The sequence below is a fragment of the Ovis canadensis genome, chromosome 3 (genome assembly GCF_042477335.2).
Source record: "Ovis canadensis isolate MfBH-ARS-UI-01 breed Bighorn chromosome 3, ARS-UI_OviCan_v2, whole genome shotgun sequence".
Classification (NCBI taxonomy): Eukaryota; Metazoa; Chordata; class Mammalia; order Artiodactyla; family Bovidae; genus Ovis; species Ovis canadensis.
The window spans coordinates 101,072,882-102,226,314 of NC_091247.1; the positions used below are offsets into that span (position 1 = coordinate 101,072,882).

At 44.2% G+C, this 1,153,433-nt stretch overlaps 7 protein-coding genes, 1 long non-coding RNA gene and 1 other non-coding gene across 26 annotated transcripts; 7 read left to right on the forward strand and 2 right to left on the reverse strand.

The window, feature by feature from the left end:
• Positions 1–29,625: 29,625 nt before the first annotated feature.
• On the reverse strand, positions 29,626–39,749 carry NMS (neuromedin S). Its single transcript, XM_069586354.1, has 9 exons — positions 39,677–39,749; positions 37,256–37,311; positions 36,910–36,948; positions 34,974–34,997; positions 34,821–34,874; positions 32,779–32,853; positions 31,362–31,397; positions 30,731–30,772; positions 29,626–29,664 (listed from the first exon to the last, which is right to left on the reverse strand). Exons 1-9 carry the CDS (start codon positions 39,747–39,749, stop codon positions 29,626–29,628), a joined length of 438 nt encoding a protein of 145 aa, XP_069442455.1.
• Positions 39,750–55,807: 16,058 nt separating this feature from the next.
• CHST10 (carbohydrate sulfotransferase 10) lies at positions 55,808–77,935 on the forward strand. 2 transcript variants are annotated; one of them, XM_069580581.1, is made up of 8 exons: positions 55,808–56,113; positions 58,133–58,199; positions 63,723–63,831; positions 65,234–65,365; positions 70,756–70,847; positions 71,633–71,852; positions 74,312–74,417; positions 76,066–77,935. In XM_069580581.1, the coding sequence occupies exons 3-8, from the start codon at positions 63,789–63,791 to the stop codon at positions 76,601–76,603; spliced, it is 1,131 nt and encodes a 376-aa protein (XP_069436682.1). In that variant the 5' UTR covers positions 55,808–56,113; positions 58,133–58,199; positions 63,723–63,788; the 3' UTR covers positions 76,604–77,935. The 2 variants fall into 2 exon arrangements, with proteins under 2 accessions (XP_069436682.1, XP_069436683.1); XM_069580582.1 differs by lacking the exon at positions 63,723–63,831 and having other exon boundaries at positions 55,839–56,113.
• Positions 77,936–78,440: 505 nt separating this feature from the next.
• LOC138435665 (uncharacterized) lies at positions 78,441–82,851 on the forward strand. Its single transcript, XR_011255173.1, has 3 exons — positions 78,441–78,561; positions 78,860–78,949; positions 82,635–82,851. It is a non-coding gene; the product is annotated as an uncharacterized lncRNA (long non-coding RNA).
• Positions 82,852–89,452: 6,601 nt separating this feature from the next.
• On the forward strand, positions 89,453–157,153 carry LONRF2 (LON peptidase N-terminal domain and ring finger 2). Its single transcript, XM_069581933.1, is given in 21 exon segments — positions 89,453–89,506; positions 90,131–90,428; positions 90,431–90,655; positions 90,658–90,819; positions 90,822–90,974; positions 95,202–95,320; positions 100,030–100,152; positions 100,810–100,868; positions 100,913–101,000; positions 101,760–101,961; positions 103,658–103,757; positions 104,297–104,409; positions 106,061–106,172; positions 106,174–106,200; positions 107,322–107,480; positions 108,080–108,207; positions 108,210–108,241; positions 110,202–110,326; positions 110,328–110,343; positions 115,337–115,716; positions 156,663–157,153. Coding segments are annotated over 20 exon segments (2,490 nt in total). The 3' UTR covers positions 115,532–115,716; positions 156,663–157,153.
• Positions 157,154–305,799: 148,646 nt separating this feature from the next.
• Positions 305,800–930,138, forward strand: AFF3 (ALF transcription elongation factor 3). Of its 4 annotated transcripts, none has more exons than XM_069583830.1 (23): positions 305,800–305,937; positions 354,061–354,177; positions 453,629–453,749; positions 454,785–455,097; positions 455,224–455,606; positions 625,563–625,610; positions 719,819–719,899; positions 731,235–731,271; positions 745,301–745,352; positions 798,946–798,997; positions 834,895–834,935; positions 873,688–873,874; positions 881,284–882,387; positions 887,759–887,883; positions 893,482–893,683; positions 895,521–895,642; positions 906,782–906,845; positions 910,358–910,494; positions 916,727–916,798; positions 918,692–918,785; positions 921,983–922,032; positions 922,494–922,717; positions 926,439–930,138. In XM_069583830.1, the coding sequence occupies exons 2-23, from the start codon at positions 354,125–354,127 to the stop codon at positions 926,558–926,560; spliced, it is 3,684 nt and encodes a 1,227-aa protein (XP_069439931.1). In that variant the 5' UTR covers positions 305,800–305,937; positions 354,061–354,124; the 3' UTR covers positions 926,561–930,138. The 4 variants fall into 4 exon arrangements, with proteins under 4 accessions (XP_069439931.1, XP_069439933.1, XP_069439932.1 ...); XM_069583832.1 differs by having other exon boundaries at positions 834,898–834,935; XM_069583831.1 differs by lacking the exon at positions 305,800–305,937 and adding an exon at positions 353,830–353,913.
• Positions 373,831–373,901, forward strand: TRNAC-GCA (transfer RNA cysteine (anticodon GCA)). The gene has a single exon. It is a non-coding gene; the product is annotated as a tRNA-Cys (tRNA).
• A 43,938-nt stretch (positions 930,139–974,076) lies between the features above and the next one.
• On the forward strand, positions 974,077–1,053,859 carry REV1 (REV1 DNA directed polymerase). 12 transcript variants are annotated; one of them, XM_069583835.1, is made up of 25 exons: positions 974,113–974,311; positions 975,152–975,236; positions 975,731–975,787; positions 999,289–999,349; positions 1,000,644–1,000,770; positions 1,003,981–1,004,149; positions 1,013,720–1,013,872; positions 1,016,563–1,017,257; positions 1,019,329–1,019,436; positions 1,020,853–1,020,969; positions 1,024,791–1,024,899; positions 1,029,860–1,029,988; positions 1,032,248–1,032,402; positions 1,034,876–1,034,995; positions 1,042,819–1,043,039; positions 1,043,304–1,043,476; positions 1,047,969–1,048,071; positions 1,049,082–1,049,247; positions 1,049,400–1,049,602; positions 1,050,656–1,050,889; positions 1,051,427–1,051,547; positions 1,052,329–1,052,549; positions 1,052,655–1,052,811; positions 1,053,041–1,053,143; positions 1,053,457–1,053,859. In XM_069583835.1, the coding sequence occupies exons 4-25, from the start codon at positions 999,299–999,301 to the stop codon at positions 1,053,566–1,053,568; spliced, it is 3,747 nt and encodes a 1,248-aa protein (XP_069439936.1). In that variant the 5' UTR covers positions 974,113–974,311; positions 975,152–975,236; positions 975,731–975,787; positions 999,289–999,298; the 3' UTR covers positions 1,053,569–1,053,859. The 12 variants fall into 12 exon arrangements, 9 of the variants coding, with proteins under 9 accessions (XP_069439935.1, XP_069439938.1, XP_069439941.1 ...); XM_069583839.1 differs by having other exon boundaries at positions 1,024,794–1,024,899; XR_011255784.1 differs by lacking the exon at positions 975,731–975,787 and having other exon boundaries at positions 974,111–974,311; positions 1,052,680–1,052,811.
• A 218-nt stretch (positions 1,053,860–1,054,077) lies between these two features.
• EIF5B (eukaryotic translation initiation factor 5B) lies at positions 1,054,078–1,128,938 on the reverse strand. Of its 2 annotated transcripts, none has more exons than XM_069583845.1 (24): positions 1,127,519–1,128,938; positions 1,102,949–1,103,074; positions 1,102,763–1,102,847; positions 1,101,437–1,102,112; positions 1,099,897–1,100,114; positions 1,099,350–1,099,500; positions 1,091,344–1,091,439; positions 1,090,736–1,090,825; positions 1,088,884–1,088,958; positions 1,085,653–1,085,936; positions 1,076,730–1,076,837; positions 1,076,434–1,076,544; positions 1,073,956–1,074,023; positions 1,073,256–1,073,397; positions 1,064,885–1,065,016; positions 1,064,286–1,064,468; positions 1,063,974–1,064,135; positions 1,063,354–1,063,485; positions 1,061,790–1,061,921; positions 1,061,610–1,061,686; positions 1,061,333–1,061,497; positions 1,057,151–1,057,289; positions 1,055,829–1,055,990; positions 1,054,078–1,055,495 (listed from the first exon to the last, which is right to left on the reverse strand). In XM_069583845.1, the coding sequence occupies exons 1-24, from the start codon at positions 1,127,551–1,127,553 to the stop codon at positions 1,055,388–1,055,390; spliced, it is 3,657 nt and encodes a 1,218-aa protein (XP_069439946.1). In that variant the 5' UTR covers positions 1,127,554–1,128,938; the 3' UTR covers positions 1,054,078–1,055,387. The 2 variants fall into 2 exon arrangements, with proteins under 2 accessions (XP_069439946.1, XP_069439945.1); XM_069583844.1 differs by having other exon boundaries at positions 1,085,653–1,085,939.
• On the forward strand, positions 1,126,919–1,140,649 carry TXNDC9 (thioredoxin domain containing 9). 2 transcript variants are annotated; one of them, XM_069583847.1, is made up of 6 exons: positions 1,127,901–1,128,085; positions 1,128,494–1,128,874; positions 1,131,210–1,131,421; positions 1,133,357–1,133,475; positions 1,135,822–1,136,076; positions 1,140,044–1,140,649. In XM_069583847.1, the coding sequence occupies exons 3-6, from the start codon at positions 1,131,233–1,131,235 to the stop codon at positions 1,140,159–1,140,161; spliced, it is 681 nt and encodes a 226-aa protein (XP_069439948.1). In that variant the 5' UTR covers positions 1,127,901–1,128,085; positions 1,128,494–1,128,874; positions 1,131,210–1,131,232; the 3' UTR covers positions 1,140,162–1,140,649. The 2 variants fall into 2 exon arrangements, with proteins under 2 accessions (XP_069439947.1, XP_069439948.1); XM_069583846.1 differs by having other exon boundaries at positions 1,126,919–1,128,874.
• Positions 1,140,650–1,153,433: the final 12,784 nt, after the last annotated feature.

Sequence of the window (1,153,433 nt, forward strand, 5' to 3'; positions counted from 1 at the left end):
CAGAGAAATACAAATCAAAACTACAATAATGTATCACCTCAGGCCAGTCAGAATGGCCATCATCAAAAAAATCTACAAAAAATAAATGCTTGAGAGGGTGTGGAAAAAAGGGAACCCTCCTTCACTGTTGGTAGGAATGTAAATTGGTAACAGCCACTATGGAGAACTGTACAGAGGTTCCTTTGAAAACTAAAAACAGAGCTACCATATGATCCAGCAATCCCATTCCTGGGCATATATCCAGAGAAAAGCATAATTTGGAAATATACATGCACAGGCTTCTCCATCCATGGGATTCTCCAGGCAAGAATACTGGAGTGGGTTGCCACTTCCTTCTCCAGGGGATCTTCCTGACCCAGGGATCAAACCCAGGTCTCCCGAATTAGAGGCAGACGCTTTAACCTCTGAGCCACCTCAGTGTTCATAGTAGCACTATTTACGATAGCCAGACGTAGAAGAAACCTAAATGTCCCAGAGGAATGGATAAAGAAGATGCCGTACGTATATACAGGAATATTACTCATCCACAAAAAAGAATGGAATAATAACATTACAGCAACATGAATGGACCTGGAGATTATCACCCTGAGTGAAGTAAGTCAGACAAACAAATATCATCTGAAATTGCTTATATGTGAAATATTAAAAAAGGGTACCAATGAACTTATCTATGAAACAGAATTAGAGTTACAGATGTAAAAAAGAAACTTATGGTTACCAAGGGGTAAGACGGGGAGGGATAAATTGGGAGATTGAAATTGACATAGAATAATTTTGGATGGAATTTAATATTTCAGCTTCGGGTTTCCTAAGGAATGTTCACTAATCTTGGTATAAATAAAAATTCCATGGAGAGGGTGAAAAATGCATATTCCAAGTTCCACGCTTAGAGATTCTGGTTGTGTAAGTGTGGGGTAGAGATCAACAATCTGCCTCCTGGATAAGATGATCGCCCTTAGGTCACATTTTGTGACATCTGACTTCAGTGTTTCTTTGGAGTTCTACATGGCCTTGAAGAATGACAGTCATGATGATCATCATAAGCACTTACATAATGTAAGATAGATTTTAATTTATATGCAGAGTACATAACGCCAGGCTGGATGAAGCACAAGCTGGAATCAAGATTGACTGGAGAAATATCAATAACCTCAGCTACACAGATGACACCACCTTTATGGCAGAAATCGAAGAAGAACTGAAGAGCCTCTTGATGAAAGTGAAAGAGGAGAGTAAAAAGGTTGGCTTAAAACTCAACTTTCAAAAATTTAAGATCATGACATCCCATCCATCACTTCATGACAAATAGATGGGGAAACAATGGAAACAGTGACAAACTTTATTTTGGGGGCTCTAAAATCACTGCAGGTGGTGACTATAGCCATGAAATTCAAAAACGCTTGCTCTTTGGAAGAAAAGTTATGACCAACCTAGATGGCATATTAAAAAGCAGAGACATCACTTTGCCAACAAAGGTCCATCTAGTCAAAGCTATGGTTTTTTCAGCAGTCATGTATGGATGTAAGAATTGGACTGTGAAGAAACCTGAGCACCAAAGAATTGATGCTTTTGAACTGAGGTGTTGGAGAAGACTCTTGAGAGTCTCTTGAACTACAAGGAGATCCAACCAGTCAATCCTAGAGGAAATCAACCCTGAGTGTTCATTGGAAAGACTGTCAGGGTGAAGCTGAAACTCCAATACTTTGGCCACCTGATGCGAAGAATTGACACATTTGAAAAGACCCTGATGCTGGGAAAGATTGAGGGCAGGAGGAGAAGGGGATGACAGAGGATGAGATGGTTGGGTGGTGTCACCGACTCGATGGACATGAGTCTGAGCAAGCCTCGGGAGTTAGTGATGGACAGGGAATCCTGGCGTGCTGCAGTCCATGGGGTCTCAAAGAGTCTGACACAACTGAGTGACTGAACTGAATTGATGATAGACTGTGTAGATCATAATAAACTGTGGAAAATTCTTAAAGAGATGTGAATACCAGACCATTACCTGTCTGCTGAGAAACCAGTATGCGGGTCAAGAAAGAACAGTTAGAATCCTATGGAACAACTGATTGGTTCAAGATTGAGAAAGGAGTACAACTGGGCTATCTGCTGTCACCCTGTTTGTTTAATCTATACGCTGAGCACATCACGAGAAATGCCGGGCTGGATGAGTTATAAGCTGGAATCAAGATAGGTGGGAGAAACATCAACAATCTCAGATGTGCAGATCGTACGACTCTAAAGGGAGAAAGCAAAGAGGAACTAAAGAGCCGCTTGATGCGGGTGAAGGGGGAGAGTGGAAGAGCTGGCTTAAACTAAATACTAGATACTAAACTAAACTAAGATCATGGTATCTGGACCCATTACCTAATGGCAAATAGAGGGGGGAAAGGTGGAAGTAGTGACAGATTTCCTCTTCTTGGGCACTAAAATCACTGTGGATGGTGACTGCAGCCACGAAATCAGAAGACATTTGCTTCTTGGCAGGAAAGCTCTGACCACCCTAGACAAGGTGTTGAAAGGAAAGCTATTACTCTGCCGACAAAGGTCAAGAACAGCCTTGACCCAGTGTTCACATTCTTCCCAGTGTTCACATTCAGTTGTGAGAGCTGGACCATAAAGAAGGCAGAGCTCCTAAGAAATTATGCCTTCAAGCTGTGGAGCTGGAGAAGACTCCTGAGAGTCCCTTGGACAGCAAGGAGATCAAACCAGTCGATCTTAAGTCAACCCTGAAGTTTTTAGTAGAATGTTGTGTAACTATCACCACCATCCAGTTCCAGAACATTTCTATCTCCCCAGAAAACCCCACACCTGTTAGCACTCATTCCCCACCCATCCTTTTTCTCAGACCCTGGAAACCACTAATTTACTTTTTGTCTTCGTGGATTTGCCTGTTCTGGACGTTTTATGTAAATGGAATCGTACATATGTAGCTTTGTATGTCTGGGTTCTTTCACTTAGCATGTACTGTTTCCAGTTCATCCATGTCATAGCATGTATCACCACTTCATTCCTTTTCAAGGCTGAATAGAATTCCATCATATAGATATATTGCCTTTCGTTTATTGATTCATAGGTTGACATACATTCATGTCGTTTATACACTTTGGCTATTACTGTATCCACAGTTGTTTTCAACCGTGCCAGATCCCATATCCCTTAGGTAACAAATATTATGTATATTCTCTTTCTTATTCTGAAATTCCATGGAAAGACAACATAACTACAAAGAATCATTTCAAAAGTCAGCCCAGTACTTTAACTATAAAGTAGAGTAATGCATTTTTGATATGTGAATCCTTCAGTTTGGCCACACAAGAATATAAAGTCAAGTAGTCAGGTGATTTACCAATTGTAATAAAAAGCATTCCTTTTTCTTTATTTCTAGCATTTAAAAATAAGAGCTAAATAAATATGTCTATACTCAAGTAGGATCACTGTGATTACACAGCTACTAATGTCAGCTGATAGGTATGTTGCCGTGGTGACTGAGATATTATGGGCAGAGTAATGGTTTTCTAAAATGGTGAACAACTCAGTAAAATTCCAATCAAAACAAAGTCCAATCTTCCCACTGTTTTAAAGAGAATTGATCTTCCAGAAACTTTGTTGTAGTCCTACCTAGAGACTGTCATGAAGACTGAAGAAAGTCAGAACGAGAAAAACAAACATCATATATTAACACATACATGTGACATTGAGAAGAATGGGGCAGGTGCACTTATTTGCAAAGCAGACACAGGCACAGTAGAGAACAACCAAATGGACACCAAGGTAGAAAGAGAGGGTAGGATGAGTTAGGAGACTGGGATTGCCATAGAAATACTAATATGTATAAAACGGAGCTTCCCTTGTAGCTCAGTTGGTAAAGAATCTGCCTGCAGTGCAGGAGACCTGGGTTTAATCCCTGGGTTGGAAGATCCCCTGGAGAAGGAAATGGCAACCCACTCCAGTATTGTTGCCTGGAGAATCCCATGGACAGAGGAGCCTGACAGGCTACAGTCCATGGGGTCACAAAAGTCGGACACGACTTAGTGACTAAACCTAAACCACCATGTATAAAATAGATAACCACCGAGAACCTAGGCTTCCCCAGTGACTGAGAAGTAAGGAATCTGCTTGCAATGCAGGAAAAGAAAGAGATGCAGGTTTGATCCCTAGGTGGGGACGATCCCCTGGAGGAGGAAATGGCAGCCCACTCCAGTATTCTTGCCGGGACAATCCTATGAACAGTGGAGCCTGCTGGGCTACAGTCTGTAGGGTCACAAAGAATTGGACATGACTGAGCATGCATGCAATGAGAACCTAGTCATGCACAGGGGACTCTACTCCGTGATCTGTGGTGACCTAAATGGGGAGGAAATCCAAGGAAGAGGAGATGCATGTATACGTGTGCATGACTCCCTTTGTTGGACAGCGGAAACTAACACAACATTGTAAAGCAACCATACTCCAATAAAAGAAAAGAAAATTTGCAGTAGTCCTAGAAAAATTCACTTCAAACTGGACAAAAATGTATGCTTTAATTTAAGCTGATTTTATATGAAAGTCCTAGATTCCTCAGCTCCACCCATGAGTGCCACCTGGATTCCTCATCCCATCTAATCATCAAAGTGACAAAAACAATTCTGACTCATTTCTGAGATATCCCCTACGAGCTGTCCCTGCCCTCCTTGGAAACTACTGCTTTGTTATTCTGATAAATTCAGAATCAATCACTAATCCTACAGTCAACAAAAAGAACATTTCTTAAAATGTATGAAAATACAGAGAAAGATGTATTTTCTAAAACATAGCATCTTTATGTCCTTGGTATATTTTTCCCGCAAATAAATGGCCTCCTCCTTTCAGGAGCCCCTTTCTCCTCTCCACAGAGAAACAGCTTTGTGCTGTGTCAGTGTTATCAAACTACTTCAGACAAACAATGATCATGGCTTATATGTAAGAATTAACCCCCAGGAAAGGGCAGCTCATCTCTTTCACCAGTTTTCTCATCTGTAAAATGGGGACCATGACTCCGAAGGGTTTTGTAAACCCTATGATTTAAAGCCCTTATTTAAGCCTTATTTTTTCTTTTTATTGCTGAGTAATATCCCATTGTATATACATACCACATCTTCTTTATCCATTTCTCTGTTAATGGACACTACCTTGCTTCCATGTCTTGGCTATTGTAAATACTTCTGCAATGAACACTGGGGGACATGTGTCTTTTTAGATTATGGTTTTCCTTCAGGGATGGGATTGCTGAGTCATATGGTAGCTCTGTTTTTAGTTTTTTAAGAAATCTCCAAATTGTTCTCCATAGCAGCTGTACCAATTTACATTCCCACCAACAGTGTAAAAAAAAAAAAAAGATACAAATGAACTTATTTACAAAACAGAATAGAGTCATGGATACAGAAAACAAGTTTATGGTTACCAGGGGATAGGTGGGGGAGAGAAATAAATTGGGAGATTAGGAGTGAGGTAAATGAAAGAGCAGAGTGAAAAAGTTGGCTTAAAGCTCAACATTCAGAAAACGAAGATCATGGCATCTGGTCCCATCACTTCATGGGAAATAGATGGGGAAACAGTGGAAAGTGGAAACAGTGGCTGACTTTATTTTTTTGGGCTCCAAAATCACTGCAGATGGTGACTGCAGCCATGAAATTAAAAGACGCTTACTCCTTGGAAGAAAAGTTATGACCAACCTAGATAGCATATTCAAAAGCAGAGACATTACTTTGCCGACTAAGGTCCGTCTAGTCAAGGCTACGGTTTTTCCAGTGGTCATGTATGGATGTGAGAGTTGGACTGTGAAGAAAGCTGAGAGCCGAAGAATTGATGCTTTTGAACTGTGGTGTTGGAGAAGACTCTTGAGAGTCCCTTGGACTGCAAGGAGACCCAACCAGTCCATCCTGAAGGAGATCAGCCCTGGGATTTCTTTGGAAGGAATGATGCTAAAGCTGAAACTCCAGTACTTTGGCCACCTTTTGCGAAGAGTTGCCTCATTGGAAAAGACTCTGATGCTGGGAGGGATTGGGGGCAGGAGGAGAAGGGGACGACAGAGGATGAGAGGGCTGGATGGCATCACTGACTCGATGGATGTGAGTCTGAGTGAACTCCGGGAGTTGGTGATGGACAGGGAGGCCTGGCGTGCTGCGATTCATGGGGTTGCAAAGAGTCGGACATGACCGAGTGACTGAACTGAACTGATGCATGCTACTGGGCTTCCCAGATGGCACTAGCGGTAGAGCCCGCCTGCCAATGCAGGAGATGTGAAAGATATGGGTTCCATCCCTGGCTCAGGAAGATTCCCTGGAGGACAGCGTGGCAACTCACTCTGGTATTCTTGCCTGGAGAATCCCATGAGCAGAGGAGCCTGGTGGGCTACAGTCCTTGGGGTCGCAGAGTCAAACATGACTAAAGCAGCTTAGCCTGCGTGCATGCATACACACTACCATATGTAAAACAGATTAGTAATGAGAACCTACTAACTAATAAGGACCTACTGTATAGCACAGAGAACTCTACTCAATACTCTGTGATGGCCTATATCAGAAAGAATCTTAAAACAAACAAAAAAAAGAGTCCATGATTTAAGGCATGTAATCGCAGAACAGTGACGCCGGCACGTGGTGAGGGTTCTGTGTGGACCGTCTCTGTGATGCTGTGTTGCAGTACTTATGTTACCATAAAATAAACAGAGTTCTTCTCAAACTCGAAGTGCAACAACTCATAGAATGTTCTTGGCCTCCCCTTGTCCGACAGGCCTGAAGGGTCCGTCCAGAGTCACCTGCTCCAGATAAGATGCCTCCTCACCCACACCCCACCCCAAACTCAAGCAAGACCTAAGATAGCCCAAGAGCTCCTCTCCCTCAGCCTCACTGACATCTTCCCTCTAGTGTCTCCAGGCCAACCATTTCTGACCCATCAAACTGCCTCCTGTTTCTCAAGCTGCTCAGACTGGAAGGAAGAAGTGGACTGGAAGGTCCAGCCTGGAAGGTCGTGGCTTCACAACCCTTCATTCTGATTCCTCTGGGCCCCCTGCTCTTCCATCAGCCTTGCACGCCACATTCCAGTACTAGTTACAGCCCACCCCTGGTCCATATTGGCCCTCGACCTGAGCAGGTAAATGGCTATAGAAATACACACAACCAATTCGTGTCTTACTTCGAGCTGTATGAAAGTGAAGTCGCTCAGTCGTGTCCGACTTTGAGACCCCGTGGAGTATGGCAAAGTGAATTAGCTACACATATACATATATCCCCTCATTTTTAGATTTCCTTCCCACTTAGGTCCCCACAGAGCACTGAATAGAGTTCCCTGTGCTATATAGTTGATCCTCATTACCTACCTATGTTATACATAGTATCGATAGTGTCTAATGTCAGTTCCAGTCTCCCAATTCATCCCGGCTCCCCGTATCTGTAAATTTCTTCTCTACATCCGTGTCTCTATTTCTGCTTTGAAAATAAGTTCAGTTGCACTGTTACATTCAAATTAAAAAAATTTTAATGTATGACCACACATACCCAGTGGGCTTGCAATACTACATTTCCCTGCTGTTCATGCTTCCTCTATCCTAGAGAACGTTTTCCACCTTCTCTCTTCTCAAAATCCCAATGCTTTCTCCCTCCCCACACCCTGAGGAAATGATGTTTCATTTATTGCATCAAGAAAAGCAACAAAAAGAGAATGTTCCGGGCTCCCACCATCAGCTCCACCTGTCCACATGCATGTGGACTCGTCTTTCTGGTTGAGATTGTTCTGTCCAAGCCCCTGAGAAAAGGAAATACCCGTCCATGCATGGAGTCCCTGCCGTCTTTTGTCCAAAGCTGGAAACTGTTGCAGGCATCCTTCTTGCTCCCACTGTAGACTTCTCCCTCCACAGTGGAATATTCTCATCAACATCTGACATACTTCCCTTGCCAAAGACAAAGACCTTTCCGTGACCCCCTATTCCCCTCCAGCTACAGAAACCTTCTTCAGAGACTCTTTCCAGCTCCTGAAGGGCTGTGTTCATTGTCTCCACCTGCTCCCTCCCACTGGGTTCAAGTCAATTCAGTCAGGTTTTTGTTCACTCCTTCAATAGGCTTTTGTTGAGGTCACCCTTGACCCCAGTTGGGAAATCTAACAGCTCTTTCTCTGTGTGCTTCTTCCTCCCTTCTCAGTGGATTTGATGGGTTGCTTGTTCCCTGCTTCTGGAAACCCTTTCTTGGCTTGGCTCCCTGACCCCAGGCTCTCCCAATGCTCGCCGCCCACCCCTGGCCCCCGGCACTGGCTGCTTCGGTTCAGTCCTCTCACTGGATCCTTCTTCTCTTCCTAAAATCAAAGCTTTGGGTTTCTCCAGGACTCAGTTCTCAGTTCTCTTCTCTACACTCTCTTCTTGAGTAGTCTCAGCAGGGGTCATGGTTGTAAGACAAACGCCGTATGTATGATGAAGGCTTTGGAAACAAAACTTTCCCCCTTTGATTCTTTCCTAAATCCATGGACCTGTGGTCTGGATTCTCAAATCTAACATACACTAGCCCAGAAGTCCGGCTACCCCAGCCCCAGTCTTTCCCTCCAGTGTTTCTGGCTTTTTGTTTGGCTGCCTCTGGTCTTTGCTGTGGCATACAGGATCTTCAGTTGCAGCATGCGAGATCTAGTTCCCTAACCAGGGATCGAACCTGGTTTCCCTGCATTGGGAGCACAGGGTCTTAGCCACTGGGCCTCCAGGGAAGTCTCCCCCGCCCCTGCCGCCCGACACACTTCAGTGTTCTTATCCAGGTATCACGGCCCTGCCCCAGTGCGCCCGCTTCCCTGACACCTGGCACGGAATCCAGTGTTGCATTCTGTCATCCCCTCCCGCTCCCATCAAGCCACCTTCCTGCTCTGCCAGATGCAGCAATGGCCTCATAGACCTCCCTAGTCCATCTCCCACTCCACTGCCAGTTCTCCCCAGAGAATAAAAGCTCCTGTCCAATGAGGGTGTCAGATCATGTTATTTCTGTCAACCTTCCTGTGGCTCCACGTTGTGGTGTAGACTAGACTCCAGAGTTTCCATGCATGCAGGTCCCTCCCTGGCTTCCTGGTCGCTCTCCTCCTCCTCCTGCTCCAGCCACACTGGCCTCTTGCTGCTCTGCCAGCATGCCAGGCATGATCCTGCCTGGGCGTCTACATCTGCTGTTTCCTCTGCTTGGAAACCTGGCCCCAGATCTCTGTGGGGGTCACTTCTCATGTCCTTGGGTTCTCCACTCAGCTAGCTCCCTGGAGAAACCCTCTTCATGGCTCCTTCTAAAGAAGAAGCCTCCCCACTCCATGTCACTCTGACCCTCTTTTACTTGCCTTCATAGAACTTACCGGTCACTGTGTTTTATCGTTCTGTTGCTAATGATGAGCTTGTTTACTGAAGCTGTGTTCCTGAAGCCAAGAGCAGTACTTGGCACATCATACTTTTGGAGGATGGGAATTTAAAGTGACAGCAGCTTTCAGGCTTGGTTATAACATGGAAGACTTTGTCCCCTCTCCCATACAGGTTGAATGTGCTGTGAAGAGACCCTTGGCTCAGCCTTCTCCAGACTCAGAAGAGTCTCTTCTCCCCATCTGAGCCTGGGGTCCTGCCTTGCTCTCTGGAAAACCCCCAGAAGCCTCTCCTCTGCCTTCTAAGCAGATCAAAGTCTGAAAACCCCACACCTGCATCGCCTGCTGGTTCTGAAGCCCCTTCGAGAGAGAGAGGAGGTTCTCCTTCTCCCTTCTCCTGATTTGGTGGCACAGGCTAGGTTTTTAGGGCCAATTTATCTAATTTGATTAGTTTCTCATCTAAGTCTAATTAAGTTGTATTTATGAAGTCAGGAAAAATAAATAAACCCCACAAATAGCAATTCTTTTCCTCTTTCTCTTTTAGGCATTAACATGAATTCTTTATTTTTTTAACTTTTATTTTTGTGTTGGGGTATAGGTGATTAACAATGCTGTGATAGCTTCAGATGGACAGCAAAGGGACTCAGCCACACATTTCTATGTAACCATTCTCCCCCAAAGTCCTGTCCCATCCAGGCTGCCACATGACATTGGGCAGAGTTCCCTGTGTTCTACAATAGGACCTTGTTGGTTATCCATCTTAAAAACAGCAGTGTGGACATGTCCATCCCAAACTCCCTGACTGTCTCTTATCTCCATTCTCCCCCACCCTGGTAACCATAAAGTCATCCTCTAAGTCTGTGACTCTGTTTCTGTTTTGTTAAATAAGGCCATTTGTGTCATTTCTTTTTCTTTTTCTTTTCTCTTTTAAATCAGTGGAAGAAATGACACCTATTTCAATTTTCCAGGTCAAATGAACTCTGACTTCTGGCTAGCGGGACTTCGACCTCTTTCCTGCACTTGCCCTCCTCAGGTTGGAGGAGAATCCTTGGAACTTACCAGAAGCACAGAGAGCAGCCAGGGTCCCCACCCACAGGCCACGGCGGTCATCATGGTCCTTGCTGGTGACCTGGCCCTCCCTGTAGGACAGGTGCTGATGCCCGGCAGAGAGGTCCCCAAATTAACCACAAACCAGTGAAACCTGAAGCCTCACAGCTGCTTCCAACCCCACAGAGCTATTTTCTGGGATCTCAGCAGGCAGCCCTCAGCCCTGCTGTTACAAAGGTATGCGTGAGGGGCCCGGCTGCTCGCTGCTCCAGAGCCAATAAGCAGGCTGGGTTGGTGGAAAGGAAAGTTTGCTTTATTTCAGATGCTGGGAACTGAGGGGGTTGGGTGGAGGGTAGTGGATATCTGTCCAGAGGCCGATTCCCCCTTGACAAGCAGGGAAGAAAGAAAGAAAGTGAAGTTGTTCAATCGTGTCCAACTTTTTGCGACCCTCTGGACTATAGCCTACCAGGTTCCTCCGTCCATGGGATTCTCCAGGCAAGAATACTGGAGTGGGTTGCCATTTCCTTCTCTAGGGGATCTTCTCTACTCAGGGATCCAACCTGGGTCTCCTGCACTGCAGGCAGACACTTTACCCTCTGAGCCACCAGGGAAGCCCTTGACAAGCAGCGGGTGAGAACTTTTATAGACAAAGTTGGGTGGGGGAGGGGGGGTACATGCAGAAACAGTGCAGTCATCTCTAACCGTCATCTTCAACTTGGTCATCAGTGGTCTGACTAGCATCATCTTGGTTATTTTAGGTGTAGTTAATCTTTAGCTCCAAGGTCCATTTGCTATCTTTCCTTTGTGGTCAATTCTCGGAACTATGGCAGCTCAAGTCTTAGGTACTTCTCCACCTGGGGTTTAGTATCTATAAGACAGCTCACAGGGTGTGGCTCAGAATATTACCTACAGACCTGGAGAAACAACTGAAGGTCCTTGACTGTGCTTAATGACTACATTATTATTATTCAGTCTTTTTTGACTGTTTTCCTTTGTTTCAGCATTTCTCATTTTCCTGATTAAACTTATTCTTTGACTAAAGTTTTCCTCAGGCAAAAAGCAGGCAGAGAAAGTTGAGGGGAGGTGGGGGGCGGCAAGGACCACGTGATCCTGCTCCATCTCAGTGCTGCATCCAAACACCAAGAGCAGTCTTCAGCACTCCTGGGTTTTAAGTTGTTTGCATAGAGCCATCTCAGCCCAATGGCGTCTTACTTAAATATTGTAACATTAGGCCCTATTTGTTTATTTTTGCTTTTCATTACTCTGGGCTCTTCCCTGGTAGCTCAGATGGTAAAACGTCTGCCTACAATGTGGGAGACCTGGGTTCGATCCCTGGGTTGGGAAGATCTCCTGGAGAAGGAAATGGCAACCCACTCCAGTACTCTTGCCTGGAAAATCCTATGGACAGAGGAGCCTGGTAGGCTACCGTCCATGGGGTCACAAAGAGTCGGACATGACTGAGTGACTTCACTCACTCACTTCATTACTCTAAGAGGTGGGTTCAAGAAATCTTGCTGTGATTTATGTCAAAGAATGTTCTTCCTATGTTTTCCTCTAAGAGTTTCATAGTGTCCGGTGTTACATTTAGGTTCTTAATCTATTTTGAGTTGATATTTGTGTATGGTGTTAGAGAGGGCTTTCCAGGTGGCTCAGTGGTAAAGAACCTGCCTGCCAACACAGGAGATGCCGGTTCAGTTCTTGGGGTGGGAAAATACCCTGGAGAAGGAAACAGCTACCCACCCCAGTATTTTTGCCTGGGAATTCCCATGGACAGAGGAGCCTGGCAGTTTCCAGTCCTTGGTGTCACAAAGAGTTGGACGTGACTGAGCAACTAAACAATGAGGTTAGAGAGTGTTGTAAATTCATTCTTATACATGCTGCTGTCCAAACCTGCTGTACAGCGTAGGGAGCTCAGCTCAGTGCTCTGCAGTGACCTACAGGGGTAGGATGTGGTGGGGTGGGAGGAAGGTCCAAGAGGGAGGGGACGTATGTACACGTATAACTGATTCACTTTGTTGTACAGCAGAAACTAACACAGCATTGTAAAGTAACTCTACCCCAATTTAAAAATATAGCAAATACGCATGCGTGTATCCTAACACACCCACACACACACCTTAAGGCTGTCTTCACATAACAACAACGTGGGTAACTGAGGTTCTCTTAGAAACCCAGGGATCCTCACCTATCCAGCATCCTTCCCTCCTTGATGCATACACAGTTCTATCCCCTGTCTGGAGCCAGAACACCTGTGGACACATTTCAGCTCGAATGCTCACTGCCAGAGTAAACTTGAGCGAGCTGCTTGGCTTCTGGCTCCTCATCCACAAAATAGTTAGAATAATAATAGGAGCTGCCTCATAAGGGCACTGTTGAGTATAGAGTGAATGCTTAGAACAGTCCTCGGTGCTTAATTCTGTAAGTATTAGCTGTTATCATTATTATTTGGATGGATTTTTACCTTTCATGCTCCAAAGATAAATTTCAGAGATATGCTCAACACAATATGATGGAAAATAAGAAAATGAGAAATTGCAGACTAAGGGAACATGAGAAATAGGAACATACAAAGCGTCTGTGCCAAGGAAGACAGAGATCTCGGGTGGGTGAGCCTAGGAACTGAGGAAGAGGCAGTTAACTCTGCAAGAGTATTTAATTCATCCACCTATAATATAAGAATGCATTATATTCTTTCCAGCCAAAGATGGAGAAGCTCTATCCAGTCAGCAAAAACAAGACCAGGAGCTGACTGTGGCTCAGATCCTGACCTCCTTATTGCCAAATTCAGACTTAAATTGAAGAAAGTAGGGAAAACCACTAGACCATTCAGGTATGACCTAAATCAAATCCCTTACAATTATACAGTGGAAGTGAGAAATAGCTTTAAGGGACTAGATAGATAGACAGAGTACCTGATGAACTATGTGTGAAGGTTTGTGACATTGTACAGGAGACAGGGATCAAGACCATCCCCAAGGAAAAGAAATGCAAAAAAGTGAAATGGCCTGTCTGAGGAGGAGGCCTTACATATAGCTGTGAAAAGAAGAGAAGTGGAAAGCAAAGGAGTAAAGGAAAGATATACCCATTTGAATGCAGAGTTCCAAAGAATAGCAAGGAGAGATTAGAAAGCCTTCCTCCTTGATCAGTGGAAAGAAGTAGAGGAAAACAAAGAATGGGAAAAACTAGAGATCTCTCCAAGAAAATTAGAGATAACAAGAGAACATTTCATGCAAAGATGAGCTCAATAAAGGACAGAAATAGTATGGACCTAACAGAAGCAGAAGATATTAAGAAGAGGTGGCAAGAATATACAGAAGAACTGTACAAAAAAGATCTTCATGACCCAGATATCACAATGGTGTGATCACTCACCTAGAGCCTGACATCCTGTAATATGAAGTCAAGTGGGCCTTAGGAAGCATTAGTACAAACAAAGCAAGTGGAGGTGATGGAATTCCAATTGAGTTATTTCAAATCCTGAAAGATGATGCTGTGAAAGTGCTGCATTCCATATGGCAGCAAATTTGGAAAACTCAGCAATGGCCACAGGACTGGAAAAGGTCAGTTTTCATTCCAATCCCAAAGAAAGGCAATGCCAAAGAATGCTCAAACTACCACACAATTGCACTCCTCTCACATGCTAGTAAAGTAATGCTCAAAATTCTCCAAGCCAGGCTTCAGCAATATGGGAACCGTGAACTCCCTGATGTTCAAGCTGGTTTTAGAAAAGGCAGAGGAACCAGAGATCAAATTGGCAACATCCGGTGGATCATGGAAAAAGCAAGAGAGTTCCAGAAAAACATCTATTTCTGCTGTATTGACTATGCCAAAGCCTTTGACTGTGTGGATCACAATAAACTGTGGAAATTTCTGAAAGAGATGGAAATACCAGACCACCTGACCTGCCTCTTGAGAAATCTGTATGCAGGTCAGGAAGCAACAGTTAGAACTGAACATGGAACAACAGCCTGGTTCCAAATAGGAAAAGGAGTACGTCAAGGCTGTATATTGTCACCCTGCTTATTTAACTTCTATGCAGAGTACATCATGAGAAATGCTGGGCTGGATGAAGCACAAGCTGGAATCAAGATTGCCAGAAGAAATATCAATAAGTTCAGATATTCAGATGCCCCCACCCTTATGGCAAAAGGTGAAGAAGAACTAAAGAACTTCTTGATGAAAGTGAAGGGGTGAAAAAGTTGGCTTAAAACTCAACATTCAGAAAACTAAGATCGTGGCATCTGGTCCCATCACTCCATGGAAAATAGATGGGGAAACAGTGGAAACAGTGGCTGACTTTATTTTTTGGGGCTCCAAAATCACTGCAGATGGTGATTGCAGCCATGAAATTTAAAGATGCTTACTCCTTGGAAGGAAAGTTATGACCAACCTAGATAGCATATTAAAAAGCAGAGACATGACTTTGCCGACTAAGGTCCGTCTAGTCAAGGCTATGATTTTTCCAGTAGTCATGTATGGATGTGAGAGTTGGACTGTGAAGAAAGCTGAGCACCGAAGAATTGATGCTTTTCAACTGAGGTGTTGGAGAAGACTCTTGAGAGTCCCTTGGACTGCAAGGAGATCCAATAAATCCATCCTAAAGGAGATCAGGCCCGAGTGTTCATTGGAAAGACTGATATTGAAGCTGAAACTCCAGTACTTTGGTCACCTGATGGGAAGAGCTGACTCATTTGAAAAGACCCTGATGTTGGGAAAGATTGAAGGCAGGAGGAGAAGGGGACGACAGAGGATGAGATGGTTGGATGGAATCACCAACTCAATGGAGATGAGTTTGAGTAAACTCCGGGACTCAGTGATGGACAGGGAGGCCTGGCATGCTGTGGTCCATGGGGTCAGAAGAGTCAGACACAACTGAGCAACTGAACTGAACTGAATGCATCCATTGTTCAAGATAAACATAAAGGTAACCTAGCTGTTTCCCCCTGTGTCAGTCATCTCAGATGAGGCTTTTAAATTGATGGAATTTCATAGTTCCTGCAGGCACTTACAATAAACCGTGTTCCTTGTTCTGCTTTGCAACTCTATTTTACTGGGAAAATTACTTGAGTGTCTCTATTTGTCCTAGCACTTGTGCATATCCAATAAGGAAGAGTGTTTAGCTACCTTTGTGAAGGAAGGAATCGAACTAATCACATCAACGTTTGAAATTTTTCTCAATATTCTTAAAGCTTATTTCTGTGCTTCTCAAAATAAAGTTAGTCTAGGAGATTAAGATAAAATTTGCCCATTCTCAAAACAAAAAAGTGTCACCTCTAACTTCTCTTTAAGTGAAGTTACCTGTGCTTAGTGGCTCAGTCATGTCTGACGTTTTACAACCCCATGGACTGTAGCCCCCCAGGGTCCTCTGTCTGTGGGGTCTCTCTAGGCAAGAACACTAGAGTGGGTTGCCATGCCCTCCTCCAGGGGATCTTCCCAACCCAGGGATCAAACCCCGGTCTCCCTCATTGCAGGCAGATTCTTTACCATCTGAGCCACGAGGAGAGCCCTAAGTGAAGTTAAGGGAGCAGGATTTGGGATGCTCCATGTCTGTATCCTGAACATCTTTGTCCAGCGGCCAGGGGGCTGATGCAGGCAGAGCGTCGAGTCAAGTGTTGGAACTTGTGGCCTCTAGTCCACTCTCTGGTCCATGGTACGGAGGACAGAGGGGCCGTGGACAGCAGTAGGGCTCTGCGGAATGGTGGAGTCTGAGCCAAGGTCAGCGGCATCAGTCAAAGGGTGTGTGAATCAGGGGAGTTGATACCAAGGAAGCGTCCAGGGATTTGAAGGAAGGAAGAAAGACTGTCCTTCCTGAGTCAATACTCCAATGACAACAGCAGATTTTTCTGTGATGTCCTTGGACAATGACCTGGGAACACCCAAAGATATGGTACAAGTGTGGCAGAACAGAACAGACAGACATAACCAAGCTCATAATGGGGTCATTTCCCCACAAATCTTCAGACCTTTTGTAGAAAACAAAATCTGGAAATGTAGGATAAAAGAAGAAGCATCGCATGCTGTCCTTCATCTTTGTGTAACAAATCATCTAATCAACAGCTAATTGATTAGAACATTGCAATATTCATTTAGAAACATAATGAACATTTATTGAACTCAACATTTATCAAGTTTCTACCATGTTCTGTTCAGTGGAAGATGCTAAACGCCCAAAGATGAATAAAACAGAATGTCTGCTTTTAAGGTGCTTGCTATTGAATAGGCAGTCGTGTACATGAGCGAGTTTGATCAAGTGTTGTATATATTATATGTTAGCACTTGTAGGCTAGTAGCACAGTAATTGCACAGTAACAGAAATGGGCAGGTGATTCTTTTTTTTCCCCAGGACAAGTCCAGGGAAACATGAGATTTCATGCTCAGCCTCAGAGAAGATTTTTCAGGATCTTGCGGAGAGACCAGTTCTTTCCAGAAAAGACCAATTCTTTCCAGAGGTAGTCTAGAAGGGCTGCAGGGCAGCCTGGCTGCAAGCACTTCCCTGTCCTTCCTTTTGAGATCTCTCTTTGTGGGGCGTTTGCCACAGGGACTTATATACCTTCCTAATAAATCCAGGGCAGTCCCCAAACCCTATGAGGAATATGGCTGTAGGCCTTCAAAGAACAGTCCCCAAACAGCATCATCAGTGCCATCTAAGAACTTGTTAGAAATGCAAATTCCAAGCCCTCAGAGTGGTCTCAGAAACTGATATTTTAACCAGCCCACCAGGGGATTCTGGACACATCATAAGTCCAGAGCCTCTGGGGCTTCTCAGGTGGCTCAGTGGTAAAGAATCTGCCTGCCAATGCTCAAGTTCAATCCCTAGGTAGGGAAGCTTTCCTGGGGTAGGAAATGGCAACTCATTACGGTATTCTTGCCTGAAAACTTCCCTGGACAAAGGAACTTGGCAGGCTATAGTCCATGGGGATCTCAAAGAGTCAAGCACAACTGAGCACACACACCCACATGTCCAGGGTCTCTACTTTCATTCCCTTCAAACTTGTATTCAGGAATGATCTCATGGACTTTCTTTAAACTGGAAACTGAGCCATCATCCCTTCCTCCAGGAGTATCTGCCTTTGATAACAATAGTTAATACTGATTGAGTTTGACGTGCCATAGGTGTTTCCTGTGTGCTAATTTCGTTAATCCTCACAAAAGGCAAAGATTCTATCAGTGCAGTCTACAGATGAGAAAACTGAGGCACAGAGATACTCAGTCATTTGCTAAAGGTATCACAGCCAGTAAGTAGCCTAGCTGGGATTTACCAGTCTGGCTCCACAGTGCATAGGCTTAACCTCCACCCTGCTTGTGTACCTGCTAAGTCGCTTCAGTCGTGTCTGACTTTTTGTGACCTGATGCACTGTAGCCTACCAGGCTCCTCTGTCCATGGAAGTCTCCAGGCAAGAATACTGGAGTGGGTTGCCATGCCCTCCTCCAGGGAATCTTCCCAACCCAAGTATTGAACCTGCAACTCCTGCATTGCAGACGGAATCTTTATTACTGAGCCACCTGGGAAGCCCTAACTTCTACCCTACTTCGCTTCTATTGCTTTTTCTAATTTATAGGGTTAAATTAGACATTCTCCCTGACATGTGCATAATAAAATTGACATAATCAAATTGATTTCATTGTACTTTCAAAATTATCGAATATTTTGACTTTGTGCTTCATAACCTGTCAGCTGAAGGGTACTGAACGCAGTTTTGATGTCTGAGAAAATTTCAGAGACACAGATTTAAATATAGCTCGGATTTGGAGGGAAAACAATGACAGGAATCACTGGAATGGGTTTCTTTTCTTTCTCATGTACCAAATCATGCATTTTTCCGACTAATCATGTAATAGCGACCATATGAAATAGTAGGTATTCTCCTTTTATTGGGTTTCTGCTCAGTGTCTCACAGTTGAAGACAGGAGAGACGGGGTTGGGAGGAATACATCAAGGTCTCCTGAAACCAAGTCCAGGGTTATTCTTAGCAGTGGTTCTGTCACTGAAATTCTCCACGAAATCTGTCATTGGCTCACATTTATATAAGAAAAGAGGCAAGCCTTGTCTGGGTTTTTTGGTTGGAGGAGAATCTAGAATCCGTTTTATAATAATGAACACAGGCTCCTTTGTCATGTCAAATGCTTTTTGAAGCCTCACGAGTGCATTCAAGTCCATTACTGAGCCCTGAGAAATGAGTGACTGAAAATATCAAGATGAGTCATGGTAGGATGGAGGGAAAGAAGGTAGAGATTCAGGAATCACTATTGTAAGTCAGTCTCAAAATATGGGTCAGATTTCCCCATATTTAACTCCTCCCCAGCACTAATCCCTTTTTAACTGACCCCTCTGGACTCCCAAGTCTTCCCTGGTGATTCAGCTGTAAATAATCCACCTGCCAATTCAGGAGACACAGGGTCGATCCCTGGTCCAGGAAGATCTCCTGGAGAAGGAAATGGGAGCCCACTGCAGTATTCTTGCCTGGGAAATCCCAAGGACAGAGGCCCCTGGAGGGCTACAGTCCATGAGGTCACAAAGAGTTGGACGCAACCGAGCGGCTGACACTTTCACTTTCGCCTTCTGGACTCCCAGGGACCCACAGTCCTTGGGGATGAACAAGCAATGCTGCATCCTGACTGCTCCCTGGGCAGGGGCCGTGCTGGTGGCAGGGGGGTAGTCCTGTTTCTACTGTCTAGGGACTGGTGCTTCGAGCCCAGAGAAGGCCAGAGGGAAGTAAGCACCTTTTGTTCTAAAGAGCTGATCAGGATTGAAAGAGACACGTGTACCCCAATGTTCATCGCAGCACTGTTTATAATAGCCAGGACATGGAAGCAACCTAGATGTCCATCAGTAGATGAATGGATAGGAAAGCTGTGGTACATACACACAATGGAGTATTACTCAGCCATTAAAAAGAATACATTGGAACCAGTTCTAATGAGGTGGATGAAACTGGAGCCAATTATACAGAGTGAAGTAAGCCAGAAAGAAAAACACCAATACAGTATACTAACACATATATATGGAATTTAGAAAGATGGTAACGATAACCCTGTGTATGAGAGACAGCAAAAGAGACACAGATGTATAGAACAGCCTTTTGAACTCTGTGGGAGAGGATGAGGGTGGGATGATTTGGGAGAATGGCCCTGAAACATGTATAATATCATATGTGAAACGAATCGCCAGTCCAGGTTCAATGCATGAGACAGGATGCTCAGGGCTGGTGCACTGGGATGACCCAGAGGGATGATATGAGGAGGGAGGCGGGAAGGGGGGTTCAGGAGGGGGAACACGTGTATACCTGGGGAGGATTCATGTTGATGTATGGCAAAACCAATACAATATTGTAAAGTAATTAGCCTCCAATTAAAATAAATAAATTTATATTAAAAAAAGAAAAAAATTCTTAAAGGAAAATATTTTTCCAATTTAAATGATCAAAAAAAAAAAAAAAAAGAGCTGATCAGCTTTACTCAGACCCCTCCCTTGGACGTTCTAAGATGTCTCTGGGCTTCCCAGGTGGTGCAGTGGTAAAGAATCTGCCTGCCGATGCAGGAGGTGCAAGAGAGACCAGTTCTATCCCAGAGTCAGGAAGATCCCCAGGGGGAGGGCATGACAACCCAGTATTCTTATCTGAGAAATCCCGTAGGCAGAGGAGCCTGGCAGGCTACAGTCCATGGGGTCGCAAAAGAGCTGGAGATGACTGGGCACACACACCCCTACATCTGCATTTTATTAATTAGTTAGCTGTCTGCTGATGACAAGCAGTTTGCCCCCGTGCCACCCTGAGTAGGGAATTGGAGCAGCCTGCCTTGCCATCATTTGGTTGCCAAGGAAACACGTTTTCCAGAAGTCTAGAAATAGCCAAGCATGGGCCCTTGTGCCTGATGCTCTCAGAGATGGCTGGGTGTCCGGTGAGACCTCTGAGGAGCTCACTGGGGAGGCCTTTCCTGAAGAGACCAAGACCAGGCCATTGTGGCAAGAATAGTAGCAGACGCCAACTGCTGGCCATTCAACAAAAAAAGTGCTTCCCTTCTATCCTCCACTGTCATTGCCAAACCCAACGTGAGGTGCTATTAGGGAGGAAGGGTAACAGCCTAGCAGCAGGCCCCCTGCCTCGCTTCCCAGTGTATCTCCTAACTCCTGTGCTGGGTGCAGGAAGGGATCATGGGCTGTGCTGTATCCCCGCCATATTCATGTGTTGAGGTCGTAATCCCCAGTACCTTAGAACGTGACAGTATTTGAGGATGCAATTAAGAGGTAGTCATGCGTGTGTGCTCAGTCGTGTCCAACTCTTTTCAACCTCATGGACTGCAGCCCACCAGGCTCTTCTGTCCATGGGATTCTCCAGGCAAGAATACTGGAGTGGGTTGCCATTTCCTCCTCCAGGGGATCTTCCTGACCCAGGGATCAAACCCATGTCTCCTGGTTTGGTTATCATTGGCAGGTAGATTCTTTATCATTGTGCTACCTGGGAAGCCCAATCCTATATGACAAGCATCCTTATAAGAAGACAGTATTTGCTGCTATGTTTAAAATGGAAGAGATGTTATGGGGAGGGAGGTGGGAGGGGGGTTCATGTTTGGGAACGCATGTAAGAATTAAAGATTTTAAAATTTAAAAAATAAAAAACTAAAATAAATAAATAAATAAATAAAAACTAATAATGCTTGCAACATTTCAAAAAAAAAAATGGATAACCAACAAAGTGAAAGTGAAAGTGAAGTTGCTCAGTCATGTCCGAATCTTTGTGACCCCGTAGGCTGTAGCCCACCAGGCTCCTCTGTCCATGGGATTCTCCAGGCAAGAATACTGGAGTGGGTTGCCATTTCCTTCTCCAGGGGATCTTCCTGACCGAGGGATTAAACCCAGGTCTCCTGCATTGTAGGCAGACGCGTTACCATCTGAGCCACCTGGGAAAACCAACAAGGACCTACTATACAGCACATGGAACATTTTGCTCAGTGTTATGTGGCAGCCTGGATGGAGGGGACTTTGGAGGAGAATAGATACATGTATGTGGATGGATGAGTCCCTTTACTGTCTACCTAAAGCTATCACAACATGATTAATTGGCTATGAAAAAGAAAATGTGAAAATGTTGATCCCTCAGTCATGTCCAACTCTTTATGATCCTGTGGGCTGTAGCCCACCAGGCTCCTCTGCCCATGAGATTTCCCAGGCAAGAATACTGGAGTGGGTTGCCATTTATTATTCTAAGGGGTCTTCTTGAACTAGGGGTCCAACCCATGTCTCCTGCGTTGCAGGCAGACGCTTTACCATCTGAGCCACCAGGGACTTCGTTATGTTTCTAAACCTACTTAATTAAGCCCAAGCTGTGTTCATTCTTTTCCTGATGCTTGAGCGTAAAGTAACCAGGAACGCCCTTCCAATGGATATTTAGCTTACACCCCTGGACTCCTTTTCTCTTCCCTGTCCCTAGCTCTCTCCACTTTCACCTTGATATACTGATATACTCTAATTTTATACACTTCAGTTCAGTCACACAGTCATGTCTGACTCTCTGCAACCCCATGGGGGGGCACACCAGGCCTCCCTGTCCATCACCAACTCCCGGAGTTCACTCAGACTCATGTCCATCAAGTCAGTGATGCCATCCAGCCATCTCATCCTCTGTCATCCCCTTTTCCTCTTGCCCCCAATCCCTCCCAGCATCAGAGTCTTTTCCAACGAGTCAACTCTTCGCATGAGGTGGCCAAAGTACTGGAGCTTCAGCTTTAGCATCATTCCTTCCAAAGAAATCCCAGGGCTGATCTCCTTCAGAATGGACTGGTTGGATCTCCTTGAAGTCCGAGGGACCCTCAAGAGTCTTCTCCAACACCACAGTTCAAAAGCATCAATTCTTCGGCGCTCAGCCTTCTTCACAGTCCAACTCTCACATCCATACATGACCACTGGAAAAATCATAGCCTTGACTGGACAGACTTTTGTTGGCAAAGTAATGTCTCTGCTTTTGAATATGCTATCTAGGTTGGTCATAACTTTTCTTCCAAGGAGTAAGCGTCTTTTAATTTCATGGCTGCAGTCACTATCTTAATATACTTTAATTTTACCATAAAAATCTAAATGGTGGAACTTCTATTTACACTAATTAATATTACTTAAGATTTTTTTATTATGAAATGCAGAGTTTGATAATGTAATAGTTACCTAGTTTTTAACTCATCCACTCTCTGTAATGAGTCTAATTGAATGTCTCCTGCTTCAGGTACTTGAAGAGTCTCTATAGTTGGAGGAGTTGTGTTTTTCTTCCTTTTCTTTTGTAAAAGAAAAAGTGAGCTTGATAAAATTCTTAATTCTGGCACTAAATATATCTCCCTGAATCCTCTTTATGTGTCTCCTTACCAGAGGCGGCTCTTCCCACATTCTGAAATTCCGTCTGAGAATATTTTTTTTTTTCTTTTAGTGAAGGGGTGTATGTGTGTGTATACTTAAAAATAACTTTTTAAATTTCAGAACAGTTGTAGATGAATAGTAGAGTTGTGGAGATAGTACAGAGAATATGCATAGGGATGTGAACTGGTGAAGCCACTGTGGAAAATAGTATGGCAGTTCCTTAAAAAATTAAAAAATAGAGTTGACATATGATCCTGCAATCCCATTCCTGGACATATATCTTAAAAAGGCGAAAACACTAATTTGAAAAGATACACCCCAGTGTTCATAGCAGAACTGTTTGTGATAGCCAGAACACGGAAGCAACCTGACCTCCATCGACAAAGATATGGATAAAGAAGACAGGGCACGTATACATGGTGGACTATACTACTCAGTCATAAAGAGAATGAGGTGAGGCCCAATGCGGACCTGGTACTTATCCTTTACATAATCACTTGTCCATTCACTTGAACAACATTTTTGGAGAGTCTACTTTAAGCTAAGGGCTGTGTTAGGCCTCAGAGCTTAAAAATGAATGAGGCATGGCTCCTGCCTTCAGGAAGCTAATGCTGACATGGAGAGGGACCCAGGTGGCAGCCACGGAGAACAGAGGAAGAGCTCTGTGGGTGAGGAGGTCAAGAACTCTAGGCCCAGCGTGTCAGACAGATATTCACAGGGGCTCTGAGGCAGGAGGACAGGAGACAAGGCAGAGAGAAGGACCCTGAACAAACTGCCATATCCCTCAAGAGAAGCTGCGGTGGGGGAGCGGGGGGTGGGGGGGCGGCACGTGACAGTAGCATAGATGTGGCTAACAGGATGGAGAAGGGATAAGATGTCTTAGCCAGAAGATATGAGCTGCCAAGAAGTATGGCCTCTCTGGGGAGGACGGAGGGCAATTGAGCTGGAATATCAAGGTTGTGAAGACAACCCCTTATCCAAGGTGTCCCAGAATCCCTGGTGCTCTGGACTCTGAGCAGCCTCCCAGCCTCTGTTCCCACCACTTCCCAGGTCATCAAGGAAGAGAAAGGAAGAGAGGTACAGCATCCAGGGAAGAGATGGCAGATAAAGAGGGGTTTTAGCCCCATTCAGAGTGCAGAGAGGGGTGCGTTGGAGGAGAGGGAGGCAGTGGAAGGCAGTTAGACCGGCAGGCTTCAAGGCAGTAAGCACTCATTGCTTCATCAGTGGGCACCAAGGCAGCTGGCAGTGAGTGCTTTCCTCCCCACAGACACCCCTCAGTCTTTTTCACCTGTTTCAGGTCAAGGTGAGTTTTCCCCAAGAGGGTGACAAATGATAGCTCCTCCCTGGACCATGCCTCCTCCAAGTGTGTGGACATATGGTCTACCAGCTGGCTGTCCTGCACCCTAGCATCTCTGCAGCTGTTGTAAAGGGAAGCCTCTTCCGCTGGGCTCTGCTTTATCACAGTCACCCTCCAAGTTCTGTTTCACCGATGTCTGGAAGACAAAGACTAAGGGTATAAATAAAATAACTCCTACCGCCTCTCCTTCATGGTTTCTATTGATCGTGGCTTAAACTCTTGAGGCAAATTGATGGTTTTAATATTAAACTGAAATACCAAGAGTCAGCAAAGAGATTAAAAATTGAGCAAAAAAACAACCCTCTCTCAAAGTGGAATTTTTTCAGCATCTTTGGATGTGGTTTATTTGGGCCAGGAAAATGTTTCTTTCAGGTATTGGGACACACAAGATAAGTAACTTTATAAAAACTAAGAAAGCCAGAGAGTCTAAACATGTTGCATTGGAAAAACATCTGAGTCTCCTATCTCCTGGGAGAGGTGGGGCAGGGTACTCTCCTAATTGATCCAGAGCCCTTTTTGGTCTCAAATCATGTATGGCCCTGGCCATGGTAAACTCTTTCTCTTTTTTTTAAATTGATTTATTTGGCTGCACCAGGGCTTAGTGGCAGCATGTGGGATCTAGCTCCCTGACCAGGGATTGAACCCAGGCCCCCTGCATTGGGAATGGGGAGTCTCAGCCACTGGACCGCCAGGGACGTCCTGGCCACGGTGAACTCTCGATTCACCTTGTTCTCGCACTGGGAACACCATCCCCACCTGAGTCAAGGGCTACGGTGGCCAGGTTTGTAGGTTTGCAACTTCCTGTGCAACTCAACCTTGTACCCGCATTTCATCTCCCTCCTATTTTTTCATTTCAGTCTAACTTTAATAAAGACGTATCAGTCTTTCGACAAACATCCACAAACATTGACTGTCCCAGCACTAGAGGAAAACATAATGATGACAAGATATTCTAGATGGAAGGACTCTGGGTAGAAGATGGGATCTGATCATAAATGGAGCCATCAGTGTATGGAAGGCATGAATAAGGTCTAGTGGGAAATGTCTTATTAACTAAATCACATCTTGATATTGCATTCTGATCTGATGATTTTAATCCCTTCAAATATATATTAAAGCATGTGTTCTACAGCCATGTCCAACTCTTTGCAACTTTATGAACTGTAGCCCACCAGGCTCCTTTGTCCATGAGATTTTCCCAGCAAGAATACTGGAGTGGGTCGCCATGCCCCTCTCCAGGGGATCGTCCCGACCCAGGGATCAAACCTGCACCTCTTAGGACTCCTACACTGGCAGGCGGGTTCTTTACCACTAGTGCTGCCTGGGAAGCCCTTAAAGCGTGGTTTTCAAATTTCAAAAATGAATCCTACTCAGGATGGCTGTGCTGGGTCTTCGTTGCTTTGTTCGGGCTTTATCTGGTTGCAGGCAGGGGAGGCTACTCTTCCTTGTGGTTCAGGGGCTTCTCACTGCGGTGGCTTCCCTGTGGCGCACAGGCTCTAGAGTGTGCGGGCTTCAGTGGCTGTGATGCACGGGCTTAGCTGCCCCACAGCATGTGGAGTCTTCTCGGACCAGGGATCAAACCCACGTCCTCCACATTGGCCTGAGGATCCTTAGCCATCGTGTCACTGGGGAAGTTCTACTCGGGACATTTTTAAGGCAGTTTGGACACTCTTCTTTTTACATCTGAAAATTACTTAGTTGTCCAGTTTATTTAGTACATTTACCGTCAGTCTTTCATTGAGTTGAAAATTGTTTTCTTTCTTTTTACTTCAACCATATTCTCTTAAAGGTCCAAAGTTTCAAACAAAAGGGCTGATGTAAACAATACCGTGTGTGGTTGTGTAACTCTTACTGAAGACGCAATGCCTTTAAAATATCAAGTGAGGAAAATCATCTCGGTCTTGACCCCGGCCAATGGCTAATCCCATGTTTCTGGGAAGTGGCCTCTGATGGTAAAGAGCTGTAGGTGTTGGAGTCGTTTCAACCTGGGTTTGAATTCTGACTCTACCATTTAGTGACACAGGCCAACATCTCATGGCAGTAGACTTGCTCAACTCATCCTGCGTGGCAGGGTCTACAGATAGGTCTTAAAATATTCTTTTGGAGAAAATAGGATTGAGACATCGCAAAAGCTTATCAGAGTGAAAATAATCATTATAAAATAAAAAAACTAAAAACTGACTCCTAGAAGTGTGATGGCTAAATGACATTTTAAAAGGAGGACTCTTAAATATGATGAGAAGCTTGAGAGACTTCAAAGCAAGAAGGTTGAGTGCAGTTTATGTTCACAACATGTATCATTGCGGCCCCTCAAATGTCATTTACAGAGGAGGCACCTGAGAAGGTAAAGGCCAGATACTCACTGCTTCTTTTAAGAGTCTAGAGTTGGTATGTGGAGAAGGCAATGGCAACCCACTCCAGTGTTCTTGCCTGGAGAATCCCAGGGACGGGGGAGCCTGGTGGGCTGCCGTCTATGGGGTCACACAGAGTCGGACACGACTGAAGTGACTTAGCAGCAGCAGCAGCAGAGTTGGTATGTGGGATTTTACGGGGTTTTGGGTTTGTTTTTTAATTTTATTGACATATAATGTGGTGTTAATCTCTGCTGTACAACAGAGTGATTCAGCTATACACATATATACTCTTTTTCATATTCTTTTCCATTATGGTTTATCATAGGATATCTAATATAATTCACTGTGCTAAACAGTAGGGCCTTGTTGTTTATCCATTCTGTATAGAATAGCTTGCATTTGCTAATCCCAAACTCTGTCAGACTTTATTTTTGGGGGCTCCAAAATCACTGCAGATGGTGATTACAGCCATGAAATTAAAAGACGCTTACTCCTTGGAGGGAAAGTTATGACCAACCTAGATAGCATATTAAAATGCAGAGACATTACTTTCCCAACAAAGGTCATCTAGTCAAGGCTATGGTTTTTCCAGTGGTCATGTATGGATGTGAGAGTTGGACTATGAAGAAAGCTGAGCACCGAAGAATTGATGCTTTTGAACTGTGGTGTTGGAGAAGACTCTTAAGAGTCCCTTGGACTGCAAGGAGATCCAACCAGTCCATCCTAAAGGAGATCAGTCCTGGGTGTTCATTGGAAAGACTGATGCTGAAGCTGAAACTCCAATCCTTTGGCCACCTCATGCGAAGAGTTGACTCATTGGAAAAGACTTTGTTGCTGAGAGGATCAGGGGCAGGAGGAGAAGGGGACGACAGAGGATGAGATGGTTGGATGGCATTATCGACTCGATGGACATGAGTTTGGGTAGGCTCTGGGAGTTGGTGACAGACAAGGAGGCCTGGCGTGCTGTGATTCATGGGGTTGCAGAGAGTCGGACATGACTGAGCAAGCGAGCTGAACTGACTGAATCTCAAACTCTGTCTATTCCTCTCCCACCCCTTGGCAACCACAAATCTTTCTCTATGTCTATGAGCCTGTTTCTGTTTCAAAGATAAGTTCATTTGTGTCGTATTTTAGATTTCACACATAAGTGATAGCATATGATTCTTATCTTTCTCTTTCTGACTTATTTTGCTTAGTATAATAATTTCTAGGTCTATCTGTGTTGCTGCAAACGGCATTATTTCATTCTTTTTATGGCTGAGTAATATTCCCTTGTGTGTGTACACAACATCCTCTGAGTCCATTCCTCTGTCAGTGGATATTTAGATTGTCTCCATGTCCTGGCTATTGTAAATAGGGCTGCCATGAGCATAGAGGTGCATGTAACCTTTCAGATTATAGTTTTGTCTGGATATACGCCATAAGATCACAAAGAGGTGGACACGACTGAGTGACTGAACAAGAACAAATGCCCAGAGTGGGATTACTGGATCATGTTGGAGTTAGTATGTGTTAACTTGATGCTGTAACTTTGAGCCCCTAGTCAGCAGTATAGGAGCAGTTCTCATTAGGGCAAGTCCCTTTGGTACCATTTGTATAACAAAATTCATCTCCAAAGTGTAACTAGAGCCAACACTCCCTGAGTGCTCACTGGGAACCACCACTCTAAGCCCCTTATATGGACTATCTACCCAGTCATCACAAAAATGATGTGAAGATGCTGTAATTACCAGCCCCATTTTATCATGAAAGTGACCAACCCACAGTCCTCCAACTAAAAGGTGGAGTCAGGATCTGAAACCAATCAGATGCTCCCAAGCCTGTGCTCTCAATTCTCGATAATAACAAGGTCGTCAAGACACGCTAAACAATACCAAATCCAGCACATTTTAAACATATGTATCTTAAAGCTTCCCCGGTGGCTCACAGTAAAGAATCTGCCTGCAATGCAGGAGACCCAAGTTCGATTCCTGGGTCGGGAAGAATTTCCCTGGAGAAGGAAATAGCAACCCACTCCAGCATTCTTGCCTGGAAAATCCCATGGGCAGAGGAGCCTGGTTGGCTACAGTTCATGGGGTCACAAAGAGTTGGACACAACTGAGCAACTAACACACATACACTTTAAAAATATATCCAATCCCTCCCCCAACACTCTCCAATAAGAAATGAAAATGTCATGTCAATGCTACTTTATTTTTTACATAATTGAATATTCTAGTGAATAGAGAGGCAAGAGAATTCTCTTTAAATAGTGCTCACAGAAAGAAATTTGACGTTTGTTCAAAACAATCGCTCGATTGCCTGATCCAGACTCAGCCTTTGCCATTGAATTCTGAAAAGAAAAAGGAAAAATATACAGGTCAGATAGAATCATTATCAGAATGGAGATGAAGCAGAGGGGCATGTTATCATACACTGTATTTAAAAATGCCTCACTTGACATGCCATAAAGGCCCAGAACCAGGACTCATGCGATGTGTTATTGCTGTAACTGATCAGGCCACTAGGTCAGTGTGAGGAGGATGGCCTCAGGGACCAGCTCCCTCTGTGTGGCCGGGGTAGCGTGCTCCTCAGCATCTGGACAGAGCTCTCAGACACTCTGGCCTGCCAGGGCCTCAGTCACTGCTGGTTGGTCCAGGCTGTGCTCCAGGTGGGAGGCTGGGGCGCCCCTGAAGGACAGCAGCCTCATGTTCCTGGAACCACATCATTGTAAGAGACAGAGAAGGTCCAGAGTTGCCTTCATGCAGACTCCCCCAACACCATCACAGGCCAGAAGCCGAGAAATCCCCTGAGATTTAACCTCGGGGGTCTCCGAGCATAATTGAATGGAGGGAATAGTCTAGCCTGGCTGTAGTCAGAAATGCTCCCACTATAGAAAACTCGTCCCCACCAAGCATGCCAGATATGTGGATTTACCTCATCGCAAGGGCCCAGTGAGAAGTCACAAAAGCTCTGTCTCCTCACAGAGGCTGCTGGAGACAGAGCACCTGCAAAGACTGCCTTGTTTGGGACAATGCCAGGCTGCAGTGGGGCCTCTGTGATGCTGACAGCGTGAAAGGGAGGGAGCAGAGGTACTTAGGGGTTCCACACGGTCCCAGCTTTTTGGAACTATCACCCCTCTGGCTGCCTCTCACTCCCCCATGTCTGACATAAAACGTTTATTTGGAGAAGAGTCGCAGAGAGGCTGACCTTGGATAATCCTACCAGGTGTCAAAGTCAAGGTTTCTTCCATTCCTTGGCTGAAAAACAAACAAACAAAAAATGGAGCCGCTTATAGTGCTGAGACCAAACTGCCTGGAATCTGATTCTTGGTTCCAGATTCTTTCTCTACTACCCTAAGTTTCTGTTCCCCTAACTGGGATGTTAGCAGCTTCCTTGGGCGCTCAGCTTGGGAGTGGGTCTGTGGGTCCTCTGGACAGTGCCCCAGGACCCCTGCTGTTCCTACATTCCTGACACTATCCCCCACCCCACCACTCCATCCCGCAGCCTCTGTTTATATGGCAGGACCATCCCCAAACCATTCATCACGAGATTTCTCACCCTAGAGACACCGTCAGACCCAGACCAACTGTTTCTGCAAGCACTTTCCAGAGAACAACCACCAACAGGGCATGTAGGTTTAGAAGGTGTACTTGGGGTATCGTGGAGGTGGGAAGAATTTCTGTGGTTAAGTAAGTTTGGAAATGCACGATTGAGCCACATTAAAGAGCTTGTTTTCTGAGGACGTGGAAGTGTGCTCTGTAAACTTTGGAGTGTCAGGTGCAGTGGTTTTGACCGTATTTGACCTTTGCAGAGCATCTCTTAGCACCAGTGACCCCAGAATGAAGATGGAGGAGCATGCGCTTAGTCTGACTCACACGTTTTTCTGATGCAAACACTGAAGATCTAAGGGGTGAAACAGCTAGTGAGTGGTAGATCAAGAGCTAAGAGATCATATGTGACTTTTGCAAGAGGCTTCAAGTCCCATCAGGAGAAGGACCAGTAGACTCCTATTCCCAGGAGAGGGCCAAGTTTTCTGGACCTTCATGCTAGGGAAAATGGACTCCAACTATGGTTGGTCCCCACATCTGTCCATCAACATAGCTCTTGCCTCCCACCACTGAGCTCCTCCCAGAGCCCTCCTGTGCTCAGCCTGTGTCCTGCTGGACCTTTGCCTTTCCAAGTGATGACTCACACCCTAAGGGTGAGAATGTTCTCTCAGTGATTCACCAGTTCCCCATGGGGCTCTGGCCGGGCTCATTCAGTAATAACTCCATAATTGGGGAGGTAGAACGGAATCAGGGTGAAAAAAAGAACATGCTTTACCCTGAAAAGGAAAAACGGTCTTCCCAAGGTGGCAGTGTAATCCTGAGAGATAAAAACACAAACTGTTACCCAATCAGGCTGTGCCAAAGGTCTTTCAAAGATGTCTATGGCAGTAGTTTTCAAACTGTGGTCCCCAGACACAAAGCATCAACGACACCTGGGAACTTGTTAGAAATGCCAAACCTCAGGTGCCCACTGATTCTCTGGGGTTGGGGCCCAGCCATTTGCATTTTAACAAGGTCCCAGGTTCTTATGGTTCATGGTCAACTAGAAGAAGCACAGGCATTGATACATAGGGTTCATGACACCTGCAGGATCCCTCCCCAGATTTGCACAACTGGCCTGTGGGCCCCTGAGCCAGAACTCAAATCTCCAGGAGCAAATGGCCCCACATGACTCATCTGTAAGAACTGACATGAAATAGTACCATCCAGGGGCACGGCTCCTTGGTTTCTTTCTGCACCAGGACAAGCCCAGGGAAACCCCAAATTAGATGCTCAGAGAATTCCAGAGCATAGTGTGAGGCCAGTTCTTTGCAGAAGTGGTCCAAAGAGCCTGCAAGCATTCCCCCATCTCTAGGAGATGCAGATCTTTCTTTTTAGGGGTGGCGTTCACCGTAAGGTTTACCTACCTTTTTGGTAAAATCCACTGCAGTGGCCCTGGAATCCTGTAAAGGAATGAGGACCGGGTTCATTTAATAGGAAACTCACCCCCTGCTCCCTGGCTTGCAGTGGTGCTGTGACCTGGCCCCTCCCTGGTTCCATTCTAAGATAACCAGAAGTCAGATGCAAAAACGTCATTCAAGGAGACAGCTAACCTTGGAGACAATTACAATTTCATATTCTGGATGGTGAGGATGTTTGCTTGATTGAGTTGCCTTAAGGTCTGGGACAGTGTTAAACTTGCTTGTTCTTCCCAACAGTTTCCACTTGAAATTGACTCCTGGCTTAGGCATATTTTTCAAGGATAAACGATTTCAGTTTTTTCAGCTCATCTGTGCCAGTAAATCTGGCCCGTAGTGGAGGCTGACTCAAGCTGGAAGCCTGTTGTCAGTATCTGAGCAGATAGACTGTGATGGCCTGTGCTCAGGGTGACCAACTGGTTTCTCAGGAAGTGAGCAATTTTCTGGGGTCTTGGCATTTTCAGAGCTAAACCTAGGAATGTCCTGGGCCAACTGCAATGAGTTGGTCATCTTACTTGGACTCACATTGTCCAAAAATTGTGTTTCTTTGTTTTGGTCTCATGCAACAAAACCTTGATGGACCTTTTCAACAGGTTCAGCTATTACTGAAACCGCAATGCAATGCTAAGTCGCTTCAGTCGTGTCTGACTCTTTGCGACCCTGTGGACTATAGCCCCCCAGGTTCCTCTGTCCATGAGATTCTCCAGGGAAAAATACTGGAGTGGGTTGCCATTCCCTTCTCCAGGGGATCTTCCTGACCCAGGGATCAAACCCAAGTCTCTTGCATCTTGTGCATTGGCAGGTGGGTTCTTTACCACTAGTGCCAGCTGGGAAGCCCATTATTGAAACCAGTCATAGCTAAACTTAAATTTTAATCAAAATGATTCATTTTGAAATTTAATTTTTTATTTCATATTAGTACATAGCTGATTTACAATGTTGTGTTAGTATCAGAGATTTTTTTTTAAGAAACAAAGCTCTGATGTTGCACCTAAAGACTCAGAGTGGCCAAATATAAATAAATGAAAATATTTTTTTAAAAAAACAAAGGAGCAGGTGGGACAATGGGAAGCAGTGCGTATGACCAGGGCAGGTGTCTATGTCATGAGGAAGAATAAGAAGGGGCAGGGAAAGTGAAAAAAAATGGCATAAAAACTAAAATGGAAAAGGATGAAGAGCACAGATGAGGAGATGGTCACGAAGCTGGACCACAGCCTCTCCCCGACCCCAGCCCTGCAGCCACCCTGTGAAGACTGTACAAGGAGAAAATGCCAGCGAGCACCACCCAAGGCGACGAAAGGCATTCACCACGGCGAAGTGAACTTTCAGCGGTATTAACAGTATGGTGGAAGGAAAAAGTACATACGCGCCGCCAAAATGTCTTCATCCTTCGATCAGCAAGCTTGGCTGCCAGACGCATTAGAGGGTGCACAGGAGGAAACTGGCAAAGAGGCGGTGAGGGTCAGATAGTGCCAGGATGGAGCCCAGGGCTATGCGCAATCCTGTCTGCTCACCCTCTTACAAATGGGTTTAATTTTCAGAGTAAGATCCGTTTCCAAGCCTAAGCCTGAAGTTTTATGATATCAATAAAGAATCGCTTGCCTGGCTCACACATTTCATTCCAACACATCACTTAAAAATATTCCCTTAAGGGAAATCAGACTTGCATCTGCATTAACCCCAAGCATTTGTCCCAGTGTGGAGTACTTTATCTCACAGAAGCATCTCTGTGAAGATCCTCTCTGGCTCTCCAGGTGTGCTCTCCTCCTCTAAGGGACAAGGCTAAAAGGTGCCATTCATCATCACCACCCAACGCATGTTATTTCCCTGAATGTCTCATCTGTGACTGCCCAGCACACACTCAGACATACACACCCTACCTTATCTAGTCCTGTGAATTCTCCCCAGGCATTTTGGCTCAGAGTACAACTTAATTTTTGTTTCCCCAGTGGCACAGTGGTAAAGAATCCACCTGTCAATGCAGGAGACGTGGGTTTGACCCCTGGGTTGGGAAGATCCCCTGAAGAAGGAAATCGCAACCCCTTCCAGTATCCTTGCCTGGGAAGTCCCATGGACAGAGGAGCCTACAGACCATGGGGTTGCAAAAGAGAAGAGTCAGACACGACTTAGTGACTGAAGAGCAACAACAAAGGATAACTTGCATCACGGGCATGGAATTTACCTTTTCCAGCCCATTTTTACTTTTTTAAAGATTTTTTGATGTGAAAAAATTTTAAAGTCCTTATTGAATTTGTTATAATATTGCTCCTGTTTTATGCTTTGGTTTTTTGGCTGTGAGGCATGTAAGATCTTAGCTCCCCAACCAGGGATTGAACTTGCACCCCCTGCGCTGGAAGGCAAAGTCTTAACCACTGGACTGCCAGGGAAGCCTCCTTCCATCACTGACATTGCTGCACTTGCAGGGCCCATGGCCTGTCTTGACGATATCCCCCTCCTTACCTGATCCCCATGACTAAATCTGTACTGCTTGAGTCTTTGCCTCTAAGGAAAAAAACATTTTGCTTGGTATCTGTATGTTTGTTTGTGTGCTTGTTTTTAAGGATCTTCCTGAAGACTTGGAAAGTCTTAATTAAATAAATATGCAACTTTCTAATAGTATAATTTCAATCACTATGACTGGATTGAAATTCTAGTAAAAATTCTATTCTATGATTTTCCCAATATTCTCCAAATCATACCCTGTAGAAATTCAACAATCTCTCCCTGAGGATAACTCAAAATTATAATAAGAAAATTAGAGGGGATGCTTTTAATTCCCACAGCACATATTACACGGTGACAGTGATAAAAGACACCCGTGGATGACTGTTGGGAATATTCCACTTTACACTTCACAAAGTAGTTTTCCAAAATTTAAAAAGAAAAGGTAATAATGAGCAATGTAAATAGAGTTCAGTCTTTCCCAGGCTCTTCTTGTCCCTCTGTTTCAGTGCACAATAAAAAGTGATTTCTCACTAATTTTTCCTTTTCTGTAATGAGTTCTCTAGCTTTTCAGATCTGTCAACCTCCCTGGCCCCTTCCCCAGAGAGGGAGAGAGATGATCCTTGTAGTCCTTGGAAAAAAGCACCAAGAGTGTCTGTAAGTCCCCTGTTTTTCTATCTATCTGAATATACTAAAGATTTTTTTGATGTGAACCATTTTTTAAAGTCTTTATTGAATTTGTTACAATATTGCTTCTGTTTTGGGTTTTGGGTTTTTTGGCCCCAAGGCATGTGGGATCATAGTTCCCTGACCAGGGTTCGAACCTGCACCCCCTACATTGATAGGCAAAGTCTTAGCCACAAGACCACCAGGGAAGTCCCTATCTGCCTATATTAAATGAAAAGGGACAAAGGCAGGCAGAGGAAAGTGACTTTTACAGAAAGAAGATTATGATAAAATACTGACCCCTGTTTTAACTGGATGCATCGGCTCCCGAGTTCTGGAGTAGTGAAATAAAAACTAAATAAGAAGGAAAAAAAAAGATTGATTTTAATTCTAAGTGCCACTTGCCAAAAGTGTAGTAACTGCATAATTTGTTACTGGGCTGGTAGTACTCACCCTTTTGTATATGTCTTGATTATCCTGAAAAGAGAATAGTGAGGATGTCACATAGAATTTTACTAGGGCAGGTTTCCAGTAGAAATTACAGCAGGCACCTTCTTGACGTACCTGAATATTATGAAATAAATTGGCAGTCTAAAAGGAAATCATTTTACCACCTTAATAAGGCTGTAGTGGATGTGGAATCTTGCAAAAAGGAAATTTGCCAGCAATAACATTACTTTAAAACTTAATCTTGTTTTACTCTCTTGATCTTCAGGGAAAACATACTCTATAATGCGTTGAAGCAATACCCTAATCAATTACCAGATAGCCATCTGACTAAGAGGTGGGATAAAATAATGGTTGCAACTTTTAATTTGCTCCTGGGCATATGCTAGAATTCAGTGTTTTGAGGGTTGGTTCATATGGCCCAATTTCCCCCCCTAAAATCTCTCTACATGAATCTTCACTTTTTTTTTCCCAGAAAATCCAGCTTTTAATTTCCAAATCCTTGTTAGAGCATCATTTTGTTCTGTCTGCATGAATGGCAGCGCAGGAAAAGCTGTACTGGCAGCATATCCGACTCGAAGATGTACTGTGAATGGTCTTGCAAATATCTGGTTACTATTGGTCTCATCTCATTTATAATACCGACTGATCGCATCTCATTTATAAACGTTGTTGAATCAGCTCAAACTTCAATCAAGACAGGAACGAAAGTTATCAGGAACACTTTGATTTTGTTGCTGTGAGTAGATCTTCCTACAGACTTTGTGGAGACTTTCTTCAGTAACCAATACTTACGTAATTCTCTCTTTCTCTGTGCGGTATGCGTGTACACGCACACACGTGCATATGAACACACACACACACATGACCCTAAACCATTAACAGCAGAGGCTCAGTGGACACTAACTCTCTACTTCCTTACCATCGCCATTTCTAAACCAGCCTACTACTTTAACAACTCCTGGTCTCTTTGTGAGCATCTGTTCAAGAAGCGTGTGTGTGTTGTGTATGTGTGGTGTGTATGTGTGTGTGTGCATGTTCTGGGCACATATCAGGTAAACAATATTTTTGTTACCATGTTTATCAACTTTATATCATTACTTTCCAAGTCAAAAAATTTTTTGAAGATGATTCTCTAGGTGATGAATGCCAGCTCTCAAGATCATATGTACTTTCCTTGCTTTATTCTTTTCTTTTTAGAGAGAAAATGCTTTTTTAAAAAATTTTAGTTATCTATATTATAGACTGTTTCCCCAGCTAGAATATAAGTTCAATGAAAGCAAGTAATTCTGTTCATTTGGATCAGTACTGTATCCCCACATAGTATGCAATTATATGTATATATGTGATTATGTGAGCTTCCCAGGTAGCTTAGCTGGTGAAGAATCCACCTGCAATGCAGGAGACCCTGGTTCAATTCCTGGGTCGGGAAGATCCCCAGGAGGAGGGATAAGCTACCCACTCCAGTATTCTTCGGCTTCCCTGGTGGCTTAGATGGCAAATATTCTGCCTGCAATGTGGGAGACCTGAGTTTGATCCCTGGGTTGGAATGATTCTCCTGGAGGAGGGCATGGCAACCCACTCTGGTATTCTTGCCTAGAGAATCCCATGGACAGAGGAGCCTTGTGGGCTAGAGTCCATGGGGTCACAAAGTAGAACACGACTGAGCAGCTAAGCACAGCTCAGCATGTGATAATGTATAGGATATGTATATGTGACTATGATAATTGTAAGAATGCAGATGAACTACCAATATTTTATGGTCATTTCTATTTAGGAGATTCACTTGTTATTTCCTAAAACAATATTTTTATACACACAATACATACACACAGAATTCTGTAGGTTGCAAAAGAGTGCTTATTTACAGATATTGATTACAGCATAAACAGGTGCACTGTTATAAATATAAGACTTATCTTACGTGCATCAATTTTTTTACCTTAGGTTGTCTAGAAAGACTTGCCCAATATGCCATCCGCTAAAAAAAATGAGGAAAACAAATCAAAGATAAGTACAAATTCCTTAATCAATAGAATTTAAATTAAATTCTAAAATTGTTTCCTTTATGAACCTTTATCTTCTCCCACAGCAGCCATGAATTTCAACACAATTCCCAAGATAATTTAAACGAGGCCATGAAAATGACAACAGGGAGTTTCTGCTGTAGCCAAGAATCTGATCTGAAAATAGTTTGATCTGAAAATAGTTTTGAGCGAATATTGTCCACATGATATTTTCAAGGTTAAGACTAAATAAAAATCTCACATTACTGAACAATGGTGTACCTCAAACTTCACAATATCCAGGCCATCTGAAGCATCAGCGAAAGGTTGAGGAAATCCTATTGTGAGGAATCATAAAAATCTCCATTAGGAAAAAAGAGGTAGTAGCATTAACTTTTAAATCTTTTCCATGAAAAACATACAGTGATTCTATTAATATGATGGCATTAAAAGGACTGACAAAGAAAACACACTTCTACCTACCACTAGCAAATCTCAGGCTTGTGCCAAAATTAACTTAAAATTGCATGGTTTTTCATATTTACCAAGAGTTAGCAAGTCAGGAAAGAAGAGAAAAAACTCCTAGGTAATAGCTCAATTTGTATTTAGATGGAATGTGTAAGGACAGGATTGGTGTCAATAAGAGGAGATATATGTATACATACAGCTGATTCCCTTTGCTGTACAGCAGGAACTAACACAACATTGCAAATCAGCTATACTCCAATAAAAATTAATTTAAAAAGCAACCTCCTCAAAACCTTGTATTTACCACTACAATACATTTCTACTTTGTTTCTTATCTTTCTCCTAATTACATTAATAAAATGCAGTCATTGTTTAAAAAAAATAAGTATGTGCAACAGAGTTAGTCTTGGAACTTTAAAGAAATATGGCCATTTGTCTCTCTGTCTCATCACAGGGGTAGGATTATGAGGAAAGTTGCTACTGGCATGTACCTGAACCCTCTGCCTGTCAATTTTTACCTGACCTAAATGAAGTCTTCATCTCATTTGCATACAACACAACACTTGAAAAAATAGTTAACACTGCAACTGAAAGAATCAGCTGCAGGATAGATCAAAACTAACAAAATGAAATTAAATGGGATAAATATGAGACGCCCAATTCAGATTTTTAAAATCTGAAACAGGGAATATCTAGCTCAAGAGTAGTATTTTTTAAAATATTCAGTGATTTTGTGCTCTCTGCAGTCTCGCTATAAGCCAAGAAAATAATACTGTATGCAAATAATACTGTTCCAACCTTGAAAGGTACCTGAAGCCTTACCTGAAATGATAGGATATGTGGTGAGCTGATGGAATTGAGCGTAGGTTTCTTTCATCAAGAGAAAAATTATGAAGAGTGTGTTAACTGCCTTCAACTATTTTGAGAACTGTCACAAGAAATATTAGTCTTATTCTGTATACCCCCCAAGGGCAGAACTAAGGCTAATGGTTAGAAAGTACATGTGATCATATTGCAGATTGATACAAAAAAGTTTTTGATGGCTGGAGGTATTCAAAAATGCAAAGTAATTCAAAACAATCCCCTAAGGATTTATTAAGAGTTTCTGTGTTAACAATACGATGATAAAGATCATAAGGACCCCATCCTCAGGGAACAGAAAATTAAATTATAAAAAGAGGGAGGTGGATATAAATATGTAAGCAGATAAATAAAAGGTAATAAGACATTGTAATATTAATAAGATGCTTTTGGAAACTAGGGGAGGCAGATACTGGCTGACTTGGTCTGGTAGTGAGCTGAGTGTCCCTGAAAGTAATCAAATAGGGAAACCATAGAGGTGATCCCTGCTCTTCTGAGAGGCTAAACTAGATGAATTTCATGGTGCCTTGCAACACCCAGCCTTTGTGATTACACCGCAGAACACAGAAAAACAAATATGCTATTTGAAATGTATTTTCTGGTTGAATATATTTTCACAGATATTCTACTCCTTAAGCCAAAATTCTAATGGAAAAATCTAAAATTTTTAAATAACTGTGTTTCCAACAGGAGCTCCTACTGCTTCCTGTATCATATAGCGAGTTACCTGGAGATGAGTAAGAAATTTTGACTACAAACCCCATGCCTAACCCTTGTTCCCTACAAACGCACTGATTCTCAGTTGTTGACGCGACCTCCCGAGTCCCGTCAGCACCTCGGACAGCGCCCAAGCCTTGGAAGACAGGCGCTTCTTGCGACGCTGCCCCCACCCTACTTCCCCTCCACCACCCCTCCCAACACTCCGGTCCAGAGGAAAGACTATGAAAAGACTCCTTCTTCCTGTGTTCACTTCTACACTGCCCCTCTCCAGCTGTCCCCCAGTCTTCAGTCTTTGGGACTGTAAGCTCAGTATTACCATCCCCGCTCTCCTGTCTTCAGAGTTCTAAGACCACACATGACTAACACGCTGGAGCTGCCCCCTGGCTCATATTCCTCACAGTTTCAGTGGCACATCCTGGGGCCAGCCCCAGGGCAAGAGCTGTCTAAAGGCGGTTCCACATGGGAAAGTAACCTTCTTAGGTAAAAGGCAGTGACATCTAGCTTTGTCCCTCCTCTCCGATGGAAGCCATTTCTAGAGGGTGGGTGAGGAGATCAAGCTAGACTCCTTCCAGAAGTGCCTTGAAGGATCAAGGTCTGTCCCAGTCTTCCTTAGAGCTCAGACCAGCTGGGGTCTCCTGGAAGGGGTCCCCTTACCTGAGGAAGGAATTTGTAGCAGGCAGAAGCAATAGATGGCCAAGATGGATGGGAACTGGGCAAGACATTTCATCTTCAAAGTCCAGATTCTTTTTGCTGGCCACAGATGTGTTCTGCTGGGACAGGAGCTGAGCATTTCCTGAAATTCCACCGGCAAAGACAACACTTCACCCTCTGTCTGACCAGCTGGGTGGAGAAGGTACCTTTATTTGCAATGCCCTGGAGCGCATGGGCTGAGCACAAATCAGCTTTGCGCAGGAGGACTGGCTTTCTCATAAATGTCATGCTGGGCCCTTATTTGTAGAATAATATCTTCCTGGTGTATGTAGGCATTGTAGAGTCATCTTTCCAAACCAGCAATAAAAATAAAAAGTGGAGAGTCATAATTGCTATTCTATAGTGGTTTGAGAAACATTTCTGACTCAAAAAAAAAAAAAAGGCCTTTTCTCTTTTTTAAAAATCAAAGCACTGGTCATAAATCTATAAACTTTTGAATGATGAAGTCTTATTTTGTAAGAAGATGTTTATTTTCCACCATTAACAAAGGATGTTTTATAGTCTTTGGTGCATCTGTGAACAAAATTTGTAGTCCTGGATATAACGTTACAAGTAACTCAGAAGTTCAAGTAGGGTTTTTCAAAAATTAAGTATGGTTGGAAATTAGACTTCTTAAGGTTTCTCCAGATTCGTTTCTATGAACAAGTAAAAGTATTTTAAATTACATCAGTATTAAAGAAATTATGACAGTGATTAATAATAATAGCAAAATTACTTCATCTATTGAGCTTTCATTTGGGATATCATATAGGTTATTTTACGCAATCTTGCAGGAAACCCATTAAGAATGTGTCTCTTTCCTAATTTTATGAATGGAGAAATTGAGGCTGGGAGAGAGTAAGGAACTTGCCAAGATCACTAAGCCATCAAGGATGCAAACCAGGGATTTGGACTCAAGGTACATGTCACTAAAAGTGTGGGATTTTAGTCAATGTGTTATATTTTTCTAAAAAGAGCCTCCTTGAGGTTGGATATGAGATAGAAGAAGAATGAAATCAGCGAGCTTGCGAAAAGTGTAACATACATGGCAGATACGAAATAGCTTTAGGATTTTTTTCACCATGCATATCTTTAACTTTCGCTTTTAAGAATTCGGAGAGTAAGTTTTGGTGGAAGTTGCTCAGCATGAACTATTTATTTATGACTTAAAATGTGATATTTTGTCAAAAAAATTCTAATTCGTAACAAAGTGGAATTATAAACTATAGCCATAATATTTGCCTACTTTTTTGATCCAATAAGAAATATAGATTTCTGTTTATTACAGTATTTACCACTTTGGTTCAAGGAGAATAGCCAAGGTCTTTAAACAGCACAGAGGAAAGATGTCTTCTGTATTAAAATACAGTTGAACAGCAAGTCTACTGAATGAAAGAAAAAAAATGAATGATTGCTTCTTGAACATAAACCTCTTATCTGTATCGTATTGAATACAACTGCTTATGGACATTATAGACACAAAACACACACAAATAGCAAAGATTTGTGTTCTATAAATTCTATAGAAGCAAAGTTCTATAAAGCATCAGTCAACAATTACTTTTCAAACATCTGGTCTGTGTCTACCAGTCAACTGGGTGCTCTATGCACAAACATACATTTTTCAAATAAACCTACAGGATAACTGACTTGTATCATATTTGTTTCCTTTGCATATTTTAAATTCATTGTTTCTCATATTCAGGATGAAAAATTATTTTTAATAATAATTCAGAAATGGGAAAAGGAAAAACTGAGAAAAAATCTGCATTGATATTATTCAAAACATTGGTGTAGACTGAATTGTGTTCAAGCCTTGACCCCTCAAGTTTACTTAATTTGAAAACAGCTGTTAAGGAACTTCAGTTCAGTTCAGTTCAGTTACTCAGTCGTGTCTGACTCTTTGCGACCCCATGAATCACAGCATGCCAGGCCTCCCTGTCCACCATGAACTTCTGGAGTTCACTCAGACTCACGTCCATCGAGTCAGTGATGCCATCCAGCCATCTCATCCTCTGTCATCCCCTTCTCCTTCTGCCCCCAATTCCTCCCAGCATCAGAGTCTTTTCCAATGAGTCAACTCTTCACATGAGGTGGCCAAAGTACTGGCGTTTCAGCTTTAGCATCATTCCTTCCAAAGAAATCCCAGGATTGATCTCCTTCAGAATGGACTGGTTGGATCTCGTGCAGTCCAAGGGACTCTCAAGAGTCTTCTCCAACACCACAGTTCAAAAGCATCAATTCTTCGGCGCTCAGCCTTCTTCACAGTCCAACTTTAAGGAGCTAACTAAGGTTAAGTGAGGAATAAGGATGGAGCCCTAAGCCAATAGGACTGGTGTTCTTTATAAGAAGAAAGAACACTAGCATGCTGTCCCCTCCCCTGCTATGTGCTCACAGAGAAAAGGCTGGAAAAGGACACAGGACGAAGGCCCTGTCTGCAAGCAGAGGAGAAACGTCTTGTCAAAAACAACCTTGCTGGAACCTTGATCTCAGACTTCCAGTCTCCAAACTGGGAGAAAATTAATTTCCGTTGTTTAAGCCACCCATTCTGTGATCTTCTGTTATGACAGCCCAAACCAACTGACAGAAAGAGAGATTTTTAGCCAGTTCAGTACAAACAAAAAATAATAATAAATGCATGTGCGCTCAGTTGTGTCCAACTGTTTGTGACCCCACAGATTATAGCCCACAAAGTTTCTCTGTCCGTGGGATTTCCTAGGCAAGATATTGGAGTGGATTGCCATTTCCTCTTCCAGGGGATCTTCCCCACTCAGGGATCAAACCTGTGTCTCTTGTGTCTCCTGCCTTGCAGCTGGATTCTTTACTTCTGAGCCATCATGGAAACCCAATAATAAAATAATGAAATTGAAGCAAAAAATGGAACCTCTCATATTTAAAATGATGTGATTATCTACCCCCCCCCAATCCAAAAGAATCAATAGGCAAATTATCAGAATTAATAAGAGTTTACTGAAACAGCCAGAGTTAAAGAAAACTATTTTCAGGAATAATTTTCTTTCCTTAGAAAGAAAATGTGTTTGTTTCTTAGACTTATGTGGAAACAAATTGAAAAATATTTATTAGAAAATGTGACTAGCTTAAATATCTGTAAAATGCTGAGAACTAAATGAAAAAATAAATATGGAGTATATGAGAAAATAAATGTACAGAACTTTACTGAAGGATATAAAAGAATATGTGAATAAATAAAAAGGTACATCATGATCCTTGACAACATTCAATGTTGTTAAAGGTTCAACTGCTTGCAAATTAATCTATAAAGTCAGCACAATTCTTATTAAATTTCTAAAATTACTTTTCATAGAATCTTAATACTGATTCTTGAAATTAAATTGGGAAAGAAAATATTCAGGAATATGCAAGAAATTTCTTTTAAAAAGAACTATACTTTGTTAATGTGAAAACATACTATAAAGCAATAGTGATTATGTTATAGTAGTCATTTTGTTAATGATCCATGAACAGGCAAATAGATCAATGGAAAGAGAGCATTGAAGCAGATCAGCTTTAAAAAAATGTTTATTATATATGTTACAAATATTTTTTCCCAATTTGTGGGATCTTAGTTCCCTGACCAGAGATCAAATCTGCACCACCCCCAACATTGGCAGTGCAGAATCTTAACCTCTGGACTGCCAGGGAAGTCCCAGACCAGTTTAACAAAGAGTCGAGGTGGTATTTCAAGTCAGTGTAAAAATAATGAACTACTCAATAAACAGTGGTTAGGGAAACTGGCTATCCATCTGGGAAAAAATTCCCTTTTTCAGACTATCATTTAAAATAAATTTCAGAGAATTAATTAATCAAACCTAACATACACATGTAACATGCACACACACATATAAAATGCTATGTTAGAAACAGAGTAAATAATTGATTGGAAATTGCTCTTGGACAAAACCCAAAATAGGGAAGGCTGTACAGTGGAGCTGGCTTTGACACGGGTTTAAAAGACAAGTGGAGTTTGTGGAGCAGAGCAGGCAGGTAAGGGCAGTGTAAAAGGTATGAAGGTGAGAGAGCATCAGAGAAAAATGAAGTTTGGTGCTCTCAAAGGTTGGGGACAGAAGCAAGGCTGATAGCTAGAGTGGGAGGAGAGAGAGCCATGGCATCTTTGGAGAGGTTGTCAGGACTGTGTCGAAGATGATGGGGAGGGACTTCCCTGGAAGTACAGTGGATAAGAATTTGCCACTGCAGGAGACACGGGTTTGGTCCCTGGTTCAGGAAGATCCAACATGCCTTGGAGCAACTAAGCCTCTGTGCCACAACAATTGAGCCTGCACTCTAGAGCCCGGGGGCCATAACTACTGAGCCTGCATGCTGCAACTCCTGGAGCCCACATGCCTAGAGCCTGTGCTCCCCAACCAGAGAAGCCGCCGCAGTGAAAAGCCCATGCCTCACAACAAAGAGTGGACCCTACTCACTGCAACTAGAGAAAGCCTGTTTCCAGCAACAAAGACCCAGCACAGCCAAGAATAATAAATAAATAGATATTAAATAAAATAGAAAATAAAATCTTTAATATAAAAGATGATGGGGTTCAGTGGAAACAGGTTATCAGTCTGCAGACTTGTAGAGAGAGTGGTCAACAAGTAATGTCATTTTTATCTGCTTACTCTCTCCATTTGCAAATGTAGCTGCCCGCCACTTGCTGGGCATCTTCTGATGGTGGAATCTGGCCTCCTCTGGAAGGAAGGGAAGTGAGAAGGCAGAGGAGCACACTGGTTAGCAACCAGGTTGGCATGGAAGGCTGCTGCTGCACTTGAAGAGCCTGCTGCGCCGATCAGGAGTGGGATGTATTATGTAAGAATCAGGACATTCTCACAGTCACAAGGCAGGATATTGGGATCTGAAGGTGGCGTCATCTACAGGTGAAGAATAGTGAGGACCATGCCCGTGAGACTGTTACCAGGGATGGAGAGGAGCTGGCGCATTCAGACATCTGAACTGGAGAACCGACGGGAGTTAGGTGTGTTTGGAGGCTGAAGGAAAGGAAGGAGCTGAGAGGCCTTCAGGGAGTGAGGTCTTCAATGGAGAGCAGAGTGGCAGCCCTGACTGAGACTGGGATGTGGGCTTGGAGGGAGGGCGGTCGGTTGATGGGCTGGTTACAGGCCTGCTGAGGATGCAAATGGAGGGGCCAGGGATATAGTTGGAAACGAGTGTCTTGTGCTTTATTGAGTTGGCCAAAAACTTCATTTGGGTTCACCATAAGATGTTACAATCATTAGTTTCATAGGGACCATGTGCCATCAGGGATTGTAACTCCTAAAGGGACACAGATGTCTCTCGGTATGTGAGGGATGCTGTGCATTCTTGTCTCTGAAAAACGCACAGACACATGTGGATGCCCAGTTTTCATAGCATTTCAGAAGTTCAGGCATGTGGTATTTTCCACCCTTTATCAAGTTAAAATTTACATATAATAAAATGCACCCATATTAAATGTATCCTTCCAGGAATTCTGAGCAACTAAACACACCCAAATAGCCAGCATTAAAATCAGAATCTGAAACATTTTCATCACCCCCAAAATTTTCCTCATATGACTTTGCAGTTGGTCCCTACACCAAGTCCAAGCCCTGGGAAACCACTGATCTGTCAGTCACTGTAGATTAGTTCTATCTAATCTAGAATTTCACATAAATGGAATCATACTTGACATGCTATTTGCATCTGACTTCTTCTGTTCAGCATTATCCTGTTGGGTGTATCAGGGGTTCATTCCTTTTTACTGCTGAACAGTATTCGTGTTGCAAGAAGGAAATGGCGACCCACTTCAGTATTCTTGCCTGGGAAATCTCATGGCAGAAGAGTCTGGCAGTATACAGTCCACGGGGATGCAGAGTCGGACACAACTTAGTGACTAAACCACCACCATTCCTCTATGTGGACCTAGCACAATTTGTTATCCATTTACCTTGTGTGTGTGTGTGTGTGTCTGTTTTATTTTAATTTTTAATTGAAGTATAGTTGATTTACAGTGCTTCAGGTATGCAACAAAGTGACTCAGTTATATATATATATATATAGATATATTCTTATTCATTTTTTTCCCATTGTGATTTATCACTGGATATTGAATATGGTTCCCCGTGCTATACAGTAGGACCTTGTTTATCTCTTTTCTATACAGTACTTTGTATCTGTTAATTTCAAATTCCCAGTTTGTCCCCACCCTTTCCCCTTTGGTAACCACAATTTGTTTTCTATGCTATAGTCCTTTTTCATGAACCCTCACCACGACACCCACCCACCCTCAGGAGAGGATTCTTCTGAATGCAGCCCCCAGACCATATGCCTCAGAAACACCCAGGGTGTGCACGAAAAATGCAGGTTCATGGGCCCTGTTCTGGACCCTGAGAATCAGGATTGCCAGGTGTGGCACACGGGACTTGACACTGAAAAGCCGCTTCTCAGAGGCCTCTGCTGCCCTCTGAGTTTGAGATGCTCTTCCTGTGGGTTCAGGGGCCACAGGTTAAGAACCTCAGTTCAAACAAAAGTGGATGATTTCTGAGACTTCCTTGGTGGTCTAGTGGTTAAAAATCTGCCTTGCAATATAGGGGACACAGATTCGATTCATGGTCCGGTAAAATTTCACATGCCAAGCAGCAAGTGAGCCCCAATGCCCTACAGCCTGTGCTCTGCAACAAGAGAAGCCACCACAATGAAAACCCCACACACAGCCACTAGAGAACCGCCCCTGCTCACCAAAACTAGAGAAAGCCTGCAAGTGCAACCAAAAAAATAAGTGCGTGCTAAGTCATCTGCAAAATCATCGCAGATGGTGACTGCAGCCATGAAATTAAAAGACACTTACTCCTTGGAAGGAAAGTTATGACTAACCTAGACAGCATATTAAAAAGCAGAGACATTATTTTGTCAACAAAGGTCTGTCTAGTCAAGGTTGTGGTTTTTCCAGTAGTCACATATGGATGTGAGAGTTGGACTATAAAGAAAGCTGAGTGCTGAAGAATTGGCGCTTTTGAACTGTGGTGTTGGAGAAGACTCTTGAGAGTCCCTTGGACTGCAAGGAGATCCAACCAGTCCATTCTGAAGGAGATCAGTCCTGGGTGTTCATTGGAAGGACTGATGTTGAAGCTGAAACTCCAATACTTTGGCCACCTGATGTGAAAAGCTGACTCTTTGCAAAAGACCCTGATGCTGGGAAAGATTGAGGGCAGGAGGAGAAGGGGACGACAGCGGATGAGATGGTTGGATGGCATCCCCGACTCGATGGACATGGGTTTGGGTGGACTCTGGGAGTTGGTGATGGACAGGAAGGCCTGGCATGCTGCGGTTCATGGGGTCGCAAAGAGTCGGACATAACTGAGTGACTGAACTGAAGTCATTTCAGTCATGTCCGACTCTTTGCAACCCCATGGACTCCAGCCCACCAGGTTCCTCCATCCATGGGATTCTCTAGGCAAGAATACTGAAATGGGAAGCCATTCCCTCCTCCAGGGGATCTTCCTGACACAGGGATTGAATCTGGGTCTCCCACATTGCAGGGAGATTCTTTACCATCTGAGCTATCAGGGAAACCCCTATCCCCCAAAAAACTAATACATAAATTAAATTTAAAAAAATTTTAAGTAGATGATTTCCTTTGTTTACTCAGTAGCTCATTCACAGCCCGTTTTGGATTCAGGACACACGAAGGTATTGTTACATTGATTCTGTAAAAGTACAGACAACACAAAGGTATTGTTATATTGATTCTGTAAAAGTACAGACAAAGACAAATCTTATACCAAAAATAAACAGATAACACAGGACTCCCTGGAAACCACATGGAATGTCTTGAGTGATCTGTGCCCCGGTCTGGCTCCATCATAGCTGCTAGCATCCGTGAGATCTGTGCACAGCCACCCACATGTGTAAAAACATCATGCATGCACTAATTTAACCAGCCCTAGTGGATGGGAAGTTTCGAGAAGGCTCAGATGACTAGAATTTGTCATTTCGAGAAGCAGAATGCAAACAGCCCCTGAGCACTGCTGGCTGCCCTGCTCCGTGGGCACCCTAGCCTTTCCATTTTATGACCCACTATGAATAATTCGCATAGCGCTTCATCTCCCTATTAGTCAGATGTCACAAGCTCATTTCTTTTCATCCCAAGGCCATATTTTAATACCATGGAGCGGTGCTCCTCTGCAGGAGTCTGTGTTTTTATTACCCATCATGATACCACGGGAGCACTGAGGCATAGGGACACTACGGAGAAAGCAATTGCTTCACTGGAAGTAAAACAGGGCTGGAACTACACATTTATTCCTTCTCTTCTCATCTGAGTAATTTTCTTTTTGGAAAGTCCACTGACCAGTTCACGGAGTGACTCAGTTTTCTACTGTGAGACAGACACAGAATTATTGCAGTTATAACTACCCAGCTGTGATATCTGACACCACTATACTTCTCAGAAGGTATACATCTAGGTCCTGAGTCCGTGTCAACCCCATTTAGGCATCCTTTTAAAAAGGCTTCCGGTTGTGTTCATGGTACGTGTTCAGTCATTCAGTTGTGTCCAAGTCTTTGTGACCCTGTGGACTGTAGCCCACCAGCTCCTCTGTCCATGGGATTTCCCAGGTAAGAATACTGGAGTGGGTTGCCATTTCTTCCTCCAAGGAATCTTCCCCACCCAGGGATAGAACACACATCTCCTTTATCTCCTGCATTGGCAGGTGGATTCTTTACCACTGAGCCACCAGGGAAGCCCCAAACCCACTTTATTTTAAAGAAACTCTAAGGAAGCCCGCGAGGGGCTGGTGTCCATTAGGGGCTAGTGTCCACTGTATATACTGAGGTCAGAAAGAGGAGGGCAGTAACGTGAGAACTGTCTCCTGCCCTGGCTAACATGGGGAAGGCAGGGGCCTCGCTGTGGCATAGTTAGGAGTGGGAAAGAGGCAAGAAAGAAAACAATGTCAACTTCTGGCACCCAGCACTGAAGAACTCCAAGTCCGTACATGCCTACCAAAAATGAAGAACTGGAGAGAAATTTATGAAATCTCAATACCACAGAATGCTTAGAGGAACTGGCAAATTCCTACTCTTACAGGATGATGGCTCTCCATATAACCCATACCCCCTGTAAGAGGCATCTGGTTTTCTCTAAATGTATCTATTTGATTATTCCACTAGTTTGGTTCAGAGAGAAATAGGTTTTGGCCAATGGTTAACTTCGTCAATCCTCCAGCCTTCACTTTAAAGATGCACCCTTGACGACTGTGGAGGGTAAGAGGATCTGGTATATTTTTCTTTTAAGAATGAGGGTTTCTTTTAGAACGGCAGTTCTCAAACATTTTGGTCCAAGGATAATTTTGTACTCTTAAAATGATCAAGAAACACAAAGAGCTTTTGTCAACCTGAACTGTAAAGGAAATGGCAAACCACTGCAGTATTCTTGCCTAGAGAATCCCAAGGACAGAGGAGCCTGGCAGGCTCCATAGGGTCGCACAGAGTTGGACATGACTGAAGGAACTTCACACACATGCACACACGCAGACAATATTAGTAATTGAAACTGACAGATTTAAAACATTTTCTTATTAATTGACTTGAAAATAATGATATTAGCATTGTATGTTACCATAATAACATATTTTTTTAAGGAAAAATAACTGCATTTTCCAAAAGAAAACTTTAGCATTGTTTCAGTTTGGTTCAGTCGCTCAGTTGTGTCCAGCTCTTTGCGACCCCATGAACTGCAGCACGCCAGGCCTCCCTGTCCATCACCAACTCTTGGAGTTCACTCAAATTCATGCCCATCGAGTCGGTGATGCCATCCAGCCATCTCATCCTCTGTCGTCCCCTTCTCCTTCTGCCCCCAATCCCTCCCAGCATCAGAGTCTTTTCCAATGAGTCAACTCTTCACATGAGGTGGCCAAAGTACTGGAGTTTCAGCTTTAGCATCATTCCTTCCAAAGAACACCCAGGACCAATCTCCTTTAGAATGGACTGGTTGGATCTCCTTGCAGTCCAAGGGACTCTCAAGAGTCTTCTCCAACACCACAGTTCAAAAGCATCAATTCTTCAGCACTCAGCTTTCTTCACAGTCCAACTCTCACATCCATACATGACTACTGGAAAAACCATAGCCTTGATTAGACGGAATTTTGTTGGCAAAGTAGTGTCTCTGCTTTTGAATATGCATCTAGGTTGGTCATAACTTTCCTTCCAAGGAGTAAGCATCTTTTAATTTCATGGCTGCAGTCACCATCTGCAGTGATTTTGGAGCTCCAAAAAAGTAAAGTCAGCCACTATTTCCACTGTTTCCCCATCTATTTGCCATGAAGTGATGGGACCAGATGCCATGATCTTCGTTTTCTTAATGTTGAGTATTTAAGCCAACTTTTTCATTCTCCTCTTTCACTTTCATCAAGAGGCTTTTTAGTTCCTCTTCACTTTCTGCCATAAGGGTGGTGTCATCTGCATATCTGAGGTTATTAATATTTCTCCTGGCAATCTTGATTCCAGCCTGTGCTTCTTCCAGCTCAGCGTTTCTCATGATGTACTCTGCATATAAGTTAAATAAGCAGGGTGACAATATACAGCCTTGATGTACTCCTTTTCCTATTTGGAACCAGTCTGTTGTTCCATGTCCAGTTCTAACTGTTGCTTCCTGGCCTGCATATAGGTTTCTCCTTTTTGCAAATCTCTTTAACATAGTGCTCAGTAGAAGACAACTGGATTCATACACTTCTGCAGTCAACCTGTTGCAATGTTATTTTGGCCAAAGAATAAGAAGAAAATCCTTCCTCATGCAAATAAGTAGAAAAGGAGGAAGTAGTTCAATCATCTTTCCAGATATTTTTTGGTGTTTTTCTTTAATACTACACCCCAATTCAGCAAGTGGTAGTTTATTAAAGTTTGGTACAACATAGAACTCAAGTTCCTATCAATGACTTTTTGTACTCTTACATTAAAATTCATCAGCCTTGGCGTGTTTTCCAACCACCAACTCTTAGATTCTCCAGACCCCAATGGAATGTTGTACAATTCTATTATGACGCCACCCAGAGTTACCATCAGACTCCACAGGTTTAACAAAGCTGCTCCCATTGCTGCTGCTGCTGCTGTTAAGTCATTTCAGTCATGTCCGCCTCTGTGCAACCCCATAGACGGCAGCCCACCAGGCTCCCCCGTCCCTGGGATTCTCCAGGCAGGAACACTGGAGTGTGTTGCCATTTCTTTCTCCAATGCATGAAAGTGAACAGTGAAAGTGAAGTCGCTCAGTCGCGTCCGACTCCTAGCGACCCCATGGACTGTAACCCACTAGGCTCCTCCATCCATGGGATTTTCCAGGCAAGAGTACTGGAGTAGGATGCCATTGCCTTCTCTGAAGAACACTGCAGTCAATCCTAAAGGAAATCAATATTCATTGGAATTCACTGAATATTCATTGGAAGGACTGATGCTGAAGCTCCAAAACTTTGGCCACTTGATCTGAAGAGCCAAATCACTGGAAAAGACCCTGATGCTGGGAAAGACTGAAGGCAAAAGGGGAAGAGGGCAGCAGAAGATGAGGTGGTTAAATAATATCACTGACTCAATGGACATGAATCTGAGCAAACTTCAGGAGATAATGAAGGACAAGGGAGCCTGGCATACTGTAGTGCATGGGGTAGCAAAGAGTTGGACATGACTTAGCGACTGAACAACAATCAACCAGGAAATTTCAAAGAATTTAAGATATTTGTGTCAAGAACCAGAACAAAGGCCAAATATTCAAAAAAAAGATGCTTTATCACCCCTATTATTTGAGAAATTTCAAAGGTCTTAGAATCTCTATCAAGAACCAGGGAAAAGGCCAAATATACATTTCTTACTGTGCCACAATTGGTCTATCAGTCTACAGTACAAAAATAATAATAATGGCTGTCAACATCACCACTGATTTCATCCGAAAAATCTTCAAGTATTGGGAGGCTGTCTAACTCATAGCGGCAGATACAGGTTTTCCCAAAGTTTGAATTTTCACTTGAAAGCCTGAATTTTGTCATTGGCAACAATACTGTTAGTTATTTTCCTTGCAGTGACGGGTTCATTTCATTCATTTTAGAGAAAATGCCTGCTAAATCCTCAAGCCTGTGGAATGATAGCTTGTCTGTCAGTTCTTCCTTCAAGTAAAAACGGTGTTCAGCCACGGACTGTGTAGTCCATGGGGTCACAAAGAGTTGGACACCACTGAGCGACTTTCACTTCACTTCACTCTGGTTCAGTAGTTGGATGACTAAAAGTAAGCTGACGCAAGAAGCTGCCCTCAGTTACCCTCCTAAAATATTTAGCATTTCAGATTGTCCCCCTAGAACCAGGAAACAATTGGTCCTTGAAACTATCAAAGTCTGATCAGTTCTAAACTATTTAAAGTCAAATAGAAGTGGATGTATACATTATCAGCTACTTGGCTAGCACAATCATAACCATGAACCAAATCCGCAATTTAAAGAGAATACAGGAGGACGTGAATCTGGGATATTTAGGGGACCAAATGAAGTAACATTAATTAAAACTTTACTGCAAATTATGATCACACTCAAGAAATGTTCCAGGGGACAGCATTTGAGATGTTAAATTCCAAACGCAAAACTTGTATGTGAACTAGAGTAGTGACAATTGTGGAAGTTGCAGAAAGGCAATGAGTAGAATTGATTTGAGTAGAATTGATTTTTGTTGAATAACGTGTCTAACCTTGGCAAATGAAAAAAAAAAAATGGTGTTCAATGAAAAAAAGCAGCTTAGCGTTCCGAACTGCAAATCACGGCCCCAGAGCTTTGGTTCCAGACAATCCCCATCCCTGGGAGCGCTCCTGTGCACTTACCATCGCATCCCAAAAAGGAGAGCTGCTCCAGTCTGCAGCGGCGCTTTTTGTTCGCATGCTTGTTTTTACTGCATGTGCACGATGGCGAGGAGCACGATGACGGACAGCTCAGCTCTGCACCACTGCCTGGGTTCATGCTACGTATCATCAGTTTTACCCACCACTCCTTTGTGCCGTCAGAGCAAATGTCTAAACAGTGAAGACAGCTAGATATAGAAGCAACATAAATGTCTATCAATAGAGGAATGGACAAAGATGATGTGATACACACACACACATATACGTATATACAGTGGAATATTACTCAGCCATTAAAAAGAATAAAATAATGCCATTTCCAGTGACATGGATGGACCTAGAGATTATCATATTAAGTGAAGTAAGTCAGAAAAAGACAAATATATATCACTTAGATGTGGAGTCTTAAAAAATGATACAAATGAACTTATTTTCAAAGCAGAAATAAACTCACAGACTTAGAGAAGGAACTTGTGGTAGGAGGAAGGGTGGTGGCAAGAGATAGGAAGTTTGAAATTGACATGTACATACTGCTGTATTTACAATGGATAGCCAGCAAGGACCTGCTGTATAGCACAGGGAACTCTGCTATTAATTCTGCTAACAATATTATGTAACAATCTAAATGGGAAAATAATTTGAAAAAGAATAGATACATATATGTGTATAAATGAATTACTTTGCTGTACACCTGAACTAACACAATATTGTTAATCAACTATACTCTGATGTAAAATTTTAAAAAAAACACAGAAATAGACTCACAGACATAGAAAACAAACTTCTGGTTATCAAAGGGGATAGCAGTGGAGGCATAAACTAGGAAATTGGGATTAACAAACTACTATACATAAAATGGAGGCAGAAATGGCATCCCATTCCAGTATTCTTGCCTGGAAAATCCAATGGACAGAGGAGCCTGGCCAGCTACAGTCCATGGGAAAGCAAAAGAGTCGGACGTGACTGAGCAACTGAGCACATACATAAAATAGATAAATAACAAGGATCTACTGCATAGCACAGAGAACTACATTCAATATCTTATAATAGCCTATAATGGAAAAGAATCTGAAAAAGAACATATATCTATATATAACAGAATCACTTTACCATATACCTGAAACTAAGACAAACTTATAAGTGAACTATACTTCAATTTTGAAAATGTTAAAAAAAAATAGTGAAGACATCTAGCGTTCTCATATTATTTTGAAAGTAGTTTTGATATTGTAGATCCCCGGAAAGGATCTTGGAGACTTTCAGGAGTCCACAGATCACATTCTGAGAATTGCTATTTTAGGAAGTACCCTGCTGTTATAAAGACTGAATACTAATACTTTCCTTAAGTTCATTTATAGAAACAAAAAGGAGAACTAGAAAAATTTGGAAAAACCCCAACAAAAATATTCAGCTACCTTAGTCACCAATGCATAAGCCTCCTGAAAGCACTGTATCTTTCGCTATTTGAACAGCATCTTAGGTTTGCAATAAAAAGTAAACAATAATAATGAAAGTTTATGTCTACTGTAATGTTTACTACTGGGAAGAAATGTGCTATGTACTTTAAATGCATTTGTTTCTATTTTTCTTTACAATCAAACTCCAGGGTAAACACTAGATAATATTCCCATTTTGTAGATGAGGAAATGAGGAGCACAGAGAGACAGAAGAACTTGACAGGGTCATGAGCTTTCTGTGGTGAAATAAGGGCTTGAACCCACGAGCTCTAACTCCCAGAGCTTGGATCCTTAACCCTGCATATTATTCAATGTCACATCTAAGCTCCAAATTCATTTATTGCACTTCTGTCACGTATATGCTTCCATTCAGATCCTCAAGGAGAAAGCAAATGTCTCTTGTCAACGTACTGCCCCAAGAAAGGGCTTAATAAATACCTGAACAAGTGGTCAAAAAAACCTAGCAAGTCGCCCTTAAACCGCCTTGCCATCTTTAAGTCATGGGTGGTTAGTAATCACGTTAAAAGTGAAATTCTATAATACTGAGCCCCATCAATATTGTATTTAAGTCATTAAGGAAGACATCAACAGGGTAAATAAAAAGTTAACAACAACAAAAAACCTGGTTCCTGAAAAGCTTGACAAAATTTTATGAGTCTAGGTGCAGGCATGTATGTACACACATATTACCCTGTTTACTAAATGGATATATATATTTAGGTAGTTAACAAACATGCTGCTGCTGCTGCTGCTGCTAAGTCGCTTCAGTTGTGTCCGACCCTGTGTGACCCCATAGACGGCAGCCAACCAGGCTCCTCTGTCCCTGGGACTCTCCAGGCAAGAACCCTGGAGTGGGTTGCCAGTTCCTTCTCCAAAGCATGAAAGTGAAAAGTGAAAGTGAAGTCGCTCAGTCGTGTCCGACTCTTAGCGACTCCATGGACTGCAACCTACCAGGCTCCTCCATCCATGGGATTTTCTAGGCAAGAGTACTGGAGTGGGGTGCCATTGCCTTCTGGTTTACGTTTTCTAGTGCAGTAAAACTCGAATCACCTTTGGGGCTTACTTCATCAAAAATCTTAAAAACGATTTCCCTAAAACCCCAAGCCTTACCACATTCCTCAGGTTAAGAAGTTACAGCTCTACTGGACTGCAGTCTGACCTGGTCTTTGTGCCTTGTATATGAACCCCTATACTGGGTCGGGAAGATCCCCTGGAGGAGGATATGGCTACCCACTCCAGTATTCTTGCCTGGAGAACCCCACGGACAGAGGAGCCTGGTGGGTTGCAGTCCACGGGGTAGCAAATAGTGGGCCACGACTGAGCGACTAACACTTTCACTTTTTTTTTCATGCCTTGACAAGGGGGTGACATCCTCCAGACTGTTAGTCAAGAGAGGGGGCTGTTGAAAAGGCCCTGTTGATGGCTCTGTTTTTCCTTTTCTTTCTTTTTTAACTATGCAGGCTGATTAGGAATGCTGGGAGGCACCCCAAACACTTTTGCCTTTTTCCACTTTTAGATTTTTTTCTTTTTCATTTTTCCAAGTTTGTGTGGTTTTTTTTCGTTCTCAAACACCCAACCTGTTTTATGGATGGTGACCTGGTGGAATAAGCTTTGGCCATACGTCCCTCTGTCATTTCCTGGGATACACTCTCGTGGACTTTTGGGGATGGGGTTGGTGTGGGACTGGAACTCGGCCGCAAGGGCCAGGCGTGGAGCCGGGTCCTGGGGTCTCTGGCCCCGCCTCCCTGCGCCTCCCCTTGGTCGACGCGGCGGCGCGCACGGCGGGGACGGCGGCGGGGGCGCGCAGAGCGGGGCAGGAGCGCGCACGGCGCTGACCGGCGCGGGGGCGGCGGCGGCCTCGCCTCCAGAGAGAGCTTCGCGAGTAAGCCTTCCTCCTTCCGGCGCCGCCGCCGCCACATTCCCGGCCGGGAGGGCTGGTGGCGGCGCCCAGGCCTCCGGGCCGGGTTCCCGCGCTCCCGGGACTCCTGGGCCCCCTGCGCCCCGCCCCCAGGCCCGCGAGGCCCGCGCCGAACTAAGCCCCCGAGACCGCAGAAGGGCCCGAGGACCCCGACAGCTCCGGCTCCGCTGAGGGTGAGCTCGGGGACGCGCGAGGGCGGGGGGTGGGCGTCACTTTCCTGGACCCCTGCCCCACCCCGGGTGGACGGGAAAACCGAGGGAACCGGCTTCTCCTTGCCAGCGACATCCCCGTGTGTTTCGGCGACTTGAGGCCTCCCTCGTTCGTGGAATGAAAGGGAAGAGCATTCAACACGTTAATTATGCAATAAGGCAGCGTCTTTGCTGGGGATGCTGTAGTCGCGGCATCACCGGTTTCTCGGTGATCCATAGTTTACTTCTTTCATCCTTGCCTGAGAATTTGCATTTGTCATTGGGAGCGGAAAGAGGAAGAAAATGTTCCACTTGGGCACGCAGAGATGAGAGAGAGAGGCCAGGAAAGAAGGACCATGTGCAGTTTTCTAAGTGCACAATTAAGCACGTCTCCGGTGGGTGGACCTGGAGGAGGGAATTCTTGCTTGGAGAATCCCATGGCCAGAGACGCCTGGCAGGCTTCAGTCCATGGGGTCGCAGAGTCGGATGCGACTGAGCACGCGCGCACTGGTAGGTAGGAGGGAAAAGGATGGTTGGAAATACGTGTGTCCTGCCAGGTAGGCTCCAGGGTGCCCTCAGTTCAAATCTGGACATAAGGGGCCTGTCAGAAGTTGGAGATGGAGGCATTCATTTCTGCACGTCTGGACCGGAAGATGAACCAGATCTTCCAAAAGCTGCCTTGTTACTTTCCAAGTCTGCGAAAGGCAGGAGAAAGGGCCAGCCACTGAATGGGAAACGGTACAGCCAGGTTCTGGTTAGCTGAGCCCGAGGATCGTCACAAAGGGGTTTTTTGTCTGAAACACCCGAAGTCAGGGACCTTGGGCCCTGAAGAGTTGGTCATTGGACAGTTTTCACTGTCAGAGTGAAGAATGTCTCAGATATTCTTAAAACCAGGCAGCTCTGCTCCAGGCGTATTCACTCTTTTCATTGGCTGGGTTAAGAAGAGACACGAAGACTGAAATGATCTTCTGTCTTTTTTCCCCCCATTATAATTAGGGCATAGTTCATCTTGGTTGAAATAGGAATTTCAGCATGGGGGAAAAAAAAAATCTTTCCATCTTTGCTCTTAACCCTCAAGAATAAAAATCTCCAAGAAATACCTGAGAGAGAAAGTCTCTTCTTCCCTGGAATGGAAACTGGACTTCTTGCAGAACTGAACAAAGGAAGGGAGGAACTAGTTACTATCCTGGGCAATTCTCAGTTATATTTAGAACATTTTTCAAATGTTTGAGGTTATATGATAGAATAGGAACAAGGGAGAAAGGCGATGAGAGGAAAGGGCCTGAAGGATTACAGAAACCAAGAGAGTGTTTCGTCTTGACACAGGTCTAGAAGAATCTGCTTGTGAGTACATAAAGCTTAATCCTTCCATCTTTGTAATATGAAATTGCTTTTCATTTTAATATTGAGTTCATAAGCATAAAAGGAAGCATAGCTAGACTTCTCTGACCATCCCAGACTGCTGGGCTGTATTGTGTTTTCAGTGGGTTGGATGTTTACTTTGCCAGCTCACTCTATTAAATCTGTAATCTCTCTAACTCCATGAGTTTGGCTTGTTCCCAATTATTCATTCATGCTATGACATTTGCCTCGAATTTGCCAGGTCATTAAAGCATGAAGAAATACAAAACCCAGCGAAAATCTTGCATTGAAAGATTTGATCATTTTATACAGAAATCAATATCAAACATATAAAAGTGGTATAATTGGGTTGTATTATTTTTGCTCCAAAAATGATTTCATTTTCATATTAAATTACAGGGAAGAATCTTTTTAAACAGCTAGCTCTTTTGGTACGTTTAGAATAATTTATTCATTTACCAAGCCATCCCCAAAGATAACCCCTCTCTGTAAGAGACCTGGTATGCGAAATATACTCGAATAACCTAAGTGGTTAGCTGTTAATACTGGTTAACTGTTTCCCAAGTATAAAGCAAGTTGTGTTCAGTAAGTTGGTCTTGTAACTTTTAATGGTGCCTTTTTTTTTTAAATTGTCCCATACAGTTACAGGAGGAGCCGAGAACTTCAGGCAAAGCAGATACTGCAAGGAAATGTGGATCAGGCTCAGAAGGTATGGACACCTCACCAGTTATCTGAACTCCGTGTCATGTAATAGCAGTTTCCATTCTTGCTCATATGGAGATTTACAGAAGCTTAAACTCGTAAACAGGAGTTTGTGCATGTATTCTTAGAAATGTATTCTTAACCATAATGATAATGGGAGTGCCCTCTTAGGCAGGGGCTTCCCAGGTTGTGCGGTAGTGAATAATCTGCCTGCCAATGCAAGAGACACCAGTTCACTCCCTGTGTTGGGAAGATCCTCTGGAGGAGGAAATGGCAACCCGCTCCAGTATTCTTACCTGGAAAATTCCAAGGACAGAGGAGCTTGGTGGGCTACAGTCCATGGGTTTGCAAAGAGTTGGACACAGCTTAGCAACTGAGCATGCACGCATGCACAGACACAACTCAGGCAGGGCATTAGACGAGTTTAGTATCTGTAGAAAGCAGTGCGTGGCCTGCGGCGCCCTCTGCAGACGTGTTTGCTGTTTGTCATCGTCATTAATGAGAATCTGTCTTCACCTCTTACTGGTTCTCCATCTGCCAGAGAGAAGAGTGTGTTTCCCTCCAGGTCACTAAGGATGAGCAGTCATTCTGAGACAGGAAATTGTGCATGATCAGATTATTTTTGTGACATTTCCTTTAGTGTCTGGATTGGTTTTGAATGAGTGTTTTAAAAACTGAACCCCGGAAAGGGAATCCTTTCCTCAGGGTACACGTGTGATGGGAGCAAGGGTCCAGGAGTCAGTTTCCATCTCAGTAAAGGGCCTTGGACAGGACTGTTCATCTGGGCCACTCCCCTGCCCTCTTGCTCACTCCTTGCCACTCTGGTGATTCTGGACCCAGTCTGAGCTCCTTGCCAGGTGCTCTGTGATGGGTCTCCTCCCTTTGCTGAGCATCTTCTCAACATAGTCTCCTCCCAGGTCCTCCTTCATCCCTCACCCTCCTGTGTTATAAACCACGTCACTTAGCGCCTGTGTGATCTTGGACGTTAATGGCTCTGTTTATGTCCCGTGTGCCTCTATTAGAACAAAGCACCAGGAGAGCAGGGTAGGTTGGTTGCTGGATTCCCAGAGCCTGGAATGGCTCCTGGCTCAGAGTAAGCCCTTGGTAAATGTAACTGGATGAATGACATTTGGGGGAAAGCTGTTTTGTGGTCTCTTTAAACCTCATCTCCTTCCTCTGTCTGTTTGTCCATCCCTCTGTCTCCTTCCCATTCAAGGCGCTAAGTGGGTGCTAACTCCTGGGATACTGTCTCTCATGTCTCCAGGGCCTCTCTCTCATTTTGCTTACTTGGAGATTCCTTTCTAATTCCCTTTCCTCAAGCTCATTTACTCTACCCCACCCACATAGGAAATCACTGGAAAGGTCATCCTTTTCTTTCTTTCCCTGTGTTTTCGTAGAACATGTATTTTTGGTTTTAGCGCCTGTGTCTTTAATTTACGTAAATGGCACTGTGTCATATATCTCATTCTATTCTTGCTGTATTCCTTTTGCACCGCGGTTTTGAGGTTTATCTCTTGCTGTGTGCACACTCGGCCCTGTCTAGAGCAATAGGTTTTGAAAAAATTTTAACTGTTTTAGAAAGCTAAATGGGCTTATTTACCACAGGTTGAGTGATTGTGTATAGTAAAAGTAGAACTAGGAAAAAAGTTGAATTAGATGGTAGGGGAAGGGGGAGTCAAACTCTTTAGCACAAATTCAGAAAGACTGCTTTTGGATGACAGCTCAGACGGGGTGTGGGGAGCCACTGGCAGCTGCAAAAATGGATGCTTTCAGACAGCATCTTTTTGAAAGTGCAGGGCAGGGAAGATTTGCGGCAGAGTTGGTAATAGCGCCAGAGGGGTTGTTATTACTACAGATGCGTCATGTGTGTGCTGTCTTCCTCTTCACTGAGAGAGAGAGACAGGTTAGTGTTTCTTGCATCTTTAGTGACCTTCCTGCATCCTCGGCCCTGCTTTCCCCATCTGTCCATCATTCTTTATCCTCCGCCTCTGCCCTATGGGTTTTCAAAGAGCTGGCCTCCTGGCCTGACACCTTGACGCGTGCAAATCTCACATAATGGTCTGAAGTAGGGAGGCTCTACAGACAGCTGGGCTGCCCCTTCCTCCACTGGGGTGCACACTCAAACTCACCTCTGTTATCTGTAAGAGGTACCTTGGGAGCTGTCTTGGCTCCTTGAACAAAGGAGAATTAAATACAGAAAGTGTCTGGCTTTTGAAAGGCCATTTGTCCCCTGACTTCGGGAGTGAGGAGAGGACTGTCTGTGGGGCAGGCCCCAGCCTCTCTGCAGACAGAAATGGTGAGCCTTGAGCCCGTTGCTCTTGGACAGAAAGCAGACCTGTGGGGAGTTTGTGCATTCAAGGAAACACTACAGGCGGTGGGCAGGCCGAGAGGAGCTGGGACTACGGGAATTTGAAATGACTTTCTTTTTGTTTAAAAAAAAAAATTGGGCAAATTATGCTGATTTTTCCAAGGTCAGCCCAGAATTCTACAGGGGCTAGTTACCTATAGCTGGGAAGGCTAAAACAGGAGTAAATGGAAAGAGTGATGGAGGTCTTTTTATTTATCACTTTTATTTATTTTTAATTGGAGAATAATTGTGTTACAATGTTGTGTTGGTTTCTGCTGCAAAACAACATGAATTAGCCATACGTATACATATATCCCCTCCCTCTCGGACCTCCCTCCCTTCTAGATCGTCACAGCACCGAGCTGAGCCCCCTGTGCTGTATAGCCGCTGTCTGTTTTATACAGGGTAGTGTATCTATGTCAAGGAGGTCTTTGTTTTCACTAAACCACTCAGTCCTAAAGGAAATCAACCCTGGAATATTCATTAGAAGGACTAATAATGACTGGCCACCTGATGTGAAGAGCTGACTCATTGGAAAAGACCGTGATGCTGGGAAAGGTTGAGGGAAGGAGGAGAAGGGGATGACAGAGGATGAGATGGTTGGATGGCATCACCGACTCAACGGACATGGGTTTGAGCAAACACCGGGAAGACAGTGAAGGTCAAGGAAGCCCGGGGTACTGCAGTCCATGTGATCACAAAGAGTCAGGCACGACTTACTGACTGAATAACAGCAAACCTCTTTAATCCTGTGTTGAGCTTCATCAGACGCTTGCAAATCCCGCATAATGGTTCGCCCAGCTTCGTCCTCGCCAGTTGGCCTGCAGCCTTCGCCACAGGTCTGTGCAGTCTTGGCTCAGGTGTTCTTGGGGCCCAGGACATTGCTGTAGTTTTTTTTTACTTACTTATTTTTAATTGAAGGATAACTGGTTTACAGTAATCTGTTAGTTTCTGCCATACATTAACATGAATTAGCCATAGGGGGACATATGTCCCCTGCCATCTGCCACCGCTCCCTGCCCCTCTAGGCTGTCACGGAGCCCCAGTTTGAGCTCCCTGAGTCATACAGCAAATCCCCACTGGCTCTCTGTTTCACGTGTGGTGGTGTGTGTGTTTCCACGCTGCTCGCTCCCTTCATCTCACCCTCTCCTGCCCCTGCCCAACAGTCTGCTCTCTGAGTCTGCATCTCCTTTTGTTGCTCAGTCCCTCATCCTGTCCGACCCTTTGTGACCCCCTGGACTGTAGCCCTCCAGGCTGCTCTGCCCCTGGGATTCTCCAGGCAAGAATACTGGAGTGGGGTGCCATTTCTTCCTCCAGGGGTCTTCTCAACCCAGGGATTGAGCCCGAGTCTCCTGCACTGGCAGGCAGTTCTTTACCACTGAGCCACCTTTCTGGATATGTGGAGATTAAACAGGAAGGTCACAAAGGATGCCGAGCGACCGGCCAGTTGCTGTTCTCAGAGGGTCTGCTCCTGGGCAGCTGGTCCTTTCGGTGCAGTTTGTTGCCTAGTCCTTGTGGCCATCCTGGAAGGAGGAGGGCCTTGTCTAAGCTTAGGAGGGTGAGTGACCTTGCGAGTCCCAGAGCTGGCGAGGGCTGGGGCCTTCCAGGGCTCTGTGCTGGGAGGTCCCAGAGGAGGAGTGACAGGAGGGAACGGGAAGACCCTGTGGAGACAGGCCAGCTGCTTGAGGAGGCCAGAGAGGGAGCGCGCTCCTCTTGTTGGGTGGTGCCAGAGAAAACGCAGGACACCCTGGTAAACTGGAAATTCAGAGAAACAGCGAGTAACTTTTTGAAGTATTAAGTGTGTCCCATGCAATATCAGGGCCATATTTATACTAAAGTACTAAAAATTTGGGGCTTCCCTGGTGGCTCAGATAGTAAAGAATCTACCTGCAATGCAGAAGACCTGGGTTCGATTCCTGGGTTGAAAAGATCCCCTGGAGAAGGGAAGGGCTACCCACTCCAGTATTCTTGCCTGGAGAATCCCATGGACAGAGGAGTTTAACTGGAAAATTAGTGTTTAATCTGAGATTGAAACTTCATGGAGCATCCTGTGTGTTTATCTGTTTAATCTGGCAGCTCTTCTAGGTGGTTGTTCAGTCGTTTAGTTGTGTCTGAGTCTTTGTGACCCCTGCATCAGCCAGGCTTCCCTATCCTTCACTGTCTCTGGGAATTTGCTCAAACTCATGTCCATTGATTTGGTGATACTTTCCAACCATCTCATTCTCTTTTGCCCCCTTATCCTCCTGCCCTCAATCTTTCCCAGCATCAGGATCTTTTCTAATGAGTCAGCTTTTCACATCAGGTGGCCAAAGTTTTGGAGCTTCAGCTTTAGCATCAGTCCTTCCAATGAATATTCAGGGTTGATTTCCTTTAGGATTGACTAGTTTGATCTCCTTGCTGTCCAAGGGACTCTCAAGAGTCTTCTCCAGCATCACAGTTTAAAAGCATCAATTCTTCATCACTCAGCTTTCTTTATGGTCCAACTCTCACATCCATACATGACTGCTAGAAAAACCATATCTTTGACTATTCGGACTTCTGTAGGCAAAGTGACATTTCTGGTTTTTATGTGCTGTCTAGGTTTGTCATAAGTTTTTTTTTCCCAAGGAGCAAGCGTTTTTAAATTTCAAGGTTGCAGTCACCACCTGTGGTCGTTTTGGAGCCCAAGAAAATAAAGTCTGTCACTGTTTCTGTTTTCCCCCTCTGTTTCTACCAGGGGACTCCGGGAAAACAGTGCACCTGCTTTGTGGGGACTTGAGGGTGAAGGCACAGATGCAGGCCAGTGGCCGGGGGCGGGGGAGCCCCCCTCATAAGCTGAGAGGCCCTTGGGGGTGGGAATTCAGAGTTGCAGTGAGGTCTGGGAGGCAGGGATCTGCCGTGGAGACAGGTGGAGAGCTGACACCCAGGCTGTGGTGAGCTCAGTCCACCAGCGCACACAGGCTTTCTGAAGTCATCTGCCATTGGCAGACGGTCTGTGTGGAATAGAACATCTCCCTGCTGCCCGGGAGTGATGAGCGGGCCTGTCAGCTGACAGAAACTAACCCAGCCTAGTATAGTCTCTCTGTGTGGCTGGGTCTGGCTTCAGGAAGTCCTGTGTTAAAGGTGACATGTGAATAAAGAGACTCTTTTGTCTCTCTTGCCAAGAATTGAGCGCAACTTCCAGTTCTTCTGTGTCCCCTGCAGCAGCGTGTGGCTCATGTGACCCACTGAGGACCCAAGTGCCCCACATCGCTCCCAGGTGGCGATAACATGAGAAACGCCCACCCCCAAGGCTCCTCCCAGGCCCTGGCAGGCAAGTGCATGGAGCTGGATGCTCCAGAGTTCATTTCTAGGGTTCCGGAGATTCTCTGCATCTCTACAGGGCTTCCCAGGTGGCACTGCTGCTGCTGCATCGCTTCAATCGTGTCCGACTCTGTGTGACCCCATAGACGGCAGCCCACCAGGCTCCCCCGTCCCTGGGATTCTCCAGGCAAGAACACTGGAGTGGATTATCATTTCCATTTCCAATGCATGAAAATGAAAAGTGAAAGTGAAGTAGCTCAGTCGTGTCCGACTCTTCGCAACCCCATGGACTGCAGCCTACCAGGCTTCTTTGCCCATGGGATTTTCCAGGCAAGAGTACTGGAGTGGGGTGCCATTGCCTGCTCCGCCAGGTGGCACTAGTGATAAAGAATCCACCTGCCAATGCAGGAGATGCCAAGTTTAACCCTGGGTCGAGAAGATCCCCTGGAGAAGGGATTGGCAACCCACTCCAGTTTTCTTGCCTGGGAAATCCCATGGACAGAGGAGCCTGGTGGGGTCGCAGAAGAGTCGGACATGACCGAGCATGCATGCACCACACTTCATTTCTGTAGGTGTGGCTGAAGCTTGTCAACAGGATGTTTGGGGCTGGTGCACTGGGATGACCCAGAGGGGTGTACAGGGAGGGAGGTGGGAGGGGGGTTCTGGATGGGGAACACGTGTACACCCGTGGTGGATTCATGTTGATGTATGGCAAAACCAACACAATATTGTAATTAGCCTCCAATTAAAATAAATTTAAATTAAACAAACAAAAAAAACACAACCTGCTTCGAATTTCCTCAGGATGGTGTCTGCCTTCTGAGAATTAGCCACAGCAAAAGTCCAGGCCAAAGTGAGCCCCGTCATGCCCTGGCTTCCAGGCATTGGCAGGTGCCTGGGCCAGAAAGAGTCAGCAGGCACAACTGCAGGAATAAAGGCTTATCATGTGTTCTAAAACCAAATAGAAATGGCTCCTTTCCATTAAAATTTGATTTGTTATGAAGTTTTTATCGCACACATGCACAGTCATATCCGACTCTGCAAAGTCATGGACTGCAGCCCGCCAGGCTCCTCTGTCCGTGGGATTCCCCAGGCAGGAACACTGGAGTGGGTTGCCATGTGCTTCTTGGGGGGATCTTCCTGACCCAGGGATCAAATGTGTATCTCTTGTGTCTCCTGCATTGGCAGGCGGATCTTTTACTGCTAGCACCACCTGGGAAACCCATCAACTTTATAAATTGTTATGAATTAAAAATATAATGTTGCCAAGTTCAAATACCCATGGTATCAGTAGCAAAGAATCTTAAAACATTTGTATGGAGGCTGTTAACTGAAGCTGCCTGTTCTTTCTGTTGTCCTTGGCGTAACTGACTGATGTGTAAGCATCAGGGCCATTTGGCTGTGTTTTCCAGGAAGAGTCGCTGAATGGCTGATGTCTGACAACATGCACCACCAGTGGCTTCTGTTGGCTGCGTGCTTCTGGGTGATTTTCATGTTCATGGTGGCCAGCAAGTTCATCACGCTGACCTTCAAAGACCCTGATGGTAGGTACGCCGCCGCGTGGAATGGATTTGGTGAATTCAGACCTTGCTGTGATACTGCTCCCGGGTACCTGCCCGGATGAGCAGTGACATAGACTCAAAGGACTCTCACGCCAGAAGGAGGTTGTTGTGTCCAAGTGATGTGCTGAGGCTCGGGAGGGGAGGTGGACAGAGACGAAGGGGTCCTTGCCTGTCACCTCCCCTAGGGGCGGGGGGGACACACTTTCCTTAGGGGCTTCTTCGACATCCTCTCAGGCTCCGGGTTTGGGGACCAGCCCTGCTTGGTGTCCTGGTGAGATGCTGCCTGCTGGGGGCAGCGTGTTTGAAGGTCACCTTCAGGGCTCCGGAAGGAAGTTGGTGTGAATAGATGTGTGCTGGGATTTTTAACTCCCGTTGACTCGATGTCAGATGAGGACATGGAAAGAGGACCCAATCCAGTCTTTGAAGAGCTGTGTCTGGTTCACGCCCTTGTCCATTGCTTGGGCCTTACTGTTTTTCTCTGTGAAGTGAGCGTCCTCCCTGCTCTGACAGCTGACAGCTGTCTGACAGCTCCAAACCCAACCCCAGCACATTGAGGCCCTGAAAGTGACCTGTGAGGAGGTGCTGGGCGTGACTGAGGAGCTGCACGGATGGGCATTTGAACCCCAAGGCGATGACTCCTTCAGGGATGGTGGGAGGCCAGGCCCCCAGGGAGGGCCTGTGAGCAGCTGTAGACTGGCCTGGGGACAGCAGCCTGACAGGGAGGAATTGCAGGGTATGTTTATTCCATGCAGGGTCTGACATGTCCATGTGCAGGTGTGTCCCTTAGGGAGGGGAAGTAGAAAAGGATCCCATGGTGGTCGCCCTGATTCCCACCCGTGCACTGCACAGCCTGTGCTGGCAGTGTGGCCAGTGGGCTCCGGGCCCTGCTCGCCCTGGAGAGCCCCCCCGGGCTGCCCCGACTGTGCAGAGCCAGTGCCCCACCCCGCCTCCATCCTCCCTGTAGAGGCGCAAGGTGGGAAGGCAGACGGGCAGGCAAGAGAAGGAGGCGCCGAAATTAGCCGCCAGCACTGTTCTCAGCTGGCGGTTTCTGTCCTGGGTTGGAGTTTGTTTCACTGGCGTTCAGTGTTTTTGCTCTTGACCCAGGAGCGCACTGTGAGCTGGCATCACCAGGGAGTCCCTGACGTGCAGGGGTGTCCTGCGAGGTGAAGCCCGCCTGTGCACAGTGGGTGCCGATCCCCGGCCCCAGCGTTCAGGGAGCCAGTGTGCTCGGAGTCCCTGGGCGGCTCCTTCCAGCTTTGACCCCGAGGAGGTGAGCTTTGTCCCAGCTTCCCAGTCAGCGGATGAAGGGGCTTGCTTCTGGCTTCCCTGTTCTATTTTTAATCGTTTGTTTTGTGCTGGGTCTCCCTTGCTTTGCAGGCTTTTCTGCAGTTGCCAGCAGGGGCTGCTGTTCACTGGGGTGGTTTCCCCTGTTGCTCTAAGGCACACGGGCTTCACAGGTTGTCGCACAAGGGCTTAGTTGCTCCATGGCACGTGGGTGCTTCCTGGACGGGGGCAGGGTGGGGGATCAAACCCGTGTCTCCTGCACTGGCAGGCAGATTTTTATCCTCTGCGCCACCAGGGGAGTCCTGTACCTCCCTATTCTTAACGGCTTTCCTACCACCCGGTGGATAGGAAGAGCATGTTGTGGTTTAAAGCCGTGTGTGTGTGTGTGTGTGTGTGTGTGTGTGTGTGTGTGTGTGTAGGAAGAGCATGTTGTGGTTTAAAGCTCTGTGTGTGTGTGTGTGTGTGTGTGTGTATCTCTCTCTGACTCAGCAGTGAAGCCACAGTGACATTTGTGGCAGTGATTCAGTGTGGTTAACAGACTTCAGTGCTGTTTTGAACTAACAGCATGGTATGTAGACACTTGAACTCAGAAGCGACATCCTTGTGAATCTGGCGGGTAGGCGTAGAAGCTGATTTTCTCGCTTCTGTTTGACCGCTCTTTCCAATCTTCTGCCTCAGCTCAGCTGCCAGCCGCTTAAGGGCAGAACCCATGATGTGATGTCTGCATGCCCTCTATCCGGCGTGTGATGCAGTGGGTACCCTGGGCAGCTGGACACACAGAGAGGTCAGGGGACGAGGGGATGCGGTCACGTCTAGAAAAACAAGGCAGCACTCACCTGGCAATGTCGGGACATTCTGTAAAGCAGAGATGATGACGCCTCTAAGGAGAGAGCTCTTATGTTCTGACGCCTGGTCATACCTACTGATCACCCTTGGGCCTGGCGCTGGTGCCTTGCCCCTGAGGGTTGGGGACAGGTGTGATCTTTGGCCACAGTGGTGACAGCAGGCATCCAGTGAAAATAAACAGCTGTGGGCAGAGCAACTGAAAAGCAAAACCAGACATTAAGTTGTGCTGTTGGGTTTATTCGAATCTAGTTGAATTGGGCTCGAGGAAGGTTGGGGAGTAAATACCAGGAGTTGACAGTAAAAGAAGCTGTTAAGAATTGGTGGATGGCTGGCTGGCATGTGTGGCTGGCAGGTGAGCTGTCCTGTAGCTTACCAAGGTCATTCTCCATGCTCTTGAGTGTGTGAAATAAGACACTTTTCAGAAATTCACTAGTAAGTCAGTTGTTTAGAATTCAGACTACATCTTACATCTAGAATGTCACTGAGGAGGCTTAGGTTTCTAGGAACCCACGTGGCCTGTGGCAGAGCCGAGCATTGCTGTGCGGCTCACAGACGTGGGTACGTGAGGTGACCGGGCCTGAGTAGGAGGTGACGTCCCCCTGAGCACGTGGGTGCTTGGGGATGAGGCTGAGGAGGACGGGGAGGGCGGACGCTGGCCTCCTGGCCCTCTGGGTGCCTTTCAGAGCCTGGTGGCCCAGGGCACTGCCTCTCTGTCTTCATACCGTCCCTGGCCTCACAGCAGGCGCAGAGTGGCTCCTCTGGTTTGGGCTGCATTTTAACTCAAAGGCAGGAGAAAGGAAGAAACAGTTTCCTCGGGATTCACGGAGGTGTGTGGCCAAGATTTCTACTGGAGTCTGAGAACTCAGAGGCGTGAGGGGTGGGAGATGGGTTATTATCATTGGTGAGGTTCCAGGAGGATGGGTTCCTCCCCGCTGGGCAGGGAGGACGTCAGGCTGGTGCCTGTCCTCGGCGGGGCTGGCTGAGGAGTGGGAGGTGGGGAGTGGGGGGTGAGGCGGAGAGTTGGGGGTGCAGTTAAACAGCCAGACTGAAGTGGGGGCCGCAGCGAAGCCTGCAGAGTGTTGGTGGTAATGACCCAAGAGGAGTAGGTTTCGATGTTTATAACAAAAGTGAAATGTGCCTTTGCTTACGCTTTATTAGGCTGATTTCTAAGCTTTTTTTGATAACTACTTTTTTCATTCTAATTCTGTATTTAGACTTTGCAAAATTTTGAAAGCAAATGTTTCTTTGATTGTAGAGATTTGAAAATTTTCTTCAAAATTCTCCCCAGAGTTTTCCCCCAAATCAGTTTGTTGCAAATGGTTACTGTGCTCTAGCATTTTGTAAGACTTCCTCTAGTTGAATATCAACTCCTGTGTCGTATAGTCGCTCAGTCGTGTCCGACTCTTTGCAACCTGTGGACTGTAGCCCGCCAGGCTTCTCTGTTGGATTTTCCAGGCAAGAATACTGGAGTGGGTTGCCATTTCCTTCTCCAGGGGATCTTCCCGATTCAGGGATTGGACCCATGTCCCCTGCATTGGCAGGCAGGTTCTTTACCATTGCGCCACCAGGGAAATCATCAATTCCCATAAGCCTAAAAAATAACATGTAAGCACTAACCTGACTGCTGACCTGAATCTTGTCTCATTAAACCTTCAATTTTGAGATCACTCGAGTCACCCACAGTCGTAAGTACGTAAGACAGAGGGTCCTTCATGCCCTTTTCTCTTCTGCTCGGGGGTGATGCGTTGCAGAACCGTAGTGCAGAGTCACAGGCGGGGTACTGACCAGGATGCGGAGCATCTTCATCACCACAGAGAGTCCTTGGGTTGTCCTTTTATAGCCACTCCTCTCTCCCCAGCCCCCAGCCCCTCTCTTCCCGACCCCGGCCTTGGTAACCACTAATGTCTTCTCCTGTCCGTAATTTTGTCCTCTCAAGAATGTTGTATATGCGACCCTTTGCGATGGACTCATTTCACCACGGTAACCTGGAAATTCATCTAGCTTATCGTGCGTATCGGTAGCTCATTCCTTTTTAGTGCTAAGCAGTGCTCCATGGTTTGGATGTACCCGTCTTTGATTAACCACTCAGGCGCTAAAGGAGGACTGAGTTCTTTCTGTTTGGGGCGGTGAGAAATAAAACTGCAGTGCATGTGCGCATGTAAGTGTTTTGTTTTGGTTGTGCTTGATTTCGGTTGCTGCGTGTAGGTTTTCTCTGGTGGCTGCGATCAGGGGCTGCTCCGTCGCAGTGAGCGGGCTGCTCATTGCAGCGGCTTCTCTCGTGGCTGAGCGTGGGCTCTAGGCACCCAGGCTTCAGTAGTTACAGCTCACAGGTTCTAGAGCACGCCCTCACTAGTTGTGGGGCATGGGCTTATTTGCTCAGTCTCATGTGGGATCTCCCCCGACCTGTGTCCCCTGCATTGGCAGGTGGTTCTTATCCACTGGACCGCCAGGGAAGTCCCACATATAGGTTTTTTGTGACATAAATTTTTATTTCTCAGGGATAAATGCCTAGGAGTGGGTCATACAGTAGTTGAAGACTTAGTTTTTAAGAGTTGCTGCACCTTTTTGCATTTTTCTGGGTCTTCACTAGCTCTCGGGGTTTTCACTTTTTGTTTCAGGCATTTTGCTAGGTGTCGCAGTATCTCACTGTGGTTTGGATTTGCCTTTGCCTGATGGCTAACGACGTTGAACATCCTCTCCTGAGTTCACCTACCATTGCAGAGCCTCTTTCGTGAAATGTCTGTTCCTGTTTTGCCCCTTTTCTAACTGGATGGTTTGCATTTTTTGCTGTGATTTGAGACTTCGTTATTCTAGATTCCAGTCCTCAGTCAGATGTGTGGTTTGCAGATACTTTCTCTCAGTCTGTAGCTTGTCTTTCCATCCTCTTCACAGGGTCTTTTGCAGAGCAGAAGTTTTAAGTTTTGATGAGATACAGTTTATCAGTTTTTCCAAAGATTTACATTATGCTTTTTAAAGAACTTTTCTAGTTTTGTGTTTCCCATTTAAATGCTGATCCGTTTTGAGTTTGTTCTTGAATAAAGACTGAGGTTTAGGGAGATGCTCCTTTCGTGCCTGGGGGTGTCCAGGTCCTTGGGTCCATTGTTCAGAAGATGCTCCTTATCGCCTGTCAGCCGTCACTTGGAAGTGTTTGTTTGGGTCTCTTTCTGGGGTCTCTGGGCTGTGGCACTGCTCCGTGTGTCTGCCCCTGCACGGGAAGACGTTTTAACCTCTCCGTCTCCTAGCCTATAGCGCCAAGCAGGAGTTTCTGTTCCTGACTGCTGTGCCTGACACAGGGAGGTCGCCAGGAGAGACGCACTTGCCTGAGGAGCTGAAGGTGAGCATGGCCAGGCCCTGCCTGCGCTGACCCCCTGCCCGTTCTTCCCAGAGCATCTCCCTCTCACCTGCTCTCCCCTGCAGCCCCAAGGGGGCTCTCCCATCATTGGACGCCTTAGAACAGGACCGGGGCTGGTGAGCTCCATTACCTGCTCACAGAGGCTAAACTTCTGGTACCCTGATGGGACTGCCAGGCATTGCCTTCCACGTGTCTCAGGCTACATTTCAGAGAAGCAAAATTGCATGCTCAGCACTGAGGAGGTGGAATGATGGCTCCTGCCTTTGAAAAACCCATACTGAGTGGCCTAAGGCATTTTCTTAAATTAATAAAGCAGATACAGCAGTGCACCAGAGTATCTTGAACAGCCACCATCTGTGTAGACAGCAGGTCCTTCGGTGCGGCTCGCATGCTTACGCTCAGGTTACGTGGAGGTGGGGAGCAAGGGAGCAGAGCTGGCCTCCCTAAAAGTCCTGAATGACGAGGACCCTGCCTTTGCCAGAGCATCAGGGGCCCTCGTGCGGTCAGCACAGTGCCAGGCAGACAGACAGCCCACCCACCCCTTGGGTTGTCCAGGCTGAGGTTGAGGAGAGATGGGGTCAGCAGCCTCTGGCTGCTCTGTGGTCTGGCGCATCCACAGCCTGAGCCCTGGGCCCCTGAAACTCACGCCTGCTGTCCAGCTGTTTCAGCCGGGCGGCCCCGGCCTCCACAAGTTAACGCCTGGCATGAGGGCTCCTCCCACAGGTGCTCACGCTGCCCCGGTGCCCGTTCTGCCTTGTTCCCTGCAGCCGACGGGGAAGATGTTGGTTGAGCCCCTGGTCTACACGCAGCGCCTGGAGCTCATGAGGAACGTGTGCCGGGAGGATACTCTGAGGAACCTCTCCCACACCGCCATCTCCAAGTTTGTCCTCGACCGGATTTTCGTCTGTGACAAGCACAAGATTCTCTTCTGCCAGACCCCCAAAGTGGGCAACACCCAGTGGAAGAAAGTGCTCATTGTGCTGAATGGTGTGTGCAGTGCTGGGTGAGGCCCGTCCCGCCCGGACCTCAGGGTCTGCGGGGAGGGGGTCGGAGGGGCTGGGAAGGGCAGCCAGGGAGACCCGGGAGGGCCGGCAACTCACAGACAGCTCGCTGGTGTTTTTCCTTTTTATGGCCATGCTGTGCAGCACGTGGGATCTTAGTTCTCTAGCCAGGCCTTGAACCTGTGCCCCCTGCAGTGGAAGTGAGGAGTCTTAACCACTAGACCACCTGGAAATTCCCTGGTGTTTTTCCTATTCCTGTCTCACATTATATATTGGCAGGGTTCACCCAGGCAGTCCACACCCACCATCAGGGCCTTCCGGCTCCCTCCAATTCTGCCTGCCGCCCCCGCCTCCCAAGTTCATCCCTTTTCTTCCCTTCAGAGTTACTGCGTTGATTCTTGTGAATCTCTCGCTCTGTCTTAGGAGGTCAAGGCTCTACACTCACTGAGTCACCTGGCAGCTGCCCTCACAGCTGCTCTCCTGTGCGGAGAAGGACCCACAGCCAGTGCCTGGGGTGGGGTGACCCCTGTCAGTGGGTCTGGGGGTCTCCCCACCCACAGTCAACCCCATCTTATAACGAGCAGCCATGTTCAGAGGATTTAATTGACTTGCTTCAGGAAATGTAGTGTTTACTCAGGAGCAAATTAAATCACTGGAAAGTGCCCTCATGCTCTGCATGTTTTGATTCCTCACCACTGTTTCCAGATGCCGTGTTTGTTTGTTTAAACTCTGGTTACTCTGAACCGCCCACGATAATTATGGGCTGTATTAAATTCAGCTTCAAAAGAAAAATAATCATAATGGACAGCAGTGTGACTCCGAATCAAGAATCGGACCTCGGAGCCCCATGGGGTCTGCGTCCCCCTGTCCCTGGGCCTACTGCTGCTCTCAGAGGCAGTGGTTAGAGCTGGTGTCATTTGACCTTTTCACTGGCTGATTGGGGAAGGAAAGGAGACACTTGCTTTATCTTCTGGTGGTCATCAACATGCTTCTGGAGTAATCTGACAGTATGTTGGCTTTTAACATTGGAGAATGAGGTTACAGATCAAATTTAAAACAACAGATGTACCAGAGTCTTACACGTTTGCTGCCACAGTATGAAGCATTTGTCTCTGAAGGAGAAGAATCCGTTGATGAGAGCAGGACACAAACGGGCGCAGTTTGCCAGTGCATATATGGGCTTCCCAGGCGGCATGGTGGTAAAGAACCCGCCTGCCAGTGCAGGAGACACAAGAGACACGGATTCCATCCCTGGGTCGGGAAGATCCCCTGGAGGAGGGCGTGGCAACCCACTGCAGTGTTCTTGCCTGGAGAACCCCACGGACAGAGGAGCCTGGCAGGCTACAGTCCATGGGGTGGCCAAGAGTCAGACAAGGCTGAAGCGACTTGGCACAGCAGGAGGACGACAGTCGTGAGGCTGCCTTCGGCTGTCCCTGGACGCACCCGCAAGGCGACAAGTACCAGAGCAGGTCCAGGTGCAGACCCACAGAGCTGCCCTCCTGTCAGCCTTGGGAGTAGGTGGGACACCTTGCTCGTTTACAACCGTCCAGTCTCAGTGCTTAGCGCAGGGTTCTGGGTCAGGGCTTAAATATTCTGGAGAGACTGCAGTCCCTGCTTTGAAGGCCCAGCAGAGAGCCTTCCCTGCCAGACCATGAGTCTAACAGGGAAGGATTAACACCCGGGTGGATGTGAAGGGTGGCAAGGCCTTGACTAGCACCCCAGCACACCAACACTTTATTTCCATTTGCCGGAGTTGAGAAATGAGGGAGCACCTACCCAACTCCCCCAACCCTGGGAGGAGTCCCCCAGGTTCCAGTCGGCAGCCTGGGTCCAGCACTGTGGCTCTTGGTCCCGCCCTGCCTCCTCTGATGCTCCTTGTCCTCCTCTGAGCCCTGCTTCATCTGCATCCCTTCACCCGAGCATCAGCCTGGCTGATCCAGCACCAAACACGCTGGCCACTTGCCAGCCTGGGATGCTGTGAGGTTCCCCAGAAGCCTCTTAGGCCCGGGTGCTCTGGTGCTGGGAGCGATGGAGCGGATCAGCCGGGCGCTTCCTGGTCCTGCTTCTCTGATGTTTGCCCCCAGTTTCAGAGGAGAGGAAGCTTTGCAGGTTTCAGGCGTCCTGCTTGCAGGCAGTGATCTTTCTTACATGCAGGTTGAGCCTCATTCAGGTGCTCCTGCCTGTAGGCCTAACTCCCTCTTCCTGACTCCTCCGTTTCCTCCCCTTGGCTCCTGGATCACCAAAAGCTGCTCTTCAGTCTCACCCTGCCACAGGAGCAGTTGAAATTCGGAGCTGAGACCTACATGTGGATACTGGGGGATGGTTTGTGGGGAGTGTGGACCTGCATTCTGAGATGGGCATCTCTCTTTAAGGGCAGCAGTGGCTAGCTTAAGAGGCGACCAGGCCAACACAACTTCCCCACCCCACCCCCCATTTGCTTCCCAGGAGCCTTCCCTTCCATCGAGGAGATCCCTGAGAACGTGGTGCATGACCACGAGAAGAACGGCCTCCCACGACTCTCCTCCTTCAGTGAGGCTGAAATCCAGAAGCGGTAGGGGTGGGGAGAGGTGGGGAGAAGGAGGGTAGGCAGGGGTGGGGAAGAGGAGGGGTGGGGAGGGATAGGGAGGAGGAGGGTGGGCAGGGGTGGGGAGGAGGAGGGTCGGGAGGAGGAAGGTGGGGAGGGATGGGGAGGAGGGTGGGCAGGGGTGGGGAAAGGGGGACGCTGATAAAAGCCCAGGTTCCGCTCCTCTACTCGTTGCATTACCCAGACATCTCCAAGAGCTGCTCATTTGTGTTGGTGAGAGGCAGCCAGGCACACACCCAATGTTCAGTGCATTTAAATTCACATTTTTCATGAGAATTTCCGAATTTCTCCACCTTAACCTTCACACAGGCCATCAAAATGAAAGTTACATGGCAGTCTTAGTGAAAATGACTGGTCGTTTTTGTTCTGCTTTGCTTTGGTAATGTTTTATGGGTTTCTTTCTGAGCATGACCTTTGTTTCCTAAGAAAGGGGTTTGGCTTGCAGGTAGACCCGCTTTGTTTCTCATTTCCTTCTGCGGTGCTGCGTGGGCCTCCGGGGCAGCAGTCCCCTAATGAGTGGCCAGGTGGGCTAGGCCCAGCAGCGGTAGAGGGAGGCCGGCCTCGCTGGCCACAGCTGGGACGGAGACTGGCACAGGGAAGGTTCCGGAGCTGACTGGACAGTTCTCTTGAGAGCTGTGAAATGGCCCCAAAAGACGAGGTTTAAAAGGAACAAGTGCACAGTATGCCAGCCAGTGTCAGGGCACCGAGTGGTCTTTGAGCTCCCTTGCTTTTCAGCTGCTTCACTTCCATTGCTTCTGGCTCTGGTTGTTCACTCTTTCCAGCTTGTACAGTCTCAGAAATGCCAAATGCCAAATCAGAGACTGTCCTGGGGGCAGGTGGTTCTGTCACCCACCTCAGCATTGGTCTTGTGGGGCTTTTGTGAGAGCAGCCGAACCGAGACCTGTAGCGCTGAGAGGGGGCCTGGCCTGGGGGAGTGCCTGGTTCACAGCAGTAGCGCTGAGAGGGCGCCTGGCCTGGGGGAGTGCCTATAGCACTGAGAGGGCGCCTGGCCTGGGGGAGTGCCTGGGTCACAGCAGTAGCGCTGAGGGTGCCTGGCCTGGGGGAGTGCCTGGGTCACAGCAGTAGCGCTGAGAGGGCGCCTGGCCTGGGGGAGTGCCTGGGTCACAGCACTGTCATCATCATTACAGGCTCATCACACAGGTACCCCTGGGCCACAACCGCCCCCTCCGGGAGCTCCCCCAGACCCTCTTCCTGCCAGCTGGAGCCTGGTGACTCCCATTTTCTCTTACCTCCCCCCACCCCCCATTTTTCCTTCCCCTGGCAATTTTGAATAGAGTCACTCACTTCCTCTGGCTTCAGCTGTTCCTCACTTGATCAAGCAGGTTTCTACTCTTTCGGTTTTCTGCCCCAAAACAAACTTTTAAAAACATTCCTGAAGTTAATATGGGGTAATGGTTAACAAGAGGATCTGCCTCCAAGGGTGGCTGTGTGAATTCAGTAAGAACTGTGTGCAATGCCTTTGGCACAGGGCCCAGCCTGGCGGCTGCTGCTGCTCCAGCCATCACGCTTCACTCTTCCCCGCCTCACACCCCATGGCCAGCACCACCAGCAGCATTGGGTTAACTTCTTCTTTATCTTCCACCTTTTTCCTTAGCTTGAAAACATACTTCAAGTTTTTTATCGTAAGAGATCCTTTTGAGAGACTGATCTCAGCGTTTAAGGATAAGTTTGTCCACAACCCCCGCTTTGAGCCTTGGTACAGGCATGAGATCGCCCCCGGCATCATCAGAAAGTACAGGAGGAACCGGACGGAGACCCGGGGCATCCAGTTTGAGGATTTCGTGCGCTACCTGGGTGACCCCAACCACAGGTGGCTGGATCTCCAGTTCGGGGACCACATTATCCACTGGGTGACGTACGTGGAGCTGTGTGCACCCTGTGAGATCACGTACAGCGTTGTTGGGCACCACGAGACCCTGGAGGACGACGCCCCATACATCCTCAGAGAGGCGGGCATCGACCACCTGGTGTCCTACCCCACCATCCCACTGGGCATCACCGCGTACAACAGAACCAAGGTCGAGCACTACTTCCTGGGCATCAGCAAACGAGACATCCGGCGCCTGTATGCGCGGTTTGAGGGGGACTTTAAGCTCTTTGGGTACCAGAAACCAGAGTTTTTGCTAAACTAACGTGTAGGACCATGCGTTCAGATATCTTCGTTAGACCAGAGGCTAACCAGGTGGAGCTCAGGCACAGAAATGACACTTCTTCCATCTCCCTCCTCTTGAAGACAGCCACTCCCTGAGGACCGGGGTGCACCTTGCCCAGTGAAGCTGGACCCTGACTGTTAGGACGTAGTCTGCACATAAGGTACATGGAGGGTCCTGGCCCCCACCCTCCAGTGCCACCGAGCCTCTGCTGTCCCCAGGGTGGTGGGGATAGCATTAAACATTTGCAGTCAAACAGAGCCAGGGGAAAATCAGACGGCCTTGGTCGTCTCCCTCGGTTGTCAGACACCTGCAGGGTGGGCTGTCCTGTCTGTCCCCAGGGGACAGCAGGCATGGCACCCAGCACTTTTAAGAGAGGTGGACAAGCCGGTACCCTGCAGACATCCCAGGGGCCAAGACAGGATCAGATCTGCGTGATAAAGTCACGCTTCTGGCTCTCATCTTGGCCGCCGCTGTCATCGCAGAGCCAAACCCTTCTCTCCATGGCTCTCTAGTTCCCAAGAAGTTCAGGAATGACCCAGGGGTGTTCCTCCGCCGTTCACCTTTTCAGAATACATGCTGTGTGCTCCTCAGCCAGATTTCCACACCTTTACCTGCCAAGTGATTATCTCATTCAGTCCAAGAGATCCAGTTTTGGGAAGTGAGGGGAGTGTCCATTCTTCCCACCCGAGGAAGGGAGCCTCTTTGGGGGCCTTAAAGGGAGCGTGGCCTGGGAAGAGGCAGGGCTGGCTGGGTGCTGGAATTCAGGCTGCCCTGGACTTGGGCATGTCCTTCCCAGTGACTGTCTGCCTCTTGTCTCTGACGGACGTGCGTGGGTGGGCACAGAGGTCTTCACCCGTCTCGTCCAGGACCAGTCTCTCCTGGGGGCTGAAGGCAGGCATGGGCAGCATGCCAGCATCGCCAGACCAGTGCAGTGGACACATTTCAGTCTCCTTTCATCTCAGCAGAACACGTCCCACCAGGCCCACTTCTGATGAAGCCGTCATCCTGACCCAAGTTGGATAATCAGATTCACCAGCAATAAAACCTTGGGTCGAGGCAGCCCATGTAACGCATCTCCAGGCACTGAGGAGCAGTGGGCCACACTAACCACTTCATGTGCCGTCCGACAGTGAGGCCCCTCAAGGTCTGGGACAGTCTCCCTGCAGAAAGTCCCAAGTGTCCAACCAGGCCACACAGGGCTCGGGAGCCCAGCTCTTCCTCCAGGAAGCCCCCGCCGTCCCTTTCTCAGTGTGACTTCCTGAGTTTGTAAATGTGAAAGTAACACAAAATAAAAAACACGTGCCAACCTGATGTGGGCTGTGGTTCCCAGGGAGGTGCCGCGTGGACTGTGTCCCGAGGGCTGGTGACAGTGAGGGGCACGTGCCCGCCTGCAGCGCTGACGGGGGCAGCCCACGAGGTGGCCTGTTGCCTGCAAAGGCTGCAGCACCATCTTTCTATCATGTTTTAGCAACGTCTTGTTGGAATCATCTCACGCCTGATGCACAGAATGATTGTTTAGTTGCTAAGGCGTGTCTGACTCTTCTGCAACCCCATGTACCAGCCTGCCAGGTTCCTCTGTCCATGGGATTTCTCAGGCAAGAATACTGGAGTGGGTTGCCATTTCCTTCTCCAGGGGATCTTCCCGATCGAGGGCAGCTTCTTTACTACTGAGCCACCAGGGAATCAGACATAACCTGGGAACCTCTCAAAAAGCTCCCAGAGCTGTTCCCCGTGTTAGAAGTCAAAGCACAGTTATGTTTTTGAGACAGAGGGTTGCACATTAAATGATGTATTATTGACAGTTTACACAATCCAGATCTTCAGGTACAAAGTGGTGGATCGTCGTGACCCCTGGCAAGATTAAGAAGGCATGTTCTCTTTTTAAGGATAACATTCTTGATGAAGCTGGGAGAAAGTTGCTCTTTATGGCTGAGCAGGTATTTTTGCAAATGGGGAGGTGTGGTCAATGCCCAGTGCAGAGCGGAGGGAAGAGATGATGGCAGAGAAAATGTTTTATGTTTAAATTTTTCTTGTTTTGCCATAAAATATGTATTTCACAGGACATTTTCTAAGCCCCTTGGACATGCCAAGCCCTGCCCCAGGGTTGTGGGGTTCCAGAGCTAAGCAGAACCCTCTCCTCACAGGAGGAGAGGCTGGGAAGGGGTGGCTGGTACACAGGAGGAAAAATATGTTTGTTTCTTCGCCTTCAAGCCAGTCTCTCTGTCTGGTTAATAGCAGTTACCTTGAAACTGTCTAAACCAAGACTTGGACAGCAACATCATATTCACAATCTGTACTGTCCTCAAGGCCGAGTCAGTTCACCTGGTAAGTCTTAATGGGCCTTTGCACAGAGCCTTCTTCAGTCTTACACCCTATTGCTTGGAATCTATACACTCAGTTTTTATGACATCAAGAAAATTCTGCACTTTTCATTTGTGCTTGCCAATTTCAACTAGCCACTCCTCCCTCCCCACCTCTCTCTCTGCTTGGGAAATAGAGAGAGGAATAGTTAGTACGCATGCCCGTTTCCCCCTTTCCCTCCACTTTCCCCAGCAGTCTCTGTGTTCTCCACAGGCAACTTCACTGAATACCGCGCTTCAGCGCTGCATGAGTCTCAATCTTTCCAGACTACCATATCTATTTTTTCAGCCACCCAGCTCCTGAACACTTAATATGATGAAAAACACATAGTCTAGGTTTTTGTGACTGCAGCCCCGTATTAGTTCAGCCTAAAAATGAAAGGGTTTCCCAGGTAACTCAGTGGTAAAGAATCCACTTGCCAATGCAGGAGACTCAGGAGACATGGGTTCGATCCCTGGGTCCAGAAGATCCCCATGTCGAGAAGATCCCCTGGAAGAGGGCATGGCAACCCACTCCAGTATTCTAGCCTGGAGAATCCCATGGACAGAGGAGCCTGGTGGGCTACAGTCTGTAGGGTTGCAGAGAGTCGGACAGAACTGAAGCAACTTAGCACAAAATAACTGCAGCCCCAATAGCAGGATGACTGTTTATTAACTAGGGTAACATCAGCTGTCCTAACAAAAACCAAAGTTGCAGTGTCTGAAGACAATAATGTGATTATTTCTGGCACACACAATAACCCAATGGTCTGTTCCTCATAAGCAGGGAGTTTTCCTTCTTGTGGTTCCATTATGCCCAAAGGTCACATGTTCCTCTGCTTCCAGGAGAAGAGTAGGAGGACCACTGGGGGCATCATCATGAACCAGTCATGGAACTGGGACACTTGTCTTTCACAGCATCCAAGCAGTTTCACCAGAACTGGGAAATGCAGTTCCAAGTTTGATGGACATTTCCTGGTGACAACTCCACAAATTTGCAGTGAACGTCGATAAATTGATGATAATCCTTATGGAAGTAGAGTGCTTTACTATCTGATTTAAATAATGTCATGAAATAGGCCTAAAGGGCTTACAATCACCGTATCATAAAGGGAGAAATGACTTCAAAGGAATTAACTTGCTCAAGGTTATACAGCTAGACTTCTGGTTTCAGGTCCAATGTGTGAAAAGCCTGGAAGTTGTCATTCCTATTGTTAACAAAAACACTGAAAACCAACACCTTATACTCATCAGAGAATTGAGAAATGGGTGAACACAGAATCTCAGCAGAGGCCAGCTTACCTGTAGCAGAGCCACCAGAGCCGTGAAGCAGTGAGAGGGAAGGCGCTCAGTGTGTGGACTCTGCGACCCCATGGACTGTAGCCTGCCAGGCTCCTCCGTCCATGGGATTCTTCAGGCAAGAATACTGGAGTGGGGTGCCATTTTCCTCAGTGAGAGTGAAGTTGCTCAGTGTGTCCGACTTTGCAACCCCATGGACTGTAGCCCGCCAGGCTCCTCCGTCCATGGGATTCTCCAGGCAAGAATACTGGAGTGGGGTGCCGTTTTCCTCAGTGAGAGTGAAGTTGCTCAGTGTGTCTGACTCTTTGCGACCCCAGGACTGTAGCCCACCAGGCTCTTCCGTCCATGGGATTCTCCAGGCAAGAACACTGGAGTGGGGTGCCATTTTCTTCAGGGGATCTTCCCAATCCAGGGATTGAACTCAGGTCTCCCGCATTGTGGGCAGACTCTTTTACCCTCTGAGCCACAAGGGAATCCCTTAAGTTATAGAGGATGGTCTGGGCATATTTCAAAAATGCCATCCATGAACCAGCAGGATCACTTATAATTCTGACAAGTTGCTGGACGTTGACTGTGAGCTACCAGACCTCGTTACCATGAAAAGTCAAGAAAAATCTCCTGGGTCTTCAGGTAGATGCAAAAGGAAACCATTTTGAAATATGCCCAGAATATCCTCCATAACATGGGCTACTGTCTACAGAGGAAGATTTTACTAGAGGCATGGGAGACAGGCATTTACCCCTCAAGCCTTTCTGTCTCACCTCAAGGGTGAAAAACAGGTCACAGCCCAGAGACATGGGCCCACTGAGAGATTTAATCATACAATTATAGAATGCTGCCCCTCCCCAACACCTAGCCACCACATCACCAGAAATCAAGTATAATGGCAGTGAGTTAGAGCTGAAAGAGTTGCAAGCGCGGGCTCTATACGGAGGAGTCACTTGGGAAGCCCAGAGACGACAGAGTGGGCAGCAACAAGGACACGAGGAAGCTGGAGCGTCTCCGGCTGATGAATTAAAAGCAGTTATTCTCCAGTTAAAACCAAAATTTGAAAGGGGAAAACATGGTCAAAATACACTAATTAGAAGACAGGCACCTGTGGCTGCTGCTGCTGCTGCTGAGTCGCTTCAGTCGTGTCCTTCTCCAATGCATGAAAGTGAAAAGTCAAAGTGAAGTTGCTCAGTCGTGTCTGACTCTTCTTGACCCCGTGGACTGCAGCCCACTAGGCTCCTCCGTCCATGGGATTTTCCAGGCAAGGGTACTGGAGTGGGGTGCCATTGCCTTCTCTGACTGCAATGTGGAGAGGTTGTGGCTGCAACAAACCTTAAACAGCCCAGCCCCTCCACAGTTAACATAACACAAAAGGCCTTTACCTCAGCTCCTATTACCTGCTATGTCTGGTTTTTAACAAAAAAAATTTCAAGACATGCTAAAAGATAAAAAAATAATATGAAGCGCATCAGAACCAGACTCCAGTATAACACAAATGTTGGAATTATCAGGCAGAGAATTTAATATAACTGATTAATATGTGGAGAGCTCTAAAGGAAAAAGTAGACATCATGTAAGAACAGATGAGCAGTAAGAGCAGAGAGACAGAAACAGAAAAATCAAAAGGAAATGCCGGAAACCCAGTGTAACAGAGATCCGAGAAGGAGGGGACATACATGTACCCGTGGCTGATTCACATTGCTGTATGGCAGAAAGCAGCAATGTTGTAAAGCAGTTATCCTGCAATTAAAATTTTTAAAAAGGAAAAAAATGTGAATGGTCAAAATACACTAATTAAAATACAGAGTGGATTAAAAAAAAAAACACACAGGCCCAGGTACACGTTGTGTGCAGTAAACCCACTCCAAGTACAAAGATCATACAACTAGTGAGGATCTAGCGAACCCTCATTCTTCACCTTGAATTGCGTGTCCTCTTCCCACAGCACAAGCCGTCAGTGAATTACTTAAAGAGCCAAGTTCAGCTGCTAGGAAAAACAGCCTCCATGCATCTCCAACATTTATGTCAAAGGAGATAAACGAGGCCTCCTTCTCCTGCAAGTCCTTGAGGGCTTGCTAGGACCGCCAACAGAATATTGGACTAAATAAACCTAACTCCTCCCAATGCAAGGAAGTATGGCTCAGGTCAGTGATCTGTTATAGGAAAGAATGTTGTACATGGAACTGTATCCTCGTGTGTCCCACTCTCCTTCACCTCCTACTACTCGCCCCCCACCCCGACCCGCATCCCCAAGATCGTGTGCCCCTCATGAGCAGGAAGTGTTGGCATTTATCACCATAGATCCTGAGCCTGAACAAATACTCAGTGAATGTTGCCTCGAGACCTGGCCGGGTCGTTCTGAGCGTGGCGTTTTTCTACAGGGATGCTCGCTGACCCCCGTGGCTGCCCATCTGCTGTACACGCCGCACCACTGCAGCAGCATGGAACCTCCCTCATCCCCAGCTCCCAGCATTCAGCAGGCCGCCAGTCATGAACTAAGCTGCTGCTTTTCTCCTTTTCACCTTTCCTCCTTGCCACCCTTCACATCCCATGACTTGAGGATGATGAGAATATCCAGTTTACACTGGGACATCAAAGGTGCCTTGGGTCATCGTAAGCCTTCTGGTCATCAGTTTCTCTGCCAGCTTTGTTCACCATCTTCCTCCAGGGGGGGTGGGGCGGGCACTGTCTCTTCTAGCACCCGCTAAACCCAGGTTCCCTTTATGTAGACAGGAAAACTCACTAAGGTAGGCTTAGAAGCTACAGTAAGGATGGTTAGAAAACACTACTCTGAAATTAGGTCCAGGATGTACGTAGTCAGATTTTTCTCTGCAGAAGAGCAGGTAAAAGATAGGAAATCAAACAAAGTCTACAGAGAGATTGCCAAAAGTCTCTGAGCCATAGAAATGGAAATTTTGTCTATTAATTTATTAAGTCATAAGCTCTAAAACAGAAAGCTTTTCTCGCAGAAGATAATTCTTAGTAAAAGACCAGGACCTCTTGCTTCAGTCTTTGTATGAGTGTGTGTATGTGTTAGTCGCTCAGTCGTGTCTGACTCTTTGTGACCCTTACGACATTAACCTGCCAGGCTCCTCTGTCCACAGGATTTCCCAGGCAAGAATACTGGAGTGGGTTTCCATTTCCTCCTCCAGGAGATCTTCCCAACTCAGGGATCGAACCTGCATCTCCTGCATTGCAGGCAGATTCTTTACTCGATGAGCCATCGGGGATGCTCTGGTCTTTGTACGATGTCACCCAATTTTCTTGAAACTTGCCTCAGTGATAGTGGCAGCAACTCCAGCTAACTCTCTAGTTCCAAAGGGAATGGGGACCTGCTGTGAGCCCAAGGCAGCTGTTCTCTTTGCTAGGGGCTGTCCTCACCAGCCACCGTGTACCACGGAGGACTCAGCCCACCTGGACCTTAAACACTCCTCGGTGCTTTGGTGGGAACTGCAGAAGAAGAAATCTTCCCTATTTCCTTCCTGCATCAACAAAACCCAAGAGTATAATGTTTTCATGATCAGGTTTCTATTCCACAACTGCTTGAACTTGCAGGTCAATTATTCTGCAGAAAGTTTTTCCTGCTTAATATTCTGCAAACAGTAAAATCAAGACATGCAGGAAAAACTTTGGGTGTGACAGACGTGTGTGTGCATGTGTGTGTGTCTGTCTGTACACACATAGTTAACAATTTAACAGTAAAATTTAAAGGTCTAACTGGTTTTATTAAATGATTCATGAACTGGGCAGCATTCCTTCTAGCAAGCAGAGAGGAGCTTTGAGAAGCTGTATAAAATGGAAGGCTGTAATAAGCAGATGGAGGGAAAGTGGATTATTTCGGGCTTAGGTAAGCTACCTATGGGAGACAGAAGCTACCTCACTGGGACTGACCAGAAATTTTCATTGTTTTTGCCGCTAAATTGTGTCCGACTCTCTGCAACCCCATGGCCTGCAGTACGCCAGGCCCCTCTGCCCTCTTCTGTCTCCTGGAGTTTGCTCAAATTCACGTCCGTTAAGTCAGTGATGCTATCTGACTATCTTGTCCTCTGCCGTCCCCTTCTCCTCCTGCCTTCAATCTTTCCCAGCATCAAAGTCTTTTCCAATGAGTCAACTCTTTGCATCAGGTGGCCAAAGTACTGGAGCTTCAGCTTCAGCATTAGTCCTTCCAATGAATACTCAGGGTTGATTTTCCTTAGGATTGATTGGTTGGATCTCCTTACAGTCCAAGGAACTCTCAGGAGTCTTTTCCAGCACCACAACTGATGAAGGCATCAATTCTTTGGCGCTCAGCCTTCTTTATGGTCTGACTCTCACATACATATATGACTACTGGAAAAACATCCCCTGTTATATGTACATACTTCACTGACAAGCTTCAACCCATAGCGCCTGAGATAATTGTCCTGTGCAGGGAAGTCAAGGCATCTTGTTTCTGCCTTTGCTGTATAGATGGAAAACATCATCAGAAATGTAGGTTGGAACCCACATGTGAACATAGTCACTGGGGAGACCTTGGTGGGTAAAATCTTTCACAGCCGAGAGTGAAGAACAGGAAGGTATATAGTGAGGGAACCTAAGAAATTAGCTGTGAGAACAGATAATGCAGAATGGGTAGAATGGCTTTATGTCTTAAGTTTCTTTTTAGCCTACTTGCTTGTCTTTTCACCAGATGTTTCTGGACAGTGGAAACCATAGTTAGATGATATATGAAACTAAGTTATATATTTGAGGACAACTTGTGAAGATTTATTGGGTCTTACTGGAAAGGACTTGTTGAGAGAAATTTCCATTGGAATCCTGCACCCACTCAGGATCAGGGAGTTCCAAGGAGGAAAAAGGCCACAGAGCTTTTATCCGATCAATAGCTCATTACCTGTCAGCCAGTAACTCCATTAACACTAATGATGGCTTGTTTCCGCTTTCAGCAACAAGTTTCAGCAAGAAGTTTCAAGAAAGGACTGATGGTCATTTTCTGCAGAAAGGCACACCATTGCTGCTCACTGTGCATCTGTGCCACAGATGGCTGGAACGTTTCCCATGGTTTATTTTTATCTCCATGAATCCTGTAGTATCTTGCCTGATGTTTAAAAATTGTCTGCCCATGGCCATTATATAGGATTCAGGAACATTGATGTCTCCTACGTTTTCACTTCACCATCCTAAAGGAATCCCTCATCCATCATTTAGCTCCAGTGCTTAGAGAGTCCTACTCATTTGAGCTGGAATCAAGATTGCAGGGAGAAACACCAATAACCTCAGATATGTAGATGACACCACCCTTATGACAGAAAGCGAAGAGGAACTAAAGAGCCTCTTGATGAAGGTGAAAGAGGAGAGTGAAAAAGCTGGCTTAAAACTCAACATTGAAAAAACTAAGATCATGGCATCCGGTCCCGTCACTTCATGGAAAATAGATGGGGAAACAGTGACAGCCTTTATTTTCCTGGGCACCAAAATCACTGCAGGTGGTGACTGCAGTCATGAAACTAAATGATGCTTGCTCCTTGGAAGAAAAGCTATGACAGCATATTAAAAAGCAGAGGCATTACTTTGCCAACAAAGGTCAGTATAGTCAAAGCTATGGCTTTTCTAGTAGTCAGGTATGCATGTGAAAGTTGGACCATAAAGAAGGCTGAGCACCGAAGAATTGATGCTTTTAAACTGTGGTGTTGGAGAAGATGCCTGAAAATCTCTTGGACTGCAAGGAGATGCAACCAGTCAATCCTAAAGGAAATTAACCCTGAATATTCATTGGAAGGACTGATGCTGAAGCTGAAGCTCCGATACTTTGGCCACCTGATGTAAAGAGCTGACTCCTTAGAAAAGACCCTGATGCTGGGAAAGATTGAGGGCAGGAGAAGGGAATGACAGAGGGCGAGCTGTTTGGATGGCATCACAGACTCAATGGACATGAGTTTGAGCAAGCTCCCCGAGTTGGTGAAGGACAGGGAAGCCTGGAGTGATGTAGTCCCATGGGGTCGCAAAGAGTCAGACTGAACAACACTTATTTGAACATTACCATGTTTTGGTCAACACCGAAATCAGATTGATTATATTCTTTGCAGCCAAAGATGGAGAAACTCTATACAGTCAGCAAAAACAAGACCAGGAGCTGACTGTGGCCCAGACCATGAACTCCTTATTACCAAATTCAGACTCAAATTGAAGAAAGTAGGGAAAACCACTAGACCATTCAGGTATGACCTAAATCAAATCCCTTATGATCATACAGTGGAAGTGAGAAATAGATTTAAGAGCCTAGATCTGATAGATAGAGTGCCTGATGAACTATGGAATGAGGTTCATGACATTGTACAGGAGACAGGGATCAAGACCATCCCCATGGAAAAGAAATGCAAAAAAGCAAAATGGCTGTCTGGGGAGGCCTTAGAAATAGCTGTGAAAAGAAGAGAAGCAAAAAGCAAAGGAGAAAAGGAAAGATATAAGCATCTGAATGCAGAGTTCCAGAGAATAGCAAGGAGAGATAAGAAAGCCTTCTTCAGCGATCAGTGCAAAGAAATAGAGGAAAAGAACAGAATGGGAAAGACTAGAGATCTCTTCAAGAAAATTAGAGATACCAAGGGAACATTTCATGCAAAGATGGGCTCGATAAAGGACAGAAATGGTCTGGATCTAACAGAAGCAGAAGATATTAAGAAGAGATGGCAAGAATACACAGAAGAACTGTACAAAAAAGATCTTCACAACCAGGATAATCATGATGGTGTGATCACTCATCTAGAGCCAGACATCCTGTAATATGAAGTCAAGTGGGCCTTAGAAAGCATCACTATGAACAAAGCTAGTGGAGGTGATGGAATTCCAGTTGAGCGATTTCAAATCCTGAAAGATGAAGCTGTGAAAGTGCTGCACTCAATATGCCAGCAAATTTGGAAAACTCAGCAGGGGCCACAGGACTGGAAAAGGTCAGTTTTCATCCCAATCCCAAAGAAAGGCAATGCCAAAGAATGCTCAAACTACCGCACAATTGCAGTCATCTCACATGCTAGTAAAGTAATGTGAGGCTTTAGCAAGTGAGGCTTCAGCAATACGTGAACTGTGAACTTCCTGATGTTCAAGCTGGTTTTAGAAAAGGCAGAGGAACCAGAGATCAAATTGCCAACATCCGCTGGATCATGGAAAAAGCAAGAGAGTTCCAGAAAAACATCTATTTCTGCTTTACTGACTATGCCAAAGCCTTTGACTGTGTGGATCACAATAAACTGTGGAAAATTCTGAGAGAGATGGGACTGCCAGACCACCTGACCTGTCTCTTGAGAAATCTGTATGCAGGTCAGGAAGCAACAGTTAGAACTGGACATGGAACAACAGACTGGTTCCAAATAGGAAAAGAAGTGCGTCAAGGCTGTATATTGTCACCCTGCGTATTTAACTTCTATGCAGAGTACATCATGAAAAACGCTGGACTGGAAGAAACACAAGCTGGAGTCAAGATTGCCGGGAGAAATCTCAGTAACCTCAGATATGCAGATGACACCACCCTTATGGCAGAAAGTGAAGAACTAAAAAGCCTCTCAATGAAAGTAAAAGAGGAGAGTGAAAAAGTTGGCTTAAAGCTCAACATTCAGAAAATGAAGATCATGGCATCCAGTCCCATCACTTCATGGGAAATAGATGGGGAAATTGTGGAAACAGTGTCAGACTTTGGGCTCCAGAATCACTGCTGATGGTGACTGCAGCCATGAAATTAAAAGATGCTTACTCCTTGGAAGAAAAGTTATGACCAACCTAGATGGCATATTCAAAAGCAGAGACATTACTTTGCCAACAAAGGACCATCTAGTCAAGGCTATGGTTTTTCCTGTGGTCATGTATGGATGTGAGAGTTGGACTGTGAAGAAGGCTGAGCGCCAAAGAATTGATGCTTTTGAAGTATGGTGTTGGAGAAGACTCTTGAGAGTCCCTTGGACTGCAAGGAGATCCAACCAGTCCATTCTGAAGGAGATCAACCCTGGGATTTCTTTGGAAAGAATGATGCTAAAGCTGAAGCTCCAGTACTTTGGCCACCTCATGCAAAGAGTTGACTCATTGGAAAAGACTCTGATGCTGGGAGGGATTGGGGGCAGGCGGAGAAGGGCGGTAGAGGATGAGATGGCTGGATGGCATCACTGACTCGATGGACGCGAGTCTGAGTGAACTCCGGGAGTTGGTGATGGACAGGGAGGCCTGGCGTTGCGCGATTCATGGGGTCGCAAAGAGTCGGACACGACTGAGCGACTGAACTGATGTTTTCTCAGTATAATGGTAGTGTGAATATAATTGTGAAAATAAGGAACAAGCATCCTCAGTGCCCAGGCTTCCCAGGTGGCTCAGTGGTAAAAAATCTGCCTGCCAGTGCAGGAGCTGTAGGTTCGAGATCTGGGTCAGGAAGATCCCCTGGAAAAAAAAAAATGGCAATCCACTCCAGTATTCTTGCCTGGGAAATCCCATGGACAGAGGAGCATCGCAGGCTGCAGTCCATGGGTTTGCAAAGGGTTGGATATGACTGAGCAACTAAACAACAATATACTCAGTGTCCATCAAGGGCTGGGAGCAGTCTATCAGGTAGTATCAGGTCCCTATATTCCCCTTCACTCCTCCAGTTTGGTTGCTGCTCACTTGGTCTCCTTTTCACTCCAGAGGAGGTAAATGCCTGAAGGTGGCTCCCCCTCCCCCACTCTCTGAGGGGTACAGCTGGGTCTTGGGCAGTGTGTCTCCTATAGCCTGCAGCTTGTTAGAGGGCCTATTCTGAGTGGGGCCCCAGATTTCTCCTTTCTAATCAACTCCAGGTGATGTCAGTGCCGCTGGCTGGCAGAGCATCTTTAGAGCAGCAATGTCTGGGAGCTGTGCCCCCTGCCCCACAGCACAGTCTACTCCCCATTATCCAGGCGACTGACTGGAGGCCAGTTTACAGATAACCACACACGGTGAAAACCCGAGTCAGCCCTGATCATCTAGGGACACTAACTGTATCCAGTGCAACAGGAGCCTGGATCAGAGGCGCTGATTCCCAGTAGGAGAGCTTAATTAGGCTCATAATTAGGCAGTAGTTCATTAGAATGGGGGTGGGGGTGAGACCTAAAGCCCAGCCAGCCCAGGCTGTTCTGGGAGGAGCTGGAACTAGCCATGAGCACTCACCAGCAGAGATCCTTTGGAGCCTCAATTATGTATTGATCATTATCAATAGATAATCCACTACATGTGGTCCCCAAACAATGCAGAGGTGATGGAACTCAATAGAATGGTCTTGAAGGTGGGCTTCTTAGGAACCCATCATGACCCATCTGGCCTAGGGTGCTCAACTAGTGCTCCACCCAGATTATGTGGAGGGGTCAAGCCCATTGACCTCGGCTATGTTCATGCTGTGTAACCTGAGTGACCTCTCCTAATTGGCAGCATCCACTGTGATGCCTTAAGTTCCTCTCAAACAGAATGTGATCTTGTGTGCGGTCAGAGTCCCCTCAGTCGTGTCCGACTCTGTGACCCCATGGATTGCAGCCTGCTAGGCCTTTCCTTGCATTTTCTGGGCAAGAATACTGGAGTGGGTTACCATTCCCTTCTCCATCTTTTCCTATAGATGCGATAGAAAGAAAGGAAAGAAAAGAAGGGGAAAACAAATTTTCTGCTTGTGATAAGAACTCTTGGATTTGCTCTCAACAGCTTTCCTGTGCATGGTACGGCCGCATTAGCCATAGTAATCATGTTACACCTTACACCCTTGGTACTTATCTGTTCTCTTTTTAACCACAGCCGCAGGTGGTGGTCTTGGCCAGGCCTTGGAGATAGGGTGGCACTCAGCGCGCGGAGCTGAGCGCCTCTGAGCGTCGGGCGGGCTGAGGGCACCTGTTCCAACAGCGGAGGCGGCTGCGGGCCCTAGACGTCGCGGAAGGCGTGCAGAGAACGTGCGGGCGGGGGGCGCGTGCAGACGCAGACGAGCGCGCACGTAGACGCGCGCGGGGTCGCCCGGGGCGAGGAGAGGAGGGTCTGCGGGAGCCGCCGGCGCTGCGGGTCGGGTGGTGGGCGGGCCTGCACAGGGCGGGGCTGTCTCAGCTGCCCGAAGCCGGTTGTGCCGGGCTTACCCTGCGCCCGCCGCCGAGGGTGCAAGTGCGGCCTGAGCCCCGAGCCGGTCCCGCCACCCTGTCGCGGCGGCGACTGCGGGGAGCCGCCGGCACGGCGGTGGACAAGGGCGACGAGGCTTTCCGCGCGGGCGAGTACGACACGGCGGCCGAGCTCTTCTGCTCGACGCGGACCGGCCTGGCGTAGCCAGACCGCGGCCTGTGGCTGCGGGCGGGGGACGCGCTGGCCCGCGCGGGCCGCCTCCCCGAGTGCCTGGGCGCGTTCCGCGGCGCCGCGCGGCTGGGGACGCAGCGGCTGGACGAGCTGGGGGAACTGACGGCCAGCCTGCGCGCGCCCTGGGCCCGCGCGAACTGCGGGAAAGCCCGGGCCTTGCCCCCAGGGAGGCGCCCCGGGACCTGCTGGGCTGCCCGCGCTGCCGTTGGCTGCTGCTCAAGCCGGTGACGCTACCGTGCGGGTTCACCGCGTGCGGGCGCTCCGCCGAGCCGGGCCCGCGCGCCGGGTCATCGTGGTGCTGAGCGGCCTGCTGGAGAAGTCCTTCCCGGGCGAGTGCTGGGCGCGCAGGCTGGCGGGCCAGGCGCGGAACCTGCAGCGCCAGCGGCAGCCCGAGGCCGCGCTCGCCAGGTGTCAGCAAGCCCTGGACCCGGGTAAGTGGGCGCGGGCGCCTGTTGAGCCGCAGGCCCGGGACGGGAGACCTTGCTTTCTGCAGGTGGTGAGGCGAAGAGCAGAGGCCGAGTCCACCCGCGGCCGTCTTTTCCAGGACCTCCGTGGCATTGCTGAACCGTTCTGTGAGGCCAAGGCTGTTTTTTCACCCTATCTTAGTGTAGTGAAGGGTTTTCGGTGGTCATGCAGGGAAATGCAGATGGCTCACGCTCTGGGGCAGGGCGCAGAAGAGAACCTTGCGGCGGGGCCGGGTTTGCTTTGGGGATTCAGCGGGTGGACCCAGGAAGGGTGTTCTTACGCTCTGCAGTCAGACTCTGAACTCTCTCCTCTCTCAAAGGCCGTTAGGTGTTGTTAGGGTGTAATTAGCATTTTAGATGGTTATATATCCCCTGGAGGAGGAAATGGCAGCCCACTCCAGTATTTTTGCCTGGAGAACCCCATGGAGGGAGGAGTGTGGCTGGCTACAGACCCTGGGGTCGCAGAGTCAGACGCGACTTAGCGACTAAACCACCACCACCACGTTACGTAGGTACATAGATGCCAAAACTTTAAATTTCTTAGTATTTTGAATCCAGTTATGTAGTAAGAGTTAAGGTCAAGAGGGAAGGCTTACCCCTGAAATGTAAGGGTAATTCAACATTATATAAACCAGTAATACCAGCGGGGAGCCATGTTATATGTAACATGCCCGCATGTTATAATGCCCTTGTAAGAAACTAGGAATAAGAGGCAGTTTAACCTAATTTGATAAATATTCTCTTTTGGAAGATTTTAGCAAACATACTTCATGTTAAAAACATTAGACACTTTTTGAAAAAACTCAAGAATAAGAGAAAAATGTTCACTACCACCACTGTTGTTGCAACATCGAAGGAAACAGTACAAATACTAGAATGCAAGAGTCAGCTATTTTTTTCATCAGGTGTGATTGTTTAGAGCATTCCAGAGAATCAGCTTGTAGCAAAGTGGGAACAAGATGGAAATGTCCATTCTCACATAGATTTGCAGTAGGTACATTTCCCAAGCTCAGAATATATTTCCAGCAGCGTTTTCTTTCTCTCTCTGTTTTTTTTTGTTTGTTTGTTTTAGATTTCCAAAAATGTCTAAAGATTTCTGTGTTTCAAAATGCATTTAACTATATGCCCTTGCACTTTAACCTGATATTGGTTGTGAAAAGATTAATCTGCAATTATGTTCAGTGTAGACTGACTACAGAGGCTAATATCATGAGACGAATATAATAGAATTCTATGAACACCTTCCAGGCAGTGAAATACTCAACTAAAAATTACATGTTTGGGACTTCCCTTGTGGTCCAATGGTTAAGACTCCACGTTTCCAACTCAGGGGCCTTGGTTCAATACCTGGTGGGGGAACTACCCAGGTAGTTTTTTGGCAGCCAAAAAAACCACATAAAATAGAAGCAGTATGGTAGCAGATTCAGTGAAGACTTTATAAAGATGGTCCACATCAAAAGAATATCTTAAAATCACATTTGTGGACTGACATCAATATTGCATAGTACCTGTGAGCATTTTCAAAGATGAATATGTAAAATTTCATTATAGATCAGGCGGTGAACATTTTCAGTTGACTTTTATGACAAGGGACACTAACTCTGCACCTGAATTGAGAAAATTTTACCTTCTGGAAGAGAATTCCATTTTTCTAATTGTGTGTGTGTGAGTGTGTGTGTGCGTGCGCGCTCAGTCATGTCTGACTCTTTGTGACTCCGTGAACCTATATTACAAAAATATTTTGAATTTTGTCAACAAATAAGTTCTAAAAATTTGTTTTCTTATTATATAAATACCTGCATATCCTCAAGTTGACTGCTTGTCCTGCAAAGCCTAAAGTATTTAATACCTGGCCTGTTGCAGAAGAAAAAGATGCTGATCTCTGTCGTAGCTAGTCAATGTCTTTTTTAAAAATTCAGCTCTTTCTTGTTTGGCTTTCCATTCCTGCTGTCCCTTTCCCCTCTGCCCCCTTTTGCCCCTGTCATACCCTTCTGTATATTATACACTTGTAGCAATAACACATTTATGAGCTGTGCCTGCTCACCATGTCTTGAGACAGTTCTCTTTTTGCATGAGTTCTTTTATGCGTGTTTTCCCAGTTAACTGTGTAAACTAAGAAGATATAGAGTAGGGTTTCGAAAGCACCAAGTACTCACTTTGAGAAAAAATCAAGCTCAAGGATTTTGAGCAAGCTGAAAACGTGTGAAGTAGAGAGATGAGAACACATCTTAGGTGCCCGGAATATTTATCGATCAACTAAAAGGCACACTTCAGCCCTGTTTCAGAGATCCTACCACGAGTACGGGTAGAGTGAATCATGTCCAGCAGCAGAAGAAATAGCCGTACTGGTTCTGCTTTCAGGAGCTCTGGCTGTGTCGTGCTTCCATGGTGCCCTGCCTTCTCAACACTGTCCTTAGTTCTCTTGGCTTCTGTGCAGCTGGGCTTAGGTCCTTAGTAGCATATGAGTAATTCTCAAGATCTCTTCTGTTTGAAGACTCTAGGGAAAAGATTTTTTTTTTCCTTCTTTTCCCACTTACATGAACATATTATGAGAACAATTATGGTCATGAATCTGCACCCAGTCAGTTGTATAGAAAAACAAATTATGTTTTGCTATGTTTTTAAGCGCAAATTTCCTTGTGTACTTTCAAGAAAATTACTCTAAATCTTTTATTTTTCCGTGCCTAGTTATAACATTAAGATGGCTCAGCATTTACTCAGTGGAAATTATGTTGTAGCTACTGTGTGTGTAGCAGTCTGTTTTCCTGATGCATTTTGAGATATCCCTCATTCTCGTTTCTGATTGCCTGAGAGAAGCTGTGTAAAATATACTTACCAAACTACGAAACTCTACATATGATTTGGGAAGAAATTATTTATTTTACCTTTTTTTTTAAAATTGGAGGACAATTGCTTTACAATGTTGTGATGGTTTCTGCAATACATCAGTGCAAACCAGTCATAATTATAAAAATATTCCCTCCGTCTTGAGCCTCCTGCCTCCATCCCACCCCTCTAGGTCATCACACAGTGCCAGGCTGGGTTCCCTGTGTTATACGGCAGCTTCCTGTTAGTTGTTTTTCATATGCTTTTGTATATATGTCAATGGTATTTTCTCAGCTTCTCCTAGCCTCTCTTTTCCCTGCTCTGTCCACAAGTCCATTCTCTACATTTGCATCTCCATTTTTTCTCTGTCAATAGGTTCATCAGTACTATTTTTCTAGATTCCATATATATGTGTTAATATATGATATTTGTTTTTCTCTGACTTTCTTTACTCTGTATAACAGGCTCTAGGTTCATCCGCCTCACTACAACTGACTCAAATCCATTCCTGTTTATGGCTGAGTAATATTCCATTGTATATTTGTACCACAACTTCTTTATCCATTCATCTGTCAGTGGACATCTAGGTTGCGTCCATGTCCTGGCTATTGTAAATAGTGCTGCAGTGAACACTGGAGTACTTGTGTCTTTTAAAAAAAATTTATTTGGGCTGGGTCTTAGTTGTAGCCTGTGGGATCTTCGATCTTCTTTGCAGCATGTGGGATCTCTTTTTTTTTTCTTTAAGTTGTGGCATGTGATCTGGTTCCCAGGCCAGGGATCGAACTCGGGCCCCCTGCATTGGGAGCTTGGAGTCTTAGCCACTGGACCACCAGGGTTTTACATATGTCTTTATGAACTGTAGTTTTCTTATTGTCTGTGATAGCTCAGTTGGTAAAGAATCTGCCTGCAACACAGGAGACCCTAGTTTGATTCCTGGGATGGGAAGATTTGCTGGAGAAGGGATAGGCTACCCACTCCAGTATTCTTGGGCTTCCCTTGTGGCTCAGCTGGTAAAGAATCCGCCTGCAATGCGGGAGACCTGGGTTGGGAAGATTCCCTGGAGAAGCGAAAGGCTACCCACTCCAGTATTCTGGCCTGGAGAATTCCATGGACTGTGTAGTCCATGGAGTCATGAAGAGTCGGACACGACTGAAGACTTTTCACTTTCACGGTAGTTTTCTTCCTGGTTTGTTAAGGAATCTCCACACTGTTCTCCATAGTGGCTGTTTGCATTCTCTAGTTTACATTCCCACCAACAAAGAAGGGTTACCTTTATGTTTGTTTTCTAATTTAGTATTTCTAATCACTTAAAGATGATTTCTTAAAGTGCAGTCATATTTGTTTATTTCCATCCCTGATGTCTTTCAGCTCCTGGTGATAATTCATTATTGCTGCTATGAGCAGAGTTGTATTTATCCATGAAGAACTATGAACAGGCTCTGCAGGATGCTGGTGAAGTTTGTCAGAATGAACCTCTCTTGTCTAAGGTATTTGTATGGGTCAGCTTTGGAGATAATAAATGTAAATTTATGGAATGTTCTTAATAAATAAGACTATTGTGATCAGGCAGCTATAGACAGTGTACATTTCTCTCAGTTTATGGGTAGTCTAATGTAGCAATCTACTTCATAATAATCCAGCACAGTTGAAAAGACCAAGTTTCCAACTGGATCTAGATAAGAAACACTAATTTAGATTACCAGGTAGATGATTAACTGAATAATATGCCTTATGCACTGAACAAATAGGTAAACAAAGTAAAAAACTTTATAAATTTGTGAGTCAAAATATATGTTTAAAATTATAGTTTAAATAGGAAGATCATACAATAATCATGTCTAGCAGTTGAGCCCTAATATACATGGTGAATATAAGCAATGTTAGTGAAAGAATGAGTTTTGTATATATTCTGGAATAATTTTAATCTCTGTGTCTTGGCTGGAAAGTTCCAATATCTCTTTCTCTGTGATACAAAATATCACAAGAGCAATATTGCGTAGGAACCTGGAATGTCAGGTCTATGAATCAAGGCAAGTTGGAAGTGGTCAAACAGGAGATGGCAAGAGTGAACATCCACATTCTAGGAATCAGCGAACTAAAATGGACTGAAATGGGTGAATTTAACTTAGATGACCATTATATCTACTACTGCGGGCAGGAATCCCTCAGAAGAAATGGAGTAGCCATCATGGTCAAGAAAAGAGTCCAAAATGCAGTACTTGGATGCAGTCTCAAAAATGACAGAATGATCTCTGTTCATTTCCAAGGCAAACCATTCAATATCACAGTAATCCAAGTCTATGCCCCAACCAGTAATGCTGAAGAAGCTGAAGTTGAACGGTTCTATGAAGACCTACAAGACCTTTTAGAACTAACACCCAAAAAAGATGTCCTTTTCATTATAGGGGACTAGAATGCAAAAGTAGGAAGTCAAGAAACACCTGGAGTAACGGGCATATTTGGCCTTGGAATGCAGAATGAAGCAGGGCAAAGACTGGAGTTTTGACAAGATAATGCACTGGTCATAGCAAACACCCTCTTCCAACAACACAAGAGAAGACTCTACACATGGACATCACCAGATGGTCAACACCGAAATCAGATTGATTATATTCTTTGCAGCCAAAGATGGAGAAGCTCTATACAGTCAACAAAAACAAAACCAGGAGCTGACTGTGGCTCAGATCATGAACTCCTTATTACCAAATTCAGACTGGAATTGAAGAAAACAGGGAAAACCGCTAGACCATTCAGGTATGACCTAAATCAAATCCCTTATGATTATCCAGTGGAAGTGAGAAATAGATTTAAGGGCCTAGATCTCATAGATATAGTGCCTGATGAACTATAGAATGAGGTTCGTGACATTGTACAGGAGACGGGGATCAAGACCATCCCCATGGAAAAGAAATGCAAAAAAGCAAAATGGCTATCTGGGGAAGCCTTACAAATAGCTGTGAAAAGAAGAGTAGCGAAAAGCCAGGGAGAAAAGGAAAGATACAAGCATCTGAATGCAGAGTTCCAGAGAATAGCAAGAAGAGATAAGAAAGCCTTCTTCAGCGATCAGTGCAAAGAAATAGAGGAAAAGAACAGAAAGGGAAAGACTAGAGATCTCTTCAAGAAAATTAGAGATACCAAGGGAACATTTCATGCAAAGATGGGCTCGATAAAGGATAGAAATGGTCTGGACCTAACAGAAGCAGAAAATATTAAAGAGATGGGAAGAATACACAGAAGAACTGTACAAAAAAGATCTTCATGGCCAGGATAATCATGATGGTGTGATCACTCATCTAGAGCCAGACATCTTGGAATGTGAAGTCAAGTGGGCCTTAGAAAGCATCACTACGAACAAAGCTAGTAGAGGTGATGGCATTCCAGTTGAGCGATTTCAAATCCTGAAAGATGAAGCTGTGAAAGTGCTGCACTCAATATGCCAGCAAATTTGGAAAACTCAGCAGTGGCCACAAGACTGGAAAAGGTCAGTTTTCATTCCAATCCCAAAGAAAGGCAATGCCAAAGAATGCTCAAACTACCGCATGATTGCACTCTTCTCACATGCTAGTAAAGTAATGCTCAAAATTCTCCAAGCCAGGCTTCAGCAATATGTGAACTGTGAACTTCCTGATGTTCAAGCTGGTTTTAGAAAAGGCAGAGGAACCAGAGATCAAATTGGCAACATCCGCTGGATCATGGAAAAAGCGAGAGAGTTCCAGAAAAAACATCTGTTTCTGCTTTATTGACTATGCCAAAGCCTTTGACTGTGTGGATCACAATAAACTGTGGGAAATTCTGAGAGAGATGGTAATACCAGACCACCTGACCTGCCTCTTGAGAAATCTGTATGCAGGTCAGGAAGCAACAGTTAGAATTGGACATGGAACAACAGACTGGTTCCAAATAGGAAAAGGAGTATGTCAAGGCTGTATATTGTCACCCTGCTTATTTAACTTCTATGCAGAGTACATCATGAAAAACGCTGGACTAGAAGAAACACAAGCTGGAGTCAAGATTGCCGGGAGAAATCTCAGTAACCTCAGATATGCAGATGACACCACCCTTATGGCAGAAAGTGAAGAGGAACTGAAAAGCCTCTTGATGAAAGTGAAAGAGAAGAGTGAAAAAGTTGGCTTAAAGCTCAACATTCAGAAAACGAAGATCATGGCATCCGGTCCCATCACTCCATGGGAAATAGATGGGGAAACAGTGGAAACAGTGTCAGACTATTTTCTGGGGCTCCAAAATCACTGCAGATGGTGACTGCAGCCATGAAATTAAAAGACGCTTACTCCTTGGAAGAAAAGTTATGATCAATCTAGATAGCATATTCAAAAGCAGAGATGTTACTTTGCTGACTAAGGTCCATCTAGTCAAGGCTATGGTTTTTCCTGTGGTCATGTATGGATGTGAGAGTTGGACTGTGAAGAGGGCTGAGCGCCGAAGAATTGATGGTTTTGAACTGTGGTGTTGGAGAAGACTCTTGAGAGTCCCTTGGACTGCAAGGAGATCCAACCAGTCCATTCTGAAGGAGATCAACCCTGGGATTTCTTTGGAAGGAATGATGCTAAAGCTGAAACTCCAGTACTTTGGCCACCTCATGAGAAGAGTTGACTCATTGGAAAAGACTTTGATGCTGGGAGGGATTGGGGGCAGGAAAAGAAGGGGGCGACCGAGGATGAGATGGCTGGATGGCATCACGGACTCGATGAACGTGAGTCTGAGTGAACTCCGGGAGTTGGTGATGGACAGGGAGGCTTGGTGTGCTGCGATTCATGGGGTCACAGAGTCGCACACGACTGAGCGACTGAACTGAACTGAACTGACCTAACAATGATAGCTTAAGTTGTCCTTGAGAAGATTTATAAGCCAAAGAATAAAAGGTGTACCTTTCTTCATGAATCTTTGAATTTTAAACCCCTTAAGAGATTTTAAAATTTTAAAGAACTTATGATGAGATGAACACCTATAGCATTCTCTATTTAATAATTAAGATATTTTTCCTCCTGCTATATTACTTTCTAATTACCTTTGTTTTAGATACACTCAAGAAACAGTAACCGAGGTTAATAGATAATATGTAGCTTGTTCTCCCTTTTTCCTTTATTTTATCCACCCAGTCATCCATCCATCCATTCATTTACTCATCTATCCAACCATCCAGTCATCCATTCATCCAGCCAGTCATCCAGCCAGCAAGACATCCATCCGTCCAGTCATCCAATCATTCATCCATCCAGTCATCTATCCAGTCATCCATTCATCCACCCATCTATCCGTTCATCCACCCATCCATTCATCCATCCATCCAGTCATCCATTCATCCATCCATCCGTCTGTCTATCTAGTCATCCACCTGTCCATCTGTCCAGTCATCCACCTAGTCATTCACCTACCAGTCATCCATACACCCAGTCATCCATCCACCCATCTATATGGTCTTCCATCCAGTCATCCATCCATCCAGTCATCCATCCATCCATCTATCCAGTATCCATCCATCCATCCAGTCATCCAAGGCTCTAACTGACTCAGTGTCAGGGGAAACCTGCTGGAAGTAATTCATCTTTCTTAAATACGAGCAAAGAACTGAGGACCAAAAAGAAGAAAATTCAACAGTGCAGAAGAGAAAGATTAAATAATGGAAACAACTGACTCCAATGGAAATGTAACACGTGAACTAGTCAAACAAAGCACAATATATACAGTGATTTGAGAAAATATTGCATCCATAAAGCAAAAACAAAATGCTGTTGGGAAACACTGACCCATGTTGTGTTTTGTTAATTTCTGTTGTGGCACTCTGTATGCCAACACTTTGTTATAGTTATTTCTGTCATGTGTGTCTGCTCCCACAAGACCATATGCACCTTGAAGATGGGGACATGGTAGTGACCGCTGATCACTGAGTGAGTTAAAGGTGCTGGACGTCCAGTGCTCTCTTAGCCGGTCCCTTGGATCTGCTTTGGGATCAGACTCCAAGTGTGGACTCTGATGTTCTGATCATGGATCATACTTGTGGGACATTCAGGTTTGCCCAATTTGGGGTCGATCTGAAGCCATCCTCCGTGGGCTTGCGTTTATTCTGTTTAATATGAAAGTAAAACAGTTCCAGCGATTTTTTTTTTCAGGGCTGTTTGTACGCAAGTGTATCATCACACTGATTTTTTTACAAATGTTTGTCTTTGGATGCATCCAGGGGCATCATGTGAAAGCCCAGGCTCTCTCTGGACTGGGAAGAAGTAAGGAGACATGGAGGGAGTTTTTCTACTGCCTTCCTCTAAATCTTGAGTGTAACTCAGTGAAGAAAGCAGCCCAGAAGGTGTGATTCCCTTTCAATGACTTGCTTTGCTTCTTTGAGTCTTACTTTCTGCCTTTGTATTTATGCTGAGTAGCTCCTTTGTGTAAAATAAGCGAGAAATGTAACTCTGAATATTCATGACAGTGTGATTTCAAATGCACAGTGATAATGATGAGTTCACACGTTTGATAACTGTCATCCATGGGTAATGCAGCACATTTCACGAGTCAGGGCATAGATATCTCACCTCTGCTGAACTAATGACATGTATCAGTGAGGCGAGGTTAATGTATGACGCTGGGGATGCAAGGTGATTTAACCTAGGGTTTGTAATTCAGATGTTATAGTTGGTGCAGGGGCCACATAAAAGACATTGTGCTATGTGCAAAATCTGTCAATTCAGCTGCATAGCTTTACTTGAAATTTTCAGCAAAGCTTCACCAACAAGATGCAGAAATATCTACTCTTTTATGCAGATCTTTAGCCTCATCTTATTAGAGGTCATCCAGTTAAAGATCTGCCCTGTTAAAAAAGCTTGTAAGTGGTAGTTACACAGCCTTAGCATTTCCAGTGACCGTGAGTTCTTGTTACATTTCCTCTGAATCTTTTAAGTTAGTTTGTTACGTATTTTTCAAAAGTGTTTTAAAAAATGCTTTTTTCCTCTTGGCAATTTTGTAGGTACTGTGTGAGGTGTTTTTCCCAGCCTTAGAATACATGCCTCAGAGTTTAACATCTTCAAAAAAAAAAAAAAGAATTTAACATCTTCCACCCAAAGTATACTGTTGAACATGAGACTAAAGGCTCAATAGCAGAGCCATGTGAACAGCCAGGGTCCTGTGGAGGAAGGTGGCAGTGCAGGAGGGTCTAAGGTAGGAAGTGCACGTACTTGTCAACATTATCTTTTTTTGTTTTTTAAAGTGAGCTGCGTAAGGTCTCAGTTGCAGCACACAGGATCTCTTGTTGCAGCACATGGCCTCTCCAGTTGTGGCTCTTGGGCTTTGCTTAGTTCCCTGGCCAGGAATGGAACCACGTCACCTGCATTGAGAGGTGGCTTCTTAACCACCGAACCACCAGGGAAGTCACTGTCAAAATTATCTCGACTAAGCTTAATATAGTTTTGAACATTTACAAGTTATTCAGATGTTGACATTCCGTTAGCTAGTACTTCTCAAGACCAGTTGTGGCTTCTCTTGAGAGTTAAAACTTTCCAAAGATGTTGGTGGAATACTGAAAATCGCTGAAGATTGATGGGACTTCCCTAGTAGTCCAGTGGCTAAGACTCTGTGCCTGCAATGCAGGGAGCCTGGGTTTGATCCCTGGTCAGGGAACTAGTCCCACATGCTGCAACTAAAGATTCCACATGATGCAACTAAGAGGGGGGCAGCCAAGTAGATAAATAAAATATTTAAGAAAAAGAAAATCACTAAAGATTAAAAGAAACTTCTAGAACATTCCAAAACACCCAAAACCTTAGGAGACTTGAAATTATTTTGTCTTAGAGAAAAGAAAGCACAGGGATAATTTGAATATATGAATACTGGTATTCAGTTGCTCCCTATTGCATGAACTTTTTTTCTTACGCTATGATGTCTTTAATATTCAGGATTCTTTTTTCGTACTTTTATCAGAATCCATCTGAGAAACCTGATGTGTTTAGAAATAGCAGTTCCTCAGTTTTGCGTTTCATCCTGGGCTTACCCTGTGAAGAGGATCAGGAGGTGTTAGACAGCATCCTTCCAACGGAGCCCAGCGCTGGTTTAAAGAGACAGTTTCCGAATGACTCAGAGGATGCACACGCTGTGAGTGCCCCTGGGAAAATTCCCAGGAAAGGTCAGTAGGCCGTTTGTCTTGGAGTATGTGACCGAAGAGTGAGAGACGGTTGGCTGATGCTGAATACACTTTACAAAATTTATGCAGGCAGTTTAAGATGAATAGTGAGATGAATATATCACCTTTCAGATTATAGGCCAGTTTCAGTGGTTACTTCTATAAAGACTTCATAGCCAAAAAAAAAAAGCAGAGAAATTTAGGTATAACTTGACCTTTTATTCATGGCTTATAGATACATAATGGCTATATACAGCCAGGCTTCAGTACAAGTGAATTCAACCAAAAATATTTGGGAAAACAGTTTCAGAAAGTGCCAAAAAGCAAAACTTACCCTGTATAGCAACTGTTTACATAACGTTTACATGTATTGCTATAAGTAGTTTTAGTAATCTGGAGATGATTTAAGGTGTAGGCCTGCCTCACTTATTGTGCTTTGCAGATTATTATTATTTTTACCAGATTAAAGGTTTGTGGCAAACCTGTGTTGTCAGGAAACGGTTAGCCCATTTAGCAATAAATTATTTTTAATTAGGGCTTCCCTGGTGGCTCAGATGGTAAAGAATCTGCCTGTAATGCTGGAGACCAAGGTTTGATCCCTGGATTCGGATGATCCCCTGGAGAAGGGAATTGGTTACCCACTCCAGTATTCTTGCCTGGAGAATTCCATGGACAGAGGAGCCTGGTGGGCTATAGTCCATGGGGTCACAGAGTCAGACATGGCTGAGCGACTAACCCTATTTTAAATTAATGTATGTGTATTGCTTTTTAGGCATCATGCTGCTGCACACTTAGCGCACTACAATATAGTATAAACATAAGATTTTTTTTAACTTTATTTATTTTTGGCTGTGCTGGGTCCGTGTTGCAGCTCGAGGGCTCCCTCTAGTGGTGGGGAGTGAGGGCTACTCTTTTGCGGTGCTCAGACTCCTCCTGCGGCGGCTCCTCCTGTGGCAGAGCGGGCTCGCGGGTGCTCAGGCTTCAGTAGTTGCGGCTCCCCGGCTCTAGAGCGCAGGCTCAGTAGTTGCGGTGCACAGGCTTAGTTTTCCCTTGGCAGGTGGGATCTTCCCGAGTCAGTGATCAAACTCATGTCTCCTGTCTTGACAGGTAGATTCTTTAACCCTGAGCCACCAGGGAAGGCCAAATGTAAGTTTCACATGCACTGAGAAACCAAAAACAGTTTGTATGACTCAGTTTATTGCAGTATTGGCTTTATTGCGGTGGACTAGAACGGACCCCGAGATGCCTCTGGGCTGTGTCTGTGTGTGGGACGGTGTGCTTAGGTTATTCACAAACACCGCACCATTTTCTGTAAGGGACTCCATCCAGCGTCAGGGATCTTGGCATCCCTGGGGGGTCTGGAACTGTCAAGGACATTTAAAACTCATCTAAATGTGTCCCTGCGTGCGTGCTCTGCCGCTTCAGTCATGTCCAGCTCTTCGTGACCCAGTGGACTGTAGCCCACCAGGCTCCTCTGTCCATGGAATTCTCCAGGCAAGAATACTGTAGTGGATAGCTCTTCTCCAGGGGATCTTCCTGACCCAAGGATTGAACCTGGATCTCCCACATTGTGGGCATGTTCTTTACCATCTGAGGCACCAGAGAAGCCTGTAACACACTTTAACCAGAGGAAATACTTTTTATTGCTTTCTATTACCCAGATGTGCAAGTGTTAATTATAGCATTTAAATTTTTTCAGAGGCCAACTCCTTACCCCAAAGAAATGTGAACTGTAACACAGGAGAAAGTGAAGAACTCCCCATAGAGGTGGCTGACTTTGAGTGTGCCCTTTGTATGAGGTATGGTGACATAGCATCTACGCCACTGTGAAAAATCCAGCCTTTCTGAACTTTGTATCCTAAACGTAATGGGCTTTTTAAAAAGTGTTTGTTTTAATTGGAGGATAATTGCAATATTGTGATGGTTTTTGCCACCCATCTGTCTGAGTTGGCCATAAGTACACCTGTGTCTCCTCCATCCTGAAACCCCCTCCCAAATCCCTCCCCACCTCATTCCTCCAGGTTTTCCTGCTTCACGCATCAAACTTCCACTGGTCATCTGTTCTGCATCGATAATGTATGTGTTTCAATGCTGTTCTCTCAAATCATCCCACGCTTTCCTTCTCCCACTGAGTCAGAAAGTCTGCTCTTTACCTCTGTGTCTCCTGTTGTCAGAGAAATTACGTACACCTCAATAACAATTGCTTTATTTTATAAAAATCTGATAAGATAAAAATGGAAAATGGGTATAAGTGGTTTCTAGAGTTCTTATAAAATGAATAGATTCTTTGAAAGTCTATTGTGGACATGTCTTGCTGAAAACCCAGATGTTTCTGCAGGTGGCTCTTTGAACCTGTGACCATGCCCTGTGGACACATGTTTTGCCTGAAATGCCTCGAGCGCTGCCTGGACCACGCCCTGCATTGTCCCTTGTGCAGAAGTAAGTATTTCTGTGGAAATGACAAACCGGGCACTTCTAAAATTTGCCCTCCACCTCCTTTCCCTTCACATGCAGCTTTTAATTCCTTGGTGCCTTAGCTCCCATTCTCAGTCCTGACAAAGTCAGCTCTTTTTGCTTTTGTGTGTGTCTGTATAGTGAAGTGAAGTCGCTCAGTTGTGTCCGACTCTTTGCGACCCGTGGACTGTAGCCCATCAATCTCCTCTGTCCATGGGATTCTCCAGGCAAGAGTACTGGAGTGGGTTGCCATTTCCTTCACCAGGGGATCTTCCCGACCCAGGGATCAAACCCAGGTCTCCCACATTGCAGGCAGACGCTTTAACCTCTGCACCACCAGGGAAGGCCTTAAATACAAGAATCCAAGTACTAACATCAAAGATTTCAAGGGAGGAAAGGAAGCCAGGTTGAAAGAAGAAGGGGGCGGAGGTGGAAGAAGGGGGCGAAAGGGTGGCCTTACAGACGTCTCCTGCCACCTACAGATGCCCAGGCGTTATGGGACTTTTCCCTGGGCCTCCAGAGAAGGGAGGACTGGAACTTGGCCCTGTCAGAAATTAGACCAGACCAGAAGCAGAATTCCAGTTCTCTGCCAAGAGGAGGTGATCAGTCTCCAATCCTCAGCTCAGGCTGAGGGCCCTTCAACCAGATTCCTGCGTCCAGGACTGGGGGACTAGAAAAACAGGGAAGGATAGGAAGAGTTAAGGAGAGGAAAGAGAGAGGGAAGGGGAGAGAGGTCAATAAAGTCTCTTGTTCCTTACCGGTCAGGGCACTCTGGCCAGTTGTCCACATCAAGAGGAGACCAGGGACAAAAGGGTCCCAGTTGCGGCTGCTGGGTCTGGTCCATCGGCAGGCAAGCTGGCCCCTGAGTACCCTGAGTGGTCAGGATGTCAGTTTCAGCGAAGAAGGGTCTCCGCCAGAGCCACCATTTGTTGGAGGAAGAGGGACCCCTTCCAGGGCCCGAAACTGGGCTCTTGTTTAACACTCGGAAATGAATTGTCCGAGGAGACACACGTGCTGACAAAGCAAGAGATTTTATTGGGAAAGGGCCCACAAAGTAGGGAGGATTAAAGAAATTCACAATCTTAAATCTGAGACTTGAAACACCATTAGTCATTTTTGCTGTGCTGCTCTGGTAGCTTCAGCATTTCACTCTCCAGGGCGACTCTTTGGTATTTCTCTTATCTTCCACCACCTGCTACTCACTCCATCTACCGTCCCTGACCTGATTCTCCATGGAGTGTAGACGCCAGCAAGATGGGAATTGCCTCTTCCTTCCTCCAGGCAAACCCTGTCTCCTGAGCTGCTTTCCTGGGGGAGGGACAGCCCGCCCCTTCCTCACGGGCCGACCGTCCGTCTCTCTCTCCTCAGTCCCTTTTGTCTTCTGAGACCCCAGCTCCCTAGGAAAGAGAGCTCTTTTCCCTTAAGAACTGATTACCATAGGACTTCCTTCGGTGGTGCAGTGGTTAAGACTTCACCTTCCCCTCCAGAGTGCGTGGGTTCCATCCCTGGCTAAGGAGCTAAGATCTGGCGTGTCTTGCAGACAAAAAACCAAAATGTAAACCAGAAACAATATTTTTACAGACTCAATAAAGACTTTAAAAATGGTCCACGTCAAAAAAAGAGAAATCTTGGAAAATGGCATTGTTAGTTAACTTTGTTTTGTTACAGTTGTTAGCAAGCAGAAAATTTAATACAACCACTCTGGCCGAAGAATTAGTATTTCGGTGTTTCTCAGATGCGCTCTCTGACAGAGAGAAGCTGCGATGACGGAATGACGGAGCTGCCACAGTAAGTCCTCGCGCTCTAGGTGCTCTGTGCTGGGTTGCGGTTACAAGAAGGAAATCCTGGCTAACCTCACAGCTCTATCTCAGTTATTTTTCCCCCTCTTTGGCAGACAAATTGGCCTCAAAAAAGAAAAAAATTAATTGCAACGAGTTTATGGAATTTAATTGAAGAAGGTTGTAAGAAATATTCCAAAAGCGTGTTTTGACAAAATCATATGGCTGCTTTTTATATCTAAATAAGCAATACTAAATTTTTCAGAACTGAAAAGGCACAGTTCACTCAAAACAGAAGGTATTTGAAAACAGGCTTTTTTCCCCCTCAAAATAGGTTTGACAGTTTTTTTTTTCTTTTAAAGTGATTAAAGTTTTGTGTTGTAGTACCCTGTATTGAGATCTTATCATTCTTCTAGTCTTTTTTATTTATTAGTAGAACTCATTACTTTTGACGTCTTGTCATTTTTGCTTTCATCAGAGTTTTTTCTTATTTATTTCTCTTGTGATGTAACCGACGTTTAACATTATACTAGTTTCAGGTGTACAACAGAGTGAGTTGACATTTGTGAATTTGGTGAAATGATCACCATAGTAAATCTAAGTTAACATCTGTCTCCAGACAGTTAGAATATTTTTATTGTGATAAGAGCTTTTTAAGATTTATTCTCTTAGCAACTTTAAAATGTGCAATACAGTATTATTAACTATGGTCACCATGCTGGGCATTGCATCTCCAGGACTTGTTTATTTTATAACTGAAACTTTGTGGTTTTTGACCCCCTTCACCCATTGCACACACAGATACACACACACACAGACACACACACACTCACTCTCTCTCTGTACCATATTTAAATGAGGTCATATAGTTTCTTTCTTTCTCTGTCTGACTTACGTCACTTAGTGCTGTGCCCTCAAGGTCATGAGAATGTGTTCATAGTGATCTTAAGTTCTCTCACTAGATTAAATAAGAGGGCTTGCTGAGCGCTTCTCATGCTGTGACTGTTGACTTTCTTTTCCCACCTAAGGCTTAGGCAAGCCCAAGGGTTTTGTCATTAAGAGAACCGCGGCTGTCACGCCCTTCTTGTCTGTGAGCTCCCACATCTAGTTAACATTCCTCTTACCCCACAGTCTGACCAGAGATGTGCCCATCTTTGTGTGCGCCATAGCCTTCCCCACTATGCCCTGCCTGCTCCACGTCTTTGAGCCCCGCTATCGGCTTATGATACGAAGATGTCTGGAAACAGGTGCCAAACGGAGTGGCCTGTGTTTATCTGCTGAGCATGCAGGGTAAGAGTTACCAGTATTCAAAGGGAAGGTTCTGGGGACTTCGCAGTGGTTAAGACCCCATGCTTCCAATGCAGGGGATACGGTTTTGATTCCTGGTTGGGGAAACAAGATCCCACATGCTGAGTGGCAGGGCTTCCCTGGTGGCTCAAATCGTAAGTAATCTGTTTGCAACGTGGAGGTCTGGCTTTGATCCCTGGGTTGACAATATTCCCCTGGAGAAGGGAACAGCTGCTCACTCCAGTATTCTTGCCTGGAAAATCCCATGAACAGAGGAGCCTGGCGGTCCAGTCCATGGGGTCACAAAGAGTTGGACAGGACTGAGCGACTAACACTGTGTAATTGTGAACATGCTGTGTGGTGCAGCCAAAAGATTGAAAAGAGGAGGGGGCTTATAATTAAATGCATCATTTTTCGTTTTTCTTAGAGAACAGCTTAAGATGATGTTGGTAATCCCTAGTGGCTCCTATTACACAACGAAGTATAAGCCTGGGGACATCTGTGTTGTGATTCCACCTTTCATTCTAGTCTCGGCTCCCACTCCTTCCCCTTGAACATCACAGCTGCTGATTCTTGACTGTCTCTCCCACCTGTCCCGCCAGGATCTCAGAGTACGGCTGCATGCTGGCAGTCAAGGACGTCAGGACATTCCCCGATGGCGGCTCTGTCATTGACGCCGTGGGGATCAGCTGCTTCCGGGTTTTGAACCACCGTCACAGAGACGGCTACAACAGGCAGCCATTGAATACTCAGAAGATGAAAGGGTGGGTAGTCACACCTGCAGAGCCAGCCCCGTCCCCTCTCCAGCCGCTCTTTCCCTGTGGGCACCAGGCCTCACGGGCCAGAGGGCAGAATGCAGCCAGGTGAACGGCGAGGTCCGGGGCACGGGGAACTGGTTGGAAGATGATGGCTGAGTGTGGCGGCTCTCAGGGCTCCTCTTCTGTTGTTGCTGTTGTTGTTTAGTCGCTAAGTCGTGTCCGACTCGATTTTCAACCCCATGGACTGCAGCACACCAGTCTTCTCTGTCCCTCACCATCTCCTGGAACTCGTCCAAGTTCATGTCCATTGAATCAGTGGTGCCATCCAACTGTCTCATCCTCTGTCATCCCCTTCTCCTCCTGCCTTCAGTCTTTTCCAGCATCAGAGTCTTTTTCAGTGAGTTGGCTCTTCACATCAGGTGGCCAAAGTATTGGAACTTAAGCTTTAGCATCAGTCCTTCCAAACAGGATTCAGGGTTGATTTCCTTTAGGATTGACTTGTTTGATCTTGCTGTCCAGGGGACTCTCAAGAGTCTTCTCCAACTGCACAGTTTGAAAGCATCAATGCTTTGGCGCTCAGCCTTCTTTATGGTCCAACTCACATCTGTACATGACTACTGGAAAAACCATAACTTTGACTATGTAGATCTTTGTTGGCAAAATGATGTCTTTGCTTTTTAATCAAATTAAGAATGGTTGTGTGTTATAGTCTAATTCCAGAGTCTACCCCAGTTTTCATAAATGCTATAGTCTTGCAATCAGAAAGGACGTTAGTGGTTTACTCCTGTTTTACAGATGAGGAAGTTCTACCCTAAGGCAACTGAACAACTGGCTAGCATTCCCACATGAGAGGCAGGGATGAAGCCAGAACAAAGCCGGGCCCCCTGGAGCTGTTTCTGCTCAGTGTCCCTACGTAGGACGGAGCCTTGGGCAGTGAGAGGGGCCCAGGCAGCAGGTGAGTCCTTCTAAAGCCGTAGGATCTCCCCGGCATCAGGCTCAGGCTGCGAGTGCACTGTTGCCGTAGCATATCTTTTAAAGTATAGTTTGGTGGCGTGAGATACAGGTTTTAAACTGCTGTAACTGTTTGACTTGAACTTCCCTGGTGGCTCAGTGGTAAAGAATCCGCCTACCGGTGCAGAAGACAAGAGTTCCATTCCTGGATTGGAAAGATCCTCTGGAGAAGGAAATGGCAACCCACTCCAGTATTCTTGCCTGAAAATCCCATAGACAGAGGAGCCTGGTGGGCTATAATCCATGGGTCACAAAGAGTCAGATACGTACCAAGCAACTAAACAACACTCTTTGACTTGGTAATTCTGCTTCTGGGAATCTGTCCTGAGGCAATGACAGCCCCTTCTCAAGCACATATGAAAAAAACCACTTTGCATAATTACTCAGTATTATTTGTGTCATCTTATTAATAAAATACGTCTTATGTGAATGGTTGAATAAGTTATGGTATATTTCAAATGAAGGATTGCATGTAGCCATTAAAAATGATTCCTGATAATTTCAGATGCATTTTTCTATTAAGATAGTGAGAGAAGCATCTGGGTGTTGCCGATGGACATGGGATAGACCGGGCACCGCTGTGTAACAGTGCAGACTTCTACGTTGAGCTTGTGTACCTGTGTGTGTGTGCTCCGTCCTGTCCGATCTTTGCACCCCGAGGACTGCAGCTGCCAGGCTCCTCTGTCCATGGAATTTCCCAGGCAAGAGTAGTGGAGTGGGTTGCCGTTTCCTTCTCCAGAGCATCTTGCCGACCCAGGGATGGAACCCACATCTCCTGCGTTGGCAGGCAGATTCTTTACCAGTAGCGCCACCTGTCCGTTTATTGAAATGCTGATGAATCACTGAAGTGCTAATGCCAGGAATCTGCTCAGCAGACATGGCCATGGTCACTGTGTAATGGACACACAAGTGTGCTAATGAATCGCTGAAAAGGCTGTCTCTCTTCCTTGACCAGGTGGAAGGCCCAGAGTGCGAGGAGCTCGGCATGCTGCGCGATTCAGTTTATCAGCAGTCTGTGTCCTGGTTCGCTTCACTTCAGGATCCCATGAAAGAGCAGATTTTAAGCCATTGTGGGTCAGTGAGAACCTGAGCCTCAGGTATGCTGTGCTGATATTTCATAGCGGTGATACTTCCTGCCATCGTGTGCTGAGACACATCACACCCCAGCAAAGCTTGGCAGTGCCTGCTCTGCTGCCGACTCCATTACGGCCGTTTATGAACCGTTTGATTTATCAACAGCCCAGAGAGACACCTGGTAGAGTAGCATGCGCCTTGTGGAGCAAAAATGATAAATGCTTTCTGATAAATATTATGCGAAGGTAATTTGTTTTCTGTCAGAGATTGGTTTATTCTGGTTGGCTGTCTCTTTTGTACTTCTCTCACCAGCATCAGAAGGTTTGGTAATTGTCGTCTATCAGCAGGATAGACTCTGCATTTTGTACCTAATCCTGCCTTACCCCTACTGAACAGGCGTTGAGTAAATGAGGAAATTTTCTGTCATTAACTTAGAGGTGTTCCCAGTCCTCTGTCTATCTTCACGGGCTTTCTCTCTGCTCCCAGGAGTGCTCCAGTGATGCTGAGTTTTCTTTCTTTTTCTTATTTATTTATTTTTATTGAAGTATAGTAGATTTACTGGAGAAGGCAATGGCACCCCACTCCAGTACTCTTGCCTGGAAAATCCCATGGACGGAGGAGCCTGGTGGGCTGCAGTCCATGGGGTCGCCAAGAGTCAGACACGACTGAGCGACTTCACTTTCACTTTTCACTTTCCTGCATTGGAGAAGGAAATGGCAACCCACTCCAGTGTTCTTGGCTGGAGAATCCCAGGGACGGGGGAGCCTGGTGGGCTGCTGTCTATGGGGTCGCACAGAGTTGGACACGACTGAAGCGACTTAGCAGGAGCAGCAGCAGAGTAGACTTACAGTGTTGTTAATTTGTGATACAGCAAAGCGATTCAGTTATACCTGTGTGTGCACTCTTTGATTAGTGTTCTTTTCCATTATGGCTTCTCATAGGGTTTTGTTTTTATTGGAGTGTAGTTGCTTTACAGTGTTATGTTAGTTTCTGCTGCACAGCAGAGTGAATCAGCCACATGAGTGCATACATCCCCTCCCTCTTCAGCCTCCTTCCTCTCCCCCAGCATCCCGCCCCCTAGGTTATCAGATCACCGAGCTGAGCGCCTGTGTTACACAGCACATTCCCACTAGCTACCTGTTTTTACACATAGTAGTGGGTCTATTTCAGTGCTCCTGTCTCATTCGTCTCTCCCTCTCCTTCCCCCTCTGTGTCCACAATTCTGTTCTCTACGTCTGCTCCTCTATTCCTGCCCTGCAAATAGGTCCATCAGCGCCATCTTTCTAGATTCCATGTACATGTGTTAATGTACAGTGTTCGTTTTCCTCTTTCTGACTTACTCCGCTCTGTATGACAGACTCTGGGTTCATCCACATCACTCCAGAGGACCCAGTTTTGTTCCTCTTATGGATGAGTAATATTCCGTTGTATTTCAGTTATGACCAGGCTTCAGGTCTGTGAAGCATCGCTAAGTGCAAATGGCTCGTCTCCCCTGTGTTTGGACGATGGAGCCAAGAGGGGATGGTGTGGGCTTGTGACTGAGAGTGTATAGCTCCTCCTGCTGTGCCCGCTCACCTGTCCTGGAGGCAGGGGAGGGGACAGGGCCAGGTCTCGGCGGATTTAGGGTCAGGCGAAGTGTCTTTTGTATTGTTTCCATCAATTTTCCTTTCTTTCCGTGTCTCTTGGTGGCTGTGTCTCGTGTGAGTTCTATCTTTTCCAAACCCAGGAAAATGCTTTCAGTCAAAAGTCACCCTCAGGCATTCCTCACCCTCCGCTCTATTATAATCTCTGCTGCTCCTCTGTTTTGTAGCTCAGATTCAGAAAGCAAGGTGATTAGGCTACCTTGATGACAGTGTGAATTACCCTTTTTCTAGGTGCTTTTGCTATTAACCCAAATTTTTCTCTAATTGTAACACATTGCATGATTGTCATGGCTTAAAAACAGCAGAAATTTATTATCGTACAGTCTGGGGCTTAGAAATCCCTCAGAGGTCTCACCAGGCTGTGATCAAAGTGATGGCAAGACTTGATTCCTTGCTGGAGGCTCTGAAGGGGAGTCCATTTCCTCCCCTTCTCTGGGCTTGAAAGGCTACTGGTGTTCCTTGGCTCTGGCCCCTTCCTCCATCTTCCAGGCTAGCAGAGTTGACCTCTGACCCTTCTTCCATAATTTATTACCCCACTCTGACCACAGCCCAGAGCAGCTCTCTGCTGGAAGGACCTTTGTGATGAGGTTGAACCCGCCAGGAACAATTCAGCATCGTCTCTGCACTCCTCCAGGTCCCTCACTAAGTCGCATCTGCAGGGTCCCTGCCGCCATGTAAGCTGCATAGTCACGGGCTTCAGGAACCGAACGGTGAACACCTTTGGGAGACCGCTTGTCTTCCTGCCGCGGAGGATTTTAGGTCCTATGTGGGAGGTATTTTTATGCTGAAAGTGAAAGCATTAGTCACTCAGTTGTGTCCAGCTCCTTGCATCCCCATGGACTGTAGCCCACCAGGCTCCTCTGTCCATGGGACTCTCTAGGCAAGAATACTGGAGTGGGTAACCATTCCCTTCTCCAGGGGAATCTTCCCAACCCAGGGATCGAACCTGGGTCTCTTCCATTGCAGGCGGATTCTTTACCGTCTGAGCGACCAGGGAAGCCCCTTTATGCTGAGGCTTCCCCATTAAGCCTGCTACTCAGTGTCTCCCTACTCAGTAAAGTGAGGAGAGAAAAGAGAGTATGAACCATGCAGAAGGTTGTGTTGTCCAACACTTGTGCCATCTTCCCTTGGAGGGGAGGTGGGTGCCTTCTGCACGGTGACGTGGGCTGCGCCATACACTTTGACCTTGGTGCCATTCTTCTTCTCTCACCCTGAGCTAAGGTGAACCCGGAGCCACCCTTCCTGGTCCCCAGTTTGGATTCTGCTTGCTTCTGGAGTGGGGATGGAGGAGAAGCAGGGAGACCTGGGTATCTTGGTTTCAGTTCCGGGAATATTGAAAACAATTCTGTGGTTACCTTTTGCTCAGAGCTCAATCCAGAAGTGCCTGTTTGGTTATGAAATAAAGGCTATCAGGAGGCATAATAATTCATATGTATATTTAATAGTAACTCATTAAATGGACTTCCCTGGTGGCTCAGTTGGTAAAAAAAAAAAATACACCTAAAATGCAGGAGACCTGGGTTTGATCCCTGGGTCAGGAATATACCCTGAGAAGGAAATGGCTAACCATTCCAGTAGTCTTATCTGGAAAAGTCCATGAACAGAGGAGTCTGGTGGGCTACAGTCCATGAGGTCACAAGAGTCAGACACGACTTAGCAATTAAACCACGATACCACACACACATATATATTTAACAGTAACTCATACATACAACTATTTCATATATATGTATATTTGTCTCATTGACTTTATTATAAGATTTATAATCAAATTTGTACCTATACTGTTTCTTTATAAACATTTTGGTTTGTATAGCATGTTTAGAAAACAGTAACAGAACATTGGAGAGTAGAGATAAACATTATGATTGCTTCTTCTAATGGGTCATAGACTTTGAACTAGAGCTTTATTATTTGGCTGTGCTTGGTCTTACTAGTTGTGGCATGTGGGATCCAGTTTCCTGACCAGGGATTGAACCCAGGCCCCTGTATTGGGAGCTTGGAGTCTTAGTCACTGAACCACCAGGGGAATTGTGAATTAGAGCTTTAAGAGACTGCTGCTAAGTTGCTTCAGTCATATCCAACTTTGTGCGACCCCATAGACGACAGCCCACCAGGCTCCCCTGTCCCTGGGATTCTCCAGCCAAGAACACTGCAGTGGGTTGCTGTTTCCTTCTCCAATGCAGGAAAGTGAAAAGTGAAAGGGAAGTCGCTCAGCTGTGTCCAACTCTCAGTGACCCCATCGACTGCAGCCTACCAGGCTCCTCCGTCCATGGGATTTTCCAGGCAAGAGTACTGGAGTGGGGTGCCATTTCCTTCTCCACACATATGCTACTTCTACCCAATTCCCTTGTTCCTTAAGAGACCCTCCAACCAGCCACCATTCGCCGTCCTGCAGTGAGTACTGTAGCCATGCAGTGTCCCATAGGAAGACCAGGTGTGTCTTTAAGCCCTCGGGGTCAAATCTATCCCAGTTTTTCAGGATACAGTTCAAAGGAGTGAGGCTGGAATTGTTAGCTCTCATCTGTAAGAGAGAAAAAAGCGACCAGTGCCATTTTTCTACCGGAGGTGTCCCTCCCTGCTCTAGATGGGGGTGTAGACAGACTTTACACCAAAAGCTTTTCCTTCCTGGTTGGACTTAGTCTGTCCCTTACCGACACAGGTGCCATCTCGACCCTCCCAGTTCTACCACCGAGATGGGATGGAGATGTACCAGGGGTAGACCTGATAGCATCTCTACCTGATGTCCAGCTCTTCACCTTTAACCTTTAAGAGACTAAGAACGACTAATTCATGAAGAGTTTTCCTGTGGAAGATGCGTCTCTTGGCAGGTTCTTCCTTATGTGAATGTCTCCCATTTAAGTGTGTGACATACAAGTAAGCTTTGTCCGGGCTTCCCTGGTAGCTCTGTGGTAGAGACTCTGCCTGCCGGTGCAGGAGACACAGGTTCGATCCCTGATCCGGGAAGACCCCACATGCCACAGAGCAGCTAAGCCTGTGTGCCAAGTACTGAGCCTGTGTTGTAAAGCCTGGAAACTGCGAGTGCTGAAGCCCGTGCACGCTAGAGCCCCTGCTCCGCAACAAGAGAAGCCACAGCAATGAGAAACCCGTGCACTGCAGCCAGAGAGTAGCCCCCAGTCTCTGCAGCTGGAGGAAAGCCCACGCACCAGCAAAGACCCGGCACGGCCAGAAATAAATAAATTATAAAAAGCTTTTTAAAAAGTAAGCTTTGTCTTTTAGGGCTGAATGAATGGTGCAGTAGACCTCAAAGAGAAGGCAGCATTTAATTCTTGCTCGTGTCGATGAGACAGAAGACCACACTGAGAACAGGCTTCTACTTGAGCTGCTGATTTTGTCTTCCTTTCTTTTGCAGAGTAACCCTGGTGGTCCCGCGTGGTCCTGGTGGATGCTGGTGGTGTTGCCATTGGCACGGAAGGCTCAACTGGCCACACTGGGCGTGATCTCGCTGAAGGAGCACCTGCTTGCCATTCGGCGAATATTAGTCATCATCACGCGTAAGAGGAATAGTCGGCAAGAGCGCGTTGATAGCAGGGAGAGAAGTAGTTGATTTCTGTCGAGGTTTCTGGAACGCCTTGAGTTTTTATGAGGCGTGCCAGGCACGGACGAGTTAACATCCATCCACCATGCTTTGTAAAATGCTTGCTGATAGGGTTTCAGAATGGAACACTTGGCAGACGTTGTCTCCTACTCAGAAGTTAAGTCTGTTCTAGATGGAATCTGACTTCACACAAGGTGAGCCTGAAATCTGAATGGATCTCATGGTTGGAAAACAACCTGAAAAATCTCTCTGGAACAGATGCATCCCGTCTCAGCACACTAAAGATGATGGACGAGTGGTTTAGGTTTTGCCAGAAAGAAGATTGCCTTCCCAGTGAAGTGTCTTGCTCCTCCAGATGGGAACAGCTCGCTTGGGTGGGTGGATAGTAAGAGGGAAACTGTCTTGTTATCTGGAAGCATATTTCTCGGAGTCCGGGCTAGCTGAAAACATGCTTTGTGTGTCACTGTGAAATGGAGGAAGCAAACCGTTGTCCAGTGTGGGGGTTGAAGTTAGTCCTTATCCACGAAGTAGTGTAGAACCAAATAGAGCTGTGTTCTTGTGTCCTGCAGTAGTTCGAATGTAGTAAATTGCATATTTTAACTAAATGAATATCAGAATATACGAAGGTGTACTTTGGATGTAGAAAAACCTGGAAACAGTGTAGTTGATTTGAGGATATGTATTTGTGCATGCATACACACCCACATGCACACCCACACACCACAGGATGAATGAAGGGAGCTAGAATTCTACCCATAGTGGGATGTTAAGAATACAACCAAAACAGTGCAGAGAACCCCTTGGAAACGCAGTGCCTTGTTAATCCAGTGGGTGTGATGCATTTAGAAAATGTCGTGTCTCTACGCAGAATGGCATTAGATGTTAGACCCATCAGTAAATTTGAGCTCACTGTCCATCCACTTGGAGAAGGCACTGGCACCCCACTCCAGTAGTCTTGCCTGGAAAATCCATGGACGGAGGGGCCTGGAAGGCTGCAGTCCATGGGGTCGCTGAGGGTCAGACACAACTGAGCGACTTCACTTTCACTTTTCACTTTCATACTTTGGAGAAGGAAATGGGAACCCACTCCAGCGTTCTTGCCTTGAGAATCCCAGGGACGGGGGAGCTTGGTGGGCTGCCGTCTATGGGGTCGCACAGAGTCGGACACTACTGAAGTGACTTAGTAGTAGTAGTAATCCATCCACCGATAGACATTAAAAAGCTGCTATGAATTCGGTATCTGTTTATCCCAAGAAAGCATACCAGGACAATATACAGAGAGAGGGAGGTGGGTATGGGATGTAAATATTTAGCAAGTTTTTTTTCCAAACCCAGCCTAAAAATTCTTTTTTTTTTTTTTAAGTTTTACTGTGATCAGACTAGTTGTTATCTATTGAAATACAGTGTATAACTTCCAACCCCCTAGTGCATATTGATGATGTTCGTTGGAATAACCATTTGAACATGATGTGCTGACTCGTTCTCACTGGCCTAACAGCTGGTACGTTTAGGTGGCTTCTTGGTCTGTGAGTTGGATGTTTTTAATGACGAGATGATGAAAACCACACTGGAGAGTTATCACAGCTTTGAGTTTTGCTTTATTATTCATTCAAGATATGTGATGTTTGAGCTTTAAAGAATGCAGTTAATGATGGCCAGTGGTGGTTGGTTCATCAATCCATCAAGCATTTTTATTAGAAAGACTTCATAGTCATATTTGTTTTTAGTTGTAGGAGGTTTCAGTGGCTAAAACTCAAGTTTCATAATGGAGTGAGCAAATACTTATCTTAATCACAAAGAGAAAATTTGAAGGTATTCTCCAATCCCTGTTTCCAGTGCCTTACACACTGTGTATCTCAAATCTCATCTTAAACATGGTTTAAAGGCAATTTGGCCAAGTGATTTCTAAAATATGCTATTAATTCATGCATTGACAATGTGTGTGCCCAGTCTCTCAGTCATGTCCGACTCTTTGCGATGCCATGGACTATATGTAGCTCGCCAGGCTCCTCTGTCCAGGGAATTTTCTAGGCAAGAATACCGGAGTGGGTTGCCATTTCCTTCTCCAGGGAATCTCGCCGCCCCAGGCATCTCTTGCATTGGCAGGTGAATCCTTTGCCCCTAGCACCACCTGGGAAGCCCCTGCATGGACAGTAGTGGTCACCATTTTTAGGCATTACAGCCTAAGCTGATCACTGAACAGAAAGCAAAGCTGCAGTGTGCCAGCAGCCTCTGTTAGAAGTGGTTCTTGGCCGCCGTGGGTGTTCCTTGACCGTGGTCTTTCTCTTCTTGAAAATCTTTTAAAGCCTTACCATTGCTGTTCTGTGTGGGGGTGTCCAGATAACCACAATGTGATCCTACTTTCTCCAGGAGATGTCCTGAAGTTAAGTTTCTGTGCTCAGAGTATAAGAGTTTCCTCCTACCAGCTGGATGCTATAGCTTTCTCAGCCTCACTCTTGAAATGTCGTAACTTGCGCAGTTCTTTAACCAGAGTCATTGTTACCTCTTCCTGATTCGGTCTGCCCCTTTCTGAGCCATATTGTCATTCCGAGTGTTCTCATATAAAAGCCTGGTCAGCAGTGATGATGCAGACCAGAGCAGCAGAAATTTTTTCCTTTATTTTTAGCTTTGAACTGTTTATTTTGTATTGGGATATAGCAGATTAACAATGTTGTGATAGTTTCAGGGGAAAATTGAAGGGGCTCAGCCATACATATACATGTATCCATTCTCCCCCAAACCCTGCTCCCATCCAGGCTAGTACATCACATTGAGCAGAATTCCCTGTACTACACAGTAGGTCTTTGTTGGTTATCCAGTTTAAATATAGCAGTGTGTACATGTCCATCCCTAACTCCCTAATTATCCATTCCCCTGGCAAACATAAGTTCATTTTCTAAGTCAAAAGCTTCTTTTTTTATTTTTTTGGTTTTTGACACCAAAGGGAAGGGACTGCCGCCGCTTCATGCTCTGTGGAGCCTCACACCTCCACATCATTCAAAACAGACGGAGAGGGGTGCTTCCTGAGCACTTGGATTATGTTATTTATCATGAAGCCAAATGAAAGAAACAATATCCCAAGTCGTATTAGGAGGAAAGCTTCCTTTTACAAACTTCCAGGAATCCCAGCTCTGGTTTGCTACAAGTCTAGTCAAAACAGAGTGGTCCACATGCCTCCCTGTTCCTGCCTTCCTCTTTTTTTTTTTTTTAACTATGATAGAGATGTCATGTCTAAGGATATCTCAGAAAATAATGTAATTCCTTGTTCAAAGTCAGAGCATTCCAGTTTAACTTCACTGAAAACTTTCTGGTCCTAATGCTCTAGTTACATCAGAATAAAAACAGAATCTGCTTAGAGTGATAAAAGTGTAGGGGAGTAATTTTTCTTCCTTTAATTTAACACTGGAAGCATAGTACACTCTGTTAGATATTTTTCCAGTCACTCTCCTGCGTGACTTGATTCATAATTCCATCCCTGCCTGTGCCTTTGAAATGCAGCTGATACCGTGACAGACAGTATTCTGAAAGTCCAGGCAATTTTGCTGGGGTCGGGGGTGGGTATCTTGTTTCCTATGTATCCCTGTCATCTGAATTGAAAGAATCTTTTTTTAAGTTCCAAACTTAAAAAAATTTTAAAGTTTCCAGGTTTATCCATGCAACCACCATAGGTTCTAACCAATTCACATGCCAGATTTTGAAAGGTGATCCCATTTTATATAATAAGGATCACATCCTTATAATCAAAGAGATGTCTTTGCTTGAACTGCTTCTTTCACCCAAACCAAGAAAATGCCAAGAAAACATTCAGTAAGTTGTAACTCAACTCTTAACATATGTCAAGTCTTAGGACAAGGCTTTTCAGTCATCAAAGAACAAATTTATAGATGGTAAAATTGCTGTGAACCATGATATTACCATTTTGTCATAAAATTATTTGAAAGTTGGCCATTGATACAATGAAAATACTCCGTTGCCTGACCTAGCTATATTACATAAAGTCATTCGGATCTATGACCTGCTTTTTAAAAAATATTCATCTGTTTCTTCTCCTTCTTGTCTGTCTTTATATTTTCTCCCACCACTTAAATTACTGTTTAAAATTTAGATGCTGTCTTTCAAATAGTAAAGAAATCTAAAAAATATGGAGAAGAATGAATATAGCTCATTAGGAGGAAAATCAATGAGGGTGGTTTCTTTTTGTGTAAAGCACGGGTTTCATTTTATGCAGCTGTGCCTGGAGTCGGGTAGGGAGGTTTCCCTTCTCACATTTTAACGTGAGTAGCAGTGGCAGCTCGCAGGAAGAAGCTCTCTGTGTTTAGCGCGCCATCCCTCCTGAAAGGCCCTGTTCTGATTCTATGGTTCATCAACACCTAATTCCCAAGGAAAGTGTTAGTTGCTCAGTCATGTCCAACTCTTTGTGACCCCATGGATGGTAGCCTGCCAGGCTCCTCTGTCCATGGAATTCTCCAGGCAAGGATCCCAGAGTGGGCTGCCATCCTCTTCTACAGGGGATCTTCCCAACGTAGGGGTTGGACCCATGTCTCCTGCGTTGGTAGGTGGATTCTTTATCATCTGAGCCAGATTTGAATGGTAGGGACATCTGTACCAGCCACACAGGAGAAACGGTACCCTGAAAGTTGCCAGATATCACCTCCCCTCCACTAGGCCTGGATGCCTAACTCTAAGCCATTGACTTCTGTGTCCCAGAAGAAGGTCTTTTCACCTTCACAATTCCTTACCTGGACTTTCACCTCTCAACTTAGCGCTAAAAAAAAAAAAAAAAAAAAAAAACCAACAACAACAAAGTACCAAAAGCTGCTGAATGCTATAAAGTAGCTTTTAGTAGTGAATGTTAAGTATATATCAAAAAGACAATGTTTTGGCCACCAGATGCAAAGAGCCAACTCATTAGAAAAGAGCCTGATGCTGGGAAAGAGTGAGGGCAGGAGGAGAAGGGGGAGACAGAGGACGAGATGGTTGGATGGCATCACCGACTCAGTGGACATGAATTTGAACAAGCTCCCGGAGATGGTAAGAGACAGGGAAGTCTGGCACGCTGCAGCCGATGGGGTCGCAAGCAGTCAGACACGACTGAACAACTGAACAACAAAAACTGAATTAGGATATTTTGGCAGAATAAAATAACGAAGAAATGAAAGTGCTGCCATTGTACTTGGCCATGTTGGGGGCAGTAGCTCTGATTTGTGCCTGGGTCTTAATTTGCAACAGTGACTGAGTGACAACACAGAGGGTCAGTGCCATTGAAAGAAGTTTCATTGTTACAGTTTGCTGGAAATGAGGGACACACTGCTCTGGGGAAGCAGCAGTCGGGGAGGCAGACACAGGAGTGAAGGGAAAGCAGGGGGCAGGGCCTTCATTGTACTGATGTTTCTGCAGGCAAGGCCAGGCAGGGCAGGGAAGCAGCTTGGTGATGTCCATGTGTAGAGTCTTCTCTTGTGTTGTTGGAAGAGGGTGTTTGCTATGACCAGTGCGTTCTCTGGCAAAACTCTAGTAGTCTTTGCCCTGCTTCATTCCGCATTCCAAGGCCAAATTTGCCTGTTACTCCAGGTGTTTCTTGACTTCCTACTCTTGCATTCCAGTCCCCTGTAATGAAAAGGACATCTTATTTGGGTGTTGTTCTAAAAGGTCTTGTAGGTCTTATAGAACTGTTAAACGTCAGCTTCTTCAGCGTTACTGGTCGGGGCATAGGCTTGGATAACTGTGATAGTGAATGGTTTGCCTTGGAAATGAACAGAGATCACTCTGTCGTTTTTGAGATTGTATCCAAGTACTGCATTTCGGACTCTTGTTAAGCATCATGGCTACTCCATTTGTCCTAAGGGATTCTTACCCTTAGTAGATATAATGGTCATCTGAGTTAAATTCATCCATTCCAGTCCATTTTAGTTCGCTGATTCCTAGAATGTCGATGTTCACTCTTGCCGTCTACTGTTTGACCACTTCCAATTTGCCTTGATTCATGGACCTAACATTCCAGTTCCTATGCAATATTGCTCTTTACAGCATTGGACCTTGCTTCTATCACCAGTCACATCCACAACTGAGTAGTGTTTTTGCTTTGGCTCCATCTCTTCATTCTTTCTGGAGTTAGTTCTCCACTGATCTCCAGTAGCATATGGGGCACCTACCCACCTGGGGACTCATTCTTTCAGTGTGCTATCTTTTTTCCTTTTTCATACTGCTCATGGGGTTCTCAAGGCAAGAATACTGAAGTGGTTTGCCATTCCATTCTCCAGTGGACCACTTTTTGTCAGAACTCTCCACTATGACCCAACCATCTTGGGTGGCCCTATAGGGTTTGGCTGTTAGGTTCATTGAGTTAGACACGGCTGTGGTCCATGTGATCAGATGGGCTACTTTGCTGTGATTGCGGTTTCAGTCTGTCTTCCCTCTGATGCCCTCTCTCAGCTCCTCATGTCTTAATGGGGTTTCTCTTACCTTGGACGTGGGGTGTGTCTTCACGGCTGCTCCAGCAAAGCGTAGCTGCTGCTCCTTAGTTGGACGTGGGGTATCTCCTCTCGGCTGCCGCTCCTGACCTTGGATGTGGGGTATCTCCTCTTACCCGCTCGCTGCTCAAATTTGCCTTGATTCATGGACCTACAGTCCAGGTTCCTGTGCAGTATTGCTCTTTACAGCATTGGACTTTCCTTCCATCACCAGTCACATCCACAACCGGGTGTTGTATTTACTTTGGCTCTGTCTCTTCATTCTTTCTCGGAGAAGGCAGTGGCACCCCACTCCAGTACTCTTGCCTGGAGAATCCCATGGACGGAGGAGCCTGGTGGGCTGCAGTCCATGGGGTCGCTAAGAGTCGGGCACGACTGAGTGACTTCACTTTCCCTTTTCACTTTCATGCATTGGAGAAGGAATTGGCAACCCACTCCAGTGTTCCTGCCTGGAGAAGCCCAGGGACGGCGGAGGCTGGTGGGAGGCTGTATATGGAATCACACAGAGTCGGACACGACTGAAGTGACTTAGCAGCTTCATTCTTTCTAGAGTTAGTTCTCCACTGATCTCCAGTAGCCTGTTGGGCACCTACGGACCTGGGGAGTTCATCTTTCAGTGTCCTATCTTTTTTCCTTTTCATACTGTTCATGGGGTTCTCAAGGCAAGAATACAGAAGTGGTTTGCCATTCCTTTCTCCAGTGGACATTTTGTGAGACCTCTGCACCATGACCCATCCATCTTGGGTGACCCTACATGGCATGGCTTAGTTTCATTGAGTTAGACACAGCTGTCGTCCATGTGATCAGATTGGCTACATTGCTGTGACTGTGGTTTCAGTCTGTCTGTCCTCTGATGCCCTCTCTCAGCTCTTACCATCTTATTTGGGTTTCTCTTACCTTGGACGTGGGGTGTCTCTTCACAGCTGCTCTAGCAAAGAGCCGCCATGGCTCCTTACTTTGGATGCGGGGTATCTTCTTATATCCGCCGCTCCTGACCTTGGATATGGTGTATCTCCTCTCGGCTGCCGCTCCTGACCTTGGACATGACATATCTCCTCTCGGCCGCTGTTCCTGACCTTGGACATGATGTATCTCCTCTCGACCGCCGCTCCTGACCTTGGACATGGCGTATCTCCTCTCGACCGCCGCTCCTGACCTTGGACATGACTCCTCTCGACCGCCGCTCCTGACCTTGGACATGACGTATCTCCTCTCGACCGCTGCTCCTGACCTTGGACATGGCATATCTCCTCTCGACCACCGCTCCTGACCTTGGACATGGCGTATCTCCTTCAGCCTCTGGCTGCTCCAATTTGCCTTGACTCATGGTCCTAAAATTCCAGGTTCCTAGCAGTATTGCTCTTTACAGCATTGGACTTTCGTTCCATCAGCAGTCACATCCAAATTGATTGTTGTTTTTGCTTTGGCGCCATCTCTTCATTCTTTCTGGAGTTAGTTCTCCACTGTTCTCAGTAGCCTGTTGGGCACCTACTGACCTGGGGAGTTCATCTTTCAGTGTCCTGTCTTTTTTGCTTTTCATACTGTTCATGGGGTTCTCAAGGGGAGAATACTGAAGTGTTTTGCCATTCCCTTCCCCAGTGGACCGCATTTTGTCAGAACTCTCCACCATGATCCGTGCGACTTGGGTGGCTCTGTACGGCATGGCTTATTTTGATGAGTTAGGGAAGGCTGTGATCAGACTGTGGTCAGATTGGCGACGTTGCTGCGACTGTGGTTTCAGTCTCTCAGTCCTCTGATGCCCTCTCTGAGCTCTTACCGTCTTGGGTTTCTCTTACGCTGTATGTGGAGTACCTCTTCACGGCTTCTCCAGCAAAGCACCGCCGCTGCTCCTTACTTACAATGTGGGGTATCTCTTCCCATCTGTTCCCGCAAAGCGCAGCCTCTGCTCCTTACCTTGGACGTGTGGGGTCTACTCTTGGCCACTCACTGGGCCAGTTGGCCTTGATTTGTGGATCCAACGTTCCAGGTTCCTATGCAGTACTGCTCTTTACCACATTGGTGCTTCCCTTCCATCAGCAGCACATCCACAACCGGGTGTTGTTTTGCTTTGGCTTTGTCTCTTCAATCTTTTTGGAGTTTTTTCTTCGCTGATCTCCAGTAGCATATTGGGTGCCACTGAACTGGGAAGTTCATATTTCATGGTCCTATCTTTTTTTTCCTTTTCATACTATTCATGGAGTTCTCAAGGCAAGAATACTGAAATGGTTTGCCATTCCTTTCTCCAGTGGACACATTTTGAGAGACCTCTCCACCATGACCAGTCCGTCTTGGGTGGCCCTACGTGGCATGGCTTAGTTTCACTGAGTTAGACAAGGCTGTGGTCCATGGTATCAGATTGGTTACTTTGCTGTGTTTCAGTCTCTCTACCCTCCGATGCCCTCTCTGAGCTCTTACCGTCTTACTTGGGTTTCACTTACGTTGGACGTGCGGTATCTCTTCACGGCTGCTCGAGCAAAGCACTGCCGTGGCTCCTTACCTTGAATGTTGGGAATCTCTTCTCGGTCACTGGGGTTGAATTTGGACATGGGGTTCTCCTCTCGGCCGCTCACTGCTCCAATTTGCCTTGATTCATGGACTTAACATTCCAGGTTCCTATGCAGTATTGCTCTTTACAACATTGGTACTTCCCCTTCCATCACCAGTCACATCCACAGCCTGGTGTTGTTTTTGCTTTGGATCTGTCTCTTCATTCTTTGTGGAGTTAGTTCTCCACTGATCTCAGTAGCATATTGGGCACCTACCGACCTGGGGAGTTTGCCGGGGTCCAGCCTCAGCAGAGTCCAGGGATACCCTCAGGATGGCCGGCGTTGGTGAAAAGAATGAAAGAGTGACACGGGGTGACCAAGCTTCGGTGAGCGAGGCCCGTCACTTTATTTTCAGAGGGAGCTTTTATACCCTGAGTTGTACATTGAGCAGTGTGAAAAAATGCAGAGGAGTCAGCTCAACATTCCATCAGTGTTAAGTTTTATCGATACCAGGTTTCTTCCTGCATACCGTTTCATAAACCAGGGTCTTATTTTTTGTACATTATCTTCTGGCTCGGAGGCCTGTTGACATTTTATGACCCCTTTTTGATAAAGGTTGGTCAACTAGAACACTTACTTTCCCTTGAAATGTTTTTTCTTGAATTCCCTAGCCTGCATCACCCTTAAAGTACAGAGTTACATTTTTATGGAGCAAAGGTTCAGTGGGTTACAGCAAAGAAAGAACGTATTAACTCAAAGTCTAACGATGCTGATGCTAAGGCTGCTACTTGTTTTTTCTACATCCTAACTATATGCACTCCCAGGAACACAGTGGCTAAGGGATGTGGGAACTTGGCAGCAAGCATTGGCTCAACAATGTTGCAAGAGTCTGGATAAACCTGTCAAGTAAGCTAGAACGCTAACAAGGGGTTTGAGTTGAAATACTCCTTTCATGCCCAGGAGATTTATCAGTAGAGCCCTACGTTGATTTTCTCCAGAGAAAGGTGGTCAGGGATAGCCCCCTGTTAATGTCAGAAGAGTTGGTGAAAGGCATAAAAGAGTAAGACAGATTCTGGTTTGGGGGTAGACGCTTGAGCAGGTCCGGGGGTGCCCTCGAGTCCTGATGTGCCTTGCTCATCGGGTCTCCTCCGTATGACCTTCTCATGGGTGGGATTGGCCCAGGGAGTCCCTCAAGTCCTGAAGCCTTGCTTGTCAGGTCTCCTTCACATGACCTTGTCATGGGTGGGATCTCCCGTGCTGGCTCCAGGCATCTCCCCCTTTTTATGTTTTAAGACAGCCAGATGTAATTCAGTCGCAAGCTTCTGAGTGTTCTGTCGAAGAGTTTTAACAATACAAGGAAGAATAATTATGGAAGCAGAAATAGAGCGGCCACAGCAGCATAGCTAAAAATACTAGACAGAATGTTTTTCCCTGAAATAAAGTTAGAAAATGTATGGAAAAGTCATTTGTTGCTCCTGTGACAGTAAAATCTAATCAGGAGTGTTCCATGGTCTTCATCTGATTATGAAGTTTCCCTAAATCTAGACTAATGTTGGAACTATTCCATACCCCCGAAATGTGGTTTTTAATTTTCTCTCTGTTATTATCTGTCTCGTTCACTGTTAGGGGTGTTACACAAACCCTCCGGCAGTCGGCATGGCAGGACGGTGCCAGCTTCACTTTTACTGTCTGTGATTCAGTCCCAGTATGGTTACCACTCCTTCTAGGGCATCTGCCTTCATTTACAGCTTTTTATCTGTAACTTCCTGTGTTGCCAGTGTTACAGAAACATTTTTAGACATGATCATATTGAGCAGTATGCACTTGTTGAGGCAATGTTATCGCTGCCACAGTAACAAAAGTAATTGTAGTTATTAAAGCTGATACTCCCAAGATAAGTAAGCCCACAAACCGTTGCGATCGCATTAAATCTTGTAATTGTTGTAACACAGCAAGACCATAGTTATACCAATAAGTGGCTGCAGTCACACGCACCATAATACAGGGTGGACGTTGTAACACCACAAAGGAACAAACGTTATATTGAGGGGTCAGACAAGATGAGAGCATACATTCTTCACAAGATACTACGTTAGGTCCACCTGAATAATTCACTTGTATATTAAGTCTTCCGGAATCATTAGTGAAGAGAAAACATAGGGAGAAGGTAGACAAGCTAAAATAGAGTAAATAGAATCATTTTCTGGCTGGGTTAAAGTAATAGAGGCAGTAGCGGCAAGGGCTCTCCCAGTCTCCGGATGCCGAAAGGTTCTGTCTTTGGTCGCACAGGACCACATAGGAGGAACCAATTGATGATGGTGCCATCTGTTGGCGGTTAATGGCCACGGAACTGAATATTCCTGCCAGTTGGCAAGTCTCTCGGTAAAATCACAGTCGGATGTTGCGTCCTGACCTGGATTTGGATTGTTCCAGTCCTGAATTGTATAATTTCCTCCTTCTGGTATTCTGTAATCAATTTTCTAATTATAAGTACAAGATTTCCAAATCAGATACCCTAAACGGTCATCTGTAGTTTTCCATATGACATCTGAGGGAGCAACATCATTACGATTTGGATATTTTGATGGAGCTTTGAGGAATAAGGATTTATAGGGGTCAAGGACCCCGGGCATACGAGCTTGTAATATCCAAACTGACCTATCCCCTTTAAATGTAAATCTTGAGGTTGGGGAATCTGTCAGAATTGCCTTTCTGGAGGGCTCCGATATATCCCTCTATAGTGGGAGTAATAAAGTTGCCTGTTTGGCTAAAGGGGAAGTTAAAGCAAACAGGATGATCATCTGCCAATCCCCTGAAGGTATAATTGAAATTAATAGGGTAGTGGCCTTTTACATAGGAAGTATAAGATCCTCCCAGAAGACGAGGTTGGTCTGTATTAACCCTTATAGGGTCACTGCTCCATGTAACTACTTCAAAAGTAGGAGGATCAGGGAAGTATGTCCAGTAATTTCCCGGTGTGGAAGAGGAGGCGCTTACCTGGCAAGATAGTAAGGCAAGCATAGCAATAAACACTCTCTCGGGAGGTTGAAGATCCCTGTGCAGAAGCTATCCCCTGTGCCTGGTGGCAGAGTGTTTTAATCTGCCCCCAGGTAGGTATGGAGGCTTGCTGAGTCGCCCAAGCAGGGCATCTTGGTGATTTTTCGTGGCATAAAGGAATAGGGGGAACATGATCTCTTATGTGGAGCTGTGACAACTGTCTGGTGGGTGGGTCCACTCGCTGTTCATCCAGGATCTCTGATGTCGGTTGTCTTGGGTTCTGCTGGACTTTCCAGGTGGGCAGCGGAGGCAGGGGCAGAGGAGTGACCTTCCTCTTTTGTGGTCAAGGCAGTGGGGGAACCGGGTGCCTGGGGGGCTGCGACATGATGAATCAGTCTGTCCAGGATCCAAATTGGAGAATCTGCGTCCTGTGGAAAAATACAAGCATATCCTCAACTGCTAGTTAACAATGAGTCAGGACCCCTCCATTGTCTGGAGAGGAGGTCCTTCCATTTCACCAACGGCTTTCTATTTTGTTGTTCTGGATACCAGTGATGAAGCATTGCAGTGGTTTTGGACAAATCAGCATTTAGGTTATTTATTACAAAGAGAGCATGTTGAAGAATCTGATGGGGGAACTATATTTGGACTCTCCTTTTTGCAGTTTTTGGATTTGTATTTTTAATGTTTGATGTGTTCTTTCTACTATAGCTTGTCCTTGCAGGTTATAAGGGATGCCTGTGTTATGTTTTATTTGAAACTTTATATAAAATTTTTGGAAAGCCTTGGAAGTGTAAGCAGGAGCGTGTCAGTTTTTAAAGCCTTTGGTAAGCCTAAATATGAGAAAACAGGTAAAGAGATGTTGCACTGCACCTTTACACGCTTTCCCCGTGCGGGCAGTTGCAGTGATGACATGAGAAGAAGTATCTGTGGTTCCATGAACAAAAGACAGGTTTTTAAATGAGGAAATATGAGTCACATTCATCTGTCGGAGCATGGTAGGTTTAAGACCACGAGGGTTAGCTCTCATAGGCAGATTTTTCATAGTAGGACGATTTGAACAGGAACGAGCACTCTCTCGAGCAGATTCTCGAGGAATCTGAAACTGATACCTTAATGCGGTAGCATTTTGATGATGAAGTGAGTGAGAGGCTCAGGCTTCTTCAAAGGCAGGTGTCACTGTGACCTTGGTTAACGAATCTGTCGGATCATTTAGGACAATTAAAGGTCCGGGCAATCCAGAATGGGCTGGCAATGCCAGTGTAAAAGGCTTGGTTCCGTTTCCAAATTTGTTGTTGTAATTTAGTTAATAAGTGGAATATTGTAGTTTTGTTTTCAGGCAGAACCGCAATCTCAGTGTGTGGAAACAGCCTGACCACATACTGAGAGTCAGAATAAAGGTTATATTTTTCTTCTGCAAACAGAATGAAAATCTCTATAACAGCTGTGAGTTCAGCTTTTTGAGTTGAAGTTTTCTGTGTTTGTAAAACCTTATGCTGATTTCTTGTAACTACAGAAGCTCTGCCATTAGCTGACCTGTCAGTAAAGACCATTTGAGCATCTGGAATAGGGAATTGTTTGTACCTAACAGGGAAAATAACTGGGTGTTTAGATATAAAGTTTAACAAAGCATGTGAGGGTAAATGATGTCGAATTTGACCAAAATAGTTTCCTATAGCAATCTGCCAATTTTCATCAAACATTAGGAGAGCATCAAGCTTTTCTTTGTTATATGGAATTACAATATCTAATGGTTCTTTGCCAAATAATTCAAGACTACATCTTCTCCCTTTTAAAATAAGAGCAGCCACGAGTCCCGGGTATGAGGCTACCACCCTTTTGGCCTGAGCAGGAAGATTAACCCATTCTAGAGGGCCCTCCTGCCACAAGGCACCTGTGGTGCAATGGGAGTAGCTAGGCAAACAGACTGCCAAGGGGCTATGAGGTTAATTATTTTTACATAGCTATTAGACAAAGCCTATTTTACCTTATGTAAAGCCTCTTGAGCTTCAGCAGTTAATTGTCTTTTTGATCTTTTCCAGCAATGCAAGAGATGTCTGCTCTAGTATCTAACAGCCCTGACATTTTATTTCCTTGAATTAAAAGATCTTTTAAAGGCCTAGAAGCTGTAATTTCCTGCACCCAAAAAACTAGGTCACTAGATCCAAATCCTCTGGGGCCCCTAGCTTGAGAAGTCAAGGTTTTTCCTGTCTGATAATAAGGTAAAAGCAAAGGCCGTGCTGTTCTTTAACCTTTATTAATTTGTACAGTTTTAGTAGGCGGCAAGATCAAAACTTTAATTTCCTCAGTATAATCAGAATCGACTACGCCAGGCACCACCGAAATACCTTGCAAAGAAAGCGAGCTACGCCCTAGCACAAGTCCTATAGTGCCCTCAGGCAGGGGGCCGGCCACTCCCGTTGGAGTGACCTGCACATCAGGGGTTAATATTGTGTGGTGGTGGAACTGAGGTCCAGTCCTGAGCTACCTGGGGTTGATTGGCATGGCTTGCTGTCCAGTCCTGAGCTACGTGGGGTTGATTGGCACGGCTTGTTGTCCCTGCTTGGCAGAACATTGCTGGCAAAAATGCCCCATTTGGCCACAAGAGAAACATTTTTTATTTGTAGAATCTTTTTTATTATGATTATTTTTCTTTTTTTTTTAGCCTGGGTGAGGCCCCCCTGAGGGCGTTTTCTCCAAGGAGCAGGCTCTGTATATTGTGCATTTAAATTTTGCATTTAAATATTGTCTGCTTTAAAAACTCCTTTGTTTCAAAAAAAACCTCTTTATCTTTCTTAGCCTTACGCAATGCTCTGGGAGGCTTTGGAGGCAAAGTGGGGAACTCCTGGGCCCTGGTAGGTACAAGCGGAGGTGGTAGTGGTCACCTTAAATCAGAAAGTGGTGGATAAATTTTTAAAGGTTTGCATAGAGGGGGAGGGGGCTCACCAGGGCGCCTGGCCGCAGCGTCCTGCAAGCCCTCTCCTTCCTCGGGAGGCAGAGCACAGTCTCCCTCCTTTTCTTTGTCAATGGCAGAAAATATGATCTGCGCAGAAGGTGGGGACCCACCACCATCCACTGCTATAGCTTCCCCCATAGGCTGTCTAACAGCCTCATGACGGGGGTCCAGGACATTCTTAATCATATTCCACAGAGCAAAAGCATCTACAGGAACCTTTTCTGGCCCATGCAAAGTATAATAAGTTTTCGACTGTTTCCCAACCTTCTCCCAAGTATCTAAATCAACAATGCCCTCTTCTGGAAACCAAGGACATTGCTCTTGTACAAATGTAAAAAAGGATTGAACATTAGCCTTAACTTTAATTCCTCTTTTGTTTAACAGTTGCAAAATTACTCTATAAAGACTTGTCGTTCTTTTGACTCGTTGTTACCCATGTCAGAGATTTCTGTCTGCAAAGAAAGATTCAACACTACCCACTCCTACTCAACCTACCTATCTTATGCAGGGGGGTCCACGGCACCCTGAATGGGGTCCTAGCCATCCCGAAAAACTGCACGGTGGGGGAGCTTACCTTCGGATGTCCCTGTTCGGGCGCCACTTGCTGGGGTCCAGCCTCAGCAGAGTCCAGGGATAACATCAGGATGGACGGCGTTGGCGAAAAGAATGAAAGAATGACACGGGGTGACCAAGCTTTGGTGAGCAAGGCCTGTCACTTTATTTTCAGAGGGAGCTTTTATACACTGAGTTGTACATTGAGCAATGTGAAAAAATGCGGAGTCAGCTCAACACTCCATCAGTATTAAGTTTTATCGATACCAGGTTTCTTTCTGCATACCGTTTCATAAACCAGGGTCTTATTTTTTGTACATTATCTTCTGGCCTGGAGGCCTGTTGACATTTTATGACCCCTTTTTGATAAAGGTTGGTCAGCTAGAACACTTACTTTCCCTTGAAATGTTTTCTCTTAAATTCCTTAGCCTGCGTCACCCTTAAAGTATACAGTTACATTTTTATGGAGCAAAGGTTCAGTGGGTTACAGCAAAGAAAACTTATTAACTCAAAGTCTAATGTTGCTAATGCTAAGGCTACTACTTGTTTTTTCTACATCCTAACTCTGTGCACTCCCAGGAACACAATGCATAAGGGATGAGGGAACTTGGCAGCAAGCATTGGCTCAACAATGTTGCAAGAGTCTGGATAAACCTGCCTAGTAAGCTAGAAGGCTAACAGGGGGTTTGAATTGAAATACTCCTTTCATGCCCAGGAGATGTATCAACTAGAGCCCTAAGCTGATTTTCTCCAGAGAAAGGTGGTCAGGGATAGCGCCGCCCCCGCCCCCCCCCCCCCCCCCCCCGCCGTTAATATCAGAAGAGTTGGTGAAAGGCATAAAATAGTAAGACAGAGAGATTCTTGTTTTGGGGTAGATGCTCAAGCAGGTCCAGGGGTCCCTCGAGTCCTGATCTGCCTTGCTCATCTGGACTCTTCCGCATGACCTTGTCACAGGTGGGATTGGCCAAGGGAGTCCCTCGAGTCCTGTGCCTTGCTTATCAGGTCTCCTTCGCATGACCTTGCCATGGGTGGGATCTCCTGGGCTCGATCCCAGCAGGAGTTCATCTTTCAGTGTCTTCTCCTTTTTGCTTTTCATACTGTTCATGGGGTTCTCAAGGGAAGAATGCTTAAGTGGTTTGCCATTCCCTTCTCCAGTGCACCACATTTTGTCAGAACTCTCCACAGTGACCCGTCTGACTTAGGTGGCCCTATATGGCATGGCTTAGTTTCATTGAGTTAGACAAGGCTGTGGTCCATGTGATCAGATTGGCTACTTTGCTGTGACTGTGGTTTAAGTCTGTCTGTCCTCTGATGCCCTTTCTGAGCTCTTACCATATTACATGAGTTTCACTTACATTGGACGTGGGGTATCTCTTCATGCCTGCTTGAGTAAAGCGCCGCCGCTGCTCCTTACTTTGGACGGGGGGTATGTCCTCTCGGCCCCCTCTCCTGACCTTGGACATGGCGTATCTCCTTCGGCCTCTGGCTGCTCCAGTTTGCCTTGACTGGTGGTCCTAAAATTCCAGGTCCCTAGCAGTATTGCTCTTTACAGCATAGGACTTTCGTTCCATCAGCAGTCACATCCAGATTGACTGTTGTTTTTGCTTTGGCTCTGTCTCTTCATTCTTTCTGGAATAGTTCTCCACTCTTCTCAGTAGCCTGTTGGGCACCTACTGGCCTGGGGAGTTCATCTTTCAGTGTCCTATCTTTTCTGCTTTCATACTGTTCATGGGGTTCTCCAGGCAAGAATACTGAAGTGGTTTGCCAATCCCTTCTCCAGTGGACACATTTTGTGAGACCTCTGCACCATGACCCGTTTGTCTTGGGTGGCCCTGCACGGCATGACTTAGGTTCACTGAGTTAGACAAGGCTCTGGTCCATGTGATCAGATGGGCTACTTTGCTGTGATTGTGGTTTCAGTCTGTCTGCCTGTGATGCCCTCTCTCAGCTCCTACCATCTTACTAGGATTTCTCTTACTTTGGACGTGAGGTATCTCTTCACAGCTGGTTCAGCAAAGCACCGTTGTTGCTCCTTACCTTTGACATGGGGTATCTCCTCCCAGCCGCCGCTGTTGAACTTGGACATGGGGTTCTCCTCTCAGCTGCTCGCTGCTCCAATTTGCCTTGATTCATGGACCTGACATTCCAGGTTCGTATGCAGTATTACTCTTTACAACATTGGTAGTTCCCTTCCATCGCCAGTCACAACCACAGCCTGTTGTTTTTGCTTTGGCTCTGACTCTTCATTCTTTCTGGAGTTAGTTCTCCACTGATCTCAGTAGCATATTGGGCACCTACCCACCTGGGGAGTTCATGTTTCAGTGTCCTGTCTGTTTTGCTTTTCATACTGTTCATGGGGTTCTCAAGGGAAGAATACTTAAGTGGTTTGCCAATCCCTTCTCCAGTGGTCCACATTGTGTCAGAACTCTCCACCATGACCCATCCGACTGGGGTGGCCCTATAAGGCGTGGCTTAGTTTTATTGAGTTAGACAAGGCTGTGGTCAATGATATGAGATTGGCTACTTTGCTGTGACTGTGATTTCAGTCTGTCTGTCCTCTGATGCCCTCTTGGAGCTTGCGGGGGGCGCTCCGCAGAAAGAGAGAGGCAGTGGATCTTCCCTCAGCAAAGCCGAGGGGTCCCGAGGAGAGGAGAGCCTGCTGTCCGCCAAGCCAGCCCCTTGGCGAGCGAGAGACAATCAGACACGAAAGGGGTTCCATCTGAGCAGTTCCGCTTCATTGCCACAAACTCTTGGTTTGTATAGGCAAGCAAGGGGGTTCTGCGAGGGACCTCCCATAGTTGCACCAATCACGTTAAAGGTCAAATTATAATGTGCCATAGTTGCACCAATCACGTTAAAGGCCAAATTATAATATGCATAAAAGGTCAAGTTGTCATGAGCTTAACAGGAGTCTATGGTAATCACGCACTGTCCACGTGTACAGAATCAAGAGAGCCAATCAAAAACTTTAACATAGACCATGCCCCTATCTCTTCCTCCAGAAGATCTCAGGTGTTTGAGCTGGTGTGAGCTGGTTTGAAATCCTTGAGCAGAGGCAGTGGATGTGTTGTTTATAACCTTGATGGTCTGAGCTTGTTGAACTCTCAGCACGGATGCTGACACTGTTGTACCCTCATGGTTGATGGCCTTGTGTGTCATTAAACCCGGGCTTCAAAGATTCTAAAAACTTGCACAGCTGTGGCAATGACGAAGGTCACCAAGGAGAGGATAGGTACTCTGACGATCGCCAGGAGCAGTGTCCACCAGGGTCGCCGGATCGGTGATCTGAAAGGGAAGGAAAGATCGCCTCAGGAACTTTTTGTTCTTGGGCTCAGTACGTGAGTGTCTCTTTAATCTGTGTCAGATTTTGAGATTTGAGATTTGATCTCTATCCTGTGGTATAATTTAAGGTTTTTTGCTGGTATCCGTATAGGGCTGGAGTCCCCAATGGGAAATACGCATCCGAATCCTCTTCCTGTTGTAAGGAGTGGATCAGGCCCCTTCCACTGGCCAGTGATGGAGTCTTTCCATCTCACTTGTGTAAGAAATGCCACGGGAAGAAAGAGCCACCTCTATGGACTGTTGATCAGAGCCTTTATTGGGCATTTGCTCTCGGGCAGAACTCCCGGGGGCGGGTGAGCAAGGAAGCAAAGGGAGTCTGCGAGGTATGAGGGGTGGGGAAAGGTTTTATAGCCAGGGCCGGGCTCCCATATAAGGAAGAAAGCGCGGGCTACAGCGGTGATTGGTGTCCAAGGGCTCCGTGTCGGCACCTGATTGGACGGCTTGGTTGTCGGCCTGCCTCCGGGACTTGTCTGCGGCACTTTTTCGGGGCATGCCTCAACATGTCTGGGCTTGCCTCAACATGCCCGACCTTGCCCGACCTTTCATCCCGGCCTTTGTGATATAGGACAAGGGGCGTCGGTCCTCTCTGGCTACTTCCTGCTGAACGGGGGCGGCGAGGGGTAGGGTGTGGCTGGGATGACAGGGGCGTCTGCCGTTAATTTCGTCACGGAGTGCTTGTTGGAAGCCCTTGGTACTGCTGTCGCAGCACCATCAGCTGGACCGTGTTGACACAGTCCCAGGATTTACAGTAGCGGCTCACCATTCCCCCACAGGTCTTTATGTTTTCCCGCTGATGTCCCGGGCAGGCGTAAAACCCGACCTTTCTGAGATATGCCCGGGCCCACGAGGTCTCAGTTAGCTGTTGGAGGTGAAAGTATAGGTCAGGCCACCACTTATCTTTCGGTTGGGTGGCTATGGTCCGGTTTAGCTCTTCGTAGATCTCTCCATTTTTTAAGATCCAGGTGACCTGAAAGGGCTGGTGGGGGTTTTGGTTGGTATGTCCCCCTTTTTCCAGGACCCCCAGTTCCCCCAGAGTAACCCAGAGTAGAGAGCCCCGCATCGTTCTGAGGTTGGGGTGAAAGGGGTGCGGCGGACAACCAGCCTCGGGGGTCCTGTAAGGATGGAGCTGGTAACCAGGTCAGGGTGTCCCAAGGGAATAGCACCCCAGGAGTAGGAAGCAGGTGACTAGGTATGTGAGGGCCAGGGACAGTCGAAGAGAGAGGGACCAATCGCGGGGGGCCGCAGCCGCTAATCCAATGGCAAAAAGTATGGCCAGAGCTGTAATTGTCAGCAGCCACAGCGGGTGATGCCAGACCAGCATCAGATCGATTTGGACAGTGGTCTCTCAGTCATTCAGGAATCGGCGACAGAGGGGTTCGGGTAATGATCAGTTTGATCGGCCCCGTGAGGGTGGAGCGGTAGGAGTGATCGGGAGGAGGGGTCGGGGCCAGGGCCAGCCCTGTCTCTGGGAGACCCGGGGGAGCTCGTTTGAGTCAGGTCAGGTGGTACCAGGGCTCGTGTCCCAGGAGTTTGGCTGCTGTAGGAGTGGTGAGGATTACAGTATGGGGTCCTGTCCAGCGAGGCCGTAGTGGGTGGGGACTCAGGGTTTTTAGCAGTACCTGATCTCCTGGGGCCAGAGGCCGAGTGGCCCCCTCGTCATCTGTCGGTCTTGGCAGGACCCGGTCTGCGTGTTCCCTCAGCAAGGATCGTAGGAGGGAGAAGAGGGGGAGGTACCCCGCGAGTGGGGGAGCCTCTCCCTCTGAGAGGTGAGTCAGGAGATAGGGCCTTCCATAGAGCAGTTCAAAAGGGGTCAAACCTGTTTTGGAGTGTTGTGTGGTGCGAATGCGAGTGAGCGCCAGAGGAAGGAGGTCGACCCAAGACAGCCGCAGCTCTGAGGCAAGCTTGGTCAGATGCGTCTTGATGATGCCGTTCACCCGCTCTACCTTGCCTGACGATTGGGGCCGATAGGGGATGTGGAGATGCCAGCCGATACCCAGGGCCGCAGCCACCTGCTGAGAGATCTGCGAGATAAATGCAGGCCCATTGTCAGACTGGAGAGAGTTTGGCAACCCAAATCTGGGAATGAGATGAGCCGTCAAGACCTCCGGCACCGCCGCTGCCGTCTCCCGGGTGGTGGGGAAGGCCTCGACCCATCCTGAAAAGGTGTCCACCAAGACCAGCAGACAGCGGTAGGTTCGATGTCTGGGCATGTGGGTGAAGTCTATCTGCCAATCCTGCCCGGGCATATGTCCCCTCAACTGGTGAGTCTCCTGTGGGGGTCAGAGTCCTCCCTGAGGAGAGGTGGAGGCGCATGTTAGGCAGGAGCGGTGGACGGCATATATGGTCTGAGATGTAGGGGAGAGAAGACAGGGCTGAGGAAGGAAAAGAGAGCCCTTGGTCCGATGTGGAGGGTATTGTGGATTTGGGATATTATGGCCTTAGCCTGGTGCTCAGGAAGCACCGGTTTATTATGGAGTAGTGTCCATCCCGACGGGTGCCTCTGAGCCCCTTCTTGCGCCAGCAAGGCTCTGGCTTCCTTGCTCGAATAATCTGGGTCGAGGGTGGATCTCAAAGTCAGCAGGGGCTCAGGGGCTTGTTGTACGGTGATTTGTCGAGCCACTTGATCTGCCATATTATTACCCAGAGCGACAATGTCATGAGTATTTTGGTGTCCCTTGCAGTGTATGATAGCGATCTCTTTGGGCAGGGATATGGCATCCAACAGTCGAGTAATGTGGGGGGCATTACAGATGGGGGATCCTTTAGTGGTCAGGAATCCCTGTTCTTTCCAGATTTCCGCGTGAGAATGGGCAATCAAGGCATATTTGGAGTCTGTGTAAATATTGGCTCTCTTTCCCTCTGCTAGGTGTAAGGCTGTAGTTAGGGCTGTTAGTTCAGCCTTCTGAGAAGTCGTCCCGGGTGGCAAGGGCTGAGCTTCTAGGACTTCCCGGGTGGTTACCACAGCATAAGCCGCCCTTCGGTTTCCATTGGGGTCTCGCTTTGAGCTCCTATTGACGAACAAAGTTAGCTCTGGATTTGGTAGAGGTTTGGAGAACAGGTTGTGGGGTGGTTGCATAAGGGACTCAAGGACCTCCGAGCATGAGTGGGCTGGGGGTTCTGAGGAGAGAGGGAATGAGGGTAGCGAGGAAAGCGGGTTTAATTGTGGGGAGCGGCCCACGGAAACCTGAGGATTGTCCAGAAATACCGGGTGAAATTGTTGGAGCCTGGACTCGCTGAGTTCAGAAAGAAATCTAGAGGCTAAAAGGTCACCAAGACGGTGAGGCAAGAAGATGGTCAGGGGTTGGCCATGAATCAGCTTTTTAGCATCGGCGTACAACGTTGTCGCCACTGCTAGTGCCTGCAGGCAGGGGAACCATCCCCTGGCTGTGGGGTCAAGTTGTTTGGATATGTAAGCAATGGGCAGCAATTCGGGGCCAATTGGTTGCACCAAGGCTCCAAAGGCTATCCCTCCCTTTTCATCAGAGTATAGATGGTGCGGATAGTTGGGATTTGGGAGAAAGAGAGGAGGTGCAGCCAATAGGGTTGAGCATAAAGCGTGGAAGGCCTGAGTCACTTCGGTGGGGGAAGACAGCGGCCCTGTGGGAGTCTCTTTAGCTGCCGCATATAGAGGTTTGGCCAGGGTAGCATAATTTGGGACCCAGTGTCGGAAGAATCCCATCAGGCCTAAGAAGGACAGTATCTGGTTTCCGTCGGTTGGGGGGCAGATGGACCAGAGGAGGCTACACCAGTCTGCTGTCAGGACTTTAGTGGTCGGAGTGATTTGGAGGCCCAGATAGACGACAGAAGTCTGAGTCAGGTGGGCTTTGGATTGTGAGGCTCTATAACCCTGGGAACCAAGGAAATTGAGGAACGTTGTAGTGTGTTGTCGGGAGGTCTCTTCTGAGGGGCTGCAAAGGAGCAAGTCGTCTACGCATTGGAGGAGGGTGCTAGGGCGAAGCGAGCATCTGGCCAGGTCCCGGGACAGAGCCTGCCCGAAGTAGTGGGGACTGTCTCTGAACCCCTGAGGGAGTATGGTCCATGTGAGTTGTGTGGTCAGCTGGGTGTCAGGGTCAGTCCAGGTGAACGCAAAGAAGAATTGGCAGTCGGGGTGGAGTGGGATGGTAAAAAAGGCGTCCTTGAGGTCAATAACGGTGAAATGAGAAGTCTGAGGAGGTATGGAAGAAAGGAGGGTGTAGGGATTAGGGACAAGTGGATGGGCAGGGATTACCGCCGCGTTGATCAGGCGGAGATCCTGCACTAGCCGGTAGCCTCCTGAAGCCTTCCGAACAGGGAGGATAGGCGTGTTACAGGGGGAGGTCGTGGGGATCAGGAGACCCTGTCCCATGAGACGGTCGATGATGGGCTTTAGCCCCCTGAGGTTGCGAGTAGACAAAGGAAACTGGGGCTGGGCTGGGAAACAGGTGGGGTCCCTTAGCCAGATGAGGACTGGAGGGTGGTGCCGAGCCACCACTGGGACTCGGGTGTCCCAGACCTCAGGATTAACAGAAGAGGTTGGAGGGTCAACAAGTAGCATTAGGAAGGCCCCTGACATGGGAGCCGATCCTGGAGCTAGCTGAAGAGTGGCCTTCAGCTTAGCAAGTATATCTCTTCCCAAGAGAGGAGTAGGGCAGGAGGGGATGACCAGAAAGGAGTGGGTAAATAGACAGGAATCTAACTGACAGGATAGTGGCTGGGCTTGGAGCGGACACGAGGGTTGGCCGTCAGTGCCCATAACCGAAACCTGGGAAGGACATAGAGTGCCTCCGAAAGAGGGAAGGACCGAATAGGTAGCCCCCGTATCAACCAAAACATCGATGGACTTACCTGCTACCTGGAGTGTTACCCTGGGCTCGGCTTGGGTTATTGGGGTCCCCGAGTCTGGGCGGCGTCAGTCACCGTCGAAGCTCAGCAGCTCCAAAGCCGGAGGAGGGCAGGAGGTCTCCCTGGGGCGCTCTGGTCCCCGGCCCCTAGAGGTCGGGGCCCGAGAGGCCTGGGGACAGTCACTAGCCCAGTGTCCTCGTCGTTTGCACAACGGGCATGGCTTGGAAGGAGGCCGCGAATTGGGGCACATCTTGGCCCAGTGCCCTTCTTGGCCGCACTTGAAGCAGGCCCCCGGAGGGGGGTTTTGGGGCCCCGAGCCTGCCGCCAGCCGCAGGGCCACTACCAAGGCCTGGGTTTGCTGGTTTGGGAGGCTTGCCTGAAATTCGGCCTTTTGCTTGAGCCTTGCCTTCCGGCTGGCCTCAGCAGTTTCTTTGCGGGCATTGTAGACCTTAAAAGCCGTTTTTACCAGGTCTGGGATAGGGGTCTGAGGGCTGTCCTCGGCCTTGGCCAAGTTTTTTCGGATATTGGGGGCAGACTGGGAGATAAAACGATTGGCCAAGGTGGCCGTCCCGATGGGGGACTCAGGGGACAGCCTGGTGTATTGGACGAGGGCCTCGGTCAGCTGATTAAGGAACATGGCTGGGTTTTCATCGGGCCCCTGGGTCACCTCATCTAGTTTGAGGAGGTTTACCACCTTTGTGAGAACAAATTAGCTGAAGCAACCCAGGGGTCCAACCGTACAACGGTCCCCCAGACCTTGATGGCCTGAGCGTCGGAAATCTCAGGTTCCCTGCTTTTGAACATACATCTAGTGCCTTGAGTGCAGGCTCATCAGGCTTGCCGATGTTACTTCCCATGCTGCCGAGGGAGAGCAGAGAGAAGAGTCACTGAGGACAGCCACCAGAAACCCTACCGGGAGCGGTGGCGGCCAGGAAGTTGGGTTTGTGGTATGCTTTTGGAACTATTTATGTGCCTACACCGTTGCACGGAAGTTTTCTTGCTGGGAGCGGGCACCCTAAGGGTCTCCAGCCCGTTCCGTGACCCCCTTGTCCTGTCACGGGAGTCTTTAAGTGGCCGGCGCCCTAATGGCCTTTAAGTGCCTGATGCGTGCCCACAGGGAAGATTCTAGGCCAAGTCCTCAGTTCAGAATGTTTGAAGGAGAGTTTCACCCGATCGGGCTCTAGCTACTGAGGCTTACCCGTCGTGGGGCCTTCAAAGTCCACCAGAGAGTGGCCCTAGCCAGGACTTGTCAATTGCCTCCACAACCGTTTGCCTGTTCACTGAAACTCCCGAAAAAAGAAACTAAGGATAAATCAGAAAAGAGAAGAAGAAGGAAAGTGAGCAGAGAGGGTTTCGCCAATTGCCCTATACGGGGGACTCACCTTGAAGTCTGGCTTTACCTGGGTGTCGTTTCTCTTCAGGGAAACGCCGCGCCGGGGCCCGTTTAGTGGCCACTGGTCTCGTCTTCTTTCAGAGCCGCACGGTGTCACAGCCTCAGTCGGTCCACTTCGAGCCCCATGTTGGGCACCAGTTTTTGCGGGGGGTGCGCCGCAAAAAGAGAGAGGCCGTGGAACTTCCCTCATCAAGGCCGAGAGGTCCCGAGGAGAGGTGAGCCTGCTGTCCGCCAACCCAGCCCCCTGGCGAGCGAGAGACAATCAGACGTGACAGGGGTTCTGTCTGAGCAGTTCCACTTTATTGTCGTAAGCTCTTGGTTTATAAAGGCAAGCGTGGGGGGGTTTGCAAGGGACTTTCCATAGTTCTACTAATCAAGTTAAAGGTCAGATTACCATGCGCTTACATCATGATGGGTCTCTGGTGATCACGTGTTGTCCACGAGCACGGAAATCAAGAGGGCCAATCAAAAATTTTGACAAACAATATAGACCACGCCTTCACTCCTCCCTACAGGCGCCATCTTAGCTTCTCACCACAATGCGTGTGTTTTCTTTAAGCCCAAGCTTAGCATGTTACTCTTATGCCCATAGAGGTTTCTCCACTTGGGACCCCACAGGGGTGGAGGGGGTCGAGGAAGTAGCAGGGGCCGGAGTGTAAGGTGGGGGGGCCACCAGGTCTTCTGGAGGCACTGTGAGGGCAGAAGTTTCCGCCTCGGGCATCCCTGGGTGGGCCGCTGATGGCCTCCTTCGTGGTGTAGGGCTAGGGAGAGCCATGGTTAGGATAATTTCAGAAGGGGAACGGTGGGTACATAGGTGGGACGGGAGCGCAACAGCCAGAAAGCCTGTACGTAGGGTACCCCAGACCGTTTTCCCGTCCTCCGGCAGTAATTAAGTCACGGAGGATGTTAAAATCGAAAGTTCCGGTTGGCGGCCACTGTGAGCCGTTATCTAAAGAATATGGGGGCCATGCCTCAGAACAGAGGAAGGCTAAGCGTTTGGAGCGAATTTCTCCAGAGATATGTAGAGTTCTGAGGTTGGCGAGTACACATTCTAGCGGTGTAGACCAGGGCTGGTCGGCCTTGGAGGCAGCTGCCCGCATGGCGAATATGAAATGAAGGTCCTGGACCAGTCGTTAGCGGGGCTGGGAGTGGTCCGGTCAGGCGTCCCCAAACGGGGCGTCAACCCAGCGAGGAGAGGGCCACTCAGCCAAGACAGACGTCTCCGAGTTGACTGGCACCGAGGAATGGCAGGCCTGACCTGTGGAGGGGTCTGGACGCGGCTGCAATTTAAAAGGACCGAGACACCCTAGGAATAATCGCCATGGGAGCAACACCCCCCAGAACCCGACCAGTGGAACTTACCCTGTATCCTGCCAGACGGTTGGATGGTCCCGGCGGGGTGGCAGGGTGACCTGGTCAGGTGCAGGCCAGACCCGAGGGGGCTGCAAATCCCAGGATGGGCCCTCACCTCGAGCCCCACGTTCGGCGCCTAATGTTAGGTAAAAGATGACCAGCACACCAAAAGGAGTGTCTAACAGGCTTCAATGGTGAAGCGCTCCCGGGCGGGGTTCCCGGACCCGAACGAGGCAGGTCGAGGAAGTCCGCGCCCGGACTGTGCTGGGGAGTGGTTTATATGTGTTCGTTGCGAGGGATGGTCAGGCTAGATCACCCAGAAAAGGTACAGTTAGTGGACGGGGGTTCGGACAGGTTGTTAGGTCGAGGTGTCGCGCGGGCTGATAGGTCCTTCTACGTGGCTGGGGTGGGGCGGCTTAGCTGGCAAAATGTGCTGTCATTGGTTCCGTGGGATCCGGGAGGATCCTTCCGTTAGGGACTTTCTCACCTGCGGGAGAGAGGAGGGTGGCCCATCATGGCCCCAGGGTCCGGCCTTACACTAACATTCCAGGTTCCTATGAAGTGCTGCTCTTTACAGCACTGGACTTTCCTTCCATCACCAGTCATGTCCACACCCGGGTGGTAGTTTGCTTTCTCTTTGTCTCTTCATTCTTTCTGGAGTTAGTTCTCCACTGATCCCAGTAGCATATTGGGCACCTACCAACCTAGGGAATTCATCTTTCAGTGTCCTATCTTTTTTCCTTTTCATACTGTTCATGGGGTTCTCAAGGGAAGAATGCTGAAGTGGTTAGCAATTCCCTTCTCCAGTGGACCACATTCTGTCAGAACTCTCTACCATGACCCGTCTGACTTGAGTGGCCCGATACGGCATGGCTTAGTTTCATTGAGTTAGACGAGGCTGTGGTCCATGTGATCACATTGGCTACTTTGCTGTGACTGGGTTCAGTCTGTCTGTCCTCTGATGCCCTCTCTCAGCTCCTACCATCTTACTAGGATTTCTCTTACTTTGGACCTGAGGTATCTCTTCACGGCTGCTCCAGGAAAGCGCAGCCGCTGCTCCTTTCTGTGGATGTGGGGTATCTCCTCTCGACCGCCACACCTGACCTTGGACATGGCCTATCTCCTCTCGGCCTCCCGCTGCTGCAGTTTGCCTTGATTCGTGGTGCTAACAATCCAGGTTCCTATTCAATATTGCTCTTTACAGCACTGGACTTTCCTTCCATCACCAGTCACGTCCACAACTGGGTGTTGTTTTTGCTTTCCCTTTGTCTCTTCATTCTTTCTGGAGTTAGTTCTCCACTGATCTCAGTAGTGTAAGAAACGCCGCGGGAAGAAAGAGCCCCCTCTATGGACCGTTGATCAGAGCCTTTATTGGGCGGTCGCTCTCGGGCAGAACTCCCGGGGGCGGGTGAGCAAGGAAGCAAAGGGAGTCTGCGAGGTATGAGGGGTGGGGAAAGGTTTTATAGCCAGGGTCGGGCTCCCATATAAGGAAGAAAGCGCGGGCTCAGCGGTGGTTGGTGTCCAAGGGCTCCGTGTCGGCACCTGATTGGACGGCTTGGTTGTCGGCCTGCCTCCGGGACTTGTCTGCGGCACTTTTTTGGGGCATGCCTCAACACGCCCGGGCGTGCCTCAACTAGTCTGGGCTTGCCTCAACATGCCCGACCTTGCCCGACCTTTCATCCTGGCGTTTGTGATATAGGACAAGGGGCGACGGTTCTCTCTGGCTACTTCCTGCTGAACGGCGGCGGCGAGGGGTAGGGTGTGGCCGGGATGACAGGGGGCGTCTGCTGTTAATTTCGTCACGGAGTGCTTGTTGGAAGCCCTTGGTACTGCTGTCGCAGCACCATCAGCTGGACCGTGTTGACACAGTCCCAGGATTTACAGTAGCGGCTCACCATTCCCTCACAGGTCTTTATGTTTTCCTGCTGATGTCCCGGGCAGGCATAAAACCCGACCTTTCTGAGATATGCCCGGGCCCACGAGGTCTCGGTTAGCTGTTGGAGGTGAAAGTATAGGTAAAAAGTATGGCCAGAGCTGTAATTGTCAGCAGCCACAGCGGGTGATGCCAGGCCAGCATCGGATCAAATTGGACTGTGGTCTCTCAGTCATTCAGGAATCGGCGACAGAGGGGTTCGGGTGATGGTCAGTTTGGTCGGCCCCGTGAGGGTGGAGCATTAGGAGTGATCGGGAGAAGGGGTCGGGGCCGGGGCCACCTCTATCTCTGGGAGACCCGTGGGAGCTCGTTTGAGTCGGGTCAGGTGGTACCAGGGCTCGTGTCCCAGGAGTTTGGCTGCTGTAGGAGTGGTGAGGATTACAGTATGGGGTCCCGTCCAGCGAGGCTGTAGTGGGCGGGGACTCGGGTTTTTAGCAGTACCTGATCTCCTGGGGCCAGAGGCTGGGTGGCCCCCTCGTCGTCTGTCGGTCGTGGCAGGACCCGGTCTGCGTGTTCCCTCAGCAAGGATCCTAGGAAGGAGAAGAAAGGGAGGTACCCCATGAGTGGGGGAGCCTCTCCCTCTGGGAGGTGAGTCAGGAGATAGGGCCTGCCGTAGAGCAGTTCAAAAGGGGTCAGACCTGTTTTGGAGTGTTGTGTGGTGCGAATGCGAGTGAGCGCCAGAGGAAGGAGGTCGACCCAAGACAGCCGCAGCTCTGAGGCAAGCTTGGTCAGATACGTCTTGATGATGCCGTTCACCCGCTCTACCTTGCCTGATGATTGGGGCCGATAGGGGATGTGGAGATGCCAGCCAATACCCAGGGCCGCAGCCACCTGCTGAGAGATCTGCGAGATAAATGCAGGCCCATTGTCAGACTGGAGAGAGTTTGGCAACCCAAATCTGGGAATGAGATGGGCCATCAAGACCTCTGGCACCGCCGCTGCTGTCTCCCGGGCGGTGGGGAAGGCCTCGACCCATCCTGAAAAGGTGTCCACCAAGACCAGCAGACAGCGGTAGGTTCAATGTCTGGGCATGTGGGTGAAGTCTATCTGCCAATCCTGCCCGGGCATATGTCCCCTCAACTGGTGAGTCTCCTGTGGGGGTCGGAGTCCTCCCTGAGGAGAGGTGGAGGCGCATGTTAGGCAGGATCAGTGGACGGCATATATGGTCTGTCTGAGATGTTGGGGAGAAAAGACAGGGCTGAGAAAGGAAAAGAGAGCTCTTGGTCCGATGTGGAGGGTATTGTGGATTTGGGATATTATGGCCTTAGCCTGGTGCTCAGGAAGCACTGGTTTATTATGGAGTAGTGTCCATCCCGACGGGTGCCTCTGAGCCCCTTCTTGCGCCAACAAGGCTCTGGCTTCCTTGCTCGAATAATCTGGGTCGAGGGTGGATTTCAAAGTCAGCAGGGGCTTGGGAGCTTGTTGTACGGTGATTTGTCGAGCCACTTGATCTGCCATACTATTACCCAGAGCGACAGTGTCATGGGTGTTCTGGTGTCCCTTGCAGTGTATGATAGCAACCTCTTTGGGCAGGGATAAGGCATCTAACAGTCGAGTAATGTGGGGGGCATTACAGATGGGGGATCCTTTAGTGGTCAGGAAGCCCCGTTCTTTGCAGATTGCCGCGTGAGAATGGGCAATCAAGAATGCATACTTGGAGTCTGTAAATATTGGCCCTCTTTCCTACTGCCAGGTGTAAGGCTGTAGTTAGGGCTGTTAGTTCAGCCTTCTGAGAAGTCGTCCCGGGTGGCAAGGGCTGAGCTTCTAGGACTTCCCAGGTGGTTACCACAGCATAAGCCGCCCTTTGGTTTCCATTGGGGTCTCGCTTTGAGCTCCCATTGACGAACAAAGTTAGCTCTGGATTTGGTAGAGGTTTGGAGAACAGGTTGTGGGGTGGTTGCACAAGGGACTCAAGGACCTCCGAGCATGAGTGGGCTGGGGGTTCTGAGGAGAGAGGGAGTGAGGGTAGTGAGGAAAGCAGGTTTAATTGTGGGGAGCAGCCCACGGAAACCTGAGGATTGTCCAGGAATACCAGGTGAAATTGTTGGAGCCTGGACTCGCTGAGTTCAGAAAGAAATCTAGAGGCTAAAAGGTCACCAAGACGGTGAGGCAAGAAGATGGTCAGGGGTTGGCCATGAATCAGCTTTTTAGCATCGGCGTATAACGTTGTCGCTGCCGCTAGTGCCCACAGGCAGGGGAACCATCCCCTGGCTGTGGGGTCAAGTTGTTTGGATATGTAAGCAATAGGCAGCAATTCGGGGCCAGTCGGTTGCACCAAGGTTCCAAAGGCTATCCCTCCCTTTTCATCAGTGTATAGATGGTGTGGATAGTTGGGATTTGGGAGAAAGAGAGGGGGTGCAGCCAATAGGGTTGAGCGTAAAGCGTGGAAGGCCTGAGTCACTTCGGTGGGGGAAGACAGCGGCCCTGTGGGAGTCTCTTTAGCTGCCGCATATAGAGGTTTGGCCAGGGTAGCATAATTTGGGACCCAGTGTCGGAAGAATCCCGTCAGTCCTAAGAAGGACAGTATCTGGTCTCCGTCGGCCGGAGGGCAGATGGACCGGAGGAGGCTACACCAGTCTGCTGTCAGGGCTTTAGTGGTCGGAGTGATTTGGAGGCCCAGATTGACGACAGAAGTCTGAGTCAGTTGGGCTTTGGATTGTGAGACCTCAGGATTAACAAAAGGGGTTGGAAGGTCAACAAGTAGCATTAGGAAGGCCCCTGACGTGGGAGCCGATCCTGGAGCTAGCTGAAGAGTGGCCTTCAGCTTAGCAAGTATATCTCTTCCCAAGAGAGGAGTAGGGCAGGAGGGGATGACCAGAAAGGAGTGGGTAAATAGACAGGAATCTAACCGACAGGATAGTGGCTGGGCTTGGAGCAGACACGAGGGTTGGCCGTCAATGCCCATAACCGAAACCTGGGAAGGACGTAGAGTGCCTCCGAAAGAGGGAAGGACCGAATAGGTAGCCCCCGTATCAACCAAAAAATCGATGGACTTACCCGCTACCTGGAGTGTTACCCTGGGCTCGGCTTGGGTTATTCGGGTCCCCAAGTCTGGGCGGCGTCAGTCACCATCGAAGCTCAGCAGCTCCAAAGCCGGAGGAGGGCAGGAGGTCTCCCTGGGGCGCTCTGGTCCCCGGCCCCTAGAGGTCGGGGCCCGAGAGGCCTGGGGACAGTCACTAGCCCAGTGTCCTCATCGTTTGCACAACGGGCACGGCTTGGAAGGAGGCCGCGAATTGGGGCACATCTTGGCCCAGTGCCCTTCTTGGCCGCACTTGAAGCAGGCCCCCGGAGGGGGGTTTTGGGGCCCCGAGCCCGCCGCCAGCCGCAGGGCCGCTACCAAGGCCTGGGTTTGCTGGTTTGGGAGGCTTGCCTGAAATTCGGCCTTTTGCTTGAGCCTTGCCTTCCGGCTGGCCTCAGCAGTTTCTTTGCGGGCATTGTAGACCTTAAAAGCCATTTTTACCAGGTCTGGGATAGGGATCTGAGGGCTGTCCTCAGCCTTGGCCAAGTTTTTTCGGATATCGGGGGCAGACTGGGAGATAAAACGATTGGCCAAGGTGGCCGTCCCGATGGGGGACTCAGGGGACAGCCTGGTGTATTGGACGAGGGCCTCGGTCAGCCGATTAAGGAACATGGCTGGGTTTTCGTCGGGCCCCTGGGTCACCTCATCTAGTTTGAGGACGTTTACAAACTTATGAGAGGACGTTTCCATCCCATCGAGGATACACTCTATCATATAGTGTACTCACAGCTGGCCGCCACCCCCTTCCTGGTAGTTCCAACCAGGGTCAGTGTCAGGAACCGCCTGGGCCCCCGGGGGGTGCTCGGGGAAGGGGTTGGCATAGTGCCGCTGGTGGGCCTGAGCCTTGGCTGCCGTCCAGATGGCCTGCCTGTCTTCGGGGGTGGTGGTAGACCCCAGGATGACATATATGTCCTGCCATGTCAAGGCGTAGGCGCGGGACAGACCAGTAAACTGCTTAATGTACTGAGTGGGGTTGGAGGAGAAGGAACCCAGTTTGGCCTCAATCTGTGCTAAGTCTTGGAGGGAGAAGGGGACATGGACTTGGGCTAGACCCTCAGCTCCAGCTCCGGCTACTTGTCGAAGAGGGAGTAGCGGGGCTGGGGGAGGGGGAGGGGAGGCTCCCGGAGGGTTGCTATGGGAGCGGGTGTGGGAGCTAACCGGGGAAGGGGAGGGAGTGACCGGGGGAAGAGGAGGATACAAGATAGGGCTAAGGGCCGGAGGATCCGGGGCGGTGGTGGAGTCTCGGGGGCGGGAGCGGAGGTAGGAGGTGCCGGAGTGGAGTGGGTGGTAGCAGAAACCAGAGTGGAAGGGGTAAGGGCCGTGGGAGAGGTATAGGGAGGAGGGGCCACCAGGTCTTCCGGGGGAACAGAGAAAGCAGAGGACTCAGAGAGAGTGGGGCGAGAGCGCAACGCCCAAAAGGCCTGAACATAGCGGACCTCAGACCATTTTCCCGTTCTCCAGCAGTAATTATCTAAATCACGGAGGACGTCAAAGTCAAATGTCCCTGTGGTTGGCCACTGCGAGCCATTATCTAGGGGATACTGAGGCCAGGCTTGTGAACACAGAAAAGTGAGCTGCTTGGGGCGGATATATCCCTTTAGTCTTAGGGTCCTCAGGTTAGCCAGCAGGCACTCTAAAGGGGTGGAGTATTGGGGATCGGGTTTGGAGGCCGTCGATCCCATGGCGACCACAGAGTGTGGAGGCAACCCCCGCTGCCCGAACGTCTTCGGACGTGCCAAGGGAAGCCGGAGGTCCGTGCAGCCGTTTGGAACGTCTTCCTCACGAGCTGGGGACCGGGAAGGGCTGAAGCCAGAGGTCTACTCAGCCGCTGGGGACGTCTCCCTCACAAGCTGGTGACCGGGAGGGCCCAGTAAGTGCACACCCGTTACCGGGCCCTAGGAGGTGGTCGCCAGGGAGGGCGGGCCCCAAAGCCGAAGGGACTTACCCCGTATCCTGCCGTCCGGGGGGTTGGTCAGCCGCCTGGGTCTGGGGCTACCGCGGCGGTGGAGCTCGAGGGGGCCTCAACGGCGCGTGCCGGGGGCCCTCACCTCAAGCCCCACGTTGGGTGCCAGATGTAAGAAATGCCGCGGGAAGAAAGAGCCCCCTCTATGGACCGTTGATCAGAACCTTTATTGGGCAGTCGCTCTCAGGCAGAACTCCCGGGGGCGGGTGAGCAAGGAAGCAAAGGGAGTCTGCGAGGTATGAGAGGTGGGGAAAGGTTTTATAGCCCAGGCCGGGCTCCCATATAAGGAAGAAAGCGCGGGCTCAGCGGTGGTTGGTGTCCAAGGGCTCCGTGTCGGCACCTGATTGGACGGCTTGGTTGTCGGCCCGCCTCCGGGACTTGTCTGCGGCACTTTTTTGGGGCATGCCTCAACACGCCCGGGCATGCCTCAACATGTCTGGGCTTGCCTCAACATGCCCGACCTTTCAAGTAGCATATTGGGTGCCTACTCACCTGGGGAGTACATCTTTAAGTGTCCTATCTTTTTTCCTTTTCATACTGTTCATGGGGATCAAGGCAAGAACACTGAAGTGATTTGCCATTCCCTTCTCCAGTGGACCACATTTTGTCAGAACTCTCCACCATGACCCGTCCAACTTGGGTGGCCCTATACAGCTGGCTTATTTTGATGAGTTAGACAAGGCTGTGGTCCGTGTGATCAGATTGGCGACGTTGCTGTGACTGTGGTTTCAGTCTCAATCCTCTGATGCCCTCTCTGAGCTCTTACCGTCTTCCTTGAGTTTCTCTTACGCTGTACGTGGGGTATCTCTTCACGGCTTCTGCAGCAAAGCACCGTCGCTGCTCCTTACTTAAGGTGTGGAGTATCTCTTTACATCTGTTCCAGCAAAGCGCCGCTGCTGCTCCTTACTTTGAGCACGAGGTATCTCTTCCCATCTGTTCCAGCAAAGCGCTGCTGCCGCTTCTTACTTTCAACGTGGGGTATTTCTTCTCACCAGTTCCACCAAAGCACAGCTGCTGCTCCTTACCTTGGACGTGTGGTGTCTACTCTTGGCCACTCGCTGCTCCAATTTGCCGTGATTCGTGTCCCTGACATTCCAGGTACCTATGTAATATTGCCCTTTACAGCAATGGAATTTCACCACTCCGCTGGGTGGTGTTTTCCCTTGGCTCCGTCTCTTCATTCTTCCTGCAGTTCAGTCTCCAATGATCTCCAGTGGCATATTGGATACGTACTGACCTGGGAAGTTCCAATTTCATGATCCTGTCATTTTTCCTTTTCATACTCTTCATGGAGTTCTCAAGGCAAGAACACTGAAGTGGTTTGCCAATCCCTTTCTAGTGGACACGTTTTGTGTGACCTCTCCACCTTGACCCGTCCGTCGTCAGTGACCATACATGGCATGGTTTAGTGTCATTGAGTTAGACAAGGCTGTGGTCTATGATATCAGATTGGCTACTTTGCTGTGACTGTGGTTTCAGTCTGTCTGTCCTCTGATACCCTTTCTGAGCTCTTACCATCTTACTTGGGTTTCACTTAATGTTGGATGTAGGGTATCTCTTCACTGCTGCTCAAGCAAAGCACAGCCGTGGCTCCTTGAACATTGAGTATCTCCTCTCGGCCACTGGGGTTGAACTTGGACAAGGGGTTTTCCTCTCAGCCGCTCGCTGCTCCATTTTCCTTTGACTCTTGGTCGTAACGTTCCAGGATCCTATGCAGTACTGCTCTTCACAGCATTGGACTTTCTTTCTATAACCAGTCACATCCAAATTGGTGCCTGTTCCTGCTTTGGCTCCGACTCTTTTTCTGGAGTTAGTTTTCCACCTATCTTCAGTAGCGTATTGGGCAACTACTGACCTGGGGAGTTCATCTTTCAGTGGCCTGTCTTTTTACTTTTCATACTGTTCATGGGGTTCTCAAGGCAAGAATACTGGAGTGGTTTCCCATTGCCTTGTGCAGTCGACCACTTTTTGTCAGAACGCTGCAGCATGACCCGTCCGTCTTGGTGGCCTTCCAGGGCATGGCTCTTCAGTTCTTTGAGTTAGATGAGGCTGTGGTCCATGTGACCAGATTAGCTACTTTGCTGTGATTGTGGTTTCAGTCTGTCTGCCCTCTGAAGCCTTCTCTCAGCCTCTACTGCCTTAATGCAGTTTTTCTTACCTTGGACTTGGGGCATCTCTTCACGGGACTCCAGCAAAGCCAGCCGCTGCCCCTGACCTTGGACCTGGGGTATCTCCTCTTGGTCACGCTCCTGTCCTTGGACATGGTGTATCTCCTCTTGGCCTCCACTCCTGACCTTGGACAAGGCGTATCTCCTCTCAGCCTCTCGCTGCTCCAGTTTGCCTTGATTCATGGTCCTGACAATCCAGGTCCCTAGCAATATTGCTCTTTACAGCATTGAACTTTCATTCCACCACCAGTCACATGCACAACCGGGTGTTGTTTTTGCCTTGGCTTTGTCTCTTCAGTCTGTCTGGAGTTAGTTCTCCACTGTCCCCAGTAGCATATTTGGCACCTACTGACCTGCGGAATTCATCTTTCAGTGTCCTATCTTTTTGCTTCTCATACTGTTCATGGGGTTCTCCAGGCAAGAATACTGAAGTGGTTTGCCATTCCCTTCTCCAGTGGACACATTTTGTGAGACCTTTGCACCATGACCTGTCCGTCTTGGGTGGCCCTACAAGGCATGACTTAGTTTCATTGAGTTAGACAAGGCTGTGGTCCTTGTGATCAGATTGGCTAGTTTTCTGTGACTGTGGTTTCAGTCTGTCTGCCCTCTGATGCCCTCTCTCAGCTCCTACCATCTTACTTGGGTTTCTCTTACTTGGGATGTAGGGTGTCTCCTCTCGGCTGCTGCTCCTTTCCTTAGACATGGGGTGTCTCCTCTCTGCTGCTCCCTGATCCAGTTTGCCTTGATTCGGGTACCTAACGTTCAAGGTGGGTGAGTGAGTGAGTCAAGTTGCTCAGTCGTGTCTGACTCTTTGTGACCCTGTGGACTGCAGTACACCAGGCTCCTCTGTCCATGGGATTTTCCAGGCAAAAATACTGGAGTGGGTTGCCCTTTCCTTCTCCAGGGGATCTTCCTGACTCAGGAATCAAACCCAGGTCTCCCGCATTGCAGGCAGACGCTTTAACCTCTGAGCCACTAGGAAGCCACCTAATATTCAAGGTACCTGTGCAGTATTGCTCTTTAAGCATTGGACTTTCCTTCCATCACCAGTCCCATCCACAACTGGGTTTTGTTTTTGCTTTGACTCTGTCCCTTCCTTCTTTTTTTTTTTAAATTTAATTTTTTATTATTATTATTTTTTTAACTTTACAATACTGTATTGGTTTTGCCACACATCAACATGAATCTGCCATGGATGTACACGTGTTCCCAATCCTGAAACCCCCTCCCACCTCCCTCCCCATACCATCTCTCTGGGTCATTCCAGTGCACCAGCTCCAAGAATCCTGTATCCTGCATCAAACCTAGACTAGTGATTCATTTCTTATATGATATTATACATGTTTCAATGCCATTCTCCCAAATCATCCCACCCTCTCCCTCTCCTACAGAGTCCAAAAGATTGTTCGATACATCTGTGTCTCTTTTGCTGTCTCACATACAGGGTTATTATTACCATCTTTCTAAATTCCATATATATGTGTTAGTATACTGTATTGGTGTTTTTCTTTCTGGCTTACTTCACTCTGTACAATCGGCTCCAGTTTCATCCACCTCATTAGAACTGATTCAGATGTATTCTTTTTAATGACTGAGTATATGTGTATATGTACCATTGTGTATATGTACCACAGCTTTCTTATCCATTCATCTGCTGATGGACATCTAGGTGGCTTCCATGTCCTGGCTGTTATAAACAGTGCTGCGATGAACAGTGGCGTACACGTGTCTCTTTCGATTCTGGTTTCCTCAGTGTGTATGCCCAGCAGTGGGATTGCTGGGTCATGAGGCAGTTCTATTTCCAGTTTTTTAAGGAATCTCCACACTGTTCCCTGTAGTGGCTGTGTTCATTCTTTCTGGAGTTAGTTCTCCACTGATCTCAGTAGCCTTTTGGGCACCTACCAACCTGGGAAGTTCATCTTTCAGTGTGCTATCTTTTTTCTTTTCTTACTGTTCATAGGCTCTCAAGGCAAGAATACTGAAGAAGTTTGCCATTCCGTTCTCCAGTGGACACATTTTATGAGACCTCTCCACCATGACCCGTCCGTTTTGGGTGGCCCTACGTGGCATGGCTTAGTTTCACTGAGTTAGACAAGGCTGTGGTCCATGATATCAGATTGGCTACTTTGCTGTGATTGTGATTTCAGTCTGTCTGCCCTCTGATGCCCTCTCTCAGCTCCTACCGTCTTACTTGGGTTTCGCTTACCTTGGACGTGAGGTATCTCTTCACGGCTGCTCCAGCAAAGCGCTGTAGTTGCTCCTTACCTTGAACATGGGATTTCTCCTCTTGGCCGGCGCTCCGTACCTTGGATGTGGGGTATCTCATCTCGGCTGCTCGCTGCTCAACTTGGCTTGATTCATGGACCTAACATTCCAGGTTCTTGTGCAATATTGCTCTTTACAGCATTGAACTTTCCTTCCATCACCAGTCACATCCACAACCGGATGTTGTTCTTGCTTTGGCTCTGTCTCTTCATTCTTTCTGCAGTTAGTTCTCCACTGATCTCCAGTAGCATATTGGGCACCTACTGACCTGCGGAGTTCATCTTTCAGTGTCCTTTCTGTTTTCCTTTTCATACTGTTCCTGGGGCTCTCGTGCAAGAATCCTGAAATGGTTTGCCACCCTTCTCCAGTGGACCACGCTTTGTGAGCCCACACCACCATGATCCGTCTGTCTTGGATGGCCCCACAGGGCATGGCTCACAGTTTCACTGAGCTAGACAAGGCTGTGGTCCATGTGACCAAATTGGTTAATTTTCTTTGACTCTTATTCTCTGTCTTCCCTCTGATGGAGAAGGACTAGAGGATTATGGAAACCTCCCAGTAGGAAGTATTGACTGAAGGGCATACGGTATCTTGTTCTGCTGGGCAGGGCCACGCTCAGTAAATCTTCAGTCCAATTTTCCGTTGAAGGGCAGGGCCATGTTCCCTCCCTGTTATTTTACCTGAAGCCACACCGTGGTGGAGGCAGTGAAGCTAGTGGGGACCTCCTTAAACTGTCCCACGCACACACTGCTACACTCAGTGCCCCCAACCCTGCAGCGTGCCACCGCCGACCCACGCTTCCGCCAGGTATTCCTGGACGCTCATGGGCAAGTCCGGGACAGTCTCCTGTGGATCACTGCTCCTTTCTCCCTGGGTGGTGCGCACAAGGTTCTGTTTGTGCCCTCCAAGGGTCTGTTTCCCAGCCCTGTGTAAGTTCTGGCAGCTCTATGCTGGGGTTAATGGCGACCTTTTCCAAGAGGGCTCATGCCATACCCAAGTCTCAGCACCCAGAGTCCCTGGCCCTGCAGCAGTCCACAGCTGACCCGTACCCCACAGGAGACACCCAAACACAGTTCTGGCTCAGTTTCTGGGTCCTGTTGTGCAGAAGGTCATATTTGAGCCCTGTGAGCCTCTCTGGCAGGTATGGGGTTTGATTCTAAATGCGATTTTGCCCCTCCTTTTGTCTTGCTGGAGCTTTTCCTTTGCCCTTGGACGTGGGATATTTCCTCAGAGTCGCTCCAACCCTGGCGCAGCTGCTGCTCCAGCCCCTACTGTCTTGCTGGTGCTTCTCTGCCCTTGGACATGGGGTACCTCCTCACAGTCGCTTCAGTGCCAAGCAGCAGACGTGGGGTGTCTTTCTTACAGGAAGTCGATAATTGTGATATCCAAGGGCAGGGGGATTTATTAAACATTCCTTTAAGATTTAAAAGTCATGCCATCTGAATCTTCCCAGAAGATAGGGTTAAGTTCAGTAGTTTTTTAACAAGGTATATAATGGTTGGTTCATAAGGGAAAAGTTTGGGATCTAGTTGCGACAGTTACCTGCCAATCCTGGAAAACCTTGCAGTTGGTTTTGAGCTTTAGGGCGTTCAGGATGCAGTGAAGCTGTCTAAATGCAGTCCTTGTTTTGAGATTAAATGTCCTAAATAGTGAACTTGAGTGTGAACAAACTGTCGTTTTTCCCAAGAGACTTTGTCGCTTTCAGACTAGAAGTTTAGCCAATAGAGGCTATGTTTTCTTGTGAGAACACTCGTGGAGGGGAGCAGAAATATAAGTCACCCTCAGGGAGCTTGATACCATCTAGATCAGCCTTTAAAGTTTATGAGAAATCAGAAGGGCTTGCAGTGACCGTCTGGGGCATTACTCTCCAGGTGTATTGCTGTCCTTCCCAAGTAAAGGTGAAAAGATACTGTCTGGCTTTATCTACTGGGGTACTAAGGAAAGCATTACATAAATCAGTCACAGAAAAAATTGTTGTCGGTAGGGATGAAAGCTGATAAAAGTGTGGGGCCGAGGACAGCAGTATCATAGTCAGCAATATTGATTATGTCTCAGAGATCCCGGACAAACCTGCCTCGCTGGCTGTTTGGTTTCTTCACAGGTGAAATAGGAGTGATGTGGAGAAAGGTGCGATGGATAATGAGATCCTGGGCTTTACAGTCTCGTATTCCTGAATTAGTGTCTTAAAGGGCCTCTTTATTTATAAGATACTAACTAATTCTGGGGAAAGGTTTTGAGGGATCTGTTTGGATCTCCATAGGAGGTGCACTGTGGATTCTGCCAATATCATTTGAGGATTTTGTCCCTAAGGAGGGTGGTAGCTGATCCAATAGGGATATATATGATTAGTGTTCTTTAATTGGCCGTTAGAAACAGAGCAAATTAAAGATATCGAAGGGGCATTTGATTCACCTAATCGGCTCTTTTTGTTGCGGCTGCTGTCAAGTTCTAGAATTATTTCCACCTTTTGGGAGAAGAATATTCTTCTGTTATGATATTTTTCTTAAATCTCAACCAAATAAATGAATAAGAGCAGAGGAGCTAAGGAGAAAAGGATGGGTATCTCCAAAAAGGCCTAAGCAGAGGGGGGTAAATTTAGAGCTGGAAACCTGGTGAGGTTTTTTAGAGACCCAAATATTTGAACTGTTCAGAACTCTGAAGCAGGGACTGTTGAATGGTAATAGTATTGAGCACTGAGAGTGTAGCTCTGGTGTCAGTAGGGACAGAAAGAGTCTTTTCCAGTCTGAAGAGTGGTGTTTCTCCAAGACAGTTGGTAGAAGGATTGGGAAGAGCCCCTGGAGACTTTCAGGAGACCTGTCACTGGGGACAGGAGAACACTGGGGAGGCTGACTGGAGGGCTGGAGGTACCTGGAGCACTTAAACATGGAGCAGTATTTCTTTCAAGGTCCTGGCTTTTTGCAGTAATGACAGAGACCCCTTGCAGAACATTTGGTCCTGTTCAAAACATCCCTTGGGCCAACTACGGGAGATAATGAGGGGTAGGGAGGCCTGGTGTGTGCAGTCCATGGGGTTGCAAAGAGGAGGACACAGCTTAGCAACTGAACAACAATCTCAAAACGTCCCTTGAGACATTTGGTCTATGATTTGTCAAATAACGCAAACATTTCACTTTGTTAAAATTTTATTATTTTTACTGCAGCTCATGATGATTGGGATTTCACATTTATTCTTGTTCTTCCTCATCATGAAGTTCAGCGAGGTTATTCTTCAGTGGATGAGCAGTTGCTGTGCTCACGCACATACTCACCTGATTGTTGGCTTTATGTTAGTTACATATGTTAAAAATGTTGGTTATGTGAACTTGATTTTGTTGGTATCGTTATGAAGTTCATGCCCGTCTTTGAGTGTGACCACCAAGAGTCTGGATGATGACTTGTTCATTGCTTTGCTCTTCATCTTTTCAGCTTCAGTAGCCCTCTCCACTGAAGGAGGATGCGCTGCCATCAGCTTTAGAAATGTGCTTTGCCAGCCTTCCACGGTGTGGTTTACCCCTTGACCACCATTCAGTCCTGCTGTATAAACACTCAGGTTTCTAGTGGAATCCTGGAGCTCCGGTTTTCTGCCTCTGCCACGCCTTCCACAAACGTACACGCTTTCAGCATTATTCATTCAGTCGTTGACGTTTTCTTCTGCATTCTCCACAGTGTACTCGAAGGGCCATTCACGTCTTCCAAAGGCATCAGTGGAAGTCTCCAGTCACTACGGGAGTGTCTTTCTGTTGTCACGTATTCTTGTGTTAGACCCAAAGGAGATACTTTTTACCAACATGATTGTGACAGTGAAACAAGCATCCTTTTGTTTCTGTTTTTGGTAGTTGTCTAATAACATTTATATTCGCAATCTTGAGATCTGCTGTGCACAATAAAGGGTTAATGTGATTTCTTTCCCATGCAAATGCAGGTAGCCCCTAGTTGTCTTTAACTTCGTTCAGAATAATTTTGTTACACTGTATGGTGATAGCTGTCATTTCAGCATGCATTTAAAAAAAAGTATTGAAATTGGTGAATTTTTGTGTACATGCTAAGTTGCTTCTCTCGTGTCTGACTCTCTGCAACTGATTGGCCTATAGCCCCCCAGACTTCTCTGTCCATGGGATTCTCCAGGCAAGAATATTGGAATAGGTTGCTTGCCCTCCTCCAGGGCATCTTTCTGACCCAGGGATTGAACCCACATCTCTTGTTTATCCTGCTTTGGCAGATGGGTTCCTTATCACAGAGAAAGCAACATTTTCAGCATATTGTGCTTTATTATTTCAAGAAAGGTAAAAACACAATTGAAATGCCAAAAAAAAAAAAAAATAGCCCAGTGACATATTAGTTCGCCATGTCTCATGAGCTCCCAGTCTCAGCTCCTACTGCAGGGTCTGAGCCCGACCCCATGTGCGGTTACCAGCTGGGCTACTGGGCAAGAAGCGATACTGTCAGCAATATAGCTACGGCACAATTATTGGACTAATGAAACATGATAGTATTCTTCAGGTATTAATCCTGTAAACCAGAAGTATAAAGACATGTTACTGACTGTTTGAACCCAGGGATGTTTCCTAAGGTTGGATGTTTTTTGACAAGACCAAACGTGTTTTTGACAAGACCGTTGAGTGTGGACCAGATGTCCACATGGGTGTTTTGGATAGGACCAAATACCGCTAATTGGATAATTTGTGATATAAACTTTTAGTGTATGGATTCTGGATTTCCAACGGGACCAAGTCGTAGACCTCTGTTTTAGTGTAGTTACATACGTATATGGACTGTTGGTCAGGAGCTAAGTCGTCTCCAACTCTCTCGTGACCCCGTGGAGCTGCCAGGGAAGCCTGCGTATATGTGCTGGTGACCTTCAAAATAAACAGGGGTTTATCAGCGACTTTGGTTTATCGGCAGTCAGTGTCCGGCAGATGCAGTGTACATCTGTCCCAGTTGGGGCCTGGAATTGATCCCTTCTTGTTGGTGATTCTTCTGTTGGGGTCTGTAATTGATGGCACTTCCTGTGATTAATGTCAGAGTGGTATGGCATGAGCAGCCCTTCTGGCCTCCTGACTCCACTTTAGTGAAGTTTCCCTTTAAAAAGTTTCACTGTATATATTTTATTTGCATTAAAATTATATATGATATAACTAAAATACTTATAGTGTAATTAATATATAGTGTTGGTCGCTCAGTCATGTCCGACTCTTTGTGACCCCACAAACTATAGCCCTCCAGGCTTCTCTGTCTATGAGATTCTACAAGCAAGAATGCTGGAGTGGATTGCCATTCCCTTCTTTAGAGGATCCTCCTGACCCAGGAGTCAAGCCCAGGTCTCCTGCGTTGCAGGCAGATTCTTTACTGTTTGAGCTACAGGGGAGTCCTATAATTACTATATAATTATATATAATTTTAATGCAGAAATGCATATACATACACATATAGGCAGATAGATCTATACAGTTATCTTTTATTTTCTCCTCTGTGTCTAGGTGGATACTTTTCCTTTTCTGTTTTTCTTTTTTAAAAATAGTTTTCTCTTTCAAGCCTTTAGCCCCTGAACTTGAGGTTTTTAGTTTCTGTCTGACTGGAGGGAGAGGGGCTGGAGAAGAGACCTGGAGCCTCGGGCAGAAGCCTCTCCCCAGGACAGCTGCTGACTGTAGCATCATCCATCCCCTTTACCCCTTTTTCTTTAAAATTTTTCAGGATGCCTTGTATCTCTTTTCTTTCTCTCTCTCTCTCTTCTCTTTTTTTTTTTTTGGTCGTCTGTGCATGATTCTTTTTTTCGTTTTTTTCCTTTGGTGTGGCCTGATCAGCTCCTCATGGTCTTGAGAGGCCCCCTTTCTAGGGTACCCCAGCCCACATCACAGGGGCTGCGAGAGCGGAGGTGCAGCATCCTGATTTGGGAGGAAGCTCGTAGCATCTTCATAGGCAGTGACACGCGTGATGCCCAGACACGTCGGCCAGGAGATCTGCCGTCTCGTATGAGCTGAGAAGCTTCCCAGGTGTCTCAGTGGTAAAGAATCCTCCTGCCAATACAGGAGACACAGGAGTTGTGTTCAATCCCTGGGTCAGGAAGGTCCCCTGGAGAAGAAATAACAACCCACTCCAGTATTACTGCCGGGAAATTCCATGCCCAGCGGAAGCATGGCAGGCCACAGTCCAGAGGGTCACAAAGAGCTCGGTGGAGCAGACACGGGCTGGGAAGCATCCTCAGATCCCGGGGGACTGGGGACAAAGCACTCCTTCCCCAGTTCCTTTTCCTTGTTTTAGGAAACTGAGTTACAGTTTACACAGAGCAGAGGATGTTGAGCTGCCGCTCTCCTCAGAAGGGATCTGTAACATCCCGCTGGCTTAGGGACAGGCCACGCAGCAGCAAGGCAGGCGATGGCAGAGGTTCACTCTGGAAGCAGTCTTACACGTCTAGGCTCTGTGGCTTCCCTGAGGAGGGCTGCTGGCACCGTGTCGGCCTTGCCCACACTGGACCAACACCTGGGCTTTGTGCTGGGGACACCCCTGAAAGGGCAGGGCAGGGGCCCGTCACTCATAGAACGGGGGCAGGGGGTACTTAGCTGGGCTGTTGCCTTGGTTGCTGAGACTCAGATTCAGGCACAGACTGCTCAGGGAGGTCCCCCCTACTTTTGGAAGGAGGCTGCCTTGTCAGCCAGTTATCCTAGTCACCCTTGGGGTCACCAGCCCAGAAGTGAGGCTGTCTGGGTAGAGAATCAAATGGGACGGTAGGTACCCCAGAGGGGGCCAACTGGTGGTTTACCTTTAACATCAGCCTGGACTACAGCACCCGAGAGTGCGTGAGGGTCGCAGAGGGCCAGGCTGCGGGGTCCGCCCACGATTCAGGCTGGAAAACCACGGCAGCGATGGCAGCCGGAGCGGTGGAGCCCAGGGGTGCCAGCAGCTGGCCGTGCCCCCAGAGGCGTCTGCCTAGTGAGTCAGGAGCAGTCATGGGCATGCCACTCTGTCAAGGGCAGAGTCGCCCTGCCCGCTGCACCAGCTGTGTTAAAACGTACCCACAGGATTTTTTACAAAGATGTTTGGATGCATTGCGTCTTAGTTGCGTCATGTGGGAATCTTTACTTGCAGAGTGCAGGCTCTCTAGGTGTGACATGAGGGCTTAGTTGCCCCGCAGTGTGTGGGATCTCAGTTCCTGACCAGAGATAAAATGAAGGTCCCCTGGGATTTTTTTTTTTTTAAGATTTATTTATTCAGGGGGATTTCTCTAAGTGTTTTTTTTTTTTGACTGTGTTGGGTCTTCACTGCACGAGGGCTTTCTCTAGCAGTCGGTGGCGGCTGCTCTGGTTCCAGTGCACAGGCTTCTCTTTGCAGCGGCTTCTCTTGAAGTGGAGCATGGGCTCTGGGCATGCGAGCCTCTGTAGTTGCAGCACGTGGGCTCAGTAGCTGTGGTGCAGAGGCTTACTTGCTCTGAGACATGTGGGATCCTCCCAGGCCAGGGACTGAACCTGTGTCCCCTGCATTGGCAGGCAGATTCCCACCCACTGGACCACCAGGGAAGCTGGCAAAGTGGATTCTTACCACTGGAACGCCTGGGAAGTCCCAACCCACACGGAGGTGACTGAGTGGCAGCGTGGAGAGGGTGGTGCCGTGCTGCCCAGGGCCACAGGGAGAAGCAGCAGGTCCAGCGGAGGCTGGGCCTGGAGTGAGGGGAGTGAGGGGAGAGAGCGGGCGGAGCTTGTATTATGAAGGCAGGGAGACAGCAAGGTGCGGGCTGGTTTGAATAATGTCGGGGGCTCTGGGCTGCAGGGTGGCCTCCAGTTGTCTGGTGCCGGCCCTGGGTGACTCGGGCAGAGCAGTCTTGCCTCCTGGCAAGTAAGAGCCATTAGAGGAGGTGGGTGCTGGATTGGTTGGTTTTCCTGTGAGAGTCATGGTTCTTGATGGGTTCTTGATGCTGTCTCTCAGAGTTGCTTGCCAAGGGAATGTATTCATGTACGTGCATGGCTGAGTCCCTTCGCTGTTCACCTGAAACTATCACAGCATTGTTAACTGGCTATACCCCAATACAAAAAAAAAGTTTTTAAAAAATTCAGACCCCCCCCCAAAAGAATTTGCTGCCAAGGAAGGGCCATCTCTTCCCTGTCAGGGAGGGTCCCAAAATATCAAAGTGTCGCAAAATACAAAAAACATTATTAAACAAGCTCATTATAGCATTCTGGCTACAGGTTTTTACTCTCAAAATGAGTATTTCTCTGCAGGGGGTGAGCCTGGGGCACCCCCCTCTGTGGGTGCAGACCCACTGTTTCAGTTGGGGAGCAAAGAGACAGCTCTGCAGAGCGGGGTGCTGCTGGGCAGAAAGATCGGGCCTGATGACAGTAGCGCCGCCTGAAGAAGCCGGCCTGGCTTGTGAGGCTGACTTGGCTCTGTGGCCCTTACGGGCAGGAATGGAGCTTGCAACGTGGATTACCTCTAGCGTTCTACCTCTAGGAATCTTTTAAAACCCTGCAGGTTGACCTTCATTGTTTAATATGCTCTTGTAATGTGAACGGTTTGATCAAGTTTCCCACTGGCGTATCTTCTCTCATCCTGCTGACCCGTTCCCCACCCCTGTCCCATACACACAATTTCCCACTGAACTCTGGGGAAAAAACTTACCAGGTCAGAGAGTTGTATTTGTATATTGCTTTTTTCATGCTAGCAGAGGATGGTGTCATCATAGCATCTCAATTTGATTGTTTTGGAATGATTTTACAAGTTAAGAATTTGATGTGTATTTTTTTTTTCTATTTAATCAGAAGGGCATGTTTGAACATAAGTCAATGGAGATAAACTCACAAATCATGCTTTTTCTATTCAGAGATAGGCAATGTGTTTTCACATTCATAAAATGTAGATGATTCCTCTGGCTTTCCTTTTATTTCCTGAGTTCAAATCAGAATTCAAGGTGTAATGACAGTATGTGACATTTCTTGTTGCTTAAGCGAGACCAGACTTCAGTGTTGTGATGTTTACTTCATGTATTCTTGTCCTGTTCACTTTCTTTCACTGGAAATGTATATCTAACATGTGGTATTTGTTGTAAATAAAAGCATTGTAAATGTCCTTTAATAAATAATTGTACTCAAGTCATAGGATAGAATGGAAATTAGATCAAATCAATATGCAGGATATTGTATGATTTTCCATGGATGCTGTCCAACCAGTTACCGCAAACTTGGTGGTGGTGAACAACAGAAATTTATCATTTTGAAGTTCTTGGGGTTAAAAGTCCAAAACCAAGGTGTCAGCAGGGTCATGGTTTTCCAGAGGCCCCTCTGGAGGAGTGTTTTCTGCATCTTCCAGCTCCTGGTGGCTGCCAGCACACTTGGGCTTGTGGGCAGCAGACCTCATCTGTGTCCTCAGCGTGCCCGCCTTCACTGTGTAGTGTCTGTGTGTCCGAATCTCCCTCTTCTTACGGAAGGGCACCAGTCATTGGATGCAGGGCCAACCCTGATCCCGCATGATCTCTTCTCAACTTGATTCCATGAGGAGCCTGGAGGGCTGCAGTCCATGGGGTCGCAAAGAGTCAGACATGACTGAGCAACTAACATTTTCACTTCAGCATGACCTCCTCTTAACTTGATTACATCGGCAAAGACCCAGTTTCCAGAGAAGGTCACAGTCACAGGTTCCAGTTGGACATGAATTTGGAGGAACACTATGCAACTCAGCACAGATGTGGAACACAGAGCCTCAGGGAAGAGGCTCTCAGTGACTTTGCTTTAAAAACAAAAACCACTAGTTAAAATCAGTTCTGTCCAGCGTAGATAAGGTTTTATTTTATAGGATTTACAGAAAAATTTTATAGAGACTGATGCTTTTTTTTTTTTTCCAGGGATGGGGGGGTCATGTTTCTTAAGAAAAGGAATATAAAATTCCAGGTACAGAGCTAGGTATAACAATGCATATTTATTTAGAATTTTTAAAGAATTAAAAAAATATAAAGCTGGCATACCACACTCATCACAAAACACTGTAAGCTCTTCTTATTAACTCTTCGACGCCTTTCTGACACTTTTCCTTCCCTCTTTCGTTGGTTCCATATGCTTTGGCCGCCTCCTCCTTGAGACAGCCTTGTACTGTATTAGCTTCTCAGTGATATTTAAATTCTGTCTGTAGCTTGGTTGTTGAAAAACACAATTTAGAACTTTCAGTCCTCGTAAATAGTTATTTGTAATATTATTAAAATTGTTAGGATTGCTGTCATCATTGGGAAAGCCTAAACTGAGATTCTTTTATATATGAGCTGTAAGATTTAGGCCTTTATCAAGGTATAGTGATGACTAACCTTAAATCCTTCATCACTGTCCAGTTGAATTTTCTATGAGGACGAAAATGTTGCTTATTGATGCTAATATGGTAGCTGCTAGCCACAAGTGGTGGTTGAGCGCTTAGTGTAATTAGTGTGGCCAAGAAACTGAATTTTTGTTTAATTCCATTTTAACCCTTGGCTTTTCACCCAGAAATCTGCCCCTTCCAGCCCCAGGGCCCACCTCTGTGTGTGCCCCTCCAGACCCAGTGACTATCAGCAGACTGGGGACCTGAGCCAGTGACTTTGGCGAACCAACTGAGGATGTGGAGGTCCAAAAAGAACTGTCTCCCTCACCACCTTTGTGTGCTCAGAATGACTGTTGAAACTGGAGTTTTAGAACAAGCTCCTTTTGCATATTCTTGAAGCTTCTTTGAAAGCATGAGGTTCAGTATATCTTTCAGGATAGACCACGTGATGCTGCAGTAACGGGCATGCCCCCAGACCTCACTGTCTTCAAATGGCAGAGGTTGTCGTGCATTTAATTTACCTATGTGTCATAGGCATGCATGGTGGCCACCCGCGATGCGTGGCCCAAGTCCTCTTTAATTCGAGACTGGTGGCCTTCTGCTGGGAGAGTGTCTGGCTGTCGGCCCCTTCAGATGGCCGTGTCCCACCAGGTCTCATCCTTCCCTGGGGAGACTCACGTTCAGTGACTGATCAGAGTGATAGGGTAAAGAGTCTAGGCTGCGTCAGCCCAACAGAGGGTCCCATGTGGGGGCCCAGCTGAGGCTGCTGTTGCACCTGCGGTCCGGCTGGATGTCCCCCTCTGCCCGTTCCCGCTTCCTTCCTTCGGTGTGGATCTCACAGGCATTGTTCCCAAGGGCCTGCCTTAATAAATGTCTTGCAGGATACACTCTTGTCTCAGAGCCTGCTTCCCTAGAGCCAGCCTGCAGTGGTTTCATACCAGGCCAAGAAATCAAGTCTTAAAATGAGGTGTTGGGCACATCACTCATTATCAGAGAAATGCAAATCAAGACCACAATGAGGTACCATTTCACACCAGTCAGAATGGCTGCGATCCAAAAGTCTGCAAGCAATAAATGCTGGAGAGGGTGTGGAGAAAAGGGAACCCTCTTACACTGTTGGTGGGAATGCAAACTAGTACAGCCACTATGGAGAACAGTGTGGAAATTCCTTAAAAAACTGCAAATAGAACTGCCTTATGACCCAGCAATCCCACTGCTGGGCATACACACCAAGGAAACTAGAATTGAAAGAGACACGTGTACCCCAATGTTCATCGCAGCACTGTTGATTATAGCCAGGACATGGAAGCAACCTAGATGTCCATCAGCAGATGAATGGATAAGAAAGCTGTGGTACATATACACAATGGAGTATTACTCAGCCGTCAAAAAGAATACATTTGAATCAGTTCTAATGAGGTGGATGAAACTGGAGCTGATTATCCAGAGTGAAGTAAGCCAGAAAGAAAAACACCAATACAGCATACTAACACATATATGGAATTTAGAAAGATGGTAATGACCCTGTATGCAAGACAGCAGAAGAGAAGCAGATGTATAGAACAGTCTCTTGGGCTCTGTGGGAGAGGGCGAGGGTGGGATGATTTGGGAGAATGGCACTGAAACATGTATAATTTCATATATGAAACGAATCACCAGTTTAGGTTCCATGCAGGATACAGGATGCTTGGGGCTGGTGCACTGGGATAACCCAGAGGGATGGTATGGGGAGGGAGGAAGGAGGGGGGGTTCAGGATTGGGAACACGGGTACACCTGTGGCGGATTCATGTTGATGTATGGCAAAACCAATACAGTATTGTAAATTTTAAAAAAAAGAAAAAATGAGATGTTGGAGCTGAATTATTCACCACTTTCTTGCAGGAAGATCCCTGCCCCTGGCTGCAGAGCCCCTTGCATGAAGTGACCGTCTAACTGTGAAACTTTCCCTGGTGGTGGACTGAGCTGGTGTCCTAGCAGGAGGACCGGTTCATGCCATCTGTCAGGCCTTTGAGAAATGCGAGTGAAGGGCATTGGAACTGGGTAAGGACAGTGGAATTGGGTAGCTATTGATAAGACTGATGGATGCTCTAGACAAAGATAAAAGCTATGAACTGTTTATTGCCAATAAAAATCCCTGGGGAATTCCTCCTGGATCTAGCTACAGAAGTAGCTTAAAGATGATGCCAGTATTCTTTCCTATAGCAGCTGACACCATGGGCCCCTCAGAATCCACCCCACCTGTCCTCCTTGTCACTAAGGTGGTGTGCTCAGTGGCTCAGTTGGGTCCGACTCTTTGCAACTCTGTGGACTGTAGCCCACTGGGTTCCCCTGTCCATGGGGGTCTCCAGGCAGGAATACTGGATTGGGTGGCCATTTTCTTCTCCAGGGGATCCTCCTGACCCAGGGACTGAACCTGCATCTCTTGTGTCTCCTGCATTGGCAGGCAGGTTCTTTACCACTGTGGTACCTGGGAAGCCCCACTAAGCCTAGGGGGGTTAAACTAGGGTTTAACTAGGGTTAAAATCACTATAAAACCCAACTAGGGACTCATCCACCTATACCAGCAGAAGGCAGAAGACAGTGCGTGATTCTGTGAGCACTTCAACAAAGGGATTGGAGCATGAAGTTGAGTAAGAGAGAGCTGACGACTGGGAGCAATCTGTTGGGATTCCAGATCCATTAAACACGCTGGGAGGACTCCAGGGAATGGGAGAGTGGCTTGATGAACGAGGTTTTAGAAACCCTAAAATCCACCCCAGGGCTGACGTGGGGAAGTGTGATACAGAGCCCACGCCGCCGACGGCACTTGAGATTAGAGAATTCCGAAGCAGGAGAGGCCACGGAACACGCCCCTTCCGGCAGCAGGAGGGCCGTCGCAGTGCGGGAGAGGCACTGCCGACCGCAGAGGGCTACAGGATGCATTACAGCAGAGCGCCCCTGGGGTGGGCAGCCACACGGGAGCCACTCAGCCTGCACCACTCAGAGGAGTCGGCGCGATGACCAAGAAGAGGTCAAGGGGAGTTGCCCCAGTAGAAATTCACATTCCTTTGCCCAGTTTCCATATCTGAGTCAGTTTCATATCCAGAACCTGCTGAATGAAGACGAGACCAGCTCCCCAGGAAGAGGGGGACCATCACACCACGGTAAGTTTCTCCTGTCCTGCAGAGGTTGCTTCAGCCAGTCATTCAGCCAACAGTGCAACGTGGGAAGAGTAGCAGCTCACATTTTAAAGATTCTTGCATGTAGGATCCATATTTCTTTTGCTGTCCAGGATTGTGTGTGCGTGTGTGTGTATTCAGTCGCTGAGTTGTATTCTGACTCTGAGACCCCATGGACCCTAACCTGCCAGGCTCCTCTGTCCTTGGGATTTTTTAAGCAAGAAATTCTGGAGTGGGTTGCCATTTCCTCCTCCAGGGGATCTTCCCAACCCAGGGATGGAACCCCAGCCTCCTGCATCTTCTGTGTTGGCAGGCATGCTTTACCACAGTGCCACCTGGGAAGCCCCTGTCCAGGTACATCAAACATTGCCTTGGCACCCCTTTTGCAGTGGGGTGTGTGCAGTCCTGGTCAGGACTCAGCTCCCTCTGGGTCCATTGGTTCACAAACTCCCTCCACCCTGGTGGTCGTTTCCCTGGTTCCTGAATGTGTGATCAGATTAGACCTGTTGTTGGCTCTTGGCCTGAGAGGTAAGAGCTGTGATAGCGGGGAGGGGCAATCAGAAACTGCTGAAACTATCCCCCTCCCTTAGATGGCGAATTGAAACAATACCGCATCCAGTGGGGAGGGACAGATCAGCATTAAGTGTCAAAAGAATGCATAGGTAGTGGTCCCACCAACTCTGCATTTAACTTCCTAGTCAAGCCCTTGAAAAATCCCGGTGGATCCTGGAAAAGGAGAGTAGATGCTCCTGAACGGAAATGAGCTTTCACCCCAATCGCAGCCTGCAGTACCAGTCTGCTGTTCCTTTGCCAGGACATAGGAACTTGGATGGAGGCAGCTGGTGTGCAGACATTGGCACTTCCTATCAGAAGAGAGGCAGTTTGCGTTCACACGAAACAAACATGCACACTTAGGGTTTTGTCCCAGGACTAACGTTGGCCTTCCCGCCGTCATTACATGGTCTGAAGAGATCTGGACCACGTGGAAGCTGGGCAGAGCGTCACGTTCACCCACTACCACTGAGAGCGTCCTGACCAACCTGAGTGAAGGAGAAGCCAGTGCGTGGGAGGTCCGGGTAAAACACTGCAGAAGGTGGGAGATAAACCCTCCGAGGATTCAGGGCCTGCCACCTCAGTCTGCTGGTGAGAGACGTGCTAGAGCAGGACCGCCCACCTGGAGAGGGTGCATGACACCATCTTGTGCCTCCCACAGTGAAGAAAGCAGCATGGCATCTTGTTACCCTCCTTGGGTTTGGAGGCAGCAGGTTCCATATCTGGGGATTCGGCTCCCACCTGCAGACAAGATGAAACAGATGCCTGCAGACTTTGTGGGGAGGTCTGGGCGGTGGTACAAGGATCCCTGGCATTTGGGCTGTATAACCTGGCGGATGTATCGTCGATGGGAGAGGAGCTGTGTTTATGGAAAATCACAATAGGAGAAGCACAGCACACCTTTGCTCTGCAGAGCAAGCCTGTGCCTCATATCTTTCCAAAACCAGTTCTAGTGTGCTGCAGGAGGCTGGTAGAGATGGCACCTTTGACCAAGAGGCATATAGCAGCTATACAGACGACTGTGACAAGCTGGGTTCTGACACCTGCCCCAGGACAAGGTTGGGTGGGCCCACAAAGATTCATTTTACGGTAGACGTGGTCTACAGTCAAGCCGGATCAGAGGACAGCAAACTATGCGACCCATAGCCCGGGTCTCTGTCTCCACTGTCCTCCTGCCAGCGAGACTCCTTAGCACCTTCCTGACACTGACCGGGAGCTTGTGTGCGACCAGGCAGAGGAGGAAGAGTCTGACTCTCATCCATGGTCCTGTGGGCTTGGTACACATGTGGAAGCTGAAAACAGATGGCAGCTTTATACTCCTACAGTCAAGGGTGGTCTTGAAAGAGCTCAGTCATGACCGACTCTTTGTGACCCCATGGACTGTATAGCCCACCTGGTTCCTCCATCCGTGGAATTCTTCAGGCAAGAATACTCAAGGGCATGGCTAGTCCTTTCTCCAGGGCATCTTCCCAACCCAGGAATTGAGCCCGTGTCTGCGCCATGGGCAAGCAGATTCTTTATCACTGAGCCACCAGAGAAGCCCCTTGAAATGGTAGCAAGGGGAAAAAACTCCTAATTCTCAGCTCTGCAGAGTGAGATGTCTTTGTTCTCAAAGGTAGATCTCTGCCTGGGAACATGTGAGACTCACTGAATCACAAGCTGTCACTGTATCTGAACCCGTCAGGGGCACGTCCTGAAGGGGGTATTTGCCCAGGAGCGGGAGGCAGGGCGGCTGCACACGGGGAGAAGGGGGATGCACGTGAAGCCGGGTGAGGCACACGGACTGGAGACTCTTGGAACCCCTTGCTCAGTGTTGATGTAAATGAACAGGGATCAGCTCCAGCCTGAGAAGGGCCTGTAGACTAGGGCTCATACATCTCAGGGGTGAGGTTCTGGTCATCACATCGGTGAAGCCACTGAGACCAGCAGAGTTGCTAACCGAGGTGAGGGGAGCCTGGAGTGGATGGTCCAGGAGGGAGACCGTGGTCATCGGATGTGGCCTCGAGGGCAGCACCAGAGGCATCTTACTGTTCAGTTGCTAAGTCGTGTCCCACCTTTTGCAACCCCATGGACTGCAGCATGCCAGGCTCCTCTGTCTTCCGCTATCTCCTGGAGTTTGCTCAATTTCATGTTCACTGAGTCAATGATACTATCATCCTCTGCCACCCTCTTCTTCCATCTCTGCCAGCATCAGGGTCTCATTTACATCTTATGAAGAAACTCTGTGACAAACCTAGACAGCACATTAAAAAGCAAGACATTTACCGACAGAGGTCTGCATGGTGAAAGCTATAGTCTTTCCAGTAGTCATGTGTGGATGTGAGAGTTGGACCATAAAGAAACCTGAGCACTGAAGATTTGATGCTTTTGAACTGTGGTGTTGGATGAAACTCTTTGAGAGTCCCTTGGACTGCAAGAAGATCAAACCAGCCCATTCTAAAGGAAATCAGTCCTGAATATTCACTGGAAGGACTGATGCTGAAGCTGAAACTCCAATACTCTGGCCACCTGTTGCAAAGAACTGATTCCTTGGAAAAGACTCTGATGCTGGGAGGGATTGGGGGCAGGAGGAGAAGGGGATGACAGAGGGTGAGATGGTTGGATGGCATCACTGACTCAATGGACATGAGTTTGAGTAAGCTCCAGGAGTTGGTGATGGACAGGGAGGCCTGGAGTGCTGCAGTCTGTGGGGTCACAAAGAGTCGGACATGACTGAGTGATTCTACACACACGCACAGAACCTCCTTTAAAGTGTCCCCAGGGAAAGAGGCCGTGGGAATCTTGAAGGAGCTGCTTCTGGAACATACAGTGGAAGAAGGGTGGAAGCGGTGTGTCTGAGAGGCGCAGGGTGGGCTGTGGTGAGCATTTCCACGTGCTGCCCCCCAGGCCCCTTTCGGCAAAGGACAGGTTGCTCTGGGGGCTGGAAGTGCCCTCCGCCCCCAGCCTTCAGCTCTGCCTGTTCTGGGCTTGCCTGACTGCAGAGTCCCCACAGCTCAGACCCGGGAGTGAGCATAGCCTAGTTCAGGACACCTGTGAGAGGTCATTCCAGCTCCAGCACTCCCCGTGGGGTCAGCCCAGCCTGTGGTTTTGCTGCTCTGCCCATTTCTGCCTCCTGCCTTTCCCTTCTGTAGATGTTGACTCTGAGGGCATTTCTTTTTTTATTTTTAATTGATTGATGATTGCTTTACAATATTGGTTTGGTTTCTGTTGTACATCATCATAAATTAACCAGAGATGTACCTATGTCCAAGAGCATTTCTTAACAAGCATCCCACACACCAAGACTCCATCTCAGAGTCTGTTTCCGAAAACCCAGCCTGCAGCATCTCTCATAACAGTAGAATAGATGGCTGCAGGACGTGTTAGCGATGAAGCCTGTATCTGGTGGCAGCGTGTCTGGTGAGCAACTGAGAATGCCAGCCTCTTAGCAACTGGGCACAGACCAAGGGCCCAAGGCAGGGGTGGTGGGCTTCCCCTGGCCAACAAGAGTTTCTCCAAACCCAGAGACCTGGCTGGGCCATGCAGGAAAGCCTTGCCTAGGTTCCCAAGTCCTTGTTGCCTGGAGCCTAAGGGCTCAGGGCCAGGCCAGGTGGCCACAGGCAGACTGGGTGAGTGCTGAGGTCCTGGGTGGTAGGCAGGATGACACCCCAAGAGGCCCGTGGGCTTCCCTCGTGGCTCAGTGGTAAAGAATCTGCCTGCCAACGCAGGAGACCTGGGTTTGATCCCTGAGTCAGGAAGATCCCCTGGAGAAGGGAATGACAACCCACTCCAGTATTCCTGCCTGGGAAATGCCATGGACAGAGGAGCCTGGTGGGCTACAGTCCATGGGGTCACAAAGAGTTGGACACGACTAACCAACTCTCTCTCTCTCTCTCTCTCTCTCTCTCTCTCTCTCTCTCTCTCTCTCACACACACACACACACACACACACACACACACCCTTGAGATGGGGAGATGATCCTGTATTACGTAGATGGGCCCACACAGTTACAAGGGTCCTTAAAAGAGAGAGAGAGGCAGGGAAGTCACAGAAGAAGAGGGGGCAATGGAAATGGAGGCAGAGGTCAGAGCAATAGAACAGCTGGCTTTGAAAATGGAAGTGACTCCTGAACAAGGAGTGTGGGGAGCCTTGAGAAGCTGGAAAAGGCAGCGTAACAAATTGTCCCCCAGATCCTCCAAAGGAAGATAGTCCTGATGACACGTTGATTTTAGCCCAATGAGACCTATGTGACATTTGACCTTGACAGAAGGACTTTTCATGTTGACAGGTGGGGGAAGTCATTCTGGCTTACACATGATTTAGCTTGAGCTTTATGATCACTAGAACAGTTTGTTTTGTGGTCCATCAGACATGCATTGTACACCTGCTTTAACTATGAAAGGAAAGGATGCATTTAAGAAATAAAAATGGAGTCACTGTGGTTCAGGCATCGAAAATGAAGCTGGGTGGCCATTGTGGATATGGTTTCAAGCACGTTCCTGCCTCTCTGAGAACTGACGTTTCCCGAACTGTTTCAGACTCCAGGACACCACCAGCTGTTCTCAAAACATCTGCCAGCAGCTGCCACCTGCAGCCTTAAGGCCTCAAGGTCTCACCCTTGTAACTACAACCATTCCAGACCCCTTGCCTAACGAGTGCCCTTCCTTCTTGCCAGCTCTAGTTATTATTCTTGACAATTTATGTATTTTGTGGATTTTTCCTTTATAAGCCTCCTCCACTTTGCAGACCAGCAGAACACAGTTCAGGCGCTTCTTGAATCTGTCTTCTGAGCAATGAGGTGCTCAGTTGTGCCTGACTCTTTGCAAACTCATGGACTGTAGCCCGCCAGGCTCTTCTGTCCATGGGGTTCTCCAGGCAAGAATACTGGAGTGGTTTGACATTCCCTCCTCCAGGGGATCTTCCCAACCCAGGGGCTGAACCTGGGTCTCCTGCAATGCAGCAGATTCTTTACTGCTGAGCCACTGGGGAAACCATTTTGCCAAGTTAATCCTTAAAAATATATTTAAAAGTACTGGAGAGTGTCAGTCAAAGGAACCTTCGAGTAAATTGTTTTTAACCAAACAAAAGGATTTTCCTTTTGGAGGGCATGGCAACCCACCCCAGGGTTCTTGCCTGGAGAATCCCATGGACAGAGGAGCCTGGTGGGCTTCAGTCCATGGGGTCTCAAAGAGCTGGACATGACTGAACACACACACATGGACACATTTAAATGCGTTTCACAAAACTCTGAACTTAACTGTACAAATAGTGAAAGATGACACTATGATGGGATGTTAACCAGAGCAGTCCAGGGTCACGTGGAAGGTCCCACCTGTGGCTACCAAGTCAGCAGCAGAGCAGAAGGAGGATGAACGGTCTCTGCGAGATGTACCCGGCAAAGTTGCTGATTTTGCAGCAAGCCATTCTATTTAATGCTCCCCCATCTTCCCCACGGTGGCACAGCAGCAACAACCTCCTCCTCAAAAAGAATATTTTGGTGCCGTTTCTACTTACAATTAAGAATCTTTAGTAACTATGCCAAGCAAGGAGCTTTGAAAGGTGGCCCTTGGGGCAAAATACCTGGCTGGGTCCTGTGGCTCCTCCCGTTCATCTGGTGCTAGTGTAAACACCGTGGAATTTGAAGTCAGTTCTAGCTCAGATGTTGTCTCCATCACGCACTACCTAGTGCAGGTAACAGCCTCACTGGGCTGCCCTGGTGGCTCAGCAGTAAAGAACCCGCCTGCAATACAGGAGACATAAGAGACAGGTTCAATCCCTGGGTCGGGAAGATCCCCTGGAGGCGGGCATGGCAACCCACTCCAGCATTCTTGCCTGGAGAATCCAAGGCTGCAGTCCTTGGAGTCACAATGAGTTGGACCCAACCGAAGCGACTGGGCACAAGAGCGACAGCCTCAATACACTTCATTTCCCTCACCTGTGAGATGGGAATGATAAACACCATCTGGAAGGGTTATTATGAGAATGGACGAGATGAGACAGTGCCTGTAGACACAGTAGGCACGGAATACATAGAAGCTATTGCCACCACTACAGACGAGACTTTTCTTTTTTCTGCCTGGAACTCAGAATTGATGGGTGGAGCTCCAGCAACCCTATTGTGATCATAATGTAACCTTGTGGATAGAAGACCTACTTCAGGATTGATGAAGCAGAAAGCAGAGCAGTTAGGGTCTCATGACATGGTGGAGTCACCATAGCAACCTTGGGTCACCTGTACCTCTATCAGACTTTAGATTATGTAAGAGAAAACACCCCCTACTGCCGGGGTCCAGCCCCGGTGGATCCAGGGTGATTCGAAGGTGGGGACGGCGTCGGCGTCCTTGGAAAAATACATATGTAATTACAGATATATAGAAAGGTTAGAAACAGATAGTGTAGTAGGAAAATTAGTGGAGAAAAAAAGGCTGAATAACTTGGTTTACGTGGAATAGCATCCATGCTCCAGATAGGAATTCAGCCAGAAAAACAGGGAGAAACAACATGGGGGAATCAGTCTTTCTGGAAACTGATCCGATTTCTTTATTTTGGGGTTTGCTTATATACCTTTTGTTCACATAGGGATGAATACAGAGTCACGCGGGGGTCAGCAGTCCTGACCTTTATCAAAATCAGGTGCTTCACATAAAAAGGTCTTAGGGATTTTACATCATCTTCTGGCCATGAGTGAGACATGCTGACATTTTATGATCCTTTCTTTCTGATAACAAAAAAACTTATTTTTTCCAAGGGTGTTTTTTCCTAAACCAGACACCACCCTCCAAATAAAGTTACATTCCTATAGGGTGAGGGTGTAGTGAGTTACAATCAAGAAAGGAATTTATTTAACCCAAGGTTAACATGATTAATCTTAAAGGTTAATACTTATTTCTTCTATATGTTAGTTATATTCATTATAAGGGCAGGGAATATGGAGATTTAGCAGCAAACATCAGCCCAACAAATGAAAATCCTTTCACCAATATAATTCCTAACCAACCCACTATACTAATAATTTCCAACTCCCCAAAAGAATTTGCCTTTAGTAAGTCTAAAACATCTCGTGCCTCTCAGATTGGGAGGCTGTAAACAATCACATGTGGCTGGACGAACCTATACAGGCAGGCTAGATAAACTTCAGAGGAGTCCGTAAGCTGAAACACTCTTGTCACGCCCAGGAATTTTTATTGACTTGGAGCTGCAAGTTAACTCCTTCTCTGAGAGAAATGGTTATGGGGGAGAGCATAAAACAGACTCTGGTTTGGGGGTAGATGCTCGGGAACGGGGGGTTTCCTGAGGCTTGATCACGCCTTTGCATATGCCAAGCCTCCTTCCTCATGACCTTTGTCATGGGCGGAGTTCCTCACGCTGGCCCCCGACACCCTACCTTGTTTAAGCCACCATGCCTTGAAGCATGTTAGCCACAGCCTTGATTTTTTGTAGTGGGTTTCTGAGAAAAAGGCACTACAAGTTTCATCAACTGTGAGCCTGAAAAGATATACAAGAATTCCAAGATCCTATAACAATGAAAACGGGAAAATTCTGCAAGCTTGCTTTCTGGGTCAAAGGCAACACTAAGACTCTTGCCTCCTGGCTGCTGTGCGGGATTGAGCTGTGCCAAAAGGAGCGTCTTCCATCCCTTCCAGGGGCCAATCCTTCCTCAAATCCAAAGCCACCTAGACAGCCTCCCTCTACCCTCCTGCCGGAGCCCGTCCCATCATCTCTATGCCGGCAGCGACCCCGTGTGGCCATTTCCCAGTACTGCTGCTGCTAAGTCGCTTCAGTCGTGTCCGACTGTGTACGACCCCATAGACGGCCATGTGCAGTTCCCTCAGGAGAGACCGCTGAAAGTCGTTTCCCTCACTCACATTTAAAATAAAGGAGGGGCTTTGTGACCCATCCCCAGACCGTCCCCTCTCACGTAACAAGCCCCATTTCCACCTCCTGAGGCTGGAGGTTATACCAAGGCAGAGTTGGCCTGGTTTCACCTGTTTGCCTTGATCTTTCCACCAAGTTTCAGCAGCCTGGATTTGGGGAGCGCTGGGGGGCGGGGTGGGAGGCGGGGAAGAAGGGGGCACGTGGAGGGGCCAGCAGAGGGCAGCAGCACAGCTTGGGGTTAAACGTTGGCTCAGTACCTTGAAGTCCCACCACCACCTTGCTGTCCCCCCAAACAGTGCCCAAAGGGGTCGCCCCCGGCCGGCTTCTTGAGCTCGTGTCTCCATGGGCAGCATGCCAGGAGGACATTTGTCCCCATAAGCTTGGCTGACCTCTGCCCAGTCACAGCTGCTTCCGTTGCCTCTCCTGTGCAGTGGGATGAAAGCAAAATGTCTAGCAAAAACATCAATCTGGTGATTTTTTAAATAATGAAAAAATAGAGCAGCAAGAAGCTGTACTGAGAAATGGCCACACGGTGTCGCTGCGCACTCAGAAATGAAGAGATGGATTTGGGGCCGAGCTGCCCTTGGAAGGGACGGAAGATGCTCCTTTCTGCACAGCTGAGCCCCCGCTGCAGCCAGGAGGAAAGAGTCTCAGTGTTGTCTTTGACCCAAAAAGCAAGCTTGCAGGGTTTTACTGTTACTGTTTTCATCGTTATAGGATTTTGGAATTCTTGTGTAATCTTTTTCTGGCTCACAGCTGATGAAAGCTATAGATCCTTTCTCGCAGGCATGCATGCTCAGTCGTGTCTGATTCTTTGTGACCCAATGGACTGTAGCCCTCCAGGCTCCTCTGTCCATGGGGTTCTCCAGGTAAGAATACTAGAGTGGTTTGCCATTTCCTCCTCCAGGAGATCTTCCCCCGACTTAGGGGTCAAACCCATGTCTCCTGCCTTGGCAGGCTGATTCGTTACCACTGAGCCACCTGGGAAACCCCACTCTCTCTCTGAAAAGATCAAATACCTACTAGGATAAATCAAGGCGAACGCCTGTGGCTCAGAGGGTCCTGATGGTAAGTTTAGGTTCTATCGCCCCCTGCTGACTGGATGAAGAGACCCACAAAGCCACTGCGGATGGCTTTCAATCCCACACGGGCAGCATGGCCCACTTCACTTACTGGAGACTAGATTTTCTTCTTATTATAAAATGGGAGAAGGTGATGGCACCCCACTCCAGCCTGGAAAATCCCATGGATGGAGGAGCCTGGTAGGCTTCAGTCCATGGTGTCGCTAAGAGTCGGACACGACTGGGCGACTTCACTTTCACTTTTCACTTTCATGCATTGGAGAAGGACATGGCAACCCACTTCAGTGTTCTTGCCTTGAGAATCCCAGGGACGGGGGAGCCTGGTGGGCTGCCATCTATGGGGTTGCACAGAGTCGGACATGACTGAAGCGACTTAGCAGCAGCAGCAGCAGCATAAAATGGGAACGCTGAGCTCCACCTTGGTCTGCAGTTAAAGTTTGCTAAAGCACGTGGAAAGCCATCAGTAGGTGACCATGTGCCTCCAAGGTTGGGCACTCAGGAAGGAGAGGCTTGGGGAGAAGTCCATGGGCTGGGATGTGGTTACTGAAAGTGGGGTCTGGCTTCTCCCAGCTCAAAAGCCAACAAAGAGGGGAAGTTGGTAGAAAGGAAAGTTTGTTTCATTTCACAAGCCAGCAGCCCAGGGGATGCAGGCATGCTCAGTCCTATCTGACTCTGCTGCGTGGGGGGGTGGAGAGATTGGAGGGGAGGTCAGCCTCATGTCCAAAGGCTGACACCCTCCCCCAATCCTCCTCCTGCCCTCCCCCAATCGAAGGGCAAGAGCTTTTATAGGCAAAGGGAGGTGGGCACATGCAGAAACCGTCTTCAGTCACAGTGAGTCTTCAGTTACAGGGTCAGTCTGCTTCCACTTCTCTGAGGCCAGTTCTGGGAGTTGTGGCAGTTCACGTCATGGCTACAGTCTGGCCATCGTGAAATTAACCTCTTCCACCTGGTGGAGGTTTCAGAATCTACGAGACAGCTCACAGGGCCTGGCTCAGAATATTATCTATGGCCTCTGAGAAGGAACTGAAGGTCCTTAACTTTGCTTAATAACTATTGTTATTTCACCTTCTTAGACTGTTTCCCTTTGTTTCTGCATTTTCTCGCTTCTCTGATTAAACTTATTCTTTGGCTGAAGTTTTTCACAGACAAAAGGCAGGCTGAGGTCATGAGGTGGGGGGGGGAGGCGGGCGAGGATCATAGGCTCCTGCTCCATTTCAATCTGAGCATGGGCGTGTTTGCACTTGGCTCCCCAGGTGGCGCTAGTGGTAAACAACACGCCTGCCAGTGCAGGAGATGTAAGAGACTAGGGTTCGATCCCTGGGTCAGGAATCACGCCCCGGAGGAGGGCATGGCAACCCACCCCAGTATTCTTGCCTGGAGAATCCCACGGGCAGAGGAGCCTCGCAGGCTCCTCCATAGGGTCGCACAGAGTCGGACACGACTGAAGCGACTTTCCGTGCACTTGGTCAGGAGGGATAGAATTAGGGTTAGGGCCCGAGGAGCAGAGGAGGGGTGGGAGCACGGTGACTACTGAACGGGCCCAGCGGATGCTAAGGCCTAACCAATGCGTCTGTCAAGGAGCCTGAGGAAGGATGGGCGAGTCCTTCCTCCCGGAGCCCCCAGGAAAGGAAGAACTAACCGCGCCCCCGCCGGCCTCAGTACCCCGTGTGCAGTAACTGCTCCATGAATACTCACTGGACCCCCGCGCTCATCCACCCGCGGCCCCGGGGGCCTGGACCAGGGCTTGCCTTTCTCCTGCTGCGGGACTTCTAAGGACTCTGCCTCCTCTCGCTCTGAAAAGGTGCCTATTTTTAGCTTCAGCGCCTGTGTGTAGCCGCTCTGTCGAATCAGTTCAGACACTCAGCCGGGAAGGCCTCAGATCAGAGCCTCGAGATGATCTGAGCTCAGCAGCCCCGGAGTAAACACAGGTTTAGAAGGACCCGGGTCCTGGGAGGTGCAGGAGTGGCAGGAATGCCCCGCCTGGTGGAGGGAGGCACTCCCAGCCTGCTGGCTACCTGACCCACAGACGTGGATTTAATCCAGGAAAAGCAAGTCTTGCACTCATTCTGGGGAGCTGACGAAATTCTCACCTTCATAAGGTCCTAGATCTAAAAGTTAAGAGGCAAATGAGAGAAAATAAGCCACAAAGCCATGGGAAGTGATTTTGAGCTTATGTAGAATGTCCGCCTCCCCCAGGGCGCCTTCCCTGGTTTACCCTTCTGTCTTGTTCCGGCTCCTCACCTCCTGGGACCACCATCCCAGCCACAGTGTAAAGCTAACAGTGGCAGCAGTTAGTGCCAAGGACGGCCCTGGGCATGCTGCGGGAGCTTCTCCACCGGCGGGTGTGGTCTATGGAAGGGGCACCAGCCCAGAGAGGTTGTGCAACAGGGGTGGTGCAGCTCTGTGTTTGCGCCCGTACAGCCGCCTCTTCCTTTTCTCATCTCTGCCCTGGTGCTCACCTGTAAGGAGCTCGGCTGTTGCTCAGTCACTCAGTCATGTCCGAATCTGCATGATCACGAACTGCAGCACACCAGGCCTCCCTGTCCACCACCAACTCCTGGAGCTTGCTCAAACTCATGTTCATTGAGCCAGTGATGCCGTCCAATCATCGTGTCCTCTGGCATCCCCTTCCCCTCCTGCCTTCAATCTTCCCCAGCATCAGGGTCTTTTCCAATGAGTCAGTTATTTGCATCAGGTGGCCAAAGTGTTGGAGCTTCAGCCTCAGCATCAGTCCTTCCAGTGAATATTCAGAACTGATTTCCTTTAAGATTGACGGGTTTGATCTCCTTGCAGTCCAAGGGTCTCTCAAGAGTCTTCTCCAGCACTCAGGAGCTATGTGGGTTCATTTTACATGTCAACCTGGCTGGGCCATGACGCGCAGGTATTATTCTGAATGAGTCTGTGATGGTGTTTTTGGACAAGATTAACGTTTGATTGACAGATGGTGAGTAGAGCAGGGGGCCCTCAGTCATGTGAGGGGGGCCTCCTCCAATCAGCTGCAGGCCTGAGTAGAACAAAAGACGACCCCCACCCCCAGTGAAAGAGACTACCTCTCACCTGAAGTCTTCAAGCTGGAACATGAGCTCCTCTTGGTTCTACGTAGCTTCCAGCCTTTGGACCTGACCTAGGACAGTGGGTCTGCAAATTTGGGGTTTGACAGCCTCCAGCACGTAAGCCAATTCTGTATTTTGTAATTTTAAAAGTAGTTTATTTATTTATCTTTGGCTGTGCTGGGTCTCTGTTGCTGCGTGTGGTCTTTCTCCAGTTGCAGCGAGCAGCAGCTTTTCTTGCTGCTAGACATGGGTTCAGGGGCTCGACGTCTTCAGTAGCTGCAGCACGTGGCCTCCGTAGTTGCGGTGCATAGGTTTAGTTGCTCCATGGTTTGTGGGATCTTGCAGACTGGGGATCGAACCTGTATTGACAGGCGGATTCTTAAAGCACTACGTGCTAAGTCGCTTCAGCTGTGTCTGACTCTTTGTGACCCCGTGGACTGTAGCTGGCCAGGCTCCTCTGTCCGGGGATTCTACAGACAAGAATACTGGAGTGGGTTGTCATGCCCCTCTCCAGGGCATCTTCCAGACCCAGGGACTGAACCCATGTCTTTTATGTTTCCTGGATTGGCAGGCAGGTTCTTTACCACTAGCATTAGCTGGGAAGCCCTCTTAAGCGCTCGATCCCCAGGGAAGTCTGAGCCAATTCTTTCTAACAAGCCTCTTTCCTTCTCTCTATGCGTGTATACATCCTGCTGGTTCTGTTGCTCCGGAGAACCCTGACTACTAGAAGAACGCTTTGCAAAGTCTATGCTTTTGGTAGCTCCAGGGCATCGGTGTAGCACCCAGCTCAGGGGGCAGCAGAAGCATTTGTGAGCCCAGGGGTCCCCGTGCAGTGGACCCTCACCCCTGAGAAGGGCGTTTGCTCTTCCCCGACCCCTGCGGGCTGGTGGAGAGAGGTACAGGCCCTGGGAGCGCAACACGAGTGCCTGACCAGTGAGGGCCAGGGCAAGGCAGAGAGGAAGTCGGCCTGTGGGCCCCGAGAGGGCCCAGGCTGGATACTGATCCTTGTCGCTGTTGACCAAAGCAGAGGGCAGGCTGTGTGCCACGTGGCGGGGGCTTCCCCGGGGGGCAGCGGGCAGCAGAAGCGAGTGTCCCAGAGGTAGATCCCCGTGTGCGCCTGGGGAGGGGTTTGGCACTCTGGGAACTGTCTGTCACTGCGGGAGCAACACAGTAGCAATAACAAGTGGCAGGCGATCTCTGGTTAGGTTTTGTCATTGTTTTCAAATTCTCCGCAGACAGTGCATCCCTTGAGGCCCACACCAGGGCCCACCCCCACCCCCCACGCCCCGACCATCCTTGGTGAGAAGCCCTTAGAATGTCCAGGTCGTTGAAATAAAGTGTTTCGTTTGGTTTCTTACTATTCTGGTTATTTTTAAAAACCCGATTCCCTTGGAATATGTGGGGAAACGTTCCCTTAAAACTGGAATAGAATATCAGCCATAGTACAAGTCATGGGTAATCTGGTGGTCATACTTTTAACAAATGGAAAGAAGCAGGCAAAATAAATGCTAACAATCTAGTTTATTTAACTTGGTATGTTAATTCAATATATCATCCATATAAAACTAAGAATGAGTTATTTCACTTGAAATCCAGTATGGATTTTAAACTCAACACCCATCTCGGCTGGGACATGACACCCTTCATGGGCTCAATAGCCAGATGTGTAAAGTAGCTTCAGAATCCACAAACCCCAAAGCCTTGACCCCTTGGTGGAATGAGTCTCAGTCAAGTTGGTGGCTGCTTAGAGCTCCTTACCACTTGGAGATGTTTTGTTTGCTTGGTTTTGTTGTTGTTGTAAATTATCTATTTATTTATTGGCTGTGCTGGGTCTCTGTTGCTCTGCACCAGCTTTCTCTAGTTGTGGCGAGTGGGGGCTATTCCCTGGGTTGCAGAGCACAGGCTCTAGGGCATGCATGCTCAGTAGGCGTGGTCCACCGGCTTAGTAGCTCCACGGCATGTGGGATCTTCCGGGGCCAGGGATTGAACCCATACCTCCCGCATTAGCAGGCGGATTCTCTACTGCTGAGCCACCAGGGAAGCCCTGATTTTTTAAAATATAAATTTATTAATTTTAATTGGAGGTTGATTACTTTACAATATTGTATTGGTTTTGCCATACATCAACATGAATCCGCCACAGTTATACACGTGTTCCCCATCCTGAATCCCCCTCCCTCCTCCTTCCCTGTAACATCCCTCTGGGTCGTCCCAGCGTACCACCCTTGAGCCTCCAGTATCATGCATCAAACCTGGACTGGCAATTCGTTTCATATATGATATTATACATGTTTCAGTGCCATTCTCCCAAATCATCCCACCCTCGCCCTCTCCCACAGAGTCCAAAAGACTGTTCTATACATCTGTGTCTCTTTTGCTATCTTGCATACAGGGTTATCATTACCATCTTTCTAAATTCCATATATATGTGTGAGTATACTGTATTGGTGTTTTTCTTTCTGGCTTACTTCACTCTGTATAATTGGCTCCAGTTTCATCCATCTCATCAGAACTGATTCAAATGTATTCTTTTTAATGGCTGAGTAATACTCCATTGTGTATATGTACCATAGCTTTCTTATCTATTCATCTGCTGATGGATATCTAGGTTGTTTCCATGTCCTGGCTATTATAAACAGTGCTGTGATGAACATTGGGGTACATGTGTCTCCTTCAATTCTGGTTTCCTCGGTGTGTATGCCTAGCACTGGGACTGCTGGGTCAGAAGGCAGTTCTATTTGCAGTTTTTTAAGGAATCTCCACACTGTTCTCCATAGTGGCTGTACTAGTTTGCATTCCCACCAACAGTGTAAGAGTGTTCCCTTTTCTCCACACCCTCTCTAGCATTTATTGCTTGTAGACTTTTGGATCACAGCCATTCTGACTGGCATGGTTTTATTTTTTAATAGGACATATGGATGTACCATTTAGCTCTGAAGACATGTGGCCATTTTCCCCAGGGGAGCAAATTCTCTTGGGTTCAAAAGCACAAGCAGAATGCTGGCCTCCTAGGGTGGAAGGGTAGATGCTAAGGGGAGTGTTTCTACTGTGTCTCGGTGCCCATGATCCAAAGGCAGGAGCCTGCTCCCAGCAGAGTGATGGGAGCAGGCGGGGCGGGCGGGCGGGCGGCCGGAGCGGGCGGGCTCACCAAAGGCTTGGCCCTTGGTGGGCGCTCCTTGGCTTCTCCATCTTTGTTTGCGCTGTTTAGTTTCCAAGCACACACTGCTTCCTTCTGGGGCAGAAACTGGGCTCAGGGTCGTGCTGGGCTGTGGGCTTCAGTAGACCCTAGGGATCGAGCGCCTACATGGAAGAGCAGCTCTTTCCCAATAGGGGCCCGAGGCAGCTGAGCCCCTGGGCGGTAGCCGTATGTGACCTCCTGTCTCTTCCTGGCGAAAGGCGAGATCCGACCTTGTGGGACACCTGCCCGCTGCTCCCCAAGACCCACATTCTGGGGAGCAAGGGCTCTGCATGCTCAGCTCTCCTGCCAGGTGGGCCCTTCCCTCTGAGGACCTGCCCAGACTTGGGAAGCACAGACGGGGGGGTCAGCCACGGAACCACACTGCCCAAGTTGCCCCCATGGTTCTCTGCCCTCCTGTCTGGGTCAAACGTGGAGAAGAGGGACGTGAGAGTGTCCAGTAGTCATTTTCCGGGCCGTTTTGTGCCCTCTCCCTACCCTGTCTGGGGACTCTCCCTCCGAGACGTGGACGGACGGCAGGAGTGGAGGCTGCATCCTGGCCGTCCCAGCCGGACTTCTCCCCCGAGGGTCCAGCGGCTAATCCTCACCCAAGAGGCCTCTGCGGGCAGGTGAGTGAGGCCTGAGTTCCCACCCGGCGGACTCCACTGGTCGCTTTGCCATGGACCCTCTGCCGCCACAGACGCCCGGGCATTGTCACTTCATGGCAACCCTGGAGTGAGCTGCAAATCAGCTGGAGCCCAGGACCCCGGCAAGAGTGTCACATTCTTCAGGGAAGAGGCGGTGAGCTTCTTGATTACACAGGACGCATGCCTCTGTGCCCGTTCTCCCACTCACTGCACCTCTGTGCCACATTCGTGTCTTTCTCTGCCCAGGATGTCCTGCCCTTTCTGTTGCTGGTAGTATTCCACTGGATGAATAGATATATTGGGTTGGCCAAAAAGTTTGTTCAGATTTCCCCATGACATCGTATGGAAAACCCCGAACAAACTGTTTGGCCAGGCCGATACATTGAGGACTATACTCAAGTTCAATGCACTTTCTGTCTAACTTATTGCATTTGTGTTTTCCCCCTGTGTAAGAAGCTGTAAAAGGCAACCCAGGAATGCGTACCACCGAGTACAAAGTCTGGCAGCTGCACACAGCAGCAAGGAGTTCTCACCCATGTGAGTATTTTACTGACATAAAGGATCCCCAGCACGCAATCTAAAAGAAATTATAAAATACACAGTACTTCTACTGCAGAACCTATATAGCTAGGGATCCACACAGACTCCTAGGAATGTTTTTCTGGAACTCTTGTACCTTTGGCCACCCTGTGGTCAAATCTCAGCGATGATGTGATAAATGGAGGGGTTTCAATGTGTTACATGATTTTTGTTCTTGTTGTTTTCTGTCTCTCTTCATCTTGCTTGCATTTAAACAGCTTAGCCAATTTCTCTGTCATGTGATATTTTTAAAATATTTTTCTTTTTTTTAAGTATTTATTTATTTGACCTTTCCGGGTGTTAGTTGTGGCACTCAGGATCTTTGATTTTCATTGCTTCCTTGTGGCATGCGTAATATTTGGTTGCAGCATGTGGGATCTTGTTCCCTGACCAGGGATCGAACCTGGGCCCCTGGCACTGGGAGAGCGGAGTCTTAGCCACCAGGGAAGTCCCATGTCATTTGACATTTGGGGGACTGGAAACTGAAAAATAATTCTACATTGTGAGTGAAATTCATGAGACCAATTGAAGATTTACGAAGTTTTCTGTTTGTGATCTTGTTATTTACATTTAGAAATGATATAGATTTTAAGCAACTTTATTTTTCAGCTTATACCTGTAACTTCAGTGACTCACTGCTGCTGCTAAGTCGCTACAGTCGTGTCCAACTCTGTGTGACCCCATAGACGGCAGCCCACCAGCCTCCCCCGTCCCTGGCAGCAATACTGGAGTGGGTTGCCATTGCCTTCTCCGAGTGACTCACTATTTCTTGCAAAATCTACTATTAGGCTTTATCATCTTATCACCGACAACAGTGTCACAAAATCAGGCTACAGATAAGTGCATACTACAATCTGATTTGGCAGAGAACTCACTCATATCATTCTAAATGAATAAAACCTCACCATAAATGTCTATTGTTTATAAGGCACAGTGAACCAACAAAGATGTATGTCACTCATTTGTCAGTGATGTAGGCAACTTCTCTGCTGAATTAGATTACAGTTTGCAAACACTGGAAGAATATTTGCTCAGGTTTTGAGCTATTTGCAGTGTAATCGTTACAGGCACAGCCCCCTTTTACATTTAGTCTGCATTATTAACGCGTTTGTCGGTATTTTCTCAAGTCTAGACAATCATGCAAATAATAAATCACCCCCTGGTTTGCAGTGTTTGCCAATTTCCTTTGTGTAAACACTCCCAGCCCAGTCAATTTCAAGCTCCTGACATGTTGTCATAAAGAAGTGACACCCAAGCTCGTTTGTGAAGGACACATCTGCGTTAACTGAATGGACAATGGAGTGGGTGCTCCAGGCAGAGGAGAGAAAAGCATGGGGGCTCCAGTGGAGCGCGAAGGGCCACATCCAGGCTGCGGAAGGCTTCGTCTATCCAGGAGAACTGATGGTATTTAGTGCAGGTGTTCCTTGAATGGACTCACTGTGCTAGGGTCTAAGCTAAACACTGTCCCATTTAATCCTCATCAGAACCCTATGAAATAGGAATTTTCCACATAAGGAAATTGTCTGGCTTAGAGCAGTTGACTGACCCACCTAAAGTCACACAGTAAATGGCAGAGCTGGGATTTGAACCTAGATTAGTCTGATGCTAGAACTCGACCTGTGCACATGTGCTAAGTCTCTTCAGCAGTGTGTGACTCTTTGCGATCCTATGGACCATAGCCCACTAGGCTCCTCTGTCCATAAGATTCTCCAGGCAGGGATACTAGAGTGGATTGCCGTGCCCTCCTCCAGGGGGTCTTCCCAACCCAGGGATCAAACCTGCATCTCCTGCCTCTCCTGCCTTGGAGGCAGATGTTTTTACCCCTGAACTACTGGGGAAGCCCAGATCTCTACCTACAACCTCTTAAAGAGCTCTCCTTTTTTATAGGGAATCCAGGCAGAAAGTGACGGGAACTGAGCCAAATCTGGCTGTTGCAGTGTCAGAGAGAGGAGGGGAGACTCAGACAAGATCCTGTAACCAACCAGCTGTGGGAGATAAGAGAGGAAGGGAAGAAAATATGTCAGTGGAATTGTTAACAGGAACAGTGGGTGACTGGTGCTACCATTAACCAAAGCAAGGTACAGACTTGGAGAAGAGCGTGGGAAGGGAGCTGATACAGTGGGTTTGGATATGCTGAGTGGAATGCAGGCTGAACATCCAGGTGGAGAATTCTAGGAGGCAACCTCTTGTGGTTGCCAAGACGGGGTGGTGTGGGGAAGGATGGATTGGGAACCTGGAATCAGCAGATGTAAGCTCTTACTAATAGGATGGATAAACAACAAGGTTTACTGTGCAGTGCAGGGGACTATATTCAATATCCTGCGATAAACCATAATGGAAAAGAATATGAACAAGAACATACATATATATATATAACTGGATCACTTTGCTGTACATTAGAAACTTCACACAATATTGCAAGCCAACAATACTTCAATAAAATAAGTTAAAAAGAAAGAAATTCGGCCCCAGACATTAGTGGGGAGCCTGGCCTGTTGGCCCAGGTGTGGACGTCATCATCCTGTGGGTGGTGGCCTCACCTGTGGGCGTGTGAAATCAGCTGGGGGCGGGGTTGCTGGTGGTGGCAGCATTTGGCTTCAATCAACCAGATTCTACGAGCCTACAAAGAAGAAAGGTCTTTTTCTTTCGGCGGTGTTACCACTTGGCTGAGTGTTCCTGGAAGGCAGAGTCTAGTCAACAGTGAGAAGGCAATCCTCCTGAAAGCTGCTGAGAGTGTCAGAGATGGACCATCTCTTGACTTCCACTGGGAGGCCCCCGTGGCTTGAACGGAGGCCAAGCCTGCAGACCCCAGGCCCAGGCTGCCCTGCCACGTCTGGTCTAACTGCTTTCCTGGGGCCCCCATCCTGGCCTCTTTGGGTGAAGGAAGAGGGGACAACAGGGGACCTATGGCCCTGCTGACTGAGAGAAAGAGGGGCTCCTGAGCCCCGAGACTCCCTGCTGGCCACGAAGCTCGGCTGTGTCCCTTCACAGGAGAACAAGAAGCTGCTGAGCTGCCTGCAGACTCCTGGGCGCCTCCAAACATGTGGGTCCATTAGGGCTGAGGCAGCGCTCGAGAATCCTGCCGACTGCTGACATCATGTTCTCCTGGTTTTATATAGATGGCCTTCCCCTGTGGCTCAGTGGTAGAGAATCCATCTGAAATGCAGGAGACGCGGGTTCAGTCCCTGGATTGGGAAGATCCCCTGGGGAAGGAAATGGCAACCCACTCCTGTATTCCTGCCTGGAGAATCCCATGGATGGAGGAACCTGGTGGGCTACAGTCCATGAGTCGAACATGACTGAGTGACCAAGCACACACACAACATTATATGTACATATGCATATATGTGTACATAGACATATACCTATATGAAGTGAAAGTGTTAGTCGCTCAGTCATGTCCAACCCTTTGCAACCCTATGTTGCAACCCCATGTTGTAGCCTGCTAGGCTCCTCTGACCATGGGATTCTCCAAGCAAGAATACTGGAGTAGGTTGCCATGCCCTTCTCCAGGGGATCTTCCTGACCCAGGGATCGAACCCAGGTCTCCTGCATTGCTGGCAGATTCTTTACCACCTGAGCTATGAGGGAAGGTGAATACTATATATATATATATATATATATATATATATATATGCACAATATATGTGTATATACATATATATGCATATATATACATATATTGCATATACACGTGTATATAACTATGGAATTTTGACTAAATGTTTGGACACCCCATGGCCCAGGCAAGGTGACATAAAGTAATCCCTCACCTGCCCCAGGTGAGTCTGAGGCTGGGCAGGCCTGAGAAGACCGTGCTGGGAGCAGAGGAGACAGAAACTGGGAAGGTGGTTGAAGACAGGTCAGCTGAGAGTCGGGGAGGGTCATGTCATCAGGATCTGGGGGGTTTCAGAAAGGAAGGAGGGCCAGCTGTGCCAGGGAACAGGGCAAAGTGGGGCTGCTGAGGACCTGTGCTCTTGCCGTAAGAAAGTCCCCGAAGGCCTGGGCGGAGTGGTCGGCAGGGCCTGCTGTGCTGGGCAGGAGCTGGGCTGAGGAGGAGGAGGGCTGGCAGGCAGGGCTTTCCACAGACCAGCAGGGAAAGCAGGAGAGAGACCTTTCAGCTGTCCGAGGTGAGCCCAGGGCCGGCTCCCCAATGACGGTGGGCGGTGGGGGTGTTCGGGGAAGGTGAGGACTAACCCAGTGGCTGGAGGGACTTGTTCAGCCCCTGTGCCTTTTACTAGAGGTCATCCGTAGGTTTTCTAACAGGCAGTGGCTTACCTTGATTTCGGTCGGTGATTCCACCCAGCAGTTCCTTCCAGAAACCTTTACCCATGAAGCGACTTGTACCAATATTTGGAGAGTGAACACACATGCCCTCGGGTTGTGTTCATAGCAGACTCTTGGTATCTACTTTCTGAATGGCTCCTGTAACAAGTTACCCCAAAATGGACAGCCTGAAACCACGGGAACTTAGTCCCTCACAATTCTGGAAACCAGAAATCCAGAATCAAGGTGTCGTGGGGCTGGGTTGGCCTGGAGGCTGTGGGAGAGACTGTCTTCCCTGCCTTCTCTGGCTTTGGGTGGGGTTTGATGGTGCTTCTTGATCCATGGCCAAATCAGCCAGGGCCCTGCCTCAGTCTTCACGTGGCCTTCTCCTCTATGTGTCTCTTAAAAGATACTCCACATTGGATTTAGGACCCCTTTTGGTAATCCAGGATGGTCTCATCTTAAAATCCTGAAATTAATTTATCCACAAAGACCCTTTTCTATTTTTTTAATTTGGCTGTGCCAGATCTTAGCTGCAAGATGCCAACTCTTGCAGCACGTGGGATCTAGCTCCTCCAGCAGGGATCAAACATGGGTCCCCTGCTTTGGGATCTCGGAGTCTTAACCACTGGACCACTAGGGAAACTCCCCTTTTTCTAAATAAGGTCACATTCACAGGGTCTGGGAATTACGATGTGGACTTGTCTTTGGGGAGGGACCAATCAGTCTACCCTACTACTTGCTCATGCAAACCTTCTAGACAGCAGAAGAGACCTTGAGCATCTAAGATGTGTGACTCAGGGGTCCCTGAGAGGGGAGGCCGTAGGGGTCCTGAAGCAGAGCTCCTCCAGGCCCGTTGCACAGAGGAGAACTCTGAGGCCCAGAGGGGAAGTGGCAAAGTCGAGGATAGACTGGCAAGACTTCCTCTCTGGACACAAATCCTTGTACCTGGAAACAACATCCCCTGGCCCTTTTTGCAAATAGCAAACCTTGTTGGAACATCTTTTCTTCGATCCAGAAGTCACGGTCATGAGCAGACTCAATGGCACATACTCTCAAGGGCAGAAGATAGGGAGCAGTGACCTATTGATTTTGGCTGAAGCTCTTAAGTTTCTTGGCTTGTGTAAATGATTGTTCTCTTCAGTTGATGCCTGGAATCCATTCGATCTTTCTTGAAGAGCACAGCTGATTTTAAATGTCATCCGTTGTACACCTCCATGGCTAACCTTGTAGCTCAGACAGTAAGGAGTATTGCCTGCAATGCAGGAGACCCAGGTTTGATCCCTGGGTCAGGAAGATCCCCTGGAGAAGGGAATGGCAACCCACTCCAGTCTTTTCGCCTGGAGAATCACATGGACAGAGGAGCCTGGTGGGCTATAGTCCGTGGGGCCACAAAGAGTCAGACACGACTGAGCAACTAACACTTTCACTTCCTTTCACTTTCATGGCTAACCTGCAGTAGATTTCAGAAGAAAGGTTTGTTTGTCATTGTGAGGTTTTTGTGGAGGGAGATGGGATTGTGTGACAAGCTGGAGGAAGGGCCTGTGTCCAAAACCATCCCTGAGCTTTTAACTGCTAAGCTGTGTGACCTGGGCCAGTAAGCTAACCTCTCTGAACCTCCTCTTCCCTACCTGTGAAATGGGTTGATGACACCCAGGCATTGGTGATGCAGCTGTGAAACACTGGCATGCAGTCTCTACTTGACACATAACTCTGGGTTTTGCCTTTTAAAGAAAAGGTGCTTATAGTCTAGAAAGGAAGGGAGTACTTGTTGTTCAGTCACTAAGTCGTGTCTGACTCTTTGTGACCTCATGGACTATATAGCGCACCGGGCTTCCCTATCCTTCACTGTCTCTCAGAATTTGCTCAGACTCATGTCCATCAAGTCGGTGATGTCATCCAACCATCTCATCCTCTGTTGCTCCCTTCTCTTCCTGCCCTCAATCTTTTCCAGCATCAAGGTCTTTTCTAATGAGTCGGCCTTCCACATCAGGTGACCAAATTATTGGAGCTTTGGCTTCAGCATCAGTCCTTCCAATGAATATTCAGGGTTGATTTCCTTTAGGACAGACTGGTTTTGATCTCCTTGCTGTTCAAGGGACTCTCAAGGGTCTTCTCCAACAGCACAGTTCAAAAGCATCAATTCTTTGGCGCTCAGCCCTCTGTATCATCCAACTCTCACATCCATACATGACTACTAGAACAACCATAGCTTTGACTATATAGACCTTTGTCAGCAAAATGATGTCTCTGCTCTTTCATATGCTGTCTAGGTTTGTCATAGCTTTCCTTCCAAGGAGCAAGCGTCTTTTAATTTCATGGCTGCAGTCGCCATCTGCAGTGAAGCCTGTGGGACATGCACTGTTAACCCTCTAGTTTTACAGGTGGGTGAAGGGAAGCTTAGTGCAGGGAGGTGACCTGACTGATGTCACATTGCCCCTCAGAGCCAATGGAGGTGAAAGGAGCTCAGGCTGGATTTGCAGGCTCAGAGAGAGGACGCCTCAGCTGGAGACATGAAGCAGGGCTCCAGGACTCCCGTGTCATGGGAAGGGTTGAACTAGGTTTGAACAGATGCTGGGCATGAAGCAACGGCCTTACAGGTCTCTGCCTCAGGGGCTGCTCTCCTCAGCCCACAGCGGTTCGTCTCGGGCTTCCAGAAGGACTTCCAGCCCCTCACCAGCAGAGGTGGAGGTGCTGCAGGCTGGCCAGACTTTAGGAGCCAAGGAGACGCTGCTGGGGCTCGAAGCTTCCTCACCAGGTTGCTGTTGTTCAGTTGCTAAGTCATGTCCGACTCTTTGCGACCCCGTGGACTGTAAGCCGCCAGGCTCCTGTCCACGGAATTCTACAGGTAGGAAAACTGGAGCAGGTTGCCATTTCCTTGTCCAGGGAATCTTCCTGACCCAGGGATCAAAACTGCATCTCCTGCATTGGCATGTGGATTCTTTCCCTCTGGGAAGTCCCCTTTACCAGTAGGGGGACCGTCATTGTGGTCCAAACCGTGGCACTCCGTGGAGTTCTTAACCATTCATCCCAGACAGGAGGTGTCAGCCGGGGCTGTCCCCGCAAACCGGGTCATGTGGCCAGACTGTCAGGGAGCAGCCAGATGCCTGGGCCTTCAGGACACGGGCCACGTGGAAGCAGCCCAGCACAGCCCCGACACCCCAGACAGGGCTCCAGGGGGTCTGGCTGGCAGGGCTCAGGTGGAGGCATCCCGACCAAACAGGATGTGGCTGACAAGAGAGCCTCTCAGAGCCCCATGCAAAGGGGAGTGGGGGCAGGGGGAGCCAGGGAGAGATGAAAGCATCCCGTCTGTCTGGAGGCACCTGGAGGACACACCTGTGGCCCCTGCTGGGTTCTGGGAACAGAGAAGCCCAAACTTCCCGCCCAGAAGGGACTTTCTTGCTCGCAAAAGGAAGACACCACTGGGGTTGTTATTTGAGTAAGGCAGGGAGGGAAACCCAGTGCGCGCTCCAGTCTCTAGAATTACCCCGGACAAAAATAGCCTCTTAGGTGGTTTTCCTTCTTTTCACCCAGCCACCTGCTTAGAGGGTCTGCGGTGTGTCCTGGGTGACCACGTGCCCCAGAACTCTCAGGGGCCCTGGGGGGACAGGGGGCCCATGTCCAGACCGCTGCTGGAGGCCCTGCCCTCAGGAGGGGATTACAGCTCCCCTGGTCCCGGGGGAAGAAGCAGACACAGAGCAGGAGGGTGAAGGGTGAGGGTGAAGATGGGTGAGCTGGGTTGGAACACGGCGGAAGGGGATGATGCTGGATGCACAGGTGGCTTGGGGAGGGGGACAAATGTCCTCTCATCCTACTAGGACCCTGGCCAGGAATGTTGTGGACCTGCCTGATGCATCCGTGAACAGTGGGGCTGGGACCCACCCCCCTCACCCCCCTCACCCCGTGCCCCGCCTGGGGTCACCGTGCCCTTCTGGGGCCCGCCCTGCGGTGTAAGCGCCAGGGCTTCTCTCAGGAGCAGGATGTATCCACTGCACAGCAGCATCCCACGACTTTGCTTTGTCTCCTAGGAAATAATTAACCAGTGCTTATATGATATCAGAAAATTGCTAATTATGGCAATGAGCGAAGGCAGTGATCTGGGAGCTTACGGAGCTATCGTTAGCGATGACAGAAAAGGAAAATATTTGACTGTTCGGTGCTGCGCCCGGGTTCTCTGGAGGAGGCGTGAGGCGAGGCGAGGCTTGGCACCGAGCCAGGCTTGGAGCCCCTGGGCGCAGCACTCAGCTCCGTCCTGGGCATGGTGTGGGTGCGCTGGGCTGGCAAGTCCGAGGAGCTGTGGGAAGCCCCTTGGAGGGCTGTGCCTGGGCCCTGGCTGACTGCCCCGAGCTCACACACTTACACACACACTCATGTTCACGCACCAGCCTCACACACTTACACGTAATCTCAGGTTTACATACACAGTCACACAATTCACTCACATATACACTCAATCACACACATACACCTGGCCTCACATATAGTCTACACACACACGGCTCTCACATGCTCACACGCTCATGTATACATAGAGCAGACACATACACCTGGTTTCACACACTTGCACACACACGCCTCTCACACGCTTGCACACACTCATGTACACACACACAGCACACCACTAACGATCACACATATATACCTGGTCTCAGACACTCACAGTCTACACACACACACACAGGTCTCACATGCTCACACACTCTCATGTATACACACACATACACAGCACACACAAACACACTTTAAACCAAGTTAGAGCTCTCTTCTCCTCAAGAAGGCAGGCACGTTAGTGCCTTAGGCTCAGGTGCCCTGGCTTAGATTCTGAGCCCTCCGTGTCACCTCGAGAGAGCCAAGTCCTCACCGTCCACGTTCCCTGGGCTTCGAGGGGAGGACTGACCTCCAGGGGGCGACAGAGAGAATGTTAGCAATGCCTGGCATAAATCCTGCTAAAATGCTACAGCTTCAGTAAATGTTGGTATAAACAGTACCTGCAAGTGACTGCAAAGAAAATATCACATGAATGCATGTCTTGTGAATAATGTGTGATGTGGAGGGGCTGGTGTGGTGTGGAGCCCTAGGCAGGGGGGAGGAACCACCTGCCCCACCAGCTGGTGGATGAGGTCTTGCCATTTGCAGACCAACTGCCCTAGGAGTCAGTGTTTGCAGAGGGTCCTCTCTGCGTTCCCTGCTCCCACGCTCCACTCAGCTGTCAGCATACCTGAGACGCCCACGAGCCTCCTAACCTGGGCTGGGTGACCGCTCATCTCTTAGCTGCGTCCCCCCTGTCAATGGCCATCCTCTGCCTGGAAAACTAGGTTTCTCCTCACTCTAGATTCACCCCTAAGATCGGCCCCATCCCAAGGCTCTGAATCCTCCCAGTATTCCAGAGTCAACCCACATGACTGGCAGCCTCCTAAAACTCAAAGGCCTTTCTTTCTTTCTTTTTATTTAAAATTTATTGAAGTATAATTGATGTACAGAAACATGTAAGTTGCAGGTATACAGTATAGAGATTCACAATTTTTAAAGGTCATACTCTATAGAGTATAAAATACTGGCTCTATTCCCTGTGTTGTATGGTCTACCCGAATAGCTTATTTCATACCCAGCAATTTGTACCTCTTTATCCTCGATTCCTATATTGCCCCTCCCCTCTCCTCCCTGGTAACTTCTAGTTTGTTTTCTGTCTCTGTGAGTCTGCTTCTTCTCTGTTACGTTTGCTAGTTTGTGGTACTTTTTAGATTCCCCATGTAAGTGATATTACGCAGGGTTTGTCTTTCTCCACCTGGCTTTTATTTTACTTAGCATAATGCCCTCCAAGCCCACCCATGTTGCTGCAAATAACAAAATTTTGTCTTTTCTTATGGCTGAGTAGTATTACATTGTGTGTGTGCGAGAGTGTGAGAGTGCGTGAGTGTGTGTGTATACTGCTTCAGTTGTGTCCGATTCTGTGTGACCCTATGGACTACAACCTTCCAGGTTCCTCAGTCCATGGGATTCTCTGGAACAGGCTGCCATGCCCTCCTGCAGCAGATCTTCTTAACCCAGGGATCCAACCTCGGCCTGCTGCGTTGCAGGCAGATTCTTTACTGCTGAGCCACCAGGGAGGCCCATACACACACACGCACACACACACACACGGACACACACACACACATCTTATTTATTTATTCATTTGTTGGTAGACACTCAGGTTGCTTCCATATCTTGGCAACTGTATACAGTGCTGCTATGAACACTGGGGTGCATGTATTTTTCCAAGTTAGTGTTTTCATTTTTTCCAGGTATATACCCAGAAGTGGAATTGTGGGTCATATGGTAATTCTATTTTTAGTTTTTTGAGGAACTGTTTCCATAGTGGCTGTACCATTTCCATTCACACCAACGATGTACGAGGGTTCCCTTTTCTCCACATCCCCACCAACATTTGTTATTTGTGGTCCTTTTGATGATGGCTGTTCTGACCACTATGAAGAGCCCAAGGAGGGACATGATCAGAAAAAGCTGAGGCGGGAGTGAGGGAGCCACATGAAGATACACCCTGAATTGGTTTCAACCCCCTGGAAGCTCTGTGTCCCTTCCTGTGATCAGCTGAAAACCTGATACCAATTCTGTTCATTTCTGGTCCTGAAAACCAACGCAGACAGTGTAGTGTGCAAGTGCCTGGGAACAGCAGTGAATGAGACAGGGCTGTGCCTTCAGGGAATTTACAGCCTGTGGGGAAGAGGGATAGTAAACAAAGGTGGAAATGTGAACAACCTCTGTGTATGTTTCAGAGCACCATAGGAACATGTACAAAAGACAGGAACTCAGCTAGTCTTTGTGTGCGTGCATGCTAAGTTGCTTCGGCTGTGTGGTATCATCTGCATATCTGAGGTTGTTGATATTTTTCCCAATGACCTCCTTAAAAGAATCAGGGGAAGCCATAGCATTTGGGTTAAGAAGCGTGCGTTTCCCACTTTTCTGTGTTGACTCAGTTCATAAAAATAAGCAACTCTGCCTTGAGCTGTGAGAGTCTGTAAGGTTGGAATGCATTTGGTGGGACTAAATGGGAAGAAAAAACAGAATCCAAAAAATCCAGAGGAAGCTCTGAGAGGTCTGGGGTTGCCAGCCTTTCCCTGAGTCCGGATTGTGTTAAAGGGCCCTGGCTGTGCCTGAGCCTGTCCTGGGGGTGGGGTGGGGGTGGAGGGCTGGCGAGGTTGAGGCGCCCCTGGTCTCCCTAGAGCGGATAAGTGAACCCGAGCCCCTCTGAGTACTGAGCCCCTTCAGCCTCCAGGTGGCGCTCTAAAGCCAATGTCCTGCTTCTACCTTGGAAAGAGCCAGGTGACCCCACCGCCCGCAATTAGGAAACTCCGAGGTTGAGCTTTCTAGTAAGTGCAGGGGGCGGTGAAGAGGGGTAAGAAAGCATCCTGCCTCCTGCAGGCTGCGTCCCCAATGGGGTTTTTATCTTACTCGGGTGAAACAGTTCACATCTTACATACTTGCTAGCCGGGGGAACTAGACCATTTATGAGGTTCAGTTCCGCCCACCTCCGCTTTCCTCCCCCCTCCCCTCCCTTGTTCCAGCACCTGCACGAGGCTGTCTACGGAGCCAGAGAAGAATGACTGGCTGTCTGAAGGTCCGTCCTCCCGCGGCCCCCCGCCCCTTTCCCATTCGCTTTTATCCCGCCTCACGTTCTTTTCATCAGCTCACTTCACCTGGTGCCCAGGGACCCACATGCCACCAGGAGGGCTGCCTCCATCTCCTTGTCGCTCACAGGGCCTCGGGCAGGAGAGTCCACACTGTGGCGGGGAGGGAAGGTGATTTGAGCACAGTGTGAGAGAGGACAGGTCGGCCCCTGCTCTCTGGGGGTTCCCTCCTAGCTCAGACCCTGGTCAGGAAGACACTCTTCCCTCCAAAGAGGCAGAGGATGAATCTGGAGTCTTGGCCACAGTTCAGGTGGGGAGCGAGGGATCAGAGGCCATGAGAGCCAGGGGCCCAGGCTGTGCAGGCGGTCAGGTCGCCAGGACAGGGTGCTCCACATGGAGGGAGATACATAGCAGAGTCTTGGGCGGAACCAAGTCTTCTCTGCAGTTCCTCCTATAAAACTGCTGAGGTTCACCCTGAACCTGGTGTCCCAAATGAAATGATGTCCCAGTGCAAACTTTGCCGAACAAGCAAAATCCAGAGAGGAGAAAATGCTGAAGCCAAGGGATCTGGCTCAGCTTAGAGCAGAGACCGGCTCCTCTCCACGTGCCATTAAAAATGTTCTTACTTTTGGCAGCACAGACAGTTGAAACTTGATGTCAGAATCTGTTTATATTACCCGGAGATTGTTATATGTGTCTATGCTCAAGCTAAGTATATAAAAAATTGCCTTATGTCTCATTCTAGAGCAAGAACCCACTCTTCCTTTGTCTTTGTGCAATCCTGTGTTCATGGAAGCTCTTCTGGGGCTTGTCACAAATAAGCTTCTGGTTTCGGTGCCCAGAATGATGAAAATGAGCCACAGTCACACTTAAGGGACTTCTCAGGTGGCTCAGCCGTAAAGAATCCACCTCCCCATGCAGGAGGCATGGGTTCAGTCCCTGGGTTGGGAAGATCCCCTGGAAAAGGAAATGGTGACCCACTCCAGTATTCTTGCCTGGGAAATCCCATGGACAGAGAAAGAGTGGAACACGGCTGGGAGACTGAGCGTGCATGCTTACAGATGTGCTGAGAAGCTGCCTTCCTGCCTGGTTCCCCAGCTAGCCCATGTGTGCAGCTGGGGGCATGGAGGAGAAGTCTCTTCCTGGTTTCCCAGCAGAATACATCCTGAGACAAGGTCTGATATGACTGGTTTATTTGGGGCTAAATAAATAAACTGGGTGGTCCCAGGAAGCAGGCGTGAGGGAGCAGGCAGGGGAGAGATTTGGGATCCAGCTGGATGATGCAAAGAGTCACTGGATGTTGTTTCTTGGGGCTGTGAAGAACCTTCTGGAATAAGATTCAGAACCCTCTCCCTGAGCATTGCAGGGGGAAGCATGGCCTCCCCTCCCACCCTCACAGGCATTAGCTTTGCACTTTCAGGTGATGTGTGGGTGAGACATTTTCCACGGGCATGCTCAGCATCAGAAAGAAGACCCAAAGCAGGTGTGGCCAGGCAAGAAGCTGGCTGTTCACACCCGTGTGAAGCTGGTCCCCAGGACACAGGCTGGAACAAGAGGTGAGGCAGATGCGAGCTGAGGTGATTCACCAAAGGCGACCCCCTCCCAGGTGCAGGGTGGGTGGTTGGCACTCAGATCACACTTCTCCATCAAGAGCACACTGCATGAAAAGGAGCTTAGATTACCCTGCAGACCAAGACCAGTCCACGGACAACCTGAGCTGCATCTGGATGCAATGCTCAGGGAAATATAGCCATACCGTCAAGGCTGTCTGCAGAAGACGACAGAAAAACAAATCACATTGCCGGAAATCATGTTTGTGAAGTTCGTCTTGAATGCTAGTGCTTGAGGAAAGCAGGTTTCCTTGGAGAAACAGAATGAGCAGTTAGGGGCTCCTGGAGATGAGCCAGTGCTTCTGGGAGTCTCACTGCACCTGCCTCCACGGCAAAGGCGGGCGCGTCTCTTCCGGGTGGACCCAGATCCCCAGCCCCACTTGTGCACCATCCGCCCCTGATTCTGGTTCTCGTTTGGCTCCCAAATGGAAAGAGGGCTAGGAGGTGGGTAGGGTGTTTCCTGAAGAAACTCCGATGAATTTCAAGAGAATAAGGAAGAGGAAGAGGTTAGAGAGAACACGGGTGTGGGAGAGAGGCTCTCTAGTGGAATTGACTCATGCTCTGTATGTAAATGTTTACTGCAGTGGTTCCCAACCATTTTGGCACCAGGGACCGGTTTCGTGGAAGACAGTTTTTCCTTAAACCAGAAGGTGATGGTTTTGGCATGAGTCAAGAGCATTTCATTTCTGTTATTATTACATCAGTTCCACCTCAGATCATCAGGCATCAGACCCTGGAGGTTGGGGACCCCTGGTTTACTGGATGCTGGAAGACAGACGGACCACGGTGGAAGCCTGGGGTAGGGGAAGGCACATGCCTTATACTGATCGTCTTCTCAGAAGGACACATGAGGAAGCCAGCTGCAGGCGCTGACCCAAGGGCTCGCAAGGACCCCAGGGTCTGGGTGGCTGCCTGGCAGGGGGGACCAACACGGAGGGGTTTGGGGGATGTGCGCGGTGGTGGTGCACGCAGATGGAAACATGTGTTTCCTAGGGTGAAAGTTCAGGACACGGGGGCCCCAGAGATAAGCTTCCATTAAAAAAAAATGTTTTGCTAACATCTCACTGTAATGGAGAAGAAGCTTTGAGAGTCACCTGGTCCTGCAAGTCTAGCCCCACAATATTCTCACAGGTCAAGATTTACCTGAAATGCTCAGAGGAGGCTGTCATAGATGTTGATGCATATTCCACCATCTCTGGCACACTGCTACTCTCACAAACAGATTTGTGAAAACATAGTATCTGTTGTATCATATCCATGCGTGCGTGCTGTCACTTCAGTCACGTTCAGCTCTTTGTGACTCCATGGACTGTAGCCTGCCAGGCTCCTCTGTCCATGGGGATTCTCTAGGCAAGAATACTGGAGTGGGTAGCCAGGGGATCTTTCCTCCTCCAGGGGATTGTCCCGATCCAGGGCTCGAACCCAAGTCTCTTATGTCTCCTGAATTGGCGGGAAGGCTCTTTACCACTAGCACCACCTGGGGAGCCTTTGTACCATATCCATGTCTTAGTAAATGTGGTTACATTGCAAGGTAGAGGGAGGTCATGGCTACAGCCTCACTTCTGGGATGGAGCCGAATTCCCGAGATGCAGGGATGGGACCAGACGAGGCTGACCTGGCCCCGTCAGTAACCACCCTCCTTGGTCTGTAACCTTGAGGTCCCCTTTGTTGGGGAAGTCCCTGCCTGTTCTGACTCTGCAGGGAAAGAATAGCTCTCTCTCCTTTCTGCCTGGGCAGGCAGCAGAGCAAGCCGAGTATTAATAACATGGTTGGAGACAGGGGCCTCAATCTTATCTGAGCTCAAGAGGAGTCTGGCTCGTTATCCTGTCTGCCGCCCTCAACTTATCTGAGGAGCCACACAGCGCGGATTCATCCTTCAGCCCCAGCGACCCTTCCCTCCTTGGAAACCTGAGAGTCTTCGCTTCAAACACGGCCCTCCGGGCCAGGCATCTGATGGGCCTGGCTCCCCTCTGATCTCCCGGAGTCTGGGAGCCGGGGGTCCCAGCAGCTGGAGTAATTCTATGCCTGCAATCTGGCTTCTTTTCTTTTCCTGGACAAGATTTATAAGGCGGGGTGTAGTCTTACCGCAGTCATTCCCAGGAGAGGCCCTGAACCCCTGAGTCACCACAGCCCCTTTCAGCTCCTTGCAAGTTCACGTTAAGATGGGCTTTTAGATAAAGTGAGGTTGATACTTAAGGCAAATCAAATTTGTGTGTGATTGAGAAACTGCCTTCCACAACTCGAAGGATGGTGTTATAGCCCTCTCGAGGGAGGGGAGTAGGGAGAGGGGAGCTGTGTCTACCCCCCAGGCTGTGTGGAGGAGCAGGCACGGGCTTGGAGTCAGGAACAGAGCAGAAAGGCATCTGAGCTACCTCACTGTGCTGGCTGTGTGACTTGGGGCAAGTTACTTGACCTCTCTGTGCACAGCTTCCTTAGCTGGAAAAGGAGTGTACTAACAGCCTTGCAGGGCTGTTGTGAGATAATGAATATGAAGCACTGTCTCGGATGCAGAGAAAAAGGTCAAGACAAGTTAGCTATTCTTATGAGGTCATTTCGTTAATCCATATAAGCCATGGACGGAGGAGTCTGGTGGGCTCCAGTCCATAGGGTCACGAAGAGTCAGAGACGACCTGAGTGACTAAGCGCACACGTGCACACATAAGCCACAGAGCCAATGGCTTTGCTGCTGTTGTTTGGTAAAGGTCGTAATTGGCAAGTGGACAGTGTCATATGCAGAGACTCCACAACCCAGGAGGCGAATAAAGGGACCAAGAATCAGCCCCCAGGCTGTGACCCATCCCCGCCTGATGCTACGTCTAGTAGTCCAGGTACTTGCTGACTAAGGATGTTGAGGATGGAGTGGGTGCTAAGTGACATGAAACAATAAATTACACAAAGCATGTGTAATTGTGCACAAAGCGTGACCCCTGCGTTTGAGGAGCTGGAGACATACCCACGTGGGGACCACGAATGCCGTGGGCGCAGGCATCTCCCCTTTCCACAGTGGGAGGTGACAACGTGCTCCATTTGCAGTGAATGCCCTCTTATTTACCTGCCGATGTCAGTTCCAGACAGCCAGGCCTGGCTGCTGATCTGAATAGTAATCAGCTTCTCATGTCTCCCTGTCTTTGCGAGAACCCAAGATCCTAGCAGCCTCCTCGGGTGGGGCTTCGGCCTTGCCGAGTGAGCATCTGCACAGATGCACAGCATCAGGTGTCCCCGTAGGCGGCAGCCAGGGATGAGAAGGGTTTTTCAACTTGGCTGACAGTTTCACGTAAAAAGCAAAACAGAGTAAACACTTGTTTGTGCTGGCCACGGCAGAGAGACATTTGTACTTTTGAACAATTACTCAAAATGACTTTCTATTGGAACCTCCATTTTATTTTGTTTGTTTTTAAAGTCTAAACGCTCCTAGTCTCTTGATTTGTCATTCAGGACCCCAAGAAAGCGTGACCACAGTCCTACACCCGACTTGAGTTTCCTGTACACAAAGGGGGTTGTGTGGGAGGAGTCCCTCTCTACACCATCACCCAGAGAAAGGACGTGGGCTGTTATAAGAGTGGTTTTTATTTGAATGCCCTTGAAATTGGATCCAGCCATTCTTTCATTTGGTATTTATTTGCTCTATGCACAGTCAGATGGATTGGGACCCTGTCATTGGAGGCTTCCACTCAAGGCAGGATTCTGGAAACTTTAGCCCAAGTATTGTTTAGGCCCTTCCTGCTGTCCAGCTCTCCCTGTTTCATCGGCACCCCTGCCCTGACTAGGTTATGCTGGGGGTGCAAGGCAGGAGAGACAGTGCAAAGCCTAGCAAGCAGCTGGTCACAAGGAGAACCCCCCACCCCTGACTCGGAAGCTTAGCCTCCCTGTGGATGTCCAGCCTGCACCATGCCTGTCACCAGCCCCTGGGAGGATGCAGAAAAATTACTGCAGGGACTGCTAGAGAGGTTTCCATTCCCACAACTAAATTTATTCCATCAGAGTTTTTTCTTTGCTTAAGCCTAATTGGCACAGTCATTATGTCAGAGTGAATGTTGTTATTTTAGTCAAAAGCAGTAAACTAGAAACGACATTCTGGATTACCCTCTCCTCCCTGTCCGGCTAGGATCCTTAGGAAGGAGCCCACAAGACCTGATTCCGTCCTGCTGGTGCCAGCGCAGACCTCCCGGGGCCCTCAGAGAACAAACAGAAGACTGGCCTGTGGGGTGGGCCAAAAAAAACTTTAAACAAGGTGGTGCATAGACATGTGTATAGACTGCATTAATGTAGATAGGAAAAATAGTTCTATACTACTTTCCTTTTGGGCTTGAAGGTGCGAGTTCCATCCCTGGGTCAGAAAGATCCCCTGCAGAAGGCAATGGCAGCCCACTCCAGGATTCTTGCTTGGGAACCCCCAGGCACAGAGGAGCCTGGTGGGCTACAGTCCATGGGGTCACGAAAGAGTCAGACACGACTGAGCAACTAAATGACAACAACAACAACAACAACTTTCCTTCTAGGATGGGTTGTTTCTTCCTGGAGGGCTCCTCCTCATACAGGATGCTGCGCGCGGCAGCAGGGGAAGGGTGTGCTTGCTGAATGAATGAATGAAGTACGCAGGGCCCCTGCAGCGTGGCGCTGCGCCATGCTGCCCGAGGCAAACTGAACCCCAGCTCCACTTCTGTGAGCTCATGTCCTGGCGGTCTGCAGGGGGTGCTGTGACAGTTACCAGTGATGAGGAAACTAACAATCCCAAATGGAACTCATGTTTATGTCTTCAGCCAGCAAAATGCATATCAGATGACAGAAAAATCAGAAATGTCTGTAGATGAAATTACAGTGCAAGGCTTTACAAAGTCATCAAGGTAAATCCTATTTTGTGAAATTGCCACAAAATCATGCATGTTTTCATGGCTCTAATTCAGAAAACATCCCTCAAACAAAGAACATCTTGGTTTGATTCCATTTGCTTTGGAGCCCATATTGTGTGGATGTTTTTCTTCTGTGTGTTATAAACATGTAAGGATAGTAAGTGAAAACCTAGATGCTTTTTCACATGCATAGATTTCCAGTCGACAATTATATGGAGGACTAAAACACAGTTAAGTGGGTTAAATGGAATCAACATGCACTTAATCTAATTCTCATCTAATATTTAGGACTTTATGCTTAGGGTATCAGCTCTCTGCTTTTTTGTGTATATTTACAATATGTCAGTTAAGACACACATATCCCTTGCAGGTGGCACTGCCCTTGATAAGTAGATGGTTCTTGGACAGTTTCCTGAGACGTGAGGGAAGTCTCACGGAAAGCCCGTGATCCTATTTTAGGGTGCGTGTATGCTGTTGTGTCCAACTTTGTGACCCCATGAACTTTAGCCCACCAGGCTCCTCTGTCCATGGGATTCTCCAGGCAAGAACACTGGAGTGGGTTGCCATTTCTTTCTCCAGGGGATTTTTCCAACCCAGGAATCAAACCTTGTCTCTTGCATTTCGTGCGTTGGCAGGCAGGTTCTTTTCTAGCTGAGCACTGGAGAAGCCCTAGTTTAGGCTAAAAGCATGTAATTCCGGCTTTGCTGTATTTTGTTGTATAGCCTTACACTGGGAACTGTTGTAGACAGTCTAAGTTCCTGTTAGCAGGATGTCAAAAATGAGCTGCTGTATTTGTTTTCAAAGGCAAGCGGCACAAAGTCCACAAGCTAGGTGTCTTAAACCACAGAGGTGTGTTTTTTCCTGGTCTGAAGTCTTCTCAAGCCTGTCCCCGTGGGTGACTAAAACATCCTTAGAGGCTTGTTTCATTGCATCTTGGAGATTTCTTGGTTTTCAGGAATCTCACCTGACTGCGGTCATGCCCAGGAGAGATTTCAATCATGCTCAGACTTCAGTTAACTCTCTAGCACCATGGCCCTCCACCTGCGCACTGCAAATCATTACTGCCAAGTTCTGATCGGGGTGTGTGCTGTGTCAGCTGTGTCTGACTCTTTGCAACCCCATGGACTGTGGCCCACCAGGCTCCTCTGTCCATGGGACTCTCCAGGCAAGAATACTGCAGTGGGTTGCCATTTCCTCCTCCAGGGGATCTTTCTGACCCAAGGACCGAACCTGAGGCTTCTGCATCTCCTGCACTGGCAGGCAGGTTCTTTGCCTCTGAGCCACCTGGGGAGCTTAGGCTGGCCCAAGGAGCCCACAGAATGCATTGTAATGGCTCGAGTATTGTTGGTGGCTTCGTCTTTCTCCCTGGCCCAATCCTGGCTGGCAGTGAAGGCATAAGCCCTACAAGACTGTCCTGAGTTCACTTAATGGCTTGTCTTTGCCACAAGAGCTGCTCTCAAGGTGAGAATCAGCCTGGCACTGTCCCCCACCCACCCCCTCTCTTTACTCCCCGGGCTCCTGAGTTCTGCATGCGCAGCAGGGACCTCACAGCTTCCTGAGCAGTGGGGAGGCTGTGGGTAGGAAGGGGAAATGGGGCTGGCCAGGGGCTGCACGCACCTGGGCTGAATCAATGGCCACGTTGTAGAGCAGGCTCCCTGGGGGTGGCCGGAAGGCAGGCTCTGGGACTGGGGGTGTGTCACTGCCTCTTGAGGTCCTGGTTGGTTTTGCACACGTTTGTGAGTGTGATTTGCACTCCAGTAACTCATCTGCAATGGCCCTCCCTCTGAGAGTCCCCATCACCACTCATATTTTCTTCTTCCTAATGCATTTCTCTCTGTCTGTCTCTGTATTTCTGATTTTCTTCAGTTGAGTAGCTTGGGAAAGCAGAGGCTTCGGATGAAAGAGAGAAAGTATTGGAGTGGGAAAGCCCACTGAGGTTATTCTGGGAGGGTCTGTGTTTAGCTAGATCGGTGGTGGTCAGCCAGCTCGCACTGCCCTGGTGCCAGCACATGTGCCACGGCCAGCAGAAATTACTTACTTGCACTTCCGTACTCGCCCGCCGAGCCCTTCTTAAGCAGACCTTAAAAGGACTTCTCGCCCAACTGAGGCTTCAGGAGATTTAAAAACTGCTCACTCAAAACCCACAACCAACCGCACTCTTTTTTAAAAATTTATTTTTAATTGAAGGATAGTTGCTTTACAATATTGCTTTGGTTTCTGCCATACGTCAACATGAATCAGCCATAGGTAGACAGATGTCCCCCACCTCTTGGACCTCCCTCCCACCTCCCACCCCATTTCTCTCCGCTGGGTTGTCATAGCGTCCCCGTCTGAGATCCCCGAGTCATACAGAAAATTTCCCTTGGCTATCTGCTTTACATATGGTAGTGTGGATGCTTCCAGCTGCCCTTTTTAAAAGCTCTTATTTGTTTTGGCTGCGCTGGGTCTTTGCTGCTACGCCCAGGCTTTCTCTAGCTCCTCTTTGTCGGGGTGCGCTGGCTTCTCTCTCAGTGGCTTCTCCTGTGGAGCATGGTCTCTGGAGGTCAGGCTTCAGTAGTTGTGGCAATGGGCTTATTTTCCCCATGGCATTTGGGATCCTCCCAGACCAGGGATAGAGCCTGTGTCCCCTGCGTTAGCAGGCGGATCCTTAACCCCTGGACCACCAGGGAAGTCCCCCAGTTGCGATCTTTGATGTGATATGGAGTCTACGTGAACCTGCGACACGCTTTTGGCTGGACCTCCCCTTGCTTATTCATGCTGGAGATCTGTGTCCTCTGTGAAGTATCACTTCATAAGACCATCACGAATAACTCCTGCTAATATTCACTGGCTTGAGATGTGTTTCAGAACTATACTGCAGCACTGTCCTATCTTTTTTTCAAAAAATTTATTGACTTGTAGCTGATTTACAATGTTGTGTTAATTTCTGCTATACAACAAAGTGACTCAATTGTACATATATATATATTCTTTTTCATATTCTTTTGCATTATAGTTTATCACAGAATATTGAATAGAGTTACCTGTGCTATACAGTAGGACTTTGCTGTTTTTCTTTATTGCTGATTAAATGATTCCAGGTTTACTTAAAATTCCAAGGTTTCCAGGAATGTGCATTATTTCCCTTCTAGAGACAGGCTGCCAAAAATTGGTAATTAATGCTCTACCTTCTTTTTTTTCACACTGATATTAACTCTATTACTGTTGCCATTGATTATTTTGGATGTGGACTCATATGAGCCAAGCTGCTCTGAGCTTGCATTTTTCACTTTCCACATCAGTATAAAGGGGGCTAATTCACTCTTAAGACATGTACAGTATTCTACTGTGTGAAGCTGCCAACATCTATTTAATCTTCTTTAGAGTTCACTTGAGTTACTTGTATGTTTTTAATACTTTCAAGTTGTTAAGGAAAGCCACAAGGAACATTCCTGAGTCTCAGAGCACTCATAGAATGGTTCTAGAGGTTTAAATAGAAATACCAGGTCAAGAGGTATGACCTTGAAACATTTCAGTAGATACCACAAGTCAAAAATGTGTACTGCGACCTCCCTGGTGGTCCAGTGGCCGAGACTCTGTGCTTCCAAGGCAGGGAGCCTGGGTTCAATCCCTGGTCAGAAAACTAGATCCTGCATGCTACAACTAAAGCTCCTGCATGCCAGGACCAAGACCCAGTGCAGTCAAATAAGTAAATACATCTATTTTTTAAAGTGTATATGTTTTTAAAAGCTTGCTCCTTGGAAGAAAAGCTATGGCAAACTTAGACAGCATATTAAAAAGCAGAGACATTACTTTGCCGATGAAGGTCTGTCTAGTCAAAACTATGGTTTTTCCAGTAGTCATGTACGGATGTGAGAGTTGGACCATAAAGAAGGCTGAGCACCAAACAATTGATGCTTTTGAACTGTGGTGTTGGAGAAGACTCTTGAGAGTCCCTTGGACCACAAGGAGATCAAACTAGTCAATTCTAAAGGAAATCAATCCTAAATATTCATTGGAAGGGCCGATGATGAGGCTGAAGCTCCAATACTTTGGCCACCTGATACAAATGAGCCAACTCATTGGAAAAGACCCTGATATGCTGGGAAAGATTGAAGGCAGGAGGAGAAGGGGGTGGCAGAAGATGAGATGGGTAGATGGCATCACTGACTCAATGGACATGAGTTGGAGCAAGCTCTGGGAGACAGTGAAGGACAGGGAAGCCTGGCGTGCTGCAGTCCATGGGGTCGCAAAGAGTGACTGAACAGAAACAACAGGAAGTGTACTGATTTATACTGTCATCAGCCGTGGACCCCAGCATCCATTTATTTCTTATGCCCTCACCACGCTGATTCTAATGGCCCATTTTGGGCTTCAGCAATCTGATCACTGGAGCAATAGGTCATGGTAGTTTAGTGTACATGTTTTGATTATTTCCTGAAAAGAGTTGAGCCAGTGGTTTCCCAGGCTTGGGCTGTTTCCTCCTTCTGGCCAGTCTGCTCCTTGGCTCTTTTCTCATCCCTTCACATTTATATAATTGGGAAATGCCCGTGAATTTTAGTGGTAGCTTTAGCAGAGCCTACAAACCAGCTTCAAATTTATGCCCTAAGTTCAGAGCAGAGATTGTGACTTTTAGATCAGAGGTACCAGCGCACAGGCTTCCCAGGTGGTACTAGTGGTAAAGAACCTGCCTGCCAATGTGGGAGATGAGACGCAGGTTCAATCCCTGCATCAGGAAGATCCACTGGAGGAGGGCACAGCAACCCACTCCAGTGTTCTTGCCTGGGAAATCCCATGGACAGAGGAGCCTGGCGGGCCTACTGTCCATAGGGTTGCACAGAGTTGGACGTGACCGAAGTGACCTAGCACGCAGCACGCACTCACCAGCACAGGCTTCCATTAGGCCAGCCAGGAGTTGGTGCACTGTCATCAGACCTCGTCACCGAGATACTTTCCTGCTGCCTTGATAGCACAGAATGATGGCAAAGGGAATGCGAGCATCCGAGGGTGGTTGTGTTTCATAGGAAGGTGGCTTTTCTCCAGCCAATCAAGCAGCCTTCTTGACCAGCTTTCAGAGTGTTGTGTCCCACTGAAAGCCAACTTTCAGGAACAAAGGCATGGCCGTGGAGATTGTAAAATCCTTGAGGGCAAAGATCAGGTCTTATCCTCATTCGATACCCACCCAATTCCAACAAGTCCTACCCATGATGAGTGTGGATGGTCTGGTGCTGTCCTGAATCTGAAGGGCTCCAGTGTGTACTGCCCAGATTCCTCAGGTGGTTTGACCTGTCTCCCAACCCCACCCCCACCTACCCCCCACTCCCTGGCTTCAATTTAACCTTGCCTAATGAGGCCTGGAAAAGAGCCCATTCCAGAGCTAGCTAGAGACCTGGCTTGTCCAGGTGGCCCTCAGACCACCCCCAAAGCCAGCCTGGACCTCTGCCCCCAAGGGAAACTTGCCATAAAGCGAGTGCTGTGTTTCTCCTCTCAGACACATACTCCTGAAATTAACTTGTCACCACCCTCGCCAGGGTCCCTGCCTGATGGAAGGCAAAACGTGTCTACTCTGTACTTATATCTGATTTTTTCAGAAGAAGAAAAATGCTTCCATTTGGAGTACTGCATATATTTCTTTATAATTTCTGAAGATTAGTGTTTGAGTACCACGTTGCTCTCATAGCACTTGGCCAAAACGTCATTAAGCCTGCTTTTGCTAAGCTTCACACTTCCAAGTGTGAATAACGTAACTCGTTCAACCCCACTTTTAAAAAAAAGAGGAAACATGCAAAGCTCATTAGAGGTTTTCAGGCATTCTTTCAGGATTTAATTGCCCGATTTTATACCCCATTAGAGCCTTTCCAGCTCTCTTTAGGAGCCATTCCTAAAATCAAGACTTTATTAACACTTTTGAACACATTTGCTCTGTGACAGCGCCTATGAGAGGAAAAATTCCTTCCCTTACACTTTCCTACCTGCAGAAGAATATTATGGACTATATAGTATGAATGGAAACTTGGAGAGGGCTGTGATCGGTGAGGAGAGATTGTGTTGCAAAGGACTGAAAATTCATTGAGGAGTCAGAAAATGGTATGGTTAGAGACACTGGAAAAACTCAGCCAGGGGAGGAAAGAGCCTGATGAGGGACTTAAAAGAAAGCGAAATTCTTTCTTTTATAAGCCTTTCAAACTTTTAATAACTGGTGAGCATTTCCATGCAGTTCTGTGTACATTTAAAATTTCCCTTTGAAACTCCATTTCTGACCAATAGATTTTTAAAATAAGGATTTGCTGATTTCTTTCTCTTTGGCTGTGCCGGGTCTTTGTTGCTGTGTGCGGGCTTTCTCTGGTTACAGCGAGCGGGGCTGCTCTCTAGTGAGGAGCATGGGCTTCTCACCGCAGTGGATTCTCTTGTTGCGGAGCAGGGACTCTAGTGCACAGGCTCCGTAGCTCCTGGGCTTAGCTGCCCCGCAGCATATGGGATTGTCCCACACCAGGGATCAAACGGGTGTCCCTTGCACTGCCAGGGGGATTCTTAACCCTTGGACCACCAGGGAAGCCAGACTGTTTTTAGAAGTATATTGTTTAATTTCCAAGTGTTTGGAAATTTTTCCTGTGTTCTTTATCTTATTGAGGTCTAATCTAATTGATTCCATTATGACGCAGAACATGATCTGCATTTTTCCAGTGCTTTTACATCTTTTGAGATTTGTTTTATGGCCCAGAATATGGTAGGTCAGTGCTGGGTAGGTAGGTAGATTTCAAGTACAGATGATCACGTACAGTAGCTGTCTTTCTGACTTGTTTCACTCAGCATAATACACTGCGCTAGGTCCACCCATGGCGTTGCAAATGTCAGAATTCAGTTCTTTTCCATGAGGGTGTGTGTGTGTGTGTGTGTGTGTAACACATTTCTTTATCCATTCATCTGTTGATGGACACTCAGCTTGCTTCCATGTCTTGGCTATCGTAAAATAAGTAGTGCTGCTACAAACATTGGGGTCCATGCATCTTTTCAAATTAGTGTTTTCATTTTCGTCGGATGTATATCAGGGGTGGAATTGCCTGATCATGTATAGTTTAATTCTTAATCTTTTGTGGAACCTTAATACTATTTTCCATCGTGGCTACCCCAATTTCCATTCATATTGATGGTATACAAGGGTTCCCTTTTCTCTGTATCCTCACCAGCATTTGTTATTTGTAGACTTTTTGATGACAGCCATTCTGACAGGTGTGAAGTGATATCTCACTGTGGTTTTGGTTTCCATTTCTCTGATGATTAGCAGTGTTGAGCGTCTTTTCACATGCCTATTGGCCATCTGGATGTCATATTTGGAAAAAAGACTGTTCAGCTCTTCTGCCCATTAAAATTTTTTATATTGAGATATAAGCTATTTATATACTTTGGATATTAACCCCCTTTTGATCACATCATGTACAAGTATTTTCTCCCATTCAGTAGGGTGTTTTTTTATTTTGCTGATGGTTTCCTCCCCAAAGCTTTGAAATATATTTGGACTATTTACATTTAAATGTTGATATGTTAGGACTAAGTCTGTCATGCTGTCCCTTGTTTCTTTCCTCTGTTCTCATTTGTCTCTTTTTCCTTGTCTCTCTATAGATACTTCGCACAAATTTTAGAATTACATTTTTCTTTGCTTATAGTGTTCTTGAGTGTATCCTTTTGAAAAGGCTTCTTAGTGATTACTCTGTTACAAAACGCAGTGTGACTTGTGACAATCTACTGTTACTAACATTTTACCACTTCAAGTGGGGCTTGGAACTCTTACCTCCACTGAAGCGCCTTCATCTTCCCTACAAGTGTCAGATGGTGTTATTTTTGTTTCCATGGTGAAATATGATTTATGAAACCTACGAGTAAAAGGATAGCCGATTGTATATATCCATACATGTTCTCTTTCCATTGTTATTTTCTTCCTTCCTGGTATTCCAAAATTCTTTCTTTCGTTATTACTTTTCTCTGTGTGGAAGGTGTTTTAGCCATTCATTAATGGTAGGTCTGCTAACTATAAATTTTGTGTTTGCTGACTGACAGTATTTTTATTTTCCTCTTTATCCTGAAGGATAGTTTTGCCAAATATAGAAAATGTGCATTAGCAGTCCTTTTCCTTCAGTTCTTAAAAAATAATCCACTGCCTTCTGGTATCCGTGGTTTTCAGGTGATGAGAAACCTGCTCTCATGCAATTCGTGGTCCTTCTCTTGGTAATGTGTCGTTTTCCTCTGGCTGCTTCCAAGATTTTGTTCTTTTCTTTTTTTTTTTTTTTGAGAAGTTTAATTGTGATGTGTCTTGGCATAGGTTTCTTTGGATTTATCATGTTTGGGATTCACTCAGCTTCTTGAATTTGTAGGCTGGTGTCCTTTGCCACATTTGAGAAGTTTTCAGTTATTACTTCTTTGAATCCTCTTTCAGCCATAGTCTCTTTCTTTCTCCTCTGAAACTTTCATGTGACAAATGTTGGATCTTCTATTATTGCCACACAGATCCTTGAAATTCTTTTTGTTTGTTTTCTTTTGTTTTATTTCAGTTTCTTTTCTTTCTCCTGTTCAGACTGTGTAAAATCTATTATTATTTTCTTGTTTACAAATTCGATCATCGCACATCTCCACTCTACTATTGACCCTATCCAGTACTTAAAACAGAGAAGGCAATGGCAACCCACTCCAGTACTCTTGCCTGGACAGTGGACAGAGGAGCCTAGTGGGCTGCAGTCCATGGGGTTGCTAAGAATCAGACATGACTGAGCAACTTCACTTTCACTTTCATGCACTGGAGAAGGAAACGGCAACCAACTCCAGTGTTCTTGCCTGGAGAATCCCAGGGACGGGGGAGCCTAGTGAGCTGCCATCTATGGGGTCACATAGAGTCAGACATGACTGAAGTAACTTAGCAGCAGTCCTTTAAAATTCCAGTTATTGGGTTTTTCAGTTCTTCAATTTCCCACTGATTCTTATTTATTTATTTTGGTGGTGCTGAGTCTTAATTGTGGCATGTGGGATCTAGTTCCATGACCAGGGGCCAAACTTGGGCCCCTTGCATTAGGAGTGCAGTCTTACCCACTGGTCCCCCACTGGTTCTTTTTTTTTTTTTTTTGTAATAGTTTGTGTTTCTTGCTGAGATTTAAATTTTTTCATTTGTGTCAACAGAATTGTAATTGATTGTTGAAACATTTCTATAATGACTGCTTTACAATTCTTGTCAAATAACCCCACATGTCTGATTCCTCTTAGTATTGCCCTCAGTGGATTGTCTTTTTGCACTTGAGTTGTGGTTTTTCTGGTTCTTGGTATGACTGGTGATTTTTTTTTTTTAATTGTATCCTGGACATTTTAGTGGAGAAGGAAATGGTAGCCCACTCCAGCATTCTTGCCTGGAGAATCCCATGGACAGAGCAACATGGCAGGCTACTGTCCATGGGGTCACAAGAGTTGGACACGACTTAGTGACTAAACCGCAGCTGGACATTTTAGCTATAATGTTAGGTGACTTTTTAGGTTTAGCATCCAGACTAATTTCTTGAGCTAAGGTTGCAAAAACAATTAAATTTCACAGCCTTCCTGGTGCTATTTTGATTTGTTTGATTTCTCTGGTGCTGAGGTTTCTGCTGGTTGTTCCTTGTGCTGCCATAGAGGGTAGAAGGGAGTTCTCAGCTGGTGCCTGTAAATGAGGGAAAGGACACTGCAGGTCCTGGAACTGAGGAGTGATTCCTGGGCAGGCTCCTCCCTGCCTTTGGGGGCAGAGAGCACTTCCTGGGATGGGTGCTTATTGTGGCAGATTCTCTCTCACTGATGCTGCCCGGCATCCGGTGTCTCTGGGTTGGAGTCTTTATCAGGAGACAGAGATGCTTCCTTGACTCAGAACTTCCTATGGAAGAGCCGCCTTGCCAGGACTTTCTGGCTCCCTGCTGTCTCTAGATGGAGGAGGGTCTCAAGCCAGAAGGAAAGGAGAACACTTTTCCTTGCCTTGTTTTGTAGGCAGGGTTCCTGATCCATCCCTTCTGGTATTTGGGGGGCAGGATTCCTGCTCTGTCCCTGGGAGGAGTGTTACCGTGGTCATTTTCTGTTGCAGAATTGGGAGCTGCAAAATAAGAAGGCTGTGTCACTTTCATCTTATGGGTCGGGGGTTGAAAAAGAAAAACACAGCCATGTTGCCTTGTTGTTCTTCCACTTTGCAGTCTCTCTGTTTTCCTCTTTCTATTTTTCAGAGCTCTCTTGAGTTGCCTCTTACATTAAAGCAAAAATATTTGGGGCCTAGGGCCAGACAAAGTATTCTTGCAAAAGTCACATCTGAGAAAGGACTGTTAGTTAAAATATACAAGTAACTCTTCAAACTCAATGATAGGAAAGCAAACAACCTGAATAAAAATTGGGCAAAGACCTGAACAGACATCTCACCAAAGAACATGCATAGATAGCACAAATGCATGTTAAGAGATACTCCCCACTATATGTCATTCAGGATTTACAAATTAAAACAATGAGATACAACTACACACTTATTGAAGTGGCCAAAATTCAAATCATTGTCAACAGCAGATGCTGGTGAAAAAGTGGAATGACAGAATTTTTTCAATGTTGGTGGGAATGCAAATGGTATGGCCAACATGGAAGACAGTTTTGAAAAACCAAACTTACTCTATATTCCAGCAGTTTTGCTCCTTGGGACTCATCCAAGTGAATTGGAAACTTGCGTCCTTACAAAAATCAGCACATGGATGTTTATAGCAGATTTATTCATAATCACCCAAGCTTGGCAGCAACCAAGATGTACTTCAATAGGTGAATGGATAAATGAATTCTGATATAGCCAGACAATGCGACATTATTCAGTGCTAGAAAGAAGTGGGCTGTCAAGTCATAGAAAGACATGGAAGATCCTTATTGCCTATTACTAAGTGAAGGAAGTCAGTCTGAAAAGGCTGCATGTATGATTCCAATTGCAAGACGTACTGGGAAAAGTAAAGCTGCAGACAGTGAAAGAGATCAGTGGTTGCCAGGGGTTAAGGGGGCGGGAATGATGAAAAAGTGGAGCACAGAGAATTTTTAGGGCAGTGACGTTATTTTGTATGAAACTACAGTGGTGGATGCATGTCATTATGCATTTGCCCAAACCCATAAAATGTACAACCCAGAGCGTGAACCCTGAAATAAACCCTGAACATTGGCTGATGATGTGTTAGCGTGTATTCATGCGTTGTAATAATGCACCACTCAGGTTGAGGGTGCATGTAGAGCCTTGGTGGCTCAGATGGTAAAGCGTCTGCCTGCAGTGCAGGAGATGCGGGTTCGATCCCTGGGCTGGGAAGATCCCCTGGAGAAGGAAATGGCAGCCCACTCCAGTATTCTTGCCTGGAGAATTCCAGGGACAGAGAAGCCTAGTGGGCTACAGTCCATGGGGTTGCAAAGAGTTGTACATGACTGAGCGACTAACACTTTCACTTTCAGGTGGGGAGTGTTGATAGTAGGGGAGGCTGTGCGTATATGGGTACACATACTTTCTGCTCAAATTTGCTGTGAACCTGAAACTGCTCTGAAAAGTTATTCTTTAAAAAAAACAACAACAAACCCCAGTAGTAATACAACAACAACAGTTTAATCATAAAATGGGTAAAAAAACATGAACAGACATTTCCCCAAAAGGTAGATAAATGGCAAAAAAAAAAACACACCAAAAAACAAAAACAAAAAAACCACCACATGAAAAGGGGTTTAACATCATTGACTTTCAGGAAAATGCAAATGAAAATGATTATAAACTGATCAGAATTGCTAAAATTAGACATAATGACACTACCCAATGCTGCTATGAATGTGGAGAAACCGGATCACTCACACATTGCTAGTGTGAGAATGTGAAATAGTCCAGCCATTCTGTAACATGGTTTGGCAATTTCTTATAACACTACATGGAATTATCATCTGTGCTCAGTCACTCAGTCGTGTCTGACTCCCTGTGAGCCCGTGGACTGTAGCCTGCCAGGCTCTGCTGTCCATGGCATTGTCCAGGCAAGGATACTGGGTTGCCATTTCCTCCTCCAGGAGATCTTCCCGACCAAGGGATCAAACTTGTGTATCTTGCATCTCCTGCATTGGCAGGCGGATTCTTTACCATTGTGCCCTTGGGCATTTATCCCAGAGAAATGAAAACTTAAGTTCATAGAAAAAAACTACATGGATGTGTGTAGAAACTTTATTTGTAATAGCCAAGAACTGGAAACACTCTAAAAGCCTTCAATGGTTAAACAAAATGTGGTGCACCCAAGCCATGGTATACTCAGTTCAGGTCAGTTCAGTCGCTCAGTCATGTCCGACTCTTTAAGACCCCATGAATTGCACCACGCTAGGCCTCCCTGTCCATCACCAACTCCCAGAGCCTACTCAAATTCACGTCCATCGAGTCGGTGATGCCATCCAGCCATCTCATCCTCTGTCGTCCCCTTCTCCTCCTGCCCCTAGTCCCTCCCAGCATCAGAGTCTTTTCCAATAAGTCAGCTCTTTGCATGAGGTGGCCAAAGTACTGGAGTTTCAGCTTTAGCATCATTCCTTCCAATGAACACCCAGGACCAATCTCCTTTAGAATGGACTGGTTGGATCTCCTTGAGAGTCTCCAAGGGACTCTCAAGAGTCTTCTCCAACACCACAGTTCAAAAGCATCAATTCTTCGGCACTCAGCTTTCTTCACAGTCCAACTTTCACATCCATACATGACCACTGGAAAACCCACAGCCTTGACTAGATGGACCTTTGTTGGCAAGGTAATATCTCTGCTTTTCAATATGCTATCTAGGTTGGTCATAACCCTCCTTCTAAGGAGTAAGCGTCTTTTAATTTCATGGCTGCAGTCACCATCTGCAGTGATTTTGGAGCCCCCCAAAATAAAGTCTGACACCGTTTCCACTGTTTCCCCATTTCCCATGAAGTGATGGGACCAGATGCCATGATCTTAGTTTTCTGAATGTTGAGCTTTAAGCCAACTTTTTCACTCTCCTCTTTCACTTTCATCAAGAGACTTTTTAGTTCCTCCTCACTTTCTGCCATAAGGGTGGTGTCATCTGCATATCTGAGGTTATTGATATTTCTCCCGGCAATCTTGATTCCAGCTTGTGCTTCTTCCAGCCTAGCGTTTCTCATGATATACTCCGCATAAAAGTTAAATAAGCAGGGTGACCATATACAGCCTTGACGTACTGTTTTTCCTATTTGGAACCAGTCTGTTGTACCATGTCCAGTTCTAACTGTTGCTTCCTGACCTGCATATAGGTTTCTCAAGAGGCAGGTCAGGTGGTCTGGTAGTCCCAGTTCTTTCAGAATTTTCCACAGTTTATTGTGATCCACACAGTCAAAGGTTTTGGCATAGTCAACAAAGCAGAAATAGATGTTTTCTGGAACTCTCTTGCTTTCTGATGATCTAGCGGATGTTGCCAATTTGATCTCTGGTTCTTCTGCTTTTTCTAAAAACCAGCTTGAACACTTGGAAGTTCACATATTGCTGAAGCCTGGCTTGGAGAATTTTGAGCATTACTTTACTAGCGTGTGAGATAAGTGTGATTGTGCGGTAGTTTGAGCATTCTTTGACATTGCCTTTCTTTGGAATTGGAATGAAAACTGACCTTTTCCAGTCCTGTGGTCACTGCTGAGTTTTCCAAATTTGCTGGCATATTGAGCGCAGCACTTTCATAGCATCATCTTCCAGGATTTGAAATAGCTCAACTGGAATTCCATCTCCTCCACTAGCTTTGTTCTAGTCAGCAATAAATAGGAACCCGAATTGACACAGTTATCTACTTGGAAGAATCCCTTGGATGAGTCTAGAAGGAATTATGCTGAGTGAAAAAAAAAATTCCCAAAGCTTACACACTGTATAATTCCATTTACATAATTTTTTTGACATGAAAAAACGTAGAAATGGAAAACAGATTAGTTGTTGCTAGAGGTTAGGAATAGACCAGGGTCAGAGGAAGGATGTGGGTGTCTGTAAAAGGTCAACAGAGGGGTCCTGGTAGTGAGAGAGCCGCTCTGTATCTTGACTGCTGTGTTGAAAGAATGAAACTGCTCTTGTGATGAAATTGTGTAGGACTCAACACATATCCACACAGGAGTGCAAGTAAAACTGGGGTGATCTGAGTAAGATCAGTGGACTGTGTCGACCTCGTTTGATGTCCTGGTTGTGGGGTTGTACTATAGTATTGCAAAATGTTATGGCTGGGGGCACTGGGAGAAGGTGTGTCTGCATTATTCTGAGTCTATAGCTATTTCAAAAATTTCAACTTAGAAAGGCATTCACTTCTTTTTTTTTTTAACACTAAAAGATAATTTATTAACTTGTCTGTTCTGGGTCTTTATTGCAGTGTGCAAACTCTTAGTTGCAGCCTGTGGGATCTAGTTCCCTGACCAGGGATTGAATCTGGGCCCCTTGTATTGGGAGCGCAGAGTCTTAGCCGCTGGATAACCAGGAAAGTCCCCATTCTCTCCTTTGGATCAACTGTAGGCCAGGTCTGCCTGTGCAGGCACCCAGGTGTGCAACAAAGAATAGGTTTAAAATTTATTTGGTGAATTCCATGTGGCTGACTGGCAATTCTGCTGTCCCCTCCTCTCCTCCTGGGTTCTGAGGAGCAGGTGATAAGACCGCTAGATAGAGTCCTTCTAGGTCAGTTCTCCTTTTCCAAGTACAACTGATTCCAACGTTCCACACACCATGGCGATTGATGAATCTTTTCCGAAAAGAGAGAACTTGTGAGGGTTTTCCTATAGGTATCATTTCCCTGTTATTGTTTGTTTTGATGAGAAAAATAGATGTGGTTAAAAAAGAAAATCAGTTTCTGTTGGGATGGGCAGAAAGTTTGTATGGGTTAACATCCCATGGAAAAACCCAAATGAGCTTTCTGGCCAACCAATATATTATACATTAATAGATGTGAAATGTTATGACTTACTAAAATGCTAACAATTCTTTATGGTTAAAATTTAAGCACAAAACTTCTATCATGATAAACCTGAATAATTATGTGTAGTACTAATGGAGGTTAGCAGTAGGGAAGGCAGAGTGAAATTTTTATTGTTTATTTGTAACTAAAAAGAGCCCAGCCGAAGCATAACTGAAGAGAAGTTTAATTAAGACTTTGGAAATACAAATAGAAAATGTCAAGTCAGTAATTCTGCAAAGAAGTCAACTTTCTCCAGGTTCCTAAAGGCACTCTGTGGACATTCTGCGCTCTTTATATAGATAACCTGGTGCTGATTTTTTTTTAAATTACTATCATGTTATGTTATAAACATTTCTCCAAGTCAATAAAACCATTAATGAACATCATTTTAGTGGCTTTGAAATGTTCAGTGGGGTAGATACATCATTTTCTTAACCATGAGACATGTAGATTATCTGATATATCTATATGTGTGTGTGTAAGTAAATATATATACACACACACCAACATATGCTTCCTGGATGGGTCAGTGGTAAAGAATCCACATGGCAATGCAGAAGACTCAGGAGACACAGGTTCGATCCCTGGGTTGGGAAGATCCCCTGGAGAGGAAATGGCAATCCACTCCAGTATTCTTGCCTGCGAAATCCCATGGATAGAGGAGCCTGGTGGGCTACAGTCCATGGGGTCACAAAGAGTCAGACATTACTTACTTAGTGACTGAGCATGCACACACACCATAATATAAATATATATATAGAAAATACCATGGAAATATAAATATATATCCATGGTATTTATTATGGTCTTATGTGATATTCCCAGCAGAATTACCAGATGAAAAAGAATGAACATCTTGATGTAATATGATGCATTTTTGTCCAAAAGTTTTTTTCCAAAGGTGTATAAATTTATATCCCCTAGAATAGAGTTCACCATTGAAAAGCCTTTCCAGAACCCAGTGATGTACTTTTAAAGAGAAACATGTGCTAATTTAATAACAGAAAAATGGTATCCCATCAATGTTTTAAATTGCTTTTTCTTGGTTGTGAGGTGGGTAATACTTTCCCCCTGTGTGTCTGTTAATAATTTGAAGTCCTTTTTGAAAATCGTTTGTGTCCTTTGAGTAATATCTATGAGCAATTCCATTGATTTTATTGATTACATAAAATTCCATTGAGAAGTGAAATTAATTGACTTAATCATTTTTCTGCTATTGGATGCATGTTGTTTCTGAAATCTACTATTATAAATTAATTCTTTTACTACAGAGAAGATGCAAAAATGTGTTCTATGTGTCACTTGCTGTTTGTATAGCAGTGAACCAGTCAAAGGGATTTGCTTACAAAGGGGTTTGTTGTCCCCTGTATGAAGAAGGAACTTCCCAGGTGGCACCAGTGGTAAAAACCTGCCTACCAATGCAGGAGACATATGAGACGCAGGTTTGATCCCTGGGTGGGGAAGATCCCCTGGAGGAGGAAATTGCAACCCCCTCCAGTATTCTTACCTGGAGAATCCCCATGGACAGAGGAGCCTGGCGGGCTACAGTCCACTGGGTCAAAAAGAGCAGGACACGACTGGAGCAACTTAGCATGCATACATGTAGGTAGAGGAGACAAGCTCTAAGCAATAAGTGTATTATATATCAGCAGGGCTGAAGTGCTAGGAAGGGTGAGGGGAAGAGAGGGGTGGACCAGTGGAGTCTATGCTGTTTGACAGAGAGTGTTCAGAGGTCTAACCGCAAAAGGCCAGTGCCGGGGTCCAGCCCCAGTGGATCCAGGGTAATTCAAAGCGGGGACAGAGTCAGCGTCCTAGGAATTAATTGCTTAATTGAAGATATAGAGGGAGATTAGAAAGAAATAGTGTAGTAGGAAAATTAGTGGAGAAAAAGAGGCTGAATAACTTGGTTTGCGTGGGATACCAATAAAGCTTTGAGACAAGAAGCTTGCACCACCTACGTAGGCCACTGGCGCCCACTTGAATATCGGAGGGTGCCCCACCTTGGGCTCCCTCTTACATGGAACTTAAAAGCCGGGGCAAAATTAGCAGGCTTGGTGAGCACCCACGCTCCAGATGGGAGTTCAGCCAGAAAAACAGAGAACAAGAAAGAAAGACACGGGGGAATCAGTCTTTCCAGAAACTGATCCCTGTTCTTTATTTTCAGGTTTGCTTATATACTTTTTGTTACACATAGAGACAAACGGAAATTTTAAAGTCACATGGGGGTCAGCAGTCCTGACCTTTATCAAAATCAGGTACTTCATATAAATGTATACAAAAAGGTCTTAGGGGTTTTACACCATCTTCTGGCCATGAGGCCTGCTTACTTTTTATGATCCTTTCCTTCTGATAGTGGTCAGTCAACCAAAAAACTTATTTTCCAGGGGTGATTTTTCTTAAACCAGGCACCACCCTCCGAAGGTACCAGATAAAGTTGCATTCCTATAGGGTGAGGGTGTAGTGGGTTACAATTAAGAAAGGAATTCACTTAGCCTAAGGTTAACATGATTAATCTTAAAGGTTAATACTTATTTCTCCTATATGTTAGTTATGTTCATTATAAGGGCAGGGAATATGGAGATTTAGCAGCAAATATTGGCTCAACAAATGAAAAACCCTTCACCAATATAATTTTTATCTTTAGAAAAACCCAACGCTAACTAAGACTTTCAAAATACTCCAAACTCTGTGTGCTGTTTATGGTTGAGAGGTTGTAAACAATCATGTACCTAGTAGCAAGAGTGTGGATAATCCTGTCACACAAGCTAGTCTGCCAGCAGAGAGGTTTGACCTGAGACACCCTTGTCACGCCCAGGAATTTTTATTAACTGGAGCTGTAGGTTAACTCCTTCTCCGAGAGAGGTGGGGGACAGCCCCCTGTAAAGTCAGAGGTGTAGGTGAGAGCATAAAGCGGCAAAGTAGGCAGACTCTTGTTTTGGGGGTAGATGCTCGGGAACAGGGAGTTTCCTGAGGCTCGATCCCGCCTTTGCATATGCTGAAGCCTCCTTCCTCATGACCTTTGCCACGGGTGGAGTTCCTCACGCTGGCTCCCGGCAGGCCACGAAGAAGTAGGGAGCAAGCCAGGCAGATATCTGGCAGAAAGTATTCTGGACATAGTTTAGAGCAAGTGCAAAGGCCCTGAAGCATGTATTAGAGAAAGGACAGGATGCCAGCATGGCTGGTGTGCAGTGAGTTAAGAGGAAATGAGGGGCTGTGAGGTTATAGAGGTTTCTAGTAACCAGATGATACTGTAAGTGAGATGGAAAGACTTGGGCATATAAGTGGAGTGGTAGGGATGATATTGGCTTACATATTTTTTAAAGGCCCTCTTGGAAGAAAAGCTGTGACAAACCTAGACAGCATATTAAAAAGCAGAGACATCACTTTGCTGACAAAGGTACATATAGTCAAAATTATGTTTTTTCTAGTAGTTATGTACAGATGTGAGAGTTGGACCTTCAAGAAGGCTAAGTGCCAAAGAATTGATGCTTTCTACCTGTGGTGCTGGAGAAGACTCTTGAGAGTCCCTTGGACAGCAAAGAGATCAAACCAGTCAATCCTAAAGGAAATCAACCCTGAATATTTGTTCGAAGGACTGATGCTGAAGCTGAAGCTCCAATACTTTGGCCACCTGGTGTATAGAACCGACTCATTGGAAAAGACTCTGATGCTGGAAAAGGTGGAGGACAGGAGGAGAAGGGGACGACAGAGGATGAGATGGTTGGATGGCACCAATGACTCAATAGATGTGAGTCTGAACATTCTCCAAGAGATGGTGAAGGACAGGGAAGCCTGGTGTGCTGCAGTCCATGGGGTTGCAGATTTGGACATGACTGAACAATGGTAACAAAAGTTACTGTATAGAGAGTAGATTGTAAAGGGGAGGAAAAGGAAACAGGGGGAGTCAGTTGGGGCCCTGAAATATTCTGGTAAAGTTATGGTGTAGATGGTAGGAAAAAAAAAAAAAAAGGTTGGAATTTTAGACACCGTCTGAAGAATTGGGTGGTAGATTGACTGTGCATGGGAGACAAGGAAGCCGGGGATGACTCAGAGGTCATTCGGTTTAAAGTACCACTCATTTAGAATGGAAAGCCTCCTGTTTGCTCCAAGGCTCTGTTGGGATGTAGTGAACTTGACATGATGCTTAATTTGTGGAAAGATGTCAAGTGGGCAGTTGGCTATGAATCTGCCTTTTCTGGGAGAGACCTGGGCTGGAAGTGTGAATTCCATTCTGCTGCTACTGCTGCTAAGTCGCTTCAGTTGTGTCTGACTCTGTGTGACCCCACAGACGGCAGCCCACTGGGCTCCGCCATCCCTGCGATTCTCCAGGCAAGAACACTGGAGTGGGTTGCCATTTCCTTCTCCAATGCCTGAAAGCGAAAAGTAAAAGTGAAGTCGCTCAGTCATGTCTGACTCTTCGCGACCCCATGGACTGCAGCCTACAGGCTCCTCTGTCCATGGGATTTTCCAGGCAAGAGTACTGGAGTGGGGTGCCACTGCCTTCTCCATGGTCCTGAGCAATTAGAAGTAGTGATAGCTCCTAGGGAGTGGATGTGGAGAGCAAGAAGCAGAGATCTGAGAACCGAGCTCTGGGCACTCCAGATTGGATGGATGAAGAGGAACTGGCCATAGAGTCTGAGGAGGCACCTTGAGGTAGGAGGGGAGAGGAGAGACGATGGTGACCTCGAAACCAAGCAAAGAAAGAGTTTCAAGGAAGACGATGATCAAGGTGAGAGCTGGGAACTGAGAGCTAGGATGGGTGGGAGGACGTCAGCAGAGACCTTGACTGGAGCGCTCAGTGGAGTGGACAGAATGGAGATCAGGAGGGACTTCCCCCTTCCCATGCAGGGGGTGCACCTGTGCTCCCTGGTTGGAGAACTTAGATCCCACATGCCTTGCAGCCAAAGAAACAAAAATAAAAGAAGCAATATTGTAACAAATTCAATACAGACTTTAAAAATGGTCCACATTAAAAAAATAAAAAAGATTGAAGATCAGGAAATAACTGATCTATTTTTTATTTATTTTTAAACTGAATATCAGCTTTTATTATAATCATGTATATATATTTTTCTACATGCTACTTGCTCGTCCTGGCAAGCAGATCTCCACCGCTGCTCACCAGAATCTCACGTCTACAGACAGGCTTTTGTGGAGGCCAGTCGCCTACGCCACTCAAAGGGTCTCACCAGCACCCTGCTCTCAGAGCTGTGTCCGTAGCTCCCACGGTGGGAAGGAGCGGCGGGTGTACACGGCAAGGCCAGGGGAAGACGAGGAGCCTCCCCGCCCGCTGTCCAGCTCGGGGAACCGCGGAGCGCACGCCCTCTGGATCACCCCACCCTCCTCCAGCAAGGTGTCATGAGACGCTGAACGGTCTGCAGGATCAACTCCATTTCCCCCGGCTTTTGCTCTGTCTTCCGGCTCGCGACGCAGGCTGTCGCCTCCGCGACGGGAGCTGAGACCACTCTCCCACAAAGAACACGTTTCTGTCCCATTCTCCATTCGGATCCTCAAAGAGCTGCCAGACCGCAGAAGGGACCATGGCCCTCAGACCACAGTCGGAAGAACCTTCTCCCCGAGAGATTAGCTGCTGCTTCGCCACCGTCGCCCAGAGCTTGTGGACATGAAAATCACCGCGCCGCGGCCCCTGCGGGAGACGTCCTGCCCCCGACCCTGCGCGGAGGCACGGCGTGCGCGACACACGCTTCCGCTTCCGGCCACTGGCCTGCCCACCCGCCTAGCACATAACGTGTGTGTTCCCTATACGTGTGTGCTTATTATATCTGTGGTATAAAAACACGTGTTTCTAGAAGCTGCCATAGCCACTGATGCTTGTGTCCCCCCGGCCAAAAATGCATATGTTGAAATCCTAATTGCATAAAATGTGTGTATACTGCATATATACGTTTGTATATCTGAGGTAAAAAGTGTTTCTAGCATCTACTGTAACTACTGACTGTTGTATTCCCCCAAATTCCTATATTGAAATCCTACCAGCATGTAATATATATGTTATGTATATATGTGTGTCTGTCTACAGGTACATATATATGTTTATATATCTGTAATTTTTAAAAGTGTTTTTGGAATTTACCTGGGCTTCCCTGATAGCTCAGTTGGTAAAGAATCCACCTGCAATGCAGGAGACCCTGGTTCGATTCCTGGATTGGAAAGAGCTGCTGGAGAAGGGATAGGCTACCCACTCCAGTATTCTTGGGCTTCCCTTGTGGCTCAGCTGGTAAAGAATCTGCCTGCAATGCAGGATACCTGGGTTGTTAAGATCCCTTGGAGAAGGGAAAGGCTACCCACTCCAGTAGTCTGGCCTGGAGAATTCCATGGACTGTATATTCCAGGGGGTGGCAAAGAGTCGGATATCACTGAGTGACTTTCACTACTTGGTGCTTATGAGCCTCCCAGGTGGCACTAGTGGTAAATAACCTGCCTGCCAATGCAGGAGTCTTAAAGGGACACAGGTTTGATCCCTGGGTCAGGAAGATCCCCATGAGAAGGAAATGGCAACCTACTCCAGTATTCTTGCCTGGGAAATTCCATGGACAGAGGAGCCTGGCGGGCTACAGTCCATGGGATTGCAGAGTCGGGCACGACTGAGGCGACTTAGCATGTGCACACACTGATGCTTGTGCCCCCCCCGAATTTCATGTGCTGAAACCCTAACAGCACATGGTATATATATATTAGATATGTCAGTGCTTAGTTGCTCGGTCGTGTCCGATGTAAGTATATGTTTATATGCATATATGTTTTTATATATCTTTGGTTAAAGAAAACAAAGTGAACTAATCTTTTTAAATGGAAAGGTAACAATTCTCTGGGCATTGAATTTTATTTTCCTACTTGGGAAAAGAAGGAGAAAAAGCTTTCCCATAAGTTGCCTAATCAGCATGGTGGCCCTGGCTTCACTCAGCCGGTTAAATGGATCCACAGGAAACTGTTACAGGGTCAACCAGCTGTTTAGGGACGACCGGTACCTGCTTGGGTGATGGGATGTTAAGCCGTGTAAAAGGTGTCCTTCCTCCACCCCGATCCCTTCAGTGAACAAATAGGAAACTTCTACCTCACAATCTTGCAGAGAGAAAGACAATAACAGAATTGATGCATAAAATGTAAGGAAGATAGAGGTTTTAGGGGTAGGGATGGAGATGAAATTTTAGAGTGGTCAGGAACAAACTCGTTTTGTTTTAAACTGAAGCATAGTTGACTTACAGCGTTGTGTTTATTTTTGCTGTACAGCACAGTGATTCAGTTACAAATGTGTATACATTCTTCTAGAATTTTTTTCCATTGTGGTTTATCACAGGGTATTGAATAGAGTTCCTTGTGCTCTACGATAGGCCCTTGTTGTTTATCCATTCCATATATAGCAGTTTGTGTCTGCTGACCCCAAACTTCCAATCCATCCCTCCCCCACCCCACTCCCCCTCGGCAACCACAAGTCTGCAGAGTATCCTCACTTTGAGTGTGATGTTTGGGTAAATACCTAGAGATGGTAAAAGGGTGAACCTGTGCCTCTCTAAGGGAAGATTGTTCCAGGCAGAAGGAACAGAAGATACACAGGCATGTTTAAGGAGCCCACAAGGCGGAAGCGGATGGAGAACCTGGGAGAGCGCAGAGCACAGATATGAGAGCAGAGATATGCAGGCCACAATAAAGAGTGGCTCGTCTCCTGAATGAGATTGGGAGCGATTGGACTAATCCTAGCAGAGAAGTGCCATGCTCTGACTATGTTTTAACAAGGGCACTCTGCCCCTGGGGTGAGGGTAGACCATGGTCTGTGGGAAGAAGCAGGGAGAGCAGCAGGAGGTCCTGGAATCACCCGGACAAGAGGAGACGGTGGCTTGGCTCGGGGTGGACGTCCCAATAGCCACTTACTGCTTCTGTGGGGTTCTCATCCTACTTTTGCAGACTCCGTGAACTTAGATACAAAGGGAGTCTAATTAATGGGAGCAGTTTGACAAGTTTTCCTCTCAGGAGTAAACTTAGAGAACAAGTGACAAATAAGAGCCTTCCATGCAGGAAGGAAGCCAAAAACTATGGTCCAAGAATGACTGTGAGAATGTAGTTGGATTTCTTGAGTCTTACAAGCTCTCCACGGGTATTAGTTTTGCACGTAATTCCATTTCTAGGTAATGATAGAGACAATGAAACATTGGTAACAACAAAAATGATAACAATGAAAGTGACTCTCAGATACACCTAGAAATGAAGTCCGGGAAGCTCACTTCCTTGTAGCCAGGCTGAATTAGAAAAGGAATCACAAGAAACTGAGTCCATACTGGCAACTCTGAAGGACTCTGGTCCTCTGTGGTGGGGGAGATGGTTGTTGATAATAACTCTTCAGAGGACTTTGAGCTATCCAAGTGAAAGAGAAAACAAAGAATGTGTGTTTTTTTTTTAATGCATTTCCTGGGAACTGACCACCTCTAAGAAGTCATGTAATATCAGCCAGCCTTCTCCAGCTTTAGAGAAGAGCTATGGGCATCTCAGTGAACACCTGCTGCATTTTGTGTTGGACTGCAAAATGATGGGGATTTAGTTCCAGCATGCTTTTGCTCATTCACAAGCCCATGTTTTGGACCAAATATTTCAGGAAATTAAACTGGCTCAAGTTTCTAGATATTGTAGCCACAGTCTCCTTGCTTGGATGAAGGAAAAGGACTCAGTTGCAAGCATCAACTCAGTAGCATCTCTGAGCCTGTTCAATTTAGGGTGACTTGATTCCTTTAAGAACTAGTTAAGAAAATAAAAAAGAAAATCTGAATAGACCTGTAACCAGCAAAGAGATTAAAATAATAATGTAAAAACACTGAGGAAAGTCCCATCCCAAATGGCTTCACTGGTGAATTCTACCCAACATTTGAAGAATTACAAACTTTCAAAAAGCAGGAAAGAAGGGAACACTGTCAATTCATCGTATGAGGCCTGTACAACCTTAATCCTGGAATCAAAGCCATCACAAGAAAAGAAAACTACAGACCAATATGTCTTATCAGTGCAGATGTAAAAATCCTCAACAAAATACTAAATCAGATCCAGGAACATAAAGAAAGGATTATACACCAGGACCAAGTGGATCTCATCCTAGAAATGCAAGGTTGATTTATCACCCAAAAGTTGATCAATATAATACACCACATTAATAGAATAAAGGGCAAAACCCACATGATAATGTCAATAGAGGTAAGGAATACATTTGACAAAATTCAAAACATCTGTTGTAAAAATATTCAGCAAACCAGAATTAGAAGGAAAATTCCTCAACCAGGTAAAGGGCAACCATGAGCAGCCCTCAGCGAACGCCATACTTAGAAGTAAGACTGAATGTTCTCACCCTAAGACTGGAACAAGACCAAGCTGTCCTTTTCAGCACTTCTATTCAGTATTGTCCTGGAGGTTCTAACCAGTGCCATTAGGCAAGAGAAAGAAATAAGAGGCATCAGGTTGCAAAGGAAGAAATAAAACATATCTATTTGCAGATGACGTGATCGTGCATATAGGAAACCCTAGCAGTGGTCCCTGGCCCTTTTGACACCATGGACTGGTTTTGTGGAAGACAATTTTTCCACAGGCAGGGGAAGGGAGATGGTTTCCATATGATTCAATCATGTTAGATTTATTGTGCCCTTTATTTCTGTTATTATTACATCAGCTCCACCTCAGATCATCGGGCAGTAGATTCCAGAGGTTGGGGACCCCCGCTCTAAGGAATCCACTCAAAGACCCATGAAAGCCAATGAATGAGTTCACCAAGATTGCAAATGAAAGATCAATATGTAAAAAGCAGTTATTTCTATATACTTGCAATGAACAATCAGAAAACAATTCTGTCTATAACAGCATCTAAAAGAAGAGCCTCTTATATTCTTGGTGTCTGGGTGTTAATATTAGGGTGAGGAGCCTGGGTCAGGACCACAGGTGCAAAGGGTCCCAGGAAGGTGGTTATTCGTGACAAGTGTGTGGTGGTGCTGGTTAAGAGATTGGTAACAGTTACCCTGGGTTCTTGTTGAAAACGACTCATTTCAGATCACATCCCTGCCACTCACAGTGATGTCCTTAAGTATCCACAAGCAAGCAGCTTGTGATTTCCTCAAAACTAATATTTCCAATGACAAACGGGATTCCCTATTAGTGGAATTGGGGAAATCCAATATGCCTTCCTACCCCCAAATTATTAATAGACCCTCAGTTCCTCACTCAGAGAGCATTGCAATGCCGATTAAAGTCTTGGTTCCTGCAAGAGATGTTTACACTTTAGTATGAATGAATTATAATTAATTTTGTGCCACATGTGGAGATAAACACAGAGATTGAGTACCTCAGAGGACCCGAGGATAAACTGGGAAGCCAATCACGGTTTAGAAAAGAACTTTTCCTGATTCTCCATGTTGACTTTACCCCTTCTACTACCTGACTGCTCAGTCTCTCAGTCATGTCCAACTCTTTGGGACCCCATGGACTGTAGCCCACCAGGCTCCTTTGTCCATGGAATTTTCCAGGCAAGAATACTGGAGAGGGTTGTCATTTCCTCCTCCAGGGGATCTACCTGACCCAGAGATAAAACCCGCATCTCTTATATCTCCTGCATTGGCAGGCAGATTCTTATTTGTTGTTGGTGGTGGTTTTTTAAAAAAAAAAATTTTTTTTTTATTCTGTGTTGGAGAATGGCCAATTAACAATGTTGTGATAGTTTCAGGTGAACAGCAAAGGGACTCAGCCATGCATATACGTGCATCCATTCTCCCCTAGGCAGGCAGATTCTTTACCACTGTGCTACCTGGGAAGTCCTTACCCCCTACTGCTGCTGCTAAGTTGCTTCAGTCGTGTCTGACTCTGTGCGACCCCATAGACAGCAGCCCACCAGGCTCCCCGGTCCCTGGGATTCTCCAGGCAAGAACACTGGAGTGGGTTGCCATTTCCTTCTCCAATGCATGAAAGTGAAAAGTGAAAGTGAAGTCGCTCAGTCGAGTCTGACTCTTAGCAACCCCATGGACTGCAGCCCACCAGGCTTCTCCATCCATGGGAGTTTCCAGGCAAGAGTACTGGAGTGGGGCGCCATTGCCTTCTCCGTACCCCTCCTACTACTGAATGCAAAATGAAGGAAGATGCTTTATCCTAGGAAAAGTTTTATAGCTGATAAAATACATGCACGATCTTACTTGGTCTTTATAGTAAATAAATAACTCATGAAGTAAGTGTAAATGTGGTTCCCATTTTCCAAAAGAAGCAAATAGAAAATAAAGGTAAGGACCACCCCAGGTCATGCTGTTATTAGATGCTAGAGCCAGAATTTCAGCCCAGGTCTATGAATTCCAAATCATGTGTTCTTTTAACTAGGCTAATGTGGATGGAGCCAATTCTGTTTTTTCCCCCAGAGAATTTAAATCTCAGCTAGTACCGTTTAATGCAACACAATAATTATTTTAAAATAATTTTAAAGGCGTTTCTTAGAGCAAGTGAAAAGTGAAGGGAAGAAAAACGACAAGCACTCTTTCATAAATTCATCACTACAATACTTCAGCTCCATTTCTTCCCCGAAATGCCCCATCCTGTGAAGGATGCATAGAATTGCCAGGCCGTGAGCCTGTGTTTGAGAATTCACTGTTTTAATTCAGGCCCTCAAAGCGGCATCTGTGTGTTCTGACAAATAAATTAAGGCTCTTTTCAGAATTGGCCCTTGCTGGGGAGGGGGAAGGGGGCTTTGATTGAGTTACTCTAAACCCCAGGACAAATGCTAATGATATTAGCATTCGTGCGGGTAGGAGTCAACAGGAGTCTGCCTTACCCGGGAGTACCTGTGTTGGTGGCCTGAAAGTGGGTCAGGGATTTTTTTTGAAGATAAACATTCTTATATTTCCATATTAAACTCTATGTAGGTCAGTGCCTACCTAAGGGCTCTCGGTTGATATTGCAGCTGTGAGAATCAGAGTTGTGTGTGTTTCTGTCACACAGGGGTTTGGTGGCTGACAAGTGGCTGCATCTGTTGCAGGGGGAGGGACACAGGGGTGTAGGATGGGAGAGAGAGAGAGGAGGAAAGAGTGTGCGGCCCCAGGTCTCCCTGCTCCTGGGAATCAGTAGCCTTGGGACATGTTACGAGAAGCACCCACAGTCTCTTCCCTGCCCCCAGCCAAGGTGGGGCACTTTCATAAAACAGGGGCCTTCCAGGACTTATGGAGCAAACATGAACCGCACTCCCATGTCAGGAGGACTTGGTCACCTGCATCCTCTCCCTCTGGCTGGTGGGGGGCCTCTTGGGGCCAGGAACAGGCCCCCATGGAGCCTAGATAGGTGTGTGTTGAGTTTGGGGGTGCCGCTGAGGGATGACCCAGCACTGTGTTTGTTCAGCAAGGCAACTGCACCTCTGTACCTCGGAGCCTCCAGGTGAAGCCTGGGATCCTCCACCCTAGGTAGGACTTTGACAGTGAGGACCCCCTAGATAGGAGACTCTGACGATGAGGACATCCTAAGTAGGACTGTGATGAAGAGCATACCCTAGGCAGGACTCTGACGATGAGGGCGCCGATGATGAGAACACCATAAGTAGGAGACTCTGATGATGAGGACACCCGAGGTAGGATGCTGACGATGAGGACACCCTAGCTAGGAGTCTGCTGATGAGATGCTGAATGATGTCCGCCCCCCACCATGCCTGTTAATTAGTTTTTCTGTGATTTCAGGGTTTCCCAGCTGCTTCTATGAAAACATTCAAGTTAGAGAAAAACCTGTCTGGGAAAGAAAGGAGTGTGTGTGTGTGTGTTATATTTTTATTGAAATGTCTGAATGTTTTTTAAACATACACCTTAAAACAGTCAGACTGCCAAGGAGTGGAAAAGAACAATCATATAAAGTGATTTTAGCCACGTGATGTCATTTCCCTTTATCTAGGGAATTCCCTGAAGACCCTCTTCTGCTTGGGAAAGCCTGGGGTGTGAGGAGGTCACAGGTCACAGGAAGAGCAGCCAAGACCTTGGCTGAGGCCGTGTGGACGATCACAGCAGGGGCTCTGCGTCCAAGAGGGCACCTGACATCCTGGCTGCCAGAGGAGGTCTCACGCATGTGGCATCAGGAGAAGTGCGTGCTTCCCTGTTGGTTCCCCTTCGTGGATGGGGCCTGGGGCCCAGCTTTCCAGATGGGGCCTGGGGCCCAGCTTTCAAAGGGAATATTTTTAACGCTGGTGAGCAGCGTGCCAGGGGACCTGAGTTCTCATTCAGGCTCACCCACCAACTGCACGGGATATCAGGCAATGTATTTAATTGCTCTGAACGTCTCAAAATTCCTTCATCAGTAAAATGAGAACAATGATTTTGTAGGTCCTGCTTCATGGGTTTATTTGAGGGTTAAATTTGTGAAAATTTTCTAAGCAGAGGATCTGGGGTATAGAGATGTTTGCAATGAATGATGACCACAACAGTGTCCTCAGAGGGGCCCGCAGGACAGCACCTGGCCATCTGGCACATTTTGACTTTCCCTCTGTATGAAGGTTGTGCATGCATGCCAAGTTGCTCAGGTGTATCTGACTCCTTGCGACTTCATCGACTGTAGCCTGCCAGGCTCCTCTGTCCGTGGGATTCTGCAGGCAAGAATACTGGAGTGGGTTGCCATGCCCTCCTCCAGGGGATTCCAGACCGAGGGATCCAACCCACATTTGCAGGCGGGTTCTTTACCACTAGCGCCACCTGCCTGCCCGTTATATGGGAGAACCGCTAAAGCATGTCTGTATGCCTTCAGAGAAAGAATATGTTCACAAGCTATCGAGTTCCTCAGCTGAGTATTCACCCAGCATGCGCAGGAGGTTACAGTACTGAGTTGTGAAAGTCCTGGAGGAGGAGGAGAATTACTAGTAGAGAGAACCGTTGTGGGCGTTGGGGGACCAGCACTCCCTGCCCCAGATGCTGCAGTGCTGCTGGAGATGTCCCCTGGCTGTTAGCCCTCTTCAGGAATAACTGCTCCGTGCAGAGGTGCAAAGGCACAGGTCTTTCCACTCGCTTGGCTTGGGACCCCTTGAATGGCCCTTCCTGCAGCAGAACTCCCCTTGTGGAGCTGAGTGGGCCTTCACTGAGTCTGCATTGCGGCCAGGCTTCTCACCTGGCCCCATCCTGCCTCCCTCCCCTCCCTTCCTTTCCACGGGTGTTGATCCTGGAAGCCCAGAGAGGAGTATGGGGACCCCTGATGGGATGGGGGATAAGACAAAAAGGGGAGGTTAAACTGAATGACCTTTGAGGCATCCTGAGTCTGTGATCTTAAGCTTGCATCTCACAGCCTTCAGGAGTCTTAGATGTCCCCTAAGGTGACAGATTCCTGAGCTCTCCCTTGGCCCCAGCTGAACCCATAGAACCAGACTTTCTGGACAGCGTTTAGAAATAGCTCCAGGATCAGACTTCTAACCACTGAGGAGAAACAACTGCCTTAGCGGGTGGGCCTTGTGCTTTTTGGCTCCAGCAACTATACAACAGGGCAGGGAATTCTGTCATCTGAGACCAGTGTGGGATTTGGTGGATGCTTTTCTGGGCATAGGGCTTCCCTGGTGGCTCAGGTGGTTAAGAATCCACCTGCCAAGGCAGGAGACCTGGGTTCGATCCCTTGTTGGGGAAGACCCCCTAGAGAAGGGATTGGCTACCCACTCCAGTATTCTTGTCTGGGAAATCCCATGGACAGAGGAGCCTGGTGGGCTACAGTTCATGGTGTGGCAAAAAGTCAGACACGACTAAGTGACTAACAACTTTCACCTTTTTTTTTCCCCCTAGGCATAAAGGAGGAGAATAGGGAGCAGCCTGGACAGAGTAAGCCTTTCACTCATGCACCCACTGCCTGTCTGCTTCCAGCCCTGTCCTCACACCCTTGTGGTGAAATGACCTCCAGGTTAGAGTGGTTTCACTCTTCATCTTTCCCACTAGGTCTTTTACTCCAAATAGATTTTTTTTTTTAAGAGATCATTTACATAGGTTTCGCCAAGAAGCGTGAGGGTCAGAGATTATTTGCAACTTTCAGATGCAATTATCAAAGGTGTTGATTCCCATCCAAAAAAGGAAAAACCTCGAATCGACAATTAAATATTTATAGGTTACCTTATTATTAATTTACTTCTGCAGGAACTCAGGAAAGCACCCAGATTTTATAGCTGTGTTAGTCATTTGGTTCTCAGCCTGGCCACACAAAACAAGTCTTAGTCATATCAGGAACATGTGTAGTAAAATTGGAGTCTCAGTTTTACGGTCCTCTTGATCTCTGCTTGAGCTGGCACCCAGTCTTGGACCCAAACACTTTCTCTCTGATCAACCGTTGCATCAGTGAGACCATATTTGGGGCAGCCTGCTCAGAGAAGAGCATGTGCTTCAGAGCCACAGACCAGCTCCAGCACTGGGGAGCCCTGAGACCTCGGGCAAACCACTGCACCTTTGTGAGCCTTACCTCTCTCGCCTATAAACTGGGACTGATCAGCGCCTTCTCCAGTCTTAACATCTTACGGGGCTCCTAGCATGGAAGCTCCTGGCGCATAAAGTGACACATGTGGTGGCTATTCTCCTATCTTCCAGTCGATTAGCTGTACCTGGGTGCACAGCAGACAGCCAGCTCCATCCTCCTGCTCACAACTGGAGGTATATTTAAATGCCGAGAGCTGAGGGGAGGTGGGGTGGTAAGGGGACAAGGGTAAGATGGGGAAGGTGTGAAGATACTCACCACCTACCCTGGGAGGCAGAAACAAAATGACAAGTGGCAGTACAAGGAAGTGAACGCTAAGCACAAATAAATGACGGAGAGAAGTATTCCGATCAATGTTCCAGAAACACAAGGTCTGGGAGGCACAGGAAGGCTTTCTGAGATGGTGGTTCCCAACCTTGGATACACAGCGGCAGCAGCCGAGGGACCAAAACCAAGAGCCCATGCCTGAGCTCTGCTCCCAGGGTCTCTGATTTAATTGGCTTGGGGTGGACTCCAGACATCTGTATTTCCCCAGATCCCTCCTGTGACCCCAGCGTGTACTTGTTGGGGATCCTCTGTGCCAGGGAGCAAGGTCTGAAAAAGGCAGGACATGCTCACCTTGGACATTTGAATAGCACTTTTTTGTTCCAGGTGCTTTTCACGTACATGATTTCAAGAGACCCAGGCAGGTAGGGCTAGTGGTAAAGGACCCTCCTGAGTCACGCAGAAGACTTAAGAGATGCGAGTTTGATCCCTGGGTTGGGAAGATCCCCTGCAGGAGGAAATGGCAACCCAGTCCAGTGCTCTTGCCTGGAGAATCTCATGGACAGAGGATCCTGGCAGGCTACAGTCCATGAGGTTTCAATGAGTCGGATATGACTGAAGGGACTAAGCACAGCACAGCGCAGGCAGGAGGGGAGAAGGGGAGGAGTCAGAGCCGAGGCCTCATGGACAATGATGCCCTCAGTCCACAGATTCCTGGGACTGCGCTTGGGCCCTGAGCTCTGAATGCTATCGCTTCTCCCATAGCACCTACACCTTAGGGAGTAAGGATTGTCCCTCCGAACACATGAATGGCCCATAGTAACAGCAGCAGAGTCAAGGCTTTGGAGCGTACGCAGTTCTGTTAGTCTAAGCTCGCCCCGCTCACCACACAGCGAGGGCAATAAATCAAGAGACGAGCTGTTGGGACAAGGGATAGTGGCTTTATTCTGGAGAGAGCTGGCAGACCGAGAAGATGGTGGACTTGTGTCCCAGAGAGCCATCTTGCCTGGGTTAGAATTCAGGCTTCTTTTGTATTAAAAGGGGAGGAAGTGAAGTTAACTACTATTTTCTGGTTCAGGTCAGTCTCCAGAAGGGATATGTTCATTTCTTCCTTCCTGTAGTCATTGACACAGTCTGGTCAGTATGTCTCCTGCGAGCTAAACAGAAATGTTTTTAGCTTAATGATCATTACCTGGGAGGCAGGGTTCCCAGACATGGGCCCTTATATACAATTTCAGTTTATGGGCAGCATCCCCTTAGTGACTAAGAATAGAGGTTCTTCCGTGCTACACTTTGAGAGCACCTCCTCCCAAACAAGTGACACAAAACTACAACTACACACAAATCTTAGGCTTCGTTAACTTTAGGCCAGACAGGCCCCTGGGAGGGGATAGCATGTTTAGCCTCTCTTCTGGTTAAGGGGTTGTGCCCAAGGTCCCACAGCTGGTGGGACCCATAGAACTGGCACCGGAATCCAGATCTAACTCCAAAAGATCTAGACTCAGCTGCTCTTGGAAACCCTGGTGCCTGCACTGTCTGGAGTCATGAGCACCTTTCCATTTGAGTATTGGTCTCACGGAAATTATTGCTTGTTCAAGGTGTTTCAGGCAAAGCTCCCTGAGCAGAGTCCTGAGCAGTAGGTTTTATTTCCATCTCAGGTCCTATCCCAGGAGCGCTTCCCGGGACTCTTTCTGCACCAGACTAAGCCCGTCTCCATGCTGCCGCCCTCCCTTAGAGAGCGGTCCAGGCAAAGCTCCAAGTCGTGCGAGGGAAACCTCGGTGTGGCTTACTGCTGTCTCCAGCCAAGCTGGGACATTTATGGGCTGGCCCTACCAGAAGATTTTTGGGGACTTGAAGGCTGAGAACTGGAACCAAGTCCTTTAGGGAGGGAGGAAGCCAGTGCAGATGCTCCGGCTGGAGAGAGGGCAGCCTGAAGCTGGAGGAGCCCGCCCAGGGCTGGGGCTTGGGGAGACAGGCTGGTGAAGGGAGTCGGGCAAAGGCCCAGGGGATGTCCCCTCCTGGGAGCACAGCCTACCCAGCCATGCACATCAGCCTTTTGGCCTCTGACCCCCTTCGAATGCCTCTGTCCAGGGGGAAGTCCTGCTTCAGAGTCTGTGGGTGAGGGGGCCAGCCCCCAGCCCTCTCACCTCCACTCGCTTTGTGTGACCTTAGATGAGGCTGACCTCTTCTGCCCCAGGTGTTTCCAAAGAAAAATGGGAGCTAATTATAGCTTCCTTGTAAGGTGTTTGTGTTGATGACAGGAAATATGCAAGATATGGGGCCTGGAAGAAGGTCTGAGTACCCTGCAGCTACAGTTTCATCTAGAGTTTTAGAAAATTGTCTGTATGTATTACTTTTTAATGAATAAGGAGTAACACAGCATACTCTTGCCATGCAGTAGACACTGAGGACGTCAGAACAGAGGTGGGGGGCCGTGTCCCTCCCCAAGTCACCAGCTTCCTTAGAGCCCTGCAGGTGGTCTTGATGGTCAAGAAAGCCAGTGGTGTGTGTGCTCAGAACTTGCAGTGCCTGGCGTGGGGTGTGACTCCCCTAAACATACGTTGCTGAAGCCCATGACCTTGATTGATCCAGACAGTGGTTGCCAGTGTGAGCTGGGCAGGAAGCATGGCTCCCAGGCCAGGCCATGCTGGGGCAGTAAGCGGAGAGGCTTGAGCAAACCTTCTCTGTTCAAAGGAAATGATTCTTTGTGGTGCCTCATCATAGATGGTTCTCATGAGAGGTGTGCGGCATGCAGGGCTTGGAGCCAGGAGGACTGGTGTCCAGGCCTGGCTCTGCTGCTGGCCATGTACCCATGTGACCTGGAGATGGCATTTCCCTTGGTGAGGTCCAAGTGAGTCACGTGTGTGTGCCCAGTTGCTCACTTGTGTCTGACTCTTTGTGACCCTGTGGGCTGTAGTCTGCCAGGTTCCTCTGTCCATGGGATTTTACAGGCAAGAGTACTGGAGTGGGTTTCCAGTCCCTCCCTCAGAGGATCTTCCTGACCAAGGGATTAGACCTGAGTCTCCTGTGTCTCCTGCATCTCTTGCTTGGCAGGCAGATTCTTTACCACTGAGGCACCTAGGAAGACCCCTGAGGTCCAAGAGGCCTTGTTAACTGAATGGAGGGGTGGCCCAGATGACCTCCAAACTGCTCACTCACTGGATTTTACCTATTGCAAAGGCCCAGGAAAATGCATCTAATAAAGCCGTGAAATTAGATGCTTGCTCCTTGGAAGGAAAGCTATGACAAACCTAGACAGTGTATTAAAAAGCAGAAACATCACTTTGCCAATAAAAGTCCATATGGTCAAAGGTATGGTTTTTCCAGTAGTCATGTACTATTGTGAGAGTTGGACCATAAAGAAGGCTGAGCGCTGAAGAAAAGATGCTTTCAAATTGTGGTGTTGGAGAAGATTCTTGAGAGTCCCTTGAACAGCAAGGAGATCCAACCAGTCCATCCTAAAGGAAATTAACTCTGAGTATTCATTGGAAGGACTGATGCTGAAGCTGAAGCTCCCATACTTTGGCCACCTGATGTGAAGAGCTGACTCCTGGGAAAAGACCCTGATGAATGCAGGAGAAGGGGGTGACAGAGAATGAGACGGTTAGATAACATCGTTGACTTAATGGACTTGAATCTGAGCAAACTCCTGGAGATAACAAAGGACAGGAAAGCCTGGCATGCTGCAGTTCGTGGGGTTAGAAGAGTCGGACACAACTCAGTGACTGAACACAACAACAGAAGTAACTTCAGCTCTATTATCAAACAATAAATATGGTCAATGGGTAGATAAATCAATCAACCAGGTAGTTATAGAGGACCCATTAAGGGTCTGGCGTGGTTCTAAACACTTCAGGGCAAGAGACAGGCTGTCTATGGCGGGGCTCCTGGCCTCTAAGCCGACAGTACTTCTGGTGTCCACTGTTCCACCCGCTGCAGTGGACTCTCCATGTTTACCGTCCATATATTTATTTGAAAGCCTGTCATACACACTGATCTCGGTTTCTACATGCCATTCTCCAATACAAAGAACCAGCACTCCCAAGAAAAATGATCTGATTCCAGGGCTGTGCCCGGAGAGTACAAGGTGGACCCGGATCACTGTTATGCCAGAAAGTAAGGAAGCATGCCCAGAATGACGGGGAAATGTTAAAAGAACTCAGAAGATAGGAGCCGGCATGCAAGTGTTCCCTCTGACCAAGCTTGGGACAATTTGAACATCAGAATAAATAAGGACAGTAAAATAATAAGAATCCATGAGTCCACACTGACATACAAACCCACATGCAAACCTACTTAGATACCCACATACGTGCAGGGAGAGAGGATGCAGAATGCCAGCTAATAAAAGGAAAACGGAAGGATGAAATTGACAAAGCCTCCAAAATTTGCAGCGATCCTGGTACCAGCTGAATCAGGCAAAGATCATTAATTTTGCTAAAATTATTGGGTGAAGATTTGATGAACAGGTTATGACTCAATAATTACAAAGGGGAAACTGGTAAATTTACGACAGATGAGAAACCTAGTAGATGCTGTCCTCACCAAATGATCAGAGTTCATATCATCAATGACGGGACGAATGACATCAGGGTCTGGTCCCCTGAGAAGGACAGCATCAATGTTAAGTTTCCTGATTTTGGTAACTGTGTTATGGCAGGAAGACGCATAGGGTGTCCCCCATAAGCCCCACCTCTTAGCGTTCTTAGTGTTCTCGTATGATCCTCTCCCCTTGAGGCTGGGCAGGACCGATGACCTCTTTCTTTTTAAATTCATTTTGCTGCCCCACACAGCATGTGGGATCTTAGTTCCCAGACCAGGGATAGAACCCCTGTCCCCTGCAGTGGAAACAGAGAGTCTTAACTACTGGACACGGAAGGTTTTTTTCTTGGTTTTGAAGAGAGAAGCTGCTATGGTTTTGAAAAACATGCTTTTGACTTCATCATTTCCTATCCGTTCCTGAAACTGAGGAAAGTTACCTTATCTCCTATTTTCTGACATTTTGAACTTGGGTTTGGCTTGACCATCTGTTTGTGTTCATTTGTGTCATGGGTGGTAAAGTTCACCAGAACCATTGTGGTGAAACTGGAACACCTCCCAATCTGCAGTGTCCTCAGGTCATGAGTTTTAGACTCAAGATTTCAGCCTAGAGTCTGTTGGAGTTTTTCCGGGATCGGGATTCCTGGTGATACGCCAGACTCCAGTCTCGCGGGGAAGCCATTCTCTGCCAGACTGCTCTGGGTGGCCCCCAACCCCAATCAGAGTATTTTGGATCATCTGTTTATGCAAATTTTGCTCTCGCCAACTTCTGAGAGCCATTCTAGTATGAAAGGCTTGTTGGTGAGATGATGACAGTACCAACAGAGGTGCTTTGAATCAGCTGTGAAGCCAAAGTCTTAAGAAGGACCTCATTATTGCTGGAATTGAGGCAGAAGGGAACCTCAGTTCCACCCAGGGAGCCCACCCAGGGTTTCCTGACCAGTGAGCAGAAGGCCACAGGTACACCTGCCTCTCAGGAGGATGTGGTACAATCAAGTAACTTCCTGAAGGTGGCAGCTGGAGAAGGGGGTCTCCAGAGAGCCAGAGGGCCTGGGATTGGTGGCATATGAGCTCCCCCAAGATTACGTGTGCTTTGGCGTGTCCATCTGTGACAAACCTTCTTTCCTGGAAAGGGAGTAAAGAGAGACTTAAGCATCCATGTTGTCCCCAGGCAATGCAGAGCGGAGACAGCCGGGTGGCACGGTCCAGCTTCACCCTCACTCTTTCGTTGGCACTGTGTCCACCCTGCCACAGCTGTAGGTTCAGAAGACCAGGCCTTCAGGGTCCCTGAGAAAGGGTCACTGGCCTTTTAGCCCGTTAAGAAACCATGGCTGGTCATGCTATTCTCATGGAAAGGATTCCTGTATTCCTGATGCTCTGGTATTCTGAGAACTTTCAGCATGTGGATGGGTGGTCCTTTCTTTTCCTGGACAGACGATGGCATTGTAACACTTCCGTAGGCAGCAAAGCCCCAGCAGCATCTTCCCTGGTTTAATTGAATCCAACATTCTGGAAGAGCCTGAGGTTTTGCCTTTGAGTCCTGGGTAAAGCAGATGAATGCTATCCTTTCTGTGTTTTCTAAGAGGGAGACAGGAAAGTCTTATATCTCTACTAAAAAGTATTCCCACCTCATTGAAATTCAGGCTTGAACTCTCCACCCTGAACACATCCAGAAGCCCTTTCTCTAATTTTGGAAGCAGTGATCTCGGGAGAGAAGTTTTCCATCTGTTTCCTTATGATGCTAAGCTGTTAGTGCTGTTCATTATTTATTATATCTCCTGCTTCATGTTAAACTCTGATTTTCTTTTTTGCTGAGTATTAAGAATTCCATCAGGTCGATATAAAAATAGGGTTGGCATCATCAAGACAGTATGGTACTGGCACAAAGACAGACATATAGATCAATGGAACAAAATAGAAAGCCCAGAGATAAATCCACACACATATGGACACCTTATCTTTGACAAAGGAGGCAAGAATATACAATGGAGTAAAGACAATCTCTTTAACAAGTGGTGCTGGGAAAACTGGTCAACCACTTGTAAAAGAATGAAACTAGATCACTTTCTAACACCGCACACAAAAATAAACTCAAAATGGATTAAAGATCTAAATGTAAGATCAGAAACTATAAAACTCCTAGAGGAGAACACAGGCAAAACACTCTCAGACATAAATCACAGCAGGATCCTCTATGATCCACCTCCCAGAATTCTGGAAATAAAAGCAAAAATAAACAAATGGGATCTAATTAAAATTAAAAGCTTCTGCACAACAAAGGAAAATATAAGCAAGGTGAAAAGACAGCCATCTGAATGGGAGAAAATAATAGCAAATGAAGCAACTGACAAACAACTAATCTCAAAAATATACAAGCAACTTCTGCAGCTCAACTCCAGAAAAATAAACGACCCAATCAAAAAATGGGCCAAAGAACTAAATAGACATTTCTCCAAAGAAGACATACGGATGGCTAACAAACACATGAAAAGATGCTCAACATCACTCATTATTAGAGAAATGCAAATCAAAACCACAATGAGGTACCACTTCACACCAGTCAGAATGGCTGCGATCCAAAAATCTGCAAGCAATAAATGCTGGAGAGGGTGTGGAGAAAAGGGAACCCTCCTACACTGTTGGTGGGAATGCAAACTAGTACAGCCACTATGGAGAACAGTGTGGAGATTCCTTAAAAAATTGCAAATAGAACTACCTTATGACCCAGCAATCCCACTTCTGGGCATACACACCGAGGAAACCAGAATTGAAAGAGACACATGTACCCCAATGTTCATCGCAGCACTGTTTATAATAGCCAGGACATGGAAACAACCTAGATGTCCATCAGCAGATGAATGGATAAGAAAGCTGTGGTACATATACACAATGGAGTATTACTCAGCCGTTAAAAAGAATTCATTTGAATCAGTTCTGATGAGATGGATGAAACTGGAGCCGATTATACAGAGTGAAGTAAGCCAGAAAGAAAAACACCAATACAGTATACTAACACATATATATGGAATTTAGGAAGATGGCAATGACGACCCTGTATGCAAGACAGGGAAAGAGACACAGATGTGTATAACGGACTTTTGGACTCAGAGGGAGAGGGAGAGGGTGGGATGATTTGGGAGAATGACATTCTAACACGTATACTATCATGTGAATTGAATCGCCAGTCTATGTCTGACGCAGGATGCAGCATGCTTGGGGCTGGTGCATGGGGATGACCCAGAAAGATGTTCTGGGGAGGGAGGTGGGAGGGGGGTTCATGTTTGGGAATGCATGTAAGAATTAAAGATTTTAAAATTTAAAAAATAAAAAACTAAAAATTAAAAAAAAAAAATAGGGTTGGCATCCACTCCTGCAGGCTGATTTTGTGGACAGCATATTTGGGGGAAGGTTTGTATTTATTCTTGAACTGCTTTCATTCCCAGCCAGTACTTGATAACGACTCTGGCTGTTTACACTCGTGCTGTGTTGTATCAGACACGGCTGTGTGATGCACGTGCTGAAAGTCGGCAGTGAGGAGATAGGTCTGCCCGTGTGGGGGGTGCTGGGCTGTCTTTCCCCAGAGGCGAGATGACAGGGCACCAGGCCACATAGAGATGTGTGGCTGGGAGGGGCGGGGGGCCTCGTGCTCACAGGAAATTCACAGCAGTTCGCATTGTGTGCTTGTAAAGACAAACACATTCACAGACTAAACAACTGACATTCAAAACCTCTCCAGGTCCTTCAGGGCAGCCAGGGCTGTGGCAGTGGATGCATCAGGTGAGGCCCCCCAGGCCCCCAGAAAGGAGCTGGGTTTCTCAGGCCTTGGGCCTCCAGCTGGACAGTGCCCCAAGGGAGTCCTGTGCCTCCAGCCTGGCAGGGACACAGCTGAGAGCCGCCACGGGTCGTGCACACCCCAGCCACACACTGACAGACAGCTCAGGGGCTGGAGGAAGGGATGAATGGGAACCATGGTATGAGCATTCTTGCAGTTACATCATCATCGTTCACTCCCACGAAGCAGGGAGTTCTCTCTGTGACAATCCCTGTCTGCCCATCGAGTGCTTGTAGAGGCTCAGGGGCGGCGAAATAGCTCTGCAGGATGCTTATTTCCTTGCAGCCAAGTCGAATCATTTTCCACCCAGCGTCTTGTTTATAGAAATATCCTATCAAACATGAAAAGGAAAAGATTGGTATCTCGTATATCATAATTAAAGTATTACTTTTCTCCATAAAACATTATCTAGATTATCCCTCCAGAAAGGGTTGTTTACAATAGTGACAATAAATATAATACAACTAGCAGCTAAAATAGTATAGAGAACATACTCACTGGACCATCTCTTCACAGTTTTTTTTAATGTCCTACTAGGAGATAAACAGACTTATCTTTGCTGTCATCCAACGCCGTCTTTAATTTAGTGGAGATGTTATTAAGATAAAATCTCGATTCAGTTCCATATTGTATCATATTAACACACACAATTAGTAATGCTTTATCAGTTATGAAGAAAGATGATGACTGCTTTTAAGCTAAATTACCTTTATCGTGGTAGCGCAGGCTGGAAACCACAAATATTTACCCGGTGTATGTTCGTTCTCATTTAATTTTAACACTGCTTTTATCAACCAAATTAACCAATGGATTTTATTAAAGGGAATGTTATCATAGAAGAGCTTCCCACACTGCATTCCATCTGCTTTTATTTATATAATTTTGATGGTTTCTTTTTCATTTCATTTTTAATTAAGAGGAACACGTGGAAAATTGAACATTTGGGCCTCATTGTATCAGAATTTGGAATAATTAGACCTATGTTCTAGTAAATTGTCAACGTTGGGCCTGCAGGGCCTACGTCTATTCACTTGAACCCTTGCAAAGGATGTTCCGTAAACACAACGATGGGGTGATGGCGGGTGCGTCACCACAACCTTTAAACTTGAGGAGACCACCTGCGGGAAGGAAAAAATACTCGCTGTGATGATTTTGCGCCTAAGGAAGCCAAGCAGTTCCTGTCTGTACCCTAAGAAATACCAGTTGCAGTTTAAAGGAGGAGGATGTTACGGTGGGGGTCACCTGACAGTTCAGGTGGGGAGTGCGTATCCCTGGCAATATGTGGACAAGCCTCGCTTTCCCTCTGGAGCTGCCCTGGGACCCTTGGCTGTCATTGTGGGCTGTATAGACAGAGGGGAGAGACAGCAAGTGAGGAAGACTCTTGTGTCGAGGAGTTTCTTGGCCTTTTTCAGCGGGGATCTTCTTCTTCTTTTGGAACCATTGTTTAAATTGTGTGTGTGTGTACATGTGTCCACTCAGTCTTGTGCAACTCTTTGCAACTGGATGGGCTATCGCCGTCAAGGCTCCTCTGTCCATGAAATTTCCCAGGCAAGACTATTAGAGTGGGTCGCCAGGCCCTTCTCCAGGGGATCTTCCCGACCCAGGGATCTAGTGTGCATCTCCTGCAATGGCAGGTGGGTTGTTTACCACTGAGCCACCTGGGGAGCCTCTTTACATTGAAGTCTATTTAATTTGCAATGTCGTGTTAGTTTCAGATATACAGAAAAGTGATTCAGATATATATGTATATAAATATGCAAACACAAACATATATGTTCTTTTTCAGATTCTTTTCCATTATAGGTTATTCTAAGGTATCTAATATAGTTTCCTGCACTATATGGTAGGTATTTGTTGTTTATTTATTTTATGCATAGTAGTGAGTATATGTATCTCCCCCTGTACCCCACTATCCCCTTTGGTAACCATAAGTTTGGTTTATATATCTGTTTGTTTTATTTTATTGAAATATCATTGATGTATAATGTATGTTAATTTCTGCCATATAGCAAAATGATTCAGTTATACACAGAGATATTCTTTCTCATATTATTTTCCATTGTGGTTTCTCATAGTCTATTGAATATAGTTCCCTGTACTATACAATGCTATAGTCCTTTTGATCTAAACTTTCTTGGCCATCTCCCCCCACCCACCCAATCCCCAAATATCAAGCATAGTAGCAGCGTGTCAGTGGGAATCAGTACCTCCTGGGGTAGCAGTTTGCAGTTGGTAGACACAAGTTCAACTGTTAGTGGACTTGAGAATTTCAATTATGCTAAATGTTTTACTTGCTCTTTGGAAACCTCCTGGGAGACAGAACTTATGCCCACCTTTAATTGCTTTTGCTGGCAGGGGTAGAAACCAGGGTGACTGGTCTGAACGGCCCATGTCGGGCAGAGCCACCCAGCAGAGGGGGGATGCCGCTGGTGTCCCTGCAGCTGCTTCTCACATGCCCCAGGCCACACGCGCCGGGGCGGGACAGCTAGCCGTCTCAAACCTCTTCACGTGGATCTGTGGTGATGTGCACAGAACAGACCACATGCGACGGGCCAGGCCCTTGGCATCAGCCCAAACTGGCCAAATCCAACAGTAAAAGCCACGTGCTCACGTACGACTCCCTCTCTGGAGATTGTGATAAAAGTACATTAAAAAGAGTGTGTGTGCATGTCCCGTCATAAGCTTCTCACATTCTGTAGCTGAAAGGCTATTGATCAGGACACCGAAGTCCTTCTGTTCTCACTATGGAAAGTCACTCATATGGCCTGGAGCAAGTCACTCGATTTCTCTAAGCCTTGGTTTCTTATCTATAAAACTGGGAAATACCTGCCCAACCCATAAAATGTAACACATAAGATGTGTTCAACTAATGCTCAGGATCTTCTAAAGAGAGAATGAGAGAAGAAAATTGTTTTCAAATAGTTAAAAACATTATATAGTGCCAACTATCATTGTCATTATTTTTTTTAACTGAAATCTGGATTATTTTTTATTCCCACCAAGTTAAAGAGATCTGAATATATTACTGAAAAAGAGGTTAGAAAATGTTCGTTGATGAAAGGAAATCATTTCTGATTGCAGAAGACCCCTAAAGGATGTCTCTGACAACCCAAGTCTGGGCATTATTGATCTTATAAACTTGAAAATAACCAAAGGTTATTTTATCAGATTGAGAACAAATAATTAGAATCTATATTCTTGCCAGTATTCAAAAGGCAATTTGCCAGTAGTCATAGTAATAGTAGTATCATTATTCCCATTGACTTATGATAGCCACGTGAAAGCCAGGGTTGTAATGGACAGCCTTACAAAACTTTATAGCAGCCTTAAATAAAAACATAATGTAGCCAGAGCCCCTCTATACCTCACTTAAACTAGCACTTCACAGCTATGGAAGTCTCGTAAAATTCAGAGCCTGGCAATTTATACTATAAGGACCACATGCTGGATTGCCCCCTTCCCCACCCCGTGAGATGGCAGCAAGGCATCAATATTTTCTACTGTATAAAATGGCTTGTCGGGAGTAAACATATTAATTTGACCCCAAGGGAGAGAAGGTGAGAGCAAATCAGCTATAGTGAGTCATTTACATTATTGCTGAAGATGAAGCCTTCATTTATCTTCATCCTGTAATCGGGCACTTGCCAAATATATAAAAATCTCATTTTCTATCTCTGAGGCCAAAGTGTCTCCTCACTTTGATAAGTCTTGTTTTTAGGAAGTATTGATGTTTTAAAATTACATTTGAAACAGGAGGAAAAAAATCAGTCTCCATATAATTAGTGAATATAAGCAGATTATTTGCAATCAACATCTACTTAATGCCTTATTACCCTAATGGAAGTTATTGTAAGTGATGATAAAATTGTCAGAAGGAAGTTGGGCTAAGTGGTGATAAAATTGGTGTTATTAAGTAGTAAAACCTTTTACCTTCTGCTTGGCTTTAAAAAAAATGTCTACACAAATTTATCCATGATGAGAGAACCTGAAGGGCTTATTCATGGCCTTTGGGCCGAGGAAGGTACTATGGATTGAACAATTGGGTTCCCCCCTAAATTCAGACATTGGAACCCTAACCCCCATGTGATAGTATTTGGAGATGGGGCCTGGGGTAGGGAATTAGGTTGTGAGGATGGAGACTTCGTGATGGGCTTGGTGCCCTTGTAAGGAAAGACAGGAGAAAGATGATCTCCTCTCTACCACGTGAGGACATGGTGAGAAGGCAGCTGTCGGCAAGCCAGGAAGAGAGGCCTCGACAGGTAAGCAACTGGCCAGCATCTTTATGTTGGGCCCCAGTCTCCAGAACTGAGGCGCAGTTGTCTGTGGTTGAAGCTGCTACTTGATGCAGCCTGAGCTGCCTAAGGCTGAAGGAAAGACAGCAGCTCTTACCCACAGCCAGGGGAGATGTCAGAGGGCAGAGGTGAGACAAACAGGTGGCAAAGCGCTCATCCTGCTTTTGGGACGCTGCATGCCTTTGCCCACCTGCTGCCTCTCTCTCTCTGTATCTAGTCTGTATGTTTTGCTGTTGATCTGTGGCTCCCAGGCTTGGTGCTGGAATCCGATATAAAATGATCATTCTGCAGGTAGAAGTCAGACAAAAGCAATGGTGATTGTTGCACCCTGGGAAGGAAGGAGGGCCTGGCCAGTGGAGAGGACTTTCCCGCCTCCAGGGAGGAACAGAATCGGGCAACAACTGAGGAATTGCCCTCCCTAGGCTGGGAGACTCACTCACGCTCGTCTGGAGTGTGAAGGAGTACCCACGTGACTCCTTCATCTCTTTTTATTAGCACTTATTGGATACACGGAAGGGGAAAATAAATAAATATGGATTTCTAAGTTAGTGTAACTGACTCTGGCTTGTCCGCTAAAAGCCCTGATGCTATCTTCATGTCAGCGAGAATGAGGTTGATGAGGCAGATGCGAACGTGTTTTCAAGGATGAAATGAACAGCAAGTCACTGGAGAGGGGCATGCAGCTGAGTCTGGCCTGCAGCTCCTGGCATATGATGCTCCTTAAGAATATTTATTTATCTATTTAATGCATTGGCTGTGTCAGGACTTGGTTGGGGCATGCGGGATCTTTTGCTGCAACAGACAGACTCTAGCTGCGGTGCATGGGCTTCAGCAGTTGCAGCGCTCGGGTTTAGTTGCTCCACGGCATGTGGGACTCTTGGTGCCCCCACTGGGAACTGAACCCACGTCCGTTGCATTGCAAGGCGGATTCTTAACCACAGGCCCACCAGGGAAGTCCCGGCAGTATGTTATAAAATATCTTCCCCACTGGGATATAAGCTCTGTGCAGGTGGCTGGTTTGGGTTTGTTCATTCCCTGCTTTCTCCTCAGCACCTAGGACAGGGCCTGGGAGGTGCTAGGCCAGTCAATGCTTGTCGGATGAAGGCAAACATGATGGTCACTAGCATCCTCGTTTGAAAGAGGAAATGAAGAAGCCAGTTACCCCCTTCCTTCCAAACTTCTCCTCTTTACCTCACTCCTATTCCTGCCCCTGTCTTTGGAGAGGCTGGCATTTGGAAGCTCTGGTCATTCTCTTCTCCTGCTCACCGCATTGCGCTGGTTGGCAAATCTTGCCCTTTGTGATCTACAGTGCACTTTTCATTCTCTCTCCAAGGGCCCTGGGCCCAGCCCTCTTGCCTACGCAGCTACTCCAGCCTCCTCACGAGCCTCCCTGCCTCCTTCACACGTACTGCAGCCCAGGCCAGATCCATCTTCCAGGAGAGTTGCCCTTGGCTCAGGAGGTGGCAGAGGTTCTCTGATGTCTGCAGGATAAAGTCCAGGTTACCCATGCAGGCACAGGGGCCCTGCATTCTAAGCTCAGACTCACTTCCTCAGCCTGGCCTTTTCTGGGTACATCACATTTTGGTGGGGCTTCTTTGAAGCTCGGAATACTTGGTGTGGCTGTTTTATTATTATTCAGGTATGGGAGGAACGGGCCAAGCAGAGGAAGCAAATTTAGGGTTGGCTAGTTTGAATAATTTCAGTGGGCTCTGGAACTTAGGGGCTGTGGTAGTTGTCTGGTCCTGAGGTGATTAGGGCAGGGGAGTAGTGACCCTGAATGTAAGGGCCTGGTAGAGGAGGGTGTTGGATGGGTTGGTTTGCATGTGAGAGGCAAGCTCAAAGGCCCAGAAATTGATAGCCCTCGAGGGGCCATTCTCTCTAGGTTTATCCAGGCCCCAAGGTGTCAGAACATTAGAAAACACACACACACATACACACACACACACACCCAGATTACTAAACCATTGCATAATGCCTGTAATAGTCAGCCTCTGCCTGTTACTGGGTGTCCCCGTTCCTAAGGCCCACTGTGAGGCACGTGACCGACATTTCCACCCCCAGTTCCAGATTTACCCTTAGTTTGATAGAAAATTCTCAGCAACTGAGGGGACATTAGATTGGGCTTTTCCCATTTGCTCCCCGGGGAGTCACTGATCACACGTTGCCATGTACCCCCAGCTCAGTCTTTGTGTCACGGGCCACTCCTGTGTCTGAAAGCCTGTTCTGGTCCATTTCCTTCACAATTGGCTATTAAGAATCTAAACCTGTCATCTGTTCAGCTAGGTACTTATCATTTGCCAATTCACAGTGCTTAAAATAGTCATCCAAACTATTTTGTTAATTTTTAATAGGCTCTGTCTGTGTGCCCGGACGCTGATTCCTGAGAGCAGCCATTCTGCTCAGCCTCCTGACTGAAGAACTTGGCCAAGCCCCCAAAGGCTTTTTTTTCCATCCCATAGACTTTTATTCCAGCTTTAAAATAACATAAATTCCACCTGATTACTCACTTCCCTATTTTGTTCACTCTTAGTCATTAACCAGTTTATTAAAAATGATGAGTGACCCGAGTTGCTATCACAATGTGAAAATAGTTTACCTTCAGTATTTGAGAAAATCTTCTCTTGAATATCTTTTTCAGTTCTTGTTTTTTGAAAATGAACAAAATAATAAGAGTAGAAAATTGCCATTTCTTATATATTCTTCAAAAAAAAATTTTAAAAGGACATATCATTCCACTTTCTTAATCTATTTTACTGTATTTTAGTAGATTTTACAAACCTTCCCAAACACACATATAAAATAGAGATCAAGCATACTTATTAAAAACTTTAATTAAAGTCTACTCTCTAATCTGACATTTAAGTGAAATAGTAGGTATAAAAAATATCTTTATGATTGAGCATTCTCTCCAAAACCTCTTTTGTGACTGAGGTTGTAAAAAACTCTCAGACTATAAATTTTCTCTCTGCTGTTCATCGTGGTGATGGTTTTAGTGCTCCCTGGATTTCAAGTCTATGTATAATCTATGAGGAATAAAGGATATCCAACTTGGAGTGGTTAATTGCAGCTAATCCATATGACCCAGTCATTGTACAAAGCAGGTGGCATCAGCTAATGTTGAATTTGCTTAATGCTAATGATAGTCAAAGTGGAACAGAGCTTGCTTGAATAGATATATTGATAATTTTGGACACACGCTAAATAACTTACATGAAAGCAAGTTAAAGTGTTAGTTGCTCCGTTGTGTCCGACTCTCTTGTGACCTCATGGACTGTAGCCCACCAAGATCCTCTGTCCAGGGGTTTCTCCAGGCAAGAGTACTAGAGTGGGTTGCCATTCCCTTCTCCAGGTTTCCTGATTTGCAAGCAGATTCTTTACTGTTTGAGCTACCAGGGAAGCCCTGAAATATTGTACATAGACTGTCTCATTTTATTTGCGGAATAACCCTATGAGGCAGGTACTCTGATGATCCCCTTTTAACGAGTTAAAAAACTGAGTCATGTCTAGGTGAACCTGGACAGCTTTGCCCAGTGACAGGTGTCCCCTGACTTTGCCTTGGACCAAGGGTCCCCTCAACTGGGCCACCTCCCTCCCCAAGCTGAGAACCAACCACAAAGCTTTCCTCACTGCATCCACAAGCATGCTCGCCAGAGGCACAATTCATCATCGCAGTACGTCCTTTCAGAAAATAAAAAGAATTCCTTCGACAGTGTCCTAGAGTTTTGGCTGCCCTATGGACCAGGGACTGTAGCGCTTCAGTTGTCCCCATGTAGACTGGAAGCTCTGCTGGGGCAGGCCTGACCTGTGTGACTTTCTTTCATTCTGCCCACCAGCTGTCAACCCCTTGCTGGCCGCGTGGGAGCACTCAGCTGAGGAAGACCTTGGCTTTGTGGACAGGGCTTCCGCTGGAACTCCTGGTTTTCTCTTTGCTACCCTTTGCTTTGTGACATTAGGCAAGTCCCCTAACCTCTTTGAATCTCAGCTTTCTCATCTCTAAAGATAGGGGAAAAGCTGCTTTGTATGGTGGTTGTGAAAACAAGTGAGAAAATTACTGTAAGGGTGTTTTGTAAACTGTCATTAATACAAATAAAAGCAATTTAACAAGTTCCAGTTAAAATGTGACACACTTATGCCCAAGCACCCACTTCCCAGACATCTTTGCAGTCCCAGGGACCCCAGAATTTCTGAGTCCATATGGACAGGTTTCCTGGGAAGGTGAAGAATGAAAGTGGAGATAGTTGGAATACAGCAATGCCAAGCCAAAACTCCACACAGGCACGCCCTTCTGCTGCCCGTGCTCTGAGGTGCCAGGAACCACAGACTGTAACATTAGCTGTCACTATCACTACCGCAGGCTGGTGACTTTTCATGACCTAGCACTTCCCACAACCAGATGAAGTAAGTCCTGCTGAAACCATGCGCTTCTCACTGGGGCTTAAATCCACAGCCTTTTAACTGAGATCATATATCTGGCCTCAGGACTTAATGAAGCTCAGGTTCTTAGTCTCAACAGAGAAAGAATTCAGTGAGAGAGAAAGTGAAAGGTAAGAAGTGGATATATTTAGAAACACGGGCTTCCCTTATAGCTCAGTAGGTAAAGAATCTGCCTGCAATGCAGGAGACCCCGATTCCATTCCTGGGTTGGGAAGATCCACTGGAGAAGGGAAAGGCTACCCACTCCAGTATTCTGGCCTGGAGAATTCTACCCATGGGGTTGCAAAGAGTCAGATATGACCGAGCAACTTACACTCTCACTTTCACTTTCATACTCTAAGCTACAGCTTCCCTTGAAGCTCAGTCAATAGAGTCTGCCTGCAATGCAGGAGACCCAGGTTGGATCCCTGGGTCAGGAAGATCCCCTGGAGAAGAAAATGGCAACCCACTCCAGTATCCTTGTGTGGAGAATCCCATGAACAGAGGAGCCTGGCAGGCTATGGTCTATGGGGTCACAAGAGTTGGACAGACTTAGCGACTAAACCACTGTACTCTATAGACAGAGAGTCTATAGTCTGGGCCATCTCAGAAGGTTAGAGTAGTCCCACAGTTGCAGGGTCAGCAGTTTTTGATAGGGCTGAGTAATTTCATAGGCTTAATGAGTAGAAGAGAAGTATTCCAGCTATTTTGGGGAAAGGGGACATTTCTAGGAATTGGGCCATCAGCCACTTTTTGACCTTTATGACTGGCATTGGAACTGTCATAGTGCCTGTGGGTGTGTCATTTAGCTTGCTGATGTGTTATGATGAGCTGTACCGAGGCTCAAGGTTTAGTGACGTAGACTTGTCTGCCATATTGGATGTATTTGGTCCTAATGAGTTTATGTCCTGTCCTCAGGCCATGTCATTCTTTCATAGATTGTGCCCTGCCCCCTTCTCTCCTGTTTCACTGCTGTGACCCCCTTGTAGCGGTGAAGGGACCAAAGTGCACAGAGGCCGGAGGGCCCCTCAAGGTCAAGGAGCAAGGAAATAGCAGCAGCGGCTGCTGTTCAGTGTCTGACCACTCGCTGTGGACAATTTGTCTCTACTCTCTGAGCTCTTGAGGAGTTCTGTAGGGCTGGGAGAGTTGGCTATCTACTCAGGGGGACCAGTTATGTGAGGGGCGGAATGTCACAGATGCTGCTGCTGCTAAGTCGCTTCAGTTGTGTGTGACCCCATAGACAGCAGCCCACCAGGCTCCCCCGTCCCTGGGATTCTCCAGGCAAGAACACCTGAGTGGGTTGCCATTTCCTTCTCCAATGCATGGAAGTGAAAAGTGAAAGTGAAATCCCTCAGTTGTGTCCGACTCTTAGCGACCCTATGGACTGCAGCCCACCAGGCTCCTCCATCCACGGGATTTTCCGGGCAAGAGTACTGGAGTGGCGTGCCATTGCCTTCTCTGATCACAGATGCTCAGTTCAGTTCAGTTGCTCAGTCGTGTCCGATTCTTTGCGACCCCATGAATTTCAGCACGCCAGGCCTCCCTGTCCATCACCAACTCCTGGAGTTCACTCAAACTCATGTCCATCGAGTCGGTGATGCCATTCAGCCATCTCATCCTCTGTCGTCCCCTTCTCCTCCTGCCCCCAATCCCTCCCAGCATCAGAGCCTTTTCCAATGAGTCAACTCTTCGCATGAGGTGGCCAAAGTACTGGAGTTTCAGCTTTAGCATCAGTCCTTCCAATGAACACCCAGGACTGATCTCCTTTAGAATGGACTGGTTCGATCTCCTTGCAGTCCCTGGGACTTTCAGGAGTCTTCTCTAACACCACAGTTCAAAAGCATCAATTCTTCAGTGCTCAGCTTTCTTCACAGTCCACTCAGCTTTCTTCACAGTCCAACTCTCACATCCATACATGACCACTGGAAAAACCATAGCCTTGACTAGATGTACGTTTGTTGGCAAGGTAATGTCTCTGCTTTTTAATATGCTGTCTAGGTTAGTCATAACCCTCCTTCCAAGGAGTAAGTGTCTTTTAATTTCATGGCTGCAATCACCATCTGCAGTGATTTTGGAGCCCAGAAAAATAAAGCCTGACACTGTTTCCACTGTTTCCCCATCTATTTCCCATGAAGTAATGGGACCAGATGCCATGATCTTGGTTTTCTGAATGTTGAGCTTTAAGCCAGCCTTTTCACTCTCCTCTTTCACTTTCATCAAGAGGCTTTTTAGTTCTTCTTCACTTTCTGCCATAAGGGTGGTGTCATCTGCGTATCTGAGGTTATTGATATTTCTCCCGGCAATCTTGATTCCAGCTTGTGCTTCTTCCAGCCCAGCGTTTCTCATGATGCTACTGGTCACTAAAAAGCAAACCTTCCTTTGTGCCCACTGACTCCTCACAACCGCTCACTTAAGTCAGCGGAACAGAGAGCAATGTCACTCTTTTCAGCTTACTGACTTTTTGGAGGGTAGATGGGCCCAGGCCAGGCCCTGGAAAGCGGATACCCTGGAGTAACTTGTAAGGGCAAGTGTGGGCACCGTGGTGGGCAGGGAAGGCTGGCCTGGCCTGAGAGAGGGGAGGTGAGGGAAGAGGAATAGCTGGGCTCCGAGTGAGGGAGACGCTGGAGTGGGGGTTTGGAGTTTTTTGTTTGTTTTTTCCTTTATTTGTTTTTCATTGAAATATGGTTGATTTACAATGTTTCAAGTGTAGAGCAAAATGATTCAGTTCCACCTATCTGTTCTTTCTCAGATTTTTTTCCTTTATAAGCTATTATAAGATATCATGTGTAGTTCCCTGTACTATATAGTATGCCCTTGTTGATTATCTATTTTTTATATTGTAGTGTGTACTTGTAAATCCCAAACTCCTAATTTATCTCTCCCCATCTTTCCACTCTGGTAGCCATAAGTTAATTCTCTATGTCTGTGCGTCTGTTTCTGGTTTGTAAATAAGTTCGTTTGTGTCATATTTTAGACTCCACGTATAAGCGATATCATGCACGTGTCTTCTCTGACTTGCTTCGCTTAGTATGGTCATCTCTAGGTCCATGCATGTCGCTGCAGGTGGTGCCCGTTCTTCGCTAAGGTGAAAGTCACAGAACAGTAGGTGGTCCACTTCACAGTGGTGTTTAGCACATACACAGTGCTGTGCAAGCGTCACCTCCACCGAGCTCCAAAGCATGTTCATCACCCCCAAGGAAGGCCCTGTGGGGGAGGTTTTGATGTTGTGAGCAGGCAGGTGCATGACAGAACCCCCAAATGCACCCCAACCTCAACATTTAGGCGGGTTGGCTCATGATGCTTTTGTGTAAGGGGATTCCTACAAGGGATCCAAGAGGAGTCTGTGTCTCACCCCCATCAGGACAGAATATGGGAGACAGGGTGTGGGGAGTAAGGTCCAGACTGAGAGTGAATCTGGGGGTGCTCAGGAGTCATCAGAAGGCCCCTGAGGGCTTAAGAAGCCAAGGTTCCCTCAACTCCAGGGTTAGCGAGGCTTCAGAGGACATCTGAGTTAGATCAGCAATTTGTCTGCCTAAAAGGCAGCATCTCCGACAGGCACAGAACATCTCTAGGACATAAAATGCCTTCCTCAGAGCTGTACCAACTGTACCTTGCATTACAGAAGCCACTGTGCTTCAGAAGCCGCTGTAAATTGTCCACGAAGTGAAAGCTCTTTTCCTATTGGCTCCAGGGTCCTCTCCAAGGCACGGCCCCATCCCTGGCTGTCTCTGCCTTGGCCTGATCATGGTGCAAAGCAGACCAGAAGGGAGTGGGGGAGGGGAGCCAGAGCTGCTGGCGCTACTGGCAGTGGCCCTTTGGGCAGCCAGGGTCTCTGGCTTCCTGGAGCTGCAGACCTTACCCATGACAGAGCAGCCCTCCTTCCCCGCCAGGCTGCAGCTGTGCCCCTCCCCCACTACTCACTGCCACCCCCGCCTCCTGTCTGGAGTCTGAGCCACATTTTTCATTTCCCTTCTGGTGCATTTCTGGTATTTCTTAGTTGCTTTACCGAAAAATCACTTTGAAGAACATCTCTATCCTTTAAAGCATGGCATACCTATGTCCTCCTGAGTTAAAATTGTATTTCATAGAGGATTCCCTTATACTGTGATTATTTAATGGACAATCTGCCCTGCTGGGAACAGCAGCAGATGTAACTATTGACAGGAAAAAAAAAGATGCACTTTCTGAGACACATTTGGCAAAGTGAATCCAGCTTCTTACAAGAAAAGAATGTAATGAATTTCTCTCTATTTTTAGTCATGCATAAATCCCTTTAATACATTTGAGCTCCAAACTCCATATTTGTCTTGGTCTGAAGTTAAATCTACAGGATAAGTTTAAAGGACAGCATATTTGTCCAATGCTGTGTATTGAGACTCCACAAGTGGAGGAGAGATTTCCTGGACCCTGAGTGTCACGGCAGTACTAAAAACTCAGCCTCTGCACCTGTGCCAAATCGAATCTTGGAGACAGAGTTTTGGGTGAAGTATAAGAGAATAGCCTTGTTGCTTTGCCAGCAAAGGGGGACACAGTGGGCTTGAGCCTCTCAAAATTGTGTGTCCCGACTCTGGGGGATTTGGTGAGGAGTTTCATAGCAATGGCTCAAGGGCAGGCTTGCTGATAAGGATGGGGTGAGTTGGGTCCTGCACTCCTTTAATCTGGCCTCAGGTGGTCTCCTGCGGAGCTTCTCTCTGGAACATCTTCCATTTGGTGGGGGTTTCAGTTCTGCAGAAGAGTTTAAAGATATTGTTATGTGCACCATCGAGGGGGAGCCAGGACCCTGCCCCAAGGCTGCGCTGTTGTTCCTCCCTTGTCTCTGCATCCCTTCCCCTCCCTGCTTAGCAACTTTTTGAATGGCTTCTGGGCCCATTAGCCCCTCAGGGGCCTTCTGGGTTGCAGGTAGTATGGGAAGGGAAGGGCTTTCCCTCAACTTTCCCAGAAGCAGAATGGATGGTAACAGAGTGCCCACTGAGGCCTGGGAGCACCGTTTTTGATGTCCAGTCAGCAGAGATGAAAGGGGCTGACTTTGAACTTGGCCCCTGGGACATCTAATGAAGGCCCAAATGGGAAGGGAGGGGAGGTGACTCTACTGAACTGAAAAATGAAGAAAGAGAAAATTTGTTACCCTAGGGTCACTGTAAGGCTCTAAGTCTCCCTATTTACAGATTTCAATGGTTTCTGTGAGTCACAGTTAAGTGGCAAGCCCTCACCTTACCCAAGGGGTATGGCCAGACTCCTGTGGAGGGAAAGAGGAGCGCCAGCCCTGACAATCAGAGGTGACTAAATTGATTTCACTAAAAACGGAGGTCAAGGTCATGAAGCCTAGAGTCTCACAAAGGACGCACAGTGTCCCTGGCCCCAGGGGACAGGTGAGCAAGGAAGGGCAGTGCTCCTGACTGCAGAGGTAGACGTCCCCAAAGGGCACACAGTGGGGGGCACAGCTGTGGCAGGACTCTAGAGGGACTTCGCATGTGTTTTGGGGGAAGGGAAGATGGCAAGCTAAAAACCCAGCAGGCCCACATTCCCTTGACCACACCTTCCTGGTAGCTGTGATTTGAGAGCCCCACCCACACCTTCTCAAATCAGGCAACACCCCTTGATTGGAAACAGAGCATCACAGCAGAGGTTCCTGTAGTCCCAGGGACCCCCCCATCCTTACCACATGCCCCCTTTAGTGGGTAAAGTATTCAAAGCATCTTAGACCTGGGACACACAGATCTCACTGTCTTGGGAGTGTGCCCCAAACCCACCTCCTCTGACACCCACCAAGCCCAAACCTGTTGCAGACATCACAGTGAATGCACTGCCCGTGAAGAGTGACCTCCTCTTCCCTCTCTCCCCACCAGGGACCAAACCCGACTGTAGCCCCGAGTCTTGGCAAGCAGCCAGAAAGGCGAGACCGTGGTACTGTGCTTTCCTATGAGGCTCTGTGCTTCCTCAAGCGCCAGAACAAGTTCTCATTCGTTCCTGGTCGGCCTTCAATGGGGCAATGAGGCAGAGGTGTTCAGCTCTCTTTACTCACAGAGGAATTAAGCCACAAGAGGCTCAGCTGTTTGCCAGGGGTTAAAAGGTCCCAGACACAGGTTCCCCAACTCCCCTTCAGCCCATCTAACCGTTGGGATGTAGACATCCTGTTGGAATGATTTTCAAAACCTCCTTTTGAAATGGAAATTTTAAAAAATCTGCATAAAATTTAAGTTTGTAATGTATAGAGTATTTTTCCATAAGAATGCCCAGTATTGACAGCACAAACCAGTGGAGGGTCAGAAATTAATCATCTTGCCAGGTCAAAGCACGTTAGTATAAACTTCCATTAAAGCCTTTCAGAAAGGACTTTTGCAGTCTTCCAGATCTTTAACTGCCTTTCATCTCCTCTGTGAGCTTTAAGGTGTAAGTAGCACTGCCCTCAGCCCCCTCCACGTGGTGGGCAGGTGTTTCTTCTGTGGAGCCGTTGCTGGGAGCCTACACAGTGCCTAGCCCCTGGGTTTTCCTTAGGGAGGCAATGAAAGGAAACGCACAGCTTTGTTTTGGTCTCATTTTTCAGCCAGAAATTTTGGTCCATGTAGTGTAGACACAGACTTTGAGAAATTCCTAACTGGATCACAAGGAATAATCTGCTCCAAAGATTTCATTTTCAACTTGCACAATCCACCACCATTTTTATTCCCTTAAGGGCAGAAATAGATGGAGAAACCAAATCTTTCATAAATGTTCCTTCTTTTATTTGAGCCAAGAGAAGGAGCAAAGAGATCTCAAAGGAATTAAAACTTGAGATGAGGACTTAATGTCATTTATTTCAGAGCCACAGGGAAATCTAGACTGATCACAGAAGTAGTTTCCAACCTTCCCCATAGCACTGAAAGCGCCATTGCCAATGCCTGAACTCCAGCTGATGTACTCGGTAACTGAAGAAACAAAACCAAACCCCCAAATTCTTGAGTCCTTTTGTTTAGATTTTTATTTTCAAGGCCAACTGTTTAAATGGAGAACTTCTGCCTTAGTGAATGAACGTGTCACTGGAGTTTACAAAGGGTAGCTGACTCAGTAAACTTATTTCCATGTGATAAAAACTGCAAATAAGGTGAAAACATCCATACATATAAGAATAATCAACAAATAAACCAAAGAGACCAAGAACAACAATAAAACAAAACTAAAATAAATGAAACCAAATATCACGAAAACAGTGTTTTCCCTCCTGACTTCATGAGCTCCTGGGGGAGCTCGTCTTGGAAAGTCTCTATATCAGGTATTTTCTGTCTCGTCACCCCTGCCCCCCAACCCAGGTCCTTTGCTCCCTTCTTCCTTCCTCTGCCCTGTTCTGTACCCCAGGAGGCTGACCTGGGCAGAACGTGTCACCTGGCACCCTGTCCTCTCAATTCCCGGTGAGATTCAGCCAATGGGAGAGGCTGGCAGGAGGGAAGAGAGAGAGGTTGGGTAGTTCTTCCTTACTCCATACATTGGTATTTTCTGAAAACTGTATTTGCCTCTTGGTGGGTGTTGAGTCAGTAGACACAACCAAGCCAAAGATGGGGAGAAGGAAAGATTTGTTACCTGCAACAAGTAAGGAGAACCTCAGAGACCTTTCTCAAAGACGTGTCTTCTCGAACGGCAAAACTGGGAAAGCTTTAAACTAAGGTACATGCATATTCACGAAGCGGCTTGAGCAGCGGACAATTTCACATAGAGTTAGGGCAAAGGTCGACAGAGTCCAAGCTTTAGTTGACTGAAGTCAAGAGGGTCAACATCATCCTTCCATCCTCCATCTGGGAGTGGGGGGCTTAACTCCTGCAGAACTCAAAGACTGTGCCAGAATGTTATGTATATTCCTTGAGGAGGGACTAGCACTCAGTTTTTTCACTGAAATATTGTTTCTTGACTGCTTTCGCTTTGTTCCTGCCTTGTCTCACTTTCCTTAAGATCATTGATTACCGAGACTTGTAAGGACGAGCATTGTGGCCAGCGTTAGGTCACAAAATGGCTTAGACCAAAATGGCTTTGCTATGTCAAGAAAGTGGTGCCTGGTTCTCTTTCTCTGGAGACTCTCTTTCTGCTTACCTTGGGGCCAGATCTCCCCTCTTGATCAGCCTCCAGAACTCCGGCTCTCCTTTGCTCCTCTGTACTATCTCGTCTTCTTGCCCCTCAGTCCCAGCAGGGCAGTGGCTTCCAGTGTTGCAACAGCAGTGTTACCAGACTCAGGTTTGGCTGCTTGCTGCTCAAAAGTCAAAACTCTAGAGACCAGTGTTAGTAGGCATGGTGGTTGTTGTTTTGTCCGCTTACTAAGTCATGTCCGACTCTTTATGACACATGGGCTACAGCACACCAGGCTCCCCTGTCCTTCACTGTCTCCTGGAATTTGCTCAGATTCAAGGCCATTGAGTTGGTGATGCCAGCTAATCATCTTAGCCTTTTGCCACCCTCTTCTGCTTTCACCTTCAATCTGTCCCAGCATCAGGGTCTTTTCCAGTGAGTTGGCTCTTTGTATAAGGTAGCCAAAGTATTGGAGCTTCAGCTATAGCATAAATCCTTCCAATGACTATTCAGTGTTGATTTCCTTTAGGATTGACTGGTAGGAATGGAAAGGTTGCCTTATTCACGAGGCTAGCAACCTGGGGAGAAGGAGGACTCATGTCCCAAAATCAACTCTGAAGATTCTGCTCAATCATGAAAGTTTTTAAAGGGGAAATAATTGGGGGGGGGGAGTCATTTATTCAGCTCAGTTCAGTCGCTCAGTCATGTCCGACTCTTTGCGACCCCATGGACTGCAGTATTCCAGGCTTCCCTGTCCATCACCAACTCCTGGAGCCTACTCAAACTCATGTCCATTGAGTCAGTGATGCCATCCAACCATCTCATCCTCTGTTGTCCCCTTCTCCTTCCACCTTCAATCTTTCCCAGCATCAGGGTCTTTTCAAATGGATCAGTTCTTCACATCAGGTGGCCAAAGTATTGGAGTTCAGCTTCAGCATCAGTCCTTCCAAAGAATATTCAGGATTGATTTCCTTTAGGATGGACTAGTTGGATCTCCTTGCTGTCCAAGGGACTCTCAAGAGTCTTCTCCAACACCAGTTCAAAAGCATCAGTTCTTCCATGCTCAGCTTTCTTTATAGTCCCACTCTCACATCCATATATGACTACTGGAAAAACCATAGCCTTGACTAGACAGACGTTTGTTGACAAAATAATGTCTCTGCTTTTTAATATGCTGTCTAGGTTGTCATAACTTTTCTTCCAAGGAGCAAACCTCTTTTAATTTCATGGCTGCACTTAGCATCTGCAGTGATTTTGGAGTCCCTAAAAATAAAGTCAGCCACTGTTTCCATTGTTTCTTTCCCCATCTATTTGCCATGAAGTGATGGGACCAGATACCATGATCTTAGTTTTCTGAATGTTGATTTTTAAGCCAGATTTTTCACTCTCTTCTTTCGCTTTCATCAAGAGGTTCTTTAGTTCGTCTTCACTTTCTGTCATAAGGATTGTATCATCTGCATATCTGAGACTATTGATATTTCTAACCAGCAATCTTGATTCCAGCTTGTGCTTCATCCAGTCCAGCATTTCTCATGATGTACTCTGCATATAAGTTAAATAAGCAGGGTGACAATATACAGCCTTGATGTACTCCTTTCCTGATTTGGAACCATTCCAGTTCTAACTAGTACTTCTTGATCTGCATAGAGGTTTCTCAGGAGGCAGGTCAGGTGGTCTGGTATTCCCACCTCTTGAAGAATTTTCCATAGTTTGTTGTGATCCAGGCAGTCAAAGGCTTTAGTGTAGTCAATGAAGCAGAAGTTTTTGTTTTTTGTTTTTTGTTTTTCCTGGAACTCTCTTGCTTTATCTATGATCCAACGGATGTTGGCAATTTGATCTCTGTTTCCTCTGCCTTTTCTAAATCCAGCGTGAACATCTGGAAGTTCATGGTTCACGTATTGCTGAAGCCTGGCGTGGAGAATTTTGAGCATTACTTTACTAGCATGTGAGATGAGTGCAATTGTGCGGTAGTTTGAGCATTGTTTGGCATTGCCTTTCTTTGGGATTGGGATGAAAACTGACCTTTTCCAGTCCTGTGGCCACTGCTGAGTTTTCCAGATTTGTTGGCATATTGAGCGCAGCACTTTCACAGCATCATCTTTTAGAATTTGAAACATCTCGACTGGAATTCCATCACCTCTACTAGCTTGTTCTTAGTGATGCTTTCTGCTGCTGCTGCTGCTAAGTTGCGTCAGTCGTGTCCGACTCTGTGCGACCCCATAGACAGCAGCCCACCAGGCTCCCCCATCCCTGGGATTCTCCAGGCAACAACACTGGAGTGGGTTGCCATTTCCTTCTCCAATGCATGAAAGTGAAAAGTGAAAGTGAAGTCGTTCAGTCGTGTCCAACCCTCAGCGACCCCATGGACTGCAGCCTACCAGGCTCCTCCATCCATGGGATTTTCCAGGCAAGAGTACTGGAGTGGGGTGCCATTGCCTTCTCCAAGTGATGCTTTCTAAGGCTCACTTAACTACACATTCCAGGATGTCTGGCTCTAGGTGAGTGATCACACCATTCTAATTATCTGGGTCAGATAATTATACAAAAAAAAGATCTTTTTTGTATAATTCTTTTGTGTATCCTTGCCACCTCTTCTTAATATCTTCTGCTTCTGTTAGGTCCATACCATTTCTGTCTTTTATTGTGCCCATCTTTGCATGAAATGTTCCCTTGGTATCTCTAATTTTCTTGAAGAGATCTCTAGTCTTTCCCATTCTATTGTTTTCATAGATTTCTTTGCATTGATCACTGAAGAAGGCTTTGTTATCTATCCTTGCTATTCTTTGGGACTCTGCAGTCAAATGGGTACATCTTTCCTTTTCTCCTTTGCCTTTCACTTCTCTTCTTTTCACAGTTATTTGTAAGGCCTCCTCAGACAATCATTTTGCATTTTTGCATTTCTTTTTCTTGGGGATGGTCTTGATCCCTGCCTCCCGTAGGAACCTCCATCCATAGTTCTTCAGGCACTCTGTCTATCAGATCTAATCCCTTGAATCTATTTCTCACTTCCACTGTACAATCATAAGAGATTTGAGTTAGGTCATACCTGAATGGTCTAGTGGTTTTCCCTGCTTTCTTCAATTTAAGTCTGAATTTGGCAATAAGGAGTTCATGATCTGAGCCACAGTCAGCTCCCAGTCTTGTTTTTGCTGACTGTATAGAGCTTCTCCATCTTTGGCTGCAAGGAATATAATCAATCTGATTTCGGTGTTGACCATCTGGTAATGTCCATGTGTAGAGCCTTCTCTTGTGTTGTTGGAAGAAGGTGTTTGCTATGACCAGTGCGTTTTCTTGGCAAAACTCTGTTATCCTTGCCCTGCTTCATTCCATATTCCAAGGCCAAATTTGCCTGTTACTTCTGCTATTTCTTGCCTTCCTACTTTTGCATTCCAGTCCCCTATAATGAAAAGGACATCTTTTTTGGGTGTTAGTTCTAGAAGGTCTTGTAGGTCTTCATAGAACCATTCAACTTCAGTTTCTTCAGCATTACTGGTTGGGGCATAGACTTGGATTACTGTGATATTGAATGGTTTGCCTTGGAAATGAACAGAGATCATTCTGTCGTTTTTGAGATTGCATCCAAGTACTGCATTTTGGACTCTTGTTGACTATGATGGTTACTCCATTTCTTCTAAGGGATTCTTGCCCACATTAGTAGACGTAATGGTCATCTGAATTAAATTCACTCATTCCAGTCCATTTTAGTTTGCTGATTCCTAGAATGTCGACATTCACTCTTGCCATCTCCCGTTTTACCTCTTCCAATTTGCCTTGATTCATGGACCTAACATTCCAGGTTCCTATACAATATTGCTCTTTACAGCATCAGACCTTGCTTCCATCACCAGTCACATCCACAACTGGGTGTTGTTTTTGCTGTGGCTCTGTCCTTTTATTCTTTCTGGAGTTATTTCTCCACTGATCTCCAGGAGCATATTGGACACCTAGGGAATTCATCTTTCAGTGTCCTATCTTTTTGCCTTTTCATACTGTTCATGGGGTTCTCAAGGCAAGAATACTGAAGTGGTTTGCCATTCCCTTCTCCAGTGGACACATTTTTTCAGAACTCTCCACCATGACCCATCTGTCTTGGGTGGCCCTGCATGGCATGGCTCCTGGTTTCATTGAGTTAGACAAGGCTGTGGTCCATGTGATCAGATTGGTTAGTTTTCTGATTGTGGTTTTCATTCTGTCTGCCCTCTGGTGGAGAAAGATAAGAGGCTTATGGAAGCTTCCTAATGGGAGAGACTGACTGAGGGAAAAATTGAGTCTTGTCCTGATGGGTGGGGCCATGCTCAATAAATCTTTAATCTAATTTTCTGTTGATTGGTGGGGCTGTTCCCTCCCTGTTGTTTGGCCTGAGGCCAAACTATGGTGGAAGTAATGCAGATAATGGTGACCTCCTTCAGAAGGTCCCAGGCATGCACTGCTGCACTCATTCCCTCCAGCCCTGCAGCAGGCCACCACTGACCCATGCCTCCATTGGGGACTCCCGGACACTCACTGGAAAGTCTGGGTTAGTCTCTTGTGGGGTCACTGCTCCTTTCTCCTGGGTCTTGGTGTGCACAGATATTGTTCGTGCCTTCCAAGAGTCTGTTTCCCCAGTCCTGTGTAAGTTCTGGCAGCTCTATGGTGGGGTTAATGGTGACTTGCTCCAAGAGGGCTTATGCCATACCCAGGACGGCTGCACCCAGAGCCCCTACCCTGTGGCAGTCCACTGCTGACCCGTACCTCCGCAGGAGACACTCTAACACTGTTCTGGCTCAGTCTCTGGGTCCTCGTGCACACAAGTTTTGTTTGAGCCCTCTGAGCATCTCTGGTGGTTACGGGGTTTGATTCTAAATGTGATTTTGCCCCTCCTACCATCTTGTATGTGAACCGTGAACTTCCAGATGTTCAAGCTGGTTTTAGAAAAGGCAGAGGAACCAGAGATCAAATTGCCAACATCTGCTGGATCATCGAAAAAGCAAGAGAGTTCCAGAAAAATGTCTATTTCTGCTTTATTGACTATGACAAAGCCTTTGACTGTATGGATCACAATAAACTGTGGAAGATTCTGAAAGAGATGGGAATACCAGAGCACTTGATCTGCCTTTTGAGAAACCTATATGCAGGTCAGGAAGCAACAGTTAGAACTGGACATGGAACAACAGACTGGTTCCAAATAGAAAAAGGAGTACGTCAAGGCTGTATATTGTCACCCTGCTCATTTAATTTATATGCAGAGTACATCATGAGAAATGCTGGGCTGGAGGAAGTGTGAGCTAGAATCAAGATTGCCAGGAGAAATATCAATAATCTCAGATAGGCAGATGACACCACCCTTATGGCAGAAAGTGAAGAGGAACTAAAAAGCCTCTTGATAAAAGTGAAGAGGAGAGTGAAAAAGTTGGCTTAAAGCTCAACATTCAGAAAACGAAGATCATGGCATCTGGTTCCATCACTTCATGGGAAATAGATGGGGAAACAGTGGAACCAGTGTCAGACTTTATTTTTTGGGTTCCAAAATCACTGCAGATGGTGACTGCAGCCATGAAATTAGAAGACGCTTACTCTTTGGAAGAAAAGTTATGAACAACCTAGATAGCATATTGAAAAGCAGAGATATTACCTTGCCAACAAATGTACATCTAGTCAAGGCTGTGGTTTTTCCAGTGGTCATGTATGGACTGTGAAGAAAGCTGAGTGCTGAAGAATTACTGCTTTTGAACTGTGGTGTTGGAGAAGACTTTTGAGAGTCCCTTGGACTGCAAGGAGATCCAACCAGTCCATCCTAAAGGAGATCAGTTCTGGGGGTTCATTGGAAGGACTGATGCTGAAGCTGAAACTCCAATACTTTGGCCATCTCATGCGAAGAGTTGACTCATTGGAAAAGGCTCTGATGCTAGGAGGGATTGGGGGCAGGAGGAGAAGGGGGCAACAGAGGATGAGATGGCTGGATGGCATCACCAACTCAATGGACATAAGTTTGAGTGAACTCCAGGAGTTGGTGATGGACAGGGAGGCCTGGCATGCTGCAATTCATGGGGTTGCAAAGAGTCGGATACAACTGAGCGACTGAACTGAACTGAACCATTTTTTGGGGGTTTTCCTTTGCCCTTGGATGTGGGGTATCTCCTCAAATTCACTTCAGCACCACGCAGCTGCCTCTCCACCATGATGCAGCTGCCACTCCAGTGCCCACTGCCCACCTGGGGCTTCTCTGCCATTCATTACCTTCCAGCATGTTCAGAGTTTCTTCTGATTGGTTAACGGTGAGGTAACAGGGCAGTGCTCCAGGAATCTAGCGCTCAGCCTGAAGTTAGCATCCTCCACCTGGGTACCTACAGAAGAACTCAAAGGTTTTGTCATGTATATTCCTTGAGGGGGAACCAAGACCCTGTCCCAAGGCTGTATTATTGTTTCTTGACTGCTCCTTTCTGATTTCTGCATCTCCTCCCTTCCCTGATCAGCTGAATTTTCTTTACCACTAAAGATAGTCAACTACACTCTTCAGGGCCCCTCCACATTCTTCTCTGATACCATTTACCATCTCCAGTGTAACCTTCACGTATCTCCCAGTCTCCCTGTTTAAGACTGCAAGCTCATTGGGGTTCAGGGATGACTTCGTTACCTCCCATTCCTAGCACTGAGCATACTAGCAGACCTAAAATGGGCAGTTAGTTGATGCTGCTTGAATTAACATGTAATTGCAGGGTAAACAAGTAGCGTCTGAATGCTCTCCTGAGACAAACATCATATTGTTTACATTTCACTTTCATTAAGCACCTGCTCCTTGCCAGGCCTTGGGCCAGGTGATGAAGCCAGAACCATGAGCACGACAGACACACTCATGGCCTTTAAGGAAGCTCCTATCTGAAGCAGTATTGGGGGAGCTGACAAGATAATGGCTGGGTGCAATAGTATGTGGAAATGCTTTGACAAGGACAGGGAAGGGGGCCTGGTAAACATCCCAAACCAGATTGGGAGTGGGCAGGCAGGGGAAGTCTAAACCAAGGTTGTGTGTGTGTGTGTGTGTGTGTGCGCGTGTGTGTGTGTGTGTGTGCTCAGTTGCTCAGTCGTGTCTGAGTCTTGTGACTCTGTGGACTGTGGTACCAGTCTGCTCTGTCCATGGGATTTCCTAGTCAAGAATACTGGAGTGGGCTGCCATTTCCGTCTTCAAGAGATCTCTGCAGCCCAGGAATCGAGCCTGTGACTTTTGTGCCTCTTGCATTGGCAGACACGTTCTTTACCACTGAGCCACCAGGGAAGCCACTTGCCAACCTCAAATGTCTACAGGGCCAAGCAGGCTAGAAAAAAGAGTTAATCTAGCCATGTAGAGGCTGAATGAACTGGAGTGGTTGGTTTAAATGAATGGAGTCCCAAAGCCATGTGGGGCCAGTGTTCTCAATTTTCAAGAGAAATCAATAAGCTGGATTTTTATTTTTAAATGTCCAGAACTAATGCAAAAATATAAAAAGAAGAAGGGAAACACAAAATGTATCAATAGATCAGATACTGCCTGCTTCCCTAAGCAGTTCTAAGCAGTTTATCCTGCTTAGATACTGGATAAGTAAGTAAGTAAGTAAGTAAAGTCACTCAGTCGTGTCCAACTCTTTGTGACCCCGTGGACTGCAGCCCACCAGGCTCCTCAGTCTATGGGATTCTCCAGGCAAGAATACTGGAGTGGGTTGCCATTTCCTTCTCCAGGGGATCTTCCCGACCCAGGGATCAAACCCGGGTCTCCCACATTGGATAAACTACTACTCAAAAGAATGAGCCAGAATTCACCAAGTAAATTGTGTTTGTGTGTGTGTATGTATGTATATGTGTATTCACGCTGAAGTCTGGGAGTAGGAGGTGCTTCAGTGGAAAAAGGGTTCCCGGTAAAAGAATGGCATGAGCAGATACCCAAAACAAGAACAGAGCCTGGCAGGTGGGGAAATTTAGTGCAGCTGAAGAAGAGAATGGGCGAGAGACATGGCAACAGATGAGGCTGGGTGGGCAGGACAAGATGATGGAGGGTCCTGTGAGCCTGAGGTGGTGGGCACTAATGGCTGCTTTGCCACTAGCCATCCTTTGCTCCTGGAATCTCTATGCTGTTTAGCTGCTAGGCAGGATGTGGTTGAGAAGAGGACCACTCCTGCCCAGACCAAGGCCTAAGCCGATCACGGTCATCCCATTCCCTTTTCAGGGACAAGGGTAGCTTTGGCAAGAATGCAGTATTTTCCAAGGAAAAAGTTGGGGAGGAGTGTTTTCCACAAAGCTTTCCATGCTCATTAAAAGGGTCCCAAAGAATCAAACACATCACTCCATTTTCCCCGCCCCTGTGGATATAACCTGCCATTTGGGGATCAGAAGATAAACCGACTCCGGAGAACAAATCAATTTGTTGAAAGGCCAGAACAGCCAGATGAAGAGACCCCACTTTTACAGTGAGATCATCGGCCAGATGAATTGCCCAGGTCTAAGGCCTCTCTTCCTAGGACTTCTCATTATGGAAGGTAGTTGTCTTCTTACTGTTGGCCCTTTATGAATTTTATTGGTAAATCACCAAGTCAGGCAGTTGGAGCTTTATTCTGAGGGTGCTGGGAAGTCAATGAAGAGCTTTAAGGACAGAAGTGTCATATTCAGATCTGTGTTTTAGAAGGATCACTCTGGCTAGATAAATGTCTGGAGCCAGGAAGGAACATGTATATTTCATTTTGCCCGGGAAACTTGTGATCCCCTGAGGGTAGGAATGCTGTTTCGTTAATCTGCTGCAATGCTTTTCATATGGTTGGCCCTCACTGTCTGTTCAGGGAATGAGGTCAGTTGCTGAGTGATTATATCCTTTCTATTACATCTAGAACAGCTGGAGGTCACCCTCCAGCTGTGTCACATATGAGCACCTATAGGTTTCTTGCCAAAAATTGCCTGTTAACATTTTTCTTCCTTTCTTTCTTCCTCTCTCCCTCCTTCTCTTCCTTTCTTCCCTTCTTCCTTCCCTCCCTCCCTTCCTTTCTCTCTTTCTTCCTTTTGCATTTAGCATTCCTTTATCTACAACCAGCTACGTAATTTATGAGACCAGCACACCATGAATTGGTAGGATCTTTTGTCCCAAAAAAAGGAGGGGAAAAGTACTAAAATATAAAGGGTACATGTATCTCCTGTGCACATATGCTCATGTGCATACTCCATTGACTTCACTTATAAAACCACAAGTTCAAAGAGTTACTAAGAATTTAAAGATGGTGAGAGCAGAGCGTTAAAGCCCAAGCCCAGGACTGGTTTGAGTGTAGGGCTTCGTGATGCCACACAGCTGGCACCCGTGAAGCAGCACTGCCTGGAGCCTAGAGTCTCTGGCTGAGAAGTTCACAGCAAGGTGAGCAGTGTGCAATGGGGAGGGGAGCCCAGGGCTGGGTTTTTAGGGGGCTGGGCGTGTGTTAGTCCCTCAGGCCTGTGCAACTCTTTGCGACCCCATGGTCTGTAGCCCACCAGGCTCCTCTGTCCATAAGATTCTCCAGGCAAGAATACTGGAGTGGGTTGTCATTCCCTTCTTGAGGGTATCTTCCCAACCCAGAGATTGAACCCAGGTCTTCTACATTACAGGCAGTTTCTTTACTGTCTGAGCTACCAGGGAAGCCCTGGGGGCTACCTAGATTCTAATTATTATTGACTTAAGCAACTTTATAATTACATTTATTACAAATTTATGCTTTTTATGCACTTCTGCCAACCTATATTTATTATATTTTCTAACTATAAAAATTTAAGTAAATGATGAAGATAAATTAATTTTAAGTCTAATGAAGTTTCTAAATTGCCCTCTCCTGGGAGCTTTCTCTCTGTTTCCATGATTGTTTTGGGTGTTTCTACATTACCATCTATTCCATTCTCACTTCTCAGAAGTAATTCAGACCTGTAAGTTCCAGATGGGGTACACACTTTTTCATGATCCTGCCAACCATAAGGAAAATCAGAACAGCCTTCAGGGATGAATTAAAGAGTTAACTTTTCCCAAAAGTGTTATGCCAAGACTTGGCAGAATTATATCACACATAAAAGAAGGGCTTCCCACTAGCTCAGTTAGTAAAGAATCCACCTGCGTTGCAGGAGACCCTGGTTTGATTCCTGGGTCAGGAAGATCCCCTGGAGAAGGGAAAGGCTACCCTCTCCAGTATTCTGGCCTGGAGAATTCCATGGACAGTCCATGGGGTCGCAAAGAGTCAGACACGACTTGAGCAACTTTCACTTTCATTTCACTTTTCAAGAGAACGCAACCAAATCCTTTTAGTGGAAAAGCAGGCCACAGTCCATGGGGTCACGAAGAGTCAGAGATGAGTTAGTGACTAAACCAACAAGTGTCCATTCTGCCCCCTCATGGCAGAAAGAGACCCTCAGGCTTTCTTCCATAGAGGTGTCTTTTTTTTTTCTAGTTAAAGACCAGAAGCGCTCCCTCTCCTGGAGTAACAGGATCAGCAGGCATCTTAACAGAAGGCTCATGCATCCTGAGGCCACCCGGTGTGGCTCCTCTGTGCGTCCTCTAGCTGTGAGGGCAGCACTATTAGTTGTGCCTTGAGGATCAGGTTGAAACGGGCTCTGGTCTCATTGGATGGGTGTGCTGTGTATCCCTTGCTGTACCTAACTGTGTACCCCAACCCACCTGAGTTGTTAAATGTTAATTTCCAGGGAGGGAACTGGATTACCGCAGACTCTTCATATCAAGTGATCCACGTGCAAAATCCATCACATTTTATCAATGAATCTCATCATTCAACAGTACATGTAAGTTTTTAAATTTTTATTTTTAATTGGAGGATAGTTGCTTTACAATATTGTATTGATTTCTGTCATACAACAATGTGAATCAGCCATAAGTGTATATACATATATCCCCTCCCTCTTGAACCTTCCTCCCACTGCCCTCTTCCGTCTTACTCCCCTAGATCATTGCAGAGTGCCAGGCTGGGCTCCCCGTGTACTAGCTAACTTCCCATTAGCTATCTGTTTTACACGTGGTGATGTGTATATTTCTATGCTACTCTCTCAATTTGTCCACCCTCTCCTTACCCCGCTGTGTCCACCATTCTGTTCTCTACACCTGTGTTGCTATTCCTGAAAATAGGAATATCAGTACCATTTTTCTAGATTCCACATATATGTATTAATATATGATATTTGTTTTTCTCTAACTTACTCCCCTCTGTATAACAGGCTTTAGGTTCATCCATCTCAGTTCAACTGACTCAAATTTATTTCTTCCTATGGTTGAGTAATATTCCATTGTATATTTGTACCACAACTTCTTTGTCCATTCATCTGTCAATGGACATCTAGGCTTCCATGTTCTGGTGACCATACACATAATTTTAAAAACAATTTTTTTTAATTTTAACCTTTCTGGAATTAAGATATGTCTTGTAATCAGTGACATCTGACATTCTTTGTCAAGGTTGTAACATTATTGCCGTTGCCCAAGTAGGCATTGACATTGGAAACACCAATATCAAAACTTGCAGAATGGAGGTCATTGACCTGGAAGAAAGTCCCGAGGTCACAGTGCAGCACTGTACAGAGTGGTCGCCGGACGTGGTGGTGTAGGGGGAGGAGGCGGTAAGCCAGGCTATTGGGCAACATTCTCAAGGCAAGAGTCACAAGTAGGCTGACTCTACAGAACGCGACAAGAGCTGAGGGACCCAGCACCAGCGGTCCTTGTGCTAAGTCACTTTAGTCGTGTCTGACTCTTCAACCCCAGAGAACCTGCCAGGCTCCTCTGTCCATGCGATTCTCTAGGCAAGGATATTGGAGTGGGTTTCCATGCCCTCCTCCAGGGGATCTTTCCAACCCAGGGATCAAACTCAGGTCTCTTACATCTCCTTCATTGACAGGCGGGTCCTTTACCCCTAGCGCCACCTGTGAAGCCCACTAGGGCTTGTTTTTAGGGCCTTTTTAAAAAATGCCGCATCACCAACGAGCTTGATGGTCCCATATCACAGCGTGACATGGGCAGGAAAACTTCCTCTCTGAGTCATATGGTGACTCTGGAAGGTCAGACTAAATATGAAGTTTTAGGGGTATCTGGAACTGTTCATTTCACTTATGTTTTCCTTCTTATGAATGCACAGGAGTGATATGTGATAGAAATCTATGTCTAATTGGAATGGCTATTATAAAAAGAAAGTCAGAAAATAAAAGATGTTGCTGAGGATGTGGAGAAATTGCAACCCAGATTCGTCACGACTGATGGGAATGTAAAATGGTGTGGCCCCTGCAGGATGGCAGTCTCTCAAAAAACCAAGCATAGAATCACCTTCTGATCCAGTGATTCCACTTCTGGGTACAGATCCCAAAGGACTGAAGACAGGGACTTGAACAGATAATTATGCTTTCATGTTCAGAGCATCGTGTGTGTGTGCCAAGTCGCTTCAGTCATGTCCAACTCTGTGCAACCCCATGGACTGTAGCCCGCCAGGCTCCCTTGTCCATGGGATTCTCCAGGCAAGAACAGTGGAGTGGGCTGCCGTGCCCTCCTCCAAGGGGTTTTTCCTGACCCAGGTGTTGAACATGTGTCTCTTAAGTCTCCTGCACTGGCAGGCGGGTTCTTTACCGCTAGCGCCTCCTGGGAAGCCCCATGCAGAGCGTCATTATGCGCAATAGCTGAAAGATGGAAGCAACCAAAAGGTCCTTCCACAGATAAATGGATAAACAAAATGTGGTCTGTACGTACAATGGACTATTATTTGGCCCTGAGCATTTATGAAATTCCGATACATTCTACAGTTTGGATGAATTTTGATGACATTGTTAAGTGAAATAAATCATGAAAGGACAAACATTATATGAATCCGCTTATATGAGGTCCAAGAGTGGTCAAACTCCTAGAGACAGATAGGTGAATAGTAGGGACCGTGGTAAGGGGAGAAGTGGAGAGTTACTGTTTGATGGGTGCAGAGGCTCAGGTTGGAAAGATGAAGCATTCTGGAGATGGATGGTGGTGATGGTTGCGCAACAGTGTGAATGCACTTGGTGCTGTAGGACTGTACACTGAAAAACGGTTCAGTGGTACATATACACAATGGAGTATGATTCAGCCATCAGAAAGAGTTCATTTGAATCAGTTCTAATGAGGTGGATGAAACTGGAGCCGATTATACAGAGTGAAGTAAGCCAGAAAGAAAAACACCAATACAGTATACTAACGCATATATATGGAATTTAGAAAGACGGTAATGATAACCCTGTATGCGAGACAGCAAAAGAGACACAGATGTATAGAACAGGCTTTTGGACTCTCTGGGAGAGGGAGAGGGTGGGATAATTTGGGAGAATGGCATTGAAACATGTATAATATCATATATGAAACAAGTCGCCAGCCCAGGTTTGATGCCTAACACTGGATTCTTGGGGCTGGTGCACTGGGATGACCCAGAGGGATGGTACGGGGAGGAAGGAGGGAGGGGGGTTCAGGATGGGGAACACATGTATACCTGTGGCAGATTCATGCTGATGTATGGCAAAACCAATATAATATTGTAAAGTAAAAAAAAAAAAAAAGGTTCAAATGGTAACTTTTATGTTTTGTATATTTACCACAATGAAAATCTATATCTTATTAAACCTGTATAAACTCTGTTAATGAGTATAAATGAATATCTTTAAGTGATAGGAGAGCATTTAGCCAGAATTAATTGACAGCATTTTTCTTTTTCATTGGTGCGTGAAACAACGGCAGATCTCGTGGTCACAGACAGCCTAGATGTGTGAAATGCGGCCGTGTGTTTTCCTTTACCTCCTCCCTCCATATGAAAAAAGCTCACTTGACAGATTCACATTTGAAGAGGAAAAGTTGTACCAACTTCACCTCTGATCAATTATTAGGATTTGCTCCCTGTCCAATCCTGTTCTAGGAGCTGGGATTAGAGGCCTAATTGTTGACCTCAGTGAATGTGTAGCTTCTTGGTCAAGTAAAAATATTGCTTGGGTAGAATTGGGAGTACTGGACCAGGAATCTTTTTTTAAAAAGTGATTCTGAGAGGTCAAGAAGATAGGAGAAGAAACTGAATGCAAAGGGGCCAGAGGAAACTTCTTGGTGTGATGAAAATATTCTGTATGTAAGGACTACGATTATATGATTGTAGCTGAAACTCATCAAATGACATATTTAGAAAGTGGTGATTTTTATTGTATATAAGTTATGCCTAAGTAAATAAAATAACCCAAAGAGAAGAAGGAAGGAAGGATGGAAAGAACCTGGAGAGCAGGGTTCTTAGTTTAGACTCTGCACCAGGCAAGTCACTTTGCTTCTCTTGCCTCATCTGTGAAATGAGATACTTCAGTGGAACCTCTGAGGTCTCTTATTCTCTGCATCGTGGAAATAGAATCAAAATGAGGCAGCATTTTGATGGAGCAGAGACGGTGCCTGTACACCCCTTCCCACCCCAACACTCACCCCATATGGGTCCCTTTTCCCCCTCCTAGGCTGCATTTCCCAGTGTCCCTGCCAAATAAGTAGGGCTGGGTGGCTGATCCTGGAAACATGGCTGGAAATTAGGTGTGTGCCCTCAGACCTGGCTCCTGGAGCATCCCAGTGGGATCCTCGGCATGCTCTGCCCTTCCAGGTTGCCCTCCCAGGCCTTGGGTTGAAGGGACTGTGCCTTAATGGAAGGTCCTTTCTTCCTGGGTTTCCCTCTGGAGACATGCTGCCCAACTAACACGGCAAGAATTACATCATTGTTGTTTTAGGCTGCTCAGATCTTGTTTTGCTTATTTGAATAAACAAAACAAGCCTACACTGAATAAAATAAAGAGCTGAGTATGGGATGGTGAGTGGAGCTCCCACCCCAGGGCTTTTGCACTTGCTATTCCCTTTGCCTGGAAGACTTTCCCCACATGAATTTGAAGGCTCAACTCCCTCCCTTCCACTCAAATGTCTTCTTCTTATAGAGTTGACCACTGTTAGCAGAGTAACCCCCTTCCCCACCCCACCCCAGGAAACTCCGTCTCCTTCTCTGCTTTACTTTTCCTTCAATACATTATTTTCCCTGTCTGATGTTAAAGTTTGTATCTATTTATCTGGCTTCTATGAAGGCATGTCATTTGCCATGTTTTCTACTGTGTCCCCAGGGCCTGGGAGAGGTACGTGGGCTACGACAGGCTTCAACAAATATTTGTTTGCTGAGAGATCTTGCTTGCTAACCCACAGCAGTAGCTTGTAGCTGTTCAGAGGGCTGTGCTGAGAAAGACTTGAGCATCAGCATACAGTAATCAGCACTGATTGATATTTTGCCCAGAGTCAGGAGGGAGAGCCAGAGGGTATGTTGGTACCACTGCTGCCTCGTATTGGGGTTGAAAATGGTGCTAGGTTTGTACTTTCCTAACATGTTAGCCAATAAGGCAATATTCTTGGTTTATGGGTGGAATGAACATCACCGTGAAAACTTGATGGGGGAAGAGAGTCCAGCTGGCAAGGCACACAGGTCAGGGCAGAGTGGGGCTGTTATGGGAAGTAGCCTGCAGCTAGGAGGCTGTGGTTGGAGGAAGCCAGGTCTGGGCACAAGGCTCTGGGCAGACAGAATGCATGGAAGCTGGCTGGGGAGGCAGGGCTTGTTTGAGAAACTGAAGGAAGACTGAGACACCGAAAGGCCAGTCTATCCACTTCCACCCTGGGCTCCATGGTATCCTCATGTCACTCAGAGCAGAGCTATACAGGGTCCATGAAAAAGGAGTGAGCAGGGAATAAATAAGCCCAGAGATTAATGCACTAGAATGTATCCTTTTTACACTCCATAAACCTGGGCTCCTTAAATACACTGGGGTCTTCGGGGATTCTTGCATAATCTCTTGGGTCCTTAAGCGAAGCAACAGAAAGAAAACCATCTCCTTTTTTTTAGACTGGAGAATTGGCCAGGCAAAGTCAGGACTCTTTTTCCATTGTATTTAAAAAATGTTTCATTGGCGGTATCGTTGATTTACCATGTTGTGTTAGTTTCAGGTATACAACAAAGTGAAAAAGTTATGCATATACGCATATTCACTGTTTTCAGATTCTTTTCCCATATAGGGCATTACAGAGTATTGAATAGAGTTCCCTGTGCTATACAATAGGTCTTTATCAGTTATCTATTTTATATACAGGAATATGTGTATGTCAGTCCCAATCTCCCAGTGTCTCTATCCCTGGAAGCCATAAGTTTGGCTTCTACATCTGTAACTCTGTTTCTCTTTTGTAGATAAGTCCATTTGTACCTTTTTTTAAGATTCCACATATAAGTGATACCATATTTCATCATATGTTTAACAATAAGTTAATTGTGGGCTCTTAAGCAGTTGTCCCTAGCGCCATGCCAGGGCCCAGCACAATACTGCTGGCTTCCCAGGACCAAGCTGCTCACTTTCTCCCTCTCGCTCCAAAGCAAAATAAAAGAACATCACTGAGCATCTTGGAACTGCATCACTCAATTTCTGGGATAGGACACAGAATCGACAGGCCCAGCTTTATTTCTCCCTACAAGATGTGTTCTTGTGTAATAATCTCCTTCCCATTTCCTAGAGTGTCTTCCAGCAAACGATGACAAACATAAACAACACTTGTGGAAGAGATGGTCTTTTATTAGTTCTTAGAAAGACCTTCATTTCCTTCCAAGCTCATCTCTCTAACTGGGAACCAGCTGATCATTGGGAGTGAAACAAATAGATCAGAACAGTAAACACCAGGGTTTTGAAATATGGTTATGCTTCTAATGGTAAAATAATTATAAGCTAGGGCCTTAAAGCAGGCTTTTGTTTACCCTCAGGAAGAACTGTATGATTACAGTGTGATGCTAGATTAAGACTGGAGGTTTAAATGATTGAACTGTGTCCCTCTTGAAGTGTTCCGCTTTATTTCTAGAGATCGGGAGAAAATGAAATCTCCTTTCACATTTCAAATATTTTTTTCCTGAGAAACTGTTTGGATTTCAGAACTGATTTCTCATGCAGAAGAGACGCGCGAATGTCAGGAAATTATGCAGAGTTCCATTTTAGTGATCACCTCTCAGGAGGATGTTGTCAGCCACAATGACCAGAGTTTTGGTTCTGGTACACAGGTTTCTTTTGATACAAATGAAATTTTACGCAAATGATCCCAGATCCCATATTATTCATTTCTCGATTGTTTGTCGCTCACTTTTAAGCAAAAAATGAGTTCAAAAGCATCTTGGTCACAGACTATCTGTGCAACCAAACCCCTTTCTGCCTGAGTAACTTTGTTGATGCCATTTGAAATGATCACCCATTAGGATTTATTTTTGCCAGTCTACACGCCTCAGCCCAGATAGGGCTGATCATTAGCGGATACGAAGGGAGGCTCAGGAAACGAAGGCCCTCCAGCACTTGTCGTATTACTTTGACTGGTCTGATAAAAACAGAGCAGGGCAGGCGGGGGTTTTTCTCCCCGCTGGGATATTGAACTTACAGAAAATGAGACAGTGCATTGAGCTGAGGCGGTCAGATCTCACCAGAGAGACTGAGGTAAATGTGTTTCCCCAGTTGCTCAAGGAAAAGATTCCAGAGGATGGCAGGGGGCCAAGGGACAAAGAGGGCTAAAGGCCCAGTGGGAATGACCCTTTGAGGCCGCAAGGTGAAGAGGTGGGAGAAACGCTGACAATCAACCAGTTACTACAAAGACATCAAAGGCACTGGCCGGCCGTGCACCAAAGACTGAATTTCAGATCTTTTGCAGAATGAACGGGTAGCCCAGTGCGCCCCGTCTTATGGATGCAAGTGGTATGCGTGGGCATCTTGACTGATCTGTGCTCTCCCAGGTCTGCACTGGGAGAGTGATGCTGCAGATTGGAGAGACTGGACCTCCTGGGAGATTTCCACCATCCCTGGAGTCCTGTCCCTCCTATAGGGGAGCTCTCTCTCTACCTAGCGGTGCCTGATTCCTGCTCAGTGGGCTGGGGAGCCTTCTGCCCCCTCCCCTCCACTCAACAACAAAGCAAGACCATCTCAGGATGCTGGGAAGAAAGTCGCTACTCAATGAAAAACCACGTGAAGGCCTACCTACCTATTAATAAGTTATTAATAGTTATTCATGGATGCCAGAGACAACATGTGAAAGTTATCCTGGTGACTTTATTAAAATAAATTGGTGGAAGCCCACAGAAATAAATATATTTCTTTTAAATAGCATGGTTTTTAGGATGACCAACCATCCTGGTTAGCTCCTGGTCAAACTGGGGTGGCTGGTCACCCTACTTCTAGTTAATATCAGAGTAGCTGGTTTAGGATAGTATAAGAGAAACTATTACATTTTTCAGAACTGGATAGCAAAAATCTAATGGGTGATTCATTCCCCTATCTTTATCTACAGACATAAAAATATTAAGAAAACCACCTGTGAACCTGTTTAGCTGTGGACCCCAGTGAGTCTGGAGTCAGGCTGCTGCTGCTAAGTGGCTTCAGTTGTGTCCGACTCTGTGCGACCCCATAGATGGCAGCCCACCAGGCACCCCTATGCCTGGGATTCTCCAGGCAAGAACACTGGAGTGGGTTGCCATTTCCTTCTCCAATGCATGAAAGTGAAAAGTGAAAGTGAAGTCGCTCAGTCGTGTCCGACTCTTTGCAACACCATGGACTGTAGCCCACAAGGCTCCTCCATCCATGGGATTTTCCAGGCAAGAGTACTGGAGTGGGGTGCCATTGCCTTCTCTGAGTCAGGGTACTGGGACCTGAATCCTGGCGCCACTACCTCCAGGCTGTACAAACTTGGGCAAGTTGTCACCCCTTCCCTCTGTCCCTTGATGACTTTGTCTATAAAGTGGAGATGACAGAGCATATCTCAGTGGGTTGTTATCTGAATTCAAAGAGCTAACACATGTGTGATATTGTGATTTATAAGAAATACATATTTGGTTGTTGTGCTTTCCTGACACAGAGATCCTAAAACCTTTGGGATTTTTTTTCTGTGATGTATGCAGTAAAGGTGTCTTTTGTTATGTTAATGAGGTGCATATTGGCCTGAACCTAAGGATAGGATTGGTTACCAGGGGAGCCAGCCCTGTGATTGGAGGATTGGAACTTTCAGTCCCACTCCCTGACCTCTGGAGAGGGGAGAAAGGGTGGAGGTTTGGTGTAGTCACCAATGGCCAGTGAGTTAAATCAATCCTGCCTGTGTAATGAAGCCTCCATAAAAACCACAAGGATGGGTTCTGAGAGCTTCTGGATTGGTGAGTATGTGCAGATGTGGGGAGAATGGACCCAGGGAGGACATGGAGGCTCTGCACTCCTTCCCCATCCCTTGTTCAATACATCTTTTTCATATGGCTGTTCCTGAGTCACATCCTTTATAAACAGTGAAAGTGAAAGTTGCTCAGTCATGTCTGACTCTTTGTAACCCCATGGACTATATAGCCCATGGAATTCTTCAGGCCAGAATACTGGACTGGGTAGCCTTTCCCTTCTCCAAGGGATCTTCCCAACTCAGGGATCGAACCTAGGTCTCTTGCATTGCAGGCGGATTCTTTACCAGCTGCGCCACAAGGAAAGCCCAATAAGCAGTGATGTAGTATGTAAAATGGCTCTCTGAGTGCTGTGAGCTGCTCTAGCAAATTAACCAACACCAACCTCTGACTTATAGCCAGTTGGTCAGAAGCACAGTGATGACCAGTGCCTGGAATTGGCCCCTGAAGTAGTCAGGGGCGGTCTTGTGGGCCTGGGACCTAGGCTGTGGGACCTGAGGCCATCTCTGGGTAAACTGTGTCAGGGTTAAGTCGAGTTTAACGATCCCGCGAGTGATTAGACAGTTGCTTGCTTGGTGGTAGTAGCGGGGAAGCCCCGTCACATGCACACCCCACCACGGTGGAGTTGGTTGCAGAACTCTTTTAATACGCAAGAGGCTTAGATCAGTTCTAGCACCCAGTAAGTGCTTAATAGTCTCAGCTGTCATCCTCATTATTATTATTATCTCTCTTTTCATGAGCCCTGAATTACTGCCAAGGGTTGAATATAACTCCTAAGTGTACATTAAGCCTTCATGTCATCACTTAACTGTTGTAATTCCTGAGTCACTAAACACTGTATTCTTTGAGCAGCCCTCACGTGTGATTTTTCTTCTTCTTCACCCTGCACTGGTCTGGAACATTTCCGTTTCCTCTGGCTGCCTCTGCTTTCTACTGCTCAGAGAAGGACGTCAGTTAGCTTCATACGAGCCCCTTGGCCCAAGCTCTCTCCTCAACATGTAGTTAAAACATTTTAGACCTGCAGGCTTCTGTCTCTGCTCTAGGATTCTAGCTGCACCTCTAACACACGCACACACCCCCCACAGCAAACACCTCCCACATACACATGTATATACACACAAGCATACACACACAGCTGTATACACTGCACATATTCCCATATACACATGCATATACGCACATATACATGTGTATACACATGGATGTACATACACCATGTATACACATATACTGCATACAACATATACATGCAAATACACACACACACCATATACACATTTACCTCACACCCATATACACAGATAAATACACATGGACACACACATAAATACACGTGGGTATATGCACACTTGCATATAGACACATATACATGAATGCTCATACATGCATGCATCCAGATATACACAGATACACACACACATCAGGTGTGCATGCGTACACACACAAACACATACATGGACATACACAAATGCGCACATATCACACACATACATAGCTACACAATACACACTCACACACGTGCATATACGTACACGTAATTCATAGTGAGCTGTGGTCTCCAGCTCATCCCAGAGAGCATGGCAGAATATTTCTACCATCTCCACACAGATTTAAAGGTGTGTCTTTAGGAAGGAAAAAAAGAAAACACTTCTAAAAGGTAATTATGTATGGTTTTCTTCACGATCACATTATGAATAGTAATTATATAAAATATTATTTCAAATATCAAAACTTGTATGTACATGCTGGTCAGATAATTTATTCAACAAATAACTGAAATTGCAGCGCCTCCTCTGGCAGGTGCCCACCAGGGCATAGATGTCTTCTGAGAGAGTCTTCAGCTCTCCCCCAGACCTCCTTGTCACTAACTTTTCAATCCTGTGTTTTTCAACATCTTTCACCTACTGGCCAAACCAATACCCCTTCACTTAAATAAGTGTAGAATCACTTTTCAGGCCATGTCTGTCTCCACACGAAGTGTTCAACCAGATGTGTTATCTGAAGTTTTGCCCCTGGGAGGATTTACTCCACCATTGCATTTCTGGGCCACTTCAAAAAGGACTGTAGTGGTAACCCCATCTACTTCTTGCTTTCCTAGCATCCCCGTTTTACTGATCCTAAGGAATGCCTCAGGAAGCCATGGGTCAAGGGAGAAGAGGGAAATAGGAGCAGGAAACATATGAATATGATCCATTGGCTCAGGCAGTGTATTCATGCCTTCCAGACCCGCACTGACTCAGTTTTATATTTGCCGTTTTGCACTTGACAAGGGAATGTTATTCTGAATGTCCCTTTTTATGATCTGATACATCAGATAATGCCTTGTTCACGGAGGCCAGTTCAGAGCGTGTTGTCTCTTGGTGTCTGTAGTGGATTACGCATGGCAGCAAAATCTCTCGCTCTCTCCCATCAAGGGGTAGAGTTCATTTCTTCTCTCCTTGAAACTAGATCGAGGGACCAAGAAAACAACATGGTAGCAGTGCCACTGTGTGTCCTGGGCCTGGACGCTGAAAGGGCTGGGGGCATCTGTTTCTTCCCTCCTTCCTCTTGGAAGACAACCCTCAGGCTGTCAAAAGCCCAGGTCTCACAGAGAGCCCATGTGCAGGCACGCTGGTCAGCAGCCCCAGCCAGTCTCCTCACCAGCAGCCAGCATGGACAGCCAGGCTTCTCGGACTTGTGAGCAACCCTGATTTTCCAGGCCAACAAAGTCAAGTTCCCATTGAGATCAGAAAATCCAATAAACGGGGACCTCCTTGATGGTCCAGTGACTAAAAATCTGCTTTCCAATGTAGGGGATGTGAGTTCAATTCCTGGTTGGGGAACTAAGGTCCCACATGCTGCAGGGCAACTAAGCCCACACATCACAACAGCTGAGCCTGTGCACCACAACTGCGAAGCCCGCACACGCAACAAAAGATCCTGCAGGCCGCAACTAAGATCTGACACAGCCCAAATAATTATTTTTAAAAGAAGTGAAACAACACAGTTCAGTTAGTGAAATAAAAAAGACCAACAAATGGCCACACCAATATCCCCAGCCTTCAGAAGACAGCCACCTCAGAGCTTTTCAAGGATCACAGGCCCTTTTCACTGATTCACCTCTTACAGCCTGGGGGAAAGGATGGGCCTCCTATGGCTCAAAGTCAGGGGACATCTGAACAGGTTGTACTTACCAGATTCATCCCATCACTCCCATCATCCTTCATCTTCAGACACTTGCCTCTTCAGGTATCGTTTGAGTGCTACCCCAAATCTGCCTAGAGCATAGGTATCACCTAGGAGCTTCTTAGAAATGCAGATTTTCAGATTCTAACCCAGACTTAGTTAATCAAAATCTGTGGAGGTGCTACCCAGGAAACTGTTTTTATAAACTCAGCCAATTTTGCAAAGCATTACCAGGAGTGTTCAACCTCATTGACTATAGACCAGGATTTGAGTCCAGGCTTCAGTGAATCCCAGCAAATAATTACTGTCACTTTCAGGTGCCAAAGTCAGCACTTTAAATCCAAAATCCTGAGTGAGTATATTATATTAATTGATTTGACCTGATTATTTCTTCCTCCTCGGCTTAACATCCTCAGAATTCACTTCCATGTATGCTTTCCACGTGGAGTAACTGCCAACAATACTCAGCAAACAATTCAGCAAAGCTCTGAATCTCTCTTAGCTTGTTGTCATTCTCTCTTAGCCTAACAGGTTATTACCTTCCAGAGCAGGTCTTATAAATTTATCAGGGGTACATGGGGAAGGAGCTCTCTTTAGCATATAGAGGTGATGAGGGCTGATGGCCGAGGGTCTTGTGATACAGTTGCCCAGCCACGGTTATTGAAAAGCTTCAGGGAAAGGTTTTTGGGAGGATGTGAGGTCTTCTTTCCACTACTAAAAGATTAAGGGGAATTTGGCTAGTTCAAAACTCTCAGCCTCTTCCTGTCTGCCCAGATGTCTGCATCCTACTTCTCGGGCACATCTTGTTCTTTACAGTGTCCTAGTACAGCAATGTACTAGTGTGGCCACCTCATGTGAAGAACTGACTCATTGGAAAAGACTCTGATGCTCAGAAAGATTGAGGGCAGGAGGAGAAAGGGGTGACAGAGGACCTGGGGGGGGGGAAGTGGTTGGGTGCTTAGCTGATGCAGCAATGCTACCGATGCTATAACCAGATTCTAAGCTTGTTCCACATCTATGCCTGCCCTACAGCTGTAAGAATAAGGAACACTTTCATAAAGATCTTCCATAAAGATCTTCTGACCTTTGAATGCTGTGGGTTTTCTTTCGGTTTTGTCTTTTCCCACACAGACTCCTTAGAACTATCAAAAGCAGCCATCTGAGCCCGCATCATTTATAATCACATGCTGTTATTCTTTGCTCTTCCCTTAATTCCCAAATTCTTCCATGTACAGGCATAGTGTAGTAAAGGGTAGGGCGGGGGGTGGGGAGGGGGAGCTCTGGTCATTTGGTCCAGGAGGGCTGATTCTTTCCCTGGGAGGCTCGCTTGAAGGGTCATCAGCATCTGACTTGCCCTCGCCTCTTGTTGATTGGCAGGCATCAAGAGGTACCAGCCCTGGCACATTTCCTGGTCATCCTTTCATCTTCTTTCCACCCTTCCACGTCTCTGTTTTACTCTGTTTCTCTTTCTCCATTTCAACCAATATTTTTATCTTCTTCCTATCCGTACCTACCCATACACTTCTGATGCTGACACTTCTGTCTGCGCTCACAGTTTTAAACACTTTCCTGCCTTTCTTGGGGTCACAAGCTCCCAGATGCTGTGCTTCCATTTAATACTCCACAGTCATTTCCTTTCTTCTCTTAAAGCCTCATTTCCCCCTTAAGAAACCCAGCTTTACCACATATCAGCTCAACTACAAATTGAAAGCCAGGTCAGTACATATTATTTTTTCAACCCAGACCTAAGACACAGCAACACCTCCCAGCAGTGGAAGACCACTCTGACCATTCTTGTATTTCTGCTTATGTCTGGACCCTGGGGCTTGCCCTCCTAGCTCCATCCTGGTGATACCAGGGCAGGTATGAGAACTCCCTACTTGCATTAGTCACCTTCTTATCTGTCCTGTTTGTGGGTCATGGTCTCAAGGTCTCCCCAAGCCACCTGAGAGAATGAAGTAACTTGGCTCTGTTGAAGCTTGGAAATAAAAAGGTCTTTGAGAAGCTTTTGTGAAAACTCTCGTACTGGAATGTGGATTAAAAAGGCTTGCAGGGGTGTACTGCTAAATCTTTACAAATGTTTAGGATAAAGCACAAATGAGAAAAACATGTTCAGTGAGGCTTTTTGATTTGGGCTAAACTGTGTTCTTAATTCTCTTCTACTGAAATGTGTTATGATCAGGGAGAATGACCACAGGCCAGATGACGAAACTATTGTACTTCTGTACTTGAGATGACTTCCCTCGAAGGGCTATGCTGTTCTCTCTGACTCTATCTCATTTTCTCTCTCTCCCTCCCACCTCACTGATGACATGGAAAGTCAATGTTTGGGGTACTCTTATTTAGTAGCATTACAGTGACCCCGAGTCACAAAACAGTCTTCTGGGCCATCGGCAAGCTTTTTAGATGAGGTGGAAACTTAGGTGGGCTATGCTTCTTACTAATTAAGACAGCTAAAAAGAAACTGATACAAAATGACAATGAGAAGAAAATAAGTTTTGTGGGGCGAAAAAATGGACTTCTATGATTTTGTAGTATTTTTTAACTTAAAAATATTAATTTTGGCTGCATTGGTCTTTGTTGAAGCATGTGGGCTTTTCTAGTTGCAGTGCTTGGGCTTACGTGCCCCATGGCATGTGGGATCTTACTTCCCTGACCAGGGATTGAACCTGCATCCCCTGCATTGGAAGGTGGATTCTTAACCAGCAGACCACCAGGGAAGTCCCTGTAGTATTTTCATAAAATTATTTTGGAAGTACAACACACGTATGGAAAATGATACAGATCATAAGTATGTAATTCAACGAAGTTTCTGCAAATGAATCATGTGTAGCCACTACCCAGATCAAGAAGCAATATTATTACTGGCCCCTCAGAAGCACTATTTAAAAGTGTCTATACAAAAGTGTCTGCTTTCATCATTAGTATTACTCCTAAAGGTAACCATCATCAAGACGTTTATAAGCAGCAGTTTTGTCTCGAATCATAAGTATATACACTTTTATGAATGGGTTCTCTCATGCAAAGTTGGGTTCAGGCAATGTGTTCATGTTATTGCGTATGGAGTAACATGTCCCTTGCTAGTGGTTTGGATCAAGGACTAGCAGATGACAGCCCACCTCAGCTTGCCCTTGTATGGCCCACCAGCTAAGAATGGCTTTTGCTTTTGTCAACGGTTGTAAAAAACAAAATGAGAATATGCAGCAGAGACGATGTGTGTGTGTGTGTGCTTAGTCGCTCGGTCATGTCCTATGCTTTGAGACCCTGTGGACTGCAGCCGTCCAGGCTCCTCTGTCCATGGGAGAATACTGGACAAGAATTCCAGGCAAGAACACTGGAGTGGGTTGCCATTTCCTCCTGCAGGGGATCTTCCCGACCCAGGGACTGAACCTGCATCTCTTACGTCTCCTGCATTGGCAGGTGGGTTCTTTACCACTACTGCCACCTGGGAAGCCTCACCAGAGGTAGAATTATTTCCAAAAGATTTATTGAACTCCTTCGTTCTATCTCCCTTCTGACCCTTCCCATCCCTACCCCCTAGCAACTACTGATCTGCTTTTGCCATCGTAGATTATTTGCATTTTCTCAATTTCTTTTGATAATTGATGGTAAATTGCCTTATTAATGTCTTTTTTGGGGGCCAACCTTCAAAATCGTTAGGTTTACTATTTTGGTGAGGAGGGAAGGGAACATTTTACTGAACCATGGAGCCTGAATATCTGGAACTTGTGGCAGTTAAAGAAAGAGCTCTTCAGTGAGAGCACAGCGTCAGCGCCCCGGAGGGACGAGCCTGGCCACTCATCATGTATCTGGTATCTTCTGTGGTCTCGGCCCTATGGCACCCTCACTTGCCTCATTGTTGTCATTTAGCTGCTAAGTCAGGTCCAACTCTTTGCGACCCCATGGACTGGAGCCTGCCAGGCTCCTCTGTCCATGGGATTTCCCAGGCAAGTACACTGGAGGGGTTTGCCATTTCCTTCTCCATGCATTTTCTCAAATTTTATAGAAGTAAATACCACGGCCTCTTCTCTTTATTGTCTGTCATCTTTTACTCAGCATAGTTATTTACAGACTCATCCATATGGTGTCATATTTTCATTTTTTAAAAAGCTGACCAGTGCTCCATAGTATGGCCATACCACAATTCATTTGACTAATAACAACCTGGAAGAAATGTTTAGTGAAAGTCATAGTGAAGCCATTTAACTAGAGGTTTATCAGCTTTATTGTTCTCAAAAAAGCTAGTTTTTGTTTTATTAATATTTCCCTTTTGTTTTTCTATTACCTAAATTTCTGCTTTGACCTTCATCATTTCCTTTCTTCTGATTACTTCAAGTTTCATTGGCTCCTCTTATTTTCATTCCTTAAGGTAGTCTTTGGTTTGAAAATTTCTTTCTTTTCTATTATAGGTGTTTTAAATATCCTTTTAAACATAGCTTTAGCTGCATCTTGAAGACTTTTGATAGGCTGTGTTTTCATTTTCATGCAGTGCAAAGTACTTTCTTGGTGTTTTTTCCCTGAGATCCATAGCCTATTTGGAAGTCTCTTCAGTTCATTTCATTTCAGTCACTCAGTCATGTCTGACTCTTTGTGACCCCATGGACTGCAGCACGCCAGGCTTCCCTCTAGTTCCCAAATATTTGAGGACTTCCTAGGGATTTTTATTATTTATTTCTGATTTATCCCATTCTAAAGAGCATACTTTAGATGACATCATCCCTTTATAAATTACTGAGAATGGTTTCATGGTCTGTAACATGGCCTATCTTGACAAACATTCCACATGCCCTTGAAAAACTAATGCATTCTGCTGTTGTTGGGTGGAGTGTTCTTTGATGTAAATTGGTTCAGTTACATTGATAGGGCTGTTCAAATCTTCTATATTAACTCTGATTCTCTGTGTACTTGTTTTCTCCATTGTGGATAGATGGGTGGTGACATCTACCATAATTGTGGATTTCCTCTGTTTCTCCTTGCAGTTTTTAAAATTTTTACTTTATATTTTAGGAACACAAATATTAGTATTGTATGTTCCTTTGATGAATTGATCTGTTCATCATTGTAAGATACCATTATCATTGAACCTCTGGGTCCTTGGTGATATTTTTGCTCTGAAATTGACTCTACCTGATTTTTTTTTTAATTTATTTGCTTATTTATTTTTTGGAGGCTAATTACTTTTCAATATTGTATTGGTTTTGCCATACATTGACATGGATCTGCCACAGGTGTATATGTGTTCCCCCACCCTGAACCCCCTTCCCACCTCCCTCCCCACCCCATCCCTCTGGATCATCCCAGTGCACCAGCCCTGAGCGCCCTGTATCAAGCATCGAACCTGGGCTGGAGATCTGTTTCACATATGATAATATACATGTTTCAATGCCATTCTCCCAAATCATCCCACCCTCGCCCTCTCCCACAGAGTCCAAAAGACTGTTCTAAACATCTGTGTCTCTTTTGCTGTCTCACATACAGGGTCATCATTGCCATCTTTCTAAATTCCATATATATGTGTGAGTATACTGTATTGGTGTTTTTCTTTCTGGCTTACTTCACTCTGCATAATAGGCTCCAGTTTCATCCACCTCATTAGAACTGATTCAAATGTATTTTTTTAATGGCTGAGTAATATTCCATTGTGTATATGTACCACAGCTTTATTATCCATTCATCTGCTGATGGACATCTAGGTTGCTTCCATGTCCTGGCTATTATAAACAGTGCTGCAATGAATGTTGGGGTACATGTGTCTCTTTCAATTCTGGTTTCCTCAGTGTGTATGCCCAGCAGTGGGATTACTGGGTCAGAAGGCAGTTCTATTTCCAGTTTTTTAAGGAATCTCCACACTGTTCTCCATAGTGGCTGTACTAGCTTGCATTCCCACCAACAGTGTAAGAGGGTTCCCTTTTCTCCACACCCTCTCCAGCATTTATTGCTTGTAGACTTTTGGATCATAGCCATTCTGACTGGCATGAAATGGTACCTCACTGTGGTTTTGATTTGCATTTCTCTAATAATAAGTGATGTTGAGCATCTTTTTATGTGTTTGTTAGCCATCTGTATGTCTTCTTTGGAGAAATGTCTGTTTAGTTCTTTGGCCCATTTTTTGATTGGGTTGTTTATTTTTCTGGAATTGAGCTGTAGGAGTTGCTTGTATATTTTTGAGATTAATTCTTTGTCAGTTGCTTTGTTTGCTATTGTTTTCTCCCATTCTGAAGACTGTCTTTTCACCTTGCTTATAGTTTCCTTCATTGTGCAAAAGCCTTTAATTTTAGTAAGGTCCCATTTGTTTATTTTTGCTTTTATTTCCAATATTCTGGGAGGTGGGTCATAGAAGATCCTACTGTGATTTATGTCGGAGAGTGTTTTCCCTATGTCTTCCTCTAGGAGTTTTATAGTTTCTGGTCTTAAATTTAGATCTTTAATCCATTTTGAGTTTATATTTGTGTATGGTGTTAGAAAGTGTTTTAGTTTCATTTTTTTACAAGTCGTTGACCAGTTTTTCCAGCACCACTTGTTAAAGAGATTGTCTTTTCTCCATTGTATATTCTTGCCTCCTTTGTCTATGATAAGGTGACCATAGGTGTGTGATTTATCTCTGGGCTTTCTATTTTGTTCCATTGATCTATATTTCTGTCTTTGTGCTGGTACCATACTATCTTGATGACTGTGGCTTTGTAGTAGAGCCTGAAGTCAGGCAGGTTGATTCCTCCAGTTCCATTCTTCTTTCTCAAGATTGCTTTGGCTATTCGAGGTTTTTTGTATTTCCATACAAATTGTGAAATTATTTGATCTAGTTCTGTGAAAAATACCATTGGTAGCTTGATAGGGATTGCTTTGAATCTATAGATTGCTTTGGGTAGTATACTCATTTTCACTATATTGATTCTTCCGATCCATGAACATGGTATATTTCTCCATCTATTTGTGTCCTTTTTTATTTCTTTCACCAGCGTTTTATAGTTTTCTGTATATAGGTCTTTTGTTTCTTTAGGTAGATATATTCTTAAGTATTTTATTCTTTTCATTGCAATGGTGACTGGAATTGTTTCCTTAATTTCTCTTTCTGTTTTCTCATTGTTAGTGTATAGGAATGCAAGGGATTTCTGTGTGTTGATTTTATATCCTGCAACTTTACTATATACATTAATTAGCTCTAGTAATTTTCTGATGGAGTCTTTAGGGTTTTCTATGTAGAGGATCATGTCATCTGCAAACAGTGAGAGTTTTACTTCTTTTCCAATCTGGATTCCTTTTATTTCTTTTTCTGCTCTTATTGCTGTGGCCAAAATTTCCAAATCTATGTTGAATAGTAGTGGTAAGAGTAGGAACCCTTGTCTTGTTCCTGACTTTAGCAGAAATGGTTTCAATTTTTCACCATTGAGGATAATGCTTGCTGTGGCTTTGTCATATATAGCTTTTATTATGTTGAGGTATGTTCCTTCTATTCCTGCTTTCTGGAGGGTTTTTATCATAAATGGATGTTGAATTTCGTCAAAGGCATTCTCTGCATCTATTGAGATAAAAACTTTCTTTTGACTAGTGTTAGCATGGTTATTTTTTTTTCCATTCTTTTACTTTTAACCTCTTTTTGTCTTTATGTTTCAATTAGATTCTTATAAGCAGCATGTACTTGGGTTTTGATTGTTTTAAATCCCTTTTGTTTTTGACAAGCTGTGCCTTTAAATTGAAGTACTTAAGTGGAATATATATATCTTCTTTACCCATTCATCTGTTGACAAACATTTAGATTGCTTGTGTGTCTTGGCAACTATAAATAATGTTGCTATGAACATGGGGGTGCACATATCTTTTGGATTATTGTTTTTTTTTTTTTAAATAAATACCCAGGTGTGGAATTGATGGGTCATATAGTAGCTCTACTTTTAGTTTTTTGAAAACCTCCATACAGTTTTCCATAGTAGCTGTACCAATTTACAATCCCACTAACAGTGCAGGCAGGCTCCCTTTTCCCCACATCCTCACCATTTTGTTATTTGTGTTCTTTGTGATGATAGCCATTGTGACATATGTGATGTGATATCTCGTTGTGGTTTTGATTTGCATTTCCCTGATGATTAGTGATGCTGAACATCTTTTCATGTTCCTGTTGGCCATCTGCATTTCCTGGAAAAATGTCTGTTCAATTCTTATGCCCATTTTTTAATCGAATTGTTTGGTTTTATGGTGTTGAGTTGTAATAGCTGTTTATATATGTTGGATATTAATCTCTTGTTGGTCATATCAGTTGCAAATATTTTCTCCCATTCAGTAGGTTTTCTTGTCATTTTGTTTATGATTTCTTTTGCTGTGGAAAAACTTTTTAGTATAAGAAGGTCCAATTCGTTTATTTTTGCTTTTATTTCCTTTACTTTAGGAGACAGATCCAGAAAACACTGTGGCTGTTTATGTCAGAGTCTTCTGCCTAAATTTCAGTTATATTTTTAACTTCTAGAATTTCCCTTTAATATATTAGAGTTTTCTATTGAAATTCTTCATTGTATCATCTAGTCTTAAAAACTCATTAATCCTATACATGAATAGTAAAGTGAAGTCACTCAGTCATGTCTGACTCTTTGTGACCCCATGGATTATAGCCTATCAGTCTCCTTGTCCATGGCATTTTCCAGGCAAGAGTACTGAAATGGGTTGCCTTCTCCAGGGGATCTTCCCTACCCAGGGATCAAACCCAGGTCTTCCCCATTGTAGGCAGATGCTTTTACTGTCTGAGCCACCAGGGAAGTCTGTCTAATATATATGTGAATGGTGTACGCTAATTAAATATTTTGATCACCTTTGCATCTATTTTTATTGCTTATTTTTCCCTTGACCTTGTTTTCTATATACTTGATATCTTTAATTAAGTGTCATATGTATGAAAATTGAGGCGACTGAGTGTGTTTTATTTTCTTCCTTCAGAGAGGATTAATGTTATCCTATGTTACAGACTTTGTAAGACTGTCTCTGATCGAACTACATTTAGTGTGTACTCCAGACTCTCAGATGAAAGTGTGGGTGTTTACTAGAGCTTTAAGGGTGCTGGACTCACAATTTTTATCTCCCCAGATATACAAGAGCACTAAAATATCTGCAGTATTTTCCAGCTATATTTTTAGAAGTTTCTGAGCGTTTTTTTGGTCACAGAAATTAAGAATCAGGAAGTGCTTCAAGGGGAAAGCTGCTATGGGGCGTCAGACTCACTTTCCTGAGTTTCTCTTCCTTTTGTGTGCTGAGCCTTCACGTTTGTGCTGCCTCAGCAACCCCAAACTCCTGTTTTGCCTTTGCATCCCTGTGAGATTGAGATTAGGAAAAGCTCTTCTGGCTTATCTGATTCTTTATAACATTCTTCTGCCCCATTCAGCCTTCTCTCTGTGTCAGGAATCCACAAATGTCCTACGAGAAATGAAAATAGTTGACTTTTCAATGGGTTTCCTTTTTCTTGAGAGCTTTGGCCCCTCAAGTGCTGGCATTTGTCCCAGCATCTCTCCCGTACCCTCAAACAAATTTATTGTGTATTTTCTTGTCTACTTGTCTTCAGCTGAAGTATTTGTCTACTACAAATGATGGAATCATCATAGCCTAAAGAAAAATACTCTCTAGGCATTTAATTAAAAAAAAAAAGTTTGACTTATAAGCATGCAGATGCCAAAGATTATATATTATTTTTTATTTGACTCTAGTTATTCAAACTTACTAGTACTAGTGTTCGTGAGTGTTCTCGGTAATATTTTCTGTTGTGCATGGGATGATGAAATATCTAATGAAATAACAGTGGTGGGGTCTATGGAAGAGTAAAGTTTTGAGATGTTAACTTCCCAGTTTTCCCTCCATTTAATTTTATCCATTTCTACAGAGAGTTCATTCTGTGTCCATTGTCTCATATGGAAATAGGATAGACTAGAGAGTCAGGAGGCATGTCACTTGCTGAATTTGGTGTTCTGAAGGCCTAGGACTTCAGAATAACTTAGAGAATGGCAACATTCAACAAAATTAAAAAAAAAAAAACAAAACCTTTCATTTTGTGCTGTTCTCAGTCATTCAGTCGTATCCCACTCTTTACGACCCCGAAGACCTCCTCTGCACATGGAATTTTCCAGGCAAGAATACTGGATTGGGTTGCCATTTTATTCCCCAGGGGATCTTACCAACCCAGTCATTGAACCCACGTCCTCTGCATCTCCTGCATTTGCAGGCAGATTCTTTACCACTGAGCCACCTGGGAAGCACCCCCCCTTTTTTGTATTGGGGTATAGCCAATTAACAATGTTATCATAGTTTCAGGTAAAGAGCAAAGGGACTCAGCCAGACACATACATGTATTCCTTCCCCACAAAATCTCCTCCCATCCAGGCTACCACATACCAGTGAGCAGAGTTCCCTGTGCTATAGTGTAGGACCTTGTTGGTCATCCATTAAGTACAGCAGTGTGCACATGTACATCCCAAACTCCCTAACTATCCCTTCCCCTCATCCTTCCCCCCACTGGCAACCATAAATTTGTTCTCTAAGTCTGAAGACTCAACAAAACTCTTGAGAGAAACAGGGTGGGGAGAGTAGAGGTCTCCCTGCTTCAAGACGAGAACATAATTCCCCAGAACTGGTGGTGTTAGAAAGTGATGGGAGAGAGCCGTGGTATAGCAGGAGCAGTTGGTTACCCAATCCCCTGGCCGCAACTACACCTTAGAATATGCCAGTCTGACAGCCACATGCCAAGGCCTGTACTTCCATGCCTGAGGGTTTTCTCTAGCTTTCACACCTTGTTTTGCTTTCATCTGTGGCAGACTGAAGGTCTCAGCCAACTAGTCCTTCCAGCAAGCAGCCTTCAGCCAATGACAGATAGAAGTTGTTATGTAAATACTCCAGTCCCTAGCTCCTGAGTTGTATGTTCTACGTGGGTTCCTATTTCATTTTCCCAGAAGGTTAAATTCCAGTTGGCCACAGTGGCTTGACAATGCCTTCTTTTGGATGCCTTCCCATTCCTGTCTCTCTCTACCCAACTACCCTACTGATGTTTTCTTCATCTCCCAAAGAAGCGATTTCCACTAGAATCCTTGTCTCAAGAACCTATTTGTGGGGGACTGTACCTAAGACACGGCTTAAACTCACACAGATGCTCTAGGTCCTGGCTCCCAGACAGTCGCCAGAGGAGACAACAAGCCTCCAGAGATGAAACACTGAGGATTCATGAGGGTGCAGACCATGAGGCATGGTCAGCCTTGCAGAATGTTTGTTGAAGTAGTGTTAAATTGAAAGGAATCTTCTACGCTAGTGAATGGTCTGTCTCCTAGTTCGGTAGATAGAGGGAAGCTACGTTTTGGAAGTAAGTAAATGACTCACCAGCTAGAAACAAGTGCTTGTGTTTGCAAGTGTAGCCTGGACAAAGCTTTTTATCAGGATGAGGTATTCTGTGCCTTCTGCCTTTATTTGCCCTCTGTTAACCATCAGCATGTTCAAAAACAGGGCAATTCTGAATGTATAGAAGCAAATAGATTTAAATGATTATTCTAGATGACATTCATTTCAGATCTGAATGTGTTCAAAAAGGAGCCGGGAGTAACTTTGCATTTCCAATTTTTCTTAAGTCATTCAAAGTATGATACAATATGGAGTGATTTCCCTCAATTCCTTTCTAAAACTTCCATTTGCTCATTAAACCTTATAAATCAAGTGAGATTGTGAAACTGGTGATTAAGTTAAGGCTTGAAAACTTAGATATGGCCTCTTGGCCTCAAAATGCCAGAAAATATTTGTGATAGTTTCTGTAGCCCATGGTGGGCTACAGTCTGTGGAGGAGCAAAATATGTCAGGATGATAGATATATTTTTTTGGCCTCCTATGGTAAAGAATCCACCTGCCATGCAGGAGACTTGGCTTTGATCCCTGGGTTGGGATGATCCCCTGGAGAAGCGAATGGCAACCCACTCCAGTATTCTTGCCTGGAGAATTCCATAGACAGAGGAGCCTGGTAGGCTATAGTCCATGGGGTCTCAATGAGTCAGACACAACTGAGCGACTTTCACTTTCATGTTCAATTTCTCCTTTCCCACACTGTGATCTGAGAGTCTGAACTTTATAAATATAGCCAGTGGGCTTCCTTGCTTTTTTTTAACTTGTACGTTTATTAATTTTTTGTTGTTTATTTTTGTCTGTGCTGGGTCTTCCTTGCTGCAAGTTGGCTTTCTCTAGTTGCAGCGAGTGGTGGCTACTTTCTAGTTGTGGTACACAGGCTTCTCATTGTGGTGGCTTCTCTTGTGGATCACAGGCTCTAGAGTGCAGGCTTAGTTGCCTTGTGGGATGTGGAATCCTCTCAGACCAGGGATTGAACCTTCCCTGCACTGGCCAGGATCTGAACTGCCAGGGAAGTCCCTCCCTTGTTCTTTGGATTCCACTGGGTTTGACCAATGGCTGTCACTGGTAGGAGAGCAGAAGATAGTACAAGAGTGATGTCAGGGTAATTACACTCCCTCTCAGCTGGGCCACTGCAAACAGCTTGTGTCCTTCCATCTAGACAACAGCTCCTGCAAAGCATCCCTGCCCTGCAGCACCAGCTATGCACCTTGGGTCACAGGAGGTGGTGTGAGGAATGAGGGTGACTGGTAACGGCTTCCTGACATTGCTAACCCAGATATCCTGCAGCATCCTCTACTGGCTTCCCCTAGACAACAACATTTTAAAAGTTTTCTGTATTAAACTCTCCTCCATTATACCATCTGAGTGAGGAGGCCATCTGTTTCCTGCAGGGACCAAGACTGGTACAGTGTGTCCCTCCTCACTGGTCAGACGTTAAGCAGAACAGGACAGTGCAATGCAGTGAACAGGCAATGCAAGTCCATCCATTTTGCTAGAGAGGGTGGGATTTCATGAAGCGGATAAAAGTGGTGTTGGAGAGCTCTTTGAATCACATGTAAAACTATTATCTAATTCAGTTCAGCAGAATTCTGCTAGTTAAAAATTGAAGAGAAAATCCACACTTAGGCATTTCAAGAGAGAGTGATTTTTAATGTCAAGGATTAAGAGAGACATTAGGCAAATATATAAATCCTTTGCTGTTACTGCTTCTTTTTTAATTTAAATACAAGAGACACTTGCTTCATGCTTTTGTCATAAAACCATGTGAAGTGAAGGATGTCCTTGGGTGCCATCCAACTCTTTTTCCAGAAATATTGCACCCAAAAGCCAACCAAAGAATATTCAGTTTAAGGCACTCTTGTTTGCCTTTAAGAATGAGCATGTAATTACAGTGATAACCAACACTTTCATAAATGTAAGATAAACTTACTTTCTTAATTCTTCACTTGATTTTTAAAGATTGAGTTGCAATCAGACTTCTTGTTTCTCTATTGAGTATCAAGTTTTGTTCTCCACATGAAATGGATTCACTCAAAGTGAATCCCAATGATCCTTTTTCCCCAGTGATCTTTGGCTAAGAGACCCTTCTGAGCATCCTTGGAGGAACTGCAGAGGCCACTCGGGAAGAAGGGACTGTCTGTCCCTTAGGTGGTATCTGAGGGCATCCCTTTGGATTTGGGGTTAGCCTCTGGGATCACACAGCCTGGATTCAGCATTCAGCTTCAACTCTGCTAGCCCTTGGCCTTGGCCAGGCACTCAACCTTGGGAACTCCATCCCTGTATCCCATCTTGGAAGCCCATAACCCAAGTTTCTAGTACATGGTACACACTCAGTTACCACGAGCTCCCACTAGAATTACTGAAATTATTGTGCCATTAGTAGCTCTATTTAATAGGCTGTTCTGTGAGACGTTATATCAGTTTACTAAAATTAAAACAGTAAATATTGCTTATGTTTTTACCAGTTTCAAAATGACAAGGTTTAGAGAATAAAAAACAATGGAATTACAACAGGATCTCTACCTTTCAAAGAGGAATACATAATTTACATAGAAATATAAAAAAGAAGAACCCTGAAAAATAACAGAAGAAAAGGCAATTGAATTAAGACAATAAAAATAAATAGGGGAAAACTCCTTTTCTAGAGGGCAAATACCAGCTGAAACATAAACTCTGACTAAGCCTCTAGGCTCCTAATATGTAAATCAAAATGACGAAGAATTATAAAAGAATAAATAAAGACTCTCCGGAATATGCAAAACATAAACGAGGTGGGGGGCAGTAATTATATTCACACAAAGTCAAATTCAGTGTACAGTTGTAATTATAATGAGAAATGGAAGAATTTCATAAATTGGTATAAAGCATGCTGCTGCTGCTGCTAAGTCGCTTCAGTCGTGTCCGACTCTGTGCAACCCCAGAGACGGCAGCCCACCAGGCTCCCCCATCCCTGGAATTCTCCAGGCAAGAACACTGGAGTGGGTTGCCATTTCCTTCTCCAATGCATGAGAGTGAAAAGTGAAAGTGAAGTCGCCCAGTCGTGTCTGACCCTAGCGACCCCATGGACTGCAGCCCACCAGGCTCCTCCATCCAAGGGATTTTCCAGGCAAGAGTACTGGAGTGGGGTGCCATTGCCTTCTCCAGGTATAAAGCATAATTACTAACAAAATTAAAACAAGCAGGAACATTAATGTGCCCTGAAACACAGTATCAAATAGAGAAAAGGCAAATTTTTAGGACAATCAAATTGGTAACTCAAAACCCCAAATGCAGGGGTGCAGTAACACAGGTATCAGCCAAGGGCCTACAGGGTATGGAAATAATAACCCTCTCTTAGCTTCTGTACCTTAGAACAGTTTCCCAATGAACCAACCAACAAGCACTCCCGGGCTGGAGGACCTCTGAGCCCTTAAGGAGCTCAGGATGTCGTGTAAGGAGCTTAGGGATGCCGAAAACTTCAGCTTGGTCCCCCTCGAGCCTTGAGCAGCTTTTCCTGGTACTTCTCAGAGAACTGCTTAAGCAGACTGTGTGTGACCAAGTGGCCTGTAGTCCCTGAGACCGGAGAGAGAATATGATAAGTGACATCTATCTTTGTCTGCTGTACCCCAGTCCACTGAGCATGGGCAGGAAGTGTCTGTCACCTGAGCATCTGATTCAGCAGCCACCTGCAGAAAGGTCTTCACTGCCTGTCCTGGGACAGGTAAGTCCAGGTAGGGGGCCCAAGGAGCAACTCACGTAGCAAGCACCTGGCTGGGAGTAAAGGAGGATGAGCAGGGACCAGGCCAGGCCTTGCGTCTACATCTCTGTTGTGTGACGTGGATGCTTTGTGGCAGGTGTGCCTTTTTTTTAATATGATTTTTTATTGTAGTATAGTTGATTTACAATGTTGTGTTCATTTCAGGTGTTCAGTACAGTGATTCAGTTTCAGGACTTCCCTGGTAGCTCAGGTGGTAAAGAATCTGCCTGCAATGCAAGAGACCCTGGTTTGATTCCTGGGTCGGGAAGATCCACTGGAGAAGGGATAGGTTACCCATTCCAGTATTCTTGGGCTTTCCTGGTGGCTCGGCTGGTTAATAATCCACCTGCAATGCAGGAGACCTGGGTTTGATCCCTGGGTGGAGAAGATCCCCTGAAGAAGGGAAAGGCTACTCATTCTAGTATTCTGGCCTAGAGAATTCCATGGACTGTATAGTCATGGGGTCACAAAGAGTTGGACACGACTGAGAGACATTCAACAACATTATTGTCTTAACTATATAGGAAGATATGTCGACATTAGCCATGTAAGATTGGCAGAAATGATTCTTTAAAAGTCTTATTTAGGAATTAGATGCAGCATAGAACAAGGGAATACAGAAGTGTTCATGAAAGTTAAAAATTAAAGAAATGATTACATTTAACCAGTGGGAGAACCGATACTTCAATATTTATTTTAAAATATCTGTTCCTAAAATAACACTTCAAATACATGAGGCCATGAATATACATACAGAAAGTGAAAGTAAAAAATGAAGTCGCTAAGTCATGTCCGATTCTTTGTGACCCCATGGACTGTAGCCCCTGCCAGGCTCCTCTGTCCATGGAATTTTCCAGGCAAGGATACTGGAGTGGGTTGCCATTTCCTTCTCTAGGAGATCTTCCCAACGCAGGAATCAAACCCAGGTCTCCCACACTGCAGGAAGACTCCTTACAATCTGAGCCGCCAAGGAAGCCCGTGTACGTAAAATGTACATATACATCCGTATAACTGAATCACCGTGCTGCACACTTGAAACTAACACAACATGGGAAATCAGCTATGCTTCAAACTTTGAAAATAAAAAAAAATTTTTTTAAGAGAAAAAAGAAAATGAATGAGATAGACAGACACAAAATATCTGTTAGCATTCTGAATTGAAAGCCACATACCTGTTTTGAAGCCAAGGATACCATTTAAATTTTATTTTGGTCATGTTATGTCGTTAAACCTACACAGTATCAATTGAATGATTTTTTTCCCCTACTGACATGCTTTAATAACATGTATGAGGTCTTATCACTGTCCTGTTTCTGTGCTTTCAGCATCTCATTTGTATGCAAATTCTCATGGAGGCAACTTATTCTCCGGTAAACGGTGCCAGCCGATTGAGTGGCTCTGTAATTATGTTCCATCCCTGTCTACCCTATTTGTTTCTTATTTTATCCCTGCCGCAGCGCCTGCTTCATGTTCCGGTCATGAATTGCTGAGGGGCTCCACAGCAATTTTTCTTCCGTGTGATGGGATGCTTTGCCTCCCTCCCCTGATGCGCTCGTTGCCCGTTTGCCATCACTTTCTAAACCCGTGTGTGAGACTCGTTCCTTCTGCCTTTGGGTTGATTCCTTCTGTTGTTCAATCTAGAAACCTTTGGTTCTAATATAGAAAAGGTGTTCCCCTAACCAACTTGGCTTCATCCCTCTTCTCCCTCAGTTTGATATAGGTGCTACTGAAATTTACTACTACCAGTAAAATGATTTTATATACATGTGTACATTTGGGGTTGCTCAGGAAGGCTGAGAAATCTAATGAAAATTTCATGTGAGACAGTCATGCCGTGGATAAACATTATGCATATAGATTTACATATGAATGCAGTATGTAGACTTGATTTTACACATATGTACAAAAGTATGTGAATAAAGTGTGTGCATGCCTGTGTGTGTGTGTGTGGAAACTATGTGCCCTGAAGCAGTAATAATACCTGTGTTTGAACTCTATATCTATCATTGATTATTTGTGTGACCTTGGACAGTTTCTTACACTTCTGTACTGTATTTTCCACATTGGTAAAATGAGGTTAAGAATCGTATCTATTTCACAGGGCTTTTGGAGGACTAAGTAAATGAATACATGCAGAGTGCTTCTTGGGGCACTGTAAGCACGAATGCAATAAATGTCAGTTATTTTTAATTATCACACAGGACACACAGTAGATATGCATGTGTGCTAAGTTGCTTCAGTCGTGTCTGACTCTTTGTGACCCCACGGACTGTAGCCCACCAGGCTCCTCTGTCCATGGGATTCTCCAGGCAAGAATACTGGAGTGGGTTGCCGTGCCCTCCTCCAGGGGATCTTCCTGACCTAGGAATCAAACCTGAGTCTCATTAGCAGGCAGGTTCTTTACCACTTGTGCTACCTGGGAAATCCCACAATAAATATAAACATACACAAAGAGATATCAGTTAGATTAGATCCTTTTATTTGGTCAACCTAATTTCATAGCACCTGCTGTGTGCAGGAGGCCTCGCTAGGGCACTCCGGGTGGTGCGGAGATGGATACTTTCTGACATGCGCCTTCATGATTGTGCACAGTCTTCCAGAGTAAGGATCCTCTGGGCCCCTCCCTTAGTACCCAGTCTCCATACCTAGACTGGCACCAGGCAGGCGAGGCTGCCCACACCCACTGTGGTTGGGAACGATAACACAGACTGAGTCGGCACTAACCAGCCCATACTCACCCATTTACCATCTGTGCTGTTCTGTTTGCCCAGCAAAGAACTGCAGGATTCCCAGACATATCTCCCCCCCGCCCAGGCCCATGGAGAGGTTCTCCCATGCAGCCCCATTGGGGCTTGTCTCCTGGTCCGGCAGACAAGACCAGCTGTGTTTCCTCTACTCTGTTCCCTATCGTGAGGCATGAGGTTGTAAGATGCATTACTTCCCTCCAGGGAGGGCCGAGAACTTTGCCAAATACACAGGGAATTGGCTCAATCACAGCCCTTCCTGGGACAGAGGCGAAGCCCCGACTTTCTCCCGCTAGAGAAGCAGCATGTTTGGAGTCAGGCGTCCAGCTGACGTCCTGCTGGGTGCAGAGCATTTTCCCCTTCTCTTCTGTCGTCTTCCTTCCTGCGTCCTCCTTTCCTGCTTGCAGCTCCAAACACACGTGGCCGCATCACTTTCACAATGGGCTTTGCAGTCTACAACCTGCTTTGGTCACGACCCTGTTCCTATGGGAAGATGTGTCTTGTGCTTCCCATTTTACAGACGAGGGAGCTGCAGCTCCGAGATATGATACCTTGCTCCAGGTTACGCAGCGTGGCAAGGCTAACACACAACTGGACTTGGGCCCACAATTGGTTTCACACAACTGCAGTGTAATAACCTCATGGACTTCTTCAACAACCACCGATTGTAAAGAAGTGTGCTGGGTATTGTGACACAGGAAGTACTTTTCCTACACATCATGCCAGTTTGGGCTGGGCAAGGTCCATGCAAGGAGAACAATGCATATTGGTTGAGAAGGTAAGGAATAGGTTTTCAAAATTGAAATTCTTTCCCCATTTAGGTTGTTACATAATATTGAGCAGAGCTACTTGTGCTATAGAGTGAGTCCTTGTTGGTTATCTGTTTTAAATATAGCAGTGTATACATGTCAATCCCAAGAATCTGCTAAAGAATGGATACATGTATATATATATATAAATGGGGCTTCCCAGGTGCCTCAGTGATAAAGAACAGCCTGCCAATACATGAGACACAAAAGACACAGGTTCGATCCCTGACCTGGGAAGATCCCCTGGAGAAGGAAATGGCAACCCACTCCAGTATTTTTGCCTGGGAAATCCCATGGACAGAGGAGCCTGGTGGACCACAGTCCATGGGGTTGCAAAGAATCAGACATGACTTAGCAACTTAACACTAATGACTATGTATAACTGAATCACCTTGACACCAGTGCAACTTGGCTAATCAGCTATACTCCAACAACACAAGAGATGACGCTGCACATGGACAGCCCCAGATGGTCAGTACTAGAATCAGACTGATTATATTCTTTGTAGCTGAAAATGGAGAAGCTCTAGACGGTCAGCAAAAACAAGACTGGGAGCTGACTGTGGCTCAGATCATGAACTCTTTATTGCCAAATTGAGACTTAAATTGAAGAAAGTAGGGAAAACCACTAGACCATTCAGGTATGACCTAAATCAAATCCCTTACGATTATATAGAGGAAGTGAGAAATAGATTCAAGGGATTAGATCTGATAGAGTGCCTGAAGAACTATGGATGGAGGTTTGTGACATTGTACAGGAGGCAGTGATCAAGACCATCCCCAAGAAACAGAAATGCAAAAAGGCAAAATGGTTGTCTGAGGAGGCCTTATAAATAGCTGAGAAAAGAAGAGAAGCAAAAGGCAAAGGAGAAAAGGAAAGATATACCCGTCTGAATGCAGAGTTCCAAAGAATATCAAGAAGAGATAAGAAAGCCTTCCTCAGTGATCAATGCAAAGAAATAGAGGAAAACAACAGAACTGAAAAGACGAGAGATCTCTTCAAGAAAACTAGAGACACCAAGGGAACATTTAATGCAAAGATGGGCACAATAAAGGACAGAAACAGTATGGACCTAACAGAAGCAGAAGATATTAAGAAGAGGTGGCAAGAATACATAGAAAAACTATACAAAAAAGATCTTCATGACCCAGATAATCATGATGGTGTCATCATTCACCTAGAGCCAAACATCCTGGAGTGCAGAGTCAAGTGGGCCTTAGGAAGCATCACTGTGAACAAAGCTAGTGGAGGTGATGGAATTCCAGTTGAGCTATTTCAAATCCTAAAAAATGATGCTGTGAAAGTGCTGCGCTCAATATGCCCGCAAATCTGGAAAACTCAGCAGTGGCCACAGGACTGGAAAAGTCAGTTTTCATTCTAATCCCAAAGAAAGGCAATGCCAAACAATGCTCAAACTATTGCACAATTGCACTTGTCTCACAAAATAGCAAAGTATTGCTCAAAATTCTCCAAGTGAGGCTTCAACAGTATATGAACCGGAGCTTCCAGATGTTAAAGCTGGTTTTAGAAAAGGCAGAAGAACCAGAGATCAAATTGCCAACATCTGCTGGATCATCGAAAAAGCAAGAGAGTTCCAGAAAAACATCTATTTCTGCTTTATTGACTATGCCAAAGCCTTTGACTGTGTGGATCACAATAAACTGTGGAAAATTCTGAAAGAGATGGGAATACCAGACCACCTGACCTGCCTCTTGAGAAACCTGTATGCAGGTCAGGAAGCAACAGTTAGAACTGGACATGGAACAACAGACTGGTTCCAAATAGAAAAAGGAGTACGTCAAGGCTGTGTATTGTCACCCTGCTTATTTAACTTCTATGCAGAGTACATCATGAGAAATGCTGGGCTGGAAGAAGCACAAGCTGGAATCAAGATTGTTGGGAGAAATATCAATAACCTCAGATATGCAGATGACACCACCCTTATGGCAGAAAGTGAAGAGGAACTAAAAAGCCTCTTGATGAAAGTGAAAGAGAAGAGTGAAAAAGCTGGCTTAAAACTCAACACTCAAAAAAGTAAGATCATGACATCCAGTCCCATCACTCCATGGCAGATAGATAGGGAAACAATAGAAACAGTGTCAGACTTTATTTTGGGGGGCTCCAAAATCACTGCAGATGCTGATTGCAGCCATGAAATTAAAAGATGCTTGCCCCCTGGAAGAAAATTTATGACCAACCTAGACAGCATATTAAAAAGCAGAGACATTACTTTGCCAACAAATGTCCGTCTAGTCAAAGCTATGGTTTATCCAATAGTTACGTATGGATGTGAGAGTTAGACCATAAAGAAAGTTGAAGAAGAATTGATGCTTTTGAACTGTGGTGTTGGAGACGACTCTTGAGAGTCCCTTGGACTGCCAGGGGATTCTAAAAGTCAATCCTAAAAGAAATCAGTCCTTAATATTCATTGGAAGGACTGATGCTGAAGCTGACGCTCTGACACTTTTGATGTGTTCCCCCAGGCCCACCCTGGCAGAAAATGCATTCTCTGACCTCCTGTTACAAGTGTACACTAAAGAATTACCTTTTTTTTCTTTTTTAACGAAGGCATTCTGCCTTATCAGGAGTAGCTCTCCTTGCTATGAAATTGATGCATTTTATAAGGAGTTTTCTGAATAATAAGGTAAATAAAATAGCCATAACAATAATCTCCACTGCTGCTGCTAAGTCGCTTCAGTCATGTCCAACTCTGCAACCCCATAGACCCAAATAACTGCTACATCCTGTTCAGGCACGATGTTGTCAAGTTTATACCATAGCTCTGTGATGTGGGTGTTGTGTAGATGAGGAAGCTAAAATTAAGTTACACACCCAAGGTACCACAGCCAGTAAGTGGCAGAGGTGGAATTCAACCCCAGGGCTTGCTGATGTCAGATGAGATCCCCTTCCCTTAACTACCATATCGCCCATAGTAAATGCCGTCAAACACGGAGGCAAGTACTAGGTGGTGGCTCTCAGGTACAAAGGATTCTCCTTCAGAAAGGAGTAATGAGGAAGGGCTTCTAGCATTCGTGGGGACTTGCCAGAGAGCAGATGGGCATGAAGGCGTTCTCCGGAAGAGGGCATGGCATGGGAGAAGCCAGGGTGGCCTAGCGCGGCCCGGGTGCTTAGCAAACCACCTGTGGGGTGATGGTCTTCGGGAGTGAGGGGCGAAGTGCGTCACGGGAGCGGCAGAGACAGGGCTGGAAAGGGCACAGCCTGTCGCATCAAGTGCCTTGCCTGCTCAGGGATGGGACGTGGGGCTTTTCCTGGAGGTGACGGGGAGCCACTGAAAGGTGTGGAGAGTGGGAGTGGGGTGAGGAAGCATAACGCCACCATTTTTGCTGTCTCTGACAAAGGAAGTGTGGAGGCAGTTGGGAAAATACTCTGGAGCCTGTTCCCTAGGATAGGAGTCCAGGCAGCCAGGACTGGACATGTCCACATGTCTGATCACACAACCTTTTCCAGTAAAAAAATCTCCACAGCATATTCCAGTAGATGTGTGATTATTCACAAGTGATCATAGCCTGATGGTATTCACGCATCGTGTACATTAAAACACCCACAGGAAGCGGACACTAAAAGGATGCTGTAAAAATCAATATGAGTCTTGGGTCAGATGGCGGTGGTGGTTGCACAGTATTGCGCCTGCTCAGTGCCACTGGGTGGGACCCATCCAAATAGTTAACAGTAAATGTTACGCTGTAACACAAATGGTAAATGTTTATGAGTCTTCAGCTCACAAAACCAAACAAGCAAGTAAGCGTGAGTAGGTATTCCAGCCTTCTCCTTCCTCAGTGGATTGCTTCCACACCTGGGGTGCACGTGCCACGGTGATGTCAAGGTCTGGAGGAAGAGCGTGGCTGTGGGAAGGAAAAGAGAGGGAATTTGAGGTGTGGTTTAGGGGGTAGAGTTGAGAGATCTTGATAACTGGAGATTGATGGAGAGTCTGTGGAAAAGAGAAGGCAGAAGGGCAGCCCATTCCTGGCTTAGATATAAGAAAAAAGAAGTTTTCCCTTTGCTGGGGACTTGGTATGGAACTGGTTCCCCAATTTGGAACCAGTCTGTTGTTCAATGTCCAGTTCTAATTGTTGGTTCTTGACCTGCAAAGAAGTTTCTCAGGAGGCAGATCAGGAGGTCTGGTATTCCTATCTCTTGAAGAATTTTCCAGTTTGTCATGATCCACACAGACAAAGGCTTTGGTGTATTCAATAAAGCAGAAGTAGATGTCTTTCTGGAACTCTCTTGCTTTTTCGATGATCCAATGGATGTGGCAGTTTGATCTCTGGTTCCTCTGCCTTTTCTAAATCCAGCTTGAACATCTGGAAGTTCATGGTTCACATATTGCTGAAGCCTGGCTTGGAGAATTTTGAGCATTGTTTTACTAGTGTGTGAGATGAGTACAATTGTGCAGTAGTTTGAGCATTCTTTGGCATTGCCTTTCTTTGGGATTAGAATGAAAACTGACTTTTCCAGTCCTGTGGCCACTGCTGAGTTTTCCAGATTTGCGGGCATATTGAGCGCAGCACTTTCACAGCATCATCTTTCAGGGTTTGAAATAGCTCAACTGAAATTCCATTACCTCCACTAGTTTTGTTTGCAGTGATGCTTCCTAAGGCCCACTTGACTTTGCACTCCAGGATGTCTGGCTCTAGGTGAGTGATCACATCATTCTAATTATCTGGGTCATGAAGATCTTTTTTGTATAGTTTTTCTGTGTATTCTTGCCACTGCTTTTTAATATCTTCTGCTTCTGTTAGGTCCATACAATTTCTGTCCTTTATTGTGCCCATCTTTGCATGAAATGTTCCCTTGGTGTCCCTAATTTTCTGAAGAGATCTCTAGTCTTTCCCATTCTATTGTTTTCCTTTATTTCTTTGCATTGATCACTGAGGAGGACTTTGTTATCTCTCCTTGCTATTCTTTGGAACTCTACATTCAAATAATTCCAAATTGGGAAAGGAGTACATTAAGGCTATATATTGTCACCCTGCTTATTTAACTTCTATGCAGAGTACATCATGTGAAACAGTAGGCTGGATGAAGCACAAGCTGGAATCAAGATTGCTGGGAGAAATATCAATAACCTCGGGTACACAGATGACAGCACCCTTATGGCAGAAAGTGAAGAAGAACTAAAGAGCCACTTGATGAAAGTGAAAGAGGAAAGTGGAAAAGCTGGCTTAAAACTCAACATTCAGAAAACTAAAATCATGGCATCTGGTCCCATCACTTCATGGCAAATAGATGGAGAAACAATGGAAACAGTGACAGACTTTATTTTATTTTATTTTTTGAGCTCCAAAATCACTGCTGATGGTGACTGCAGTCATGAAATCAAAAGACATTTGCTCCTTGGGAGAAGAACTATGACAAACCTAGACAGCATATTAAAAAGCAGAGACATTGCTTTGCCAAAAAATGTCCATCTAGTCAAAGCTAAGGTTTTTCCAGTAGTCGTGTATGGATGTGAGAGTTGGACTGTAAAAAAAGCTGAGCATAGAAGAACTGATGTTTTTGAACTGTGGTGTTGGAGAAGACTCTTGAGAGTCCCTTGGACAGCAAGGAGATCCAACCAGTCCATCCTAAAGGAAGTCAATCCTGAATATTCATTGGAAGGACTGGTGCTGAAGCTGAAGCTCCCATACTTTGGCCACCTGATGCAAAGAACTGACTCATTTGAAAAGACCCTGATGATGGGAAAGATTGAGGGCAGGAGAAGGGGATGACAGAGGATGAGATGGTTGGATGGCATCACCGACTCGATGGACATGAGTTTGAGCAAGCTCCGGAAGTTGGCAATGGACAGGGAAGCCTGGCATGCTGCATTCCATTTGGTCACAAAGAGTCAGACATGACTGAGTTACTGAACTGAACTGAACTGGTGTGGCCAATACTGGGATGGGCATGGGGGTGAGTAGGGCAGTGTCTAGGTGTGTCCAGAAGCTCATCCATCCTGAGGATATGGATGGATGGCCCTGTTTGGATAAGGAAACTGAGAGTCTAGCCTGAAAAAGCCATATTAGCCAAGGTCAGACCAGACGGAGGCAAACTCAGGAGAGAAATCAAGGAGCAAGTTGGGAAGATGACAGGAAGGGTTTCACAAGCCATATGGAAAGTGAGGCAGGTGCGGGTTACAGACCAGGAGTTCATTCAAACGGTTAAATCTGATGCCTGGGAGATGCCCTGGGGGAGCAGCAGAGATGGGAATAGGTGGACGTGGGCTTTGGAAAGCAGTGTCTAGATTGCAGAAGAGGCCGCTCAGGAGAACGCAAACCACTGCACTGAGTATGGAGCCTGGGAAGGACAGAATTTAAGGAGGTGGCAGAGGAATGGAAGCCTGGCAGTGACAGAAATTACCAACCACAGCCAGGAGTTGGGAGTCACGGGGCAAAGGGAAAGTTCCAGAAGTAAAGAAGTGGTCACAAGTGTCAACACTCCTGGGGAAGAAACAAGGACAGGAACTGAAAGAGTGCCATTGTCTAAGCTTGCTGGTGACATTAGTGAAAGTGACTTTAGAGATGGGGCGGGGGCAGGGAGAGAGGCAAGGGCATGGAGCAGGGAGGCCTTCTGGTGGAGGCAAGGGGGCACAGACCCTCCAAGCACACAGCCTCGGGGTGTCTGATTCCTCATCCAGCGTTCTTTCTCCTCTGCCAGTGCATCTGGGCCCTAGAAAGTTCTAGAAGCCTTACTACAGTCCAGAGGCAGGATACAGCTTTTGGTGTGATCTCTTGGATGCCCAGGAAGTTTAGGAAAACCAGCAGAGTTTCAGTTAAGTAGCCCATCTAAGTCAGCATACCTGATGACAAGAATATATTATATTTAAGGGATTCAAAGCTGTTCCTGGGATTCTTTGAAAGGGTTTATTTAGAGTTAGGGAGAGGAGCAAGGCAACTGAGAACTTTTCCCTTGGCCTCCCTGACCATGTTCTTCTGCTCTGTGTCAAGTGGCCCCCCAGAAGGGGGCCCGGCTGCTGGTTCCAGCCTTCTGGTTGACCTTGCTCTGCTGTGGGTGAGAGGAGGCTGGCTGCATGCCTGGTGGGGAAACGCCATTGGCTGGTTTAGTCACTCGCCTCCACACTTTCACATCCTCTATCAACACCTGCACACTTCAGTGGTGACCACATGCACTCTTCCTGTTTATACGGAAAGTGCCATTCAGAAAGCTTGCCAGGGAGAAGAGAGCTGCACCCTCAGCCTCAGAAGGAAGACGTTGAACAACTTAATTTGGGAGGAAAAGACAAAGAGCGTGTGTGTTGAGAGGTAAGATCAAGCCAGAGAGGTCTGACTCTCTGGGCCACCTTAGATGGGAAATAGTGACTCTCCCATCGCAGCCTTCAGGGGGTGATTCAGAGGAGCCTGGCCCAAGCTCCTCAGGGCCCAGTGGTGGGGACTCTCAGTCTGCACCATAGACGGAACCCAGCCTCGGTGAGTGGCCGCACCGACTGGGGAAGCAGATGTGGAATGTAGTCCAGAAAGGTCACAGAATTCACATGGCGGGGAGCTTGTAGAGAACGCACGCCTGGGTGTGAGTGCGTGCACCCACCTTTGAGATGCTGGCTGGGCCTGTGGACGTCAGGAAGAGTGTGTCTGATCCCCGTGTAGGCCATTGGCTAAGCGGTCTCAGAGCCCTGGGCCCAGGAGGGATCAAGTGTGCAGGGCTCACCCTGAGGCCACCACCAGTCCTGAAGATACGGCTCCGGCCACCTCACAGGCGGGGGCCGACAGCACCATGTGTATTTCTTGCACAGCACATCATCACAGCTAAGTGCTGGTCTAAGTGTGCAGAATGGAGTCTGTGTCCAGACTCTGCTTCTAGCTCCCCGTGCCACCTCTGCAGTGTGAGCTAAGCGATAATGGAATCGTATACGTGTGTGCATGTGAGTACACCCGTCACGCACATGTACACACAGCACTGTGTTTATAGACGGGCATACGCGCGTGACACAGAAAGTCTCATACATGATACAAAATAGCAATAGTGACCATGTTTTTGAAACTAGAGAGTTTATGGTGTGATAAAGGATTTTCTTCCTTAAGATGTCAACTCCTTGCTTTTCAGGTCTTACAAATATAAAAGTGAAATCATGTTTGGATATGTATTTTATAATCCGTTTTATTCAAAGGGGTGAAAATCCCAGGGGATGGGAACTGCTCAAGTAGTCTGGGGCCTGATATTGCAGCAAGAATGAGCTAAAGGCTAGATGTTAACTCACACCCACATCAACAAACAGATAGTAGCCTGCTCATTCTTTGAGTCTTGAGTGTACACACTGAACCCTCAGTTAAGAAAATTATGCTCTCTGCCCACAGCATCGGGCTGTGGGTGCAAAATTGAAGAAGAGTGCCCTCCCTTACGTAGGGCTTTCAAGGTTTCCCATCTCATGACAGTGAGGTTTTTAGAGTAATAGTAGCACGAAGACTCGGTATTCTAGGGTTTTCGTTTTTGTTTCTGTACTGCTGGTCCCTTGCTGTGGGCATTACCCAAACTTTCTGTTCAGTTATGTCATGCATATTTTTATTTATTTTGCATTTGGGAATGGAAAATATATTCATTGTTCACTGGCTAGACTTCTGGGTTCTAATCCCAATTCTAACACTTCCTTTGGCTTTGGGCAAGACTCTACAGCTGCATCTGGGGTTCCAGCGTCTGTAAATTGGGTTCAGTAGTAGTCTCTACAATAATAGTCTCCATCTAAATAAGATTAGATGAACTAAGACATATGAAGTGCTTAGGAGAGTGATGCACTGAAAGGGCCTCCTAAGTGTTAGTGGCCGGGGTTATCGTTATTGCTGTCGTCACGTTTTGTGCAGTTAAGCTTTCAGATGTGAAGGGAAATGGTAGGAGGAAAAGATCGGTAGTGGGAAAGGGGGCTGTGTGGTTGGGTGTTTAGGGAGACACATAAGAAGTCAGAGCAATGACACCAACACGCAGTCCTTTACCTGCAGGGTGTCGTGAGCAGATGGGGAAGGAGCAGGGGCAGCCCTCCGCAAGTCCCCCTGGTGAGAGGAGCAAGCGCTTGAATTCGGCGAATTTGGTTCCGCGAGCTCTGGAGCTCTTACACATGCTCTATGTCCATGTGCACAGCAGCCAAAGGCAGACAGACATAACTGTGACATCCAAGTGATGGTAAATGGCCTGTGTTTAGTGCCTCTCACGTGGAAAGCTTGTGCTCCCGTGTTACACACCTTTGCTCATATCGTTGCTCAGATCCCTTGTGTGATGGTGCCTATTGAAGAAGGAAGCTGAGAGCTGCTCTAAGCATGCAGACTGCTCCTAGCTCCCTGTGTCGCCTCCACAGTGTGAGCTAAGTGGTAAAGGAACGTGATGGGTGAGGAAGCTGAGTCCCAGGAAATTAAGAACCAGATTCAAATCACACTGAGAGTTAAAGCTGTGGCGGGAGCTGGATGCTGGTCTCTAATTTCCAAGCCCTCTGTTCTGCTCTGTGGTTCAGGGGAAGAACCCCCAGGCTTACACCCAGCCTTTTGACTCTGACAGCCGTGGGACTACTTCAGTAAGTCATTTCTCCTTCCACACTTTTGTATCTTTATTTGTAAAGGGGGTAAACTAACCTGCTCTACTTAGTTTGTAGGGTTTTATGAGATTTCAGCCAAGCTACATATGTAAAATGCTATTAAATAGCATATATAAAATGCTATTAAATTGTAAAATGCTACATATGTAAATACTATGTAAAGTGCAATTGATCTACAATGTTTCAAGTATACAGCAGAAAAATTCAGTTACATATGTATCTCTCTCTTTCCATACATACATATGCATTGTATGTATATACACTTTTTCAGACGCTTTTCTGTTATTAATTTGAACATGCTATACAGTTGGGCTTCCCTGGTGGCTGAGAGGTTAAAGCATCTGCCTGGAATGCTGGAGACCTGGGTTCGATCCTTGGGTCGGGAAGATCCCCTGGAGAAGGAAATGGCAACCCACTCCAGTACTCTTGCCTGGAGAATCCCATGGAGGGAGGAGCCTGGTAGGTTACAGTCCATAGGGTCGCAAAGAGTCGGACACGACTGAGCGACTTCACACACATGTCCTTGTTTATCTATCTTATATATAGTAGTATGTATCTGTTAATCCCAAACTTCTAATTGACCTTCCCTCCTTTCCCCTTTGGTAATGATAAATTGTCTTCTATGTCTGTGAGTCTAATTCTGTTTTGGAATGAGTTTATTTGTATCATTTTTGTAGATTCCACATCTACGTGATATCATGATATTTGTCTCTCTTGGTCTGACTTGCTTCATTTAGTATAATAACTTCTGGATCCATCCATGTTGTAGCAAATGACATTATCTTACTCTTTTTGTGGCTGAGTAGTATCCCGTGTATGTAGGTACTCCACGTTCTTCATCCACTCGTCTGGCAATGGATACTTACATTGTTTCCTGGTCTTGTCTATTGTAAATAGTGCTGCTGTGAATACTGGGGGGCATGTATCTTTTCAAATCAGAGTTTTCATCTTTTCCTGATATATCCCCAAGGGTCAGATGGCTGAATCATCTGGTAACTCTATAGCTATTATATTTCTGATTCACGTAAGAAGAAAGGTTGAAAGCAACACTCAGTGATGTGAAAAGGAAAATACAAGTGATGTAGATTCTTCATAATACATCATTAAGTATGATTTAACTGATTCTTTCAAATGGTTACTTTGCACTCTCTGGTACTGACATTCCCTAATTCATTAAACTAGACTCATATATGGAAAATTAATTTATTTCCATTTTTGAATATTCCAAATCAAACTGCAGTGATTGTTCTCCACATCCTTTAGCGCCATCATTTTAATCAGTTCTTTTAATTTTTGCAAACCTGATAAGCAAATGGCATTACTCCATTGGTTTTATTTGCTTTTCTTGATTATTAGTGAGTTGAAAACCAATGTTTTAAAACGTAGCTTCATAAAAGATGAAACACATTATCCTTCATTTAGCTAACAGTCAGAATTCCTTTTAAAGTGAAATAGCCTCATTTTTCTCATGATTAAAATACAAGCAGGTATTTGTGTGCAAACACAGACCTATTAAAAAGCACCTTGCACAAATATTTCTCTTTATAGTTTTTATCGGTGCTAAAAATGGGGGATTATAATGAACACAAGACAACCAGGCTCCTGCAATAACTAATAAACATGACAATTTGATTTATGGCGGTTCCTCTGCTATAGCCCGTTGACAGGTTATTTTTTTTCTTTCTGGAAAAATTACCAGGATTTAAATCTCTATCATATGGCACTTAATTCAATCGACAATATGTTACCAATTAGATTCTGCTTAAACTACCATCCGCCGGCAGACCATGAAGCGCGTTAAGGAGGATGACAATCAGATAACTAGTCAAACACTCTGTGGCGGCTTTCTCAGGGCCGACAAGCAACGCTGAGATGATGGATAGTAAGCGAGAAAGGGCCAATCGAGCATTTTCTTTCCCCCATGTCCCCCAAAGAAATTGTCTCAAGTTCTCACACAGGAGTTTATGTTGGTGGTTCTATCAACTTGCTGTTTGCTACCCCTCTTCCCTCCATCCTCCTTTGATGATAAAAAGGCATTCTTACTCCCAGATCCTCTCCAACATGGTGATGCCTAACTTCAGCTCAGTGGTCCTAACCCATTAGTGATGTGTTTTAGAAATTCACCTTTCTCCCAAGTCCTGGATGTTGACCACAGTAAGAGAGAACTCTTGGAGTGAATTGAGGCTCCTTTTCTTCTTTTTCTTGGGGAGTCTGGCTGCATCAGACCATGCTCTTGTTGCAAGGGAAAGAAACCGCATTGAGTTGTGCAGAACAAAAAGACCATCTTTGTTTGTTTGTTTGTTTTTTAATTGGAGGATAATTGCTTTACAATGTTGTGTTAGTTTCTGCTGTACAACAGTATGAATCAGTCATATGTATACATTTATCCTCTGTCTCTGAGCCTCCCTCCCCCCTCCCCCTACCTTACCCCTCTCCGCCATCACAGAGCACCAAGCTAAGCTCCCTGTTATACAGCAACTTCCCACTAGGTATCTGTTTTACCCATGGTAATCTATATATTTCAATGCTATTTTCTCAACTCTTCCCGCCTTCTCCTTCCCCCATTGGGTCCACAAGTCCTTCCTCTGTGTGTCTATTCCTGCCTGGCAAATAGGCTCATCAGTACCATTTTTCTAGATTCCGTATGTGTGTGTTAATAGATGATATTTGTTGTTCTCTTCCTGACTTATTTCACTCTGTATAACAGGCTCTAGGTTTGTCTACCTCAGTTCAGCTACTCAGATTTGTTCCTTTTTATGGCTGAGTAATATTCCACTGGACGTGGGGTGTCTCTTCAGGGCTGCTCCAGCAAAGCGCAGCCACTGCTCCTTACCTTGGATGAGGGGTATCTCCTCACTACCGCCCCTCCTGACCTTGAACTTGGAGTAGCTCCTCTAGGCCCTCCTGTACCCACACCCTGCTGCGATTCATGGGGTCGCAAAGAGTCAGACGCGACTGAGCGACGGAACTGAACTGAACTGAATATTCCATTGTATGTATGTACCACAGCTTCTTTATTCATTCCAAAAAGGCCATCTTTTGAAACAATTTTGGAGGCTGACCAGGCTTAAAGAACAGCAAGTAAGGAGATCTGAAAGCCAGGCAGCCAGAACCAGTAAGATACCAGTAAGAACCATGGCAATGGAAACGTGGGCACTGGCTGGGCCATGTAGTGTAGCCATCACTGTGTCAGACAAGACCTCAACTGTTCCCATGTTGGCACACCACGTATATAAAATATAGGGTCCCAGGAAGGGGAGGGCGATGAGCTGTGTGCCAGTCACATGTCTGTCCCCAGGGAAAGGTCAGTTCCATTCATTTGACTTCAAGCTATGCACAAGGAGGCCTCCCGGAGGAAGACTGGAGACACAATAGGAAGGGGTGGGTGGTTGAACGGTGACAGCGAAAAGTGACAAGTGGTTCTTGCACAGCAGTCTCTGAGTGGAAGCTGGCTGGTTGTCACTGGGAGAGAGAGCCTTTGGTGGTTTGCTTGTGCAGACAAGTGCACACCAGGGAGATTCAGGAAACTGAGCCCCACTGTGTCCTGCATCCTCATTTATTCTGGTCACTTTGCTTCTACATCGGGGAATAGAGGAGACCAGAGAATTTCCTCAAGGATTTGAGCAATAAATGGAACCTCCTTGTAAATCAAAGGAATAGTCATATCTCCTTAGCTCCTGCCTGTATTGAGCACAAAGAGTCATTTTCTGAGTCCCCGCAACAGCCCCACAACGTTAAATATTACACACGCCTTTTACATACGGAGAACGGAAATTCCAAGAGGTTAAGCGACCTGTCCACCAAGTGCACACAGTTAGATGTGGGGCTCAAACCCAGGCTCCCCAGCTCTGAAACCTCCCCCCAGCTGGCTTTAGGGCTACCCTGAGTCCAGGCTGCGCAGAAGCAGCACATGTAGTATTATTTGAATGGAATCTTTTTCTTCCAGGATGGCACTGTGTGTGTGTGTGTGTCAGTGTGTGTGCGTGCGTGCGTGTCAGTGTGTGCGCGTGTGGGCGTGTACATGCACACACCCAACACACAGCACCAGGAAGAATTCTAAGAGGAAAGTGAGGGGTTCAGAGGAAAAACATCCCATATGTTCTAACTTTGTCTGGGCTGTCCCTGTTTCTAAATACTGTGGCAATATTTTTTGAAGCAAAGATCAAAGGACATATGGTCTGACTCATGGATTAACAAAAGGAAAAAATATTGGAAATTGGGGCTCTCTGGGACAGTTTGAGATGTATGGCTACAGTCATTCTCAGAGCACCTGGGGATCATGGAGTTCTTTGGGAAACACTTTGAAATCCTGACACATTACGTCCCATTCTCCAAACTAAGAGTAATTTTATCAACAGAAGGTTGGACAGTCTTATCCACTGGCTCTGTGATTCCTAAGCTGTCTTGCCCGTGACAATAGCAAAAGGGTTGAAATCTGTCTGCATCACCTGTAAAATTTTTAGAAGTGATAAGAGAATTCTTTATACAAAAATGGATAGGTTTCTTAAGGCAAAAGATAGCCAATAAGAAGGGATTTAATTCACAAAAGTCACTGCAGTATAAATATATAGAAAAGAACTTAAAATACATGAGACATTTACCCTCTACTGAAAAAACCATCTACTTAGGGACATAAAATATATAATTGGAAACACAGAGTATATGGAGACTAGATAAGCAATATGAACTTTTACCAACCTAATTTGTATGCAAAAAAGTATGTAAAAAAATTTCCAGTGCATTGGTGAGGGGAGGAACTTGGTAAAATTCCAATCTAAAATTCTAAAGAATAGCAATGATATTTTTGGAGAAAAGGTGGGGGCAGGCACGGGGCTTGTCTTGTCAGCTATGAAAGTTTCAGTGGGCACATAGTTCCAGATGGGTAAACAGATCGGTGGGAGAGAAGAGAAAGTACGTACGCAGGCTCTCACACACATGCAAATGTACCGGGTGATAAAAGCACCTTTTGGAATCAGTAATAGCAAGAGTGAGAACAGTCATTTTGGGAATCAGTGGTCAGTCTTCATTTGGCTTGATCTTCAGCAGCTTTGACACAGTAATTTCTCCCCCCCCCCCTTTTTTTTTTTTTTTTGGTGTGCTGGGTCTTTGTGGTGGGTTTTACAGCCAACAGGCATTATAGTTGCAGCACGCGGGCTTAGTTGCTCCACGGGATGTGGGAATCTTAGTTCCCCAACCAGGGATTGAACCCATGTCCCCTGAATTGCAAGGTGGATTTTTAACCACTGGGCCATCAGATATAGCGTTAGTTGCTCAGTCGTGTCTGACTCTTTGCGACCCCATGGACTGTAGCCAGCCAGGATCCTCCTCCATGGACTTTTCCAGGCAAGAATACTGGAGTGGGTAGCCATTCCTTTTCCCAGGGGATCTTCCCCATCCAGGGATTGAACTCAGGTCTCCTGCATTGCAGGCAGATGCTTTACCATCTGAGCCACAGACCACCAGGGAAGTCCCTAATTTCTTCTTGAAATAGCTTCTTCTACCTCCAGAACAGACTTCTCTTCCTCTTTATCCTGTCTCACTGTTCTCCTGTTAGATTCCTTTTCCAACTCTTTCATGTGTGTGAGATGCTGGAGTGCTCAGGGCTCAGACCTCCAGCATCTCTACTGTGTCTGCATTCACTCCCCATGTGATCTGGTCCAGTAACACCATTGAAACACCAGCGACATCCGAAATGACTTCTCCCAGCCCTGACCTCTTTTCTGACGGGACGCCTCACTCTCCATCTCCACTCAGCGTCTCCGCTTGAATGTGTGTCCGGCCTCACAGTCATCGTTTGTCTAGAACAGAATTCCTGACTCCCTAGCCCCAGCAGTGGTCCTCCTGTCGTTTCCTTGCACATCAGCAGAAGCCCCCTTCATTCTTCCAGGGTCAGGCCTGCCCTCTGAAGCCATCCTTCGCTTCTTTCTATCACAACCCACATCTACTCCATCCAAAGATCCCATCCATGTGTCCTTTGAAATATATCTAGATTGAATCCCTTCTTAGCACTCAACCCCTTGGGTCCCTCACCTGTTCCACAAATACGCTCCCTTCTTTATTCTGTCCTCAGCACAGAGACAGAGGAATTCTTGTAAAACTGAAGTCAAATTAGATGATTGCTCAAAACCCTCCCATGGCATTCTTACCTCACTATTTCAAGCTACATAATCAAGCACCCCCCAAAAAACATGGTGGCTTAAAATAACCTTTCCATTCTGCTCAAGATCCTGTGGTTCATGAATGGGGGCAGTTTAGTGTGGGCTGGGCTGGAGGGCCCCCTCCAAGGCGGGTTCTTCACTCGTATCCTGGCACCTGGTGACCTCTCCCCTTCCAGGGCTCGCCATGTGGTTTGAACAGACTACCAGTCCTGAGGTTCGTGCACTTTTCCCTCTGTGATGATCTCTAAGAGGCAGGAAGAAGAAGCTGCCACACAAGACAGGGGCTGGGACAACATCCTTCTGCCATATTTTGTTGGCCAAAGCACTTAGCAAACCAGCCCAGATTCAGAGGTTGAGAGACAGCCTTTCCTGACAGGGGCAGGGCAACGTGGCCATGCAGAAGAGTGCAGAGGATGTTGCTGAGGTCATATTTGGAAATGCAATCCGCTCAACTCAGCCAGCACCAAAATTCAAAGTGTTTACCATGACCTGTCAGGTCCTACACAGCCAGACTCCTGCCACCCCTCTGACTCCTGGCCTCCTTTTCCCTAGCTAGTGGTACGGCTTCTGTTTGAGTGGCCTCTTTGCCACGATTTGAATACACCAAATGTAACCCCACCTGCTGGTCCAGTGTTTGTGGTCTCCTCTGCCTGGCACTCCCTGCCTGGGTGCCTGGGCCATCTCTTACCTCCTTCCGGTCTCCACCCAGATGTTTCCATTTCAGAGAGACCTTCCTTGATCATCCTTGACCAAGAAAGCCATTCCAGCCCCTCTTGGTCTGTCATGTTTCACATCATCTAATGTGTTGCGTGTTTAGGTGTCATTATCGGCCTCTTCCCATTAGAATGTAATCTATCACCAGGACCTAGAAAAATGGCTGTTCATGGTAGGTTCTGGATAAATATTCATTGACTAAATGAATGGTTCAACAAGTAGCTTTTCATTAAATGATACTGGGACACTGTCCTAACTGTTGGAGTGGTGGGGAAGAGAATAAAATTAGATGCTTCAGTTCAGTCCAGTCACTCAGTCGTGTCCGACTCTTTGCAACCCCATGGAATGCAGCATGTCATGCTTCCCTGTCCATCACTAACTCCCAGAGCTTACTCAAACTCATGTCCATTGACAGTGATGCCATCCAACCATCTCATCTTCTGTCGTCCCCTTCTCCTCCTGCCTTCAGTCTTTCCCAGCATCAGGGTCTTTTCTAACGAGTCAGTTCTTCCCATCAGGTGGCAAAAGTATTGGAGTTTCAGCTTCAACATCAGTCCTTCCAATGAATATTCCCAACTGATTTCCTTTAGGATGGACTGGTTGGATCTCCTTGCAGTCCAAGGGACTCTCAAGAGTCTTCTCCAACACTACAGTTCAAAAGCATCAATTCTTTGGCACTCAGCTTTCTTTGTAGTCCAACTCTCACATCCATACATGACTACTGGAAAAACCATAGCTTTGACTGGACGGACCTTTTTTTGGCAAAGTAATGTCTCTGCTTTTTAATATGCTGTCTAGGTAGGCATACCTAATACATTAAACCAAAATATGTTCTAGAAATATTTTAATGTCGTATAATAAAGCTTGAAAACTACCAGAGAAAAATTCAGGTGAAGATAAAATAATCTTGTGGTGAGAAAGGTTTTTGTAAGCCTGATACTGAATAAATGAAGTATAAATAAAAATATAGATTTGGCTCTGTCAAAAACACACAGTGAAAAGATGAGCAGCAAACTTCGAAAAATACTTCAGTATATAATGAGCAAGTACTGTTTCAAATATATAAAGAGCTCTGTCAAATAAATTCAGAAAAGAAAAAAATACAAAAGCCTAGTAAGCTTTTCAGAAGAAAAGTCTCACCAGCTGTGTGGTTGGCAGGCGAGTTACTCAGTTCTGTAAAAGGGGAAACCAGGTGGATTCAGTGAGCAAATATACATACCTTTCTTAGAAAACTGTTAGGCATATGATGGTGCTTAGTAGCACTAGCTTTTAATATTCCTATCTCCTAATGCCACGCATAACTTTTAGACAGGGCTTTTAAATTTTTTAATTTATTTTTTCAATTGGAGTATGATTGCTTCACAATGTTGTGTTAGTTTTAGCTGTATAACAACGTGAAGATGTGTAATGGGCCTATATCCCCTCCCTCGAGAGCCTCATGCTCACCTCCCCCAAACCACCCCTCTGGGCCAGCACAGAGCAGCAGGCTGAGCTCCTTGTGCGGGACAGCAGCTTCCCACCAGCTTCTGTTTCACACGTGGTCCTGGGTACATGTCAGTGCTGCTCTCCCGCTTTGTCCCACCTCCCTTTCCCCTGTGTCCCTAGGTCCACTCTCCGTGTCTGTGTCTCTATTCCTGCCCTGCAAATAGATTCGTCTATACCACTTTCCCAGATTCCATATATATATGTTAATATACAATATTTGTTTTCCCCTTTCTGCCTTTCTTCACTCTCTGTGACAACTCTAGGTCCAGCTACATCACTACAGGTGACCTAATTTTGTTCCTTTTTATGGCCGAGTAATACTCCATTGTATGTAAGTACCATATCTTCTTTATTCATTCATCTGGTGATGGGCATTTAGGCTGCTCCATGTCATGGCTATTGAAAATAGTGCTGTGATGAACATTGGGGTGCATGTGTCTTTGTGAATTATGGTTTTCCCTCTTGAAGTGTTGGAATATATATGGATAACAGTATGGAGGTTCCTTAAAAACCTAAAGATAGAACTACCTTATGACCCAGCAATCTTACCACTGGGCATACACCCTGAGATAACCATTAGCTTTTAATATTATTATCTCTATGTTTCCACACATGACATACAGATGGGACTTTCAAATGTTTAGTCATTATTTTATCCATCCATCCATTCATTCACTATTTCCCTGGGGTGCACCACTTCACCCTCACTGACTCATAAACATAGTAAAGAGAAGGTGCTGCAGGAGACGTTTAATTCTTGAGAAATCTATTTAAAGAGACAGCCTTGCCCAGGAAAACTGCTCTTACATCATATCAATAACAGTAACCTGAAAATCATACTCATCTGAGTGGTTCAAGGGCAGAGGGAACACCCAGGGACACACTGAGAGAACGGCTCCTCCGTTCGGTGACCGTGGGGCCCGAGTGTCACGGAAGTCGTAGGCCTCCCTCTTCGTAAAGGAACAGGGATGCTGGGGGACTGGGTTCTTGAGTCCATCTTTTTGATTATTAAGTAGCATGTTTTACCATCTGGAGTCTGAGAAACTCTGGGTTGGAAACGTTGGTGTGGAATTTCTGGCCATTCATTTTATGAGTCTACCGTATGCGTGAGTATGTGCTCAATCACTCAGTCATGTCTGACTCATTGTGACCCCATGGGCTGTAGCCCGGCAGGCTCCTCTGTCCATGGGATTCTCCAGGCAAGAATATTGGAGTGGGTTACCACACCCTCCTCCATGGGATCTTCCTGACCCAGGGATCAAACCCACATCTCCTACTCTGCAGGCCGATTATTTACCACCGAGCTTCTGGGTAGGCCCTAGGAGTCTATTATTCAACCTTGTTGTTGTCTGGCCTGAAATGATGCTTTTGTACTTTAGGAGATGCTCAACAATCTTTGTTTAGCAATAAAAAGTGAGCACTTAGTGTTTTGGACTGGCAAACACCCTTCTGTCCCCTCCATGGACACTTCTGTGGTCCTGATGGTGCCTAAGCTGGGTTGTTCCTTGAGGCCGCACCTGCTCCAGGAAGCTACAAGATAGCCCAACAATCTCACCGCCCTAAACTGCATCAATGATTTTGTTTACAAGCCTCCTAAAAGAACTCCAGAAAACCTGGAGTTCCTGGAAACCACTATTTGGAACTTGTGATATGCAGGACTTGTATTTCTGGGGCAATGAACACACCATGTGCTGTTGGAACATCTGTGTAGGTAGGCAGCCTCCTGCATGGGGCATGCTGCTGAGTGTGTGAACTGGGACTAAGATCCAGCCGACCCCATTTGCCTTAAGGAACAGACACCTTTTCTTCAGTTCTCACAGTGTACCTGGTGTCTCACCAAACCCTGTGTCCACGGGGCTGCACCCTGAGGAACAGGTGTCTGTTACACATGAACACCAGCCAGGCCTGGGTGAGGGGACTGTTTGGTGTGGCATAAATCTCTGGTGCCGGGGAATGGAGAGCTGGTATGGAGCATTGCCCACACGGCAGCCTTGGGCATGTCAGCTTTAGAAATGATGATATCTGCAACTGAGAATCTAACCATGGCTTCCATAAACACAGAATGTATCGGTGAACTTCTAGAATCTTTTTTGCACACCTATTCAAGTTGGTGCATCTTAATCACTTGTTTTGGGTGCTACATGCTCTTCAATGAGAGGGAGCTCCTGAAAGTGTAACATACACAGTATGGCTCCCTTAGGACAAGGATTCCTGCCAGTGACCCGCTTCCTTCTCATGGATGGCACAAGTCATGAGAGAGCCACAGAGGAGCCACGAGTAAAGGCTTTGATGAACATGAGACCCCTCCCAGCTCTGCCTCCCAGTAAAAGGGATGTTAATCATCACCCATCAAGCACTTTGCTGTTTGACCGTGGGCGAATTATGTTCCTTTCTTAAAAAATAATTTTATGAGTGTAGAGTTGATTTATAATGTGTGTTACTCTTAGGTGTAGAGTGAAGTGATTCAATAATACATATACACATTCTTTCTGAGATTCCTTACTAATATAGCTTATCAGAGTATTGAGTACAGCCCCCTGTGCTATGCAGTAGGTCCTTGTTGGTTATCTCTCTTGTATATAGTAGTGTATATACGTTCATACCGGTGCGCTGTGATTCACGGGGTTGCAAAGAGTCGGACACGACTGGGCAACTGAACTGAACTGAATTGATATGTTCATACAAAGCTCCTGATCTATTCCTTCCACGCACTTTTCCCCTTTGATAACCATAAGTTTGTTTTCAGTATCTGTAAGTTTGTTTCTGTTTTGTAAATAATCTCATTTGTATAATTTTTAAAAATTAGATTCCACCCAAGTGATGTCATGTGATATTTGTCTTTGCCTGACTTACTTCACTTAGTATAATAACCTCTAGGTTCATCTAAGATGCTGAAAATGGCATTATTTCCCTCTTTTAATGGCTGAGTAAGAAGAGGTGGCAAGAATACACAGAAGAACTATGCAAAAAAGATCTTTACGACCAAGATAATCACAATGGTATGGTCACTCACCTGGAGCCAGACATCTTGGAATGTGAAGTCAAGTGGGCCTTAGAAAGCATCACTACGAACAAAGCTAGTGGAGGGGATGGAATTCCAGTGGAGCTATTTCAAACCCTGAAAGATGATGCTGTGAAAGTGTTGCACTCAATATGCCAGCAAATCTGGAAAACTCAGCAGTGGCCACAGGACTGGAAAAGGTCAGTTTTCATTCCAATCCCAAAGAAAGGCAATGCCAAAAAATGCTCAAACTACCACACAATTGCACTCATCTCACATGCTAGTAAAGTAATGCTCAAAATTCTCCAAGCCAGGCTTCAGTAATATGTGAACTGTGAAATTCCAGATGTTCAAGCTGGTTTTAGAAAAGGCAGAGGAACCAGAGATCAAATTGCCAACATCCGCTGGATCATCGAAAAAGGAAGAGCGTTCCAGAAAAACGTCTATTTCTGCTTTATTGACTATGCCAAAGCCTTTGACTGTGTGGATCACAATAAACTGTGGAAAATTCTGAAAGAGATGGCAATACCAGACCACCTGACCTGCCTCTTGAGAACCCTATATGCAGGTCAGGAAGCAACAGTTAGAACTGGACATGGAACAACAGACTGGTTCCAAATAGGAAAAGGAGTACATCAAGGCTGCATATTGTCACTCTGCTTATTTAACTTATATGCAGAGTACATCATGAGAAACGCTGGGCTGGAAGAAGCACAAGCTGGAATCAAGATTGCCGGGAGAAATATCAGTAACCTCAGATATGCAGATGATACCACCCTTATCGCAGAAAGTGAAGAGGAGCTAAAAAGCCTCTTACTGAAAGTGAAAGAGGAGAGTGAAAAAGTTGGCTTAAAGCTCAACATTCAGAAAATGAAGATCATGGTATCTGGTCCCATCACTTCATGGAAAAAGATGGAGAAACAGTGGAAACAGTGTCAGACTTTATTTTCACTGCAGGTGGTGACTGCATCCATGAAATTAAAAGACGCTTACTCCTTGGAAGAAAAGTTATGACCAACCTAGATAGTATATTCAAAAGCAGAGACATTACTTTGCCAACAAAGGTCCATCTAGTCAAGGCTATGGTTTTTCCAGTGGTCATGTATCGATGTGAGAGTTGGACTGTGAAGAAAGCTGAGCCCTGAAGAATTGACGCTTTTGAACTGTGGTATTGGAGAAGACTCTTGAGAGTCCCTTGGACTGCAAAGAGATCCAAGCAGTCCATTCTAAAGGAGATTAGCCCTGGGTGTTCTTTGGAAGGAATGGTGCTAAAGCTGAAACTCCAGTACTTTGGCCACCTCATGCGAAGAGTTGACTCATTGGAAAAGACTCTGATGCTGGGAGGGATTGGGGGCAGGAGGAGAAGGGGACGACAGAGGATGAGATGGCTGGATGGCATCACCAACTTGATGGACGTGAGTTTTAGTGAACTCCGGGAGTTGGTGATGGACAGGGAGGCCCAGAGTGCTGTGATTCATGGGGTCACAAAGAGTTGGACACGACTGAGCGACTAAAGTGAACGGAATATTCCATTGTGTCCGTGTACCACGTCTTCTTTATCGACTCCTCTGCTGATGGACATTTAGGTTGCCTCCATGTCTTGGCTGTTGTGAACAGTGCTGCTATGAACACAGAGGTCAGGTGTCTTTTCAAATCATAGTTCTATCTGGGTATATGCCTAGGGGTGGGACTGCTGGATGGTGCAGTAGCTCTAGTTTTAGTTTTTGAGGAACCTCCACACTGTCCTCCACCGTGGTCCCACCAACAGTCCAGGACGGCTCCTGTTTCCCCCCACTCGCTCCAGCATTTGTTGTTTGTAGACTTTTTGATGGCTGTTCTGACCGGCAAGTGACTTTCATTTCTGAGCCTCAGCTCACTCTTCATTTAAAATAAGGATCATAACACATCTGGGTTGCTGTGAGGACTTAATGAGGCTGGATTTTAGTCCCTATTCACACATGCAGAGTGCCTGGGACATACCAAGCACTCAGTAAAAAGTAACTTTTTTTTTTTTTTTTACTATTTAGACTCTGGACTCACCTCTGCTTTAACATGCTTATTACTTGAAGAACAAGTAATTGAGACATGTTGGGGAAGAGGGTTAATTCCTCACATCGGTGGAGCATTTTGTGAATAATAATAGTAATTTTCTAAATGACTCTAAGTAGCCTGGAAAAAAGCGTGCATCTAGCACCAGCCCTGTTGCTTTCCTGGAGAGTAAATTGCCCATTGGAGTGGCCTGACCATTACTTGCTCATAATGTCAACTGTTACACACATATATATATGTACATCTATATATATATATGTATGTATGTATATATATATATATCCACTTAGTAATAGCACATTTGCCAGGAAAACTATGAGGCTGATGTTTTTGCTGAAATAACCAATCTTTTTTGGTCTTGGATAAAGTGTCAAATGTATGATTTGGGTTTTATGTTCAGTTTATGTTTACATCAGGAAGCATCAACCCAGAGTAACTGGCAAGTGGGTACACATCCAAATGATATGATGACATCCCTGCCACATTTTCCTGTGACTCTAAGTAGGGGGAATCATTAGGGATTCTTGTTTTAGAATCTCATGGAAATGAATCCTTTGGTTTGGTTAAGTGGTTGATGCTGCTGAGTTCGTGCACGGCGATGGTATAGCTGAAATCAGGGAGCTCTGACCCATTAGCATGTGGTCTTCCCAGCTGTCCTCTCCGGTGCTGCAGCTGGCATATTCCTGGCTGGACCGAGTGCATGAGCAGCCTGAGTTAGCCAAGGCGAGAGATGGACTGGAGGTGCCTGACTCTTGACCCCTGACCTCTGACCAAACTCCAGAACTGTGTCCATAGGAAGGATAAACAAATTAGATATGTGAGCCTTGAGACCTTAGAGGTCACAGATTCTAACCATACTCTCCTCTGCCAGGGCATTTTGATAAGGAACTGTCCTCTCTCTAACTATCTCTGACAACAGAAAGCTCATAGCCCCTGAATACTGCCATTTCTTTCTTTCCAAAGAGTTTCAATGACTTGAAAATCTTTCTTTTCAAAGCAAAATTGGTCTCTTTGTAAATTTGGCCCTTGTTTCCCATTTTGCCTTCTGGCATCACAGGGAATAAAGAAAAGAATATGAGGTTGACTTAGGCAGACAGATCAGAGTTCTCTGTACTCAAAGTATCCTTTGGGTCCAATAACAATAAGTATCGTTTACTTATCTCCAGTGGCACCAGTTGGAAGAGGCAGGCTCTGGAAAACTCATTGCTTGAACTCTGAAATTAACCTTTCATGAGTGGGTCACTCTGGTCATCCTTAACCAACCACTAAAAACACCAGAAGCCTCTGGATAGTTGTTCCCATGAGAATGGGCAAAGGAAGGGGGGTGGAGAGAGGGAGCGAGACAGAGAGAATGAGTGAGAGGAAACTAGGAGGGGTATTGTTCACACCTATTATAAAGGTGTCCCCAGCTGAGGAAGGGAGCTAGCGAGAGAGGGTCAAATATCTAGCAGCTCCATGATCATTTGCTGATTGATACCGGCCCCTCCCGCAGCTGCACCCCATCCTGCAAATCTCCATGCCCCTGGGTAACTCACCAGCATCAAGCTGGGAGCAGGGACCACCCTCCTTGGGCTGCTTCTGTCAGGCCTTGTTTATGCAGACGTTCAGAACATTTGTGCAGTAGCAGAGATGGAGAGCAACGATTGACGTTCAGGGGTCAGGTGTCAGTTAGAAGTGCCCACTGGGGGGACATCCCTGGTGGTCCAGCTGTTAAGACTCCACGCTCCCAATGCAGGGGCTTGGGTTTGATCCTTGGTCAGGGAACTAGATCCCACATGCCTCAACTAAAGATCCTGCATACAGCAACTAAGATCATCCCGCATACTGCAACTAAGACCTGGAACAGCCAAATAGATAAAAATAAGAAAATAAGTAGAAAGAAGTGCCACCAGGAATCAAAGACCCCCATCTGGTTCTGGCTCTGCCACCAAGCAGCTGTGTGGTCCTGGCCAAGCGTCCTCAACCGTTCTGAACCTGGTGTTCCTTACCCATCACTATACCCGGCTGGGCACATCAGGCACTTTTTCTCTGACTTGATGAACTGTGAATGCAGAGTTACCTCCTACCAAGGACAGGGACATAGCACTACCGTCCCTCCAAGCAGGATCACCACCAAGGTCCTTGCAACCTCCCTGACGGCTCACTGAAGTGCATTTATATGCGCCAGCACTGTTTTCATCTTCGACTTTAAACAACCTTAATTAATAATACCCTCCCTTCTCAGTGTGTCAACAGAACTCCACCTTTTCATTTGGAAGGAAATTGAATAAATATCAAAATAAAATATTCAATTATCAGAACCCGAAATGAGAAAATATAATTGATTTGTGAGGCTTTTGTTACAAAAATTCCCTGGGGTATCTGACTACATTTTATTAAGAAAAAAACTCACAGACTTATATTTCTACATTACTTATGTAATAATTTTGCATTTCTCAGGGGGAAAATAGTATTATGGAAGGAGAAATAATTATGACAAGTGTTAAAGATTAGTGAGCTGGATTCCCCTGATGTGCCACCAACATCCTGGGAGTAAGTTAAGTGCCTTAGAAAGCCCCGTGAACCCTTGTCATTGACTAAATTACCGCTTCGATGCACTAACGAGGACCCCAGTGGATAGGAAGAGTTCTTTCAGCTTCCCGGAGTGCCGAGCCTAATCCCTGGGCAGCATTTGTGCTCTGTGAGAATCTGGATCTGTGTTCACCCACATCTATTTCTGTCTTCCAAGAACAGGCACTTCCTGGGGTAGGGCTCGTATCTGTGCAGTGCTTGCTGGCATCTGGCCCAGCCTCAGGCTCCAGAGAGCCCCGTAAACGTGCTTCCAGCTTCTTGAACGGAGCGCTTTGCTGTTGATCATTGCCTCAGCAGCCCTGAGCATGTTCCTTTGCTTCCTGCTGAAACAGGCTCCCAGCATCCTGACGAGGACTGGCGCCCTGGTGATGGGGACATCCAGCCATTTCCCTCAGCGTTCTCAGCTCCTCTCATTAGGGGTCTGCAAGTTAGCACACAGTGGGTGGAATAAGTGGATTTTTCTCAGGGGCTTCCCTGGTGGCTCAACGATAAAGAATCTGCCTGCATTGCAGGAGCCTCAGGAGAGGCAGGTTCGATCCCTGGGTTGGGAAAATCCCCTGGAGGAGGGAATGGCCACCCACTGCAGTACTCTTGCCTGAAGAATCCCTTGGACAGAGGAGCCTGGTGGGCTCCAGTCCATGGGGTCGCAAATAGACATGACTGAGCAATGGAGCACACACACGCATTCCACTCTGTTATCTGAGAACGTTTCCTTCTTCTTTCCTAGCTCAGCTATTAGACCCTGAAAAGCAAACCCACAAGCTGGGTCCCATCCCAAGAGGTCAGGAAGCCTGCGTGGAAGCTCTTGTCTCAGGCGCATGCCCACAGCCAGGAGTTCCCAGCCTCAAGCGTGATATTGATAGCAGACAAGTCACAGTGCTTACATGGCCTCCTTAGCATCCTAAAATTTGGCCGACAAAGCCCTGTTAGACTTGGCTCTTCCCCTTTCCTAGGCTCACATGGAGCTTCCTTACAGCATGCCAATCTACCCCAGCCACCAGGTCTTTCCTCTGCCTGAAATTGCACATGTGTTCCCCAGCCCGGAGCTCTCTTCCCTCACCCGGCTGGATCTTCCTCAGGTTCCTCTTACTGGTCACGTCCCCAAGGAAACCACCACGACCCATGGCCATCACTATTCTTCTGTGTACTGTTAAAATGATTAGGTTGGTGCAAAAGTAATTGCAGTTTCAGACTGTGAATTTTAGATCATCATAGCTAGGCTAAAACACATCTTTAAGAATCAAAATAGAAACCATTAAAATAACACGTTTTTGCCAATGAGAAATAGGTTTGCTGATTCCTGTAGTGTAAAATCGTGCTTTGGGATTAGATGAATTCTTAGAAAGCATTTTCTGCCTCCTGCTCATCATGGAAGCATTTGCCCTCCATAAAGTTGTTGAGATGCTTGAAGAAGGCTTAGCTGGGTGATGAGAGGTCAGGAGAATATAGCAGATGAGGCAAAACTTCATAGCTCAATTCATTCCACGTTTGAAGCCTTGGTTGTGGGACATGTGGTCTGACACTGTCATGCAGAAGAATTGGGTCCTTTCTGTTGATCAGTGGCGGCTGCAGGCATTGCAGTTTTTGGAGCATCTCATCGATTTGCTAAGCATACTTCTCAGATGTAGTGGTTTTGCCAGGATTCAGGAAGCTGTAGTAGATCAGACCAGCAGCACACCACCAAACAGTGACCGTGATCTCTTTTTGGTGCAAATTTGGCTTTGGGAAGTGCTTTGGGGCTTATTCTTGGTCCAACAGCTGAGCTCATCATCACTGGTTGTCATATAAAATCCCTACCACCATCCCACACCCTAGGTCATCACAGAGAACTACTTTTTTTAATTGTATAGTTGATTTACAATGTTTTGTGAGTTTCAGGTATACAGCAAAGTGATTTGGTTATACACACACGCACACACACACACGCACACACACACACATATTTTTTTTTCTGAGTGTTTGACATATTATTATCTTTGTTCTTCCTGAGTGTATATTTGTATTTTTCAGTATTATACTAATTCTGCATTTCTTAATCCATCAGTCTTTGATGGGCTCCCCTGGTGATTCAGATAGAGAAGAATCTGCCTGCAATGCAAGAGACCCTGGTTCGATCCCTGAGTAGGGAAAATACCCTGGAAAAGGGAATAGCTACCCATTCCAGTATCCTTGCCTGGAGAATTTCATGGGCAGAGGAGCCAGGAGGGCTACAGTCCACGGGGTTCCGAAAAGTTGGACATGACCGAGCAACTAACACTTTCACTTTCTTTCAACTTTTGTTAGTATTATCTCTCCTATTCCTCACTTTAGAAGATGAAGGTGCCCCTACCCTTTCTTCAGCTTCCATGTTCCGCTTTTGGGGATAAACATTGACTGCACACTTTCGTCCTGTAGTCGCAGCCAAGTCTCCATGGCTCTCCATCCACTGATCAAGTCATTTAATAAGCTTAACATCCTAACCCATGGGCCAGTGAAGAGATGATATTCCCAGAATCAAGGGTCACGAATCTCCCTTTTTTGTTTATATCCTCCCATATGGCCACGCTTTAGCTTGCTTCACGTGTGAATTACGGGTTTATCATGTGTTCAGCTGTGTTACACACTCCTCATCTTACCACTGATCCCCGGTGGCGGTTGTTTTTCTCGCATTATTTGCCCTTGTGATTAATTTTCCCAGAGTCTGGCTTTTCTTTTCAGTCCCCATTTTCTCCTGGAGACCTCCACCCCTGATCTCCCCACCACCCTCCTGCTCCTTCCGCTCCGCTTGCTACGCAACTGTCATGTCGCAAACTTCGTCCGCTGCTGTCAGGACTCGGGGTGGGAACCACAGACTCCTAGACGCCAAATATCCTTCTTATTCTACCCTTTGTTTTTCTAGATATATCTCCAAATACTTTTAAAGGAAAGGATATATAGGAGATAAACTTTCTGATATGTTTTTTGTCTGAAAATATTGTTTTGCCTTCATGCGTGACTGATGCCTGTCTGGGCATAGAACCCTTTAGACAAAGTTTTCTTTGTCTTCTCAGTACTCATCAGAGAACAGTCTAGGTACACATCAGAGGCGTGTCTAGGTATGGCTCTCTTTTCTTTAGTTGTTCTGGGCATTCAGAAACCTCTTTTAATTCTGAAGAATTTTATCCTTAAACTTCGACCATTTTTTTTCAACTATTAAAAAATTATTTTTTCATCTCTAACCCTGTAAACTGTGAACTCCCTGATGTTCAAGCTGGTTTTAGAAAAGGCAGAGGAACCAGAGATCAAATTGCCAACATCTGCTGGATCATCGAAAAAGCAAGAGAGTTCCAGAAAAACATCTATTTCTGTTTTATTGACTGTGCCAAAGCCTTTGACTGTGTGGATCACAATAAACTGTGGAAAATTCTGAAAGAGATCGGAATACCAGACCACCTAACCTGCCTCTTGAGAAATCTGTATGCAGGTCAGGAAGCCCCAGTTAGAACTGGACATGGAACAACAGACTGGTTCCAAATAGGCAAAGGAGTACGTCAAAGCTGTATATTGTCACCCTGCTTATTTAACTTATATGCAGAGCACGTATGAGAAACTCTGGACTGGAAGAAGCACAAGCTGGAATCAAGGTTGCTGGGAGAAATATCAGTAACCTCAGATATTCAGATGACACCACCCTTATGGCAGAAAGTGAAGAGGAGCTAAAAAGCCTCTTGATGAAAGTGAAAGAGGAGAGTGAAAAAGTTGGCTTAAAGCTCAACATTCAGAAAACGAAGATCATGGCATCTGGTCCCATCACTTCATGGGAAATAGATGGGGAAACAGTGGAAACAGTGTCAGACTTTATTTTGGGGGGCTCCAAAATCAGTGCAGATGGTGACTGCAGCCATGAAATTAAAAGACACTTACTCCTTGGAAGGAAAGTTATGACCAACCTAGATAGTATATTCAAAAGCAGAGATGTTACTTTGCCGACTAAGGTCCATCTAGTCAAGGCTATGGTTTTTCCTGTGGTCATGTATGGATGTGAGAGTTGGACTGTGAAGAAGGCTGAGCGCCAAAGAATTGATGCTTTTGAACTGTGGTGTTGGAGAAGACTCTTGAGCGTCCCTTGGACTGCAAGGAGATCCAACCAGTCCATTCTGAAGGACATCAACCCTGGGATTTCTTTGGAAGGAATGATGCTGAAGCTGAAGCTCCAGTACTTTGGCCACCTCATGAGAAGAGTTGACTCATTGGAAAAGACTCTGATGCTGGGAGGGATTGGGGGCAGGAGGAGAAGAGGACGACCCAGGATGAGATGGCTGGATGGCATCATGGACTCGATGGACGTGAGTCTGAGTGAACTCCAGGAGTTGGTGATGGACAGGGAGGCCTGGCGTGCTGTGATTCATGGGGTGGCAAAGAGTCGGACCCAACTGGGCGACTGAACTGAACTGAACTGAACCCTGTATGTGAAATCTTCTACACTAATTTTCTTTCTCATAGTTTTAAATTTCCTTGTCTTTTTCTCCTTATACTTTAAGAGAGTAGAGTATTTGGGTTTATTTTCTAGCTTTGCTTTAATTAAAAAGTTTTTTTTTTAACCAGTCATTTTTTTAATCTACAAATACTGTCTTTTATTCTCTAATCATTTCTTTTCTTAGCATTTTGTTCTCATTTTAAGGATATTATATTTTCTCCAAAATTGTCTTGGCATATTAATTAGAGTCTTTTAAAAAAAATTGGAATATGGTTCCTTTATAATATTATGTTGGTTTCTGCTATCCAGCAAAGTACAAATACACATATCCCCTCTGTTTTGGATTTCCTTCTGTTTTGGTGACCCATTTAGGTCACCACAGAGCATAATAGAGTTCCCTGTGCTGTATGGTCACGTCTCACTAGTTATCCACTTTGGACATAGTAGTATATAGACGGGGGCTTCCCCGGTGGCTCAGTGGTAAAGAATCTGTCTGTAATGCAGGAGCCGCGGGTGTGATCCCTCGGTCAGGAAGATCCCCTGGAGGAGGGCATGGCAACCCACTCCAGGATTCTTGCCTGGAGAATCCCATGGACAGAGGAGCCTGGCGGGCTACATTCCACAGGGTTGCAAAGAGTCGGACTCGACTAGAGCATCTTGGTACAGCGCAGCACAGCATAGTGTGTGTATGGCGCCTCCCACGCGCCGATCCCTCCTTCCCTCCCTCCCTTCCTCGGCATCCGTGTTTGGACTCTACATTTGTGTCCAGTTCTCCTGCCTGGAAAATCCCTTGGACGGAGGAGCCTGGTGGGCTGCAGTCCATGGGGTCGCGAAGAGTCAGACATGACTGAGCGACTTCACTTTCACTTTTCACTTTCATGCATTGGAGAAAGAAATGGCAACCCACTCCAGCGTTCTTGCCGGGAGAATCCCAGGGACCGGGGAGCCTAGTGGGCTGCCGTCTGTGGGGTCGCACAGAGGCGGACACAACTGAAGTGACTTAGCAGCAGCAGCAGCAGAGGGTTTTTAGCGCTGTCTTCTGTTCCCTAATTGTCTTTCTGTTTCTTCTGGGTCAGTTTGTGTTTCTTTTGCTCTTCGTTTTTCATGTCACAGTGATTCTTAGTTTCGCGTTTCCATTTCAGGGAGAAGGAAAGAGTGTGTATCTCATTAGTTTATTGTCAGCGGATCTGTTTTCTGACTGGATCTCTCTCCTTGAGAACTGTGAGTGGGATTGGGGTGGGTGTCTGCTAGGAAGCTTTGCTTGAGGGGAGCGAGATGGTGAGCCGCAATCATCCTGAAGATTTCAAAATGCTAAAATGACAAAGACTTTATTCTAGTTTGCTGAGCTATTAATGCCATTTTACAAAGAAGAAACTGAAGCTCAGAGACCTGCCTGTGGTTAAATAGCTAGTAAGTGATGAAGCCAAAATTTGAACTGCTGTTTGCCGGATGAACACTTTTATTCTCATTCCACAAAACCAAATAAATTTTGACATAAATGAAAAAAGTCACGTCATATGAATAAAAGCTCTGTCTTTTCTGTAAATATACACTTTCACAGGCTCTACAGTTAAAGCTTCCACCTTGATGGCCATATCTTGAGCACCAAGGACTCAGTACCTTTCCACTCATGTAACAGCCATCTTTTCCTCTTAAGCAATTAATCTGTACTCTGCTATTAAAGAAAATGAGATAATTAAATTTCACTCACACTCAGAAAGCATCTAAGCAGAATTAAGTTTCAGAGGAACTATGAGCTGAGGAGCTAGAGGGAATAATTTATTCCTGGGTTGGGCAGGTCATGAGACGGTAGAAATTTCTTAAATTATTTTTAGTGGATGTTAAAGAAAGCCACATTCTTCCTAATTCTAAGGTTTTGTCCTGATTCTGAAGATCACTGCTACTTCACTTGTTAAAAAATCTACTTAAAAACTTGATGACAAATAATGACTTTGTTATTAAAAAACTACTCTGAAAATTAAAAAATAAGCATGTGTGGATCACCTTGCTACACCAGACACCATGACGTTAAACCATGGATTGGTTTCTTTTTATAATGGATAAAATCCTTCTGTTAAACATCACAGATTCTCATGTTGAGTGAAGACAATTACAACATATGTTGTCCTGTGCTTTTTTTAAAAAAAAATTTATTGCAGTATAGTTGATTTATAATGCTGTGTTAATTTCTGCTATACAACAAAGGGATTCAGTTATACATGCATAAATTTTCTTTTTCATATTCTTTTCCATTACGGTTTATCATAGGATATTGAGTATAGTTCCCTGTGCTACAAAGTAGGGCCTAGTTGTTTGTTTATTCTGTATGTAATAGTTTCCATCTGCTAATCCCAAACTTCCCAGTCCTTCCCTCCCACCGCCCCGCCTTGGCAGCCACAAGCCTGCTCTCTATATCTGTGAGTCTGTTTCCGTTTCATAGACGGGTTCATCTGGTCATGTTTTAGATTCCACCCACATACAGGTACTATCATACGGCATTTGTCTTTCTCTGTCTGGCTTATTTCAGTTAGTACATCATCTCTAGGTCCATCTGGGTTGTTGCAAATGGCATTATTTCATTTTTTTAATGACTAAGTCATATTTCATTGAATGTAGATACCACATTTTCTTTATTCGCTCATGGAGAATAGACATTTAGGTTGTCTTCGTGTCTTGGCTATTGTGAATAGTGCTGCTATGAACTTAGGCATACATGTATCTATCTTTTTGAATTATAGTTTTGTCTGGATATATGCCCAAGAGTGGGATTGATGGATTATATGGCAACTCTATTTTTCGTTTACCATGTTGTTCTCCACAATGGTTGCACCACAAGAATTGGTTTCTTAATTCAACATTCCCACACCTTTTAGGGATTTGATAATAGATGTTCCATGAAAAATGCATTCCCAAGTCAAATAAGTTTGATCAGCTCTGGGTTAAGTGAAGTTAGTTTTCCTTTGCAGCTGCTCTTCTCAGAGCCTTTCATAGGCATTGGGAAAAGCACATTTTGGGAAATGCTCAATTTAGAAAACATATAATTTGAGAGAAATTGATTTAATTTATTAAAGAGCCATTTTGCTTTCCTTTGCTCTTCAGAGACACGTTCTCAGTTGCTCAGTTTTAGACCACGTGTACGGCGATGTAGGTTTTCATTCCTACTGTCTTTATTTTGGGTCGGGTAGCCTCGCTCTGTGTTCATTTTTGTTCTTTGCATTTCGGCTATAACTACCACTTAGTTTTGCAACCGCTCCTTACGTCCTTGAAGATGCTGTAGGTTAATGCCTTAGTTTCCTCATGTACAAAATATGAATCCACAAACTCATTAGGTGTTTGTGAGATGTGAAAAAGAAAGATTATGTGTGCTCAGTTGCTCAGTCCTACTCTTTGCAGTCCCATGGATTGTAGTCTGCTAGGCTCCTCTGTCCATGAGATCTTCCTAGCAAAATAGTGACGCCCCGACCCAGGGACTGAACCTATGTCTCTTGTATCTCCTGCAGTGGCAGATATTCTTATTTCTTATTACTGAGTCACCTGGGAAGCCCCATGAAAAAGAAAGATTGCAGCCTGCCTGTTATCTAAAGCTGACAGTAAAGCATTTGAAATAAAGTTCCTGCTTGTGGAGAGTTCTCTCAGGATTGATCATCTCAGCCCTCAGTAGATGACATCCCATTATAGTCAATAACATATTGAAAATATATAAAGACTGAAGCTCTAGGATAGTCACAAACGTACCCATAAAAAGTTATAGGAAGATTGCAATTGTGTAAATTCGGAGAAAGGCAGATAGAGACAGTAACTCTGATTAAGGTCCACCAGTGTCTTGAAGAGGGATTTCCCGTGCGTGGCCAGATACCATATTTGTCCTGACTTTGACTGACATCTCCTCCTCCATCCATTATCTTGGCAGCACTACCCATCATTTGTCTGAGTGAGAATTTCAGAGTCATCCTCACCCCTTGGCTTTCCTCTGATTTGAACGAACCCCTTTTCTGCTGACTTAATCCATCCTTTAAGATCTGGCTCAAAGCCTTGACCAGCTCTGGCACTTTCTAAATAAATGTGTCCACAGAACCAGCATTCTTTCAAGATACAGTGGTCCAAGCCTTATTCGGGATTAATGACTAGTGGGATACAGAGCAAACCTATGTGAACTTCATGTTTTGTTTTTTATCTTCAATTGGGAAGCCACTGCTATAGCCTGTATGATCACCCTCCCCTCATCTCGACCATCTTTGGAACAGGTGTCACAGCTCATTTCACCTTCACACCAGCACTTTAATATTCAGTTCAGTTGAGTTCAGTTCAGTTCAGTTGCTCAGTCGTGTCCGACTCTTTGCGACCCCATGAATCACAGCACGCCAGGCCTCCCCGTCCATCACCAACTCCCGGAGTTCACTCAGACTTGCATCCATCGAGTCAGTGATGCCATCCAGCCATCTCATACTCTGTCGTCCCCTTCTCCTCCTGCCCCCAATCCCTCCCAGCATCAGAGTCTTTTCCAATGAGTCAACTCTTCGCATGAGGTGTCCAAAGTACTGGAGCTTCAGCTTCAGCATCATTCCTTCCAAAGAAATCCCAGGGTTGATGTCCTTCACAATGGACTGGTTGGATCTCCTTGCAGTCCAAGGGACTCTCAAGAGTCTTCTCCAACACCACAGTTCAAAAGCATCAATTCTTTGGTGCTCAGCCTTCTTCACAGTCCATCTCTCCCATCCATAATGTTAGCAGTCCCCAGATCTATTTCTATCCATACTTAGACTCGTCTTATTAGGTTGCAAGCCTGGGGTGAAGGGAAGCACCCTGCAATCTTATGATAATCTTCTGAAGCTACATTTTAATTTGCCTCGAGAAGTTAAAGGGAATAGGAATTCCCTGGGGTCCAGTGGTTAAGATTCTGCACTACCACTGCAGGGAACATGGGTTCCATGAATTAAGAATTAAGATCCTTGCAAACTGCAAGGCATGACTTAAAAAACAGAAGAGTTAAGGGGGAAGTTGATTTCCTCCTCTCAGGTAAGTGGGGATAGTGGAGAACTATTTGGGTTGGTGGGGTCCTCACCCTCCAGGCTTCAGGCTTCCGGTTGGAGAAGTATTCACAGGGATAAAACAAAACTAGTAGTCAGGGCCGCAGGACCACTAAGCAATTTTATTCTTACTATAATTCCATGTCACCTCAATAAAAGATCCTCAAGTACAAAGACTTGTGTGGAGGGCCGTGGGTTGGGCTGTTAGAATCCTTAGTGAGGGTAAGTGCTGTAACCTGGTTACCCACTAAATAGTTTTAGTCAGAGATCTTATGGAAACACATAATCCAGTGACTAGAACATTAATTTTTCACAGGCTTAGACAGTCGACCCCCAAACAATACAAAGATTAGGGGTACCAACCTCCATGGCGTGGAAAATCCATGTTTAACTTAGCTTTGATGCTCCACGTCCACACTTCTACGGATTCAACTGACCACCCACCCTGTACCACTGCAGTGTCCACTGTGGAATGAGGTCTACATTTAAGTGGACACACTGATTCAAACCTGTGTTGCTCAAGGGTCAACTGTACTTACAGGAGCCTTCTCTCTCACTTAGCCCATTGGAAGTTTCTCTAAGAACCTTCTTCTCAGGATCTGCTAATGCCTCCTCTAATGGATTATTTATTGAACACGACTACTTACACAGCCAGATGCTCTCCTTTGCTTTCAGAATCCTCTCACCCTATTCTGATGGACTGATTTGGATATTTGCTCACCTAATTGTTTGAATTAGATCCTTAGTCTCTGTTCTCATCAGGACAGTCTTGAAAAGCACAGTCCACCAACACTGCCCTAGTGTATAGAACAGGGAACTATACGCAGTATTTTGTAATAACCTATCAGGGAAAAGAATCCGAAAAAGAATATATGTATACACACGTGTATTATATATATTATACATACATATATATGTATGTATAACTGAACCACTTTGCTGTATACCTGAAACTAACACAACACTGAATAAATGAGCTATGCTGCAATTAAAAATAAATTATGCGACTTTATTTTTACTAATGTATTTAAGGGTATGCAAATCCCATAGACAAGGGAGCTTGGCAGGCTACAGTCCAGGGGTTGCAAAGAGTCAGACATGACTGAGCACACAAACATTTCCCTTAAGTATTGCTATATCCCTCTTGTTTTGATACGTGCCATTTATGTTATCATTCAGTATAAAAACATTCTAATATCATTATGATTTTTGTCTCATTTTCTCACTGCTAGAAATTTCACTGGTGAAGCACATAGTCAAATTATGAAATGTTCCACATATACTTGAAAACTAAAGGTTTATTCTATTGCCTACCCAAAAAAGGCATATTCTATCCCATTCTAACAGAGCAATTCTGCAGAATAACTATAGATCTATTAATTCTCTGGTCATTCCTTCAGAACTTCACAGCTGCTTCCTCTGTGATACACTGAGTCTCAGTTTTTCAGTCTAAGATTCTGCAGGGACAGCACATAGACTCCAGGAGTTGCTGATAGGAGCCCAGCTGATGGTTTGTAGCCTCAGGCTAAATACTCTGCCCCTGGAAACCATAGTTCAGTTCAGTTCAGTTGCTCAGTCATGTCCGACTCTTTGTGACCCCATGGACTGCAGCACGCCAGGCCTCCCTGTCCATCGCCAATTCCCAGAGTTTATTCAGACTCATGTCCATTGAGTCAGTGATGCCATCTAGCCATCTCATCCTCTGTCATCTCATTTTCCTCCTGCCTTCAATCTTTGCCAGCATCAGGGTCTTTTCCAATGAGTCAGTTCTTCGCACCAGGTGGCCAAAGTATTGGAATTTCAGCTTCAGCATCAGTCCTTCCAGTGAATACTCAGGACTGATTTCCTCTAGGATGGACTGGTTGGATCTCCTTACCATCGCTCCTCCCCTGTAAAACAGGGATAATGACAATGCCTACCTCATTTGGTTGTTCTGTGCATCCAGTGAGTGCATATGTGCATGTAAACATTCAATACTTGTTAGCAACTATTAAGCCTGTGATGAACTATTGTTAAACCCTATCATTGTTTTGCAAAGTCTGCCAAGGATAACATAACACTGTTTGCTACTTTTATTGACTTTTCGCAAGATTTTGTTCTGGGGTCAAGACTAGGTTAGGAATTAAGCAGCATGAGGTCAATGAGGACTCCTAGTTATTGATGTTTAAATGAACCTGCTTTCAAGTGCCCAACAGGCAGAATTGGCAAGGAATAGTCTCCTGAAGAGTAGATAATCTCTAGACATATAAAACAAGGCCAAGTGGTTTAAAAGTAGGGCTAGAACAACAGGGCCCCAGAGGGTAATCATAGGGACTTTTTGCTAATGTACCTTTGGCCTTACCTGTGGGTGAAGAGGGAACTAACTGGTAGAGGCATAAAAACAATTGGAGCAGTTGTAGAAACTTAGACACATAAGCAGAAATCTCATACATCTCTGCGTGGAGGTATACTTTTGAACATTACATGTAGGCAAAGCCAGATTTGCTTTAATTGGAGCTTGTAATTGACCCCACAATGCAAAGAAATATTCCATTGGGTTTTCCTGAGTTCTACAGCATAAACACTGCTGAGATTTGAGTATGAAAAAATTACACAGCAAGTATTTCCAGGACCCCAGAGACATGACCTAAGAGTTTCTTTCTGAAATACAATACCAGAAAAAAAAAAATTCCCATAATTATAACCATCTTAAATCTAAAATAGGTATGTTTGACTCATGTTATTAAATATTTAAATAATTCATGTTGAATAAGAATAGTTGCCATTTGATCAGTCCTTACACTAGATGCCAACTGTGTATTGTATCTTTATAATATTGTTCTATTTATTTGTCAGCAAAGGAGCTGTAATCATCATTCACATTTTACCCATGAGAGAAGTGAGAATCAGAAAGTTTAATTAAGTTCCTGTAAATCTCACTGCTAACAGAAACAAAACAAAGATTTGAACCAGATTTGCTGGAACCAAATCCTGTGCTCTTAACTATTAGTAATACAAAGGATAGTTCACAGCCATCCTGTGAAGGTCATTTTCAGAGCAAATCACCCAAATCCAAGAATAGCTTTGTTTTTCATAGCACATGCGCATCTGAAGGAAGAACTTTTTGAATAATTAGAATATAAAGGCATCAGAGATCTAAAAGTTAAATGAAGGACTGTAGAGCCACGCTCCAGAAGAAAACAGAAATTAAGGAAGTGTGTTTGGTGTCTGGGACTACATTTTGTTTGAGGGTCAGCTTTGAAGGCAGTGATAAGAGGATAACACAAGCTGTTGGCAGCCCCCTAGGGCTCTGCTGCTGCTAAGTCACGTCAGTCGTGTCCGACTCTGTGCGACCCCATAGACGGCACAGCCCAACAGGCTCCTCTGTCCCTGGGATTCTCCAGGCAAGAATACTGGAGTGGGTTGCCATTTCCTTCTCCAATGCATGAAAGTGAAAAGTGAAAGTGAAATTGCTCAGTGTCCGACTTTTAATGACCCCATGGACCACAGCCTACCAGGCTCCTCCATCCATGGGATTCTCCAGGCAAGAGTATTGGAGTGGGGTGCCATTGCCTTCTCCACCTCTAGGGTTCAGGTGTTGACAAAAGTCCATAAAGGAAAAAATTAAGCAAAATGAACACCCATTATTAGGATTGCAATCTTGAGGAGTGTATCCCCCCAAAATGGGAACTATATGCCCCTAAAGGTGCTTTTTTATCATTTAAAATTCCCCAGCATGTGAAATCACTGCAGATGGTGACTGCAGCCATGAAATTAAAAGATGCTTACTCCTTGGAAGAAAAGTTATGACCAACCTAGATAGCATATTCAAAAGCAGAGACATTACTTGGCCGACTAAGGTCCGTCTAGTCAAGGCTATGGTTTTTCCTGTGGTCATGTATGGATGTGAGAGTTGGACTGTGAAGAAGGCTGAGCGCCGAAGTATTGATGCTTTTGAACTGTGGTGTTGGAGAAGACTCTTGCGAGTCCCTTGGACTGCAAAGAGATCCAACCAATCCATTCTGAAGGAGATCAGCCCTGGGATTTCTTTGGAAGGAATGATGCTAAAGCTGAAACTCCAGTACTTTGGCCACCTCATGTGAAGAGTTGACTCATTGGAAAAGACTCTGATGCTGGGAGGGATTGGGGGCAGGAGGAGAAGGGGACAACAGAGGATGAGATGGCTGGATGGCATCACCGACTCGATGGACATTGAGTCTGAGTGAACTCTGGGAGTTGGTGATGGACAGGGAGGCCTGGCGTGCTGTGATTCATGGGGTCGTAAAGAGTCAGACAGTTAGCGACTGAACTGAACTGAACTGAATCCTAAATTGCTAATGAGAAATCCCCCAGCATGTGAAATTATATAAAGGTAATCCTAAGTTGCTAATGAGCCTAAGAACCTGGCAGAAAGGTTCTTCTCTGGAGAAAAATAATATCACTGTAGGCCTCAAACTACTTCTGAATATTATTTTGCAAATACAATGTCCATCATATGAAAAAAAACTTTGGAGAAGGAGGTATGAGAATACAAATGACTTGTCAGCAGAAAAAAATAGTAGAAGTATACTCATGGGGGCTTCAAATAAAGACATCATTAGATACACACTTTAAGATAACTATGATGTGTAAACTGAAAGCAGGTAAGATGGAGAATTTTAACAGAAGATGAGAAACTATGAAAATGAATCAAATGGAAACTCTAGAATCAAAAAATATGACTTTTCAATCAAGAACTCAGTAAATGTCTTAAAAGGCAGATTACACACAACTGAAGAAAAAGTTAACTGGAAAATACATTAGAAGAAAATATTCAGAAAGGAGATTTAAAAGGCAAAAAATTAAAATTTTGAAAGATGGTAAAAGAGACGACAGTGAGAAATTCTAACATGCATGAAATTGGAGTCTCAGAAGAAAAGCAAAGAGAGAATGAATCAAAATCAGTAACTAAAAACTATCGAGATAAAGGCTAAAAATGAACCAAAACTGCTTAAAAGATATCAAACTCAGATGATATGTCTTAAGCACCTCAAGGAGGATAAAGAAAAAGGAACTCACATTCTATATACATCATAGTAAAACTGCCTAGAGAAAAAGCAAAAAAGAAAATCTCAGAGGCAGTTAGAGGAAAAAGAGGCTTTACCTTTAAAGGAATAAAGTAATATTGACAGCTGACTTTTAAACAGACAAGACAGAGCCAGAGGCAGTGATACAATATCTTTAAGTTGATGGGGAAAAAACTGTCAATCTAGAATTGTAAACCTAGCAAAATATCCTTTAATAATAAAGGTAAAATAGAAAGGTTGATCAAGATGGTGGTATAGGAGGCTACTCTTCTGCACCAAATGTACAGATATACGCAGAGCGATTACCTCTGAAAGAAATTTGGAGACTGTCTGAAAGACTTCTGCATATCAGCAAATGAGAAAATATCCACATTGAAATGTAAGGAAATTTTGAGATGCACTCTTTCCATAAACCCCACCCCTGGCATAGCATCATACAGTCTGGTGGTCACTCTATATTCCTGGTTTATCACTAAGGAGCAAAGGGTTTGAACCCTAAATTTAGGACCCCAACTTTTCAGACTCTCACCCAAGGATAGGTCCCCCAAACACCTACCTCTGAAAACCAGTAGATCTTGTGTCCATGGGACTCATATGGATATGGCAAATGAAGAGGTTACTGAGGTTATTAATGGACACATAAGCACTCACTGTGGCTTATCACCCAAGGACTCAGCACAGATGGAGCAGGGAAAGTCACCCATTTCCCAGTCTTTCTTTTAAGGAGTCCATCTGCTAAAAGATTTTCCTCTAAGATCAGGAATATGACAAGATTGCTCACTCTTTTTTGTCCAACTGGAAGTCCTAGCCATAGCAATTAGGTGAGAGGAAGCCATGAGATATATAAATCAGAAGGAAAGAAGTAAAACTACCTCCATTTGCAGATGGCATGATCTTATATATAGAAAACCCTGAAGACTCTACCAAAAAACCATTAGAAATAAACAAATATAGAAAAGTTGCAGGTACAAAATCAACATGCAGAAATCAAGAAAATAATTCCACTTAGAATCACAACCAAAACAAAAAAATATCTAGGAATAAATTTAACCAAAGAGTTGAAAGTCTTGTACACTGAAAACTATAAGACATTATTGAAAGAAATTGAAGAAGACACAATAAATGGAAAGATACATTGTGCTCATGGATTAGAAGAATTAACATTATTGAAATGTCCATATTACCTAAACTAATGTACAGACTAATTACACTTTGTGTAATCTCTATAAAAATTCCAAGGACATTTTTTTTACAGAAAAAATAAAACCTTTAAAATTTATAGGGAACCACAGAAGACCCTGAACAGCCGAAACAACCCTGAGAAAAAAATAAAACTAGAGATAGTCATGCTCCCTGATTCCAAACTATATTACAAAGCCTTGATAATCAAAACAGCATGGTATTAGCAGAAAAATAGAATAGAAATGAAAGCCTAGAAATAAATCCCCATATATATGGACAATTGATTTATGACAAAGAAGCAAAGAATATACAATGGAGATAGTCCCTTCAATAAATGATGCTTGGGAAAACTGTAAAGCCACGTTCAGAAAGAAGATTCTAGACTACTACCCTACACCATACACAAAAATCAACTGACAATGGATTAAAGACTTGAATGTAAGACCTGAAACTACAGAAGTCTTAGAAGAAAATATTGGTGGTATGCTCTTAGCGTATATATAGTATACTAGTCTTAGCAGTATTTTTCTATATCTTCTCAGGCAAAAATCATCATTAGAGATTAAGAGGGACACATCATCCTTTTAATAAAATGTATTCACCAGGATGATATAACTAACCTAAATATTTATGCATTTAATAAACATAGCCTCAAAATATATAAAGCAGAACTTGAATTACATGAAGAAACAAGTAAATTCTTAATTATAGTGGGAAATGTTAACGTGTCTCTTAGATATAATGGCAGAAAAATATCAATAAAGACAGAGCTTTGAACAATAATATTAGAAAACATATTACATAAATATGCATATATATATATATATATATACACACACACACATATATGGTGTTGTTTAGTTGCTAAGTCATGTCTGACTCTTTGTGACCCCATGGACTATAGCCCCACCAGGCTCCTTTGTCCATGGGATTTCCCAGAAAAGAATACTTGGATATTAAATGGAGTGGATTGACATTTCCTTATCCAGGGGACCTTCCCAGCCCAGGGATCAAACCTGCATCTCCTTCATTGGCAAACAGCTTCATTATCCTTTGCCACTGAGTCACCAGGAAAGCCCATATTATTAGAGAGAGAATACTATACCAACAGTAGCAGAATACACATATTTTTCTAGCACACAGAAAGTATTTACAAAATTGATCATATGTAAAACCAGAGAGTAAGTCTCAAAATTTTTCATAAGATCAAAATTCTAGAGTATCTTCTGCAATCATAGTGCAGTTGAACCACAAGTCAACTGCTAAAGGTTAACTAGATAATCCCACATGTTTGGAAGCAAAGAAATATGCTTCTAAGTGACTAGCATGTTAAAGAAGGAATCACAATGGAAATAAGAAAATACTTTGTGCTAAATGGTAATGCCAGTTCTATACATCAAAGCTTATAGAATGCAGCTAAAGTTGTGCTTACGTGAGAACATGTAGCGCTAAATACCTATATTAGAAGAGAAGGAAGATCAACTATCAGAGCCAAGCATCCAGCTCAAGAAATTCAGAAGAAAACAGCAAATCAAAATAAAATAAATTAGAATGAAGGAAATGATGAAGATGAGAGCAGAAATCAATGAGGTAGAAAAGAGAGGAATCAAAACAGACAAAAGGCCGTTCTGTGAAAATAATAAAATTGAGTGCTGGTGATATTGACTTAAAAAGAGAGAGAGAGAGAGAAACCACAAATATGGAATGTAAGGAATGAAAAGGGGAATAACTACAGACCCTACAGCTACTAAAAAGCCAACAAATAAGTAAACACCATGACTATGCCACTCAATTTGAAATTTTCCATGATTTCCATGATATCTTTTAGAAGCAAGCAACTTACCAAAATTGACAGAAAGTAGACTTAAAACTACTAAAAATCAAATCCATAATTAAAGTTTTTCCTTCAGAGAAATGTCTAAGCACAGATGACTTTACTGGTGAATGCCACTAAATTCTTAAGAAATCATTCCAAGATTACACCATCTTTCCCAGAGAATAAAAAGAAAAAGAGGTACATGTCCCCAGTTCATTTCCAAGGGCTTTCTTAGCAAAAGCTAATGAGCTCACTTCAAAACAGGAAAATTTTACTCACTTATGCATGCCCATTGGTGCAGAAATTCCCCTCCCCCACAAAACATAGCACATTGAATCTATAGCAAGTAACGTATTACCACTAAGTTTTATTTACTCCACGAATACAAGGCTGGTTTGACTTTTGAAAATTAATCAATGTAATTCACTACATTAACCATCAATAGAAAAAAAATGTCAGACAATACAATCAACAGGCCATAGAAAACGTTTTATAAATTTCAGCTACAACTCATGATTTCAACAAACAACAAAAATTAATAGCTATAAGGTTAACAAAGTAGGAATAAAGGAATAAATGGAAAATTCCCTAATCTGATAAAGGATCGACTAAAAAACCCTAGTTTGAAATCAGGAATAAGACAAGGATGCCCACCATTACTGTTTCTACTCAACATTGTAGTTAAAATTCTAGCTGGTAAATTAAGAAAAGAAAGAAAGGTGTAAGGATTGCAGTGGTTGGGAAAAAGCCATCCCTAAATCACACAATGATGTTGCTGAATTATCATGTACATAGGAAATAAAAATAAAGCTACAGACAAATTATTAGAATAAATACGTTAGTTTAATCAAAGGAAAAAACCTAACACACGATATGCAAGATATTCAAAGCATTTTCTGTAAAAATGATGAGGATTGTTGTGTGAGTGTGTGTGTAATTTGAAAAGTTGATTCTAAAGCAATGATGGAAAACAAAGAACTAGGAACAGGAGAATGCCTTAAGGAAGAACAAGGTGAGGGTAGCTGCCTCTAGGAGCCGACAAAGTTTATTATAAAGCCATAGTCATTAAAAGCGTGAGACTGGCCCAAAGACAGACAAATAGGTCAGTGGAAATGACAGGGTTACCACAGAAGAAGGCCTGAACCAGGGCCGGAAGAGACACCTCTTGGCCACTTGTGTGACGGCTTCCCTTGATTCAGAGGCTCTTCAAACTTTCCCTGGTGAGTCTAATCGGCAACTGGGTTTAAAAATCATCTCCCTCAACATACACACACTCACTTTGTCTTCCTAAGCTTGGATGAGCATTGCAGTTTTTTATGTAAAACTTGCTGGGTATATTATATCAGAAAAAAATTCTGAAATCCCATTAAGATTTTCTGTCTTTGCCCCAAATTCTACCCCTTATGCAGGAAGCTGCGTTCCTTCCACCTCTGGCCAAGCTCTTCATTTCTTCCTGTACTCCTATTATTACTGTTTTCTTTTGGAGAACAATTTCCGCCTTCCCTCAGTTTCCCTAAGAGCTCTATCATCACTTGCCTAGCCAGCAGAAGCCTTTGTGAGGACTCACTCTTATAAACTGAAAGTACTTTTTTTGGCTGCACTGTGCAGCATGCAGGATCCGACCAGGGATTAAACCCATGCCCTCTGCAGTGGTAACTGAGAGTCTTAACCCCTGGACCAGTAGAGACGTCCTGAGACTACTTTTCATTTAAGATTTCCCCATCACACATTGCTGTGCGTGGCTTGGATTATCTTCCACTGAATGTTTTCAGTACTGTGTTGCAGACTGTGTGAACGCAGGGCTGTGCTCCCCACGTGCTGCTCAACCAGCCTTGTGATGCAGGCTTCCCGGCACTCACCCTATTAGCGACAAGGTGCCCTTTAGCACCAATACCTCAGCAACCCTGGCTTTGTAGGTTGTGACCTCGGCAGTGACACAAGGTCCCACACTTAGAAGGGTCCTGCACTTGGGTTAATACTCTCCCCTCATCATTGTGAAATTCTTCATCATTTATGGACAAGAGGCTCCACATTTTCAGTTTGCTCTGGGCCCTGCAGATGATGTGGTCAACCCTGTGCCGCAGGAAGGGCTTGCTCGATTTTATAGCAAAAAAAAAAAAAAAAAGCCTCTGGGCTGAGTGCTCTGTGCAATACTTTCTCTGGTTTCTCAGAAACCATTTCCTCTTTTCGATTCTCAGTTATCCCCCTGGGTTTAGCAGCTGGGTGTATGCGCGCTGCTTTACTGAATCTCTGATGTTCATTTCCTGCCCACTTATAGTGTTTTCACAACAGCCGAACACGGCGCTTCACCACCTGGCCCTAATCTCCTGCCCTGGCCTTGGCGCCTTTTTCTTCTGCTTTTGCTCCCACCCTGAACATGACCCACAGACTGCTCCAGCCCTCCTCCCCAAAGCAACACTTTGATGACACAGAACCTCCTCTGTCACCAGGATGTGACATGCATCTTGCCTTTGTGCTCCATCTTGTGCTTTCCCTTCTGCCTGGAAGGCTTTTCCATCACTTCCAGCTACACTTTGACTCTCATTCCTTTAGACCCAACCCACATGTTAGCTTCTGCATTATGAGAGCCTCAGACAGGACTCATCACCCCCTTTGCTCCTGCTCCGATAGCTTTGAAGACATACCTGTGTCATAGCAGGTGAGTCAGCGTGGCACACAGACCTCTTCCATCCTCTGCCACACACCTTATTCTGGATGAGTCAGTTCTTGACTTAGAATATGAGTCAGTCGTTTTTTCTAGAAGATCTCCCTGAGTAGTTGCACTTCCCTAGACATACCACTAATCACATTATAACATAATTGCTCCTTTTTTTTTTTTAAGCTACTTGTTTATTTATTTGGTATTCCCAGGTGGCACGAGTGGTAAAGAATCCACCTGTCAATGCAGGAGATGCAAGAGACATGGGTTTGATCCCTGGGTTGGGAAGATCCCCTGGAGCAGGAAATGGCAACCCACTTGAATACTCTTGCCTGAAAAAAAATCCCATGGACAGATGAGCCTGGCGGGCTACAGTCCATGGGACCACAAAGAGTCAGACATGACTGAGCAGGAGGACATTTATTTATTTGGTTGCAGGAGGTCTTAGTTGTGGCAATGCAGGATTTTTAGTTGCAGCATGTGGGATCTAGTTCCCTGACCGGGGATTGAACCTGGACCCCTTGCATTGGGAGTACGGAGTTTTAGCCTTAAGACCACCAGGGAAGTCTCTCTCCTTATTTCTTAATGCACTGCTTGGCATGTATTAGATGCTCAATAATGTTTGTTTGGTAAAAATATATATATATATATCTGAAATGGTTTATGTGCTCATTGAGAGTATTGTCTTGGGTCCTGAGCCCGAGACCTGGGCTTGGTTAAGTAACCCCATCCTTGACTTGAGGTCGCATCCTTCAGAGAAGGATGACAGAGATGACAGTGTGGGGATCTGGCTGCCACTCACTTGGGCCCAAAAGGATGAATTTCCCTTTATGCTGTAATAAACTTCATATTGTTGTCTAGAGAGTGACAGAAAGTAATGTTAAATTCATAAAAATGTAACTATCTGTGCCAAGTATATGGAATTATAATATGCGTCACAGGAGAGTTGGAACTTTGGAAAAACACTGGGAACTAGCTCTTGAAAGAGCTGCTGTCTTGACGGGAGGGTGGGTCTGGCGCTGAGGCCTCCTTCCTGGCCTCGCTCTCACCCCTCTCCCAGGATCTTGGGCCCCCCGTGTTCTACTTCTCATTGTGCAGCTTCCTCCTTAAAAACCCGCGGGGATGTAGCTTTCTTTTGGGAAGGTTCCTGCCTCCCTCCCTTGTAGTGGCCGTTTTCTTGCTCATGGCTCCGCCTGCCTTTTGAAAGCTCCCTTCTTCCAAGAAACCAACGACCAGGTGGAGGAAGATGGAGTTTCTTTCACCCCCCTCTACTTCCTCCTCCTAAGAGACTGGCTCCACTTCATTGTAAGGGATTCCCAACCCAACAAGGAGCTCTCTCTGCCAAAGGTGCCAAGGAAAACTACTTGAGCTTGAAAGTAATTCCAGGTATTGAGGACCAAGAGAGGTTCGGTGGAGCTGAGCTGTAACTGAGTGCTTACTGTAAGCTGCTGAGATGGTAGGAAGTTGCAGGGAGATCAATTTGGGATTCATAAATATAAAGAAGAATGTTGTTCAGGCGGAGCTAAGCTCCATTAAAAACAGAATAGGAAGGCTTTTGAGAGAGTGCACTACCCATCATTAGAAATCTCCTTGAGTGGGCTGAACATGCCAGGGCTAACAGAGAGGAGTTCCTGCCTGGGGTTGGAGGTTAGTGAGAGAGCCTCCATGGTTCCTTCCGACTTCCAAGCTTCTACAATTTCATTATAGAGTTCTAACCTTGTAATACAGTTTATATTTCAAAATCCTCTTCTTAATTAGTTGTTTTTCTGAACTCCTTCTGAAGTAAATCAGCTTCATACAGTGGTAATTAGTTTATTGGGAGAAACAATGGCAGAGCCTAAAACATGCATATTTTTTGAATATGTGGCAAGGACACGAGAAAGGCTGACTCTTATTGTTCCCACACTATTTTCCAGAAATGAGGTCTTCCAGCATCCCTGTGAGGGATGTAATAGTCACTCAACCAGGTTAATAAATAACATGGAAATAAAGAAACAATTATTAATATGGAATACTAAAAAAATGCTGGAGCTGGATTAATCAGTCTTCAGACAATTGAGGCCGCATGGGTTTCTTGTTAATTGATCTTATTACAACTGGAGTGAACCCAGAAGGCAAGGATGTATTTAAGAGAGAAAATATAGGCTTTGCCTTTGGGGCAAGTGTGTGTGTGTGTGCTCAGTCGTGTCTGACTCTTTGCGACCCCACGGACTGTATCCCACCAGGCCCCTCTGTCCATGGGACTTTCTTGGCGAGAATAATGGAGTGGGTTGCCATTTCCTTCTACAGGGGATCTTCCTGACCCAGGGACCAAACTCCAGTCTCCTCTATTGGCAGGTGGATTCTTTACCACTGAGCCACCTGGGAGGCCCATGGGCCACATCGTTTGGGACATCTCATAGACCTTACCATAAGCGGCCCTGTGAAGGGCACACTGGAGGGAACATGACTTCTTTATGAGTTAGGTGTAACAACTGTCAAAACATGATTATAGTGGCTCAGCCAAACAGAGTCTTGTTTTGTCCCCGAAAGTCTTGAGCTAGGTGGTGGTTCAAGGATGGCACAATTATGTGAATAAACCAACAAGGGCATTGCTGCCTTTTAACTTCAGGTCTGCCAACTTTAGTTTGTGGGTTTTGCCTGCAGGGTCCAAGGTAGCTCCTCTATCTCAGGCCTTCAGTTGCATTCTGGAAGAATGAAGAAAGAAGTGACCCACAGGATAAAAGTCTGCCTACTCCAGGAAAGGGAAACTTGCCAAGAAATTTCAGCCGACTTATTGTAAAGTAATTAGCCTCCAATTAAAATAAATAAATTTATATTAAAAAAAAGGAATTCCAGCCAACTTAGGCTTATGTCTCATTGGCTTGAGCTGTGTTCCATGCCCAGTTCTTTTTTTTCCCCTTTTAATAGCTTTTATTTATTTTTTTAATATAGATTTATTTATTTTAATTGGAGGCTAATTACTTCACAATATTGTATTGGTTCTGCCATACATCAACATGAATCTGCCCCGGGTGTACACATGTTCCCCATCCTGAACCCCCCTCCCACCTCCCTCCCCGTACCATCCCTCTGGGTCATCCCAGTGCACCAGCCCCAAGCATCCTGTATCATGCGTCGAACCTGGACTGGCGATTCATTTCATATATGATATTATACATGTTTCAATGCCATTCTCCCAAATCATCCTACCCTCGCCCTTTCCCACAGAGTCCAAAAGACTGTTCTATACATCTGTGTCTCTTTTGCTGTCTCACATACAGGGTTATCATTACCATCTTTCTAAATTCCATATATATCCATGCCCAGTTCTTGCTGTGATAGAGACTAGAAAATATAATTATTTCACCTGGGCTCATCACATCCCCAAAGTTAGGTTTTCTTAGTAAAAAAGGGGGCAGATAGATATCGGGTAGGCAACTAGCAGTGACCGACGTCACATGTTTGTCCCAAGCTCCCAGTGAGGTACCCTGCTCTCTCTCTGTCTTCTATTTCCAGATGAGAACACTTCTGCTATGAACTTTGAGGTTTGGAGATGCTGTTACCTGATAGACTTTGGGAGGATCTTATATTGCTGTCCTTGGCCCTTCAATGTTTAACTATCAAGACGTATATTTGAAATTTCTCTGTCTTTAGGACATGAGCCAGAACTGGCCCACTTGTGACCTCAGTGTCCTCTGAGGCTCTGTGGGGATCAGTAGCTCTACACCTGAATGCTCTCTGGTGCCACAGAGAAAAGAGCCTGACATGCAGTCATGTCATGACTTCCTTACCATGTTCCCCCTCCGACCTAAGCTGCATCTCCTCCTCCTGGACGCAACTCTTGCTGTCTGTCAACACCTAACTAAACAGCAGGTGCTCCTGTTGGGAACAGGCCAACACCTTGAGATTTGTTTAAACCGAGGAGGAGGTCCTCCATTTAAACAGGAAAAGATTTATGGCTCCCCTGCTGTCCTCCAGAGATTCCTGTCTGGCAGTGCTCAGGAGGACAGCTGAAGACAGAACTCCAACATTTTAGAGTTGTCTGAGACAAAAATGTCCAACCCAGCCTTGATCACTAGATCCAATCTGTTGTTCTTTGGTTTGTGACACATTGTTCTTTTTTACTCATCTGTAAAACAAATACAATGGTAACATACCTCATGTGGTTTTAGGAGGAATACACAGAATTGATAGAACCCAGTATATCATAATATAGAAATGTTGGCCATATTCCTGGGTAGCGCTAGTGGTAAAGGACCCACCAGCTAATACAGCAGATGCAAGAGATGCAGGTTCAATCCCTGGGTCAGAAAGATCCCCTGGAGGAGAGCATCACAGCCCACTCCAGTGTTCTTGCTTGGGGAATCCCATGGACAGAGAAGCCTGGTGGGCTACAGTCTATAGTGTTGCCAAGAGTTGCATGCACACATCTCAGAGGTTTAGAGTCCTTGAGTCTTACACGATGGTAAGTGCACATCTCAAAGAAGCACAACAAAGAGCCAATGGGAATATTAAATTTTAAGTCAGGATGGCTGGTTCTTGTTAGCAGTACCAAGGGATCTCCTTGTATCACAAATAATGGGATTATCCCCCAAGTAGGTCAGCATGGTGTGAAATACATGATCTATGATAGGAATTACTTTTCTGATCCACTTTTTGAATTGCCTACGCTTTTTCTGTCTGCATTTTCATTTTCAGTACACATGCTTTGTTTCTTTAAAAAAAAAAAAAACTGTGGTGAGCTTTAGACACAATAGTCTTTTGCAGCAGATGTATAAGGAGCAACTAATACCAAAAAGGATGAGATGGTTGGAGGGCATCACTGACTCAATAAACATGATTTCGAGCAAACTCCAGGAGAATGAAGAACAGGGAAGCCTGGAGTTCTGCAGTCCATGGAGTTGCAAAGAGTCGGATACAACTTTGCAACTGAACAACACCAAAGACATATATCCATAGAATTCTCATGCCAAATCAAAATTTTTTTTTAATAAAAGTCATCTTTAACTGGACACTACTTTAATTCTCTAAACAATGTTATAGTAGTTGTCCACATTTTGAAATTATCTTGTTTGTACTTGAATGGCATGAAAAATTTCCCTCTGCTTCCCTCCTTTCTCCCAAGGGTCATTTTCCCCACTCTTTTCTCTGCCCTGCCTGGCCTCTGACCTGCCCAGCTCTGCTGTTTCCACAGACTTCTGAATCTAATTAATGTCTTAGTAGCTATATAAGTGAATTATGTAGGCAGGAGGATGTTGGAAACTTTGAGGAAGGTACATTCCTTAGGGAAAACATGGTTTGTTAAAAAAAAAAAAAAATCCAGAAGGCTGCTCAGGGAGGGGGCAGAATGTCCGTTAAAGGTAAACTATCAGTAACATTGTTACACTCATTACATATCTGCTGCCTGATGAGCAGAGACAAGCTTAGGCGCATCTCTTTTGACATCTGGGCAATAATCAGCCATAATGGAATCCAGCTAAAGGGACAGATAGTCTGAATATGCCCCCATTGCAAACTGGCCTCAGCCACACAACTGGGGACCTGGCCTCCCCTCTCCTCCCATCCCTTTTCCAGCCAGTTCTTAACCGTTCCTGGGGAGTATGTCCTTAGATGATCTCAGAAATGACCCTGGCAGAAGGTTCTCAAACTCTTCAGGACGTGGGCAGGCAAGGGGGAGGGGCCAGAGGATACTGCTAGAGAGCCCAAGGCAGAGATGGTCCCTATGCCCCAGGTTTCCATGGAAACATAGGAGGAGTGATGACAGCCAGCACAGCCACACCATCTGCTCAGGACCTGGTGAATGATGAAAAAGATAGAAAAAGAAAGGCCCCTCAGATCCCAGGCTAGAGCCACTCTAAGAGAGCAGAGGAGAGGAAAGCCCTGGGGACTCTTGAGCTCCCAGGTGGATTAAAACTGGGGCTGTCCGGGGGGCTTGACATATTAGCATGTCATTTGCAAGCAGAAAGCCTAGAGGGCTGATTCTGCCATCCCTACAGACAAATACAAACATCCAAGAAGCCTCAGGAAGGAGACAGACTGAGCGCTGGTGCCATCCGCCGTCTGGCCGAAACGGGGGGGGGGGGGGGGGGGGCGGGGGGGGCGGGGGGGGCTGTGGTGAACACAGTGCTGGCCGAGGTGGGGCAGGGCTCCCGGCACCTTCCGGCAGGACCACCTGCACCGCTGACTTTTGGCCAGGCATATCCTTCCAGAGGAATGGTGGGATCGTAAACGGAAAATTCCCACCTGGTCACAAAAGACCTCTGAGCTGCAGCCAGGTCTTCAGAAAAAGGCCCGAATTAATAAAGCCATGTAAGGGCTCTCTTCTCTCAATCCGTATCCAAAAGGTGATCTCAGTCGGATACCGCAGACTTGCTTCTGGGTCTGTTGAGGTTTCCAGTTCCAGGCTGGCAGAATGTGAGTGAGGCCCTAGCTGAGTGCCCTTGAATGCCTGCCCCACACTGAGTAGGATTCATTTCTGAGTCCTTTTCCTTCAGAGATGTGGCCTAAACAAACAAACCTGGCTTAGGATGCCAGCAGCCCCTCTCATGTAGCTGCCTCCCCCAGCTGCTCTCTGAAGCTGGGCACCTTTGTTGAGCTTTCTGTAGTAGTGCCTCATGTATCTCCAGAGGGAGCGAAGTTCCTCCAGCCTGACTGCCTTTACTATGCACAGAAACTATATCAGCTTCATAGGAAATACCAGTTTTATTTTTATTTGTAACTTAGGTTATCTCTTATTCCTTTACAAAAAAAAAAAAAAATCCTCCCTTTTAGTTCTGGCATTTGAATCCCAGGGTGTCCAAGCACCACCCTCCCCCCCTCCCCCCTACCCCCCACACACTTTTTGGTGCTTTTATTAAGGATTTAACATTTTGACATAAGTGCTTGCTTTGATATGTGTACCAAAACATACCACTGGCTGGAGGATAGTAAGAACAGCTTAATAAACCTGATAAATAATAATAATAAGATCACCCTATACAAGCTCTCATTAACTGTTCTACATTTTACCTGTGGATGATATAAATTTCTTTCTATGACAACTTAGCAAAGCTGGCATCTACTGATACAATATTATTTGAGTTTTTTCAAAAGGCCTTATTGTCCCACTGGAGACTATACACAAAAACTGGAAATAAAAGTGTTCACGTAACTTCCCCTGTGTTAGAGGCCCCTAGTCCTGAAGAAAAACAATGCCTACTACCCACGGTGAAATTGCTTTAGGCTCAAATTTACCTATGCATCAGCACGAGACTCCGTGTTTAAATTCAAATAGAAATCTATCTATCCATTCCTCCGTGGCTTTTATGGGGGAACCACTCCGCCAGCTCCGTAACCCTAAGGCTTTCTCCTTTCCCTCTTCCAGGACGGTCTATTTATCCTCAGCCTCCATGGTGAGGGCAATTTTGTATCCTGAGCTCAGGCCCAGGATGGGAGTCCCAGTAAACATGGTTCTGTTTGTTCTTCAGCCTTCCTCCATTGTATAAACAGACGTGTGGGAAGGGAAGGGAAGTCAGATCCCTGAGAAGGGTGGGAGGTCTTTCTGGAGAAGCTTCCCGGCAGGCAGCCGGCAGCCCTTAGCCCAGGAACAGGACGCTCCTCTTGCTGGGGAGTGGCGCTTGCAGTTCCAGAGCGGAGCTGTTTTCTTGAGCTCTCCTCCACCCTCCACAATAACCCCCGCCCCTCCGTCCGCCCCGCAGCCTTTGTTCCTGGGAACACTGTCTGGATGCTTCAGCCATCTCACTTTTGCCAGAGCAAACATTTGCAACAAGGCTTATGCTAAGGAGACGTTGAGAAGACAGATTCCCCCCTCCCTCCCAGTCTCTCCAAATACACCCTGGACTGGGTCCTGGGAAGACTGCTTCGCACGCATGTGCTCCCCCATGCTCGCATTCCCTAGCCTTGTTACTACCTTCAACTAATGAGGGAGGTCTTTAGGGGCTGGGAGTTACCAGCTTGTAAAATAACAATTCTTTTCCCTCAAACCGTGTTGAGGGAAACTCCTTTCTGTCAGACTCTGCCTGCCTTTACTGTTTCACCTTCTGCGCATTAGTTATGGATGCTAATGAAGGAAGGACATCAGAGCTGGGGGAAGGCAGCAGGGGGTTGAGCGTTTTTGTAATCCAACCCCAAACAGGAAAGAATTCTCCTTGGTCCTTTCTTCTCCTGCGTGCGCTCCAGACTTAGTTTGTTAATCCTCATTCAGAGGTCAGGGAGGTGAGGAGGGTATAATTCCTTAGGCTTGCCTCCAGATGGAGGGATCCTGTGACTTAGTGCTACCCAAGGGTCTAGATTTCTGGCAGCCTCAGGCAGTGGTTCCTCTTGTCTAGAATGAACAAAAGGGGAGCGTGCCAGAAGGCTCCCTCTGGCAGGGCCCTGGGGGGTTGGGTGCAAGGGATGGGTATTACCCTGCCCAGTACTGCTCTCTCCAGGAAGTCTTTGGGAGCTTGGGCCAGGCTCCCAGCGCTGTGGCCGAGAGGACGCGGAGAGTCAGGAGACAAAAGTGAGGTTCTGGGTTTGGGCCAGCTATCGAGAAACACACAGGGCTAGGGCGCTGATGAGACGCCGGCTTCTCAGCCCTTACACAAAAGCAAGGGAGGGGGAAGTGATCTCTAAACTCCAGGAAGTAGTAATAATAATAAGAACTTGGTTTTTCAGGAGCCACAGGGACACTGTCATCCTTCTGTCACACAGAAGACAGGGCTGGAAGTTTGCAGTCAACCCCGAGAGGCCTGTCCCCCTTCCCTGAAAGAAAGAGGAAGGAGATGGGTTTCCAGGGTCGGGCCAGCTGGAGCACTGGGGATGGGGGTACCTTCCCCAAACTGCAGGTCCCCGCAGAAGAGGTTTCATCCCCGACCCCCTTGATTTAACGTAACTTATCGGCTCCAGATATTTTAAGCGGTTTGTTTACGGCGCTACTGCCGGCTGCACCGCCAACTCGCTCCGCGCCTGGAGCCGCCAGGGCATCTCCCAGCACCCACTCAGGTCGGCAGCCGCCCCATCGCCCGGCCCGCGGCGGGGGGCGCCCGGCCGGGTCAGGCGAAGACCGGACCCTCCCCGAGAAGTGTGTGCCCCCGGGGGTAGGGGGGAGGCCGGGCGGGGCGGGGGCAGAAGATGCGGCAGCCCAGGACTAGCTCTGCGTCTCCGACCCTCCGCGCCGCCGCCCGCCCCTCGGCCCGGCTGGCCGGATCGCGCCGGGCAACCCCGGGAGGCCGGGGTCGCGGCGCGGAGCGGTACGCGGGGGCCGGGGCGGGCCGGGCGGCGCGGCCTGCTAGCGGTCGGGACCCGGGGGAGCCGCGCGGGGAGCGCAGGGGCGCGCGGGGCGGGCGCGGCGCGGGGCTCACGGCGCGCGCGCGTCTCGGCCTCGCCCGCGCACACGCGCCTCCCGGAGGAGAAAGGCGGGCGGGCGGGCTCGGAGCGGCGGCGGCTGCAGCGGGCCGGGCCGGGCCGGGCCGCCGCGAGGGCGGGAGGAGGGGCGGGCGCGGGGCGGGCGGGGTGGAGGGGAGGAGGCGGCGGCGGCGGCGGCGGCGGCGGTGATCGCGCCGCTCTCTGCGGTGTGTGCCTGCGCGAGCCGGCGAGCGGGTGAGTGCGCTGGCCGCCGCCAGCCGCCCGGCCGGCCCCGAGGCGGGAGGGGGGCGCCGGGAGCCCCGGGCCGGGGGCGGGCGGCGGGCGGGCGGCGGCCCCTCCGGCGCGGCCGGGATGCACCTTGAGCGGCGCCTTTCGTTGCAGCGCGCGGGCGTCCCGATCCTCGGCGGCGGCGGCGACGGCGGCGGCGGCCCTGACACCTCCCACCATGGACAGCTTCGACTTAGCCCTGCTGCAGGAATGGGACCTCGAGTCGCTGTGGTGAGTCCCCGTGCCCGCCGCTTGGGCGGGCGCGAGCGGCGAGGGGAGGCTGTGGCGGCCCGCGCGCCCTCACCTGGGTCGGGGGTTCGGGCGACCAGCCACCGTGGGGGCGGGGAGCGTCCGGGGCGCCCGCCGCGCCGGCTCCCTCCCGTCTCCCCCAGGGGGAGGCCGGGCCGCCCGCTTGTCTTCTCGGCCCCCGTTCCCGTCTCCTCCCCACGGTGCTGTCGGCCCCCAGCCCGGGGGCCGGTGATCTGGGGAGCCAGGGCCAGAGCGCAGCCTTGATAATACACCGATTTCTAGAACGTGTCACTAGTGCCGGGGATCCACCCCTCGGTTCCCCCACCCCGCCCGCGCACCTCTCACCTCCCTGCCCTCCGTTTGCGCACCCCGTCGTTCACATCAGCGACCCCCTGGAGTTGAGGCTGCTGCCAAGCGCCCTTAGAGGATGCTCCAGCCTCCCTCCTGTCTCCGCCGGGTCCTGGCGGCCGCAGCCGGTCTATCTCTCCCACCCACTCCCACCCGAGATAGAAAGTGAACCGAGGGCAGTGGGGCGAGTGCTCCTCCGTGCGGGAATTCCGGAGGCCCTGGCCTTGGGAGAGTCATTTCCTCGAGGTTCGCAATCCCTCTGGGCTCTTTCTTCACACCTCGCCTGGCCACACTCCTCCTGTCCCCGCTCCAGCCCACTGGCGCCCCGTGTGTCCCTTTATTCCGCGCTCACGGCTCGCAGCTTGGGGAGCGGGCGGCCTGGCGGTAGCCCTCGGGGTTCTGTGGCTCGGGCTCCTCACATTGCGGAGCTGCTGTAGGTAAAGCGCCGCTGGAAACAGTTTAATTCTAGTTTCGGGTGTGTTAAAAATCCCATTGGCTGCTTCCACATCCCTCTTATCCACCGCCTCCCCCCATCTCCTAAATGTTTCCAACCAGCCCTATTCAGGTGGTAAAATCACTGCCTGCATATTCCTGGAGGAACTTGTGTTATGTTTAATATTTACGGAATGAACATCTGTGGAGCAAGCATATTAACTGCATTCTGTTCTGCCTCTGGAAATCGCTTATTGTAGAGCTGAGGTTTGGTTCCCCCCATCCCTTTACTTCCTTAATTCAGTGAAGAGTTCGCATGTGTCTAACGCTGCAAGTGGTGAGCCCATGAATATGCAGTGTGCAGTTTTACAGCTAAACTGCTGCTTGATTTGTAGACCATATAGATGATTTGTGGATACGTGTATGTTTCCCTTGCTTCATGCTTCCAGGGAAGACTCTGTCGAAAACCAGGTGTAACTAACTAGACTGGACACAAAGCTAGTGCATCACCAAACAGTTTCTTATAAAAGATACGAGGATGAGTAAGTGCAGCTTGCTCTGCATAGTGCTGACACCTATAAAATACACGAGGATGGGCCCTAATGTAATAAAAGTTTTATATATTACACTGGAAACTTCAAAGAGTCAGTGTAAAAAGAATATGAAACATGTTATTACTCTATAAAAGTCGCTAATTACTGTGTTGTTGCTTCTGGGGTTATTTCAGTCTTTCATTTAGAGATACTTATTACTTTACAGGTTTACACTTTGAAATGTTGGTTTCTGGCACAAATTCAGTAGGTCTGGAGATAGAAACTGTGCTTTAAAAATGACTTTTGCTTTTAAAAGGCAGTTTTTCAGTCAAAGGAAAGAACTTTTTGTTTTGGTAGGTTTGTAGGCTTCTTGTCTGCTTGCTGACTCAAAACTGAAGCCCCCTTATGACTCTTACAAGGGATATTTTGAAATTATCAGTCATAATCTGTGACTTTTCCAGCACATGCCTAAGCTCTCTTTTCCTCTGCATCTTTAGTTTCTGGCTGAGTTACCGGGAGCACAGTTACACAAAAAAATGTCTGTTGAATTGACTTGAAATTTACATTAGCTACAGTACTTTTTTTATTTAAAAAAATTAAAAAATAAGCGGGTTTTTTTTTAAGTTGCTGTACATGCAGTCAGATTTTAATCAATCCATCAGTTTCTCTTTGGCTTATGAAACTGGGCAGGCTTTCTTGAATAAAACATAGTAGAACAGTTTGGCTTGACTGAGGGAGCATTTCTAGTTTGCAGACGCAGAAGTTACATCTTCTCAGAGCTTATATATTTCTGATCAGTTAAAGCGAAACCAAACTCCTTAAGTATACGTTTCTAACATGGAATGGATGCTATTTTCTAACTCAGTTTTATGGTTGACTTTTACGTTTTACTGTTTTTAAGTTTATGGTTTACTTTTAAGCTTATAGGTGACCCCAAATAACTAATATTTGATTACTTTCTGTGGGTCAGAACATTTTCATATCCATTGTTTCCTTACTTGAATCTCATAACAATCCCAGAGGTGGTAAGTTGTGGTAGTCCCATTCTGCAGATAAGGAAATAGAGGGCTTGAACTGTAGAATGACTTTACTGAGACTGTTAAACAAATGACAGCAGAATTTTTAAACCAACATTTACCAGAAACTTAGCCAGACATGCTCTAAGTACAGTGCACATACTTAGCATCTTTAAACTCTTTTCTAAGTACATTACATGTCTTAGCTCATTTAATTTTCACGACAACCTTAGGGAACAACGAAGTACTGTTTTTATTCCCAGTTTACAGATTGGGAAATTGAGGGTTGGGAAGATTAGCTGACCTGCTCAAGGTCACACATCTAGAACTGGAGGAGCCATGTTTGAACCAAGCATTAATTTCAAAGCTCAACTTTTCTGATTTTAAATCCAGTGTATTTTCTAAAGTATTCCCATTTATGGGAATGCAGATGTATTCCCATTTTATGAGGGCAGGTCTGGAATTTGTTACAAAACAGAATCTTGATGAAGATTCTGATATAATATTAAAGAAAGAGAAGGTCAGAGCCCTAAATTATATTTAAAATTAAAGATTTGAAAACAAAATACCATGATTTAGGAAGTTACATCTGCTGCCCTATTTGAATTAGCTTATAAAATGTGTATAAATTTAAAATAGAGTCCACTAAAACTTTCTTTCTTTAATCCCCTTTAGGAAAACACTGTTCTTTAGGGGGGAGGGTGGGGGCGGAGAAGGTTCTACGGCAAAAGAGAATGGGATTTTAACAAACAGTGTTTTCACTGCTGGACATCATTTTCCAATAAAACAAATTTGAGTTTATTCGTTGTGACTATGCCTTTGAACCTGAGCTGGCTTAGTCTAGTGGTCACTGAAAGCATCCCCAAATGACTGCAGAGACAATATGAACTAAAGAGCCCAGTACTGATGAATTTAATCTCCTTTGCTTCCGTGCACACCCTTTCCCCTCCTCCCCTCCCCTCCAGAAACCCCCATTCTTTTTTTTCAAGGTTGGGGGGGGAGCGGAGATTTTGAACCTGAATCATCCGGATAGCAGTTTCAGTTTTCCTTTTCAGCCATACCTTAAAGTTGAGAAGGGCTGCCCTTATTCCCACTTCTACTTCCCATTTCTGGTTTGAAGCAGGAGTGGAGAGTTTGGAGCAGGTGAAGGCGTGCATCCTGTGCCCAGCTCCCTAGCTTCGTTCTTAGAGCTGAGTCCCTGAAGAGCTGGGGATTCAGTAAGTTTACAGGGGCAGATGCGTAGAGGAGCCGAGCCCCTTCTCCAAATCCACCTCTGTCCCCTCCATCCCCTCTTCTTCCAGTTCTCCACGAGCTTTTCATCAGCTGCTGGGCATGTACGCCATTCCTCAGGGCCTTTAAAATAAAGACCATCCCTTTGAATGGCGTAACAGTTGCTTTCATTTATTCACTTAACACATTGTATTGATCATCTCTTAAAGACAAGAGCTTGTGCTGGTTACCACAGGGAATGCAGAGAAGAGTAAACCGTGAGTTGTGCATGTTATTGTCTAGTGGAGATGAGACAAGTACACACATATAAAAGGAAGGCTTCAACACTGGTGATTCCGAAGTGAAAAAGACCATATTTGGGACCAGAGTGGGTGGGTGGTGGAGGAGGGAAAGAGGAGAAATCGAGTTTAAAAAAAAGGCTTCCGTGGAAAAGGTGGCCTTTGAACTAAGCCTTGAAAGATGAATGGGATTTTTACAGACGGTGGGGGGTGGGGTATTGAGAGGACATAGCGGCATCTTGGGCAAAGAAAGAACTGGAACAAAGGCTTTCATGGTGTCTCTGAAAGATCCTTTTATGAGTCATGGTGGAATTACCTATACCAAGTATTTCAAAGATTCAGAACTCTGTAATCATGACGTGCTTTCAGTGACCGAGATAAGCTTTCCACACTGAACTTAAGTCAAAATTGTACCTAATCTCCGCTAAATATAGACACATGTTAGTTACTGGGGAGAAAGTCTGTTGGAATAAAATAGTAAATATTCAGATCCCTCTCTACTCCTCCGCCCCATAGCTTCACATGGCCCAGAATCCATTTCTTTGGGTTCCAATAGGCATTCTACTTTATATTCTTTCCAAGTGGAACCTTTGAAGTTGTAATGAATGGATCATATCATGCTCATCGGTTTGTTCAGTGAGCATTCACAGAGCATTAGGCAGCCTCTAGGTTCGGTGTCAGAGAGCGGTTGCTTTCACAGGTTTTCTGCCATGACTCACCGTAGCAAGTATGTTTAACACTGCAACCTACCACATCATTTGTGTGCCCACAGACTCAGAACTGAAACAAGTGTCACAAATAACACTTGCCCACATTATGGGAGATGTACTTTGGTATTTTATATTCTGTTTTTTAAAAATTTCTTATCCATGGGTTGAAACCTGTAGTTTAGGAGGAAACAAAACAAAACAAAACAACAACCCTACTGTAGTAATTCAAAGGACAGTGGATTTGTAGGGAACTTGAAGGAGAATAAGCCATTCAGATCAGTATTTGCTATAGGAAGAAGCTGAGGCTGCCCTGTTGCGGGGGAGGCAGGTTTCCTTCGTGGCTCCAGCGTCAAGAGCTCGCCTGCCAAAGCAGAGACTTGAGTTCTATCCCTGGGTCAACAAGATCCCCTGGGTTGAGAAGGAAATGGCAGCCCACTCCAGTATTCTTGCCTGGGAAATCCCAAGGACAGAGGAGCCTGGGGGCGACAATCCATGGGGGTGACAAAAGAGTCGGACACAACTAAGCGGCCGAGCAACCACAACAAGAGTAGGGGAAGAGACCTTTAGGGCAGAGGGGCCTTGAAAGGCATCCTGGAGAAGTGGACTTTCAGAAGGAGAAGGTGAAAGGGAGGAAAGTCCATGTGGAGGGAAGGCTGTGACTAGAAATAAGGAGGGAATAAAGCGTGGAGCTTGTTGGATGAAGTTATTGACTATTAATAACTCAGCTGGGGCTGGACTGCACCCCTGTAGGGGGACGGGGAGCCAAGCGGAGGAGCCACTAATCGCGTAGTCTCCATATCTTCCCAGGAGCGTCGGCGGGCCTATTTGGTTGTCTTAAAAATCAATCACCTTCTTCCAGGCCTCCTTAGGCTCCCCCCATGAGGGGTCAGAAAGCAGCCCCTCATTCCTGATATTGACCCTCAGCCCTTTCTTCTAGCTCCAACAAAGCAAACATTTTCAGGCCTATCCCCGCTCCTTCTGTAAAGCTGGCAGCAGTTTATTCGAAGGAGAGGCGGAACCGGGTACCCAGCACCTCCACTGGGCGTGGCCTGAACCCCAGGCGTGCTGGAGCCCATTGGTTCAGAGCAGTCCTGTTGGCTGCGCTCCTTCTCATTGGCCGAACGTGGAGGATGGTTGGCTGCGGGGCCAATCATTGGCCCAGAGCACGCATGCACAGAGCGTGGTAAAGGGCCTCCCCAGGTGCAGGAAGAGAAAGTTTACAGCAGAGTGGCTGCCAGGGCCAGGGCACGAGGGCTGCGCCCGTGGAGGGGCTAGTGGCCAGTGAGAGGTGGGAATCAGAGCAGAGCTGAGCGCGGAAGCTGGGGGCTGCATCCCTTTGTGGTTCCGTGAGTGGTGTATCTTGGAGGAAGCCAGGGTGGGGTGGTGGGGGAGACTGATTAATTCAGGGCGCTGAAGCTGAGGACCCAATTTCTCAAACTGGGGGTCAGGATGATGGGGAGGATGCGCGCTGGATGTGCAGACGAGCTTTAACCAAGGGTTTTAACCAAGTGCCTTTTGCTGACGATGAAAATGAGTCTTGTGTGTGAGGAAATGATTCCTTCCTGTGTTCCAGATTCTCTTCTGTGAAAATGTAGGAGGGTTATAAAATGCTAAAAGTCTATTTCGGGAGAATGTCCTTGTGAACCAGAATGGATCTAATCAATGGCACTTTAAATTTAGCAACTTGAACGAGGCCCTTTGGCATAATTTTGGTTAAAAGAACAGTCAAATTAAGAAAAAACTCCCTAAAAATGAAATGCAGGATTTTTTTTTTTTTGAGTTGGGGGGGGGGGATAAAGCTTTGGTGGCAAAATCAGGGCCATAAAAGATGATTTTAATATCATTTAATGATAACATAATGTTTTCTTGTTTTGTTTCAAAGTGGAACCCATAAAACTTACTTTAGTGTTGTCTCTTCTCTTTCGTTTGGGAATTTAATTGAGGTTTCTGAATTCAGCTGGCTCCAACCTTGCTTTCTGTTTGGCCCTGGGCAGCTCAGGATCTTTCTCATTTCCTATTCTCAGTCTTGTTTAATCACTTATAAAATGACGGCACTTATACCGGCCTACCTCATAAGGTTGTGATGTTAAGTAATGAAAGTGTCAATTGCTTCGTGAATGCCACACACAGTTCTTTTATACCCTTTACTTCCTTCAAAATGTCTCTTTATCATAAACAGGGAAGGATACAGAAAGGTCACGTTGGGTCAGGTCATCCATCTGGTGCAGGGTCCTGTCCCTGGCAGTAGGACCCAGGGACCTTTCTGAGTAGAGGTCAAGAGTTTTTCTTAGTTGTACATCACGGTTGAGCAGACAAATATGTCCTCACTTACAGTTGTACTAGTAACGTGTAGATATATTAACCATTACATAATCTTTGATGTTTCGCTGAGAATGTATTGAATTACCACCCATTACATCAAATGACTTCATTTGGCTCTGTGGGTCTCATTAAATTATGTCAGGCTAATCATAATTTAGTTTCAGTAAAAACAGAATAACACAGTTATACCAGGATGAGAGGGTACCACACCATCCGAGGAGCTTAATGGGTTTTAGTCTATGGAAACGAAATACCTGGGGACATGAAATACCTGGGGATATGATAGGGGCTCTGAGTGTTCCCAGGTATTACACTGGGTTGTCCGAGGATGTCATTGAGGTCCGTGGGCGTGAGTGACAAGGCTGTCTCAGAGAGTATGGATGACCTGTCCCTAGGAGGCTGAGACCCCCTGCCAGGGACCTTGTAGAACGCGTTTCCAGAGTAAGTGGACTGGCGGCAGGAAGTTATCTCTGAGTCCTTCCAGCCTCACAATTCTATGATCATTCCTATCACACGAGACCAGCAGTCAAGGAGAGTCATAGTCATTCATTGTGTTCACTGGTGTATTTTGCAGTTCCTCCACTCGCGTGTGGAGAAGGGCGTGGAGGGTACTCAGGCTTCTTCGCATTAATTTCTTCCCAGGAGGCTCGTTGTTAGCCGAGGTAAACAACAGTGGCTGTAATTTGGTGACCACACTAACATAGTAACTCAGTTTACAGCTATGTGCTTAACTTGAACTGAAATCATTTTATTTTTCCTGTTTTTATGGACAGGAAATTATTTCTGAAAATCCTCTGGAGGTTGTCATGGGAGTCTGTTAGTCTTAGGTAAATTTTTCTTGTCATACCTGCCCTGTTTACCTGAGGTATGAAGTGACAGACCAGATTTTCTGTCAGTGTTCATTGAAATGATAATTAGTTACCTGGCCATTTAGATGGAAAAAGGCTTTATTCTAGCCAACCATCAGCAGTTCTGGGGAAATAATCTGTCTACTTTTGTTTTAGAATTTCAAGATGTATTTATTTTTCTATAAAATGTATCTTGAGGAAGAAAAGACTTAGGGCTTAGAAAATAGTTTTGCAGTACAAAGGTCCATATAGTTACCTATCACTCAGGCCAGCGCCTCTCAGGGTACCTGCATCTAGATAACTTGCATCTCGATAAAATATAGATTCTGATTTAATAGGTGCAGGGCAGGGTTGTCGCTGTTGTTCAGTCACTCAGTCGTGTCTGATGCTTTGGGACCCCGCTGCACCACACCAGGTTTCCCTGGTAGGGTTATGAGTCTGCAGTTTTAATCAGCTCCCAGATAGAACTGCTGGTCCTTAGACCAAACCTTGAGTAGCAAGAAGTAAAGGAATAAACCTTCCTTTGAAAAGAAACTCTTTAAAAATTCTGCATCATCTTCTTTTTGTTTTGAGAAGGCTCTGCATAATAACATTACAATTCCACAGTGCTGGGAGGTTACATTTTGATGCGGCATTTATTTTATTTTCGTGAGTCTTCCTAATACAATTTTGATGAGTGAGGGGGTGGTTAATTGTATCCTAGTGGGGATATAGTGGGAGATAAACATAAAAACCTAAGTAAACAAAGTTTATAATAAATAGGCTAATCACTTTTTATAGCCGTCAACCCTTCAGAGACAGTCCTTCTGTATTAGGAGACAGTGCTTCGAGTGACTGGATTTAGAATTTTACAAATACTCTGTGTTTCTCAGGAATCTCACAAACATTCCTGTAGGTGCCCAGGACTCAGACCGAATGATCCCATTCTCTTTAGGAAGAAACTAGGGGTGGGCTGGTGCAGGGAGGTGGCAGTGATGGGGGAGGGGGTAACTATTTGCAGAATTACTGCACTACCCTGTGGCCGTAGCTGCAAACTGCACCTTTCCCAGTGTCCTAAAAGAAATCACAGCTCAGCTCCAGGTGGAACCCATGGTGGGCTCAGAGCCTCTGGGGGGACCTTCCCTCGCTCAGCAGAGTGCCCGAGTCCATTAGGCAGTCAGACTTAGCTGCTGTTTAGCCATGTTTAATTTCCAGTCCTGTTTCATTAGAAAAATAAGTGCAGATGAGACTGATTATGTGAGTAAATACAGCGCAGTTGACTTTGAGTGTACTGTGAGCTTGGCGGGAAGTTTATTTACTTTATCTTCTTAATGAGGGTGTGTGTGCATACACACACATACACACACACAGATTTTCCTTCTCTGAGATAGGCATGGAGGACTGTAGCTGATCGGAGCAAGCCAGATTGGGCTTCAGCAATTGTGGCTATTTCAGATTTGGAAGGCAGAGCTGACTTTTCAGGAATGATAGTGACTAGTTTAAATTGTGCAGCCTGAGACGCATGTGACCCCCTCAGAGGAAGTGCTCCCCGTTGCTTTTAGCTTGTTGTTTGGGACAGCACTTTGCGTTTGTGCTTTTAGTGGCTGGAATATTGCCTTCTACCTCATAATCCATTGTTATCCAATTGCATTTAACCATTTCCTGTAGCAGGCAACATTAGATTCTGTGTAACTTCTTCAGATAGGGAATAAGTGAGAAGGAAACAGCTGCCCCCAGGCATGGAGACAGATCAGACCCAGCAGAAGGAAGCAGGCGTTTGGTTACTGCTTAGATTTATACTGTTATCATCAAATTAATGTATTTTCTCTCACTTTGGAGAAAACATTATTTAATGACTATCAATAAAGATACCGATAACGGAATAGCCAGGTGATTTGCACAGCTTCCCCAGTCAAGGAGGGGAGGCTCTCAGAGTCAGTGGTTTGCTGTGTTGGGTCCTCAGTGGAAACAGTGACAGATTTTATTTTCTTGGGCTCCAAAATCACTGTGAATGGTGACTGCAGCCACAAAATTAAAAGATGCTTGCCCCTTGGAAGAAAAGCTATGACAAACCTAGGGAGGTGGGAGGGGGGTTCATGTTTGGGAACACATGTAAGAATTAAAGATTTTAAAATTAAAATAAAATAAAATAAAAAAATAAAAAGCAGAGACATTACTGTGGCGACAAAGGTCTGTATACTCAAAGCTACAGTTTTTTCCAGTAGTCGTGTACGGATATGAGAGTTGAATGATAATGAAGGCTGAGCAAGAAGAATTGATACTTTCAAATTTTGGTGCCAGAGAAGACCCTTGAGAGTCCCTTGGACTGCAAGGAGATCAAAGCAGTCAGTCCTAAGGAAATCAATCCTGAACACTCATTGGAAGGGCTGATGCTGAAGCTGAAGCTCTAATACTATGGCCACCTGAAGAGCCGACTCATTAGAAAAGATGCTGATGCTGGGAGAGATTGAAGGCAGGATAAGGGGGCAAGAGAAGATGAGATGCTTGGATGGCATTACCGACTCAATGGGCATGAGTTTGAGAACTCCTGGAGATAGTGGAGGACAGGGAAGCCTGGCATGCTGCAGTCCATGGGGTCGCAAAGAGTCCGAAATGACTTACTGACTGAGCAACAAACAATAACAGCAAGAAGAAACACCCAACTGTTCCTTTGGAATAACAAAAGCAATTGATAGTGGTCAGCTAAATTCTGAACTTTGGCTATGTGATTCCGAATTGGGGCCTGACTGACGAGATAGGCTGGCCTGTCTCTGCAGTTCACTGAAATAGAGGCTCAGGATCCAGAATGGGTTGGTCCATCCACTTTCTGAAATGTGCCACTTAGCCCCTCTTGTGGTCCACAGCAGCAGTGGAGATGAGGATTCCTTGGATGGGAGGGTGTAACTTTAGAGACCCTCTGAGCCAAGTATGCAAGCAGGCTGTAGCCATCAGCAGTGATGGGGAAACCATACCTCTTCAACAACCTCCGTATATTAACAGTTTTCTCTCTTTGGTGGAAAATTGAACATTTACTAGTTGTATGGCTGTGTTGTATGGCTGGCTGGCTGTGGAAGTTCAGCATGAAGCCTTTGCCTGGCTCCCATTGTCTGGGCTCATGCTGGGGTGAGGAGCGAACATCCATGCTATTCCCATGCTATTCCCCTGATCATCTGCTGGTCATAATATTGGCGCTCGGGGCAGATGTTGCCTGCAGAGGCTGCTGAGTCCTTCTCAGAATCGCCTCCATGTGCCAGAGTGGGCGGCTCAGCTGGACTCTCGTGTGTGTGTGTGTGTATTTGTGTGTGTATTTGTGTGTGTGTGTGTGTGTTTTCATCAAAGGTAGATCCTTCCCCAGAATATGGTATGGCTTCTTCTGAGAACTAAATCTTTTAGGTGACTTTCCTTTAGACTGTGTGTTTGTTTTTCAGTAAGTAGACTTTAATCTTTTAGTACAAGCAGAGTATCTGAGAAAAGTATCTTATGGGAAAGCAGTGAATTTTACATACCACTTTAGTCCCCGCCTCTCCCCTCCTACCCCGCAAGTTGAATGAAAACTTCAAGGCTTAGTTAACAAGTTCTGAGTATGGAAATTAAATATTTATAGTAGAAAAAGGAAGTATGGTAATTTCATTTCTACTATTTGGGTAGATAATTAGTTGCATAAATTGATTTCTATTCTTTTCTTTACTGTTATCCCTCAGCAGGGTAAAAGTAATGTTTTAACATCCTGAAATAGTATATACAATAATCTAACACAATATGTATGCCTAAGCTGCTCTTCATATCCCTCTTTCTCTAGATTTATAGGTTTATGGATTGAGATTATTAAGCCAGACACAGAAATAAGCACCACATTTTTAGCCCTTGGTGTTTGTGTACTTAAGCTTCAAACAGATTATTTCGAATAATCTCAGTAGTGTTTGTACCTGTTTTAATAGGGAACCCAGTGGAGTACATTAAAGACTACCCTCTCTCCATTATGGAGTTTTAGGGAAGAGTTCCTGGGGAAAGTGACATTCAGTTTGAGTTTTGAAGGATGGATTGGAGGTAGGCTAGGAGAAGAGGGCTGCAGGTGCAGTAATGTAAGTAAGGTAGAGAGGTGCAGGGCAGTGTGTTGTGGGTCACTGTGACAAGTGCCAGTGGGTTGTGGGTCTGAAGCGTTCCAGGTAGGGAGCAGCAGGAGGGGAGGTTGGGGTGCGGAGGGCCCCACATGGCATTTCAGTGAGCTTAGACATTGTCCGGTAGGCCGGGGACTGCTGTGTGACCAGGGAGCAAAATGGTCCCACTTATATTTTATTACTATTTCTAGAAGGCATTTGGCATGGGTGAGTCTGGGGGCCGTGATGGGCCATGTCTGGAGGATCAGGTCAGGCAGGAAGGATAGAGGGAAGAGGAGGACGAGAGAATCTGTAGGGAATTACACTGGAAATTTTGCTGATTGACTTGTTGGGGGAATAAGGGAGACTGGGTCAGGGAGGGCGGCAAAGATGCTTTTAGGATGTTTGGCTTGTGTGATGAGGTAGGAGTATAGGGAGGAGCAAGCTGAGTGGGGTGGATGGAGTGTTTGGATCTTAAAATGTTCCATTTGAAATCCCTGTGGACCATCCAGGTAGAGTTGCCTGGAGTAAGTTTGCTATGTGGTAGTGACCTTTTGAAAGAAGCCAAGGACAAAATAAATATTTGGGAGTTATCATTATATAGGTGCTAGTGACAGTCATGTAATTGGACAGGATTACCTAGGAAGAGGGAGGCGAGAATACGTCGGCTGAGGACCCAGAGGAGCAGTGGGTTGGAAGGCAGTCTGGGCAGGTGGTTGAAGAAACCATCAGAGAGATGGGAGCCAGGAGAGAGTGGGATTCATGGTTGGTTGCTTTATTTTAGGGAACTATAGTTGATTTACAATGCTGTGTTATTTCTGCTGTGCAGCAGAGTGATTCAGTTATCAGTTCAGTGCAGCTCAGTCGTGTCCGACCCTTTGCAACACCATGAATTGCAGCATGCCAGGCCTCTCTGTCCAGCACCAACTCCTGCAGTTCACTCAGACTCACGTCCATCGAGTCGGTGATGTCATCCAGGCATCTCATCCTCTGTCGTCCCCTTCTCCTCCTGCCCCCATCCCTCCCAGCATCAGAGTCTTTTCCAATGAGTCAACCCTTCACATGTGGTGGCCAATAAGCTTTAGCATCATTCCTTCCAAAGAACACCCAGGACTGATCTTAGGAATGGACTGGTTGGATCTCCTTGCAGTCCAAGGGACTCTCAAGAGTCTTCTCCAACACCACAGTTCAGAAACATCAATTCTTCGGTGCTCAGCTTTCTTCACAGTCCAACTCTCACATCCATTCATGACCACTGGAAAAACCATAGCCTTGACTAGATGGACCTTTGTTGGCAAAGTAATTTCTCTGCTTTTGAATATGCTATCTAGGTTGGTCATAACTTTTCTTCCAAGGAGTAAGTGTCTTTTAATTTCATGGCTGCAGTCACCATCTGCAGTGATTTTGGAGCCCCCCAAAATAAAGTCTGACACTGTTTCCACTGTTTCTCCATCTATTTCCCATGAAGTGATGGGACAGGATGCCATGATCTTAGTTTTCTGAATATTGAGCTTTAAGCCAACTTTTTCACTCTCCTCTTTCACTTTCATCAAGAGGCTTTTTAGTTCCTCTTCACTTTCTGCCCTAAGGGTGGTATCATCTGCATATCTGAGGTTATTGATATTTCTCCCAGCAATCTTGATTCCAGCTTGTGCTTCTTCCAGTCCAGAGTTTCTCATGATGTACTCTGCATATAAGTTAAATAAGCAGAGTGACAATATACAGCCTTGACGTACTCCTTTTCCTGTTTGGAACCAGTCTGTTGTTCCATGTCCAGTTCTAACTGTTGCTTCCTGACCTGCATACAGGTTTCTCAAGAGGCAGGTCAGGTGGTCTGGTATTCCCATCTCTTTCACAATTTTCCACAGTTTATTGTGATCCACACAGTCAAAGGCTTTGGCATAGTCAATAATGCGGAAGTAGATGTTTTTCTGGAACTCTTGTTTTTTCGATGATCCAGTGGATGTTGGCAATTTGATCTCTGGTTCCTCTGCCTTTTGTAAAACCAGCTTGAGCATCTGGAAGTTCACGGTTCACGTATTGCTGAAGCCTGGCTTGGAGAATTTTGAGCATTACTTTACTAGCGTGTGAGATGAGCGCAATTGTGCGATAGTTTGAGCATTCTTTGGCATTGCCTTTCTTTGGGATTGGAATGAAAACTGACCTTTTCCAGTCCTGTGGCCACTGCTGAGTTTTCCAAATTTGCTGGCATATTGAGTGCAGCACTTTCACAGCATCATCTTTCAGGATTTGAAATAGCTCAACTGGAATTCCATCCCCTCCACTAGCTTTGTTCGTAGTGATGCTTTCTAAGGCCCACTTGACTTCACATTCCAGGATGTCTGGCTCTAGGTGAGTGATCACACCATCGTGATTATCTGGGTTGTGAAGATCTTTTTTGTATAGTTCTTCTGTGTATTCTTGTCACCTCTTCTTAATATCTTCTGCTTCTGTTAGGTCCATACCATGTCTGTCCTCTATCGAGCCCATCTTTGCAAGAAAAGTTCCCTTGGTATCTCTAGTTTTCTTGAAGAGATCTGTAGTCTTTCCCATTCTGTTGTTTTCCTCAATTTCTTTGCATTGATTGCTGAGGAAGGCTTTCTCATCTCTCCTTGCTATTCTTTGGAACTCTGCATTCAGATGCTTATATCTTTCCTTTTCTCCATTGCTTTTCACTTCTCTTTTTTTCACAGCTATTTGTAAGGCCTCCCCAGACAGCCATTTTGCTTTTCTGCATTTCTTTTCCATGGGGATGGTCTTGATCCCTGTCTCCTGTACAATGTCACGAACCTCCGTCCATAGTTCATCAGGCACTCTATCTATCAGATCTAGGCCCTTAAATCTATTTCTCACTTCCACTGTATGATCATAAGGGATTTGATTTAGGTCATACCTGAATGGTCTAGTGGTTTTCCCTATTTTCTTCAATTTAAGTCTGAATTTGGTAATAAGGAGTTCATGATCTGAACCACAGTCAGCTCCTAGTCTTGTTTTTGCTGACTGTATAGAGCTTCTCCATCTTTGGATGCAAAGAATATAATCAATCTGATTTCGGTGTTGACCATCTGATGATGTCCATGTGTAGAGTCTTCTCTTGTGTTGTTGGAAGAGGGTGTTTGCTATGACCAGTGCGTTCTCTTGGCAGAACTCTGTTAGCCTTTGCCCTGCTTCATTCCCCATTCCAAGGCCAAATTTGCCTGTTACTCCAGGTGTTTCTTGACTTCCTACTTTTGCATTCCAGTCCCCTATAATGAAAAGGACATCTTTTTTGGGTGTTAGTTCTAAAAGGTCTTGTAGGTCTTCATAGAACTGTTCAACGTCAGCTTCTTCAGTGTTACTGGTTGGGACATAGACTTGGATTACTGTGATACTGAATGGTTTGCCTTGAAAACGAACAGAGATCATTCTGTCGTTTTTTTGAGATTGCATCCAAGTACTGCATTTCAGACTCTTTTGTTGACCATGATGGCTACTCCATTTCTTCTGAGGGATTCCTGCCCGCAGTAGTAGATATAATGGTCATCTGAGTTAAATTCACCCATTCCAGTCCATTTTAGTTCGCTGATTCCTAGAATGTCGACATTCACTGTTGACATCTCCTGTTTGACCACTTCCAATTGCCTTGATTCATGGACCTGACATTCCAGGTTCCTATGCAATATTGCTCTTTACAGCATTGGACCTTGCTTCTATCACCAGTCATATCCACAACTGGGTATTGTTTTTGCTTTGGCTCCATCCCTTCATTCTTTCTGGAGTTATTTCTCCACTGATCTCCAGTAGCATATTGGGCACCTATCGACCTGGGGAGTTCCTCTTTCAGTATCCTATCATTCTGCCTTTTCATACTGTTCATGGGGTTCTCAAGCCAAGAATACTGACGTGGTTTGCCATTCCCTTCTCCAGTGGACCACATTCTGTCAGACCTCTCCACCATGACCTGCCCATCTTGGGTGGCCCCACAGGGCATGGCTTAGTTTCACTGAGTTAGACAAGGCTGTGGTCTGTGTGATCAGAATGACTAGTTTTCTGTGATTATGGTTTCAGTGTGTTTGCCCTTTGATGCCCTCTCGCAACACCTACCATCTTACTTGGGTTTCTCTTACCTTGGATGTGGGGTATCTCTTCACTGCTGCTCCAGCAAAGTGCAGCTGCTGCTTCTTACCTTGGACAAGGGTTATCTCCTCACTGCCACTCCTCCTGACCTTGAACATGGAATAGCTCCTCTCAGCCCTCCTGCGCCCGCGCAGCCACCGCTCCCTGGACGTGATTCAGTTATACATGTGTATATATTTGTGTTCTTATCCTTTTCCATTATGGGTTGGCATACAGTGTTGAATATAGTTCCCAGTGCTGTACAACAGGACCTTGTGGTTTGAAACTGAAACTGTTAGTCGCTCAGTTGTGTCTGACTCTTTGCAACCCCATGGATAGTAGCCCGTCAGGCTCCCCTGTCCATGGGATTCTCCAGGCAGGAATACTGGAGTGGGTTGCTATTTCCTTCTCCAGGGGATCTTCCTGACCTAGGGATTGAACCCAGGTCTCCTGCATTGCAGGCAGATAGATTCTTTACCATCTGAGACACCTTGTGGTTTATCCATCGTATATATACTAGTTTGCATCTATTCCCACAGTCCATCCCTCCCTCTCCTTGCTTGCCCCAGTGGGCAGCTGCTTTAGAGGAGTCACCTAATGTGAGGAGGCTGGGGTGGTTTTTTGATTCAGAAGGAATTGGATGAGGCTACATTGCCAGGAAAAATTAGTGGACTTTTCTCATGGTGAACTGTTGAACACAGATTATTAAAAATGTTTTCAACCAGACAAGACTGACAAAGTCAGGTGCCCTGGAACATTGCTCTGACATTTAACTTTGCTCTCCTTAGAAATGGGCGCTCATCAGCCCATTTGGCGTTGGGGTTTCTTAGTTTTTCTTCATAAGGAAGTGCAGTGAGCCCTTCACATGTTCGGTAGCTCAATTAATCTTCCTAACCCGTGAGGCCAGTTCTGTTATTCCCAATTTTATAGAGAAGGAAACAGTACCTTGCCCAAAGCGCCACAGATAGTGCAGGCCGAGCTGGGGGTTTAGCCCAGGTGGTCTGGCTCCAAGGTCCTTCCTGTGGCCATCACCCTATCAGAAGTTATCTCAGTGTCTCTGAATGACAGGCTTAGAGGATATGGGTTCTGAGGTCCCTTCTGACATTATTTGTAATTTATATGTGTATGTATCTACATGTGAGTGTGGTCTCCAACAGGTACAATAAGGTATACATGGAGAAACCTCTTGAGATTTACTTTTAGCTTTTTAATTCAGGATGAATAATATACTGTGCCCAATTCTTGTATATTTCAGATAAACGTAATTCTAATCAAACAGGCTTTCCTATGCTAGGAGTGTCTGGAATTCATTGTCATTTTAGGTACTGCTCTTTTTGTCAGCATTTCAAACATATAAAAACTTTGTATCCTCATAAAACCACTAATTTGACAAGTTTTATGGATGAAGAAAATGGTCACAACTGTTCACCCCAGCTGGTCCAATCTACCCCAACACCTAAATGTAATTTTATTAATAAAAATAATGATACGGTAGACAGGTTAGTAAAGCTACCTTATGAAAGTAATTTGAAACTGTGTAAGTGATTCTTTTTCATGCGGAGTTTCTTCTTAGTTTCTGCATAAAGACAGACAGTCTCTTCAAGCTCTGTTACTGCTTCTATGAAAAGTGTTACCTTGATGACATGGAAAGAGTAAATAGGCTTAATTTGTGTCACAAGATATTTGGGTGAAGTAAAGTGAATAGATTCTTGGCATAAGGAATTGTGACATGTTGAAACAGGTGACAAAAATAACTTTGAATGCTTCCTTTAAAAATCCTTGAATAAGACAGTTTGCATTTTAAGGAAAAAAATCTGCTTGGCTGATGAAATTCCAGAACACTGCCATTTGATAACAGGAAGGGCAGAGGTTTGGAGCCAGCATGTGGTAGGTTCTGACTATGCCATTTACAAGGTGTGCTACCTTGGACTAGTAACTTAACTTCCCTGTTTCCTCACCTCAGTTTCCTCATATATAAAATAGGCAATAATGCATATGCAACTGATTTGCTATGCAGATTAAATAAGATAATATAGCCCAGCACACAGTAGGTCCTCAAGAAGTGGTAACTTTATTATTCATTCTTTTTTCCGCTGTCTTAATTTTTTTCCTTTTTACTTAATGTTTTGATTAGCAGTTGTTTTCAATGATTGTATCCATTCTGTGGCTGAAAAGATACTCAGAAGCATTTATGTGAGTCAGTTTGTATCTTAATTTTGAGGTGATAACTTCACCGCCCCAAAGGTCTGTGCTTGAGTTTATCTGATGACTGCAGAACACAGTCTTAGAAGATGGTCTAATACTTTCTTCTCTTGAGGGCAAGGAGTCCTTCTGGCTCCTCAGTGCTAATATTAAACATGATGAGCCCTGTGCGTTGTGAGTGCTAAGAACTACCTGTTTTAAAAATTTATTATATGTGTTTTAGTTAAGATAGAGAACAGTTAAAACCGGAACTTCAAAATTGGTGAAGCAATTATATTATTGTTCAGTTGAGGTGGACTTAGGAGCAATGACTATGGATAGCCCAAATGGCAATATTTATATTCTTTTCTGTCAGTACAGACTGTGATCATTATTTCAGATGGATAACTATACCTTGACCTCGTATCTCTACTTTGGGCATACCCATATGCTTACTCCCCAGTCTTCAGTCATAGAATGACCCCCGATTCTCCAGTGGGATGACTGTTCCTTGTGATCTTGGAACAGTGACCCAAGTCACGTAGTCCTCATTTCTATGACTCCAGATTTCCCTGCTTTCTATTCTCTGGATTTCCTTCTTTCATCTCTGCGTTAATCACTGATGTAGAACATGGGAGAGCTTTACATCATATTGCTGGGTCCTGGCAAACCTGGAGATGAGTCATGAAGCATTTCTTTCATACTGAAATGTGAAATCAACCTCCCCTAGGAGCTGTTCATGACATCTCTTAGGTTTGTCTCCCTACAGGTGAGTTGCATTGGTGAAGCAGGTTAAATGTTAGGGCTGCAATTTGTATCTGCCAGCTTCTGTCAGGTGATGCTGTGGTAACAAACACCCCCAGATCCCTGGCTTCTGGTTGCAAATTGTTGTTCTTGTCCGTGCTGCATGCCAGGCGAAGGTCAGGTGTGCACTAGTGTCTCTTTCATTCCCAGGCCCAGCCTGACGGAGTGCACTCTTCTGGAATATGCCATCCTCTCGATAGAGGGGACAGAGACCTTAGCTGGATGTGGAGTCTGTCATGCGGCTCCCATGCCATTGGCTTAGTAAGTGGAAACGTCAAGCCTGACCTCAGTTGGAAGGGAAAGTATCCTTCTTTTCCAAAGCAGTACTGCAGGCCACATGCCAGTCAGCAGGGATCCATGTTCTCTTAAAGGGAGGGTGATGAAAAAGTGGAAAGTGGAATAGCCTACTATGTAACTAATCAGTGTGTAGCTGTGTGTGTGTGTGTGTGTGTGTGTGCATGTATATGCATACGTGCATGCTCAGTCATGTCTGACTCTTTGCAACCCCATGGACTGTAGCCTGCCAGGCTCCTCTGTCGATGGAATTTTCTAGGCAAGACTACTGGAGTGGGTTGCCATTGCCTTCTCCAGAGGATCTTCCAGACCTAGAGATAGAGCCTGCATCTCTTACACTTCCTGCTTTGGCAGGCAGGTTCTTTACCACTGCATTGAGGAAGTCATATATATATATATATATATATATATATATATATATATATGTATATGTATATATATATATGCGTATGTATATGTATGTAGACTTCCCTGGTGGCTCAGTGGTAGAGAATCTGCCTGCAATGCAGGAGACCCAGGTTCGATCCCTGGGTTGGGAAGATCCCCTGGAGGGGAGTATGGCACCCCACTCCAGCACTCTTGCCCGGAGAATCCCATGGACAGAGGAGCCTGGTGGGCTGCAGTGCGTAGGGTTGCACAGAGTCAGACATGACTGCGCGACTAAGCAGCAGCATCATGTATGTATGTATAAATGTTTATATGTATATATACACACACACACATATATATGTTTATATAGTTAATCAGTGTTTTTAGATTAAAGAAAATAGCAAGATTCAGAGAAGAGTTTATAGAACTGTCTGGTACATTTTCTTTTATATTATAGAAGATTTCTGCCTTTTGGCCTGTGGTTTTCTTTTTATTGGCATTTATCATCTCTTTTGAATTTTCACTTTGGAAAAAAGGGACAGATGATAAACCCCAGTGAGATGTTTTCATCCAAAGGTCCAAAGCTTCTGTGTTACAGACTTATAATTTAGGGAAATTGTTTTTAAAAATATGTGTTTATTTAAACTTTCATCTCTAAAAAATTTGCCTCCACCATGTAGAAAAGAATACTGTTATTCAATTATTATGTCCTGATTTGTAAATTAATAACTTGACATTGCTTGCCACTAATTATAATCAAGTTGTGAATGAGGAGCAAAATCCGTATACCTTGGAAGGGAATCAGGCAATAAATTATCTGCTTTACAGAAAAAGTCTCATTAATGCCTTCTTTAACTGAAGCTTTACATATAGCTTGAACCTAGTTTTGATGTTTGAAGAAAATTTAAGTAACAAAAGAAGATGTGTGAACCTACACGTACATGGGGAATGATAAATAACCACTGATGTGAATTAATGAGTGTGTGTTTATTGGGGTCCTAGAGTAGAGGATATGAAGGGAATTTCCTGGATCTTCATAGGATTTCTCAGAGCATAGTCATACCCCAGCCCACTTTATTCCTTACAGGTTTTAGAATAGGCAGGGTCCCTATTCAGATCTTTAGAAAAGAGCTAATATAATGCTTTTCTGAAACATAGGACAACTTGCTGTGTATTTTGGGGTTATGTTACTTAAGAAACATGTTCACTATTATTGGAATAAGATGCTCTTCTACATTAATTCTAATGAAATTGAAGAAAGAGAGTCCACACCAATATTGTGACGTGCTTAATGGTGTTTAAAATCTCCAGGAGACTGGGCCAAAGTAAAAATAAAAACTTTATAAGTGAAAATGTAGTCATTACTTTCAGTTTGTGTGAGCATCAAGATGCGATATTTTGAACCAATTACAACTGGTATATAGTACTTTGAAAAAGACCCATTAGAGAATTAAAACATGAGCAAATTAGTGTTCTTTAATGGGCCTAGCAGAAGATCTTTGTTGCTTCAAAATCTTTTCTAATTCTCATCACTTAACCTTCTTGGCTATATAAGCAAAAGATTTTTCCTTTCACATTTTCTAGAACTGTGTGTATTCCAAGAAACATATCTCTTAAATAGCAGATAGTTGAAACATCTAATATAAATTCTGAGTTTTATATGTCTCCATCTCTGATGGAGATGAATGAAAAGAAAAGAGCAACCTTTTTAGTTGCCAGTAATTATGTATTGATGAAAATATGGATGACTAATAATTTGTACTGTATTTTTTGTATATTGATCTTTACCCTGCAACTTTGCTGAATGTGTTCATTAGTCTTGAGAGTCGGGGAGTGGTGTGTATGTGTGCGTGTATCTATGTACTCCTTTGAATTTTAAATATGCAAGATCAGCTCATTTGCAAATAGAGATAGTTTTGCTTTTTCCTTTTCAATCTGGATGTCTTTTGTTTCTTGTTTGATTGATCTGTTGGAACTCCCAGTACAAAGCTGAATATCAGGGGTGAGAATGGATATTCTAGGCTTGTTCCTGATCTTAGGGGGAAAACTTTCAGTCATGTGCTATTTGGTACGATGTTGTCTGTGGGTTTTCATAGATGTCCTTTTTATCAGGTTGAGGAAGTTTCTTTCTGCTCCTAGTTTGTTGAATGTTATTATCATGAAAGTGTTTCATTTTGTCAAAGGCTTTTTCTGCATCTATTGATCTGATCATGTGAATTTTGTCCTTTATTGTGTAAATGGGATTTATTACATTGACTAATTTTTGTATGTTGAACCAACCTCGCATTCCCAGAATATCTCACACTGTCATGATGTATAATTCTTTTGTACGTTGCTGGACTCCTTTTGCTAGTAATTTTGTTGAATTATTTAAAAATACAGACATTTGTCAGCTTCTTTTTTATTATTACAAGCTCATGAACACTTGGGGAGAAAAATGTTGGTACATGACTCCTTAATGGAAATATGGAAGTTTCATTTCTGCTCATACTCTTAATGACTGTCCTTTGAGTGATAATCAAATTTCAACATATGCCTACCTGAGTACTCACATTCAGAAACTTTTATATAATGGTTAGCTAAAGAGCTTTACCTTGAAACTTGCTTAAGAAATTCCCACACCATATTATTTCTTGCCTGACACATTCAGAGTTTAGGTCCTGACCTTGTGAAAGTCACTCAGGTTTTTGTTTGTTTGTTTGTTTGTTTTTGGTCTGAATTCTTTTGTTTTTATTTGTTTTTTTGAGTTAAAATATTTTTTGCAATGTTGTGTTGATTTCTGCCATCAGTTCAGTTCAGTTCAGTCGCTCAGTCAGGTCCGACTCTTTGCGATCCCATGAATCGCAGCACGCCAGGCCTCCCTGTCCATCACCAACTCCCGGAGTTCACTCAGACTCACGTCCATCGAGTCCGTGATGCCATCCAGCCATCTCGTCCTTGGTCGTCCCCTTCTCCTCCTGCCCCCAATCCCTCCCAGCATCAGAGTCTTTTCCAATGAGTCAACTCTTCGCATGAGGTGGCCAAAGTACTGGACTTTCAGCTTTAGTATCATTCCTTCCAAAGAAATCCCAGGGCTGATTTCCTTCAGAATGGACTGGTTGGATCTCCTTGCAGTCCAAGGGACTCTCAAGAGTCTTCTCCAACATCACAGTTCAAAAGCGTCAATTCTTCGGCACTCAGCTTTCTTCACAGTCCAATTCTCACATCCATACATGACCACAGGAAAAACCATAGCCTTGACTAGATGGACCTTAGTCGGCAAAGTAATGTCTCTGCTTTTCAACATGCTACCTAGGTGATTTCTGCCATACGACAATGCATATCAGCCATCCCCATCCTCCCCAGCCTCCCTCACTTCCTCCCATCCCATCCTTCCAGGTCATCAGAACACAAGACTGGGCTCGCTGTGCTACACAGCAGCTTCTCACCAGCTATCCATCTCTTACCTGATAGTGTGTATATGTTGATACTTCTTTCTCCACTCTCTCCCTCCCCCACTGAGCTTAGTTTTCTAATCAGGAAATAGGAATATGAGAAGCAAGTGAAACATATGATGTGAATGTGCTCTTAAGATATTATGTGATGTTAAGATAGAATTGTTTATATTTACTTAGGTATGTAAGTGTAATTACTTAGCAGTGGGCTCACAAACTCAGATACCTTCAGGGACCAAGAAGATGCAGTAATTGTCTGCACGTGCTAAGTTGCTTTAGTTATGTCAGACTTTTTGTGACCCTGTGGACTATAGCCAGCCAGGCTCCTTTGTCCACAGTATTCTCCAGGCAAGAATATACTGGAGTGGGTTGCCATGCCCTCCTCCAGGGGACCTTCCTGATCCAGGGATCAAGCCCTCATCTCTTATGCATCCTGCGTTGGCAGGTGGGTTCTTTACCACTAGCACCACCTGGGAAGCCCCAAGGAGAATTGTCTGAAACAGTTATATAATTAGATGCAATGGGGCCTGCGGCCAGTTGAATGCTTGGACACCTTGTTTCAGTACCTTCAAATTTAAAATAAAATGAAGGAAACAAGCCAAGCCCCCACTGACCTGGCCAGACATCACACATCTTCCTCTGCGGGATTCCTGGTATAGCGAGTCAGTAAGAGAGTGTGACCCCTGGGTGTCTGGTTCCAGCTCCACCATGGAGAAGTTTCATAACCTCTCTGTTTTGTTTTTTCATTTGTAAAAATGCAGATAATGTACACCTTGCCTGCTCCAAGGGCTGTTGTGAGAGGCTGAAATGAAATAACATGTGAAAACGACCTGAAAACTATTGTCGTTTGCATGTTATTGTTGTTTAGTTGCTGAGTTGTGGCCGTCTCTCTGGGACACGATGGACTGTATGTAGCCTGCCAGTCTCCTCTGTCTGTGGGATTCTCCATGCAATAATTCCAGAGTGGGTTGCCAAGTGGTCTTCTGATCCAGTGGTTGAACCCATGTTCGCTTCATTGGCAGATAGATTCTTTACCACTGAGCCACCTGGGATTAAAGCTATATAAATGTGAGGACATTTGTTTTTTTCTGCTTCTGTAAATCTTTGCTTTCCAACAAAGATACTTTTCTTCTTAAGAAGATTCCATAGCCACACATGGAAAACTCCAAAAGGCCAGCTAGTAAAGTCCCCTTTCAATAGTATAAGCTTGGTAATAGATGCAAAGCCTGTTTGATATGTTTGCTGGACTTGAATTGTTACCTGCATTTTCCTCTTGACATTGCAGTAAAAAGAGCTATGATCTTGTTTTTCTCACCATTACTTTCTCTTACATATGTGAACACTTTCGACAGTACCAGCAATATGGCTCATAATTCTCACAAACCAGAGATGGAATCTGTAAGAGTCTTCTGTGATTTCCTTAACAAATAGACAGAAAGTCAAAACTTAAGCTTTCTTGGTTTTCTGGTATTTGAAAGAGTGATTTCTGTAGTTTGCGGACGGCAGTAAATCCAGTGCCAATATCTTGAATTGTCTGTGGGAGGTTCTTCTGATGCCTGATGTAACTTGTGGATCAGACTCTGCACAAGGTTTACTGGCCAGGGCAGCGTCTGTCTCCTCGATCGGCAGGGCATTGTCATAGGAGCTCATGATTACGTTTATTGAACTGTGCACAAAACACTCAGAAGAGGTCATGTGGTCTCTACTCTGAAAACCATGAAGTCTGGTTGGAGAGAAACCAGTGTCCATGAAGTAGCTCTAGAAGCTAGACTCCTAGACTGTTAGGTCCGTGTGGACGGAGACTTGGGGTCATCTCTGCAGCCTGGTTTCCTCATTGTACAGTGAAGAACACCGTGCCCATAACACAGTGTTAATATCCACGGTGCAGTCCAGGAGTTCTTAAATCTAGCTGCTTCCCAGAATCACCTGGACATTCAAAGTCTCTAGGGTGGGGGACCAGGGATTTGTACTGGCTTATGAAAAACCCACAATCTCAGGCGATTCTGGCATAGCTAGTTTGCTGCATGGATTTGGGAATGGAAATGGTCCAGCTGGGAGTGGTTTTGGAGTTTAAGGCATAGAAATCTCAGTGAAAGGCCAAAGGCCCTGATGGAGAACTTGCATGTTTATGGTCAAGGGATAGGCGAGCTGTTAGGGAAGAGGTGGGAACTGGCGTGGCTAAGGTGATGAGAAAGATGTTTGCATCAGACCAGCCTCTTGTATAGAAAGGGGCTGAAGGGGAGTTCATACCTTTGCTCTGACAAAGAACTATGACAGGCTCAAAACATTCTGATGTCACTTTGACTTGTGTGTGTGTGTGTAAGGTTTTAAGAAAGTATTTGATTGCATTACAAGTAATTCTGCGAACCTGAATTCATTGTATTTGACTAAGCATAATTTTTTTCAAGTTTATCATTAGTGTCATGGTTAACACAGGTGTCATTTGGTATCTATGGGAGATTGATTCCAGGACCCCTGAGGATGCCAAAATCCACCGATGCTCAAATCCCTTCTACAAAATGGCATAGCAGGTCGGCCTCCACATCCGCAAGTTCCATATCCAAGGATCCCCGGTTGGTTGAATGCTGCTTCTGCAGAACCTGTGGATACCGAGGGCCCCTTGTGTCTTCCGTGCCTTCCCCAAATTGGTTTTAGAGTAACACTGGTAATTTTGTGTGTTAGTTGCTGTATCTATTGGTCATAAAGTAATTGATATGCACTATGCTAATAAATGTGCATAAAGAAGTGTGCTATGGACAAGCAGTGAAAACATGAGCATTTATAAAAAACTATCCTTTGTTGAAAATAATTTTATGTCCTCAAGAAAGTGAATTCTCTTGACGACATTTTAAATGTTACTAAAGATACATGACATTTTATCGATATAAATCTTTCACAATAAATTAATGTGTCTAACCAGTATGCGTAGTGAGACACCGATTCCCTTTTTTGTTAAAAAAAAATCTGTCCACTGTATATTTACATATTGTTTATAGCTATGTTCATTTCACTGTCAAAATATTGAACATATATATATATATTTTGTATTGAAACTGTTCCCCTGGCGTGTGAGTTGGTGGAAGGCAGGAACCACCTACTAATGTTGGAGAGCATGGCTCTGAATCAGGTGGTCTGAGTCCGCCCCACTCCCACCCCTGGGGGCCACTCCTACTCACTGGCCATGGATGACTTATTTTGTCAATTGTGAACCCTTGAAAAAAAATATACCCGCCACAAAGGATCGCTGTCTGGGTTAAATGAGTTCATAGGTATAAACTGTTGTGAGGTTATCTAGTTAATGCCCCTCCTTGTACACCGGAAGAGTCAGGGGCTTATTCCAAGAGCTCACTCAAGGTCACTGGGAAGCTAGAACCTCAGCCAGAACCCAGACGCTTGACTCCCAGGCAAAGAGAGGAGACAGTCCATTCTCTCTGCAGCACGTTCTTCAGTGTCTGTCACTTGTTCTGACTCCCCCCACCCCATTTCGCTCTCTGTCTCTGTCTCTCCTACCGTCATCTCTTTCTCTCTGCTTGTCCTCACCCCAGTCTTCCTCTCTTAGCCTCAAAACGTGGAGGTTAGGGAACCCCCCACCCCCACCCCCCGCCAACATGTGCTTTTTTTTTTCTTCCTTTTTTTCCTGGGAAGAGAGCCTCCAGCTTTCAGCAGACTCCCAGAGGCATCTGTGACCGCACTTTCCACGAGGGTGGACATGGCCCTTGCAGCAGCTTTTTCCACCCTGAGCAGAAGCTGAGCTGGTGCTCAGAGAAGTAGCTGTATTCCTCTGTTAGTGTTTCCAGATGCAGAGGGAAGAGGGCAAGCGCAGAGGGAGGCTTGGCCAAGCTGTCTTGCTGGGTGAAAATGATTGCATCCTGAAGGCACGGCTGAGGCTCTTCTGAACTGTCTGAACAAGCAGGAGGCTTGGAGTTACACAGCTGGGGCAGAGGGACAGCGTGGGCCATGGGGAGTCAGCCAGTAAGGACTCAGAGCCTACGCAGGGCTCTCTTCACCTGTCATTTCCTAAGGACACAACAGGAGTCTGCTGCCTTTGATTTGCCTTAATTGCAAAAGTTGATTATGTAGACATTTTCACAGTGTAGGCCTAACGTGTAAAAGAAAAACGCAGGTGTTCTGTGACTAAAAGGAAATTAAGGAGACCAGTATTGTGTATAAGGACTCAGGGATTCAAATGCATTGGTATAGAGCCATTTTATAAGACTGCATATCACCCTGTTTCCGAAGGGCTTTTCAAGTGTTAACTGGAGCCTGAGTTAATTCTGAAGGTCACTCACTCAATGGTAAAGTCATGACCAAATAGCTTCCCGTGTCACTTTGAGAGTGGTCATGCAGCCCTGGATGTTTTTCCCTCTACGATGTAGTATTCAAATTTGTCACACGACAGCTTTCTCATAACTGATGGTGAGGCCCTTTTTATTGGCTGCGGCAAGATCAAGGACTTTTTAATATAGTCTGGCTGGACACCAAGAGTACAGAAGCGATCCATTTCTCCCCTGGCAGTTGGGGAAGACAAGTTTATGTTGGGGGCATGGAGTTAGCCATGGAGGGCTTCATCAGGACGACATTCTTTTGCCAAGTATGTGTGATGAAGCCGGGGTTAGACTTGGGGAATTTGGACATGGTGTATATGTAGAATCCAGAAAGCAGCATGGGGTGGTCTGGTCGCTGTGCTTTAGTCAGTGTCCGTCATGGTTCTGCTAGAATTAGACAATTTAAGCATCTAGGACGATGCTGCCCTCTTGTCTCTTCTGAAGTGTGTCTGTTCATTCATTTCATATTTCAACACATCTTGATTTTTCCTGACATTGTGTTTACTTTTAGGACGACCTGAACCATTTTTGATGAGAAAGACTCATAATGAAAAAGCAAAGTTAAGAAAATATTAGAGCCTTTATACTTAGGCTAAACTTTTTTAAAGGGCTTTCCAAGGAACCAGATATTAAAATTAACTGAATGAAGGAGAGAAATGTCAATAGGAACTTTTCTTTAAAGTTATAATAATAGTAATAAACCAGCCTATACACAAGAACTTTCTGTGTGGTTCCATCTCATTTTTACCTCCAGTGGACGTAATTTCTTTACAGAGGCTGCCTGTTGACCATTACGGGAGCACATTTGGTTCACAAGAGACCAAATGTGGGCTTTTCTTCTGGCTCTGCCCATGGAGAAGGCAGTGGCACCCCACTCCAGTACTCTTGCCTGGAAAATCCCATGGATGGAGGAGCCTGGTGGGCTGCAGTCCATGGGGTCGCTAAGAGTCGGACACGACTGAGCGACTTCACTTTCACTTTTCACTTTCATGCATTAGAGAAGGAAATGGCAACCCACTCCAGTGTTCTTGCTTAAAGAATCCCAGGGATGGGGGAGCCTGGCAGGCTGCCGTCTATGGGGTCGCACAGAGTCGGACACGACTGAAGCGACTTAGCAGCAGCAGCAGCAGCATGCCCATGGTTAGCATCTGATTTTTAATTTCCGTATCTATAAAGTGGGCATGCTATTACTGTCCCATCTTAGGTGAATTGAATGAATGAATTCTGACAGTTAACCCAGGACAGAGTCTTGCACTTAGCACTCAGTAAATCGTAACTCTTTTCCCCGAAAAGATTCAGTGCACCTGAAGGAACAGAGGTGAGTGTGAGTCAGTTGCTGGGGCCGCATCCTGTTCAGGGCCCTCCTGCTTTCCGTTCCTTTGAGATTCTAGAGCACACAGCTCCTGGGCCAGGCTGGTGGAGGAGAGTGCAGGCCGAGGAGAGGTGGGGAGGCAGAGCAGAGTGTGGAGATGAAGCAGAACCTGTCTGGGGTTGGGATGGGGGGGCTCAGCAGGTAAGCAGGTGGGGGTTTCATGCTTTTCCAGCTCTGTTCCATGTGGCTTCCAGAACTTTCTTCGTTGTCTTCAGATCTAAATGAAGGGGAGAGAATAGCTCTTACAAATCTACTTCCTGAAATTTGGAAGCCACTTCATGGTTAGACAGAAAACAGGTCTCTGTATCAAAATCTTTTCATCCATTTCACCATAACCACCCTGCCTCCTGACGGCTTTTTTCCTCATTGTGCTTGTGGATGGTGGGCTTGGCCCCTCCTGCAGTGGGACACCCAGGAGCTGGAGGTCTTCTCTGTGCTCCTCTCTGACTTCTGTCTAGGCAGTCTTGTTGGTTTTGGGGCCCTGCTTTTCCAAGGCTTCCACGTGGCCCCCAGGTCTCTCCTGTCACCTGGCTTTTTAGCCACCTCCTTTATCCTCATTGGCTTCCATGGTGGGTCAGATAGTAACGAATATCTGTGCAATGCAGGAGAGCTGGGTTCAATCCCTGGCTCTGGAAGAGCCCCTGAAGAAGGGAATGGCTACCCACTCCTGGAGTATTCTTGCCTGGGGAATTCCATGGACAGAGGAGCCTAGTGGACTATAGTCCATGGGATTGCGAAGAGTTAGACATGGCTGAGCAACGAACACAACACAGCCCTTAATGCCGACTGCAAAGTTCTGGGCACCTCCCCGCCTACCTCTACTCCTGGCCCAGGAAAGGCCCCGCCTGGGTTCCCAGCCTTGCCTTGACCATCCTCCTGGGTTTCTATACCCATTCAAAGGCCTTCTCTTCTGGAGACGTGCAGAGTTCACTGAGCAGGTCCTCTGGCAGCACCCTGGAACCCTCTGTGGTTTCCTGGAGACAAAGGTGGGTGAGCCAGGCTGATAGGCTGTGGCTTCACCCAAGCGCTGTCACAGGCCAGTTGGCTCTGCTTGGAGGGCACTCGTACCCTCCCTCTTGACAGCTGGCGCAGCGGGACACGGAGGCGTTAACTTCGTACCTAAATGTTGCCGCTGGCGAGTGGTGGCACCAGGGGCGCATCCTAGTCCTCTGTGACAGGCAGAGAGCTTTGCTTCCCTTTGACCCCGGAGGAAGACAGTGTTCTTCAGCCCTGAAGTAGAGATTTGGCTGAGAAGCCACTGACATTGTACCATTTAGCCCAAACAATACAGAATTTTCCCTTCAGGGAGAATTCTGAGACAAGCCTGTTAGTACTCGGTGCATGCCTATGCTTTTTTCCCCCCAGAGTTTTACCTCTTTTTTTTTTTTGGTGATAGAACCTTCTTTCTTCTCCTTCCTGGCTCCTTCCTCCATCCCCTTCTTTATGATCTGAGATGGTTGGCTTTACTTTTGCTTCTTGTCTCTGGGTTTTGGAACAGTGATGTACAAGAGGGTTGACCCATCTCCCTAGAGCTTTTTAAAGCTCAGGCCCTGCATAATAATGTAAAGGAAAATAAAGCCCTCAAAATGAACTGTAGTCATGTTTTAATTAGAAGTAATATATTGGGTTGGCCAAAACATTTGTTTGGGTTTTGCCATAACAGCTTACATGAATGAACTTTTTGGCCAACCCAATATTCTTTGACAGAGCTAAACAAACTTGTGATAAACTTGCAGGAAATACTTTGCCAGTAGCAATAAATAATAGTAACAAGAGCTGCTCATCACTAAGGGCATCTCATCCACACTCTCTCCAGTCTTCACAGTAACCTACCCTGCTGGCAGATAAGGAAAGCAAGACATAGTTGAGGTTGAAGCCCAGTTTCGACACTGGACGTAGCATCATTCCAACTTTAAAGCAACACAGGTTCTCTCTCTGTTAAAGGATCTAGCAGCCTTCAAACTTTTTTTTTATTATAGTTCTTATTCTTGGTCAGGCAGCTGTGCTGGAGGACTGGGGGGAGGGCAGAGCAGTTTATATACTACGTAAGTAATGTTGACCTACATGCATGGGTAGTCAAGAGCAAGGAGAAGAAGCACCTGGATGTTCTGTCTTCATGGCTAGAAACGCAGGAAACGACCAGCTTCAGGGAGACTGACTTCCTAATCTTTTCCTACGGCGAGTCTGACAGCAGCCTGTTCACCCAGCACTCAGGCACGACATTGGCATCCATCAGACTGACTTTAGTCCCAACAGAGAATAAACTTCAAACCAAGGAGCAAACACTGGTACAGGAACTAGGCCCGGAGGAAATGTTTAGATTATATCTGCAAGTGTTTATGAAGCTAGGGCCTTTGAGTTCTGCTGAAGGGCTGGAAGGAAGTACAATTCATATTATAAACTCTTGTGTTCCGGAGGGTTTGCCCATCTCTGAGGCCTGAGCAGGAATTGCTCATGCCAGTAGAATTCCCCGTGTTCTGGTGGGGCACCCATTATAAAACAAGGGGCACGGACAAGAAGGGCACCGTGGCAGGCAGGTCTGCCATGGCGTTGACAACGGAGTTGAGAAACGTGGGCTAGTTTTTAGTTAACCTTTTGAAAAAAATTTCCGGAGTATTAGTTGATTTACAATGTTGTGTTAGTTTCAAGTGTTCAGTACGTTGATTCAGTTACACATATGTTCCTTCTCTTTCAGGCTCTTTTCCCATATAGGTTATCACAAAGTACTGAGTAGAGTTCCCTGTGCTATGCAGTAGGTTCGCGTTGAATATCTATTTTTATATATAGCAGCGTATATTGATCCCAAGCTCCTAATTCATCCTGCCTCCCACCATGTTTTCCCTTTTGTAACCATCATTTTGTCTCTGAAGTCTGTGAATCTGTTTCTGATTTGTAAATAAGTTCATTTATATCATTTGAAAAATGAGATTCCACATATGAGTGATACCATATTTGTCTTTCTCTGACTTCATTTAGTGTGATGGTCTCTACGTTCATCCATGTTGCTGCAAATGTCATTATTTCATCCTTTTTTATGGTTGAGTAATATTCCACTCTGTGTGTGTGTGTGTGTGTGTGTGTGTGTGTGTAGTACATACACACACAAATATATATCACATCTTTTTTAACCATTCCTCTCAATGGACATTTAGGTTGCATCCATGTCTCAGCTATTGTAAATAGTGCTGCAGTGGACTTTGGGGTACATGTATCTTTTTGAATTATGATTTTCTCCATAAATATGCCCAGGAGATTAAGTGTGCTCTCTGTGTATAGCAGTTAACTCCATTTGACGTAATATTATTCTTAATTTGAGTTTTTAATCCTTTCACTGGGAGATGTTTGCAAGTCCACTTAACCCACTTCAGCCTGCAGCGCGATGAGCCTGTGCCCTGTGTCATCATTTATGCACTGATTAAAAACAAGACTCAGTGCTATAGCTGGGAGAAGGCCCCCTGAGACATTGTTTAGTTGGCACTTTTGAGTCAGGACCACGTCATATGTACATACTCCTGTTGAGAGAATTGTCTGACTCAGTGAAAGGTGGAACAAATAGTCTCTAAGTCTCTTCCAGCTCTAAACAGATTATTTTGGTTCAAAATAATAAAAGCAAGCCTTGTAAGAAACTGCAAATTTGAGGTGCTAAAAACTCTTTAGTATTTTAAAAATTTATTTTATTGAAGTTGGGAAAGATTGAGGGCAGGAGGAAAAGGGGGTGGCAGAGGATGAGGCGGTTGGATAGCATCACCGACTCAATGGACATGAGTTTAAGCAAACTCTGGGAGATGGTAAAGGACAGGGAAGCCTGGCATGGTGCAGTCCATGGGCTCACAAAGAATTGGGCACAGCATAATGACTGAACAACAACATAGTTGATTTACAATGTTGTGTTAATTTCTGTTGTACAGCAAAGTGATTCCATTATATATATGTGCGTGTGTGTGTGTGTGTGTATATATTCTTTTCTGTTTTAGTTTATCACTGTCACATTGAGTATAGCTCCTTGTGCTCTGCAGGTGGGGACCTTGTTGTCCATTCATTCTATACATAATAGTTTCCATCTGCTAATCCCAAACTCCCAATCCATCATCCTTCCCTCTCTGGCTTGGCAGCCACAAGTCTGTTCTGTGTCCGTGAGTCTGTTTCCGTTTCATAGAGACGTTCATTTGTGTCCTGTTTTGGATTCCGCATATAAGAGTTTTGGATGGCATCTGTAGAACCCACAGCTTGACAGACTTCTGCGTTGAGTTATTATACCATTTATGTGTCAGCAGAAGCTGAAGGCGCCTGGCTTCAAGATCGCAACCAGGCTAGCGCCCTCTTTCCTAGCTTGTGCCTGATGCTGTGACGTGCATTGTAGCTCTCTGAGTTGTCTGCGGGAATATGCAAAATATGTACATTTTACTAACTGAAATAGTTAGTTTGGAGAAGTTTGCCAACGAAATAACTTAGGGAAGAAAGTCTGTGTTTCCAAGGGACCCGGTTGTTGACGATACAAGCAGGAAATAGGAAATTTGGAAAACTGGGTTAAGATATCAGCAGAAGTTACCAGTTGACTGGATGCCCCTGGGCATTCCTCGACACTCTCCGCATTCTTATTTTCCTCTTGGTAAAAGGAAAATAATTTCCCTCTTGATAAAATTGTAGGTTTGGCTTAAATGATCAGATTGTGTGTCCAGCCTTAAGAATTCTGCAATGCTGAGTAGTCCTCAAGGAAAGGAAGTGATGCCTGTTTAGCTTCTGTTAATGGAACAGCTCATCATGGGGAATGGAGGTAGCTGAGAACAGTTTGGGGACCTGCTAGGAATTTTCTACCTACTTGCTTCCCCAAACTCCCAGGTCATATTAGATCAAGAGGGAGAGGGGTAACATGCTGGATTAGATTCGGTGGTGTGGCTGGAGCAAATTTTCTCAGAGTGGGTTGAAATTGCACACATTTATTTGCAGTTCTGAAGATCCAAAGACTGAAACAGGCTTCCCTGGGCTAAAATCAAGGTGTCCACAGAACTGTGTTCCTTCTAGAGGCTGTCAGGAGAATCCGTTGCCTTTGTCCAGCTGCTGGAGTCTCTCTGCAATGCTTGACTCCTGGTGTCTTCCTCTATCTTCACAGCCAGCAGCCACCCCCAAAACCCCTGGTTCTCCAACCCTCCTGCCTCCCGCTTCTAAGAACCTTTGTGATTAGATTGGGTCCACTGAGATCATCCCTGTAGCTCAAATGGTAAAGAATCTGTGATGCAGGAGACCAGGGTTCGATCCCTGAGTTGAAAAGTTCCTCTGGAGAAGGGAATGGCAATCCGCTCCAGTATTCTCGCCTGGAGAATTCCATGGACAGAGGAGCCAGGTGGGCTACAGTCTGTGGGTTCACAAAGAGTCAGACACAACTGAGTGACTAACACACAAACTGAGATCATCCAGGAAAATATCTCCAGCTTGAGATCCCTGCCTTAGTCCCCCTGCAAAGCCTCCTTTCCTCCTGCTCTAACATATTCCCAGGTCCCTTGGAACACCCCCATCTCTGGGAGCTGATTTTCTTGCCTCCCACACGCCCTGGTGTTGCTGGCCTTGCCCTGGCCCAGGAGACCAGGCTTCCCTCCCGTGGAGGAGGAGTTGCTAGCAGATTAAATCATCTTCAGCATTCTTGCAGGAGCTACACCTGCCCTGTTCCAGTCTCTTGGGCTGCAACAGGAAGTTTATTAAAAGGAAAAACGGGAAAAAATGGGGAAAGAATGACACTGTCAGGAGACGATTTTAGCAACTCAGAGTCAAAGGCAAAGCCTCTGGAAGGAGCGTCTAGGATGTACACTAACTCAGTTGTGCACAGGAAAAGGCAAACAGGTTCCCGGGGCCAGAACCGCAAGTACTTTGAGGCTTGTCTCCTAGGAAGTTAGGTGTGAGATATGGGGTTTCTGCTTCTCTGGGAGTTCAGCTGCAGTGACCACTCTTGCACTTGATGTTGAGGTCACATGGATTTACTTTCTGGTGGTGAGACTTTTTTTTTTCCTTTAAGCACTGGGAAAGTATTGACTCCTCTGTGGGAAACAGGTTCCTGAATTTAGTGTGGAGGTGACACTGACGCCTTGATCGTTTGCTGCAGCAGAAGCTGTGCGGAATCTTCTTTGTCTCGGGGTGACATTTTAATTGTTACTGCGGTAGATAAGAACTTATCTTGGTTTGCAGTTAGAGATATAATTGATGGGGGGCGATACAGAGTGTGAGGGACACAACTTCAGTGACCCTGAAGACACAACTTTTTCCCCATAAACGGCAGCCACTTTGCACCCATGGCATCAGAAGAAACTCCCTTGGGTCAGGAGAATTTTGTTTCTCTAGTCCAGTCTGATTTTCTAATTTGCTTTGGTGGAGGCCTGCCAGCTGGCCTGCAAACCAGATTAACACCCCCTGTGAGTGGTGGATGAGCACAAAGGTTCCGGGCTGTGTGGTTATGGGTGTGTCCAGTTGGCCAGGAGGTACCAGGGCTCCATAACCCAGGCCCCAAGATATTCTGATAGTGCAGTGCCTTCAAGCCCTGAAACCTCTTACAGAAGAGAAGCCAGCGAGACAACTAGAACACGGTCTTCTGTGTTCACCATCATACGAAACATCAGCAGACGATGCACACTGGGGATTTGGTGGAACCTGTAAGGAAGAGTGAAAGCTTGAATCGTTTATAAAATACCCAAGTCTGAGATTTTCCCTAATTATATGGAAATTTCTTTAGTTGTTTCCTTAATTTTCTTTTCCTTTTTGCTTTGTGTTTTTTTTTTTTTTTTTTGCTACTGTTGTTGCCACATCTAGAAATAGAATTATAATGGTCTGACAGTTTCTAGGAGGTGTAGCTGCTAGTCCTCCAAGCTCTGCTTTCGTTGTGCTCCATGGAAGGGTCCTTTCAGCACAGCATCCTGACAGAGTGTCCTGATAGAGAGTCAGAGACGCAAACAGCCCAGACGATCCTCTTGACTGTGGGCCTCTAATGCATTATGATTGATGTCATATGCTTCTTCCTTTTAGTTTTCAGAGCTCTAGTATAAGAAGTGCCTCCTTCACTGGAGGGGCAAAACTGTGGCCCCAGATTTTGTTGTTGTGCTTGAGGACTTGTTTCCTTAGTGAAGGTTGGATCATTGTGTTTCCTAGGAAGGTTTTGGAAGAGGTGGTCTGGGGAGCTAGGGGTTTGTGCCACATTTTACCTGGGATCCTTGACGTTGAACTTCATCCAAGGCTAGCTTCTGTGTGGTCTTCTCTGAAGTCATCTCATCCCCCACTGAGAAACACAAGACGTTAGCACAGGTCATTCTCGTAAAAGCAAAGGATACTCCCTAGAGCCCAGAGAACTCTGCCCCCAGTTTCCTTTCTAGAGGGGTTATATTTATAGCTCATTGTCATGTAACTAAGTGCTCTCTATTTACTGGCAGGAGTTAAGATCCTATAATGGTCCTTTTGAACATTTTAATTAGAATTTAGAAAATCTATTCAGGCATCATGCTGCCTCTTCTTACCTTCTTCTCTACCAGGACTTAGAGGTGGGCTTCAGTGTGCCTCTGAGTGGCAGTGGCTGTTTCCAAAATCCTGCTTCATTCTGTGGGGGCAGAATTGGTGTAATCAGGATAAACCATGTCAGTAGGCACTCTCCTGGGCCTTTATTCTCTAGTTCTTGAAGTGGGGGAAAAACACCCCCAGACAAAACAAAACCCCCCTGATTTCCGTGAAGCAGCCTTCTGCAAGCTCTTGATAGCAGCCTTTGAATTGTAGATGGCAAAAGCAATACTTTAAATTTTAACTTGTGGCCGTGATACATGAACTTGCCTTTACTTGAGAAAAGGTTAGTGTCTTGTGTATCTGGCTCCGTGTTGTACTGAGTTTGACTGACTCTGTTTTGTGTTGTGTTGAGCTCCATGTTGTTTTGAGTTTGACTGACTGTTGTGTTGCGTTGAGTTGAGCTTCTTGGGGAACAGAGACAGCACGTGGCTAGGGCTACTGTGAGCAAGTGCCGCAGACCGGAAGGCTTTAACGACAGAAATTCACTGCCTTATGTTTTTGGAGGCTGGTACTCCAAGATGAAGGTGTAGGCAGGGCTTCTTAGGGCTGGGAGGGACAATCTGTTCATGCCTCTGTCCTAGCTTCTCCTGGTTTGCTGGCAACACTTCATGTTCTTGGCTTGTGGTCACCTTGATCTCTACTTTCATGCTGACCCTTTGTGTGCAGGTTTGTGTTCAAATGTCTCCCTGTCGTAAGGACATCAGTCATAATGTATTAGGGGCCCACTCTGCTCTGGCGTGGCATCTTGACTGATTATATCTGCACAGACCCTATTTCCAAATAAGGTCACATTCTGAGCGCCTCAGGGTTAGGCCCTCAGTGGATGAATTTTGGGGAACACAGATTGCAGCAGAGGAAGTTTCTCCAAGACTGAGATTAGGGAATCTGTCTTCAACATTCAGACTTTAAAGTGCTGGATGTTGTCGTTGACATTTTACTGAAGCCCAGCAAAACCATATTCGTGTTTAAATCTGTAAATTCATTAGCCAAGTCATTTAATATGGGAACAGAGATCAGGACCAAAAGGACTCTGTTAAAGTAAGAGTGATGGCAGGAAAAAAGAAAACAGTGACAAAACGTCAAAGATAAAGAAAATACAAATAAGAGACAGCCACGATAGTTATTTGGGGAGCATGTTTCAGATGGAATTTTCTGAGTGCAGAAAACCTATGAAGTGGGCCAAGCATATTTTATTGTAATAAAAACCAAGAAGTCAGTATTTGGGATATGGTGGAGTCGTAGCATTCGTGGCATTACTCCCACACTTAAGAAAACCAAAGGTGAGCACTCGGGGTGACTTTGGAGGCGTTTCAGTTTGTTGCTGACACCTTCCCCCCTGGTCCGCGGTGGGCGCCTTCCTGGGACTGCAGCCTGTATCAGTAGGAGGCCCCCTCCCAGTGTGGCCTAGCCAGCAGCACCCCAGACGGCTCAGGACTCCCCCTCCCTGGCTCCTGTTCCCCATGGGTCCACAGCACATTCCCTTGAAGGCCAAGGGATCACTTGGAGGACATCCTGAGCACAAGGACACAGGGAATCCAAAATGTCTCATTCTGTGGTGAAAATTGAAGTGACTTTTTGGCCACCCCATCTCGTAGACTCAAAAGCTCCAGTTTTTAGCACCTCTCCTAGGGTCTGTTTAGTAACAGGCATCAGAAGGCATAAAAATAAACGAGCAGTGGTGTTGAGTTGAGCAAGCTGGATTTGCAGACTGTCCTACCTACAGATCCAACTACCTACCCTCTGCCATGCAGAGGGTGCCTGGGGTCTGTACTCACCGGGGCTCTGAGATGGGCAGAATATCTCCCGAGGAAACAGGCAGCTGATTTGCATAGAAAAAGGAAAAGCACATCACAGTCATGGTGCTTAGATAAAGGCCCAGCCTGTTTACTGCGTCATTGGGTGTTCATGGACTGTTCTGCCCGAAGCCTTCTAACATCTGCGCGTTGCCAGCCCCTTTGAAGGAAGACCCCGACATGGAGCCCTCTCACTGATCCTGTTTAGGTTGGATCCAAAGCTTGGAGCTTGCTTTCTTCAGATGAGGAGCCTTACAGAATTGCACTCCCTCCCTCCAGATGTGTTTCGAGAATCAATAAATGTGTGTTCCCCATTGCCCTGGGACTGTTACTTCAAACTGAAGTCCGTATTTGTATAGTGTGGCCTCATGGAGTCGTCTTATTTATAGACGGTCTAGCGTACATCTCACAATTCATGTTTTGTACACTCTACATGAAAACCCAAAGTTTGGAGCTTTGAACCCCTCCTATAATTTTTATACTTTCATTGAAAGATATCTCAGACTTTTCTCCTGTCAATCATTTTTGTTTTTAGAAACATTCTCTGTTTTATGTGATGACAGTTCCAGCATTAAGCTTTTACACACATTCTGCTTCTTTTTAGAAAAGGTCATATACTATTAGACCACAATCAAAAAGAACACATTTACGTTGTTAAATTGCAGTAGATTTCAAATCCAGTGTTTCCATGCTATAACTTCTAAAATGTAGGGTCTTTTTGAACAATATTTGAGTACCTACACTCTGCTGGACAAGAATATAACTATAATTTTATTCTATTGTGTACTCTCAAAATGTTCATTTCTATTAATAACTTTAAAACAGAAAGCCAGAAACAATATGTTCCATTGTAAGAAAAATTTCATTTGTTAAAGTTAAGAACAATCAGACACATTCACTAGAGATGGCTGTTTGCAATATGAAGACTTTGCCAAAAACCATCTGGAGGGCATAGATCTTTAGGTGTTAAGGATAGTTGCTTCATTCAGCAAAGCTTGCCTGAGCATCTGCACTGAGTCAGAGGCTTCCTGTGTGACAGAGGTGAGCACAGAGTCTTTCAGGGCCATGGCTGTGTAGGGCCAGTCAGAAATGAAGACAGTGTGTTTCTAAAATGATCATGTGTGAACAAGGTGAAAATATCACCAGTGATTAGAAGGCAGCATATCACTTTTCAAGCACACAGCTGGAGAATAATGCCGAACCCTGTGTCGTCCTTCAGGGGAGCCAGAGGATGAGCATAAATGAAAGACAGGGGTTCTATCTCAGTCATGAACAGGATAATGGATCCGAGGCATCAGACAACTGCTCTAAAAAGTGCTGTATCTTCCGAAAATGCTCAGATTTCGATTCACAGCAATTCAGCAACAACAGCTTCACATCTGTTAGTCAGCCGGTTTTAATCTGCTGGAAGGCAAAGTATTTGACAGCTCCTTGTTCTCACGTACAGATCAGCTGCTTGGAGTGTAACCTTTAGGTGTGCTGAGACAACCACGCTTTACCACTTTTTTGTATAAAACCACCCAAACAGAAACAGTCTAATAACTTGCAATGAGAGATGCAGAGACCCAGGAGATGTTTTTTCACTCGATATAAATTGCTCCAATTACCTCCTTTCTTCCTTTCTGTCTGGGGGTATTTTAACGCTCACCCTAGTGTCTAGAAGCAACTTTACAATTAACGAATGGGAGCCGTTTGTGGCAATAGAAATGTCAGAACAGGATAATTCTTCCACCTCAGTGCCTTGCAGGATTTTAAACGAGTGAATGTGACTGCTTGATAAAAGGAAGAAGAGAAATGGGGTCTTTTATCTTTCACCTGAGTATGTAGAAATAAATATGAGTTTTCAACGTTGTACAGAATTTATAGCTTAAGCTTCTAATTGTTATAAAAGAGCAAAAATTCAAAGGCTGTATGTAGTACTCTATTAAACTTTTCCATGCATCTTTATGTTAAATTAACTTAGGGTAATGTTCACAATAGAAAAGCTATGACAAGCTTAGAGAGTGTATTAAAAAGCAGTGACATCACTTTGGCAACAAAGGTCTATATAGTCAAAGCTGTGGTTTTTCCAGTAGTTGACCACCTGATGCCAACAGCCAACTCAGTGGAAAAGACTGCGATGCTGGAAAGATTGAGGGAAAGAGAAGAGGGCAACAGAGGATGAGGTGCTGGAAAGGCATCATTGGCTCAATGGACATGAGTCTGAGCAAACTCTAGGATATAATGAAGGACAGGGGAGCCTGGTGTGCTGCAGCCTACGGGGTCATAAAAAGTTGGACACGACTTAGTGACTGAACAACAACAAATGTTTGCATGTCTAAGGCATTTTTTCCGACTGATTTGAAATACTGTTGCATCCAATTTCATCCAAGTTTCATGCCTGAAGGACAGGAAAATAGGTTAGGAACATAGGAGATGGCTGAACATTCACTCTATGAAAAGTCACGGCATCCTCATTTTTAGTCAATGAATGCTTATGAGCTTGATCTTGCACTCCAGAGAACACATTTTTTAAGGGACTGGGTGTTTACTAGACACAGGCTATGCTAAGTGTTTTGTCATCTTGTTTACATATCTTCATGACATTTAGGCAAAAGCTAACATCCTATTTCACAAATAAAGATGTCGGCTAAAAAGTTTATCCCTGGTTCTGCAAATTGGAAGGCTTTTTAACAACTGAGATTCCTGGATCCACTTCTGGAGAGTAGGATTTAGAAGTTGCAGAGAATAGATAGAAATATCTTTATGGTTGAGTTGGTTCTGCAGTTGGTTTTACTAAACACCACAATTTGGAGGCCACACTTGGCTGGAAGACAGTTATGAGATAATAGTGCCGACCTTGGGACTCAGTCCGTGACCCCAGTGCTCATCCTTTGCAAGTGACCATTGTGAGGGCCTGAGCAGAGTCATTTAGAAACCATCATCGAATCCTCGAGGGCTTCCGAGGTGGTTCAGTGGTAAAGAATCTGCCTGCCAATGCAGGAGATGTGGGTTCGACCCCTGGGCTGGGAAGATCCCCCGGAGAAGGGAATGGCCACCCACCCCAGTATTCTTGCCTGGGAAATCCCATGGACAGAGAAGTCTGGCGGGCTTACAGTCCATGGAGTCGGAAAAAGTCGGACATGACTCAGCAACTAAAGAACAACAATCACATCTTAGCATTTGAAGGAGTCCTTGCTTTCATTGTGTCTGACATCTTTCTCCATGTGAAAGTCGCCTCCCAACATCTTTGACTGAGGGCGTCTGAGCTTTTGTGGGAGGCAGACGAGCCTCCAGTCTCTAGTCGGGCTTCACCGTGGTTGATCCCTTCTTGATTATTAGTAAGCTCTGCTCTGCGCATGCGTAGTCCTTCTATGGCGTGACAGCCTTTATGCTGTTCCAAGCAACCCAGCTTCTTCCTATTGAGGCTTTCCTACTCTGGGCTAACTGTGAGCCTCCCACAAAGGAAATGCCATACAACCCCCATAAACAACCAAGATCTCAACCACAGAAACCTCCCAGCCCCGTGGGCAGGGTACGGTGTGTCTGTTCCTTCCAGGATAGGATCATCACTTAGCTTCTGCAGACCCGCAGTTAATTTTCTTTTCCTCCTTTCTCCCTTTGCTCCATATCAGAATTTGGACACTTGGTCATGGTTTATAACAGAAATCTGAGTCTGGCTTGTCAGAAGAGATCACTGACATTCCAGGTCAAAGACAGGCAGGATTTAAAAGAGCAGAACTTGGAGCATTAAGAGAGAAGCTAGCTGTGCCGAAGCAGCGTGCATCTCAGGTCCACGTGGCCTGGGATCTGGTGGTCCTGGCGGTCCTGGCTGTGCTGGGCCAACCTTTCCTAGGAGAACAGGCTGTTCCTGACCAGCTCCTCCCCTGGAGGAAAAGCAAACAGATTTTTCTCCTATATTAAACCCTTTGGCCCTTTGTGTTTAAACTCTTTCCCATCTTGTTTGAAGTTCCCCCCTGCCCCCCGGCACAAACATTTATCATAGGCAGTGTAAATAACAGCTGACACTTTGTGTTGACTTTTCTATAACTCTTCTGAGCTGTCCATCATTTAGTTAGCCAGGAGTTGGGAGACCTGAATTCATGTCTTTCTACCTTGTCACCCATTTAGAGTCCAGACAAGTCTTTTCATTCTCTGGGCCAAAGTTCTTTTGTGAAATAGAGTTAATAAGCATCCTTGCCCTACCTTGTGAGGAGGGATGGCTAGGGATGCCTAGCCAGAGTCTTGATGTATGGATTACATAAAGGCCATCAATGTTGTGACTAGTTAGTTGCCATTCTTCTTAACACTACTGTTGGCTTCTCCGTGGAATTCAGACTCCTTTTCTAGTGGGCTGTTTTCTTATTTTGCTGTTGCTCTTAAACAGGGTGGAGTTGTCAGAAATATTTACCAGGAAATTCTGACCTTGTGGGGAACAGATCACTCAGAAACAGCTCTGTTAATTGAGCTCAGATGAGCTTGGAGAGGGTGTGTGTGTGCACACACATGCACACTTGGGTCTGTGCTGGCTCCATTTGTTCTCAGGAAGGAAACAGACAAGAGACTGTTTCCCCTGCAGATCACCCAGCTCTTTCCTTGGCTGTAGACTGGACTCCCACAAGTCAACTTTTTACATCTCCCTGGGGATTTAGGATTATTCATCTGGTTTTTTGAGCAACACCACTTTTAACCAAGTGAAAGTATGAGCAGATCTTCGTGTTTCCTGGTTGAGAGGGAAAGAATTATGGGTAGGAGAGTTTAGCTGAAGATACAAGTCACTGCAGCTGCCCATTGTCAAGAGCATTATTGCCTTCAGATCGTAGGTGACCCTGGAGTGGAAGATACAAGTAAGTTATCTTCTATAGGTTCTATTTGTTGACGCTCTCAGACTGTCATCAAGTTTTCCGTAGATTTGTCTCCCATCTTCCGTATCAGACAGTATTTTCTCCGGCTTTCTGTGGGAGTTAATGAATAGATCGCTAGCAAATGCTTTGAAAATCAAATGGTGCCTCAGACATGATAAACATTATTTGGTCCTCATTTGGAGTATATAGAAAAGATCTCTCATTTCTTTCAAGTAATTTTAAGAAGATGGATGAGAGGATGCTTCTCCTCTTGCAGGGAGGTGCACTGCTTTCTCTGATGCAGTACTTAGGCCATCACAGATTAACATGTGGTCGTAAGTGGAGAAGGCTTCCCTGGTGGCTCAGATGGTAAGGAACCTGCCTGCAGTGCAGGAGACCCAGGTTCAGTCCCTGGGTCGGGAACATCCCCTGGAGAAGAGAATGGCAACCCACTCCAGAAGAATTGCCTGGAGAATCCCATGAACAGAGGATTCTGACAGGTTACAGTCCATGGGGTCACAAAGAGTCAGACATGACTGAGTGACTAACACGTCGTAAGGGGAGAAATAAAGGAGCCCTCACTGGGTCTGCCAGAACCTTCTACTACAGACCATTACAAACACATTACAGTCTAATCAGCATCTAGTGACTGTGTGTCTGCAGTGTGTCGGTTAGAATATTCAGCTGTGCATTAAAAGAAGAGTTAATAAAGCGTCCAAGAAATGGAAACTAAGGTTAGGAATGGCATTGTGGCCCTTATGCATGTGGCCCAGGACAGAAGAGAGTGAGGGAACTCCAGCTGGGCTCTTTCCTGTGTCTGTTTCCCAGTGGCTCATTGGCCACTAAATGTCTGCATGTATCTGCATGTCACTCATTCCCCCCAAATGTTCTACTCTCAGTTTAATTCAGCACTGTTTTGTCATTTTATGATATGTGGAAGTTTTAGAATTCACTTTCAAAATAAACAATGCACTGAGTTATAAGGATAATTTGTTGATTTCTTGCTGCCTGTTTTTCTTGTAAGACAAATTGCATTGATTTCCTACTTTCTTCCCCTAAAAATTGACTCACCCCCAAAATGTCTGGAGATTTTTTAAGTACAAGTAAACCCCTGCTTAGCAATATTGACTGCAAATGTGCTACATGGGAATTTCACCCCTGTATAATTGCCTTCTTCATTTCTTTCCTTGCTTAACCAGTGTATATAACCACTGATTTATAAGTGTGAGCAGTAATAATGTCAGCTGTCTGCTGACATGATTGGAGAACTTATTATGAAATGAAGTTAATTTTCTGTCTTCTTTTCTTGGGAACTCTTTTACACTTCATTTTAAGCAGATAAATGACATAAAAGACCCAACCACTTGAAGATAACGCATTTAGAAATTGCTGATTGATGAGCTTATGCTTATCTAATTTTGTTTTTAAAAGATCCTAATATGTCTTTGGAGACTAGATTTTTGAGTGGAGGAATAAAAATACTCAAGGATAGGTGGATGAGATACTGGAAAAAGGAAAACTGAAGGGCTCTGACGGAGTGTTTTTATGTCTCCAAAAATTATTTTAATATTTAATCCTGGAACTCATGTTTAGTCATGGTTGTCAGTTGTGGAAAATATTATTTGGCTTAATCATTTTAATTAAAATAAATGTTTGTGTTTGAAGCAAAACAGTTTATGTTGTGAGGGGAAATAACATTTTAGGCATCTCTTTCTTTGCTGGATTTCTTTTAGAGATAATGATCTTTTGGGCTGCTTTCCATAAATATGCATATCAGACTTGTGTTTCTGTTTAAATGCATGCATGAGTAAGAAGCACTGAATTTGATTAACTTTATTAACCATAAATAATCAAGTGGACTCTTTTGCATTAACCCTTATTTTATTGTGCATCAGCCTTTAGACATTTGGCTATCTGGACAAGCAATCATTTATATCCTTTTAAAAAATATTTATTGCTTCTTTGACTAATTGCTTCTTATCCAACTTAAAGCCTTTTGCAGGGGTACCATTTTTTAAAACATTGCTAGAAGCAGGCAGAGCAGTGTCATTTTTCAAAAATTTAGTGTCATTTTTATAGACAAATAACACTTGTAAATGATGGATAATAGCCAGCAGAATGCCACACGGTATAAAGTGTGTGTGAATTATATTTTCTGGGAGTGAGGAGGTTAACTTGTCTATGAACTAATTGAAGAGCTTTATGGTAAATGCGAAATGCTGTGTGCACATTATTGGCAAGACTTACACCAGCTGAAGAGGGGATTTTTTTTTTCCTTCCCCTGGGAATTATTCATTATCTCATCCTCTTTTCTGGTCAGCTGATGTATAAGAAGAGCATCTCAAAAGGCACCTATAGTATTCATAAAAGAATAGATGCTTTTCTTGGCAAGTTGGCAGGTTAATGTTTTGCTTATTAAAAATAGGAGTGGAGGTGAGTGGGAAATTACTGCTGCATAGTGATTATTTCTGTGTTTACACAGGCCACATGTATCAAGCCAACTGTGGTTTCCATTCCTGGGAAAACAAGTGGTGAGAGATAGTCTTGATTTGTTCTGCGGATTGTGCTATAGAAGTCACAAGAATTTAACACTTGCATTGAAGAGGGATCGCTCATGAGTCTGTTTTTACAGTGGACATTTGGGTTAAGTAGAAAATACACTGTCTCAAATTAGTAGCAGTCAGAATAAACGATCAAGTGTATTGTTGTTCAGCCTCCAAGTCATGTCTGACTCTGCAACCCCATGGACTGCAGCACGCCAGGCCTCCCTGTTCCTCGCCATCCCCCGGAGTTTGTCCAAGTTCATGTCCATTGAAATGGCGAGGCCATCCAACCATCTCATCCTCTATCATCTCTTTTCCTCTTGGCCTCAATCTTTCCGAGCATCATGTTTTTTTCCAATGAGTCAGCTCTTTGCACCAGGTGGCCAAAGTATTGGAGCTTCAGTTTTAGCATCAGTCCTTCCAGTGAATATTCAGGGTTGATTTCCTTTGGGATTGACTTGTTTGATCTCCTTGCTGTCCAAGGGACTCTCAAGAGTCTTCTCCAGAACCACAGTTCAAAAGCATCAAAGAATTAGTATGTTAGTAAAAATTTGAGAGACTTCATTCATCCAAAGGTAAGACTTTTCCTGCCTGAGGCATGCTTGTGGGCATCCACCCTGATAATGGAGGAGGAGGTGTGTTTGGTGCCTTTTTCGTCATCCCCTGTGTTCTCACTGCCCTTTCTCATTTGGTTTGTGTTGAGAAAGAAAAGGAGTTGAGGAAAGAAAGGTAATTTAATTGTGAGAAATAGAGAAGATTTCTTACCTGCCCAGTCTGGTTAAAAGCTGGCTCTGTGTTTTCTGGGCTAGGCTGCTGTGTTATATCTTTATCTCTTTTCAGTTTTATTACAGTGTGTCTAAGTTGGATTTCTTTTTATTTACCCCAATTAGTATATCTGTGGATTCATGTCTTATCACCTCTGGAAAAGTCTCGGTTATTATTTCCTTGAATACATATCCCCTTTCCTCCATCTTTTCTATTCTTTTCTTCAAGGACTGTGTTGAGACTTATTTTAGACCCTCTCATCGTATCCTCCGTATCTGTTAGTGTTTCTTTTGTATTTCACCTCCTTGTCTGTCTGAATTGCCCCCCTTGCTGGGGCAGCCTTTTCCTTCGGCTGCTGCCAAGTGCCCTCACAGATGGTGATTTTACGGAGGTCTGCTCCATCTAGACCCTGTTGGGGTCACCTCATCCCCTGGAAGAAGCCTCAGGGTGACCTCCGGGCAGCATCCCCACCATACGTTCTGCGTGTGGCTCCCCAGGTCCAGGCCCCTTTGTTCCACCTGGGAGCGGGGACCAGGGTGCAGGTGCTGCCCGAGCAGCTGTGTCCGCCCCGGCCTCCGGGTGGGGGTCTGCTTCCCATCCCGCTCACTGGGTGGCCTTCAGCTCTAGGGCAGCCGTGTGGAGGGCAGCACTTTCCTTGGAGCTTCTCTCATGAGGCTCAGGTGAGAGTGGGCACTCCACCCACTTGCTACCCCAGCCCAACCCCAGCGGCATTGGTAGTGATAACCACAGCACAGCTTTTTTTCTCAAAGAAATAGAAATTCTCTCTTGACCTCCTTTTATTTTGTTTTAATTTAGAGTGGGCAGAGGGTATAAACAGTCATGAAATAGTTGTGATACGCTAACCTTGAAAAGTTCCTTTGAGAAGCCTGACACCTCACTTTGAAACTATCTTTATACTTGTTGTGACTGGAGAGCTCTTTGGAAGCTCTCCATACGGGACTTCCAACTGTCCATAACTGTCCATACAAGACTTCCTTGGCAGTCCAGTGGTTAAGACGTCACCTTTCAATGCAGGAGGTACGCGTTTGATCCCTGCTGAGGGGTCTAAGATCCCACATGCCTTTCAGCCAAAAAACCAAAACTGATAACAGAAATATGGATGTGAGAGTTGGTCTATAAAGAAAGTTGAGCACCGAAGAATTGATGCTTTTGAACTGCGGTGTTGGAGAAGACTCTTGAGAGTCCCTTGGACTGCAAGGAGATGCAACCAGTCCATAAAGGAGACCAGTCCTGGGTGTTCATTGGAAGGACTGATGCTGAAGCTGAAACTCCAATACTTTGGCCACCTGATGCGAAGAGCTGACTCATTTAAAAAGACCCTGATGTTGGGAGGGATTGGGGGCAGAAGGAGAAGAGGACGACAGAGGATGAGATGGTTGGATGGCATCACTGACTCAATGGACGTGAGTTTGGTTGGACTCCGGGAGTTGGTGATGGACAGGGAGGCCTGACATGCTGAGGTTCATGGGGTCACAAAGAGTCGGACACGACTGAGCGACTGAACTGAACTGATAACAGAAAAAATATTGTAAAAAATTCAAAAAAGACTTTTTAAATGGTCCACATTAAAAAATATCTTTTAAAAGACTATAAAAAGTCTGAGTGTTAGTCACTCAGTTGTGTCTGACTCTGCGACCCCAAGGACTGTAGCCCACCAGGGTCCTCTGTCCATGGGATTTCCCAGATAAGAAGCCCATATGAACATATACAAATTGTGTTACCCCCTGTCTCACAGGATAACTTTTCTCCTTCCTCTCACCTCCTGTTTGTTACACATCCTCTAGAATGAAACAGATTTCCGGCTTTTCTCTGCAAGCTCTTCGGTTCACTTTTTTTAAATTACCTTGCAGAAAGTACCTGTTACTCACTGATACTGAGACACAGGAAGAACAAAGTGAGCCCTCAGCACCCTGACAGGGTCACTACAGACAGGGCAGGGCAGGACACACTCGTTTGGCATGTTTTGTGTTTTCAGTGGCAGGACAGATTAAACCCATTTAGAAATACAATTATGTCTATATAGCTACACCCACCAAGGAGGTGGAGTTTGACCCTCCACCCCTGGAGTGTGGGCTGCTTTTTGTGACTTATTCCAAAAAGCCGTTTGTGGTGGGGGCTGCGGGGGGAGTGTGTCTGTGACGGAGGAACCTGGAGAATGCCTTCTCAGCCAGGTGGTCAGGGTTAGTGTCAGCAGTGGTGAGTCACGTGTGAGCACATGTCCTTGATGAGACATGACAAGACGAGCCCTTCACCCCTGGGGTCCTCTCCTGGAATCTCAGTCCAGGGATGAAAAAGGCATCAGTAAGACCCTAACTGAGGGACATCCTACAAAATGCCTGACTGGTACACCTCAAAACAGTCAAGGTCATCAGAAACGAGGACAGTCTGAGAAACTGTCGCGGACTGGAGGAGGTGAAACTGCAAACTGTAATGTGGTTGGGAAAGGACGACGGGGGAGAAATGGTGAAATTAAAAGGAAGTGCAGTAAACCTGGGTGGGTTCCAGTCATGTAAGATGTGAGCAGGAGGGCAAACTGGGTGATGGAGAGTACGGACGACTCTGTACTGTCTGTGCAGCTTTGCTTTACATCTAAAACTGTCGTAAAACAAAAGGGCTGTTTCAATCAAACATTTCAAAATAAATATAAGTAAACAAAAATAACTATCAAAATAGTTTTCCTAATAGCTCCGAGAGATGTTCAGTGTGTGGTTTGTCTGTATTTCAACAAAACCTTTGACCAGCTTCTAGAAGGGACGGGAAATTGTGGCTGAAAGGTCGCACCGTTAAGTGGATGGCAGTTAGCACCACTAAGGGCAGAGCCTTTGGAGCCAAAACGACTGGGTTTAAAGCCCAGTTTCCTTCCTTGCAGTTGTGTGACCTCAGGCCCGTTAACACTGCTGTGCCTCAGTGTCCCCTTCTGTCAGAGTTCTATCCTGACATCATCACTTTATCTCCTGGACCCTCTGAGTGCTCTTTAATTATTGATGAATAGATCAGATGAATATGGGTGTTTTGTGACTGTGGTCATGCAGAATGTGATTTATGATTTTAAGGAAGCACATCATATGGTTGGGGTTATAAAAGGTGTCCTGTAGAAACGGCCATGTTTCATGCCCAAAAAACTTTCATTGTTCTCTCCAGAGGCCCTTGCAAGGAATCAGGGCCAGGCCCTGGACCGCCTTCTTCCAGTTCTGACATCTAGCTTTTTGGTTGACTCTTCAGATGGATGGGAGCATTGATGTGGCCTCTGGGTCAAAATTAGCTTCCGTTTTATCATTGTCCTTTTGTTAACTTACCTTTGTATAGTACAGACATACACTTTAAGAAAAATAACTTTGTTTAGACATAACTCACTTACCATACAACTCATCCGTACAGTCTTTTCACCCTGGGCAGTCCTCCCTGCTGTTGATTTTGGACCATTTTCACGACCCCCGGAAGAAACCCTGTAGCTATCTCCCCTGACCAGCTCCCCACTAAGCCCACTCCTGGAAAAACCATGAACCTACTGCTTCTGTTCTCTAGAGATTTCCGTTTCATATAAATGGAATTATATAATATGTGGCCTTTTCTGTCTGATTTGTTTTGCTCAGCATAACATTTTTAAGGTTTATCCACATTGTAGCGCATGTAATTTCTTTTTATTGCTAAACAGTGTTCGGTTGAATGTACAGACCACATTGTTCACGCTTTGTGGCTGTTACAGAAATGTTGCTTCAAGCATTTGTGTGCAGGCTTTTGTGTATGTGTTCTCAGTGTCCTTGGGTATATACCTAGGAGGGGACTTGCTGGTTGAGACGTTTAACTCTGAGGTTAACGGTTGAGGACCTGCCAGACTATTTTGCAAACTGGCTGCATCACTGTATACCCCGCCTGTAGTGTATGAGGGTGCTAATTCCTCCATATCCTCACCAGCTCTTGTTATGATGTTGATTAAATCTACTTTGGTTTTTGTTACTTGTACTTTTACTGTCATATCGAAGAAAGCTTTGCTAATCAAGGTCATGAAGATGAACTCCTCTATATTCTAAAGTAGTTTTAAAAATAGTTTTAGCTCTTACATTTAGGTCTGTGGTTGATTTTGAGTTAATTTTGGTGTGAGGAGGAGACCTCTTGCCCTCCTTCTGTGAGGGGGTATCTGTCGTTTTGGTTTGAATTACATGACCAACTTCTGGTAAAAACCTGGGGTGCCGACTCTCTAATGAGCTTTCCTGGGCAGAAACCTTGTACCTGTGTTGTTGCATTTTTGTTGCTGGGGGGAAAGTGTGATCAGTGTAAACCGGAAGGAGAGAAAGGAGAGAAAGGGAAGACCTTCTGTGGATTCCTCCAGATTCCCATGTATCTTTTCCTCTGGGATCCAGCTTTGCATCCTTACTGCATGGCTGTGATACATTCTGTTACAACTCTGCTGAGTCCCCGTCCTTTCAGCAAATATCTAAGCATGATGGTGGCCCTAGGGCTCCCCAGCACAGGGTCCCATTTCATTCCCTTGCATGTGGATATCTAGTTGTTCTAGCCTCATTTGTTGAAAGAAGACATGCTCTCAAAGGGAAATTTAACTGCTGAAAGCTCAAGCTCATGGACACCAAACATCTAATACCAGTTCATACATGTAGCCAGTGTGTGGACTAGGACAGGAACCTATTTTAGTCGGTTCAGGCTGCTCTAACAAAATTACTACAGAGTGAGTGGCTCAAACAGACATTTATCCCTCACAATTCTGAAGGCTGGGAAGCCCAAGATCCAGTGCCAGCTGATGTTTCTTCCTGGTTGGTGGATGCATGTCTTCTTGCTGAATCCTCAGTTGGTGGAGAGAGAGAGGGCTCTGGTCCTTTGCTCTTTTGATAAGGGCACTAATTCCATCATAGGAGCCCCACCCTCATGACTTCAGCTAATCCTTATTATCTCCCTAAGGGCCCACCTCCAACTCTATCCCATTGGGGATTAGAGTTTCCATATAACATTCAGTCCATTATTAATAGGACCCCATCTTCTAAATTCTGGGCCACTTCATGGTATTTACTCACTTTCTCTCTGGCACACAGAAAGGGTCAAAATGAGACCTCTCTTGAGTTTGCTGGATGTAAATAATTCATTGTGATGACCTGCTTCAAGCTACTGGCCTTGTGTATATTTTATATGTCTGGTGTAAAAAGCACCTTGGGTATCTGACTTTCATCATCCAAATTGCTGACTAAAAGTCATCTATCCACTTAATCAACAAGGTTTATAGAATTCTCTAAAATGCAAGTAAATATTATTTTGCTCTTTTATCATGAAGGCTTTTTGCTTTTGTTATTGTTGTTTTTCAGTCAGTAAGTCATGTCCAACTCTTTGTGACCCCGTAAATGCCATAAACTGCCTTTTTTTTTTTTTTTTTTTGCTTTTTAAGTGTCTAAAACCAGGTTTGGATTGTCTTTATAAAAAAAAAAATAACATGGTGTATCTGAAAGAGCCTGAACTTTGGGTGTAGGAGGCCTGGGGTGAACTCGTTTCCTGCCATTTACTAATTATGCACCCATCGAGTCCTCTGAGCCTCACTCCCCAGAAGAATTGTTGAGAGGGATGCATGAAATACCGTTTATGAAATGCCTAGCATGTCATTTCTTGGCACACGGTAGTCGCTCAGTAAAGGGTTGCTATTTTTATATTTGGTGCTGAAACCCCAGCTATCACTCATTTTTTCCTGTGTGGTCCTTTTTCTAATGCTCTTATTTGAATATGCTTTGGTCAGTCTTTTTTCTCAGGAAGTTAATGTAGTCATTGTGTTTTCTAGCTGGTATGATTTACTCTGGCTCTTTGGGAGTTGAAATCTCCCAAGTTTCAGTGTGTGGGGGGGGGTTGCTGTTCTCAGGGGAACCATGCAGGAGGGTTGTTTATCTCGATTCCAGGGAATCGAGACGCTCAGGGGTTCGTGGAATAGGTGTTTGCATTCCTGCCAGAGCAGCTCATGAGTTATGTAGGTTATTAATGCAAGTTGTTTCTTTGCTAGGGGAGAAACCTCCTCTGAGGAGCCCCGCTTTCCAGGGAAGACAAAAGATTTCTCCAGCAAGGTGGGAGAGACTTTACAAGACTGTGGGGAGGTGGAGTTGAGGGGGTGAGTATCTTTGATAATGATACTCATAGTAATGGTAGGTCACACTGAGCGTTTACTCTGTGACCTGTGTGCTGCGCTAAGTGCAGTAATCAGGCATGCATGAGTTTAATAGGTACAAAGATTCCATCAAGTCGAAAGCTGGGAATGAATGGCTTATGCTGAGGTCACACAGCTAGTAAATAGCAGATCCAGGAGGTGAACCCAGCATGGTCAGAGACCAGCAGGAATGCTTTCCTCTTCTTCTTGAGTGGGTGAAAGACCCAGGAAGCCACCAAGTCTATGAAATACTGTCTGCCTCCATTTCCTCCACTTTCTGTACAGAACCAGCTGTTCAGACTGAAAATGTTTTGGAGTAAAGAGGCTCTATTACCATTTATTTACCTCAGGGCCAAAGACAGATACCTGACTACCCCAGGCAGCCCAGAATGCACAGCCACCTGGATAGAGATTTTAGAGCAATTGTATTTGGAGCGAAGAGGAAGAACGCAGAGCCTTATTTAGAACAGATGGTACAGTGCAAACAGATGTCACAGGGAGAGCAGAGCTGCTTGACTCCGATTTTGACTTTATCATGTTTATCAGGAAAAATGATCTTGAAGTGGGGAAAGGGTAGAATAAACATGGTTGGGAGAAATTAAAGCCCAAGATAGGAGAGAGAGAGTGAGAGCTGCTATACAGAATGTAGGTCTCCTGGGCACCAAGAGAACCTACAGATAGGATTGTGGAGCCACTGTAGATATTATTTTGTGAATCAAGGGAAAGAGCCATGCCTGGAGATTGTAAATGATTTCAGTGAACATGTCCTGGTTTTCAGTGGCGGAAAAGCATAGTTTAGAATCTATAGATGGATGTGCTTAAGTCAGTTTATGATGAAATTCGAGACGCAACCTTGAACAGATGTTTGTGAACATCTAAAAAGGCAGCAGTGATTACTGGGAAACAGAAAGGATCCTCAAAGAACAAGTTTATTCCTGTTTGCATGGGATTATTAGTTCGATACAGGAAGGGAATGTTAGATGGACAGTAAATATTGATCTCATCAAGCCATCTGAGAGTCCCTGATGGCATGGCAAGGCAGAAAAATGTGAGCTGGATAATAACACAGTTCAATGAGTTTGTATTTGGTACAACAACCCTTTTAAAACTGGATGAGGAATAGATTAATTGACATGCTGCAGTCTGTGGGCCAACTACAGTGCACTGCTTGCTTTTGTAAATAAAGTTTTATTGGAACACTTTCAAGGCACTCATTTCTGTGTTGTCTGCAGCCACTTTTGTGCTGTAGGAGCAGAGCTGAGCAGCTGCCTTGGGGACTAGATGGCCCACACAGCGCGTAAGATGTTTGCTGTCTGGCTGTTTACAGAAAAAGATTTGCTGACCCCTGGCCTAGACAGAGGCCTGGCTTCAGATCAGCTGCACATTAGAATCACCTAAGTTCTTACTAACACCTGCACCCCTCCACTCGCAGCTGGATAGGAATCCCTGGGCGTGGGCCTGGCGTTCATGTTGCAGGCTCCCAGTTGGCTGTAATGTGCCGTCAGGGCTGGTGGCCTCTGGTTGGGAGAGGTGGAGGGGAGAGAGAGTGCTGGGGGGCCGGAAGCTGTCTCCTGTTTCCTGCTGGAGGCAATGACGTGTAATCCAGTCTCTGGATGACAGGAAGGGGAGTGGAAGAGCTGCTTCTCTAGATGACAAGATCATGATTCCACCATTTGTGCCCCGAAGGTAACAAAAGGATGTTGGTTTTTGTAGCAAACGTGAAGTCCCTCACTTCTGCTCTCAGGGTCCTTGGCAGAACAGGATATTGGCGGGATGGGGGGTGGTTTCACTTCACCATGATGCAAGTGAAAATGGGCTGAGGGTTCCCTGCAGACTCAGTGTTACCAACATTGTGATATTGATAGCCAGGAAAACCAAAAGGAAGCAAAGCTGACAGTACCCACCAAGGCAGTCTCAACCTGTGTTAACGCAGTCAGAATGGAAAACAAGGATAGAAGGCTCCCTGTGTGTGCTCCACTCTGCTCATGTCTCACCTGTGAGCTCCAAGCTCCTTGTGCTGAGAACGAGGCTGCTTCAGCTTTGGATTCACATCCAGAGGTGGTACTTCCCACATATCACCCTCCTTAAAACAGGATGAGCTGCCGTGGGAGGCAAGGTGGCCTCCTCCCTGGGAGGTGTGCAAGCAGAGATCGGGTGACCATGAGGCGTAGGTTAGAATTGTAGAGGCCCTTGGTGATTGTATTAGTCAGGGTTCTGCAGAGAAACAGAACCAGGCTGTGTGTGTTTATACAGAGAGGTTTATTGTAAGGGATTGGCTTATGTGATTATAAGAGCCAGCAAGTCCCAAACTCTGCAGGATCAGTCAGCAAACCGGAGCCTCAGAGGAGCAAATAATTTTGAGTCTAAGCCTGGTGAGCAAGAGGGCCGACGCTATACGCTCCAGTCCGAAGGCCTGCAGGTTCAGGACCCAGGCAGGGTCCCTGTTTCAGTTCAGGTTTGAAGGCAGGAAAAAGCCCATGTCCCAGCCTCAGGGCCCCAGGCAGAAAGAATTCTCTTTCCCTAGTGCTAGTGACCACGAGGGCCCTCTGCAGTCCTCAGGGTTAGACTGATGTTTTTAAAGGAAATGGAGCAGTAAAGCCTTGGAGTGAGAAACCTTCACCAGGTCGGAGCCCGCAGCCCCTGGAAAGCTCAATGCTTGATTTAAGGAGCTGGCGCACCCACTATACGCGGAGGCGGTCACTGGGCACCAGGGACAGCTGTGGGCTTAGGTGCTTGGATTTCATGCATAAACACCCTTCAGGCCTCTTCAAGGAGTCCCAAGTGCTAGTTAATCCTTTAATACTGTCAAGAGGATGAGGAAGAGGGCTCTTCGGGCAGAGTCCATGAGGGTGTGCAGGATTAGGTGAGTTCAAGGCCCCCATCAGAAGCTCCACCGGGGGGCTTTCCTGAGTGTTCTTGGCACGTGGGCTCCTCTTGTTGAATCAGCAGATGATGTGGCCAGAAAGATGCGAAGGAAAACTTCCTATAGGGCGCTGCTCCTGACACTGTTGCAACAGGCTAAGCACTTACCTTGTGTCTAAGATGCTTCTAGATGCCCTGCCATTTTTCCTAGTCCCAGACAAGCTGTGCAGGCTCCTAATTACCCCCATTGCACAGATGAGAAGACAGAGCTCCAGGTGCATTTTCTTCATTTTGGAGGAAAGATGTGTGAGCAGAAAGCCTAGCTATGTCTGTAATGGAGTGCGCGAGTGTGCTTTCACTCTGCTGGCATGGGGTCCGCTTGACTTTAGGGCCATTCATACAGTTATTCAGAGTTAGCTCTCGGTTGTTGGCAAACAGCAACATGTGAAAGTCCATGCTGGCTGATGGAGAAGGAAATGGCAGCCCACTCGAGTGTTCTCACCTGGGAAATCCCATGCGCAGAGGAGCCTGGCGAGCTGCAGCTCATGGGGTCACGAAGAGTTGAACACGACTGAGCGACTAACACACAGACACACACACACACACGGACGTTACAGATCCAGGCCAAGCAAGCGTCGTCCTGGAAGGCAGGACAGCAGCACTGGGTGGTCCCTGCACAAACTGGGCGTGAGACCCACCCTGCCCATCCCTCGATCCATTCGTGGAGGGGAGGTGGGGTGAGATGGAAGATGTGAGGCTGCCTCTGCCACTTTCTCCATAACTTCACAGTTTACTAAAGTTTGTGAATTTCTTTGAATGTCAGTAGCGGTCTTAATTTTATTCTCGATCCTGTAAAGAAGGTTCAGTGCTGAAACTTTCGAAAGAAACTGAGGGGCCTGGCTGCTCTTCCCAAGATTAGGATCTTCAGTAAAAGATGTGATGTAATTATATCTAATGTAATTCATATAGCTCACATACAAACAGACATGAAAAGAGCACACGAATGAGGGAAAGAGAGGCAGACCCTACGTTTAAATGACCTTTTCCTTCTCTCCCCCCAGTCTCTGCAGTCCCCTCCCACATGACTGAACATCCTAAGGCTCTTTGAAAATGCAAGAGCATTTCTGTTGAATGCATCTCAGGTCTTGAAGCCTCACAGCCTGGAGAAGTATTGATTGCATTTAAGGGTCCATTACTTAGGTAAACCAAATAATGTAACTGATCTTGGCTCCAATTGATCACATCTCTCCCACAGTGTTGGAAAGATGGTAATCTGATTACTCCAGTTCCTGGTTTCTAAGGTGAAGGTTACGTTTGACTGAAACTTACCTGCTTCAGCAGCCTCTCCTTAAGGGGCTGTTACTTCCTGAAGCACACAGTGCAGGGTATGTAGTACCTGTGCGAACTTGGACGTGAACACACAGGCAGTCTGTGCCTGTCCAGCACCCTGGGTTTTAACTTTGACTCTATAGATCAGGAGTCAGGTTAGTTTTTCACTTTTTAACAGCCTGACAGAGCGGGGGTGGGGAGATGCTGCTGCCCAGACAGGTCACTGCTGGACTCTTGTCTCCCCTACAAGCCTTGCCTCATCCCAGTTCTTTCCTTTCCTGGAGGTGGAAGACCCCAGAACCATGTCCATTTGGGGATGTGCACGTGCAGTGGGTTTGGAGGCCATCGTTACAGGCTGCCCAGCTGCAGGTTTACCCAGGTGTCGGCGACCTCACTAGCTCTTCACTAGCAGACTTCTGCAGCTGCCTCAGAGGCATCATATGGGCTCTGCCTGGATTTTCCTGCTCTTTCCTGAAACATCTTATGACCTCCCTAATCCATGGACAGAGAAGCCTGGTAGGCTGCATAGTCCATGGAGTCCCGAAATCATAACTGGGTGACAGAGGACGCAAGGAGAAAGAGGGAACGTGTGTGCTCCTCTTCCTGAACAGGGAGGACTGGAGGTGGGCTGTGGAATGATGGATCTTTTTGTGGGTCCTGTGATAGCAGATTCTGCTGGCTATTAAGCCCCATCCATCCAAGAGCAGTGAGCATCCTCCAGAAGAGACAGTCAGCATTGCCTGCTGTATGGGGGTGAGCGGGAGTGGTCCAGAAGCAGAAGGGAAATACTCAGCGGGCTCTACTTAGAGATGAGTGGTCTATACTCTGCCTTTTAGTGTTCTGAGGGGTTTCTCTTAGTTGGGTGAAATCTCCACATACAAATGCCTACTTTTATTTCTTAAGCATTATTGTTATTGTTACTAAGTTGTGTCTGATTCTTTGCAATCCAATGGAGTGCAGCATACCAGGCTTCCCTGTCCTTCACCATCCCCTGGAGTTTGCTCAAACTGATGTCCATTGAGTCAGCGATGCCATCCAACCATCCAAGCATGTTGTCCCCTTCTCCTCCGGCCTTCAGTCTTTCCCAGCATCAGGGTCTTCTCCAGTGAGTTGGCCCTTCACATCAGGTGGCCAAAATACTGGGGCTTCTGCCTAAGCATCAGTCCTCCCAATGAATATTCAAGGTTAATTTCCTTTAGGATTGACTGGTTTGATATCCTTGCTGTCCAAAGGACTCTCAAGAGTCTTCTCCAGTGCCATAATTCAGAAGCATCAGTTCTTTGGCACTCAGGCTTCTTTATAGCTCAACTCTCACATCCATACATAACTACTGGAAAAAACCAGTATATTTGGATTTTTAATCACAGAATCAAATGGAGAACTGGCTCTCTCTTTGGGCTGTGGGATTTATGAAAGAGTGTTTCTTTATGGGAAATGTCTTGGCTGCTCTGTAGAATGAATTCTTTCTGGGGTCTGAAAATGTCAGGTGATTAGAATGTACTTTATGGGAATTTTGCCTGTGCATATATGGAAGCACGCCTGTGAAGCCATGTCTAAGGGTAACTGCCATTTTAATGGGTTTACTCATTATGCTGAAAAGGTTGCGCACAGAGGAGTACAGTATTTCTTGAAAGTCTGCATGTGAGAAGCTGTAGAAACAGTGTTTCTTCTTCGGTCTCCCACCCAGCCCATTGGAATAGTTATACTTCCCCAACCTGTGACTTCAAGTTTATAGAAAAGTAGAAAGATGTTGTGATGAGCTTAACCCCATTCACTTGCCATTTTGCTACATTTCCTTCCTGGCTCTAACTTTGTTTTTAATACATTAAATTTTTTAGAAATTTGTTATTTGTTTGGCTGTACCCAGTCCTAGTTGCACCGTGTGGGATCTAGTTCCCCAACCAGGGACTGAACCTTGGCCCCCTGCATTTTAAATATTTCCAAGAAGGTTGCATATATGACAGTTCATCCTGAACCACTTCAGGTATGTCTCCGAAGAATTAGGTGATTCTCTTACACAATCTGTTATTATTAAAACCCCAGGAAAGAGTAACCTTGATATGATGATATAGTGCCCAGCCCATATTCTAGTGCCCAGGCTCTAGGTATCTCAATAATTTTCCGTAGAGCTGGTGTTGTTTTTAATCCAGGACCCAGTCAAGTGTCACACCTTGTATTTAGTTGTCACACCTCGTTAGTCTCTTTTAAATCTCGAATACTCCCTGGCTTTTTCAGAGTCTTTTGTGACGTCGACCATTTGGAAAAGCCCAGTCTAGTTCTTGCGGAGTGCCCTGCAGTCCGTATCTGTTCATTTCCTGTTGTCAGAGTTAAGAAGGCCACCTGAGCAAGAGCTGCTTCCCACGTGGTCCTTAGGAGGCACATCAGGTCAGCTGTGCTGGAGGTCGGGCTGGGGAAGCGCGCCAGGACAAGCCGCACCTGTGGGGTTGCATCTTGGTCCCATGTTTCAGGCGCCCGCCAGACTTCTCTGCTCTAAAGGCACTTCCTTCTGTGACTAAGAGCCTTTGGGGCGGTCATTTGAGACCAAGTGTCTTGTTCTCCAGCCATCTTTCCCGGGAATTTAACATCTACTGATAGTCTTTTCCTGAATTAATTATTCCATTGGTAGTAAACTGTGCCCCAGTATCTGGAGGGGAAAAGTCAGTTATACTTTGGGTGCCAGAGAAATGACTCAAGGGAAAAAAAAAATGCCGTGTCCTTTTTATTAAAAACAAAAGGAATTTGCTTTTTGTATTCTTAGAGTTTTAAATGAAATTTGTCAGTGTGCATATCAATAAATAGAAGCCTATCTTAATTTTGAATACAGGTTTTAAAATTTTGAGCTTATAAATTTCTAACTGTTGGACACCTGTTTAAAATTTGCGTTAAAAATGTGAGCGTTGAAGTGTTGTTACTGCTAATTAATACAGTATTTGGAACAGAAGTGGGAAAATACCTTGAGTTCATGAGCAAAAGATTTCTGTAGACAGGTCACTCTGCAGGCGTATCATCCAAGGAATTTATCATCCTCTGAATGAATCTGTTGTGTTTTTTAAGCAGTTCTCATTTGAGAAATTACTTGTGATAAATGGGTTTCACTAATTAAATCATACACTTCCATAGTACATTACATATAAAACTAGACTAGGAAATAAATATAATTAAAGTAAACATGCCCTTCTAATTAGTAATTGTTTCTGCCATTTTAAGCAAATTCCAGAGTCACAAAGAACTGCTCCGCTATAAACCTAATAATGAAGCTGGTGATAACAGGTGTAAATTAACACAATGGAAAACATTTACACTGTAACATGCTAAATTAAAAATGACATTAACAAGTCTCATTTTCAAATTCCCTATAATTAACATTTGTTCAACCCGGAGATGAATAAGAGCAGTACGACGGTAGATGTCTTGATTTATGGCTTACAGTGTTTGTTGTGGCTTTATCTTTGCTAAATTGTAAACAACAGAGACACGCTCCTTAAAATATGTCACATTTATTTAATCTTAGACAGTTCTGACAAAGAGTAAAATGTGTTATTTACTGGTGTCATTACTGAGGGTAACGTGCAGGTGTGCCCCTGGCAGGGCCTGGCCAGGGCAGAGATAGACATGAAATACCGAGAGTGGGCCGAGTGTGGAGATGGGCAGGTACAGGGGTAATAATATCCACGACGTGATAAAATAGCAGGATTCCCTCGAGTGTTTCCCCTCCAGGCACATATGTGCCTCTGAGTGCTCCAAGTTAATGCTTGTTTCTGCAAATAAATATTATCTTAAAGGTTTTCTTTTATGACACTCGATAATATAAGTGAGAACCCAGAGAACAGAGGAAACAGCTTTGCAGCTTAATATGTCACCAAGGACATGATGTTTTACTCCTTACAGAGAGTTTCATCAGTACACTAATGATTGAATGAAGAACTTAAGTGTTATGGCCATGATAAACATCGGCTTCGATCTCACAGCTGATTTTTTGTTTTTAACTCAAGATTTTAATCACTCTGAATCTAAGAAGAAATTGTCAAGTATGTGTACTGTGGATTGAATTGTTTTTGTTTATTTATTTTCTTTTTAATTTGGCCTTGCCATACATCGTGTGGGATCTTAGTTACCCAACCGGCTACCCGCATTGGATGCACAGAGGCTTAACACTGGACTGCCAGGGAGGCCCCTTGAATTGTGATGAACACACCAACATAGGATTGTAGGGTAGTTTAGAAATCACATATGTGTGTGTGGGTGTACACACATCCGCCTAGAATAATAAATATCAGTACCGTTCAAGGTAGTGTATTTATGTAGTCATGTACGGATGTGAGAGTTGGACCATAAAGAAGGCTGAGCACTGAAAAATTGATGCTTTTGAACTGTGGTGTTGGAGAAGACTCTTGAGAATCCCTTGGCCTGCAAGGAGATCAAACCAGTCAATCCTAAAGGAAATCAACACTGAATATTTGCTGGAGGCACTGACGGTGAAGCTCCAATACTTTGGCCACCTGATGTGAAGAGCTGACTTATTGGAAAAGACCCTGATGCTGGGAAAGATTGAGGGCAGGTGGAGAAGGGGGCAACAGAAGGTGAGATGGATGGATGGTATCACTGACTCAATGGACCTGAGTTTGAGCAAATTCCAAGAGATAGTGAAAGATAGAGAAGCCTGGCGTGCCACACTCCTTGGGGTCACAAAAAGTTGGACACAGCTGAGTGACTGACAACCACAACCCTTGAAGGGAAGTTTTCAGGCAGTGCTTAGCAGAAAACCTGATATATAGTGAGCACTCAATAATGATCTCTGCCTTCCTAAGTGAGTTAGCAGTTGCTGGGTTGTTCTCTAGGCGTCTTAGGGGCAAAACAAGCCCTGGCGAGAACATGGCAGCTGCTGATGGGTGAGGATGGTGCCATCCGGCCATTGCCCGGCTCAGACCGCCAACACCCGCCGGGCCACAGAAAAGGCAAGCGAGCTCCAGAGAAGCATCGACTTCTGCTCCACGGGCTACACTAAAGCCTTTATGTGGATCACAACAAGCTGTGGAAAACTCTTACAAGAGATGGGAATACCAGACCGCCTTACCTGCCTCCTGAGAAACCTCTATGCAGGTCAAGAAGCAACAGTTAGAACCAGACATGGAACAATGGACTGTTTCCAAATTGGGAAAGGAGTATACCAAGGCTGTATATTGTCACCCTGCTTATTTAACTTATATATAGAGTACATTATATGAAATGCCGGGCTGGATGAAGCACAAGCTGGAATCAAGATTGCAGGGAGAAATATCAATAATCTCAGATATGCAGATGATACCACCCTTATGGCAGAAAGCAAAAAAGAACTGAAGAGCCTCTTGATGAAAGTAAAAGAAGAGAGTGAAAAAGCTGGCTTAAAACTCAAGATTCAAATAACAAAGATCATGGCATCCTGTCCCATCAATTCATGTTAAATAGATGTGGAAACAATGGAAACAGTGACAGACTTTATTTTCTTGGACTCAAAAATCACTGCAGATGGTGACTGCAGCCATGAAATTAAAAGACGCTTACTCCTTGGAAGGAAAGTTATGACAAACCTAGGCAGCGTATTAAAAAGCAAAGACATTACTTAGCCAACGAAGGTCTGTATAGTCAAAGCTATGGTTTTTCCAGTAGTCATGTATGGATGTGAGAGTTGGACTATAAAGAGAGCTGAGTAGCGAAAAATTCATGCATTTGAATTGTGGTGTCGGAGAACACTCTTAAGAGTTCCTTGGACTGCACGGAGATCAAATCAGTCAATCCTAAAGGAAATGAGTCCTGAATATTCATTGGAAGGACTGATGCTGAAGCTGAAACTCCAATACTTTGGCCACCTGATGTGAAGAACTGACTCATTAGAAAAGACCCTGATGCTGGGAAAGACTGACGGCAGGAGAAGGGGATGACAGAGGAGGAGATGGTTGGATGGCATAACTGACTCAAACTTGCTTAAACAAGGACATGAGTTTAAGCAAGCTCCTGGAGATGGTGAACAGGGATGCCTGGCGTGCTGCAGTCCATGAAGTCGTAAAGAGACAGACACAGCTGAGCAACTGAGCAACAGCTAGCTCATAAGTTGCAGCTTTACTGAGGGGAATTCACGTCTTCTCTGTCTACCACTGCCCGCTTGATGAAAGAAAACAGTTCTTGATTAAAGCAACTACCACCACCTCCCCTTATGCTCTGCCCACCACCCATTGCCCTGGCTGGTTTCTCCTGCCTTCTTTCAGGCCTGAGCTCTTCCAGCCCTGAGTTGTAGGAGGATGGCTGGCTACGCTAGGGAGGTGCTTGAGAGTCTCTGGGCCGTGGCTCTTTCTCCCAGTAAAGATGGTCATCCTGTTCTGTTCCTAGCAGACTTTTCCTATCAATGCTTTCAGATCTGCTTTGTGGCTTACTGTGGTCGGAGCTCCTGGACAGTGAGCCAGTAGTAAAACAGAGAGAGAGTCCACGGGCCTCTGAATGGACGGAATGTTTTCTGTTTCCTCTTTGGCACATTTATGGATTATTTTTGAAGGAATAGAAACATATCAACTTCCCCCAAACTAAAATCTCAAGAGTCAAACAAAATCGAATGTCATGTCAAACATCCATCAGCCAGTGAGCCAGCAAACAGCGGGCCAACCCACAGAAGGGAAAATGAGATACTCTGTGTTTCTGTTTATTGTGGTAGGGAATTGGCTCTCTTAGCAGTTGGCTACTGTGTCCATTCAGGACAGGGAACTGCTGTGGTATGTTGAGAATGAAAAAAAATCTTGAAAAACAACATTGAGGATTCATGTTGATGTATGGCAAAACCAATACAGTATTGTAAAGTAAAATAAAGTAAAATTTAAAAAAAAAACCACAACATTGAGAATCATTGCACTCTGTAACTGATTTAGACAGACATAAAAGAGGCGAGAGAAGGGGCAATCTTGCATAAATTCAGTATTTTCATCTGGAGATTTTTCTTTGTACCATCCCCGATATTTGTGTCTTAGAGGACAGAGGCAAATGAAAACAGAAAGAGCTATTTTCACTGGAAATGTGTCATTGTCTATGGATATATAGATATTGGTACTGCCGGGAAATGAATGTTTATGAAGTGTCTTCCATGACAAGGGATTCTTCTAGGTGTGGAGAGGGAAGAGGAAGATGCCCTCCAGGCCTGACCGAGCGGAGGAGAGCCTGGGTATCTCAAGGTGGAGAGGGAGGGCACTGCTACACTGCTCATGGTCACGGGCACGCTGGGTTCATCTGGCCCCACGGCCAGATGGGAAGGAAGCTGTGCCACGAGATCTCATTACCGGAGGCGAGATGCTCAGGTGTGAGCTGCCTAATTATGAAAGCCCAGGGCACACATGCTCTCTGGAGGCCCACCAGTGTTACAGATATTGGAAAATAATTTTGGCAGCAAATTTAAGCTCAGATGAGTTCCATCAGGGCTACAAATGTAGAAAAAGAAGTCTAGGCTTTCTTTAAAAAAAAATCACAAAACCCCTTAATAACAGCTACAAAACCCCTCTGGAATCGTGATTTCAAGCCAGATCTCCATGCCAGTTTTGCAAGTGTGACAATGAATGCACATGAGGAGAATCTTTTCAAAGCTCAGATTTAAGGCAAAAGATCACACAGTTGATGGTTTAGTAGATGGCAGTGGTAAAAATAACTGCTCTCTGTTGCGCATATTGGTTAAAAAAAAGTTTTATTTTCTGATATTCTTGATCATGAAACCTGTTTTTGAATGTAGCTATATTTTCCCTTCATCTGTATTCAATTTCTCTGAAAATAAAAATCTCAGGTGCAGTGAAGTGATTTTACGTCTTTTTAAATATCACAGTGTGTGTGTGCGAAATCGCTTCAGTTGTGTCCGACTCTTTTTGACTCTGTGAACAGTAGCCTGCCAGGCTCCTCTGTCCATGGGGATTCTCCAGGCGAGAATACTGGAGTGAGTTGCCACGCCCTTCTCCAGGGGATCTTCCCGACCCAGGGATCAAACCTGTGTCTCTGTGTCCCCTGCATTGGCAGTGGATTCTTTACAACCGGCACCACGTGGGAAGCTCTTCATGTCACATTCTCCATACGTAAGTGTACAGGATTCATTTTGCACAGCCTCTGACCAGATCCTCCCAGCCCTGCCCTCCTGTGCAGGAGAGCCACATGTCCTCGTGGGCTGCCAAGGCTGGCGATGACACAGGGCCGCTGTCAGAGGAGATGCTGGCAGAGGGGCCAGGAACATGCGCGGCACACCGCCTCATTCCACCTGCCTACTTGTTGGAGGCTGAGGCTGGAGGTTCTTTCCCAAGCCAAATCTGTAGCCTTTAGAGAGAAGCATCTGGCCTTTTGGCAGCTCCACAGAAGTTCTCATGGTTGCTTGAGAGTTTCTCCTGCGTGCTTATGACATGGGTTAGATATTGAACCCGTTCCTGGCATCTGAAGGTCCCAGTTTCTGGGCATGAGGAACGAGGAAAAGCTAGAGTCTGTTTGTATGTGCAGAGCCTCTTTGAAATTTGTGAGGCTAAAGAAAATAAGTCCTCCCTACTTAAAAAAAATTATTTCGGGTTTTGTCATCCCTGCATTTGTAGATAATTTTCTCCTGCCTAATTTTAATATCCACACGTCCCGTATTTATGCTGGAAAGATCACTAGAGATTATAGAGACACTTCTCTATAAAGTGGTCTTTAAAACGATTCACTGAGAAAGCTATAGTAACCTTCCAGAGTTTTCTTAGTTTAAATATTTCACAATTCAGTGATATTTATTGGGCAATTCTGATGTTCCAGGCAATGGATACCACATCAGACATACCATGTGTGTGAGCTCAGGCTGTTATGACAAATACAGAGTCTTGGAACTTAAACAACAGACATTTATTACCCAAAGTTCTTGAGGCTGGAAGTCCAAGGTCAAGGTGTCAGTTGATGATTGGGTTTCTGGTGAGGGCCCTCTTCCTCGCTTGCAAACAGCTGCCTTCTGGCTGTGTCCTCACATTGGTGGTGTAGGGGTTGTGGTGAGGAGAGAGAGAGATATGTTGGTGTCTCTTCCTCTTCAGATTAGGATGCTCATCCCATCAGGGGGCCCCACCCTCATGACCTTTTCTAACCCTGGTGTTGGTGGTTTAGTCACCAAGTTGTGTCCGACTCTTTGCAACCCCATGGACTATAACCCACCAGTCTCCTCTGTCCATGGGATTTTCCAGGCAAGAATACTAGAATGGGTTGCCATTTCCTTCTCCAGGGAAGCTTCCCCACCCAGGGATTGGACCTGGGTCTCCTGCATTGCAAGCTAATTCTTTACCAAATGAGCCACCAGGGCAGCCCATCTAAACCTGATTGCCTTCCAAAGGCCCCCGACCTCCAAATACTGTAATGTCAAAGGAGATTCTATACTTCAATGCATGAATCTGGGGGAGACACAAATATTCGGTCTGTAATACCACGTTAGAACGTTCACCACGTCCTTCATTATCAAACCTCACTCAGAACACCTTCCCAGCCTGGGCCGCTCGGATTTATGTGTGATCGTCCTTATTTCATTGATATTAAATCATTTGTTTGAATTGAATACATTCAGCTCACTTTGATGGCTTAATCTCAGTTGGGTATGAAGCTGCTACATTTCGTTTTTAATGTTCTTTTGGCTGTTCTTAGTCCATTCAATTCTCAGTCATTTGATGTCTTCAGTGGTGTGGATCATGTCTGTAACTTGCTTTGTCCATCTTCTGGCACAGCATTTATTTATGTGACCTAGAGCTATTCTGGACCTACTGTGTGCCAAGCAATGTTCTAGAAACTCCACAGAGAGGAAACAGCTTTCCAATCTGAGCTTCCATCTCAATGGGCCAGATAAGCGGCAGATGGCAAATTTCAGCCTGCCGTATAGTTTATACTACAGAGAAAACGAACTGGGTGCTAGGAGATGGGATAATGATGCAGGTGGAGGCATCCCTCACTAGGGGGGCAGGAGGAGCTCCCCCCGGTAAGGTGACATTTGACCTGAGATCTGGAGAAGGAAGTGGCAACCCACTCCAGTACTCTTGCCTGGAAAATTCCGTGGATGGAGGAGCCTGGTAGGCTACATACAGTCCATGAGGTTGCAAAGAGTCAAACACTACTGAGCGACTTCACTTTCTTTCTTTCTATAGTTCCTTTTGGAGAAGGAAATGGCAACCCACTCCAGTGTTCTTGCCTGGAGAATCCCATGGGCAGAGGGGCCTGGTGGGCTACGGTCTGTGGGGTAGCAAAGAGTTGGACACGACTGAGCGACTAACACACACTGAGAAGTTAGCCACACAGAGGTTTAGGGGCAAAAAGCTTTCCAAGCAAGGGAAGAAGCAAGACAAGGGCTACTCTCCTCACTCATCACAGGACAAAAACAAACAAAGAGGGCCAGCCTGCCAGCGGTAGCACGAGTCAGGGTGGGGCTCTGCCAGGGGCTTGGAGAGGTTGTGGAGTGAGGTGGGGGTGGGGGGACATGAGATGGCTCAGAGAGAGGATGCAAGCTGGAGCATTGCAAGTGATGATGAGGAGTTTGGCATTTATTCTAAATGCAGAGGGAAACCAGGAGAGGGTTAAATGTGAGAGGAAAAGGATTTTATGTGAACACTACAGGTTTATTCAATAAATATGATGGTCTTAGTATTGACAGTCTGAATGCAATTAATAACATCCTGTGTACTTGCCATGGTTCAAACACCTCTTCTCTATGTTTGGTTCGAAGCAAAAAGAAACATCTTATGCAAACTTAATAGATGAATTATATCTCTTTGTGCTTCTGACAGTTTAATATTCATCACTTGGAGAAGCTATATGTGGTTTTACCCCTGTGCAGGCATAAATTGTTCATTCGAGCGGGGCATGTCAATTTTAGCTAAGGTCTCCTCTTAATTGTGATTGTATATCCCTTGTGGCTACATGTCAAAATATGACATACCAGCCTAGCCCAACCTGGACTTAATGAACAGGAAGCCATGGAATTATATGATTTGGGGGCACACAGGGGCTTTCCTAATGCCAATTCCAAGGGTAAGTGGCATGAAGGTTATTTGATTAATTGGACAAGCCTAACTCTAGCATCAGCTGCCTGCCTGTCATCTGAACACAACACGTTGAAGATGAGTTGACTTGGCACTCCATGATTAAAATCATGATACTTCTCATATTGTTAACAGAATATTTTGCCTAGTGTTACACTGTTCCCTGGTGGCTCAGTTGGTAAAGAATCTGCCTGCAGTGCAGGAGACCCAGTTTTGATTCCTGGGTCGGGAATATCCCCTGAAGAAGGGAATGGCAACCCACTCTAGTACTGTTCCCTGGGAAACCCCATGCAGAGGAGCCTGGTGGGCTGCAGTCCATAGGATCACAAAGAATCGGACACAACTGAGTGACTAACACTTTTACTTTCACACTGTCTTGCAAGCATTGACACTGCCTGGCCTTACAAGTGAGGGTCTTTCCAAGGTGTGTTTCAGAAACACTCTGCTCCCTGAAGTCAAGGTACAGTTGAAGCCATGCCTGTGCAATGAGGCCCATTTCATAGCTCGTCTGTGGACCTGTTGGCTGCTCTGCTGAAACTGGAGAAGTTCCACCAGAGGCTTGGGAGACTCTTACTTGAACTTCTCCGCAGACATGGTATTGGTGGAACCATCAGTCCCACGTGACTTTCCTTGTCTTGAGGTGATGTATTTGCATATAGTTTTAGCTCAGTGTCGGCATGTTTGAAAACTCAGGGACCTGGATTGGCTCAACTTTCCAGGTGATGAAGAAGGAAGCTGTCACCTGGAGGAGGACTTGGCAGGGTTGACACACTGGGGTGATGGGGCCTTTGTTCTGATGAGCTGGTGTTGAAACTATACACCCCTTACCTCTTGGGAGTGAGAGAAAGCTTGAGAGGTCCTAACTGATCCTCCAGGCCCTCACCACCATTTGGAGCGTCCATCACATCAACACTCCTGACACATTCAAACTTAATTCAGATGTGCTTTCAAATTCTTAAAGTTGATGACTTTTCAAGGAGCTCACTAATAAAATTTAGGAGTAGTGGAGATAAATTCAACCCTGCTACAGATTTTAATGTTATGTTATCAGCATCAGTTTTTCTTTGGTGCTGCTACTAATATACTGCTTTCTGACTTGAATTACTCTTTTATAGTAGAGGAGCAATGTCTTATTTTGTCTTTCCAAAAATACAAAGAGGGTGTGGGATATCAGCCTTATTGTCTCACTTTGTGGGTAAAGATGTTGATTGTTTCTCAGAGGTGGATGTCTGGCAAGAGTAGAGCTGGGTCCCCCCACCCACCCCACCCCCAAAAGTGCAGCCCTTAAGCTCTGTGCTTCTTTTCCATGCCGCCTTCCAGTTTTCGATAAGAAATCACTAAATTACAGAGTTGGTAAGTGTAACTTTTTTCTGGTTAAGAAAGGGTATGGAATAGTAAAAATTTATCTAGAGTATTTCAAGATTCTTTTTGCACTGGTTTCATAGGAAGGTGATGTAATCAAGGAGGAGGCAGTCCTCTTCAGGATGAAGAGCTATGTGTATCGAGACTATTGAATTGTATCTTTTTTTAGAATTCATAGACTAGAGTTTGGTAAGGTTTAGTTCTTCTTATGTTCAGTCTGTCTAGTCAAAGCTATGGTTTTTCCAGTAGTCATGTGTAGATGTGAGAGTTGGACCATAAAGAAGGCCGAGTGCTGAAGAATTGATGCTTTCTAATTCTGGTGTTAGAGAAGACTCTTGAGAGTCCCTTGGACAGCAAGGAGATCAAACCAGTCAATCCTAAAGGATATCAACCCTTGAAGACGCATTGCAAGGACTAATGCTGAAGCTGAAGCTCTAATATTTTGGCCACCTGTTGTGAAGAGCCAACTCATTGGAAAAGACCCGGATGCTGGGAAAGATTAAGGGCAGGAGAAGGGAGCGACGGAGAATGAAATGGTTGGATGACATCACTTACTCAATGGACATGAGTTTGAGCAAACTCCAGGGCATAATAAAGGCCTGGGGTGCTGTAGTCTGTGTGGTCACAAAGAATCTGGCATGGCTCAGTGACTCAACAGCAACAAGAGACAGTTATAATTTTTTTATATGTCAGTATTTCTTTCCTTTCTTTTTTTTTTTTTTTTACTGACAACTGCTCTCCCATTTCATTTTACTTTAACAATCCTAATTAAAGGGGGAAAATAGCAAGGTCGGTAACCGTGCCACAGGATGTGGCAGATTCAGAACACAGGTCTGCTTGGCTCTTGTCAAAGGTACATCCCCCAGTTGATGGGGGTTTTCATCCCTTAGTTTCACATCCTGGTTTTCCTTCAAGAGTTTAGCTAAGTGGGGACTCTGTTCCCTCAGTGGGGTCTTCCCATCATTGTCCAGTCTGACTTCCCACCCGGTCTGACAAAACAACACTTTCCTAAAAAGCCCTGTGTTTTCAAATACCCCTTTCACTTGTGATGGTCCATGAGAAAATGCTCGAAAGAAAAGGCAGGCCTGTAAGCATTAGGTGAAGGGAGCAGGTGCCCCAGCTCTGGGCACTGGCGACAGACCAGGAGAAGCTGACGCCAGTTTTTGTCACCACCCTATCATGTGTTCACATTGGGGGTTCACGGTGGGCATCTGATGGGACTGGTAGGCTGTAAAACCAGGACATTTTCTCCTGCCACTAATGGCGAGAAAAGGGGTCCATTCCTTTGTTTTCCCTCTGCCCCTTGGTGACAGGAGGGAGGTCTCCAGGAGCATTCAGACCCTTTGAAAAAGCTCAGCACTGCATTCAAGCTGGGTTAGTCAGATGATTGCATCTCAGCTGGGTTAGACTCTTGGAGCAAAGAAACTCTAGTCATTGGGGTGGAACTCTGTGTGGAGTGTCAGCGACTCAGGAGCAATGGAATTCCAAGTAACTTGTCGTGTTTTCTTTCTGTAGAGGGATCACAGGCTAATGTGGAGGCTGCGCTGTGCTGGGCTGTGCTTAGTCGCTCAGTCGTGTCTGACTCCTTGCAACCCCATGGACTGTAGCCCGCCAGGCCCTCTGCCCATGGGGATTCTCCAGGCAAGAATACTGGAGGGGGTTGCCATGCCCTCCTCCAGGGCATCATCCCAGCCAGGGATTGAACCCAGGTCTCCCACATTGCAGGACGATTCTTTACCGGCTAAGCCATCAGGGAAGGCTGTTAGCTATAACTGGGCTTCCCTGGTGGCTCAGTAGTAAAGAATCCACCTGCCAGCATAGGAGATGCATGTTCAATCCCTGGGTCAGGAAGCTCCCCTGGAGAAGGCAATGGCAACCCACTCCAGCACTCTTGCCTGGGAAGTCCCATGGACAGAGGAGCCTGGTGGGCCAAGTCCATGGGTCGCTAAGAGTTGACCATGACTGAGCGACTTCATTTTCCCTTTTCACTTTCATGCACTGGAGAAGGAAATGGCAATCCACTCCAGTGTTCTTGCCTGGAGAATCCCAGGGACGGGGGAGCCTGGTGGGCTGCCGTCTATGGGGTCACATAGTCGGACACGACTGAAGCGACTTAGCAGCAAGATGTGTGCCACCTTAAGGGGCCCAATGTGTGGGGAGCAACCTGGTCTTTCAAGAATATGAGTGCGTGTAGCAGAGTAACTTGGTTAGGGGCGAGGAGGCAGGTAGGTCAGTGGGTATGGCTAGGGAGAATTCTTGTGTCATGCTAACGATTCTGGACATCATCACATCTGATAGAAAATAATGGAAAGACAGTAAGTTTGATTGGATAGCTACTAATCCCTAGGAAGCTGTGGTAGATTTTGGAGCAGGAAGCTGACATACTGAAGGTGGCATTTCATTTAGCTAATTAACATTTTAAGCACAGTTATCAAAGTCTTTTCTCATTATAAGAGTAAGACGAATTTCAGGAAAATTTAAAGGTAGGAGAACTATAAAGAAGAAAATAAAACATGTTGCTTAGTCCCATGACCCATAGATACAGTTTCCAGCACTTGAATGCTTTGTTCCATTGTGGTCTTTATGTGTCAGGGGTAAAATCATGGGAAGATTTGGACTGGTGCCCAGCCTCTTCCCCCCAAACTGCAAGCCCTGTGATGTATTTCACTCTCTCTCTCCATCTTTTATGAAATATATGAGAAATAAAATCAAAGTTCTCTTTGTATTACTAGTTCACAAAATGGTTGAGATAGTTTACTCTTTTCTGTGGCTTTCTGTGAAACATTTTTTTGCTCTCTGCAGCCCTTTTCCTTTTGATATGTACACACTTGCTCACCGTTCTGGGGGCTTATTGATATCACCAGTTGTTGTTGTTGTAGTTTTTAAATTTGAGGACAATTTAAGTCGACTTGTGGAAGGTTGGAATCCTGGAGAGGATGAGATAAGGGGCCAGGTGGTCTGTTGGGCTCAGATCTGCTGAGGCCACCCAGTACCCTTAGCGTGGTGGGAATGCAGACATCTATAGGTCCACTTGCTCAGCTAAAGTGTTCATGGGTCCCTCTGTGTGTCCTGTGTCCTCTGGAGAACCACACGGGGGCTGGAGAGGCTTCTGTGTTAGACTCTTCATTGCAGAGGAATGACTCTTGTATTGTCCTTGCCTTTTCCTCCTTTCGTTTTTTTTCTCTTTATTTAATGGCTTGATGGGGATTTTTTTTTTTTTTAGGTAAGAAGAAATAAAGCCAAGAGTTTTATAATTTGAAATACTGATTTTGAAAGTCTTTCTTTCTATCCATGCCATTTCAGAGTCAACAGAAACCCAAACCACACACTTAAAAACCAAACAAAAAGCACCAAGTCACTCCAGGTTCAAGTGGGAGTACCATTCATGCTTTTCTCATGGAGCCAAGTGTACACAAGGTGTATTCCTCTTGGCCCCTTCCCCCCATATTTGGATCCTAACCTATGTAATTATGAATCTTGCATTTTCACTGATATTGTAAGAATTTATCATTATGATGATATTTTCCTTGAAAACAGATTCATAATACTCAGTTACATGAAGGCACCGTAACTTACTTAGCCCTTTTCTATTAGACCTTTAGATTCTTTTCCTCATAATATTTTAGCTGTTACATTAACATGAGCTATGGTGAGCATTCCTGTACAGAAGACATTGCAGATATCACTGGTAATTCCTTTAGCAAAAATTCTTAAAAATGGATTTCCTGTTTGGAGATTGTGAGCTTGGATATACTTTTTGATATATTGCCAATTTTCCCTTTGGAAAGACTTGACCTGTTTAGCTACCAGCAGGAGTGAGTGAGACCTCCTGCTGCCCTGTACCATTGTCTGTATTGAAGATTATACTTTTAGTTCTTTGTCTATTTGGTATGGAAGGTGATTTTCTTTCTTGTTCCCTTTTTAAAAATTACTGGTTATATGCATTATTAACATGTTCAGTTTTTTCTCTTTCTCTCAATTTTTTATTTTTGGACTTGCTGTTTATGTCCTGATTCACTTTATCTGTTATTTTTAAACCATTTTCTTTATTTCTAACAACTCTTTATATATTGAGTTGGCCAAAAAGTTTGTTAAGATTTTTCTATAACATCTCTGGAAAAAGTTCAATGAACTTTTTTGTCAACCCCATATGTAATAATACTGTTATCCCTTTTCTTATATTTATATCCTTTAACTTTTTTCTCTTAATATTTTAGCTGGAGATTTTATGCTGTATATAAATGTATAATTTTTACATAGACAAATGTGGCAAGTTTTTTTTCTCTTATTGCTTTAGCGATTAAGAATCCTAGCGCCCTCCAAGATCACTTATATATTTACTTTTATTTTCTTCTTGGTTTATAGTTTCATTAAAAATTATTCTTTAATTTATTGGGATTTATTTTTGAATATGTTATGAGGTAAGCTAAATTTTTTCCCCAAAATACTTTACCTATGATTCCAAAACCCAAAAGGGGGATTATTGAAGAAGCATTCTTTTCTTCAAGCATTTGTAATGATATGAATTTAGTTTTTGAAAAGTTGGTAGGATAATAATGACCTTAGGTATTGTGTGGGTCAGTCCTGGAGCTGTTAAATAAAAGGAATTCAAGGTGTAGATAAATGGAAGACACTTTGAACCTAAGGCATCGTGACAGTGGTGCCATCTATGTTAAGTGGGAAATTCATGAGCGGAGAGGCTTGTCAGCAGAGAGTTTGAAAAATTTTCTGCAACACCTTAGTTTTTCAGAGCCTGGCACGCACTTACAGGTTTGGTTGGAACCTTATCAATGGGTTTTCTTGGTAGATTGAACATCTTTGAAGCCAAGAGGTGGATTAAGTGGTTTAGGGACAGAGGATAAATCTGGGCTTTTGGAGGTTATTTTATTTTTATTCATAATTGTTCCTTGAAGTACCCTCCTGACGGCCACCACATCTTTCCTTAGAACTTACCTTTCTAAACTCTGTCACCTTTGTTTAACTTACCTTTAGGGTTAATAGACAATTTTTGTTTGTACTAGTTCACCTGTTCTCACAACAATCTGATGTAAAGTCCTACAGGTGTTGAGCTGTCCTTGTTTTTAAAACTTTGGAAACATGAGGGGCTTAAGGTAACACAAAGAAGATGTGTTCTCTTGCTCTTTCATTGAACAAACACTCACTGGGGGCCAGTCGTATGCTGAGCACTGTTAGATACTGAGAATACGTAAATGAAAGGAAATTCTTTACATACACAATTTATTTTATTCAAGTTTAATTGATTTATAACACTGTTAATTTCTGCTGTAGAGCAAAGCGATTTAATTATGTGTGTGTGTGTGTGTGTGTGGGTGTGTGTGCACAGGCATGCATGCCAGGTCACTTCAGTCAAGTCCACCTCTTTGCGATCCCATTGCCTGTAGCCTGCCAGGCTCCTCTGGAATTCTCCAGGCGAGAATACTGGGGTGGGCTGCCATTCCCTTCTCCAGGGATCTTCCCAAACCAGGGAATGAACCTGGGTCTCCCTCATTGCAGGCAGATGCTTTACCATCTGAGCCACTAGGGAAACCAATACATACATATATATACACACACACACACACACACACACACATATACATACACATTCTTGTTCATATTCTTTTCCATCGTTGTTTATCTGGGATATTGAATGTAGTTCCATGTGCTATACAGTAGAACCTTATTTCTCCATCCTATATATAATAGTTTGCGTCTGCTAATCCCAATCCCTCCCTCCCTCACCCCTACCTGTCTTGGCAACCACAAGTCTATGTTCTCTCTCTGTGACTCTGCTTCTGCTTTGTAGATAAGCTCACCTGTGTTGTATTTTAGATTCCACGTGTAGATGACATCATATGATATTTGTCTTTTTCTGATTCACTTCACTTAGTACAATAATCTCTAGGTCCATCCATGTTGCTGCAAATAGCATTTATTTCATTCAAGAAGGGAAGTCTTGGTCTTCAAGTGCTTGAGAAAAAGAAAAGGTAACCCTGGGGCTAAAACCCAGATCCTGTGGTTCCAAGCTGGAGTCTTCCCACTACAGTTTATTTTCTGGTTCGTGGACCCATAAGCTTTGTGGCCAAGACTGGTCAAAAAGTGCTTGGTTCTCCTCATTTGTCAGGACTTGATGGTCTGCTGAAGAGCCATCATCCTCTGCTGCAGTCATTGTTATTCATAGCTGGGGTGTCTGGTTACTGCTTCAACTAAATGTGATTCATTCACACTTGGAGGTGCCCAGCACACTGGCAGCATTCCTGGACAGAAGGTTGGCTAATTCAGTGAGGATTTCTTAAGCATAGCCTGATGTAGGTGCTGATCCTTGGGTGAAATAGACATCATAAGCATCCTTGATTTGACAGATTCCCTGGAGGAGGGCATGGCAACCCACTCTGTCCATGGAGAAGCCCATGGACAGAGGAGCCCATTGGGCTACAGTCTGTAGGTTGCAAAGAATTGGACATGACTGAAGTGACTTCACACACATACACGCACAAGGGCGGTTCTTGGTGTGAGCAGTTCTCAAGCAGGTTCTACTTTGTTACAGTGTGTGGTTCCATGGATTCCCATAGATGAAAGTTTAAATGGCCCTCAGTCATGTATTGCTAAGCGTGCGATGCCACAGAGCAGTGCCTTGTTGGTGACCGTGAGGATGCCCGGGTAGGGCACAGGGTGAGCCCCTCCCAGGGAATGGACACTCGAACAAGAAATGACCCTTTTCCTGGGTCAGACTTCGCTTTTAAGAGCCAACCTGTGGTGCTTGGCAATAACCATCCATTAAAATATGGAAGAGGAAAAAGTGGAAACAGTGACAGATTTTATCTTCTTGGGCTCCAAAATCACTGCAGATGGTGACTACATCCATGAAATTAGAACACCTTACTCCTTGGAAGGAAAGCTATGACAAATCTAGACAGTGTATTAAAAAGCAGAGACATCACTTTTCCAACAGCTGTCCATCTAGTCAAAACTATGGTTTTTCCAGTAGTCAGGTGTGGATGTGAGAGTTGGGCCATGAAGAAGGCTGAGTGCTGAAGAATTGATGCTTTTGAACTGTGATGCTGGAGAAGACTCTTGAAAGTCCCTTGGACTGCAGGGAGATCAAACCAGCCAATCCTAAGGGATATCAACCCTGAATATTCATTGGAAGGACTGATGCTGAAACTGAAACTCCAGTACTTTGGCCACCTGGTGCAAAGAACCGACTCACTGGAAAAGACCCTGATGCTGGGAAAGATTGAGGGCAGGAGAAGGAGGGGACAACAGAAGATGAGATGGTTGGATAGAATCACTGACTCAGTGGACATGAGTTTGAGAAACTCTGGGAAATAGTGAAAGACGGGGAAGCTTGGGTGCATGGGATTGCAAAGAGTTGGACATAACCTTGCGACTGAACAACAACAATAATCCGTTAAAATAAAAAATTATATAAGGCAGTGTGTATGGGTGACATACACTACCTCACATATGGTGAGCTTGAGTGACCTTGATGAAATGGGGGAATGTGGATAATAATTAGATCAGTGTGTTATGTTGCTATCTGCCTAAGGTAGTTGCCCATATATAACTTTTTAGGAGTCTTTATAGGCACTAGATCAAAAGCCAGGCAGACATCTGTATTTCTTGGTTCTTTATTGTATGAAGTGTAATTTAGAGTCACTCAGACTGTTTTAAAGAGAAATGTTTTTATTGATGCTCTGATATGAATGTGCCAGCATTATCACCCGCTAGGAAGTTTAGTGTTCATACATAGAAACAAAAAGAAAAATTAGGTTCCAGTTGACTTTCATGGTAATGGGAAAAGGTAGTTGTTCTAATGATTTTATTTATTATTTTGAATTCTGAACTGAAAAAGAGATGGGTATATTTGAAAACCAAAGATAAGAGTAAGTCCAACTGATTTTTGTCATCTTAGTTTTAATTTCCATATTTAATTTTTTCTTTGCATTTAAGTCTCTATTCATATGTATGTTCATTCTGTTTTATGTGTATGTTCTGTTTTATATGTGTGTATTTTCTATGTAATGCTGTTTTATATTTCCATTGCATCTTACATTATTATTCAGTGTACTTTCGTGTGTTCTAATAAAATCATTGTTTCTGTATGTGTTTTCTGATTGACAGGTTAAAGAAAGAAATTGATTTTTTTCTTGGTTGTAAAACTAAGTATAGTGTCATATGGGAAAGCTTTTAGAAAACAAATAGAGCAATCCCTTTGTCAATGAGAATACTTCAGTTTTTCAAGCTACTTGCATGACTAGAGTGATAAGCAATCTTAGAACAAGCATTTGATATTGATTTGCCAGTCTCAAGTAACAAGTTACTGCTCACTTATTGAGAATTAAATCAAAATGATTCTGTGCCCTAAATAATGTGTATCGTGAGAATTCCCTTGCATGATTTATATGCTGTGGTGTAGCAAGGGTAAATATTGAAGAATCATATGACTTTAGAAAAGGTTGTGTATTATTACTACATAATTTTATTATGTAGTAAATCTTAATTGGAGACACACAAAATGCTGTTGCAGAGGTTCTTAAAAAGTTTTAGAGGCACATTGTATAATAAAAATTTGTATCTTTTTTTTATTTATTCAGATGAATTCTTAGCCATATGGTCTTTATTGTCCAATAAAAATTGCAAGTGGGAAATACTTATTTGCTTATAAAACATAGGCCATTTTGCAAATCAGAATTGATTATCATTCAGAACTGATATTAGAAATAAAAATTCTTCTCAAAATTGAAATACAAAGTTATAATTAGGTACTCTGTGTTTCATATAAAAGTCAGATAGTATTTTTTTGCATATTTTAAATTTATTTCCAGAATTTGCCATCTGGTAAATGATTTGAGTTAATTTTAGAGAGTTGCAAGTAACTTAGATGTTTCATACAGATTTGACGATTCATGTAGCCCACATTTGTGTGTGTGAGTATGTAGGTGCAAGCTTGTCATAGCTCAGATGTTTAAAATAAATCTAGTCAGTTTCGCATCTTCTAACTCTTCCTCATACACCGAGGCCATAGAATTTTTAGGACCGTAGAATTTTTTTTTTTAAATAATGAAGGTTATTTTTTGCTCTTGGGCAGCTTAACAGGAATATTTTTTTTCTTGCAGTCCTGGAGGCTGGAAGTCCAAGGTCAAAGTGTCTGCAGGTTTGGTTTCTTCTGAAGCCTCTGTCCTTGGCTTGCAGAGGACGAGCTCTCCTGAGCTCTTCCTGTGGTCTTTGTCCAGGCCTTCCTGATTGCTCCTTCATGTGTCCTCATTTCCTCTTCGCGTAAGATCTCAGTCAGATTGAACTAAGACCCACCCTAATGGCCTCATGTTGACTTAACCACCTCTTTAAAGACCCTATCTCTAACATTCTGAGGCTCTAGGGCTTAAGGCTTCAGTATAGGAATTGGCAGGGGGCGGGGGACGCAGTTCAGCCCATGACATTGTAGCGCACGTCAGAATTTTCTTCCTGTTAAGGCTGAGTAACATTCTGTTGCATGAACAGGCTACAGTTGGTTTGCCCAGTCACTCATCACTCGGGCTGGTCCCACCTCACAGGCGTTGTGAATGGTGCTGCTGTGAACACGGATCTCTTTGAGACCATCTTTCAAGTCTTACCAGGTATATGGCCAGAAGTAGGACTGTTTGATCATACTATAATTCTAGTTTTAATCTTTTGAGGAAGTGCCATGCTTTTCTACATGACAGTTGTACTTTATTGGTATATTCCCACCAGCAGTGTGTACATGGTTCCAGCCTTTGCATATCCTTGCCAACACTTGCTATTAGTTTGGCCAAAAATTCATTCAAGCTTTTCCATGACATCGTACAGAAAAATGTGAAAGAATATTTTGGGTAACCTCATATTTTCTGTGTTTTTTTTGAGAGTACCTATCCTAATATGTATGAAGAATAATAAATGTTTAATACACAGCATCAAACGTACTGAGTAAAAGCAAAGGAAAAATAAAATGTTATTTTTTTCTGTTACTAAGAAATAACCAATGTTAACATCTTGGTATTCACTGAGATTCTTTATGTATATATTCATATATATGCATACATACATACACCCATATGTCTATGGATAATTTTAATGGAATTTTAATCACATTGCTTATATAATTCTTATCCTGTTTTTTAATTTAATATTACATTGTGGGCATTTCCTCTGTCATTAAATATTATTGAACACATGAGTAGAGTGGCTACAACATACAAATGATCTCATTATTTTCTAGTCATTACACACAGGGTTGCTTCTAGTTTCCCCTCTTATATACAACGAAAGTGAAAGTGAAGGTCACTCAGTCACATCTGACTCTTTGCAACCCCAAGGACTATACAGTCCATGGAATTCTCTGGGCCAGAATATTGGCGTGTACCTTAGCCTTTCCCTTCTCCAGGGCATCTTCCCGACCCAGGGATCAAACCCAGGTCTCCTGCACTGCAGGCGGATTCTTTACCAGCTGAGCTATGAGAGAAGCCCCCTTATATACAATAGTCTGATAAAAGTTTCATCTGCATGGATCTTTGCATTTCTGACCATTTTCTTTGGCCAGATTCCTAGAAGGAGATTAGCAAGGTGAACAATTCTCTTTAAAGTTTCCAAATATGTACTACAAAATGCACAGCTGTTTTCAGGAATTTTGTTCTGGTCTATCTTCCCTCCAGCCCCACGGGAGATGCCCCAGTCACCCAGCACTTACTGGGATGGAATATTATATTACCTTGTTTTCAAAAAATCTTTTTCAGTTGGACAGATAAAAATGATTTCACTTTGATATAGTTTGCATTTCTTAAATTATTAGTGGAGATGTGCAATTTTTACATATTTATTATTATTTCTTTTGTGAATTTAATATACCTGGGAAATAATTGACATGGTTAGGGAACGGCACATTGGATTTGCAGGCTTACTAGTTATTTTTAGAGATACTAATAGAAATACCATTAGTCATAGCCTTTAATGTTGAAAATGTGATATGTCTAATTTAACATTATGGTGATTTTGCATTTATTGATGACAATTTTGTTGCTCTGTAAGACTTGTAAATGCTAGTCAGAGACAACTGCTTGAAACATAAATATTTGAAACAAAGGAAATGCATAACATAATCTGAAGAAAAATTATTTTCTTAATCTAAAATTAAACTTGAAAAGAAATATCATAAGTAGCATTTCTCAAACAGCAAACAGAGCTTGATGAGATAAAAGATGAGTCAGTTTCACATAAAAACTGGAGAAGAGCCCTAGAGAAATTAGAAGGCAGGAAAGATTTGTAGGGAAGGGACAGTTAATTTGTAACCAGGAGAGTAGGGTTCAGAGTTGCTGAAGGGCCTTGGCAGTTCAGCCACCCCTTTCTGATGTAAAACGTCCCATTACAAATGCAATGTCCAAGATGCCTCTGCACCTAGGGTTCATAATCTTGGGCTTCTGTGTCTCTTGGAGGAAGCAGACAAGTTGAGTTCTGAAAGAGAAGTTCCCAGAGCTGCTGTCAGATGACCTGGTGTCTTCTGAATTATCCGTGGGAATCATGCATGTTATTTGTCTAAGGCCCAAATGATACTGGAGTAGGTGTGGTGAGAAGTTAGATGCTCTCCAGATGAATATGGTGGCTTTCTTTCTTACTGTATTATTTTGCATGTATAATTATAGGGCAAATACTGGGAAATTCAAAATGTTCTTGCTTGATGTAGAATTTGGTTGGATTGAAATCAGTAGGTGAGATAGGTGGAGAGATTGGTTTAGTTCATCCTTGGGGAGGGTGGTCAGTAGGAGAGAAGGAGTAGAGGAGAAAATTGGCCTGGCCTGGAGGGGAGAGCCAGGGTCCTGGTAGAGGGCAGCATGAAATCCGATGAGTAAATCCAAATTTACTAATCACTGCCTTAATTTTGGTTTCCCTGGTAGCTCAGCTGGTAAAGAATCCACCTGCAATGCAGGAGACCCCAGTTCGATTCCTGGGTTGGGGAGATCCGCTGGAGAAGGGATTGGCTGTTCACTCCAGTATTCATGGGCTTCGCTTGTGGCTCAGATGGTAAAGAATCTGCCTGCAGTGTGGGGAGACTTGGGTTTCATCCCTGGGTTGGGAACATCCTCTGGAGGAGGGTATGGCAACACACTCCAGTATTCTTGCCTAGAGAGTCCCCATGGACAGAGGAGCCTGGTGAGCTGCCGTCCATGGGGTCACAAAGAGTCAGACATGACTGAGTGACTAAGCACAGCACAGCCTTAATTTTACATGTTGCATGTTTTTAGATAGTTCCGAAAGGGATCCACTGCATGCGTGTGTGCTCAGTCATGTCTGACTCTTTTGCGACCCCATGGACTATAGCCCACCAGTCTCCCCTGTCCATGGGATTTCCCAGGCAAGAATGCTGGAGTTGGTGGTCTTGTGTCTCCTGCATTGATAGGTGAATTCTTTATCACTGAGCCACCCGGGAGGCCCATACTACACACTGCCATATTTAAAATGGGTAACAACAAGAACCTGCTGTATGGCACAGGGAACTCTGCTCAGTATTATGTGGCAGGCTGGATGGGCTGGGAGGCTGGGGGAGAATGGCTGCATGGATATGCCGTACACCTGGGACTACCCAAGACTGCGAATCAGCTGTGCTCCAATATCAAATAAAAAGGTAAAAAAGACACTGTTAATATTTTTAAAACAATACTCTTTATTGCAAAAGTAATATGTGGTTATAAAATATTCAAAGAAGACAGAAGAATATAAATTCCTTTCTCTCCCCACCATTCCAACATTCATCTCAGAGATAAATATTTAAACGTTTTCATATATGCATAAACACACAGGTTATTTTATATAAAAGAGATTATATCATTTCCCATCTACAACTTATTCTTTTCAGCATATGTATCTTGGATATTTTCCACATCTGTACAATTAGATTCATGTATCCAATGGCTACATACTCTTGCGTTGGATGAAGTATTGTAATTTGTCAGCCAGTCTTCTTGAAATGATATTTAATTGGTTTAAATTTTATTTGTAACTTAATTCATAATTTGTTTTGCAGTGATATCCTGAATACAAATTGTAAATTCCTAGATAGGATATTCTTGGGCCAAAGTCAGCACTTAGTGATGCCTTCTCAGGCCATCTACCTGGGGTGGATAAGGGGTCATATTTCTTCCTGCATGGTAGGTATTTTAATCACCTTCCATCCAGCCATTCATGATACTTCACCTTGGCAGAACACATTAACATTTTCAAGCACCTTGTGTGCTTCTTACTGATCAATGTATGGATTGGTTTGGTTTACATGTTTGAGCCTGCAGGATGGAATAGTTCACAGCTTGTCTGTGGCTGGATCACCTCTGAGTCTTCTCACTCTCGGCCCAGCGGTAATGCCTTTGACTCTAGAGGACAGTCCTTGAAAGTTAAGGTCTTGTCAAGTGGGAGGCTTTGCTGTGTCTTTTTGGTGTAATTCCAAGCTGACTCTCATTCATTTTCTTACTGAAGAAGGCTTCGAGTTCAGTAATTTTCCAGTTTGTTTTCCACTGACCTGTTATTATACAGTATGTTCCATAAATGGATGTAGACTTTCCATTGCAAAAGGACATCGTGACACTTCCATGTCTCTTTGTGCAAATCTTTGAAAACAATAATTTGTTAAAGCCTAGCTTCAGCAACTCCTCGAAGCTGCTGCTTTCAGAATGTACCCGAAATGGCTTTATCGGAGCATGTGCTTTACTGTCCTGAGAAGAACAGACAAATCCTCTCCCAGTGTTGCTTCTCCTCCCTGGCTTCGCTGAAGGTGGGATTAGTGAAAAAGAAAGTCAGTGATTCATCCATCCATCTGTTCCTCTGTTCATGGAACAAATGGTCATTGAGTGCCTCTTGTGAGCTAGGCATTGTCAGCTTATTCTGAGAGGTGTGGACATTAATAAACTTACCCTAATATCAGAGCTACTTACATTGCCTAAGACATTGGGCTTACTCTGTATATGGGTGTATGTGGGAAACATTAAAAAAAAAAGAGTAAAGGCTGGGGAAGGGGCTTCCCAGGTGGCTCAGTGGTAAAGAATTTGCCTGCCAATGCAGGAGATGCAGGTTCGATCCCTGGGTCGAGAAGATCCCCTGGAGAAGGAAATGGCAACCCACTCCAGTATTCTTGCCTGGAGAATCCTGTGGACAGAAGGAGCCTGGTGGGCTACAGTCCATGTGGTCACAAAAGAGGTGGACAGGATAGTGACTAAACAACAATCAACAAGGGCTGGGGAAGTAGAGGAAACAAGAGATGACGTTTTAAGAGAACATGAAGCAAGCATGTTATCAGAACAGACTTAGCGAGTGTCCTCTTTGAAACATTTCTCAAAGAACTGGGATAATTATCATCATGTGTAGGCAGCCTCATAATATATAATATTCTTAATGTTCTAGGGATCAAATAAAACAGTTTTATGATCAATGGCATGTCTGGTTGAACTGGGGAAACGTGTGAGTGATGCATCAGTCATGGGAAGACCCCTTGATTTTCTGACACTGTGTTATATGGATATTTAGAATCAATCATCTTTAGTGTCACTTGCACAGAATGAATTATAGAACCGTAGAGTTCAAATAATTCATAATTCTCCACATCTTCCTCTACATCATGCATAATTGACTACAGAATTTTCACCCCAGCAAGATGGAGAAACATCCGCAGGAGTCTCTGTGTCAAGGTGGGGCCACGGTCTAGCTGGCACTCTGTATACCGTATTAGCTGAGCATTTTTTGAATAAGAATTTATTATTTTTAAAACTTAAATTGTCTTTAATATCCAGAACTTGTACAGAACTTAGAATTTAATAGTAATGGTTACTACTAAGAGTAATGTTTAAATTTCCTAAGCCCTTTTCATTGAAGTAGGGTGTTGATTTGTAAAATGAGCATTAGAATCTATATATGGCACACAGATTTTATTTCATTATATATATATATTCATTATGATGTTGTGCTTTGCACAAACGGAGGATACATAACAGGTTTATTGAGAGGGATAAAGAAGATAACAAATACAACTTTCTTTAGAAACTCCTGAGCACAACAGTTGCCCAATATTGATATTATTATGCTTCTCATTATTATATTCTGTATCCTTAAAATATTTCAGGATCCAGGAATTGAATGGATTTTTCATTCTTTTTGTTCAAATTGTGGAATGTGTACAGGTCAAATTTTGTTTTTAATTTGGGTATAGGTGCTTTATAATGTACATCGAAGTGAATCAGCTATCAGTTCAGTTCAGTTCAGTTCAGTTCAGTTGCTCAGTCATGTCCAACTCTTTGTGACCCCATGAACTGCAGCACGCTAGGCCTCCCTGTCCATCATCAACTCCCAGAGTTTACCCAAACTCATGTCCATCAAGTCGGTGATGCCATCCAGCCATCTCATCCTCTGTCGTCCCCTTCTCCTCCTGCCCCTAATCCCTCCCAGCATCAGAGTCTTTTCCAATGAGTCAACTCTTCGCATGAGGTGGCCAAAGTATTGTACTTTCAGCTTTAGTATCAGTCCTTCCAGTGAACACTCAGGACTGATTTCCTTTAGAATGGACTGGTTGGATCTCCTTGCAGTCCAAGGGACTTTCAAGAGTCTTCTCCAACACCACAGTTCAAAAGCATCAATTCTTCGGCACTCAGCTTTCTTCACAGTCCAACTCTCACATCCATACATGACCACTGGAAACACCATAGCCTTGACTAGACGGACTTTTGTTGGCAAAGTAATGTCTTTGCTTTTGAATATGCTGTCTAGGTTGGTCATAACTTTCCTTCCAAGGAGTAAGCGTCTCTTAATTTCATGGCTGCAGTCACCATCTGCAGTGATTTTGGAGCCCCCCAAAATAAAGTCTGACACTGTTTCCACTGTTTCTCCATCTATTTCCCATGAAGTGATGGGACCAGATGCCATGATCTTTGTTTCTGAATGTTGAGCTTTAAGCCAACTTTTTCACTCTCCTCTTTCACTTTCATCAAGAGGCTTTTTAGTTCCTCTTCACTTTCTGCCATAAGGGTGGTGTCATCTGCATATCTGAGGTTATTGATATTTCTCCCAGCAATCTTGATTCCAGCTTGTGCTTCTTCCAGCCCAGTGTTTCTCATGATGTATTCTGCATAGAAGTTCAATAAACAGGGAGACAATATACAGCCTTGACATACTCCTTTTCCTATTTGGAACCAGTCTGTTGTTCGATGTTCAGTTCTAACTGTTGCTTCCTGACCTGCATATAGGGTTCTCAAGAGGCAGGTTAGGTGGTCTGGTATTGCCATCTCTTTCAGAATTTTCCACAGTTTATTGTGATCCACACAGTCAAAGGCTTTGGCATAGTCAATAAAGCAGAAGTAGATGTTTTTCTGGAACTCTCTTGCTTTTTCGATGATCCAGCAGATGTTAGCAATTTGATCTCTGGTTCCTCTGCCTTTTCTAAAACCAGCTTGAACATCTGGAAGTTCATGATTCACATATTGCTAAAGCCTGGCTTGGAGAGTTTTGAGCATTGCTTTACTAGCATGTGAGATGAGTGCAATTGTGCAGTAGTTTGACCATTCTTTGGCATTGCCTTTCTTTGGGATTGGAATGAAAACTGCCCTTTTCCAGTCCTGTGGCCACTGCTGAGTTTTCCAAATTTGCTGGCATATTGAGTGCAGCACTTTCGTAGCATCATCTTTCAGGATCTGAAATAGCTCCACTGGAATTCCATCACCTCCACTAGCTTTGTTCATAGTGATGCTTTCTAAGGCCCACTTGACTTCGCATTCCAGGATGTCTGGCTCTAGGTGAGTGATCACACCATCGTGATTATCTGGGTCATGAAGATCTTTTTTGTATAGTTCCTCAGTGTATTCTTGCCACCTCTTCTTAATATCTTCTGCTTCTGTTAGGTCCACACCATTTCTGTCCTTTATCGAGCCCATCTTTGCATGAAATGTTCCCTTGGTATTTCTACTTTTCTTGACGAGATCTCTAGTCTTTCCCATTCCGTTGTTCTCCTCTATTTCTTTGCATTGATCACTGAGGAAGGCTTTCTTATCTCTCCTTGCTATTCTTTGGAACTCTGAATTCAAATGGGTATATCTTTCCTTTTCTCCTTTGCTGTTCACTTGTCTTCTTTTCACAGCTATTCGTAAGGCCTCCTCAGACAGCCATTTTGCTTTTTTGCATTTCTTTTCCATGGGGATGGTCTTGCTCCCTGTCTCCTGTACAGTGTCACGAACCTCCATCCATAGTTCATCAGGCACTCTATCTATCAGATCTAGGCCCTTAAATCTATTTCTCACTTCCACTGTATAATCATAAGGGATTTGATTTAGGTCATACCTGAATGGTCTAGTGGTTTTCCCTACTTTCTTCAATTTAAGTCTGAATTTGGCAATAAGGAGTTCATGATCTGAGCCACAGTCAGCTCCTAGTCTTGTTTTTGCTGACTGTATAGAGCTTCTCCATCTTTGGCTGCAAAGAATATAATCAATCTGATTTCAGTGTTGACCATCTGGTGATGTTCATGTGTAGAGTGTTCTCTTGTGTTGTTGGAAGAGGGTGTTTGGTATGACCAGTGCGTTGTCTTGGCCAAACTCTGTTAGCCTTTGCCCTGGTTCATTCCGTACTCCAAGGCTATAAGTATACACATCCCCCCTTCTTGTCTCCACCCTACCCCCCATCCCACCCCGCTAGGTCATCGCAGAGCACTGAGCTGAGCTCCCTGTTATACAGCAGCTTCTCACCAGCTGTTTGTTTTACACATGGCCATGCACATACATCAGCCCCCATTTTCCTTTAACTCCACGTGTGCACAGTGGGAGCTCTGTGTGTTGTCACCCTAGCCCAGGGTTAGTTCTGAGCCTCACACTGCAGTAGCCCACGTTGACCGTTCCTCATCCTCAGAATATTCGTGTCAGCATGCATGCATGCTCAGTTGAGTCTGACTCTTTGTGACTCCCTGACTTTAGCCGGCCAGGCTCCTCTGTCCATGGGATTTTCTAGGCAAGAATACTGGAGCAGGTTGCCATTTCCTCCTCTAGGGTCCATGTCAGCAGGTCGGTGCTTATCTCAATCCTGTTTCTGGGCAGAAGCAGAGATGAAGAGCTGTGTTTAGGAAGAATGTGATCCATTCCTTAATGGTTGATGTTTGAGGTCCCAGAGCTTTCCTTGTCCGGGTGCCTGATCTGTTGAAAAACATCAGGAAGTTAGATGAGGCACTCCAGTCACTCTTCTGCCCTGCCACATGGGCACCCTGGCCCATGAGCTTCAGTGGTCACACAGGGGTTGTTTGGGAGAGCATCCTGATTACAAGAGGCTGCGAGATAGAACCCTCCCTGGGAATGGCTTTAAAATCCCTCGGAGCTGAAGTTTAGCAACTGATGCTGTAAAGTGAAAATGAAATTTAACTGAGCATTTGGTGAAGGAAGAGTAATTTATGGGCTCTAACATGAGAAGCCCTAGGAGTAGGCATCCTGCTCACCATGGGCAGCTGTGATGGATGCCAGCTCTGTGCCTCGGGCTGCAGTGGACTCTTTGAAATGGCATAGTAGGGGCTTTGCAGGTGGGCCTCATTTGGTTAAGTTACGGCTTTTGCGAGGCTCTGCCGTGTCTTTATAGTCTACCAAGGAGAAGATGGTAAATCAGTGTAATTGCTTCATCCCAAGGCACTTTTATATTATAAAGCAAAGAGGTCCTGTTAAGAAACTCAAATTAACTTGGGGTGTGGATACTATACGGAGAGCCTCTTTGAAAGCTGCTTGTCATCCAGCCCGGTGGTTTATCATGGAACAATTCCATTAGAACCTGACACTCGCTCTCGTGGCACCAAGACTGAGCATCCCTCGGGAAAAGCGTTTAACCCTTGGCTATGCAAAGCTGTCATTTATCTGCCATCTCTCTGAACACTCACTGGAGCGTGTTTACGAGAGAGATTTGGAGCAGTCATCATTTCCACCGGAAAAAAAAAAAAAAAAGAAAGAAATGGAGTCAGGATTCAGTAAGTAGCTGGGAAACAGTCAGTGTCCAGGCCCATCCTGCAGCAGTGACCCGGCCCTGCTAGCCCTATTATAAAACACAGTCACTGTGGTATTCTGTAATTCTTAAGGAGCTCGCTGTACAGAATTCATCAGCTGGAGTATTAGTTAATTGCCTGTGCTGACTCGTTTGAATTGCTTATCCCAGTTCTATTTTATAGGCTTTAGAAGAATTCTTATGATTCACGCATATCCACCAAGGGGGGCTTAACAGATCTTGGAAGAATGAACTGAAATTGTCACGATCTGAAAATGAACACCCTTCTGCCTGACATTTACTAACAAAAGATGGGGGCACCATTTGTCAAAGTCTGTCAGTGAGTAAGTTCCCTGGGGAGCCACGCAAGCTGAGTCAAGAAGTCAGTCTCTGGTGCCAGACTGCCTGGCTTCAGACCCAGGCATTGTCGCTCGCTGGCTATGGGTATTGAGCCTCTCGTTTCTTCGTGGGTGGATGGAGAATTCTCTTGGGGTTCTAAAGACTATGAAATGAAATAATGCATGTGAAGTCCTTCCTACAGTGGCTGCGTAGAGTAATAAAGGGAAATTGGTATTAGCAAAATTTAATCTGGGCCTAATGGGTCTGAGATGATGGTACAGGTCATCCCAAAAGGCTAGTTTTTGTTGAAATATTTACTGGCTAAATTTTTCCGTGGGTGTCTGTTAGTTTCTTTTCTTTTTTTTTTTTTTAATTTTTATTTTTTTTTTTACATTTTGTACCTTATTTACTTTTTTTTTTTAATTTTAAAATCTTTAATTCTTACATGCATTCCCAAACATGAACCTCCCTCCCATCTCCCTCCCCATAACATCTTTCTGGGTCATCCCCATGCACCAGCCCCAAGCATACTGCATCCTGCGTCAGACATAGACTGGCGATTCAATTCACATGATAGTATACATGTTAGAATGTCATTCTCCCAAATCCATTTTCTAGTTTCACAAAAGCTGTGGTGCAGAAGAGATTATGGCACAGACTAGCTCCAGTTCTCTTCCCCTTCTCATAGAACAGGCTGGCAGCCCTAAGGCAGAGATCTGTAAATTTTCTCAGAGTTCCAAGATTGAATTAAGACTGAGACAGCCTTTGTGGTCAGAGACACACAGGTAAGGTTGGGCTCACCTTTTCAAAATGTCCATGGTGGAAATAATCGTGGGGTTGACGCTTGTAGTTACAGAGCTCATGGTGAGCCAGGCATCGAACTGTAGGGGGAAAATAGGGTGAACAGGCATAGGAACTGGGATTCAGTGACTCAAAGTGAAAAGCCCAGTATTAGTGAGAAGGGTCATAGGAGTGTGCTTCAGGGTTAAGCATTCATAGTATGCACTGTTGGCCAGTCCTCATTCCCCAGCAGGTCTTTAATCACCACCCCCGCCTACTGCCACCATCTCAGTCATCACCATCAGTCACCACCATCATCACCATCACAGTTACTTCCATCACTGCTATCTCCACCATCACCTTGCAGTCACCACTATCATTGCCATCACCATCCCCATCCCCATCAGTCACCTTCACCACCATCATGATCATCACCATCAGAGTCACCACCATCACTACCACCACTTTCATCAGCATCACAGTCATCACCATCATAGTCTCTGTCACCACTGTTACCATCATAGTCACCATCATCACCATCACCACCACCATCACCATCATCGTGATCAATCACCATCCATACCATCACCACCACCACCATCGTCACCATCACCACTATCACCACCGTCACCAATATCACCATCTATACCATCACCACCATCACAATCATCACCGTCACCACTATCACCACAGTCACCATCATCACCATCCATACCATCACCACCATCACCACTATCACCACCATCACCATCATCGTGGTCAATCACCATCCATACCATCACCACCACCATCATCACCACTATCACCACCATCACCACCGTCACCATCATCACCATCAATCACCATCCATACCATCACCACCGCCATCATCATCACCGTAACCACTATCACCACGGTCACCATCATCATGATCAATCACCATCCGTACCATCACCACCACCATCATCATCACCGTCACCACTGTCACCACCGTCACCATCATCACCATCAATCACCATCCATACCATCACCACCGCCATCATCATCACCGTCACCACTATCACCACGGTCACCATCATCATGATCAATCACCATCCATACCATCACCACCATCACAATCATCACCGTCACCACTATCACCACCATCACCATCATCATGATCAATCACCATCCATACCATCACCACCACCATCATCATCACCATCACCACTATCACCACGGTCACCATCATCACCACTGTCACCACCGTCACCATCATCGTGATCAATCACCATCCATACCACCACCACCACCACCACCACCACCATCACCACTATCACCACCATCACCATCATCATGATCAATCACCATCCATACCATCACCACCACCATCATCATCACCATCACCACTATCACCACGGTCACCATCATCATGATCAATCACCATCCATACCATCACCACCACCATCATCATCACCGTCACCACTATCACCACGGTCACCATCATCATGATCAATCACCATCCATACCATCACCACCATCACAATCATCACCGTCACCACTATCACCACCATCACCATCATCACCACTGTCACCACCGTCACCATCATCACCACTGTCACCACCGTCACCATCATCATGATCAATCACCATCCATACCATCACCACCATCATCACCATCACCACTATCACCACGGTCACCATCATCATGATCAATCACCATCCATACCATCACCACCACCATCATCACCACCATCACCACCATCACCACCATCACCATCATCATGATCAATCACCATCCATACCATCACCACCATCATCGTCACCATCACCACCGTCACCACCGTCACCATCATCATGACCAATCACCATCCATACCATCACCACCACCATCATCACCATCACCACTGTCACCACCGTCACCATCATCATGACCAATCACCATCCATACCATCACCACCACCATCATCACCATCACCACTGTCACCACCGTCACCATCATCATGATCAATCACCATCCATACCATCACCACCATCATCACCATCACCACTATCACCACGGTCACCATCATCATGATCAATCACCATCCATACCATCACCACCATCATCACCATCACCACTATCACCACGGTCACCATCATCATGACCAATCACCATCCATACCATCACCACCACCATCGTCACCATCACCACCGTCACCACCGTCACCATCATCATGACCAATCACCATCCATACCATCACCACCACCATCATCACCATCACCACCGTCACCACCGTCACCATCATCATGACCAATCACCATCCATACCATCACCACCACCATCATCACCATCACCACCGTCACCACCGTCACCATCATCGTGATCAATCACCATCCATACCATCACCACCACCGTCATCACCATCACCACTGTCACCACCGTCACCATCATCATGACCAATCACCATCCATACCATCACCACCACCATCACCACCACCATCGTCACCACCATCACCATCATCATGATCAATCACCATCCATACCATCACCACCACCACCGTCACCATCACCACTGTCACCACCGTCACCATCATCATGACCAATCACCATCCATACCATCACCACCATCATCATCACCATCACCACCGTCACCACCGTCACCATCATCATGACCAATCACCATCCATACCATCACCACCACCATCACCACCATCACCACCGTCACCATCATCATGACCAATCACCATCCATACCATCACCACCACCATCACCACCATCACCACCGTCACCATCATCGTGACCAATCACCATCCATACCATCACCACCACCATCATCACCATCACCACCGTCACCACCGTCACCATCATCATGACCAATCACCATCCATACCATCACCACCACCATCACCACCATCACCACCGTCACCACCGTCACCATCATCATGACCAATCACCATCCATACCATCACCACCACCATCATCACCATCACCACCGTCACCACCGTCACCATCATCGTGATCAATCACCATCCATACCATCACCAGCACCATCATCACCATCACCACCGTCACCACCGTCACCATCATCATGATCAATCACCATCCATACCATCACCACCACCGTCATCACCATCACCACTGTCACCACCGTCACCATCATCGTGATCAATCACCATCCATACCATCACCACCACCACCGTCACCATCACCACTGTCACCACCGTCACCATCATCATGATCAATCACCATCCATACCATCACCACCACCGTCATCACCATCACCACTGTCACCACGGTCACCATCATCATGATCAATCACCATCCATACCATCACCACCACCACCGTCACCATCACCACTGTCACCACCGTCACCATCATCATGATCAATCACCATCCATACCATCACCACCATCATCATCACCATCACCACCGTCACCACCGTCACCATCATCATGACCAATCACCATCCATACCATCACCACCACCATCACCACCATCATCACCATCACCACCGTCACCACCGTCACCATAGCCACCGTCACAGTCACCATCATCACAATCATCACCATTACAGTCACACCTGTCAGAGTCACCATCAACACCACCAACACCACAGCAGCTACAACAACTCAGGGCCTTCCTGTACCCCTTTTGGGAGGATCCTTGCTTCCTTACCCTTCTCTGTCTCCAGCCACATCTTTTCTGCCTGACTCGCCTCTATCACTTACCCATTCCCTGACCACCTTTCTGCCCTTCAGTCCACCAGCTCTCGGAGAAGGCAGTGGCACCCCACTCCAGTACTCTTGCCTGCAAAATCCCATGGACGGAGGAGCCTGGTGGGCTACAGTCCATGGGGTTGCGAAGAGTCGGACACGACTGAGCGACTTCACTTTCACTTTTCACTTTCATGCATTGGAGAAGGAAATGGCAACCCACTCCAGTGTTCTTGCCTGGAGAATCCCAGGGACGGTGGAGCCTGGTGGGCTGCCATCTATGGGGTCGCACAGAGTCGGACACGACTGAAGTGACTTAACAGAAGCCGCAGCAGCCACCAGCTCTGACTGCAGACTAAGAAAGGATTTTGCAAGTAAACTTCAACAACCTTGCTTTTCTCTGATTTAAGGAAGGATTACTGATATTTTAGTATTTGTTTTATAAATAACAAGAGCTGTTAATTAGACTCATTAAATTTAAACCAATTGTTATAATTTTGGAGCTTGATTTCATTTCCTTAATTACACACAGTTGCTGATGTTGCTGCCCTGCAGAGCAGGAGCGTGTCTGTGGAACATCCTTCCCCCTTTGCTTGGTGCCTCTTCTTCCTGTTGACCCTGTGGCTCCAGCCCACCCCCTGGGGGCTGGTTAGCCCCATATTCCAGGACTGTCCACATCCTCAGACAGATAAGACTGTCTCCTCTGTGGTCCAGCTGGTCAAGGGAGGCCCTGATGCAAACTGTAAAGAAAGGGCTAGTGAGTCTGGGTGCTCATTCATTCTCCCCTGCACCCACGCTTCACTTATTCACTCCCAACCAGGCCCGGTTTCAGGAAGAGATCAAATAAACTTATTTCGGGTGAGGTGGCTTTAGCAATGGAGCAAAGCAAATAAACAAAACTTTGGATGTGGAATTCCATCTGGTTAAAGATGGTGTGGTAAAGGCAAATGTCACCTCCTCCAAATACTGTCAAAGGTCACTTTCTCATTATTTGTGGGTCTTCTACTTCCTGGTCCTTCCTCTTCCCTTCCCTCTCTTCCATCTGCTCCTTTAAGACCCAGCTCGGAGGAGATCTCTTGCAGGAAGCGATCCTGGCTCCTTCTCAAGTGCCCCAATCACAGGATGTCAATATTCTCTGCCCAGAAGGAGTCCTTTAACTACTGTCTGAAGGAGGAAATAGCTTCCCTTTGTTTCGCTTGCCCTGCTTTGCTTTGCGGCTGCTTATGTTCACAACTGCTTGACCCTGGGCTTGCAGACGCCGGGATGTGGGAAACGTGACCACTTCTGGGTTCTTAGGTAGGTCCCCTTCCCTGGATGGACATGAAGAAAGTACTATGGACATAGGTTCTTCCGCATGGTGCCTTCTCCATGACACTGTTTAGACATTCAAACTCTTATCCTGAGTTCCTCCATCTTTAAAAGAGTGGACTCAGGAATATCTTCCATCCCTGTCTTCCTCCAAGGGACACTGTAAGGATGAAAGGATATATATGTGAAATGCTTTGAGCTCAGCGGAAGGTAGAAGCCTGAGGCTCAAAGGTATTACTGCCTCTTAGTTCCATGCTGTCACCGCGTAATCGAGAATACATTAATTTTGGAACTGATAATGTCATATTGGGGCATCTTTTCCTCCTTAAGCAGCACAATTGGCGTTGACCAGAGCCCCACAAAAATCCTTCGATTTATAGATTAAAAACAAATATATGGGAAATTATCAGATATGTTTTTAACAGCATTTTTCACTGACTGTTTAATAAGTAAGTCTTTTAGAAGAAGATTAAAAAGCTTCATTTTGTGGGAATGATATACATTTGTAATAAGTAGTAAATAGTATCATAGCACTTGACTGCCTTTACTTTCATGCAAAATAAATAAATACATTTGGTGACATACATTTGAGGAGTACAATTCTTGTAAATGTCAGAGAAATAAGAAACCACCTTACAGATGATAGAGGATTTTACTATCTGCTGGTAACAAAGAGACGTAACACATACCATGAGGCTCTTCTTACCGAGTTTCTATATTGACACACCAAGAATCAAAATTCTCTGTGACTATCCCCAGGGAAGCTGACCTGACTTTTGGTACGTGAGAGGAAGGTTCCCTTGCTTGAAAAGCAAATGGCCTGACCCTAGTGTTGCTGGATGGCAGAGTGGGGAAGAGGGCTGAATTTTAATGGTGTGACATCAAGAGAAATGTGCTCTCCGGGGTTGCGAGAACCTTCCCAGACTTGTGGTTAGAGGAATAGAAGACTCACCATTGGGAAGGTGCTGTCTGTGAGTCAGCACACTGAGTGTCAGTAGAAGAGAGAAAAGTTCAGATGCTTAGGGAGAGGGGAGGGCTGCCAACTCCAGACTTTCTGTTCCCGTGACTTCTGCTCTCTGTCGGTGACGAGTGGGTTGTGTTCAGGATAAGGGAGGAGGAGGTGGGTTCCTGGGAGGAGATGCTGAATGATCAGTGAAAGCAGTGCTTCCCTCCCCAGGTGGAGAAGAGAAACCCGAGGGAAGGCAGCCAACAAGGATTGCCTCCCTTGTGAGGCTTCCATCGCCCGCCTCTTGGGGAGGGGGAGGTGTCATCTTGGGTCATTCCGGTTTCATCTGATGGTGTGGAGGGTACGTCATGGTGTCCCACGAAAGGCAGCCAGTGCATTTGTGTTAGTGGCGTATGTGGAGGAGGTCCTGAGGGTATTCAGTCCTCCTTGTAAGAAAGCCAGAGGCTGGGAATGCCTGCGGGACCTCGTTAGAGACCGTGAGCCGGTGGCAGTCTGCATCTGTGAGTGTATTTGGTTATCTTTATGCTTCACGGTGTTTGGGAACAAGGCGGGTCTGCCTAAGGAGGAGTACGGTGCCTTACCTCCCTCTTCTCCATATTTGGGAGTGATCCTTGACCCCAGAAATGCAGCCAGTCGGATACCTGCTTCGTCAATGTGGCTTGTATCCTAATGCCTTTTTATTTTTTAAAAATATTAATTGATTTTGCTGCATCTTTAGTTTCGGCATGCAGACTCTTCATTGTGGCATGCAAGACCTAGTTCCCAGACCAGGGATTGAACCTGGGCTCCGGGAGTGCAGAGTCTTAGCCGCTGGGCCGCTAGAGAAGTCCCTTTAATGCCTTTTTCTTAAATGTCCATCACACTGCAGAATAGGTAGGGTTAAATTTTTTTTAAGTGTCTTTTTTTTTTTTAATGCTAGCCAAACATCAAATCCCCCTTCTAGGAATTTTTTTAAATTAATTAATTAATTTTTTGGAGGCTAATTACTTTATAATACTATAGTGGTTTTGCCATACGTTGACGTGAATCAGCCATGGGTGTACATGTGTTCCCCATCCTGAACCCCCCTCCCTCCTCCCTCCCCATCCCATCCCTCTGGGTCATCCCAGTGTACCAGCCCTGAGCATCCAATATCATGCATCGAACCTGGACTGGCAATCCGTTTCACACATAATATACATGTTTCAATGCCATTCTCCCAAAACATCCCACCCTCTCCCTCTCCCACAGAGTCCAAAAGTCCGTTCTATACATCTGTGTCTCTTTTGCTGTCTCACATACAGGGTTATCCTTACCATCTTTCTAAATTCCATATATATGTGTTAGTATACTGTATTGGTGTTTTTCTTTCTGGCTTACTTCACTCTGTATAATCGGCTCCAGTTTCATCCACTTCATTAGAACTGATTCAAATGTATTCTTTTTAATGGCTGAGTAATACTCCATTGTGTATATGTACCACAACTTTCTTACCCATTCGTCTGCTGATGGACATCTAGGTTGTTTCCATGTCCTGGCTATTGTAAACAGTGCTGCGATGAACATTGGGTACATGTGTCTCTTTCAGTTCTGGTTTCCTCAGTGTGTATGCCCAGCAGTGGGATTGCTGGGTCATAAGGCAGTTCTATTTGCAGTTTTTTAAGGAATCTCCATACCGTTCTCCATAGTGGCTGTACTAGTTTGTATTCCCACCAACGGTGTAAGAGGGTTCCCTTTTCTCCACACCCTCTCCAGCATTTTTTATGCTAGCCAAACATCAAATCCCCCTTCTAGGAATTTTTTAAAAAAATACTTAGTTATCCAGCTGCGTCGGGTCTTAGTTGCAGCACACGGGATCGTCATTGCGCCGCGTGGGACCTTTCGTGGCGGCGTGTGGACCCTCTGGTTGTGGCACATGGGCTTACTTGCTCTGTGGCATGTGGGACCTTAGTTCACCAACCAGGGATCAAATCCGAGTCCCCTGCCTTGCCAGGCGGATTCTTAACCGTTGGACCGCCAGGCAAGTCCCTTGAAATGTAACTTCTGTATCTTCATTGCTATACTCTACACTGTCCCTGACCTTCTCATTGCATCACAAGTCCTGTTTGGACTCCCCTTGGACCGTGATGTCCGGTGTCCTTTCCCCCTGACCTCTGGGGAAAGGCTAACAAACGCATGCACACTTAAGCGCCGAGGGCTGATCAGGTGTAAAGTGTTTTCCCTCCTTGTGGTGTCTGCATTTCTTTCAGGGGTGAAGACATCCTAAACCAGAGGAATGACTCTCTAGTTGTGGAGTTTCAGTCATCAGCCAGCAGATGCAGGAGGTATCATACTGGGTATGGGGGCTTCTCAGAAGCCCGGGGAATCATCCTGAATGACCACCTGCCTGCTCTGTGTTACATCAGTCCACTTCATGCATCCCCCCAGTCTTGTGTGTTTGGTTAGCCTGAGTTGGCTGAAGACAGCAAGCATGTTTGTGGAGATCTCTGTGCATGGGGGTACACAGTAGGTGCTTCACCCATGGGTGTGTGCATGTGATGCAGGCTTGTGTTTCTGAGTGTTGGTGCTGGTCCGGAAATGAGCCAGTTCAGTGTAAAGCTGCAGTGCCTCTTTTGGCCTCCAGCCCACCTCGTGCCCATCCATAGCATGAGCTATTGTTCCCAGAGCAGCCTCCAGCAGAATTCCACGGTATGTTCACAAAAGTCAGGCCCAGGTGTCTGCGTTCTGGGCAGGACAATCGTTCTCTCTCCTGGTTCTGTGAATCAGTGTCATTCCCATCTCGTGCCTCCCTTATGCCACTCACTGTCACCAAAGCCACCCTGGGGAGTTCCCAGGAACGATAGGGTTGGAGTGGTGAGCCTCACGGTGGGAAAGACTAGGGTTCCAGCCTCCCTTACGCGAAGGTCACTTCTTGGACTCCCAAACCGAATAACTTTGGGTAATGTACTAAGGATGAATTAAAATGCTAATAGGCTACATGTTCTGGGTATTTTAACCTTCCCTGATCTGAAATTTAAATGAAATGCCTTAGGTGCTCTCGAAGTCTTGCCAGAAGCACATTGAACATCACCCCTCTGACAGTGAATTTAAAATACATCCTGGTCTCACGGGCAGAGCTGGGAGGATAAGCAATATTTATTTTATGATCGTTTTATTTGCATCCTTTACAGCAACATGACATGCATATGCTCTTTTACTTGAGATAGCAGTTTAGCTAAGAAAATACCCCAAACCTCACTTTTTTTTTAAGTTTCTTTGAACCCTCGAATCCTCTCATTATAACAACATTTGATAGCAGTACATTGGATTTTGGGCACCCGAAGCTATTACAAAGCCCTCTTTGGAGATTTCCTTCACGTTCAAACCTTGTGACAGTACCATGAGGGTACGGTTTTATAATGAGGGCTGCAGAGAGAGCGATGGCAGGCTTTTTCGTCATCACATCACTGGTTTACGGCAGGATCACGGTCAGGAGGTGGTCACCCTGGCTCCCAACTCCAGCCTCTGTCTCCTAGACTGAGAGGGAGGTCTGAGCAAAATGACGACAAGGTCCCTTAAACTGCCTGCTGGAAAGGGACACAGCGCTCGTTTGGAGGGCATGGCAGTGCCTTACAATAGGTAGTTCTGTTGTCTACACGGGGGCTAGATTTTTCTGTCTACTGAGCTGAAAAAACAAGTCTATTTCCTTCCATCACTTAACGAGTCACTTCCTTATTATTAGTTGAATTAGCCCCTTTATTTTCCCCTTACTAAGAGGAAGGAACACTATTTTTTTCCCTTAGTCCTTCTAGTTATCAGGTTTCTGGTCACTTCGTAATTACATCTTGAGGGAATAGATATTAATTTTCTTGCACAAAAAAGCCCGAGTTCCTTGATGACACACCATGATTCAATTTCCGTCCTCTCTGTCGTTGCCTGCATCCCTTCCTCTTGGCACATTTTTCATGGTGAGGAAGAGTGATCGTGTCAAATATATCAGAAGGAAGGATGGATTCGGGAGGGGTTTGACGACTTGACTGATTAGCAGAGATCAGAAGAAGGCTCATAACCGTGAAAACCACTGCAGCATGGCGTTTTAACAGCTCTTTGGGGATCTAGTTAATGAAAGAATCACTACAGAAACACAGCCGTGCAAAAAAAAAGGCGGGGGAGAAAGAAAAGAGCAGACACATTCCCATATAACATTCTGGGGCTATGTCATAAGAGGAAATACACTCATAATTTCTATTTACACATTGCTGTAATTACCATCTGCTTTAAGGTTATTTTCAGTCTTCTCCTGTCAAAGATGTGTAGGTACTCCCTCTTTCACGTATTAGGAGAGAGGTCTAGTACTGGTTGCAACTTGTCCTGAAGATTTCTTTCCCTCCTGAAGAATGGAATTCTAAAACACCCTTGCTGCACTGCTTGATTAGACTGGCTTTCATCGGGTCCCTGCTCCCCTTCACCATCACCATTTCCCCGACAACCAGACCTCCGCACTCAGGTGACTGTTACGTTGGGCATTACATTTAATTTGTGTGTATGGTTATCCTCTTTCCTTTTTCCCTTATGCAGTGTCTACGAACCAGATAGAAACGTGTTACGGAGGAAAGAACGAGAAAGAAGAAACCAGGAAACTCAGCAGGACGATGGCGCGTTTAATTCGAGTTACTCCCTGTTTAGTGAACCCTACAAGGTAGATGGTTTTCATGTGTTCTTCTTTAGCCCCTCTTTCCTCTTGCTTAACCCCATGGGATGGCAGTTTTGACTACAGGAGCTGGCCAACACAACTTGAGACAGCTCAACCCCTAAATATGGGGTCCCCCCCCACGAATTTTGGTGTCTCTTTCACATGTCTTTGCTGGCTGGTCCCTCAGTGAAATACAACTTTTATTGAAGGTGGATGTCTGCATGCTGTGGTTTTTATCCATAACTGACTTCATCTCTGCACTGATTTGCAAAGTCAGGGCTGTTTGTTATGTTTTCTAAACTGTTGGGAAGCAAACACTAAAAAGAGGTTGGTTTCCGTCTTTGTCACACGTAGCTTATCCTAGGAGCAGGGTACTTGATGTGGTTCGTGAGAAAAGAGTTGTTGGATTGTTTCTTATTGCTGCTGAAGGCCAGAAATATAACCTCGCTTCCAAAATGAAATTCTCTTCCCAGATTTCACTCATTTCTCAGGCTGCTTGAAGTGAGCATAGTTCAGGCCAGGGGCTTAGGGCAGATTGAGTGCCACGGTGCCCCCTTAGCCTGCTGCCCCGGGACTGCTGGCGGGGTGATGGACACGGCGCTGTACTCTCTGTCCCTCTGGGTTTCTGATGAGAATAATTCTTTAGACATTGGAAGCAAAACAATTTGAGCCAAATCAGGAAAACTTACAGTGGAATGAAAAAAAGAAAGGAAAAGGAAATCCACTCCTAAGGAAAGCCTTAGTCCAGACCATTTGGTGACGTGGCGATAGTAAATTTCCTGGTCTCCTTGGCTGCCGCGCAAGACCAAGGAGAGACGCTTCACTCGTGCGTGCTGAGGCCGGTAGCAGTGGTCCAGCTCTGGTGAGATGCTGAGAGTACACAGATGTCTTCAGAAACACTGAGTCTGATCGAATCTTCCTGCTCTCGTTCTGAATGAGGCGGGTCTTTCTCTTTCAGTGATAAGGGTGCCTCCCCTTCCATCGTCCCCCTGTGTTTCCGTGATCTCTAACAGAAGTGTGGGTGTTGTGTTCTCTCTCTAGACTAACAAGGGGGATGAGCTCTCCAACCGGCTCCAGAACACTTTAGGCAATTACGATGAGATGAAAGACTTTCTCACGGATCGATCGAACCAGAGTCATCTTGTGGGGGTTCCCAAACCCGGGGTTCCTCAGGCTCCCGTGACCAAGATTGATGAACATTTTGTGGCAGATTCAAGAGCCCAGACTCAGCCAGCATCCATCTGCAGCACGACGTCCTCTGCCCCAGCAGCCGTCCCCGGGCAGCAGAGTAAGCGGGGCACCATGGGCTGGCAGAAGGCTGGGCACCCGCCGTCCGATGGCCAACAGAGAGCAAGTAAGCACGGACACAGAACGCTTGATCTGAACAGATCTGCTCACCCAGAAAATCATAGTAAAAACCCCAGCCCCAGTGTGTCAAGCCCCTTCTCCTCATCTTCCTCCTCTTCTTCTTCCAACTCAGCACAACAGGGCACTCTCAGGACCTTGCTTGGCGACGGCGTCGGCAGACAGCAGCCGCGGACCAAACAGGTGTGCAACGTCGAGGTGGGTCTTCAGACCCAGGACAGGCCCCCTGCTATGGGAGCCAAGCACAGCGGCAGTGGCCACTGCGTGCAGAACTTTCCTCCCTCCCTGGCTTCGAAACCCAGCCTTGTCCAGCAGAAGCCTACCGCCTACGTGCGGCCCATGGATGGCCAGGATCAGGCGCCCGATGAGTCTCCAAAGCTAAAGTCGTCTGCAGAGACTGGCGTGCACTGCTTGTACAGAGGCGTCCCGGCCACCAAGTCAGAGTCAGCCAGAGCCAAGGCCAAGCTCTCCAAGTTCAGCATCCCCAAACAAGGAGAGGTGAGTCTTTTCTCCACACCACGTACCTGCATCTGAGTTGTTCCGAGTGATGATCTGACAGTTCTGAGTTTCACTCCCTGTTTGTTTATTTCGATGTGTGACTAATGTCACATGGTGGAATTTGTAGCCATCAATACAGAAGGGTATATGCAGCCATAATGACTCTTAAAATCTCAAATTGATTATAATAAGAATATTTTTAAGTACCAGCATGTGCAGCTGTGATGTGTCTGCTCGTTCAGGAAGGAATACCTTAAAGTAATATAGTTCAAGGGATTTGTGTGTGTGTGTGTGTGTGTGTGTGTGTGTGTGTAACAAAGCAGTATTGTCAGAGATTTTGTACACTGGAAAAAAGTATGTCAAAGCTTTTAGTATGTAAAGAGGTTAATTTGTATGTAAAAGAGTTCAGAAATTCAACATTTTTGACAGTTTTAAAATGTTCCAGGAAAAGCTTCACAAGGTAGGCCTCATCATGTCTTCTAAAATAATTGTTAAGTGATTCAGTATTGAACATGGTGATGATTCAAAAGTTTCAGGTGTCCTATCCATATTATAATATCTGAGATCTGGATTCATTGATGTTAAGAGAGAATTCCCCTTGTCCTATGAAAATGATGCTGGGTATATGAAGAGAGTGAAATCTTTTAGTTCAGGATCTTCTGGTTTGCATGTTGAGTTTACTCTAAAATGCTTTTTCCATTGCATTACAAAAAATTTAGGATGAATATATGGAATACTAGACTTTAAAACAAGTAAATCCCAATCACAGAGTTAGCAAAGAGGCTGCAGCTAGTCACTTGAACAGTAAATCTGGGTGGAAGATGAGGTTCTGTTTGAGAAAATCGCATCTCGTATTCTATTCCAAATAGATGACAGTTGCCAAGATCACATGAAGAAATATGACTGTACGTTTTTTTTGTTTATTTTGCTGTGATATGGCATACTTACTAAAATATAGTGTAAGCTCCAGAACATTATACTTAGGAACTCTTCATGGAGTTTTATTTTTTATTTTTTGACATATTCTTTTCAAAAGATGGAACAACAGTGATGGCCAGAATATTCTTTGTATCTTAACTTGATCTAGTAACCATATGAAATAGATGATTTGACATTTTTCATCGTGGGTCTGACAAGACTGAGACACTATCAGCTCTTTTATGCATTTCTGATTTCTCATCTCAGAAAGCACCAGGTACCTACTGAGAGATCAATGTATTCCCCTTAAAGAAGACACATCTATTACTCTGAGATGTTTGCACAGGTTCTCATGAGGAAATTAAGTGACATGCATACCAAAGACTTCTTTCGATTATTCATTTATGATGGATCCCAAAAAAGTGTTTATTAGGAATTAATGGAAGCAAAATGTAACTTCTGTAAGCATTTATGCTTCTAAACGTTCGTAGGAAACGTACCTAGATACCTGCTGACAAAATTGAATTCATCCAGCTCTTTGATTTTGTTTATCCTCGTCAAATAAATGGTCTGTACCAGCCAATGAAGGCTGACTTATTTTTGAACAGAGGTGACCATAATCACAGGAATCGCTTCATAATTTTAATTCCCAGTGATTCCTTGTTACAATGATTTTTTTTTTATGCACCAAAGGAACTTAAAACTTATTGGGTACCAATTTATTTACTTTGGAACCTAGTGAGCTTGGTAAAGCTCTGGTGGAAAGTCTGTTTCTGACAACCAGGACAGCCTTATGTGGACAACTCTCCAGTTCTCACTGGGCTTTTGGGTATGTCCTTGCTCACGGGGACGCTTCCGTGATGCCTGTCTCAGACTCCAGATTGAGGATGACACCCTGTGCAAGTGTTGGTAATTACAGAAAGAGGGAAATGCTTGAGACAGAGATGCAGACTGAGAGAAATGAGAACTTTTTATACGAGAAATGTTTCATTCCCCCTACATGGAATGACATTGAACTTTCTCCAAGGTATATTTCAAAGAGGTCAATCATGCATTGAGGAAAAGAGGTAATGTTGTTTGTAGAACAAAGTTAAAATTGATGGGGTTTTTTGTTTGTTTGGTGGGGGAGAGTATATGCAGTCTTTATTTTAGCAAAAAGCTTTACATATTAGGGACGATATGTTCATTTTGCATATTAGGGACACTATGGTAATTTTGCATATTAGGGACACCATGGTAATTTGGATCATGTGACTCTTGTGTGTTCGGTCTGTCTGCTATTATCATAACATGACTCTTTCCCATGGGCAGCAGGGTGTTTCCTATAAGTGAATGTTCCACTTCCTGTCCTTCAAGCTCAAAGAGTTTGTTGGTTGGTTTGTTTCTTTACAGTACCCTCAAGAGTTTAAAAAATACCCTTTGTAGACATATCATTCAATATTTATAAGACATTTCTATGAAGGCACAGTCATAATAGAAACTGAAGAATTTTATCAACTAGTTGGATTTGAAAGTATATTTGCTTTTATTTTTTGGAAGGAATAAAACAGAGTGGCAAGCCATTTAATAAATGTTAATGCCTTTGTATTTTTTTACACAGATACCAGCTCTATGGAAATGTCCTTTCAGTAGTACTGATGTTATTTTCACTGAGATAGAGCATATGTTTCTTAGGAAAATTGACACAGGAGATGACCTGAAGGGACCTTGTGTTACTTGACTACACTTTTTCAAGATGTTAGCTGTAGAGCAAGACTTAAGACACTCTGAAGAATTTGGAGACTCAAAAGAAGCGTTGGGTAAAAATGACATGAAAACCAGGGAAGTGAAAATATAATTATACATATGGTACTGGGAAGGGCCGATCCTCATAAGAAAAGCAAATCAATAGCTAGGTGGAATGTGGTGTGAAAGATTAAAAAAAAAAATTTAAAACACGATCTCTGCCTCCAAGAAATTAAAGAGACTCCAGCGCTTCACTTTTAATTTGCCGTTTCTCTCACTTATAGTCCAAACTAAATTTAAAATTGGGCTTCTAGCCCTAGGAAAATTCCCTTACCTTGGTAATCCTTAGAGTAGAAAAAATTCTTTGTTGTTTTTAAAAATTGAGAGTTTGAGAATCTCTCTTGTCTGATTTTACACTTGGTAAATTCTTCATTCTTTCCAACATGTGCACCCTATCTGCTGCCGTGGCGAATTATTTGTTACCATTCTTTCATCTTCAATAATAGGTAATTAGTGTAGAGAAATTTCAGTGCAGTTTGATGTGGAAGTGAGAGACCTCAAGGGACTTCCTTCACTGATACACCTGCCTCTTGGCTGGCTGTTCCCAGCTCAGTTCTGTGTTTAATGAAAAACATATTTTTGTTGTTATAGCCAAGACTTTCACTCCTGATGCTACCCCTCATTAAGTGAGCCCTCCCTGGGGTGCCACTTGGAAGGGTGACTCCTGTGAGGCAGGAGCCAGGAGCCTTGAGGAATGGCTGAAGCAGGCGTATTGGAGTGCTCTAAGGCAGGGCACACTGACTCTTCCGGTGGAAGTGAATTATTTTTTGTCTCACGCACACACATACACAATTAGTATTTTGCCCTTAACATGTAACATGTAATTCCCTGTTAACCTAGAGGGGGCAAATATAGATTGTGAAACCTACATTTATACTGTCTTAGGGGTCCTGTTTGGAAAAAAAAAGAATAGGAAAATATTTCACATTTGAAATATTCACAAAAACACCTTGTTGGAGCTCCTCTTGGGACCTTGGGAGGAACCTTGGCTCCAGAGCCCCTGAAGCTCATGCTTCATTAGTTTCGCAGTGCCTGTCTTCGGCTCATGGGCTAATAAGACACTGCTATTTGAAATAAGAAGTGAATTTCAGATTGGAAAAATGGGCTTCATATTAGTCTTCATATTAGTGTGCTTCATATTATATGCTTCATATGTGCTTCCTATTAGTTGGTAGAATTAAAAAAATATGTATTTTTATCCTAGGTGCTATAGGCAAAACAAAAATTGGGCAGTGCTATAAAAAAGACTAGTCTGTAGTGCAGTGGAGCCAAAATATGAGCCTTAGTCTATGAGATCAGTTTGTTTGGCATGCTACAGTTTCAGCGGTGGCATTCTAAAACATTCATAGTTTACTTTCTGTTTGCTATTAATTTAATAAGTGGCAGTAACTTACACTGCTCTTGCAGAGAGCTTGAGTGGCTGGGAAAAGAACGCGTTTGCAAAGTCAGGAAACCCATGACTACTGCCCCTCCCCAGGGAAAGAGACACCTATATTTAAGTATCATTTAGTAGACTGTATGTTTGGAGTTTTCTTAGTGGTTGATAATTCATCTACAAGAACACATTGACCGTTTTTGGTTGATCAGATTTCTGTTTTTAAAAGAAGTCATTAAATCCCTTAAGAAGTATTGATTAATCATAGCATTTTCATGATGGGCATTTTAAAATCACCATTTATACCACAAATAAGAGCAGAAAGATAAAGCACTGTGATTTCATAAAACAGCTTCCTAGAAAAGCAATTAACTGATTTTTTTCTTTAAAGTTCACAGAAGATAAATGAGGTAGGCTTCCTATATCCTGTCACTCTCGGTTACCTTTGTATGAAAATGGATTTCTTCCAAATGAAAGTCGGCACCAGCCTGTCGGAGGAAGAAGGCGTCTGCAAAGCAGTGTGTACATTACGTATTCATACCAGGCTAAATTTCTTAATTACGTTTGAGCTGCTTAATGTTTTCAAATCAAAGGATGCTCTCTGATTGCTCCCTGATGGAAAGAGGGTGTGTGGCCAGCCTGTGGTCCCACTCTGTTTTGGCCTCATCCTGCCTATCACGACAGCCTCCATCCTCCCACAGTGTGGCTTAGCAACGGCATCGATGGATACACTCTGTGCTGCTTCCATCCTCTTTTCTCTCGGGAAGTCTCAGAGCACTGGTACTGCTTAGACTCAGAAGTGAAGACTCACAAATTTGATCTCACATATGGTGGGACGAAAGTGCTTGTTCTCCTTCTTACAGGTGGGTCGTCCTGAAGGTCACAGCAAAGGCTGGCAAGTGGAAATGTTTCTGTACTTTTCGGTACTCTTAAGTTCAGCCAGCCTGTTTTGGTATTCTTACGTTACCCTGAAAGGTAAAGCACTCAGTCACTTTAAAATGACTTCAGTTGATCTAATCTTATATTGAAAGTGGTGGAGAAAGCATATTAAAATGTGACCTGTTGGGAGAAGGTACAGGTATCTTTTCCCCTCCCCCCTTCCCCTCTGGCTTCTCTAGATTCATATTATGGAGTTTTCCAGCCATGAGGTAGGAAGCTACTTCCAGTGATGGAGGCATTGCAGGCAGGACACAGGTAGAGGGGGGTGGCAAGCCACTTTACTTTCCCCATAAAGCTTCCTGTCCCAGATATCATCTGGACAGATGATGGGTCTGTTTTCCCTTAAATGGCAACCTTGGGAGTGTTTCTCCAGACCTGGGACTGACAGCCTGAAGCCTGGGAGTTGGGAGTCACTTGAAAAGATGCTGTGTGGTCCAGCATCTCCCCCGCCCTGCACAGTCCAGGGAGGAAAGCCTCTTCTTGTGTGTTTCGTCCTCTCTTGGGCAGAAATCACGTGCAGGCCTTTGGACACACCGGGCTGGCACGGGGCTCAGTGACACGACCAGGTCTCTGGACACCCACAAGGACCAGGTTTTCATCTTGGTTCTGACACTTGTTAGCCATGTCACCAGGAGCCAGGGCTTTAACTTCCCCTCCGTTTCCATTCTTGTGGAGTGGAGAGAATGATCATATCTGCTCGACAGAGTTAGCAGAGGGTAGATGAGATAAAGTCTGTAATGTGCTTAGCACAGTGATATCATGGTAAGCATTCAAAAATTACTGGCTACATTATTCTCATTTTAAATGCCCCTGAAACAACAAAAGCTAGCAAAATATAGAAATGAGGGTGTTATTGAAAGTGATTCTGCTTGTGTGTGAGTTGGAGGTGTAGTGGGCCCATGACAAGAGGTGGGAGGAGAAAGAAAAATGAAATCCTGCAATTTCTTTTGTGTTTATTTGTTAAAAGTCACTGCAGTTGTGAAGACTGAGATTATCCTGGATTAATAAAGCAAAGCCTGAGTGACACGAGTCTCCCTTATTTAACGCTTAGCCCTGTCCTGAGAGTTTATTACTGAGTCTGGCATGGAATTTCTCCGTCTATGTGTTCGGTTTTTCTGAGCTATTATTATCTGCCGTGGACCACATCATTCTTGAGTTTTACTTCCAGTTCCATGAAATGCAAAATCAACAAGACTGGGGCTGAGAAGAGACATTAAAATGTTCAGGGAGCACATATTTAGAATGACTTATTGAAACAGATCTCTTTTTAGGCACAGAGTATTAAACAGCGTGTTTAATTGAGCTGAGCGGCAGCATCACTCACCCACGTGAGGAAGCTGCATTAGTGATACCTCTGTAGGATGCACGCATGGAGGATCCTGCTGTTTACACACTCCATCCAGGGCTGCGCAGGGGACCAGTGGCCTGCCGGCCACCCCGGGACACGGTGGTTTTCTGTTCTGACCCAGGTCAGGCTTCAGGACCAGCAGACACTTTCACAAGTTGGTTAGCTTAGATCAGCAGAAATGTATTGTCTCACAGTTCTGGAGGCTGGAAGCCGGAAATCAAGGTGTCGACAGAGTTGGTTTCCTTGGAGGCTTGGGAAGTGGGTGTTGCTCCAGGCTTATTTCCCTTGACTTGCAGATGGCAGTCTCTTCCTGTGTTCTCAGGGTGTCTTTCCTTGTTTTACCTGTGTCTGTCCCATTTTCTTCTTTTGGCAAGGCCATCAGTCACTTTGGCTTAGAGGCCGCCCAGATGGCCTCATTTTAACTCAGTTACCTTTGCCAAGACCCTATTTCCATCTAAAATTTAAAACTGTGAGGATCACAGTTGAATGCAATAGTGCGCATTGATAGCATTTTTATGACTGCTTGATAAGTTAGTGATGTAAGTGCTTAGAACAGGGGTGGGCACCTGGTAAACACTCAGGATATCCACACTAACAAAAACGGCTATAGTTATTATTATACTTGTTCATAGTACGTCCGGCTGCTTCACGTGTCTTTTCTGATGTGCTCACCTCTAGATGGTTTGAGAGCTCAGAATCTGGAAATTGAGACGAGGTGGATGAAGCTCACTAGACTTGGAGTGCCTTGTGAGGGCAAGGATTTCTGTTTTGTTTTGACTGCTTTGTTTATGGAGGCACCCCTGACAGTGCCTGGCTCAGTTAGATATTTGTTGAATCAGTTGATTAATGGAAGAACGTGGGTGAAGGAAGTCACTCCCTTCCAACCACTGACCTCCTCTCTTTGGGGCCCCAGTCATTTCTGCCGAGCCTTTTATGGGAAGAAAGGAGGCTGATGCTTCCAACAAGTAATTTATAGCTGCTGTGCCGAAGGGCAATGGGAACCATATTTACTGATGTATGTAAACACAGCCCAAGTGAAATAAACCACGGAGCTATATGCCGGCCTTGGAAACAAAGCCGAAGCAGGCCGGGCCTCTGCCAGGGGTGCTGTGTATGGGCTTGGCCTCTTTCTGCCTGTTCTCTTTTGTCTGATTTCCATGAGCAGAAGTCCTGGCTGGGGGGCAGGGCGTGGGGTGGGCTGTGTTCGTGATTCTTCGTGTCTCCAGCCACGTGATGTGAGACGTGGGAACAAGCAGGGCAATGAGGGTGCTGGGGGTGCAGGGCAGTGCCCACACCTTCACACTGTCTGCCATGAGAATCAAGTGTTCATGTACTGGAAAGAGCCTAGGATACAGGGGTTCTTAGAGGCCCCCGCCAGTGAGCGCAGATTCCCAGAATGTCCCGCGGCCCTTTTCCTCTGGATGTCATTCTGTGTTTCTGTCACAGTCCTATTCCAGTTACTCATGGAAATCCACCGTTTCATAATTTACACAAACATAATCCACATCCAGGTTTATTTGTCATCTTCCAGATACATCCTTCGGTAATATTGCTGGTTATATAGCGTTCAGGTCTATGCAGCCCTTGATCAACACAGTAAAGGGTTGACCCATTTAAGTGTGTGACCAGGAGAATAAACAGTGAAAAATAGAAAGGTGTACACATTCAGCAATGTATCAGCCCCTCCCCTCTCCGTTTAATTCTCAGAAGTCTTGAAAATCTCACAGAGAGCCTTGGTGATGGAAGGTCTTCTCCAAACCTCTGTGGTGTATTCGGCTCCTCCCTTGACAGCCCTGTACAGGTTCCTCCCGTCTGTGTTCCGACTCCACAGCCTAGAGGCAGCTCACAGCCTCCAGGGAGGCTGCCCTATCTTTGGATACTCTCGCCCTTCCTATGTGGACCTGCAAATCAACCTGTCACTTGGGCTTCTTGGCTTTAGATTTGCTTCCCAGAGTTTCGGTGGTGGTCTATTTCAGTTCTGTTTTTGTCTTTTTTTTTTTTTGAACTATTAACTCCTGTCGGTTAAATCCTCACCATGTCCCTCTGGACAATACTCCTTGCAGGATCATGCCACCCTTTCCTGATAGACATGAAGTCCATTTAAGTGTGAGTTTTCAGAGTAGCTGCCTTTGCTTCATCATAGCCTGTTTTACACACTCCTTTTTAACCTTTTGTAAGTGGTGGTAAGTATTAGGGAAAAAGAAAAAAGCAGAGCAGAGGAAGGGGCGGGGGTGCATGTGATGTGGGGTAGGGACCGGGTTGCAGCGTTAGAAAGGGTGGTTAGGGCAGTCCTCACTGAGCGAGGGACATTTCAGCAAGAAGAAAGTGAGGGAGTCTGCCAGGAAGACGGCTTGAGAGAGTGTCAGGTAGGGTAGGATAGAGACCCTCACCCTGGAATAGCAGCAAGGTCTACGCTGCCCCCAAGTGCAAGGGGAGGAAGAAGACTGGAGGGGAAGCCCACCATCTGAGCCCTCTCAGCCACAGTAAGGACAGTGAGTGAGAATGGGGAGCCATTGGTGGATTTTGAGCACAGATGTCGGGATCTGACTTAGGTGTTACAAGGATCTGACTTAGGTGGTCCAAAGATAATGTTGCTGTCGTGTCAAGAGCAGACTGTACCCAGGCAGGAATAGAAACTCTGCCGGCAGATTGCTGCCTTGATCTAGGGGAGCAGTGATAGCAGTTAGTTCAAGGTGGTGGCAAACATGATGAGGTTGGACTCGATCCACATTGAAGGAGAGTGGGGAGGTTTTCTAATGGCTTGGATGACAGATGGAGAGGAACAGAGGTCAGATTTTGACCTGAGCAGCTGAAAGGAAGTTGCTGTCAACTGAGATGGGAAATAGATGGGGAAACAGTGGAAACAGTGTCAGACTTTTTATTTTGGGGGGCTCCAAAATCACTGCAGATGGTGATTGAAGCCGTGATATTAAAAGACGCTTACTCCTTGGAAGGAAAGTTATGACCAACCTAGATAGTATATTCAAAAGCAGAGACATTACTTTGCCAACAAAGGTCCATCTAGTCAAGGCTGTGGTTTTTCCTGTGGTCATGTATGGATGTGAGAGTTGGACTGTCAAGAAAGCTGAGTGCTGAAGAATTGATGCTTTTGAAGTGTGGTGTTGGAGAAGACTCTTGAGAGTCCCTTGGACTGCAAGGAGATCCAACCAGTCCATTCTAAAGGAGATTGGTCCTGGGTGTTCTTTGGAGGGAATGATACTAAAGCTGAAACTCCAGTACTTTGTCCACCTCATGCGAAGAGTTGACTCATTGGAAAAGACTCTGATGCTGGGAGGGATTGGGGGCAGGAGGAGAAGGGGATGACAGAGGATGAGATGGCTGGATGGCATCACCAACTCGATGGACATGAGTCTGAGTGAACTCTGGGAGTTGGTGATGGACAGGGAGGCCTGGTGCACTGCAATTCATGGGGTCGCAAAGAGTTGGACACGACTGAGCGACTGGACTGAACTGCCTGAGATGGGGAAAGCTATATGGGAAGGAGGGTTTGAGGGGAAGAGCAGAAGTTCATGGGTTTATTGAGTGTGAGATGTCTGTTAGACATCTGCGTGGAGGTAATAAGTAGGCACACAGATTGGAGTGACAATTCTGGAGTTTAGTAGAGAAGAAAATCTGCATCTGGGCCACAGATGGAGATTTGGGAGTTTTCCACAAACATGTGGTATCGAATGCCTTGAGGCTGGACGGTCTCCAGAGGTTGAGCGTGGCTGAAGCAAAGAGCTGAGTGCTGGTGCATTCCGGGGGCAAGGGGTTGATGGGTAGAAGGCAGCTGTAAAGGAGACAAGAAGGAGTCAGTAGGTAGGAAGACAGCCATGCGCTCTCCAAAAGCCACAAGGAGAGAGGGTGTCAAGATGGGAAGAGAATGATCACCAGGGTCAGTTCTGCTGATACTGGATTTAGTAACATGGAAGAAAGGTTTTGGGGCCAAAGCCTGTTTGGTTTGAAGAGAGAATCAAGCAGAGGAATTAGAGACATTGCATATAGATAACTCTTTCCAGAAGTTTTACTGTAAAGATCAGCAAAGATTTTACAAATAGCATATCTTCACTGTAAAAACTTGGATGACATTAAGAAAACAAAGGAGGAAAAAAAATCCCTTGTAATCCCACAATCTGGAAAAAATCACAATTTGCATTTGGTATGGATCCTTCTGGGCTTTTCCTGTACTTCCTCCTGTCTGGAATTGGGATGAGGCTGTTAGATTTGGCCATTATCCCATTCATTTTTCTAACATACCGTCAACACTGTACTATGTCATTGAATAGTCTTTGACAGCATTTGATGCCTGTTTTTTGGCATCTCATTTGGTTGGGAGACTTCTTCAGTGGTTTTGTCCTGTGGAGGTACCACAGTTTATTTATATAATACTTTTCCTGGGCACTGAAGCTGTTTTCAGGTTTTTTTTAGTTATTGTAAATTATTCTGCAATGAGCATCCTAATAAATAAATTTTGTGTTGATATAATATTTCCCAAGAAAAAATTCTTAGACAACTAGTTTATGATTCCAAAATGAACAAGAGCTTCTCATATATAATCTTTTGTGAATCTTCTGTTCATGTCCGTTACTCTTTTTTCTGTTGAAGTATTTGTATGTTTTCTTACTGAGAAAATGAAAGTGAAAGTCACTCAGTCATGTCCAACTCTTTGCCACCCCATGGACTATACATTTCTTGGAATTCTCCAGGCCAGAATACTGGAGTGGGTAGCCTTTCCCTTCTCCAGGGGATCTTCCCAACTCTGGGTTCTTTAAAATTGACCTTTCCTAAATGTATTGTAAGCAGTTTTTAGTCTTTCGATTAACTTTGTTTAGTAGAGAAATTAAATTTTGTATCCTTCCTGTGATGTCTTTCTTTGTAATTATGGTTTACAAGGCTATTTCCATAGATGTATTGAAGAGTTAAATCTAACATGAAACCCATAGAAGAACCAGATGAGAAGTTCTATATCAGGAACTTATTTTGCTGTAAGGTGAAGCTTTGCTTACTTATTTTTTCAAATAGTCAAAGTCCGTTATAACTGATTAATTAGTCTTATCTTTTCACTATAATTTCAGCAAGAAAAAAGATAAATAGAAATGTGATACAGCTGTAGGTAGGGATCCTCTGATACAATTTCTTGTAAAACTGGGAAGACTTAAAATACTCCATCCTGTTTTCAAGACCTACTCCTAAGCCCCACCGCTTTGACAGTCTGCTTCAAGCGTCCAGGAACTTCTTTTCTTCCAAATTCCTATCATGTCCACGTGTGATGTTTTGTCGTTGCTCTGGTTATTCACTAAGTCGTGTCTGACTTCGTGGCTTCCCTGTCCTTCCCTGTCCTTCACCATCTCCCGGAGTTTGTTCGAACTGAGTCAGTAATGCCATCCATGGTGCTGTATTACTGTGTGTTATTATTTACTTCTATTATTTACTTCTCTTTGTGTTCATCTGACCTCACAAATATCTTGTAAGTATCACAAATATCTGATCTCACAAATATCTTGTCCATCTGATCTCACAAATATGTTGAGATCAGGGTTCCCTTCTTGTTTATCTTTGCATTAATGATGAGGATTCTATTTGATCTAGTACTGAATTATTTTGTCCCTGAGGTCTGGGCATTGCATTTCTGCACTGGTGAGCAGAGACTGCTGCTGCTGCTAAGTCATTTCAGTCGTGTCCGACTCTGTGCGACCCCATGGACAGCAGCCCACCAGGCTCCGCCATCCCTGGGATTCTCCACCTACTCTAATTGGTTTGAATAGTATTATGTGATTTAGTGACAGAAATAAAAACTAGAATGAAGTTCAAGCATAGCCTATAATCTGACCCAGGCTTTATCTCCATCCGCTTACCTAGAGTTCTTGCTGGTCCTAAGCATGTCATTTTCTTTCACTCTTTTCTCTGTTTATGCTTGGAGTGCTGTCCTTTCCTAGTCTGCCTGCCAAATTCTCTTTTTCCCCCAGGCCAGTTCCTCTTAAAAAATATAACAGTAATACTTGGAAGTTAGAAAGTCACTGCCTAGAATTGAACATTGTTGGCATATTGGCACATTGCTTTCCATCTTATTCTCTCTCTCTCTTTTTTTTTTTTTTTTGCCACTCTACCATGTGGCATGTGGGATCTTAGTTCCCCGACCAGAAATTGAACCTGTACCCCCTGCATTGGAATCACAGAGTCTTAACCACTGGACCCCCAGGGAAGTCCCTCCATCTTATTCCCGATACTTTTCTGTTTCATCACGCGTTGTTTTTATCAACAGGGTAGATGTTCATTTAAACAATGTAAACAGTGGAGAACAATGAAATTTTAAAACCCGCTCAGATCCCACCATCTGGAAAAAGAAAAATATAAGATGAACTTCACTCCAGATAACATTTTTTCCCTTCCCTCTCTTTATATTTCTTTAGATTCATCAAACACAGAACCACCCTTGAGTTCAGTCATATGTTCCTCTGATATGCCCATCTGTTATTTCTTGTTGATGTTTTGTTGTTTCTGCTTAAATACCTGAAGAATTACTTCTTTAAAATTCTGTAGCTTAATGAAAATGTTTCAGTCCTGAGCATTTCCTGAAACATGGGGTGTTCTTTCAGTCTTTTAAGATTAGTTCATTTTTCTAGTTCAGGGAATTTCTTTTATATTAAGTGTTTGCACATATTGGTTTTGATTTGCCTGTTAATTGAATTATCCTTATGTTGAGTCAGATTGGTCTTTTTTGCAGTTCTATTAATACTAATTTCTTTCTAATTGCTTTGATCTGTATTTTTTCACCTGAATTCACTGTTATTTTTCTTAATCCTTTTCTCTGTGTCAGTGATTCAGAAACAGTTTCCATTCTGTTTCGTACAGTATCTGATTTTTTGTCATTAGTTGTATCACATGATTGTGTACCTTAATGGGGAAAAAAAAGAGGTCATGCCCCTCCCTGTGATTACTTGTCATTTTTTTCCAAGAATTTATAAAATTCTACTTCTCATTTCTATTTTACTAATTATAAGATTAATTTATTGCCATAGTTCAGGGTTTTATTTTTCATGAAAAAGTTATAAATCATACTCTCCTTTACTCACGTTATTAAATTTTGGTTCTTCGTTTTAATGGGCATTTTTCCAGTAACATAATCCTCAGGAAAAGAAGAATCTCTATTATAATTAAGTTAGAGCACATTGTTATAATAGGTTCCAAAAACAGCAGCTTAAAAACAAGACGAAAGTTAATTTCTCTTTCATTTTAAATTTGAGATGGTGTGCTGGGTCTGCTTTGTGGCATCCAGTCACAGACTCAGGCTCCTTTACCCTGTTGTTCTGTGATCAGTAGGACTGTTAGGCTCATGCATGTGATCCAAGATGCTCTGTGTTCCTTTCCAGACTGGGAAGATGGAAGAGGAGAGGTGGGGGGAGTGTATCCTGCCCTTTAGAGTTTCAACTTGGAAGGAGTGCAAACCACTTTCTTTCATAATCCATTGGCCCGAGTTAGTCACCCAGCTCTCTGAGATTCAAAGAAGGCTGAGAAAATTGTCCAGTCCTTATGCTGAGTCATCTTGTGCCCTGAGAAAAATTTTATATTCTGGAAGAAGACATGAATAGATACTGGGGGAAAGCAAGCCGTCCCTGCTGTATAGTAGTTACTACTTTATATCAGTGGTTGCTTGTTTAAAGGTTTAGCTCTCATGGTTTCCATGAGCCCTTCAAAGGAAGAAATCATTTTCTCCTTTCTCACTTCTCCAGTGTTTGAGTCCAACGTTTTTGTTGAATTGTTGTTTTTGAATTAGGATGACACAGTCTATGTAATTTTCTGAATTTCTGGATGAATGGGATCTATGAATTCATAAAGTGTTTAAGGACATTGTAGACATTTTTGACAAATAGAGAGAGGCTCCCTATTACATTATTATATATGATAATTGCCCCTGACATCAGTGATAGTTACAAAGTATATAAATTGATTGAAGTAAGTATAAATATAGCCAGTAATATAGGTTCTTTCTACTCAATATGAAAATTTCTTTGCCTAATATGTGGATTCCTATCTAAATTCATGAGTTCTCTTCTGACATTTGGGTTAAGCCTGAAATGGATTAATCTTTTTCTGATAAAGTTTCATAAGCTGTGATTTCTCTGGTGACCACATTTAATTAGATATTAAATAAACTGCTTATCTTTATACCAACAGGTTTTATGACTGCATTTTTTTTTCCTGAGCTGTATTACACAGATTAAGAAATAAAATATTTAGTAGATATATTTAGTAGACCACAGTAACCTTAGATTAGAAATTAAAATATGCCTGCTTTTAAAATGGAAAATAAATATTTGAGCTTAAATTTAAGAAATAGAGATAGGTAAGATTGTCTAAATGTATCCATTCCAGTGGGAAAGAAAATACATGTTGCTTTTCCAGGTACTGTTTTTCCCCACCCCCTAGAAATTGACTATACTTCTTTTAAGTGGAAAATTTCTATTTAATCTGCAAAGGCTGAAACATTTTGGATAAGGCTGTGAAGGTTTTAATTAAAAACTTGAGTTTTCCTTTTTTCTTTTTTTCAATACCCCACCCTGTGGTTAAGATTCTTCCACTCAAATATAATGACTTTCTGACTCTCTCCCCCACCCCACCCCCGCCCGTGTGTTGGAATGGAGAGGAGAGATTGTAGGCCTTATGAATATTGAACAGCCAAGATTAAGTTAATCTGCTGTTTCAGTGAATAGAACATCACAGAAATGGATCTGGAAATGCCGGATGACCTTTTGTTCGATCAGAAGAGAGTTTCCAAGTTGCCTGCAGAAATAGGATCCAAACAGAAGGAAGATCAATGGTCAGATTGCCTAAAGGCATAAACTCTGGAAAAGGTTTAATTTTTCTCAGGTAGATTCTGCTTCCTAGAGCTCAGCAAAGTTTTAGAAGGGATTCTTCCACCCTCCGGAAGTCCCTTCAGTTCCTTCAAATTGAAAGTGAAACTGCTGTTTCTTCTCTCTGTTAATCTCTCTCCTCCCCAGGCAAACTTCAAGTGAAGACTGCGTAGGGATAGGTGAGTAGAGTGGCATCCCTGGGACAAAAAGTGATGGCTCAGCTGGTTATGGGAAGGTTGTGGTGAGTTGGGGTTCCTCTGAGTTCCTGGTTTGAGTTTCTGGCATGTATCTCTGGATGGTATCCTTGGGCCTTGATGGTTAAACAGCATCCAAGCTGTAGTTTCCTTTAACCAAAATGTTTTCTGGATGTTTTCATTTCAGTGGTTTAAATTCGAGTTGACCACAACTTGAATTGTGGTCACACACAATTCACAACTTGAATTGCCTTGGTCTTACTGGGACTCTTGGGATCATCTTGGGTTCTTTATTTTATACCATATCTTGTTGATTGCTCTTTCGAAAAATCTCAAATAGTCATCCAAATCTTAGTGCTACTTCCTATTTGACTTCTAGCTTTTCTAGCTTTTGAGTAGTCATCAGGTCAGCTTCTCTTTAACAAACCCTGAAGAGCGTTATCTAATTAATCCTTCTAAAGATCCAGTTTCTCCTCTTTATTCCCCACCTTAAAATCCTTGCAGGCGAACAGGGGAGAAGTATATCTGTGTGATACAGAACAGGCATTTCACGGATAAATTTAAGATAATTTAATTTCACAATTCCTTTAAATTTTTAAAAAATTGTGGTAAAAAAGCACATAGCATAAAATTTACCATCTTAACCATTTTTAAATGTATAGTTCAGTTCCACTAAATGCATTCCCATTGCAGTGCAGCAATATCTCATAACTCTTGAGGGTTTTTATCCCCCTCATTTTGTGGTGGCTCAGACAGTAAAGCATCTGCCTGCAATACAGGAGACCCAGGTTCGATTCCTGGGTTGGGAAGATCCCCTGGAGAAGGAAATGGCACTCCACTCCAGCACTCTTGCCTGGAAAATCCCATGGACGGAGGAGCCTGATAGGCTACAGCCCATGGGGTCGCAAAGAGTTGGACACGACTGAGGGGTTTCACTTTCACTTGAAACTTTGATATATCTCACACAGGTGTTAAAGTATTCTGTACTTAAATGCTGAAGAACTTCATGCCAGTCAGTTACAGTCATTATATGCAGCTAAGTGGTGGCTCCTGGAATCTTCCTGGAGGTCAGTTATGATTGTGCTGTTCCCTCCTCCTTTTCCTGGTGTCTCCTAAGTGACTAAGGACGGCTGTGTCTCACTCATGTTAGGCATTTGGGGGCTGTTTGTTGATTGACTGTGTGGGATGTAAGACCATTGTCGATAAAGGATACTGCCTTTCTTCATCACCTTCCCAATAAGCCAGGCTAATTGCATGATGTTACAATGAAATGCAATTGGGCTTCCCTGGTGGCTCAGATGGTAAAGAATCTGCCTGCAGTGCCGGAGATCTGGGTTCGATCTCTGGGTTGGGAAGATCCCCTGGATAAGGGAATAACTACACACGCCAGTATTCTTGCCTGGAGAATTCCAGACAGAGCAGCCTGGCAAGCTACAGCCCACAAGATCACAAAGAGTTGGACATGACTGAGCAAGCACGAGTGCACACACACTAGTGCACACACACACACAGCCTCCACTTCATTGTTAATTCCTTTTAATTTTATCTTAGAAAGTCTCTTGAGTGGAATCCCTCATCCTTGGGTTTCATCACCTCTTGGCTCTTTGCCATTAATCTCTTCCAAATGTAGTTCACCATCCACTCAGTACCAGGCATATATAACTAAAAAGTTTTTTGTAATGCAGAGGAAATAAAAAGGAAAACACTAGTCTGATCATGTTACGTTCTTGCTCCAGCAGCTCCTTTTCTTACCTGGTTTCCTAGAGCAGCTTTCAGCATCCCCCAGGTATATTCTGCAGAACATTAGTTTGGAAGGTTATCAGTAGCTCCATGAAAATGATGTTTGAGTTACATGGATTTATACTTTCATATTTCTCTTATACCAAATGTTATGTTATGAATCTCTGAAAGGAGACTCTTCTGAGCAGCATTTTCTAAGCTCACTTGATTACAACAGTGGCTTTGGTTGTTGTTTTGGTTTTGTTTTGTTTTCACAGCAACTCATGGAATTAGCATTCTGAGAAACATGTTAGAAAATACTAACCTAGAAGATAAAAGTCTAGAACCTCAGCGTCTTCCCTCATCTCCTGCTCTGGCTTTCACCCCAGGAGCCTGGGGTCCTCTCTTTTCTAGCCGCTCAGAACAACACACCATGCACGCTCCTGCCTCCATGTTTTATAGTGAATTGCTCCTAAAGAACCTGCCCTCCAGCACAGGAGACATAAAAGATGGGGGCTTGATCCCTGAGTCTGGAAGATACCCCGGAGTAGGAAACAGCCAAACACTAAGTTTTTAAACACTAGAGAATATATTTTCAAAAGCTGTAGGTAGTGCAGGATTAAACTAAACCTTCGTTTGAGGTAGCAAATAGTTGGTAGGGAAGTGTCCACATTTGAAAGCTATAATTTCATTGGGATACTCCAGTATTCTTGCCTGGAGAATGCCACGGGCAGAGGAGCCTAGCGGGATCTAGTCCATAAGGTTGCAAAGACTTGGACATGACTGAGCAACCGAACACACACACAGGTTTCTGCTCCCTATCAGAGACCTGCTGCTTGCACTCACCGCTACCCCACTGGGCTTCTGTCGCTAAACCTCTGTATCATCTCCTCTGTGAAACCTCTGCTCACAGAATGAGCTGCTTTCCGTATTCCTTCAGGGCACTTCTCATCTCTCTGTTTTTTATCCATCCTTCCATCCATAGATTCACATAGCTGGCTTTTCCAGTGAGCTACGACCTGTGAGCTCCCAGTCAGGCTGGCACCCTGTCTTATTCATCTTTATATCCTGGGCACTAAGTACACTGCTTTCCATGCAGGTCCTTTACAAAGTAATGTTCAGTTAAAGTGTTAAATTTAACACTAAAATTTTTTTAAAGCTTTAAAATAAAATCTTTAAAAAAGATCACATAGCATCCCCCCCCCGCCCCCAACAAGAAACTCAGTTTTATACGCAAACATTATCCCAGGCTGGAGATTGAGAAAATAGCACACTTTATATCCTACATCTCGTCAGAATCCTGGCCAGACATTAACTTTTTAAACACTAGAGAATACATTTTGAAAAGCTGTGGTAGTGCAGGATTAAAGTAATCCTTTGTTTGAGGTAGCAAATAGTTGGTAGGGAAGTGTCCACATTTGAAAGCTATAATTTCATTGGGATACAGATCTAGTTTCCTTAAATTCTGGCTATGGAAGAATTCTCTGAAACAAGTCAATGCTCATAGTCTGGTATATCCAAAGTCCAAGTCACATCTCTTACCCTAGCTAAAGCTGAGAATAAGTAAGATGAACCCTGCCCTGTTCTGGGTTTGCAGCTCTGTCTCAGAACCACATGCACATGGAAGGGTCTGTGGCTGCATCTAAACTAAGTAGCTTGAAGATATGTCTGTCTGTGGGATCGTTGCCCAGGAAGGCAAAACCAGACTCTGAGCTGTTTCAGTTCATTGCAACAGACACCAGTTTGTGGAGAGCTTCATTGTGCCGAGTACAAGTTCTCTTAGGTTTCCCTTATCTGTGTGGACCCCAGAGTGATTCACCAGAGATTACAGATGAAGTGTCCTGTATCCCTTTCTTTTAGGTTTCATGGTTTGACATGAATTACTGGGTAGGATCAAGCCATCAGAAGAGAATTCAGCCTTGGCAACAATGTTGAAATAGATGAACAAACATAATGAGAGGGGTCAGAGAGCCCCTCCTCTCAGTGTCAAGGAAGCTTCTTTATGCCTTTGACCCCTGGTTCATGTATTGATGGTCACCATTTGAGAAGTGCAGCTGGGAAGCCACTTAAAGTAAAGCGTGTGTGATTATGTTTGTAACGATCAGCCTTTTTGTTCATCAAAGACCTAACTGGGAGGAGAGAGCGTGCAAAACACCACCCTCATGAGCAACACCATAGCTCGCTTAGAAAGCTTATCCAGGTCCTCTCATGTCTTAAAGCTTATTTACAGCATTGATGTCAGCTTCCAAAATTGCAGTTCCAGATGAAAACTCCGCCACTCTTCAATCTACTAATCAAACATCACTAAAGTACACGTTGGGTTTTTTGGTGGTTGTAGTGTTTTAAATCTAAGTATTTGGACTCTTGCAAAGTACTGTGTCAACTTGGGTAGGCATTATCTTACATTTTCCTTAGCTTATTGACATTGGTGGCTTTCTGTAAGGATTATTGTTCCTTGGGCAAAATAGTGTGATAACATGTCCTTTAAAAAAATGCTCCTAGAACCACATTTTACTGAAAATGACATGTTTAGAACTCCTTTGCTTTGAATTATAGATGTCATAGTGAAATGCACAACAGAAGGTTATTTAACATCACACTTTTAGTGGGTGGTAATCAGTTTAACTTATTAAATAAGCTGTCCTAGGATATTGAAGCTAAAACATACACCCAATTTGTTGCAGGAAGAGGAACCCCTTCCAGGGCCCGAAACTGGGCTCTCGTCTAACACTCGGAAATGAATTTTCCGAGGAGACACATGTGCTGACAAAGCAAGAGATTTTATTGGGAAAGGGCACCCGGGTGGAGAGCAGTAGGGTAAGGGAACCCAGGAGAACTGCTCTAACAAATTTAATCACTCAAAAAGTATAACTTAAGACTTGATGAAGATTGTTAATCAAGACACTGTTGTAATAGTGTCAGGAAGTTTGTGATCACTGGGTGGATTGGGTCATGTAAAAAGGTTCTGGCTCAAACTGGTGAGCAGGTGATTGAGAATCTGGAAATTTAGTGCATGCCTTGAGTATTTTTTAAATTTAATTTCTTTTTTGCTTCTTGTGGAGGTACCCTTTATTTATGGACAAGCAATCCTAAGTATTCAGCGTGAAGTTTTACAAATTGAACACATCTGTGTAACCACCACCGAGATTAAGAGAGCATTACTAGAAACCTCTGATAACCCCCTTCCAGCACCTGCCCCATCTACCCGTGGTTGACTAGTATCTTGACTTTAAATCATTTTTGCTCATTTTTGTACTTTATATTATTGGCTACTTTTATTCAGCATTTTGTTTGTGAGAATCACACATACTATGTGAGCCGCAGATTTCTCATTGCAGCAGAGTGGCATTCCACTAATTTGCCCTCACCTACCCATTTTTATTATAATTTTATCGTTTCATTAATTTTATTTCTCTGACTTAACGGCACACCAATTTACCTTTAAAAAGGTCAAATGCTATCCCTTTTATTGCATGTCCCATGCAATCTTTTAAAAGGTAGATAAATGAGGCAGCCATAAATTGAGCCAATTTTATGAGTAAAAGAAGCTGGTGGCACACTTTCATTATTTGAGAGAGGTCATGTCCATGGCAGCCCATTGCAGTTCTGAATATGTAAAAAGAAAGTGAGTTTGGGAGGATGCCAAAATAAATTTAGTTGCAAGATGATGACAGAAATATAGTTGTACTTAGGGTTTGAACATTGGCATATGCTTTTCTCTTTGGATTATATTTTAAGAGAAGATTTTAAAGCAGAAAAGGTGAATTCAGTTTGGTTACCCAGTACAAAATTTCCAGTATGGAATGCCTCACATCTGTGTATTTGTTTTGCTGCAGACAAAACCAGCAAGAGTTTAGTGATGAAATCTGTTCTTAATTATGAGAGCAGCTGTTGGAGTGGTAGCCATTTTTTTTTTCCTCCTGATGTGAAGTTGCCTGATTTACTCACTTCTTTTTTTTTTTTTTTTTTTGCCTGCATTTTTCAGGGTTGCTAGTGCAGAAAAGAGCCCCTTTGTGAGAGGTTGCAATTTGTTTTCTGTATGAGAGCCAGTGCAAATGGGCTGAGTCTGCACAGCGGGGTGGTTTTATCTGTCTTCCTCCTGCCCTGCAAGCTGTCCTTACCTCTGCTCAGCACCAGAGACCTATAAAACCCCCCGACAAATGAGGGGCCTGTTAAGTGTTCTGGCAAGAATCTCAGGCAGCAAGCCGCTCTCCTGAATTAACTGGGTCCTCCTGATGGGCAGAGTGGGGGTAGGGCTGGATGGCCCAGAACTAGAGCAATGGTGGGTTTTGGGTTTGTAGATTTACTCACATACTTTTTTCCATTTTAAGTCACTTATGTTTTTTAAACAGTAGTTCATATTTGCACTTCAGGAATTTTATTTAAGTTTAAAAAGTTTATTTTTGTTTGTGCTGAGTCTTCATTGCAGTGCCCCGGCTCTTCATTGCTGCAGGCAGCCTTCCTCTAGTTTTGGTGAACAGGGGCTACTATCTAGTTGAGGTGCCCAGGCTTCCGTATTTATGGTGCTTGGGCTCTAGAGCAAGCAAGCTCAGTAGTTGTGGCGTTTGGGCTTAGTTGTCCCAAGGCATGTGGGACCTCAGTTCCTGGATCAGGAATTGAACCCGAGTTCCCTGCCATGGCAGGAGGATTCTTAACTGCCAGGCTGCCAGGGAAGTCCCTCTAGTCAGCTATTTTTACATCCATCGGACTATAGCATATTGCTGATCTTGTAAGTTACCAAAACAAAGCAAAAACACGTTTAGACAATCTTTTGGGTTATTTCTAAGCAATCTTAATTCTCAGCCTAGGCCTTCACAGAAGGGGCCAGTGTTTAATATTTCTAGGTATTTCATAGTGTACTGACAAATAGTGTACTGACATAGTGTTTGGACAAAACAGGATATGGAAGCTGAGTGAAGATCTTACATTATGAAAATTTTCTACCTGGGGCCAAATTTAAAAGCTTCGTACATCCCCGTCGTATACAAAAATCAGTGAATCGTGTCGTTGGAAGCATGGATCCCTGTATGTGAGCCTTTGATGCAGTGTGCCTTGTTCACTATCCATAGTGTTTCAGCTCTTGGCATAATCACCTCAGCACATGAAGCCTGACATTTTAAAAAATAGTGGCAACTTATAATCGATTATGGGGCTTCCCTGGTGGCTCGGATGGTAAAGAATCTGCCTGCAATGCAGGAGACCCGGATTCGATCCCTGGGTTTGGGAAGATCCCCTGGAGAAGGGGATGGCAACCCACTCCAATATTCTTGCCTGGAGAATTCTGTGGACAGAGGGGCCTAGCAGGCTACAGTCCATGGAGTCACAGAGTCAGACACGACTAAGGGAATAATACTTTTTTTTTCATAATCCATGATAAAGTTGAAAAAATGAAAGATTATAAAAGTGAAAAAAACCGAGCTAAGTCTTGACAAACTGCGAGGAAATCACTTTTATAATTTGGATTATTTTATGTTAAAAAAAAAAAAAAGGAAAGCGCTTTTCTTTCTCATGCTTGAAAACCATGGTTTTATATATAAGCTTTGTGAAGTAGATTTCTTATGAAATTAAAACTAATGTTGTTTGAATGAATTTTTCTGCTCAGCTGGCACTTTCTGGAGCTGTGTAGTACAACCGTTGCATTAACCTTTGAAGTGAGTCCTCAGTACTCTAAACCAGACCACACTGCTTGCCTGGCAGTGTTATTCCCTTCCTGATTTTCATTACAGGCAAAACCAATGCAGAACAATTATCTGAGTAATTCAGTCCATTAAAGCCTCTTTAAACAAAGAATTCAGGGAAAAGTGAGTTTTTCTCACCCAAATTGTCCAGATAATTATGTTTCTGACTTCTGGCCCTTCTGAGGTCAATCAGATAAGATTCCAGTGCTGGTTCTCTGCGGTTTCTCCCCTCAGGTGGCCAACCGTGCCAGACCCTTGAAGGTCAAAACACTTGATTTTGTCAACTATTTGATATTATTTCAGTCTATGGATTTTTTTTTTTTTTGTACAGTTCTTCAGTGTATTCTTGCCACCTCTTCTTAATATCTTCTGCTTCTGTTAGGTCCATACCATTTCTGTCCTTTATCGAGCCCATCTTTGCATGAAATGTTCCCTTGGTATTTCTACTTTTCTTGACGAGATCTCTAGTCTTTCCCATTCCGTTGTTCTCCTCTATTTCTTTGCATTGATCACTGAGGAAGGCTTTCTTATCTCTCCTTGCTATTCTTTGGAACTCTGCATTCAAATGGGTATATCTTTCCTTTTCTCCTTTGCTGTTCACTTGTCTTCTTTTCACAGCTATTTGTAAGGCCTCCTCAGACAGCCATTTTGCTTTTTTGCATTTCTTTTCCATGGGGATGGTCTTGCTCCCTATCTCCTGTACAATGTCACAAACCTCTGTCCAAAGTTCATCAGACACTCTGTCTATCAGATCTGGTCCTTTAAATCTATTTCTCACTTCCACTTCCAGTCATAAGGGATTTGATTTAGGTGAGACAGGGAGGCCTGGCATACTGCGGTTCACAGGGTCTCAAAGAGTCGGACACGACTGAGCGACTGAACTGAACTGAACTGAACAGCCTTATGGACAGAGGAGCCTGGCGGGCTACAGTCCATGGGATGGCAAGAATCAGACACTATTAACGACCAAACACACATATACTAGTAATATTAATAACAACAAAGACTTTAAAAATAATTCATGAGTGAGCCACAAGAAAATGAATTGTATCATCTTGGATAGGGGTAAAGAATCTGCCTCCAGTGCAGGAGACACAGAAGACGTGGGTTTGATCCCTGGGCTGGAAAGATCCCCTGAAGGAGGGCTGGCAACCCACTCCAGTATGCTTGCCTGGAGAATCCTACAGACAGAGGAGCCTGGTGGGCTACCGTCTGTAGGGTCACGAAGAGTCAGACCTGACTGAGTAGCTGAGCAGGCACACGCAGATGAAGGAAGACGCAGGTGATGCAGAACTGTGGGGGTTCCTTTATATCAAGGACTGAAAAGTTGTAAACCACTCACAGCAGAGTGGAGGGAACAGGCCAAGGGAAGAGCAGGCTCAATTCAAGATGTACATCATCCGCCACTGGGATGGATGGGGACAGATGGCTTGACTTCCTGTTCAAGAAATGCTGCAAGTTAACCTCCCACCTGTACCAGGCTCATCTGATGAAGCAGAACTTAGATCTCCTCTCATTCATTTCTAGTCTCTTATGGTTGAATTCTAATCAGCCACAGGCACATGAATAGTTCTTTAAGGGCCTGAGATTTTTGTCTTTATTAAGACAAAATCCTATGTGTGAATGAGTGCTTACATACTATGATAATGTCCTGTCCGTCGGGGAGATTACTTGTATGTGGTAATTCACTGAGTAATTGTAGAAGAGGGAACCTAACTCCTAAAGCCCTGAATGTTCTGTTTCCTCCACTGTTAAATCCTCCCCTGTCTTTAATTATGAAGTATGTTTTTAGTTCTATCATACACTTTATTTTTTTTACCTTTCTATTTTATGTTGGAGTATAGTTGATTAACAGTGTTGTATTATTTTCAGATGTACGGCAAAGTAAATCAGTTATACATGTGTCTGTTCCTTTTCAAAAATTTTTTTCCCATTTAGATTGTTACATAACATTGAGCAGAGTTCCCCAGGCTGTACAGTAGGTCCTTGTTGGTTATCCATTTTAAATATAGCAGTGGTACATGTCCATCCCAAACTCCCTGGCTGTCCCTCTCTGCCCTCACCCATAAGTTCATTTTCCAAGTCTGTGAGTCTGTTTCTGTTTCGTTAGTTCATTTGTATCATTTTTTAAGATTCCACATATAAGCGGTATCATATGGTCTTTCTCTGACTATTTATAATTCGGAAGTGGTTTTTTTTTTTTTTTCCTGTCCTGATTTTTTTTCTCTATTAGTTTTAATCTTGGTTCTCTTCTTGATTGCCTCGTTTTCAGTTGCATTTTGAATTAAATGCTCTGCATTGAACGTTTTCTACACATTTCTAGCAAATATAGTGTCCTGGTTCTACACATCAGAGTCCTGAGGAATATTTCCTGTAGTTAATGTGTCAGAATGAGACTCAGGAATTTCAGGTGGTTCAGTGAGTGTGGTTGCTCAAACTGGGGTGCTTTATTCCTTTTAGTTTATGTTCCTTGGGTTCCTTCAAACTCCAGCCAGCATTCCAAAGGATGCCAACTGGCCTGGACAGCCTTTGCCTGTTGGCATATGGCTCCCGTGCTTAGAAAGAGCCTTCTGTAGGGATGCGGTCTTTGGATACTGCTGGGTCCTGATCTCATGAATGGCAAAAGAGCAATGGAAGCAATTGGCACTTTATGTCTTCCGACAGTTGTCAAGGCTCTCTTTTTTCAAAAGGTTTTAAGTGCTTTTCTGTTTTATGTGGTTAGCAGCCAATGGACAAGTTCAGAACATCACCTGTATCTGATTATTATAAATGGAATCATTTCCAATGATGTCTTGAAACTCCCCTGGGGAATGACAGAGGTAAAGATTTCTATTCATTTGATTTTTTTAAAACATGATCTCAGATTTAAAGGCAAATGACAAACTGGGGCAATTTTTTAGCCTGTGAATATCTTTAAAACATAAAGGACTGTTAAGTGTGAATTAGGGAAAGACCCACGGGCTTTCCTGCTTGCTCAGATGGTAAAGAATACATCTGCAATGCGGGAGACCTGGATTCGATCCTGGGTTGGGAAGATCCCCTGGAGGAAGGCGTGGCAACCCACTCCATTATTCTCGCCTGGAGAATATCATGGATAAAGGAGCCTGGTGGGCTACAGTCCGTGGGGTTGCAAAGAGTTGGACACCACTGAGCAACTAAGCACACACATGCAGGAAAAGACCCAGTGCTGTAAAAGAAAAATGAGCAAAGGTCCTGGGCAGCCCATTCACAAAAGACAGTGTCAAACTGTCTAAGAAACAATATGGAAAAACACAAATGAAAATATCAGTATTGTAGCTTGTCCCCCATCACACTGGCAAAAAATTAAAGACTGTGAAGGACTGGGAGCAGACATTCTTGTCATATCCTTTTAGAGGTTTAAATTGTTAATTTTCTACAGAGCAGTTTTGAGCATGAGTAAAGAAACTTAAGATATCTACAGAAATGTGTGTCATAGTTTCATTTAATGAATCAAGGAATTGGAAAAAATTTCTTTGCCCTATGTAACATTAAAAGAGTTTTGAAGAGCACTTACATCATGAGAAAATTTTATAATATGTTAACTGAAAAATAAGTGTGTAAAACAGCATGCAGCGGATGATCTCAATTTTATAAATACTGTTACTAGAGATCATTTTGGTCTGTGACATTATTTAATATTTTTACTCTTTTTTACTTTGTTCTCACAATGAATGTAAATTACTTTTATAATTAAAAACTGCTCCTATAATTTAACAATAACTCTCTTACTTAAAGCTCTCTTAGACTGACTATAAAAATGGGTTATGCCAAAACATATTTTGGTAAATAAAATGCCATGACCAAAAGATATTTTTTTATAGAATCAATCTGGATAAAAGAAAATTGATCCAGGTAATTGCTGCTCAGGGAGTATTAAATAAGAAGAAAATACATGGTCTCATGGTTCAGGTCAACAAACCTGGCATTAATGGAGTCAGGAAAAGAAAAGCGGTTGTCACAAGTCCAGTTCTTAGCGTGTCTGTCTGTTATTCCTTTGAAATCTAAAAATTGCCACGTCTTGGGAGAGAGAAATCGTCGCTTTCTTCGTTTCCCTCTTTCTGGTCCCGGTGTCTCTGCGATGTGCCCCGTCTCTAACTGCCACCCCATGCAGGTTTGTGCCAGAGGGTCATTAGAGCGGCAGTCGGCGGAGCGAGAACAATGACCTTGTGTCTCTTTGGGCTTTTCTTGTGTCTTCTGTCCTGGCACAAGGGCCAAGTGTGCCCGGCAGCCCTCGAGGCTGAAACGAGATTGCGGAACAGCAGGGGAAGGCAAACAGCATAATATGTATTTCCATAAGCAACACCATGACGATGAACGTGAAACTCACAATCTTCGATTAACTGAAGTCAAGCAGTCCCTGGGGTTGACTAGTGTGCTGAAGCCATAACGGGGCCATAGACCAAGGAGATTGTTGGGAATTTTTACATTATTAAAAAAATTGGGTAGAAACAGACTTAATTAAGGGCACCTGATTATGGTAAGAAGTGTCGTTGTTGGAAGCTGGTGAGAAATGTAGACAGCACAATACGATACTCAGAACAGCGTTTGCGTCATCTGCATTGCTTGGCTCGACAGAATTCAAATTGTTAGTGATGCTCAGAGTTCAAATAGTGAATCTGCAGCAGGAAAGAAAACATTTAATATAGAGATAGCAGAACTAAGAAGTCATTTATTTTTGTAAATAAAGAATAGAAAAACCTAAAAATACCCTGAGCTTTTTTTTTCTCCATTGGACTCTGAACAGTGGCTTTTCATGGCTTAGGAGACTAATCCCTGATTTGTTCTTACGCAGCCTCAGCCCCACAGCTGTTCTGAGCTTGTGACCAGCCAGCCTACTTCTTTTCTACAGAGACTCCTCTTACGCGGCACCTCTTACTGAAATGAGCTAGTTCTCAAGCTGGGACTCTGGCCTTGAGAAAATGCAGTCCGTTCGGTATCCATGTGTGAGAAACGCCTAGTGTGCGCGAGGCCCTGGAGAGCCTCGGGGTCACTCGGAAATAACTTAGCCCAAGCCTTTGTCTTTGTCTTTGAGAGCAGGAGGGAGGCAGACAGATGTGCTTGTTAGTTAGATATTCCCTGCTTTTTTCGGATTTTGGAGAGGCTTAAAGTATCTTCCCTCCCTCCTTGAATTGGTCTCTCGCAGTTGGAGGACCCTTTCCCAGGCCTTACATGCCCACCCTTGGTCTCGTCAGCCCTTCGTCTCTTCCCGGCTGTGTCACGCATGCTCATGGGCTGTGTCCTCCTCCAGGAGGAGAAGGAGGATGCCCCCGTCCTCTGGATGATGATTTTCATCTGCTGTGTTGGCTGCTCGGGCCGGGTGCTGGGGAAAAGCCAGTGACTTTCCGTTCATATTATTCTCGTCGATACTTTGACATTTTTATTCATCAATAAGCGATGCTGAGGTGGGTTTCCCAAATGGCACTAGTGGTCAAGAACCCACCTGCCAGTGCAAGAGATATGAGACATGGGTTCAATCCCTGAGTCGGGAAGATCCCTGGAGAGGAAATGGCAGCCCACTCCAGTATTCTTGTCTGGAGAATCCCGTGGACAGAGGAGCCTGGCGGGCTGCAGTCCATGGGGTCGCAGAGAGTCAGGACATGACTGCAGTGACTTAGGATGCACGCAGTGTTGTGTTAATAAAACCATACTGTGAGTACTTTCTAAATATGTTTTCCATACTGAACTGCTGAGCCACGCTTGGTTTCTGCTGGGTTTTCAGCTCTGTACCAGGCAGCTACAATGTACCATGTTGAGATTTTTCCTGTGGATCGGAGTTCTGTGAAGATTCTTCACTTGTAAAGGATCCTCAGACATGTTTTGCAAGTTATTTTGTTTCCGAAAAGAAGAGATGGCACTAACCTCATAGGAATTCTGCTCCTGAACCTGAGATTCTGTGATCGCAACCACGGGAAGCTGAGAGTGGGGTCTGTCCAGGCTCATGCAATAACCTTTGGACTTTTATTTTGGAAAGGAGACCCCCTCAGTAAGACAGCAGGATAAGGGGTCTCTGTTCCCAGTTTCTCACGTTAGCTGACTTGAGGTCTCCTTGCAGGGGGATAAGAAAAAAATCCAGGGTGCCGGCAAGTGACAGTTCAACTACATCTGAAGCAAATGAAAAACATAGAAAATGTAAAAACAAAGCAGCCCTGAAACCCTGTGCCTGAAGGCACGTATACTGCAGCTGTCCTGGACTTTATTGCCCCGGTGAGAGTCCTGCATTTAGACCTTTGAGTGACATTGCACAGACTCGTGTGAAGGGACATGTGTGGACAAGAGAAAGAGGCAGATTTCAGCCCAGCTCTCTCTCTTGTTTAGAGCAGGCAAACTTTTGGATGGTTTCTTTGAAAGTAGTGATTCCTCCTTCTGGGGGGGATCCTGGCTGGAGCTGGGTGAACCACTTTGGGAGCCTTGACTGAGGGGCAAGTATTATAGACAGAAGTTGACCAGATGTCTTCCAGGCTCCCTGAACAACTCAGGGTCTCTGAGCTGGTGAGGATGGGCTGATCAGAGTTGGAGGGATCAGAGTTTCCAGACCCTTGTATCTCCTTGGTGTCCACTTTGGGATTCACATAAATCACATAAATCCAATCTGAAGGTCTAAGACAGCAGACATCTCCTTCTTTCTAAGTGGGGACAGTATCGTCTAGCAAATAGGGAGGCAGAGACCAGCCCAGTCAGAGAGATGGCGTTTCAGTAGCAAAGCCAGGCTCTGCTTTTTGCCAATAGAAGAAAAAAGATGTGCTGAAAAATTAAATATGGATTTAAACAAAACTGACGTTCATGCAAGTTTCTGCTATCACACCTGAGATCTTTTGGGTTGGTCAAAAAGTTCATTCTGGTTTCCTGTACGATCTTACAGAAAAACCCAAACAAACTTTTTGGGCAACCCAATACTTCTGTTTTCCTTGAAAACTTAGGTTCTCTGAAGCTTTGTTGGAGATTGGGGGTAAAACTGGGGAACAGCACTCTCCCCTCTATTGGATACCCTCTCCCTAGCCTCAGACAGAAGCAGGCCCCAAGTGGGCAATAGTGGCTGAAAGATGGCTGGTGTGTGGGATTTATTGGTTGGCGGCTGTCCAGCCCAGGTTACAGAGGTGACTCTGGACATCCAGGGTGAGTGTTTGAACTTCCGACACACCAGCCGTATCCTTACATTTACAGGCCAGGAAGGTACTGAAAGGGGCAAAATTCACCCTCCTGACGTCAGACAAGACCACATCCAAGCCATCCCAAACTTTTAAAGACTCTCTCCTATTCAGAAAGTCTCCGAAAACCGTCCTAAGTCTCTCAGTTTAATGTTATGAACCCTTTATGTCAGGAAATTTAACTTCAGAGCAAAACTCAGATTCTTCATAGTTCAGTGCAAAGACCATTTCCTTGGGCCATCATCCTCCTTCATGTATTTGAAAACCAATATTAAATTGGCTTTCAGCTTTCTCTTCTCCCCAGGTGGAATAATTTCAGTTGCAGTCACTTGAATTCAGAAGAAAAAAGCTCGCTAGGAAAATTCAAGTCAAGTAAATATAAGCCTTTCTTTTGTAAGGTAAAAAGACTAGGAGATAAGGGGGTGAAAAAGGGAAGGACATGGTTTCTCTGCCGACACTATCCAATCTGAAATTCAGGCTACCTGAAATGAAGTAAAAAGTTGTATATTAAATTTTCATCACTGCAGAATTCATCAGTTCCTGCCCGTTTCCCTTCCAGTGAGAGCTGGAGTTGACTTTTCTTTGTAGGTCTTATGGATTTCCTTTGTGAATTTAAAAGCAATTGCGCGAATCAAAGAGATTTAGAAGCTATTGAGAGAAACAAGATTCCGGAGTGCGGATTCCTTACTTTTGCCAAAACCTCAGCCCTCTCTGGAACAGAAGTTATTCATCTTTGGGGAAAGTCCTAGATCCATTTGAAAATCTGATAAATGCTAGGAACATTTTCCTGGAAAAATACGTGTGTGTACATCTAGGAACTAGTCCCTACAATTTCGTTGAATCCCTGGACCTCAGATTCTAATCCCCAAACCTATTTTAATAGGCTGCATTTTAATCAGAGATGAAAATGAATCATTTTGCACAGAACTCTTAATTTATGAGCAGAAAGAGAAAAGTGAATTTTTTTTTTTAATAAAAGGGTGAAGAAAAACAGATTCCTATTGAGGTATGAATTCTTGGAGGCATAATTAGATATTTAATTTAAATTGAAAATCCTTTCTAATTTCTAAAGTATTCCCACCAGAAATCCGTATCTAATAATAGAATTTGATTTTGAAGAAGAGTTCTTATTAACCTCCTCTTACAGTACAGTGAACTGTGTGCAAAAACCCTGGGTGGTCACCGGGATAGTAAAATATCCTGCCTCAGCCCTGGGCTGGTTGTATGGACCTGGGTCCATCTGTCACCTTCTTGGTCCTTCTTACCAGTAGAATACTGCTTTCAGAATCTGTTTCTTAGCTTCATTTTCTGTATTTTAGCTCTCCATCTCCCTGGCTGTGCTTTTCCACAATTTAGTGAGATCTTCTTTGATGTATCACTTTTATAATCGAGGGTGGCTTGGCAAAAAAAAAAAAAAAAAAAAAAGATGGGAAGGAAAGCTGACGAGATATTGGCAGGAAGGGTGGTGGCCACAAGCGCTCATCAAATCACACGTGTCACTTATCCTAGCTTAGCCAGCTGGGTTCCAAAGGTCTTGTAATAAAATGGAAACTCATGTGCCTCTCACTCCTAGCCCAGGAGTGTGCTTTAAGGATGCAGGGTGTATGAGAATCCAGATTTCCTAAACAGTTTCTCCATTTTATTCTCACTAATCAGCAAAATGCCAAAGTCAGTGTCTTGGTTTACAGATAATGAGTTTACAAATATATTTCCGTGGTCCACGTTGGCGTCCATTGATTTGAAGTCAGAAGACTTCCCTGCCATTGTGATTCATATTTTAGAAGCAGGTGTATCTTTTGTTGTGTCGTTGTTCAGTCCCTACGTTGTGACCAACTCTTTGAGACCCCGTGGACTGCAGCACACCAGACTTCATGTCCTTCACTATCTCCCGGAGTTTGCTCAAGTTCACGTCCACTGAGTTGGTGATGCTATCTAACCATCTCCTCCTCTGCTTCCCTCTTCTTTTGCCTTCAATCTTTCCCAGCATCAGAGTCTTTTCCAATGAGTCAGCTCTTCGCATCAGATGGCCAAAGTGTTGAAGCTTCAGCTTCAGCATCAGTCCTTTCAATGAATATTCAGAATCGATTTCCTTTAGGATTGATTGGTTTGATCTCCCTGCGTCAAGGGACTCTCAAGAGTCTTCTCCAGCACCACAGTTCAAAAACATCGGTTCTTTGACACGGCCTCCTTTGTGGTCCACATACACGTCCATACATGACAACTGGAAAAACCATACCTTTCCTTATGCAGACTTTGGTGGCAAAGTGATGTCTTTGCTCTTTAGTATACTGTCTAGGTATATCTTGGGCTTCCCTGGTGGCTCAGACAGTAAAGAATCTGCTTGCAATGCAAGAAACCTGGGTTTGATCCTTGGGTCGGAAAGATCCCCTGGAGAAGGAAATGGCTACCCACTCCAGTGTTTTTGCCTAGAGAATTCCATGGACAGAGGAACCTGGCGTGCTGCAGTCCATGGAGTCCCAGAGTCATACACGACTGAGCGACAAGCACTTTCACTTCTAGGAATATCTTGTGGTTGTTGTTGTTCAGTTGCTAAGTCATATCTGACTCTTTGCGTCCTTACGAATTGCAGCACGCCAGACTGCTCTGTCCATCACTGTCTCCCTGAGTTTCCTCAAACTTAGGTCTGTTGAGTCAGTGATGCTATACAACCATCTCATCCTCTGTCGCCCCCCTTCTCTTGCCCTCAGTTTTCCCCAGCATCAGTGTCTTACCCAAGTAAAATTGTTCAGACACTTGGATAATTTAGGTAGATTGTTGAGGTTTTTTTCCTCCTTTGTGTGATACTGGAGAAGGCCCAATTCTTCCCCAATTCATTGGGGTTAAAATGAGTAATTCAGTGAGTCTGAGTGGATTCTGGCTTCAAACTCCACATCGTGCTCCCTAGCCTAACTGCTGTCAAGATAAGAGACCCACAGAGCTCGGCGAGACTGAAAATCAAGTTGACCGAAAAGTAAGGGCAGGCAAATGCCAGTCCCAGGTTAAAGAAGTGCTCCAGGTTGGCAGGCTTCATGGTTGGCTCACATACCGCAGGTTCTTTTAGTTATTTTAAGTTCCAAACAAAGTGGACAGTCTTTGTAACAGCCTCTTTGTGGTTGAAGCTGTGTATTTCAGGAAGCACATTATTAATGACCTTGAATTACAGCCTGCTGACGGGACTCCTCTGAGCCACCATATCATCACAGGCCCGCATCATTGCTGGCCCTGGGATGGCTTCATACGAGTGTCATGTCACAGCTTGGAAAGTGAGGTGTCCGTGGTCTCCATCGGCACCCAACGGGTGGACAGGGAGAAAGGAAGGGCTCAAACAGATCCCGCTCCATAACCTTTCAGCCCTGCAGGTGATCACCAGTGTCAGCTTCTGAATTACTTCATGCTCAACAAGAGACCCTTCACTGTCGCAGGGGCGGCATTGACAGAATGTTACCCTTTTTCACTAGTCGGAGAGACAAAAGGTGGTCAGACCTGGACGAGGCCGGAGTGCCCCGGTGGTGAAGGCGAGCAGGCTCTCCGTCTGTGGGTCAGGGCTGTGATGATGCCTGCTTGTATCCAGGCGCCTTCCATCACTGCACTTAGCTTCTTATCTGCCAGTGTTTGGGTTCAGAGTTTGTGACTGTCATGCAGTCAGTGTCAGAATCGCTCAGCAGCGTGCTCACTTTTGAGCTGGAGCACACTTATTGACGCTCACACAGGTGTTAAGTTAGATTGGTTTTGAGGCATTGTACGGACTCACCAGGCACCGACTAATCTTGCTCTTGTTAAGGTTTCTGAAGCCCGGTTACAGGAATGCGAGGACTCTTCAGATGGTTTTAATCAAACAGGAATTTTAAAGGTTCGCTTGCTTTGAAACCTTTCCATCACACTTCACCTAAAGGTGGGGGCGGGGTGGGGGGGAGCAACCTTGGGTAGAAAATAGGCATTTAGATAACAGGTATGTGTTTTACATGACAACGCTCTTGACTTCCATTTACCTCCGGTGTATTAACATAATTTGTACATATTCAACCTCTCAACTCCCTCGCGTCCCAGCCCAGAAAATCACTGGTGAAATTGCTCTTCTTCGGGAGTTATGTTTAAATGCAAATGAGAAAGGCAACCTTAGAAATTCATGAGCCATCCTCTCCTGGGGGCATCTCGGGTGGCGCTCTGGCTCCCAGCTCGGCAGAAGGCTGTCTTTCTGAAATGGCTCATTAAGACCCACATTCCAACAGAAGACCCCTCTGCAGGCCCCCAGGCCCCAGGGCAGGCCACAACAAAGGGCCAGCCCACACAAACTAATTAAAACAATAGCTGCAGATGCAAAGTGGAAATAGAAGACCTGTGCCAGTCATTTCCCATTAAGCACCTGGATCAGAGAGACCATTAAGAATGAGAGTTAGGCCGCTGGGCTGAGGCGGTGCAGCGCTATACTGAGCGCGTGCGTGCTCGGTCGCGTCCAACTCTTGCCACCCCATGGACTGTAGCCCACCAGCCTCCTCTGTCCGTGGGATACTCCAGGCAAGAACACTAGAGTGGGTTGCCATTTCCTTCTCTAGGGGATCTTCCTGACTCAGGGACCGAAACCACGGTGTCCTGCGTCTCCTGCATTGGCGGGCGGACTCTTGTACCACTGAGCCCCCTGAAAAGCCCACAGTGTTATACACCCACTTCCAAACAGTGAGAACGAGTTCCATGGACCCAAAATTCTAATCTGGGTCTAATTCCCTGTGGAACAGGCTTAGGGTGTCAAACTGAGGAGAAACATGGATCCATGTCAAGTGATCTTTTCCTCCTCTGTGCATAAATTCGAATAAGAGAAACAAGCCCTTCCATCCTAAGTGCTAGTCTGAAGTGATGGATACAAATTATTCGTGAAGTATTCTGAGTTGATGCAGGAATGAGAAAGTAAGGCCAGGAGAGCAACCTTGTTGGCCCCCATTTTTCACCGGATGTAAAGCCGTTGCAAAGGACACAAGTCCTGAGGGCCTGTTCTCCCTCCTCATGTCAACTCCTAGCAAACAGGTGTTTTTCTAGTGAGCAGCTGGCCTGCCCTTTGGCTGCATCATGCACAGGTCAGTGAGAGGTGAGTGTGACCCACGAATGCTGAGAACAACAAATGTGTCCGCAGTGAACACTTCATACGGAGCCACTGAGCGTCATGGAAATGGAAGTGTTCAGAAATCATACAAGATCTCCAGGAAAAAAAAAATGAAAGGGGTCATGTGTTGTTTTAGGGTCCATTTCTGATCAGGTCAAGTATGTCCAAAAGCATGCTTTTCCATGAAATGAAATAACCAGAAAAGAGCTCACGTGTCCGTACGTCCTTAACCACGTGTAGGTATGGAGGCATTGCTTTGTTATGATGGTGCCAGGCTTCACAAAGGAGTAAAGAGGCAACGTACTATTTGTCCCAGGCAGGAGTGGAGACAGAGCTCTGGCTGAGAGGTGGCTTCCAACTCCAGGAGCCAGGGGAAGGTGGTGAGAAGGCATCCTTGTCCCATGGCCTCCACTGATTGCCTCCCTCAGGTCCCTGACCACCTACATGGATTCTGTATCCTTTCCAGCCTGTTAAGAATTCTGCATTTCACTTAGCCCTGTCTGCAGTTCCCTTCGTCACTTTCTGGTTCATTGCCTGCCTCCTCAGTATATTAAGTACCATGTCTGTTTTGTTTATTGATGTATCATGGGCACCCCCACCAGTGCCTAGCATCCAATAAAGGGCCCATAACTAGTTGTCGAGTTAATGAAAATATCATCCATCTTGAAAAGAAAATTAACCAGAATATTCCATGAAACTCTGCATGGTGTCACTGTTTGTCATTGACCCCCTCCCTGACGTGATTTCCATGAGCTAATAAGAAAGGACGCTGCCTGAGGCTTCCCTGACTCCAGAATTCACCAACTGTAGCCGCTCTAGAGGTAAGCCTTCTCTTGGACGCGCGCCTGTCCAGATCTTCCCACTGAACAGATCTGGTGGCCTCCTCGTGGTCTCTGGGAACAGAGGTGACTGGAAAGCCAGCCCGTGGCTCCTGAGCCTGCCACACTCCTGTGGCCTCTGCACTGGACCATCCTCGGCCTTCCCTGTGGAGTTGGGGGATCTGTTCTGATTGATGCCCGGTACCGGGGATCCATGCTCTTAGCGCCCGGTGGATTTATTAGAACCACTGTCCTCTGGCAGATGCATCATCTGGCCCTAAACAGGAAGATTTCTGTGCCCCTGGAAAGGACACTGGCTTGAAGCGGATCTGACTCGTTTCACCTGTTCAGGGATCGAGGCTTCTTCTGTCTTTACACTGTCAGATTCTTTTGGTTTCCTGCTCATGATTTAGACACTGGGAATCATCCATGTTTTTTTTTTTTTTTTTTTCTCCCACCATAAAAGTTTTGTTAACTGGGCCTCAGGATATGTTTCTAGATCAGTCTTACTGTGCTAAAACCTCCAACTAATACACTGACTTTTGTTGCTCATTTTTTGGTTTGGCCCTGGGCCTGGCTCCCCAGTGTGGGGCTGGATGATGATGTTATTGAAACTGAAGTGGCTTTCATTTTCATATGATTTCGTGATCATATTACCCTGCTTAGCGTTTTCAGCGCAAGTTGGATCCAACACCACATGCGCTGTGGACTACGTAGTGTAGGTTACACAAAATAAATTGAAGACATGTTTTTTTAATGTAGGTATATTTTCACGGAGCTTTCAGCCTTGAGGGGAGACATAGCGTTTACATTTAGGAGTCATGGGTTCTGGTTTTGGATTTGTTGGAGATCCTTTTGATTGGAGAAAAAAGGTTATGTTCCAGAGGGATTGAAAGTCAGCCAGGAGAGTTTGGATATTTTCCTGGGCAGAGTGGGGACCATTATCAGTTTAGGAAATGGGAAGAGATGTTGTGGGAGTTAAAACTTAGGAAGGTTGTTGTGGGGGTGAGTAGGTAGCAGAATGGATAGAGAAGAGAAAAAGGGGGAAATGTCTGAATTAGGAAACTGTTGCAGAAAGCAAGTATTGGGTTGACCAGAAAGTTTGGGTTTTTCCTTACCGTCTTACAGCATGAACTATTGGGTCAACCCAGTACTGGGGGATAAAGGTCTGGACTGAAAGAATGAGAAGGATGGATGCCTCGAAGGGAAGTTGCAGGACTTGAGGATGCATCTGGAGGTGCTGAGAAGGGAGAACATGGAAGAGAAGGCGCTGATTCTGAAACTGAGGAAGGGCTCCTTAGAGCAATGGGGGAGGCAGGAGAATTGACAAGACTCTGCCTTAGGCATTTGCAGCATTCAGTAGGTGTAAAAACCATTTGACCATCACAACAACCCTCTGGACCAGGCAGGAAAGATATTTTGACTCTCGTGTTGTAGACGTAGATATTCAGAAAGCTTAATTCATGCTAGGCACATGTTTCATAGAAGTGGAGACACTGAAAGGCAGCCTCGGTTCTCTGGGATCTGTCCCAGCATGTGATAGTTTCTCATTGGATATGTTGAATTTGAGTTGATGGCAGAAAATCTAAGTGGAATTCTGAGGCATTTGGAGAGGTAAGGTAGGTGCTTGAGAGAGCAGTCTTAGCAATGAGAATTCAGTGAGTGGAACAAGTAACTGAGTCTCTTTGGGAAGGAGATTGAGAGAAAGAGGAGTTGTCAGGGGCTCTGAACTCAGCCCTGGGAACCTGGCATCATTAGTGCACAGCTGAAGACCCCAGCAGAGAACAGCATGAGAAGAAGGACATGGAGTGTCCTGGAGCTGAGGGAAGGGCAGTGTGTCAGGAGGGCAAGGGGAAAAGCAGGCGTCCCCATTGTACATGCCTTGAGAAGTTAGGAAGAAAGTTTATTTCTGTGGCAAAAGAAAGTCCTTGTTGACTTTTGTGAAAGCAATAAAAATAGGAAAACAGTTTGGTAGAACCTAAGCCAGGTGGGGAAAGATTTCAAAGTGAGTGGATGGGTGACGATGAAATAGAGATTTTGATTCTAAGTCATGTTTAGTAATGAAGAAGGATGGAAGGATGGAGAGAGAGAAGGAGGTTTCCAGGAAAGCAAGAGGATCAGTCAGTGGCTTTTTCAGGCTGTGGAAGAGCTATGGTTGTTGGAAGGGGAGGGAAGGAGGTGTTGGTGGAGGAGAGGTTCAGGATGATGAAGGATGCTCTCTGGGTCACAGGTGGAGGGTTACTCAAGAGAAGGTGGGACCCTTCTTTCTTCAGGACATCAAGAAGGTGACTTCAGTGTGTTGTCATTTAAGAGTAAGTGCCCTGATGTGTACAACGGCCAGGACGTGGAAGCAACCTAAATGTCCATCCGCAGATGAATGGATGAAGAAATGTGGTGCATATATACAATGGAATATTAGCCATAGGAAGGAATGAAACAGTGCCATTTGCAGATATAGGTAGAGACTGTCACACAGAGTGAAGTAAGACAGAAAGAGAAAATATCATATATTCATGCATATATCTATCGGATCTATAAAAATGGTATAGATGATCTTATTTGCAAAAGAGAAACAGAGACACCAATATAGAGAGCAAATATATGGATATCAAAGGGGGAAGGGGGAAAAGGGGAGGAATTGGGAGATATGGATTGACGCCTGTATATTGTTGATACTCTATGTAGAATAGCTAATGTGTGCGGCACCGGGAACTCTGCTTAATGCGCTGTGGTGACTTGAATGGAAAGGAAGTCCGAAAGGGAGGAGACACATGGCTGTGGATGGCTGATGCATTTTGCTGTACACTAGAAACGAGCACCGCAGTGTAGAGCAACTATACTCCAACAAAAATTTTAAAAAGAGTAAGTACCCCAGCGAAAAACTATGGGGACATCTTTTCAGGTCTGTGCCTTTTGCCATTTCTTCCCTTTCTAGTACTTATTGAAAATGTTTTTGCCTCTCCCAGAGAAGAGGCACCGTTTGTAGGCTAGTAGGTGATATTGTGTTTTTCTCAGTTCAAAGAGCAGGACAAAAATTGAGGCTGAGGTGGACAGTGTTATTCCTTGGCAGAATGTTATTTCTTGAGAGAAGAACATTACATAAATGTATAGTGCTATTGTAACTATTCTGTATAAAACTTCAAAGGTCCCGGATGTAAAAGATGACAGCAGATGGATATTCAGGCTTAGAAATACTAATATCATTTTATTTGATAGAGATCTATTAATTTTTAAGAATGAATCTAGGTGATCTGGTAGAAGCCATATGGATTTTCAGGTTTATAAGTTTCTATTAATAAAAAGTTATCTTTCTTCTTACATAAGAGAGTTTAAGTTGACCCTTCCCCCGTAAAGGGTTTCCCTGATGGCTCAGACAGAAAAGAATCTGACTGCAATGCGGGAGGCCTGGGTTCAGTCCCTGGGTCAGGAAGATCCTCTGGAGAAGGGCATGGCAACCCACTCCAGTATTCTTGCCTGGAGAATCCCACCAGGCTATAGTCCACGGGGTCACAAAGAGTCAGATGTGACTGAGTAACTAACACTTTCTCTTTCACTTTTCTCCCCCAGAGAAAGTAGCATTATCCAAACATGGATCTTTCTACTGATTAGTACATTTTATTCAAGGTAGACTGGGATCACCAGTCACCAAAAGACAAAATAAGTGTTAGTGTCGCTGGTGAGGGTGTTAAAGCAAGTGGAGTGACCCAGGTCTGACATCCCTGGGAAGTCTGGAAGGGAGATGTTGCGTGCCCACCTGAGGAGAGCATCTTCTCACCTATGTGGCTGTGGGGTGTAAGCTCCTCATCCTTCTACCCCATTAGAGGGGAGAGCAGAAATCGAAAACCTGTGGCCAAGCTTCCTTCCTTCCATGGGTCTCAGAATGACAGCACGTTTACTCCGTCTGACTCCAGAGCCTGTGTCACCTCCCTTTCTTCATTTTTATCTCATACTCTGCCTACAAAGGTCGATACAGTCAAAGCTATGGTTTTTCCAGTAGTCAAGTGCAGATGTGAGAGCTGGATCATAAAAAAGACGGAGTGCCAAAAAATTGATGCCTTTGAAATGTGGTGTTGGAGAAGACTCTTAAGAGTCCCTTGGACAGCAAGGAGATCAAACCAGTCAATCCTAAAGAAAATCAATCCTGAATATTCACTGGAAGGACTGATGCTGAAGCTGAAGCTCTGATGTGAAGAGCTGACTCATTGGAAAAGACCCTGATGCTGGGAAAGATTGAGGGCAGAGGAGAAGCGGGTGACAGAAGATGAGATGATTGGATGGCATCACTGACTCAATGAACATGAGTTTGAGCAAACTTTGGGAGCTGGTGATGGACAGGGAGGCCTGGCGTGCTGCAGTCCAGGGGGAAGTAAAGAGTTGGTCACGACTGAGCAACTGAAAAACAACTTTTGACCCTACAGCTGTGAATGTCTTCTTTTGTGATTGCACAATACTGAATTCTGGTACATAATTGAGAGGATGCTGCTTCAGCTGCCTTAGACGTGGGCAATGAAGAGGTAAAGGGAAGTAAAGCTGAAAAAGGAAGGATAATAGGAAACCGTACAACCTCTCCAGCCAGCCAGAAGCTAGAGTGGCTCCCCATGGCTGTTTATGACAAACCAAACCTCCTCTGGGCCCCTGTCTCTTTCTGCTCACTCCGTGTTTCACCCGTGACTCAAATACATTGAGGGCATTCCCGTTCCTTGTTTCTTGATGTCACTGCATGCCAAATCATGCCAGGGCAGCGGAAGCCGTTGCAACTTCAAGTTGAACCAAAGCAGAAATGTCAACTAAATTATCTCTAATGAAATCATTTTCTTTTTTAATCACAGAGTCAACCAACAGGAGGAAGAGAGATTCACTTAATTGCAGGCACTTGGAACACCCAGCCTGGGGTTAAATATCCTTTCATCTTGCATGATTGTGAGAGACAGACCAGGCATTCTTAACTCTGTAAATACTTATGGTTTGAGGAATAATTAAATTGGGTTAGGAAAGCAAAATGAAGGAAATCCATGGTTGAAAGGAACATGGAATCTCCATCAGTTCAGAGCAAAAGGAGGTTTTAAAAAAGATGGAAGTGACCTCAGTGGCTTGCCAAGTGTCACGCACGAGACATTGAAGCTTGGGAGAGAAGAAGAAATTGTGATCAAACAAAGGTGATGTAGGCACAAAGGAAGGAAGGGCTATTTCTTCCTGGGGGGATCAGGATGGGGGCTTCTCAGCTGAATGGCCCTTGAGATGAGGGTGATGAGGGTAAGAATGTTTGAAGTTAAGGGAATACAAGAGAAATTCACAGATGTACATGTTCAGGTACTTCTCTTATTCTGGGAACACAAGATAATCTACTGTGTTTTGGACTTAATTCCTTACAAAATAGTGAGATATGGAAGCAGAATTAAAGGTGCGCAACTCTGTTATAAGGGGTAGAATCCTGTGGCTGTGAGAAGGACAGATTGTATGATCAGTGATGGACGTCACAGGGATCAATTGCGATGGAAACAACTGCAATAGCCCAGCTCCACACCAGTGATGGCTTGCGTTAGGCAGTGGCACTGAGTGGAATGTGGAGGAATGATCCGGAGAGGGGCCACTTGCCAATTTTCACATCGTAGGCACTTTCACCAAAGCTGATTTCTGCCTACCAGGATGGTGTCACTCACTACATGCGGAGTTGAGAAGAAGGGTACCAATCGGAACATGAGGTGGTTGGAGCCTGCCCCAGCACATCCCTGTGTCCACTAGGTTGTGCAGAAGGATACTAGGTCCCGTTTGGAATGGTTTGAATGTCATGCATTAGTGGAACATCTATATGAAAAGACTCTTGCAGGCATTGGAAACTCATAGCTGGCACTCAGGAGAAAGCGTGGGGAGACATGGAGTTTGAAGTCTTGAACTTTACCGGGGGAGGAAGGGAGGAAGAAAGGGAAGGAGACTGGGAAGAGTAGGGGAGGGAGGGAGAGAGATTTACAGACGTGGGTTTAGCACTGAGTCCAGGGGAAGACCTGTGTATAAGAGCTGAGATGTGGGAAAAAATAAATGGAAGTGAAGGCCTGGGAAAGACAAAGCAGGGGTGGGGGAAAATCAGGAGAAGGTAGCCTAGCAGCATCTAAGGCAGCAAAGCATTCAAGCTGCAGAATGATGTCATCAGAGCATAGGATGTTTTGACTCCAATTTATGAGCATAACATTTTAATCAGAATTGGCCCAGCATGAATTAATTTTCATGAAGTTCCTGAGGGAACATCATTAAGCCAATTTAATTCCTTCCCATAATCAATTTTCCATAGAGTACTGTTAATCTGTTTCCAATTTTTCTCATTTTTATATTTAGCTTAATGAAATTATTTAAATCAGGATCAATGGTTTTCCTCATAAATAACATGGTAATGATTTATCAATGATTTTTTAAAAAGTCTCTATTGAGTTTTACTGATTATTCCTTTGTCGTACGTTTTCTTTCGAGGTCATCGTTTCTGAGTCCAGGTTCCCTTGGTCATTTTTTTAAAACCATTAATAATAGGTGATCTGTTAGGTAGTATTTCATCCATATTAAGCTTAGTCTCTGGCCATTATAGCCACATATGTTTTACTTTGTCTTCGAATGTAACCCAGTTGTTACTCAGTTGCTAAGTCTTGTCCGAATCTTTGCAACCTCATGAACTAGAGCATGCCAGTCTTCCCTGTCTTTCACTGTCTCCCAGAGTTTGCTCAGACTCATGTCTATTGCGTCAGTGATGCCATCCAACCATCTCATCCTCTGTTGTCCCTTCTCCTCTTTCCCACAATCTTTCCCAGCATCAGGGTCTTTTCCAGTGAGTCAGCTCTTCACATGAGGTGGCCGAAGTACTGGAGCTTCAGCTTCTGCATCAGTCCTTCCAATGAATGCTCAAGGTTGATTTCCCTTAGGACTGACTGGTTGGATCTCCTTGCAGTCCAAGGGATTCTCAAGAGTCTTCTCCAACACCACAGTTCAATTCAAACCGAGTAAGCTCATCTAAAATGGCTTTCTCCTACCAGTTTACATGAGCCCAGGGCTCACATAAGGGAGACCAGGTTGGGGGGAGGTCCTACTGGAGAAAGATGAAGTGTTTGTAAAGGTCTTAGTCTAATCTTCCAAATCATAAGCTTAATGGAGCTAATTAATAAGAGTCTTCAAGCCTAGAATTGGGAGAAATTAATTTCATTGCCTCTATTATAATATTATATTTTTAAATCTTGAATTTTCATGGCGCTTTAAAATAAGCAAAACCAAATTATTTCACTTGGTAGTCAAAGCAGTAGTAAAACTCTCATGTATATTCCTATTTGTCATGTGACAATTGTGTTAGTATAGTCAGAGAACAAAGCACCATATTTAATTTGATTTTGTTGACTAAAGAATGACTCAGTTCAGTTCAGTTCAGTCACTCAGTCGTGTCCGACTCTTTGCAACCTCATGGACTGCAGCACACCAGACCTCCCTGTCCATCACCAACTCCCAGAGTTTACTCAAACTCATGTCCATTGAGTCGGTGATGCCATCCAACCATCTCATCCTCTGTCGTCCCCTTCTCCTCCCACCTTCAGTCTTTTCCAACATCAGAGTCTTTTCAAATGAGTCAGTTCGTCACATCAGGTGGCCAAAGTATTGGAGTTTCAGCTTCAGCATCAGTCCTTCCAATGAATATTCAGGACTGATTTCCTTTAGGATGGACTGGTTGGATCTCCTTACAGTCCAAGGGACTCTGAAGAGTCTTCTCCAACACCACAGTTCAAAAGCATCAATTCTTCGGTGCTGAGCTTTCTTCATAGTCCAACTCTCACATCCATTCATGACCACTGGAAAAGCCTTAGCCTTAACTAGATGGACCTTTGTTGACAAAGTGTCTCTGCTCTTTAATATGCTGTCTAGGTTGGTCATAACTTTTCTTCCAAGGAGGAAGCGTCTTTTAATTTCATGGCTGCAATCACCATCTGCAGTGATTTTGGAGCCCCCCAAAAAAAGTCTGTCACTGTTTCCCCATCTGTTTGCCATGAAGTGATGGGACCAGATGCCATGATCTTAGTTTTTGGAATGTTGAGTTTAAGCCAACTTTTTCACTCTCCTCTTTCACTTTCATTGAGAGGTTCTTCAGTTCTTCACTTTCTGCCATAAAGGTGGTGTCATCTGCATATCTGAGGTTATTGATATTTCTCTCAGCATTCTTGATTCCAGCTTGTGCTTCCTCCAGCCCAGCATTTCTCATGATGTACTCTGCATATAAGTTAAATAAGCAGGGTGACAATATACAGCCTTGATGTACTCCTTTGCCAATTTAAAACTGGTCTGTTGTTCCATGTCCAGTTCTAACTGTTGCTTTTTGACCTGCGTACAGATTTCTCAAGAGGCAGGTCAGGTGGTCTGGTATGCCCATCTCTTGAAGAATTTTCCACAGTTTGTTGTGATCCACACAGTCAAAGGCTTTGGCATAGTCAATAAAGCAGAAGTTGATGTTTTTCTGGAACTCTCTTGTTTTTCAATGATCCAACAGATGTTGGCAATTTGATCTGTGGTTCCTCTGCCTTTTCTAAAACCAGCTTGAACATCTGGAAGTTCATGGTTCATGTACTGTTGAAGCCTGGCTTAGAGAATTTTGAGCATCACCTTGCTAGCACGTGAGATGAGTGTAATTGTGCAGTAGTTCTTCACAACCTAGATAATCATGATGGTGTGATCACTCATCTAGAGCCAGACATCCTGGAATACGAAGTCAAGTGGGCCTTAGGAAGCATCACTACGAATAAAGCTAGTGGAGGTGATGGAATTCCGGTTGAGCTGTTTCAAATCCTAAAAGTTGATGCTGTGAAAGTGCTGCATGCAATATGCCAGCAAATTTGGAAAACTCAGCAGTGGCCACAGGACTAGTAAAGGTCAGTTTTCATTCCAATTCCAAAGAAAGGCAATGTCAAAGAATTCTCAAACTACCACAAAAAAGATCTTGTAGGCGAGAATGACTAGTGGGTTCAGAAAGATCAGAGCCCCCAAGACAAACAGAGGAAATGACATTGGCTGTGAAAGTCAGCCCAGTTCTTAAGAGGTCATTTCTGGTGGTGCCTTTCGGTGGCACATTTGCCACAGTCCATAGGCTCAGAACACTGATTTTTGCATCCAGACTCTTAAAACTGTGTTCACATAAATTAAACTATCAAGATGTGTGAAGTAGAATGTCAGTTTATTCACTAAAGTGGGAAAAAAATTACAAATTTGGGGAAGAATATAGGTTTGAGATGTGGCTGGCTTCGAGGGAAAAAAGCAAAAGATAGACATGTATGCAACAATAGCTTTCAGCTAGCTGTCTCCAGGTACAGGATTACTGTGGATTTCTAAATATTTTGATTTATCTGCCATGCACCCTAGAAAGAGAATAGGACTGGAATATTTGAAGTCCAGTAAGGACAATTCTGGGCTTCCATCCCGGTGGTGTGAATGCCTTACTAATAGGATCTTAGTGATAGATTTGACTAAGGCTTCTTCCCTGGAAAGGACTGGGATGGTCAGTCACCTCAGCCATACTTCTGAGTCACATGGCATTTCTTTAGTTAGGTAGCTTCAATCTGGTTCTACCCTTGTCTTCTAGGTCTAGCATTCATAGTAGTTTTTTTAATGTATTTTTATATTTCATCTTGCATTCACTTTGTGTCATTCATAAAACTGAAGTTTCTTTAACCCCTAAGCACCAACCACCATGCCACTCAGTCTTCCGTAATGATGGAGATCTCTTAGAGATGAATGATTGAGTTGCATTACATTCAGTACCCACTGCTGCTGCTAAGTCGCTTCAGATGCTTTAATTACACATTTTGTTTTGAGATCATTGTAGATTCACAGGCAGTTTATGGAAATAATACAGAAAGACCCTAGGTACCCTTCACCTGTTTCCTCCAGGTGGTAACATCTTGCAACCCTATGATAGAATATCATTGTCAGGATATTGACATCAGTACAGTCAACATCAGAGCAATTCCATCACCACAAATTTCCTTCAAGTTGTCTTTACATTCCAGAAATAAATCCTGCTTGGTCATGGTGCTTACTCCTTTTTATACACTGCTAGATTTGATTTGCTAGTATTTTATTGAGATTTCTTTTTTCTTTGTCGCTAAGACTTGATACCTTTCCATTTTTCTAATGCAAGTATTCTAGCACTATCAATTTCCCTCTCAGTACTGCCATAGCTGCCTGTCCTGAATGTTGAATATGTTATATTTTCATATTCAGTTCTGTGGATTCTTTATTTGCTTTAGGATTTCCTCTTTGATCCATGAGTTTTTGAGAAGTATGTTGTGTGACTTCCAGGCCTTTAGGGGTTACTGTCTTTTGTTACTGATTTCTAGTATGGTTTCCTTATGGTCTGTGTATGATTTCAGTTCTCTCAAGTTGGTTGAAGTTTGTTTCGTGACACAGGAAATGCTCTGCCTTTTTGACCATTCCATAGGAACTTTAAAAAAAAATGTGAGTTCTGTTATCATTGAGCGGAGTTTTCTATATACGTCAGTGAGATCTGTGCTGTTCATTTCTTCCACATTCTTCTTGATGTTCTGTTTAGCAGTTCTGTGGCAACACACTCTAGTGTTTTTGTCTGGGAAATCCCATGGACAGAGGAGCTTAACAGGCTACAGTCCATAGGGTCGCAGAGTCAGACATGACTGAATGGCTAACCAACAACTGTTGCTGAAAGTGGGGTGTTTAAGCCGTGAAGTCACCTGCTCGCTGTGGCAGAGCCCCCTTTCGTGGTGTGTCTGGGTGAGGAGGGCAGTCTCAGGCCTGGCAGTCTCAGCCTCACTCAAAACACTTCTTGACACTAGTTTGTGGGTGCAGCATGTGATCCATCCCCCTTACTGGCTCTGCCTCATCTGCCATTGTAGATTAAGTGTGCTAAGTCACTTCAGTTGTGTCCAACTCTTTATGACCCAATGGACGGTAGCCCACCAGACTCTTCTGTCCATGGGAGTCTCCAAGCAAGAACGCTGGAGTGGATTGCCATGCCCTCCCCCAGGGGATCTCCCTGACCCAAGGATTGAACCCTGTCTCTTATGTCTCCTGCCAATGCAGGATTCTTTACCCCTAGCCTCATTGGGTAGGTTAAGACTCCCTCAGTTTGCAAAAGGACTGAGTCTCATGGCTGCTTTCCGTTCCTGCAGGTCGCGGGCCAGGGGATGCCAGGTCTGAGACATCGTCTTGTGTTGGATGAGGCAGTTCTAAGATGCCGTCACTCTGTGTCCCTTAGGACCTAGGATCCCGGACCAATTCACCTTACCTTTGACACCTTTTAGACTTTTCCTTCAGCTGTTCTTTGTGTTATTTCCAGGGTTTGTTGCTGTGCTTAGCAGAAACAGGGAGAAATGAGTTGACACCCTCCCTGTTCAGAACTGAGGCTCACAGGTCATTCCACACATATGTTTGAGACCCAGTTTGCATAGCCTATGAAAAATGCGGAGATGTTTAATCCACATAACCTCTGTGTGTCAAACGGACTGGCCAGTTGGGAACAAAGAGCTAAAGAAAATGGCAAATGGCAAAAGGGAAACCACATGTGTCTCAAAGCAAGACGTGATTAACTGCCAAGTGAATGATATAGACAGGAAACCCTGGAGACTCCAAGGGAGGAAAGATCAATGTATCTCTGAGTCTGATCTCTGCAATTCATAACTGTGGTTTTCAATGGTCATAGTGCCCATAGGATATGATCTTAAGATTAAAGAGGCTTCTAACTGGTAATATGAAAACAAGAGCTAGAAAGTCACATCTTAAAACAAGATACTCCCCCCTCCCCGCCACAAGTCAGCTGGCCCCTGCTTTACCATATAGTGGGAGAGTGGGAACCAGGGCAGGGAGAGATCAGTGGGAGACAGGTGATGAGGAAAACTTTGGGAGAATGGCTTTCATAATGAATGCCTGCATGTGGTGACTAAAACCCCGAAGGCAGTGATTGAAAAGTGAAAGAGGTGTGTGGCTGAGTCAGTGGGATTTCCAGTTTTGAGAAAACAGGTAGCACGCCCTCTGTATGGATGGACACGTGACAGTGGGGAAAGCCGGGAGCACAGGGCTGTGTGAAAGCAGGTCACTGGTTGGGCAGCTGTGTCCATGCAGCTGAGCGCAAACAGCCCAGCATGCCCAAGCGGGGGCTGGCAGAAGGTGGAGGCCAGATCCTGACTTAGCCTGTCAGAGTGCTCAGCGGGGGGCCTGGAGGCCCACCCCTCTGCTGTGTGCTGTGGTTGTCACCCACTCCGCTCGGAACCTGCCGCTGTCCCTTCCGCGGATGCTCCTGGTCCAGTTTGCAGGCTTTCTGTGCTAGGTAGCATGTAGGCACGAAGGAGGGGAGAGAGGAGGGAGGAAGAGATGAAAAATAATTCAACATAGATGGCATATTGATTTTTTTTTTAATCAAAGATTTGCAGCCTGAAGCTCAGCAGGTGATAGGAGAAAAAGTATTGGAGGGGTTATTATTAAGGTTGGTAGCATTTAGCATACTGTTCGTATAATACAACATCCCAGCAGATTATCTGAGTTAGTCCATCTGGTGCTAGCAGTTTTTTCAGTAAACATAAAAAATAATCATAGGTAGTAATGTTAGATAAAACATCAGAATGACTACTTTCCTTCTAATAGTTATGTAAGTGTGAGGACATACGAGGTCAGCATTTTCTGTGCGTGCATGCTCAGTCGCTCAGTCGAATCCGACTCTTTGCAACTCTATGGACTGTAGCCCACCAGGCTCCTCTGTCCATGGGATTCTCCAGGCAAGAATACTGGAGTGGGTTGCCATGCCCTCCTCCAGGGGACCTTCCTGACCCAGGGATCAAACCCAGGTCTCTTGTGTCTCCTGCTTTGGCAGGTGGTTTCTTTACCACTAGCACCACCTGGGAAGCCCCCCACATTTTTTAGTGGAGTCTAAAAATCACAGTAGAGAAACCTGCACTATTATTGTTGTTGTTTGCTGCTGCTGCTGCTGCTAAGTCGCTTCAGTCGTGTCCGACTCTGTGCGACTCCATAGACGGCAGCCCACTAGGCTCCTCTGTCCCTGGGATTCTCCAGGCAAGAACACTGGAGTGGGTTGCCATTTCCTTCTCCAATGCACGAGAGTGAAAAGTGAAAGTGAAGTCGCTCAGTCGTGTTTGACTGTTAGCGACCCCATGGACTGCAGCCCACCAGGCTCCTCCGTCCATGGGATTTTCCAGGCAATTGTTGTTGTTTGGATACAGTTAAATATTTAAAGGTGGGTACTGGGGTGGGGGGCGATGATCAATCTGGTAGTCCATCAAGCAAAGAAGGGATTTCCCTCTTAAAGTCTGCACATTCACATCTCATTTAGGGCAAAATCGGGATTGTGTTGGATACCCTGTTGGTATCACAGGCAATTTTAAGGAGCAAAGAAACAATTAAACATATATTTTTATTTTGGGTTATTCTACATAAGTTAAAGATCTGTTCGCTTTATTTGACAACAAACTGTTGGTCACAGACCATGTACCAGGGATTGTTCTAATATAATAGAGCACACAAGAGCCCCTGGCCATGTCTGTTTTGTCTAAGTCACTGTTGAAAACATCTATGGTCTTGTGATGGGACTTGGAAGTGATGGGTGTGGGAGGGAGGGGTGTGAACTCCATTTGTGTCGAGAGGAGATTGATAGGGAATTTAGGGATTTAAAAGGGGGTCCCGTATTGTAAGGCTGTGTTTAACATGAGTGGGCTGTGTTGATAAACAGAAAGGGAAAAAGAAATCTATGACTGATTTTAGGAGGAAAAATGCCAATAATCTCATTTGTATTTATCCTGTTACACTATTTTAAAAAACATAATTTCTTTCTCCTGTTCAAATCAGTAGTCCATTGTTAAATGTTTATAATGTGTTGAACCAAAAAGTATTACCTGGAACCAGGGGATTGTGAGGGAAGGATATTTATTCTCTGTTTTCCTAACACTCAAATAAGAATATCTTAATAATGTGATAAAAATTCTCTTTGAATATAAATATGCCTGGGAAATACATGCTTACACATCAGTCTTCCATTACTATCCCCATCATTCTGTATTTTCCAGACAAAACCAGACTCTTCCCTCCACCCTCATACATTTTATTTTCCACACCAACCTCTCTTTGTCCTATTCCTGATAATGTCCTATTTCTTACCTTATACTCAAGAGAGTCTGGCTCTCCAGTTCATCATCCCTCCACAAAGTGCTCTAGTGAAATATGACCTCCCCAGGGCCCGGGGGACTTCCTCACACTTGCCTGTGTCCGTACTAGTGATTTCTAACCTCCCAGCCTGCACTCAGTTGCAAGCTCTCCAAGGACAGGGACTGTTTTGACAGTCAGTGTTACTCCTGGGATCATCCACATGGAGGTTCCTTAGTGAAGATTTACTGAATTGCATCAGAGAGCAAACCTTCAAATATTTGGAGGATAGTCTCTCTGTTCCACCAGTATCCCAGGCTCTCCGGCTTCAGTTCTTCAGGTTGATCTCTAAAGCCTTTGTCTTTCTGTTTGCTCATGTTTGCATCTTGTCCTAACAGTGTATCTAGAACTGAAAACAGAGCTCTTACTGGGGCCGAGGACAACCTGACGACCAATTTCCTTGCTCTAGGTGGAAAACTAGCCACCTAGGGACATGAGGGGCATTTTGCTTTAATTATTGTGGGTGAGTCAAGTCAACCAGGGCTTCCCCGGTGACTCAATGGTAAAGAATCTGGCTGCAGTGCAGGAGCCTCAGGAGACATTGGTTCAATCCCCGGGCTGGGAAGATCCCCTGGAGGAGAGCATGACAGCCTGCTTCAGTATTCTTGCGTGGAGAATCCCATGGACAGAGGAGCCTGGCAGGCTACAGTCCCTGGGGTCATAAAGAGTCAGACACGAGGGAAGCGACTTAGCACATGCCCAAGTCAACCTGAAACTCTTTGCAGGCCAGGTGGCCGTGAGCCATGCTGCTGGGCCTGTGGCTAGGCCAACCCAGGTCTTGTGGCTATTCCGCCTTGAAAGGCCCACCTGCCTCTCTTGCTTTAGATGCTGAGGATACATCAACAGCATCACAACCCTTTGTTTCCATACACTGAGTGGCTTTTTGCTGAAAATGATCGAACGTGTGCTTATCTTCCAGGGATCTTAAGAGTTTGCTTCTGTTCTGCTCATTGCATGTGCCCCATCTGAAAGGTCTCTCTAACCTGGAGGATCCAGTCGGTCCTGTAGAACCTTCACACCACCCTTGGAGACAGTGCTGGCTTGTGAACGCCTGGTGGGGGCCGACAACCAGGAAGCTGGTCTTTCTGTGACCCCAGGCTAAAGAGATGTACTGGCTCACTCCCATCTTCTCCTCTCCCTTCTTCCGCATCCCACACACAAACATAAGTGAATGTTCTGATGTGACCGGCTGCAGAGATAAATTTAAGGAACTATCACATGGGGTTGTTTTCCTTTGATTTTAATCTCTTTCTGCTGGCAACTCTGAGGTGCCTGGCATGACTCCCTTCCCCGTAAAGGAGTGACACATTGAAAAAATAACTCTGGAATGCCCTCCCCAGTTCTTAGGGTCAACCTTTAATTAAGTAAGGTATGTAGCAGGTTTCTACCTGGCCGTGTAGAGACGGACACACACACACGGTCTGTGAATGTGAGGGGCCCGTGTGGTTTTTGCATTGGAGACCCCTGTTCAGATCCCATGGGCAAGGAGAAGTATGTTGTCCCTTCATACCAGGGCTCCAGCACGGGGCCTGGAGTTTGTTGAGCACCACGGGTCCGTCCTTTCTGCTGAACTTGCTATAAATTGTAACTTTGGGTACTTATAATATTTTGCTTTATACAGCTTAAACCTACTTTTACGCTGTGATTCTTAGGGCATGAAGCTCCCGTTTCCCCCTCAGTCGGAGGCAATGGTAATGGATCGTCATATAATGCCAGGGAGTTCCTTATTTCCTATTCCACTTTCTGTTCCTCTCTCAGGAAAGCCTTGCCTGTCGCCACACTCCGGGATAATCTGTCGTTCAGCAATGCTGAGATGTTCTGTCATGAAAAGGAGTGGATGATGGACAAAGTGCTCGTGAAGTTTCTTTCACAGCATAATACTGAGGGGTCGAAACTAGGCATCTGTAAGGAATGTCACCAAATCCTTTCCATTTATTTTTATGTAAAAACAAGGCCTTGCAGGAGAGGGATAACTCTCGTGGTAGAGTAAAAACAGGTCCTCAAAGCACAACTCGCTGATAAAAACCAGATGCAGGCTTCATGTCAGTCAGTTTAAGCCACGCTCTGCTGCAGTAACAAACAGCCCCTGGTTGCGTGGCTTCCGGCAGACGTCCACGTCTGTCGTGATTCCGTTTCAGTTCTGCTTCAGGGAACACTCCCTCCCGTGGTTCAGGCTTCTCACATCCGGGTGGGAGGGCCTTGGCGCTTGCCGCCGCTGTCTTCCTGCTCTGCCGCTGGTCTCGCACTCAGCTGTGCTTTCAGGGGACGCACATTAGTCCATCCTCCCTTTAGCGTCCCGTTGTATCACCGTCGCTTGTGTATGTTTGCACTGAAACTGCATATATTTTTAAAAAGCATCTTTTGTGGACAAGGAAAGTATAAGAGGATGAGAAATTAAATACAGTTGGATTCCTGAGAGCTGTTCGATGTACATATACAATTTTCAAATTTGCTGTGACTATCTTTTTACTAAAACCATCTTCACTTTTGAGTGGTTACAAAATCTGTATAAAAACATTTGAAATCTTAGCCTCTCCCCCCATCCTTTGCAGTAGTGTAGAGGAGTTTGTGTTCACATGTGCCTATGTATACAAAGAATTCTCTAGACTCTGAATATGCTGTAAAAAAGACCAAAAGGTGGGATTTTTATACCCTTTCAAAAACTGAATGCTTCCTACAGGGGCACTGGAATGGCTTTATGGAACATTGTCCTACTTCCTTAAATGATAAATGTGGGAAAAAACATTGACATGATCATCGTTAGTAAAAATATATTCTTCTGCCAGTCTTTCTGCAGAATATTATTTTTGCATTAAAATTTAATTTTGTCTTAGTATCAAACTGTGCTCAGCCTTGGCTTTCAGAGTATCAGACATTTCTAATTGGAGCAAAAGTCTGTCTCTTGGGCACAGAGATATGACAAGTACAGCCGAGTCATGACTGTGTCAAAATTCATTTCTACTTGTTTATAACACATATCTTTGAGTTCCTATTAAGATATCCCACCATCATAAGAATTTTTTGGAGGCAATTCTCCATCAAAGGATCTTGAGTTCACAGTAATAAAGTGTCACAAAAGAAATTTGACAACTTCCTATAACTTTAATTGCTATCTTGGAAGTAATTATGTCTAGAGGACAGAATACAGTATATTTTATTATCCATCAATTTCTTTTTTTTCATATGAGTTCTGGGTTTGTACAAGTCAATTATTTTTTGATAGTTTCTGTAAATAATGTTTAATTATATTTTATCATTTTTACTTTACTACATCACCTTGGTGATAAACGAAACATTTCTAAGCACTGTAGTTCTTTACAGTATTGCGTGCACTATTGCCTTCTTAGCGTCCACAAAGTTTCAATAGGTATATATCTATATAGAGAGGATTCCCAGGTGGCTCAGTGGTAAAGAATCCACCTGCCAGTGCAGGAGATGCAGGAGTCTCAGGCTTGATGTCTGGGTTGGGAAGATTCCCTGGAGAAGGAAATGGAAACCCACCCCAGTATTCTTGCCTGGGAAATCCCATGGACAGAGGAGCCTGGTGGGCTACTGCTCGTGGGGTCTCAAAGAGTCAGACACGACTGAGCACACTTGCACATATCTATACAGAGACAGATAGACATATCACCATTTACTAGAAAATGTTTGAAATTGATCTTTGCTACACTTACAAGGTGGAAAAATCCTACAAGGTGAATGAGGGTTGGGGAAAAAAAATACCTTCTGTGTCAGAGTGGCAAATTGTTATTTAAGCAGGGTATTATTTTTTTTGTACTTAAAATTTTTAATTTCCCTGCGTTTATATAATGCTAACTGTATATGAAAAGACGTCACTGATCCTGTATCAGAAGGACATTTGGGATTTTGGTTTGTGTGCTGCAGAGGTAAAGATCTATGTCATCTGTTCACACACATTCACAATGCTGCTAAGTCGCTTCAGTCGTGTCCGACTCTGTGCGACCCCATAGACTGCAGCCCACCAGGCTCCGCCATCCCTGAGATTCTCCAGGCAGGAACACTGGAGTGGGCTGCCATTTCCTTCTCCAGTGCATGAAAGTGAAAAGTGAAAGTGAAGTCGTTCGGTTGTGTCTGACTCTTCGGGACCCCATGGACTGCAGCCTACCGGGCTCCTCCATCTATGGGATTTTCCAGGCAAGAGTACTGGAGCGGGTTGCCATTGCCTTCTCCACATTCACAATAAGACCCTGCAATTAGTATACAAGGTAAGTTAAGCCATGAAGCCCCTAAGTTAATCCATGACCTTGGCCACACAGTCAGACCTACAGACACAGTTTCATATCCACTCATCATCTGTTACATCTGTGTAATGGCTCACGCGGTTGTATGGGGGAGAGCTGCCTGTTTCCAGCTGTGGACCGTTTTTGGGGGTAGTGGAGGATCATGGGAACAGGGGCTGTGGAGGGAAGCCAGCTCCTCAGTTAGGTCCTTTGCAGAGTGCAAAGAGCCCTCTCTCCCGCGCTGTCCGCTCACTGTGTTTGTAGAACCATGCATCGCCTTGTCTCTCATTTTCACCATTTCCTGACTGCTTTCAACAACTGGCATCCACCCCACCCCCCTGCCCCACACCGCTACTACATAAAACACAGCCCCAGAAAGGATGCTATAAAATAGCTTTCTCAGGTCATTTCTCAGCCACTTCTGTACAGGATGAAATAATAGATTTTGGTGACTTTGAGAAGTTACAGCTATTCCTGATCCTCCATCTTCAAAGGCTTATAGTTTGGATACAGAACGATTTAAAATGGACCACAATGCACTTTTTATTTACATGGCACATCCTCGTCTAGATGTTTGCAAATTCAATAGAGGGGCATTGTTCTAAAGAAGGAAAGGGAAATGAACATTTGTGAGTAGCTGTGTGAGTCTGTTTCTGATCCTTTCTCAAATGCATTTTGCATATCAAAAAAATTCCCCCCAAAATCATCACGTGTTGGGGAGTATTATGTTCATGTTTTATAATGAAGGAAAGTCTAACGATATATTAGATAGTCAATCTAGAGTCACACAACTGCCAGGATGCACAGGTGGTGTTGAATGTCTGTCCCTACTCAGTTCAGTTCAGTTCAGTTCAGTTCAGTCGCTCAGTTGTGTCCGATTCTTTGCAACCCCATGGACTGCAGCACGCTAGGTCTCCATGTCCATCACCAACTCCTGGAGTTTACTCAGACTCAAGCCCATTGAGTCAGTGATGCCATCCAGCCATATCATCCTCTGTCGTCCCCTTCTCCTCCTGCCTTCAATCTTCCCCAGCATCAGGGTCTTTTCAAATGAGTCAGTTCGTCACATCAGGTGGCCAAACTACTGGAGTTTCAGCTTCAGCATCAGTCCTTCCAATGAATATTAAGGACTGATTTCCTTTAGGATGGACTGGTTGGATCTCCTTGCAGTCTAAGGGACTAAGAGTCTTCTCCAACACCACAGTTGAAAAGCATCAATTCTTCGGTGCTCAGCTTTCTTTGTGGTCCAACTCTCACATGCATACATGATTCCTGGAAAAACCACAGCTTTGACTAGATGCACCTTTGTTGGCAAAGTAATGTCTGCTTTTCAATATACTGTCTAGGTTGGTCATAACTTTTCTTTCAAGGAGCAAGCATCTCATGGCTGCAGTCACCATCTGCAGCCACCCCCCAAAATATAGTCTGTAACTGTTTCCATTGTTTCCCCATCAATTTGGCATGAAGTGATGGGACCAGATGCCATGATCTTAGTTTTCAGAATGTTGAGTTTTAAGCCAACTTTTTCACTCTCCTCTTTCACTTTCATCAAGAGACTCTCTAGTTCTTCTCTTTCTGCCATAAGGGTGGTGTCATCTGCATATCTGAGGTTAAAATTGATATTTCTCCCAGCAATCTTGATTCCAGCTTGGGCTTCATCCAGCCCAGCATTTCTCATGATGTACTCTGCATAGAAGTTAAATAAGCAGGGTGACAATACACAGCCTTGACGTACTCCTTTTCCTATTTGGAACCAGTCTGTTGTTCCATGTCCAGTTCTAACTGTTGCTTCCTGACCTGCATACAGGTTTCTCAAGAGGCAGGTCAGGTGGTCTGGTATTCCCATCTCTTGAAGAATTTTCCACAGTTTGTTGTGATCTGCCCAGTCAAAGGCTTTGGCATAGTCAATAAAGCAGAAGTAGATGTTTTTCTGGAACTCTCTTGCTTTTTCGATGATCCAGCAGATGTTGGCAATTTGATCTCTGGTTCCTCTGCCTTTTCTAAAACCAGCTTGAACATCTGGAAGTTCATGGTTCATGTACTGTTGAAGCCTGGCTTGGAGACTTTTGAGCATTACTTTACTAACGTGTGAGATGAGTGCAATTGTGTGGTAGTTTGAGCACTCTTTGGCATTGCCTTCTTTGGGATTGGAATGAAAACTGACCTTTTCCAGCCCTGTGGCTGCTGCTGGATTTTCCAAATTTGCTGGCATACTGAGTGCAGCACTTTCACAGCATCATCTTTCTTACCTGGTCCCAAATTACACAGCCATGAATGTGAGGCTTCCTTTTGAAGTTCCCACCACACAGACCCCTTTTCCGATTTCAGGGCTCAGGCATGGATCCTGATGCCTCTTGTTAATTAGCCTGGACGGTGCTTGGCGTTCCCAGTAATGACCAGCTCTTACTTGGTGCTTGCTGGGTGCCGGGCACTGTGTCGGCCTGTTTCGCACATTATCTCACCTCATCCTCTTCCTGAGTCTATTGAGGTGAGCACCATTACTACCCACGTTTTACAGGTAAGGAAACTGAGGCCCAGAGAGGTTAAGCAGTTCACCCTAGGTCGCACAGTAAGTTAGAGAGCCAGGATCTGCGCCCAGTTGTCTGCTCTCAGCACCCACATTCCCAACCACTAGGGTCTGGAAGAAACAGAAGGTCCCTGGTAAAGGGCAGTGTGTTGAAGGAGAGGACTCCTGTCTTTGCCCCATTTCTAATAACAAATGATATGGTCAGATAAGGCTTTTATTGGGTTGGCCAAAAAGTTGATTCGGGTTTCCCATAATGACAAACTTTTTGGCCAGCCCAATGTGTTAGATAGCTATTTTCCTAATAAAGCTTAGAAATAGTAATATGCAGGATTGGATAATCAGGGAAGGAGGAAAAGCAGAACTTTGGAGGGAAGGTCAAGGGGAGCATCTTCAGGATGGGGGCAGTGGGACAGAGGGAAGCAAGTAAGGGTTTCAGTCTTAGAAAGCCCAGGACTTTCTGAAATGGAAGAACTCTACTGGTACCTCTTGTCTCTAAACAAGGCAAGTTAGTATCTCATTTTTAATTCTTAGAGAACTCAATCACTCCAGATTTGCAAATGACAATATTTACAAGTGAACTCACCATTTGTAATATTAATTCCAATTCAGATGTCTTTTTTCTGACCCTGTGTCTGCCCATCCTATTTGTCACTAAGTGATTGTATACATCTGACAGTAAATTGCAAATACGCATCAGTTTGGAAATGGGTCTGGGCAAGGGAAAGGCTACCCACTCCTGTATTCTTTCCTGGAGAATTCCATGGGCAGAGGAGTCTGGCAGGCTACAGTCCGTGGGGTCCCAAAGAGTCGGACACGACTGAGTGGCTAACACAACACTTGGAAATAGGACACGCACATCTTAATTTCATCATATCAGTGAGAGTGATGAACTACTCGAGTCATAGGCAGTGTGCCCTTGGCAAATGAGCATTTGGCAGTTAAACAAGTTAATAATTAGAGAAGAAAAATCAACCAGCCAGGATGATGGCCTGGTAGGTATTTTGAAAAGAGAAATCCTTGGAAGAATCACAGACACTCTAAATAATTTTTCCAAAGGAATCCTCTTTATGGATTGAAACTCAGAAAGATGTTCTCAAGGATGGACATTCAGTTTTTGTGAGAAAGATTATTTTGAAGAGTAATTATGACTTGATTCATTCTTTACTCATGACAGAGTGGATATTAAATTAGAATAGTAAAATGCTGAACTATAAATTAATAAATGTTCTTTCTCAGTTTGTTGCATACATTCTCCGTCTATGAGTTTAAAATGGTTAAGTCTACTCTTTTAATCTTAATTTTGTAAAAGAAAATGATTTCATAGATACAGCAATGCACTCAAGGCCCGCACCATAGCAAAACCCACTCCGTTTTTGTTCAGCCATATTATTTTCATTATTACTAGGACTAATGATTTCTTGTGATCATTCAAAGAAGAAACAGTTACTTGTCTCTGATACCCCAGGCATTGGAATCCAGAATACTGTGACTTTATGTCTCTTTTACCAAAGAGAATATTGAGATTCAACACACAATTTCATTGTTCCTCTCTTGGAATGTTTATCACATATTTCCCCACACACCCACTTTCCTTTATCTTGTTTCCCCTCTTGGTTTTGGATGGATTACAAAATGAAAACAAAACCCGAGGAACCTAACCACGAATGTAGAAATAGTTGAGAACAGAAAGAACGGAAAGAGAATTCGCTTAATCTTACTGTTAGGTTACACTGAGTTTCACAATGAAGTTCTTTGTCCAAACTTACTTGACACAGTTGAACATGTAATTAAGGTTTAGCTATAAAATCACTCTGTTAGTAATGCCTTGTCTCTTATAAAATCAAACTGCTAATATTAGAGATTTGATGGTAAAAGTTTCTCTATAATGGCTAGGGAAAATATAAAAGAGAGTTTTTTGGTTTTTTTTAGTACTTGGAAAGAGTAAAAAATATCACCTCATGGTTATTGTGTAAAAAGACATTTTATTCTATTTCTTGTCACTGACATATTATTTTAAGGGCTTTAAAAGACATACCTAGAAGCCTGTGAGTGTTTTAGGACATTCAACACCAAGTGGCATTTATACACTTCCCCCAAAGTTTATCTTTTCTCCTATCTTTATAGAAACTAATAGGAAAGATACTTTACTTGTAGTGGAAACAGTTCAATAAATAAAATGGTGTTGATACATGAATGTTAGCAGCAATAAGGTATCCAAAGTGGGTGTGTTAAGTACTTTTACATGAACTAGCTCACTAAATTCTTGACAGCCCCATCGGGTTGGTACTATTATTTTCCCGATTTATAGATGAGAAATCCGAAACTGGAGTAACTTGCTCAAGGTCACCTTGAAAGGGACTTTTCTTTTCTTCCAACTAAACTTTTATTTGGAGAATGTAAATTCAGGACACATCCAGAGGTTTCCCACCTGTTCCCCCACCCCCACCCAATTCATCTCTCTCTAGTTGAGGATTAGATGATGTCATGAGTTAATGGCAGGGAAGACTCATTTTTGAGGTTTTGTGGGGTTTTTTTTCCCATGTCTATTTTTTCTTGTGTTTTGTTTGCTTTTTGTTTTGTTTGTGACAGCGTTTTTCAATCTCAGATGTCTTCCAGGAGGAACTGTTTGTTTGGAATAGAGGATGGTGGCTCTGCCTTAGATTTCCTGGGCTGTGTCTTAGGACTTAAATTCTTTCCTCAGGATTAGGCAGAGGGCTCCTCTGGGGACAACAGGAGAAGCTCATTTATGGGGGAGAAATGTGCTCTTTAACAAGGCCCTTGTTCTCCGCTATTTTCATTCGTCTTCCTTTTCCTTTGAGTTTTTCTGTTCCGTGTGGAACAGAAGGGAATGGAATTGCAAGAAAAATGCGTACATGCAAAGCCCAGCAAAGGCTCAGCAGGTAGATGCAGCCAGGCACTGTGGGGGCTTTGGCAGGATTTAATTTGGAAGAGTCTCTGAGACCGGGAGATTCTCAAAGGAATGAGTGATATTGCTGTAGCCCTGTGTTCCAGGAAACAGACTCATTCAGGAGGACAATCCAGACAGCGGAGTGCAGTTTATTACACCAGCAGGCCCAAGGCAGAGTTTCCTCTGAGCCAAGGACCCCGGCCAGTTTTTGTGAAAACATTATATACCTTAAGTGTACGTGATATACCTTAAGTGTACGTGCCCAAACCCACCTCCCCAAATTCCCTGAAACTAGTCTGAACAAAGGAAAAGAAAGATACAGTCAAAGTTAACCCGTGATGCATATGCCTTAAACCCTAATTCGTGTGCCTTAAGCCTAGGTAATTAACAGTGGGCAATTATCAATAGGCCTGTGGTCATACCTCAATAAGCATAATAGAATGTATGATTCTATTCGGTTACACAGATAATTAGGGTATTCTTTTAGGTGAAGGAGAGTCTAGGTAGGAGCCCTGGGGCTCTTCCATGGGTGTGGCGTGGTGGGGGGGGCGGCGGGGGTGGGGGGGGCGGCGGGGGTGGGGTGGGCTGGTTTTCCAGTCTGTGTGTCGTTTCCATAGATACTGGGCAAAGAGCTCAGTGTCCACAGTCCCACCCAAGCTGGAGTCCTGCTCTCCAGATGGAGCCTGTTCTGTCTGTTTCCTCCTTCAATACAGAATTTGAACGCTGCAGGCAGGAAACTGCCAGGCCTTCCTCAAGGCAGAGCGCGGAGAGCTCCGAGGGCCCCAGACTAGGGATCTGTACCATGCAGACTAGCAAGGGGGAAGGAGGTCAGTCAGCCCACGTGAGAGCACCTTGTGTTGCAGAGAACTGGAAAAGTAATCTGACTTTATTGCTCTTGCATTGAGGGTCGTGATCTCCCTATTGTAAAGGAGTCCAGAGCCTCAGTCTAGATGCTTGATTGTGGCTGAAGGATGCTCTGTTCCGACTCTCCGAGCTCTCTTCCAAGGTTTATCCTCCACTAGTCTTTGGTTGACTCCAAGACTGAAAAAACTGATGTCTCAATATTCCCCATGCACCCCAGGCATTCTTCCCACCTCTCCTAGCTGATTTGCAGTCTCCACCCACACCCCATCCTCCGGCTGATCCTAATGACCCCCCGTCGTGATCTTCCTGGTCAGATGCCACTTCCACTTCCCGTGAAAGTTTCACGCAGTTCATCGATACATACCTCTTTTTTCATTTTCTATTCCATGAACTTGTTTGGATGTTTGTTTATTTTTCCAATCTATTACAGTACTTCATGGGCTTCCCGGTGGCTCAGACAGTAAAGAATCTGCCTGCAATGCAGGAGACTCAGGTTTGATCCCTAGGTTGGGAAGATCCCCTGGAGAAGGAAGAAAATATTCTTGCCTGGGAAATCCCATGGACAGAGGAGCCTGGTGGGCTACAATCCATAGGGTTGCAGAGAGTCAGACCCGACTGAGTGACTAGCTCATGCACACACACACACACACACACACACACACACGCACGCGCGCGCGCACACACACACACACACAGTATTTCATACAGGGCTTTGCACATAATAGGTGTGGAATAAATATTTACCTAATGACTGAATAGATCAAATAACACATTCACTGGCATGCGGGCAACAAAATGTTGCCAAATAGAAACCCACAGGTGACACGTCTTCAAAAGGATGCTTTTATCTCAGACATAGGCAAGGCCTGCTGGGTAATGCACAAATGAAAAGGCACAGTCATGGCTTAAAGGTTGGCGATTAGTTACTCATTTGTATGTAATTAAGGATTAAAGCTGCCTGAGATAGTCTAGCCTCCTAAGTAGGTTATAAAGGACCCTCCCACATGCCCATTCTTAGTATTATTTTCTTAACAAACCATTTTACCGAAGTATCAAAAAATAAATGTAAACTTTGACCTAGTTTTTATTCATCTATAATTGATTTCTAAGTAGGGTGGCCCACCTTAACTGGCTTCCCTCTATTCTTGATAACTGTTAGTATGCAAGGGAAACATCATGTCTGAATTTGAGGCGTGTGATGGAGAAATTCTGGAGATGCTGGTGTCTCCTGATCCCCCAGGAGGAGGTCAGAGCCTTCCTCTGGACCATCACCGTATTTTGAGTTCATGATCCTTCCCTCTTCCATACTGCAGGATAGAAATGAGTCTGTGAGGCAGGGGTTGTGGGTGTCTCTCAGAGCTTCGGAGAAGGCTTCACAGGGGTCACATGTGAAGTGTTTAGAAAATCACTGAAGTAGATAACTAAAGAATTTCTATCTGTCCAAAATTCAGTAACTGGCTTTGCACATATGTAGTTATTTATAGTAATCATTCAGTACATTTTTTTTGTTTACTTTTATTGAAAATAAAGGCTTCCTTGGTGGCTCAGGTGGTAAAGAATCTGCCTGCAATGTGGGAGACCTGGGTTCAGTCCCTGAGTTGGGAAGATCCCCTGGAGAAGGAAATGGCTCTCCAGTATTCTTGCCTGGGAAATCCTATGGACAGAGGAGCCTGGCGGGCTATAGTCCATGGGGTTGCAAAGAGTCAGACACGACTGATGGACTAACACTTGCACTTTTGTTGAACTCTAGTTGATTTACAATGTTGTATTAATTTCTGCTCTACAGTAAAATAGTTCAGTTATACACACACACACACATATATATATATATATATTCTTTTTCATAACTCTTTTCCATATGGTTTATCACAGGGTATTGAGTAGAGTTTTACCTGTGCTATACAGTGGCCCTTGTTTATCCATCATGTATGTAACAGCTTACCTCCAGGCTGTGTATTTTGAATGCTCTCCAGGCCTGTGCCGACGTGGGGCAGAGCCCTCTGTTACATCCCTCACACTCTTCTTGAGGAGTGCTTGAGTGGGTTCTAAGATTTCTGTCTACAGCCTTTGCATTCCAACCCCAAGCATCTTCCAAGTGCAGGGCTTACTTTTGGAGAACATGACTTCTCTAGCGATTATTTTTCCCAGCGTTTAGAGCTGAGCCAGGTGTAATATGCCTGTGGTCTAGGCTTTAGAGTCAGCAAGAAGCCAATTGAAGGAATCCATGTTTGCATAATCTGGATCACAGGTAGTTTCCCCGGTGCGGATAAGGCTGATGGTGAGGTCCTCATTGTCCCTGGCTAGACAGCACGGGACAGAAGTGAAACAAGCGGAAAACAGAAACCATCCCCAGTAGCCTTCATGAAGAGCAGGAAGGGCTGGACTCCATCCCCTCTGCTGGGGACCACTGGGATGCCTGGGTGAGTGGTCTGACTTCACAGGTGAGAAGGTGTAATGGGAACCAAGAAGCCTTGATGGGGCTTCTGATCTCTGCTCTTCACCTGTCTCTGGAGAAGGAGTCATGGTTGCCACCAGTCTACAAGGAAGATGTAGATGGTTTCCGCAGAGTTCCATGAGCCTAGGAGTTTTATCCGGTCAAAGAATTGTTTTCTTGCTGCTTGTTTTGCTAAATAGACAAGCAGAGAATTATGCATTTGTGTCTTCTGCATCCACGTATTAATGTGATCCTGGTGGTGTCTGAAAGAGACACTGTTACTGTGAAGGAGTAGAAATGCCAAATTATTCCTCAGTAAAAGGATACCAGGTCTTAGAAATCATGTTTGTCTCCCAAGAACCAGCTAAAGGCCATTCTTTGCTTGCTGGTTCCTCTGCGCATGGTCCCTGTCTCTGCACCAGCCCTTATTGTCCTGTATTCAGAGTTATCTCTGTGTGTTGACTCGTCTCTGAGGACGAGGTCAGCTCGGGAGGAGGGTGAGGTCTTGCCTTTGTCCCTCTGGCGTGAGTGCAGTGGTGTGGAATTTTAGCGCAGTTTTCTGTGGCACGCTGGAATGGCAGAGTCACGTTAAAGAGCATACATCACAGATTCATCCAAACTCCTTAGCACTGTTTCTCTAAAAGTCTGTTTTAAAAAAATACCCAAGAGAGGTCCATTTCTTTTCTTAACTGAATGTAAAATAATGTATATTTTAAACCATGATTATTATATTTCATCTTGAAAAAGAGATCTCTTTCTGGACTCGGATCCCATGGGTTATTGACCCTATGTCACCCTGGGTAGAGGGAAGCTCCCTGGGCGCTCTGGCACCCGCTGCCTCGTCTTGAACAGCCAGGGCCAAGCATGGCTCATAGCATGTTAAGTGCTGAAAAACCAAAGAGCAAGAAGTAGGAGAGCACGTTGATTCTTCCGTAGGATGTCAGCTTCTCAACTTTCAGGGAGAGAAGGGCAGCTTCTTGTTATTTTCTTCAGGTCAGAGCGCCTGTCACGTGGTGTAATTTGATGTGGCTGGGAATCTTTCCCCAAGAACTCTAGATTTCTGAAGAAGCAGGAATTCAGATTCTCCACCATCCGTGAGTCTGCTTTGCCTTGAGTTTTTGTCTGATCAACTCTACTTTACTTATTAAGACATTCCTGAGTATGGATGTTATTACTGATAGGGCAGTCGCTAGTACATTTAAGTAGCTTTAGTTTTTAGTGAGAAATATTCACATTGTGACAACCTGTGTGCTAAGTCACTTCAGTCGTGTCTGACTCTTTGTAACCCTGTGGACTGTAGCCTGTCAGGCTCCTTTGTCCATGGGATTCTCCAGGCAAGAATACTGGAGTGGGTTGCCAGGTCCTCCTGCAAGGGATCTTCCCAACCCAGGGATCGAACCCAGGTCTTTTACGTCTCCTGCATTGGCAGGCAGATTCTTTACAACTAGCGCCATCTGGGAGGCCCTTGTGATAACATGCAAAGAATGTAATCAACTCTAACCTGCCCGGGGCCAGCGTGAGGAACTCCGCCCATGGCAAAGGTCATGAGGTAGGAGGCTTGGCATACGCAAAGGCGTGATCAAGCCTCAGGAAACCCCCTGTTCCCGAGCATCTAACCCCAAAACCAGAGTCTATTTTATGCTCTCACCTACACCTCTGACTTTACGGGGGTCTCTCCCCCATAACCGTTTCTCTCAGAGAAGGAGTAAACGTGCAGCTCCAAGGCAATAAAAATTCCTGGGTGTGACAAGAGTGTTTCAGCTTACAGACTCCTCTGAAGGTTATCTAGCCCACCTGTATAGGTTCGTCCAGCCACATGTGATTGTTTACAGCCTCCCAGCCTGAGAGGCACGAGATGTTTCAGACTTACTAAAGGCAAATTCTTTTGGGGAGTTGGAAATTATTAGTATAGTGGGTTGGTTAGGAATTATATTGGTGAAGGGTTTTTCATTTGTTGTGTCAATAATTGCTGCTAATTCCCTGCTCTGGGTGGGACAAGGATGTCTCAGGTCAAACCTCTCTGCTGACAGGCCAGCTTGTGTGACAGGATTATCCATACTCCTGCCACATGATTGTTTACTACCTCTTAACCATAAACAGCACAGAGAGTTTTGGAGTATTTTGAGAGTCTTAATTAGCATAGGGCTTTTTCTTCTTGTTGAGTCAATGATTGCTGCCAGGCCTCCATATCCTTAGGCACCTGGGAATATATTAATCAATGTATTTGGAATATAGAAAAGGAAATATAGTAGTTTTTAAGGTTAGCAATACTAGACTTTTTGAGTTAATGAATTTTCTCTTTTGTAATAGATCACTGTACTTTGTTATAAATCACTGTGTCCTTGCTATGTAAAAATGTAACTTTATCACTATCTTAAGACTAAATAGATCTTAAGGGGAGCATTGGTGAAAGGATTTTCATTTGTTGGGCTGATGTTTGCTGCTAAATCTCCATGTTCCCTGCCCTTATAACGAATATAACTAACATATAGGAGAAATAAGCATTAACCTTTAAGCATATAGGAGAAATAAGTATTAACCTTTAAGACTAATCATGTTAACCTTGGGTTAAATAAATTCCTTTCTTGATTGTAACTCACTACACCCTCACCCTATAGGAATGTAACTTTATTTGGAGGGTGGTGCCTGGTTTAAGAAAAAACACCCTTGGAAGAAATAAGTTTTTTGGTTATCAGAAAGAAAGGATCATAAAATTTCAGCGGGTCTCATGGCCAGAAGATGATGTAATATTCCTAAGACCTTTTTTTCTACATTTATATGAAGCACCTGATTTTGATAAAGGTCAGGACTGCTGACCCCCACGTGACTCTGTATTCGTCCCTATGTGTAACAAAAGGTATATAAGCAAACCCCAAAATAAAGAAATCGGATCAGTTTCCAGAAAGACTGATTCCCCCATGTCACTTCTTTCTTGCTCCCGTTTTTCTGGCTGAATTCCCATCTGGAGCATGGATGCTATTCCACGACGCCGACTCGGTCCCCACCTTCGAATCACCCTGGATCCACCGGGGCTGGACCCCGGCACTAACCCAAGATAATCAACCCCAAGGCCAGCTGTGGCCATTAGAACAAAAAGTTAATACAAGTAGACTTATTTTAAATACAGAGAACTCATAGAAGGCAGAAATGGGTTAGGTTGAAAGCCAACATTCAGTCTTATGTTGATGAACATCCAAGCAAAAGTTGCAAATAGAGACTTCAGTGGGAAGGATGACCTACTGGTCCCAGTTTTAAATAAAGTACCAATCTGAGAGAAACATACAAGAAGGGAAGCACCAGAAGATTCCGCAAAGATCGCCCTCAGCTCCATTATTACACAAGAGACCATGAACAGTCAGCAGGGGGGTCATAGGAAGCTGCTGAGAAACTATTATTCCACACTGGGCTTCTTTTTTTAACCAAGTTGAGTTCATTAGAAATAGATCACCAGGTAATAATTTGACAGTTATGGAGGGCAGTAAATCTATGAAAAGGGAGAAAGGATCTTCACTAAAATGAGGAAAAAACCCTTTGACTCAATAAACTATCATTTTTTTTTTTCAGAGGAAAAGAGATCTTTGGGGTTTGAGAAGAAGACAGTGACACATTTTTTTTTAAAGATCAAAGAATTATTGTCCACGTAACAATATCATCATCCAGTGAAAACCGAATACATCACCTGTGAATCTTCTAAAGTCAGTGGACTAGCGTGCTTCTAATAATGGGCTGTCACCCTCTTCTTAGTATTTGTGGTGGAGCCACTTCAGGGTCCTCAGGACTGCAGAGCATCCCTGGGTCCTCCCCTGGGCTTTGGAGGAAGGGGCTGAGTTGTGCGTTTCACTTGCTGTACGCTCTCTGCAGCTTTGAGGTCCTAGGGGCAGTTTCTCTTCCATGACAGCTTGGCATATGCTCAGGGAAGATACAGTCGACTGTTTCAGTCAGAGGTCCCTGGCAGACTTCGAACAGGGATGGGGTTTTAGTGAACTTTTGCATAGCCGTTAATCTGGGAACAGGCTGGGTCATATTCACGACAGCCACTGTTGATGTGGTGATGCTGCCAGCAATGTCCTCCAACAGGGAAGAAGGATGGGTTTCTTCTGATTTTTTTTCTCTGAATCTCACATGACTGTTTCTCAGGGAGGTAAAATCTGTTGGGAGTGAGACACAGATGGTGGTGTCACTGAGCCATGTGTGTGGTGGGCATGGGTGGAGAGGGGATCCAGTCACTGCTCCTCTGCTCTAGAGAGAAGGAGGGCATGGTTGTAGCCAAGGCCAACTTGGAAAATTTCCTTGATTTCTCCCTTCCCCTAGTCAGAGCTAAGGGCTTCTGTGTGAGTTATCAGTATCACCCTCTAACGTGCTGACTGTATACCTACCCCAGGACCTTTGCATCTGCTCTGCCTTTGCCAGGAAGATTCCTTCCCTAGCTCTTCAGAGGGCTCTTTTCCCTCTTTGTTCAGAGTCTCAGTTCCAATATTATCTTTATAGAGAGGCTTGTTCTTGAATGTATCTAATATAGCCCTCCAGCAGTCCCTCTATCACAGCACCCATATTTTCTGAAGCTGCCTTGTTTATTAATTTTCTTCTTTATTAATTTTGTTTCCTCTCTTGCTCTTCCCCTTGCCATCTGGAATATAAACTCATTGTCATATGTTGCTAGGAGAGCACCTAGCACTTAGCAAGTACTTAATAGACATCTTTTATTATTCCTTTTTACTTTTAAAAATTAATTTTTGTTGGAATATAGTTGCTTTGCAATGTTGTGTTCGTTTCTGCGGTGCAACAAAGTGAATCGGCCATATGTGTACGTATATTGGATTTCCTTTCCATTTAAGTCACCTCGGAGCATTCAGTAGAGTTCCCTGAGCTGTGTATGGTGGGTTCTCATTAGCCATCTGTTTTATGTACATTATCACTGGTGTAGGTATGTCAGTCCCAACCTCCCAGTTCATTCAGCCCTCACCCCTTTCCCCACTTGGTGTCCATACATTTGTTCTCTACGTCTGTGTCTCTATTTCTGCTTTGCAAATAAGATCATCTATACCATTTTCTAGATTTCACATATACGTTATCTAAAAGCATCTTTTAAATGCCTGATGATGGTGAGCATCTTAGTGTAATATAAAATGTATGCTGCTGCTTACCTGAATGTTTCCCCCAGTAGACTATTATAACTACATCTCACCCATGCTTGTATCTTCAGCCCTTGGCACACTCAGTAAGTGCTGAATAATTGGCTGGAGAAAGGGGTGACCAAGGTCCCTGAAAGATAAGCCATGTGTGTCTTTTGAAAGATTGACCAGTTGATTGAGCTCTACAGGCTGTTTAGCCATGACGTCACCATTGCCTCAGGCTCATTCTTTTTGTTACCATCCTTAGTAGTAGTCCTGTCTGTCACTCAGTCCTGTCCGACTCTTTGCAACTCCATGGATTGTGGCCTGCCAGGCTCCTCCTCTGTCCATGGGATTCTCTAGGCAAGAATACTTGAGTGGATTGCCATTCCCTTCTCTGGAAGATCTTCCTGACCCAGGGATTGAACCCTGGGTCTCCTGCACTGCAGGCAGATTCTTATTGTGTAACTTCTTTCCTCAAAGTTACTTCATTGTCACAAGGTAGCTACTGCAGTTCCAGCCATCATGTTGCTCTCCCTGCTAGGAAGGAGGGGAATGGACAGAAGAAGGGCTACCAGCTGAGTAACTCTCTACTTAAGGAACTTCCTCAGATGCCCCAACAGATAACTTGTTGTATCTCATTGAAATAGATTGAATCACATGAGTAGTCACTGCAGAAATTGGGAAATATGACTTATCAAGTGAGTACATTGCCTCATCCAACAAAATTTGGGTGCAGTTAGTAAAGAGGAAGGGGAAAATGGATGGTAATATGTAGTTAGCCATCTCTGCCACTACATGTAATTGAGATTATATAAAATTGGAAGGTTTACTGCACATGGCATGCAAGGCAGCTCTAGTAAGCATAACATGACAATGGGATGGTAACTTATTAGACTGCCTGAAAGACTTCTCCCTACAGAAATCTTTTAGGCAGAGCTTCTCGTAGCAGGAATGGCTGCTGAATCTTCTAAGGAATTTTGGGGGAATTTTTGGCAGTTCCTGTGAATTTAGAGCAGCGCCGAGCCAATTTCTTTTGCTCTGACTGCCAGAGGAACTCCCATGCACCGTCCATACCCTGATGACTGGCTGTCACTGGGACCCTCCCTCTTGGAGAGAGGGGGCTTGACTCTCCTGATTTGGTCTCCACAGAAGTAGAAGCTCATTTCCCTATTCAGGGCTTCAAAGCAATATTCCAGAAATACTCATTCTCCACTGATGGGTCTTCAGCCTCTGCAGACCTTTTCTGATTCCCTTTAATATGGACCTAGTAATCTGGACTAGTCCTAGTAATCAGGACTCTTGCCTGGAAAATCGCGTGGACGGAGGAGCCTGGTGGGTTGCAGCCCATGGGGTCGCAAAGAGTTGGACATGACTGAGCAACTTCACTTTCACTTTTCACTTTCATGCATTGGAGAAGGAAATGGCAACCCACTCCAGTGTTCCTGCCTGGAGAATCTCAGGGATGGCGGAGCCTGGTGGGCTGCCGTCTATGGGGTCGCACAGAGTCGGACACGACTGAAGCGACTTAGCAGCAGCAGCAGCAGTAATCTAGAGCATGAAGAAAGGGAGTGAGGAGGTGGTGGTCAGGAAACCAAGGTGAGGATTCGACAGACGGAAAACAAAATAAAATGGAATTGCCTCCTGGTTCTAGTTCTAGTTTTGGTTTCTGAAAACAAGTTTTCTGGAAGATAATTTTGAAAAACTCGAAAATTCTATCTACTTAAGAGGGATATTTTTCTAATTACTTAACTGATAAAAAAATGTATAATCACAGAGGAAAGTCCATGTAACAGATTAAATGGAATAGCATGCACGTACCCCATGAGCACTCGCTTGCAAACATAGACAGACGCTCTGGAGTGTCAGGGTCTCCTGATTTAAGATTATATAGTAGCATGAGTTGCCACATGATGGAAGGTTGTTTAGAAGATTCCAAGAGTTCTCATCACGTGTGCGTGAAGTCGCTTCAGTCGTGTCTGACTCTTTGTGACCCCATGGACTGTAGCCCGCCAGGCTCCTCTGCCCATGGGATTCTCCAGGCAAGAATGCTAGGATGGGAAGCCATTCCCTTCTCCAGGGGATCTTCCTGACTCCAGAGCTGAACCCACATCTCCTGCATTCCAGGCAGATTCTTGACCACTGCGCCACCTGGGAGTTCTCATCACAGGAGGCCTTTTCTTTCCTCTTTACTATATCCATGTGAGAGATGAATGTTCACTAAACGTATTGTGGTTTATTTTATGGTAGATGTAAATCAAGCCTTCATGCTATACACTGTAATTTTTACAGTGATGTCGAGTATTTTTCAGTAAAACTGGAAGAAATGTAAAAAAATAATATAGCTGGAGTCATCTGCCATGTCAGATGTATATGTATTTGGAGGTGAACTCTAATGAGAAATCTAAGATCTCAGTATTTGTGAAAGAAGGGATATTTTTTCCCTAAATTAGCTTTTAGTTTAATATACTGGAACACATCTGACTGTCATCTCAATGCTGCAGGCCCCATCAGAACAATGTAGTCATCGTTTAGAACAAGACTTAAATATAAAGCTTTTATGTACTCTTAACAACTTAAATTTACCTCGAGAGAAAATTGACACACTAGCAAAGTTATTCTTATTAATGCCATAAACAGATTATGAAAGAAACGTAAATTTAACTTCTTCTATTCAAGTGTTTCATTAATGCAGAAGTAGATAGAATATCAAATGTTTCCAGAAGCTTAGCTTTAACAAATAGCTATATTTGTCCCTGTCTGGAGTTAAGAAATATGAAAGAAAGTTGTTAGTTTCTACCTTAATATATCATAGCCTTTTCAAAGCTGCACGTAGTTGGATGTTTCTGGGTAATTCGTTCCAATTTGTTGCAAATATTTAAATGCTCCTTCGGTACAGTGTTGATCTAAACGGAAAGAAGCTATTGTGTGGGAAAGGGGCTTAGGTTCTTTAACCAAGTGAAAAGGAGAACCAACAAAGTAAAAGAGAAGCCCTTTTCTAAATCAAAGAACTTCGTCATTGTGTTTATGTGAGTAGATGAGCTAAGTGTAAAGACCTTTGTGATCAGAATGTTAAATGTTGCTTAAGTGCATCTTAAACATTTACATTTAAGCTAAACTAAACATTTATATTTATTTTGTGATGGGAAGGAAACAACCAAGTGTGTGTTTTAAGTAGATCATCCTCTTGACATTCTGCCCGAGTTCTCTGGGATCCAAGATCAAACAGGATGGTCCTTGTGGAAACAGTCAATCAAGATGGAATCTCGCATGTGATATTGACCCCTTGCATGTCTCATCTTTCTTAGCCGTAAAGTAATAATAAAGGGCTAACATTTGTATTAGGGTTCTTCAGAGAAACAGAGCCAATAGGGTTCTCTGTGTATACTTGTTTGTGTATGTACATTTATACACACATATACTTACATACGGAGAAGGCAGTGGCACCCCACTCTAGTACTCTTGCCTGGAAAATCCCATGGACAGAGGAGCCTGGTGGGCTGCAGTCCATGGGGTCGCGAAGAGTCAGACACGACTGAGCGACTTCACTTTCACTTTTCACTTTCATGCACTGGAGAAGGAAATGGCAACCTACTGCAGTGTTCTTGCCTGGAGAATCCCAGGGACGGCGGAGCCTGGTGGGCTGCCGTCTATGGGGTCGCACAGAGTCGGACACGACTGAAGCGATTTAGCAGCAGCAGCAGCAGCATACATACATATATATACATATATAGAGAGTATAGTATATATTAAAAGTATATATGGCACTTCCCAAGTGGCGCTAGTGGTAAGAACCTGCCTGCCAATGCAGGAAACAAGAGAAACAGGTTTGATCCCTGAGTCCGTCAGATCCCCTGGGGGAGAGCATGGCAACCCACTCCAGTAGTCTTGCCTGGGGAGCCCCATGGACAGAGGAGCCTGGCGGGCTGCAGTCCATGGGGTCACAAAAGAGTTGGACAGGACTGAGCGCAGACACAAATAAAGGCTATTACTGGTCTCGAATCTTTTCTGATAAGAACCTTCATTTTACTTTAATTACATGTGCTATATACATTCATCTCTTTTTATGCTCCTGTGTATCTGTGTGAATTGCTTTCTTCCTTTGTCTCCCTGTCTGTCAGACCAGCACCCCACGGTTCTTATGTCCAAGCACCGTGAAATACATTGTACTTTCCTCCTCTTTCCTTCCTGAATGTAAATAACCATTTTAGAATGTTACTTTCTGGGTTTGGAGCCCATTAAATAATCACAGATGTCCTTGGCCCGTACCTGAGAGTCTGAGGGTCCACTTAGACTGGGATGTCCTGCATTGACTTTGATTGTGGACGACACCACACACAGATCCAGCTCGAGCTCATGTCTGGACTGAGGGCAGAAAATACACGCCAATAATTATTTTTTTTAAATTAATTTACTTATTTTAATTGGAGGCTAATTACAATACTGTGGTGATTTTTGCCATGCATGGACATGAATCAGCCACGGGCATACATGTGTCCCCCATCCCGAACCCCCCTCACACCTCTCTCCCCATTCCATCCCTCTGAGTTGTCCCAGTACACCAGCTTTGAGTGCCCCGTTTCATGCATTGAACTTGCACTGGTCATCTATTTCACATATGGTAATATACATGTTTCAGCGCTTTTCTCTCTAATCATCCCACCCTCGCCCTCTCCCACAGAGTCCAAAAGTCTGTTCTTTGCATCTGTGTCTCTTTTGCTGTCTTGTATATAGGGTCGTCATTACCATCTTTCTAAATTCCATATATATGTGTTAATATTACTGTATTGGTGTTTTTCTGTATGACCTACTTCACTCTGTATAATAGGCTCCAGTTTCATTCACCTCATTAGAACTGATTCAGATGTATTCTTTTTAATGGCTGAGTAATACTCCATTGTGTATATGTACCACAGCTTTCTTATCCATTCATCTGCTGATGGACATCTAGGTTGCTTCCATGTTCTGGCTATTGTAAACAGTGCTGCAGTGAACATTGGGGTACACGTGTCTCTTTCAATTCTGGCTTCCTCGGTGTGTATGCCCAGCAGTGGGATTGCTGGGTCATAAGGCAGCTCTAGTTCCAGTTTTTTAAGGAATCTCCACACTGTTCTCCATAGTGGCTGTACTAGTTTGCATTCCCACCAACAGTGTAAGAGGGTTCCCTTTTCTCCACACCCTTTCCAGCATTTATTGTTTGTAGACATTTTGATAGCAGCCATTCTGACCAGGATGTGCCAATAATTATTGAAGGAAGAAACTCTTTCTTGATGAAGGTCATTAGTCCCTTAAGAGCATTTGCCTTTCTGACTAGTGTGTTCATACTTCGTAAGTCCAGTGATTTCTCCCCATGAGCTGGCATCTGCAGACAGAATGGATGCCCTCTAATTCCCTTTCCTTTCCCTGAGACTTCAGAAGTTGAGGTTGGACTTGGTGCCGTTCATGTGGTGGAACTTCTCCTTGGTGTTCTAAAAAAATTAGAACATGATGTCACAAGGCTGCAAACTTCACAGGCACAAGCCCAAATGGCATTTCCTCCCGCCTGTGTAGGAATGTACAAGGATTTGACAGATAACAAGAATGCCTTGATTCTGTAATCCTCCTGGTAGCAGCATGGACATCTCTCAGAAGCTCAGCTGGCTTCCTTGTCCCTTCAGTTCCTGGGTGGTCTGATTAGGGTAAAACCCATCATCAAAGCAGGCCAGGTGCTGGCACTCAGCAGATGGAGCTGTCAGGAAATGATCCTCTGATTTCCTGGGAAGTCCTGCCCACACAGCCCCACCAGGCCCTGGTGGCTCCGGTGCCTCAGGTGAGGGATTAGCCGAGCATCGTGTGGCTGGCTCGCGCTAATCCTTCTGTTCCAGCAAACTCAAGTCCTCTAATTAACACCCAGCTGATACTCAACTCCCTTTCCCGAAAGGCTGTGATCTCTGAGCAATAGAAAGAATGAGAAGGGGGGGGGGAAGGAAAGGAAGAAAAACACAAGAGTGTTGGATTGTGCTTACTTTTCCAAGTATCTTGGAAAATTCTTTCTCTCTAGCTCTCTCCCTGGACATTCATCTATCTACTGATTGACCTGTCAATTTACCTATCTGTCTATCTATCTATCTATGCTCCAAGATCAGCCAGTGAGTATGTGTGTTTTCCTTTCCTGATTTTGGAGTTATTTCTGCTTTTGTTTTTGTTTGAACTCATAGTCTTATATCCCATCTCCTTCCTTTCATTTCTGCTAATTAAGGATGAGGAAACTGTATTATTTACTGGGAAGAGTATTCGAAGTTGGATTGTTTCAAGCAAATGTTCCCGATTCCTTCCTCCATGTTGTTGGGCACTCGTATATCTCACTGTCTGATAACCTTCAGTGGAAAGGAAAAACCTGAAGTGTATTCGAATCCTAAGTGTATCAGGATAGAGTGGTGATGGAGTTTGGGAACAGACTGTATGCCTTCCAGTATGGGGCTATTTGTAGGGTCCTAGGAACACCCACGGTGGTGCTAGGATCCCTCAGAGTTCTCCGCCATCAGATGGAACATACAGTCACCACCCTCATTCATGGGGGATGGCCTGCGATTCTCAGAAAATGTTTGAGTTTTTTTTGGAGCCATGAGTGTAGTGAGAATATGTCTTCTCAGTCGGGCTCATGGTGCTATACTATGCTCAGTACTTAATACTTTTAAAGAAGTTCACTAAGGAAAATATCTGCTGCTTTCTCTCCCACTTGGTTATAAACCGCTTATTAAATATTTGTACAGTGAACGAATAAACAAGTGAGAGAGAGAAGCCATCTGGCTAAGTACGGTAAGAAAGAGTTTCTCTAGAAAACACAACCCATGTCCAGTATGCAGGAACAGGAATAACAAACAGCTTGTAGTTCATGTTGCAAAGGCGGTTCAGTGGCAGTGGTGCTGCTGCAGCCACCCGGTTGAGGGGCGTTCTGAGGTGTCTCCATGGCTCTGGAGCAAAGAATGCCACTTGTGCTGGAGGTGGCCCTTGCCTTCCCAGTGCCAATGCTCAGCATTGGGTGACCTCCCTTTCCCAGACATTAAGGTGTCAGGTTTTAGGCAGGGTATAAAGTCTCTTCCTGTCCTGGGTTCAGAGCCATTTGGGAAATAAGACATAAGCAGCAGATGTAGGTGCAAAGCTCAGCTGACAGAGAGGATGCGAGAAGGTGGTCTTCCATCTGTGTCTCTTCTCCCCGGAATTAAACACTCCAGTTCCAGCAGCTTTGGGTGATGCTGGAAGCCACAGCTTTCCCTAAGAGGCCTGGCAAAGCTTCCTGTCTGATGGGAGAGCAAAAGGAATGTACCAGAAGGACTTGGAGCCAGGCACTGGGCCCTCTCCCTTAGGCAGTAAGAGGCAGAGGCCCCCCCCTGCCTGGGGCTGGAAGTGCTTCTTCCCATCGGGCCCCTTCTGAGCGCTGGAGTGCAGGCCTCTTCTCCTCTGGGTCAGGAAGAAGAGGGAAGCTCTAACAAGGTAACCATCTGTATGCAAACATCTACTGCTAACACAAGGCATCTAGAAAGTCACAGGATCTATTCTCTTGTTGTCCCTGGGCTAGCGCTGCCCTCATTGTGAGGCTAAGCCCCCTGCATCCCTGCCCCTTCCGGGGGTGGAGGTTGGTCAGGACTTTCCTCCTCTGACTTGACCTGCCCTGATCCTCTGCTCCCTGTCAGCGGGCCCTTATAGATACACGTGCAGCCCCTCTAAGTCCTGTGGACCCCTCTGTTGCTTTCGGGAATTGCCTTTGGAGCTCCTGGTGTGCTGGGTCACAGAGGAGCCTTCTCAGAACCATTTTTGACATTCAGCACTTCATGAAAACTCACATAAATGTATTCACCTTCTAGACCTGAAAATGTGAAGTTGATAGATCAGTGTCAAAGGTCAATCCATGGGACTAAAAGAGAACCATAGGCTTGATCGAGACATCACTGTCCCCTCCAATGATGTGTTGGGAGAAGCATGGGGAACCAGAAGCCCAGCTTCTGATGGGGAGACTTCAAGCACGGCATCTGGTCCTCAGTCTGCTGTGTCGTATACGTAAGCCTCTTTCAGTTCCTTGTGCTGTCATTCGGAACCATTCCAGAGGAATGATTGGCGCCCTAGAGATGCTGGGGCTTCCTCCCAAGCCTGAAGTGCCTGCTGAACATTTTGTGGAGGTCTCAGACCCAAGGAAGTTCAGGATGCTCAGCCAGGTTGACACACGTATTAAAGCCTATCTCGCTCCCAGGACTAGCTTAATCCTAACACCTCCAGCCACCATTAGTTATCTGCTCTACAAACAAGGCTCATGTTTAAGACTCTTTCAAACGCTTACCCTAAATACCACCACCTGTGGTTTAAGATCATTGCTTTCTTGATGGGTCCTCAAAAGAACTTTCTTCAACTCCTCCCCACACCTTTAATTTTCAGAATATTGTGTCTGTCTGAAAGTGATCTCAGGCGAAATACATCACCGCTGTTGCAGGGCACAAAATTTCCATACCGCTGTCTTCTTTCCATTATGCTCCTCGCTGGAAATATAAATCTGTTCTAATTATGAACATATATATTTATTATCTGACAAGCAAATCTGGTTTGCCTTTCTATGAAATTATTTCATTGCAGTGCAACTCCTAGGAGCATATTTAACATCAATAATAAAAAAAAAACCACATTATTGAAACTGTATGTTATGATCATGAATAGAACAAGACGATCTGTGTAGCACAATGGAAAAGTTAATTGGAAAACTTGATTAACTCAGAAGTCCAGAGGGTCACGTGGAGGCTGTTTCCCCTGCTGCCCTTCTGTGTAGCCCTTTAAACTCTTGAAGTTGCCTTCTCTGATCCTGAGAGTGGGGAGCTGACATTGATGGGTGTTTTGTATGCACTACACAAGGATGAATTTGAGGTGCAGTCCCTACCCTCCTTGGAGAAGGAAATGGCAACCCACTCCAGTATTCTTGCCTGGGGACTCCCATGGGCATAGGAGCCTGGCAGGCTACATAGTCCGTGGGGTCGCAAAGAGTTGGACATGACCGAGCGACACGCATACCCTCCCTCCTAGTCCTTACAGTTTAGCTGGGCAGACTGTTTATAAGGTGGCATGGTGTCCCATGTATAGTACTGTCCCTGAGCAAGGAAAGACGGCACCATCCGACAGGCCCCTGCAGGCAGTGCTCTGGTGTGTGTAGCGTGGGAAAGGCCGTAAATACAGAGGATGCCTCTGCAGTGCAACATTCTCTTGGCAGTGCTTGCTACTTGCCCCATAAAACTAGAGAGTGCTCTGTTACCAAATCTTGGTGTGTTTTTTTCTTTTCTTAATCAGCATAAAATCTGGAATGAGGAGAACTATCTTCTGAAATGCACTTTCTCAAAGAGAAAAATGAGCAGAGTCAGCTGTATCCTCTGTGCACTGATTGTAGTGCTAAATTAAGGAAGATAAATGCGCCTAATTTATAGTTACAAAGACTGTGCTGTTGAGCATCTCGTTTCCCATGGACTGAAGTGGGTACATAGCAAACCTCATGATGCAAATTACTTAGAGTGTGTTTCTATAAATCAAACAACAACAAAAGTATCACAGTGATCTCTAAACAGTGTACGTAAATAACTGTGGCTTTAATGAAGCACTCAGTGAAATGAAAAAGAAAAGCAAAGAGTCCATGGGAGGTCTTCCAGCATCTCAACCAGTCCTCATAGCTGGGGTCCTCCTGGGTTGGTAGCCAGAAAGATCCATTCTCTTCTTAGTCATGAAACCAATACCTTACTCTCCCTTCAAAGGAGTGGTACCTTGTGGCTTTCCTTGGTGGCCACACTGAGAGCTGTTTGTGGACAGAGCATGCAGACTGCCTTGCTTGATATCCCAGCAAGTGGTTTGAGCTCAACAACTATTCAGTGAATGTGCTTCCCTGGTGTCTCAGTGAAAAAGAATCTGCCTACCAGTGGAGGAGATGTAGGAGACCGGCTTTGATCCCTGGGTCGGGAAGATCCCCTGGAGGAGGAAATGGCAGCCCACTCCAATATTGTGCCTGGAGAATCCCATGGACAGAGGAGCCAGGTGAACTATAGTCTGTAGGGTCATAAAGAGTCAGACACAACTGAGCAAGTAAGCAACAACAAAAACAACTACTGTTCAGTGAATGGAGGTTCTTAGCACCTGACCCTTCATGCACTCAAGGCCTCAACCAACCAAAGGTAATGAGGTGGGAGGACACCATTGTGTTTATTTTCTAATTTTGTTGATTTTTTTTATAAAGCAGGCTGATCCTGGGTTCATGATAATCCATACTTATTCAGTGTCCTGAAACTGTGAACCATTGCCAAAATTGTGAAATTTAAAAAAAAAAAAAAAAAAAAAGGCAGACTCGTTCAATAACTTTAAATGCTCTTTTATATGAATTTCAATTCCAGATCTTAAACTTGAGTTGGAACTTGAGTATGCAAAAGCTTAGGCAGGTTACTAAATCATACCCAGATGTGCTATGAGGACAGTTACAAGCATGCACCTCTCAGGTCTCATGAAAGCCTTCTAGACATGGGGCATGTCCTTGAGAATGTAGACTGGAAATTACATACATTTGAGCTTGCATTTTGAAGCTAACTTCTAAGGTCCCAGTGGGAAACTTGGCCCATCAAATGCTGGCACTTTAAAGAAACGTGAAAGCCCTTAGGCTGGTCTTCCCCTCCCCCCATGGATCTGCATAGCAGGTACAGGCATTAATCAACACTTTGGAGCCCCAGTCACAGATCACCTTTCATCAGAAGCCTTGTTGGTCCCAGAATACAGAAATGTAGGAGTTAAGTGAAAGAGAGAAAGAGGGAGAGACGGAGGGAAGGAGGGGGAACGAAAGAGGAAGGGATGGACGGAGGGAGGGGGAGGGGCCCAGCGCACGTGCTGGAGAATTTTCTCCTGCCTTCTTAAAACAGGTTCTACTGTATGTAAAAGATAACTAGTAAGAGCTGACTTGGTAGCCCAGGGGGTTCTCTGAGTGCTGTGTAACGACCTATGTGGGAGTAGAGTCTAGAAGAGAGGGGGTATATGTGTATGTGTGGCTGATCCACTTTACTGTGCAGCAGAAACTAGCACAACCTTGTAAAGCAACTGTACTCCAATAAAAATGAGAAAATAACCAGCTCGTGGCACGTTCAGGTGACCGCATGGTATCCGTGGCTGGGGTCAGGGCTCAGGCTGGACTCTGACTAGTGTGGGAGCAGCCTACAGCAGCCATGTTGAAGACGCAGCTGAGAATGCAGCCGACCTTGAACTTTGACCACGCATTACTGGGTGTGCTGCACAGCCCTTCATGGGAACCAGCTGTTTGTTCAGCTCTGCTTGTCTTTCTTATTAACAGATTGCAATCCTTGGGAAGAGAATCATTTTGTTTCATTCTTCGGATAGGAACCATCCTTTTATCCTTTCCCAGTGGGAGGGCACAGGGTTTGGGTAAACTGAGCTCATCCTATCGACTTCACCTGGACACCGAACACTCTCTTAGCTCAGAGTCAACATTTCCCTTAAGTTTACAGAGATGCTGGTGTGCAGGTCTGTGGCAGTCATTGTGGAATCCTGAAAGTAGTTTATCTATGTTAATATCTCAGGATTTTCTGCTTTTCCTGAATTTGAAACATATAAAGAAGTTATATGCTCATTCAAAAAAAATTAAAATTCTAAATGTATAATAGTGCATCTGCCTCTGGTTCCCCTTCACTGAACGTGTCAAACTATATTTTAGAGTGATGCTCATTCTCAGATCTTTGTTGGCATTCCAGCCTCTTCAGTTGTTTAGAAATGCTATTTGAAAGCTATTTTGGTTGTAAAATATTATATCCAAACATATTTATTTTAAAAGTTTTCAATTGCTTTTTATTTCATTGCACTGTGAACTTGAATCTAAGTAAAGTGAAGACAAAGCCATGTGATATCAGAAAATGCTTTGTTCTAAGAGGACGTTTTTCTATAAGAAGCTACTCTTTAAGTAAAGTGGTTTTTCAGATGGTTAGCGTAAGTCCCAGGAACAAGAAACTGATCGGTTTTTTAAAATATAAGTGAGATCAACCTAAGTTAGTGTAGTTACATGAAAGGAGGTAGCAGTCAGACTTAAGGATACAATGATTTCTTCTTGAATTCAGCTGATCCATGGACTTAATTTCAATTATGTGACATAATCGGTTATGAATTTTCTCATACTAAGCAGATTTTTTACTTCCATTTACCCATGCTATTTCTTAAGTCATAGCTCAGAATGTCTTCAGGTTAGTTCAGTCGCTCAGTCATGTCTGACTCTTTGCAACCCCATGGACTACAGCACGCCAGGCTTCCCTGTCCGTCACCAACTCCCAAGCTTGCTCAAACTTGTGTCCATTGAGTCGGTGAAGCCATCCAATCATCTCATCCTCTGTCGTCCCCTTCTCCTCCCACCTTCAACCTTTCCCAGCATCAGGGTCTTTTCTAATGAGTCAGCTCTTCGCATCAGGTGGCCAAAGTATTGGAGTTTCAGCTTCAGCATCAGTCCTTCCAATGAATACTCAGTACTGATTTCCTTTAGGATGGACTGGTTGGATCTCCTTGCAGTCCAAGGGACTCTCAAGAGTCGTCTCCAGCACCACAGTTCAAAAGCATCAATTCTTCGATGCTCAGCTTTCTTTACAGTCCAACTCTGACATCCGTACATGACTACTGGAAAAACCATAGCTTTAACTATTCGGACTTCTGTCAGCAAACTGATGTCTCTGCTTTTTAGTATGCTGTCTGGGTTTGTTGTAGTTAGGAACATAGGTTGAATCATCACAAGCCACAGTAGAGTTATTAGTTTATTACCCAGCAAATCACCAAATCCTGCCAGAGAAATTGTCTCATTTTCTGTCTTCTTTCTGTGTTTCCTATTGAAGAACACATTGGACTTTCCTTATTTATCTAAAGAGTGATGATTAAAAAAAAAAAAAAAACCTCATTTAGTTTATGCAGATACAATCACTGAACTTTTAAAGCAAGGTTATTTTATCTATCAGAGACTTTCAAGTTCCTCTGGATACTGGCAGACAAAGTCTAGTTTATTATAGTTTTGTAAATAAAATTAGATGAGTACATTCTGTGTGAAAATGACCTGTAAGTATCACTTGCAAATATCTGTGTGGACAAAGAACTTTAGGAAACTTGTGCTTGAGGAAGGATCCTAGGTTTCATGTTGTGCATACTAAAAAGATGGACATAGTGCTAGTTTACTGTCATTTTGAGGTTTTCATGAAGTTACGTAGGCGGAAGCTTTCATTTCCTTTCTCCCATTAGAACATCTGTCCTGCAATAGCCTGATGGACCCTGAAGCATGAAATAGCCTCCTATGCTCTCTGTGGCATCTCTGTGTACATGCATGGTTCTCTGAGCAGGGATATTTCCTATTTGAAAGGTTTAGATTCCTGGGCAGGCTCCGAGGCTGGATTGCTTCCAGCTTCATCCAACTCAGGGGCTTCTAACTTGGTATCCTTTGGAAAATTGTTTAATTATGCATCTCCTTCTGGTGAAAATTATTTAATTATTCAGCTCCTTCTAGCTGTTGCCCCTAAGTCAGTATCTGTCTACAGAAGCAGGAACATGATGAAAAGTAGGGAGATGAGAGGTGTAGGTTTCAACCCCTTTCCTTCAAGGAAGCAGACGTCTACCACGCTCAAGAGAGTCCAGGACAGCCTTGTACGTCACTTATACCCTGAGCATGGAGCCCATAGGAGCCAGAGGGAAACTGGGTAGAAACTGACCTGGATCAGCACATCCACCTGGAGGAGGAAATGGCAACCCATGCCTGGGAAATCCTATGGACAGAGGAGCCTGGTGGGCTACAGTCCATGGGGTCACAAAGAGTTGGACACGACTGAAGGACCGAGCATGCACGCGGGGCATATCCACTAGGATGCCTTTGTCTTGAGGTTTTGGAGGTTTACATATATGAGCATCATCCTGATTGGTTTGACTTCGGAGATTTGATTTTATTTGAAAAAGTATTTAATCTGTTAATATAAGTAGAGGAAAGAAATCAGGTTTCTAGCAGGAGATCAGTAGAAGCATTGTTCAGTGTATATGTTGGAAACAAGTTGTTGGATAATAACGGGACAGGCCATATATAACATCCTCTGCAAGCCTGCATGGCATCAGGCTTACCCCTTCATCCAGGTCCTGTGTGTTCAAAGCGCTTTGCACATCTGGTGGAGGGGTTAGCCTCAAAGTCCATGTACGAGTTGAAGACTGCCCTTGAAATGCCCTCAACCTCCCCTACAGTTTGTGAGTGCAACCATGTGCACGCAAGCTGTCACGTCCGACTCTTTGTGACCCCATGGACTATACCCCACCAGGCTCCTCTGTCCATGGGATTTTCCAGGCAAGAATACTGGAGTGGATTGCCATTTCCTTCTCCAGGAGATCTTCCCCACTCAGGGATCAAACCTGCATTTCCTGTGTCTCCCGCTTTGGTGGTTTCTTTACCACTGAGCCACCTGGGAAGCCCAGAAAGAACAGTTTATGCCTGTTCTAACCTGGTCCTCCACCTCTGTATGTACACCATGTATGCATAAATTAACACTGCAGGAAGTAGGTGCTTTGGGTTGCGGGGCTTTGTTTTATAAAAAACATATGTCTGTAAACAGTAGAACCCAACTCAGTGTGGGGAAATGAGAAACATAAAGAACCTAGACCTGCATGTGGACCAGCAGGTCCTGCCCCACTCCAGACACCCTGGGCATGCATGCTCATAGCAGAGACATGGCCCCATGCGGGCGAAGGATTGTGAATTATTAACTTTTGTATACTCAACTCCTCACGCAGCTGAATTGGGACTCAATAAATGTTACTGAAATGTGTGTCATGACTTCATTTTCCTTTGCAGATATTAATTAAAATGTCTGCAAAGACAGCACACTTGTCTGTAGCATGAAAGGGATATCAGCTTACCCAGTAATGTTATCAGTTCCTGATCCATAGTTATGACCTTGGTTGATTCCCTGGTAATAAACAGCTTCCCAGAAATGAAAGCTCAGCTAGTGGGTCTCAGAACAATATGCACTATTGAACTGAACAGACATTTCAGTTCAGTTCAGTTCAGTCATTCAGTTGTGTCCAACTCTTTGCAACCCCATGAACCACAGCACGCCAGGCCTCCCTGTCCATCACCAGCTCCCGGAGTCCACCCAAACCCGTGTCCATTGAGTCGATGATGCCATCCAACCATCTCATCCTCTGTCATCCCCTTCTCCTCCTGCCCTCAATCTTGCCCGGCATCAGGGTCTTTTCCAATGAGTCAGCTCTTCACATCAGGTGGCCAAAGTACTGGAGTTTCAGCTTCAGCATCAGTTCTTCCAGTGAACACTCAAGGACTGGTCTCCTTTAGGATCGACTGGTGGGATCTCCTTGCAGTCCAAGGGACTCTCAAGAGTCTTCTCCAACACCACAGTTCAAAAGCATCAGTTCTTCAGCATTCAGCTCTCTTTATAGTCCAACTCTCACAGCCATACATGACCACTGGAAAAACCATAGCCTTGACTAGATGGACCTTTGTTGGCAAAGTAATGTCTCTGCTTTTTAATATGCTGTCTAGGTTGGCCATAACTTTCCTTCCAAGGAGTAAGCATCTTTTAATTTCATGGCTGCAATCACCATCTGCAGTGATTTTGGAGCCCAGAAAAATAAACTCAGACACTGTTTCCACTGTTTTCCCATCTATCTGCCATGAAGTGATGGGACCAGAGGCCATGGTCTTAGTTTTCTGAACGTTGACTTTTAAGCCAGGTTTTTCACTCTCCTCTTTCACTTTCATCAAGAGACCCTTTAGTTCTTCTTCACTTTCTGCCATAAGGGTGGTGTCATCTGCATATCTGAGGTTATTGATATTTCTCCCAGCAATCTTGATTCCAGCTTATGCTTCCTCCAACCCAGCGTTTCTCATGATGTACCCTGCATATAAGTTAAATAAGCAGGGTGACGATATACAGCCTTAACATACTCCTTTCCCTATTTGGAACCAGTCTGTTGTTCCATGTCCACTTCTAACTGAACAAACATTTACTGCTCGTCTTTTTGTGTGCTGAGTGGTGCAAGGGTCTGCAGCCGTGTTCTGTGTGTGCCCTTCCACTTGCACTTGACCTCTGAACTGTTCTATCCACCAGGACAGGCTCAGCAAAGGCACGCACCCCAGGGAAGCCCAGCAAGAAAGTTCAGAGGTTGTGGAAGGCTGAGATCTCAGCACATTCCTTTTTAAATTCTTGAGTCATCTTTTCATCTGACCAAGACTAACAGAAGGGCATCCGTTCCACAAACTTTGATTGGGTACCTACTATGTGCCAGGCGCTCTGCTGTCTGCTAAGAACGCAAATGTGACATTCATGTGTGGTCCTTGACCTCGTGGAGATCAAAAGCAATAGATGTAAATTCCAGTATCTGCTCAGTGGCAATCGGATTTATTCCTTGGATGTGCTTGCGTTCATCAATAATAATAAGCACGCGTGCGTGTGTGCTTGCTAAGTTTCTTCTGTCGTGTCTGACTGCGACACAATGGAACTGTAGCCCACCAGGCTCCTCTGTCCATGGGATTCTCCAGGCAAGAATAATGAAGTGGGTTTCCATGCCCTCCTCCCAGGGATCTTCCTGACCTAGGGACTGAACCTGCAGCTCCGCCATTGCAGGCAGATTCTTAACCACTGAGCCACTGGGGATAGTTTGTAGGAGAATATTTGTGTTGAGCTTGAAAAAACGGACGCTGATCATCCATGCCAAAACTGAAGTTAATTTTAACGAATCAGTAGGAGCAAAAGGAAAAAAAAAATCTGTTGTAATAATAATGTTGATGGTTATAGTAATAATAACAATAATAGTATTAAAAACCGTAGTCATTTGCATTTGATGCTGTGGTTCTAAAATAGAAATTCCCTTTTGAAGTGTGTGACAGGGGAAAATTAAGTTGATGAAATGGCATTTGGGTTTTAATGTGTCATCTTAATAGTTTCTAATCTGAAGCATAGCATGTGATACAGTGTCCTCGCAATGTTGCTGTTTTTGCCAGATCAATGCTGAGTTTACAGCAATAAGCCAGGTAAAGTGAAGTTTGGATTTACATGTAATGTGATGGGTGGAAGGATGGGGAGCGGGACTTTGGCTCCCTCGACTTGCTGATAACCATAGTCCTCTCTCGAGTTTCTGACTGAAATGGAAAGGCCGGGGGGCAGCTCTCCTTGAGTGAGCAGTGGCTGCCTGCAGGGTGCTGTGCTGAGCCCTGGGGGAAGACTTCCATGTAGACAGACCCAGAGCGAATCCCACAGGCACCCTGGAGGTCAACCGCAGCTCACCACAGGATCACAGGGGAGCCGTGACGGGGTGCAGGCAGTGACGGGAGGAAGAAGGTCAGAGACTCTGGGGGCTCCAGAAAAGCAGCTCACGGGAAGCGACCTGCAAGTGGGAACTTGTCGGCCATGTGAGGTTTGCGTTCGCTGAAGAGGGAGCAGATTGTGCCTTGCTGACTGGTCTCTGTGTGTGTTCTTTCCGAAACACCTAAAATTCCCTCGGTCCTCAGTCTGATGTAGGGCACAAAAGTTTGTTCAGTTGTGTTTGCTGGAGGAAGGGCAGGCTGGGACACTTAAGGGCTGGGGGGAAGGGTATTACGACAAGCTAGGAGGAGTGGCTTGAGTTGGATGTGTGAATGATGCTCCTGCTTTGACAGTCCTCACGGGCAGTCCTCTCCAGAGACCTGAACTTAGCTACCTACTCTCATTCTCTCCATTCTCCAGTCAGAAGGCAGAGAGCCATCTTAAAGTGGAATTTTTCTGAACCTTTATACACAATTTTATTCTTGACCTTGGTTTAATTATCAGGGTAAGAACTGCAACATTAAAAATGCACTCCATGTTATGAATATAGAGAGTCAACAAACACCCTTAATGTTGAGTACAGTACATGCATACTGGTGTAGGTCAGAGCATCTTCTTTTTCCTTTTTGTTTTAAAGCTATGTAGATCTTAGAAACCAAGGAGGCAGAAATTTTCTATTTGGAGAGTATGTTTTTCCCAAAGCAAAATTATGAATTCTTATTGCAGGCAGCATCATAAGTGTGCTTTACACCATTGAACTGCTGTTGTTGCTCGGTGCTTTGTCTCTTTTTAATGAATTTGTTGGGCCTCACTCTCCACTCAGCCGGAATTCAGAAGATCCTAGTCATCTTCAATTGGCCCTTTTGCAAAACTCTGAATCTTCTCCTAAATTTATAGAACTTATAACTGTGAACTTTGGATAGAATGTAAAATAAAGTACTTGCTGATTCTGAAGCCCAAAGCCCATTTCTTTCCAGCTATTCCATATGTTTTTCATTATTGAAATCTTATTTCTAGAAATTGATAATCAGAATTCTGCTAAACATCACAAATACAGTTCAGACCAAAGTCTTATCAATATTTTGTACACACAGAGGCTGAGGACATTCTCTTTTCTTCCTAGCATGCTGAAAAGTTTTTCACATAAATGGGTGATGTCATGCAAATGGGTTATGTATTCAGCCATAAATGGATGTGTCAAGCGCTTTGTCTGCATCTACTGAAATGATCATTTGAATGTCCCCCTCTCATCTGTTAATACAGTGAACAGCATTAATTGATTTCCAGCCTTTGATCTGTGGAGTAAATTCTACCGGTTATAGTGTATTATCTTTCCTTATATATTTCCAAGTGATTTGATATTTGTTTTAAAGATTTTTCTATATCGATATTCTGCAGGAATTTTGACCTGTAATGTTCTTTTCCTGTCTTTGATTTTGGTACCAAGATTATAATGACTTCATCCGATGAGCTGGGAAATACTCTCTTCCTTATTTTCTAAAAGTGTGTGACTGGCTTTAGTTCTTTTATTAGTTTTTGGAAGAATTTAACTGTGGGGACATTTAGTTTTAGAGTTTTCTTCAGAGAAGTTGTTTAATTATGAATTCAATGTCTTTAACAAGTACAACATTATTTACATTTTTATTTCTTTCTGTGTCAGGTTTGGTAAGTTGTATCTTTAAGTGAATTTGTCTGTTTCATCCAGGTTGTCAGATTTATTGATATAAAGTTGTTTATGCTACCCCCTATTTGTATGCTTCATTTTTGTGCAATCTGTAACGATGGTCACTGTTTTCTTCTTAATATTGATAATTGCTGTTTTCTCTGTCTTCTTTTCGTCGTGATCAGTATTGCTCTGTGGTTATCAATTTTATCAATCTTCTTAAAGAACTGACGTCCAGCTTTGCTGATTCTTTTGCTGTTTCTCAGTTTTCTATTTCATTAATTTCCTCTTATATTTGTTATTTCCTACTCACTTCAGGTGTCATTTGGGAAACTGTGTTACTTTTAACATTATCCTTAGTATTACTTATTAATAAGAAAAAAGATGAATTAGTATGAAAAAAATTTTAATAGGGATTTTTTTAAATTAAAAATATTGTAGGTAAGTTGAACTTAGTTTTCTAAACATGAACAAAGTTCATCTCTTAGACCTAAAATAATCTGAACAAGTTTGGCTGCTCCAGTCTTTTAAAATTTATTTTTAATTGTGTGATAGTTGCTTTATAATGTTGTATTAGTTTCTGTTGTACACCAACATGAATCAGCCATAAGTATACATAATTTCTCTCCCTCCTACCCCACCCCACCCCATCTTACCCTTCTAGGTCATCACGGAGCACCAAGCTGAGCTCCCTGTTTTAGAGCATCTTCCCACTAGCTATCTATCTTACCTATGGTAGTGCATGTATGCCAATTGATGGCAGCTGCCCATAGGATTGGATTTGTTCACAGAAGGAATCATCTCATATTCCACAACCTTTTCTAGAATTGGCGAAGTAATGCCTCCTGAAAGACATATACAAAAGGGCATACAATAGATTTTCTTCACACAATTAAATTCATTTGAAACATGAAAATTATGAATCTAGTTTTAATTGATGTGTTCAACCAGAAGCATTTATGTGAGAAATATGATAATTACACTTAAAAGATAAACATTAATAGTTTTATGCTCATGGATCCTCCATAAAAGCATTAGGTGCCCCAGATGTTTTTCATCCATGTCATTTATGGGGAAGACCATTAACTGTGGAGGGAAATGATTCCAGACTACCACTAAGAATTAATGATTATTGTCTATGTTAATAAAAATCAAACAGTAACCTAAGGTATACTATAAAGCAATAAAGATAATGATTAGGATTAATAAAAATTCCTGCTTTTCAAAGCGTGATAGCCAGGCCTTTTCATGCCCCTGATGAAAAGTAACTTTTTTACGGGGCTATAGGAGGATATAGGAGTTTTGTGTAAAAGCAGCTTTGGAAGAAGGGGCTGACACTTAAGTTTAGTCTTCATATGAAACTTTTCTACTGAATTTTGTCGCTGCTGTTATTTTTCGTAAAATCCTTGGAAACGAGACTGCAGTGTATGTAAAGTCGGCCTGCGGAGGCTGCTTCTACTAGGGTCTGGTTTCAGGTAATGCTTGCGCTTATTCTTCATGCCCCACTGGCACATGACTTCTGTAAGGTAGCCTTGAGGCTAGCACTTCCTGTGCCTTTTGGTTACTGCTTATTTGGGTTATGTCTGTTCATCTCATCTCGTAAATATTTGTTGTCAGAATGAATGAATGCAACAACCCAGCGTTGTTAATGAATTAAAGATTGGCGCACTTAATATTGCAAGCACTGATGCTTTTCTAATTGTGGCACCATCTTTGTGGAAGGCAGGAGTGGAGCATGGCGTGTGGGGACTTAGTGTTTCTGACGCACAGAGAGCCTAAAGAACTAGGAACTGGTCAGTGGAGATGTTTGTTAGTAGATTTATAAGAGCATCAACTGCAGTGAAGTAGTGGTCTTATTTAAATTGTTTTAAATGGCCCAAGATATTCCCAGGGTATTTCCAACTTTGATTGCCTTTTCCTCATTGTCTCCAAAGCTAGATGATGATACTCTGAAAACTTTCCTCTAGGACTTGTGAATTATCACGCTCATAATCAAAGACACCCAGCAATGCAAAGGGCAAGCCAGTACGAAAAATAAGAACAGGAATCTGTATCTTATTTTGTTCCTGCAACCAGAATATGTTTTCAAATAATAGGAGAGAACTGCTTGGTTGAAGGAACAGTAAATTACTTTTTCCCTTTTGAAAACTACACTGAAAGAAGAAAACTGGTTTTTTTCTTTCTTCCTTTTCTGGTATTAGAATTGATGATGCAATAGCATGCTGCTCCTGTTGCTAAGTCAATTCAGTCGTATCCGACTCTATGTGACCCCATAGACGGCAGCCAACCAGGCTCCACCATCCCTGGGATTCTCCAGGCAAGAACACTGGAGTGGGTTGCCATTTCCTTCTCCAGTGCATGAAAGTGAAAAGTGAAAGTGAAGTCGCTCAGTCGTGTTCGACCCTCAGCGACCCCATGGACTGCAGCCTTCCAGGCTCCTCCATCCATGGGATTTTCCAGGCAAGAGTACTGGAGTGGGGTGCCATTGCCTTCGATTTACAGGAAAGAAGGGAGATCAATTTGGTCGGAAGAGAAAATCAAGGGGTTTATCATGAAATTATGTTTTTATATAGGTGACATTATTTTTCCTTAAATGAAAATTATAGAAAAATAAATATAACAAGCTTTAAAAAAAGACTTTGAAATATTGACTGTTGGGTTGTTTTTGCTCCTTTTTTCTGGTTTTATCACCACAGGCTAAAGCTATATTAACATCTTAAGATGAACTTAAGGAAAGATCCTTTTTAAACAGAAAAAAATATTGAAATACTGAAAAGTACATAGAATAATATAGTGAACACCTGGATATATACTATCCAGAAATAACTAATTCATTTTGGTTGTTATGAAAGAAATAAAATATTACAATAATTTATGGGGCACATAATTTAAGCCCCAGTCAGAAATGAAAATGTGGGATGTTCATGGTAAAAAAATACTAAGAATTTCACAAAATATCTTACAGTCATATTTCCCATATTTGTTTTAAATTGCAGATGATACTGAACTGTCCATGACATTGTCTAACTTGCCTTTTTCACTTGACATGGTTTCAGCATCTATCCCATTGGTCCATGCTGTTCTGGATTTTTTCATTTTAACTATTGTTAGGAGTTAATATGTAGCATTTTAATTAACCTGTTTTGTTATTAAGTGAATATTTTTCATCGTTCGTGTCTGTATAATTGTAAGACACTTACTTTGAAATAATTTCATCCTTGAAAGTTGCAGGAAGAATCAAAGCCTTCCCTCACACCTTTTACTCAGATTCCCCAAATATTAACCACATTGCTTTATTTTTCTCTTTTTCTCTCCTCTCCTCCCTTTCCTCCCCCACCTCCTTCTTTCTTTTGCGTCTCCTGACTTTGCTTCCTTTATGTGTATATAATGTAAAATATATTAGCATATGTACGTATAATTTTTTAGAACCACTTGAGAATAAGTTACAGACATGACGCTTTTTTGTTCCTAAGTACCTCCAGTATATTTCCCCCCAAAGCAAGAGCCTTCTCTTATATAACCACAGTACAGTGATACAAATCAGGGGTTTAATATTACTATAATGTTGTATTCTCCAGCCCTTACTTTAGTTTCTCATATTGTACTAATGATTCCTCTCTCTTTTTCTGGCCCAGGATCCACCTTAAGATCACTGTTAACATCTCTCTTTAGGCTCCTTTAATAGGTATCAGTTCCTTGGGCTTTACCCCCCGCCCGTCTTTTGTGACCTTGCCATATTTTGAGGCCTTGAGGCCATAGTTTTATAGTCTGTTTCTTAGTTTCGGTCTGTTTAATGTTTTCTGGGGCTTCCCAGCTAACACAGTGTTAAAAAATCTGCCTGCCAATGCTGGAGACACAGGAGACTGGGGTTCGATCCCTGGGTCGGGAAGACCCCCTGGAGAAGGAAATGGCAACCCACTCCAGTGTTCTTGCCTGGGAAGTCCCATGGACAGAGGATCCTGGCAGGTGACAGTCCATGGGGTCTCAGAGTTGGACACAACTGAGCAGATTCAGGTTCTGCATTTTGGGCACTGGAAGGGTGCTGACCCCTCTCAGAGCGTTATGTCCAGAGGCCCATGATGCCAACTTCTGCTGCTGCTGGTGCCGTGAATGCCATCACTTGACTAAGGTGGGGCCTGTCGGGTTCTCCACTGGCATTACTAGTGAGTACGGTCAGTGAGAATCTTTGAGCTATGCCAACACCTTATTTATCATCCAGCTTTCACTCAGTGGTGTTAACATTCATTGATGATTCTTGCCTGAATCAGTGCTTATAGTGATGCTTGCAAGATGGTGGTTTTCTAATTACATAGTTACCTTTACATTTATTAGTCAGCATTCCCCTGTAAGGAAGAGCTTACCTTCTACTTGATTTACTTAACCAATATGAATTCATGAATTTTTAGTTTAGTCACTGGTTTACAACCCCAGACCTAGAATCAGCCATCTTCAGGGAACCCTGGTTTCATTTATCGTAGAAATGGTTTTTAGCAACCGCTGTGTGTGTGCTCATTGGTACTAGGCCCTTTCATTGGACAAAGCTACTACATGACCTATCTATCTATCTTATATAGTATCTTAAATATACATATAAAATACATATATAATCCATCCATCTGTAACTACTGTAAGTATCTATTTAACATCTATCATACCTCCATATATCTTATTTATCTTCCTTTTTGTCCAACAAAAAGTAGGGTTCATATTGATACCTCTAGTCCCAATACAGTTTCACAGGGATCATTCTAATATTCTCTTTCTGTATTCATAACTGCCTTTTCCAACAGAGAGAAACCTTGTTCTTATTATCCACAATCTATCTACTTATTTGTTCAATATTAGAATGTACACAAACATACACACTCAAAAATTCACCATTGATAATACATACACATGTGAGAAAAAACTACTACCTGGAGTTCAATATTTAATATAGTCACTTAAAAAAAGTTCCTACCGCCTTAGGCACAGTGGTAGGTATAGCTGGATAAGACACTCTTCTTGTCACTTTAGTTTCAACTTTTCTTCCTTCTCCTCCTCTCTGAGCGGAAGGAGTGAGGTGGAACTGGTTTTGCTCCAGTATTTGTGAGATCATAGTGAGGGCTGGAGAGTCCCGGTGACGATAGGATATGGGGTTGGTGGGGAAGGAGGTGTTAAGCTCAGATAAAGGTTGTTCTTTCTCGTCTCTGTTTTGGTGCCACTTAGTATTTGCCTCTACAAAGAGAACAGCCCATCACAAGCGTCTTTGTGCTCTTCTGATAGGGAGTCTTTGTGTGAGCTGTTGCTGCATGGCAAAACACCTCGAAACGTAGTGGCTTAAAATAACGGGAATGATTTATTTTGCTTGTGGAATGTGTGATTTTGGCGGAGCAAAAATCAGTCTCTAATACAGAAACAATAAGCTGAGAATTTGTTTCCCTGTGTTATCATTTGGGCATGTACGACCCTGTGAGATTTTGCCCTTCATTATATTTACAGTTTCCTGATTAAATATGTAGCCCTGTGTCTCTTCCATACCCTGGTGATTTCTGATTTTGAAGGGATCATTTGGTGAAAAATACAACTACATTTATTCACGTTAAAAATACAACCTTTTGAAAACTCTGTATGATTGCAGAGAAGTAATTTATTGGGTCTTAATAGGAACGTACAGCATAGTTATAAATATGAAGACATGTTGTAATCAGTTATGTGGTATTTGGAAGCATGCACACCCCATGTGTGACTTTTGGCTGATAATTTTTGCCCGTGCAGATTACCAAGTGACATTTATGGACTGTGTTTGTCATCACGCATAAAACTTTAGCTAAATATACTATACGACTATTGATTGATTGTTTCCTGGGCAAACATTTTCCCATGGGACACAGTAGGTTTTTGCCCTAAGCCTCTCATAATGCTAGATTCTTACATTAATAAATAGAGCAGTCCTCCTTTTATAGGCCAATCGCTCGGAGAAACCAGGCTCACTGTTCCTCAGTGATATGAATGTAGCCTTGCTCTCCTTGGTGCTGAAGAGCAATCTGTTGTCCTGTTATCTCTGAACTCCTCCTTCTGTGTGCCATGGAATATTGTATCTGAGGCTCCAGTCCTTGCTGCAGATGAATTCTGTCCCTCTCTTTCACTGGGGCTCAGTCCCTTGCGCTTGTAAAGTCTAGCATCTCAACAAGACAGTACTGGTGAATCAATGGAGAGGTTAACCTTTACCATTCAGAGCTTTTTAAATGTTAAATTGCTTTCAGATACCCGGGGCTTCTTGGAATCTCACCTCCCAGCGCTCACAGCGGGGGGTCCTTCACCGCCTAGCCTGGGTGTTGGGTTTTGTCTGGGTGGTGCCACATTGCCACAGGTATACTGGTCTCCACTTCCAGCCCCTGGGCTACTGTGACTCAGCTGACCCCCTTTGGGTACCACTCAGCATCCATGCAGGGGTATAATGGCAGCTGCTGCCAGGTAAAGCAGCTTATTTCTTGAAGAAACGTTTTGCAATCCTGCCACCTCCCTCCCCATACCATCCCTCCAGGTCATCCCAGTGCACCAGCCCCAAGCATCCTATATCCTGCATCGAACCTGGACTGGCGATTTGTTTCTTATATGACATTATACATGTTTCAGTGCCATTCTCCCAAGTCATCCCACCCTCTCCCTCTCCCACAGAGTCCAAGAGACTGTTCTATACATCTGTGTCTCTTAAACCAATACAATATTGTAAAGTAATTAGCCTCCAATTAAAATAAATAAATTTAAATTAAAAAAGAAAAAAGGTCAAAAAAAAGAGAAACATTTTGCAGTAATACATGACACCTCACTTAGAATCTGTTTTTATATTCAGTTTAAAGTGTTAATCAGTAAATTTCAATATGAATCTTAGGACACAGAAAACCCCCAGGACTCCTCGACCTTCCTGCTTGGATCTTGCCATGTCACATGGGTCAGAATGTGCTTAGCTGTAATACTCACACCCTTTGCCCTGCTGATCTAAGAGAACATAAAAAGTGCAAATCTTGAAATGGTTGTGAATATTCGACAAAACCAGTTTGATCTATTGAGGGAGCTAGTCTGTAATTTCCATTTTCTACTGAGTTTTGAGAGCATTCTTTTTCTTATTTAAAAAAATCGTTTTTGTACTAAATCTTGGTCCATTCTCAGTCTTATGAAAAGGAACACATAGAAATAATAGATCAGTGGTTGAAAGAGATTGGGATGTGATAACCACACACAAAACCCACCTGGACCCGGGCGTGAGGCCGCACCTCCTGCAGCATGGACCAGTCCACCGTCAAGACAAAGCATCAGACAGCTGGCAGGATGAATGGACTAATATGCTCCACTCCAGGAAGCCCAGAGCCCACAGCTCTGACTCAGACACTGCGCTGGGTTATTATACTGTGCACACAAATCAAACGCTTTTTAAAAAAATACTTTCCTTAGCATTTATGTGCAAGCATTCTTTTAAGATTTTTCAGTTAAAGTTCACCAGTCATCAGAGTAGCCTTGGATAAGGAGAAAGGAATTATAGCATCCCTAATTCTGAATTTGGAGAAATACGTGATGTTGGCTTTAATTAAGTGATTTGCTCCAGCCAAAGAGCAAAGCTACCCAGAGGTCCTGAAATGATAACTTCGCCTGCCAAACCACATTGCTCCTCATAGTTTTCTACTTCTGAAAAGGACATGAGGTAGCTTACCAAAATTCATACAACTATTGGCAAGTAAAAGTAGCCTGTAAATTGATGCTGAGATTCCCAACAGTTAAAGTGAATAGGGAAATTTGAAAGGCTTCAAGAGTCATGTTGTCCTTGGGACTTCCCTGATGGTCCAGGGGGTACAGGTTTGATCCTTGGTCAGGGAACTAAGATCCCACATACCATGGAATGTGGGCCCCCCCCCCAAAAAAAGATTCATGTTGTCCTTAAATAAAAACTCAGTTACTTAGGAGAAGCAGAGTCCTTCCTCATCGTGATCCAAGAGACTTTATTCCTTTGTATTCTCATAGACAGTGATACGGATGACAAGGTTATTTATAATATCCTTGCAATAACTATAAAATTTTCGTCCAGGTGTTTTCGGTGCATCCCTTTGCGCATACCGTGATCAAAATACTAAAATATAGCACAGGGGTGGTAGAGGATGAGTACGTTGCTATTTTATCTCTAGAGCTTTCTTTAATGCTTTAATATAATATCCAAATGCTACTACATAATACAGTATTTTAAATTATTAATCAGATATAGTTTTAAAAAATAGTCCTGGGATTGAAAATAAATGAACAATAAAATTGTTAACTAACAATAGTTAGTGAATAAATAATGAGAGGATAGTTTTCTATCATTGCCTGAACAGAAGTATGTTTATTCCCAAATCAAGTATTAAGAGTGTTTTTCTCCTGAATAGTCATTTTAATACTATTAATATTTAGTGAGTAGTCTCCGTGGCAGAGCATAGCATTGTGGTTGTGTTCTTTTTCATCTAAATCAGTACGTTTTCGCTTTGGGAGTTCATCTCAGATTGAACCTATCGCTGTTGTATATGAAGAAATCATTTTTAAACATTTTTCCATCAGTGACATTGAGAGAAGGTTGAAAGTCAGCTTCAGTGACACGTAGATGACTTCTTACTGGTGTTAGATCAGTAGGCAAGAGGTAGAATGGGCAGTACAGATTCAGAATTATTATGAATGAAGACCGGACTTATGGCCACGGGATGCGTACGGCTTATCTCTCTGCCTGCTTGGCCTTCGTTTCTATTCATGTGACCTGTACTTGCCCATTTTCTTCCATTTCCCTTAATAATGAATGGGGGAACTACAGTAGCGAGAGGATGAGTCTAGTGAATCCAAGACCTTTCGATACTATCATTCACCTGTTCATCATTCTTCTTAGCAGAGAGGGACTTGGTTCTTCACTCTCCATCTTGAATCAAATGAGTGAGGACGGGACTTTTGACCATGTGATGCTTAGAGCTTATCTGTCTGCCTACCTGACCTTTGTTTCTATTCATGTGGTAAATATTTGTTTCGTGTTAAGAGTAGTGTGCGTGTATACTCAGTTCTGTCTGACTCTGTGACGCCGTGAACTGTAGCCCGCCAGGCTCCTCTGTCCATGGGATTTTCCAGGCAGGAACATTGGAGTGGGTTGCCATTTCCTCCTCCAAATAAAAGCAGCATTCCTCAGCAATTCAGAATCTCTTATCAGAAGAAAGAATCAAATGCTAGCTACTTAGGATGAGAAAGAATGAATAGCAAAAGCTCCACAGGCAAGCAAGTAAAGTAATTGCCAGACTGGATGCATGATTCACTGTGGAGCTTTCAGGGAATGTGGTTATTTAACCTGAAGAGAAGAATAGGCTTTTCTAAACTAGTGTCTAAGGAATAATATTTTGGTAATACTAGGAATACTTCACTTTAATCTTACGCATAGAATGACTGAGTTTTGCATGAACTCGTTAATTATGTAAAATGGTAAAATTGTACACAGTGCAACAGAATTGAGCTAGTTTTAGGCAGCTTACACAGATTTGACATAATTCTGACATCTTTTAGTCAATGACATAATAAATATATGAGTAACTCCAAGTACATGAGTAGGATGTTCTTGTAGGATACACCTCCATTAGGGAGAAAGGAGCCCCGAATTACAAAATGAAAAACAGAATTCAATCATTTGTCACTAAGGAATTGGGGTAGGTTGCTCTTCAGGAATATAGCGCACTAGATACTTGCCTGGTGGGTAGTGTGTGACTCGCTGAACGTTGTCACGGGAAGGCAACATGCAGGATTGGCACAGACAGTATCGGTAGAGTTCACGTGCGAAGCTGTTTCCGGAAGAGGCTCAGAAACAGAAGATATATATATTATATGCCTAATATAATATATATAGGTATTAGATTGTTGTTCTTCAGTCGCTCAGTTGTGTCTGACTCTTCTTGACCCCGTGGACTGCAGCACACCAGGCTTTCCGGTCCTTCTCTATCTCCCAGAGCTTGCTCAAACTCACGTCCATTGAATCAGTGATTCCATCCAACCATCTCATCCTCTGTTGCCCCCTTCTCCTCCTGCCTTCAATCATCCCCAGCATTAGGGTCTTTTCCAATGAATCGGCTCTTCACATCAGGTGGCCAAGGTATTAGAGCTTCAGCTTCAGCATCAGTCCTGCCAATGAATATTCAGGGCTGATTCTATATTATCCATAATAATGATGTCCTTTGTATAAAGCCACCTGATTGTGGATGTTAACAGCATTGTACAGAATACCTTTACACCTAGGTGAGTGTTTGATTGAGAAACCAGGGCCTCTAGCCTAGCCAAGCTGACGCATACATCTGACGACCCCAGAAAGACAAGGGTAGGATTATGTTTGAGGCTGACAAGTAGATCTTCAAGCACCTACTTGGATGTCACAGGGTGTATGTCTAAAGCCCAGGTCCACCACTTCTTAGTTCCTTGCCTACCAAGTGCATTTCCTAAACCCTTTCTTTTTAAAAAAATGTCTATTTATTTATTTGGCTGCATTGTGTCTTAATTGCGGTGAGCAGTCTTAGTTGCTCTCTGACATGTGGGGTCTTCGTTCCCCAACCAGGGCTGGAGCCCTCATCCCCTGCAGACTCTTAGCCACTGAACCACCAGGGGAGTCCCTCCTAAACTATCTTTGTTCTAGTTTCCTTGTCTATAACATGGAGCTTGTGGGGTTCTTAAGTCAATAACATAAATGTCTGGCATGATGAAAGAACACAGTTAAAGGCTTCCGAGTAAAGTTAGAGAGTTTTATTTCCACATTGTTTGGAATCACATCAGGAAATATAAGAATGCCTAACAACCAGCTGGGTGGAGCAGTAGGCAAGAAGCTGGAGTGTTTTGGTGTTGGGACTTTAAACAGTTTATTCCTTCTTATGTCTCCAGACACACATTAGTGTGTCTGGTTTTAATGTTCTTTTATTGTGCACCACAAAGACTATCAGCTTATTTATCAAACACAAGGAATTGGAAAAAAAGAAAAAAACCAACAGTGAATGGGCCTGATTCTACAATGGCGGCAGAAGACGTGATACATGGTAACGTCTGTAGGAATACCAAACGGAATCATTAGGATCTGTGCTGCTGGTATGAGTACCAACTGAATGTGTAATGTGGACCTCTTCAAATAATCTATTACTTAGGATGTGAGGAAGTGGAGCGCTTAATTTTTCTGTTGGTTCATTGCAGCCCTTAACAAGCATGGCTGGTTGTAAGTAGACAGTTAAATTAAACTCATGAATATCTGTTATAGTTTTTGAAATATAAAATGGCAACAAAGGACTTATATAGCTGTTTGTATCCCTGTTGTGGAGCGCATGACTCTCCTCTCCTTGTGGGTCTGAAGCTGGGAATAAATACCCAGGAGAAAGGGAACAATACACTGGGGCCATTCCTCCTTGGCACAGTAACCAGTGTCAGAGATGGTGAGAGAAGAAAAAGTAACGGACTAATTTCCGAGGAGGGGGAGCAGGCAAGAAGCATTTTGCCCAAGAATGCCAGGCAGGTACGCTGAGGACTGACTTTGTCCTTAATGTGGAGGGTTAGTTATTAAGAGTGCTGAAAGTTTCAGTGGAAACCTTTCCCCAAGGTAGCAGAGTAAGGCTGGCAGAAACTTGAGCAAGGATCTTCAGGGCAGTTCCTTGAAGATGTGGCTGCCAGCTGGGAGAGGAAACAGGAGAGCCTCCCAGATGGCACACCATCGTCAGATGCCCTGCGCAGTTGTAGGCAGCACAGTTCCACCTCTTGAAAGCTGGCCATGGGGGAGCACGGTTTATGGACTTCCCCAGCGTGGAGACCAGAGTGGTAGAGTGGGAGGGGCAAAGGCAGGAGAGTGGCAGCCAGAGGGCATGGAGGGAAAGGGGAGAGGCCAGAGGCAGCACCAGCGAAGAGGAGAGTGGAGGGAAGGGAAGGCAGGCCCGTGGGGCACCAGCTGCCTGGGCATCATTATGGAGCAGCCCACCAATATGGCTACAGGCAGGAAGGCCGGCTCTGGGGGTGTGGGAAGGGATGTAATTCTAAACCCTAAAAGACACCTAGGAAAGAGGCCTAGACGCATTATGTTAGTGACCCAAACAGTCTTACAGAACTGGCCACAGTCGTTTGGAACCTTCTTTCCCCCCTCTAAAGGAGCCTAGGGAACAAGGCCAAGGCAAAGCTGATTGTTGAAGAAACAAAACAATGAAAAAGATAGGGAAACATTGCTACCAGTATTGCTTGCACCAAAAATATATCAATAAAAATGAAAGCCCTCTTGTAACGGAAAACTTTACAAGGCAGCTAAAGGAGCATGGGGAAGTATTTTAGATTCCAGGGCCTGAGACGTCTGTATCTACCAGTGTTTGTCTTCCAAAATATTGAGAGAGAAAAAGTGTAAAATAAGTTAATTCAAAATCAAACAAAAAGAGCCCCAAGCCAGAGTGTATTTTTGGATAGGACTTTTTTCCTGTATTCTAAATTTTACCAAGTGGAATTCTTTTATAAATACTGTCCTATTCAACCTTTAGAAGTGAAGGATTTGCCGTTTAATAGGAGATGTGCATTTTGTTGTAAAGACAGAACACGATGACCTTGGTTCGTCATTCTCCAGAGTGCAGACCCTATTTTGCATTGTGTATTGAGTACAGAGTTATTTCAGACCCAGTGGACCTGGCATTTTTACATGAAGATCAAGGCTTGGGTAAGCCAGAGCTTCCATTCCCAGTGGACCATCAGATGGCAAAACCATTAAAGATGACATTACCAGTTCCCATTTTCATACCTGTGAGCCCAGGGAGGCAAAACAACCAAGAAGAAAAGGGAAGTTTTCAGATGAAGGCTAAAATCCATAAGGAAGATGTGTAAAGGGATGAACTAACACTTAGCCAATTAAGCAAAAAATGAGAAGTTTTTGAACTCTCTTCATTTATAAAAGTGCTCCCTGTTGGTAATATCTCAAAAGAATGTTAGCTAACAGAAAAGAAATATACTAAGGAAGAACTGTTCATGAAATACACTTAGGAGGTTTGTAATTGGCAGCATCAGCAAGTTGTCAGCAGGTGTGAAATAGGGCCCTTTCCCATTCATATTGACAGGATTTAAGATAAAATCTAAGGGGTATTTGGTTACATTAAGATGACTCAGACCTTTGAGATAAGTCTGAAATAAGTAATGGGCTCAAAGTAAAATTCAAAAGGACAGTCTATTGCAAACTATTATCAAATTGGCATAGCAGGGTGATCATTTAAAAATGTTGTTAAAAAAAAGAATCTCATAAAATTTATAGATGATTTTTTTTGCATGTCTTAAACCTGATTGTCATCTATTTAATGGACATTTATAAGAGTTATTTCGGAGAAGGCAATGGCACCCCACTCCAGTACTCTTGCCAGAAAGATCGCATGGACGGAGGAGCCTGGTGGGCTACAGTCCATGGGATCGTGAAGAGTCGGACACGACTGAGCGACTTCACTTTTCACTTTTCACTTTCATGCATTGGAGAAGGAAATGGCAACCCACTCCAGTGTTCTTGCCTGGAGAATCCCAGGGACAGGCGAGCCTGGCGGGCTGCCGTCTATGGGGTCACACAGAGTCGGACACGACTGAAGCAACTTAGCAGCAGCAGCAGCATAATTATATTTTAATTTCCTGAGCTGCAATTAAAAGGAGAGACAATTGGTATATAAAACAACTGTTATTCTTTAAAATCTTTGATCAGTGTCCATAATTTATATGATTTTCCTGTATGCAAGATATTATTTTGCTATGTTGTAAATATTATTATTTTTTCCTTCACTCAGGAAATATTTATAGAGTGTTTACTATTTGCCAAGCAGTCCTCCAAAATGCTGGAGAAGCAGCAGAAAGGAGTCTATTCCTATATATCAGTGATTTCAAAATGCACGTTTTCTCACATTTTTAACATCTTTGAAATTAGAGTGTGTCTTACAATCTATTATGAATCATAACGTGGTTGACAGGAGTTCTTCTTTCTCAACGGCACACAGCATTGTGGCACATCTCACAGCTGACAGCATCTTACAATTGTTGAAACAGAGTGTAATGATACAATTACATGTGTATGTATGTTGGTATGCCTAAGAAGCCATTTTGTGTTTATTTACTTAAAAATTGAGATAATTCTAAGAATCTAATTTTTGTGCCTTTGGGAAAAATGCCTCCATTCTAGAATGCTGTGTGTGTTCTTGGTAGTTGTAAATTGGGAGTTTAAAAAAAAATTGAAATTAGTTGATCAAATGGGATTCAGAAGGATATAAATACTAAACTTTCCTGTATTTCTTCCTTCATTATGCATGAGAGGCTTTTAAGACAGCTTAATCATCCCAGTGTTGGTATTATGTAGGATGTTGGTAATAGGTAGCTACATATCTTATATCCCTGGGTTTTTTCTTCACGTTTTATTCTGTGATGATAATCAATTTAATTGCTTTATAATATTGCTATAAGTAGATCCAATTATAAAAGTCTGGATTATTCAAGAAAGTTAAATTAGGACATGATTCTTCCCTTTGAACATGGAATTACATAGAATTTGCTCATTGGAACATTTAAAATAAACTTTGATTCACAGAAGTTCAGTTTGCACACAGTTGTCAAAGGATGCCCATCATGTAAAATGAGCTACACCTGCATTGTTGAGCTGAGTCAACAGAATTCAGCTAACTATGCTCAGACACATAGTATGCTGTATATGTGCGTATTTAACCATTATTCAGAAAAGTCCCCCAGTGGGAATTAGAATTTATTGCTTACTGATTTAAAATAAATGTTTGATTTCTCTGACTGTAGAAAGAGAAATATTTCCTTCATTGTATATGCAGAACAAGTCAGTATTAATTACAGCATGTGACTTCCAGATTTTAAAAATTTATAGGACTATAAATTACTTATACTGTGTATTAAAGTTTATACTTTTTTAGTGCATGAGCTTACAGTTTACACAGTCATGTGCAAATACAGTTCCATATATGTGCAAAATCTTAATTTCATGAGCAATATTAATGGCCACCACACACAGAGTTTTGTGGGAACACCCAGGAGGGGCCTCCCTTTGCGGTTTGAGGAGAAAATTACATCCAAGCAGAGAAGCAGGTGATGCAGAGGGGCGGGGGAAACAGATTTGCAAAGCCTAGACGTGTAGGCGAGGCTGAGCGAGGCCGGAAGGAGGAACTGCGGGAGAAATTGAGCAGGTGCATGTAGGCTAGATCATGAAATGCCCTCCCAGCTGGCATCAGCAGTCAGCCTTCGCTTCCAGGGGCACAGCCATCAAAGTGTCTCAGGCAGGGGAGGGAGGCGATGCAGTTCAGTCACTCAGTCGTGTCCGACTCTGTGGCTTCATGGGCTGCAGCCTGCCAGGCTTCCCTGTCCATTACTATCTCCTTCACTATCTCAGACTCATGCGCATTGAGTCGGTGATGCCATCCAGCCATTGCTTCTTCTGTAGCCCCCTGATCCCCCTCCCCTCAGTCTTTCCCAGCATCAGGGTCTTTCCCAGTGACTCGGCTCTGGTGCTGCTTTAGAAGGATCACTACAGCTGCGGTAGGAGAAGCCGCTGGAGTGGGACGGGATCCCAGAAGATGTGTCAGGAGGCAGCTGCCACAGCCAGACTAAAGAGACTGGAAGCAGGAACAGGCTAAATGGTGCAGAAATGGAGAGGAGCGTGCAGAGGGCAGAGGCCTCAGGAAGAGTTTGTAATGCATCGGTTGTGGGTGAAATGAGGACAGAAGTGGAGGCTGACTTCCGGGGCTCCAGCTTGAGCAGTCAGAAGGGGGGTGGTGTCATCCCTTGAGGAACTAAATACACGAAGAAAAGCAGATGAAGGCAGGGGACCAAGATGGGCCAAGTGGAGAGCCCCATTGGCCACAGAGCCCACGAAGTTTGGCAGAACTTGTCGGAGACTGGGAGAAGTGTGGATGGAGAAACACAGGTTGCATGGCCAAGCCCAAGGACGGGGCCCGGTCTGCCGGGCTACATTCAGATTTTCTCCAGCTGTGCTACATAACGCATGAGTAGATGGCACCCTGGTAGAGGAAGGGAAGCTCTCACTGATTTGACAGTGAAGTCTTCTTCTTTTTCTTCTACAGTAAGTCCCCAACATACGAATAAGTTCTATTATGAGAGTACATTTCTAAGTTCAGTCGGTTCATAAGTCCAACAAAGTTAGCCTACACACCCAGCTAACACAATGTACACTCCATGTATTGTATAGGTTTATAATACTTATCACACAAATAATACATTAAAAGCATGCTTTTTCCTCCTTCCATTCTTTCCATTATTTTCACTTTTGTTTCCGTTGTTATCACTTGGCACTTCTCAGCAGTACCAGCTACATCGCTGCTGACTTTGTGCTTGCTTCCGGACATCCTGGGCTTGAAATAGAGACACTATGCTGCTGTCCTCTACACTGTACTGTACAGTAAAGTACACAGAAGCACAACGGCTTGTGGAGGACACAGGCACGTGATGCTGCTGCTGTTAAGTCGCTTCAGTCGTGTCCTACTCTGTGCGACCCCATAGACGGCAGCCCACCAGGCCCCCCCGTCCCTGGGATTCTCCAGGCAAGAACACTGGAGTGGGTTGCCATTTCCTTCTCCAGTGCATGAAAGTGAAAAGTGAAAGTGAAGTCGTTCAGTCGTGTCCGACTCTAGAGACCCAATGGACTGCAGCTTCCCAGGCTCCTCCGCCCATGGGATTTTCCAGGCAAGAGTACTGGAGTGCCTTCTCCAGGCACGTGATAGTGTACGCCAGATGTGAACTTGTGAGCTAACTTATGTGATTGGACATGCAAATGTACATTTGCGTCTTTGAAGGTTCATATGTCGGGGTCTTGCTGTAATGCATTGGGAAGACATGTCCAGTATGCCTCAGAGGGACTTGGGAAGGAGGGGAAGAGAGAAGAAATCTGCCACTAAAGAATATTTTCCTTATTTCTTTAGTGCCGTCATGCCAGGGAGATTTACGGCAGTACATTTGTAGCTGGATGGCATGTGTGTGCATACACCCAAACATGCTTGCACAGATGCACACACATGCACACACATATCCTATTCCTTCAAATGACCAGGAGGAGTGCTGCTGTTGGACAGGGATGTGCATTTCTGCAAGTCTGGCACTGATCCTATACTTTCAGCTGTTTAGGAGATGGAAACTGAGCAGCACTGTATACTCCACGGACTCTTTCTAGTGACCTGCCGTCATGAGAATGTGCCAGGCTTATTTCATGGAAAGCATCCAGGCCTCCGGACAGCCTCTGGTTGAGGGCCTTTCCCCTCTTTGACTGTACCCATGGCTACCACTCTGTCCTTGCCTGGGGTGGCTTGCGCAGCTGTTAGAACCACATTGCCAACATCCTGTCTCCCTCAGGGAATCCCAGGCCTGGTCTGACCATCCAGACACTTGCCATCAGTAAATAGCATTGTATGCAGCGCCCACTTGTGTGCTGTTGGGCATCACACCAGCCCCCCAGGGGAGAGACCCTGTTTTTAGCTACCTCGCCCAATGCTGAATGGGCGTTTCTCTTAACAGGACCCTGAAAAGCCTCTTTCTAGGCAGGAGTCTTTGAAGACCGCCACGGTCTATGAAGGAAAGGAAAAAAATCAGGCATTCTTGAAGGGGTCTCGGTACTAATAAGAAGAGAAGCAGAGCAGGCTCAAATCTGAGAAATTTGGATTGGAAGGTTAAGTTGGGAGGGCCTTTTCGGAGGACACTGACAAGTTCATAATCAGTCTCTGCGTTCCAAGAGCCACGCATCTCCCTGGGGGATGGGGTTTGGCCAAAGTCGTGACTGGGCTGAAATGACGGTATCAACTTGTGTACTTAGGTCATCAGCAGCTTGTTCCATCACATGATGGCAATGCTGTCTTCACACAACTGCAGTAGCATCTTGCCAGTTTAAGTTCTCATGGTATGTTATAGCCACTTTGTGGGGTTCCCATTTTTCCTGGACTCGAGTCAAAATTCCTTGGAAGCCTTAATGTCCATGTGGCTCAGACGGTAAAGAACCCACCTGCAATGCAGGAGACCTGGGTTCATTCCCTGGGTCAGGAATATACCCTGGAGGAGGGAATGGCTACCCATGCCAGTATTCTTACCTAGAGAATCCCCATGGACAGAGGATCCTGGTTGGGCTACGTAGGGTTGCAAAGAGTCAGACAGGACTTAGTGACTAACACTTTCACTACACTTTCACTTTGGAAGCCTTAATGTCCTCTTACAGCCACCAGGCTGTGGTTGCATTGAAATCTTTATGGGAGCATTGTGGTGCAGGTAAGTGATTATTGGTACAGCCTGATTTAATAGCAAAGCCTTCCAAAGCCACTTCAGAGTGTACCCCAGTCTGATGTTTTTTAATCTAAATAGACTGCCATTTCCAAACATACCTTAAAGCTATTCAAAGACATTTCTCTACCTTAGAGACTCTAGCAGTTACTTTCCGATTAGCAGAATAAAAAAGCAAAAAAAAAAAAGAAGAAGAAGAAGAAAGAAGAAAACAAACCCTTTGTTGATTTGCATGTCTATTTCATGAGAACTTTATTTTTAGGTCCTATTTTTCTTGACCCTGTGTTTGCGAAAATGTTAAACCAGTTTTGTGTCTTTCAGAAATCAGAATTGTCTGTTCTTTCTTCCTTCCAGTCCTTATGTCAGCGATATTTCTTTCATGATAACATTTATTTATCAAAGTTTATGCTACTTTGACTTTTTATAAAATACCAGTGAAGATAAATGGATCGATTGACCCCAGGAACAGTTTATTTATCCCTTTAGTCACACTTCAGTGGCAAAATCAATAACCTTCTGAAATATTTGATATTACAGCAGTTCCAGTAAATAGTGACATTCATGAGCAATGTGCAAGGGGAACTAAAATTTATTATCAACTTGGATTTTTTAGTACCTGTATTGATTTTCCTGAAGATGCTTGTGAATTTTTATTTATCTGTGGCTGAGCAAGTGACCTTTGTTTCAGAAAACTGCAGTTTCAATTTGCCAAGATTACGGGAGTTGAAAGAACTTGTGTATATTAGTGAATGTGGGGTGAAAGACAAGAAGCCATGAAGAGGCTTTTTTATATATATAAGTAGGCTTTTTTGTTTTCAATATACTGCATTTTTTTGTGTGTGACCAAAGCCAGACATTCCGAAGCCACAGGATTTATTAAAGACAACATCGCGCTGAGTCCCGCAAGATGGGCTCTAGAGGAAATGGTGTTTGAACTGTTCTTGGATTTGAAGGGGTGAGGTTAGCCTAAGCAGAGATGTAAAGAGAAGACAAGGAGCTGAGACCAGAAAGCAGGAAGGAGGCTGGGATGCTGGGACCAGAGGGGAGACAAGCAGTCCTGAGGGAGCAGGGGCAGCCATGGGACATGAAGTTGACCAACAAGAGGGGGCCATCAGCGGGACCTTGGATTTCAGGTCTGGAGGCAGTGGGACCCACTGTAGAATTTTAAGCTGAGATGAAAATGTATTATTTTTTTCCACCACACATGTTGTTTTTTATTAAGATTGGGGAAAGAAGCTTTTTTAAATTTAATATTTATTCTACATTGGAATGTAGTTGATTTACAATGTTGTGATAGTTTCAGGTGTACAGCAAAGAAATCAGTTATGCATATACATATATCAGTTCTTTTTCAGACTCTTTCCCCCCACAGGTTCTTACAGAATACTGAGTTCCCTGTCCTTGTTGATTATTTTCTGTTCAGTAGTGCATATATGTTAATCCCAAACACCCAACTTATCCCTCCCTTCCACCTTTCCACTTTGGTAACTATAAGTTTGTTTTTGAAGTCTGTGAGTGTTTCTGTTTTGTAAATATGTGCATTTGTATCATTTTTTAGATTCCATATATATGTGATATTATATGATACTTGTCTGTCTTCATCAGACTTAGTATGATAATCTCTAGAACCGTCCATGTTGCTGCAAATGCCATTATTTCATTCTTTTTAATGGCTAAGTAATATTCCATTGTGTTGGGTTTGGGTGAGTGTGTACAGATACCACATCTTTATCTATTCCTCTGTTGATGGTCATTTAGGTTCCTTCCATGTCTTGGCTATTGTAAATAATGCTGCTATGAACATCTATCTTTTTGAATTATCGTTTTCTTTGGTTATATAACTGGGATTGGGATTGCTGGAGTATATGGTAGTTCTATTTTTAGTTTTTAAGGAACCTTCAAACTGTTCTCCTTAGTGGTTGTACCAGTTTACATTAGGGGAGAGAACTTAGAAAATTTGCACACTGTATTCTAGTATTCAAAATGTAATGAAGTCATATCAATTTCCTAAAAGTAAAACTATGATTTTACACATTTTAAATAAGTACAGCAAATTCGGAAAAAATGTGTAAATCTTGAGTGTACAGCTTGCTAAAATTTTACTAAGTAAACCCATGTAATCAGCACCCAGATCTAAAAACAGAACAGAACCTATAACCTTGACATGGCCTTCATGCCCTCCTCAAAGGTCACGGTTAATTATTTGTCTAATTTGGAAATACAGACTGTGTTCTCTTTTTATCTTGCTTCTTGAGCTGACGTCAGATGTGTGAGTCATCATGCTGTCGAGTGTAGCAGTCATTAACACATTTTCCCTGCTTTTAATATTCCAAAAATATATTATTAAAGCTTTGTCTGGGGGTAGGAGGTGGGCAGAGCAGACGTGGAAGAAGCTTCTTGAGAGAACAGAACCGCAGGCTGGAGGCAACATTTGGGGATTGAAAGTGTTGGCAGAAGCAAAGGCAGGATTGAGGAAGGTGTCCCGGGGGAGAAGAGGAGACAGTGAACAGGAAGGTGTCCGGGACGCAGTTGTTTAAGGATGTGCTCTTTGAGATTGTGAGCTTGCTCTTGAAGTTGGAGATGACAGGTTGTCCTGTGTGGGGTCATGGAGTGCTGTGGTCAGTATTAAGAGCCAGGACTTTGGAATCCAAGGGAGATGCAGAATGCTGGCCTTGACCTGCCCTCGGTGTCCTCATATGAGGGTGAAATGATTCAGTTGAAGCATTGAGCACCCTGCTGGATACAGTGTAGACGCTCAATACATGTATGTAGTCATCACTTCAAATTTTATGGGGAAATGTTACATGTCAAGAAAATGGAAAGAAAAGCAAAGGGGATGAGAGCACAAAGTTTTCTTTGCAAACTTGTTTCTTAGTTAACAAGAGAGAAGAGAAGCCGCTTTTGTCTGGGTTCTGTGGGTAACTTTATAATGTCCTCAGCAGGAATTGCAGAGAGGGTTGAAAATAGAAAAGTCTTCAGTCTTGTTGACCCAGCTTATCAGATGAGTTTTCCAGGATATTCCAAAAATTAATCATTTGAGAGCCTTCATTTTCTTGGGAGGCTTCATTTCTTCATCAGAGACTTTGTTATCATTTCATAATTGATATGTTTTTATCAAATTGGCAGATCATTACTCTGCTTCGCAGTTCAGGGACTCTTGAATCATATTCATCAGCTGTATCTATATCATTTTTTTCAACTAAATATTTCAATTCAGTATTTACTGGCATTTGCCAACTCTATATAGATAGGCATAGCTGTTGTAAGACTATAAAGTGGTGATATAACAAAGTCAATGAAAAAAGACAAAAAATGGTGTGGACGGTCCACATTCCAGAAGTTGAAAGAAGTTAGGAATATGCACCAAAATCATCAGGAGAGGATTCACAAAGGGCAAGAAACTGGGCCCTGAGAAGGCAGCTGGGTGTAGACAGTGAGACTCTCATTCCCAAGTTTCTCCTAATGTCTTGAATGTCTTGCTAGAGAAGGGGGTGTGGATTGGGCAGGAGAGTTTGCTTTTTATGACAAAATAAATCAATTGCACATAACTATTCAGGAAATCAACCCTGAATATTCATTAAGGACTGATGCTGAAGCTCCAATACTTTGGCCACTTGATGTGAGGAGCCGACTCATTGGAAAAGAGCCTGATGCTGGGAAAGACTGAAGGGGACAGGAGAAGGGGTGGCAGAGAATGAGACGGTTAGAGAGCATCACCAACTCCAGTGGACATGGATTTGAGCAAACTTCAGGAGACAGTGAAGGACAAGGGAGCCTGGCACACTGCCGTCCACGGGGCCACAAAGACTCAGACACGACTTTGCAACTGAACAAAAATAAAATCAAGTATATGTGTGAACAGTCCAGTTTCTCTTTTATCTGTTGCTGAAATAAAACTTCTGAAATGCAGTTTAAATGTTGGTCTTTGTTGTCCTAAAATGGTGATCATACCTATGGTAATTAGTTGAATTCACCTTTCTGTTGACTGTATAATACATATCTGCCTCATTTAGTTTTGGCAGATAAAGTGACCAACCATTTTCCATTTTTGAATAACCCTCCACAGTGCATTTGAAAAAATAATGAAAAATATTTTTTTAAAAAGCCAAGGAAAAGTAAATCATTTCTTTAAGATTTAAAGGTTTTGCTCTACTTGAAAAAGCGTTCATTAACCCCTTGGGTAGAGAACTATTGAATAAGAATGTATTTTGACTGGGAAAAGATCAAATGAAACATCTTGACTAGCAAATTTAAAGCACCTTGACTTAACTCTGCTTTGCTTCAGATGGAAACTTCTGAGAGATTCTTGGGTCAAGTTCTGTGCAAAAAGTATCAGGTACTGACCCTGGAAAATTCTTCTAGAACCAGACGCGCCTGCAAAAGTCACAGGAGTGGGTTGTGGGAAGGTGGCTACGGCAGAAAGTAGGTCAGAATGGGCTTTCCTGTTTCTGAAATTTGGAGGTAATAGGTGAGCACTTAGATGGTATTGATGGGGAGTTCCCTGAACTGATAATAACAGTTTCATCTAAATTTATAAAATCATATGTATGTGTGTGCTTAGTTGCTCAGCTGTGTCCAATTAATGTGACCCCATAGACCGTAGCCCCCCAGGCTCCTCTGTCCATGGGATTCTCCAGGCAAGAACACTGGAGCGGGTTGCCATGCCCCTCCTCCAGGGGATCTTCCCAACCCAAGGATCGAACCCAGGTCTCCCACATTGCAGGCAGATTCTTCGCCATCTGAGCCATAGGTGTTGTATTTATCATATAACCACCTTGGGTCTTCCTACCTGTTTACTCGAGAAACCTAAGGTGAACAGTTTTCTTGTTTTCTGTGGCTATATGACTTCTCAATAGAGATTTGGTTTAAAAAAAAAATGACGAGGAAGAGGTAAGAGGTGGAGAAACAAGAAAATGAAGAAAAGAGATGGCCCTTTTACAGTATGTGTGTGTTAGTCACTCGATGAGTCCAACTCTTTGCCATCCCAGGCCATGCCAGGCACCTCTGTCAGCGGGATTCTCCAGGCAAGAGTACTGGAGTGGGTTACAGTATACCAGCAGCTACTAATATGCCTTATTACTTTAAATAACTTATACCAAGTATCTGAAGCACTGCTCTTTCTGGTTCATCAGCACAGACAGAGCAAACAGCCCATGCCTTTGTTGGAATGGGCCATGGCGAGCACGTTCTACATCCGTGTAAGAGGCCAAGCTTGACCACAGGTGAGGGTCCTCTCTGCTGTGAGATCTGGGGCCTCTATAAAACTGATTTCAAGAGTTGAAGAGATGTGAAGAGATGCATTTATAAGAGAAGGCTATGATCCTTATTCCACAAGAAAATCTTCTGCTTTCAGTTCAGTTCAGTCACTCAGTCGTGTTCAACTCTTTGAGACCCCATGGACTGCAGCACGCCAGACCTCCCTGTCCATCACCAACTCCTGGAGTTTCCTCAAACTCATGTCCATTGAGTCAGTGATGCCATCCAACCATCTGATCCTCTGTCGTCCCCTTCTCCTCCTACCTTCAATCTTTCCCAGCATCAGGGTCTTTTCCAATGATTCAGTTCTTCACATCAGGTGGCCAAAGTATTAGAGTGTCAGCTTCAGCATCACTCCTTCCAATGAATATTCAGAACTGGTTTCCTTTAGGATGGACTGGTTGGATCTCCTTGCAGTCCAAGGGACTCTCAAGAGTCTTCTCCAACACCACAGTTCAAAAGCATCTATTCTTTGGTGCTCAGCTTTCTTTATACTCCAACTCTCACATTCATACATGACTACTGGAGAAACCATAACCTTGACTAGATGGACATTTGTTGGCAAAGTAATGTCTCTGCTTTTGAATATGCTGTTTAGTTTGGTTGTAGCTTTTCTTCCAAGGAGCAAGCATCTTTTAATTTCATGGCTGCAGTCACCATCTGCAGTGATTTGGAGCCTCCCCCAAAAAAGTCTGTCACTGTTTCCATTGTTTCCCCATCTATTTGCCATGAAGTGATGGGACCAGATGCCATCATCTTAGTTGTCTGAATGTTGAGTTTTAAGCCAACTTTTTCACTCTCTTCTTTCACTTTCCTCAGGAGGCTCTTCAGTTCTTCTTTGCTTTCTGCCATAAGGGTGGTGTCAACTGCATATCTGAGGTTATTGATATTTCTCCCAGCAGTCTTGATTCCAGCTTGTGCTTCATCCAGCCCAGCGTTTCTCATGATGTACTCTGCATATAAGTTAAATAAGCAGGGTGGCAATATACAGCCTTGACGTACTCCTTTTCCTATTTGGAACCAATCTGTTGTGCCATGTCCAGTTCTAACTGTTGCTTCCTGACCTGCATACAGATTTCTCAAGAGGCAGGTCAGGTGGTCTGATATTCCCACCTCTTGAAGAATTTTCCACAGTTTGTGTTGATCCATACGGTCAAAGGCTTTGGCATAGTCAGTAAAGCAGAAATAGATGTTTTTCTGGAACTCTCTTGCTTTTTTGATGATCCAACAGATGTTGGCAATTTTATCTCTGTTTCCTCTGCCTTTTCTAAATTCAGCTTGACCATCTGGAAGTTCATGGTTCATGTATTACTGAAGCATGACTTGGAGAATTTTGAGCGTTACTTTACTAGCATGTGAGATGAGTGCAGTTTTTCAGTAGTTTGAACATTCTTTGCATTGCCTTTCTTTTGGATTGGAATGAAAACTGACCTTTTCCAGTCCTGTGGTCGCTGCTGAGTTTTCCAAATTCGCTAGCATATTGCGTGCAGCACTTTCACAGCATCATCTTTCAGGATTTGAAATAGCTCAACTGGAATTCCATCACCTCCATTAGCTTTGTTCATAGTGATGGTTCCTAAGGCCCACTTGCATTCCAGGATGTCTGGCTCTAGGTGAGTGATCACACCATCATGATTATCTGGGTTGTGAAAACCTTTTTGTATAATTCTTCTGTGTATTCCTGCCACCTCTTCCTAATATCTTCTACTTCTGTTCGGTCCATACTATTTCTGTCCTTTATTGTGCCCATCTTTGCATGAAATGTTCCCTTCGTTACTCTAATTTTCTTGAGGAGATCTCTAGTCTTTCCCATTCTGTTGTTTTCCTCTATTTCTTTGCATTGGTCACTGAGGAAGGCTTTCTTATTTCTCCTTGCTATTCTTTGGAACTCTGCATTCAGATGGGTATATCTTTCCTTTTCTCCTTTGCCTTTACGTTCTCTTCTTTCCTCAGCTATTTGTAAGGGCTTGTCAGACAGCCATTTTGCCTTTTTGCATTTCTTTTTCTCGAGGATGGTCTTGAACATCACCTCCTATATAATGTCACAAACCTCTGTTCATAGCTCTTCAGGTACTCTATTAGAGCTAATCCCTTGAACCTATTTGTCACTTCCACTGTATAATCATAAGGGATTTCAATTAGATCATACCTGAATGGTCTAGTGGTTTTCCCTACTTTCTTCAATTTAAGTCAAAATTTGGCATTAAGGAGTTCATGATCTGAGCTATAGTCAGCTCCCAGTCTTGTTTTTGCTGACTGTATAGAACCTCTCCTATAATCAGTCCAATTTCAGGGTCGACCATCTGGTGATGTCCATGTGTAGAGTTTTCTCTTGTGTTGTTGGAAGAGGGTGTTTGCTATGACCAGTGCATTCTCTTGGCAAAACTCTTTTAGCCTTTGCCCTGCTTCATTCTGTACTCCAAGGCCAAATTTGCCTGTTACACCAGGTATCTCTTGACTTCCTACTTTTGCATTCCAGTCCCCTACAATGAAAAGGACATCTTTTTGGGGTGTTAGTTCTAGAAGGTCTTGTAGGTCTTCATAGAACCGTTAAACTTCAGCTTCTTCAGCATCTTCTGCTTTAGCCTGTCTGAATTTCAACATATCATCTTTCTTTAAATCAAAGGCATGTTCCTACCCTGTTATTGAAATACAGTTCAGCTTCAAAAGCAGCATTTAAATTTTTAAAATCGATCTTTATATCAGTTTTCTTCTCAAACATAAGGAAGTGCTCTGTTGGTGAGATTGTAAACTGGCATTGTCTTTTCAGAGTACAGTTTGGCAGTATCTGCCAGTATTTGAGAATATGAGCCCTTTAGGCTGGGAGTTTCATTCCTGAGCACATTTCCGGCAGAAATATCCACACATGTGCACAGAGAACTAGTAATAGAGAAGAACTGTCAACAACCCAAATGCCTTCCAGTGGGGAAGACGTTAAATTGGGGCATAAAAATATTGTGGATTATCATATGTCCGTGACACAAAAATGATGCAGCTCTCCATATGCGGAATGTAGAAGATCTGTGTATCAATCTGTAGTTGACAAAAGAACTTTAAAAAAGTTAAATGAAATGCAGTTGCAAAACAAGTGTATAGCTTGATCCGACTTTTCTTTTTATTTATTTATTTTTAGAATTTTGTTTACTTATTTATAGATTTTCGGCTGGGCTGGGTCTTCATTGCCACACAGGCTTCTCTCTGGTTGTGGCCAGCGGGGGTGGGGGGTAGACTACTGTTTGTTGCCGTGTGCAGGCTTCTCTTTGCAGTGGCCTCTCTTGTCGCGGAGCACAGGATCTAGGGTGCGTGGGCTTCAGTAGTTGATGCTCCTGGGCTCCAGAGCACAGGCTCAGTAGTTGGGCAAGGGCTTAGGTGCTCTGCAGCACGTGGGATCTTCCTGCATCAGAGGTCAAACCTGTGTCTTCTGCATTGGCAGGTGGGTTCTTTACCGCTAGCGCCACCTGGGAGGCACAAAGTACCGAGATTTTAAAGTATTCATCCCTTTTGCTTTTTGCCAGTCTGTATCTCTCTTCCAAAATAACCGATTATCAATAGCGTACTTTTGTGCTTTGTGAAATTTTTTAAAAGCGTGTGCTTATGTATTATATAATTAAGGTTTTAAAAATATTTTCCAGACAGTCATCAGAAAAAGTGTCAAACAATCTAAATACTAAATGCCAGATAAAGTCCTTCTTTCTTTTTTATGTTGTTTCTTTCCTTCATTCTTAATTTTTCAAGTTTAAATAATATTAAAGGGCTTCCCTTGTGGCTCAGCTGGTGAAGGATCCACCTACAATGTGGGAGACCTGGCTTCGATCCCTAGGCTGGGAAGATCCCTTGGAGGAGGGAAAGGCCACCCACTCCAGTATTCTATCCTGGAGAATTCTATGGACTGTATTGTCCATGGGGTCGCAAAGAGTTGGACATGACTGAGTGGCTTTCGCTTTCACTTTCTAAGAACGTATACAATAAAATTCCACTTTCACCTTCATCCTCATCTCTCCTTTTCTGTCCCACTCCATCTCCCCCTAACACTCTGATTGCTGTATTTATTTTCTTGTGGATTCATCTAAAGTTTTCATTGAGCCAATGCAATCACATAGGAATAAATATTTTCCTTATTTGTCCTTCTCCCCCATTTCCCCTCCCTCTCTCTATTTCTTTTTCACTAAAGACACATATCAATGCATTTTTGGTCTTCCTTCTTTATCTTTTCTTTTCACTCACCAGTTTGTTTGGACATCTCTCTCTCTCTAGAAGCTTCCTTATCATGTTTCGCAGCTGCATGGTGTTTCACTGTATGGGCAGGTCATGACCTTTCTAAGCACTTTATATGGAACTTCTCGTTTAACCCCATTATGAGTTCTGTTTCAAAGATAAGATCCCTCTGTGGTTTAGAGAGGAAAGCCTTACAAATGAGAAAGTGGCAGAACAGGATATAAATTCCAATAGTCTGAATCTAGATTCTTAGTTTTGAATCCTTTAAATGTTAATAGATAAAAAGTTCAAGTCGAAAGCTGGAGATGATGATAAAAGGTAATTAGTAATTTCTGAATCTCTCTGTCTAGTTTATCTGTCTCAATTTATGAAATAATGTTAATTGATGCTCTTCCTCAGCCCATAAAGCTATCTCTGTTCACCTGTTCAGGCTGCTGTGACAAAATGCCATAGAATGGTGGCTTAAACCACAGACATTTATATCCTTGAATTTCTGGAAGCCGGAAGGCATCGATCAAGATGTTTGCACGGTTGGGTTTTGGTGAGGGCCCTCCTCCTGGCTTGTAGATGGCCCCTTTCTCACTGTGTGCTCATGTGGTTGGGAGATTCCTCATGTGGAAGCTCTGTGGTGTCTCTTCTTAAACTCATTACTGATTGGAAGACTTTTACAAAAACCAGCACCTGAGGCTGGCGATTTTTCTTTTAGCCCGCCAAAAATTAATTCTCAGTTCAGTTCAGTTCAGTCACTCAGTCGTGTCCAAGTCTTTGTGACCCCATCGACTGCAACACACCAGGCCTCCCTGTCCATCGCCAGCTCCCAGAGTTTATTCAGATTCATGTCCCTTGAGTCAGTGATGCCATCCAGCCATCTCATCCTCTGTCATCCCCTTCTCCTCCTGCCTTCAATCTTTCCCAGCATCAGGGTCTTTTCAAATGAGTCAGTTCTTCGCATCAGGTGGCCAAAGTATAGGAGTTTCCACTTCAGCATCAGTCCTTCCAATGAACACTCAAGGACTGATCTCCTTTAGGATGGGCTGGTTGGATCTTTTTGCAGTCCAAGGGACACTCAAGAGTCTTCTCCAACACCACAGTTCAAAAACATCAATTCCTCTATTAATTAATATTAAATTTCATAATATTAAAATTATTTAATTAACACTCTGTGGGTTATTACATTCAGTAGTTACGCCTGACACACCTATAAAGTCTTCTCATTTTCGTGAAATATTGCCTTCAGTCCACTCTTCTGCAGAAGCAAAGGCGCATTCTCCAGCACCATGATTCTCATTTTGACTTTATGTATCAGAATCAGCCATTAATGATTTCTGTCTTCTTCTTGGTCTGATATCCACATCACCTGAATCAGAACTGTATCCTGAAGAACTGTCATCTTCTGAGACACTAATGTGTGTGTCACTTGGATAGGCAGATAAAGTATTTGCACAAAGTTCACTGAAAAGTTCTTCTTCACTCAAAATGTCATGTTGCATCATGTTTGGAAAATTTTGTGTTTATAATATACACAAGGTTAGCACAAAAACCTAATGGACCAAAAGGTGAGCCATAACAATGACAGTAAGTTGTATAGTGAACCTGATCAATTTTAAGCTCTAACAACTTCACACAGTAATGTTAATTGTGCAGATGACACCACCCTTATGGCAGAAAGCAAACAAGAACTGAAGAGCCTCTTGATGAAAGTGAGAGAGGAGAGTGAAAAAGTTGGCTTAAAGCTCAACATTCAGAAAACTAAGATCATGGCATCCAGTCCCATCACTTCATGGCAAATAGATGGGAGAACAGTGGAAACAGTGGCTGACTTTATTTTGGGGGGCACCAAAATCACTGCAGATGGTGACTGCAGCCATGAAATTAAAATACACTTACTCCTTGGAAGGAAAGTTATGACCAACCTAGACAGCATATTAAAAAGCAGAGACATTACCTTGCCAACAAAGGTCCGTCTAGTCAAGGCTATGGTTTTTCCAGTAGTCATGTATGGATGTGAGAGTTGGACCATAAAGAGAGCTGAGCACCGAAGAATTGATGCTTTTGAACTGTGGTGTTGGAGAAGACTCTTGAAAATCCCTTGGACTGCAAAGAGATCTAACCAGTCCATCTTAAAGGAGACCAGTCCTTGAGTGTTCATTGGAAGGACTGATGCTGAAGCTGACACTCTAATACTTTGGCCACCTGATGCGAAGAATTGACTCATTTCAAAAAACCCTGATGCTGGGAAAGATTGAAGGCAGGAGGAGAAGGGGACGACAGAGGATGAGATGGTTGGATGGCATCACCGACTCAATGGACATGAGTTTCAGTAAGCTCCAGGAGTTGGTGATGGACAGGGAGGCCTGGCGTGCTGCAGTCCATGAGGGTCACAAAGAACTGGACATGACTGATCGACTGAACTGAACTGAACTGAATGTTAATTGTATCACTCTCTAAAAACATATTCATATGTCTGATCAGTAATGTTTGGGTAACAAAAGACATATAAATCTGTTTCCAGTCATTATGTGTTAAAAGAGCACTAATCCTGTGAGGAGGACTCCCATATCACAACCTCTTCCAAACCTGATTACCTACGAAAGGTCCCACCTCCAAATTCCAGATACTGTCATATCAGGGTTTAGGGCTTGGGAGAAGACAAATTTTCAGTCAATAGCACTGTCTAAAAAGGGACTTTCAAAGTTAGCACTAGCATTTATTAAATACTTGCTCTGTGTCACATACTCTGAAGTGCTTCAGATACATCCTTAAGAGAAATTATTCCTGTTGTGGGAGGTGTTGAGGAGGCTCTGATCATCTTCACTGTGAAAAGAAAGCTGAACCAGCACCAGGAAGCAGACAGGCCCAGCCCTGGTGAACAAAATGGTTTATTTGGATTAAAAAAAAACAAAAAACAAAAAAAAACACTGAGTCGGGGAGGGCCAAAGCTGACTCCCTGTATGATGTCTGTCCAGATGGTAAGAATGGCTTTTCTCTTCTTCATGGGTCACAGAGCGGTCCGTGTCAGCCTCAGGGTGACCATGTCCGAGGTGGCCATGTCCTCTTTCTCGTCCGGGACCGGGTGTCACTCCCATCTCCTCCCACAAGTCCAGACCCTCCCTCTGAGCTGTTGGAGGAGGAGGGATCACAGTGTGGAATGCTGATCCCCACAACAGATAAGGGAGGAAATCCTGCAGTGATTCTCCATGTTGTTGATCTCACGAGAGTCTCTTCCGGGCTCAGAACGTTGACCGGGATATGTTACTGATCCGAGTTCTTAGACTCCTTGGCCAATAGTAATTGATAAGAGGCTAGAGAAGAAATTCAGACAAGTCTTTATTGAGACTCATGCTGCAGCCGTCAGGAGTGAAAACAAGGAACAGATTTCCTTGCTTGCTCTCTGAGGAGGGGAGAGAAAGCTGGTCTCTTATATGGGGTGAGGGGTCAGGCCAGAGAGGTGGCTTGGGTGGTCTACCCCCCCCCTTGGTGGTGCCGGGTGCAGGGGTCATGCACAGGTCCCTGCTTTTGCTCAGATATCTCACAAGTGGCAGTTGGGTTTGTGATCTTTTGCTTCTTGTTATTTATAATTTGCCCAACTGTACAGGCGTGGATTTATTTTTAGTCCCTTCACATTTCTTTGTGTTTCGTTGCTTGGAGAAATGTTTGTCCAGGTGCAGGCACTGCGGCAAAAGGTCCCAGGTCCCCAGTCCCAGCCCATCTCAGATGGAAGGGACACACGGGCTTCAGGAAGGGTTGGGTGGGAAGGGAGGATGACAGATGCTGGCTAAACTAACAGAGGGTGGGTGGCGGCACTCGGGCTCTGCTGTCTCCTTATCGTGATGCCCAAATAATATTCTGTGAGGATCTGTGAGTCCAGGAGTCTCTCCAAAGAGACTTACATAAGTAACATCAAATAATACCAAATTTCCTTTTGCACATTCTGAAGCAATTTACATTTGAGGATGTGTTTACTTTGATAATAGTATCCTAGTTGTAATTTGTCTAGGCTAATGTAGTGTACCCTAAATTTGTGTTAAATTGCCCAGATAGCAAAAGGAGAATGTGGTCAGAGTCTCAGGACAACTGACTCCCAGAACTTGCCAACTCCTTCACAAGTATTCCAGAAACTCCATTAGAAATGTGTCCTGTGTTTGAATATTCTCACCTTCTTTATAACTGTGAGGTCTTACACTGCATACAGGTATCAGACACTGCAGTGAGATCTGAGGTGTGATGAAACGTCGGTAGTTACACCAGATCCTTAGAAAAATAAGAAAGAGGCAAGTGATTTAGAATGTGCTCATTACCCAGACATGACTTTTAGGGCAGCCGTCTCAGGGAAAAGGTAGGAACCATTTCCTTTAGGCAGACAGTGTTGAAAGGAAATTCCAAAGAGAGAGGAGAACAGAAAAATGACCTCAGAGAACCTAGATCATGGAAGTCCAGATCACAGAATTAAGATCATCACAGTGTTAAAATGAGTAAGTGTGATTTGTATCATTTCTTTCTAGATTCTACACATAAGGGATGTCATACGATATTTCTCCTTCTCTGACTGACTTCACTCAGTATGACAGTCTCCAGGTCCATCCATGTTGCTGCAAATAAACTTACTTACAAAACAGAAAGAGACACACAGATTTAGAGAATGAACTTATGGTTGCCTGGGGGAAGGCTTGGGGGAGGAATCGTTAGGGAGTTTGGGATGGACATGCGCACACTGCTGTATTTAAGATGGATAACCAACAACAAGGACCTATTGTATAGCTCAGGGGACTCTGCTCAATGTTTTGTGGCAGCCTACATGGGAGGGGAATTTGGGAGAGAATGTGGATATACATACGTGTATGTATGGCAGAGTCCCTTCCCTGTTCACCTGAAACTATCACAACATTGTTAATCAACTTTACCCCAATACAAAATTAAAAGTTTTTTTTAAAAAAAATCAGTAAGTGTGAATGTCAGCCTCTAATTTTCTACAGGTAATTCTGCAAATAAAAGTGGAACAGAACAGAACAGACTTTAGCAAGCTTTTTTCTATAAAGGGCCAGGTAATAAAGATTTAAGGCTTTGGGGACCATCTGGTCTTTGCTGCAGACATTCATTCTGCCACGATAAAGCAGCATGAAAGCAGCGATGGCCAATACGTAAATGAGTGCGTACGCTTGTGTGCCAGTAAAACTTTGTTTGTACAAACAAGTGGTGGGCTGGATTTGACCTGTTAATCATAGTATACGGTACAGAAGACCAGTTAAAAGAGTGCAGTAATACTGTGTTTTCAATCTCTTAGTATCATAACCACTTAAAATCATGCTGGACATCATAATGTAGATCAAACAGTGAGATTTTTTTTCTGTAACTGTACATTTATTTTTCTGATTCCAATAGATGATGTTCTTTACTGCATTTCTGTGTTGCTTTTCTGATTAATACTAAAAATAAATGATTAGAAACAAAACATGCAAATATATAAAGCTAGTTCAGAAAGCTATAAGCTTATACCTGTTGGCAAGCCTGTCCAGCCCCCTAAATTGTGCAAAATTTAGAAAGTGTTCCCTGGCCGCTGTCTCTCTGGGTGGGAGTGGCCACCAGCAGTTTTTCAGGATGTTCACAGAACGCTGTGGACTGAACCCACATAACCATGCCTTCTCTCCCAGCCCTAAGACAGAAGATCCAGGGGAGGTCTGGGGAGGCCGCTGTGAGAGCAAGAGCAAGCTAAAAGCCCAGTTCATTCAGAACCTGTCAGTGGACAACAGAAGGGTACATGTGCTTTTCAATGGTTGAGGCAAGGGTAAATTTACCATTCGGTTAATCAGGCTTAAATTTCAGGGCTTTTGGATTGCGTTGTCCTCTTACAAGACCCTGTACTTAATTTTGTGTTCCTTACTTTGCATTCTTTTTTAAGCAATCTCCTCCAGGGGCTCCCGAAACCCACATCTGCCCCCGAGCAGGTGTGCTTGGGTGTTATGGGATGTCTTCATTCCTTTCAAAGAAGTCTGTCATGACAGAGCATGTGTTACGATGTGTCAACATAAATGTATTTCAAATATATTATTCATAACATCTTCAAGGAATTATATTGAAACCTTTTGCTTTTCTCTATATAAGATTAGATCTGTTTGAAGTCTATGCAGACTGTGAGAAAAAGAAAGAATTGGTAAATCAGGGTTTTTAATTCTAGGGCAATACATCTGTCCTTCTAGGTTGTAAACCTAAACATGAATTTTTAAAGGTGTGAGGCACACAGTTACATCATATTTTTTATGACAGTCAAATTAATTCTTTCATCTAGCACTTGAAACCAGTGGAGAGTGGCAGTCCTGTGTCTTGCTTTAATGATGTAAAAACCTCATTGTAAACGAAGATTCTGCTGGGTGAACAATGGTGCGGTGACTGCTATTGATTTAACTGTCTTGTTGGCTTCGTGGTTCAGCCCTCATTGGCCTCTTGGGCAAAGGGAGGCCCAACAATAACATTGCTGACATTTCCTTGAAAAGATGCAATGCTTTGACAAAGACAGCTGCCACTTCAAAAAGATACAGTATGGACATACATGCTTTAGTCTTTTCAGAAGTTACAAGTGATGGATGACAATACACAAAAGAGAAAGATGTCTTAAAGTTATGTTGGGTTGAATGTCCATCTGAAATACTTAAGAACAAAGGTCGTAGTGTAGTAACTTTTCAAAATCCACACTAGCACAGTTTTTAAAAATTGACAAAGTAGGAAACAATAAAGGAAGAGCTAAGAAAATTATCTGCAAGCATTGGAGTAATTATAACATTCAATTTAAATAAACATTCCTTCTCTTGTAACTGAAATCCTGGATGTCATTTTGAAATATAATACAGAAAATAAAATGCTATTTCAAAATGGCAAAGTTCAAACATTATACGTATGCTAAAGCTTCTGTTTAATTGACAGTTTTTATTCACTTGAAATTTCATATACTATCATCAATGTCTATGTTTTATAGACAAGATTTATTTAATTTATCCCAATCCCCCCATTACCTATGCTCTCGTTTGTTCTCAGATTGCAGTGACATTTCACTATATTTTATTTTTTGAGTTCCCATCCCAGTATGCTATTGGGGATATACTTTTTCTTCTCTTGCTTTGGCCTTATCGAAAGTATTCATACTAGGTTCATTACTAAAACATTCCATGCATAGTTTTGACTATCGCAGTGTCTGTGAAATTATTAGTGCAACGCTTGCTGACTTTGGTTACAAACAGTAAGTGCAGAGAAGGAGCCCTTAGAATCCCATGTGGTCATGGATATTTAGCAGTGTTCCTGTTTGGAGGTGGACAAACCAGGCTGAAGCCAGTCTCCTCCCCTCATAGCAGGAGATCTAGACAAGAAGACCCCAACCTTCTTGGCACCAGGGACTTGTTTCTTGAAGACAGTTTTTCCGCAGACTGGGGTCGGGGGATGGTTTTGGGATGATTCGAGAGCATTACAAATACCAGCTAGTGCTACGGGTTTGGGTAGGTGACTGAGCAACTGTCTCATTATGGGAAGTTGAGAGAGGACTTGTATTTTACAAGTTAGGACTCACTGGAAATGTAATTCAAAGAAAGGTACTGTTTCTTACAGTTGAAGTCAACATATTTTAAATATTTTCTCCTACATTTGCCAGATACCAGTGCTATATTGTAAAGCAATTATCATTAATTAAAAATAAATTTAAGTCTTTTTTTAAAAAGAAAGACTTTAAGAGAATAGCCCAAATTAATACAGTAAAGTTTCTTCATGAATACTGTTGTTCTTTTTCCGGCTAAGAAATCTACAAATCAAGTATTATAATGGAATTTCGTCTGTAGCCTTCAGTTGGATGTAATATATGTCTGCCCTATTGTCATTCCGTTTTTTTCAATTTGGCTAATAAAATTTATTCCATGGAGCATGGAATACAGACCCTTTTTAAAGGGCCTTAATCCAATGGACTTGAAGTTAAACTAGTCCAAAAGCAGTCGCAGGTTGTCCTGATGGCAGACTTGCATGCTCCGAATTTTCCTGGCAGGGAGGGGAGACAGCAGGGGACCGTATGTGCTCTTAGCTCTGCCCGCAGGCCTGACGTCATGGGAACATGTCCATCTCCTGTTAAGGAGGCCATCTGACCTTTGCATGTCCCTCCTTTGTCCCAGAAAAAAACATTTTTCTTTAATGACTCTAGTGTACTAATTTTAATTTAGCTGTGGGAATCTTGGGACATCCATGTGTCGGGGTAGGCTGCAGCCAATCTGAAGAAAGGGTTCTCCAGCAAGACCTGGCTGGGGGGTCAGATGAGTGTTCTCCCAGTTTGTGAATGTGTGGGTGGAAAGTAATGACAAGATCCAGCAAGCATGAGGCTGAGCACCCAGCTTAGGGTCATGTAAACCTTTCTGAAGTAGGAACAAGATCATAAATCTGAAAGGCACACTGGAACTGAATAAACATGAACAGGGTTGGATATCAGGCAGAGGGTGAATAAGAGGCATTTGAAAGGAGGTTTTCTTCTTTTTTTTTTTTTTAATGTATTTTGAGGACTTAAAAAAGAATTGCACACCTGGTTCAGACCTAGTTCCTCGTCACCCAGATTCATCACCAAAAGTCAACTGGATCCATAAACTTTCACTTGTCTACATGTCTCCTGTTTTAGTAGTTCTTGGCCCATCTCCACACAGTAGGGGAGGAAATAAAATTAGCTGATAACAGGTAAGCTCCATAGCGTGTAATGTAACAGGAGAGGGTATACAGAGACATTCCATCACGTGATAGCTTCCAAGGCCGGTCCTGTCAGTATGATCTACCCAGAGGTGAGATCTGCCCTCCAAACGACCTTGTTCAAATGGCCCAAGTGAGTGGTCAAATTTCGCTCTCATCCAGGAGTAAGATGCAGTGAAGGGCAGATCCACCATGCACAACTCCGTGACCAGGGACAAGCACCCCAAAGGGCTCCATCCCTAACAACTCAGTGATCACTGACAAGCACCCAAAGGGCTCCATCTCTAACAACTCAGTGATCACTGACAAGCACCCAAAGGGCTCCATCCCTAACAACTCAGTGATCACTGACAAGGACCCAAAGGGCTCCATCCCTTTCACTGCCTCTGAAACCTATAATAAGCCAAAGATGGAGTTTTCAGGGCTTCAAAGCCCCAGTACCCTCATCCCTGAAATGGGCAACTACTGGGCACAAACACAAATTTAGAACCGAGAGTATCTCTCTCAGACTCATTTTTCCCTCAAATTCAAGTTGGGAGTCCCATGGACTGTAACCCACCAGGTTCCTCTGTCCCTGGAATTTTCCAGGCAAGCATACTGGAGTGATTTGACATTTCCTTCTCCAGGGGCTCTTCCCCACCCAGGGGGGAAGGAATTGAACCCAAGTCACGTGCATCGTCTGCACTGCCACGGGTGTTCTTCATCAGCTGAGCCACCAGGGAAGCTCCTCATGTGATAGGTAGGCTACATGCATTTCAGTACCAGTCCTAATTTCTGCTATTAGAGAGACTGTTCAGAAGGAAATGCCCAAATGAACCAGACAGGAAAGCTTAGGCTGGGGCAGCTGGTGGCTCTACAGGCTGTAGATTTATCCTCTCGGTGATGGAGAGCCGTTTAGAGTTGGTAAGCGTGGAGAGCCGAGTGGTGAATGCTGTGTTTCGTGCAGGAGTGTTGCCTCATAAGTGCTGCAGCAGTGAGCATAATGAATCGTTTACCCAGTGGACATAAAAGATATACCAAGTGAAATGGCTTTAAATAACTGGCTTGGAGTGTCTAGTAGCTAGCAAGTGGCTTTTAGAGATACCCAAGGTTGAGAGGGTGTTCTTCTTAAACCATTTGCTATAGATGATGAAGTGGTAGGGTTTACTCTCTTCTTGTTTACTCCTTCCAGGTAGATGTATACGAAAAAGCTGTTTTCCCCCTGTTCCTCTACCTGCCACCATGTTAAAACAAAGTTTATGACCTCCTCCTCAATACATGTAACATTTGTACAAAAATACCTCCTATGAAAATGACTTGTAATCTGTAGACCTAATACCTGGGAGATGTCCTGATATGTAAAGTCTTATCCTTTGGGTTGTGGGGTATTTTGTTTCTTCCAAATAAATATGATCTTTAAATTTTAAAAAATAAAGGAAGATAGGGCTTCCCTGGTGGCTCAGTTGGTAAAGAATCCACCTGCAAAGCAGGAGACCTGGGTTCAATGCTTCGGTTGGGAAGATCACCCAGAGAAGGGAGTGGCAACCCACTCCGGCATTCTTGCCTGGGAAAACCCATGGACAGAGGAGCCTGGTGGACTGTAGTCCATGGCATCACAGACTTGGACAAGACTTAGTGGCTAAACCACCACCACTACAACCTAATAGTAGAAGATAGAGTTGTTTGGAAGGGGTGGGTGACAGACAAACTTGTAGGGAGTCATTTCTGGCTGAAGTGAAGTGAAGTGAAGTTGCTCAGTCATCTCTGACTCTTTGTGACCCCGTGGACTGTAGCCTGCCAGACTCCTCCATCCATGGGATTCTCCAGGCAAGAATACTGGAGTAGGTTGCCATTTCCTTCTCCAGAGGATCTTCTAGACCCAGGGATTGAACCTGCGTCTCCTGCATTGCAGGCAGATGTTTTACCCTCTGAGCCACCGGGGACTAATTCTGGCTGAAGAATCCCAAAATACGGAAAGACACAGATGGTTCCACAGAATATCCTTGAAAGAGGGAAGAACTGAGATTGAAGGAAGATGTGAGTGAAAGTCACTCAGTCGTATCCAACTCTTTGCGACCCCATGGACTACACAGTCCACGGAATTTTCAAGGGCAGAATACTGGAGTGGGCAGCCTTTCCCTTCTCCAGGGAATGTTCCCAACTCGTGGATCGAATCCAGGTCTCCCACATTGCAGGCGGATTCTTTACCAGCTGAGCCACAGGGGAAGCCCAATGATAAGACGGGGGATGATACGAGAAGGAAATACAGTGAAGCCAGCAGTCCTTACACCAGAAAGGCTCTCCTCTGAGACCTGACTTGTGTGGGCTTCGTGGTGAAAGCTGGCCGACAGCATGGCGTACTCTGCCTTTGGTAAACATCCAGCTTTGAAAATCTAGATTAGTACACCAGCATACAAAGGAACAATTATTTACTTTCCAGAGTGGATCTCTTCTTCAGGAGGAATTACAGTAAGAATTGCCTTGTAGACCAAGCCCTCCACATGTGTTTACCACTTGATTTCTGTTCCTCTGATATCTGACACATTGGGTGAAAGGGAGCAGCGTCTCTCCCGGCTGCACGCAGACCTCATCTCTTCGTCTGACTTGTGAATTATATTAACATAACTCATGTTCCATGTTCCATATTGTGGAAAAATCAAGCGGAGTTGTGTCGTCTTGACAAACCAGATCCCTGCGATGAAGAATAAAATCCCAGCCCTTGTGAATTTACTAAACTTTTATTAATCACAGACCTTCCTTCTCCGTGAAATGTATAATCATTCCCTTTAGTCTATTTTTATTTTTCTACAGACCTAAACCTTAAATTTTAGTCCCTTCCTGGTTCAGGCTATAGCGGCCCCTTAATTTTAGATTTAGGGTGTTTTGGTTGAGAAGGAAAAAGCAGCCACCTTGAGGGTGAGAATGGGGAAGTGATAAGAAGAAAAAAGCCATGCTATTTTCCTTCTCGCCATGAAATCATGGTCTGCCAAAAGAAAAAAAAAGACCTTTTGTGAAATGCGGTAGTTCTCTTCCAAATGAAATGGAAGGGTCACTCCAAAGATTAATGATTCTGAGATGTTAATTCAGAGGAGAATTTATTTTTAAAGGCTGAGATTTATTCTGAGCCAGAGGATTCTGAGTTCAGCTGGAGGACTAATGAAGCATGGATTTTATTTTGTGGAGTTCCTAGTGAGACTGTCAGTCATTTATAAAGGGGCCTGTTTGCAGGAATTTTAGATCTGGTTAAAAGTCTATGCATTCAAACTGTGAGATCCTTCTTCACTGGGAATTTGCTCCGAAAACATTTAGGGGAGGAGCTTATTTCTTTTATTCTTGAAGGGTTCTGTGTGTGCACATTCTGTGATTCTAAGAAGGTACCATATTGGTGTGAATTTATGTTATTATCAGATTGCAAAGTTTAAAAGGCACACGCTCCACAGTAGGGAATCTCCCTGTTCCTGGACTGCACATTGTTTTTCCTGCCTGGGGTCAAAAATAAATTTATTTATTGAATCCTAACCAGTTATCTAACCAGACTCTAGTTGAGGATTGAGGATTACATCCCACCTACGGCTGATTCTTGTTGATGTACATCAGAAACCAACACAACATTGTAAAGCAATTATCCTCCCATTAAAAATAAATCTTAAAAATACATCTCTCGATGTATAGTACTTTCTCAGAGTTAAATGTCTGTGTAGAGCCATGCCTGGTTTTCTTTGTCAGGAGTACCGCCTACTTTATCGCTCAGACTACATCCCTTCCCCGTCTTCTTCTTTCTTTCCCGCCAGGACTTGTCAAGACCCTGTCGACACGTGGCATTAGTGTCCTCCTCACTCGTTCGTGCTGCTCTTAGATCGTATACCAATCCATAGGCCCATCAAAATGTGCATTTTTAGGACTCTGATGGGCAGAAGTGAAATGGCCGTTGCTTGAGTTCAGACGACAGAGTCTCTTTATGTGGCCAACTGTCATGCTGACAGTCTTGAGTCTTGTGTTGAATTCGGCTGTCATGTTGTAAAGAAACTTCACCATTAACAATAACCCACGGGATGTTGGGTGGAATATGTGGATCTTACTGTGAACCCCTGTTTGTCATAATGTGCTCTTTCATCAGCCAACCCTTCAGAAGAAGGTGACACTCAACCAGAGGGGGACCCTCCCTAGGAACTGCTGCTAAATATGAGAGCTTCTAAAATGCAGCAATCCTCACAAACCACACAGGCTTTGGGGATGTCCCTCAAGCCAGACCAGCAGTTGGTCCCTAGCCCTTGCAAGAGCCTAGATTTCACTGTGATGCTACCTACCAGCTTGCTTCTTTCCCAGCTGGATGGTTTCAAGCCACCCCTCTGGGCTCTCTCTTCAACAATTCTGACCTCATAAAATAGGGCATACCTAGCTTGGTTAATGATAATTTATTCTGCAGATTGGGGCTGTAGAAACCCCCTAGCGCAGATTAATGGGTGTCCACTGGACATCAGGTAAACCTCAGCGGTGCAATTATTTGTAACTTCATTTTATATACATTCACTCACACACACACAGCTGAGAGCTAGAGAGACACATGGGTTAGCTGAGCTCTCCCATAAGCAGGAATGGCCAAAGAATGATTTATAAGTTGCAGAAAGAGAGGCTAGGCTGGGGAAGGAGAGAGAAAGAGAGACAGAGAGAAGCAAATGAGGACCAATCATGCCAAAATGAGGCACGATTTGCTGCCGTATTCCTCTCCCGGCGTATTTTTCCTGGATGCCTCCGGAGCAGGGCTGCTCCGTCACTCCTGTGGTGTGTGTGCTCATGCATAAATTCAGGTCAAGTACAAAACCCTGATTTCTCTATTCATCATAGGAATGGGGAACGTTCTTATCAATACAGAACAAGAAATTGCAACTAATTTGGCTCATGACCTTATTCTTTTATCATTAATGGTTGAAATGGTGTTTGCCTCGCCATTAATGCATTCGGTTCAGTAAACTCAGGCTGTTTGAAATTTTCACTAATCCTTTCCTATTGAGGGCTCCCCCAGACCAGATCGCTTCTGAATAAAACAAAGCAAATGCATGCTCAGGTTTCTAAGATTTTTCTGAATCAGACATAATTCACAGGGCACAGCATTCTAAAATGTGATTTCAGGGTTTTTGGTGGGTTTTTTTAAATCGCAAATTCCAGAGTACTGGAGAATGAATGAACTGTTTACTGAAAATATGAATTACATGAACTTACCCTATAAAGTAAGGATTGAGGGCTTTTTTCCCCAGCGAAAAAATGAACTGATATATAAGAATAAAAGTAGAAAAATGGTTTAACACCAAGCACAAAGATGCTTTTCGAGTGAATCCATCTTTGCTATTTAATTTACATTTTGAGGGGTCATTAGGATGATGAATGACATGGCTGGAGAATAAAACAGACTGCCTGAACAAAAGACGATCTCTGTAGCCTAATAACATTTTATGCCAGCACTTACATTTGTCAGAATTGGATGCTATTTATCCCTATGATTATTTAAAAATCATTTTTATTGTCCTTTGTGCTGTGTCCTCTTCTGGGAATTTTAATTCAAAGTTTGACACCTACTTATTAACTTCAGTGAAGTATGGAGTACAAAGGCCTCTACTCCATAAAGAATTCCACACAGCCATGTTTATACTGCTCGCAGCTGTACACAAATTAGCTCAGTTTGGATTTGTTTCCATCTGAAATAGAACATCTACTGGAAGAGCCTGTAACCTTTGCTTCCTCCAGGAGGCCAGTGCTCACTTAGTCTGAACTACACAGGGCTGGCTGAGTCGACAGAAGGGGAATTTTCCTAATTATCCTGCAACCCTTCTGCATAAATACATCACTTCCATTTCCCTCGCCTCCCCCAACTGCTCCTCCCCAACGACACTGTCATCTGTCGACATACCAAGGCCCCTTCTCCGCTCTCCCAGCCTCCGTGTCGACTCCCACACCTCACTATCATTGCAGATTGCTTCTCCCCAAGCCATCTGTTCCCCTGGCTGTGGATCTTCCCATCTCCTCCGTGGACCAGGTTTGTCTCCAGGGTGGGTAGCACCCTTTGGAAATGGAGTGGGAGTCCTAGAAGCATGATGAGGTCCACGCCAGGAACCCTGGAGCTGGGGATTGTGCGCGCACAGCTCTCTCGCCAGCCCTCCCTCGCTGCCCGGGACACAGTCACAGCATCCATCTGCCGGTGCGCGGCCTCGCTTCAAGCCTTGATTGCCACATATCACCCCAGAATGCCAACTCATTTTCCTTGTGACTCATCTTGGAGGTTTTTTATAAAGGGCAAGTGTCTGATCTTTCCCAAGAGGAAAAACAACCCTGATACAGTGAGTCAGAACCTCCAAGCTAGCCGCGTCCCAGGAGATGGCTCTGCAGCGCCCCCGGGGCCCTCCGGGGGCGCATGACCCAGAGCGCAGCAGCGTGCATTGCGGGCCCATCTGCCTTCATAGGATGTGCAAGGATTTCTTTGTCCTCTCATGCCTGCATCTAGGCTCAAACGTCTGCCTGCCTCAGATGGTCTTACCTTTCCCAGTAGGCTAGAAATAAAACAACCAGCAACAAAAGCTGAACGATGAATTCTTGGAAAGTAAAATCCTGATCCAAATTTTAAATCTCTTTTATCCAGTGATCTTGGCTGTTGATACCTCGAACCCACGTTGTGCAGAGAATCCAGCTTTGAGTTATGGATCTGGATTCATTGGCAATTGAATGAACATGGAACCATCGTACCACTGTCATTGACATTTTTAAATGATAGCAATAAGGAAGACTATTTCTCTTTGGTCCTTAACTGCTTTAATTTTTTAGATAAAAGTTACAGTGATGATTGATGTTAGCTTATACCTCAATGGGGTAGCTGTGGTATCTACTCCCATGGACACTAGTAATAATCAAAAAGGACATTAAAGACTCAAGAAAGCTTAAGGTCAGTGTTTTCACAGTTAGGAGAGGAATACAACTGTGGGCTTGGACACACTGGCAAGACCGGATTGCTTGTGAATCTGGCCACATATGAAATAATAACCCATTTCTTTTGCTGCTTTTTGTAAAATAACCACCAGTTGTTTATTCCCAGTCAACTCTGAGCTTTCCAAAAGTTCAGAATTGCCTTTGCAGAGAACCTCTGACTGTTTTCCTACCATGAGGCAATAATAGAGAAATTTTACAGAGGTGGCTCTCTTCACCCACAGGAAATGGGAGAAAAACTGATACCCACTCTGTAGTATGTAATGCTTCATTAATATTATTAATATTGTTGTTATCTAGACATTTATGGAGCTGCTAAGAGGTTGATGAGCATGGCTCAGAAGATATAAACGTGGTCCCTGTTCACCAGCTGAGTTTAAATAGCTTGGAGACAGATAGTATAAACATAAAAATTCAGGTAAAGGAAACGATTTCAAGAAAGGAATTCCATGAATCTGCAGAACTCGTTATGGACTGCCTAGGGAAGTGACTGACTTTTTTTTCAAAAGCATGAATAATAGGTATCTTTGTTAAAGAATACAATCTGGAAAACAGTTTTAGAACTGCACACACTGTGTTTCTCTCACCATGACCAGCTCTGGGATTTTTTTTCTTTCAGCCCTATGAGTTATTACTTCATTGCCTCTACCCAAGATTCATGGGCTGCCCTGAGTGCAGACTTTATACAAACAAAGAAAACTTGGTATCTTCTCCAGAGTGATCTGATTTTGTAGACTGAAAGTTGTTTAGCTTTCTCCTTCCTCTGCCCATGTTTAATTCAGATACTTGCAAGGTTTTCCATAGACTTAAAAGAGTCAAGGTGTGGGATTACTGCAGAAAAGTGGTATAGTCACAGGGTACTATTAAAATAAGAGCGCAAAAACAAAACCCGTCGTCAGGTTTCAGGAATCACCTGTCTTTCACTTGAGAGATGTCCCATTGCCAAATCAAGAATTTAGTGATAGTTTTTCAAATTAATTGATTGAAATGTCTTACATGTTCTTAAATTTACACTTATTATTGCTTATTTTTAGACTATCAGTTTTGATAGGCTAGCCTCAGAGAATATGACAATGGAAAGAAATATGTCACTGTTTACTGACAGAACAGAAATTTGTTTATTTCTACTAAAGTATACTTATCATAAAATTGTCACCAAGTCTAGGCTGGTAATGTTCACCATGAGATTGGCCGATAAATGGAGAGATGAGTTCCAAAGAATACCAACTTAATTCTGAAATCCAGCAGACCAAGATGGTGGACCAGTGTCCCAAAGAACCATCTTACCTGAGTTAGAATTCAGGCTTCTTTTATCCTGAAAAGGCAGGAGGTATGGCTGGTTGCTGCAAACTTCTTGTTGCCTGAATCATTTTTTTTCTTGGAGCTGTCCACATAGGTCTGGCTGCGATGTTCTTATAAACTTCCAATAAGACAAATGTTATTCTCCATTCTGCAACTTTTTATCTCTGTATGAATCAAAAGTGTTATACCTCTAAAGATCAGAGCATGGAGAATGGGCTGTCGTGTATATTGCTGGTGTTCAGTTGCTCAGTGCTGTCTGATTCCTTGCGACCCCATGGACTGCAGCACACCAGACTTCCCTGTCCTTCACTATCTCTCAGAGTTTACTCACACTTACATCCATAAGTGTCAGCTTTTTCCCCAGTGCTTTGAGGAGTTGGCTGGCAAACTCCAAGCGAGGTGCTCAGGCCACACAGGGGAGGACAGCAATTAGAGTTTTTTAGATCTCATCACTAGGGCCTTTGAAGGAGTCCCTGACTTGTTGATGAAAGTGAAAGAGGAGAGTGAAAAAGTTGGCTTAAAAATCAACATTCAGAAAAGTAAGATCATGGCATCCAGTCCCATCACTTCATGGCAAATAGATGGGGAAACAGTGGCTGACTTTATTTTCTGGGCTCCAAAATCACTGCAGATGGTGACTGCAGCCATGAAATTAAAAGACGCTTACTCCTTGGAGGGAAAGTTATGACCAACCTAGACAGCATATTAAAAAGCAGAGACGTTACTTTGCCAGCAAAGGTCCGTCTAGTCAAGGCTATGGTTTTTCCAGTGGTCATGTATGGATGTGAGAGTTGGACTGTGAAGAAGGCTGAGCGCTGAAGAATTGATGCTTTTGAAGTGTGGTGTTGGAAAAGACTCTTGAGAGTCCCTTGGACTGCAAGGCGATCCAACTAGTCCATCCTAAAGGAGATCAGTCCTGGGTATTCATTGGAAGGACTGATATTGAAGCTGAAACTCCAGTACTTTGGCCACCTGATGTGAAGAGCTGACTCTGGAAAAGACCCTGATGCTGGGAAAGATTGAGGGCAGGAAGAGAAGGAGATGACAGAGGATGAGATGGTTGGATGGCATCACTGACTCAATGGACATGGGTTTGGGTGGACTCTGGGAGTTGGTGATGGACAGGGAGGCCTGGCATGCTGTGGTTCATGGGGTTGCAAAGAGTCAGACACGACTGAGCAACTGAACTGAACTGAACTGAAAAGATAGGTCGATACAATGGAAGGAACACATCATTGGCTTGGCATTTTTACGCATGATACTGATATCCCCCGGATCATGATCTAATATCACAATCTCAGAGAAATACTCAACCAACAACTCTTTCAGCGGAAATGGCTGATGAATATTCTTCTTTTTGTTAAATCACTGAGGTGGTTATTTTGATCATGCCTAAATGGGCCAGGGCTCTCAGTTGGTCCCTACTCTCCTTTCACCCTATCCTTACATGGCACCTACCATCAGCCAGCTTTGTTCTTTACATGGTTTATTCCGTGTGGTTCTCACAACAACCCTGTGGGATATGTCCTGTGTATTATCTCCATTCTACAAATAGGAAAACTGCGGCAGAGAGAGGTAAAGTTCTTACCACATAATCTTTGAGGGCACCAAGACCCTTACGGTGGGTCCCCAAGGCCAAAACTCTCTTCATAGTAATGTTGAGATAACAGCTATTGTTGTTGTTTTCCATTGTGTTGACGGTCACAGTTGCTGCCGGCTTCTTACGGTAAATAACTGCATTCACAGCCATGGACTTACAGTTAAAAAAAACAAAAAACAAAAAACCTGCCAGTTTCACTTAAGAATGTCCTTGATGAAAAAGTAAAATTATTTATTTTATTAGATTTCCCAGCTGAATGCATTTCTTTCTAATACTTGCTAAGTGAGGAGTATGTGTAAGGCATTTCTGTCTCCCCCATAGGGTTATAGGTTGAGAAAAACCACTTCATGGCACAAAAGGAAAATGGCACGTGACTTTACTTTAAAGAATGCCTGAGAGACACCCAGTGGTTCTGAAACTTGAATGTTTGGCAGACAGCTTCTTGAAAATGAATGAAGTGAAACTGTCACTTCCAGGAAAACAATTGACAATGTTTGTTGCTAATGATAAAGTTTGAGTTTGCAAGTAAAAATTACAATTTTAGAAAAAACTTGTATCTGCCACTTAGGAGCTTGACAGCGACATTAAATTACACACTTAACATCTTTTTTGATGAGACTGGTGGCGATGTAAATAAATGTGATTTCTTGATGTTCTATGATGAAATGTGTTAGCGCATGGAAGATCTGTTTAATTCAACCAACCAGTATTTTCCAGGTTATCAGTGCATCCTGTTCCACATTCACCCATGCATGTTATGCACGTGCAGGAGATTTTTCAAAGTGCCAGATAAACCAGTGGCTTTTAATGCAATGGCGTTTGAAAACGTCATTGCTATGATTCCAGAATTCACCCTACGACTAATCTTTATCATTTCTCAAAACATTGTTGCTGGGATAATAAAAATCTTCGCAACGTTGCCTTCAATTAATTGTTGTGTGGAAGTCAACCTTGAAGAAACATCTGCAAAATAAGCAGGTTTTGTGAGCCTTTCCTTATCATTAAGGATTCTGTTCAACTTATCCAAGTTTTTAACGTTTTACGGTCAGAGTGAATTCGTCAAGAAGTGAAATAGAACAGAGCATAGTGTTGTGATGTAAATAAACACTTAGTAGCTAATATTTACTGAGAGTGCGTACTCAGTCGCTCAGTCATGTCCAACTTTTTTGTGAGCCCGTGGACTGTAGCCCACCAGGCTCCTCTGCCCATGGGATTTTCCAGGCAAGAATACTAGAATCTGGTGCCATTTCCTACTCCAGGGCATCTTCCTGATCCAGGAATTGAACCCACACCTCTTGTGTCTCCTGCATTGGCAGGCAGGTTCTTTACACTGAGCCACCAAAGTGGGTGGCTACTATGTGCCAGGCATTTTGCAAGGAGATCCAACCAGTCCATCTTAAAGGAAATCAGTCCTGAATATTGGAAGGACTGATGCTGAAGCTGAAACTCCAATTCTTTGGCCACCTGATGCAAATAATTGACTCATTGGAAAAGACCCTAATGCTAGGAAAGATTGAGGGCAGGAGGAGAAAGGGTGACAGAGGATGAGATGGTTGGATGGCGTCCCTGACTCAATGGGCATGAGTTTGAGTGAACTTCAGGAGTTGGTGATGGACAGGGAGGCCTAGCGTGCTGCGATTCATGGGGTCGCAAAGAGCTGGACACGACTGAGCGACTGAACTGAACTGAACTGAGACATTCTCTGTGAGGCAGGTGGTCTTACGTTTTACAGGTAAAGAAACAGATACAAAGTGGTTATGTAACTCTCAAATGACAAAGTCAGCATTCAGACTGAGGCCATCAACATCCAGGGGTCACATTTTTAATTACCTTTCATGGAATTTAACCAATTGGAGGGACAGGGTGGTTTCTTTCTGTAATTGATAATTTTGCACATAATGCTTCTTACAGTTGCTAATTAACTCTTTTTTTCCTGCAAAAAGCTGCATTGTTTCTGCTCTTCCCTCCACTTAGGGGAGAAGGCTTCCAGGGTGGTTAAAACCTCCCTCCAGGAGGCTCCTAGTCCCAGAGTGCCAGTCTTTCTCCGAGGTCCTGGCCCAGCCCACATGGTAGCCTGCCCTCTGTGGAGGATGATCAAGGGGTCACCTTCCTCCTCGTTGTCATAATCTAGGAAGTGGCTCTCCAGGAAGTCACAGGGATGGGGGGTAGGGACCTGTGTGAGCAGAAGCATCAGGGCTGGAATGTCAGGGTGCCATCCCCTCACCGAGGCCAACTCTGTGTGTGTGTGGTGGGGAGGGTAGCAGGTACGTCCTCCCACTCTCCTCTGCCAACTAGGGAAGTGCCCACACCCCTTGGGCCCACGCCATCAGGGCGGAAGTCTAGGTTCAGAGAGAGGAGGTATGGGAGGTGAATGCAGATCGCTGGGGAGGTGAGCCAGTTGGGTCTGGGATCTCAAGGCTGCTCAGTGACAAGATGCCAACTGGAAGCAGAGGGTGGCCAAGACGAGGCCAAAGGCTGAGGCTGGGGAGAGTCCTGGAGGTTTCTCAGCTCTGTTAGGCATAAGAAGTAGCTTTGAAGTCAGGCACACCTGCGAGACCACCAAGTTCATAGTCTATTCATTTTCTGAAAACTTTCTAAAGGGGTCCTTGCAGATATGCCGAGGCGTCACCAGAGCTTGGCCCCAGCCAGCATCCCCTCCACTGGCTCCTCTGTGCCTGGGTTACCTGGGCTTGGTGAACTCCCTAATACAGGTTCCCTGTTATCCAGCCAGCGCCTCACTGAACAGACACGTTCTTGCTCTTTCTGAATGTTTAGGAATAATGTGAAATTAACTCACAAAGAAGAGCAGAATTTTGAGTTCCTCCACTAGTGACATCAGATTTTTTAATCATATATGACTTTCTGCTCCTGAATCCTCCCATCGAAGTGATCCGCTGTGACAAGGTTCTGTCGTTGCCCACGGCTTCTCTGGCTGGCTGGCATATCACTGTATACACTGGGATGCCTACCAGGTAACACGGGGTGAGCTGTGTTACTCTGAAGTGCTCTAAAAGGACACACGATGGTGGACCTGCTGGGCTGGAGATAATGGATACAGTTGAACATGGTAAGTCCCCCATATACGAAAGAGTTCCTTCTTGAGAGTGCGTTCATTAACTCCAGTTTGTTCGTAGGTCCAAAATGTTAGCCCAGGTACCCAGCTAACACAATCAGCTATGTCGTGCTGTACTGTAATGGATTTATGATACTTTTCGCACAAATAATACATAAAATAAATAAATAAAACATTTGACTCTTACAGTATAGTACGTTGGAAAGCACAGTAGTATAGTGTCATAGTGGCATCCAGGGGCTGGCATTGACTGAACAGGCAAAAAGAGTCACTGACTGGAGGAGGGAGGGGAGGTGGGAGATGGAAGAGCTGAAGGATCACCAGCAACAGGGGACGGGGGGAGAGGTGCAGCTTCACTCACGCCTGACGCTGGTGGAACACACATTCGCATCTTCCCAGGTTTGCAGCTTGGAGGTTCATATGTCGAAGACTTACTGTCTTCCTTGTTCAGCATTTGTTCTTATTCAGTAAAGTCAGTCCCAGCACTTCCTGGGGACAGATGTTGTCATTTCCAGGGCTGTATTAGTGATATTTTCGGTTGTGGGTTCTCTGCAGTGGAAAGCCTATCCCAGTCATATTTAATTCCCTCCCATCTGCCCGCGCCCACCCTGCAGGCCTGCACCTGGCACTTGGGCATAGTGGGTGCTGAGTAAATGTTTATTGAGCCAGTGCCTTCTTTTTATGGAATGCCTTTGCTGAGATTGAAGAAGTCCTATAATTTTATCAGCCAAATAAATTCTGTTGGGTATTTTCTGGGAAGATTGCTGATCTCATCCTTTCCAAATTCTGGGCATGTGTTAAATGTATTGACTACAGCTCTCTCTGTACCAACTCCCACAGGGGAGGGGGGCCCTTTGTTGGGAAACAGTTCACTGAGACCCATGAGCTGGTTGGGGCCAGGTGGAGGTGGCCGGGGCCACCTCTAAGTCCAGAACTAGGAACTTGTATTCAAGATCGGACTGTTGGATCTTGGCATAGCCCCCTTTCTTCTTTCTATAAAGAGACAGCTTCCTACAAAGAGAACACAGCATCCAGCCAGGGAATAGTAACTTTATCCTCTCTGCTTCTTTGATGTTGTTCAGAGGATCTGAGATGCTACTTATTAAAATGCTCAAGTCGCAGGGTCATCCCAGACAGACTCATGGTTCTCAGAACTCTTCTGCAGCGCGCATCCCCTTCCTGCTTCTGAACTAAAACTCCCAGCCCCCTCTCTCCAGAACTTTCCTAACAAGATAGAAGGCCCCTCCTTCCAGACCTTCCTGCTTCAGGACACATATCCCCTCAGGGCACCACCTGTCAGATCTCCACCCCCTACCCCCTGCCTGTCCTTTCTTCCCTCCCAGCCTAACGTTGAATTTCACTCAGTTCCAGCTAATGTTGAGTCTGTTTCCGGAGCTGTGCCCTCTCTGTGAACTATGCAGACAAGATTAGCAGATACAATTAGCTGCTTTAAGATTAAAAAAAAAAATCACAAGGACTCGATTTTAATTATTGCCCTATTGCTTAGGACTGCTTGGAATGTTGGCTTTTTTGATAGTCTGTCTCTGAAGCAGGGAGAGTGTGGGATATGCGTAGACATTAGAAACAGGATTTCTTTTTCTTCCTAAGGAACGAAATCAAGCATGCTTTCAGAAGCTGTGAGAGCCTTCTCATGTGCTGGTAGATCCCATCTGTGCGTGTTTCAGTGACATGCTTCAAGTACACAAGCTGCAGTCAAAAGACCTAAAAAAAAAAAAAAAGAAATGTAAAAGAGAAAGAAAGCGAAATGTGGGTGTTAATGAGAAGGGCCCGGCTTGACAGCTGTGAGGAGGGCTAGTCTCTTTCTCCGTGTGCCCACCTGCCCCAGCAGTGTGATTAGCACACTCACACTTCCTGGGGGGAGTTTGGCATTCAGAGGTGTCACCGCTGGGTGCCCCAGCGGATGCTTCCCCGTGTTGTACGTGAGGTTGCGGTGCCCCGCACCCAGCACTGTCCTGTGGAGACCACAGGGAAATTGATGGAAGAAATGGTGAGCCCCTTCTCTGTGTCCTCACTCCTGGGGAGTGGAGGGGGAGCTTGGATGGAAAGAGCAAAGTGTTACCAAAGAACATTCTGAGCATGAGGTGGAAGCCATCTGCAGTACTGCCTTATCTAGTGTGAAGTGTTAGGTGCTCAGTCATGTCCAACTCTTGGGACCCCACGGACTGTAGCCCACCAGGCTCCTCTGTCCATGGAATTCTCCAGGCAGGAATACTGGAGTAGGTTGCCATGCCCTTCTCCAGGGGATCTTCCCAACCCAGGGATCCAACCTGGGTCTCCTGCATTGCAGGCAGATTCTTTACCATCTGAGCCACCAGGGAAGCCCTCTGTCTTACCTACGGAAATTATCAAATGACCTTCTCCAGAGGCCCTTTGGCAAAAGGGGGCTGCCAGCCATCTTTTTGGAAACACAGGCCCCGGGGACACTATATGACAGGTTCCCTGGCTGCCAAAGCTTGCTCCCAGGCCCGTGATCCCAGTAGGTTATTTTAGTCTTGTTACAGTGATGAGTTTTCCAGTAGGCTGACTTCAGCCTCATCTGCCGTAATAGATTTGAGATGGCTCTTGAAGAATGAATTCTTCAGGCAAGAATACTGGAGTGGGCGGCCATTCCCTTCTCCAGGGGATCTTCCCCACCCAGGAATGAAACTCAGGTCTCCTGCATTGCAGGCAGATTCTTTAGTGCCTGAGCCGCAGCCTGGAACTCCCTGCTTTCTCTTTGGTTTTTCTCCTCTTACCAGTTCCTTTCAGACCTACTGTGACGGTTTACAGTGTTCCCCGTGTTTAGGGGTGGCCATGCCTATCAGAGTTCTTCCATAAAATTGGGATTTAGAGGAGCAAACGTGTATGTGCTGAGTCGCTGCAGTTGTGTCCGACTCTTGGCGACCCCATGCCAGTCTCCTCTGTCCATGAGATTCTCCAGGCAAGAATGCAGGAGTGGGCTGCCATGCCCTCCTCCAGGGGATCTTCCCGACCCCGGGATCAAACCCGTGCCTCTTCTGTCTCCTGCACGGGCTGGCGGGTTCTTTTCCACTAGTGCCGCCTGGGAAGCAAACACTCCCTCTCATAGCAGAGAAGCTACTTGACCAGCTTTCATTTTCTCACCTTTTGGCATTCTCTTTCAGTTACTGGATTTCATTAATATATGATTGGGGGAAGAATTGCTATAACTTCCATTGAGTGTTTTTACATCCTCATTAGTTTTGGGAGAACTCAGCATCTGATCATCCTAATAGAATCCCCTGCCTTATGAGGCAAACCCACCTGCTGAAACTGAAAATGCTGGATGCTTGATTCTCCAGCCTCCTTTGAAACTGGGGCTTAAGCTCACGATACAGGCTCTGCCAGCGTGATTCATCCCCCTCCAGATATTCAGTGGGAGCCTTGTGGTCCAAGGATGTAGGGAATGCGTGGAGTCCATCCAGCAGGGATGCCTATGGTGGTGACAGTGTCCTCTGGTTCCCAGGCTGCTGTTTCCTTGTAGCACTTTCCAGTGTCCACCACCCAGCGCCCGCCACCCAGCGCCCACCACCAGTGCCCGCCACCCAGTGCCCACCACCCAGTGCCTGCTGATAGGGATGGGGCCCATCAATTACAGAGAGGCGTCTTCCCCAGGCCCCAGCCATGCACGCTGTGTGCCTTCTGTTTTTAAGGTCATCAAGCCTAGCTTCCCAGGTCTCATGCGGGGTCTATAAGAAACCCAATATTCTCTTTAATAAATGCCATTTCAAATTAAGTTCACTAGAGTTGGTTTCTGTTGCTTTCTACCAAAAGCCACATTGAACTAGTTAGCCTCTCTCATAGAATGTGGAAGAACTAATAAAGAGAAATAAATAATGTAACTGGTAGGTGGTCATAAAATACTCTGAGTTAGGAGTTTACAATTCACCTATTCCATTTCCAGTCAAAGATGGAAAAGTAGCTCCCAGGCTTGGCTTTAATATCTTCACAGACCCTGTAGTCATTGTATATTGTAGCCAATTTCTGGGAAGATCTGAATGTTGGGGAGATGTACCTTATCTTGCAATTCCACTGCCGAGCACAATGCCTGACACGTAGTAAGAGTTCAACAAATACTAGTTGAGTGAATGAACTGTGCGCCCATCATTGGCTTTAATTTCCCCTCCAGAAATGTGAGGGATATATAATATCCTTGACTTTTTCAGTGACGACATATGTTCCTCTTCTCTGGGCGCCTTTCTAATGAATGGCTTCTGGAACGTAGCACAGGGCACTCTATTTGGCCAGAGCAAGGTTGTCCTTTTTCCTGGAAAAAAAAAAATAATTTATTAGTCAACTTTGCTTCACTGTCGACTCCCACCAGTAACTCCTAAGTTGTATGCACAGGAGGCTGCTTAAGCTCCAGCTCGTATGTTCCTGGAGTGGTATCTTTGGCCCTAAATATTATATTCATTTGTCTCTATTAAATTCCATGCTGTTAGAATGGCCCATCCAGCTTAATGAGCTCTTTCTGAATCTAATTCTGGCATCAAACATATGGAGTATGTGTAGCTAAAATAAGCAACGTGGCAGCCAGGACCTTCTGTGCTCATATAAATAATTCTTTGGTTTACTCTTTAATCACTCTTTGTTTCCATAGTTCATTGCTCATGGGTCAAAGCTGCCTGCCCAGTTGTGTGTGTGTCTCTTTTTTTCCTCAAAGGCTTCCAAAGAGTCAGCCCAGAGAAGCGCTCCCCATCCACTAGCTGGGACGGTCCCCGTTGCTGTCTCCGCCGGCACCTGGTGGCCAGCCCGCAGCAATCAGTTCTGCCGCTTCTCCTTCCAGCACTCACCTACCCGTGGCTCGTGCTGACTACCGTTCAGCAGCTCATGCAGCTGGAGCCTGAGGTCATCACTGCCCCCGTGTTCTTAGCAGTGTTGTCAAACTGACTCTCAGCATCTCTTCTGTTTAATGCTGAAGAAGGTTCCTACAGGACGCTGATTAAAATGCCTGAGAAGCAACATGTGACCTCCCTGTCACCTCTGAGTATCCAGCTGCACAGAAGGCATAACTCTTGGGCCTTTTGTTCGATTCTGGGTTCTGCGGGGCGTTGATGGTGCTGAATGCTGTCTGTCATGCTCCCGAAGAACGTGTCAGTCCTGAGTCATGTTCAGGTTCGTGTTCAGTGAATGTAGTCGGTTGTGGAGCCAAATTCAGGCAAAGCTCCCCGGTTCACCTTCCCTGACAAAGCCCGGGTTGCTTGCAGCCCTCCCTGGCATTGGCCAGCGTGGAGACTCAGGCTTCTCCCTGCCCACGGGAGGGGCACTACCAGCAGAGTGGTCGTGGTGTCTGCAAAGTGAGCAGCCTTTGGATAGCTGGTCACGTGGCTGATCGAATGGCTGATGTAGGATTCTCCTGACATTCGTAGCCTAGTGAGAACTTCTTTCAAAGGACTGGATTCATCATTATACCAGTCTCCAGACCTGTGTTTGTGCTTAAAAAATGTATGAAATAGATGAAACAAAATAGAAACTGTCATGGAACTCTGCTTTACTCCATCCCTCATAATCATGGAAAGGTTAGGTGGACTTTTAAAGATGTGTGGATTTTTATGAGCAGATGAACTTGTCAGGACCCTAAAATCCATCCCCAAATGATATCACACACCTTGGATAAAAGTGACAGACCCAGAGTAGAGACTTTGATCTTATCCCCTGTTTTCTGTCTGGGTTATGCAGCCAGCATCAGATTCTTTGTATCATAAATCAAAGAAAAGCTACATAAACTAATTCTGCCAGACCACAGTGGGTGAGACTGGGAAGCAGCTAGACTAGTCAGAGAAGGCAGTGGCACTCCACTCTAGTACTCTTGCCTGGAAAATCCCATGGACGGAGGAGTCTGGTGGGCTGCAGTCCATGGGGTCATTAAGAGTTGGGCACGACTGAGCGACTTCACTTTCACTTTTCACTTTCATGCATTGGAGAAGGAAATGGCAACCCACTCCAGTGTTCTTGCCTGGAGAATCCCAGGGACAGTGGAGCCTGGTGGGCTGCCATCTGTGGGGTCACACAGTCGGACACGACTGAAGCAACTTAGCAGCAGCAGCTGACCAGTCAGATGTTACAATAGTAGTGAATTCTCTCTGAGGCCCCCCGGCAACAACTGACTTCCTCAGGTTCCCTTGGGAAGGTGATTCGGAGGAATTGAAGTGCCAGAGAGAGAGGTGGTTTTTACTGCATCTTCCTGGTACCCTCATGGCTTGGAAGTTCTTCATTAATGACTCTCTTTTATCCCCTTCTCTGTCATTTCCAACGTGGAGTATTTGCTCCACCCTTGGAAAGAAGCAACGTCTTTGTGGCATGTGGATTTCAGGTGAAAATTGATCATGAACCTGCCTGTTAGTTTTCCTGCAGTGCTTCTGTGCCCCTCTGGCCCAGAGCTGTTCAGTTAGGATGCTGTTGACTAACTCACACACCCTGGCCACACTCAGCCCCAAAACCTCTGGGTCACCTTGTCAAGAATGGGTCTACTGTGTGGATGAATTAGTCTCCACTAAATCATATTTTTGTATCATTGGATAAAAGCATAATATGTATATTACTGGTTGATTTTTATAAGTGGTCTCTTTAACATGGCATGTAAGAAACATAAATCAGTGGAGGAACTCAGATATTTTCCAGTGTCTCTAAATCATACTTTTATTTATTTAAGATACTTTATTTGGAGGCTAAAGGATTAGGATTAGGGTTGTGTGAATTCTTTCCTGAAATTTTTTTTTAAGTGGAGACAAAATAAATAGAACAGTCTGACTCTGATGTTTATATAGTTTAAATCAGTCATCAGCTAACTTCATAGCCCATGAGAAAATAGTGTATTTACACTGAAATAGTCATCTTCTTAGCACAAAAGTGTTACTTTTACTCTGATATAGGTATCCTTTTAGCACAAGATACATTTTTAACTCTTTTTTGTCTGAACTAGGCAATTTTACCCTTTTTTGCCTTTTCAAAAGGAGCAAAAGCTCCTTTTTGAAAGACAAAAACATCCACGTTTTTAAAAGCTTACTTCTCAACCTCTGTTATTACCTGCAAAAAATCAATGACCGCAGTAAACGAACAGCAGAGTCTTTATTGAGCAAGGTAGATGGATTCATTTTGAATTCCGTGGTTCCATTTCCTTTGCAGAAAAAAAAAAAATCTGTTGAGATTTTTTATTGAGTGTTTCCATTTAAAACTATTCATTTTAATAAAAAAATCCTGGTAATATTCATTCGCCAAACTAGCATCGTTAGATGATAGAAGTGGTTAGAATAGAGCACAGTGTAGTGACCACAGGGCTCTTTTTAATTGCCATCAGAACTACTTAAAAGGACACAAAGAGGAAACCTTTGGTATCCAGCACAGAAATTTAATTTAGACCAGAAAACTGAGTACCTTTTATCACAATCTCATTTAGTTCGTTTCCTTTCATGAGGCCCTCGCCTTTGGCACTCTGACACACCAGAAACGTCTCAAAGATCCCTTTTATGCTTGTAAAATATTGTCTTGTACTCAGCTATTATTGCACAGGGTGAAGAGCATAAGGGATGATTCGAGACAGTGGACGGTCCCTGCCTGGGTACTTTAGGCCAGTGTCAGGACCATAGGACTGTGGTACCCAGGGCCAGAGTAATGATCCATAAACATGGCTAGACATCGAGACATTAAATGAGGGAGTCTTGGGGAGGACAGGGGATAGAGGAAGCCTTCAAAAGCTAGGCAGTGAAGAAAGAAGTGGACCATTGTGAGGAACAAAACAGCTTTCAGAGTCTGTGACAGTCCTCACTTTAAGAGAACAGGAGAGCTTAATAAAAAGGCGGCAGATGGGAAGTGTTGACAAGAAAATAGGTCATAAAAGGATTTATGAGCAACTTGCAAAGTTTTCTTAAAAATTGTATTAAACAGACAGGTAGTAAAACTCTATAAAGAAAAGCAAGAGAATGACAAACACACCATTTGGGATGGGGAAGGGTGGGTGATGAGGTGACGAGTACAGTGGACCTGAAAATACATTTTGATTCTGTATCTGAAGCTGTTTGGATATACAAATAGGTGTTTCCCTGTTACTCTTTAAACCATGTGTATGTGTTATGAGCACATTTCTGTATGTATCTATAGGTAGACAGATGTTTGTTTATGACTGCCCTTGGCCTGGCTTTCTTTAGTTGCGGTGCACGGGCTTCTGATTCCAGTGGCTTCTCTCACTGCAGAGTGTGGCCTCTAGGTGCGTGGGCCTCAGCAGTTACAGCGCATAGCCTCTAGAGCTCAGGCTCAGTAGTTCCGGTGCGCCGGCTTCATTGCCCCGGGGCGTGTGGGGTCTTCCAGGCATGCATGCTGAGTCACTTCAGTCGTGTCTGACTCTGCGACCACATGGACTATAGCCCGCCAGGCTCCTCTGTCCATGGGATTCTCCAGGCAAGAATACAAGAGTGGGTTGCCATTTCCTTCTCCAGGGATCTTCCCGGACCAGGGATCAAACTCTTGTCCCCTGCATTGGCAGGTAGATTCTTAATGACTGGACCCCCCAGGGAGGTCCTGTATGATATATTTGGAACTAAAACATTTAAGAAAAGAGAACGAGGAGTGGGCTAAGGACCCAGTAGCCTAAGATTTATAACAGTGGCAAGAATACACTGGAGGATTTCAAAGTAATAATGATGACCTCACATCTTGGCTTTGGAGCCAGGCCCTTTGCAGTCACTTTTCAGTGTAATACACTGACCTCTGCAACATGGTATTGCCATGATCATTTTTTAGAAGTTAAAAAAAATTTGTTTGACACCGCTGAGTCTTCACTGTGGCATGTGGGATCGAGTTCTCTGACCAGGGATTGAACCCAGGCCTCCTGCATTGGGAGCACAGAGTCTTAACCGCTGGACCACCGGGGAAGTCCTGGCGTGGCATGGTCATTGATACAGAGATGGAAACCAAGGCACACAATGTGACTACCGTGCAGTCCAGGCACTGCTCTTGACCTCTTTTCTATACCACTTGCATAGTAATAAACTAAATAAAATCTGTATTGGCTCTTGGAAAAGATCAAATTGTCTTTTTTTTTTTAATGTTATTGAAGTATGGTTTATTTACAGTGATGTTTTTCTGCTGTACAGCAAAGTGACTCAGTTATTTGTATTTTGATGATGGCCTTTATGACCGATGTGAGGCGATACCTCATTGCAGTTTCGATTTGCGTTTCCCTAATAATCAGTGATGTTGAGAATCATTCTTGCGCCTGTTGACCATCTGTATGTCTCAGATTGTCTTTTGAATCAGAGAGATGCGAAACCACAAATGAAACGAATCAACAGCAGCATTGATTTTGGAGCTATTGACCAAAACCCATCATTTAACTGGCAGATTGCTGAAAACCTGGTGACGGGTTAAGTTGTCTCCATCAGGAATTCAATGAATTAATGTTTATGAGTCATTTCCGGAAGAGGCCAGCCAGGGAACACCGTTAAAGGAGAGAGTCACTTAGTGCAAAATACCAGGCAACACGTTGAGGGGTCGGGATGTGGTTTCCATGGGGACTATCTTGACTGACCCAAAAGCCACAGCTTTGAGAGAAGATAGAAATTTGTTAAAAGAGAGAAGCCATTGAAAAATTCATTTAGATTATCAGAAGGCCTTTAAAAATACTCTGTACCAAGATTACTAAAACAAACAACAAAAAACAGAGAAAGAAAACTGAGCTTTCATGTGATTGAAAGTGGAGACGGGGAAGGAAGAAAAAGCAATGTTTTGAAGTAGGTAGAAAACGATCATATGGAAAACAAAGGATAAGCAGGTATATTTCTGGGTGATGATAGATAATCATGTGACTCTGCTAGGATTAGCCTCAGTATTAGCTTGGGATCTAGTTAGTTACCATATTCCTAAGTATTCAGGTATTTTACAAACTTGGTTGTAATATGAGAATTTCCCAGGGAACTTGTTAAAAATGTAAATTCCTGGATCCTACCCCAGAGATTCTCATTCAGCAAGTCTGGAACTGGCCCAATAATTGGTCATTTTAACAAAAGTTCTAGGTGATTGTGCTGTGGATGGTTTCTGACCATGCTCCCCCCCTCATTGCCCCCCAAAAGTCCATACTAAAAATGATACGATTCTAGAAGACAGGGTGCAGAGTGACATGTTTGCAGATTAACTCTAGCAATTCTTCTGAAGAACAGTGTGGTCAGGAAAACTCCCAGGAGAATCTTCAAAGACTGCTGCTGCTGCTAAGTCACTTCAGTTGTGTCTGATTCTGTGCGACCCCGTAGATGGCAGCCCATCAGGCTCCACCGTCCCCGGGATTCTCCAGGCAAGAACACTGGAGCGGGTTGCCATTTCCTTCTCTGGCAAGAGCACTGGAGCAGGGTGCCATAGACATCAGCTTTACTGTAGGCAAGTGTAAGATAATGGCAATATCGGAAAGCAACCCAATCTCAATTTAGCACTGTAATTAGGATGTGGGAAATGCAGCGCTACAATATTTTATTCTGGAGATTATTTCAGAATATAATTTAACACAGACATATTCATAAAGGATGAAACATCACATTTTTAAATGTTTAAAAACTTTTTATTGACTTTGTCTTTTCAGAGATGTTTAAAGTGTAAACATTTTAAAGTGTAAAATTTTCCTGTAAGGAAAATTGAGAGGAAAGCACAGAGAGATGTGCCATATAATCCCAGCTTCCCAGGAGGCTCAGTGGTAAAGAATCTGCCTGCCAGTGCAAGAGACGCAGGAGACATTATCCCCCGCTGGGTCGGGAAGATCCCTTGGAGGAGGGCATGGCAACCCACTCCAGTATTCTTGCCTGGAGAATCCCAGGGAGATCCCAGAATCCATGGGGTCACACAGAGTCAGACACGACTGAGACAACTGGGCACACGCATTCTAATGTTACGTTTCTCTATCTTAATGCTTTTTTATGCTTAAAAATCACAACATGTATTCACCCTAGTTTAGTTTGCTAATGAGCTGTTGACAGAATGGCTTGGAGAAACCTCTAAATTCTTGGAAGTAAAGCAAGCACAGTAAAATAAAAAGGCCCTGTGGTTCAAAAATCCAAGAATGCAGTGATTATATTAAACAATTTCTAACTGTTATAAAGAAAAACTAAATAATACAGAATCATTTGATAATCAGCATAGTTATTTTAGGATTAAAAATTACTCAGTCTTATTAACAAACTGTGACAGTTGATCACAATTAATGCAAGTAAGTAGGATGCAGTATTATGTACTGATTCGATCAATTGTGCTTGTAAATGAGTGACACAATTATAGGAACAGTTTGCAAACGCGCTCCCAAACAGAGTCACCAGTTATAATTACTCATTTATTTAGAATCAAAGACGATTCGTTTCACAGTTTTCCCGTTGAGAAAATAAATATTCATGGGGAAAATCTTGAAATCTATGTACATAGGTCCCTCTCCAAATAATTTAATAATAAGTAAAGATAAAAATTAGAGTCCTATTAGCTAGTCTCTGATTCTTTCTAGGAAAAGACTAAAGAATTTAAAGAGACGGACTCAATAAAAACAGAGCTCATTAATTTCTAGCAGAATTTCAATACAAGAGGCAAAAGTGATAGGAGACTGTGAGCTAGAACTAATGTATATATGTTTATGTGAATTGGGTGTATGGATTTTTTTTCTCTGATAAACAGTTGTAGTTACAAACTTGTCATATTTTCTTGTTCTGCCCAAAGTAGTTCTGGTTCTCTTTATGTTATTCCTGTTTGGCTACACGAGATTTAGAGTTGCTAAACACAGTCAAGATTGCTAAGAAGTCAGGAAGTAAAAGCATTAGACGAAAGCAAAAGAGGTGAGTGTCAAGTGAAAGGTTTGGGACAGCGTTTTGTGAGGCCACGTAGCTTTCTGTGCAACATGAATGCCCCTGGCCACGGGCTGATTTGTAGACACAGCTAAAGGGCAGGGCGCCTTTGTGGACTGTTGAAGTCACTGAGTGCCTCACATCTAGCCTTGTACGGTTTGTTGCGTTTGTGAGGTTACAGTTGCAACTTCATTTCCAGAGAACTTAAATGTTTAAGAGATGTTCCTACTGTCTGACTTCCTTTGCTGCTGCTGCTAAATCGCTTCAGTCGTGTCCGACTCTGTGCGACCCCATAGATGGCAGCCCACCAGGCTCCCCCGTCCCTGGGACTTCCTTTGAGCTCCTCCTAAACTATTCATCAAGTTCTTTAAATATGTTTTGTTATTTTTTTAAAGTCTTCTAGATACAAAAGTAACTTTAGCATTTAAAATATACTCACCAGACCCCAGCCTTTTGAGGTAATAGAGACTTATCTCAGAGAGATTGCAGGTTCAATTAAGAAAGCAAGTCATGTGATTTTTTTTTTTTGGTTTATCAATGCATATAAAAGATATATTTACACTATCCTGTAGTCTATTAAGTTTGTAATAGCATTATTCCTAAAAGCAAACAAGCAGTTGTATGCCTTAGTTTAAAAATACTTTCTTGCTTAAAAAAAAAAAAAAGCCATCATCTGAGGCTTCAGCGAGTTGTAATATTTTTGCAATAGTAACATCAAAGATCACTGATCACAGCTTAATATAACAAATATAATAATTGTGAAAAAGTTTGAAATATTTTGAGAATTACCAAAACACGACACAGACATATGAAGTGAGCAAATGCTGTTGGAAAAAAATGATGTTCATGGGTTTGCTCAACTCAGGGCTGACATGGACCTTCAATTTGTAAAAAATCACAGTATCTGTAAAGCAAAGAAAAGTGAAGTGCCATAGAACGAGCCATTTATATTCTGATTTTTACATGTGAATTAAAAGTGCTATCCAATCATTAAGAATTGGGTTCCCACTATATCCCTAAGCTACTATATGAAACTGTTAAGTTGAATGAGACTCCTTTTTAATTCCTTTGAAACCCCAAGGATTTCTGTGGTAACTTTTTAATTCTCTAGGCCTTTATAAATTTCATAATTTTTACCAAGCATTGGAATTGGTTGGAACTGAAATACAGCCAGTGAACTTCAGGCTGCTTTTCTGTCCCACAAGCTGAACTGTTTATCACGAATCCTTCGCTCAGTTTGAGGGACACACGTCTCTGCAGTGCTGGCCACCACTGTGTTAGGTGCCCCAGGCGTATCCTCAGGCGGATGCTGGAAAGCTTATGCTAATTTGCACTCTGTCTCTCTGATTGAGATAAAGTCGCTTCCCTAGTGGTGAGTGCTTTGGGTTATAGAGTAGGGTGTGTCATCTGTTATTGACAATGGAAATAATGGCTTTGTAGATGTCATTTAAAAATACATATTTTTATGTGAACCATTTTTAAAGTCTTTATTGAATTGTTTACAATATTGCTTCTGTTTTCTGTTTTAGTTGTCTGGCCATGAGGCATGTGAGAGCTTAGCTCCCTGAGCAGAGATCAAACCCACGACCCCCTACTTTAGAACTCGAAGTCTGAGCCACTGAACCTCCAGAGAAGATCCCAGTGTAGATGTCATTTTAAAAGTTAGGTTGAAAATTTAGGTCTCCGATTTATTGCAGGAGATGGGATAGGTTTTGCTGATGTTAATCTTCTAACTCCTTTCTCAAAAACTACACCGACAATAGTCACTTATTGTCCTCTGTTTGGTCCTGGTTTTTCCAACTCTGTGACTGTCCTTCTGGCTTCTGCCTCTGGAACAATTTTCCTGTAGACTACTGTAGAACACTCCTCCTATTGTTCAAAGTTTAAGGCACTTCTCTAAGCATCTCTTATTGATGAGACAAGAAAGTTTGTCTAGCTTGACCCTAAACATACATTGGGTTTCCCTGATGGCTCAGACAGTAAAGAATCTGACTGCAATGCAGGAGGCCCAGGTTTGGTCCCTGGGTCAGGAAGATCGCGTGGAGAAGGGAATGGCTACCCACTTCAGTGTTCTTGCCTGGAGAATTCCATGGGTAGAGAAGCTTGGTGGGCGACAGTCAACGGGGTCACAAAGAGTCGGACACAACTGAGCAACTGATACACTTAAACATACATTGCTCATTTCTTAAGCGTGAAAAGTCGACTCAGTTTGGTCCACAGAAATATCTGAATACTGATGTATGGCATGGAATAGTAGTTGAGAATGTGTTGTTGGCCTGCGAAGTCGGGTTTGGACTGTGGTCCTGCCGCATGCTAGTCTTGTGACACTGAGAAAGTTCCTCTTTTACAAACTGTGATAATAGTGGTGTCCGCTTGGTAAAACCGTGATGATTGGAATAGATGATGAAGGTAAAGCACAGTGCCTGGCAACTTAAGACACTGAGTGACGTTGGCTATTATTTCTGAGACTGCGAGATCAATATGGAGAGACTAATAGACTTAAAACAAGATGTGTTCATTAAGTTATACGTAGTCACCTCCATGTTCCTTTTTCTAGAACAGTTGACTTTCATCTTCCTCACTATATTATCTACTCCGTCAGAAGAGTGAAATGGATATTATGATTCTAGGTATAATTCAAGAAGCTGTAAACACCAAGGAATTCAACAGAAAAAAAAGGAACCTGTTTTAGAAACCATTGGGTTGAAGTAGAAAATGCAGGCAGGCTGATTTTTTTTGTAACCTGCTGTAGAGCCATATGGTTGCTGAATGTGTTGATGCTGGTTTTAAGATTCCTGAGTATTTTAAACTTGAAATGTTATTTTTTTAATGATTTCAAACATCATTTCTTTCAGGGCCTTTTCCCAGTGTTGTCATCACATTGAACAGATGGCGTGGTGGCATGTAGATTTGCATTCCGTAATCCTGCCGTGTTATTTGCAGAATTTCTTATCACAAACCTGTGATTCTCTTTCTACCTTTTCAGTGTGGCTGCAATGAAACTGTAAATAGGTTCTTTCCTAGAGTGCTGGGGATGTGGTAGAAATTGGGACCGTATATTGCTCTTTCTCTTCAGTTTTATGTGATTGTATTTTGGGATTTTATACCTACTGTTATTAGTACACACTCTCATCTCAAACTGCCCCTTTCACCCAAAGGACTAAAAGTCCTCATTATACCTTTATGATGAGTGAAAATGCAGTAGTATCCGTGCTGGGAGGAATCTTAATGGTTAGACGTCACCCTTTCATGTCACTCTGTTGACTATTCTCATCGCTATCCGAAATTGTCCTCTTGGTTTATTGCCATTTTGCCAGAGGATTGAATAAGCTCCATGAGACTCAGGACCCTGTCTGTTTCCTTGGTCCCCATTGATCACCTGTGACCAAATGTATGAGTGAAGTCATTGATAAGGGACCTTCTAGATACTATCCCTGAACATAATTGCTTTTCTTGTCTTTTTAGCTTTTAATTTACTCAAGTCTGTTTGCAAAAGGGTTTGTCCAAAAGTGATATCTTCATCATCTTCCTTGTTTTTTATGTTTTAAAAAAATAATATATGATTTTTTAAAAATAAAAATGTATGTATATATAAAGAGTCTCTCAGGAGACTTTTCAGAAAATGTTATTTGGCTGCTCCAGGTCTTAGTTACAGCATGTGGGACCTAATCCCCCCACCTGGATGGGACCTGGGCCCCTGCACTGAGAGCACAGATTCTTAACCCCTGGACCGCCAGGGGAGCCCGCAGAGTTTGTTTACTTGGGGGGCACAATGGGATCAGTGCCGGCATCGAGGCATCTTCCTGTTTCTCAGATTGAAAAGACACAGGACACCGGAAAGAGCTGCCCCAAGGCCTTTCCTTTCAAAGGCATGTGATGGCGAAAAGCACACTGCCACCCCCGAGCCCCATGTCTCTATTAAGGTCCTTAGATTTTCCTCTTTTTTAAAAAAAACTATTAATTAGTTGACTTTCTTGCTGGTTGTGCTGGGTCTTCCTTGCTGTGCATGGGCTTTCCCTAATTTCAGCGAGTGGGGTCTGCTCTCTAGCTGTTTGCAGGCTTCTCATTGCAGTGGCTTCTCTTCGGAGCACGGGCTCTAGAGCAGGCAGGCTCCAGGAGCTGCAGCAAGGGCTCAGTGGCTGTGGCTAGCTGCCCTGCAGCATGTGGAATCTTCCCAGACCAGGGGTCGAACCTGTGTTCCCTGCATTGGCAGGCATATTCTTAACCTCTGGGCCGCCAGAGAAGTCCTGATTTTTCTCTTTTTAAGTAAGGTCTGTTGAGGGACCAGGGGGCCCATGCCATGGACTGCACTGTCTGACGACTGGCTTACTGTCCATGTGTATCTGGCTTTGCCCAGCCCGTGACCTGCACTGAATGTCCCCCTGACTTCAGGCTAGGAATCTTTCTAAGATTCATACAAACTGAGCTGTCCATGTAGAACAAATGGAGGAACCACTTAATATTGCCGGTGACCCTGTGCTGTGTCTAGAAGAGGACGGTGGTCTCTAATTATTGCCAAGTGTTGCCAGGTTCTTTGTCAGAAGATTAATAGATTTTATCAGCTCAGAGGTACAGTGAGAGGTGAGGAGGCACTTTGATTACTTCACCATGTGTCTGGAAAGTGTTTTGGGCTTCACCGAGTAGGTCTCTATAGATGTTAGAGTTTCTGTGAAAAGGAACCAGAGCTTCATCTCTGCTGAATGAACATGTTGATTTTTCTAAAATGTGAGCGTCTTTGTACTGTGCGTTTGTGCTTCCTGCTTCTGAGCCTAGATTTTGCCCCTGGAAGCACCCCACGGTGCTCAGAGGAGGAGATTAAGTTCTGTCCGAGGTCGGCTCCATAGCCCAAGTGCAGGAAAAAACCTAAATGGGAAAAAAATTTGAAAAAGAATAGATATATGTATATGTATAACTGGATCACTTTGCTGTAACACAGCATCAAAAGTAAATCAACTATATTCTAATATAAAATAAAAATTAAAGGGGTTTCCCTGTGGTTCAGATTTCGCCTTCCAATGCAGGTGGTTTGGATTCAGTCCCTGGATGGGGATATAAGATCCCACATGTCTCATGGCCAAAAACCCAAACATAAAACAGAAGCAGTATTGTAACAAATTCAATAAAGACTTTAAAAACTGTCCACATCAAAAAAATCTTAAAAAAAATTTTCCCTTGGCTTTCACAATACCCAGAATATATTCTGTGGAACATTTATGCAGGTGAGATTTGAGGAACCAAAAAGAAGATGAAAGTCAGCTTCTACAGTTGAGTCTTTACCAACATGGTAGAGTTCATTACATCCAGTGAAGGTATTAATGTATGGATTCGCTGAACTTCCTCCCTCACTTTGGAAAATCTCACCTGTCTTAGCAGGAAGCTTTATTTATAATGTATTTTCTAAGGCAAGGCTTTGCGTTGTAGGGTTCCTGCCTAAGTGAAGCATTTTCCTCATAATGAGTTTATCCCTCTGTTTGCTGCAGCCTGTAGTCATGTGACCTGCCTCTCTGTGAAAACGAATACTAATTATCATTATAAACAGTTTTTTTCATTATGTTCCTATGGATGGCATCTTTTATAGCTTGCTAATTATAAGCACACAGAACTCAAGTGCTTGAAGTTAAATAATGTCAACAGGGTTGTAACAGATTTTCACGTTGAACACTTTTATTGATTAATTGTTCATTAAAATCTCTCAAATCTTCACCCAATTAATCCACTTAATTTATTGGGTTCTGTAATATTTCTTATTTCATATTTACAGATTAGTGCTTTTAAAATATTCTTTTTTTTTCTTTATGGGTTTTCTTCACAAATAACTCATACAGACTTATAGTACTGTAACTAAACTGTACACCTGTGGCTGATTCATGTCAATATATGGCAAAAACCACCACAATATTGTAAAGTAGTTAGCCTCCAATTAAAATAAATTAATTAAAAAAACAATAAAAATGAAATTTACTGTGCATAATAAAAGGAAACAACACAGCATAATCCTACTGTATAGCACAGAGAACTATATTCAATATCCTGTGATAAACCATAGTAGAAAAGAATATTAAAGATAATTATATATGTGTATGTATATATATACACATATGAATCACTTTGCTCTACAGCAGAAATGAACACAACATAATAACTCAACTATAGTTCAATAAAAAATTTTTAAAGTGGAAGAAAATTTATCATGCAACATTTTATTGATTGAAAATTGGTTGGTAGTGACCAAAATTATAGTCTTAAATTTAGCAAGAATCTCACCCTTAGAGGTGTGACTTAATAACTAACTTCCACTCAGTGTGTGTGTGTGTGTGTGTGTGTGTGCGTGTGTGTGTGCGCGTGCGTGTGTGCCTGTGTTAGTCGCTCAGTCAGGTCCGACTCTTAGGGACTAACTTCCACTCAGAGAGCCACTGAATTTCTGGTTGAACATGTAATTAATCATTCCGCTTGAATATTCTTTGTTAAAGAACTTTCAGGACTCTTAAGTTGACTCCTGTACTTGACCCCATTGGTCAAACTCCACCGTCTGGAGTGACCCAGAATTCCTTTCAGCCCTTTTCCATAGCAGTGGTCTTGAAATATATTATGTGTCTGCTGTGGCCCATTCCACTCCTGTCCTCCATTCCCTTCAACTCTTCCTCAAAGGCTCAGACCTCCTTCAGTCTTATCATTCTTTTCTAGACACCTGGAGCTTTCAGCTCAGCAACAAAGGGAAACCCTAAACACAAGTATTACTAAGAGTGATGAGGTTCTCACAGTGGAAGGGAAAAATGCTGCAGGTGTAGGGACAGGGAAGGTGGTGGGGAGGGAGCTCTCCCAGCCCAGGCCTTAGATTCTCTGTTGGTTGCAGAGACAGTGGCCCATGAGATGAGCCGCATGTAATGTCCTAGCCCATGTCCCCAGACCCCTTGCTCTGCACGTTTTTCCCCTTAACATTTTACCTTCTAGGATACCATGTGATTTATCTGTGTACCATTTTTAGCTTAGTTTTTTTAAATATTTATTTTGTACATTCATTTGGCTATGCCAGGTCTTAACTGTGGCACACGGGATCTTTAGTTTCTGTGTGCGAGATCTTTTTACTATTCCTTTTCGTTAGAATCGAGACACGACAATGGCAGGAATTTTTGCCTGTTATATTCAGTTACCGAGTCGTGGCATCTAGAACACGCTGGCCACGTAGTAAACTCAATAACTAATTTTTGAACAATACTTACTCCTTGTGTGCTAGTTCACCTGACCATGTTAACAACCAATTCGTACATTTCCAGCTCACCTACTGGGAGATCTTGTAAGTCCTTGACAGATACCTTAAAGAAATCTAGATACATCATGTTTAAGACCAGAGGAAGGATTTCCCTGGTGGTCAGGTGGTTAAGACTCTGCCTTTCCACTGCAGGGGGTGTGGGTTCAGTCCCTGGTGGGGGAACTAAGATTGCGAATGCTGCTGTGCAGCACAGCCTCAAAAAAGAAAAGACCAGAGGAAACTGGAGCGAGAGCATCATCTGGTCTTTGTGGTCCTCATGCTGGTCCCTAGTGTTCATTGCTTTCTTTTCTAAGTACTCAAATATTCTCTAAGATAGAATCACTGGGCCTGTTTACTGATCGGCTGTCGGGTGGAAGGCACTCTCCAAATGCCTCATACATGTGGCCTCATTTTGGTCCTAAAAGGGAGGGGATATATGTAAATGGATGACTATTTCATTTTGCTCTACAGCAGAAACTGATACAACATTGTAAAGCAACTCAACTCCAGTAAGAATTAATTTTAAAAGACTCAAAAATCATTTACTTTCCCAGTATTAGAAATCAAGTCAATATTCAAACATCGTTATTCATTGGTATTATGTTAGAGAGGAGGATTAATAGATCACTTAGTGATTTTTTTTTTTTTTCTGTGAACCTTTAAGCCATAGTGTTAGGTAGAAAACAGCCTTGACTAATTTTCATTTACACTTTCTGACTTCATTTGACTGCTCTTGGTATTTATCACAATTATGTTCTTTATCATTAAATTGTTCCAATATAATCATGGGTGTGTTTTCTTTAGATTTCAGCCCTTTTTATTTTTTTCAATAAACACAGTTAAAATTTTCTTCTTTGGAAAGATTCTAGATGCAGAAATCTGCCTTCTGATCAAATATGGTAACGTCCTAACAAGAGAAGCCAAAAAAAGTCAAAGTCTGTGCCACCAACCAACAGGGGACCTCAGCAAATGGTTTTCTCTCCAATTCTTTCTTGTACTTGGGAGACCTAACATACAGTGCCAGGCAGCAGTGAAGAGGGGCTGTCTGCATTCTGTCCAGGTAGCATCTTGCCATAATAATCACAGTATCGTTGAAATGGGGCATTTACTTATTATCAGACTTTTTGCTTTGTGCATCTTTTTTCTCCTTTTGTTTTTTTCTCATCACTCTATTCGCTCATTTGTGGCTGTGCAGGGTCTTCATTGCTGGGTGCTGGGCGGGCTTTTCTCTTGCGATGGTGGGCGGGGGCTCCTCTCCAGTGGCAGTGCCCTGGCTTCTCGCTGCAGAGGGCAGGCTCTAGAGCACGGGCTCCGTAGCTGTGGCCCACGGGCTTACTTGCTCCGCGGCATGTGGGATCTTCCCAGATCAGGAATCAAACCCGTGTCTCCTGAGTTGGCAGGCAGATTCTTTACCACTAAGCCACCAGGGAAGCCCTGTTTTTCTCCTTTCAGCTTATAACTCCAAGGGGTTTTGTGACCTGGTGAGGGAATGAAGATGGAGAGTTTGTCCCCTCACTGGGCTCCGCAGAGGCCTTGGACTAGGGATGGCGAATAGCCCGGCTCTCCTCCCCGCATTGTAGGGGCACAGGAGCTGATGTGCCTCTTGTCTTTCTGAGTAACCCAGCGAGGGTTGCCAGAAGATGGCTTTGTCTGGTCATATTTCACATGGAAGTCCAGTGGTCATCAGGCACTGCCAGGAGCCTTCTGAGACCTGCCCTGGTAGAGGAAAGGGGAAATGTTTGGACTCATATCCAGGTTCAGCCCCAGGCACCGCTGGTTCCACAGGCCAGTGGACTCACTCTGCCTTACCCTGTGACACACACAGGTTTTGAAGTAACTGAGCATTTTATGGCAGTGGAAGGGAAAAGATAAAACCTACTGTGACTGTTAGGTTGCAATAGCCTGCAAATATGTTCCAAGATGAACAGCGAAACTACATCAGCAGACTCAAGAATGAAAGTGCTGGGACTTTCCTGGTGGTCCAGTGGCTAAGACTCCACATTCTCAATGCAGGGCTCCATCCCTGGCCAGGGAACTAGATCCCACGTGGCACAACTCAGACCCAGCACAGCCAAATAAATGAATAATAAAATTAAAATATAATAATTTTTTAAAAAGCATGGCTTAACAGAAAGAATGAAAATGCTGTTAAATATTGCATAAATGAAAAAAGGAAGAAGAAAATCTTTAAGTATAGCATTGTAGGATGCCTCCCAGGGGGCTCAGTGGTAAAGAATCTGCCTGCCAAGCAGGAGACATGGGTTCGACCCCTGGGTCGGGAAGATCCCCTGGAGAAGGGAATGGCAACCCACTCCAGTATTCTTGCCTGGAGAATCCCATGGACGGAGGAGCCTGGCAGGCTCCTGTCCATGGGGTCACAAAGAGTCAGACGCGACTTAGTGCCTAAACAGCAGCAGCATGGCACTATAGATAGATTTACAGAATAGAATTTAATAGAAAACTTCCTAGTATTAGAAAATTCTCACCAGCCAATCAAAATGCATACTGATCTCTTACTCATGTTCTCCAAGGTACCTGCTTCCACGTGGCAGGTAAATCTTCTCCCCTATCCCAGCTGATTTCAACTGGATATCTTAATTCAGCACTTATCTATAGCATGTCTACTCCAAGGGCATGCATAGAAAGAGTGTATGTTAAGTGTACACGCAGGATGAGCCCTGTTCTGAGGGCCAGATGACATGAAACCTTTTTGGAAAAGTGAAATGATAATGAAGAGAAAAACTCATGAGGGACTTTAATATATTCAATCCATTCTTAAAGAGTGATACAATTAACAACACCTTGCAAAATTTTTAAAGCTTATAATGGATGAACAGAGAAGGCAATGGCACCCCACTCCAGTACTCTTGCCTGGAAAATCCCATGGACAGAAGAGCCTGGTGGGCTGCGGTCCATGGGGTTGCGAAGAGTCGGACACGACTGAGCGACTTCCCTTTTACTTTTCATTTTCATGCATTGGAGAAGGAAATGGCAGCCCACTCCAGTGTTCTTGCCTGGAGAATCCCAGGGATGAGGGAGCCTGGTGGGCTGCCGTCTATGGGGTCGCACGACTGAAGTGACTTAGCAACAGCATAATGGATGAAATGTTCATTATACAGCTTATGATTGTTGTTATCATTTACATTTTGCTCCATTAGATTTTTGTTCCAGCCTTGTGTGTATTATAAATGCAAGTTTATTACCGTAAAATTTTCAAAGATGATGCATTGCAACATTTTGAGTAAAGAAGAATTTTTCAGTGAATTTATGCAGATATTTTGTCTGGCTGTCCAAGCAACATATGTACTAGTGTCTCAGAAGAGGATCGTTCTTCAGAATATAGTTCTGATTCAGATAACATTAAGTATTAGACAAAAAGACAAAAAACCTTAGTGATTAATTCTGATATGAAAAGTCAAAATGAAACTCACCGTGCTGGAGGCTTTACAGGTGTGTCAGGTGTAACTCAGAGAAGGCCATGGCACCCCACCCCAGTACTCTTGCCTGGAAAATCCCATGGACGGGGGAGCCCGGTAGGCTGCAGTCCATGGGGTTGCTAGAGTCGGACACAACTGAGCGACTTCACTTTCGCTTTTCACTTTCATGCATTGGAGAAGGAAATGGCAACCCACTCCAGTGTTCTTGCCTGGAGAATCCCAGGAATGGGGAAGCCTGGTGGGCTGCTGTCTACCAGGTCGCACAGTCAAACACGACTGAAGCGACTTAGCAGCAGCAGCAGCAGGTGTAACTATTGAATGTGATAACTGGCAAACCACTAGTGAATTAACAGAATTAATTTTTGACTGGCCAAAATACAAATTGCCAGCCACGGGTGTTAACGTTTCTGCAAAAATCCCCTGGTCTGTAATGAGTTAAGAGTTATTTGTGAATCTCTATTTCTCTTAGCAAAATGCTTGGGTAAAATTAATAGACTGTGTCACATAGAATTTTGCCAAATACTTAGCCCCACTTTTACCATTTCCAATAGTCATTTCAGTTCAGGGCTAAAAGAGAATTGATTTCCCGTCTTACCATGAGACACAAATCAGAGCAGCCCTAAGTCTCCTTAATCGGTTAATTTCTTCAGGCCCTCTGGATTACTGTCCCCATCTTATAGGTTTCTTTGTTCAGAATTTCATGATGAGAAATGAAAACCATATTCTCACTATACACAGTAATCAAATGTTTTTTCTTGTACGTTTCATTCCATTATTTAAGGGGAGAAAAAGGATAGATTATAGGACTGCCCTATTAGTAAGCCTTCTGCTACCTCCAAATAACATGTGTTATTAGATTACAATTGACCCTTGAACAATCCAGGATTCACTTACTGCTATCTCTGCCTCTGAAACAAATGAACTGATGAATGAGTCACCCAAGGACAGGAAACAGTGTGGATAGAATCAGGACTCGGCTCTGGGTTCTTTGAATTCCTCATCTTGTGATCTCTCTCCAAACACACACTTTCCCCTACCTTTAGTTCACTTAAAGATTTGTAAAATGAAAACACAATTACTATATTTATTGGAAAAAATAGGCCGGTAGATGGTTCAAACCCATGTTATTCAGCAGTTCAAAAAGGAAATGGTACATTTAGAAGTCTCACTGAAGAATGCCTGACGTGGGAGGGTTAAATACCTTCAGCCTTGTCACTCTTACCAGAGCCTGTGTGGTCTTCCTCTCTCTAAAAGTAATGACCACACAGTTGTAGATGAGAAAACACAGAGCAAAGAACAGTCTTGAAGTGGTTATCAGTTTCAGGCTACAGGCGGACTTGCACGTGCGTTATTCCTGTCTGTGAATCCTGTGCCCACTTATGACGGGACAGTGTGGAGGGTGGCCCCGGTGTACAGCATGGGGCTCTGTACTGAGACATGACCCCCTGGAAAAGCACTCAATATCAATTAGTGATCAGGATGTAAAACCACCGTCTCTGGTTTTAATCTCATTGTGCCGTCGGTAGACATTTGACAAGGTCAGTGCACCAACAGACCACTTAACTTCCTGAAAACCAAATGCATTTTTAACTACAAGCTCTCATTGAGATCACTAATTCTCATTATAAAAATAGCAACATGATTGGAAGGTCTTGTCCTATAGCTAGGAATCTGACTGCAAAAATCAATTATTAACTCTTTAACAACATTGCTAATACTTGGTCCCTGATGTACAGATACAAATGTGGAGATTAGGGAAGCCAAATGACTCGTTAATGATTTCTCTATCAATGGGTATATGCTTAATTTTAATAAAGTATATAAATGTTGATATTTTAAGAGTTTGTCTTTAAGGTAATTCTGGCTTTTTTTTTTTCATTAAAGTGAAGACATTGCAATATAGATGACCAATCATACTAAAGTGTAAGACTTTAATTTTTTAATAGTCTTTTCATTTTTTTTGTACATTGGCCATTTAATATTCATTCAACAAACATCTTCACGTGCTTACTCTGTTGTGCCAAGAACTCTGCCAGAAACTGGTCATAAACACATAAATGAGAGATGACATATCCACCGTAAAATCTACTGATACAAGTAAACGACACTCATCAACATTTTCCTCGTTTTGTGCTTTTCAATTCAGTATAGTATTTATTACTATACTAAAATCATAGTAAAAAGTTAGCATGAAGGGGAGTGAGAAGAAACTGCTTCATGGGTACAGTGTTTCACTTTGGGATGATGGAAACGTTTGAAACTAAATGGGGATGATTGTGACGCACACACTGTGAATATATAAAAGGCCACTAAATTGCACACTTTAAAAATGGTTGGTTTTCTGTTACATGACATTCACCTGCTTTTTTTTTCTTTAGATAATACACTTTGTGGTTTGTCCTAATTAATACATTTATGTAGCTTTGTATTATATGATAGAGTTAGAGAAGCTAAGAGCGGTCTCTTTGAGGCCTTTCATCTTTCAGTAGAATTCTGAAGATTTTTCTTACAGATCTTCAACATGTCTTGTTAAGGTTATCCCTCATTTATTTTTCTTGATAGTGTGGGTGGGATTTTTTCATATTTTTTAAGTGTTTATTGCTGCCGCACAGAAGAGCTATTGAGCTTTGACTGTTAATAGCCAACCACGTTTAAACCTCCCTTTAAAATAACAGTAACAGTGGACTCTTTTGGAGTTTTCTAGATATATGATCAAAAAATCCTCTGTGGTCAAAAAAAAAACCTGAGATGACCACAGTTTTACGTGTTTTCCCTAGTGATACTTTACTTTCAAGGGGCCCCAGGATTGTACTATTTTTGCATTACCGGGGCAGAGCCCACTAAGTTTCCACTAATTCTTAAAATATTTTATGAATCATATTTACAAATAATCCCTTAAGGATTTTACACAGATTTTCTGAGGAGGTTTGATTTATTTTCTTATGTGAGGTTTTTATACTAATTTAATAAAATAAATCACATAGCTTTCCATTACCTTCTACTTTGGAAGAATAAACATGTGGAAATTAGTTCTTCCTTGAAAGTTTAAAGCCCTTCACTTTAAAACTATTTGGCTTAAAGCCTTATTTGAAGATAATTTTTAATTTAATCTGCATTCTCAAATTTATAGGCCTAATCTCTTTTTTGTTTATTTCTTATATCAGCTTTTTTCCCCAGAAAGTTACCAACTTCATCAAACTTTATGAGTATTATTTTCTATATTAATGTTAACATCAATGCTTTCTTATGATTACAAGCCCTTCCATATATTTTATCTCCTTCTTATAACATTATGTTTATTTGGACTTTTTTTATTGAACAGATTTTTAAGTGACTTTCTATTATTGTTTTGAGTAATGTGTTTTTGTTTTAAGAAATTATATTTTTGCTTTATAAATTATTACTTTTGTTTTATAAATATTTCATTGGTTTTCTCTATTTGTTATTTTCCTTTTGTATGTCTCCTTGATTTTAAAATTTTAATTGATTGCTTAGTATATACATTTTATTTTAAAAAAAGAATGAAAGCTTTTAGTGTATGAATTTAGCTCTAATAATATCCCATTATTTTGCTTTGCCATATTATAATTTTATTTTCCTGTAAATGTGAAGATTTGTTTATAGTTATGTGGTGTTTGTTTTATTCCAAGAATTCTAGGAGATTTTTATGTCTAATGTTTTAATTCATAGCTTAATTATTTTGATAACTTGTGACTATAGAGTCTGGACTATAAAACAACTGCTTTTTGGAATTTTCTGATGCTCTTTTGTAGCTAACCATGTGACCACCTCACTAGCCATCTCACGTACACTTGAAGCATTGGGTTTCCTCATAACTGTCTAGGTTCATTATATCTCTCAGTTTAGGCTTATTTAATTTTATTCTCAAATTCTCTATCCCCCTTATATAGTTGGGGTCTTCTTTTTGGTATCCTTTGTCTATTAGGAAAAACAGAAGTGGATTAGAGACATCCAACCATGAGAACTCTATTTTCTTTTTCTTGGCATGCCTGAATTTGATGCTCTTTCTTCTTTTTCTTGACACACGTTCTTTTGATGCTCTATTTTCCCCTCATTCTCTCCAATTCAGTGTTTTTCTTATGAATTGTCCTTTAGTTGAAAATAATACTGCTACCATCTGCTGCCATCTTGTTTGCATTCTTGAGATACAGCCTCCTCTTTTTATTGTTCTGTGTTTTTCTTCCCCTCGATGTGTCAATGTCTCAGTGATGGTGGTGACAGTGGTTCTGAGAGGAAGAGGGGGATGTGAGCAGCAGAAAAAGAGGTGAACACGTCTGCTGAACACATCCGGGAAACCAGGAGGGACACGCAGGAGGGATGAGGCCAGCCTGCCCCCGGGGATGACTGGGAGCAGAGGGTAGCCTGAAAGGGGAGGCGCTGGGTGTGATGTAAACCCTGCTGAGGAGAGCACTGGCTGGCTGACTCCTGGCCTCAGGTGCCTCTGCCCTCGGATGAGACTGATACAGCCAGAGGATGGGGCTTCACATGGTTGTGTGAACCTGAACACCCCTGAATCCGAGCTCAGGTCCTCGGTCACTGCTTTGGTGGCATTGACGGGGCACCTCCTCTCTTTGTATCTCAGTTTCCCTCTGAATCAAGTTTGATTAGTCTTCTACAAGCTATCTACAATAGTCAAATTCATAGTCAGAAGGTACATTGTTAGATGCCAAGGGGAGTTGGTGTTTAATGGAGACAGAGTTACAGTTCAGGAAGGTGAAAAATTCAGGAGGTGTATGGTGGTGAGAGTTGCGTAACTGAATGTACTCAGTGCCACTGAAATGTATACAGTTAAACATGGTTAAAATAGTAGGTTTTATATTATGTGACTTTTACCACAATTAAAAAAACATTAACAAAATAAAATATATGCAAAATGCTGCTCTGAAAAAAATAGTAAGACATTTAAGAATACTTTTGTAGAAGTTTTTAAGACTCTGCATGTGACAAACAGTTCCTGGATGTTTGAGGACCTTTCGAGTGCTTGCAGACAGAGGTACTGTGACTTTAAAACAGTGTTATTTTAGAATGAAAGTTCCTCCTTTGATGTGTCTGATGAAGAGTTAAACTATTTTTGAAAATAGGATGCCTACAGCTTCATCTCCTCCGTAGTGAAATGCCATTTCCCACTGATTGGCTCGAGCCTTTTCTCCTTAAGCACGGCTTGCTTCTTCCAGGGCTGTGTGCCTGGCATGGTAATTAGGGGCTTAGGCTCTCAGAAATAGGATGCTCCTGGATATTGCTGAAGCTCTCCTTACCCACAGCTCCGTTCTCACATTGTGCTGACAGTGTGTGGTGTGTATTTTCAAGCGGTAAAGATTTGAGGAAAGCAGTTCTGTGAAAAAGGAACGTGATCGACAACACTGTCAAGAAGAAGAATCAGCTGGGGTTGCTCGCTTTTAATTGAAGTTTAGTTGCAGGTTCGATGAGGTGAGGCTGTTATGACAGATTTCAAACTGTAATGATAGGAAAATGGCGTGGGTTCATCAGAGTCAGAGTAAATAGGGAGCAACAGCTCAGCGACCCAGTGTGAAGCAACAGCTCCCAAACCCTCACAAAATACCGAGTAATTCAAATTTTCATTGTGCAGCCCTCCTTCTCAGTGGGTACCTTTCCAAGGAAAGCAATCACTTTATTGTGAAAAATATAAACAAAAATTTGGAGATGTAATTACATGCATGTTTTAATCTTGTTCATAAACACTGAAAGTTTTAAAAATGCAGATATAATCAAAGTGTATAACTGCAGCTGAAACCATATTTGAGAAAGACTTTGAGAAAGAAAGCAGGTAAAAGGCCCCCCAGTCTCCCTAACCCCCATGCCTACCCCATTCCAACCCTACATACCCACCCCAACCTTTGTAGATTTGGAAAAGGCGAAGTAGAATTCTGTCCTCTAGTTTCGGAGGGCACAAATCCTAATCTCTGATGTGTTAATGTCACAGAAGAAATAAATGGTTGTATTAACTCTTTTTCTCCACTTCCTCTCCTGTCTCTTCCACTTTTGGTTTATCCATGTGATATTTGAGGTTAATGAGTAAGATCCATAGTGACTAAGTACTGGATAATTTGCAGTGTGGGAACAAAGGAGGAAATTTACCTGAATACTGTCCAGATTCTTTCATTTCTATACAGTAAGCATGACAGTGACCTCAAGTTGAGCCAGTTGAGTTGGAGAGATTGCATGAGGTAGTAAAATTCACTAAACTGTGTTAAACAGATGTGTGTAGGTTCTACCTTGACTGTCCCTTGCTGCCAAAAATGATTTTGGACAAGACTCTCTGCTTCTGTGGGTCACAGTTTCTTCGTCTGTGAAGTCATCCAGTTGGGTAAAATGAGCACTAAGGTTCCTTCCATTTCAAACTGTCTACATTATTGTGCCTCATGGATCCACTCCAATCCACATAGGATCTGAGAAATTCAAACTCGATGTGGTGCCTTCCTTTGGGAACCCCCGTTGTCAGAGATGTTCTGGAGAAAGCCCAAAGTGTTCCTTGCCAAAGCCCCTCCATTCCTGTAATTTAAAGGTAGGACTCCCTGAGACTGTTGTTGGAAGGCCTTTGTCCTGGCCTCATTCCTGGCACCTTCTCAGCTGGGTGAGGGGCCCTCCCAGAACGGAAGGACCTGATGTCTGGCCAGACCCTAAGAGCTCACAGCTGGAGTTCCCATTGAGATGACTGAATGTAATAATCCTACGTCCTTCATCTACATTGACAAGAGAAGTGTTTAACAAGGCTTCTACACTGTTTCCCTCTCTGAGTGTTCTATTTTCAGAGAAGGGTAGTAGAAATTTATAGGATCATGAGGTGAGATACTAAGAGGAACCTGCTGCTAAGTCACTTCAGTCGTGTCCGACTCTGTGCAACCCCATAGATGGCAGCCCACCAGGCTCCCCCATCCCTGGGATTCTCCAGGCAAGAACACTGGAGTGGGTTGCCATGTCCTTCTCCAATGCATGAAAGTGAAAAGTGAAAGTGAATTGTTCAGTCATGTCTGACTCTTAGTGACCCCATGGACTGCAGCCCACCAGGCTCCTCTGTCCATGGGATTTTCTAGGCAAGAGTACTGGAGTGGGGTGCCATTGCCTTCTTATTGACATAAATCACTTCAAATGAAATTGAAGTGTGGTATTCACAGTAAGCTTAACTGTAAGGAACCAAACATATAAAGAGTTTTGTAATAAGTTGTGTGCCTGGGTGAGTCCACCAGGAGAGTGTAAAGTCACGTTTTCCTTGGCTGTTTGTTTTTAAGGTGGAAAATAACAAATACATTGAGAATTTAGGGTTGGAATTTGGAAGTGGGATAAGAGGAATGGTTGATGGGTCCAAAGATACGTTTTCCAACTCATCCATTCATTCTCACCTGAACTCCAAAAGAGATCATTGTTCAAAGGACCACTGAGGCCTTTGTAATGGTTGCCTCTGGCTGCCCTGGAAAGAACACAGGGTTTGAGCCCGTTTCAAAAAGAACTCTCTGATCTAATTTAACTGAAGTATCAGGATGGTGACATTTCCTGAGCAGCCCTGGGATAAGGCACTGGAAATGGAAGTTGTGGGGTGTAGTCAATGTATTTGCCAAAATAGAACTTTTGGGGAAACAGAAGAAGGGATGAATATAGGAAAGAGGAAAGAGATGTTAGTGAAAGCATTGGGTCTTCTAATCTCACCTTGATACTCAACACTGCTTTTCACAGGGACAGACATGTAGATTATGGTAATGCACTATTACCAACAATAGTCGTGATTTACACGTTTTGTTATTGATCTTCTAATGATGAGATTAGAAAGGAACCATTTATGCAAAGATAGTGTTCCTATCTGAACTAAAATAGTGTTCCTATTTTAACTAAAACGTAGCAAATAATTTGTAAGGAAATAAATGTCACCTAAAAGTTCTCGAACTCTTGGATTAAAGTCCTAAATATAAAAACTAAAATTGTCAAACTCTTGGAAGAACACATGGGTAAATCTTCATAACCTTGGACTTGGCTATAGTTTCTTAGAAATAACCTCAACAGAGAAGCAATAAAGAAAGAAAAAAATAGGTAAACTGGACTTCATCAAAATTAAAAATTTTGTGCATCCATGAATATTATGAAGAAATACAACCCACAGAATGGGTGAAAATATATGCAAATCTTATACCTGATAAGGGTCTTAATCCAAAATATATCAAGAACTCTACAACCAAACAATAAAAAAATCAACCCAAGGGAAAACTGGGAAAAAGCCATTTCTCCAAAGATACACAAATGGCCAATGTCCACATGAAAACACGCTCAACATCTTTAATCCTTAGGAAAATACATATTAAAACATCAATAAGTGACCATTTCAACCCAGTAGAATGGCTATTATCCAAAACACAAAACCAGAAAGTGACAAGTGTTTGGTGAAGATGTGGAAAAATTAGGACCTCCATACGCTGCTGGTAGGAATGCAAAATGTTATAGCCGTTATGGAAAACACTGTGGCAGCTCCTCAGAAAGCTAAGGATAGAATGGCTATATGACCCACCAATTCGACTCCCTATGTCTGTAACCCCAAAGAAGTGAAAACAGGCATTCAACCAAAAACTTGTACGTAGATGTTTATAGAAGTGCTATCACAATAGTCAAAGTGGAAAAACCAAAATGTCCATCAGCTGATGAATGGATAAATTAAATGTGATAATATTCAAATATAATGGAATATTATTTAGCCACAAAAAGGAATGAAGTACTGTCATAAGCTACAACGTGAACCTTGAAAACATTATTCTAAGTGAAACACACCAGCCAGACACAAAAGGTCACATAATGTAGAATTCATTTATATGAAATATCTAGAATAGAAAAATCCATAGTGAGAGAAAGTAAAAAGATTAGTGGTTACCAGGGGCTGGGGAGAGGGGGGAATGAAGAGTTCCTGCTTAAGGGGCATGGGGCCTCCATTCAGGGTGACAGAAATGTTCTAGAATTAGGCATGACAGTATGAATGCATTTAAGGCCAGTAAAGGCCTTATATACTTAAAATGGTTAAAGGCCATATATACTTTAAATGGTTAAAGTCATTTATTTTATGTGTATTTTACTTTACCACAATTAAAAAAAAATTGTGCAAGCTATAGAAAACTCCTAGAAACCATGCTGATGAAATATCTTTGACAAACAAGTGAGCTCAGGTTTGGGAATGGATATATTTCCAGCACAGCCTTTGGGATTGGGGAAAGCTTCTGGAAGAGAAAATGTATACAACTGAGGGTTAGGAGTCCTGTTTCCTGGTCCAGGCCCTGCTGTTCTGTGGCCTGAGGGCAAGTCATGTAAACCTCCTGCGCCTCAGTTGGGAGCCTTGGACAAATCTTCTCTATCTGGGTAGGAAAAATCTCAATCATGTATAGGACCTTTTCAAGCCTCACATACTTTCATTCGCCCATGCTCCTTGCCTAGTGTGAAGTGTGGAATATTTCTGATAAAGTACTCCACCACCAGGAAAAGAAAGTGGGGGGCACACAGGGAGGTCTGGGATTTGCAGGTGCACTTTTTGGTAGAGCCTTTGTAATATTGGAAAGTCCTCGAGTGGGTTGTGCTAAGCGTTCCCCTTCCTGGGAATGGCAGGAAGTAGAATCATTCGTGCCTCCCTGACAGACACCCGTTCACTGCACGTGCTTAAGGCTGTGTGAGGCACGTGCTGAAGGACACAGAGCCCCCAGGTGGGTGGGCTGTGTGTCCTGGAGGGAGGAGAGGTCTTTCTGGAGCCCGTCCATGAATTACCATCATGGTGAGCACACTGAAGAAGTAAATGCTGTGTGAACTACCATCCTGATGAGTGCCCTGGAGAAGTAAACGCTGTGTGGCTGAATATTCCAGGGCCAGGGATGCTACTCTGAGGAAGTCATGGTTGACCTGCCCTCTGAAGGATGACTTGGCACAAACGAGGAAAACCAGCAATATGCAAGTCAGCACTCATCGGGGAGAGAGGACCATGAGGAGGAAAGAGAGAACAGGGTGGGCTTGGGAAAGACATCGTGAAGAAAGCTTCATTCTGAGAGGTCACACCGAGTGCTGGTCAATGTCATTGAATCAAAGGCTGGAGAAGTGTCTCGCTGAGATCACGGCTGGCACTTCTACCGCAGACGCTGCTTTCACATCCCACAAAACCACCTCCTATGCCCTGGGAGGATGTTACCAGCAGTAACCACACAGCATAACGCTGCTTTCACGTCCCACAAAACCACCTCCTATGCCCTGGGAGGATGTCACCAGCAGTAACCACACAGCATCTCTGAAACTTACAGTGGTCCCCAGAGTTGGCTGTGGCCTGACATCCCCATTCCTTGGAGCCTGTGCCACTCCTTCAGCACAGGGCAGTGTGGGTGACGTGACCCAGCCTGCCCTCGGAGGATGTGTCTTCTTTTGGTCTTTCAGGTTTCAGCCCATTACCCTGTAAATCTAGGCTCCGGGGGTGATACAACTACCAGCATTGTGCTTGGTATTTGGCAGGGCCCGTGCGTGTGTCCAGTGGGTGGACTAGAAGCACCTTTGCAGTAGAGGCCACCTTTCCTTCCACACTTTGATGGAGCCCCAGGTGCATGGAGCTCACACCTGCCAGTTGTGTGCTCTGCTCCTAAGGAGCCTGCCCTGCTGAGAGTTGACATGGCTGGAGGGTCCAATGCTGCAACTCTGGGGCGTGTGCGGAGCTCTGGCCACCCTGTCTGTGGTGCAGCAGTTGGGGAAGGGGATGGTCTCAGCCATGATGGGTGCTGTCCCATTAAGGAAAAGAGCTTATAAGTCCCCTGTGAGGCATGGCACCCTGTCCGAACTCTATTCAGTTTGGAGGCTTATGTGCCATCTTTTCATTGTAACGATAAGACTGTTCTATCAGGCTTAATGTTTTTTACCCTTTGCTTGCAGGAGAGTCGATCTGGAGAAACCAACAGCTGTGTTGAAGAAATCATTCGGGTAAGGATATTCTTTTAAAAAGTTTACCAGTTGGTTGATGTAGGCTTTAAACAGAAGGAGGTGTGCGGCTCGAGTGTCAGAGTGAGCCCGTTGTTCTTGTATTGTTCAATCTTTACCCTTTCAGAGGGTGATCACCCAAGTTTCCTAAATAAGACTGTACAAAACCATGCTTCCTTTAGAAACCTAGGAGCTACACCTCCATCTGGCCCCTTTGCACAGGCTGAGGTGACGCTGTGTGAAGGGGATCAGCTGGAAGATAGAGCAAGAGTTGAGATGAAAAATATGGCCGTGTTCGTGTTCGGGTGCCCCCATTCATCTCCCTGCTAGTTAAAAGCATCTTTTAATAGTCCATGCTTCCCAGTCAGGCAGGGGTTGCCTGGTTATTTTTTCCCAAACTTAATTAGAATCAGAAGCACTCTGACAAAGAGGTAATGCTCAGTGCTGAAGATTTATTTCTGTATTGTTACGCACGTTATTATTTTGCCTGGTCCTCTCTGTAAGCCTGTCCTTTTCATCATCGTCATCTCACATGCACACCTGTGACCTAGTTTCACGCACAGATTCACTTAGGCTGGGCTCTTCTGCCATGTTAGTGTTCTCCTGAGTATTCAGACTTATAATCAGGATGTCCTCTTCAACCTATATTTTTTCTTCACTCATATTTTTCATTGGAATAACCTAATAATTTATGGCTCTCAGAAAGCTGATATTACACTGGGCAAAACACCAGGATAAATCAGACCAGATGGTGTGGCAATTCCCTATAAAGAAAAAATAACTTTATTTTAATATATTTTTAATGTTTGGACACCTTACATACTTTTTGTTGAATTGCTTGTGAGCGACAATAATACAATAATTTGGTTTAAAATTTTACACTGACTGTCAAATCATTTTCAGAGGTAGAATATTTTTATTCTTCCTGGAAAGCATTATTTCACAAATCTCTTCACTGTGGAATTGATGAAAATAATTAATTGAAGTTTGGTTTGTTGAATTTGTAATGATTTTTGGTTTTGTGGCAGAGGTTTATAGAGAAAACAGTTGTCAGAAATGTGTGGCAGCTTCATTCCTGGCATTTAAGAATATGCTGAATAAAATACATATTGTACTTTATATCTAAATTCTCCTTCCTGGGCCTTGTTTCAGGCTAAATGCAAATAGTGTAAAATGCTAATGTACTTGTCCTATTTTTCTCTTTCAACATACTTTCACGTTTTGGGTCCCAATATTCAGTGTTTAAGCCATCCTCCTTGAATTGGTTTTGGCGTCTGTCTGAAAAATGAGAAGACCACAACATACCGGTCCTCTTTTTGGTTTCACTGTGTTAAAAATCCTGCCCCTTCTGATCTTTCCTTGTCTTTTCTGAGGATATGGAAGAGCTCTGTCATTTGACCTTTCCGTTCTGCACTCCAGGCAAGGCTTGGCGTTCATAAAGAGCTTGAGTAGTTCTCGTACCAGAAGGATATGTGTTAGCTAATGCGAAAATCACTTAAAACTGGATGCTGCAGTCAAGTGTTTAAACCATCATTTGTTTTTTTCTTAAGAGAGCTGGTTTGACGTTCCCAGCTTCGCCTCACTCCTGCCTCCCTACAATACTGACCCCTAACCCATCATGCCACGGGTGCCTCCCCCGCCCACCTCAGATCAGGTGTGGAACAAGAGGGACAGCCTGGACCCAGGAGATAATTGATTTATGCACACATGCAGGGTCAAGGGTAGGGGATGCTGCCTTCACTGCAAGGCTGCGAGGAACCGCCAGCGAGGAGAGCGTGCAGCCTGGGAGGTGCTGGCGGTGCTGGCGCCGTCCTGGGAGCGTTTTCCTGCCCCTCACCTGGCAGCCTCAGGTGTCGGTAGCGGCCCTTGGTGCTTCGGGAGCTCCTAAGGAGCAAGTGGGCATTCCTGGTTTTGCCTGGCGTGTTTTCCTGGCTGCCGCCTGCCTCTCATAGCAGGAGTCCCCGGGATCTTTTGGCCTCTTCTAAGCATCTCCTCCCCTGCAGACACACGCACAGGGCTCCTTCGCAGGTACAGCCTGCTGGGTTGGTTGTGTGTCCATCTTATATCAGTGTCCTTCCCACATGGTGGCCCCAGTGTCTAGACTTTAGAATTCATGATCTTGTGGGATGAGTGAATAAATGAGTGAGTGAAAGAATACTCTAAAGGAGAATGGTGAGCATCACTGTGACGGCTCACAAGCGGATTCCCTTCCCTATAAATCATGGACAAGGCGCATAGCTGGGACTTTCCTGGTGGTCCAGTGGTTAAGACTCCAGGCTTCCAAAGCAGGGGGTATGGGTCCCATCCCTGGTCAGGGAACTCAGATTCCACGTGCTGTATGCTTCCCACTAAAAAAAGAGGCGTGTTGGCCTTTTTAATGCTGGGTTACTGTGGACCGTCTTTGTGGAGCCCAGTTTTCCTTACCAGGTTCTCTCCCCTTGGGATCAACTCAGGCAAACCTGATGTCATCAAGATCACCAGAGGTGATTATTTGCAGGCATCTCATTCTGAAAAGCAGTGGCTTCTCTTGTTGTGAAGGAAGAGGAGGGTCGTGAAAAATGCCTTAAAATAATTTAAATTGAGATAGTCATTGAACAAGCGTTAGCATGCCCTTTTGGAGAAGGCAACAGCAACCCACTCCAGTACTCTTGCCTGGAGAATCCCAGGGACGGGGGACCCTGGTGGGCTGCCGTCTATGGGGTAGCACAGAGTCGGACACGACTGAAGCGACTTAGCAGTAGCAGCAGCAGCATGCTTTTAGACAGATGTGACCCTGGCCCTTTTGGACCAACAATGTGCTGGAAGAGATAGATACTACATTATTTTTTAAATCTCATAAATAAACCTGTCCTGCTATTTGTGATAAATACTCGGGTTTCCTGAACATTTTCTCTAGCATTTATTACCTAATTTGTGACCAAGAATAGTGTCTCTGAGGAAGCAACCTGTGAACTGAGAGCTGGAGGATGAACAGGGAAGCAACCTAAAGAAAATGGTGGGGCTTCCCATCAGAAGGGGTGAAGAGCTCGGCTTGTCAGAGACCTGGGAAGGAAAGAGGAGGCCCGTGCAGCCGGAGGGCAGATGGGAGAAGCCCGGCAGGAGAGGCCAGTCATTCGGTACCTTCTCAGCCACACTCAGGAACCGCTAAGCAGCAGGGAGCCAGCGAAGGGTCGGAGCTGGAAGGGATGTGAGCAGACTGGGGCTGTCATGGGGAGGAGGGACGGGAGGAGGGGGAGGCTGTTGCAGGTCCCGGGAGAGGGATGCTGGGTAGAGACCTGTGAAGATGGAGGGAGAGGCTGATGCTGTTACCAAAAGGGTGGTTACTGAAAGCCAATAAACAGGCCAGGCTGGTGAAGAGGAAAGCTTCCTTTATTTTAGATGTTGGCAACTGGCGGAGGAAGGCTGCCATCCGTACAAAGGCAAGAGCTTTTATGGACAGAAGCTGGGGGGGGTACATGCAGAAACACAGCATAGTCAGCTCTGACAGTCATCTTTAAATTGGTCCTCGGTGGTCTGACCAGTGTCATCTTGGTTGTTTTAGGTACAGTTAATCTTCACTTCTGGAGAAGGCAATGGCACCCCACTCCAGTACTTTTGCCTGAAAAATCCTATGGGTGGAGGACTCCAGTGGGCTGCAGTCTGTGGGGTTGCTAGAGTCAGACACGACTGAGCAACTTCACTTTCACTTTTCACTTTCACGCATTGGAGAAGGAAGTGGCAATCCACTCCAGTGTTCTTGCCTGGAGAATCCCAGGGACAGGGAAGCCTGGTGGGCTGCCGTCTATGGGGTTGCACAGAGTCGGACACGACTGAAGCGACTTAGCAGCAGCAGCAATCTTCACTTCTACGATTGATTTGTTCCCATTTCTCTGAGGCCAGTTCTCAGAATTGTGTCAGCTAATGGAACGTCATGGGTACAGTCTGATCATCCTGTAGTTACCTTTTTATACCTGGGGTTTCAGTATCTATAAGACAGCTCACAAGCTGTGGCTTAGAATATTATCTATAGCCCTTGAAAAGGAGCTAAATGTCCTTGACTGTGCTTAATGACTACATTATTATTAGTTGGTCTCCTTTGTTCTGTCTCTGCACTTCTCATTTCTCTGATTAAGCTTATTCTCTGACTAAAGTTTTCCACAGCGAAAGGCAAGCAGAGGACATGGGGGGTAGGTGGGGTGGGTGTGGGCAAGGACCGTAGGGTCCTGCCCCATTTAAGTGCTGGGTAAGAGGAGGGAGTCCATCGCACGATCATTTTCAGATCCTGAGTTTGAGGTGCCTTGTGATACTCAGGTAGGCGTGGAGAATGTGCGTAAGCTCAGAGCAGAGGTCTGAAAGGCAGGCCAACACTTTGGATGGATTACCGCATCGGCTGTAGAGCTGCAGAAATGGGTCCATTTGCCCGAGAGGGACTACCGGCTGAGAAGCAATGAGAGCGTAAAGCCCACCATTTCAAGGCCAGGAGAGGGAAGAGCCACTGGCAAATCCATGTGAGAGAGAGTCAGCAGAGAACCTGAGGAAAAATCTTGACTGAAAAGTCACAGAGTCGAAGCCAAGAGAATTTCCATTCAACTGGGCTCAGAATTACCCAGAGGAGAAGAGAGAGGAGGCTAGAAGACCACCCAAAGGATTGGAAAGAAAGGTCATGGGTGACCTTATGGAGTACTGCTTCTTTTTTTTTTTTAACTTTATTTTTATTTATTTACTTTTTGGTCACACCATGCCGCCTGCTGGATCTTAGTTCCCCGACCAGGAACTGAACCTGTGCCCCTGCATTGGAAGCTTGGAGTCAACCACTGGACTGCTGGGGACGTGCCTGGAGTGCTGTTTCTGTGGAGGAGAGGGGGCAGAGTCCAGACTGGAGCAAACTGGTGGTGGGGGGGGAGCCCTGAGTTTAGAAACCACTCATGAGGAGAGGCCATGGTTTCCATTCATGCTCTTCATTTGCACTAAATTCTATGTGAGTGTGTGTTCACTTGCTCGATCATGTCCTACTCTTTTGTGAGCCCATGGGCTGTCGCCCAGCAGGCTCCTCTGTCCCTGGGATTCTCCAGGCAAGAACACTGGAGTGGGTTGCCATGCTCTCCTCCCGGGGATCTTCCCAACCCAGGATCGAACACGCATCTCTTGCATCTCTTGCGTTGACAGGTGGATTCTTTACCACTAGTACCACCTAGGAAGCCCAGATTCTATACGGACCACCAACAAGGACAGGATGACATTTATTGGAGAAGGAAATAGCAACCCACTCCAGTACTCTTGCCTGGAAAATACCATGGACAGAGGAGCCCGGTAGGCTCCAGTCCATGGGGTCGTAGAGAGTCAGACACAACTGAGCAGCTTCACTTTCTTTCTCTCACTGTGTCTGAGACACTCTTCTAAGGCTCTTGCCTATGTGTTCTCATTGGGCCATCACAGCTGCCTGCTGTGTGGTTGGAAACTATTCTGATCCGCATTTTACAGAGGAAGAAACTGAGGCAAGGGGAAGTTAAACAGCGAGCAGGGGCACACAGCTGCCATGCAGTAGAGCTGGGGTTTCTGACCAGCTCTGTCTGGGACCAGCATGGCCCCCCACCTGCGGTGCTGCCTTATTAAAGCAAGACGCACCTCCCGGCTCATTCATGAAACCACTCAGGCATTTTGCCATATAAGGGAGGTTTCCCGCTCCCACACGTTTGTGATCCGAAAGTGCCCGATCACGCATGCGTGCACTTGAACTCATGGAGGTTTTATGGCCAACATTAGCAATCTCACCTTTAAATTTCGTTTTCCTCTCCCCTCTCTTATTTTTGCTGAGGTGACTGTTTTCAAGTCATTTGAATATTACATTATGTTCTCAAGCACAATTATTTTTTATCCTCGCTCAGAGAATTTCATTCTTGGGACCTAGTAAATCTATGTATTATGGCAAAATTCATTTAACCAAGGGGCAGATTATAACGGAGTTCTGTGGAGATGAGCTCCAAGGTCTGGGAGCCCTCCTGGCTTGACATATGTTTGTAACAGACAGTTTTCTAAGTTACACTGTATTTCATCCTTAAGGGCTCCAGTGCTGTAATACTTAGGTGCTTTTCATAGCATTATCCATTCACGTAGAATGGCATTAACATTTGTTCAGCAAATAAAATCCATTTACAAGGTAATGGGGTCATGTGGGGCTGAAACTAGAATGCACAGATTTGACGCCAGACAGCTCTAGATGGTGGTTATTGAGAGCCACCCTCATAATGTAGGGTGTAATAAGAGGCCCGTGTTGAGATCTGGTTTAGATATAAAGGATAGATTTACAGACAGTTTCAGGGCACCATCTGAGCAGATTATCTTCTTGGCTTTCATCTTTAGTCACTAATTTAATTCCAATTTCCTGCGAAATATTCATGGTGGATATGTACGTAGAATTGCCTTTCTCCTGTATGAAGTGGGTACCTGGGACTTGTCTAAATTCTGGAGACCCTTACCAATTTCCTAACACTGTGAGTGGCCAGGTGTCCAGCAAATAGAGGGAACTCAGCTTCCTTGGTTTCCTAGCAACTGAGGAGCCTCCTAAAGAAGATTTCCAGTTGTGTTTCTGGGAGGTCTGTGAAAGAGGAGAGAGTTGAGGTTACCATCACATACCGCATACATCATCATGCCACCTCAACATGACCAGGCCCTGAGTGGTGTGCCAAGAGAAACCTGATGCTCAAGTGTCCACAAGCTCCTTAATCCAGATGAAAATGCGTGTGTGTGTGTGTGTGTGTGTGTGTGTGCGTGTGTGCGCGCGCATGCGCGCTCAGTCGTGTCCAACTCTTTGAGACCCCATGGACTGTAGCCCGCCAGGCTCCTCCATCCGTGGGATTTCCCAGGCAAGAATACTGGAGTGGGTTGCCATTTCCTCTTCCAGGGTATGTTCCTGACCCAAGGATAAAACCTGTCTCTTGCATCTCCTGCATTGGTGGGCAGATTCTTTACCACTGTGCCACAAAAATACATTAACCCCTCTTGGAGAAAATAGAAAACAAAGAGACTCTTGTTTTAAGCAATCTGTTTGGGTCATTTGCAGAACTGGACCGAGGTCAGATCTGCCCTGTTTCCAACCAGACAGGCATTTTCTGCCTCATGTTGTTTCCTTTGTAAATTATTTCATTTGTTTCAAGTCGTAAGGATTTTATTCATGACAAAATGAAGCCCACAAATGGCCAAATCAGGCTGGGCATAAGTGCAGAGGAGCCCCATTTACAAATCCCATTACTTGGTATAGTAGAATAGAATCAAAGCAAAAGTAACAGTGATGGAGATCTGGAGAAACTCACCAAGCAAACTGCGTGTCTTATCCAAGATATATGAGTTTCACTTGGCAGTGTCTTGTTTTGATTTTTCTTTTTTTTCATTTGGCCACCTGGATGAAAAGACCCTGATGCTAGAAAAGATTGAGGGCAGGAGGAGGAGGCAACAGAGGAGGAGATGGTTGGATGGCATCACCAACTCAATGAACATGAATTTGAACAACCTCCAGGAGATAGTGAGGGACAGGGAAGCCTGGCATTCGGTAATTCATGGGGCACGAAGAGTCAGACACAGCTGAGAGACTGAACAATGACACCCTGGGTGGACAGAGACACAGACATCATGTAAAACATCTTAGTTTACATCTGAAGGTGCAGTTTTGCTAGATGTTATTAGTCCTTTTGGCTGAAACCAGAAGTCCTACTGAAGCGGCTCCGTGTCTCTGCCTAAGGGTCCTGGTGCCTGTGCAGGGGTATCCAGCAGCCTGCTGCTGGTTTCAGGGCCATGGGCTACACTCTGTAGGCTTTGTGCAGATGCCAAAGCTGTTTAGTTTCTAACAGAAGCAGGGTGAGGATTTTGTCATTCAGAATCTATTCTGAGCCCAGAGGCTTCAGGGCAATGGCCAGAGGGACCTCGGAGGTCTGGAAGCTCCAGTCGGGAGTGAGTGACTTTGCCTTTCTGTGTTTACGTGTCCATGTGCGTGGTTAGACGTCACAGAGGCTTACAGAACCAGGAGTGGAGAAGCACGAGGGGATGTTAGCCGGCCCGGCGGTATGTGGGAATACACTCTCTACCCTCACAGTCTCGGCACAGTCAATATCTTTGCTCCCATGTTTGTCAGTATCTTGCTGTGAAGGGGCCACTTGGAGGAGAGGAGCAGGCCCACAAATAGTAACAACAGCTGGATGCTACAGGCTGTCAGGGAAGCTCGGGCGCTGGTGCCTCCTGCTGTGCCCAGGTTGGGCCAGGTCTGCGAGTCAGTAGCCAGACTGCATGATGGTGAGGTTCCCAACAAGGTCAAGGACGCAGCTTCCTCATTTCGCATCAGGATGCTGGGAGAACTTCAGCACTACATGAGAGGACCAGGGTGTTAAATATACCTGATTTTTAAAGTTTTCTATTGCTCTAGCCTTGCAAGGTACATCCATAAAGCCAGAGAGATAATAAGATTGAACGTGACTCAAAAAGAAGTAGATTTACTCAGTGCTTTAGAACGCTTGCCAGACTCATAGGAGGAGCTCAGCCCGCGCTTACAGGACAAGTGGATTACAAAGAGAGAATGTGGGTGAGAAAACAAATAGAGATGCGTTCCTTTGAAAGGCGGTGTGCATGGTTCAGCCCCAGCGACACGAGAATGTCGAAGGTGCAACAGAGCCAGCCGCGGGGTCCCTTGGATCACACTGTCGCGTGTCCACTCCTGTTTCCACAGCTTCTCCGAGTGTTTTGCTTCTTTATGTTTCAGTGAGTCTTCATCCTCATAAAGATAAGCACTTGAATGTGGAGCCTGCGCACATCCTTATTTATCTCTTTCCATGAATGAGATTTACTGTTGCAGTGTTGTGAGCCCTTGGTGGGCGTGCAGTGCCGCTGACCAGCACTCCCGCCTCAGCATGGCATCTCTCACGCCACGTCCCCCGGCGTTTACTCCCATCCTGCGGCCGTTCCCTCCCAGTCTCCTCCGTGGACGTCTCTCCCTGTAACTGCCCCTTAGGTGTAGGTCTCCTACCCCGGCTCTCTCTCCTTCTCTCGGGCTGGCTTCCTCGGTTCATGTTCTGTGCTGAGATGGGTATCAGGTGTATTTATCAGGCTCTGTTCCCTGATTTTCATGCTCACCTGTCCCATGCCCCCAGATCGCCCCACCAGATGTGTCAGGAGACCTCTGCCCTGAGGTCTCCTCTCGCTGCACCTGGCTTTTCCTCTGCTGGCTTTCTCCTGAATCTCCTCCTAATGGGTCCATTTCTTCCTTCACCATCACCATCCTTCAGTCACCATCCTTTCCCACCTTGATCACTCCAGAGACCCCCTTTCTGGCCTCCAGTCTCCTGCCTCCCCCTAGCTCTCCCCAGTGCAGGCAGAGTCAGCTTTCTAAAGAATGTTTGCTGGAAACACGTTAGTGGCTTCCGCAGGCTCGGGACATGGTCGGGTTCCTGGATGTGGTCTACAGAGCCACACTTGTTCCGGCTGCCGTGGTGTTCAACCTCGCCTCTCTCCGCTGCCTACCTCCCACTCTTTACACGACTTCTGTACAAGCAACACCACAGCCCTCTCCTTCCCCTCCAGGCTTCACTCTTACTCTGTCTACCCCTGACCCCAAACATCCAAGTGTTTCTTTCTTTTTCTCTAAGCCTCACTTAAGATGCCACTCCCTCCAGGAAGCCTTCCTGATTGCCAGAGTCTGAATACATGCTCCTGTTCTATATTCCTCAGGGACCCTTCATTTTTATCACAGCACTTATTGTATGGACTCATAATGGTCTTTCTTAAGCCCCATTAGGCAGTGACCATTATCTCCAGGGGCTAGCAAGCAACTAGCATGTAATGGATATTTAATTAATGCTGAATAAATAGATATGGAATAATGAATGAATGATTGACTTTGACCTTTTGCTCAATGTCTGTTTTTGCTCTCTACCCTGTTGTCCTTCCCAAAAAGACTGAATTGCTTTGTTGAAGCATAAGCTTGAAGCATAACCTGAAACATAGGCTCTCCAAGGACAGTCAAGATTGTTGGGTTACCTGGGAGCATGAGGACACATTCTGCAATTGGGACACATTCAAGAGCAATGAGAATTCACTTAATAACTCCTGAGGGTTGGAAGTGGAAAGGACATACCACTGATGTCCACACCAGAAGAGCTCAGACCTTTCGTGTAGTATCCGCTAACTGTAGTCTGATTATCTTCCATGAGACTGAGTTTTCTGTTTTGATATCTGATGAATCCACAAGTTGAAGAAATCAAGGTGTTAAATTTGCAGGGATAATTAAATTACAATGTTGATCATGGAATCAGGAGAGGAAAGTCAAAGGTATTTCCATGACTAATATGCTCCGTCTAAAGCCACTCTTGGAACAATTAAAGCACATCTACCCAAAGTTATCAACTCAAGAAGTACATTTTAAGACTGTACTTACTATCGTGAAAATCACACACAGTGTTCTTTATTTTTTTCACATGGAGAGTTATGATATTACACTGATGCACTGCACATTACTATTACGTACTCACAGGAAAGTTTTGACTAATTTCTAAGATCGAAAATGATCATTCGAGGATTGACAAGATACAGGCCTGGAAAATTAGAACATCTATCTAGATATTAATCATATTGTTTTTTAAACAGATTTTTTAGAATAATTCACATAGCCATTGAACTCTTACAATTCAGGGGCTCTTAGTACATTCATATAATTGTGTGTCCTTCACCACGGTTAACTTCAGGACATTTCATTGCCCCCCAAAAAATAACCCCCACCTCTCAGCCATCACCTCTCTTCCTTCCCCATCCGCTCCAGCCCTAGGCAACCATTGACCCACCTTTTGTCTCTATAAATCTGCTTATTCTGGACATTGCATAGAAATGGAATCACACAGTATGTGGTCTTTTCTGGCTGGCTTCTTTCACCGTCCATAGTGTTTTCAAGTCCATCCGTCCTTTAAATAAGAGAGAATTGCCTGTAGTTCTTACACTCATGATTATTTAGACACTGCTGTCTGTGCTCAGTCTTATCCTATTCTTTGTGACCCCATGGACTGTAACCCACCAGGGTCCTCTGTCCACAAGATTTTTCAGGCAAGAATACTGTAACAGGTTGCCATTTCCTCCTCCAGGGGATCTTCCCAACTCAGGGGTTGAACCTGAGTCCCCTGCTTGGCATGCAGATTCTCTACCCCTGTGCCACTTGGGAAGCCCATGTAGACATTATAACATGAAAAAAACCCCACAGAAACCTGATTATTTTTTGCCATTTCATGTGTATGTTGTCTTGTAAATTCTGACATATTTGATTTATAGTTGTGCAGCTCTTGTTTTTTTTTAATAATTGTTGGAGGCAGTGAGATGTAAGTATTTAAAAACATAGGGATTGAGACTCAGGACATTTTTCCTGACTTTTAGAACATGCGCCCATATCTATCTACACGTCGTTTTGTTCTGATTTTGAAAGCTGTCCACACACACAGCCGCAGTGTCAGAATAGGAAATCCAGTCTCAGCATTCTTTAGGCTCCAAATTAACTGGTTTTTGCACACAAGGCGTTTTCGCATTTGTATGTGGCTCCATTCCTGGGCCCACGTGTAGCCAAGAAATTCTGGAGATTCACTGTGCTCAGCCTGCTTCCTAACACTTTTAGTTCTGTTGATAAGTTAGGAAAAGGACACCCCTTTCTGTCTCCCCAGATACAGTAGTCCTCTTTTATCCATAGTTTCAGTTACCGGTGGTCAACTGAGGTCTGAAACGATTAAACAGAAAATTCCAGGAATAAACAATTAGTAGATTTTAAATCACATGCTGTCCTGAACAGCGTGATGAAGTCTTGCACCATCTCACTCCATCCCACCTGGGATGTGAACCCAGTGGGGGTTCAGTGCAGCCCACCCATTAGTGACCTTATAGTCTTCTTGATGTCTTGGTACTTCTATTCAAGTGATTCTAATTTTTCTTAATAATGGCCCAAAAGTCCAAGAGTAGATACTGGCAGTTTGGATATTCTCTGACTGTGCCTAATTTATAAATAAAATTTATCCCGTGTGTGTGTGTGTGTGTGTGTGTGTGTGTGTGTGTGTGAGTTGTTCAGTCATGTTGAGCTGTTTGCAACCCCACGGACTATAGCCACCAGGCTCCTCTGTCCATGGAATCCTCCAGGCAAGAAACTAGAGTGGGTTGCCATTCCCTTCTCCAGGGGATCTTCCCAACCCAGGGATCAAACCTGGGTCTCCTGCATTGCAGGCAGATTCTTTACCATCTGAGCCACCAGGGAAGCCCAGATTTTACCATACTTATGTATTAACATATATAGGAAAAACACATTGTATGCAGGGTTTACTGCTATCTGTGGTTTAAGTCACCCACTAGGGTATTAGAATCTTTCCCCCGTAAATAAGGGGGATTGAGTTGTATTGGGTTGGAAAATAATTGTCATATCCTGACACTGTTGCTGTTTTTAGGCGCTCAGTTGTGTCTGACTCTTGCAACTCCATGGCCTGTAGCCCTACAGGTGCCTCTGTCCATGGATTTCCCAGGCAAGCAGACTGGAGTGGGTTGCCATTTCCTGCTACAGGGGATCTTTCCGATCCAGGGATCGAATCCTCCTCTCCTGCGCTGACAGAAGAATTCTTTACCACTGAGCCACCAGGGTATTCTGACACTAGATGATCTATTTTATTTTTTAGACTTTCCTCTTCTTTTGCCTCCCACTAAAAAGGTGTATCTGTTTATCCAAATGGATGTCTTTCTCCCCTGAATTTCCTAAAAAGTTATAGGAGTATAATTCATGGGTAGTTTATTATTACCCATGTCTGTTAGTACAACTTTTTCACAACAATGTTTTCATTTTAATGCCTTATTTTTATTGTCATCCTAAATAACAAGAGTTCTGTGGTTCTATGGAATTTAAAATACTAAACGTTTTATATTCTACTCCTTTTTTTTTTTAAAGGTATTTTTCTATGAACATTGATTAGGCTTCTGGAACCTGATTAAAAAATCTTAGATCAGCATTATTGTTGATACATTATGTGCTAACTTAAAACTGTATTCTTCAGTTACTCATAAATATCTTTTTAATGATCTCAAATATAGATTTGTCTCTGTTTATAAAGTACATATTTTCTAAAATTCACCCTGGGAATCTATATTAATTAATTCAACATTATTGGTTTATTTATATCTGCATATTTAATTTATGAATCACTTTTGTCTTCCTTTCTCTGGCAGTAACTTGTGATCTCATAGTATTTTTGGTCATTTTTAAACCTGTTTTTTGAATTCAGTTTAACAGTGGCTACCTGGGTGGAGGACAGGGAAGGGTAGGCTTTTAAAAATAGAACCTAAATTTAGCTAAAATTGTTGATACAGCATCTTAAAAATGACCAACTCCCCCGCAACCTACCCTGGAAACCAAATGACATTCTCTGACCCTGGTGAGTCAAAGATTCAGCTTCAAACAGGAAAGCCGTTTGAAAACTCAGCTGCCAGTAAGCCAGAGAGAAAGAGAAAAAAGGGAGAAAGAAAATTCAGCCACAATGCATGAAGAAGGTGGTGTCCCGAGAGATTCCCTCCAGGACCCTGAGATTAAAACCTCCCCTCTGGGCTGCAGAATCAGAGCTGGTCATTCCTTTTCCCTTTCTATTTCCTTGTTTTTTCCACCAAAGTCTCTCACTTACACCTCCACCCACACCCCAAGCCCAGACTCTGGAAAAAGGCAAGTGAACACTAAGTTCTTTCGGACGTTGGTGGTTATTGTTGTATGAAATGAGGAGCCCACTGTGACGTGAATACAGACCCAGGAGCAGATTCCTGACATGTTCAGAACAGTGTAGACAGTGATGGGGGTAGAGGGGCCTTGGTAACTGGAGTCATCTCAAAAGACCATCAGCAACCCTTAGAAAGCTGAAATGATTAATTACTTCAGCACAAAAGGAGACTTGTTAAGAATAAGCAGGGGACAGAGTGTCAGCTCCAGGGGTGACCGACTTGTCTGCTTAATAATGTGTTTTTAAAGTGCGTGCCACATCAAAAGCCAAGCACGTGCACATGGGGGGAAATGGAAAGAAAGAGCAGTCGGCAAAATATTTGGTGTATTAGAACATATGTTTTGGAGATCAGATTAGCAATAACTTTGGGTGGAGCATTTTTTAAATGCATTCCTTCTGCCCACCAACCTCCCACCCACCCCCCAACCCCGCCCCAAGGTCTTAGTGGTGCTGGGAAAACTCAGGAAGTAAAAACTTGCAGGACGTGTGCTGGACCTTTTATTACCAAAAATGATAAAGAGCCCATCAGCAACAGTGCATGACAGCCTCCTTTTCTTGAGGGTGCAGGGATCTGAATAGACGCTGTGGGCCGGAGCAGACTGCGTGAACTAAAGCAACAGAAGCAATGTCGGTGGCAGGGCGTGTCATGCATCCATGGCTTTCTGTGCTCTTGCTATGTGCTCTCTCCTTCAATCCTCACTCTAACCCTGGATGAAGCCATCCTCATCTTCCAGAGCAGGAAACTGAGATAAGGGAAGGGGAACGCATAGTAAATAATAGGCATGGTTAGGGCTTAAACTCCAGACTCCAGAGCCTAAGTTCAGAAACCAGATAGAGTGATTTTCAATACCCAGGACTAGGCAAGCTCTCCTTGTGGGGATGCATCTGGACTCTTGTGTTTGCATCACCTCTCTCTCCTGGCCTCGATGCTATAAAAGGATGCTCGTGGCTGCCGCTGTTGCTTCAGTGGGAAGAAGCTGTACAGGGCTTCCAGCAGTTTGGCTGAGGATTGACACCTGACATGTGGCACAAGGGTGCACAGGAGTACTTTTGAGGGACTTCCCTGGTGGTACAGCGGTTGAGAATCCATCTGCCAATGTAGGGAACACAGATATGATCTCTGGTCCAGGAAGATCCCGTGTGCCACGGCGCAACTAAGTCCATGCACCATGACTGCTGAAACCTGTGCACCCTAGAGCCCTGTGCTCCACAAGAGAAGCCACCGCAATGAGGAGCCCGCACACAACTAGAGAGTGGCCCCTGCTCACTGCAGCTAGAGAAAGCCCTCACTTAGCAGTGAAGACACAGCGCAGCCATAAGTAAATAAATAAATAAATTTTTTCAAAGAGTACCTTTGACAGTTCCTTACAAGTTGGTATCTAGCATGTATTTCTGTATCACCCAGTTACTAACTAGTGCATCTTGAAGCACAGGGTTCTTTTGCATCAGCCTGTGTTTTGCCTCCCTCCATAAAGCTCTGTTACTGACACCACCTGCCCATATTACTCTTCGTAAGAGCTCCAGCAATCAACATGGTCCTCCTCTCCAGGAGAGGGATGGATAAAGATGGAGAGTCAGAGGCCCCAAGAGACCACAGCCTGCACCCCTGCCTGCCCGGGCGTGAGTTTTCACCCCAGCTGGAGCTCTTGCATCAGACACTCTGTTCAACAAACAGCTCTGCCACTGACCAGCCCGGTGACAGCCAGTCAATAGAGATTTCAATACAGTGTGCATTTCGCAAAGAAGAAAGGCATTGTTCTCACTCATTATGTGATGTGGTTGTAACATCTATTGCCAGATAAATTTGTGGATACACACATCTTCGTGAGTCAACATGTCTAACCAAATGTTTTCATTCATCACACACAGTTCTGGAGGTAAACCAAAGCAAAGCTGTGATTGAAATAAACAGTTTATTTTTAAACTGATGACTGTTAGCTGCTATCATTCTCATTAGGATAATCAAGTAGTTTCAAATTCATTAGAGATGAGGTTCACTTAAGGAAATATCCATCTGTAAAATCCAGTTGTGGAGGATTGACGAGATTATCTTTATTGCTAGGAAATCTTTGCTTTGCTAAAGGGCTCCTGCCTACAGGAAAGGATTAATGTGGGATTAATAGCAAATTCCCCTAGATATCTAGAGTCTAGGTGTCTGCTTACAGTTTTTTTTTTTTTTTTACAAGGTAGTATTACTAGAAAACAAAAGCATTGGAATCGCTTTGAGTTTGATTGACAAACAATACAATAGAAAGACAATACTTCCTCGGAATAAATATCAAAGCCAGTGGGACATTATAAATCACTTTACAAAACTACCGTTTTTTAAAACAACTGTTCAGGTGCATACACTTGCAAAGCAGCCAGAAAGCAAGTAAATGCAGACGACACCCCCTGGTGGAACATTGTTTGTAGGTGGTTGATGGTTTTTTTTTTTATCTCTTTAAGTACAGTTAAAGTGCTCATTTAAATTTCTTTGCCTTCTTAGTTATGATAAAACTACCTTCATTTGTGTCGATTTATGCCCCTTTCGTTGCTTTTACAAGTATATGGTTATACCAATTATGCCTAATTATGAATCAGATTACCCAGGCAAAGTAGTTTCCATAATATATGTTCTAGTCTACTGTGTTTCCAAAGACTCCTTCTGAGAGCTCACAAAGGATTAAAAATTATGCATAGCTTCTAACTTACAGCGGTATTTTCACATCGAAATAAACTTGGTAGATTGCTTGGAGCAGCTGTCTTATTGGCAAATGACATAGAACCCTCCTACTTAAATATAAATCCTTCCCACGTTAAGACTGAAGCGAGCAGTGCGAAACACAGAAATCGACTCGGGCTTGGAAGAACAGTTAAAGTAGTGGGAGTCTTCAAAGAGGTAGGTTCAGAAAATCCCCAACTTCAGACTTTGCTGGTGGTCTAGTGGTTAAGAATCCTCCTTCCAGTGCCGGGAACATGGGTTCGATTCCTGGTCCAGGAAGATCCCACATACCACGGGTAACTAAGCCTGTGCACCACACCTACTGAAGCGCATTCACCTAGAGGCTGTGCTCTGCAGCAAGAGAGACCACCAGTGAGAAACCCAGACGCTGCAATGAAAAGGAGCCCCTATTCTCTGAAACTACAGAAAGCTGACACGCAGCAACAAAGACCCAGCACGGCCAAAAAATAAAAAGAAAGAAGGAAAGAAAGAATCTTTTAAAGGGGTATCAAAAAGAAAAGAAAATCTCCAGCTTCTACATGGACCCTTAAAAGAAGAAGTGAGAAAGGAAATGGGTTGACTTTCTTAGACCATGTATGAAGGACTGTCACTTGATTCGAGCTCTGCCCTGACTAGGTACACCTCCCTTTGACAATATGGCATCTGTTGCTTGTTCTAGATCAAAAGACAAAGACAAAAACAAGTTCCATGGTCACGTCCTGTTCAGTAGGACTCAATTGTAGCATGATCAGGAGGTACATGTGAAAATAGAAAGTATACCTAATAAAAAGGTCTACCATTTTGTTAGTCGCTCAGCCGTGTCTGACTCTTTGTGACCCCATGGATTGTGACCCACCAGGCTCCTCTGTCCACGGAATTCTCCAGGCAAGAATTCGGGAGTGGGTAGCCATGCCGTCTGTTTCCCTGGTGGCTCAGACAGTAAAGCGTCTGCTTGCAGTGCAGGAGACCCAGGTTCGACCCCTGGGTTGGCCCTCCTCCAGGGGATCTTCCTGACTCGGGGATCAAACCCCAGTCTCCCACATTGCAGGCAGATTCTTTACCATCTGAGCCACCAGGGAAACCCATACATTATGGTAGCATCTACCATCTAGGTTACAAATGAAGCATGATTGTAGGAAAATCTCACATCTCAGAGACAAGGCTTTAGCCGGATAACAGTAAGCATGTCTCTTTTCCTTTAATTCCCTCACATTCTCAGCCTTCTTAATCCTTTCCATTTTTCCCTTTGCTTTTTAAAAAATTTTTACAATGAATTTGGACTCAGACGAGGTACATGGACCTCCCCGAAATCATGAGCCAACATCTGCATGAGGGCCCTAGTGCCCAGGCCTTATTATAGAGTCCAGGTCAGAATCTGGCTCTATAACCTCTGGAGGATCAACCAAAGGACACAATTAATTTTTATTAAGAGTCAGTTCTCATTTTAGTCAATGTTTCTTATCCGAAGTTTCCCAGTACTACTTGAAGAGCTATTTTTTAGAAGCTGGTTTTAGCTTTGTGATTAAAACTAGTACAACAATCTTCTTGCACAGATAGTATGTTTGTTTAAAATGAGCACATCCCAGTGTGACTGAATTAGGGTTCTTTTTTAACTTTTATTTTATATTGGAGTATAAATGATTTACAATGTTTTGTGAGTTTCAGGTGTATCAGCAAAGTGATTCAGTTATCCATATACATGTATTCTCTTTCAAACTGTTTTCCCAAATAAGTTGTACAAAACATTGAATAGAGTTCCTTGTGTAGTAAGTTCTTGTGGGTTATCTGTTTTATAGAGAGTTGTGTGTACATGTTAGTCCCAAACTCCTTGTTTATTCTGGATTGATCTTTAGAGATGTGCCAAGGGCAGCTCCATAGCCCACCTCCTCACTTACCCCAAGGTCAGCCAACAACAGCTGTCACTGCAAACAGATTAGGTGTATATTACAGTGTCCTTGAAAAATTTGTTTAGTGCCGCGTTATCATATAGTGTGAAAACATTAAAGAAAAGAAGCACAGACTTTTAAAACTGTGTCTTTTTTATGAGGTCAAACCGTTCATTTTGACACTTAATGAAGAAAATGTTCGTGTTGTGAAAAATGCGATAATGAATTGTAAAAAGACGTAATCAGCAATGACTAAATAATTAAGGGAATTGAAATGCAGAGTCATTTGGGGATGCATTAATAATAACATGATTTGTTCCATATGCTAAGGAATTCTGTTTTTAGAAAATCAGTCATCACACATGCTCCATGGCAAAGAGGAGGAAAAAAATGATGTTGACTAATAGGAACTGTAATTAGATGTTCTGCTTTTAAACAGCTGAATAAAAGATGAAATCATATAGAAAAGTATATTTAGGTACAAGTCAGAAAGTAAACTGATTATTATTCATAGAGCTGTTAATAGGAACTGTAATTTATGCATCTAGTGGGGACTGTATTAGGCAATTAAGAAAGGGAGTCACTCTGGGCTTCCTTTATGCCTTTGAATTTGTGTGTTTTCCTTTACCGGTGATTCTCATTTTTCTCATCCTCTACCAGATTAACCATCAGAGCCACGTCTTAAGGTGGTGGCCAGTGAGCATTCTGGGAGCCAGCAGGTCTTACCTCCAGAGGATGCCGCAACGGGACACCCAGGGTGCTCCCCGAGACTTTGCTGGGCTCCACTGGCAGGCGCACATGACTTTTCAGCTTCTGGTAGTTTTTCACCTGCAGGGCTTTCTTCAAAGATCCCTGGAAAAGATTTCAGTTCTCACGGCCTCTGTGGGTGGCCTCCAGATGGAGAGAGTGGCCGATGGTGACCAAAACGCAGTCACTATAGATGGTCTATGGGGTGGCCACACTTCACGGATGTCCATCTCTTTGGTGGAGCATGAGAATCAGTCCCTTTATTTTTTAAGTTAAGACATCAGAACCCATCTGTGAGATCATTAGAGCAAACAGGGTTCCGACCTTGGATTCTCCATGAAAAAAAAAAAAGTACCTTTTTGGAGAATAAAAGAACCCAGAGTGGCAAGCAGGAATACCAGATTTTAACAAAACTCCTCCCCCTCCCCTTACATGTGTTCAGGTACCTAGTGGCCAGCGGGCATGGCAGGCTGCAGCCATTCACAGCTGCTTCTTTTATTAACACACAGAACATTAAAGCAAGCAGCCCCTTCAGCTCTGGGTGTGAAGTGCACAAACTGCTCTGCTGCCCCTCAGCCCTGTGGTGATGCTGGCTGTCTACGTAGCCCTTCCTATCCTCTCACTCCGTCATTATATCACTGTCTCCAGTGAGGACCAGGGATAAGTTCTGGGGTGATGCGGGGAGAATGTCGGCTCTGCAAGAGGCGTAGGCGTACTGTGTGTTCCTTACAAAGTTTCTGAACGGCCCCACACCTGGGCTTCCTTTCCTGCCGTAGAAACAGGATCTCTTCCCGCTTCTCCGGGCGGTAGATGTTGACATGACATAGCCTGTCAGGGTTTTGCAGTATAAGTAGGTTTTGCTGGACTGGAATTCTGCCCATCTAGGTTTGAATCAGGGCTTCTCAGGTGGCACTAATGGTAAAGCACCCACATGGTTTTGATCCCTGGGTCAGGAAGATTCCCTGGAGGAGGGCATGGCAACCCACCGCAGTATTCATGCCTGGAGAATCCCATGGGCAGAGGAGCCTGGCAGGCCACAGTCCATGGAGTCGTAAAGAGTTGGACACAACTGAAGCAACATAGCACACTTGCACACGCAAGTTGAAATCTGCTGTTGTTGTGACTGTCATAAGAGAAAAGAAATTCCTCCATGCCCCAGCTTACTCACCTGTGAATTAGAGATAATAATACTTTCCTTACATGTCCTGCAAAGTCGTGGTGAGGATTTAATAAGAAATATATATGTCCAAGTATTTTAGCAACTATAAATCATGTTATAAATGCTAGGGTTTTTTTCTGATGGTAATTAATATTTTATACATTATGCTCCTTAGAATATAAAGTTCTCAAGGTGATAAAAAGTCTTGACCAGGTTGCTGGGCTGTACCCACAGAATTCATAACCCATCATTAATTAGTCTTAAAAAAAATGTTTGTAATGTATGTAAGTATTTTATTTTTGCCTGCGTGGGTCTTCATTGTGGCACATGGACTTCCTCCAGTTGCGTAGTGCAGGCTTCTCATTGCGGTGGCTTCTCCTGGTGCAGAGCGTGGGCTCTAGTACCTGCGCTCAGTAGTTGTGGTGCTTGGGCTTAGTTGCTCCGTGGTGTGTGGGATCTTCTCAGACCAGGAATCAAACCTTTGTCCCTGTACTGGCAAGCAGATTCTTAACCACCAGGGAAGTCCTCATCATTGCTCTTGATAGACAGATAATGAATTATATACAGACACTGTGGGGGACAGAGTCATGCCTAATGTAATTAGAATTATATTCCTAATCCCCAGAATATGGGACTGTTTTATGTGGCAAAGGGGAGTTAGGGGAACAAAGAAATTAGGTTGCTAGGCAGCTGATGTTGGGATGGGGAAAGATCCTAGACTATCTGGGTAGGTGCCGCGTAATTACAGGTGCCCTTATAAGTGGAACAGAGAGGCTGAAGAGAGAGAACCGGAGAGATGAGGGTGTGAAAAACCCTTTACTGGCTTTGAAGATGGAAGGAGGAGCCATGAGCCAAGAAATGCAGGCAGCCTCTAGAAACTGGGAGGGGTGGGGAACAGATTCTCCACTAGGTTCAGTTCAGTTCAGTTCAGTCGCTCAGTTGTGTCCGAATCTAGGGCATCCAAAACAGAATACAACCCTACCACTGTCTTGATTCTAGGCAGTTCTGGGCCTCCGAGTTTCTGACCTGTAAGATAATAAATGCACACTCACTAATCAGGGACTGTGTATAAAATGAACTTTAGGCACTCAAGACTTTCAGAGCTTCCCTAATAGGCCAGTGATTTTTCACTCATGATCCTCTGGAGTTTGACTCAGTACTCTCTCTCTCTATCTATCTATCCGTATAAAGCCCAAGATAAGCAAAAAGGTCTGTTATTCCTGGAGCGAATCTGGAGTGGAATGACTTGCATTCCACTAATTTTGAAGTGATTTGTTACAGCAGCAATAAAATAAATAGTAAAAACCAACACAAGCACATGCACAGATTTTGACAAAAATCTCGTAGGAAACGAGATTTTTCAAATACTGCTCTTAAATGCCCCAAAGCCAAGACTGCATATGACCACGATTGCCTGGAGGCAGTAAGAGTCTAATGCTCCTACTTGAGCCCAGGTATTTGGACTAATCCTGTCCTTTGCTTTAGCTTTATTTTCTGGCTTAAATAAGCCATAAGTTTATTGCTTTGTGCCCTGTGGGTATTCCATAACATGACAGTGTAAGTGTAATTATTTTCTAGACAAGAAACCAGGTGAGGTGAGAAAGCCCAGGTAGGATGAGGGGAAATGCCTAGGGTTGCATAGCAACTGAAGGATGCCTAGCTGCCTTGGAGTGGTCCTCAGCTACAGTCACTGCCCTTCCCAGTAAACAACTCATTCCACTCCAGATGTGCTCCGGGGATAACAGACCTTTTTCTCATCCTGGGCTTTATATGGATAGATAGATAGAGTATTGAGTCAAATTCCAGAGGCTCATGAGTGAAAAATCACTGGCCTATTAGGGAAGCTCTGAAATTCATGAGTACCTAAAGTTCATTTTATACATAGTCCCTGAGCACTTATTCTGTCTCAGCACATGTACTGAAGCCAGCACTGTGAATCAGATAGATCCATTCCCCCAAAGGCGTCCATGTCTCCCGCGCTGGCAAGCGGGTTCTTTACTACCAGCACCACCTGGGGAGCCTGGGGTCCAGCGTACTATCTTGCAGATAGCAACAAGCATTCCATTTGAATGCTGAATCCTTACATGGGTTTCTCTTACAATCCATGGCGCAATACATTCAAGTGGGTTTCTTTATTTTGGTAGTTTTCCATCATTTCTGAAAGAGAGATATAGATGAATCTGGGAGACATACTGATGGAATGTAGTAGTCCATGGAAACCTCGATGTCTCGCAGATCGTGGACTCAATCACGACCTCAAAGAATTTAAGGGTCATGATCCCTTTTTGACAAATTTGATAAAGAATTTATCAAAGCCATGTTTAAGGGCTCAAAGCTCAGCTGAGGCCTAAATCTTAGCCTAACCCCCAAACATTCCTTGCTTTGTTTGAGTGGGGCGACTGGTACCTTCAGGGCTATTTCTTGCACCCTCAACAGTCACAGAGGGAATTAGGATCCTGGTGGAAGGGAGAGAACACAAAACAGGTGAAAGGAAATGGCTTGGTATATGTTCTTTCCTATAATTTCTCAGAATCCCCCTTAGAAGGACTGCCCATGAACCTAAAGCAGGAAAGGAAAGGAAAGTGAGGTCGCTCAGTCATGTCCAACTCATTGTGACCCCATAGGCTTCTCCGTCCATGGAATTTCCCATGCAAGAAGGCAGCAATCCCTGCTAAACTTTAATCCCTGCTAAAGTTTCTCTTGGTGAAAGTGAAAGAGGAGAGTGAAAAAGCTGGCTTAAAACTCAACATTCAGAAAACGAAGATCATGGCATCTGGTCCCATCACTTCATGGGAAATAGATGGGGAAACAGTGGAAAGAGTGTCAGACTTTATTTTTTGGGGCTCCAAAATCACTGCAGATGGTGACTGCAGCCATGAAATTAAAAGACGCTTACTCCTTGGAAGGAAAGTTATGACCAACCTAGACAGCATATTAAAAAGCAGAGACATTACCTTGCCAACAAAGGTCCGTCTAGTCAAGGCTATGGTTTTTCCAGTAGTCATGTATGGATGTGAGAGTTGGACTATAAAGAGAGCTGAGCACCGAAGAATTGATGCTTTTGAGCTGTGGTGTTGGAGAAGACTCTTGAGAGTCCCTTGGACTGCAAGGAGATCCAACCAGTCCATTCTAAAGGAGATCAGCCCTGGGATTTCTTTGGAAGGAATGATGCTAAAGCTGAAACTCCAGTACTTTGGCCACCTCAAGTGAAGAGTTGACTCATTGGAAAAGACTCTGATGCTTGGAGGGATTGGGGGCAGGAGGAGAAGGGGGCGACCGAGGATGAGATGGCTGGATGGCATCACTGACTCGATGGCCGTGAGTCTGAGTGAACTCTGGGAGTTGGTGATGAACAGGGAGGCCTGGCGTGCTGCAATTCATGGGGTCACAGAGTCAGACACGACTGAGCGACTGAACTGAACTGAGCTGAAAGTTTCTGTTCTTCCTTGGGTGGGGAGCTGTGATATCCCCAAAGAGACCCTTTAGTTTTGTGGTCTCTCAGCTGATAGAAAGGTCTTCCTGGTCAGCCGCAACTATAAATTTGACTCCTCGGTCCTGGATTTTTTTTTTTTGCCCTGAAGTCAGAAAAGCCAGTCTAATCATCTGTTTCTGGGGTGGACTAACTAAGACTGAGATTCAGTACTATGTGCTGCCTTGACATCTGATGAAACCAGGAGGGCTTCACATGATCCTACCACAAGCCCCCACCTATTCCATCCTTGTGGCTAAAGTCTCCTATCCAAACAGCCCTCCTTATCAAGGGACCAGGTGCTGTTCCTGCTCATCCCCAAGTAAGGAGTCTAGTTCCCTGCCAGCCTGTGGAATTAGTAGAACAAGCCAAGGTCCCCCCCTGTAGAGTCACTCTGTCCTCTTGCCTGCCTCCCACAGCCCCTGCTGGTTCACTCTACACCCTGAGAGCCTCTCCCCAGGCTGAGGATAGATGGGACCGATAAGCTGCTGCCCATCGCCTCTGCCTAGCCTCGGGAGGACCCCACTCTGCATCCCCATCACTGTAGGGTCAGAGTCCCTCCCTCACCAACAGGGTGAAGAGAAGACACCTCCCATTAGCAGGGGCCCAGGAAGAGTGGCTGAGAGAGAGGCTGGGAGAATTCTCTTTCATGGGAAATGACCAGTCACCTTTCCTTAGCCTCTGCACTGCCTCTGAATACCCTTCCCTCATTCTCTTAAGTGACAGGGGATATGGCTCTAATGTGGTACATCAGCAGGAAAGAAGAACAAGTAAACAGAGGCTGAAACAAGAGTCAAACTTCAAGAGAAAGAAAATAAAGAAAGATTCTGGGGCCTCAGGACCATCGGTGATAGGAAGCTCACTCTAGAAAAATACGTGTAATTACTTCTTTCATTCACTGGCAGACTCTGTCCCCATCTTCCTCTCATCCTTTGAAGACCGCATCTCTGGGTACCAGAACTCTACCTGTCTGTGTATGGAAACAGAGAGTGGCAAACAAGAGAACTAATGATTAGTATTAATGTCTGCGTTCTAGTTACAGACGCAAGCCTGCCTTGTCCTCCCACTCCTCACCCCAAGCTAATGGATGAACCTCAATCAATATACTCAGGAAAGACCACAGAATCAATAACGGGGCTAATTTAACAGAATTAAGAAGTGGATTTTTTTTTTAAACAAGAAAGCAGACACATTTGCAATAACCACATTCTTAGATGTTGCCTAGCAACAAGATATAAAAATGATATACAATGTCGGTAACATTTTCACGTACAAAAACAGCCCCCTGCCTTGGCAAGGCTATAATGTACTTTTCCCCAACTAGAACTCCACAGAGACTATTAACACTGCCATTTTCCATAATATACTCTGTTAAACAATCATGTGTTTTTGTTAGTGCGTTAAAACACTGACTCTACTTAATGACTACTAGTGAAGCGGCAGCTGCAGAAAAGGGAGGAGGTTCTCTGTTTCCATTTTAAGCTCACAGGTTCACTGCCTGGGCAGAACTCAATAGATAGAAAAGGCAATGAATTAAAACACAGACATTCACCTACAAAAGGTGAGAGAACCAGGCAAGAAGTGGTCTCGTGTGGGGTTTTTAAAGGGAAGACATGATGAAATGAACATGAAGCATTGGTGTTTCATGATGAGTTTTTAAATTTTTTTCTTTGGAAGATGAAGGAAGCTTCTGGAAGGTGGAAAACCTCTGAGGTTCCAAGATCTGACCTTGGAGATGAGAGTGAAGGCAGGGCAGAAAGGGAGAATAACAGCAGGGCTAATGGAGAAGAAAAGGTGGCTTCTGAGGTGCTGAACTCTTGGCGGCCAGCTGGGACCCTCACTCCTAACTGTGGCCGCTGCTCCGACAGGTGGGGCGGGGGCCATGTGTGCACCGAGCTGGAGCTTTGCATGTACTGTCTCCTTGCATCCTCCTTGTAGGCTGCCCTGGTGGCTCAGACAATAAAGAATCCACCTGCAATGCGGGAGACCTGGGTTCAGTCCCTGGGTGGGCCAGATCCCCTGCAGGAGGGCATGGCAACCCACTCCAGTATTCTTGCCTGGAGAATTCCATGGACAGAGGAGCCTGGCGGGCTACAGTCCATGGGGTCGCCAAGAGTCAGACTGAGCTCATCCTGCTTTAATAAAAGCAGAAAATAGGCTCAGTGAGATTGGGTGATCTACCTAGAATCGCTCAGCTAGTAGGCGGTGAGGCTGGAATTCAAAGCAGGATTTGTCTTCAGAGTCGCCGGGCACCTCTCTCTTGGTTGGCTGTGACTGACGTCCAGCTGTGGAGGATGCTCTGGGATGGCTACTACTTGGTCCCAAGTAGCTAAGGAAGAACCTATTTCCTCAAAAGAAGCAAGCAAACAAAACCCAAACCTTCCCAATAAGCCTCAGCTGTATTTATGTGAATAACTGTGAACTTGCACGCTTCCATGATTTTTGCAAGTTTCTTCTTTGCTGCTAGGCAGAATCATTAACTCCTCAGTTTAGGACCATATATTACATTGCAAGGGGCCTGGCATGGAGGAGGGCATGGCAACCCACTCCAGTATTCTTGCCTGGAGAATCCTATGGACAGAGGAGCCTAGTGGCTCCATAGGGTTGCAAAGAGTCGAATATGACTGAAGCAACAGCATGCATGCATTACATTACAAACTATTTTCTGCTGAATAGGGCATTTGATTCAGGAGACTTCCAGGAGGTATGGATAGACAGCTACTTGTGGGACAAAGGACACTGCATTTCATGACATGTTTGGGGAAATGGGTCTGTCTGACATAAGAGATGCGGGTTCGATTCCTGACTCAGGAAGATCCCCTGGAGAAGGAAATGGCAACCCACTCCAGTATTCTTGCCTGGAGAATCCTATCGACAGAGCAGCCTGGTGGGCTACAGTCCATGGGGTCGCAAAGAGTTGGACATGACGGAAGTGACTTAGCATGCACACATGCACAGACATGTTGGACCCCAACCTACTAATTTGTTTGCTGACAAAAACAGACTGAGAACAATGCTTGCCAGTTTTTACCCTGGAGTGAGGGTGAATGAGTTGGGGATGGGTGTGTTTAGGGGGAATGGAGTTCCTGAGTCTAATGAATCTTCCAGCTCCAGGTTCTGGGATGTTGGAGTCATTCTAAGCCAGTTGCTCTGGTGTATGAAGTTCAGCCTGGATTATCTGCAACAACTGTGAAATGGTCAGGGTCCCAGGAGCTTGAGCCCTCAGGCAGTGTGCGGAATTTGTCATGCCCGCTGTTCTTCTTCACACTCCCTGGGTCTGGGCGCCCTCCGAGCACAGACTGAGCGTGTGCACTGTCTCTTGCTTCTGTGTCTGTCCTGTTCCTGGAGCATGAGCTCCATGAGGCCAGGGGCTGTTACTTCCTGCTCTTTGTTGCATCTTTCATGCCAGCACACTGCTTCACATAGAGTGAACAGAAGCCCAAGAAATGTTGATGCAAATAATTAACTGATGAACTGAACATTAAACTGCTGCAGACGAGTTCATAAGATGAGGAGTGACGGAGCTGTCTGCTGAAACGGGGCAACTCTGAAGACCAGACTGATCAGATCCGACAGACACCCACTTATTAATATAATGATCCTCTATGTCATGTGATGCAAAATATCAAGCTTTAGACCGTGGTTTACTGTAACTATTCTGCTAATTTTTTCTTGCCGTCTCTGTGCAACATACTCTTTTATTTCATGTTTATGTTTCCTTTTCTGTCCAAGAACAAGTTTTCATCTAAGAATGATCTTTAGGAGTATTTGCAAGTGAAACCGTTGGGTTTTGAAAGATGTGCTGGTGACGTGTGTTGTCAAGAGATGGATTCGTTCTGTGTCCCCATGAAAAGGACAGGCAAATATTCCTTCACTGTATGTGTGCCTATGTATGTATCTGTGTGTAGAAGACTCCTGCAGGCATTCAACATGTGTGAGAAATCTTTCCTGCGCTGAGCGATTGCTCTCCTAGAACTCATATTCTGAAGAAGTGGCAGACGTAAAGATAATTATGAGATAATGGGATTAAGTGCTGTATTATTAAGCATGTACAAAGTGTTACGGGCCTGAAGAGGACTTAGGGATTTTTCCTGTGAAGAAAGTAATCAACTGCTGTGTTGATTTGGATCAGAAAAATCAGCAATTGATTGCTGGTTTAGATGATGAAGATTATTTCCTTAGGCACCAAATTATGACCTTATTAGATTTTTAAAAAGTCTTTTAAAGCTATTACTGTCCATATTCTCTCTGTGTTTTATTTATTGGCTATATGTCTGTCTGAAGAACGTGAATCTGAAGAACTCATCTGATCCCCCTCTGCCTCTCCAACCTAGCATAACTGAACCATCATCATACCACTCATAAAATAAACTTCAATAGATTTTAAAAAAATTTTTGTTCAAGTTGAAATTAAATGAATAGAGGTGGATTTATTTTTTATTGTGAAGCCCATGTATAGTCAACATTTATTTTTAAAATTAGCATTGTACCTTTGAGACCAAGCATAGAATTTGGGGGTAGAATCAGAAGTACTGTCTCATAGACTCACCAGAATACCAGCTAGGTCACGACTTTCGTTCTCAGTCATCACTACTTACTATTTGCAGTTAATTACATTAAGGAAACTTTCAGTTTGTCTAGGGGAACAGGTGAATAATATGTTCAGACCGTGAGAACTGCCTTTTTTTTTGTCTTTCTCCTGCATCCGAAGTATGAACTCTTACAGGTTTTTACTATTTTAATAAAATCAAAATCTATTAAATTTTTTTAAAATATTCAACCCGTCAAGTGAAATAACTGCGTACTGGGTTCTAGGTTTGTTTGCAGCTGAAATGATTTTTAGAACGCTTAAGTAGTGAACTCTGAGACCTGCCTACTCATACATGTATTATTCATTAAAAAAAAATAATTTCCATATTATTTTTTTAACTTGGTAATTACATGTTTTAATTATGTAATTACACATTCTAATTATGCCGTTAAATCCGATTACTGTAATTATGTAATTATATAATTGATACATAATACACATTCAGAAACTTGTATAAGCATGTATTTAACAAAGGAAATAGTTCTGAGGGGAGGTAGTTAAGGGAAGAGCCGCAAAAGGATTGACTTACAGAAAATAAAGGAACTTGGCTAATTAATGACTTGAAATAATATAGGGAGCACTGCTTTTATGATCAGGGGAAATGCATAAATTGAAGAACTGGAGCACAGGGGGATTGCGGGAGATGAGAGGTCCTACAACGAGGTGTTAAGACAGGGACATAGTTGGTGAAGACTTTTCAACAGAACAGCCGCCTTCATGCAGTGTTCTGAAGAAAAGAAGCCCAGGTTCTGTGTGCAGCAGCAGGATCTTGCTATACGCGCAACACAGGAGTGTCCTGCTGGGTCAGTGGCTGCCTTACTTAGGTATCCGATCAACAATGCCATTGGCTTCATTTTCTTGACCTGAAATATCCACAATCACCAGAGTCTATGACACCGAAGACCAGGTTAATGAAAACATGAGGAAATACCTTTCAGCACATTTAGAAAAAGGTTAAAGGAGAAAATGAACTTATAAAATGACAAGAAATAACTGAAGTTAGCATACTTGAAGATTTTCTGAAATTTTTCTCGAAAACTATAGGACTTGTTTTGATGAAAGAGAAAACTGCTTGGAGCACATAGCAAGGATGGCGTGTGTGAAGTTGAAATTGCATAGAATTGAAGAGAAAGAGGAAATATTACTTTTGCATTTCTTTACTGAGGTGTAATTGACGTATGATAATCTGCACGTGTTTAGAATGACAGCTTCATGAATTTTCATGTAGAAGGATCACCACAATCAGGATAATGAGCATATCCACCACTCCCCAGATTTTTCTCAGGCCGCGTTTCATTCGCTCCTCTTACCTGTCTCTGCCTGTCCCACCTATCCCCAGGCCACCACTGACTGCTGTCATTATACACGAGTTTGTGTTCTATTTATTTATTTTTCAAAATACTATCGGCTAAATGTTTCATTTATGAGTCATGTGTTATTCTTTTCCTCCTCCAAACAGAATTTATAGAAATATTACAATTAAAGGCATAGATGCAATTTCTAGTGAATTAGAAAGTATACTGTTTTGTTTATATTTACATCTAAAATTTCTGATAACCTGACTAAAAAGAAATAATAATGTAGTATAAACCTCTTTGGATTCCTAGGGCATGCTAGTGGTAAGGAACCCACCGCCAATGCAGGGACATAAGAGACATGGGTTCAGTTCCTGGGTCGGGAAGATCCCCTGGAGGAGGGCATGGTGACCCACTCCAGTATTCTTGCCTGGGAAATCCCATGGACAGAGGAGCCTGGCAGGCTGCAGTCCATAGGGTTGCACAGAAGTTGGACACAACTGACGTGACTTAGCACACACGCACCATAAACCTATTAGGTAAAAGGAAGTATCCCAGGGTCTGAAAAGAGTTTCTTATTTCATATTAATTTTATTGCTACTACTTCCATTCCTAGATCAGATTTCAAGCTCTTTCAGAGATTTTGATTATGCAAATGCTTACAGGACCTGGTAGGTAACATAACTGTTTAAACCAGGGAAAGCTCTCCTGACCCATCTTTATTAAAAAGTCAGGTGCTACTCAGCTCCAGCTCACAGACACCTGATAAAGATATCAATTCAGTATTACCAGACTTTTGTGAGTTTTTTTTTTAATAGAAAAGCCAGGTTTTTGTATTTTCATTAGTTTTTTTGTTTGTTTGTTTCCATGTTACTCTTTGCATATATCTCACCCTCTCCCCTCCTCTCCCCACGGCTGTAAGTTTATCCTCTATGTCTGTTTCTCCACTGTTGCCCTGTAAGTAAATTCTTCAGGACCATTTTTCTAGATTCCGTATATATGTGTTAGAATACAGTATTAAGTATCTTTCCTTATGAGTTTATAGTTTTATCTGCATAAAATCATACAGTATGTGTTCTTTCTTGTTTGGCTTCATTCACTGTACATAATTATTTTGAGATTCATCTATCTTTTTGCTTGTATCAATAATTCATTCTCTTTTTATTGTTGAGCAGAATTCCAATGTACAGATTTACTGTATTTGTTTATTCATTGACTTTTAAAGGACATTTGAGTTGTTTCTATTTCTTGGCTGTTACAAATGAATCTGTTATAAACATTTGTGCACGTGTTTATAACACACGAAATGTCTTTTAGTAGAATTATGCTTTTTTTTCCCCTCTGGAGTAAATATCCAGGAGTAGAGTATTTGGATCAACTGGTAGAAGTATATCTGGCATCTTAGGAAACCTCCCCAACTGTCCACCAAAGCACTTACCCTATTTTTCATTCCCAACTGCAGGATGTGAGTGTTTCAGCTCCCCCACAGCCTTGCGAACACTTGGTCTTTCTAAATCTAAACATTCTGATGTTTGTAATGGTATCTCATGGTTTTAATTTAGGTTGCCTTAATGACTAATTATATTGAGCATCTTCTCAGGCACTTATTATTCATCTATATATATCTTCTTCTGTTGTCCAATCACTCAGCCCTTCCAATGAATATTCAGGAATGATTTCCTTTAGGACTGACTGGTTTGATCTCCTTGCAGTCCTAGGGACTCTCAAGAGTCTTCTCCAGCACCACAGCTCAAAAGCATCAATTCTTCCATGCTCAGCTTTCTTTATAGTCCAACTCTCACATCCATACATGACTACTGGAAAAACCATAGCTTTCACTATATGGGCTTTGTTGGCAAAGTAATGTCTCTGCTTTTTAATATGCTGCCTAGGTTTGTCATAGCTTTTCTTCCAAGGAGCATCTTTTAATATCTCCTTTGCCAAACTGTTTAAAACTTTTGCACTTTTCTATTGCATTGATTTTTCCTTATTATTGATTTTTGAAAGTTTTTATATACATAAAAGTATTTATATGTATGTATACTTTGCAGAGATCAGGTGGCTCAGAGGTTAAAGTGTCTGCCTCCAATGCAGGAGACCTGGGTTCAATCCCTGGGTCGGGAAGATCCCCTGGAGGAGGAAATGGTAACCCACTCCAGTATTCTTGCCTGGAAAATCCCATGGACAGAGAAGCCTGGTAGGCTACAGTCCATGGGGTCGCAAAGAGTCAGACAGGGCTGAGCAACTTCACTTTCATTTTCACTTTTTTTCATACTTTGCAGATACATACTTTGCAAATATTTTCTGTCAGTACAGAGTTCATCTTTACTTTCTCTTTAACAATGTCTTTTGAAGATGACATTAAAAAAATTAATTTGGATGAAGTTCAGTTTATCAGTTTTTTAGGTATCATGTTGTAGATGTCATAGTTGCAAAACATTTCCCTAATGCAAGGTCACAAGAATTTTTTTCCTATGTTTTCTTTGGAAATTTTTGCCATTTTAGGTTTTACATACTTTAACGGATGGAAGTTCAGTTTTCGCACATGGATATCCAGTTGTTCCAGCACCAGTTGTTGAAAATACTATCCTTGTACTTTTGCTAAGAATCAGTTTGTCCATTTATGTCCGTTTCTGGATTCTGTATTTTGTTCCTGTCTCTGTCTTTACACTAATATCACACCCTCTTGTTCACTGTAGCTTTATAATGAGATTTCCTATCACATACTGTTAGTTCTCCAACTTTGTTCTTGGTTTTCAAAGCTGTTTTGTTATTTTAACACCTTTGCATTTCCTTGTGAATATCAGAATCAGCTTGTCAATTTGTACCCCCAAAAAAATTGCCTGCTGGGATGTTTATCAGGATTGTATTGAATCTGCAGATCAGTTTGGAGAGAACTGACATCTTAACAATACTGATTCTTTCAAACCATGATTACAGTATATATCTCCATTTATTTAAATCTGTTTTAATTTCTCTCTGCAATGTTTTGCAGTTTTCATGTACAGGACTTGAGTATCTTTTATCAGAATTGTCGCTGCTGCTGCTGCTGCTAAGTCACTTCAGTCATGTCCGACTCTGTGTGACCCCATAGACAGCAGCCCACCAGGCTCCCCCATCCCTGGGATTCTCCAGACAAGAACACTGGAGTGGGTTGCCATTTCCTTCTCCAACGCATGAAAGTGAAAAGTGAAAGGGAAGTCTCTCAGTCGTGTCTGACTGTTAGCGACCCCATGGACTGCAGCCCACCAGGCTCCTCCATCCATGGGATTTGCCAGGCAAGAGTACTGGAGTGGGGTGCCATTGCCTTCTCCAGAATTGTCCCTAGTATTTTGCTGTTGTAAAGGGACATTTCTTTTTTTTCGATTTTGGTTTATTAGTTGCTAGCATATAGGTATAAAATTGATCTTCGTTTACTGATCTTATATCTTGCAACACTGTGAAACTAACTTGTTGGTTTTACTAGTATTTTGTAGATTCCACTGGATTGTCTGCATCCTGATTGATTTTCTTCCTATTCTGTCAGTTACTAAGGGAGGGATATTGAAATATAGTTATAATTAGAGGTTTGTCTGTTTCTTCTTGTCATTATATCCATTTTTCCTTCATACATTTGAACCTTTGCTACTAGGTATGCATTCATTTAGATTGTAATGTCCTATTGATGAATGAATTCCTTAAACATTATGATATAACCATCTTTTCCCTAGTTGCACTGAGATATACTTTGATGTAAATATGACCTCTCTAGCTCTCTTGACTAACGTTAGCATGTAATATCAGAGAAGGCAATGGCACCCCACTCCAGTACTCTTGCCCTGGAAATCCCATGGACGGAGGAGCCTGGTAGGCTGCAGTCCATGGGGTCGCTAAGAGTCAGACACGACTGAGCGACTTCACTTTCACTTTTCACTTTCATGCATTGGAGAAGGAAATGGCAACCCACTCCAGTGTTCTTGCCTGGAGAATCCCAGGGACGGGGGAGCCTGGTGGGTTGCCGTCTATGGGGTCGCAGAGAGTCGGACACGACTGAAGTGACTTAGCAGCAGCAGCATGTAATATATATTTCTGTCATTTTGTTTTAATCTATTTGTTTTTTTATGTTTAAAGTGTGGTTCTTTTTAAATTTTTTGTTTATTTGGTTCTGCTGGGTCTTAATGGCAGCATGTGGGATCTAGTTCCTTGTCCAGGGATTGAACGTGGGCCCCCTGCACTGGCAGCACAGAGTCTTGGCCACTGGACCACCGGGGAAGTCCCTAAAGTGTGTTTCTTATAAACAGCCTATAGCAGGTCATGCCTTTTTATGCAGTCTCACCATTTCTGTCTCTCAGCTGAGATTTGAGACTGTTGCACTTAATGTGCTTAGATATGCATAGGGTTGAATCTGTTGTCTTGCTATTTTCTCTTCATTCAATCTTTTGTTTGTTTTGCCTCCCTCTTTTTCTGCCTTCTTTATTCTTTCATTATTCCATTTTATTTGTTGTCTTACTAACTATAACTCTGTCATTTTAATGATTGCTTTAGGGTTTGTATCTTCAGCTTGTCACAGTCTCCTTCCGAGAGATATTATACCGCTTCATGTACTGTATCAAGGTTAAGGTTAGACGCTCAGTCGTGCCCGACTCTTTGTGACCCCATGGACTGCAGCCTACCAGGCTCCTCTGTCCATGGAATTTTCCAAGCAAGAATGCTGGAGTGGGTTGCCATTTCGTTCTCCAGGGGATCTTCCCAACCCAGGGATCAAATCCAGGTCTCCTGCACTGCAGGCAGATTCTTTACCAACTGAGCTACAAGGGAAGCTACTCATATTCTGTATAGGGGCTTCCCAAATGGCGCTTGTGGTAGAGAACCTGCCTGCCAGTGCAGGAGGTGTAAGAGACGTGGGTTGGGAACATCCCCTGGAGGAGCACGTGGCAACCCACTCCAGTATTCTTGCCTAGAGAATGCCAAGGACACAGAACCCAGCAGGCTGTGATCCATAGGATGGTAAAGAGTCAGACACAACTGAAGCAACTTAGCAAGCATATCCCGTATAAGAACTTTGCAGCACGATGCATTCCCTTCCCAGTCACCTTTATGCTATTGTTGTTATGTGGCTTGCTGGTATATGTTATAGACTCCACATTAATTATTATTTTTGTTGAAACAATTATATTTTAAATACATTTAAATAATAAAATATATTTTTCTATCTTGACCTCTGAAGTTAACCATTTCCAGTTCTCTTTAGTCCTTAGTGTGTGTCCATATTTCCAACTATAGGAGTTCCTTTAATGTTTCCTGAAGTGCCAGTTTGCCCATTATGAATTCTTTCAGTTTCAATATGTCTGAAAATTTCTTGATTTTACCGTAGTTTTTCACAGGTATTTTTGCTGGTTATTGTTACTGAGTTGGTGTCTATTTACTTTCCACGTATTAAAGATGTTGCCCTACTGTCTTCTCACTTGCATTGTTTCCAACAACAACAACAAAAATCTTCTGTAATCCAACAAAAATCTGCATTTCATTTCACTCTGGCTGCTTTAATGTTTTCTCTTTATCACTGATTTTGAGCAACTTGATTACACTGTGTCCTCATATAGCTTTCTTTGTGATTCTTGTGTTCATTGAGTTTCCTAAATGTGTGAATTTATAATTTTCATCAAATTTGAATTTTTTCTTTCTATATTTCTTTAAGCATGTTTTCTATCCCTTTCATCCCTTTATTCTTTAGGGACTCTGACTTCATGTACATTAAGACATCTGTGAAGTGATCCTATAGTTTATTGATACTATTTTTCCTTTTTTTTTTTTACCACTTTTTCTGGTCTGAGTTTCATTTTTGTGTAGTTTGATTTGGGTCTTCTGTATATATTCTGTGTCTCTACTTTGGGGACGTATAGATTACAGTTATAATACTATTTCATATCTTTAGCTGTTAATTTTAATACCTGTCAGTTCTGCATTGCTTTTGGTCTCTCTTCTCCCCATGGTGGGTTGCACTGTCTTGCTTCCTTGTAGATCTAGTAATCTTTAGTTGGATAGCAGACAGTGAGAAGGCTGCCTTTTTGTATTTCTATGCATCTTCTTGAGCTTTTGTTCTAGGGTGCAGTCAAGTTACTTGGAAACAACTTGATCACTTGGGGTCTCGTTTTGCAACTTTAAAGGTGAGAACAGAGCAGCATTTAGTCTAAGGCTGACTGTTCCCAGAGCTGAGACAAGATTCTTTTGCATGCGATATCCAGTGCTCTATTCATGACGAGGTTTTCCACTCTAGCTAGTGAGAACAGTGACTGTTTCTGGCCTTATGTGAACCCCTGGTGTTTTCTCTCTGCTCATCTCGGATGATTCTTTTCCCAGCCTCAAGTTGTTTCCTCACTCTTGTGTTACTCAGGACTCTGAGTACTTAAGGGGACCTTCCTCAGGCCTCAGGGTTCTCTGTATGTAGCAGTCTCCTCCCTGGCACCCCGTCCTACAACCTCTGGTCGACTTGTCTTCCCAGAGTCTCAGCTCAGGATGGTCACTGGGCTCTAACTGGACCAGTGATAACTCTAATTATCCTCTCAATTCCACAGTCTGGAAACTCTCGGTACAGGAACCTGGCATAATGCACAGCTTTACCTTACGTCTTTTCCATCTCCTAAGAATCAGTGTTGTTGGTTGTCTAATGTCAAGAGTCGTAAAAATCAATTCATGACACCATATTTAACTGTAGTCTTGTACCAACCCCAGGATCAAAGACCTGGGTTCGATCCCTGGGTTGGGAAGGTCCCCTGGAGAAGGGAATGGCTGGCCTAGAGAATTCCACAGTCTATGGAGTCGCAAAGAATCAGACACGACTGAGCAACTTTCACTTTGCATCAAATAATGAGATTGTGAGCATGATAGTTTTTATATGTCAGTTGCAGTGGGTACTATAGTAGAATATTAGGTATAGTACAGTGGGGAGATTGCTGGTATTTTCCCAACATTGAAACTCGTCAAATTTTGGCAAGTTTACTTAGATCATAAACTATGAAGAACCTCTATACTGAGATTTTCAGGTTTTAAAATCCTGATTTTCTAAACAGATTTTGACTGTTGTTCAGAGTCTGAGATTAATAAGATGATTTGGTGCTAAGAGGCCTTTGAGTTTCTTTAACTTCAAAAAGTGAAAGTGTTAGTTGCTTGCTGCTGCTGCTAAGTCGCTTCAGTCGTGTCCAACTCTGTGTGACCCCATAGACAGCAGCCCACCAGGCTCCCCCGTCCCTGGGATTCTCCAGGCAAGAACACTGGAGTGGGTTGCCATTTCCTTCTCCAATGCATGAAAGTGAAAAGTGAGAGTGAAGTCGCTCAGTCGTGTTAGTTGCTTAGTCTTGTCCAACTCTTTGTGAACCCATGAACTGTAGCCCTCCAGGCTCCTCTGTCCGTGGAATTCTCCAGGCAAGAATACTAGAGTGGGTTTCCCTTCTTCTGGAATTCTTCAGGATCCCGGGATAGAACCTGGGTCTTCCGTATTGCTGGCAGGTTCTTTACCAGCTAAACCACAACAGAAGCCCTTTAACTTCAGACTATAGATATTGAACTATCTCCTGACCTACCCATATCACTTTTCCTTTATCCAATATTTCACAAATATTGCTTCTAGATTAATTTTTCAAAGATATATTTCTTGATTTTGTACTTCCTCAAAAGTCTAGCTCATGAGAGGAGGAAAAATGTAAACAAATTAATGCAATGCCATGAGGTACCTACCAAATAAGGTACAAAGTCCTCTGGAGACATAGAGGAAGATAGTGTTTCAACCACCTGAAGGGCAGAAGAATAATTTACTAGATGGACAGGAGAAGAGAGGTGTCAAAAGCAAAAGAAAGAGCATTATCAAGTTAGTAAAGTGTAAAGAATAAATGTTGTTGGAAAAGGAGGTTGGGTAAAGGTAATAAGAGCTCAGAAGCTAAGCCATGATGCATACCAATGGCAGAGGGTTATAGTTTTCCTGTGACCATCTGCCTTTATGCCTGTTATCACAAAACCCCCTTTTGGTTAGTATTTTAGCACTACCAAAATATCTCAGAGTAGACAATAAGTTATATAGATATGCCATCATCAGGCTTGTGTTTTTGAATGATTACTCTCGTTCCACTGATGAAGTAATAAACAGCGTGAAATTTGCCCTTTTGCCATAAACAACTAGAACACTGCACAAAATACATGAAGTAACTATTTTTAGACATTGGAACACAGTCCGTACAGACTTGTGATTCTATAAGAAGGAAAAATAAATTAGGTGACTACCGAAACCACCTCAAATTTATACTCAGAAGTGCTTTCCAGACTGCAGTCCAGAGAGGTAGTAGCTTCAAGCAGAATCTAGAAGTCTTGCTAAGTTGAGAGGAGAGAACAACGTTAGGAGAGGCCCAGGGAACGGGAATTTGCAAGGCAGAATGCAAAAGTAGAGGCATTAAAAGAAAGAGTTTCAGAAATCTGCATAGGAAATCCCTTGAGTCTTTGACTGAATACTAATCCTTGCATATGTAATGTGAAACTCCACAGGCCATGAAAATAAAGATTTCCATGGAGCTATAAACTAAACAATTCCCAGAGCTCATATAAGGCAGAGGTATATTTGAATTCTCACAAACCATAATGGAGAGGTCTCTTTAAAAGAAAAATCAAAAGACCACCATTAAGTGGAGACACCAGAAGAGCCATACCTTAGTAATAAGGATAAAATATCCCCAGAGTAAAGGTTACTTTGGACACACGCTAAAAACTTTAAAATTAATCCTTGGAAGGATACACCTTATTCACTAGTAACAAATCTCACCAATCTTTGAAGAAAAAAATGTTAAAACAGTTATCAGTGTAACATTTATGATGTTAAGTATTGATTCCAATTGTTTAGACACAAAAAGAAGCAAAACGTGACCTTTAACAAATGGAAAATTGGTCAATAGAAACATCCTGAGAAATGAAAATGTTATGGAATTATCAGACAAAGGCTTTCCAACAGCTAATGTAAATGATCTTGAAGATTTAAAGGAAAAGACTAACACAATAAAGAAAGAAGTCAGTGATATAAAAGCTGATGATGATATAAAAAGTTGATATAACACAACAAGGAAACACATTAATGACATAACAATGGAACTTCTAGAGCTGAAAGTATACTATTTGAATTTTAAAACTCACCAAATAGACTTACCATTAATCTGACGCTTCAGAAAATAAAAATCAATGAAACTGAAGATATCACCATAGAAACTATCCAAAATAAAGCATAGGGATTACAAAAGAAAAAGAGCAGAGACTCAGCGGCCTGTGTCACAATATCTAGCCGGCTGTTGTAGGTTTACTGGGTAATTCCAGAAGGAGAGAAGAGGGGAAGATGAAGAAAAAAATGTTTTGAAGTAATAATGGCTTACCGTCTTTTATATTTGATGAAAAGTATAAACCTGCAGATACAGAAAGTTTGACAAATCCTGAGTAGGATAAATACAAAGAACATAACAATCAAAGTAGATCATATCAAAATACTAAAAATGAGTAACAGAAAAGTCTGACATGGACAGAGAAGGATAAGGAACACTATATACAGGGGAACAAATATGAAAACATAACCACAGTCTTACTGTCAGAAATAATACTAACAACAACACAATGGAATAACATTTTCAAAGTGGGTTGAAAGAAAAAGAAATCAACTAGAAATAAATATCCAATGAAAATATCTTTCAAAAATGCAGGAAAGTAGAATTTCTCAAAGAAACAAAAGGTGAGACATTGCCAACATATTGAAATAAAAAAACTTTAAAGAAATGTCTTCAGGCTTAAGAAAAATAGCAGAGGGAAACTTGAAGCTACATAAGAGAGTGAAGAGCTCCAGGAATGTTAAATGTATTATTCAATATAAAATATTTTTCCTAATTTAATACTATGTTAACAATAACTGGTAATCTAAAACCAAAGATAGAAATTTATTGAAGTGTCTGTGTCAAAGTAGAATGAATGGCAACAATTATACAAAGGACTGAACAGGGAAATAAAGGGTACTATTATAAAGTTCTTATATTGGAAATAGAGTGATATATTACTTTATGACAGGCCATAATAAAAATACACATCATAAACTGAAAAGCAACAATTTAAAAGTAAACAGAAATATCACAAATAAGTGAATAAGGAGGACAAATAAAAGAAAGATTTGATTAATACAAAGTGAAAGTGGAAGTTGCTTAGTCGTGTCCAACTCTTTGCAATCCCACGGACTATACAGTCCGTGGAATTCTCCAGGCCAGAATACTGGAGTGGGTAACCTAGCCCTTCTCCAGGGGATCTTCCCAACCCAAGGATTGAACCCGGGTCTCCCGCATTGCAGGCAGATTCTTTACCAGCTAAGCCACAATTAATACAAAAGAAAGCAGGAAAAGAGAAGCAAAGAAACCAAGAACAGACAGGGCACATAGTAAGCAGCTACCAAGATAAACTTAAAAGTCCAAGATAATGTATGTGTAACATTAGATTAATGTAATTCATAATTACATTAAAAGGCCAAGATTTTTTAAATGGATCTAGTAGAAGCTATATCAACTATATTCTGTCTACATACTTTAAATATAAAGATAGAGATAGGCAAAGTGAAAGGTTGAAAAGTATCAGTTCAGTTCAGTTCAGTTCAGTCGCTCAGTCGTGTCCAACTCTTTGTGACCCTATGGACTAAAGCATGCCAGGCCTCCATGTCCATCATCAACTCCTGGAGGTTACTCAAACTCATGTCCATTGACTTGGTGATACCATCCAACCATCACATCCTCCGTCATCCCCTTCTCCTTCCACCTTCAACCTTTCCCAGCATCAAGATCTTTTCAAATGAGTCAGCTCTTCACATCAGGTGACCAAAGTATTGGAGTTTCAGCTTCTACATCAGTCCTTCCAATGAATATTCAGGAATGATTTCCTTTAGGATGGACTGGTTGGATCTCCTTGTAGTCCAAGGAACTCTCAAGAGCCTTCTCCAACACCACAGTTCAAAAGCAGCAATTCTTCCATGCTCAGCTTTCTTTATAGTCCAACTCTCACATCCATACATGACTACTGGAAAAATCATAGCCTTAACTAGATGGACCTTTGTTGGCAAAGTAATGTCTCTACTTTTTAATATGCTGTCTAGGTTGGTCATAACTTTCCTTCCAAGGAGTAAGTGTCTTTTAATTTCATGGCTGCAGTCATCATCTGCAGTGATTTTGGAGCCCAAAAACTAAAGTCTGCCACTGTTTCCACTGTTTCTCCATTTATTTGCCATGATCTTCATTTTCTGAATGTTGAGCTTTAAGCCAACTTTTTCACTCTCCTCTTTCAGTTTCATCAAGAGGCTCTTTAGTTCTTCTTCACTTTCTGCCGTAAGAGTGGTGTCATCTGCATATCTGAGGTTATTGATATTTCTCCCAGCAATCTTGATTCCAGTTTTTGCTTCATCCAGCCCAGTGTTTCTCATGATGTACTCTGCATATAAGTTAATTAAGCAGGGTGACGATATACAGCCTTAATGTACTCCTTTTCCTCTTTGGAACCAGCCTGTTGTTCCATGTCCGGTTCTAACTGTTACTTCCTGACCTGCATACAGGTTTCTCAAGAGGCAAAGGAAATGGCAACCCACTCCAGTAATCTTGCCTGGAAAATTCCATGGACTGAGGAGCCTGGTGGGCTACAGTCCATGGGGTCGCAAAGAGTCGGACACGACTGAGCAACTTACTCTTACTCTTACACAGTTAAGGCTTTGGCACAGTCAATAAAGCAGAAATAGATGTTTTTCTGGGACTCTTTTGCCTTTTCGATGATCCAGCAGATGTTGGCAATTTGATCTCTGGTTCCTCTGCCTTTTCTAAAACTAGCTTGAGCATTTGGAAGTTCATGGTTCACGTGTTGCTGAAGCCTGGCTTGGAGAACTGAGTATTACTAGCGTGTGCTGCTGCTGCTGCTGCTGCTTCGGCGCTCTTGCCTGGAAAATCCCATGGACTAGCGTGTGAGATGAGTGCAGTTGTGCGGTAGTTTGAGCACTCTTTGGCATTGCCTTTCTTTGGGATTGGAATGCAAACTGATCTTTTCCAGTCCCATTGCCACTCCTGAAATATAAAAACAGAGATAGGCAGACTGAAAGGATGAAAAATATACTCAAATATTAATCTAGGGAAAGACTGAGGGTCTATATTAATATCAGTCAAAGTAGAATTCAGAACAAATAATATTGCCGGGAATGTAGTGATGTGTTTTAAAATGATAAAGTTTGCATAATAAGTTATCAGAGGTGCATAATAACCTCAAATATGTATATATTTAATAAAAGAGCTGGTGGAATTGCTTGGAGAAATTGACAAATTCACAATTTTAGTTGTAAGTTTCAAAACTTTTTTCTTGTTATTTGACAGAACGAGCAGACAGAAAGTTACTGTCATTATGTTGTTGCTTAGTCACTCAGTCGTGTCCAACTCTTTTGTGACCCCGCGGGCTGTAGCCCACCAGGCTCCTCTGTCCATGGGATTCTCCAGGCAAGAATACTGGAGTGGGTTCTGTTTCCTCTTCCAGGGGATCTTCCTGACCCAGGGATAGAACCCATGTCTCCTACATGGCAGGCAGATTCTTAAACACTGAGCCAACCGTGTCGTTAAAAGCTTGGAATTTCCAGCCCTACATCCTGGCCACCAGGGAGGGTCCTGAGGTTAAAAGTTGCATTAATTACCAATGACCAATGATTCAATCAATCGTGGCTACAAAATGAAGCTTCCAGAAAACCCCAGAGAGATGGGGTTCAGGGATCTTCCAGGTTGGTGAACAAGAACTTGTCCACGTGCTGGGAGGGTGGCTCACCCCAAACTCCTCCTCAGGGTCTTCTGGGCCTCACCCTATGCATCTGTTCATCTGGCTACTCATTTGTGTCCATTCATTCGTGACTCTTGATTTGTGGACCTGTGTTTCCGTTTATGTTGGGTAAATACCTAGGGAATCTCTGGATTGTCTGTTTATCAGCCCCGGCACTCTTGACGTTTGGGGCCAGAGGACTGTTCTGAAGGCCCATTGCATCATAGGATGTTCAGCAGCAACCCCTGCAGGCCAGTAGCACCCCGCTCAGTCGTGACAACCAAAAAACGCCTGCAAACCTTGTTCCCGGGTTGAAAACTGCTATAGAATTTGGCAGCGACATAGTGGAGGTTGATAATTAAAATTCTAAAGGCAAACAGTGCTCCCTAAAGGAAACATTTTATCCCCAGATGAGTATTTCTTAGAGTTCCTTTACCAGGGAGAAGCCCATCTTTGCTGTCTGGTTCATTCACAGAAGATTCTATTTAGTGCATTTTATTCAACAATTCCAAAGCGTTAAGCCCATTGTGTCTAGATGGAGACGAGAAGATGGTAATATGCTTATTAATAGGTTTTTAGAGGTTTTGTTTTGCAACTGTTGGACACCATGGTTACCATGTTTACCTGGTTCTTAGTCAAATTCAACCAGTTCTGGTGACATTTCTTTTATGTATTGGCTTTCACACAGTTCAAGACTCTGATGTTGCTGTCACATTTCTTCCCTTTTCCATGCTGTATACACATTTCTGGACAAGAAACATTAGCTTGCAGTATTTTTCAAAGCAGGTTGAAAATGCTTGAGTAGTCATTTTCTTGGAGGAATTTATCACAGGCGAGGGAGTTTTGCATGGGAAAGTATGTATTTTCTGATGAGCAATCGCTTTGCATTTATTTTTGCAGGAGCTGCCCCCAAGAATCTAATTTTAGGTATCATCACCAGGGTCCATGTGTGTGTGTAATTTTGACGGGATCTACATTCCTTTCATTGTTGAAATTAGTTGAATGATTCTGTAATTGGCTTTAAAATGCAAAGGAGCTCCTCTTGTAGCTGTATTTTAATTTGCAGAGCTTGGGCTTCTGCCACTGATGTTTTTCCTGACAAGACTGTAAAACTTGTGGGCAGGACCCAGCGCTGCAACTTTCCCATTGAGGCAGCCGAAGTCCTTGGGCTGTTTCCTCGCTGGCTTCTCCCCCAGGACCCATTCTTGGTGCTGATTTGCAGGATTTCCAAAATGAGTCTTTCCTGATTCCAGAGGCAAGAACAATGCAGCTGCCAGCCACTGCTTGTTAGTCTCAGCTGGTATGAGAGAGGCCTGATGGAAGTTCCAAGAGAGGGCGACCAGATTGTCATTCTGGACACACTTTCCAGGGTTGCTAGGGTCTCTAGAAAACAAAGCAATACTTATTACTTGAAAGTGGAAGTGTTAGTCACTCAGTCCTGTCTGAATCTTCATGGCCCCATGGACTGTAGCCCGCCAGGCTCCTCTCTCCATGGGATTTTCCAGGCAAGAATACTGGAGTGCATTGCCATTTCCTCCTCCAGGGGATCTTCCTGACCCAGGGATGGAACCTGGGTCTCCCTCATTACAGGCAGATTCTTTCCCGTCTCAGCCACTGGGAAAGCCCCTCATCAACAATTTCTTTAAAAATATTTATTGTTTACTTGTTTATTTGGCTTGCCAGGTCTTAGTTGCAGCACACAGGATCTTTGATCTTCGTTGTAGCATGTGGCATCTAGTTCCCTGACTAGGGATTGAAACCAGGCCCCCTGTATTGGGAGCACAGTCTTAGCCCTGAACCACCAGGGAAGTCCCAGCAATTTCTTACTAAAACTCTGAGTGTTTTAGTAAGAAACAAAATATTAAGCTTTATACAAAGCATTTCACAAATGTTAACTAATTGTTTTATAAGAGTTGTTTTCTATGTTTTCTATCATATCAGGTCTAGGAGGCATCTTACAGATAACAGGGTCTTACAGAACAGACGCAGAGGATGTCTAGCCCCAGGTCACAGAGCAGGTTCAGAACCCAGCAATGCAAAGTCAATCCTCTGAGTAACATTCAGGATTTCTTTTTTCTCCTTTACCAAAACCATTTCCATCCAAATTTGAAACCCAGACAAATGGTCTTGAATCAGAAATATTTCAGACTAGCAGCCCCTGATGAGAGCTCTCCAGGGTACCCAATCCTATGGAAATGATAAAGAGTTTGGTCCAGTGATGTGATTCTGAAATATAAACATGTAACTTGTCTGGGGAGAGGGGTGGACAGGAACTGGTCCAGGGAAGCGTACTTCCTCGAAGTCCTTAAGCAAAGAGCCAAACCATGAGGCTTTCTTACAAAGCAAAACACACCACTTTGCACGGCGTGAGTGTGAAATGAAGGGGTTGCAGGTATCCAGGGAAGGAAGCTTCCCGAGAATACCGAGAAGGTCGTTTTTGCTCATTTTCCACCCTCTGTGCTTCAGCCTGGCACTCGCTGGTCTCTGATTTAAAGAGTTGAGTTTGCAGGCAGTTTGCTAATTATGACCCAACGAGGCACTTCTGGCTCCAGTCAGAGTGCATGGGTGTGAGCCAGCCGCCGCATGGCCTCCCATGGCCATCTGTGATTTAGAGCAAAATCTTTGAGAGAAGTATAACTGCCTGAATTACTGCTCTTTTATATGTTTTTAAATGAGAATGTAAAGGCCAAGGGCATTTTTTCCCATTTAATACCATTAAATCCATCATTAAGTCTCTCGCTGAACACTGGCTGACTTTAATGATGCCCTCAAGGGCCGATCCTGGTGCTTGACTGTGTTAATATTGTTGTATATATAGATACAATAAATAATGCTTAGCTAAGATGGTATGAGATGCATTGCTGTGCGTATCAATAAAAATAGTCGTGCTAATGAGACCAAGTGTCAGGAACAGATGGTATGGTGGGAATCCAGCCACTGGAGCTAAAAACACCAGAAAGGACAGAGTTCCACCGACACACTAAATCTCTCACGAAAGCCAGCCTGAATCCTGTAAATATTTTACAGCAAGTTGGCATAAAAGGATTAATTTGGAGTTAGCGTTTATATTTTTATTATCTTCCTTTATAGCACTGTGGCATAAAAACCACAGATGCTTTCCAGTATCTGTTCTATTTGCTGGCTCCAGCACCCCCAATTTCTAGGCAGCATCAGTGACTTACCTGTCTGATTCTTGATCACAGTGCAGAGTTACACTCGTGTTTTTATCCCAGAGGACCAAAAAACCGAGTGTGGGGAAGCTTAACATTTTTTTAAAAACATTTGTGATTTTGAAGATGAAACATTTTTTAATCTGACTGTCCGATACTATATCCTTCACTTTATGAGTATTATTATTATATGATATATTGTTTTTATCCTTAATGATAATTTCAATGGATAAAGAAGATGCAGCGCATATATACAATGAAATATTACTTGACTCTTTGTGACCCTATTGACTATAGCCCGCCAGGCGCCTCTGTCCATAGGATTCTCCAGGCAAGAATACTGGAGTGGGTTGCCATTCCCTTCTCCAGGGGATCATCCCAACCCAGGGATTGAGCCCAGGTCTCCCACATTGCAGGCAGATTCTTTACCATCTGAGCCATGTTTGCTGCTATAGACAAGAATGAAATGATTCCATTTACATCATAATGGATGGACCTAAAGATTATCACACTAAGTGAAATAAGTCAGACAGAGAAAGACAAAGCGCATGTGATATTGCTCATATTTAGAATCTAAAAAATGACTACAAATGAACTTGTTTACAAAACACAAATAGACTCACATAGAAAACAAACTTATGGTTACCAAAGGGGAAAGGCAGAGGAGGGATAAATTAGGAGTTTGGGACTAACAGATGCATACTGCTGCTGCTGCTGCTGCTGCTGCTGCTGCTGCTGCTGGTGTCGCTTCCATCGTGTCCAACTCTGTGCGACCCTGTAGACGGCAGCCCACCAGGCTCCCCCGTCCCTGAGATTCTCCAGGCAAGAACACTGGAGTGGGTTGCCATTTCCTTCTACGGTGCATGAAAGTGAAAAGTGAAAGTGAAATCGCTCAGTTGTGTCCGGCTCTCTGCGACCCCATGGACTGCAGCCCACCAGGCTCCTCCGTCCATGGGATTTTCCAGGCAAGAGTACTGGAGTGGGGTGCCATTGCCTTCTCCGAACAGATGCATACTACTATATATAAAATAGATAACCAACAAGAACCTACTGGATAGCACAAGGCACTATATTCAATATCTTATAATAACCTATATAGTTGTTTTTGTTCAGTTTCTCAGTTGTGCCCAATTGTTTGTGACTCTTGACCTGTGATGGAAAAGAATCTAAAACATATATATATATACATACAGACACGCATATATGTACAACTGAATCACTTTGCTCTACACCTGAAACTAACAACCTTGTAAATTAACCATATTTTAATTTAAAAATTTTTAATTGAAGAAAAGAAAGCATCTACCCTGAAAACAACACAAAATTTCATTGGCCACAACTGAGATTTAAGGACACAAGGAGCTCATGTGCTGATGGTAGCTTTAGTGCTCCTGTCTTATCTGAGCGTCTCATCAGCCCCTTGAATCAAGTATGGTCATCAGTCCCCATTTACAGATGAGGAAACTGGACCTCAGAGGCTCTGCAGGACACAGAGCACACGCAGCAGAGCTAAGATTCAGACCTACCCGGGGTCACATTACAAAGCCCAGACTCTTCCCTTCCTTTGGTTCTTATGCAAAACGTATCAGGCATTGTACTGGCTGAGTGTCTCATGCCGCTCAATGAAATCCAATTGAGATTCAAATGCAGGAACTTGGTTAATATCCGTGGGATGGAGCAAAAAGACTATAACTTCTTAAAGAACTGAAATGTTTGCACTGACTCCAACTCTCAGAATTTCTTGAGTAATATGGAAATAGTTCGAAGTTTTCTGAAGAGTTCTAAACTCTTGTCTGTCACAGAATAAGATACAGCAGAGGGACCTTTCATCTGCAATATGTTTAAGAACTTTTAGCTTACCTGTCTCCCAGAAACCTGAAGTGAAAGGAGATACCCCTTTTACTGCCCTTAGAGAAAGTACAAGATTCCGTTATAAAGAGAGGAAAGGAATAAGACAACAGTAAAGTTTTATTCTTTTTAAGCTAGTCACTCATCCTGTCTTTAGCAGTTGTAACCTTTCCAGATAATTGTTAGAGATTTGGATATAATTTTTGAACTCAGTTCAGTTCAGTCGCTCAGTTGTGTATGACTCTTTGCGACCCCATGAATCGCAGCACGCCAAGCCTGCCTGTCCATCACCAACTCCCGGAGTTCACTCAGACTCACGTCCATCGAGTTGGTGATGCCATCCAGCCATCTCATCTCCTTTTCCTCCTGCCCCAATCCCTCCCAGCATCAGGGTCTTTTCCAATGAGTCAGCTCTTTGCATGAGGTGGTCAAAGTACTGGAGTTTCAGATTTAGCATCAGTCCTTCCAAAGAAATCCCAGGGCTGATCTCATTCAGAATGGACTGGTTGGATCTCCTTGCAGTCCAAGGGACTCTCAAGAGTCTTCTCCAACACCACAGTTCAAAAACATCAGTTCTTTGGCTCTCAGCCTTCTTCACAGTCCAACTCTCACATCCATACATGACCGCAGGAAAAACCATAGCCTGGACTAGACAGACCTTAGTCGGCAAAGTAATGTCTCTGCTTTTCAATAACTAGCACTATCCTTTTACATGCAGATAGAATCTACCTCTGTGCTATTATTTTAGATTTAGAAATGGCTGTTTAACATGAGTGGGCACTAAGGTAGTGACATATAATTTCTTTTGTTTTGGATGCACTGGATCTTAGTTGCAACGCACAGGCTTCTCTTCTTGTGGTGCGCAAGCTCCGGAGCACACAGGCTCAGTAACTGTGGCGAGGGGGCTCTCACGTTGCCCCCGGGCATGTGGGATCTTAGTTCCCGGATCAGACATCAAACCCAAACCCCTGCATTGAAAAGTGGATTCTTTACCACCGGACTATCGGGGAAGTCCCAGTGATACATAATTTCTTAAGTCATAGAGTCTTACTGTAATCCTCTACCCTCTGTTTTTCTCTCTTCCTATTATACAGATCCACATAGGTTTGGGCTTGGGGTGGCTTAGCGAGCCTTTGATTGTGTGTGTCTGTTAGTTGCTCAGTCGAGTCCGGTCTTTCCAACCCCATGTAGCCCGCCAGGCTCCTCTGTCCATGTGCTTCTCCAGTTCAAGAATACTGGAGTGGGTAGCCATTCCCTTCTCCAGAGGGTCTTCCTGACCCAGGGGTCAAACCCAGGTCTCCTGCATTGAGTTACAAACAGACAAACCAGTTCACACTGACCTGCAGCATCTCTAACTCATCCTGCCTCTTCCAACCTCTTGGCCGTCAGGACACAAGCAAAGCTGTACATGAGGATAAAATTGAGAAAACCTCAGAGGGTCCTTGCATTATCTCCATGCATACACACCAAACAAGACACAGACAGGTTACAATACTGTGGTTAGGATTCCCTCAACAATTTCAGAGCTAAGGTTAAGGATTGAGGAGATATGCAAAGAGTACAGAGAGCACATTTGCAAAGAAGAAAACTAATACAGCCGTCTGATGGGACCATTATGAATTTTTATACTCTAATAACTTAGCATGTACTCATGATGGAAACAGCCTCTAAAGGTAATTGAAAGAGTATGGACTGAATTTGAGGGCAGTACAATTACATGGATATATTCTTACTTCAGATCCCAAAATAAAAAGCATCTAAGAGGATTGAAGCTCATTTTATTCAATAGAAGAAAATTGCTGCCATGTCTAATGCCACGTAGAGCTTGCTTGCCACATGCTAACAACCTAAGATTCTAAAGTTGCGAAGCAGTGTCTTAGTGCTGCGCAAAGCTTTCTCCTGTCCTAATATCGTGCTCCCCTGTCATGTGAAAAGTGTGGAAGTGTTAGTCACTCAGTCGTGTCCGACTCTTTGTGACCTAACAACTGCAGCCCACGAGGCTCCTCTGTCCGTGGAATTCTCCAGGCAAGAATACTGGAGAATGGGTAGCCGTTCCTTTTCTAGGGGATCTTCCCGACCCAGGGATTGAACCTGGCTCTCCTGCATTATAGACAGATCCTCTACCATCTGAGCCCCAAGGGAAGCCCCATATGTCGTGTGCGGGAATAGAATCTCCTGGTGTGTGCAGCTCTGTCGGCCAGCACCTTTGCCTTCTATCTATTCTTTGCTCCAAGTCTGTTCCCAGCACCTGCAGAGATGGAAGCTCCAGGCCTGTTTGTCATCCTTGTTCTGTGATATGTTTCTTGGTATGAGTCCTGCATCTGTCAGACTTGGAGCCTGCTAAGGCTGGACAGGGTATTACTGCACTCACACACACACACACACACACACACACACACACACCGTCACCCATACACACCATCACACACACACACACACACCGTCACACACAAACACCATCACACACACACACCCCATCACCCATACACACCATCACACACACACACACACCATCACACACACGCACCATCACACACACACACCATCACACACACGCACCGTCACACACACACACCATCACACACACCGTCACCCACACACACACACCCCGTCACCCACACACACACACCCCGTCACCCATACACACCATCACACACAGACACACACACCGTCACACACAAACACCATCACACACACACACCCCCCATCACCCATACACACCATCACACACACACACACCGTCACACACATGCACTGTCACACACACACACCATCACACACAAACACCATCACACACACACACCCCATCACCCATACACACCATCACACACACACACCATCACACACACACACACCATCACACACACACCATTACATACACACACACCATCACACACACACACCATCACACACACACACCATCACACACATACACACCATCTCACACACCATCATATACACACACACACCATCACACACACACACACCATCTCTCACACATACACACATAGACACCATCTCACACACACACACACCATTACACACACACACACACCCCATCACACACACCACACACATACACATGCACGTCATCACACACACATACATACCATCACACACACACACACCATCACACACATACACACCCCATCACACACACACATGCACATCATCACACACACACACACCTCATCAAACACACACATACACATCATCACACACACCACACACCTCATCACACACACACACACCATCACACACACACACACATCATCAAACATCATCACACACACCTTCACACAGCCCATCACACACACACACCCCATCACACACACACACACATGGTCCCAGACTGCAGACCAGGGGCAGCTCCCCAGTGAAGTCTTGCTTCCAGGCAGGGAGGTGTTGGAGAGGACAAGGTCCTGGAAACGCGAGCTGTGCAGGCCTGGTTCTGATCCACACATACTGCCTCCAGAGTCTCTGGACTGAATCCAGTTCCCTAAGGGGCTGAGGGCTTAAATAAATCCCTCGCTAATCATTCAGGCCAGAGCAGCTGGTGAGGTAAGTCCTTGCTTCTCAGCCAGGCATACGAGGAGGTTTCCTCGAGTGTTTTCTTTGGTGCTATAGGGGATGCCTGGGTGCACCCAGAAAGTAGATCAGAGTGACTGCAGCTGCCCTGGGTTCTTGCAATAAGTGATGTCTGGCTGACAGAGTACAGTCTCTGAGCTTGGTAAAGAGTGGGTCCCCTAATCAGACACATTAGACCCTCCGCAGTCACTTTCCCTCGCCATGAGGGCTCCCTATCTGGTGCAACTGAAGCAAAAACAGAATACCTTAGAAAAGTGGCTGGTGTTAGATCATCAGGGAGATCTCTCAACCATCTTTTTTCTTTTCTGGAGGAAAGTTCCTGCTAATAACAGCCTTCCATATCATAGAGTATGCCTAGATTCTAGAGAGACAGCCAGGCTAAGTGCTTTATGACAGATAATGTTTTGGTTTCAAAAAGAACACACGTTTTTTCAGTGACCAAGCTGGACTCCATCCTTAGGACAGTGTGGGGTTGACAGGAACCCTCTCAGGTCGTCCAATATTTGCTGTCACATGGCATCTTTGCTGAGTAGGTACTGAGTGGCCTGGGAAGCAGAGGCCTGAGTGACACCTTCTGAGGGTGTATGGCTTCTCTCACGATGCAGGGCAGCTTGGCTACTGCCATGAAATTGCAGAGATGACACTTACACCTTCCCCTGGCAGCCCTGGGCATAGACAATACACCAGCCCCCTCAGAGCACCCAGAGTCCAGCTTAGAGGCACCAGTGTGTTAGGATTCCCACGCTTGGGGCCAGGCATGGAGGGAACGTCCATCCTGAAAGTTTGGAGGAGAGTATTAAGAGGAGGTGGTTTACGAGGTGGAACTGGCAACAAATGGAAGCTGTGAAAAACTTGGAGATAGAGCCAAAGCTTCCTGTCCATTTTGAAGTTGAGTAGATAGTGAAGTTTTCTCATGGAAATCTCTGCTCATTGTCCATTTTCCTCCTGTGAGGGATGATTTTAGCCACCACTGTCTTCTGCAAGAGAAGTACCTAGAGAAAAGAAAGCCAGGTTGGGCCCCAAGTTCTAGGCAGCCATTCACAGTCTCTGCCCGCCGCGTAACTCTCTGCAACTCGAGGCACTTGCCTAAAAACAGCAAAGCAGAACAAACATTTGGATGCTGAAAATTATTTCTGTGACAAATATTCAAACTTAAGAAAATGGACCCTCTATACGCTTGTGGGCCAGAATAAGCATTTATGTCTTTTTCACTTCTGGATACCTAAATGTCATGAGTTTAAAATATTTTGAGTCTTTTATGGGACTTTGAAGCACTAATTTTACCTTCAGAAGCCTTGTCTCTGAGTTTGTCATTAGTGGGTGTGCGTGGTGGTGGTGGTGGTGTGTGTGTGTGTGGTGGTGGTGGTGGTGTGTGTGTGTCTGTGTGTGTGTGGTGGTGGTGGTGGTGGTGTGTGTGTGTGTATGTGTGTGTGTGGTAGTGGTGGTGGTGTGTGTGTGTGTGGTGGTGGTGGTGGTGGTGGGTGTGTGTGTGGTGGTGGAGTGTGTGTGTGTGTGTGTGGTGGTGGAGTGTGTGTGTGTGTGTGTGGTGGTGGTGGTGGTGGTGTATGTGTGGTGGTGTGTGTGTGTGGTAGTGGTGGGGGGTGTGTGTGTGGTGGTGGAATGTGTGTGTGTGGTGTGTGTGTGTGGTGGTGGTGCTGGTGGTGGTGTGTGTGTGTGTGGTGTGTGTGTGTGTGGTGGTGGTGCTGCTGGTGGTGTGTGTGTGTGTGTGGTGGTGGTGGTGGTGTGTGTGTGGTGGTGTGTGTGTGTGTGGTAGTGGTGGTGGTGGTGTGTGTGTGGTGGTGGTGTGTGTGTGTGGTGTGTGTGTGTGTGTGTGGTGGTGTGTGTGTGTGTGTGTGTGGTGGTGTGTGTGTGTGTGTGTGGTGGTGTGTGTGTGGTGGTGTGTGTGTGGTGGTGGTGGTGTGTGTGTGTGTGGTGGTGGTGTGTGTGGGTGTGTATGGTGGTGTGTGTGTGTGGTGGTGGTGTGTGTGGGTGTGTGTGGTGGTGTGTGTGTGGTGTGTGTGTGTGGTGGTGTGTGTGGTGTGTGTGTGTGTGTGTGGTGGTGGTGTGTGTGTGTGTGGTGTGTGTGTGTGTGTGTGGTGGTGTGTGTGTGTGGTGTGTGTGTGTGTGGTGTGTGTGTGTGTGTGGTGGTGTGTGTGTGTGTGTGGTGGTGGTGTGTGTGTGGTGGTGTGTGTGTGTGTGGTGGTTGTGTGTGTGTGTGTGTGTGGTGGTGTGTGTGTGGTGGTGTGTGTGTGTGTGGTGGTGGTGTGTGTGTGTGTGTGTGTGGTGGTGTGTGTGTGGTGGTGTGTGTGTGTGTATGTGCGCACGCACGTGTGGGTGCACATTGGAGCAGGAGTATTTGTCCCCAGACTTAACCATCCCTTTAAACAAACGTGGGGCGTGGCCTGATCAGTCTTTGGATGCTGACACCAAAAGTAAAGCCCAGAGCAAATGCATTTGAACTTGGAGCTTCTGAGAACAATCACTGCAGGTCAAGGTTGAAAAAGTTTCAGGAATCTTTGACAAAGGAGGCAAGAATATACAATGGAGAAAAGACAATCTCTTTAACAAGTGGTGCTGGGAAAACTGGTCAACCACTTGTAAAAGAATGAAACTAGAGCACTTTCTAACACCATAAACAAAAATAAACTCAAAATGGATTAAAGATCTAAATGTAAGACCAGAAACTATAAAACACCTAGAGGAGAACATAGGGAAAACACTCTCCGACATAAATCACAGCAGGATCCTCTATGACCCACCTCTCAGAGTAATGGAAATAAAAGCAAAAGTAAACAAATAGGACCTAATTAAACTTAAAAGCATTTGCACAACGAAGGAAACAATTAGCAAGGTGAAAAGAAAGCCATCAGAATGGGAGAAAATAATAGCAAAAGAAGCAACTGACAAAGAATTAATCTCAAAAATATACAAGCAGCTCATGCGGCTCAATTCCAGAAAAATAAATGACCCAATCAAACAATGGGCCAAAGAACTGAACAGACATTTCTCCAAAGAAGACATACAGATGGCTAACAAACACATGAAAAGATGCTCAACATCATTCATTATCAGACAAATGCAAATCAAAACCACAATGAGGTACCATCTCACGCCAGTCAGAATGGCTGCGATCCAAAAGTCTACAAGCAATAAATGCTGGAAAGGGTGTGGAGAAAAGGGAACCCTCTTACACTGTTGGTGGGAATGCAAACTAGTACAGCCACTATGGAGAACAGTGTGGAGATTCCTTAAAAAACTGGAAATAGAATTGCCATATGACCCAGCAATCCCACTGCTGGGCATACACACCGAGGAAAACAGAATTGAAAGAGACACGTGTACCTCAATGTTCATTGCAGCACTGTTTATAATAGCCAGGACATGGAAGCAACCTAGATGCCCATCGGCAGACGAATGGATAAGAAAGCTGTGGTACATATACACTATGGAATATTAGTCAGTTCAGTTGCTCAGTCATGTCTGACTCTTTGCGACCCCACGAATCACAGCACACCAGGCCTCCCTGTCCATCACCAACTCCTGGAGTTCACTCAGACTCACGTCCATCAAGTCAGTGATGCCATCTAGCCATGTCATCCTCTATCGTCCCCTTCTCCTCCTGCTCCCAATCCCTCCCAGCTCAATCTTTTCCAATGAGTCAACTCTTTGCATGAGGTGGCCAAAGTACTGGAGTTTCAGATTTAGCATCATTCCTTCCAAAGAAATCCCAGGGCTGATTTCTTTCAGAATGGACTGGTTGGATCTCCTTGCAGTCCAAGGGACTCTCAAGAGTCTTCTTCAACACCGCAGTTCAAAAGCATCAATTCTTCGGCGCTCAGCCTTCTTCACAGTCCAACTCTCACATGCATATATGACCACAGGAAAAACCATAGCCTTGACTAGACGGACCTTAGTCAGCAAAGTAATGTCTCTGCTTTTGAATATGCTATCTAGGTTGGTCATAACTTTTCTTCCAAGGAGTAAGTGCCTTTTAATTTCATGGCTGCAGTCACCATCTGCAGTGGTTTTGGAGCACAAAAAAATAAAGTCTGACACTGTTTCCACTGTTTCCCCATCTATTTCCCATGGAGTGATGGGACCGGATGCCATGATCTTCATTTTCTGAATGTTGAGTGTTAAGCCAACTTCTTCACTCTCCACTTTCACTTTGATCAAGGGGCTTTTTAGTTCCTCTTCACTTTCTGCCATAAGGGTGGTGTCAACTGCATATCTGAGGTTATTGCTATTTTTCCCAGCAATCTTGATTCCAGCTTGTGTTTCTTTCAGTCCAATGTTTCTCATGATGCACTCTGCATATAAGTTAAATAAGCAGGGTGACAATATACAGCCTTGACGTACTCCTTTTCCTATTTTGAACCAGTCTGTTGTTTTATGTCCAGTTCTGACTGTTGCTTCCTGACCTGCATACAGATTTCTCAAGAGGCAGGTCAGGTGGTCTGGTATTCCCATCTCTTTCAGAATTTTCCACAGTTTATTGTGATCCACACAGTCAAGGCTTTGGCATAGTCAATAAAGCAAAAATAGATGTTTTTCTGGAACTCTCTTGCTTTTTCGATGATCCAGCAGATGTTGACAATTTGATCTCTGGTTCCTCTGCCTTTTCTAAAACCAGCACCTTGAACATCAGGAAGTTCACGGTTCACGTATTGCTGAAGCCTGGCTTGGAGAATTTTGAGCATTACTTTACTAGCATGTGAGATGAGTGGTATGGTGCGGTAGTTTGAGCATTCTTTGGCATTGCCTTTCTTTGGGATTGGAATGAAAACTGACCTTTTCCAGTCCTGTGGCCACTGCTGAGTTTTCCAAATTTGCTGGCATATTGAGTGCAGCGCTTTCACAGCATCATCTTTCAGGATTTGAAACAGCTCAACTGGAATGCCATCACCTCCACTAGCTTTGTTCGTAGTGATGCTTTCTAAGGCCCACTTGACTTCACATTCCAGGATGTCTGGCTCTAGATGAGTGATCACACCATCGTGATTATCTGGGTCGTGAAGATCTTTTTGTACATTCCTTCCGTGTATTCTTGCCACCTCTTCTTGATATCTTCTGCTTCTGTTAGGTCCATACCATTTTTGTCCTTTATCAAGCCCATCTTTGCATGAAATGTTCCCTTGGTATCTCTAATTTTCTTGAAGAGATCTCTAGTCTTTCCCATTCTGTTCTTTTCCTCTATTTTTTTGCACTGATCGCTGAAGAAGGCTTTCTTATTTCTTCTTCCTATTCTTCGGAACTCTGCATTCAGATGCTTATATCTTTCCTTTTCTCCTTTGCTTTTCACCTCTCCTCCTTTCACAGCTATTTGTAAGGCCTCCCCAGACAGCCATTTTACTTTTTTGCATTTCTTTTCCATGGGGATGGTCTTGACCCCTGTCTCCTGTACAATGTCACAAACCTCATTCCATAGTTCATCAGGCACTCTATCTATCAGATCTAGGCCCTTAAATCTATTTCTCACTTCCACTGTATAATCATAAGGGATTTGATTTAGGTCATACCTGAGTGGTCTAGCGGTTTTCCCTGCTTTCTTCAATTTAAGTCTGAATTTGGTAATAAGGAGTTCATGATCTGAGCCACAGTCAGCTCCTGGTCTTGTTTTTGTTGACTGTATAGAGCTTCTCCATCTTTGGCTGCAAAGAAAATAATCAATCTGATTTCGGTGTTGACTATCTGGTGATGTCCATGTGTAGAGTCTTCTCTTGTGTTGTTGGAAGAGGGTATTTGCTATGATCAGTGCATTTTCTTGGCAAAACTCTTATTAGTCTTTGCCCTGCTTCATTCCGCATTCCAAGGCCAAATTTGCCTGTTACTCCAGGTGTTTCTTGACTTCCTACTTTTGCATTCCAGTCCCCTATAATGAAAAGGATATCTTTTGGGGGTGTTAGTTCTAAGAGGTCTTGTAGGTCTTCATAGAACTGTTCAACTTCAGCTTCTTCAGCATTACTGGTTGGGGCATAGACTTGGATAACTGTGATATTGAATGGTTTGCCTTGGAAACAGAGATCCTTCTGTCATTTTTGAGATTGCATCCAAGTACTGCATTTTGGACTCTTTTGTTGACCATGATGGCTACTCCATTTCTTCTGAGGGATTCCTGCCTGCAGTAGTAGATATAACGGTCATCTGAGTTAAATTCATCCATTCCAGTCCATTTTAGTTCGCTGATTCCTAGAATGTTGACGTTCACTCTTACCATCTCTTGTTTGACCACTTCCAATTTGCCTTGATTCATGGACCTGACATTCCATGTTCCTATGCAATACGGCTCTTTACAGCATTGGACCTTGCTTCTATCACCAGTCACATGTACAGCTGGGTATTGTTTCTGCTTTGGCTCCATCCATTCATTCTTTCTGGAGTTATTTCTCCACTGATCTCCAGTAGCATATTGGGCACCTACTGACCTGGGGAGTTCCTCTTTCAGTATCCTATCATTTTGCCTTTTCATACTGTTCATGGGGTTCTCAAGGCAAGAATACTGAAGTGGCTTGCCATTCCCTTCTCCAGTGGACCACATTCTGTCAGACCTCTCCACCATGACCTGCCCATCTTGGGTTGCCCCATGGGCATGGCTTAGTTTCATTGAGACAGACAAGGCTGTGGTCCTAGTGTGAATAGATTGACTAGTTTTCTGTGGGTATGGTTTCAGTGTATCTGCCTGCTAGGTTCCAGCCCCCGCAGGATCCATGAGAACCCTCAGGAGAAATGGCCTTGATGAATGAATGAATGAATGAGAGAGGAAAGAATAGAAGCTGACATTCCTTGGTTTACCCAGAAAGCTAATAAAGCCCCGAGACAAGGGACTTGCTCTGTTCACGGAGGCCACAGGCGCCCTCCTGGTCTCCTGGGGGAGTGAAGACGCAGAGCGCCTTCCCGTAAGAGAGTAGGAGAGAGAAAGAAAGAAAGAGAGAAAGAAAGAAAGAAAAACACAGGGAGACCAAGCTTCTTCAGTGAGCAAGGCCCATAACTTTATTTTCAAAAGGAACTTTTATACCTTGACTTGTACATAGAGGGAAATGAAAGATGCAAGGTCATACAGAGTCAGCCCAAACATTACAGCAGTTTTGCCCTTATCGAAACCAGGATTTTTTCTGCAAACCCTTCCCATAAACAATATTGTGTACATTATCTTCTGGCCTTGGAGGCCTGTGGCCATTTTATGACCCTCTTTTGATAAAGGCTACTCAACCAGAAAACTTGCTTTCCCTCAAAGTGTTTTTTCTTTATATTTCTAATCTATGTCAGCCTCAGAAAATGCTAAACAGAGTAACATTTCTCATGGAGCAAAGGTGCAGTGAATTACAAGAAAGAAACAATTAGCTCAAAGGTCTGATGTGGTTAATTTCAAGGCTACACTTGTTTTTCTTACATTCCAACTATGTTAACTAATGTACTCCCAGGTGCACAGTAGATAAGGGATATGGGAACTTGGCAGCAAGCATTGGCTCAACAGTGAAATCCTACACCAGCACTATTCTAATAGCTTTTAACTCTTTGAAAGGCTCTATGTTTTAGGCTTCCCATGCCTCTCATAGTTGGGAGGCTGTGAACAATCATATGCGTAGCTGCAAGAGTCTGTATAAACCTGTCAGGCAAGCTAGAAAGCCATCGGAGGGGTTTGAATTGAAATACTCCTATCATGTCCAGAAGACTTATTAGCTAGAGCCCTAAGTTGATTTTTCCAGAGAAAGGTGGTCGGGGATAGCCCCCTGTTAATGTCAGAAGAGTTGGTGAAAGACATAAAATAGTAAGACAGACAGATTCTGGTTTTTGGGGCAGATGCTTGGGCAGGTCCAGGGGGTCCGTTGAGTCCTGAAGCCTTGCTTATCAGATCTCTTCCACATGACCTTGTCATCAGTGGGATGGCCCGTGCTGGCTCCCAGTATCTGCCCTCTGATGCCCTCTTGCAACACCTACCATCTTACTTGGGTTTCTCTTACCTTGGGCATGAGGTGTCTCTTCACAGCTGCTCCAGCAAAGCGCAGCCGCTGCTCCTTACCTTGGACGAAGGGTATCTTCTATGGAATATTACTTAGCTATTAAAAAGAATACATTTGGATCAGTTCTAATGAGCTGGATGAAACTGGAGCCTAGAGTGAAGTAAGTCAGAAAGAAAAACACGAATATAGTATATTAACACATATATATGGAATTTAGAAAGATGGTAATGATAACCCTGTATACGAGACAGCAAAAGAGACACAGATGTAAAGAACAGACTTTTGGACTCTGCGTGAGAAGGCGAGGGTGGGATGATTTGAGAGAACAGCATTGAAACATGTATATTAGCATATGTGAAACAGATCACCAGTCCAGGTTCAATGCATGAGACAGGGTGCTCAGGGCTGGTGCACTGGGACGACCCTGAGGGATGGGATGGGGAGGGAGGTGGGAGGGGGGTTCGGGATGGAGAACACACCTACACCTGTGGTGGATTCATGTCAATGTATGGCAAAACCACTACAATATTGTAATGTAATTAGTCTCCAATTAAAATAAATAAATTTAAAAAATTTTAGGGCTCAGTGCATGTTAATTAGATATGCTATGTACATCATATTATTAAGATTTTCTCTGTTTATATGTCTTTTAATCCACTCGGTTTAATGAACTGAAGGGAATGAATTAAAATATGCTACTCATAAAAAATAAATAAATGGAAAGTTTCAGGAGCAGCTTCAAATAGATCACCTCAGAAAACCTTGCAGGGTCAGTGGCAGGCCTATGGCAGGATGTCCCCTGAGCATTCAGTGGAGACATTGTATTGCCTTTTAAAATTCTAATGCTTACCTCAATCTCTTAGGTTGTGTTCCTTCATCTCTCCCTCCCTTCCTCCCTCTTTCTCTCAGAATTAGTGTCTTGAAAAAATAGTGTCATAAACCTGGAATTCTGTGTCTTTATTTTATAATGTTCACTAGCATTTACAGATGTTTGGGATACAGGGCTTTTGGTAACGTGTACATTAAGCCTTTCAAGTGTACTCTGTTTACAATTATTGCAATGTGAAGACCTTAAATCCTAAAGACAACTGTCTTTGTGCCTAAAGGGAAATGGAAAATCAAAACACTGGCCAGAATAATTTAAAGAAGAGAAAGGAAAAAAACTTTCCTTTTAGGTTTCTGAAGCAGTAGTTTTTGGTGTGTGTGTGTGTGTGTGTGTGTGTGTGTGTGTGTGTGTGTGTTTGATTATTTGGAATGAAGTCCTCAAAGTAATAAAGTTCTCCATGAGCTTAAATGACATGTCGGCCCCCAGTATCCCTCTCAGCATTTCTCTCTCCTCACATCAAAGAAAATGCATTGTATTTCCAGCTTACAGGAAAGAGAATTATAAAATATGTTACATATGTTTGGATTTTGTTAAGTTCAAATCCCTCTCTGTATTCTGCTAGACTTGATTAAGTTGCTAAGAAATGCAAAACCCTTTTGATATATTTCTTCACCCACTTCCTTGCTTTTTCTTTTTCTCTTTCATGCATTCAGTCATTCATCTGGACAAGTTTGTTCAGTGTCTGTATCATATGCCAGCATGGTCTTCTAGACAAGTTTCTAAGCTTCCGTTTCTTCACTTGTAAAATGAAGATTAAAAATAATAACTGTGTGGTCACTTTCCCAGGATTTTCTGTTTGTGAAAATCCCATGAAAATATGAATTACCACACTGGTATATGATACTATAAGCATAATGATCATATTCCTGCTGTTTTTAAATTGTTGTTTAGGAATTTGTCCCAAGAATTCAAAATCGATTCAACAAATGAAAATCAAGTAATATAATAACCATAGAATAAATGATCTTTAAAAACCTATTATCATCTAGTAAATTAAAAAGTAAAGCTTTTGACAAAAATCGAACACCCTTTCATGATTAAAAACTCTCAACAAGCTAGAAATAGAGGTGAACTTCTTCAACCAGGAAGAGTATCCATGGAAAACCTACAACTAGTATCATATTTAATAGTGCAAGACTGAAAACTTTCTGCTCAGATCAGGAACTGTACAGGAATGTCCACAGTCACTGCTTCGTTCAACATGGTGTTGGAAGCACTATCTAAGGCAATTAGGAAAGAAAATAAAAGGCATGCAGATTGGAAAGGGATAAGTAAAACCATCTCCATTCACTGGTAACGTCATCTTCTATATGGAAAGTCCTAAAGAGCCCCCATATATGTACACAAAACTATTATAATTAATAAACAAGTAGCCGTGTTACAGCATATAAGATCAATATACAAAAATAAATATTTCTCTATACTAGTAATGGACAATCTGGAAGTGCCAGGAAAAGAAGTCCGTTTGCAGTGGCATCAAAAGAATAAAACTAGGAGTAAAATTAACCAAGGAAATGCAGTACTTGTCCATGGAAAACTAGAAGACAGTGTTGAAAGAAGGTCAAGGCCTAAATAAATGTAAAGATATCCTGTGTTCATGGACTGGAAGAATAATATTAAGATGGCAGTGCTCCCCAAACTGACTCACAGATTTCAGTGCAATCCCCATCAAAATTCCAACTGCCCTTTTTACAAAAATGGACAAGCCGATCTTAAAATTCATATGGAAATCAAGAGACCTCCAAAGCCTAAAGAAAACATTGAACAAAGTTGAAAGGCTCACGCGTGATGATTTCAAAGCTTACTGCAAAACAGTCATACTTAATCAAGATGCTGTGGTGATGAGATTAGGATAGACATATAGATCAATGGAATAGAACTGAGAGTTCAAAACTAAACCCATGAGTTTATGGTCAGTTGATCTTTGACGAGGATGCCAGGTCCATTCAATGAGAGAAGAAGTGTTCGTTCGGTAAATGGTACTGGGACAACTGAACAACCTCATGTAAAAGACTGAAGTCAGCTACCTCACACCATATATAAACATTCATTCAGACTTCCCTGATGTTCCAGAATCCACCTGCCAATTCAGGAGACACAGGTTCAATCCCTGATCCAGGAAGATTCCACATGCCACAGGGCAGCTAAACCCATGGGCCACAACTCCTGAGCCCATGCTCCACAACAAGAGACACCACCACACTCAGAAGCCTGCACACCACAGCAAGAGAAACAGCCCTGCTCGCTGCAGCTAAAGAAAGCCTGAGTACAGCAGTGAAGACCCAGTGCAGCCAAAAGTAAATAATTTTTTTAAGTAAAAATTAACTCCAGATGGATTGAAGATCTACATTTTAGAGCTAAAATTATAAAAATCTTAGAAGAAAATATAAGCCCAAATCTTTGTGACCTCTGATTAGACAGTTACTTAGTAACTATTACATGAAAAGCCTAAGAAACAAAAGGAAAAATAGCTACGTTCAGTTCAGTTCAGTCACTCAGTCGTGTCCGACTCTTTGTGACCCCATGAATCGCAGCATGCCAGGCCTCCCTGTCCATCACTAACTCCCGCAGTTCACTCAGACTCACGTCCATCAAGGCAGTGATGCCATCCAGCCATCTCATCCTCGGTCGCCCCCTTCTCCTCCTGCCCCCAGTCCCTCCCAGCATCAGAGTCTTTTCAAATGAGTCAACTCTTCTCATGAGGTGGCCAAAGTATTGGAGTTTCAGCCTCAGCATCAGTCCTTCCAAAGAACACCCAGGACTGATCTCCTTAAGAATGGACTGGTTGGATCTCCTTGCAGTCCAAGGGACTCTCAAGAGTCTTCTCCAACACCACAGTTCAAAAGCATCAATTCTTCAGCACTCAGCTTTCTTCACAGTCCAACTCTCACATCCATACATGACTACTGGAAAAACCACAGCCTTGACTAGATGGACCTTTGTTGGCAAAGTAATGTCTCTGCTTTTGAATATGCTATCTAGGTTGGTCATAACTTTCCTTCCAAGGAGTAAGCGTCTTTTAATTTCATGGCTGCAGTCACCATCTGCAGTGATTTTGGAGCCCAAAAAAATAAAGTCTGACACTGTTTCCACTGTTTTCCCGTCTATTTCCCATGAAGTATAACTACATTAGCTCTTATCAAAATCTGAACATTTTGTACCTTAAAGGACACTATGAAGAAAGTGAGAAGACAACTCACAGAATGGAAGAAAGTATTTGCAAATTATATGTCTAAAAACGGAGAAGGCAATGGCACCCCACTCCAGTACCCTTGCCTGGAAAATCCCATGGACGGAGGAGCCTGGTAGGCTGTAGTCCATGGGATCGCTAAGAGTCGGACACGACTGAGCGACTTCACTTTCACTTTTCACCTTCATGCATTGGAGAAGGAAATGGCAACCCACTCCAGTGTTCTTGCCTGGAGAATCCCAGGGACAGGGGAGCCTGGTGGGCTGCCGTCTCTGGGGTCACACAGAGTTGGACACGACTGAAGCGACTTAGCGGCACCAGCAGCAGCATGTTTAAAAAGGATCTGTTATCCAGAATTTGTAAAGAACTCTTGCTGCTGCATCTCTTCAGTCCTGCACGACTCTTAGCAACCCCATGGACTACAGCCTACCAGGCTCCTCTGTCCATGGGATTTTCCAGGCAACAACACTGGAGTAGAGTGTCATTGCCTTCTCTGTCATACCCCATGAGGGTAACAAAAAATAAAAGAAGTATTGGCAACAGTGTTTAGAAATCAGAAACCTCATATGTTGCTGTGGGAGTGTAAAATGGTGCAGGGGCTGTGGAGAACTGTTGGCAATTTCTCAAAAAATTAAACATAAAGTGACCAGTGACCCAGCAATTCCCCTCTGAAGTATATATCCAAGAAAATTAAGAACACATGTTCACACAAAAACTTTTACATGAATGTTTGTAGCAGTATTATCGATAATAGCCAAAAAGTTGAAACCACCCCCAATGTTTATCAACTGATGAGTAGAGAAACAAATTACAGTACAATGAAGTCTTTTTTGGCCAAAAATAAGGATGAAGTACCGACATAGATTGCAACATGGATGAAACCTGGGAACATTATGCTAAGTGAAAGAAGCAAGACACAAAAGGCCAAACACTGTATGATTCCATTTATGTGAAGTGTCCAGAATAAGGAAGTCCATAGCGACAGAAAGTAGACAGTGGTTGTCAGAGGGTGGGAGGAGGCTGGGACTGGAAGGTACAAGGTTTCTTTTGAGTATGGTGGAAATGGTTTAGAATTAGAAATGGATGGCAATTGTACAGCATTGTGAATATCTAATAAACCACTCAACTGTGCATGTTAAAATGGCTAAGATGGTGCATTTTATAGAATGTGAATTTTATGTCAGTTTTTAGAAAGTGATTTTGTAGTTTCTAGTAAAAATAATGCAATGGCGATTTTAGGCTCTGAGGTGCCAGAAAAATACACCTGTAGTATGTGCTTTATTGGAAAGTGGCCAGGTTCTCCATGAGAGGCATCTCCTTAGCACATACACACTCATCCACACACACACACACAAACTCAAATGTCTTTCCTTTCCTGTTTTTTTTTTTCTTTTAATTGTGAAGGTAAGGGACTTCCCTGGCAGCCTAATGGTTAAGACTTTGCCTTCCAACGCAAGGGATATGGGTTTGATCCCTGGTAGGTCCCACATGTCTCGAGGCCAAAAAACCAAAATGTGAAACAGAAGCAATATTGTAACAAATCAAATAAAGACTTAAATAAATAAATAAAGACTTAAAAATGGTTCACAGGGAAAAAAATCTTTAAAAGGAAAAGATTTTTTTTAATTGTGAAAGTAGAAAGTTTAGATAAAAAATAATAATAATAACAAAAAGAGCTTCCATATAGGAAATATAGTGAAGTTCTATGATACATGCCTATCACCCTAACACATGTAGTCAGTATAGTGTGAAAGCCCCATTATCTTCTTCCTTCTCCAAAGCCTATCTCCATGTCTGGGAACCATGAATCAACATGTTTTTCTGGCCATTAGAAGTGAAAATAACTGAAAATCTTAATATCATCATAGTTGAATATCTGAAGATCCACCAGTAGGGTCTATAATTCATCTCACCTTCCCATCAGTGAGAGTCCAGTGAGAATTTTTCTCATCCCTTTTTCTCATCATTACATTTATGATGATCCCTAAGGAGAGACTGTGTGTGCTCTGCTGTTGCTTCAGTCGTGTCCGGCTCTGTGCAACCCCATGAACTATAGCCTGCCAGGCTTCTCTGTCCGTGGGATTCTCCAGGCAAGAATACTGGAGTGGTTCTGCCGTGCTCTTCTCCAGGGGATCTTCCCAACCCAGGGATCCAACCCGAGTCTCTCACTTCTCTTGCATTGTCAGGTAGATTCTTTACCCAGAGAGCCACCTGGGAAGCCCGAGGAGGGGCTGTGCTCTTTTTAAAATGCCATTGTTTCCTGATTATTAAATGCGGTGTGTTCATTTAAAGGTGATACTGAATTTAGAATAACTTTTTTAGTCATTTCACGGTCACTATACCCTAAAAACTACAAGTCTACCAAATTCTGACTTCCAAAAGGTGTCCTTATATTGAAATTTTTGTGGAGGGTCCACTAGATGACTTTCCTGAGCTCCTTCTTTCCATGTTCATATGTGTGGTGGGGAGGGGTGGTCAGCACACGCATGTACAGTATACACAGAGATGCCCTCATAAAACACTGGACAGATGGATGCATAGATACCTAGACAGAGGGGCTTCCATGTGGATCCCAGTGATGCTCACATGAAAGGGAAATGGATGTGGGAGCAGAGGAGACTGACTTTGATCCTGCCTGAGCTGGTTAAGAGTAGGAGAGCCACGGGGCTTCCAGGTGGCGCTAGTGGTAAGGGACCTACCTGCCAGTGCAGGAGACATAGGTGATATGGGTTTGATCCCTATCTTGGGAAGACCCCCTGGAGAAGGAGATGGCTACCCACTCCAGTACTCTTGACTGGAGAATTCCATGGATGGAGGAGCCTGGCGGGCTGCAGTCAGTCGGGCCACAAAGAGCTGGACACGACTGAAGTGACTTGGCACGCATGTCTGGGAACCGTGCTGGAATGTGTCTGTGTGCCCGATACTTCTCCTGCGTCCTGATCTGCTCCTAGCCCCCTGTTTCCTCCACCTCCCATCCCAGTCACTGTCTGTCTGAGACACCCACGCTTCACCCCTTCCTTAGATCCATGCTCCATCCTTTTATTCAAGCTCAGTGCCAGTGCTGTGTGAGGTGCAGGCCTCCTAAACCCGCAGGAGGAACTGGAAGAGGAGGCCAGAAGCCAGGGCAGGGGAAGTGAGCTCCAAGCCGCGGGAGCACCAGGCCACTCTGCCCAAGGACACAGGGTAGGCACACGGGTTGCAGAACCCCTCAAGCCTGGGACAAGCCAACCTGTCCTTATTCCACAGGCCTGTAGGGACCAGGTCACAGGGACATACCAGCTTCCTGTTTGAACCAGCAGTGCTGGAACTAATTCTCCCAGATGTGGGTTTTATAGAGTAACCCCGGGGGCCTGCTGTGGAAGCGCTGGGCCTCTCCTCTGGGCAGCCTGGGGAGCTACTGAAGGGAGCTGACTTCTGCCTCCAGGGAGGTAGTCTGGCAGAGACCAGCTCTCCAGGGCAGTTTCATGTTCTCAGAAAGGACAGGAACAGAGTAGAGAGCCTGCCAGGTGCTGGAGTTGTCGAGCTAGCATCCTGATGAGTTATAATGAGGAGGTTTGAGAGTCGTAATGAGGAGCCATGTACTTAAATCTGCGAGAGAAGCAGAGAAGGCCAGGCAGTGGGATGCTTAAACCCGCGCAGGAAGCAAAGACCCAGGCAGCCAGGATGGTGTCTTCCCTGGCCAAACATCCCTAAGACTCAGAGTTCAAGCCAGGGGCCCTACGTAGTCTGTCCAAAGACACCCATGGTCTGGGGCCCACTGCTGTGCACAGTTGGCCCTTGGGCTCATCCCGGCCACCATCTGCCGTCAGCTGGTTTAAGGCCCGCGAGGGATGGGGCTGGGGTCAGGTAGGACCAGGACAAGGCTTTTGGAGGAGTAGAGGCCTCCTCTGTGCAGAAAGCACTGCAGATGCCTGGTGCACTTTCCTCAGTCACACCTGGGAAGGAAGCAGGACAGAGAGAGGACCTGTGTAAGAACTCTGCATGGACGCAGGAGGCTCTCCGTAGATGCTTGTTTAAAACCAATCGGCTATGCCACAACTGACTTGAAAGCCTGATTGGTATGCTTTTTGTTTGTTTATTATTGTTGGTGTGTGTGTTTGTTTTTAAGAAAAGCATAGACCCATTGCTCTGGGCCAAAGATTGCTTTATGGCCAGGACTCCCCCTTTACCATCACACCCGCCACCCCAACAAACAGTCTATCTGGAAATACCCAGTTCTCAGCAACTAGTTATGCCTATAAAAGTATACTAGTGCAAAACAGATTTCCCCTGTGGTGTCAAACTACCCGTGTTTCAGAGAGTGAGCAGCAGCTCAGGGCCTGCATCCCCTCTGGAAGCATTTCTCATGGAACCTCAGAGAGCCTTGCTTTGCCCTACTGCTGTGTCCAGGGCTTGGTCAGTAGCAGAAGGTGCCTGTTGAGGGCAGTGGGAGTGCTTCTGGCAGCCAGTGCCTCTGGGTGGGAACCAACCAGCCCCTTCTCCACGGAGGTGAGCACAGAGACAGGGTGGCTCAGAGGCAGGTGGAGGTGTGGCTCCTTCACCTACTGGCTGTGTGACCTTGGGAAGGCTCTTTAACTTCGCAAGTCCTCAGTTTCCTCATCTGTAAAATGGGTCAGTAGTGCTTACCTCACACTATTCTAAGGACTGCAAGAGCCGTGCAGAAGGAGACCTGAGCAAGTGTTCTGTACTCAACACCTTTGAAAACGTATTAATTGTCCATGCTCTGATCAGCAATAGCCCAAGGAACTGAACCGGCTAGTCTCACACTTGAACTGAGATTTTAAATGTGAAATTTCCAGTTAAAGGTGACTCAGTGATTACGCTGGTCATTGTTTAATTTTCATACATCCATTCAAATATTTTCCCTCTTTCTCAAAGCCCAAGGTTCGTTCTGTCTTAAAGTCTTATCCTGAGTAAGGAAGAGCAAGAGTCCTTTAAACAAGGCTGCTCTACTCATTTCAGGCTCTTATGCTTTTTTGAAATTATTTGGTCATTGATTCTAAATGCCTCTCAACTCGCCTAACCCTTGTAATCTAAAATGCATAGTGTTGCCATTCTAAAAATGTGAATTACATGCCATTCTGTGATGCTCACTAATTAATATGTGTTCATCATGGGCTTCTACAATGGCTCAGTGGTAAAGAATCTGCCTGCAATGCAGGAGACACAAGATATGCAGGTTAGATCTCCTGGTCAGGAAGATCCCCTGGAGGAGGAAATGGCAACCCACTCCAGTGTTCTTGCCTGGAAAAATCCCATGGACAGAGTAGCCTGGCAGGCTACAGTCCATAGGGTCGCAAAGAAAGGACATGACTGAGCATACGTGCATTGTGTCTCCACAATTTTTTTTTTTTTTTGGCTGTTCTGGGTCTTAGCTGCAGCATGTGGGATCTAGTTCCCCGACCAGGGATTGAACCCAGGTCCCCAGCTTTGGGAGCTCAGAGTCTTAGCCACCGGATCACCATAGAAGTCCCACATCTTCACTTCTAATGGTGATTCTCCTGAGGGGAAGGACAGTGGTTTTGAGGTCTTCTGTATAGTCAGAAGCTGAGCAAAGACTGTGTGAAGACTCTGTGTTGAGTTGGATAAATCAGGTGGGTTAATCCACAGTTTTTGTTTGTTTAACTTGAGGGCATACTGACCAGGTCCGCTTCTCTCTGCTGTAGTGAAGGAGAATCCAGAAGAGTGAAGGAGGTTCCCTGTGTCCTGAGGGTGCCTTGGCTGGACAGGGCAGGGCACAGAAGTGGTCCAGGAGTTGAGGTGGAGCATGGCTGCCCCCAAGTCATCCTTCTGGGCCTGGGACACTTTGGTGCTCCAACCACCTCCAAAGAGACCTGTTCTGAGATCAGAAGCTGGCCCTGCAGACTCTGTCCTCTAAAAGCAGTTCCTTACTCTGATGCCGAAATATCTGATTTTTCCTAGAGCCCGCCATCTCCTCCTTCCTGTAATTGTCTTTCTCATCACTTTAAAAGGTCACCTTCTTTTCCACTGTCCCCTCATCCAGGTTGTCTGGTCCACTGTTGCCAAGTCACTCTAAAGCAGCACCAGATATGTGTGACCTTCCACGTTTAGACCCTCAGTGCTCACCCACTGCCAGCCCCTACCCTCCATGCCTCGAGGTCACATTCAAATTCCCTTGTAGACCTTGCCCAGTACCCTCCTCTGCTCCCTACTCATCCCCTTGACCCAGCTCAGACTATCCCACCAGCCTGTTCCTGGGGTCACCCAACTCTCACCTTCTGTTATAAATTCTGGACAGTAGATCCACACAGCCCTGGCCATGCCAGCATATGGCGAGCCCTGCATCACTGCCTGGCCCTGAATTTGGAATCTGCTGCCCATGTCTGAGGGCTTCCCAGGTGGCTCAGTGGTAAAGATTCCACCTGCCAATGCAGGAGACCCAGGTTCAATCCCTGAGTGGGGAAGATCCTCAGAGAAGGAAATGGTAACCAGCTCCGGTATTCTTGCCTGGGAAATCCCTTGGGCAAAGGAGCCTGGCGGGCTACTGTCCACCGGGTTGCAAAGAGCTGGACATGACAACTTAGTGACGAAGCAACAGCAACTGCAGTCCATGCCTGAAGGGCTGTTTTCTCGCGATTCCTGTCTCCCCAGCTGCCCTGTGAGCTCCCTTCCGTGGTCCCTGTTCTCTGTGCCCCACTGACAGGCACAGCGCAGGGCCGCTCCCTCGCCCTGAAGCCAGGCTGGAGGCTGCTGTCATGGTGCTCCCAGAAGTCTGGTCTCTACCAGAGTCAGAGCCACTGAGGACGCCTCAGAGCGGAGCCCTCTCGGGTTTGGACCAGAATCTGCCACGGAGCCCAGACTGAACATCGGTTGTGCAGACAGCAGTAATAAAGGGGAATTTCCGTGGTTTGTTCGTGGTGCCACCGACAGCCCTTCTGTGTGAGAGCGAGGAGCCCACTGCAGGAGCAGGGAGTGCGCATGCTGCCAGCTCGTCTCCATTGTAATTGGGAAGCTGGCTTGCTTGAAGTACCGTTTCACAGGTGCAGGATTCATCCTCGACAGGTGACTGTGTTTTGATTTGTATCATCACTGGCAAAACAGAATGGAGAGAGCGATTTCAGACCGTAAAGCACGTTCTGCTGCACAAGAGATATTAGTGTTAAAAATCCGTCAGTGTTGCTAAATATTTACCCAATACTGGGTTTCTACCTTCTGCCAACCTGAAGCATTTTCTTGGCAAATGCGCTTCATGGAACTTTGGAAGTCTCTCTGCCTCACTCCTCTAACTGCCTAAATACAGCCATCTGTCTGTGCTAGGTAAACAGACTGACCTCTATTCTTCTTACTATTTTTTTAAACTTTTGTTTTAATTTTTTGAAATTTGTCCAGAATAATCCCTACTCTGCTGCCGATTCTTTATTAGGAGCCAAAAAGACACAATTATAAGGAACTCCAGAAACAACTAGAGTGTTCTCTTTTTGCCCGGTGTTATTTGAAACCCCTCTGAGAATCATAATTTGCAAGTTCTGCACACTTTCCTTCTGAGAGGTCATTATGTATTTTTCTGTGTCTCCTACTGTTCCATTATTTTATTGTTTTACTGGAGATGCTGGGTTTTTGTTCAGCATCAAATTTATTTCAAAGTTCATATTTGCTCAGAACCAAACTAGTGTTCTGCCACAACTGTAAATAAGATGAGATCAGTCGGTGTCAAATTAGTTCCTACTGTGTGTTTAGTTGCTAGGTTTGTTTTTAAAAGAAATACTCACATCTGGAGTATTTTTAATGCATTCAAAGGGATTACTCATTGTCCCTCAAAAAGTCATTTTGAGACACTAAATAACTCGTTCTAGTGATGTCATCTCGCAAGCATTCCTAGAACTACTTTCTTCTTGAGAACGAAGTGGATGAGCTCTGAGTTGAGTTACGACCCAGAACGGCTCTCCTTAGCTTACTCATTCACTTTCTTGAAGCTTAACTCTGAACCACTTCTGACTCTCTCTGAATTCAAATCCACTGTTAATGCTGTCATGCCCAACCCTTCATCCCCCAGGAATTCAGAGGCCCATGATATAGAGGCATTAGTTCCCAAAGACGAATTTCAGAACCATCTTGAGCTGCCCCAGGCCTGGTGGCAAGAAAGACCCACCTGCCGAACAGTGACAACAAATGATACGAATGAGTGTTGATCTAGCAAGGTCATAACAGCTTCAGGACAGCATCACACCTCACTTGTTGAGCAGCCGTTATATCTGAGTACCCGGCGTGGGCACCGTGCTGAGATAGACGCTGGGGATGGAGTCGTGAGCAAAAGAGGGCTCTGCCCTCAGAGCGCTTAACTGCGGTCTCAATCAGTGTCGACTGAGTTATAAACTCTTAGTGCTCTAGACTCTCGGAGAAGGGGAGGTTGAACAAAGGAGGCTGTGAGATGTTCCTGAACCACTGGGGTCATGAACTAGTATGTGATGAAAGGGTAGGGTGTGGACAGAGCCATGCCGGCAGAGGTCAGACGTCCGGGCAGCCTCGGGCGGGTGAGTGCATGGGCCTCCTGCATGTGGGAGCGGTGGGAACCCGGCTTGCCTGAACCCCACGGAGACGCTCCTGGGAGAGGCGTCAGGACATGTGCTGTTAGGCCCAGAGGCACCTGGCATTTGAAGATATGCCTTCCCCACTCTTTCAGGGCCCCCAAAGGCAGAATAACTGTGCGGAAGGAAGTGGGAATAGCCCTGGACTTGGAATGAGGAGGTGGTGAGTCGGGTCCCAGGGCCACGGGGAACCCTGGAATCCAGGGACAGAGGCTGCCGCAGGGAGCCGTGTTACTACTTTTCAAATGAGAGGTCTTGACCTGGAGAAGTTATCTGCCCAAAGCCAGTGGTCATTCTGGAGCTCAGCTGGAATGTGAAACCAGGGCTTCTGTGTCCTTCAGTATCCCTTCAGTTTGTCAAAGAATGATGAGAACATTTAGCTGGGGTCCTCAGGGCCATGCTGAGGAGGGTCTGGACCCTTCCTCAAAAACTTGCTACTCCTTCCCTGAGTCTAGAGGGTATTCATTGTCTCAGAACCCCTCTGCCACTCACCATCTGCACACACAATTGAGCAATCTCTAGGTCTTCTTTTTTGCAGCTGTATTGAGGCATAATTTACATATCAGAAAACTAACCCATTTCAAGTATGCAATTCAATGATATGTAGTAAATTTATAGATTTGTGCAACCATCATCATAATATAGTTTTAGAAGATTGCATCAACCCAATAAGATCCCTCATACCCATTATATGGAAACATTCACACACACACACACATACACACACACACACACACACTCTCTCTCTCTCTCTCTCTCTCTCTCTCTCTCTCTCTCTCTCTTATACCCTGGATGGTTCAACTGGAATACTGATGTCCTGCCCTGTTTAAGCTTTTAGTGCAACACATATTTTTAACGGGGAACTGGTAAAGACTCTGCCTGCCATGAAGGAGACACCAGTTCAATCCCTGGATCAGGAAGATCCCTAGAGAAGGAAATGGCAACCCACTCCAGTATTCTTGCTTGGAGAATCTGTTGGACAGAGGAGCCTAGTGGGCTACAGTCCATGGGGTTGCAAAGAGTCCGACATGACTTAGCAACTAAACAACAACATGCTTTTAGTAATCAGGTTTCAACATTTAGAAAAGTTTGCTGCTATATAATAAAACTTGCCTGCCATATACTTTAATGACTATATGGAATACTCTTCAACGGTAAAATTTTATGGCTCACCTTTTCTTCTCAAAAGTTGCTTTTCCTTCCAGTTTTCTTGTTCATATTTATTTCAGGAATTCTACCCATAGAGATGTGATGTGGTAAATATATTTGTGGGACAACCTAAGAGGTGAGACAGAGAGCTAATTTCCCAGATAACCAAAGCACTCTTTAAACAATAATAAAAATATATATTCTCATATAAGAGTGAGCAAAAATATAAACAGGTATTCTAGAAATAGGAAAAGAATGTGTCTAATAAATATGCTGTACTAATAGAGATGCAATTAAAGCAACAGTTCATTTCTCCTATGAAATTGGCAGTGAGTTAAAAATATTTTTAATTGAAGTATAATGAATTGTGTATAATGAAATAAAATTGCAATACATTTAAAGTATACATGATGATATGATATACATTGTGAAAGGATTCCCACCATCAAGATAATTAGCACATCCGTTGCCTCACATATTCATCTTCCTTATTTTGGTAAGCACACTTAAGTTCTGCTCAGCACGTTTCAGTTATGGTTGTGGTTTAGTCACTAAATTGTGTCTGACTCTTTGTGACCCCATGGATTATAGCCTGCCAGGCTCCTCTGTCAAATTTCAATCATACAGTACAGTATAATCATTACAACTGTAAGTATTTTATTATCAGCTATACTTAGGTCCTCAGACTTTACTGCTCTTATAACTGAAAGTTATAACTGAAAGTTATAAGAGGGCTTCCCTGATAACTCAGTTGGTAAAGAATCCACCTGCAATGTGGGAGACCCCAGTTCGATTCCTGGGTTGGGAAGATCTGCTAGAGAAGGGAAAGGCTACCAACTCCAGGATTCTGGCTTGGAGAATTCCATGGACTGTTTAGTCCATGGGATCCCAAAGAGTTGGACACAACTGGATGACTTTCACTTGCATCCTTTTACCAATCTCTCCCTGTTTACCCCACCCCTCAGTCCCAGGCAGTCACCGTGCCGCACAGTATCTGTCTTGACTGTCTGACCTATTCCGCTTAGCATAGTGTCCTCAAGGTCAACCCATTTGTTGAAAGCGGCGCTCCTTTTTAAGGCTAAATAACGTGCACATATATCGCAGTTTGTTTCTCCGTTATCTGCCAGTGGACACGTTGGTTCTTTGCGTACCGTTGCTGTTATGAATAACGCTGCAGTGAACTTGGGAGTGCCCGTGTCTCTTTGGGATGATGATTCGTTTCTTTTGGATGTATACCCAGAAGTGGGATTGCTGGATCGGGTGGCAGTTCTGGAATAGGGGCAGGTCAGGGCACAGTTGTTAGCACGGGACAGTTATCGTGAGACTGAGTACGGCAGTTAGAGGTCCCGCTCTGCCAATTGTCAGCCTCGTGGTCAGCCTCATGACAGAGGGTGCTGTGGGAGGTGGATGGCAGCCTGCTCCCTGGGACCCTATGGGCCCTCCAGCCTCAGGGCCCGCGGGTGAGCTGTGGGCCGGGGACAGGCTGAGGGCCGTGTCCTGCAGGGCTCCAGAGCCCTCATCACAGCCGCCAGCTAGCTGGTCCCAGGCCTTGAGACAATGGGAACCCCTTCCCCACCCCTGCCTCCGCAACCTAATGGCAGCCGTGGTCTTCATGGGTAGCGGACTATGGAGGCCTCAGCAACTGGAGTACGTGGACACTGCCATTCAAGCACCAGCTTCAGCCAGCTCCAGTCTCTCTCTTTAAGTTTCAAATCTCGGTCCAGCATAGGTCAGTTGTCCACCCCTAGGAGGTGGCCAGAGGTCAGGGTTAAGTTGCAAGGACCTTGCACGTGGTTACTTCAGGTCCACCTCTGTGGGTGGGGCTCTTCTCAATGAAAGGCAATTGTTTTAAGCTGGGAATTAACCTGGTGGGTACTCATTGACCTTAGCTCCCTGCCCACGTCTCCTGCATTGGAAGGCAGATTCGTAACCGCTGGACCACCGCGGCGAGTTCTGAGGTGTATGTGGTTTTGATTTGCATTTCCCTTACCCTTTAGTGATATTGAGTACCTTTCCATGTACCTGTTGGCCATTTGTGTGTCATCTCTGGAAAAAATGTCTTCAGGTCCATTGCCCATTTTTTAATTGGGTTTTTTGGCTTTTTACTATTGAGTTGTATAAGTTCCTTGTCTGTTTTGGATGCTAACCCTTCATCAGATGTGTGGTTTGCAAATCTCCAATTCCGTGGGTCACCTTTTCATTTGGCGATGTTTCCTTTGCTGTGCAGAGGTGTTTTAGGCTGATAGCCTGCTTGCTTATTTTTACACTCCCTTTCCCACGTTTTGCTTCTGATGCCACAATTTAAATCTTTTTATATTGTATATTCATTAACAAATTATTATAATTATAGTTATTGTAAATAATTTCTTTTTACCTGTATATTAGAGTTATAAGTGATTTATCACCTCCCTTGTAAATACTCACCATTTGAGTATTACAAATTTATACATTTACCCTTACCAGTGACTTTTACACTTTCATGTATTTTTTGTTACTAATTTGAATTCAGCTCATTGAAGTCCATTTAACATTTATAGTAAGGCTGGTCTAATGGTAATAAATTCCTTCAGCTTTTGTTTAACTGGAAACCTTCTTGTATTTCTTTCAATTCTGAAGGACAGCTTTGCTGAGTATTGTGTTCTTGGGCATAATCCCACACTACCTTCTAGCCTGCAAGTTTTCTGCTGAAAAATCTGCTCATAGTCCTAGAGGGGTTCCCTTGTGCATAAACAAGTTGCATTTCTCTTACTTCTTTTAAGATTCTCTCCTTGTCTTCAACTTTTGACAATTGTAATACATCTCAGATCTCAGTATGAGTCTCTTTAAATTCATCTCCTTTGGTGCTTTCGGAGATTCCTAGATCCGAATGTCTGTTTCTTTCCCCAGGTTCTCTGAAAAGCTTTCTGCCTCTTTCTGTCTTTCTTCTCCTCTTGGGATCCCCACATGCTTATGCTGTTCTATTTGATAGTGTCCCATAAGCGTCTTAAGCTATCTTCACTCGTTCTCAATCTTTTTTTTTTTTTTTCTCCTCTTACTGGATGAATTCCACTGGCCTTTCTTCTAGTTCACTGATCCTCTCTTCCGCTTCATCTAGTCTGCTTTTGAATCTCTCTGTTGAACTTTTTCGGACTTACATGGTGGCTCAGATGGTAAAGAATGCCTGCAATGCAGGAGACTCAGGTTCAGTCACTGCATTGGGAAGGCCCCCTGGGAAAGGAATGGCAACCCACTCCAGTATTCTTACCTCGAGAACTCCTTGGACAGAGCAGCCCAGTAGGCTACAGTCCATGTTACTATATTTATTATGTTCTTCAGGCTTGTGATTTCTCTTTCATACTTCTTAATATTTTCTCTTTGTTGTGATTTTCCCTTTGTTCACGCATTGATCTCCTCACCTTTTTCACTTTGTTCACACATTGATCCCCTCACCTTGGTGTGCATCTTTATGACTGTTATTTTGACCTATCTCATTTCAGTTCAGTCACTCAGTCATGTCCAACTCTTTGTGACGCCATGGAATGCAGCATGCCAGGCCTCCCTGTCCACCACCAACTCCTGGAGTCCACTGAAACCAATGTCCATTGAGTCGGCGATGCCATCCAACCATCTCATCTTCTGTCATCCCCTTCTCCTCCTGCCCTCAAGCTTTCCCAGCATCAGGGTCTTTTCCAATGAGTCAGCTCTTCGCATGAGGTGGCCAAAGTATTGGAGTTCCAGCTTCAACATCAGTCCTACCAATGAACACACAGGACTGATCTCCTTTAGAATGGACTGGTTGGATCTCCTTGCAGGCCAAGGGACTCTCAAGAGTCTTCTCCAACACCACAGTTCAAAAGCATCAATTCTTCAGTGCTCAGCTTTCTTTATAGACAGACCTTTGTTGGCAAACTAATGTCTCTGCTTTTTAATATGCTGTCTAGGTTGGTCATAACTTTTCTTCCAAGCAGTAAGCGTCTTTTATTTTCATGGCTGCAGTCACCATCTGCAGTGATTTTGGAGCCCAAAAAGTCTGCCACTGTTTCCACTGTTTCTCTTCTTCAAACTATTTGTCATGAAATAATGGGACTGGTTTTAGAAAAGGCAGAGGAACCACAGATCAAATTGCCAACATCTTCTGGATCATGAAAAAAGCAAGAGAGTTCCAGAAAAACATATATTTCTGCTTTATTGACTATGCCAATGCCTTTGACTGTGTGGATCACAATAAACTGTGGAAAATTCTTCAAGAGATGGGAATACCAGACCACTTGACCTGCCTCTTGAGAAACCTATATGTAGGTCAGGAAGCAACAGTTAGAACTGGACATGGAACAACAGGCTGGTTCCAAATAGGAAAAGGAGTATGCCAAGGCTTTATATTGTCACCCTGCTTATTTAACTTATATGCAGAGTACATCATGAGAAACGCTGGACTGGAAGAAACACAAGCTGGAATCAAGATTGCTGGGAGAAATATCAATAACCTCTGATATGCATGATACCACCCTTATGGCAGAAAGTGAAGAGGAGCTGAAAAGCCTCTTGATGAAAGTGAAAGAGGAGAGTGAAAAAGTTGGCTTAAAGCTCAACATTCAGAAAACGAAGATCATGGCATCTGGTCCCATCACTTCATGGGAAATAGATGGGGAAACAGTGGAAACAGTGTCAGACTTTATTTCTGGGGGCTCCAAAATCACTGCAGATGGTGACTGCAGCCATGAAATTAAAAGACGCTTACTCCTTGGAAAGAAAGTTGTGACCAAACTAGATAGCATATTCAAAAGCAGAGACATCACTTTGTCAACAAAGTTCCGTCTAGTCAAGGCTATGGTTTTTCCAGTGGTCATGTATGGATGTGAGAGTTGGACTATGAAGAAGGCTGAGCGCTGAAGAATTGATGCTTTTGAACTGTGGTGTTGGAGAAGACTCTTGAGAGTCCCTTGGACTGCAAGGAGATCCAACCAGTCCATTCTAAAGGAGATCAGAGATCAGTCCTGGGTGTTCATTGGAACGACTGATGCTAAAGCTGAAATTCTAATACTTTGGCCACCTCATGTGAAGAGTTGACTCATTGGAAAAGACTCTGATGCTGGGAGGGATTGGGGGCAGGAGGAGAAGGGGACGACCGAGGATGAGATGGCTGGATGGCATCACTGCCTCGATGGATGTGAGTTCGAGTGAACTCCAGGAGTTGGTGATGGACAGGGAGGCCTGGCATCCAGCAATTCGTGGGGGTCACAAAAAGTCAGACACACCTGAGTGACTGAACTGAACTGAACTGAACTGAATGGGACTGGATGCCATGGTCTTAGTTTTCTGATTGTTGAACTTTAAGCCAACTTTTTTACTCTCCTCTTTTGCTTTCGTAAAGAGACTCTTTAATTCTTCTCTTTCTGCCATAAGGGTGGTGTCATATGCATATCGGAGGTTATTGATATTTCTCCCAGCAATCTTGATTCCAGCTTGTGCTTCTTCCAGCCCAGCATTTCTCATGATGTACTCTGCATTTAAGTTAAATAAGCAGGGTGACAATATACAGCCTTGACATATTCCTTTTCCTATTTAAAACCAGTCTGTTGTGCCATGTCCAGTTCTAACTATTGCTTCCTGACCTGCATACAGATTTCTTAAGAGGCAGATCAAGTGGTCTGGTATTCCCATCTCTTGAAGAATTTTCCACAGTTTATTGTGATCCACACAGTCAAAGGCTTTGGCATAGTGAATAAAGCAGATGTTTTTCTGGAACTCTTTTGCTTTTTTGATGATCTAGCAGATGTTGGCAGTTTGATCTCTGGTTCCTTTGCCTTTTCTAAAACCAGCTTGAACACTTGGAAGTTCATGGTTCACATATTGCTGAAGCCTGGCTTGGAGAATTTTGAGCATTACTCTGTTAGCGTGTGAGATATGTGAAATTATGAGATAGTTTGAACATTCTTTGGCATTGTCTTTCTTTGGGATTGGAATGAAAACTGACCTTTTCCAGTCCTGTGGCCACTGCTGAGTTTTCCAAATTTGCTGGCATATTGAATGCAGCACTTTCACAGCATCATCTTTTAGGATTTGAAATAGCTCCACTGGAATTCCATCACCTCCATTAGCTTTGTTTGTAATCATGCTTCCTAAGGCCCACTTGACTTCGCATTCCAGGATGTCTGGCTCCAGGTGAGTGATCACACCATCGTGATTATCTGGAACTATCTATTGAACTCTCTATTGCATCATTTATTTCTATTTCATTAATATTGGTTTTGGAAGTTTATCTTGTTCTTTTGTTTGGAACATATCTCTTTGTTTCTTCATCTTATGATACATTCTGTCGGCTTCTGCATACTAGATAAAAGAATCACCTCTCTCAGAGAGAGACACCTGTCAGTGTCCCAAAGGGGAGATTTGTAGTACCTAGACGTAGACTGATCAGAAGCTGGACTCCCTGGCAACAACCGGTAAAGTGTGCGGTTGAACCCCTTCCAGGGAGAACGTGAAGCAGGGTGTTTTCACTTCTCCCCTGCCTGAGCCAGGTACATAGCCATGGGAGTGTTGCCATGCTTCTTAACAACTGCCTCTGTGGTCCTGTTTCCTATAGTCCCATGGGACTCGTGAACGCAAGCCCCACTGATTATCAGAGCTGGGTGATTGGGGGGGCCTGTCATTCAGGTCGCATGCTTAAAAACTGGAGTGCTAGGTGTGGTCTACGGTCCAGATAGTTTACTCCTCAAGGACAAGCTGGGAGTTAGGGAGTTTCCTCCAAGTGTACGGTGCCGTGCCAGGGGTAGGCTTCATGGCAGCAGTGTGTTTCAGCCTTTCTCACCTATTTTGATACGGGCATTTTCTCTGTTGTCTGATGTGTAGGAGTCACTCGTCTGGTTTCTGAATTTCTCTCAGAGGATTTTACTTCCGTGTGTTGTGTATGTTCAGTGAGTCTGTGCGAGAACAGAAATTCAGGCGCCCCCTCTGTCATCATCTTGGTCAGAAGCCACTTCAAATCTTATTTTTAAAAAGAATATTAGTAAAGGAACAGGAACAGAATACTGTTGGAGAAATGTAAATTAATAGGCCATTTTTTGGAGAACAATTTAACAATATATGAAAATTTTAAATATTTATGCCATTTGACTTAGAAAATCTATACCAGGAATTAATCCTATTTAAGAAATATAGAACCATGAAAAAAATCAATATACAAGGATTTTTGCTAAAGCATGGTTGTAGCAATGAAAACTCGCCACAATTTAACTCTACATCATTTGATTAGATAAACTATAGTACTTCCAGGCAATGCAATGGTCTATGCAGCCTTTAAAAAGATGGCAAGTTTATATGTTCTTTGGGGAAAGAAGAAGTGAAAAATGAAAAAGATTAAGTCCCTAGACAGTGTGACCTTATTAGAAGTATACATATAATCCCCATGTTAGTATACGTATATAAGAACTGGATAAGTAGCTAGGGCTTAAAACTGTTTACTGTGGGCATTATCTCTACATCTTAGGATCCTGGCTGGCTTTCATTTTCCTGCATTTTGTATTTTTGAAGTGTTTAACTTTTTAGCAAAAATCAGGTACTATTTATGGAATCCAAAAGATGTAGTGAGGAAACTTCTCAGTTAAATCAAAAAATTAAAAAGGAATCATGTATCCCCAGCCTTTCAGGGATCACATGGATAGTCCAGAATTCATTGAGTCCAGAATCAGAGACAAATGGAGGCGGCAGGGGTTGCCCCAAACCCTGCTGTGGTCCCACCAAAGTCAGAACAGAGCAGATGCTCCAGACTTTGAATTCCCAGAGAGCTCTCACTCTATATGGTCCTGAATCTTCCAAGATAAGCAGCTCGCCATTTTAGCATGGCGAGCTATTATTGAGTAGTTTTTCTGTTTCATTCTTATGCTATATCATGTTACATTATGCTAAGTGACACTATGTTTTATTACATGGTGTTGCAAAGTATTGTCTCATTTTGGCCAGAAGGTGACCTCCATGAGGATGTTGACTTTATTTTCATCTTTATTACCAGCTCCTAAAGCAGGGCTTATCAACAAAAAGCACCTGTGGAATATTTAGCACCGGAGACAGATTCATTAGAGAGTTTATTAAAAAACACAAAACACAACTCTTTCCTATAGCTTTGATTCTCATCGTGCTTCTTGTCTCCATAGGACACACAAAATGTTTTTCCCACAAGGCCACCCCTCAAATGTCTGATAACTGCAACCCAGTCCCCTCTCATGCTTTTCTTTAATTAGACACATCAGATCAATGTAGCAAGTTTGAGGACTATGGCTTCTCAACCAGCACCCATTAAAGCAGGATGAGCTTTGGTGGCTGGGGTGGCCCTATCAGAAAACAAAACAAAACCCAGCAACCATGAGGAGTATGGGCCTGTTGTAGTTAGGTTTCTTGTTGGTTGTTCATTACTTGGCTCTCCCAGGGATGCTCATGTTTCCTAAGAGCCCGTGGGGCCAGGTCTGTTACATTGTATTCCCAGGACCTGAAGTAGCACCTGGCATGTAGTGGAGACTGAAATATGTGTCTGGGGGAGTGCACATCTGGGCTCACTAGGAGACCCTGACCCGACTGGCTTTACTGAGTCATAAACTCCTCAGCGTGATTGGAGACCCCTTCTCCTGACATGGAGCTGTGTGTTGTCAGCGAGGATCAAAGAAGAGAAACATCTGTCTGAAATTTGTAAATTATCCATTTGCCCTGTATATTCCAAACCTTCCTTCTCACTTTCTCCCCCTCCTGAGAGACTGCTGCAAGATCATCTTTGCTTTCTAATTTCCTCCTAAAGTTCTTTTCTTCCTTTCCTCATGTAAAGACACATTTAGCAACTGAGTTCTGAATCTTATCTTTTTTGGACATCATTAATTTGGTGTCTTCCTCTTTTATCTTTATTCCTCTGTTTTCACAGAGTATTTTTCCCCAAAGGGTAAGCGTCTTAGTCTATACTAAACTCAGCCTTTTTTGTTGTTTCTTTCTTCTAATAAGGGTAACTGTTCTCCGATTTTTCTTTTGACCCCAACTTCTCTTCTTCTTGAAGACCTGTGAACTTCTGAAGGAAAACATTTTAATCTTTTGCTTCTCCTTTTTTTAAGGATATTTTAACCTCATGGTAAAAAAAAATAAAAGTTTCTCTGGAGCTAAGCAGCTTTCTCCCAGTCTCTGGATTTGATTGTCCATATATGGAGCACTGCAGTAGACATTTTCTGTCTCCGATGAAGTCACCTTGCTTTTCTCATACTTAAGTCCAGGAACATCTGGCTGGACTTGGGCAATGCCAACCCTGATTTATAAATCACCTTTCAACCTGAGAAGAGATATTTGAGTGAAGTTCATAGACAGGAGCCTGGTGTCTGGTAGGAAGTTAGCTGGGAAAGGGCCTGAAGGAGAGAAAGACGCATGCCTTCAACAGGGTCAGGTTCACAGCAGTGAAGCAGTGAGACTTGCTTTCCCTCTGGTGAACCAGAAATCCTGCCACACCAGAGACTTTTTATCTTAACCACAGTGGCTTCCAGGGTCTGCTCCTGTCCAGGCTGGCCCGCTTTGCATGTGCCCTGCCTGGATGCTAAGCCCTGCCCCCCATCCCACAGAAGCTTTCCTCCTGTAGTCCCCTTTCCCCACTGCATCCTGCGGCCCGAGATGAGCTCTCAGGCCGGCATGCCAGCTGGATAGCCCTCCCTGCTGTCCTGGGAGGAATCTGTAGGCACAAGGGCAAAGCATCTGAGCTCTTTGGAACTCAAAATCAACTTTTGGAAATAGGACACATCCTGGTTACTCATAATTGGCCCATTTAGGAAAAATACCAGTCACTGACATAGCCTACCCCCCCATCCCCCGTGTGTGTGGTGCTTTAGTGGCAAAGGGAGTTAGAGAAGCAAATTATTATTTAATAAGCACATGTTCATTATGCCTTCTATTTGACTATGAATAATTAACCAGTTAAATATTAAGTAATTAACAAAGTGAGATAGATTAAAAAAAACAACTCATAAATGTTTTCCCCTATGTTCATCCCATCCCTTCACAAAGTCTATGCCAAAAGCTGGAACACGCATCCTAAAGTTAGCAACACATCAATGATTACCTTCCAGGGAGCAGCGACTTTGGGCCAGATCCTGCTCTAGGTGCTTTGTGTGTCTATCGCTAATCCTTTCAGTAATCCTGTGAGAGAAGGTTATTAACACCTATTTGTGGATGAGGACACCAATAATCAAAACAGGAAAGTTGCCCAGTGTCATCCTGCTGGTCCACGGCAGGGCAAGTATCAGGCAAGGTTGCTGCTGCTGCTGCCAAGTCTCTTCAGTTGTGTCCGACCCTGTGCAACCCCATAGACGACAGCCCACCAGGCTCCCCTGTCCCTGGGGTTCTCCAGGCAAGAACACTGGAGTGGGGTGCCATTTCCTTCTCCAATGCATGAAAGTGAAAAGTGAAAGTGAAGTCGCTCAGTCGTGTCCGACTCTTAGCGACCCCACTGGCAAATATTAAATGCCAACTTGGAGCCTGTTCTGTTCCACCATTCTGCTCCTCTATAACTGAGACACGGGCTTCATCAAAAGCACGTTTCATGATTATCTGTCTGTGGAAAGTGGTTCGGAACATATAAAGTGAAAAACATGGCCAAGAACGTAATTATGACCCTCCTTTCCTCCTAACCTCCACCACCCTCCTCATCTTTTCCCTTGTTGCTATTTAGTCGCTCAGTCACGTCCGACTCTTCTGTGACCCTGTGGACTGTAGCCTGCCAAGCTCCTCCGTCTATGGAATTTTTCAGGCAAGAATACTAGAGCGGGTTGCCATTTCCTTTGCAGGGGATCTTCCTGACCCAGGGAACGAACCCACGTCTCTTTCACTGCAGGTGGATTCTTTACCACTGAGCCACTAGGAAAGAGAAGTTTGATTAGTGCAAACCACAGTTATTTCAGAGATTAATTATAATTTATATGTCCTTCGCCGGGCTAATTTCTGAGTGTCTGCATCTCCGCTAAGAGGTATAATGGAGATCAGAAGTAGGATAACAGTGGCATCATTAATAACACGACCTTTCTCATGAGCTAGTCAGAAATTTGGCTCTCTTCTTTGTAAACCTAGATTTAATATGATTTATTCTCAGAAAGGATACAGGAAAATACCAGCCCAAGATTCCACATGTGGGAAATCCTCTTAATGCTCCTCACATGCTTCAGTCTCTCCTTGAAAGCATCTTTTAAATTTATGATTAAACCTGTGAGTGCTTCTCTTTGGGAGCACAGGGTTTTTAAGAATGCAGGAAGCTAGCAGGTACCTACTTGTGTGTTGCCAGCAGGAATTCAGGGGTAAAACTGTCACCTAGGTTTAACAAGAACCATGAACTTCCTGCAGGTGTGCACTGAACATCAAACCATCACCTTTACATTCTGAGAACCTGACGTAGATTTCACTACTTGGAACATTTTAACACACTCTTGGGTCCTAGAAGCTATCCCCAAACCAAAGAATGGGAATGACAGTAAGCTTGAAATATATTCATCTTAAATGAATAGATTTCATTTAAAATGAACCTTAGAAGTGTCTGGTTTTTATTGTTCTGAAAGGTCCCAAATAATACACAGAGAGAATGGGGAATGCACTTAACAGAAAGGGACAGGGGAATAAGACAGATCATGTCCATCTTCCTGTTCCGAAATAAAACAAGAAAACAACAAAACTGCAGCTAGAACAAGAAATATTCAGAAAAGTCCAAAATGCAGGGATCTAGCATAAGATAATTTTTTCAAGAGTGGTAGTTATATGCCTGGTGGCTCAGATGGTAAAGAATCTGCCTGCAATGCCGAAGACCCAGGTTCAATCCCTGGATCAGGAAGAGCCCCTGGAGAAGGGAATGGCAACCACTTGCCTGGAGAATTCCATGGTTGGAAGAGCCTGGCAGGCTACAGCCCATGGGGTTACAAAGAGTTGAACATGGCTGAGCAACTAACACTTTCACTTTCCAGCATGAGATAATTTTTTCAAGAGTGACAGTTAGTTATATAAACTTCAGTCAAGGCGCTTATCCTTTCCACAAGGAGTCCAGAGTTTTCAAGGACAGCTGAAATCAGAGAGATGAGGGGTCCAGGTCTTCAGCAAATGGGACTGATTTCCTTACAGCGAATAAGACTCTTTTTGCAGTGTGAAGGCAATAAGGAAAGGCCATACACCACGTGGGCTTAGCTTTGTGAGACCTGGAAGTCATATGGTCGATTTACAGAAGTGAGTGTGTGGCTCAGGTCTTAGGCACCCTTGGAATTTCCAATTGGGAAGGTTTCCTTCTGATGTCAGCGCCCAATGCCTGCCTTCCTGCTGAAAGCCCATGGGATTATATTGTCCTCTCGTGAACATGTTCTCCAGTCTGTGAAACCTGAATTAAAAGCTGCTTCTCGAATTGATTCCATTAATCTTTACCTACATGGTGTACCCTCTGTTGCATCCACTGGTGATTAACTTCATTGAGAACAGAGGACAGTGACAACTTTAGAAGCTCTGGCATTGCAGTGAATTAGATTAGTCAGTGTTCCAGTCAGAGCGTCTCCCACCCACCCCCTGGTAGGGGAGGGTGTGTGAGACCAGATAATACACACACAGCAACTGGGAATCCCCTTCTCAGGCCAGTTTTAGTTTATATTGGACATATGCCTGGGTTTTCAGTTTAAAAGAACAAGATTTCATTATGATTTTGGTAACCCTATTTTTATAGATTTCCATTGGTTATTTGCATATTTTTAATTTTAGCAGCCTGAGTTGTACTAAGAAAAATAGGTTTTTACAAACTGACATCTAGAGTACAGACTTGTGGTCGCCAGGGGGAAAGAAGGGTAGAGGAGGGGTGGACTGGGAGTTTGGGATTAGCAGATGCAAACTACTATCCATAAATATATAAAATATATACATATATGTAATAGATAAACAAGTTCCCACTGTATAGCACAGGAAACTAAATCCAATATCCTGTGATAAACCCTAATGGAAAAGAATATGAAAAAGAATGCATATATGTGTGTGTGTATGTATATATATATATATGACTGGATCACTTTGCAGTACAGCAGAAATTAGCATTGTAAATCAACTATACTTCAATAAATACATTTTTTTAAAAAAGAAAAATAGGTGTAAAAAATCTTAATAAGAAAAGTATTTTTATTTTTATTTTTATTTTTCAGCAGCTACTGCTTTCCCAAAAGCTTTCCATCAATTGTTATGAACGCACTGTACTGCCTATTATTTTTCAAACTATAGGTCCCTCTACTGTAGGAACAGAATGAAGGTTTTTTGGCTTTTTTGTAGATCTGTCGAGTTGTTGTTGTGTTAGCCGCTCAGTCATGTCTGACTCTTTGCAATCCCATGCACTCTAGCCCGCCAGGCTCCTCTCTCTGTGGAATTCTTCAGTTAGGCAGGAATACTGGAGTGGGTAGCCATTCCCTTCTCCAGGGGTTCTTCCCGACCCAGGAATCGAACCCAGGTCTCCTGCATTGCAAGCAGATTCTTTACTGTCTGAGCCACCAGGGAAGCCCAAATTAGTGATTTTGACAGTGACCTCCTTGTTCTAAGCTCAGGCCTGCCCAGGCTTCAAGTCTGACCTGGAGTTCTGAGTTTATAGTCCAGGGATGCGTTGTCAACTAGAAAGCTCTTTCTGGTTCTGTCCAGGAAGGAGCGTGGTTTTCCTGCTTTATCTAACTCCAGTCTTGTGCCCTGTCTCCCGCGCACAGGCCAGCTGTAATGCCTCCCTTTCAGCAGATATGGTGCTCCTGTTGGCTTCCAGCATTAAAAGCATATGCAAGTATAATCAAAATTACCAGGTTCCACTGCTGGTGGCACTTAACTGATAAGAGTGCAATAACATGAATAATATGTGTGAAACAATTGCTCAGTGATGATTCTGATATGGAAACTGAAAATAAAATCACTCTCTGATCTGCAGCAGCCCCTGCCACAAATAAAAATCGACTCTGGTGTTTTGCATTTGACGGGATTAACCCAGTGTTTTATTTTGTAAAGAGTCAATTGCTGAGCACAAAGCATTCTGGAGTTCACTGTGGTCACTGGCCAGGCCTGTGGAGGTGGACCCTCTGGTGGGAGCAAACATGGAGACATTGCTGAGAGAGAGAAAGAAGTAATTTAATTTAATGTGATTTAATCTCTCTCATTCATGTTTGGATGTGAGAGTTGGACCATTAAGAAGGCTGAGGGCCAAAGAATTGATGCTTTTGAACTATGGTGCTGGAGAAGACTTTTGAGAGTCCCCTGAACAGCAAGGAGATCCAACTAGTCAATCCTAAGGGAAATCAACCCTGAATATTCATTGGAAGGACTGATGCTGAAGCTGAAACTCCAATACTTTGGCCACCTGTTGCGAAGAGCCTACTCATTGGGAAAAACCCTGATGCTGGGAAAAATTGAAGGCAGGAGGAATAAGGGTCGACAGAGGAAGAGATGGTTTGATGGCATCTTCAACTCAACAGACATGAATCTGAGCAAACTCCAGGCGATGGTAAAGGATGGGGAAGCCTGGCATGCTGCAGTCCTTGGGGTCGCAAAGAGTCAGACACGACTTAGCAATTGAACAGCAATCCTGGCAGCAGTCATATGTGTTTGGTAGGACAAGTATAATTTATTATTGTTATTTTACAACAACAAAGAAGAAGGCAGAAAAGAATCTCAGAGAGGTTAAATGGATTCCTATTACTTTACCCATTATGTAGATATTGAAGGAGTTACCAGACATGATCCATTCCCCCAAGAGGTTATCATCTGGTAGGGAATAAAAGGTTTACAATCTGACAGTGATAACCCATAAAAGGAAAACTCACAGCCCCAGGTAGCCTGTAAACCATAAAGAAGCGACACAAATCATGGGTGAGAGAGAGAGGGCTGGGCATCCCTTGCTGAGGACCGCACTGGTCAGTGACCTGATTCAAAGAGGTGGGAGTGAGAGAGAATGAAGCAGTAAGTAAAGTTGGAATAACATGAAATGAAAATCGAAAGAACTCAGGGCAAGGAAAGCTCGGACAGGACAGGAAGGAAGTCCATCAGCCTTAGAGGGGACAATGTAGGAAGGTAACAGAGGGTAACTCTGCGGTGTGCCTTGAGAGCGTCCTGTGGTGGGGCATCCTGAGTGTGTGGAGCAAGGTCACCGAAGCCGCGTGGCATGGTCAGTTTTAGATAAAACACCGCTGTGGCTGTGGCCAAGAGGGAAGCAGTACCCAGGGACAGAGACCAGGGAAAGTCGTTTTTCTATTTGGTGCATCTAGTAGGAATAAGATACAGTTCACATTTTTTCTAGTTTCATCTTTTTGCAAGCTCAGTACACTTTGCAGATCTTTCCTAACTGCATGTTTTGAACTCTAAGATTATTAGACCTCAGCGTAACATGCAAATTTTTGTTTCTTCTCTCTTTTGATAATAAAGAGCTGTGCTACTTATTGAATGGACGCTTTAAGTCTCCCGCCATTTGTCCTGAGATGGGCTGATACAGGTGATCTCAGTGCAAGCGGAAGCTACATGACGGTGGGGGGGCAGGGGTGCAAAATGAGTGTATGAGCATCTTCTCACCTTGACGCTGAAGAATCCTGGGACCCATGGTCAGTCTTGCTGTCTAACAAGGCAGGAACATGGAGACTGGCCTATGTAACCCCTGGCTTCTGAAGACTGGTATGTGGAGGAGAGAGAAAGGGCTGGACAGTTCATGAAAGACAACATTCTATACTCCTATTATTTAACCTTATCTGTTCATTCATTTAGGACAGAATTGAGTATATTTGCTATATAGAGACTTGGCATTTAAAGTCTGTCTAGGAAATAAGCTGCTCTGATATATATATCCCTTGCATAACTAGACATCTTTCCTTGGGAGATGGGACTGTTGAGGCTGTTAACACAGATACATTGTTTTTTTATATATATACTTAAAATTTCTTTTGCTTTTCTGTTTCCAACTTCTTATATCACAAGCTCTAGGTTAATCCACCTCACTAGAACTGACTCAAATTCGTTCTTTTTATGGCTGAGTAATATTCCACTGTGTATATACACCATATCTTCTTTATCCATTCATCTGTTGATGAACATTCAGGTTGCTTCCACATCCTGGCTACTGTAAACAGTGCTGCAGTGAACGTTGGGATATGAACACATATCTGTGGAATCTAGAAAAATGGTGTTGATGAACCTATCTGCAAAGAAGGAATGGAGGCACAGACATGGAGAAGGGGCTTGTGGACACTGTAGGGGAAGGAGAGAACAGGCCAAATGGAGAAAGTAGCATCAACATGTTACACTATCGTGTGTAAAATATGAAGAAATAGCTGATGAGGAGTCACTGTATGACACCTGGGGTCCAGACTGGCACTCTCTGATGACTCCCCTGTCACTCTGGGATAGGGGAGAGGTGGGGAGGAGGGTCCAAGAGGGAGGGGATATATGTATAATTATGGCTGATTTGCATTGTTGTACAGTGGAAACAAAGACAACATTGTAAACATTAAAAAATTTAAAAAGTAAAGCAGATTGACTTCAAAAAAATTTTTTTGACATATATTTGATTTGCAATGTTGTGTTTCAGGTGTACCACAAAATGATTCAGTTATATATACACATATGCAATAATTTCTCAGACTCTTTTCCGTGCTAGATTATTACAAGACATTGAATATAGCTCCCTGTGCTATACAGTCGTTCTCTGCTGTTTATCCATTTTATTCATAGTAGTGAATATCCACTCATCTCAGACTCCTAATGTATCCCTCCCCCTCACCTTTCCCCTTTGGTAACCACAAGTGTGCTTTCTATGTCAGTGAGTCTACTTCTGTTTTGTAAATAAATTCATTTGTATCATTTTTTTTTTTTTAGATTTTTAATCCCATCAGTTAGCTAAGACGCATAGGCTCTTAACTGAGGACCTCCCAGCTGCTGGGGAGCAGGGTATGATGTCATTCCTGAGTGACAAGAAAATCAGAAAGGAAAGAAGGTAGACAGATGCAAGCCCTAGCAGAAAAGTTTATCAGAAAGTACCCACCTAGAGTTTGGAGTAATTGGCTTCAAGCTTTGTATTTCTCTTCCTCTCTTATCTGTGGCTCAGGAAGTGGGTAAAGAACAGCTGAGTGGGGGTGAGGATGGGAAGAAAGAGCAAAGCAGTGATGAGGGGTTGGTTGAGGTTAGGAGGTCTGAGCAGGGCAGGGGTGAATGCTGCATGCAATGGCGTGGGGTCCGTGGTCTGGCAATGGGACACAACATCCTTTCCTTGTAGAGAAAATAATCTGAGGCAAACTAAGCGAAGGTTTAGCAGTTATGAAAAAATTTACCTCTGCTTACATCTAAATCACTCCCAGAAATAAGGTACCAATGAAACACTTTTTTAAAGTCACATCTTTCTTCACTGGCTGTTACCACTATGTCAGAGATCTATTCTGATGAGAAAGCTTAAGGAGTTTTTCTCCAGTATAAAGTACAGATCATACTCAGGAATCACAACAATCTCTTTAAATAAGTTTCTGTTTGAGCACTATGTAGTTTCTATTAATCATTGCTAACTTAATTATGGATTACATTTGCACAATACTTCATTCTTTTATAAAAACGCTTCCCAAGATACTCTGTCATCTCAGATTTCTGACATCTAAAACAGAGATTCTACCTCTCATTTCAGAGAGAATTCTGAAACTCAGCTCGGTACTAATCAGCATCAGATCTGCTTTTTATTGAATGATTAATCATTAGGGAACCATGCTCATATATGTGTATATACACACATACATATAGAGTTAGGGATTATATATATACACATATTATATCTATAAAATCTCATTTAATCCTCATGATTAAGCCATGAGATAGTTAGCATCTCTATTCCCTCTGTTTCAAGGATGCCACAAACTGAGATCTGGTTGCTTCCAAAGCTGATGGTTTGAAATCACTACAAGTGGCTGAAGATGTGACTTACCTAAGCTCACTGAGCTAGTAAGTGACAGAAGAGGAAATAAAAATAGTCTGTTTGCACTTAATTTTCACATGAAACCCTAATAGAGAACTTTAATGAATCGGTCTTAGAAAGTCATTGCACATTAATTAAAAACAAGTATATGTAAGTGTTTGGGGAAATTCTAATAAACTGTTTGGGACTTCTCTTACGGCTCAGATAGTAAAGAATCTGTCTACAAGGCAGGAGACCTGGGTTCTATCCCTGGGTTGGAAAGATACCCTGGAGAAGGGAATGGCAACCCACTCCAGTATTCTTCCCTGGAGAATTCCATGGACAGAGGAGCCTGGCAGGTTACAGTCCATGGGGTGGCAAAGAGTCGGATGGACTTACTATCTTTACTGTTCCTTCATAAATTTAGTGGTACTCGTTAGATGGAAAAATCACATGGAAATATTTAGCTATAATTAATGTTAGCAAGCAATTTTGCATTGACATATAGGTGCTCCTTTCAATTCAACAAGGTAATTTTGAGCAAGGTGCTTTATTTAGTCCACACAAAGATGAGTAGACAGTATCCCTATTGAAAGAAATGTTCAGTCCTTCTTCAGAGTTCTGTTCTTGAAAGACATTAGGTTTCCTAAGCATGATTTTTATTCCACATTGGGAGAAGGGTATCAGAAGAGGGAAAAGTGGTTGAATGCAGACTGAGGTGTTTACTCACAAAACTACACCATGAAAAGGAACGTAACAGTTACTATGAAAAAGAGAGAGGGGGAAAGTGCCTTGGAGGAGGATGAGAAGGGCGCTCTCTTATCATATTGGAATAGAAGGGGAGTCAGCAAAGGCCTCCAGACAGAGGTGATGTTTAAGACGAGCCTTCATGAATGGCTAGAAATCCAAAAAGCATGTGGCGCTGGGGCATTCACACACGAAGAGAATGTTGTAAGTAAAAGCAGAAACAGTAGTTCGTCCTATCTGTAGGGTGCATGGTTTAACAAAAAGGCCCAAGGCTGAAAATCAGAATCTTTTTGTAGAAGGTTTGAACGCTAGGATGATGTCTTAGTAAACGCAGTAAAGTGAAAAAACAAATACTGGATTTGTACTAAGGGGATAGATGTGCGCATTTCAGTGGTGGCATTTTTGAACTTGAGCAAAGCAATTAATCTTTTTGAACTTTGACTTCCTCACCTGTTACATGGAGATGCTAGTAATTACATTAAGGGTTGAGTGTAAACTTGAATGGAACTAGTACTCTGAAAACCATAAAGCACAACCAGTGGCACCATCAGCCTTTATTACTGTGTGTATTAGTTCAGTCTCTCAGTTGTGTTCAACTCTGCAACTCCATGGACTGCAGGCTGCCAGGTTCCTCTGTCCATGGGATTCCCTAGCTCAGAATACTGGAATGGGGTGCCATTTCCTCCTCCAGGGAATCCTCCCAATCCAGGTATTGAACCTGAGTCACTTGTGTCTCCTGGTGGGTTCTTTACCAAAGGTTCCACCTGGGAAGCCCTTATGGCTGTGTATGTGATGGTATATGAAGATGGTGGAGCCAGGGAAGCTTTTCCTTTGGATCTTCACTTTAGGAAAATTAATTCAGCAGAGATGTGTGGGAACGATTAATAATAAAAGTAGAAAGAGAACCATCAGAAAGCATTAATGTCCTTCAGGTTGAAAATAATGAAGGTGTGATTAGAATGGTTGTTCAGGTGAGTGGAAAGGTAGAGACGTTGCAAGGATACGTTGCAAGAATGCTGATTAAGAAATGCACTGAACTGACTCTGTCCCTGGACACAAATTCAGCAGTGTTGCTTTGCAGCCTCTTTAAAAGAGATATCATGGTTTGATACATGATAGAACAGGCAGGTGCTTGGGGAGCAGAGGAGAGACGGTAATAAGGGGACATTGGATCTTCTTTTGCTCTTCATTAGAGAAACCTTGGTAACAGCAGGATAGAGAAGGGACACCTTAAGTGCATGAGGTTGGTCCCCCGTAAGTCCTTCCAGGGTGGACTTCCAGAAAATGTCTTCACATAAACAGAATTTCTTGCCTTTCTCAAAACCAGTTCAGTTCAGTCTCTCAGTCATGTCTGACTCTTTGTGACCCCATGGACTGCAGCACACCAGGCTTCGCTGTTCATCACCAACTCCTGGAGCTAACTCAGACTCATGTCCATCGAGTCGGTGATGCCATCCAACCATCTCATCCTCTGTTGTCCCTTCTCCTCCCACCTTCAGTCTTTCCCAGCATCAGGGTCTTTCTCAATGAGTCAGTTCTTCCCATCAGGTTTCCACAGCATTGGAGTTTCAGCTTCAGCATCAGCCCTTCCAATGAATATTCAGGACCGATTTCCTTTAGGATGGACCGGTTGAATCTCCTTGCAGTCCAAGGGACTCTCAAGAGTATTCTCCAACACCACAGCTCAAAAACATCAATTCTTCAGCACTCAGCTTTCTTTATGGTCCAACTCTCACATCCACACATGACTACTGGAAAAACCATAGCTTTCACTAGATGGACCTTTGTTGGCAAAGTAATGTCTCTGCTTTTTAATATGCCGTCTAGGTTGGTCATAGCCTTTATTCCAATGAGCAAGTGTCTTTTAATTTCATGGCTGCAGTCACGATCTGCAGTGATTTTGGAGCCCAAACAAATAAAGTCTTTCACTATTTCCATTGTTTCCCCATCTATTTGCGATGGAGTGATGGCACCGGCTGCCATGATCTTAGTTTTCTGAATGTTGAGTTTATTTCTCAAAATAAATCACCTCTTGCCTCAGTGCTTGTCACTTAGGTTTGGAGGAAGGAGTCAAGAAATAGGGTTCAGAACTGGTTTGTAAATTCCAAGTCAGATTCTTGGTAGTCAGAAATGGATTCAATTTAATTCTACAATCATTTAGTGAATGCAAATATTTTCCAGGAGATGGAACTGGAGAAAAATACCAGATATGAATGAAACAAATACCGTCCCCCTGCCACCTTGCACTCTCTCTCTCTCACAGTTTAGTGAGAGTGTATGTCAAAAAGCAGATGAAGTATTATTACATGTTGAGCTAAAGTTGTATTCTTTGTTTTTTTCATTTCTCCATGAATGACATTTCTATGAAGACCAAAATGATGTTTGGGACTTACTGGAAACTTATACTGCTCATAATAAAATAAATAGCCCCTCTAAATAATGATCCCCATGTTGTGTGCATTCCTTCAGAAACACCCTGTGAACTTTGTAGGAAGCAGCCCCCTTTGTGTGGTATTTTCCGTGGAACTTTTACCACTGGGTCATCCCTTTACTTGGGAGCTTAAATGATATGAAAATAGGCTAGCCTAGTAGATCTTTTTAAGGTAGAAAGCATTGATGGAGATAGCCATGGAACCAGGAATTGGTAGATGAGGAAAAGAAATCATAAAAGTGGGTTTCAGATCTTTTTTTAAAAAGTTCCTTTTGTTTATTATTTCTCTCTGTTCGTTCCTTATCTCTTCCATGCCTTCCTAAGACCGCGTATGAAACTGTTTTATGTGCTACTTCAAATGCTTTCTTTTTGACAGCATTGTTTTTTTCTCCCTCCCTTTAGGAGATGACCTGGCCTCCACCGCTTGCGGCTATTCAACCACCTGGGAAAGTGGAACCAAGCAAATTTCCATTTCCAAATAAGGTGAGATCCTGCATCACTCAGGATAAGTGTACTTTACTCGCACAAGATTTCCAGTGGACAGTGGGTTTTCCCTTATTGTCTTTCCCTGTAAATATTCCTGGCCGGGGCACATGGATCTGATTTTCAACAATTTGCAAGTGTAGGTCTATTCATCCAAGGGATAATATCAAGCTTACAGTCCATTTACACTTACCTCCACTTTCCTACTTCCTACAAAACGTGATGAATATTGTAATTATTATTTTATCTAGAAACATTTGTGGTGTTGAAATGCATCTTATAATCATTTCATGCATTCAGTGTAATTGTATGCCTTGTTTTTCTTTCTGAAAAGCTGTTATTAAATTAATGATGTATCTTAAAATCAGTGTCTTAGAATTAAGGACATGAAGTATATAATTTCTTAGTTATCTTATAAAGCTGAAAATATTTTCTAGGACTTAATAAAAAAGATTTTCTGAGAACTGGCAAACACAAAACGTCACAAAATGTATTTCAGTCTTACATGAGTGTAATAAGTTTTAGGTTTTTAATCATACAACCAACACATAATTATATACTCATTATAAAGATGTGATTATACAAATAGAAGAAGCAAAATATGAAGTCTGTCATACTCTTGTCCAGATTTTATTTCCCTACCCAGAGATTACCATCAAGAGTTTGGTGTATACCATCTCAGTTCTTTTCCTTGTGTGTTATACACTCATTTCTGCATATGCAGTTTTTTTTAAGAGTCCTAAATGGTACTTTTTCTAAGAATTGATTTTTTTCCAGATACACACAATGCGCAAATGTCATTGCTAAATGTTAAATCACAACTTTCTAAAGTAAATTATTGAAATAATTGTTCATTACAATTATCACAATGGTAAACTCTGTCCTAAAAGTTGATTTTTATTTCTCTTAATAAGGTATATTTAGAAGGCTTTCCAAGTGAGTATATAGAGATTTTTTTTTAATTTTTCTTAACAGTAGCAGAAAGTGAGCAGTATTTCAAGTAATCATTTTTGTAACTATTTTTTAGCATTATGCCTTCACAGTGACTTGTCAGTCTCTTAATTCGTCGAGGTTTATCGTGTCTCCAATCTTCTGCTTGCTAAGATGTGCTGACTGTGTTGCTGGGGTGTATCTTCTCTCAGGTTTGCAGTCCAGTCTGGATCCAGAGTCTCTGATTGTCACTCTGTACTTGCCTTTGGTCCTTCATCTTCCCTCGTTTCTCCTGGTTTGCTCTCCTAGCGCTCTTGTCTTGGTCTTTTGTTTTAAATACCCTGTATGCTCAGCTGGCTAACATCTAAATCTGTATCTCGATCCCCTTCTCCATCCCCCAAGCTCCATACTTGTGTTTCTGTTTACTTACTCAACATCCCCACTTGGGGATCTAACAAACATCTCAAGCTTGACGTATCAAAACCTGAGCCTTTAGTCTTCCCGCTAACCTTCTATCCTGTGTTTTGTAATAAGCGGTCTCCTCATTTTTGCAGTGGGCACAGGCCTAAGTCTTGGAGCCATCTCTGTTTCTTTTCTAAGGTACCTATAAAAGCTATGGTTTTCCCAGTAGTCATGTACAGATGTGGGAGTTGGACCATAAAGAAGGCTGAGTGCTAAAGAATTGATGCTTTTGAACTGTGGTGTTGAAAAGGACTCTTGAGAGTCCATTGGACTGCAAGGAGATCAAACCAGTTAATCCTAAAGGAAATCGGTCCTGAGTATTCATTGGAAGGACTGATGCTGAAGCTGAAACTCCAATACTTTGGCCACCTGATGCATAGAGCTAACTCACTGGAAAAGACCCTGATGCTGGGAAAGATTGAAAGTGGGAGGAGAAGGGGACGACAGAGGATGAGATGGTTGAATGGCATCACCGAGTCGACGGACATGAGTTCAAGCAAACTCCGGGAGGACAGACGAGCCTGGCGTGCTGCGATCCATGGGGTCACAGAGTGTAGAACACGACTTAGCGACTGAACAACAGCAATAACGAAGTACACATACCAGGTGGCTTAAAATAGGAAAAAAAATGTGTTTTTCTCGCAGTTCTGGAGGCTAGAAGTCTGAGAGCAAAGTGTCAGCAGTTTCCTGCTCCCACTGCAGGCTTGAGGGAGGAATCTTTCCTTGCCTCTTCCAGCTCCCTGGGACTGCTGACGGCAGGTCACATCCCTTGGCTTGAGGGCACATCGCTCTGTCTGCCTCTGCACTTGTGGGGCCATCTCCCCAAGTCTCCGTCCTCTTCCAAGGATGGCAGTCGCTAGATTTAGGGCCCACCCTCAGCAACCATCTGAACTTGAGTTTACCTGCAGAGACTCTATATCCACATAAGGTCAAATTCACAGGTTGTGAGCAGACACGAGCTTCTGGGGGGACGGCTCTTCAACACCATCCTTGATTCTTCTCGTTCCCTCATGACATGCATCCAACCCATCATTAAATCATATCTACCCTACCTTCAAAATATGTCTAGAATCTAAATGTTTCTCCCCACCATTGCATCATAGAGGGCACAGAACTTGACGTTTAAATAGGAAAAAAATCCTGTCTTCTCTAGGATTACTATAGAATTTGTGGGGAGCTATTTCAGCTCTAGATCTTTTGGGTTTTTCTCGAGAAAGAATAGGTGACTTTACAAAGTGTAGGAACATTGGACTTCCCTGATGGTCCAGTGGTTAAGAATCCATCTGCCAAGGCAGGGGACACACATCCCAGGTTGGGGAAGGTGCCACATGCTTCAGAGCAGCTAAGCCCGTGGGCCAAAGCTCCCTTGCCCATGTGCTACAACTACAGACGCCTGCACGCCCTAGAGTCCATGCTCCGCAGCAAGAGAAGCCAGAGCAGGAAGCCTGCTCACCGCAACTGGAGAGGAGCCACTATCGCTGCAACTAGAGAAAGCCCGTGCGCAGCGATAGAGACCCAGCACAGCCCCAAAATTAAATAAATAAGTAACGTGTAGGAACATTGCGTGATTTTAATAATGCCTTTCTTTCAAACATTTCACAATGAGTATTGGTGATTTATCTTGTCCCAATGAAATAAGACTGCATTAGTGTCATTTCTACTATAACAAATCACCATAAACTTAGTGACTTAAGACAATGTAAATTTATTATCTTACAACACTGGAAGTCAGAGTCTGAAATCAGTTTCACAGAGCTGAAATCCAGGTGTTGGCAGAGCTTTGTTTCTTCTGAATGTTTTAAGGGAGAATTTGCTGTCTTGTCTTTCTCGGCTCCCAGAGGCTGCCCCTGTTACTTAGCTCATGGCTCGCATCATTCTGACCTCTAACCTCCTTGTCACATCTTCCCTGACTCTCCTGCCACCTCCCTTCTCTTTGTGATGATGTTGGGCCCTCCTGGAGAGTAGGATGATCTCCCGTCTCAAAATACTTAATCACTTCTGCAAAGTCCCTTTTGCCATGAGAAGTAGCATACTCACAGGGCCTGGGAATTAAGATGCAGACGTCTTTGGAGGAGCCCTTGTCCTGCTTACTGCAAAGACCTTACTAATTCTCTTTTAACCTGTATCTCCACTAATTAGTATTCTGACAGCTGGAGGCTTGCAGTTCATTAATTAGATTATTAATGTTTGGGATTATCAAGATTGCTAGTGTGTAGGAGCTAGAATTGTTTATGGAACTTGCAGGGCAAAATCTCCAAAATGACTAATAAATAATGAAATTAAGCCCTTATTGAGATTAAAGGAGCAATTTGACCTCAAAGGAAAGTCGATTTAAATGTGCTTTCTGAATTACCAGTAGCGCTAAATTAATTAGCTACATACTTCCGAGAATTTCCCCAATTTGTCCGGGTATTGAAGGACATAACATATAATAATGCCAATAGATACTGAACTTGGATGTTTTTTTCTGTTCTCTGAAGATTTAACTTCGAGTCACAGTTCCCTAGACAAACACTACCAGACATGTCTGCCTTATTCTTCAAATCTCAAAAGTAATTGAATTTGGTAAAGAATGCATGCAATTAGCAGGTATTTCAACCAAGAAAAAAAAAAAAAAAAGAATCTGCTTTGTCTTTTTCCCTTGATTTCCAGAGCAGTCTCGTAAGTTTTGAAACACAAACCGGGAACTAAAATTGTAGAACTCTTTTCATCCCCAGAAGGCATCTGTGCAAATCTAATGGCATTTTGCAAACATTTCACATGGCAATGAATGCTGAAACTGATGGGATCAGATCTGGTTTGAAACTGTTCTTGCTGATAAGTTTCTAAAGCATTAGGCAGAAGAGTTCTAGCATGATTAGAGAAATGAGAGCCCTTTGCCTTTCTCTCTATGCAGTACAAGGAGAATGAAAGCCAGCAAGCATGAAGGAAAGCACTTTCAAGTTGAAAAGTTTATGATCTGTATCTCTCTTTGGGTTCCTTGGCATGCTTTAGAAATGACCACAAAATGTTTAGGCGAAAACTTCACTTTTACTTCATTGCCTCAAAGTAAACAGTTAAATTGATTTTAATTTGCATTATTTTAGTTGTTCTGAGCTTCATAGAAAAGGACGTGATTGGTGGGAAAGAAGGAAAGCCAAACCACAGCAAGTGTTCTTTTTCCTATAGTAACTAGCTTTATGTGGGGGTCTGAAAAGCAAAGAAGCTATATTTCCATTTCTTGTCTTTATAATTCCTATGATGGATTGACAGACAAGCAAGAGGGTATATGACTTACAGCAGTCTTCAGATGGTTCCAAAAAGCCATTTTTTAAAGAATTGGAGTATAATTGCTTCACAACGTTGTGTTAGTTTCTGCTGTTATTCCCACTGCTGAGCATGTGCTCTGAGAAAACCATAATTCAAAACGACACATGTACCCCACTGCTCACTGCAGCACTGTTTACAATAGCCAGGACGCAGAAACGGCCTTAATGGCTAACAAAAGATGGACGGGTAAAGAAGATGTGGTGCCCGCATGCAATGGAATATATATTTAGCCACAAAAGAATGAAATGGAATCATTGGGAGAGATGTGGATGGACTTAGAGACCATCATACAGAGTAAAGTAAGTCAGGAAAAAAAAAACGAATATAATATGAAACCTAGAAAAATGGTACAGAGAAACCTATTTTCAGGACAGGAATAGAGACAAAAAACCACTTTCCAGTAGTGTCTTCACATGGTAAGGGCTCTTTTCCATCAGCAACATAGCTTAAGAGCCACTATATTTTATTGGCCTAAGGTGCATATTTTTTTCACATCTTAAGATCCTAGTATCAAGATCTGTTTTACATTGATGGCACTTTACAATTAATTGGCAGCAATTGTCTTCAATAGTAATGCATGAGGTAATGCAGCCTTACACAGTTTGGCATCTGGTCCCATCACTTCATGGGAAATAGATGGGGAAACAGTGGAAACAGTGTCAGACTTTATTTTTGAGGGGCTCCAAAATCACTGCAGATGGTGACTGCAGCCATGAAATTAAAAGACGCTTACTCCTGGGAAGGGAAGTCACGAGCAACCTAGATAGCATATTCAAAAGCAGAGACATTACTTTGCCAACAAAGGTCTGTCTAGTCAAGGCTATGGTTTTTCCAGTGGTCGTGTATGAATGTGAGAGCTGGACTGTGAAGAAAGCTGAGTGCCAAAGAATTGATGCTTTTGAACTGTGGTGAGAGTCCCTTGGACTCTAAGGAAATCCAACCAGTCCATCCTGAAGGAGATCAGAGATTAGTCCTGGGTGTTCATTGGAAGGACTGATGCTAAAGCTGAAACTCCAGCTTTGGCCACCTCACGTGAAGAGTTGACTCATTGAAAAGACCCTGATGCTGGGAGGGATTGGAGACAGGAGGAGAAGGGGATGACAGAGGATGAGATGGCTGGATGGCATCACCGACTTGATGGACTTGAGTTTGAGTGAACTCCGGGAGTTGGTGATGGACAGGGAGGCCTGGCGTGCTGCGATTCATGGGGTTGCAAAGAGTCAGACACGACTGAGCAACTGAAGTGAACTACCTTTGATGAAATATAGTATTTATTATAATGCTTCCTCGAATGGTTTTCTCAGCCACTAGATTGCTCAGTTTATTTCTGTCTTCAGCAAAATGATTTGTACAAACTTTACTTCCCAACTCATTACTGCCTTTAAAGAAGTTCTGGGATTTCTGTGTACCCAACAATAGTTTAGGTGTTGGGAATTCGGGATTTAGAGATAGAAAAGCCTAAGTTTCCAGCTGTAGATATTCTAAGTAACCAGAGGTGGTTCTCCCGTTTGTGCACATTGTCGTCAGAGTGATACATGTGTCATGAATGAATGTGGAAAACTAAGAGCCCTAGAGTAACCTCAGAAATGTCCTGCTACAAGAACACCCGCAACTCTTCCTTACACTTTCCTATTTTCCTGAGTTTTCTTTAATGTTACTTTCACTGCTGTTCAGTCGCTCAGTCGTGTCCGACTTTCTGTGACCCCATGGACTGCAGCACACCAGGCTTCCCTGTCCTTCACCATCTCCCAGAAGTTGCTCAAACTCACGTCCATTGAGTTGGTGATGCCATCCCATCATCTCATCCTCGGTCACCCCCTTCTCCTCCTTCCGTCAGTCTTTTCCAATGAATCAGCTCTTTGCATCAGGTGGACAAAGTATTGGAGCTTCAGCCCTTCCAGTGAAAATTTAGGGTTGATTTCCTTTAGGAAACTGCCGTTGTTTAAATAGGAAATGCTAATTAATAAGATGGAGCCATCCTTGGGTCAAGACAATAGTAACATTCTTTTATTATATATTTATTATCTAATTGAATATCTTAAATATGTACAGTTTATGTTATATCATTTATACTTTGATAAAGGTTTATTTTTAAAACAGGAGTCATAGTCAAAAAGACAATTCTTATAATGGAAGTTTGACACTGTACAGAGTCGGACAAGACTGAAGCGACTTAGCAGCAGCAGCAGCAGCAGCAGTGAAAACATAAACCAAATAAGTCCTTCTGAGATGCAGGAGTATTTCAAAGAATAGATACCCTTGAGCTTCTTTGTTCTGAGCCTTGAGGGGAGAATGAAGTTTCCAGGCAGAACACAGAAGATGGCGGGACACGCATCCAAGGATGAGGACAGGTTCCAAAGGCTCAAAGCGCTCCCGCACAGCAGTCGTGACATGCCTCTCCGCCCTGGGTTATCAGAACTTATATACACATCATCTCCTCTGCTGACTCCCTGGGCTCCCAGGCGGGGAAGGCAGGGGCTTTGTACACTCACTTCTGTAACCCCTGAGGACCCAACAGGGAGCCTTGCAGGTCTGGTGGAATGCTCCCAGAGGAGGCTGAAATGACAGTGCCCAGATGGGGCCAGCCACTCTCCAGGCAGCTACCCAGATATGGTGTTCACAGAGAGAGAAAAAGCCTTTGAGACAGAAGCTATAGCTGTAAGAGCATCTGAGCGTCTGACTTGGGCAGCAGGAGACATGAAAATGGAAAGGACTTCAGCGTCTGGAGCTTGTTTCCCTCTGAGCCCAGCCAGGCTCTGGCTCAGTGAGGGTTAAGGGATCTGCATGGTCTGTGCCCTCCTCCCCCACCTCCACCCGCCAGTCTTGCAGCCGGCTGGGCAGGGCAGTACTGCTTCAAGAGGTAGCAACCATGGGCCCTGTCATTGGCAGCAGAGAGCTAATGAGAATGCACTCAAACTTGGGAGGAGCCTCATTACACCTTCCACCAGCAGACAAGTGATGCACTCTCCAGATCAGTAAGAAGGATACTGGGGCATCATCTGTACCCACAGAGTGGGCCAGTCCAGGCACACGGGCTCCATTTGTGGTCAGTGCACCATCCAGAGGATGCCAGCTAGAGACGTGGGATGACACATTAGGGGCAGTCTTTATTGCGTCTCTCCAAAGTCTCTTTCCCTCCAGAGAGCAGACTTTGATGGTGATTTTTTTTTTTAACCAATGACTTTAACCATTTTCTGCCCCTTTTCACTCCCCCATCCAAAACAGAAATTATCATCATTAATGACACAGATGTGTTCATTAAATTTTGAAATTTACTGCTTATGAAACACATGGTCTTGCAGTGTGTAATTATCATTCAGGTTCTCTGTAAGCTCATTTTCAGGTCTCAAGAGCCTGTGGTCAGTAGTCATCATCTGGGTTTCAGGATGTCTGCAGTGCATCAAGCTGTAAAATTATCTATGTCCCGATAACAACAGCAAGCAATGTCACAAAAATTTGTACTATATTTTTTTTTCCCCAAGAATGGTCATAATGTTGAAAACTATCTCCGTTACCATTCTTCTTCATCTGACAGTAAATGAGTTTTCACTGCTCTGGTACAAGACATCTCCGAAATACCAAAATCTGCAGATGGCTCAAGGGACTCAACTACATGAGACTCAAAGTGTTTTTCATGTATAAGAGTTCACTCTAATTCATGTTCAGACGTAAACTCTACATTGGTTAGGAGTGAGAAATATCCCAGTCCGTTTGGGGAAGTTAGCTATGGATGTCCTCTTTGTAACAGCAACCATGCAAATTGGCCAAAATCATTTCTGAGGATTAGATTTTAGCCCATCATCTCAGGAACCATATTTTATCTTTAATACACTGTTTCTAAAAGCTGAAGCTTGGGTTGAGAGTTGAGCTTGTTATTTTTCTTCAGATAAACAGTTCATTTCTACCAACATTAACATTAAAGACATCTGTGTATGACTTAGTCTGCTTACTAGAGTGGAAAGCCAAATTTCTTACCCAACCCCTACCCACCAATCTGAGTAAAATTAAAATAATAAAGAATAAATAAAATATTCACTGCTTTTTAAAATAATTTAAAAAGCCATAAAACAGAAGTTGACTTCATTTCACTGGATTTTTGTCCCACACACTAAAATTGTAAATGAGTTTCACTGGACTTTATGGGTTTTTTACATTCCTACCATCTCAATACATTGTTTTATAACTCTCTTTATTCATATTAAATAGAAATTTTGTAAGGAAGGTACTCAGTCTCTCAGTCATGTCCAACTCTTTGCTACCCCATGAACTGTAGCCCACCAGGCTCCTCTGTCCATGGGATTTCCCAAGCAAGAGTACCGGAGTGGGTTGCCATTTCCTCCCCCAGGGAATCTTCCCAACCCAGGGACTGAACCTGAGTTTCCTGCATTGGCAAGCAGATTCTTTACCACTGAGCCACAGGAAAGAGCCAAAGGAAAGAGGATGTGAATTCCCAAAACAGAATTTAGCATTTCACTTTAGTGGAAATAAAATCAGGTTCAATCACTATTTACCTGATCAGTAACTGAATTCAAATACTGCACAGTCCTGGCTTTCTGCCATTCCAGGTGTGTGGAAAGCTATAATACTCTCCTGTCCACCAACGCGAGAGTGACAGCAGTTGCTCAGTGGAATGTCCCACTGGGATGGTTGCCAGCCTCATCCACAGAAAGGGTGGTGAGAGTGAAGGGTTAGATTAAAAGTCAGTAATACATAGATCCCAAATATAAGAACTAGAGCCATGAACTTCACAGAAGAAACAGAGATTAGTATTTCCAACCTTGGATTTAACGGTGGAGTCTCAGATATGACCCCCAAAGCACGGGTAACAAAAGAAAAAAATAGATAAATTGGACTTATTGGATTATGATCAGTGATTAGGTTCTGAATGACCGATAATATATCTCATTTTGAAAGTCAAACTAAAAATTAAAAACTTGTGTGTGTTAAAGGACATTATCAATAAAGTGAAAAGACAACTGACAGAATAAGAGGAAATATTTGCAGATCACTTATATAATAAAAGTCTGGTATCCAGAATATATGAAGTACTCTTTTAACTCAACAACAAAAAGGCAAACAACCCGATTGAAAAATGGACAGTGTAATATAAAAAAGAATATGTGTGTGTGTGTGTGTGTATAACTGAATCATTTTCTGTGCACCAGAAACTAATACAATATTGTAAATCAACTATACTTCAGTGAAAAAATAAAGATAATTTTGATACTATTGAAAACAAGAAAATGGACAAAGTATTTGAATACACATTTATCCAAAGAGGTATACAAATGGCCAAAAAACATATGAAAAGATGTTCAGCATCATAGTCATTAGGGAAATGCAAGTCAAAACCACAATGAGAAACTACTACATACCCACTTAGATGCCTATAATAAATTTTTTTGATTAAAAGAAAATAGCAAGCTTTGGTGAGGATGTGGAGAAATTGAAACTCTCATACATTGCTGGTAGAAACTCAAAGCGTTTCAGCCACTGTGGAAAAGTCTGGTGGTTGTTCAGAAAGTTTAATGTAGAATTAGCATATGACCCTCAACTCCACTCCTAGATGTATACTCAAAGGATTGAAGAAGGGTTCAAAAAGTACACGTGCATGTGTGTTTGTAGCAGCACTGCTCACAACTGTCAAAAGGTGGGAGCAGCCCACGCGTCCAGTAACAGATGAATGGATAAACAGACTGGTGTGTGTATGTGTGTGTGTGTGTGTGTGTACATGTATAATGGAGGATTATTCAGCCATAAAAGGAATGAAACATTGACATACGCTATGGCATGGGTGAACCTCTGAAACATTATGTTAAATGAAAGAAGCCAGACAAAAAAGGTGACATACTGTATCATTCTATTAATATGAAATACCCAGAATAGGAGAAGCCATAAAGACAGGATGTAGACTGGTGGTTACCAAGTACTGAGGAGATGGGGAAATGGGGAAGGAATTTGACTTTGGAATGGTAGAAATATTTTGCAATTAGAGGTGGTGGTTTAGTACATCGGGACTGTACGAAATGCCACTGAACTGTTCAGGTTAAAGTGGTAAATTTTATGTTACAGGAATTTCACTTCAGTGAGCAAAACAAGAAGTCCACAATACAACATAGAAGTGATTGTGAGCTGTATACCAGAACTGCTTAAGGAATGCGAAAATGTTTCTCCTTATGGTAGCTGGTAGAGATTATGATCAGTGATTAGGTTCTGAGCGACCGATAATATATCTCATTTTGAAAGTCAAAATAAAAAGATTACTTTTCTAGACCTCTTATAGTTTGGGTATTTATGCTTGGATCTATGATTTAATTAGAGTGATTTTAAGATTAATTCATATAAAGGTCAGGGGTTTTTTTTTCCATTAGATATCCAGTCATTCTGTTATTCCTCAAAAGCAGTGCTGTCCAGCAGATATATAATATAAACACATATAATTTTTTATTTCGTAGTAGCCACATTGAAACTGTAAGAATAAAGATGTGAAAATAATTTTATCATGTAATTTTTATAATCTCATATAAAAAATAGTATTGTTTCAATACATAATCAATATTAAAATGTTAGTAAAATGAACAAAGTCTAATGAAAAAAATAAGAAAATTAATTGATAATTCTTGTTTTATTTTAGGACTCTCAGCTTGCCTCCTCTGGACACAATAATCCAAGTAAGAAATGCTTCTTTCTGTAGCTTCATATGTAGGGGTGGAAGTGGGTGAAGACTGGGGATGCATGCAATATACAGTAGGTTTAAAAGAACTTCACTAAGACAAAATCAAGTGGGGAATACGAGGGCCATTTGTTAAAGTGCTGCCCACATGGATAAGGTACATCGTGACCTTGAATGTTCTATCTTTATTCAAAGGAAGTAGGGACAAAATGTGACTTCCCTGGTGGCTCAGATAGTAAAGAAGCTGCCTGCAATACAAGAGACCCAGGTTCGATCCCTGGGTCAGGAAGATCCCTTGGAGAAGGGAATGGCAACCTACTCAAGTATTCTTGCCTGCAGAATTCCATGGACAGAGGAGCCTGGTGGGCTACAGTCCATGGGGTCGCAAAGAGTTGGAAACGACTGAGCAACTAACACTTTTTACTTGGGGCCACAGTATAAAATGGTGAATTTCAGAGTAGCCCTAGGAGGAAGTAATACCATCCTTTCTTACAGTTGGCCTCTGGTGTGTATGAGGGGAAAATATTTTTAAAGGCAACTAATGAGTTACCTACATTAAAAGAAAATAGGTGGGCAAAGAGAACAATCAGAATATCTCATGATAAATGTTCTTAGAATCCATGAAGAAACCATGCCCTCTTCTGGGGAGAAACAGACTAAAGTGTCCTAGAAGGAATTTCGTTGTTGAACCCAGTGTATAATAAAACACTGGGGCTTCATCATCAAACAGAGAATATCATTCCATGAAGTATTGTTTTAATTCTCTTCTTCAGCAGTACTAATTGGTATTAATATTTTCTTGAGCATTAAAAATGCATAAGCCACCCCATCCATGTCATGTAATCACACCCACAGAGACTGGGCTTTGTTTGTCTCTTGACCAGCCAGTTGGCTAAAGAGCATTGCTTGCAAATTTCAAGGCTATGTTTGAACGTGAAAATCACTCTGAGCCAGTAGATGTGTCTGGGGCTCACCCACTGAGCATCTGTGAGGGCAGAAAGATTATGGAGAAAAGACATCGGGACAAATGCATTAGAAAGCCCTAGACTTTTAGTGCACAGCTAGAGGAAGTTCAGGGGAGGGGGATGATGGCATAATAGTGCGTAGGCAATCTCATTAATTATCCCACCCTCTGTTGGAATGTGCTGTGAGCACAAACACCAGGGAAGAGGTGAAATTCCAAGGGACTTGAAATCTATAGAAATTAATAAGTATAATAGTAAGGAAAGGAATCAGGAGATGCATGGTTAAGTTCATGAGGTGTGCAGGCATCGGCATCATATGCCAAAGACGAGAGCATACAGAAGAATTGCCTTTGCTTTGCTCACCATTTCTTTCCATTTCAACTTAAACAGCTCAGGGTAAAGGGAGGAGATAATAGATATAATAGAATAAATGTACTTCCTCTCAGCTTGGAGTCTTTGACATAAAGAAGAACAAAGGAAATAGCTGTTCAGTCCCTTCTGTGTTCAGGCTCTTCTTTATGTCCACTCTTTCATTTAATCCCCACAGTAGCTGTGTGAAGTGGGCATTGCAGCCCCATTCTGCACAGGATGAAAATGAGATTCTGCAGTTAATACCTAGACCATGGTCACATGGCTTAAAAAAGGTGACAGGATTTGAATTCAGGGATCTCTGTACCAAAGACAATAGGCTTTCCGTCCCATAAACTTGACCCCAAAAAGGTTGCTTCCATCCTTTCCGTGTGAGATTAAATTCCTGTCCAAGATTCTTGTTTGCATCTGGCCTATTTTTTTTGGCACGGCATGACATTTTCTTGCTGATCCTACCATTGAGATAATGTAAGCATGCCTACCTTCTTTGGAATTGTGAGTGGCACCTACATGATATGGCATAAACCACATTCTGGCAGTTCATCATCTAAGGATATTTGTCATTGACTTTCTCTTTTCTAGGGGTAAGGGTTTTGTGTTTTTTTTTTTTTCCAAATAAAGCTTCTCCCATTAAAAACAAAAGATAATATTATTATTTAAAAATCAGTGATGTGGTATGTTTATGTATACAAGTGTGTGCCTACACACACACCCAAAATGGAATGCTATGCAGCAAAAAAAAAATAATAATAATAATTGTCAGGCGAGTGTATGCTCCTTGGTTTTTGTCTCATCACAACAAAGATTCGGAGTGATGGACATGAAAGCCCCCTCGGCGTGTCACAGCTTTCGGGTCTTGGATAGACCGTATTATAGCTCTCAGGTCTCGAACGGACCGTGTTATAGCTGTTAGACAAATCAGTGTTACAGTTCAGTGTTACAGCTCTGTTTTATTTAGAAGATGGCAGGAAAATCCATCTTCAAGGCATCAGGGCACGTCGATCCAAAGACACGAAGAGAAGAGCGCCTCAGCGCGCGGGAGAGAGAGAGCGAGCTGGCTTTGGCTCCTCTTTTTATACGTGTTTTTTTTGTTTTTTTGTTTTTTTGTTTTCCTGGGCCTGTCCTGTGTAAATTGGGCCAGCCAGGAGTATTGATTGTTTCACCTGAGGTCCTCACTCTGGTCCTTGGACCTTCCTTTGTTCTATTTTCGCGGGCTTTTCTCTTCATTGTCTTCTAGCCACCGCCGTTCTGGATTCCTTTTCCCTCTTCTGACTACCTAGCAGAATGAAATAATGCCATTTGCAGCAACGTGGGTGAACCTAGAGACTGTCATGCTGAGTGACGTAAGTCAGGCAGAGGAGAGAGACCATGATATCACTCATGGGTAGATATAAACTGTGACACAAATGAACGCATTTACAAAACAGAGCCACAGTTACAGAGACAGAAAGCAAACTTACGGTTACCAAAGGGGAAAGTGGGGGAACAAATTAGAAGTTGGGGTTAGCAGATACAATTACGTATATAAAATAGACAAACAACAAGATCCTACTGGATAGCACAGGGAACTATATTAAAAATCCCGTAAGAAATCATAATGGAAAAAAATAAAAATCAGAGTGTCCTCTATCGATTATAGCACCCTGGAAACTTTACAGAGCGGGTCCTACCAGCATCTCCTGTGCTGTTTCTTGCATTTAGTTTGGAATAATTACAGTTTGGGGAATCATGACTCCACTAGGTATGTAGAAAAGAGGAAAACACTGAATTTCAGAGAAACAAAATGTATCTTGATAGACTGATCTTCCCCGCTCTAGGTCAATGCTTTTTTATTTTTGAAATTAGAAAACTATGTTATGTAGATACTAAGAGAAAAGAGTGTATAAATTAAACAGAAAATTATTTTTTAATCCAAATCTTTTAAAAGAGAGCTGCTTTAGCAAGCTTCAGTTCAGTTCAGTGCAATCGCTCAGTCGTGTCCAACTCTTTGCGACCCCATGAATTGCAGCACGCCAGGCCTCCCTGTCCATCACCAGCTCCCGGAGTTCACTCAGACTCACGTCCATCGAGTCAGTGATGCCATCCAGCCATCTCATCCTCTGTCGTCCCCTTCTCCTCCTGCCCCCAATCCCTCCCAGCATCACAGTCTTTTCCAATGAGTCAACTCTTTGCATGAGGTGGCCAAAGTACTGGAGTTTCAGCTTTAGCATCATTCCTTCCAAAGAACACCCAGGGCTGATCTCCTTCAGAATGGACTGGTTGGATCTCCTTGCAGTCCAAGGGACTCTCAAGAGTCTTCTCCAACACCACAGTTCAAAAGCATCAATTCTTCGGCACTCAGCCTTCTTTACAGTCCAACTCTCACATCCATACATGACCACAGGAAAAACCATAGCCTTGACTGCTGATTACCAATTAATTTAATATTACAAAATGGCAGCTTATTAAGTGTTGAGAAACTTAAACATTAAAATAGGTGATACATGTTTATAGTTTCTTAAAGGTGTGAGAATGTCCCATTCTTGTGTCAGACTGAGCATAAGCACTTCTTTCCCTCCTTCTGAATCTGCATTAAAATAACCAAAAGCGGCAGTGAAGGAAGGAAATCCATAATAGCCCTGAAAACAGGAAAGAATTTCATTAGCAAACCAGAAATTCAGCTGAGTTTCTGGAAAATGGAGAGTGGATGGGACTGTGCTGTTAGATAATCCTGGGCAGGGAAGGTGATGGCTCAGAAAAAAGAAAATGATGAAACAAACACAAACAAGCCATAGTGGTGGTGGGAATGTCCTTCAGAGCTCACTCCAGGAGAGACTCAATTCCCTCTCAACCCCAACAGAGAAGAGGTGTGGACTGTAGACAGTGATGGGAACATGGCTGTTCTTCCAGCCTTTATGCCTCCACTCCCATCTTGGCAGGTTTTCATATGGAGCTTTCAGTGTGGTTTTCCTCCCCCAGAAACCAACGTACAAAAAAAAAAAAATAGTAACATTTGCCAAGAAAATTAACAGTTATCTAGAACTTCTAGCTGGGAGCTGGTACCTAAGAGAGAGGGACTTTCTTGGTAGCTCAGCTGGTAAAGAATCTGCCTGCAGTGCAGGAGCCTCTGGTTCAATTCCTGGGTCAGGAAGATCCCCTGGAGAAGGGATTCTTAGGCTTCCCTGGTGGCTCAGACAATAAAGAATCTGCCTGTGCAGACAGTAAAGAATCCGCCTGCAATGCAGGAGACCTAGGTTCGATCCCTGGGTTGGGAAGATCCCCTGGAGGAGGGCATGGCAATCCACCCCAGTATTCTTGCCTGGAGAATCCCATGGACAAAGTCGTCTGGCAGGCTAGAGTTTGTAGGGTCACAAAAAGTTGGTCACAACTGAGTGACTAAGCACAGGCACATACATGCACCTAAGAGAGAAGCAGAGTAGATTCTGAGATAATACCAAACCTTAAAAACACACATCTGTGGTTCAGTTCAGTTCAGTTCAGTTGCTCAGTCGTGTCTGACTCTTTGCAACCCCATGGACTGCAGCACTCCAGGCTTCCTTGTCCATCACCAACTCCTGGAGCTTGCTCAAACTCATGTCCATCAAGTAGCTGACGCCATCCAACCATCTCATCCTCTGCCGTCCCCTTCTCCTCCCGCCTTCAATCTTTCCCAGCATCAGGGTCTTTTCACATGAGTCAGTTCTTCACATCAGGTAGCCAAAGTATTGGAGTTTCAGCTTCAGCATCAGTTCTTCCAATGAATATTTGGGACTGATTTCCTTTAGGATTGACTGGTTTGATCTCCTTGCAGTCCAAGGGACTCTCAAGACTCCTCTCCAACATCTAAGGTTGGTGGAAGAAAAATCAGTTTTTCTCAAGGGAGAAATAAACCAAAATGCTGTACACGCAGACTAAACTACTTCCTATTTTTGCTGGGGGTTCAGAGGACAGTCAGGACTCCCAGCTTGTCTTGAGAGTTCTTCTCTCCTGAACTCTAATTAACATACTCTGTCCACTTAGAAAAAGCTGTAAATCAGCCTCTCCCTACAAGGGAAACATGTTAGCAAGATAGATCAATATACTAATACAGAAAATCCACACCAGTAGCTTTTTAACCAGTTTGAATTCACATTCAAAAAGGTGAATACATAACCATGAGCAACAAAGAAAAACACTGACCCAGAGGAAATCTACTTAATTCAAGAAACAGAAGAAAAAATTTTCAAATGTGACTGCAATCTTCAGAAGCAATTGAAATTATTTGCATCAAATAAAAAGAACAGATTGGTATGAAAAAGAAGCAGTTATAGATCAAATGAGTACTTGAGAATCAAAGATAGAGTTGACAAAATTTTTAAACTTAATAGAAATGATGGATAATAGCTGAAGTCTAGAATATAAGGTTGAAAACATTTTTTCCTAATATAAAGCAAAAGCAATAAAAAAAATATGAAAGGAAATTAAAGCACATAAAGATTAGTCATTACAGAAAGATCAAATCTGGCTATTTAGAATATACCACAAAAAGAAAACAAAGAAAATAGAGAAGAACAAATAATAAAAGAATGAGAATCCCTAGGGAAATGAGCACTTATTATCAAAAATATTTATATACAATAAAACAAGAGACCTTGAACAAAAGCAAAGAAAAACAACAGACAGCCAAGAATTAAAGAGACCTCCAAGGACTTCAGATACTGGAATTACCAAGCTCAGAATGTAAAATAAGAATGTTTATGTTAATTTTCAAAAATGAGAAAATTGAAAATATGGTAGCAAAAGTATTTGAAAGTATACTAATCAGAACCTCTACAGAAATTAAAATTTATTTGCTTAGGTTTAACTGTAGTTTAGATATAGGTGAAGAAAAAGTAATGAATCAGGAAATTGAACTTAAGAAATTACCTAGACTGCAGTCGAGAAAGGATGTTTAAAAACCTGGGATATAAAGCAAGAAGGTCTAACATATATTTAACTAGAATTCCAGAAAAAGATAAGGTAAGAGAGGGAATGTTAAAGGAGATGATGGCTGAAATTTTTCCACAATTGAAAGACTCTACCTTGCAGATTCAAGAAATCCAATGAATATTAAGCAGGATAAAGAAAAATAAGTCCACACTAGACACATAATAGTTAAACTGCAAACCACATAAATAAAGAAAAATTCTTAAAATACCGTTTAATAAGGAAGCAACAGTTAAACTTCCAGTTGACTTTTGACAGCAGCTGTGGGAACCAGGAGACAATGAAATTATAACTTCATTTTTCTGTATGTGGAAACTGACAAGGTTGACTCTCACATTTATTTGATATTACAGAGAGCCAAAAATGCATAGCTCATACTCTTGAAGAAGAGCGAGGTTGAAGGCTTGTTACCAATATTATGAATGAATGAATGACTATTTTGGCTAAGTAATAAGATGGTAAGGGACAGGGAGGCCTGGCGTGCTGCAGTCCATGGGCTTGCAAAGAGTAGGACACGACTTGGCGACTAAACAACACCAAAACTAAGTAATGAAGATAATAATAGACAAATTGGGCAGTGAAACAGTATAGGGGAAACAGACCCACAGATGTATGAAAACCAGATTCATGTCAGAACTAACAATGCAGATCAATGGAGAAAGAATGGGCTTCTTAATAGATGGTGCCCAAATAGCTGGTAATCTACAGGGAGAAAAAGGAAGTTAACTCCTACCTCACATCACATACAGAAACTATTCCAGGTATTTATAAAAGACCTAAATGGGACAAGTAAAATTATACACTTTCAAAAGGGTATAGAGAACATCTTTCTGATGCATATCTTAAATAAAACACCAAAAGAAAGTGTCAAATAAAGGAAAATAGCAGGTTTTTATTGATGCTTTTGAACTGTGGTGTTGGAGAAGACTCTTGAGGGTCCCTTGGACTGCAAGGAGATCCAACCAGTATATCCTAAAGGATGTGCCAACTATTCATTGGAAGGACTAGTGCTGAAGTTGAAACTCCAATACTTTGGCCACCTGATGTGAAGAACTGACTCACTGGAAAAGACCCTGATGCTGGGAAAGATTGAAGGCGGGAGGAGAAGGGGATGACAGAGGATCAGATGGTTGGATGGCGTCACTAACTCGATGGACATGAGTTTGAGCAAGCTCCAGGAGTTGGTGATGGACAGGGAAGCCTGGCGTGCTGCAGTCCATGGGGTCGCAAAGAGTCGGACACGACTGAGCGACTGAACTGAACTAAATAAGGGGATGCTGCACAGCAGTAGGATGAATGAACCGAAGCTAGGTGCATCATGTTGGCCGAATCTAAAAATCATACTGTTGAGTGACAGAAGTAAGCTCCAGAAGAATGCATACAGTACAAGTCCATTCACGTGAAATTTAAAATCAGGAAAAACTGAAGACTATTTTGTTTACAAATAAATACAGGACAACCAAAACTATCAAGAAAAGTTGGAAGATTAACACAAGATTCCATTACTCGCTAACTGGAACTCAATAGGACGCAGGCCTAAGAGGATTCTGGGCTATTTATTGTCAGTGTCCCATTTCTCGGCTTGCAAGCTGTTTTCACAATTAACCTGATTTACTTTTTAAAAAATGTGTGTGTGTGTGTGTGTGTGTGTTCAGTCGCTTCAGTTGTGTCTGACTCCTTGCAACTCTATGGACTGTAGCCCACCAGGCTCCTCTGTCCATGGGATTTCCCAGGCAGGAATACTGGAGTGGGTTGCCATGCCCTCCTCCAGGGGATCTTGCCAGCCCAGGGATCCGTCTCTTGTGTCTCCTGCATTGGCAGGTTTGTTCTTTACCACTAGCACCACCTGGGAAGCCTATATATATATATATATATATATATATATATATATATACATACACACACACATTTTTACACACATTACATGCATGCTCTATTGAACTTCTTTTTAGAAAAAAGATAGCCTTTGTCTGAGACAAATTAATCTATGCCACAGTGAGATGTAAGAATGAAAATCCATTTGACGTAAATGCTGGGAACCAAGTTTAGTGACAGTCCCTCTGCACAGGTCCAGTCTTTCTACTGTTTCTTAGAGATTAATATTTATATTGCTACAATATTATAAATTCCATTATTCATATATAATTTTTCTCATTGGCCTATAGGCACTTCCCAAAATTAAATTATTAATTAGATTAATATTAATGAGATGGCTCAATAATTACTGAACACAGTATAAATATTTTAAATCTCGACTATGCAAGAAGAAAGGTATAGCTGTGCAGAGTAGGATGTGATAGAGGGAGGGGAGAGCAGGAGGGAAGAATAAATGGGGGGGGCTTCTTCACTTCACATAGTATAAAAGAAAAGGTACTGTCAGAAGTTGATTAATCAAAAAATAGAGGATTAAATTTATTTAAAGTTAAAATACCCACTAGACATTAAAAGGGCTTCAATACAGGAGACCTGGGTTTGATCCCTGGGTTGAGAAAATCCCCTGGAGGAGGTCATGGCAATCCACTCCAGTATTCTTTTTTTTTTTTTTTTAATTTTATTTTATTTTTTTTTTTTAATTTTAAAATCTTTAATTCTTACATGCATTCCCAAACATGAACCCCCCTCCCACCTCCCTCCCCATAACATCTTTCTGGGTCATCCCCATGCACCAGCCCCAAGCATGCTGCATCCTGCGTCAGACATAGACTGGCGATTCAATTCACATGATAGTATACATGTTAGAATGTCATTCTCCCAAATCATCCCACCCTCTCCCTCTCCCTCTGAGTCCAAAAGTCCGTTATACACATCTGTGTCTCTTTCCCTGTCTTGCATACAGGGTCGTCATTGCCATCTTCCTAAATTCCATATATATGTGTTAGTATACTGTATTGGTGTTTTTCTTTCTGGCTTACTTCACTCTGTATAATCGGCTCCAGTTTCATCCATCTCATCAGAACTGATTCAAATGAATTCTTTTTAACGGCTGAGTAATACTCCATTGTGTATATGTACCACAGCTTTCTTATCCATTCATCTGCTGATGGACATCTAGGTTGTTTCCATGTCCTGGCTATTATAAACAGTGCTGCGATGAACATTGGGGTCTGGAGAATCCCCATGGACAGAGGAGCCTGGTGGGTTATAGTCCATGGGGTCACAAAAAGTCGGACACGACTGAGTGACTAAGCACAGCGCAGACATGAAAAATAGTTAAAGAACTGGCAACAGTTGTAAGAAGGAAAGTGGTCATATAAGTATATTAAATATCTCCTCTCATTTTTCATATTAGAAATTATTATGTATCTCTGAAGTTAATTTCTCTAAAAATAAGTGTATTATTTAGCATAATGGTTGTTACCATGAGCACAGATTACTTTTACTGTAAAGAAATGCTGTAGTATAGCGTCAGGTTCCTTCCCAGCAGAATGCAGCCCAGGTCTACTTTGATTTCCTTTTCATAGTACCACTTATGTAGAGTGCAGTGGTACTCCAGTAGTGCAGTCATTTTCAGTTAAATTAGACATTATCTATCTTTCCAGACAGAGTACACACTATATAAGCCCTTGGTACATTTATTGGATTAAACATGTAGCTACTGTAACTTTTTAAGTGGCCTATTGGAGCCTCAAAACTTTCATACGTCAAATTCTGTATCCTTCTCAGCGGAACGTGCACATACGCCATTCTCCTCTTTCCCACTATCGCGTGGGATTCTGCGGTAATGAAAGGTCATCAGACAGCAGACATATACTGAGTGTGTATATGTGCTTGGTCCTGTGGAAGGCTCATGGAGACAAATACAGAGTGTCAAGCTGAAAGAACACATGTGAGATGAACATGGACACATTGCTATATTTAAAATGGATAACCAGCAAGAGCCTGCTGTACAGCACAGGGAACTCTATACTCAACATTATGTAACAACCTAAACAGGAAAAGAATCTGGAAAAGAATGCTGTTTTTCACTCGCTAAGTCATGTTCGACTCTTTGTCATACCATGGACTGCAGCATGCCAGGCTTCCCTGTCCTTCACGGTCTCCCAGAGTTTGCTCAAATTCATGTCTGTAGAGTTGGTGATACTATCCAAGCATCTCATCCTCTGTCACTCGCTTCTCTTCCTGCCCTCAATCTTTCCCAGCATCCGGGTCTTTTCCAATGAGTCAGCTCTTCTCATCAGGTGGCCAGAGTTGCAGCTTCAGATGCATGTATCTGTATAATTGCTATACTCCTGAAACTAACACAACGTTGTTAATCAACTATACTCCAACATAAAATAAAAAGTTAAAAAGAAATTTAAAAAGAAAAAACACAAATAATATAGATATACATGTACATATCTATTTACATGTGTGAGTACATATGTGTGTGTGTATGTATATATAATTTTTCTTTCTATGGCTCATTTTTTCTCTCTTCCTATCTGTAATTATATTTCCTCAAAAGATCAATTCAGGTCCCTTCCAAAGGACAGCAATGTGGAATCTACTGTGAAATCAGCTGAAATAGTCAGAACGACCCCCAGTAGTCCTGTTTGGTGGTAGCAAGGAAACATCTCCTGAGCACCCAACTGGAAAGTCTCTTCCTGAGCACTTTTTCTGGCTTACATTCATCATTTTTCCCTTGGGTCCTGATAAAGAGCCTATGATTCTTCCTGGCTTATACACTCAGACATTTCAAGTTAACTTCAGAAATTGCATCACCTAAAATTTCCAGATATTTGGGGAGAATTTTGTGTTTAGTTCTTTCTGATGAACAGACATAGTTTTAATTCCTGACCTTATCCTGAGCTCACTTTTCCCCCAGAAAGGTTAATTCATGATCAACTGAGAGCATTCACTCCCAGACTGTTCACAAATGCCTCATTTGGCCCTGTTGCGTCCTTCCTGTTTGCCAGAATCTGTTCTGTTTTCCCCGTTGCCACAACATAAGTGCTGCTAAGAGCAGAGGTAATCAGCTGCAGCTTTGCGCCTGCACTGATCCAGCCCTCCCCGCAGCCCCCAGACCCCAGGTGCAGTAAGGCCTCTGTCCCCCAGCCTACGGGTTATCTGGCAGCATTGCTGATCAAGGTAAAACATATTTATTCAAGCATCCAAATAATGTCTTCGTAAGGCGTATTGATTTTTTTTTTTTTGACATAAGTTGTTCAGAAATGTTTATGGTTGGCCTGCTGTTTACGTTCCTGATGATGATGAGATGTGGGGTGACTTCTGGTGGCTGCAGACCAGGAAACATAACCAGTTTCTCCAAATGAAAGGGGGAAAAGTCACTGTGTTTAAGAAAAATCAAACCTCCGTCTAGTTGTCTTTCTCACGTTGGGTTTTAAGCCAGCTTTTTCACTCTCCTCTTTTATCCTCATCCAGAGGCTCTTCGGTTCCTCTTCACTTTCTGTCATTAAACTGGTATCATCTGCATATCTGAGGTTGTTGATGTTTCACTGAGCAGTCTTGATAAGGACAGAGGAGTCTGGTGGGCTGCAGTCTATGGGGGTCACAAAGAGTCGGACACACCTGAACCGCAGCGGCAGCCAGTTGTCTTTACCTGTCTTAGGTAACTCTGTATTTGGGGATTCTGGCAGGCATTGTGGTTACTTATTGGAAAGTAATTCTGGAAACTACTAAATTAGGTTATTGTCTAGCATGAAAGTAGCTGACAAGGTCTTGCCTGTCTCTCAATGAGTTCACAACAGGTCTGGCCTGGAAGACAAAATATGATATGGAAATATGAGCTAAAAAGTCTATTAATTTGCTGTCTCTACTTTTACTTCACCATGATGTCCTATGTTTGGGGGCTCTGTCTGATCAGTGTTTGCTGCTGAGGCAGTTAAAACAGGTGTTGTGACTTTTTTACAAGGTGGCTGCCCTTCATGGGCGCTCCAAGCACTATGTGGGCACTCATTAGCACAGTCACGTCTGAGATAGGTGTGTGGGCCATACAGAATGGTCTTCTTTCTCTCACAACTGTTTCATTTCCTATAAGGAAAAAAGAAGCTTGGACAGCATCTTTGCAGTGTGTTCATCATGTGATTTAGGAGGTCATTCCTGAGCCTACGTGTCAAAAAGGGGTTTGGTACAGGGCATAAACCTGAGGCCCTTAATGATAGACTGAGGGATTCTACGAGGTCTCCAGGCCTGACTTGAAATAGCAAAGTGAAGCAAGTTGCCACCTTCAGTCCCATCCCTTGCAACTCATAGTCTTCTCTGGGGTTTGTTAAACTGTTAGCACTGCATAACCGGCATAACCAGAGCTAGCTCACGTGGCAGTCACGACCCTCCTGTCTCCTCTGTTGCTGCTTAGTTGCTCAGTTGTGTCCAACTCTGACCCCATGGACTGTAGCCCACCAGGTTCCTCTGTCCGTGAAATTTACCAGGCAAGAATACTGGAGTGGGTTGCCGTTTTCTGCTCCAGGGGATCTTCTTAAGCCCAGTATCGAATCCATGTCTCCTGCTTAGCAGGTGGATTCTTTACCACTGAGCCACCTCCCAGGTGGCCCTTCTTCTATCTCCTAGCCTCAAGGAAATAAAAAGAAGCATCTTGTAATATGAGGATGTATAGTTTCAAACCATCAGTGGTTGAGGATCTAAGAATTAGATCTACTGTGAGAGGAATTTGCCCTTTAAAACTCCAAAAAATGGACCTATCCAATCCTTGACCACATACGGCAGAAACGTTGCTTAACTAGCCTCTCAGGTGGTCAGGAAGAATTTCTGATTTGCATCTTATTCTGTGCTAACAGGGTGACCCCAGAATCTGCTGCCAGGGCTCTCTGTGGAGTATCATTCTTAGGGATCTTGTAAGCTGGGGTGCAGCCTCAGTGTTGTGTACAATCCTCTTGTCCAAGCTCTGATGCTGCCCACCTGGTTTAGCTTGTGTTAGGGCTAAACACTGGAGAAGGCAATGGCACCCCACTCCAGTACTCTTGCCTGGAAAATCCTGTGGACGGAGGAGCCTGGTAGGCTGCAGTCCATGAGGTCGCTAAGAGTCGGACACGACTGAGTGACTTCACTTTCACTTTTCACTTTCATGCGTTGGAGAAGGAAATGGCAACCCACTCCAGTGTTCTTGCCTGGAGAATCCCAGGGACAGAGAAGCCTGGTAGGAGGCCATCTATGGGGTCGCACAGTTGGACACTACTGAAGCGACTTAGCAGCAGCAGCAGCAGGGCTAAACCCAAGCTAGGCACCACCGTCCCACGTGGCGCTGGTGGTACAGAACCCACCTGCCTGTGCAGGAGACATAAGAGACTGAGGTTTAATCCCTGGTTTAGGAAGATCCCCCGGAGGGGGGCATGGCAACCCACTCCAGTATTCTTGTCTGGAGAATCCCATGCACGGAGGAGCCATAGGGTCACGAAGAGTTGAACACAATTGAAGTGACTGAGCATACACATGGCAGAAAGCGTCAAAGTGCCTTGTATCTAGAATGCTAATGGGGTTTATTTCCTTAAATTTTCTGTAAAATGAAGGGGAAGAAAACAGGTTCCATCTATAAGATATTTATCTTTAGGCAGGGTCTCCACTCTGAGCCTCTGGTTGTTTGCAAACAGCTCCTTCGTACCTATTCATAGATCCATGCCCGGCAATTGTATTACAGAGAAGAAACTATTTTGCAAATCCAGTTCTTGGACAATAAAAAGATGTTTTAAAAGCCTCCTGCTGCACATTTTGAATGATTGTTAATATTGAATCTCTCTTAAATCTTAAAGGCTGTAACACTCACAAGGTATTTTTTTTTCTGCTTCCTTTTTTAAGAGAAAGGTGATGCCGAGCCAGAGAGTCCTGACAATGGCACATCGAATACATCGTAAGTCTCTTTCCTGTTTCTATCCCGAGTTCTTTAATACACTTATAATACAAAATAGCGCAAATATCTTGTTATAGTAATAATAATAATGGAAGGAAGTCTGTGGTTCTCTTTCTCATGATAATGCCTGCTTACATGCTTTTGGATGCAGTTGCATTTTGAGGTCTTTCTAGTGCTTTAGCCCAGTAAGAGCAATCTTGAAAACAGAAGGCTCCTCTTTATAATGTATAGATAGATGTAATGAGATTTGATGGTATTATGGGGCGGAGGGAGGGAGGAGAGCTTTTGGAGCTTGCTCAGCAACGTCTATCACTGTCATAAATAATTGGAAAATGTTTCTCACATACTGGGAGATCGTCTGTCCTACACACCTGGAAAGTACCTGTGTCATTTTAAAGCCTGCCCTTTGCAACCTCACCTCTGAATTATGTGAAATATAGTTATAGACATCTCTGGACCATGAAAGATTATTCATGTTTTTGAGTTAACAAACGCAGTTGTAAAGAGATAAGAAAGGGCTCTTTTAAAACACATTCCACATTTCGTCTTTCTCCTCTCAATACTCAAGCAATTGAAAAAATGTTTGGATGATTAATTTGATGCCAAATTTATGTGCCAAAGTTTACATAACTCACGAGCTAACAAATTATTTTGGCTGAATAGGAATTAGTAACGTTTTTTTTTTCTTAAAAATCATTATTTTTTAATCATTTCTGAGGAGTTAAATGTGATTTCTTATTATAAGACAGTTTTGTGAATATATCTATATTTGGACCAGTGCTTTTCTTACTAAGCATTTAAAGTGCTTTCTAGCCATCAGAAATGACAGCTTGTGATATAACATTATTGAGTGTATTTGTCCAAGATGTGTTTCTCAGTCTAGGAACAGTCTTTGGCTTGCATAGGATGACTATTTATTTCATAAAGATTGTGACTATTTGCTGGTTTTTCTTAAGATATATCCTAAAGTTATATCCTAAGATATAAGATATTCTAAAAGTTATAAGTGATTATGATGATTATTATGATTATTATGATTATGACTATTATGATTTCTAATGATATAATGAATGTGTCTGGTTTTTAATTATTAAAATAGTACTAATTTCTAAATTTTTTACCATATAAAATAAGAAAAGGGTTTTAATGCCATCTGGAGGCATTCTAGAGAACTGAAAAGGGTAGAGTCACTTTTAAAAATTTGGTTCTTTTGAGCAACGTTTGAGACTAGATAAAAATTTATGCAACTAAAATGTAAACTATTTGAGAGTAAGTTTTATTTTTATAATTAATTTTATAAAAGTGTTAATTATTATAGAAGCAACCATTTTTCAAGAAAATCATTTTAAAAGCAGACAAAGATACATACAAAATATGTTAGAAAGCAGCTAGCATCCTACGTTTAATTTTTTCAAATTTAAAATCACATACAGTGGGAATTCCCTGGCTGTCCAGTGGTTAAGACTCCATACTTTCACCGCCCAGAGCCCAGGTTCAGCTCCTGGTTGGGCAACTAAGATCCCACAAACCTCACAGAACAACCGAAAAAGAAAAATCACGTTCGATAGACTCAAATTTTGTTAATACAGTTTCATGTGCCACTAAAGCTCTCCTTCCCTTATACATTTCTGAAAAGTCTTAGTTTCTATAACTCATTACCTTAACAAAATCAATATGTTGTCTGAGAAATTACTTTTAAACCCTCCAGAGATTTGTGAATAGTGAAAGCTTGAAGCGTGACCCCACATTCCTGAACAAAGCCGTTCCTTACTCGTCTGCTCACATCCTGCCTCTTGAACTAGAAATAGCAGAAATAAAGTCTGAGGCTGGACCTGTATTAAAAGTGGAGACTTCTGAGCTTGATCCTCTCACAGAGCCCTCTAGCAGTGGTTCTGTCATGATTAGGCAAGAGGAATAGCTTATTACGAATAAAGAGCAGCAACTCAGGCTGCCTTAGACTCGGGTAGAGATTTACCGTCTCTATGTGATACCCTATCTGAGCTTTATCTATACAGACAGATAAGTAGGGCAGGGATAGTATTCTTATTTTTCATATAAGGAATCTAAGGATCAGAAAAGTCATTCAATTTGAGTGATAAAACTAGAACACAAATCTTAGGATATTTTGCTTTTTTGGCCATTTACCATGATGAGGGGGTGAGTGGCTCTTAGGAGACAAAACAAAGTCATAAGTCAAACCAAGTAGAAAAATGGGAATCTATTTATTTGCTAAATGGTAAGCATATTAGTTTGCTAGGGCCTCTGTAACAACGTAGCACAAACTGGGTCCCGTGAACAAGAGAAATTTATTATCTAAGTTCTGGAAGCTAGAAACCCAATATTATCATTAGGGTTTGTTTCTACTATGAAGGAAGGATCTTTTTCTAGGTCTTGTTCATTGTTCTGTAGGTAAACATCTCTCTGTGTTTTTTCACATCATCTTCCTCCTATGCACGTCTCTGTGCCCATATTGCCCCTTTTTATAAAAATACTAGTTATGTTGGATTTTAGCCCACCCTAATGATTTCATTTTAACGTCATTACCCTGGTGAAGACCCTGTCTCCACATAAAATCACCTTCTGGAGTACTAGAAGTTAGGACTTCAGCATGTGGATTTTGAGAGGATACTCAACATTAAGGGTCAGGATAATCATAATGATTCAGAAGCCAGTTCAGCAGAATCAGAGTGTACAGATGCCAGAAGGTGGAACAAGCTGAGAAATCCGCTAAGTCACTTTAGTCATGTCTGACCCTGTGTGACTCCCACCAGGCTCCTCTGTTCATGGAATTTTCTAGGCAAGAACACTAGAGTGAGTTGCCATCCCCTCCTCCAGGGGATCTTCCCCACCCAGGGATTGAACCCAGGTCTCCTGCATTACGGGGAGATTCTTTACCATCTGAGCCACCAGGGAAGCCCGAGATAACCTGATAAAGCAGACCAAAATTATGAACTCCGTGGGAAATGAAGGGGTGAAGCAGCGCAAAGGAAACTGTCACTAACATACACACAGGCACTGGGAAAGATACATGTTCCGCATTTGTGGTTTGGTGGGAAAATGTCAACTTCCAAGATGCCTCTACATCCCTTTGTCTGTAGAGTTCCATGAACTGTGAGTTATTTAAAGGCATTTTATGGATTTAAATTGTAGTATAAAATTGAGTCTCCATACAGCTCATTTTCCAAGGAAGCATCTTTCCTCACTGGCCTCTTTTAAAAGCGAGGCGGTTTAGTTGCGAAGTCATATCTGACTCTTATAACCCCGTGGACTGTATGTACACCGCCAGACTCCTCTGTCCATGGGATTCTCCAGGCAAGCATACTGGAGTGGGCTGCCATTTCCTTCTCCAGGGGGTCTTCCTGACCCAGGAATCGAACCCAGGTCTCCTGCATTGCAGGCAGATTCTTTACCAACCTAGCTGGAGATTAGCATTATTTGTGATGGCCAAGACATGGAAGCAACCTAAGTGTTCACTGACAGATGAATGGAGAAACAAAAAGTGGCCTATGTACACAATGGAATATTATTCAGCTTTAAACAGAGGGATATCCTGCTACTTGTGACAACACAGATGGACCTCGAGGGCATCATGCTAACTGAAATAAGTCCAACAGAAAGACGAATACCATATAACCTCACTTGATGTAGAATCTTTAAAAAAGAGAGAGAGAGAGAGTGCTCATAGATACCAAGAACAGATTAGTAGCCTCCAGAGGCTGGGGGTGGGCAGTGGACAAAATGGGTGAAGGTGGTCAAAACATACAAACTTCTAGCTATAAAATAAAAAAGCCCTGGGAATGTAACATAAATCATGGTGACTATAGTTAATAATCCTGTATTAAATATATGCAAGTTGCTAAGAGTAAACCTTAAAAGCACTCATCACACACACAAAAAAGTGTAACTCTGTGTGGTAATAGATGTCAACTAGACTTACTGTGATGACCATTTTGCAGTACGTACTTGTATGGAGTCATTACTGAAACATTGGTAATTAACGTTACTTCAGTAAACATTACCTCCTGAAACAAGTAAGTAAGAGCAGGAGGTTAATCATAACACATGATACGTCACTGTATAGGGACTGCCTTATAGGACAGAGTAGTCGGGATAACACCTGAGGATCCCTTCAGGATATATTATTGAATGGTTTTCTGAGTATTCATAAAGATGAGAGTTTTTTAGATCTTTTTACAGTTTATTCTTAGCACACACACAAATTAAAATTTTTGTGATGGAATGCCAGTGTTCTCAGTGATAGAGAAGCTTATGTTGGATTAACTCTCCTGCTGATAACTATTGAAAACTCCAGATGAAATATTCTTAAAAAAACAAAACTTAGAATTTGAAGACACTAGAGTCTGATCGAGAAAAGGCAGAAAATGTTGGCAGTTTGACCCTTGAAAGAAAGAAACTGGAATGCATGAGATCTACAGTTACGCAGCTTCTCCTCCAAGGGCACTCCACATTCCACAAAGAACAACTGCGATTCAAGGCCATAATCATATAATCTTGAAGTGTCTGAAGATGGAATTCAAGGCTGCCAGGGTGGCTGGGATTTAAGGGAGGAAATTCCAGAGAGAAGGCAGCCATCCAGAAGAGAGTTCCACTTCTGTATTAAAATTCCCTGTCATGCTTGAATGACTTCTAAACTGCATATGTGTGGGGAAAGGCCAGTGAGCCCAGTGGAAAACAATAACTGAACCACTGAAAAGCTGAGCAGAGATGTCAACATCTACTGCCTACGACTGCCTATAGAGTATGGAATTTGAATCTCACCCAAGTTGTAGGGAATCTAATGTAAATCATTACAAATACTTGGGTTTTTGCCTGAAACCTCAGAAAGGCCTTGCCTTTAAGAATAAAGATTCACCCTGAAACTTAAGAGCAAAACCAAAGTAGATCATAACAAAATGTAATCCTCAGTATTTACAAGTTCAGCGAGTGATTTGTCTGAAAGAACAAAAATATTAATACTCTAAAGGTATAAAACAGAATCTAAAGCCTCTATAACATACCATGCAAAATATTTATTGCCTAACCCAAAATTAAAGAATATGTGTAGGAATAGGAAATTGTTATCCATAATCAAGAAAAAAAGTGACCTAAATGTTGGAATTTTCAGACAATGACTTTAAAGTAGATATTAAAATATGTTCAAGATGTCCATCGGCAGATGAATGGATAAGAAAGCTGTGGTACATATACACAATGGAGTATTACTCAGCCATTAAAAAGAATACATTTGAATCAGTTCTAATGAGATGGATGAAACTGGAACCGATTATACAGAGTGAAGTAAACCAGAAAGAAAAACACCAATACAGTATACTAACGCATATATATGGAATTTAGAAAGATGGCAATGATGACCCTGTATGCGAGACAGTGAAAGAGACACAGATGTGTAGAGCGGACTTTTGGAATCAGAGGGAGAGGGAGAGGGTGGGATGATTTGGGAGAATGGCATTGAAACATGTATACTATCATGTAAGAAACGAATCGCCAGTCTATGTCCAATGCAGGATACAGGATGCTTGGGGCTGGTGCGCGAGGATGACCCAGAGAGATGTTATGGGGAGGGAAGTGGGAAGGGGGTTCATGTTTGGGAACGCATGTACCCCCATGGTGGCTTCATGTCAATGTATGGCAAAACCAATACAGTATTGTAAAGTAAAATAAAGTAAAAATAAAAATTAAAAAAATAAAATAAAATAATGTAAAAAAATAAAATATGTTCAAGAACAGAAACAAAAACATGGTCATAGTAAGCAAAAGAAGAGGCCTCTCAGCAGGGAAATGAAAATGATTCAGACAAACCAAATAAAAATTCTGCAACTGAAAAGTAACATGTTTAAAATGAAAATGTCATTGGATAATCTTAAGTGAAAAATGGAAATGATGAAATAACGGGGGAATAAACTTCAGATCAGTAAGCATTATCTAATATGAAGAACAATGAGAATGAAGATTAAAAACAATGAGCAGAACCTCAGTGAATTATAAGACAGTGTCAAGCAGTATAATATACATGTAATTGGGGTCCCAGAGGAGAGGACAGAGAAGTAGATCAGAAAAAACATTTGAAGAACTAATAGCTGAAACCTTCCTAAACTGGCTGAAAACATTAACTTACATGAAGCTCAACAAATCGTGCTGCTGCTGCTAAGTCGCTTCCCATCATGTCCCACTCTGTGCGACCCCATAGACGGCAGCCCACCAGGCTCCTCTGTCCCTGGGATTCTCTAGGCAAGAACACTGGAGTGGGTTGCCATTTCCTTCTCCAATGCATGTATGCATGCTAAGTCGCTTCAGCATGTCTGACTCTGTGCGACCCTATGGACAGCAACCTACCAGGCTCCTCTGTCCACAGGATTCTCTAGGCAAGAACACTGGAGTGGGCTGCCATTTCCTTCTCCCAGCAAATCCTAAACAGGATAAAGAAAAGTAAAACCACACCTTAAAAGATTATAGTAAAATTGCTGAAACCTAAATTAGAGAGATCTTGAAAATCTTAAACATTGGTAGAGAAAAATAACATATTATGTTTAAGGTATCAGTGATGCAGTTAACCAAAAGATTCCTACCACAGAATACAGAGGCTGGAATACAAGCAAAGACATCATTAAAGTGCTGAAAGACAAAAAAAAAAAAGAAGATAAATAAATGTCAAGTTAGAATTATAAATCTAGCTAAAATATCCTTCAAAATAAAGTGAAATAAAGTTATTTTTGATGTTATATAATCTGAGAGAATTTGTCTCCAGGAGGCTTGCACTACAATAAATGATAAAGGAAATTTGTCAGACTGAAGGGTAATAATATCAGGTGGAAGTTCAAACCTACATGAAGGAAGTATTTACAGGACATGAAAAATATATGTGTAAATATAAAAGATTATTTAATGCTAAAAATAAGATACTGTTTTATGGAATTTATGATGTATGCAAATATAAAATACATGATAAAATACCTCAAAGGATAAGAGAGGGTAAGTGGAATTGCATGACTACAAGATTCTTACATTTTATGTGAAGTGATATATAATAATATTAAATGCAGGTAGGCTGGCAGTAAGTTAAGGATGCATGGTGAAATACCTAGCAAAACACTAAAAATATCCAAAAGAGCATAAATGCCATTGGAGGCATTAAAATAGAATACCGAAATAGGTTAGACTGAAAAGACTGCCTACTGTCTTTAAGATATACAGTTTAAGTACAAAAAACAGCAGGTTGAAGCCAAAAGAGGGAAAGGTAGACTGTAAATAGTAAGTATAAGAAAGCTAGGGTGATCCTATTAAACTACCAAATAGAGTTCTAGATGGAAAGTATTAGAAGAGGTAAAAAGAAGATTCTCTCATTCTAAAAAGGTTAGTTAATGAAGAAACCATAACAGTCACAATATGTGTGTGTTTGCTAATAGATCATCAAGATATGTGAAACAAAACTGAGAGAACAATAGAAATCTTTTAAATCCCTTTCTTCACTAATCGATTAAAAAAAATCAAGCAAAATATTAGGAAGCACATAGAAGATTTGAATATCAACAACCACCTTGTCCTAACTGAAATTTATAAAACGCTACCCAAGAAGTGTAAGATATAATGTAATTAAGCACATGATTCGCTCACCAAGATAGACCTTATTGTGCACAGTAAAAGGCATATCAGTAAGTTCTATAGGATTAAAATCTTAAAGAATATGTTCTATGATCACAGCATGATTCCATTATAAGTCAATAGCAATGGAATTCCAGGAAACCTCTAATATTTAAAAGTTAAATCGCATTCCTAAATAGAATAATCAAAAAGGAAAGTAGAAAATAATTTTAACTGAATGAAAATGCATGCACAATTTATGAGCTTTTATTGGATCCACTAAAACAATATGCACAGCAGAAACAAATACATGACTTTCCATGGCTAGATGAGAAGAGAACAGAGGTGAACGACTGTAACTTATGTTTCCACTTTAAGAAGCTAGAAAAGGAAGAATAGAGTAAACCGAAATAATTAGGAAGAAATACATATAATAATAGGGGTAGAAATTGTAAAACAATAGAAAAAAATTAAGAAAGCCAAAATTTGTTTCTTTTAAAAATTCAGTATAATTAGCAAAACACTGACGGAACTAATCAAGGAAGAAAAGAGGAAAAATCTAAATTACCAACGTCAGCAAAGAAAAAGTCGTCATAACTGCATATCCTACAGAAATTTAGACAGTAATAACTGGATATTATGAAGTAATTTCTGCTAATTAATTTGACAGCTTAGATGAAATAGTTTCCTCAGAAAATGTAATTTATCATAACTGCCATGAGAAAAAAATAGAATATCTGAATGACCCTATTACTATTAAAGAAATTTGAATTTGTATTCAAAACTTTTCCACAAAGAAAATTCCTCCAGAGCCAGATGGTTTCACTGGCAAATTCCATCAAAACTTAAGCAAGAAATATTTCTACCAATGAAACACCAAAAATGATCTACTAGTCTCACACAAACTCCTTCAGAAAATAGGAGAGGGAGAAAAACTACTGAATTTATTGTTATAAAGTCAGTGTAACCTTGATACCAAAATATGGCATAGGATTGTAAGAAAGAAAGTTATCACCCAATATTTCTTATAAACATTAAAAACTTAAACGTCTTAACAAACCATTAGTATATATGATCCAATGATACACAAGGATATGATTCATTATAACCAAATAGGGTTTATCACAGGAATGAATAGTTGACTTAACATTAGAAAACATAATCAATATAATCTACCATATTAATAAAATAATGGAGAAAACCATATGAGCCTCTAAATCAATGAAGGAAAGGCATTTGACATGATTCAGCACCCATCTATGACTTTTAAAACTCTCAGCAAACTAGGACAAGAAGAGATCTTACTTTATCTGACAAAGGGAATCTGCCCCCACACCTCCTGCTAACATCATATTTAATGGTGAAATACCAAACACTTTCCTCCTGAGATCAAGAACATAGCATTAATGTCTGCATTATCTTCTTTATTTAGCATTGCACTGAAAGTTCTCAGTTCAGTTCAGTTCAGTCGCTCAGTTGTGTCCGACTGCAACCCCATGAACCACAGCAGGCCAGCCCTCCCTGTTCATCAACAACTCCCGGAGTCCACCCAAACCCATGTCCATTGTGTCGGTGATGCCATCCAACCATCTCATCCTCTGTCATCCCCTTCTCTCAAGTTCTAGTCAGTGCAATAAGGCAAGAAAAGGAAATAATAGACATAAAGATTGAAAAATCTTTTGGAAAAATCTGTATGAATGATTGCTTATAGAGAAAATCCTAAGAAATTTAATAAACAACTACTAGGGCTTTCCAGGTGGTGCTAGTGGTAAGGAACCCCCCTGCCAATGCAGGAGACATAAAAGGCACAGGTTCAATCCCTGGGTCAGGAAGATCTCCTGGAGGAGAGCACGGCAACCCACTCCAGTATTCTTGCCCGGAGAATCCCATGGACAAAGGAGCCTGTGGGCTACCGTCTACAGAGTCCAGAGAGTTGGACACAACAGAAGCAACTTAGCACACATGCTGCTAGAACCAGGAAATGAATTCAGCAGGGTCAGTTTACAAAACTCAACTGTGTTTCTAATAGCAATAAACAGTGAACAGTTGCAAAATGAAATAAAAGCCACCCTGTTTACAATGACATAAAATGCTGAATAAATATAGCAAAAGACATTAAACCTTGAGGAGAGAAATTTTAGACTTAGACGGAGAGACGTTCATAAATTGAAAGGCTGCTGCTGCGGCGGCTAAGTCGCTTCAGTTGTGTCTGACTCTGTGCGACCCCATAGACAGCAGCCCACCAGGCTCCCCATCCATGGGATTCTCCAGGCAAGAACACTGGAGTAGGTTGCCATTTCCTTCTCCAATGCATGAAAGTGAAGTCGCTCAATTGTGTCCGACTCTTCGCGACCCATGGACTGCAGCCCACCAGGCTCCTCCGTCCATGGGATTTTCCAGGCAAGAGTACTGGAGTGGGGTGACATTGCCTTCTCCGAAATTGGAAGGCTAATTGAATGTTAATATGTCAGTTCTTATATAACTATGATGTAATGTTAATCAAAGGTCAGTAGGACACTGATAGAAAATGACAAGTTGCCTTGGAAATTTTTATAGACAAGCAAGGGACCTTGGTAGCCAAAACAGTGTTGAAGAAGAGCAAATTTGGAGGCCGTACAGTACCTGATTTCAAGGCTTACTGTAAAACTAAAGTAATTACGATAGTGTGGCACTGACATAAAACAGATAAAATAGAATCTGGAAATAGACCCACAAATATATGGTCACCTGATTTTTGATAAAGACATTAAGCTGTTGAGTGGGGAAAGCCAAGTCTTCAACAAATGGTGCTTGAGCAGCTACTGGGGAAACATATGAATCTCACGCCAGACACAATGGAGATGGATCACAGACCTCAACAAAGCCAAAACTGCAAAGCTTCTAAAAGAAAGCATAGGACAATTTCTTTATAACCTGCAATGATTTCTTACAGAAACCACAAAACCAGAGAAAAGAAAGCCCTGATGAATTGGACTTCATCAAAATTCTAAATCTATGGTCATTGAAATGACAAGACAAGACCCAAACTGGGAGAATATATTTACAGTACATATACCTGACAAATACTTTGTGTCCAGAATATATAAGGAATTCTGACAATTCAATAACAAAATGATGAAAACACAGATATTTTTAAATGGGCAAAGCCTTGAACAAAACAAAAGAAGATATATAAGTGGCCAATAAGGAATTGAAAACATTCATTTTACTGATAATATTCATCTTCAGGGAAATGCAAATTAAAGCCACAATGAAATACTACTATATACCCACTAGAATGATTAAAACTGAAAAGACCAACACCACCAAACAATCATGGGTTATGAAGCAACTGAAACTCTTGTGTATTACTATTGTGAGTGTAAAAATCACATAACCATTTAAAAAAACTGTTTCTTATACACACATTTATTGCATTCCCCAGCAATTAGGCACACAGTTCCATCTGTAATTATTAACATGGGAAAAATGAAAAACATATGTCATTAAAAGATTAGTACAAGAATTTTAATAGTGGTTTTACTCTTGATAGTCAGAAACTGGAAACAACCCCAATATACATCAACTGGTAAATGGATAAACAATTCTGGCATATTGGAATACTGGAATACTTTCCAATGTACTGGAAACATAATGGAATATTTCTAATAAAAAGTTAACAAATTCCCCAACATCATCTTTAGATCCAGTGCAATCTGAATGAAAATTCCAGCAAGTTATTTTGTGGATATCAACAAACTGATTCTAAAGTCTGTAAGGGAAAAGGCAAAGACGTCGAATAGCCAGTACAAGAAGAAAGAAGAACAAAGTTGGAGGGCCCAAACTACCCAGCTTCAAGGCTTACTATAAAGCTACAGTACTGTACAGCTAAGTACAGTACTTAGCTAAGTAATGATGGAACACAATAGAGAGCTCAGAAACAGACCCACCTAAATATAGTCAGCCAGTCTCAGAAAAGCAATTAAAGACAATCCGATGGACACAGATGGTCTTTTCAACAAATGGTGGCGGAACACTGTATATCCACATATTCAAAAAATGAATCCAGACACAGCCTTACACTCCTCACTAAAATTAACCCACAATGGATCGCAGACCTAAGTGTAAAACACAGCACCGTAAAACTCCTGGAAGATCGCACAGAAGGAAACCTACATGGGGACTTCCCTAACGGTCCAGTGGTTAAGATTCCACCATGCTCCCAGTGCAGAGGACATGGGTTTGATCCCTGGTCAGGGAACTAAGATCCCGCACGCTGCATGGCACAGCCAAAAGAAAAGAAAAAAAAAAACAAAAAACCTCCATGACCTTGACTATGGTGATGACCTTTTAGAGCAAGTGACTAAGGCAGACGGAAATCCTTTTAGATTTTACATCTTTACTAGAAAAGTTCTAGGAATAAGGAGCAAATGGAGATCTCCCAGACACAGGGAAGACTGCAATTTGGCAGGGTCACTGTGTTGCTTAATCCAGATTTGCCCACCACTGGCCAACCAATGCTCAAGTCTGAGGTCGAAAGCATAGGCTTGTAGAAAACTCCTAAGGCAGCACCCATCTGCATTTGAACAAAATAGCGATAACTTTAAAGAATAAATGAGGATTCAAAATGACCTTCATAAATTAAGGAAACTGGATTAAACACAAACAGTTAAATTTCTACAAAAAAGAAATAACAAAATGTAGTGGAAGGAAGTGGTCTGCCCGGCGTGCACATTGTACAGTAAAAGACTGGGAAACTATTATGAGCTCAAACTGAACTAGAGCAACCCACAAAACCTTCTTTCTCCAAAGTTAATACAGTAGTTGGAATATATGGTAAGGGCCCATTACCTAGTAGAAACTGAAGTCGCTCAGTCGTATCCGACTCTTTGCTATCCGTGGACTGTAGCCCACAAGCTCCTTTGTCCATGGGATTCTCCAGGCAAGAATACTGGAGTGGGTTGCCATTTCCTTCTCCAGGGGATCTTCCCGACCCAGGGATCGAACCCAGGTCTCCCACATTGCAGGCAGATGCTTTAACCTCTGCACCACCAGGGAAGCCCTTAAATACAAGAATACAGTCTCTCAGAAAACTTCCTATAGAGACACAGAACTTCAGATCCAAGTACTAACATTGAAGATTTCAAGGGAGGCAAGGAAGCCAGGTTGAAAGAAGAAGGGGGAGGAGGCGGGAGACGGGGGTGAAAGGGGTAGCCTTACAGACGTCTCCTGCCACCTACAGATACCCAGGCGTTATGGGACTTTTCCCTGGGCCTCTAGAAAAGGGAGGACTGGAACTCAGCCCTACCAGAAATCAGCCCAGACCAGAAGCAGAATTCGAGTTCTCTGCTAAAAGGAGGTGATCAGTCTCCAATCCTCAGCTCAGGCTGAGGGCCCTTCGACCAGATTCCTGCATCCAGGACCGGGGGACTAGAAAAACAGGGAAGGATAGGAAGGGTTAAGGAGAGGAAAGAGAGAGGGAAGAGGAGAGAGGTCAGTAAAGTCTCTTGTTCCTTACTGGTCGGGGCACTCTGGCCAGTTGTCCGCGTCAGGAGGAGACCAGGGACAAAAGGGTCCCAGTTGCGGCTGCTGGGTCTGGTCCATTGGCAGGCAAGCTGGCCCCTGAGTACCCCGAGTGGTCAGGATGTCAGTCTCAGCGAAGAAGAGTCTCCGCCAGAGTCGCCATTTGTTGCAGGAAGAGGGACCCCTTCCAGGGCCCAAAACTGGGCTCTTGTCTAACACTGGGAAATGAATTGTCCGAGGAGACACATGTGCTGACAGAGCAAGAGATTTTATTGGGAAAGGGCACCCAGGTGGAGAGCAGTAGGGTAAGGGAACCCAGGAGAACCTAGTAGGCACTCAGTAAATTCTTATTATTACTATTTAACAGTAATAATATGTGACATAGAGAGAAAGTGAAAAGAGAGGAAGAGGGAAAGCAACCCTGTCTCTGCAGTTGGTACAGATCAGAGCTTAATGAGAATTTTCATCTCTCCTTTTAAAAAGATAACACCATTAGAAGGGGTTAAGTTTACAAAGACTCTTGAGAGTCCCTTGGACAGCAAGATGAAACCAGTCAATCCTAAAGGAAATCAACCCTGAATATCCCCTGGAAGGACTGATGCTGAATGTCTGCTACTTTGGCTACCTGATGCAAAGACTCACTGGAAAAGACCCTGGTGCTGGGAAAGATTGAAGGCAAAAGAAGCAGCAGGGTGACAGAGGATGAGATGGTAAGATGTATCACTGTTAATTTCTGGGAGATAGCAAAGGACAGGAAAGCAGTCCATGGCGTTGCGAAACGTTTGATATGACTTAGTGACTGGACAGCAGCAGGAAGTTTACAAAGTCTAGTGAAGCTGGGGCTGTGAAGAAAAAGGCTGAGTGGTCAGTTTTCTCCAGAGATGTCAGCCGACAGTGCTCTTCTCCCGGCCTCCAGACTGTAGGACCAGAGGCCAGCAGTTCATGGCTTTACCTGTCCCCAGAGGTGGCTGGAGAATTCACCTCCACCGCTGCTGATCTGAAACATCTTGGAAGACTTGGATATCACTGACTGGTGGAACAAAGTGGGTCTAAATGATGTCCAAAGCTCCTTTCCAGGTGTCTGATGTGTGCCTGTGAGTCATTTATAAAGGTGAAAGGTGATCCATGTTATATCAATGAGTTTATATCAACTCCATCATTTCAGGCTACTGTATAGCAAACCACCATAGACTCAGTGGCATATAAACAGCAGAAAGTTATTTCTCATAGCTTTGGAGGCTAGCAAATCTAGGATCAAGTTGCCGGCCGGCTCAGTGCCAAAACCAAAACTTCCTGGCTTGCAGGCGGCTATCTTCTTGCTGTGTCTTCACACTGCAAAGAATGGAGAGACAGGAAGCGAACTCTGCCGTGTCTCTTCTTGTAAGGAGGCATTAATCCCATTTGCGCTGATGCTACCTTCATGACCTCATACCTCCCAAAGGCCTGCCTCCTAATACCTAACATTAAGGATTAATTAATAAATGAGGATTTCAACATATAAGTTTGGGAGAGGGGACACAGCCCATAGTTATTTATTAAACATATCTTATGCCCATTGTAGAATTACCTTAGAAAATGTTAAATATGGAGGGAAAATATACAAAGGAACAGTTATGTGCTAAACATATAAAGAAATCTCTCACTTATGCATGTGCTTTTAATAATAAGATTATAGAAACTAATCATGTAATAGGTTTTGGAATTTGAGAGATCAAAGTCGATTTTAGAACTGTTACCAAAATAGGTTATTTTCTTTTTAGAGAAATCTGAAACCTTCCTGATATTTATTTTGGCCATAGCAATCGGTGTCTAAAATGATGAACTGTGACTGTTCTTTTAGCCCGTGAGGTACCTTCCCGAGAGACTGCCTTTCCGTATCTGTTTAAGTCATTTGCCAGGATCCTGTCTGCTAGGAAAATGAGAAATCTAGTATAGGCCCTTTGTCTAGAGAAAAGTGGCCAGATCCCGTTTCTCCAACTCTTAATCACAGAATAAAAAATAACCATGGAAGGCTCTTTCGGGCTCCTCGGACTCCCTCCTTATGTAGATGCAATGAGATTGAAGGCCTTCGAGAGGTGTGGTGTGTCCAGTGGATATGGAGCGAAGACTTTGACCCAGCCTTCAGGAACCAACTGGTCCAACCAGGAATGGGCAACGTTGCTGAAAGGGAGGAGAGGGCAGGAAGTTGTTTCACCTGAGGAGGAAATTAGATGTCGCTCTGTGCTGGTTGTTAGTCATTCAGTCTTGCCCAACTCTTTGTGACCCCAGAGGATGTCGGGAAGAGACGGGACTGGCTACCCACTCCAGTATTCTTGCCTGGAGAAATCCATGGACAGAGGAGCCAGGTGGGCTCCATGGGGTGGCAAAGACTCAGACATGACTGAGTGACTAACACTTTCACTTTGTGTTAATTGTACTCTCAGGTTAAAATACTAAATGAATCCAGAAATGTAGATTGGAACTTATGCCATCCCAGAACAAGGCTGCAAACCTTAACTTCCATATCCATGCACCAGACGGAAAGGCCCATTGTCCCAGAGATCATAAAAGAAAATTCTTTGACCAAACTAGGAAGTCCGATCCCATCTCCTGTTCAGTTCCCCTGGACTCATGCTTTCTATTTTCTCTATAGCTGGATTCCATCCAAGCATATCTCTCAAGGTGTCAGCTAGGTCAGGGTATCTCAAGCTTTTTAAATTTTTTTGTAATTTAAAGGGTATGTAATTTAATTGTGATAAAATACACATAACATAAACTTTACCACTTTAAGCATCTTGAAGCATACAATCCAGAAGCATTTAGTACATTCACATTTCTGTGGCTACCATCACCACCAAGTATTCCCAGAGGTCTTCATCTTCCCAAACTGAAATTCTGTTCTCATTAATACCAAGTTAATAAATTGCCATAGCCAATATCTCTCTGTTTCCTCTTCCCACTACTCCACTTGCTGTCTCTATAATTTTGACTACTCTAGGGACCTCATAGAAGTGGAATCAGACAGTATTTGTCCTTTCATGTCTGACTTATTTCACTTTGCATAATGTCTTCAAGGTTCATCCATGTTATACCATGTGTCAGAATTTCCTTCCTCTTTAAAAAGGCATTTTCTTTCCCTTTAAAACTGAATAATATTCCATCATGTGTATAGACATTTATTTATCCAGTTATCCATCAATAATCGTTTAAAGTACACCTACCCTTTTAGCTGTTGTGAATTACACTGCTATGAACATGAGTATACAAATATCCCCTCCTGCTTTCATTCTTTGGAGTACATACACATCTCAAATTTTTGAATATAACCTACTCAGTCAGCCATACAGCACATCCTGTGAGAGTGTATGTTTCAAACGAAAGTGTCACAAAACATTACCTGCCATGACACTGATGTTTTCTATTCTTAGTATTTTTTTTTAGTGCAAGTCAAACCACACAAATTCATTTTTGTCAACCCAGGTTCACAAGACATAGTAAAGGTTACTGACCAACAAACGAGATATTATTAATAACTTGTGCCAAGGAAGGGAGGGAAGAAAAGGAAATGACGTGCAGGGGCCCTGCCACGTTTGTGGCCCAGGCTTGGTCACTGATGAGGTTGGCCTCTTCCAGCCTCCTCACAGCCTGGAGAGGAAGTTCTTCCTTCCCATTTTACAGGCGAGGAAACCAGGGCTTGTCTAAAGATCTGCCTCCAAGGAGTCTGTCTGCTGCACGGCCTCTCTCTGGCCCACCCTGCCCGACAGGCTAGTTTATAGGCAGCCCTGCAGGACTCCCCTCAGAGAACCCAAGGCATTATATTAGAGCCAAAGAAAGCTTTGACTCAAGGGAGTGACAACTCGGAAAATTCCAGGACCCATTCACAGCCTCGCGGAACATGTATTTGGAGTGACTGCTGAACAGGAAGGGTTATTTTGCACCAACCTCTAACTCGGCCAGAGAAGCAACCACTCCTCTCACTTGATGATTAAGGTGGACAGTCTGTGGAAGTGAGCTTGGCACCTTTGCAATGAGTTCTTTCAGTCCAAAGAGACATTCATTAGTAAACTGGAGCTCCTCTGTATTCAGTGTGGTTGTAGCAGATGGCAATATTTTTCTGAGTCACTCTGGCCAAGGGAGACTGCGGTAAATCAATAAATATTACCATATGTATTGATGGCAGTACGTAATCAATAAATATTGCCTGACATTAACAGACTGATTATGCTTCATCCAGATGCTTTCTTTCGTAAAGCTGCTTCACATTCTTGTGTTGAAGCCTGGCCCAGCATTCAGAGCATAATACTTATTCAGTAAAAGATTATTAGTGTGAGTAAGTGAATGAATGCAGGGTAACAGGGAGGCTGGTTTGAATGCATCCGCTGTGTATTTCGTATATCTTCTTTCAGAAATACTATTAGCTTGATTTGCTCTTTCTTTTCTGTGGATTTTAATTAAATGTAAATCTGCAAAATGCAGAGCTTGTATATTTACAAACTGAGTTTCCCCCATCCCTCCCACCCCCAGATCACAGATTCTCTTTGCACTCCCATGCCTCTCTCTAATGCTGGTCCCTTCTCAGGCAGCCTGGTACCAAAATGCATACTCCCCAGGCATTCAATGTCTACTTTGTGCCAAGCACTCTGCCAGACACATTGTCTGATTTCCGTCTCACCACAGTCCGGTGGCGTTGCTGCATCTCATATTACAGACGGGAAAGGCAAGGTCTCAGCGAGTGAGATCTCGCAAGCTGGCAGTGACAGACCTGAGATCCCTGTTGGAGGCACTGCTTTAGGTCTGCCGCAGAGAGCTCATGAAGTAGGATAGGAAAGAAGAAAGCCTGTTTCTGAGCAAAAGGCTGGCATCTCCCTAAAAGCCCTGATCCTCTGCTCTCCCACCATAAAGTTTAGAGAGCTGTAGCCCACAGAGCCCGGGAGGAGGCTTGCGGGAGGAGTCAGGAGGAAGCCTGGTTACAGGCCATGAGTCAAGGTGGTGTTTCCGCACAGTGATGGAGGTCTTGGAAGTAGCAGGGGCTGGAGTCTGGAATTCATCTGACAGTCTAAGAAGCTGGCAGAAATCAAAGGACAGTTCCCCAGCCCTGGCCCACCTGCTCACCTCAAAGGGCCTTCTGCTGTTGGCAGAGTGTGTCTTGGTAACGCAGTGTTCACGTGATCCCCCTGAAGCATGTAAAGTATTTAAGCCTCAAGTTTCTGCCACAGAGAATTCCATCTCCACTTTGAGCTTCTTAAATGACTGAACAGTCTTCCCAGGTGGCGCTAGTGGTAAAGAATCCACCTGTCGGCGTGGGAGATGAAAGAGACACAGGTTCAGTCCCTGGGTCGGGAAGATCTCCTGGAGGAGGAAACGGCAGCCCACTCCAGTATTCTTGCCTGGGAAATCCCATGGACAGAGGAGCCTGGCGGGCTGCAGTCCATAGGGTCGTAAAGGGTCAGGTACAACTGAGCGTGCACACACACACACACACACACAGGAAGGGACAGGGACTGTAGGAATAATGGACAGGTGACAAAACATTCACACACATGCGCTCATCCTTCTGTGTGAAGAAGGTCATTCCTGCTTTAAAAATGATGGCTCTGTGGGATGTAAAGCATTTCTTTCAAATAGTACCGTGGGGTTATATGTATCATGACGAAGAGGTTACAAATACTGAATTCTAACTGTAGACCAGACTGTGTGCTAATGCCTCCTAAACTCGGAGGGTTGTACAATATATAACAGTGATGCAGGGACAGCTGGCATAAACTGAACACAGGATCACCCTGTAGGTGAGTCAGTTCTTTGAATCCTCATAGCTCCTCGAAAACATCGACAGCATCAGAATCTCCCTTTTTATAGATAAAGAACCCAGGCTCGGAGAGCTCACATAGGTAGCGTGTCCCAGCAAGGAAATTCCCCTACAAGCGCTGGACTTGAAAGCACCTTTTCTTTGACACCGCCTCAGCCTGCAGAAACGTGGGCTGCACTGTAGACCTAAGCGCTGCCGGGCTCAGCAGCTGCTTCCAAACACAAACAAATGAAGCTCTGCGTCACCAGATGGCGGGAAACCCGGCGACCGGGGACTGTTTCATTTGAAAGTCTGTTTAACACTAAATTGAGAGGATTGAGTGAGATTAATTGGATTGTAGGGATGGGGGAGAGAGTATTATTCATTTGCTTTCGGAGTTTTGGCAAGTAAGGAGAATGAATAAGCAGGGTGAGACGAGAAAAACAACCAGTATTTGGGGAGAACTCATAACCCTACGGCCTTACTTCTAGAAACAGGGTGATGCTACTTTCAGAAGCAGATGACTCTAAAAACAGAGGATTTTTAATGCGTAAATACATAAACTATCTTTATTTTTAATTTTGAAAAAATAGATGTTATCCATCTGACCACAAAAACAAAAACAAAAAATCTTTTTTTCTCATGAGTCACTTGTAAAAATGGAGGTAGTCTCTTAATTTTGTGAGTTTTGTTTTTCCTGCGGACAGTTTTGGCTAGGTCGTATGACTTTCACCCCTTCAATTTACTGAGCATTTACTGTGTGCTAGGCACTGTTCTAAGATTTTACTCATATTATTCTCACAGCTCTCTGGGATGGTTATCCCCATTTACAGCTAAGGGAAATGATGCACTGAGAGGGTAAGTAATTTGCCCAGAGTCACACAGCTATTGTGTGACAGAGCTGGGATTTCAACTCATTTTGCCGCCTGAGCCCATGCTTTCAACTGCACTTCGCTACAGCCTTCATTTCTGCTATTAGACTGCAGATTATTTCCAGATACTAAACATGACTGTGTCTGTAAACTGCAGAACAGCACTTCTAAATTGTGTTATACCCCTGGGAGTACTTAGATGTTGGAGAATACACTTGAATTAAGAATTAGCATAATTAAGGTGTTTATCTTATCTTTAAATGTCTGTAGCATATCATTATTTTTATCTTCCCTTGAGAATGTCCAAGAGGTGATCATTTCATTATATTTTGAAGTACATTTGAATTCTTCTTCTTTTTTTAATCATACCATTACCAATCATGCTGTATAGCCTTAGAGTCAGAACAGCAGAATTCAGTGCCTTTGAAAGCATTAAATTCAAGGTTCAAATCTGAAAGAAAAGTGAGCCATTAAAACTCAAGTATTTGTATGGTATCTGTTGCTTGGACTAAGACCACATGTTGCCTGAGGGACCAGTTCACAGGTTCTGGATTCAGGGGATAGTGGGTCAGCCCTGGAACTCTGAGTGGACTCCTTCAGTATCAGGATGTGGTACCCTCTGTGGATCTTTCATTCACGCTGGTTGATCAAAAATAAACTGAAGCAATGCCATGGAGAATGCTATCCCTAGACCAGAGACATTCAGAAGGACAGGAGTGGAAATGCCTCTTCTGCCAGGAGTTGTCAATGGAAGTCTTTGTTGTTTCTCGTCCCTCTGTTTAACCTCTAAACTAGGATTGCCAGATAAAATACAAGACACCCAGTTCCCTTTGAGTATCAGCTGAATAAAGGATAGTTTATGAGTGTATGTCTCATGCAGTATTTGAGACATGTGTACCACGTGCTTAGCCGCTCAGTCGTGTCCGACTCTTTGTGACCCCATGGACTGTAGCCCACCAGGCTCCTCTGTCCATGGGGATTCTCCAGGCAAGAATACTGCAGTGGATTGCCATTCCCTCCTCCAGCGGATCCTCCCAACTTAGAGACTGAACCCAGGTCTCCTGCATTGCAGCAGATTCTTTACCATCTGAGCCACCAGGGAAGCCCAAGAATACTGGAGTCGATAGCCTATCCTTTCTCCAGAGTACCTTCCCGACCCAGGAATCGAACCAGGGTCTCCAGCAATGCAGGCAGATTTTCTACCAGCTGAGCTATCAGGAAAGCCCCATTTGAGACATATTTACACTTAAAAAAAAAAACCGGGTGGGAGGCATATTTTTTTACCTGAAATTCAGATTTCACTGGGGATTATGTATTTTTATTTGCTAACTCTAGCAACCCTGCCAAGTCACACATAGACTGTAGGTCCAAGTGAACTCTAATTTAAATATATAATTTATCAAAGAATAGAAGAAAAAGAGGGGAAAGATGGGAGAGAAGAGAGACAGGAGAGAGGTAAAGTAGTAGGAGAGAGAGAAAATAAGAATGTGTTCAGGCAATCTGCCAAGCAAAATAACTAACATTTTGCAAGAAAGAAATTCTAAAGCAGGTCATAAGATGGAAAAAGTCTGTTTCACAGACTCTTTGGCCTGAACATTGGCCAAAAGAAGAAGGGAAAAAAAAAAAAAAAAAGCAGGCATCCTATTAACATGTGAATACCAAAGCTCATCCAGGAATGGAAACACTTGGAATTTGAAGGTTCTTAGTTTTCAGCTTGGTTAGAATACCCCAATTCTTTATTAATTGCAAGGAGGATTTTGCTTTTTCAGTGAGATGCTTCGGTAATTCTATATCAAAGAAAGCTAACTTCCGTTTATGTAACTAAGATGCATTTGAAACTTCATCGGTCGTGTTTTGCTTGCTTGCTTACGCTGACATGCAAAAAAACTATCAGATGCCAGACACGGAGGAGAATTTACCTGTTTAAAAATCACACAGTTCTGCTGTGAAGCATGAAAATGGCTTTTTTGTTGTTGTTGTTAAGTGAAAAATATTAACTGACAGCTCAAGTCAAGTTTTTGGTTTTTTTTTCTTTAATCTCTAACCAGACAAATTACTATAACCAAGAACTCTCTTGCCTTAATCCTGGACACGTCACAGGCATGACACTGTTCTGTAGGAGATGGCTTTTTAACTGTGGATGAGGGAAAATAACCTTTGGAATTTTTAGGATGTTATTACAAGCAAGTTTACTAGTTTTTGACTTACTAAGCCACAGCTGGAGCCAGCCTTCGTCGGGGTAAGAATATTTTCATGCTGCTATTATCTTATTCATATTTCAAGCGTAGGATTATTATGTTGGGGGGAATATGGCCTTTGAGGCGTGTACTGTCTGTTGAGAATGCAAATGTGAATGTCCTATAAAAAGAGAGAGAAACTGACAGCTTCCGTCTGTGCCGTAAACTTAAAAGACTCCAACAGATGAGGCACTGGGGCTGTTGGAGTGGGGACTGGATCACACCACCATTTTGGATAAAAGAAAATGTTTCTCTGGGAGGTATGAAAAGGGCTGGGCTTGCAGCCTCTGTCAAAGCCAGACAAGTATGTGTCAGGCTCTCATTTTTGTAGTTTTTGTATTGTTGCTGCTGCTTTAAAAAAAATATCAGCAGAAGAGAGCAGGGAATTTTCAGACCAAATTAATTCTGAATCTACTTGATCAGATTTTCTCTCGAACTAGTGAAATGTGGCTTTTTCTCCCACCTTGTCTCTGTTCTGCATCTTACTGTTTCTTTCATAAGGTTCAGTGTGTGGTTAGTTCAGAGAAAGAGCAATGTTATTCTATATGCTTTCCCTTAAAGAAGCTGCAAAAACAGTTCCAAAGCCAGTCTCTCCCCAGCGGGCAGAGCTGACCTCCCCACCGGCCTGGCTGCCTCGGAAATGCGCTGACAAGTCGCAAGGAATCACATCGGTCCACCTGCAGCAGCCAGGCTGGGAGTAGGCGCTGTTTTGATAGGAAAAATGTCCAGAGGAAATTGTCAGGTGATGTCAGCAACAGAGAAACAGTCTGTATGGTGACTTCAGTATCCTTCCTGACCAGGTTGCTTTTTCAGTCCCGTCTCCTCACTGTGGTTCTTAACCAGGGTGCACACCAGATCTCCTGAGGAGCTTTTGGAAATGTCAGTAGCTGTGCTCTGAGGACTTAGCGCTTACCCCTGTCATTCTGATACACGTCTTTGGTTTAAAACATACTTGGAGGTCTCAAACCCAGATCACCATAGGAATCACTGAGGAGGCTACAGTGCAGATTCCTAGGCCCCCTCCACCAGAAATTGTTATTCATTGGGGCTGGGTTTGGGCCTAGGAATCTGTATTTTTTAAGTTTCCCAATTAATGTTGCTGATTAGTCAGATTTGGAAACCCCCTAGGCCCCAACGGAATCACACAGATTTCAACAAGGGAAGCATTGTAGGTTAAAAAGAAAAGTGATCATGCATTCAGAGGCTTTGGGGCAGTGTCCTGTACTTGGTTTGTCTCCACCTGAAATTGCCCCCTAGCTTTGCGCCTCTCTGCTTCCTCCTGACCCATTTCCCTTCCAATTCCCTGACCTGGTCTCCTCCCTCTGTCCTTCCACAGGCCCGGTTCATCCTTTCCTTAGGTACTCTTTCTCCCAGCCTGCAACATTCTGGTATTTTCCCAAACCAGACCAAATAGCCACACCCATCAGACGTTGTGACTGCCGGGCTCTCATGCTTGTCCTTTCTCTCCCATCCTTGGACCTCCCATGGGCCCTCCTTTCTGACTTCCTGTCCTCTGCATCTGGTTTCTGGCATCTGGACTTGTGTGCCAGCATGACCTCTTTGTCCTGGGCCGGACCAGTGGCCCTTTCCCAGCCCCTAACTTTCCTGACATCTTTGCAGTCTATGACCTGTAGCTCGTGCCTGCTTTGAACCATCTACTCTTTGCTGTCCAGCTGCCCTCGCTCGATTTGGTTTGTTGTTGTTGCTGTTCTTACCAACGCTCAATCTTTGATCTGTTTCTTTTTCTCAGCAGCCTCCTAATGGTGATGTCATCCATCCCCACATCTTTTACTCTCACGTCTGTCCAGGAGCCTCCCACACCAAGATCCCTAACTCTCATGTCTTCCTCGAGCTCCTAACCAGTCTTTCCAGCCAGTCACCAAGACCTCAAACTCTTACGTGTTCAGAATCTCACATTCCTCTCCATTCCGCCCCACCCCCAGATCTTTCTCTTTCATTAGTGCTGCCACCCAGAGTCAAAACCATGGGCTCTATCTCCTTCCTTAGCTCCAGAACCCAGTCACTTGCTGTATCCTTTCACGTTCTAACCCCGTAGCTTCTCCTGAGTATAATAATTCTAAACCTTTACGTCTCTGTAGCCATACCTTTGTTCAGGCCTTCCCTGCTTTGTTCCCGGCCTTCTATAGAAGCCTGATCTTCCTGCTACCAGTTTCTTCATTCCAACTATATGATTAATTTATCTAGAGTACATTTCTGATCATGCCAAAATGTGACTTAGCCAGGGATTAGCACACTGACCTGGGAACGTAATACATTCCATGATCTAGAACCGTGTACTTTGTTCTACTAACTGGATGATTTAGGGGCTCGAAAAGCAATAAAGGGCAAGAAACATGATTAGTCGCTTGTTGGTTTTAAGGTGGCAGTCCATGGCGTCTCATAGAGTCGGACACAACTGAAGCGACTTAGCGTAAAAACAGATCCTAAAAGTGGAGTGGCTGTTCATGGTGGGGTCCACAACTTCTGAGACCAGTACTTTATTTTACCCAATTATAGCCACAGGTATGATACTATATTTTGATTCTGACCATCTGCCTAGAGCTTTTATCATACATCTGAGATCTGAGCTATAGTGGATGGTTATATTCTTATATTTCTTTAAACTGCAAGCCCAGTGCCTATACAGATGTTATTGGTACAGGAATGGCTTGAGACCTCAAGATCACACCTCAAGTTCAGGAATGACAGGGCCTCGTATTTTGGACCCAGACTGCTAAAGCTGTATGCTGGTCCCAGGGTAAACTGTAGGATAAAGGGACTTAAAATGGAGGTATAATTTCTATACTTCAGAGTGGATACCGGTAGACTGATAAGTTATCTGTGTGTATGGCACTACCTAAAGCAACCCCTAAGGAAACTATACAAAGTACCATATTAGAAAAAACACTATGAATAAATCAAAATGATCTGAGAAATGTACTAGTAAGCCATATGAAGAGAAAAAAAGAGGAATAGGAAGCAAAAGGAAAAAACGGTATACAATGGACAATATGGCAGAATTGTGCTATAACATTATCAGTAATCACATTAGATGTGAGTGGTCTAAATACAGAAACTAAATAGTAGAGATTGGTAGAGTTGATTTTTTTAATGACCCAACTATTTACTGTCCACAGGAGACTCACATCAAACATAATGACATAGGTAGGTTGAAAGTAAAAATATCAGAAAATACATCATGTAAAAATTAATTTAAAAAATCAAGAGTGGCTATATTAATATTAAAAAGTAGATTTTATAGCAAATAAAATTACTAGGGACAAATAGGGAAATTACATAAAGATAAAAGGGTTAACCCACTAAGAAGATACACCAACTGGAAATGTGTATGGAGAAATAACAGCACTTCAAAATACATGAAGCAAAAATGGATAGAATTGAAAAGATAGATGGACAAATCCACAATTATAGTTAAGGATTTAACCCTCCTTTAAGCAATTAATAGACTGCTAGACAGGATATAGATGAACTGAACCAAACCATCAAACAACAGGATCTAATGGATATTGATAGAACATTTCACCCAACAACAGGAGGACACACAGTCTCCCGTGGAACATCCATGAAGATAAGCCTTATTATGGTACATAAAAAAAATCCTTAACAAATTTAAAAGAATTGAAATCATAGTGTGTTCTCTCACCATAACAGTCAAACTGAAAGTCAGTCATGGAAAGACAACAGGAAAATTTCCAAACACTTGGAAATTAAACAGCACCCTTCTAAATGACCCATAGGTCAAAAAGGAAATTTCAAAAGAAATTTATAATATACATAGAAAGAAAAATTACAACATATACCAAAAAAAGACAGCATATCAAAATTTGTAGGATACAGCTAAAATAACACCAATATGTAAATTTACAGCATTAAATGGACTTCCCTTGTGGTTCAGCTGGTGAAGAATCCTCCTCCAGGGCAGAAGACCTGGATTTGATCCCTGGGTTGAGAAGATCCCCTGGAGAAGGGGAAGGCTACCCTCTCCAGTATTCTGCCCTGGAGAACCGCATGGACTGTATAGTCCATGGGGTCGCAAAAGAATTGGACATAACTGAGCAACTTTCACTTTCACTTCACTAAATGCTTATGTTAGAATGGAGTAAAGATCTGAAATCGATTATCTAAATCCTACTTTGAGAAACTCAAAAAGCCAAGACAAGCAGAAGAACGGAAATAATGCAGCTAAGAGCAGAAATCAATGAAATCAAAAACAGGAAAACAATACAGAAAATAAGCCAAAAGCTGGTTCTTTGAATGAATTTTAAAAATTCTAGCATGATTGAAGAGAAGAGAGAAAACGCAAATAACCAATATCAAGAGTGAATTGGGAGCATCACTATAGACCCTACAGATGACAAAAGGATAAGATAATCCTATGAACACTCTACACACATAAATCTGATGATTTATGTGAAATGGACCAATTCTTAGAAACAACAGATTGTCAAAACTCAGCCAAGTTTAAATACTCAACCAGAATGAAGTGAAGTGAAAGTCATTCAGTCATGTCCAAACTTTGCAACCCCTTGGACATAGACCATGGAATTCTCTAGGCCAGAATACTGGAGTGGGTAGCCTTTCCCTTCTCCAGGGGATCTTCCCAACCCAGGGATTGAACAGAATAGCCCTCTAACTATTTAAGAAATTTGTTGTTTAAAATTTGCTTCCCCCCTGGAAAAAAAAAATCTCCAGGCTCTGATGGTTACACTGCAAAATGTTACCATATATTTAAAGAAGAGTTAACATTAATTTTATATATTCTCCCAGAAAAAGAAAAAGGAGGGATGACTTCCCAAATCACATGAGTCCATTTCCCTGATGCCAAAGCCAGGCAAAGACAAAACAAAAATGAAAATGCTGCTGCTAAGTCACTTCAGTCATGTCTGACTCTCTGTGACCCCATAGACGGCAGCCCACCAGGCTCCCCGTCCTTGGGATTCTCCAGGCAAGGACACTGGAGTGGGTTGCCGTTTCCTTCTCCAATGCATGAAAGTGAAAAGTGAAAGTGAAGTCACTCAGTCATGTCCGACTCCTAGCTATCCCATGGACTGCAGCCTACCAGGCTCCTCTGCCCATGGGATTTTCCAGGCAAGAGTACTGGGGTGGGTTGCCATTGCCTTCTCCGACAGACCAATATCTCCCATGAACTAGACATTTAAAAAAAGGTTTAAGAAAATGTTAACTTAAATCTTACATTGTATAAAAAGACCATGCTCATGACCAGGTGGGATTTATTCCAAGTATGCAAGGCTGATTCAGTATTTAAAAATCAACCAGTGTAATCAACTATAGCAACAGGCTAAAGAAGAAAAAGCACATGATCATGTCAGTTGATGGAGAAAAAACATTTGATGAAATTTAACACTCGTGCATTATAAAAACTCTCAGTACTGTAGGGGAACTTCCTCAGTCTTGCAAAGAACATTTGCAAACCACAGCTAACATCCTACTTAATAGTGAAAGAGTGGATGCTGTCCCTATAAGATTGAAAGTGAGATAAGGATGCTCACTGTCACCACTCTGATTCAGTGTCATACTGGAAACTCTAGCCACTGAAATATGGCAAGAAAAATAAGTATTAGACATATATTGCCAAAGAAGAGGGAAAACTGTGTCTGTTTGAAGACAACATGCTTGTCTATATAGAAAATCCCAAAGAACCTATCAAATAGAACTAACGAACAAGCTCTATAATATTACAGGATAGAAGATCAACACGCAAAAATCAGTTAAGTTTCTATATGCTGACAACACGTAGAAACCAAATTAAAATATACAGTACTATTTACAGATGCTTCAAAGAAAATGAAATGCTAAGTGTAATTCCAACAAAACATGTACAAAGGGCTCTATGATGGACATTATAAAATGCTGATGCCTAAATGTCTAAAACATTCTCACACGTTGTCTACTAACATGTCTATCAGAACCATGAGGTATTCTCTTCTAGCAGAAGAGTGCTGACTCTGATCTGTAGCAAGCTTTGGAAATTGCTGGGTAAATGTGTAAAAGATTAAGTGCTCAAATGGATAAAAATTACTGGCAGCATGGATACTGATAAAGTTTTCCACTGTCTCAGTATCAAAAGCTCAAGAATGCCAGATTCCCCAAGTGAGCCAGGGTGCTTGGATTTTTTTCATGAAAGCAGCTAGCACGGATCAACACCCTTGGAGCAGAGCTTGAGGTGGAATTTCCAAATCCTGTAAACATCATGGTGACAGCCACCCAGCACCCCAGTGCTGGAGAGCCCAAGGCGTGAGTCACAGGCTGACTCTTGGACAGTCAGCAGGGACGAGATGCCCAGGTTGGATCCAGCACTCCATCATTAGTGGTGTCAGGAGACACGTAGCCATGGGATGGGGAAATGAGCTTTAAAAAAAATAATAATAATAAGCTGCTAAAAGAATAGTCCAAAGGCAAAGAGGAGAGGTTCCTGGCTAGAGATTGTTGTTGCTTAGATTAGATGAGTTTTCAAACTGGGAAGAAGTTTAGAGATGGTCTGGTTCTTGGAACTTTGGGTTAGGTCCAGAAACAACATAGCATTGCCCAGTCCTACAGATGCTACCCACTTAGAATTCTATTTTGAACAGGCTGGGAATATACAAAGAAGTTTTAGAGGAAAAAAACATACATAGAATGTTAGAGATGAGACCTTGTCACACAGGCAGTAGATATATTGATGGCATGCAAATTCATAGTCAGGAATTTGTTTACTACTGCATTTATGTTAATAAAATAATGACTTTCAAAGCACTGTATCACATTTTCTTCAACAACAACCTATAAAGAAGATTGGGAATTGGGTTCTTTATTCACATTGTAAGAAAGCCACAAGAAAGGTTATGGCTAAATAGTTAACATCAGAACCAGGAGGAGAATTCAGATCCTCAAATGTACCAGTCATCAGCTCTGAACATGTGGCAGAGCTGCCAAACCCTGAAAACAGTTATCAGGACTTGGATCCTTACTAGGACCTATTTTTTCTCTTATATTCACCCCAAGGACCTTTCTTTCAGAACAGAATGCCTTGCTTATTTAAAACAAAAGTAGCCTTTACAGTAGAAGTATGTCTGGAAGCATAACTCATCGTCTTATTCATTGCTCTTTCTTACCACATTTTCCTTGTAGACCTGAAATTTCCATATTTTCTTTCTCTGTAAAAACTCTGGGCTCTTAACAGTTGGTCTTTGAGTTGGAGAGTTTATTTCAAGGTAGAATATCCACAATTCCAAACACACACACACACACACACGCCACTGCCACACGCAGGTCGGGGATGGGCAGGCCATCTCATGCCGCAGACAGGTCTGTTCAGCTGCACGTGTGGCAGGACCCCAGGTGGCACTGAGAATTGGCAGGTCCGCAGGAACCGGACCTGAACTCTTGTGAAACGCACCCCTCACCTGCTTTCCCCTCCTTCTTCCAGTCTCTACTTCGAAAGAGCCAGGTGGGCTTTATTTCCTGGAGGTGGGAAGAAAAATTGAGTTGAGAGACCTAACACCTTCAAATCTCCCTGGCAGGGCAGGGATCTCAGAAGAAATAGATGGTGGAAGAGAAGGGCAAAGAGAGCAGAGAGGCTGGCCGCCTCCCTCTCCGTGGCCGTCAGTAATCCCTCCAGAACATAGAAATTACACGCTGTGTCATACCATGTGCAGACCTTTCGTTAGTTCAAGCTCTGGGCTTCCAGAGACCACGTGTGTGGTGCATAAAGGGAGAACAGTGTAGAACAGTAACAAGCAAGCTTGATTCTCTTTCTTTCGCAGAAAACAAAGGGGGACAGATATAACTGTGCATGTGGCTGGCATTCCCCAGGATTATGAAATGCATAATACCTTCTCTGTGGAACGCAACTTAGAGTGTAAATGACAGCAGTGCATGATGAACTTGGCTTACAGTTGCTGACTGTTTGGCTGAGATGCAGTCATTTCAGCTTCTTGTGCATAACCCACCTGAGACTTGACGCTGTTAAATGACGGGATGCTGGTAGGAGCACACTGGAGATTGGTGTGATGTTAATGAAATTTTTTATAGTTCTTCTGAGAAGCCAAGATTTTAGTTGATCATATGTCAAATTGACTTCTCAGGCAACTCATTTGAGAATTTTATCCACACCCCTCACTAAAAAAACAATCAGTTTTGTTTAGTAGGCTTGGATGGCTAACTGCTGGGGTGGGGGCGGGGGGCACCAGGCTGTGAGGAGTGGGTGCCTCCACGGCGGGGCCAAGTTCTGGATGGCTCATGTTTACTAAGTGCCTTGTTGGCATGGTTTGGGCTGTCCCCACACACATAAGTCATCTTTTCAGAGATTCTGGAGGATTCTTTAGCCAGAGAAAAATGACCCTGTGATGTTTATTTTTGCAGATATTTTATTTCGGCTTCTTCATCAGCTCCCTTATTTTTATGGCATTCAAGTGTGTATAAGTGCTCACAGAGTCTCAGGATTAATCATTACAAACGAAATCCAATCTCTGACCAATAAAATCAAGTGAAAATGTAGGGATGTGTTGTTAGTGTGAGAAATCTCTTTATTACGGTTGTCGAAACTAAACATGTTCATTTATAATGAAAAGAGTGGGGGCAGGGATAATCCCACCTGCTCCATGCCTTGAAGCTACGGGCATGCATGTAAAATCAGAGTTTTTATGGAGAAACTCGTACTCCAGATTTTCCCTTGCAGTTTCAGGGCTCACTTCCAGCCTTTCTCAAAAGATCTAACTAGAAAAGAGCATGTTTGTGCTCATAGATGGGGCACCTGGCCTAAATCCCCTGGTTGTTGGGAAGCTGATGAATTACTGGAGTCAGATTGTCCAGGGCTAGAAGCATTGAGTCTGTGAGAGTTCCACCAGGGAGACTCACCCAGCACAGAGCTGGGAGTAGGGCCTGCCTCCCACTCCCCCCGCCGCCGTCGCCCAACCCTGAGGCCCCTGGGGAATGTAAGGCTGCACTGCCCAGTCCAGGAGCCGCCAGGCACAGCTGGCTGTTGGGTTGTGGAGAGTCTGGACTGAGAAGGTTGTTAGTGTAAAATACACTCCAAATTCCAAATACTTGGTGCAAAAAAAAAAGTGAAAGGTCTCAGTAATTTTTCTTGATTGTTAGTCCCTCAGTCGTGTCCAACTCTTTGTGACCCCATGGACTGTAGCCCGCCAGGCTCCTGTCCACGGAATTCTCCAGGCAAAAATACTGGAGTGGGTAGCTAGCTATTTACTTCTCCAAGGGATCTTTGCAACCCAGAGACTGAACCCAGGTCTCCCGCATTGTAGGCAGATTCTTGACCATCTAAGCCACCAGGGAAACCCTTTTATTGATTACATGACACGATTTAGAATGTATTGGGTCAAATAAAATATATTATTAAAATTACGCCATTTCTTTTTATTTTTTTAGCACTATTACTAGAAATTTTAAAATCACCTAGGTGGCCACTTGATCCTTCTGTTAGACGGTCCTGTTGTAGGCAGTCATCAGGTGTGTGAGGGCGGACAGGGAGGGGACTTAGAGAAAACAACGCAGATGATTTCAAACTGAGGCATTTCTCTTCTTAAGGGCCCTTGTCTGCCCCACCAGCTTCTTCTGCCTGGCTTCCTTGGGTAGCTTCAGCATCCGTCCCGCACCCTGCCGGCCCCTCTCTTTGCCCTCTGCCCGTCTCTGCCCACAGTCCAGACACCCTGCCTTCTATGGGGCTGAGCAGTTCTTCTCCCTGACCCCTGCACTTACTCCACTCCAGGCACTCAGCAAAACACAAGAGTCTTTGCTCAGCAAGCCCCATCCTTCTTAGAAGGCTTTCCTTTAAATACCAACCCACAGTCTCTCTCTCAATCCAGTAACTTTAAAAACTCTGAACACCTGAGCTTTTAAAAACTTCCTCTGGCAGAACCGATTGAAAGTGATGTGCAGCTTTTTTCCCACTCGCTGTGACTGTCTAGTCATCAGAGCACCCAGACCCTGCCTGGGATGGTATAGGCTGTGCGGTGTAGGCATTGGTTTGCTTTCCTAAAATACAAAGATGTTCTGAACCCAAAACACACCCAGACCTGAGGGTTTCAGATAAGGATTGTGGACCTGTTTTTCCCTCCCTAAAAATCTGGCTTCGCTCTCTCCCAGTCTCCCATCAAGTCCGCCTTAAAGACCGTCTTTCTGAAAGACGGGGCTAAGCAGGTCCTTGTCCTGCGTTCAGTCCTTTGGCGGATGCCCGCAGCCCGCAGGATCGGAGCCCAGCACCTTCACAGGTGTCCGGGCTCCTCATCAGCTATCACCTGCTGCAGACTTGGTCCTCAGACAAGAGTGGGGGACCCAAAAGACACTTGAAATACCATCTCCGACCTTAAAGCAGAGAGGTAAAGCTCCAGGAACCACAGTGAACAGTAGCAGAAGTAAGTGCCTAGGTGAATGAAACCAGCCACAGGTACAAGCAGAATAAGAGAAGGAAGAGGCCAGAAGCACCCAGCCTGGGCTTCCAGGTCCCGGGCATGGGGAGGAGGCAGGCAGGCAGGTGCAGGATGGTGGTGAGGGGACAGGAGAGGGAAGGAAAGGGGTGCAGTTCCCCGGTCCCTCAGCTGGAGGTCTGCCCTCTCCAGATGCTTACTGAGGCCAGGCCTATTGCCTGCCTTTCCAGGGGGCCCATGCCATCGAGAATTAAATGAATTCCCTGTGTTTGGTCATTTGAACTGATTCCTTAGAGCCGTATAACTAGATGTTGAAGTTCATTACTTCCATCCTGGTGTCAGTTAAGAAAGCGGATTGGAGCATGCTAAACCCAAGTATAATCTGCCAACGGGATTTCCCACCCTCCCTCACCCCTGGATTACTCGTCAAGTTGCCAGAGGAATTAGTGGTGACTCTTTCATGCCCTGCAATTCAGTTTCCATTTATTGAGATCCTACTCTATATGAGGCTCTGAGCCTACACTGATATAAACCCTCATTTATCCTATGATTTAAAATCTACAGAATACTTTCATCTACATTATCTTACTCAACCCTTTAAAGTTGAGGGGATGTGTATTATTTATTCTCAATGTATATTCAGAAGTGGAGACCTGAAAAGGTTAAATTACTCGGGGCCATAGAGCTAGTAAGTAAGTGACAACGTTAAAAGTCAAAAATTAACTCCAGACCCAGCACTGTTTTCTGTATATGTGTCAGCCACTTCCTATTCATATCATACATAACTTGAGGGATTCAAAGCTTTCTTTTAAGTAGACGAGTTGAACATTCAAAGGTCATTGAGGAGGTGTGGAGGCCTGCTCACAACTGACCCAGAAATGCGACTGTTCTTATTACTTCTTTAAACAATGTTGACAACGTTTAGCCTCTTTCTCTAATGTATCTTAAGTTAGGCTGAAAATCAAAATAGTACCCCAAATTTGTGAAGGAAAGGTGAACCCAACCATGTGAAATGGCAGAGTGGATCAGGGGAGGCTGAAAATACATTGCGAGCAGCAAGAATGACCCAGGGTGCTGGCTCAAGAAGGGAGATGCCCTCTTGTGGGGAATTGTGGGGCGGGCAGTTATGTGTAAGTAGAAGATAAATCCCGTAGATCAGAAGCTGCAGTAATTCTCATAACAAGTGATAAACTTTTGATAATGTTTCATTCCTGGGAATACAAAAGCCTTTGTTCACCGTATTTTCTTTCAAATATGCCATTCTGAGAGAGTGTTTGTGTTATCATTTATAGAGCTGGAAATGGACAGCCAGTGTGGCCACCTGATCACCAAGCTGGTAAAGAGCGCTAGAAAGGAGAGCCAGAAATCGCATCCCTTACACACCAGGCCCAAGCCTCCTTTGGGCTGCCAGTGAGACTGACCCCCCAGGGCCCACTCTGACCATAAGCACCCTGTGTTTACACCTGCCGCCTGATCAGTGGGGTGAGAAAGTTGGTCTCTCAGGCTCTTCTGTCCATGGGATTCTAGCCGTTCCCTTCTCCAGGGGAACTTCCCAACCCAAGGATTCAACCCGGATGTCCCACATTAAAGGCAGACTCTTTAGTGTCTGAGCCACCAGATCAGTGGGGTAAGAACAGCCAAATGGGTCATCCTTCAGAATTTGACCTTGAGCCCACAAAATCCTTTGAGTGTTTAAAGCACCCGTCTCCAGGTTCTTGACTGGAGGGTTTGTTTGTCTGTCTGGTTTTGGTTATGCTGGAACCTAGTTGCTGTCTCTGGTTGCAGAGAGCTGGGGCTGCTTTTGTTGAGATGGCGCAGGTTTCTCATCGCAGCGGCCCCTCTTCTTGCAGGGCAGAGGCTCTAGGCTTCAGTAGCTGTGGTACTTGGTCTTGGTAGTTCAGTACTTGGGCTTGGTAGTTTGGTACTTGGGCACAGTGGTTTGGTACTTGGGCTTGGTAGTTCAGTACTTGGGCACGGTAGTTGCCGCTCCCAGGCCCTAGAGTGTGGGCTCAGTAGTGTGGCGCATGGGCTGGCTGCTCTGAGGCTTGTGGAGTCTTCTCAGATCAGGGGTAGAACCCTGTCTCCTGCACTGGCAGGAGGATTCTTATCCACTGTACTACCAGGGAAGTCCTCGCCTGCAGAGTTCTGAAAAGCACATGCTTACACAGTGAAAAGGCTGGGGTTTATGTATGTAAGATACTGTGACATTAGAAACAACGATGGGAAAAGAAAGAGGTATTGTGAGTGCTTTACTTATTACCAACCTAAATGTAAATAAGGCACCAAAAATCACTGGCTTTCGTGTTCATTCTTTAAAAAAAAAAAAATTAATGACTGTATTGAGTAATAAGGGAAAGCTAGAAGGAAGTATTTACTTGGTGTCATAAGATTTTAAAAAGTCATTTCCCACTTGTCAAGGAACCAGCAATAAACGTAGGACTTACAAACTGCAGGATCTAGGAGGCAATGCCATTTCTGTAATATCCACTAATGCTTTCATTTTTCCTTGGTTGAAATCACCCTGGCTTCTAAAAGACAGGAAAAGCGTAAGTATTTTTCCTTAATAGAAAAAGCTTAGAATTACTGTAAATGATGATCTCAGGTAAGAAATCCTAATGGTATGTAAACTCTTTCAATATGAAAATTAGATTTGAGCACATCTGGTTTTTGCACTAAGAGCAGGAAGAAGGTTTCTTTCCAAGAATATGACTGAAATATACACAGAGAAAAATAAAATTTTCTCGCACAATCACATTTAGAGGCACCCATCTGGAGAAATGGTAACGTTCCTATCAATTAAGAGACTTGAGTTGCAGTTAGAATGGAATTCTCATCGTGACATCGTGGTAGCCCTTTTCTCCTGTGCTGCTGCCCAGCTATTCCCCTGTTACCGCAGTGGTCTATTTCTGGTCATTTGGTTCGGTTGAGAATCTCTTCAGTTAAGTTCCTGCTCTGTCAGGGGCCCCATGCTCAGCCCTGGAATGACAGGGACCACGGGAATATGACATTCTCAGCCCCTGCTCAAATGATGCTGGCCCTGTGGGGCTAAGGGGTGAAATGGAGAGAGAGCATTTCTGTGCAAGGTGTCAGGGGCCCTGAGAGAGGGCTGTATCCAGATGGGCTCAGAGCCCGCACAAAGCTGCAGCAGCTCCAGCCTCAGGAAGCTTTGACACCGAGCCCCGTTGCACCGCGTTTCACCTGGTACTGGCCACCTGACTGGTCCACAGGATGCGAGGAGTTACATACATCATCTTGGCCCTTCAGAGCCAAGGAGGCAGGAACCCCTAGCGCCCAGCCAGGACAGGGGTCCGTGCTGGTGCTCAAAGACGGGAGACCAGAGCAGGTGGACAGTCTGGTGGCTTCCTAGAGGAGCATATCTGAGCTGGACCCCCAAAGGTGTGTACAGTTCAAACGAGGAAGGGGCAGGCTGCTAGTGAGGACGCAGCACCCAGAGATTGTAGGATATGACTTGCTGCTCCTCCTCCCCTCTCCTCGAAAACTCCTCTGGGACCTTCATCAGCCCATCCTCCTTATGCTACCTGCGCCTCCCAGGCACAGTCCCCACCTCTGACCACCACAAACTGATAAGCCTTAGCATCTGAGCCGCCAGATCAGTGGGGTAAGATCTGCTGCGGTTGATGACACATAAGAGCAAGAATAAGGAACAGTGCTGCTGAAGAAGGGATCAAGACCAAGGGATCAACAGAATTCACTGTCCTGTCCCCTGACCAGAGGGGCCCTCTGGGCTGATGGGAGGCCTCTGCAGAGGCCACCATTGGATTTAACAGCTGGGGATTTTTCGTGCCTTGGGACTCAGTTCTGCAGGGGAAAGAGTTAACAGTGCTTGAGATTTGCAAGAGGCAGCCTGGGCCCAGAGAGGTAGGTTGTGGGCCCTGCACCGATGGCCACACTCTCCCTAGGTTTCAGCAGAGCTGTTCTGACCTTGCACTCCAGCCAGCTCAGCCAGGCCTCGGGGACTGATGACCAGTCACTGTTTCCAAAAGTTCCCAAAGAGAAGGGAAGAAGGCTCTGCTGAAAAGTCCTTAAAGGCTTCTGAATTCTAGATAACATTAACCCCATGTTAAACACTAAGTTAATTGAATGAACTTAGCCTTTCCCTGGTTCCTGAAAGTGAGAAAGTGTTAGTTGCTCAGTCATGTCCAACTCTTTGTGACCCCATGGACTATAGCCCACCAGGCTCCTCTGCCCATGGAGATTCACCAGGCAAGAATACTGGAGTGGGTTGCCATTTCCTCCTCTAGGGGGTCTTCCTGACCCAGGGATCAAACATGCATCTCCTGCACTGAAGGTGGGATCTTCACCCTCTGAGCCACCCCTGGTTCCTAATTGCTAAGTGAACATCCTCCTGAAACGCAACCTCCCTCAGAATGAATTTCTACCCTTTATCTAACAGCCCTCGCCCTAGGGAGCTCTCCCTTAGGTCCAGTTTCCCCGCCCCTGCAGGGCTGTCCGCGTGCACTATCACAGCCAGCTTCCCTCTGGGGGGCTAAGGTGGCTGAGGAGGCATGTGAGGGCCCTGCCCTCCAGCACAGGCTCTCCTCTGCTAAAAGGGCTGGGCTGCCAGTGACCACGCACTTTATCAACCACTAGTCTCCACTGTCACCAACGTCTCTCAAGTCCCTTTGCAGAGGATTTCTCTAGTGCACAAGTTCATTCACGGCCTCAGTCCCCTGACAGTGGCCTGAGATAAATGTCTTTGGGGAAGGCAGGTCAGAGGAAGCAGAGAAATATTCCAGGGCAGGGCTGTAGGGAGAAAGGACACAAGGGCACTGTGTCACCAGATGCTCCAAAATAAAACCCTGCCCTGGACCACAGGCTGCAGAAGTTCAGCCTCTACATGTATCTTAGGTGGAGTTTCGTGATGGTGTCTGCATCTTTCATGAAGATAATTTGGGCACAGATATATTGCAAGATCCCTCATAGAGCTCTCAGAGTACCCTTAAAACTCTAAAATTTCCTGAAACTCACACTCAGCTGGGGGGACAGAGCTGTGATGGGGAGCGTCCTGGGTTGGAGACCAGCCTTGGGAACCAGGCAGCCTGAGATTTCCCTGGAACAGGGAGTCCCGTGCACGTGGGAGGGAGGGAATTCTGGTTCAGATGGTCCGACAGGGAGGGAAAGAGGGTGGTGAGGGGGCCTGACAGGGCTGGAAGGTATCTGCTCAGCCTCAGCTTTCTGAGGGCCTGGTCCTCGAAGCCACAGTCAAGGTCAGTGCAAAGTGAGTACAGGGGAGCAACTGCCGTGAGTTGCGGCCAGGCCATGAGGAGGTCTGTGTACTTGAAGCAGCAGGGACAATGTAGATTTGAGATGGACTGAAGCAAGGTGGGAAACAGAATCTAGAGGAATGACGGGAGGGAGGGAGGAAGTGATTACAGCGAGACCTGGAGTGTGAGAAGGGGTGGAGACAGAAATGGGTTCAAGACAAAGCTGAAGAAGCTGTAAGGAGGAGAGGGGGGAAGCCAGACCCTGCGTACAGATGAGCAGGCGGACATGGGATTCAGCAGTGAATGCTGGATTTAGGTGAGGAGATAGTGGATCTGGTTTGGGGCATATCACAGTGGAGGATAAGGTCACAGTGGTCATCCTTGGGAGCAGATGAAGAGATGAGAGGGTGCAGAAGATCGGAGAGTGGGGGCAGGATCCTAGGATTGCATCAGCTTCTGAGGAGTGGCCGGAAGAGGTGGATCCATGAAAGAGGTTCGAAGGTAAAGAGGCCCTCAAGAGGCCAGAGAGCCGTGCACGGAGCATCTCTAAGAAGGAGCATCACGCAAATGTCACATACATCCGCGTAACCAAGCAGGACCAAGAAACAAGCGTGTCCCCTATACCCTTAACGGCTTATGCCTGCATATGCAGACCTCTGTCATCTGGAAAAAGTTCTTCTCTTGCTGGTCAAGAGCATGAATGCTTTGTGAGGACTTAAGATGACTATTTGGCCAGAATTTCACTACTTTGCACAGATAATGACAAGCCTTTGATTTGTACCTGTAGCTAGCATGGAGACACATTGCAGCTCCACCCCTTCGCTGTGTCTACAGACTACTCAGTCTAGTACCTTTTTGGGGGGCACACCAGCGTGGCATGCACAACTTCCTGGCCCAGGGACCCAGGGATTGAACCCATGCCCCCTGCAATGGGAAGCACAGAGTTTTAACACCTGGGCCACCAGGGAAGTCCTTTGATTGTCCATTTTAAAGATGAAGAAACTGAGAGAGCAACTCAGTTCTTTGCACGAGGATGCACAGCGCGTATGAGGCAAAACAGGCATATGGATCCATCAATCAGGCTTTCTGCCTGCAGGGTTCAAGCTCTTAATTACTATACATACCAGTTAGAATTTGATCTGGAAAAGAGAAGCCACTTGAGGTGTTTCAAGTAGGAAGACACTTAACACAAGACATGAGTGACCTCCAAGTCCATCAGGAGGGTTAGGTAAGCTAGGTCAGGGGCCAGCTGGAAATCAGTGATCAGTTCTGGAAAACCATGGATGAAAACTGCCGACAGTCATCTCAGATGTCTTGGCGTCTGCAGGTGTTATTCCCAGAAGGATCCTGGAAGCCTCTTGAAGAGCCTCATCTCTACCACCTGCTGGAGCTTATATGCTGCTTCCACTGCCCTAGTGCAAACCTTGTTACCCTTCCACCTTTCAGATACTATGCAGGCACCTCTCACTTGTGACATCTAACTCAAAACCCTACAGGCAGGCAGAGGATGAGATGGCTGGATGGCACTGTCAACTCAATGGACATGAGTTTGAGCAAACTCCAGGAGATGGTGGAGGAGAGGGAAGCCTGGTGTGCTGCAGTCCATGGGCTCACAGAGAGTCAGACGTGACTTAGCATCTGAAGAAGAGCAACAACGGTGCTGTACTGTCTTGAAGAAAGTTGGGGGATTTCTTCAGAGACCTTGAAAGGCAGGATAACCTATGGAAGCATCTCTATTTCATCCCACAGGCTGAAGAACAAGCCAGAAGATGATCTCAGATGCCCTAGAATTTCCCATGGTTGCTGAAAACAACCACTAAGAATTCTAATCCATTAACTCGTTAGGAAGGGTGAGTTGTGCCTTACGCTAGGCATTCAGGAAGTGCCCACCTCTCTGGAAACGTTCATATTCAAATGGAAGTTGGGGGAAAGGTGAAGGCAGTTGAGTTGATACATGGTCTTGATACAGTGCTCTAGTTCTGTACAAAGTCAGATAAGATGTGGAGATTGCAGACCGCTTTAATGAAAAGGTGAGCATTTGTTTGGAATTAGGCATTGGTTTTCAACCCTGGCTGAATACTGCATTCATCTGGGATGCTTGCCAAAAATATCAGTATTGGGACTTCCCTGGCAGTCCAGGGCTTAAGAGCATGCTTCCAATGCAGGGGTGCAGTTTCAATCCTTGCTCAGAGACCTGAGATGCCATATACTGTGCGGTGGGACAAAACGCTGACGCTGGTGCCCAGTCTAGGACCAATTAAATTAGCATCTCTGGGAAAGAGGCCCATGAGTCAGTGTTTCAACACCCAGGTGATGCTGACCTCATGGATGAGAAACCCCTAGGAGGCTCTCCAGTTTCCAGTGTGCTTTCACTTCACCCAGGTGATGCTGACCTCATGGATGAGAAACCCCTAGGAGGCTCTCCAGTTTCCAGTGTGCTTTCACTTCTATCGTCTCATTTGTGTCTTGACTTTCATGCCTTAATTATTAGCGGACAGACTAAAACTCAGAGTTTGGGACTTTTTCCAAGGATCCGAGCTATTCAGGATATTCCCCTCTGCAGACCATCCAGTTCGCTGTGTTATACGGTGGTTCCTATGTTTGGCTATAAATGAGAATCATCCTGGGAGCTTTTAAAATTCTGGATGCCCAAATCTGTTACATCAGAATGTGGGGGTGGAGCGGGAGCCTGGCATTGATATTTTTTTAAAGATCCCAAGTGATTGCATTGTGTAATAAAGCCTAGAAACCACTGTGTTAGGCCATACTCAGGGAACATGTGACGTGAGTGTAGTTCAGTATGCCTGCCTTCACTTATTAGGACATTATGCTCGACTCTGTTTCCTAACCGTCACAGGGTATCTATTCAAATAAATCTGTTAATTAGAGGCTGTCTCCGCAGTCAGCTTGTCAATAGCAATCGCCGCAACAATGCAAAAACTAGTATTGTGAACAAAAGAACGCATCTTAACCTGCCCGCCCTATGTAGGACCCTTCCAGATTCAATACGTCTTTCCTGTCAAAAGTTATGAATGAAATAAGCAAGCCACTAGTTAGGAAACAGAAATAGCCAACCAGGTTTCCAATTTACTGACCATCAACATTTGGCATCACCGACTGGAGCCCAATCGGTGCAGATCTCATTTCTCATTCCCCTCGGGGTAGGTACACAATCCCCTTCTAAGAGGTTCATGTAAAGAAATGCCCATGGTCAAGTCTGGGCAGCATAGGAAACTCCAAGTTCCCAGTCAAGGTCCCCTGATCTCTCTCCCAGGTCTGCAGAACTTGAATTCATCACGCCTTAGAAACCTCTAATTAGAATTAGAGGTATTAGAATCCTCTAATACCAAAAACATTAGTTCAGAAGCTAATTTTCTAAGTCCCTGTAACAGACAAAGATGGGAATTTTAAAACCAGCTTTGAGGAGCAAGCCTTCCCTATTAGACTTCCCTATTCAGACTCTTTCTGAAGTCTGACTTGTTTTTGATAGGATGATCGAATCCAGCCAGTCCTCTTTCCCTCTTATTCTTTCAGGAGGAAGCAATTTTCGAGTCTAATAGTTCTGAGAAAGCTACTTTATAATCTACAGTGCCCTGAAGGGAAAAGAGGGAGCATTTTCTTGTTTTCACAATCATCCCAACTGCGTGTTGTGCTTACAGCTTTTTGGGTGGAAAGAGGCCTGAACTGTTCAAGGAAACTGGGCACAGCTGCCCAGATCCCCTCGCTAGAACTGCAATTCCAAATAAAAAGAACAGCGAGCACACTTTTAAAAATAGGTAACTAAAATTAAAAAAACACTGGGATATTTCAAATAACTTTGGTAAGATGGGTCCATCTAAGAGAAGCGGGGACATGATCAATGAGAGAAGTGAGTAGGCAGAATTCCCTTGCCAAGTGGTCAGCATTTTACACAGCGTATTTGCCAAGCTGCCCCTGCTCCATTTTCCAAGGCTGTGGCTCCTGAATTGAACCGCCTGCAGCTGTGCACTGGTTTCTCCTCACAGCTCTTCTATCAGACACTGTGGTGTGTCAGGTCCCAAGCAGATAGTGTCCTCAGAATTGGGAGCAAGGTGGGTCACTGACATATTTAACTGGCCTTTGGAGTCCCTGTCCCCACCAGGAATTGTCAACAGGGGGACACATTTACATCTGTTCTGACCAGAGCCTTGCCTTTCTCCTGCTCAACTCCTCCACACTCTTGAGTTATCAAGGTCTTTACCTTCACAGGCTTATCCAGTGTACCCCCTGGGGAAGGAAATGTAGAGAAGAGTGACCCCTAAAAGAGGCAAAGAGGGGCTGAAGGTTGGGGGGGGCAGGGACGTGAAACTTCCTCGAGATACAAACAGTCCTCACCGTCTGCAGAAGCTCTGAGCCTGTCTTGCACAGTCTGGCAGCCACTGGCCAGACGTGACTGTTGAGCCCGGGAAATGTGTATGTTATCACACTGAAATGATAATGGTGATTTATATATGTTGAATATGTTGTAAAATTAATTTTACCTGTTTTTACTTTTTTTCGCATGGCTATTAGAACATTTTAATGACCTGTTAGGCTTGAACTGGGACATCCTAGGTGGCTCAAGCTGCAAAAAAAAAATCTGCCTGCCAATGCAGGAGATATAGGAGACGCAGGTTTGATCCCTGGGTCGGGAAGATCCTCTGGAGGAGGAAATGGCAACCCACTCCAGTATTCCTGCCTGGAAAATCCCATGGACAGAGGAGCCTGGTGGGCTACAGTCCACCGGGTGGCAAAGAGTCGAACACGACTGAGCACAACTCTAAGGGGCCCACGCTTCGGGGGCAAGACTGGGAAGTAAGTAGGTATGGACAGAAAGGAGGGAGACATTCCCCTGGATAGTTTATCTTTAGTGGGAGTTTTGAACTGTGTGTGTGTGTCGCTTTTCAAAAAGAACACCATGGGAGTGCAGGATATAATCTCCCTCTATCCCCTGGCCCACCATGCCTGAGGATCAGCTTCCTCGACTCCATCTGACCCCTGCAGGAGCCTGAAGCCAGCACGGCCCTCCTCCTCCAGTGCTCTGCTCAGGGGCTCACTGGGTCACTGGTCTCCAGGCCCGGCTACTGCAACATTCTGAGGGCAGGTACGAGCCTTGGGAGCTTGTATTCAGTGAGTCAGGCTCAGCGGGCCAGGTGAATGAGCTCTTTCCTTAGCAGATGTGGGAGTGAGTGAGAGTTCTCCCTGGTTCTCTCTGGGATCTCACCCTTTCAGTTCAGTTCAGTCACTCAGTCATGTCCAACTCTTTGCTACCCCATGAATTGCAGCATGCCAGGTCGCTGAGGGTTGGACACAACTGAGCGACTTCACTTTCACGCATTGGAGAGGGAAATGGCAACCCACTCCAGTGTTCTTGCCTGGAGAATCCCAGGGACGGGGGAGCCTGGTAGGCTGCCGTCTATGGGGTCACACACAATCGGACACGACTGAAGTAACTTAGCAGCAGCAGCAGGCCTCCCTGTCCGTCACCAACTCCCGGAGTTTACCCAAACTCTTGTCCATCGAGTCGGTGATGCCATCCACCCATCTCATCCTCTGTCGTCCCCTTCTCCTCCTGCCTGCAATCCCTCCCAGCATCAGAGTCTTTTCCAGTGAGTCAACTCTTCGCATGAGATGGCCAAAATATTTGGAGTTTCAGCTTTAGCATCAATCCTTCCAAAGAACACCCAGGAACTGATCTCCTTTAGAATGGACTGGTTGGATCTCCTTGCAGTCCAAGGGACTATCAAGAGTATTCTCCAGCACCACAGTTCAAAAGCATCAATTCTTCGGCACTCGGCTTTCTTCACAGTCCAACTCTAACATCCATATGTGACCACTGGAAAAACCATAGCCTTGACTAGACGGACCTTTGTTGGCAAAGTAATGTCTCTGCTTTTGAATATGCTATCTAGGTTGATCATAACTTTCCTTCCAAGGAGTAAGCGTCTTTTAATTTCATGGCTGCAATCACCATCTGCAGTGATTTTGGAGCCCCCCAAAAATAAAGTCTGACACTATTTCCACTGTTTCCCCATCTATTTCCCACAAAGTGATGCGACCAGATGCCATGATCTTCGTTTTCTGAATGTTGAGCTTTAAGCCAACTCTTTCACTCTCCTCTTTCACTTTCATCAAGAGGCTTTTTAGTTCCTCTTCACTTTCTGCCATAAGGGTGGTGTCATCCCACCCTTTGGCCCAGGTCAAGCTGGGAGACATCTGGGGAGGAATCCACACTGGGGTGTGTCTGAGTGTCAGGGCTGCAGGCCCCCTGACCCAGACCACAGGCCCCAGTAAGTCCTCAGAGGAGACTCGCGGGACCATCCCATAGGCTCTCTGCTCTCGGTGCCTGACTCGGGATGTAATAAACCTTTGTGGGCAGGAGGTTACGGCCTAGCCCAGTGCTTCTGAAAGTGTGGCCTCTGGCCAGCAGCCTCTACATCACCTGGGGACTTATTATAAATGCAAATATGGGGGGGGGGCATTCCCACACTTGGAGGCGGGCCCAGCCTCCTGTGTCTTAACAAGCCCTCAGCTGTCTAAGAATCGCTGGCCCAGCTTTGAGTCCCAAGGCTCCTGTTCAGGGCGCTTCCTGCTGCCCTAGGCACTGGAGGTCAGAGCAGCGGGCCTGCCAAGTTCGCTTTCCTCTGTAAACATTCTGCCACAGCACCTCAGGGTCCTTACTGCCCTGGGAGACTGATCTGGTGAGGAACTGCTCGGTATACTTGGCTGCCAGCTCCTTGTTTCAGTTACGTGGAAGAATGTCCTGTGACTACGTGCTTTTCTAAATGTGCCTTTGCAGTGGAGCTCGGGGACACATTGTTCCTTAGAAAGAATGAAGGCTCCTGCAGACACAGAGTGTTTAAGAGGACATATGCTTCCAGTGCTGCACGAAACAGAGCCCAGAGCACTTGGCGAAGGCTTGTTGGGGGTTCTCGGCAAATTGCTGAGCTGCTCTGCTCATCATTTAGCATATGTGCTGTCTGATTTTATTTGTAGATGCTCTTAGGAGAAAAGAAAAATATGAGTCTAGTTTTTTTTAACTGCCCCAAAGCTGATAGATGTGTGTTTGGGATCACATTCCACTATAATAAGGAAGAATCTAGAAAATATCTAGAGACAACGGGTTAGTTTGTAACAGAAGAAGGAACACTTCCCTGGTCTTGAGCCAGGTGGGGCACTGCCTCTACCTCCCGGTCCAGTTCTCATGACCACCTCGCACAAGAGCCTTTGTTCCTGGGAAGATGCTTGGTTATTGTAGACTCAGTGCAGGTGGTGCTTGCCGGCAAGGCTCCGTCCTTCACACCGTATCACACAAGACCTGTTTCTTATTGTTGTTCAGTTGATAAGTTGTGTCTGACTCTTTGCGACCCCGTGGACTGAAGCACACCAGGCTTTCCTGTCCTTCACTATCTCCCAGAATTTCCTCCAACTCATGTCCATTGAGTCAATGATGGCTCAACCATCCAACCATCTCATCCTCTGCTGCTGCCTTCTCTTCTCTTCCTCTTTCCCAGCATCAGGGGCTTTTCCAATGAGGAAGGGGTGATCTCAAAATATTGGCATCAGGTGGCTAAAATATTGGAGCTTCAGCTATAACATCAATCCTTCCAGTGAATATTTAGGGTTCATTTCCTTTAGGATTGTCTGGTTTGATCTCCTTGCTGTCCAAAGGACTCTCAAGAGTCTTCTCCAGCACCACAATTTGAAAACATCAATTCTTTGGTGCTCAGCCTTCTTTATGATCCAACTCTCACATCTGAACATACTATTGGAAAAACCATAGCTTTGACTATACAGACCTATGTCAGCAAAGTGATGTCTCTGATTTTTAATACGCTGTCTAGGTATGTCAGAGCTTTTCTCCCAAGGAGTAAGTGTCTTTTAATTTTGTGGCTGCAGTCACCATCCACAGTGATTTTGTAGCCCAAGAAAATAAAATCTGTCACTGTTTCCATTTTTTCCCCGTCTACTTGTCATGAGGTGATGAGACTGGATGCCATGATCTTAGTTTTTTGAATGTTGAATTTTAAGCCAACTTTTTCACTCTCCTTTTTCACCTTCATCAAAAGGCTTTTAGTTCCTCTTTGCTTTCTGCCATTAGGTTGGTGTCATCTGCATATCTGAGATGTTTCTAGAAATAGTCAAACACTCTTTAGCACTCTACCATCTAAAAGCACTGCCGTGTTCATTTTTATGTAAATTTAAGAACAACCATGTGAAATGTTTCACCTGACATGTGAGGAAGTAGGCATTCAAAGAAATGACTGGACTTCACTCCAGGCTCCTGGCTCCCATGTGGAACTTGGACCCTTTAATCAACCTGGCAGTTTTACTTTTAAATGAGTCATGTCAACTCAGATCCAGGGAACTCTCTAAACTCCCAACAGTCTAACTGGACTTTCCACCTGTTGGTAGAGGCAGAGAGTCAGAATTTAGAGCCACAAGAGTTTGTAGAGTTCATTTTATCCCAGCTTAATTTTAGAGCTGAGGAAACCATGTCCAGAATGAGTGAATGATTTGCCCAAGTTCACAGAGCTGGTTAGGCACTAAACTCAGACTCAGTGCTGGCCAACCCCATCCCACCACCCACACTCCAGGACCACAGGCTGTGTCCTTTTATTAGTGTTGATTTTCACCTTCCTTTGATTTCCGCTTATTCTATATTAATGTATTGATACTAGATATTAGACTACCTGGGCTTCCCTGGAGCTCAGATAGTAAAGAATCTGCCTGCAATGCAGGATATCTGGGTTCAGTCCCTGGGATAGGAAGATCCCCTGGAGAAGGGTATGGCAACCCGCTCCATTCTCTTGCCTGGCGAATCCCATGGACCGAGGACCTGACTGGCTGCAAAGAGTCGGACACAACTGAACGGCTAAGCACACACACGCGTGAGACTATCTGCTTGATTTTCTCACCAGAGTCTGCAGGATTCCTACTGGGGCTGGCTTTTGTGAGGGTCTTAAGTGGTAGGAAATGCTAGGAGATGCTGTCCCCTAGGGAAGACAGGCCTGTATCAAGACGGCAGGTACACTTGGTAGAGGAAAAGGACCATTGGAACTTAATGTCCTTAAGAAAAACTGAGGCCATACACAGAAAAGCTACAGGACTCGTTCACCCCGGAGTGAACATGGATGAAAGAGCTGAGAAGACAGTTTGCGATTTCATGAACAGCTGGAACCAATCCTGGCAAGAGGGGATCCAGAAAGACTTGTGTGAGCAGATGCCATCTTCCCTGAACCAGCACTGCTTTGAAAGGTGTCGACGTGACACCCGGTAGGAGAGGCTCAAAGTTGGAGGCGTCTCAGGCCGTCTGTATAGACCACCTTTGTCTTGTTCCCGATCTCTGCATTGGCTTCCAGGCTACGTTCCCTCGCTTGTCACCTGGATGCACTACATCCCCAACTCTGGCTGAGCCTGCCCTAGGCCACCTGGATTCTCAGTTAACCAGGGAATAGCACAAGCTGAATTCTTCTGAACAAACGCAGAGAGGAAGGGTGTCACCTGTTGGTGAAAATAAGCCCAGGCAGATGGTAGCGCTAACCTTGACAGAGCAGTGGACTTCAGAAACAAGGAGATGAGATTTATAAGTTCCCCTCCTGTGTTCCAAGCAGCAGAGAGGAAGGCTCGGGGAATTCCTTCAGAGGGATGAACTTGCGTGACAGGTAGGTTAAACATGCCACATTGTTAGAATAGATATTTGAATATATGAATATGTTTAATAGGGAGTCATAAGCATTTGTCTTTGGCTTTAAATCTCAAACAGGTGGAGATCGTAGAAGCACCAGCTATAGAAACAAATCTGCAAACCAAAAAGCCCAATTAAAAATCTGATTTTTAAGAAGCCATTAAGAACATGAAATGAACGTTAAAGGACTGCAGGATTCAGATCTGATAAAGGCCCCAAATGACAAGCAATTCCAGGGAAATACTATTAATTAAAAACCGCTGCTGTGTGAAATGACTGCCGTCATATTTGAAGGTAGTTAATGTGGCTGTTTGCAATACCTGTGTAAAAAGATGAGCCCTAGGAGCAGCTGGCCATCTGTGAAGGGTTGGCTACTATTTCTGCTTCCTGAGGAATTGTGGACATCAAAAATATAAGCAGCAGCCACAACATAAAGTCGTGTGTGTGAGAGAGCTCAGTCATGTATGAATCTTTACAACCCCACAAACTGTAGCCCACCAGGCTCCCCTGTCCATGGGATTTCCCAGGCAAGAATACTGGAGTGGGTTGCCATTTCCTCCTCCAGGGGATCTTCCCCACCAAGGGGTCTGCCTGGCAGATTCTTTCCCACTGAGCCAGAGCTACCGTCTTCAAATATTAAAGTTTCAAGTGCATGCTTCATACTAAGTTACTTCAGTCATGTCTGACTCTGCAACCCTCTAGACTGTGACCCGCCAGGCTCCTCTGTCCACATTGCAAGGGTTGTATTGAAATCCTCACTTTTCTGAGAGCCTTACCTTCAGATGAGGCAATTGAGTTCCATGAGAATTAGTTACGCCAGACCTTCAAAATGTTAAGGCCCTTAAAAATGCTGGTACTGGTTTGAATGTAATGTGTGAGAAGAGCCAGCCCTGGAAGACAGTATGCTTTCCAAAGATAGTTGCCCACCATGAAAGTATGCAGAAGATGGAACGAGTAAGTGATTGGGAGTTTGGATGGTAATCCTGCTGTCAGCGGTGAGGCAGTGTTTTCATTTATCCTTCACTTCCAGAAACAGAGTGGTCCACCCGAGGTGGGACTTGGCAAACTGTGAAGAGAAGTGTTTGTACTGGGTTCCCCATCAGAACTCAGAGGCGAACGACCACACACCCTTTTCTCTGCACAGCTCCCAGCGGACCCTTTGTACAGGTGGTATAGCAATAAAACAGTGTAGGAGACACAGATTCTATCACGGGGTGGAGAAAATCCCTTAGAGTAGGAAAAACACTCCAGTATTCTTGCCCGGGAAATCCCATGGGCAGAGGAGCCTGGTGGGCTATAGTCCATGGGATCGCTAAAGAGTCAGACACAACTGAGCGTGCACACACACCAGCTGCTCAGGGGGCATGTTGTAACCTTCCTGGGACAATAATGTTAAGAAACTGTTTACACATTGCACCAGTGAGAAATGAATAGAATCTGAATCACCTAGATGCGTATTTAAAATGAAGTCCCGCCCCAGTCCTGTCAGGGTCCTGGTTCTCAGCTGTCCGACCAGACTCCACCGTGAAGTCACCACCAGGTGCTGGCCAGAAGTGGTCCAGACACAGTGCGACAGTTCCTCAGGCACTCAGGACGTGAAGGCCAGGTTTCGCTGCACCTCTGGCTGCACCTCTGCTCTCTGGCCTTCATTCGCAGAGTTTTATTTTATCAACTGTTTTATCTCAGCATCCCTATTGTCATCAGACTGTGAGCTCTGCTAAGGGACTCTGTGTCATGTGACCGACCCCAGGCTCCAGGACACATCTCCTGTGCGCTCGGACTGATGGCTGTGCTTTTTGCCTTCTGTAGACATAAAGTCACATCAGATCCATCAACCATGGCAGCAATTATATCCTGAAATATGTTCCCCCTCCACAATCTCCAGAAAACGTCATTTTTTCTTCTCAGGATGGCCTGAAAATAGAGCAAATGGCTTACTTTTAAGGCATTATTACAGAAACATCTTCTGTCCCAAATTGTTGACACATGCAAGTTTCCTAAATGCTCCAAGGCTTTATCCTCAGAGGTAAAAGAGGAATATTCATGAAAAATGAACATGTGTTGACTGTTGGTTCTGGACCAGCTTCTGCACTAAGCACTTTCCAAGGATTCTGTAATGCTTTCTCAGGAAACCCACTGAGAAAGGACCTGCTGAATGCAAAGCCAGCATTCCTCCCAGGGTGGTCTGACTCCAGAGCCCATGGTCTGACCCCTGAGGACCGCTGCCCCGGCAGCATCCACCTCAAGGAGATGCTGTGGGACTGAATGAGCTCACGTCTAGAAAGTGCCCAGCAGGCCTGCCACCTTGGGAGCTGCTACTGTTGGACAGGGGCTGGGATACCTAGGAGGGCACTGCAGGGATGTATAGGGGAGGGGCCGAGGGACCTGGAAGGGGGGAGCCTGGTGGGGCCCAGCTGGAGGGGTTTAGAGATGCAGCCGTGCCCTGCAAGCCACAAGCCCTCCTCTTCCGCCCCAGTCACCGAGCTCAGTGCTTCAGAGTGTTGGAGTCGGCCTTCAACCCCTGCCCTGAGTCCTCACCAACACTTAGCCTGCATTTTCTTTCACTCTTGGTTTAAAGCTTTTGTTGTTATTTATTGTTGTTTAACTTACTTAAGCTCATCTATTGCCTTTAGAAAATAGATGAGAAATATGTTGTCAATGGGTGGGATTGTTCTGATGGTGTGTGTGGATGTGGGTGGAGGGTGGCCTCCAGCCACAGTCTGCACCCAGTGGGGACAGTTCTGAGGGTCTTAAGTGGTCCCAGCTTTTCTCTTTTCCTCTGTAACCTCAGATACTCTTCAGGTCCTCCTCGGGATCTCTAAGAAGCCACATTGATGTTCCCAGCATTGAAAGGGACATGCGCTGTGCTTTGGAAGTTGAGTCAGAGGGACTCTGCTGTGGCCAGAACAAAGCAGAAGGGCCGGGCGTGTTCTCAGGGGGCCTTGAGCCTGAGTCGCCTCCGCATGTGCCTGTTGGCATCTGAGCTCCGGGTGGTGGTGATTGTCTTCATAACTGCGGTCCTGGTGCTGCTGGCAGCCGGCATCCTGGGGTTCTGTGCAATGTGAATAAGCTGTTGAACTTGGTGTTCCCACCGCCAGTTCCTCCTATCTCAAGACATTCTGGACTTTAATTGGATCCTCAGAGGCAAACAGCCACATACTGTTTTCTCTGCACAGCTCCCAGGGACCAGCTCACAGAAGACTGGTGTGCAACCAAGCTAAAAACCCTGGCTCTGGGGCATGTCGGGGTGTCTTCCTCTGGTTGACAGTGGTCTTCAAATCTGTACACAGTGTTGTCCATACAGAGATGAACTCCTCAGTCACCCTTGACATAACTTCCATCTAACAAGGGCTTCTTAACCATGATGTTGTCCTTCCCTCCACCTTCCCACCCACACTTTGAACATCCAGTGCTTACAGAGCAGTCGAGATTAAACCAAATTTCAGTTGACACATGACCCCAAGACAGGCAGTAGGGGAACAGAAGCTGTCCTTTTCCTCAGAAAGAAATTATGCCTTTAGGTAGGAAAGTCATCTTGTGATAGGTGCCCAGGCAACCAATGGGTATTGCACTCTGTGCCACCACCCTGCTGGTCACTAGGGTCCCAGGACAAAGGACACACAGTGCCCTCCTAGGTTCTTTCCAAGCAATGCTCTAATAAATCCTAATGGTGTCTCTTCTCTGTGAAGCCCACGTATGAATTCATGAGGTTAGGGGAAATGAGTGATAAGCCACACGGATGTAAAGGCAGTTAAGTGCAACTGTGCAGTCTTTGCTGGCGCTTGGCTTGTTTGCTTCTGGCTTAAGTAATAAAGAAGGATACCACTTGCTACTGGTAGAATGGCCGCAGCTGCGGGGGGGATTTGGTGCCCTAATGCTTATAGCTTCAATGGTACAGGAAAATTGCTTGGAAATTTCACAGTCGTGCTCTTTAGAACAAATGCAAGAGTTTTTCTACTTTAGGAAATGAGGGGCAAATTTATTTTGTGGACTCAAAGACTCTAAAACAGGACTGGACCTTGCAGATGCCCAGCTTTATAACCCTTCACTTCACAAAGAGGGAAATGGGGCTGGTGAGGGGCTGTTTGGGGCAGAACTGAGCCCACACCCTGCCCTGGCAGACCTTTACCCCAAGCTTATCCCAAAAGTCACTGAAATTACTAAAACTGTTCAGAAGGGACTTCCATTTCTAGTGGTTAAGACTCTGCCTTCCAAGGCAAGAGGGTGGAGGTTCAATTCCTGGTTAGGGAGCTAAGCTCCCACATGCCTCTGGCCAAAAAAAAACAAAAAAAACACCAAAGCATAAAACAAAAGCAATATTATAACAAATTCAATAAAGACTTTTAAAATGGTTTCTATCAAAAAAGAAATCTTTAAATAATCGAGGAATTTATCAACAGTAGGCCTATAATTAACTTTTAAAGGAAACAACACATTTTAGGGGTCAGGCTTTGGACTTTTAATAAGGTATTTATTTGGCTGCACTGGATTTTAGCTGCAGCGTCTGAACCCTTAGTTGTGTCTCGTGGATCCAGTTCCCCTCCGTATCGGGGGCACAGAGCCTTAGCCCCTGGACCACCAGGGGAGTCCCAGGCTTTGGACTATGAAGATAACTTCAGAGAGGACAATGAGGCCTTTCCAGCACAGGGCCTCAGTGCCTCCAGACTCATCCCTGGAGCCCCAGTGTCCATCCCCAAATGGACTCTTCCCCTTGCTTCAGGCAGAGCGGTTTTGCACTCATCTGTGTTTAGATGTTCGTCTTAGTGAGATTTCTTTTGAATGGCGTCCTGTGAAAATAATTATTCTATAAAGAAATAAATCAGCAGTGCTGAGAAGAATACAGTTTCGTCATCACCAGAAATAATAACATTTGAATTTTGTTTCTTTTTAAAATTTAATTTTTTATATATCTATCATTGTCCTATATTTTTAGTTTATATTTGAGTATAGTTGATTTACAATATTGTGTTAGTTTCAGGTGGACAGCAAAGTGATTCAATTATACATATACATGTATCTATTCTTTTTCAGATTTTTTTTTTAATTTTTGACTTTTAAGTTTTTGTTGTTCAGTCACTAAGATGTGTCCAACTCTTTGTGACTGTGTGGACTGCAGTGCACCAGGCTTTCCTGTCCTTCACTGTCTCCCAGAGTTTGCTCAAACTCATGTCCATTGAGTCAATGATGCCATCCAACCGTCTCATCCTCTGTCATCCCCTTCTCCTCCTGCTCTCAATCTTTCCCAGCATCAAGGTCTTTTCCAATGAGTCGGCTCTTCACATCAGGTGGCCAAATTATTGGAGCTTCAGCTTCAGCATCAGTCCTTCCAATGAATATCCAGGGTTGATTTCCTTTAGAGTTGACTAGTTTGATCTTCCTGCAATCCGAGGCACTCTCAAGAGTCTTCTCCAGCACCACAGTTTGAAAGCATGGATTTAACCTTCATGGACCCAAAAATATGCTTTCCCACTGGATCTGTCATGACGCACCTGAGGGACAAGATATTTCAGAAAGTTTCCTGCTACTTGATTTTTTCCCCATCCAGGAGGATGGTCAGACAGTGAATTTTCTCCAGATCTTTGATGGGGAACACCAAACAGCTGCACCGAGAACTCAAGTTTACTATTTTCTAGCCCTTGGCAAAGTTCTGCCCATTCTCCTCCTCTGTTTCCTGCCAACAATAATAGAGATATGGTCAAGCCCCTGCCACGTGGGAAACAATGAGCAAAAAATTATGGAATTAAAATTTTGCAAGGAGCACCCGTTTGATTCTGTTTATTTAAAATTTCATTTTCTTGAAGCATACTGTCATGTCTATGGCTGTCCTGAGGGTTCATTTTCATAATGTGGCATAGGAGGAAAAGGGCTCGAAAGGAAACATTTTTTCAATAAGGAAATCTAATACACTCATTCCCTGTCCTTCACTATCTCCTAGAGTTTGCTCAAGCTCATGTCCATCGAGTTGATGATGATACCCAACCATCTCATCCTTTATCGCCCCCTTCTCCTCTCAATCTTTCCTAGCAACAGGGTCTTTTCCAATGAGTCAGCTCTTCACATCAGGTGGCCAAAGTATTGGAGTTTCAACGTTAGCATCAGTCCTTCCGATGAATATTCAGGGTTGATTTCCTTTCGCATTGACTGGTTTGATCTCCAGCCCATAGAGTTGCAAAGAGTCAGAGCCAACTCAGCGACTGAACAACAAAAACTGCATTCCTTACTGAAGCGTTGCTCTAACACACGTATTTTGGTGCTGAAGTCTCTTGAATTTGCTAAGTATCTGTACCTTTGTGTTCCCTCTTTCAGAATGCTAGAAGATGACCTTAAGCTAAGCAGCGATGAAGAGGAGAATGAACAGGTAAGATTTTCTTTCATGTTGCAGTTCTTTGAATGTGACATGGTAGTGCTGACCCAGTAGACGGTCCTGGGTGTTGAGCCTTATGGATGTTAGATTGCAATACCCTTGGCTGCTGGGTGTTCTCAGCTGATGACAGGATTCTGTGCCGTTCAGCCAGCCTGTTCAAATATAAATATCTTGGCCTTTAATTTCGCTTAAAGCTGTAATTCTGTATCTTCATGGCATTGAAGCCAACAGCAGCTATTTACATGGAAGCCGCCTGGGATCAGGCTTCAGTGTGAGATAGAAACTTTTTTTGGAAAGGTTACTGGCTTTCTGGAGATCAAACGTGTGAGTTTCACCTCATCAGCATGCAGTAAGCATGCTATAGCATTAAATATTGAGAAGTCTTCCACAGATACTATTAACACTGAGCAGGAGCAAATGCAGAGGTAAGCTAAAGTGATGAATAAAAAATAATCACACTCAGAATAGCCTGTTTGTCTTAAGTGATAAATGTGCTTGAAACCTTCTCCTCTGGTGTTGATTTATCAGCTCCAGACATCAGTCAGGGGTTTATAAATACTCTTCTGATCAGTCAGTTAAGGTGAAAAAATACCCACTTAACATTCATCACTTTCACTTCTGCATTTCAGGAAATGTTTGTATTTTAAAGCAAGTTTGAAAACTTGAAAGGCAGATTTTCCTCCGCTTCTGTTTCCTTTTCCTCATCACCTATTTTGTATTGTGTCAAGTTGGGATAAATGTGATCGGTATAAAGACAATTCAGAGAGGTTTTCTGTGTCATTTTTACATGTGATACGAGACACGTGCACTCTTCAGTGAATCTTGGAATAGTGGATTTTATGCAGCGGTATCAGGGAATGCCACTCACATCACGCAACCGTCTAGACATCCAAACGCAAATAAGGTACCGAGAGAGTGTACCAAGGGGAGATCAAAGTCAAAGGAAATATCCAGGAAGAGTACCTGAGCTGTGGGGTCACAGAAGAGCCTCCCACCCCATAAGAGAAGGTGAGGCATCGAAGAACGGACTGAGTACAGGACAGAGCTCAGTGCCATTTGAAACTAGATGGGCCAGCAAAGAAAGGCCCGAGGGAAGGAGTTTTGAGCAAGGAGGACCACTCAGGCTTTTGGTTGTTTAGAGGTGGACCCAACTGTTTCTGGGTGCACCCAGCAGGCCAGATGATCTTGGCAGAACTAGGGAATGAGTCGATCATGTTGGTCATCATCTTTGTATCTATAAGCAAAGGATCTCATCTCTGCGTCTCTTTCCCCAGTGGACGTTCAGATTAAGTACATTCCGCCGTGTACTTAGTGTGGAATGTACTGCAAACGTGTAGATTGTGTGCCCTTCATATTGGAAAAGTGGTTTACAGACTGTTTCATTCAGCAAGTGTTAATTTGGAAAGAATTTCCTGGACTATTACCAGAAAATATTTCTACTGAAAACACAGTTTAAAAATTCAAGGATGGACCAGACAAATAGTCTAAGGCAGTGGAAACTTTCAGTTTACCCATTTTGCTGCATTAGCTACTCCTTCCCACTCTGTAGCCATGGGAAATACTGTTCTGTGAATATGCTGGTCAGGTCTTTCTTCTTGATTTTGGTCCCTCCATTTATACGTCTTCCTGTCATTTGCAATGAAAGAATGAACGGTTTTCATACCCTAATCCTCCCTTGTAATTAAGACTCCAGACAGTGGTTTTGTATATGGCAGTTTAATGATTGTCCTAACACTGAATATGTGTTATCCTTTATGTGTGTGTTTGGGTGTGTAGCTTGGCCTTTATATAATCACAGAATTACAATTCTCATGCTTTTAAAAAAAAGACTAATGGGACTTTACTGGTGGTTCAGTGGCTAAGACTCCACACTTCCAATCAGGGGACCCAAATCTGATCCCGCAGGCAGCAACTAAAGATCCTAAACCAGCAGCTAAAACCTGGCACAGCCAAATAAATAAATAACAAAGTTTTTCAAAAGAAAAAAAGGGAATTAGATAAATAAAGACTGATGATACAGAATTTTGTTTTCTCTTCAAGACCAAGATATGGTTGTACCCCCAAAAGAGTGGAGTCTCTGTACACGCACAGCACATATACACAATTGCCTTTCTCTGGTATGGAGAGATAATTAAGCATCTTACATAAATGAGTTTTTCAGATATGATCAGAGTCTGTCTCTTAGCCCCAAATATTTCAAGAACTTTTCCCTGCCTTGGTAAATGCAGTGCACTGAAATCCTTGGCCTTTTCTTACATGACACCAGGTCGTCCTTATGACGGTTGGTCACCAGCCTGTGTAGCTGCTGTGATCAAGGGACTTCCGCAGGAGCATAGAGTTGCTCCGCCTGTGTGTTTTTCAGAAAGTAGCCTCAGACTCAGATGTATTTGCGTATTCCTGTCTAATGTTCCTTTACCCTCACAGCCTCAAAATCAGAGACAGGCCAGTTTACTGAGTGAGCATGGGCTCAGCAGCCCTGGCTTCAACTCCCTGCTCTGCTTCCCAGTAGCTCTGCAGCCTTGCCCCAGTCCCTGAACTGCTCTGTGCTCCAGAGCTGCTCATGTAGAACTGGAATTAACATGAGATCCCTGCAGCCCGCCACCTCCTCACGACTGGTGCTCACCTGTAATCTTCATATCACCAGATCCAACAGGCTTTTTCCTTCTTTTTACCTCAACTGCCTGGAGAATCCCATGGACAGAGGAGCCCAGCAGGCTACAGTCCATAGGGTTGCAAGAGTTGGACACAACTTAGCAACTAAACCACCACAGCTGAATAGACCAGATGAAAAGTTGGACTTCCCAGGTGGCCCTAGTGGTAAAGAACCTGCCTGCCAGTCCATGAGACTTAAGAGATGTGGGTTTGATCTCTGAGTCAGAAAGATCCCCTGGAGGGCATGGCAACCCACTCTAGTATTCTTGCCTGGAGAATTCCATGGACAGAGGAGCCTGGCGGGCAAAGGTCCATGGAGTCACAAAGAGCCGGCCACAAGTGAAGTGACTTAGCACTCACGCACAATAAAAGTTACACGTAACCTCAGAGTGTGCCTCGATGAGTATCTGTAAAGCACACCCATGTAACCAGCACCCAAATCAAGATCGGGTCTCCCCATCTCTTTCCAGGGTAACCACTCCTGCTTCCTAACACCATATCATAACTGTCTTTGTCTTTCGCGTTGACGTCAGTAGGAGTCTGACTGCGTGCTGTTGTGTCTGGCTTCTGTCACTCGGCATTTTGTTTGTAAGACTCACGCATGATATTGCATGTAAGTGAAGTTCCCTCATTTCCATTGCTGGATCCTAATCCATCATGTGCATATGCTATCATTTGCTTACCCAACCTACTACCAACAGGCACAAGGGCATTTAGGGCTATTGGGATAGTGTTGTTACTAGCATTCTTGTACAAGACTTTGGGGAGCATGTGGGAACATTCTTGTGGGTCTGTCCCCAAGAGTAAAAATGCTGTAGGATGTTCAGTTTGAGTAGATTTTCCCAAAATGGTTGTACCTTCTGACTCTGTCCCCAGCAATGTTAGAGAATTCCTTTTGCTCTACATTTCCCCACGTGCTTGTCTTTTTATATTCATGAGAAATACTGGTCCAAAGGTTTCTTTTTCTGTATTGTCTGTGTCTGGTTTTGACATAAGGGTAATGCTGGCTTATAACATGAATTGCTAAGTGTTTTCTGCTCTTCTTTTGCTTGAAGCGATTGTATAAGATTAATGTTAATTCTTCTTTAAATGTTTGTCAGAATTCTCCAGGGAAACCATGTGGGCTTGGAGAGTTTTAGAAACTTTTAGAAACTATTTTCTTGATAGTTAAAGGGCTTCTCAGATCATTTCACATTGGGTAGGTTATGGTGGTATGTGCTTTTCAAGTAATTAATCCATTGTGTCATTTTTTTTTTAAAGATTTTTTGACGTGGACCATTTTTTAAAAATTAATGTATTTATTTTAATTGGAGGATAATTACTTTACAATACTGTGGTGGTTTTTGCCATACAGCAACATGAATCGGGGAGCCTGTGTATACATGTGTCCCCCGCCTCTGCCTCCCTCCCCCCTATCCCTCTGGGTTGTCTCAGAGCACTCTGGGTTTGGGTGCCCTTCTTCACGCATCAAACCCGCCCTGGTCATCTATTTTACACAGTGTTTCTGTTTTATGTTTTGGATTTTGACCCCAAGTTATGTGGGATCTTAGTTCCCCAACTAGGGGTTGAACCTACATCCCTTGGGTTGGAAGGTGAAGTCTTAACCACTGGACTGCTAGGGAAGTAGTGTCCACGATGTCATTTAAATTGTCATGTTTATGTGTGTAGAGTTGTATTCGGAGAAGGCAATGGCACCCCACTCCAGTACTCTTGCCTGGAGGGTCCCATGGATGGAGGAGCCTGGTGGGCTGCAGTCCATGGAGTCGCTAAGAGTCAGACACGACTGAGCGACTTCACTTTCGCTTTTCACTTTCATGCATTGGAGAAGGAAATGGCAACCCACTCCAGTGTTCTTGCCTGGAGAGTCCCAGGGATGGGGGAGCCTGGTGGGCTGCTGTCTCTGGGGTCCACAGAGTCGGACACGACTGAAGCGGCTTAGCAGCAGCAGCAGAGTTGTATTACTTCATTGTCCATTTGAAGTCTGAATCTATAGTGACAGCCCCTGCTTCATTCTTTTTTTAAAAGCCTTTTAAAAAATTTTAATTTGTTTATTTTTAATTGGAGAATAACTGCTTTACAATATTGCATTAGTCTCTGTCATGTATGAATAAGTCATAGGCATACGTGTGTCCGCCCCCCTTGACCTCACTGTCACCTCCCACCCCATCCCACCCCTCTGGGTTGTCACAGAGCACCTGATTTGAGCTTCTTGCACCATTCAGCACATTCCTACTGGCCATGTATTTTACATATGGTCGTGTATGTGTTTCCGCGCTGCTCTCTCGATTCATCCCACCCTTTCTTTCCTCCACCGTGTCCACAAGTTTGTTTTCTGTATCTGCGTCTCCTTTGCTGTCCTGCAAATAGGTTCATCAGTACCGTCTTTCTAGATTCCGTGAAAGTGAAAGTCACTCAGTTGTGTCCGTCCGACTCTTTGCGACCCCATGGACTGTCCATGCAATTCTCTAGGCCAGAATACTGGAGTGGGTAGCCTTTCCCTTCTCCAGGGGATCTTCCCAACCCAGGGATCAAACCCAGGTCTCCTGCATTGCTGGTGGATTCTTTACCATCTGAGCCACAAGGGAAGCCCAAGAATACTGGAGAGGGTAGCCTATGCCTTCTCCAGAGGATCTTCCTGACCCAGGGATTGAACCGGGGCCTCCTGCATTGCAGGTGGATTCTTTACTAACTGAGCTCTCAGGGAGGCCCCTACAAATGTATGAGCATACAATATTTGTTTTTCTTTTTCTGACTTACTTCACTCTGTATAGCAGGCTCTAGGTTCATCCACCTCATTAGGACTGACTCGAATGTGTTCTTTTTATGGCTGAGTAATATTCCTTTGTATACATGTACCACAACTTCTTTATCCGTGCCCCTGTTTCATTCTTAACACTGATCTTAATTTTTTTCTTTGTCAGTCTTACTAGAGCTTTATCAATTTCATTGTTCTTCCCAAAGAACTAGCTTTTTGTTTCACTGATATTCTCTGTCAGTTTTTTTGCTTTCAATTTCGTTGATTTCTTGCCTTTATGATTTCCCTCTTTGCACTTGCTTTGGATTATTTTGCTCTTCTTTTTCTACTTTCTTGAGGGAGGCTAGATTATTGATTTGCGATTGTCCTGTTTTAAGAATAATCGTTCAGTGCTATGCATCTCACTCTCAGCAGTGCTGTAGCTACATCTCATAAATTTCTCTATGTTTGTACTTTCACTGTGATTGAGTTCAGAGAGACATCCTCTTTGATGCTTTTAGAAGTGTGTTGTTTTATTTCCAAGTGTTTGGAGATTTCCTCTGATCTTCCTTGTATTGATTTCTAGTCTGGTTCTGTTGTGGTCTAAGAATACATCCTGTATGATTTCAGTTTTTATAAGTATATTGAGTACTTTTTATGACCCAAGATATGGTCTACATTGGTATATGTTTTATGGGCACTTGAAAGAATGTATATTCTGCTGATGTTGGGTGGAGTGTTCCATAAATGTCAGTTAGAACCTGTTGGTTGATGTCGTCCTTGCGTTATTCTATATCCTTACTGACTTTCTGTCTAGTTGCTCCATCAGTTGTTGGGAGAGGAGTGCTGAAGCCTCCAACTGCAACTGTGGTTTTGTCTATTTCTCCTTTCTATTCCATCAGTGTTTTCGCTTCACGTGTTTTACTGCTGTTATTCTGTGCACACATTTGGGATTGCTACGTCTTCTTGGTGGATTGGCCTTTTATCATTATGTATGTGCCACTCTGGGCTTCCCAGGTGGCACTAGTGGTAAAGAACCTGCCTGCCAATGCAGGAGACATAAGAGACCTAGGTTCCATCCCTGGGTCAGGAGGATCCCCTGGAGGAGGGCATGGCAACCCACTCTAGTATTCTTACCTGAAGAATCCCAAGGACAGAGGAGCCTGGCAGGCTACAGCCAGAGGGTTGCAAAGAGCTGGACACAACTAATTTGGCACACATCTTCCACTCTGCTGCTGCTGTTGCTGCTGCTGCTAAGTCGCTTCAGTCGTGTCCAGCTCTGTGAGACCCCATAGACGGCAGCCCACCAGGCTCGCCCATCCCTGGGATTCTCCAGGCAAGAACACTGGAGTGGGTTGCCATTTCCTTCTCCAATGCATGAAAGTAAAAGTGAAGTTGCTCAGTCGTGTCCGACTCTTCGCGACCCCATGAGCTGTAGCCCACCAGGCTCTTCTGTCCATGGGATTTTCCAGGCAAGAGTGCTGGAGTGGGGTGCCATTGCCTTCTCTGGTGTTCCACTCTAGCTCTCCTAACTTTCTTTGTACTGATGTCTACTTTACTTGATGTCAGTGTGGTAGCTGTTGGTTTCTTTTAATCGATGTTTGCATGATATAACTTTCCCATTCTTTTACTTACAACCTACCTATATTGTTATATTTGAAATTAGTTTCTTACAGACAACATATGGTTGTCTATCTTTTATCCTCTTTGCAATTTCTGTCTTTTAATTAAATGTATTTGGACCATTTACATTTAATGTAATTATTGGTTGAAAATTAAGGTAGCTTATCAATATAAATTAATGTAACATAATGTTACATTAATGATAATTAATTATGTTAGGACTTAATCTATCATTTTATTTTTTGTCTTCTGTCTGTTCTCTTTATTTTTTCATTTTTCTGTTTTCTTTTTCCTGAATTCCTATAGGTTCCTTGAACAATTTATAGAATTCCATTTCTGTTTATGTATAGTAGTTTTGAGTGTGCCTCTTTATATAGCTTTTTTAGTGCCTGTTCTAGGAATTATATTATATACACATAACAGTTCACTGGTGATGGGATTTTTAAGTTTTCTCCCTTAGGATCCTGTAATCACCTCCATCACAGAACTGATAATATGAGATTTAGTTATCCACCTTCCTGACTTCTTGAGTGAATGACCTGAATCTTATTCTGTGCCTCATTCACCTTTACTTCCCTGCTGCATACCATGCTGACTGGCATCTAGCAAAAGCGTCATCTTCCTGTAACCAGATGGACACAACTACCTTTTCCTTCACTTATCTTCTCCCTTCTCCCTATCACAGGAGGACACTGTCTTCCTCTTCTCAAGAGTTTCCTCTCAGTTACTTGGGGACTCACTCCTTGAACTCTTTTCTGCCCCTCCTCTCTACCAGAACTACTCACTGGGTCACAGTGTCTGCAGTGGGTCTGCAGAGCCACGTGGGCTGGGCTCTTTTCAGGCGTTTTCCTTCTGAAGTCTCTTTTCAGAAGACTTACAGCATTGAAAGCTGTTGCTTATCCCACTTTTCTGGAGGTTTCGAGCGTCAGATGCTCCTTGTTCCTTGCCTGTCCTCTTCTCAGACTCCTTTGCTGACTGCTCCTCCTCCAGCCAGACTTGCATGTTGGAGTCTTTCATCATTTACTCCTGATTTATCTTCCCCACTTCCTCTGTCTGTCTCTCTCTCTCAGGGTGATCTCATCAATTCCCACAACCTTCAGTTTTTATATGCTCACAATTTCTAAAGTTATATCCTCAGCTCAGAGCTCTCTTCTGAACCACAGGCCTGCTTGATTTTTCCACTTGGATGTCTCACAGGCATTTCAGATCCAGTTTGTGCTAAACTGGAGTTCTGGTTTTTGCCACCCCTCTCCCTACCCACACACAAATATGTTCCCCTTGTGATTGTTTCCATTTCTAACCTAGAACTGCCAGACACCCAGTTGTTCAAGTCTGGAAACATCGGACTCATCCTTGACGACGCCCCCGTTCCGCACTCCAATGTTAGTTTTATCTCCAAGTCCTATAAATTCACAGCTGTTGGTCCATCCATATCACCTCTTTCCATCCTGGCTGGTCTAAACCAGTTCAGTAAGAACCAGAATATCTCTCTTCTTACCCCTCTATAATACACAGGGATCTTTTTAAAAAGATCAAGTCAGATCATCAACATCAGATCAAGTCATTCCTAAATTTAAAATCTTAAATGGGCTCCCATTCCACTTGGGGTACAATCCAAAGCCCAAAGGGTGGCTGACCGCACCCTCCACAGGCTGGCTTCACTCAGGGCTTCCGCTTCACTTCACATTGAGATGGGTCATGGTATTTCCACTCCATGGGCCTTATTTCAGCTCCTCCAGGAAGCTGAGCTCAGGTGGCTTAGGGTCTCCATAGGCCTCCCCTCCCTCATTTTTTGCCCTGCTAATACCTACTCATCTTGAAGGTGCAGCATAAATTCCACTTCACCAGGGAGCCTTCAGTAATCTAACTTGGGCCCCTTGTTGGTCCTTGTCATGATAACCTAACGTTTCTTCTTATGTCTTATCATAGTTTTAGTTATGCATTATATTTATTTTTTTTAAATATCTCTGCCAACCAGATTGGAAGTTTCCTGAGGGGAAGGGACTGTATTTGGCACAGCAGAGGTGCTGTGTACTTGCTGAACGGATATGTGAATGATGCATAATGTGAAGTTGAATCAAGAGTACTTCCTGCTGTCTATTGTTCAGTATCAAAGATGACTTTCAGTCTATTTCTTTTATTAAACACTGCGATTTTTCAAATTAGTCTTAAAAGAAGATCAAAAGTGTTGACAAAGAAGACAGAAAATACAGACCCAAGGTCAAAAATTGTAGATGAATACAAAATTCACCTACCTATTTAGGAGAAAAACATTTCTCCAGTCTCTGTTAGAAATGTCAACAACTGCTTTATGCTCAGTTGTGTCCAACTCCTTGTGGCCCCATGGACAGTAGTCTGCTGAGCTCCTCTGTCCATGGAATTCTCCAGGCAAGAATACTGGGGTGGGTTGTCATGCCTTTCTCCAGGGGATCTTCCCAACCCAAGGATCGAACCCAGGTCTCCTGCCCTGGGGGCAGATGCTTTACTGTCTGAGCCACCTGGGAAGCCTGCAGCTTCATGCCAGGGCATACTGAGGTTATTACTTTCCAGAAATCTCCAAAACCAAGAGAATGGATTTCTTCACAGCCTCCCCTTTCACACATGGTAGAATTCTGACTGTAATCTCTAGAACTGGAATTGTGACCAGGTTTGATGAATTTGGAGGGTTAAGGAAAATGGATGTTCGGTCTAATGTGTATTCTTATAATTTTCATACCTTTGGCTAGAAATATGACGGATGATTTGAGAGTCAGAGTTCTTGTTTGGGTAAATTAAACAAGGACACAAAATATGTGTGGCACCTCCTTGCCTGTGACCCTTGGTTTTAACATTTCTGGACACCAGTATTTCTTTGGAAGAAAGTGATGGAGTTACAAGATTTAAGACAAAGTGCTTCCTGAAAGTACTAAAGGAATTTTTTGGTGGATCCAAAAGGGAGAGATGAATTATATTGCATATCTTCCCATTCAGTGAAAAAATGAGTTCTGGGACTTCGCTGGAAACCCAGTGATTAAAACTCCATGCTTCCACTTCAGGGGGCACGGGTTCAATCCCTGGTTGGGGAACTAAGATCTGGCATGCCACTCACTGAAGCCAAAAATAAAATAAAAGTAAATAAATAAAAGGCAAGTTTAAGAAATGAGTTCTGCCTGTCAAGTGAGGAGGGCAAACTTGGGTGGTTGGACACAGCAAGTACATAGTTGAAATTATTTTAGCTAAGGTGTAAGGACAAGGCCACATGATTACAACATTCAACAAGGAGCAGCTGAGATGGTGTCAACTGCAGACAGCGTTTCAGAGACGACAAATACATTAACTCAGGGAAGTAAGGCGCAGGGATCCAAATTGAATGGCTGTGTGTGTGCCTGCAGCTTCCAGTAATTACATTATCCACACATATTAGGCAGTCTTTTCATTTTAATTACATAACTGCATTTTTCTCTTTAAATGAGCATGGTTTATCCACTTAAACTGACAGTTTTAATTTTACAGGCAGTGATCATGGGATATAATCTGCAGAGGGAAATTTTCCTACTGGCGTCATTTGCTTCTCACAATGAAGAAAAGTTACCTTTTAATCCCCAATCAATATTTGGAGAGCACACAATTAATTTAATAGATGTCCACATAGTTAACATAAATCTGCAAGTTAAAGAGCCAGTTCTTTGCTTCTTCTTAATGCATAGAGTGCTAATAATCGCTCTCAAAAAGAATCTAGTTGTCTGAGAAAAATGCTAAAGCTTCGCTCATCAAGGTGTCAGGATTATAGGTGAGGCTGCTCTGAGTGCCGAATGGCAGTTCTTACTGCTTCTTGTTAACGTTGGTTTCTTATGAAGAAGCATGCAGAACATTCCCATCTCAATTTTCTGCTCTTTACCGTAGAGGTCACTGGGTAAGTAACATCAGCTCTGGGTGTAATATTAAAAGCAGATTGCCAATTGTAATGGCCGCTGTTCATTTTCTCCCTTGTTCCTTTTTAATATGACAATTGCATAACAGAAAGCAAAGCTTTTCAGAACCTCTGAAACCACCAGCAGGGCATGCCCGTCAGTCACCAAATGAATCAACTGAATGACATGCAGATGTGAAGTAAAAATACAGGAGGTTTTTGCAGCCCAGCTCCACGTCCCTGAGTACATTTTTCTTCTCGGGATCAGCTTGGTGGATGCTGAAGTTCTTTGCCTGTGAAAATTTATTACCCGCAGAGTCAATCTGCATTCAGGCGGCCAAGTCTGAATAAATAGAGTCATTGTGCTTGTCTGGGATTTGTGGCCAGAGTTCATCCAGTCAACTTGACATTCACATCTCAGGAGATTCATAAAAGCCAACACCCTGGTATGTGCTCTTGATTCCTGCCAAAATTGTGTAGAATTATATAAACAGGAGTTGAAGCAGTAATCAGGACCAGGTTTGAGGGCTGAGGCTCCAAAATCAAGTTTCTGCTACATTAGAAATGACCTCTATCATAGATGGGATTTGTAGCCAACAAGAACTAAAACATTTTTCCATAAAAGTCATTCTCAGAACAATCTTGAATGCCTACTAAATGTCAGATATCGTGCAAGATGCTGGCTTGTCAGTCTTGATGAATTACACATTTGTAATCTTCATTACGATCATTTAACCTCAAAAATCCAAAATACTTTTTAAATGCTGGGAAATGCCCTGTTCTCAATGACTGTACAAAAAAGTATGCATTACAGATATTAAATGAGAGTCACTCAGTCATGTCTGACTCTTTGCGAGCCCATGGACTGTCGTCTGCCAGGTTCCTCCGTCCATGGAATTCTCCAGGCCAGAATACTGGAGTGGTTAGCTGTTCCCTTCTCCACGGCATCTTCCCAACCCAGGGATCAAACCCAGGTCCCCCGTATTGCAAGCAAATTCTTTACAGTCTGAGCCACCAGGGAATGTATGTAATATATTACATATATTAAACCTAATAGCAAAAATAGAAAAAAAAGTTGTCATTTATGTTTGTTTTTATTTTTAGTGTTGTACTATCTTTCATTAGCGTTGTACCTAAGCTACCTGTCCAGTTTAATTATACTGATTGGTTTCTTGTTAATATGGAAACAGAACAGCAACTGTCTTTGAAAATGATCAGATCTTTGTCATATGAAGTAATCGTAATTCAAACTTCAGTCACAGTCAGTGAAACACCAGTGTTCACCAGGAGGTTTTTGTCTGTTTCTTTGTTTAATGGCCCTAAAGTTTAGTTAGGTAATATTTTATACATAAAAATGTTACTATCACCAGAAGCAAATGCAAAATTATTTTAAGATGGCCAGTTTTATTACATGATACCGCTCTTTTTTTTAACTTTTTGTTTTATATCAGAGTATAGCCAATTAACAAACAGTGTTGTGACAGTTTCAAGTAAACAGTGAAGGGACTCAGCCATACATATACGTATGTCCATTCTCCCCAAAACCCCCCTCCCATCGAGGCTGCCACATAACATCAAGCAGAATTCCCTGTGCTTTATAGTAGGTCCTTGATGGTTGACATGATGCCAATCTTTATAAACATAATTTGTGAGAAGCATAAGCATAGATGGGGATACGCAGGAATGTAGCTAAATCTTTTTTATGTTAATCAGCAGGCATTTCCAAAACTGAAACAGTCAGCCAACCTAAATGTCATGGAGCTCGGATATCCCAAGGCCCACAACCTTGTCTTCTAACTCTTTTTTCTCAAACCTCCTCTGGGTACCTGAGATTGATGGAAGCTTAGTTGTGTCCACTCAGCTTGGACCATGGATGTGACTAATTTCAGTCTGAGGATCCTCAGTGGGTATCTGGAAAATGAGCAAAATTATGTAGAAATTAAAAGGTGATCCATTAAATTTGGGCAAACACACAGTTAACACAAAAATGGAGACTCATGGCTTTGTTAAGCTGAAGAATTCAGAGGAAGCTACATTTTGGAAACTAAGCCAGGCTTTTTTAATGGATATCAGAACCACCAAAAGAGACTCCATTCAGAAAACAGCAGAAGATAGGCATGCTCTTCTCAAATGAAGCTGCTAGCCCTGCACAGGTTGGCAGAGGAAGTGGAAATCTGCCTCCAAAGGACTCTGATAAGAGCGCTTTGTCCTGTGACTTTTATGGGGTTTTCCCTTCAGTAGCATTTGCCGAGGTTCAGCTCTTCAAGAGTGGGTGCTGCCTGGAGTCTGTGCTATCACTCATACCCAGCCTTGGGGGCCTTCACGTGGGAGAGGCTCTCCCTACAGTCATTCACGTTTCTGGTCCAGGTATGCACTTGGAAAGTTTTATTCGTGTTTGTGTTTTTCCAAGTCTTCTCCAAGTGGGGCTGGTTATCTCAGAAGCACAGCGTTCCTCAGGAGACCTATCTTAGGCTCTTGTTTCTGTAATACGGGAACAAAATCATTCATGGGAATTCAGTGCCCCTGGGCACTTGCAGTTCCATCCTGGGCAGATCTGTAGCTGAAAGATTGTGCTGAGTGAAACAAGACGATCTTTAAGGAACAGATCAAGGACTTACCAGGTGGTCCAGTGGTTAAGACTCCATGATTCCCCAGCCAGGGTCACAGTTTCTATCCCTGACCAGGGAACTAAGATGCCGCATTCCACAGAGCCTGGCCAAGGAGAAAAAAAAAAAAAGCAGCAGCAGACCGGACAGTTTCTGAAATGTCATCAGACATGGTCCTCTTCTCATAGAAAAGTGCTAGAGTATGAGGCTGCCGGAATCTGTCTCTGGGGACGTCTCTGGGTACCTCTCCTTTCTACCTGGACTTTGTTCCTTTTTCAAATCAATTTTTATTGGAGTATTATTGCTTTACCATGTTGTATTCGTTTCTGCTGTACAACAGAGTGAATCCCTGATACATATATATCCACTCATTTTTAGATTTCCTCCCCATTTAGGTCACCATAGAGCATTGAGCAGAGTTCTCTGTTCTAGTAAGTTCTCATCAGTTATCTATTTTATGGTGTTCAGACACTCAGTCGTGTCTGACTCTTTGCAACCCCACAGACTGTAGCCTGCCTGGCTCCTCTATACATTGGATTTCCCAGGCAAGAATACTGGAGTGGCTTGCCATTTCCTCCTCCAGGGGAATCTTCCCATCCCAGGGATTGAACCTGAATCTCTTATGTGTCCTGCACTGGCAGGCTGATTCCCAGGGCACCTGGGAAGCCCTATCTATTTTACACATAAACTCAATAGTGTATACATGTATATGTGAATCTCATTATCCCAATTCATCCCACCTTCCCTTCCCCTTTGGTATCTCTACATCTGTATCTCTGTTTCTGCTTTGCAAACAAGTTCATCTCTAACTGGACTTCATTCTTAAAAGTCCAAGGCAGTTGAAGGACAAAGACGTGATTACACATGTAATGTGTGAAAAGACTTTCAAGTATAAACCATCAGGCAGTGGTCAGTTGAGAGGTGAAAATCCTAATACCAATAGTAAAACAATCAGAAATACTTCAGCTTCTCTTATGTTATCTAATTGGCTTGCAAAGTGAAATTATGAGGCTCTTTCCTAACCTTGACAAACCCATTTTTACATTCAAATATTGCTGCTGCTGCTAAGTCGCTTCAGTCGTGTCCGACTCTGTGCGACCCCATAGACGGCAGCCCACCAGGCTCCCCCGTCCCTGGGATTCTCCAGGCAAGAACACTGGAGTGGGTTGCCATTTCCTTCTCCAATGGATGAAAGTGAAAAGTGAAAGGGAAGTCGCTCAGTCGTGTCCGACTCTTCGCGACCCCATGAACTGCAGCCCACCAGGCTCCTCCATCCATGGGACTTTCCAGGCAAGAGTACTGGAGTGGGGTGCCATTGCCTTCTACTTTGATTGAACAGGGTGTGTTGTGAAACAAAAAGCCAGACTTAGATTTTGGTTCTTCAAGCACAGGTTGCATTTTTAACAAAACTATCAAAATATGTATGTTCCTTTCATCTTGCCTTCCGACAAGAACAAAGTAACATGTCTCTCCCACCCCTGGGTCTGGGTTGCATCCATAGTAACGAATGACGTACTGCAGCAAGGGGAAGTGAATGGGGCTCCACCAAAGCATCGAATGAAGGTACCGTAAGGACTCTGTTAAAAGCTCCAAGAGGCATGTGGCAAACCCGCCAAAGCAGGGAGTGAGCAATCCCAGTGTCTGCCCGCTCTGCCAAAGATGAGGGTTATTAATGGGCCATCGTCATCCTGGCTGCGCTCAAGGTCTGGCCTGTGCTGAAATTGCCCTGTGCGAAGATTCGAGGAGTTATGATTGACCGAAGCCCTGAAGAGCAGGCCAGAAAGCCAGGCAGCCACGTAGAACCTGCAAGGTCTGGACTGTATCACCCTGCACACTCCCAATTTAGCCTCCCACTCCCAAGAACCAGAAACTGCAATTCACGCACTGCTCAGAGAGGGTCCGAGGGCAGCTCAGCCATCAATAGTTGTTGATCTTACTTGCATTCACTTTGAAGTTGACAAACGTGCACGCACACACACACAGACTCACTCACGTGGAAGGTGCTATTGCCTTGCCAACACTGTCCCAGAATCTAAACGCTTCTGCTGCTCTCACTGACCTGAGAACTGACCACTGAGCTTAGCTCTTTCACCTTCGACCAACAGCACTAGACCTGACCTGGGTGGGCACTTTACATATGCAGTCCTGTCACAGTGAGCCCTGGAGATTGAAAAAAAAAAAAGAAGGCTTCCCTGGGGAGTTTCTTGCATCTGGGCCCCTTCCCTTCAGTCTCTGCCCTGAACAGTCCGCAGGTCAGCAAAGGCAGAGCCAGGGTGCTCTCTGGCACTGTGCGTGTCCAGTTGTCTTATTCTCTGGCTCTGTGACCACAAGCAAGCCAACTTTAGCGAACCTCTGCTTCAGTATCTTAATGTCAGCTAAAGTAGATTTTAAAAAAATATTTTTTAAACAAAGAACCTAAAAAAAAAAAATGGGCAGAAGACCTAAATAAACACGTCTTCAAAGAAGGCATACAGATGGCCAACAGACACATGAATAAATGCTCAACATTGCTAATTATTAGAGAAATGCAAATCAAAAACTACAGTGAGGTATCGCCTCACACCAGTCAGAATGGCCATCATCAAACAGTCTGCAGATAATAAATGCTGGAGAGGGTGTGTAGAAAAGGGAACCCTCCTACGCTATTAATGGGAATGTAAACTAGTGCAGCAACTGTGAAGAACAGTAAGGAGTGTCCTTTAAAACTAAAAATAGAAATAACCATATGATCCAACAATCCCACTCCTAGGCATATATCTGGAGAAGGCAATGGCACCCCACTCCAGTACTCTTGCCTGGAGAATCCCATGGACGGAGGAGCATGGTGGGCTGCAGTCCATGGGGTCGTTAAGAGTCGGACACAACTGAGCGACTTCACTTTCACTTTTCACTTTCATGCACTAGAGAAGGAAATGGCAACCCACTCCAGTATTCTTGCCTGGATAATCCCAGGGACGGAGGAGTGTGGTGGGCTGCCGTCTATGGGGTCGCACAGAGTTGGACACGACTGAAGTCACTTAGCAGCAGCAAACTAGTGCAGCAACTGTGGAGAACAGTAAGGAGAGTCCTTTAAAAACTAAAAATAGAATTAACCATATGCTCCAACAATCCCACTCCTAGGCATATATCTGAAAAAGATTTAACACTAATTGAAAAAGACACATGCACCCCACTGTTCAGAGCAGCACTGTTTGTAATAGCCAGGACACAGAAGCAACCTCAGTTCAGTTCAGTTCAGTCGCTCAGTCGTGTCCGACTGTTTGCTACCCCATGAATCGCAGCACACCAGGCCTCCCTGTCCATCACCAACTCTTGGAGCTCACTCAAACTCACGTCCATCGAGTCGGTGATGCCATCCAGGCATCTCATCCTGGGTCATCCCCTTCTCCTCCTGCCGCCAACCCCTCCCAGCATCAGAGTCTTTTCCAATGAGTCAACTCTTCACATGAGGTGGTCAAAGTACTAGAGTTTCAGCTTTAGCATCATTCCTTCCAAAGAACACCCAGGAACTGATCTCCTTTAGAATGGACTGGTTGGATCTCCTTTGCAGTCCAAGGGACTCTCAAGAGTCTTCTCCAACACCACAGTTCAAAAGCATCAGTTCTTTGACGCTCAGCTTTCTTCACAGTCCAACTCTCACATCCATACATGACCACTGGAAAAACCATAGCCTTGACTAGATGGACCTTAGTCGGCAAAGTAATGTCTCTGCTTTTGAATATGCTATCTAGGTTGGTCATAACTTTCCTTCCAAGGAGTAAGTGTCTTTTAATTTCATGGCTGCAATCACCATCTGCAGTGATTCTGGAGCCCAAAAAAAATAAAGTCCCCCACTGTTTCCACTATTTCCCCATCTATTTCCCATGAAGTGATGGGACCAGATGCCATGATCCTCATTTTCTGAATGTTGAGCTTTAAGCCAACCTTTTTCACTCTTCTCTTTCACTTTCGTCAAGAGGCTCTTTAGTTCCCCTTCACTTTCTGCCATAAGGGTGGTGTCATCTGCATATCTGAGGTTATTGATATTTCTCCCGGCAATCTTGATTCCAGCTTGTGCTTCTTCCAGCCCAACGTTTCTCATGATGTACTCTGCATGTAAGTTAAACCAGCAGGGTGACAATATACAGTCTTGATGTACTCCTTTTCCTATTTGGACCCAGTCTGTTGTTCCATGTCCAGTTCTAACTGCTGCTTCCTGACCTGCATACAGGTTTCTCAAGAAGCAGTGTCCATAAATAGGTGAACGGATAAAGAAGATGTGATATACATACACAATGGAGTATTAGTCATAAAAAAGAATGAACTAATGCCATTTGAACCAACATGGATGGACCTAGAGATTATCATACTGAGTGAAGTAGGTCAGACAGAGAGAGACAAATACCATCTGATGTCACCTACACGTGGAATCTAAAACTGGGTGATACGAATGAATGTATATAGAAAACAGAAACAGACCCACAGACACAGAAAACAACCTTATGGTTACCAAATGGGAAGACGGGAGAAATAAATGAGGAGAACAGGATTAACAGACACTTAACACTATATGCAAAGTGGATGAACAACAAGGATATGCTGCATAGCACAGGGAACTATATTCAGTATCTTGTAATAACCTATAATGAAAAGGAATCTGAAAATACATATATATGCTTATATATATGTGTATAAAATATATATGTATGAATCACTTTGCTGTGTATCTGAAATTAGCACAATACTATTGTAAATCACCCATACTTCAATTTTTTAGAAGTATTTTAATGTAAATAGATATTTGCATAAAATTATTAAACTATATATTTTAACATCTTCCCCTTCCCTTCCTCTTCTTCCTCTTCCCCTTCTCTCCACAAACATTCTTTATTTACATTGCTGGAAGTTTTTTTTTAGTTTTTTTTTATTCTTTTTTTCAATGCCATTCTCCCAAATCATCCCACCCTCGCCCTCTCCCACAGTGTCCAAAAGACTGTTCTATACATCTGTGTTATTTTATTTATTTTTTAATTGAAGAATAATTGCTTTACAGAACTTTGTTGTTTTCTGTCAAACAACAGATAAGTGTACATATATCCCCTCCTTTCTGAACCTCCTTCCCATCTCCCTCCCCATCCCACCCCTCTAGGTTCCTAAGGGATCCCTGTTTGAATTTCCTGAGCCATATGGCAAATTTCCATTGGCTATCTATTTTACATATGATAATGTAAGTTTCCATGTTACTCTTTCCATCATCTAACCCTCTTCTCCCTTCTCCCCAGGTCTGTAAGTCTATTCTCTATGTCTTTTTCTCCATTGCTGCCCTGTAAATAAGTTCTTCAGTACCATTTTTCTAGATTCCATATATATGTGTTAGAATACGATATTTATCTTTCTCTTTCTGACTCACTTCACTCTGTATAATAGGTTCTAGGTTCATCTACCTCATTAGAACTGACTCAAATGTATTCCTTTTTATGCCTGAGCAATATTCCATTGTGTATGTGAACCACAACTTCTTTATCCATTCATCTGTCAATGGACATCTAGGTTGCTTCCATGTTCTAGCTATTGTAAATAGTGCTGCAGGAATAACAGGTTACATGTGTCTTTTTCAATCTGGGTTTCCTCAGGGTATATTTCTAGGAGTGGGATTGCTGGGTCATGTGGTTTTATTCCTAGTTTTTTAAGAAATCTCCATACCATCTTCCATAGTGGCTATATCAATTTACATTCCCACCAATAGTGCAAGAGCGTTCCCTTTTCTCCACATCCTCTTCCATCATTTATTGTTTGTAGACTTTTGGATGGCCATTCAGACTGGTGTGAGATAATATCTCACTGTGGGTTTGATTTGCATTTCTCTAATAATGAGCAATGTTGAGCATCTTTTCATGTGTTTGTTAGCCATTTGTATGTCTTCTTTGGAGAAATGTCTGTTTAGGTTGGGCTTCCCTGGTGGCTCAGATGGTAAAGCGTCTGTCTGCAATGCAGGAGACCCAGGTTTGATCTCTGGGTCGGGAAGATCCCCTGGAGAAGGAAGTGGCAGCCCACTCCAGTACCCTTGCCTGGAAAATCCCATGGACGGAGGATCCTGGTAGGCTATAATCCTTGGGGTCACAAAGAGTTGTACACAACTGAACGACATCACTTTCACTTTTTCCCACTTTTTGATTGGGTTGTTTGTTTTTCTGGTATTGAGCTGCTTGAGTATTTTGGAACTTAATCGTTTGTCAGCTGTTTCATTTGCTATTATTTTCTCCCTTTCTGAGGGTTGTCTTTTCACCCTGCATAATTTTCTTTGCTGTACAGAAGCTTTTAAGTTTAATCAGGTCCCACTTGTTCACTTTTGTTTTTATTTCCATTACTTTAGGAAGAGGATCATAGAGGATCTTGCTTTGATTTATGTCATCGAGTGTTCTGCCTGTTTTCCTCTAAGAGTTTTATAGTTTCTGGTCTTACATTTAGGTCTTTAATCCATTTTATCTTTGTGTATGGTGTTAGGAAGTGTTCTAATTTCATTCTTTTACATGTAGCTGTCCAGTTTTCCCAGCACCATTTATTGAGGAAGCAGTCTTTGCCCCATTGTATATTCTTGCTTCCTTTGTCAAAAATAAGGTACCCATAGGTGCATGGGTTTATTTCTGGACTTTCTGTCTTGTTCCATTAGTCTGTATTTCTATTTTTCTGTCTGTACCATACTGTCTTGATAACTATAGCCTTTGTAGTATATTCTGAAGTCAGGAAGGTTGATTCCTCCAGCTCTATTCTTTCTCAAGATTGCTTTGGCTATTCAGGATCTTTTGTGTTTCCATATGAATTGTGACATTTTTTTCTTTTATTTCTGTGAAAAATGTCATTGGTAATTTGATAGGGATCACATTGAATCTATAGATTGCATTTTGTAGTGTAGTCATTTTCACAATATTGATTCTTCCTACCCAGAAACATGGAATATCTCTTCATCTGTTTATATCACCTTTGATTTCTTTCATTCAGTTCAGTTCAGTCGCTCAGTCATGTCCGACTGTTTGCTACTCCATGAATCGCAGCATGCCAGGGCTCCCTGTCAATCACCAACTCCTGGAGTTCACTCAAACTTACATCCATCAAGTCAGTGATGCAATCCAGCCATCTCATCCTCTGTCGTCCCCTTTTCCTCTTGCCCCCAATCCCTCCCAGGATCAGAGTCTTTTCCAGTGAGTCAACTCTTCACATGAGGTGGCCAAAGTACTGGAGTTTCAGCTTTAGCATCATTCCTTCCAAAGAAATCCCAGGGCTGATCTCTTTTAGAATGGACTGGTTGGATCTCCTTGCTGTCCAAGGGACTCTCAAGAGTCTTCTCCAACACCACAGTTCAAAAGCAGCAATTCTTCAGTGCTCAGCTTTCTTCACAATCCAACTTTCACATCCATACATGACCACTGGAAAAACCATAGCCTTGATTAGACGGACCTTTGTTGGCAAAGTAATGTCTCTGCTTTTGAATATGCTATCTAGGTGGTCATAACTTTCCTTCCAAGGAGTAAGCGTCTTTTAATTTCATGGCTTCAGTCACCATCTGCAGTGATTTTGGAGCCCCAAAAAATAAAGTCTGACACTGTTTCCACTGTTTTCCCATCTATTTCCCATGAAGTGATGGGACGAGATGCCATGATCTTCGTTTTCTGAATGTTGAGCTTTAAGCCAACCTTTTCACTCTCTTCTTTCACTTTAATCAAGAGGCTTTTTAGTTCCTCTTCACTTTCTGCCATAAGGGTGGTGTCATCTGCATATCTGAGGTTATTGATATTTCTCCCAGCAATCTTGATTCCAGCTTGTGCTTCTTCCAGCCCAATGTTTCTCATGATGTACTCTGCATATAAGTTAAATAAACAGGGTGACAATATACAGCCTTTTCCTATTTGGACCCAGTCTGTTGTTCCATGTCCAGTTCTAACTGTTGCTTCCTGACCTGCATATAGGTTTCTCCAGAGGCAGGTCAGGTGGGCTGGTATTCCCATCTCTTTCAGAATTTTCCACAGTTTATTGTGATCCACACAGTCAAAGGCTTTGGCATAGTCTACAATTTTCTGTGTACAATTCTTTTGTCTCCTTAGGTAAGTTTATTCCTAGATATTTAGTTCTTTTTGTTGCAATGGTGAATGGGATTGATTCCTTAATTTCTCTTTCTGGTTTTTCATTGTTAGTATATAGAAATGTAAGCAATTTCAGTGTATTGATTTTGTGTCCTGCAACTTTGCTAAATTCACTGATTAGCTCTAGTAATTTTCTGATTCTGTCTTTAGGGTTTTCTATGTACAGTATCATGTCATCTGCAAACAGTGAGAGCTTTACTTCTTTTCTGATATGGATTCCTTTTATTTCTTTTTCTTCACTGTTTGCTATAGCTAGGACTTCCAGAACTACGTTGAATAATAGTGGTGAAAGTGGACACCCTTGTCTTGTTCCTGATCTTAGGGGGAAGGCTGTCAGGTTTTCACCATTGAGAATAATGTTTGCTGTCAGCTTATCATATATGGCCTTTACTATGTTGAGTAGGTTCCTTCTATGCCCATTTTTTGAGAAGTTTTAATCATAAATGGGGGCTGTATTTTGTCAAAGGCTTTTTCTGCATCTGTTTAGATTATTGGCTCAGATGGTTAAGTGTCTGTCTACAATGCGGGAGACCCGGGTTCGAGCCCTGGATTTGGTAGATCCCCTGGAGAAGGAAATGGCAACCCACTCCAGGATTATTGCCTAGAAAATCCCATGGACAGAGGAGCCTGGTAGACTACAGTCCACGGGGTCGCAAAGAGTCGGACACGACTGAGCAACTTCACAACTTTGCTTCACTAATATATATCACATTGATTGATTTGCATGTATTGAAGAATCCTTGCATCCCTGGAATAAACCAAACTCGATCGTGTTGTATAAGCTTTTTAATGTGTTGCTGAATTCTGTTTGCTAAAATTTTGTTGAAGATTTTTGCATCTGTGTTCATCAGTGATATTGGCCTGTAGTTTTCTTTTTTCAGTATTGTCTTTGGTTTTGGTATCAGGGTGGTGGTGAACTCATAAAATGAGTTTGGAAGTGTTCCTTCCTCTGCTATTTTTTTTAAAGTTACTGAAGTATAGGCATTCGCTCTTCTCTAAATGTTTGATAGAATTCTACTGTGAAGCCATCTGGTCCCAGGCTTTTGTTTTGTTTTTTTTTTTGGAAATTTTTTAATCACAGCTTCAGTTTCAGTGCTTGTAATTGGGTTGTTCATAATTCCTATTTCTTCCTGGTTCAGTCTTGGAAGATTGAACTTTTCTAGGAATCTGTCCATTTCTTCCAGGTTATCGATTTTATTGCCATGTAGTTGTTCATAATAGTCTCTTATAATCCTTTGTATTTCTGCACTGTCTGTTGTGACCTCTCCTTTTTCATTTCTAATTTGTTGATTAGATTCTTCTCTCTTTTTTTCTTGATGAGTCTGGCTAAAGGTTTGTGACTTTTGTTTATCTTCTCCAAGAGCTAGCTCTTAGTTTTATTAATCTTTTCTGTTGTTTCTCTCATTTCTTTTTCATTTATTTCTGCTCAGATCTTTATGAGTTCTTTCCTTCTGCTAATTTTGGGAGGTTTTTGTTCTTTTTCCAGTTGTTTTAGGTGTAAAGTTAGGTTGTCTATTCTATGTTTTTCCTGTTTCTTGAGGTAGGATTGTATTGCTATAAACTTCCCTCTTACAACTGCTCTTGCTGCATTCCATGGGTTTTGAGTTGTTGTGTTTTCATTGTCATTTGTTTCTAGAAATTTTTAATTTTCCTTTTGATTTCTTCAATAACCTACTGGTTGTTTAGAAATGTATTGTTTAATCTCCATGTGTTTGTGTTTCTTATGGTGTTTCTTTTATGTTTCTTTTTCTTGAAATTGATATCTAAGTCTTATGGCACTGTGGTCAGAGAAGATGCTTGATACAATTTCAATTTTCTTAAATTTACTGAGGTTTGGTTTGTGACCCAAGATGTGGTCTATCCTGGAGAATGTTCCATGTGCACTTGAGAAGAAGGTGTATTCTTCTGCGTTTGAATGGACTGTCCTGAAGATATCAATGAAATCCATCTCATCTAATGTATCATTTAAGACTTGTGTTTCCTTATTAGTTTTGTTTTAATGATCTGTCCATTGGTGTGAGTAGGGTGTTAAAGTCTCCTACAGTTATTGTGTTACTGTCAATTCCTCCCTTTATGTCTGTTAGTGTTTGTCTTATGTACTGAGGTGCTTCTATGATGGGAGCATAGATATTTACAATTGCTCCGTCTTCCTCTTGGATTGATCCCTTGATCATTATATAGTGTCCTTCCTTATCTCTTGTAATATTCTTTATTTTAAGGTCTATTTTGTCTGATATGAGGATTGCTACTCCAGCTTTCTTTTGCTTCCCATTTGCATGAAATATATTTTTCCATCCTCTCATTTTCTGTCTATATGTGTCTTTAGGTCTGAAGTGGGTTTTTTGTGGACAGCATATATAGATGGGTCTTGTTTTTGTATTCATTCAGCCAGTCTGTGTCTTTTGGATGAAGCATTTAATCTATTTACATTTAAAGTAATTATTGATATATATGTTCCTATTGCCATTTTCTTAATCTTTGGGGTTGATTTTATAGATCTTTTTCTTCTCTTGTATTTCTTGACTATATAAGTCCCTCTAACATTTGTTGTAAAGCTGGTTTGATGGTACTGAATTCTCTTAACTTTTGCTTGTCTGAATATGGGGTGGGAGGTGAGAGGGGGGTTCATGTTTGGGAACTCATGTACACCCGTGGTGGATTCATGTCAGTGTATGGCAAAACCAATACAGTATTGTAAAGTGAAATAAAGTAAAAATAAAAATGAAAAAAAATTTTTTTTTGAATGAGATCCTTGCCGGGTACAGTCATCTTGGTTGTAGATTTTTCCCTTTCAGTACTTTAAATATATCCTGCCATTCCCTTCTTGCCTGCAGAGTTTCTGCTGAAAGATCAGCTGTTAAGCGTATGGGGTTTCCCTTGTATGTTACTTGTTGCTTTTCCCTTGCTGCTTTTAATATTCTTTCTTTGTGTTTAGTCTTTATTAGTTTGATTAGTATGTGTCTTGGCGTGTTTCTCCTTGGGTTTATCCTGTATAGGACTCTTTGTGCCTCTTGCATTTGACTGACTATTTCCTTTTCCATGTTGGGGAAATTTTCAACTATAATCTCTTCAAAAATTTTCTCATACCTTATCTTTTTCTCTTCTTCTGGGACCCCTGTAATTCAAATGTTGGTGCATTTGATATTGTTCCAGAGGTTGTTCTGCTCTTCAGAAGTTGTTTCCACCATTTTATCTTCCAGCTCACTGATTTCGTTCTTCTGCGTCAGATATTCTGCTATTGACTCTTTCCAGAGTATTTTTAATTTCAGTAATTGTGTTGTATGTCTCTGTGTGTTTATTCTTTAATTCTTCTAGGTCTTTGTTAATTGATTCTTGCATTTTCTCCTTTCTATTTTTAAGGCTTTGGATCATCTTTACTATCATTATTCTGAATTCCTTTTTGGGGAGTTTGCCTATTTCCTCTTCATTTATTTGGACTTGTGTGTTTCTAGTTTGTTCCTTCATTTGTATAGTATTTCTCTGCCTTTTCATTATTTTTTAAAACATATTGTGTTTGAGGTCTCCGTTTCCCAGGCTTCAAGGTTGAATTCTTTCTTCCTTTTGGTTTCTGTCCTCCTAAGCTTGGTCCAGTGGTTTGTGTAAGCTTTGTGTAGGGGGAGGTTTGTGCTGAGTTTGTTCTTGTTGGTTTGTTTTTCCTCTGATGGGCAAGGCGGAGTGAGGTGGTGTCTCATTCAGCATCTGCTGATAATTAGGTTTGTATTTTTGTTTTGTTTGTCATTCATATGAAGCATCCTGCACAGGGTGATACTGTTGGTTGGGTGATGCCGGGTTTTGTACTCGAGTGATTTCCTTTGTGTGAGTTCTCACTATTTGATACTCCCTAGGGTTAGTTCTCTGGTAGTCTAGGGTCTTGGAGTCAGTGCTCCTACTCCAAAGGCTCAGGGCTTTATCTCTTTGTTATAAAGAGTAATAGTCCAGTGGAAGCGAGGCGCAGAGTGAGGCCTGGGGTAAGTGTACAGGACTCCTGTGCTCTTGGAGCTGACCCCTCTCCCCCAGTCTCCAAGTTTGCATCTAAATTGCTGGAATTTTTTAGGCTTATTTAGATAATAAAAGGAGAGGAGTATAGGAAGGAGCCAGAAAATTGATTTATCTAAGTGAAGGCAAGTAGCTAATGATAGAAGAATAGATCTAAAAGTCAGAGGAGGAGGTGAGAATAGTAAGCTGGAGATTTAGGGGAGAGAGGCAGAGAGAGGGCAACAGAGAGAGAGGCAGAGAGAGAGGCTGGTAGTTTTCCACCTGTCCAGAGATGGGGAGTCACATAGAGTAAAACAATCTCTTATTTAGTACCTTGATAGAAGCTTTTACTGAAAAATGCTGCAAGGAAAAAAATGATTTTTTTTTTTTTAAGAAGAAGGGGGAGGAACAGACTTTCTTTGTGTTGCTCATTTATACATTTTCTTACAGCATTCTAATTCATTCCAAGGTCAATTTGCAAGATTTTTTGGATTTAATTAATTTATTATTTGGCTATGCGGGGTCCTTGTTGCTGCAGGCAGGCTTTTTTCCAGTTGAGGCGAGTGGGGGCCACTGTGTATTTGCAGTGTATGGGCTTCTTATTGCAGTGGTTTCTCTTGTTGCACAACACGGGCTCTAGGGCATGCAAGCCTCAGAGTTGCTGCACATGGGCTCATTAGTTGCGGTTCCTAGGCTCTAGATCTCAGGCTCAGTGGTTGTGGCACACGGTCCCAGTGGCTCCATGGCACGTGGGATCTTCCCTGGTGGTGCTAGTGGTAAAGAACCCACCTGCCACTGCAGGAGACGTAAGAGACTTGGGTTCTGTCCCTGGGTGGAAAAGATTCCCGGGGAAGAAAATGGCAACCCATTCCAGTATTCTCGCCTCAGAAATCTCATGGACAGAGGAGCCTGGCAGGCTGCAGTCCATTGGGCCGCAAAGAACTGGACATGACTGAGTGACTGAGTGTATACACATGCACATACATGTGGGATCTTCTGGGGTCCAGGGATGGAACCCATGCTTCCTGCATTGGCAGGCAGATTCTGAACTACTGAGCCGGCAGGGAGACCCCAAAATGAATTTCTTGTAAGAAAGCAGGTACACAGAGCATGCCATTTTGATTTTTAACAAAATAATAGTTCAGCAAAGATTTTTCACATCTTCTTACCTGGCCAGCTGCAGTCCATGGGGTCACAAAAGAGTTGGACATGGCTTAACAGACGAAACAGCAGCAACAACTTACCTAAAAGAGTGACTGGCAATTGAAGGGTAATAAATGCCTGTTTAAACACAGAAGACTGACTTTCTCATTCTTTTAAAATTAAGAGAAAAAAAAGACCTCTTTGGTTTGTAATTATACTAACAAAAGCTTGAATAAACTTTAAAAATCTGTGAGAGGCTTTTAAATCTGTTGCTGATTTTGAGTTCTCATCCTCTGCTGACACAAATCTTTTTAGCAATGAGGTCAAATTGAGTGAATGAATGAATGAGAGAAAGTTAGTGCATCCTCCGTCAGGGCTTTGGCAGAGGCACCACCCCTGTCTTGGTCACCTAGGAACATTATATTTGTCAATATCTGTGTGCCCTGTGCTGTACGTAGACCTTGTACTGTACCAAGAGCTGTGCAGTTATGTACCTGGTACCCACTTCCTGTCCTTAAGGAGCTGGTTTCTAGCCTACCTCAGTCTGGTCCTTTATAGAGCGAATTCCTAGAAGCCCAGGTAGAAGAGGCTACTTGCTCGAGGACAGTGATGCCACAGCTCGAGGACAGTGATGCCACAGCTCTTGAAGCACAAGTTGCTCCCCAAGACCTGGCAAGGAGCTGAGTGTCACCCAGCTTGCTTCTGCCTGCCCCCCACCCCCACCCTTGCCACACTAATAACCTAATGCATGGCTGTGGGTCTTCCTGCCGTTACCCACCCACTGCAGACTGACCTCTTAGCACCATATACCACGCACTCTACCGCGTAGACCTCCCCCAGGAATCCACCAGGACTCTCTGACCCGTAGCGTTGCCCTTATGGTGGTCTGTATGGCCCATCACTCTAGGTGCCTGTATCGTCCAGGTCCTCCCTGGGGCCCTCGCCTCCTGGGAGGAATCTGACATCAGTCACTGTGGTTGGAGGACAGCCCCTGGGGCATGTGCTCACACTATCCCCACACCTTCCCTTCTTTCTCCTAACCCTTAGCAGCTGTCCCCAACTCTTCTCTTGTGATGGAAACCCCTCCTGGATGCAGAAGGGGCCACATGGCGAATGTCACCATTGTTCCTAGAGTTGTCTCTAGAGTAAAATGTCCTGGAAATGCTCAGTGAGGACAAGAGTGCCTCTTAATCCCTCTCAGAAGGTTTGAATTGCCAAGTTAGGATGGCCACCAACCTTAAATAGGCCCCCAGATTAGTGTGTCAGTAACAGAATCCAAATTTTAAAATAATGTTATCCAGCAAACCATCTGGTATCATCATCTCTAATCAGCACTTCCCATAGGATATAACAAGTACTAATAAGTGTCAGTTGCTATCTTTATCAAATCCCTGGTTCAGTTCAGTTCAGTTCAGTCACTCAGTTGCGTCCGACTCTTTGCAATCCCATGAATTACAACATGCCAGGCCTCCCTGTCCATCACCAACTCCCAGAGTTTACTCAAGCTCATGTCCATCTAGTAGGTAATGCCATCCAGCCATCTCATCTTCTGTCATCCCCTTCTCCTCCGGCCCCCAGTCCCTCCCAGCATCAGGATCTTTTCCAATGAGTCAACTCTTTGCATGAGGTGACCAAAGTATTGGAGTTTCAGCTTTAGCATAAGTCCTTCCAGTGAACACCCAGGACTGATCTCCCTTAGGATGGACTGGTTGAATCTCCTTGCAGTCCAAGGGACTCTCAAGAGTCTTCTCCAACACCACAGTTCAGAAGCATCAATTCTTCAGTGCTCAGCTTTCTTCACAGTCCAACTCTCACATTCATACATGACTACTGGAAAAACCATAGCCTCGACTAGATGGACCTTTGTTGGCAAAGTAATCCCTGGTAGACCTATGCAAATCAAAGCCACGCAGTTAAAACAACCAGTCAAAATTTCTCTAAAGAAAAGTGTATCCTAGATTTTCAAGATAGTAAAATAGAGAAAGAATATACAGCTAAGAGGAAAAAGTGTACTTCAGCAAAGCTCTGACATTGGAGCCGTGGCATATAGTAGCGTTTGTTATCACTAGAAGTTACTACTCACATCCTATCTCGAATCCCGCTGCAGGCGCTGTCCATCCGCGGGAGGCTCTCTCCAGTGGAGTGAGGATGAGCTGAGATCTCTGCCTTTAGTGATCTTGAGGGGACTTGAGTTTTAGCCAAGACTAAAATTCCTGTGAAGCAGATGGCAAATTCCCCAGGAAAGAATAGAACCCAGTGCTAAGCCATGTTCTGACCAGGAGCTCTGAGAGTTGGAGGGTCAACAGGAGCCTGAGTGGTCAAGGCAGTCTTCATAAAAAGGACCTCATGTTGTAGGCAGACTCTAAACAGAGCACAAGCTGGAGGAAGAGCAGGAGAAGCACCGACTTGATTTAAAGAGACACCAAGAGTTGGGGTGGTTTGCCCAGAAATGACCAGATTGAGGTGTTTGCTTTTGTTTTTTTGGCAAGTTCCTTAGCTCCTGAAATTCTATGCTGCTCTTTCTGATCATGTTTATATATGTAGAGTCATCTTTATTCAAGTGACCATATGTTGTGCCCCAAGAAAGCAGGATTTTCTCCTCTTGTCCCTGATACTCATCTGGTTAGCTTCCCATTTCACTCTCAAAACTGTTGTTATTTGGATGCTAAATCATAGTGTCATGCCTGACTCTGCCTGACCCCTGTAGGGTACAGGATAAGGTCAAAGTCCACTGAGCAAAATCCTTCCTAGACAGCATTTCTAGAATTCTAAAAATGTAAAGTACTTATTATTACTTGAAAAGAAAAGAGACTCTTTCCTTTGTCTTGCAAATATTGCTAAATGGATTGGAAAAAAACAAATGGAAACTCGCAACATAAAGTTAAAGACAGTCATCAACTAGGACCAAAATGAAAAACAACAGCATAAAAATTAAGTTAATGAAACATAAAATGTGCTAATAGAGGTAGAAGGAAATTAAACAGGGAAATAAGTTAATAAATGCAAGTTTCAACTTGAAGAAGGATGGCAAGAAAATACTAAGCCCTTACCAGCCAGAATTCCTAGAAAGATGTGAGCGTCCGTGTAAATTTCATAGCCTGCTTCAATAACAGCCAAACGCAAATGAACTAAGATTAGCTGCGATCGTGTTTATTCGAGTAATTAAATGTGGAGACAAGCCTCACACAATGACGTGATGGGATTGTGAATACTGCTACGGTGACACCTCCTTGACTGTCCTGGTCCTACACCTGATGCTGTGTAGCAGGTGGAGGTCATGCCCACGTGGAGTGCAGAGACGGAAGTGTGTCCTCCCCAGCTGGAGTCTATATCTGCCTCTCTTAGACCAATACCGAAATGCAGATCCAGAAAATCAAACCGTCTCTCTCCTTGGGATTGTCACTTGCCGAAAACATATTGATGTTGTGTTCTTAACTGACATTTAACAGTTTTGTCTCACAAATCCAGTTGTCTACTCAGCATCTCCTCTTGACATCCCGTAAGCAACTGGAACTTTGCACACCCAAACTTTTGGAGGGGCAGTGGGGAGATCTTAGCATTTTTTAAATGCAGTTTTAAAAGTTACTTTCCATTTGCAGTTACTGCCAAACACTGGCTCTGTTCCCCATGTGGTACAATACCTCCTTGAGCCTATCTCATACCCAGTCGTTTGTACCTCCCCCGCCTCCCTCCCACTGGTAACCTCTAGTTTGTTCTCTATATCCGAGTGTGTTTCCTTTCTGTTATATTCACTAGTTTCTTGAATTTTTTAGAGCCCAGGTGTACGTGACATCATACAATATTTGTCTTTCTCTCTCTGACATAACTTCAGTAAGCATAATGCCTTTCAAGTCCACCCATGTTACTGCCGATGGCCAAGTTCCATTCTTTTTGATGGCTGAATAATATTCTATCATGTACGCGTACCATTTCTTCTTTATCCATTCATCTGTTAATGGACATTTAGGCTGTTTCCATGTCTTGACTATTGTGAACAGTGCTGCCGTGAACACTGGGCTGCGTGTATCTTTTCGAATTAGAGTTTTTTACACACCCAGACCTAAACTCTGCCTTTGTCCTGCTTCTGCCCCATCTTGCCTGTCCAAGTCAGTGGTTCTCCATCCATGCCACGTGCTCATGCCAGGAACCTGGGACTCTTTCCTGACACCCCGCCCCCAACATTCAGTCAGTAACTAGTTCCTTCAAGCCTACCTCCAAAATGTACCATGAACTCTCTCCATCTCCACTGCTCCCATGCACTTCCCTTACCTAGATCACTGCAAGTGACCTTCAACTTTGTCCCTTCCTGTCCCAATCCATTTGCCACACAAAAGGCAGAGGGGTATTTGAAAAGCGTAAGTCATATTGCCTTTCTCCTTACTCTTTTTTTCTTTAAATTATAGATTCACCAAAAGTTGCAAAGAATGTACAGGCAGGTGCCATACATCCTTCTCTCAGCTTCCCCTCATGTAAACCTTTCAGTGACTTCATATTGCTGTGGATAATGTCCAAAATCCTTAACCTGACCTCCACAACCCGCCACTGTTCCCACCGCTCACTAATGTGCCTGACAGCAACCTTCCTGTAGCTCTTCAACTAAGCAGGGATCCAGGCCTGCCTCGGGCCTCTGCTACTAAACAGTTGTCCCTTCCTCCTCTGCATTCATACTTTTCTCATTCAATACTCTTACCCCTCCTTAGAGAGCCTTCCCTGTACATTCATCCCAAACAAGGACCCTTCACATTCTTGTTCACAGCTCCTGTCCCCTTTGGTCATAGCCCTCGCCATCTAGAATGCTTCTGTGTGTCTAACCGTTTGCGTCTGGCTCACCTGGAAATTCCAAGTACAGTGTTGCGAAAGCTTTGCCTATTTTGACTGTCACCCAAGCCAAGCCCAGTACCTGTACATAACAGGTACATCCGATTGCTTTACGGTTCTGCTCACATGTTAGTTCTGTTTCTGTCAGTAAGAAAGAAACTGGATCATGCTGAGACCTCTCTGAATTCCAGTCTTTTCCCTTTGTTTTCTCCCCACTCCAGTACCCATGAACTTGTTCACCACTCGACCCAGTTACAGTAAGAGCAGTTAATTTCCTCTTTAACTTCCCGTGGATAACAGATTGTGACTGGTCACTCATCTAGTGTGCATTGAAACCTGTGAGTCTACTGACTAGGCTCCCAAGCACCAGCTTCCTATAATAAAGACAGAGAAAAGATGTCATCTCTTGAAGAGAAGCTGGAAAATGATTATTTCTGGCAGAAAACTTGTTTTGACTCATAGACTTACCCTTCAGAGTCATTCATGCATGAGTAATGAACTCAGGAAAGATCAATGATGCATGCTCTTAACCCTCTCAATCTATTCTGCTGAGAGCTGAATAAAAAGAAAGTTACAAGAGAAGATGATGATTTAGGAAGAGAGAAATACGGTTGCTGTAATGTACAAGTCTTAAGAAAAGGAAAGTGGGCAATTCATCTAGTTTACTATGAGTAGTTTTTCAGCCTTCAATCATGAGTCACCTAAGTAATTTTTCTCTGCTGTTTAATTCCAATGTTTATTTATTTTCTTATTTTCCAACAGTAAAATAAAATAGTATACAACTGCCAAAGTTTAAGGCAGTAAAAAAAAAATAAAGTTGGTGGTCTTTGCTCTGGCATATAACATAGAGTTTTAATGCCATAAGGTTTTTTTTCTCAAGAAGTTATTTAAAACATTTACTATATTCTCATCTCCTTTCTTGATGGATGATGAGCCATCTTCTGTTAAGTTTTTAATGATGGAGAGTAACTACAAATTAAATAGCACAATCAAAAGTGGGCATTAAAAATAGCAGTGCAGGCAGTTGTGTGGACGGACTGCAGAGTGCCTGGGTTAGGTGCAGGATGTCTAAGCCTGGAAGGACCTGTTGGTCCCAGGGTCATGTCTGTCTGCAGCTCCCAGCTTCAGCTCAGCTTGCATTAGAGGCCTCGCCCACATCAGTCCTATGGAGTTATTCTCAGCAGGTACTACCACCTGGGAAGCATCCATTCATAGGTATTCTAGTGATGGGCATCTGAGTTTTCTGTTGAGCGTTTGTTTTGCTTTGCTTTTGCTTCTTAAGTCATCTTCTGTAGACTGCACATCAAACAGCGCTGTGTTTTCCTTATCACAAAAGCCAGTGGGAAGTATTTGCAGAGAAAGGAATCAATAGACATTTTTTAAAAATTGACATCCACGGCTGGGGGAAAATTCAGATGCCATGTGAGAGATTTCTGTCGAACTTTTAGTCGCATCTCCTGTGATTTTTGTTATTCCAGGAAGAGTCCGTCTCCAATGCCTCCTACTGAGACGATGTGGAGAGACTGTGCTAATAATATATGCCGTCTTTCCTCTGGGGAGTCCCAGATGCTTTTCTGTATACTTAGCCAAACAGGAGTAGAGACTGAAGTTCTTTTCAGGGATACCTTCCAACCTGAAGGCCATCTTGCTGAGTGAGGAGAGACCCCCTTAGGAGGGGACCAGAGAACAGCAGCGGCTGCCCGGCACCTGCGGGGTGTCCTGTGAATGTGCCTCTGGGGCGGCCCTCACAGAGGAAGGAGAGAGGAGAGAGAAGGATGTGCCTCCTCTGAGGTGTCCCAGGGGAGCCTGCACTCCAGACCTTCCAGCAGCCTCTCGCCTCTTCCCCCTGCCCCATTCCACTCCCTCACATGTCCCCAAGAAGAGAAAGCACAGCGCACATTCTTGCTTCCCGTCTTGAATGGATGGCGTGACCTTAGAATGCCAGGACACTCGGGCTTTCACTGCCTGGAATCCAGGAAGGGAGGAAGGGGCAGCTGCCCCTCGGATTGTCCCCAGGACCTGGACCTCGACTGGCTCCCTCAGCGTCCATTCGGGGAGGGAAAGGGCCATTTGAAAACCAAGGTCTGGGTTGAGGACCGGAATACAGGTCCATAATATAAATGAGAGGCAGAGCCTCTCCCAGGGCATAAGACTCTCCATTCCCAGTTCAACAGATGTTACGTTTTTTTCTAACTCGCTGCGGCTGTGTCACTTGTAGACTTATAAAGTTTCTCATATCATTTTCCGTTCCTGGTGCTCAGCCCCAGAGCCCATGTTCCCTGGGTTCTTCCTTTCAAACCTGCCTTTCATTCCTATTTTGCCGCAGTGTCTCCATGGAGACACCCTTGTCACTATAAGGGGAGAGTTTCTGATTCTACCAGGGATGCCCCTGACTTTTAAAAGTCGTTCGCACCCTCGGGGCAGGCACTAAACGGCAGTAGTGAGCCCCGCGTGAGTGTGACACATGGAAACACGCCCACCTCAAACCCAGACACTCTTGGCACTGGGGCGAGGGGAGCCCAGGTGAGAAGCACTGCTGGGGGCTCAGACAGGCCCTTTCTCTGCCATCTAGCCCGGGACCAGCACTGCCCGCCCCCCCGAACCACAGTTCCGTGGGAGGGACCCCCTAAGTGATGTCTTTGTTGGCGTTCACTCTGCAGATATTCCCAGAGCACCTGTTAACAGCTCCACACACTGTAGAACCCTGGTGGCTCAGACGGTAAAGAATCTGCCTGCAGTGCAGGAGACCCAGGATCAATCCCTGGGCCAGGAAGATCCCCTGGAGAAGGGAATAGTGTTCTTACCAGAGAGTCCTGGTGGGCTACAGTCGGTGGGTCACAAAGAGTCGGACATGACTGTGTGACTAAAGATGCACCAGCGGTTAGTCATCGCTTATGTCTGCCCCTTCTTAGCTCTGTCCTACCTTCACCTTTTTTAAAAAATACTTTTAAGTGGAGAATAATTGCTGTACAATATTGGACTGGCTTCTGCCATACAACAACCTTCACCGTTTTATTTGCATGTTATCTCATCAATGTCTGCAAGTCATCCCTGGACCTCCATTCTAACTCCCTGGAGACGCAGCTTGGCCAGGACGGTGACCACTTTTTCTGCTTTTGCCTTTGTGCCCCGTAGCGCCCAGGGCAGTCATCTTCTGTGTAGTAGGAATTCAGTAAGTGTTGGTCTGACTGCCTGATCCAAGGACATGCTACTACCACCAAGGGTATCTTTCGTTTCTGTACTAGGGATAAGGGTACTGATGTGTCCTTTTTCCTAATCTGAAGATTCTATTTTGTCTGCTTCCTGTGAAGAAGAAGAGCACAGGAGACGTTATTGTCTCTGATAAACAGTAAACTTTGACACCTGTTGGGTCAAGAGTGAAGACTCCATGTACACTCCTTGTCTCCTGTGTGGACCCTGAGGAGGCCTTGGTCTTCGAGGCCACACTTTGATCCCCTCCTCGTGTGACTTCTCATCAGAGAAGAGAGTGTGCTCTCTGCCTTCCGCAGATTCAGGGGAAGGCAAGCGGGCAAAGAAAAAAATAGAACAGGAAAGGGAAAGTGAGTGGGAAACTGGGAGAATCTGAAGGAGCAGTGGAGGCCTCCTTATTTTCTTTTTTCTTTTTTTATCATGGACATTTTAAAACACAAAATTTCCCACAATACTGTAATATTCCCCCAATGTGCTCATCACCTAGCTTCAAGAGCCGTCCACCCAAGGCTGTCTCGTTTCATTTATGTGCTCTCTCTCCCATCCGGGTATATTCTTCTAAATCTCAACATCATGTAAGTGCATTCATAGATATTTCAATGTGAATCTCTAAAAGACTCTTTAGAAATTATGTTAACTGTGTCTAAAACATATCAATAATCACCTAATATCATCTCAAAGCCAGTCAATGTCCCAATATCCAGTTGTGACTTTATCAATAAATCTGAAAACTTGGAGTAAAATTATACCTTTGTTGGGAACGTAACTGCAAAGGAACCAAAACAGATCCTTTTCTTACAGGAAACTAGAATAAAATAGTGTTTAAAAATGATTTCAGGAAGTGAAAATGAAATAGGTCTGACTGGTGCCATGTCCAACCTCCTCAAGGCCGCCCCCTGATGGCAGGTGTGCCTGGTGAGGGACTTCCGTTAACTTCAGAAATGTTCATTTTCTAATATTCCTAATAATACAAAAGGGTTCTCTACTATGTTACTAGTAGTTTCATATTTGGCTACTTGGCAAAAAATGTGGGTGACACAGGGTTGTTTTTTTTTTTAAGTATTGATTGAGCACATAATTTAAAAGCCAGAATATTAAACAAACATCTCTGCCCTTTCTTCCAGCAGGCAGCCCAGAGAACGGCCCTCCACACTCTGTCTGACAGGTACGTTTTGTCATTTTTATGAACTATAAATTGCTTTATGAAACATTGAGCCCTATTTATTGTGGCATATAATTCATAATCGGATTTTGTCCCTAAAGTATCTGTGAACTGGGATGTTAAACATTTTGCATGCCTCGATTCGTCATGCATGTGTGGAGTTTATTACTGCAAAAATCGCCGTGCTGTATTTCATAGAAAGTACGGAGAATCCCTTGTTGTGCGATGAAACGGGAGACAAGAAACTTGGAAGGAACGTGCTGAATGGTGCAGTAAATTCTGAACTTTGGGATTGGTTGAGATCTGAGCTCATTTTTCAACAATAAGTACTTCATTTATTCTGGGGTGTTCTCTTCAGACACTTCCCCAAGAGCTGTCTGGCTTCTGATGAGATTCTCTCTCGAAATACTTTATGCGCGGAACCCAGTTCCCAGTCCTGTGTGCCTGACTTTTTCCTTCTTACTCTGGCTTGTCTTTTCTGACTTGTGTGATTGAACGAGATATGGAAACCTAATCAGTAAACATACTCAAGCTGTATTTCACATCTTGCTTTGCCTATAAGGCTGTATAAAGGTAGTTGAGTGGGGATGTATAAGTTACTTCCTAGAGTAGACTTGACCATTTACTGGTTTGAGTTGGTTTTTTTATTCCTCATTTGCCAAGGGGTGTGTGTGTGTGTGTGTTTTAAAGACTACCAGGTGGTAAAGACGAAGCCTTGTTTTCTTTCCTTCCGCAAGTGATGTTCTTACAAAGTTAGAAAGACCTGGAGGAGACGTCCCACTCAGCAGGCTAGCAGACACCTTGGCATTGGCTAGCTACCATCACCCCCACCCCTTTCCTTCCCAGTTCATTTTTTTTGTGGAATGAGCAGTAATTGCCTGTGTAAACCAGCTCAATTCAGTGCCTCTCCAAGGAAAAATCTGTCCCTGAGGTGAATTATCCATGCACATAGATGAAAAGCATTTTCTCGGTGGTGGCAGGCTGAGCTGTAGCGTTGTGATTTCAGCTGAAAAGCCTTCCCCACACCAGCCTGTGTGCTCTAAGAGTGGCTGCCACCTCATCTTCGGGGGTTGCTTCTGTGACTTTTGCAAAAGCTGGTGACGGTACCACCTCTGTGGAGAAGGAAATGGCAACCCACTCCAGTGTTCTTGCCTGAAGAATCCCAGGGACGGGGGAGCCTGGTGGGCTGCTGTCTATGGGGTCACACAGAGTCGGACACCGACTGAAGCAACTTAGCAGCAGCAGCAGCAGCAGTACCACCTCTGAGTCTGTTGGGAGGAGGAGGAGAGGGACTGGATCTAAACACGTTTAAAATCTAACACATTAATTCCTTTTCTCAACGTTTCTTTTTTCCCTTTGACTCTTCTTCTTAAGTGAGTCCTTCAACAAAACGCATTGAGAAGCAAGAGAAAGCCCACAGTTTACAATGTTATACCATTGCCAGTGGTGACAAGGTTTCTTTATGGGATGATAAAAATTATGTGAAGTTAGATTGTGGTGATGATTTCACAACCCAGTAAATATAATAAAAACAACTAAATTGCAAGCTTTAAATGGGTGAACTTTACGGTATATCAATTACATTTCAATAAAGTGACTACAGAGACACAGAATCTCTTTATGGCCTTTGGTAGAATGAATCAAGAACTATTTTTTAAAAATATGGACTCCCTTTGAAGATATGGCTGTGGATACAAAGACAAGTCATCAGAAACTAGAACTGGTGTATTCTAAGGCTTCTCCCCCAAAGACACATGACTCGGTCCTGGGTAGAAGATGGGCACGGACTTTCATGATGAGCAGCACTATTACCTTTGACATTTTCTGATCTTCTCAAAAACTTACCCTGAAGCCAAATCATTGGCTCGTAAGTTAGAATCTTAGCCCTTGTTGTTATATAACCACTAAGTGCAGAAACTGTAAGGAAAAAAGTCCATTGCCCGGAAACCGAGGTTCCCGTTCTCACTGCTCGTCTTACGAATTTCTCTGTCTTCAAATGTAACTGAGCACCTCCCTCTACATCTAGCAGCTTTCCTGCTCAAAGTGCGAGGAAGCCGGTGCCTTTCAAAGCAATGAGTTGACGTCACCTCCTGTTCTATGTTTTCTCTTAATTCAGGGCCACACGAGTATTTCCATGAGTGAGAAATATCTGTCATTGTTGGGAGATACAGTTAAAAAACCCTCCTTCAAAATAAGGACTTGTAAGACCTACTGAATCAACTGGACTCGTGTTTTCCAGCTTCTTAAATTAGAGAATGCTAGCTTATCACATGACAGATACCATTTTCTGTCACGCTACGTATTCTGTGGAGTAAACCAGCCTTTTCTAGAAAATGAGAAATGTGACTCTGGGTCCAACCGCTGTATGACTTGCCTAGAATTCTTTTGTTGCAGCAACTGCCTCAGGGTGGGAATGGAAGTGAGTAAAAATCCCCCCACAACCCCAGGCTGTGACCTTCCCAAAGTAGAGGTCTAACCCCCACACCTCAGACTCCCTACGGCCTGGTGGTAATCATTTCTCCATCCATTCACACAAACTATTCTGGTTTCCTAAACTTTTTTTTTTCAGCCTGTTATCACCTCTTGATATAAAATTCCATGGTGATTAGGCACTTGTGTTTCTGTTCTAGAAGAAGTGCTTTGGGGCCTTTGCGGCTGCTCCCTGAATGCTGGGATTGGGAGTTGCACTGAGAGCCGGGGCTGGTTTGTGTCTCACCACCAAGTGACACTGAGGTGTCCGGCTCGCTTGCCCCTTTGTGATCCCATGTCCGTTCCATTTAGCTGGTGAGCACAGGACATCTGATCCAGGAGCAGGGTCGTTTTGCCTCAAGATGAACAGCCTGATGATGAAATGTAGCTTACTTGCTGTGGGTTGTTGGAGGGGTGTGAGTCTACACTGTAGGAAGCCAGTTGTCCTCTGCTTCCCCGTAAGAAAGTCTCCCTTCACAGGACAGGCTTTGCTCTTTCCTGGCTGAGGTCAGGTAGAAATTTCATCCACATGGATTGTCAGAGTGTGGAGGACATCCGGATGTTTTCTGAAGGTCGGTCTTGTCTGTCTTTTCGTTGTTCCAGCTTCCTGGTTTCCAGGGGCATTTTAGCAGAAACCCAGCATCTGACAGTTGAGACCGTAATGCTGTAAAGTTCAGCGAGTTCTCCGTAATCAGGACATGGGCATGCGTGCTAAGTCACTTCAGTCGTGTCCGACTCTTTGCAACCCTATGGACTGTAGCCCACCAGGCTGCTCTGTCCACGGAAGTCTCCAGGCAAGAATACTTAAGTGGATTGCCATGCCCTCCTCCAGGGAATCTTCCTAACCCAGGGATCGAACCTGTTTCGGCTGCAGTTTCTGCATTGCAGGTGGATTCTTTACTGCAGAGTCACCGGGAAAGCCGATAAATACACAACGTTGATCAATTAAATCTCTGATATTGCCAGGGCCTCCCTGGTGGTCCAGTGGTTAGGACTCTGAACTTCCAATGCAACAGGGAGCAGGTTTGATCCCTGGTCAGGGAACTAGGAACCTAAATGACACACTGTGTGGCCAAAAATATATTTAAAAAAAAAACAACAACTGTAATATTGCCATTACTAACATTAAAAAAACATCCAAGAAAAACCTGTCGCCTTCTTTGGTTTTGCTTGAGTGATGGGCTTAATTTATGGCTCAATGAAAATACCCCTAGCACTCCAAGTCCAGACAGGCTTTGGCCCAATTCATCCGTGCCACCTGCAGTGATGGGAAGGGTGAGTGAAGATGGGGTAGGTGGGTTTTGTTCTTTTCTCCTGATGGCTACAGAATTTTTCATCTGTCAGTTCTATGCTGCTGAGAAGCAGCTGGCTTACTACGGAGGCCTGCCAATGCCCCCAAATAACGGAAAAGCAAAGGCCAGGAAGAGGTGGCAAAGCTCTCAACAAGATAAACCAGAAAACCACCCTTTGCAAAGAGACATGCTCCTTCTTACTTACCCACTTCTTATAATGTGCCTCTCGAGGATCTCTTCTTCCTACAGACCACTGTGCTGCGTGGGGCAGAGAGAGGCAGAGAAGAATTGGGATTAATTGGCCGGTGGATCATTTCTAAAGGCACGTCTTAGGTGCCGTGTCACTGGTAACGTGGAGAATACGCAGAATGCTATCAGGAGAAAACAGTGTGTGTGCGGTATGGAAAGTGCCTCTGAATACTGTTAGCTTCCCTTCCTAACTAGTGAATCGTAGATAACTGTGATCAGAAAAAGGATTCGTCTGATTTATCAAGCTGAGCGACTGCACGTTGGCAGAGAAGCTGGAGGTCAATCTGGAAATCCAGGGCAAGAGGGGTACTAGGCAGCTGGCAGGGCTGAGAAGTTAATCATCCCCTTGGACCGCTTCCATCCGTCTCGGAGCAACACAGCCGCTGCAGAGTGAGCCAGGATGCTTTATAGCTGTAGATCAGGAATTAATATTTTCTGTGAAACCTCCAGCTTCATTTGCAGTAACTTGGGTTTTATAAAAATGGAGCATAATTTCATATGAATAAATCACATTCAGCTAGAAAGATGAGAAGCTGGGTGGGTGGGGGCAGGGGAAAGATTGTGCTTAACTTTGGGAAGGAAAAAAAAGGAACAAGCAAGAAAGCCAACATGAAAACAGTTGTTAAGGCCGTGGGGCTAGGAGGACATGAATGGCCGTATGGTTAAATTGCGCATGTAATCATCTTCTGAAATGTCAGCCTGCGACTCCAGAAATGGCTCCATTTCTACAGCCTTGGAGATGCATCACCAGACTGTAACCTGGTCTGCCCATCTGGCAGTATCTCAGGTCCAAGATCCATTTATACTGGAATCTAAACAACTGCCGTTGATTTATTCACTGGTACCACGAGGCTCCACTGAAGTACCTTGTGTGCACAGCGGGCCTGGGGCTGGTGCCGGCGGGCCATGGGGAGAAGCAGCCTGTCACCTGCGCTTGACGCCTCCCAGTCCAGAGTCCAGAGGTGCTGACTTTGTGAAGAGAAAGCCCCCATTAGCCTCGCGCATCTGCTCGCCTCAGTCTTGCTCTTCCTCAAATAAATCTCACCCATCAACTCTCCTCTTTCCATTAGGGAGAATATAATGAAATTAAGTAAGTGAGGACTCACCTAGAATGAAGGGCTCACCTCCGTTTGAGTGTGATCACGTCTGGAAGCAAGGCTGGACATGGTGCCCCTGGGCAGGGGAGGGCAGGTGCTAACAGCCGGGGGCGGGAGGGTGTGCTCTTTGCATTCAGCCTCACCTTCCTGACCCGTCGCCACATGGACCAACCTTGGGCAAGCGGAGGGGAGTGTACTGGGCGTCGCCGCCAGAACCGCAGGGTGACTTTCGGGGTCTCATTTTACACACTGTCCCTGAAATCTGGAGAAGAAAGTCACAGTTGCCAGGCACTTTTGACGATTGGGCTCTTCTCAAAGGGTCCGAACAGGGAGCAGGAGAGGCTTGTGAGAAAGTTTCAGATTTCCAACTTGTAAAATGACAAAGTAGCAGGAGGGGAAGTATCAGCCTTGCCCTCGAGCCACACAGTGGTCCCCAGTCTCTCCAACGCAACAGCTTCTTATGATAAAGTCACTTTGGGATACCGTGCAAAACGTCTTTAAAGAGCTCTAGAGTTTAGAAAGCCCATCTCATTGACTGTCTAATTTTATGATCCCACAGCAGCCCCATGAGATAGAAGGGACCCATTTTACAGATAAGAAAACTGAACCTGAGACAGGCGATGGAGTCACGCAAGGTCACAAGACAGCAAGTGGTAGAGCTGAGACTGTACTCCAGGTTCTCTGATTCATGCGGAGTAGAATTCTCTCATCCCCATCACGCAGCAAGGAAGCAGGCAGGCTTGGATGGGGTCAGGGGCTGGCGGTTCGTGCCATGTTTTATAGTCTAACAAATGTTTATAGCTTACTCTCTCTGCACTTTGTTTAGTAGAGAGTAGCATTAGTAGATCCTTTGTCTCTACTAATAATTAAAATAATCCTTACATTTCTGGCCTAGCTTTTTTTTTTTATCCCTAGCACCTAGCACAGTTCCTGGCAATTAGGAGACACAGAAGTCATCTGATGAATGAAGAAAACGATGAACAAATGAATGAGAGAATTAGGTCCCGTGTTTTGTGGTTAAGCAATGGCAACTCTTCCCCTTTCATGGATCACAGCATTGTTGTAGCAAAGGATGGTGCATAACTCAGTGAAACCATGAGCTATGCTGTGCAGGGCTACCCAACATGGGAGGTTCATAGTGAAGAGTTCGGACAAAACATGGTCCGCTGGAGAAGGAAATAGCAACCTACTCCAGTATTCTTAGCTGGAGAACCCCATGGACAGTATGAAAAGGCAACACTGGAAAATGAGGCCCCCAGGTCGGAAGGTGTCTGATACGCTATGAGATGGTTAGATAGCATCACCGACTCAATGGACATGAATCTGAGCAAACTCCAGGAGACAGCGAGGACTGGAAAGCTACAGTCCACGGGGTTGCAAAGAGTCGGACACAACTTAGTGACTGAATGACAGCAACAAATGGCAACTCTGGGCTTAAAATAGAAAATAGCTTGCTGAAATGATGCCTGTTCACCATGGCAGCAGACCACCGCCAGAAGCAGAGCTTAACGGTCAGGGGCTCACTACTGAGGAGTCCACACCTAAAAGATGCTGTAGAATGGAGACGCACTATTAACTGCCACCCGGGACAGGGAAATGGAGTGATTTTTTTTTAAACAATGCAAAAGTAGGAAGAAAGTCTTAGAAAAAAAAAACCTTCAAAAAATTGAAACCATCCAGTGCAATTCAATTAGAGTGGAGTTAAATTAGAAATCAGTGACCAGAGAGAACTGTAGGGTGCCATAGTTCTGCTAATACCTAGACATGACCTCTGGCTGCTCCCTGTCTCTTCCTCCCCTCTCATTGCCAGGCTTCCCACTATGGGCACATCTTACGATGCCCTCCCATACGATCTCTACCAATTATTCATTTCTATTTTCCTTTCCTCAGTCAACGCACATTTGCAGGTGAGTAAGGTGTCAAGCCAGTCTCTACGCAAGACACACAAAAAAACACGTATCCCACTCTCTGGGAGTTTACAGGGTGGTGGAGGAAAGCTGGTGGCTCAGACAGTACACAATCCGCCCACAGTGCAGGAGACCTGGGTTTGATTCCTGCGTCAGGAAGATCCCCTGGAGAAGGGAATGGCTACCCACTCCAGCGTTCTATCCTGGAGAATTCCATGAACAGAGGAGTCTGCCAGGCTGCAGTCAGTCCATGGGGTCGCAAAGAATTGGACACGGCTGAGTGACTAACACTTTCAGAGGAAACTTAGACACATGCAGATCTGCTGCGTGTATTGAATGTGGGCATGTGCTTGTATGGTCCTGGGCCTTGTTAGTACAGCAGCCACGTGTAAGTACACCACCAAGCACCTCACATGCATCACGTCGTTATTCCTCACGATAGCCCACTCAGCCAGGAAGGAGGAATTCAGCATTAGGGCCTAAAGAGAGGAATTTGTTTCCTTTTCCACATATCCTCTCTGAAATGCTAGGGAACCTGGGTTTCTAGAGACGTGTCACTGACCCACAATCTAGTCGCTGAAAAGCCGCAGTGTGGCCTATCTGACTCCAGCTGATGCTAGAGCTGATGATCTTTGCAGCTTCAGTAACATCCTCCCACCCCACCAAGTTATAAAGAGAGCTAGAGCTTGTACTCCACAAGAGAGGCCACTGCAATGCAGAGCCTGTGCATGGCACCTAGAGAGCAGCCCCTACTTGCCACAGCTAGAGAAAGCCCTCGCAGCAACAAAGGCCCAGCACAGCCAAAAATAAATATAAAGAAATAAAGTTATTTAGAGAAAAAAAGAACGGCTGCTCAATAATAACTTAATGCCTTTCAAACATGAAAGGCCGTGAGTTCAAATTATGCTACACATCTCTGCTCCCATGATAAGGAGGAAGAAAAACACCGTATATCTGGCCCGGCTTTCCCTAATCTCCTCTCTTCTTTTGTAAGACGTCATGAAGCAAGCATCGGATTTTGCATCCTTGAACTTGGGCTGGAATTTGGGAAAAGTATTTATTCATCTGAGTCTGAACTTTCTCAGTTGCATAAACAGGGTGGTAATTATACCCTCCTTGTTAGGTTTACGGTCAGATTAAATGAGGTGATAAATAGAAAAAATGCTTTGTTAGTCTATCCATATGATAGTAATTACCCTATTGCATCACTGAGAAAGCCACTAATCAGAGTACCGCGAGATATTCTCTAAGTCATGCCAAGAAGCTTGAACAGGAAGACGGGAAAATATGACAGGGTGGATTTAATTTATGGAACCATGAACAAATCACAGTGTGGAGCATGTTTTTACCTTGACAGTATAGAAAAATAAATATCAACAAAGCCCAAGAACTATCCCTTACTATTGCTTATTTCCTCCCAACTTTGTAATAGGTTCTAATCGAGCCTATTCTCCCATTTAAAAAAAAAAAAAAGCCAAACTGGGTCCCTGGGTGAGTTCTCCCCGGCCCCTGAGGAGCCTGCCACCTGTCTCTCCTGTGTCAATATCCTACTTCACTCACCTAGAAAAGTCACCCTGCGTCATTTCCTGACACCTTGTCCAGTCAATTTCTAAATAATTAGATTCATTTTATTATTTTTAAAGTAAATCATCCTTATTTCAAAAGCAGTGACTCTCAGGTAACCTGGGGGATCCCAGTAGAGATCTGTTTGGGGGCCATGGAAAGAGAGAAAACGCTCACTGAGGCTCTTTGTGGGGCCTCTTCTCCCACGGGGTCAGTGGTGCCCGTGGACACTCACCGACGTGGACCCACTCACCTTGCTGCCGCTTCTCAGCCGCCGTCTCAGCGGCAGTCTCCCTGACTGCCCTCGGTGACCACCATCAGCGCAGCTGTCTGCATCAGTGTCATAAGCAAACGCAGGCTATCGAGTCTGAAAACCAGCTTTTAAAAAGCCCCCCAGTGCTAATTTCCATCATAAAATGTAACAGCTCCAGAGAAGACAATGAGTCCTACCAGGTAAATAAGGCATATTTTTAAAGGCCCCAAACATGTATTTTACGCAACAGAACAGAGCAGCCTGAAAGAAGCTGTTAACGGTCTTTCGAGTAACTAAATAACAAGCTGTTTGAAACCACTAATTACTCATTAAGATGGTTTAGTGACTTGGGGGGTACCTGCGGGTTCCTGCAGACCCACCGCCTGAGGTCTGAGCCAGGAGGATGCATCCGGAGGGGCCTCTGGTAACAGGAAGTTTTTAAAGTGAACTTTTAGAACAATTTAATCTGCGTATTTATTATTTATGGCTGTGCTGGGTCTTCCCTGTGGTACACGGGCCTCCTACACTGCTGCACCGGGGCTCTCTCTAGTTGCGGTGAGCTGGGCCTCCTCTCTAGTTGCAGTGAGCAGGCTTCTCACCACACGGGCTTCTCTAGTTGCGCACAGGCTCTGGGCGCACAGGGAACAGTGGCTGCAACGCGCCAGCTCAGTAGTTGGGAGTGTTCAGGCTCCAGGCTCTCGAGGTCAGCAGCTATGGCACACGGGCTCAGTTGCCCCCAGGCATGTGGAATCCTCCCGAACCAGGGATTGAGCTCCCTGAAGTGGTGGGCGGATTCTTAAATCACTGCTCTTGCTTGTGCGTGCTCAGCCTAGTCTGACTCTTTGCGACCCAAGGACTGTAGCCCGCCAGGTTCCTCTGTCCATAGGATTTCCCAGGCAAGAATACTGGAGTGGGTTGCCATGCCCTCCTCCAGAGGATCTTCCTAATCCAAGGATCGAACCTACGTCTCTTGCATTGGCAGGCAGATTCTTTACAGAGCCACCTGGGAAGCCCCTTAGCCACTGGACCACCAGCAAAATCTCCCATGTATATTTCTTAGCACACCGAGGCCACCGTGTCTTTATAACTCACTCGCTTGTGTCTGTGCCCTTAATAAGTGGGAGTCCAGCTGGAGAAACATTTGCAGTGGGTGGGTAGTTTTAAAACTAGTAGATTAGTGGGGTTTTGTTTTATTTCAAACCAAACTGCTTAGCTTCTTTTGATGAAAGCTTATTTAAATTGTGACACCACAATTGTTTTTTTGTTTTATTTTCTTTTTAATCTCCTCTTAGTGGAGAAAACTAGCCAAAGGCCTGGAGCCTTCATTCTCTGCTCCCAGAGCCTTTCAGGCCAGCACCTCCCATCCCCTCCTCTCCTTGCTTCCCCCACCCACAGCCAGGCAGCCCCACCCAGGCGGTTCACTGTTCACTCCTAGGATGCTGAGCCAGCTGGAGCAAGCTGCCCAGCCAGCTGCTAACTCTGGGCACCGGGCCTGTCCCTCCACCACTCTCGGCCCCTCTCTCCACTCGCCTCCTCTGACTCCTGCCTCCGATGTCCTCCAAAGGCAGCCTTGGGCCAGCATTGGCAGGCTGGCGTGCTGGCTCTGCTGACTGTGTTTGGGGGCCCGATGAGCTCCCCTGCTGGTGTTGAAAGGTTAACGTGCCCCCTGGAGGGGAGCAGGCTGGCCTTTCCCGTGCTGGCTCCCAGGCCAGGTGCCGGCGGGCCAGCTGTCATACTGGGTCCTCCTGTTGGCCAGCAGAACATGGTGCCCAGCTCTGCTCTCCTCAGCCGGCATCAGAGCCTGGCCATCTGCATCCCTGTTATTCGAGGACAACCATCTAACCTGCTGCCAAACTCTGAGCGGGTTCCTGAGCCTTTCCTCCCCCTCCCTGGAACGCTCTCTGGCCTTGAGTTTCCCTTTCCATGCTGCCCTGTATCCACGGCTCCTCCCATCCCGGCAGGCAGCATTTGGAATGTCCATGTTCATTCATCAAGTACTGGTCAGTTGGGTTAAATGTTGATACCAAACCAACTACTCGGGAAGGGAAAGGCCGTGGCCCTTTTTTCGTTCTCGCAGACCAGGTCCACCGGCTTGCTGGCTCCCTGCTGCTAACTGGATGGAGACTCGAGAAGCCTAGCCCAGACCTGAAGTCCAGAGGCCCCAGTTGGCCTCGCAGTGGCCCCATTTGCCCTGTTCACCATCAGGGAGCCAGCAAGCCTCTTTAGGCCACGGTTCCTCTTCTTAAAATGAAGATATAATCCCCATTCATCCTAAAGGAAATCAACCCTACATATTCATTGGAAGGACTAATGCTGAACTGAAGCTCCAATACTTTGGCCACCTGATGTGAAGAGCCAACTCATTGGAAAAGACTGTGATGCTGAAAAAGATTAAGGGCAGGAGGAGAAGGGGGTGACAGGATGAGATGGTTGGATGGCATCACTGACTCGATGGACATGAGTCTGAGCAAGCTCCGGGAGACGGTGAAGGACAGGGAAGCCTGGCGTGCTGCAGTCCATGGGGTCGCAAAGAGTCAGACACGACTGAGCGACTGCACAGCAACAGACCCCTGTTGAACCAGGTGAATCCTGGTCCAGGGGAGGAAAGGCAGATGGGATGTGTAGAGGCCCTTTCAGCCACGCACGCTGCGCAGGCACAGAGAATTGGGGTGTTTATTAGTTTCTGCAGGACTAGATGAAGGAGGCCCTGTTTGCTTTGTGTCATTGCCCAGCCACTGAGCTATTCAGTGGAATTCTAAAAAGACGGCCAGATGGGCCTTTGCTGTTGTTGGAGGATGCGCAGAACGCTGAATGAGAAAGGCTCGTGGTCTTCAGGCCACCCCCAGGCCTCTGGGAGCCTCGTGGCTGCCACACCAAGTCCTCTGCTGGGACCTGATGTTGTCACGCCATTTCATCCCCCCGACTGTCCCCTGGGATAGGTATCACTGTCCCCACTTTCCACATGGGGAAACAGGACTGGAGGGTGGAGTCAGGTGCCCAAGGTGGGTGGAGCCCAAGTTTTGGGAAGGCAGCATAGCCTAGGGCGGGGAGGGCCTGGCAGACCTCACTGGTGGCAAAGGGCCTCATCCTTGCTCTGCCTACAGAATCCCCAAAAGGACAAAACCCCTGGCCTCACGGTCCTGGCACAGGCCTGAGTGCCTCGTGCAGGGCCACAGGCTGCCCTTGCCCCTGCCCGCATGTCAGAGCAGAGGCAGAAACGCTTCGTCTCCATCCACTCCACGTTTGAACGTAAAACGGGAATGAACACACGCCCACGAAGGATCCCGCTGGGGGCTTGCGTGGTAGGACAGACCTCAATCCACTTCCGTTTTCTCCAGGCAAGCACTTCTAGGGATTTCAGACCTCCTGCTGTGTTCTGCACTGAAAATAGAAGATGATGGAAAACTTGAAAAGCGCTGTGGTCGTGCTTTGACGGAGTTATATGATGAGTAAAGGAGAGCCAAGCCAGCATGATTGCCTAAGGCTTATATTTCTTGAAGATTTTTTTCCCTTCCACCTGGCTGGAGAAATATTAGCTATTCACTAACATTTCAAAATACAGGCGAAATTTTGCTCACATCCTGACAGCAACTCTGTGCCCTCGCGTGAGTCTTTAAAGTGTGAACCTGCCCTTATATTGTTCCCTTGCTCACCAGTCATCCATCATCCTGAGTTCCTTACCTCAGTGAAGTGAGGTGAAGGCTCTGGGTGACTGAGACCACACAGATCTCTCTGGGTATCAGAAGGAATGTCATGCCAACAAGGACTTAATTTCCAAAACATACAGACACTTCATACAACTAAATAACCAAAAAACAAAGAACTCAATCAAAAAATGGGCAGAAGATCTAAATAGATATTTCTCCAAGGAAGAAATACAGGTGGCCAACAGACACATGAAAAGATGCCCAACATCACTAGTTATTAGATACGTGCAAACCAAAACTACAGTGACGTATCACACTGGTCAGAAAGGCCATCATCAAAAAGTCTGCAAACAATAAATGCTGGAAAGGGCATGGAGAAAGGGGAACCTTCGTCCTACACTGTTGGTGGGAGTGTAAATTGGTGGAAAGCCACTACGGAATACAGTATGGCGGTTCCTCAAAAAACTGAGAGCTACCATATAATCCTGCAATCCCTCTCCTGGGCATAGAGCTGGAGAAAACTCTTAATTCAAAAGATATGTGCACCTCACTGTTCATAGCAGCGCCATTTAGAGAAGGCAAGACATGGAAGCAACCTAAATGTCCATTGACTTATGAATGGATAAAGAACACGTGGAACGTACGTGTAGTAGAATACCATTCAGTGATAACAGGGGCTTCCCTCGTAGCTCAGTCAGTACAGAGTCTGCCTGCAATGCAGGAGACCCGGGTTTGATTCCTTAGTCAGGAAGATCCCCTGGAGAAGAAAATGGCAACCCATTCCAATATTCTTGCCTGGACAATCCCTATGGACAGAGGAGCCTGGCAGGCTACAGTCCATGGCGTTGCAAGAGTTGGACATGACTTAGCAACTAAACCACCACAGCAGTGAAAAAGAATAACATCATACCATTTGCAGCCACAGAGATGGATCTAGAGATTATCATATTATATGAAGTGAGTCAAGAGAGAAAGACATATACCAGGATATCACCTACATGCAGAATCTAAAATACGAAACAAATGAACTTATATACAAAACAGAGACAGACTCACAGACATAGAGACCAAAGTTGTGATTAATGAAGGTGAAAGTTGCGGGGCGGGGCATGGGGGTAAGTTAGGAGTTTGGAATTCATGGACACAAGGTACTGTGTATAAAATAAATTAACAACAAGGTCCTACTGTATAGCACAGGGAACTATATTCAGTATCTCATAATAAACTGTAATGGAAAAGAAAAAACAGAGATGGCAGGAGCTCAACTGTCAAGAGTCCTTGGGCCCCCTTCAGACTCATTTCGAGAGTCGGGGCCCAGGAGTCTTCACCCCCTGCCCCGAGACGCCTGCTGCTCCTTCCTCCTGGAGGAGGGCTTCTTCTCTCCGCCCCTCCCCGCAGACGTGCCTGGCTCCTCCTCCCCGTGCTTCCGATCACAGCTGCAACGCCCTGCCCTGCTGCCTTAGCCACCCGCCCCCGCGGCACCCTCGACTCGCCTCCTGTGTGGCCCTCATCACTGGTGACGAGCTGCTGAGTCTCTTGTGTTCTCTGACCATATATACTGTTCCTTTGGGCACTGGTCATCCGTCATCCCGACTTCCTTGCCTCAAACAAGTGAGATGAAGTTCCTGGGGAGTGGAGACCACATGGGTCTCCCTGGACATCAGAAGGGATGTCACACCAACAGGGGCTTAATTTCTCCTCTGTGAGGTGGAGATAGTAATGCTCATTCTATCCATCTCAAGGCCTTGTTGTTAGGCTTTGAGGGATTATTTTTGCCAGAGAGCTATGTTAAAAAATGCTGATTACAAATGGTCCACTTTTTAGTAATACAGTGGCTGCAAAAAGAGAAAAAGCAACTTGAAAAGCTCTTACTCTTGATGAGGAATAAAGGGTAAAGTCAAAACACCCCCATTCCCTCCTTCATCCTTAACCCTTTACATCCCAACCTAGGCATGGCGGCTACCCTTCTCCAAAAGTAATGAATGAAATAAGTTACATAAGGGAAATGGCAGTAAATATTCCAATACAAAACCAATCACTGAAGGGGCAATTTCAATTCAAAAATACTTTATTTACCATTATGCCAACTTTTTCTCCTTTTTTGTTGAATCAGTTCATTTCAGTCACTTAGTCGTGTCTGACTGTTTGCGCCCCCATGGACTGTAGCGTGCCAGGCTTCCCTGTCCATCACCTGAAATAGAGACAGAATTACTTCAAGTGGTTTACAGCAAACATGGCATCAACTATAACGATTTTAAATGTATATCATAAACTAAATATATCCAAAGCCAATACAGAGATGCTGTTGATATCCAGTTGCTTTTCTGGAAAAGTTTGAGTGGTTCCAGTTACTAAAGTCATCAAGTTATTACAGTAATGGTTATAATCTGTTACTAAAATACTTTTGGGGGATTTCCCTGGAAGTCCAATGGTTAAGACTTAGCTGTGACGTCACGAAGCACCACTGGCTATGTCACAACTACAATCTTTCCTCATAGAACTCAGGTTTCTTAATAGGATGGTGTCGGCTGAAAAATGCCTTAATAGCAGTTTCCTCCTTTTCTGTACTTGGAATAGAATCTGAATACTATCCCCTGTAAAGCCTTGAGAATGTTTTCATTTGTGCAGATTTGGTTAAAGTTCTAAAATAATACGTAAGCTGTGGGTGCATGCTCAGTCGCTCAGTCATGTTCAACTCTTTGCGACCCTGTGGACTATAGCCCTCTAGACTTCTGTCCATGGAATTCTCAGGCAAGAATACTGGAACGGGTTGCCATTTCCCCCTCCAGGGGATCTTCCTAGCCCAGGCATTAAACCACGTCTCTTGCATCTCCTTAGGAAAGATTAAAATTGTATGATTGGCGATTTTATTTCTTTACTTGAGGCACTTAGTAGACTAGATATGGGAAACCTGGAATATTCGATACTCAGGATAAAGAACACAGTCTTTGTAAATCTCTGATATAACCTCTCTTCCCATGAATATCCTGGATCACCAAGATCACCATGTTGCCACCTAATCCTGAGCCATTTCTGTGTTCAGTAAATCCAGCTTTCCCATGAGGTGGTTTCCTGTAGCAGTCTATCAGTTCAGTTCAGTTGCTCAGTTGTGTCTGACTCTGAGACCCCATGGACTGCAGCACGCCAGGCTTCCCTGACCATCACCAACTTCCAGAGCCTGCTCAAACTCATGTCCATTGAGTCCGTGATGCCATCCAACCGTGTCATCCTCTGTCGTCCCCTTCTCCTCCTGCCCTCAAATTTTCCCAGCATCAGGGTCTTTTCCAGTGAGTTAGTTCTTGACATCAGATAGCAATCTATGGATCTATATTTTTTGTTGTTGTTGTTAAAGCAAAGAGTCTTATCAATATTAAGAACTGACTCATCTGTTTAATTTCTCAGTAATTACATCTGCCTTTATTATTTTAATTTTTATTGAAAGTTTTTTTCAATTCTGTAGTGCTCTACAGTTTTCAAAAGCTTTACGCACATGATTTCATATGATCCCACAATAACCCTTTTTATAAATTCTGCCTGCCCCTACATTCCACCTTCCCTGCCCCCTCTGGTAACCACTAATTCGTTCTCTGTTCGATGCATCTATATTTTGTTAGGATCTCTAAAGCTTTACTCATAATCAATATTGGCCTACATAATAAATCTTTACACATAAATGGAGACTTGTCACAAACAAAAATTATCATATAAAATGCTCTAATCTAAAGTGAAATGACCAGGGATATACGTAAATCTAGTTAAGAGATGTGGATTATTTGAAGCACATAGCTAACTAGCTGTCTGAGTATAACATAGCAGTTAACTTCATTGCCTTTTTTTATCAGCCCAGCCAGGTCCAAATGCCCACTCTTCTAACCAGAATGTTTCGACAAGCCTAAATTTTCTTTGTGTTTACTATGCAATCAATAACAGTGCTCAGGGGCACCACCTTATTTAAAATCCTGTCTCTACAGAGCCTTTTTGAACTTCTAAAACTGTCACCACCTTGGTTACCTGGCAGTAATCTGCAAAATTGTCCTCTACCTATGCAAGTTGGGAATGCCAGCAGATAGATGACAGGGAGGAACAGGGCCCCCTCTGAAGACTGGCATGTGCTCTTCTGCAGAGTGCTGCACCCTGGCTTCCCTGTCCCCAGATCTGAGGTCACCGGAGCAGCACTTCCTGTGTCATTCCCCAGGCTGAATATAGCTGCAGTCACCATGCACCCCAGGGTAATGAAGAGCTGTGTTTCCCTCACTGGTGCAAGGGTCCCAGTTTAAACCACAATGAGTTACCACTACTCTGCTATGAAAAAAGCAAAACAGCAAGTGTTGTCGAGGATGTGGAGCAATTGGAACACGTGTACACTGTTGGTGGGAGTGTAAAATGGCACAGCCATTGTAGAAGAAGAAAAATGACAACTCCTCAAAAAGTGTAAAAAGGATTACCACATGATCCAGCAATTCCACTTTTGGATATGGATCCCAAAGAATCGAAAGCAGGACCTCCAAGAGGTATTTGCAGACCATGTTCATAGCAGCATTCTTCATGATAGCCAAGCTGCAGAAGATATCCATAGATATCTTCTATGATATATCCAGATCAGATATATCCAACTCAGATATCCATAGATGGATGAATGGATGAACAGGATGTGCTCTCTGCATAACACAGTGGGATATTAATCAGCCTTCAAAAAGAAGGAAATTCTGGACTTTCCTGGCAGTCCAGTGTTAAGACTCCTTGCTTCCAATGCAGGGGGTGTGGGTTCAATCCCTGGTCCAGGATCTAGGATCCCACATATTGCATGGCGTGGCCAAAAAGTTTCAAAAAAAAGAGTAAGAAATTCTAATGTGTCCCTTGAGGATATTATGTACTTTGAGGACACTATGCTAAGTGAAACAAGTTCAAAAAATAAAAATAAAAACTGTGTCATTCCACTCGTATGAAGTATCTAGAGTGGTCAAATCCATACAGAAAGCAGAATGGTGGTTGCCAGGGGATGCAAGAGGGGGAGATGGGAAGTTAGTGTTTAACAGGAATGGAGGTTCAGTTTTGTAAGATGAAAAGAGTTTAGTAGATGGAAGGCAATACATAAATACTTACTGCCACTGAACTGTACATTTTAAAATGACTAGGATGGTAAATTTTATTTTTATGTATATTTTACCAAAATTTTTTTTTAAAGCAAATTATCCTGGTTTAAACCATAAACTATATAGCCACACTAATTATAAATAATTCTGAATATGTGTCAGTGTTAGGAAACGTTTTTGACATAAACCATTCATTTCCAACTATGGAATAAGAGCTCTGGTTATGAAGGCAGATGGGGAAGAGTTGAAAGGACATTTGTTTGGAATGGGTGGTGATAGGCAGCAGTTCACATGAGAATCGGGCCACCAGTGGGGGGAAATCTAACTTCATCCTTTCATTGACTCGAGGCTGCAGTTCTTTGGGAAAGAAGGCTCCCTGCAGTTTTTAGGATGCTAATCAGGGGGTCAAGGAAGAGGCTCAGACAACCAGGCCACCCCCAGGAGCCTTTGCCCCTGGACTGAGCCCTCCTCCAAGGCCTACATCACCCCGCAGGCCTCCCCTGTCCTCCAGACTTAGCTGTGGCTGCTTCCTTCTGAAATGCCCTCCTCCATTTCCACTCTGCCGTCCCTGATACAACGCTGCTGCGGTGTTGTTCACTCAGTCATGTCCTCCTCCTTGTGACCCCATGGACTGTAGCACACCAGGTTTCCCTGTCTTCCACCATCTCCTGGAGATTGCTGAAACTCATGCCAGTTGAGTCAGTGGTGCCATCCAACCATCTCATCCTCTGCCGCCCCCTTCTCCACCTGCCATCAACCTTTCCCAGCATCAGGGTCCTTCCCAATGATAGCTCTTCCAATCAAGTGACCAAAGTGTTAGAGCTTTAGCTTCATCATCAGTCTTTCCAAGGAATATTCAGGGTTGGTTTCCTTTAGGATTAACTATTTTGATCTCCTTGCAGTCCAAGGGACTCTCAAGAGTCTTCTCCAGCACCACAGTTCGAAAGCATCAATTCTTCAGTGCTCAGCCTTCTTTCTAGTGTAACTCACACATCTATTCATAACTACTGGAAAAACCATAGCTTTGACTATGTGGACCTTTGTTGGCAAAGTGATGTCTCTGCTTTTCAATATGCTGTCTAGGTTGGTCATAACTTTTCTTCCAAGAAGCAGGCAAATTAAAATTAAAAGAAGAAACCCTGGGTCCCCTAAAAAGTCGGCCCTTCCATGATGGGATCCCAGGACCGGTGCTCCTTCAAGGTCTGGGTCCCCCTGCTGTGTCGCTCCTGTGTGAGAGTGCCCCACTGATTCTCCCCAGGCCACCATCCTCCACTGGCCTCATCTCCTCATTAGCTGATAACTTCTGGAGGGAAGTATGACGATGGTGTCTGAAATCTCTCTGGTTCCGTGACAGGTGTTTGAACACCAGCAGTGGGTGGTCACTGTAGCTTATTTTCCATTTGCTGTCACCATTGCTGTGACTTCAGTTACTATTTAGCACGTTCCTCGTTAACCCTCTCCTTTCAAGCTTCGTGCATTGCATCCTCATGGTAGCTCCGGCGTTAGCTTTCTGAGGAAGATCACCTGTTGGAAGTTTTCATTTTTGTTTTTTAATTTGGTGTTACCGGGCCTCAGTTGTGGCAAGTGGAACCTTCATTACAGCGTGCAGGATCTTTAGTTTTGGCATGCAGGATCTAGTTCCCGGACCAAGGATCCAACCCAAGTCCCCTGCATTGGGAATGTGGAGTCTTCACCACCAGACCACCAGGGAAGTCCCTGTTGGCAGTCTTAATGCTAGAACCCTAGTCAAGGCAGGCTTCTCCAGGAAACTCAGGTCTTAATGAGTTCACCCCTCATAAGGGTAGAGTTTCTGAGGGGTGGGGTCACTTGGCTCCACGAGCAGCTCCCTAAGAGGAATCTGAAATGAAACTTGGTGTGTGCTGAAGTCCTCACCTACCTCTCCATCCTCCCTACATGTTCTAAAAAGGGTAAGCTGCATCCAGGACGTTGTTAGTCACTCAATCATGTCTGACTCTTTGCGACCCCCCATGAACTGTAGCCCACCAGGCTCCTCTGTCCATGGAATTCTTCCAAGCAAGAATATTAGAGTGAATAGCCATTCCCTTCTCCAGGGAATCTTCCCAACCCAGGAACTGAACATCCGTCTCCTGCATTACAGGCAGATTCTTTATTGTCTGAGCCAACAGGGAAGCCCCTCCAGGGCAGTAGGAAGGTCCAACAAGGCCTGAAGGAGTAGAATTCCTTTCCGAGGGACTTTTCTACCTTGCCTGTGGTATGAGATTAAAAGTGGAAACAACAGTGAGCACAAGCTTGGAAAGTCACCTCTAGCTTTAAAGATCCCACTTTCTTTCTGTGAAACACCCCAAGGAGGGCAGGTACTTATTAACTCCAACATTATCCCCAAACCTGTTGTATTGCACAAAATAACATTTTCCACTGTCTGCTGTGCAACTGCAGCAGCACACAGCTAAGGGCAGGTGGAGCTCTGCCAGTCAGGAGGTGCTAAAGGCCCTTTGGTGTGGACACTCTCTACACCTGCTCTGGAAACCAGTTCAATACATTTTATAGAAATTCTCATCTCCAACTATGGCCACATTAGGTTTCTACATTAGCTGGCAGTGTTGCAGTTGTGGAGATGTAAACAAATTTTGTTTCACTGGGAAAGTGGTTACATAAGGCTTACTTTCATCCCTTTCAGCTCATTCAAAAGCCTTAAAAGGCAACATTTTAACCCTGAATTTTATGACTTTGAAATAGACACAGATGGTATCATCCTTTTATTTTGTGACTATGGTCTACTAAAACTATGGTCAACTGAAAACCAACGCCCAAGCTAAAAGTTGAGAATTATGTTTTATTTGATAGACAAAACTGAGGACTTAAGCCCGGGACAAAGCATCTCAGATAGCACTGAGGGACTGTTCCAAAGGGCGAAGGGAGGAGCCAGGATATATAGGAATTTTTGCAACAAAGAGCAGGTAGTCAGAACTTCAAGAGATTACTGTTTTAATTGAAGAAAACCAGGTATCTCAAGTTAAAGATCTTAGCACTTTTGTATTCTTGGCAAAATACAAGAGTCAAGGGCTCATTGAAACCATTCCTTTGATGTGCGCCTCAGCAAACTGGAGCCAGTATCCTGCGTTTTCTCATCCTGAGGCTCCTTGCGGGGCACTCTCTGGGTGGTTGAAACAGCTCTAATGTGATGGCCTGATGGCTGTAACACCCTTTGTTTACTGATACGGCAACATTTTTTTTCACTGATACTATGCTTCCATGAAAATGTCTGTTGTATTAAACTGATCTTAAAATACAGTTTAGGCAACCTGAAATATGAACTCCCAGATCCTCAGACTTCCCAATCTGTGATTAACTGTAGTTAATCTTCTCACATGTTATTCCATCTCGGATCCTGTCAAATAACCCAGAAGACGCTGTGCACAACTTCGAGCAGGAAGTCCCTACATGTTACTTAATAGTGATGCTGTTTGCCAGACATGCCAGACTATGCATTCATTCACAAACATTCCAGGAGTGTTTCTTCCGTGCTTGGCACCACACGTTTTCTACAATGGATGGATTGGAAAGATCACAAACCTTAGGCTGCCAGATTTAGCAAATAAAGATACAGGAATAACTTTGGGATAAGCATATCCCTAATATTGCATATTATCCATTGTTTATCTGAAATTCAAATTTCAGAGGGTGCCCTGTATTTTATCTGGGAACGCTACAGACAACATATCTTGATCGAAAGTCTATTTAAAAAGTAATCTGTGAAACTATCTGATCATCATGGGAAATTACATCAGAAAATGTCCAGATCTTGGAGGGCCATGTGTATACAAACTATCAATGCAGCTTAAATCACAATTCTGTCTCACTCTCCAAGAATGCTTTTTTGAAAACTAATTTTCTCTCTTTTCAGACAATAGAATAAGCACCTCACTCCCAGTAGGACAGTGCACAAGGATTCTGTTTGATTTTCCAGACGATTGTGTGTCTTTGTGCCTGCAGAGAGTGTCATCCTTGGAACAAGTGTTGGCCTGTTTGGAAATCCACACTGGGGGGAGGTGGGTACCACTTGCAGATCAAAGGGACCTGACTGCACTCCTACCCCTCCCTCCGCATCCCCTGCCCACCATCCACGTCCTGATGGAAAACATCAGGCTCCCCTTTACAGAAGGCACGGACCACTGCCTCAGCACTGTGCTGACCCTTTGGTGCCATTTCTGCTTTTGTTGAGTTATCTGTGCCAAGGCCTGTCTGTTTCCAGTAAAGCAGAAGCTTTCTCTTGCTGCCACCGAGGAGAATTCCTGACCTGTTTCCACATCTTGGAGGAAGCCACAGAGATTTCTGTGCTGACCTGTAAGAGCTACGGGGGATGGGCACAGCATCCCCTGCCAGCATGTGGCCTTTGGGCTGTGAGGTTCTCATTAATGGGACCACGTGCAGGTGGCACTTCCGAGCTCTGTGTCTTAGCCCTATTACTCCCTCGGTTATCACATCTCATTAATTATTCATTGCCTACCTTTCTTCCAGAGGTAATTAATGAGATAAGTTACACACGGCAATGGTAGTAAATATTATAATATAAAAGCAATTACTGAAGTGGCAATTTTAATTCAAGATTATTTTAATTACATGGGACTCCAACTTATTTAAAATCCTTTCTCTGCGGAGCCTCCTCTGAGCTTCCAAAGCTGTCACCACCTTGGTTACCTGGAAATAGTCTGCAGAATTTTCTTGCACCTTTACAGCGGTGAGCTAAGTAAGGGCATTCGAGCAGATCGGTTACCGGTAGATTACAGGCAGGATCTGTCCCCACCCCCGACAGGAGCCTGGAAGACAGCCTGTGCATTGAGCACTGTGTTTCAGAGGAGGACAGAGGTGGAGGAAACCTGCATTCTAAGCAGGACCAGCTTCATGGGCCGCTGACGGTGCAGTGTCGTACAGCCCCATGCTCAGACTGCCCACACTTGGTTTAATGCTCTGCAGTTGTCCTCCTGAAATTCTTAAGAGTTTGTTCCTTGCATCTGTGTTTTGTAAGCAAAGTCCAGTGGGACCATGGGGCATGGAGCAGGGGCTTGGAGCCCTTGGCTCTGGGTAGACCACCTCCCTGTGATGGGCTCTCAGAGTCTGCCTCCCTTGGTCCCACCTAGGGTTCCCCCCTCCACTCTGCAGTTACTGGTGCCATCTCGTACCCCCTAGCAGGGCATGGACACAGCTGGGTCGGGAGGGCAGCACGCCTGGGGCACTGAAAAGCCCTTTCCACCCCGAGCTGGCAGCACTGGGGTCTGTCCAATGGGCAGCTGTTCAGGGTCAAGCCTCTCCCCCAACCTGACCCCAGTGCCTCATGTGTCCTGGTGCAAAGGCCACAATACTTTGGAGGTCACCCCCTGCCCGTGTTGGTTGGGGTTGTGAGCGTATGGGGAGGGGAGGTGCCTGGCTCAATGTCACAACCCCCAAGCCAGGGCACCACCTGATAAGACCCCCAGTTCAGTTCAGTTCAGTCGCTCAGTCGTGTCCAACTCTTTGCGACCCCATGAATTGCAGCACGCCAGGCCTCCCTGTCCATCACCAACTCCCGGAGTTCACCCAGATTCATGTCCATTGAGTCAGTGATGCCATCCAGCCATCTCATCCTCTGTCGTCCCCTTCTTCTCCTGCCCCCAATCCCTCCCAACATCAAAGTCTTTTCCAGTGAGTCAACTCTTCTCATGAGGTGGCCAAAGTACTAGAGTTTCAGCTTTAGCATCATTCCTTCCAAAGAAATCCCAGGGCTGATCTCCTTCAGAATGGACTGGTTGGATCTCCTTGCAGTCCAAGGGACTCTCAAGAGTCTTCTCCAACACCACAGTTCAAAAGCATCAATTCTTCGGCGCTCAGCCTTCTTCACAGTCCAACTCTCACATCCATACATGACTACTGGAAAAACCATAGCCTTGACTGTCTGGGCTTATATTCACCCCACAAGTGCCCCAGGGCTCAGAGAGCATGGTGTGAAATAGCAAAGAAAAAATGCTGTGGCCCATTGAAAGGCCACAGAAGAAAAGAGGGGTGCTGTATCTTAGTGGTGTAATGACACTAATTCCCCTGCCTCCTGAATAAGAGGCTCACTTACTCGTTTTGCAGTGAGCCCCTGCAAATTAAGTGACAGTCCTGGCTCCAGGGCCTAGGGACGCCAGGTCACTGGCCTTATGGAGCATAAGGCAAGTCCCATCTTTTAACATAAGATCCTCATGGGGAGTGTTCTTTCAGGTGACACTCTGAGGTTCCAAATGCACTCTGCTCCTTGGACTCGCACAAGGTACACACTGCCAGCTGTGCCCTAACATCAGACCTTCCTCCTGCCTCCTGTGATCCCCCTTGCTCCTTTTTCCTTCACTGGGAAAAGGAAAGTGAAACAGCCTTTGAGGCAGAGTGAGTCTGATCAAGGAGACACACAGGTCTGAAGCGGGAGCTCCCTGCTGGAGGAGCCATTTCCCTGGACAAGCGACAGGCTCTCTGCCTTTCACCAGAGCCGAGCTGGGGCCCGGACTGCACTTGCAGCCTCCATCCTGGTGTCTGGGGAAAGGACACGCTGCGGCCCTGCAGGCCTGGCTCGTCCACGGCTGATGCACAGGCCCATTCAGGCCCTCCCAGAACAAATCATCTCATCGGGCAGGGACGAGAAAGTTTGATTGGCCTGTGGTGCGATGTTTGGGGATGCTCTTCCTGTCAGCCGGCTGCACATCCAGGGAGAGGGTCTGCTCAGTTTCTCCTCCAGGATGGCGCTGGAGAGTCACAGGACTTACTTGGCACTGTGCATGCATGCCTGAGTGCTCAGTCATTCACTTGTGTCCAATTCTTTTGTGACCCCACAGACTGTAGCCTGCCAGGCTCCTCTGTCCATGGGATTCTCCAGGCAAAAATGCAGAAGTGGGTTGCCATGCCCTCCTCCAGGGCATCTTCCCAACCCAGGGATCAAACCCACGTTTCCCGCATTGGCAGGGGGTTCTTTACCACTGCGCTGTCTGGGAAGCCATACTCGGGAATGATAAAGCCAACAAAGTTATAATATATTGCCCACATTCTTGTTTATTTCATTCCCCTTTCCTTTTCTTACCTACCCCTCTCCACTGTCCTCCCTCTTTGATCAACGTGGCAGTGAAAGTGCCTTTCATCGTTCAGCTAACCTTAAAGAGACACAGGCATGGCCTGAACGTCTTTGTTTGTTTTGGCTATTTTAAAATTGTATTTTCTTTTAATTTGTATTTTGTGTCAGAGCATAGTTGATTAACACCGTTGTGTTAGTTTCCGATGAACAGTTAGTAATGCAGTTATACTTATACATGTATCTGTTCTTTTTCAGATGCTTTTCTCAGTTTATTACAGAATATTGAGCAAAGCTCCCCATGCTATACAGGGTCCTGTTCTATAGTGGGTCCTTTTTGGTTATCCGTTTTAGATATACCAATGCGTACATGTCTTTCCTCGACTGGAATGTCTTTGTGATGTTCCCCCTAGCTGGGTTTCTCTCATTCTCTGCCTCTGTCCGTGGGGGTTGCTTTCTGCCATGAGGTCTCCCTCAGTGTTCTCTTGCGGACACAGCCTCTGAAGAGGGTACCTGTAGGGCCACACTGTAAAGGTGGTTGGAGAGGAGCCTACCTCCCTGTTTATATGCCCCCTCCTCCAGCTGCGGCTGCACCGGAGTGAGGCTGGAGAGCCCTGGTCCAGCGTTTTTCTCAAGAACATCCCACTCAGAATAGCCTTGCTGTTTTAAATGACATAGAACACTTGCTTATAGAATTTCATCTCACGCAGTCCAGGAAATCCGTCAGTCTCTGTCTGTTTTTTCCAGCTCTGTTCATCATTCGTGTGCCTAAATAGAAGGGCTAGAGTGCGGAGATCGGCAGAACCAGGCTTGATGGGAGGAGCCCATGTTGTCCACGTGGTACTAGAGAACCCAGATACCTGAGGAAAGGCGCGCGAGCGAACTGCGCATGCGCAAGCCACAGGGCTCCTGCTCGCATGCGTTCGCGGGAACCTGCTCACCGGTCCCAATTATCGAGAAAAACGCAGGATCACAGGCGCGGGCCCCTGGGACCACAGTAAATAAAGTAATTAATTAAAGGGCTACTTGATACCAGACTCTGGAGACTAGGAGGAAGGATAAATAGTACCGCCTCCGGTCTGAGCCTGTTTCGCTTCACCCTGCATACCCGCCCTGATGGGTCTGTCCGGCCTTGGCTTGGCACCCATTCTTTGACCCCCTTGCCCAAGGCTTGCCCCATCTCTACGCTAGAAGATAAATCGCACCTTGTGTTCAGCACTCAGCCTAGCTCCCACTTCTCTGTGGACCCCCCCCCATAACTCTGGCCCTCCCTATTCCCCTGGCCCCTCAACTGTCAGCCCTAAGGATTTTATCACACAGTTGAACACTTGACATACACTGTCTTGTTTGGAACCTTGTTCTGGACCCTCCAAATCAGAGGGTGTGGATTTGCATGGTGCATTTCGCCCCCACCATGCTCAGAACAATGCCAGACAGGTGAGGGTGCAGACCCACAGTGCGAGGAAGGAGCCTGGCAAATTCTACATGGCAGAGGAGCCCTACTGACCTAAAACAAAAGGAAGTCCAGCTCTGGATGTGGCTGGATTTAGGCAGGTGATGCCTTCAGCTCATCTTGGAAGTCGACACACAGCAAGCTAAGAAATCTCTAGTCCCCAGCACAGCATCTAACGTATCAGAGGCTCAGTACACAGTTGTCAAGAGAACGCCTGTGATCACCTGGGCTTGTAGAGGTAGGTGTTTGTTTCACATGTGCTCAGCCGTTATATAGACACCTCCATGAACGCTCAGGAAGAAAACACAGGGACAGCATATTAGAGTCCACTCAGGACTAACTAGCTGTAATAAGTCACCGTGGCTGTGGGGGCCCTTGCTCACACCTCCCATGGCGCATCATCCCGAATGAGGGAAAGGAAAAGAATTCCATAGAAATGAACACGTGTGTGCTCAGTTGCTCAGTCATCTCTGATTCTTTGTGGGTCCATGGACTGTAGCCAGCCATGCTCCTCTGCCCATGGAATTTTCCAGGCAAGAATACTGGAGTGGGTTGCCATTTCCTACTCCAGGGGATCTTTCCCACCCAGGGATCCAACCTGCATCTCTTTCATCTCTTGCATTGGCAGGTGGCTTCTTTACCATTAACGACACCTAGGAAGCCTAGAAAGGAGCCTGTCATCTCATTAGAATTCTATTAGGCATTTCTCAGGATAAGTAACTAAAATGAGGATCATTGGATTTTTGATTAATTATAGATTTACCAGAGAATATTAGTAGTGAGAGGAACTTTAGAAATCATCTGATCCAAGCCCATGTCTTAATCGATGGGGAGGTGGAGACCTCCAGGGAATGACTGTGACCCAGGATTGCAGGTTTCCAGGCTGAACCTCAGCTGGACTGATTCACCAAGCTCACCTTGATGGAGATGTGGCAAGGATTTGGGAAGTTAGGATCACATAGATAGTGCAGGCATTCTGGACGATGGTCTTCACTTCCTTACAAAGAGAACCCTCTATTCAGTTCATCTTACACGGAGCCGCAGTTTCTTCAGGGGAAGTTGGTTAGGCGCCAACCCTAAGAAATGTCTGTTGATTGGTCCAACCCAATCTTTGTTGTCTTATCACTCTTACTGTGGAACTGGTTTAGCCCTGATCACATGATGCAGTTCAAGCCAGCTTGACATGAGGGGTAGTCTGTGCAATGAGGGAAATAAGATAGGACCATCCCTTTTCCTGGACGTGGGCAGCTCTGTGTGATGACTAGCAGCCATCTGAGAGCAGTGAGGAGCATCAGCCTGCAGACAAGTCAACGATGGCGTGAGAGGACATGGAAAGAAACTGGGCCCCTGCTGGGGCCCCGGAGTCGCTGAGTTTGCCGGTCCTGGAAACTCCCCTCTCTGGGGGCTTCTTACTGTGAGGCCCGCATGTCCTTCCTTGCTGGGTTTCTGCTTATTTTAACTGCTGCCCATGTTCCCTGTCACCAGACACAGTCTGTCAGCTCTGCTCTATTACACAGCCTTTCAAAAGGCCCTTCTGAAGAGCGCTTCCTGCAGAAACACCTGAATAATACTTGACACGTTTGCCCTGAGAGTCCTCATCTGGGGAGCAAATCCAGCCTGGTTGACAATGGCTCACGAGATCACAGCTTGAGTGGGCACGGCCACAAGTCTGGGTTCACATACTGTCATTTGGTTTCCATAACAATCTCTTGTGCTTGTCATTCTTAAGTCTTGTATTCCTTGGTGAGATGCAAATTAAACACCACGTCATGCTGACATGAAGAAGCTTGGTTTATTTGCTTTAAACACAGGAGAGAAATGGGATTGATGTATTCAGACGGAGATGAGGGTAGGAGGAGGGTTTTCAGGAGACATTCTTGATTCCAGCTGGGTGCTGCCAATTTCTCTGGGCCCCACCAGCCTCCCTTGGGACCTGCCTTTGACCTTGTTCAAGATCCTAGCTGTCTGGAGCTCTGCACTAAAACAGCAAAGTCTATGGAAATAGGAGACCTCTGAGAAGTAGTGTTGGAAAGCTCATTTGCTGTGTCACCTTCGACAGTCTTTTTTCTGGAGAGACAGAGTAGCTAATCTCCCAGGTTCCTTCCTGATCGCACATCTGACAATCCCATGAAGTGACCAGAGATGGGTAATATGAGTTAAGAATGCCAGTAAACTGGAGGAATTCCTATCTGTTTGGGCTGCCATGTTGGAAGAAGTATGAGAGTTATTAAAAATTAAAGGAGACTACTGTTAACCTTAGGTATTGGGCACTTACTATATACTTGGCACTGTGCTAAGAACATTACAAGCTTGTTCTCATCTAGTCCACCTAGCAACCCTATGAGGCCGACACTGTTATTACCCCCTTAATCCAGGGAGGCAGCTGAGAGGCTCAGAGAGGGTCAGCAACTTCCCCAAGGCCACACAGCGAGCAAGCAGAGGAGGTCAGATGTCTGTATGGGTCTGTCCAGTTCTAAAGTTTACACTGTATTCTGCCTCACATGGTAAAAATTCTCTAGGTGTGCCTAATGTGCCTGAGGCCGGAAAGGTTGATAATTTAACCCAGTCACTGAGAAAGTCTGGGAACTCAGAGAGTACAAGTTAGCCTGAGGAGCCTGGGATGGATCTGTGGTGCAGCCTTCCTTCTCCACCAAGCGTGCACCTGTGCTGTGACGTGGACGTGATGATTCTCTTATTATGTAGGATTATCGTGTGGCTCAGAGGAGGGATCCGAAAAGAAAATGCTTTGAAAAATTTTAATAAACCATATACATTGAAGCATCTGTTATTAAAAATAGTCAAGTAAAGATAAAAAATAGGCTAATCAACTACATCCAAATTAAAAGTGTTTTGCTGCAAGCGACATCATCAAGAAAGGGAAAAGAGTACCCACACAGAGGGAAAAATATTTTCACATTGTGTATCTGACTTTCATCCAGATAGTAATAAAATTATGTTAATTTTATTAATATAATATAATATTCACATTAATAATAAAATTAATAACATGTAAATGGGACTTTTATCCAGATAGTAGCTCTGCCAGGGGAGGCACTGTGCTTGGGGGTCTTTCTGGCTTCCCATAAAGTGAGCTGTTGCTGCATTGCAGCTCCAGTCCCAATCGTGAAGAAAAGGATGTTGAGTTCCTGGCTTTGAAATGCTGTCTGAGCCAAGAAAGGTTTTTCAACTCAGCTTCACTGGCAGGACCACCCACCTGACTCAAAGGGAAGCAAGTTTGCATCACCAGAAGGAAGCAGTTTCTGGGCAAGCCTCTTAAACACTGCCAAGGCCTGCACGATAATGCAGCTGCAGGCTGGTTTTGCTTGGCTGTAAGGTTCAGAGATGGTCTAGCCCAGCCAACAGGCTTTTGGAGAAGCATTCCACAAGGGTGCAAGCCCAGTGTCCTCTAAGACCCTAACTCACCAGGTTTCCCAGCTTAAATCCTGTCTGTTACTCAAACAAGAGGTGCAGATATTTCTTGGCTTCCCAGTGATATTTACAGACCTGCCTCCCTGCACCCCCTTTTAGACTTTTAGACTTTTGTTACTACAAAAGTGGTAAGTTTCAAGTGATAAGTTCTAAAATTTCAAGGAACAAACAATTCTCATACTATATAAGCTTTACTATAGATAGGACACTATAAAAGGTGAAACGCTATCCAATATATTCTTTTAAGCTAAAACCACCATGTTGCAAAATCTGCCAAAAATTGTTCCCAAAATACGAAATGCTCTGTGCTGTGCTTAGTCACTCAGTTGTGTCTGACTCTGCGACCCCATGGACTGTAGCCTGCCAGGCTCCTCTGTCCATGGGGATTCTCCAGGAAAGAATACTGGAGTTGCCATGCCCTCCTCCAAGGGATCGTCTAACCCAGGGATCAAACCCAGGTCTCCTGCATTGCAGGCGGGTTTTTTACCAGGGAACACAAAACATGAAATGGATAAATGTAGATATATGTCAGGTTCACCTATAAATATAGGTCCTCCCCAAATCCTAACTAAAATACTAGCAAGCTAAATTCAATAACATAGTAGTAGAATAATGTTCCACAATGTAATGGACATTTAAAAGGAAGCATGTTATATTGGTGAAAAAATGAAGAACTGGGAAAAATAGGAATGTTTGAAAAATAGTTATCCTCATAATTCCACCTTCTGAAAATATCCGCAGTTAATATTTGAATATGTATCCTTCCAGTGTTTTGCTCTGTATGTGTAATATTTTATGTACTTCCAGTCATGCTACTTTGTAGCCAGCAGATTGTCCAGGAAAGACCACGCACATATATCACGTGAGGTTAGATGACGGCCTTCACTAATTTGGCAAAGAGTTTAGCAACGCAGCAGAGAGAGCGCTGCCCCATAGCTAGCACAAGTGCACCCCAGGTGCCCTTGGAGGTTGTAGCAAAGTACGTACATCTCAGTGCTTCTGCACTGGGGTCTCACAAACCCCGTCAAAAAGACTTACACAATCTGTGTTCTTAATACTCGCATGTCAGAACCTGTTTATAGACAAATGGGGCCCTCTGATTCTTAAGCTTCAAAACCCTGAGTCAGTAAAACCCTATTCTCTCTTCCAGGGGAAGAAGCGGGATTAGCACGTAGGTATTCCTGGTCCATTTCTCTGCCCTCAGATGACAGACATACTGAAAAGCCCATTGCCTCACAAATGCAGAGTGAGAATTTTTCATGGCAGTAAATATTCTGCCCTAATATGTTTATAATAACTGCATAGTACCACATTCCCTCATAAGAATATATAGTTATTTATTTAACTGGTCTCCCGTTTATGGGCATTTTGGTTGTTTACAAATCCTTTCCTATGGATTGTAGCCTGACAGGCTCCTCTGTCCATGGAATTCTCCAGGCAAGAATACTGGAGTGGGTTGCCATTTCCTTCTCCAGGGGATCTTGCCGGCCCAGGGATTGAACCTAGGTCTCTTGCATTACAGACATATTCTTTACCATTTGAGCCAGCAGGGAAGCCCATTGCAAATAACGTAAGAGCATATATCCTTGTAGATACATGTTTTACACATCCCTGATTGTTTTCATGGGATAGCTTTCTGGAAATAGAATCTCAGCTCTGTCCCTTATTAGGAACTTGGTTGTCCCTACCTAGAAAGAGGCAGAATAATACGCACCCTCTAAGAAAGAGACAGAGGCATAAAGTAACAGAAAACCCCAGGGTCTCCGGTCTTAAGACCTGAGTTCCTGTTAGGGGTTATGGCTGTTGTCCTCCCGTGGGGTCTGCATGCTCCATTCTGATTTATTTATAGAACTTTCCTTTGTTTGATTTTGTATATTAGTGAAAAATATGCAGTTTTTGCATTGTCAACAAGTGGTATCAAGACTTGTGTTAGGTTTTTCTATAGCTGACTTCACGTACTTTATGATTCTATACGGCTCTGATGGCTCACCGGGTAAAGAATCTGCCTGCAATGCAGGAGACACAGGAGATGTGGGTTTGATCCCTGGGTCAGAAAGATCCCCTGGAGCAGGGCACAGTAACTCACTCCAGTATTCTTGCCTGGAGAATTCCATGGACTGAGGAGCTTGGTGGGCTGTAGTCCACGGAGTTGCAAATAGTTAGACGTGACTGAGCAATGAGGCAGGCACGCATGCATGCCCGGTTTCTGATGGTTCACTTCTTTCCCTGGAGAAGCTGAAAGAAACCAACTCCTCTGTGGCAGGCTCTCTGCCTGGTTAAGTGCCTATCCGCTCCCTCCTCCGCAAACCGCACACGCACACGCACACACACGCTATAGCTCTGCAGCACCTGGCACCAAGTGAATTCTCAACAAAGGTCACACAGGATCATCCTTTACCCCATGCCATTTACTCTGAACCTAAATTGAAAGACACGCCCTCCTTTTTATCCTTAACATTTCTACAATCCCAGTTCAAGTCATTTTTCTCACAAGACTATCCATGTAGGGGTTCTTTCTAGCTTTAGTACACAGAGTTTTAAAGTCAGAGTTTAATTTCCACAGTAAATGTCTTTTGACTACACTAAGGAATGCCTAATTTGCCCGGGTGATAGAATGGGCAGTGTCTGTAGAGGAGACCTGCCCGGTGGTCTCCTACATCGGCTTTTAACACAGTTAAACAGTGCTGGAGTTTGGAAGTACTGAGGGAGGGTTCCTTCTGACTTGATAAATACTGTTTTTAATTTTTATTGGAGTATAGTTGATTCACAATGCTGAGTTAGTTTCCGGTGTACAGTAAAGTGAATCAGTTATACATACACGTATATCCACTCTTTTTTTAGATTCTTTGCCCATGTTTTCCCAGAGTACTGAGTAGAGTGCCTTGTGCTGTACAGTAGGTCCTTATTAGTTATCTCTTTTGTTTATAGTAGTGTGTATATGTCAGTCCCCATCTCCCGATTTATTCCTCCTTGGTAACCATAGGAGGGGACTTCCGCCTTTGTTCTCGACAGTCGTGACTCTGTTTGTTATTGTAAATAAGTTCACAGGTCCTTTTTTTTAGATTCTACATATAGGCAATGTCATATGATATTTGTCTTTCTTTGTCTGACTTGCTTCGCTCAGTATGACGATCTCTGGGTCCATCCAGGCTGCTGCACATGGCATTATTTCATTCTTCTTATGGCTGAGCAGCATCCCATTGCATGCATATACATCTTTATCCGCTCCTTTGTTAGCGGACATTTAGGTTGTGTCCATGTCTTGGCTTCCACTTGACAAATATTGAGTGGTTCCTATTCTGGAATAAGATGCAGATATACTTCTCTCTATTCCCCTTGCAGAGCACAGCTAAAATCTTCGGGTAGTATGTATTAAAAAATCATAAGACTGAAAGATGGAGAGAAGGCGTATCAGCCAAGAACTCTGGGCCTGAGGAAAGACACGGCCATGGGCTCCCTGCATGTGTGTGCCTGCGCGCATGCTCAGTCCTGGCCAACTCTTTGTGACCCCATGGACGGTGGGCCACCAGGCTCCTCTGTCCATGGGATTTCCTCATATAGCCTGGACTAGCTGGAGAAGCTGGCAGCCTGGAACTTTGAGATGTTGCAGCTGATTCCTGGAGAGTGAGTTCGAGGTAACCAAAGGAAGAAAGGGAGAAAGGGGCTTTCTGGCACAGAAAATAACATTTGCAAATGTACCCAGGTTGTCAAAGTGATGAGATTTATTACAGCTAAGGTTTGGGGGTGGACCCATTGAGGAACTGCCAGAAATGTAATCAAGGCCAGACCATGAAGAGCTTCAAAAGCCATGTTTAATACAAGACTTGTTCCTAGAGGTATTACAGAGTTTTGGTGGTGGTGTTCAGTCGTTCAGTCGTGTCTGACTCTTTGTAACCCCAGGGACTGCGGCACGCCAGGTTTCCCTGCCCTTCACCAGCTCCCAGAGCTTGCTCAAACTCATGTCCATCACGTTGGTGGTGCCATCCAACCACCTCATCCTCTGTCATCCCCTTCTCCTCCTGCCTTCAATCTTTCCCAGCATCAAAGCTAACAAAAACCTTTAGTCCAAGACCAACAGTCCTGCCAGTTTTATATTTGGGGGGATAATTCCAGCAACAGTAAACCTCCTTGTGCCAGCTTTTCTACAGTCACATCTCCTAATGTGGTTATTGGAGCCTCCCTGGTGGCTCAGCGGTAAAGAGTCCACCTGCCAATGAAGGAGAATCGGGTTCCATCCCTGGGTCAGGAAGATTCCCCTGGAGAAGGAAATGACAACGCACTCCAGTATTCTTGCATCGGAAATCCCAGGGACAGAGGAGCTGGGCAGGCTACAGTCCATGGTGTCGCAAAAGAGTCAGGTACAACCGAGCAACCAAACAACAGTGTGGCTATAGTTTTAGATCAGTTGGTGTCCACAGAGACAGCATCAGGAAAGAGGACCGACGCCAGGGCACTGATCATGGTTTAGAGAGCAAGCCTGTGTTAGTTCATACAGAGTGCTGAGTGAGAAGGAGCGGGACCTCTCCTAAACTATTCTCCTTCAATCCATCTCAACGGCACGCTGGGCATCACAGCTACCCACACAGTGCCCGCCAGGCACAGAGCCAGCCTCCACGTTCCTTATTAGTTCACAGCTCATGAACGACTTTGGATATTTATCCAGGTCCCACAATACACTTGGCAGGAGGGCCTGTGCTGTGAGATCTAGGCCTCTGGGGTCTAGATCTCTTCTCTGACCGTTGGTACTCAGACTCAGCCCAGGCCAGATTCAGTCGCTGCAGCCAAAGGAAGGGGCGCGGCAAGCAATTTGTTTAGAGTGAAGCTAAGACACTCCCAAATGGGTATTTGGTCTTGGCCACTTCACAAAACAGGTAAAACATTTGTTGAAATAAAAATACCAAAAGGAAATAAACCATCCAGGGGAGAACTGGGCTTACATTACATAGCACATGAAATCTTGAGTACGTTTAAAGACATTCTTTTCAAGGAGAGGTATTAACACTGGAAAAGTACAGGAGGGACTGAAATCCCCTTACTTGTTTTTGGTGGTGGTGTTTTTTTTAAAATAGAGAAGAAAGATTGTTTTTCTTGTTTGGTTGCTAAGTCATGTCTGACTCTTTGTGACCCCATGGACTACAGCACGCCAGGCTCTTCTGTCCCTCCCTGTCTCCCAGAGTCGCTCAGATTCATGTCCATTGAGTTGGTGATCCTATCCAACCATCTCATCCTTCACCCCCTTCTCCTTTGCCTCAGTCTTTCCCAGTATCAGGGTATTTTCCAATGAGTTTGTAACCATTTTGAAAGGTTAAATCCTTATTTTTTCTATTGATTTTTTCATTCAGTAATCACAGTTCAGTTCAGTTCCATCGCGCAGTCATGTCCGACTCTTTGTGACCCCATGAATCGCAGCATGCCAACCCTCCCTGTCCATCACCAACTCCCAGAGTTTACCCAAACTCATGTCCATCGAGTCGGTGATGCCATCCAGCCATCTCATCCTCTGTCGTCCCCTTCTCCTCCTGCCCCGAATCCTTCCCAACATCAGGGTCTTTTCCAATGAGTCAACTCTTCGAATGAGGTGGCCAAAGTATTGGAGTTTCAGCTTCAGCATCAGTCCTTCCAATGAACACCCAGGACTGGTCTCCTTTAGATGGCCTGGTTGGATCTCCTTGCAGTCCAAGGGACTCTCAAGAGTCTTCTCCAACACCGCAGTTCAAAAGCATCAATTCTTCGGTGCTCAGCTTTCTTCACAGTCCAACTCTCACATCCATACATGACCACTGGGAAAACCATAGCCTTGACTAGATGGACCTTTGTTGGCAAAGTAACGTCTCTGCTTTTGAATATGCTGTCTAGGTTGGTCATAACTTTCCTTCCAAGGAGTAAGCTTCTTTTAATTTCATGGCTTCAATCACCATCTGCAGTGATTTTGGAGCCCAAAAAAATAATCACATGTGATCACCTATTATGTCCCAGGCACTGTGCGAAGTTCATTGACACAAAGGCTTTTATTCCATGATCTCAGTAATATCTTCATGTCCACATGTTTTCAAGGACACCATGATCCGGAAATGGCACAGGGTCCAAGAACTCTCCTAAAAATTGCTCAATGCTGTGTCATCATGACAGTCGATCCATGGTATCATTTCAGGAAAAAGTTACTTTTTAACTTAAGTTGAAAAAATTGTTAATGTCTCTGGTATGGAAACATGACAACTAGTCAGCACACTAAAATTCGCAGTTTGCCGTTTTAAATATATAAAGCCTGAAATCTTCTTGTAGGAGGGTATGCTCAATATGTCTTTTTCCATCATCTTAATTCCACTACCTCAAAGAGCTTTCTCTGGTTTAAGCGAGCCCATCCTTCTCTTGCATCTGCCTGCAATGCAGGGGACCCGGGTTTGATTCCTGGATCAGGAAGATCCCCTGGAGAAGGAAATGGCAATGCACTCCAGTATTCTTGCCTGGAGAATCCCAAGGACAGAAGAGCCTAGCAGGCTACAGTCCATGGGGTCACAAGAGTTAGACATGGCTTGGCGACTAAACCACCACCATCCTTCTCTCTGTTCTCCTCTGCTGTGATGACCATCCCTGGCTTCTTTATTCTGCCGCAGCGGCTTCCACTCGTGGCAAAAAGGTCACTACACTGAGTCCGAAATGACCAGCGTTCCCCAGTGACCCCAAAAAGGCTATTTAATGGAGCAGGTATTATGGAGGTCAGGGCAGTTACCTTAATCCAAAAACCAAAGCCTCCAGAGCCCTTGCAGACAGGCCTGCCTCCATCCTTGATATGGATTGTCATATCAAAAGCCACACAGTCTCTACCCAGACCACGGAAACACAGATGTATTCAGTCCTGACCCCAGAGGCAACAAGAGCCTCACAGCCCTTCAAAGCAAGGCAGGAAGAAAACCTAAAATTCTTGGCTCTCCCAACTGTTTCAAAAGTAAATAATAGTTATGCCAGCAAAGCTGTCATTTTAAGTGAATTTCCTAATATAAGGAAGGAAAACATAAAACTCTTAAGGCTTTTCTGCCAATCTGATTCAGATCAGAGACTCCATCTCCCTGGGCTAGCTAGCGGGTCTCATTACGACAGGACAGCAGTCATAAAAGAAAGGCGGCATAGTAACTGTTTAATGGACGTTTGCCCAGAAATTAAAGGGCCACTCTTCAAAAGACAGTCAGCTTGTGGTGCAGGCCCCAGGGAATTGCACACACATTGCTGCCTCTGCTGCAGACACAGCAACCAGGTACACCCAGCACCAGCCTCATGCGTCCTTTGTTGTGGGGATGAAAGCCGGAGAATGTCCCACTTGGTGATCAAAGCCTTTGACCATCATATAAAACCAATCAAAATGCTCTTTATTTCTCTCAATTTCCTGGACTTCAGCAGATGTCATTCCAGAGTGTGGCAGGCAGACAGATCTCTTTCCTCCAACGTGTGTTCTCTGGCTTTGGGGAGTTTTTAGGTTTGGGTTTGTGTTGGTTGGGTTTGGGAAGGTTTTTGGTTTTTTGCAGTTTTTCCCCAGTGTTTTGGGGACCTGCTAACAAACCATTAACGTGGATCCCAAACGTTCATGTTCAGTTCAGGATCTAACAGCCTTTTCTTTATGATTCCGTTGATAGTGGTCAATTTGACTCGGCCCCTAGGAAAAATGGATTTTAGTTCATAAGGGAAGAAAGAAATATTATAACCCTTTGATCACTAACCGCCCCTTCCCAGCCTCTGTCTAAAGATCCAGGAGTCCTCACTCAACACCAGAACAAACCTCAGGCTGGGAAAGGAATCATTTTAGTTCAGGCAAGGTGTCGAGCTGCAGATGCTGCCTGATGGTGAAGAATTTTGTCGGACTGTTTGGGTACAGACCATGACACTGGCAGAAGAAATAAAAACCACTGGGGAAGGTTATGTTCAAACTCCACTTTTCCTTAAACCTGCAATTCAAAACAGTGCTTTGATTTGTAGGTCCATCCGGCAAGATCATTTCTTGTCTTATCCTTCTTCTGAAAAGCAGGATCCCAGTGCATTTTAGCCCCCTCCCCCGGCCCCTACACTGAGGATTTATAGGAATCTGTCCCCCGGCAAAGCATTTGTCAAAGATCTAAGGGGCGGGTGGGAAGGGTCCTTTACCTTGCCCTGGCTGCTTTTGCGCTTGAGACCATAAACTCTGACAAGCTCACTTGCATGCAGTCCTGTTGAAATGGTGGTCACAAGAGGGAGAAGCAAGCCAATATGTGCTGACTCAACATTAAAAAAGTAGTCACTGCATTTTCTGGGTTTAGAGTTTGACCTCAAAAAGGACAGAGTCAGGTGTGTTTCAATGCAATTAATAACGGACACTGAAGATGTTGGCTATTTTGTGAGTACCAGAACTTTATGGCTCACTGTTTGGGCGGATGTGTGTTATTTGCATTTTTGTGGTTAATTAATTGCCATGAGAAGGATCCATGTTTGCTGTTCTCTTTGAGTTTCTAATTTGAGTATAGACCTTCCTGGCAGATTTCAGCGTGGATATGAACATCGAGTATAATTTGAAATGGTATTGCTGTATGCCAGTGCACTGGAGTTGAATTTTAAAGTCAGAATAAATAAAAACTGTGTGAGTGAGGGATCTCCAGTTCTCTAATAAAAGGCTCAAAGGAAAAGTACTGTTTAGACAGCAGCCCAGCTCCTGTAAAGACGACGGCCCTGGATGCTACGGGTGGGGAAAGGTAGGAAGCCAGACAACTTGGTCCGTCCCTCTGTGTCTGGAACCTTCCAGAAGGCCGTGCAAGCACAGAGCAGGACACTGTGCCCTTCCTCACAGCCCACTTCCTAAAATAAAGCAAACAGACCTCTTCATTCTTTGCAAAATATTTCAAGCATTTTGGATTTCCTGGCTTTTATGGTCAATGATTGGAATCGGGGATGCGTTTGAAAAGCCATTCCCAGAAACAGCAGCAAAACAGGGACAGTCCTCCTGCAGCGACGTCACCTCCTTTTCTGAAATGGTCACACACAGCAGTCACGCCAGCCGGTGCCCGACGGCCAGGGGGCTCCAGCCTTCACTCCCAGTTTTATTTCTGTGCCTCCGTTGTCTTAACCAGGAGGCTGCTGTGACCTTGCCGGTGGCTCTGCCAGCTCCGTCCAGGTGACGGCTGGCAGATGTGCGGGCTGCGCGCCTCCGGTGCCCGCCAGCCCGCTCAGCGGCGCTTCCGTGTTTGCTCACTCGGCTTCCCTTCCCTCTCTTTCCTCGCGGGTGGGCAGTGCTGGACTCCAGCCGGCCGACTGCAGGGCCTCCGCTCCCTCGAGCAAGGGCAGCAGCAGCGGCAGCAGCAGCAGCGGGAGCAGTTCCTCCAGCGACTCGGAGAGCAGCTCGGGGTCCGACTCGGAGACAGAGAGCAGTTCCAGCGAGAGCGAGGGCAGCAAGCCTCCCCACTACTCCAGTCCCGAGGTGAGTACCTGCGGGCCTCCAGGGGCCTCCCCTGCCTGCTTCTACCCTGGAGAGCACAGTCGGTCCTCCTCCCAGCGTGGTTCTCACACCTCCCACTCCCCCAGTCTCCGTGGCCTGCAAGCTGCCGTGACCCTTTTAGGCCACCACTCCCAGTCAGCCTGCCAGGATTGATTTGGGCTCATTTCCCCCAACCTCCTCCTCAAAGTGCTCCTAGCTACAGAGCTTCCTTTGAGATCTAGAAACTTCATCTCTTACAGTCCAAAAATCTCTATCTTGACTTCCAGAACTTTCCAAACGTGCTGTAAACATCGCTGACTGGAAATAAACTGAGGATTGGGGTCAGTGAGGCAATAAGCAGATAGGGCAGCTCCAGCCTGAAGTGTGAGCTCCTGTAAATCATGGAGAAAGGAGTTTTGTGGATTAGACATGGCTAGAATCTTACCTTTTTGCAGTTTGTCACAGATTAGAAGAACACGGGCTATAAGTATAAATAAAACCTTTTTAACTGTGTTTTCTTTGTGAAAATAGAGAAAAATTAGCATGAACCTGAAAATAATAATGAAAGCTTTTATAGTTATGATGAATATCTATGTGGAAGATTTAGGTGCCTCATATGAAAACATGATATGGTCCCGATGAAACCCATTGCTATTTCTACTTTAAAGGGGGAAATTAAATAGTAATTCAGAGCATGGATCCTTGAGAGAGGACTGAGAACGCACTCGTCCAGTTTCTGGATCGGTAAGGGTAGACTCTGATTTCTAAAGAAGGAGTAAAAAGGCTTCTTCTTAAGTGTATAGACATTTCACGTTACTGAGGATCATAGGATTCTTTTTTTTTTTTTTTTTTTACCTGCAATCCTCTGTGCCACTCTGGGGCCCAAATTTCTAAATAAGCTCTAAAATGAACCACACCCACATGTCCAAACCTTGGTGCTGAGAGGAGAGCACCTTTAAGGGCCAACCAGCCTCACATTTCCAGTTTGTGTGCCTATGTCTCTCTCTCCCTCTCTCTCTCCTGACCTGTCTATCTGTCTATCTCTATCTCCCTGTATAAGTAAGGGAAAGGCCCTTAGCAATATTAACCTGTAAAAGCTATATGTTGATATAACCCTGACTTTCCCCAGAAGATAAATGATTCTCCATCATTTCATTCATTCATGTTTATTCACTCACTTATGGTTTTTCAACAAATATTGAGTCTCTGCCACAGATACGCTTGGCCCTGGGAGACAGCAATGATCTGACAAAGAAGATTCCTGTCTTCACAGACTTGATACTCTAAAGAGAATAATTTGAAACAAACAAGCAAAAAAAAATTAAAACAAAACAGAGGCATTAACCAAGCTTCTTCAGAGCCAGCTTTGTGATCTAATTTGTTGAAAAACTCCAGAATATATAGTAGAAAGAATTGTGTTCCAGGGACATTGCAAGGGCCAAGGGGGATAGTGGCGGTGGATTAAAAGCCTTAGGGTCTGTGAATGAGAACCCCCATCCCAGGCTCTTCGTGACTTTGAAGGTTAAATTCAGGAATGTTGAATATTATTTGCATGTTGAAATGTGACTCCTGGAGTTTCTAGATGAGGCTGAAACCAGCCTCAGAGAAGGACGGTTATAAAGGGCTTTGAGCAGACTCCCTCTAAATGTCACTGAAATAATTACGAAGACCTGAACTCCTTGGTGATGAAAGGAAGCGCTTGTCATTTCTTCCAGCAGCAACCGGAGCCCCCAGCCGAGGAGGAGGAGGTGATCTGCTAACACAGGCCTTAGAGTTTAAGTTGCCTGAGGCCACGGGTGGGTTTCAACTTCTGGCTTCTCCTGGCAGAGGGAGTGCAGAAGTGATAGGTGTAGCCACAGAGCACGTGACTTCTCTCTGCTGGAAAGAAATGTATTCCTTGGAATAAAAGTAAGGGATTTTTGGCTTTTTTTTTTTTTTTTTTTTTTTACATTTTTTCCCAAGACGACTACAGACACACACCCTTCAGAAATACAGGGAGGGAATTCCCCGGCGGTCCAGTGGTTAGGACTCCGTGCTTTCACTGCCAAGGACATTGTGGGTTTGGTGTCTCATTGGGGAACTAAGATCCCACAAGCCATGTGGCATGGCCAAAAATTTTGTTAAAAAAAAAAAAAAAGAATTACAATGATTTTGCAGAATGAACATTGAAAAGAGGGGAAAGAAGCATTAAGGGCCGACTCTATGGCAGCCCTGCTGTCCTCTGCGCTGAGCTGGCCCAGGTCCCCTGACAGAGAGCAGTGAGACCCGTTTCCCTGTCTCCCACAGGACCACCCAGCTCTTTATAGCCACACACCTCCCATTCCATTGCAAAGACCTGTTCCTGCTGCTTTGCAGCAAAACGTATCTGGCCCTCCTTTCCCCTTCCGGAAATGTCCTGATATGAGAGCAGGAGATCCTCATGATGTCCCAAGACAGCTGCATCGCCCCACCCTGCCCCGCAGCGCGCCAGCACTGGGCACCTGCTTGGCTCTCCTGTGTCTCATCCAAGCTGTGTTTCTGGCCCTGGTTGTAGAAAACCACTGCCTTTCATACGCATCACCATGGAGTATAACCCCTAGTCTGCAAGGGCGTGGAAGAGACACTGGATTCAGTGTTTCCATTGCTGCAGATCCCCTCTCTGCAGCCTGAAGTTTGGGTGCTTGTCATCAGACTCATTTTTTCCATTGAGTTCTTTCTTCTTTCTTGGTCTGGGACATCCTTTCATGCCAGAGCTTGACCAGGGGGCAGGAAGGGGTGGGGGGGTGCGTTTTGGCCCTCCATTAGCACATTTACAGCTGCACACAGAGCTCCTTAGACCAGTGTAAGGGGACAGCTTGCTATGTGAACAAGAAAGAGCCTGGTCGCAGGACTTTATTTTTATTTGACTGCACGGGGTCATAGTTGAGGCACGTGGGATCTTTAGCTGTGGCATGGGAGCTCTTAGTTGTAGCATGTAGGACCTAGTTCTCTGACCAGGGATCAAACCTGGTCCCCCTGCGTTGGGAGCACAGAGTCTTATCCACTGGGCCACCAGGGCAGTCGCTGGTCACAGGATTTTGAGAAGAGCCAGGATAAAGTAGGTTTCACCCGTTTCTCAACTGCAGGGCATCACTCAGCCCTCAACATCAGTCATGTAAACAGTGTTCTCCATTGTGGTGTTTCCCAAATATATCCAACCATGGTACGCTTTCTTCATGGGCTAAAAGCATATTTTGGAAAATGCTGCCCTAGATCATTCTTGAAAATCTTCAAAAATGCAAGTTATTCATGGATTCAACAAGCTTCTCCTTAATTAGGCATCTATGGGGTATGTGGCAGTGGGTGCCCTGAGGTTGTAGATGAAATAGAGACTAGAGTATGCCCTGGAGGGCTTGTGCATGAATCAGAGGGAAGATTGATCAGAGAGGAGAGTCCTGGCTGGAAATACACACTGCAAGCCAGCAAACAAGCAAAAGCGCTGGGCAGAACCCCGGTGGATGGCTCAGACAGTAAACCAGAGGCAGCAGCCTGCCAGGCAAGGAGCTCCAAGCCCCAAGTCTGCCCTCCTCCCCTGCCACCTAATTCTTGGCTGTTTAAGCTTGCTTGGCCACAGTTTTATCCCCCAAATGGCAGATAATCTCACACTGTCTAATCTGTGAGGTTTTTCTGAGGAGTAAGTGACAAGCAGGGAGCAACAGCTCATTGTGAGTCATTAGTAGCAACAGGGTCAGAGCAAGCTGCCCCTTTAACCTGTTACGGGTCCTGCGAGGGATACAAAGAAGCAGAAACCTGGCCTCTGCCGGAAAGCAGTGTTTGGCTTTGTTGAAGACACAAGATTCTTATACATGAAACAGACGTGGATATCAAAAGATGATGCCGTTAAGGATAATGGAGGGCAACAGGTATTATCTGGAGAGTTAGTGGTATCTTCTCCAAAAGTCACATCAAATTCTATCATTTGAAGACCTAACATTTCTCAAGTGAAACAAGGTCCCCTTTTCATGAGGCTTCCCCAGAGAGTAATGGGAGCTTAGGCAACACAACAGGGAAGGGAATCCGACTCTCAACTGTGACAAGCGTGGGTTTAGTCTTGCTGGTGCCTGGTAGCTCTGCAGCTTTGGACATGTTACTTAACTTCTCTGAGCCTCATCTAAAAACTAAGGGTGATAGTATCTCTTATCTATGGGTTAAATTAGATGATACATGTGATGTGGGAGCACACTGTGGGTGTTCCGGCAATGAAAGATGCCTGTAAGACGATGGCTGCCTGAGGAGTTTGCATTTTCTTCGAGAGGCAAGAGGAGGTCATTGCAGATCCTTGAGAAAGGGAACGTGATTTAGCAATGTACTGAAAATGGTCCTGATTTCTTTGGCTGTGAAGAGCAGAAAAAATGACTCTGCGGCACATGGGGCAGCGGGCCCTTACTCCATTGATTAAATCCTCCCCTCGCTGTGAAGACTCCCTCTGGGGAGTTTTAGTGGGAGTCTCCCAGTGAGCCGCTGTGTTTTGGCTCCAGGCAGGCATCTATATCCTCACATGTAAGAGATGTGAGGTGTGGAAGGCTCAGGACGGCGGGGACGAGGATGACTGGGGCGGGGTGGGGGGAGCAGCGGCAAGTGGCGGATGCTGCCATAAACGTGTCCACCCAGTCCAGTGTGTGTCCCCTTCTGCAAGGCGCCTTCAGCGTCCGCTCACATTACTGGGCCTCCGTCTCTCTGGGGAAGCTGAGGCACAGAAGTCATTGACCCAGCCAGGGGTCAGAGAGAAACGGGGCTGGGGAGGAGACAGCCTCAAAGCCATGAACGTGTTTGCCACCAATTAGCCTTCAGGGGACTTCCCTGGCGGTCCAGTGGCGAAGACTCCAAGCTCCCAATGCAGGGAGCCCGGGTTCAACCCCTGGTCATGGAGCTAGATCCCGCGTGCCGCAACTAAGCATCTGAATGCCCCAGCTGAAGATCCCACGTGCCCCAACAAAAATCGAAGCTCCCGAATGCTGCAGCTAAGACCTGGTGCAGCCAAAATGGACAAATAAATAAATTTTTTTTAATTAAAGTAGCCTTTAGTCACACTCAGGTCACCTCAGAGCAGATGAGAGCTCCCCTTCGGCAAATAAGCCATTCTGTGTCCTGCCACCCTGCTTCCTCGGTCACTTCACTGTCGCAGGACGGACCAGGTCAGGTGGGCTCTGCGGGCTCCATTGTTCCCTGTCTCTGGAGGTGCCACATTAAAGCGAGGTCAGAATTTACAAAATAAAACTCAGAGGCACAAAAAAGATTTTACCATTTTGTTTTTTTGCCTCTTATTCAGGAGTCCCAGCCCTATGGGTGGCATGAACATCAAGTCAGAGTCCAGACCCCCTATCAGGGTCATGAGAGAGGCCCTTCCACACCTGTATCCCATGGGGACGCTTCCCCCATCCTCGTGGCCCCAGGAGCAGGGCCTGGGATCCCCGTGTGAGATGCCTCACAAGGAGACTCCCATTAAGACTTCCCGGAGGGCGCCTTCATAGCAGAGGGAGGATTTCATCACTGGAGTGATCACTGATGCGCTGCAGGGTCATTTTCTGCTTACGGTCCCTTGTCGCTCCCAGTCCCTCAACACCCTGTGCTGCGGTCCCCTGAACTGTAGCTGGTCTCGTCTGTTTGGAGGGAGCCAGTAGACTGTCCACAGTCCCTGCCGCAGCCGCAGTGCTCACTGTCCACACTCTGTGGCCCCAGGCCCTGCTGGCCCACTAAAGCTTCCCGTCTCCCTGAGCTGTGCCCCAGACTCAGCCAGGACCCCTGGGTCTAGAGCACTGCCTGCCCTCCTCATGCCTCGCCGCCCTCGATCCTTTCTGCATGAGGCGGTGCCCAAGTTCTGCTCTTAAGACCAACCTCTTTGTTGAAAACCAAATCTTGACACCTGAAAGCAAGCATTCAGAAATTATGATCTTAAAGAACAGTGTTCTTCTCCTGCAAGGGAGCCTGACTTGCTCGAGGCTTTAACAAACCAATATGAAATGCAAAGCTAAGCCATTCTTCTTTATTCTGGGCGGTATCTAGTTCCACCACCCCACCCCACGCCCACCTCACCCAATCATCAGAAGCCATGAATTTATAGAGTGGAGGACGTAGGGAAGGAAACATACATCACCTTAATCACGCCAAAATTCTCCCCCATCTCACAAATTAAAAACATTCTAGCTAAAGGTCTATGGTAGCTCAGCGGTCAGGAATCCACCTGCAATACAGGAGACGTGGGTTCAATCCCTGGGTCAGGAAAATCCCTTGGAGAAGGACATGGCAACCCACTGTGGTATTCTTGCCTGGGAAGTCCGATGGGCAGAGAACCATGGGGTTGCCAAAAAGTCAAACATGACTTCGCAACTGAACAGCAACAACAAAGTTCTGCACTTATCAATATACCTCTTTTCTACTAATAATCAGAGAGGCTGGATAAATGGACTTTTATTAAAAATCAACATTTACTCCCTGTAAGAGAAGCAGTTCTTAACCTTTCAATAAGACATAGATCCCCAGAGAGGTAAGTGCAAACTGTGCAAACTATTCTTTCCCCAAAATGTGTCTACATGACCTTTGACATTCGGTTACAGGGCATTCACTGGCCTCCCCTCTCCCCCAGAGCCAATCCATGGGTCAGAGTTTAACACCTGGAATGCCCAGGATTTGCTCTAATTTAGCAAAACTGTTTACAGGAGAGGTGTTCATTGTCGCCTCCTCATCTGAAACATTTCGGGCAAAGTGTGATGGAAGCGGGTTGAGGATGGATGAACCAAGTCCAGCAGGGTCCACTCGGCCCTGTTTTATTTTCTCCCCAAATTACAAGTCTCACCAAAAAAAAATGTGCGCTTCAACACTCAAGGTCTCCTAACTACACCCCAGTTAACTTTCATGGGCTCTCAAGTTTATGCATGTCTGTATAAACACAAAAAATATACACTGTATAACACTCAAAAGTGCTGGAAATGGGTCCTAATGAGGAATAGTGTGTCCTCTCATTTCTCAAACTGCTGCACTGGCATTTCAGTGTGGGGGTCCAGGAAAGTGTCAGTCGCTCAGTCATGTCTGTCTCTTTGTGACCCCATGGACAGGAGCCTGCCAGGCTCCTCTGTCCATGGAGTTCTCCAGGCAAGAATACTGGAGTGGGTAACCATTCCCTTCTCCAGGGGATCTTCCAACCCAGGGATCAAACCCGGGTCTCCTGCACCAGCAGGTAGGTTCTTTATGGTTTGGGCCACCTGGGAAGCCCTGCGGGTGGCCACCCTGTGTGCCTGTTGACGCTACACACACCGCCTGCTTCAGTGAGTGAGTTTCCAGCCCATCAGTTTCTGCTCACACGCCTAGAGCAGCAAGTCAAGAGAAAAACAGTCAGGCGCATCTAAGTGAGTCTGTCCTAAGCGATGTTTTGTTTTTTGCCGGTTTTCTGCTTTTAGGCGGAACCAGCGTCCTCTAACAAGTGGCAGCTGGATAAATGGCTAAACAAAGTGAATCACCACAAGCCCCCTGTCCTGATCCAAAATGAAAGCCACCACGGGCCGGAGAGCAGTCAGTACTACACCCCAGTGAAGGAGGACACGCAGGACTGCGGGAAGCTCCCCGACGTCTGCCCACCCGGCCTGAGAGACAAGGACATCAAGGGCGCCTGCAAGGAGGAGCAGAGGCCGAGGACCGCGAACAAGGCCCCGGGGAGCAAAGGCGTGAAGCAGAAGTCCCCGCCCGCGGCCGTGGCCGTGGCCGTGACCGCCGCCGCCGCCCCGCCACCCGCGGTGCCTGGTGCCCCCGCCGAGAGCGCGCCCGCGCCTGCCCGGAGGTCCGCGGGCAAGAAGCCCACCCGGCGCGCCGAGAGGACCTCGGCCGGCGACGGAGGCCACCGGCCCGAGGAGCCCGTAGCTGCCGAGGCGCCGGGGCCGGGCGCGGGGGTTCCCCCGGAGCCGCCCAAGCCCAGGCCTTGCAGCAACAGCAGGACCAACCACCGCAAGGAGCTGCGCTCGGCCGTGACCTGCGAGAAGCGCCGCACGCGGGGGCTGAGCCGGATCGTCCCCAAATCCAAGGAGTTCATCGAGACGGAGTCGTCCTCTTCCTCCTCCTCCTCGGACTCGGACCTGGAGTCGGAGCAGGAGGACTACCCTCTGTCCAAGGCCGTGGCCGCTGCGGCCGCCGCCGCCGCCTCCGGGAACGACCCGAGGCTGAAGGAGGCGCCCACCAGCATCAGCGGCGGCGGCCCCCGCGCTCCCGTGGGCTCCATCAACGCCAGGACCACCAGCGACATTGCCAAGGAGCTGGAGGAGCAGTTCTACACACTGGTCCCCTTCGGCCGCAACGAGCTTCTCTCCCCGTTGAAGGACAGTGACGAGGTTCGGTCACTCTGGGTCAAAATCGACCTGACACTTCTGTCCAGGATTCCGGAACACCTGCCCCAGGAGCCGGGGGTCTTGAGTGCTCCCGCGGCCAAGGACTCTGAGAGCGCGCCCCCGACGACCCATGCATCGGAGGCGCCGGTGGAAAAGACCTTGCCAAAATCCAAGAGGAAACGCAAGGTAGGCCTGGAAACCCGAGGGGCTGAAGGCACAGTGGGAGGGAGGGCCCTCCCCGAGCTTGTGGGCAGGTCCACTGGTCTGGAATGTTCCAGGAGCAGGAATTTATGTGTCCTTCTTCAGCAAACGTTCATAGAGCACTTTACATAAGTGCATAGGAGCCTCCTGAGTCACTTCAGTGGCTACGTCTGACATTCTGCAACGCGATGACTGTAGCCTGCCAGGCTCCCCTGTCCATGGGATTCTCCAGGCAAGAATACTGGAGTGAGTTGCCATGCCCTTCTCTAGGGTATCTTCCCAATCTGGGATCGAACCCGTGTCTCCTGCATTGCAGGCAGATTCTTTACCATCTAAGCCACCAGGGAAGCCCAGTGTAAGTACTTGACACATATTAACTCAGCATCCTTAGAACTGCCCACTGTGGGAAGACTAGCTATCATTCCCATGTGATAGATAATTAAGGCCTGTCCCACTGCATGTGGAAGTAGGCAATTGGGAAATCTTCACTTGAGTGTCTTCAGGGAATGAGCTAGAGGCTGGACCAGTGAGGAAAGCTAAACACAGGTGAACCCCATTCTTTGCTGGGAAAGGTGGGGTCATTCCTTGACTTCAGAAGCCAGCTGCCTCATAGAGTTGAGTAAGGCTGTGACTAGGGTGAGGCGTGAATATGGAAGTGACCAGTGGGGATCGTGGGCAACAGGACCCTCCAGCCTGTGGCATGGGAGCCATAGGCTGGTGCTCCCCATGGTATTAAGCAGAAGGACTTTGTGGTGGAGAGGAGCTGGGAACAGGGCCCTAAGCAGGAGGGACTTCTGAGGAATCAGAGGATTCGCTGCCAAAGCTGGGAAGCCAGCTGAACAGAGGGGGACTGAACAGAGTGAGGCGGGCAGGGACTCGAGTGCAGGGAGAGCTGGATGCGGGTGCAGAAGTAGACCCACACGCTTGGCCATTCAGATGTTTTTGAAGAATTTTTGAGCGCAGGAATCACTTAATCATAATTTAAAACCAGTTCTGAGAATCTTTACCCCCTCCTGTTACTACATCTTCAAAAGTAACTAGGACCACAGCGAGAAACACAGTGGGCGACAAACGAAAGATTATAGTCCTCATGGGCGGCCCCAGATTTGGGACAAAACCATTCACAACTGTTAACACGTGTATATGTCCCCACGAGGGATGCTGAAGTGAAGTGAAGTTGCTCAGTCGTGTCCGACTCTGCGACCGTGTGGACTGTAGCCCACTAAGGCTCCTCTGTCCATGGGGGTTCTCCAGGCAAGAATACTGGAGTGGGTTGCCATTTCCTTCTCCAGGGATCTTCCCGACCCAGGGATTAAACCCAGGTCTCCTGCATTGTGGGCAGACGCTTTAACCTCTGAGCCACCAGGGAAGCCCCAATCATTTATAAAATCCTTACAACTTTTGAGGCAAATGTTCTTGTCATACCCCTTTTACAGATGAGGAAACTGAGGCTTACGGAGCCTAAAGTGACTTGCCCTAGGGTCATGTAGGTGAGAAAGGACAGAGCTGGGAATGAAGTCAGGTCTCTGGCTATAGGGTCTCCCAATAATAAACCAGCTGGAGATTTGTGTAGTCCTGTAGCCTCACGGCCCCCGCTCAAAAGACTCCATGCTCGGAATTTAACGCCTGTGGCTGCCATCTTGGAATTCCTCCTTTTATCTTTGAATCTGTCTTTTGTAAGTGAAGGTGATGGGACAACAGGGCATGCTTGGTCCCACCCCCCACGTTTCCCCAGGATGGGTTCTGCCTGCCCCGTGGCCCCTGTGCACTCCTGGCCGGGCGCAGCCTCCCCTCTCTGCATCCCCGTCCACCAGCCAAGGCGCCGGCATAGTGAGGGCTGGGGTCAGGATCAGCACCTCCCCGCCCTCAATCCAGGAACTGCGGGGTCCCCCAGGAGAGACTGCCAGTTGGCCTTGGGGAAGCGGTGGTGCCTGACTGCACTTCCTCTCCCCGCGACCCACAGCTGGCAGGTGGCAGAAGACGTTTGCTGGGCTGCGTGCGTGCGTGCGCCCGGTCTCAGGCCAGTACTCCTGGCGTTTGGGAGAACCAGCACGTGCCAAGCATCCCCGTGCTTCCAGGAGCACAATGTAAAGCAGCAAGTAAACACACTTCTCTGACAGGTTAAGAGACCAGTTTCAAGACAGGAAAATGCTCCTGACTTTAGCACTTTATAATGTTACTCTTTAACCTCTTTTTTTTTTTGAGGTATAATTGACATAACATTATATTATTTTCAGTTATACAATATAATGATTCAATATTGGTTTACATGTGTTGCAAAATGATGACCACAATCAGTCCAGCCAACATCCATCACTATACATAATTACAGATCTCTTCTCCTGGTGAGAACTGTCAAGATCTCCTAGCTACTTTCAAATGTGTGCCAGGGTATTTTTAGCTACACTCACCATGCTGTTGATTAGTGTTGCCCTACATCCACGTGACTTACTCATTTTATAACTGGAGATTTGTACTTTTTAAATTTCCTTCACCCCTTCATTTTATACCCCTCTCTCCACCCCAGAGTGGTTTGGTTTTGGTTTTCAGATTCTACATTTAAGTGAGATCCTAAGGTCTTTGTCATCTTTGTCATCACAAAGAATCGGACGAGCCCGAGTGACTGGCACACACACATCCCACTCATTTCGCTTCGCATAGCACCCTCCAGGCCCATCCGTGTTGTTGCAAATGGCAAGACTCCCTTCTTCCGTTGTATACATACCTACGCCACAATTTCCTTATCCATCCACAGCCATTCACGCTGTTTCCTTGTCTTGGCCATTGTAAATAATGCTGCAGTGAACGTGGGGGTCTTTTGAAATCAGTGTTTCAGTTTTCTTTGGATTAATACCCAGAAGTGAGATCGCTGAATCAAGTAGTCACTCTATTTTAATTTTTTGAGCAACCTCCATACTGTTTGGCGGTTGCACCAACAGTGCACTAGGGTTCCTTTTTCGCCACATCCTCACACGTGTATTATTTCTAGTCTTTTGATGGCAGCCATTCTAAGAGGTGTGAGGTGATACCTCATTGTGGTTTTGATTTGCATTTCCCTGATGGTTAGTGATGCTGAGCATCTTTTCATGTGCTTGTTGACCATCTGTATGTCTTCTTTAGAAAAAATATTTAATCAAATCCTCCGCCTGTTTTTCAGTCAGATTTTTTTGTTTGTTTCTTTGTTGCTGAATTGCAAGTGTTCTTTATGTGTTTTGAATATTAACCCCTTCTCGGATATATTATTTGAAAATATTTTTTTACATTCAGTAGATTGCCTTTTCATTTTATTGATGGTTTCCTTTGCTGTGCAGGCTTCCCTGGTGGCTCAGCTGGTAAAGAATCTACCTGCAGTGCCGAAGACTTGGGTTCGATCCCTGAGTTGAGAATATTCCCTGGAGAAGGGAATGGCTACCCACTCCAGTATGCTGGCCTGGAGAATTCCATGGACTTTATAGTCCACGGGGTCACAAAGAGTCAGATGTGACTGAGTGACTTACACTTTGTTTTGCAGAAGCTTTTTTGTTTAACATAGTCCCACTTGTTTATTCTTGCTTTTGCTTTTGGTATTAAATTCAAGAAAATCATCACCAAAGCTGACAGCAAGCATCTTCTCCAGCTTTTTGAACATGGGGCCTAGCCTTTTCATTTTGCACTGAAGCTCACAAATCATGCACTCAGCCCTGACCTCCTAGGTGACCTCAATCAGGTGACCTTCCCTTCTGTGTACTTCAGTTTCTTCATCTGTAAACTGGTGACATCTTTACAGGGATGTTGTTAGGTTAAAATGATATAATTTAGTAATACGGGTTAGCTCGCTACACACCTGCCCCTCTTTTCCTTCTGTTTTCCTCTGCATATCCTGCCCTCCTCATTACTTGTCAGATGCATTTATCCATCAACTCCCAGGTGATTAATTGATTAATGAGTAAATCAATCCGTCATCTGGAGATTGATGGACAAATGAACAGGCTGATATAAAGAGAGAGGTGTTTCAGAGATAGAAATTGATAAACATATAGAGATTGGAAATACATATAGCTATACAGGCATATGTCAGTAGAGATGTGCAAAAACAGAGACATGTATAATTCATAATCTATATTTAAGTAATTTTACTATTCATGGACTTTTTAAGTTTAACTTATGAAACTTCACTTACACTAAGCCTGACACCCAGCTCTCCTCGTGAAATCTACTGAAACATAGATGAACATGCATAAAGAAGGGAAAGAACATTTGCACAGCGCTCTTCACTCATCATCGGGGGTGTGAAACCACTAGTTTTGGGTGCAGGAGGTGGGACATCGCAGACCTGGCTGCCCAGGGTGCAGAGTCTAGCCCTGCCGGAGCCCTGGGGGCCAAAACTAGGGGGTTCAGAGGTTTGGCTCGGACCCTCCATGGGGCATAGTTTCAACGTGAGCATCTGTGGTCCTTCCTCCAGAGGCTGTGTGACATCCCAGCTAGAAAGAGAAGGTCACAGTCCTTCTATCTTCAGTACCAGTGCCCGTCTCCTGGAAACACCGCTGAGAATCCTGAATGTCTCTCTGCTGTGTTGCTGCAATCTCAGCAAAAATAGAAGTTGGTTGAGTGCGCGTGCATTGCCCCTGCGTGTGTGCTGTGCTAAGTTGCTTTAGTCGCGTCTCTTTGCGGCCCTGTGGACTGTAGCCCGCCAGGCTCCTCTGTCCATGGGATTCTCCAGGCAAGAATCCTGGAGTGGGTTGCCAGGCCCTCCTCCAGGCGATCTCCCCAACCCAGGGATCGAACCTGAGTCTCCTGTGTCTCCTGCATTGGCAGGCGGGTTCTTTACCACTAGCGCCACCCGGGAGGCCTGCATCACACCTGTTACACGTCTAAAGTTAAATACAACCGTGGAAACGATCCAGTCGAACTGCTGTTTTATAAAAAGATCCTTCAAGGCCATGAATTTCAGAAGAAAAGCCTGAGCTTGTCACTGCTCCTACAGCATTAAGCCCAGGACAAATCGCTTGCTATACCTTGTTTGGGTACCAAGAAATGCCAAAGAAAGGGATGCTGAACTCCAGTGAGACTCCAGAGCAGATCTTCTTTGGAGGGTAGAATCTAGCCCATTGGTTGAGAAGTTTGCATCATTCAAAATATTCCCTCCTGCAGTTTGATCCCGGTGTCACACTTTTTCATAAGCTGTCAGTAGTCAAAACGACAGATTTCATCCTTGTTCGAGGAGGAGCTGACGGCGAACCGAGGCCGGGGCCAAGAGTGCTGCCATCCTGTTGGTGCTCAGGACCTTGTCCAAAGAAGCCCCTGCGCTGGTGGGATGGGAGCTCGCTGTGATCCGTCGAAGTCCGAAGCTGATCGGTTTTTGCTTCTTTCCATGCAGTGCGACAACGAAGACGACTACAGGGAGACCAAGAAGGCCCCGGGAGAGAGGGAGAGCGCCTCGCGACTGACCGCCTCTGCCAGCAGCGCTTTGTCTGCAAATCACTGCAGCATGAACATCAACAGGTACGTGCCCTCCTGCAAAGGCAAGGGTTGGTGGAGGCATGCCTGGGTCTGAGAGGCACGTGTTTGCAGGGGCAGAGTAGATTTTTTTTAATGACTTCTCTGCTCTGGGTGTCCAGACCAGGGTTCTTGGACTCCTTAATCAATAGAAATTGATAAGAGGCCAGAGGAGAAATTCAGCCAAGGCTTTGCTGGGGCTCAGGCTGCAGCTTGAAGGAGTGAGGGAAAAGTAACAGTTTCCCTTGCTCACTCTCTGATGGGGGCAAGCCGATTCCTTAAACGTGAGGGAGGAAGTTGTGGGTCCAGGGGTCACACCGGAGGGGGACTTGGTCTGCCCATGCCCTTTGTTGGTCTTGTGTGCACTTTTGCTCCCAGTTCCTCAAAATTGGCAGTTGGGTTTTTGGTCTTTTTGTATCTTGTTGTTCATAATTTGCTCCAACTGCACACGCTCACAGTTGTTTTTAGTCCCTTAGGCTGTGCTTAGTTGCTCAGTCGAGTCCAACTCTTTGCGACCCCATGGACTGTGGCCCACCAAGATCTCTGTCCATGGGGATTCTCCAGGCAAGAATACTAAAATGTGTTGCCATGCCCTCCTCCAGAGGATCTTCCCAACCCAGGGATCGAACGCTGGTTCTGCAATGCCTTTACCGTCTGAGCCACCAGGGAAGCCCTGAGTCCTTTAGGATTGCTTTGTATTTTGTTGCTATGGGAGACATGTGTCCAGGTGCAAGCACTGAAGCAGAGGATCCCAGGGTCCCAGCCTGTCTCTTGCAGACCTGATTCCCTTGGTTTAACACAGGGCTTCCCTGGTAGCTCAGCTGGTAAAGAATCCTCCTGCCACGCAGGAGACGCTGGTTCAATTCCTGGGTTGGGAAGATCCCCTGGAGAAGGGATAGCTAGTACCCACTCCAGTATTCTTGAGCTTCCCTAGTAACTCAGACAGTATAAAATCTGCCTGCAATGAGGGAGACCTGGGTTTGATCCCTGAACTGGGAAGATCCCCTGGAGGAGGGCATGGAAACCTGTTCCAGTATTCTTGCCTGGAGAACCCCATGGACAGAGGAGCCTGGTGGGCTACAGTCCATGGGATCGCAAAGAGTCGGACATGACTGAGTGACTAAGCGCACACAGACGGTTCACCAGGACCCTGGGCATGGGCTGCTTGTCACAGTTCCGGGTGCCCCAGCAGTGCTTCTTTGTAACAAAAGACCAGTTACCAGCTATAGCACATTCTATCCTTTCAAAAACGCACCCTCCACTCTGAAAATTTAAAAACCGAATTCCACCTGTGTGCTAAGTCACTTCAGCAGTGTCCGACTCTGTGTGACCCCATGGACTGTAGCCCACCAGGCTCCTCTGTCCATGGGATTTTCTAGGCAAGAATCCTGGAGTGAATTGTCATGCCCTCCTCCAGGGGATCTTCCCAACTCAGGGATCGAACCCACGTCTCTTACATCTCCTGAATTGGTGGGCAGGTTCTTTACCACTAGCGCCACCTGGGAGACCCAAAAAACTGAATTAAGAGTCATGAGAACACTAAGCTTATCACACAGATGTAATAAGCAGACTCTTCATAAAACACACCTAAAGATCCTGGCTATGGACTGAATTTGTGGTGATAGACAAGATCGGGGTCTCCAAGGCGAAACAGCCCCTCCTTAAAGGGGTTCCAGGGGGACCTGCATGGCGCTGACTCCCCTCCATGACAAACGGCTTCCTGGCAAAGCAAGGCCCCTGATATTTATTACAAGCGAGGAGCTCATCATCAGTCACAGAAGCTCTTTCCATTTAGAAACAGCACAGCTCAGAAACCACTTTCCCTCTGCTCAGACACTCTTCACTCTCCCTGACTGTGTACATAGAATTTTTAAGGGGAGATTAATGTTTCAGTGCAACACATAAAAATGTAAACTAAAAGGTTAGGAGAAGATGTAGAGCAGTACTAAAACCCGGAGAGGAAATTAGAGAGCGCGGGCACCCGAGCACAGGCGGCTGCAGTGTTAGAATCACCTTGGGAAAGGAGGACTAGGGCTCTGGAAGGTCTGAGTGAGGAAGAGCAGCAAAGACAAGCTGGCCAAACCCACAGTCCTCTGTGCCCAGCAGATGGTGTCCCAAAACATTGGGGACATGTGAAAGGAGAAAATGCAGCTCCAGAGTGTCTTTTAAATGTGTGATTGAATAGCCTGTCTGCTGGCTCTAGTAACTGCTATAATTGCTGGCAGTGATGAGTCTAAATAATATTTGAAGATGTCTGCAACAACTGATATGACATGAAAATATCTGTGATTTCCACTGGTGACGCAGTCACAGATGTTGCAAGCAGTACACCTGCTGACCACTCCTCTGGTTTCCTGCCTTCGTTCGTCATTAAAGGAAATGTTCTGTTTCAGTGAGAGGTTAATGAAAATGGAGATGTAATTTCTTATCCATGCAAGTTCAGGGACCCCAGGATAAAAGCAGAGGTCCTCAATCTTCAGGGTTGAATGCCTGAAGATCTGAGATGGAGTTGATGTAATAATAATAGAAATAAAGTACACAGTTAAATGTAATGCACTTGAATCATCCCCAAACCATTTCCGCTCTGGGTCCTGGCTCATGAAAAAATAGTCTTCCATGAAACTGGCCCGATGCCAAAAAGGTTAGGGACTCCTGCTCCAGACCCTTTGCTTGGCAGAGACTGCTGGCTCTGATAGTTTCACTTATGTTAAGTAGGGACTCAATGCCGCTATGAGCGAGCTTTGAATTTTTCTAGGAAAAGTGGTCTGTGTATTTCTGAAATTGTGGTTACCTCTGTCAAGCTGTACCAGTGTAATAAGATAATTCGATATATATGGTAATCGCATGTCCCAAAGACATGATCCCAAGAATGTTTCAAAATTACTTTGGTCAATTTCAATAGATACACTTATGATGAAGAAGAAAAGATTGTATGTGCTTGACAATATTTAATGTAATAATTTCCTTTCCTACAAGTGTTTAAAATCATGTTTAAAACCCTGGTAGTCCAGTAGTTAAGACTTCACTTTCCCAGTGTAGGGGGTGCGGGTTCCTTCCCTGGTTGGGGAGCTAAGACCCCACATGCTTTGTGGCAGGAAAAAAAAAAACACATAAAACAGAAGTGATACTGTAATGAATTCAATAAAGACTTTTAAAACGGTCCACATCAAAAAGTCTTTTAAAAAATAAAATAAAATCATGTAGTACATGCCTTAAAACTCAACATTCAAGAAACTAAGAGCATGGCATCCAGTCCCATCACTTCATGGCAAGTAGATGGTTTAACAATGGAAACAGTGACAGATTTTATTTTCCTGGGCTCCAAAATCACTGCAGATGGTGACTGCAGCCATGAAATTAAAAGACATTTGCTCCTTGGAAGAAAAGTATAACCAACCTAAACGGCATATTAAAAAGCAGAGAAATTACTTTGCCAACAAAGGTCCATATAGTCAAAGCCGTGGTTTTTTCAGTAGTCATGTATGGATGTGAGAGTTGGACCATAAAGAAAGCTAAGCACCGAAGAATTGGTGCTTTTGAACTGTGGTGTGGGAGAAGACCCTTGAGAGTCCCTTGGACTGCAAGGAAATCAAACCAGTCAATCCTAAAGGAAATCAGTCCTGAATATTCATTGGAAGGACTGATACTGAAGCTGAAGCTCCAATACTTTGGCCACCTGATGTAAAGAACTGACTCATTAGAAAAGACCCTGATGCTGGGAAAGATTGAAGGCAGGAGGACAAGGGGACGACAGAGAATGGTATGGTTGGATGGCATCACTGACTCAATGGACATGAGTCTGAGCAAGCTCTGGGAGTTGGTGGTGGACAGGGAAGCCTGACTTGCTGCAGTCCATGGGGTTGCAAATAGTCGGACACGACTGAGCGACTGGACTGAACTGAGTGCATGCGTGCTAAATCAATTCAGCCGGGTCCAACTCTTTGCAACCCTATGGACTGTAGCCCACCAGTCCCCTCTGTCCACGGAAATCTCCAGGCAGTAATACTGGAGTGGGTTGCCGTTTTATCCTCCAGGGGATCTTCCCGACCTAGGGATCAAACCAGCGTCTCTTGTGTCTCCAGCATTGGCAAGTGGGTTCTTTACCACTGTAGCACCACCTGAGTACTGTATGTAAAATAATAGAGACTTCGAAATAGGGTTTCTTTACTCATGTGTCGAGAAACCATTACATTCAGACAATTAACATCCATCTCCAGCTTCAGTGTTTCATCCTCACTGGCTGAGCTACTTCTGATTCGCCCAAGGCAGTTTTCTAGAACACAGCTTCTCACTTCTAAGTCGTTGGATGCACAGTGCTTTTTAAACCAGAAAGCTGTCATCAGAAATTCTCTCCCTACACAAATGTGTTTGCATAGCATTAAGCATCTTGGTTTCTCATTTGTTCTAGAGGCCTACATTTGTAATTTCTGCACTGTGACCACCAACTAAGGATATTGCTTAAAAAATAAGAAGTGACCTTAATGGCTTGTTTGCAGTGATAGCCAACACATGCAATTAAGAAGTCATAAATGCAGGAAAAATGACTCTTTGTCCAATGAATTTACCTTACATTGCCTGACTCTGCCAGGTGGAGAATCATCCCAAGTTAGCAATGATTGAGTTCATTTTGGGCTAATGTGTCTTCCTACTCTTTTTGTTTCCACCTGAAGTCATAGAGAGAGCCCTATCCACATTACATACATTGTAAAGACCCAGATAGAAGTGACTCCCTTCTGTGATGGTCCACTTGGATGTATATTCAGACATAGACAATAGTTTTGAAGGTAAAATAAGGAACTAGAAATCAGAAAATGTCATTTCTAATGACTGTTTCAGTTCTTTGTATTCTGATCAATGCCTGGTTGCCTAACAATTGGAAGGTAGCTTCATGCTTGATTGTTCTGTGATTGTGTTATTCTCCGTGTGATAATTAGGGAGAAGGCAATGGCAACCCACTCCAGTACTCTTGCCTGGAAAAATCCCACAGCGGAGGAGCCTGGTAGGCTGCAGTCCATGGGGACACGACTGAGCTACTTCACTTTCACTTTTCAGTTTCATGCATTGGAGAAGGAAATGGCAACCCACTCCAGTATTCTTCCCTGGAGAATCCCAGGGACGAGGAAGCCTGGTGGGCAGCCATCTATGGGGTTGCACAGAGTCAGACACGACTGAAGCGGCTTGCAGCAGCAGCAGCAGCAGCAGCAGCAGGTGTTAGCTAAAGTCCTTTTGGAAGTAGAGCTCTCGTGTATCATTTAATTGAGTTTCCCATTACCTGCTGCTTGCGCTTGTTAGGAAAACAGTAAGTGGTTTGCTGTGTATTTTGAGATCCTTGGATGAAAAACTTGGGAAGTGAGAGTAGTATTCTTAGTCGTTTCGCTCCAGAATTACTCTTAATTCTGGGAGAATAAGTAAAGAAGCAATGAACAAGATGTGCTTGTTGTTTCTTACGGTCCTAATGCCATAAAATTGTTTCCTGGCACAAGAATTCCCAGTAAACATCTTCCTACCAGCAGGTTTTAAATGGGAGGTTTGGGTCATATATAAAACATTTCCTTCCCCTGTGCTGAGTGTGTGACATTCCATTACTGTGACTTCCTTTCTCAGCTTGGCAATACCAATAAATAAAAATGAAAAAATGCTCCGGTCGCCCATCTCACCCCTCTCCGACGCATCTAAACACAAATTCTCCGGCGAGGACTTAACTTCCTCCAGCAAATCCAACAGCAACGGTCTGTTTACTTCCACCTCCTCCAACAAAAAGCATAAGGCGGAGAGCCAGCTGCAGAGCCATGCCGCGGACCTCACGGTAGGTTGATGCCCTCCTGTCCCAGTTGAAACAGAAATGAAACCGAGCACAGCCCTTACTCTGCCTGTAACCCAGCTCGGTCTAAACTCCAGCTCAAGGCCCCTCAAGGCAGCCCTGAGTGCTGCTCTGGGAAGACCCAGCAAGAGCTGCCCTTTGCGTCTTGCAGAGGCTGTGGCAGAAAAAAAAAGAGGCGGTATTTTAAGCCTCTTCTGCTTAGGAACCTCTTTGGAGGACCTCATTTTCCATTCTGAAAAGAAACAGCCCCACCTTCCCCATGGGCCCACATGGACCCAGCTCCACCCCTGTGGATATTCACTGCATGTGAGTCCCTCTTTACGGATACTCTTTAAGAGTGGGCATCCCTGAACTGTGCATCCTCCAAGTCCTTTATTTAATTTCAAACTCTCCCCATTGTGCTTCTCAAAACCAGCAGGGCTTTATGAGGCAAGGAGAAATGAGACTTGGCAATAGGACTCTGCAAACAAACAGGGAAGGCAGCATTTTATGCTTTATCCAGTGACTCAAAGAGGCAAAAAAAAAGTTGTTAAGGTCCAACAAGAGCCACAGTCTTACTGAACGATCAGGAAACTAAGCCTCTTAGGCACCCTCATTTGAGAGCAGTTCTCTTTAGTTCTAGGATACAAGAATCTGAGAAGGTCATATTAGGAAAATCGGAAATAAAAAGCAAGCAATTCAAATTTTAAACCAAGCACAACTTCTCTTTGCCTCTAGAGCCTTCTATTACAAGCAACTATGATGTGCAGAGAATCTTTAACCAATTATAGACTTTATTTCGACCTTCTTTCACTGAACAGGTGTTTATCAAGGAAGTACTTATTGTGTCCCAGGCACTCTGCTAAGCAATTGAGGTGCATTGCTAACCTAACAGATTCAGTCTCTGCCTGCAGGAAGCTTACAGTCGAGCTGTGGAGAGCCACTTAGACCAGGGTTCACACACACCCGTAATTTACTACTCTGTGTGCCAAAAAGGAAATGCCCAGAGTCCTAGAGCCTCTCATAACAAAGAGGCTTGATCCGCATGTAAAATCAGCCCATATTTCCACTCCACTTTAATTACTTCAGAGGAATCCATTTGAATCTCCTAACCAAAGACAGGGTGTTTTATGATCCAGATGATCAGCACACACAGTAGCTGCTCTTTATATATCTATATCTCCAGGGGGAGGAAAAAAAAGGATGTTTAAATTTTTCCCCAGATAGAGAGTGTTCCTTTTTAAAACACATCTTAAATAATTTCTTGCGATACCCCTCGGCTCTTCCTGTTCGTCACAGACAGCTGATGAGAACCAGTCAGTCTATGACCCGAACCTCTCGTGAAGGATGAACACAGCTCAGTGGTTCTGAGAGCTCCGGTCCTAGACCAGCACTCTGAAACTTGTGCAGAATGCATGTTCTCAGGCCCTCCCCCAGACCTACTGGGGCGGAGATGCTGGTGGTGGCACTCAGCTGTCTGTGTGTTAATGGTGACTCTGATGCTGTCAGTTTGGAGAACCGTGGGCCTAGCAACCGGGAAGAGTAGGAGCCTGAGTCCTAAGCCCCCAGCCTGCACCTGCAGTAGCCGTCCGCGCTTCGGCAGGTTTAGGATCTGGATGCGAGAGCAAGACTAAGGCCTCCCTGGTAATGTTGCCGTGCGGATGGCATCTGACCACACACGTACAAGCTTCCAGCTTGAGACCTGAAATGCACACGTTTCTCTTTCTTAATCGAAACAAAAAGTGCTATCACGTCTAACCTAGAACCCCAGCAATTCTAACGGGTTACTCCTTCAGCCAGAGGGCCAGTTTATCAAAGGCGGCTGTGTTTGTTTGTTGTCCAGAAAGCGGCTCACACCAATTCTGAAAACATCCTCCACAAGTCACGGCCGCAGACCGAGCCCTGGTCTCCAGGCTCCAACGGCCACCGGGACTGCAAGAGGCAGAAACTCATCTTCGATGATATGTAAGTGTGGGGTCTTGTCGATATGGGGAAGGCCAGATAAGTGGGACCGGGGAGATGGTTTATATGTGTCTACAGATTAGACACATTAGTGTGGCCATTTCTGTCATGTGACCCAGTCAGTTAAATGTCACCCTCTCAAAGGAAATTGCTGAGTGCACCCCCGAGCCCTTGGCGGGGAGTGGTTTGAATGAATGGGACAGCCAGTGCTATCACAGTTGTATCCAGGATGCCAGAAATCTAAGGCAAATGGCATCAAGGAGTCTTATATTTCTGAGCACCTGCATTTGGGGCTGTATGCTACCAGAAAGAGGCATTTCTGTCTTTGTAAACTGTAACAGGCAAAGAAAAATAGTGATTCACTCCTGAAAGCTTTCTGTTCTCTAAAATGCTATAGTCTTTATAAAAGTGTAAATAATTCTTATACAGGAAAAATATCCTGTCATCCGTCCCCCCATCATAGTGCCAAAACCCAAGTATTTCATTCCCAGCATCAACTTAGGAGGAGAAACAAAAGAAGAACATGAATAAATATAGCATCCTGGAATGCTCGGGAGATGCTGAAAATGACACATGAGAAAATTATTTAGGCTCTTAGGGAAAAAATATGTGTCAAGGACAAGCCTCGAGGGCAGGAGATATGGTTTCAAGAGTTTGGCTTGAATCCCATTTTCAACTTCTACTGTCCAGCAAGCATACAATTGTGTATCTGTGGGAGGCACGCCCTTAAATCCCCAGCGGGGACCAACAGACAACAGTGAGAGACCCCCCTGCCCTCTGACTGCTGACCGTCCAGCGGAGGGGACAGACTGTAAACCACGCGCCCCACCCACAGTCAGAAACCAAAATGGTGCTAAATGTCTCTGAGTCCCTGCTTCCTAACCAGAAAAAGTGAGGCATGACACTGGTCTCCTGGCAGGTCCCCTGAGACCCGGTGAGATGGCCTCTTCTCAGAGTGACCACCTGGAGAGGCGGAAGCTGTCTCTTCCACCCCCATCTTCCTCCCAGCCTTCTCTCCCACCCTGTCTTTACCAAGAGTGTAGACAAGGTCTGTTTCTTCATGTCCAAGAAACAGGAATACTAAGTTGTCTTCCTCAGGCCCTGCGTGGACCTCATTAAGCTAACGAGGAGCTAGACTTCGAGGACTGAGAGCCAAATCCAGAGTCTTTGTTCCTTCGTTGGACACACTCCCAGATGACTGAGTTTAGTAAAGTGTAAGGGTGGCCCAGGAGGACGTGTGTGTTTCTCCTCTTCCTGTGATCGCGCCTGCACTCAGCCCCACACACATTGTCCCCTGACCCTCACCAGCTCCCCTTCCCTCATCTCACTGCCCTGGGCAGCCAGAGAAGTGGTAATTAATCCCCAGGGTGAAGGGCGTGTAATCCAATCCGACAGTCAACTCCATATATAATTAGTGTTTGGGGGTGTAAATTGTTCAAAGGGAGCTTTAACCGTTAATAAAAACCGGCAGTTGGCATTGTGCTTAATGACAGTATGGAAATTTACATTTGGAAGATGTAGGAATCTTTTGATTTTCATCTTAATTAAGGATGTTCTCCCTAATATTAAGAAACAAATTGAAGGTAAAGTAGTTACTATACAGATGGGTCAGCCTCTGTATCCTTTAGCTTGAAACTCAGTTCCTAAAGGAATGAAAAACAGTTATACTTGTCTTATAGGTCAAGTCTTTATAAGAATGGAAATGTGGCTCTGTACATCATTCAAACCAAGCTTGCTGAGGTTTTGGGTCCCAAACCTCCCCTATTCATCTCAAGAAGCTTGCTGAGGAGGAGGGATAGACTAGGAATTTGGGGTTAGGAGAGGCAAACTAGTGTATATAGGATGGGTAAACAGCAAGATCTTTCTGTATAGCATATTCTCTATCCTGGGATAAACCATAGTGGAAAGGAGTACAAAGAAGAATATACGTATGCGCATAACTGAGTCACTTTGCTGGGCAGCAGAAATTAACATTGTAAATCAGCTATGTTCAGTGAAAAATAAATTAAAGAATAGTGCAGATATGATGAAAGATCTGATGATAGGGAACAAAAAAAGAAGAGAAGGACTAAGACTTTGTCATAGTCTAACAAAGTGAGCATACACACACATTCAACAGTAAGGTACCCAGAGCATCAAACATATCAAGGGCGTGGTGTTTAAACACACACATATGGGAAATTAACATGTAAGGCATTTTCCAAAGCATAGACCAGAAAACTAAGTCTAAAACAGCAACAGCTAAATGGTCCTACGTGGACCTGCAGCTCCTTGGACTGTTTACAAGAGGAAATGTCTCTCAATCTGCTGAGACGGTGGCTAATGTAATTTTGTCCCTATCTGTATCAAACCAAGAGGCTGTTATCATGCATTCTTCCCATTAGCAAACTGTGATTTTTCTGGCTGACAGCGACAATAAAACTGTTTCTCCTTTTATGGATATAGATAGAATTTTTAAAAAGCCCTCTTACATATCCATCATACGGAGAGAGAGACATCTTCCAATTGCCATGTGTCCCAATTGATTTGAAATCCGTGACAGTAAAAGAAACACGCGGCTCAAACAGCCACTCAACCACTGAACTGAGAAAATCGTGGGGAAATTCTTCAGGCTTGAAAAGCAACAGCAGGCACTGTCTGTTCCTCGGAACAATAAAAATATGGGTCTTAAGAGATCACTGGGCTAGGAAGTCCCCTAAAAGTGTGTGAAGTGTTCAGCCGGTGTGTGCTGAGGTCCAGGAGCGGGAGTGGGGGTATCTGCTTCATTCCTTCAGTTATTAATTCAGGGAAGATGGCGGTACATGGGCGGCCTCTCTAGGAAACTCCTCTGCGATTTCAGCCTCCTGCTTTCTCTCCGCTCTGCACCGGCTTCAAGGACCATGACCTGGCTCCTGTCACTTTCCTTGACTTCTCCTCACTGCAGGTGTCAACAGGCAGTGACATGAACAAAGAGAGACCACCAGAAGGAAAGAAAGAACTAGAGCATTGGCACCAAAATGATTTAGAGCTGATAGAAATCCAGTTATTGCATTCCCAAAAGTAACAGTTGCCATCGTGCCATTTCACTTTCAGAGCTACATCCTGTAGCTTTAAAAAAAAAAAAAATAGTAAACTCATCCTTTTGTATTATAAATACTCGTTAATGGTTGAATACACGTGCCTTTCAGACAACAGCCAGAATTCAGCAGGCATTCCAATAACAACTGTTGAGTCACCCTAAATGGAATCACATTCTGGGGGAGCGGGGGTGAAAATGTTAGTTGCTCAGTCACGTTTGTCTCTTTGCAACCCCATGGACTGTAGCCCGCCAGGCTTCTCTGTCCATGGAATTCTCCAGGCAAAAATACTGGAGTGGGTCGCCGTGCCCTCCTCCAGGGGATCTTCCCAACCCAGGGATTGAACCCAGGTCTTCTGCACTGCAGGCAGATTCTTCACCATCTGAGCCACCAGGGAAGCCTGCTGGGTGCAAGGGGCAGTGCCTACACCTTTTTTTTCTTTTTCTTTTTTCCATGAGTGTAAGGAATTACTACAGGCAAGTCAATTTAAATTCATAGGCTTCCAGCCCCTTTTCCTAGGTTACTTACCAATTCAGCAGGTACCAGGTGGTGCCTTCAGAATGGAGATAGAACTGAACAGAATAACTTATTTTTTAAATGTGATCCAGATCAGCCTATCCTGCAGGCTCAGATGGGAGGCAGTGATGACTGCACCTCCTCCTCCCCTGACGTTTAGCCGTTTAGCCGTGTGCCACTTTCACTCCTCAGCAGGGTTGGGGTTTTTTTTAAGCTTCTTATTTTGTATTAGGGAATAGCCGATTCACAATGTTGTAATAGCTTCAGGTGAACAGCAAAGGGAGGCAGCCATCCATAGACCTGTGTCCATTCTCCCGCAAACTCCCCTCCCATCCAGGCTGCCACATAACCCTGAGCAGAATCCCCTGTGCTATAATCCTTGCTGGTTATCCGTTTTAAATATGATGGGGCTTCTCCAGTGCTCAGTGGGTAAAGGACATACCTGCAGTGCAGAAGACACATGAGATGAGGGTGTGGTCCCTGGGCTGGGAAGATCCCCTGGAGAGGGAGATGTCAGCCCACTCCAGTATCCTTGCCTGGAAAATCGCATGGACAGAGGAGCCTGGTGGGCTACAGTTCATGTGGTTGCAGAGCGTCAGATGTGTGCGTGCAAGCTGTCTCTTCAGTCGTGTCCGACTCTTTGCAGCCCCATGGACTGCAGCCCACCAGGCGCCTCCGTCCATGGGATTCTCCAGACAAGAATACTGGAGTGGGTTGCCAGGCCCTCCTCCAGGGCATCTTCCCAACCCAGGGATCAAACCCATGTCTCTTATGTCTCCTGCATTGGCAGGCGGGTTCTTTACCACTAGTGCCACCTGGGAAGCCCAAAAGAGTCAGACAGGACTGAGCAACTAGGCATCCACACGACGTTTTAAATATAGCAGTGTATACATACGGATCCCAAGCTCCCTAATCATCCCTGCCCACAGCCTTCCCTTTGGCAACCGTAAGTCCATTCTATAAGTCCATGAGTCTCTGTTTTATAAGTAAGTTCGTTTGTATCATTTCTTTTTAGATTCCACATGTAAGGGATGGTATCCAATATTTCTCCTTCTCTGTCTCACTATTCACTCAGTATGACAATGTCTAGGGCCATCCATGTTGCTGCAAATGGCATTATTTCATTCATTTTAATGGGCAGCTCTGGTTTTAAGGTGACACTGGTGTGATTACCAAACTTTTGTTTCAAAAATCTGTTAGGAATTTATGTCCATGAGTGACAGCACTTCATTCAACCCAAAGCCTAGAAACCGATCTTATTAGTGCAAAGCCATGAGCTATAAATCACTTGGTGTCATCACTAGTGACGGGAGAGTTATTGGCGGTGGAAAATCTAGGGAACAGCTGTGTCACGAAGGCCTCGGTGCAGACGTCTGAGCACAGCTGATGGTGAAGCGCTTGGCCTCCGTTCCCCCATGCCATATTGCTGTGCCAGGGAGCCAGAGAACCCCAGGTGCCAACCTGCCTGCCGCTTCCAGAAGGATGTGCCGACTGTTGCCCACATTTCACAAGGAAGAGTCAGTCACGATTGTCACATTCAGCCAAACCTCCGAACGCCCCATCTGTCCCCATGGCATCAATTACAGGAGCCCAGCTACTGAAACCTCCAGACGCCAAGAAAAGACTCCCTTGCCATGCGATGCTGAAGCCGCGGCCTGTGCCATGTGGCTGGCAGGTCAGGAAGATGAAGTTGGCACTTATGATGTCATGATACTTAGCATTCTTATAGCTGAAAGGATTTTAATTTTATAGATGATGGAAGACTCCTGTAAGTGAAAGGTCAGGTGATTTATTCAAAGGACCCCAACTGAAATCCTTATGTAGGTGATATTAGATCAAGGCAAGGCACTCCTGTGGTGGGCTGGCTGTGACCATTCCCCTCCCGAGGGGCACCCCCGCTTCCCATCGCTTCAAAGCTGGACCGCACCCTTTCTGATAATACCATTCCTGTGCCTTTCTTTCTTCATATGGAATTTTTTTCCCTTATGAAGTCCCTCTCAGCCAAGGTTTTTTTGTTTGTTTGTTTTTAGTCACAACAGAGGGAAAGAGGGAACAAAAGGATTTGGCCAGAGGTTGGGAGGGCAAGAATGGTGGACAGGGCCTTTCAGATCATTCTGATTGAAATCTGAGCCCTCTGATCCTTTGAAGGGCTTTGTAAAATGATTTTATCTTACCTGTAACACCTGGAGAAGAACAGCAATCAAATTGATGAGTTTCCACTTAAACAGGAAGCTGCTTATGATAGGGTGACAACAGCCTGCCACGTTTAGCCTGCGTGTCCCGGAAAGCACGTGTTATTTTCTACGTGTGGCCGAGAGAGGAGCCTCCTGTGAGAGCCTGCGACCTGTAGGAGACACGACGAATGATCGCTCATGTTTCTGAGAAGCCAGGGATTTAGGGGTCCCAGCCAACATCAAGAGCATAGAAACAAAAGCTGCATTTGAATCCTTGTGCTTAAAAGCTAATGTGCTTAGTTGCTCGGTCACCCCATGGACTATAGCCCACCAGGTTCTTCCGTCCATGAAATTCTCCAGGCAAGAATACTGGAGTGGGTTGCCATTCCCTTCTCTAGAGGATCTTCCTGACCCAGGGATCGAACCCATGTCTCCTGCATTGCAGGCAGATTCTTTACTGTCTGAATCACTAGGGAAGCTGTAAGCAGCCTTCTCACTTCTTTCTGGAAGCACTCATAAAGCCAACGGCAGCAATGGGGCCCCTGGCTATGAAGTGCCCTCAGCGACAGCATTCATGGAAAACAATTCCTCCACTTCTTACACGTTCTTCTTAGGGAAGAAAGAACCTCACAGCTTGGGCCATGGTAACACCTGCAGGACTTATCAGATGACAGGCTGACAGGCTCTCAGATGATGAATTCATTTGGTGTGCAGTTGCCTCGTTGTCTGATTTGGATTCCAACTCCCTGAGAAAATTATCTCGACTTGTGCGGTGCCAGGGAACCTGTTTGTTCAGACACGTCAGGCTCTCCGTCTCTGCCAGTTTTTACAAAGCAGGCTGGCTCTGCCAGGTTGGAGGGGGGTGGGTATGGGCGTTTCACAGAGGTAAGAGTCCCAGAAAGCTGCCTTCCAGCCTGTCCGTGGGAGAGCATTCTGTTCCATGTCAGTCACGCAGGAGAACAAAGCGTCAGGGCGCTGTGATACTCCCAGGCCAGCAGAAACGAGAGGGTGGCTCAGACCTACTGCTGCTTAGAACTAAGGCCACGTGTGTGCTGGTGGGGCCGCTGGGAGGAGAGGAGGACGTTGCTGTCTGGATCCTGTGGTCACGTTACTTTTGGTGCCAAGAGCTCTTATAACAGAGATACGTGTGGCTCAGCCTAGGTTTTCAGATGCTCCAAGCCCGGGTTCTGAAGAGCCCCGGAGATGCGGTCAGTCACATGCGTGATGTTTAACTGTACTTTTCTTAGGCTTTCTCACAGATTAGCATCACATACCATCACCCTGAGAAACAATGTGAAGAATGTTATTATCACAATAAAAAGCCAAACTCTAGGTTTTCCACATTAAAAAAAAAAAAAAAGAAGAAGACTCGAGGAAAACTCGGTTTGAACACTGAGATAACTGGGTTTCGTTTTAGGGCCTCTGCAGTCTTATATTCTGTAGCTGCCACAATGGTGACAACCGTTTTATCTTCCTGCTGACTTGAAGGTCACCACCAGAGTGACGCCTTCCTGACAGCACGTGTCTATGGCGTTGCCGGGCAATCTGGGTGACGTCCCATCATCCAGTTGCCTTTATAATGATCTGACCTGGAACCAACACTCTAGAAATCACCTGAGAGGGAGAAAAAGGGCCAATCGGCAGGCAGTCTTCAGTGAGTCAGTGCAGTAAGATACAAAGATGAGAATTCTCATGTGCTCCTAGATAGGCCCTGATAGTACATTTCTTCAGCATCTCAGGTCAATCTTGTCACTCCTGTGATACAGTCAGAAAATAGATGTGTTACTTATCCACATACACTATTGTGAGAGTCTGTGACTCAGACTCCATCTCAGGTTTAAAGAATACATTTACACACTACAGATAAAAACAGCACTGATGGCGGCATCCATATGGGGAATTCGAGGCCACTGCCGCCCTGGGGATAACTTAAAAGGCTAGTAAAAACGAAGATGCCTTGGCTTATTACCAGGATTCTTTCATGAAAACAAAATGCATTTGAAAAAATGATGATCTGTCAGTGACAAGGTCTACAAAAAAGAGGGCAAGAGAAAAATGACCAAACTCCTCTATTTGAGTGTGGGACAGATAATGATGCAGAGAATATCAGGTTGCCATGGAGATGTTCTGTGGCTCGTTGGCTTCGAGGCTGCACCCCATCAGAAGCCAACACACTCTCTCTCTTCTAAACTCGAAATGTGAATGCACAGGGGACTCATTTCTCTTCTACCATGTACCTACAACAACAAGGTGGGAAAGATCAAAGAGGTCTGCGGCAGAGCCCGCACTGAAAATATTCCAGCTGCCAATTTGCACACGTGCAATGACTGCAGCCCGGGACAGCTCAGAAGGTAGTTAAATGCCTGGAAGCGAAGTGCGAACAAGAAGTGGTATCTGAGATCAGGAAAGACATAGCTGAGCATGAACCAAAATTACCAAGAAGGATTTTTGTTGTTGTTCAGTCACTAAGTCATGTCCAACTCTCTGTGACCCCATGGACTGCAGCACGCCAGGCCTCCCTGTCCTTCACCGTCTCCCAGAGTGTGCTCACGCTCATGTCCGTTGAGTCAGTCATGCTATCCAACCATCTCATCCTCTGTTGCTGCCTTCTCCTCCTGCCTTCAATCTTTCCCAGCATAAAGGCCTTAGGGGCTGAGAATTTGAGAGATGAGCAACATCTGGCTCACTGTAAGCATTTCGTGAAGGAGCAGAGAGGAGGGTGTTCTAGGGAGGAGGGAAGGGATGAGCAGGGCTTCTAAAACAGCACTGAAATGTTGACCAGCCAGGGAGGACACCACTCACTGTGGTTGAGGGACTTGGTGAGTAAGTAATGCAGTGAAGAGGGTTAGGCAAGCTTACTAAGGACCAGGACTGGGATTCAGTTTCAGAGGCTCTGGAGTTTGATTTTAGATCTATGAGTAGGGTGGTGATATATAACGAAAGCCATGTTTTACAAACGTTGCTCAAGAGTTAAAGCTCAGGAGAGACGGGACAGGAGTCAAACTCGAGGCCGGGAGAGGTGATGAAAGCCTGGACCTGGGTGGATGTGGTCCTTGAGGAAAGAAGGGGATATTGACGAGGAAGCGTTCATAGCATGTGATAGCAGCAGGGAGGAAATGGATGGAGGTACGGCAGCTCCTTTCCTGAACAGGTAGGCTGCAGGACCCCATCTGAACTCAGGAGTCAGACCTGACTTCTAGCTAGCGGTAGATCTGGTCTTCTGTTCTGGGGCATTCAGCAAAAAGACAAAAAATATTGCAGAGGATTTTAAGATATGAGCCTACTCTGTATGGCGCTATTATGGTGGCTATGTGGCATCCTACAGTTTTCAAAACCCATAGAATGTGCCCCACCAAGAGTGCATCCAAATGTAAACGACAGACTTCAGGTGATAATGACATGTTAGTTTAGGGTTTTTAATCTGGCTGTGCCAGCATGTGGGATCTTTTCGTGCAGCATGAAAACTCTTGGTTATGGCATGTGGGAATCTAGTTCACCAACCAGGGACCAAACCGGGGCCCCCTGCAGTGAGAGCTTTGAGTCTTAGCCACTGGACCATCAAGGAGGTCACTCAGTTTAGGTTTATCAATTGTAACAAATGGGCTGCTCAATTGAGGGGGGTTAGTAGTAAGGGAGGCTGAGCACGTGTACCAAGTGGTTTATGGGGACTCTGTATTTTCCACTTCATTTTGCTCTGAGCCTAAAACTGCTCAGAAAACTTGACAGTCTATTAAAAAACAAGAACAAAAATAATGTAAATTGCCAGAGTTGGCATCAAAGACCCAACAGATAGCCAGTATGTGTTCAAAGGTCAATCTGTGGACAAAGAAGAATAAACCACCATGAAAAGCAACCAAAACGTCATTCAAATGGAATAAACACAGAGGAAATAAATTGGAGAAAGAAGAGGTGGTCGAAGCTGGGCCCTCCTTTGAAGGAGCCCACAGCCTTCACCCACCAGTGCAGATCCGTCAGGATGAAAGGAAGGGCTCAGGCCTGTGTGGCAGGGAAAGCATGAAGGGATCATGACCCAGAGACGGGAGTTTCATCATACACATAAGGGGGGCCCTACAGCCACGTTCCTATTTCCTTGTTGGGAAAGTTAAATATTCCCAGCGTGTTACCACAAGGGCTGATGATATTTTATGGGCAAGAAGAGACAGAAAACCAAGGTCTTTCTCTTGCTTCTGTGATTTGTGACCCAAGATTAAGTATTTGCTTTGATCCTGGTTTGTCCCTTTGTTTGATTGATTAAACCATTCAAATGAGGATCACCGCTTTGGATGGTAATGTCATTGACACGATCTGTGTGATTTTTTTTAAGCATTTTGACCCCTTAGAATAAAAGGATGCTCTGGCTACCTAATATTGTAGTATGGAAAAAGACCCGTTAGAATCTGAAAGAAGGCAGTTCAAAATAAGTATGTTAAATAGACTACACAGTGTATGATTAATATCACTACTAACATCTTATCTCTCATTCAGGGCGTGGTGCCCTATGTTGAGTATTCATGAATAGGTCAAGTTTATTGATTACAAAAAGACCCATAATACACAAAAAGTTTATACTGATGGTACTTAAACTATGTAGATTTTTAAAAATCCACCTGACGACGAACTGTAAGGTGCTGTCTGATGAGAGGTTTAGTGTAACTTGGGGTCATTTCACAGTCTCAGATTCGTCTCTGGATGAATTACCTTCATCTTGCAGCAGAGTCGGGTTATTGCTTTAATAATGCCCATGCCTGGGGTTAAATGTTTACCAGCCAGCTAATCAGAACTCAAGAGAATACAAGCCGTGTTTGCATTGTGACAAGGTAGACATCATTTTGCAATTAGTTTCATTACACCTGGAATGTAATCATTGCAGTATCACCTCTTTTCATTTCTCACTGCAAAGCTTTAAAATAATTATAGAGACACATACAACCTTAGGTACCAGTTATGCAAACAAACAACACCGATTTTTATAAGGCTAGACAAATACACACACCTATGCACATCTATACAATTATTATATCTTTGCCATCTTTATATCAAAAGTGGATTGTTTTATGTAAATGTCATGTGAAATAAGATTTTGCATTTTCTTAACCATGAGATAAAAAAATCTGACTTACAAATTAGGCACTGGGGATCCATGTGAAAAAATCACTGTAAATGTATATATTTATCTGCATATATTGAGCATGTTTTGAATTGCTAACTTAAGAGCAATATAGTGGTGGTCTTTTACATATAGGCAGTAGTTTGGAAATACAAAAAAATATATATACTTGATTCCATCTTGAGCAGAGTCTTGAAATTGTGGTTCAGGTTTGAGCAAAGGAAAGAATATTTGCTGAAGATCTTACACTTGCACAGGGATGATGCTTCGTGTCACTCTCTCCTTGTAGGCCACGCAGTGCAGATTATTTTATGCAAGAAGCTAAGCGAATGAAGCATAAAGCAGATGCGATGGTAAGACCTTTTCTCTCCAGATCTGTTCCTCCAAATTACGTTTGTACCGCAGCTTCATCGCTGGGGCAGCATAGCCAGGGTAATTATAAAATCTATTACAAGGATGGCTGGGTCTGTTAAATGCAGAAGTGTTTATATAATCCAGTGCTCATGGCCCGATAAATTATGACCTCAACTAATAATGTCTGACTTGGAGGAAGCCCTGGATAAACAAATATTTCAATTTAGGCCTAAAGTTTGAATGGGAACCAGAGGCAATGGAATCAGTGGGTGGTAGTTTTTTGTTTTGTTTTGTTTTGTTCCCTTAAAAAAAAAAAAAGGTTTGCGTTTTTCTCCCTTGTTAGCCTGGCCAATTCTTGGCTTGGTCCCAGGATCAAATCCCTTTTCAAAAAGACTTTTGTTCTTCATGTGTACCTGCCAAAGTAAATACTTCCTCTGAAACTGGACAACCAAGAAAGTATTACACACACACACGACCGTAAAGTTACTATGATTTGATGTTTTCAAAGAGCAAGTTTTCTTATTTGGGAAAGCTTAATGCCTTCAGGCAAGAGATAGAAAACTTCTGATTTTTTTCTGTAAGAGACATATGGTTGTCCCATCTGAAAATCTCATCCTAAAGGACCCCTTCTTCCCTGGTCATTTCAGTTCTGCCCTCCTCCAGCATCCATAACTGAAATAAGGGCACTAGAGATGAGTAAGGCATCTCAAATGACCTTCAGTTCAGTTCAGTCGCTCGGTCGTGTCCGACTCTGAGACCCGATGGACTGCAACATGCCAGGCCTCCCTGTCCATCACCACCTCCTGGAGTTTACCCAAACTCATGTCCATTGAGTTGGTGATGCCATCCAGCCATCTCATCCTCTGTCATCCCCTTCTCCTGCCCTCAATCTTACCCAGCATCAGGGTCTTTTCCAATGAGTCAGTTCTTCGCATGAGGTGGCCAAAGTATTGGAGTTTCAGCTTCAACATCAGTCCTTCCAATGAACGCTCAGGACTGATCTCCTTTATGATGGACTGGTTGGATCTCCTTGCAGTCCAAGGGACTCTCAAATGACCTTCAGAATATTATTCTTCCAGGGTTGCAGATGCATAAACTGTAACCTCACCCTCCCCAATGCTACTGAGGTTGCCCGCCAAGCATTTATTAGTATGAAGCTCACTGCCTGGGTCCACTGGTATACAGGGGAAATAATCACAGCATATCAGAAAATACAGAAGGGAAGTAGGAGGTGGAGTTCTTATCCTCACAATCCCACAGTCTGATGGAGCACGGGTCCCCAACCCCTGTGCCACAGACCACTATGGGTCTGTGATTCGTTAGGAACCAGACTGCATAGCAGGAGGTGAGTGGTGGGCAAGCAAAGCTTCATCTGTATTTCAGCTGCTGCCCATCGCTCACTTTACTGCCTGAGCTCTGCCTCCTGCAGGTCAGCAGCAACATTCTATTCTCTTAGGAGTGTGAACCCTACTGTGAACTGCAAGTTCAGGGGATCTAGGTTGTGCGCTCCTTATGAAAATCATCCCCAAACCATGCCCCGACTCCAGTCTGGAAAGATTGCCTTCCACAAAACTGGTCCCTGGTGCCAAAAAGTTTGGGGACCTCCGTGATGGGGAGGCCTGGTTGCCAGTGGAAGCCAGTGCATGGGCACACTGAATTTTAAAGCGGGAGGCTTCCTGCCTGAATCTTCCAAGGTTTACCAGGATTCTTCCTTCCGTGTCACCTTGCCCAGCCTGGCCTTTCCCAGTGACACTGCTACAACCACACTGGCCCCCTGCCGCCTCCAAGCACACCTGCCTTGTGCCAGCCAGTGGGCTTTGCACCTGCAGAGGGCACGCTGACAGTATCTCGTAGACACACACTCTCACTGTCGTGCATACTCACACCTTCAGTGTCCTCCCCAGATTCCACCAGACCATGCTTTCCCTTCCTGGGTCGCCTTCTGAGTCCCTTCAGGTCTCCTCCTGGAGGCCACCCGGCCTCCCTGTAGCCCTGTCACTTGCTACCTCCTGCCCTCCCTTTGGCATTGGGCTCCTTTGCATTGCACTAGTTAATCATGGACTCCCTTCCACTTTGAGCTATCTCATGAGTGCACATTTTTTTTCTCTCTAAATACATGTTCCTAGAAGGAGCTTTTGTGTGTCAAGTGCAAATCACACAGAATTGGGTACTTCAGGAAATACTTGTTGAAAGAAATGACTTCCTTAATCTAAAAGCACTGCCAAGAAATACTCCTCTTAGGGTTAAAGCTGTTTCAATTTTTGATTTGCTAACACAGGAGAGTTTCACCTTACATTTCCATTTCCTAAGGTGTCATGAATAATGAGAGGGTTTTGTTTTTTTTTTTTTTAGAGGCAAGACTTAGATCAGTAGTTAAGACTCTCTGTAATTCTGTTTTGTTTCATGAATGAATGTTTGAAAACCTGGGAGATTATCCAATCCCAGTTTAGAATGTGCTATCCATCAAGAGTGAGAATGTACAGAAACACGAATCTGACGTGTACATTTAGATTTATGAGAACTTAAGAATGTAAGGCTGATATAGGGATAGATTAACGTAAGTTTAGAGGGTCTACAGGCCCCCACAAAGGCTTCCCCTGTGGCTCAAATGGTAAAGAACACAGGAGACACAGGTTCAGCTCCTGGGTCAGGAAGACGCCCTGGAGAAGGGATTGGCTACCCACTCCAGTATCCTTGCCTGGAGAATCCCATGGACGGAGGAGCCTGGAGGACTGTAGTCCATGGGGTCACAAAAGAGTTGGACAGGACTTAGCAACTAAACAACAGCAACAAATGCTCCCAAATCAGTTCTACTGATGCTCAGCATTGTATCCAATGAGCATTGATGCCATTCCTTGAGCTGTGCCTCCCCTCCCTGTCTTTCCTCTCCCTTGGGGTGAGGTCCTATTCATGAAACAACTGAAAAACATATGACTACACAGAGGTGTGGAGATGTATTGGTTTGGCCACAAAGTTTGCTTTGGGTTTTTTTTGTTGTTGTTGTTGTTCGATGTTACAGAAAAACCCAAGTGCACTTTTTGACCATCCTAATAGGTGTCACAAACAGTGTAAAAGATAATAACCAAGGCCTTAAATTGTCCAAGTGGGAGTATACCATAAAAATGTGAAAACTGTCACATAGAGTCAGAGTACACACATATATCAATATTTAGCACAACAGCAAGGACCAAGGAGTGAAGCTGATTTGACCATTAGGAGTTAAGAAAGAGAACAAGAAAAACTAGAGCAGCTATGAAGTTCTGTGCAATTCTGATTGTGATATGGATTTGGCGTAACTCTGTTTAACCATTCACGCACTTGCCCTAAACCAGCAGGAATCTGTGAAAATAACTCGAGAAGGAATTACCTTATTTCTATTTTTTTCTGGGTTCCATTCGCAAGCGTTTGGAACTTTAAAGTCGAGTTTCTCAAATAAAGTCTATAGATTTTGTGACAACGCTGTTTGAAAAACTCTTCTTGAGGAAGGCACTGTGTTCACTCTCTTGATCAGGTGGAAAAGTTTGGGAAGGCTCTGAACTACGCAGAAGCAGCCTTGTCATTCATCGAGTGTGGAAATGCTATGGAACAGGGCCCCATGGAGTCCAAGTCTCCTTACACCATGTATTCAGAGACAGTTGAGCTCATCAGGTAAGCACTGCATTTCCTTGCAAGCGGGTGGGGCAGGCAGCTGGAGGGAAGAATATATGTGTATAAGTACCATGAACACAGAAAAGGTCACACCATCTGGGTCGAAACAGTGAGCAGGCCTGCCACCGCAACAGCAAGAAGGCGACTGGAGGGTATTCAAAAATGGTTTGCGATGCTGTCGGATTCCGTACACTGGGCTTACTGTGAGGAGATGCGGTATATGAGAATGACAATGTAAGAGGAGCCACAGGGAGGCTTCCTGAGAGCTTTTGTAATGACGGGGGGTACATATTAAGAGAGCGCTGCACCTGAGCATGAGGAAACAGGTCTTGCCTTTAGAGCAGTGGACAAAATATGAAGAGGATAAATTCTACCTTGAACCGTGCCCTGAAAGAGGGTATTCAGGAAAGAAGAGAGAGGAGAATTCATCATGAAACAATCATGTGTCTAAACCTGTGGATGTGGCTGCCCTCAAGTATCTTTATGAAGTTGGTTAAACCTGAAATGTGGGCTTCCCTGGTGGCTCAACAGGAAAGAACCTGCCTGCAATGCAGGAAATGCAGTTTTGACCCCTGGATCGAGAAGGACCTCTGGAGAAGGGAATGGCAACCCACTGCAGTATTCTTGCCTGGAGAATCCCACGGACAGAGGAGCCTGGCAAGCTCCCGTCCATGGGGTCGCAAAGAGTTGGACACGATGGAATGATGAATGCTTTCACTTTCAAACCTGAAATGTACAATGTAGAACTATCTGTGCTTTAAATAAATATCTATTATAATTATTCTTGGGGGACAAAAAAAGATCACACTGTCAGCTACCAAGAGCCAGTGTTCATCCCCCAAATAAGATGGACGAGCTTGCCATGTGTTTTGGCATCGCCTGCCTCCTTTGATCTCTGTGTGAGTGAGGGTTGGGAGGGCGGCTCCTCCAACCCCACTAGCAGAAAGGAAGCTTTGTCTGATGGAGACGTGAGTTGCCGACTTCGCCTGCTGGGAAGTGGCAGAATTTGAACTCTTTTCACCTCTGTGCTGCGGTTTTATTATTATTATCTGATTCAATATTATTTAGACTTGTATAATCCAAATTCTAACTCCAATCAATAAATGATTCAGGAGTATTTAATAACAGGAAAGAAGGCGCAAGGGGATTTTAGGAAAGGAAACCCATCCTATGATGCTCTGTCTGAAAAGGTACTGGCCTTGCTCTGGTCTAAGGCTTGGACCTGAGCACCATCCCCCAGCCTGAGTTCGGGCCACGGTGCAAACAGACGCAGGCTTTGAGCCAGGGGCACAGCAGGGCCACAGGCGGGAGACGCCTACCTTCCACGGTGGTTGCGTGGAAAGGCACATCCTTCATGCCGCTAATGAACCATTAAGGGAATGTCACCCATTAATCGTTCTGAGAGAGCCCGTGTCATGTTTTATGTCTGTAGCTGGCTCAGCTGCTTGGAATAACGTCTAATATGCACTATATGAAATAGCCCGTCCCAAAATTAACTTTAAGAGATTTTTCTAGTTCTGGGATTCTAGGCCACCTGAGAATAAATGTGTCTTACCATGCCTCACTATTCCAGATGGACAGTTTCTCATTTCCTCGTGGCTGGGGCTAGGTATTCGTCGCTGGGCACGGGCTTTCTCTCGCTGTGGAAAGCAGGGCCTGCTCTTCGTTATGGGGTGTGGGGCCTCTCCTCACCGTGGCTCCTCTTATCTCAGAGCATGGGCTTTGTTGCTCTGCTACATGTGGGCTCCTCCCAGACCAGGGCCAGAACCCATGTCCCCTGTATTGGCAAGCAGATTCTTAACCACTGGACCTCCAGGGAAGCCCTGGAAGATTTCTAATTATCCTAAATTTAATCTTCTTGGTATGCGTTGACCCAAGTCAACGGTGTTTTCCATCACTCTTCTTCAGGATTCAGGAAAGGATGACGGCCTTTGAAATTGTCATCCCAACATGAAGAACACATCATCTGCAAAACGCACTTTTCAAGAATGTTTCGGAAGTCAACGCTGTCCAGCCCTTTTTCTTATTAAAATATTTCTACTACACCAATGCACTGGTGATTCCCTCATACTGTCTTCTTATTTGGTAGAGTATTTTGGACTGTGAAGAAAAGAAATTGCCATAGTAAAAGAAAAAAACTTAAAATTACTTTAAGAGATCTCGTTGTTGTTCAGTTGCTATGTTTTGTCCGACTGTTTGCAACCCCCCCATGGACTGCAGCGTGCCAGGCTCCCTCGCCCTTCACCATCTCCAGGAGTTTGCTTAAACTCACGTCCATGATCTTAGTTTCTCATGGTTCATCCTCTGAATAAGGCACAGACGTGGATGCCCACAGGCAGGCAGGGGAGAAAGTGGGAGGAAGCAGACAGGCACAAGGCTGTAAGGTGTCCTAGGATGCAAGTGCCTTGAGCACAGGGGTGTGGGGGGGTTGCAGATCTGTTCATTAATGTCTTCATGGGCCCTGGAGGAGCTCCTACAACATAGTATGTACTCAGTCAATAGTACAGATCAGCGGGTCACAGGGCCTGTGGTGACCTGGAGTGTACACTGTCTGCTTAAGGCATTCACACTTTAAGAACAAACAAACAAACCCAAGCAGCAGTAATTGCCTGTTTCCATCAGATACAACTGGAGGTGCTGACATGCACACCCACTCTGCACCAGGGATGGGACTTTGCATGGGTGGAAAATACAGTCCATTTTTTAGATGATTGAGTAGAGTCCCTTAAGCTGCCCTGAAAACTAAAATAAGAGCTCTTCTTATCTGAGTTGGAAGATAACATTAATTTACTGCTTCAAACTGCATGTTGCCCACCAGGTCTGAGACTCCCTTCCCCCACTGAGAGACTCTGGGGAGCCAGGAGCACGCACTTTGGGGAGGTGGGGTCCTGCCTCAGGTACCCAGCTAAGGATGTGAGAGAATTCCTCTCTCCACCAAGGAGAAAGTGCCTGGGGCACACTGGCAAGTGGAACCCCACCTCCTCAAATCAAAAATTCCACCATGTAGACTTCCTTGGAGGTCCAGTGGTTAAGACTCCATGCTTTCATTTCAGTGGGACATGGGTTCAGTCCCTTTTCAGGAAACAAAGATCCCACATGCCAAAATTTTAGGAAAAAATTATAGCACAAAGGCTCTGCAAATCCAATTGTAATTGGAACCACATCCCACAGAAGTAGGCTAGGACTTGCCTGCTAAACCTAAACAGGATGACTTGCTTTTAAAAGAAAATATTTAAACAGGAGGGTCTTCTAACATGATAGCCAGAATGTCTAACATACAGTAGAAATTCACTCGTCATGCCAAGAAACAAGAAAATCACAGCCAAGATGAGAAAAGACAACTGGTTGACACCAGTAACCAGGACGAATCAGGTGTTAGAATTATCTGACAAGGATTTTAAAGCAACTATCAGAAAAATGCTTCAACAAGCAATTACAAATTCTCTTGAAACAAACAAACAAAACTGAAGTCTCAACAAAGAAGACGTTATTTTGGAAAAGAACCAAATGGAAATTATGGAACTGAGAAATGTAACGGAAATATAAACCTCACTGGAGGGGGCACAGCAGCAGAGAAGCAATGACGGAGGACAGAATCAGTGAACTTGAGACCAAGAAATAGAACCTACCCCCAACCTAAGCAACCAAGAAGCCAGACTGAAAAAGAAGTGGAGAGCTTCAAGCACAATGACAATAGACCCTCCAGGTCGTCCTTGGGGTCCCCGAAGGAGAGAATGGAGCTGAAAAATACGTGAAAGAAGTAATGGCTAGGGCTTCATGGCGAAGAATCCCCCTGCCGGTGCAGGAGACATGGCTTCAGTCCCTGCTGCAGGAAGATGCCACGTGCTCCAGAGAAACTGAGCCCAGGAGCCGCAGCGGGAGAAGCCCTCCCACTCCAGCTCGAGAGTAGCCCCCGCTCACCGCAGCTCGAGAAAAGCCCACGCAGCAAGAGCCAAAATCAGCAAATAAATAGAACTGTATTTTTTTAAAGAAGTAATGACTGAAACTTGCCAAATTTGGCAAAAGACACAACCCTACGGGTTCTGGAAGCAGAGAAAACTCCAAACAGCCCAAAGCCAGAGCACTGCATGTCACTACACCATCAAAACTACGTTTCTGAAAACGGAAAACAAGCAGAAAGTCCTGAAAGCAATGAGAGAGGCGTGGCACAGCACCCACGGGGGACGCCGGTTCCGGCGCAGCCGCGTGCGGGCCAGCGCCGCGGAAGCCGGAAGTGGCATGCCGTGTCTCCAGCGCTGGAGGGAAACCTGGCTAACCGTGCAGTTAGATTCAGGGAGGCCTCGTTCTTCAGGAATAAAGAGGAAATAAAAATATTCTCAGACTAAGGAAGATGAAAAGCTTGTATCTAACAGACCTACCTTTGAAGGTTGGCTAAAGGAAGTTTCTCAAACAGAAAGGAAGCGGCGAAAGAAGGAATCTTGGACCAATAGGAGGAAAGGAAAAGCAGCATAAGCGAAGAACTCTGGGCACGTGCGATAAACAACCCTCCTCGTGAGCTATATAATCCAGAGTGCTCAGTGATTGAAACAAAAAATATACCACCATCTGATGATCAATGCACACTGTTACTTGCTCAGTCGTGTCCAACTCTTTGGGACCCCGTGGACTGTAGCCCACCAGGATCCTCTGTCCACGGATTTCCCAGGCAAAAATGCTGGAGTGGGTTGCCATTCCCTTCTCCAGGGGATCTTCCTGACCCAGGGGTCAAACCCAGCAGGTCTCCCACATTGTAGGAAGATTCTTTACCACCTGAGCTACCAGGGAAGCCTGTCTGATGCTCAAAGCAATGTTATTTAATGGCATAAACATGGAAGTAAGGTTTCTGCTCTTCATGCAGAGTAGAAAATGTTGATACCAATGAACTGTCAGAAATGACCCTGTGAAAACTAAACAAAGGGGATACACTCGAAAAGGGAGGGAGGTTGAAGAGGGAGGGAACATAAGTATACCTATGGCTGATTCACGCTGATGTATGGCAGCAACCAAACCAATATTGTCAAGCAATCATCTTCTAATTAAAAATAAATAGATTTTTACACACTCGCCCTCTGCGATGGCCCACACTGTCTGTGGAGTGTGCTTTTCTCTGAATCTGAATACATCCATTTCTTACCTATCAAAAAATAAATAAACTTTTTTAAAGTACTACAAATCTAAGTGTGTTGGAGACAATGTAATAACAGTACCATTTCTTGAGCAACTTGCAACAAGCCAGCCCACTATGCTAAGAGCTTTACAGACACTGTTTCACTTAATCTCTACAGCGAAGCTATGCGATCAGCAGTAAAGTACTCATCTTACTTTATAAAGAAGGGAAAGGAGGCTTAAAGATGTTAATTTGTGTAAGCTCCCATGACTAATAAGTGACTAACCTGGGATTTGAACCCAGGACTCCCTGACCATTCCCCAGCCTGCCTCAGGTCTCTCAAAGGATCTGCAAGTAACCTGGTGTATTATTGGAGAAAGGAATGACCATAGACAGCTGGTTCAGAGAAAAAGTGAGATTGAGTAAAGTTCATAAAATCTGCTAGTCATGCATCCAGGACAGTTATACTGCTGTCAAAATAAGAGTTTTGTAACAATCAAAAAAAAAAGGTAAACCCACATATTCATCTGAAGACAAAGAGTAAACATTTTTCTGGAGATTGGTCTGAAAGGGTTGAACTTTACCAACATCTTCTCAGCCATGCAGCCATAGATCAGAATTTGTAAAAATGGATGCATCACCATATACGTAGGTAATGCTTGAATGGATAACACCCTTGACCGTCTGTAGAATTTGGACTTCTATTGTTAAAAAGCAGGAAGTAGCTAGATGGTCATCAAAGTCATTTTGTTCTAGTCGTGACAGTACTGTCATGGTTAGGGGAAATGGGGCAACCTCAGCTGGCTTTCAAGAAAGAGCTGTCAGGCCTTCCGCGTGGCTCCAATGCAGGAGACAGGGCTTCAGTCCCTGGGTCAGGAAGATCCCCTGGAGAAGGAAATGGCAACCCACTGCAGCATTCTTGCCCGGGAAGTCACATGGACAGAGGAGCCTGGCGGGCTGAAGTTCACAGGGTCACAGAGTCGGATGTGCGTCAGTGGACTACATAACAATAAAATCAGCAAGCACCACGAAGAGCTAACAGAACTACCATCCCCGAAGATGGTCCATGGGTTAGTAAGAAAGCTTTATTTCTTTGTTTTCCTTTCCTTTTTTTTCTCTTGTAAGGTATGCCATGAGACTGAAAACCCACTCAGGCCCCAATGCCACACCAGAGGATAAACAGCTGGCTGCATTATGGTAAGCGATTCATATCGGCTTTGAAGAGCCTCCCCAGCCTCTGCGCTGGCGAAGCTGGTAACCTGGTGCCAAAATGCGCGATGTGTTCACAATGCTTCTCACACACCGGACTGAAGGCATTTCTCGAGGTAGCCATGGAGAGCCTGCACCCTGCTGCCCTGCGCATGAGGTGAATTCATGACTAACAGTGAGCAGGTCCGCGACACAAGGGCTCGCTTTCCTCTGTGTGTGTGTGTGTCTGTGTGTCTGTGTGTTCTAAAATCAGGTAAGTTTGTATTTTAATCATTTGAATGGGAATTGTGCCCAATGTAATCTCTCATATTTAACATTTTGGATGCAATCAGAATGATTCATCTGTCTCTTTACGTGTGGGATTAGTAGGGCTGAGTCAAAACAGCGTGTTCAGGTTCTCAACACGTTAAACTGAGGAGCCACTCCTTCTGCTTTGATAGTCAAAGACTTTATAAATGTTAATCAACATGTAACAGGTTTTTTTCTATAATAACAGAAATGATAATGATTATGTGATTATAATAACAATAATTTTCCCCATGACATTTCCTCAGGGCACTTCACTGTTAGCGCCTGCTGTGATAAGGAACCAAAATGTCTCTATCTCTGACAGTTCATACTCCACCCTAGACCCTGATTTGCAAGTCGTAGAACTGAATCTCAAAATAGTAACAGTGATAATAGCAATAGCGACAGACACAAAAGAGAGGGTCTCTGATAGTTTTCCATCACCACTTCATGTAGAGCTTGACGTGCTATTACTCAGGGATATGTTGTATTAATACAACACGGGGAATGAATGCAGCCAATATTTTGTAATAACTGTAAATAGAAAGTAACCTTTAAAAATTGTATTAAAATAAAAATAAATTTTAAAATTTAAATAAATAAAATTTGAGACCATTAAGTTGTATTTTCTAGGTTGGTGTTCTACTCTGTCAATACCATATCTGAGTTAGCCAATAATTACAAGTGAAAAGCACCAAGAAGTAGTTGATATGGCTCGGGAAATGCTTTCTATGCTCTTTTCAAACTTTAACTTTCATGCTAGGATTAATAAATTAACTATGATTAGTTCATATTATATAAGAGGGATTACTGCTATGTAAATAACAAATATATAAACTATAAAATAAAATAATAACTACCCCCAGCATAATTTTTAATTATTTATAAAACACATTCATATCTGTTACTTTATATGAGCTAATTATAGTCCAGTAAAGTAGTTTTTTTTTTTTACTTTTTATTTTATATTGGAGTATAGCCAATTAACAATGATGTGATAGTTTTAGATGGACAGTAAAGGGACTCAGCCATACATATACATGTATCCACTCTCCCTCAGTAAACTAGCTTAAAAGTGAAGGTGATAAAAACAGGTAGAAGGGCTGTGCTTTCAACAAAGCCACGACCCACGGCCAGAAGTTCAAGATGTCTGAGGAAAATCAGAGTAAGGTAGTTCTGCCCTGAAGTTCACCCAGAAAGCAGAGAGCGCGCTGTGCTAGAGCTTCTCACTTCTCCAGTGGAGAGAGACTGCCCTCTCGTGGTCAAAGAAGGAAATGGCCAGCTGCTTAGTCCCAACGGAGAAGCAATAAAGCTATTCATTTGTACTTATATTCTTTATTTATATATACACAGTTTATTGATTCATATTTATATTTATATTGTTTAATATATATGTTGTTTATACATATTTATTTATATGAAGGGATGTTTTTAATGGAGTAACCGAAATTTTGAATCCTATCGAACCAATAGGAAGGTCAGATACCTATGTATAGAAATGTTTAATATATATATGATCATGCTAGGAACATTGAGTGTATTGGAACAAGATTGCTGGCACGGGGGCCGCTCATTTGTCTCTCCCTGCTGCAGTTACCGATGCCTGGCTCTCCTGTACTGGAGGATGTTTCGACTCAAAAGGGATCACGCTGTCAAGTATTCAAAAGCACTTATCGACTATTTCAAGGTACTGTCTGGCTAACGGGCAGAATGTTGTACCCAGCTGTCTCCCTGTCAAGGACATGTTCAATGCAGAGTCCACTGATTTGGGGCTAATACAGGAGCCGTCTGGTATCTGCACTAACCCCCATTTACGACCTACTCATGGCATTCAGGGCTTAGAGAATAGCCTGAGAACCCATCTAATTTATCCCCTCTAGTGCCCCTAGAGAAAGAAGATCCTGTTACCCACCCCAGCGTCCTAGGAGGTCCATCTTTATAGCTAACATAAATTCCTTGTGTTCACGCAGAGCTTCTTCCTCTTAGAAGTAACTCCTCTTTGCTATCTCCAGTCACTAATTTAATTTTTAATAAAGGTGTTATTTTAAATGATAAGAAATGGCTTGGTAGAACCCAGAGGCACTGGAATAGCACTGTGTGCATAAAAGGATAGAATTGGAAACTGCGCTTTTTTATGGAATGAAATCATTTTCATTGGGAGAATGAAGAAAGAGGACGGGAGACAAAAAAAACCCCTAATGTTCTGCTGTGAAGTGGACCTGACATAATAATTTATTTGAGACTTCTGGCCTCTTTGCTGTCCATTTGACTGTAGAAACAAGAAATTATACCATCTCTGCCTCCACCAGCTCTTTGTCAGATACACAGCCATCATTTTACATTTGTTTTTGGCTGCACTGGGTCTTCGTTCCTGAGTGGATTTTTCTCTAGTTGCAGCGAGTGGGGGCTACTCTTCCTTGAGGTGCCCAGGCTTCTCATTGCGGTGGCTTCTCTTGTTGCAAAGCACAGGGTCTAGGCGCCTAGGCGTCAGTAGTTGCGGCTCGTGCGCTCTAGCACTCGGGCTCAGAAATCGCAGTATACAGGCTTTTAGTTGCTCCACGCCCGGAGCAGGAATCTTCCCAGACTGTGTCCCCCCCTGCACTGGCCGGAAAATTCTTATCCACTGTACCACAAGGGAAGTCCCCACAGTCATCATTTTAGATCTTTAATCCCCAACCTCCACTTCTTGGAGATGATTTCTGATGACCCGGCTGTGTTGGAGGTCCATGTCCATCAGATAGCCGGGCCGTGCATGTAGAGTATCCAGGTGCTAAGCCAAAAAGGTAACTGTCTTAGTCCACTGACAATCGTGGGTTATAATGACAAGTACTGACACTTAAGAGTCTCTGTTTACTTTGGGTGCCTAAGTTTAAGTCGTTTTCAAAAATTTAGAATCTAAGAGCTATTTTGGGCTCCAAAATCACTGCAGATGGTGGCTGCAGCCATGAAATTAAAAGACACTTGCTCCTTGGAAGAAAAGTTATGACCAACCTAGACAGCATATTAAAAAGAAGAGACATTACTTTGCCAACAAAGGTCCATCTAGTCAAAGCTATGGTTTTTCCAGTGGTCATGTATGGATGTGAGAGTTGGACTATAAAGAAGCTGAGTGGGGAAGAATTGATGCTTTTGAACTGTGGTGTTGGAGAAGACTCTTGAGAGTCCCTTGGACTGCAAGGAGATCCAACCAGTCCATTCTAAAGGAAATCAGTCCTGGATGTTCATTGGAAGGACTGATGCTGAAGCTGAAACTCCAATACTTTGGCCACCTGATGTTAAGAACTGACTCACTGGAAAAGACCCTGATGCTGGGAAAGATCGAGGGCAGGAGGAGAAGGGGACGATAGAGGATGAGATAGTTGGATGGCGTCACTGACTCAATGGACGTGAGTTTAAGCAGACTCAAAGTTAGTGATGGACAGGGAAGCCTGGTGTGCTGCAGTCCATGGGGTTGCAACGAGTTAGACACAACTGAGTGACTGAACTGAACTGACTGAAGAGCTATTACTTAAGAGTTATTATAGTAAAGCAAAGCACTTGAATAAAGAAGGAATCCGAACTCTAAGACACAGAACTTTCAAGAGATCCAAGTTCTTAATGTATGTGGATTGTCCGTGAAACTGTACAGAATGAACAAAGATCATAACTTCAGAATCAGAACTCCCCCTCCAGAAGTTCCTGGTAGATACCCTAAATCAAAGGCTACTTCAGTACTACTTAACCTCAGAGATTATGAAAACTTTAGGAAGCAATGATTGGTGTTAGTTGCTCAGTCATGTCTGACTCTGCGATGGCTTAGACTGTAGCCCTCCAGGCTCCTCTGTCCGTGGAATTTTCCAGGCGAGAATACTGCAGTGGATAGCCGTTGCCTTCTCCAGGGGATCTTCCCAACCCAGGGATCGAACCCAGGTCTCCGTTATTGCAGGCAGATTCTTTACCTTCTGAGCCACCAGGAACCAATGATAGTTGGTTCATAAAAAATAAGTTTCATCAGTACCACTGGCTCTGGAAAACAGGACTTTGCCCCTACCTGTGTTTTTTACAGTCACGGGACCTCAGTTGTAATGAAAGAGGCCTGAAGGCAATGTTGCACAATTCCCATGTGTAAGGCCATTTCTTACCATTTTGATAACACCTCCACTAAAAGCTAAAACTCAGTCACCACTTCATAAAATTCTTTTTAACCAAAAGAAGCATTTTGTCTCTGGGGAACCAAGCTGAGGCTATTATATTTTCTTGTTTCTGGAAGGGAACATTGACATCCGTATTATAAAGACCGTTTTTTTCCTTAACAATCTCACAGATTTGTGTCCAAGAAAGCTTCATTGGACTCTCAGGGAGGAAATCTCTCTGTACATTTAGAAACTTCCCTTGCCACAGGCAAAGTGTCTTTTAAATGCCTGATGCAAACAACTGGCTCAGGCAACAAATCCTAAATCAGGATATTTAAATAAATCAGAATTTTTGAATTCAGTCTCTGTTAAGGAAATACATTTAATCTATTCTTTTAGACATGTTCAAGAGCAACTTCCTTTAAGAGAAATACTTTAAAGCTTCCTAAGTTAAAACAGTAACAGTTGATGGTCTCATATATTTTCAGGCATTAAATATTATGTCAACAGTTCTGCAAATATGCCCTACATTTAAATATAAGATGTTCTCAGTGTATGTGTGGGAGGGGGGTTACCTGCCACCCTACTGTCCTGCAGAGAGGAAGCCAATAGCCTAGTAACTGTGACTTCCCAGGTCCAGTTTCTGTGACCCTGCATTTTATCTACAGAGTCTGTCATTGCTTCTCTCAGTGGTCAACTAAGAGCATGCTATTGTGGGCTGTTTAAACTCAAGCAGATGGTACTCACTGTCAACATTTTTGTTTTCTTGCAGAATTCATCTAAAGCTGCCCAAGCCCCATCTCCATGGGGGGCCAGTGGAAAGTAAGTTCATTTTTGCAAAGTGAAGGTGATAAATGAGATGTTGCATGAAGCTGAGCAAGGGCTTTCCCGTGGCTCAGTGGTAAATAACCTGCCTGCCAATGCAGGATATGCAAGAGATGGGTTGGAGCTCTGGGTCGGGAAGATCCCATGGAGGAGGAAATGGCAACCCACTCCAGTATCCTTGCCTGAAAAATCCCATGGACAGAGGAGCCTGATGGGCTACAGTCCATGGGGTCACAGAGAATTGGACACAGCTGAGCCCTCCCACCCCAGACACACACACAGACACACACACACACACAGACACACACACACAGACACACACACACACAGACACACACACACACACACACACACACGATGTTGGGCAACGCGTACTGTTTACAGTGCCCTGAGGGGCCGCCCTGCCTCACCAGGTACTAACCTCTCCACTCTTGTTTTTCCATGCTCTCCCCTTCCAGGAGCACTGGGACCCCATCCCCCATGTCTCCCAACCCATCCCCCACCGGCTCCGTGGGCTCTCAGGGGAGCCTGTCCAACAGCAACGCCCTGTCCCCGTCAACCATCGTCAGCATCCCGCAGCGCATCCACCAGATGGCGGCCAACCACGTGAGCATCACCAACAGCATCCTCCACAGCTACGACTACTGGGAGATGGCGGACAACCTAGCCAAGGAAAACAGAGGTGCCTGCACCTTGGGGGAGCTGTGCGTGGGTCAGCCACAGCTCGGGGAGACAGCCTGATCCTTGGGCGTCGCTGGGCGAGACTGCATCATGCACCCAAGTAGAAGCTGAACTTCTCCCCCTACTCGGCACTTCCAGTGCCTCTGCCTATCTTGATCGTTCCTGCGGGAAAGATAGAGATAGAGACGGGGTTAGAGATGATACAGGTGCCAATGATATAGATACAAGTTATATAGATATGCACACGTATGTTTTTCCTTTAGACAGTGAGGTCCTTGAAGGTAGGGATGACATTTTATTCACTTTGTAACCCTAAGACCTGCACAGTGCCTAGACCATAGCTGGGGATCTGAAATGCCGCGTGAATGAATTAGCTGACGGGTATGAATGTTCCTGGGCTTCCCAGGTGGCGCTAGTGGAAAGAACCGCCTGCCAGTGCAGGAGGCACAAGAGACACAGGCTCAGTCCCTGGGTCAGAAAGAGCCCCTGGAGGAGGGCATGGCAACCCACTCCAGTGTTTTTGCCTGGAGAATCCCTGGACAGAGGAGCCTGGTGGGCTGCAGTCCATACGGTCTCAAAGAGTTGGGCATGACTGAAGTGACTTAACACACACACACATGAATGTTATTGCCTATTCAAATGATAGCTGGTTACAACTGAAAAAAAAAAAAGGTTTTTATGGGTAAGTTGTATTTCTTTCTTTTTAATTAATTTTTATTGGAGTATAGTTGCTTTACAATGTTGTGTTAGTTTCTGCTGTGTGGATATATATATCCCTTTTTATCTGATTTCCTTCCCATTTAGGTCACCAGAGAGCCTAGTAGAGTTCCCTGAGCTATACAGTAGCTCTATTTCTTTTAAATAATGTTTGTTTTTACTCATAAAAGCATGTTTAAACTGGTATGTATGTAACTATGGCTAAATTTGTAAAGTATAGAAAATAGAGAAAAAAAATTTTTAATAATCAGTAATCTTATCACGGGCTTCCCTGGTGGCACAGTGGTAAAGAGCCCACTTGCCATGAAAGAGACCTGGGTCCGATCCCTGGGTCAGAAAGATCCCCGGGAGAAGGAAATGGCAACTCACTCCAGTATTCCTGCCTAGAAATTCCGAGGACAGAGGAGTCTGGTGGGCTACAGTCCATGGGGTCACAAGAGAATCGGGCACAACTTAGCAACTAAACAACAGCAATCTTATCACTATTAACATTCTATTGAAATGTCATCCAGTCTTCTCCAAATATGCAGGATTTTTACCAAAATAAGATCATAGTGTATGTACAGTTTTGCATCCTTTTTTTTCATTTTACATTATATCAGGCAGATTTTCCTGAGACTAGTTCACAAACACCCTGTATGATGGCCCTGTGACACTGTCTGATAGTGGTTATACAGTCGCTGTGTGTGTTAGTCACCCAGTCGTGTCCGACTCTTTGTGACTCCATGGACTGTAGCCCGCCAGGCTTCTTTGTCCATGGAATTCTCCAAGCAAGAATCCACTGGAGTGGATTGCCATTTCCCTCTCCAGGCACTCTTCCCAACCCAGGGATCGAACCGTGGTCTCCTGCATTGCAGGAGGAAGCTTTACTGTCTGAGCTACTGGGGAGCTGAGCTACTTTATACAGTCTTAAAGTAATCACAATTTCTCAAACCATTCCCCTGCTGTTGAACATTTATGTTACTTCCACTTTCTTCCACTGTTACAAATAACAGTATGATAGATAGCTTCATATAAATCATTGTTTATATTTCTGATTATCTTCTGATAGGAGGAAGTTGTAGAAATAGAATGCTGAGATCAACAGGTATAGATTCTTTTAAGACATGCATTGTTATGAAGAAAATGAAGTGATAGTCGCTTAGTCATGTCTCTTTCCACCCCATGGTCTATAGTGTGCCAGGCTCATCTGTCCACAGGATTCTCCAGGCAAGAATACTGGAATAGGTAGCCATTTCCTCCTCCAGCGGTACTTCCTGAACCAGGGATCGAACCCAAGGCTCCTGCTTTGCAGGCAGATTCTTTATTGTCTGAGCCACCAGGGAAGCCCTGACTGGTATATATGTTATTAATGTTCTCCCTACCAAGTTCCTGCTCTTCCTCCAGTACTGAGTGAGAGTTTTGTTCCCATGGTTACGTGCTTCTGAGGCTAAGACTGAGGAGTTCATGATGAGATGAGAGCCAGTGGCACAGATAGGCAGCTGGGCCCTGAGTACATGAAACTGATCATGTAACCAGATGGGACATAACAGCAGCTCAGGGATGGTGTACCTGGAAAACCCAGAGGGGAAGCCAAGGAGGTCAATGCCAGGCGCCGAGACCAGCAGGACAGGCCCCCTAGAGGAGCTGGCACAGAACAGGACTTTGAAAAGCAGATAGTAGTCGAGTAGCTGAGATGGAGTCGGGGTGGGTGTCACAGGTGAATAAAAGAGCAAGGACAAACGCACAAAGGTTTCTATGGCCGGTTTGGGAGAACCTGAGCCGGCCAGGCTCCAGATGGTGTCACCAGCTGCCACCTGTCCCTCAGCGGAGCCACGCCTCCAGTCTGAAGTCCACCTGGCTTCCCCCAACCTGCCCCTCCTCCCCGGCTCTGCTCCTGGCTTCCTGCCACGCTGTCCTCCCTGCCACCTGGACCCTGGCTCTTCTCTGAGCCTCCCTAGCGGACCTCATTCAGCACATCCAGGAGCACCTTTCAAAACCTCCTCCCAGGTGGCTCAGACAGTAAAGAATCTGCCTGCAGTGCAGAAGACCAGGGTTCAATCCTTGGGCCGGGAAGATCCCCTGGAGAAGGGAATGGCAACTCACCCCAGTATTCTTGCCTGGAGAATCTCATGGACAGAGGAGCCTGGCAGGCTGCAGTCCCTGGGGTCGCGTGAGTCAGACACGACTGAGCGACAGACACTTTCCCCAGATTCTTGCTTCCAGAGAGTGCTCTTCAGCGCCCTGCTCGGTGCAGCGTGGCAGCCACGTGAATTGATTTGTCTCTGTCAGCCGCTAAGCTGCAGTCTCTGAGATGGCAGAGCCTATGCATTCTTCATCTTGGTGCCCTCTCTGACTCCACCCTTGGGCCCCTAGCATAGCGCCTTGGCAGTGATACATGTTTAAAGCAAGGACAAACCCAGAGAAGGTTCACAGACTGGCTGGCAACCTCAGTAGAGATGCCTCAGAACCCATCTGTGAACAAGGACCTACACTGAGCACAGGGAACTCTACTCAGCGTTTTGCAATAACCTATAAGGGAAAAGAAGCTGACTCATATTTCACATGTGACTGAATCTATGCTGTACACCTGAAACCAACACAACGTTGGAAATTAACTCTTCTCCAATATAATAAAAATAAAAGACAGTGTATACAAGCTGATTGATTGTTCCAAAAGCCAAAAGAGAAAAACAAACACCCATCCCTGATCTGCCTCCAGGAGCCTCAGATTGCCCCAGGGGCTCAGCACCTAACACAGTTGAGTACAGTGGAAAGGCTGACAGCTTCAGGCCAAGTTCAGGCCAAGTTCAGGGTAACAGGTGTCACTGCACAAAGGAGAATGCCGCCCGGGGAAGTCAGTTTTCCTTGCTTTCTGGCTGAATAGATGTCATTGGTTTGAATTAGAAGTCGCCAGTCGAGGGCTTCTCGGGACGTAGGTGAGCTGTCTGCTGGGGGCCTCCCGTCACGTGATGGGACCAGGAGCTGAGCGTGTATCCCCCTGACGACCCTCTCTGTTTCACCAGAATTCTTCAACGACCTGGACCTGCTCATGGGGCCGGTCACCCTGCACAGCAGCATGGAGCACCTGGTCCAGTACTCCCAGCAGGGCCTGCACTGGCTGCGAAACAGCGCCCACCTGGCCTAGACACCTGCCCCCTGGCTGCGGCGTGCGCGCGTCTCCACGGATCGCCCAGCGTTTCTGGACACTGTGCTCCCCACGTTCCCGGCCACAGCATTTCTCGAAAGGCGGTGAATATTTTTCAGCATCGAACAGCAGTCTTTTCTCCCAGGGCATGTGTGTTTGTGTGTGTGGGTATGGAATAAGCTGCCTGTGGAGGTGTGTAAGACACAACAGTTCTCTAGAACACATCTTTGTCTAGTTTCCAGAATCCCAGGTTAGACAAAGTGATCTGACGTTTCTGATCAGAGAACACACACACACACACACACACACACACACACACACACACACTTTCTAGTTCAAGCTAAACCGTGACTTCTTAGAATATTCAACCAAAATCTCATGGGTTAGTGAACCAGGTGCAATATAGCACACCAAAAGCTTGACTGCCAGTTAAGATGAACCCAGTTCTTATACTATTGATTACTTTCAGTATTAATATACTTTTCTCCCATTATTTTTTTATTGTCTGTATTAATGGGTATTTGAATAATGAAAATAAGTCAGTTATTTTTGTGCTGGACGTTTACTAGATTGCATGTTACCAAATACCCTGCCTTTTGTCTAGTCCCTCCCCTCCTCCATCCAATTCTCCATCTAACTCTACTATCAACTAAACATGTTAGACGCAAATGAATCGACTCCCATGGGCCTTCCCTGCCCCCCAAAATAGTATGACCATGACCCTGACCCTGAGATTTGGTGGGGAAAAAAAAAAAACCTCTATGTCTTTGAAAACTCACCCAGAAGAAAGCAGCAGCAGCTGTGTCCCCGGGCTCGGTAAGAAACAACCCTCTGCACCTGCCAGGAGCCCAGCCGGCACGTGTGTTTCTTCCTCTCGCCACTGTGACCCCAGGGGCTGTGGAGCCCCGTGGGTTTGTCAGCCGATACTCTTCAACAAGCCTTTTCTTTCTCTGAGAGCTTTCTTACCCATGTTCTTGGCAAAATGAGGACATTGTCTAGGGTGTCCCTTCCATCGGAATCTGTGTCTGTTGCTTTGTCAGGCAGAGAACTGTTTGCTGCCGTGATTCTGTCTAATCCTCCCTGTCTTTGGAGAAAGTGCCGTGCGGACCTTGAATGCATTTTTGACCTGGGGGATGTATTTCAGGGTCTGATAAGCAGGTTGCTCACCACAGAGCAGGGGATCCCTGTAGTGATTGCAGTTTGTCTGGGGTGGCAGTGACCCGAACACCATGCTTAAGCCCCCGTGCATCCAGTACAAGTATGTCTTCCCCCGATTCTTTGTTTTGCTTTTTTTTAATTAAGTTTACATTTTAGTTTTTTCAACATTTTGTTTACAATGTTTGTCTGAAATTTCTTTTATTGGCTGAAATTTATTTCTTTTATTGTCTCTTGTCATATCCTAGATTTAGTGTTCTTGTTAAATATATTTGAATACAAAGATATTGGTTAAAAAAAAAAGAAAGAAAAGAAAAACTCCTGGAAATGAGGATATACCTTGCCATGCTTTAAAAACAAAAATAATGACCTTGATGCCTCTCACTTGACAAAATTACCCTAAGACAGCCTGAGAAAGACAGGTGATGGGGTACATGGAATAATCCATTTTTCAAGGTGATGGTAACGTAAAACATGTATATCAGATGCTAATGGTCTCACTGGTTTGGTTGTAATATTAACATTTTCGTCAGCCTGATCTGTGGGTGGGAAATCAGATTGCTGTAATTCCCTAGCTCTAAGCACTGATTCAAAACTGTGCAAGTGATTGAACAGCTTTGGTGATTTGAAATTCATTTCAATGAACAAGTGAAGGCTTTGTGAAATTTGCATTTGGTGTTGGCCTTTAAGCAGCTGGAAATATTAACAATACTTCTTTTTTCACATTTATCCAACCGAGGTGCTTCTGACGTTCCTTTCACTAATTATTATTAGATTTCCCCTTCCCATTGGGATCTAACTTAAGAAATTTTTATTTATTTTTTGGAGGACTGAGGCTTAGTTCTACTCGCTGTTGCTGAATTCTGATGAAATGTTCAGACTTTCACATAAAAGGATGGCCCCCCCAGTGTCCCTTGTGCATCCCTGGGGTGCCTTTCTGATCTTATTCACCTTTAAGCCCCAGGCCACATGGTGGTATCCACATAGTGTGCTCACAAGTCAAGGCACAGGCTGCCTCCAGCTGGTTGTGCCAGCAGCCCTACATCAGGACGCCGTGAGCCGCAGTCATTTCCAACGAAACGTGAAACCAGCGGACTGGGGGCAGTCGCAGCGTGCCGTTGCTCTCACAGTCGCATTTCATTGGTGGAGCATGTTGGGGCAATGGTTGTTCCTTGCTTTGGCATCAGTGCTTTTGATAAGGAAGCATCTTCTGATCATTGCTGGTTCCTTTTCTTTAGTTTTGTTCAAAGTACAAATAGCTCTCTTGTGTTTTCTGGTTATGAAACTAATAGACACTCATGGTGAAAATTCAAATAATGCAGACAAGTGTAAAGTCGGAAGTACGCTGTCCCACCCCCCAGAGACAGCACTGCTCGCCCTTCCCTGTATATCCTTTGGGAGAGCCTCCCATTTAAATGTGGAATGTCTATCATCATTCCCTTCTATCTGAAGACATTATTTCTTCAGAAGTTCAGTACAAGTTCAACTGGCCTTATCCCTCCATGACCTGAATGGACCTGGATCACAATTATTAGAAATATCTTTGAAAGAGAGGAACCCAAATATATTCATGATTAAAATGTGGGATTTGTTACCATTCGACACAGATCAGACTCACATGCAGAATTGTGTTTGGGAAGAGAGGTTCTGTTAAAACGTTATTTCTGGAAACTTTCAAATTGCAAACGGAAAGTCGGACCCACTATCTAAAGAGAAATGTACTGGAAAAAAAAAATCTGAAAAGTTGACAAACTGTGTATTGGATTGAACATGTGGAATCAACGCAGTGAGCTTTTCTGCACTAAAATGTACCCTCTTAGCTACAACAAAGATGTGTGTATTACATAACAGTGATGTGTACATTTCTGACATCCCATGCATAATATACAGTTTGTATAAATACATACATTTAAAAATATATATGTACAGTACAGCTACCATAAAACTGTAGTATGCTTGAAGGATATGACCAGTGCCTAATGTTGAGTATAAGTCACTGCGTGTTTAAATCACCTCGGAAGTGCAGTAATTGTTATCAAATTAATCAGTGCAGCCAACCTTATTTATGAACCACAACTTTGAAACTGTGCAGTAGTATATACATATATATTTTTAAATAACATTTTTCACAGTTTTCCAGAGTTACTGTTGAAATCTGTATCACCAAAAAAAAAAAAAGGCAAGATTTTTTTTAATGATGTAGACACTCTCCAAACCCAGTAATCTGTGTGTGATTTCCTGTTTGTAGATACCCAAGACACTTTAGCAGTCACCAGCCTTAATGCATGTACAGGATATTATTGTGACTTAATTTATCTGCAGTTTTTAATCCATGTGAAATTGGAATTTATAAACTGACTTGGATTAACTATGTCTGCCTTTCTAAGGTTGCAAATGTTACATTAAATGATTTATGTTGTAAATGAGAGCCATCGAGTTGTACGTAAACATATGAAAAAATGTCCACCAATTTCTGTGAATATTTTTACAAGGAAACTTCAGACTCAAAATATATTCAAATAAGCATTCTGGTCCCTAGTTCATAATCTCTTTAGAATGGACCTTGTAGTTTCATAAAATTTTTTAAATGATGCTTCCAACAGATTATCATTACCAAGTCTGATTTTTTCATGGGGGAAAAAAGTAATGTTTTCATTATTGGAAGTATAGTTTGCTACTTGTCTTTCCCATTTCCCAGCATATTTACACACGTGTGTGAGAACACACCCACACTGTCCCAGAAAATGCTGAATAGGGAGCTTAAGGGGGTTATTTTGATAGCTACACTGATGCCTGTCCAGCCAGCAGCCCCGGGACACTGTTTTACTCAACATTCCGTAATGACAGAAGTTAATTCCCTCACTTGTGTCTACCAGGTTTTTCCAACTCTAACCAACGTGGTGGAGTAATGTCAGCAATATTTTCTTGAGTAAAATGAGAGAATTTTGAACTACTGAAGATAGAGATATTAGACCAGTGGCTTTCCATGATATATATCTCCTCCATGTGAGAGCGTTTTTTATTAGCCTCATATTTTTTTACTCTTCTTTCTTCCCCTTTTCATTCCTTTCCTCCTCAAATTAAACTAAAAAGAAGTAGAAACAGGAACAGAAGTAAAACCGTTGCTTCATTTTGTCCAGCCTGTATCTTTATATTCAAATACGACAGCAGAACCCTAGCTCCGGTCACCATGAAGACCACCTCATCTCAAAGACGACCAGAATGGGGTCCTTGGCTTTGCTTGCTCCAGAGACCACTGAACTTGGCACTCTTTCAGAGGTGGTTTGGGCTAAGAAATATCCAATAATCTTTCAAGAGCTATCTTCCCCTCATGCAGTTTAGCCTACTACTCAGCTGAAGTCTATTCCCATCAGAATCCTATTTTTAAGTGGTGGCCCAGACGGTAAAGAATCTACCTGCAATGCAGGGAACCAGGTTTGACTCCTGGGTTGGGAAGATCCCCTGGAGAAGGAAATGGCAACCCACTCCAGTATTCTTGCCTGGAAAATCCCATGGACAGAGGAGCCTGATGGGCTACAAACCATGGGGTCACAAAGAGTCGGACATAACTGAACAATTGACATTTCACTGAATCAACTGGAGTCTTAAAAGATCTTTTTTTTTAATGAAAGGAAAAAAGCAACCCAACAACGTAAACTGCATTTCCAGCAATCTGGAGCCAGAGTTTATTTCCTTGTCTTCCCATTCCGAGAAGAACACAGTGTTTTGACATTACAAACTTCCTGACAAATAGCACAAGAAATGTTCAGACTTTTGAGATGTGTGTTCTCTTTGTTCAAACCGAATCCTTCTGTATATATCATCAGATGGGTTTGTTTGCTTGGCATAAGGGAAATTATAAAACTCTGTTCTCAAATGAAATACATCTGACCATGGTTTGGTTTGGGTTTTATTATTTAATTCGTGCTCTGAGGCAGCAGGGGGTGAATTTGGGGTCAGTTGAAAGGGGATATAGGCTCACAACTCTTACTTGTAGTAATGGGAATCAAGGGATTAAATCCCTCTACATTACTTTGAAAAGCCACCTCTTATGGCCAATTGTGAACACATTGCTCTGAGGGATGAATTCAAGGTACTAATTAATTGCCAGTGAACACAAGGATCAGCGTTTGTCTTTAAGCATCAGGAAATAATGTTGAGACCTGAAAAGCCAGATCGCAGACTCATTTCTAACACAGGAAAAGCTCATCAGAAAATGCTTATATCCAGCTGTGGTGTAAGATAATGCCAATGTTTTGAATTATCCAAGAGTGCTCTTTGTTTATAAAAAATAATCCCAATTATCTTACTTCTGTATTGGTTTCCAATGCTTTTTCAGTTTTTCATAAAACAGGACTGATTTTTTTTTTCTCCAGTATTGATCTTCTCTTTATTTCTAGATGCCCAAATGAGCAAAGAAAATACTTACCACTGAGGAATGTGCGTTACTTGACTGGGCAGAGTCTACCCACAGTAGCCAAATGTATGTGGCTTTTTAAAGAACATTCTTTGAGTCTCCTCTGTTACCTTTATCTGCAGCGTGAATGATCACCAAAGCTGAAGTATGACCTCATAGTTCAGGTGTCAAAAATCCTAAGCGTGTAACACACTCATCTTTAGGGATAGGAACTTCCTTAGCCTTACCAGCTATCTGGGATCTATTTGTAGGGCAAAAAAAAACAGTATTAACACTTTCCTTTGAGTAATTTGCAAACTGATTATGAATCCCCTGAGGTCCCCAGGGCTGCCAACTCAACCCAAAATTTCCTTCTCTGTGAATTGGCTTGAATTTTTTTCATTCCTTTGGGGTTTTTTTTTTTTTCCTTCTAATCAGTCAGATTCTGTATCTGAACTGTTTAGAAGAACAGTTACTAGAGACAGTGGGAACTTTAAGCACACAGATTCAATATGAGAACTTGATGACGTTGAGGTTTGAAGGGTCAGGGGTAAATCAGGCTGCCTAGACACTCCTCCTTTGCTTGCTGCCCCCAGTTCTTGGATAAAGCCCCTCTCCACGATTCCATTTCCTCTGTGTGAAATGTAACCCAATTAGCTGCCGCGCCAAAGATCCAATTGCGGATCGCCAGGTTAGAGCAGCGGCTGGAGACCCCAGTTGTCGCCGGCAGCTGGAGTTAAGCATCACTGTGATAATAGAGGCAGCCCGGTCTCTTCTACGTACCGTGATGCAAAGGTGTGTGATGAGCAAGGTCCCAGCTCCGGCCCAGTTCTCTGGAACCAAGAGGATGACAGTGGGGTCTCCATGGGACCCCCGAGCTTTTGCTGTTACCACTTTTGAGTCCAACCTGCTAGTAGGCAGGGCTCTAATAGACCAGTGAGGGGGCAGGGGTGGAGGGGTCTGTCCTTGCCAGGTCCCCTGCAGGTGGTGGTATAATCCCACCATTCCTTTCCTCGTCCAGTCCTGGCTTTAAGAAACAGGGGAAGGAGGAACATGGGGTCCCGCTCCTCTTGGATGCCTCTTCAGTGAGAACACAGCCTGCCTCTAGACCACCAGGCTCTGAACATCCTGGTCTGGCCAGATGGCCCATGGCACCATCTTCTCACTACCCATTCTCACCTGGCTTTCCTTTGATGCCAGTTCCCTTCATGAGAATCTTGCCCCTCTGGTGGTGACTGTTTTTGTTTTGGGGGGCTGGTGGGGTGGAGGACAGCTGCTCTGGGAGGTTTGTCCCTGAGAAAGGGGACTTGTCACACGGGTATGTCACAAGGGTATGTCACAAGCTTCAGGAAAGCAGAGACCCCTCCTGAGGAAAGGAGGGGTTTTCCCTCTAGTGGGCTAGATAATTGCTTCGACGTTATTGCTTAATTGTAGGCTAACCCTTACTCAGGCTCCCTGGAGAGGGAAAGCCAACCTGAGAACTCAAGTGACTTTGTGAGAATGACCGTTCTCCCTCCAGGCAGCAAGACAGAGCCCGGAAATCTGACCACTGACCTGACTGTCATCACCGAGGTCAAGCAATAAATGTTCAGTTGAGGTTTTCAGCTTCTATCTAATATTTCTATTATTTAGACATGGGGTCTTCCTTGTGCCCCACCATCAGTGCTTTGAGCTTAGCCGAAACAATCATGAAACGCTCATTCAGAAGGGCCCCTTCTTGTCATACTCACTGGAAACCCCTTTCCTAGTCTTTCCCTAGGACGAAAGACTAACAGCTAACAGTCATGAAAGTTCCAGCCTGATTTAAGCCCAAATAATACCAGTACCCTTTTCATAGCAGCGCAACACCTGGGTGAACTCCAGGTATTCAGATTAATATTAGCATGAGGAGGTGGAGATTCGCCAGCTAGACACTCAGATTTCATCTCATCTCAGGCAGGATGTTAGAAAACAGACACGCCTACTACAGCGCGACAGCGAGTTACCGCCAAGGTTCTGTGAAATCAAGTTCAAAGTCACTCTCACACAGTTTGCCTCAGCCAGAGCAGGAATTTTAATCCCACCATTTTCCTTTTGCTGTGTCATCTTGGATGTTTATTCATGGAGCTGGCAATTCTAACTCAAGGTTTCAGTGTGGGGATATCAGAGGCCCCATGTGTCACACTAAACACCTTTTCAAATTCTGCATCTTGGTCTTGGGAAAGCTGCCAGCCACTTAGAAACCTGCTCATCCCCCGTGAGACATCGCCAGGCATGCAGCTGAAGCAGCCATCAAACCAAAATAAAGGGCCTTCATCTCCTCTTACCTCTTCCTCTAGGAATTGGTCTTAGGATTATTTCAACAATTGAAGAGGATTTTAAGTCAGACAGTTCTATACAGTAATTTATGCTGTAAAAATGTACATATTGTAGCATTGATTATAAACTGCTATATTTATTAACATCCAATACCGTTTTCATTTTTGTCTAGCTGTTCACTATTAAAAGAGCTTAAGTTCATTTTTGTTATGTGATATTCATTTGAGACTTCTTGTGAGAGCATTTGATAAGGGTAAAAAGCATAGGATCTGTGTTGATCATCACTATTTTAATCCAAGTAGTCATAATGGTCTGTTAAGAATCACCATGACACGCCCTACTCCTGATGAAATTTAGGAGTGCTTTCAGCTACATCTTTAATAAGGTGATTTTTTAAAAAAAAATCTTAACCCAAGAAATTAATAAAGAATGATGGCTTTAGCAAGGAACGCTTCTTCCAGGTTTTCTTGAAATTCGTGAACATTTTTTCCAAGGAAATGCCAGTGGACCCTCCCTAAGTTACCAAGAGCTCTTCCTCTTCCAGAGGGGTCTCATCTCCCAGCTGCTTCAAAGCCGCCTATAGTCCTGGAGGGAGGGTAAATTTTCTCTCCTTTGCTGGTTGCTCGGATCTGCTTACAGAAGAGCAAATTGTCTCCCTCTTGTATTAAAAAAAAGAAAATGCTGTCCCCCCACAGCTGTATTTTATCATATTGCAAATAAACAGAAGTACACATTCAAATCATGAATTATTTGGGCAAGATATTAGGAAGGAGTAGAGAACAACTAATATTAAGGATTTGTCTGGGAGGATCTTATGTTTGGTCCGAGTTTAAATCGACGAGTACAAGCAAGGATGATGGAATCGCTGGCCATTTATTTAACTGTATGGAGGTTTTGCTGTGTCTGTAAGTCACATGAAATGCGGCACAGTTCTGGAAGGGGGAAGCGTCTTTCTGTACTGTAACAGAGTGAGCGTTAAGGATTTGTGAGAATAAGCACTTTTATATTTGACAGTAAAAACTGATGCATCAGTGAAAAGTACTTTTTTTAATATCTCATTAAACCTTGAAATCCACATCACTCTGTCTCACAAACATCCTACTGTCTCTTCCTAGAACCTCTTCCAAGTAAAATGTCCTTTCTCTTGTGTTACAGGATTTTGTGTTAAATGTCATCCTTTGTCACAGGCTATCTTTTCCTCTACAAAAGCCTGAAGCCCCCTGAACTGGAAGAATGCATAAAAGCATTTTAAAGAAAGGGGTACTGATCTAATAATGCTTTTGGCAGAAGAAGTTCAGTGTTAGTTTGAAGTGAAAAATAAAGCAACCTGTGACGGAGCCTGGAATCATCTTGCTAGGAGAGTTTTTGATTGTTGTTTATTGTTTGTTTGTTTATATATCCGAGCCTTGTTTATTAGCTGTTATGTGACTTAGTTCAAATGCAAACGGCAGATGGACATTGAAAATGGTCCATACTAAAGCTAACGTAAGCCTGCATTTCTTTTTCCCTTTTCTTTTTTTTGTGTCTGACTTTTTAAGGAACTTTTGAACCGTTCTCCACAGAAGCAGCACTGTTATAGGTTCCCACCAGCAGTATATGTGAGTTCCAGCTTCTCGACACCCTCAACACACGTTACCGTCATTTTTTGTAATGACTGTTCTACCAAGTGTTAGATTGTGGGTTTCACTTACATTTCCGTAATGACTACTGATGTATGTGTGTCAAAGAATTAGTCGCTCAGTCCTGCCCGACTCTTTGCAACCCCATGGACTGTAACCCGCCAGGCTCCTCTGTCCATGGGGATTCACCAGGCAAGAATACTGGAGTGGGCAGCTGTTCCCTTCTGCAGCGACTCTTCCCAACCCAAGGATGGAACCCGGGTCACCTGCATTTCAGGCAGATTCGTCTGAGCCACCAAGGAGAATCCAGTGACTCATACTGAGGTGCTTATTGGCCGTTTTAAAATCTTCCTTGGAGAAACACCTATTAAGTTAGCCATTTTTAACAGGTTATTTGTCTTTTGCCTTGTTGAGTTGGTAAGGATCTCTTTTGTGTTCTGGATATGAGTCCCTGATCAGATGTAAGATCTGCAAATATTTTCATTCTGTGGTCATTTTTTCACTTTCTTGTAATATCCTTTTGGGTACAGAAATGTTTTAATTTTGAAGAGGTACAAGCTATCTATTTGAAATTTGTCTCTTCTGCTTTTTCATCATAGCATATATAAGAAGGGTTTGCCTAACCCAAGGTTATGAAGATTTACTCTTATATTTTCCTCAAATAATTTTAAAATTTTAGCTCTAAAATTTAGATATAGGACCCACTTTGGGGTGGTATTTGTATATAGCATGAGAAAGGGATCCAGCTTCTTTCTTTTGCATGTGGATATCCAATTATCTTGGTACTCTTTGTTTAAAAGACTGTTCTCACCCTCATTAAATTGTCTTGCCATCCTTGTCTGAAATCAAGTGACCACGCACTAGAAGGTTTATTTCTGGTCTCTAATTCCATTCCGATGACCTCTGTGTCTTTCCTGTGGCAGCACTTCACAGTCTCAATTACTGTAACTTTGTAGTAATTTTTAAAATTGGAAACCCTGAGTCCTCCAACTTTGTTCCTCTCTTGTAAGTTGTTATGGGCTAAAAGTGGCCTCTTATTTAACCATCAGTTATGAATTAAATTTCCTGTAAATGCACTTGTTTCGATCGGGCAACATCTCGCCCAGTTTAAAAACAAATAAATGTGTGCCTTAGTCTCCTGGCTGAAGGAACAGCAGGAAAGTGCGGAATGCGTTCTTGAGCCAGCCACGCCCCGCCCACTCTCAGTCCCCGTTCTCCAAGAGATGCAGCCCATAACTGGGGTTCTTGGGCTGGCATTTGGGTATCCTGCTCCAAGCTGGAGCATTTGATATATGTAATAGTGTTTCTGAGGGTACAGTAGAAGTATAAAGTTGTTCCAGAAATTCTGTGCCTCCAGAGTCCTGCAGCCCCTTTCTGCCCCAGTGCTCTCTGCTCAGACACCCCAGCAGCCAGTGTGGACCTGGCACCTCGGCCGTTCTGTCCACTCCAAAGATACCACCTGGGCCGGCTGCCCGAGGTCACCAGACTTCCCAGTGCTTGACAGGCAGGCCTGACCCCCGCGCCTCTCTGGGACTTTTGCCTCATACATGTTTTATGTCTTTCTGGTCACTTTTCCTGATCTCGCGAGTCTAACAGATTCTCCTGTGATCATCAAGGGTGTGGGTTTTGCTTCATTGCTAGTATATGGGGACATAGAACAGAACAGATTTTGAATCTATATTTTAGATGTTTAAACACCCATGGCTGATAGATCTTGACAGTGTATTCCTTTTATCTACATGAAATATCCTTCATGGTCTTCTTAAGCTTCTGCTTCAAATTCTCTCTTGCCCCATGTTACATTTCTATAGCACCATATATTATATTTGAAAATGCATCATTTATGGTAACTTGCAGGTATCTTTTTCCATCCCAGGATCTCTTATTATCCTGTGTGGTTTTGCTTTAGGTTTGTCCCTCACCTATGGTTACAACACCGTATGGTTGAATGTAGGGTTTACCCACTGTGAGCACCTCCACATTTTTAATAGATGAATTTAACAGTCAGATTGGTTGTGACTTACTGACCTGCTTCAGTTCACCTGCCATCTCACTGCGAGTTCATTTGCCACAGTTTTCTGTAGTTTCTCACTTCTGTCTGTTGTTGGATGGAGCAAGTTGTATTTATTTTGCTTTTTCCTACTGTCTCAAGGACTCCTCAGAAAAGAGAAAAAAGAAACCCTATTTCAATGTCCTGTTAAATTAGGATGAAGACCCAGGGCAAGACCGCTGACGGGCACAGGATTTCTATCTGGGCACTGAGTGTCCTGGGCTTAGACACTGGGGACAGTTGAATGGCATTGTGGAAACACTAAAGTCTCCTGAATCATACCTTAAAAGGATAAATCTTGTGGTATGTGAATTATAGCTCTATGTTTAAGGTACTGACTCCCCATTTGTTTTGTAGTTTCTTTTTTTTTTTTTTCCAGCATGTGAGATCCTAGTTCCCTGACCAGGGATTGAACCCCCACCCCTACCTGTATTTGCAACTCGGAGTCTTAACAACTGGACTGCCGGGGAAGTCCTTGTTTTGTGGCTTCTTGTATCATAGTCCTTGAGTTAATTCTTCTTTCAGATCAGGTCTGAGATGTCAAATATTTGAATCCTTGCATGTCTGAAAAACATCTCATTGTGGGTCCTCACACTTGTATTGTTGTTACACTTGTGGAATAATGATTCCCAAGGATTTTCCTCAGAAGTTTGAAGCTATTTCCCCAGTTTCTCCTCGTATCCAGTGTTATTTTTGTAGTTACATAGTCGCTCCCTTCTCTACCCTCCCCCTCCTACTCCCAGAAGCCTTCAGGGTTTTTTCTCTTTGTGCTTGAGCTCAGAAATGTCACTGTGAAATTGCTGATAAGAGTCTTTCCTTCTGTTTGACCTTGATTCTGCTCAGCTGCCTCCAGGACCCATACCTGTCCTCAGTCTGGGACCCTGCCTTCCGTTCCTGCCTGAGTGACCTCTCCCCTCCATGTTCTCTGTTCTCATCTGCTGAAGATCAGCTAAATGAATGTTGGCAGCTGTGGGGTTTGTCCTTCCGTTCTCTTAACCGGTGTTTATCCTTTCTGTAGCCTTGTCCATTTTTGCTATTCAGAGAGCATTCCTACACTCAGCCTTTCAACTTACTCTCTTATCAGCTTCAGTGCTTCTGCCCATTTACTGAGAATTTTATTTCAATCATCAAATTTTTCATTTCCAAGATCTCTAAAACATTCCTTTTTATGGGTGCAATATCATTTTATTTCTCTCTGAGGATTCTAATTATATATGTGCCAAATTCTTGTTCTGTCTGCTCTATTAACTCTGCTCTTTGGGTGTAAACTTTTCCATTTGTTGGGGCTGTAACCTCTCATGGCTTTTTCAAACGTTCAGGGGTCATTGGCTGCCTGCTCCACTTCACATCTGGTTTTCAGCCTCTCTGCCAATTTCTATTCACTGCATCTAGAGAGCGTCCCATCCCACCTGGGTGTTGCCAGGGCCTCACCTGGCCTCCCCATCATGACTGTCTGAACCCAGTGCTCCATACTGGGGGACTGAGACCTCTACTGCCAGCTTCTCAACCTTCAGGGTGGAGAGGTGGCAGCTCCTCCATAGTGAACAAAGTGACGGTCCTCCCTGGATCCTACCAATGTTCTTGATCTCCAAGCTCATCGCATCCTAGAGCACCCCTCTGTCTTTTTAGTTCTGCACAACCTCAGAACTGTGGTTTCCTCTTCATGAGGATCCTTTCATCCTCAGAGATGCTTCATAGTTCCAGGAACTTTTAAGGCACTGCTTCTAGTTTTTTAGTGCAGTTTGTGGATGATGGTGGTGATGATGATGATGGTGATGACTGTGATGGTGATGGTGGTGGTAAGTGATTGTGATGATGGTGATGATGATGAAGATGATTGTGATAATGATTTTGGTGATGGTGGTGGTGGTGATGGTGGCAGTGATGGTGGTGGTGGTGGTGATGGTGGTGGTAGTGATAATGATGATGGTGGTGGTGATGGTAGTGGTGGTCGTGGTGGTGGTGGTGATGATTTTGAAGATGATTATGATGATGATTTTGAAGATGATTATGATAATGATGATTTTGATGATGATGGTGGTGGTGGTGGTGATTATGGTGGTGCTGGTGATAATGATGATGGTGGTGGTGATGGTAGCGGTGGTCATGGTGGTGGTGGTGGTGATGGTGGTGATTATGATGGTGGTGGTGACGGTGGTGGTGGTGGTGATGATGATTATCTCTCTCTGGCCATCTTGATCCTTTCTCTCCTTTAATAAAACCAAGCCTGAGTGTTTCCCAGTGGCAGGAGCATTTCCATACTGTGACCATTTCATACAGGAGCATTCCATACAGGCTTGATGCACCTCAGGCTTCCTTACCAGTGGTTCTGCATGGTGGTGGTCTGCATTCTTCCCTCTCCCATCTCCCTCACTTTCTGAAATTGCCTTGGACATCTAGACTCCATGTTGTTAGGAGCTCACTGAGGCTGCAGCCCCACCAGCAGCCACTTCCTTGGCAAGCCAGCTCTGGTTATCCTGGCCTTTGTGGCTCAGTCACTGCTCAGGCCTCCCCTGAGGAACCTCTTTGCCATTCAGTCCTGCAGCTGCTTCTCCACATCTCTTGTCAGTACATCCTGCAGGACCCCTGGCAGGTCCCTCCTCCCTACTGGCTGTTTCTGGCCTTTGTTTTTTCTGCCACATACATCAGTCTAGTATGGGGTGCTTTTTGTTTCCTACCCCTAATTTGGCCTTAAAAATGCTCCCTGGAGGCAGAGCAGAGATGTCTTCTCCATCACAGACCATGTGGAGACCATTTCTACCCTGGCCTTCAGAGAGCCACACCCAGAAACCAGGCAGTTCTAATCCACTGCTGGTCAACACAGCACCTTCTACCCTGAGTGTAAACCAGGGACCCATCCCAGGAAAAATAGCAGAGATCAGGTATAGTGCCGGAATGGGAGAGCTGGACCAGCACCAGGGGAACTTGCCCGTGAGCTGCCTGGACACTGAGATGTGGCCCCTGACTCAGGGCAGCTCAGAGAATGAAGTGGGTGGCCTGCAGTTGGATGCCTCATGGCCTCAGCCATGGGGAGGGAGAGGACGAGGGGTAGAGACAAGTAAAGGGATTCCATGCTTTCCACCGGAATGACTCTTACAGAGCCCGCTGACCTAGAGGGCAGCAGTTCACACTTAGCCACTGCACCCCTACAGGAGTCATTTAGCCTGGACATTTCTAACACAGGATTTGGGGACATCTCTGCAGAGGCTGGTGTCATCTCAAAGCAAGTAAGTAAGCAAGGTAAGTAAGGCTAGACTGTGGGAAAGGTCCAGCAGGTTGAACACACAGGTGGACACCTGAACCTGGACACAGGCCCTTCTCCTTGGGGAGATGGAGGCAGGTAACAGCCAAATAGTGTGATTCACGGAGCGCTGGGAAGACAACTCTACCTCCCTTGATGACTGACAGCTCCTGGGCATCCACTTCCAGGCTCTTCTTTGTAAAATGCCTGTTTTCCCATGAAGTGTCTCACAGGAAGTCCCTGACTCACCGTGACACCTTTTCACACTAGGAGACGATGAAGAGGCGGGGGTGCTAGGGAGGGCCAGACGCCCAGCAGAGGAGAGGGGGCTGCCCAGTGGAGGAGGAAGGCCCAAAGTCAAACCCGACCACTGCACCAGCACTTGCCCCCAGCAGGCCATTTGCCCGAGGTTGTTTGCCTTTACAAGGAGACCGTGACCCTAGGGAGGCCAGCTTTATGTGGACCTCCTAAACTGTCCTCTCCTCACGGGCAGGGCAGAATCTAAGAGGATATCCCCTGTGGGTAAGCATCACTGCCTTCCTGGGAGAGTTCAACATGTTTATCTTGGGCTCGGGCTTGTAATTGTGATTTAGCGGAACACGGCTTCGGAATGTCTTTTCCTTCGTTTCATGTAAATTAAGTTGCTGGTGCGTGTGGGGATGTGTGTCTCTATTCCTAAGGGGAGTTGGAGAATTCATTACTTATTGTCTAGGAAGAGCTCTGTAGATAAAAAAGCTCTCTGGAAATGCAAGGTATTATTATTCGGTGTCTTCAATTTGTAAATCATGGTGAATGGGTTGTTCTTTTATTCCGTTTTGCTTTTGTATGAAAATGATAGCTTCAAATGCTAAGTTCAGCAACAGCCGATACAGATGCTGAAGAACACATGCAAGACAGAACACAGGTTTTTCTTTATTCACTCCCAGGGTGTGATTGGCATTAAAAATTCCAGCCAAGTAATCCGAGGCCCAGAGGCTGGCTCCAGGGATCCTACTGCCTGTGACCCTCAAAAAGTGCATTAACTTCTCCGGGCCATGGCCTCCACATCTGGGAGGTTGACCAGTTGGATAAATGATCCCTCTGCTCCCTTGTTGGCATTTTGTGTGATACATCTATGTGTACATGCCTGCCATTGACTGACCCTCCTTGACACATGGGACATGGTGCTAAGGTCTCCGTACCCTGTCTGAAACCAGAGCCGTCAACCTGTCCAGGTCACACAACGAAAGGGCAGTGCCCACAGCCACTCCTCCCGTCTGCTCACGGTGCTTCCACATGGCTCCCAGACACAAAGACAAAGCACAAAGGAAGGCAGTTATAGGCTCTGTTCTCTCTCATTTCCCTTCTGTAGCCACATAACCCAACCTCAAACTGATCAAGAAATAAGAGGTGCTGGAAAGTGAAAATGTTAGTTGCTCAGTCATGTCCAACTCTTTGCAACCCCATGGACTGTAGCCCACCAGGCCCCTCTGTCCATGGGATTCTCCAGGCAAGAACACCGGAGTGGGTTGCCATTTTCTAACTCCAGGGGATCTTCCCGACCCAGGAATGGAACCTTTCCAACTGAGCCACCAGGGAAGCTTAAGAGCTACTGGAGATTTTCATCAATTCTCTTCCCATTTCCTCCTCTTTATGGTCCCAGCCTCTTTCCCTCCTACACAGGCTCAGAGAGGAGACCTGCTGACTGTCATACACCTGATTCCTAGAGGGAGGGGAAAGGTGGGAAGAAAAGGCATACATAGCTGAATAAATGCTGGGTATCTGTCTACCTTCTTATAATTCATATGGATCCATTAAGATTTGGGGGGGGGTCGGGTAGGCCACAGGCTATGCTCAGATGAGTGTCTGTCAGAAGTCAAAACAAAACTTCCCCACTTTCAAGGAAGTCCCTCGCATCAGTGATACCACCCTGATAGTCTGACAGAGAGGAAGGTCTGAATCTATGCCCGTCCATCCTTGCCCACTGGACTAACACTTGATATCTATCTTTCCATGAGAGACTCATTCTGAAAATATACAGGTTGGCTCTGAAAATCTCTAAATCATTTCTGTAAACTGAAAAATTCCACATCTGAGGTGAACGACTGGGAAGTAGAAGAGGTGACGTCTGTAACCAAGAGCGTGTGTAAGTTATGATGCAGGGAGGACCCTGAATGGGAAGTGGATTCCTGGAACAAAACTCACAGATGTGGGTTTTGCATGAGGAATGGTGACCCCGGACCCTCCCAGATTTTGGGAAGTCCTGTGGACCATCCTGATCTTCACAACCAACGTAAAGGGCAATGGTGAACTGTGCAGATGTCTGCAAAGTGTGCAGAGAGCCTGGCCTTCATTGTTGAGTGAGTGAACGAATGAATTTGTAGATAATTCCTACCCTCCACATACTTTAGTTCAGTTCAATTCAGTCACTCAATTGTTTCCGACTCTTTGCAATCCTATGGACTGCAGCACGCCAGGCCTCCCTGTCCATCACCAACTCCCAGAATTTACTCAAACTCACGTCCATTGAATCAGTGATGCCATCCAACCATCTCATCCTTTATCATCCCCTTCTCCTCCCACCTTCAATCTTTCCCAGCATCAGGGTCTTTTCAAATGAGTCAGTTCTTCCCATTAGGTGGCCAAAGTATTAGAGTTTCACCTTCAGCATCAGTCCTTCCAATGAATATTCAGGACTGATTTCCTTTAGGATGGACTGGTCGGATCTGCTTGCAGTCCAAGGGACTCTCAAGAGTCTTCTCCCACACCACAGTTCAAAAGCAGCAATTCTTCAGTGCTCAGCTTTCTTCACAGTCCAACTCTCACATCCATACATCACTTCATGGGAAATAGATGGGGAAACAGTGGAAACAGTGGCAAACTTTATTTTTTGGGGCTCCAAAATCAGTGCAGATGGTGACTGCAGCCATGAAATTAAAAGACGCTTACTCCTTGGAAAGAAAGTTATGACCAACCTACATAGCATATTAAAAAGCAGAGACATTACTTTGCCGACTAAGGTCCGTCTAGTCAAGGCTATGGTTTTTCCTGTGGTCATGTATGGATGTGAGAGTTGGACTGTGAAGAAAGCTGAGCACCAAAGAATTGATGCTTTTGAACTGTGGTGTTGGAGAAGACTCTTGAGAGTCCCTTGGACTGCAAGGAGATCCAACCAGTCCATTCTGAAGGAGATCAACCCTGGGATTTCTTTGGAAGGAGTGATGCTAAAGCTGAAACTCCAGTACTTTGGCCACCTCATGCAAAGAGTTGACTCATTGGAAAAGACTCTGATGCTGGGAGGGATTGGGGGCAGGAGGAAAAGGGGACGACAGAGGATGAGATGGCTGGACGGCATCACCGACTCAATGGACGTGAGTTTGAGTGAGCTCCAGGAGTTGGTGATGGACAGGAAGGCCTGGCGTGCTGCAATTCATGGGGTCGCAAAGAGTCAGACATGACTAAGCAACTTGACTGGACTGAACTGATACAAAAATGGTCTAGTGGTTTTCCCTACTTTCTTCAATTTAAGCCTGAATTTGGCAATAAGGAATTCATGATCTGAGCCATAGTCAGCTCCCTGTCTTGTTTTTGCTGACTGTATAGAGCTTCTCCCTCTTTGGCTGCAAAGAATATGATTAATCTGATTTCGGTGTCGACCATCTGGTGACGTCCATGTGTAGAGTCTTCTCTTGTGTTGTTGGAAGAGGGTTTTTGCTATGACCAGTGCATTCTCTTGGCAAAACCCTATTAACCTTTGCCCTGCTTAATTCTGTACTCCAAGGCCAAATTTGCCTGTTACTCCAGGTATTTCTTGACTTCCTACTTTTGCATCCCAGTCTCCTATAATGAAAAAGACACCTTTTTTTGGTTGTTAGTTCTAGAAGATCTCATAGGTCTTCATAAAACCATTCAACTTCAGCTTCTTCAGCATTACTGGTCGGGGCATAGACTTGGATTACTGTGATATTGAATGGTTTGCCTTGGAAACCAACAGAGATCATTCTGTCATTTTTGGATTGCATCCAAGTACTGTCTGTTGGACTCTTGTTGACTGTGACGGCTATGCCTTTTCTTCTAAGGGATTGTTGTCCCCAGTAGTAGATGCAATGGTCATCTGAGTAAAATTCACCCATTCCAGTCCACATACTTACTGTCTAGAAAAATAATATTTCTTTCTTACTCTGATGAGTTTGTTAATTCATGGAACTAGCCTGCTGCCCCCCACCAAAAGTAAGACTTTCCAACAGAATGTATTCACTTCAAACATTTTAAATGGGAAAGCAAAGAAAGTAAAAGTATCTCAGTTGTGTCTGACTCTTCATGACACCATGACTGTAGCCCACCAGGCTCCTCTGTCCATGGGATTCTCCAGGCAAGAATACTGGAGTAGGGTGCCATTCCCTAGGGATTGAAGCCAGGTCTCCTGCATTGCAGGCAGATTCTTTACTGTCTGATCCACCAGGGAAGGCCACAGGGGAAGCAAACAAAGGCACAACTAGTTGAGTATTTGTATACCATGGTCAAAGGGAACCCTGACCAGTGCGTGTTAGATCAAAAGTCATCTTCTCGTTTGGACCTTGCAAAGTAAGGAGTCAGCCCTGGGGAGCTGTCTGGTGAATTATGGGATGTTTAGTGATATCCTTGACCTTTACCCACTAAATGATACCAGTTGCACCCCTCTCCAAGTGGTGACCATGTACATTGTCTCCAGACGTTACCAGCAGTCTCTTGAGGGGAAAAAAATCTCCACACATTGAGAACCACTGCTTTGGAAGATAATCCAGCATCTTTGATATATAAAGACCCTCAGTGATCTGGCCTTGGCCTGTCTTATCTCAGCCCTCTCATGTGTCCCCATTGAAGGCTCCAGTCATGCTGAGCCCACTTGAGGTCTTTGGACTCAAGTCCCAACCCAGCACCTCCATGCCTTTGTACAGCTCCTCCCACTTCCTAGATGTTCTTTCTCCAAATTCACTCAGCCAACCCCTTATTAGCCTTCAAACCTCAGACAGGCATCATCCAGACCACTCCCCTCCCCCACCTAGATACAACCTTCATTTGCTTCTCTGCCTCCTGACATCCGAGAAAGGGGCCAGCTTCGGACCCTGGAATCACCTTGCTCAGAGCTCCATGCAGCCCCTTCCTCTACTACGTGGTGCAGACTTTTTTGGCCCCAGAATGTGAGCTAGTCTGCTGGGTTCGGGTGGGATCCTGTCTTTCCTCTCCTTGTCCGCAGTGCCTGGCTTGATGCTGAGTAAATGAGCGTGAGAGGAGAGAGGGATGCAGGGGGAGATGAAGGGAAGCAGGGAAGGGGGAGAAGGAAGGACAGAAAGGAGAAAGGCTGCTGGAGATTTTTCTAATGTTACAGGAGTAGTAAATGTTGCTTTCTGCATTCAGTTTTTATTTCTAGAAGTCCATTAACTCAGCCATAAAAGTAAATGCTGGTCCCTCATAAAAACCATATATATGTATATCAATAAAGGGAGGCCCTTAGCACATACATCAGTTGCTGGGCTATTATCTTTTTTTTTAATCTCAGGCAAAGTACTTTACCCTCTTTCCAATGATTACGGCTTATCCCAGATGGTCCTTGTTCAAACACTGGCCCTTCTTGGATGTCCCTCCTTGCTGACGGTGTTGAGGTCGCCCTGACCCCTGATTCACCCTTTGCCCTCTGACCATTCAGTTCACTCATTCCATTCTGAGCTGTTCTGGCCCTCTGCTGGTTCTGTCATTGAAGGGTTAGACATCCCTTTGAAGGCTGCAAATGGAGTTCCCCTTCCTCTACCCTGCCCATTAGATCCTAAAGGAGGAACAGCGCAGGAGGCTCCTAGAAGTGGCTCAGCTGATGCATTTCTGAGCAAAAAACTGGCTCTTAATCTCCTGGCTTCCCTAGAGCTGGGGGTCATCTTCCTTTGAAAATATAATGTAAAAAAAATGTGTGTTAGTCACTCAGCTGTGTCCAACTCTTAGCGACTCTGTGGACTGTAGCCCACCAGGTTCCTCTGTCCATGGGGTTCTTCAGGCAAGAGTACTAGAGTGGGTTGCCATTCCCTTCTCCAGGGGATCTTCCCAACCTAGGGATCAAATGTGGGTCTCCTGTATTACAGGCAGATTATTTACCATCTGAGCCACCAGGGAAGCTCAGCCCTATATTTGGGATGGAAAAGTCACCATGGATGAACAAATCTTAAAAATCTGAGAGTATACGGAAAATTAGCCAAGATTCTCAGATGAATGGAAGACTTCCTTTTCTTCCTGGAATAATACTTTCTGAGATATTTGCCAGTTGTTTCCCCACTTTCTAACTTATCACCTCCTGGTCCTTAGAATTTGAGCATTCAAGGCTATTCTGTGCTCATTGTCTCAAGGGAAGAACTTGTCAAGCAAAAAAGCAGGAGCAAAGGGGTGGTACTGAAGACTTGAAATGAGGTTAGCCTGGACTGAGATGTGTGTAAGTAAAAAATACCCTCAAGATTTTGAAGGTTTAGCATTAAAAAAAAAAACACTATCCAATTCACAAAGTTTTATTGCTCACATGTTGAAATGATAATATTTTGATACCTTAGGTTAGAATATTATTAAAACTAATTTCAGCTGCTTTTTACTTTTTAAATATGGAAAATTTCTAGAAAAATTATATATGTGAGGGTTTTTTAATCATGAATGGATGTTGAATTTTGTCAAATGCTTCTTCTGCATCTATGGAAATGATCATGTGGTTTTTGTCTTTTGTTTATTTTGTGTATCACATTGATTGATTTGCATATGTTGAACCATACTTATGAAGTTGGGATGAATCCCAGTGGTCCTGGTGTGTGGTCTTTTTTATGTGTTGTTGGGTTCAGTTTGCAAGTGTTCTGTTGACAAGTTTTGCATCTGTATTCATCAAAGATATTGGCCTATAACTTTCTTTTTTAGTGCTGTCTTTGGTTTTGGTATCAGAGTGATGGTGGCTTCATAGAGGGCTTCCCTGGTGGCTCAGATGGTAAAGAATCCGCCTGCGATGTGGGAGATTTGGGTTCGATCCCTGGGTTGGAAAGATCGCCTGGAGAAGGGCATGGCACCCTACTCCAGTATTCTTGCCTGGAGAATCCCATGGACAGGGGAGTCTGGTGGGCTACAGTCCATGGGGTTCTAAAGAGTTGGACACGACTATGTGACTTTTCTTGGGGAGTGTTTCTTCCTCTTCAATCTTTTTAGAAAAGTTTAAGAATGATCAATATAACTTCCTTGATATTTGATAGAATTTTCCTGTGAAGCCATCTGGTCCTGGACTCTTGTTTGTAAGGGTTTATTATTATTATTACTATAGAGTCTATGTCATTTTTAGTATTCAATCTGTTCAAATTATCTGTTTCTTCTTGATTCAATTTTGGTGGGCTGTTTGTTTCTAGAAATTTGTCTATTTCTTCTAGGTTTCCAATTGGTTGGCATATAATTGTTCACAGTATTCTTTTATGTTTTTTTACATTTCTGTGGTATCAGTTGAGATTTCTTATTTTATTTGAGTTCACTCTCTTTTCTTCTTGGTGAGCTTGGCCAGAGGTTTGTCAATTTTGTTTACCCTTTCAAAGAACCAGATCTTGGTTTTATTGACTTTTTCTATCATTTTTTTAATCTCTATTTTATGTATTTCCTTCCTTCTATTGACTTTAGATTTTGTTTATTCTTTTTCTAATTCTTTTAAGTGGTATGTTGGGTTGTTTATTTGAGATTTTTCTGGGTTTTTTTAGGAAGACCTGTATCACTATGAACTTCTCTCTAAGAGCATCCTTTGCTATATCTCATTGATTTTTTTATAGTTTTTTTTTCATTGTCATTTGTCTCAAGATATGTTTTAAATTTCCTTTTTGTTGACTCATTGACTTCCCAGCATCTTGTTTAATCTTCATGTCGTTGTTTGTTTGTTTTTTTTTCTCATTTCTTTTCCTGTGGTTGATATCTGCTGCTGCTGCTAAGTCACTTCAGTCGTGTCCAACTCTGTGTGACCCCATAGACTGCAGCCCATCAGGCTCCCCCATCCCTGGGATTCTCCAGGCAAGAACACTGGAGTGGGTTGCCAGTTCCTTCTCCAATGCGTGAAAGTGAAGTCACTCAGTCCTGTCTGACTCCTAGCGACCCCATGGACTGACTAGTTTCATGCTATTGTGGTCAGGGAAGATGCTTGAAATAATTTCTGTACTCTTAAATTTGTTAAGGTTAGTTTTGTGCCCTAGTATGTGGTCAATCCTAGAGAATGTTCCCTGTGCACTTGAAAAGAATGTATATTCTAATTTTTTTTAATGCAATGTCCTGCTAGAGAAGGTGTAGAGAAAAGGGAACCCTCCTACACTGTTGGTGGGAATGTAAATTGGTGCAGCCACTATGGAAAATAGTCTGGAAGTTCCTCAGAAAACTTCAGTTGTGTCTGACTCTTGCGATCCCATAGACTGTAGCCTGCCAGTCTTCTCTGTCTGTGGGATTCTCCAGGCAAGAATACTGGAGTGGGTTGCCACGCCTTCCTCCAGGGGATATTCCCAACCCAGGGATTAAACCCATATCTCTTATGTCTTCTGTGTTGGCAGACAGGTTCTTTACCACTAGTGCCACCAAGGTAAGACTATAGAATAGCTAAAATAATCTTGACAAAGAAAAATGCAGTAGGAGAAATCAGCCTAACATGAAGGCTTAATTTACAGCTAGAGTAAATAACACAGTGTGGTACTAACAAGGGAAATACATATAGAACAATGGATTAAAATTGAGAATGCAGAAATATTCCCATACAAATACACTCAACTGAGTTTTAGAAAAGATACAAAAGCAATTCAATAGAGGAAGGATGGCCTTTTCAACCAACAGTATTGGAGTAATTGGATATCCACAGGCAAAATAAAGAAAATAACCCTCAACCTAAACCTTACTCTTTATACAAAAATTAACTCAAAATAAATTATGGACTTAAATGTAAAATGAAAAACTAGAAATCTTTCTGCATCTGACATTGGAGAAAATCTTTGGGATCTAGACCTTTGCAAAGAGTTCTTATATTTGACACCAAAAACACAGTCCATAAAGGGAAAAACTGAAAAATTGGACCTCATCAAAATTTAAAAGTTTTTCTCTGTGAAGGACTCTGATAAGAGGATGAAAAAGACAAGCTACAAACTGGGAGCAAAATATTTGCAAATGACACATCTGACAGTAGATTAGTATTTAGAATATATAAAGATCCTGAAAATTAACAGTTGAAAAAATCCAATCAAACAATGGGCAAGAAACACAAATATTTCACTGAAGGCAAATACATAGCAAATAAGAACATGAAAACTTTATCATTAGCCATCAAAGAAATGCAAATTAAAATCACAATGCTATACTTCTACATACCTGTCAGAAAAGCCAAAATTGTACCCAACCCAGAAGCACCTAAATAAAGACAGCATCATATGTGGGCAAGGATGTGGACAAAGTGAGTTGTTTGTGGTGATGTGAAATGGTATAGTCACTCTGGAAACTGGCAGTTTATTATAACACTAAACATGCAATTAGTATGCATCTTATGTTTATTCAACATAAATGAAATCTTGTGTTTATACAAAAACCTGTCCATGAATGCTCATACCAGCTTTCTTTGTAGTAGTCAAAAAACTGGGACAAGCCCAACATAGGTGTCCTTCAGGGGGTGAATGAGGAAAATGGAATACTATTCAGCCATTAAAAGTGACTGAATTATGGATAACTGCTACAACTGAATCTCCAGAGGCCTGTGCTAAATGGAAAAAAAAAATCTCAAAAGGTTGCATGATTCCATTTATATAACATTTCTATAACATCTAAAACACAATTTTAAAAAGAGATTATTGGTTTCCAAGGATATAGGAGCTTGAGGGAGGTAGATGTGGTTTTTAAGGGACAACAGGAGGGGCTGTTGCAATGTGGAACTGTTCTATATCTTGACTGTTGGTGGTGAGTACATCAACCTAACCAAGTATAAAATTGTACACATGTCCACTCAAATGTTTACAAGTAATACTGGGGCTATCTGAACAAGTTGGTGGATCATCAATATCCTTGTAAAATTGTACATCAGTTTACAAGATATTTGGGGAAACTAGATAAAGGATACAAGGGATCTCTCTGTATGACTTCTTATAAGTGCATAAGGATCTATACTTTTATTAGTTAAAAAAACTTTAATAAAAATAATGAGATACATTTTACTTAGTCAGGACATCTTAAAGTACAGTAAATGGATGAGAACCTTTTGGAAACTGTAACACAAGACCTACTTATTAAAACAAAAACAAAAGAAACAAACAAAACAAAAAACCGTGGACCTTGATTCCATCTTGCAAATAGCAAAAGAATGAATCCAAAGGGTCTTCATCAGCAGACTAATCAGCATACTTAGACAATATCCTGGTTCAGCTCCTGATATCATTTCTAATGCCCTGTCCACCTTTCTTTGTTGGCAATTTAAAGGCAGAAAGTGCAGATTTGGTTCATAAAAAAAGTTGATTTGCAGATCACCCCTTTCCATAAACTTCCACATTTGGCTGAACATTTTGAAAAGGCTCTAGGTACCCAAAAGAAAAATACACCAGTAAGCAAACAAAGCACATAACATTCTGATTAAAGCAATTAAATCTACCCAGCTCTCCCTCAAGAGACAATAAAAACTTTCCCTTGACAAAGACTACTTGCCAATACTGTAAAATAAAGGAATAGAGGGGGAGAGGGGAGCCCTGAAAAAATATCTACCCCATCTGAACTAAAATGAAACAGAATTGAGACTTCGCTGGTGGTCCAGTCAGTGCTTCCAAAGCAGGGGGCCTGGGATTCAATCCCTGGTTGGGGAACTGAGATTTCCATATGCCTCAGTTCAGTTCAGTTCAGTCGCTCAGTCATGTCCGACTCTTTGCGACCCCATGAATCGCAGCACGCCAGGCCTCCCTGTCCATCACCAGTGCCCGGAGTTCACTCAGATTCACGTCCATTGAGTCAGTGATGCCATCCAGCCGTCTCATCCTCTGTTGTCCCCTTCTCCTCCTGCCCCCAATCCCTCCCAGCATCAAAGCATGGTCAAAAAAAAAAAAAAAGAAGAACAAAATAAAACAGAACTACACTGCCCCCTTGTTATTCCAAACAAGAATAATGAAGGGACTCTGAGGGCTATTGTAGTTCCCAATTTCTAATGATTCCTCTAAATTAACCAGGAGAATTATCTTTAATAATAAAAAACAAAAGCAAATCTTTTTGATAGATATGCGTGCTACTCTGTTAATGTAAATTCTACCACAATGTCTATCATTAAACCATTTAGGAATTTCAAATAGTGCTCAAACTCTTCCCATTACCCAGCCTGTGACTGTAACTCTTGACCCTTCACCAGTCAACATGCTTTTCTTCTCTTTGACACCACACCAGTAAATTTTATTGGCAAGGATGTTTTATGTAAATGAAACTACCCATTCAAATGTTCCTCAGACTATGCTGGAAACACCCAAAGTCTCTCCCATGCCTAATCCTTGAATAGTGCAATTTAGATGGCACCTTTGCTATACCTAAAAATCCAGCTGAATCACACACAGTTTGAGCAATTATGTGAGCCCTAATTTTCTCTGGGCCAACAGACTTACTAAAGAATTCTGAAGACCAAACCCATCAAAATAGAAATGGACTCTTCTAAACCCTTCCCTGTTCTTGTTCAATACTCTATAAAGCCTGAAGCTAAGGAAGGATTAAGACCCAGTACAGAAGATTTTATAAATCGGGGATTCATTATTCCTTGCATCAGCTCTTATAAAACTCCAGGATTGCCTGGTAAGAAGCCTCATGGGCAAAATATCGATTTATGCAAGACTGTGCCACCGTAAATAAAATGGTGATTCCTCTTTTCCCGGTAGTCTTTAACCGCAATTCCATTTTGTCTTCATCACTACTCGAAACCACCCACTTCAGTCTGATGGACTTATGTTCATTCTTTAGCATCCTATTAGGTCCAGACAGTCAATATTTATTTTCTTTCTCATGGGAAAATAAACAATACACCTGGAGTATTTTGTCTCAGAAATTTGTTGAAGCTCTCCTCTTTTTTTCTCTTAGATTAACTGAGACCCTAAAGATCTGGGATTTCCTTGTGATTCTCTTCTAGTCTAATATGTAGATGATCTTTTACTACATTCAAAAAATGAGCAAAATTTTAAGATTGATTTTTGTGTATTTGTTAAAGACCTTAGTCCAGAAGAGTCTTACACCCTTCAAAGAAATTCAGTTTTGCAACAACAAGTCCATTATTTATGGCAGACAATATCACAAGAAGATAACTCTCTCACTACACTGAAAATGACAAACTATTCAGAATTTTCCAAGACCAACTTTTTAAAATACAACTTTGAGGACTCCTAGGATGACCCTGATGCTGTGAAAGATTGAAGGCAAAAAGAGAAGGGGGCACAGAGGATGAGATGGTTGGATGGCATCACAGGTTCCATGCACATGAATCTGAGCAAACTCCAGGAGATAGCTAAGGACAGAGGAGCTGGGCATGCTGCAGTCTATGGGATCACAAAGAGTCAGACACCACTTAGGGACTGAACAACAAACAGGGAAGATTGTATCTTGCAGACACTGCATGCCAAGCTTGTCCTTTTCAGAACTAAATCTTCAGACCTTGAACGTATACTTGGAAGATGGACAAACTTTCTGAAACCTAAGAACAGGTCTGCAACAGCCCCAAACCTGGGTTGCCTAGTTGTCATAAACCATAAATGTTGACTCGATTACCTGGGAGTCATTAGAGGCCCATAGCTTATTTCAATCATCATTTAGACCTGGCCGCTAAGACATAGTTACCTCATCTAAGAACTAAGTGGGCTTTCCTGGTGGCTCAGACAGTAAAGAATCCACCTGCAATGCAGGAGACCCAGGTTGATCCCTGGGTTGGGAAGATCCCCTGGAGAAGGGAATGGCTGTCCACTCCAGCATTCTTCCCTGGAGAATCCCATGGACAGAGAAGCCTGGCCAGCTACAGTCCATGGGGTCGCCAAGAGTCGGACACGACTGAGCAGCTAGGCACACATATACACACACAAGAACTAAGCAGCAGCATCGCAGCTTTGGAAGCCTCAGCTGGCCTAGTTGCAGGGAGTCCACTAAACTTAATGGCTCTCCGTGAATAGGCTCCTTGACGTATGGAAAGTAGCCAGTGTTTCTCAACTCGTTGCCTCACATCCAATGAAACATTACTCTTTTTCTTTCAACATTACTCTCTATTGCTACAACACAGGAAACCCAACCGCTCCCCTTCCTTTGCCTAAAGGAGAACTTTATGATTATTTATGAACTTTATTATTTTCTATGTCTCCTATCAATTTATTACAGATTCTCTGGATAACCCTAAGCTGATTTTATTGGTGGGTGGCTCTTATTTAAAAACAGAAACCTGAAATTGTCAAGCAAGTTATGTTACCACAAACCCAAATTCACCTTTGGAAGAGAAGCGACTCCCCTGATCAAATCAGCTCAGATAAAATTGCCCTTACCTGGCTCTACCGGCTGGAAAAGAATAAAAGAGCAAATAAATGGATATATTTTTAAGACTAGTCTATGACTTCAGAATATTTCAGAAAGACTCTTACATCGGCAGGATCCCATATAAAAACTAGGCAACAAATTAAAGAACTTTTAATGCCCTGCTTTCACTGAAGAAAATAGCTATAATAAAAGAGGAAGGTCACTCAAAATGCAAAGACTTTGAATCTCCCGGTAGTGCTCTAGCTGACCACTATGCTCAGAAAAAGGGCAGCATTATCCAAGAGAATTGCTTATGTACTCACACAGGAAACACAGGTGTTGGAGGAATTCAAAAAGGTGATTAGGCTATGAGAGACCAGCCCCTGATTCAGAAAGTGTAAGTGGAAAAAATTAGGATGCTAACTAATTAGATAATACTTGGGACTCTCAGGATGATTTAAAAAAAAAACAATTAGGACCCTCTCTGGTTGTGCCAAAGAAAATTTTAATGAAGTTTAGCAAAAAGGTTTTATTACATCATGTTGTTGTTTAGTCACTAAGCCATGTCCAGCTCTTTGCAACCCCATGGACTGTAGCCCACCAGGCTCCTTTGTCCAAGGGGTTTCCCAGACAAGAATACTGGAGGGGGATACCATTTCCTTCTCCAGGAGATCTTCCCAACCCAAAGATTGAACCCATATCTCCTTCTTTGGCAGGCAAGTTCTTTACTGCTGAGCCACCAGGGAAGGCCTATGGTATTATACATAATAGCAAAAATCAATTGGCAGGGGTGTAAGACTAACATTAGTGGGGTGATTTTATAGGTATAATGAGGATGTTTCCAAAATACATCCCACCAGCTAGTGACACAATCCTGGAAAAACTCTGGAGACCAGATGTGGATAGGAACCAAACTTCAGGAATCCTTAAACTGTCCTTATGGACTTCCTGTCAAAGCCTCCTGCCTGGGTTATGAATATATTCTGGTTACTGCCTGTTTGTTCTCAGAAAGATTGATGCTTCTTCTCTGAGAGCTGCTGCTCTAACCATGGCAGGGCGAGGCAGAGAAAAAGAAGGAGAGAAAGAGAAGAAGGAAGGGAGGAAAGAGAGAAGAGAAAGAAAAGAAGATACGTAAAGAAAAAACATTTTATTAATCAGCAAAGTAAAATGGACTGGAATGGGTGAATTTAATTCAGATGACCAATGCATCTACTACTGTGGACAAGAATCCCTTAGAAGAAATGGAGTAGCCGTCATAGACAAAAAAAGTCCAACAGGCACTGCTGCTGCTGCTGCTGCTGCTGCTGCTGCTGCTGCTGCTGCTGCTGCTGCTGCTGCTGAGTCGCTTCAGTCGTGTCCAACTCTGTGCGACCCCAGAGACAGCAGCCCACCAGGCTCCCCCGTCCCTGGGATTCTCCAGGCAAGAACACTGGAGTGGGTTGCCGTTTCCTTCTCCAATGCATGAAAGGGAAAAGTGAACGTGAAGTTGCTCAGTCGTGTCCAACTCTTAACGACCCCCTGGACTACAGCCCACCAGGCTCCTCCGTCAATGGGATTTGCCAGGCAAGAGTGCTGGAGTGGGTTGCCATTGCCTTCTCCGGTAACAGGCACTACTTGGATGCACTCTCAAAAACGACAGAATGATCTGTGTTCATTTCCAAGGCAAACCATTCAATATCACAGTGATCCAAGTCTATGCCCCAACCAGTAATGCTGAAGAAGCTGAAGTTGAACGGTTCTATGAAGACCTACAAGACCTTTTAGAACTAACACCCAAAAAAGATGTCCATTTCATTATAGGGGACTGGAATGCAAAAGTAGGAAGTCAAGAAATACCTAGAGTAACAGGCAAATTTGGCCTTGGAGTACAGAATGAAGCAAGGCAAAGGCTAATAGAGTTTTGCTAAAAAACGCACTGGTCAGCAAACACCCTCTTCCAACAACACAAGAGAAGGCTCCACTCAGATGGTCGACACTGAAATCAGATTGATTATATTCTTTGCAGCCAAGGATGGAGAAGCTCTATCAGTTCAGTTCAGTCACTCAGTCGTGTCCGACTCTTTGCAACGCCATGAATCACAGCACACCAGCCCTCCCTGTACATCACCAACTCCCGGAGTTTACGCAAACTGAAGTGCATCAAGTCAGTGATGCCATCCAGCCATCTCATCCTCTGTCGTCCTCTTCTCCTCCTACCCCCAATCCCTCCCAGCATCAAGGTCTTTTCCAATGAGTCAACTCTTCGCATGAGGTGGCCAAAGTACTGGAGTTTTAGCCTCAGCATCAGTCCTTCCAATGAACACCCAGGACTGGTCTCCTTTAGGATGGACTGGTTGGATCTCCTTGCAGTCCAAGATCTCGCAAGAGTCTTCTCCAACACCACAGTTCAAAAGCATCAATTCTTCGGCGCTCAGCTTCCTTCACAGTCCAACTCTCACATCCATACATGACCACTGGAAACACCATAGCCTTGACTAGATGAACCTTTGTTGGCAAAGTAATATCTCTGCTTTTGAATATGCTATCTAGGTTGGTCATAAAGTTCCTTCCAGGCATAAGCGTCTTTAAATTTCATGGCTGTAGTCATCATCAGCACTGATTTTGGAGCCCCAAAAAATAAATTCTGACACTGTTTCCACTGTTTCCCCATCTATTTCCCATGAAGTGATGGGACCAGATGCCATGATCTTCGTTTTCTGAATGTTGAACTTTAAGCCAACTTTTTCATTCTCCTCTTTCACTTTCATCAAGAGGCTTTTTAGTTCCTCTTCACTTTCTGCCATAAGGGTGGTGTCATCTGCATATCTGAGGTTATTGATATTTCTCCCGGGAATCTTGATTCCAGCTTGTGTTTCTTCCAGCCTGGCGTTTCTCATGATGTACTCTGCATATAAGTTAAATAAGCAGGGTGACAATATACAGCCTGGACGTACTCCTTTTCCTATTTGGAACCAGTCTGTTGTTCCATGTCCAGTTCTAACTGGGGCTTCCTGACCTGCATACAGATTTCTCAAGAGGCAGGTCAGGTGGTCTGGTATTCCCATCTCTTTCACAATTTTCCACAGTTTATTGTGATCCACACAGTCAAAGGCTTTGGCATAGTCAATAAAACAGAAATAGATGATTTTTTTGAACTCTCTTGCTTTTTCCATGATCCAGCGGATGTTGGCAATTTGATCTCTGGTTCCTCTGCCTTTTCTGAAACCAGCTTGAACATCTGGAAGTTCATGGTTCACATATTGCTGAAGACTTGCTTGGAAAATTTTGAGAATTCCTTTATGAGCATGTGAGATGAGTGCAATTGTGCAGTAGTTTGAGCATTGTTTGGCATTGCCTTTCTTTGGGATTGGAATGAAAACTGGCCTTTTCCAGTCCTGTGGCCACTGCTGAGTTTTCCAAATTTGCTGGCATATTGAGTGCAGCACTTTCACAGATCATCTTTCAGGATTTGAAATAGCTCCACTGGAATTCCATCACCTCCACTAGCTTTGTTCCTAGTGATGCTTTCTAAGGCCCACTTGACTTCACATTCCAGGATGTCTGGCTCTAGGTGAGTGATCACACCATTGTGATTATCTGGGTCATGAAGATCTTTTTTGTACAGTTCTTCTGTGTATTCTTGCCACCTTTTCTTAATATCTTCTGCTTCTGTTAGGTCCATACCATTTCTGTCCTTTGTCGAGCCCATCTTTGCATGAAATGTTTCCTTGGCATCTCTAATTTTCTTGAAGAGATCTCTAGTCTTCCCCATTCTGTTGTTTTCCTCTATTCGTTTGCACTGATCGCTGAGGAAGGCTTTCTTGTCTCTCCTTGCTATTCTTTGGAACTCTGCATTCAAATGGGTATATCTTTCCTTTTCTCCTTTGCTTTTCACTTCTCTTCTTTTCATAGCTATTTGTAAGGCCTCCTCAGACAGCCATTTTGCTTTTTTGCATTTCTTTTCCATGGGGATGGTCTTGATCCCTGTCTCCTGTACAGTGTCACAAACCTCCATCCATAGTTCATCAGGCACTCTGTCTATCAGATCTAGTCCCTTAAATCTATTTCTCACTTCCACTGTATAGTCATAAGGGATTTGATTTAGGTCCTACCTGAATGGTCTAGTGGTTTTCCCTACTTTCTTCAATTTAAGTCTGAATTTGGCAACAAGGAGTTCATGATCTGAGCCACAGTCAGCTCCCTGTCTTGTTTTTGCTGACTGTATAGAGCTTCTCCATCTTTGGCTGCAAAGAATATAATCAATCTGATTTTGGTGTTGACCATCTGGTGATGTCCATGTGTAGAGTCTTCTCTTGTGTTGCTGGAAGAGGGTGTTTGCTATGATCAGTGCATTCTCTTGGCAAAACTCTATTAACCTTTGCCCAGCTTCATTCTGTACTCCAAGGCCAAATTTGCCTGTTACTCTAGGTATTTCTTGACTTCCTACTTTTGCATTCCAGTCCCCTATAATGAAAAGGACATCTGTTTCAGGTATAAGACCTTCATAGAACTGTTCAACTTCAGCTTCTTCAGCGTTACTGGTTGGGGCATAGACTTGGATCACCGTGATATTGAATGGTTTGCCTTGGAAACAAACAGAGATCATTCTGTCATTTTTGAGATTCCATCCAAGTACTGCATTTTGGACTCTTGTTGACTGTGATGGCTACTCCATTTCTTCTAAGGGATTCCTGCACACAGTAGTAGATATAATGGTCATCTGAATTAAATTCACCCATTCCAGTCCATTTTAGTTCACTGATTCCTAAAATGTGGACGTTCACTCTTGTCATCTCCTGTTTGACCACTTCCAATTTGCCTTGATTCATGGACCTAACATTCCAGGTTCCTATACAATATTGCTCTTTACAGCATCAGACCTTGCTTCTATCACCAGTCACATCCACAGCTGGGTATTGTTTTTGCTTTGGCTCCATCCCTTCATTCTTTCTGCATTTATTTCTCCACTGATCTCCCGTAGCATATTGGGCACCTACCGACCTGGGGAGTTCCTCTTTCCGTATCCTAATTTGCCTTTTCATACTGTTCATGGGGTTCTCAAGGCAAGAATACTGAAGTGGTTTGCCATTCCCTTCTGTCAGACCTCTCCACCATGACCCGTCCATCTTGGGTGGTCCCACACAGCATGGCTTAGTTTCATTGAGTTAGACCAGGTTGTGGTCCGTGTGATTAGATAGACTAGTTTTCTGTGATTATGGTTTCAGTTTGTCGGCCCTCTGAGGCCCTCTCACAACACCTACCATCTCACTTGGGTTTCTCTTACCTTAAACGTGGGGTATCTCGTCAAGTCTGCTCCAGCAAAGCGTAGCCACTGCTCCTTACCTTGGATGAGGTCGCCCATCCTGACCTTGAATGTGGAATAGCTCCTCTCAGCCCTCCTGTGCCCGTGCAGCCGCCGCTCCTTGGATGTGGGGTTGCTCCTCTCAGAGAAGCTCTATACAGTCGGCAAAAACAAGACTGGGAGCTGACTGTGGCTCAGATCATGAATTCCTTATTGCCAAATTCAGACTTAAACTGAAGAAAGTAGGGAAAACCACTAGACCATTCAGGTAGGACCTAAATCAAATCCCTAATAATTATAAAGTGGAAGTCACAAATAGATTCAAGGGATAAGATCTGACAGACAGAGTGCCTGTAGAACTATGGACAGAGGTTTGTGACATTATATAGGAGGCAGGGATCAAGACCATCCCCAAGAGAAAGAAATGCACAAAGGCAAAAGAGCTGTCTGAAGAGGTCTTACAAATAGCTGAGAAAATAAGAGAAGCGAAAGGCAAAGGAGAAAAGGAAAGATATAGCCATTTGAATGCAGAGTTCCAAAGAATAGCAAGGAGAGATAAGAAAGCCTTCCTCAGTGATCAATGCAAAGAAATAGAGGAAAACAATAGAATGGGAAAGACTAGAGATCTCCTCAAGAAAATTAGAGATACTAAGAGAACATTTCATGCAAACATGGGCACAATAAAGGACAGAAATGGTATGGACCTAACAGAAGCAGATGACATTAAGAAGAGGTGGCAAGAATACACAGAACTATACAAAAGAGATCTTCACGACCCAGATAATCACAATGGTGTGATACTCACCTAAAGCCAGACATCCTGGAATGCAAAGTCAAGAGGGCTTTAGGAAGCATCACTATGAACAAAGTTAGTGGAGGTGATGGAATTCCAGTTGAGCTGCTTCAAATCCTGAAAGATGATGCTGTGAAAGTGCTGCACTCAATATGCCAGCGAATTTGGAAAACTCAGCAGTGGCCACAGGACTGGAAAAGGTCAGTTTTCATTTCTGCCTTTCATCCAAAGAAAGGCAATGTCAAAGAATGCTCAAACTACCACACAATTGCACTCATCTCACATGCTAGTAAAGTAATGCTCAAAGTTCTCCAAGCCAGGTTTCAACAATATGTGATCTGTGAACTTCCAGATGTTCAGGCTGGATTTAGAAAAGGCAGAGGAACCAGAAATCAGATTGCCAACATCTGTTGGACCATTGAAAAAGCAAGAGAGTGCCAGAAAAACATCTACTTCTGCTTTATTAACTACACCAAAGCCTTTGACTGTGTGGATCACCACAAACTATGGAAAATTCTGAAAGAGATGGGAATACCAGACCACCTGACCTGCCTCTTGAGAAATCTGTATGCAGGTCAAGAAGCCCCAGTTAGAACTGGACATGGAACAGCCGACTGGTTCCAAATAGGAAAAGGAGTATGTCAAGGCTGTATATTGTCACCCTACTTACTTAACTTATATGCAGAATACATCATGAGAAATGCTGGACTGGAAGAAACACAAGCTGGAATCCAGATTCCCGGGAGAAATATCAATAACCTCAGATATGCAAATGACACCACCCTTATGGCAGAAAGTGAAGAACTAAAGAACCTCTTGTTGAAAGTGAGAGTTAGCTTAAAACTCAACATTCAGAACACTAAGATCAGGGCATCAGGTCCCATTACTTCATGGCAAATAGATGGGGAAACAGTGATGACTTTATTATATTGGGCTCCAAAATCACTGCAGGTGGTGACTGCAGCCATGAAATTAAAAAACACTTGCTCCTTGGAAGAAAAGTTATGACCAACCTAGAGAACATTTAAAAAGCAAAGACATTACTTTCCCAAGAAAGGTCCATCTAGTCAAAGCTATGCTTTTTCCAGGAGTCATGAATGGATATGAGAGTTGGACTATAAAGAAAGCTGAGTGCTGAAGAATTGAAGCTTTTGAACTGTGGTGTTGGAGAAGACTCTTGAGAATCCCTTGGACAGCAAGGAGATCTAAGCATTCCATCCAAAAGGCAATCAGTCCTGAATATTCTTTGGAAGGACTGATGCTGAAGCTGAAACTCCAATACTTTGGCCACCTGATGTGAAGAACTGACTCATTTGAAAAAACCCTGATGCTGGGAAAGATTGAAGGTGGGAGGAGAAGGGGACGACAGAGGATGAGATGGTTGGATGGCCTCATTGACTCAGTGGACATGAGTCTGAGTAAACTCCAGGAGTTGGTGTTGGACAGGGAGGCCTGGCGTGCTGCAGTCCATGGAGTCACAGAGTTGGACTCGACTGAGTGACTGAACTGAACTAAAAAGGAAAAAGAAATTTGCCTGCTTTTGTGTTCCCAACTTGTTTTCACCTATTTCTCTAATGAGAGGGACATGTATTTTACTCATATTTTTATTAAATAACTTCATAAAGTTTTGTCTTCTACTGTAAAACTAATCATCCAGAAATCTCGCCAAAAAACCCAACAACAACAAAAAATAGAACTAGAGGAATTCTAAAAGAAAATTAGCAAAGCTCTCAGAAACCCTTAACTCCCATAGCCTAAAGTATTATCATTAACTGCAGTGTCTAAGCAGGAGACCTCAGGGACAAAGGTTTGATCTCTGGGTCAGGAAGATCCCTTGGAGGAGAGCATAGCAACCCACTCCAGTATTCTTGCCTGGAGAATCCGATGGACACGGGAACCTGGCATCACTAAAGAGTTGGAGATGACTTAGCGACTAAACAACAACAAACAGTCCCTGCAAGGTCTATGACCTTGAGATTTAGTGAAAGGACCATGTCAGTTAATAGCAGTAAAACCCCCAAGGTATTGGATCTTAGCTTTATGTTTTCCAGCTCAAAGGATATATATATATATATATATATATATATATATATATATATACAACAGAATCCCAAAAGCCAGTCTAATTTCGCATCTAGAGTTGTCATGGACAGCCATGTAGCCCTTGATTTCCTCTTAACCAGCCAAGGGGAAGTTTGTGCCATAGCAACTACTTTGGTTGCACCTGTATAAACACAAGTGTACACAGAACAGCTTTGAGTAAGCTAGAAGAAAAATCCATCTGGCTTTCTTGAAGAACCTCTGGTGGACTACAGGATACACCTTCACTGCCTGGGTCTCATCCTCTAGACTTGGCCCCAACCCAATGCCAAAGGCTAATAGTATTCTACTTCTGATAATTGTCTGTGTTGCAGTTGGCAGATGTAGCCTGTCTTGAGTCTTAAAAGCTTCTGCAAAGCCACTGTCACATAAGAATTTCAACAACTCCTCCTACAATAGAAGAAGGAAAGATTAACCTTCGATTAAGCACAGACTACATTCAAAGGACACTTTTCTGATCATAATCAACAAAAACCTGGCAACAGTAGCAATCTGGATATCATGATTGATGTCTCATGGCCTGACTTCATCTGCCCTTGACCAAAGTGAATGAGAAAGAAAAAAAGGAAAAAAAAATAGAGCAGCCTGTGAAACTGGCCTGTCACAGCGAGGTGTGTAAGTCTCCTAGTAGAAAGAAACAATCTCACAGCTTCCCATTTTCAGGCAAGGTCACTCTGAGACCTGGATGAAATGAGACCTAGCAAGGTCACTTCATAGTTTTGCTTAAATATGGAAAAACCAAGGTCACTCTGCCACACAAAACTACCAAACAGCTCCTATCTCAACTAATTACAACTTTATCTTCCTTCTGATCGTCTCTCCCCACAGGTAAGAGTTATTAAGACAAGCAATCATAGAATTATCCCTGCTTTCTGACATCCAATCTAGAGTGTACCCCACTTCCTTAAACCTGCTTCCAAATCACCCACCCAAAGACAGATCTTACAGTAGATGCTTCCTCTCACTCTGCCTGAGAGAGTCCCCCCAGCACACACACACACACTGTGTGTCCTCCATTGCTAGTGATGACTGTTGTTGTAGTTGTTCAGTTGCCAAATAGTGTCTGACTCTTTATGATCCCACATACTGTAGCCTGCCAGGCTCCTCTGTCCAAGGAATTTCCTAGGCAAGAATATTGGAGTGGGTCACCATTTCCTTTTCCAGGGGATCTTCCCAACCCAGGGATCAAACCTGCATTTCTTGCATCAACAGACAGATTCTTTACCACTGAGCCACCAGAGCCCAGTGAGTAATGAACTAGATTGCTAACTACAGGTGTGTCCCCAGTGGTCTTTGGCTGGCAAGTATTGACAAATTCATCATAGGAGGAGTCATAACAAAGATGATATCTTAGGGAGATTCATCTGAAACTAACATGTGGGAGGGGCCAGAGAAAAGGGCAGGGTGATTTTTTTTAGGAAGCAACTGTGTGAGTCTGAAAGGAAAGGAATGAGCTAAAACTACAGTCATCGGAATAAAGACAAAGAGACAAGGGACGCTTGGAAGAAAAGTTGGTGGGAACTGAGCAATTATCATTCTTTTATCCAGGCAACCAATGCCTGCAGGACACAGTGCTGATCCAGACAACCAAATCTCTCTTCTCAGAGAGCTCATACTCCAGTGAGGGCAGTGAGATGGAGACCATTCGGGCACAAAATAAGAAAGGAGATGGACAACAGAGCCGGGGATGTGATGGAAAATGGACAGAAAGCGTGGTGGCAACACCTTGGGCAGGCTGGTCATTGGGAAGGTCACTGTGCCAAGGTGAGGGATGAACTGGGGCCTGAACAGGAGGCAGGAGCTGGTCACACAGGGAGCTTGGAAGGAGTATTTTGGACAGAGGGACAGATAAGGGGAAAGAGCCAGAGGCAGAGTTGAGGAAAGGCACAAAGTTTGATTGCAGAGTGGTGGGTGAAGGAGAGAGTGCCCCAAAGTGACGCTGCTGAGGAAGCAGGCCAGTGACCTAGAGGCCAAGAGAAGACTTCCACTGCAGAGTGGAAAACTGCACAGACGCTGCTCGCCCCTAGAGCCCTTTTCCTCGTCCATTTCTTCTTTCCTGCTGCCCTTCTCATTTCCTTCTGAGGATCTGGGCTCTCTGAGAAGTGGTGTTCTAGCTCCAGGACACTGATGAGCCATATTCCCACCTCTTCCTGGCTCATAAGGGGAGCAATTTGCTAGCCTCTGGCTCAGCATTTGCAATGATCTCCCCTGCAGGAATTTCAATCACTCCCTACTAAAAATCATTGTGCACAGAGCCAACCCTCAGCTTTACTTCATCATTACAGAAGTAACCTCCAGAAATGCCCAAAGTTTGGTGATGGATGGTTAAGCTCGTGTCTGAGAATGAGACCAAATGGTGCTTTTCAAAATTCAAGTTGCTTTTCCATAGCTTTCTTTTAATTAGTTCATTGGTTTGCCTGTTCTGGGTCTTCGTTGCAACACGTAGGATCTTCAGTTGCAGCATGAGAACTCTTAGTTGGGGCATGCCAGATCTTTAGCTACAGCATGTGGGATTTAGTTCCCTGACCAGGAATCGAACCCATGACCCCTGCATTGGGAGCTTGGAGTCTCAGCCATTGGACCACCAGGGAAGTCTCTCCAGAGCTTTCTTCTTGGCCATTTTCCCACAGTAGATTTTGCATTTGCCTAAACTATTGTCTGGGGGCTTCCCTGGTGGCTCAGAGGATAAAGGGTCTGCCTGCAATGCAGGAGACCTGGGTTCGATCCCTGGGTTGGGAAGATCCCCTGGAGAAGGAAATGGCAACCCACTCCAGTATCCTTGCCTGGAGAATCCCATGGACAGAGGAGCCTGGTGGGCTACAGTCCCTGGGGTGGCGAGAGTTGGACATGACTGAGCGACTTAGCATGCGTGCACGCAAACTATTGTCTGTTGTGACTTTGTCTTTCAGTTGTTTTTTTGTTGTTTTTCCTTCAAGGTAACTGTGCTTCTTCCTACTCTAGAATCTTCACATTGGTTGCATTTTGTTTTCGACTTTTATCTATGTCTCCGTTTCTTTGCTGAACACCTTTGAGACAATACTGTCTGAGCTTGGCGCTTTGCCTGGCTGAAGTGCACTCCGCCTGTTAATAACCACTTCTGCCAATGCCCTTTCGCTCAGTCTCCTCCTGAACATCAACTGTTGTTCCCAGATTTTGGCGATTTTGGCTATTCTTCACTCTCCCTCTGTGAGTCATGAAACTGTCTTTTTAAAAAGTTATTTCTTTTGTACTCTGAGCCGCTCTTCCCCGCATGCAAAAACATTTGATGTCTCGTATATGTGGTTTAAAAGCCAATGATTATGAATGCTGTTTGCAATATTGAGCCTCTTAGTTTTTAAAAAATCTTTCTCTGATTAAATTCATATAATGATGAATTCTGCTTTTCTTTTATAATCTCCTTATCTCTATTCTGACTTCTTGTCCTTAAAAAAAAAAAGAGAGAGAAGCAAAAGCCTCTCTGTTGTTCTTTGTATCCTTAATTGAATATATTTCTTAACCATTTTAGCTTTTAAAAATCATATTCAATGAATTGCATTATTTTGAATATTTTGGACTGCATAATACAACCATCACTCCAATTCACTTTTTTCAGTTTTTAAAACTTTAAAATGAATGTTTTCTAAATTTATTTACCAAAGGAGGAAGACTGGAGGGAGAAACTGGGAGTTGGGATTGACATATACACTCTACTATATCTAAAATAGATAACCAACAAGGACCTACTGTACAGCATAGGGAACTATACTCAATACTCTATACTAACCTATATAGGAAAAGAATCTGAAAAAAATGGATATATGTATATACATAACTGAATCACTTTGCTATATACCTGAAACTAACACAATCAACTATACTCCAATATAAAATAAAACTTTTTAAAATATTAGGGTTTTCACAGGGTGTTAGAACTAGGGAAAACATCATTTATCACAGTCCACTCATTGAACAAACCAGGAATTTGAGGTTTGGAGAAGCTGAACTATTTGTCCAAAATTAAGTGGCTCATTGGTGCTGGTGTCAGAACCAGACACCTGGTCCCTATCACCTGGTCCAGTGATGTTTCTATAACAGAACCAAGTCTCCATTTAAAGTGGCATCTATGTTTGAATAGCATCGGCCTAAGTCATCATTTTCACAACTTGTGGATTAATCGTTTTTCCTCCAGTATTTAACACCTACAAACACTTTATTGGAAATCATCCAATAAAGTTCAGAAGCAGACTCCATCCTTCAAGGTCCCTGCAGGTCCCTGGACTCATTGTTGAGAGTGGGCAGTGGGAGTCCCTGTCCTTTGTTTTCAGCTTTTCTGCCGATGTGGTACGTAACTTCAGTTGTATTTTCCCTGTGGGCTTTCCTAATGTGATAGATTCCAGTTACAGACAGACCCTAAGGAAAACCTTATCTAGGACAGTCTAAAAACCAGATATACGGCATCATTTAGGACAGTCACTTTGGGCAAGTGCACTTATTTTTTCTCCAAAAATGTGATCTTCCCACCTCTCTTGCTAATTGAGTACATTTCTCATCCTTTCCCACTAAGTCCAAGACTCATGGCAGTTTGGAATGTCCCTTGGGTTTGCTTACTGTTCTAGCGAAAGGGGAGGGCTGATCAATTAGCCTGTGTGCTTATGTGGTTTTCTCCTTATGGTGGTGCATAGCGAGTCCCTGAGATCAAGTTCTGCTAAAGTCCAAAATCATGGGAATTTGCTGGTCCCCAGGAAAGTTGAGCTGAGAGCTGTTGGTCTAAGCCCTGACCTTGGTTCTTTGTGATGTTAGTAGGGAGAAATGCTTTAACTCTCCAAAGACAGTCTGATCAACCTTTCAGATGAGTGAAACACAGATTTTAATCTTAGTATCCTTGAAAGTGAAAGTGTTAGTCTCTCAGTTATATCTGACTCTTTGTGACCCATGGACCGCAGCCCACCAGGCTCCTCTGTCCGTGGGATTCTCCAGGCAAGAATACTGGAGTGGATTGCCATTCCCTCTCTGGGGATCTTCCCAACTCAGGGATCGAACCTGGGTCTCCTGCATTGCAGGCAGATTCTTTACTGTCTGAGCCACCAGAGAAGCCCTTAGTAACCTTGGCTGCTAGGTTTGTTGAAACCAACTTGAGTCAACTCACACTTGACAGGGAAATCAGCTTCAAGGACACAGGCCTATCACAGAGCCAGGGCTGACAAGGCCTGGAAAAGCCCCGAGAGGGAGCCCAGGAGGAGTTTTGTCCACTGCAGCTGCTTTGCTCTGGGAATCTGCTCTGGGAATCCACAAGAGGCTTCCTGGCACCCAGCCCAGAAATTCCCCAGAGGCTGTGTGTCACCTGGGGATACCCTTTCTCTGTTCTGATTCCAAACTCTCTAGCCGGGGCCCAGGATAAATGGAGGTGGGGTACAATTACATCTGCTTGGTTCTTTGTAACTCTAACCTGAGAATAAATGTTCATAAGGGCCCACCCTCAATTTCAAACATGCACAAAGACCCACACACACTCATACACATTGTCTAAGGAAACACTCCTTGTAGTTTTAAATGTTGTCAGTTCAGTTGCTCAGTTGTGTCCAACTCTCTGTGACCCCCTGGACTGTAGCCTGCCAGGCTTCTTTGTCCATGGGATTCTCTAGTCAAGAATACTGGAGTGGGTTGCCATTTCATCCTTCAGGGGATCTTCCCATCCCAGGGATTGAACCCAAGTCTCCTGCAGCTCCTGCATTGCAGTCAGATTCTTTACATGCTTTTTTTTTTTTTCCTGGCTGATATCCAGTGGTAGTATTCCCAGGCAATTCATAAATAAAATACATTGCTTCGTGCACAAGGAGATTTAGAGAAAGGGAAAGGAAGAAAGTGGGAAGAAAATCTCTCTCTCAGATTATTGATCGATCCCAGACAGAAAACACAGGCTCTGAAACATCTGATACAAACATCAGGGAGGAACAACTGACCTAAGCAAACCAGAAAAATAATCATTCATTAATTTTAAAAATAATTCAATGTGACTTTCTGGTTTGAGCACACATTATTTCTTCCAAATCTCACAAAAAATGACCATAAGTAGATTTTTTTTAAAATTGAAGTACAGTTGATTTACAATGTTATGTTAATTTCACATGTACAGCAAAGTGATTCAGTTATATCCAAATATTCTTTTTCAATTTCTTTTCTATTAAAGATTACTATAAGATATTGAATATCTCTCCTTGTTCCACACAGTAGGACTTTCTCATGTGTCTATTTTATATATAGTGGTGTGTATCTGTTAGTCCCAAATTCCTAATTCATCCTTCCCCACCTTTTACCCTTTGGTAACCAGAGGATTGTTTTCTATGTCTGTGAGTCTGTTTCTGTCTTGTAAATAAGTTCATTTGTATCTTTTTTTTGTAGATTCCACATATAAGCAATATCATATGTTAACCATTATAGGTTGTTACAAGATATTGAGTAAAGCTTCCTGTGCTATACAGTAGGTCCTTGTTGGTTATCTATTTTATATATAGTAATGTGTATCTGTTAATTCCAGCCTCCTAATTTATCCCTCCCTTGCCTTTCTTCTTTGGTAACCATAAGTTTGTTTTCTGTCTGTGAATCGTATCATTTTAAACTCCACATACCAGCGATAACATATGATTTTAAACTTTCTCTGACTTAAGTGTGACAATGAACACCCAGGACTGGTCTCCTTTAGGATGGACTGGTTGGTCCTGGGTGTTCATCGGAAGGACTGATGATGAGGCTGATGCGAAGAGTTGACTCATTGGAAAAGACTCTGATGCTGGGAGGGACTGGGGGCAGGAGGAGAAGGGGACGACAGAGGATGAGATGCCTGGATGGCATCACGGACTCAATGCACGTGAGTTTGGGCGAACTCCAGGAGTTGGTGATGGACAGGGAGGCCTGGTGTGCTGTGATTCATGGGGTTGCAAAGAGTCAGACACGACTGAGCGACTGAACTGAAGTGTGACAATCTCTAGGTCCATCCATGGTGCTGCAGTGGCATTATTTCGTTCTTTTCATGGCTGAGTAATATTCCACTGTATATGTGTACCACATTTCTTTATCCATCCCTTTGTTTCCATGTCCTGGCTATTGTAAATAGTGCTGCCATGAATATTGGGGTGCATGTATCTTTTCAAATTAAGGTTTTCTCCAGGTATATGCCCAGGAATGGGATTGCTCCATCATATCATAGCTCTATTTTTAGTTTTTTAAGGAACCCCCATACTGTTCTCCATAGTGGCTGCACCAATTTACATTCCCACCAACAGTGTAGGAGGGTTCCCTTTTCTCCACACCCTCTCCAGAATGTACTGTCTGTAGATGTTTTATGATGGCCATTCTGACCCGTGTGAGGTGGTACCTCATTGTAGTTTTGATTTGCATTTGCCCTTTTCTTCATTATACTTGCTTTGCAAAATCCCTACCCAGGCCAGATGCAATCCCCTGCCTCCTCTAAGCCTGCACCTGAACACCTAGGCTATTACAAGTCCTCCTGACTGCCTCCCAAACCTATTTTCCATGCAGCAAACAAAGTGACTTTCTAAAGCCACACTATCCCTTAAAGCCTTTAGGATAGAGTCAAAACCCAGTCGTATGGGGCCCTAGCCTGCCCTGACCCCTGCTTGCCTCTCCAGCCTCCTTTTTCAGCACACACCCACCCCCACCCATGCCCCTCTGTACTTCACACTTGGCAGTTTCTGGAATGTTCTTTGTTCTCCCTCCCTTCTCTGCCTTTACACGTGTTGCTCCCTCCATGGGCAGTGGTATCCCCCTTGTCTCTCAGTTCTTCCTGGGATGTCATTCTCTCTAGGAAACCTCCCAGACATCCTTCCTGTGGGCTTCATGGACTACTCTCTGGCAGCAGCTCTGAGCCTGCACGGCAGGTATGTGGTGTCTATTTGCTTCCCTTGCTACACTGGGAACTTTTCAAGGCCAGGACCTGCGTTATGTTCACTATTCACACAACGATGACTGGCATTCAGAATGCTCGTCATAAGTAATTATTGAATCATCTAGAATTTTGTGAACTATGTTATTTAAGTATATTGGATTTATTCCAGAACCCCTCAGATATCAACATCCCCAGAGGCTCAAGCCCCTTATATAACACAATGTGGTACAGTCAGGCCGCTGTTTCCACAGTTCCAAATCTGATGGATTCTGTCAGTTACAGATGGCATTGTGTGTGCTAAGTCGTGTCCGACTCTGTGACCCCATGGACTTTAGCCCACCAGGCTCCTCTATCAATGGACTTTTCCAGGCAAGAATATTGGAGTGGATTGCTATTTCCTACTCCAGGGGATCTTCCTGACCCAGGGATCGAATTTACATCTCTTGAATCTCCTACATTGGCAGACGGGTTCTTTACTACTAGCGCCGCCTGGGAAGCCCAGTTACAGATGGAATTCTGCCCTTAAGAAGGGCTGATATTATACGTATCTGCCCATGGTGTGTCTTTACTCTGTAAAAACAGGTACTGTGTTTAGAAGAATTAAGTCTTGGTAAGCCAATTCTGGTTCCATTTTCCTCTCAAAATTTCTGTGGGCTTGTGCTCCTTCTTATTATTTTGTCTTTTGGCATAAATTGCCTTATAACATAAAAGCATATACTGCCTTATAACAATTAGCAAGATCACTCCTTCCTAAGAGCAAATACATGAGTTACAGTGTGTATTTCACCCAAGGGACTTGAGTACAGATCTATGTTTTTTAATGGTTCCATGTATTTATTTTCTGTTGTTGGCATGTGAGAAAACTAGAGGAATGTGAGAAGACTAGATGTTTCCAAAAAGAGTTTACTGCTGGATATGGAGGTTAAAAGATAGCAGGGTCATGTCCTTATCCAGGGCTGTCCCTACAGGTGTCAGGGGTCTGCACTTTCACAGGATCTTGAGATGGCATTAATATTAGACTTCTAAAAAATGATTTTTAATAAAGTTCAGAAAAGAGGAGTAAGGTGCAGTGCCCCCAAAGGGCTCCCCTATGTAAGAGAGTCCTGAGTGGCCTTTTCAGCTGCTTTTACCCAAAGGTGAGGCCAGCTCTCCTTAGACTGGGAAAGATAGTCCTCATGAGAATAAATGGAAGTAAATAAATGCATGAATGAGTGTAGGTGACTGGATAAAATTGAAATAGAAGGGTCTTTAGGCACTGTGTAATATATTATTGGAATATTATAACATAACAGAATATTCTAGAATGGGCAAAAGAAAACTTTGGCAAAATTGTACCAAAGGATTCTGTGGTTAGTGTATATCTGCATACAAAATGTGTAGGTATAAAACACACATTTATCTATTCTTTATCTCTCTTTTTAGCCTGTTTTATCTAGAGAGCACACTGATTTTTCTACCTTGTTATTGGAGACTGCCTACCAGTTTGCACTAAAATGCAGCTAATACCATTTTACTATATTCTATAAAGGTGTTGTTGAGGTCAGTTATCTCAATGTCTGTGTTTCTTTCTTGAGAAAATAGAGGGGAAAAAAATCTTTGGCTTGGATAGGAGAGAGTGGGAAAGAAAATGGAAATATAAAAGTATTTTTCCTGTAGAGTTCACAGGTGAGTTCAATTTGAAAACCGAGTTTTACCATTTCATGTTAATAGAATACTGACATTTATAGATTTACATTAAAAAAAATCAGGTGATACCCTGATGTTGCCGCCAGTACCTGTTTGTGGTCCTGTTGAAACGATGCCATTTGTATTAAATTATGACATCTCAGTAGAACATTTTCAGTACATTTTCAGTACTCAAGTTGAAGTGCATTTATAGAAGTCTGCTGCTGCTGCTGCTGCTGCTGCTGCTGCTGCGTCGCTTCAGTCATGTCCGACTCTGTGCGACCCCATAGACGGCAGCCCACCAGGCTCCCCAGTCCCTGGGATTCTCCAGGCAACAACACTGGAGTGGGTTGCCATTTCCTTCTCCAGTGCATGAAAGTGAAAAGTGAAAGTGAAGTGCCTGACTCTTAGCCACCCCATGGACTGCAGCCTACCAGGCTCCTCAGCTATAAAGCAGCAAAAAAGAAGGGACTGGAAAAAAGAAACAAGTTGAATACTGGAGAAGGCAATGGCAACACACTCCAGTGGGCTGAATCACCAGTAAACAAGTCTCTGCTCTGCAAAATCAGTTTTGGAAAGAGTATTAACTGTTTCCTAAGCACTTGCAAACTCTTCAAGTCTTTCAGGTAAGGGAATAAATGGACAGTGTTGAGCCTTTGCTAGGGGGTTCGCTTCATGCTCGTGCATTGCAACAACAAAGACTATTGTAATGGAGATATGGGATGATCTGGCAAACCAAAACTGCCAAGAGAGGGAAAACAGTCCTTATGCAACAACTTGTCTTTTGCCAGAAGGTCAATTATAATTGTATTTAGACATAGATAATATATGATTTTTTTTGGACAGTATCAAATTGCTTTCACGTGTCACCCCAGTGCTGCATGTGGGATGGGCCACCTGCCGCAGGTTTACAAATATCCAGGTGCAATGCAGGGCGAGCCTGGTCGCGCAGGGACCAGTGTTCGAGCCCCCAAAGGAGCTGGCAACGCTCACCCTCGGCGGCGCAGCGTTTGTTCCCACTAATCTCCGTGGGCCCTGATTCCCGGTCGCCCCCTGACACAGCCAAGTGTCAGTTCGCGAGTGTCCCTTCCGTCACTAGATGTCACTGTGAGTCAACGGCTAGTGGCGGGGGACCCCGGTGTTTTACGGATCTTCCAGGGTTTCCAGCATGGTCAGTCCCCGTACTTGTGCCCTCCCAGACCCGGGGGCGCAGAGCCGGGCGGGGCCTCCCGGAGGCCGGGACGGCTCCGCGACCCAAGCGGAAGGCGCGACGCGCTCGGGCTGCAAGGCTGGCGGCGCGATGCGGAAGGCGGACCAGCGCCGCGCTCCTCTCCGCCCCCGCGAGCGAGATGGTCAGGTGCCACGGAGGCGCGGCCCGCTGCGGGCCGGCGGGGGAGGGCAGGGGCTCGGCGCCCGCGGTTCGCTATCGCCCAGGGGAAGGCTCCATGCGGGCGCGGGCGCCGCGCGGGGCGGAGCTCAAGCAGCCGCGGGCGGGGCGGGGCGGGGCCGGGCGGGGCGGGGCCTGGGAGCGCGCCGGGCCGCCGGAGGGGGCGGGGCGGGGCGGAGCCGCGGCGCGCGCGCCCGCCGGGGGGAGGGGCGGAGCGGGCGCCGAGCGCGCGCAGGCCGGCCGCCGCGAGCGTGGGGCGAGCGTGGACCGCGGCGCGGCGGTGCGACTCCTTCGCCGGCCCTCCTCCCCGCCCCCGGCGAGGGCACCGTGTGCGGCGGCGCCCGGGCCCGCGAGGCCGGAGGAGGCGGCCGCGCCCGGGCATGGTGGTCTGGGACAGGGCTGAAGGTGAGCGACCCCGGGCCGGCGGCGGGGGTGGGGGCGGGGTGGGAGCGGCCCCGCGTCGCCCGGCGCGGCGGCCTGAGGCGGGGCGGGGGCGGGCGCGCCGGCCCGGGCCCCGCGGCCGTTGGGCTCGCGGCCTGGGCGGCCCGCGGCGCCCGAAGCGCGGCAGCTGCCGGGTTATGTAACGCGTGACCTCCCCTTCCCCCTCCGCCATGGCGCGGCCGGCCCGGCGCCGCCGCCCGCGCTCGGCCGCCCGCGGAGGCGCCTCGCCGACGACCCGCGCCCGCGGCCCTCTCCGCCGCGCCCCGCGCCGGCCCCGCTCGGACCGCGCCGAAAACTCCCGGCTGCTGCGCCGGCGCCGCGCCGGCTCTTCAGCCCCGCGCCATTCATTCGTGCGCGCGGGCGGCCGGGCTCCAAGCGTCGCGGGCTGGCGGCAGGGGCCCCGCGCCGGACGCTCCGCCCGGCCTCCCGCCGTGGCGTCTCCCCTCCGCCCCGCGGACCCGGGAATCGGCGTCGGACTCTCCGAAGGCAGTTTTTACTCACTTGTTTTTCCTGGTTACTTATCTGTTGCCTTAATACGCGGGCACCTGTCCCCAACTGTCCTGACAAGCGTCCCTCGCCCACTGCACTCCTTGTGAAATGATTCAGCACTTGAGTGGACGGAGAGGGGCATTTCCCTACATGTTTCCTTGCTCTTACTGCCGAAACTCAGCTGGGAAAGAATTAACGTTAGTATATCACTCCTTAGTTGACGCCACACACCCCCCCACCCCAACCCTCCTGTGATTAAAAAAAAAAGGATTGCAGGTGTTGAGTCTACTATTTCTGCCTTCCGCATCTTTTCAGGTCACGTCCAGCGTAGAGATGGTATCATTTAAATGAGAATAACTAGACTAGCACGTACCATAAAAGAGGAGCTTGTAACTAGCTGGTAAGGACTTTATGTAATTCTGATTAATTCTGTCTGCTTAGCCTGTCCACTATAGTCTTCGAGAATTAGCCTTTTCCTCTTTAGTGTGGAACGTAGGTAACCTTGGGTACCGTCTACCTGCTTTCCAAACTTCCATCTCTGCTTTTGCACGTAGGCTCGTCTTAGCCGGAGCAGAAGCTGCTAGAGTCTTTCCCCCTCGCTGTACTTCCTAGACTCGGGGAAGCTCACCTGTGGGTGTTACTGGCTCAGTCCTGTCTGACTCTGCGACCCCATGGACTGTAGCCCGCCAGGCTCCTCTGTCCATGGAATTCTCCAGGCAAGAACACTGAAGTGGGTTGCCATTCCTTTCTCCAGGAAAGCTCACCTAGAGTCCCTCTCTTTCCAGCAATCCTTCCCTGATCTAGAAGGCTCTTCATTCACTCCTTAGGCTGTTTGCCACTTCTCAGATATTATTGATGATTTTCTTTTTATTTGCATCCTGTCTTTATCTGTAGGTCTTTTGAGGACAGAATCTGTACCAGACTTTCAGAGAACATTACTCCTACTTCATGGTAAACGATTGATATTTAAGATTTTTTTTTTTTAAAGGTGGGAATCTTTATGATTAATTTCTTTGGAATCTCAAGCAGAAAATACTTTTTCGAAGTAATGTATTTGAAAATGTAAGATCACTTCATCTTCTGCACTCCCAACTTCAAAACTCAGATTCTTCATAAAAGAAACCCAGCCCCACCAACAACAAGGTAGTCAGTAATAAGAAGCCAGAAAGAGTCCATGTAATACATATTTTAGAGTCCTGTCTTTGATAGCTGCTGTAGTAGAAAGACAAGAACTTCAGAGTTAGATGTAGGCTTAAATCCTGGCTCTGTCTGTTGTTATCTTGGACAATTTAAGTTACTGATTTCTCTGATTTTTTTTTCTCTCATTTGTGTAATGAACTTTGTACCTTGGGTATCTGAGGATTAAATGAGTTCTTGAATGTAGGGCGTCTAGTGAGTCCCTGGTACATCGTGGTTCTCCCTCAATACATGTTATTCCCTTTGGTGTACTTTATTGCAGTCCACAACCTGTTAATAGTATGAGCTGGGATGTGCTGAGACGAAGTGTGAGAAGAAAGCTCATCAGAAGAGCTACCACTTTTTGTCTCCAAGTAAATGAACAACCCCTGAACTAAAGAGCAGTAAAGCTTTCTGCTCCTCAAGAATGTATGGGTTTGTGTGGCATATGATAAATTATAAGAGTATGTTTGTAACTGAAGGAAATACTTTTTAACCTTTTTTTCCTCCTATAACAGTACCCACTAAAGCATTAACATGGATATTTTAAAAAACTGATTTTTTTTTCAAAATCAAGTCAGGAATGGGGGATGAGGAAGGAGGAATATTTTAGAGTCTTTTTCAGGGACAGTTAGCTTGCATGCTGTTCTTTTAGTGTCTACTGATAATTAATACATGGATCCTTGTCCTAGTTGAGGCATCTCAGTTGTGACAGTGCCTTCCCCCGTGACCCTGTTTCTCTTGGTCTTACTGACTGATCCCAAAGCAACAGAGTGGTGGTCTTTTTAAAAACATAAATTACACCCTCACTCTTCTTGATCAAAATCCTGCAAAAAGCTTCCTGTCACCCTTAGAATTGACTCAGAACTTTTTGCCGTTTCTTGAACAAATCACGCTGTTCCTGTCTTAGGGATGTTATCCCTGCTGTTCTTTAAGTTGGCCTGCCCCTTCCTCCTGGTGGTGATCTTGCCTTGACAGATGTCTTCCGTTTGCTGCTTAGATGTCATCACATCAGAATGATTCCTTCTCTTACCCCTAAGATGAAGCCAGCCCCTGTCTCTGTCACTTTCGATTTATTTTGTTTGTTATCTCTTCTTGGCATGTATTACGAGGTAAGATCCGTCTAGTCAAGGCTATGGTTTTTCCTGCGGTCATGTATGGATGTGAGAGTTGGACTGTGAAGTAGGCTGAGTGCCGAAGAATTGATGCTTTTGAACTGTGGTGTTGGAGAAAACTCTTGAGAGTCCCATGGACTGCAAGGAGATCCAGCCAGTCCATTCTGAAGGAGATCAGCCCTGGGATTTCTTTGGAAGGAATGATGCTAAAGCTGAAACTCCAATACTTTGGCCACCTCATGTGAAGAGTTGACTCATTGGAAAAGACTGTGATGCTGGGAGGGATTTGGGGCAGGAGGAAAAGGGGACGACAGAGGATGAGATGGCTGGATGGCATCACCGACTCGATGGACGTGAGTCTGAGTGAACTCCGGGAGTTGGTGATGGACAGGAAGGCCTGGGGTGCTGCGATTCACGGGGTCACAAAGAGTCAGACACAACTGAGAGACTGAACTGAACTGAACTGAACGCTCTTCATGTATCCATTTCCCCCATAAGACTTGTTTGTTCCAAGACCTCTTCTCCACTGGAGGGCAGAGGCCTTGTCTGACTTGTTCGTGGCTCTGTCCCTGATGCTTAGAATGGTGCTTGGCACACAGTAGGCTCTCAGTTAAACCTGTTAAGTGAATGAATGATATATAGTTGATGTGAACATTAGTTCTGGAGTCAGACAGCCTGGGTCCTCCATTTACTGATTGTGTGGCTTTGGGCAAGTGAATATCTTTTTGTGCCTTAGTTTGCCTTCCTTGTAAGATGGGACAGTAATACCTACTTTATAGGATTATGGTAAGAAGTTAAAACATATAAAGTGCTTAGAATGGGCTGTTTCACAGTTTTGAAAGCCAATACGTGAAATTAGCTTTGAGTATTCACTTAGGACTTTTGTGTTTTTGCATGAGATAAAAATGCAGTTCATCCAGTTTTATCTTTATTTTGCTGAATTTTTCTGGCTACCAAAGTTATATTTATGGAACTCCCTTTTAAAATAAATACATTTTGTGGATCTCTAGAACGGATTAAAAAAATAAATTCCTGAGAACAGTGACAGGTATTTGGTCTTTAGGTGTAAGTCAGCTTTATTCTTAGATCTGTGGAAGATGCTAAGAGTGATTATCTCAACAGTCGTCCACTGGAGTGGCTTTTATATCTTTTCCTTTGAAGTTCAGCTGGAGATGTGATTGTGGTGATGAAAGGACTTACTGGAGGCTGAAGACAGGAAAATCCTTGAGATCCAGTTGAAGTACAAGTCTTGTAGTTGGGAAAGAGGAGATGTTTCACCATCTTTAGTGTGTTCAATTTCTGCCTTCTTTCATGATGGGTTCCACACCTGAAAAATGTGTTTGGTTCTTAGGTAGAGCTTATAGTGTGCTCAGTCATGTCTGTCTCTTTGTAGCCCCATGCACTGTATGGACTTTACAACCTCTAGGCTCCTCTGTCCCTGGAATTCTCCAGGCAGGAATACTGGAGCGGGTAGTCATTCCCTCCAGAGGATCTTCCTGACCCAGGGATTAAACCTGTATCTCTTGCGTCTCCTGCATTGGCAGGTGGATTCTTTACCACTGAGCCACTTGGGAAGCCTCAGTACTATACTGAAAGTGAAAAACAGAGGGGTTGTGAGTGTATTGGTGGTCCATCCTCAGGACTGAGTGGCCAGTTGGGAAAGGTGGAGCCCCACCCAGCATCACCAGAGAGTATCCCACTGGTGTCTGTGGCTCCAGGAGAGGTCAGAAGGGCAAGTGTGGCTTCTGTTGAATGTGCGTCATGTTGGCATCACCATAAAGTCGAAAAATTGTAAATGAAAGCGTTCTAAGTTAGGGACCACCTGCACTGTACTTCAGTGTCTGTGTTTTATAAGTGTGAAACGTTTTAACAGGGTGACGATATGCAGAGTTATTAACTCATTAAAAATAAGTCAAAGCATCATGTGTGTCCCAGTAGGTCAGCTCTGTTGTTAGTTGGAAAAGGCTTTGCATGTTGTAGATGTGAAGCATCAGATTTAGGAAAACATGACTAGCTTTAAAATTGCTTAAGGCTAAAATAGATTTCAGGCGGCAGGTAAATACGTGTGTTTCTGTTGATTGGGGTGCAGACTTTTGTTATTTTTGTTTTTAGTAAGGCGGGATACATTGGTGTGGAATGTTTTTACACCATGGTAAGCTTTAATGATTTTTGACATCACCTTGTGGCATTTTTAAAATCTGAAGAGTGTCTAAATTCTAAATTGCTGACTTGTCAACACTTAAGCAGATTGAGAACGCCAGTGCTAGAATGAACCCTGATGGTTCTGTAGGCCATGGCCCTGTATTTTCCTGGAGAAAAAATGAGACCCAGACAGTTATTTGATGATTGAGAGGAGAAATAGAACTAGAATCTAGGGTTTTGTTGGGATTTTTGTGTGTGTGTATTTAAACTCTAAAGGCATTTTCTCTCTGGTACTCTAAATTTCCCCCTTCATCACTGAGAGAAAGACCACTGTATGCTTAGTATCTTAGGTTCAAGAGGGTAGAGTTGAATGGTATACTCTGCCATATGCGTCTGGGATGGTTTGAGAAACTTTTTAAAGACCAGTGTGGTCTTATACTTAAATTAAAAGATTAGTTGGAGATGGGCATAAAGTTGGTTATGATGTAAATAGTTTTTGCTTGAGCCCAGTATATGAGTAGGCAAAATGTTGCTTATTGTTCTCAATTATTTAGCGTCAATCAAGGCTAAAATGAGCTCTTGGGAGGTTTAATCAGAATATAATAGCTGAATTTCACATTTTCTAAACTCCATCATGGAAGAACAGACTGGTTCCAAATAGGAAAGGGAGTACGTCAAGGCTGTGTATTGTCACACTGCTTATTTAACTTATATGCAGAGTACATCATGAGAAACACTGGGCTAGAAGAAGCACAAGCTGGAATCAAGATTGCTGGGAGAAATATCAATAACCTCAGATATGCAGATGACACCACCTTTATGGCAGAAAGTGAAGAGGAACTAAAAAGCCTCTTGATGAAAGTGAAAGAGGAGAGTGAAAAAGTTGGCTTAAAGCTCAACATTCAGAGAACTAAGATCATGGCATCTGGTCCCATCACTTCATGGGAAATAGATGGGGAAACAGTGGAAACAGTGTCAGAATTTATTTTTGGGGACTCCAAAATCAGTGCAGATGGTGACTGCAGCCATGAAATTTAAAGACGCTTACCCCTGGAAGGAACTTTATGACCAACCTAGATAGCATATTCAAAAGCAGAGATATTACTTTGCCAACAAAGGTCCATCTAGTCAAGGCTATGGTGTTTCCAGTGGTCATGTATGGATGTGAGAGTTGGACTGTGAAGGAAGCTGAGCACTGAAGAACTGAAGCTTTGAACTGTGGTGTTGGAGAAGACTCTTGCGAGATCTTGGACTGCAATGAGATCCAACCAGTCCATCCTAAAGGAGACCAGTCCTGGGTGTTCACTGGAAGGACTGATGCTGAAGCTGAAACTCCAGTACTTTGGGCACCTCATGTGAAGAGTTGACTCATTGGAAAAGACTCTGATGCTGGGAGGGATTGGGGGCAGGAGGAGAAGGGGACGACTGAGGATGAGATGGCTGGATGGCATCACTGACTCGATGGACGTGAGTTTTGGTGAACTGCGGGATTTGGTGATGGACAGGGAGGCCTGGCGTGCTGCGATTCATGGGGTCGCAAAGAGTCGGACACGACTGAGTGACTGAACTGAACTGAAACTCCATCGTTTCTACACTTGAGATTTAAAATGCTTTTCATTGAATTTCTCAGTTTTATCTTATAGTAAACTTTATTTCTATATGACTTACTGGCTATTTGTTGATATTTTAAGCCTTTCATAAATTTAAGCTGAACAATTGTGAACTTTAAAAATATTTTAATAATTTCTTCTTAAATATTTTTGAGCACGTAACCAAAAAGTCCCTTTTTTTAATGCCTTAAGCCTTAAAAGGGCTCCCTAGTGGCTCAAGACGGAAGACCTGGGTTTGATCCCTGGGTTGGGAAGATCCCTTGGAGGAGCCCGGCAACCCACTCCAGTAATCTATCCTGGAGAATCCCCATGAACAGAGGAGCCTGGTGGGTTTCAGTCCAAGGGGTCACAAAGAGTCGGACACGACTAAGCGACTAAGCACAGGCCTTAAAAAGTGCCTTCACTCGACTTTTTCTCATTTAGCCTCTGTTAAGTCCTGAGATGAGGGGCAGGGCTGTATGTCCTGTTCTATATGCACCGTGTGGTTTTGGCTCTTAACAGCCCAGCGCTGGGACAGCCAACCTGGCGCCACAGGTTAAGGGCATCAGTTTCCCTTTTTTCAGATGCCAGCTGCAGGCTTTGGGGCTTGCAGGTCCGCTGCACTTGTGACCACCTGGCCCCATATTTGGGAGTTCCCATTGCCCCCTCAGATTTAATCATTTGTTAAAATGACTCAGCACTTAGGAAGGTGCTGTACTTAGAATTAACATTTTATTATGAAGGATACAAACCAGGATCTGCCAAATGGAGAGAGACGTGGAGGGAGATCTGAGAGGGTCCCAGACCCAGTGTTCCCATGTCCTCAGGACTCATCCTCCTCCCCCTTCCTTTTGTGATTACCAGGGAAGCTTACCTGCATCTCAGAGTCCAGAGGTTTTATTGGGTTTTTATTACATTGGCACGATTGATTGAATCATGGACCACAAGGTCGAATTTCATCTATAGACCTCTCTTCTTCCAGGAGGTCAGGCTGATGGGATGTGGCTCAGGGCCAAGCCTCTTAATCACTTGGTTAGCCTTTCCAGCGTGGCCTCCCCATCTTGGAATAAGGGGCCACCTGGGAGTCACCTGTTTATATAAAAGACAAGGTCCTGGAGGTCCACTGTGGGTAACAGAGACTGCTGTCAGTTGTGAAATTCCAGGGTTTACAGTCTCCTGAGAACCTGGGACAAAGGCCAGCCAGATTCTTTCTTAAGGAACAGTGGCTAAAGAAGTGTGGACAGATGCGCCGCTGTTCTGGTTCAGTCTCTATACAGCTCTGTAGTAGCAACTTGGAGATCTCCAGTATACTAAAAATTAGAGTAGGCTGCATTTGAATATATTTATGTATGTACAAAGATTGCCTTCTGTTGAAAAATAGCATTTTCTCTTATGGAAATAATGACATTTGAAACCTGGGTTCATTTGAGATAAACACTTTATTTATACAAATTGTGTTGTAGGTAGGGTTATAAACTACATGCCTTTTGGTATTTTAAAAGCATGGTAATTTTGACTCTAGAAAGTTTACTCTTGGTTTCTTTTTGAATTTGTAATTTTAAACTTAGGTTATTACTATCGTTAGCTGAAAGTGAAAGTGAAGTCGCTCAGTCGTGTCCAACTCTTTGTGACCCCATGGACTGTAGCCTACCAGGCTCCTCCATCCATGGGATTTTCCGGGCAAGAATACTGGAATGGGTTACCATTTCCTTCTCCAGGAGATCTTCCTGACTCAGGGATTGAACCCAGGTCTCCCCCATTGTAGGCAGTTGCTTTACCATCTGAGCCACAAGGGAAGTCCATTGTTAGCTGAAAAGAGACCTAAATCTATGACATGGGATTCTTGTTACTAAGGGGAGGTGGTATTGTTAGAGTTGTAAAATCTTGTAGCCACTTGGTTGGCACTTTGAATTTTAGTCTTGAGTTAAAGTTGCTAGGTTTACAGTGTTGAAGGTTAATTTTTTGGCATATTATTTATGCCCAATAGAACATCTTGTTTCTGATTGTCCCTTAAAGGTTATTATATCCTCTTGGAGCTCACTGGAGGGTTTCTCAGAAATAGAATCTGTTAATGCAAGCATCGAACCTAAATAAACTGTCTTGAGGAAGACTTCTAGTGTCTTACGATGAACATAGCAGCTTGATAGAATGTCCTGTCATCCTAGAAAGTAGTGGAGTTGTTTGTGGTTGTTTTTAACATAGGGAATTCTTGTCACAAAGCAAGAGAAAAGAGGCCAGAAAGTAACGCAGTGGCTGTTTCTAAAACACTCTGTTTTCACTTGCAGTTGCGTTAACATAAGGATTTGTGAGAGAAGAGGTTTGTGCAGATGGAGCTGATGGCAGATCTAGACTAGAGTGGGTTTGCCTTACTTTTGAATTGCAGGTCAGAAGGGCCTGTTTCTAGTCTGTGTCGCCATGTCCGCCTTGTGAGTGCGGGGCTGTAACGCTTTGTGTGGATGGCAAACGTGAGCTCTTGGTCTAGAGGAGGCTCAGGAGCCAGCACCTCGCCCTTGTGTGCAGCCATTACCCGCCACCCCCATCATTGATACTCAGGTTCAGTGGTTCAGATAGTAAAGAACCTGCCTACCAGTGCAGGACACTAGGGTTCGATCCCTGGGTCAGGAAGATGCCCTGGAGAAGAAAATGGCAACCCACTCCAGCATTCTCGCCTGGAGAATCCCATGGACAGAGGAGCCTGGCGGGCTACAGTTCATGCGGTCACAAAGAGTTGGACACAACTGAGTGACCTTTTTCTTCCCTCACTTTCACAAAGGAAGGTTCAGACTTCTAATGATTTTGAGGGCCCACTGTTTTATTCCCCTACCTGCCTTGTTAGTTCATCTATCACTGGCTCTGTCCATGTGTCAGCCCCAGAATGTTGCCTTGAACAGCTTTTTTTTTTTTCTTCTTCTTCTTGAAATCGCTCTTTCATTCCCCTCTGTGTGTTAAAATCTTATTTGTTGCCCTCAGCTCAGATCCGCCTTTTCGGTGAAATCTTGGGTCTAGTCCCCAGCAAGCGAGCTACCTACTGCTGTCTTCCTGGGGGTCCGTTGCTCTTTGTCGGTGCCGCTAATGTCGGCTCCAGTATTGCAGGTCTGTGCAAATCTTTCTTCTCTAAAAGATAGTTTTGAATTGTGGTTCACACTTTATTCATCTTGAAAACTGCAAATTACAGTAAATATTGAGTGAACATGGAGTAAACTATTGGCTCAGGCCTGGAATCTGGGGGGAGAGGGAGGGGAAGGCGAAGGACAGGAAAGATCTTGTTACCCGTAATCTAATCCAGACCGCCTCTTGCTGAGCTGCATCTACTCTGTTGTGAAGTTCTTTGTACTGGTGCGCGTCGTCACGGCATTCTTCCTCCTTGGTGTACTGTCTCAGTACCTCTGAACTTCGCTGCAGTCGTCCCGTGACCATTCTAGGTGCACTGTAGGCGAAGCTGGTGCTTTTCAAATCCCGTGCCTCACACCAGCAGCATCACCGTTCCCCGGGAGCTTTTTAGAAATTCAGGCACCCGGCCCCACTCCTGACCTACCTGCAAAGTGAGGAGCTTGCAGTTGGGGCCCAGCGTGTGTTTCCACGCGCCCTCCAGGAGCTGCTAGAGAAGCTCCAGTGGGAGTACAGGCCGCCCTCTTCTCTGATGGGCGCCGCCCTCTTCTCTGATGGGCACAGCCCCGCCCTCTTCTCTGGCGGGGACTCCCTTTGTTCTCGGGCTGAGTTCTGCCCCTGCCTTCTGCCGTGGCCTTGGGAGTCCTTGATTTCCTGCAACCTTGAACTTCCTCCAGGTGTCTGTTTGGCTTTCCTATGAGACTGGAGCTTCTCCTTAGTGAAATCACTCCTTGCTGACTCTCTTTTGATGATATGATTTTAATCATATCATCTCCAGAACATTCTTTGCCTTTGTAGCTTGATCCCTACTTTTGGACATGCTGACTTTGAGAAGCAGGTGGGACCTCCTAGTGGAGATACTTGAATGAGCAGTTGGAGTTCACCAAGTAGAGGGTTGCTACACCCTTGAAAACCGGAGGAGGCAGTTCTTTGTACTTTATTACAACTGTGTCTTCGTTTCCTTTTCCTTCTATGGAAATCTGTAATTACAGGGAAGAAAATTATTAGTGATTCTTTTAGAACACTTTGTTTTCAAATGACTGATTTTGTTAGATCAGTCATTTGCAGGGGGAGAGAAATACGTTTTCATTGTTGTGACTAACCAAGAGGATGAGAGAGAAATTTGTTATACTGAATGGTTTGAGATAGAAAATTTGCTTTTAGCAAGATCAGCCTTAAACAGGACATTACAAGTATCTGTTACCCATTTTCAGTTTGAATACAGATTTTCCCTGCTGGCTGAGTAGAGTGTTCCTGTGAAACCTTTCTTAAGCTGAAATGGCCAAAAGCAAAGAAACAGTTACTGTAGGCCCATCTTGCCAACGGGTGCAAAGTATAAACTGAGATGAAGTAGAGATGCTCACAGACCCAGTGGCTCGGTCCGCCACAGTGGGGGCTTGATGCCGTGATACTGAGCGTGGCCCCTGGAGAAGGAGCCGGGCAGCACTTGGGTACATGCTCCCTTGGTAACAGGCTGCTGCAAAGTGAGCCAAATGCTGCTTTTGCTTTCCCATTTTTTTGTAAAAGTGAAAATCCTCTTGGGGTTTCTTTTGGTTAGCAAAAACATGTACCGATGTAGGTTTTTCATAAGAGTAAAGTGGTGCAAAGTAAACTGTTGAAAAAAGGGGGCAAAACCTGTATATCCATAAATTTTAATTCTCTGTCTTATTGCTTGTCTCTCTTTATTTCTGTGTTCAGTTCGGTTCAGTCGCTCAGTCGTGTCTGACTCTTTGCGACCCCATGAATCGCAGCACGCCAGGCCTCCCTGTCCATCACCAACTCTTTCTGAGTCATAATACCCAAACAATGAAATGTAGGTCCATTCCTTAGGGTGCAGGGTAGCAAGGGACCGGGGTGCGAGGTTGTGGCCGAGAATTAGAGCACAGTGATGTGGGCGGTGACAGGATTAACAGCTCTCTGCCCTGTGATGGCGGCAGGGCACAGCTGATGGGCGGCTGCTTGTTTCAGGTCATTGAGGGCCCAGGTTCCTTCTGTTTTCTTAGCCATCCCCTGTCTTTGTTCTGTTTGTTGAAGCTCAGTCACCTCAAAGCTGCATTCCAAAAAAGAGTAAACAACTTCTTTTCGGAAAAAACGGCACAGAGTTTTGTATTCATTACTCTGCTCTCATCTCACTGGCCAGAGCTTAGTCACATGGCCACTCCTGATTCAAAGGAGCTGAGGAAATGGAGCCTCCCTTTGCAGCCCTGCTCACTGCTAAGATGGGTTGGAAGAGGTGTTCTTTTACTAAAGGAAAGAATGAATACTGAGAGACTGTTGTCATTCTGGCAACAGAGTTTGGAGGTCCCCAGAACCACCCTCAGGGGCAGTAGCTCACCGGAAGGACTCAGAGCTCTTGAGAACTGGTGGTGGTGGTGGTGGTGACTTATTGCAGTGAACAGACGCAGGTGAAAGCCGGCCAGGGGCATGGGCCACACAGGCGAGTTCCACGTGGAACTTCGGCTGCACCGCTGGAGTCTGAGGTGGGGGTGGCTTCTGTTAATGACAGTTGACAATACCCAAGAAGTATTGCCAACCAGGGCAGCTCACCTAGTGGCCAGGGGTTTTATTGGAGTTTGGTCAGATAGATGAGGTTGACCTTCTGTCTCCAGCCCCTCAGAAGGTTAGTGGTGCATGGCCTGAAGCCTCCACCATAAATCTTATTGTTAGACTACCTGAAGTGGTTGTTAACCCTCAGGTAAAAGGAGACATTTATCAGCAGGGCAAGCCAGGGGCAAAGGCCAGACCTCTCTCTGAGCAGGGTTCATTACTTACCATTAGAGCCACATCTCTGCATAGCCTTTGTTTCCTGGACGTATAAACAGAGTAGGATAATACATGTGCTTTCATCGTAAAAGCCTTTTTCATAAATGGATAGATGTATAGAATCATAATTTTTAAAAACTGTAAGAGACTAGAGTTTGTCAGGCTCTCTCCACAGCTGCAGGAGCTGCTGGCGGCTTGAGGCCAGAGAACCAGCTTCCTGGGCCTCTGCCTCTCATGGCTGCGGACACACAGCGGGGTCTGCACGCAGGCTGTTCGTGGGGCCCGTTTCCCGCTGCAGTCCTCTGTCATGTGTCCGGCAGCTACTGTTTCTGACCCGGACGGCGCCAGAGTCTAAGCATCTTGTGTTGCGGAACCGTGTTAGGCTGGTTCTGTTCAGGGAGTGGTGTTTTCAGAAGTGTGTTACACTAATAGCATTGTTCATTTCTCCATTGGAGATTGGGAGACATAGATTTGTACAAGATGAGTGTGGCTTTGCACCACAGACCAGCCATGCAGCCTTATCAGACATTTTAGCCCTTTTACCTAGAGGGCACCTGTGTGTGAACTAATCAGTATTTGGCCTCCCTATTCCATAGATGTATTGTCGAGATAAATAGGAGAGGTATAGACCTCCTTGGGAAAAGTAAGACACTGTGGAAATGCAGTGGTAAGATAAAGTGGTATGTTTAAATTTTTAACATTTAAATTTAAATAACAATTTAGCATAACATTTAACATTGTTTAACATAACATTTAAATTTCAGTGTTAAAAATTTAAGGAATACTGAAGGCAATGGCAACCCACTCCAGTACTCTTGCCTGGAAAATCCCATGGAGGGAGGAGTCTGGTGGACTGTAGTCCATGAGATCGCTAAGTCGGACACGACTGAGCGACTTCCCTTTCACTTTTCACTTTCATGCATTGGAGAAGGAAATGGCAACCCACTCCAGTGTTCTTGCCTGGAGAGTCCCAGGGATGGGGGAGCCTGGTGGGCTCCCATCTGTGGGATTGCGCAGAGTCAGACTCTCCCAAGTGAGAACCCGTTGGAGCTGCTAGTTAAACTTCGTAGTGACTGTCCCATCTTCTCGTATTGTGAGGACAGTGCTCGGTGGTGGTGGTGGTGGTGGTGGTGGTGTTCAGTTGCTTAGTTGTGTCCAAGTCTTTGCGACCCCATGGACTGCAGCACACCAGGATTCCCTGTCCTTCACTATCTCCCAGAGCTTGCTCAAACTCATGTCCATTGAGTCAGTGATGCCATCCAGCCATCTCATCCTCTGTCGTCCCTTTCTCCTCCTGTCTTCAATCTTTCTCAGCATCAGGGGCTTTTCTAATGAGTCAACTCTTCACATCAGGTGGCCAGAGTGTTGGGGTTTCAGCTTCAGCATCAGTCCTTCCAATGAATACCCAGGACTGATCTCCTTTAGGATGGACTGGTTGGATCTCCTTGCAGTCCAAGGGACTCTCAAGGGTTTTCTCCAGCACCACAGTTCAAAAGCACTAATTCTTCAGCACTTAGCCTTCCTTATGGTCCAACTCTCACATCCATACATGATGATTACTGGAAAAACGATAGCTTTGACTAGACGGACCTTTCTTATCAAAGTGATGTCTCTGCCGCTTAATATGCTGTCTAGGTTTGTCATAGCTTTTCTTATAAGGAGCAAGCTATTTTCATGGCTGCAATCACCACTATCTGCAGTGATTTTGGAGCCCAAGAAGATAAAATCTGTTACTAGTTTCATTGTTTGCCCATCTATTTGCCATGAAGTGATGGGACTGGACGCCATGATCTTAGATTTTTGAATGTCAAGTTTTAGGCCAGCTTTTTCACTCTGCTCTTTCACCTTCATCAACAGGCTCTTTAGTCCCTCTTTGCTTTCTGCTATAAGGGTGGTGTCATCTGTATATCTGCGGAGAAGGCAATGGCACCCCACTCCAGTACTCTTGCCTGGAAGATCCCATGGACGGAGGAGCCTGGTGGGCTGCAGTCCATGGGATCGCGAAGAGTCGGACACGACTGAGCGACTTCCCTTTCACTTTTCACTTTCATGCATTGGAGAAGGAAATGGCAACCCACTCCAGTGTTCTTGCCTGGAGAATCCCAGGGACAGGGGAGCCTGGTGGGCTTCCGTCTATGGGGTCGCACAGAGTTGGACACAACTGAAGCGACTTAGCAGCAGCAGCAGCATCTGTATATCTGAGGTTATTGATATTTCTCCCGGCAATCTTGATTCCAGTTTGTGCTTCATCCAGCCTGACATTTCTCATGATGTACTCGCCACATAAATTAAATAGCAGGATGACAATATACAGCCTTGGCGTATTCCTCTCCCAATTTTGAACATGTCTGTTGTTCTATGTCCAGTTCTAACTTGCTTCTTGATAGGCATACAGGTTTCTCAGGAAGCAGGTAAGGTGGTTTGATATTCCCATCTCTTTAAGGTGATCCACATAGTCAAAGGTTTTAGCGTAGTCAGTGAAGCAGAAGTAGATGTTTTCCTATGTTGCTTTTTCTATGAATTTTGTTGCTTTTTCTATGATCCAATGGATATTGGCAATTTGATCTCTGCTTCCTCTGACTTTTCTAAATCCAGCTTGAACATCTGGGAGTACTTGGTTCACATACTGTTAAGGCCTAGTTTGGAGAGCTTCGAGCATTACTTTACTAGCATACGAAATGGGGGTAGTGGTGCAGTAGTTTGAACATTCTTTGGCACTGCCCTTCTTTGCGACTGGAATGAAAATTGACCTTTTCCAGTCCTGTGGCCACAGCTGAATTTTCCAACTTTGCTGGCATATTGAATGCAGCATTTATGCAGCATCATCCTTTAGGATTTGAAATAGCTCAGCTGGAATTCCATCACCTCCACTAGCTTTGTTCATGTGATGCTTCCTAAGGCCCACTTGACTTCGCACTCCAGGATGTCTGGCTCTAGGTGAGTGATCACACCATTGTGGTTGTCTGGGTCATTAAGATCTTTTTTGTGTAGTTCTGTGTATTCTTGCCACCTCTTATTATCTTCAGCTTCTGTTGGGTCCATACCGTTTCTGTCCTTTATTGTGTCCATCTTTGCATGAAATGTTCCCGTGGTATCTCTAATTTTCTTGGAGAGATCTCTAGTCTTTCCCATTCTATTGTTTTCCTGTGTTTCTTAGCATTGATCACTGAGGAAGGCTTTCTTATCTCTCCTTGTTCCTGTTCTTAGGAACTCTGTGTTCAGATGGGTATCTCTTTCCTTTTCTCCTTTGCCTTTCACTTCTCTTCTTGTCTCAGCTATTTGTAAGGCCTCCTCAGACAACTGTTTTGCCTTTTTGCATTTCTTTTTCTTCGAGATGGTTTTGATCACCACCTCCTGTGCAGTGTTACAAACCTCTGTCCATAGTTCTTCAGGCACTCTATCAGATCTAATCCCTTGAATCTTTTTGGCACTTTTGCTGTATAATTGTAAGGGATTTGATTTAGGTCATACCTTAATGGCCCAGTGGTTTTCCCTACTTTCTTCAGTTTAAATCTACATGGCCCTAGTCAGTTAGTTCTGCCCACTGCCCTCCTGAGGTAAAAGTCCCAGGTATGCTCTACAGATTTCCCAGAGAGGAAAAGCTACTTCCCAAACTTTGCATTCTCAGTAGACACTCTGTCACCCTTCGCTGCAACTTCCCCGTCCCTGAGAACCCAGCTGCCTGCGGTTTTATGGTCTTATTTTTAAAAATTTATTTTAAAGAATATATTTGAATCAGTTCTAATGAGGTGGATGAAACTGGAGCCTATTATACAGAGTGAAGTAAGCCAGAAAGAAAAACACCAATACAGTATACTAACGCATATATATGGAATTTAGAAAGATGGTAACGCTAACCCTGTATGCGAGACAGCAAAAGAGACACAGATGTATAGAACAGTATTTTGGACTCTGTGGGAGAGGGCGAGGATGGGATGGTGTGGGAGAATGGCATTGAAACATGTATAATATCATATGTGAAACGAATCGCCAGTCCAGGTTCGATGCATGATACAGGATGCTCAGGGCTGGTGCACTGGGATGACCCAGAGGGATGGGATGGGGAGGGAAGAAGGAGGGGGGTTCAGGATGGGGAACACGTGTATACCTGTGGCGGATTCATGTTGATGTATGGCAAAACCAATACAATATTATAAAGTAATTAGCCTCCAAAATAAATTTATATTAAAATTTTTTAAAATTTATTTTAAAAAGTTTTAATTGTAGTAAAATACATATGAAATTTACCATCTTAAACATTTCTAAGTGTGCCATTCGTTCAGCAGCATTAAGCACCTTCCGATTGTTGTGTAACCATTTCCACCATCTGTCTTCCCAGAGTAGTTCTCACCTTGGATAACTCAGACTACCCAGTAAACAGTAGCTCTGTCCCCCTCCGCCCCGTTCTGCTTTCAGTGTCTGTGGATCTGAGCACTCTGGGTGCCTTATATAAATCGTGTGGTGTTTGTCTGTTTGTGCTGGCTCATTTCACTTCGCATAACACCCTCGAGAGTCACCTGTTTTCAGCATATGTTGGAATTACCTTCTTTTAAAAAAAATATTTATTTATTTTTACTTTTGGCTGCGCTGGGTTTTTGTTGTTGTACATGGTCTTTGCTCCAGTTGCGGCAAGCAGGGGCTTCTGGTTGCTGTGTGAGGGCTTTTTTCTTTGTGGCGGCTTCTCTCGTGGACACAGGCTCTGGGTGCGGGCTTCAGTACTCGGGGCTCCCAGGTTCTAGGGTAGTCGTGGCCCCGAGGCACATGGCATCTTCCTGGACCAGGGATCAAACTGGCTCCCCTGCCTCACAAGGCGATTCTAAACCAATGGACCCCCGTGGAAGCCCACCTTCGTTTTGAAGGCAGAATACTGCTCCACTTTATGTATATCGTGCTTTGTTTATCCATTCATCTGTCAGTGGACTCTTGGGTTGCTTTCTGTCTTTTGGGTTTTCAGAATAATGCTGCTGTGGACATGGGCGTACAAATAGCTCAATCCTTTTGGCTTTGTGCCCAGAGGTGGAATTGTTGGATCACGTGGCGGTGCTGCATCTAATTTCCTGAGGAACCCCCATAGTATTTTTCATAATGGCTGCACCGTTTTACACCATTTACACCATTTCTCACCAACGGTGCACAAGTGTTCCTATTTTTTAACATGCTTGTCAACACTTTCTGTGTTTTTGATAGTAGCCATCCTAATGGGTATGAGGTGGTTCTCATTGTGGTTTCAATTTGCATTTCTCTAATGGTTAGTGATGTTAAATATCTTTTCATGGGCTTAATGACCATTTGTATATTTTCTTCATAAAGAGATGTCTGTTTAAATTTTTTGCCCGTTTTTTAATCCGTGTATTTTTTACTAAGTTGTAGCAGCTCTTTGTATACTCTGGTTGTTAGTCTCTCTGCAGTTAGATGACTTTAAAATATTTTCTTGCATTCTGTGAGTTGCCTTTTACTCATTTGATTTATCCTTTTGATGCAGATTTTAAAATTTTGGTTTAGTCCAGTTTATTTTTTCGTTTGTTACCTATGCTTTGATGTCATATCCAGGAAATCATTGCCAAATCCAGCATCATGTAACTTTTCTTCTGTTTTCTCCCAAGAGCTTCATAGTTTTAGGCCTTCCATTAAAGTCTGATCCATTGTCCATTAATTTTGTATATAGTGTAAGACAAGGGTCCAGCTCCATTCTTTACATGCGGATGTCTGAACATCCCAACTCCACGTGTCAGTAAGATGTGCTTTCCCCCTCTGAGTGGTCCCAGGGAAGTCATTTTAAATACACAGGTCCCTGGGGTGGTTGTACTTTAGGCCATTTATTAAGCAGCTTGTTAATTGTCAGCAGAGAATTGATAGCGAACTAAGGTAAAGAAAGAGGCCTGAAGAGGAAGAGGCGTTGCGCGGTGGCGTGGTGAGAGGCACAGGGAAACCCGCTTTATTTTGGCATTGCCTGCTGATGGTCTGGGGGCCACAGGCTGCTCTCTGCATTTGCCGCAGTCCGGATTATTATGCTGCCGTAATTTGCATATTCATTCATCCATTGTGTATTCATTTGTATATTTGTATATTCTAGTTCGTTTATCAACTATTTCTTAGGAAACTATTAAATGAAGATAAGATAAACCCATCCATGTATGTGTGTGCCGTGCTTAGTTGCTCAGTCGTGTCTGAGTCTTTGCAACCCCATGGACCCCACCAAGTTCCTCTGTCCATGGGATTCTCCAGGCAGGAATCCTGGAGTGGGTTGCTATGTGCTTCTCCAGGGGTCTTCCAGACCTAGGGATCAAACCCAGGTCTCCTGCATTGCAGGCGGATTCTTTATCATATGAGCCACCAGGGGCTAGAGTAATGAGACTGAACAAAAGCCACTCAAGGTCAGTTTCACGACTTAATAGTCAATATACTCGAGGGTTACAAACATGTAACCAGTAGAGTACCACTAATGAATATGTATTTGGACATTTTCTAGATAGGTAGTAGGAATTTTGCTGGTGTGTGCTGAACTATCTAGAACCTAAGTGATTCTTCAACAAATAGATGAATACCACTTTTGCTTGAAAACAGTTGCTCCTGGTGATGAATATCATTCTGTGGGGAGATACTGAAATCCACCAATAATCCTGGTAAAGAAGACAGAATGAAGTTCTTTGCAGTGGTAACTTGGCTAGCCTCGTAAGACACACGTTGGAAGTCCTGAGGGAACTGATGACAGTGTGCTCCAACAGATGTGAAACAGTGTGTCAGTAATTTCAGTATGGCTCTGGTAAGCAGGACTGTGCCGACACTCTTGCCAGTGGTTTGAGTATCTCTGGTAAGAGCATGAGAGAGTTGGGAACTCTTGCATCGTGGGCACCCGGGGCTCCTGGGCTCCTGGAGCTGCTCTCCTGTTGGCCTCACACTTGCCGCCTCTGGCAGCTGCTGGCCAATGTAGACCCCGCCCCTGGGCGGGGCTGCACGCTGCCTCCCATGTGGTCTTTCTGATTTCATTACTTGAAGCCTAATAGATGAATTTGGTCTTGGTCTTGGTAAAGAATCTTCCTGCAGTGCAGGAGATGCGGGGGTGGGGTTAGAGCTCGGGTCTTGTGTCGCTAAATCTACTGTGTTGTGTGTAGACCATGGATAGCTTAACTAAAGTAAAGACGTTTGTATCTTATGCTCTTTAAGGGGCTTCCACATATGAGGTCTCATTTGATTTTCACACTGTGGCCTGGGTACAGTAGATTTGTATAATAATAGCTGGGGCTCAGTGGTAAAGAATCCTCCGCCTGAATGCAGGAGACCCGGGTCTGGATCCTTGGGTCCAGAAGGTCCCCTGGAGGAAGAAATGGCAACCCACTCCACTATTCTTGCCTGGAGAATCCCCATGGACAGAGGAGCCTGGGGGGCTACAGTCCATACGGTCACAGAGTCAGACATGACTAAGCACACACCCCCTCAGTGTTTGAGATCAGGGTACTTTTGCATACATGAATTCATCCTTTATCCATTTTTTAAACTAAATTAGCTTCTGCATTAATTGTTAGTTGGTCATTCTAGGTTGTGCATTAGTCTCAGCAATGTGTAACACTTTCCTCAAGGCCACTATGTGCTATGGAACGAGATTGGGAACCCAGTCTGCAGGAGTTTGATCTGAAAACTAGAAGGCAGTTCTTATATACAAGTCTGGCTTGATGACTGAATGGCTTGTTGTTAAAGAGTGTACAGTAATTCAGAAGGTTGCTTGGAACCTAGAGGATGTGTTACATCTGAGGGCTGCTCTCTGTGTCAAGCTGAGGTTCGCATTCTAGGGAAAATCCTGTTTGAAGAAGCAGATCAGTCCTCTACTGTGAAAGAGCCTTTCCTGATACGGCTTCTGAGCAGAGGCAGAGATGCTTTCCATGATCCTTGTTGGTAGCAGAAACAGTATCATTTCACAGCAAAGGGACTCCCCGCAGCCATTCATACACATGTCTCCATTCTCCCCCAACTCTCCTCCCATCCAGCTGCCGCTTAACATTGAGCAGAGTTCCCTGTGCTACACAGTAGGTCCTTGTTGGTTCAGTTCAGTTCAGTCGCTCAGTCGTGTCCAACTCTTTGCGACCCCATGAATTGCAGCACACCAGGCCTCCCTGTCCATCACTAGCTCCTGGAGTCCACCCAAACCTGTGCCCATCGAGTCGGTGATGCCATCCAGCCATCTCATCCTCTGTCGTCCCCTTCTCCTCATGCCCTCAATCTTTTCCAGCATCAGAGTCTTCAAATGAGTCAGCTCTTCGCATGAGGTGGCTAAAGTATTGGAGTTTCAGCTTCAGCATCAGTCCTTCCAGTGAACACCCAGGACTGATCTCCTTTAGTATGGACTGGTTGGCTCTCCTTGCAGTGCAAGGGACTCTCAAGAGTCTTCTCCAACACCATTGTTCAAAAGCATCAGTTCTTCAGCACTCAGCTTTCTTTATAGTCCAACTCTCCATCCATTCATGACCCCTGGAAAAACCGTAGCCTTGACTAGACGGACTTTTGTTGGCAAAGTAATGTCTCTGCTTTTTAATATGCTGTCTACATTGGTCATAACTTTCCTTCCAAGGAGTGTCTTTTAATTTCATGGTTGCAATCACCATCTGCAGTGATTTTGGAGCCCCAAAAATAAAATCAGCCACTGTTTCCCCATCTATTTCCCATGAAGTGATGGGATCAGATGCCATGATCTTAGTTTTCTGCATGTTGAGCTTTAAGTCAACTTTTTGACTCTCCTCTTTCACTTTCATCAAGAGGCTTTTTAGTTCCTCTTCACTTTTCTACCATAAGGGTGGAGTCATCTGCATATCTGAGGTTATTGATATTTCTCCTGGCAATCTTGATTCCAGCTTGTGCTTTCTCAGCCCAGCGTTTCTCATGATGTACTCTGCATGTAAGTTAATAAGCAGGGTGACAATATACAGCCTTGACGGACTCCTTCTCCTATTTGGAACCAGTCTGTTGTTCCATGTCCAGTTCTAACTGTTGCTTCCTGACCTGCATATAGGTTTCTCAAGAGGCAGGTCAGGTGGTCTGGTATTCCCATCTCTTTCAGAATTTTCCACAGTTAGTTGTGTTCCACATAGTCAAAGGCTTTGGCAGAGGCAATAATGCAGAAACAGATGTTTTTCTGGAACTCTCTTGCTTTTTCGATTGGTTCATGCAGCTCTTAACTGTTTTCCTTGCCGTGTGTGTGTATGTTTTTCCTGTATTTTTGATCTTCCATTGAAGAGGATTTTCTTTCTACCTAAGGGATATACTTTCTAATTTTCTTTAGACAACTTTGCTGATGACATTACCTCCTTTTATTTGCCTGAAGAAGCCTTTCTTTCATCTTTCTTGGCTCAATTTTTCTCTGGGTATAGAATGCTAAGGAAAAGACAGCTGTCTGTTTCATTACAGTAGTTTGAATGGGATCTCTTCTCCCCACCCATGACAACTTTTAAGACTTTTTTCTGTCTTTAGCTTTTCATAGTGTTACTATTATATGTTTAGATATAGGTTCTTTTTTTTTCCCCCCTCAGTTTGGGACTCATTGGGCTTCTTGAATTTGTAGTTTGATCTCTTTACTCAGTTTTAGACTGTATTTTAGCCATTGTTTCTTTAAAGATAACGTCTGTTTTTCCTCTTTACCCCCACAGTGTAATTAAATTGGACTCTGTGTATGTTCTGTTTCTCTTTCCCTTCTGTCCATATGCTCCATATCTAGACACTTTCTTCTGACTTACTCTACTTATTCTTTGTTTGCTTTTATTTTGCATTACATTCTTAATTTCTAATATTGTATCTTTTCGCTTGAGAGTTAGTGTCTAGTTATCTCTGATATTTTCCAGTTCTTCACCAATAGTCTGAAGTTTGTCTTTCCCCTCTGAGCAGAGTAAGCACAGCTACTTTAAAGTCTGCATTAATTTCCTTCCCTAGAATCTGTGTAGGTCTGTTTAGTTTTTTTCTCTTGGTTCGTGTGATCGTTTCTTTGTGTGCCTGGTTATTTCTGTGTGCCAGATAGTGTATTTGCAAGCTCGTGTGTAGAGATGCATGAAGTTTTGGAAGTTGTCCCCTCAGAGTGTCCACATTTCCTTCTGCCAGGCGCCATGGGGCAGCCCCAGGCCACCTGGGTCTGCTCTGAGGCTGAGATGACCCCGGGCAGGGTGCTCTGGGCTGCCTGCCTCCAGTTGACTCTGACCCTGGGGCCGTCCACTCAGATGTGAAGAGCTTTGTCCCAGGCCGACCCTGACCCCCAGCTGTCACTCCCTTAGCGCTCACTATGTATTCTCAGCCAAAGGGGAAGGTCCCCCGACTCCTCTATCAGCTGCCGAGTCTTGGCCCAGTAATTTTTCACTATTTGCCTGGCCTCCTGTGCCTTGAGGCTATCTTCTTAAACAATGTTTTGTCAAGTTTTCCTCTTCCTCAGCAGGAGAGTCTGTCCAAATAACCAGGTTTACTGTTTGTCATGGATTTTTTCCAAAATAGGGTTTGAATGTGTAAAATGAAGTGTGTTTCTTGTTTGCTTTTCCCTCTTCTTGGTTTTTATTGACTCCTGGGTCAACAGGAGTTTGCTGTACATGGGTCAAATTACCTTTTTAAAATTTGATGAAATTACCTTTTCAGCCCTTCATTGCTTTTTGTTTTCAAAACTTGGTCTGGGATAGCTTTATTTGGGAAGAGAGAGAACCATTGAAACTTTTCTTTGAAGAAATTTTGTGTCAGTGAGATCTCCCTCATTAAGCCATCAATAAGGATTTCCGTATTGACCTCTTACAATGAGGCTCTTAAATGGTCAGCTGAATTAAACTTTTAAAATGTGTTACTTTCTTAAACTTACCTTCATTTAGCAGATAAATGGTTTGGTATGATTTTTGTTAGTATTCTTTCTTAATGTACAATGACCAGAACACCCACACTTCACTTGTCAGAGCAGATGTGTGGAGTCAGAGTCAAGAACCATGTGGTCACATGTCCCAGACTCCTCTAAGATCAGAGAGAGGTCTTGGGGGAGCAGACTGGACAGCGAGCCTGTTGAGACCAGAAGTATTAAGTAGCACTGATGGCTGTCCTGGGACTCGGCGAATAGACGCCCTTCCTTGTCAGAGACAGCCAGCCACCCTCCCCTGCTGCACCCACAGCAGCCGGCCAGGGCTCCCGTGTGGCCACCTGTCCTCAGAGCCTGTCCCCCTGCCCCTTGTCTCCCTGTTGGAGTTCACTGAGGCCATCTCTGCATGTCTTTCAGGCGCCTTTTAAGAGTAGGCAGTAAAAATTCACAGTTAATGTAGCAAGTGGGTATTCTAAATCCTATATATACTAAGAAAGAAATATTTGAAGGAAAACATCAGGTGATATACGTAGATAAAGTGTGGCTATTTTAAGATGTTATTCAGTAAAAGATTGCTTTAAACCAAATCAGAACCAGTTTAACTTGGATAATGTATAAGACTTCTCCAGTGGTATATGGTAACGATTTGGTATTAACCTATATAGTTACTAAAAGAAAAAAATGGAGCTCATATTAATTTTGTGAAGGATAATGCAGTCGTGTCCCACCCAGGATGTAGCTGTTTGAATTAGAAGAATTTGACTTTACAAGGAGCTTCATGTAATGTCTGCTTTGATTTATATGTTTATCACTGCTAAGCCAGTTGACACTTGAGATTAGCCAGTTTGATGGCTTTATGGTATAGTTGGTCACGTGTTCCCTTCAGGAGAATGCCAGAGTTACTAATTTATTACCAGTGATAGTCTTTCTGCGTCATGTCCATTAACTACACTGCTTTGATTGACTTCTGTTAGGATTCTTGCATAGCAGATGAATTACACTGGGCCTGCACTCTGCCGTGTGCGTGTGCTTAGTCGTATGACTGCACTCTGAAGTGTGCAGTAGCAAAGACAGAAGTCGAGAGAGTTCCCCGATGGTCCAGTGGTGAGACTCTGCATTCCCGTTGTAGGGGTGCAGGTTCAATTCCTGGTCGGGGAACTAAGATCCTGCATGCCGTGTGGTGTAGCCAAAAAAGAAAATCATAAATTTTTTTAATATGCAGAATTCAAAAGCCATATATTAGGACAGTTTATGGAGGGAAATATTTTAGGTTCTTTCAACACTAATTAATGTTAACAAGTAAGCACAGTATGTTAGTTGGATTTGGTGATGCTTTATGTAAGTGGGTGTTAGGATTGATGCTCAGAAATGCATAAAAGTTTTTCCTGTTAAAATTGAAGGGATTTCCCTGGTGGTCCAGTGGTTAAGACTCCGTGCTTCCAATGCAGAAGATACAAGCTCATTCCTTGATCAGGAAACTAAGATCCCACATGTGCACGGCATGGCCAAAAATAAAAATTAGTTGTAATTAAGGTCTGATATTTCAACCTGATATATCTGCAAGGAGTTTGGGGTGAAGTAGGAGAATGATACGCTTTGGAAAAATTTCCTCAGTATTATACTTTCAACTTTAATGAATCGAACATTTGAATTTATTTTACTTTCTCATTTTTCTTGATATTGAAGTATAGTATCAATTAGTAGTACAGTTTGTTAAGAAATTGAAGCACTTCTTTTTTCTTCCCCCCAATACAGAAGCTCCACCATGAGACGAGGTGGATGGAGGAAGAGAGCTGAAGATGACTGGGAAAAATGGGTGTGTTTTAAAAGAATAAAAATAATTATATTGAACTGTCTAGGTATTCTTCATTCTTCTTTTAGTTTATGATGTGGTTTAAGGTCTTTTCTAAATTGTAAATCGCTTTACACACCAACTCTTTGTGTGTATTCACAGTATATTGAAAGCTTAAACTGTGAGAAATTTTGTCCTGAGGAAATAGATGTTCTAGTGCACAGAATTTATTATATCATCATTTTATCACAGATTTGCTAATAATCTTAGAAAACAGGAAAACATAGACATCCAGTAGCGGGATTGGTCAAGTAAGTTATCTTCTGGAGCATAGAAGAGTATGTACCCATCATTTAGCTGTGTGCTAACCTGGCAGGATGGTCTTGTGGTATAAAGGAATATTACATGTGATCCTGTGTGTGTAAAACTTCTTGTGTTCTTAGGCACAGAAATAAGCTTTGACAGTAAGACCCCATAATGTTAGCAGTGAATGGATCACAGCTAATTTAAATTTTCTTCTTTTCTGGGAAAAGAAAAAAAATTTTTAATGGCATGTGGTATTTGAATAATCAAAAACAGTATTAAAGTCATTTGCATTCGGGGGAAAATCTATACCACTTCTAGACATGTACAGTTTTACTTTGAAGACTTTATAAATAAAGTAAGATTGATAAGTCTTAATAGATTTTGCTTAATTCTTTCAGTGTTCAGGAAAGGTATAGCTGAATTCATAGATTTCTAAAAGTCTTTAGCAGACGTAATAATGTTTTTACATTCTGTTTTTAGGTGGTGGTTATGAACTTTAGTACTACTATCAGATTGATTAGATCCAGAATTTAACCACTGAATTGTTTATTGTATTCTTATCCACATGTATGGGTAACTGCTGGTTTGAACAGAGAAGACAGTGGAAGCCAGTCTAAAATATACTCTAACTGACCACTTGTCAAATTTTTAATTGGTTTAAACTTTGGCGTAACTTTTGTGGATAAGAGCAATATTCTGTGATATTACACTTATTCTAGACTTACCTTTTCCCTCTTTTAACATAGCACTTACTGTTGTAAGAATGTGATAGAATTTTTCTTTAATTGGAGGGTAACTGCTTTACAATGTTATGGGCAGAATTATTAAAAATTGAGTTACCAGAAAAACCTCGACCTGCCTGTTGTATCACCTTGAATTATGCTGTATGTCATCTTTGTATGTTGTTCACATCACAGAGTAAGGGCCTTTTTTTTTTTTCCCCCTTTTTAAAATGGGGAGATGGGAAGGAAATAAAACTTTTATGATTAGTGTACCTTTTCTTGAATTCTAGGGTGGGTATATGGCCGCCAAGGTCCAGAAATTGGAGCAACAGTTTCGATCAGATGCTGCTATCCAGAAGGACGGAACTTCATCAACAATTTTTAGTGGAGTCGCCATCTATGTTAATGGATATACAGGTTGACTGCATCTTAAACTTTTTATTTATCTCATTTTACATGTGCCTTTTTTAAGGATTGGGGTGACTTGTTTTAAATTCTGTTTTTAATTATTTATCTTGCATATAAAAAAGATAGAAGTAAGACCCTCTGCTTAGATACTCCTTCCTCACGCCTCCTTTCCATCTCGTCTCTGCTTGCCATGGTCTTATTTTAATTTTTATCAAAGTATGTGGTTTTTTTTAAAGTCAGATGAAATTTAAAATGAAAAGTTGTAGTCCTGTTTAAACAGCTCATCACACGTGTGGGGCTTTGTAAACTGTGAGCCTCGAAGAGGGGGACCTTGTAGGGACCCTCCCCTGGTGACTCTTCAGCTGTAATTGTCCAGAGGCCCTTTGGGGCTGGTGGGGGTGGGAGGAGCGGGCGTCAGGTTCTGAGCATGTGGCCTTGAGTCGAGTGTAAGCCCAGCAGCTGGCATCTGGCTGCCCGCAGGAAAGCTGAGGGCCCAGTTCTCACTGTTGAGGAAGCAGAGTCTCATTTACTCTCCTGTATTTTTCCTCCTCTGTGTCCCTCATCTCCTCCTGCCGTGCCTGTTGTCACTGAGTCCAGTGTCTGGAAGGGACAGGATGGTTTTTCTCTGTGAGTTGGAGAGGAGATTGAGAATTTTAATTTACAGTGTCAGCCGTCAGCTTCCTGTTGTACCGGCCACCCAGGAGCCCACTTTTCCCCTCCACTTCTTAGTTGGCTGTCAGCCCCTTGTTTTTAAGGTCTCCGTGAACTGCTTCCCCTTGGTTGTCCCCTGTTCTGCTCTTGGTGGGGTGGCTCGCCTGCATTTTCGCCTTGGTGTTCTCTGATTCTGGTCGGCAGGACTGTCCTGATGTCTAGTCTGGCCTTCACGCGTTGCCGCTCCTCTGCTGCTCTTCGTGCTCTCACTGTGGTGAGCAGCTCCTTGCCTCACTTCCGTAAACTGGAGTCACATTCATCATTCATTAGATTTGCCTCCTTCCCTAAGCTGGTCCGTAGTGTATACATTTCAGAGCGTTTTGGCTAGAAAACAAAACACCCAAGTTTTGTAATTGTTTGGTGGACTTCACCTGTGAGGCCATCTGGTCCTGGGTTTTTTGTTTCTTGGCCGTTGCTGCGCGGGCTTTCTCTAGGTGCAGCAAGTGGAGGCTGCTCTCTGCTTGTGGTGCAGTGGCCTCTCTTGTAGCAGAGCACAGGCTCTCGGTGTGCAGGCTTCAGCGCTTGCAGCTCCCGGACTCAGTAGTCGTGGCACACCAGCTTAGCCGCTCCTCGGCAGGTGGGACCTTCCTAGACCAAGGATCAAACCAGTGTCCCCTGCACTGCAAGGTGGAGTCTTAGCCACTGGACCACCAGAGAAACCTTTATTGGGAGTTTTAAATTACTGATTCGATTTCAGTACTAGTAATTGGTCTGTTCATGCTTTCTGTTTCTTCCTGGTTCAGTCTTGGGAGATTATTCCTGTCTGAGAATTTGTCCATTTCTTCTCATATATAGCTGCTCACAGTAGTCCTTCAGGAGTCTGTATGTCCATGGTGTCCATTTTAACTTTTTTCATTTCTGGTATTATTTGTCTTTATGATTTCTTTCTTTCTACTAACTTTGAGTTCTGTTTGTTCTTCTTTCTCTAGTTACTTTAGATGTAAGGTTAGGTTGTTCATGATAAAACCCTTACCAAAATTCCTGTTAAGGGCATGTTTCTTCTAAAGACCCAAACTCACCGAGTTAGTTATTCTAATAAAAGTACTCATTTAAATGCTTGGATTTGTATTATTTGTGCTTAAAGACAATCTGTTGCTTGAATAGCCAAGAAGATACACAAGCTTCCTGTGGATATCATCCCCCAGTAGCTGTTGCTGTGTGAGGTGTGATGCAGTTTTCCCTGCGGCTCAGCTGGTAAAGAATGCACCTGCGATGTGAGAGACCTGGGTTCAGTCCCTGCGTTGGAAAGATCCCCTGGAGGAGGGAAAGGCTGCCCACTCCAGCATTCTGGCCTGGAGAATTGCACGGACTCATGCGGTCGCAAAGAGTCAGACATGACTGAGCGACTTTCCTTTCCTTTCCTTTTCCTAGGATAAAAGTGAAAAGAAATACAAGAGCTATTGAAACTAATTAATGTGATACTAGTAATGCCAGTCATAACTTTAGTGAGTCAGACATTTTTATGGGAAAGCATAAACCACATTGATTCATATTTAAGATATTCTTCTGAGTTTTATTAAGAATAAAATAATTTGAAACAGAATTGGGGATAAAACGGTGCTTCTTGGTTGGCAATTCTTTTTTTTAATTTTGGTTTATTTTTTGGCTTTGATGCAAGTTTGTATTAGGAAACCAAATAAGATTATTTTAACTTTTCTTATATTTTCTTAAGTACAAGTTTAGATAGCTTCATAGGAGTAAAGTCTAACCAGCCTTCCGGCAAGTCTGCTCACAGTGGCTTTAAGCTGTTTGTAGCACTGAACTGCGGCCAGCACCAGATCCATTACTTGAGGTGCCTGTCTGCTCTTCGAGGCCTCGCTTGTCAGTAGCTGTTTTTGTTTTTGCTTTTCTAAGATTTTTTTTTAATGTGGATGAGTTTTTAAGAAGTAATTTTACTTATTTCGGTTGCATTGGGTCTTTGTTGGTGCGTGGGCTTTTCTCTAGTTGCAGGGAATGGGGGCTGCTCTCTCGCTGTGGTGCACAGCATTCTCACCGTGGAGATTCCTGTGTGGAGCATGGAGTCCAGGGGGAGTGGGCTTCGGCAGTTGCGGCTCCCGGGCTCTAGAGCCGGGGACTCAGTAGATTGAGTAGTTGTGGCGCACGGGCTTAGTTGCTCCATGACATATGGGATCTTCCCAGACCAGGGAGCGAACCCAAGTCTGCTGCGTTGGCAGATGGCTTCTTTATCCCTGAGCCACCAAGGACGCTGGCAGGAGGTGTTTCTGTGTTGGTCGGCTATTAGTGGCCGGGAGGATCGGCTGTGCTGAGGTGTTTCTGTGTTGGTTGACTATTAGCGGCCAGGAGAATCGGCTGTGCTGCTTAAGGCAGAATAGCGCTATCACTTTGTGGTTTTCCTCCCAGCTTTGTTTGCTGACAGCACAACCAAGGAGAAAGTGAACCAGTGATGTGTTCCTTAGATCATCCAGTTGAAGGGATCGTTCAGCTAGTGCTCTACTTCTGCTTTCTTATATGTAAAACTTTCAGCGTGTTTTATTATTAATTTTACAGATCCATCTGCTGAGGAATTGAGGAAGCTAATGATGTTGCATGGAGGCCAGTATCATGTGTATTATTCCAGATCCAAAACAACACACATCATTGCCACAAATCTTCCTAATGCCAAAATCAAAGAGTTAAAGGGAGAAAAAGTAATTCGACCAGAATGGATTGTGGAAAGGTGAGTTTAATTTTTAATTAAAGCGTTTTTAGAAATTGGAATGCTTATTTGTATTATAAACCTTTACCTAACCTGCAGTACCTTTTAACTTAAGGGTGAAGAGTAATCAGTGTCTTAAACAACACTGCTCTGCTCCTTGGGTGGCTCAGAGGTAAAGAACCCACCTGCCAATGCAAGAGACACAGGTTCTATCCCTGGGTCAGGTCGATCCCCTGGAGAAGGAAATGGCAACCCACTTAAGTATTCTTTCCTGGGGAACTGCATGGACAGAGGAGCCTGACGGGCTACAGTCCATGGGCTCGCAAAAGAGTTGGACACGACTTAGCAACTAAGCAGCAACTGTACTCCTTAGCCTTGCATCATAGTTCAGGTGCCTGTGGTCTGATGTTAGTGTTCCTGCATCCTCAGCTCCCAGAACTTAGGGAAGGTGACTCAAGTAACAGTGAGAGGCAGTGATGGAAGGGCTTGACTAAGCCTGTTACTCATTTAGCAAATGTTTGTGCACCTGTTATCAGTAGACAATGCTCTTTGTACTTGGGAAATACACCATTGAGCAAAGCAGAGCCCCTCCCCTGCTTCTGGGAGCTTCCATTCTACTGCAGGAAACAGATAATGAACAATATGTGAGTAAGTTGGAGACGACTAAGCGACTGAATGGAGTAAGTTTACATCATATGTTAACAATTTAGTACATGCTAAGGGGGAAGAGATGAGAATGTGGGCCTGACGTTCTTGGCGAGGAGGGCAGTTTGCAGCATTGTTAATACCTATTCTTCAGTTGGTCTAGTTTCTTGGCTGTTGGTTTGGAACTGGTGTGTTGTAAATCAGTGGTGGCCATTCTTTGTAACTTTCTGACATAAAATACATCATCTGAAATTTGAGGATGAGCTAGAACTTAAGTGATTCACATATAATTTATATGAGTGATTGAAAGTTAAAAGTGAAAGTATTAAAATCATGGTTTATGCATGAATGGATTGTAATCAGTATATGAGAGAATGGTCAGATTGTATAGTGGAGTGTTAATGACACAAACTTAGAAATTATTTAGGTCAACTGCCAAAGCTTTTATTCTTACCCTAAATTTCATTAATTCTGACACCTTAAATTAATTTATTTCGTAGATTTAGACTTGTTCAGGCCTTGTGTGTCGCAGATACAGCAGCATGGATTTGTGAGAGGCAGCATGTTGTGGAAAGGCTGTGCCTGGGCTCTGGAAACAGAGCTGGGTTCGTGTGCCAGCTCTGCTGCTCAGGGTCCCTGTCGTCTTGGATTGTAACAGGAGCAGGGGTGCAGCCATTCTGAACCTTGCCTCCTCATTTGTAAAAGAAGATCACTGTCTACCTGGTACGATTATGTGAAAGCTAGAAATAATTCACGCAGACTGCCTGGCACAGTGCTTCACGCCTTATAGAGACGTAATACGAAAGAAGCTGCTGCTACTATGCTATTTTATTTTTATTGTATAAACATGACCAAGTATTAGAAAAATCAGTTCCAGAGAGTCAGAGGTACATTTAGGGAAAAAGTGCATTTGGCTTCCAGAAAGCCAACTTATTCATATAGGCAAGGGTTTTTTTTAATTTAAGTCTTGGTGTATTACGTTGAAGACTCATCCCTGGAACATGTTTGTGCTGTGTTCTGAGGACCCAGTCACTGTTCATTATATAGGACTCATCCGCATGGCTTTTAGTGGTGTGTCTTCTTAAAAAGGAGTTGTGAAGTTCCGTATAAGAGGCTAGTATTCAGTCAGTTCTGCTATGTGTGGGCACTTACACAGTCCTTTCATTTTGCTCGGGCTGGGATTGCGGTCTGGGGCTGTTTGGCTTTGGGGAGAATAAGGGAGATCGTGGATGACAGGAAAGGGAGGTGAGGAGGGCCCTGGCTAGGTGTAAGTTAACATGTTTAGAAGACGGTGGTCTCCGTGACAGCTCTTTATACTGGCTCTTTTTGGCTGAAGGCAGCTAGAGGGGTTACTCAGTAATAATCGCAGCTGAGGCAGTGACAAGTTATAAAATACACCTTTAGACCTAATGCTCTGGTTTAAATAACTGAAGTGACTCTGGAGCCATGACTGTGTGATGTATCTGCTTTATGTGGTGGAGGAGAAGGCGGGGCTGATAAGGGTAGCTGATTTGCCCGAGTGGCAGAATCCAGAGTCCAGGCTTCTGACTCGACATTGGGTCTGCTCGTTGCACTGAATTAAGTTGTTACAGGAGAACCACCTCGTTCATCTCTCTAGAAATGGATCAGTCAGCGCTGTGCCCTGATACGTGACATAAATGCCTGGTGTTCGTGCCGTCATAAGCCTGGGCTTCTGCAGGGGAAATCAGAGCTGCTTGCTTCCATGCTCTAATCCCAGTCTTGTTCATCTCTTCTCCACTGCAGTGCTTTAATGAGTTTATTGTACTTAAAAATTTGAACATTATATTAGCTATTTAAAGGATGATATATGGTACTCTCTTCTATAATTGGTTTTCCTGTTTTTGGTTTGAGTAGTTTGAAAAGTGACTAACTCTTCTAAGTGTGCGGGTTGATTGCTTTGATTCACATTCCCTGGTGCCTGTGAAGGTGCCATTAAACCCAAGTTAATACAGGCATGATTACGAGGTCGCGACTTCCAAGAGGCAGGGGAGTCCTTTCATGAGAAGCCTGTGTGCATTAGTTCAAGTTCTGAGTTGCGTTACTGAAGGCTTTGGCTTGTGCATCTTACGGTTGTATATGGTATAGTATGAGTTTGTGATTTTCACATTTTTGTTAATCCCTTTCTGCAGACAATTTGATGTGGAAGTTTGAAGTGTGAAGTAGTTAGGAAGCCGCTCTGGTCACCCCTCTGGCTCCTCAGGGGAGAGCACAGTAGAAACCATGGGGCTCCAAGTCTGCTTTGTTCTCGTCGTCCGTTTTGCATTGAGTCTCCCATGGCAAGAGAGCCTGGTTCTCCCGGGCTGGGCCCCGAGGAGAGAGGTTCCTGTTCACGCCAGCCCACAGGGTCTTCTCGTGGGAGGGACTGGCTCCCATCAGTGTGCCCTTCCTTCCTGAGTTGCACGTGCTCATGTCTGTCACATAATCGCGGTGCCGTGAAGCCTCACACTTCAGATGGAGTAAAACTGTTTCTAATTACGCTCCACGTAATTATTAGAGTGCTTATTCAGATCGAGCATAAGTTGGCTGCGATTTTATCTCGTGATTTTCCCCTTGTGTTTCTGTGTCTTGCCTCAATTCTTAATAGAAAATATGCATGATTCTCATTTCTGGTCTGTATTTGCATTTTTAAAAATAATTATATTGAGTATTTACTTTTTTCTCTCACAACACTACAGAATTCTTCTCAAATTATTTTTACTTGGCCAACTACTCAGTACACACATTTCAGTCCCCCCACCCCCCACCCCACGTTGTAGATAATATTTATTAGAAAATATATTCTTGGTTTTCAGGAGCTAAAGAATGACTATGAATAGTTTATATTTGTAGTCAAAAGTAAAAAGCAGTTTGGGCCCTGTAGGATAAAGGACAACAAGTTACATATATGTGTTCTTACCTGTTATTTCCTTTTCTGAGCTTGTACAATCTTGATGAGTGGTTGGAAAGCTTAGGTGATCAGGGTGGTGGGGACAAAGGGAATTTTAATGTTGAATGAATGAAGAATTTTTGTTCAGTGGTAGAATATAAGGCAAAAACAGTTCAGTTTTTCCTTAGCACATAATTCACTCCTTTCTTGGTTTAAATTCACTTTTGGATGAGGAAGAAGACAGATGCCTGAATTAGATGGGCAGGTGAATATACGGTGTTAGACAGGGGTTTTCTAATAGAGAATGACTGGGACGTTGACTGGAACCATACGACGTTTGATGAGCAGAATTGCTGTCATCTAAAGAAGATAGTAAGGGATTCCCTGGTGGCTCAGAGGATAAAGCATCTGCCCGCAGTGTGGGAGACCCGGATTCGATCCCTGGGTTGGGAAGATCCCCTGGAGAAGGAAATGGCAGCCCACTCTAGTATTCTTACCTGGAGAATCCCATGGTCAGAGGAGCCTGGCGGGCTACAGTCCACAGGGTCGCAAAGAGTCGGACACGACTGAGCGGCTTCACTCACTTCACTCAAAGAAGATAGTATTGCTACAGTGATATTACAGAGTTTGGAATAGAAGTCAACGTAGTGACGTTCGTATCTCGATATCTACAACATTTTCCAGATTCTGGTTATAACTGTCAGTGTAAATTCATTGTGTCAGCATAGGAAATGATTTAGAGGACTGTTAGAAGCAAAGTTCTACTTTAGAGACAAGTTTATTGGGGCTGGAGGACAAAGTAAGTAAATATTTAACATCAGTGAATATGCATCTGATACACTGAATAGAATATATATATTATGTATATATATACATCTTTCATATATACCAGAATCTCTTTTCAGTGTATGAAGGAACTCCACTGTTTAAAGAAATCATGTAGTAGTATCTTTTGGTAAAGTGAAACTCCTTTTGATCTTGAAATTTGAATTTTGATATTTGGTATTCAGCTTTTTTTTCTTAAAAATAGTAGAAAATATACAGTTCCTTTGTGCTTAGGATGAGCAGTGACATTAGAAGATGTTACAAGTTAACCCCTGAGAGGTGTCTTAAAAGAAGACCTTGGAGAAACATGCCTTCAGATAATGCTTTTGCCGTGTCTGGAGTTGGACAGATGGATGAGTCATGAGTTAGGAGTGTAGTGTGTGTACAGTGGTTTGGGTCTGAAACTTTAAAACTTTAAAACTCCCTTGTCTAACATGATGAGGATGTGCTGAGCTTTAGTTGCTTCTGCTGGGCATCTCTGAGGATGTCGAAACCTGCAGCGTTAGAATTGGCTCTCTCACCAGTCTCCATGGGCTGAGTTACATAAGCCTTAGGTTCCCCAAGGTGGCCTCAGTCTTCACAGGGGTCGTGTGCGATCAGTGTTGACCACAGAGAGCACCTCCAGAGTCTGGTCAGCCAGAAAACTGTCAGGAGGCTGGGAGAAGCCAGCACGACAGTGGGGCGTGTCCTGGCTTTGCTGCCCTTGGGTCTTCCTTCTGGTGTGCCCCTGGCACATCGGGCACCATTTCAGTCTCCGCTCACCCCCTAGTCCCAGCTGTGCTGTGTGTGATGAAGCAGGCAGACGCTCAGGGTAGGGCCAAGTCCCTCTGCTGCTGGGGCTGGGGGAGCAGGTAGGATAGGAGATGCTAAGAAGACAGAGATCTGTGGCCAGGCAGCAGAGGCCGGTGGTTAAAGGAAGCAAAGTTAGTTTGATAAAGAATAAAGGAGATTAATAAATAGTCCAGTTTTAGGATTTTCATTCTCTTATTTGAATGTAGTCTGTCATCTTGATAAAAACTAACTTTGCTGCTGCTGCTGCTAAGTCGCTTCAGTCGTGTCCAACTCTGTGCAACCCCATAGACAGAAGCCCACCAGGCTCCCCCCATTCCTGGGATTCTCCAGGCAAGAACACTGGAGTGGGTTGCCATTTCCTTCTCCAATGCATGAAAGTGAAAAATGAAAGGGAAGTCGCTCAGTCGTGTCCACCCCTTAGCGACCCCATGGACTGCAACCCACCAGGCTCCTCCGTCCATGGGATTTTCCAGGCAAGAGTACTGGAGTGGGGTGCCATTGCCTTCTCCAAAAAATTAACTTTAGCCTGATGGTAAATTTATTTAGGTAAATGAGAATTGAAGTGTGTTGTCAGTAGTAATGTTCTCCACTGTCATAATTTAATACTTCAGCATATTTAGTAATGCTACCTAAAGTTGAAGGTGTTTTGGGGGGAATTATATACTGATATAATTACAAAAAGGACTTAGTTTGTAACATGATACATTTCCATTTTTAGGATATCATCATATGTGTTTCAGTAGTCACAATTGTTGACTCAATATTTTGAATTGGTTTGTTTGTTTAAGCCAGTTCAGTCATTTCTTACACTTTTTTTAAGTTTTGTGGCGTGCCCTTTGAGGAAAACATCAAAACTTTTGAATTTGTCAGATAATAAGAAAAATATTTTACTCTTTATTTGTTTTTTCCTAAATAATTGAAGGGTGGCTTTCTTAATATGTAGTTTAGGTTTAAAGCCACACATGCTTTCAGATGTTTCAATTTTGAATTGAAAATGATATATTTAAACACAAAGTAACCATATGTAACTCAGTTTATTAGAACGCAAATATTAGTTTAATGAACTCGGTTTTAGTTCTTAGTTATAGTAGGTGTTTGGGAGTGTCTGTTAATGGGCCAGGGCTGTCTGGTATTATACTACTCATGCCCCCTGATTCACCCCAGTGATGTTTGATACGTAGATAGTGACTGTTTGGAAGCGGATACATAGGTGTATATAATAACTTGTCTTAGTTCCTGTCTTCCAGTGGCCTTGTCTCTATCACATTTATACGTATAAAATAGTATAAATTACTTCTCTTAAAGTTGAGGTTCTTTATTTTGTGCTTCGTATTACAGGCTTTCACATGTAATAGACCTGACGTGAATCTTAGAAACTGGAGATCCTCATCCAGCCCCGTTATTCTGGGGAAACTTGACATGTGAGATGGGTTGAGAAAACCTCGATGATTGTGTGTGAACTGGAGAAGGATTGTTGTTAGTTGTTGTTGTTCAGTTGCTTAGTCGTGTTCGACTCCTCGCGACCCCATGGACTGCATCATGTCAGGCTTCCCTGCCCTCCACCATCTCCTAGCGTTTGCCCAAACTCATGTCCATTGAGTTGATGATGCCATCCAGCCATCTCATTCTCTGTTGTCCCCTTCTCCTGCCTTCACTCTTTCCCAGCTGATATTGGGGTCTTTTCTAATGAGTCGGCTTTTCTCATCAGGTGGCCAAAGTATTGGAGCGTCAGCATCAGTCCTTCTAATGAGTATTCAGGATTGATTTCCTTTAGGGATGACTGGTTTGATCTTGTAGTCCAAGAGACACTCAAGAGTCTCCTGCAACACCACAGCTCAAAAGCATCAGTTCATCGGCATTCAACCTTCTTTATGGTTCATCTCTCACATCCATACCTGACTACTAGAAAAACCATAGCTTTTACTATATGAAACTTTGTCAGTGAAGTAATGTCTCTGTTTTTTAATATGCAGTCTAGGTTTGTCAAAACGTTTCTTCCAAGGAGCAGGCATCTTTTAATTTCATGGCTGCAGTCACCATCTGTAGCGATTTCGGGGAAAGATTGTGGTTAATATTAAAGTCATGATGATTAAAATATTGACTAGTCCAGCTCTGTATTTAAACTTTTCTCATCCTATTCTCTAGTTTTCCCCTCCTCAATGTGAGATTATTGGCCACTAGTTTTTAAAATTTCAGACACGTCTCTTCATGTTTAACTAAAATTATATTGTGTTCAGTTCAGTCGCTCAGTCATGTCCGACTCTTTGCGACCCCATGAGTAGCAGCACACCAGGCCTCCCTGTCCATCACCAACTCCCGGAGTTCACTCATACTTAACATCCATCGAGTCGGTGATGCCATCCAGCCGTCTCATCCTCTGTCGTCCCCTTCTCCTCCTGCCCCCAATCCCTCCCAGCATCACTGTCTTTTCCAGTGAGGCAGCTCTTCTCATGAGGTGGCCAAAGTACTGGAGTTTCAGCTTGAGCATCATTCCTTCCAAAGAACACCCAGGGCTGATCTCCTTTAGAATGGGCTGGTTGGCTCTCCTTGCAGTCCAAGGGACTCTCAAGAGTCTTTTCCAATATCACAGTTCAAAAGCATCAGTTCTTCGGCGCTCAGCCTTCTTCACAGTCCAACTGTCACATCCATACATGACCACTGGAAAAACCATAGCCTTGACTAGATGGACCTTTGTTGGCAAAGTAATGTCTCTGCTTTTGAATATGCTATCTAGGTTGGTCATAACTTTCCTTCCAAGGAGTAAGCATCTTTTAATTTCATGGCTGCAGTCACCATCTGCAGTGATTTCTGAGCCCAAAAAAATAAAGTCTGACACTCTTCCCACGGTTTCCCCATCTATTTGCCATGAAGTGATGGGACCAGATGCCATGATCTTCGTTTTCTGAATGTTGAGCTTTAAGCCAGCCTTTTCACTCTCCTCTTTCACTTTCATCAAGAGGCTTTTTAGTTCTTCATCACTTTTCTACCATAAGGGCGGTGTCATATGCATGTCTGAGGTTGTTGATATTTCTCCCGGGAATCTTGATTCCAGCTTGTGCTTCTTCCAGCCCAGCATTTCTCATGATGTACTCTGCATAGAAGTTAAATAAGCAGAGTGACAATATACAGCCTTGACGTACTCCTTTTCCTGTTTGAAACCAGTCTGTTGATCCATGTCCAGTTCTAATTGTTGCTTCTTAACCTGCATACAGGTTTCTCAAGAGGCAGGTCAGGTGGTCTGGTATTCCCATCTCTTTCAGAATTTTCCACAGTTTATTGTGATCCACACAGCCAAAGGCTTTGACATAGTTAATAAGGCAGAAATAGATGTTTTTCTGGAACTCTTGCTTTTTCCATGATCCAGCGGATGTTGGCAATTTGATCTCTGGTTGCTCTGCCTTTTGTAAAACCAGCTTGATCATCAGGAAGTTCATGGTTCACGTATTGCTGAAGACTGGCTTGGAGAATTTTGAGCATTACTTTACTAGCATGTGAGATGAGTGCAATTGTGCGGTAGTTTGAGCATTCTTTGGCATTGACTTTCTTTGGGATTGGAATGAAAACTGACCTTTTCCAGTCCTGTGGCCACTGCTGAGTTTTCCAAATTTGCTGGCATATTGAGTGCAGCACTTTGACAGCATGATCTTTCAGGATTTGAAACAGCTCAACTGGAATGCCATCACCTCCACTAGCTTTGTTCGTAGTGATGCTTTGTAAGGCCCACTTGACTTCACATTCCTGAATATCTGGCTCTAGGTGAGTGATCACACCATTGTGATTATCTTGGTCGTGAAGATCTTTTTTGTACAGTTCTTTTGTGTATTCTTGCTGCCTCTTCTTAATGTCTTCTGCTTCTGTTAGGTCCATACCATTTCTGTCCTTTATCGAGCCCATCTTTGCATGAAATGTTCCCTTGGTATCTCTAATTTTCTTGAAGAGATCTCTAGTCTTTCCCATTCTGTTGTTTTCCTCTGTTTCTTTGCATTGATTACTGAGGAAGGCTTTCTTATCTCTCCTTGCTATTCTTTGGAACTCTGCATTCAGATGCTTATATTTTTCCTCTTCTCCTTTGCTTTTCACCTCTCTTCTTTTCACAGCTGTTTGTAAGGCCTCCCCAGACAGCCATATTGCTTTTTTGCATTTCTTTTCCATGGGGATTGTCTTGATCCCTGTCTCCTGTACAGTGTCACAAACCTCATTCCATAGTTCATCAGGCACTCTATCAGATCTAGGCCCTTAAATCTATTTCTCACTTCCACTGTGTAATCCTAAGGGGTTTGACTTGTATTAGGACCACTAAAACAAAGGAGGAAGGAATGAACTAGCACGAGCAATGGCATGCTGTTGGTGGGATACTCCTGTTACTGAGAACATTCATTTTCTGTGAAGCTCGTGCACCCCAAGTATTAAACTTTTAAATTGGTCTGACTTTTTTGTTTTAGCATCAAAGCTGGACGACTCCTGTCCTGCATTCCGTATCAGCTATACAGCAAGCAGTCCTCTGTACAGAAAAGTCTCAACTTTAATCCTGTGTGCAAACCTGAGGATCCCCTCCCCGGTCCCAGCAGCATCACCAAGCAGCTCAACGACAGGGTGTAAGTGCGTCTGGGTTGGGGTGACTACAGAGCTGGGGTTTAGCAGTGCGCATGGCCCCTGCTCTACTCAAGATAGAAACACACATAAAACTTGGTTATTCATCTATATTAATCCTGTTGAAGTATAGGGGTGGGTGTCTTACCTAAAAATTATTTTTATCATGACAGTTTCATAAATAAAATGTAAACAAAACTTTTCCACTCACATTAGATTTCCATGTTAAACCAATGGCTGTTAAGTTACTAGAGGTAAAACTTTTCATGAATTTTCATGGCAGTGATAATTTTTGGCACAAGTACTTTGCTGTAGAGTATTACCTTCTCAAACTACGCCACGTGTATGTTTGTTGTGCGCTGTTGCACAGAAAGATAGGCGATGAAAATGTTAACATTTCTAGGTTATTTTTGAAAAATTCTAAGTCAGTAACAATATAGAAACATAAATATTTTATGTTGGTGAAAATTTAGTTGATGACCCTCAAGGTTATAGAATTAGAAAAGAATCTAGGCCTTATTCCATGTGTCTGTTTTTTTTTAAATATTTTGATTTTAAGCTTTAATTGCAGTAACCCTAGGTAAATTGGCTCCACAGGTAATTGGTATGTTGCCTTAACTTGTATATCAGGTGGTTTATCATCATGAGTCATTGCCATGAGTCTTCTCCTTATTTATTAAATTGCTTGCTTTGGGAGTTGGATATGTTTTTTCCAAAAGACCAGGAGTCCTAATTGCATGGGGGATCCAGTGTCACTACCTTCTGTAGTTTCGTTGGCGTTTGTTCTTCAACTTGTACTCACTTACATGAGTTGTTTTTCACGTTACCTAAAACTTCTAATTTTGTTTTTTTAGTACCATAAATGTGTACAGGCAATATCAGAAAACTTTCTGAATGCACAGCTCATCTTTTTTTTTCTTACTCCACTAATAAAGGAAAATATCTATGTGTGTGTGTTTTAAAATTCTTCTCTGTGTCGATTTTAGGAAGAATTTGCCTATTAGATTTTAATTACCGATCCATCTATTTTGTTGCCGAGTGAATGTATTACCCACTTATGGTGTATTTCCAGTCCAGCCACTTTAGATGTCCGATCGCCTAGGCTGGAACACCGCCGGGCAGAAGGAGGGCCGTGAGCAGTGTTTTATTCCCAGTGTGTGCATTTCTATTGCATATGTTGCTAGTACTCATTTAACATCTTAGGATTTATAACAGAAAACTAGATCTAAGGCTTTTCTGATTGCACTTTAGTTTCTTGATCTTTATTTTCTGGCATGTTCAGTGCATTTTATAAAGTTTTTTGAGGCTCTTTCATGTTGCTTTTTGCTCCCTTGCTCTTTGTCTTACGGGCCAGACTTTCTCTCTCTTGCATTGCATTAGGGTTTTTTCCCTTCCTCTCTTAATCGTTTCTGGTTGGTTTTCTGTTTCTCTCTTTGGTGTGCTCACTTGTGAGGCTTTGACCTGCTCAGAGTTGGCAGTCAGATTCCACAAGCTGATCAGCCAGAGCCAGCCCAGAAATGGGAGGTGATGTTTGGATCCAGCTCATGTGTGGCTTTCCTGTGTAGTCAGACTGTCGTTAGTAATAGACCCAGTTGGTATTAGGAGGAGGAGCTTGAGATGAAGCCTGTTGACGGGGTGGTAGTCTAACCTGTGCCTTGATGCTGTGCATGCCCTCATCTGGAGCCTGGACTGTATGTGACTGGGCTAATGCTGTGCACTTTGCTAAGTAGAGTGGATTACGGCTTTGTAGTTCAGACTCTTGTTTTTGTTACTAGATGATTCTTCTGAATACGAATGAATTTTTTCTTTATTACAGAGCGTTACCAGGAATCATTAGAGGATGATGGAATTTAGTGTAGCGTTTGTCATAGTTCCTGCATTATAAACCTGTCATCAGGACACTGGGTCCAGACTGCCTTGGACCTACCACCCTGGCATCTAAATAATCCATTTCTTAGAAAGGAAACACTAATTCCCTGTCAATAGGGCCAACATCCTCATTTTTCTAGATATAAATTTCATTGAATTAACCTTACACCTTGACTTTTTCTTTTTTTGCTTTTTATCTACATCAGTTGACCCTATTAATGGATTAATAAGTATAGTCTGTTGGTTGTTTCCTGAGGGAAAGCAACCAGCCTCAGGAGGGCAGCAGTATTGGATTTAATGTGTTGAACAGTACCTTACATAAAAAACTGAAGATAAACATAGCAGTAAGAATTCACATGAGGTTTCGCACCCGTTTTTACAGGAATTATTCCTGTTGTATTAACTGCAGATGCTTGACCACTAGTGTATGCCAGGCACTGCGACTCAGACGGGGCATTCAGAGCTTATATCAGTAGATGACAGTCTTTAATGGGAAAATGATTGAAAATTGTTTTTTGGTTTTTTTCTTCAATCTAAGAAGATCCCATTCTATTTCCTCTTTGGGAGTATCTGAAATTTTTAAAAAGGAAACAAAATCCAAAAGGCTGTTAATGTGCTAGAATTTTCCTAGTACCTGCTCCTTCGGTTTAGAAAAGAATTATCTTCTGTTGGAAGAGCAGTAATTCAAGTCATAGTTTAATCTTTCAGATTTGGGCGGGGGGATATTAAAGTGTATATCAGTAAGAGAGTTTACATGAAAAGTTGTTTTAGCTTGAAAGTCAGACACTATTCATTTAAACAAAAATTTTTTCTTTTCCTGCTTTAGAAATCACATAATTAAGAAAATTGAGACGGAAAGTGAAGTCAGAGTTAATGGAGTGAACAACTGGAATGAAGAAGCTGCAGATAATGACTTTGATTTTGTGGGGCTGGAGCCTGTCTTCCCAGGAAGAAAACAGAACGGAATTCCGCATCCCAGAGGTGGCCGTGCCCTTTGTAATGGGCACGCCCACAGCTCTCACGGTGCCTTAAAAAGCTTGGACTGCCTGGCGCCCCCTGGCAGCGGTGTTGCCAGCAGGCTGTCCCCAGAGCCCACCCGGGAGGAGGCCGCGGGGGCCTTCAGAGACTGCGCCGTGCAGCTGGCCCAGCAGAGCACCTGCGGCGCGGACGCTCTGCGGGATCCACACAGAACTAAGCCCTTCCCCTCGCCGCCTTTGCACAGTAACCCTCGAGTCAACGGTGCTCACCACTCCACCGTTCAGGGGCCTTCAAGCACAAAGAGCACTTCGTCAGTACCTTCCCCAAGCAGGGCGGGGCCCTCGGGGCCGCCCAGACCCTCGGACTGCAACTTCATCTCGGACTTCTACTCCCGGTCGAGACTGCACCACATATCCACGTGGAAGTGCGAACTGACTGAGTTTGTCAATGCGCTGCAGAGGCAGAGTAGTGGTATCTTCCCAGGAAGGGAAAAGTTAAAAAAAATGAAAGCAGGCAGGTCCGCACTTGTTGTAGCTGACACAGGTAGATACTCAACTACACTCGTTTTCTTAAGAAACAGTCGTGCTTGCCGTTTGTTCTTAATCTGTCACTGGTGGTGTGGTCAGTGCTAAGCTCTTGTAACATGGAGTCTTGAGGAGTATCGGGGTATGTAAGTAACAGTAAGTAGAACAGATGATAAAAAGCTTTCTTGCTAAAGTATTTTTTTACAAAATTAGTTTTGAGTGTGGCTCACTGAAAATCTTTTAAGTAATTTGAATAGGCCCAAGGTTGGGGTTCTGAGCATTCATTCTTCCTGTAGACTTTTATCAGTTGACGTTTTGAACTGTAAAATATAGCATAGTTTATATTCAGTGCTTAATCTCCTGTAAAAATGGTTTGGTAAGAGTAACTGTTAATTTCTAAAAGCTTGCGTCATAATGATTTTTAAGTCATTAAGTTAACTTTGACATAATAGCTATTGTAATTATAGTGGTACACTTTTAGTGAGGTTAAGTATTTTCACATAAGTAGATTGGCTAATTGTATTTTGTATTTCGGTATTTCTCTTGTCATCAAAAACAAACCCAACAATAACAGGCTGTATTTGTGTGCCTGTCAGTATAAATTGGTATCTAGTTTGAGGCTTTCGTTGCTTTTTATGGCTCACATGGTTCCTCCCTGAAGATGAGCTGCTATTACCCTTCAGGTTAGAGCTGTGGAAACAGGTGCACAGAGAAGCTCACGTCTCCCAGACTGGTAGAGCCTCTACATGTGGATTTCTTGTTATGTTTCGCTGTGTTTAGTTATTCCAAATGCTTTTTGTTATTTGTAAAATAGTTCAAAATAATGGTTATAGGTGTTAGATTTTCCTTATATCATGCCTTGGTCTTGTTACCTGAAGGTCATTTAATTTAGAAACCTTCAAAGAGTAATTATGAATCATTTCCATGAGTGGGAATTTTCCAAGATGAGAGATTTTCATATTGTATGAAAGCATTCAGTGGGCATTTTGTATATGCCTTCCATATGACTTGAATCTTTAAAACCATTAGTTTGAGTTGTTCACATTATGTTTATATAATAGTTTTATACAGCAGGATTATAGTTAAGATCTGTAAGTTATTTCTGAGGTAACAGGGAGAGCAGCAGGGAAGCCCATGGCTTTGGAGTCAGGTAGTGGCGTGTAGCCTGGCTGCGCCGTTCGCGGGAAGCAGCGTGCGAGCTCACTCTGCGTCTGTCTCCTGTTGGCTGACGAGTGATGGTCCAGCAGGTGGTAGGAGCAGGACCCAGTGCTATGCCCTTAGTGGGAGCAAGGGAAAGGTGCTCATAGTCACAGTCTGGTAAATAGAGTTGTCTCAACCTTTTGGGTAGTAACTGTAAGTTCTTAGAATCCTGTTAGGAAGACTAACCTCAGTACTGTTGTTCTTAAATCTATCAGAGGAAAATTGCTTTGTGAGATCATCGCTTTTTATAAGGGTGGTGGCCTCTGGGCTCTGAAATCAGACGCCCTGGGATTAAATGCCAGCTCAGCCTCCTACTGGCTGTGTGACTGAAGTTATTAGTCTGCAAAATGGGGATAATAAGCTTATTACCTCTTTCATAGTGTTGTTGTGAAGATTTAAATTAATGCATGTAAACCTCTTACAGCAATGCCTGACCCCTGCTGCCAGGCACTGGACAACAGTTGCAGTGTTTATGGCTATCCTGTCAAGGAATGTTGTTACCACATGGAGTAGTGGTCCTCTAATGTTACTTAGCTCCCTGGGACTAAGTGTCTGAACACACCTTTGTACATTTTTATATACCATTCAGCACACAGAAATAACTTTGAGATAAGCATTTAGACAGATTGAGAGATTTGTCAGAATGTAGACTAGACATAATGTCTCCATGGCTGATTTTAAATTGTGTCTCTGGATTATTTTTAGAGCCAAAGAAACTGAACTTTGATTTCTCTTGAGGTGATATAAATAATCTATTATAGAATCTGTATTTTTTTAAAACTTCATTCTGCTTGTAAGCATTTGAGGATATAATTTCTAAAGTTAACTAGACCTGATTTTTTTTAAGTATTGATTAGTTTGGGGTTTGAACGTTCTTTTTTTCCTTCTAGGAAATATGTCAGTATTGAGTTCACCCAGACATCAGAGCTGTATAATGCATGTTGATATGGATTGCTTCTTTGTATCAGTGGGTATACGAAATAGACCAGATCTCAAAGGTCTGTATTCTTGTTTATGTATTAAGAAAATTGATATATTGTTACAAATATATATTCTAAGGGATCACAAAATACTCTAAGAAATGTTTATTCTGATTTTCCTTGGCAAAATCAGTTACTGCTTCCAATTTTTCTGGACTTCATAATTAACAAAGATTGAAGGAAATTAGAAAAAAATTTTTTCCTCCCTGTAGAGATCAGGCCTTTAGGGAAGAATACTCCTCTTCAGTTGAAGGAGCTATCATCTAAGATTAGGGACCTACTTTAGGCATTTTCTATGTTTTTATCTATATTTATTATTTTTTGTCAATAAATGGAAATTTTATGGCAGCATATGTCTTTGCAGCTTGGGTCACTATACTTTCTCTTGAATGAATCATTTAACTATCCTTCTGTTGGGGGCATTCTAAGTTTTTGGTTGTAGAATAATTTTGTATTATTGAACATTGTTAAAATATGTTGTCCTTTGTGCAGTCTTTGTTTCAATGGAAATTTTAGGTATTTGTGACCTGTGAATACTTTTGGAAATATTTATTCTGGATTTTTCAGAAGTTTAGATCTGAAAGAGATAACTATTAGTCTTTTCTTCCAAGAATGAGTATTTTTTCTCTAAGGGAAGCACAGAAGCTGCTGGGAATAATAATAGGGCTTTATTTTTATCACAAGTAGTTGCTGCTTCAGCTCTGATAGGGGTGTTCAGATTGTAAAGAGTTGATTTTAGCCCATGAGTGGCTTTTTGATGCATTTTTTTCTTTGTCCTCACTACAAATGCATTTAGTGAAATATATTTTTATACACACACACACAAAAAAAAAACCATGAATTATCCATGCTGATGGTTTACAGTTAGAGCTGTCTTCTGACACATATGCATTCAAGGAGATGGTGTGTGAAAGATTTTGTAACTAAACCAAAAATTTCATGACTATATATACTCACTTTTGATTGTGTAGTAGGTCAGGTTGTGATTCCTCTGCATATATATTTGATTAGTTTATTTCTTGCTGTAAAAATAAAGATTAGATGTTACCTTACTTTTTTGATATCAGAATTATAAAAAGCCTAGATACAGTTTTTCTTTCTCTCCTCACCCTGCCACTCTGAACTGAGGTTCTGTGTTGCCTGTTTTCTACTTGAAGAAACCAGAGAGACAATGAGAAGCTATGATAGTGTTGCTTTTAAGTTGAATAAATGCATCAGAATTGTCATGAATAGTTTACTTTGGGGGGGGTACAGAGATACTTAGATGACTTTTGCCTAGCAGTTGATAAACTTTAAAGCTCCTGGCTCCATTAGGGACTAATGCCTGAATAAAGCTATTTTTTTATGTCTTTTGAAAAATTTTCCATTACATGTTTTTTAGTGTTGTTATCGTTCCTGTACTTAGATTTAAAACTAACTGTACTCTTCTTACAGGAAAACCAGTGGCTGTTACAAGTAACAGGGGCACCGGCAGGGCCCCTCTGCGTCCGGGCGCTAACCCTCAGTTGGAGTGGCAGTATTATCAGAATAAGATCCTGAGAGGCAAAGCAGGTACAGATAGCAAGCTGTGAAGTCCTCGTGCACCTGTCGAAGACTTCTGCATTTTGCTTTGGTTCTGTTGTTACAGAAATAAAAGCAGAGTTGAAACAATTAGCTTTTTCATTCAAGGGTTTTAAGGGTGTCAGTCTCACATATTAAAGCAAAATCTGAACATAACACAAATGAGTGCTTTATAGTTAGGCTTTGTCGAATTGTCCTGGGAAAGAGAGTGAAAAATGTTTAAAAGGCATGATTAGCTTGCTTTGTATAGATTTAGTTTGGGGAGGAAAATCATGGACATCATTTTGTAGGAACCTCTAGACTTGAAAGGTCTAGAGGTTAATTAATTACCTGTTGTTTTGGGCTCTGATCCCAGTAAGGACCCTGAAGTTTGTCTTCTGAAGACATGTATGCATCAGTGGACTGAAGAGCAGCTCAGGGTTTAGTTTACTGGAGTGAGAAGATAAATGCCAGCAGTTGTCCCCCACATCTTTGTGGTACCTGTTTCATATGAGAAACTTTTTTCTTGCCTCTTTGGCTTTTAAATTTTGGCTGTTAATAAGCAAAAATTAAATAAATTACACTAATCACATTACTGTTAAGATTTTCATTTCTCTCCCCTCCTCCTCCCTCCCCCACCCCACAGTTTTCCCTGAGAAATGTTTGCTTAGTAATTACTAAGTAATTATTTGACATTGGTCAGTTTTCTCATGGATGTCTGCAAATACAATTTTTTTAGATTAATTTTTCAGAAAAGTGTTAATCAGCAAATAGAGATTAGATATGTAGTAGTCTGGAAGGCTTGCAGTTAAATTACGTCCCAGTTATTTCCGGTTCTTAGTTTTCAGTTACAAAAATTGGGGCTTCTTTTAGAAATGACCTTGATGAAATTAAGATGAGAGGAACGCCAGTAGATGTCTTGGAGGAGCTTCTTGGGATTAATTTTTCCTGCTGGTTGTGCTCGTCTGTTTACATGCCGTGGACACAAAAGAGAATGATTACAGCTACGTTCTGGCGCTTCGAGTGTACTTGCATTCTCCAGATTTGCTGAAGCTTCTCCTGGTCATTAAATAAGAGAGTTTTTGAGATTCTAGTGTTTCGTGTGAAGTGAGTAGAATTTCAGGTTGGCATTCTGAACTTGTTGAGAGTTAGTTGTATTGTGATATTTGACGAGATGGGTAGTTGAAGTATTGGTAGCTTGGTTTTGTGGTAGGTTGGTTTTCCTTTTTGTCTTTTCTGTGTGGTATTAAAAATGAAATCTAACATTCTGGTAAACAGATAGCTTAAGAGAATGCACAGCACTCGTCACGCTGGGCACTCAAGAAATTCTGAATGAGCTTTAAAACAGGGAAGACACCTGTGCACGCTGCTCATAGCATCTCTTGGTACCCCGATGCTCAGAGCTGCTCCTGTGGGTAGAATCTTGTGTCTGCCCCTGTTACTCAGTGTACGTCCAGAGGTTTGGTCTTGGCAAGCAGCCTTCCTCAGAGTGGAGAGCTGGTCCTCTCAGGTCTTTCCTCCTGTCGCCAATGATCTGACCATAAGCAGTTTGTAAGCAGAATTCTGACCTTGGTAATAACTTAATTGTCTTCCTCTGTGTAGCTGCTGGATTTTCATAAGCTTGTATCGCTCACATTCTCTCTGGCTCTTTACGTATGAGTGGTAAACCAGAAGGTAAATATTAGAAGTACTGTTGTTGCACTTGCCATTGAAAACTGTCAAAACTAGATTTTCCTGGCACTAGAAAAAGAGAATACGATACGTTACATTTTATACTCTCTCTGACTTGACATCATTCACTTTTACGTGTGTCCTAAACTTTTGACCTGATCTTTCTTTCCCTGGATCCTATAATTAGATATGACACCAAATTTTAAAACATTGAGGATCAGTTTAGGAATTAGAATCTTTGCCTTCTGTACCATAACTTGAAAAAATTCAGTTCTAATGTTTTATCTTATACATCTAGGCAAGGTATTAGAACCAACAGCATCATTAGCCTTTTATAGGACCTCAGTCTCTTACTTGTTATATTCAGGGACTCTGTCTGATCAGACCAGCGTGAAGGCTCTCCACCCCTGGCTTCTTTGCAGCTGCTCCTGAGCCATACTCAGCAGTGAGCCTTTTCGCTGACCATCTCGAATTTGGAAATTCTCCCTTCCCAGATTCCAGAAGGCAGGTGTTCCCTATCCCTTCAGCAACTTCAGCGTTCATTCTAAAGAGCGACCAAAGTTTTAAATTGTATTAGCATAGATTTATTCTCAGCGGTTTCTTTTTCACAGATGTGGGTCCTCATTTCTCCAGCTGTCCCTGCACATACTCCATGTGCCCATCTGGTTTGTCAGGATTTGACGAGCAGCCTTCTCCTTTGCCCTCCAGTGTGTCCCTGCATTTCTGCCAAACCTCCCATGAAGCAGCTCACTCCACTCATGGAGGCATTATGCCCTGCTGCACTGTGGACTGGGTCAGTCCACCCAGAGCAGAGAATTTTGCAAGGCTCCCCAGGCAGGCCTCTGGGAGCAGGGACCACGGACAGTGTTCTCACCAGCAGCGTCACTTTTCCCTTAGGTGGGTTAATTAGGCCTTCGAATAGAAGTCCCCTGACTCCCCAGCTCCTAAGGCATAACTCATGGGTGCTGCTTTGAAAGGCAGCTGGTTGTGGCTGTTCAGGCTTCAGCTCTTCTTTTTTGGGTTAGCAGCAGCTACTATTAAACTGTCATACTGACAACCCTGAAATCCTTACAGATCTTCAGCTTAGAATAATGGACTATTAAAGCTGATGTTTAGCCTTCTAAACCCCTTCAGGACACTGGGTCAACTGCTCTGCATTCTGTCTTTAATTTGTCCTAGTATAGCGTATGTTAGTCATGCTGTGTCGGAAATCATGGCTCAGATTGTGTGCGGTGCTGATTTTGATTTGGATGCAAGTGGAATTCGACCCCATGAATATGCCAGCCCTCAGACTTTGATTTGCATTTATGCTTCATGTATGTGGGTGCTGGAACCCAGACTTGCTTGTCTGTGTTGCATAGTTGGGTGAAATGTGTTGATCACTGAAGTCAGACCAGGAGGAGTTGCTTGTAAACCTTTGTTTACCTGGCAGTGCTTTTCCCTTGGCTGGTTTTTCATGGAATGTTATGTCTCTGAAATAAATAGAAACGAGATCCTGAGCTTGTTAATGACGTGCTGTTAACATTGTGCTCTCGGTGTTTGTCTGGAATTAGCCCGAGCCCTCTCAGTCTTATTTTACTGACTCATGGTATTTTTTGTTCAGAATAGTACAACTATGAGAATAGATTTTTTTTAGAGCATATTCTTTTTGGGAATTTGGTGGTGTCCCAAGAGACGTAACTGAAGTTGTGTTTTAATCCATTTCTCACTTGCTGGTCATATCACAGGACGTGCTGTATCAGAAATCATAGCTCAGATTGTATGCTGTCTAGACTGTGTGCTTTGGTGTTCTTGTGTGAAGCTGGAAGTTGGGAGAGCTGTGTCATCCTTTTGCGGCTGTAGGAGGGGGTTCATTATTCTTGTGCATCTCCAGAGACCTAAAGGGATGGTTTATATTTATCCTTTGGTATATGTCTCTTCAAACTGTTATTAAGACAGAACTGCATGTATTGTGATAAGTTCTTGATTGCTGGTAAAGGATATACTGGAAGTAAGCTTATTTTAGAGTTTCAGATTTTCTTTTGTTAAATAATTAGGGGGTAAATGTCAGTTTATTTGGAATTTATTGAACGTTTGTATATGGAATGAATGGTAAACAAACTTATTGAATGAAAGTTAAGGAAAATCAGTTTTTAACATATCATTCAATTTTATTTTTGAAGCAGAAATACCAGATCCGTCAACGTGGGAGAGTCAAGATTCTGCACAGATAAATGGAATTGATTCTGTTTTGTCAAAGGCTGAAATCGCATCTTGTAGTTATGAAGCCAGGTATGTAGGCATTAAAGATGTTGTAATGCTTAATGAATAATTAATTTACTTCATTTCTTATATAATCTTTTGAAGTGGATTTAGATGGGTTAGTCAAGCCTGTGACTTAAATGTAACAAATATGGAAAGAAGTCTTTCTAACCTTAATCCCTTCCGTTTCCTTTTCTTTTGCCTTCACAAATGCTTGGTAACTTTAAATAAATACTTTAGTGTCCTGCTGAAGCAGTAGGTTCTGTGATGAAAACCAAAAGGAGCTGAACATTGTCATTTTTCAGTCGTCTTTCGAAGCATAAGATTAAAGAATTATATATTTTTGGGTGGAAGAGGGCCTTAGGGTCACCTGCCCTGATTGTTATTTCTTTCTGCCAGGAAAAATCCCTTGTTATTTAAACCTGGTACTCAGTATTTTTTTGAGTTATGCTAAAACTTGACTGCCTGTTAGGTCACAGCGCAGCAGTTCCGCCCTGGCACGCCTGGTCATCCACTCACTTCAAGCTGCAGCGCTGCCAGCCTGCCAGCGCGAACCCCGATTACAGCCAGCTGTGTCAGCTCCAGGGGAAACACACATATCACATGTTCCTCATAGTTTAGAAAGATGTTTTTAGAAATCGATTATTCGGGTCGTAAAAATGGAGTAATGATTAAGTGATTAATTAAAAGAGCATTCATTATTTTTTTCTTCCTTGTTAACTGAACACAGACAGTTTATAACACAGCAAGCATTTAGACTGTGTGTTAAAAAGCAAAGCCATCACTTTGCTGACAAAGACTCGCATAGTTAAGGCTGTGGACTTCCCACTAGATGTGTATGGATGTGAGAGTTGGACTATAAAGAAGGCTGAGCGCCAGAGAATCGATGCTTCCGAACTGGAGAAGGCTCTTGAGAGTCCCTTGGACTGCACAGAGAGCAAACTAGTCAGTCTTAAAGAAAATCAATCCAAAATACTCTTCGGAAGGACTGATGCTGAAGCTGAAGGTCCAGTACTCTGGCCACCTGATGGGAGCAGGTGAATCATTGGAAAAGACCCTCAGGCTGGGAGAGAAAGCTGAAGACAGAAAAAGGGTGGCAGAGGGTGAGGTGGCCGGGTGGCGTCACCGACTCAAGGGACACGAGCTTGGGCAAGCTCCAGGAGGTGCTGAGGGGCGGGGGAGCCTTGTGAGTCTCGGCTCCCGGGGTCACGACGGGTCGGACACGACTGAGCGACTGAACAGCAGCAGCAGAGTGTGTGTGTGCACGCCACTGGCCGGTGTGGAAGCGCTCACCAGTTACAGCAGCGGGCTGCAGCCACGTCGGACACAGCTTTCGGTCCTTTCCGGTGTGGAAGCGCTCACCAGTTACAGCAGCGGGCTGCAGCCACGTCGGACACAGCTTTCAGTCCTTTTTTTGTTTGGTAGTGTCTCAATGGTTTTGTCATTCACACTTTTTAAAAAATGAGATATAATTGACATGTAACGTTAATAGTATACAACAACAACTTGATATATATAACAGTTTTCTTGATTTAAAGTTGGAGTTACGCAAGCAAGTCTCATCTGATCAAAAAAGGATCTTGATACATCATCATCTAACCAGAATAGTTTGCTTAAAATCTTGCCAATTATTTTATTAAAAGGATATTTAAGAATAAAATTATATTCAAATCCTTTATGACACGTCAAGCTTTTACTCCCAGACTGACTTTGCTTTTCTCAGTAACAGTTATGTTTTAATCTTCTTCATTTTTTGGTTGATAATGTCACCAAGGAATTGAAACTTTCTTTAATGAAAAAGATAATTAGATCTGAATGCATTGTATATTACTGTGTTTTCATTGGTGCAGGAAGTTTAGAGCTGATTCTGTGCCGTGTGCAGTGGGCTAGTCTCCTCCCCCTGCTGAGTTTCGGGGTGGTGACAGACGGCATGCTTCTGGGGACCGGGCGTCGTGTAACGAAGCTGTAAGGAATGCTTGCCCAGTCTCTGGGCTTGGCTGTCGGTGATGTGGAAGCTGCCTTCCTGTGCTGCCCGTGTCCTGCGTCCCCTGCTGGATGCTGGTTGGGGAGTGAGTGCCAAGGTCGCCCCAGAGTCAGGAGTGTTGCCAGCTCCTGGAGGTTTTGGACTGCAGGCCTCTGTTGGTGTTTGGATAGGGCATTTGTATTGTACCACAGATGGCGATTGTCAAGCTGAATATGTTGAGAATAATTGGAGTGATGATATAAGAAGGCCAAATGCTGTGCAGCAAGCCATTTAAGTGTCACTTAGATGGCAAATGTTTGTTTTAAGGAGATGTGAAAAGTGAAAATGAATTTGAGTGTAAGTTGGGGGGAAAGAAAAACATGAAACCTACAACAGTTGGGTTTTGATCTTTTAATTGTAACTTTTCATTTTCTAGGCTACCCCTAATGAGGGTCTCTTGGCTACCCTATTTTTTAAGGTAATCTAACAGTTATATTTTCCTTCAGTGAGTTTTTTTTTAATGAATATATTCAGAGTTGCATCAGAGAAATGTTTCTGGGCTCGGACTGGAGACTAGGTTGTAGGGACGGTCATCCCAGTTTTAGGCACTGGAGAGTTTTCAGTAGACATGGACTTTATAGTAATGGGTCAGCTAAGTGTGGAATGTGACCGTAGAAGCCATGGGAAGGTAGAATCTAATCCCACAAGTCAGGATTGCATGCCTGTTATCTTTACTTATATTTACCATAGAGAACCTGGCAGGCTGTAGTCCATGGGGTCTCAAGAGTTGGACACCACTTAGTGACTGAAGCACCAGAGAGAACTCGTAATAGCTTTATCCACAGCTAAGTTAGAAGGCAGATATGTGGATGGATAGGTAATGATATGTAAATATCCTACAATTATCGATTTTAAGAAGCAGATAATTTCTAAACCTCAGTTTTCACTCTTTACAATCCTGAATTTGTGATGTGGCTGTCCTTCAGAATATTGAATTGGCAATGACAGTGAGTTGATGGTTGAGTTTTTAACGTTGTCTACTGCACCGCCAAGGACGCTTGCGTGAGCGCGCAGCGCAGAGAGGAAGGCGTGCGCCGCTCTCCCTGTAGGCCGGCCGCGAGCGCCTGCGCAGCCCTGCCGGCTGGCCCTGCTCGCCGTGCCCGTTGATGGGCGTAGATGCCATCGTAGTGAAGCCACTGCAGGCTGTTTGTGACTGTCTTCACCTGTCCATCATCATCTCTGACCACGCTGCGTGGCTTGTGGGGTCTGAGTTCCCCAACCAGGGGTTGAACCCAGGCCCTTGGCAGTGAGAGCGCTGAATCCAAACCACTGGACCGTCAGGGAAGTCCTGCTCATTTGTTTTATGTGAAACAAGCCTCCTTTCCCAAACACCGACTAGGAGTGTTTCACTTCTCTTAGTTGTGGGAGGCCTCTTAGGGTTTTCCTTTCTTGGTCATAACTTCCTTACAGTGTCTAGTGATCCCCAAGCATTTCTTTCCGGGATATTGGTACACCTGAGTATGTTAAGTTGATGTATTATATTTTTCTAAGTAATATGCCTGTGAAATTTTTTGTGAAGGTCAAAAATTTGAAAATGAAAGTACAGTAAATATAAGAATATAGTACTTACAGGAATTATGTAACACATTCCTTTAATTGGTAAGTTTAGCTTTTACATGTTGAACCTGCATGTCATGTTTTAAACCATTTGTGTACTTCTGTGTGGCCTTGTAAACTGTGATGCAGGCACTCCCCTGCCTCACAGCGAGGCCCATGGGCTGGAGCATGTCCCCCCGCCTGTGCAGGTCATCCTGGTGGACGCCGCGGGGTCTGCTTTGTTCCCTGTCTTCTGCCCATGTGTCACATGGCGCCTGAGACATTGATTTTTGTTAAATGAGTGAAAGCATTGTTGTCTTTACTGGGATTTGTTAGTCACCTCTTCCTTTCCTGTCGTTTTCCCCTCCTATTAGATGTTTCTCATCTACTCTGGGCTTTGCAGTCTGATCATCCATTACTGTTTTATATACATTTTAAAAATGTACCATTTTATCTCAGTAGCGTGGAGGATTCTTTTCCTCCTTGGTGCTCACTGGTGGTCTGGGATGGTCAGGGAGCTGCAGGCCTCTGCATATTGAAGACCATGTTTCTTAAAAATAGGGACACCTCTGTACTGAGTACTGAGTGAGTGTGTGTTTACTGAGTGGAAACGTGAAGTAACCACGTGATGCATTTATCTGGAAGCATGTAACCTCGGGAAACACTGCTAATTGTTGCCTGCTTGTGTTTTTACTGTAAGACTTTTTTCTTGATTCATTGCAGAGTAGTGACATGGAGTTTTACTCATCGTCTGTGATCCCATAATTACAGTTTTGTGCTGAATGCCCTGAATATCACAGGCGATATGGGGCACAGAGACACGTAGATTTGAGATGCGCCGTTTTCAGACAGGCCCCTCAGAGTTGCGGACCTCTGGCTCCTTCCAGAGTGACGTCCCGCCGTGGCCCCGCCGCTGGCATCTCAGCCACGTGGCGCCCACGCAGGCGCTTGGAGGCGGGCATGGGTGCCGGGTGGTGACAGGACGGGTGCATCCTGTCTGTCTGTCGCGCAGCACTCACTGTTCTGTGTGGCTCTCTGTCTTTGGGGGATGAACTGTGGCTGAGCCAGGCCCTCTTCTGGGGCAGCAGGCCTCCGTAGCACGGTCCTGCTCTGTGTTGGTTGTGACGTTGCTGGCAGGGGATGCTCTGGCGTCTGCAGGGGGGTTAGAGGTACAAGGCCCAGGAGATGTCTTTGAATAACGCGTTTGGGCATGTCTGCTGTGTCGCTTACACTTATCTGACAGTTGTGGGATTCTCCTTTGTGGGGAAACAAACCTGTAAGCTTTCTCACTGCCTGGTTTTTACCTCTCCTGAGCGGGGAGTTAAATGAAACTCATGTGTCAATGGCTTGGGGAGATAGCAATATTTGATCGTTGGTTTGGCTTTTAAACATTCCAGGTCTAACCTCCTCTGTATTCTGTTCTCTTTCTAGACAAGTTGGCATTAGGAATGGAATGTTTTTCGGGCAAGCCAAACAGCTCTGTCCCAGTCTCCAGGCGGTCCCTTACGACTTCCACGCGTATAAGGAGGTTGCACGGACGATGTACGAGACGCTGGCCAGGTATGTGCCCCATGCTCACTCTCCCGTCCCTTGACTGCTCATGCCTAATACTGAGGAGGGACCAGCTGCCTCAGGCCTGTTGGAAGCCCACTCCTCCGCCCCCTAGCATCCGGCCCCCTCCTTGCGGAAGCACTTCCGGGGCGAGACTCAGGCCGCGGGACACTTCTGTGTGGCTGGGCCTGAGCTGCTTGATGGTGCTGCTAGGGGTCCGATCTTCTGTCCACGTGATTCTGGCTCAGTGGTTCCAGTTTTCCCTTCATGGAGCCAGACAGATGAAAGATGGACGTTTTTAACCTGGCTATTCTCTTTTATTAAATGTGAGTTATAGTTTTGTTGAAAATTAGAACTGTAGGTTCACAAGTAGAGACTCTTTCGAACCCTTTGTCCTCTGAAATCATTAGGCATGCCAAATGTTAGCTTTTATAAAAATGTTTAGTGATACAGCTGGCCCTCGAACGACTTGGTGGCAGTGGGGTGCTGTCCTCCACAAGGTGCAGAATCGTGTGTAGCCCACAGCCAGCTGTCCATACCCACGGCTTCTCCGTAGCACTGTTCGTATTCACTACTGAGATAAATCCATGTATGAGCCATCCCTCAAGGTTCATACTGCTGTTGTTCAAGGGTCGGCCATAGTCTCAAGATAGGTGATTAGATGGCTTGAGAAAAAGAGATTTTGTTTTTTGAATATTTACAGTATACATATATTTAATGTTAATTCAGAACTCAAACTTTTAAATAAGTATATGGCAAGCCCTGTATGCTCTAAAGGTAGCATATTTTCTTTCTAAAAGGCCACCTAAGGTCACTGTCCCAGCTGCTGAGCTCTGCCGAGGGCAGCGGGCACAGCCATGGGCGAGGTGTGGGTGGACGCCGGTCAGCCCTTTGGCTGTGTTGCTGTTCTGAGGGAGATGCTCGCCTCTCTCGTCACTGCTTCCCCTCCTGATATGGAGCATCTGCCACGTGCCAACGACTCGATGCCGCCCCTCCTGCAGGAGAGGAGTCAGATCCGGGCCCCGCCTTTGGGGGGCTGCCTTTAACGGAGCACGGACCTCAGAGGGCCAGGGAAGCTCTCTGCTGTCGGCGTGTGGACTTAGGGCTGGGGGAAGCCAGTTCTCACACAGCTGTCCTAAGACCCCAAAGACGGGGCCGCCCTGTGAGCAGGTGGAGCCTGCACTTGTTGGGTCCCCCCAGGGCTGTGGTTGGGCGCAGCGGCCCGCGAGGGCTGGAGGCAGGTCTGAGCTGGTGCTGCCGCCTGTGGTTACGGAGCCGGACTGGCCCGCAGCCTGAACCGCAGGGCGGGGACTTCGCAGACACTGTCATGTAGTTTGGGTAGGTGGAGACATTTTCAGTGGCCTTGTGGCTGTTCTTTGAGCCAGAGATTCCCTGTTGTTCTCCTGCCACCTTTGGACATCCCGCCTCAGGGCAGCTTTCATATCAGGACACCGTCTGCTCTGACAGTTTGCTCCCTGGAATTAATCCAAGGCAGACCACTCATCTCTTAAGTGATTGTTGATAGTAATTAGTCTGATTCACAACCTGCAGTGAGTTGTGGTGAGAGGTGAGGGCTGGCCCCCTGGTACTTCACCAGGTGGATTATTAAAGATCTGTTGCTCGTCCTGAGGTCTCTGCTGGCCTGTGGTCCACGTATTTAATGAACATCAGGGCCACACAACAACTTTTCTCTCCCTCTTCCTTTCCTCTGGTGAACCGAAACAGTGCTGTCTGTAGGTAGGTCCTGACCGAAAACAGCAACAGCCGAAACCACAGCCTGCAGGGTTTCCATCTGGAGAGACTGCCACTGGTGTCCTTCTAGACGGGCACGTGGCTGGCTGGCCATCAGGTCCTGCTCTATCCTGGGCATTTGTGTCCAGGAGACAATCAGCGGCTTGATTTGTGTGGTTTTTCTCTTCCTCAGGGTTTCTGGTAAAACATGTTCGAATATGTTTAAAATTAAATGTTGTGACAGTTCTAATTGACTCAATACTTTTCAGATATTCAAAGGTTCATGGAGGTGTTCTCAGTGTAGAGAAATTGAAATGATCATTTCTGTTGTAGTTTTGGTAGTTAATACGGAAAAAAATACTGATGAGCTCTGCAGTTAGAGGTTAAGTGACTTGAGCCAGTTCAGTTAAAATGCTAACACTGTCAGCATCTTAAGTCTCATAAGGGAATGCTGGAGAAGGCGGCCGTGGGAAGCCTGTGTGGCCGGGCATGTGTTAAGCATGGCTGCGCCTCGGCGCCTCTGCTCTGTGTTGGCAGCTACACACACAACATCGAAGCCGTCAGCTGTGATGAAGCCCTGGTAGACATCACCGAGATCCTCGCTGAGACCAGACTCACGCCTGACGAGTTTGCGAACGCTGTCCGCATGGAAATTAAGGACCAGACTAAATGTGCTGCCTCTGTGGGGATCGGTGAGTAGCCGGTGACTCTCGTTCTGCTCAGTGTAGTCGGAGCCTCGCTCTCGGAGCGCTGAACCCCAGTTAACTTTAGGAGTAGTTTTAAGGTGGTGTTTTCATCACTTTCATGTTTAGGCCTCCACTTCTGAGACGGTACTTAGTGTGGCTCACAGGCGAAGCCTGAGGTCAAACTGTTGGAAGTGCTGATAACATCTTTAGAGTTACAGTCCAACACAAGTTGGAATATTTCTTTTCCCTCAAAAATGGGGAGAATTGAATTCAGTATTTGTCAACACTGTTATTTTTCTCAGGTGAACAGAGGCTGTGTTTAAAGCCGTGCAGCGGGGCTGGGTTTGGAGTTCCGTGTTGCCGAGTCTTGTAGGAACTCGATTACTCTCTGAAGCTCCCTGGGCCCCTCAGCCAGCCCCGTCTTCCTGCCTCTGCAGAAGTCACCAGTGTTGCCACGTGCCCCTCTGTCATCTGTGCTCTCGCGCGCTGTGCTCCGGAGTCCCCCCCATCGCCCTCGGCTTCCCTGCCTGCCTCCTCCTCTCCGAGCACACTCGGTGCCCCTGCTGACTGACGGACCTTGATTGCTTGTGTGGCCCTCGCAGGGCGACCTGAGAGAGCACCAGGTCTAGATCTGGGGGCGGAAGTGGGAGGGAACGGGCTCCTAGGCTGGAGCCTCTGCTGTGCTGTGTGAGTGTGGTTAGGAGGTTGCGCTTCTGGCGGGGTGTGTGAGGCGGGCTCCCAGGAACCGGAAGCGGCTTGCCATCTTCAGGAGTGAACCAGCCCTGGGAGGGTAGGTGCTCCCCATCAGGCGGGGCTTTTAAGAAGTCAGAACATCATGAGCCCCAGAAAATACTGGGTTGGCCAGAAAGTTTGTTTGGGTTTTTCCATAAGATGTAACAGGAAACCCTGAAGAGACTTTTTGGCCCGCCCAATGCAAAGCAGGTTAACAGCATCCCTCCGCTTTCCAGCAGGCCTACCCTGGGGCTCCTGAGTGTGGCCTGCAGATAGGACTTGCCTCCTGGAGTCAGCTCTCAGGCACAGGGTTAATTCTTCGTTTTTAATTGTATTTATTTTAAATTTACAAGTGGGATGATATGAATACATTCTTTTAAGTTCAAGCACATAATTAAGACAAAAGTCCCAGATGATGTTTCTACTTCTCAGCCCTCTTTTTCTTCACAGGTCACCACTTTTATCATTTTGGTGTGACTTTGCAGTACTTTTTCTCTTCATGAATATTTTTACATTAACCCTAGGAAGACACATTGTTTTTAAATAAGTTTCCCATAAAACTAAAATATGTCCTTTATAGAAGTCTTCTGTAGTTTGTAGAGATTTTGTTATTTACATAGAAGTTCATCTGACCCCCACTGAGATGTTTCTCAGCCGTCTGCCGCCTTCTCTGGCCCCGGTAGCCTTCTCTGCCCTGCGTTAATGTCTGTGTCCACTAACACACCGTGGACCCCCTGTCTGTCTGCCTTCTTTTCTAAGACACTCATACCTGCAGTTCTGCGCCCGTATTCTGACCATATAGTGAGACATCTGGTTTTGGGGGCTCCCCCCAGTCCAGTGGCATTTCTTTGGCCTTTTTTCTCCCTGGTGTGGATCCGCTGGTTGGTAAATTGAGGGAGTTCCCTGGCGGTCCAGTGGTTGGGACTCTGAGCGTTCACTGCCATGGGCCCGGTTCACTCCCTGGTTGGGGAACTAAGACCCTGCAAGCTGCACGGTGTGGCCGGGAACACAGAGACTGTTCGGTGAAACGCGCTGATTGCTGATGATTGCCTGCCTGTAAACCTCTAGTCTTTGATTAGGATTGTTTTCCCTGCTCCTTTACCTGAGTGGGAGATGCTGAAATGTCCATGTTTGGGAACAGAAGGAAGCCTCTGTCCAGGGAACATGGTGGTTATAATCTGTAATACTTCACAGAATTCTGCCAGTTTTGTATTATGCTTAAAATGACCACTTCCTGGTGGTCTAGTGGCCAAGACCCTGTGCTCCCAAAGCAGGAGGCCGGGGTCTGACCCTGGTCAGGAAACTATCCCGTGTGCTACAACTAAAGATCCCTCATGCTGCATCTAAGACCTGGGCACAGACAAATGCATATTTTCAATATTTGAGTTTCCCTGATGGATCAGTGCTACAGTACCCACCTGGAATGCAGGAGACATGTAGAGGAGATGTGGGTTTGATTCCTGGGTTGGGAAGATAACTCCTGGAGAAGGAAATGGCAACCCACTCCACTATTCTTGCCTGGAAAATCCTATGCATAGAGGAGCCTGGAGGGCTGCAGTCCATAGGGTTGCAAAAGAGTCAGACATGACTTAGCAACCCAGTTACCACAGTTGCAGATTATTTTCATTCTTTTTTAGAAGTTTGATAGATAACTTATCAGTAGATGTCTTTGTTAGGAAATTTTGAAAATAATTGTGACTATTTCTTAAATGACTTCTTTTCTTTTTTAAAAAAATTTTTTTTATAGGTTCTAATATTCTGCTGGCTAGAATGGCAACTAGAAAAGCAAAGCCGGATGGCCAGTACCACTTAAAACCAGAAGAGGTAGACGATTTCATCAGAGGCCAGCTAGTCACTAACCTACCAGGTAATACAGAGCTTTTTTTTACCTTTTATTTGTTGTAAATATTCAGTGGTGCTTTGTATAGATGTATAATGTATCTCTCTTTTCCAAAATATAATTTAATTTTTTTTAATCTTTATTGCGTGCCATGGTAAACAAAATTTACAACATCACAGTAAATATCCCTTCAATTCATTTATCAGAACCTTAATATAATATTTTAGTTTTTCTGCTCACGTGTTTTACTTGAAGTATTTAAGTATTTCTAAAGTACCAAGGTCAAGGAATTCTAAGAAGTCAAATTTAAAAGAACATGATGAAACTGACTTTTGATCCTTTAAATAAATCATAACTGAAATAGTTAGTGTACATATAGGCCCAAGATAGTTTTGACAGTTGATTCCCTTGTTTACAAAATTGTCCTGCCAAGCTAGCGATATGTTTCTGAGTCTAGTAAGCAAGTAGTTTTAAAAGAAGAAAATATGTTTGGGAACGCATGTAAGAATTAAAGATTTTAAAATTAAAAAAAAAAGAAGAAAATATTTGAACCATATCAGGAAGAAGAAAACCTAAAATGAAGTATTATGTTCCGTTAACTCAGGCAGGAGGAAAATGTCTAGAAGGGCGTACCTTTCTCCCCTACTAGGCAGCATGGCTAGTTATTTTACTCTTTTGTGGCTAGCTAACCGAGCATGTAGAGCTCTTTCTCTATGGAAAAATCATCAAATGTAACCAACTATAATGGGAAAATCATTGCCCTTTGAGGCCCTTGAACAGGTGTAAATTTTGTGTCTAGGGAATTCACTTCACTTTTATTAAATATTTAGACATGCTTTCTTGGTGATGCCTCTTTCTAAGAAAGTTCTTTCTGTAAAGCAATTATCCTTCAATTAAATAAATTTTAAAAAGAAATTTCTCTGAAGCTTATAGTAATCCATGATACCATTTCAGGCAATCCATCCGATTTTAGTAAAACAGCTTGTGTTAGCTTCACAAAACTCCTGTGTATTTGTGGTGGGAACATTCAAGACAGTATATTTTTAGTGAAAGTTTGTTTATCAAAAAGTAGATTCAGTGGTATTTTTGAATCCATGTTCTTAAGCCTAAGAAGTATCTGTTATAGGCCAAAGTTATTACAGGACCCAAATACCATTTTATGATGGGTTAGTTCTAAAGCTACTTGACTCCCTAGTAAATAAATCTAAGAATGTGCTTAATGAAACTATAAGCCATGCCTTGTAGGGCCACCCAAGACGGACGGGTCGTGGTGGAGAGGTCTGACGAAACATGGTCCACTGGAGAAGGGAATGGCAAATGATTTCAGTATTCTTGCCTTGAGAACCCCATCAGTTCAGTTCAGTTGCTCAGTCGTGTCCAACTCTTTGCGACCCCATGAATCGCAGCACACCAGGCCTCCCTGTCCATCACCAACTCCCGGAGTTCACTCAGACTCACGTCCATCGAGTCAGTGATGCCATCCAGCCATCTCATCCTCTGTCGTCCCCTTTTCCTCCTGCCCCCAATCCCTCCCAGCATCAGAGTCTTTTCCAGTGAGGCAGCTCTTCTCATGAGGTGGCCAAAGTACTGGAGTTTCAGCTTTAGCATCATTCCTTCCAAAGAATACCCAGGGCTCATCTCCTTTAGAATGGACTGGTTGGATCTCCTTGCAGTCCAAGGGACTCTCAAGAGTCTTCTCCAACACCACAGTTCAAAAGCATCAAATCTTCGGCACTCAGCTTTCTTCACAGTCCAACTCTCACATCCATACATGACCACTGGAAAAACCATAGCCTTGACTAGACAGACCTTTGTTGGCAAAGTAATGTCTCTGCTTTTGAATATGCGGTCTAGGTTGGTCATAACTTTTCTTCCAAGGAGTAAGCGTCTTTTAATTTCATGGCTGAGAACCCCATAAACAGGTCAAAATGCAAAAAGATAGGACACTGAAAGAGGAACTCCCCAGTTTGGTAGGTGCCCAGTATGCTACTGGAGATCAGTGGAGAAATAACTCCAGAAAGAATGAAGGGATGGAGCCAAAGCAAAAACAATACCCAGTTGTGAATGTGACTGGTGATAGAAGCAAGGTCCAATGCTGTAAAGAGCGATATTGCATAGGAACCTGGAATGTCAGGTCCATGAATCAAGGCAATTGGAAGTGGTCAGACAGGAGATGACAAGAGTGAACATCAACATTTAGGAATCAGCGAACTAAAATGGACTGGAATGGGTGAATTTAACTCAGATGACCATTATATCTACTACTATGGGTAAGAATCCCTTAGAGGAAATGGAGTAGCCATCATAGTCAACAGAAGAGTCCGAAATGCAGTAGTTGGATGCAGTCTCAAAAACGACAGAATGATCTCTGTTCATTTCTAAGGCAAACCACTCAATAACACAGTAATCCAAGTCTGTGTCCCAACCAGTAACGCTGAAGAAGCTGAAGCTGAATAGTTCTATGAAGACCTACCAGACTTTATAGAACTAACACCCCAAAAAGACGTCCTTTTCATTATAGGGAACTGGAATGCAAAAGTAAGAAGTCAAGAAATACCTGGAGTAACAGGCAAATTTGGCCTTGGAGTATAAAACAAAGCAGGGAAAAGGCAAATAGAGTTTGGTCAAATAGAGAATGCAATGGTCATAGCAAACACCCTCTTCCAACAGCACAAGAGAAGGCTCTACACGTGGACATCACCAGATGGTCAACACCGAAATCAGATTGATTATATTATTTGCAGCCAAAGGTGGAGAAGCTCTATACAGTCAGCAAAAAAAAAAGACTAGGAGCTGACTGTGGCTCAGATCATGAACTCCTTATTGCCAAATTCAGACTTAAATTGAAGAAAGTAGGGAAAACCACTAGACCATTCAGGTATGACCTACATCAGATTGATCTCTTACGATTATACAGTGGAAGTGACATTAGATTCAAGGGATTAGATCTGATAGACAGAGTGCCTGAAGAACTATGGACAGAGGTTCGTGACATTGTACAGGAGGCAGGGATCAAGACCATCCCCAAGAGAAAGAAATGCACAAGGACAAAATGGCTGTCTGCGGAGGCCTTACAAATAGCTGAGAAAAGAAGTGACATGAAAGGCGAAGGAAAAAAGGGAAGATATAGCCATCTGAATGCAGAGTTCCAAAGAATAGCAAGGAGAGATAAGAAAGCCTTCCTCAGTGATCAATGCAAAGAAATAGAGGAAAAGAACAGAATGGGAAAGACTAGAGATCTCGTCAAGAAAAGTAGTGATACCCAGGGAACATTTCATGCAAAGATGGGCTCAATAAAGGACAGAAATGGTATGGACCTAACAGAAGCAGAAGATACTAAGAAGAGGTGGCAAGAATACACACAAGAACTATACAAAAAAGATCTTCACGACCCAGATAATCACGATGGTGTGATCACTCACCTGGAGCCAGACATCCTGGAATGCGGAGCCAAGCGGCCTTAGGAAGCATGACTGCGAACAGAGCTGGTGGAGGGGATGGCATTCCAGTGGAGCTACTTCAGATCCTGAAAGATGCTGTGAAAGTGCTGCACTCAACATGCCAGCAAATATGGAAAACTCAGCAATGGCCACAGGACTGGAAAAGGTCAGTTTTTATTCCAATCCCAAGGAAAGACATTGTCAGGGAATGCTCAAACTACCGCACAGTTGCACTCCTCTCGCCCGCTAGTAAAGTAATGCTCAAAATTCTCCAAGCCAGGCTTCAATAGTTCGTGAACTGCGAGCTTCCAAATGTTCAAGCTGGTTTTAGAAAAGGCAGAGGAACCAGAGATCAAATTGCCAACATCTGCTGGATCATTGAGAAAGCAAGAGAGCAAAGTTTACTTCTGCTTTATTGACTATGCCAAAGCCTTTGACTGTGTGGATCATAACTATGGAAAATTTTTCAAGAGATGGGACTACCAGACCACCTGACCTGCCTCTTGAGAAACCTATATGCAGGTCAAGAAGCAACAGTTAGAACTGGACATGGAACAACAGACTGGTTCCAAATCGGAAAAGGAGTACGTCAAGGCTGCATATTGTCACTCTGCTTATTTAACTTATATGCAGAGTCCATCATGAGAAACGCCAGGCTAAATGAAGCACAGGCTGGAGTCAGGATTGCTGGGAGAAATATCAATCACCTCAGATATGCAGATGACACCACCCTTACGGCAGAAAGTGAAGAAGTAAAGAGCCTCTTGATGAAAGTGAAAGAGGAGAGTGAAAAAGTTGGCTTAAAACTCAACATTCAGAAAACTAATATCATGGCATCCAGTCCAATCTCTTCATGGCAAATAAATAGGGAAACAGTGAGAGACCTTGTGTTTTTGGACTCCAGAATCACTGCAGGTGGTGACTGCAGCCATGAAATTAAAAAACAGTCGCTCCATGGAAGAAAAGCCATGATCAACCTAGACAGCGTATTAAAAAACATAGACGTTACGTTGCCTAAACGGTCCATGTAGTCAAGGCTATGGTTTTTCCAGTGGTCATGTATGGATGTGAGAGTTGCATTATAAAGAAAGCGGAGTGCCAAAGAATTGTTGGAGAAAACTCTTGAGAGTCCCTTGGACTGCAAGGAGATCTAACCGGTCTATCCTAAAGGAAATCAGTCCTGAATATTCACTGGAAGGACTGATGCTGAAGCTGAAACTCTAATACTTTGGCCACCTGAAGGGAAGAACTGACTCACTAGAAAAGAACCTGATGCTGGGAAAGATTGAAAGTGGGAAGAGAAGAGGATGATAGAGGATGAGATGGCTGGATGGCATTACTGACTCGATGGACATGAGTTTGAGTAAGCTCCAAGAGTTGGTGGTGGGCAGGGAGGCCTGGCGTGCTGCAGTCCATGGGGTCACAAAGAGTTGGACACGACTGAGTGACTGACTGTGTTAGTATCAGAAACGTGAAATACAACGTTTTGTCAGTCAGTTTGAGGTTAAATTTGAAGAGTAACGTTACAAAAATCATACTAGCCAACTACCTGATTAGACAACACAGAGTAACGTTATAAAAATCATACTAGCCAACTACCTGATTAGACAACGCAGAGCAGCAGTTTTGTAACACATCTTATTGCAGTTTTGTATAAGAAGGAACCAGTATATTTAAAGTGCATGAGAAATCTGAGTTCAAGATCATGATACTGGTTATGTCTGTTAGTTTGCTAAAACAGCCATAAGAAAATACCGCAGATTGCATGACTTAAACAACAGATATTTATTCCCTCAAGATCTTGGAGACTGCTGCTGCTGCTAAGTCGCTTTAGTCGTGTCCCACTCTGTGTGACCCCATAGACGGCAGCCCACCAAGCTCCCCCGTCCCTGGTATTCTCCAGGTGAGAACACTGGAGCGGGTTGCCATTTCCTTCTCCAGTGCATGAAAGTGAAAAGTGAAAGTGAAGTCGCTCAGTCGTGTCCGATTCTTAGCGACCCCATGGACTGCAGCCCACCAGGCTCCTCCATCAATGGGATTTTCCAGGCAAGAGTACTGGAGTGGGGCGCCATCGCCTCCTCCCTCTTGGAGACTAGAAGTTCACAACTGAATTGTCAGCAGGTCGGATTTCTTCTGAGGTCTCTCCTGTGGGCCTGTAGGTGGCTGTCTTCTCAACGTGGTGTTCTCTCTTTGTGCATCTGGGTCCTGATCTCTTCTTATAGGCATACCAGGGTTGCTGGAGTAGGGCCCGCGTGTATGACGGGCTGTTACTGTAGTTACCTTTCTGAAGGACCTTTCTCCACTTAGTTGTGTTCTGAGGTGCTGGGAATTAGGATTTCAGCACAGGAATCTTGAGATTCTGGATGCACTTCCATCCATAGCACCATCTTCAGACTGCATCATTTTTGTAAGGTTTATTTGTTGGGTTTGGGTTTTTTTTAAACACAGAAATAGAGAGTTTACCTTTCACCTTCGTCTGCTTCAGGACTTGATGTTTTGAAGGGCAAGTGTGTGGTTATGTGTCCTGCTGAGTCCTTCGGCACAGCTTTGAATTTCCTGAGGCAGCTCAGATGTGGGGGAAGCGGGGCAGCCAGGATGGACTTTCTCCCGCAAACCACCTTCTCACACTGCTCCTCTCTCCTTCAGAACCAGCTTGTAGCCAGCTGTGGCCACCCAGAATTGTCCATGAGATTTTTACATATAACACTACTGACTTTAAGTTCTTAAATTTATTATTGGACCGGTTTTAGAACTTGTTAGTATGTAAAATGTCAGATTTTCAGTTGTTATCCCTGCCCTGAGCTGGTAACTCATCTAAAATACGAGCTGTTCCTTTGGAAACGGGTTTCACATATGTACAGGGGACTAGGCAGTAAAAGTTCCTGAGAATTCTTACAAGGAAGCAGCCGTTTATCTTGTTAAACAGTAGTAATTTCCCAGGTGGCACTAGTGGTAAAGAACCCGCCTGCCGATGCAGGAGACATGAGAGACACAGGTTCGATCCCTGGGTGGGGAAGATCCCCTGGAGGAGGGCCTGGCAGCTCCAGTGTCCTTGCCTGGAGAGTCCCGTGGACAGAGGAGCTGAGGGCGGCACGACGGGAGCGCCTCAGCACGCGCGTGCGCGCCGTCTGCTGCTGCCCGGCCGGTCTCTCTTTAGCGCTCCCCGGTGACTCATCAGTGAGGAGCCCTCCTGAGTGCAGGAGACGAGGGTTCCATCCCTGGGTCGGGAAGATCTCCTGCAGAAGGGGACGGCAGCCTCCCCTGATACTCAGCTGGGTCTCACGTAAACCCTCGTTTTTCTGTGCGCGGTGTCCCTCCTCTCGTGGTGACTGAGCCCCTGCCGTTCGCGCTTGGCCTCTCTTCTGACTTGCACTTTAAGGTGGCACAGACGGGATGCAGCGCCCTTAGCGCCTCTCATCTGGCTTCCATCAGGGGCAGGTTTTCTTGAGTTAAACGTGTCCCCCCTCCCCCTTCCGTGGCTGTATGCCTTTTATACGGTTGTCCACCTCCCTCCTCACCATGTGTCCGCATAACGGCTGTAAGGTTCCCCTGGCAGAACCTGGACGGACTGCTTGTCCCACGAGGCCACTCAGGGAGCTGGAGCCAGAAGTAGTGGAGGGTGGGCCGGGCCCTGCAGGAGACCAGAGCCTCAGTCTGCCTCGCTGAGGGACTCACTGATCTCGTCATGTGGAGACCATGTCCGTAAGAGTTCAGCACCCTTCGGATGAGGCCCCACCTTGCAGACGGTGACGAGGGGACTGCTGGGTGCCGGCCTGGCTGCAGGAACTCACTGCCTTTCTAGGGAGATAGGCCTCATTTGTAGAAGACTTCTGCCTGTCCTCCGCTCACTGCCACTTGGCTCAGGAAGCATCATCCCACATCACTTGTGCCACCTTGTTGGGTATGAGAGCATGTGGGCATGCGCCTGTCATGACTTCTGGTTCTAGTTCCCATTCAAAGAAGACGTGGCTGAAGCCACTGAGAAGTGTGGTCATCGCCGAAATCATGGTAGAGCCCCTCACGTTCCTGGGCCTCCTAGAATGTAGTCATGCTGTAGACCGGCCTAAGCCAGTGTGTAACGTAGTTGGTTTTGCGACTAAGATAGAAACTTTATTACTCAGTAATAAGTAAAAGTCACATTTTTTGGAAAACCAACTGACTAATACCCATTTGAGAAGTTCTGGCTCACCTGTAGGTGGAGTCCAAATTGAGAAGCAGTGTCTGGAAATAGCTTTCCTAGTATGATTTGCACTAAAACAATTCTAAATGTATGAGATGCTTCAGTGGTGTCACTTGAGAACTTTAAGGGAGATTTCTTAAACTAGCTGTCTGTGCATGAGCGGTTACTTCGCGTCACTGCGTTGCTTTTAACAGTCTATGTGCGGAATTAAGGACCTGTCCCTTTCCTAGGAGTTGGGCGTTCAATGGAGTCCAAGCTGATGTCTCTGGGGATCAGGACGTGCGGAGACCTGCAGTACCTGACCATGGCGAAACTCCAGAAGGAATTTGGCCCCAAGACCGGCCAGATGCTTTACAGGTTCTGCCGAGGCTTGGACGACAGACCGGTTCGCACTGAGAAGGAAAGAAAGTCTGTTTCAGCTGAGATCAACTATGGAATAAGGTTTTCCCAGGTACTGATCTCCTCACAGGTTTTAGCTTCTGTGTTTCTTACGTTTGCACATAGTCCTGTCTCCCCAGCTAGACCACAGACTGTTGACACTTGAAGTGAAGCCTTAAAACCCTTGCTGTCCCAGAGCTGGCAGAATGTATGTTCTTAAACAGAGCAGACAGTGCAGTGAATCATCACATGTTAAATATCGGAAGTTACTATACTTGAGAAGCTCCGTTAGGCGCAAAGGAAAATAACATGGGATTTTTTGTTTGTCTTTCTGTAGCCAAAAGAAGCAGAAGCTTTTCTTCTGAATCTTTCAGAAGAAATTCAGCGGCGCCTTGAAGCTGTGGGCATGAAGGGTAAACGCCTGACTCTCAAAGTCATGGTGCGGAAGCCGGGGGCCCCTGTAGAAACGGCCAAATATGGAGGCCATGGCATCTGTGATATCACCACCAGGTAAGCTTATTAATAAAAAGGACATTAGATATTGATATTTCATTACAGGTAATTGTAATGAATGGAAAATGGGAAAAAAACAAGGAAAAGTGTGCCCAAAGAGCTGCAGACACTGACGCTCCTGGGTGCCGTGCAGAGCCAGGCCCCGGCCCCCAGCTGTGGAGCGGCCCTGCTGAGCCAGGTCGCCCCAGCCTGTCGGCGTGTCCTGATGGGGCAGGCTGTCCTGTCCTTGGGGTCTGCAGGCCGTGCCTGCAGTGCAGGGACAGGAAGGAGGTGCTTGTGGGCTTGGTGGGAAGGTCCCGTGGGGGAGCATCAGTGCAGTCACTCAGAAAATGATTGCAGCGAGGACTTGACTTCATTTAGGGAGGTGTGATTTCCTTCTTGTGAAAAGATTAATTATGGTAATCTCTGGAAATTGGTAGAAAGCACTTTAAAACCCTATTTTTTTTAAATGTGAGGGCCACTAACGTAAGACTGATATAAGATCTGGCCTCATATGTAAGGCCAATATGAAAATACCTAGTTCTGTGTGCCATTTGTACTATGCAGGACGCTGTATTGTGAAGCTTCGGTTGGCTGACAGGTAAATTAAAATACGGTGTAGCAGTTTCTTCTTGCCGTCTACTCAGTTTTAAATGCCTTACAGTTTCTTAGAGCTCTGTTTTGGTGCATTCAGCAGTACCTAGGAGCTGAGTCTGTCTAATCTCAGTAAGAAAATCTGCCTTCATTTAAGCCTTTTTGAAAAATCCAGATATTCCAAAAAATCTAGTCACCAGCACAACATTAAAAATTGAGATTTTTAGCTATACTCTGTCTCCCCCCAATTCAACAATAATATTCAGCGTTTTTGTATGCACTTACCTGCTTGCTGTTACTGGTATTTGTTCATTTTTGTCCTGTTTAACTTAAAAAGTTCTATTTTGAAAAACGTACACATGTAGGCAGAGAACAGTGTCCTGAAGCCCTCACCCCGAGCCCCACAGTCGCTGCTGGGCCCTGCGCTGCCGCCGCCCCCCGGCCCCCAGCTGTTGTGGAGTGGCTCTCAGAGCCCAAACCGTTGCCTCCATGGGTTTCCAGGTGTTTATCTCTGACAAGACTGCTTTAGTGAACACAGGACAGCTCAAAAGCTGCCTGCATCGCTGGCAGTAAAGTGCTCGTTTCGCCATGCCCTTTACCTTTGGGTAAGACATGCGTTTCTTCGAGCATTTACCTGGTAGCTGTTGACTGTGTGTACGTGAACTGCTGACACGTGGGTGCCTCTGGACTCTTAGTAGGACACGTAGGCCAGGGGCTTCACTTGGCCCTTACCTTTGTGTAAGACAGGATAATGCATGATAATTACACTTTTTAAACTGAAAGTAGTGTTATTTTATAAATATAAGATGCTGATCAATTGTAAGCCATTACAATTCAGCCTAACATTTTGGGGGTATTATAACTGCCTAAGGGAAGCTTTGGGTAAGAGCTTCTGAAATATTATAACACTGATCCTGTATTTCCTGTAACTTAGGGGGTGGTAAACTACTCCCTGTGGCCCGCATCCGGCCTGTGGCCTGTTCTTCCGTGATTAGTGGTGACTAAGAATGAGGTTTATGTGAAAGGCTGTGTAAGACAGAGGCCATCTGAAAGAGGCGACAGGGTGCAAGCTCCCAGACGCGCTGTAGTTGGGAGTCCGGTGTGCCTGCGTAAACTCAGCGTGTGGTCACTTTGTGACTTCAGGCCCCCTTGCAGTCACGTGACTCACAGACGCGTTAGGAGACTGCGATTGTAATGACAAGTTTTGTAAGTCAGAGAGCCGCGTGGAGATTGATATCTGTGGCTTCATTTCCACTTAGGGAAGTTTTTCTCATAACAGTTTTCCTTTTGGAAAACGAAGTTTTCCTTCTTGGGGTTCCTTTGTATATGTTTTTATTTTGAATTGTATATGTATTTTTTAAAGTGATTAATTGAAAAGATCAAATAACAGCTTCTAGCCCCTTGCCCCTCCCCTCTCCCTGGTTCTGAGCACCGTTGTTCTTCCGTGGTTTCCCATCGTTTTCCAGAATGTCAGCAGTCTGCAGTAGCAGCTGGCTTACCACCTTGCTCTGTTGCTGTTCGTCCACGTGTTTCGTTTGCCCCAGTAGAGTTGGTGGGTTTTGGTTCGATCCATCCAGTGTGCCCGTTAGGACGTGCGTGTATCTGCATACCCCATGCTGTCCACTAGGCTAACCTTTCCTTGCCTTTTGATTGTGTGGTTTTGCTGTTTTGTGAATTTACCACTCAGTTTTCCCCCAAACTCCCTTCCAGTGTGACTGTGTTTCAGCGCGTCTGCAGGTCCGTTAACTGGTTTTGACATCTTTTCTTAGAGCCCTGTCTCTCGGGCCCACCCAGCCTGCTGCTTCAGTCGGAGTTCGTTTTAAGAGTTGCTGAAAAGTGGGAGTTGTGAGATGGCCTTTTTCTGTGTGGATCTGTTTCCCTGGGTCCCTGATCTGCTCAGAGCTTGAGCAAGAATTCACGGGTGTAAACCCATCTCTGCTCATACTCACCGGTTTGCTGACCTAAAGTATAAACGTAACTTAGCAATTGTCCTTCCTCAAATAAAGAAAGGCTTCGTTGCCATCATCTTCTCAGGGTTCCTGTTGTTCTGATCGCCTCTTCAGAGGAAATCAGCTCTGTATCACAAGTGTTCTGGAGCGGTCTTAATTTGTCTTTGTGCTGGGTATTTTGTCAGTGAATTTTTGTAAGTTTTTCATCTCTTTTAACTAAATTGTTCATTTCTACTAGCACTTTGAGTTTCTAAATTTACTCTTTGGCCCTTAAGTATTTATAGTGTCTCTTCACAGAGAGAGTTTCTCTCTTGCTTCCTGAAGGTTTCATAGTCCCAGTGTCAGTCTGGGGCTCTAAGCTGCTTTTATTCCAGTTTCCGTTGCTGTCGTGAGATTTTCTTCAAGCATTTACCTGATAGCTTTGACTGTATGTGAACTGCTGAAACGTGGGCGCCTCCAGACTCTTAGTAGGACATGCAGGCCAGGGGGAGCCGATGGGGGGCTGTGGTCTTCGGTCACTCACCAGGTGGGGCAGTATCTGCCATCCTTCCTATGAGATGTGCAGCCCTGGGTGGGCGAGAAGATGGGCCATGCAGCTGGTGTTTTGGGTACTCAGGAGGGGTCTGGGGGCGGAGGGTGTCCTGTGCTGCAGAGGGGCCTTGTTCCTCCTTGCTCTGCCCCCTAGTCTGTAGCTTCTGTGTCACCATCCCCGTCTCTGGGAAGCTGTCAGGGAAGGAGGCACCCCCCACACACATACCCGACACCTCTAACCACTGAGCCCTTCAGAGGTTCTGTACTGTAAACTGGCTTATCTCAGAGTTGGTGCCTTGCTTTACACATTTAACAGGCATTTGCTAACTTACCATTTACTGATTTGCTTTCAGTATTCAAGAGTTTATACCATTCGGAAAGTTTCAAGTCCTTTTTAGTGTTGTTTTGGAAAGAAAATAAACATGTTTAAACCACCACGGTCCACTACAAATCTTGCTTTTAAGTTATTCTCTGTTGATCTGTGTGAAACACACGTAAGATAACCATTAGGTTATCAGTGGAAATTTTTTGCAAATGGGCTTCCTTAAAGAAATAGGGACTTTTCCAAAATAAGAACATGATGTATTCATGGTATGGAAAAAATCAAGAGTAAGTGTAGTTTGGGGCACCTAAAGCTCAGTTGGTAAAGAATCTGCCTGCAATTCAGGAGACCTCGGTTCAGTCCCTGTGTTGGGAAGATCCTCGGGAGAAGGAAATGGTAACCCATCCCAGTATTCTTGCCTGGAGAATCCCATGGCAGAGGAGCCTGGCGGGCTGTGGGGTTGCAAGAGTCACACGACTTAGCAACTAAACCACCGCCATCAGTGCTGGCACATTCTCTGGTCCTCCTTGAGGAGTCTTCAGATGTAAGACCTGTGTAATCTAGTCTGGGTTTCAAACAGGGTGCCACCACTCTTGCTGTCCACACATTCTGTGTCCACTTAAAAGACCCTCTGGGAGGAAAGGACAGTTAGGTTGGGTGTGTTCACGTGTTGAAAACAGTGTCAGGAGAATCCAGGAGTCATCCTTCTCTTGCGAGCAGGAACTGTAACTCAGCATAGATTGTCTTGCAACCTAAAAGCTCTGTTGCAGTCTACGTCATTGTGCTTACACTCATGGTTGAGAAGCAGCACAAGATGCTGATATTAAATATACATTAAAATACATTTTCTGAGACATTTTTCAGCGTCTCTTTAGCTGGCCAGGTCTCTGAAAGTCCCAGTGGTCTTGATTTTCTTTTCTGCCTTGTTGCCCACGTAGTGGACTTCACATTAGTAGCTGCACTGGAGGAAGGCCCTCCTTCCTAAGCTTAAAGCTTTTGGTAACTCTCTTTCCAACTTTAATCCTGATAAGCAGTTCCGTGCCGCTTACGGTCTAGGGAATACATATGGAATGTAGCTTTTGTTCTTCAAAAAAGTTGATTCTATCACTTGCAGGACTGTGACTCTTGACCAGGCAACAGACAGTGCGAAACTCATTGGCACGGCCACGCTGAACATGTTTCACGCGATGAAGCTCAGCATAGCTGACATGCGAGGGGTGAGTAGGGAAAACCCTGAACATGTTCCATGCGATGGAGCTCAGGATAGCTGACATGCGAGGGGTGAGTAGGGAAAACCCTGAACTGTGACACTTTGGGTTCATCTGAGGGCGCTCATGGTGCGGTGCAGGGTTTCACCCGCTCATGGTCTTGAATTTTTAAAGCATTTTTCTGTTAAACAGTCAGGGATCCCTGCTCTGGTCCCCGCAATGGGCAGGGCCGGGGGGACTGTGAGGCTGCAAATGTTCTGACCTCTGAGGTCCTTTTTCTGTCAGAAATTTGCTCTGAGGTCTCATGACCTAGCAGGGAGACTTTACCCCAGGCACGTCAAGATACCTTTGGAACAGATGGTGAGAGGGCATCTAGATGTAAAACTCTCAATTTTCTTAAAGATTAACCTTTGTAGGTTGTATGTGCACACATGTATGAGTAAAGGGTAGTTAGTGGCACGGTGTGGGTTTTGTGGAAGGATTGAAGTGTCCGTAGTGGTGAAGACTCTCCCCGACACACACACGCACCTGAGCACTGGAGTGATCCAGAGTGCTTCCCGGGGTGGGCCCGCTTCCCTGTGCCTCCCTGCAGCACACCCACTCCCCACCCCACCCCCAAACTAGCGATGAGGTAGGGCTGCAAGTAGGCTGCCCCTAGTTACATTTTGCTGAAGTCTTAAAACTTAATTGATGTTTCCTGATAGTCCAGTTGGGAGGACTCAGCACTTTCAGTGCTGTGGACTGGGGTTCAGTCCTTGGTTGGGAAGCTAAGATCCCACAAGCTGCAGCCAAAAATAAATAAAAGCTTAACTGATGAGAATGTCAGTGGGCACAGTATTCTACTTTTCTGGAGTTTCTGATTTTGAAGAAATTGGGTAGAATTAGATACTGAAGGTTGAGGTAAATTAACTGCTCACCAGCTACTGCAGAAGTAGTTTTGGAATAAATGATATAAAAGGCTGTTTGAATATTTTCCACTGAACCTTTCTTCCTAGAAACCTGTTTCACTCTGGTTGCAGGTTGGGATTCATGTGAATCAGTTGGTTCCAGCAAATCCAAACCCACCTGCGTGCCTCAGCCGCCCAGCAGCCCAGCCCAGCCACAGTGCGGGCGGGGCCCCGTCTGTCCTGGAACTCCTGCAGGCCCAGAGGGCGAGGCAGCCCCCGGAAGAGGAGCCCGCAGGAGGTCAGTGCTGCCGTGGGCTCCAGTTCCAGGCTCCGTGGTCGGGAGGGCTCTGCCGGACGCTCGCAGCAGCCTGGCGTTCTGAGTTACACTGAATGAGTAACGAGGCCTTCTTTGCATGAAGGAACTATTTATGACATCTCCTCTATTTCCAGTATTTCTGGCTGCGGTGGATCTGGAAATGCCACCTGCCCCTCGATCTGGCACTGTGCCCTCTCTGTCTCCACACCTGACGCCGGGTGTCGCGCCTGTCACTACCAGCAAAGCCGAGTGTGCCAGCAAGTGGAACGGGCTGCATTCTCCTGTCAGCTTAAAGCCAAGACTCAACCTGAGCATAGAGGTCCCATCACCTTCCCAGGTGTGTGTTGACGGTTGTAGGCATGCGGTCAGCCCGAAAGTAGCGCTACAGCAAGAATGCGATTTTTCTTCACCAGTAACAGCCAAGAACGGGAAAAAGGGCTACCTGTCAGGGAGGATCCAGGTGTTCACTCTGGTGAGAGGCGACCGAGAGGCCAGAGTGCTTCCGTGGAGGCCTGCCGCTCTTGCAGGTCGTGCAGCATGGATGAAAGCCAGTTCCTGAACTGTCGCCATCAGCAGCCACCAGATGTAGTTGTGGTGACTTACCTGGTCAACAGCACAGCTTTGCTCCAGAGCCCTTACATCAGAGGTTTTTCTTGCAGCCTTGGCAAGCAGCTCACTCTGTAGGATGAATGATTTTTCCTAACACGAGCTATTCACTTAGCTGATGTGGGCTGTAAGCATGGTATGCTATTGGTGTGTTTGCTGTTTGGAAGCTCTGTTGGGAAAATCCACTTTCTCTGTGCCCCTGAGCAGTGGGGGCTGTAAGGCAAGGGAAAGGGGTGGGTGTGACTGGGCCAGAGGAGGGCAGGGTTTCTGGTGAGTTCCCCGAGGGGTGGCTCCCAGCAAGGCAGCCTGGCCTGCCCAGTGTCTGCAGTCATGTTCCTGATGTCACGGTGGGCAGGGGGTTCTGGTGTGTAGGCTGGAGTGAAGCTTCTAGAATCCCTTTTTTCGGGATTGCTGCTCTCAGACAAATAGATCTGAGGCAGGCAGTCCCCTGTCTGAAAAGTAAACCTCTTGACTCTGGACCCATCCCAGAAATGGGTATGTGCCTTGGGCTCTGGCTGCTTCCAGGACAAGGTCTAGGACTGCCCCTGAGCAGGAGGTCCAGTGAGGAGGTGGGCAGAGCTGGCCCTGGGAACCAGCCAGCGGCCTGCACTGGTCATCTCGAGTCCACATCGGACCAGCCAGGCGTCAGTGGGCAAAACCCCAGCCATTCCAGAAGCTGATCTGTCTGGGGGTGGCCTTGCTAGCCGGGCCCCTTTAACTCGCTTTGTTGCCCCCAGTGTCTGGTGGAGACATGTGGTCTCCAAACATCTGTCTGTCCTCGCAGCTCGATCGCTCCGTCCTGGAGGCTCTCCCGCCCGACCTACGGGAGCAGGTGGAGCAGGCGTGTGCTGTGCAGCAGGCGGAGCCACCGGGCGACCGGAGGAGAGAGCCTGTCAACGGCTGCAGCGCAGGGATCCTGCCCCAACCCGTGGGGACTGTGCTGCTACAAATACCGGCACCTCAGGACCCTACCAGCGACACGGGCATTAATTTAATAGCTCTTCCGGCGTTTTCCCAGGTAAGTATCCTCGGCCGCCCAGCTCCCAGCATTTCTCTTCTCCTCCGCCCCTCCCAAAGCTGACCTCAGCCCTCGTGGGAGGAGGGTGGCCTGTCTCCACATCACCTGCGGGACAGAAGCTGGCAGAGCAGTCAGGACACCAGGGCCAAGAGGGAGGCTGTGGTGTGGGGGTGCCTGCAGCTCTCCCCAAAGAAAGAATAGTCTGCTGTTCCCTGGGCCCCCCTCAGCACCAGGACAAGAGTTTGAGGTTTCGGGCGAATTACACACACACACCTGTTTTCTTGCATTTTGCTCCCCATTTTCCACTAGTGCTTCTTGCCCTGGTGGTTTTTGTTCATCGATTCATATTCAAAGTTGTATTCCTTATTCTCAGCCTAAAACCTTGTGAGAATTTAATGAGCTTTGATACTGAGGATCTATTAAGAACTCATACAGATCAGAAAAGTATGATCTGAAAACCTCTGTGAAAGACATCAGCCAGCTGCCTGTATATAGAGCCAGCCCAGGCTTGACTTGGAACTTGCTCCTGTCCACCAGGTGGACCCAGAGGTGTTTGCGGCTCTCCCTGTGGAGCTTCAGAAGGAGCTGAGAGCAGCCTACGATCAGAGACAGCGTCAGGGAGAACACAGCCCTCCCCAGCAGCCGGCCGGCGCCCCCGGTAAGCTGTGCGGGCCTCAGGGACCAGCAGCGGAGCTGTCAGGAGCGTGTGGTTGGGTGGTTGTCGTGTGTGACGGCCCGGGTCAAGCGCTCAGTCCTGTTAGTGCCCGTCACCTCAGACAGACTAGCTCGTGGCAGGGGGAGGCTGTCCGAGTCCCAGGCGGATCCGTGCCTGAACTCCTTACATCTGAACAGGACGCCACCCAGAGATCTGATTATCTGTCAAGTCTGCTGTCCTTTGAGCCTGCTCCTTCAAAGGATGTAGTTTCAAAGCACAGAGTCTGAAAGTTTTCTCAGCATGCATCACAAACACCACATTTAACACATCACTGACCCAGAGATTTGCAATAAGTGATTTGTTTGTTATATAAGTGAACACTGAAATACCTCTGGCCAGTAACGTTCTGTTTCGATAACAAAAGACATTCATGTCTCTGGTCGGAAGGCATTTTAACAAGAAGCTTAAAAAAATTTTTTAAAATAAAAAAAAGCTTAAAAAAGGAAGCAGCAGCTGTTAAAATGACAACAGGGCAACAGTGCTGCTGAACTGTCCAAAGTGGTTCCTCTGCTGGAAGTTTCCATTGACCCCTGTGAGCCCCCCAGATAGACATGCAGAGGCCGTGAGGCTGAGCAAACCCTAGGAGCTGTGGGGCCAGCAGCCGCCCTCAGGCTGGGCACGTGCCCGCGTGCAGGGGTGCACACGGCAGAAAAGGGGGCCTGTGCACTCTCCCCCTCACCCCCTCGGCGTGTACGTTGAGGATCTTACGTCCATCTTCCTCTAGTGCCAAAGAACCCGTTACTGCAGCTAAAACCAGCAGCGGTGAAAGACAAGAAACGAAACAAGAAAAAAAGTCCCCTCAGCCCCCAAAGAAAGAGTCAGAGCCCTCTGAAAACCACACTGGTGAACAGCCCGGCAAAGACCCTGCCAGGGGCCTGCACAAGCCCCCAGAAGCTCATTGATGGGTTTCTAAAACACGAAGGTCCCACGTCAGAGAAACCTCTGGTAACTCTTCTACACTTTTTAAACTTTGACCCCTTCCTTCATCAGATCCTCCTGTACCGGATGTTCTGTAAATCCAGCACTTGTCATCATTTGTTTCCTTAACAGGGAGAACTCTCTGCTTCCACTTCAGGTGTTGCTGGCCTTTGTGGGTTGCAGCCTGACGTGTCCACAAGTGTCAGGCCCCCGGTGCCCAACCTGGCTGGAGCCGTGGAGTTCAGTGACGTGAAGACCCTGCTCAGAGAGTGGATCACCACCATCTCAGGTCGGGGGCGCTGGTGTCGGTGCTGAGACGCGACAGCCTGGGTGTAGAGCATGAACTCAGCTAGAGGGAGGAGCCCGTTTCCGAGGTCTGAGAAAGCAGCCCCTGCACTGTGGGCTTGGCTCTGCAGCCTCGCTCACTACAGCCCCCCGGGGTGAGGTGTCCCCACGGAGCGCAGCCTTCCCCCTTCAGAAGGATGAGCTGGCCCTCACACGCGCTCTCCCCACTCTAGATCCGATGGAGGAAGACATTCTGCAAGTTGTAAAATACTGCACTGATCTAATAGAGGAGAAGGATTTGGAAAAATTGGACCTCGTTATAAAATACATGAAAAGGTAAACTATTCGGTGCCTTTTACCAAAAGGGAAAAGCGTGTCTGTCAGCACAGCTTGTGGGGCAGGGGAGGGTGGCTGGGGGCGTTCTGCGCGTCACTTAGGTTACCTGTGCTCCTCAGTTACCTATGCCAGAGCGACGGCCTTCATTGTGAATACCAGCTAATATCGACTGGGGAGTCAAAAGGGATCAAAACAAGACTGTTCCTCCTCTCAAAGTCAAACCATAAAAGTGCCTTTCTGAGTGTGTGTACTGAAGATGTTCAGACCCTTCACCTTTCCTTACTACATGCTAACCCCCTCTCCTCGCTTGCAGGCTGATGCAGCAATCGGTGGAGTCGGTTTGGAATATGGCGTTTGACTTCATTCTCGACAATGTTCAGGTGGTTTTACAGCAAACGTACGGAAGCACATTAAAAGTCACGTGAAGGTGAATCACCAGGGAGCCTGGCGCTCTCCACTAGCTGTGCCATAAGTGCTTGTGAGGTATTTGCAAAGTGCATGATAGTAATGCTCTGAGTTTTATAATTTTAAATTTCTTTTTAAGAGAAGTGTTTTGTACATTTCTTTTCAGTAAGTGCCAAATTTGTCAGTATTGCATGTAAATAATTGTGTTCTTTTACTGTAGCATAGATTCTATTTACAAAATGTTTGTTTATAAAGTTTTATGGATTTTTACAGTGAAGTGTTTACAGTTGTTTAATAAAGAACTGTATGTATATTTTGTACAGGCTCCTTTTTGTGAATCCTTTAGGAAGCAAATCCTGAACTATTCTACTTAAAGAGGCTGAAAACCCTCCAAGCCGGACGGTTACAGGCTCCGTGCTAAGCTCTGACTTTCCTGAGAGCCCTGACTGGTGTTCTACTTGTGCCAACCAAGCAAGGGTAAAGAAAGCGTGCACGCACTCACTCCTAACCCAAAGCACCGACACAGGGCCATGTTAACAAAGTCTTCTTTACTTCTTCCAAGTGGAGGAGTTTACATATTTTGAATCAGAACACACACACAGTGAAGACTAAGTTTTCTCCTGGGAAGAGTATGTCCCCCAGGTGGTTTAGAGGTTTTGTCTTTGCCTCTACTGGCCCTTGAGAAACTTTAGTAATAATGAAGAATGCTACAGATTTTCAAATGTATATAAAAGTATTTGTCTATGCTATATGCTCTAAGACTTTAAAAATATAGTTTATAACTCTATGCCAGTGAATACTTGGGGACACCTGCTATCCAACACCCCCACTGACTTCACTCAACACTGTGCTATAGAAGGTAGGCAGGTACTAGTCTGATGCTAACAGACTGCTTCTCTCAGGGACCCACTTCCCATATTCTTCAGGAAAACTTTAGGGAACAAGCTACCACCAAATTACTAATATGAAGAAGCTGTTATGTAAGTCCAGACAGTTAATCAACACCCTACTGATTGTCTCGTCAGAAAACGTGTGCATGATAGAACCTGCTAGGACAAGCAGACCCAGACCGATGTATAAACCCCTGATGTCAACGTGTGCTGGGACCCAGGGCGATCAGACCCTTCCTGTCCTCGAGAGAAGGCGCTGTGCTGGGCGGAGACTCGGAGAGCAGCTCTGCCGACAGGAAGGGAAGCCCAGCGGCGCCTGTGGGCACATCTGGGTTCTTTATTGGAATGGAGGACGGTGACGGGGCTGAGAACTGTGGGCGCTCACGACCACACAAGCGGTAAAGGGCAGCCGGCGATGCTCGACACCATGGCTCCACACAAAGCAGATAAAGATCAAGAAAGCCGAATTTTCTATTTTAAAAAATTCCTACGGGCATATCGCAGAAGAACGTTGGGAGAAGATTCACTGGAAGGATATGCATAAATAAAGACGTGTTTCTTACCTCAAAAAAGTCCCAAGAATCACAAAATCTGCAGAAGTTTGGTTAATCAAATACTGCAGTACTGATTTAATCAGTATAAAATTGAAAGAGCTTTAGATCTGTAATAAAAATCCAAATTTGGGGAAGGAAGGGCAAACTTTAAAACAGCAGCCAGTAGGGGAGGGCGTGGGCGAGTGAACAGGCACGTCGGAGCTGTGGGGACGTGTATCGACCACTGTCAAACCAGTGTAGTTTCTTGGTTTCTCATGGAAAACATTTTATACACCTAGTTTTTTCCTTCTATACTTAAGGTCAATCAGTGTTCAGACAGGTCCATTCCTTGTTTTTCTTGGTGATATTACCACATAATATTGCATTGACTCCAATTCCTGCCCCGGGTGGAAAAATTAGATGATTTCAAATACTTTCTTCAGCTCCACAATAAGCTGCCAGTCACTCTTCTGCATCTCGTCTCTGAACCAGTCTTTGAGAGCATCGATGGACTGCCGGCTGATCTGCAAGGCCGGAGGCACAGACAGTAAACAAAACCACGTAACAAACGAGTGCCAGGTGCTGTCACCACCAAGACAGCTCAGGCGGAACTTAGCAAGGCAGCGCCCACCTGTCTGTGTTAGGAAGCAGAGGCCTAGGGCCCGCTCTGCTCGGTGAGTCAGGGGAGGGGGCCCAACCTAGGTGTTTTAGTGGGTGCTCTGAGGAGGTGGAAGCCAGGCCAAGCCTTAATGAAGAATCCAGTCCGTTCGGGTTCTAAACATCAGCCCTCCGCTCCCGAGTAAAGTCATCAGAAGAGCTGACAGCCCCCTCTCTCAACTGCTGAGTGAGTGACTTACCTTACTGACAAGAATGTCTGTAGCTTCAAAATGGCGTCCGTACATTTTGGGAGATTCACCCGGGATGGGTTCTATTTTGACACAGACTTCTTGTCCTTTTTTTGCAACATCCACTTGTTTATGGTTTACTTCAATACTCGTTACTATTCCAATGTCAACAAACTGTAAACAGAAACTGCAGTGTGAGCGGAGGCACTCTGAGTTGTTTCTACCCTGCCCTCTGCGTGACAGCTGCCGGGGGAGGAGGGACAGCAGGCCCAGAAGCCCTGGCTCAGAAACGAGCCTGAGGTGAGCGGCCTGGAGAACAAGGGGGCGAGTGGAGAGGCAGGGAGCCCACCCGGGGTGGGCGCTGTGAGCTACCCGCCCTCGGCCACAGTGAGGGGCCACAGCACCACTCTGCTGCCTGGATCCCTATCCAGGGGAAGACGAGTGAAAATGGAATCTAGTTTGGCTAAAGCCACACCAGGGACGCCTGCTGCTAGGAAGTGTCCAGCTCAGCCCACGGAGCTGGTGGAGGAGCGATGAGCCCTAGGGGCAGCGGAGTCACGGTGCGCAGAGGACGGCAGGGCCCCCACCCACACGGGAGCCAGGCCTCCTGGGGCACCTGAGAGCCCCAAGTGCCACGCAGCAAGGACACGAGGACCCGGCCTGAATGGGCTCCCGCGGACCAAACCCCGGATAACTGGGTACCGAGAGAGACGAACCCTTGTGTACAAGATGCCTGAGGGGAAGTCCAGGGTCGGGGAAAAGGTATAACCAGTGCCCAGGGGGGACAGCGAGTGGGTTAAACGGGGCAAACTGTCCCCAGTGGAGACACATGGAAACCACCAGACAAAGCCAGGCTGAGGAGCCCTCTGTGAAACTGCCGGTCTGGACTCTTCAGAAAGGATGGCGGGCTGTTCCCTATCGAGACCAAAGTGCTAATAACCAGGCTCCACACACCTGGACGGAGCCCTGGGCCGGATGAGCAAACACCATGACTGAAGATGTGGGGCACTATCGGTGACGTGTGAGAACTCTGACTCACAGGACTTTACTCAATGTTACTTTTCCCTGGCCATGATGCTAATCCAGAGGAAAGACGAATGAGTGCCCACTATTCTAGTCTGAATTTTCTCCCAGACTCAGAGGTGTCAATGCCAATAATTCTGCAGCTTTCATGACTTCAGGCACTGACACCAGGCGCTGAGAATCCACAGATAAGCAGCTGCCGCCAAGGAATCAAGCAGAGGGAAGGACAAGCTCTGCTGGGTGTTCTGCTCACTCCTGAGCTGCCAGCACTGCTCTAAGAGCAGACATCCCTAAGCACACCCAGAACTCACGTTTTTGCTGGGCACGCACACGGGGGTCCCCTGCTTCACCTGCCCTGCTTCCACAGTCACGCCCATCACTATCGGGTCCCGAGAATTGAAGATGAACTGAGGGAGGATCTTCATCTTGCAGGGGAATACTGCTATGTGCCTGCAAGGAAAAAATACAACCAAGGATTTTTCAGCTTACAGAATCCCTTAAGATGCATGAGAAAGCAAGCACCTGTGACTGAGGCTGGCCCTCCCGCAGGTCCTGCTGGCCAGAGCCCCACCCACATCCTGTCTGGACCTGGGGGGCTGGTGAAGGGCTCTTACCACCAACCCCTAAAGCCCTGCCCACGGCCTACCAGGTGCCTCCCGCATTCTCCCCAGGTCACCGGTACCTCCACCTCAGCACCCATCCTCAGCTCAGTCACTCAGTCGTGTCCGACTCTTTGCAACCCCATGAATTGCAGCACGCCAGGCCTCCCTGTCCATCACCAACTCCCGGAGTTCACTCAGATTCACGTCCATCGAGTCAGTGATGCCATCCAGCCATCTCATCCTCTGTCGTCCCCTTCTCCTCCTGCCCCCAATCCCTCCCAGCATCAGAGTCTTTTCCATTGAGGCAACTCTTCGCATGAGGTGGCCAAAGTACTGGAGTTTCAGCTTTAGCATCATTCCTTCCAAAGAAATCCCAGGGCTGATCTCCTTTAGAATGAACTGCTTGGATCTCCTTGCAGTCCAAGGGACTCTCAAGAGTCTTCTCCAACACCACAGTTCAAAAGCATCAATTCTTCAGCGCTCAGCTTTCTTTATAGTCCAACTCTCACATCCATACATGACCACTGGAAAAACCATAGCCTTGACTAGACGGACCTTAGTCAGCAAAGTAACGTCTCTGCTTTTGAATATGCTATCTAGGTTGCTCATAACTTTTCTTCCAAGGAGTAAGCATCTTTTAATTTCATGGCTGCAATCACCATCTGCAGTGATTTTGGAGCCCCCGAAAATAAATTCTGACACTGTTTCCCCATCTATTTCCCATGAAGTGATGGGACCAGATGCCATGATCTTCGTTTTCTGAATGTTGAGCTTTAAGCCAACTTTTTCACTCTCTTTCACTTTCATCAAGAGGCTTTTTAGTTCCTCTTCACTTTCTGCCATAAGGGTGGTGTCATCTGCATATCTGAGGTGATTGATATTTCTCCCGGCAATCTTGATTCCAGCTTGTGGTTCTTCCAGCCCAGCGTTTCTCATGATATGCTCTGCATATAAGTTAAATAAGCAGGGTGACAATATACAGCCGTGACGCATTCTTTTTCCTATCTGGAACCAGTCTGTTGTTCCATGTCCAGTTCTAACTGGGGCTTCCTGACCTGCATACAGATTTCTCAAGAGGCAGGTCAGGTGGTCTGGTATTCCCATCTCTTTCACAATTTTCCACAGTTTATTGTGATCCACACAGTCAAAGGCTTTGGCATAGTCAATAAAGCAGAAATAGATGTTTTACTGGAACTCTCTTGCTTTTTCGATGATCCAGCGGATGTTGGCAATTTGATCTCTGGTTCCTCTGCCTTTTCTGAAACCAGCTTGAACATCTGGAAGTTCACGGTTCACATATTGTTGAAGCCTGGCTTGGAGAATTTTGACCATTACTTTACTAGCATGTGAGATGAGTGCAATGGTGCAGTAGTTTGAGCATTCTTTGGCATTGCCTTTCTTTGGGATTGGAATGAAAACTGACCTTTTCCAGTCCTGTGGCCACTGCTGAGTTTTCCAAATTTGCTGGCATATTGAGTACAGCACTTTCACAGCATCATCTTTCAGGATTTGAAATAGCTCCACTGGAATTCCATCACCTCCACTAGCTTTGTTCATAGTGATGCTTTCTAAGGCCCACTTGACTTCACATTCCAGGATGTCTGGCTCTTGGTGAGTGATCACACCATCGTGATTATCTGGGTCATGAAGATCTTTTTTGTACAGTTCTGTGTATTCTTGCCGCCTCTTCTTAATATCTTCTGCTTCTGTCAGGTCCATACCATTTCTGTCCTTTATCGAGCCCATCTTTGCATGAAATGTTCCCTTGGTGTCTCTAATTTTCTTGAAGAGATCTCTAGTCTTTCCCATTCTCTTCTTGTCCTCTATTTCTTTGCACTGATTGCTGAAGAAGGCTTTCTTATCTCTCCTTGCTATTCTTTGGAACTCTGCATTCAGATGCTTATATCTTTCCTTTTCTCCTTTGCTTTTCGCCTATCTTCTTTTCACAGCTATTTGTAAGGCCTCCCCAGACAGCCATTTTGCTTTTTTGCATTTCTGTTCCATGGGGATGGTCTTGATCCCTGTCTCCTGTACAATGTCACAAACCTCATTCCACAGTTCATCAGGCACTCTATCTATCAGATCTAGGCCCTTAAATCTATTTCTCACTTCCAATATATAATCATAAGGGATTTGATTTAGGTCATACCTGAATGGTCTAGTGGTTTTCCCTACTTTCTTCAATTTAAGTCTGAATTTGGTAATAAGGAGTTCATGATCTGAGCCACAGTCAGCTCCTGGTCTTGTTTTTGCTGACTGTATAGAGCTTCTCCATCTTTGGCTGCAAAGAATATAATCGATCTGATTTTGGTGTTGACCATCTGGTGATCTCCATGTGTAGAGTCTTCTCTTGTCTTGTTGAAGAGGGTGTTTGTTATGACCAGTGCATTTTCTTGGCGAAACTCTATTAGTCTTTGCCCTGCTTCATTCTGCATTCCAAGGCCAAATTTGCCTGTTACTTCAGGTGTTTGTTGACTTCCTACTTTTGCATTCCAATCCCCTGTAATGAAAAGGACATCTTTTTTAGGTGTTAGTTCTAGAAGGTCTTGTAGGTCTTCATAGAACCGTTCAACTTCAGCTTCTTCAGCGTTACTGGTTGGGGTCCAGACTTGGATTACCGTGATGTTGAATGGTTTGCCTTGGAGACGAACAGAGATCATTCTGTCGTTTTTGAGATTGCATCCAAGTACTGCATTTCGGACTCTTTTGTTGACCATGCATGGCTACTCCATTTCTTCTGAGGGATTCCTGCCCGCAGTAGTAGATATAATGGTCATCTGAGTTAAATTCACCCATTCCAGTCCATTTTAGTTCGCTGATTCCTAGAATGTCGACGTTCACTCTTGCCATCTCTTGTTTGACCACTTCCAATTTGCCTTGATTCATGGAGCTGACATTCCAGGTTCCTATGCAATACTACTCTTTATAGCATCAGACCTTGCTTCTATCACCAGTCACATGCACAGATGGGTATTGTTTTTGCTTTGGCTCCATCCCTTCATTCTTTCTGGAGTTATTTCTCCACTGATCTCCAGTAGCATACTGGGCACCTACTGACCTGGGGAGTCCCTCTTTCAGTATCCTATCATTTTGCCTTTTCATACTGTTCATGGGGTTCTCAAGGCAAGAATACTGAAGTGGTTTGCCATTCCCTCCTCCAGTGGACCACATTCTGTCAGACCTCTCCACCATGACCCGCCCGTCTTGGGTTGCCCCACGGGCATGGCTTAGTTTCACGGAGTTAGACAAGGCTGTGGTCCTAGTGTGATTAGATTGACTAGTTTTCTGTGAGTATGGCTTCAGTATGTCTGCTCTCTGATGCCCTCTTGCAACACCTACCATCCTGACCAGGGCTTTTCTCACCTCCCACCCTCACCCCAGGCATGTGGGCCACGCCCTCCATTTTCAGATCAGCTGCCTCCCCAGCCACACTGTCAAGCTCAGCTCACCTCCCTGAGGTCTTTCCCTGCTTTACCTGGGGTCTCCCAGCTTCTCCCGTGTTCTCTGCTCGTCCCATCCCTGAGCTCCAAGAGAAGGGACCTGCCAGGGTCGCCCTTGGAGTGTTGCTAGAAGAGGTGGGGCTCCTTACACAGGGCCCTTCACTTTCTAATTCCCAAACTCAAGCTGGTCCATGTGACCCCAGATGAGGACTCCCAGCACGATGCATCCCCAACCCATTAGTGCAACCTAGGTCTGCCAACTGGAAAATAAAATGCTAAACAGAAACGTTACAGAGAGTGTGGGTTCGCACACTGCGTCTCAGGTGGGCCTGATCTGTGGCAACACGTCACTGTGGGACGTCAAGTGCCACGCTTTTGTTGCACACACACCTGTCTGCACATCACCAGCTCTGTTAGCACGGATCCAAAGTAGGTAAAATTACCAACTTACTTAAATTCTTCTTGTTTCTGTTTCTTGTAGTCTTGTCTGTATTTCGTAAAGGCGTCAAATAAATGATAAATAATTTCTGCACTAAAAATTCTAACTCCTAAACTATCAGCCATTTCTTGGGCATCCCGTTCAATTCTCACATCGAAGGCCAAAATCACTGCATACCTGAAAGGTTAAAACACATCAAGGATTACTGGATAAAATATAGACCATGTCTTAACAGTCCTTCTCAAAGAGGCAGTATGCAAGCCTTCAGCGCAGAGGAGAAATGACTTACTGAGGGTCATGCTCCAGCATCACCGAAGCCTTCATGACATCTTTTTTGTGGACAGGCCCAATGTTGATCCCTGCATACTGTAAAAGGGGTTTCCTGGGTCAGATTCCTGTGCCAGGTGACGGGACAGCCCCCCAGACAGCACCCCCCACTGAGTCCTGGGGAGTCGGCCCCATGACTTACGGGCACTTCTGACGTCTTCAGAAATTCAAGGAGAGCTTCCAGAGATCCCAGGGTTGAGGCCTGGACATAGACGCCTTTCTCTTCTAATTTGATAGCATTCAGTGTCTGCTTTAACTCGTGGATCAGCTCATCCTTGAGAAGAAATGACATTTGACAAGGTTATAAATACACCACTATCTCAGCAGCCTAGAATTAAACTGTTTCCCTTTTTGATTACGTGTTCATCTGAAAATAGGAACCCAAGGCTGAGTGTGGGCAAGGTGTGGTGAACTTGTGCAGGAAGGGAAGAAGAGACGTGGGTGCAGACCTGAGCGGTGCCCACCTCACTTGAGTTAGGCTGACTAATGCTGGAACATGTGAGGCCTCTGCGCCACCTGGCAGAGTAGATATAAAGCAGATGGATGAAAGGAATGATATAATAAATAATCTTCTGGGAGATAAAAGTCCCGATGTAATGTGGTGCAGGAGTCCTAAGCCCAGCAGGTTTGATGGTCAAACCACTTCATCTCAACAGTCCTTTACTTCTATCACTGTTCCTTACAAGGTGGAGAGATTTTGATCAGAGGTCAGTAAAACCACCCTGTCATTGCCATGACAGACACACAAGTCCACGGCCCCCTGAAGACTGGCTAGAGGGGCAGCCTGCCCTCGCTGGCCGACTCCCTGAGCAGTGACTGGGTGCTGCCTCCAGAGCAGTGGCCCCAGCACACGGGAGCCCCGTGCTGGCAACAGCAGTGTTTTCTCTTCGCAAGAGAATAAACAATCATGTCTCAGCGTTTGCTTTTGTGAAGCTCCGCTGGGCTCGTGTGTGGCACCTGCTCCTGAAGACAGGCAGACGGGCTTTACGATGACCTCTAGGACCCAGTACGAGATTCGTTCGTTCTGTCTGTATGACTGAGTTAAAGCGGCTCAGTCGTGTCCAATCTTTGCTACCCCATGGACCGCAGCCTGCCAGCCTCCTCTGTCAATGGAATTCTCTAGGCCAGAATAGTGGAGTCGGTTGTCATTCCCTTCTCTAGGGGATCTTCCCAACCCAGGGACTGAACCCAAGTCTCCTGCATTGCACGTAGATTCTTTACCATTTGAGCCACCACGGAAGCCAGTCTATATAACTGGGTATCTTAAAGAAACAAATCACGAATGGAGAACTTCTAGCTTCTGGTTCTTGTTTCTTTTTTGGATGTGGACCATTTTTTAAATCTGTACTGAATTTATTACAACACTGTTTCTGGTTTATGTTTGGTTTTTTGGCCATGAGGCATGTGGGACCTTAGTCCCCCAACCAGGGATTGAACCTGCAGCAAAGTCTTCACCACTGGACCACCAGGAAAGTCCCTGGTTCATTTTTTAAATAAAATGTTCTAACTTTAACATATATAAATGATCATTTATGCCAATTTGTGGTTATACAAACAGAATTCTAAACCATCAACCGTTTGTTCAGGGCCCCAGATAAGTCTCCACGAAGACAAAGGTGCCTGTTTTATTCTTCACTCCCAGCAGTACCCTCCTCACACAAGACACAACACAAAACATCACTGGAGGAAGAAATAAAGGAACTTACTTTAAGAACTGGGATTTCATCTTCTTTATAAGCCACAAGGAGGGGTAAACCAGCCAATGTTTTTTCCAGGTCCTTTCCAAGAATCTTTACCCCCTGAGCTGCTTCTACCTCCTTATGCTTCTCATACTGGTTCTACAGAGATCGAAACAGTTGTTACTACATTTACGAGAAAGGTGGCTAGCAGGGGACAAGGATGATAGATGATGCTGTCATGACTTTGGGACAGGAAGAGTTCTCTAAAGTACATGCAAAAAGCAATAAATACAAATCAAAGACTGATAAATTCAACATTAAAGCTAAGTAACTTTGATTCCCAAGAAACCATAGAATGAGCGAACAAACGAGTCACAGCAGAAGATGCCACAATACACACACGGTCACTGCCAGTAACTAGACAGCTGTGTGGAGCCAGAACAGTGTGCTTTTGAGTTTTATGAGGAACTCTGCTGGTAAGAAATTTCTCAAATCTCTAATAGAAGGTCCTTTCTGTATGAAGACACCTGGAATTAAACCAGTGAGGGGTGCGTGTGTGTATTAAAGCAGGTGGCTCTTAAAGGGAGGAACAACCCCAGCAGAACTTCTCAACAGGGTGCAAGTTCCGCGTGCCGGTGCTCACTCACCTTCACCCTTAACTCCTTCATAGGGGGAGGTAACAGGAGGCCTCGGATCTGCGTGACGATAGGGCCTTCTACTCCTGGAACAATAATCGTGTCTCCTTCCTTCAGACGCCCGTTGATCAGTATTACATCAATAGTCGTGCCCATTCCTGGGAGAGCCTTAACCTAAGACACATTGTTGCAAAGGGGGTGAAACACAGGTTACAATGAACCACACTGACTGAATTGAGAGCAATCCATGGCCCCACCTGAAAACCCTGGGGCGGGGGGGGGGGGGGGGGTGCAGGGTGGATTAAACTGAATAGCTGGCATTACCTCCATCACCTGGGCTCTCAGCTCCTCACACTGGGCAAGCCTCTTACTCAACATGGTCTGAGTCAACTCGACAAGAAGGCAGATCAGACTTCCCATGCCATCGCCCGTGTGTGCAGAGGTAGGTACCAAGGACACAAAAGTGCGGGGATCCTTATTCTCATAAAACAAAGCTGCATTCAGCCCCTAGAGACATAAAAAGCAAAGTGACTGGTACAGGCCAAGCTGGGGAGGAAGGCCTCCAGAACAGAAACCACTAGCTGGAGGCTGGATGAACAACGGCTCTTCATTCGGAAAACGCCTCACTAGCAGCGAGACCACATGCACCCTGGAGGTAGTGATCACAGTACAGAAAAGCAGTTCCCTTCCAAGTCAGCTTGGTGTTTAACATTTGTTTAAGTGTTAAAAATTCAGACTGCAAAGACAGGTCTTTGAAGTAAAGAATTTAAAAGGAGACTGGAGAAAAGAATGGAAAATGCTGAATGCCACTCATAGGGAAGCAGAACCAGAACCAGTCAAAGTGCTGGCCTGATAATAAGGACAAGGCAAAAGAAAGAGTCTCCCATGATGCGGCCTCTTGTAAAGAAGGGAAGCTTTCTGACCTGCTGTGCAAACTCCACGATGATCGCCTTGGCCCGCTCCTCGAATTCATCTCTGGTGTTCTTCTTCTGCTTCTTCAGAGTAGCAGCCACGTCAGAGTCAGGGCTCTTTTTCCAATCATACAACCTATCAATCTAGAAACGTTTTTTATGTAAGAAACATCTCTAAAGCACTCGCAAAGCTCAGCAAGTTAATAACTAAAGTTAATGTAAAAGCTCCAGGAAATCCAAATGTGTATCACACACATGTGGAAGAGTGTGTACTACTCAGACATTTCATAGAACCCAAAGTCCCGATCATATGCTTAGCTGCATCCCCTTTTAATTAGAAACTGAAGTCCCACACTGCCCACTGGCTTCCAACCAGTTCATGAGAAGCTGCCATTTATTCCAAAATATCCTAGGAACATTAACATATGCTGGAATTCCAAAATGGTTAAATAGCTGACAGAAAAAAGGATTAATTACAGCCAAGTACCATCACCAGGAAAATGACATATGAAAAATACAGAAGAAAATAATTATTTCCTATCTCAGAGAACACCCCATCATTAACTGTTTTATTGCTCAAATTAGGGTTGAATCTGTTTAATTAAATAATCTATTTTCTCTCACTTTTCAAGAGTGATAAATGGGTATAAAGAGGAAGATTATTTAATAGTAAAAACAAAAAAATCATAATATGTTGGCTCAGTCTCGGGTGATAATACAAAGTAGCAGACCAAACTTAATGCTATCAAGAAGGAAAATCAGTAGAAACAGACCCAGAAATGACAACGATGAAATATGATTAGCATCACCTCTGAGCCACTAGGGAAGCCCCCCAGTTAGCATCCAAGGGCCTTAAAACAGTTGTTGGAAATATACAGTTGTTATATATATAAATTTATATAAATGACTTTAAAGGAAAAGCATGTAACTCATAGAGCTAAAGAGTGTATATATACATGTATAAAATCTGAACTAAAAAAGAAAAAATCACTGATTGAACTGAAGCAGATGACACAATGCCGAAGATCAGCAAATAAGATAAAGCAAATACAAACTACCCCAACTGAGGCATGTAGGAAAAAACCATGGGGAAAAAGAAAACTTCAGTAACTTCTATAAAACAATATTAATAGAAGTAACTCAGGGTCTAGAAAAGCTCTAGAATCCTATCAAATACTTAAAGAAGAATAAGAAAAGAGAGCAGAAAAATAACTGCACAAATAATAACCAAGAACTTTCTAAGGAAATCAAACTGAAGCAGGATAAATATAAAGAAAACTATTACATAATCTCACTGACAAAATTCTTAAAGAAAAAGTCTTTTTAAAAGCATTCCAAAAAATCCCACATTACATACTGTTGAACAAAGAATGAGTAGAGATAAAAGGCAGGAAGTGAAGACAATGAAGGAAAAAATAATTTTTTAACCTAGAATTCTGTATCAATAAAACTATTTAGAAAATATTTTTACCTGCTAATAAAAACACAGTATGTCTAAGCAATGTTTTTAACAGTGCTAAGCATACCTTTAAATGCTTGTGTTAGAAAAGAAAAAAATTATCTGAAAACTTCCATTTTAAGAAACCAGAAAAAGAACAATGAATACAAAAGTAAGTAGAAAGAAAAAAAACAGATAAAAATTACCCTTGAAATCAATGAAATACAAAAGAGACAAGCAGTACAGAGCATCAATAAAACCAAAAGCTGGTTCTTTGAAAGACACAGATTTCTATACTAACAAAAGGAAAGTAAAAAAACAAATTAACTCAGCTTACTTAAACTCCATGCTGATGTGGCTTTTACTAATGAATCCTATCAAATACCTAAAGAATAATATTTCTACACAAACCCTTTCAGAAAACAGAGGAGGAAATACTTCTCATCTTATAAGGTCATTAGTCTGAAAACCAGACAACAGATATTAAAAGAAAACTAAACACCCAAATCACTCATGGATAGACACAAAAATCTTCCCAAATAAAAAAGCTCATCAAATCCAGCAAAACATAAAAAATATACTATGACCAAGTGGGTGTTGTTCCAGTAATGAAAAGTTGGTTTAATGTTTTTAAAAGGCAACGGTAAAGAACAAATGGTGCTGGACCAACTGGATGTCCACAGGCAAAACACTTAAAGAGACACACAAATCTTACACCCTTCACAAAAAAATTAACTCAGAAGGGGTCATCTAAATGTAAAACATCTAACTCTAAAACTCTTTAAACAGGAGAAAACCCAGATGACCTTGGCCTTGGTGATGACTAGATACAACACCAAGGGCATGATCCATGAAAAACAGAACTGATAAACTAGACTTAATTAAATTAAAAACTTCTGTGAAACAGAGTCAAGAGAGTGGATAACAAAGCACAGACTAGAAGAGAATTTTGGCAAGATAACACGAGGATGAAGGAACAATATCTAAAATATACAAATAACTTTTAAAATTCAACAGCAGGTAAACAAAGAATCCAGTGTTTAACATGGGCCAAAATGCTTAACAAACACTTCACCAAAAAAGATATACAGATGGCAAACAGGTACATGAAAAGATGTCATTTTACGCCACCAGTGAAATACGAATCAAAACATACTACTACACACCTATTGGGCTTCCCTGGTGGCTCAGCTGTAAAGAATCCGCCTGCAGTGCAGGAGAACCCAGTTTGATTCCTGGGTCAGGAAGGTCCCCTGGAGAAGGGCATGGCAACCCACTCCAGTATTCATGGGGTTCCCTGGTGGCTCAGATGCTAATGAATCTGCCTGCAATGCAGGAGACCTGGCTTCGATCCCTGGGTTGGGAAGATCCCTTGGAGAAGGGCATGGCAACCCACTCCAGTACTCTTGCCTGGAGAATCCCATGGACAGAGGAGCCTAGTGGGCTACAGTCCATGGGGTCACAAAGACTTGGACATGACTAAGCACAGCATACACCCATCAAAACAGCCAAATTTCAAAACACAACACCAAATGCTGGTGAGGATGAGGAGCAATGGGAACTCTCCTTCACTGCTGGTGGAAATACAACATGCTACAGATACTCTGGAAGACAGTTAGGCAGCTTCCTACAAAAACTAAACACGATGACCAAGCAGCCCAGCCATCATGCTCCACTGTTATTTACCCAGGAGTTGAAAACTTACACACACACAAAATGTCTACAGCAGCTTTATTCAAAATTATCAAAACTGAGATGTCCTTTGGTGGGTAGATGTATAAATAAACTATGGGTCATCTAGACAACAGGGTATCATTCAGTGCTAAAAGAAAAGAACTATCAAGCCACAGAAAAAAGACATGGAAGAAACTTTTAACACATTACTAATGGAGAGAAGATAATCTGAAAAGACTACATACATTCTATAGAGTTCCAACTATATGACTACTCTGGAAAGGGTAAAACTAGGAAGACAGTAAGAAGATCAGTGGTTGACAGTGAGTAGGAGGGAGAGGGATGAACAGGTGGAGCACAGAAGATATTTAGGGCAGTGAAAACCATGTGTGACTCTATACTGGTGGATCCATGACACATCTGTGCAAACCCAGAGCAGGTGCCACACCAAGAGTAAATTTTAAGGTAAACTATGGACTCTGACGGAGAAGGCAATGGCACCCCACTCCAGTACTCTTGCCTGGAAAATCCCATGGACAGGGAGCCTGGTAGGCCGCAGTCCATGGGGTCGCTGGAGTTGGGCACGAACCGAGCGACTTCCCTTTCACTTTTCACTTTCATGCAGAAGGAAATGGCAACCCACTCCAGTGTTCCTGCCTGGAGAATCCTAGGATTGGGGGAGCCTGGTGGGCTGCCGTCTGTGGGGTTGCACAGAGTCGGACACCGCTGAAGGACTTTGCAGCAGCAGCAGCAGCAGCAGCAGCAGCAGCAGCAGCATGGACTCTCAGTGTGTCAGTGCAGGTTCATCAGTTACAATGAAGGCAGCACTTAGTTGGGGGGGTATGTTGATCATGGGAACAACTATGGGAAAAGCTATGCATGTGTGGGGGCAGGGAGTGTATCAGAAATCTCTACTTTCCCCTCAATTTTGCTGTGAAAGTAAAACTGTTCTAAAAAATTGACTTATTTAAAAAATAGTAATAAACTTCTCACACCCTCAAAAAACACGGATGAATTCACAGAAGCATAATGTTAAATGTAAAAAGCCAGACACAAAAGAGTATATTTTGTCAAATTTGACTTACATGAAATTCAAGAACAAGCAAAACTAATCCATGGACACAGAATTTGGAACAGTGATTGCTATAAGGGCTTGGGAATTGAACAGAATGGAGCATGCTAGTACTTTTGAGGTGATGGAAAGTTTTATGGCTTAATTTGGGCTATTTAACAAGGATGTGGGCTTCCTTGGTGGCTCAGCAGTAAAGAAACCACATGCCAATGCAGGAGACCTGGGCTCAATCCCTGGGTTGGGAAGATCCCTGGAGAAGGGAATGGCCACCCACTCTAGTATTCTTGCCTGGAGAATCCCATGGACAGAGGAACCTGGTGGGCTATAGTCCATGGGGTTGCAAAGAGTTGGACAAAACTTAGTGACTAGAAAAAAATAGACAAGGATCTATGAATACATTTATCAAAACTCAGTTTCACACTGTATATAAATTTTACCTCAATCCTCCCTGGTAGCTCAATGAAGAAACCTCCTGCAATATAAGAGACGGGAGTTTGCTCCCTGGGTTGGAAAGATCCCCTGGAGAAGGGAATGGCAACCCATTCCAGTATTCTTGGCTGAGAAATTCCATGGACAGAGGAGCCTGGCGGGCTATAGTCCATGGTGTTGAAAAGGTGGGACACAACTGATCGACTAACACTTTAAAAGTAAGGAAAAAGCAAATTTATAGTAAGAATAAAAATATTTATGCCACAGCTTTTCCACTTGATAATAATGAACCTATTTGAACCTTACTCTGATCAAACACTAGTCTTAAGACCTGACATATTTTATCGCCACTAATTCTTACAAAAATTTAATAATGCTCTATTTTGCAGGCAAAACAGAGGCTAATTAAGGCCCGTTTTTGTAAGTCTGAAGTGGCAAAGCCAGGATAGGAACCCAGGATTCAAACCCAAGGACACCAAGGTCTTAACCACTGTCCCACTCTGCTGCTAACTCAGAGCTCTCAGGATGCTGCTTCTCCAGAACAACAAAACTCAGTCAGTTGACTAAGGTGGTGCCTACAGGAGAAGAGCAGGCTGAGGTCCTGTTAAGATTGTCAGTTTTTCTAGGAAAGTTCTAGGAGTAAGGAGCAAATAGAGATTTCCAGGACACAACAAGACCACAGTGTGGCAGGGTCACTGTGCTTGCTTCATTCAGATTTGCCCACCACTGGCCAAACCACATTCTGGTGAGAAGTCAAAAGTATGGGCTTGTACTGTCTGGGAGAAAACTCCTAAGGGAGGACCTGTCTGCATTAGAACAAAGCAACATTCGAATGACCTTAATAAATTAAGGAAATTGGATTAAACACAGTTAAACTCCTAGAAGGAAAAAAATTAACAAAATGAAGTGGAAAGAAATGGTCGACCAGGTATGCACACTGTACAGTAAAAGACATGGAACCATTATAGGTTCAAACTGAACTGAGCAACCCACAAAACAGTCTTTCTCCAAAATTAACACAGCAGTTAGAATATATGGTAAGGGTTGAGTATGCAGTAGGCACTCAGTAAATTCTTATTGTTACTATTTAACAGGATATATGACTTAGAAAACATAGAAAACAACTCCATCTTATAACTGGTACTGATCAAAGCTTAATGAGAATCTTCATCTCCCTTCTAAAAAAGTGATGAACTTGGAAAGAATTCAGTTTTCCAAGGTCACCTAGTGAAGCTGGGACTGTGAAGAAGGCTTAGTGGTCAGACTCCTCCAGCTCTGTCCAAACCCAGAGAGTATAACACCACCAAGAGTGAACTAAGAATTCTGAGTGATAGCGATGCATCAATGGAGGCTCATCAGTTGTAACAAAGGTACCTCTTCCTGCAGGATGTCAATAATGGGGGAGGCTTTGTATGTGTGAAATCTAAAAGTGCTCTAAAAACAATAAAGTTTTAATAACAAGAAGTAAGTCAAGCCCCCCAGTCCCCACATCAACAGGAATTCTCACCGTTACTGAATAAAGGAGAAAAGCCACATGAACATATCAAGAGACGGAGAACAGGCATCTGACAAAAATCAACACTCATCTCAAAACAAACAGAAAGCAACACTAAGCAACCTAGGAATAGAAGGGGGCGTCCTCAGCTTAATAAAGAGCATTCACACCTGACAGCGTACTGAGCGGTAAAGGATGGAAAATTCTCCCTACAATGGAGAAGAAAGGAGAGGCAAGGATGCCTGTCACCACTGTTAATCAGCACTATTCTACAAGATCCAGTTAGTGCCGTACAGAAGAAAAAATTTATAAAGGGTACAGATAAGGGGAAAAGTATAAAAATTTTCATCAGCAGACTACATCATCATGTATTGATTTGACCAAAAAGTTCATTTGGGTTTTCCCCAAACCTGGAAAACCTAAATGAACTTTTTGGCAAACTACAGAAAATCTGACATGAACTACAAAAGAAGCCCCTAGGCCTAATCTAGTGAATTTAAAAGGTCACAGGATAAAGGTCAATATATAAAAATCAACTGTATTTTAATTTAAAATTAATGATTAGAAATCCAAAATTTTAACAGCTATTTACACCAAAAGCATGAAATATTAGGAAAAATTTAGTAAGATATGACCAACACACGGACAATAAAAAACTATAGCATACTGTCAAGAGAAAGTGAATGCAGAGACAGACACCATGCTCCCTGATTGGAAGACTCTACTTTGTTAAAATATCCATTCTCCCAGAATTTATCTACAAACACAACCCCAATTAAAATCCCAGAAGGTTTTTTGCAGAAAATAACAAGCTGATTTTAAACTTCATATGGAAATTCAAGGACCCTGAAATAACCAAAACAAATTTGAGAAATAAAAAGTTGAAGAACTTAATCACCATCTGCTTTCAAGACATCACTATGAAACTACAATCAAGACAGGGAAGCAGTGGCGTAAGGCTGGACACAGAGGTCAGTGGGAGAGAAGAGAAATACTAAGAACAAACATGTACATGGTCATTTTAAACGGGGACTGCAACGTAATTCAATGGGGGAAGAATAACCTCACAAGGGGTTTTTGAGGTGGATATACATTTTGAAAAAAGTGAACTTTGGATTTAACTTTATACCATGCAAAATTAAAATCACAGATCTAAATGCTAAGTATCTAGCAACACTGGAAAAAAATTTTCATGAACTTGGGGTGGGAAAAGGTTACTTGTACAGAATACAAACAACAAATTATTTAAAAATTTCTCATAAATAAATTTTGCTAAAATTACAAATTTCTTCTCTTCAAAAAATATTAAAAAAATGAAAAACTAAGTCTGACTCTAAGAATATATCTGCAACACACACAACTGACAAAGGACTTCTATCAACAATATAAGGACTCTTAAAACTGAGTAAGACAACAATCCAATAAAAAACGAGCCAAGGATTTTGAATAGATACTTGAGAAATCAAGTAAGTATACAAAAAGATTTTTGATCCCATCAGTCATCATGAAAATGCAAATGGAAACGGCACACTTTGGCACTGCACACTTTCGTGGCAGCAGGCAGGGGTTAAGTGTTGGCAAGAATGCACAGAAATGAGCTCTTCCTAACTGCTGGTTAAAAAGCGTAAAATGGTGCCATTCCTTTGGGAAACTGTGTCATTTTCTCATAAGGCTGAATATATTCCTACCATATGACCCAGCAATTCTATTCCTGAATATTTACTACAAGTAAACGAAAATAAATGTCTACACAAAGACTTGTGTAAAAATGTTCATAGCTGCTTCGTTAATAACCTAAAACTATAATCAATCCAAGAATCCTTCAACAGATACATGGATGAAGTACGGTGAAGATGTATTAGTCAGATAACGAAATCTTACTGAACAATAAAAAGAACAATCTATGACCTATGTAGCAACACGGATAAAGAGGTCACACACTGTGTAGTTCCATTAATATGAAACTATAAAACAGACAAGACTAGTCTATGATGGCAGAAAGAAGGCTGGTATTTAGTGGGGTAGAAGGGGCACACTGACTTAAAAGAACATGAGGGGGAAAAAAAAACAAACAGAACATGAGGGAACATTCTGGTAATACGGACACGAAGTCTATATTCTAAATGATGGTGGCTGTATGTGTGTGTGATTTTGTCCACATACACTGAACTGTACACTTAACATGAGTGTATTTTCTTATGTGAAAGTTATGTTATTTTAACCATAAAAAAATAAGCACATTTTCACAACTTAATTTTTCAGAAGAGGAGCTTACCTTATTGAGGGCAACAATGAAGGGACATTTTTTAGATTTTAAAAGGTTGATAGATTCAATTGTCTGGGGCTCCAAACCATGCATAATATCAACAACTAAAATGGCAATGTCACAAAGAGAGCTTCCTCTGTTTCTCAGATTACTGTTGGAAAAGGACACATAAATAGGAATCTTGAAATTAAATACTTTTACTCAAAGAAACTTAAAATTTTCATTTCTTTCTAAAACCTACACAAAAAGAACAAAATGAAGTACATGCATTAAATTCAAGTGGCATTAGCCCTTAACTTGCCAAATGCGTATCTGACAGTGAACTGGCATCAGCTGCAATGACTTAGTTAAAGAAATTCCTCCATTATTTCTGCCAGTTTTACTGACCAAGTTTTTTGCACTAAGGAACATGGTCAAGAGGCAACAGAATAAAACTCCACCTGTAACAGTTTCATAGGAGATAGACCAGGCATGTATTAGGATTTGCTCTTTCGAAGTGGAAAAGACTTCTCTCTACAAAAAACAAGTCCCCAAATAAAGTCCTACTAACAAGTCAGTGAGGCACAGGTGAGGGCTGGTAGTTACACGGACCACAGATATCAAAATGGTACACAAAGACTAGTGAATAGTCAGAAGTCCTCACTCACTGAACGCTGAGACTTATGGTTTCAAGCAGTGTACCTGCAGACAAGACACAAATCCCTCTTACCTGAAAGACTCATGCCCTGGAGTGTCAATGATCAGCATTCCTGGAATCCGGACATTCTCTCGATCAAACTAGAGAAAGCAGGAAAAGTGGAGAGCTGACTTAACAAAGAACCAAAACAACAAAAGTGTCTTTACAAGACAATTATTCTGCCAGGAAAACTTCGAAATAACAGCACTTCCTTTTCCAAATGAACTGCTTTAAAATAGTGAGTCAACCAGCAAAGCACAACAGTTAACATTTTCATTAATATTAAAAGGAGTTCGGCAGAAAAAAAATGAAATGAGAAAAATTCCCCTTGTTAAGTTAACTATGATGTAGTCTAAAACTGAACAGATTACTCGTAAGGGACAAATGACAGAGGATCTGAGAGTGACTATCTATAAAAAGCTGACACAGAAGAGGCTCTCAGTGTTTGGAAAACTTATCTGGTCAAATTTTAGAGCAATTCTAAACTCTGAAAAATACCCCAAAGTATGTTTTAAAAGAAAATTAACATATTAAAATATTAAAGAATTAAGCTCATCCTCTGCTTTATTCAAATGTGATTATAAAGACTTGGCTTTCTGGACAAACATCCATGAACGAATGGAAACAGCATTACATCTGAGTATCCATCCACTGGAAGGACTGATGCTGAAGCTGAAGCTCCAATGTTTTGGCTACCTAATGTGAAGAACTGACTCATCAGAAAAGACCCTGATGCTGAGAAAGATTAAAGGCAGGAGGAGAAGGAGACAACAGAGGATGAGATGGTTAGATGATATCACCAACTTGATGGACATGAGTTTGAGCAAGCTCCAGGAGTTGGTGATGGACAGCAAAGCCTGGTGTGATACAGTCCATGGGGTCTCAAACAGTCGGACATGACTAGGTGACCAAACTGAACTGAGATATGGACATCCTCTTTTAACCTGAACAGTAGCACTGGCCAACAAATCTCTCTCACGCATACACACACAGAACTTTTTTCACTTTGCTTATCTATAGATTTTCCAAAATCTTATCTAGTGATCTAGGTCAAAATGATTCAAATGCAAAACATTTCAATATTGCATTCTGGTGGTCTTAAATAAAAATCTGCCATAATTACTTTCAGTTCACTGTCTGGAATACAAACAATAAAAACCACCAGAATCAAATTTAACTTACAAATTCAGAGAACTGCAATTCAAGAAAACTATCGTAAAATAAAGATTTTAAACTACATACTAAAATGGAACACCATATAACTAGAAAATTAACCCAGGACAACCAATACCAAGATGCAAAAGACCACATAGCTTGTAAGAGGGTGAAAGCCAGCTTGTATTAAAACTCGAAAGGTGAAGCTTTATGTGAGAAGAAACTGGAACAACAGTCAATACACTTTAGGAGACAAAAAGTAAACCAAGGATTTACATGCAGCCAACTGATTTTCCAGGATGAAAGCCACAAAGTAATGCTTCAATGTTCAAAGAACTCAAGGACTATTACTCCCATTACTCCTTCAGGAATCTACCAGAAAACAAGCTTCATAAACCAACTTCCAACAAACAAAACAAAAACTGGAGTGACACGCTCACAGAGCCTTTCTAAACACAGAGCTGAAGCTGAAAAGAGACACCAGCCTGTGACAAGATGCTGCGTGTCACATCAGAGCGCATGGACGCCACCAAAGACAAGCAAGACTGCCTGAACAGTGTCAAACACTCCGAAGCCAATCGCTCCTGCAAAGATGGAACTATCTCGGCATAGTAAAGATGGAAATGGATTAAAGCACAGTATAGATAGGCTGAAATCCATGAGTTTATAATAATATAAAACCAAACCACTCTTTGTTTGAAAAGCTGGTGCATAAAGGTGAAGGATCAGGCCTTTCTCCCGCATCCCATCACTCTGAGACCAAAGAGTAGATAAGGACTCTGCAGAAGTAATCAGATAACGGGATCAGAACATCAACATTTAGAGATGACTTTAAAAGCTAATCCTGGGTGGAAGAGGAGACTCGGACTGAAAGGGACACAAGGCTTCTGAAGAAACTGGCAAGGTTCTACCCAGAAGCTGAGTAACACAAACAGTGTTTGATTCACTAAGCTTTACATTAATCTTATGTGATTTTCTCTCGTGTTATATTTAACATAAATAAAAACTGAGTATTTCCAAAGTTGAGAAATAGGAGATAAAATAAAATCAGAAGAGTTGGGGAGGAAACAGAATGTTTAAACATGGGGATCCATGATAAAAAGTTTTAAAACAAGGAAATGGCATACTTTTAACATAGAAAAGCAACTGCCTCTTGGAGCAAGAGGGAAGGAAGACTCCTACAATATTTAATGCTTTATGTCTTTAAAAGAGAGATCTGAAGGGCAACGTGGTGTTTGTTATTTATGAACGTAAGTGTATGGGTCTGTGATACTATTCTGTTCTTTTTTCTATATGTAAAATAATTTATAACGATTTTTGTCAGAGATTAAGATACACGAAATACAGGGCACTTACATTTTTAATCATCTTAGTTTGTTCATTAATAGCTTCAAGAGGGACATTGGTGGCACCAATCTGCTGCGTGATACCACCTGCTTCACCATCCTGTACATGTGTGTGACGGAGCTGGGATGAGAGAGCAGATTCTAAGTCAAATTTCAAAATGCATAAAGAAGCAAAAGCAGTAAGAAAACAACAGCTTACTTATCGTAAACAGAACTGCCCATGTGTGCTATAGTTTCTATTAGCTTTTCATAAGGTATCATTCACTTATTCAGAGTTATATATCAATGCACACAACATTTTCTTACCTTATCCAGAATTTTTGTCTTCCCTGTATCCACATGTCCAAGTACACAAATAACAGGAGCTCTCAGCTTCTCTGTATTTACATTTTTACTGTGTTCAAGTCGCCGTTTCTAGGAACAACAACAAAAAAAAAAACACACACACAAAATTAAATATTTCAAACCTTCACTACCATTTTCCTTTAAATTAGTTTGCCTTTGCAAGAGAATGCCACAATCTGCATACAAGCTGTTTGCTGATTTAACTACATGTAATTGCATTTTACAATGTGAACTTTACAAACTTTGAGCAAGGAGACACCTGTTTAGATTTCAGAGCAGCACTGCTAATATGGATTAGAATGATGTAAAATATTTGCTCAAACTTTCTGAACACTTTTGTACATGGTTAATTTAATGGAATATAATGAATATTTTGTTCACACTTACTATATAGTAAAACCTCTAACTTATGTTGTCTTTCTGTTGTCTAGTTGCTAAGTCATGTCCAACTCTTTGTGACCCCGTGGACTGTAGCCCACCAGGCTCCTCTGTCCATGGGATTTCCCAGGCAGGAATACTGGAGTGGATATCCATTTCCTTCTCCAGGGGATCTTCCCAAACCAGAGACTGAACCTATGTCTCCTGCAGTACAGGTGGATTCTTTACTGCTGACCCACCAGCAAAGTCCTGTGGGGGGGGTGGGGGGTGGGGGGGGGTGGGGGGGAGTTTATATAAAAATAAGTATACACTAGCATTCAAAAAAATTTCACTTCAAATTGTTAAAAATTTTAAAGCAATATACTTCAAAACTGTATCCAGTGTACAAATGTACACAGCTACTGCAAGCTTCAGCCTAAGACACCCAGATGACACTTCTCACCTTCCTAAGGTAAATCTAAGCAAGAGAAAGCCTTTTGAACCACAATGTGTTTACCGAAGCATTTAATTCTAAATATGTCAGTTTCTGAGAACCAAACAAAAACACAAGGCAGCAGTTCCTCTTCAAAATGATAGCCTTTCAAGTAAAGCTGGCATGCAAATGAAGGAGGACTCCCACAAAAAGTCTGAAGTAGTGTCACTTACAAAACTATTTTCCATCTAAAAACCATTTTTGTAAGAACGCTCTCATTTCTAGCCTCAGTCACTGAATCTTTCTATACAAACTGTAATGAAAAAATATTTTGGAATGCCAAAAGAGAGATGCAGTTGTTTACTAGCAAAGAGCAGTACACAACAGCTTTACAGTATTTATGACTCATACTTTCCCTGGTGGTCTAGTGATTAAGAATCCACCAGTCAATGCAGGGGACAAGGGTTCAATCCTTGGTCCAGGAAGATTCCACATGCTGTAGAGCAACTAAGACCATGCCCCACAATTACTGAGCTGGGGCTCGAGAGCCCACATGCCACAATTACTGAGCCCATGTGCCCAGAGCTCCTGCTCCACAACGAGAGATGCCACTGCAAGGACAAGCCTGTGCACTGCAATGAGAGAGCAGCCCCTGCTGGCTGCAACTAGAGAAACTGTGTGTGCAGCAGTGAAGACCCAGCACAGCCAAAACTAATAAATAAAAATCTTAAAAACAGTATGACTCAAAAGCAACCATCATGAGCTTAGTTACAATCTATGAAGAATTCCTGGAGTAAAAATATTTCAGTGTAGTACAGCATATAAGATCAATCTATAAAAATCAACTGCATTTCTTTGTACTAACAATGGAAGATTAAATAGTGACTGCTCACAAGAGCATCAAAAAATATATGGGACAGTAAGTTTAACAAAAGAAAAATAAATCCTATACTCTGGAAACTACAAAACACTGCTGGATGAAGTTTCAAAGGATCTAAATAAATGGAGAGACAGCTATTTCCATGGATTGGCAAATTCAGTATTAATAAGATGGTGAGTGAGTGAGTGAAGTCTCTCAGTCGTGTCCGACTCTTTGTGACCCCATGGACTATAGCCTACCATGCTTCTCTGTCCACGGGATTTTCCAGGCAATAGTACTGGAGTGGATTGCCATTTCCTAATTCTCCCTAAAACTGATCTACAGATTCAATGCAGTCCCTATCAAAGGTGAGAAGACTTTTGCAAAAACTAATAAGCTGATTCTAAACACTATATGGAAAAACAAGTGACCTAGGAAATTGAAACAATCTAAAAAAGGAGGAACAATGTTGGAAGACTTACATTACCCAACTTCAAAACTTATCATAAAAACTACAGTAATCAAAAAAGTGTGGTACTGACATAAGAAAAGACGTACAGATGAATGAAACAGAACTGAAAGTCCAAAAGCAAACCCTCACAATTCTGGCCATTTGATTTGTCAAAGATGAGAAGGCAACACAAAGAGGGGAAGAGTCGTCTTTTAAACCAACGGTGCTGGTTATCATTTAAAAAATGACCTAAATCCTTACATTACACCCTACATAAAAATTATCTTAAAATAGATCATAACGACACAAGGAACAAAAAGTAGAAATCTGTGAAAGAAAATCACAGAACAAACTATTCATGATCATGGTTTCAACAAAGATTTCTTCAATACAACACACGAAGAATAATTTATGCTCTAGTAAAAAAAAAAAACTTAATAAATTAGATGTTATCAAACTTTAAAATGTATGCATTTCAAAAAGAAACTGCTAAAAATGAAAAGAACTACTCTTACGACACGATAATAAAAAGACAAATTCCAAAATTTAAAAATGAACAGAAGTTTGGATACTTCAACAATTAAGACTATAGGAATGGCCAAAAAGCATACAAAGAAATGATTAACATCATGGAAATGCAAATTAAAACCATAGTTAGACACACTGCTTCACATTCCTCAAGAATGGTTATAATGGGAAAGCAGACAATGACAAGTATTAGGATGTAGAGAAACTAGAACCCTTAAGTGGTTAAAATCTTTAATTGTAGAGCCACATTGAAAATGCAGTTACGTGAGTTAGCAATTTCACTCTTCAGTTCAATTCAGTTGCTCAGTCACGTCCGACTCTTTGCGACCCCATGAATCGCAGCACGCCAGGCCTCCCTGTCCATCACCAACTCCCACATTTCACTCAAACTCATGTCCATCGAGACAGTGATGCTATCCAGCCATCTCATCTTCTGTCGTCTCTTCTCCTCCTGCCCCCAATCCCTCCCAGCATCAGGGTCTTTTCCAATGAGTCAACTCTTCGCATGAGGTGGCCAAAGTACTGGAGTTTCAGCTTCAGCATCAGTCCTTCCAATGAACACTCTGGACTGATCTCCTTTAGGATAGACTGGTTGGATCTCCTGGCAGTCCAAGGGATTCTCAAGGGTCTTCTCCAATAACACAGTTCAAAAGCATCAATTCTTTGGCGCTCAGCTTTCTTCATACATACGTGACCACTGGAAACACCATAGCCTTGACTAGACAAACCTTTGTTGCCAAAGTAATATCTCTGCTTTTCAATGTGCTATCTAAGTTGGTCATAACCTTCCTTCCAAGGAGTAAGCATCTTTTAATTTCATGGCTACAATCACCATCTGCAGTGATTTCTGAGCCCAAAAAAATAAAAGTCTGACACTCTTTCCACTGTTTCCCCATTCATTTCCCATGAAGTGATGGGACCAGATGCCATGATCTTAGTTTCCTGAATATTGAGCTTTAAGCCAACTTTTTAATTCCCCTCTTTCACTTTCATCAAGAGGCTCTTTAGTTCCTCTTCACTTTCTGCCATAAGGATGGTGTCATCTGCAAATCTGAGGTAATTGATATTTCTCCCAGCAATCCTGATTCCAGCTTGTGGTTCTTCCAGCCCAGCGTTTCTCATGATGTACTCTGCATAGAGGTTAAATAAGCAGGGTGACAATATACAGCTTTGACGTACTCCTTTTCCTATTTGGAACCAATCTGTTGTTCCATGACTGGTTCTAACTGTTGCTTCCTGACCTGCATATAGGTTTCTCAAGAGGCAGGTCACGTGGTCTGGTATTCCTATCTTTCAGAATTTTCCAGTTTATTGTGATCCACACAGTCAAAGGCTTTGGCATAGTCAATAAAGCAGAAATAGATGTTTTTCTGGAACTCTCTTGCTTTTTTGATGATCCAGCAGATGTTGGCAATTTGATCTCTGGTTCCTCTGCCTTTTCTAAAACCAGCTTGAACATCTGGAAGTTCACGGTTCACGTATTGCTGAAGCCTGGCTTGGAGAATTTTGAGCATTACTTTACTAGCGTGTGAAATGAGTGCAACTGTGCGGTAGTTTGAGCATTCTTTGGCATTGCCTTTCTTTGGGATTGGAATGAAAACTGACCTTTTCCAGTCCTGTGGCCACTGCTGAGTTTTCCAAATCCGCTGGCATATTGAGTGCAACACTTTCACAGCATCATCTTTCAGGATGTGAAATAGCTCCACTGGAATTCCATCACCTCCACTAGCTTTGTTCGCAGTAATGCTTTCTAAAGCCCACTTGACTTCACATTCCAGGATGTCTGGCTCCAGGTGAGTGAACACACCATCATGATTATCTGGGTCATGAAGCTCTTTTCTGTACAGTTCTTTTGTGTATTCTTGCCACCTCTTCTTAATATCTTCTGCTTCTGTTAGGTCCATACCATTTCTGTCCTTTATCGAGCCCATCTTTGCATGAAATGTTCCCTTGGTGCCGGGAGCCAGCGTGAGGAATCCTACCCATGGCAAAGGTCATGAGGAAGGAAGCCTGACAAAACACAAAAGCATGATCTGGCTTCAGGGGTTCCCCCTGAGTTTTCCTGAACATCTACCCCCCCCCAACAAAAAACAAACAAACAAACAAAACCAACCCAGAGCCAGCCTGATTTTATTGTACTGTGCTTTTCCACTCATCTGACACTCTCTGGAAAAAGTTAACTTCAGGAGTGTTTCAGCTCAAACCCCTCTGATGGCTCTCTAATTTGCCTTACCTGGACTTTCACAACTACGCATGTGATTGTTTACAGCCCCCCAACTGTGAGAGGCACAGGAAACCTAAAAACATAAAGCCTTTCAAAGAGTTCAAATTTATTAGAGTAGTGGTGGTGTAAGATTTCACTGTTGAGCCAATGCTTGTTGCTAAGTTCCCATCTCTCTTATCCACTGTGCACCTGGGAGCACATTCGTTAACATAGTTAGGATGTAAGAAAAAACAAGTGTAGCCTTGAAACTGACCACATCAGACTTTTGAGCTAATTGGTTCTTTCTTTGTTGTAACTTACTGCACCTTTGCTTCGTGAAAACGTAACTTTGTTTGATACTTTCTGAGGCTGACATAGATTAGAAATATAAAGAAAAAACATTTCAAGGGAAAATAAGTTTTCTGGTTGAGCAGTCTTTATCAAAAAAGAGTCTTAAAATGTTTCACAGGCCTCCAAGGCCAGAAGATAATGTGCACAACATCATTTGTGGGAAAGGTATAAAAGTCCTTTTAAAAAATAAAGTTATTGGGGCCTCGCTCACCGAAACAGCTTGGTCTCTCCCTGTGTCAATCACTCTCTCCTCTCTTACTCTCTCTTTCAGGCTAGTTCCCATCTGGAATACAGAGGTCCGCCGTGTCTACTTATTTGCCTGGGTTTCTAAGACCTGAAGGCGCCCTATGCCTTCACTCCCTCGGGAGACTGGGAGGGCACCTGTGGCCTTATGTAGATGGTCCAAGTCTCTTGTCTTGAGACTTTATTGATTTTCTGTATAAACAAAGGAACATCAGCCTCTTTTCTTCTCTCCTCTATTTTCTTATCTACAACATTCTTTCCTTCTCTCTCTCTAAATCAATCGTCCATTCTTTGAATTCCCTGGATCCACCGGGGCTGGACCCGGCACCTTGGTATCTCTGATTTTCTTCAAGAGATCTCTAGTCTTTCCCATTCTGTTGTTTTCCTCTATTTCTTTGCATTGATCGCTGAGGAAGGCTTTCTTATCTCTCCTTGCTATTCTTTGGAACTCTGCATTCAGATGCTTATATCTTTCCTTTTCTCCTTTGCTTTTTGCTTCTCTTCTTTTCACAGCTATTTGTAAGGCCTCCCCAGACAACCATTTTGCTTTTTTGCATTTCTTTTCCATGGGGATGGTCTTGATCCCTGTCTCCTGTACAATGTCACAAACCTCATTCTATAGTTCATCAGGCACTCTATCAGATCTAGTCCCTTAAATCTGTTTCTCACTTCCACTGTATAATCATAAGGGATTTGATTTAGGTCATACCTGAATGGTCTAGTGGTTTTCCCTACTTTCTTCAACTTAAGTCTGAATTGGGCAGTAAGGATTTCATGATCTGAGCCACAGTCAGCTCCTGGTCTTGTTTTTGCTGACTGTATAGAGCTTCTCCATCTTTGGCTGCAAAGAATATAATCAATCTGATCAGTGTTGACCATCTGGTGATGTCCATGTGTAGAGTCTTCTCTTGTGTTGTTGGAAGAGGGTGTTTGCTATGACCAGTGCATTCTCTTGGCAAAACTCTATTAGCCTTTGCCCTGCTTCATTCCATATTCCAAGGCCAAATTTGCCTGCTACCCCAGGTGTTTCTTGACTTCCTACTTTGGCATTCCAGTCCCCTACAATGAAAAGGACATCTTTTTGGGGTGTTAGTTCTAGAAGGTCTTGTAGGTCTTCATAGAACCGTTCAACTTCAGCTTCTTCAGTGTTACTGGTTGGGACATAGGCTTGGATTATCGTGATACTGAATTGTTTGCCTTGGAAACGAACAGAGATCATTCTGTCGTTTTTGAGATTGCATCCAAGTACTGCATTTCAGGCTCTTTTGTTGACCATGATGGCTATTTCATTTCTTCTAAGGGATTCCTGTCCACAGTAGTAGATATAATGGTCATCTGAGTTAAATTCACCCATTCCAGTCCATTTTAGTTCACTGATTCCTAGAATATCGACATTCACTCTTGCCATCTCCTATTTGACCACTTCCAGTTTGCCTTGATTCATGGACCTGACATTCCAGGTTCCTATGCAATACTGCTCTTTACAGCATCGGACGTTGCTTCTATCACCAGTCACATCCACAACTGGGTCTTGGTATCTCACTCTTAGACACTGCTAAATTTCTACGATTAAAAACAATTCACTCCTAAAAATTGTTTTTATTCAAAAGTAGTAAAAATATATTCCCATGCACAGACTCATATGAGACCGTTTTGTAACAGAAATACAAATGACAAAAAGTGGAAACAATTCTAATGTTTTTTACCTGGTGAATGGACACACATAAATGTGGCATATCTATATATAACAGAACACTACTGTCAGTTACAAGGAACACAGTACTGACAGAACAGCAACACAGATGAATAGGCTTAAGTGAAAGAAGCCAGACACAAAAGACCACAAAATATAAAGCTGCATTTATGATGAAGTTTCTGGAGAAGATGCTTTCCTGAGGCAGGAAACAGATGAGCAGTTGCTTGGGGGCAGGAATGGGTAATGATGCAGATTGGCACAAGGATCTTTCTGGGGTGATGAACATATTCTAAAAGTTGAGTTGTGGGAGTGGCTGCACAACTCTGTAAATTTACAAAATGTCGCTGAATTGTAAACTTAAAATGGGTCAATTTTACAGTATGTAAATCACATCTCAACCAAGCTGTTTAAAAATTGTTGAGCCAGGACTTCCCTGCTGGTCTAGTGGTTAAGAATCGGCCATACAGTGCAGGAGACACGGGTTCGGTCCCGGGTCCGGGAAGATCCCACATGGCGCAAAGCAACTAAGCCCATGAGCTACAACTGATGAGCCCATGAACTGCAACTAGAGATAGCCCGAACACAGCAACGAATACCCAGGGCAGCCAAAAGACTTTTTTTAAATTGTTGAGCTAAAGACGACCACTGCATATTGTTAAATGGCGGGGGGAGGGGGGACGGGCGGGAAGAAATGCATCCACTAAATTTATTACTTAATTTTAATTAAATTTTTTTTTTAAATCATGAGGTTCATAACCAGATTCACTGCCAAGGGTAGTTCTTCCATCTCACTAGGGAATGAGATAATAGGGAACTCTCACTTTCTGATTATACCCATTCTGTCTGTAAATCATCAAGCACAGTACACAATGTCTAGCTGAAGCAGGTGCTGTGGGAAGAAGCAGAGACACAAGCAGGGGAAGGGAGGGGATTTAGAGGGTGATCAGAGATACTGCTCAACATCCTAAAATGAAGAGGACAGTCCCCCACAGCAGACAATTCTTAGGCCCAAAAACGTCAGTAGTGCTGAGGCTAAGAAACCCCAATTTACAGTAACAGACTTTGTTAGTCCTTTAGAAATTTGGAAAATGTATTCCTAACTAAACTTTACAGAAGGAAAAGGGAAATACTGACACAGAGGTATTCACAAACTGAAAGCTAGAATTGCACATGAAAAAATTAAAGAAAGCTAAAAACAATTTTTAGTTTTAAAACAGTTTAGCCTCCTCAAAGCAAATTAGTTTTTAGTGTATTATTTATGCTAAGCTGACATAACTAGAGAAAACTACCTCCTAAAGTCTAGGAGAAGTAGTAGTAGAGGTCTACTGCATTAAGAAGGGAAAAGAGCAAGAGGCAGGGTATGTGAACTTGACCAAACAGAAGCGTCAATAACCCACCTGATTTAAACTAGAGGGACCACATGCGTCAGAATGACTAAACACGTAAGGCACACAGTCAATTAGAGCACATAAGCTCAGAATACCTCTGTAAACCTATAAAAAAATCTCTCAAAGAGCACACTAAAATTTGGATTAAAAAAAGAAAAAACTGATAAGGCAGTCACAATTCCATCTTAGCAAACAGTGAGGTCCTTGGGTTAGACCAGCGTCAAGGACCTATTCTGTCTCAGCCTCACAAAAACTGAACAGATACCAATCCAAGACTTTTTTGAAATTGCTCCTCAATAGAAGCCTTTGTTGTAAAGTTCTAATGATCACAGAGGAAGGGGGAGGAAAGGAGTAGAGAAGAGGAAAAATGAATACCTCAATCCTCCGTTTTGCTTTGTCATAAGCCCGTTCTTCTTTAGTTCGATCGTCGTCAGAATCATCCTCAGATTCTGAGCTCGCGTCTTTGCTCGGCTTTTTATCCAACGTCTTCCCAGCGTCCTTCTCATCTGACACCTTTCCATCATCTTCTTCACCTTCGCTGCCTTCACTGTCTCCTTCCTCCTCCTCTTCATCTTCACTCTCTTCTTCCTCCTCCTCCTCCTCTTCCTCCTCCTCCTCCTCTTCAGGGTTTTCTTTTACTTCTATATGCACTGTGTTTTCTTCTTTCAGGAAAAGACATTTTGAAATAAACCAAAGATAAAAATGAGATTTCTATCAAGACAGAGACCTTAAAGGCAAAATAATACTGAAAGGGTACTAAATAAGGCAGTAACATTTTACTATATAATTCAAAATTAATGTTTTCATACATCATAAATGCAAAGTTTTGTCTACATACTACAGTAAAGATTGCCTTTTAACAGTAAAAACTTAATGCATTAACCATACTTAAGCTAATAAATAAAGGAAAGCATCACTGGCCAGGATACACTGTCCCAGAGAGGACAGAACCCAGGGAGGGGAGCACAACGTTCAGTACTTCCTCCCCACCAGGGGCATCTGCGGACCCTGGAGGAAGCAGCTGAAAGGCTATGCAGTGCTCTTAAAGGCCCCTCAATGCTCAAGGGTCCAGGCACTGGGAGTTCAGGCCTACGAAGGATTTCAGGGGGGCAAGGTAGACGGACACTGAGTAGTGCTCTTACTGTGGGGTGAAATACTGAAAAACTCTGTGGAAGTAACAGGATAAACAGGATCTCCCCATTACTGGCAGATCACCTCCAGGTTCTCTAAATTCCAAATGGGGAATAAGATGATTCTATATTGCTAGTTCACTCAGACTCCTGGTAGATGTACATATAAATTCTCTCTGGAGTAAGAAAACACCAACTTTGCCATCAAATTATTTCTACAGTTTCAAACAACTCAGGAGAAAATAAAAACAAACTGGGTTGTATCATAATAAAACTGATGAAAACAAAGACATATGGAAACTTTAGGGTGATATCTGACTTTTACACAGAAACAATAAAAGCCAAGACCGGGGACTAGGATCATCAAAGCATTAATCAAATTACAACAAAGAATTTCTCATTTAGTATGTCACCTTCAAGAATGAAGATGAGGGATTCCCTGGTGGCTCAATGATGAAGAATTTGCCTACCAAAGCAGGAGACATAAGTTCGATCCCTGGTCGAGGAAGATCCCACATGCGGCAGAGCAACCAAGCCTGTGGGCTACAACTATCAAGCCTGTGCTCTAAAGACCAGAAGCCCCAAGTACTAAAGCCCCCATGCCCTGGAGCCCATGTTCTGCAACAGAAGGCACCACGATGAGAAGCCTGTGTACCACCAACTAGAGAGTCAGCCCCTACTTACGGTAACTAGAGAAAAGCCCACGTAGCAATGGAAACCCAGCACAGCCACAACTAAATAAATTTTTTTTAAAAAGAATGAAGATGAGATAAAGCTGTTTCAGAAAAGCAAATATGGACAGTCTCTGTAGCAGATTCACACTGAAGGGAATTCTAAAAGATATTCTTCAGGCTGGAAGAAATGACCCCAATAGAAGCTAACAGATTGAGGAAGGAAAGAAGCACCACAAAAGCTAAGAATGTGAGTAAATGTCAATGTATACCCATTGTTGTGTGTGTGTGTTTTAAAGCTTGTGGGGTTTAAAAGAAAGAATTAAAGTAAATAAGAACAATGGTATATATAAGCTGAGAACTGTTCAAATGTAATTTATGTATTCTATGGTCTTTTATCCTGCCTGGAAAGAAGGTAACAGACACAGTTCAGAAGTCAAGGTTAAAACTGTCTAGAGTAACCACCAAAAGTAAGGAGAAAAGTACAAAACATCCAAGCTCATGAAAGGGCATAAAATGGAATTTTTAAAAAAAAATCAAATAATCCAAAAGACAGTTAGAAAGGAGAGAAAAAGAAATAGAACAAATAAGAGTAAGATGATAAATATAAAATCACTAAACTTCATTAACTGTATTAAATTCTAGATGTAATGGGCTAAGTGACAAACTAGATTTAAAAACCTCAACTAAATGCTGTGTAAGGATACAGAAAGTGTAATACAGACAGAAAAAAAATCAAGTAAATTAAAGCTGGTATAGCTGTATTAACACACGATAAAGCGGACTTTAAGGAAAAAGACATTACTAGAAACAAGAGATAAACCGGTCAATTCATCAGAAAGATGTAAGATTACATTCATTTAATAATACAGCACAAAAATACATAGAGCAAAAATTAATATAACTCTCAGAGAAAAAGACAATCTATAAGCACAATGGGAGATTTAAGTATACCACTCTCAGCAAAAGAGAGAAAAGTACACCAGAAAAAAAAAAAAAAAATCAGAAGCTGAACAAAATAATCAGCAACCTAAATATAGATAGCAAAGCACTCAACAAATGCTGAATATAAACTCTTTCCAGTCACATGAAATATGTAAAATAACCAACCATTTGTTGGGTTGTAAATTAAGTCAACACAATTCAAAGGATAGAAACACGTGTTTTCCTGATCACAATGAAATAACAAAGATATGTAAAGTCCTCATTTTCATAAATAAGAAATAAACTTCTAAATAAATTACAGGCTAAAATATCAAAATAGAAATTCTAAAATATCAATATATCAGAACTTAGAGAATTTGGCTAACGCCAGGCTTAGAGAAAAATACATCATTTTTAAAAAAGACTGAAAAAACAAAAAGCCAAATATTCACTTCAAAAAGTTAGGAGAAAGCCAGCAAATAAAACCCTAAAAAAGACGCCAGGAAGAAATGACTAGGAAAATCATCTTTTATTCATAGTGATTAGGAGGAACTCTACTATCTTGTTTGTATTATCTTTGTATTTATTCTAAGTTAAAGAGCTTTAATAACCTATTCTCATTTGTGAAAATCACCATTCTAGGAAAAAATGCATTCTAAATCCTAGGCAACTACCTTACAAATCACTTTCTGAAAAACCATTTATTAATAAAATCAGGATCCACAGGAGGATTTAGGGATCAAGGCAACGGAAAGAGCTAGACTGCCCTCTATCTCCAGGAATGCTCGTGCAGCTTTCACGATCAAGAGACTACTCCTTTAAACACAGACACATCACCAATAGCCAATGGACTTATCAGCGCGTGCTTACGAGCTACTCACCTGTTTCTCTCTCCTCATCACTAGCCATAGCTTCCCAGTCATCCAACCCAGCATCCTCCGTTTCTTCTTCCTCTTCTGTGGATTAAAGTTTTCATTAAGGACAGAAAGATTAGATCTAGACATTTAAAATTGCTTTTAGAAAAAAAAATGTAGAAAACTATATTGACATTTAAAAAATGCTTCAGTTATAAAAAGAAGTATGTATATCATTTCATTCTTTGCAACTATTTTTCAACATACCTAGCAGGTTAAATCCTTTACTGTCACTAAATGCTTCACAATTTCCTCATGTTTTGCATACAATATATTAAACTTAACCCAGATTTCATATCTGAGGTAAAATATTGCTGTTCAGTCGCTAAGTCATGTCCAAAATATTAGCAACCCATTGAAATATTCCTTTAGATCTTGAAAAGGGTACATGATGACATTCAGTTCTTGAGGACAAATGGAATTTCACATATATCTTCTTTTTGATCTTCAAACTATATACATAAGAATATATTGTTTATTTAGCTTTAACCTCTTCAAATACATACAAATACTACTTAAATTACATAGTTGGAGGTACAAATCTACACTTCTATTCCAGCTGAAAGTAAGAACAGCATGTTGTGCTTCCAACCCAAAAACGGCCAGAAAGGTTTAATTTTGAATTCAGACTATAAACTCTCCTTATTAACAAAAATGACTCTTTTTACTTACATCTAATCAAGCAAAATCATTCTCAAATGAAAGGAAGATGAGGGTGGAACATGGGGTATTTGTTTCCCTGTCATAATTACTATTTGCCAACAAGCCTGGATACATTTTCCTGAGGAGGAGGAAATGAGTCAGAAACATGAACCCTAAACTCCTTCTAAATTAGTAACTCTTTCTACTGCTACAAATTACCACCTAAAGTAGCGAGTTCCCATTAAGTCTATCAACATGAATGTCTTTGATCTCATCAGGTTAAGCTGAGGCAGGCTGAGGAAAACGATCCTTTTTACATTGAGAATAGGAGGGGAAGAAAAAAAGGATCAGTAATACTGGGTTAGCCAAAAGGTTCATTTGGAGTTTTCTGTACCATCTTAAAACAAACCCTGAATGAATTTATTGGCCAACCCAGTATTCACAAATGTGGGTCAATCTTGAAAAAAAACAAAATTTGTTTTGTATTGGGGTACAGCCAATTAATGATGTTGTGACAGTTTCAAGAGGACAGCAAAAGAACTCGGCCATACATATACATGAATCCATTCTCCCCCAAACTCTCCTCAGTCTGGGTCAGTCTTAACATTCTCTAAAGCAACTCCTACTCCTATCTGTAAACACCGGAGATTCTCCTGATTTTACCTATCATACAATTTAGCCAGCCTCTGGCTCTCCTAGCAACACCTAGTTTTACGAATTAGAACAATGTTTAAAGAAAAAAAAAAAACCCCAGAGATGTTCTCCAATCTCAAAACACACACACTGAATGAGTAAACTGAATCCTCTCACTAATTTAGTGAACAGACGCTGACCTCTAAAGATCTTAAAATGTCAATTCTTATGGTTCTTAATAAAAGCTCTGATCAAAAGTGCTTCCAATTTGCTTCCAAAGGATTTAAACAAAGAACTTTAGGGTTTTTTGGCACCACCTAAGAATTCTGACCCACAAATAAAAACATTAGAGAAAATCCAAATACCACTTCCAACACTACTGTAAAGAACAAAAGTGATTCACGTCTCACCTCTACAATTTTTTCAGGGAAAATGAAACAATTTAAAGAAAGAACTACAAAGTTAGAAGGCCATTCTGCCAGACATCTGGTATCCCCAAACTAGTGACGACCAAGACAACTGAAGACACATGAGCACTACTGGCCTGGTTCAACAGGAGGCGGTGTCTCTTCTTTTTCGGGTACTCCTTGCTCCACAGCTTCTACAGCAGCACTTAACTCCACCGGTTCAGAAACTGATCAAAGGAACAGAAACCAACTTAACAATCCTTTCTAGTGCATTTCCTGTTAGGATACTCTGTTAACTACTGAATAAACACCAGTAGTACAATCTAAATTCTTTAGTAGGTTTACAAAACATTTAATACCAGCTATGGTTTTTTACAAACAGGAAACTAGTTTTTCTTTCCGACAAGACTAGAATACAAAATTACAGAAGGTTGAGAACAAAACAGCAAAAAAAAAAAAAGACAGTCATGCTTTTTCAGTCAAGGACAGTTATTCATAGCATAGCACCCAGATTTTACAAACAGATGTATTTTTCCATTAACCTGTCATTTGAATCAGTGGAGAATGATATTAATATGAAACAAGGTACCGGAAGTTGGTTTCAATATGCAATTCTGGTTTGACTTCTTTTTATTTATTTTTTTTTAATTTTTTTTTTACTTCTTTTTAAAAGACTTCAGCTTTTAAGGTTATAGGGGAAAAGGCAACCAAAACTGTTTCTAAATCACAGGTTTTATATGCAAACCTTTATTTTCCATCTGCTGTGGTGGTTTTTTCTTCTTTTTATCTTCATAAATTGGCCTCTTCTTTGGCAAAGAGTCTTTTGATGGCACTTCAACACCTGAGGGATAAAATTGGAAAATTTCAGGGTTTAAACTACTTGCTTGTCACCTAAGATATACTATTTAAGAAGGTAACATTTTATTCACCTCAGAGATACATACCCTAAAATATAAAGAACATTCATGGAAAACCTTCTTTTCAACATAAGGTATTTTAAACATGCATTAAAAATCCATCTTTTTGGTGTCTAGCTCTTTGACTTTTGACAATTGCTTGCAGTTACATAATTACCATCATCATGAAGATGCATAACAGTTCCATCACCCCGGGCTGCTCGGGGAGGTTAAATCCTGTTCACATTCTTAAGTCCCTGGCAACCACTGATCTGTTCTCCATCCCTTAAGACAAATAAAACTTTACAGTCTGGCTATCATAATGGATCTGAATCATCCTCGTTACTATAGGTATCAATACTTCGTTTCTTCTTACGGTGAACAGTAGTCCAGTGTATGGACAGACCACAGTCCATTTATTCAATAGACAGCTAAAGGACATCTGAGTTATTTCTAGTTTTTGACATTATGAATAAAGCTGCTCTCAACATTTGCACGCAGATTTTTGTGTGAATGTTTCTCTGGGATACACATTGTGGAGTGGATGGGACATTAAATACGTACAGTTGACCCTTGAAAAACACGTAGTTCTGGGCTGCCAACCCTCCATGTAGCTGAAAATCTGCATATAACCTATAGTCAGCCCTCCATATGCATGGTTTCCAAATTATTGGATTTAACCAATCACAAATCGTGTGCTGTAGTATTTATTATTGAAAAGAACCCTCATAATTCAAATCCATGCTGTTCAGAGGTCAACTGTATTTAAATTTGTAAGAAACTGCCAACTGCTTTACAATTCTGCATTCTCACCAGTAGCACATGAGAGTTCCAACTGGTCTTGCCAGCATTTGGTAAAGAAAAATGATGGGTTTTTTAAATTTACATATTCTAATAAATATGCAGTGATACCTCATAGTGGACTTAATTTGAATTTCCTAATGGCTTCCCTCGCAGCTCAGTCAGGAAAGAAACTGCCTGCAATGCAGGAAACCAGGGTTGGATTCCTGGGTCGGGAAGATCCCATGGAAGAAAACGGCAACTGACCCCAGTACTCTTGCCTGGAGAATTCCATACACAGAGAAGCCTGGCAGGCTACAGCCCACGGGGTCTCAAGAGTCAGACACGACTGAGCGACTGAACCACCACCATGGTGCTGAGCATTCCTTCCACGTGCTTACAGTATCTCAGTGAAGGGTCTCTTCAACCTTTTGCCCCTTTTCAAATAGGATTGTTTTTCTTGTTGAATTCTGAGTTATCTTTATATACACACACACACAATTTTCAGATGTGTGATTTTTAGGTATTATCTTTGATATTCTCTCAATGGTGTCTTCTGAACGGCAGAATTTGTTAACTGGACTTCCTCAATTTTATCATTTTTTTCCCTTTCATGGATTATGCTTTTGAAGTTGAACCTAAGCACTCCCTGCCTAGCACAAACTCATAAAGAGCTTCTCTGTTTTCCTCTGAAAGTTCTTCACATTTAGATCTACAATCCATTACGAGTTAAATTCTATATAATGAGTGGGATTGAGGGCTAGGATTTTCGTTTTATTTTTTGCACATAAATGTCTAATTATTCCACTATCACTTGTAGCAAACACCATATTTCATCTACTGAACTGTCTTTTCCTATGACACAAAGAAATGCAAAAAAGCAAAATGACTGTCTGAGGAGGCCTTACAAATAGCTATGAAAAGAAGAGAAGGGAAAAGCAAAGGAAAAAAGGAAAGATATACCCATTTGAATGTAGAACTGCAAAGAATAGCAAGGAGAGATTAAGAAAGCCTTCCTCAGTGATCAGTGCAAAGAAATAGAGGAAAACAACAGAATGGGAAAGACTAGAGATCTCTTCAGGAAAATCAGATATCAAGGGAACAAATCATGCAAATACGGGCACAATAAAGGACAAAAATGGTACAGACCTAAAAGCAGCAGACGATATTAAGAACAGGTGGCAAGAATACACAGAAGAACTATACAAACAAGATCTTCATGACCCAGATAATCATGTATGATCACTCACCTAGAGCCAGACATCCTGGAATGTGAAGTCAAGTGGGCCTTAGGAAGCATCACTACAATCAAAGCTAGTGGAGGTGATGGAATTCCAGTTGAGCTATCTCAAACCCCAGAAGATGGTGCTGTGAAGGTACCGCACTCAATATGCCAGCGAATTAGGAAAACTCAGCAGTGGCCACAGGACTAGAAAAGGTCAGTTTTCATTTCAATCCCGAGGAAAGACAATGCCAAAGAATGCTGAAACTCTCGCACAATTGCATTCATCTCACACGCTAGTAAAGTAATGCTCAAAATTCTCCAAGCCAGGCTTCAACAGTATGTGAACCGTGAACAAAGGTTCACGGATCCAGGCAGAGGAACCAGAGATCAAATTGCCAACATCCGCTGGATCATCAAAAAAGCAAGAGTTCCAAAAAAACCATCTATTTCTGCTTTATTAATTACGCCAAAGCCTTTGACTGTGTGGACCACCACAAACTGTGGAAAATTCTTAAAGAGATGGGAATACCAGACCACCTGACCTGTCTCTTGAGAAACCTGTATGCAGGTCAGGAAGCAACAGTTAGAACTGGACATGGAACAACAGACTGGTTCCATATAGGAAAAGGAATACGTCAAGGCTATATACTGTCACCCTGCTTATTTAACTTATATGCTGAGGACATCATGAGAAACACTGGGCTGGAAGAAGCACAAGCTGGAATCAAGTTTGCCAGGAGAAACAGCAATAACCTCAGGTATGCAGATGACACCACCCTTATGGCAGAAGCAAAGAACTAAAAAGCCTCTTGATGAAAGTGAAAGAGGAGAGTGAAAAAGTTGGCTTAAAGCTCAACATTCAGAAAAATAAGATCATGGCATCAGATCCCACCATTTCACGGCAAATAGATGGGGAAACAGGGTAAACAGTGAGAGACTTTATTTTCGGGGGCTCCAAAATCACTGCAGATGGTGACTGCAGCCATGAAGTTAAAAAACGCCTGCTCCTTGGAAGAAAAGTTATGACCAACCTAGACAGCATATTAAAAAGCAGAGACATTAGTTTGCCAACAGAAGTCCATCTAGTCAAAGCTATGGTTTTTCTAGAGTCATGTATGGATGTGAGAGTTGGCGTATAAAGAAAACTGAGCACTGAAGAATTGGTGCTTTTGAACTGTGGTGCTGGAGACTCTTGAGAGTTCCTTGGACTGCAAGGAGATCCAAACAGTCCATCCTAAAGGATATCAGTCCTGAATATTCACTGGAAGGACTGACGTTGAAGCTGAAACTCCCAATACTTTGGCCACCTGATACAAAGAGCTGACTCATTTGAAAAGATCCTGATGCTGGGAAATATTGAAGGCAGGAGAGGGGATGACAGGATGAGGTGGTTGGATGGCATCACCAACTCAATGGACATAATTCTGAGTAGACTCCAGGAGTTGGTGATGGACAGGGAGGCCTGGCGTGCTGCAATCCATGGGGTCACAAATAGTCAGGACACGACTGAGCGACTGAACTGAACTGATGACACAAAGAAAACCTGACCAGAGAGACTGTTCTGTTCTGTTGACCTATTCGTTTACCCTGTAACCTGTATCACACTGTGATTGTTGTATTTTTACAGTCAGTCTTGAAATTGGATATTGAGTCTTCCAAGGTTCTTTCAAAAATACTTTGGTCGTTCTAATTCCTTTATCTTTTCGCATACATTTTAGAAACAGCTGACAGACAGCCACAGAATATTCTGCCATAATTCTGACTGAAATTGCACTGAATCTACGAATCAGTTTGGGAGAACTGGTATCTTAACAATATCACACCTTTGACTCCACAAAAGCAGCATCTCTCTATTTACATAGGCCTTTGATTATTTTCATCAGTGTTTGTAAATTACAGTTTTCAGCATTCAGATTCCACAAATACTAGAATTCTAACTAAGTATTTCACTTTATTTTATGGGGGGTACCACTATAAATAGTACTGTTAATTTTATATGTTAGTATTTATAGACTAATTGCTACTGCTGCCACTGCTGCTAAGTCACTTCAGTCGTTTCCGACTCTGTGCGACCCCATAGACGGCAGCCCACCAGGCTCCCCAATCCCTGGGATTCTCCAGGCAAGAACACTGGAGTGGGTTGCCATTTCCTTCTCCAATGCATGAAAGTGAAAAGTGAAAGTGAAGTTGCTCAGTTGTGTCTGACCCTCAGTGACCCCATGGACTGCAGCCCACCAGGCTCCTCCATCCATGGGATCTTCCAGGCAAGAATACTGGAGTGGGGTGCCACTGCCTTCTCCGAGGCTAACTGCTAGCATATAGAAATACAGTTGATATTTGCATACTGGCCTATCTATAATCTTCTTAACCTCACTTACTAGCTATAGCATTTTGTGGGGGATAGATTCCATGGAATTTTCTATAAAGACAACTGGCATCTGTGAATAGACAATTTATTTCTTTCCAACCTGCAGGCCTTATTTTTTGCCTAATTGCCTGAATCACGACATTCCAGACCAATGTGGAATGACTGTGATGAGAGCACATACCCTTGCCTTAATCACAATATTAGAGTTTATTAGTATTCAGTCATTTGAAAGTAAGTGTAATAACTGCATTTTTTTGGTAAATATCTTATATCAGGGAAGAAAGTTCTCTTCTATCCCCAGTTTGTGGATCCTTATTATATATGAATACTGAATTTTTTGAAATGATTCTTCTATATATTGAGATGATCATATAGATTTTCTTTAGTCTATTAATATGGTGAACTATTTCTTGATTTTTAAATACTGAACACTCCTGCACTACCAGGATAAAATCAACTTGGTCATAACAGACCGTCCCTAAATATACACATAAATATATGCACGTAAGTATGTTTATATAGTTGACCCTTGAATAACACAGGTTTGAACTACACGGATACTTGGACTCACATTTTTTCACTGAATACTACAGTACCACAAGATCCACTACTGGTTCAGTATGTGGATACAGACGATGGATACAGAAGGCCAACTATAAATGTCTACAAATTGGTGACTGCGTGGAGAGCCGCCCCCGACTCCTAGATTGCACAAAGGACAACTGCATTGCTGGAATCACACTGCCAATACTCTGCTGAGAAATCTGCATCTCTGTTCATGAGGGATATTGATCTACAATTTCCTTTCTTGTAATGTCTTTGTCTCATTATGACATAAGGATAATGCTGTCCTCATGAGCTGGGTGATTCTGGAAGATAATGTTTATAACTGGCAATATTTCTTCCCTAAATATTTGTTAGAATCCCCAAGTGAAATCATAGAGGCATAAAGTTTTCTTTATTGGAAATTCTTAACTGAGCTAAAATGTAAATAGATATGAGTATATTTTTAAATAGATACAGGACTATCCATGTTATGTATCTGGGTTTTGGTAGTTTGTGTGTTTTAAGGAATGTGTACTTGCTATACGCTCAGTAGTTACAGGCTAAAGGCTATGAACAGACCAAAAAGGTAACCTGCTACACAATTCATGTCATTATCTGAAAATATCTGCAGATACACTAAGAACACACTTTTTAGCTCAATGAATAAGTTGTATATATTATTCTAGGTAATGAACATAGTAAATAATATTTATCTAACAAGGTGGCTTCAAAAGATATGGTCAGACATAACATGTAGTACTTCTTCCTTGAAGTGACTCAATGAGCAGACTTGTGGAGGACCTTTAATGCCTAGCTAGGAAGTTTGGATTCTTTTAATTAACAGACAATATGGAGCCTGTAAGAGGGCAAACACTGGGCAACATTATGAAGAATAAAGGAGACTGAGACTAGAGATGCCACAAGAGACACCACCTCTTCCAAGCCTGTCCTAAAGACTGATGCCAAGTTCATAATTTTAATTTTCATCTTATAAAACGCAAGTCAAACTACTCCATAAAACAGCATTTCTGAGACCAGCATACTACTCTCTGTATGGCCCCATCCTAACTTCTCCATGAGAGCTTCCAGTTTGTCAAACTACCATTGGTCAAATCCAATATTTGGATTTGCTAGTTGTACTCGAATCTGTTCTTTAGTTTCATTTTTTAAAAAGCTATATCCCTAGTTAAAAATAAAACTTTCTGAAATCTCAGTCCTGTGTTTCTCCAAATTTACTGCTTCCACCTGAACATAACACAGAGGAAGTCCCACAGATAAGTTAAATCTCAGCTCCAGGACCTCAGGCAAGTTGTTCAAGTTTCCTGAGTCTCCATTTTTTCATCTATATGATGGAAACGTAAACTTTTATGAAGAAATAATGTCAAAAATAGCATCAGTTATATACTAAATACATTAATAAATGATAGCTATTATTTTAATTATAGCATAAGCACCAAAATTACTATAAAACCTGTGGAATGCAGGGACAGGACATAAAGAGAAATCCCAAAACATTCTTCTCAATGGAGCAAAGACACTATTTTAAATCATCTTACCTGTCAAAGACACAATTAATGAAATGTTCATATTATGAAATCTAAACTAAAAGGAACCAATTTCCTTGGGTAAACGGCTGATTTCAAGGTCTAGAGAAGAAAATGTACAAGGTGAGCCTGAGCTATCTCATGGTGTCAGAAAGCAAGGAAGGGCCCAAGAACACTGCAATGAAATGAAAAAGTCATAGGGACCAACGTGACTGATCTCCTCCTAGCCAAAACAGCGTCTATTAGAACATCCAATATGTAAATAACTTCAGGAGATGAAAACATCAATTATATAAAATTCCATTAAGATGAAATGTTCTACATCCAAAACAAAATTAAACTCATTGGTTAGCTTTGGAGGTTGTGGGAACAACAAATTATTATTTTGTAAATCCGTAAAGAAAGGGAAAGAATTCAGCATGTTTCCTGGCTTTCCTATCACAATTCTGCAATTCGTAATACAGGATACAGGCAATGATCACCAACTGGAATTTAAATTATTAGATGTTTCTGTAATGGACAAGGCTACCAAAGGGTAAACTCACTGATCAATCCTGACATCATTAGAAGCAAGACAACCAGATGATATGCCTATTCACATGAGGCACTGGGTGCTACACAGCACTGCTAAGTAGCAACCAAACTGCTAGATCTAAAAAAGTATAAGGTATAGAGAAATAAATCAGCCAACACCAGTAGACGTAATTAGACAAATTCAGAACAGGGGAAATTCTAGAAAGAAAAATCCAGTATCTTGAACAAATAAATAAATCCATGCCAAAAACAGGGGGTGGAAGTAGTATCAAGCAAATCAACCAAATCACATCAACCAAATGCAATACTTGAATCTAATCTGGATCCTGATTTGAACAAATCAATTATAACCAATGTTTTGGAGACAAGTAAAAAAAACACACATGGATAAAATCAAGAAATCAAGGAATTTTGTTAAATATAATAATACATACTATACTATGTTAAAAAGGAAAATCTCCTTATCTGTTAAAGACACATATTAAAGTAAACTGTGAGTAGAATAATACTGACTTCTGGAATTCACTTTAAAATACTCTGGGGGGGTGGTGGTGGAGTGGGAGGGGACCAAAACAAGAATGCTAAGTGTTAAAACTCAGTGATGCATACATGGGGACTCATTTCACTATTCTGTATTTTCATTTACAGACATACTATCATTTACATGCAAATTTATCACAGTATAGAGTTCATCTCCTGAAATAATGAAATTATCTCACCTACTTACACTATTGGACTTTTTCATAGCCTGTTCACAGAAATTCTCCTGTCTCAATTCAATTCTCCTTTTGACCACTACAGAGATAACTGCTTGAGAGAACTCTCTGGACTGTTCGGTTAATTAAGAACACCACCTACCCTGAGCTTGTAGAAGTTTAAGGGTCGCTTCGGCTCTGGCTCTGGCTTCTCTCTGGGATTTAGTTAAAAGTTTCCCCTCTTTTTTCAAGCGTTCTTTCCTTTCCTTTTCTTTTTGCTTTTTCCTTTCTCTTTTTTCTTGCTCCAATCTTTCCTATAAAAGAAAACATAGCAGACAAAATTGTATTAGCTTAACAAACTACAAAATTTAAAAGCAAACACCCCAAATTTCTAACAAAGCTCTTGAGATACATGCAGAGTATTATGTTAGAAACTTCCAAATGAAAGTATTTTAAATGTACATAATGAGTATAATTAGTATCACGCGAGGGTAGACTATGTGTGGTAATGATGCAAAAGCAACTCCTGTTCGTACCTGAGGAAATAAGGCAGGATTTTCTGTACTTATCTAACTGTCTATATCTGAACAAAAATGTAACTGAACTACCACGCAACTAAGAAAGTTTTACAATTAGAAAGCTAGAGATGTGTTATGAGAAGAGGATTTAAGTAAAACAATATCAATGTCAGCAACTTCACAAAAACATACCTCTTCTTTACGCTTGGCTTCTAACTCTTCAAGCCGTTTTATCCGTTCCTCCTCCTCTCTCTTCTGTCTTTCCTCCTCTTCTTTAAGCTTAGCCAGAGCTTCTTGCATAGCCTTAACTGTGGCTTTGCTAGGTCCTTTCTTCTTTTCTTTCTCCTTTTCTTCCTTTTCTCCTTTCTTTTTCTTCTTATCTTTTTTCTTTTTGTCTCCTTCATTGTCATCTACCAAAAAAAGAGGCAGAGTATTTTTTAAAGTATTTCCTACAACAGGGGTGAGCAAACCCTAGAATCCAGGGACTACAATGGGCCAGCAGCAGACTAAGGTCTTTAGGCACCAAGGCCTCCTGAGCACTTGGGAGTAGCCAGTGCATCTCAGAACAACCCAGCTGGCTTCCTTAGACGCCTGTGATGTTGGTGTTACTCTGAGTTATCCTAAGGGATTCGAGAAGACAGGAGGATGCTGTCAGAAGGAAGAATGTACCTAATGCTTCTGTAAGGTGAAGATGATAAGAAGCCTACCTTAAGGGGACACATATTAGGATAACACAAAAATACAAATATGTCCTAAGAACTCTTTAGCATTATACTGAAGAATTAAAGATTCTGAAGTTACATTCATGATGGTTCTCCTCAAAGATGTCCAGACAATAAGAATTTGAGAGGTTAAAAAGCTATGCCGATTTTCCCATTAAAAACTTTCCAGTCTAAAAGAAAAATTATGTAAATCATTTGATCTTTGTTTTCATTCTGAATAAGAGGGGGAAGTTTAACTAGATAGCTTTTTTTTGTTAATTGGTCTGGTACAAAAACATGGCTCACTATTGCTTAAAAGATATTAACTAATTTTAGTATATTGCTTATCCATTTCATTTTCATTTAAAAACCTGAATTAGGTTTTTAATAACAGGAGAGAATTCAGGTATCATCTCACACTGAGTTATCAAAAGGAACAATGTATTTTTCATTAAGCAACTTCCAGTATTCATCAGCAGCAAAAATTTGTTTTCTAAAATGAAATTCCACGAAAATCCTAGTTTGTGTACAATTCATTTGAAAGATATTTTATGCTACATACATGTTTAGCAACAAAAATCAATTTAAAACGAGTACTTAGACTAATTTTCTTTTTAAGCATCTTACAACTCAGTACCTTTATAACCAAGGACAAATAACAAAATGACTTTGGAACATAACAATCAAAATTCAGATTAACTGGAGACTTCCCCAGTGGTCCAGTGTTTAAGAATCTTCTTCCAATGCAGGGGACAGGGTTCAATCCCTGGCCCAGAAAGATCCCACATGCTGTGAGGCAACTGAGCCCATGCTCCACCACCACTGAGCCCAAGCTCCTAGGACCCCCTGTGCTCTGCAACAAGAGAAGCCACCAGAATGAGAGGCCCACGCACCGCAAGTAAGGGAGTATTCCCGGCTCATCACTACTACAGAAAGTCTGTGCCTAGCAAAGAAAACCCAGCGCAGCAAATAAACAAAGGAACTAATTATGAATCCAAGCCTCTGGCCCTTCTGTCAATATTATTACCAACCTTCTGCGCCTGCGGGACCCTCTCCTTTCTCTTCAGAGGCAGGAGCTGCTCCAGAGTCAAGTGTCACTCTGGATTTCAGAGCTTCCTCCTCAGGTTTCCTCTGAGATTCTTTTGGTTTACCCTGATCCTTTTTACCAGACTCCAGCTCTTCTTTTTCTTTCAGCTTCCGCAGTTTTGCCTTTTCTTCATCCCGTTTTTTTCTCTCACGCTCTTTCTTTTCTGCCTTCTTTTGAGCCACTGTCTTAATTTTGAAGGAGGAGTCGTCATCTTCATTTCCGCTCTCAACAGTAGGACCTGGTTTGTTTTTCTGATTTTTTTTCTGTCCTTTCCTAGATTGCAAAAATTCATCTGATTCATCACCACTTTCACCAGAAGAATGTGCTCTCATACGCTCTTTAATTCTTTTACTGTTATCCTCATCCTCTTCTGATGCATCACGCTTCTTATTTGATTTCTGAGCTTTCCCCTTTGCTTTTTTGGATAGTTTATTAAAATCATCATCATCATCACTCCCAGAGTACATTTCCACTTTGGGTTTTGCAGTCTTTTTTGACTTTGAATCTTTTTCATCCAATTCTTCACTATCATTATCTTCAAAACTCTGTTTTTTGCCTTTCTGTCCTTTCTTTTTCTTATCTTGTTTTGAGATGGGTTCATCTTCATTATTTTCTGTTGGCTAAAACATGTCCACTGTTAGCAATATTAACAGCATTATATTTTCTTTCTTTTAATAACTGAAACTGTTCAAAGTCATGTACTTCATTAAGTACACGTGGAAAAAACTATCAAAAGAATTTCCAAATATGGTTCTTTTGCAAGAATATGAAACTCGGCCAAGCACCAGCAGCTGGCCTGGGACTCGAGCACACCTCACAGTCACTGTAGGTCTCGGAACCCAGGCTCTGAGGCAGACTGAAGTGATCACTAGTCCACCTCACTACCTTCCCCACACGGCATAAAAGCCTACAGGGAAAAGCCAAAGGAAAAATATCTACCCCCATCTCGTTACTCTGAGGCTTATCCAATTTCAAAGGATGGAAAGGAAATAATACGGAAAATGGAGGTAGAGTTGTGAAATGCTGTATTTCCAAATGTACCAATTTTATAAACTGGAGATATAAAGTGAAACAGCTTTAGATTCCCAAATAAAGTATCTTTATATCTGTGAAAGACTTCAAAATTTATTACTGCTTTCCTAAAAACTGTTTTCCCCCTTTGGTATCAGCTAGACACTTCTAACCAACATACATACATTGCTCAAAAATTTCCAAAGGCAGTACCTAAAAATGGAGCTAAGAAGAAGCATGAACAAGTAACAGTATTCACCTTTACCGCAGCAGGCTCTCTGTCACCTTTGATGCCTTGAGCTTCCCAAGACAATTCTTCCAGTTCCTTCAGGATATCATCTTCACTGGAAATGGGTTAAAATACAGTTTGAGATACTGAATCAGTTTAATAAGTAAATCTAGCACCAAAGCTGAGAAAAATCAAATATATTTAAAATCTACTTACTCAAAGTCTTGTCTTTTTTTCTCCTTTTTCTTTTTCCCCTTTGCCTTTTGAGGTTCTTGCTCCTTGGCAGCACCAGCTCCTTCTATTTCTGCAGCCAAGGCATCAAGATCAATGTCATCCTTGGCACTTAAATGCAAACAAAGGAGACCCAAGTGTTACTCAAGAGCAAAATAATAAATCTACCACATACACTTACAGAAAAAATTTTTTTCTTTTCATTTTAGCATTTTTCATGCATTGGCAGCCCACTGAAAAAAAAATCACTTGACAAGTTCTTTCATGACAACACTTGGGTTATATTTATTCAGACTCTCTGCATCTACTTCAATAAAGTGTGAGTTACACTCAAACCCAGCGAGAGTTGCAATGAAGAGCTCCAGGGAGAAAATCTAGGTAATCAAGAAAAGGAAATTCATGCTTGTGTTCAAGTAACCCTAGAGAAGAAAAGGAAATTCACTTTTGTTGATACCAAAGTTTCTTTTGTTTGTGTGACTATCTAAATGGAGTTACTTATAAAATGAAAAGAACTTAAAAGAGAAAAATATTACTACTTGATTATCAGTAAAACCTAAATCTTTGGAAATCTTTGCAGCTTTACTTGGAAAAGTAGGAATTTTAGAGTTGAAAGAACTTTCATCGAGGGGAAACAAAGATGCAAAAAGTGTGACTGCTTTCAGCAACTCATGACCACATATCCAAATCTAAATAAATTAGGAATGACTGAGTAAATAAAACACATAGAACAGCCCCTAAATCCAGAACCAAACCTGCTCACCATCTTTTACATCCCTGGTTTCGTTTCTGGTTCCATCCCCCTATATCCTCATCTACCAATATTATTTTATTTAGAGCAAAACAAACTAAATTCCGTTAAAACCTACAGAAAACAAAGGAGGTCAGTCTGAGACACACAAGTAGAAAAAGTGTATGAATTCAAATAGTGATGCAATAAGAAAACAAGGACCTCATGCAACATGGCCTCCACTGGTGGGTGCCTTGTTGCAAAGATGCTTCACTTCAACAAAAACAATTCCTAATATGAAATATGTAATATTAAGATCTGGAGAAGGAAATGACAACTCACTCCAGTATTCCTGCCTAGGAAATCCCATGGAAAGAAGGAGCCTGGTGAGCTACAGTCCGTGAGATCACAAAGAGTCAAGTACAATTAGCAACTAAACAAGAGCAACAAATTTTAAGATTAGGTAACAAGACACAGAATTTATACTCAAGAAGCTTCAAGGAGAGAGAGAGAGAGAGAGAAAATGAGTAAATCAGGAACTGCAAAATGCTAAAAGCCACAAAATAACGGAATTTAATGCCTTTAAGTGACACATTAGAACTGAATGTGTTCCCTTCTGTCCTGTATTTTAGACAGTGTAGTTGAGGGAGATTATAGAACACAGAACTGCTGTACTGGTGCACCAAATCAAGAAAGAGAAAGTCAGACACTTCACAGCTCAGGGAAACTCTGACCCGAGTTTCTGAACCAGGCAAAGGCGGCCCATGTATCAGACAGAATGAGCACAAAAACCTAAAGGTAATAACATGCACAGGGCCTCGGGAAGACTCAAAAACAGGGTATCTGAACCAATTGAGAAAGTTTTTTACAGGCTATTGATTTCTTAATCCCACTCAAGATCTAGAGAACCAGAATTTGGGATGAGAGCTAGGCAATGTACGTTTAGCTATCTCCCCAGGTGACTGCAAGTCAGATTTGAACTGTTTTTCTTTTTTTAATAAATGAAGAAATTGAAGCACAGAGAACTTGTCCAGAATCAGACAAGGCAGACATGGGATTTGAACCCAGGAAGCTCTGATTCTGAAGCTGAAGATCTTAACCCTGCTGACATAATCAAATTTGCATTTTAGAAAGCTGCCTCTGGTATAAATGACAGGGCAGAATCTCAACTAGTTAGGAAGCAAGAAAAGGTAGGAAGCTTTTACAGTTAATTGGGATGACAAACTCCTGACTTGCAGCAGTGGCAGACAAGATGACGACATATGAGTCAGGTAAATACTAAGGGATCAATCAGCAACACTGGTGACTAACTGAATGTATACAGAAAGGGGAAGGGAAGAATCAAGGCCAAATCTCAGGTCTCATCAGGCAACAGGAACCAAAGCCTGGCCCAGCATCAGCCATCTGGCCCAGCTTGAGATCAACCAGCACTATCTCCAAAGGCAGCCCTGCCAACATTTCACAAAACAGAAGTCTGACCGGGTGAGAAGGGAAGGTGAAGGTGGTTAATACTGAAACTTGGCACCTCCCCTCCAAAACCTTGTCAGCCCTCACCTAACTATACTCATCTAATCAAAACAGCTATGGTTGGCTATACTGCCACAATATTCACTGGCAAACAGCTCTAGAATAACAAAACAGGGAACTACATCTGCATGCCACCGAGTTTGAAAAGCTTCTTCTGGATAGTAAGAGAAGTGAACAGTTTCTTAGTGCTTTCTGTGTCTGAGCCATTGTGCTGACCAATCACCAGACACACTATTTATTATGCCATTTAATCCTCCTTAACAACTCCATTAAAGTAAGCTTCAAGAGGATAGTTTATAAAAGGCATCCTGCTAGAAACTCATACACCAGGAGCTCAAGCCCAAATCTGACACGAAAACTGTAGGGACTTCCTAGAAAATGGGAAATTCAGTAATCAAGTTTCTGAAAATTATTTGAGAAATCCAAATACAACTACAAAATATATCAATGATATAGCAATGCTTAACAGTCTTAATTACCGTGGTTTTCAAAGCATTCTTTCAATGTGTACAGAACCTCCTGCCCTTGATTCAAAGGAATGTCCTAAAATGTCAACAATATTACAACAGGACATGAAAGTGATATATAGTGTCAGTGATTTAACCTGAAACTTTAAATCATATTCTATCTACCATCTACATTTCAGTCCTACTTTTCTCCCTATCCGTACACACTACAGCTTGAACATTTTAATGAACTAAGAGTCAAATCTAAAATCCAGTCATGCTGATAATGAATGCTTTAAAATCTTTAAGGAATCTGTAACAGTATTTTTTCAAAGGTATATCTTTCTGCAGACCACTTTTTCCTTTATCAAAGCTACAATATTCCTACTAATATTTCCCCTTATAGCTCTTCATCCTTTATTCCAAACTTATTGCAAACTTCCAGAAATAAAAGGCAATTTTCCATGGTAATCAATGCAGTGTTTTCAGAGGCCACACTCTGTCAAGACAGAAAAAATGTTATAACTGAATGGCCTTTAAAAACTGAAGCTATTAAAAATACTGCATGTGCAATTCAAGAAACAGCTGAACCACTTTCTGGTTTCCCATTTAATATTCACACCAACAATATTGATGTATCTCCATATATATACCAACATCTGCAGTATCTCCATGGAGATATGCATTTTCTCCCACACTCCAGCCTATTATTTAGTATTATGTCTACTGTTCCTTTAAGTTGTTCTAATAGATGTGTGGTGATAAAGTCCTTTTCAATTCCTTGAAGGCTAGAGAAGTTCAACATTTTTTCAGGTATTTGTCATTCACATATATTCAGTGAAATGTCTCTTCATTTCTTTTACCCATTTTCTAGTTGGAATCATTTTCTTTTAATGTTGAGTTTTCAGAACTCTTTTACATATGGTTTGTTTATATATACTTCCTTCCAATTTGTAGCCTGTCTTTCCATCCACTTCACAGGGTTTTTAACCAGAGCAAAAATTTTGAATTTTCATGAGGTACCATTTATCAAGTCTGTTCTTTATGCTTTTGACGTCATGAGAAAGAACTTTTCACCAGCTCCTAGGTCCTGAAGATTTTTAACTGTGTTGTGTTCCAAACATTGGGTATTTCAATGTTTAATTGATCTTTTGCCTTTGGGTAGCCAACAGCTCCAGCAACATTTCAACTATCCATTCAACACGGAACTGCCTTTGCACCTCTGTCAGAAACCACTCAGCTGTGCTCGTATGGGGCTATTTCTAAGTCCTCCATTCTGCTCTATTGACCGATGTGTCCTTCTCTGACACTACTAAACTTTCATGATTAATGTGGATATAAATCTTGAAATGAAATGGAATGATTCCTTTCATTATCAGAATTGCTTTCTCTATTCTTAATTCCTTTGACTTGTCAAACAAATTTTAGAATATTCTTGGGCAAGTTTACCAAAAAATTACTGCTATAATTTTAATAGCAACTGCATTAACTGTACATGAATTTAAAGAAAACTGACATCTTTACTATGTTGAGTTTCCAATCTGTGAACACAGTATGTTTCAATGTATTTAAATCTTCTTTGATTTTTTCCATCAGAGTATGTATTTAATTTTTAAAGTAATCTGAACTGGTATTTTTAATTTGTTTCCACATCAGTTCAGTTCAGTCACTCAGTTGTGTCTGACTTTTTACCACTCCATGGACAGCAGCACTCCAGGATGACCTTTTCCATCACCAACTCCCAGAGCATGCTCAAAGTCATGTCCATCGAATCAGTGATACCATCCAACCATCTCATCCTCTGTCGTCCCCTTCTCCTCCTGCCTTCAATCTTTCCCAGCATCAGGGTCTTTCCAGTGAGTCAGTTCTTTGCATCAGGTGGCCAAAGTATTGGAGTTTCAGCTTCAGCCATCAGTCAGTCCTTCCAATGAATATTCAGGACTGATTTCCTTTAGGATGGACTGGTTGGATATCCTTGCAGTCCAAGGGACTCTTGAGAGTCTTCTCCAACACCACAGTTCAAAAGCATCAACTCTTCGGCGCTCAGCTTTCTTTATAGTCCAACTCTCACATCCATACCTGACTACTGGAAAAACCATAACTTTGACTAGATGGACTGTTGTTGGCAAAGTAATGTCCCTGCTTTTGAATATGCTGTCTAGGTTGATCATAGCTTTTCTTCCAAGGAGCAAGTGTCTTTTAATTTCATGGCTGCAGTCACCATCTGCAGTGATTTTAGAGGCCCCAAAAATAAAGTCTCTCACTGTTTCCACTGCTTCCCCATCTATTTCCCATGAAGTGATGGGACCAGATCTTAGTTTTTTGAGTGTTGAGTTTTAAGCCAACTTTTTCACTTTCCTCTTTCACTTTCATCAAGAGGCTTTTTAGTTCCTCTTCACTTTCTGCCATAAGGGTGGTGTCACCTGCATATCTGAGGTTATTGATATTTCTCCCAGCAATCTTGATTCCAGCTTGTGCTTCATCCAGTCCAGCATTTCTCATGATGTACTATGCATATAAGTTAAATAAGCAGGGTGATAATATACAGTGCCTTGATGTACTCCTTTCCCAAACTGGAACCAGTCTGTTGTTCCATGTTCAGTTCTAACTGTTGCTTCTTGACCTGCATACAGATTTCTCAGGAGGCAGGTAAAATGGTCTAGTATTTCCATCTTTAAGAATTTTCCACAGTTTGTTGTGACCCACACAGTATATGTTTACATGTTTATATGTTTATCCACACAGAATATGTTTCCACATACTCATTCCTAATACACAAAAATGTGACTGAATTTTTTATGCTGATCTGGTATACTGCAACCACCAAAATACTGAATTCACTTAGTATTAGTTCTTTGCACTAAGCAAGGAGTTATGATTTGAAGTTAAAAATTACAATTTAGAAAAAAAAAACTGGACTTCATCAAAATTTAAAATATCTATTGTGCAAGAGACCATGTGAAGGGAATGTAAAAAAACAAGCTACAAAGTAGAAGAAAGTATTAGCAAAGTACATATCCGGGCCAGGGGGGAGAGAGGGGAATTAGTATCTCAACTATACAAAGAAATTTCCAAACACATCAGTAAAAATCCAAACAATCCAATTAGAAAATGGACAAAGGGCCTGAAAAGATATTTCACTAGAACATTTACGGATGACAAATAAAGGATGTTTCACATCATGAGCTGTTTGGGAAATGGAAACTAAAACCACGATGTGCTATCACTACACACCATCAGAATGCCCTCTCTCCAAACAACAGTGATAATAACCGTGGTGGTTGAGGACACAGAGGACCTGGATCACTCACACACTGCTGGTGGAAAGGCAAACTGGTACAGCCACTCTGGAAGACAGTCTATCATTCTCCCGTAAAACTAAAAATGTATGTACCATATGGTCCAGCAACTGCACTCATGCTCATTTATCCCAGAGTAACAAAAAATATATATCTCATGCAGAAACTTGTAGACAAATGCTTGTTGCATAAGCAAAAACTGGAAATAACCCGTACGTCCTTCAGTGGGTGAATGGTTCAATAGACCATGGTTCATCCCCATTCCATGAAATACTATTCAGCAACAAAACGGAATGAACCACTGATCCGTGTGAGCTTCCTCTGTGGCTCAGCTGGTAAAGATCAGCCTGTAACACCCTGCAACGCAGGAGACCTGGGTTTGACCCCTGGGTTGGGAAGATGCCTGGAGAAGGGGAGGGCTACTCACTCCAATATTCTAGCCTGGAGAATTCATGGCCTGTATAGTCCATGGGGTCGCAAAGAGCTGGACATGACTGAGCGACTTTCACTTCACTCACTGATACATGCAACAACTTGGATGGATCTCAAGAAAATCAGACTGACTGGAAAGAAGCTAATTCCCAAAGGTTATATACATGTATGACTCCACTTACATGAATTTTTGAAAATAAAAGATTTTATTCAAGTATAGAATAGATTCATTGTTACTAGGGGTTAGTAGGGGGAGGTGCACAGAAAGGAGATGATTATGGTTACAAACGAAAAACATGAAGGATCCTTGCAGTGATGTTCTGTATTTTGACTATGGCAGTGAATATACAAATCTGCCAATGTGATAATACTGTATAACACTAAATACAAGCATACACACGTGTGCTAGTACAAGTGAAACTGGGCAAATCTGAATATGATCAGTGAACTGTATCAGTGTCAATATTCAGGTTGTGATCCTGTACAGTTTTGCAAGATGTTATTAGAGGAAACTGATTAAAAGATATAGGAATCTATTAATTCTTACAACCACATGTGAATCGACAATAATCTTAGAAGTTTAACTAGCAAAACTAAACACTATTTAAATAAGGCGGCAAACCTTATACTGAGAAAAAGATTATGCAATAATATATCTAATGGAAGATATGTCTATAAGTATTAAATTTCTATGGCTCAACATTAAAGAACACAATTTTTAAATAGGCAAATGATTTCAACACTTAACCAAATGAGATCTAACAATGACAAACACATGACAAGATGGTCAGTACCATTAACTAAATGTAAGTCTAACCACAATGATACGCCACTCCACAACCACTAGAACGATTAAAAGGACTGATAATATTGTGTTGAGAGAAGATGTGGAGCAACTGGAACACACCCCTAGAGGGAATGAAAAACGGCAGAGTCACTTTGGAAAAGAATTTGGCAGTTTCAAGTTAAACAAACACACTTACCATATGACCCAGCAATCCCACTCCTAGGTATTTACCTAAGAGAAATGAAAACATATGTCCACACAAGGACTTGTACTCAAATGTCCATAGCAGCTTTAGTCATAATCACAAGAAGCTGGAATAAAAACTAAATATCCAACTACCCTTCCCTGGTGGCTCAGATGGTAAAGAATCTGCCTACTATTCGAGAGACCTGGGTTCAATCCCTGGGTTGGGAAGATCCCCTGGAGGAGGGCATAGCAAACCCACTCAAGTATTCTTGCCTGGAGAATTCCCATGAACAAAGGAGCCTGCTGGGCTAGAGTTCATGGGGTCCAGAGTCAGACACGACTGAGCAACTAGGCATGGCATGGCACCCACAAAATAGAATACTACAATAATAAAAATAAAGAATTCACATTATACACACCAACATAGATGAATCTTGAAAATATTACTTTAAAAGAAACCCAGCCAGTCAATAAAGGCTACATCCTCTATGATTCTATTTACACGAATTTCTAGAAAAGGAAAATTACAATACCCCCCCCCCAAAAAAGCTAGTTATTTTTGGCCTGAAAGCATTGCCTACAAAACTTCTAGAGCTAATGGAAATATAAAATATCATCCAGGGAAACTTCCCCACCCTGGGACTGAACCCAGGTCTCCCACACGGCAGGCAGATTCTTGACTGTCTGAGCCACAGGGAAGCCCTGGTGAAAGAAGCAAAACTGCATAATTTGCCAAAGCTTATTGACTCCACACTTGAAATCTGTGTATTTTGTGTCAATCATACTCAAAGAGGAGAATTTAAATCTCTAGAGATACTATAAAAGCAGTTGAGAGGTTAAAGAATGGATTTATCAATTTACTGAAAACAGTGAAGTTAAAATTATATATATCTAATATGTCATTTTATTCATTTTTATAAGTTATGAAAATAAGAATCAACATATAATATTTTTATAATACCTTAATCTCTACTAACACAATGTAACATGTAACCGAAATGATATTACTGTGAGGGAGTCTTTTAAAAACACGGTTATTTATTAAGTGTATGTAAAAGCAGGTGATCAACTTCGGTGCTTGGCTTTTTGGAATAATCAAAAGATATATATAAAAATTTAAAATGAGACACTTCACTTTGAGATCAATACACCAAAGCCTTTTAATTACACACAATATAACCCCAACCAAAAAAGTTCCCTGTGAAGAAGTAAAATTAACTTACATACAAATCTCTCAATTTTGAACTTGGCAAATTCCATTTATTAATGACAGGCATGTTCCAGTAAAAAGTTGTCTGCATTAGATAAGAACACAGGAAATCCAATCCCTTCCCAAATTAGTCCACAATTCAGTATCTCCCAGCTCCCAAGGAGTCTCTCCTACTACAATCCCTTTTCTCCAGCACCTCTTTATTTTACCCTCTGTGGAGGTCTTACAACCTGGCCCATGATTTCTCTGACATTCTAAGAGGTGGCGGTCCATGCCCCTCCCTTTTAACACAAGATTGTATGTTTGCTCAACTGAATATGGCAGAAATGATGCTATAATTTCTGAGCCCAGGCCTTCTACTTCCTGGCCCTTGAGATATTCACTGCCAAGCTAGTGAGGATGTCCAGACCACATAGAGAGGTCAAGGATGGGTGTTCAGGCTGACGGTCCAACCAACAGTTACCATCAACTACCCGAAGTGAGTGATGGCCAGTGAGGGGACTGTCCGATAACTCCATCTCAGTCATCATTTACCAACCACATGGAGACCTCCGAGCAAGACCCATTTGAGCCCGGTCAACCCTCAGAACCAAGAGAGATGATTATTTTCAGTGTTTCAAACCACTAAGTACGGGAATGACTTGTTAGGATATGATAATAAGTGAAGCACTCACGTGTTTCTTTCTGTCCCTAATAGGATACCAGGGCCTATAAGTAGAAAGTAGTGATGGAAGAAGGTAAAATCCAAACCACACCAGGCCTCCTCTCCCTACCCACAACCTGACCCTCCCCAACCCAGGTGGAAAGAAAAAAAAAGTTCATAATCTGTAAGCACTGAGGGCAGGCATAGTGGCCACTAACCCTCCTCACTTTACTTTGGCTTCTGCTCCTCCCCTTAAGCCAGCCTAGGGATAAGAGCAAACAAGACAGAAACCGTAAGGACTCCCTTCTTCACTCCTAACTATCTCACCAGTGCCAGTACCAACAGGAAAACAGGGAAATCTAGTCCTGCCTTCTCCATAAGACACCTTTCAGCATTTCTTTTCCTCCAACTTCCATCTCTTCTTATCTCAACACCTGTCAAGCACTCCTTTCCAACAGCTACATATACAAACAGGAAACACAAAGATAAAACAAGAAAAAGTCCAGCAGTCATTGCTCCTCACTAGCTCTCACCACCTGCACAACCACAGAACCCAACACTCTCCACTTCCTCAATGGAGTTCTACCTCAGGTACAACTCATTAATAAAGTCAGAAGTACCTAACCATGTCTTAGAGGAAAACGAAAAGCCCCTCCAACCTTAAAGTTCCCTTATGAACTGAGTCTTGATGCCCTTCAAAGGGCTATGAAACCACACTGCATCACACAATGCAAGCAAACAGAATGCATCTTGCCACCTTTCACAAAATGCAGCCTAATTTTCCACTTCCTAAATGCCTCATAACTGAAGCAGAAAGAATACAAAAGCAAAAGCAAGGAACCATCTTGTAGCCTTCCAAATATACATATCCAAGTTCACACATTATTATGGATTCTAATGTGTCCAACTATAAAATCAGTTTAGGGCAGCTTTTTCAGTCTGAAGTGAGTACCCTCAAAGGAGGGTTGGGTGGGATGGGTTAGGAGGGGGAAATGCAGGCTTGTGGATAATTTCAGAAATCTGAAAATTCTCTCTAGTGACTTTTACCTGTTTAATTGAAGCCTCCATGAATTATATGGATTGCCACTTTATCAGTTTACTGTCACAAAACATCAGCCAAGGTTTTGTTTACAAATCTCCACTAAGTTGTTTCACATTAAAGTAAAAGATCAGATGCAAACTTAATGCGGAAATTAAACATTTTCCCCAAGACAGTGCTATAAAGCAAAGCTGAAAGTCATTATTTCATACTGAAAAAGAGATCAGAGAAATTGAGCCTTTACTAGCATAGGCATGCTGAACTCAAGTTTAGGTTTTGAAGTTTTGCCATCATAGGAAGCAATACATTCGCAATAAAATGGTCATTCAGATCCTGCCACTCAAAGAACAAATCCAGGATAAGCAGCATTAGCATCAGCTTGTTGGAAATGCCAAATCTCAGGTCTCACTCAGGACTTCCTGAATCAAAATCTCCATTTTAACAAGACCTACAGGTGAATCACATGCACATTAAAACATGAGGCACACTGGGTTAGAATAAACAAAAGTATCATTCTCCACACTGATGCTGCAAAATCTGAATGTCAAAAATTCTTATCTTTGTTTCTATTTGATAACAGTATTTACAATTTCAAACTGCATCAGAGTTTATACTTAGTTTTGGGCTTGAAGATAAACAAATACATATATATATATATAAGCAATGTTGATAATTTAAGTCGACATTCTCAATTAACACCTTAAGGACACAACTTATGTTCAAAATTAATTGACTGAATTGAATACTTTGAGCATTCACAGATAGCAAACTCAATCTCTTCGTAAAAGAACTCTAGTTATTAATCACTGTTAAAAGATTATTCTCACCTGGCAAAGTCAAATACTAATAAAATTTCGATGCAGGTAACTACTTTCAGGAGACAGAACTTCCCACGTGCCGAACCCCACCACCGTTAGAATGTTTGGCTGCACCTGAGTACAGGCAACAGTGAAGCAACTCAAGATCTCCTCACTGTATTACGCCTATTTGCTAGATTACAATGTAAGCTTCTCTGAGAACAGAAAATGTCTTTTTGTATGCTTAATTCATCTCCCTACCTTTTACAACCAGCAGGGAATGTAACGTATTCCTAACAGACACACTATTAAAGAAAAAAACCCTATTCTGGAATGGCAACCACAATCTGCATACCACAGGCAAGCCTCACCAGTTTCATCACTTCAGCTTAATAAAAACCTTGTCTACCACCATAACAATTACTGTATTTTGATCATTGCAAAACTTCGAAATTGAATTTTCTGAGACAACGGATTCAAACAACAGTTTAAAAATCCCACTGAGAGAGGACCACAATATTTCATTTATCTAACACAGACAAGGACTCTCTGTATGTGAATTTTTCGCATGAATGAAAACATACCATTCTTTAAAAATTATATTTAGGATGTAAAGCTTTCTTTCTTATAAGTATATAATTTCTTATAATTATATAACCTACTGAAATATTTACACGTCTGGGGTTACTTCAATATAATGGGGAGAGGGAGAATGAGTAGAATGTAGATGAAACAAGGTAATCTGTGAATCAATAATATTTGAATGTGAGTGGTGGACAGATGTGTTCATTAAACTGTTCTACTTCTGTATACAGTTGAAATTTTTAAGAAAATTTACCTTACAGCAACCAAAACAATGCGGTACTGGGCATTAGGATAAACATAAAAACAAAAGTATAAAACAATTAGTCCAGAAATGAACCCATTTATCCGTGGTCAACTGATGTGACACCCAAAATCAGTAACCAGGGGAGGAATCAGGCTCTTCCACAAACGATGCCGGGACTAGATTCCCGCACATGAAAGAATGAAGCTGGAACCCCCTAACTCAAAATGGGTTGTAACCTAAACGTTAGTGCTGAAATAACAAAACTCTTAGGAAACAACGTATAGGTTCTTCATGACCTGGCATGACTCAGCAGTAGATTCCTTGATACACAAGGAATACCCAAAGCACAAGCAACAAAAACTAGATTTTATTAAAAATTTTAAAATTTTTGTAAAAATGACACTCTATCAAGACAGTCAAAAGACAATGCACACAATGGGAGAACTATTTACAAACCTGTTAAAGATCAAGCATCCTGAAAGAACTCACAGCCTGAGAGAAACAAGCCAGTTTAAAAATGAGTAGGGACTTCCCTGATGATCCAGGGGTTAGGAATGCACCTTGCAATTCAGGGGATGCAGGTCTGAGTCCTAGTCTGAGAACTAAGATTCCCACATGCCCCAGGGCAACTACGCCCACATGCCTCATCCTGGAGATGCCCACGCCGCACAACTAAGATGGAACGACAGCCAAATAAATCTTTTTTTAAAAAATGAGTAAAGGACTTGCGCAGACGTTTGTCCAAAGGTATACAAATGACCGGGCTTCCCTGGTGGCTTGGCAGTAAACAATCTACCTGCCAAAGCAGGAGACCTGGGTTTGATCCCTTGGTCAGGAAGATCCCCTGAAAAAGGAAATGGTAACCCACTCCAGTATTTTTGCCTCAGAAATCCCACGGACAGAGGAGCCTAGCGAGCTAAAGTTCATGGGGTCACCAACAGTTGGACACAACTTAGTGATTAACCAACAACAACAATACAAATGACCAATGAATACATAAAAGATGTTCCACACCATTAGTAACCACAGAAATGCCAATTACACCACAACGGGACACCGCTCGACAACTGCTAGGATGGCTATTAATAATCACAAAAAAGGAACAGAACTGTTGGCAATGAAATGAGGTCACAACCCTTGTGTGTTCTGATGGTGATGCAGCACGATGCAGCTGCGGTGGGAAAGTGTGGTGGCTCCTCAAGAAGGTAAGCACTGAGCAACCTACCAACTCCACTCCCTGGTGTATACCACACTCAAAAGAACGGAAAACCGGGACTCAAAAAAAACTACATACAAATGTTCAGAGCAGCCCTTTTCTTCCCAATCTAGGAATTGAACCGGGCTCTCCTGCATTGCAGGTGGATTCTTTACCAACTGAGCTACCAGGGAAACCCTCAACAGCCAAAGGGTAGAAACAATCTACCTTTTCACAGGTTTATAGGGCTTTCGATACATATGCAAGGCAAAATTTTAAGTCAAATCACTTTAAAAAAAAAGGAACAGCATGTTTAAATTCTAATCCAAGATAAGAGGGGGTAAAAATAGGAACAAAGAACTGCAGCCCTGGCACAAACAAAAAACAAACCAGGATGGCTGAAATAAGATCAAATATATCATTAATCGGGCTTCCCTTGTGGCTCAGATGGTAAAGAATCTGCCTGCAATGCAGGAGACCCATTTTCAATCTCTGGGTCAGGAAGATCCCCTGGAGAAGGGAATGGCTACCCACACCAGTATTCTTGCCTGGAACATTCCATGGACAGAGTAGCCTGGCGGGTTACAGTCCATGGGGTTCCAAAGAGTTGAACATGACCGAGCCACTAACATGGATGTATAATCACAAGCAAAGTATAAGTAACTCAGAGATATTATCAAATTGTATTAATAAAAATTCAATTCTATGAAGTTTATCCAAAGAACTCAAACAAGTACATAGAAAGGTTAAAAATAAAAACAAGAAAAAAAAAAAGAAATTCTCAATAAAACACTAGCAACCAAATTTTAAAACATATAAAAAGGATTGCACACCATGACCAACTATCCCAGGACTGCAAGTTGGTTCAACACATGAAACCTGATTAATGTAATCCATCATGTATAAATAGGGTAATAGACCAAAATCACATAATCATCTCACAGATGAAGAAATATCATTTTACAAAATCCAACAGCCATTCACTGGAAAAACTGAAAGCGTTCCCCTCTCCCCAAGATCAGAAACAAGACAAGGATGTCCATTCTTCCCATTCTACCCAACACTGGACAGCAGGATCTAGCCAGAGAACTATAAACCATTTAGACAGGAAAAGAATGGAAAACAAAGAGAAAACTGTCTGGACTTGTAGCCAACATGACCATGTACATAGAAAATACAGAGGAATCCACAATGATTATTTACTTGCTCAGCAGTGTCCAACTCTTTGGACTATAGCCCGCCAGGCTCCTTGGTCCATGGGATTTTCCAGACAAGAATACTGGAAGAAATGTCATCCCCTTCTCCAGGAGATCTTCCCCACCCAGGGATCAAACCTGGGTCTCCTGCATTGGCAGGTGGATTCCTTACCATTGAGCCACCAGGGAAATCCACATCCACAAAAAACATTCAAACTATTAATAATACAGGAGTTCAGTAAGAACAAGAGATCAACATAGAAAAATCAACTGTACTTAAACTGTGCAATAAACAATCTGGAAATGAAATAAAAAATAATCCCATTTATGACAGCAAAAAAAATTAAATGTCTCAATAATTTTTAAAAAGTGTTGCAATTGTTATACACTGAAAACTAAAAAAAAAAAAAAAAAATCACTGGAAAAAACCTGAAGACTTAAATAAATGGAAATACATTCCATGTTCATGGATTTGAAGGCATAAGATTGTCTGCTGCTGCTGCTGCTAAGTCGCTTCAGTCATGTCTGACTCTGTGCAACCCCATAGACGGCCTCCTACCAGGCTCCTCTGTCCCTGGGATTCTCCAGGCAAGAACACTGGAGTGGACTGCCATTTCCCTCTCCAGTCCATGAAAGTGAAAAGTGAAAGTGAAGTCACTCAGTTGTGTCCAACTCTTAGCGACTGCAGCCTACCAGGCTCCTCCGTCCATGGGATTTTCCAGCCAAGGGTACCGGAGTGGGGTGCCATTGCCTTCTCCAATAACATTGGCAATATTCCCAAAATCAATCTACAGAAGAAATCCGATCTCAACTGAAATCCCAGCTGCCTTTTCTTTTTTTTGCGGGGGGCTAAGGGGGGTGGCGGGGGTTGGGGGGTGGTGGGGGTGGGGAGGGCAGTAATTGAGAATCTAACCATAAAATCTGTAAAGAAATGCAAGGAACCCAGAATAGCCAAAACCAGCTCCAAAAGGAACAAAGAGAAATCACTCTCTCCAAATTCAAAACTTAATACTAAAGCTATAGTAATCAAAACAGTGTGATACTGCCCTAAGGACAGACCTATGGATCAATCAAACAGAACTGAGTCCAGAAATAAAACACTACACACACAGTCAACTGATTTGAACAAGGAATTAGAGAATGATCTTAAAAAAACAAACCAGGGCTGTGACAACTGAATGTCCACATGCGAAGAATGAACCTGGTTCCCTGTTGCTGCTGTTAAATCGCTTCAGTTGTGTTCAACTCTTTGCAGCTCTATCGACTGCAGCCCACCAGGCTCTTCTGTCCATGGGATTTCCCAAGCAAGAATACTGGAATGGGTTGTCATTTCCTCCTCGAGGGGATTTTCCCAATCCAGGGATTGAACCCAGGTCTCCTGCATTGAAATTCTTTACCGCTGATTTCAGACAACAGAAAAAAAATTAACCCCAGAAGGCACAAAGATCTAAAATTTCATTACCTTAGATTTGGTGATAATCTCTTAGATCTGACACCAAAAGCACAAGCAACTAAAGAAAAAACAAATAGATTAGAATTCATCAAAATTAGAAACTTTTGTGCTACAAACACCACCACCAAGAAACTGAAACAACTTCCTATGAGAGAAAAATAAGCATAATGCATAGAACGAGAGAAAATATTTGCAAACCGTATGTGATAAAGTGGCTTTTCTAGAATATAAAAAGAACTCTTATTCCTCAATAATAAAGAACTCAATTTTAAAATGAGCGAAGGATCTGAACAGATAGTTCTCCAAACAAGATATACAAAGACAGATACTCAACACCTTAAGTCATCAAGAAGTGCAAACCAAAAGTCACAATAAGATACCACTTCACACCAACTAGAATGGCTATCATCAAAAAGTCAGATGATAGTAAATGTTGACAAAGATGCAAAGAAACTGAAACTCTAATATATTGTTGGCTGGAATATAAAACAGAGCAGCAGCTTTGACAGTTCCTGGAAAACAAGCTAACCTACTCAACAGTTTCTAAAAAAGTTAAATCTAGAGTGACCAAGCAATTTCACTCTTAGGCATATACCCACACAAAAACTTATACACTTACAAGGTATAAGTTTATACTTAAAACTTGTAACAGTATTATTCAAAAGAGCCAAAAAACCCCTATCTCCTCTAACTGTTGTATGGATGAGTTAATCAAATGTGGCACATTCATACAATGAATTCTGAAGGCATGTGATTCTAGACTTAAATTCCAACTACTACGGTATCATCAACGACATCTACTAGTTTCATCAGAGCTCGGTACCTAAAACCTAATGAACACAAACTTAATTTCATTAAAACAGTACTTACTGTGTTTCTGGACACTGCTCATATGAAGTTTATGGAATGAAACAAGTTTCAAAAACAGAAAAACCAAATAATATTTTGTATCTCAATAAAAGTACCTTTCCATCACCAAAGGGAGGTCTGAAAACCAATGATTCTAAACAAAGGACTGCTAGCTGGGTGAAAAGCAGGGATTCCTCTGAAAGAACACACCTAAAAGTTTCTATATCATGTCTGAAATGGGAAGGAATGAAATGCCAAATCGCCATCGCTTTCATGGGAAATAGGCTATGAGACAGGTAGTTATTAAATCAAAGGAAGAAAGAAATCGGGCACACTTAACCACAGGTTCTGGAGTCCCATTTGGCTTATTAGCTGAGAGGCTGTAAGCCTCAAGCACATTATTATGCTAAATCAGTTTCCCCCACTACTTGTTATAGAGTAGTTCTTATCTCTTTGTACCTTTCCCTTCCTCTAGATTCTTAAACTAGTTACAGCATACTTACTGCCTCTACATTAAGTGTTCTCATTACTGAAATTATGTAAATTCTGTGATTACTGCTAGGGCAAGTACTATACTGTGTTTATTTCAATATTGTTTAATAACAGTTCAAATTACTTCATTTAAAATTTCTTAACAGTACATATTTAACAAAAGGAAGGAAAGCTATGACAAACCCAAACAGCATATTAAAAAGCTGAGACATCACTTTGCTAACAAGGTCCATATAGTCAAAGTTATAGTTTTTCCAGGAGTCAGATATGGATGTGAGAGTTGGACCATAAAGAAGGCTGAACACAGAAAAATTGATGCTTTAGAACTGTGGTGCTAGAGAAGACTTTAGAAAGTCGCTTTGACTGCAGGGAAATCGAACCATCAATCCCAAAGGACCCTGAATCACTGGAAGGACTGATGCTTAAGCTCCAATACTCTGGCCACCTGATGCAAAGAGCCAACTCACTGGAAAAGACCCTGATGCTGGGACACACTGAAGGCCAGAGAAGGGTGAGGCAGAGGCTGTGATGGCGGGACAGCATCAGCGGCTAATGGGCATGGATTCCAGCAGACCCTGGCAGACAGCGAAGAGCAGAGGGATCCACGGGGTGGGAAGTGCCGGTCACGACCTAGCCACTGAACGACAAAAGTTAGAAAGGGAGGGGAAAGGAGTCATTTGTGTGTCACTAAAACATTCGAATGCTGTTACGTCAATGTTTTCTCCCTGCTCTTCCCTCTATCACATATTATCACAAACTAAGAAGTGAATCGCAACTAAGGCCTCATCCTTCACAAAGCCACTTTTAATAATAGAAAATTCAGTAAGATGGTCAGATCATCTCAAAAGTAAGCTTTCCTATACTAATAGCAACCAAAACTGCAAGATACCTAGAAATAAACCAAACAAGAAATATCCTAAAGGTGCAAATGAAGAAAATAATAAAATATTACTGATAATTAACCAGAGAAGTATGTCGTTACTAATTTGTTTATCACTACATTTCAGCACTATATTAGGCACTTAAAAACTTAAACAGACACTCAATGTATGTCTCGAACGGAATGATTCAATACCATAAAGATAAAAGTGTACCAAATAATCTAAAAACTTAATAGGATTCCTAATTAAAATCAGTCCCAAGAGATTTTTAATAGACCTTGATAAACTCACTTATTACATAAAAGAATAAAAGTATGAGTGGGTAAACTATCAAGAGCATGAACATGCCCACATATATCTCAAGTTTTCCTCTGAGTGATACTCAAGCATTCTAAGCACCTGTTGGACAAACATTAATGAAAGTCAAAAAGCTTGGAGAACGTCTCACCAATGTCTAGCTCTTAAGTTTAGGAATCCCTAAATAAACAGTTCTCAAGACAGTTTCCCCTCAAGACTTATTCAGGGCATCTAAACCAAATCAAGAGGTCATAACTACTTTCCACATAACACTTTGAGGCCTTTTTCATTCTCATTTCCTCACAACTATGAGGTGTTTTCCAGAGGCCACATGGTGTGTGGTTTGCTGCACACTGAATGCACAAGCAGGTTAAGAATCAAGTTATCTTCTACTAAAACAGACTGTAGAGGTTTACGAGCCATTTAACACCATTACTTTCATTAATTTTTGAAAGTGATTATTTAGCAATGTTATGTATGCTAAATATGTGATGCTTATTGTTTTTATATTTAAATCAATATATTTAAAGAATCTTTCAGTTTTAATTTGTAATGTGGTATCCATTAATATGGGCTTCCCAGGTGGCTCAGTGGTAAAGAATCTGCCTGCCAATGCAAGATATGCAGGTTTGATCCCCAGGTAGGGAAGATCCCCTGGAGGAGGAAATGACAACCTACTCCAGTATTCTTGTCCACTGAAAAATCCCATGGACAGAGGGGCCTGGCAGGCTACAGTCCATAAGGTCACAAAGAGCTGGACATGACTGAGTGACTTAACACACCCACAGACATTGACTGATATAACCCACATGAAGAAAAGCCTTTTCGGTTCCCAAGAGTGTAAAGAGGTCCTAGGACCAGAAAGTTTGAGAACTGCTTTTCTAACTTAACCAGACACTCTGGTCCTCAGTTAAACAAAGCTTTGCCCAATGTATAGACCAACTGCCAGACTGGAATAAACTTAGAAGGAAAGTCAAGTCCAACTAGCTGGTAAGCAATATCAAAAATACCTACATAAGCTCCTCAGAGATCACCAGTATAGAAGGCTGAAGAGGTTACTAGCAGCTCACAAGTTTATCATCTGTTTTTTTACCCATTTATGACAAACTAGGACATCTTCCCCTCCTTTTAGGTATCAATCACCTGAAGTATCAGTGCAGGAACAAGGTAAGCCAAGGGAATGGTCAGATTATACATTTTTTTTCTTTTTTGATCTAACGTATGCAAATAGTTTATTCTTAATTCAAAAATTAAGCAAATGAGAACTAAATTTCTTTGCTGAACTGGACTACCTGACACATTTGCCACCTGGACTACTTCCTCTGGGAAGCTCTGGAGTACCTGCTATGCTCACACAGGTCCCTTAAGCAGATCACCATGTTCCTATCTCAGGGGAGGGCCCCGCGACCCTGTGATCTTACCTGAGTCAGGTGAATGTGTGAAACCAAGACGAAAGTCTAGAACACAGACAGTTGTCTGTGAGACAGCCAGAACTCCCCTAAAGGCAGGAATCTTGCCAGGAATGACAGCATTATATGTCATCAAAAGCAAAGAGCTACTGTACTAGTTCACCTGCTTATTTAACTTGCACGCAGAGTACATAATGCAAAACGCCAGGCTGGATGAATCACAAGCTGGAATCAAGATTGCCAGGCGAAATATCAACAACCTGAGACTTGCAGATGATAGCACTACAGAAAATGAAGAGGAACTAGAGAGCCTCTTGATAGGGTGAGAGGAGTGTGAACATTCAAAACACGAAGATCATGGCATCCAGTCCCATCACTTCATGGAAATACATATGGGAAAAGTGAAAACAGTGACAGACTTTTATTTTCTTGGGTTCCAAAATCACTGTGGACAATGACTGCAGCCACAAAATTAAAAGATGCTTGCTTTTGGAAGAAAAGCTATGACAAACCTAGACTGCCTATTAAAAAGCAGAGACATCACTTTGCCAACAAAGGTCCTTCTAGTCAAAGCTATGGTTTTTCCAGTACTCATGTATGGATGTGAGAGTCGAACTATAAAGAAGGCTGACAGTCAAAGAATTGATGCGTTCGAACGGTGGTGCTGGAAAAGTCCCTTGAACTGGAAGAAGATCAAACCAGTCAATCCTAAAGGAAATCAACCCTGAATATTCATTGCAAGGACTGATGCTGAAGCTCCAATACTTTGGCTTTCTAGTGTGAAGAGCCAACTCACTCAGGAAAAGACCCTGATGCTGGGAAACATTGAAGGCAAGAGGAGAAGGGGGCAACAGAGGATGAGATGGTTGAATGGCATCACTGACTCAATGGAAGTGAATTTGCACAAACTTCAGGCGATGGTGGAGGACAGGGAAGGCTGGCACATTCAGTTCATGGGGTCGAAAAAAGCTGGACACGACTTAGTGACTGAACAACAATAACTAGCTCACCACCAGCGAAAAGTCAGAGCTGAAGATGCCCCAGAACCACACTCAATCCTGAAGTGAAGTGAAAGTCACTCGGTCATGTCTTTGTGACCCCATGGACTACACAGTCCATGGAATTCTTCAAGCCAGAATACTGGAGTGGGTAGTCTTTCCCTTCTCCAGGGGATCTTCCCAACCCAGGTATCGAACCCAGGTATCAAACCCAGGTCTCCCACATTGCAGGGCGGATTCTTTACCAGCTGAGCCACAAGGGAAGCCCACTCAATCCGGAAACAACTCTAATTCCTGAATGACATCCCCATCTTTATGTCTGACTGTGAGATCAGTGAAATAATGATCTTTCTTCCCTCTACAGCCTTTGTGATGGAATGGAAATGTATTAACCTTTCCAAATAAGTCAACAGAACACATTCCTTACAACGTGAAAAATACAACTACCACACTTGGGGGATTTTTAAAAAAGGATTAAAATGATGAATTGGAGGTTAACTGTGAAAAATTAGATAATCAGGATCATTTTTTCTCTGCACATACTAATAAAAGAACATCCATCGTGCTGTGTAAATGGAAACAGTAGGGCACTGCTAAAGCACACCAGGTACTGTGAGGTATGGCCCAATTACACAAATTGATGGCCAGAAAGGTTCCATGTGTTTTGTGTTAGTCACTCAGTTCAGTTCAGTCGCTCAGTCGTGCCCAACTCTTTGCGACCCCATGAATCGCAGCACGCCAGGCCTCCCTGTCCATCACCAACTCCCGGAGTTCACTCAGACTCACATCCATCGAGTCCGTGATGCCACGCAGCCATCTCATCCTCTGTCGTCCCCTTCTCCTCCTGCCCCCAATCCCTCCCAGCATCAGAGTCTTTTCCAATGAGTCAACTCTTCGCATGAGGTGGCCAAAGTACTGGAGTTTCAGCTTTAACATCATTCCTTCCAAAGAAATCCCAGGGCTGATCTCCTTCAGAATGGACTGGTTGGATCTCCTTGCAGTCCAAAGGACTCTCAAGAGTCTTCTCCAACACCACAGTCGCTCAGTCATGTCCAATTCTTTGTGACCCCATGGACTGCAGCCTGCCAGGCTCCTCTGTCCATGGGATTCTCCAGGGAAGAATACTGGAGTGGGCTGCCATTCCCTTCTCCAGAGGATTTTCCCAACCTAGGGATCAAAAGTGGGCCTCCTGCATTGCAAGCAGATTCTTTACCATCTGAGCCACCAGGGAAGCCCGGGAAGAAACAAAAATATTGGCCATGTATTTTGTCTGTATGATCTGTGAATACTGAATCTTACCCCAGTCAACTGAAAAAGGAAACTTGCTTAACACCTATCAAAATCTCACTCAGAATTTCATAAGCTAAAACAAAATTCTAGAACTCTATGTTAAAGGTCAGTCACTGATATAACATAACATATGTAATCCAAATAAGATCCCTCAGATCAGATGTGCGTGTGTGTGTGTAATGTGAGCGCATGTCCGCACTCAGTCATGTCCAACTCTTTTGTGACCACATGGACTGTAGCCCACCAGGCTCCTCTGTCAACGGAATTTTCCAGGCTAGAATACTGGAGTGGGTTGCCATTTCCTTATTCTGGGGATCTTCCCAACCTAACCCACATCTCTTCTGTCTCCTGCACTGGCAGGTGGGTTCTTTACCACCTGGAAGCCCTCAGATTAGACACTAAAATCCAACTCTAAATGAACACTGAGTGGCTAAAAATTTAAAATAACAATATAAAGATTAAAATAGTCACATATTTTATGTTCTTTCCAGTAACTGAAAAGTGGCCCAATGCCTTAACTTGACAGCTAATAAGTAGGTGCTCATTTCTCACCCAGTTCTTTCTGAGCAGAAACATGTCTGGCTTAAGACAACTGGGAAGGGAAGGGAAGGTGGGAGGAATCCACAAAGCATTAAAAAACAAAGAAACTTGGTATTGGCTTATGAGAAAATGTGTTTTTCACTGACACTGCCACCATTTTTCCTTCAACATGAGCCAAAAAATAAAGGCTGCAGATTTAGTGTGAGGGGAAAAAAATCCAATAGCCTTCTTTCTATCCTATCAAACCAATCGTAACAGGTTCCAGTGTTTGCAATTTAAACTTTATGTCATCCATAAACAATGTTATGAATCTGTAACACTTTTCTCTAAAAAATACACACAGAAGAATAAATATTTCTCTTCTCAATAGCTTTTTTTCTAATGTAAAAGAGATTGAAAAGATAACACATACATATGTTTTTTAATCTAAATAACAGAGTTCTGTAATCCTGATCCAAACAAACCAATTGTTAAAAAAAGATTTCTTAAAATAAGGATCAGTGAAATTAGAAAACTGACAACTGACTATTTAAGAAACCATTGATAGTATTCCTTGGGTTTAATGGCATTGTGTTTGTGTTTTAGGCTGTGTTTCTGCGTTTTTTTTTCCCCCTCAGGTATTCACCTTTCAGATACACTTAAAGGATTTACACATGAAATGATTTTCAGAGTTGCTTTAAAATATCCAGCAGGTAGATGAAACAGGACCAGTCACGTGACAACAATGGCTGAAGCTGGGTAACTGGTACAGGAAGCTTTACTACACTCATCTCTCCATTTCTTGTGTAAGGCTGAGGAAAAAGAAGTATCTCAGACACCAAAACATCCTGTCAAAAGCACAGAAATTTTTGCCCCACTAGATCACCCCAGAATTCTGCTTATTTTTTCTTATTTATCTGGCTACTCTTCAAACCAACCAACTTCCTCCAACAGACCTCTAACTGAAATACAAGACACTTCGTGTCTTTTTAACTCCATTCAACAGCTAGGTGAGGGCCAGGTCAGGATACGACCCAGGATTCCAAATCACAACTAGTAATCGCATTCAAACTTCAAGAGCAAATACACGTTTTGAGTCGAAATGAACTATCACAGGGTGTTGTTTTTGTTTTTCGAATTTCTCTTATTATGCCCAGTATTTGAACTAACTTTGGTGAGTAGTTTACAAAGGTGAAAAATAACATATGTTGTTCACTCCCAGGAAGTAAGCCCTTTCCATGAAGAGGGGTAAAGAACTCCACCGAATATGACACCCAGGAATGTTACAATCATCTCGGGGTACTCAACTCTACATACACCCTTAAGCTCCCTCGCCCCCAAAGCCTTCTTAAGTGGTTAGAAAAGAGCGACCCTGGTTGGTTTGTTTCATCTCCTCCTTTCTTAGGGGAGGTGCTAGCGAGTAAAGAAATGACCAAAAGGCCGGAAGAAGGAACGCGAAAAGCATGGAGTCTGGACAATCAGCCCGTAAGTAATTGAAAGCTGAACCAAATTAACTGAAGTTAAGACAGAGCAACCTGCTACGCTCCTCGCGTTGTCTCTAACGTGCCTGAGAGGCTCCGAGGGGGAGAACACCTGGCTGGAGGCACGTCGCATTCCAAACCCTTCTCTCTCCAAGAATTCACAGGCACACAGGCAAAAGAAAAGAACTCTTCCAGACCTCCGCCAAGAGCAGCGCCGCAACAACTCCCACCCGCCCGTGCCACGGTGGCCAAGCGGCCCCCGGCTCCGTGAGGCCGCCCGAGCCCTGCCCCACGGCACCGCGAACCCCAGAACGACTCCCGGCTCCTCAAGCCAGAGACCTTCTCGCGAGCCGGGCGAGGGGACGGAGTCTCGGCTGGGACCCCGCTAGCCGCCGAGGCCCTCCTCGCCCGCCCGGAACTGGGGTCTCGGGCCCGCGCTGCCCACTCTGGGTCCCGGCCTGTGCCTCGCGGGGCCGCTCTCGAGCCTCGACCTGGGTCCGCCCCGCGCCCGCGGGAGCCGCGCGACCCCCTGAGCCGCGCCGGCCGCCGCGGTGAGGACCCCGCCACTAGTACCTGTCTTCGCTCTTGTTTTTCTGCTTCTTCCCCATCGTGTGTCAGCGGCGCTCGCAGCCCCAGCCCCTCTACTCGGTCTCTCACAGACCCGCTGTCCCTCGGCTGACTTCGGTCTCCGCTCGGCTCCGTGCCCCTCGCGCTGCCGCCTCTCGCACCCGGCTCTCCACAGACCCGCGCACTGGGACAGGGCACATATGGTGTGAGCTCCGAGTGCGCAAGCGCATCGCCCCGCCGCCTCGGCGTGGGGACGCAGGGCGCGGCTCATCGAGAGCTGCGCCGCGGGTAGAGCGTCTCTAGTTACCCGTCCGTCAGGCGGGAACCCGAGCGCCCTCTTCCGGCAAGCGTCCGCGGCGCTCCGAGGTCCGCGGGGTTTCAAGATTCTAGAACCTGGAGGTGGACAATGAGGTTGAAAATTTCCCCGGTCGGCCCTCTCCCTGCTGGGGGACGCAGAGTTGGGGAATTGGATCTCAGTTCAAAAGCCGACTTTGGGCTTCCCTTCCACCTTTAACCTCTGTCCCTCTGTACTCAGCTGCGTGAAGTTCAATAAAGAAGCATAGTGAGCCACGGGTGAGCCGTCTGGGTGTTCCAAAGGGAGGCAGAAATCCACAATATTGAGCCTCGTAGTCTTGTCCATGAATTACCAAAACAAATAAACAAACCATTAAAAAAAAAGGACACACCCATTAATTCTCCTAAATAGATCATGATCTTTACATTCAAACCGAGAACAAGCTCTAAAAATTTATGTCAGGGAAGTCGCGAGGGAGCATACTAGGGTTGTAAAAGTGTTTTATATCCGGATCTGGACAACGACTCTATGTATTAACTATGTAAAAACTTACACGTAAGTTATACTTTAATTGTTTTTTAAAGGGGGGAATTTTTCAATAAACCGAATGGAAACAAAATTGGAGTGCCACTCCAGAGCAGGGTCATTGCTATTTCCTTTCTGATGTAACACTGTTGATGTGTCAGAGCCTAAGAACGTCGACTCCAGGCTAAGCACTTAAGAAACTACAATCTCCGGCGTACTTCGCTCCCCAGCCCTCTCGGCTGTTTACTCGGAGAGAGGGAAAGGTTCGTTCAAACGCCAAGAGTTCGGAGAGCCGGAGCAGAGGAAAGGTGGAGAAGGGCGCACGCGCAGAAGCGCTCGCCGCGCGCACTTCCCCCCTCCTGCGCACTACCTCCACTTCCTGGGACGTCGCAGCGGCTATCGCGTGAGATCCGCGGCCAATGAGGAGGCGGAAGTGACGGCCGCTTCGCAGCTACCCGCAGCTGCTTGGAGGCTGAAGCCAGAGAGGATTGCTCTTCTGGAGAGGCTGGTTCTTCGTATCTCAGGTATCGCCGAGAGCTCAGGTGAGGCAGAGAGTGGCGTGAAAAAACCGGCCATACATCCTGGTGCTAGCGGACGCCCGACTGCTCCGCATCCTGCCTAGGCGAGGGAGGGGCGCGGCTCGGGCCCGGGAGTCCCCGCCACGGGGGAGGCTTTGGCGCATGCGCCGGGGAGGCTTTGAAGCTGGGGGCCCCTCGCCTCTGCCCTCGTCTGTTCCCGGGGTGCGGGGAGTGGCGAGGGTACTTTTGGGAAGCGGCTGCCGTGCGGTTAACGGTGAGGCCCCCTGGTTGTTTTGGCGGGTGCATACAGGGGAATCGCGGAAATGGTTAGGTAACTTCAGGACACGTCCCTCCCCACCATTCAGTTGAACTGAAAAAAGAATCGGAAGCTTTTGGTTTGGAGAATGAAGTTATCTCTGCACCATCTCCTTTCCCCCTTTCTGAAGGCGATGGCCAGCACAACCTGCCCCCTAGAACAACTCTTGTTAATCGCTTCTCCTCCCAATCATCCAGAGTTAAATTCTGAGCTCAGCCTGTAAAACTCCAGGGACAAGCATCCGCTACGCCCCTTGTAAAGAACAAGGTCTGGCAAGCAAGTCTGTGTTTAACGCATACTACTTTTCTGTCTCATCCGCCCCGATCCTGAGAGTCATAGCCTTAAGTTTTTCTTGAGAAGTAGGGAGTGTGAAATGTATTTGAAATGCAGGTCCTTTAAAAGTTTATCGCCTGTGAGGAACTTACATTTTGGTTTTTAAAACCCAGACATACTTTTAAAACATAACCATAATTTGAACAATAGCTAGACACATGCTACTTCAGCCGTTGACAAATATTTTTTGCGCACCTGCAGTGTTCCCCACATTGCTAGCTCCAGGAATACAAAGATAAAATCCAGGATGCTTTTAGACTGCTTTTCATGTGGGGAAAAAAAATGGAATCAGAGGAGAATTTTGCAGGAAAACTATTTCAGTTCAGTTCAACAGTTAATAGAGGGTCTGGTGGGCCAGTCTGTGTCAGAAGCTGGGCAAATGAGCTCACAAATTTCAGATTATTTAAAAGTGCTTCAGTAGTAGTTGAAAACATATCATAGTTGAGATCAACAGTCTCCTGCTTTGACAACTTATAAATTTCTGTGGTAATAACCCAGAAGTACATAAAATCACCATCTAACTGTTGCTGGTAGAAAATAACTTATTTTAAAATACGCAGTTGAAATAGATAACCAACAGAGACACTGTATAGCACAAGGAACTCTGTTCAGTAATCTGTAGTAACTTAAATGGGAAAAGAATTTGAAAAAGGGAATTGAGTATGTATAAATTAATCACTTTGCTGTATACCTGAAATACAACATTGTAAATCAACTATATGCCAATATAAAATAAAAATTTTAAATAAATAGACTATGTCATTGAGATCTGAATTAGAGTCTGTTTTTAAACTCCTATCTTACATAGAGGAGTGATGGTAAAATCAATATGCTTTTAGTATTTGGAATGTTGTTTGACATCAAAGTTATGAGCACTGAGTGTCACTAAATCAATACTAGTATCAATCTTTGTGGGCTCTTAGACTTTATTAGTTACTGAGAGAACAGAATTGGAAACTAGAGCTTAGGGACACCAGGCAGAGTTCTTTACACAAGTTGTAATGAGCTCTCTTCAGAGTTAAAATCATTTAGGCAGAGATGAAAAATAATGTTTTTTGCTCAAATGTGCTCTATCTTAAAAGCAAAATTTGGTGTGTACACATATGTGTAAAACATGGCTACAGTTACACTTTATCACGTTTGCAGCCATTTCTGCTTTGCGTCTCTTTTCCTTTGGTAGAGAATACTGTCAGTATACAACCCCAGGTCTAGTTTCAGCTACTCATTTCTTTCTGGTCTGGTGATGGTCTTAAAGATTTCTTTGCTTTAGAATAGTAAACAAAGTCAAAAGCACTCTAACCTTTGGTCTAAGTTATTTTTGACTAGTGTGACTTCCCCGGTGGTACAGAACCCACCTGCCAGTGCAGGAGACATAAGAGACAGGGTTTGATCCCTGGGTCGGGAAGATCCCCTAGAGGAGGACGTGGCAACCCACTGCAGTATTCTTGCCTGGAGAATGCCATGGACAGAGGAGCCTGGCAGGCTACAGTCAGACACAACTGAAGCGACAACACGCAAGAGTGACTATAACCTGTTGAAAATTAAATTTTAAAATATTTAAGTAAAAATTCTTAACATGACATGGTTGGTTGTCAGCAGAACACTTTGTGAACTCCAAATTGTATATTTGCTAGCATTTTGGGAACTAAGAGAAAAGTTTCTTGTCTTATTTTTTTCTCCAACTTTGTAAACCTTCTCTCCTGCATCAAGGCTGAACCGTACCATTTAGAAGAATGGAAGCAAATGCATCTGTTGACATGTTTTCAAAAGTCCTGGAGAATCAGTTGCTTCAAACCACCAAACTAGTGGAAGAACATTTGGATTCGGAAATTCAGAAGCTAGATCAGCTGGATGAGGATGAATTAGAACGCCTCAAAGAAAAGAGACTCGAGGCTCTGAAGAAAGCTCAACAGCAGAAACAAGTAACCTCTCTGCACTGCTTTCTGAAATTGCTCTCACAGTATGCTTCTAACCACTTCTATATACACGTGCCTAAAGTTCTCAGTCTTTAGGGTTGTTTGACCTCAAAAGTACCTAATGCCATTAAAATTTTTCCCTGGGGGGGAAAGATAGTTTTTAAAGACACATTCCGAGTTAGCCCAATCAGGGTTAATTCATAGTCAAGTCCAAGAAACACCTGGTCCAGGATAATTTTCTGAGCTCAGATTTGTGTAGTTGAGGAGAGTATGGATGGGGAAGAACACTGGGAGAAATAGGGGTCTGCAGGTTCCCTTTCCGGTAGAGTTATGAGAAAGCCTATCATGATTTGTCTGGCTCAAAGCAAGTGTGTCATTAAGAAGTTTAAACTCTTTCCGTGTGAGAGTTTAAACTCCTTATGGAAACTCTACCAAAGAAGTAAGGTGAAAATACCAGGGCCTCCTGTAGCTCAGCATAAGCCAAACATGAAACAGATACCAAAACTGGTGATGCAGTCTGGGCTTCTGCCCCTTTCTAGTGCATTCAGAGGATGCGGTGTCTAGAAGTCATTTCATATGGGAAAGTCAAAAGCAGGCAGAAATGTTCAGTGTGGAACAGGGCAATCATGCGATATTTGAAGGGCTGCCCTGAAAGATAGATTAGAACTTCTCTCATCTGAGGTCCAGGCTGGGACCCACAGCCCAAAGTTCAGGATATATTGCAGTCAGTGGGAGAAGACTTTTCTGAGAACTAGAGAATACAGGTATTAATGTTTTTCAGGCACCTGTGTTTTCCCACCACCCTGTTACTCTCATGTTGTCTTGTCACAGTAGCTCAGTGAGATAGTTGTCTTATGGTCTCCACATTACAAATGAGGAATGTGAGGCTCAGAGCTTATGAGAACTCACAGCCTAATGAGGGCTCGCGCGGTGGTTCGAGTCCTCCTGTCTGCAAGTCCAGTCCTCCTTTTTATTAAAACCAAGTCTTGAGAAGGGCTTCCCTAACGGCTCACATGGTACAGAATCTGCCTACAATGTAGGAGACCCAGGTGCAGTCCCTGGATTGGGAAGATACCCTGGAGGAGGGTATGGCAATCCACTCGAGTATTCTTGCCTGTAAAATTCCATGGACAGAGGAGCCTGGCAGGCTACATACAGCCCGTGGGTCACAAAGAGCCGGACACGACGGAGCAACCAACACAGGCAGTAAGACAAAGGGATGGAGGGGAAAAAGGTTAAAAGACAGTAGAAGTCTTGAGAAAGGAAACAAGTTTCCACTTGAGGCAGTCAGCTTCCTGCCACGGGAAAGGTGCAGGAAACTGAAATACCTGTCCAACGTGGATGATAAGGGTCGAGGTAGTGATTTGGAGAATTGGATTAGCTGGACTTGTGGGTCCCTTTTTCTGGACACCACATGAGAAAACACCTTTTTCTTCACTGGATGCTGTCTGTGGGTGGCCAGGCTAGAAGAGTGCTGTCTCTGAGGTGGTCACCAAAAGTACACAGGGCTCCTCAGCTTCAGAGCCGTAGTACCCGCCCCCTCCCCAAACACCAGTTGGCTTTATCTCATAGCTGTTCTTTTTTAAAGCTTTGTAGTAACTTGGATCAGATTCTTTTGATTTTAGTAGTTTAAGTGCAAAGAAATTAAATAGATGTTTACATTCTCAATCTTTAAGCCTAATTTTTATTTTCAAAGTTCTAAGAAAACGTGTTTCGAGTTACCAAGACAGATAATTCCAAGCTATGCTGTGGAGATAGTCCTGGGCCACAGACTATTTCTGCACTGACACTAGAAAGATAGGAGAATACATCACCGAAAGGAATTCATTTCTAAGATAAAATCAACTTAATTACAAAATAATATAGTGATTTGGATATAAGAAATAAAATGACATTGAAAGAGATTTCAAATGTGTGATATTTCTCTTTTCTTCAAATTAGGAATGGCTTTCAAAAGGACATGGGGAATACAGAGAAATCCCTAGTGAGAGAGACTTTTTTCAAGAGGTCAAGGAGAGTAAAAAAGTGGTTTGCCATTTCTACAGAGACTCCACATTCAGGTAACTTTGTTTCCCCTCAGTGACTGTTTTTACATATGAAGAGATTGTTGACTGGATACCCTGACTTAATAGAGAAATTAAGAAAAATGTGAAAGGAAGTAATTCCTAAGTTGTCCCTTAGTACTGGAAGTCTGTATATTAAAATTAAGCAGTCAGCAAAGATTAACTTAAAAACCAGTGACATAAAAGAGTATAAATTGTTGGATTTCAGTATTTTCATAGAAGTGGCTATTTTCTGAATGATATTTCCCCTAGCTAATTTTAAAAACATCTTAGCAATGAGGACTTAAAATTTTTTTTTTTTAATATCAATTCCAAGAATTCCGCTTTTGTCCCTACTATTACAATACAGCCACAGTGTTGGAAATGGGGCCAACACGTGAACACCAAGTTTGAATTCAGTCACTCTAAACTGGCAATTCACAGAGAGATGACAGCTTGACAAGGCCTTTCCCCAGAAGCAGAGTTGGGACTTCAGGTTTGGCTGGAAGATGGAGAAAGTGATTTCTCTTAGATGAGCCCAGGTCTGCCAACCTGTCTTTGGAGGCTGATCCCTCAAAGTAAAAATAGCCCCAGAAGAGGTTATATCTTAAACCAGATGGCTTAAGCCTGTTTTTTCTCCCTAGCTGCAAAGTTTGAATAGTTGCCAACATCAGATGATGTGATAACAGACCTAGAATTGTATGAAAGCAATTTGCTGATGCTGAGCAGCTCCTGCGGAAACTCACACTTCAACCCAGAGTCTCCCTTGCTCACTGTGGCCCCAGCCCTGCCCTCTTCTCTCATCTCCATAGTCTGCTGACCCTTGTCTTTGCCTCCTCACCCAACAACATGGTTATTAGTGGCTGGGATTTAACTAATAGAATACAAATGAAAGAAAATAAAGTCAAGGTTGAATGAATTGATGCAAATATAGACAGATATCAAAGTTTTTAGTATGTGGTAATGCTAGACATTTCAGGCAGTATAAGATCCTGGAACATTCACAGTCTCCCTTGAAGTAAGTACTTTATAATGCCCATGCTTTTTTGTGTGTGGACACCAAGACTTGGAGAAATTAAGTGACCTGCCTGATGTCACGCAGTTGCTAAATGATAAAAGCACATTTGAGCCCAGCTTAATGCTATTTTAACTACATCATGACTGCTCCCTCTGGGTTTAAATTGGACTTAAAATTCAATTTTAAAAATGGATTAATTGGCCAATGGGACATACCTATTTAAAATAGATTCCATATTATTCCAGTAAAACCGTGGAGTTGATTTCTGTAGAAACCCTCGAGAATGTATTTCTCCAAATGATCTGTCACTTCTTTGGAGCTTCATTCAGAAACCACTTATTCTCTCCTGACAATTTTCACTATTAATAAAATCCCATTGCTTCACTGCATGAGTGATATATAAAAAGAATCACTCAGAGGTGATGAGGCATCAGGGTTATTAGAAACTCAGTGGACCTGAACTTAACTCAGGAAAAACTACCAAGAAGTACCCCAGAAACCTGCTAGTAAAGTCAGCTGTGGTGCTGGTGTATTAAATATCGAAAGCAGAGTAGTGACCAAACTTCGCTGAGCTTAGGAATCCCTTGCATGTTTCTCAGCTCAAGTCCCAGAGACTTTTGATTCATCTGTATGTTTTAAAAAGTTGATTGTACTAATTACCTCTGGGTAAGAACAACTGCTCACAGAGGTTTTTATAGTTCTCTCTCAGATACACCAAAGGGTTGGCCAGTTTAAAGTGTAATTTAAAGAAAATGCCACTTTTCCTTTTCAGGTGGCTCAATAAAAATACTGCTGGTATTTTGCACTTCTTTAGAACCATCATGACCATATATTTGTAGCCCTTAACCTTGATAGACTTCACACTAACAGAATTTGTACGGTTGGAAAGGTTCCTTCTCAGTGACATACTCAGTCTTTCTTAGTGACTTCCAGATACAATACTACCTGTACATTTCTAATTCTGAGCGGTGTCTTCTGAGCTCTGTCAAGTTCAGGTTTGTCTCTTTTATGAAATGCCAGGAAACATGCATAAGGAAAATGACTATTTTTTTATTCTTAGCCATGAACATGACAGCTTTGTGAGCCACCTAAGTCATATGTTGAGTACTTTGTTGTTTATGTATATCATTAGGGCAGATCCAGCCTTCTGGACTACAGTATCATAAGCGGTAGAGAAAGAGGTACCTACCCTATGAAATGGAAATGAGGTTATCTGGTAGATACATAGGTTGACTGGCAGATTATGCGATTCAGGAAAAGTAAAAACTTAGATGTGCCTTAATATTTATTTTGATAAAGAAATTGTCATTTTTAGCTTTTGGTTTTCTATGTGTTGTTATTTACAGGTGTAAAATACTAGACAGACATTTGGTGATACTGTCCAAGAAACATCTTGAAACCAAATTTTTGAAACTGAATGTGGAAAAAGCACCTTTCCTTTGTGAGAGACTGCGTATCAAAGTCATTCCCACACTAGCACTGGTGAAAGATGGAAAAACACAGGATTTTGTTGTTGGATTTTCTGACCTAGGAAATACAGATGACTTCACCACAGAGACCTTAGAGTGGAGGCTGGGGTGTTCTGATATTCTCAATTACAGGTAACTTGCAGCAAACCAGCAATTTATTTTAATTCCCATATTCAGTTGAAGTTTTTAGGTAATATTTATGTTCAGTTTAGTTCAGTTCAGTCACTCAGTTGTGTCCAACTCTTTGCACAGCACACCAGGCCTCCCTGTCCATCACCAACTCCCGGAGTTCACTCAGACTCACGTCCATCGATAAAGCCATCCAGCCATCTCATCCTCTGTTGTCCCCTTCTCCTCCTGCCCCCAATCCCTCCCAGCATCAGAGTCTTTTCCAGTGAGTCAACTCTTCGCATGAGTTGGCCAAAGTACTGGAGTTTCAGCTTTAGCATCAGTCCTTCCAAAGAAATCCCGGGGCTTATCTCTTTTAGAATGGACTGGTTGGATCTCCTTGCAGGCCAAAGGACTCTCAAGAGTCTTCTCCAACACCACAGTTCAAAAGCATCAGTTTTCAGCACTCAATTTTCTTCACAGTCCCAACTCTCACATCCATACATGACCACTGGAAAAATCATAGCCTTGACTAGACGGACCTTTGTTGGCAAAGTAATGTCTCCACTTTTTAATATGCTATCTAGGTTGGTCATAACCTTCCATCCAATGAGTAAGCATCTTTTAATTTAATGACTGCAGTCACCATCTGCAGTCATTTTGGAGCCCCCCAAAATAAAGTCTGACACTGTTTCCACTGTTTCCCCATCTATTTCCCATGAAGTGATGGGACCGGATGCTGTGATCTTCGTTTTCTGAATGTTGAGCTTTAAGCCAACTTTTTCACTCTCCTCTTTCACTTTCATCAAGAGGCTTTTTAGTTCCTCTTCACTTTCTGCCATAAGGGTGGTGTCATCTGCATATCTGAGGTGATTGATATTTCTCCTGGCAGTCTTGATTCCAGCTTGTGCTTCCTCCAGCCCAGCATTTCTCATGATATACTCTGCATATAAGTTAAATAAGCAGGGTGACAATATACAGCCTTGACGTATTCCTTTTCCTATTTGGAACCAGTCTGTTGTTCCATGTCCTGTTCTAACTGTTGCTTCTTGACCTGCATATAGGTTTCTCAAGAGGCAGGTCAGGTGGTCTGGTATTCCCATCTCTTTCAGAATTTTCTACAGTTTATTGTGATCTACACAGTTAAAGGCTTTGGCATAGTCACTAAAGCAGAAATAGATGTTTTTCTGAAACTCTCTTGCTTTTTTGATGGTCCAGCGGATGTTGGCAGTTTGATCTCTGGTTCCTCTGCCTTTTCTAAAACCAGCTTGAACATCTGGAAGTTCACAGTTCACGTATTGCTGAAGCCTGGCTTGGAGAATTTAGAGCATTACTTTACTAGCGTGTGAGATGAGTGCAATTGTGTGGTAGTTTCAGCATTCTTTGGCATTGCCTTTCTTTGGGATTGGAATGGAAACTGACCTTTTCCAGTCCTGTGGCCACTGCTGAGTTTGCCAAATTTGCTGGCATATTAAGTGCAGCACTTTCACAGCATCGTCTTTCAGGATTTGAAATAGCTCAACTGGAATTCTATCATCTCCACTAGCTTTGTTCCTAGTGATGCTTTCTAAGGCCCACTTGACTTCACATTCCAGGATGTCTGGCTCTAGGTGAGTGAGCACACCGTCATGATTATCTGGGTCATGAAGATCTTTTTTGTATAGTTCTTTTGTGTATTCTTGTCACCTCTTATTAATATCTTCTGCTTCTGTTAAGTCCATACCATTTCTGTCCTTTATTTTCATAAAATAAATATATTATTATTCATTTTTATGGTAATATTTATTTTATGGAAATAAATATTTCCATAAGCTTTATCTTGAAGCTGGAGATGAAGAAAAACTGCCACAAAGGAAAAGCGTATCTCTTAAAGTGTACCTTAGTATGATTTTACAGCAAAATCAGAGTTCCAAATAAAGTTGATCTTCGGTTTTAGAGTCCACCTAACTCTAAAAGTTTTCAAACAGATCCTATGAAATCTAATTCAGTATTCATCTGGAAACCCAGGATGACACTCGAGAAGAATTGACTCCTTCCTGCTTTAACCCAGGTTACTCAAATTGATAATGACTTATTTTCGAACATTGGATTTTTAATGTAGTTACTCCTGTATCACTTGTCGACTCTGATAAACTACATAACATCTCATTTCTATGTTTAGCTTAAATTACTTAACTATAAAGAACAATCTCAGTAGAAAATGACCTAAAATCCAGCTTCCATTTTCCACTCATCTCTTTGTTCACTTCACCAGTTTATCTAATTTCGCAGATTAGAGCACATCTTATGTATCTGTTTTTTATCTGCAAAAATAATAGGTTAAATTTTCCAGTTATTCCAGTATAAGTAGAAAATTCCCTCATCTTTTTATTTTCCTTCCTCCTTTTTCTCTGAATCTCTCCTACATGAGTATAAGTCATTTCTATATTGTAGAAATTGATTTTGAAGTTCAGGTTTTGTTTTCTTAAGTAAAACGTTAATATTAACTCGTGATTTCCAATTTTAAATAAGTTGGAAACTAGTGCAAAGAATTCTCATATATCATTCACCCGTATCCCTCAATTTTCAATATTTTATATTTGCTTTATCATTCTGTTTTGGGGTATATATAAACTTTTTTCAGAACCATCTGACTGAATATTGTAGCTGTATTGTCCCTTTGCTCCTAAATATTTTCTGTTTGCATTTCCTAAGAACAGGGACATTCTTATACATCCACAGTAAAAATTATTAAAATACAAAATACATAGTTTACAGACCTTATTCAAAGTCCATCATTGTCCCAATATATCCTCCATACTGAAGAAATGAGTCCCAAGTACTTACTGTGCATTTTTAGTTTCCTTTAACCTATAGCAATTTGTTCCCCTTGTTTTCCAATAGTTTAACATTTTTGACCAGTACAACTAGTTATTTCGTAGAGCGTCTCCCAGTTTGGGTTCATCTAATGTTTCACAGTAAGATTCGGGTTTTGCATATTTTCCACAGGTGTAATATGGAAGTGATGTGTTCTTCTTTCTCAGTGTACCGTATCGGGAGACATAGGGTGGTTTGTCTCATTGCTGGCAGTCTTATCTGAGCACTGGCTCATCAGTTGTCTACCAGGCTAACTGGTAATTTAAGGAAGACCTTTTGCAGACCCCACATTCGTTTACTTTTTCATTTATTTGTATTAGAATGGGCTATGGATTACTTTATTCAATGGGATATATTATGGAGTATTACTGTTATTATTTACTTTGAAGCTCAGATTGCCTCACATTTGCCCAGTGAGAGCCTTGCATTCTGGCTTTTGTGTGTTCTTGACACGTCCCCATAATCCTTTGAGCACTTTCTTTCTGGTGCAGGTAAGATCTTTTAGGGGGACCTGTGTTGTATTCTCCATAGGAATTGACTTTATCTCCAAGAAGCCATGATTCCCTTTGGTGGCAAATGATATTTCAAAACCAAGATCTTATTTTTCAGGTATCATGAAAAGCATTCTATACTAATTCAGGGTTAATGATAATGAGTTCCATGAGTTTGTTGTCTATAGTGATCTAAACATTAACAGATGTTAAATATGATCAAACTGGTCGTAACAGGCTATCGAAAATAGAGTGTCATTTTACTGTGTCATTTTCACAGGGATAGGAGTCTATTACAGATTCAGCATACCCAAAATATGACAATGACTGATTTCCTTCTATGGTTTTCAATCAGAGATTTTGTTGATACATTCCATGAAATGCTAATCAGTAATTAATGATAAAATAAAATGCTAGTCAAAAGCATTTAGTAGTACAAAGTAAGGTTTAAAACTGTGAATTATCATTATCAACTATTAACTATCAGTATTAATTTTTGGTACCCCTTCCTCAATACCAGCATTATAAAGAAAATTTTACTCTGTTCCATGTGTTCCAGTGAGGATAGATTTTTGTGTAGTTTAATATACCAGCTGTACTAAATCATAGAGAATTAAGTGTTTTTCATATTTGTTTCTTTTTAGTGGAAATTTAATGGAGCCACCATTTCAGAGCCAAAAGAAATTTGGAACAAACTTTACAAAGCTGGAAAAGAAAACTATTCGAGGAAAAAAATATGATTCAGACTCTGATGATGATTAGAAATTAGTTATAATTCTTTGTAAATCATCTTTTTATTTATCCTTACTTCACAATTAGATGTGTTTTCTAAACTCTATTGATTTCAGTATATTCATCTCCTGATGGTCACATTCTAGAGTTTTATGCAGTGGCATCATAGTGAAAAACATCTTTAATATTTTCTATGTGGAGCTTGTGTTTAAGTAGAGGAAAACTTCTGAGTTCTAAAATGATCTGAGGAGAGTCTGGATTCTCTATTTTTGAGATTGGTTTTATCACAGTGATTCTTACGTTTTTATACCATTCACAATTGTGTTTTTAATCTACTGGATTGAAAATAGAAATTCAGCACACTATTCCAGGACTAATTCTTACGCAGCATTATTTACTTTATAAAGAGGTCAAGTAACATTTACTGGTGTAACAGATAGCACTTGTAAATGAATTAGAAACACTCTTCACTTCTGGAATATATTTAAGTAATGATTAAAGAACTGTTTATTCTGTAAGCTGCATGGTGGTGTTGAGTCAACTGATGGCATCAGAAAGCTTTTTCAGGTTGTGAACACACTGCCTTATTTAAAGAGTCCTGATTGCTTATATTTTAAGATGTGCATTAAACAATCAAGAAGCACTTTGGGAATGGCAGCATGATCTACAGACCCATCAGTGAAACAACCATAACTGGTAAATATTTTTCTAAAAATTAAAGTCTCTGGAAATTGTCATAAGAGCATACAGCAAACAAAAACACTTATTCAAGAAAATACTCAGTCTTGGAAGAATAGTGAGTCTCTGTGGTACTTGAACCATGATCCTGCTAAAACTCACACAAGAAATAGACAATCTGAATAGGGCTCTTTTATATAATCAACAGCTACTAACTTTCTAAAACAAAGCACCAGACCCATGTGGGTTCACTGGTGAATTCTAGTGAACATTAATTAATGAAGAGGTTTTATAAATTCTCTACATTCCCTTTCAAAAGATGGAAGCAGAAAGAGTTAGGTCTCATTCCTAACTCATGAGACCAGCTTTACTCTAATGCCAAAAACAAAGACATCTGTCTTGAACAGAAGCAAAGATCCTTAAAATATTAGCAGATCAGTCCAACAGTATATAAAAAACAACCAGGCACCACAACCAAATGAGATTTATCCCAGGTATGCAAAGCTGTTTCAATACTTGAAAAATCAATTAACGTAGTCACTGTCTAAAAAAATTAGAATCACATAACCTTATCAGTGACTTCCCTGGTGGCTCAGACGGTAAAGCGGGAGACTTTGCTTACAATGCAGGAGACCTGGGTTCGATCCCTGGGTCAGGAAGATCCTCTGGAGAAGGAAATGGCAACCCACTCCAGTACTCTTGCCTGGAAAATCCCATGGACAGAGGAGCATGGTGGGCTGCAGTCCACGGGGTCGCAAAGAGTCGGACACAAATGAGTGACTTCACTTTAACCTTATCAGTAGAAAAAGCATTTGACAAAATCCGATACCATTCATGATTAAAAACTCAGTAAACAATAGAGGGGAATGTACTCGACTTTTTGAAAATACCTATAAAAACCTAAAACTAATATACCTACAGCTAATATCACACATAATGGAAGAAGTTTGAAGTTTTCCCATTAAGATCACACACAAGGTAAAATGTCTTTACCAGCTCACCTCTGCTTTTCAGTGTCATAGTGGAAGTCTTAGCTAATACAACAAGGGAAAGAAAAAATACTGAAAAGACTTCTGTAAACTTGTGATAGCTTGTAGATGACATGATCATGTACTAATAGAAAGTCCAGCAGAATTTGCAAAAACAAGCAAACAACCCTCCTGGAACTAACAAAAGACACAGCAAAGTTGTAGAATACAAGGGTAATATACAAAAGGCTACTGTCTTCCTGTACCAGCAACAATGAACAACTGAAATGTAACATTAAAAGATGCTACCATTAGCCCTGAATGAGGGAAAACAACAGAACAGATGAAAGATGTTAAGGAATAAATGAATGGAGATACAGTCCATGTTCAGGGGTAGGGTGGTTCAATATTTAAGATGTCAGTTAATTATTCCATTCACCTTGATTCACAGGTTCATAAATTTAACTCATAGATTCAACGCACTCCCAGTCAAAATCCCTGAAACTTATTTTATGGATACTGACAAACTAATTCTCAAGTTTATATGAAAAAGAAAAAGGCTCAGAACAGCCAACACAGTATGGAAGGAGAACAACAAAGTTGGAAGACATTAGCCAACTTTAAGACTTAACGATAGAAGATCATCATATCTTTTTATCATACCTTTTAAAAAACACTTTTTTAAACATGAGCACTAATTAGAAACATCTGGAACTTTAGAGGAACGAAAGCAATACTTGGGCATTTCTATTTTTCAAAAAATTTCAACATAATTCTGGTAAATCTTATCTAGTTTGTTTCACTTCTATTTCATATTCAGTGTTCTCTTTCATTTAGTTTATGGTTTCCAATTTCTCCATCTTTTCTTTTCTTTTTCTTTATCAAAAGTAGTAGAAGAGCTTTTCTATACATATAATGTAATATGGCAAATACATGAGGAAACAGTGGAAACAATGACAAACGTTATTTTCTTGGGCTCCACAGTCACTGCAGATGGTGAGTGCAGCCATGAAATTAAGACGCTTGCTCCTTGGAAGAAAAGCTATGACAAACCTAAAGTGAAAGTTGCTCAGTCTTGTCCGACTCTGTGACCCCATGGACTATACAGTCCATGGGATTCTCCAAGCCAGAATACTGGAGTGGGTATCCTTTCCCTTCTCTGGGGGAATCTTCCCAACCCAGGGATCAAACCCAGGTCTCCTGTATTGCAGGCAGATTCTTTACCAGCTGAGCCACAAGGGAAGCCCATGACCAACCTAGACAGCATATTAAAAGAGATATTACTTTGCCAACAAAGGTTCATACAGTCAAAGCTATGGTTTCTCCAGTAGGCATGTGGATGTGACCTTTGGACCATAAAGAAAGCAGCAGCTGCTGCTGCTGCTAAGTCATGGCAGTCATGTCCGACTCTGTGCAACCACATAAGCGGCAGCCCACCAGGCTCCCCTACCTGGGGTTCTCCAGGCAAGAATACTGGGATGGGTTGCATTTTCCTTCTCCAGTGCATGAAAGTGAAAAGTCACTCAGTCCTGTCCAACTCTTAGCGACCCCATGGACTGTAGCCTACCAGGATCCTCCATCCATGGCATTTCCCAGGCAAGAGTACTGGAGTGGGTTGCCGTTGCCTTCTCCCAAAGAAAACTGAGCACCGAAAAATTGGTACTTTTGAACTATGGTGTTGGAGAAGACTTGAGAATCCCTTGGACTGCAAGGAGATCAAACCAGTCAATCCTAAAGGAAATCAATCCTGAATATTCATTGGAAGGACTGATGCTGAAGCTTCAATACTTTGGCCACCTGATCCAAAGGGGTGACTCATTGGAAAAGACCCTGATGCTGGGAAAGATTGAAGGCAAGAGGAGAAGAGGATGACAGTGGATGAGATGGTTGGATGGCATCACTGACTTGATGGACATGAGTTTGAGCAAGCTCTGGGAATTGGTCATGGACAGGGAAGCCTGGCATGCTGCAATCCATGGAGTTGCAAAGAACTAAACACGACTGAGCAACTGAACTGAACTGAAAGTGTAATATATATTTTAGAAAACGTAAGAATTTTTGCCTAGGTAAAAAATTTATGGCATTGTGATTCCACTTGTTTGACTTAAGATGAATAGAATGCTAGATTTCTAATTTATATTCACTCAGAACTTTGATATACTTCTGTGTATTTTGGTATCGTATTACTGCTAAAAGTCTAGAAATTTTATTACCTTAATGATTTTTTAAAATAATTTAATATTTGACCCTTCTAATCCAATTCTGAGAATATAAAGAAATGTTGCAAAAAAATAGGAAATTAATGTGATACAGTATTAATGAAAATACATATCTTCTTCAGATTTCACACACACAAAAAGACATGATAATGCAGCCATGAAATTAAAAGATGCTTACTCCTTAGAAGAAAAGTTATGACAAACCTAGACAGAATATTTAAAGCAGAGACATCACTTTGCTGGAAAAGATCTGTATAGTGAAAGCTATGGGTTTTCCAGTAGCAGTGTATGGATATGAGAGTTGGGCCATAAAGAAGGCTGAGCACTGAATAGATGCTTTCAAACTGTGGTGCTGGAGAAAACTCTTGAGAGTCACTTGGATAGCAAGGAGATGAAACAAGTCAATCCTAAAGGAAATCAACCCTGAATGTTCATTGGAAGGACTGAAGCTGAAGCTCCAATACTTTGGCCTGATGCAAAGAGTTGACTCATTGGGAAAGACCCTAATGCAGGGAAAGATTGCGGGCAGAAGGAGAAGGGGGTGACAAAGGATGAGATGGTTGGATGGCATCACTGACTCATTGGACATGAGTTTGAGCAAACACCAGGAGTTAGTAAAGGACAGGGAAGCCTGGCATGCTGCAGTCCATGGAGTCACAAAGAGTTGGACATGACTTAGTGACTGATCAACAACAGCAATGATAGTGTGGTGTTGGCAGAAGAATGGACAAATCAGTGGAATAGAATAGAGAGCCCAGATACAAACCCGTATTGTATGTATAGTCAGCTGATCTTTGACAGAAAAGCAGAGGCAAGCAAAGATAACCTTTTCAACAATGGTACTACAACAGCTAGACCTTCACATGCCCTTCTCCCAAAAAAGAATTCAGACAAATTTTATGCATTCACAGACATTAACTCAAAATAGATTTTAGAACTAAGTGTAAAATCACAAAACTAAAATTCCTAGCAGATAAGCTGAGCACCGAAGAATTGATGCTTTTGAACTGTGGTGTTGGAGAAGACTCTTGAGAGTCCCTTGGACTGCAAGGAGATCCAACCAGTCCATTCTGAAAGAGATCAGCCCTGGGATTTCTTTGGAAGGACTGATGCTAAAGCTGAAACTCCAGTACTTTGGCCACCTCATGTGAAGAGTTACCTCATTGGAAAAGACTCTGTTGCTGGGAGGGATTGGGGGCAGGAGGAGAAGGGGACGACAGAGGATGAGATGGCTGGATGGCATCACTGACTCGATGGACGTGAGTCTGAGTGAACTCTGGGAGTTGGTGATGGACAAGGAGGCCTGGCGTGCTGTGATTCATGGGGTCGCAAAGAGTTGGGCACGACTGAGCTACTGAACTGAACTGAACCTAGGAGAAAACCTAGATGATCTTGGGTATGTATGGTGATGACATTTTAGGTGCAACACCAAAAGCACAATCCCTGAATGAAAGAATGGCTAAGATGGACTTTATTAAATAAAAAATGGTGCTCTGTGAACACAAATATGAAGAAAATTGGAAGACAGGTCATAGACTGAGAGGAAATATTTGCAAAAGACAATAATAAGAGACTCCTGAAATATAAAAAGAACTTAACAAGACAACAACCCATAAGGAAACAACTCAAAGGGTGGGCCAGACACCTGAACAGACACTTTACCCAAGAAGATATGCAGAAGATAAAGTAGCACATGAAACTCTGCCCCACATTGTATGTCATTAGGGAAATGCAAATTAAAACAATGAGATACCACTACACACCTATTAGAATGACCAGAAAGGCAAACCACAGCACCAAATGCTGGTATGGGTGCAGAGCAAGAGGAACCCTCATTCATTGCTGGTAATAATGGTACAGCCACCTTGGAAGACAGTTGGGCAGTTTCTTACTTACAAAACACTCTTACCAGATGATCCAGAAATTGCAGTCCTGATATTTACCTAAATAAGTTGAAAATGTATTTCTATACAAAAACCTATACATGAACGCCTGCAACAGCTTTATTCATAATTGCTAAACTTGGTAGCAACCAAGATGTCTCTGTAGATGAAATGATAAACTGTGGTACATTCAGACCATGGAATAGTATCCAGTGTTCAACATAAATGAGCTATTAAGACTTGAAAAGACATGGAGGAAACTTAAATGCATGGTACAAAGTGAAAGATACCAATCTGAAAGGTTACATACTGTATGGTTTCAACTATATGATATTTCTAGGAACAGTAACATTGGAGGCAGTGGACTTCCCTGCTAGTCCGGTGGTTAAGAATCCACCTGCCAGGAGACTTGGGTTCAATCCCACACACAGCGGAGCAGCTCAGCCCATGCACCGCAAGTACTGAGCCAGCACTCTAGAGCCTGCAAGCAACAAGTACTGAGCTTGTGTGCTATAGCAACTGAAGCCCACACACCCTAGATTCTGTGCACTGCAACAAAGAGTAGCCTCTGCTCACTGCAGCTAGAGAAGGCCTGCACGCAGCAGTGAAGACCCAGTGCAGCCAAAAATAAATCTTAAAAAATATTGGGGGCAGTGAAAAGATGAGTGGTTGCCAGGGGGTTAAAGTAGAGCGAGGTATGAAAAGCTGAAGCACATAGGATTTTTAGGGCAGTGAAACTACAGATCTTTCTGGACTTCATGACAGGGTTACAGCCTGATAAGCCCACCATAAATTGAAGATACCATAACTTAAAAATGCATTTAATACATCTAACCTATCCAAGCACCATAGGTTAGCCTAGCCTACCTTAAACGTGCTTAGGGTACACATTAGTTTTCAGTTGGGCAAAATCATGCAACACAAAGCCTATTGTATAAAGTGTTGACTATCTCATGTAGTTTAAATACTGTACTGAAAGTGAGAAAAAAACCCAGGCTGGTTGTCAGGGTACAGATGGTTATAATTGTGTCAGTTGTTTACCCTGGTAATCATGTGCTGACTGGAGCTGTGGTTCCCTGCTGCTGCTTGGCATTGCCAGAGTTCTGTCCAACAGGGCACTAGCCCAGGAAAAGGTCAGAATTCAAAGTTCAGTTCCTACTGAATGCTTATTTGCATTCACACCATTATAAAGTCAAACAATCTTTTAAGTTGAGTCATCACAGGTCAGGGACATCTGTACTCTGAGTCATACTGTAATAGCAGATACATGTCATTATACATGTTTACATTAGACATTTGTCCACATCCAAAACAGGAACAATAAGAATGAACCGGAAACTAAGGGCTTTGAGTGATAATGATGCATCAGGGTAGGTAGGTGATCAGTTGCCACAAGTGTGCCACTCTGGTTGGGAATGTTGAGAATGAGGGAGACCATGCATGAGTGGGAGCATTTAATACATGAGAAATCTCTGCACTTTGCACTCAATTTTCCTATGAACCGAAAACAGCAAAAGCCATGGTTTTTCCAGTAGTCATGTATGGATGTGAAAGTTGAACCATAAAGAAAGCTGAGTGCCGAAGAATGATGCCTTTGAACTGTGGTGCTGGAGAAGACTCGAGAGTCCCTTGGATGGCAAGAAGATCAAACCAGTCAATCCTAAAGGAAATCAGTCCTGAATACTCATTGGAAGGATTGATGCTGAAGCTAAAGCTTCAATACTTTGGCCACCTGATGTGAAGAAATAAATCATTGGAAAAGACCCTGATGCTTAGAAAGATTGAAGCCAGGAGAGGAGACGACGACGGAGGATGAGATGGTTGGTTGGCATCACGGACTAGATGGACATGAGTTTGAGCAAGCTCTGGGAGCTGGTGATGGACAGGGAATCCCAGTGTTCTGCAGTCCATGGAGTCACAAACAGCTGGAAACAACTAAGCAACTGAACTGAACTGAAAACAGCTCTTAAAAATGTATATTTTTAAAAAACGGAAAAATCTCAATAAGCTAGCTTTGTATCTTAAGGAAGACAGACAAGCTAAACCCAAATATAGCAGAATGAACTAATAAAGATTAAAGCAGAGACAAATGAAATAGAAATTTTTAAAAAATATAATAGATGATTGGTTCTTTGAGGTGGTTAGCCAATATGGCAAACTGTTAGATTGAGAAAGAGAAAACACGCAAACAACTAATATCAGAAATGAAACTGGGATGTTGCTATTGACCTTACAGAATTAGAAAGGATTATGAAAGAATGTTGTGGACAACTGTATACTAAATTAGATAACCTGGAAGAAATAGGCAAATTCTTATAAAATGCACAACTTACTAAAACTGACTCAAGAAGGAATAGAAAATCTGAAAGATCTATACTGAATAAAGAGGTTGATTCAGTTTTTAAAAAAGAAGAAGCCGCCACCCAGGAAAGGAAATCCGAAACCATATGGCTTCACTGGTGAATTCCACCAAATGTCTAGATAAGTAACACTAGTCCTTCAAAATCTTCCAAAAAAAAGAAGAGGAAGCAATTTCTTATGTATTCTATGAGGTCATATTACCCTAATACCAAAGCCATACAAAGGTACCTAAAGAACAGAAAGCTGTAGATCAGTATCACTTATAATTGCAAAATCCTCATTAAATACTAGAACGTGGAATCAGACAACATATCAAAAGGATTATACACTATGACCAAATAGGATTCATTCCAGGATGCAAGGATGGTTCAAAATAAGAAAAATCAATATAATACACTAAGGTAATAGAACCAAGGAAAAACCCGCATAATCATCATCACAGATGCAGAAAAAGCTTTTGAAAATATCTAACATCCTTGCAGGATAATAACACCCAGAAAACTAGGAATAGAAGAGAACTTCCTCATTATGATTCATGTAAAACCACAAAGCTATCTTCATATTCAGTAACAGTTTCTTCCTTTAGAGCAGGAACAAGACAAGGAAGCCCACTTTCATCACTGGTATTCAGCACTGTACTGGAAGTTCTTGCCAGAGCAATTTAGTGAGAAAAAGGAAAGGCCTCCAAACTGGAGAGGAAGAATCAGTCTACCTCTACTTGCAGATGACATGCTCCTGTAAGTGGAAAACCCCAAAGAACACACAGAGGGAAAAAAACGTACTACTAGAATGAACAAATTTCAGTTTGCACACTCCAAAGATGCAGTGTGCAAAATGAACACACAAGATCCAGTTTTGTGTTGACAATACACTAGCAAGGAACAAGCAGTAAAACAGTTGAGAAAATAATGCCATTTACAGTAGCATCTGGGGCTTCCCAGGGGGCGCAGTGGTAAAGAATCCACCGATGCAGAAGACGCATGAGAGACGGATTTGATTCCCAGGTCAGAAAGATCCCCTGTAGTAGGAAATGGCAACCCTCTCCAGTATTCTGGCCTGGAGAGTTCCATGGACAGTGGAGCCTGGCAGGCTACAGTCCATGAGGTTGCAAAGAATAGGACACAACTGAGCAAGCACACACACACACACAATAGCACCCAAAGAATGAAATATCAGAAATAAATTTATCCAAGGAAATGAAATACCTGTACACCGAAAACCACACATCACTGAAGTAAATTAATATTTATTTTAAAAATTCAAGTATATCTCAGGTTCATGAGTTACACAATATTGTTAAGATAGCAATAGTATTGAAAGCAATTTAGAGGTTCAATACAATGCCCATGAAAATTCCAATGGCCTTTTTTCCAAAAATGGAAAGACTGGTTCAAATTCACATTAAGTTACGACTCAACAACAAAAAGGCAGGAAGGTCCCTGGTGGTCCAGTGGCTAAGACTCTGCACTCCCAATACAGGGAACTCAGATCCAACTCCTGGTGAGGGAACTAGATCCCACATGTGGCAACTAAGGGTTCCCATGTCATAACTGAATATCCCATGTGAAGCAACAAAGACCTGGTGTAGCCAAGTAAATTTGCCAAGGCAAACCATCTAAAAATGGGCAAAGAACTTGAATAGATATTTTCTCAAAAAAAGATATACAAATAGTCAAAAAGCAGATTAAATGTTCACCATCATAACTCATCAAGGAAATGCAAATGAAAATTGCAATGAGATACCACTTCATTATCCACTAAAATGACTAATTAAAATTCAAAGAGAACAGGTGCTGGGATAGATACAGAGTGAAACCCTTGTAACTCAACAGTGAAACGTAAAATAGTGTATCTGCCATGGAAAACACTTTCTGGGTTCCTCAAAGAGTTAAACAGAAATACCATATGACTCAGCAGTCGAACTCCTAAGTGTAAAACCCCGTTTTGTATTGTCACCATTGTGATCCGGACAGAGCCAAATACTGGGGAATTTAGGAATGAAATGGGGCTTCCCTGATGGTTCAGTGAGTAAAGAATCTGCCTGCAATGCAGGAGACAAAGGAGACATAGGTTCATCCCTGGGTCAGGAAAATCCCCTGGAGGAGGAAATGGCAACCCACTCCAGTATTCTTGGCTGAAAAACCCCATGGATAGAAGAGCCTGATGGGCTACAGTCCATGAGGTCACAAAGAGTTGGACACAACTGCGCAACTAAGCACATCCACTCACACATAGGAATGAAATGAGACAGAAGGGAAAGGTAAGGGATGTGAATAATTTTAGAAAAACCCAGAAGGGCCAAAGAATTGATGCTTTTGAACTGTGGTGTTGGAGAAGACTCTTTTGAGAGTTCCTTGAACTGCAAGGAGATCCAACCAGTCCATTCTAAAGGAGATCAGTCCTGGGTGTTCTTTGGAAGGAATGATGCTAAAGCTGAAACTCCAGTACTTTGGCCACCTCATGTGAAGAGCTGAGTCATTGGAAAAGACTCTGATGCTGGGAGGGATTGGGGGCAGGAGGAGAAGGGGATGACAGAGGATGAGATGGCTGGATGGCATCACCAACTCGATGAACTTGAGTCTGAGTGAACTCCAGGAGTTGGTGATGGACAGGGAGGCCTGGCGTGCTGCAATTCATGGGGTCGCAAAGAGTCAGACACGACTGAGTGACTGAACTGAACTGAGAAGGGACAGAAAAGCTACTCTAGGTTGTCACTAGCAAGCAAACTGCACTGTTCTCGGTGATAAGAATCTGAGGTCAGGACAGGCTCCTATAACATGGACTCTGCTTCCCCCCACCCCCAAACACACACTTAGCTACGTAGCTTGAACATTGTCACGTAGTGATACATACAGAGCTACCTGTCTCTCTAATGAATGCAAAGTCTTCTATTGTACAGAAGCTGCATATGTAAATGGTTCCTAATCAGGCAAATGTGAATGAGAACCCCCCCCTTTCTTTTTAACACCCCCTGCAAATTCTCATCTTGTGAAACTAATGGCACAGGGTAAGTCCTTTATAGGAAATAAAATGTGGACTGCTCTGGGCCAGAAACCTCAACAACCTTGTTCTTTTTCCTTTTTCATAAAACAAGAGGAGGGCTTCCCTGGTGGCTCAGTGGTAAAGAATACGCCTGCCAATGCAGGAGACACGTGTTCAATCCCTGGGAAGATCCCACATGCCTCAGAGCAACTAAGCCTGTGCACAAGTCACTACAACTATGGAGCCTCTGCTCTAGAGCCTGGGAGCCGCAACTACCAAACCCATGTGCCACAGCTACTGAAGGCTGCACGCCCTAGAGTCTATGCTCCACAACAAGAGAAACCACCACAATGAGCAGCCCCCCACCACAACTAGAGAGTAGCCCCCACTTGCCACAACCAGAGAAAAACTTGCAGCAATGAAGACACAGCACAGCCAAAAATAAATAAATTTTAAAATTTTGGGAGAATCAAAGATGGCGGAGGAATAGGACTGGAAGACCACTTTTTCCTTCACAAATTCCTCAAAAAAACATTTCAACACTGAGCAAACTCCACAAAACAACTTCTGTAGGCTGGCAGAGGACATCAGGCAACCAGAAAAGCAGACCATTGTCTTCAAAAACAGGTCGGAAAAAATATAAAAGACGAAAAAGGAGACAAAGGAGGTGGGGAGGGAGCTCCGTCCCGGGAAGGGAAGCCCGTCCCAGGAAGGGAATTTTAAGAAGAGAGGTTTCCAAACACCAGGAAACACTCCCTGCCGAGTCTGTGGCGAGCCTTGGAAACACAGAGGGCAACATAACAGGAAGGGAAAAATAAATAAATAATTAAAACCAAGAGATTACAAGCCCAACAGTAACTCCCCCAGCGGAAAAGCAGCACAGACGCCTGCAGCTGCCATTGGGAAGTGGGGGCAGGGCAGGGACGCGCGGGAGGCGCGGGCTGCAGAGCTTTGTAAGAATCGGGCAGGAACGCCCCACGCGCAACCAGAACAATCTAACTTGGGCTAGCAAACCAGACTGTGGGATAGCTACCACGCGAAAAGCTCGAACATAAGACACCGCCAGGACCGAGCACAGAACAAAGGACGGAGCGGAAAAAGCCGACTGCAGACCATCCCCCGCCAGGGACAGGCAGCCAGAGCCGTAAGGTCTGGAAAGGGGCAATTGCAGACCCGTAGAGACTTTACTTACCAAACTGCAAACAGGCTTCTTTGCTAAGACTTCTGGGGGTGCTGGACAGTCACCATCTGCCTCACAAGGGGCGCCAGTGGTCCACCCAGAAAACTGAGCAGCAGAGGCAAAAAAGGCGACAAGTCGCAGCGATCGCGCTCGCCAAACTCCTGAGCTACTCGGACCTGGGAAGGGCACAAAACGCAGTCCCAGCCGAATCTGTGCCTCTGAGGGCTACCTGAGCGCCGAACCTGAGAGGCTTAGACTGGGGAAGTACACGCAGCCTAGGGCCGGCCCCAGACGGTTCCCGGCTGAGCATCATAGAGCCGGAGCATTTGTGTGCCATGAGAAGGGACACGTCCAGCAGGGCTGAGACACTGTGTGCACACGACAGTGCTATTTGTTTGCAGCATCCCCCCTCCCCACAGCACGACTGAACTAGTGAGCCTGAAAAACCAGCAAACAGAAGAAGTTAAACAGAGGGAACCGCCTTGGAAGTGACCCCACACTGCCCACAATATCAGAGAAGGGCCAGGTATATTTTTACTATTTTTAAAATCATTCCTTTTTTTTTTCTTTTTTTTTTCTAACTTTTTTTGTTAAGTCTTTTATTTCTCCTCTAATTTTTATTTCTATAACCTACTATTACTATTTTTAAAAAAAAAGACTCTTTTTTTTTTTTTTTTTAAGGCAAACACCATATATAGTCTTTGGGTGGTTGTTGGTGTGGTTTTTTTTTTTTTTTAATAATTCTTGTTTTTTTGTTTGTTTGTGTGTTTGTGTTTTTTTACTCTTTTTTTTTTCCTTTCTTCCTTTTTCCTTCTGCTTCTTTTCTTTAATATTGTATTTTTGAAAATCCAACCTCTACTCTAGATTTTTAATCTTTGCTCTTTGGTTTTTGTTGTCAATTTTGTACATTTAAAAACCCAAACTTCACTACCCAATTTTACCTGAGAGTGAGATTTCTGGCTTGACCACTCTCTCCTCCTTTGGACTCTCCTTTTTCTCCACCAGGTGGCCACTGTCTCTTTCCTCCCCCA

Excerpts from the sequence above, each read along its gene's own strand:
- REV1 (XM_069583834.1), top strand. The coding sequence starts at position 999,299 with ATGAGACGAGGTGGATGGAGGAAGAGAGCTGAAGATGACTGGGAAAAA. Across the intron at positions 1,019,437-1,020,852 it reads AAATAGACCAGATCTCAAAG|GAAAACCAGTGGCTGTTACA; the intron begins GTCTGTATTCTT and ends CTCTTCTTACAG. Across the intron at positions 1,043,040-1,043,303 it reads ATGGAATAAGGTTTTCCCAG|CCAAAAGAAGCAGAAGCTTT; the intron begins GTACTGATCTCC and ends GTCTTTCTGTAG.
- TXNDC9 (XM_069583846.1), top strand. The coding sequence starts at position 1,131,233 with ATGGAAGCAAATGCATCTGTTGACATGTTTTCAAAAGTCCTGGAGAAT. Across the intron at positions 1,133,476-1,135,821 it reads TACAGAGACTCCACATTCAG|GTGTAAAATACTAGACAGAC; the intron begins GTAACTTTGTTT and ends TGTTATTTACAG. Across the intron at positions 1,136,077-1,140,043 it reads TCTGATATTCTCAATTACAG|TGGAAATTTAATGGAGCCAC; the intron begins GTAACTTGCAGC and ends GTTTCTTTTTAG.
- CHST10 (XM_069580581.1), top strand. The coding sequence starts at position 63,789 with ATGAGAAACGCCCACCCCCAAGGCTCCTCCCAGGCCCTGGCAG. Across the intron at positions 65,366-70,755 it reads GACCTTCAAAGACCCTGATG|CCTATAGCGCCAAGCAGGAG; the intron begins GTAGGTACGCCG and ends TCCGTCTCCTAG. Across the intron at positions 74,418-76,065 it reads GAGGCTGAAATCCAGAAGCG|CTTGAAAACATACTTCAAGT; the intron begins GTAGGGGTGGGG and ends CTTTTTCCTTAG.
- EIF5B (XM_069583844.1), bottom strand. The coding sequence starts at position 1,127,553 with ATGGGGAAGAAGCAGAAAAACAAGAGCGAAGACAG. Across the intron at positions 1,103,075-1,127,518 it reads AAAAACAAGAGCGAAGACAG|TGCCAAGGATGACATTGATC; the intron begins GTACTAGTGGCG and ends TTTGCATTTAAG. Across the intron at positions 1,090,826-1,091,343 it reads ACAGCAGATGGAAAATAAAG|TTTCTGAACCGGTGGAGTTA; the intron begins GTTTGCATATAA and ends TCCTTTGATCAG.
- NMS (XM_069586354.1), bottom strand. The coding sequence starts at position 39,749 with ATGAAATGTCTTGCCCAGTTCCCATCCATCTTGGCCATCTATTGCTTC. Across the intron at positions 37,312-39,676 it reads GCTACAAATTCCTTCCTCAG|GATTTCCTCAACCTTTCGCT; the intron begins GTAAGGGGACCC and ends TCCTCACAATAG. Across the intron at positions 29,665-30,730 it reads GACCGTTTTTCCTTTTCAGG|CCAAGGAATGGAAGAAACCT; the intron begins GTAAAGCATGTT and ends TTTGTTTTTCAG.
- AFF3 (XM_069583830.1), top strand. The coding sequence starts at position 354,125 with ATGGACAGCTTCGACTTAGCCCTGCTGCAGGAATGGGACCTCGAGTCG. Across the intron at positions 745,353-798,945 it reads AATGGCACATCGAATACATC|AATGCTAGAAGATGACCTTA; the intron begins GTAAGTCTCTTT and ends TCCCTCTTTCAG. Across the intron at positions 922,718-926,438 it reads CCTAGCCAAGGAAAACAGAG|AATTCTTCAACGACCTGGAC; the intron begins GTGCCTGCACCT and ends CTGTTTCACCAG.